The sequence below is a fragment of the Acanthopagrus latus genome, chromosome 9 (assembly GCF_904848185.1).
Source record: "Acanthopagrus latus isolate v.2019 chromosome 9, fAcaLat1.1, whole genome shotgun sequence".
Taxonomy (NCBI): domain Eukaryota; kingdom Metazoa; phylum Chordata; class Actinopteri; order Spariformes; family Sparidae; genus Acanthopagrus; species Acanthopagrus latus.
Genome location: NC_051047.1, coordinates 25736340 through 26810662, shown reverse-complemented (window position 1 = coordinate 26810662; position 1074323 = coordinate 25736340). Strand labels below are relative to the sequence as shown.

General features: G+C 42.1%; 50 protein-coding genes and 9 long non-coding RNA genes across 142 annotated transcripts in view; 27 read left to right on the top strand and 32 right to left on the bottom strand.

The window, feature by feature from the left end:
* Positions 1-4518, bottom strand: part of col6a3 (collagen, type VI, alpha 3) — a 47478-nt gene extending 42960 nt beyond the window's left edge. The window contains exons 1-7 of the mRNA XM_037108788.1: positions 4410-4518; positions 3656-4249; positions 2822-3421; positions 2068-2661; positions 1234-1833; positions 480-1073; positions 18-245 (exon numbers count right to left, since the gene is read on the bottom strand). Coding sequence (XP_036964683.1) covers positions 18-245; positions 480-1073; positions 1234-1833; positions 2068-2661; positions 2822-3421; positions 3656-4178 — 3139 coding nt within the window. The 5' untranslated portion in view covers positions 4179-4249; positions 4410-4518. The remainder of the gene's footprint in view (positions 1-17; positions 246-479; positions 1074-1233; positions 1834-2067; positions 2662-2821; positions 3422-3655; positions 4250-4409) is intronic.
* Positions 4519-4866: 348 nt separating this feature from the next.
* LOC119025334 (collagen alpha-3(VI) chain-like) lies at positions 4867-13238 on the bottom strand. Its single transcript, XM_037108789.1, has 10 exons — positions 12350-13238; positions 11596-12189; positions 10762-11361; positions 10008-10601; positions 9174-9773; positions 8420-9013; positions 7586-8185; positions 6832-7425; positions 5998-6597; positions 4867-5837 (listed from the first exon to the last, which is right to left on the bottom strand). Exons 1-10 carry the CDS (start codon positions 12870-12872, stop codon positions 5191-5193), a joined length of 5946 nt encoding a protein of 1981 aa, XP_036964684.1. The 5' UTR covers positions 12873-13238; the 3' UTR covers positions 4867-5190.
* A 3302-nt stretch (positions 13239-16540) lies between these two features.
* Positions 16541-38577, bottom strand: LOC119026186 (collagen alpha-3(VI) chain). Its single transcript, XM_037110351.1, has 10 exons — positions 38300-38577; positions 29383-29497; positions 26012-26608; positions 23684-24277; positions 22173-22808; positions 21485-22072; positions 20723-21372; positions 18507-19098; positions 17029-17296; positions 16541-16547 (listed from the first exon to the last, which is right to left on the bottom strand). The coding sequence occupies exons 2-10, from the start codon at positions 29465-29467 to the stop codon at positions 16541-16543; spliced, it is 4017 nt and encodes a 1338-aa protein (XP_036966246.1). The 5' UTR covers positions 29468-29497; positions 38300-38577.
* Positions 38578-47657: 9080 nt separating this feature from the next.
* On the top strand, positions 47658-96043 carry mlphb (melanophilin b). 8 transcript variants are annotated; one of them, XM_037110814.1, is made up of 17 exons: positions 54360-54516; positions 56997-57189; positions 57900-58843; positions 61491-61657; positions 70971-71192; positions 72866-73005; positions 79401-79456; positions 81267-81359; positions 81915-82056; positions 82886-83121; positions 88316-88399; positions 90674-90931; positions 91855-92004; positions 92118-92186; positions 92322-92370; positions 92764-92858; positions 94679-96043. In XM_037110814.1, the coding sequence occupies exons 4-17, from the start codon at positions 61533-61535 to the stop codon at positions 94703-94705; spliced, it is 1746 nt and encodes a 581-aa protein (XP_036966709.1). In that variant the 5' UTR covers positions 54360-54516; positions 56997-57189; positions 57900-58843; positions 61491-61532; the 3' UTR covers positions 94706-96043. The 8 variants fall into 8 exon arrangements, 7 of the variants coding, with proteins under 7 accessions (XP_036966710.1, XP_036966709.1, XP_036966708.1 ...); XM_037110813.1 differs by having other exon boundaries at positions 57900-59690; XM_037110815.1 differs by lacking the exon at positions 54360-54516 and adding an exon at positions 47658-47797 and having other exon boundaries at positions 57900-61657.
* Positions 96044-101119: 5076 nt separating this feature from the next.
* LOC119026518 (ras-related protein Rab-17-like) lies at positions 101120-105703 on the bottom strand. Its single transcript, XM_037110970.1, has 5 exons — positions 105288-105703; positions 103908-104059; positions 103690-103815; positions 103497-103590; positions 101120-103203 (listed from the first exon to the last, which is right to left on the bottom strand). Exons 1-5 carry the CDS (start codon positions 105466-105468, stop codon positions 103073-103075), a joined length of 684 nt encoding a protein of 227 aa, XP_036966865.1. The 5' UTR covers positions 105469-105703; the 3' UTR covers positions 101120-103072.
* A 2986-nt stretch (positions 105704-108689) lies between these two features.
* Positions 108690-152661, top strand: lrrfip1a (leucine rich repeat (in FLII) interacting protein 1a). Of its 16 annotated transcripts, XM_037110454.1 has the most exons (29): positions 108691-109290; positions 126486-126572; positions 132766-132783; positions 132935-133006; positions 134578-134619; positions 135481-135531; positions 135754-135789; positions 137230-137298; positions 137387-137428; positions 137516-137572; positions 138192-138251; positions 138933-139016; positions 139163-139207; positions 139561-139623; positions 140124-140201; positions 141375-141473; positions 142017-142043; positions 142132-142257; positions 142747-142818; positions 143407-143577; positions 143693-143785; positions 143994-144086; positions 144269-144361; positions 144511-144655; positions 150706-150755; positions 151023-151143; positions 151233-151312; positions 151406-151510; positions 151600-152661. In XM_037110454.1, the coding sequence occupies exons 1-29, from the start codon at positions 109201-109203 to the stop codon at positions 151705-151707; spliced, it is 2277 nt and encodes a 758-aa protein (XP_036966349.1). In that variant the 5' UTR covers positions 108691-109200; the 3' UTR covers positions 151708-152661. The 16 variants fall into 16 exon arrangements, with proteins under 16 accessions (XP_036966341.1, XP_036966349.1, XP_036966332.1 ...); XM_037110437.1 differs by lacking the exons at positions 150706-150755; positions 151023-151143; positions 151233-151312; positions 151406-151510; positions 151600-152661 and adding an exon at positions 145857-150249; XM_037110441.1 differs by lacking the exons at positions 142747-142818; positions 150706-150755; positions 151023-151143; ... (1 more) ...; positions 151406-151510; positions 151600-152661 and adding an exon at positions 145857-150249.
* On the bottom strand, positions 135804-137557 carry LOC119026252. Its single transcript, XR_005077083.1, has 3 exons — positions 137365-137557; positions 137198-137250; positions 135804-136873 (listed from the first exon to the last, which is right to left on the bottom strand). It is a non-coding gene; the product is annotated as an uncharacterized LOC119026252 (long non-coding RNA).
* A 113-nt stretch (positions 152662-152774) lies between the features above and the next one.
* On the bottom strand, positions 152775-155825 carry tyw5 (tRNA-yW synthesizing protein 5). 2 transcript variants are annotated; one of them, XM_037110482.1, is made up of 8 exons: positions 155650-155825; positions 154936-155028; positions 154716-154805; positions 154578-154622; positions 154354-154491; positions 153569-153656; positions 153366-153482; positions 152775-153220 (listed from the first exon to the last, which is right to left on the bottom strand). In XM_037110482.1, the coding sequence occupies exons 1-8, from the start codon at positions 155728-155730 to the stop codon at positions 152934-152936; spliced, it is 939 nt and encodes a 312-aa protein (XP_036966377.1). In that variant the 5' UTR covers positions 155731-155825; the 3' UTR covers positions 152775-152933. The 2 variants fall into 2 exon arrangements, with proteins under 2 accessions (XP_036966377.1, XP_036966376.1); XM_037110481.1 differs by having other exon boundaries at positions 154716-154785; positions 154874-155028; positions 155650-155824.
* Positions 155826-156004: 179 nt separating this feature from the next.
* Positions 156005-158762, top strand: maip1 (matrix AAA peptidase interacting protein 1). The gene is made up of 5 exons (XM_037110483.1): positions 156005-156361; positions 157025-157096; positions 157209-157335; positions 157725-157875; positions 157966-158762. Exons 1-5 carry the CDS (start codon positions 156047-156049, stop codon positions 158042-158044), a joined length of 744 nt encoding a protein of 247 aa, XP_036966378.1. The 5' UTR covers positions 156005-156046; the 3' UTR covers positions 158045-158762.
* Positions 158763-159723: 961 nt separating this feature from the next.
* pgap1 (post-GPI attachment to proteins inositol deacylase 1) lies at positions 159724-175298 on the top strand. Its single transcript, XM_037110468.1, has 26 exons — positions 159724-160014; positions 161657-161810; positions 163460-163635; positions 164074-164245; positions 164329-164489; positions 164740-164792; positions 164884-164950; positions 165116-165221; positions 165472-165530; positions 165645-165728; positions 165835-165884; positions 165996-166047; positions 166129-166206; positions 166991-167066; positions 167155-167228; positions 167317-167368; positions 167451-167517; positions 167597-167702; positions 167785-167823; positions 167954-168138; positions 168372-168602; positions 168703-168838; positions 169252-169302; positions 169376-169587; positions 170142-170246; positions 170341-175298. The coding sequence occupies exons 1-26, from the start codon at positions 159853-159855 to the stop codon at positions 170477-170479; spliced, it is 2847 nt and encodes a 948-aa protein (XP_036966363.1). The 5' UTR covers positions 159724-159852; the 3' UTR covers positions 170480-175298.
* Positions 175299-178038: 2740 nt separating this feature from the next.
* hecw2a (HECT, C2 and WW domain containing E3 ubiquitin protein ligase 2a) lies at positions 178039-218490 on the top strand. 5 transcript variants are annotated; one of them, XM_037110459.1, is made up of 30 exons: positions 178039-178647; positions 188371-189026; positions 193629-193736; positions 194032-194126; positions 194687-194753; positions 194838-195007; positions 195098-195237; positions 195356-195456; positions 195538-196382; positions 197465-197765; positions 197883-197933; positions 198423-198573; positions 198748-198854; positions 199097-199221; positions 199481-199666; positions 199845-199979; positions 200829-200949; positions 201060-201156; positions 201364-201447; positions 202161-202243; positions 202513-202633; positions 202729-202842; positions 203719-203871; positions 205267-205365; positions 206629-206758; positions 207837-207983; positions 210224-210338; positions 212525-212610; positions 213481-213593; positions 214029-218490. In XM_037110459.1, the coding sequence occupies exons 2-30, from the start codon at positions 188648-188650 to the stop codon at positions 214138-214140; spliced, it is 4536 nt and encodes a 1511-aa protein (XP_036966354.1). In that variant the 5' UTR covers positions 178039-178647; positions 188371-188647; the 3' UTR covers positions 214141-218490. The 5 variants fall into 5 exon arrangements, with proteins under 5 accessions (XP_036966354.1, XP_036966350.1, XP_036966353.1 ...); XM_037110455.1 differs by having other exon boundaries at positions 178040-178647; positions 197841-197933; XM_037110458.1 differs by having other exon boundaries at positions 178041-178647; positions 197841-197933; positions 200847-200949.
* A 1088-nt stretch (positions 218491-219578) lies between these two features.
* stk17b (serine/threonine kinase 17b (apoptosis-inducing)) lies at positions 219579-233281 on the top strand. The gene is made up of 7 exons (XM_037110470.1): positions 219579-220167; positions 225313-225525; positions 226932-227070; positions 228452-228578; positions 228991-229039; positions 229666-229845; positions 229938-233281. Exons 1-7 carry the CDS (start codon positions 220046-220048, stop codon positions 230173-230175), a joined length of 1068 nt encoding a protein of 355 aa, XP_036966365.1. The 5' UTR covers positions 219579-220045; the 3' UTR covers positions 230176-233281.
* On the bottom strand, positions 233093-246576 carry c9h2orf69 (chromosome 9 C2orf69 homolog). 3 transcript variants are annotated; one of them, XM_037110478.1, is made up of 5 exons: positions 246439-246576; positions 241787-241897; positions 241125-241417; positions 237675-237913; positions 233093-237219 (listed from the first exon to the last, which is right to left on the bottom strand). In XM_037110478.1, the coding sequence occupies exons 3-5, from the start codon at positions 241410-241412 to the stop codon at positions 236742-236744; spliced, it is 1005 nt and encodes a 334-aa protein (XP_036966373.1). In that variant the 5' UTR covers positions 241413-241417; positions 241787-241897; positions 246439-246576; the 3' UTR covers positions 233093-236741. The 3 variants fall into 3 exon arrangements, with proteins under 3 accessions (XP_036966373.1, XP_036966374.1, XP_036966375.1); XM_037110479.1 differs by lacking the exon at positions 241787-241897 and having other exon boundaries at positions 246439-246548; XM_037110480.1 differs by lacking the exons at positions 241787-241897; positions 246439-246576 and adding an exon at positions 241736-241784.
* Positions 241801-248596, top strand: ftcdnl1 (formiminotransferase cyclodeaminase N-terminal like 1). 6 transcript variants are annotated; one of them, XM_037110472.1, is made up of 6 exons: positions 241801-241823; positions 243507-243626; positions 243855-243950; positions 244375-244530; positions 246420-246608; positions 247634-248596. In XM_037110472.1, exons 2-6 carry the CDS (start codon positions 243512-243514, stop codon positions 248065-248067), a joined length of 990 nt encoding a protein of 329 aa, XP_036966367.1. In that variant the 5' UTR covers positions 241801-241823; positions 243507-243511; the 3' UTR covers positions 248068-248596. The 6 variants fall into 6 exon arrangements, with proteins under 6 accessions (XP_036966367.1, XP_036966370.1, XP_036966368.1 ...); XM_037110475.1 differs by lacking the exon at positions 241801-241823 and adding an exon at positions 242131-242381 and having other exon boundaries at positions 243506-243626; XM_037110473.1 differs by lacking the exon at positions 241801-241823 and adding an exon at positions 242140-242408.
* Positions 248597-251036: 2440 nt separating this feature from the next.
* On the top strand, positions 251037-322379 carry LOC119026241 (nck-associated protein 5-like). Of its 10 annotated transcripts, XR_005077079.1 has the most exons (15): positions 266778-267153; positions 268368-268504; positions 273210-273300; positions 275844-276008; positions 281260-281328; positions 285233-285271; positions 287291-287410; positions 301135-301314; positions 301421-304314; positions 304659-304773; positions 306103-306178; positions 311584-311970; positions 315545-315640; positions 317913-318241; positions 318387-322379. XR_005077079.1 is itself a non-coding variant. In XM_037110461.1 (14 exons), coding segments are annotated over exons 2-14 (4263 nt in total). In that variant the 5' UTR covers positions 251037-251490; positions 268368-268475; the 3' UTR covers positions 317915-322379. The 10 variants fall into 10 exon arrangements, 8 of the variants coding, with proteins under 8 accessions (XP_036966356.1, XP_036966358.1, XP_036966361.1 ...); XM_037110461.1 differs by lacking the exon at positions 266778-267153 and adding an exon at positions 251037-251490 and having other exon boundaries at positions 317913-322379; XM_037110463.1 differs by lacking the exon at positions 266778-267153 and adding an exon at positions 265900-266002 and having other exon boundaries at positions 317913-322379.
* Positions 299308-300184, bottom strand: LOC119026254. Its single transcript, XR_005077085.1, has 2 exons — positions 300130-300184; positions 299308-300048 (listed from the first exon to the last, which is right to left on the bottom strand). It is a non-coding gene; the product is annotated as an uncharacterized LOC119026254 (long non-coding RNA).
* On the bottom strand, positions 300780-341427 carry LOC119026253. The gene is made up of 4 exons (XR_005077084.1): positions 341347-341427; positions 340599-340639; positions 313345-313463; positions 300780-300868 (listed from the first exon to the last, which is right to left on the bottom strand). It is a non-coding gene; the product is annotated as an uncharacterized LOC119026253 (long non-coding RNA).
* LOC119026251 (ly6/PLAUR domain-containing protein 1-like) lies at positions 329706-344361 on the top strand. 2 transcript variants are annotated; one of them, XM_037110484.1, is made up of 3 exons: positions 329706-330041; positions 333750-333881; positions 342714-344361. In XM_037110484.1, exons 1-3 carry the CDS (start codon positions 329987-329989, stop codon positions 342947-342949), a joined length of 423 nt encoding a protein of 140 aa, XP_036966379.1. In that variant the 5' UTR covers positions 329706-329986; the 3' UTR covers positions 342950-344361. The 2 variants fall into 2 exon arrangements, with proteins under 2 accessions (XP_036966379.1, XP_036966380.1); XM_037110485.1 differs by lacking the exon at positions 329706-330041 and adding an exon at positions 332735-333655.
* Positions 344362-345102: 741 nt separating this feature from the next.
* Positions 345103-369656, bottom strand: gpr39 (G protein-coupled receptor 39). The gene is made up of 2 exons (XM_037110469.1): positions 368484-369656; positions 345103-346043 (listed from the first exon to the last, which is right to left on the bottom strand). The coding sequence occupies exons 1-2, from the start codon at positions 369265-369267 to the stop codon at positions 345556-345558; spliced, it is 1272 nt and encodes a 423-aa protein (XP_036966364.1). The 5' UTR covers positions 369268-369656; the 3' UTR covers positions 345103-345555.
* Positions 369657-375262: 5606 nt separating this feature from the next.
* On the bottom strand, positions 375263-389505 carry LOC119026181 (solute carrier family 35 member F5-like). Its single transcript, XM_037110345.1, has 16 exons — positions 389330-389505; positions 387810-387908; positions 386830-386971; positions 386160-386309; positions 385675-385737; positions 385087-385168; positions 383638-383828; positions 382578-382659; positions 381658-381745; positions 380912-380976; positions 380686-380790; positions 380388-380547; positions 380087-380177; positions 379556-379710; positions 377866-377966; positions 375263-376293 (listed from the first exon to the last, which is right to left on the bottom strand). The coding sequence occupies exons 3-15, from the start codon at positions 386962-386964 to the stop codon at positions 377885-377887; spliced, it is 1449 nt and encodes a 482-aa protein (XP_036966240.1). The 5' UTR covers positions 386965-386971; positions 387810-387908; positions 389330-389505; the 3' UTR covers positions 375263-376293; positions 377866-377884.
* Positions 389506-393429: 3924 nt separating this feature from the next.
* On the bottom strand, positions 393430-394953 carry LOC119025437. Its single transcript, XR_005076822.1, has 2 exons — positions 394811-394953; positions 393430-394572 (listed from the first exon to the last, which is right to left on the bottom strand). It is a non-coding gene; the product is annotated as an uncharacterized LOC119025437 (long non-coding RNA).
* On the top strand, positions 394613-400281 carry LOC119025435 (GTPase IMAP family member 8-like). The gene is made up of 3 exons (XM_037108987.1): positions 394613-395520; positions 395982-396818; positions 399198-400281. Exons 1-3 carry the CDS (start codon positions 394650-394652, stop codon positions 400034-400036), a joined length of 2547 nt encoding a protein of 848 aa, XP_036964882.1. The 5' UTR covers positions 394613-394649; the 3' UTR covers positions 400037-400281.
* A 1192-nt stretch (positions 400282-401473) lies between these two features.
* On the top strand, positions 401474-412036 carry sympk (symplekin). Of its 3 annotated transcripts, XM_037108983.1 has the most exons (28): positions 401474-401488; positions 402026-402069; positions 403865-403997; positions 404549-404614; positions 404811-404864; positions 404983-405056; positions 405155-405281; positions 405424-405673; positions 405771-405941; positions 406070-406309; positions 406585-406736; positions 406819-406969; positions 407175-407394; positions 407490-407640; positions 407722-407957; positions 408051-408132; positions 408211-408324; positions 408417-408564; positions 408768-408928; positions 409429-409537; positions 409657-409757; positions 409850-409940; positions 410066-410167; positions 410348-410535; positions 410642-410818; positions 410912-411001; positions 411226-411396; positions 411654-412036. In XM_037108983.1, exons 3-28 carry the CDS (start codon positions 403932-403934, stop codon positions 411822-411824), a joined length of 3663 nt encoding a protein of 1220 aa, XP_036964878.1. In that variant the 5' UTR covers positions 401474-401488; positions 402026-402069; positions 403865-403931; the 3' UTR covers positions 411825-412036. The 3 variants fall into 3 exon arrangements, with proteins under 3 accessions (XP_036964878.1, XP_036964877.1, XP_036964876.1); XM_037108982.1 differs by lacking the exon at positions 401474-401488 and having other exon boundaries at positions 401940-402069; XM_037108981.1 differs by lacking the exons at positions 401474-401488; positions 402026-402069 and adding an exon at positions 403305-403532.
* A 228-nt stretch (positions 412037-412264) lies between these two features.
* Positions 412265-415202, top strand: zgc:136439 (uncharacterized protein LOC678627 homolog). The gene is made up of 8 exons (XM_037108985.1): positions 412265-412623; positions 413529-413618; positions 413832-413911; positions 413997-414112; positions 414195-414292; positions 414466-414534; positions 414621-414679; positions 414889-415202. Exons 1-8 carry the CDS (start codon positions 412432-412434, stop codon positions 415007-415009), a joined length of 825 nt encoding a protein of 274 aa, XP_036964880.1. The 5' UTR covers positions 412265-412431; the 3' UTR covers positions 415010-415202.
* On the bottom strand, positions 415014-417964 carry asnsd1 (asparagine synthetase domain containing 1). Its single transcript, XM_037108984.1, has 3 exons — positions 416537-417964; positions 416262-416443; positions 415014-415468 (listed from the first exon to the last, which is right to left on the bottom strand). The coding sequence occupies exons 1-3, from the start codon at positions 417926-417928 to the stop codon at positions 415222-415224; spliced, it is 1821 nt and encodes a 606-aa protein (XP_036964879.1). The 5' UTR covers positions 417929-417964; the 3' UTR covers positions 415014-415221.
* LOC119025434 (ASNSD1 upstream open reading frame protein-like) lies at positions 417848-419339 on the bottom strand. Its single transcript, XM_037108986.1, has 4 exons — positions 419152-419339; positions 418884-418937; positions 418210-418285; positions 417848-417989 (listed from the first exon to the last, which is right to left on the bottom strand). The coding sequence occupies exons 1-4, from the start codon at positions 419209-419211 to the stop codon at positions 417949-417951; spliced, it is 231 nt and encodes a 76-aa protein (XP_036964881.1). The 5' UTR covers positions 419212-419339; the 3' UTR covers positions 417848-417948.
* A 5665-nt stretch (positions 419340-425004) lies between these two features.
* Positions 425005-434681, top strand: slc40a1 (solute carrier family 40 member 1). The gene is made up of 8 exons (XM_037109751.1): positions 425005-425361; positions 425486-425553; positions 425873-426032; positions 426273-426388; positions 429283-429409; positions 429650-429895; positions 429982-430623; positions 431154-434681. Exons 1-8 carry the CDS (start codon positions 425328-425330, stop codon positions 431468-431470), a joined length of 1710 nt encoding a protein of 569 aa, XP_036965646.1. The 5' UTR covers positions 425005-425327; the 3' UTR covers positions 431471-434681.
* A 3365-nt stretch (positions 434682-438046) lies between these two features.
* On the bottom strand, positions 438047-451016 carry wdr75 (WD repeat domain 75). 2 transcript variants are annotated; one of them, XM_037110503.1, is made up of 21 exons: positions 450862-451016; positions 449689-449818; positions 449418-449483; positions 448893-448995; positions 448282-448406; positions 447816-447886; positions 447608-447724; positions 447131-447219; positions 446820-446978; positions 446287-446346; positions 445774-445889; positions 445445-445620; positions 444712-444869; positions 444199-444382; positions 442261-442355; positions 442069-442164; positions 441246-441415; positions 440907-440966; positions 440235-440381; positions 439916-440007; positions 438047-439642 (listed from the first exon to the last, which is right to left on the bottom strand). In XM_037110503.1, exons 1-21 carry the CDS (start codon positions 450945-450947, stop codon positions 439417-439419), a joined length of 2526 nt encoding a protein of 841 aa, XP_036966398.1. In that variant the 5' UTR covers positions 450948-451016; the 3' UTR covers positions 438047-439416. The 2 variants fall into 2 exon arrangements, with proteins under 2 accessions (XP_036966398.1, XP_036966399.1); XM_037110504.1 differs by having other exon boundaries at positions 444199-444379.
* Positions 451017-453192: 2176 nt separating this feature from the next.
* On the top strand, positions 453193-469841 carry LOC119025601 (signal transducer and activator of transcription 4-like). 2 transcript variants are annotated; one of them, XM_037109306.1, is made up of 24 exons: positions 453193-453349; positions 453469-453597; positions 455713-455848; positions 460732-460830; positions 461393-461485; positions 461584-461662; positions 461797-461882; positions 462004-462155; positions 462790-462948; positions 463281-463373; positions 463995-464054; positions 464230-464250; positions 464990-465080; positions 465391-465435; positions 465550-465633; positions 465716-465814; positions 466607-466742; positions 467087-467139; positions 467243-467337; positions 467709-467845; positions 467927-468118; positions 468217-468259; positions 468712-468817; positions 468945-469841. In XM_037109306.1, the coding sequence occupies exons 2-24, from the start codon at positions 453470-453472 to the stop codon at positions 468966-468968; spliced, it is 2211 nt and encodes a 736-aa protein (XP_036965201.1). In that variant the 5' UTR covers positions 453193-453349; position 453469; the 3' UTR covers positions 468969-469841. The 2 variants fall into 2 exon arrangements, with proteins under 2 accessions (XP_036965201.1, XP_036965200.1); XM_037109305.1 differs by having other exon boundaries at positions 464987-465080.
* A 1291-nt stretch (positions 469842-471132) lies between these two features.
* LOC119025600 (signal transducer and activator of transcription 1-alpha/beta-like) lies at positions 471133-478545 on the top strand. The gene is made up of 24 exons (XM_037109304.1): positions 471133-471295; positions 471569-471698; positions 472272-472416; positions 472503-472595; positions 472830-472907; positions 472992-473070; positions 473154-473242; positions 473397-473548; positions 473625-473786; positions 473904-473996; positions 474938-474997; positions 475123-475152; positions 475248-475338; positions 475459-475512; positions 475676-475774; positions 475881-475982; positions 476269-476404; positions 476563-476600; positions 476713-476789; positions 476911-477050; positions 477167-477346; positions 477627-477690; positions 477787-477859; positions 478147-478545. Exons 2-24 carry the CDS (start codon positions 471571-471573, stop codon positions 478255-478257), a joined length of 2274 nt encoding a protein of 757 aa, XP_036965199.1. The 5' UTR covers positions 471133-471295; positions 471569-471570; the 3' UTR covers positions 478258-478545.
* Positions 478546-479080: 535 nt separating this feature from the next.
* glsb (glutaminase b) lies at positions 479081-514120 on the bottom strand. Of its 5 annotated transcripts, XM_037109308.1 has the most exons (18): positions 513449-514060; positions 506623-506719; positions 506409-506530; positions 504820-504949; positions 503768-503847; positions 502861-503024; positions 500539-500597; positions 496551-496583; positions 495769-495827; positions 494941-495007; positions 494547-494597; positions 493898-494074; positions 492994-493125; positions 492228-492320; positions 482326-482387; positions 482051-482127; positions 481862-481925; positions 479081-480819 (listed from the first exon to the last, which is right to left on the bottom strand). In XM_037109308.1, the coding sequence occupies exons 1-18, from the start codon at positions 513748-513750 to the stop codon at positions 480669-480671; spliced, it is 1920 nt and encodes a 639-aa protein (XP_036965203.1). In that variant the 5' UTR covers positions 513751-514060; the 3' UTR covers positions 479081-480668. The 5 variants fall into 5 exon arrangements, 4 of the variants coding, with proteins under 4 accessions (XP_036965203.1, XP_036965206.1, XP_036965205.1 ...); XR_005076867.1 differs by lacking the exons at positions 479081-480819; positions 481862-481925; positions 482051-482127; positions 482326-482387 and adding exons at positions 484591-486934; positions 486981-490904 and having other exon boundaries at positions 513449-514089; XM_037109310.1 differs by lacking the exons at positions 479081-480819; positions 481862-481925; positions 482051-482127; positions 482326-482387 and adding exons at positions 484591-490904; positions 491747-491777 and having other exon boundaries at positions 513449-514120.
* A 990-nt stretch (positions 514121-515110) lies between these two features.
* Positions 515111-520101, top strand: fkbp7 (FKBP prolyl isomerase 7). The gene is made up of 4 exons (XM_037109312.1): positions 515111-515646; positions 516548-516699; positions 517789-517916; positions 518583-520101. The coding sequence occupies exons 1-4, from the start codon at positions 515429-515431 to the stop codon at positions 518742-518744; spliced, it is 660 nt and encodes a 219-aa protein (XP_036965207.1). The 5' UTR covers positions 515111-515428; the 3' UTR covers positions 518745-520101.
* Positions 520102-520553: 452 nt separating this feature from the next.
* Positions 520554-523302, bottom strand: osgepl1 (O-sialoglycoprotein endopeptidase-like 1). The gene is made up of 7 exons (XM_037109682.1): positions 522822-523302; positions 522351-522738; positions 522069-522273; positions 521354-521502; positions 521020-521150; positions 520868-520939; positions 520554-520778 (listed from the first exon to the last, which is right to left on the bottom strand). Exons 1-7 carry the CDS (start codon positions 523031-523033, stop codon positions 520694-520696), a joined length of 1242 nt encoding a protein of 413 aa, XP_036965577.1. The 5' UTR covers positions 523034-523302; the 3' UTR covers positions 520554-520693.
* A 1092-nt stretch (positions 523303-524394) lies between these two features.
* On the top strand, positions 524395-526950 carry alkbh6 (alkB homolog 6). Of its 2 annotated transcripts, XM_037110643.1 has the most exons (3): positions 524395-524535; positions 525549-526281; positions 526314-526950. In XM_037110643.1, the coding sequence occupies exon 2, from the start codon at positions 525554-525556 to the stop codon at positions 526259-526261; it is 708 nt and encodes a 235-aa protein (XP_036966538.1). In that variant the 5' UTR covers positions 524395-524535; positions 525549-525553; the 3' UTR covers positions 526262-526281; positions 526314-526950. The 2 variants fall into 2 exon arrangements, with proteins under 2 accessions (XP_036966538.1, XP_036966539.1); XM_037110644.1 differs by lacking the exon at positions 524395-524535 and adding an exon at positions 524586-525321 and having other exon boundaries at positions 525549-526950.
* On the top strand, positions 524401-529828 carry adat3 (adenosine deaminase tRNA specific 3). Of its 3 annotated transcripts, XM_037110639.1 has the most exons (3): positions 524441-524535; positions 527190-527229; positions 527945-529828. In XM_037110639.1, exons 2-3 carry the CDS (start codon positions 527212-527214, stop codon positions 528983-528985), a joined length of 1059 nt encoding a protein of 352 aa, XP_036966534.1. In that variant the 5' UTR covers positions 524441-524535; positions 527190-527211; the 3' UTR covers positions 528986-529828. The 3 variants fall into 3 exon arrangements, with proteins under 3 accessions (XP_036966536.1, XP_036966534.1, XP_036966535.1); XM_037110641.1 differs by lacking the exon at positions 527190-527229 and having other exon boundaries at positions 524401-524535; XM_037110640.1 differs by lacking the exons at positions 524441-524535; positions 527190-527229 and adding an exon at positions 527239-527260.
* A 629-nt stretch (positions 529829-530457) lies between these two features.
* Positions 530458-534866, bottom strand: ormdl1 (ORMDL sphingolipid biosynthesis regulator 1). Its single transcript, XM_037110645.1, has 4 exons — positions 534716-534866; positions 532631-532810; positions 531054-531205; positions 530458-530905 (listed from the first exon to the last, which is right to left on the bottom strand). The coding sequence occupies exons 2-4, from the start codon at positions 532802-532804 to the stop codon at positions 530770-530772; spliced, it is 462 nt and encodes a 153-aa protein (XP_036966540.1). The 5' UTR covers positions 532805-532810; positions 534716-534866; the 3' UTR covers positions 530458-530769.
* A 233-nt stretch (positions 534867-535099) lies between these two features.
* pms1 (PMS1 homolog 1, mismatch repair system component) lies at positions 535100-553182 on the top strand. 3 transcript variants are annotated; one of them, XM_037110637.1, is made up of 13 exons: positions 535100-535221; positions 536199-536342; positions 536582-536764; positions 536919-537021; positions 537366-537529; positions 541473-541589; positions 544975-545097; positions 545236-545382; positions 545461-546251; positions 548716-549189; positions 549368-549498; positions 551765-551969; positions 552024-552784. In XM_037110637.1, exons 2-13 carry the CDS (start codon positions 536211-536213, stop codon positions 552070-552072), a joined length of 2619 nt encoding a protein of 872 aa, XP_036966532.1. In that variant the 5' UTR covers positions 535100-535221; positions 536199-536210; the 3' UTR covers positions 552073-552784. The 3 variants fall into 3 exon arrangements, with proteins under 3 accessions (XP_036966532.1, XP_036966531.1, XP_036966530.1); XM_037110636.1 differs by lacking the exon at positions 552024-552784 and adding an exon at positions 552818-553182 and having other exon boundaries at positions 535101-535221; positions 549371-549498; positions 551765-551925; XM_037110635.1 differs by lacking the exon at positions 552024-552784 and adding an exon at positions 552818-553182 and having other exon boundaries at positions 535101-535221; positions 551765-551925.
* LOC119026348 lies at positions 553068-556529 on the bottom strand. Its single transcript, XR_005077120.1, has 2 exons — positions 556212-556529; positions 553068-554413 (listed from the first exon to the last, which is right to left on the bottom strand). It is a non-coding gene; the product is annotated as an uncharacterized LOC119026348 (long non-coding RNA).
* A 6621-nt stretch (positions 556530-563150) lies between these two features.
* On the bottom strand, positions 563151-568044 carry mstnb (myostatin b). Its single transcript, XM_037110638.1, has 3 exons — positions 567032-568044; positions 566349-566719; positions 563151-565631 (listed from the first exon to the last, which is right to left on the bottom strand). Exons 1-3 carry the CDS (start codon positions 567429-567431, stop codon positions 565251-565253), a joined length of 1152 nt encoding a protein of 383 aa, XP_036966533.1. The 5' UTR covers positions 567432-568044; the 3' UTR covers positions 563151-565250.
* Positions 568045-570245: 2201 nt separating this feature from the next.
* On the top strand, positions 570246-576505 carry LOC119026347 (small membrane A-kinase anchor protein-like). Its single transcript, XM_037110646.1, has 2 exons — positions 570246-571010; positions 571762-576505. Exon 2 carries the CDS (start codon positions 572065-572067, stop codon positions 572338-572340), a length of 276 nt encoding a protein of 91 aa, XP_036966541.1. The 5' UTR covers positions 570246-571010; positions 571762-572064; the 3' UTR covers positions 572341-576505.
* A 3075-nt stretch (positions 576506-579580) lies between these two features.
* Positions 579581-603882, bottom strand: hibch (3-hydroxyisobutyryl-CoA hydrolase). The gene is made up of 14 exons (XM_037110346.1): positions 603744-603882; positions 603345-603387; positions 602520-602651; positions 601545-601629; positions 600455-600535; positions 600296-600348; positions 591836-591914; positions 583772-583917; positions 582751-582837; positions 582514-582572; positions 582022-582103; positions 580857-580976; positions 580644-580677; positions 579581-580520 (listed from the first exon to the last, which is right to left on the bottom strand). Exons 1-14 carry the CDS (start codon positions 603773-603775, stop codon positions 580405-580407), a joined length of 1149 nt encoding a protein of 382 aa, XP_036966241.1. The 5' UTR covers positions 603776-603882; the 3' UTR covers positions 579581-580404.
* Positions 603883-605243: 1361 nt separating this feature from the next.
* Positions 605244-606536, bottom strand: LOC119026183 (zinc transporter 7-B-like). Its single transcript, XM_037110348.1, has 4 exons — positions 606425-606536; positions 606276-606323; positions 605796-606151; positions 605244-605580 (listed from the first exon to the last, which is right to left on the bottom strand). Exons 2-4 carry the CDS (start codon positions 606292-606294, stop codon positions 605545-605547), a joined length of 411 nt encoding a protein of 136 aa, XP_036966243.1. The 5' UTR covers positions 606295-606323; positions 606425-606536; the 3' UTR covers positions 605244-605544.
* A 7455-nt stretch (positions 606537-613991) lies between these two features.
* lss (lanosterol synthase (2,3-oxidosqualene-lanosterol cyclase)) lies at positions 613992-623801 on the bottom strand. The gene is made up of 22 exons (XM_037110930.1): positions 623650-623801; positions 622513-622681; positions 622130-622268; positions 621896-622004; positions 621638-621759; positions 621345-621441; positions 620963-621098; positions 620053-620161; positions 619070-619188; positions 618878-618975; positions 618631-618658; positions 618354-618410; positions 617638-617709; positions 617454-617504; positions 617190-617339; positions 616378-616474; positions 615846-615951; positions 615227-615292; positions 615060-615140; positions 614743-614913; positions 614560-614638; positions 613992-614450 (listed from the first exon to the last, which is right to left on the bottom strand). Exons 1-22 carry the CDS (start codon positions 623661-623663, stop codon positions 614313-614315), a joined length of 2208 nt encoding a protein of 735 aa, XP_036966825.1. The 5' UTR covers positions 623664-623801; the 3' UTR covers positions 613992-614312.
* Positions 622605-627576, top strand: LOC119026490. Its single transcript, XR_005077168.1, has 3 exons — positions 622605-622701; positions 626570-626628; positions 626766-627576. It is a non-coding gene; the product is annotated as an uncharacterized LOC119026490 (long non-coding RNA).
* A 2043-nt stretch (positions 627577-629619) lies between these two features.
* LOC119025952 lies at positions 629620-631840 on the top strand. The gene is made up of 2 exons (XM_037109983.1): positions 629620-630979; positions 631650-631840. Exons 1-2 carry the CDS (start codon positions 629751-629753, stop codon positions 631813-631815), a joined length of 1395 nt encoding a protein of 464 aa, XP_036965878.1. The 5' UTR covers positions 629620-629750; the 3' UTR covers positions 631816-631840.
* Positions 631841-633348: 1508 nt separating this feature from the next.
* On the bottom strand, positions 633349-634900 carry LOC119025858. The gene is made up of 4 exons (XR_005076941.1): positions 634767-634900; positions 634542-634596; positions 633990-634374; positions 633349-633586 (listed from the first exon to the last, which is right to left on the bottom strand). It is a non-coding gene; the product is annotated as an uncharacterized LOC119025858 (long non-coding RNA).
* Positions 634901-639824: 4924 nt separating this feature from the next.
* On the bottom strand, positions 639825-644259 carry LOC119026184 (foot protein 1 variant 1-like). The gene is made up of 3 exons (XM_037110349.1): positions 644246-644259; positions 640497-641569; positions 639825-640067 (listed from the first exon to the last, which is right to left on the bottom strand). The coding sequence occupies exons 1-3, from the start codon at positions 644257-644259 to the stop codon at positions 640036-640038; spliced, it is 1119 nt and encodes a 372-aa protein (XP_036966244.1). The 3' UTR covers positions 639825-640035.
* A 1552-nt stretch (positions 644260-645811) lies between these two features.
* Positions 645812-652262, bottom strand: LOC119025857. Of its 2 annotated transcripts, none has more exons than XR_005076940.1 (4): positions 652241-652262; positions 646809-646863; positions 646422-646641; positions 645812-646056 (listed from the first exon to the last, which is right to left on the bottom strand). It is a non-coding gene; the product is annotated as an uncharacterized LOC119025857 (long non-coding RNA). The 2 variants fall into 2 exon arrangements; XR_005076939.1 differs by lacking the exon at positions 652241-652262 and adding an exon at positions 647034-647154.
* A 2656-nt stretch (positions 652263-654918) lies between these two features.
* On the bottom strand, positions 654919-657356 carry LOC119026180 (elastin-like). Its single transcript, XM_037110344.1, has 4 exons — positions 657244-657356; positions 657037-657141; positions 655490-656870; positions 654919-655073 (listed from the first exon to the last, which is right to left on the bottom strand). The coding sequence occupies exons 2-3, from the start codon at positions 657038-657040 to the stop codon at positions 655507-655509; spliced, it is 1368 nt and encodes a 455-aa protein (XP_036966239.1). The 5' UTR covers positions 657041-657141; positions 657244-657356; the 3' UTR covers positions 654919-655073; positions 655490-655506.
* Positions 657357-660191: 2835 nt separating this feature from the next.
* On the bottom strand, positions 660192-673245 carry LOC119025233 (minichromosome maintenance complex component 3 associated protein). Its single transcript, XM_037108612.1, has 28 exons — positions 671349-673245; positions 670666-670913; positions 670241-670322; positions 669894-670047; positions 669565-669758; positions 669321-669460; positions 668844-669041; positions 668443-668711; positions 668145-668307; positions 667618-667775; positions 667262-667485; positions 666771-666976; positions 666524-666624; positions 666233-666364; positions 665928-666041; positions 665598-665750; positions 664951-665148; positions 664520-664588; positions 664304-664438; positions 664055-664208; positions 663649-663913; positions 663463-663560; positions 662450-662837; positions 662044-662334; positions 661805-661934; positions 661497-661682; positions 661009-661159; positions 660192-660722 (listed from the first exon to the last, which is right to left on the bottom strand). The coding sequence occupies exons 1-28, from the start codon at positions 672871-672873 to the stop codon at positions 660555-660557; spliced, it is 6294 nt and encodes a 2097-aa protein (XP_036964507.1). The 5' UTR covers positions 672874-673245; the 3' UTR covers positions 660192-660554.
* A 68-nt stretch (positions 673246-673313) lies between these two features.
* On the top strand, positions 673314-675899 carry ybey (ybeY metalloendoribonuclease). The gene is made up of 4 exons (XM_037108619.1): positions 673314-673916; positions 674055-674186; positions 674698-674766; positions 675535-675899. Exons 1-4 carry the CDS (start codon positions 673707-673709, stop codon positions 675628-675630), a joined length of 507 nt encoding a protein of 168 aa, XP_036964514.1. The 5' UTR covers positions 673314-673706; the 3' UTR covers positions 675631-675899.
* Positions 675900-676075: 176 nt separating this feature from the next.
* usp37 (ubiquitin specific peptidase 37) lies at positions 676076-689093 on the bottom strand. 4 transcript variants are annotated; one of them, XM_037108613.1, is made up of 24 exons: positions 688942-689093; positions 687825-688053; positions 686598-686748; positions 685129-685217; positions 684913-685046; positions 684339-684416; positions 683995-684083; positions 683752-683845; positions 682694-682852; positions 682289-682420; positions 682001-682124; positions 681544-681791; positions 681298-681415; positions 681063-681142; positions 680527-680691; positions 680248-680301; positions 679890-680037; positions 679582-679801; positions 679330-679496; positions 679032-679092; positions 678611-678726; positions 678340-678409; positions 677879-678017; positions 676076-677623 (listed from the first exon to the last, which is right to left on the bottom strand). In XM_037108613.1, exons 2-24 carry the CDS (start codon positions 687996-687998, stop codon positions 677536-677538), a joined length of 2898 nt encoding a protein of 965 aa, XP_036964508.1. In that variant the 5' UTR covers positions 687999-688053; positions 688942-689093; the 3' UTR covers positions 676076-677535. The 4 variants fall into 4 exon arrangements, with proteins under 4 accessions (XP_036964508.1, XP_036964509.1, XP_036964510.1 ...); XM_037108614.1 differs by having other exon boundaries at positions 679890-680034; XM_037108615.1 differs by having other exon boundaries at positions 684913-685028.
* Positions 689094-689182: 89 nt separating this feature from the next.
* On the top strand, positions 689183-693276 carry LOC119025235 (CCR4-NOT transcription complex subunit 9-like). 2 transcript variants are annotated; one of them, XM_037108617.1, is made up of 8 exons: positions 689183-689557; positions 690085-690270; positions 690363-690478; positions 690891-691000; positions 691109-691218; positions 691586-691684; positions 691801-691892; positions 692468-693276. In XM_037108617.1, the coding sequence occupies exons 1-8, from the start codon at positions 689540-689542 to the stop codon at positions 692634-692636; spliced, it is 900 nt and encodes a 299-aa protein (XP_036964512.1). In that variant the 5' UTR covers positions 689183-689539; the 3' UTR covers positions 692637-693276. The 2 variants fall into 2 exon arrangements, with proteins under 2 accessions (XP_036964512.1, XP_036964513.1); XM_037108618.1 differs by lacking the exon at positions 689183-689557 and adding an exon at positions 689562-689578.
* A 2374-nt stretch (positions 693277-695650) lies between these two features.
* On the top strand, positions 695651-708592 carry plcd4b (phospholipase C, delta 4b). 2 transcript variants are annotated; one of them, XM_037110300.1, is made up of 16 exons: positions 695651-695902; positions 698792-698883; positions 699018-699176; positions 700081-700309; positions 700511-700640; positions 700731-700962; positions 701598-701799; positions 701920-702064; positions 702950-703102; positions 703704-703874; positions 705206-705356; positions 705521-705637; positions 705970-706148; positions 706331-706463; positions 707577-707726; positions 707837-708592. In XM_037110300.1, the coding sequence occupies exons 2-16, from the start codon at positions 698865-698867 to the stop codon at positions 707926-707928; spliced, it is 2262 nt and encodes a 753-aa protein (XP_036966195.1). In that variant the 5' UTR covers positions 695651-695902; positions 698792-698864; the 3' UTR covers positions 707929-708592. The 2 variants fall into 2 exon arrangements, with proteins under 2 accessions (XP_036966195.1, XP_036966194.1); XM_037110299.1 differs by having other exon boundaries at positions 695652-695902; positions 705203-705356.
* A 19-nt stretch (positions 708593-708611) lies between these two features.
* Positions 708612-717126, bottom strand: znf142 (zinc finger protein 142). 3 transcript variants are annotated; one of them, XM_037110298.1, is made up of 9 exons: positions 716988-717126; positions 716791-716856; positions 715638-716129; positions 715230-715457; positions 714200-715024; positions 713922-714099; positions 710817-713676; positions 709996-710101; positions 708612-709342 (listed from the first exon to the last, which is right to left on the bottom strand). In XM_037110298.1, exons 3-9 carry the CDS (start codon positions 716122-716124, stop codon positions 708831-708833), a joined length of 5196 nt encoding a protein of 1731 aa, XP_036966193.1. In that variant the 5' UTR covers positions 716125-716129; positions 716791-716856; positions 716988-717126; the 3' UTR covers positions 708612-708830. The 3 variants fall into 3 exon arrangements, with proteins under 3 accessions (XP_036966193.1, XP_036966191.1, XP_036966192.1); XM_037110296.1 differs by having other exon boundaries at positions 716809-716856; XM_037110297.1 differs by having other exon boundaries at positions 716830-716856.
* A 188-nt stretch (positions 717127-717314) lies between these two features.
* On the top strand, positions 717315-720266 carry LOC119026141 (mitochondrial chaperone BCS1). Its single transcript, XM_037110304.1, has 7 exons — positions 717315-718003; positions 718157-718296; positions 718394-718588; positions 718722-718785; positions 718900-719072; positions 719185-719302; positions 719477-720266. Exons 1-7 carry the CDS (start codon positions 717684-717686, stop codon positions 719727-719729), a joined length of 1263 nt encoding a protein of 420 aa, XP_036966199.1. The 5' UTR covers positions 717315-717683; the 3' UTR covers positions 719730-720266.
* LOC119026140 (sterol 26-hydroxylase, mitochondrial-like) lies at positions 720112-725870 on the bottom strand. Of its 2 annotated transcripts, none has more exons than XM_037110302.1 (9): positions 725586-725870; positions 724941-725122; positions 722961-723160; positions 722692-722889; positions 722443-722606; positions 722178-722344; positions 721881-722011; positions 721596-721764; positions 720112-721461 (listed from the first exon to the last, which is right to left on the bottom strand). In XM_037110302.1, exons 1-9 carry the CDS (start codon positions 725814-725816, stop codon positions 721413-721415), a joined length of 1491 nt encoding a protein of 496 aa, XP_036966197.1. In that variant the 5' UTR covers positions 725817-725870; the 3' UTR covers positions 720112-721412. The 2 variants fall into 2 exon arrangements, with proteins under 2 accessions (XP_036966197.1, XP_036966196.1); XM_037110301.1 differs by having other exon boundaries at positions 720347-721461; positions 721596-721796; positions 721930-722011; positions 725586-725865.
* A 1566-nt stretch (positions 725871-727436) lies between these two features.
* Positions 727437-889471, top strand: tns1b (tensin 1b). 17 transcript variants are annotated; one of them, XM_037110284.1, is made up of 34 exons: positions 727437-727806; positions 777927-778041; positions 790606-790643; positions 820012-820050; positions 834853-834894; positions 839853-839902; positions 844461-844632; positions 844968-845018; positions 845102-845224; positions 847060-847124; positions 847906-847989; positions 848960-849072; positions 849147-849207; positions 850393-850468; positions 853857-853986; positions 854120-854185; positions 854461-854583; positions 869886-871400; positions 872210-872290; positions 875353-875546; positions 875625-875700; positions 879208-879303; positions 880067-880247; positions 880391-881454; positions 881898-881984; positions 883238-883366; positions 883574-883666; positions 884695-884772; positions 885101-885169; positions 885296-885322; positions 885786-885954; positions 886513-886581; positions 886741-886770; positions 887071-889471. In XM_037110284.1, the coding sequence occupies exons 1-34, from the start codon at positions 727711-727713 to the stop codon at positions 887207-887209; spliced, it is 5541 nt and encodes a 1846-aa protein (XP_036966179.1). In that variant the 5' UTR covers positions 727437-727710; the 3' UTR covers positions 887210-889471. The 17 variants fall into 17 exon arrangements, with proteins under 17 accessions (XP_036966179.1, XP_036966174.1, XP_036966175.1 ...); XM_037110279.1 differs by having other exon boundaries at positions 875625-875763; XM_037110280.1 differs by having other exon boundaries at positions 727438-727806; positions 854467-854583; positions 875625-875763; positions 880064-880247.
* LOC119026142 lies at positions 788045-799064 on the bottom strand. 2 transcript variants are annotated; one of them, XR_005077053.1, is made up of 4 exons: positions 799000-799064; positions 790834-790874; positions 790481-790618; positions 788045-789106 (listed from the first exon to the last, which is right to left on the bottom strand). It is a non-coding gene; the product is annotated as an uncharacterized LOC119026142 (long non-coding RNA). The 2 variants fall into 2 exon arrangements; XR_005077052.1 differs by lacking the exon at positions 799000-799064 and adding an exon at positions 793093-793471.
* Positions 889472-1074323: the final 184852 nt, after the last annotated feature.

The following is a 1074323-nucleotide window of genomic DNA, read 5'->3' as shown; positions in this document are numbered from 1 at the left end:
GCCTTTGTGCCTCAAACCTCTGACAGTGTCAAGGATATCGCCTTTTGTTGTGTACGTGTTCAGATAGAACTGGACAGTTGGATCTCTGCTGTACTGAACCACTGAGACGCGGTCTTTCTTGTCATCCACACTGAGTTTCTCTACTGCCTTTTGGACAAAGTCTCGCATAGCTGGGAAGCCGCGTCTAGTACCATCAGATCCATCCAACAAGAACACAACATCCTTTCCTGGTGGCTTTCTCTCCGCTAGGGAACATCAAATTTGAGACATATTTAGGTTCATGTGACCAACCTGTCCTGTATAAAAGTTAGATAATGAAAGCTAACCTCAACATTTACACATGACTCTATTCGTGTTAGTACACCTCTATGCTCAGAGCGGCGCTGCTGCCTTGCTTCAACTTAGTAAAATACACCTGAATACAGTTCAATGTGCGTGCTGCAGTGACATTGGTGTGTAAAAGTCAGTCACTTTCTTACCAGTTACTGTTGGTGTCATGGGCGTGCCCCTCACTCGCACTGTACTCAGTACAGTGGAGAGCTGTTCCTGGACACCGGGGAGGTCAGTGAACTCAGGCACCGAAAGAGCATAACTAGGCTCATGTGATATCTTCTGCAGCTCACTTCTGTCAGAGTTCCTTGTTCCAATGCCAATCACAAAGATGCCTTGCTGTTTGAGAGCAGAGGCTGGGGTATCTACATTGTCAAAAGACTTTCCGCCATTTAGCAGGATCAACATTTGTGGGACACCTTGCAGGCGCCTACTCCCGGAGGAGTTGGTAAAGACGTTGTCCCTAACGTATCGGAGGGCTGCCCCGGTATTGAGGGGACTGCCCCCTCTGTGGTTCAGTCCTCTGACCGAATCCACAACATCCTCTTTTGTGGTGTATGTGTTCAGATAGAAATTGACCTCTGGATCTCTGCTGTACTGCACCACAGAGACACGGTCGTTGTTTGGTCCCACATTAAGTTTCTCAACAACTCTCTCCACAAAATCACGCATGGCAGGGAAGCCATTCCGTGTGCCATCAGAACCATCCAGAAGGAAGACAACATCCTTTTTGCCGGTGTCAACTGAGAAAAGACAGCAGGATAAACAGTTTAAAACCTTTGCCTCTGCTTAAATGCAAACATAGAGCTAATCAAGCATCACACTAAATTTCTTTCCATCGCTGCGGGTGAAATAAGTCGGGCAGCCTTTCAAGCCGGCAAGGGGATGCGCTTGTTAACATACCAGTTTCGGTGGGCGTTTCTGGGGTGACATCAACAACCACAGCCTCCACAGAGGACTGAAGTTGCTCTTGGACACCGGCTAGGTCAGTGAAGTCAGGTACAGTTATAGCACTGCGGGAATCGTGGGATATCTTCTGCAGTTCTCTCAAATCAGAGCCCCTGGTTCCAACTGCAAACATCAGGACGCCCATCTGTTTCAGAGCAGAGGCTGGGGCATCAACACTGTCATAAGACCTTCCACCGCTTAACAATATTAGGACTTGCGGAACTCCTTCCAGGCGCCTGCTTCCGGCAGAAGCCGTGAAGACATTGTCCCTCAAGTACTGGAGAGCTTCTCCAGTCTTGAGGGGGCTTCCGCCTTTGTGCCTCAAACCTCTGACAGTGTCAAGGATATCGCCTTTTGTTGTGTACGTGTTCAGATAGAACTGGACAGTTGGATCTCTGCTGTACTGAACCACTGAGACGCGGTCTTTCTTGTCATCCACACTGAGTTTCTCTACTGCCTTTTGGACAAAGTCTCGCATAGCTGGGAAGCCGCGTCTAGTACCATCAGATCCATCCAACAAGAACACAACATCCTTTCCTGGTGGCTTTCTCTCCGCTAGGGAACATCAAATTTGAGACATATTTAGGTTCATGTGACCAACCTGTCCTGTATAAAAGTTAGATAATGAAAGCTAACCTCAACATTTACACATGACTCTATTCGTGTTAGTACACCTCTATGCTCAGAGCGGCGCTGCTGCCTTGCTTCAACTTAGTAAAATACACCTGAATACAGTTCAATGTGCGTGCTGCAGTGACATTGGTGTGTAAAAGTCAGTCACTTTCTTACCAGTTACTGTTGGTGTCATGGGCGTGCCCCTCACTCGCACTGTACTCAGTACAGTGGAGAGCTGTTCCTGGACACCGGGGAGGTCAGTGAACTCAGGCACCGAAAGAGCATAACTAGGCTCATGTGATATCTTCTGCAGCTCACTTCTGTCAGAGTTCCTTGTTCCAATGCCAATCACAAAGATGCCTTGCTGTTTGAGAGCAGAGGCTGGGGTATCTACATTGTCAAAAGACTTTCCGCCATTTAGCAGGATCAACATTTGTGGGACACCTTGCAGGCGCCTACTCCCGGAGGAGTTGGTAAAGACGTTGTCCCTAACGTATCGGAGGGCTGCCCCGGTATTGAGGGGACTGCCCCCTCTGTGGTTCAGTCCTCTGACCGAATCCACAACATCCTCTTTTGTGGTGTATGTGTTCAGATAGAAATTGACCTCTGGATCTCTGCTGTACTGCACCACAGAGACACGGTCGTTGTTTGGTCCCACATTAAGTTTCTCAACAACTCTCTCCACAAAATCACGCATGGCAGGGAAGCCATTCCGTGTGCCATCAGAACCATCCAGAAGGAAGACAACATCCTTTTTGCCGGTGTCAACTGAGAAAAGACAGCAGGATAAACAGTTTAAAACCTTTGCCTCTGCTTAAATGCAAACATAGAGCTAATCAAGCATCACACTAAATTTCTTTCCATCGCTGCGGGTGAAATAAGTCGGGCAGCCTTTCAAGCCGGCAAGGGGATGCGCTTGTTAACATACCAGTTTCGGTGGGCGTTTCTGGGGTGACATCAACAACCACAGCCTCCACAGAGGACTGAAGTTGCTCTTGGACACCGGCTAGGTCAGTGAAGTCAGGTACAGTTATAGCACTGCGGGAATCGTGGGATATCTTCTGCAGTTCTCTCAAATCAGAGCCCCTTGTTCCAACTGCAAACATCAGGACGCCCATCTGTTTCAGAGCAGAGGCTGGGGCATCAACACTGTCATAAGACCTTCCACCGCTTAACAATATTAGGACTTGCGGAACTCCTTCCAGGCGCCTGCTTCCGGCAGAAGCCGTGAAGACATTGTCCCTCAAGTACTGGAGAGCTTCTCCAGTCTTGAGGGGGCTTCCGCCTTTGTGCCTCAAACCTCTGACAGTGTCAAGGATATCGCCTTTTGTTGTGTACGTGTTCAGATAGAACTGGACAGTTGGATCTCTGCTGTACTGAACCACTGAGACGCGGTCTTTCTTGTCATCCACACTGAGTTTCTCTACTGCCTTTTGGACAAAGTCTCGCATAGCTGGGAAGCCGCGTCTAGTACCATCAGATCCATCCAACAAGAACACAACATCCTTTCCTGGTGGCTTTCTCTCCGCTAGGGAACATCAAATTTGAGACATATTTAGGTTCATGTGACCAACCTGTCCTGTATAAAAGTTAGATAATGAAAGCTAACCTCAACATTTACACATGACTCTATTCGTGTTAGTACACCTCTATGCTCAGAGCGGCGCTGCTGCCTTGCTTCAACTTAGTAAAATACACCTGAATACAGTTCAATGTGCGTGCTGCAGTGACATTGGTGTGTAAAAGTCAGTCACTTTCTTACCAGTTACTGTTGGTGTCATGGGCGTGCCCCTCACTCGCACTGTACTCAGTACAGTGGAGAGCTGTTCCTGGACACCGGGGAGGTCAGTGAACTCAGGCACCGAAAGAGCATAACTAGGCTCATGTGATATCTTCTGCAGCTCACTTCTGTCAGAGTTCCTTGTTCCAATGCCAATCACAAAGATGCCTTGCTGTTTGAGAGCAGAGGCTGGGGTATCTACATTGTCAAAAGACTTTCCGCCATTTAGCAGGATCAACATTTGTGGGACACCTTGCAGGCGCCTACTCCCGGAGGAGTTGGTAAAGACGTTGTCCCTAACGTATCGGAGGGCTGCCCCGGTATTGAGGGGACTGCCCCCTCTGTGGTTCAGTCCTCTGACCGAATCCACAACATCCTCTTTTGTGGTGTATGTGTTCAGATAGAAATTGACCTCTGGATCTCTGCTGTACTGCACCACAGAGACACGGTCGTTGTTTGGTCCCACATTAAGTTTCTCAACAACTCTCTCCACAAAATCACGCATGGCAGGGAAGCCATTCCGTGTGCCATCAGAACCATCCAGAAGGAAGACAACATCCTTTTTGCCGGTGTCAACTGAGAAAAGACAGCAGGATAAACAGTTTAAAACCTTTGCCTCTGCTTAAATGCAAACATAGAGCTAATCAAGCATCACACTAAATTTCTTTCCATCGCTGCGGGTGAAATAAGTCGGGCAGCCTTTCAAGCCGGCAAGGGGATGCGCTTGTTAACATACCAGTTTCGGTGGGCGTTTCTGGGGTGACATCAACAACCACAGCCTCCACAGAGGACTGAAGTTGCTCTTGGACACCGGCTAGGTCAGTGAAGTCAGGTACAGTTATAGCACTGCGGAAATCGTGGGATATCTTCTGCAGTTCTCTCAAATCAGAGCCCCTTGTTCCAACTGCAAACATCAGGACGCCCATCTGTTTCAGAGCAGAGGCTGGGGCATCAACACTGTCATAAGACCTTCCACCGCTTAACAATATTAGGACTTGCGGAACTCCTTCCAGGCGCCTGCTTCCGGCAGAAGCCGTGAAGACATTGTCCCTCAAGTACTGGAGAGCTTCTCCAGTCTTGAGGGGGCTTCCGCCTTTGTGCCTCAAACCTCTGACAGTGTCAAGGATATCGCCTTTTGTTGTGTACGTGTTCAGATAGAACTGGACAGTTGGATCTCTGCTGTACTGAACCACTGAGACGCGGTCTTTCTTGTCATCCACACTGAGTTTCTCTACTGCCTTTTGGACAAAGTCTCGCATAGCTGGGAAGCCGCGTCTAGTACCATCAGATCCATCCAACAAGAACACAACATCCTTTCCTGGTGGCTTTCTCTCCGCTAGGGAACATCAAATTTGAGACATATTTAGGTTCATGTGACCAACCTGTCCTGTATAAAAGTTAGATAATGAAAGCTAACCTCAACATTTACACATGACTCTATTCGTGTTAGTACACCTCTATGCTCAGAGCGGCGCTGCTGCCTTGCTTCAACTTAGTAAAATACACCTGAATACAGTTCAATGTGCGTGCTGCAGTGACATTGGTGTGTAAAAGTCAGTCACTTTCTTACCAGTTACTGTTGGTGTCATGGGCGTGCCCCTCACTCGCACTGTACTCAGTACAGTGGAGAGCTGTTCCTGGACACCGGGGAGGTCAGTGAACTCAGGCACCGAAAGAGCATAACTAGGCTCATGTGATATCTTCTGCAGCTCACTTCTGTCAGAGTTCCTTGTTCCAATGCCAATCACAAAGATGCCTTGCTGTTTGAGAGCAGAGGCTGGGGTATCTACATTGTCAAAAGACTTTCCGCCATTTAGCAGGATCAACATTTGTGGGACACCTTGCAGGCGCCTACTCCCGGAGGAGTTGGTAAAGACGTTGTCCCTAACGTATCGGAGGGCTGCCCCGGTATTGAGGGGACTGCCCCCTCTGTGGTTCAGTCCTCTGACCGAATCCACAACATCCTCTTTTGTGGTGTATGTGTTCAGATAGAAATTGACCTCTGGATCTCTGCTGTACTGCACCACAGAGACACGGTCGTTGTTTGGTCCCACATTAAGTTTCTCAACAACTCTCTCCACAAAATCACGCATGGCAGGGAAGCCATTCCGTGTGCCATCAGAACCATCCAGAAGGAAGACAACATCCTTTTTGCCGGTGTCAACTGAGAAAAGACAGCAGGATAAACAGTTTAAAACCTTTGCCTCTGCTTAAATGCAAACATAGAGCTAATCAAGCATCACACTAAATTTCTTTCCATCGCTGCGGGTGAAATAAGTCGGGCAGCCTTTCAAGCCGGCAAGGGGATGCGCTTGTTAACATACCAGTTTCGGTGGGCGTTTCTGGGGTGACATCAACAACCACAGCCTCCACAGAGGACTGAAGTTGCTCTTGGACACCGGCTAGGTCAGTGAAGTCAGGTACAGTTATAGCACTGCGGGAATCGTGGGATATCTTCTGCAGTTCTCTCAAATCAGAGCCCCTGGTTCCAACTGCAAACATCAGGACGCCCATCTGTTTCAGAGCAGAGGCTGGGGCATCAACACTGTCATAAGACCTTCCACCGCTTAACAATATTAGGACTTGCGGAACTCCTTCCAGGCGCCTGCTTCCGGCAGAAGCCGTGAAGACATTGTCCCTCAAGTACTGGAGAGCTTCTCCAGTCTTGAGGGGGCTTCCGCCTTTGTGCCTCAAACCTCTGACAGTGTCAAGGATATCGCCTTTTGTTGTGTACGTGTTCAGATAGAACTGGACAGTTGGATCTCTGCTGTACTGAACCACTGAGACGCGGTCTTTCTTGTCATCCACACTGAGTTTCTCTACTGCCTTTTGGACAAAGTCTCGCATAGCTGGGAAGCCGCGTCTAGTACCATCAGATCCATCCAACAAGAACACAACATCCTTTCCTGGTGGCTTTCTCTCCGCTAGGGAACATCAAATTTGAGACATATTTAGGTTCATGTGACCAACCTGTCCTGTATAAAAGTTAGATAATGAAAGCTAACCTCAACATTTACACATGACTCTATTCGTGTTAGTACACCTCTATGCTCAGAGCGGCGCTGCTGCCTTGCTTCAACTTAGTAAAATACACCTGAATACAGTTCAATGTGCGTGCTGCAGTGACATTGGTGTGTAAAAGTCAGTCACTTTCTTACCAGTTACTGTTGGTGTCATGGGCGTGCCCCTCACTCGCACTGTACTCAGTACAGTGGAGAGCTGTTCCTGGACACCGGGGAGGTCAGTGAACTCAGGCACCGAAAGAGCATAACTAGGCTCATGTGATATCTTCTGCAGCTCACTTCTGTCAGAGTTCCTTGTTCCAATGCCAATCACAAAGATGCCTTGCTGTTTGAGAGCAGAGGCTGGGGTATCTACATTGTCAAAAGACTTTCCGCCATTTAGCAGGATCAACATTTGTGGGACACCTTGCAGGCGCCTACTCCCGGAGGAGTTGGTAAAGACGTTGTCCCTAACGTATCGGAGGGCTGCCCCGGTATTGAGGGGACTGCCCCCTCTGTGGTTCAGTCCTCTGACCGAATCCACAACATCCTCTTTTGTGGTGTATGTGTTCAGATAGAAATTGACCTCTGGATCTCTGCTGTACTGCACCACAGAGACACGGTCGTTGTTTGGTCCCACATTAAGTTTCTCAACAACTCTCTCCACAAAATCACGCATGGCAGGGAAGCCATTCCGTGTGCCATCAGAACCATCCAGAAGGAAGACAACATCCTTTTTGCCGGTGTCAACTGAGAAAAGACAGCAGGATAAACAGTTTAAAACCTTTGCCTCTGCTTAAATGCAAACATAGAGCTAATCAAGCATCACACTAAATTTCTTTCCATCGCTGCGGGTGAAATAAGTCGGGCAGCCTTTCAAGCCGGCAAGGGGATGCGCTTGTTAACATACCAGTTTCGGTGGGCGTTTCTGGGGTGACATCAACAACCACAGCCTCCACAGAGGACTGAAGTTGCTCTTGGACACCGGCTAGGTCAGTGAAGTCAGGTACAGTTATAGCACTGCGGGAATCGTGGGATATCTTCTGCAGTTCTCTCAAATCAGAGCCCCTGGTTCCAACTGCAAACATCAGGACGCCCATCTGTTTCAGAGCAGAGGCTGGGGCATCAACACTGTCATAAGACCTTCCACCGCTTAACAATATTAGGACTTGCGGAACTCCTTCCAGGCGCCTGCTTCCGGCAGAAGCCGTGAAGACATTGTCCCTCAAGTACTGGAGAGCTTCTCCAGTCTTGAGGGGGCTTCCGCCTTTGTGCCTCAAACCTCTGACAGTGTCAAGGATATCGCCTTTTGTTGTGTACGTGTTCAGATAGAACTGGACAGTTGGATCTCTGCTGTACTGAACCACTGAGACGCGGTCTTTCTTGTCATCCACACTGAGTTTCTCTACTGCCTTTTGGACAAAGTCTCGCATAGCTGGGAAGCCGCGTCTAGTACCATCAGATCCATCCAACAAGAACACAACATCCTTTCCTGGTGGCTTTCTCTCCGCTAGGGAACATCAAATTTGAGACATATTTAGGTTCATGTGACCAACCTGTCCTGTATAAAAGTTAGATAATGAAAGCTAACCTCAACATTTACACATGACTCTATTCGTGTTAGTACACCTCTATGCTCAGAGCGGCGCTGCTGCCTTGCTTCAACTTAGTAAAATACACCTGAATACAGTTCAATGTGCGTGCTGCAGTGACATTGGTGTGTAAAAGTCAGTCACTTTCTTACCAGTTACTGTTGGTGTCATGGGCGTGCCCCTCACTCGCACTGTACTCAGTACAGTGGAGAGCTGTTCCTGGACACCGGGGAGGTCAGTGAACTCAGGCACCGAAAGAGCATAACTAGGCTCATGTGATATCTTCTGCAGCTCACTTCTGTCAGAGTTCCTTGTTCCAATGCCAATCACAAAGATGCCTTGCTGTTTGAGAGCAGAGGCTGGGGTATCTACATTGTCAAAAGACTTTCCGCCATTTAGCAGGATCAACATTTGTGGGACACCTTGCAGGCGCCTACTCCCGGAGGAGTTGGTAAAGACGTTGTCCCTAACGTATCGGAGGGCTGCCCCGGTATTGAGGGGACTGCCCCCTCTGTGGTTCAGTCCTCTGACCGAATCCACAACATCCTCTTTTGTGGTGTATGTGTTCAGATAGAAATTGACCTCTGGATCTCTGCTGTACTGCACCACAGAGACACGGTCGTTGTTTGGTCCCACATTAAGTTTCTCAACAACTCTCTCCACAAAATCACGCATGGCAGGGAAGCCATTCCGTGTGCCATCAGAACCATCCAGAAGGAAGACAACATCCTTTTTGCCGGTGTCAACTGAGAAAAGACAGCAGGATAAACAGTTTAAAACCTTTGCCTCTGCTTAAATGCAAACATAGAGCTAATCAAGCATCACACTAAATTTCTTTCCATCGCTGCGGGTGAAATAAGTCGGGCAGCCTTTCAAGCCGGCAAGGGGATGCGCTTGTTAACATACCAGTTTCGGTGGGCGTTTCTGGGGTGACATCAACAACCACAGCCTCCACAGAGGACTGAAGTTGCTCTTGGACACCGGCTAGGTCAGTGAAGTCAGGTACAGTTATAGCACTGCGGGAATCGTGGGATATCTTCTGCAGTTCTCTCAAATCAGAGCCCCTTGTTCCAACTGCAAACATCAGGACGCCCATCTGTTTCAGAGCAGAGGCTGGGGCATCAACACTGTCATAAGACCTTCCACCGCTTAACAATATTAGGACTTGCGGAACTCCTTCCAGGCGCCTGCTTCCGGCAGAAGCCGTGAAGACATTGTCCCTCAAGTACTGGAGAGCTTCTCCAGTCTTGAGGGGGCTTCCGCCTTTGTGCCTCAAACCTCTGACAGTGTCAAGGATATCGCCTTTTGTTGTGTACGTGTTCAGATAGAACTGGACAGTTGGATCTCTGCTGTACTGAACCACTGAGACGCGGTCTTTCTTGTCATCCACACTGAGTTTCTCTACTGCCTTTTGGACAAAGTCTCGCATAGCTGGGAAGCCGCGTCTAGTACCATCAGATCCATCCAACAAGAACACAACATCCTTTCCTGGTGGCTTTCTCTCCGCTAGGGAACATCAAATTTGAGACATATTTAGGTTCATGTGACCAACCTGTCCTGTATAAAAGTTAGATAATGAAAGCTAACCTCAACATTTACACATGACTCTATTCGTGTTAGTACACCTCTATGCTCAGAGCGGCGCTGCTGCCTTGCTTCAACTTAGTAAAATACACCTGAATACAGTTCAATGTGCGTGCTGCAGTGACATTGGTGTGTAAAAGTCAGTCACTTTCTTACCAGTTACTGTTGGTGTCATGGGCGTGCCCCTCACTCGCACTGTACTCAGTACAGTGGAGAGCTGTTCCTGGACACCGGGGAGGTCAGTGAACTCAGGCACCGAAAGAGCATAACTAGGCTCATGTGATATCTTCTGCAGCTCACTTCTGTCAGAGTTCCTTGTTCCAATGCCAATCACAAAGATGCCTTGCTGTTTGAGAGCAGAGGCTGGGGTATCTACATTGTCAAAAGACTTTCCGCCATTTAGCAGGATCAACATTTGTGGGACACCTTGCAGGCGCCTACTCCCGGAGGAGTTGGTAAAGACGTTGTCCCTAACGTATCGGAGGGCTGCCCCGGTATTGAGGGGACTGCCCCCTCTGTGGTTCAGTCCTCTGACCGAATCCACAACATCCTCTTTTGTGGTGTATGTGTTCAGATAGAAATTGACCTCTGGATCTCTGCTGTACTGCACCACAGAGACACGGTCGTTGTTTGGTCCCACATTAAGTTTCTCAACAACTCTCTCCACAAAATCACGCATGGCAGGGAAGCCATTCCGTGTGCCATCAGAACCATCCAGAAGGAAGACAACATCCTTTTTGCCGGTGTCAACTGAGAAAAGACAGCAGGATAAACAGTTTAAAACCTTTGCCTCTGCTTAAATGCAAACATAGAGCTAATCAAGCATCACACTAAATTTCTTTCCATCGCTGCGGGTGAAATAAGTCGGGCAGCCTTTCAAGCCGGCAAGGGGATGCGCTTGTTAACATACCAGTTTCGGTGGGCGTTTCTGGGGTGACATCAACAACCACAGCCTCCACAGAGGACTGAAGTTGCTCTTGGACACCGGCTAGGTCAGTGAAGTCAGGTACAGTTATAGCACTGCGGGAATCGTGGGATATCTTCTGCAGTTCTCTCAAATCAGAGCCCCTGGTTCCAACTGCAAACATCAGGACGCCCATCTGTTTCAGAGCAGAGGCTGGGGCATCAACACTGTCATAAGACCTTCCACCGCTTAACAATATTAGGACTTGCGGAACTCCTTCCAGGCGCCTGCTTCCGGCAGAAGCCGTGAAGACATTGTCCCTCAAGTACTGGAGAGCTTCTCCAGTCTTGAGGGGGCTTCCGCCTTTGTGCCTCAAACCTCTGACAGTGTCAAGGATATCGCCTTTTGTTGTGTACGTGTTCAGATAGAACTGGACAGTTGGATCTCTGCTGTACTGAACCACTGAGACGCGGTCTTTCTTGTCATCCACACTGAGTTTCTCTACTGCCTTTTGGACAAAGTCTCGCATAGCTGGGAAGCCGCGTCTAGTACCATCAGATCCATCCAACAAGAACACAACATCCTTTCCTGGTGGCTTTCTCTCCGCTAGGGAACATCAAATTTGAGACATATTTAGGTTCATGTGACCAACCTGTCCTGTATAAAAGTTAGATAATGAAAGCTAACCTCAACATTTACACATGACTCTATTCGTGTTAGTACACCTCTATGCTCAGAGCGGCGCTGCTGCCTTGCTTCAACTTAGTAAAATACACCTGAATACAGTTCAATGTGCGTGCTGCAGTGACATTGGTGTGTAAAAGTCAGTCACTTTCTTACCAGTTACTGTTGGTGTCATGGGCGTGCCCCTCACTCGCACTGTACTCAGTACAGTGGAGAGCTGTTCCTGGACACCGGGGAGGTCAGTGAACTCAGGCACCGAAAGAGCATAACTAGGCTCATGTGATATCTTCTGCAGCTCACTTCTGTCAGAGTTCCTTGTTCCAATGCCAATCACAAAGATGCCTTGCTGTTTGAGAGCAGAGGCTGGGGTATCTACATTGTCAAAAGACTTTCCGCCATTTAGCAGGATCAACATTTGTGGGACACCTTGCAGGCGCCTACTCCCGGAGGAGTTGGTAAAGACGTTGTCCCTAACGTATCGGAGGGCTGCCCCGGTATTGAGGGGACTGCCCCCTCTGTGGTTCAGTCCTCTGACCGAATCCACAACATCCTCTTTTGTGGTGTATGTGTTCAGATAGAAATTGACCTCTGGATCTCTGCTGTACTGCACCACAGAGACACGGTCGTTGTTTGGTCCCACATTAAGTTTCTCAACAACTCTCTCCACAAAATCACGCATGGCAGGGAAGCCATTCCGTGTGCCATCAGAACCATCCAGAAGGAAGACAACATCCTTTTTGCCGGTGTCAACTGAGAAAAGACAGCAGGATAAACAGTTTAAAACCTTTGCCTCTGCTTAAATGCAAACATAGAGCTAATCAAGCATCACACTAAATTTCTTTCCATCGCTGCGGGTGAAATAAGTCGGGCAGCCTTTCAAGCCGGCAAGGGGATGCGCTTGTTAACATACCAGTTTCGGTGGGCGTTTCTGGGGTGACATCAACAACCACAGCCTCCACAGAGGACTGAAGTTGCTCTTGGACACCGGCTAGGTCAGTGAAGTCAGGTACAGTTATAGCACTGCGGGAATCGTGGGATATCTTCTGCAGTTCTCTCAAATCAGAGCCCCTGGTTCCAACTGCAAACATCAGGACGCCCATCTGTTTCAGAGCAGAGGCTGGGGCATCAACACTGTCATAAGACCTTCCACCGCTTAACAATATTAGGACTTGCGGAACTCCTTCCAGGCGCCTGCTTCCGGCAGAAGCCGTGAAGACATTGTCCCTCAAGTACTGGAGAGCTTCTCCAGTCTTGAGGGGGCTTCCGCCTTTGTGCCTCAAACCTCTGACAGTGTCAAGGATATCGCCTTTTGTTGTGTACGTGTTCAGATAGAACTGGACAGTTGGATCTCTGCTGTACTGAACCACTGAGACGCGGTCTTTCTTGTCATCCACACTGAGTTTCTCTACTGCCTTTTGGACAAAGTCTCGCATAGCTGGGAAGCCGCGTCTAGTACCATCAGATCCATCCAACAAGAACACAACATCCTTTCCTGGTGGCTTTCTCTCCGCTAGGGAACATCAAATTTGAGACATTTTCAGGTTTAAGTGTCACATTTGTTACATGATATATTTAGAGACTTAAACCTAGTCTTAACCTTTTGCGTCCAATTGGTTTACCTCAACTCATTTAAATACACCTTTTTTCACATTGTAATTTTACATCCTAATGAGACATGAGATCAGTCACCCCCTTCTAAGTATCTGTTTATCATGGTTTTGCATGTGGTATTCAAAAAAAGTACCCTCTCACTTTTCTGGATTTTACTGTACTATACTGGCAGTATAATTCTACCTGGACAGCTGACGCCTGTTACTGTCATTTTGACAGATTAAAATTTTTGTTACGATTGATGCAATGATTGCCAAAGTAAGGGTTAAGTTACTGAAAGACATGTTTTGTTTTTTTTTCCAAACTCTTGTTAAAAGTAAATTCTCAAATATAAGTTGAGACAAGGTAATTTATAGAAAAAAAATTCATTAACTTTTTTTAATTATCGTAACACAGAATAAATTTGATAATTTAAAAACTTAATGTTCCAATTGAAATATTCCCTACAACTCACACAAATATTCCTTGAGTCAAGGGAAAGTGTAATCCACTCCCTTTTCCTATTAGTGGTATCAATACTTTGCAATACAAAACATTAATTACTACTAGAAAAGGATGCACTTGCTTTGTTTAATTAAGTGTGGCAAAGGACATTGAAAAGAAATGCTTAATGTTTGGAAAATAATTTTACAATATTTGTCTGAATCCTAAGTTGGTGGTTCTGTCCCCTTCATCACCTACCATTATTCTACATATCAGAGCAAAAGTCTAAAAAACTAAATCATGAAACATACAGTATTTATGCAATTATTCTTACCAATCACTTCTGTTTCTGAAATTTCACTTTTCACTTTTTCTTCTGTGATTGCAGCAACAACTTGCTCTTGTATACTTGGAAGCTCAGCCACTTCAGCAACTGATAAAGTGTAACCTGGAGCATGTGATATCTTCTCCATTTCCTTGTGGTCAGAGTTTTTTGTGCCAATGGTTAATATTCTGACACCACTTTCTTTTAGAGAAGCAACAGGCAAGTCCACACTGTCACTTGATGCTCCATTACTTATAACAACAAGAATCTGTGGCACATTGGTAGTGTTTCTGCTTCCTGAGGCAGCTGTGAATACCTTTTCTTTTACATATTTTAGAGCTGCACCCATTTTGACAGGTCTGCCACCTTTGTGGGACAGTCTTCTGACAGCTGTTAGGACATCTTCCTTCCTCATGAATGAACTCAAAAAGAAATTGGCAAGTGCTTCATTGCTGAACTGAATCACAGCAGTTCTGTCTTTGTTTGGTCCAATGTCAAGTCTTTCTATCACTTTGTACAGGAAATCCTGAATGGCTGAAAATCCATTTCTGGTATTATCTGATCCATCCAAAAGAAAAACAATATCCCTTCCTTTTTCACCACTTTGATCTGTTAACAAAATAGATATATGTAATTCTTATTATAGTGATCACAATCACTTTAACTAATCACAGTTAATTTAAATAGTTATTCAAATGATGTAAATTCTTACCTTCTTTAGTTTCTTCCTCAACTCCCATTTGTGTAAGATGACTCATCAAAGTTTGTTGAATACGAGAGAGATTTACAAAGTCAGGGACTGAGTAAGCATAATTTGGGTCTGATGAAATGACTTGCATCTCAGCTGAATTTGCCATTCTTGATCCAATTGCAAATGTGACAACCCCTGCAGCCTTAAGCATACGTGCTGGGCCTCTAGGAGAATCTCTAGATCTTCCACCAGCCAACATGACAAGTATCTGCTTAGCACCTTCATGACGTCGACCTCCAGCATTTGAAACAAAGGCTTTATCCTTCACAAACTGCAGTGCTGCTCCAATATTCTGTGGCCTTCCACCTTTTGGTTGTAGGCTTGCAACGTGCTTAAGAACATCATCTCTTGTGTTGTAGGAATTCAGATTGAAACTGAGTTCTGCAGTGTTGCTATACTGTACAACAGCAACTTTATCTTTTCCTTGGTTCAGGTCAAAGCTGTCAACCATTCTTGCAACAAATTCTCTTACAGCAGAGAAACTACTCCTGACATCATCCGAACCATCAATGAGAAAGACAATATCTCTACTCACACTGGAGCGTGAACCTAGAAAAGTCAACAGTCATATAAATTATGTTAGTTTACAATTCCATTGAATTCTGATTATTGGTAATATAACTGAAATAAATGCAGCGTACAGGATTTGAATAAATATATTAATAGTTAATTAATTGTTTTCACTCACCTACACCAGGGGTGACAGTATCTTTGTGAGATGTAATGGTTGATAGTAACTGTTCTCTCACAAGAGGAAAGTCAGAAATCTCCTTGATAAAATACTTGGCTTGTGGACTGTGTGCTAATTGCTCTATCTCCAACACATCTGCATCATTGAGTCCAATGCTGTAAAGGATGATCCCAGCATTTCTCAGTCTGTCCACTGCAGCTGAGACATCGTCTTCTGACTTTCTCCCACTTAACAGAATCAGTATCTGTGGGACTCCCTGTCGGGCTCTGCTTCCAGATGAAGCACTGAACACATTGTTTTTCACATAATCTAGGGCGACACCAGTGTTCAAACTAGGCCCTCCTCTCAGATTCACATTGCTCAAATGACTCAAGACATCGTCTTTCAGTGAATATGTGTTCAGGAGAAAATCAGTGGTGGGTTTTGTGCTGTACTGAGTCAAAGCAACTTGTACTTTGCTTGGCCCAATTTCTATTTGCTTTACAATCTCTCTGACAAAATCCAAAACTTGTCTTTCAGTTGCTCTCATATCATTAGATCCATCGAGAAGAAAAACAATATCGGCACTCTGGAGTTTTAAATCTGAAATTGTGGAAGAGTCTGAAATGGATAAAAACAAACACTTTATAAAACCGATATAACCATGGAAATCATGCAACTTTTATGCTGATGTAGACGACGTCTCAAGAATTTTGAAATGCAATTATATTTCTACTTCTTACCAATAACAGTTGGAAATTCAGTTATTTCTTTAACACCCCTCAGTGTGGCCTCGACAGATGGATGTATGCTTTGCAGGTTGTTAAAGTTTGCGACATGAAAATAATGAGCTGGTGTGAAGGAGATGGTTTGCATTTCCAAGGTATCCGCATTCTTTGTTCCAATGCTGAAAGTCTTAATCCCATTTTCTTTGAGTGATTGTGCTGGTCCTCTGACATCATCCCCAGATCTCCCACCACTGAATAAATACAGATATTGAGGAACTGATTCTGCACGTCTGCCTCCCACTGAAGCAGCAAAGACACTGTCTCTGACAAATTCAAGTGCTTTTCCAATATTGAGGGGTCTCCCAAATTTATGCCTCATTGTTCCGATGGAATTGAGCACATCATTCTTGGATGAATAGGAATTCAAGTAAAAATTGACTGTGGCGTCACGGTTGTATTGGACAACAGCCACTCTGTCTCTGTTCTCATCTATATTTAAACTTTCAACAATTTTTCCAATGAAGCCTCGTATCTCTTCAAAACCATTTCGTGAGTCATATGATCCATCAATGAGAAATACAACATCTTGTTTCTTAGAATCTGCAACAAAAACAAACGATGCAGAAACAAAGGCAACATGATTTTCTGCAAGTAACTTACGTTAGTCCCCATAATTGAGCCATACCCCTAAATCATAAATCAAATACAAATCATTAACATTTTTTTAGCTGAAACGTAGAGACATTACATCTTACCAAAGCTCTCAGAGGGAGCAGTTTTCTCTATGTGGTGGGAAGTCTCCCTTAACAATGAAAACACATCCTTCTTAGCAGTTGGAAGCTCCTGGTAATCATTAATTGAGAACGCATAACTGGGCTCATAAGATATTGTCTGCAGTTCCAGGGTGTCAGCGTCAGTTGTTCCAATGGCAATCGAAATTACGCCCATCTCTTTCAGCATTCTGACCGGAGTTCTTATGTCATCTTCAGACCTTCCACCACTCAACAGTATAAGTATCTGTGGAACTCCTTCATGGAGTCTACTTCCTGAGTCAGAAGTAAATATATAGTCCCTCACATACTGGAGAGCTGCTCCAATGTTGTGAGGATAACCTCCTTTGTGACGTAGGCCTCTTACTGCATCAAGAACATCATCTTCTGTCGAGTAACGTGTCAAGTCAAAACTTGTCTCTGCCGTGTTGCTGTACTGGACCACGGCCACACGATCTCTGTTGGCACTAACATTCAGGTCCGCCACCACTCCCTGCACAAAATCTTTAATATCTGGGAATCTTCGCTGAGAATCATCAGAACCATCGAGCAAAAAAACAACATCCTTCCTGGTGGGATCTGTAACAACAGAGGCATTTACTCAAAGTTGTGGATATAAAGTGTGATGAAAAGAGTTTTATTGCCACAAATGATGGTAACTTTGTGTGCCCATGCTCTGCTATTTTAATGGACCATTTTGTTGTCAACAAAGCGCAAGGCAGCTTGACTGGATGTAACTGCCAAAACAACATGGTGGAAATTCTAGTCTAATAACAAAGACCAAAATGCAAAGCATCATTTCCTTGGCTTGGTTGTCATTGTTAGTAAAAAAAAATCAACCATAATGAAAATTTTCACTCTTGAAAAACTCAAAATTATTCTCTTCTGCTTGAATTAAGCCAAAATATTTCCTTTACGATGGAGCTTCCATTTTCACTTGCAACTCACAGTTGTACAGACTGTCTGGCTACAGCAAGGAGATTATGACAAAACATTAAGTTGTGTTTATGGCAAACAACATGAAGTCATTAATGTCATTACAGTCTTACCATATGATGCTTGTGTGACAATAGGGGTTTCACTCGTTTTAATGGCAGCAAGTATTTGTTCTTCAATGTCTGGCAGATCACTGGAGTCTGCCACAAAGAAGGCATGACTGGCTTCCTGTGGCATAGACTGAATCTCAAGGGTATCTGCATTCTTTGCTCCCACCACAAATACCATCACACCCATTTGTTTCAAGCCTTCAATAGAATTTCTGATATCATCACTGGATCGTCCGCCAGTAAAGAGAACCAAAATCTGTGGGACACCTTGTTGGCGCCTACTTCCAGAAGAGGCTGTATAAACATTATCCTTGACAAACTGGAGCGCCGCGCCAGTATTTCGGGGTCTGCCTCCTTTATGCCTCAGAATCCCCACACTGCCAGCAAGGCTCTGCTTCGTTTGAAATGTGTTCAGTGAAAATTCAACATTGGGTTCTCTGCTGTACTGCACCACTGAAACACGGTCTTTGTCCTCATCCACATTGAGTTTCTCCACCATTCTCACAACAAAGCCAAGCATTGCTCTGAAGTCATTTTGCATTTCATCCGAAGAATCCAGTAAAAATACAACATCACGCTGACTGGATTCAGTTTGAACTGCAGAAACTGACACAAAGATCACACTCAATTATAGTGAGACATGAAGTGATGTATAAGAAAAAGTTTAAGATAGATAGATAGATAGATAGATAGATAGATAGATAGATAGATAGATAGATAGATAGATAGATAGATAGTCTTACCTAGACCATTCTGTGCTTTCAGTCTTGGCAGCTGTCGAGGCACCCTTTTCACAAATGACACAAGCTGTGGATAGATGCTCCCAACATTGTCAAACCGCATCACAGAGAAAGCATAGGAAGGGTTATATGCAATCATTTGTTGCTCGAGTATATCTGCATTTCTTGTGCCAACACAGAACGGAACAACTTTGTCCCGTTTTAGAGCTGCAGCAGCACTTGCAACATCATCTTGAGATCTTCCCCCACTCAACAGAATCAGTATCTGTGGAACGCCTTCTTGATGCCGACTCCCAGAGGATTCAGAGAAAGCATTATTTCTCACATAGTCGAGAGCTGCTCCTGTGTTGAGTAGGCTGCCCCCTTTGTGGTTCAATTGCTGGACAGCAGCAACAACATCTTGTTTTTCCGTGTAGGTGTTCAAACTGAAATCTGTCTGTGGATCTCTGCTATACTGCACCACAGAAACACGGTCTTTGTTCTCACCAACATTGAGTGCTTCTACCACACTTTTGACAAAACTTTTCATTGCTGGAAAGTCGCTTCGTGTAACATCTGACCCATCCAACAGAAACACTATGTCTCTTTGAGGGGACTCTAATTCAACTAAAAAAGAACAGGAAAACATTGTTTTAGAATTAGACATATACTATATAAGCTAAAAGATATAATGGTGCAATCATTACACATTAGATGGTAGGGAAAGCTGGAAGAGCTGGTAATCGGAATTCACACTAATTAATGCACTAAACAAGATAGATGCCGAAGCAATTGAGAAAACTGGTGGATGAAGAAATATTGAGAAACTTGGAAAAAACTACAAGAAAAGCAGCATATTCCACTTTCACAAATGAAAGATGGAGAAAGCTGAAATAAAAAGAATTCAATAATCTTCGACTCCAATTCAGTCAATGATGTGATTATCATTGGCTCAAGGAAGAGCTAAAGAATAGAAAGAAAGGCTAATTGCTGATGTGGATCAGTCAAGAAAAGATTCTCCAGGGCACAAGCCAAAAAAGGACGAGAGCCAAACAAGAGACAGCATAACCATGGAGTTGCCTCTAGCCAGTGGAGTCAGTTTGAGAAACATGAAACTGATCAACTGATATTCTTGAGACGATGATGCAGTTTCATTGCAATTCAAACTATGAAGGATCAGATGGACTTAAATATAAGGGGGGAGAAAGTTTGACTCTCACCTACTAATCAGTGACACTTCTTACCTACAACAGTGGGAGGCTCAGTTTGTATTTCCGCCTTGACAAAAGCAGCTATCTCTGGTTGAATTGACAAAAGTTCACCAAAGACAGGAAGGTTGAAGATAAATCTGGAGGAGAAGGCAATTTTCTGGAGTTCTTCCTGTATAGCGTTTTTCATTCCAATGGCAAAAGACAGAACACCGAGTTGTTTCAGGCTTAAGGCAGCTCCTGAAACATCATCACTGGATTTGCCACCAGTCAGTAAAAACAGAATCTGAGGGACTCCCTCCAGACGTCTACTCCCGGAGGAAGCGGTGAAAACATGGTCTCGAACAAATTGCAGAGCAGCTCCAGTGTTCCGAGGTCTTCCACCTTTATGGCGAAGACTTCTTACAGCATAGATAATAGCCTTTTTGGATTGGTGAGTTTTAAGGTTGAAGTAAACTTTGGGGTCATCACTGTACTGTACAACAGCCACTCGAACTTTATCTTCTTCAATGTCCAGCTCTTCTGCCATTCTTCTGATGAACTCTCGGATAGCTGGAAGTCCATTTCTGGACTCATCTGACCCATCAAGGAGAAACACTATATCCCTCTTGTTGCTTCCTGTGTCAAGAAGGTGATACATGGATAGATAGAGAATTCACGAACTGCGCGTTCAAGTCTTTTCTATGTCCATGCATATGTATTGCATGAGCAAGTTCAGAGGAATGAACTGAGCGTGAAAAGAAAGATGAGCCATGGCTCTGAAAGAGTTATTTCAAGCAGAACTGCTAAAGAACCATCTTTTTATCAAAAAGATGTATGAAGGAATTTGTCGACCCATCTTCAACACGGAAGTGGACAAGTGGAAAGAGTAAAAGAGGGCTACATTATTGAAAACCTAATATATGTACAGAACAGTTTATGTTTCAACAGAATAGATTTTCTAGCAAAAGTATTCATTAAAGTCATGCAGCAGAACTGTGCCAAAACATTTCATAATTGTTCAATACAGAGTAAAACAAGTGAGAGCAAAACATTCTGAGAAAAAGTAATGAAATATTGCACTCTTTGAATCTTACCTACTAAATCAGAGATTCCATTCAGGGTTCCCTCAGTGTCTTTGTTCATGTTCAGTGAAGCAACAAGTTGTGATTGGATTGAGCGCAACTTTGAGAAATCAGTGACCGTGTATGTGAACTCAGGTTTGAAGGCAATCATTTCCAACTCTGAGAGGTTGGCACTTCCCACTCCAATCCCCACTGACACAATTTCATGTTCTTTAAGTGCAAAAGCTGGGCCTCTCACATTATCAGTGGATGGTTTGGAAGTTAGAAGAATTAAGATCTGGGGCACTCCTTCTAGTCTCCTACTGCCCGTTGAGGAAGTGAAGACACTGTGCCTCACAAACTGGAGAGCTGCCCCGACATTAAGGCGCCTCCCACCCTTGTGTCTTAGGTTATCTATGGCATTTAGAGTGTTGTTCTTTGCCTTGTGAGAATTCAGATCAAAGTTGACCTCAGTTTTATCAGCAAACTGAACCACAGACACTCTGTCTTGGCTCTCACTGACAGAGAGGCTCTCCACAATGCTCTTTACAAAGAGTTTTATCTCTTGGAATCCATCTCTTGTGTTATCAGAGCCATCCAGAAGGAAGACAATATCTCTTTTTACAGCATTGCTTTGTACTAAGACACAACAAATAAGATTCAGTCATTCTGAGAAAACACCACAAACATCAGCAGAAACAATTTTCTGAACGCGAATCCACACGCCAAATACAAAAGAGATTGTTCCTACCTTGCTGTAGGACGACTTCCAGCTGTTCCTTTGGAAGGCTCACATAGGTGTTGAGCTGTCCTGGGATGGTGCTGAGCTCACTGAATTCCTTCACATTGAAGGCAAACGAAGGGTTGTGTGAAATGGCCTCAATCTGCTTTGGGTCTGCATCCTTGACACCAACGCCAAATGGTACGACTCCCTCTGTCTTCAGTGAACCAGCAGGTTCCTTCACGTTATCCCTGGACCTGCTTCCACTCAAAACGATCAGAAACTGAGGGACATTTTGCCCAGTCCGGCTGCCCTGCCTTTCAGAGAAGATGGTGTCCTTCATGAATCTCAGAGCAGCTCCTGTGTTCAGACTACGTCCACCAGCCACTGACAAACCATTAACAGCCCTTATCACCTCATCTTTGGTTTGGTAAGTGTTAAGGTAGAAACTTGGAGTTGGCCTCTCGCTGTGCTGAACCACTGAAACTCGTACCTTGTCAATCCCAATGTCAAGTGGTTCGATTACTTTAATGATAAAATCCCGGATGTAGGGAAAATCTGCTCGGACATTGTCTGTGCCATCAATGAGGAAGGCAACATCCCTTTCACCACCAGCAGCTGAAGCAAAACAACAAGAACAAAAAAAACAAAATGTGCTGTTATGAACCAAACTTTTCTGTTTGTCACATTAATTTAATTAACAGAAACAGAGAAGTACTAAACTCACCAGGTTCATCAGGGAATGATGCTGTTGTCACATCTGTATCGCCAACCACTGTGATCAACTTTGGCATTACGAGTTCAGCCATAGCTGGTAAATTAGAGAATTGTGCATCATGGTAAGCCAAATCCGGAACAAAGGCAACGGATTGCAGTAGGGTCTGATCTGCTTGTCCAGAACTGACTGTGAAGGTCAAAACACCAGCCAGAGCCAATTTATCCGCTACAGTTTTAAGCTCATCCTGGGCTGGGCCGCCTGTGATCAGAACCAACACCTGCTGGACTCCCTGCCTTCTGCGTGACCCAGTCGATGGCTGGAACATGTTGGAAAGGGCATAATTCATGGCAGCACCTGTATTCAAAACCGAGCCTCCAGTGAGCCTCAGTTGAGAGATTTTATTCACAACATCTTGCCTGTTGCTGTAGCTGTTCAGATAAAATTCAATTCTGGGCCGGTCAGCAAACTGCATGAGCCCAATCTGGACCCTGTCGGGTCGTACATCGAGCTGGTTGACCACGTTGATGATGAAGTCTCTCACATAGGGAAAGCTGCTGCCAATGTAGTTTGACCCATCCACAAGGAAGACAATGTCTCTAACCACTCTTTGAGTCTGCACTGTGGTTATCTCCACCACTGAGAGAAAAAGCACAAAAACAAACAATTATTTGATTTATCTGACACACCACGCATACTTATTTCCATTATTAATACATTTAAGGATCACAATGATGCCCTCTGAAACTATTATCTATCTCTCCATATATGAACAACATGTAGCCACACCCCCAATCTGCCCCTAGCAGTGAGAGTCCTCTCTTTGCAAATGGGTGGGAATTTAAGAATAAAAAAAAAACATGAGGTATTAGTAAAGTGTTGGTTGAGCACAAGCCAGTATAACAGAGCTGCTTGTTTATGTGAGGCAAGTGTTTTTGTGCTTGTTTGTGTTCTCTTTTACTTAGGTCACTGACAGTGAGACAATGCTTGGATGCAGACAACAGATTTGTTTACAAAAAATGTTGTAATGAATCTAAAGAGTTATGCTGTCTGGGTATTCTACTCTGCTGTGCATCTAAGAAGCCTTCAAACCTTGAGAATTGTTACTCAAGCTAAATTTATTTTCTGGTACACTCGGCTCAGATATATAACTTAACCACTGGGTGCTGAATCCCTCTTGTAGTGAATGAGCAATAATAAAAATGAAGGACAGCACTGTAAACTGTTTATTCTTACCACACGGACATTCTGGGCAAGAGTCGCCCTTCTTGTGAGTTGGGCAATTTCCAGAACGTGCTGCAAAAGGGCGATTTGCCCGAAACATCTGTGTGGTATTTAATCTCTCATCTTTTTTTGGGGCACCAGTCCTCCAAAAGATCTTTCTTCTTTTGGTAGTGTGATGAAAGTGATGGAGAGTGCTGTCTAGCATGTTCTTGGGTCTTCTTTTCATACAAAGATCGGACAATCTATTACCTGAATTATTCCTGAAATTAATTAAATTTGGCAATTATTACCTGGCTCGGTAGGTACTTCGGTCACCACCACTCCAGCAAGTGTTGAAAGTGAATCCAGAATTGCCTTTGGGCTGCGAGTTATTGCGCGGAAGTCCCTCAGAACGAACACAACATTTTCGGAAAAGGCAATCTGCTTCAGTTCATCTCCATCAGCAGCCTTGGCGCCTGCAGCTAAAGTCAGTGCGCCCATTCTCAGCAGGGCCCTTGCAGGTTCTTCCACACTGTCGCTGGATTTTTTACTGGTCAGTAACAGTATGAGCTGGGGTACCCCACTCTGAATACGACTGCCTCTCTCAGGTCGCAGCATGTTCGTCCGCACAAAGTCCAAGGCTGCTCCAATGTTGACTGTCTGCCCGGGTCTCGGTTTGATGCCACTCAAAGCAGCATTTATCTCATCCCTGGTTCCGTAAGAGTTGAGATCCATCACTAGTCGTGGGGTAGTGCTGAACTGGGCCACACCCACTTGAACTTTGTCTGGACCGATTGGCATGACGTCGACAAACCGTTTGATGAATTCACGCACAGCTCCGATGCTCTGTGTACCCATTGTAATGTCGATTAGGAAAATGATGTCTCGGTTTCCAACTGTCAAGACTGAAAAGACAAGAAAAAAACATTAACAGCTGATTTTAAGTGAGGTTCTAATAATACATCTACAGACACAACCAATGATACGCTATGATTAAATTCACATTTTATATCTATATTGAATTATTTGTGTTATTTGTTAATTTACATACTAGCAAAAGAGGGACACTTTCTAAATGTTTTGTCTTGATGACATACAGCTCATATGTACGATTTGCAGTCAGAATTGAAATTGGATTTTTTCGACAGCTGTATATATGGTACACTAGAAGGTATCAATTATGCTTAGAATATGAATTTAAAAACTCACTAACATTAACAAATAGTGTAGGAGACTTTGGCTCATTATGAACAGCTGTTTCCATTGGAGACAGTTGAAATTTATGTATTGATCTTTTATACGCTTAGTAAAATCATTTAACTTCATTTTACAAAGGAAGGCCATGTATTTAAAGCTACTCCAAGGAACTTTAATTGGCGGCCACTGGTGACAAAAGATGACAGTGGTGAAATAAATTTAAGTGCCACACCATCAGACTACAGAGCATCTTTAGAGACTTCTTTATTCCTCCCCAGCACTTCGCCATTAAACATAACAAAGTGTTAATTTCATGACTTATGACTCATTTGTAAGTCCAGCCAGTTCTCACTCCCAGCACATCAATTAGAGCTGCCTGGTCTGTTGCCCTACGCTTCTCTCTAGCACCTCTTGCTGAAGCATTCGCCTAGTGCAGCAGCATAAAGACAAGTAAAAGACCAAATCAGGGTGTGGTTGGGGTGGTTGAATGGGCCACTGATCAAGCTGCCTAATTTTATGAGTTGGGAGTGCCAGTTTGTTGGTAGGTCATATGGAGGCATCAGTATTAAACTGAGACTGTTGTATAACCAGAAAAAAGTTACTTTTAGTAAGTTGACATCGTTTTGTTCACAAATATGTGTTTCACCTTCAATATTTTCCAATGATAACTGGAGAACATTTTGTATTCAGATTATGTCCTTTGCTTGGATACCAGAACTTGTAACTACAAAATACTGGAAGCTTTATCAAGACATATTTTTGCTGTATATGATATGACATGGGTACAAACTGTTCTGACAACCTGTGCAGCTTTTCAGATCACTGACCCAATTCTGAAAGGCATGTCAAGGGCCTGTGTTCACATAACGTTATTTTCTGAGCGCCAGCATCTTTATTCAACTGGTCTGAATCTGGAGCGAGAATGTGCATCTGTAGCAGCCAAGAAGAAACACTGAACTGCTTTTTTCAGAGCACTGCTGTGTTTTTGTGTGGCCCCTACGAGCGCTTCTAGTTGAGAATCTCTGAGCTTTTCAGTATGGTGCTGGTGTTATAACTATTTTTCAGGCAACCAATCACATATTGGATAGGGTTGGACTTACTAGTCACGCTGGTAACCAAGAAAAATGGATGAAAAACTTCTGATAGTGTCATTCTGTTTGTGTAATATCTGTTAGCCATGAGGCTTGATGTCTTAATGGAACTTTGTGGATCTATACATTTGCAGCAGTTTAGTTCAGAACATTCAGACTTGATTTTATGCTTCTCACTTTCACTGTTATTGCCTCCTCTGTTAAAAGCCTGAATTATGATTGAGAATATGCAATTTCAAGTTTAGCACAAGCATATCTTACCTTGCACACTATGTTACATTCATTGTGAGCTTTTTAAGGCCCTTACACAACCACAATGCACCGCCAACATTTACAGAAAAAGTTACCTACCTTCTGTGAACTCATTCTGAACTATAATGGTGCGCTGGATCACCCCGTTAATGTATGGGAGCAGCTGGTCACCCATGTTTGCCACCGTTCTGAAATCAGGGGCTGACAGGACAAAACTTCTATCTGTAGCAATCGTTTCCAGATCTGCAGTGGCAGAGTCACCAATCGCCACGCCGAATGTGATAACGCTGGCCCTCTTAAGGGCCCGGTCACCGGCACCATAATCATCATTGGCTTGCCCAGCACTGATAACCACCACCATCTGGGGCACACCCTCTTCTGCTCTGCCCCCAGCTGTTTCGCTCAAAAGGCTCTCGGCCACTTCCTCCAAGGCGGCCCCCAGGTTAGCTGTGTCGCCCCCTAGGTAGGCCAGGCCCTTCACAGCCTCCAGGACCGATGATTTGCTGTCATAGCCATTTAGATAGAACGCTATCTGTGGGTCTGAGCCGTACAGGGCCACTGCCACCCGAACAGTGTTCCTGCCCACATCAAGGCGCTCAATGATTCTCAAAACCAAATCGCGCACATAGGGGAAGTTTGCTGCTCCAACGTTCTCTGATCCATCAATTAAGAGTACTAGGTCAGCTGCATCTTCCGCTTTAAGGAGAGAGAGAGAAAACAAAACAAAATGGAACGTGTGAAAGCGTTAACATCGTGAGACAGAGACAAGAACTCGTGCTAGCATATCACAGCATGTGTCAAGTGACATTCAAAGTGAACACATCAATTACAACATTGCAAAACACATCATACTGCATGTAGGCTGAACCAAGGAGATTTCCTAAAGTGATGTGATGAGATTTATTACCCCCCTAAACATAGCTTAGTGTTTTGTTTTTGTTTAGTCAATACTTTACCTTAAAACATACAATGATAACTTATGGTAAGCCAACTGAACTTGACATTATTTTGATTGTTACAGGAAAAGCCCAAAAAAAAGTATTCTAGTGAACGATTTCTGCTTGAAGTTAAAGTATATTTTTTAATAAAACAATTCATAAATGTTAAGATAATTATAATGGATGTAGAAATGATAATAATACAATTATTATGCCCTTTCCAGTTTTTTCTTAAATACTAAAATTGGGGACAATTAAAAAAAAATACTGATTACAACTGCAGGTCAAAAGAACAGTTAAAAAAAAGAGATTTTTTTTAGCAGTTTCTCTTGAAACCTTTTTAAAAGTCCCTTTTTAAATCTGTGTGATATGTTTCTTGTGTTTAAGCTCCACTGAGTTCAGCCTTCCAATGCAGACTCTTGTTACGGACCTCAGATAAAGTGACCAGTCATGATCCTGTGTCCTATCCTTGGTGCCCACAAGCCAAAGTACTTGAGAATGTATTACATTTAAGGACAAGTGTTTCCATTTTGTTGTTTATGTCAACCGCGTGTGCAAAGGTTTTGTCTTTTACTTTCTAGTTTCAAAGAAACGTATTTCATCATTCCAATAACTTCCAGTAACCTACTATAACATATTGCACACAATTTGCGGACATCTACTCATGAAAACATTCTCAAAGTACTTCCTCTGCAGGTCAAGGATGGGATCAGGCAGGTTCATCACTGTTTCCATTACAGAATATTGCACATATTTTACACAGATAGACATTGTGACTGATAAAGACAAACATACAAAATGCAAGACACGTAAGCAGTTGTGCGTGGTTAGCTATTGTTAAAAGCTCACTGATTTTACGATGTGATGTTTTTAAAGGTTGAACCATCTTGGAGGCAACGTTCTTCTCCAAAGGCTTTCCACAGGAGTGTTGTTAATCTGAGGGGTCACTATATGGATTTTATTCTTTTGGTGTAGCTGTAATACAGCTGTAATACAAACATGCATCATCTGAACTCGGTGTATTAGATTATGACTGAGGTTACTGACACAGAACTCAAGTCTACCAAATGCAAAGGCACCTGGTACAGAATAGTTCTCTCAGTCCCTACTCATCATATTTGTACAAGCATATCACACCCTACTTAGCACCATGAGATGCTGTAAGGGTGTCAATCACATGCAGATATCACTGTGATTTCAAAGCATTAAGGGCATATTAAGACAAAACAAGTGATGTTAATTTTGCAGGTAGATAGTGAAAGGTTATTGTGGTTAAAAAAAAAAAATACTTGATTATAAAATCCAGTCACGGCCACATATGCAGCAACTCCTTCCTGCACATGTAGCCACATTAGTATGGTAGTGACACTGGTCCCATTTCATTACCTGTCCCTCTTCCAGCCACGGGGGCCTCGTTTGCCACAGGAGCCCCCCCTGACTGGGTGACGGCGCCGCAAATCCCCACTACTAAATCTTGAATTATATCCCGCAACGATAGGAAGGTGTCTACACTGAAAACATGAATGTCATGGGGCTGGCTAGCCATCTCCCTGAGCTCAGAGTCCACTGCATCCTGAACTCCAACCGCAAAGACTTTCACGCCTGCCAGATGAAGCACCTGAGCCGGCATGGCCACGTCATCCTGAGAACGCCCGTCGGTTAGCACCACCACCACCTGGGCAACTCCATCAACAGCACGGCTGCCCGAAGCAGTGTTCATGTGTGTACGCGTCAGGAAATCCAGGCCCAAGCCAGTCCGGGTGCCCCCACCGCGGTACGACATAGCCTTGATGTGTGCCAGGACTCCCTGTGTTGTCGGGTAGCTGTCGAGCTGGAACTCAGTCCTGGGCTTGTTATTGTACTGGACGAGGGCAAATTTGAACCTGCCTCCTCCAACCTGGTGAAGCGCTTGTGTCAAGGTGTACAGAAAATGTCTGACATGCTCAAAGTTCTCCTCTCCAATACTCCAGGATGAATCCACTAGAAAGTATATATCAGCTGCCAACCCGTGTGCACAATCTTTAAAAGAGAGTGTTTGGAGGACAGAAGTGAAGACCAGTAAAACGATGCTTAACCGTGGTGCCAAACAATAATGTAGTTGCACAGAACAACTGAAATGTTTTCGACAGCTTGAGAGCATCAATCTGCTTTGTTTGTCAAGAGTATCTGACTGGACACTCCTGACGCCTCTGTTTTATTTTTTGTCCCATACTGAGATACACAATTTAAAAACAAATCGAGAAACAAAATAACAATAATTGAAAAATATCCCATTTACCAACAATGTACATTAGAGGTGAAACATATTTGGTACTTTATTGATATGAGAATGTTATCTTTTTTATTAGGATGTCATAAGCGCATAAGCTCACTTTCCTTCAGACGTAGATTAAATAATTTAAGGAGAGCAAAACATGAAAAAACACCTCATTGAACATTGCTGAAAACCGGACAAAAAGTGTTTTCCAAACAGATCGATCATCTGCAAAAATGAGCACAGACTGCAGCTGAGATTGATTTGGTTCAACTTACCTTCCTGAGCATCAAGGTTAGGGAGGAGTCCTGCGAACAGGACGCCCAGGAGGGCGCACAGCGGCAACAACCGGTGCCGCCTCATCTTCTAACACCGAAACAGCAAAGGGGACACCTGTAAAACCAGAGACAGAGATGAAGATGAACCAGAAAGTACAAACAGCTGCTTGTTAAGTCGTGTTAAGTCTTTGTCTCGTATTGTCTATTGCTGCAGCACCTCTATTCAGCCTCTGTCTGAACCCTCCATTGTATTACTTGTCTCATGACACCTCACTTTCTACAACATGGGAGGAGCAAATGTCAATTCAAGTAAAATGTTCTGTGTGTTTACGCAGTATACATTGTATTCTCCAGAACAAGCTAGACCCCCTTTAAGGTTTTTAATGTCCTGTTTTCCCTATTTTTACTGCTAAATATATCACATAGCATTACATAAGCTCATCTCATTGGCCAAGAGTGCAACATTTAATCTTCGACATGACACACAAGAGAAAAATACGCCTCCTGTCAGCCTTTTTCCAGCATGCGCCAGAATATCAGATATCCTCGTTGTTCCTGCTGCTGAAGCGTCACCATGTTCCACTTACGTAACACTGGGATGAGCATTTTTTCATTTTTCACATTAGGCAGTAGCAAACTTTAAAAAAAAAAAAAAAAAACAGGCATGGTATCTAGTTTTCAAATGCAGCTATAAAACAATAAAGCAATAAAACTTTAAATTGAATCAGCATCACTTTTCTGACCTTTTGCTTTTGTAAGTGAAGGAGCTTCTGTGTGCGCTGGTATCAGTAGCAAGACCTGCAGAGTGGTAATAATCAAAACCACCTGTTAAAACTACCAGCCAATGTGCTTTAGCAATTGACTCTGCTTGGCAAGGACTGTATTTTCCAACTCACAAAATAATGTGTTCTCAGGAGGGGTGTTGGACTGGAAAGTCCGGTTCCACAGCAGGGGTGTGTGTTTTCTATTTAGTCAGATTTTCCCCCCGTGTGATGTTAAGCAATGTCACAGGAAATTGAAGAAAGGTCACCATCGCTGACCTTAAAGGTTTAGCACACAGAGAAAGAGTATGTAGTGTATGAACAGTAAGTATGTGAGGTTGAACGGAGAAAGATATGCACTTCAAGCAGGTTACAGACACAGTGGTCCATCAGTTCTTTGCTATCAATACATAATGTCTGAACCACAGAGACACTTGTTTGTTCTGCAGCCAGAGCGGAGATAATCATAAAATTAGAGGCTTAAATGTCCTCATCACACTTTTATACTTGTGAGGACTCTTTTTTACATTATCCCTTCCATGTGTCCTTAAAGTCACACATCACAGGTATACGCCAGCACCCAACACAACCACTTACTGTAGATAGAAGTTAATATTCCTGTTTTTATAAATGCATCGTTGAGGCGAGTGAGGAGGTTGGCCTGCCAGGTGTGTCGCCAATTTTGTTAAAAGACAAGTAAGTCACAAATGTTATAACTGTCTTTTATACAGCTAATGTGCTGCCAATGCACACGGTTTGTCCAAAGATTTTAACACAGTCATGGTATCCTCTTGGCCAAAAAAACAAAACTTCAAGATGAAACTAAAAGAGTTTTTCCACCGTAGGGGGGCTGAGGTCAGCCTCACAGAGGAGATGACATTCTCGGACATCTGGTGAGAGCTAAGGGTCGAAAGGAGCCAGCTAAGGTTCTGATTCTGATTAGGAGGCTTCCTCAGCACCTCCCTTTGGAGGTTTTCTGGGCAAAACCAACTTGCTGGAGGGATTACATAACTCATCTGGCCGAGGAACCTATGACGAGCCCCAGGATGAGCTGGAAAGCCTTGTTGGTGAAAGGGACGATTGGAAAACCCTTCTTAGCCTCCTGCCTCAGCAACCAGACCCCAAAAAGATGGATGGATGGATGGATGGATGGATGGATGGATGGATGGATGGATGGATGGATGGATGGATGGATGGATGGAGGAAACCTTAGGAACAAATGGACTTTGGGCTGACTCACTTACTCGCAAGGTGTAACTATATCCTCAAACTAAACTAAGTCTTAAACCTCAAATCACCTTTTGAGAATTGAAGGCTCCCCTCACTTTCGTCACTCTCTCAGTATAAAAGTCACACTGGTCTTCACAATAGTGAACAGCCAAGAGAATAGCCACATATAACCTACTGAACTTTCAGACCACCCAGAGGTAATAAAATAGATCCAAGAAGACACAAGAGCAGCCAGAGCAGGACCACACAAGCAATCATTGGGAAAGGGAAAAAAGTTCATTTAACACACTGAAGCAAAGTTACAACAGCAACACATGACACCCAAATACCCTCAACCTCCCACCTACCACTCTGCAATTAGGAATAATTTTCACTTGTACAGAGAAAGAATTAACTAAAAGAAATGAAATGACCTGAGATGGCATACACAGCCAGTAACCAGGAGAGTCTTTACGCTAAGTGGAGTCACCATTAAACTAATGACGGCGTGAAGGTAGAAAACTTTAACAGCCTCTGTGCCTGCTGACACACACACACACACACAGTAAAAGCTGAGCATTAAGGGCAGCTTTAATGTGCACTGTAAGTAAAGTGGTGTGCTGGTAATTAGAGATTTACTACTTTAATGAGAGCAGAAGAGGCAGAACTTCTTCTAGAAAGTGCAACACGTTTGCATTTTCCAATGCCAGACAATCTAAACAATGCTGTGTTTTCTTTATCCAGCGAGTTTTTATGATGAAGGAGGAATGTCCCTCATGGATACTGAGGCTGTGAATTAATAATGCCCTCTGGTGGAGGAAGTGGGTCTAACATGGAAGGCAGAAGATCCTGATTTATCTACAAGTGCAGCATAAAATTGTTAATTATGGGCTGTTCATCTGGAGTTGATTGGATGGAAAACGGAATAAGTTCAGCTGGTGTGTTGGCGTATATATGAGACGAATCTGACTTGTGAGGCTGTAAAATGGCATGAATGCAAAACTCTCTGTTTCTCCCTCAACAAATAAACTGTGAAGAACAACCTCAGTCTGATCTGTTTAACCACGGAGCAGTTGTGGGTTCAGGTTCTTGCTCGGATGTATCCTGCAGGTCCAGGAATCCAACTGGCAACCCCCCCAGTCATTAGAACGCTTCCCTAAACTTTAGGTTACTTCCATCAGACCCCCAGAGAAAAAAAACTCAACAATCATATGAATACAACAAAATGTGTTTGGGCACATAGTGTTTTTCTGATTGCTAATTGAGCTTCAAACTGCAGCAATTAAGAGCAAAAACCAAGAAACGAAGCAGAACTGATCACACTGAAGTGACTTTTGTTGACCTGAACCATCTGATCTTGACCAAATGTGCACTTCAGTCCTTTTTAAATCAAATGATTTTTCTTTTTTTTTTCTTTTTTGCTGTGGAGTTAAAGAGACCCTTTCACGAGGATCGGAAACTGTGGGTCAGCTCGGCTTGAATCAATGCCACAATACACAGCGATAATTAATTATAAACACATGGCTGTCGTACTTCGTGCGAAGCTGCAGCGAGTTTCTCTTGTTTGAGTCACCGTATTTAGACTGTGCTGGGTCCACTGTTTATGCAGAGCGCTCTTTGCAGATGGGAATGATGAATTAGACGGGGAATAAAAAATGAACTGTGTATTTCTGGTCACTTTTTTAGACCCACTGACCAGAAGAAACTTAACAAATAACTGCAGGAATGTTGGTTTCTGGAGTGGAGTTTACTGGGCAGCTGTAGAGTTGTCTATAAGTGCTCAGGCCTGGGTGGGGTCATTCTATAGGCTCCTACAGGATGGTGATAATTACACAACATAAAGAGCTTTTCCTCACAAAACAAACATGTAAAATGCTTTGAGAATATGTGTCAGGAACGTTCAGAAAGTCTCCTTCGACCAGAACTCCCATTCGCAGTGAGAAATGTTAATCCCCGCTGTCACCGTCCAGATATAGGGCCCAAATCACCAAGTTCCCTCACTTCAAGGAAATCGAAGCTATCTTGGACACTGCGACAGATGTTTGTGCTCTCCACTCTTGGTCATGTGATTTCAGGTCACTCAGAAGCCACTTCTCTGCAGAGTTTGCCAGGCCTGACCAGTGTGTCAACACTCTGGGTTCCCCTCACCGCCACAGAGGAAAACATAGTAGCACAGCGGAGTCCTGTTTTCACTGATATGAGCAGCCAAAACAATGGCAGCATGGGGTTAGAGAGGGAAGATAAAAAGAAAGTAAATTACACTGACTCCAAATTAGTTTAATACCTTAAAACTGCATTTAGTAATTTAGGGGAAGTGGAACTCTAACAGGAGCTGTAAATCACACACATGGCCGACATGTTGTTCACTACTTTTACAGACACGGAGCAACACTAGCATTTATTTGGACTTTGTTTATGGCAACCGTTTGGTCTCCATTAACTCCTGAGGAAACATCTGCCTCTGTAGCTGCTAAATGCTCCACCATGTTCACCAGCTTGTCTCTAACTGTGTCTGTCTGCAGTTTGGTATTGGTGATATCACTGGGTGTATTGATGGATCATTAACTGAGATTAAAGAGATTAAAAACCATAAACTTCACCAAAAAAGTCAAAAGAATGAGCTAAAAGATGCAACAGGACTGTTTTAATAAAGATCAGCTGCTGAGCTGGTTAGAAGCTCTGTGTTGGTTTGACACTATGACAACATGTAACTAGTTACATGTAAGTAAATTACTAGATAAATGCAATTCTAATCTGTCAGAGTTATTGGGATAATTTGTAATCTAATTACAGTTATTGATCACAAAGTTAGTGATTAAACTGTTTGTTGATTCCTTTTTTTCAGCGAAATAGTGGACCAGTTTGAGCGCCACACCATCGAGGGTTTTGATTGGTTCTCTCGTTTGAATTTACACTGACACCTGTTTACCAATATATCACTTCACATTGATTGATTTGATTGATTGATTCAGGCATTCAACATGTAATTGAACTCTGTATATTGTGCCAGTTTCCATCCAGAAGGCTACATGTTGATATTTTTCTTTATCGCTCTATTGTTAGAAAAGTAATAAAAAGTGATTAAATGTAATAAGTTACATGACTTTGACGAAGGAATTAAAATATTCAAATTATGATTACTGTGTGATGAGCATCCTATTAATTTAGTTTTTATTCAGGCAGGACTGAATCAATGACGATCACACGTAGTTTAATCTCTGTGCTGCTCTCTGCTGATTCCAGATCGCTGGTCCTCGGTGAGATCCATGTGAGGTCGTGTCTTTGTTAGTTACCGAGCTGCTCTCACAGCAGTCGACCTGTCAGCATGTTTCTTTTTCCTCCTGCTGAGTCACCACTTAATCGTGTGTTATCCAGTCACCACCATAAAGTGACATGCTTCACCGAGTAGCAGCAGAAGTAATGTGCAGTTTATATTATACAGTGAGCAGACGATACAGCTCTGACACTGTATATAGCAGTAGATCTTGCACAGGGGGGATTATTTATAGTTTACGGTGTCATTTTGCATCTACAGAGCAGGATAGACGCTGCAACGTGCCCGCGAGCACTCTGAAGCACGTTTGCAGCTGGACCTCACACACTCATTTATGGCAAAGACCACACAAACACACACACATAAACACACTCAGACGAGCTTACAGTGCAGAGCAGCACAAAAAAACCATCGGTGTCAGACAGATAGCGTCGTTATTTACTGCATTTACGCGCTAACTACGCCATCAGACCTCCAAGGATAGGAAAAGGACAAATGAAAGGAGACTAAAATAAGGATTTCAGTACATGCAGAGCACTTAGATGACAGATCTGAAGTTACAAGATCAGACATCAAGATGCATTTCTGACACACAACAGGTCTGACACACAAGTGGCTGCACAAGCGAAGCCAAAAATACCTTCAGCATTACATTAACAGTGGACAAGATGACTACTTGTACTTGTGTCAGCATCTTTAAATGCTCAGACCTGCAGCTTCACTGTTCTGGTTCACTTCTCAGCTCTCTCATCAGTACCCAACATGCAACCAACATGTGAAAACATAAAAAACCACTTAATACAGCAGCACGAATGACAGAGTTAGCAGCAGGATGGGGAGCACAGTGCAGCGTTTTGCAGCTTAAGAGACTAATATTTACTTCAGGAGTTAGTAGAGACTCACACAGAGCTGAAAGGAGCGTGAACATCAGGCATCTAAATTAATTTATTATGTAGAGTCACTTTTTTTGTTTCCACCGCCCCCGAGTGGCCAATAAGTCAGATTTAACTCCAAATGAAACACTGGTACGTCACACCAAGACATTCTCCGTAGACTGAATTAAAATTTAACTACCCTTCATAAGTGATTATATTAAAGCACCTAAAACTGTCATCATCAGTCACTGAAGATGTCAGAGTTGACCCCTCCGACTTGCAGATGCTGTTATTTGTTAAAATTTACTATAAAAGGTGTTACAAGTCCAGCTTACACACACAAACATACACACACAGATGAAACCACACAGTTTATATTTAGTACCTGGAATTCATCCAAAAATTGCAAACCACAAGTTTTGCCTCTGGGCCTAATTGTTCATACAGTTGAACACTTTATTACAGACTGAACTCTTGTACATATCAATTACACTGTCAGCAGCACTTATTGGAGGCAATATGCATAAATCAGGGCTGAGAAAAAAAAGATAAGTGAAGGCACGAGGGACGTGAGTCATTTCTACTGATGCAGCTTCTGAGGGCGAGACAACTCCACACTGCCACTTGCTGGCAAACGTGCGAGGGAACTTGTACGTACAGTATGTCTGACTTTGCTCGAGTGAGCCTCCACAATCTGTGTAGAGCGGCACGGCCCGACCCGCCCTTCAGCTGGAAGGATGCTGATGTGACATGTGTGGTGCAGATGAGAAGGAGGATCGATGATGGCTTTAAAAGAGGGAGGGGGGGCGAGCAGCAGGTTGTGGGTTGGCAGTTCCACGCAGCTGGAGCGTATTAGCTCGTCTGACACCTAGCAGATGTGTGTTCGAGCACACATGGCCAATGTATGCCTGCAAGGTTAGGCCTGAGCTCAAGCGCTGAAGGTATAGTATAGTATAGTAAGGTGAGGTCATTGCTAAGATCTATTTTTTCCACAAGAGGGTAGTAAATCAATCAATCAACACCTCAGAATGACCACAAAAGGGACAAAGACAACAGAAAATTGATGCCATCACCGCCCACAAACCTCGCTAATCAACACAAAGTGTTACAGAGACACTCCTGATTTAAATCCATTGCAATTAAAGGTTGCAGCTTCCATTAAAAGGGAACATTGGAGCAGCAGCAGCTCACTGAGACGAGAGACCTTTCTGAGAAATGTTCCAACCTCCCAGACATCTGTGCTGCATCATGGAAAAAGACTAAAAGCTGGAGAGAGAGGAGCAGTCATAAAACACACTGATTTATACTGTATATTTAAAAAGTCCTTTGTTATTAAGAATCGTCCTGATGAAGCCCTGCCAGTAAGATTTTTAGATATAAGCCTCCAAAGGGGAGCTGCAGCATCGTCACAAGGCAGCCAGTAAATTATGTGAAAAGGCACATAAAACCAAATCTGGAGTGCGCACAAAGTTTCCTCCTGCTTTTGAACGGCGACCAACTTCTTCCTCCCTGTGTCATGGCAACGGGTGACATGCAAACATAAAAATATGTGGAAGTGGTAGCTCATGAGACGCATTCATGACAAATGTCCAATTTAATGTCATTAGTTGTGACTTGGAGGAATAAACTAACTTCATTTCCCCATCAATCCCACATCGCTCACAGTGAAACACGCTGAATTCCTCTGTCTTTACTTGGACGGCCTTGGAGGGAGAAGTGGAAGATTAACAGCTCACACCTGGTCCACTAAACCCTGCAGCCTACCACCACCCACTCCACCACCACCACCCACTCCACCCCCTCAGTCCAATGGACCGAACCCCTCTCTGGTTCTCCTGGTTCATCTGGCCACAAGTGTGGAAAACACTTTCTTCACACTTTTCCACTCCTGTACTAGTTTCATAGAGGGTGTGGTTTTGGGCTACTGCTGCAGTGGAAACATCTTCCCATCCAACTACTCCTCTCGACAGCTCACATGTGGGTGTGGAGATATTAAACATTTGGATTTGACTGTACCATTACTAACAAATTCCCTATTTATCTTAATTGAATAAGCGATTCCAGAATATTAATGTGCAGAAGAATGAGCCCTTGAAAGACAATCAGTGACGTTTTTTTGGATAAGACACAGAAGTTTTGGCGGGTTTTGATATGAGAGTTAAACACAATCTGTTCCATATCTGCTGTTTTTTCATGATCACACAAAAAACTGCATTCTATCACACAAAGTGCTTCACAAACCACCAATCAATTACTCGGTGCAAAGCAGCTGGTTCGCAGCTGTAACGCTGATCCGAGATGACAGCTTGACACTTCAGAGCAATTTAGGGATTTTGCATTTTTCCCTCACCACAATTACTCGACACCTGTGCAGTAAATTAAACTCTGCACACACCGAGAGCGTCACACAGAAGTGCAGCCAGTTTAAGACGGAGAGCGAGCGAGCATGCACGCCCCTCTGCACTCACATGGAGCGTACATAACATTGCTGAGGTCTCCTTCCTCTCCCTAACTGCGGCTCACCTCTTGCCCTTGCAGCACTCTCACCACTAAAGTATAGGTTGCAGCCATGCTGCTAAACGCATGCTGTCTGATATTTATAAGCTATAAGCCAAAAACTCTGAGCAACCTTGTGATTATGACACTCATCATGTTGTGAGCAGAAGTTACTCTAAGGTCAGTGCATTATTTTTAACACACGGTGCAAACAAGGTGAATCCTTGAAGGAGTAAAAACTGAGAAATGGAGCAAGTACACATCTGTAAACATCTGCAAGAAGTAGAAGATTTCAGACTTACCCTTAGCTGAAGTAGCTGTACTCCACTGTTTTTGTTTTTGAAGAAAAAAATTAATTCAGTTATGTAAATTGTCTGCAAGCTGGACTTATGGTCATTATCCTCCTGGTAAATTCCCCCTTGCTGGCTTTTCCAGCACCTTCCAAGAGGAAGGCTGCCGAGCAAAGCAGTGATAAAGGTCGCTGATGAGAGATGAGCAGAAAGAGGGGTCCTGAGTGAAGGGGGGAAACGGCTGAGAGAGAAAAGAGACAGACACCCGCCCGGTCTCAAACCAGAGGAGCTGTGGTGCTGAGTTCAAGGCTGGGATGGGACAAACTTCCAAACTCCTGGAGTTCTGCCACCTCTCTCTTCCTCCTCCCACTTCTCTAAAGAAAGGGAAAAAAGAGAAGAGAGGAGGGAGAGCGGGAGGGGAGAAAAGACGTAAATGAAAACCAGACACATAGCCCTGTTTGGTCTGGACGTGAGCAGTGGGGAGGATGATGTCACAAATCCGGAGCGGGATTTTCTCCTTACCTTTTCCTACGTGTTGCCATTTCTCCATCTTCCTCCGTGGGGCCCTTTTTCTCACATGTCAGCTGGTTTGAGATTCTTTTTGGTTTAAAAAAAAGCAACGTAAAAATATTAAGGAGTGGCAGAAAACCTTTTCCCAGCCTTTTTGTAGTTAAATTGATATTACTCTTTAAAACATACTGTGGTTTAATTAACCAGCTTTTTTTCTGATAAAATGATTGAGGACATGCAGGTTTTGTCAGTAATGCACACTGAAACTCTTTTCTGTAAGATGATGTTTTGTCTGTCAGTCTCACTAAATCAAACACTCACAGATCAGCATCCTGGGAGCTGCTGTGAGGGAGAAGCAGTGATGTGGTGCCATGAATGTGACCGTCCCACAACAACAACATAAAATCAGCAAACGCAGCCGATGACATCACTTTTATTACCAAATCCCTCACAGAGCTGCATGCTGAATATATGTGCTGTGTGATTTAAAAACACTTTATGTGCTTGTAGGAGTTCGTGACAGACTGGAGCTGTTTGTCACACTGGGACTGAAGAAAGCATAGTTAAATATTCCAGAGACTTAACTTCATAAATCAATATTTTGAAATTTGCGATGGATCACGCGACTTTGTCTGGTGAAAGACGTCGCTCATGGAGATGAACTCTCAGGGATGAGTCCTTCAGCCCCTTTTAGCTCATTCTTTTGGTTTTCCCTCCTGCAACTTTGCTTTCATCAACCTTGTTTTCGGTCCAAGTAGGATTCTGTTTTCAATTTTAGAATATATATATTTTTATATAATCATAATCATGATACAGAGCAATAAACAACAGACAGATAAAAAGAAGCTGGTGAACATAAAGCGTTCAGCAGCTAAAGAGACATTTTAGTTTAAAGTTGGGCAGCAAATGAAAAACTAATTACCTGAATATTCATATTGTTTTTACTAGTGTACTTTGGACTGAGCCTTTTACATCTAAAGAGGGAGTGGATCCTCTCTGAAGTTCGGATTCATTCAGGAAAGTTACTCAGTGGCGTTTGAAGCTCAAAAAGTTCTACTTTGACCCGGATCCTGGGGCCCGTAGAGCATCGTGCACATGTGAGACTTCAGCCGGCCAAGTGGCTTCTAACTTCTGGTGAACTTGAATTAGAATAAAAGAATGAAATGGTGTGACTCTTCTAGACTTTCTGCAGTTATCGGGGCCGAACGAATACAAAAAACAAAAGAAATAATTTCATCCACTGGGTCAGAGTGGCTTCAGAGTCCAACACAACAGGAAAGAAACCTCAGCAGCTCTATTAATTAAAGGAGGACTGCTGCTGCATTTTTCTACCAGTGAGCTGAAACAGACTCTCGTTCCCAGAGGACAGTGTGCTGTGAAGTTAACTCAGTTATATCCGTGTGGATTAAAGTTCAAAGCTGAATTAAGTGAATAATGGTTTAATCTCTGATGCCCCCACTGAGCTATCTGCATCGTTACTGTGTTTCTTTGGTCATGAAATGCAGGACAACAGACTCCTGCTCGCACCATATGGAAGTATTTATAACACCAGCCAATCGCATCCATGTTCTGTTGTCTGTAGGTCATTACTCACGCCACCAATATTTCCTGCAAAGCGGGGCGCTGTTATGATGCTGCTAGGCAACCGCTGGTGTAATAGTCATTGAGTAACAAGCTGTTGCATGTTCTGAGAGAACATGAAGATCTGATGAGCAGACGATTCACCCCCAGAAATTAGGAACAATTATGCTCTTTTCTTGAACAGAACTTGGTCACTATATTTTTGGGATTGATTTGTGCTTTTTTTAGGACGTTCGTCTGCAGAATGTCTGGAGTCGAGATCAAAGCGAGAGGCCGACTGATCGACTCGATCCAAATATTTCCTCATCGTTCAGGAAACATGTCCTACATACGTTCCCCTGTGAGCGAGCTCTAACCCGACACAGACCCTTCAAAATTAAAACCTTTCGCGGTCGCAGTGTCACATGGACTAATAATGAGATTGTTGGGTGTTGTTAGCTTGACGCTCACAGCTTCAAACGATTGCCTGAGATGTCGAAGCGGAGCAGAGCTTGACATCTGTGTTAAGGTGATTCTTCGATGCATACCACCAAGTTGACTTCATGCGGGTGGATCAGAGTACAGACTGTTTTCCTGCGATGCCCTGTAGCTCGTGTCTCTCATTAATAACTGCCAGCTTTCATAATACAGACAGGTAGACGACACGAGACGGAACCATTCAACTTTTACACACAAGAAACTTGAACCAATGGACGTTTTCTTCAGCATCTCTGTGATGTTTTCGGGTGTGGCTGTAGTGTGACGGGTTTTCTACAGTTTGTGGAAATTATGAAAAGCAAAGGAAACGTGTCCTGAAGCGCTATAAAACGGAGAACACACTCTCAGTGTTTATTCTATTCTCAAATAAAAGCAGGAGACTCCCCTCCACATAACTGGAGTATTCTTGAAGTTGCTTTCCTCGCCTGTGAAGACGTTACCATTAGGAACAAACTGTTCACCGGCCAGCTTCAGCGGGAAAAAGGCATGTGTTGATTCCACCAACACACTTATTTCCATTGGAGCATAAGCAAATAAATGGGTGGAGATGCTTGGCCTTACCTCACTCCACCCGTGGCTGATGAGGAAAGTATTAATACTCCACAGCAACGGTAAATGTTCAACAGAAGGAGGTGAAAATAGGCGAGGATAACATTAAGCAGTCATCATTTTTAACTTTTCAGCCATAATCCAGCTCAAGACTGAAGTGGGTTGTTGGAGGTTGTTTCCTCCTGATCAGAGCCGGATTGAGAGCGCCGACATCACCAGACTTTGACTGAACTGAAGCAAACAGGTGTGAAACACAAATAACCACTAGACAAATAGATCGTTGTTCTACAAACCACAATCCAACAAATAAGCAGCTTAACTTTTCATTCTTAAAATAAATACAGACTGAATAGTGTAATTGGATTGGGTCACTTTATCAGCACCACCCGCTCTGCCAACAGGCTCCATATATTCCCTGGGATATACGTTGAATTACAAAGGAAGTGTGAGGAAGAGGCATTGATTTACCCCGTCACTATCATCAGCTAATGGTTGGAACAACTGGAATAACTGGAAACGTCACCGATTTTTCAGGTTCAAACTGAGATTCTCAAGGTTGTTTTTGCGTCGCTCAAGCAGCTGATGGTAGCTAAGATGCTAAAGCTTTCTTCGCGACCGTGGGGCCGACAGGGAAACACTTGCAGGGAGGAAAACTAAAAGGCTTCTGCTTTAAGTTGAGGTGAGGAAAGTATTACGCACTTGTTATGAAGTTATTAAACTAAAAAAACAATTTAATAATATCGTAAATTGAATGGTAATATGAATTTGTTTTACTTGACAACAGTTCAAGGCCTCGCAGCTCATGAACAGTCAGTTCAGAGATAAAGAAAAGACTCCTGTAATCTGAGATCCACCTGGAAACAAGAGGGAATAAAAGTCAGCATGTGGTGAAAAAAAAAGCTGAGAAATGTGTGCACGCTGCCCTCCAGCAGGAGCGAGTTAACGGAGTTCAGTGTAAGAGGTCAGATGCCAAATATTCCGTTTTACACTTGGCCAGGTTCAAAAGTACGGCAGAGCTCCAATTTAAATGAAAGCCAGCGACGTGACGGGTGAGGTGGTCTGCTTCTCCTTCACAGCCGGGTCGTACCAACACTCACAGTCCAGGTCCTGATGGGGTGACGGTGCGAGCAGCCGCTGCTCCGTCTATATGTCTGCTTCACTTCAACAAAACAGTCTGTAATAATCACCGTAATGGTGTGTTGCGTTTGACAAAACACCAGAAACACGGACGGCTGAAACGCAAAGTCATAATCATCATAGTCGGATCTTTTCTGTGGTTGTTCGTGGTATAATACCGACTGGCACATGTGCTGTACTTTCCACCGTCTCAGTGACTTTGACTCAGTAACACCCAGTGACTCATAAAAATATGAAACAAGCATATTTTTTTTTATTTTTTTTGGTCACCCAAGGATCTGCGACCTCTTCAAGTCCACCGTGCAGCACAACGATTTGTGCTTTCAGCAGGTGGCCGCGTCCAGAAAGCGAGCTACTGTTCATTTCCTGAAGGGGGATATAACGATCACATCTGGCCGTACAAGCCGAGGCATCAGTCTAAATATGGAACTTATCTAAAGACAATTCTGTTGAGCCCCGACTTGAATGAGTGGTCAGATTATAGGCTTCATTCTCTGGAGTGAAATGCTGAGTAATCGTTCCTGCTTTCCTTGACAGGGTGACGGAGGCCAAGCTGGTACTTAGGAAGCCTTTTGTTGTTTGTGGGGCAATTTGAGCGCGGTGTTAGAGCAGTAATCTCCCCTCACAGAGTTTTTTGTATGTTTTTTCTACACATATAAACAGATTATTACAGACTTTCACACTGTAACGGTCACAAAGGCAGAGCTGAGAGAAGCAGGACGGACTTGTAAAGTGGCCAGATGAAAACTTTTAAGTGTAATAATTAAGTTTAACTTCACAAATGTGGTGTTGTACTGAGATATTGTACATAATTCATCACAGAATTAAATTTCTCTGACTTCACTAACAAATATTGCTTGATGAGAATAAACGGATCTGAAAGTTTAACCTGGAAAAAATAAACAAAACTTCAGCACTCATGAGGATCTGGTCTTTGTTGTTGATGTCATGGCCACCATAACTCAGAAATCCTGAGGAAAACATACCCAGGATGCATTTCTTCATCCTCATTAGCCTTAACCATCAGATTCACACTAAGCGGTTATACGAAGCTGGTTATCAACTTGATTACTGGCGACAGAGCAGAACACTTTCTGAAGAAGAGCTAACTATCAGACAGACAGAAGAGGAAGTTAAACACATGATCCAGGCATCTGACAAAAACAATCACAGACTGTGAATGCATAAATTAAAGGCTTTTAATTTCACGTCCATTCATTAAACCAGGAGCAGATCTGACTACAGTTATATTTGTGTCTCCCATGAAATAAATAAGTTTCTTCACTGTGTGTGTGAAGAAGTGAAGCAGCTTCGTGACACTGGGTTAAGTTGATAACAAGACATCCTGCTCCACAGGATCCTGTTCTCTGTGAGTTTCTTTATTTTTCATATTTGTCACAGCCGGGTGTGAAGCAGAAAGAAGACGTGAGTCAGCTGATAATTCGGCTCTTTGGAAGTAAAAGCAAGCTCAAGTGAGCCGGAAACACAAGTGATACAATAATAGCAACTTAAAAATCACAAAAATTAAGGTGTTATTTTAAAATCACAATGATTATTAATTCACTCAAACATGCATTTTCGATTGTGAGTATGAGGGATTTGTAACCTCTCAGACTGTGCTTATTTGCTTCTGATTCTGAAGACATGAGGCAAATCATCGAGCCAAAAACTTCCAGCTTTCCAGACACAAACCAGATAATCCACATATTTCTCTTATCAAGATTTTCCACAGAGATGGAGACATTTACCAGTGAGTGAGAAAACCCCCTGCAGCTTATCTAACGAGGGCACAATGTAATCAGCTGATTAGTCACAGAAAAGAAACCCAAACTTCCTGACATGCGATACGCCCGCATAACCAAAATACACATCGAACATCTCGTCTGCACTTAATCCAGTTTATGTTGCACAGCTGACAGGACGCGTAAACCCACAGAAGAAAACACAAATCAAAAGGCAGAATCAGTTTAAGAAGTAAGAATCAGGAATATGTTCATATTTCTGGAACAGATGCAGAAAAACTTGAAATAAATGTTACTTGATGTGATTGTGATCTACTGTGTGAGCTGATGTATAAACACATTTCATCAGTTCGCCTCATTCAGGACGAACATCACGGACGCAGCAGAAACTCAACCATCCCTCACCACGTTCACTCTGATGCTGTGATCTCCATCAGGCGGGAGATGCAGAACTGGATGCAGGTCTGAACTCTGACAGATGCAACAGATGTGCACCAGTGTGTGTGTGTGTGTGTGTGTGTGTGTGTGTGTTCAGGTGTTGAGACAAACTGCAGATGACATTGTAGGGAGAGTGGAGTCGGGATTGAGAGCGGAAGGCAGCGGAGGAGAAGCACACTGGTCCTCCGTGAGTTAGGAAACAGAAACTCGTCTGTCCCGTCACATTTCTTAAGAACGTTTCACAGTCTGCAGTGTTTCTTCTCTCTGTAAAGGTCATTTGTCCTTGTGAGTGCCATATTTGTGTTTGTGTACAGGCTGCAGTAGAGCGTACGAGTGTGTTGCTCTCCTTGTGTAAACCAGTTTGGGTTTTAGGCCGTTAAAACAACAACATTTTTGTCAAGTGAGGTCATCCTGGCCAGACGGCGAGTGCCGGCTGCGCCTTAGGATTTGAAATAGATCCATCAAGGGTCAACAGGAGCATTCTTTCATTGATGCAAATCTTATCAAAAACATTTGTTATTATACCACCAGAATACTTAAATAGTTTAAATGTGATTTAATGTGCAGTGATGGGAGACATAAGGCAGAGTTTCTGTATAACACGGATTGCTCTTAAATCAAACTCCAGCCATGTTTTCTTCCTGTAAAACAGCATCATGCCATCAGTTCTTCACCTCAAGCGGTGAGCGGGTGGCACACAGCTAACATTTCATGTTTCACGCTTTATTCTCCGTTTTGGGTGAAACTGGATCAATGCTTTATGCAGACAATGTTTTCAGTTTTTCTTTTATTTCCCTGAATGTCTTCTGGCTGCTCTGCCTGAACTCTGGGTGATTTAAAGACCTTCCTGATGAACAGATGGCGGTGCTTGTTGCCAACGTAACCGCTAACAGAGGCTAATGGTACCAGGCGCTGAGTGAACGCGGCCAGTGTCGGGACCAGACGCACCTCCGGCCAACTGCGACCGGTGTGACGACAGGGAATCAGGTTCTGCAGTCGTTAACTGAGTTTAGCTGCTGTTAGACGATAACCACTTGCTTGTTTATTCATGCAGCTGATGTTGGCGATCCTACCAGCTGACTAACATTCGGGCCTGGGTTTGGCTCCTGGCAGGAAAACCCCGGTGGTACTGTATTGGACTGGGCTGCTACTTGACATCTAGCGAGCATTTTAGGCGCTGGTAGCTGTAGTTTGCTGCCTCTGGACAGAGCCAGGCTACATGTTTCCTCCTGTTTCCCATCTTCGTAATAAGATACAATTCTGTAATCTAACTCTCCGTAATAAATTCAAGCGTTGCAGGTGGAAAACGAGTGATATACAGTGAGAAATAACTGCGTGTGCAACTCATCTCTGCAGCTGATCTGCTTTTTTTATATCTTATCTCGTCACCAAGTAGAAAACACGCCAGTTCTGCAACATCCCGGGACAATCCAACACCGTATTTTTGCTGGAAAACCTTAATATATTACATGTGCCGAACCAACAAGAAGGAATAGATAATTGAGAATTTATTGCAGACATTGTTTCAAACCAAGTTTATAAAGTTTCCTTTAACTCAGCAATCCATGAAGCTGTGATATCTCCGGGGAGTCTGGCGCTGATTTACAGCCGTCTGAAAATATGAGCAGAAGAACAAAGATCTGATCTCAACAGAGATAACGAGAACTGATTAAAAACACCAAGTATGAATGCAAAGGTGAGATCACACACAGAACCTTTTTAATACCGAGGTGTATCTGTCTAAATATCACCCTCAGGTCTGCAGCCCATCACTCTCTGGGGGAGATTCCCGCTCTTCAGATGACCCGTCTGCAGCTGTGAATTCTTTAGTTAGTGAGATCTTCTGTTATTCTGGTTGTTGTTGTGTTTCTTCCTGTAAATTAATGAGTTGTCTTCGCTGCCAACTCGTCTTGCGCCTCCCATTTTTGTCACAGTCTTCTCTAAGCGTAGAAGCAGAAACCTGTGTGTGAAACTCCCTGTTTATGGATATGAAGTTTTTTTCACTCTCTTGCGTGTGTTTGTCGGGGTTGCTAAGGGACAAACCCAGAAAAAAAAAGGCCCAAAACTATTTATACAGGCCGTTTCCTCTGCAGGGATGAACCCGGCCCCTTAAATCTGCCAAAGACGTGACATTCTGTTGCAGATCATCACATTGTGCATCTGTTTAATCTCAGATCCTCCAAAACTGCACTTTATCTCTGTTTATTTGTATTTCTTCACATCAGCAGCGATGATCGGGGAGAGACGGAGGGGCTCGTGGCTTGTAGCGTTTTACTGCTTTGTCGTCTCGAACATCTGAGGACGTTATAAACAAACACTGAAACATGTCATCGTTACTGAGGTGGGAGGAAGGTACACAACGGCCTTTTATTTAGCTATTTCTGCTCAGTGGGAGATTCCCACCTACCTCTGTATCTGGGCTCTGAAGTCTTTTATTTGGGCATGTTGTTTTGTTTGTGAGATAAACAACGGCAACCATAATTGGAAAAACGTGCTGTTGGATATATGTGAGTAATCCATCATCTTCACCGAGCTGCTAATCACTCATTAACTGACTAGGTCATAGATTAGTTTTGGTCATAAAGCGAGTAGCATGAAAGGAAAACGTTATAGATCAGAATTCAATATTAAAACACAGAACGTTATTTATGTGATGTCGAGAAACAAAAGCGTATTTGCCGCATTGAATAATGACTTTTGCGATTAGTTTCGACACCCTCTGAGGGATCGCTACGAAATGAAGAAATTTTGAAAGACAAACCCTAAATAGGAAGCAGACAGTTCTAACAGCTGGCCAAGAAGAGGGGGAGAGAAGAAAAAGAGCAAAAGCAAAAATGTTTTAGGCCCACGAGGAGTTATAAAATGGAAATGTGTTGCACACATGAGGAGCGCAGCTGCGTACCATCCGTCAGTGATCCCACTTCCTTTGATTTCCCTCATTCTTATCAGGATTAAACACTGATACGCTGGAATGACACCAAGCAGTCCAGATGAGCCACACTGGTGGACATCACCGTGATGTGGCCTCTCTGCTTCATACCTGGATCTTCATCTGGTCTGCTGTGGCTGCACAACAGTAAGTTAAATTGAAAGAGACAGCAAAGTAGTGCACTTCAGTTTCCTGTTCAACCTCTTCTTGTGCTACTGTTGCATTGATACGCTTTTAATACTACAAATTAGAGAGTGAAATCGTTCAACCTGAGCTTTGACATTATAAATCTTGTGGCACTGCTGCTCCATCCTCAAGCAGCTCTGGGAACCACTGGTTTATAGTCATGCTAGCTGTTCTGTCAGAAGGTACGTATGCACAGCAATGCTAGGAGCTAAATGCTAATGTAAGCATGCTAACATGCTAACATTGACTGTTTAAAATACAGATGGAGCTCGTGAAGTTAAGTGAAGTTAAAGCCTGCATTCTTTCTAACGGCCAGCAGGAGGCAACACCACTGGTTTCAAACATTCTATATGAGCTTATGTAAAAATTTCCCTTCTTCTCAGTTGATTTACAACCTTAGCTAACAGTTTCCTGGTGAGTTTGTGGACTCAATCACAAGTTTCAAGTCTTCCTCAATGCAGCTTGATGCTTATTATAGTGAAATAGAAGATTAAAGCAGGTCAGGCACAGCTAGCTTGTGACAGAGAAGTCGCTATCTTGACGGTCATCAATCAGTACACCGGTGTAGCAAAGCTTCCCAGCTTGACTCTCTCATCCAAATATGAGCTTCTGGATATTAAGTGGGTTTGTTTAGCATCATAAATTAGTGCGTTATTACACTACTATGCAAAATACATCTCAAGCTGGTGAGAATGTCTTCAGTTTTGTCGATATTTGGTGGCAACAACCGCCATGAATTTAGCACATTGTACCATTTAACATGCAGTGTTGTGATTTAAAAAAAAAAACGACATTTCTTTCCATTTAGAATGTCTTACATTAACAGCGACAGTTTAGTGTCTGATCATTCATGCAAAACACGCTGTTAGCTAAAATAAAAGACTTAACTTTAATTTGTCTCTTGTCTGGCCTTTTATTTGGATGGGAGGATTACTAATGCCGTAGAAAATGCAAGTCATCTCAATCCAAGTGTCATTACTCAATTATTTCTCTTTGAAATCCTTTCACATGGCTCTTTTATACAAACCGCTTTGAGCAAAAGAGCTCGCTAACATGGCCGGTCACGTGACACACACATATTTCCAGACCCATTTTGGGGTTTGGAAAGCCCTTCTGGAATATTCCTCCCTCTCTCTTAGTTTTCCCATGGCCAACCTCAAGCCCCCTGTTACACCTCCTCTTACATGACAACGGTGGAGCAACTAACCACACCTTCTTCCCACAGCACCCACTCAATCTCACTGGGAGGTAAACTAGAAAAAAAACAAAAAACAAATTGTAGTTACATTATCAAGAGCAAATCCCTTTTAACTCGTGGACTATTTTGAGAATTATCGATAGTTTCCAGGCCAAACTTCTGATAACTCAAGGGAATAATTTTTTAGTCTATTCTGTGAAAAAGCAGTTGCAGTTTCTCTGGCTCCCGCTCGTCACCACAAAAGAGGCCGGGACTGGATGTCTTTCCAACACTTAACTGTTGCTGTAACTTGCTTCTGGTGTATCACATCTCCCTCTCGCTCTGCCAAGTGCAGCCACAGCCCCCCCTCCATCCCTCCACCCCTGGTGCTTCTCTGACTCACCAATCCGACTGAACAATGCCCACCATTGAACCCTCAATGGGTGTCTTTTAATTGACAGCTGGAATCTATTAATGCTTTTAGCCAGTAGCCATGGCTACTCCACAATAAATTACATACGTACATATTCATGAATGAAAAATACATTTTCAGCCGGATTTAAGATGGAAACATGGTCACACTCCGTGTCATGGTCCCTAGATGTCCTGAAAAGGCCCTTCAGAGCTGCAGATGTTTTGAGGCTGACTCACTATACCGTCGCCTTTTCCACCCCAGCTCCATGAGTGGTATTTACCTTGAGAAGTTATAATTTCCATGATTTGGATAAATGAGTTGGCTTGCTCGACATCTGGGAGTATTCTTTCCTCATCAGGCTTACGGTTTTGTTCTCCCGTCTCTCTCTTAATGTCAGGCACGGTGCTGAGTTTCGCACTCTGGAGGAAGTGATGAAGGAGGAATTAGATAAGAAGGCTTGAGTGCTGAAAAGCTTAAAACTCATAGCTATGTAGATGTGAAGCATTATGCACTTCAAAACTCAGAGTCTTTTTCATCATGCAAAAACACTCCCGCTGCAAATGAAACTTAAATGGAGGCAACATGGCAGCCAGCTGCTAGCAACTGGACGTAGTTTGCAGCCAAACATGACTCAATTGACACCAAAAAAAAAAGGTATCGTACAATCTGCACCATGTAATCAAGAGAAGCCTTAACTATGCAGCAGGGTGCACAGTGTGGTGGAGTGTATACAGCCAAGTGTCTGACAGAGTGGAATGATGTTTAAGACTCTGGATGTTCGGCTTTACAGGTCTCACTCGGGGGGGAAGCAGCTGTTACGTAATGTCAGAGGCACGACAAACGCTTCAACATGGGAAGTAAAACAAACAACCACGTTGAAGGAATGCGTTGTCTTCTTCCAGAGCTGCGGCGCTGTATTTAAGAAAGAGAGAGCCACTTCAGTATGGCGGTTTGACTGCAGGTCAAAAGGTCAGCGTCCAGTTTGGATAACTGGGACTTAAGTTTGTCCTAATTGCGGCGCTTAAATTTATCACTGCAATCAATTACACGCTCAATCTTCCATCTTCCTCATGCCTCCTCCACTCTCTGAGTCCAGATGTGTTCTGTTGATATTAAGTTACTTCTTTACTCTCTTTTTTTGTCGTCACCTTTCCTGTGCAAGCTGAAAACTGATATTATTCCAGGTGGTCCAATAGGAAATGAATTAAGCGGCTTCAAGGTCTCTGAAGGAAGCCTGCTAATGAAATACCCATTAACACCCAGACCACATAAAACACAACTTTGTTCCACCACTTTAAAGCTGCGCTAAGCATGTTTTTCTTTTAAGGTAAAACACGTGACCTGTGGCCGTGCACCAGGTCGGATACCACCAACAATCCAGCTGTTAATCAACACCTTTTGTTAAGTATTTACATCGCTGAAGCAGCTTTCAGCTCATTGTTTTGGTTGTCTGGCCGAGGAGACCAGGATGTCTGACTGATGTTTCTCTGCGTCTTTGAATCTGGTGAATATTATCTAATACTGGCTGATTGGAAATAGGTTTCATCAAAATCCAAGGCCCATGACGTCGCCGTGATATTTAGACCGAGCATTTCCAGCAAAGGCACATCAGCAACATTCATTCACAGAACACTGAAAAGCGTTTCTGTGCTTCTCCCAGCTTGATTACCGTTAACTCCCTCTATTGATGACACAACAGGAGAAATATCTCCTCGTCTGCAGCCGGTGCAGAAAGCTGCTGCCAGCCTGTTCACACACAGGAGATCGTATTACTCCAGTCGTTGCTACCCTTCACTGCTTGTTTGCCAATATTGGAGCTGATGTGTGCAACAAACACAGACTAATCACCAGAGATCTCCTGGCTGGGTCCTCGCTGACAGGCAACTTGGAAGGAATGCTACGATGCGCACAGCTGTTGCCCCCGGTAACCCAATACTTTTGGAGAAAGCATCAGTGAGAACATCGAACCCTGAGGAGGGTCGATGACACCAAGTGTAAAGTGTAATATCCTTTAGATTTTCTGTTAAACTGCATTCTCAACATAAAGCTGGTAGAAAACTGTGTTATATCTTTATTTGATATTCACAGAAGTTTGTGAATATTTGAACAAAATGTGCCGTGCGTCATTTCAAATTCAAGGCTACAGATGTCAGTCATTCCCATCCTGCCGCCTGCAGAAAGCTAACTGGATTCAATCAGCTGAACACAAGGGACACATCTTTGTTTCAGTACATTCATATACTCGTGTTGACTACTGGAGAGTGTTTTCAAAGTTTTAAAGCAACGGTCAAACATTTTGGGGAAATATGGTAAGATGAGAAGATCGATGTCCATCTTAAATGGTAAAGCTGCCTTTTATGTTTAGCGTGAAGACTGGAAATGGGGTGAAAGAGCTAGCCTGATTTTCTCAGTGACTGAATAGGTCAGTTGGAAGTCAACAAGTCTGCCAAACGGACCACCGTAGTTCAAGAGGTGTATTTCAGAGCAGGACTGGGGACCTTTCCAGCTGACGACCAAAACTGGCTACTTTTTGCAGAAAGTCTGACCATATCCATCAGTGATCATGGTGACTGAAACAGGCACTCTTAGCCAAACTATGATGTTTTCCTAATCCTAACCAAGTGGTGTTTGTGCATAAAAAAACCTAACCAGCATAAGCACAGCATTGTGACAAGAGAGAAATAGACAATTCAACTTAACCAAACCTAAGGGAGCAACATAAAGAACATGTTCAGTTTCAACTTATGTTTGGTTTTTCTAGAAACGTGAGCTAACATTTAGTCAGGCGACTGGTTTGACCAACGACAATTGTAACTGACCTTCGTTAGTAACTTCAAATAACTTCTTACTAATGTAACTTCAGTATTTAATGTCTAATTATGTATGTTATGTCCCAACCTCCTCCCAATTTGGACTTCATTGGTCTTTACTACTTTACTGCTACAAAACAGCCTGACAAAAAACGCCAGTTATGGATCGTGATAAGCTGCTTTCATATTCTACTCATGTGGTTGTTTTTCTGAGGACACACTGTGTTTTTTTCCCCTGAAAATATCAAAATCCTCCTAACAGAACATCTAAAGCTCAGAATGTGTGATTTACTCATACCAAATCAGCAACAGACTTCCAAATATTTAGCAGTCAGGTGAAAGTTGAATACGGACTAAAGTGAAAAATGGTGTTTGCAAAAATATCAAATTATTTCTTCCTTTAGCGCAGCAGAAAAGTGACACTTACAAGCTCTCAAATACTGAGTCAGTGCTGTTAATTCTAAGCAGGATACTATAAAAACCAACCAGACAAAACCAAGCAGAATTTTCTAGCAGTGAAGTCTGGGTTATGCAAGTCATCCAAACCAAACAAACTACGTCTTTTGTAAAACCCTGCAGGCGCCCCTTCTGGCACGAAGACGTCATTTTTCTGTCATTTGTCAGCAAAAATGAAATAGTCTTCTGAACCGACACCACTATGGTTAAAGTTTGGTGAGATTTAGGCACAAAAAAATGACTCGGTCAGGAAACAGTTGTGGTCGCGATTAAAAGAAACCAGCGCTGGCTGTTTGTAGGAAACATGAATCAACCAGTGGTCTCACGTGTCACAGTCCCACGTTTTCTGCTGCAGACAGATATGCACAGACAAAGATCCACGCTTCATCTGTCAGTTAATTCATTTTTCTGTCTTTGTCAGAATTAACACAAAAACTTTCACACAAGAAAGAGAGAAAGTGACAGCGGTAGTTTTTCCTCCATTGTACGGAACATTTGACACTCTATAAAAGAGCCATGTGTGCTGCAGCGTTTAAACTGTCTAAAATGAGCCTTTTGTCATTCGGTCCAAACAGCTTTCACATAAAAAAAAAAGCTCTGCCTGCCAGCCATGCCCAGCTGGATGTGTGAAAGGAAACTTTTCCAGGATGAAGCCTCCAACACTTTAAAACAGGGGATTCCCATGAAACTGTCAACTCTATAATCCCCGTCAGAGAGCACACACACACGCAAAAAAAACCCCTTTGAATGTACATTTGATATCTCTGTTCCACGTCCACAGATTCACATACGATGCAACGATTCAATAAAGTCAGTGACCACGACGTTACTGCTAATTAATGATGAAACCAGTCTCCACCTACCGCGTTGGAAACAGCCAGATTCACGGGAAGACCAACAATGTTTGAAGCATGCAGTTAATAAAAAAAAAAAAAAAAAAAAAAGAATGAGACTGTGATGGTGTTACAGAACAAGGTTGCGTGATGGTTTTGGGTCTTTGAGTCTGGAAGGAATGTGACCATTTCCTGCTGTTATGGCTTCATCGCAGCATTGTATTGAAAACACACCCTCCTTCTTTGAAAATGATTACTGGAGAGGAGGACCAGAAGTCCAGTGATAACCCAGGAAGAGATAATCAGCAGGCTCATATTAGAGTGATAGCTTATTTTGAAATGACCTAATCTTAACAGAAAAAAAAAAAAAAAAATCAGGCAAAAGAAAGAGACTCCAAAACCACAGAATGATGAACGGCCAGGAGACGAAAATGCTTATAAAATTTGTGGTTGAGTTGATTTCTTCGCTCATTCTTCACTGTCGGGTCATGACACTCACTGATCACATGTCTAATGAAAGAAATGCATAGAGAAAAACTCCCCTAATTAAGAGCAAGATTCTTCTCTGAAATGTCTCATATCATTTTTTCATCAATTTCACACAGCTGTCAGAGGTCCAAAAAACTCTGTATTCGATATGCATTACCCCAAACCCATCCGTGGTCCTGAACTTCAGCTGTCTAAAAGTCGCTCTACAGAGCTCTATCCAGAGCAGTCTGTTTCTGTGCCTGCACCTTTAAATGCTAATGAGCTCCGTCTGTCCACGCCCACTTGGAGAGCCCTTCCTGCCACGTCACTCTCAGGGAGGGGAAGCCCCTTGCGTTAGCAGTTAGCATGCGCTAATGTTTACGGTGGATGTATCTATGCATCGCTGTGGCTCGCGGAGATTTTTTCGTTCAACCGAACCAGTTTGACCCAGAATCGGACCCAGAAGGAGAAGCTCCTGAAGAAGTACAGACTCTGTGGCTGCAGCAGGACGTTTCAGAATGGTTAGTGTGTCTGTATGTTAGTTTGTTCGTATGTGTTGTTACAGTTACTACCATGAAGCTAATGGCTAACAGCTAGTGAAAGCTGTGTTTGTCTGCAACTCAGTCTCCAAACTCTTGGACACTGTTCACATCGTCTCTGTCTCCAGTCTGCACGTTTCCAGACTTTTTACTCCATCGTAATATTAACATTAAGCTCGCTTCAAACGCCATTACATAGCGGACCGAAGCGGAGCTAACTTGTTAGCCAGTTTCCAGTTGACTTCTCCATACTCGTAGGCAAATTTAACTGCGGCGACACTTAACAGTGGCTCTGGTGCAGTTGCTGGGTCCGGTATGGTTGGTACCGATCCTTTTACGAGGGTCAGTGTCTCCTACTGACCCTCTCAGATATCTCCTATCACCACTCAGAGGAGGTCGGACTATGATAATGACTCCTTTCGTTACATAACGACAGGAGCTGAATCTGATCAGCCTGTGGGAGCAGTGTTACCAGTCAGTGGGCTGCAGGGACCATGCAGGAACCGTTCAAAGAAAGGATGGACACGGCTGATGGCTGAACGTGTCCTGTCCATAGAGAAAGGCTGAGCTGTGTTATCTTCTAGAATGATGCACCACTGTATGGAGCTCGTTAACCTGCAGGCGTTTTCTCACAGTCTGCTGCTAAAGCTGACTGAGCTGAGATGATGAGCCAGCTTTGGCTGTTTGCCTCTCTGAGTGTGGCTGTAGCCATGGCTGCACTGTACTTGTTGTGATTATAGCTGTGACACATTCATTTATAATGGGTGTAACACCAGCTACACACAGAGGCTGCACACACAGTGAACCGACATGGTGGTGCTGGCTGAGAGTTGTACTGAAGCTACTGTATTCCTGAACTCTCGTGGTTTATTGGTACTATGTCTGTCATATATAATAGAGACGGATAAAGCACTACAGTGCTGCCATAGCTCATGTTAATAAGAGGAGTGAAGAGTAATCACAGTACAGCTTCTGTAGCTTTATCAGATCAACAGGAGTGAAAGAATATTGTGAGGGATCCAAAACTCAATGCAAGGGAACACAAAAGGTATCGAAGGACTTGCAAACATCTCTTGTAAACTTAAGACTAATGTTGTATGACAATTAGTCATTAAGTGATGTTTTTCTTGAGAGGTTTCCAGACATGCATCCTGAGGACTTCAGTGCTCCCCTGTCATTTCCTCCAGTTCCATCATTAAGGTTGACTTGTATGATTTTGAGTGAATCTCTACACGGATCGCCACGAGTCCTTAAGTTTTCAGCTAGTGCATCGTCAAGACTAGATTAGTATGAATAGTCTTGGTCACAACACTGTCTTTTGCTCCTACTGTATCTCTCAGCAGTCAAAGTAAAAGGTCAGTGTCAGTGAGAGCTTGACTACCTGACAGGTGTGTCATATCCAGCTGAATGAACAGCAGGATTATTTTACAGGTGTGCCTCGGACTGGTCACAATAGAGAGACAAGCTTAAATGTGCAGCTCTAACTTTAAAACAATATATTTCTTTGGCACTGAACTTTAAAAGATTATGAAAATGGTAAACATGACATGCTAATCATTAGCGTATTATAACTAGCCCTCTCTTATGTAATCCATGTGTGTGGTTCCCATGCTTTTTTCTATTCACTCACAATGTTTACCATCTTATCTTCACTTATGCCTGTTTTAACAGTGTTTGCACACAAACCACAATCACTGCAGCCGAAGTTTACAGATAATTGTAACTGTACTATAAGTGGATGAATAAAACAGGATGTAAACATACAGAATAAGTACAAGCTGTATTCCAAACTGAAACATCCATTAGAGAGAAATGAACTTTTTCAGAAGTGTGAAATTACTATATATATATATATATATATATATATATATATATATATATATATATATATATATATATATACTATATATGGCAGCTCTTTTTGTATTCTGCCGGTCAGCACAGACAGTAAGAATAAAAAATGAAAGTCTGCTGATCGTGTGTGTCTATACTTATATACACACTAGCCTGTTTGCAGTGGGTGTTAGCTAAGATAAAATGGGAGGAATTTAATGGTAACACACACACACATACACACACATACACACGCACACTGGACGATAACAGCAGGAACTGACTGTGCTGAAGCCAAACCTTTGTTGTAGCTCTTTTTTTCATCGAATTCAAAGCCTGTTTGAGGTTCTTGTTGTTTGAGGGGGAGTTCCACTCATCTGGCAGCTTGGACTTGTATTTATTTTGGGAGTAAACAGTGTTGTACTGACTTGGATGTAAACCATCAAAGCATTTTTTGGTCTCAAAGTGGTCAGAAAGAAAAAAAGTTTTGAAAGTATATTGTCATAATATAAAAGATTTTCAACCCAGTTTGACACCTGGAAAAACAAAATAAAAGTTTTGCTCTGTCTGGTTTGCGGTTCTCTGTTGCGGTGTTCCTTACCTGTCTCCTCCACCTTTCCCCTTCCCAGTGTGTGCAATGTGGGCGTGGCTTGCTGGTTCCTGCTGCAGCAGAGTGACGCACCTGACAGTCATCACCTCCTGCTGCATCACCCTGATCTCTCCACCACTGTTCCGTCTCATCGATAACACCACCATCTCTCTGCTCAGCGATCTGCTCCATTGCCTGATCACCGGTGTGTCCTGCACCTCCCCGGAAACCCAGTGAGACATTTCAACCCTGGCTGTCGTCTCATACATCTAACTTAATACATTTTGATTAATGAATGAGTAACCAGTCCAGTAGATAAGGTCCAGAGCATCTCCATAAAACACTGGACTGTGGAGTTCTCACAGAGTTACTGTATGTTTACATCCAGTCAACAAAAACACATTGTGTGAAGCCTTTAATGTATTTTCTTCCTCGTAAAACATTCCTCAACAAACGGGGGTCCCACTTTCAAAAACATTGCTCTATAGCACTCCTGCTGGTCAAGCACTCAAAAGCATTCCTTTAATTTAGTTGTGCAAGATGTACGTGACTAATGAGAAGACAAGACTGTGAAATTTGCATTTTCACATGTGAATTTGATATTTTTCAATGTGAAATGCTCACGTGTGAAAGTAAAGTAACATCTCATGTGAATAAAAAATGTGCACATATGACATTTACATGTGAATCGCAAATATTTCTACATGTGGAGGTTCTGCCTCTAAAGCAAACTTCTGCCTGAGCTAACAAGTCAACAATTAAATTAAAGTTTTTTTAAGAGTGCCAAAGGCTGTTTTCAGTACATGGGACACTTCCCTGGGTAACACGTACAAATCCATTCACCAGAATGATATTAACTTGCAAAAAAACTCATGAGTAAAAACAAAACAAAGTCCTCTGTGTGACTAACCTCTTCCAAAGATTATGTTTGTTTACTCCACAGGAAGATGACAGCGCCTGGTGGTTAAGGAAACAAGAAAATTGGATTGCTGGTCGGACACTCGGCTCAATTCAACCTCTTGGAAAACATAAAAACTAGCGTGGGAGGAAATGGGAGTGAATCCGTATGTTTATGAGAGGAATATAAGATAAATACATTACCAAACAAAGATCTACTCATGTCTGTAATTTGAACTGTCACATTTAATTAGATTCATTCCCATTTGCCCCTAATCAGTGTCCGAGTGTACATTTTCTGTCACAATCACTGGGGCGTTTCCTTTGTGATCGTCATCCTGACTCGTTCCAACTCTGCTTTCACATCATGTCAGTGTGATTGTCTTCCAGTGTGTAAACGTTTGGCCTCGTTAATGGAACCTGATCCTCTCTGGGAAGGAAAACTGACCAACCCACTGTGCAAATAACACGCTTTACAAACTATATTCTCCCTTTTAGTTCCCTTAAAACCAGATATTCGTTATTCCAGATATTCAGCATGTCACGTTTTTACCTAATGAACAGATCTGTGAGGTCATGCATCACCGCCCCTCCCTCAACATCAGACTCATGACATGTGACTTTGGATTAAAGCCCAACTGGCCTCTACATAACCTCATGATCACTGCACGCTTGAACACTGTCCAGCCAATCACACACCAAGAGTTATTGCTTCCAAACAAATTAAATTAATAAGGTGTGACATAAACACAAACCTATAGGTAACAAACCTTATGTAATACCTCTGTCGATGAGACGAGGGGCTGAAACACGTGTAGTCAGACCCTTTGAAGTGAAGTGAAGGGAAGGCGGAGAGGAGGCTGCCAGACTTCCTCCTGGTTAACTAGACATGTGATTAGCATTGCTGTCTGCAGCTTGAGTTTGCCCTGCAGTCAGCCTGGTCTGCCTCCAGAGGAAATACAGCCTGAGGGTGATTCTGCCAACACCAAGGTAAGTCATATTTACATACATTCATCTACTCATGGTGTAAAGAGAAAGGTGAGCTGTGTCTCTGAGGTGTTTCTATCTTGTTTTTGCTCATTTTTTTTTTAGATGTTTTTGCTTCAAAAATGTGTCTGCAGGCAACAGTAGTTTGGCTGATTTTTACCAAACTGATGTCTGGTTGCTTGTAATTACAATTCTTGCATTTCAAATCTTTTAGAGCGAATGTTAAAGAGCTTTTGACAACATCCCCCAACCTTCTGAAATGTTTCCACACATTTAAATCTCCATAAAAGTGAATGTTAAATGGTTTTAATTGGAATAAAATGTATGGTTTATCTCCACTGTTGTGCGCCTGGGAAAGCTATTCAAGGCGTGTGTGTGTGTGTGTGTGTGTGTGTGTGTGTGTGTGTGTGTGTGTGTGTGTGTGTGTGTGTGTCCTGTTATCAGGCCAAACCTTCCTTTTGCAAACACAAGGAGTCCTTCATATGTGCACCTGTTGAGTTGTGTCCATCAACTGTGGATAAAACACAGACAATCTCTGGTAGACCTCACGTGAAAGGATTTTACTGATGTAGGAATGAAGACTAAATAACGTAAAGAACATTTTAATGATATTTTAAAAGTGTGTTCTCCTCACTTAACAGGTGAGATACAGAGCTGCTCACACCCGCTAAGCAAACAGAGCTTTTATTTGCTGCTTCACTGTTCAAGTCTAATAATTCAAGTGTGAGAAAGTTTGAACTATTATTATATGTTGCTGTTTGAGTACAATGTTCCACTCTTGTTTTTAAACTTGCATGCTTGTCTCTTTAGCATCAGTGCCCACTTCCAGAGGCAGTAATTAGATTCCGAGGTCGGTGGAAAACACAATTATGTGATGTTCCTGAGCATTCCTCTGGTCCGCCGTGATTATAAGAGTGTTTACATGCAGTTCAGTGCTATTGGTTGTGTGTGTGTGAGCATTTATGTGTTGATCTCATCCTCTGAGAACACTTAATATAAAACTGGACCGTCTTGAATGTAGGGCAGGCTCCGTTTGATAGAAACTTGATTAAGACCCTTCAGCAATGTGATGGCTGAACTGTGCCAGACCTCACCACATCACAGGACCGATGCATGTGATGGAGATGTTTTTGCCACCAAATTTAGCTCCAGGTCACTGACCACTGATCAAGACTATCATTCTGGTCTGCAGAGTACAGCCCGCTGTAGACTACCTGCTCACATGTGATACAGACATGAGGCGTTTTTTGTTTTTTTATGGATCCCACCAGACTTTTGTAAGACCTGCTGTTCTGATTGGTTTGTGTCCATCGTTTTTATGTGACAAAAGCCTCAATTGCTTAATGGTTCTGGTTCTCCAAGCCCAATTAAATCCATTAAGATTACAAACAACATAAGGCACGAATAGTGGTGAAGTTTAACATATAGGCACCTTCTTCCGAGTGTGAAATAACAAGTAAATCTGAGGATATTTTCATGGCCCCTGTACTGTCTGTTCGACAATCCGAAGAAGGTTGGAGGTCAGTGGGACAAAGTGAATTTACTTTTAAATCAGACCAAAAATGAGACAAGAATAAACTAGCTAGTGTGCTACTACCGAACTGTAGTTTCCCCAGTAAACACACCGACCTCTTCAGCTGTCCCAAATTTAGTGTCTCTGGGCTGGTTAGGTAGAGCTGACCAGGCTGGGTGGTAGACCAGAGTCAGGGCAGCTCAGTGGCAGTGAGACTGACATAGCTGAACAATTAGAGGCAGCATAGGCAGGACAAGAAGGTAGGCCATCCAATAATATGATTTCGCTCATTGAAATGATTGGTTCGGCTTGTTTGTGGCCTGCGAAAGCTACAAATACTGGATTTTTTTGTGTTTTCTGCTGCCCCAAAATCTCCAAAAGAATCAGTCAGTGTAGATTTGAAACCTTAAAAAACGACTTTAAGTTTAACCCAGGCTTAAGTCAAGGCATAACTTCCTGTCTTGACAAAGTCTGCCACAAGCAGCTTGTAATAAACAATTTTATATTGGAGGAAATGTCAGAAAAAAGCGAGATGTCAAGACTCTCACATTCCATACATCATTGTAGCCTTCGTTAACGGACACAAAGTGACCCCCATGACTCTTCTGTGAACGTCAGAGCCCAACCCTAACCCTCCTCCTGTGCAAATACACCTTCTTGAGCCAAAGATAATAAAAGGCTTCAGCCGCCTGAGTCGGCCAATTAATAAGTGATCCTCTAAACTATAATCCTTTTCCTGCCACCACGTGTTTGCATGTAGGTTTTTTTTTTCAGCAGGCCACAATTTAATTTTACTGTCAGGATTGGATCTAATTCATTTTTTACTGATGTGTGCAGACTTCAACCTTGGTAATGCTGTGTGAATTTGAACTGTGAACATGTGCTGAATTTCTGTAACCAATTGATTAACACTTCTCTCTTGAAGTTTTGAACCACTGTGGGCAGTGCAACACTAATGGATTATATGAAAAAAATGAATGCAATGACCTGCTTTTAAAAACTGGCAGTTGTTTGACTGCAGCTGCATGCATGTGAAATCCTTCTCACGTTGTTTACACCTCTCTTGACACTATTTGTGCGGACTTATCCGTGCTTAATTTGCAAACAGTTTATTATAATTTTTATTCTATTACACAGCACCGGGCAGCTTCCCAGATCTCAGGCATCAGATTCACAATCATGCCAGTAACCATGACAGGCAAGAAGCTGGATCTCTCCAAGCTCACGGATGATGAGGCCAAGCATGTCTGGGCAGTCGTCCAGCGAGACTTTGACCTGAGGAAGAAGGAGGAGGACAGACTTGGGTGAGTTTAAACATTGATTAAGTTAAAAAATAAATGACTTTAAAATGACTTTTAATGGATACAAATAAAAACAAAACTAAAAAACACAGAAACACAACCCTTAAATGCTAACAGCTTTAAGATGATTTTGGCTGAACGATCGCTCTCATGGCACACTTTTTATCAAACTGATATTTTTGTCCATTCTTTTATGATTTAAACTATAACCAAATTATGGTAATCCAATAGTGTAATATATTGAATTCATTTCATATTATGGTCTCAAGTCAAATCTCTTTTACGTCATATATTTAAGCTTTGTCTTGCTGTGATGTAGAAACGTACTCCAGGGCCGAGTGACATCACTGGTGGGTGTGGTCACAGGTACAACAAAGCCCATATAAGGCAGTGCGCTTTTCAGCCCAATGTTAAGTTGCTTTTTAAAGCAACACTGTGTAACTTCTGCACAACAGCAGCCACTGTGGCCTTAAAACTTGTTCCTACATTACCCACAATGCAGCTCAGCCACTGACACAGATTCCACGTGGCTTCCTCTGGAGCTGCAGGAGGAGTCATACCACTTTTTAGAATGCTCTAAGACGTGTAAACACACTTTAATGTGTAAAATTGTGGGAGTTACCCTTTAAAAATGGGACGATGATAAATGAATGTTAAAACATTTCTGAAACAGAAACACTAGAAGTTAAACTGTCACAACACAGCAATAGCATGAATTTGCTAAAATGAATTGCTTATGAAGTCAACGTCTTTTCTTTTGTAGATGAAAGATACTTTTTATTTGTTCTTTTTATGTTACAAAGTGGGATTTATACACAAATCTTTGCATTCGACAGTGCATAAGAAAACACTGTGCTGCAGTTGTTTCCCATGCTGGTTCACTGCTCTGGCATCGTCATATTATCATGTCCGCACAGACGATGCCGAGCGATCTCACATCGCTGTGAGCCAGTAATCACATATCCTGTCTGCAGAGCCTGTAATGCTGGATAATTAAATATCTGCTGGGTTTCTTTATTGAGAGAAGATGACTGATCTCCTTTGGTTTAAATTTAGTCAAACTGAGCAGAAATGAAATGCCGTGCGTCACCAACAGACGATTCAGTCGTAAATAAATCAAATAAATCACCGAGCTACTGCTCACATGTTTCCTTGGCAATACTGACTGATGGATGGTTTAGATATCAGGCTGCGGGAGGAAGAGGTTTACAGGGAATTTCCCTCCTTCCTGGGTGTGGGATCCGTCTCGGATGGAGAGGATCAGCCACAAACTGAAGAAAACAGTCAGCATCACAGGGTTTAAAGGAAGATTTACACCTGATATGTTTATCTCTAATCTTTGAGTGATATCTTTATTTGCCACTATACATCACTATAAAACTGGTGATGTATGAAAGCTAACTCCACGTTTATGTTCTCTCTAGTTCAATGAATTGTTCACTGAAACTTGCAATAGGTACATGATGAAAATGGGTGCGTAAGATAGATTGATTAGACATGTTACATGTTTAGGAAGAGGCAACACACAACTGAAATAATAAAAGTAAAAGTAGCTGTACAAAGCAAAAATGTTGACCTCAAATGAGACGATTTCCAATCTTAGATCCTCCGTTGGCTGTTGAGATGAGACGTGTTGAATCTGTGACTTTTCTTTTAATTGCTTCCCATTCTTATTCTTTGTATGTGTCATAATTTATGATATTTGCATGATTATTTCTTTTGTCTTTCTGTTTTGACCTTCATGTTGACTTCACCTTGATTTAGGCCCAATCCCTTCTCTAATTTTTACCCCTACACCTCGTTTTTGAGTGTCCCCTCACCTCTCAGAATAGAGTTAAAGTGGTGGAAGTTGAAATCTCCCCCTGTGAAATGGGACACCCCTTCATGACCCGATCAAGTCATGCAAAACACAAGATAAAAGATGATTAAACGCCCCCTAGCATGCCCGACTACATACATTTTTCTTCACCCCTGCCCCTCTGAATCCTCCATCAGTAAAATAAAAGGAAGTACTTGGAAGCTAGTTAGCCACCAAGACATCAGTAATCTAGTAGTGATTGTTTGATGCTTGTTATAAAGAAAACACCAGACCATTCTTATAACAGTTTAGTCTGGAGGGTCATGGAGCTCCAACACTTCGCCCTTTTCCTCTGTCCCAACAAGAATCAGGATTTGGATTTGGCCTCGGCCTTTGTCTGTCAAAGCTCTGTGTGGACTTGGTTTTTGGTCAAAGGTTAATGTTCTCATTGACACTGCAGGAGCTGCTTTGAACCCTTTAGAGGATTTAAGCAGACACATTAGTAAGTGATCAGATCGAATGATCCTCTGGAGCCCCTGAGGCGTCTGAGGAGGCAGTTAGTAACCCTCCATACTTACTGTAATCCAAGTTTTAAACAACACACCCACCCACAGTCCACCCGGACAGTAGTTTCCCCTGGAGGACTTCATGGTGATACGACAAATCTTCATTGTGACTAATAGGGATTATTTTTCTAAGATTGCTATCTCAAACATATTGATTTCTGTCTGTTTATACAGAATTACAATTTCCCAGAATAAAATACATGAGATTTTACTTCTCAGACTTGTTTCTGGGCTGCAGATCCCATCTTGACTCATCCACTTTAAAAATACATTCAAACAAATGTCATGCATTCAGAAGACTTGCTGTAGCTCTGTATTTCCCAGAGGAAGATTGTGTTTGTGTATCTGCATGTGTATTTTTACGCTGATTTATTTTCATTACCACTGGAACCATCTTCTCTCCAGCATCCATTTTCCAAGGAGGCAATTTTTCAATATACATTTCAACAGACGATTCACCACTCCAGCTTCAGGCAGAGGAGTTGGCCTTTTCTCTGTAGGGATACAAGCTGATCTGCGTTTGTTTGTTTCCTTCACAAAATAATTAGGACACTGCTGTCCTTTTTTCAATTTCAGACACTTAGGTTTCGTTTCCTGCCAGCGTTCTTCTTCAGCCATTTGTTTTCCAGTCAAATGAGACGTTGTTTGCTGCTGAGGCAACTGTTGTTTTCTTCCAGGGCCTCTGCCGGCTATAAATAGTATACGGATCTTCATGTGGTTCACATATAAAACTGTCACGCCTAAGTCTTGTAAAACCACATATGTTGGATTATAAAATGAAACAGCTTATTTTGGCATTGATTCGAAGTTTGTTTTGCTTGACCGAGTCCACAAAAACAACAAAGACGTCAATGAGATGATTCTTTTTTGTCTTTGTGTTCACCTACCGATACTTAAAGGAGTTGATCTGTGTGTTGATGAGTATCATTGCACAAGAGTCAACCTGAAATTTACTGAAACTTGAAGCTTCCTGTTGTGGTTGAAGCCTCATTAAAGAGAAAATAAGGACAATTTGAACTTTCAAGCTGCACCAATCAACGTTTTTATATTAACAATGGATCAAATAACTGTGAAATGCTAAAATGGGCCACACAAAGTGAAAAACCTGCAAGTAATCGTTTTAAAACATGTTCGTTATAACAATTATAAGGTGTTAATGAACACTCGTGGTTAGAAAGCTGAGATTCTTGTGATTTGATTCATGCAAACAGCTTCAAGATAAAACCACATCAGGCAGGTACAGTCAACAAACTAACTAACTAACTAACCGACACAGCTGGGCACAACATTTTAGCAACTCACCAACGAAGCATCTGGGTGTCAGAAGTCTGATTTTAATTCCCAAATGTCTATTAGATCCAATTCAGTAAGATATTTAGTCCAAACTGCATTATTCCATGCATAAATGGAGAGAAACTGCGATTGCAGCAGTTTTTCATGCTTTTATCTGTCAACAAACTCCATTATTTAAAAGAAAAATGCCATCAAACTGCAATCCAGAGATAACAAGAGTGGCCGCCAATTTATTTGATCTATAAATTGACACCTGATTTGACCAGTTAAGAGCTTCTATGCCCGAACTTTAGCCTACAACAGCCAACGAGTGATCGCAAAGACTCGAGTCCCACTTTTTGTTCCAACCCTTCTCTCCTGAGCCACTTACACGCCAGCCAGCGGGAGATTCAGTCATGTTGCTGGTGAAATTTCAGATCTGGGAAGTTTTATTTATGTTTATGTAGTTTAATGTATATTTAGTTTCCACCTAGACACTTGTTTTCAATGTTTTGAATGTTTCAATGTAGTTGAAAACATATTTCAGTGTGTTGATATGTCAGTGAACTTATTTCAACTGGCCCAAATGTTAAAAAAAGAGAGCGAGAGTCAGATAGAATTATTGCTGCTTTGAATTTCCATTGCTTCTGGATTTGAGTGGAAACTGTGTAGCTTCCTGCAGAGACATGAAAATAACTTTGCCTTTCATTTTGGGACAGAAACCTAAATTAAGTTGAACTGCAGCAGATTTATAACTGTGAGTGATGTTTGTTTGTCAGGGCTGCATACGGACGGACGATTCACAGTCAGATGAGTCATGAAGGAAGAGAGAGAGACAATATCTTTCCATCTATAGTCAGACCTCGATAATTCTTCTTGTTAATTAATATCATAGTTTTATTTTAATAGACTTTCTGAAAACTGTTTTAAGTAAAATGGAAACTTGTCTTCAAAGCTGATGTGGAGCTGCTGTCTCTCTCTGGAAAGCATTATGTTTTAGCCCTGAACGTCTCTGTGTGTCGATGCCAGAGTCTGTGTCAGCCTCTCTTTTTGTTTCTCCCTCAGTCTCACTTTCAACAGTCCCGCGGAGCAAACCACATCTTGTCAGATGTTGAGGCTGATTTAAGAGGGAGGTGAGGAAGATGGGATGATGAAGTGAAGTTGAAAGAACACCAGCTCAAACTGGGTTAAGACGTCCGAAAGTAGGAAGTTAATTCAAACTGGGGAAGGTTTGATTTGTGCAGACAGACATGGCGAGAGGATCACCATGTATGGGAACGCTCCGTAACTTTGGTCCTCTTTGCTGTCTGTGTCTAAGTGAATGTCTGGCTGCCGCATCCGGATTCCTCAGCGAATACTCTGCAGTACCTGCTTTTAATCAGATATCCTGAGGAAAAAGGGCAGGATTTTAAGGTCATGCATACTGCAAGTGTGTTAGTCGGTGAAACTGCCCAGAAAATGAACTTAATCACGTCAGCTACCCGAAGTGTGAAGATATTTTTATTCAGCAAGAATGAAGGAGAAAGAAAACAAGCTCCACTCAGACAAATGTTAACACTTCGGTTATGAAGTGTATTGGATCAGTTTCCTGCCATTCAAATGATTAGCAAAATACATTTCTTTAAGGTTTCAATCCAGATTTTTTTTTTTTATTTACTTGCATGTGTTCTAGCTTTTAGTGGAATCTTGTGAAACCAGTATAAATGTATTATTTAGAACCAGATGTAGCAGCGCTGCTCAGCCTTGCTTCTAATATTGTCATTTGGCAGCTCGCAGTATTATGGCCCAAGAAACGTTTTCTCCAAAGAGCACCATTAAAAAACAAAACATTTGTAGAACTGTTGACACCTCGAAACTGCAAACAGGGTCAGTTACGACTCTTTTTAGTGACGTTATATAAATCTGTTTGTGGTTGAAAATCAATAAATGCAGGGTAACACTTAAGATTAATGTCTGTGGTAATAGTTAATCATTAATGTGTCCCAGGTCATTTATCAGATGCTCTTTGTCCAAAGCGACTTACAGTAATTCATACATACGTTCATACACTGATGGCGGTGGCTGCCATGCAAGGTGCCGACCAGCACATCAGGAGCAGTTTGAGGTTCAGTGTCTTGCTCAAGGACACTTCAACATGCACACCAGGGGAACAGAACCAGCGACCTTCTGATAACATTATGCTGGCTCTACCTCAGAGCCACATCTGCCCTCGTTACTCTTTTTGACTATCTTAAAGTAAAGTGCATCATTATAGTGAGTAGTTCCCCAGTACACACATTAGATACTCATTACTTAATCATTAGTTACTTTGTGTGAACCTTCAATTAAAGTGAGATAACATAGTTACCCAGTAGACTCATTAAATACTGATTACTTAATCATTAGTTACTTTTGTATGTACGTTCAAGTAAAGTGTATCATTACACTGAGCAGTTACCAACAAAAAACTAATTACTTAATCATTAGCTATTTGTGTGTACCTTCAGGTATAATGGGACATCATACTGAGTACTATTAAATTATTACTAATTACTTAATCATTAGTTACCATTTTTGTGCACCTTTAAGTAAAGTAACAGATAATACTGAGTAGTTACTGACTAGACTCATTAAATACTAATTACTTATTAATTAGTTACTTCAGAAGTACATTCGAGTAAAGTGAATCATTATAGTGAATAATAAATCAGATACTTATTACTTAATCATTAGTTACTATTTTGTGCGTCTTCAAGTAAAGTGAGACACCATACCGAGCAGTTACCGACTAGACTCATTAAATACTAATTACTTAATCATTAGTTACTATTTTTGTGACTTTTTCATATAGAGTTGTTTACCATTAGACTTTAAAAATACTGATTACTGAATCATTAGTTGCTGTTTTATGTACCTTCAAGTAAAGTGAATCATAATACTGGGTAGTTAATCTATCAACTCATTAAATACTCATTACTTAGTCATTAGTTACTCTCTTTTGTACCTTTAAGTAAAGTGAAATAACGTAGTGAAACTAACTAATACTAATTACTAAACCATTTGCTTTAAAGTTAAAGTTTAAAGTCGTTTAATTTCTAACTGACCGCCAAAGAGAAAAGCAATAACGACCCACTCAACGAAGATATCAGCCTCATCTTAATCAATAACCCTGCAGAAGTCACCACTGTCACTCAGACCGTCGCTCTTTTGTAAGCTGCTGCACTTGTCTTTGATTTTTGCGTTTGCCAGCCGTGTTTCCGTGTTTGGACGGCTTCAAGTTGCCTACAGCACACATCTTATTTGAATCATAGAAGAGCATCTTGTCTACCAGATTTGTGGGATTTGGTGTTTCAGAGGATGACAGATTTAACAGATATTACTTTTAAATCACGTCACTAATGTCCAGCAGCTGTTATCTGCCAGAGGTTATGGGATACTCCCCAAAGTATCCCGTTTATCCTGAAGATCTGGGCTCTGATTTAAAGAAGCATGACCTGAAAAGAGCTTTAATAAACAAAAGAGCATCCTCTCATCCTCGCAGGCTGATGTGCCAGACTCCACCCACGCTTTGTGACATTTGGGATTTGTTATCTGAATTTTTTTTTTCCCTTTTCCGCTACTGTCAGCATCTCGCAGCGCTGAGCGCGGATGTTACTTTTCCAACAATCAGGGCAAGTTTGTTGAAGAGAATCGGTCTGACTCAGAGCGATGAAGTCATTTGTGACACATGTGTTGAGGAGCCGACAGATTTGACTTTTCGTCTTTAAGTTTCTGGAGGTTAACGATCAGCTATCTGTTATCTTGAGGTGTCTGTTCTTCTGACGCAAATTCCTATCAACTGTGTCGACATGGCAACAAAGTGTTGAATGCGATTAACAGTTTTTATTCCTTATTTATATCGTGGCACGAAATGTTTCCTGGAGAACTCATCCAGTTCTTTTTTTCTGCCTTTTCCTGACTTTTTCCGTGAAACAAGGCTGACATAATATTTACACAAAGTTGCCAAAACGCAGCCATGTGTTACCATCCGTTCACTGACATCCATCTCGTCACTCATATCTGACTGCCAGCGCTTTGACTCAGAACATCTCTGCATAAGAAAATGTTTGTTTTTCAAGCTGTAGAACCATAAAGTGAGTAAGACATCAGAAATGTAGCTTTACATGTACTCACCGACCGCTCAGTAGTTTGACATTAAGAGGAAAAATGTGCTTATTTGCTTTGAGAGTGAGATGAGAAGTGTAGGACATGGTTAGCTTAGCTTAGCATAAATACTGCGTGGAGCCAGGAGGAAACCGCTCACTTGGTGGCTCTGTTCAAACATACAGCAAACAGCAAAAGCTGTTTTTAAATGTGCGAATGACGATTTGTGTTTTGTTTTTGGAATTATTTTAGCATCAGTATCACAGCTCAGTTCAGCGTCTCCAGCTATAAGAGGCCCAGTGCTGCTTATCAGATGAGGCGAGCGCCGTGTTGTACATTCAGGAAGGTTATTAAGTGATTATTTCTGCTGCCAAACTGGAGCTGCATTGTTTATGTTTCCCTGATTCTAAATTGCAGCCATTTCTACTTCACTGTGATGTACAGGACTTAAGTTGTCATCAGTCGGACATTAATCAACCCAGCGTCAATGTCGCATACAGACCTCAGTAACAGTTTAACCTGCCGTACATACAAGATAGTGATGTTGGCACAAAGACGCCACGCTGACACATTCTTCTGTGATGCTGTGATGATGTCTGAAGTAAAAGTTGTTTGTTCTGACACAAATGACACATTAAAACTCAGCCGTCATCTATAGTCGACCTCATGTTGATTGAACGTCAAGTGAAGTTTCCGCAAAACATTTCTAGAGCTTCACAGCAAAACAGAGTTGCAGCTGATCTGATGTAATTTAAGCCGCTGGACGCTCAAAGATCCCAAATTGATTTGAAAAGATGTAATTAACCCTTTTTTTAAGATGAAATCTTCGCTGTACCTGCTGAGATAAAAGTGTCAGCACGCAGCCCGTCTGAAGTGGGTGCAGATTTCGGGGCTTCTGGAGACTTGGATGTTGTTGTATGTATGGAGCCATTTTAATGTTTTTCAGTTGTTGTTCTCTACATTTTAAAACAAGTTCCCAGCTACTTCAGTTTTTTAGGCGAAGGCACCGACGCTGTTTTGCTGTGAAGCTCCAGAAATGTTTTGGAGTCTAGAAACTTCATGTGACTTTCCATCAACATGGAGATGAAGAGATAATGATCGAATTTCCATTTTCTTTTTCTTTAATGTGTCTGCAAGTCACAGCTTTAAGTCTTGTAATCACTTTGCAAGACAAACTTTTAATTTAAGAGTCCTCACAGCATCAAAGTGTCCAGTGTTGACTTTCTTATAAGCCTTGTTGTATGTTAATCTCTGTTTGTCGTGAGCAGGTTTTGTCTCATCTTTTCCTCTTCATCTCTTGTTTTATCATGTTGTCCGATTCTTTATTCATACAGCGGGTTTGGTAACGTTCTCTGTGGAGAAAGCGATAAATGACAGGGACCATTTGCATTGCTTCTCCTAATGATATGATGTCAAATGTGAAAGTCTTCATCTTTGTTATTTCTGTTCTGTGAGCTGGTAGTTAGTCTGCGTCTCTTCCTTTTAATACAGGTGACTATGAGGCGTATTTGCTGTCTTCTATAATAAACTCTTCTGTGTCCAACCTTGTTTTTTTCAGGGATCTGAAGACAAAGATAGAAAAAGAAGACACCAAGAGAGAGCTGTTGGGAAACCAGAGCAGCCTGACTGAGTCACACTGTATTCGATGTCTGCAGCCCTTCAAGTTCCTGGTCAACACCAAGCGTCAGTGTCTGGACTGTCAGCTCTACATCTGCAAGTCCTGCAGCCGCTACAACAAGAAGGAGCTGGGCTGGGTGTGTGATCCCTGTCGCATGGCCAGGTAGGAAATGACAACATTTACTAAAATCAACCCTGCAGTTATTTAAAGTGAGTCCAGCACCACAGCCGAAAACTGAAAAATCTCCCTGAGATCCATTCAGAAAGTTTCAGCTTCTCTTTAGAAACAAAAAGTTAATGTTGTTTCTCCTGGAGAACATTAGCTGATGGTGTCGAGGTGATAAAGGTGAAGGATCAAGAGACGCCACTGCCCCCAAATTTCAATTGATCAGCAGATAAATCAGCATAAACCAAGAGGTTTGTTGGACACAAGCTACTCGTGGGCCACTGATCTGGGATTGCAAACTGGACCAACATGACAGCTCGTTTTTAAACTTTCTCTTGAATTACAAAAAGTCATGCAGCTGCAGAATCTGTCTTCATTTTAACTTGACAAAATGCAGTTTTCATAGTGTTTCAGGAGTTTCCAGAGGTGTCGTGTGATGCCGGTAGCGGTGGCATTAAGTAGCCAGAGTGTAATGTTTACACAAATTAGGATTGGGAAACACGACACGCCGCCGCCACGATTTCCTGCAACCAAACCACTCAGTGCTCAAATCGTATAAGTCTAAGAGACATTTACATTTAGCAGATGCTTTTGTCCAAAGCAACTTACAGTAAGTACATTTGTCTCAAGAAAGAAACTACAACACATCACCGTTGATAAAGTAAAAAAGAAAAGAAAATGCACACTCATGCTATATGTTTTATCTTGTAACTGTATACTGTCACTAATGTATGATCCCCTCTTGCTCTTGCAGAGATCACATCACCGTAGAATTAGTAACTTCGCCAACATTTTTGCTAGTTTAGTATCTCACCAGGAGAGCTTCCTTACACCACAACAACTGTGCTCGATGTCAGGTGACGCCACATATTTCAGCTTCATGCAGCCCTGCATCTGCACATCAGGCAGCCACATGTGGGGACGTGACCCCAACGTTTGGGAGAGAACAGACCAAATCATTTCCCTTTCCGGTATACTGAACGTTAAACTGTGTGACGAAACATAAACAGTATTGTGATCCGTAAAGGAGCATAAAATAACTTGTTTACAGGCCAAATTTGTGTTTAGGCCTTTTTTTATGCGAATGGTGTGAGGTAAAGTCAAGGTTATATCGAGGTGAATCAATACATTTGTGAGCTTTTTCAGCATCTAGTGGACAAATAGTTTGGTTTGGCAGCTGAACCAAGATCTGAATATTTGCAGTTATGTGTTTCTGAAACACGCTCAGTCTGAGTGATAACAAATGTGGGCTACAGATTTCATTCAGCAGCTGAAGGTTCGGTGTCTCTCTCAGGTTTTGGCCGCACACGCAGCTTTGATGGACGTTTTGGCGGCTGTCATTTCAACAGTCACAGCTCAGATCTCCTCCGCTACACCAGTTTTTCTCTTTGTTAGCAGCAACAGAATCTGATACAAGCGGCTCGTTCCAGCTCCATATGTTACCGTTATACTGTTGTTTGCTCAGATGAGGCGGCGCACTGAAAGGCCCTTTCACTGACCTCAGCCGATGTCTGGAAGACATCATGCTATGGATCTCATGTTGAAACCTGCACTCCATTTTGTTTGTTCACCGTAGCTGTCAGTTACTTCAGGCCGTTGCTTTGTGTGACATAAGAGGCACATTCACATAACCACTGCATCTATTCTGTCCCCATCGTTTCCTTTATCAGAGTCCTGAAGATCGGTACTTTGGAGTGGTACCACGAAAATGTTCGAGCACGCTTCAAGCGCTTCGGCAGCGCCAAGGTGATGCGATCGCTCTTCAAGAGGCTGAGTGGACAACACAGCTGCTCTCAGAGTGAGCTCGAAGGTGAGAACTTTTATAATCGAGATACAAGATTACAGTCTCCACAAACACATTTTGGCATTTTACGCTGCTGCAAACAACAAATATATCCAAATTTGTGCACGTCATGCATATTATATTAACATTTCTAAAGGTGTCACATCACAGTCACATTACATGTACATCTGCTGAATTTCATGTCAGGATGTGGAGGGGATGGTGCGTTCATGACAGCTGGGCGAGAAGGCCGATGTCAGAAAGACCACTATTCAAAGTGGCGGTAAAAATTTTGTAACGTGAACCGACAGGTATTTACAATGAGACGTTGGACATTTTCATGCTGCATTTGTCGCAACAAAACAATAAATTCTTAACGTGAGATGACGGGAACTTTTTAGAGCTGCGTTTATGCCAACATGATCTTTTCCTAACCCCGTTAAACTGTTTTTTGTGCCTACCAGACCATAAACACAGCGTTGAAAACATCCCTAAAAAAATGTGACGTTCCAAGACAAAGACACATGGTGTTTCAACTGTGGTTTGCAGAAATGTGCATTACCAACATTATTCTGTTAACTAGGTATCAGGATAGCTCAGTGGGTGGTTGTTGAAAGGTTTCAGAGGTTTCCCAACATTAATCTAACTGTGAAAAGTGATTTTTAAAACTGGCATCGGGAATGTTTTGATTCTTTTATCCCCTTGTGAAAACCAGGATGTGGTGAGAAAACGATTATCAGGCTTTTATACTGTCAGTGAGGCCTTTCAGCAAAGAGATTAACCCTGCATCAGCTGACCGGAGCTGGTCTCTGGTCAACAGTCAGAAACTGTAGTCATCCTGTGCAGCTGCCAGCGGGAACGTCTTCATGAATCTGAAGCCGCGCTAATCAAAGGTTACAAATGTGGCTGAGCGTCAGGCCTCAGGTCGGGCTGCCTTTGAAGGGGCAACTTTAGCCAATACGCATCTGTTCCGCTCATTTCTGTGCGAGCCCTCGGGAGGAGCTGCAGGTCAGGAGTTGAGCCTGCCGGAGTCACAGAGCACCGCTAGAAGTCAGCTTGAGCTTACCGTAAGAAATCCTCAATAAATGAAAGGCTTCGAGGAGATTCAGCAGCTGCACACTGTACTGTAACTGCATGGAAAATGTGTATCGGCCTCTCGGATCGCACTCTGCCAACTGGAAATTGGTGAAACATCAGCATGAAGTTCAGCATCTGTGAACGATGTCATCGCAAAGTTCACGTTGGAGAACTGGACCGTGTTTATTGACTCTAAGTGAAGACATCCTACATCAAACCTGTTCAAGAGGCCGGACTGAACGCAGCACTTTGGTCATGTCGTTAGGAGACTAATTGGCTCATTAATTATGTCTGCTGCTGAGAACAAAAACACCCATTTCATTTAAGAGATTAAACACAGGCTGTTTAAATCAGTGGGAATTAATGAGACGAGTGAAAAAGCTACTCACAACCTTCTACATTTCTTTCGTCTTGTGCTCTTTTATGGATAACATTTCTTTTATTAATTAATTAACTAGCATACTAGCTGCAAATCTCACCTCCAGCTCTGACTTAGAAATAGAAAACAAATGTTGCCCACGTCTCCACACTCATCCAGACTGCCACAGCGAGTTGCTGCACCATTGCAAATTTCCATTTTGTTTATGTCTGCTTCCCCGTTTGGTACGATAATCTAATCTGTAGTGACATGTTATTATTCTGAGGGTGAGAGCGCTGAAGCCACGCCTGCTGGAGCTCAAAGTGGTGTTCAAAACGTATTAATATTGAAGGTTTTTACACGTCCAAACTGCGCTAAATTCGACACTGCACGTCTTTTGGTCCTCAGCGACAAATTTGACAAGTGTGAAGTCGACCTAATAAACAGTTCTTGAGCTAATCAAAACACAGACAGACAGATGATCCTTGCTGTAGAGTTATAGTTTGGTGATTTCAGTCCAAAAAGAATTAAAAGGATTTTGCTCAATCATAATAAAGGATGATCCTGTCCTCCCAACATTAGCAGGGATATGTCCTCGCTGTCCATACGCAAACCTTCACCCTTTGTCCTCAAGTACAAGCCGGTAGCTTGGACTTCGATTGAATGCTAATAACCAAATCTCAGTCGGATGGAAACCATGTGGGAGATTAGGAACATCATAAATAACACCAAATCAAGGAGTGTAATTTGTATCAGAGGCCAGCACACTTGCACAATCTCTAACGGGGAGTATTGAAGCTCGTTCTGGCAGATCCTGACGGCCCGACTCCTCACTGAGACGCTTCTGTCTTTCTTTAATTTGCCTCCCATCTGTCTCTGAGACCCGTCATTTTTGTGACACTGAGTCACAGGAATGGAGTTTCCTGTCTCTTTTACAGATAGTAAGAAGTCATCAGGAGGCTGCCAGATCTGTCACAGGGATTTAATCTCTTCAATCTTTCCTGTTTTTCCGACTCCGGCTCCTCACAGCTGTCACAGATCGGCCTGGATGCAGCTCCGATGTCAGGTTTTCTGTCCAGAACTGACCAATGGACTTTAAGTGGGACATTAACGCAGCACTACTGTGGCTCTGGAGACATTATAACCAGAGATGCTAACGTGGTGAAAAGTCCTGTTTATGTTTACAGCTGCGGTGTTTAAAGTCCGATGCAGTGATGACATGCAGCTTCATCAAAACCTTTCCAGCACATCTTGCCGTCTTTTTGAAGTTTCTCCCCAAATGTTGCCGACATCCTCCGGCCACACCCAGAGCAAATCAAACAAGTGCCCCTCGAAGCACATCGGCCCTCAGCGTTATTATACACAGCAGGTCTCCAAGTGAGATCATAGCATCAGGAGATCAATGAATTATGAGGAGACAACTCCTGGTACTGCTTACGCTGAGTCACCCTGGAGGATTTTGGGGAAGGGAAGCAGAGCGAGTTGGTTGGCTGGCTGAGCCCAGCGGGTCTTGTGATCAACCAGTCACATGTCTCCCATTCTGAGCCCGGAGTCCGGCTGAGAACCAGAAGCAGAGAGAGACAGAGAGAGACAGAGAGAGACAGAGAGAGGGAGAGGGTGGGAGAACAAAACTCCTGTTTGTCATGTATTTATGTGGAATCCGTCGTGCACAGATGGAAGATGTAGTTATGAAACCTTGTCATAAATATGCATGTTAACAGATGCATTATGTTTGAAACCATCAGCAACTCATCAGATTCATGCGACCACCTGGATTTAATTCACCATGCACAACTGTACACACACACACACACACATGCTGTATGTTTCCTGGTGCTGTGGTCCGTCGGGCCCCCAAAGCTCGGAGGGTGTCATCCTCCTCGTACAGCTGGGAGATGTAACACCGATGCTCACAACAGAGTCTTTGTCCACATACGTTGCATATAAAAGGAGCTTAACTGAATTACTTACTGACTCCGGCTGCTCCAGTTTTAATGGTGTGACTGCTGCTGCAGATTATTGTTTTTTATGTGGAAAGTCAGAACCACCTGAATTATCCCAATTTGCTGAGCCACATCTTAAAGTTCCCTAATGGCAAAATTAGAAACCTCGCCTCTTTCATTTCTATAGAAGAAGTGATTTAAACAACCAAATCAGGTTCCTCGGTAACTTTTTTCGTTAACGAGTCCACCAGGTTGCATCACTGTGTTTCAACAGTAGCTCAGGAAGGACAAAGTCTGGTTCTAGAGAGGACCTGCACACTCACAGGGGAATGGGAGGGGTATTCAGTTGGTTTCAAACTGCAGCCTCATCGCTAGATGTCACTAAATCCAACATACTGCTCCTTTAACAGTTCTGTGCTTTGAACCAGATCTTAATCCAAGCAGCCTTAAAACAAGACGAGCTAGCAATCATGCTAGCAGCTCTTTGAGACTGTACATAAAGGACCAGTGTGGTTTGAGCTAAATGCTAATGTGAGCATGCTAACAGTCTGACTTACAAGGTTGATTTATTTATCATGGAACAAGACGAGGGTTGCAAATCAAAATTGAGTCCTTTTCAACTACATCCCAGAGCAACGAATGAAAGATCTCTGGTGTCGAGCACCGAAACTCTCTGAGGTCTGTTTGTGTTTGTGTCTTTTTACCTGAGCACAGTGTGAAGTTCTCCAATCAGCTTGAAGGGTGAGATTGTGTTGAAACTGAAGTCAACATGCAGCATCCTGATGTAGCTGTTGTTATTTTCAAGGCGTGTGAAGACTGAGGGGCGGGCAGTGGATACGGCTTCCTCTGTGGATCTGTTGGTTCTGAATGCATACCGGTGCTGATGTAGGCTGTTGGTAAAAGCCCGTCATTTGAAGCCTCCTCTATCAAAAATCAAAACGGTCACTAATGTTACGAGTCCAAACAAGTTAGCAACTCTTAACTTATTGTTGCAGGGATTTAGCCGTTGTAATGCCGACAGTCCATCCTTCACCACAACAGCACTGTGACAGATCTGAATTTGTGTAACTGTTGCATGCTAACGTGTTAATCATTTATCCAATCCGCTACTAACTGTCTTACTATCTTACTTTAGCTTACCTTCATTTATAGTCATTCCATCTCCCTGGCTAAAGTGCTAGCATGGCTAAAAATCAATTAAATCAAGCTGTCTAACGACTGTTTGTCGCAGCATTATAATATCGTTTTATCAGTTTAGTGATTATTCTCAGATGGGACTCTTGAGGAGACTCATGACCTCATTGTGTGACTAATCCAGGAAACAACCCTGGTCAGACATGTTCTGTTACAGTTTTCTGCTCTAAGCTGTTCACATTAGACCATTTATGCACTAATTTTCAGACATGTTGAAACCATTTCCAGCGTCTGTGTGGTCGAGGATGGATTAGAAAAAAAAGCAGGCGGATTACATCCATCAACCCAATAATTTGATTGGGAGTTTGTTTGTGTGTATCCATTAAAAAAAATGTAATAACCAGTTTTATTGTGATGATAATGAGCCCTTCATATTCCTAAATAAATATGCGTTTCGCTAAATTACCACAAACAGTGGTCGAGTGGTTCAGCCCACAGATTCTTTTTCCCTCAGAGCCACTTAGAAGCTTAATCCAGCCGTGTGTGTGGTCCTCTTTAGATCCACTGTGAGGTCACATTAATGTCTAATAACTCGTGTGAAGCCTCGTTCACTTACAACATAATTTTGTAAGAGTATTCAGTGGATTGTGAACATAAATACAATGTTGTTTTAAGGTTCGTCTCAGCGTTACGCATTCATCATTAGACTTTTTCAATGATTCATATAGACGTTGAAGTCTTGAAGGCCTCCCACAGCGGGAGCAGTGGGTTTGGGAACAGACCAGAATGTTCTGGTGAGGCTGGTACAGTCAGTCAGCGCTCGTCTGGTTTCTATTCACGCTGGCACATCAGGAGAAGAAGAACAGATCCAGGGAAGTTTTAGTCAGTGAGAGTCAGCAAGGCCTCAAAGATGCAATTTGTAAGACATGGACAGTATTTTAGTTTAATATGAAGAAACAGCAGCTCATTTGGAGATGTATTTATTATTATTATTTATTATTTATTATAAAATCAGCCCTGTGAATTGTGAAGTTTCTGAAGACATTTAAGGCAAGAAATAAGTCATGAAGTTACAGAATCGTTCTTCCTAAACTTTAACTTTAGTTTTTAAAGGTCTTCTGGAGTCTCAGCAAGCGGTGACGGAATTCAACTTTCAACGCCGCGCTCCATTACCACAATGCACTGCATGGCTCTCTACTATATAGACATATAATGAGCTTCAGAATGCAGAAAAATCGAACTGTACACCTTCTGAATTCTAGTTTCCTTATTTTCCCAACCCAAGACGAGGTCCACTGGCTCCGCGGCTAACATAGTGATGAGCTAATTAGCTAACGTTACAACAAATGACACCTTTAAAACAAACTATATAAGTGGCTTTTCTTATTGTTATTATATTATTATCATAGTATTACATTTCAGTAGTTGTATAATGGGTATTTTTTTCTGTAACAGTTCACAGTTGTTTACTGTCGTGTGTGTGAACCATGTTGTTGTTCTGCGTAAGCGTTCGACGTTTATCACATTCTTGAACTTTTGCTTCTCCCTGCAGCATTTTTTTTGCTCCAAGTCCCAACTGTTATGCAGAAATGCAACTGGCTCATAAACGCTCCCATAAAGAGGTGCTGAAATGTGGAAAACACACAATGTTCTGTCTCAGGCCTTCTCGCACTGTACGCGCTCAGCTGGGACGGAAAGAAAGGAGCGTTTGATTTGCTGCAAGGCGAACAAAGGTCGTCGGGGTTAGGAGTCATCTCATGGGTTCGAAAGAGGTCTGGCTGACAAATGCATGCACGTATAGAGGAATGCTACATGATTTTCTTTTTTAGGACTGCATTGCCTTCCAGACATCAGACGCTTTTGTCTGCCAATATGTATAAATATACAAACATGTGTGCTTCCTTTCTCAGCAGATGGATATGAGGAGCACAGTATGGACGCCACAGATTCACAACACTACAAAGAGGTAACTCATTAGTTTTTTTTTTTAAATGTTTCATACATGTGGTTCTTTCTCTGTGTTTTCTTGTCGAGAACATAAAGTAACTCGACGTCCTGCAGCTCGTTTTTAGGTGCTTAAGTTTTAAGTGAGCTTGTGGAGAGCAGAGCGACGTTCCAGTGTTATGCATCATAAAACAAGAAGCAGATATCAATTTGTACCCACACAGCACAGCACGAGTAGCTCTGGTGCATTTCAGAGCTAATTCATGTTTAGACATCAACTCGTGTTTGTTGACTTGTTCCCCCGTGCCTGACATGTTGCCTGTTCCTTAATTAAAAATGTTTTAGAGAGCGCAAATCAGAGCTCATCTGCAAAACAGGCCACTTCATTCATTCGAGCTCAGATCAGCGCTCAGCAGACACACGTGTCCTGAAACATCTTGACACGGTCTGCTGTGTTTCGCCTCCTTCCTCTGTTGAAAAGCAAGAGGTGTTTCTGCGCTGGGGGTATCTGCAGGATCTCACCCGTCCTCACGAACGCCCGGAGCGCTCTGACAGCTCGTGACGACTAAGGTTAGGCACGGTCCAACCGGCAGTGGCCGCAGTGTATTGTGGGTAAATACCAGGCTGTCATACATAATCGCAGACATGAAAGAGGGCGAGTGGAGTTGAAAGAGCCTCTGGTTCGAGTCCTGAGACTGTAAAAAAAAAAAATGGGGGAACTCTGGAGTCCACTGGAATTCATCATAAAAGCTAAACTACTATTGTTTACACCACAGTCTCTGTGTAATGTGGGAGCTCAGCTTTGTTTATTTTCAGTCACTGCAGCGGAGAGAAAAAGCGTTGACAGGACTCTCGGGCTCTCCTGGGTCGCTGGATGCTTCGTTTCCAACGTGACTACTGCAGTTTTATTTATATAACGTATGACAGGGCTTCTGATGGATGCTTTAAACTACAGGGAGGCGGCGTGGAGTTTCCTGCTTCCCCCTGTGTGATTTTCACTTCGACAGAGCGCCCTCTACTGGTCCAGGTGTGGCAGTGCCTTCAGGAAGAGGTCATTTTCAAACTCAGAGAAGTCTTTGGAGCCTGAAGGGGTTCAGAGTGTCTCGTTTAAGAGCCTCCTCGTTCTCTAACACGGGTCTTAAAATGAATTACTGTCTTTATAGGCCACACAGTCAAACAGCAAAGCAGATGTTCTCCTGCAATAACATTTTATTTAAGTCAAAGTTTTCAGGATCTGGTTTTCTGAAAAAATATCCAGATAGCCAGTGATTGGATCTGTCTTTTGCACAATTAGTAAAGACTGTTAAGCCTTTTTTTTCCTATTATGTCGCTCTTTCATGGATTATTGATTCTCAAATTAGGCATCTGGACCCCTCAGAGGGTCACAAGATCATTTCTAGGTGTTGCAGATGGTTGTCAGTTATGGGTCAGAGTAAGCTGGCAGCACTGTGATTAATTTTTGATAATCAGTGTGAAATATCTTTCTGTGGTGGGGATTTCTTTTTGTTCTGAACTCTCCCTCTCCTCTCTTCGGGTCAATTACTCTTTCATTTGAATCATCATTCTCTCCTCTCCTCTCTCCTCTCCTCTCTCCCCTCCTCTCTCCTCTCTCCTCTCCTCTCCTCTCTCCTCTCCCCTCCTCTCTCCTCTCTCCTCTCCTCTCTCCCCTCCTCTCTCCTCTCTCCTCTCTCCTCTCTCCTCTCTCCTCTCCTCTCCTCTCTCCTCTCCTCTCTCCTCTCTCCTCTCTCCTCTCCTCTCCTCTCTCCTCTCCTCTCTCCTCTCCTCTCCTCTCCTCTCGGTCGGCGTTGGTGTTTTCTTTCTGCTCTCCAAAGATGAAAAAGGCCAAAAGGCGGCTAACTGTCGACCCCTTTGATTTCGAGCTGGGCTGTGACTACCTCATCGAACCCAGAGGACGGCCAAATCAGGTAAATGTTGGACCAAAAAAGAAAAACCCAGAACCGGCATTTCATAGCCCAGAACCAGACTGATCTGCATGCAATCACACAACAGTCCCTCTGTCTGTTTCTGCTTCTGCTTGTTTCTGTTTTCTGTCTTTGCCAAACACTGTCTGATTCAACCAGACAATATGTTATTAGTGCTGAGCCCTGTCGTTATTCATTCTGGTATCTGGCCACAATACGCCCGTTGTGTACATCCAAATGTGGATGTTTGTGTGCAACAGATGCTAACACATCCTGTCAGCTCATCAACAGAATCGTCTGACAGGACAGAATGGAACCAAACGTAAAGAGACCCAAGTGGCAGGAATTCGAGACACGGTGGCTGTTTGGTTGAGGAAAAATGGATCTAATGAGCTTAAAAAGCCGATTTATGACGAGCAGAGAAGATGTTTCAGCCAACACACCAAACTACTGCCATTAAAACATCAAATTAAGAGGACTGTCACCTCAGTTTTGTTGATTTGTTAATGTAGATCCACTGCGTCACAACAGCTCACCGCTCTCCGTCCTCGTCCTCAGGCCCAGGTCTCCCAAGACATCATGGACGTGGACGGAGGCAGGAGGGAGTCGATGCTGGCGGAGGCGGACATGGCCTCTGTTTTCCGCCAGATTCTGAAGGAGCAACACGAAGGTCTGGACCTGAGGAGGGCTTCACAGCAAGGTAAAGGCCGAGACAAACACAAACTTCATTCAAGGAGCCTTGCTGTAGTGTTATTGACAGTGTTGAAGAATAAAGAAAATACAGAGATCTCGAAGGGTTAACTAGCTTAACGCAACTCTTAAAGAATTAGCCCAAAAACAATGACACATACAGTATCTCTGACAATGAAAAGGTCACGTTTCCACACTGTATGTAACTTATGTCTAAATTTCTCAACTAACATTTGCCTAATTACCATAATTCACATAGAATACTTGTAGCTTTGAAGCTAACGTAGCTTTCTTGCTGTTCAGTGGTCAACTTGTTCAGTTTGGTAGCTTGTTGGCTAGTTAGATTGCTAGCTAACAACTTTTAAAAAGCTGTCTGTTTAAGGTAACATTATTACGTGTTTCTAACAATATTATACATCGTAAGAGATGTTATCAGAGAGAAGCCCATCAAAACATAATTCATGTTTCATTTATGACACATTGTCTTCCATGACATGAGTTTATTACTGTGGACAAACTTATTATTCCAAATTAAATCAATAAAATCGTATATATATTACATTGCATAACAGGGTGAAAAGATGTTCTTTAGTTTATGTTGATGAATCAGATTATTTACTTACTTTTACTTTTAGCATCTTGTTTATTCTTCTTGATTCACCTTAAAGCAGTTTCTTCAACACAAAGTAAGTTAGTAGCAGAGCTGGATGATACGGATCAGAACTCTGTGCCAAAGATTGTCTTTAATCTGATATCTGAAACTGTCCAACTCACACATGAAGACAGTCAAACACCAGCACGTCCAATTTATTTACTGATTCATCTCACATCTCCTCCAGATGACCTCGTGTTCACAGACAACCGGACGAATCCCTCTCGCTCCGTCTCCCGCCTCAGTTACTCCTCCGGCGGCAGCGGGAGTGCCTGGCGCCCCCGGAGCAGCAGCTACCTGCCCGGCCCCGACGACTCCGAGGGGGAGGACGACCACAGCCAGCTCTACCCGCTGTACCAGTCTCACCTGGGCTTCACCCACACCTCGCAGGAGAGCCTGAACTCAATGAACCCTCCGCCGCAGGTCTTTATTATCATCATCCATATTATTATATTTTATCGTCGCATAAAAGCCTCTGACTTTATATATGTTTGGCAGAAGCTCATGAAAACATTTGTTCTTGTTGTAAAACAGCAGTAGAAGGTTTGTTTGGGTGGAGAAATGTCTCTGAGTGTTGTTCTGCATTAGTGTTGGGCGGATCAATCCCAAACGTATCAATATTTCCAATAACTACGTTTTATTTTGAGTATAAACACAATTTAATCAGTGGCAAAATACTGGATCCACCTCATGTTGGATTACAGTCTAAAAACACGACCACTCCTTTCCTTTTTCTTCCCTTTCACTGTGTGTTAATGCACATGTACTGATGAAGGAACTTTGTGTGGATGCCTCATAATTTTATTCAGATTTAACAAATTTTCTACGACAAATGCCCAAACAGACGACAGATAGAAAACTTGATGATCCACCATTTCAGGCAGTGAAATACGGTGTAAATTACTAATGAAACTTTAATTGCTATGAAGCAAAATCAACCAAGAGCTGCATTTAATCATTAAAGACCAGTTACATGTCACACACACAGGGTTAAAATGACTATAATAATAATATGAATCAGTATGAATCATGATTTTCTTTGATACACTTCTGACAAACATCTTGGTCCCTCGAGGAAAACTGTGTGTTTATGTCAGATATTTTCTGAAGTTCGCCTCTGAGAGCAGCAGAGAAAAACTCAACATAACGTAAAGTGGAAAGTTGTTCACTTATTAGGACAGATAGACATTTTAGCGAGATGCCAACTTGTTTGCTCCCAGTGCTTCATTGGACCCGTGTGACGGTCGGACAAATACAATATAAACATTTGTCACTTTCTCATGAAGTGTGAGTTAACGTGCATTTAATTAAGTAATTAAGAAGTTATTGAAGATTAAAATGAAACAGCCACCTCTGGCAGATAATTTCCTCGTTGCCTTCAGCTCATAAATCACCATGACATGAGCTGCTTTTGTTAATAAAAAGTATTTGTTTCAGTGATTCCTCTCCTGGTTTTAGTTTATATATCTGATCAAATTAAGTTTTATGGCATCGTCCATCGTGTTAACACACACACACACACACATTAGGAACTACGGATGAGACGTTCATAGTTTGCAATGTTTGAAACTTCTTATGCAATCGGTTCCCATCACTGCACGGATGGATATTCTGTCTGATATCAATCAACGAGCCATCTGGATTTTTTTAATGTAATATAAAAGTTTATTGTTTCCCTTGACACAGTTTTGGCTCAAAGATTTGAGATCAAGAGGAAACCAATCAGTGTATTTTCAAAAAAAAGGGGGTTGACGTGACTGTCAGTGAGATCTTTAAAAAAAGTTCATTCAGGGGAAAAAATAATTATTAGAAAAATATCAACTCGATTCGACCCCGTGGTGCAACTCTGAGCTCTTGGAAGGAATCTGTTCATTATAAAAAAGAGTTAAACGAAACAAAAATGATAAACTTAATGTTGATTATCTGCAGGACGACAGCCACAGTCACACGCTGAGTTCATCCAGGCTGACATGTTGAGTGATCTCGGGGCGACAGCTGCAGATCAGAGGCGGATACATACGTTACATCAGGGTCTATTTATGTGTTTGCATACAGCTCGGTCCCTGGAACGGATCACAACAAGTGTTCGTGGGGAGCAGATCGAAAACAGACTTTGTTTACTGTGAAGTTTGGCTGGAATCGGTCTACGCGTGTCCCCGTCCGCCCTCCAGGATCCACTTCCTGTGTTCTGACACACTGTGAGACTTAAAGTTTAATTATTGAGGTGAAACGCGGATTATCTGATTCAAAGGATGTCCTCTCCGTGGTTATTAAAGATAAGACATATGAAAACAAGGGAGGTGATTAAGCCGTGCGGTGTTATCAGTCCCACCTGGCCACCTTTGATACCTTCTGTCACACAAGAATTCACAGTTGGGCGACACGCTGCGAGAAACAAACGGACCCCACATGTGCCCGTCAGACATCAAACACAGCCGCGATGAATCCCATTGGCTGCTCGCTCAGACGCCGGTGACTCATCGGGAGCGCGCGGGTGTCGCTTCCTCTCGTTTGATTTCCGATTTGGCAAACATTCGTGCCGCCGAGCGAGGCTAAAAAGTCGAGTGACGTGTCCAATTCAATCGTGTTTGTGGAGGAAGACGTCAGGATGAGAAACAAGAAGAGATGTTTGACGCATGTTTACATCTTTAATACGCAGACGGCTCACAAACGAACCCTCCTGACAACTTTCATTTTTGGATGTATTAATGCATTTGTATAATATGTTTATAAAACACTGTGTATATTACAGACAGGCAGCTAAAACCCATCCAAAAAAGAAATGCATCCCATATCACCAGGCCTTCAGTCTGTGGTCCTGGATGATTTTTTTGTAATTTTTAATATATTTCACTAGATAGGTCAGTTAAACATGTCAAAAACTGCCAAATAAGTACAGTATATATATCACGTATATGGAAAATGACTATTTTTGGTTGTTTTCACTGGAAAAACAGTGGCATCATGTTGACAAACTGGAATTTAAATGTGTTAAATGAAGGAATATTTGGGCTTTATTTTCAGGACTGATGAAACACATAACCCGTTGAGAGAGGAGTATAAGTATATAGAATATTTTATGGTAGTTTTGATATTTTTACATTTATTAGGGTTAAGATAGAAAACCTGAGTGACACCTGTGGACGCAACTGAAGTGTCTGTGCAGGTGTTTTGGGGTTCAGTATCTTGCTCAACTTCAACATGCAGCTAAGGCAGAGCCGGGATTTGAACCAGTGACCTTCCGATTACTAAATGAGCCGATTTACCTCCTGAGCTTCAGCCTTCTTTGGTCTGCCGTGTTTGGCTCTGAGCAGAGATGCATTCAAGTCATTTATATTTGTCCAAATCAGGACTCGAGGCTCTTATTGTTGTTATATGACGTCTGTCATGTGCCACAGTTTCACAGCAAGGTAGAATATTTAACATTCTCTCATGAAGAAATGAAGGCTGGGAACAAGTAAATCCTCCCGCTGTGAGAAAGTTGAGGGGAAGGTTAGGTTATGTAACAGTCCAGCGTTAGCGGGCAGGCAGGCGGGAAGGAGGGAAGGAAGGAGGGAGGGAGAGCTCAAAGAACGACTCGACTGATATCAATCATCCTGACAAAACACTCGGCACAGAGCGAGTCTGTTAGAACAACAACAGATCCTGCAGATGGAAGTGAAATGAACGAGCAGAGAGACGACAAAGAAGAAAACCGCAGCCGGCAAGTTGACGTCACTTAGCTACGACAGCTAGGAGCAAGCTAATGTTGGGTAGCTGATGCTGAGCTAAACATGTTTGCTAACCGTCTGTTTCTGACTCCCAAATCTCGAGTTTGAGTCACCCTGCTGGGAAAAAACACAGCATAGACCAGCACCAAAACCAGCACCAAAGCACAACATATGCTGGTCTTGCTGGTCGTCACCAGCGAGGCGGACAGCTAGCATGTCAAAAAATCCAAACATGTGCAGCCAAGAAGCCAGAAGTATTCCTCTAAAACATTAAATATTCTCGACTCAATCAGGAACAATCAGAGTCAGACGTTTGTTTTTCTTGACAGTGAGGAGGCAGACAGGAAATGGAAAGCGACAGTGTGAGTGTCTGACATGCAACCATTTGGCTGCCGAAGCGCTTGTACGAGTTTTGAAACGACTCATAATCTCCACTAATCTGCCACATCAGGGCCGTGTTGATGCCGCTGGACCAGATGTGATAAACAGTGGCCTGGAAACAGAAGTAAACAACTCTCAAATCTCAATTTATTTAACTTGGACCGAGGGGGGTGGTTATAGGAATATATGACATCACCTTTTTTGTTAACGCCGTCTCGCCCACTTCAAATCAGTGAGAAGATAACAAAAGACGAAAAAGGATTACAGAAACGTTCCATCTGGGAAAAAAAAGAAAAACTAGATCTGGTCTAAATTTAGCAGAAAACTGTGTTCATTTATATCTCTTTAACTTTTAGTAAGAAGCTGGATAGTAAAGTAAAGTTGTCAGGGAATTAAAACTAGCAAGATGCAACTAAGTTGTGCCAAAACACAAGAAATTACTGCCTGAGAGGCTCAACTTCACATCAAAGATATGTCCGATGAATCGACTGTATGAAATGTAGACGGAGCTTCCTGCTCTCTAAATTAATCTGATGTTAAACCTGCATTATTTCTAGCAGGGGGCAACTTAACTGGTTTCAAATGAAGGCTGATTGTATGTGAGCTTATGAGAAAATGACCAAACTTCTCACTTAATTCCTCACCTCAGAATATGGTTTTCTGATGTGTTCATGGTCTGGATCTCTAGTTTAGAGTCTTTTTAAACATGGTATGATGTTTTCATTTTGTAAATTATGATCCTGTTTATTGTAAAATAGACAAAGATAAAGCAGGGTGTGCTTTAGGGCGTGGCTGCTCTGTGACGGTGTGTTCTTGAGTTCTCAGGATATCCTGCCCAGCTCCACCCTCTCATGCAGATATGGTCACTTCTAGTTCCAAAAAACAAGATGGCAGAGCTGTAAAGCAAATCTTGACGCTCCAAGATGGTCGTCCACCCCAATGATGTGATGTCACAACGTGTTTACACCTGATTGGCTGCTTCATCAAATAAATCAGCATGTTTTGCGTCTGGGAATCTGAGGAATGAGGGACGCTGGATGTGTTCAGACACAGTTTGTCTGTTTCTCTTCCTGATTTGAGAATTAAGCCTTCCTGCATCGTGACTGATTATCAGAGGGAACACTTCCTTTATTTCACATGTGCCGTATAATTTTCCATAATTTTCATTTTATTTTTTGAATTACGGCGATCCAAGTCGTCTCAGAGAGCCTCTCAGTTACAGTGAAAGCAGATTTGTGGATGAGGTGATTTGGCTCTGAGCTCAGACTCTGGTGAGAACATGAGAACGTGCAGCACAGACTGAAGGTCATCCGTCTCTGAAAGATCTCCTCCTGTGCCAGTTTATTGTCTGATTTGCTTCATCTGAGGGAAACTGGTATCAGATGAAATGCTCTTATTTTGGTGATTTAACTGTCTGACTGTTCTGTATCTGTTGTTTGAAGAAACTGTTTATTTTCCTTAATACCTTCAGTCGTCTGTGCTTTTGATTTCTTTCCTGTTTGTGTCTTCTCCTCGTCTTTCTCCAGATCAACGAGCTGAACAGACGTGTTTCAGCCATTGAGAACCTCCTGAACCACTTAGAGCAGAACGTCATCTCAACATATGACCAGGTAAATCCATCGAAACACACAACACAGTTACCAATTAATCATCCTCATCATCTTCACCATCACATAATCATCAAACCTCAGCCCGGCTGTTGCACAAAAAACATTTTAAAAAGCTGCCAAGAACATGTTCAGATCCAGAGAGGAAAGGACGGTAAAACAGAAACGAACACACTAATGATGGATGGACGAGCAACAAACATTCAGTTTTCTTAATTTTTATATGAACTATGAACCTTTACTGACCACAAAAATTCATGTAATCAAGCGAAATGTAAAGAAAATGTTCTGTTCTGTTCTGAATTTACACTTCAGCTGCACACAGCTGACGTTCATTAAGTCTGAGGCGACAGGATACGTATCGGCCTCATCCTTTACACACCGACTCCTGACTGACTGCCATGTTTCCGTACGGATTCGGTGGTTTTGGGCTGTTTAAAAAAAATGCAGCTACATGCACGGCCACATATGTTGCGTGCTGGACCAGTCATTTGCCTTTTTTGGTGAGGAGCAAAGAGTGATATTCATTAGTAGAGCTGTTCGTGTGCTTGAATCATTAATGGTTCTGGTCCGTTTTAAGAGCTTTCCTGCCAAAACAAATCATGTGGTGTTTGGTTTAAAGGTGCAGGAGACAATTCTGGTGAGAGATAATCAACCCACAGATTGATCACGTTTGAGCATCTTTCAGCTGATTTTAGTTTGACTGACTGATGCTTCTCTGTTTGCTTCAGACTCAACACTGCCATCAAGAGGTGGTTAAAGTACCCACATTCCTCCAGTACAAGTACAGATACTTCTACCGATTCAGCCTCCAGTAAAAGTAATAGAGTAATAAAATTAACTCAGAGTATCAGAGTAAAAAGTCTCACTCTGAAGGACATTTTGTGGTCAAAGCTAACTGAAGTTCACATCATATTATTATAATTCAAAGACTATTAAAGTTAAAAGGTAGAATCAGTAGGATTTTGTCCCAGCCGGTCCATGAACGCACCACAAAGACAGTTGATTGTTGAGTCTCATTCCCAGGACGTCAAATAGACACATGTTGGGTTGGTAAAGTAACAAAGAGAGAAAATCAGAAACTCTCTGCAGATACGAGACACTAACACGCCTTTTCTCCACATTCCAGCCTCCCTCTCTGTCTGTTTACGGCTTCTTACGTCTTCTTATGTCTTTGTTTTGTCTCGGTACATCTGAAATACAGGATAGTTTTGAACATGTGAGGAGGAGAAAGTTCAGATATTTGTGTTCAGATGGAGAGAGGAGAAGTTAATGGTTCTCAGGAACATAAAGTACAGATATGCATCATAACTTAATGTTTCACATCAGTGAAACAGTCTCTCATGTCCATCCTCCTCATCAACAGCGATGTCTCATGTGGGTTTGCAGTCTGTTGTTTTTTAATTGGAACCACCGATATCATCAGATAATGAGCCGTGAACGAAACACAGAACTTTATCTCATCTGGTAATTGGTGACTATCGAGCTTCAAGTGGAGAAATATTTGATTGCCTCATGCTTTTCCTCTTTCTTGTGGCTTCGGAGTCTGCACACCACACGTCTGTGTTCATGTCCATATGATCGCCATGGTAACAGGAGAGTTCAGTTTATCATCAGACACGTTCGTGCAGGAACTTTCCTCAGAGACGCAGAAGCTTTACAGGAACTTAGTGCATCTCTGTCTTAATTTCACTATTTTACCCTCTAAAACATTTCTAGTACGTTTCAAATTCATTTCATCCGCCAATTTTAAAAATCTGCAGCTGAAACTTCAAAACTTCTGTACAATGTGCTTCAACACATCAATGTGGAGTTAAAGAAGAAAGCAGATGGACCAACAACGTCGTCCAGGCTTCCTGCACACGTAAATGACGTAGCGTGTAAAAAACAGCTGTTTCTTTCTGATACATCAGCGGAATAATTTGCCAAACCTATGTTTGTCTTTACATTGGATGGAAACACAGAAAACAAAATGACTCTTGAAAAGTAGTTTCATTACAAAAAGCTTTGTACAGGTGGAAACGAGACTAAAGCTTAAAACTACTTGTCACAGTCAAAGAGTCGTCAGTAAAAGGTTTTGTAGATAATGACTGAAGAAAAAGGTTTGGAGCTTCTATTCAAGGCCGCCAGCCTCTCTGATCTGTTTCTGTTTTTCAGAAATACCATCAGTGCTCCTGCATGGAGGCGACACATCAACTGCCTTCACTCAAACAAAGACACACAGTGCGTTTTTCTCAGCCACATATTCTCTCCTCTGTTCCTCCTAAACCCAACCAGGCTCCTCCGACTCCTACCAGCTCCTCTCCTCTCCCTCAGTGGGAGGACGTGGACTTGGAGGAGCAGCAGCTGAGACAGAAGCTGCACGAGATGACGGACAACATCAGCGACCACAGCCTGAGCTCTGATGAGGAGGGCTCCGGCCGGCCAGAGGTGGAGACCAAACCCTCCAGACTGCCCACCAGACCCGCATCCAGATCCAGCATCACCGTCTCCAGACTGGAGGAGGAGCTGCCTCAGCAGACTCACCCTGAGAAGGTAGCACTGAAAGAGCAAACATCAGCAGAGGGAGATACAGTTCTTTGTATTAACATTTCATTTAAAGCCAGAGAGTTCATTAGAAACACGCATTCTGCTGCACATCTGGATCGTTGCACATTCTGTACTTTAACAAACAGCCTGGCTCATGAAACTCCATACCACCTCTTCTGGAATCCAGTTCAAGCGCACGCTGGAGTCATAAATCAGGCCACTCAGCCCGAGCGTTTATTTTTCCTCTGCAGCCATCAATCCCAGATTTTCTGAAATGCAGAGTTGGCTATAAAAAAGCTGCTTCTTAGAGGTCTGAGCTGTTCTCCCCGACGTTTCTTCCCCTCCAAAAGTCACAGAGCCACAGCGCTCAGGAGAGCAAAGACACTGTGGTTTTCTTACATAACCACCACCGTTCTGTTCAAACTGCATCTCCCCTCTCCAGAGTTTTTAAAGGGTCACGTTACCACACACTCCTCTGAAGTCAGAACCTGATTAGGCCCAAATTTGTAAAGCTGACTGTTTTGTTTCCATTACGCCTGAGGAGGACAAAGGTCAGCGTGCTTTCTGTTCTGCTTTTAATCAGACAGAAAAAAAAAGCTTTTTTATGCTTCACGAGCTGCGACAGTTTTCTACAACTGATATCAGTCCGATCAGAGGTTCCAACATGTTTACATGGACGCAAAATGACGTGATGTGGTTCATGAAATCCTTCAATTGGCTCGTTTGTTAAAAGACAGGACTTTAAAGTATTTATAAAGAGTGCGATCAGGGTTCCTGGAGGTCTAGGAGTCACAGCGCCGTGTTCCCCACAGGTTTCCTGTCTTCTCTCGACTATTGATGCTCTATTAAAAGCATAAAGCAGCCCACAAAAAACAAAGTACTTGATGGAAAAAACTTTTTTTTTTAATTTGGCCACATGTCTCCTGTAGACGTACGTCTCAACGGAGAGCCTGGAGAGGAAGTGGCGCCCTCTGGAGGAGGGATCGAAGGAGAGCTTCAGAGGCTCGACAGCCATACTGGTGGAGCTGGAGGGCCAGGTGGCACAAGCTGCAGCCAACGTCCAGAGCGCCCAGAGTGAGGTAAGACAAGCAAACAGAGGCTGATCTGAGCTCAGCTGACATATTCAATTTATTCTGAAGAGACAGAAAGAGCAGAAGTGTGCAGAGTAACGTTCTCGCTTTCTCTCCTGAAGGTTTCTTACATAGAGAACCGGATCGCTGCCCTGAATGCTGCCGGGATGCCAGTGGACAGAAGACGAAGGGTAAAGACTTTTAATTACACTTACGTTTTATTTTTAAATCCATAGTTTTGGAGTCAGAGTGCACAGGAAGCAGAGATACTCAGAGGGCAGATTTTATCTTCCTGCTTGACTCAATGACTTGTCGTCTTCTTCCAGTCCGCGATCCCGATCCAAGCAAGAAGACTTTCCCACAACTTTCCCACAAGTAAGAGCCGACACTGCTGCCCTTGAGCCTGATCCCCAGGGCCTTGTCAATGACTCAAAAACATCTTAACCTTGTTAAACTCAGAGAACATGATGATCCGTTTTGAGAGCTAGAAAACAGTGTGTCCTATTGTACAGCAGCTTCACTTTTCCCATCTGTATATCAGATACGTGGATTCTCAACATGCAGGATTCCCACAGGCATACTGAGCTATAAACGGCAGAATAATCTGAGGAGAAAAGTAGTTAAACTAAACAATTTTCAGAGTGTTATTTTTGTCATGCCGCTGAGAGCTCAAGTAGTGCTGTACCTGACAACGAAGTGAAATATGAAACCACAATCTGCTAAGTTTAAAACGAGAGAGTATGATGTGCATGTACAATATGTTTCCAGACCAGGTGGACAGGTTTGTGAGGAACTCCCTCTACAGGGGCTCCCTGACTCAGAGGAACCCAGTGGCCAAGCCCACCCCCAGGGCTACCTCTGCGGTATGACCCCCTCCCCCCCTCGACGGTGCTGGGTGCAAAGAAGAGTTCAGTTCCACTTCAGCTGAAGTAAAATGAAAAAGCTTAACCAAAAGAACTCATAGGAAAACAAAAAGAAAATGTCTGATTCTTAGATTGTTTTTGTTTGTCTGTCTCAAAGGAGCAATTTGTGAGATATGGCCAGAATTTTGGTTTGAAAACGTCCAAAAATGATTCTTTAAATAAAAGAAGAAGCGAAAGCAGTGTTGATGAAATGTCAAATACATTTACGTAGCCCGTTAGCATGACATCCATAGACAGTGTCAGAGCTGCTGTAGATCACCTCCATATTCCCTTGAGTTGGTCTCGGAGGCCATGTTCAGGCCCAGTCCAGTGTCCGGCCTCATTAACTCTCACGTCAGGCTGCCAAATCCCGTCTCTTGTGGAGACTGAAGTCCCAGTCCAGGCAAACTCCAGGGCTGCTGGTTAATTTAGCTAATTAGCTAACGGTAGCTATACCCAAGGATAGTGAAGCGTAGCAGTTGTTAGATACTCTGATGATATGCTGCCCCTCAAAAACTGGCCATATTCTACAAATTACACCTGAAGGATATTCAACTAATAGTCTGATATAGAAATACACTAATGATTAGACTGATGCCACTCTTAAGTCTGTGCGCCAGGCTCACTGTTTCCCTCTGTTTACATTCTTTATGCTAAGCTAAGCTAATTAGCTGCTGGCTTGAGCTTCATATCTAACAGGTGGACATAAGAGTGGTGTTGAAATAAGCAAATGAGAGCGCGGCTCTATTGAGCGAGCCTGTCGTTGGAAATGAACTCTTCGTTAACTGGTTACACTGGGCTTTGTCTTCTTCTGGCCTCAGGTGTCCAATCAGAGTTTGCGGTGGTTTGAAATAATCGCATTTGATTTGATTCCTGCTTCCTCTTTTTTTCAGTCAACTAACAAATTCTGAGCACTTGTTGCATTATTGAAAGTGTACGCCAAATGCACCAGCTGGATTCAGAGTTTTAAGTTATTTCAAAATAATTTAAACAAGTTAATTCACTTTTGACGTGCTGCCAAAAGAACCATTAGCGGCTGAATTATCTGAGAGGGAAGAATGAAAATGAAAAGTTGCTGCGATGTCTGTTTGCTGCGATCTTAAATAACCTGCCGTGTTTTAAACTGTAAGGATTTAAAACACGTGTGCTGTTGCATCACACAGAATTTGACTGAAGGAGTGTCTTTGTCTCATCAGCCGAGATTTCTAAAGATTGAAGTCATTAAAAGTTATTGATAAAGATTTGAGACATAGTCGTGAAATATACTGAGTGAGTGTTTGTTTAAAGAGAAATGTTTTCAGCTGAATGAGGCTCTTTCTGCAGCTCATGTGGGAGCCAAATGTCTTGGAGCCGAGCCGTGATCAGGTCCAGAAGTCCTTCTTGTCTTTCATTATCACTATTTGCTTCATAACCACTTCACACAGTGTGAGGCCGTTAATGTTTTTGATTTTGGTTTTAAAAACAATGAACACCAATCGTTTGAAAAATGATTATTTCTGTTCTTCGAATCTGTTCTTAGTTTCCTGTTAGCGTCTTTTTTTCTTCAGTAATCATTCACGACCGTCACGTCTCACGATAACAAACGATTCGTGAATCATCGACGTGTTTCTAAATCCAACAGATTACAGACCTGCCGTCGATCCTCTTTTGTCTGAGTTGCTATTAATGATTTCACAACTAACAATAGATTAATTAACCCGATCTGAGCATGAAGTGACTGATTAATTATCGATCAAACAGCCAATCATTGTGTCCGTTTCTCTCTCTCTCTCTCTCTGCAGAAACCAGTAATGACTCAGGGCTCGTGAGGAGGCGGCTGAGCATCTTGTGATGTTCTCACAGTCTGTGAGACGAAAGAGATTCATATTTATAATTCAAGACGCTGTTCAGAGGACGGGAGCGCTCACGTTTCTTTTTTAAACTGTTTCCTTGTTGTTGTGATATTATTGTTGTTATTTTACTGGGCTAGATCCAAACTATATTTATATTTACAGTAGCTGTTGAATGTTTCACATCATGATATGCACTAACTCTGCTGGACCTGATACTGATATACGTATAACTAATATACGTTAATCTGCAAGTTAATCTCTTCACCTTAATGTGCGGAAGTTTTCACTTGTGCTAATCTAAAATCCGTAGTGATTTATTTAGATGTTCAGATGGTACAAATGAAAGCTACAACATTTTGAATTATGCTTTCTTTATTACACAAATAGTCAGCCAATCCAAAAATACTCCTTTCTTCTTCTCTTTCTTTTTACGTCTTCTTTAATTATCTTCACTCCTCTCACTAGAAGAAAGATTAAACATATTGTCAAATGTTAGTTAGAGAAATCTTGATGTATATAAATCTAATAAATATAGACATTTATTCATGTTCCCTGTGTATATGCATTGGTGCACAATATATCTGAAATATGTAGTTAACTTTTGTTTATCTTTATATATTGAAGATAAGATATAACAGCTTTAATGATATTCAGTTTTTCACCTTTCTTCTGCATAATCAATCGACTAAATCATATTTATAAGGCTCTACAGATGTGAAGTTGAATTTCATTTGGGAAAACGTCTTAAATTTGGACTTTTGGTCCTTTTTTTTTTAAACCACAAGTCTCATATATATCATCATTTAAAGCAGCATTATGTAGAAGTTGGCATCTTGTGCAACACCACTGTTGTAAACTCAAATCCCACGTCTGTAACAGTTTGTTAGGTGCCGATTACAAATAAAACTCATGACGTCATCACAATGTCATGTGTTGAAAACATGTCATCTTGTTACAAGAAGCTGAACCATCTATCATCCTTATTTTAAAGTCAAAAAGTTACATAATGTTGCTTTAATTATGACAATAATGAATCTTTATCTGTGTGTTTTCTTTCATACTTCATGAATTAACGTCTGCGGTACAAATGAAATCATGACACCAAATGAAAATTCAGATTGTTATATTTCCTCTGTGTTAGTCAGTCGGTCCAAACGCAGTTCAGTAACAAACTGTGAATCAGTTTGTGATTGTTTAATTTTTGTTTTAAAATCAGCTGTATTATTTGAATGATATCATAGCAAGTCTATTGTGGTTAGTTAAAGGTACAACAATGAATGTAAATCAAATAAATACAGACATCTATGCACTTTCCTCATGTGTGTTGGTATTCATGGTACAATATATAAACAATATTTATAATAAACTTGTGAATTTTCTATGTGTCTTTATATTCTTACAATAAAATCTCAAATTTCACTTGAAAATATGTCTAAAATTTGGACTTGTGGTTCATTTTTTAATCGTCACTTCCTATTTAAGTAGTTTGAGATCAGCTGCTGAGAGAATTAACCGCCTGCAGTGGCAAAACTGAGGCAGGTCTCAGTTTAATTATTAAAGTCTTAATTATTCAGTAACAAGTTTGTCTCGTTGGTCTCGTTAACAGATTTAGAAACTAAACTATGACTCACATTTTCGAGTCAAGTCTATTTCATTTTTGCAGCCAAAATCAGCATCACATCACCTCAGTTGGTTTTACAATCTGGAGAGGAAACGACATCCTTCCTCCCAGACACACAATAAAAAAATAAAATAAAATAAAAAAAAACAACAACAGCGACCTTGAGGAAGGGAGAGAAAACATGGAAGAAACGTCGGTGAGAGCCAAACAATTTACTGTCATTTTATCAACAACTTCCTGGAGCGTTTTGTACATTTTATCCACCGTAACCTGAACAAATCATGCATTTATTGTCACGTTGACACACTGTTGGCAGCCGCTGAGAGCTTTCATACGAGCCTGTTATGGTCATTTTGTGTGGAATCGGCTCAATGTCCTCTTCTTATACTGTATATAATATAACTTTAGCTGTGAGTTGTCTTGGCAAGTCTTGTTTCTACCTCAGATACACAGAATGCATCAGTGTGCACTCACACAGACGCTGTCAAGGTCGTTATCACAAGATCTGTTAGGAAGTAATCACAAATATAAAGCAAAAATACACACCATCTTATATATATATTAGAAGAAAAACAAAGATTATAATACAGATCATTGTTGCCATGGAGGTTAAAAAGTATCTGACTCTATTACAGCATCCAACAACAACAACGATATAACTCCTCCTTACTGCTCCAGTTTACTGTGAACTTTTTGGATTTGGAGGTCGTATTCGTGCTCTTCTGTCATGTTCCAGTATTCACCAGGTCAAACACACACTGCAGCGAGCTCCATGAGAATATACACCTCATATTGTTCTTAGCTGTGACATCAGCAGACCAGCACACCGCTGCCCCCTCCTGCTGGAGTATAAAGTGATGATGGAGCAGGTGAGAACTCCCTCACTGACATCACCTGCCTTCTTCTTCTTCTTCTCCTTCTTCTTCTGCTCTCACTAGTTTACTGGATTGTGTCCAGTCACCGGGATTTACAGACGGCTGTTGTTTTCGCACAGAGAGAGAAAGAAAAGGAAAATCCCTGCACCTGTTGAGTCTCACCTGAAGACGGTGAAGCAGCCTGTGAAGTTTGATCATTCTGCAGTTCAACAGTAAGCCGGCATTTTTCAGTATTTCTACGATTCTTTTAACTTCTGATGATTTCTGGATGAGAATTAAAGACAAAGTTGAGCCAGGAAGTGGAGAGGACAGTCTGAGATTAGAAGAAATGTTTATTAATTTATCTTTCTTTGCTGCCATTCAGTGAATTTGTGACAGAATTCATTTTGAGGCTGTGATGTGATGAATAAGATTACACTTTAATAAAGTTACTTCAAAACAGGAAACTCCTGACGTCTGTGAAGGACATGTATTACAGTAGTACTACTCTCTGTTGTGTGCAGGGTTTAGTACCTAAAAGTCATACTTGAGTCAAAGTCACCCGCACAAATAGTGCTAGAGTAAAAGTCTTATGTATCTGATTTTAAATGTACTTAAGTATGAAAAGTGATAGTAAAAGTTGCTTTTACATACATTTACATGCATGTGTAAACTGTTTATTATGGGTCAACCACTGGCATATGTGACTCTATATTATTGGCAGTGGTGGAAAGTAATTAAGTGTTTTTATTCAAGTACTTTACTTAAGAAGAACTTTGATCTACTTTCATATTCTTTTTTTATACTTTAACTCCACTGTTCCTGCACCAAATAGTGTATACTTGTAACTTCACTACATTTATTTGCCAACTTTAGTTACTTCATGATACAAAACATAATCAACAAAATGAAATATGATGTAATTTCAAGTGACTCCATGATTATCAGCTGCAACATTTAAGTAGCAGGAAAATATCAGTAGTCAAATGACATTAAATATATCATCACACTTGTAGTTTAAGTATATTTTGATGCTAATATTACTGTACTGTTACTACAGGGTATTGTGGTACTGCTGATTTTACTTCCTCCTCCACTGATTCTGTGTTGAACGTGACTTCATGTCTGCGGTCTCGCTGCAGGTCCGACTGTCATCATGAGTTCCTGTTCGGTCCTGTGTGGCGTCTTCTTACTGTTGGTACTGACACAAGCTCTCAGCGGAGCTCATCGAGACGGATCCGTCATCATCAGAGGTGAGAGGTCACCTGAGATCATGCTTAAGTTTATCGGCTGGCATTTTCATTTAATTCCAGTAAATTTTAAACTCTAGTTTTTCCAAAGTTGTCTCTGTTTTCTTTATAAAGCTGCTTTCCATCAGGTCAGAGTCAGTTAGGTGAAGGACAGTCGGCTTTAAAATTAGACTTTTTTATGAGGAAAAATAACTTTTGCAAAATGCATTTTTAATTATTAAAGAAGCTGGAGATGATTAAACATTAGCTGCAATAAACAAATTATTGTAAATGTACTGTGAAACCTTTTCTTCTCTAATTATCAGACTGCAAACTTTTACTAAAAGACAAATGTTTCTGCAACATGTGCATCTTCATCAGAGTCTTTGAATCTGTGTGCTCCGGTATACTTTGGACTTCCTTCAGTTTTCTTTTTATCCATCTGAGTTTGTTGCAGGGTTTTGGAGATAATGGTTGTGGAGACGTTTGCCTTCTCTTGACAGCAGTGTCTCTCTCCAGAAATCATGACCCGGTTAATGATCCACAGAACTTGTTGAGAGCAGCTTCATTTCTACCAAAACCATCTAGATGGATAAATAGCGTTACAGGTAGAGGGGTGAACTGTCCCTTTATGTAAGAAAATGTTTGTATATTCTTATTTTTGATGAATTGCCCCTTTAATCTCATTAATATCGCTGAGTCAAATGATATTTTAATGATTAATCATCCACCATAAAGAAGTAGAAGGAGTCTTGTTAAATCTCATTTTAGGTGTTATGTAATCATTCTGGTCTTCGTTCAGACTTCCACGGTTTGTCGTCACGCTACGGTTTATTTATGTGACTCACATGTGGGATTCGTCTTCTTCTTCTTCTCACATCCATTCATCATCCTCGTGGTCCAGATCCAGGGATCGATGCCTCCTGGTACACAGGCAGAGGGATCAGACCGGTGGGGAGATTTGGCCGAAGGGTCGCGAAGAGAAACGAACATCTGGCTTTCATCACAGCCAGAGTTTACAGACCAGCAGCTGACAGTGAAAGCACCGTTTGGCTCACACAGTAGAAAACACTGTGGATGACTGAAGATCCTCATTTCACAATGTGCATATTGGATCCAGGGGGGAGTTAGACTCTGGGACATATTGCATGATTTGACTAGATATAAATATTATAAATATTATGTAAATTATTTGGTTGTTTTATCAAATCTGATATCATGGATTGTTTTAAGCATTTTGCTTATATTGTTGCTCATAACAGATCTATAAAAATGTGTTGTACTTCAGTAAGTTATGGAAAAGGCCTCTTTTGTAAATTGAGTACGTGACAGAATAAAGTCAGAATAAAGTCTGATTGATGTACATACTAATGCGTTGAATATTAATGGGCACTCTGACATTTTCTGTTTAAAACAGTTGCTACACTTGTCAAGATGCCATGTAAGCATCCCGGCACTGCTGATAGACTACAAGTAATGAGAGTGGACGACTTCATAATGTCTTGGGATTAATTCATCTTCATATTAAAGCTTATTTTCTTGAGATGTGAATGAAAATGATCTCGCTCTCTCGGGACACCAACATTTATTATTTTCAGTCAAGACACAAATTTACACCTTATCACAGGAAACGTTGTGTTTGATCCATGACTGTTTAGTTTTTTATTTGTCTTTCACTTGACACATCTAGTGGGCTAAGTTGGACCTTATTGCAGGCCGACTCAGGTCCCACTTAAGGTAGCCCTGGTCTACATGAATCCACTAGTTTAAAAATAAACTTTAGATGCAATGAGAGGAAAAGCATTGCTGCAGTGACCTTTATGGGTGACAGCCAGCAAACAACATCAGTTCTGACATAGAGTTGCATTCTTGTCAAGTAGATAAGTAGGTAAATAGGGCATAAAACAGCATAATCACCAGATTAAATGTTAAACTCGGTACGTTTCTGCAAAACCTCAGAAGTTTAAACTAGACGGGGTTTTTTTGTTGTTGTTGTTGTTGTAACCTTATGTTTGTTGAAAACTGGTTAGGTTTAGGCAGAAAAGCCACAATGCAGCTCAGCCACTGACATCAATGAAGGCAAGTTATCAGATTATATTTACCTTCCTCGGAAGAACAAAAGGCTTTAAACTGCTCTTTTCACATATGCAGCAGAACTCCAAAAGACCTGTAAACACACTTTAATGTGGAAAATTGGTGGATGTGCCCTTTAAAGGCCCCCTTCAATACATAAATTACCATTTAATTAGATCAAGAATGTTGCTTTAGAGAATTTCAAGAAAGAAAAACTTGAAGAATTAAATATAAATGAGATCCCTCAGCAGGTTCACACAACATCTGCACAATCTGATGGTTGGTTGTTATTCACTAGATTTATAGACTCATACTACAACAGAATCGTTCTCTGTTATATTCTGACTCCATTTCATCTACTCAGCGTGAGGTGATTCTTTTGTTTCTGCCGAGCCCGACGAGGCCCAGCAGGCCCTCAGGCCCCACAGAAGCTTGGTTTCAATCAGCACAAGAAAAAAGCATTGTTTCACTGACGATTATCATCCAAGATCTCAGCAATGTTTTAAATCAGTAAGCAGTAAAACGTCCACGTTGAAGCCGTCCTGCAGAGAAAAACTGTGTGTGTGCATGGAGAGCACATGAGAGCCTGTTGTGCAAAGAGCGAGTGATTGACTGCAGGGGATAGAAGGCGTTTAATACGGAGGCTTCAACCGGCCAAATGAAAAAAAATCGATAGTATTTTACCAGTGGAACCATTTCAATACTGCAGCGTTGGGACAATATTTCTGGTAATTTATGAGCGTGTTGTCATGCAGAGTGAGTGTAATCCAAAGTCCAGCACATTCCTTTGTATCACATATTTACAAATAATTATACCAGAACAGAACATGCAACAGCAACAGTCCTCCATCAGTGGAGCAAATACAGAGGGATTTATGCAGCTGTAAACAGTGTTCATTTAGTCTTTCACTGAATGGAAATATACAAAATGCTGTACTGTAGGCAACTGGGCTTGTTTCAGTCCCTTGAAGATGTCCTTACAGGGTGTGGGAGTATCCTTAGCGAGTGTGGGAGTGTCCTTACAGTGCGTGGGGTTGTCCTTACAGGTTGTGGGAATGTCCTTATGGAGCATGGGAGTGTCCTTACAGGGTGTGGGAGTGTCTTTACAGAGTGTGACAGTGTCCTTACAGAGTGTGGGAGTGTCTTTCAGTGTGTAGAGTTGTCCTTACATGGTGTGGGAGTGTCCTTATGGAGCGTGGGAGTGTCCTTACAGGGTGTGGGAGTGTCCTTGCAGAGTGTGACAGTGTCCTTACAGAGTGTGGGAGTGTCCTTATAGGGTGTGGGAGTATCTTTCAGTGTGTGGAGTTGTCCTCACAGGGTGTGGGAGTGTCCTTACAGAGTGTGGGAGTGTCTTTCAGTGTGTAGAGTTGTCCTTACATGGTGTGGGAGTGTCCTTATGGAGCGTGGGAGTGTCCTTACAGGGTGTGGGAGTGTCCTTGCAGAGTGTGACAGTGTCCTTACAGAGTGTGGGAGTGTCCTTATAGGGTGTGGGAGTATCTTTCAGTGTGTGGAGTTGTCCTCACAGGGTGTGGGAGTGTCCTTATGGAGCGTGGGAGTGTCCTTACAGGGTGTGGGAGTGTCCTTACAGGGTGTGGGAGTGTCCTTACAGGGTGTGACATCACACTACATTACCATGTCATATACATCTGCGTAATTTACACCTAGCAACTAGTTTGGCTCTTAAGAATTGATTGATACAGCTGTGCTGGTGTTGTTATCTGTTCTGACTCAGGCATGTGTGAGCTGACCAATCAGATGAGACTGAGTATTCAGGAGGAGGTGTCAGACAGGAGTGTGTCCAACAGATATTGTAGATACACAGAATGACAAAACTGACGTGTTTTGGGGGCATTAGTGCATGTAAACCTGTTCTTGTAGTAACTAAAAGTAAAATGATCAACCTGGCAATGATCAGAATATGTCTGATTTGTTGATCATAATGGAGATGTTGGCGGTGACAGAGGATCTTGAGCCAGGCCAGCTTAAAGTATCCATATTCCATATTTTGCTAAATATTGAATTGTTTCTTTAAAAACAGCAATATCACTGGTGTAATCACCCATACACTGAGTACAGACAAAGAGTGACATCCAGTAAAACAATAACTCTGTCAGATTTCACTTCGGCACTTCTGACTCTGCTCATCCAAATGAAGTCATTCCCCCACAGTGTGCTGAGTGTGAATACTCCCAACAGTTAGACCTTCAAATGCTTATCGTCTTTATTAACACTGACACGGACTCTGTTGTGGAAACTCAGCAGGAATCTGCCTGAGGGATCCATGCTCAGTTTGATCAGTGATATATAAAAACAAAGGCAGGAAACAGTGTATGAAAGTAATTGGTATCAGTTCAACATCTGGCACAAACAGAGACTGGGGGAGTTCATCGTAAAACCCACAGAGGAATAATCAGATCCTTGTTTAACCTCTTCTCATGAAGTTAAAGCCCAGAATTTACAAACCATAGATTTGATGTTTTGATCCCACGTGTTACCTCGAGCAGCTCTACAACGATGAAAACAGACAAAGACGGGCAGAAAAATGCTTTTTGACAGTCACTGAGGGTCAGGGTCCGACTTTGCAGCAGGATGAGAGAGGATTGGATGTGTTTCGGTGATGCAGATGCACAAACGGTGTCTCCTGCCACTCCGACAGACCTCCCTGCTGCGCTCCGATACACTCGTACACTCTGTGGGCTGAATCGGAGCTCAGTTACCAAACACGTCACACTGATATTTAGGAGTTTAAACTCTGACAGGCTGCCAACTGTGTATAAACAGACAATGAGAAACCACATTTGCTCCTCGAGTTGGTATCTACTGCTCTCTACTGGTGCATGTATGTATGAATCCAGCTTCCCCTCATGGCATTCTAACAACAACTTCATAGTCTACATTACAAATCCTCTGTCAGTGGGACAAACACAGTCTTTGAACGAACCTGGGAGACTAAACTCAGGCTACATAACAGCTCCAACACCTTCACTTACCTACATCCAGAAGCAGCTCACTGATTTGTTCCCCTGACAGCGCTGACGTCTCTGTAAAGAATAATCCATTCTCATCGGCCAGATTCTGCCCTTCCTGTACGATCATAGGGAGGGATTGCATATCATAGATTAAAACATACAGTGCATTTGACTGTATTTACTGAAGTGAAGGAGGCTGGTTTTGTCTTTGTACCTGTAGTGAGACTTGTCGAACCTCCTCCAGATCTCCCTTGTTGCCCACCAGCCATATGACCGTCGATCCTGGGATGTAATGTTTCTGGAGCTCTTTGAGCCAAACCTGAGCTCTGATAAATGTTTCCTATGAGCATACACAAAGACACACAATAAGATAAGTATAATAATACAAGATAAGAGAAGTAGTTTCCGTGTTCAGGTGTCTGTTTCTTTTACCCTTTTGCTGATGTCGTAGACGAGCAGCGCAGCGTGAGCTCCTCTGTAGTAAAGTGGGGTCACGCTGTGATATTTCTCCTGACCGGCCGTGTCCCAGATCTCAAAGCGAAGGGTGACGTGATTCAGATGCACCACCCGGGCCAGGTACGCACCTGAGGGAGCAGCCAGCACAGAGACACCAGAGAGGGATTAACATGTTCACTGCTGAGCCTTTACAGACGGTCCTGAATGGGTCATACTTCACTACATTTGAGAATCAGTCAGTCAGAACATGTTGATTAAATTGCTGATTTTAAACCATTAATTTATGATTTTATCAATCTATGATGAATGACAATATGCTGTATATTAAATGTCCCATATAATGTTGACTATCAGGTTCATACTTTTATTTTCGTTGTCTACTGGAAAAGCTTTTTTTAAGACTATGTAAGAGTCAATGATTGAACTGAAGAGCAGCGACTAACAACCCTGGTCGGTGTGTCTATAAACAGTGAGGTCCAAAGGACAAAAAACAGAGAAGCTGCACAACAACAGCTGTTTCCTGACATCTAGGCTGAATGTTTTATTTTGGATCTTTAAGGCCCAACCATGAGAAAGCAAAATCTGCTCTGATTGGTCAACTGTCACAGGCCTGAGCAGGTATTGACCACAGTGTTTCTGCAGATACATAACTACCTGAAAAATATTTTTTTGTTTGGATTAAAGAGATCTTGTCAGTCATTAACACTTAGAGGAGCTAAAAGGCTTTTGTTTCTATTCGGACAGACTCAAATTTGATGTTTTTACTTCTGGTCTTAATGCAAAGCTAAGCTAACCATCTCCTGACTGTGGTTTCAGACATGAGAGTGGTATAGATCTTCTAATATAAGAAATTTAAAAAATAATAATACATTTAAATGATAGGATCAATTAGACTTAAATTTGTGTTCGCTCTTTTAAGCTACAGCCAGGAGATGTTAGCCTAGCTTAGCATAAAGACAAGAGAACGAAGGGAAAGGTTAAAAAAAAAACATGCCTACTAGCACAAAACAAAGCTTATTAACATGTTTTATCATTTTTGTTGTATTGTAACTTCTTCTCTGAGAAACCGCACTTTGTTTTTATTCAGCCCACACTTTGATTTTTGTTTGTTTTAAATAGATAAATGTTGTTAACAAGAGAAAGTTATCAGTACTCTTGGGCAGTTTTTCTCCCTTGAATAGAGCCACATTAGCTGTTTCTGCCTCTAATATTTATGCTAAGCTACAGAGAGCTAAGCATCTATTGACTGTAGCTCTATATAAACCAGACAGACATGAGAGTGGTCAAACATATAAGATAAACATTATAAAGTAAACTAACTCCTGCTATCTAAAGCCCAGCGTGTCATGAACTCACAGCCTACAGTCGGTGATGTGTTCCTGAACTCATCCTTGACAAATCGCAGTGCCAGACTTGACTTTCCCACTCCAGAGCTGCCCAGGAGAACCATCTTCACCCTGAAGGTCCGAACTGGTCTGCTCAAAGTGTTCCTGTGGAGCTTGGCTCCTCCCGGCACCTGTTGGTGATCGTCCCCCATCAACAGTTCACTTAAGAGAAGTGAGAGAAAACCGATGGACTGGATAGAAAAAAGTCCAAGAAAATCCTGAAGTTCTGAATCTTTGTCCAGTGAAGAAGCACCAGCTGATCAAAACTGTGCAGCAGAGTGAACGCGTCTCGTGCAGCTTCACCTCGTGTTAAAGAAAAATAAAAGTAAAACCAAAGTCCAGTCTAGACTTGTAAAAGGCCAACAACTGAATTTCACTTCCTTGTATTAACAGCCGTAAATGAGCCATAAAGGCCTCCAGCCAATTAAAAGTGAGCAACACATGCCTGATGTGTTCTCATTACACCTCACACAGTGTGAGCGGTAAACTGATGCCCTCACTTATGGTAAAATTACAATTGGGAAGTTTTTAAAACATGCAAACAGAAAGCAAAAGTGTTGCAGGATTTTCTTGTATTTCCTGTCTGCTCAGCTGTTTAAATTCAACAGCTGCATGTCACAAACAAACAGAACATGTGTTCACTTTCTTCTACCAGCACGCATCTACTCAGACAGTTCAAGGGTCAGATCATTTAATCAAAACCATTGTTACCTCAGACAGCAGACTTTTAATGTGAATTTCCTGTTTCAGCACATATTCTGTCTGAGAAGGAGAGTCATGTATGTCATTAGACATGTGACACAGACACATCCTCTTTCTTTATATAAAAAAAAAACAAAACACAGTGATTCTGCATAATGTTTGATCCCTGTGTGTCTCCTCCCATGACGCTGCATCAACACAGGAGGGCAGCACTGCATATAGCAAACATTTCAATGTCGACCAGCCACATGCAGAAAACTACATCAGGCACAATAAACTCCACAAACACAAAATGAAAACATTAAAGAGTAAACTATTAAAATTTCAAACCACATTAGAATTAATCAGATATATAAAAATGAGGATATATTACTGAATGTTACAGAAATGCATCATGAGAAACGTTTGTGGCATCCAGTTTTTCTATCATGTTGAATCAATGTGAATACATTAAATAACTTACTCTGGTTGAATTAAATCAACATAGACTTAATAAAAACATACTAGAGAAAAGAGGAAACATAAACATAATGTGTTTCAAATTATTCTGTCTAGTTATCTCATTTATGCACTTTGATTCGACATGATAGTAAAACATTGCATTAAATGGGACACTTTACACTGAACTTAAGTAGAGTAAGAATTATATTGACAATACATATATATACACACAGTTTAAAGCAAGTTATTTTTCTTGATTGCATTGCACCATCAGCCTTTTACTCAAAAACGATAAAACAGACAATAAAACACATTACATTTTAAAGATACTATATGTAAGAATTGTCCACCTTGAAACACATGCACATTTCCTCCCAGAGATCTTTTTTCAGCACAGATCTAAATTTTCAAACACGTAAAATATGTCAGTAGGTTCCTGACAGTGTTTTAAACTGACAGTTTTTAATATTCTAAAGTAAACTTCTCACATACACCTCCTTTAAATAAACTACATGTGTATCAAATCCATTGTTACAACAATAACAACATGACATTTAAATGGAGGATATTTAAACATCACAGGAAAATATTGTGTACACCGTTGGAGGATCAAGTGAGGTCACCATCAATTATCTGGACCACTACTCCCCCGAGATAATGTGATCTACATTCTGCTCATTCAAACTGAGCCCTTGTCTATCTCTTTAAGAAAGTCCAGACTGTTTTTAGAGCTGGCTGGTCATCATTAAAAATAGCAGAGGGGTGTGAGAGAGTGCGATAGCCTGAGCAGGAGCTGTGGTTTCTGACTGCAGCTGAACACTGAACATGTATGGAGTCCTCAGACAGAGGTTGGTGCTGCGTTCAGGGGCTCCGCGTAAACTCCAGACTCCAAACACTGTCGTAGGAAAACTTTAAGAAGGTAGATTTAGTGAAGTTTAAGAAATTGGCAACATTAATTCATTTTGAATCATTTAATTGAGTGCTGTTTTCAGTTTGAAATACTTGCAGGCTACTTCCCTTAAATATTTTTTTCTCATGCAACTTCACACCTCTACTACCTTAGTTTATTAATCAGTTGAGAGAATTAAAATTAATTGGTAATTCAGTTGATAATCATTTGTCTTATTTCATACAAAAACATTTCCTGGTTCCTGCTTGTCAGTGTGAAGAGTTACTGTTTGACCATTATGAAGGTGGCACTTTGTTCTCAGGGCTGTCGTGACAGCATATTTCACTATTGATGGAAATAATAATCAATTAATGGAGAACATATTCAGAAGATAAAGCCATAGGCTAATAAAGATTATAGCTAGCTCCACATTTATCAACCAACTACTGAAAGAGAGTAGAATACTGCTTATACATTTTCATTTTAATTATGTTTTTTTATTTTTTGCTATTGTTATTGGGTTTTTTTGTATTATTCTGTCCTTTGGCTGCTGTGGCAAACACATTTCCCCGTTTGTGGGACAATAAAGGAATACTGACTGACTCACTCATGTACATTTTCCTGACTACATTTGCACATCTTATAAAGTGACATTTTCACGATGTGGTATATGTACTTTCACTTTTTTTAAACTGTTCTAAATACTTCCTCTACTGATCTGAAATCTCGAAATGGGGTAATGGGACATCCGGGGTGTCCAGATGGGGTCCAAGTGTACAACAGACAGAAATATAGGTAAATTAATATCTGGGTGGCTGCTCCTCTATGTACGTTAGCGGGCAGTCTACTTCTTCCAAAGATGATTTTGTTTTCTTTGTCTATTCTTAGTAACCTTTAAAAGGATTTTGATATTCAATAATAATATTAAAGGGAAAGACAAAGACTAACCACCTTTAGATTTCTGTATCAAACCTGCATTTTCTTTTGTTCTTTTTGTTCTTTTGTTCAGCATTAAAAGCAGAATTGTAGGGGCACTACATAGTTGCGGGGAAGAAATTCAAACTCAGAATTTTGATATTTACAGTATTGATGAGGTAATAATCAAAACTCAGATATATTTATTTTTTTCCATAAGTAAATAAACAAGCTGTTTAAAGGTAGAAAGGTGGCAGGGTTCTCCAAATATAAACAAAGCAAAACAGTATGAAATTGTGTTGTCCTTTAAGGTCATTTTTTTTTTAATTCAGTGATGAAAAAAAGAAAGAGATTTAGACCACAAAAATGCATAATGCACCTTTAATGATATGCGTTTCTAGTGTAATCCACATTTCCGACATCCCGTGAATGCGTCTTGAAGGAGCCCAGTCTGAAGTTAGTGAGCGTCAGTGAGTGACAGGTCTGCTGCCGTGAGTCCGTCTGCTGGCGGAGTTTAACCGCCGCTAGCTGAACACAAAACACATACTAATCACGATCCTCTCGGCTTAACTCACGTTAAATCTTTAAATATCGTGTGTTTGTTTCATTTAAACGCACAGACTTGACGCTGTAGTAGTGAGTCAACGGCCCCGGACAGTGAACGCATCCGGAGCGCACGTGGGGGCAGGAGCCGACAACCACCAACGGTTCCGTCGCGAGCGTCGTTAGAGACAGACAGGAAGGAGAAGGAGGCATGGTGACAGCGGAGCGGAGACAATGAACCCCGGCTTCATTTCATCCCCCCCGTCTTTCACTTTAAACACCTCACCGACACATGAGAGTCGCTAGCTAGCTGCCGAACCGCTCCGTCTGGATTATTTACTGTGCGAGCTGCCGCCGGACCGCAAGTGACTTTTATCTGCAGTTAAGAGGGAACATGGGGACTCAGGGCACCGGACGGAAAAGGTCCACCAAGAAGGAGAGGTCGACGGCGGAGGACGATGCCCTCAACCTCATAGCGAGAGAGGTGAGTGGAGAGTCTGTTAAACGTCAAATAAAAACCCTTTCTGTACCTCCAAAAACTTCATCTACAGCCCCCCAAAACCTGCATACTGACAGATGTGTTGCTTAAGAAGCTAACATTTACTGATACACATCAGCCAGATTGTCAAAATTCACTTAAAACTGTGTAATTCATCCAGAATATCACACACAAAAGAAGTACACAGATAAAAACAGCTCACCGCTTTAACCAAATAAACAAAATGTTATCACTTCCTTTTAAGTGTACAGACTTTTTTGAGATTCCCTGAGGTAAGAAATCTCATCACAGTCACTGGTGTCCATTTGCAAAACAGTACCTGACATGTTTGAATAGATTTTCTACCTTCCAGGCAACAATTGGTTCAGTTTTCTATGTCAATACAGAATGGAAATGATGTTATACATGTTGAAATGTTCATAATGATCTATACAGTAGAGTTTGGCAAAATGGCTTAAAGTAATATTTAGAGCCTGACCAATATGCAAATTTGGGATCAGAACTGATATTATTGATCTGATGTCGTTACGTGGGCCGATATACACACACTTTTTTGGAAAATATGTTACAGAGGCAGAATATTTAATAGTTTAACAATTGTTAAATGGGTTATGTTATTTTTGACCAAATACCTCAATATCAATACTGTGACCATGTTTTATTTTGATAATTCTTGTTTAATAAGAATCAGTAACGTGGATGTAACACGCTGGTAAGAGAAATTAAATGTGATGCAGCTTAAAAAACAGAAAAAGACGTCACATATAACGATATCATGATGCCCATATTCTAGGATGATGTATAGTCAATAGAACAATAGAACAAACAATAGAATATGTATATATTGTCCAGCCCTAATAAACAGCTGGTAAAATGAGTAATTGCTTCCTGGTGACATAGTTGCAGGTATGGTGTGTTTTTAAAACTTGTCTCAGATCAGTCCATTCAGTCAACACCTGAGAGATGGCATGTCATTTTGAATAAAGTTAAATCCAATTTACATAACTGTCACAAGCAATTGCATTGATAAGTTATAAATTGTGCGAAGACAATAACTTTTACTGCAGGTCTGATAGACGCAGGAATGTTTGTCCTCTCAGTGTGATGACTCAGCTGGACAATATCCTGTATCCAAGTCATCCAACACAGGGTCACCATTGGCTGATATATTCTGATTTAATCGCACATTTCTTTCATATTCAGAATCCATTGTGTGAATATTATCAGGAATTTTCTCTATGGAAGCGTGTAAAATGACAACAGTTTCATAGTCTAAATTATTTTTGGGACAATACATGCCCAAGCAAACCAGTCATAACAGGTAAGAGGCCTAATGTAATGTAATACGGTCCTTTCTATAACCACAAGCTTATCAAAATGACTCACAGTACCAAAGAATAAGCTTTCATGTACTAACCTGCAGGGATTGTTGGGCTCCCCCTTAATAATGCAGGACTGGAGCTGGCAGCAGTCACACGTAGTGGTTTCTTACAGATGCTGAAGTCATGTTGTGACAGGTTTACAATGCTTAAAGCTCCTAATCTCTTTATGATGATGAGTCTAGTGTGGGATAAATTAATGTTTTATGGCAGGAATAATGCCCATTGTGTCGTCAGGACTTAAAGTCGCGCTGTTTGAAGCGGATACCCTGCACTCTTTGGTCTGCACTTGTGCCTTTGAGGTGTGAAACACAGGCTGAAAATCAATATTTGAGTGTAACATCAAAGAAAAATACCAACAATGGAGGAAAAAACAAAGAAAAGCCAGATATTTATTGTTCTGAAGTGAGGTTTGGGATCTTTCTTTGAGGATGTTATCTGTATTTATGTGGAAATACCAAACAATGAACGTTGAGTGTTGCCTAAAATACATTTCCAAGTTAATCAATACGGGTCTTAGTCTTGAGTCTTTCCCTCAGTGAGGTGTTGAGCGTGACAACAATGTCGTCGCCATAGTATGATGATGATTTTGGGCAGTTGCAGTTGAGAGGAAGTCGGGTCTGTGTTAACCCAACCCGGATGTTTCAGCAAATTTGCATGTCACCGTTAACTGACAAACACACACCCCATTGTCGTCACTCTCTAGCTGTGAATAGCCTTGGTACCAATGTCAGGCCTGCAGAGGTTTCACTGTTTGAATGTTATCTTCTCTTAACTGCTTAGCTGACTATTGACTCTGCAGTAATGTAACTGAGGTTGCACATTCCTGTAGCTGGAAGTCTTGTTGTAGTCTATTTGCGGTGGCAGCAATGTTCCTGCAGTTTGTCAGAGCTTATGTTCGCAGCAGAAGATACACCGTATCTAAGCAGGAGATTCACCGATGACTGACTGATCTGCTACTTGTGGTAGTGAGCAACAACTCCAGCAGTAACGGAGTAATTGTGGCCTGTTTTCTGTCACATCTGTGCAGCGATGAGAGAGTCTGGGCCTTTAAGTAGCGGAGGGGGTCACGTACCTCGCTGGCAGTCCTCTGACAGGACGGTATGTCAGCTCTGATGAGTTGGCCTGTTCCGCAAAAGAGTTTTAAAAATAGACGCTCCTGAAAGATCAGCTGTTGCTGCACCCCAGTTTTAGATCGGGTCTGTGGGTGGGGGATGGGGATGGAGGAGGAGGAGGAGGAGGGGTGTGACGGACCAAATGGCCATCCCACCAGCATGGAAACATGGAAACAGTAATTTACTTTGGCACAGTTGCACAGAATTTGTCTGGGGAGTCAGGGAGTTCAAGCTGCTGTTTTAGTTGCTGTACATTTCTCTTCTCCTCCCCTCTTAGTATCACAGGTCTCCGATAAACTGTCAATAAACCTGACTTATCCTGGACCAAATGGGAGAAGACCACACAGCCAGAACTATCAAGAAGAAATGTCTGCATGGAATACCAGAGTGTTCTTCATGCTGTACTTCATAGAGTTGCTTCCCTACTGATGTCAAACAGTTTAAATCCAGTTGTAAACATTAGTTTGTATCACGCCTTCAGCTCACTATAGCTGACCTGGGCAGAACCTGGACTGTATTTGAACTGTTCTTTACTCATATTCTCGCTGAACAATTTATCACTGATTTTACAAAGAATTAATTATACTCTACATATTGAATTACACTGTAGAACAAAACAATGAGCAGAGGAGTAATACATCAAGCAAGGACCTGAGCTCATAAGAGCTTTCAGCCGAATGATGTAATTCAGAGATGAAGTAGTAACAGCGTAGTGTGGTGTGTAATTTTAAGATTATTTAAGGCCCCTACACATCCTCACATGTGTTTGAGTTATCCTGTCTGAGTAAACTTAGCTAGGAATTACATGAGGTCACCGTATTTAAAGAACTAAGTTAATAATAATGCTAAAAGTATGATAGGTCTTTTTCAAATAAGATGGTTTAACATCTAGCTGCTTCCTACTATAACATGACGAAATGTCCACAGACTTTTATGACAAAGGCCTACGCTGACTAAAAAACACCTGTGTGGGTTTATCATGGCTGTGCAGGTTCTTTAACATTGAGCAGTAACTGTTGATCAGCAGCAGCCTTAGTCCACACCGCTGATAAAACAAAACCACCACCAGCTGTGATTTCCAGTGAATGGCTGCCTCTGTCACACCATTCTGAAATGCAAATGAATTCACTGATTGAAAGTCATTTCTGTTGTGTGGAGAAATACATTAGTCCAGTAGGCTGTGGCTGAAGACTGAGTAGCTAATTGAAGTTATATGTTAAAAGCATGACTTCAGTTCCCATCAGTAGATGTCTTCAGGTTGTTACTAGGTCACATTTCTGGGTGTGACAGCTTCTGTAAACCACAAACCAGATAGGCTGCACGTACTGAGAGAAAGTATTAAACCTAAACAAACAACTAGGATGTCATGGTAAGCTCACTAACCAGCAAATAATCTTGCAGTTTAAAACTCAACACTGCTTGCAACCTTTAACCACCTTTGGAATATCTGACATCTTATATCTAGTGTGCAACGTATATTTACAACCAAGCAGTCAGTTGAAGTGATTGTTGCTTGGAGCTGGCTGACAATGACTCAACAAAGTCACCGCAATGATAATGGTCCTGGAATCTGCCCCGAGCCAAACTCTCATTTTCTTGAAGCTTCTGGTAATGATTGTGTCCCAGTTTGAATCACACCCAACGATCACATCCTGCGTAATGAGTCACAGTGTAAATCTAGCACAGTTTGTTAATACGCAGATGCTTTGCTTGTGATGTTGTTGAATTTAACTTGACAGAACCCTTGATAAATATTGACATGTAGTTGAAGTGTTATGTTCCCATGTGTTGGAAAGTCATAACAAGTGATAATATTCTGAAAAGTACAAGATTACAGTCGAGGTTGTTTACCACTTAGACACACACCTACTCACGTAGAATATAGCAAGTAACTGTTGCTGTGTATTGTACAATCACATGTTGGTCATTACACAGACACATAGTCTTTACTTTAGATTAGATTATAGATCTGGTCCAGTCATTTTTGATAGACTGTATTGTCTATAAACTATTGACTATTGTCTGTCTTTGTTTTCTCCAGTGCAAGTCATTGCTTCGAAACAGCTGAGCCAGTCAGAGTGACGTATGACAACAACAGCAACACAAACAGAAAGATGAATCTCCAGGAAATCACGTAGTTATATAGATGGTGCAGATGGGGCATCAGTCTGATCTGTACAGAGGTGTACGGGTTGTTCTGAAGCAGCCTTGTGTTATTTGATTTGATGAAGGTAAACAGATAAGATCGGTGTGTTGTAATAGGACTGTCTTCTGGTTCAGCACTTCACATTAACAGATGTAATGGTGAAGCCTTTTTAAACTGACTTTTTAGTGTTTTAATGATAAACTGAATGTTTGCTTCAATCATCATCATCATACAGGTTGACAAATATTATATATATAAAAGATATCATTGTGAAGGTGTTTTGTCAATATTAAAGGTAGATTTTTTACCTGGTCTAATGTGCCAGCCGTCAATTGCTCTTAAATAAAATTTAATAATTATTGTATTTGGTCTAACGAGAAAAAGGGTAGTAGAAGCTCTTACTTTGTTGGTACTGAACATTTTGTGCGCTGGCCGCTGACTTTCACAATATATACACACTGATGTTATGCCATTCCTGGATCCTTGCCAGTAGTGTAGTTAAAAATGTTGTGTTTGTTCTATTATGGCTTTGGAGGAAAGGCCATGAGGCCAGAGGGGCCTTTGGAGCATGAATGTGCTCGGTTTATATTTACATTGTTTTTGGTACAAGTAGAAATTTGTATTGATCACTAGAAATATTGAAATGTAAGTGGGTAAAATAATGAAAAACCTTGCTGTAGTTGTGGTAGCATTGTAGTGATCCTTTAATTTTCCCTGTAGGAGAAGGGTGCCCAAACTTTTTCACTTTGAGGGACAACATTGAAAGGTAATGGTGGGTACGTGCTAAGAACATACGCCTGTATTGTTAAGATTCAAAATGCTACTAGGCTCTCAAGTTCCCTTAATTGACTGACTCCCTGCACAAAGTGTCACTGCTGGCTGTTAGAGATCCTTCATATTTGAGAAAACAATTTAATATCATGAACAAAAAAACAGTGATTTTTCCTGGACCAAAGCATTAAAAGCAACCGAGAGACAGACATCATCATACTTATAGGCCCTACTGTTAGCAAGGTATCATAAACCTTATTCGGGCTTGTGTTTTTTCAGGTTGAAGTGCATTCACACCTCTGCAAATGGTTTCTTTTTAATAGGGCTGTCATGTGTTGTCTATGCTGAAACCTGTTAAGCCACCATTGGCCTTTCACACATATGGTATCTGAATTTCTCAGAATTCGCTCCATAGAAAGTAGAAGCTTGTGAGAGTGTAACATTTATTATATAGCAGAAGAAGAATTCTTTATTGAAATATTGCTCCTGCAAAATCAGCTAAATTAAAAGAGTGCTAGTGTGTGTAGCCCCAGTGTTTTGCATTAATCGTCCATCGGTGATGCTCACTCAGCAACAGCTCTTCAGGGTTTTGCTGATAGTCTTTTCTGTCACGCTAGTTTGAGGAGACGATATAAACTGGAGATTAAGTTGCCGGGTTTGTGCAGGGTGACTGTCAGAAGCTCAGTGAGGCGTTGGAGAGAACTGAGTATTTAGAGTGGATTAGTCTGGGGCTTGATGGCGAGGAAGGGGAAGCCCACCACACAATCCCCTTTTCATTCTTATAGTCATCTAGGGAAGGAGCCAGAAAGCCACAGTCCCTCGTGAAGACATAGCTGAGTTAATCTTTAATGCTTGGGACAAGCAGCACACATTTACATAATGACAGCCAAAAATTCCCACTGAATAAACAGTAACATTTTGTAAGTCATATTCATTAAGATGTTTGAATGTTCTCACTTCTAAACATGACATTTTGGTCAATCAAACCGCTGTGCCACCCAGAATGTGTCCGGTACTGATTGAGATTTTCCAGTGAACACCCATTATGCCATGAAGCACTTAAACAAACATTAATGGTCCAAACAATTACTCGTGCATTTCCTGATATGTGTGTATATACAAGTGACTGGCTTCAGTTCAGCATGGCTTGCCCGACTCGTGTCTCCTTAAAAGGAAGTGGCTGTGTGTGTGTGTGTGTGTGTTGGCTTCCTCTTGATGACATCATCACATGCACAGCCCATGCAGATTGTTATCACAAACTCTTTCCTGTTTATTCACCATGGCTGAGTTTCTTCCAAAGGGGAAGGGAACATTGGGGGGTGGGGCTCAGTGGGAACTGACTGCAGGTGTTAAAGTTGATCAGATCAGGTACACTAAGAGTGGCAATGCACTGAAACCAAGCACCGATGATGGTACAAGCAGGTAGGACCAAAATAAGACTGATGGTCAAACACAAGTTTAACCACTTCCTGACAGGAATCGGTTCCCATGTGCTTCAAAGCAGCAATGAACCAACACTGCTGAGTTTTTGAGCAGCCTTTCTCACTACAGTATTCTAAGGACTGGACACCCTCAAGTAATATGCTGCCATAAACATCCTTTCTTAAGCTTGAATATTTCATAACTAGTCGAGTTTTTTCTTTTCTGTGGGCTAATGTTACAATAGTGACCCTTCATTTTACTTGTCCTAACACTTATGTCTCTGTTCCCTCACCCTGAGAGATGCAGCCCATTTATGAAGCAACAATTAAGATTCAGTTCAGGCACAGTGATACCACACAACAGGCTATATACAACTATATGGAAATGTTGCAGGATGATATTCAGGTCGCTTGGGCCACTGACACACTAGGCTGTAGTGAGCTGTTGGTAAACATCTCTGGCCCTAGTTTTTGCTGTATTGTCCTACTATACCGGCACTAGTAGACCTTTGGTGACACCTGTTCAGGTGACCAAATGTGTAGAATGGAAGGTGGAGCGTGTCTTCTAAATCCCTCGATTAGAGGAGGTTATGTTGGTGAGAGTGGCATGAAAATGGTAGGTAAACATTGTTTTATAATGAGAATGGTTTGTATAACTGTAGAAAAGTTTTGCAGTGTGCTCAAGAAACAGATTGTTACACAGGCGATGTGCGACGACACAACAGTTTGTCACCATTAGCTCTTTGTTATTGGCATGCAAACAGCATAAAAATATAAAGATTGTCACAATCATACCAAGGTCCATAACATTACATAACATTAATCTGGTTGCTTTCGTCCAAAGTACTCTCAAGTTGGAAGTGAGACCTTCCCAATTAACAGCTGAAAGCATTTTCACAGACTGAGCTGCAGTGCAAGTTTTGATTTGATAAGAATTGAGCTAGAAGTGGGAGCATGGGGTGCTGAGATTTATTCCACTACTGTGAGGCCAGGAAAGAAAAGGGCCATGACCAAGATGAGCATCCACAAGGATGGTGTTGGGCAGAGGCTGGGGTTAGGATTTGACCACAGTTCTGAGGTATGAAGGAGCAATTCGTGTCACTGCCCTGCAGTCCTGGACTGGATGTAAGCTGCAACATGGAGCCAGTGCAGTAACTTGTGGGGAAAGATGATTGGAGTGCCTCTGTGATAAGTAAATAATAAAAATCTGTGGCATTCACCTGAAGTCACAACCTGTCAGCGTCTTTAACAAACCTGCCTGGTGTGCCCGTGAGCAAGGCATGCAGCCCCTCCCTTACTCAGGAGTTACTGCCCAGAGGCAAGAAGTAAACAGCATTTGTTTGAATGTAGCATGAAGAAATACATCTTTTGGAAATAAACATGTCAAAGAAATTCCTCCTCTCTGCAACTGATCTCCTGTTATTCACTGCCGTGCTCACAGAGCTACATTGTGTAACTTCCCGTGAGGCATTGCTTACTCCCATCATGCTTCAGTCGCAGTGAGAGTTGCAACATAAACTCTTGGTGCCTGAAGCATGATGTTCAAGCCACAAGAAGCTTTCTATTACTTCCATGAGGTAAAACAATCAGGGCCCCACGTTGGACATCCAATTGGAAACATGTGGGTAACCTCAACCAAAACATCTCAAGTGATGGTCGTATACAGTACGAGACAGTGTTGTTGTGGTGGGATCCACGGCTTCTTGAGAGGAACAGCCCAGTATCATGTTTGTTGACTGAATGGTTGAGGGCTTATCTATAATCCAGTGTCTTGATTGTGAATAATATTGATGTGCTGCACATGAAACACTTTGTTGTTATGAGGAAAGCTGTGTGCCACTGTAATGTAGCCTTGCTGGTTACATTACATTTCTTCACTGTTCAAACCCAGCTGCCTCCCTTGTTTTATTTTTAGAAATGTAGATATGTTTGTTTTACTCCTGGCCTGACGTAGCCCCACATACTTAGCTGAGCTGCTAACCTGTTTGTTTGCAATGCTGAGAGCTCTACAGCTGTTCAGTGTGTTTGTGGTGCAGCCTGAGGTTTAGTTGCATGGCTGAGTAAAAGGAGGCAGGAAGGGGTGTGTCTTTGAGTAACCAGCAGCTGAAGATGTTTTAATGAATGTGACGAGGAGGATGAGTCTGTATTGATCAATGTGGATCTATTAAATCACTGTGGCCTCAGTACACATACATGGGGGGGTGTTCAAATATGAGGTGAATTTTTTCTTGTAGTACTGATGTCTATGCCATTGTTTGGAACATGGCAAAATCCTGAGGCTGTACTACAAATATGTTTTAAAGTCATTTTTTAGTTTGGCCCTCTGAATAAAAATATTTGTGAATATGAGCTAATTCTTGACTGGATTGAGTTGAAACACACTGGGAGACACTAAGAAAACTTGGCAACATGTATTAATTCAAATACTTGTTGTTAAATGTTTACAGTAACAGGAAGTCTTTTTTTTTTTTTTTTACCAGAATGAAGAATCTATCATTTGCAAAAATTGATTGTGCAGATATTTATTGCACTATATAACAAATGTGAAGATGTGACGTTACCCTTTCATCGTTTATAAATCTTCTATTCCTTTTTTCCCCCCACAAGGTAAATTAATTATGGTTAGGGAACCTCACTACAGTGCTAGTAGACAGCTTGTCTTCTGCTGGCAAATCATTAAATATATCTTGAGAAGCCTTCTGTATGATCCATATTGTTGATCTTTACACATCTGACACTGTTGAGCTGCCTTTCACTTCAAAGATCTAAAGATCTCAAAATGTTCACACTACTTATATATTTAAATAACAAATACCTACTTGTATATGTACAGTATGTAGGTTTCCACTGAATGAAGCCCCAGCTTGACACTCTGAAGATTACCTTTGTCTTCCTTAACTCAAAATCAATCCAAAGGTACGCTTGTTCAAGTTCAGCAGTTTACTTCAACAACAGAAAACGTGGTACAGAAAATTGTCCATTCCAACAGTTATTAATGACTAAAGCAAGAATTGTTCCACTGCTAAAGGTCAAAAAAGTGTATAGGTCCACTCTCTGCACAGGGTAACCACCTGGAAAACAAAGCTATTCTCACCAGACTTTCAAAATAAAACAGCGCAGTCACTAGGAACTGATAATCAAAGATACCTACTTCCAAAGTATTACAAAAGCAATATAAGTTAGATTTTACACATTTATATGAACTGTGAGATTATCGACATGCAAAATCATATATATATATATATATATATATATATATATATATATATATATATATATATATATATATATATATATATATATATATATATATATATATATATATATATAAAATTTCCATTTGCTTCTTAAATTTCTGTTATATAAGTGAACTTATGTTATCAAATGTGAATTATAAAAACATAAAATAGACTTTATTTAGGCTCCTACACCATAGTTTCTGTAGGTCTGTAGCTTTCTTTGTGAGCATACACTGAATCATTTTTTGCGACATTTTATAAGGATTTGGAAACAAAGGCTCAATTTATCCATTTCTGCTCCTTGTGCGAGTAAGACTTCCGTTCAGTTGACTCATGTCTGTGGCTACAGCGTTAGCGAAGTGTTTTAGCAGCCACTCCCTTTTAGGCAACATCTGTGAGGTTTATAAGGTTTTACAAAGAGGAAGGAAACTTTTTTTTTTCCAATACAGCTAGTCATCATAACCCTTAATTTAATACTGAATACTGTATGTGTGATCCACTTAATGGTCCCACCTCATTTTATACACAGAAATCAGAGCTATTTCTGTATGCTCCCTTTGTCCAGCCTGTTAGCACTCATCGTCATTAAAATACCCGTCCATTTTGGTTGCTGACGACTGACATTCAGGGCGTGGGAATTCAGCTCGCTGGTGACAGAGTCTGACCAGGCTGGCATTTAGTTCTGGTGAAGGCACACTGGCCTTAGAGATTGTCAGTAGACTCAAGGGATCAGACTGACAGAAGCCAGCTCTGTCCTTTGTGCTCACCTCAGTGTGGTGCACACAGTATTTAGTGTTCGATTTAAAACCACTATGTGTAGATTTGTGCATGTGTTTTTAATTATTGTGACAAGATAGTTTTGTTTGCAGTTGCCTCTTACCATAGCTCTTGATGGTAAAGTGCAAGTCAGGACTCGGAGGAAGGAGAACATTAACTATGTTACATAATCAAGCTTTACACAATATGTTTGAAAGTATCCTTCCCTTAAACTCTTTTTTTCCCCCCATTCTTAGCAGCATTTAAACCATGTCAGATGTTATCTCTAAGTGACACATCATGTTACAGAATCCGTTTTTGTAATGATCTAGCTCATTCTCTCTCAGGAGGACAGTCACCTCATTGAAATTGTGCTGAATTAGAGCAGTTTTTGATAGAACCCGGGACCATGTAGGTCGTTATAAATAGCTGTAAAGGAGGAGGAAGGAAAGATGTGTGATTTTGTCTTTTGGCCTATTTAGATGCATCTTTCTGACTACAGGCTATATACTTACAGGTAAAACATGAATGGACATAAGGGTGTATTTTGATAACCATAAGAAGGGACTTTTGTTAAAGAATTAATTGGAATCTAAACCCAAAGCTAAAAGCTACATAATTTTGGTGGACTTTGACACATCGATGACTCAGATGATGTCAGATAATTAAAAAAAAAACAAGTGTAGACTAAAGCTGCAAGAATTCAGTTTTCAACTATGAAGTTAATCACTTACTATTTTGATAATCGATGAATCAGTCGGAGTTATAAAAGAAAAAAACTGTCAAGTTTCTCTGATTCTAGTTCGTTGAATGTGAATATTTTCTGGTCTCTTTCCTCCTATGACAGTAAACTGAATATTCGTGGGTTGTGGGCAGTACAAGACATTTGAGGACGACATCTTGGACTTTGAATAACATTGATCAACATTATTCACCGATTAATTAAACAATAAAATAACAACAGATTAGTTGACAATGGAAATAATCATTAGTCGCACTGACCAGTACAACACCTTTTATTTATTGTGGTGTCATTCTCACACATTTATAGCCTCCTCTCTCACATAACATACAAGAAGAAAACACTCAATATTACTGTTAAAGAAATTTTTTTAGATGATTGAATAGTAGCATCGGTTGTCAGTTGTGCAGATTACTGTTTTGGTCTGCTTTTAATACACCGTTTTCCTGACTATTTGTACAAGTCAGCCTTTATTTTAATCACCCTAAAGTGTGTTTTTTAGCCTACACAGCACTGCCACCCCATAAAAAGGAAGGCAGTAATTTGTAAATGATGGAATAATTCACACCTCCCTGTGTCAGGAGGGGTTTGAGGAGCTGCTACGCTCAGACATTTAGTGCTGAAATTACCAGTAAGGATGCTGACAGTTTACAAAATGGAGAGTTGTATAAAATGTTTAGGAGGCAGAAATTTATTTTCAAATTAAAGTAAACTGTTTCAGCCTCTGCTGGCTGTATATTATCTGTTGTACCAGTCATGCTGGGCTGCAGTCATGCACCAGTGACTATGACTGCTTCCTGTTGCATATGACTGCCAAATAGTTCAAATTAAACATGCTTTCTCTAATATACTTGTAATGTGTTGTTCCAAATCATTTTATTTGTTTGTTTTTGTTGAGACTAAAGGATTGAAAACTCAATCTCATTAGATACCTCTATTGAATTGACTTGCTCTCTATGCATCTCTAAGGCATTCCGTAATTTTCTATATCACCGCACATAGCTACTTTTTCAATAATCATTACAAGCAGTCACATAAATCTGAATTCTTTTTATTTGGAAAGTCCTTAAAATGTCATACTACAACAGTATCCAGTACAAGAATTGCATCTTTTCAATACCAGTATTGTTGAGACCCACTGTTATGTACATAAACACAACAAAAACATTTATCTGTCTGCAGAGTTTTATACATGTGTCGTAATAACAAAATATTTTCCACATAACAGCTCTAGGAAAAAACACTTCCTAAATGTGGCCAACTTCACAATGATGACTCAGCTGCACACACTCTCACAGTTGGACAACAAACTTGACAGTGCTTCCTCAACTCTTGCCTGATTAGCCGGGCTCACTGTATTCTTTATGCTTGCAGACAGCAGCTCTGGATTAAAAAGCATAATGAAAATTCCTCAAATTATTTTTGTACCAACTATTTTATTTCTTGTGGGGTAGGTTTTACACACAATGCATCTTGTCCAGTTTTTTGCTGTCCAGTAAGTTCATGAAATATGAAAATGTTGCCAGATGTCTACTTTCCAAATAATAGGTGTGTTTATTTCATCTCTCACTGCCTCCCTCCAACACATCTCCAAACATATAAGTAATGTAAGCCTGATTTTTGTCCATAATTCAATGCAAGAGAGTGATATTTTTGCAAAGGAGCAAGATAACATTTTGCTTAATTGTTCAGCCAAGGCCAGAAATCATATAATCTAGAATTTTCCACCTACAGTGTCAGTACAAAAAGATATTTGATATAGCTTGACATAGTCCAAATAAGTTGCCTGCAGTTAAGACTAAATATTGTGCTGTATAGTAGAACAGCCCACATTTCTACACATAGTGCCTCTAAAGCAATTCTCTGTATGTCTGGACAAACTTTCTTGGCCTTAATGTTAATTCATATCAAAGTTTCTTCTAACAGCGGACATGAAAATAACTGTTGGATTTGTTTGAATCAGCTTGCTGTTGTTAGGTGTAGTTAACCGCATCCGGACAATTCTGAAAGTGTCAAGTAAGTTGTCATTCACAGGAAGGTCTAATTCAGTATGATATCATTGTGTGCATGTCCTGGCACTCATTGTATTGTGTTGTGTTGCATTGTATGTGGCACTGTGGTACCCACCCATCTGACACCACAATTTATAAATGGCTGCAAAAAATATGCGCCAGTTGTTTCCACCCCTGGCTGATTGTACGGTAATTCTCTTGCCGTTTGAGTGAAGCCATTAAAACATTTTGATTATACCGATGTCATATTACTCCTCTGACGCTGCAACTTTGTCACCTCATCCAAAGTTCATGGAAGATTAGTTTTAGAGGAGGGCTCCTGTATACATTGGCTTCCACACAGTAACAGCATTATATTTTAAGAGCGTATTTTATGTGTGTTTTGAAAGCCACAGGCACAAATTTGAAGAATCCCAAGGACAATGACCAATCACTGACGGAGAGGAAATGCCATTGAAGCAGTCAGTGAGTGAGCTGCAGGGAGAACAGCAATCAGTGAGGACTATTTCTGGAACACCTCCTTCATCGCTCAGTCGACTGTTATTAAGAGCTTTTTGTGACTTGCTTGATTAGTTATTTGAGTGTTTACTGAGGACAGCGCTCTCTTTTTAAGAATGTCCTGGTTCTCATTCACACACTTCTAACTGCAGGGTAAAAAGCATCTCTACTGATGCAGCAACAAACCTGCTGTTCTAACATTTCAGGCCTCTGTCGCCCATTTGTCTAATGCTGAAACACTTTAAAAGCAGATTGAGGCAGATGGCCATTACGTAAATCATCCTGCAGACTTCAGAGCTCGCAACTTGAATCGTGCCTTGGTAACTTAAAGGTTGTCGACCGCAACCATCATCACTGTTGTGTGTAGTTAGGTACTGCTAATTGTGATCACAGCCCACTTTGTTACAGCTTGGCACAATATAGAGCTGCAATGATTTGTAAAATAATCAATTAGTTTATCAGAAGAAAGTTACTGCCAACTATTTTGTTAAGCAGTTCATCTTTCACTCACTCAAATCATTTGCTTGTTCCATTTCTTGACATTTTGTAGACATGGTACAGCACCGAGACATGTAATCATTTAATCATGAAAATAATCTGCAGATCAGTCAGTATTCCAAGTTATCCTTAGTTGTAGCCCTAGCACGTTATTGTGATGTGAAGGGCTGAACTGCACAGGATGTGAATGGGACAAAGTGTACCAGTCGGCTACAATCAGGTGATGAGGACAAACTCACCACACAGGGCCACACATGGAACATGTGGATGATATAATTTCCTATATATTTATATTGTGTTTATCACTTAATGTTATCAGTGGGAATTTCACCTACTGTATTAAACATAACTTAAGAAGTGCATTTAAAGTTTTTCATAGATAAAGTGAGTTTGATGTGTGCGTGTGTGCAGGAAGATCAAACGTCTGAGACCTGCAGGGGCTCTGGTTCAGTTCCTGACAGCAGGGTCTCCAGTCTGGTAATATCATGTAACCAACACAGCTGGCAATGTTAATGGGTGGGAAGCTGGTGGGGGATGTTGTCCTGGTTTGTGGGCTTCAGATGTTTGAACTGCCACAAGGGGTGTCATGATTCTCCAAGTCCACAAATCAGTTTGACTTTCGATTTAAAAACATTTTCCAGTGCTGAAGGCTATTGTTAGACTCCCATCTGGATTTGTAAAGATCATCGGATGGTTTTATGCTCACTGTCATTTACATTAATCCATTCTTCTTTAAAAAGATAAGAGTATGTTTAAACCAAAGTTGACTTTATTCTGGTGACGTTTTGCAGGTTAAGATGAGGCACCTTCCAAATAGTATTGACTAAAGAGAGTTCAACCAAAAAGTACCAGCCCTTCTGTGATTCAGCAATAACCAAAAAAGGATAGAAGTTCATTATGTTATAAAGTTTGGTCTCTCAGATCTGTCCCGGGTAAATCCATCTTTCCAAGCAAATCAATAAAGGATCTCTGGCATTTCAGCACAGTTCATCTCCCACAAGTAAACCCTCTTTCTTAAAGAGATCAGTGAAGGATTGTAGCGGTCAGTTTTTTCACAAAGGATACATATCTTTTGTGTCTGCAACTGTGGCTGCAGGCTATCGGTGAGCTACCTGCCTCGACTGAAGTGTTTTTGAAGTTTTTTTTCCTCTTTTGGATGTGTGCTGGATGTGCACAAGTCAGCTCGTTGATACTGATACTGAAGGCTCATTCTGTTAGATTTATTATTCTGAATTGAAATTGTGACACCGCTGACAGGCAAAGTGGGGTTCCTGATGCAAACATGTATTTAGTGTGAATACACATCAAGCATCATAAGCATATTTACAGTTCCAACGGGGATTTTTAGCCTCAGGATTAGGTACTTATTAATTGAAAAGGAAACATGAAATAAGATCTGTTTCATTCATCTGGTTTTTGTCCTGTATATGGAGGAAATTCCTATACTTACAGGAACATGTTCGATTTAGTCATTATTTTCCACTTGCCAGATACAGTGATAAAGATTTTTAAAAGTTAAGACGTTAAACTGAGTCATGACTGAAAGTTTCAGGGTGAACATGTTTTCTTTGAAGCCGACTCTTTTTCTTTGTCTGTCTTTTCCTGTTACTTGGTCATGGTGAATGACAGTAGGGAAATGCATTAGTGCGATGATGGGAGGGCTTGCAGTGACCCCGCCTAGAGGCGAACAGACTGCAACCACACAGTGCCTACCACAAAGTTAGAGGAAGGAAATGCTTACACACACTCATACAGTACACGCTCACAGAGAGGTCCTTTTAAGGAAAAGGCCCTACTCTCCTGTGAGTGCTGAGTGGAGCAAAGGCAATGCCTTCAAACACAGAAATATAAATACATACACACATTTACACACTGTTGTGACTGCATGTCTGCAGGGGTCTGAAGATTTCTCACAAGATTGTGTATATATTAATACGGTTCACTACAGCTATTTAGAGTTTAAAGGACACCTGATATCCAGTGTTTATAGACACGGCTACAACACTGCTAATCCAGTCTACTGTGACAAGGAACATGATCTGTGAGGGCTGAAAATGTTTTTGGTACGCCAACTGAAGATTCAAAAGCATATATTGATAGAAAGTAAGGCTGGAACAAACAGTTATTATTTTATTGTAGATTCATCTGTGATTATTGTCTTGTTTATTGATTATTTGTTTGGTCTGTTAATTACATGCAGCTTCCTCTTCATACTACCTTTTCCACATATGCAGTAGTATTCCCCAGACCTGTAACCTAACCCTTATGTGTTAAATTGATGGAGCTTCTCTTTAAAGAAGCTTGAATCAAGTAATTTAGATTTTATTCTTAAAAGACTGTAATCAAACTGCTAAGTCAACTATTTTTTGTATTTAATTATTTATCCCTGGGTCCTCAAAATAAAGGGTCATGTTGCTGAAAACTTTGTTACATTCACTTAGCGAACATGTCTTGCTAATTTCACATGTCTCTGTCGAGGAACAGGACCTCGATTCACACGCCTGCACATTTATAGATGTGTAGATGTGTGTCAGAGTATCCCAGCTACATTTTCTGCTGTTCTCACTTCTCTTTTTCCATTTCTTTCTTTATCTGTTTCTCAGGCTGAGGCCAGGCTGGCAGCCAAGAGAGCAGCCAGGGCAGAGGCCAGAGAGATCCGCATGAAGGAGCTGGAGAGACAACAGAAAGAGGTACAAGTCAAGATGCATTCTTACATTTTAAATATGAATACAAGATACGCTGTATGAGTAACTGTTAAGGACATCATCACTATGACCTTGTGACACATGTTGGTTGAGAGTTTTGTTCAGGTATCACATAGAGTTTACAGTTTCTTCGGTACTTCACTTAAGCTGAAACACAAACACCTTAAGGTCATCATATTATTAACGTTTGTAACACCGGGTTCTATTTTATGCCACATGGCTTGTTTATGCATGACCCTTCAACAAGAGGATTTCCGCACCCTTGTTGGTCCTCTGTTGACACTCTGGACCTGAAGCATTTCCTGTCAACATTGCTTTACGGTCCTAAGCTGGGACTCTTAAATCCTGTAGGTCATAGGTCGGAGGTGTAAACAGGGTGTAGCACTCATGAGCACTGCTGTTGTTTTCCTCACAGTTTATTTGTTGTTCACAGAAAGTTCAGAAAAAAGCCTGAAAAACATGGACAAGTTGATTCACCATGATTGGATAACACTCACTCATCCTTATCAATCAGTTCTGCAGTAAAATATCATTACCAACCAACCCTGGACCATGTGGATTTAATTTTGAATGACTACAACTGCAGAACTTTATCTGAAAAACCTGAGTTTTACAGAGGCATTTCATTTTGAATGACTGGTTGAGTCTAAGAGGCCATCTGTACATGGAATCTGTGCCACTAGGGGTCTCACAATCAAAACAAAAGATGTACCGTAGTTAATTACTGTTGGATCATGGGAATTGTTGTCATTGCTGAATAACCGCCACTGACTCAGGCAGGAAGTTCAGTCACATTATCCAATCCCTTTGAATAACAGTATTTCTCTTGTTTTAACATCATTGGAAACATTTTGATTAATGTTTATATACAACATAACAAAATATATATCGAAGGTCTAGTCATATTTAGACATTTTATACCTTTAACATAATGTGAAAATATCTTGTTTGAAGGTCTACACAACATTATATTAGAGTAAGTGAAATATTCTTGTATCTTAACCATAACCGTCCATTGGTTTAGGAAACATTTAGCAAGTACAAGGTAGGTAATGAGCACATGAGGTAAAAAGATGAGAAAGTGCAGATATTTTGTTTGACAGTGTAGCTTCCAACTGTTTAGCACATAGTTTGCCAAAGCAATGAGATGAAAGTCCTAAAAGAGGGTTTGAACCTTTTCCAGTTAATCGCAGGCCAAACTGAAAAAATGTTCCAAGACTTTTGAGACTTCATGGAAACTTTTCAATTCACACATTTGAGATACTCTGAAGAAAAAACCCAAGGCACCCTGTCACGTCTGCTATTGTATGTTGGCATATTTTAACCAGTTTTTCCAAACCAAAATACAACAGGTATTTACATTCTGTTACCTGCGTTATACACATGGATAAAGACACTTGTGATTTGATTTTGTTTTTGGGTCACCCTTGGGTCATAACTACACACAGTATGTAGTACAGCAGTATGTGTTGACTCCTCTGCTTGGCGACCGTGGCTGATAACCTGGAACCGTCCTGAAATGTCAAGATAGAGACCACAGAGACCCTGGCTGGTACCTCCAGTGTCAGCGTTTCACTCTGATTTGTGTTGAAGCAGGTGCACAGCTCAATAATCTGTGTGTTACTGGAGTTTTTCTCTGTCTGGGTTAGCACCTCTGATCTGAACTGTGGGGAGTCCCACTTTCCCCAGGTTGCTATTCTTAGCCTGGAGTAATCCCATACACACAAACATACTTCTGCCTCTCACCTGTCGAAACAGAACTTATAAAGGTTGACACATTTCACAGTCCAGAGAGGATTGTAAATTTAACCCTGGGGACCTTCGACCTAAATCTCTTTCTCTTTCTTTTCATGACGACTCCTCTGTGTAACTTATAGATGTTTTTTGTTGTTAGTTAGGACACAAAATATACAAACAAATAGTACTAATAACTAAAGATAGAAATTCAGTTTGTTATAAAGTTTGGTTTCTCTAATTTGTTTTAAGCAAACCTTTTTCCCAGACAAAATTCACATGTCTCAGACCATGGTACTTCTGACATTAGTCAGTTGATCATCTTTATGCGCAGAGGAGAACTTTAAAGTTTTTATTTTTTAAGTTTAGCTTGTAAATTTTGTATTGAAATAGCGGCAACCCTAATATTGATATGTATTGCTTGAAATAAAATTGAGAAACACTTTGCTGGTAAAATTTACTTGACGAATTTGGTAATTAAATATCAGGAAAATTCCGGGTACTTAAGTGTCTTTTTACAGAAATAACATACATCAAATACCAACATAAAGAAATCCTTCTCATAGATAATCAACAGCATCTACAACAATAATTAAACTGTTATAACGATGAATAATAAAAGTGATAGCAACTATGCCTCAGGTTTTGGTCATAAATCTCTGACTGTATTTAAACATATCTATATATGTTCACACATTTACAGTTACCACTTGATATCCATCTGATACAATTGCTTGTTGTTACAGCCATCCCTTCTCCCATTAAGATATAGAGGGATAATCACCATTTCAGCCCAATTATTCTGCAATCCAAACACAGGTGCTGAGCCCAAACAACAACAGTCTGCACGTGAACACACATACACCAGTCATACTCAACGGATTAATGGTCATTGTTAAGCCGAGTCTGGTCGGTGTGTGCGTGTGTGTATGTGTGTCTGCGTGTGTGTGTGTGTGTCCCTTAAACCCTTTAGCCGAGATCTAAAGTAGCTTAGCAGGTTGCGCTCCTTGGTCCAGCCTACAGTGGAGCAGTTCTCGTCGTTGCGGTGTTGTGGACATGAGCGATGGGTCGCTGCGCTCATAGCCACCTCCTGGACTTTTGGATGTTTCCTCACACACTGAAGACAGGGCTTAAAGCTGGATTCTTAGCTGTGTAGCAGTGAACAACAACCGTGTGGTCACCTCTGTTGTACTGAGCTCATTTCTCTGCGCTCCGGTCTACTGTGATCCTGCCTACATGACCGCCCTAGGTCTTACCTGCTGACTGGCGAAGGATGCAGCCTGTCCTGGCACCCTGAGGGCAGCAGGACGGCCGGCCGTCGGCTAGCAGGGAGGGGGCTGAGGGCTGCCCTTACTGGGCGCCCACAAACCCCTCCGATCAAGAAGGGGAGCTTGGTGAGTTGAACAGAACAGGTTCAAACATACGTAAGCTGATTGTGTAACTGGTTTCATGAATGGGCTTATGGCGGCTTCTGGCACACCAGCTAATTGGGCGCCCAGACGCATGAGAACCAGATAAGTACGCAGACAGGATCCCTCTGGTCAGTTTGTGTTTTTAATTATGAGTTTCTGTAAAATTATGTAATAACAATCAGTACTAATTGTCGGTATGAGTGGAAAAGACATATAGCACTTTAGAATCATCCTGTAGGAGATGTCAGATGTGGAGAGAGAAGAAAGGTCAGAGCTCGAGTGTTACAGGTACATAAAGAAACTTCGATTTAATTCATGGGAACTTGAAAAATCTGAAAGTTGTACTCTAAAAAACGTTTTAAGTAATGAATTTCTGAAGTTTAGCCCTTTGAGCGAAATTTCAGCATTTTTGAATCATTCGTATTTGTATTTGAACCTCAGCAGTTACTTTTTTATCACTAGATTGGGTTGACATTTGTCCTGAACATCCAAGAGACACTACATTTTTTTTTTTTTTTTAACCAGAATTTTGGTTCTGTGTAGTGTTAATGTATTTCTGTCACAACTAGTTAACATAAAAACAGAGTGTTGCTAAATAAAGCTCAAGAGCTTAAAAAAACACACACTTTTGGGTTATTTTGCTGGTTGATGTGTCCATGAAGGATCATTTTACTTTCGTTGAAATAAGTTTATGTAAAAGTGTAAATATCAACTTAAAATATGTTATATTACGCCATCATTTATTTAAAAAAGTTAGCTACTTTTCTGACTTTTCCATAGATGTAATGTTACATTGTGTTGCATAATGTTACAGTGGTCAGGAGCAAAAGACACCCAGTAACTGCTCAGGGTTCAGAGAATTAATGCAAATGGTGTGTTTCTTTTTCGTTCTAGTAGTGGAACAGTCGGGATACGTTATGTGGAAACAATGTGAAATTGTGAAACATTATTGCTGTACTTTAGACACTGTAATGCGTCTCCCACCATAGGCTATTTTAGAAAGTATGTGGCCTCTACAACTGGAGTAGAGGATGACTTCATGATTAGACGAGGTGCAGTCTGGTACAGTTAGAGGTCACCAGCGTGAGGACGTGACCTCTCATCTTGATTGAACCTATAGATTAAGAGCATTGGACTAGTGAGGCCAAGAGGTTGTGCTCCAGTGATTGTTCAGGAGTGTTGTTGTTCCTAAAGGGATGCAGAGGTCAGCTGCAAATCAATTTCTGAGAGCCAGAATTACAAAGCAGCCAATCCGTATATTGGGCAAGCACACAAGGGAGACAGTGGTAGTAAATCTGGATTAAAGTGTTGGACCTTTGGGATGGAAAGTGCAGCAGTCAGGGTGGGGTGTGCTTTCAGTGTGTTGGATTGGATCAGATGTGGTGAGCTAAAAGTACTCGTATATTTAAGTTAAAAGCAAATGTGTGTGTCTTGTTGGTAAAAGCAGCAAAGTGTGCATGAGAACAGCTCAGTCAGACAGTACTTTGACTTCAGTAGTCGTCAGATTTATGTTATTTATATAGCCCAAAATTACCATCCTATTGACTCAGTGGGCTTTACAATCTGTACAGTGAACGACATCCTCTGTGCTTAGACCCTCGACTCAAGTGAGGAAAAACTTGTCATTAGTTGTGATATTACAGTTGAAGGGCAAATGAATGAAAAGACCAAAGAAAATATTATTGCATCTAAAATAAATATACACTCCGGTAACTGGTTTATCTGTTTATCAAAAACGAAAACACTTGTAATTGGCTATAATGGATGTGCTTCCGGAAACATTCCACATTTTTGAGAGCGAGAGAACGGGCCGGCCTGGCTCGAGTCCTTGTTCCCACTACTTCAGACTGAACTGGGAAAGTTTATGGAAATGAGTTGACATATTAAGCAGCAGTCAGAGTTCATTAAAGTGAAGTATCCCCGCTCAAGTTTACTCACAGTACTGATGAAGAAAACTATACAGATCCAGGTGTTTCTTTAGGTTGGTTGAATCATAGTGCAGTGTGTTAATATTGTACAGGTTCTCCTTTTGCAGCTAAAAAAAACCTTGTACCTATCAAGCCATGGTCATAGGACCTCTGGGGGTGTCCTGTGGTGTGTGGCACTGGGACGTTTGTGGTCGATCCTTTGGGTCCTGTATGTTGGGGGCTAGGGCCTCCATGGATCGGACTTGTTCCAGCACGTCCCACAGATGCTCAGTTAGATTAGGGTTTGGGAAATTTGAGGGCCTGGTCAGTGCCTTGGGCTCTTTGTCACGTCCCTTGTGCTGTTCCTGAGCAGTTTGTGTGGAGTGTCAGTCACCTGTCAGTGGTTTTAAAGTTTTGGCTGATATATCCATGATACGATTGGGTTCAGAGAGCTGAGGAGTGTCTGCTCTTTGGACAGAACATGGATAGCATTCGCTGATTTGCCTTTTGATTTAAGGCTTTTGTCTGCAATCTACAAAAATCCCTGTTAAAGCGATGTAGTAACACCTCAGAATAATCTAACCAGCTGCAGATTGTAGTTGCACTTGACAAAATGTGTAATTATTTGTTAACAGGCAATTTAACAGGAGTGTTTGGATTCACTTTATTTGAACATGATCTCAGCTCATAGGCTCCGTACCAGGATGTGTGAGAGGCCAGTTTGTCACAAGACTCAGCTGTGTAGTCATGGCAACGCAGACTTTAATGTGACTCTGTGGCACTTGCACATTTCCTGCCACTGATACTAACCTATAGGAACCATGGGAAACTACCTGGTGACCCAGGTCTTCTGCAAATCTCCTTTGAACTTGTGTTCTTGGGTCAGTTACTGTTGGTCCTGCAGTGCAGCGGGGGACTCCACATTCCTGAACTGCTCTCATTAGCAGAAACCTTCGTCTCTGCATGCTGTCTGTCCTCATCTGTCACTCACTGCAGCTCACTTTATGTTTCTGAAAGTTTTAACTTCACGTCTGCCTTCATCACATCTTATTCTTTTATTTTACTTTCCTCTTTTCATGTTTGATATCCTCCAATCTTTCTCCTGTCCTTGGTGTCGGTGTGTAGATCTTTCAGGTGCAGAAGGTAGGCTTGCTCTTCCTTATTTCTACCATACATATCATTTAAATTGTTATCAGTGTGTGTTTCAAACTCTGCTGAGGAACATACTGAAAATCTTTATCGGTGCTCTGTTTGCTGAACTTTTATCTTGCCCTCAATTCCTGTCTCGCCTTAGAAATATTATGGCTTGGACACCAAAGTAGACGACCGATCAGACAGCAAATGGGGAGATATTGAACAATGGATGGTACAGTTTCTGTGCTGTGGTGACACTAAAACACTAATGCATGTGTTTACTTGCCTCTGTACATGTTTGGAGGCTTTTATTGTGTCTGTTTGGAAGCTTTTGCAGTGTGCTGTGCAGACTCAGTCTGCTTTTGAGTTCTAGATAATTCCTGTTAAGCCTTTTTAGAAAATAACGGATTATAAGGAATCAAAGCTTGGCCATTAATGATAATCCACTTATTCAAAGGAGCTGGGTGCCCGTTTGGCTTTGAATCAGCATGGCCATCTGCCCCGTTGGTGTGAGACTGCATGGGATTTACTGTTGAATTTACCACTTCAGTTACTTACTTTGATTTGCCTCAGACCATCGGAGAGTTTCAAACGCAGTGATGTAGATCCAGTGAATGTGAATGTGACTTGTAGTTCCACTAACCACAGTGTGTTGTTGTACTAAAATATTTCATTTACTGTGTGTTGCAATTTGAGGTGACAGTGTTTGTGCAACATGGGTGTCTCACTGGTCTGTTGGATGGATTTACTGGTTCAGTTTGATGGTTTTAGGAACATGCATGACTGATTCTGTGTACAAGTGTGTACTTCAATATCCAATAAACTTGCAGATTTGTTTAATGCAGGTGTCAATCCAAAAGCACGTGTTGAATCCTGGTCTTTGCTTTCATGCCATTCAGTTTATGTGGTGTCCAGTTTATTTGCATGCGTTCATTGCTACCAAATATCAAATATGTTTGATTAATTGAAGTATATCACAACACCATCATCCTAAAGTGAAATTGAAATCATGTTTTTAGGGACTTTTAACAGTGTTTGTACAAAGTCTCTACATTGGCTCTATTATAATGGTTAGAAAAATGCTTGATTTTGAATATACTCACACATTTATTTTTCTTTATTTTCAGCATAATCTTGGGTAGAGTTGCAACAATTAATCGAGTAGTTGTTAATTATGAAATTAATTGCTAGCTGTTACGATTATTGATTAATCATTTTAGAAATTTTAAGGGAGAAAATTCTCTGAATCCATCTTCTTAAATGTGAATGTTTTTGGTTCATTTACTCATTTGTCACAGTAACCTGAACATGTTTGGGTTGTGTACAAAACAAGACATTTGAGGATGTCATCTTGGACTCCTTTTCACCATTTACTGATATTTTATGGTCCAAACAATTTCTTAGTCAATCAAGGAAATAATTGGCAGATTAATCGTGATGAAAATAATAGTTAAGATGGTGTTTCATCCACATGATCACTTACGAACATCAAAAATTAAACAACGTATTGTCATATTTATTTGTTTTGTGGCATAGAAATCAGCAAGGAATAAATGATCATGAATTTTACACTTAAAGAACTTTACAAAGTTGTTTGAAACAAAACTGTTTCGGCTGCAATGAAAACATGCAAATTCTTCTTTATCTGGACTTTGCTGGATCGGTGGAAAGACTGAGCACTGAAAGTCATCTTTCACCTTCCCCCTCCATCTGCCTCATTGATCTTTGACGTCTCTCTCCTCCTCCTTCTTTATCTCCTCTTTTCTCCATCCTCATCCCTCCCCCACCTCCTTCCTCATCCAGGAGGACAGTGAGAGATACTCACGTTCTACACGGATACAAACGGTTTGTAGCCTTCCATCTGTTTCCATCTCTTCATGCCTTTCCTCTGTTACCTTGTCCTCCATCCTGGAGAACCACAGGGAACCAACTCGGTGTCTAGATTTAGCAGACCCTGTGCAAAAAATATATTTGGTGCATGTTATTTGGATCAAGCTAATATAAGAGACAGATCACTTTTTTTCTGCAAAATCTGTTTTCTGATCCGTTCTTGTTTTAATTTGCTCTGGGTGACATTAGCCTTCAATGTTAACTCAACACTTCCTCCTTGTTTAGCCTTTGTCTGCAGAGCTGCAGGAATTAGACAACTTACTGATTAGTCAATATCATGAATACATGAATGAACAAATAGGTAATTATGATGAGTATTTTGATAATCGATTATTTGTTAAAGTAATTTTTCTTATGGGATCTCAGACTGACTATACAAGACTGACAGACATTTTTCACTGTTTTTACATTTCAAAAAATAAACAATTCACAATCGATGAATCCAAAAATTAACTGACAGATTACTTAAATAATAAAATAATCTTGTACATTCTTTATATACCTGTAAACTTTTGTTTGAGAATGTGGCACCCAAAGCCCTGAAGTCATTTCGAGATCTAATGTGACTCTTTGTATTTGCTTTTGTGTTTTTATACTTTTGCACAAGAGAATTTCTAGAAATCTGATGTTTTCTCAAGGTCACAAAAAACATCATCAGATGTGAGGAGAGAAACACCGAACTGAACCACGTGTCATTGCAGCAGAATGCTTCCTTTCATTATCCAATGTTTGCGGTCATTGTTGACGTAAATCACACATTTTGACCATTTTCCACAACCCTAACCATCCATTTCACTCTCTCGCCCTCTCACGCAGCTCTCAGACGACGATGAGCGGATGTCAGTGGGAAGCCGGGGCAGTGTCAGGGTCAGTATCACTCAAACAGCACATGCATTAAATCTCCAGAGACTTTCTTTAAAACTCTTTCATTCCTTTTTACGATTCTCAAATGCGCGTTGATTTTTGATCTACAAGGATGGATCTTGTTCCCTTGAACCTCTGGTTATGTGGAGGCAGTGTGTCCGTCCTTGGTAACTCAATAAGGTGCAGTGAGTGGGTTGTTGGTGATGATGTTGTGTCTCTGTGCAGTCGGATCTCGATGCAGTCGGGGCTTACGGTGGAGGGGTAAGGGCTGATGTTATGAATTTTTAACCCTGCTACCTGAAGATTTGTAGTGTGTATGAGCCGTTGTTTGACTAACAGGTAGTTTAAAGAATTCAAAGCATGGAGTTTCTCTGTTTCATCCTTGTGGGGTTTACGCAGAAGAAATAAGAACATCTTTATTTATAATACAAAGCATGTTTGTGTGCTGTGATTTAAATGGATTAAGTTTGAGTTTATATTATTTTTACTGTGCACAGGATGAAAGTGAGTCAATGATTGTAGAGTTTGTGATTGCAGAGGAACATTTTATGTGTGATTGTATTCGGTCGTGTGCTTGTTTTTGCTGTTGTGAAGGAACATTGACTACCCTGGACTCAGATCTGATTTTGACTGAAAGAATAGGGTGTGTTATGGAGCTATCAGGCTCCAACCAAAACACACTCGACACTATTTTAGGCTGTGTTATGTCTCAAAATGTCGAGTGCTATTTCTTCTGTGCTGTGTAATGTGGAAAAACTCTTCATACTAATCGTTCTCGTGGGCACACGAGATCCTGGAAATCTGGCTCACTCTGTTTTTTTATTTATTCATTTTTTAGATAAATCGGTTAGTTTTGGCAATTTAATTGCATGTTAAAAGATTGTGGTCTTTGGTATGCATTTCACCCATGTATAAAGAGACCATGGTGCATGTGTTGTGTGTTGGTTTGGTTTTCCTATTATTAGTAACAGTATCTGTGGTTACATGGGCTGTGTTTCTCGTATCTGACTGAAATCATTATAATTAGAGGTTCCAACTTTGACATGAACGCTAAATAAATAAGATGTGTATTCACATGCCCTAAAGTGGCGTTCTACCCGCTGTGAAGCATCTAAACTGCTGGAAACATAACAGAAGAGGAAGAAGTTTATCTCCAACTTTATTAAGAAAATTCAATTACTGAATTAATTCACTCTGCCCTTTCATACAATTTACTAGATTGACGCACATCATGTCTTGGGAGGAATATTTGCATTCTGGAGGCGTAAGGAGGCATTCAGCAATCCTTAAATCTTCTAAGACCAGCGCAGACCAGTTCTGTTTTGTTAGCGTCATCTTTCTGTCCCTGCCAGAAGTAACATTTATTACATTTATTCCAACCAAATGAGAAATGGTGGGGTTTAAGCATTAACATGTCTATTAGGCGCTTATATTTTCCTGTTGAACGGATTATCAAAGGTTTACACCACCACCCCTGAAGTTCATTCAGATGAAGCCTAATTGGGGTGTATACATGAGGTGTTTTTATTCTGATTGGGATAATTCTTAGTGGAAGGTCAGGGTCCATGTAAACACAGTGATTTATATTAGTTTTCACATGGATTTATATGTGTGCTGTGCAAACAGTAATGTTGATCTGATTTTGGGGATTTTTTGTGTGTGTTTTCACCCTTCACTGTTCTCCCACTCTTCCTCTCTAAGGGCTCCTCCTCTTCTCTGTCACTTAAGAAGTCAAAGAAAAAGAAGAAACATAAGCACAAAGACAAAGATGTATGTAAAAGTTTGAACTGTGAAAGTACAAGAAGCCTGCGCAGGAATAGAATCAGTGTTTCTCACCCTTCACGTTCTTTACTCACAGAGGAACGGCTACGATGATGATTACAGTGTGATATCCAGCAGGGTCAGTAGCTGTGTGAATGAATGCTTGCTAATTTCTAGATGATCTGCAACCTTTCACTCATGACTTTGCTCTTTCTCCTGCTGTCAGAGCTCCAGAATCAGTGATGAAAGCCGAGCGTCTCGCTCCTCCAGACTAGACCTGACGGTGCGTTTAACTGCGTCTCATCCTTATCACTGTGTAGCTATACAGTGATTGTCCAAACCATTATACAGATGAACATGCAAGTTTGATGAACAAGATACGTCTACATTGTGTTGAGGGGAATTGTTCTGTTAAGAAGTATATCTATGCAAACTTATTTAGGAGGCAGAAAAAAATTGTTTTGAGTCAAACTTCAGTGGTTTGGAATGAAATTTGGTTACCAGGCAACTTTGATTGGCTGCGTGATTGTGGTCAGGTTGAAACAGGATATCACAAACAGCTCATGTGAAAGGAGAAAAATGTTCTCATCAGTTTGATAATCTAAAAGTACAATCTAAATTCTTTCTTGATCTCTTTACTCCCTAATGTCGCCACAGCATCAGCCCCAAATATCAAGTGCCGGTCATGCTGTAATTACTTCTACTTCTGACATATCTGTTTAACTACACGTCCAGACACAACAGATTTGCAAACCAGTAGTTATGTATCAGTCTACTGAAACAACGATATGTGAGCGACATGCCAACACGTTCTCTGTGATGTTGTATCAAAGCCGTGTGCTGTCAGACAGATGTGTTGTGGATGACATGTAGTTTCTGTGGTGTTGGTGTTTGGCTCTCAGAGCTCCAGATTAAGTGATGACAGCCGGCTGTCTCGTGCCTCCAGATCAGACCTGCAGCCGGTGGGTGGCTCCGCTCTGCACACTGTTTGATTTCTCATACCACTAACGGTCTGTGGTGTCACTGCTGTCTAAAGCTGTGTTAATTAACAAAATGAGTTGTAAGTCCAGCTGCTTGTGACGTGTGAAACTTTGGACTGATTTTATTGAAATAACGTTTTTATTGAGGCATGAAAATATTTTTCTAATCAAGCTGAAATAACAAACAAGGTGCATGGATTTTGTCTTCCTCGTTCTCATCGGTAGGGAGTCTTTGTTCCCAAATATGTAACAGTGGAGTCAGTGTGTGACATGTGACATGCACTGACAGGCATTTTGGGTATCTGCCTTGTTGTTATGTGTATTCAAAGCAAGTCTCAATCAAGAGATGGATGACTGTGCACAACTGGAGTTTTCTTGCGAAGTGCCTGTTGAACAGCACGGGGTGTGAAGGCTTAACTTTAGGTTCAAATACAACATACAAAAGTAACAGAACATTGTCACAAAATAGCAGATAAATTGGTTTGTGCATGTACGTGATCCTCGCTGCTGTTTACTTGTGTAGTATGAATACATTACTAACAGGTGCAAGTTGCACTTTTGTCGATAGAGCACAGATTGTGTTTCTGAACTTCCTGCCCCTTTCCCTCATTCCCACTGTCCTTCTCAATACTCTCGCTTCCTTATTTCCTTTCCTCATTTCAGGCCTCTTATGCTTCCTCTGACCTGTACAACCTCAACGGCCTGTCCTCCTCCAGAAACACTGGTTCAGCTTTCAATGGTTACCAGGTCTGTATACAGACAAATGCTACCTGACCCTACAGCTGTCTGTGGAGAGAGACAATTGAAGAGAGAACTGCTCATGCTTTCACAACCTTTTCCATCTGCAGCCTTGTAAACCTCATTCTTACCCCCAACTTCATCCTGTGTTGCAGTTCTACGGGTCACTCAGTCAGATCACCAAGCAGATCTATCGTAGGGTTGGTTCCAGTCATTTCCAGCTTACCTTTTTTCCACTCTAATCTCTCACAACAGCTTTCTTAAGAACACATGATACTGACCTTGTTTGTCGTAGAGGCTGAATTCTTATTTTTAGGTGAACTGTTCCTTTAAGTGCAAAATATTTGATTGTTACATCGAGGGTTTCCAGTTAAATGTTTTCTCACCTTTGAAAGTCACTGTACAGTTCTGAATGGAGCCACACCTCTGGCATTACAGGCACCTTTTAGTAGAAAAGCATGGAGTAAAAACACAAAAATATCATTATCTGTCACCACATCTGAAGTATATACAGAATACTGCTACTATTTACACTGTGTTTGTGTATGTGCAGAGCTCCTTATATGAAGACAGTCTCCACAGTGCGTCACGGCGAGTCGTTAGTTCGACTTCTCAAGTAAGATTTCCTGTGAACTGTGGTTTTGTTGCTTTGACTCACCTGAGATGTGACCTGGTCATGTGTGGAAAGTGTTTTCTGCTCCCGGATTATTAACTGTGCAGGATGATCAGACTAACAGTGACTGAGAGGAGTGAGGGAATAATGTGAAATAATGGACTGGGCCATGTGTGAAGCTTGTTTTTGTCTTCTTCGTACATAAACAGTGCTGCTGCATGGGATGTATTTGGAATTTAACTTGATTTAATTAAGCTTAAATCTAATTCAAAATAAAGTGAGAAGAGAAGAATCACACAGCTGTTCAGTAGTCCGTATTGTGATTAATACTGCTCATCATGGAAGATATCATGATGTTCGTTGATAATATTGGAGACCGGCCCAGGCCTGGATTGTGATTTAGTTATCTCCAGCATGTGTTTGCTACTCGTGCTGTAGGTGTGATTGTGTGCACGTTCGTAAGTGTTTGCCCTCACAGGACATGACGTATGTTTTCTCTGCAGCCTTTAGACTACACTAGCTATCGCAGCTCCGGTTCCAGAGTCTCCTCCAGGGCCAGTTCGGCCCGCGCCAGCCCAGTGGTGAGCCTTCACTCCCCAGACATCCTGCTACTAATCCCAGGGTTTAAATCACATCAGGCCTCTTGTATATGGTGCTCTGTAACTGCAATGTTTGGTTTAAGATTCACTGTTTGACATGAGAGGAATTTGGAAGTGTGCAATCATTGTTGATATAAGCAGGTATTTCCTGGTGGACCTGTACAACACAGTCATTGCAGGATGTCACTGTGCTGTTTCATTATAAGTGAGCCATGAATTGGAGCTCACTCCCTGATCATGACTCAGGGTATGAAAGTCACATTTATGCCTGAAATGTAACGATGAAAGTCCCACGAGTGTTTGGTCATCAGTCCAGTTCACTGAGCCACAGTACAGTCACTGATTGGAGCCATCTGTTGCAAGCCTGAGGCAGCAAAGTGAGGTTTAGCTAGTCATTTATACAAAAAGCTGTTTTTAGATATTCTCTTTTTGATTTAGACGTCCATTAATTTATCTGTTGCCAGGTGAAGAAGCATTACTTACATTTGTAGTAAATGATTCTGCTGTATGATGTCAGTGGTTGACAAGGAATCACCACAGCAGAGAAATGTGACACATTACATGAAATTGTGCTGAAAGGATGCGTTCGTTCCTGTTTTGATGCTGGACAGACACTTTATTTCATACATGCAAGTATTTATTCAGAATAATGGTTTGTGTCCAGTGTTTTAATGGCTATTAATAGGAAAGATAGTCTCCATATAAAAAGATGAAGAACCCAAGGTATAACAATGTGTATTTAGCAGCATTGAGATATAAGACAACTCAAAGTGTTTTACAGAATACATTACAAATATAACACTAAGAACATGTTGTGATTATATGATAAAGACAATAAAGCAAAATACTAATAAGCACATGAAAATAGTTACAGATGTTAAAAATGGATTAAGTAAATCAGTAGTCACAGATTAAAAAGAAGATATGAATGTAATTATTTGAAACCGACAGCAAACTGTAATGTTTTGAAGACAGATTTAAGGTTACATGATGAGGTTGAAGAGTGAACTTGAATGACTCTGATACCTGTTAATAATTATCTCCTCTCTCAACCTCACTGAATTTCTAACTGGCTGGTGTTTCTTGAAGTTTCGACCTGATATTGAGTGTTTGGCCTTTTTGCTGTTCTGTTTCGCCCCCTGGTGGTCGATGTAGGACAACTGCGGCTCAGTTGCCAGTTTTTTGAGGAGTGCGGCCAGCAGCAGTGGTCTCCCGCGGGACCTGGACGATGTTACTATTCCTGACTTTTCTGATGTGAGTCGCTCTGCACGTACAAGAGGCCGCGGCTGTGATGTGAGCCGAGTTCCTGCTCGGTTTTTGTTTGGTTCCTTCCTTTACGTGCACGTCATTCTGTAAGGAGTGCTGATTACACTCTGTGTTGTGTCAGAGTTTAATCTGTGTGTTGACTTTGATGACAACTAGTTTGTCTTGTGACACGAGTGTTATTCATGTGTGTGGTGTTTTATTGATACTGATGATCTGTAGATGAATGCATGGCTGTGTCAGACTAATTTTTGGTTGGAGATTTTATTTTCTGAAGGAGTTTTGTTTCCTTCTATACTAATTATCTGCATGGTGTTTCATATCAAAATAAACTTGGGCATTTCTTTGTTCATGAGTTGAAAGCTGGTTGAAGTTCACGCAAGTATTGTTTTGGCTGTTGCTTTCTCATCAGGTTATGTCAGGATAAATCTTCTTATAAGTGCTGAGCTGACTTCCTTCCTTCCTCCGTCAGTTGGTCCTCTTGGCCGCTTTATTGTCCTGTTTGTTCTGACTGTATTTTATTTGTCTCAACAGGTGGAGGACAGAGATTATCTTGAGAAGGTGAGTTAGTCAGCTCAATAAATGCTGATACTCTACTCTGCCAGTACCAGTTCATGCCAAAGAGTACTAATGAACATTTCTTCCTCAGGGGTCTCGAGCAGCTTCGGCCTTAACAGCAGGAACCCTCACGTCTTTAGGCGGGTCATCCTCGCGGAGAGGAAGCGGAGAGACGGCTATAACTGTAGATGCAGAAACGTCTATACGAGAAATCAAGGTACTGCTGAAGGAGAGGACGTTTTCTTTGTTGTTTTAAGGTATCATACAGGGTTGTTTGGAAATTTTGATAAAATCATCGTGAAAACAAGAATTTATGTTGCACATCACTCAGAAATCACCCAAAATCATGTTGCCTCTTCAGAATTCACAACATTTTGAATGTTTGACACATTTGGATAACAAAAAATAAATTCTGCAGAAACTTTTGTCTTCAGGCACCATTCATTACCCAGTCATTTATTATTAAAACACAAGTTTCAGGGTCTAGAAAAAAATAGATCATACTGTTTTATAAGTGAAAAGATTAAATGCAACAGACAGAAGAAATGTTTCTGTGAAGGTCCGTGCTGTCATGCCATTTTCATTCTTTCTGCAAACACCTGTGCCGCTCTTCTCGTTGCCCGCTCACCAAACTTTCTGCTTTTCTGATGCTGATGTCACGCTGCGCTTCTCTGCTCACTGCTGCTGCTGCTTCACTCTTCACCAGGAAATTCACGAACTGAAGGATCAGATTCAAGATGTGGAACTCAAGTACACCCAGAACCTAAAAGAAGCCAAGGTATCAGCCTGAGACCCTCACAGACAGAACCCCCAACTCCAGACTCACTTTTTACTAATATGTTTGGTGTTTCTTACTTACTGGTTATTTTCCACTTGCTACTCATAGCAGGTGAAGTGTGCAATAATAGGTGCAACCTGTTCACTATTATATTATCCAAATAGCTGGCATTTCTTTTGACAAGCAGATCAATAAACCAACTGATAATCTGCAAGTCTCTCCATGGAGTGTTTTTGGAGCGGTAATGGCGCTCTAGACTCAACACAAACAGCTAGGAAGATGTTTTTTAACTTGTGTTTAAACTTGCAAACTAGCGATCTAACTGTCAAAGTTGCATGTGCATGTTGCTGTTCTTCATTGTAATGTGTGCGTGTTCTTGTTAGTCTGCACTTCATTACTTGAACGTCAACTTACAAGGACTTAGAGTTGTTTTCTTGCATTGTCTGAAATCTCTGCCAGCTGTTCACCTGTCACCCCAAACATAAAGTTTATCCAAACTATGTGAGAGGAAAGTATGACTCTGCACCCTCAGCTGCTGAGCCCCAGCACCTGTTATATTCTTATAGTCTGTTTATGTGATGACTTCAGGATGCATTAGCAGAAGTGGAGGAGAAATATCGTAAGGCCATGGTGTCCAACGCCCAGCTGGACAATGAGAAGAACAACCTGATGTACCAGGTGGACACACTCAAGGACTCACTCATGGAGCTGGAGGAGCTGCTGTCTGAGTCTCAGCGGGGATACGAGGAGAAAGTCAAGGTATGGCAGATAGACAGAGTGATAGTCTGAGAATGTTATAGAACTAAGCTACATGTGATTTGTTTGACCTTCTAGTCAAGTTATATGTTGTCAAGCTGTCTCTTGTTCCTCACAGGAATTCGAAAGAGAGAAACATGCCCATAGTGTGCTTCAGTTCCAGTTCAACGAAATGAAAGAGACGCTAAAACAAAGTGAAGAGCTGCTAAATGTGAGTATTTGTGTGGACTGTGTGGAACAGGGTGTGGATTAAAAAGACAGATATTAAGAAAAGGGACTGATTGCCACTAAGAAAGTTTGCATGTTTAATTTCACAGCTTTCTTTTCTGTTCACACACTGTATACATGCATGCATCATGTTTCCCTTTGCTCTTTCTCTCTCTTCATCTCAAACTTTATTTCCTTTTCCTGCTGTTCAGGAGATCCGTCAGCTACGTTTGAAACAGGACGGTTTTATTAGAGAAATATCTGACCTGCAGGAGACGGTGGAGTGGAAGGATAAAAAAATTGCGGTATGGCCGATGAGCCACAGCACTTATGTGTTTTATTATCACATTCAGCTTTTACTTTTACTCACATGAATTCATTGTCTACTTTGCATGCAATTGAATGCCAACTTTCACTTCTTTTTACCCTTTTGTACACATTTCTTTTGACTTTCTTTCACACTCTGCCACTTCCGGGCCCTGCTCAGGCCTTAGAGCGACAGAAAGAATACACAGATGCGATCCGAATTGAGCGAGATGAGCTCAGAGAAGAGGTGGTGACGCTCAAAGATATTCTGAAGGTACTCAGTCAGTGTGTGGTGTCTTATTTTAACCTGTTGTGGGAAGTCTCGGGAGCAAAATTGAAACTCTGGTTCCTGATTTATTGAAGGTAGAAATGTATGACATTTGTAACCATTTGTAGTTGACGTTTGACTTTTCCTTTGTCTAGAAACATGGAATAGTACTGGGACCTGATCTAAACATCAATGGAGACATTGGCGTGGCAGAAGTTGATGGGTCCCCCAGTGCAGACGCTGCTTCGCAACCGGCTCCAGATTCACAGACAACCCCGACGGAGGGGAACAGCATGCTCGGTAAAACACAATGTGCGATAAAAAACACTGCATGGCTTGGCATAAAAACTATCTGAAGACCTTCACTCCAAAATGCTTCAGAGTGGCGATGGCACATAAAATTCATCAGTAAAAAAACACAGGAAAATCAATGCTGAGCTTCTAGATAACAAGAATGCACTGACATCTGAATATTTTGATTTTTAATATCTGATTTTGGAGTGAAGTGTTCAGTTCCCTGGGTTGTGCTCCCATAACTGATTTGCACTGACCTGAAAGGATAAGTCTGGCGATATTCTACATTTTTTGATGAGACTGAGAGTTCATCCTTTAACCTTGAAACAACCAGTGGCAAAAAATTATTCACAGCAACATAAAATAGGTAGGTTTTCCTGTAGATGTCGATCTCAACTTTTAAACAAGACCAAACAAGAAATCTTTAAAACTCTCATTTGCCTCTAAGCTTACCAAATATGTTCATCAGTGCTGGCATGATTTTCTGACAGCTGCACATTACAAATCAATGAACATCAAACTCATGTGTCTACACTGCTGGAAACTTACAAGAAGAAGCAGTAGATTTCTCCTTTAAATGAAAATGTATGCAGCACAAAAATTCTCTGAATTCTCTGAAGAAAAATGTAGAGAAACACCAGCTTTATCCTTTAAACATCTTGCTTACCTCTAATAACTTCCACTTACAAACTCGGCACACGCCTCACTTTGTCTTCACTACTCATGTGATGGCTTGAATCAGGTTTCCCTTGCAGCTTTTTCATCATTTCAGCTACTGGCTGTTAGTTCTGAATCTCTACCAGCTGTGTTAGTGCAGATGATGCTGTTGTGTAAATGCTGTCAGGTCTCTTCAGGGTCGATGGTATAAAGCACCTAGTTATATTGCCAGGAACAGTTTGGATTATTACATTCTGTAATACTTCTGGTCCGCTGGCTTCAGGCTTCTTCTCTTGTCACATTGATGTTCTGGGGATCAAGATCTTCACTTCGATGTTCCTCCTGCCTTTCCTCATCTTCATCTCCCCCTTCTTGTGCTTCTCTGGGTCATCTGGGCTCTGTGCTTCCCTTTCTGGCTACTGAATCAATCAGGTGTTCTGCCTTACCTTGACTTCTGCTGACGCATCTCCTTATCAAGATTTTTGAAAATGATATCTTAAGTCGACATTATTTGGCCCTCTATCACCGTCTGCTCTTCATGATCTCTCAGGCAACACAGAGGAAACTCAGTTGAGAAGTAGCGGAGAGGAAGAGGTGGATCCAGAGCAACATCAAGAAATGTTTGAGGAAGCCAAAGAGAATCTCTTGAGCTCTGATACAATCTGTGATGTTGATGGTGTGCCCGCACTGGAAACCCCTGATGAACAAGAGCCAACAGAAGAACAACAGGAGAACACACAAGAAGACAGTGTTGATGAAAGTGGTCTCAGCAAGGACTTAAACGTGGACATTAAGGACAGTTCAGTCCAAGAAGCCACAGATTTAATTGTTTGCAGTGCTGGGCTTCAAGCGATAACAAGTTCTGAGGAAAACGCTCCAGAAACAGAAACTCCTGAGGGGGGAGATTTAGAGGAGACAGAAACCAGAAGCAGCAGTGTTGACACTCACAGTGATGACATGAAAGAGTCACATAACATTTTAGAAGAGCAAGAAAACAAAAAGGAAGTTGTTGAGGAAAGTCATCTGAGAAATGCAGAATCATGCCATCAGCAAAAAGTCATGCAAGATGTTAAGACAGAACCTGTTGAGTCAATCCCAGCTGTGTCAAACACAGAACCAGAGCCTGAGAATGCTGAAGAGGCAGAGAACGATGAGGCGGAGGAAATATCAAGTAAATCTCAGCCTCAGGGTGCTGCTGCTTCAGGGAAAAAGAAAAGAAAGAAGAGGAGAGGCAAAAAGAAAGGAGGAGCAAATGAGGACAAGAACCAGCAAAAAGATGAAACAGAGGTCAAAACAGAAAAAGTCAAAACAGAAAAAGACACTGAAGCCGCTACAAGAGACAATGGGCAAACAACAGAACCTGCAAAACCCGATGTTGATGGTTCTGTAAATGAAACCCTTGAGGAGTCAAAGGTGAATCAAGTAAAAAATGAGCAGGACAGGCAAGAAATTCAGGAGGTAGATGGAGTAGAAGCAGTGAAACCCACTGAAACCTTTTCTCACAGTGAAACTCTCAAAGAATCAACATCTGATCATGTTACAGATGAGCACGACACGGAACAAACTTCAGGCAGTGTAGAAGTCGAACCTGTGACAACTACTGAAAGCTTTTCTCACATTGAAATAAGAGTGGATCATGTTACAGATGAGCCAGACGAGGAAATAAGTTTGGAAACAGAAGCAGTAGAGGCTGTTGCGCCCAGTGAAACCTTTTCTTGCATTGAAACACTTGAGGAATCCAAAACGGATCTTAAAACAGATGTGCAAGACGATGAACAAACTTCAGAAGCTGAAACAGTAGAACCACTAGAGGCAGTGAAAACCAAGGAAGTCTTCTCTGACCTTGACACTCTTAAGGAATCCAGAACAGATCCTCAAAAAGATGAGCACGCTGAGGAGCAAAACTTGAAAACAGCGGAAGTAGAAGTGGAATCTAAAACAAGTTTGGTTTCAGAGGCAAACCCCTGTAGTCACGATCTTATTGGCACCTCCAGCGGTGCAGAGAATTCTCCAATGGACGCCGACACCTCAACTGATGGGGATGTCGTCCACACTGACTCCGAAATCGTTGACAGTGCAGAGAATGAAGTTGGGTCTACTGATGAGATGAAATCTGAATGCACAGTTGGTGGAGAGGGAAACACGGACGCTGAATCACATGTTCCAAGCAATGATGATGTTGCTAATGATGAATCTGACTCTGCAAACAATTCAGAGAGTAAAGATAACTCGTCTGTGTCTCTCCCTTCTATCGATGGCATCACTGGTGGTCTCAAGAGATTGTCTGGCTGGATATCTGCAGCCATGAACTTGGACAACAGCAGCACTTCCAACGAGGTTTCTGATAAAGATCCCGAGGAGGCAACTGAGACAACCAAGGATGATGAGGAGGCAGAAGCAGAGACTGAACAAGAATCAGTTCCTCTCAGTCATGACGAGCTTGACAGAGACTTGATGGACTCTGAAGGCTTAGCTGAGCCCAACAGCTCCTCACGTAAAGAAAAAAGTCGTGAGAGTGAATCACTAATGGAAAACACTGATGGAGAGTGTGCTCTCGAGCAAGACCACTGCGCTGAAGAATCAGCTGCGGCAGAAGATTCAGAACATCAAAACAGTCAAAATGATAAGAGTGAAACACTTCTTGAGCTTCATGAACCCAGAAAAGACAAATCTGAGGATAATGGTTCTTCTCTACCCATCCTGCAGGACAGTGATGAAGAGAAGCCCAACAGCTCCTCATGTAAAGAAAAACGTAGCAACAGTGAATCACCAACAGAAAACACTGATGCATTCGAGACTGAAAAGAGTCCAGAGACTGTAGCGCAGGCCGAGCAACTGGATGATGCAGAAAGCCAGACATTACAGCGTGATGATCAGAGTGAGGAACCAAAAACTGAAGTGTCTTCAGAGACAGAAGAGATCAAGGACCACTGTGCTGAAGAATCAGCTGTGGCAGACAGTCCAGAACGTCAAAACAGTCAAAGTGATCAGAGCGAGACACTTCTGGAGCTGCATGAACCCAGTAAAGAGTCTGAGGATAATGGTTCTTCTCAACCCATCCTGCAGGACAGTGATGAAGAGGATGGTGAAGACGAGGAAGGGCAGTCTTTTGATTTTGATGACATGGATATTGAGATGGCTATAGCAACAGATCCCCCTAAAAGTCCAAAACAGGGAGATATTGAGGAAGGGGTTGAAGTCATGTCAGAGAGTTCAGGGCTGTGCCAAAGTAAAACTGGGTCAAATGAAAATACACAAGATGAGCCAGTTGCAAACGATGACAAGAAGTGTACAGTTGATGGGGGTAACCAGGATGATACACTAGATAAAGAGACAGATGCTGTGCCTGATGAGGAAGCCACGTCTGAAAAGGGGGAAAATGTACGTGGAGAGCAGAAAAGCACGCCTGAGGAAGAAGTAGTTGTAGCAGATGAGCCTGTAATAGAGGTAGGAAAGGTTGTAGAGTTGGGTGATGGTGCGGAGAACACTGACCAGGCAACGTCTTTTCCTGTGGAGGAAGGATTAGATGCCATTACTCAGGAGTTACAGAGTGAAGATTTGGCTTTACCAAAGAGTGCAGATAAAGAACAATCACAGACGAGGAAAGAATCAAAAAAGAACGGCAAGAAAGGCAAAGGCAAGGGCAAAGAGGAGTGTAAGATGTCTTAGCTTATAGAAGGTAGATAATATAGATAAAAATCACTAGATCTGCCCTTTAGCATTTGCTTAGCTGTTTACGAGGGGTGTCACAAGTCTCCAAATCACAGACTTGATTTGATTTTCAATTCTAAGGCCAAGATCGACTCAGTGGCTAAACATTTGCTGAAACGCTGCTGGCTGCGCCATTGTTACACTTTCACATGTGGATCTGTAAAGATCATTTACACAATCTTCTTAAGATGAAATTATCCTGTTGGCTTTTAGAACAGGGTTGGACACGTTCAAATGATAAAGATTCCAAATACCACCCTTCAGTGATTCAACAAAAAGCAACAAAACAAAGTTCGGTTTCTCAGATTTCACCTAAGTAAACCCAAGAAAATCAATAGGGAATCTCTGAAAAAGAAAACGAACCCAACATCTCCAACGCTGTCAGACTTGGCGATGGTAAAAGTTGGTTGATTGTCTGAAAGTGCAGCTGTGAGCTGTTGGTAAGCTAGCTTTGCCCTTGTTTGTTTGTTTGCATGCAAGTAGCCACATATAGAAAGAAAAAACGAACTGATCAATCACTGATCATTCTGTCTGATAATCGAAATTGAAAGAATCAAAGAGATGACACCCCTCATGTTTACAAAGCGGTAGAACAAGTATGTGCAGACCTTTACAGCACCTTGAATCTTTTCCAATGAATATTGTTGTACGTATGTGTATTTTTCTAATTAATCCATATAAACAATCCACGTCCAGTTGGCACTGAGGTCACGTGTGCGGAAAAAAATAATTTGTGGAGAGATGAGAATGTAAACTGGTAACAGTGGATTTTTACTGTTGGAAAATACTGCACTTGCTATATTTTGTTATTGATGCACATTAATTACGCTGCTTGTGATGTCTCATGGATGATATCGCTCTGATATCATACAAGATGTTTTCTTGTTACAAGTAAATGAACTTATTCATGTATGAATTTCATGTGTGTAGACTAAAAAAAGAGAAATGTTATTTGCTAATTCTCATTAAGAATCAAGCGAGTTAGCTTTGATATGTTCCGGCTGTAACGTTGACGGTTAAAATGAAAATTTGTGTGAAGACCCTGTTTCGGTTCTCAGGGACGAATACGACTTTTGATGGACTTAAAACAAAGACATTTCGATCCACAAGGAGACTGAATTCTAAAGCACAGAACATGATAAATGTATGTTTGCATTTTGTGGCACTTGATGGCGATGATGAATGTGGAGCTTCCACACTGAAATGCAAATAAATGCCCTTTAAAATGTTGATCTAAATGCATTTTTGTTATTGATACAATGAAAAGCAGCATACGAGCTTCATCCTTATGATCATATCTTTTATAACAGAGTCATGTGTGGTCATGGTGTGAATGTGTTCCTACCAGCTGTGTGCTCCTGCGTTGACCCTCTCCTCCACAGTTTTGCATGCTAACCTCCCCCCTCACGCTCCATCACTCTCCCACGGATGCCTGTTCTGTTGCATGCATCAACCTCCCACCCTGACCCAGCACCCCCCTCTCCCAACATCTCCTTGGCTCCTCCCACCCCTGGTATGTTAAGAGTCATGAAGATGGAGTTGTTGCTCGATTAATTGTTGTGGGAATTGTTGATGTACTGTGGCCTTGTGGTGCATGACGTTCCATTTGAATTACTCACCAGAGACTCGGTTGCAGATGTCAGATGAGACGTTGTTGTCTCCTCAAACGTTGTGCTTTATCTTCTCAGAGATTCGTCTGAGGAAACTGGTGGATGAGCGTGAGAAAATGATCGAGCAGGTGAGTCGGTGATGTTGCTGATGGTGGTATTTACTTCAAATTACACTGTAGTCTCACACTAAATATGTGTTTTTCTTTAAACTCAAGACAATTTGAAAAGTTGTGATAGTTTTGTTATCGGATTAAGATGAGCTACATAAATGGGTGAAGTGGCCAAACCTGCAGTGTAACATGCTTAAAACAAATTAATGGAGACCTTGTAGATGTCAGCTTATCACATGGAGAGTTTGTCGTTTACCTTGTGGTGTGTTTTGGCTCCATCTACAGGTGAAGAAACTAAAGGCTCAGCTGGAACAGAAGACTCAGAAGAACAGCACGGAGAACAACTCAAGCCCTGATGGTGAAATCCTTGAAAACGGCACCGATCCAAACATCATAGAACTGCAGAGTGCGTTTCCATATGAATGAAAACGGACAACAAGCTGCATTTTTCTACTTTTTTTCAACTAATATTTGCCTTTTCTAAATATTTTGCAGGAGACTCTAACAGACAAATAAGTGACTTGAAGTTCAAACTCGTGAAGGCGGAACAAGAAGTCACTGCTTTGGAACAAAACGTAAAGCTGACGAGAGTAATTATTTCATAAAGTACCTAAAAATACGAAAACATCCTCACTTAAGAGCTCTATTTCTATATTTTTGGTTTCCAGGTGACCAGACTTGAAGGTCAGGTGGTGCGATACAAGTCTGCAGCAGAGAACGCAGAGAAAGTGGAGGACGAGCTGAAGGCGGAGAAACGGAAAATGCAGAGAGAGGTAGAGTTTCTCACACAGAAAAAAAAAAATTTTTTAACACTCCAGCAGGTTTTAATCACCACACATTCTGTCTTCTTCCGATTCGATAGCTGCGATCAGCTCTGGATAAAGTCGACGAACTCGAGTCAAACAACAGCCACCTTTCCAAGAGACTCGAGAAGATGAAGTCGAGTCGTGGCATGGCACAGACTCCGTAGGAACTCCACCACACATCAACTCCACCTTCTTTTATCCAGAACTGGCTGATCACTTGGAAAAGAGTCTTCCTGCATTCATGGGTTTCTCTTCCATCTGCCTGATAGCAACTGTAAGAAAAACAACAAAAAAAAAGAAGAAGCTTAGTTTATGATATCCACCGAAGCAACGTGCCATTTCTGTTTATTTTCTGTATGATGAGAAATCTTCGTAGCGTCGTGCACACACAGACAGTTCATGAAGTGAGGGATGTTTGTGCACCTCATGGCTTTAGTTGAACCTCTGCACTGCTGAAGGAGGGAATGGGCCACATGGAGGGGGACTGAAGTAAATGTTGCACTGCTGCTTCTCATCCAGACTCGAGATATCCACCCGCCTTGCTCACACGGAGGACAGAGAAACTAAAGAATCGGTCCCAGCGTCCACAGCCCAAGACTGTTAACCCTCCTCGCTGAGAAGACATGAGTGCTTTGTGTGTGTGTCGTGAATGAAAGAGAAATATGAAGTGTATTTTCTGACCCACTTGCATCCAAAGCCAAACTATTTTTAGAAATGTAAATGTGTGGGTGTGTTTGTCTCTTGTGGTAAACCTGAAGTTTTTACAGAGCACCCCCAACGAAACATCATCATCATCATCATCATCATCATAGTCAACAGGAAGTCACCAGCTTTCAGTCGTAGTTCCTTCAGCCTGTAACCGTCCTTCCACTGAGATCCCGTCACGTCTCCGAGCTTCTTCTTCTTCTGCTTCACTGGTCGGCTCTGGTGCGCTCACACACTTTTATTTGCTGAGACTTTAACTGAAGAAATGTGACGACGGGGACTCTAGGCAGTGTTAGCAGGAGATACTGAACACACTGGGGAGATGCTGCTGCTTCACTGTTTACAAAGCTTTAACATGTTTGTAAGGAAACATAAAGAACTGTCATCTTTGTGCAATAAAAGTTCAAACCATATTGGTATCTGCACATGTGCAGTGTCGTCCTGGACTCATCAGTCTGTGGCCACGAGAGGTTTTAATTGTTTCTCCACAGAACGTGCTTTATTTATTTAGTCTCTAAATGTTTCAGTCAACTAGCCCAATGTTGGTGTTTTATTTAGTTTTTAAAGACAAGTTTATCCAAAGACAGTCTGTCATAATCACATTCATATTCCAAACTGAGATTCAGATGAATATCACAAAGCAGAAGGGCAAACAGGTGTTTAATCAGTTCAATTCTCTGGACCCTCATCCAGGTTTGGTGAACTGACTTGTGGGTAACGTCAGACTGTCGCAGTACGTCCTCTTCTGGATCCACTGTATCATACGTCGTCCGTAAAAGTCCCGATAATCCGCTGGGAGTTCGTCCAGAGTGTGTAGCGCTCGCTCCAGCGCCTGAAGGGCCCGAGTCGCGGCCACAGGGTCTTTGTTACCGTACGGGTCTTTTTTATCGTAGCTGTCTGCAGGTAGATGCCTCCAGAACACATTTACACCCACACCAAACTGCAGAGCCACGGTGTTGTGGAACCACAGAGCTGAGGACACAGAACGACTTTCAGTCAGGACTTGTGTGCTACAGTTTCCAGAGGTGGTGATATGAGAAGAAATGACATGATGGTATGATGAAATATCTGTAGGTGGGACTGAAGATGTGGTTCATCTACATGTGTTTTGTCTCACCGGGGATGAAAAGCAGATCTCCAGGCTCCAGCACACACTCGTATCGCTTTGCCTTCACAAAGTCAGGGAACTGTTCCAGATCCGGGGAGTCGATGTCCACGACCTCTGATTTATCACCTGATGGGTTCAATTTACATTCAGAGAGTTTGATATGAAAGTGGCTGATTCTTTTTGAAGATTCAAGCAAACAAGCAGCTGCTCACCTGACAGGTAGAGGTGCAATGCATCCTGGGGGCTGAAGAGAACAACTCTCTTCGTCCCCGTCACCTGAGCCAGCAGGTTATCCATCACCTGAAGGAATGAAGATGAGGGAGAGCTTTTAAAATTGACTGCAAACAATTAAAAGGAACAGTTCACCCAAAAATAAACTCAGCCATTATCTTTATACTGATGGAATGTCAGGTGAAGTTTTGTAGTCCACAAAAGATTGGCCTCAGTGAAGATTTTTGGCTTATAAAAGGATGTAAATAACCACTTTTTTTTAAAAAAACAACTTTGTATCGAGGCTCCCAGAGACGTTGATTATGTTGGACAAGCTGTATGGACATTTTATGTTTGTTTTAGTTGTTTTTTTAACATTTTAAAACAAGTCTCCAGTTCTTTAGGAAAATACTGCAACTCTGTTTTGCTGTGAAGCTCCAGAAATGTTTTGCGGACTTCAGATCTTCACCTGACTTTCCATCAGCATGAGAGTAGATAATGACTGAGTCATTTTTGGATGGAAGTGTTCCTTTAATTGTTATTGATTAATGTATGTAATATACTTATCTTGAAGATGTTAAAACAAAGAAAACACATTTTTAAAAAAGTCAGGAACAACAAAATGAAAATGGATAAAAAAAAAACTATCCAACTGAAACTGTCACTAATGTCTATAAGAGAGGAACATTTATCAGTTCTGAAACAAAACACTATCTTTTATCTTCAGGACTCTTAAGCTGCTCATCACACAAACTGGAACAATTTCAAATTAAAAGATGAGACTGACGTCGTAGTGCGTCCACAGCTGCAGACCACAGGAGCTGATGCGAAACACACTGGAGAAAAACTGATTCGCTGTGAAGAACTGTGGGATGTGAAAGTCCTCGGCCAGGACGGGGAACTGTTTGCTCAGATCAGCAGGTTCCTGTCAGAGAGACGAATGGTTTGGTTAGGAGCCTCTGCAGAGTCAGACTGGAGACCTCCTTCTTCTCCACATTTTTATCTTTTTACCTTTCTCACATCCTCTCCGAGTGACCGAAGATAATAACTCTCATCCTAAAATAAGACAAGGACTTTGTGTCATTAAAAGATAAACATATTGGTTAAAAAATAAAAGTAGATTCTATGTCCGAGTTTTGAGATCGTTACCTCACAGAGGAAGAACTCAGAGTGTTTCTTTTCAGATGCCCTTTTCACAAATTCATCAAAAGGCAGAGTCCTGTGGATAAAGAGGTGCAGCTGACAAATGTGCAGAGAGAGTATTGTTTAGTTTTAGTGTGTTGATGTGTTTGTGAGAGAGAGCTCACTTGTACGCAAAGTTTTTGTGCAGAAAGTCCATCTGCGGCACGGTGGATACGTGGATCTTCACCTCCTTGTCTCCACCTTTCTGTCCAAGATATTCAACCGTCCACTTCTCGAGGCAGGGACCGAGAGAGACGCCTCTCAGCACGGCCGGTCTGCGCTGGAAAACAATCACATTACATCACTTAAATGCAGATCATTAGATTCAGTTTACACATCTGGGGAGCAGCTGTCAGGCTGTTAGAACAGTTGTTCAATGTCAGCTGCAAACTGAGGTCATACAGTCTAAAAGACATGGCAATTTACCAGGCTGGAATAGTCTAATGACTCATGGAGACTTAAAGTCAGCATATCTTCAGTATTATAAGTTTTCTTTTACCATTGTAAGGTTTAGACACAGCATCCACCACAGCCAATTGAATGTAAATCAATGTGAAGCGCATTCTTCTGGTCCACAAACTTCAGCCTGAAATACTTAAGTAAACCTTCAAGGCAATACACTAAGTGGAAGCTGCTGGATTCAGCATTAAAATTTATTTAACAGCACTTCAACATGTATTAAATGTTCAGTTCAGTCTTTAAAACGGACAGTTTGATCAAACTAACAAGATATTCACTTTACAGAGCTCTTAAACAGAGAGAAGCAGAAAATTCTCCAATTATCATCAGCTGCTTAAAATGTCAAATTTCTAGCTGCAGTCTGGTGCAGTTGATACTGAAGTGACCAGCACCTGCAAACATGGAGACCAACACTTGGTTTCAGGTGAAGATGTAAACTTACCTGTGGGTAAATATCGCGCAGGAAGACTTCCTTGTCCACTTCTGTGAATATCGGCACTGCTACTTTTTCCTGAAGCTCCATTTAACATGATTTACTTCAAATATTCACCTGCAACACAAGTAAACAGCTCTGACTGGTCCGGGTGTCACATTGTAAGTGTTCCCCGTATAAACAAATACCACGAAGTAAAAGACGACTGTAAAAAAGAAAAACAATGCGGATGATAAATTCATTAAAACCATCACCAATTTTAAAAGGTGGATTCATTGATAAATACTAAATATATACTATATGTTTACTATTTTCTGGAGTTATGATCTTTATTTCTAATACTCGCTATGTGTTCCTCGTCGGACGATACAAGTGCACGGACAAGGGGACTTCCGAGGGAGCAAAGATGGCGCTGCCCATGTTAAGAGGTTGTTACAGAGTGCCATCAACATTTAGCTTCACTCGCTTGTTTTTAAGTGAAGGTGTTATCCTGAACAGATGCGCTAAAACGCGGCTACCGTCTTCACCACATGCCGCTTTGACAGCAGCGGTCCGCCCGTACAGTTCCGACCCGGGCGGGCAGAAGCAGCACCAGAATATGATGGTGCTCGGCGTCCCGAACCTTTTCATTTTGTTCCGCACCAAAATATACTTCTTCCTGATCAGAGCTTACTTTGACAAGGAGTTCAGCATACAGGAGTTCACGGAGGGAGCGAAGCAGGTGTGTAAATACCTAAATATAAGTAGCGGGTGTTGTTAGCTAGCGACAACTTCAGCTGCTAACGGAGTTAAAGTTATTCATTTAAACTGTGTGATTTCTGTTTCTGTTTCTGTTTCTGTCAAAATGTCAAACAACCAGTTATGAAATAAACCAAAGTACAATAATAGTGACGTGTTACAAGTCAGATATTGTTGTGGACGGGATGTTGTGTATGAGGATGATGCTTCAGAGCCAAAGTAGCACATTTTTAAATTAATTTATATTTTCTACCTACAATCTGACAGAGAAGTCACAGAATTAGATGAATATCGGCCCCGATAATCAGTCAACACTTCAGATTATTTTTATACATGTCTCTACTCCTATAATCAACTGATTGTTTGATTTATAAAAGCTCTGAAAATACAGAGAAATAGTGTCACAGTTACCCAGAAGCTTCATAACACTTGTAGTGTCCAACCAACAAACCAAACGTGACAAAATTATTAAAAATATACTTAAATGGGCACGCCCCAGTAGCTTAATTGCTTGAGCATGCAACCCATGCATCCTCATCCAATTTGAAAGTCAAATATAGTCCAAGAAACTCAGATTTGTACCTGAGTGAATGAACTTTTAATGTACTCCACCGCTGGTTGCTGGTTGATTTGTTCCCTCTCGCAGGCCTTCTGTCATGTTTCCAGGCTGCTGTCAAGGTGTCAGTTTGAAGCTTTGGAAGGACTCGTGGCTGAAGACGTGAGTAACAGAACCCAGAATGTCCTTTAAACATTATGTTAGTACAGATTCACTACAGGTCTCAAAAACAGGAGTAACCTCCCTGCTGAAGTTGTGATTTATCTCCTTGCAGCTGATTGCAAAGCTGCAGGAAAAGTGCAGCCTGCTGCCGTCGAGCCACAAGAAAGCGCTCTCTGCAGACTTTGATGATATCATGTACACAACAACGGGAGATGTGGGAATCTACTACGACGATAACGGTCAGCATCAAGTGTTAACCTCCAGGAATATTTAAGATTAAGCCTGCTGATTTCATTCTGTTTGTCCTTTTCACATTTAAAGACAAATATCAACACTGGGTTGATCCTGCTAACAAGTATTAAATGTATCTTCAGCCTGATAAATCTTCTTCCTCTGTGTCACTAGTATATTTGATTTAATCCCACATACAGTGCACTGTCACACTGCTGTAAATACACACTAGAGCACCAAACGTGGATCGATCCGCTGCTGAAAATAGTCTCTAGAAAGGGAACTTATTATTGAGCAGTTTGCTAACGATCAGACAGACATGTAATGTGTTATAGACCCGAGTGAGTGTGTTTATCTGCAGCTTTGATAAGTGTCTTATTGTGTGTCATTGTTCCAGGGAGAAAGTTTGTCAGTATCCTGATGCGTTTCTGGTATCTGACGAGCGCTCGTATTCCTGAAGATGGCTTAAAGGGAACCCGCGTCTTCCAGGTGTCCTTCGGTTCGGAGCAAAATCCAGAAACTAAGACACTGCTAACTGCAAACTATGAGTGAGTGCATAATACTTAAAGTGTAACGACTTGTGCTTATAAAGTATTTAATGTCTTTTTTTCTGATCTTTCTTTCTGGCTTTCTTCCAGATTCCAAAGGGAGTTTACTCAGGGAGTAGCTCCAGACTGGACCATTACGAGGATAGAGTACTCCAGGCTTTTGGATTAAGCTGCTGTTGTTCCTGTGGAAACTAGTCAAGACTCAAAATTCTCCCCAGTATTTTCTTTGATTAAAATGAAGAAAACTGTCTCAAGATGATCCACAGAGGGGAAACCAAGATGCATCTCCTCACTGGGAAAGGAAAACCACCAAAAAAACACCAAGGCACACCTGGATTCATCTACCTGTCACTGTAGAATAGACAGCTCAACACACATTCTCATAGTTACTGTCCAGATCTGTCTGCAGTTTGTCTTTGTTTGTTATCACTTTGGTCATCATTGCTGATATTCCCCCATAAATCAGTGGTCAGATTTGACGAGGTTTGTGAACTCCTCCTCTTGCAGTTTTGTACATTCAGGATCGGGGCCGGAATAATTAAAAGATTTCAATTCATTCATAGCCTTATTCTGATGTTGTAACATCATATGGCTTCCCATGTATAATTTTATTTGGCACCTGTTCTGTCAACTTCTCCCATCTATGTATTCATTAGTGTCTGATACTGACAGTGTGGTATGACAATGCTGGAATTCAATGTGACAGACTTGTTTCCTGACAAAAAAAAGTTTTTTTGTTTTTCAGACTAAATCTGTTGCAGGTATCTGACAGGAAAGTACATGCTGTATATGATCCGTTTGTGTGAACATGTGTTTGCAAAGGCTGAGGGAGCTCGATGCAGCTGCAGCAGACTTATGATTGTTTTATTAAAGAACTGAAAAATCGAGAATGTGCCACTTATTTCCCAGAGTATTTCCTAGAAGACAGACCACTGAATTGGCTACAAACTCTGGTGACATGCGTATATTTTCTTCATATATACCTAGACAGGATGATTGCACAGACAGTGGGACTTCATTTAACTCTGTGGTTGCACAGTCATTACAAATGTATTTGTGCAATATGGCTACATGTGAATTGCAAAACCTGCCGTTATTGATAAAGGAAAAAGGGAAATAATATAATACATAAAATGTTTAAAAAATTCACGTCATGAAGGTTAAAAAAACAAAAAATAAAACTGTGATGCAAAATGTCTCATTCCCATCAGTGAGTTTAGTTTTCAGATCAAAATATAACAATAGCTGGAGGAGCTATAATTTGCATGTACTAATATATATAATATATATTACATATTAGCATTTTCTAATATGTATAATATATTTATTATATATCAGCATGTTCTAGTATAATATACGTATTGTATCTTAGCATTTCCTAATACATATTATATGTATCATATATTACCTTTTTCTAATATGTATTGCACACTACATACTCATAATCTGTACATTTTATATATATAATTATTATAGATATATTACGTCTATATATAGATATTTTATTTCGCTATTCTCGCTATTCTATTTCTTTGAGTTTTTGTTTGTTTTTCATTTTTCAGCAGCATTCAGAGTTGATCCTGTCACTGACTTATTTATATATGATAATTATATATTACACATAATTAAAAAATGTTTGTAATCGAAATTTAATGATAATAATAATAATAATCATAATATAAGTAAAGAGAGAAGAAACTGAAATAAAAAACAAATACATTTAGCAGAAGCTGATAAAATTATCATTTCCTAATTGCATGACGTGTCAATCCATTCCTGCTCTCCTATTGGTCCGTTTCCTAACGGTCCCTCCTCCCATTGGCCGACAGCTCTGCCAATCAGCGGTGTTTGTAGAGTGAGTGGTTCCTGTTGTGAGGAGGCTCCAGCAGCCGGTGAGAGTGAGGAGACAACCTGTGTGGAGTCTGAGGGGACACACCGGGGGATGAAACGCCACAACCTGGACATGAAGCTGCCGTGATGTCCGACACGCTGAGTCCGAACCGAACCATGAAGCTCGCCGCTGTGGCCTTTTACGTGTTCGCTGCCGGGCTGCTGGCGGTCGGCCTGCGAGAGTTGCTGACTGGCTTCGAGGAGAACAGATGCAGTATGACCTACATGTTTGAATACCCGGAGTATAGAGTGAGTAGCGCGGCTAATTATTTCACCCAACACCGCTTACTATCACCACAAAACTAGCGTGTAGCATCCCGTGTTGGTTAGCACATGCTAACGTCACTGTACCCTGCTAAATCATGTCCAAGACCTGACCAGGAAACATTAATTAGCCTCCTTTTCTTTCCTTTTTTTTTTTTTTTAATTAAAGCTATTTCCTGACACCTAACAGCTAACATGCTAACACAGAGTCTCACCTGTGTGTTCGGCAGGTGTGCTGCCTACACGTTCAGGGATCAGATTAGCCAAAATTAGCCAGGTTATAACACCATAAACCAGCTTATGGATCCTTGAATCCTCTCAGCAGATCAGCTACAGGTCAGGTGTGAGCAGACATGTTGGTGTTGTAATGTCCCCTTCTGCTTTAATGTGCTCATCTGTCCAGAAGTGGAGCACAGCTGGAGGCAACACACTTGTTAGGGGCATCGACCATAGAACAGACAGCCTTTTCTGTTGTGATATATATATATATATATATATATATATATATATATATATATATATATATATATATATATATATATATATATATATATAATATGAGGGAGGATAAAAGAAGCCCACATGTATCTGAAGGAAACATCAGCTTTGTTTGTGTTGTTAATGGACAGGATCCATTGAGTCACAGCTGGAGGGCTTGTGGTGAACACAGGGCTGTAAAGGGTTAAATAGTCCCAGCAAAGGGAGGAAAATCAGTCAGATTTGATAGATTAGTGTGACAAATCATAATGTGAAATCATGGTAATCAGTAGTTATTATGCTGTGATGCAGCTCAGTTGTTTTGCCCTTCTCGACTGGAAGAGGTTTTAGCAACATGGGCTGGAATGGAAACACTGTTTTTATTTGATTTTGTCAGTATTACGGCTCGAGGTGCACGACGTAGATGAGACAAAACAGAAGCCGAGCTGTTTTTTGTTGACTTAACATGTGCAGCATCTACACACATTAATTGGTTGAATGCACCTTTAAAGTTGTGCCGTGAGCAGCCAATAAAAACAGAGAACAACAACAACAAACTGCTGCACCTGTGAGCCACACACATTGTCACAGGTGTGGATGTTGATTTACAAGAACACAACACCATCTTTGTCACTACATTTTAGACTGTCTTACACTCAGGTGTGCATATATTACAGGTCAGCAATTTATTTTAAAAAATGAATATATATGTGAGTTTCTCTTACCTGTTATTTTCTCAGTATCTGCAGTGACAGTCGGGTAATTAACAGTTATCGTATCAGCTGAAAAAATCTTGCATCCTTGATTCCAGCCACAACTCAGTCTATCAATTTATATAACAACTTTCAAATGGAGCTCAACAAAGGATGGTTATGTTTAAAAATAAACCTGGATTTAGAGATAAAGACACACACAGAAACAAATAAATAAATAAATCAGCAGAAAAAAAGCAAACAGACTTGGGTGAAAACATAACCTCCTTGACGAAGGTGATTACGAAATGCTACTTATAATAAATATATTTAAGTAAAACAATATTAAGTGACCAACAGTAAATTATAGATTGATGTTTAATGTGAAGTAAAGTCCTTTAAAAGTTGACCTCCACTGACGAGGATTTGTGTCTGTGCTGTTTGTGTCGTGTCGACAGCGCGTGGCTCTTCCTCGCCGCGTGGCCCGACTCTACCCAGCGTACGGCCTCTACCTGTACGGAGAAGGTCTGTACGCTCAGGAGACCCGAGCGCTCAAACTCACCGGTGCCCCTGTGCTCTTCCTGCCCGGGAATGCAGGCAGTTATAAACAAGGTAAGAGTGCAACGGTAACAGAGGGCTTGATAAAGATATCGTTCATACAGCAGCCAGCAAACAAGAGAAAACAAGGTCAGAGTTGTGTGTTAGAACTTTGGGCAGAAACTGGCTTTTGCGACCATGTTTTAACAGTTTGTTCGCTTTTTGTTTTTTATTTTAGTTGCTGTGATTCTTCACATGTGTGTACTCAGTTATCCACCCGTACTTATGAGAAAAGGCTGTTGACATTCTTTCTTATTGTCAATAAATCCCGATCTCAATCCAACTAACAGGAACTGTGTTGTGTGTGTCCACAGCTTGATATATCATCTTCTTCTGTGCAACAGAACGAGTTCCCTCATTATCATAAACACACACTCTTGTTTATCTCGACTCAATCCCACGTACACCGTCCTGCTGCTATAAATACTCACTCAAGCACCACATTTGTGTTAATCCTCAGCTGAAAATAGTCCTCAACAAAGCACTATTTCCACCTGATTAAGTAACATTAACTAAGAGCTACACTGTCCAGCAGGGACGTCCTGATTGTGAAATACTGGGCCTGAAACTAACACTGATGTTTAAAACAGCTGTTGGTTTTCATGATAATCGTTAATATCCTCACAAGTGACTCGACAAAGCTGTGCAGCTGATTATTTTGTTGAGAAAATGAAATATTCATATCGTCCCATTCTGAACACTTCAGTCCCCTTTGCTGTAAAGTTTCCTGTAGTGGAATTAATAAATGATTAATGTGTCTTTTCCTACATTACAGAGTAATGACAGGATGTCATGAGCCAGTGATACAACAAACAGACATCAGCCATCAGTCATTATCATCTTAATTGCCAATAGCAGTTTATGTCTTTTATATCTTTATTTTTAAAGATAAACATCCTCAGTAGAAACGGATGTGCGATAGTGAGTCATGTGTTTTACAAAATGGACTAACACATTGTTGGTTTTGGTCTTTTCATGACTGTTGTTGTCACAAAGGTAAATATATTCTAACACGGATTAAATATGTTTTATTTTTACTTCTACTGGAGTTATAATTCTGTCGGGGTGAATCAAACCTGGAACCTTCTGTTGACCAGATATTCTCTCTCTCTCTCTCTTTAATAACTCAGCGATGCTCTGAGTGACACAAATCCTTCATCAGATCATTCCCGCTGTTTGTTCTTGTTATCAGCCGTGTGTAGGAGGAAGACACCCACGCTTTTATTCTTCTGAATACAAACACATTTACAGTAACGCTGTGATGTTTGCAGTGACGGACCATGCTCACTATTCCTCGACGTTTCTTGTCCTACATTTAGACTCTTGGAGCTGATGTATTTTTAAGAGCTTGATGAAGTGCTGGTGTCAGATTAGATCAGACTGTTGCTGCTGAGTTTCTCTCATACAGGAAAATGTAACAGTCAATGTAAATTTAATGATTTTATAGCAGAAGAGAGTTTTCTTTGTTTGTCATGAAGAGCTGCCCGAGGATGAGAATCGTTAGATGACTCTGATCAATAATTCACAATATAAAAACATAATTTGCACACACGGGCTGTGCATTAATAAATATTGCAGCATTAAAGCTGAGCACATGGTGATGATCAGATTATAACCAGCTTTGACTCCACATCTGTGTGATTTCCCCCCCGTCTTCTTCGCAGCTCGCTCTCTGGGCTCCGTGGCCTTGAGGAAGGCTGAAAACATGGAGGGAGGTCTCCACTTCAACGTGTTCACCGTGGACTTCAACGAGGAGCTGGTGGCCCTGTACGGCGGCAGTTTGCTCCGGCAGACGCACTTCCTGCACGAGAGCATTAAGGCCATCCTGAGGCTGTACAAGGTCAGGCCTCAAATATCATCCGCTCGTCGGACAGGGTTACTTATACCAGATGACGGATGCTGCTGGTGGAGTTGTGTTTCAGTGTTGGAGGGGGGATAGGGGAGGGATGCACATCACACACATTTCGCCACCTCTACATTGAAGTAATCCCTCAGAAGCTGACACGGCACCAGCAGAGTAAACTAAAATTCCTGAAATTCCAATTGCAAACACAGCTGCAGAAGTAATTTCTTAATGCAGCTTTTTGTTAGCAGTAAAAGCAGCACGAGACAACCGACAAAGATCCAATTACGTCAAATAACTTGCAGGAACAAACTCGTTTAAGTAACAAACACAACAGACTCAAAAACAGAGACATGGATGTATGTATGATGCTAAATCCTGCCAGAGTTTGAGAGGTTTAACCGTCTGTTTTTCCTCTGTTTCTGCTCCCTCCAGCACCTGAAGACGCCTCCTCAGAGTGTGGTGGTGGTCGGTCACTCCATGGGTGGAGTGGTGGCCCGGGCGCTCTACACTCTGCCCCGCTTCAACACCAACCTGGTCAGCCTCATCATCACCCAGGCCTCCCCTCACCTGGCTCCAGTGCTGGCCCTGGACCCGTACCTGCTCGGTGAGGAGAAATGTTTTTTTCAGTATCAGAGCTTTGATATAAAATACAGATTCGGGTAAATGTGAAATCTTTGCTCCGTGTAGATTTCTACTCTGCAGTGAGACAGAAGTGGCAGAACCAGGCCAACAAGCTCAGGAACGTCACGGTGCTGTCAGTTGGGGGTGGTTACCGTGACTACCAGGTCCGCTCCGGCCTGACGTCCCTGTCTTGTCCTCCGGGAGACCCCAATAAGCTGTCGCTGGTGGTAAGTGTTGTTTGTGAACTGGTTAAGAGGCGCTTGACCGAGTGATAGAGCACCTTCACCACTGCTGGAGCTTCTCCAGGGAGGTTTTTTTTAAGAACTGAAGAACTTGGACTTCTTTTCTACTCACAGGATTCGGCTTAAAGTTGTATTTTTTGTGCTCTGTTGGTTTCTTGGTAGAGAGTACTTCTTAAAAACGTTTAGAGCTGAAGGATTCTGTCACTGCTTTTCAACTTATGTTTGAATGTTCAAGGCAACAGCAGTTCCCAGGACCTGGGTGTCGACTGACCATCTGTCCATCGTTTGGTAAGAACACTTTATGTAGCTTTATGTTTGGATCGACAATTGTATTTAAAAATCATGCAGATTACTGAGATGAAGTGTGTTTGTGTTCCAGGTGCAAAGAGCTTGTTCTGGCGACTGTCCGGGCGTTCTTCGACCTCATTAATCCTGAAACCAGACAGGTCAGAACAACAAACATGTTTTTTAAAATTAATCTTTTCTGTGAAAAATATGAAGGGAGAAGAAAGATGTTATTGCACCGGAGCCTCGGGGGACATCAGCGTGAAATATTACATCTACAAACACGTGTCGTCTGTTTTTCAAGCTAAGCATTATGTTTTTATTAGTTCACAGAAAACCCAGAGAAGAAGCTGTCAGTACTGAACCATCATTTCATCAGACACCCTGTCAGGGAGGTGGGAGAAACTCAAGACACCTCCATCTCCATCTTAGGTGACAACTCACCACAGAGAGGCTGAAATATAAACAGAGAAATTTAGGGCAGCAGCAAATATTTTTATTCTCGATTGTTCTTTTAATTAATCTATTAATTTGAAAATGGTGAAAACTGTCCACCTGGTGCCATAATTATTAGTCTCAAATACTTTATTTTGTCCACAACTGAAAGATACCAGGTTTACTGTCATAGAAACCAAAACATTTACGAAGCTCAAATCAATTCTGCATTTCTTTTGTTCTCCAGATATTCCTGAAGCGTGGAGTGAAGTGAACACGCTGCGTCTGGCCTACAGCACGCCAAAGGTTTCCAGACTTTGTCCTAATATAATAAAGGAGCTCCTTATGTACAGTCAATAAATGCATCAATGATTTATAAAAATAAATACAGACAGAAATACAAATGCTCTTCTCCTGCAGGAAGGACAGGTCAAATACTTCCTGTTTGCTCTGTCGAGTCGCAGGAAAGCTTACAGCCACTTTTACTGCCGGAGCAACAACCTGGTGAGTTTCCAGACTCGTGATACATATAGACGTCTATTTGTGAATGTAGTAAAAAGAGGCAGAAAGCAGAGTGTTCTTGACTCTGATTTATCGTTGTGTCCAACAGGAGATGACCAGCTGGGTCTACGGCTGCACGCACAGGAACGGTTCTTCATGGTAAGAATAGGATTATATCTTTTTCTCCACCTCCTGTTTTCCCCTTTCGTCATCATTTAAGATGATAAAACTAATTCTTTACTCTTCATTCGTGCTCTTTGAATTTCCCAGTGTGCACGCGGTGGATCTGTCCACGGGAACCGAGCTTCTGCCTCCGTACAAGGTAATTATCCTCTAACGAGACGTCGTCCAGTCCAGTCTGAGCCGCTGCAGGCTGATCACAGCTGCCTGTTCTCCTCCTCAGGTCCTGATTCTCAGTCTCAGTGACTTGTCTTCTGTTACTCATCTGGTTGTTTCGGCCTCCAACCTCAACGGCAAACAGGTACAGAGACTCTGTGATGATGAGATTCTTCTTCTCCTCGTCTTTCTGTTGTCTGTCTCTGTTTGTTTAGCTGCTCTTACCTCTGCACAGCAGTGCTGCTCTCCCGGGTGCACAGCAGACCAGAAAAATCAATGTTCCAACATACAGCAGGATCCGTGGAGTGACATAACTTGATTTACAAATTAGATTAACAACAACAAGGAGCAAACCACACATTTCACATGCTGCTTCAGTCAGTGAATCAGATGCAGCTACATACATTGTTTTTTATTGTATTTTTCCTGTAATCGTGATTTTCTGGCTGTTGTGAAAGAAGTTATGTCAAAAATGTACTTTGCAAATTAAAAAGGTACACAGTAAAGTTATGAAGTACAGCTGAGGATGACGGGAATGTCTAGTTTTGTGTGTTTAAGCTAATATGATGACCAATTCAAATCTTGAAGAGTTATTACAAACTTTTCTAAGTGTCTAATCCAGATTTATTGTCAATTAAATGCTTGTTTTTCAAATATCATGAATCTTTAATCGGCCAGTATCAGCTGATAAAATTTGATAACCAATACTGAGTTGTCGTTTCACTACAAACCAAAAGGTCAACCTCATTTGTCAGGAAGAAATCAGGGGATGCATCATCTGGTGTAATCAAAAATGAAACCGCTTTAAAAATTCTTTGAGACAACCCAGCAAAGAGCAGACGGACAAAGAAGCCGAGGAAAAGATTCATCTCACTTTATCAGTGATGTTAATTGTACAGACAGCATTAAAATGTTACTGTGGTCAACAGTTCACGGTGGAGTGCGAGTGGCAGAGACAAGAATCTCAGACTCAGTCCGTCCCGGTGCCGCATGTCTTGTCCTTCGGTGAGTTGTCGCACTGTTGACGCTTTATCTTTTAAAATCTAGAATAAGTAAACACAGATTCCTTTTACAGTAACTGTTGTTTTTTCAGGTCTGACCGTCAGCGATGTTACAGTGAACTCTTCTGGGCTTCTTCACACCATCGAGCTGCAGCACTTTCACCAGGTAGCTCTCATCGCCTCACCTGCTTGTTTCACTCAGTATCTCTGTTCCTGCTCTGCCTCTAACGTCTGAGCTGCTCTTGTGTCTTCAGGTCTATCAGGCCTTCAGGATCACAGTTGCAAGCCAGTGTAAAGTTCATAAAGGTAAGTTTGACTTGTGATACACAGTCCGGCTCACGTGCGCACGTTTAAAATCAAACGATGATCTCTTTCTGTCTGTGTGCAGATAGACTTCCCAATGTGTACAGAATAAACGTGCCGTGGTTTCGAGAGGATTCTTTAACCACAGTCAGGTGAGTTCTGCTCTGTTGTTTCTTATTCTGCACGACACATTTACGGGTCGTACTCATTGTTTCTGTCTTCTGTCCACAGCGTGCCGTCAGTCACTGAGATCTCAGGGATGCTCCACACAAGTCGTCCAGACAACAGCTCAGGTGTCCTCCTTCAGCTCCACACTGCCCCCAACTGCCAGTATAAGGTATGAATTCATTATGACTAATTATGACAGTAAGGAGGTTAAAAGATGATCTGCTCTGATGTCCTCTGATTTTTAACCTCAGGTGTCAGTAAGGACTTCATTACCCAGAGTGCTCGGACAGGTACGACTTTCTTGTCTTGTTTTGTCCTCCAGCATTCCCTTAAAAGTTTGTTATTCTTATATTACCTTTTATTTCGAGCGCAGGCACGTCCTTCAGGATAAACACAGATCTGTCTTATCTTCTCTGACAGATCCTGAGGTTCTGTGGGCCCATGGTGCCGGTGTACACGGCTGTAACCCTCCTCCTGGCCTGCGGGGGGCAGCTGTCCACCATCTTGAAGACGAGGCGAGCCGCAGACATGAGCCAGGTGGTGGGCAAAGGCCTGCAGCCTCACAAAGTCAATCTGCCCGTTTATATCCTGCACATCTTGCTAAGGTGCACTTAGAAAACCTGGAAATTCATTCTTGATCCCAGTTTGATACAAAATGATTGTAACTCTGTAGACTTACTGACTTTAATCTACAGAAGAGACATGAAATTTCCTGGTTGATTACTCAAATTAAGAAGAAAATCTCAAAATTGACAATTGCATGAAAAGATTTTTTTATTTTTTTGGGAACACCACATGATTGTCTTTCTGATCCTCCTCCTCCTGCTTCCTCCCTCAGCTGTAGCTGGTTTCAGGAGGTCTGGTCAGGTCTCTGCCTCCCCCTCATGGACTCGCTCCCTCCGACCACCCCTGATGCGACGTTTAACGAGGGTGCTGTCCCAGCTGAAGAGTGGCCTCACTTCCTGTCCCCTCTGCTGTACATCTTCGGGGCAGCTGTTGCGTACTGGGGCAGCGCACTCCTACGTCTCATGATGCGACTGGTCTCACTGGTTTTAGCTCCGCTGCACAGGTGAGGCTGAAGAGTTGAATCATCGAGGTGTTTGATTTGAAGCATCCTTTAATAGTTGTATAATCTGACTGTTGATTCTTGATTTCTGTTTTCCCTCCAGACCGTCCGTCTCCAGAGACTGTGGCACTCTGCGACCACGGACGCAGATCATCATCACTCTGTGTCTGACTGTTATAGGCGGGACTTCCTGTGGAGCGCTGTCCATGGTTGTAGCCTTCCTGCTTCACCTTTACAGGGTGAGTTTTAGGACGTATTCATGGAGCTTTACCATTATTTTCAGCGTAGATCTATCTGTCGATTATTTTCTTGATTATTCGATTCGTTTTTTGGTCGAGAAAATGTCAATTACTGTTTAACAAAGTCCAAGATGACGTCCTCAAATGTCTTTTTTTGTACACAACACAAAGATATTCAGTTTACTGTCAAAGTGAAGGAAAGAAACCGGAAAATATTCATGTTTAAAGAGCTCGTATCATAAAAATTGTGACTTATTTTGCACTAAACCTGAATAATCGATTGACAAAATAATTTGAAAGTTGACAGTACCTGTACAAATGAATCGCTCTCCAGTCATTTTACAGAGAAGCATCACTGTCACAGTCATTGAGCCTGTTGAATCTCTTCACACTGTGTTTGTTTGCATGCTCAGGTACTGAGGCTACAAATGACAGAGAGATCTTTGAGTCACATGCTGAATCTGGTAAGATTTTCGGTTTTAAAATTCAGTCTGGTTCTTCTCAAATTCAAGCTGAAGTGTTCGATCATCCCTTCAGGCACCGGGGAAGCACAAAGACACTGAGAACGGGAAAGTGGACGCCGAATCCTTAAGCAAGTCTAAAGAATGTAACGGCGCCCCCCTGCTGTCTGAGTGCGCTCTGCAAGAGGTGAGGGACGACCTGCAGCTGCACCTCTGCCTGTCGGCGCTGCTCACGCTGCCTCTCATGCTCATCGCACCGTCACTCATCCACTGGATCCGCAACCTGAGGTACAGTATTAAAGCAGAGAGCGAGTGGGAGAGTCAAAGCGCCTGCTCGGCCGTGTTTATTAAGAATGCTAATTAATGCCACGTTAGCTGTTGAGAAAAGTGTCCACACGTACATAAACAGAGCGGCCAGAGCAACAGTTAAGTACCTGATTTGTTAAGACCAATTATGCCGATAAGGTCGAGGATAATTTTCCAGTTAGACCCGAGATGCTTTCATCCCGACAGGCTGCAGCTCTGATCAGCCCGCTGTGATCCTCCGAAGGAACAATGACTCACTTCTTAACCTTTTGATTTATTTCTATGTCCCCTATGACAAAAACACAGCAGCGTTTTCTCCAGATAACTCAGCAGATATTTGCACCTACAGGTATTCGAGATGTTTTCTGCTTCAGTGAACATGAGTTTGAATAACAACCTCAATTTTAAAGTGCGTGTAAGTTGTGAAATACCAAATATAACATACCAAAGTCTTGTCAGCGTCAGACGTGGTGCAGAGGTAAACACTGGGAACGTGTCTGCATAACTTTTGATTCTGTTGTTTTGATGGTCTGCAGGTACTCCACCCAGCTGGATCCGGACCCTTGCTGGCCACACATTGTGCCTGTAATTATTGTGTACACGCTGCTTATTAACTGCAACACTTTAATACTCAGCAACAGGTGAGAACGCATCATCACCAGCACAGAGATCGACTCGTATAATCACTGTAGTCTCCGGGGAATTCCGCTTTAACGTCCTCTTCGTCTCTTCCAGTAAACTCCTTCATGTGACTACCTGCCTCCCCCTCCCCTTGGCCGTCGCCATGGTGACCTTCTCTCCGCTCCACCTCTACAGAGTCACCTACTTCCTGTTGGCGGCGCTCGTCCCCCTGGCCTTGTGTTGTCTGCTCTGACGGTACCTGACCGGTCTCAGTCCACATCTCCACCATAACAAGCCTTTTCTCTAGACGAAGCTTTACTCTCCGAAGCTGGTTGATCCGTTCTCGAGGAGACATCCTCGGCCCAGCTGCCATGGAGCAGAGCCATAGACATACATAGCTTTGGGGAACTGCCTGCTCGATGTTGGCACTAAAAGCTCCATGGTAGTTACACTGAGTTTTAAAGAGAGAGGGATGTAACGGCCTTGGAACATTTGGTGCGAATATGGCTCCGAAGGATCGACCCGAAACCAAGTTTGCCTTACTCTGTATATCTATAGCTCTGCCTTCAAGGAGCGACAACTCCGCAACCAGTGAAGCTACTGATACTAGAGATTCACAACAGGGTGTTAACTGTTCTTATGTCTGTTGTCTGCAGTGTCTTCAGTGGCATTGTTCGCTGTGGTCACCGCGCTGTAAACTCCTACACTGCCTACCGCTTAGCGATGACGTGAAGCTGTGTGTCGTCTTTTACTGTTGACTGTCGCGGCCACAAAACCGGTGGCTTCAACTCCATCAGAGAAACCCAAAGGATTCATGTTTACATCCTCCCCTTAATCACCCAAACACCTCGTCTGCACCTGGTATTAGAATACAATCAGACACGTTATCCGGATAAGAAATTAAGGAGAAACACAAGCTAATGATTTGCCGTTTTATTGATGTGTCAGATAATTCGGAGGCCATGTTTATGTTCCCCACCACCAAAGCCTTTAACCACAGTTCCAGTTGATTATCATCCTTTTATCTCTTTGTTATTATGAGACATGGCATCATAGATTCAAAATTGCAAAGGGAAGAGGAGACGCACAAAGTCTGGGACAACTGTTAAATACTAAAATACGTTTTGCAATTAAAATAACCAGATTTTTCTCGCACATTTTCATACTCGTCCATTCCTGTAACCAAAGGTTATAATCTGCCTATGAAGTTTCCCATTTGTTTTGTTTGAAATTATAATATAATTGACACTTTGACAGTTCAGATTTTATTTAAATACAGCCCCAGTGGGCAGATAATTACCTTTTTGCATTTGTCAATCACAGAAAGAAAACACACCTGTTATTTAGTTTTAGTTTCACAAACTGACACTATTTTTATTCAAAGAAAGGAAAAACTTCATTAATTACGTTTGCAGAATTTACAAAATGGGACGAATGAATAGAGTTTATACATTTTCCTTAAAAACTCAACAGTCGAGCTGGATCGTTTATTATCTGATGCAGATTCCATTTTAACACCAGGTGTAAATGAAGTGATTGATACAGAACAATGTTAAAGACAAATGAAGGAATGAGAAAATTATGATCCGTGTTTTCTACAAAAAAATCATGTAGCCAAACAACTTCTGCGACTTCACATAATTCTCTTTTCGTCTTGTTTTCCTGCATCGCCTGACGCTCACTCACTCTCTCGTTCACTCACTAAGGCAACAGTGACTGTTAAATGAGCGTCTAATAGTCACGAGGTCAAAAGTCACAGTTTAAAAATATTCTCATACTTGAATTAAACGAGCCAAGAACTTGAAGAGAAAGGCAGCAAAGGAAACACGTCAACACTTTCTGCTTATCACGACGACAACTCTCCACTCGTACCTGATCTCTCCATGCAGTCGCTTCCATCAGTACTGTGATTTTTTTTTTTCTTCTTCATCGCTGTTCTGTGTGAAACTGTTCAGAAAACTTCCTGCACACGTGTTTTTCAAATTAAAAGCTTCCCAGTGGGTTAGAGAGCATTTATCCTCCCTTTTCCTTCGAGGCTTTTAATCTGAAATTAGTTTTCAGTGACTGTAGCTTGATTTTGACTGTAAAAACAGCAAAGTAGAAGCAAATTTATCACACACTCACACCAGATTTATGATTTATATAAAAGAAACTTGGTCATGCTGACAGAACTGATGCTGTTTAAGTGTTCAGGTGTGAACTGGTTAAAGAGGATTACAGCAGAAGTTAATGAGCTGATTGGGATAAATGAGCTAAACTGACAGAAATTAGCATCTGATGATGAGCTGAATCATAAATAATCACTCAGTTTTTCATGTTATTGACTCATAACGACTATAATCACTTGTTGTTGTTGGTACTTTGACACAGACGCTGTACTTTGTTCTCGCTGAAATTTTAAAAGCAGATTATTTATTTACTTCCTGTAAGCCTCGGATTTATGCTCAGTGAAGGATTACGGGACGTCTGTTCAGTATTACAGCTGATACACATTTACAGTACGATTAAAGATTCAAACTTTAAGCTCCTAGCAGATATTTTAAACCCGCGCATTGTGATTATAATTTCCTTTCTTTGCGCTGCTGCTGTTTCGGGGGTTGAATCACGGTTAGCTGTGCTGTCGGCGGATGTACAGGTGAATATTAATAACCAAGCAGCTCGTCACCGTTTGTCTTACTTTTGTTTTGAGTACATGTGAATTTAAACTGATAACGTGTCCTTTTACAAAATAAAGTCAGCCACACATGGAGCAGAGCAGCAAGTATTGAAGTTAGAGCAACAAAAAGTCTTGTGACAATTTGAATGTTTTGAAGATTCGAGTGTGCTGAGTTGTTTTGACTTTTGATTTTGTTGCCAATTTGTTTTTGTTTTTTTAAGCTGCTTAGTTTCACAAGTGTTTTTATGAATCACTGTAATAATGAAAACACAACTACAGACGAGAGATTTATATATTTTCTGTTGCTTGAATCTGCTCCAGATTTCGTCATTCTCGTATATTTTCTGCCTCTTTGTGTTTAAAGCTGTTTTATCGTGTCGCTCTGTGTCACGTCCTCGTGTCAGTGAAGCAGCTGCTGTGCCTTTCTGCTTCCTCCGGCTGTCGGTTTGAAACCATTCAGTCCTCAGCAGCAGGGTGTCGGCTTCATGATGAAGGCCCGCGGTGGATGTGAGAGTGTTTCACCGGTTCGTTACTCGCAAGAATATTCATCCAGCGCCGTAGTTTGATTCTAGTTTGGGCGACTTTTATGATGACTAGATACTAAAGATCACTGGGGACCAAATCACTCCACAAACACACGTCAACATCTTCTGCAAAGACGCCCGCTGTTGTTCCTTCTGTGAATGTACCTGCACTGTGTGTGTGTGTGTGTGTGTGTGTGTGTGTGTGTGTGTGTGTGTGTGTGTGTGTGTGTGCGTGTGTGTGGTTAACTCGTCTGTCTGGTGCAAATCTTTTGTGTTTTTAGCGCTTTGAGATCGCACATCGTCCGGCTCGTCGTGATGTCGTGGCATTCACTCGACTTTGTAGAACAAATTAGAAGACAGAGAGTTATTGTTTTTTTGGTTTTTTTATATATATATATATTAATATAATATAATGTGGTTTATATCGGTGTTCACTGTGATGATGTCGTAGTTGCAGAGTTACACGCGACGGTTTTTTTCTTTCACACTTTGAGGGGAAGAATGTGACGTTTTGGAATATTTTGAATTGAGGCGACGTTTTGTGTGTTTTGTCTAAATCTGGAATATTTTACAGGAAGACGTGAAATCAGCTTAAACACATTTCTTCCTGAAACGTTCCTTGAATACGTCCAGTTTAAGTTCTGCATTTTATCAAACCTCGATCTCTGAACACTGCCATTTTAAAACCGGTGTGACAGACTGTGGAGCTGCTGCTCTTCTTGTGAAAAATGCCTCCATCATCGACAGTGTTCATTTATTTTATATCCGGCTACATGGTTTGAATTCAGACAAAGAGATCTTTACATTATTCTTCCAATTTAACATTATTTACGACTGTGTGTGTGTAAAAAAAAAAAAAGGCTCCAGAGGAAGCTGCATGTGATCTGATAAAGGGAAAAAAAACCCTCCAGTGATGTCACCCAGTGGCTAAGTTGCATTGTGGGTAATGTAGGCGCACTGCACTTCATTTACACTGTCGGGCTCGTTATGTAGAGTTCAGAAACAAAAGATCACGGTTGATACAGCAGAACCAGAGATATCAGCTTTTTTTCACTTGACTTCATCTCTGACTCTGATCATATTTTTTTTTTTTTAAATTACCTCGTCAGTAAAAAGTGCACGATGATCAAAAACACCTTCAAATGTCTAAATCAGCAGTTTATCACAGATTTCTCTCTTCTTTTTTTATCACGTTTCCTGTTTTAGGAGCCGTTTAACATTCAGATCAAATCACTTGGAGAAACTGATCGTCTGCTTCATTTGATTTGATCATTTTAAATAAAATTTTTTAAAAAATGTTTTGTTCTGATCAACCACAAAAACGAACAGGTCAAACGTTCTGTCATACCAGAGTCCCTTTAAAAAACAAGCATTTTAACAGATAGAGTTTAATGTTGGTTATTCTGATTGAGAGACGGCTGTGAAAATCTTCGTCTTAAATCTGATCTTTTCTGGTGTTTATCTGGTGGTAGGGAAGTAAAAAAAAAAATCACATTTAAATGTCTCGACTGTCTCTAAGTGCTTTAACGTCTGGTAACCGTATCAGTTTCTTTATTCTGCTTCTGCCTAGAGTGACTTTTAAAACCTGTAACCTCCTGCTAGCTGGTCCGTGTCGTGCAGAACTAGTTAGAACTCGTGTTAATAAACAGAACCGGGCCGGTGACAGAAAACAAGACCACGTCCGACGCTGGTTTCTTTTGTTTCTATTGTGCGGTGAGGCTCGAGCGTGGAAGAGTGTTTTCTCCTCAGGTTTCAAGCGTTCTCGTGTCAAAATGGGTTGCTTTGATGTTTTTTATATCTCTCACATTTTTATTATCTGATGTCATTGTAAATGGGCAAACTGTGCAATTTTTTGGCACCATTGTTGTTGCAATAAAACCAAGAAAAACACACGTTGTTGGTTTTTCTTTTATTATTTTAAAGTTGTTGTATGAAGTGAATGTGCTGCTGGAAAATGTCCCTCAAAAACACAGTTTTTTGTTGCCACTAGCACGGTTAGAAAAATGTCCTGATGTCTTGTCAAAAATATGATTTTGTGCCCCGACGTTACATCACAAACATCCAGCGTTGTCGCCTCTAACACGGCTTTAAACTGTCCTGATGTCTGACTAAAAATATCTGATTCATTGCCTCTAACACAGCTGGAAAATATCCTGACACCTCGGCACAAACTTCTGATTTCGTTGCAACAGTCGCGTCTGGATAATATCTGAACGTGTTGTCATAAATATCTGGTTTTATCACAAGAAACAACCTGAAAATGTCCTGACATCTTGTTAAAAAACGTCAATTTTTATTGCCACAAACATTTTGAAAATGTCCCGACACCTGGTCAACAATATCTAGAAACCTGGCTGGAAATGATCCTGATGTCTCGTCAGAAACACCAGTTTTCGTTGCCTCTAACCTGGTTAGAAAAATGTCCTGATGTCTTGTCAAAAATATGGTTTTGTGCCCCGACGTTACATCGCAAACATCCAGCGTTGTCGCCTCTAACACGGCTTTAAACTGTCCTGATGTCTGACTAAAAATATCTGATTCTCTCAGCTTTAAGACAGTTCAGACGGGCGGAGTTAGTCGAGGCTGTGGAAATGAAACTAATCAGCTCAGAGTTTCAGGGTTTTTTTTTTAAGTGAGAAAATGTTCACAGGAAAAATGTGTTGACTCTGAATCACGTGTCCTTAAAGAAAGCAAACCAAGAGTGTGTTACAGAGTAGCTGACTTCATTATAAGTGTGTTGAAGTTTCCGCTCTGGTGATCTTTTTGCTCTGACTGTCCACCAGAGGTCAGTGTTTCCCTGCTGGCGGCTGCTGTGTGCAGCCTGCAGCTGACTGAAGACTGATCTCAGCTCAGTGAACGAGTCTCTGCACTTCGCTCATGTTCGCTTTAATGATTCACTGTGAATGGGAAACCACCAGAGTGCTGACTCAGCATGTTTACTAACCAGTGACGGAGTGTAACTCAGTAGATTTACTTTCATTTAAGTGACATTTTGAGGAACGTCCACCACGTTTTTTGTTCCCCTACATGTATTTTATAGCTTTAGTTACTTTGTAGATCACATGTTGCATCAGAGCCACATTTACATTTTTTATATTAATTTCATCGGCAATTAAATATAAATTAATTACTAATAAGGAAAACATGCTGAATATTGTAAGAAAAGTTCAGTTTCACATATTTATTAACTGTCATAAGTGGTAAAGAAAAGCAGGAAATCCTCAAATTTAAAGGAACAGTTCGCCCAAAAATAAAAAATTATGTCATTATTCCCTCACATTCATCCAGAGACTCTTCATTTACTGTCATACATGTCAAAGGAAAGCAGAATATCCTCACATTTAAAGGAAACGTTGACCCCAAAATGAACATTTTTATTATCTCCTCTCCTCATGTTGATGTTAAAGTCAGGGGAAGTTTCCACAGAACATTTCTGGAGCTTCACATCAAAACAGTGTTGCAGCGTTCTGATAAACACCTGATGTAGATGGAGACTTGTTTTAAAATGTAAAAATAATAATAACAATAATATAACAGCTGCACACAGCTCGTCTGGTTCATCATCCGCGTCTCTGGAAGCCTTTAAATCCTACGTTGATATTAAAATATGTTATTTACAGCTTTTGTAGGGCAAAAAATGTTAATTTTAGCTGCTATATGAAGCCAATTATATTATAGTGTTTTACATTATTTTCTTTATTTACATCTACGTCAGCATCTTGAGCTCAGCAGCAACCGTGAAGATGCTGAAGAGTCTAAATAAAGTCTTTACAAACTGATTTGTGATCGTGACGGTTGTGGAATCTTTGATTATGCCAAACGAGTTGATTTATTCACGTTTGATTTATTTCAGTGGGGTTAGTGTCCAGGTACTTCAGGTGTTGAGCAGAACGCTGCAGCGCTGTTTTACTGTGAAGCCCCAGAAACGTTTCGTGGGAACTTCAGCTGACTTTAACATCAACATGAGGGGAGGAGATAATGAAAATGTGGATTTTGGAGGTTAAAGTTTCCTTAAATGTGACGATATTCTGCTTTTCTTTGACATTTATGAGAGTAAATGAAGAGTCTCTGGATGAATGTGAGGAGAGAATGACTGAATCTTTTATTTTTGGGTGCACTGTTCCTTTAATGTATCATATTGATCCCATGTTTCCTTTATAAAACGATCACCTTCACACATGAGGCAATACAACTAATGATTATTGATTAATTTAGTCAATAATCAACATGTAGTTTTCAAACAAGTCTCCATCTTCTGAATGAATGACTGAGTTCATATTTTTTAGGTGAACTGTTCCTTTAAGATATCTTGACATTTGCTGCTTGAAAACCACCTGAGATGATTAATTTCCCTCCAATCGATCGATCGATTAGTCGACTGATCGCTGCAGCTCCAGTGCAGATTACAGGTCAGAGTATCTGTGCGGTGGTTCTACAGGTTGACTCTCTCTTGTGTCACCGCCCACTGTTTCCCACATTAATATGCAGCAGTGTGTGTGTGTGTGTGTGTGTGTGTGTGTGTGTGTGTGTGTGTGTGTGTGTGTGTGTGTGTGTGTGTGTGTGTGATCATCTCAGCCTCCTCAGTGTCTCTCTGGTTAAACCCCTCCAGCACAGGAGAGTCTCTCCTCTGCACATCACCAAACATTACGCCATCCTCCTCCTCCATCCTTCTTCTTCTTCTTCTTCTCTTTTTTTTTTCTTGCAGCGCTCTGCACGCTCACATTTTGTGCATCTGCCTGCCGGTGTGCTGCTGGTGGGAGGACGTCGGCTCTGACTGCAGCGCATTGCGATGCAGGAGAGGCAGAAATCAGGATGTCAGTGTGAGCTGCACGCCTGAAGCAGCAGCAGCAGTGCAGGAGAGGAAGGAGGAGAGGAAGGAGGTGCTGCTGGTGCTGCTGCTGGTGGAGGAGTCTCTGCGCACACACCTCTGGACGCTGCTGCCGAAGGAGGGCCGAGGTGCCGCTCTGCAGAGGGAAACCGTCTCGGTACGTGACTCCGAGCCCAGATCTGCCCTGGCTGTGGATCTGAGAGGGAGGGAGGGAGGAGGAGGAGGAGGAGGAGGAGGAGGAGGAGGGGGGAGCAGCAGCGCGGCACCCCGCCCGTCTCTCCTCATTTGGACTGCAGGGATAACGACCTAAAGCGTGATATACCCCCGGATCAGGATCAGGATCAGGACCGGGAGCGGGACCGGGACTGGGAGCAGGAGGCAGCGCTGTCACCGTCTCCACCTCTGCGCCAAAGGTAAGCAGAGCGCAGCGCCTGGACCTGCCAGAGGTGCGCTCATGATGATGATGATGATGATGATGAAGATGATGATGATGCTGGAAGAATCTGTCACTGAAGCGCCGCAGCAGCAGCAGCTGCGGGTCCTGCGGGTCCTGCGGGTCCTGCGGGTCGTGTTGAGCTTCTGTCGCTGTTTTCTGCACTGTGTGTTTGTGATTGATCGATTTTCATGCGCGCGTCTTGTGGCTGCGGAGGGAGGGAGGGAAAAAAAAAAGGGACGCATAGAAATAAAATGACGTAGGGAATTCCCACAGTAATCCAATAGCGCGCGCTGACACCTGCGCGGTGCGGCGCGTGTGGCCTGCTCGCTCACGTGCGCGGCCTCGGCAGGTGGACTCGGGATGATTAAAGTTGGAGACGAACTGTTATGTAACGTGATGTGGCGGACGGGATGCGAGCAGGGGGTTACCTTCACGTCCCGGGCCCGCGTGCACGGCCTCCCGTGTTTACACTCACCTCAGCGCGAGCTCACAGCGTCCTGCAGCTGATCTCAGACCGGCCACTTCTTCTTCTTCTTCTTCTTCTTCTTCTTCTTTTCTGTAGTTTTTTTGTGCAGAGCTTTCTCAAAAATATGATCCCCGAACAGAAAACGTGTCACCCGAGACCGACTTTACACCAGCAGAACCAGCAGAACCAGCAGAACGAGGGTTCAGTTGGACTCTTGTTCGTGCAGATCATCAGAAAATCCAAACAGATTTCCTCACTTGACAGAATTCGACACAGCCGGAGGCTGTTTGGTTCTGACAGCCCGGTTCTGTAGCTGTGACTTGATATGTGATGATGAGTTCAGGTGGAGCAGATTCTGCAGGACTGGAGGGTTTAAATCTTCTCCTCCTGTGATCAGTGATCGATTTTCACGATATAAGATGCAAGAAAATTGTGAAAAATGCTCCCAGAGCCCAAAGAGACTCTTCAGGTTGCTGTTCTGTCCAAACAACAGTCAGAAACCCAAATTATCTTAACTCACTGTCACAAATCTTCACATTTAAGAAGCTGGAACATGAAAAACAGTTTAATACCTTAATTGAAAAACGACTGAAACGATCAATCGATTATAAAGACAGTTCGATCAACTCATCAGATCTGCTTGTTTGGAGTCGTTCACCCAAAAATGAGTGAATACAGGTGAAGAAATCAGGGAATCCCAGATATTCTCCTTCTGTGCTCAGTGGCTTTGCATGCGATTGATGTTCATGTTTTATCGATTAACCGTTACGTCTATAAATTACCAGAAAACTGTGAAAAATGATCCCAGAACCCAAAGTGACGTCTGCAAGTTGCTCCTTTTGTCCAACTGACAGTCAGAAACACAAATAATCTTCACTTACGGTCACAAATCTTCACATTTCAGAAGCTGAAACCTGCAAAAGAGTTTGACGATTTATCGATTATACAGACAGTTTGATCGGCTCATCAGTTTAAAGTCTCGTAGCTGCAGCTGTATTTGTCAGATCTTGAATTAAAGGAACAGTTCACCCAAAAATGTAAATGTATTCTTCTTCTCGTCCCCCTCATGCTGATGAAAAGTCAGGTGAAGCTCATCGTCTACAAACATTTCTATAGGAGCTTGTTTTAGAAGCAGTAGAAGTTTGGACCGGGTGCTTTGGAGCGTTAGCTAGCGCAGGAGCTATTGGATCAGAACCTGGGCTAGCTGGTTAGCATGCTAAGTTCAGGAGCTATCCCTGCAGAAACATACGGATGTCATCATTTCTTCACATTTCATGATTATTTTAGTTATTTTGTTTTAATGCTTGCAACAGAAACTCACTCTTTGACTCCACCGTCACATACATAAAACTACAGTTTCCACTCTGGACACACACGCAGCCGCCTGAACGCCTGGACGTGAATGAGCTGCCGTCTCCAGCTCGTCTCGGACTCAGCGGTGATCAGAGTGCAGGATTAGAGCGGAGTGAAGGGTCGCTGTGAGAATCCATCACAGTGTCTCCGGACAGAGCAAGACGTCCTCCGGTCGACCTGACGGTGACTTCAGAGGACGTTTATGTGTTTGACTGCTCAGGAATTAACAGGTCTCGATAATTATTAAGACTTTTTGAAGGTCCTGCGTCTCACACAGGTGTTTTTATGTAGTTTACCTGATACCTCCTACAGTAGTTTCACCTCTTAGAGCAGGACAGCTGATCGTTATCATAACTCACGCCTAAAAACACGTGTGGGAGTGACAGCCTTGACATTTTGACTGGTCAGAGTAACTGCAGGTGTGTTTAATAACACCAGTAATCAATTCCCAGTAAGATCTGCCCCCAAAAATATCATAATTCTTCTCTGTTTGCACCTTTAAAAGAGACATTTCATACCTTTTATCTGTTTCCTTTCCTTCAGTGTGTTATTAATGGTCTTGTGCATGTGAGAGCTCTTGAAAAGGTCGACAGCAGCTCCCCTCTCCCACAGAAATCCCTGCTCCTGAACACATCGTCAGGAGTCCTACCTTTAAAGCTGCCCTCCAGCGTCTTCTGGTATTTTTGTGATATTTCATATTTGGTGTCCTTTCCTGAGCCACACTGTTTGGCAAATTTTTTGGTCGCTAAAGTGGAATAATGACGTGTAAACGCAGCAGAATCATGGAGTTTACAAAAGCAGCGCTGCTCCTTTAAGAGACAGGACAGGTAGCTAAGGTGTTAGCGACTGGAGCAGAGAGGGAAGCTCATCAGAAAAAGTTGTAAATCTGCGGCACGTTACAAATTCTGCAGCTTCTCAACACACAACAAGAACTTCTGTTTGACTGACAGCTGTCAGTATTCATGCTGCTGCTTCATGCTAATATCGGAGCTATCGCTAATCCATGCTAGTGTAGTCGGTAGTCTGGATGAAAACCTGACTGGGGGGGAGGGGCTTTAATTCTGTGACTTTGTGACATCACACTGCATCACATTTGCATCATCCATGTGAGAGTTGATCTAGCAGAGCTGCTCGGTTGTTGTTAGCGGTGCTGGCTCAGGTGTGTGCGAGCTGACCAACCAGAGAAGGCTGGGACTTCAGGAGGAGGGGGCGGGGCCTTAAAGAGACAGGCGCTAAAATAGGGCGAGAAAAATACATTTTTTAAGCATTAAATCATGTAAACTTGTTCGATTATAACCCGAAATGAAACTATGAACCTAAAGAGGAGCAGAATGTGTCCTTTAAAAAACCTCTTTTGTTCAATTAGAAACATTCATATTCCTTAAAGTAACATATCATAAAGTATTAGTTTTATAATACTGAAATGAAGAAACTCCTTCCGCATATAAATATTTTAAAATGTAAGTAATTCATCAACATTCACTGTGCACTCGACAGAGCTGTGTAGTGTGAGTGAAGCACTTCTCTTCCTAGACTGTAATTTCACTGTAACGATGTGAGAACACGTCTAATTATCAGCTCAGGAGCCGTGTTGGCTCAGGTGACTTTCAGAGGTCTCTCTGACTTTACGGGCTGCGAAGCGTTTATTAGAAACTGAATCAGCCAATGAGTCAGGAGTTAAAACAGGACAGAGGGAGCAGTGATGTCACCGGCTGCTTCGTGCAGAGGTCGTTATTATTAATCCGTCATTAACCCCTCCATCACCCGGGCGTCCCCTCAGGTCGTTTTAAGGTTGGCGGAATCGTTTCGTTCCTCACAGTCAGACAGTCTGACTCTCTGCTGCGTGTCGTTTATCTGGGTGTTGTAGAAAATGAACATATACCAGATATTTTGTGCTTTATTTGATTTACATTCCCCCAATTTTTTTCAGCCTATTTTAAGAAACTTTGCGCTCTCCTCTCGAGTGTGGGTTTGCTCGATGTGTGCTCGCTCCACAATCTAAATTTATAATGGCCGACCGCTCAGCCGCTGCTCCAGTTATGACTGATGATTCTTTCAGGAACAGTTCAACTCCAAAAAAGAAAACTCAGTCAGTATCTGCTGTCTGGGTTATCTTATTTTTTCTCTTTGTTGCTGCTCCAGACGCTTTATTGACGTCCTGGGAGTGAAACTCAACAATCAACTGTCTCTGTGGTGCGTTCAGGAACAGCTGGGACAAAATCCTACTGACTCTAAGATACAAAACTGATTTGAAGCATCTCGTTGAAGAGATGTCTGCTGGAGTTAGCATACTAACCAGCTAATCCCGGCTGGTCCTGGTCCAAAAGTGAACCCGTGCTGACGTCACCTGGTGCTCAACAGTCCGGACCTCCAGCTCCAGTACGACCTGAGCTGACTAGCTAACGGTGGCTACTGTTAGCAGCATTTAGCGCTAACTCTGGTGAAATGCTGCCTGCAATTCATTCTGATTATTAAATGTGACAAATTCTTACATATTGCACCTTTAAATACTTGTGATGTAGATCTCAGCGCAGACTTTTTTCATTTAAAACATTTAGGACCCCTGATTAGTTTTTCACAGTCCAATAACAGCGGGCTGATTCTCAGACTCCTGCTGTTCAGTGTCAGTTTTGGGAGAAAGTTTGAATCCATCCATTGATTTACATTTTCCTCCCCAAAATTCATCCTGGTATATTTGCTATTTTTAGAAACTTTGCGGTCTCCGTTTGAGCTTAATATACCAGAGTGTGGGTTTGTACGACGTGCGCTCGCTGCACAATCTAAATTTATAATGACTGACCGCTCAGTCGCTGCTCCAGATACGACCGAGGAGACAGAAGAGTCCGTCTTGTGTGCTTTAGTTCGTGTCTGTGTGCAGTTTTTATGCCTGTTATGAATCCATACACAGCACCCACACTCCTGTTTATAGAAAAGGTCAGCGCTCCAAACGCAGAGAGGCTGATATCAATCAAGTCTTCCAGCGTAAATGCCATTTTGGACTCGGCGAGGCCCGTCATTGGGGGATACCTCCCGAGCAGTGACTCATCCCAGACATGTACACCCAGGGCGATGTGTTTGGAGAAATACCCCGAGCGCTCTTTCTTGGTAAAGTGGGAAACGCTGTGGCTGCAGCCCTGTTGGCCTGTGTTCCCTCCGAATGACTCACGACGCTGCAGTGAGTCGTCGTCAGGCGGAGATCTCAGCCTTCACGCTCCGTCCTGAACGCTGCTGGTGCTCAGCGAGGACGGAGCCGGTGGAGGAGACAGAGAGAGTGAGTCTTTAATGCTTCTTTGTGCTGGTTGTGTGTTTTTTGTTCTTAACTTTATGTGTCGGTGAGGCACGCGGTAAGACCTCAGTGCCAGTGTGTGTGTGTGTGTGTGTGTGTGTGTGTGTGTGTGTGTGTGTGTGTGTGTGTTAGTCTTTGTGTGTGTGCCAGCTCCCCAAGGTGCCCGTTCTGTCAGGCTGTAAAGTGCAGCAGTCACCTCCACGGGGGCACAAAGGGGTGCCGGTGCTGACACTGACACACACACACTGACACACACACACACACACACACACACACACACACACACACACTCACACAAGGGAAGGGGATGAGAGAAAAGGATGATGGGAGGAGGAGGAGGAGGAGGAGGAGGAGGAGGAATCCCTGTACTGACGTCACAGCATCTCCACAGTACAAACAAAAAGGGTTGAGACTAAAAACGAGCGATGCACCTTCAGCTCTGTGACGATGCATTTTTTATTTTTTTTTTGCGTTCTCCAGCTGATCCAAGAGGATTTTTGAAGCGTTAACTCACCCGAAGAAGGACGAGAATCTTCTCATCGCATAAAGGAACATCACAAATATTTATATACTGTATTTGGACGAGAGGTTAGAGGAGGGGAGGATATTCGGATTGAGAACCTGAGGAAACGTTGTGAACACGTGAGTACAGAGGAAGTTACCAACTCGTTAAATACTGACGCTTTGGGACGGTCGCCACCCCAAAATATCAGAAGCTTCATTCACACTTTCCTTTTCAAGACAGGATTCTCGCACCTGATCTTTAACTCACAGTATCTTTGTTGCCGTCCACTATTATGTTGTTGTGTATTTACTGTCTCTGGCAGCTTATATAGAACAAAAACCCTCCGACTGAGGCTCAAGTTAACAGCGACTGAGAGCCAGACAGCGTCTGCTACTTACTGATGGTGATTATGTGACGAAATGTACAGCGAAAAACGTCTCTTTGTCACTTTCCACGATGCATGTTGGGTCAGAATCTCAATCACGACTCTTTATAATGAGCTCCATGTGATAATGGACAGTCGGCTGACACATTTACAGAGATTCACAGGTGGAACTCCACATTATGATGTGTACAGCACCGCCTCTTTTGGCTGCTTAGTTCAGTGTGAACAAACCAAGGCGGCGTTACAGGATCTCTGTGTGAAAAGATCAAAAATCTACTTTGCTTCCAAGTAGGACCTTTTAAGGTTCGGGTTAGGATCTCCAGGAATTGAAGGTACGCCTTTGTAACGTCCCTGAAAGTGACATGAATCAACATTTTTTTTATGTGTTGACATATCTTGGTCGGCGGTGTGTGACAGGACGTGTCAGTCACGACACTTTCTGCCTTCACAACAACACGCCTGACACACAGAAAGGCATGGTTGCACCTGGAAGTCCTCTCTGCCCTCCTCTTCCAGGGAGAAGAAAAGCTTTGTTACAGCAACAATCGAGCACGTTCAGCCGCTCCATCAGATCCTCTGCTGCAGATGTGCCTCTCTTTAGTATTCACCTCACAGCGGTGCAGAGTACAGAGTATTTGGTGCCTCATGACAGAACGGCGCTCGAATGACAGGAGTCAAATTTAACATCCTCCCTGAGAGTTTCATTTTTGGGTGTTCTCGTATAACACCTTGTTTATCTGTGACCACTTCCTGAGGGAATCAATCAGTAATCCCCTCAGCAGGTCAGAGCGGAGGCAGAGCGGCGGCGGTGGAGTCGGGATTATGAAGGGAAATGCAGTCTTTTTAGAGGAGGAAGGAGAAAAAAAACAAAACACTTGAGAGAGTCCAGATTGTTGGGTGCCCTCTCCCGAGGTCATGTTATGGTGTGTGCTTGCTGTGTTGGAGCTGGTTTAGACAGACGCTTCATCCCCTCCGCCGTCTCCCACTCCACATCAGGGTTAGACAATGCCTGGCGAACATGATGGGGAGGGAGGAGGAGGAGGAGGAGGAGGAGGAGGAGGGGGGTGGACGCTTGCTTGGACCACAGGAACACTTACATAACAACTCAGCAGTTACATATACACTTATTTTTGTTTCTTCTTCTGCTTGTTTGTGGACGCTGCCCCTCCCCACTGCTGCTGCTGCTGCTCCATGACAGAGTATCAGGCACACGTGAGCAGGATTTACGTATTCCTGCATCTGTGATGAAGGTTTTATTCTGTCATAAATCCCTGTATGCCGTGCATGCATGCATGTACGTGTGTGTGTGTGTGTGTGTGTGATGGGGCCTCGCTCTGGTAATCTTGTCGACTCAGGAGCGTCCAGGCTTTCCCCATGTCAAATGCAGCAGATCTTATTTCAATATCAGGCCCCGGCGGGGGTTATTTGGAAACACGGCCGATCCACATACATCAGCTCAGAGGTTCATTTCTGTGCAGTCAGTTCAAAATGCAAAGTGAAATTGATTGTGAAGCTTCGGCGGTCGTATATACAGTAAATTAGACAACGTGTTTCATGTAAGTTACTGCATGCGAATCACCCTTTTAAAAAAAATAAATAAATAAATTTATATCGCACACAATCAGCCTGTTCGCTCTCTGCCTGACGAACGATCGCAAATCAGCCCGTAGAGAAAAGAAGAGCGGTTTGATGTAACTGAACCACGACAGCAGGATCTCGCAGTTTTTGTCACTTTAATGGACGACGCAGAGAAAGTTGTAAACATGTGCAGCCAAGGAAAGCAAATTAACAAAGTGCAGAACAGAGATGACGACCAAAGTCTACGTTTATACGTCTCCGTTGTTGACTTGTGTACTTACATGATCCCAAATGTTTCCAACGATTCTCAAACCAGAGAAATCCACAAGTCAACTCAACATCACGTCGTGTTCAGTTTGGTCGCCTGTTGCTGTAACTTTCAGGAAAGAGAAGTCAGCAAACGAAACTAAAAGTAACTTTAAAAATGACCTCGGCTGTGGCCAGAGACTCTGCTTCCCTCTCTTCTTTTTCCACCTCTCCTCTCTGTAACACTGCATTCATGAAGTAAAGATGATCGCTGCTGCAGTCAGTCTGATAAACAGGAGTGAGGATAAATCCACTTTTTACTCCCTGAAGTTAAAAAAAGATATCTGAGCTCTCCTCCCGTCGGTAAGCAGCTCCGAATCAGATCAGATCAAATCCAAATCTGCTGAGAAGTCAAAGAAGGAAGACGCTCTGCAGATCTGCAGAACTTGCCTGAGAATTGTCACATTTTTAAGTTTTAATCACCATCAAAGTCATGTCGTGATAGTTATCTGTGCATCCATGGGTATATTAAGAACTGATAAGAGCTAATTCGGCTATTATTAATATACTTTTAATGGAGAAGATAATGTAAACAGATATAAAGGAGAGATTAAAAACATGGCTCAAGTTGACGAGAAGTTCCTGCAAATGATTACAGATTAAACAAAATGCTGCAGTGTTACACTAACTAGCTGTCTGTCTGTGTTAGTGTGATATTGACCCTGCTGGTATCAGAGAGGTATTGATCTCTCAGCAAGAAAGCAAATCAGAGTGTTTCTCCAAAGCGTTGAGTGACTCTGGAGTGACGTCTCACTCGTGGGGGTTTTCAGTTTCTCTCATTTTAAAAGGCTATTAACTTCACGAGCCAAATGTTTTTATTAAATACGGCGATGCGTACAGTGCAGACCGCACGCTGAGACCTGCAGAGGAAGCATCAGTGAACCGCTCAGCTTTTGAGACGTACACTCACTTAAAATGCCAAAGATATCAGGGGCTTAGCTCAGACTGCAGCCCACATGGTTTTCCAGTGACTGCACCAGGCGCATATTAGCTGAATATTACCAAAGCTATTCACCGTCGGAGGGGGAGAAAGGAAAAAAAAAAAAGAAAAAGGAGAGGCTCGTCTAAAAAACCAGCTGCCTTCGGCGAGATTCTGGAGTCACATGTCGTCCTTCCTTTAAAAACAAAATGGCTCTGGTGGAGACTCAGCCTGCACTCTCCAGACTGTTTCCTAAACTGGCATGTGCTGATTGAAGAGCTTCCTGTGAGGCAGATACAGCTGCCTGTCTCCTCTGTGTTTGTACAGAGGCAGCCGATACTGACAGAAACCATAGAAACACAGTGCAGAGTGTGTGTGTGTGTGTTTGTGTGTGTGTGTGTGTGTGTGTGTGTGTGTGTGTGAGGGTGATTTAAAGATTTCTTTTTTTTTTTTTCCACTGGTCACGTAGAGATAATGGATTTCAAATTAGATGATTTCACTCTGCTCGGAAGGTCTGTTTGTACCACCAGGAGGAACATATAAGCTCTCGTTAAGTGTTTCATTAATCATTCAAAGAAGTAAATGTTGTGTTTACTCCTCACCGATCCGACACCGCGAACTAATAAATATAACTCGAATAAAGATAAAAGGAGTCGCGCTCGGCTCTCATCCGTTTCCTCCGTCATTAGAAGGCTTGTCGGAGCCGAGAGGATGGAGTGAAACGCTGCCGCCGGGTTATTTGTGTTGGTGACAGGTTCTTTGACAGCAAACAACCCCCCCGGTGACTAATGCCTGCTCAGTCATTTGTTGATTGCGACTCTCGGCGTGCAATCATTGCTTTTGTTGTGCGGCAGCAGTTTTGTGGCTTACTGTTTTCTCTCTCTTCTTTCTGCAATCTTTAGGTTTCCTTTTCCGCCGGACCGCGTGAAACGAGAGCTGCAGATATCGTGACTGTTGTTGGATCTTCTACTTCAAGAGCTCTGATACGATGCAGGACTGTAACGGGAGCCTCGGCACGTTATTCCTGAGGCGAACCAACTCTCACTGTTCAAGCACGAGGATTAAAGTTGACTCAACAGGGATGAAACCATAAGATGCGTCATCAGTTCGACGACCGTCCTGATCTTTAAGAGGTTCCTTCTCATCAGCTGTTAGTTGTCTCCTCACCGATCGTCCACCATGCGTCCTTCCCTCGCCACAGCGGTCCTCCCGCCCCGGACGCGCTCACACAACCCACCCAACCTCGCCGTTGGGGGTCGGGAACACCTTTCAGCTCCACGAAGGCGCAGCCCCCACCTCCGGCACACCCTCAGCCCGGAGAACCTGCGCACCCTGGCGGAAAGAGGCGGCGCTGCCGTCGATACCGTCTCAGTCGTCAGCAGCCCGATCGGGCTTCCGCGGGCCAACAGCGACACAGACCTGGTGACCTCACAGAGCCGGTCGTCGCTGACGGCGTCCACTCTGGAGTACACGCTGAACCGCGGCCAGAACCTCGTCATATCCTGGGACATCAAGGAGGAAGTGGACGCTACCGACTGGATCGGGCTGTACCACATCGGTGAGATGATCATTCTTACAGATGTAGCTGCTTTTAATTTGCTTTAACTTCACTTAACTTAAAATCTGCGATGTGTGTTAACACTGTTCAATATTGTGATGACGATATAACTTGCGATAAATAAACAAATATTGAAGTTTGCATATTATTAACCACACAGTTAATGATGGCTAACGTTAGTTTTGAGGTGTTGGTGTAGGTCTTTATAGTTGTGATGCAGCTGGTGATGGATGTTGGTCGTGCTCGGCCTGTTTTACACCGTACCTGTGTTTGTAACACGTCGTCTCTCCTGAATCCAAAATAAGTCCATGTAGCAGAGGTGCTGTTTGTTTTCACCACCAGGTCTTCATCGACCACATCTTCATGGCTTCTCTCTCCTCCCTCAGCCATCATAACCTGACAACCACCACCAAACTGATGCCGACTGATTATGTCAGGGTAGCTAACGGCTAGCTGGGGCTTCCTCTGATTGGCTGTTGTATCCAGGGCTCCGTCTGATAGGCTAAATGTTGAGGTGCCTGCATGGCGCATGTAAACAGAAAGATTTTTTCTGATTCATTGCGTGTCAGGCAGTCTTGTGTGATGTGTTTATCGCACATGTTCATATTGCGATGGTGATGAAAATTCGATTTTTCGGGCAGACCTACTTTAACTCTTCTGAGGCAGATCCAAGCTGTGAGTTCACTGCATAACTGAACCCTATGCATGGTCCTAATAATAAATATGCAAGGCATGCAGCTATTCAAGGTCTGCCTGTTGCTATGCTAATTACTTTTTAATGCTGTGGTTTTAATAGGTCAGAACTTAAGGCTCAAATGTTCCTGCCTTCACAGACCCCTACAGCAGTTTTTCAGGTTCATTACGTGTCACACTGTGTCCAGATGGGTCCAATAAAATCATGGCTGCATTTGATGTTGTCAGACGTTTGGATACTCATGTGTGACATCACGTGTTTAAAATGACACTTTATCTACCTTTGATAGTGTTGAAAGTACTGATGCCATAAAAGGCTGCACAGATATTAATATTGCTTATTATCATGTATTTCCTTTTTATTGTTTTTTTCTTTTATTCTAGTATTGTGTCAAAGTTTTAAATCCTTGCATCATGACATCCTCAGTTCCATAATGTGTCACAATCAGATTGTTCAACAAATGGCGAGTGAATTAAAGAGAATTGAGACAAGAATGAGTGAGCTAGCATGATATTTCCCAGCTGTGTTCAGTGGTTGTTTGCGATTTCTTTTGGTGAAGTTTGATAAACAAACGTCACAGCTGATGCAGCAGCCTGTGAGCTGTAGTCTCCCCGGTAAACAAACCAACATCTTTGGCTGTAAAGTCTGCAGCGTCTCTGGGTTTGTTAGCGGACCAGCGGACACCCGGCCCGTCTGCGCCGCCAAAACTAGAGTCAGTAAACACGCCGACCTCTTCAGGCCGGGAACGAGCCTGAAGAGGTCGGCGTGTTTACTGGGGAGACTACAAGCTTATAAAACATCGTGTCAGAACCGCAAGAAAAGCAGACAACCAGAGCTGCACGATGAGTTCACAGTTTGAGAGAATGCAGCCGATAGAGGCAACCAATCGTGGGTAGAGTAGGCGGGTCATGCAAGAGAACCAGAATCTGATTGATAGCAACTCAGATACTATTCAAACGATGGATGCTTCATCACGTTTTACAGATGTGATCAGAATCAGCAGAACAAAAAGAAACAAAAGACCCAGTTCTGATTAATTTCTCAGTCTCAGTTTCTGTACACTGTTATTTTTGCTTCCCCCCCCAAAAAAATCTTTTTTGCTGAGGTATTACAGAAACTTGCCGACACCCTGAGCCGCCTCGACCCCACCTGTCCTCAAAGCCTTTCAGCTGACCCAAGTGTTTTGTGACTGGGGGCTGGGAGTAGCTGGTGGAGTCTTGTGCCGGAGCTTCCAACTCTTAGCGAGTCAATACTGCAACAGGAGCCGAGACTTTACACGGGACTGGAGGCTGACTCAACATGTAACGGCTCTGCCTCGGTGTACAATAACATACACACCATCACAAAGCCTGCACGTGTTCGGTGGTCTCCAATAATGTAAGCTAGTCCTGCTTAGCGACAGGAATTTGACAGGGGAGGAAATACTTTGACCCGTGTGCTGAAGAAGGCTATCGGGCTCAAAGTGTCCATCGTGGTGAAAAGTAATACAGGAGTGATAGTGAACAACCAGCACGTTCTCGTGGTTCCAGGATCTACTACAGATTCTGCTTTTCAGAAGTTTATCCTGCGTGTGTGTTTGGTTAGATGTTGACATTAACCCACAGAGGATCAGAGCTTGTGGGAATCACTGTGCATTAAAAGCCACAAAAGCGGAAATATTTAAAGGGCGCTTCAGCAGTTTTAAATATAAAGGTCACTGTAGTCATCACGAGGAGAAGCGCTCGGGGTGTAAAAACAGCTGTATCATGTCTTCTGTGGCTCCGGAGGATCTTTATCAGTGTCACGTCTGAGCCTGGAGACTAAACATTTTTCACACAGAGAGCTTTTGTTACAAACTGGGGGCACGAGGTCTGATAGATGTTGGTGTTCACCAGGCAGGGAGGGTCAAAAGGAAATGATGCTGTCGGTGGCATTATGGAAAATGTAGAGTCCAGTGTTTCTTAGAGCTCAACTCATACCAAAGTCTAAAAGTTTGCACATATCGATTGAGTTGGGGGATGTTGGCCGAACTTGTATATGACAATGTCAGAGCTGGTTTTAAAGACAGTAATAAAGAGGATTTGGAGACGTGACATTAGTGTATGAAGCAGCACCAAACTTATTTTCTTTCTCTCTCCCACGTGTCACAAACAACAAGAGTCAGTACAGGGCCGACCCACATCTGGACCTGTTGCTTTGGTGTAGATTATTCTTTATTGGTCTCTTAAGAGTTTGTAAATCTTTGCAGTAAACCTTTAAATGAATCGTCCTGATCTCGACCACGTGGACTGAACACACCACGTACTGGTAGATAAATACGAAGACTTGATTTCTTTTTATTTGAACAAAGGTAAATGTGATTTTTGAACTGAACAGAAAACAGACGTTCTGGTTTCGCTTCAGCTCTCTATAACGCCGTTTGATTTTTATTTACGGAGCGTCCATTTGCACCTGGATGAGATCAGTCACCTGACAGGCCGTTCACACCTGATGCTCCAGATGGTTTGTTTTTCACAGATCCATCTGGAAAGGAACAATTACAAACTGTTTGGGGAAAAAAAAAAAAGTCAGGCGCTTTCAAGAAATACTTTGCAGATGACAGGATGATTTATCCGTCTATTATCACCTGTAACGAGACGGTTGGTTCGCCCTGGAGACTGGAGTCCACGCTGCCTTGTTTTCAGACTTAAATGACTCATTATTGTCTAAATTCGGTATGTTTAGGCAACAGAAATACCTGGTTTGTGTGAGGAAGTGATTATGGTTTGGGTACGAATAGCATCTGCCTTTATATAATTATGTTGATTCAGACCAGAGCTGCTAAACGTCTGGTGCTTCTACTAGCTTCTAAAATATATTATAATCAGCTCTGTGAGACAAACTGCTCCTGAAGAACCTAATTAATGATTTAAGAGAAGATTTCAATCTGCCGTCAGTTTGGCTTTTCCCCCCGATAACAATGGGTACGCAACGTTACCCTGTGAAATTTTCTTCTGTACACCAGATAATTGCTGGTTCAACACACTGACGCTCGGAGGGAAATCACAGCCTGGGAGCTGTTTATAATGATGCATTGTGTTAGTGATGGATAACGGATTTCTGAAAAACAATGTTTGTCTTTGACTTGTGAAGGGGAGGTCAACCTGCAGCACGGTAGTCAAGACGCTGTGAGGGTTATTTTAACAACAAACCTGATTCAAAACTATCAGTTTTACTTCCAGTGACCTTTCAGGAGGCAACCCGTCCGGATTTAGTCGACAGAAACGATCCAAACTGGTCGGTGGGAGGACTGCTGTGTGGGAGAAAGAGATAGTGTGAACTGTTGGTGCCAGGCGGAGCGTCGGGTCACTTCATATCGATCATAAGGCTGCCAGGACTTCATTACCTGCTCCGGGGTCTTATACCCCAGAGGGGCTACCGCTTTCCTTGACTAAGCAGACATTCAATGATAAGCAACCTGCCCTCCCCTTCACACACACACACACACACACACACACACACACACACACACACACACATGCAGAGCACACACTTCTCCCTGGACTCAGCTGAGTTTGGTGCTTCATTAATCTGTGTGTGAAAGTGCTACGACCAGCGGAATTCCCCCTCCCTGTTTTTAACTCACGGGAAGTTTGCTGTTTGTCCTTCTGCTTAGAGGTTGTGGTGGTGGGTGGGAGGCTATTTTGAGAAAGGATTTCAATGATTAAAGGCAAACTTGTGTTTTGGAAAAAGTGTCTGCAGACTAAATACGCTGGAGAGGCGGAACAGATGCAGCTTTGTTGGAAGTTCTTCATAGGAAAGGAGCGACGACCCCGGGAGTTCGAGCGCCGTCGTGTTGTTTGATTTAACGTTCCTCTGTTTGGAAATCAGGGAGGATGTAAACACGGCAAATCTGTCACGCGTTAACTGACAGCTCTGTTTGTGTCCAGATGAAACCAGTCCGTCCAACGTGTGGGACTGTAAGAACCGAGGGGTGAATGGCACCCAGAAGGGTCAGATCGTCTGGAGGCTGGAGCCCGGGCCTTACTTCATGGAGCGTAAGTCACCGAAATCGATCACAGCTGAGAATCGATTCATTCTGTACTTCAGGAAAAAAAGATATGTGTTGATATGATGAAACACACACACAGCTCCAAGAGAAAGATAGTTGACTGCTGATTTTCATCAGCCAGATTGTCAAATACTCACACTTTGTGTTGGCGTCCGACCCGAAGCGTCAGTATTTGACCATCAAGTTGTTCCACAGTATAATTTAATTTTTCTGGCCAACAATAGGCAGATAATCTCTGCACCGCTTCCACATCCCATAACTCCTCTCTGCTTCCTCTGCAGCCGAGACAAAGATCTGCTTCAAGTACTACCACGGAGTGAGCGGAGCGCTGAGAGCTACGACCCCCTGCATCACCGTGAAGAACCCTGCGGTCCTGGTCCGTTTGAACCGGTTTTATATTTAGACGCTCAGAGTCTCAGGTTTAGCTTCATCAGTGCAGTTAAAATTAGACATTAGAGGTGAATATTACACCAAAGAATTACAGATACTTTGGTTTATTTTTAGACTAGAGTTTGTGAGACTCATTCATGCACAGTTTTGTTGATTATGACATTAGATGTTTGTTTCTGTTGTGAGCCGACACGCAGGGCCAAGTTTACTGATTCAACTTTTTCTGGACAGACATGACTATAAAACAAATGGCTGCCTGGAAATCTCTCTGGAAATGTGCAGAAGTCTTTGAAAAAAACTGATTAGTAGTCCGGTGAAGTGAGCGTAATGAAGCCTCGCTGTGGCTCAGGCAGGCACATAAATCAGAGTTTGTATATATACGTCCTGTTGATTGACGGCCAAATGCTCAATTTATCCCAACATATGGACCTCCTACTGTTAATCCCTAACATCCGTATGAATAATGTAACTCTCTCTGCCGCTTCAGCGAGGAGCAGTCAGCATCTTTCAGTCCGTTCAGTATTGTGGTCGTCTGATCTCTCTCAGGTGGAGGGGCTGGCGGAGCAGGTGGGTGTCGAACATCCACGAAAACTGATCAGCTTCACCCTGACAGGTGAGTTGGAATCGCTTTCTTCCACCTGCTCGGACATCACCGTCTCGTCCTCACCAGCCTGGTGTTGCTGATGTTTTCTTGCAGATCTGCGCGCCACGGGCCTGAAGAAGGGAATGTTTTTCAACCCGGACCCGTACCTGAAGATGTCCATCCACCCGGGGAAGAGGAGCGTCTTCCCCATCTTCAGCCACCACGGGCAGGAGCGACGGTCAGCCATCATCGCCAACACCACCAACCCCGTCTGGCATGGAGAGGTGACGATTGCTGCTACACTGCACGACACTACACACTGTCTGAAATCGGCAGGACGCGACTGAGAACGTTTTGGCTTTTCCTCTCTGCAGAAATACACGTTCGTGGCGCTGATGACAGACATCCTGTACATCGAGGTGAAGGACAAGTTTGCAAAAAGTCGACCGATCATCAAACGCTTCCTCGGGCAGCTCACGATCCCTGTGCAGCGGCTTATAGAGAAAATACCAGGGTAGGTGGAAAACATAGTTCATACAGAATGTACTGTATTTTTTGCAGCCCCGAGCATCAGAAGTGACATCTTGAGTGATTAAGTTTGAGGGTTTCTTTCTCGGTGTCTGTCTGTTCAGAGTCCAGCCTGTGAGCTTCCCCCTGTGCCGACGCCTGCCGACTGAACACGTCAGCGGTCAGCTGCAGTTCAAAGTGGAGCTCACGTCGACCGGGCCGGATGGTAAATCTGACTTTAAACTGTATCAAAAGCATTTGCCATAACTTGTTCCCCTGACAACTAAATGTTCCCCGCCTGCTGTAGGTGCTTCTCCTGATTCAATCATTGGCATGTCGTCCTTGAACGGAGCCCCGGGGACTCCCTCCGATGATGAGGACCTTCCCCACCATCTTCCGGGAGTGGTCTCCTCGAGCTTGTCTCCGACCGGCTCCCATGGCTCGCAGAGCTTGTGGGAAGGCGGCGCCACGGCCTTACCAGATAAGGAACTGTCTCTTGTGGGAGCTGAGGCCAGATTTCTTGGGCCTGCAGGTTTGTCAGGCCATGAAATCCTCCAGAGGTCCCTCATGGAAGGCCTGGATGCTATCGAGGCCCCCAAAGGCCCCGGTGAAAGACCCCTGGGCGCGGCCTCACCTAAACTGCGCTCGAGCTTCCCCACACACACGAGGCTTAGCGCCATGTTGCACATCGACTCGGACGAGGACGAGGATAGGTCCGGGGCCAATGACATCACCCCGGTGCCGCTGTCACCGCTGCTGCTGAATGGGGAACCTCCCGATGTCGCAGAGGAAGAAGACCCGTTTCCTGAGCTGCAGCCGGAGCCGCTGGAGGCGTCGGTGCTGGAGGAGGAGCCCGAGGGGGCGGTTGGTGGGACAGAGGACGTGCCCCCGGACGCAGAGGCGGTCCTGGGGATGGGGCTCGGTCTGGACCTGGACGACGTTGAGCCAGACGTCTTCTCCGAGGTGGACGAGGCTCCTTTCACAGAGGCTGTGTCCCATGCAGCTCCGCCGGAGGGTGGAGAGGTGCACGAGGACGGACGGGGGCCTCTGGAGGACCCGTCCTCCGACATCGACACCTGCTCCATGGCAACAGCCCAGCAGACGGTCGTGTCATCGTCAGAGAGCTGTCCGATCACACTGACCACCGCTGTGGTGAGTTCACAGACACTCAGCTCTCTGCCTGTGTATCAGTCTGACGTGTTTCCCTTTAAGGGCTGTAAATAAGGATTATTTATAATGAATCAACTAATTGTCTGCAAGACGAAATCAGAAAATAGAGAAAGATGATCCCAGAAGACACGACATTTATCAGCAAAGTCACCAAATTTGTGAATCTGGTAACTTAAATTTCTTTTATAGATTTTAAATTGCAGAGTCGCCACAAGTTTCTTTGTTTCTACAATGAAAATTAAAAAAAAATCTTTTTTTATTCAAAGTAATATTTAATCAGGATTTTTTTTTTTTTTTTTTTACTCAAGTATGAATTTGAGGTGTTTTTTACAACACTGTCGACAGGTTACTGGGTAAAATACAAATTCAAATTATGCATTTTTTTTTTAGGTTTATTGTTTTAAATCTGCTGTTTAGAAACACAAAACAACAAGACAGCTGTGAGTTGATCACCTGCATCACTAGTAAATATCACAGTGAGCAGGCTGGCGGACACATAATCAGCTCGTCTGTTTCTGTTTTTGTATTCTAGTCGTCAGATGTCATCGTACCGTTTCTTTACCTCCCCTGACAGAACCTGCAGCTTGGGTCCGCTCTGAGTGTCGGTTCTGTCCCCACAGTGTACACACTGTACCGAGCAGCAGCCTCCGCTGGGTCCTAGCACCGGCTGGATTCACGTGACACTGCATCATAAAAATGTACTGCAGCAGCGTCGGTCCACGTTCTCACCGGGCTGTTAAATAACACGTTCTGAAGCAGTCAGCGGGTCGGAGATGACGTGTAGCACCGACCCGCCGATCTGTGTTTCATCAGATTCTGAGACAAACATTCTCTGCTTGTTGCTTTTAGCGGTTACTCCTACGCACCAGCACATCTTTGCATGAAGTCAAAAGTTTCTCCGTTTTCTTTCGTTGCCGTGGCGATGGAGCCGGTGCTCCCTCATGCTGTGTCGACCCACTTCCTGTAATTCACACATTCATTTTGTAGCAGCAGGTGTGAATGTCTTTGTGTATCAGTGTGTTTTGTGACAAACATCCTCACCTGTAACGATTGTCGCTCTGTAGGAAGCGGAGGAGGGAGCGGAGACGGCCATAGATCCAGGGGGAGACTTGGTGTCCCGAACTCCTCCGACCAATCAGGCCGTAGACGACGAAGGAGGCGGGCAGGCGGCCTCCGCCGAGTCTGAGGGAGAAGCTCCTCCTCCGATCGAGCAGGTGGAGCTGGAGGAGATGGGTGAGAGGAGGCTGAGCATGCAGGCTGCAGGGGGCGTGGCCGAAGAACAGGAAGGGGAGGAGGCAAAGCCACAGGAGGAGGCGGGGTCTGCGGATTCAGAGCAGGTCACCACGGAAACAGATGGAGAGGAAGGTAAGCAGCGTTTGTCTGGGGGAGTTTGATGTTCCATCTCCTCATTAAAACATTGTTTTTGTTTTCTGTGCTCAGGATCTCACGTTAACGGTCATCCTGTGCGTTCGCTCCCTTCAGTCCGTCACGACATCCACAGATATCAACGTGTGGACGAGCCGCTGCCTCCCAGTGAGTGTGTGTGTGTGTGTGTGTGTGTGTGTGTGTGTGTGTGTGCATGCTGCATGTTTGTGTAGTGTGTAGTTGTCTGTGTGTAGCAGTGTGTCTGTGTTTGTTTGTGTGTCCATTTCCTACTGATAACCCTAACCCTAACCCGACAAGTACTACTAGTTTTAATCACAGTTTTCGAGGTTCTTGTATATTTTAACTGAGTATTTTCATTTTGTTTTGCAGATGTTAGCATGCTAACACGCTAAAGTACTATGGTTAACATAGTAAACATTAAACATGCCAAACATGAGCATGTTAACACCTGAATGTTAGCATGCTCATGTTAGCATTTGGCGCCTAGCTTGTCTGTAGACTCTTAAGGTGCATAATTACATTTTATCCTGAAATAGATGGTTAATTAAAGATTTCTCGTCGTGGACGCATTAAGAACGAAGTATAAAGTCTCGCTGGGCATTAATCACCTCCTGTCAATTACTGATCACCTCTCAGACTGGGAGGCCCGGATCGACAGCCATGGGAGGATCTTCTTCGTGGACCACGTGAACAGAACCACCACATGGCAGCGTCCCACCGGACCTCCGGCCCCGCAGGGCCTGACCCGCTCCAACTCCATCCAGCAGATGGAGCAACTCAACCGCAGGTTCGCTTTGCTGTTGTTTATTTGTCTGTTTTACCTTTATTTAAAAAAGATGCCTCACTCATCACTTCATTTGACTGTCAGAGAAACTAGTTTAGTAAGTATTTGTTTCAAAAAGACAACAATCTTGTGTGAAACTGTTTTTCCTCTGCACTAACTTCATCGTCACTGTCTCAGGTACCAGAGCATCAGGAGGACAATAACCAACAGCGACCGGGCGGAGGAAGCCCCGGTCGACCTGCTCCCCGAACCAGAGAGCGATCTGATGCCTCACTCCATCTCTGGTTCGTGTCAATAAACCCAAAACAGACAAATTACCGCTTTCATTCTCAGAAACAAGAAGAGAAATATCTGCACAATTCAGTGACTCACCTCTGGATGATTCATCTCTTCAAATGCTTGTTTACACACAAAGCTCTCACAGTCTTTTATATCACAGACACTGAACGCTTTGATATGTCATTTAGAATTGTGTTTTCATGAGATGAGCCGCTCTCATTAGTGCGACGGCTTGTGTCTCCTGCAGAATACCGACGAGACAGTGCGGTCGCTCACTCCAGCGGGCGGTCGCGTCTCTCACTGCTGCTCCAGTCGCCCAGCGCCAAGTTCCTGTGCAGCCCCGACTTCTTCACCGTGCTGCATTCAAACCCTGTCAGTACAACAGCTTTCACCACTTTCACACACTTCTGTCAACATACAGACAAACATGCTGTACTTTTAAATCCAAAATCCACACTCAGCATTTTGACTGATTTAAAGGAAAGATTCACCCAAAAGTGAAAATATAATCATTATCTTGTCAGGTGAATTTTCATCGTCCATCTTGAGCGAGTGAAAAATGAAAACACTGTTCTCTCGTGTTGCTCCCGTCCCTTTCTGATGACATCACCTCTCTCCCGTCTCCACCCAGAGTGCCTACCGCATGTTTACGAGCAACACCTGCCTGAAGCACATGATCAGTAAGGTGCGTCGGGACGCTCATTACTTCGAGCGCTACCAGCACAACCGCGACCTCGTCACCTTCCTCAACATGTTCTCCAACAAGCAGCTGGAGCTTCCTCGGGGCTGGGAGATGAAGCACGACCACACTGGGAAGGTGTGTGTTTGACTTCTCACATTTGACCCCAAACCTGAGCTGACGTGTCCCCAAGACTGTAATCTCTGCTCAGTCCTTTTCATAATCTTTCCTCTCAGTGTGAACGTCGTGTGTTTCTGTGTACACACGATGGCGTTCCTTCCTGCCTGACTGTGTGTTTTTCCATCTCGATCCTCAGCCTTTCTTCGTGGATCACAACTGTCGCTCCACGACCTTCATCGACCCCCGGCTGCCCCTCCAGAGCTCTCGCTCCACCGGGCTGCTGGCCCACCGCCAGCACCTGAGCCGCCAGCGCAGCCACAGTGCCGGGGAGGTGAGAGACCAGCCGCCACTGCACCACTCGTCACCCGGAGTCAGCTTTAAGCTAGCAGAGACGCTGCGATGTTCAGAGAGGCTTCTTGAGATTCTGCACCGTGGACTCAGGCTGGGTCACGAGCGATGACATCATGGCTGCTTGAAATTCAAGTCAGCAGCATAAAATTAATGCAGTTCATTTAACAGCTGTGATATTTTACATCCTTTAGTGCAAAGAGACACCAAGAAGTTTTTACATCCTAGTCGGCAAAGTACATGTTGGCAGTAAACATGTCTGCAAACGACAGATCTGTGGAAAAATCAAGTTTCTTTAGATTTAATTTTCCGTTCTATGCCGTGACAGCGCTGTGTTTACTGCTTCTGGTCAGGTTTAGCTGCAGAAACTGCTCGTCTAGAGCTGGAAGACGTTGTGTTTTGGCTTTAGATGACCAAATTTTGTTGCATCAAACACAGCTGGAGCCGTCCTGACATCTTGTCAACAATATCTGTTATTTGTTCTCACAGACCTGAATGGAAATTGTGTCTTTCACTCACACATGTTGCTGGTGTACAGACACATATCTGATGAACAGCAGTGGTGTTTAGCTCCCTGAAGAATGAATTGTTCCATCTTTGATTACTGATTCCAGATACCTGAGTGAGTTCTGGTCAGATACCAGTGTGTTAAAAGATATAATATACCTGTCATACAAGTGTACGTTTCTAGATGTTGCTCCTTCATAAATTGAAGAGACTTTAATGGAATAAGAAATTAATTTGTGGTCATCAGAGGAAACACACAGGTGGGTGTTGGCCAATGACCGGCGGGTAAATCGGCGTCAGAACTAGGATGCGACCTGAACCGTAGTGCTTCCTGTTGTCACAGGTGGTGGACGACTCTCGCCAAACCAACCCGCCCGTCATGCCCCGCCCCTCCAGCACCTTCAGCGGCTCCACTCGCAGTCAGTACCAAGACGTGGTTCCTGTGGGTGAGTCGGGCTGAATCACATGTGCACAGAGAGACATCAGGTGTAAACACACACACACACACACACACACACACACTTATTTATAAATCCTGTTTCCTGATTCTCTCCAGCCTACAACGACAAGATAGTGGCGTTTCTACGGCAACCCAACATCGTGGAGATCCTGCAGGAGAGACAACCCGAGCTCGCCAGGAACCACTCGCTCAAGTACGTCTGTGTTTACGCTCCTCTGTCCACCTTCTGTCTTCCTCTCTCGCTCTCGCCTCCTCTCTAGCCTTCTCAAGCCTTCATCATCATCACCATCATCATCAGTCACCCTGAACACACAGTTAACCTTTAATCCTAATAGATTGAGTCAGTTTACCCCCCCGATGGGTTTTCTGTGTGTGTGTGTGTGTGTGTGTGTGTGTGCAGGGAGAAGGTGCAGTTTATTCGCACTGAGGGAGTCAATGGGCTGGCTCGTCTCTCCAGCGACGCCGACCTCGTCATGCTGCTAAGGTGAGTCCTCTGTGTGTGTGTGTGTGTGTGTGTGTGTGTGTGTGTGTGTGTGTGCGTGCGTGTGTGTGTGTGTGTGTGTGTGTGTGTGTGTGTGTGCTTGTGTATGGTTGTATGTGTGTGTGTGTGTCAGAGGCTGATTAATGGTCACCATCCAACGGGCCGCGCCACGTCCATGAATACAAGTCTAAGTCCCATTTTACCCCCCTGATGCTAATGCTAACTGTTATACGGCGTGCTGAAGTGTAACTGTGTACGTTTACTCGAGTATTGTACTTATGTATTCAGGTATATTGTTGTGTAAGTGATCAGACACATATAATAACAATCTCAGTCTGTCATTGACAAAAATAAACATTTTTAATGAACTTAACTTTGATCTTTGATGGTCACAGTTGCCCCAAACGATTAAACTTCAGTCCTACTTTCGATAAGAACGACTCATTTACACATTAAAAACATGTTAATATACAGAGCAGGTTTAGAATTACAGAAGTAATTCCATGACTGCTTCCACTCCAGTACATCTCCGAGGAAATGTTTTCAATCCACTACATTTGTTTGATGACTTTAGTATCTTCACAGATTATAATTCTTCACCACGTGTTGCCAAAAGCTAAATCAACTCTTTTCAAACCCTCTTGGATTAACTGGAAAAAAAATGCACCGTCACAGATCTGTTTTTTTTTCTGACGCCGCCTCTCTCTTGTCTCCAGCTTATTTGAGGAGGAGGTGATGTCATACGTACCACCATTACTCCACCCGAGTTACAGCATCGCCTCTCCGCAGAGCTCGCCCGGTCAGTCTCCGTCTCCGTGGTGACACAGACTTCTCTCTCTCTCTCCTCTTTATTAAAATCTTACCTGTGTTATTAAATTCCACCATGAGGTTTGTTTACATCGTCTTGCTGAATAAAAGAAGCAATTTAATCCTTCATATATAACGCAGGTTGATGTTGAGATTAAATTGATGTGTCTTCTTTCAGACTGGTTACTGTGCGTCCAACTCTTAACGTCCGTTGTCTCCGTCTTGTTCTTTCTTCCCGTCACTCTGTGATTTATATCTCAGGCACCCAGCGAGCCAACGCCCGAGCTCCCGCTCCCTACAAGAGAGATTTTGAGGCTAAACTGAGGAACTTCTATCGAAAGCTGGAGACCAAGGGTTACGGACAGGGACCGGGGAAAGTCAAGTAGGTTTACACTCCAGTAGAAACAGATGATGATAGATAATAACTATCAGATGGACTTTACGCTGTAGTCACTGTGTTTTCCTGTGTGCTCTCAGACTCATCATACGCAGGGATCACCTCCTGGAGGACGCCTTCAACCAGATCATGTGTTACTCCCGTAAAGACCTGCAGAGGAGTAAACTCTACGTCAGCTTCGTGGGCGAGGACGGGTGAGAAAGACTCCAGATTCATCTTCTTATCAGGATTTAGTCAGAGAAGTTTTGCTGACACATTCGTTACATTAAAGGAACGGTTTGCCACAAAATCAAATATCCATATTTTACCTTTTTACTCAGAGGTTATGTATGAATAGAGCTGAATTATCTTAATCAACCAGTTAGCTCAGTGATACTTTAACTGTGGTGCATGAAACTGCACTCCAAACTGGCAACAGTCCATTTTTCGCTAACTTTCCTGTGGCACACGGTGCAATTGGTCCATCTGAAATCCATCATAAGTTAGATCTTTCAGTTTCCACGAGGCGTGTTTTACGAACACATGAATAATCTTCTGTAACTGAAACTTCTCTGTGGACTATCCTAAGTAACCGGGTCATGATTTCAAATGTAGTTATTGGCGCTTTGATCATCACAAGTCGAGTGCCGTCCAGTTCCATTACATACGAGAGAAAGCAGACATCTTTATGGTTGACGTCTCCAAAAATCTGCAGCTCACACCCAAAAACAATCTCATAGATTAAAAGCATGACAGGTGCAAGGAAACATAATGTGTTTCTGGTTTCTGGGGTGAAATGTCCCTTTAAGTTCCAAATTGTGCAGTAACACACAGATCTGATTACATCCCAGTAAATCTTGTAGTGGATGAGCAGCTGGAGAACGTGGGCGGGAGAAGAGCCACTACTGCAGAGTATTAATAGTAGATTTATGTAAACAAACATTACAGATGATTGACAGCGTCTACGCCGTGTTTTCCTAGATGGTGGAATGAGTCACACGACGTCCTTTGTCATCAGATAATTGTATCATCTCGTGTCTCCATCGCTGATGATTCTGTTGTAGTTGATTCATGATTCATTCTCCCGGCAGGCTGGACTACAGCGGACCCTCCAGAGAGTTTTTCTTCCTCGTCTCCAGAGAGCTCTTCAACCCGTACTACGGCCTGTTTGAATATTCAGCCAATGACACGTACACCGTCCAGATCAGCCCCATGTCGGCCTTCGTAGACAACCACCATGAATGGTAAGTCTATAGTCTGCTTACCGTCTGTTTTCTGGAAGCGTTCATGTCGTCTGCTCCCGTGCTGATCCCAGAATAGAAGTCTTTTGCGGGGTGCTGTGTGGAAATCTGGATCGGCCATTTGTCAGTCGTGCCTCATTGACATCGTTTTGTTGGACGGATGCACGGTTGGATGATGGATGATCAGACTGATGAAAAGCAGGCCAGACAAGACAATCACAGTATCAGAGGCTGGATGAAGAAGATAGAACATGAAGTCTTCAGGGTTTCATTTTGTCATGCTGGATAAACATGGCGGCACTTATCAGACTGAAGAATGTCAAGTCAATATTTATGTTCTCTCTCATGTTGAACCCTGTTCAGACCGGGTATGAACATGAGTCTCGAGTGACCTCTTGTAATCATAAATCACTTCCCCACTCTATATGCAAATGAATATATAAATCACTGGGACAGAAACAATGTTTTTGAGAAATGTATTGTTTTCGAATTTACAAGGAGGTTGTAAACAGTGTTTCACAAAGTTTCTAAAGCTTCACCTGACTTAACAACTCACTAAATTGCACGATTTCTAAAGGGAGTCTGGGGATATTGTGGTTACTAGTTCAATGATTGGATTGGTTGAAGCAGACAGTGTGTTGACAAACATCTGCCTTCTTCTTCTTCTTCTTCTTCTTCTCCTTCTCCTTCTCCTTCTTCTTCTTCTTCTTCTTCTTCTTCTTCTTCTCTTTCTTCTTCTTCTTCTTCTCCTCCTTCTTCTTCTTCTTCTTCTTCTTCTCCTCCTTCTTCTTCTCCTCCTTCTTCTTCTTCTTCTTCTTCTTCTCTGTGGTCCCATGACCTTCTGAGTGATCCGATCTCAAACTGGTCCTCAGTGCGTCTTGGAGCTGTTCACACCTGTACGCTTGTGATCGGATCGCTCAGGAGGGATGTTGGCACCGGGTCTGAGCAGAGCCTCAGAGTGTTTCTCCAGACTGTCAGAACAGAGAATCATGTTTAAAGTGTGAGCTGGGTGTGAAGCTCCTCGTCTTCCCTGTTGGTTCAGACTCCAGCTCCGCTCTGACTCAGTTTATTGTTCTCACTGTGAATCCTGGGAGGATTGTGTTTATTGTCTCAGACAGTGTCACCATCTGGTGCTTCCTCAGTTGGAAACTGATCTGCAAATTTCACTTAAGCCTCTTAAATGCGACATGAAGCGCGACAACGTGTAGCCACGGGCCGAGAAACGTCCACAATGTTTATGTGTCTGCAGGAAGAAGATTTAAAATCTGTCAACAACTTACAGAGTAAATCTCGCTCCATCTGGTGCTCACAGCACTTGATGTCAAAAGTTATTTAAGGGAGCTAATAAATCCAGTTCTGATGCTGAAGTGTGTGCTCACCTGTACTTCCTGTGTCCAGGTTTCGTTTCAGTGGGCGTATCCTGGGCCTGGCTCTGGTCCATCAGTACCTGCTGGATGCCTTCTTCACCCGACCTTTCTACAAGGGGCTTCTTCGCATGTAAGTCCCTCCGCCTTCCTTCCTCTTACTTCCCGCTCCAAAACCAGCACTTCCAGTCAGACCCCCCTCCCTAACCTCCAACAGACTGCTGAGAATACGAGTGCTTCAGTCAGATCCTCTCAGCCGGCAGCTGGCTGGGTTTCCCATCAGTCGGAGCAGCGTCCTTATTAATAGCTTTGTCCAAACAAGCTCAAACTCTGCCAAATGTCTGCGCTAAGGCCAGATGTTTATGTGATATTAAGAGCGCCTAACCTTCCCAGCAACAGGGAGCTTTATTTGGCTGCAACATTATTGTGCAGACAATTTGTCAAACAAATAGAAATGTATTCTAAATTGTAATAACAAGCACGTCAGATATTTCATGAAGGCTGACAGCAAAACGAAGCACGCAAAAAAGAAAAGATGTTATTTCAGGTCATCCGAGTGACTGAACATCCAGACTTTTCATGATGCAGATTCACTGAAATATAAAGAAATATAAGCTAAGATACAGTGAAAAACAGACAACATGTCATCTTCTTAGCCTCCCTATACAGTAAACGGATACCTCAAGAAACAAAAAAGAAGTGTTTAAATTTAGTAGAATAAGCTTCTGTAGTTTTACAATATCAGCACATAAATTGACATAATTGACACTCTCCCGTTGCTTCACACCTGTGGGGAAAAAAGGGAAAAATTTGATTTTTGAAACCTTTTTTTCTGTAAATGATGTACTTAACTTTCTGACAGTATTTGCTGTAGGAGCTGGAGCATGGTTAGTTTGATCAACATGCTAATCTAAAAATATGAATATATTGCATGCTGAGTGAAACATGTTGTGACAGTGGAGCTCCCTTGAAATTTGGTTTTTCATAAACATTTTAAGCGCTTGAAAATCCCGTCTTCACTAAAAGGTCTGTCATGCATGAGGCCAGAATAAAAAAACAAAACAGCAGTACTGGTCAAAGATGTCATATTGACATTTAAGCTTGGTTCATTGATTCACAACCTCACAATGTGCTTTCAGGAAGAACATGTTGACTTTATTTATTACCTGTGTGAATCCGAAACAATCTCAGGGGGTTTTATCTGATACATAATGAATTTAAGCAAACATACGGTCTTGTCTCTTTCTGTGTTCCAGTTTATTACCTTTAGCTTTCTTTATGGAAAGCTATCTCACACTGGCAATTAACCTTTGACCTCCGTCCTTATAAGCAGCCGTGGTTTATGAGTAGGGCGACCTGTCGATACCTGGTTGACCCCTCTGCCTGCTCCCTGCAGCCCCTGTGACCTGAGCGACCTCGAGTTCCTGGACGAGGAGTTCCACCAGAGTCTGCAGTGGATGAAGGACAACGACATCGAGGACATGCTGGACCTCACCTTCACCGTCAACGAGGAGGTCTTTGGACAGGTGTGTGTGACTGCAGCCTGGTTTAAATTTGTGATGCAGCTTGTTTAAATTAGCAACTGCAACCTGGTTGATTTTGCGACTTCAGTCTGGTTAAATGAGTGACTGCAGCCTGGTTAAATTTTGACTGCAGCCTGATAAAATTTATGATGCAGCCTGTTTAAATTAGCAAATGCAACCTGGTTAATTTTGCAAATTTAGCCTGGTTAAATGTGTGACTCCAGCCTGGTTAAATATACGATTGCAGCCTATTTAATTTTGTGACTTTAGCTGGATTGTATTTGTGATGCAGCCTGTTTAATTTTGTGACTGCAGCCTGGTTAAATGTGTAATGCAGCCTCTTTAAATGTTTGATGCAGCCTGCTTACATTTGTGAAGCAGCCTGTTCAAATTAGTGACTGCAGCCTGATTACATTTGTGACTGCACGCTGTTTAAATGTGTGATGCAGCCTGGTTACATTTGTAATGCAGCCTGTTTAAATGTGTGATGCAGCCTGGTTACATTTGTAATGCAGCCTGTTTAAATGTGTGATGCAGCCTGGTTAAATGTGTGATGCAGCCTGGTTGAATGTGTGATGCAGCTGGTTGAATGTGTGATGCAGCCTGGTTAAATGTGTGATGTAGCCTGGTTAAATGTGTGATACAGCCTGGTTAAATGTGTGATGCAGCCTGGTTAAATGTGTGATGCAGCCTGGTTAAATGTGTGATGCAGCTGGTTGAATGTGTGATGCAGCCTGGTTGAATGTGTGATGCAGCCTGGTTAAATGTGTGATGCAGCCTGGTTAAATGTGTGATGCAGCCTGGTTAAATGTGTGATGCAGCTGGTTGAATGTGTGATGCAGCCTGGTTAAATGTGTGATGCAGCCTGGTTAAATGTGTGATGCAGCTGGTTGAATGTGTGATGCAGCCTGGTTAAATGTGTGATGCAGCCTGGTTAAATGTGTGATGCAGCCTGGTTGAATGTGTGATGCAGCCTGGTTAAATGTGTGATGCAGCCTGGTTAAATGTGTGATGCAGCCTGGTTAGATATGGGACTTTACACTCAGATGTAAGTTTTCCTTGCCTGCGTGTGATCCTGCAGATCACCGAGCGAGAGCTGAAGCCGGGCGGGGCTGGTATCCCCGTGTCGGAGAAGAACAAGAAGGAATACATCGAGCGGATGGTGAAGTGGCGTATAGAGCGAGGAGTGGCCCAGCAGACGGAGAGCCTGGTCCGAGGCTTCTACGAGGTACAGCGCTGAACGTCGGCGTATCAATGAGTCACTCTTGAAAGGGCAATAAGTAAGATTTTCTTAAGAGCACAAACTGGCTGAAACACGCTGTGATCAGTGACGCAGTGTGGTTGCGTCACTGCATCAGGTGCTGAGATGTTCCTGTTTTTATAACTGAAGACCCCACGAGCCTCCTTCCACCCACACCCCCTCTGACATCTGGCATTTTCAGCTTTGAGGAAAAAGGCTGAAAAAAACAAAAAAAAGTTGTGATGAAGCCGAAGAGGAAATGACAAAGCAGCATTTTAGTGAGCGCCATCATGACTCATCGCTGTTCATCAGACATCTGGGTTCGATCTTTGCTCTTTCTGCTCCTGCGAGCCGGCCTGTCGTGATGATTATCGACTCATCGTCAGCGTTCCGTCATAACGGACAAGATGTGATCAGGACTGTGTAATCAGAATACAAACAATAAGATGTCTGCAAATTATCTGTTAACTTATGAAAGGTGCGTCTGACGTTCAGGGTTCCTGAGACAAGACGCAGGAAGAATTTACTCCTTTTTATTCACATAAAAAAATGGAAGATGCAGATTTTGAGTGGCCTAAAAAGCCTCAACAACAAAACTTACATGAAAGCAATTAGTCGTTATAGAGTCAGACTGATATTCAATTCTTGACGTCAATGCCTGTACCGATATTAGGAATATATCGAATATATAAATGGTTATCAAACACTTGTGATAAACATTTGGATGATTTACAGGTTAACAATAAACTTTATTTTCTTTTTACTATACACACATATGGATAAATCCACATTTTGGCAATTTGCACATGTTGTACTTTAACAGAGTTCTCCTAGAGCTTTAATTTATTCAGGATATTTAATTATTTTTCCAATTCCAGTACCTGAATATTAGTATTTATGCTCTTTGAAAGGATGTAGCACTATTACACTATTATATTATTATGTCAGTGGCATGAAATGATTGTAGAATGTTAATAATATTGTTTATCGCTGTTATTTGTTTGGATAGTATGTCGTCAAAATCAGTTGTCAGATAGTTTCTTTCGTGTCATCCTCTCTGTGATCTCATTTCCTGTCATCACTAAGCTGTCCTATCAAAATAAAGCCATAAAAGGCCAAAACAAACAAAACAAAGAGATTACATAAAACACAGGAAATTCCAAATAAAACACAAGAATTTAAGAAACAAACAGGAAGAGGCATGACATGAAATGACAAAATAAAACACAAAAGCATTATAAAACAATACGTATTTCCTGCTTGACTCCAGTTAATCAGCGGTATGTTCAGTATTTATTTTCACAGTGTGTGTTTGGCTTTTGTGCGCTGGTCAGTCCGGGACGCGTTCCTGCCGAGCGAGCCTGCAGAGGTCTGTTCAACGTCTGAGTAACGACAGATAAACATGTTTGTATTCATCTGAAATATTTATACGGGCGAGAACTCTTTCCAGTTTATAACCGAAAGAAGATGAATGTTGACATCGGCCCTCCCTGCTGTGGACGCTCAGCGTGACAGAGTGAAGCAGCAGTGGACTGTAATCTGGACCTCGCCGCTCAGATTCTGCTTTATTTTTTTCACACCTGGTACAAAAAACACCAACACCTTGTTTAACTCTGACACCTGGCAGGACGACAGACTGTGTGTTGATGAGCATTTACAGGCCAAACCCAACATTTACAGTCAACAAACTGACGGAGGCTTTTCCCACAATAATGTTTGTCCTCAGGATCAGCAGATGTATTCAACCTCATTCTGGCCGCTTTGATAACTTTGTTAGTGGGATAATAAACCCGTTCATTAGACAGTCAGGAGTCCAACACATTACTTCCTCAGTGTTTCCTGTGATAATGAGATGGATCACAAGTTATTTACGTCATTATCAAAGAATAATTAATGTTCTTTGTTTGTTGAGAAACAAGCTCTGCCTCGACAAGTCTGACCGAAGGCGTCAGGAGCAGAGGAGGGAATTTACGAGAATCGAGCCGACGACCTACTTAGCCAGAATTAAAACGAGGTGTTTTGTTTTATAACGTGTTAAAAGTGCATCGCTTTAACTCATCGACGGTCAGACGTCTGGAATGTAAATGTCCAGCCTCGTTATTATAAAACTGTGGCCCTCCAAATAAAGTATCCGATCCAGTAACTCCCTCCATCGGTGATGGACGATCAACAGCGTACCATTCTGTATGTGATGCCGTGTGTTAAATCTGTTTGTGTGTGTTTCCCAGGTGGTGGACGTGCGGCTGGTGTCCGTGTTCGATGCCAGGGAGCTGGAGCTGGTGATTGCAGGCACTGCAGAGATCGACCTGGCAGACTGGAGGAACAACACCGAGTACAGAGGAGGTACGTGAAGCTGCAGGGAGGCAATGAGGCAACGGAGCGGAGATGAAAAGCGTTCACGGCACGCTGACGGCAACGTGAGGAAACTGGCAAAGTCAAAATGGAAAACACAGCTGACGTATTCATCCGCAAGCTGCGTGTGTGCATCCGTTAACTCTCGGAGGGATTTCCAAGATTTTTATTCCTCAACCAGTCTGAGGATTAAAACCCAGAAATCTGCCCGACTTCTCGGGAGATGTATGAATTTGAATGACGAATGTAAGATAGTCAATTTCACACTGGCTCATTCAGCTTCATCCCGCAAGATCCTCTGACTGAACGTGGTGGGTCCGCCACAGCTCAACAGCGAGGATTCAGAAGTAAAAGTCACATTAATGTTCTGAATCGCGGATGTTGATGATCAGCCGGAATGTCGTGAAGATGATTTCTACAGCTCTCATGTTCCTGGGAGAGAAACTTTGCCATAAAAGATTCATGAAGTTTGGTTCAGTAATGAAGTTTTTAAAGGTCTTCTGAGAATGTGACCAAACACTGCAGCCTCTGGACAGAATCGGTGAAGTTAAATTTGTCTTTGCTTGTCCAGATGTTCTCGATGGGCAGATGATCATTTCGGATCATTTTCCTGCGGCACCAGAGACCCGATCTTGGCAGTAGGTTTGGTGTTGGGTCCAAACAACTTTTGTTTCATCTGACCACAGAGTTTCCCTCCAGAAGTTTTTCTCTTTGTCCGTGTGATCAGCACCAAACTTCAGTCGAGCTTCCAGGAGCTGAAAATGCTCACATTGTCAGAAGACCCATAAGAAAGTCATCACTGAACCAAACTTCATGTACGTTTGTGGATGTAAACTTTAGACCACAACTGTGTACAACACAGACTTACCACAAGCTCTGAGACTGTGAATCGATGGTATTTTGCTGGTTAAGTTTCACAAGATATCAATACATTTTGGACAAACGTTTGTTTTTCACGGCGTTACGGAGAAGAACAGCAACATCCACGATCCTAAAGTGTGACAGTGGCGATTGGTGCCAAAGCAGAAAGGCTGTCTGACAACATAAAGTGCCAAAAATCTTCAAAATACAGCTTAAACTTGAACATATATATATATTTTAGAAGGCTAAAATGCCTCTCGCTGTCAGCTGACGGGCAGCTAACACACTGATGAGAGATAAGTACCTCATACAGACCCCGACTATCACTTAAAAGAGAAAGGCACTAAAACAGAGCATTCACAGGAGGAACAGACTCTGTTTTGCACATTAAAACGTGTAAAGAAACCAAAAATACAAATATGAACCTGATATGGGGCCTTTAAAACGAGTGCAGCCACAGAGGATCTGTTCCCACGCTGATCATAAATGAGCTCCCAACTTTCTAATCAGTGTTCTTGTTAACACACAAACACACACACACAAAAATGTCAGCAATAACAAGTCAAACAGCGTGAGATATTTGGCTGCTGAGGAACAGATGGAGCGCCTCTGAAAAAGCTTCCAGTTCACATTGAAACTGTGACGGAGACGTGATGTTCCAACACAACCGCGGCGGCCAGAGAGCTGCGTCTCTGCTGGACGGATTTCAACGCTTGCAACACGGAGTCCAAACTGCAGAGTCTGAAGTTTGTTCCTGTCAAATTCAAACTTAGACGCTTGAATTCTTAAAGATAAAACCGGTTGATTCAAGTCTAGTTTCTGTCAATACATCTAAAACGCTCTTCCTGTACTGTAAATAATAAATCTTCAGTCCGAGAAATCATTTCATTATCAGAAATGTGCTGTATAATGAGCCCTCGAGAACTTTGGGAAGTTGTTTCTATTAAATCTTATTAATACACGTTGCGTTCAGTGGCAGCATGCAGGCTCCGGCGTCCAAACCATTTACAAGACATCCCATTAAAAGGCTCTTTAAAGCGTTCTGGCCAGTGCAGTTGAAGAGCAGCCAGCAGCAGCAGGGAGACAAGAGAGAGAACTCAAAGTGACGTTTGGGCCGTGACTCAGTGTGAAGCTCTTTTAATAGAGGAATCGACAGAACGGCTGCAGACATTAAACATTAAACAGCAGCAGCTCATTCAAAAAAAAAAAAAACCCATCACAGAGAAGGAGGAAGAGGAGGAGGAGGAGGAGGAGGAGGGGCGACACAGTTATTCACCTGACTCATGCACCATCATCCTGTGTCATCTTCCCCGCAGGTTACCATGACAACCACATAGTGATCCGCTGGTTCTGGGCGGCTGTGGAGAGGTTCAACAATGAGCAGAGACTCCGGCTGCTGCAGGTACGGAGGAGGAGGAGGAGGAGGAGGAGCAGGAGGAGCAGGAGGAGGAGGAGGAGCAGGAGGAGGAGGAGGAGGCACGTGGGGGACCGCATGTACGCGGGGCCGCCCTCGTGTGGAGGCTCCGGGGAACAGCAGCGACTGCAGCAGGACTTTATACTTCAGTCTGTTGTGTCTCTAGATTGAAGAGCTCAGATTCAAGGTTTCTGTTTTGTGTTGAAGTTAGAAAACTCTCAGGTAAAAGTTGATCTTCGACACTTGATTGGAGGAGAGCTCACCCAGTTCATTTTAATTAAGTTTCCATTTCATTTATTGCATATTGTTGTGTATTATTTTTTTTACGTTTGTGGTTTACTTACATTTTACAAACTTTACATTTATTATTTAAGGTATTAAAACAACATGTTTGTAGTTTCTGAACCTTTCATGTTACAGTAGTTAACTTGTTTACAGTACAGTTGTTTATTTTGTTCACCAGTAGGTGATAATCATAATGCTTGTGTTGGATGTACAATGGACAGACGATGGACAACATGTAGTTAATACTGACAGTACTGAGACGGGTGGTGATTCTGCTTAAAGCTTTGTTTTAGTCAGTTTTAGACGAGTTAGGAATCCCATTATTATTATTTGACTGGTTGGGAATGAGACTTAAAAATCAACTTTTCTACAAATAGCACCTTTCAGGTGAGACACTACAGATAAGCGGAAAGACGACATGTTGTTGAAGTCATACAGACCAAAACATCAAACATGACCGATGCTTTAAAACATTTAGTTTCACCTGTATTCTCTCTTTACATCAACATCTTCTTCTTCTTCTTCTTCTTCTTCTTCTTCTTCTTCTTCTTCTTCTTCTTCTTCTCTCTCCAGTTCGTGACAGGCACTTCCAGTATTCCCTACGAGGGGTTCGCCTCTCTACGTGGCAGTAATGGACCCCGCAGGTTCTGCGTGGAGAAGTGGGGGAAAATCACCTCCTTACCCAGGTAAGATGTCGCCTTCAGGGACTGTAGGGAATTATTATTTTTTAAAACAAGATATAATAAGATGATCCTTTAACAGCAGCAGAGGGGAGAGCAAAAATAGTGAGCGTCAGTTAAAAACAGTTATGATAAATAATAAGTAGAAAGAGCAGTAAGAAGAATATAAATGGGAAAAAAAAACTGGAGCTAAAATGTCTTTCAAGACTGAATAAACAAACTGGAGAGGTGGCAGGGTCCGCCATATATAAACAAAGTGAAACAGAATGAAACTGTCATTGTCATTTTCATTAATTCAGTCATGAAAACAAAGAGAGTTGGTTCATTTAGTTTGTTTCTCTTCTGATTATAATTATACTAAAACTACAGACTGCTCCTTTAAGACATCACGTCTGACAGGTGAGTTCGGCTGATGATGTCTCTCTCTGTGTGTCTCTGCAGGGCTCACACTTGCTTTAATCGCCTGGACCTCCCTCCTTACCCGTCCTTCTCCATGCTGTACGAGAAGCTGGTGACCGCCGTCGAGGAAACGAGCACGTTCGGTTTGGAGTAACCTCGGAAGAGAGAGAAGCATCCGGAGATCCACCTTTCTTCACTTCGGAGAGACGTGGAAAACAAAACTTATATCCTCAAAAGGCAACTAACCCCCCTCGTGGAAAACTCTGCTGTTTTTTTTGTTTTGTTTTTTTCCTAACCGGCTTTTCGTCACTCAGCACGCAGGCTTGGCTCTGATCCTCCGCCTCTCTCTCTCTTTCTCTCTCTGTCTCGTCAAAGCGAACACCTTCTGGAGGAGAGGCGGAGGATCGGAGGACGGTTTGAAGAGCTGTACAGTTTCTTGTTTTCATGGTTGTTCATCGAGCCACATGTGTGCTTTATCTCTTCAGTTAATGGCCTTGTTTACTGGATTTCTAGCACCTCCTCCTCCTCCTCCTCTTCCTCCTCCAACCTGCACCTCAGAGACAGCTGCTCTTGAACCACGACGCTCCCTCCTCCCTCTCTGGACCTCTAAACTGTGTCCTTTCTGCACTGGGGCTGCAACGTTATGAACTATAGTACACACACACACACACACACACACACACACACACACATGAATCACCTTTGCACAGAACACACACAGACATGAGACATTTTGTTTTTATCGACGCTGCAGATCAGTGTTTCCCCTCAGACTTTTTTTTTTTATCAGCGCTGAACGATGAGACATTTTAGACTTAAAGCTGGATGTTGGCTGGTCCTCCTTACCTGTACGAGAGCTGGGGAAACACTCGTGTGCACCAACACACATCAAACACACACAAATAGCGTAAAAAAAAAAACTAAAAAAAAAACAAGACTGAAATGTAGACGTACTTTGAAAAGCGAGCCACACTTGGTTGGTGACGGTTGTGGACAGTGTGCTGGTCGGGATACTGCGACATCAGAGCGATTACTCGACCACGACAGGCTCAGACGACGTGCACGACGCTCTGCTGTGCACTTTCTTACAGTTCAACACATGCACTCGCTCCAGAATACAGGAACATCGACAGGCTCACTTCAGTCGAACAGAAGTGCACAGCCCCCTTCAAACTGTTCCACACATACATCACCAGTAATAGATGCATTTTCTCACACAGACAGACGCTCATAAATATGACACACGACGTCCTTCTCACTGATGTAATCGCCTCCCACCCTCTTAGAGTGATGAATGTACCAAATAAGTGACTGAATGTATGAAGCTCGAGCAACTCGGCCGAAGAGGAAACGGAAAGCGGATGGAAAGGAGGGGAAGTCAAGACGTGACGCGGTTGCTCGAGGAGCGAGAGCGACGTGATGGAGAAGACTCGAGCCCCCTGCGGTGTCGTCCGGGTGCAGCGGTGGGATCGTTTTTAGTGCCTCTTGGGTTTTCCTGACCATGAAGTGAAGTTTCATGAGGGAAGCTGATTTAATTTCCCCAGATCAATGTCCCACAAATCAAAGATGGTGGAAGTTAAGGAGCTGCGGTTTAAAGGAACAGTTCATCCAAATGTGAAGATTCACGGACGGTCAGGTGACATTTGGTGGTCCACGAAACATTTCTGGAGCTTTGCGGAAAAACTGTGTCACGGCATTCGCCTAAACAAATGAATTAGATGAGGAATTGTTTTAAAACGTAGAGTGCATACCTCCACCAAGGCCAGACAGTTCCCTTTTATACTCACTCACAGATACCAGCAACTAGATACGCCTGATTTCTGCATCATTCTCTCAGAAATTAACTTAAATATTGACACCTTACAGTATCTCACAGTGTTACAGGAGGTGAGAAGAAGTAAGTGGATCTGTCCCTTTATCTGGATCCACAGTAAAAGTTAATGATGTTTATTCCGGGCTGAGACATCCTCCATCCAAGCTTCAAGGAAATCTGTTTCATAGTTTTTGTGTAATCCTGTTGACAAACCGACCGACCGACTTCCAGGGGTGAAATCATCAAAACATAAAATGGCTCCATGCAGCTCGTCCAGCTTAATCAAAGTTTCAGGACGTTTAGGTGCTAAGCTAAGTCTGACCAACCAGACAGTTCTGTTTCTGTTTTAAAACAAGTCCCCAGCTATTTCTGTGGATAAGGAGAACTAATGGAGCGCCGCTCAAAACCGGCTGTTCGGCCCAGATGATGTGAGGATGTGAGCGGTTTACAGATCTGCTCTTAATCCAGACTCATCGGGATGCCACAGTGTTTGAACACACATGTCAACAGTAAACATTCAGCTGGCAAACGACTGTTGACAGAAACGTCAAATCTCCCCTCTAGTTTTCACTGAAGTGTAGAGAGAGTGTGTTGAGTGCGTCTCATCCAGACTCATTTAATATTCTGCTTTTGTTTTGTTTTTTTCACACTTCTTACTAAAGCAAGTGAGATCACGTCTCACGCTACCGTCACAGATGGTGCAGACACGTTATCTGTAGTGTGTGATGCCAACACTTCCTAATCTTGTCGTGTGTGCATGTTTAAAATCTGTGGAAAAAACCCAATTTCAAAAAGTTAGGATTTCCATAGAGCATAGAAGTCCATAGAGCCATGAAGCTGAAGCCACGTCCCATCTGCTGTTCCCTCTTTATGTATGCACGTGCGTCCAAAGTGCACCAAATTCAACATTTCCTTTGGCTCTTGGCAACAACCCTGCCAAGTGTGAAGTAGATCGGATAAACGTTTCTGCAGATGTGTGAAGAACAGACAGACAGAGGTTCCTTCTTCCTTTACAGCTCGATGTTGAGATGCTGTTTTGCTGCGAAGCTCCAGAAATGTTTTGTGGACTACGAAACGTCGGACTCATGTGACGAGACGACGAGTGAACTTTCAAATTTTTTGGGGTGAACTTCTCTTTTAAATTTCCCAAAACTAGATATCACCACAAGGGGGCAGTGAGGTGTGCTGAAAGCAAAGAAGCTGTGATTGTCTCCTTTTCTGAATGACCTGAGGAGGTGTGATGATGATGATGATGATGATGATGATGATCAGGAAGCAGCACCGGCCTGGAGGGCTGTCTTGATATCGTACTTTAGAACTTTTTGGCGTACACGTCCATGCAGGACAATAGTTTTGTCTTGAAAGCATGTGATTAAAAAACATTAACTCGTTAAGTGCACGACCCAAAAACCCTGAGGACCCTGATCACACACACACACACACACACACACAAACACACAGACATACTCGTTTTCTATGGGGTGCATGCAAGATTACACCTACTGTACAGAGTCCTGTTGGAGCTAGACCACAGGGGCTGGAATAGAGCGAGAGAGCCCCACATGTGATCGAGATGTGGAGGCAGACTTCCGTATCCCAGCCCCCTCCCTCCCAGTCCAATACTGCATGCGGGATCTTCCCGGTCAGCTCTGTGAGCCGTGCCGGGGGCGGAGACCCCTAGATGGCGTTGTGTTATAGCTCGATATTGCATGCTGAAATAGTGCAACACACTGTCCTTACTAGCTTTTTTTGCATGAGGATATCGCTATCCATTGAGAAAAAAAGGGGTGAGGGAGCTGGTTAAGTTGTGTCACTTGAGGCATGCGGCCTTATGCTTACCTGGCACTGTCATACCTTGAGTGTGAGGCTCATGGGAACAGGGTGTAGGGGAATAGGTGCTCTAGCCACTTAGTTTTAGCTCTGGGAATGGACACGGTGTGAATGCAGTAGTTTGTTTTCTCTATGACAGTGTAACGGCGAGTATCTCGGCAGCATGTTTCAAAAAAAACAAAACAAAAAAAACAAACAAACGTTGTTACTTTCACATGTGCGTGTCTGCCTATCTTAGTAATAGGTCGGTGGTTATGGTTCATTGCTCATGAGTCAGTGGTGAATCAATAGGGCTGTTTTGATTTTGTGAAACGTGAGAGCACATGTACGTGTACCATGTGTGAGGTCCTGTTTGTCTCTTTGTATATAAATGTATACGTATGTCTGTCCTGTTGTGTGTATAAATATATATTTTGCACCGAATGTACCAAAGGTTTGGGGCTTGCAAAGTCAACCATTAGGCCTGCTCTCTCTATTTCAGTCTAACAAAACACATCTCACTCCAGAACATCACCTCACGTTTGCTTGACGGGCAGATTTTCGTGGCATGGGCAACAACAACAACAACAACAACAACAACAACAACAACAACAACAACGCTTCACGTTAGGGTAAACTCTCACTCGGTCAGTTTTTCATATATCGAGGCTTTTCTGCTGCAGATCACTGGTAAGATTGATTACTCGCTTCACATCCAGATGAAGACAGTCACACCTCTCGTCTTTCCTCCTACATTTTCTGACAGGACCCGGCTCCGGTTTTCAGAATTCCACTCTATGCAAAGCTCCTGTATGTGTGTCTCCATTTCACCCCGATGATTGTAATAAAAGAGAACAAATGGAAAATTTGAGATTAATGACACATGAGCCTTTTTTTTTTATCTTCTGTGCCAGCCGTATGAGTTAATATCAAAATGCATCATCTTTATAGTTTATTATAAATCACAGCTCATTAAGACACATTGTTAACACTTTCCAGGCAAATGTCAAAAAATTGAAAGAAAATATGAAAAAAAGGTCTCTGAAGTAAAAACATTAAAGACAATATGGGAAAATATACTTGAAATAATCAAATTATAAATCTATCCCTAATAAATTACCTGTAAAAGTTTTACTGAGGCTTCCAGCTCCGTAAAGATGATAAAAAATGTACCCGAGTACATCAGACTGATTAATGTAGAAGCTCATACTAAAACATACTAAACTATGATTACAACATACTAAGTGACATCAAAGAATATGAGAAACAATGTCAAGATAGGAAGGATAAAAAAATAATCATTTATCTCATAATTTTGACTTTTAATCTAATTTTTTCTGATAATTACCAATTTTGTTTTATATTTTTAAGTATCTGTCCCATAGTGATGATTTTTAAAAAAAAAAAATAATTATGTCTATATCACATAATTTTGAATTTCTATTCTTAAATTTAATATTTTTCTGTCATAATTATATATTTTTTCCCATAATCATGACTTTGATGTCATACTTTCCACTTTGTTTAATCAGGTAATCATTTTTATCTCATAATATATACTTTCTATCTACAAAACCATTCCTTTTTTTGAGAACTTTGACTTTCTCCCTAATACTTTTGGCCCTATATGTCATTATTATGACTTTTATCTCATAGTTTTGACTTTATATTTAATACGTATTCCCTTTTTTTCTCTTCAACTATATAGATCTCCATTTTCTCTCAACAAAATCACAATAACATAAAGAAAAACAATTTAAACTTGACACATGTTACTCCAGATGTGGGGAGCTGTGTGTGGTTATAGGTTATATTTATAGACCAGCTGATGGAAGTCTTCCCTCCTCTGTTGTCGGTGTGAACAGCCTCCTGCAGGTGTCTTCCTGCTGTCACACAGAGCCTGCAGGTGACTCACCTGAACAAACTTCACTCTCCCTTCAAACAGCTCCCTCCTCGCTTTATTCAAACACAGCCGCAGCGCGCATGCGCGGGGCAGTGACGTGTCGAGAAAGTGTCAAACAGAGGATGTAAAGATGATCGAAAACTCTCCGGATCGACCTATTAGGATATCTGACGCTCACTCGTCTGGATAAGTTAACCCGCTGGCGTCTCCTGTAGGTTTAGATTTTAATCACTCGCCGCTTCTCTTCTGCTGCGTTGAGGAAAGTCGGTTTAATTCACTTTTTTGAAGCCGCGACATTGACCGTTGGGCTAACTTTGTTAGCGGCGGTTGAGCTAGCCGGAGTCCGTGCGGAGCGTTAGCATGGGCAGCCGGCGGAGCTAACACCTAACATGTAACTGTAGTGCAGCCGCTGCTGTTAACGTTAGCTAGACTCGTAGCGTTAGTGTGGTCGTCCGTCTCTCGGTTCGTCAGCGTTCAGCGCGGTCGGTGATCCAGCTGGCAGCGGGACTGGAAGCCTGAAGGAGAAGGAGGACCATGTCTCGGAGACGGCTGGACAGTCGCAGCGGTCTGTCCGCGGGGCTGCTCAGCGAAATCCAGACCCCGATCAGCACGGAGCCCGTGGAGAGTGTGTACGAAATCACCGGGGAGCTCGGCAGGTGAGTGAAACGTAACTTACCCCTGATAAACTCTGAGAGAAGTTCACACAGTCTCCTCTCTGTCTGCCTCAAAAGTTCAGTTAAAGACTCGTTTCACTGAGATTTCTGTGGAAAGTGTCTGCTTTGTTGATAAGAAACCAAACTGGCATTAACAGGATGAACTGCATTACAAACATGTCTCCTATTTTAGATCATAACCACACTATAAACCATTGCATAAACATGGAAACTGCTGACTGACAGTGCAGGAAAAGTTTAATAATGCAGCCTGACTGTGTGTCAGACATTTCCATGTGTTATCACAGTCAGCTCCGTGTTATCAGGGCGCTGGATTTGCACCAGCAACCAGCCAAGTGGAAACAAAGGTGATATTTGAATATTCAGCAGGTATTTGGGTGATTCTGCACCCTGTAGTGAACTTTAAACTCATATTCTGTATAAATGTATGATACGTTTACCAGCCCACATTGTCACTACAGGTTTAGACAACATTAGACATGACTAATTTTTTTACAACTGTACATAATTATTGGAACATGCTAGTATTCACAGATACTTACGGGTGTCTGTGTATGTTGTCAGACAGTGTTGGGCAGGTCACTTTCAAAATGCAATATATTGTGTAATAAACTTTAAAAACCTTTCAGGAAACCACAGCGTTTCGTTGTTCACACAGTTGTCGGGTTGTGTTGCTGCTTTCATGTCATTTTGCAAAGTTTTAAATGACTTCTTGAATCTTTTTTTTTTAATAAATAATTGATGAGTGATAGAGCTGTTCATCAAGTTATATCTGTCATAAGTAGTTTAAGATAAATATGTACAGAGTGATAAAACAACACGTGCTGTGGAGGCTGTTTTGCATGGGTATTGCTCTTCCTGGTTCCTCAGTTTGCCTACAAAGTTTGATTAATTGTCAGCTATTAAAACAATCATTGACTAAAAAAGCCCAATTCTCTGACTTCAGCTTCTTAATGTGAATATTTTAGTTTCTTTACTGTCATATTTGAGTTATGGACAAAACAAGATATTGCTGGACGTCATTTTTCACAATTTTCTGTAATTTTATAGATCATGTAGCCAATCGATCAATCGAGGATTTTATCATTGTTTGGATCACGATTTAATGCATGTGATACTTGTGCCAGAACCACAAAGTACAGTGTGATGTTTACCAAAGTGTGACTTGCGATTCAGACATCATCTGATGAGAAGAAAAACACAGAAACCACATATCACATTATCACAAACATTTGAAGGGAACCTGACGGCAAAGACACGTCCTTTATCTAACCAGTTCTGATAGAGCTGAAACGCTCATTTGATTAACTTTTAAACTAATCTACAACTATTTTCATTACTGATTAATCGGTTTTGAGTAGTTTTCTCAAGAAAACAAGTCAAAATGGTCTGAACTCCTCAAACGTGAATATTTTGCTTTTTGACAGTAAGTAGTTTTTACAGTTTGACTTTGAGTTATTTTAAGCGTTAGGAAACACCTGAATTTCACGACGTCTTGACATTTTACAGACCAACAGCAACTAATTGATTAATAGAGAGAAAACTAGACAATGATGATAATCATGATTACAGTCCTGTTGTATAAAGATGATACTCATGCCGGTACTGTAACAATTAGAAGGTAGATTAGTTAAGATGTTTACGCAAGTTTAAGCATCACTACATGAGGGGAAAAATGCAATAACCACATATCACATGGACCACAGAAACACTTTGTAATCTAACCAGTTTATATGAAATATAACCTCAAGTTTGTTTTGTCTGTAATGTTCACTTGGAGCGCACACAGTCAAATAATTCAATACACTAACGTTAACTTAGCGTGTGGACTCTGGACCGTAAGCTTCAGCCACTGTTCACACACGAGCCTCGCCGTGCCAGGAGACCTGACTTCATCGCGCTACAGTAGACCTTTGTCGTGTGTTTGGCAGTGTGTGTGTGTTTGTTTGTGTGTGTGGTGTGTGTGTGGGGGCACCATGGCAACAGCTGATGGTGGATGGTCATATCCTAAGAACTCTGAGGTGTGTTTGAAGTGATGTGTCATGCGGCGGGCGCTGTGTAATTTGGATGTCAAAACAGGAAGAATGAAACGGGTACATGTGGAAACCAGGCTGTAGAAAGAAGAAATGGCACAAGCCGCTTCTGTTTCGCGTATTTCAGTGTGATTTGACAAAAAAAAGGGAAGTAAACATGTGCAGTAATTTCAAGAAGATGATAATGTAAGTTGTTGTTCTAGTGAACAACTTTTTCCTTTGAAGGAATTCATATTAATGAGGTCAATAAAAATGACCTTTAGCAGTGGAACATTACGTGTCATCATGTCGCCCAGTTTCTCACATCAAACTGCAACTATCAGTTAGATTTGGAATCGATTAATCAGTTTCATATGGACTTGGTTAAACATTAATCCGTATTTTCTTTATTACCATCAAATTAAATGAGTGCATGTTATGAGAAGAGTCAAAGGAAGTTCTAGTTTTCCTTTCACAGATTTATCGGTATCTGCATAATTATTATCCAACATAAGGCAATATTAGATGATAACGCAGTAGAAGATGCTTGAGATGATTTATAATCATTAAACTCTGTTTTAAGTTTAATGTTTCAGTGCACTGACTTAATTTCAGACAATAAAATTTATTCTTTAACTCTGAAATATTCAACCTCAGTTACGTGTCTGTGTCACGAGTGTTTGATAACCACATTAGAAGGATCACTGCACAAAAATGTCTGTATATCTACAGACCAAAATTATTCACAAAACACACAATAACAATTTGGATATGTCACAGAACAACAGTCAGTTGAAATACTGAAACATCCCAGTATCACTAACTCACTCTGACTGTGTATATCTCAAAGATATTATGACCCATAAACTCAAGTGTCTGTCAGACTTTATTGTTTACAGCAGATCCGCTCTAATAAATGGACTGTATGTTTCCTGCTCAGCTCCAAATGTCCGACAGAGTTGGTGACACGCTTGTTAGCATAGCATCCAGGAAGCTAATGAGTCAGAGAGTGTTGGTGTCGACTCCACCGCAGCTAATGGAAGGTAAATACTGGACGTGAGAAACAGCTCAAAATAAATGCTGGTGTTTCCACTGGCCTGTTAGGTGAAGCTGTTGTCATAACAACCTGATACCTGTTGGTTTGTGGTGGACGTGTCTCGGGTCGCCAAAAGTAGATCACTGTTGGTTAATAAAGGGGCAGTAGAGCGATTTAATACATGAAGACGAGTGAAGTCTTCATGAGGAGTGTTATTCAGCCTGTAACAGCAGCAGCTGTACGACAGCTGTCCTCTGTGGCGCTGAACCAGGTTTGTCAAGAGGAAATAACCCAGATGATGTGCTGGAAGACCACACGTTTTATTTTTATATCATGAGACACGACCCTTCTCAAGTTAGAAAGGTGCAGACGTTTACTGATTAAGGAAGAAAGAAGAATAACTACAGTTTTGTAGCACTGCAACTAGTGATTATTTTCCTTGTCAGTTTATCTGAAGGTTAATTTTCACCAGTAATTAACTCATCATTTAGTCAAAAAAACGTCCTAAATCTTAATCACAATTTCCCAGAGTTCAAAGTGACGTTGCCCCTCTTTGTAAAGCCAATAGTCAAAAACACAAACACTCTTTATTTACGGACATTTATGAGGCTGGAACCAACAACTGTTTGACATTTTTGGTTTAAATAGTCTCTGTTTAATTTCCCTTCAGTTCACTAATCGATGAGAGACCAGTCACTGCAGCTCTTCTGAGTTGCATTATTGGAATTCAATGATCTCGTTTCCTGATCGACATCTGCTCCTTTGATTATGACCTAGTTTTGTGTCTCTGCAAATCTCATAAGTTAACTGAAGTGCAGAACTAAACTACTGGACTGCTCCTTTTAATAAATGTATAATTAAAGTCAAGAATAAAGAAAAATGTCTGCCACATGTCAACATACTGTGCTGGGGAATGAACATTTACTGATTAAACAGCTGCCCGGCAGATACCACAGGAAGACTCTGACATTTGAAAAAGCAGAAGTCTCTCCAGACTTCCTCAGTATCAGCCTCCACCGTCACATCAAGCAGCTCACACATTTTGTTTAGCAGATGCACAAAAATAAGACTGTAAAAGTGATGGGTGGTGCTGCAGCGGTAGGATTAGTTTAGCTCGATTGTTCTATTCTTTAAGAGAAGTCCTTTTGGGACCGTAACCTTCACAGTCATTGCTCTACGGTTATTTTTGGATTATTTTCTTCTGTGGCCTTCGTTGTCAGGCCCTGTGGAGAAGTGTTTCCATGAATTGCATAAAATATCGGCTGGATGCCAAAAAGTTGATGTTTTATTTTAGTGAGGGCAGCGTCGGTCCAGTTCTGACAACAATTTGAGAGTCAATTTGTGATGTTTCTTGGTCACGTATTGCTTTTTTTGTCATGTCAAGTTGTACATCAGTGACTCCCACCTTCTGTGAGGTGAAAGTAGTCAAGTAGTCTGGTGGACTGGAAGAGAGCACAGATGGATATAACAGCTTCAGTTCCCTCATAAAACATTCTGTCTGCACAGAGAGTTATCAGAGTTACTCGTCCAAAGTCACCTTTGTCACATTGTTTTTATAATTTGGTGGTTTTTGTCATAAAACGCAGGGCGGTGACAGCAAAAAACATGTAACTGGCCCGTCACTTTCAGGAGCTGTGGCGTGGCGTCTTTATTTGTATGGCGCCAATTCACAAAGAAAGTCATGTCATGACATTATCTAAAGTGAACAGGTCCAAACCTTACGCTTTGATTTAATTATTTACACAGACAACATTTTTCCCACGAGCAAGCACTTGGCAACAGTGGCGAGAAAAAACTCAGGACAAAAAAATTATATTGACGTGTAAAAACATTAAGTTGAGGATATGCTTGAATTTATATATATATATAATTTATTGTGTTTTATTTTGAAAGCGTTGTGGAAACATGTTGACACATTTTGTGGTTCTAGTTAACACAATAACACACTTAAGATGTAGTGGATATTTAACAAGATTTCTCCCAGCATGCCTCTGCTCATCTCCCATGACTCTAATGTGACGAACCAGTTAAGATATGATTAACATGTGATTTTCCATCCTCATGCTTTTATTGTGATAGGGGGAAGTTTGCTGTGGTCAAGCGCTGCGTGGAGAAGGCCACGGGGAAAGTGTTTGCAGCCAAGTTCCTGCGGAAGAGGAGGCGAGGTCGTGACTGCCGGGCCGATGTCACTCACGAGATGGCCGTCCTGGAGATGGCCCGCAACAACGCCCGAGTGGTCAACCTGCACGCCGCGTACGAGACCGATCACGACATCGTCTTAGTGCTGGAATAGTGAGTTCACAGCAGCGGCAGTTACATGTTCTTTCACCTTTTTAGAATCAGTTTATAATACATTATGTAACCGGGCTAATGCCACTTATGCTGACTAATTTATTCTTCCACAAACAAGCAAAAACATGCTCACGGCCGGCAGTTTGATCCTGTGAGTTCCTGCTAAAGGGCAAAGTCCTGTTTGTCTAATCTTCAGGAGCCGCCACACTCACTGCTTTTTATGTAATCCTCATTCGTCCCAACAGGTTTACCAGGACCTGGTTCAGAACTAAAAGTCTCATGTTTGTTGAATTACAGTTTTATCTGAAGCTGCAGATCAAGATGACCTGAATAAATATCTTCTCAGGCATCACGATGCCCTGATGTCTTTACCTTTTGTGTTGCATCAGTTTCGATTCAAACGAACTGTCCTTCCTCATCTGAAAGACCTTTTTATCTTGTCTCATCAAAACAGAAGTAGATGTGAGACTTAGATGGAAGTATGAGCAAAAAGACTGGCTATTCTCAATGTCTGTCACCAGATCCGAATCCAATTTATCTGAGTAGGATAGTTAATAAACAAAAAACGTATTTATTTTTTCATGGTGGACTGCTGAGATGGATTGAGGAGTCTCACCGCCTGAGGAAGGAAGCTGCCCTGTAGTCTGGTGTTACAGCACTAACACAGAATGTATTCTGTTTGATCCCTGTTATGTTTTGTCCAAAGAGGCCGCGAGAATCAACAAAGACATCGAAATAGGCAGAACATACACCTGTGGTGTGTCACGTCCACTGTGGTGGTAGATTGTAGGAAAATGTCATTAAATTCTGAATAAAAGTATTTTCTAACCATTTAGTTGCAAAAAAAAAGTTGCGGTAGATTTTGGTCCACTGGAGTGAACAGTGTGCATGAAAGGGTTAAAGTGGCTTGCTATGATTTTCTAACCACACCTTTTAATACTTTGTTGGTGGAGACACTTAAGTCCTTTCCTGAAAGCAAAGACAGCAGGAACACCTCACTCTGTTGACCTAAGACAGCCTGCACGATTCAGTAAGAGCTCAGAGAAACAACACAAAGTTGACTAACCTGAAATGCCATAAAATCAGGTGAACTTTGTACTCTGGCCACAGTTTGAGGGCTTTGTGACGACTTTGGCAGCCGTTCTTACCTACAGTACTAACCAGTGAGTAATCAGGAAGCTGGTTTGAGGTTGATTTCTTGCTCAATAACACTTCGCCGTAACACGCAGGATCAAACCAGCGACCTTCTGACTTCAGGGTTGGCCACTAAAACCACCAGGAAACCCAGCAGTTCATGAACACATCATGTTTCTGTTTCTCTCGTTGAAAGTGCCTGATATTTTACCTTCACTGTGTGTGTGTTTTTGTGTATTTACAGCATGTTTGTGTGTTTTATCTTTGCACAGCGCGGCAGGTGGAGAGATATTCGACCACTGTGTGTCTGACGAGCTGCTGCCAGAGGCCCAGATCACTCGTCTGATCAGGCAAACGCTGGAGGGAGTCCACTACCTCCATCAGAGCAACCTGGTGCACTTAGACCTGAAGGTCTGCACACACACACACACACACTAACACACACACACACTAACACAGGAAATCACAAGTGTAGCCGGAGCCGAGGGAGTCTATTTTTACATGTCCACTCGCTGCACCACCACAAACTCACCCCTTAAGTGCTCGGCTGTGAATTCCCTTTTTTGTGCTCTAGAAAACCCCAATTTCCTTTTTTTTTTTTTTTGTTTCCGCGACACAGTTGAGCTCAGAGCTCAGGATTTAAGGTGGCAACAGAAACCTCCACTCAGGGCAAACAGAGGAAGCTCTACTGAAAGGTGTCATATAGGTGATTTTTACACCACTCCTGCAACTTTCAACCACTCCTTGAAAAATTAAAAAAATTCCACCTCCTCCCCTCACTGGGGCTTTTCCATACACTTGTACTGAGTCGGCTCAGTTTGACTCAGAGCAGCTGGGATTTCCTGTAACCATAAAAGTTCCTCATTATGTAGATATTGTAAAGCCTTTATTATGAAGCAGCAACACCAGGAAATGTTTGGTTTTTACCAGCAGTACGTCAACACACTTTCACCCCTCTGTCTCGCATGGCGTGGTTTCAACATGGCAAAGTTCAGCTGGTAATGAAAAATCAAATCAGTGTCGGTGGAGAAGCCCTGCAGGTCTCCCTCTGGAGCCTCTCCACAAAAACACACAAACACACTGTTGATGTCATATTTGCATAAACAAAATCAGATTGCAAACGTGGCATACACACACACACACACACACACACTGATACAGTCGGTGGTTGAGTTCATGTTTACTATGTGTTTGCATAGATACAACGTAGATTTTAAAACCTGAACTTATCGGTGATCATATCAGTAGCAGTCATGAGACGCAGGTGATTACTGGTTATCAGTGTGTCAGCTGCAATCGATGTTGTGCATCTCCAGTTATATCCACCAGCTCTGGCTCTAACTCCAGCTCGTAAAGTGAATGTTTTGTTATCTGACGTCAAGATATTTGCAGTAACTCCAGTGTAACTCCAGTGTAAACTCTGGCTGTGAGCGTAACATGACCAGTTGTGGCTGTTTGTGCTAATCGACATTAGAACCTGTGCAAACAGAACAAAACAAGCACACACTCAGCTGTACTGTACGTTCTCCTCTTCTGTAAGATGATGCAATAACTCAATAATGCCGGTGTTTAATGTTTTTACAGCATCATGTGGTCGATACATTTCCAGCACTTGAACAAATAATCCTGTTAAGAGTACTTAGAGAAAGTTAAACACCTCTCGCCGGCAGGACAAAACATGATTAAGTGTTCAAAGAGATTTAATGTTGAGCACAAGTTCAAAGTACGTCTCATATTTCCAGAACTCCTGCTTTCGACATGATGCTCACCCTGTTTCCTCTTTGTTTCTCAGCCGCAGAATATCCTCCTGACCAGCCTGTCTCCTCCAGGAGACATTAAGATCGTAGACTTTGGTCTGGCACGCAGGCTGGGCGCGGTCGGAGAGCTCAGAGAGATTCTTGGCACACCTGAATACGTTGGTAAGGTGATGTTCACGAAACACGCTCTGATTACTCAAACACACGAGGCAGGATATCACCCGCAGTAAAACCACATCAAAGTTAAGAGTGAACCCTATCTGGTGTTGTGCTGATAGAAATCTTCTTGTAGGTCTCAGAGAGAAACTTACAAATGATCAGCAGTTAATTATCAGTTGTTTAAAAAGCAGCTGCTGTCAGACAGAGAGCTCTGCCTGATCCTCTGTCAGCTTAATCTGCTCAGTTTGTACTTAATGAAACAGAGAAGCGGATGGAAACAACAAAAAGTCATTACTTAAGATCAGAATAAGAGCAAAACAACATGATGAGGTATGAGACAACACAGGAAGTTGCGCAAAGACATTCTTGTGATATTGAATGAAACCTGACTTCTTCTTTCATCTCTTCTTTTCAGCTCCAGAGATCTTAAATTATGAGCCAATCACAACAGCGACTGACTTATGGTGAGCTCATTTTCAAGTCTTCATTGTGGAGATTTAAAGAAAAATAAAGATGCTGGTGGCATATTTTCAGGAAAGCAATCATTTATTAGATCGGTCGGGGCTCGAGAAGAAGCTTGTTCTGGCTGTGATCGTCTATCCTGAGATTCATCCAACAGAAACTTTGATAACAGAGACAGAAAAGTCAGTTTGTAGGAGCAGACGGTCGTCATGCCCTCTGTTACCATAGTGTTAGCAGCTGTCAGTCAAAACCATCGTGCAGCATGTTTTCTCTCGGTGCACAGTCAGCGTTTGCCTGCCTGTCTGTGGACCCGGGCCCATCTGATTCTGACCGTCAGACGATCTTTACGGGGGATTTTCATCTCATTCTCATTTTTACTCTTAAACCAAATGATTTGTAAATGAAACCGAAGCCGATCCATTTCAGTGTGTGAAGCCACAAACCACAAACAAACGCTGCCACGCTAATAACTGTTTACAGTCTGGGTAATTACTGTAATGATCACCTTTGTTCTCAGTGAAATGATGAAAGCAGGACTTGTGTTTCTCTTGGATTATTAACCCAGTGAGTCCTCGTGAGTCCGTCTCCTTCATCCGTGTGTGTGTGTGTGTGTGTGTGTGTTCCTCAGGAGTGTGGGTGTGATCGCCTACATGCTGGTGACGGGCGAGTCTCCATTCGCCGGAGACGACAAGCAGGAGACGTTTCTGAACGTGTCCCAGGTCAACGTGGACTACAGCAGGGAGGCCTTCTCCAGAGTGTCAGAGCTGGCTGTGGACTTCATCCGCAAGCTGCTGGTCAAAGCTCCAGAGTGAGTAGAGCCGGAGTCTCAACAGTCACGTGATGTATGTAAAAAGAAAATCAAAATGGATTCTGAGTGTTTCCGTTGTGTTTGGACGTCAGGGACCGGCCCAGCGCTGCAGAGTGTATGAGCCACCCCTGGCTGTGGCAGCAGTTCTGTCTGAGCCCCGACCCCGCCGCCGCCACCCGCACCGCCCGCGAGAGGAGCTGCGGCACCAAGTGGGCCGCCCCGCCCGAAGACCCCGAAGACAAGGAGAACTTCCTGGAGTCGCCTCACTCTCACGCAAAAAGGTTTCGCTTCGACGAGGAAACGCCGGCTGCTGTAGATGGTGACTTTTGAGAAAGTCAAATCTAAAAGGGGAGAGGGGAGCTTTTAAAGTCTTTTAAGCCTCCAGAGTACCAGCTGTCTGCTGCCCGCCACTCAGAGTACTTACCATGTTTATATTCCACTAATCTGCAGAAGATCGACCACTCAGACCAAAGATAACCAGCTAAATATCCTGAGATCTGTCTCTGATCATCGCTGTTTAAAAGTGTGAAAATTGTACAGTATGATGCGATTAATGCGCCGTGTTTAACCTGAAGTATTTAATACGATTTGATTGTTTAAAATCTCTAAAAAAAAACAATTTCCTGTGATGATGAAGGCTAGAGGAGTATTTGTAGGGAAATCTATGCAACACGTCTCTTAATTTTCTCACAACGCGTTCAAGTTAACGACGCTCTGCCTTAAAATCAGAAGTGTTCTTAGTGTTGAGTTGCACTTGTGCTTCAGCAGAAATGAGTTTCTCTGCAATGAGGAAGTGTGATAACATCCTTATTTGCATTTTTTTGCCGTCTGTGTTGCAGCTCCGTCTCGTTCTACCCGCGCTGTCGCTGTAATTCACGTTGGAGCTGAACGGAAGCGAGACGGGAGGCTTCGTTACATTCCTCGTATGTTTCCCTGCAGTAGCACAAGTGTTTAAATCTAGCTCAGGGTTTTAGATTACATTCATTCCCCTTCCAAAGAACCGAGAGGCTGTTGGTGTAACAAATCTTCGTATTCGTGACATTTTGAGATAGAAACTTAAAACTGTAACGGCTCAGAGTCTCGGTGAGTCATACCACCGTTCAGCAGCCACACCCGCTCTTACTCAAATGATGTCCTCACTCCAGCGAGCTGTTCGTTCCTCTTTGTTAGCTGGCAGAGGAGAACACCACTTTAGCACTTCTTACTTCAGAAGCACACATACAGAAGTATTTATAAAAGTCTGAGAGGTTCACCAAAGCCATTCAGAGTGCCGTCTCTATAAAGCTACTCTCGTTCTGTCGGGTCTGAAGTGATTTATTCCTGTTGTTTTCATCTCAGGGCATGCTGCTCACTCTCCGCTCACTGTGTTGTGTATTCTTAATGTTAGAGGCCTACTATTATTATTATTATTATTATTTATGTGCTGGACTCATACTTTATATTTTTATGTAAATAATGTGCTCACGTGTCTTATAAGGAAGTGTTGTGATTATGTCGGGAGACTTCAGATGATTTAAGGTGTTTATTTAAAACAAGACGATGCTGTTAATGAGAAATAAATGGAGATGTTTGACTGTAGAGGATCGGGTGGATGAAAGGAAAGAGGATTTAAGGTGGCGCTGGGAAGTAAAGCGAACGTGGAAGTGAGTCAGATGGTTTAGTCGGGAGGAGGAAGATGATTCAGGTCTTTGATGGAGTAAGGGAAGTGTCGGGCGTGAGAAGAAGGGTTTAAAGGGACAGTTTGACATTTTGGAAATGCTGTAAAAACTGTTAACCTCAAAAAAATAAAGATTTAGTCATTATTGACTCGGCACAATGCGGCTGGGTGACGCTTCAGAGTCCACAAAACATTTCTGGAGCTTCACAGCAAAACAGTGTTGCAGCATTCTCAGAAACAACTGAAGCAGCTGGGGACCAACATGGCTCCTTACAAGTTGTCTGATGTCAAGTCACCTGAAGCCCCCGAGGTCTCAGACTGATTTGAAATGATGGTTTGTTTTTTTTAAGACTCTTTTATGAGCTGAAATAAATAATGTACTTTCAAATCAATTTGGGATCTCAGAGCTTCTGGAAACTTGGATTACATCCTACAAGCTGCATGGAGCCATTTTGTTTCTCCAGCTGCTTCAGTTGTTTAGGAGAACGATGCAACGATGTTTTGCTGTGAAGCTCCAGAAACGTTTTGTGGACTACGAAACTTCACTTGTCTTTTCTTCAGCATGAGTGAATAACGACAGAATTTTCATTTTTTGTGCAAACTGCTCCTTTTAAATACGTGGACGGATTTAGGAATGTGTCGGTATTGTAGGAAAGGCAGAGGAAAAGTTCAATATTTGGTAAAAATTTCCCAAAATGTTGAACGGTTATTCCTTTAAGTTGTGACGTTGGGAGTTGAGATACGTAGATGTGAGAGGATTTTAGGTGATGAGAAAGTGTAAGTGATGATTTTCAGTGTAGAAAGAGCAGAAGCTTAGAGAAGCGCTGTGTGACGAGGTGCTATTGATTCACAGGATTTGCCTTCATTGAAAACGACCTCTGATCGATTCCGATCGCTCTCAAACCTCCAGAGAAACATTCCTCTTCTTGTTCCGAGGGGCCAAACAGAATCGGACCACACTGTGTGTTTGTTTGTTGTCGTCAGCAGCTGGTACACAACAATGGCCTTTGTGTCGGAGCTGGGCGTCTCCAGCCACGGCCGTGCTCTCATCTGTATGCTGTCATCCTTCAAGACTGGAAGATTTTCATCTCGGCCAATCGGCAGATTCTACTCGCGCTTGTTGTAGAAGCAGCTGGGAGGCGTATCTGTAATGAAATAAGCTTGAATCTCGCCTCATCTCAGTTTCTTTCAGGTGTCGGCGTCTTGAAATAATCTCGATCCAGGCTGAAATGATGTCACTTGAAACGCAACATTTCTCAGATACAAGTTAAGCTTCTTTTTCCTGTTCCTGTTGTAAAAAAACAAGATTTTAAGACTTGACTCGTAGCTGAACCTCGAGAGCAGACGGACTCGTTCTGCAGTGACGTCAGTCATTGTCAGTCTGTCACTTGAACATGACTGATGCTGCGCCGCTGATCGTGTTATTTTGTACATCTGTTGTACTGTTATCCTCAGCAGCTACCAGTCTGAGACGCGGAGCAGCAGCAGTGACATCAGGCGACTGGTATCAACAACATTCCTGTTTGTCGTGTGCGACTGAAGGAAACTGTAGGTTGGAGTCAAACCAGCAGCCACAAGCACAACGAAATGTTCATGAGATGTTTGTTTATTTTGCATTTTATATTTTTTTAATGTATGAGCATTCTGATTGCATCTGAAATGACTAAAAGAAAAAAAAAAGAAAGAAACATAATCTGTATTGTATTCTGATCAACTGCAGGCTAATATGTAAGCATCACAAAGCAAACTGAAAAAGCTCATTAAAGGTTGTAGAAAATATCCGATGGAGTGTTTCCTGTCTTGTTTTTGAGCCGTTTTACTGCAGATCAGATGTTTTTAACGCTCTGCTGCCACCTGCTGAAACAAACCGCTCTCCATCTTTGGTTAACAGCACAAACAGCATCAGTGACATGCACACATGTTAACAAGCAGATAATCAACAACACTTCATGCTACCTTGGCTGAACACTTGCTACACAACTTTTAAAAAAGTTCACCTTCTCCGTCCTCGTCGGGTTTTTTTTTTTTTAACAGCACAACAGACAGCGAGGAGCAAACGTGGAATGATCTGAAGTTACATTCAGCAGAACGAGTTACAGCCGTCAGCTTAGTGCAAAGATGCTACTGTGTGCAAGCTCACAGAGATCAGACTGGAATACACAGATTAACACACATGCTGCTACATTCCCATACAGCTAGCAAGGATTTGTACTTTTACATATTGCAGTCAACAGAAAGTACAGTATAAAACAGTTTCTGCCACAATGACAAAACAAAACAACTTCACATGAGAGAATTAAGATGCAGCGTCTCATTAATTCATCTGTCCAACTTATTTAACGTGTTTCTTTCTCAGTTCTTGAACTCGGGTATCTGCCTGAGAACCGATCTGTACGGAAGCCCTGAAGGTCATGTGAGGATTCTTTTTTTATCTAAATTATGTCGGAGCCATTTAATTTTTTTATGTGTTTAAATGAAAAATAATTCTCCAGGGGAAAAGACAAATCCACTAAACACAAACACAAAAAAAAATGCTGCCAAAACTCACAAAATGTTTGGTTTTGCATGTTTTCACACATGAAAGAATAAAATTCTCCAGAGAGAAAAAATACTTTTCTTGCAGGAAAAAAAAATCCCATCAAAATGTGTTCTCTTGGTTTAACACATGTAGAAAAATAAAGTATCCTTAAAAAAAAAAAAAAATCACCCAAGAATTTCTTTTTTACGTGTTTTCAAAAATAGAAAAAGTTCTCGTATGTTTTCACAGATGAAAATAAAAGAAAAAAGTTGGTTGTGATGTAAAAGAAAAAAAAAAAAATTCTCCCGTACAAACTAATAAAAAATGTTTTCAGATTTTTTTCAGAACCGTAACCCAAAAAATAAAAATTCTTCCACAAAATGTTTCCATTTTGTGTCTCGTGTATCAGGGAGAACAATGTTCAATGTTGTTTTTTCACACAACTTTTTAGTTGGTTTCATGAATAAATACTAAAGTATTCTAGTGTAAAAACAATGTTTTTGCATGTTTTCACACACGAAAGAACAACTTTTTTGCTGAATATGAAAAAATCTTTCAAAAGCATGGGAAAAAAACTTGTCTTGGTTTCACTCTTGTAAAAAAAATAAATTATCCTTAAAAAAAATGTTTTCACACATGAAACAATTTTTTTAACATCTTTTCGCAGATGAAAAACACAAAGTTCTCCTATGGAGAAAAATGTTTTTGCAAGTGAAAAAAATTTAAAAAAAGAAAAAAAGGATAGGTGTCCATTTTGTGCATGGTCGTACAGGGAAAAATGTTTGGCATGTTTTCGAACATGAAAAAAAGTCTTATGAGAAAACGTTTTCATTGGTTTCATGAATAAATACAAAGAGGAAAAATAAATTCTCCCATAAAATGTTTGGCTTTGCATGTTTTCACACGTGAAAGAACAGACTGAAAAAATCTTTTAAATGCATGGTGCTTGGTTGTAATGTAAAAACAAAGCAAACAAAAAATGTTTTTCAGACTTGAAAAAAATAAAACAATTTTTTTGTTTCCATTTGGTTTAAGGTTGTACGGATGTACGGGGAAAATGTTTGGCATGTTTTCACACGTGAAAAGAATCTTCTGACAAAACTTTTCAATGGTTTCATAAATCAACAAACGTGTGAAAAAAAGTTCTGCAGGGAAAATAAAATCCGGTGTGAAAAAACAAAGATTCTTCTACAACATTTTTGGTTTTGCATGTTTTCACACATGAAAGAAGAAAATTCTCCAGAGGATGAAAAAAATCGATTTGACGCATGAAAAAAAAGAAAAAGTTTCACACATTCAGGGGGAAAAAAAAAAAAAATCCTCTCCTGCCAAAACTTCTTTTTATATTTGGAAATAATCCTGAAAAAAATCAAACATTTTGAAGAAAGAAAACAATTAGCATGCCAGAACTTTTTTGAAAACTTGGTTTCATATATGAAAAGAAAAAACACTGATTTCAAAATATAGAGAACAAAAATATTTGAGTCCTCACTTGACCCTCAGGGCTTCCATAAATCTGCTACTAGTGCGTTCAATTATATTTATATTCCTTTTTTCAAACCCTGTATGAATGAGATATCACTGCTATCGTTGTTTAGTCTGCAGTATTACTACAGAGTGCTTTATCTAGTTTGACAGTCAGAACTGAAAAAAACACTAAAATCAACAAATTAATGGTTAAATTGCATACAGGTGAACGTTCTGATGCCAATAAATTACACATATCTGATCAGTAATCCAACATTTTAGGACGTATCAGAGGCATTTCTGATACTGATGTTGGTTGTGGAACACAGTTTGAATCAGAAACCTCTTAATTTATAAAAACAATAATTTGGTGTATTTTCAACACAAAAATGTACAACAGGTGAGAAAAAGATCCAATCAAAACAGAGCAAATTAACATCAAGTGCAATAAGAAGAAAAGTGTTAATAGCTAGTAACACGTTAAACAAATGATTTCTAATCTAGAAACTCTCACCTCAAGGTCGACGTGACGGAGTGTAAAGCAGCTCAAAACAAATCGTGATCTGAACGAAAGCTCCAGAACAGTTAAATGGACCTTGAGGTGAGTTTGTGTTGTTAACTGAAACTCTAACTATTAGAGAAACTTCAACTAAAGGAATGACAACAGAACTACATTCTAAACTCTGACAAAGTTCATTAAATAATTAACCGGCCACACGTTTTAAATACAATCAAAAATCACCGCTGAGAGTCCGACTGATGAAGTCTGAAAGTTTAAAGTTCAGACGTTCAAACATTCACTCGTCTAAAAGTAGCTCAACACGTGCAGGCAAGAGGAGAATGTAAAAAGCTGCTCTGCTTCAGGCAAACAGACATTAAGATTAAAATCATAGCAGAAAGTCACAATATTACACTTTACGTCACGTTACAGACATTAAAGTCGTTCCCTCCGACTGAGGCAACACGAGTCAGTCATGTTTCAGCAGCTCTGCAGCCACTCGAAGACAGAATCAAAGGTAAAAGGTGATATTCAGCCTAGAGAATAAATAAGGAGGAAGACCGTTTTCATACCTGCGTGTTCCTCCTCGCGGCCACAGGAGACGATCGAGTGCGTTTAGCAGTAAAAGTCACCTGTCATCATCTGTTGAACGCTTGGTAAGAACGATGAGGTAAGACCAGCGGTTAAGACACTCACTCTGTACTCTGGATACACAATCTGCAGCGCTCAGAGACGTTCAGGCGATCGGCTCGGACTCAGAACTCCTGGATGACCCTGAAGTGGTTCTCGATGGACGGGGGCTCGTCCTCGAAGTGCAGCTTCTTGCTGGGACAGGCTCCGAACTCCTCCAGGGTCTTGATGAAGTACCCGTACTCGCGGCCCACCCAGGCCCGCATCGGGTCGCACACCTCGTACGGGGTCACGTGGGCGTGGATCGACACGCCGCTGGAGGCGAACTCCTTCAGCACCTGCTTGTCCGTCACCCAGGTCTCGCTGCCTCCCGGGTGGCCTCCATCCAGCCAGAACATGTCGGTGATGCGTTTAATGAAGTGAGACAGCTGCGGGTCGGCGCGGGCTCCCGGCAGCTCGTACACCATCTGGTTCAGGACCACGCAGCCTTTACTGAAGCCCACCAGCGTCAGAGAAAACCCTGAGGGGACGCTGTCAGCGCCTCCCTGTGGCTGGAGGGGGTTTGGTAGGTTGGCTCGCTCCATGCCGTGGCTCAGCAGAGACCTGTGATCAGAGACGTTCACACTGATTTAACACAATCACCACAAAGTTTTAGTAAAGCTCACAAGGTTGAGGTGACGGTGGAACAAACAAGAGCTGAAAAAAAAGATCAATGTTGATGAAGAGTCATCATGTGGACAGACAGACACTCTGAATGAATGGTGATGTAGAGCAGTGGATGCGTGAACAAGCAAAACATTGACAACATAACATCCTGTTATCAAGGTGGTAACGTGTTCAAGATTTGTTTCTGCTGCCCTCCAGTGGCCAAATACAAATACAGGTTGAACAGCTGAACCACTTGATCTTGTGAAAGTAAAATTATATGTTCAAAAAAAATTAACTGAACTTGAGCTGCTACATTTTGGCTAAATTCAAGGAAAAGAGCTGCTGGAGGTGGAACAACGTCATCTCACGCTTACTGATAGTTGATGCAAAGGTTCAAACGTCGAACATACCTGAGGTGTCGGAACGCCGCAGTCTCAGGTGAGTACGACGAGTGCTCCGGAGCCCCGAACATGTTGCTCTCCACGAAGTTGTGGTAGCAGCTGAACTTGTGCAGATACATTCGGGAGGCTCGGACGACCCAGATGTGTCGGTCGGGGAAACGCCGGCCCAGAGTGAGAGCGACCTGCTCCAGACTCCAGCGGAGCCACTGAGCTCCTTCAGGCTGCACAGACATCTCCTCCTGGAAGTTCTGACCCGGCAACAAGCAGAAGGAGACGGTTTAAAGCTGCAGGACAACTTCTACACACTGGGACAACATGAACATGATGAGAGGGGCGAAAATTGAACGTGTCGGCTCTTAAAATACAGAGACAACATCGTAAAATGGATTCATGTTTGAAAGGGCAATTGTGACACTGATCGGTACTGGTCGATCTCTAGACTGAACAACAATTCAATAAACAAAATAATCCAAAGATTCATCAACAATGAAAGTATTTCTAAGTTGTAACTCTATTTCACTCCATAAAAACATTATATCCAATGAAATGTAATGCCACAGAGATATAGTTTTGCAATAACTTTTAAAATGTTTTTATAATTTTTATCACTCTGCATCTATTTATGTCCTTAATATTCAGGTACATCATCCACGAAGCCCACAGTTTGCCCAAAATGAGATGTTTAGTCATCGTGGTCATGACATTTAGAGTACAAGGCTTTGAAGGATGAAGTTTTGTGGCGTAAAGTTATCTAACTGGAGACGAGAGGAGTTTCTCTGGCAGCGTTATCGGCCCTTTAAAAGCTTAAAATCTAAACGGAAGGATAAAAAGTCAGAGATGTCTGCCAAAAAAATAAATGTTCCCTTCTCCTGACAACAGCCATGGTGAGAGTGTGAATGAAACACACACACACACACACACACACACACACACACACACACACACACACACACACACACACGTCCATCTCTGACACACTAAATTAGTTCCATCAGCAGCATCCTCTCAGCGCGCCGTCAGACTGTGTGGTCTCAACACAATGACCTCATTCTCTGTATTTACATGGAAACATCAGCGTGACGGCATCCTGCGCATACGAACGTCTCCTGGCAGACACCGGCACACTGTGGGAATATTAACACTCGCCTGGAAAGTCGCCTGATGAATTGCAAATGAGGACAAAGAAAAGAGGAGCTCTGATAAACGAGGCCACTTCTTAAATTCTTCGAGGGAAATTAGAAAAGAAAAACAAACGGGCGACGTTTAATCTTCTTTCACTCCTCCATATTTCTTTACACTTGATTAGCGACGCGCCCGTCCACTTACTAAAAAAAGAAACAAAAAGCCTCTGAGATGGCTCGGCATAATCTGACAGCATAATCTGGCAACCGCTGCAATTAACAGGTTTGGCATCGGATGAAGAGACTCGACCGTCTTCTTCTTTAAAGAAGTTTGTTCAGAACACGTGATCAGAAACACGTCTGTGATGCTCAGAACAGAACACAATGTGCTGGTTCTTCATCAGGAACAAAGTTCAGATTTAAGAGTGTCTTCCTTAAACTGTAGTGCTTTTTATCCATCTAGATTATTTTGGTGTGAGTTGCAGAGTTATAGAGATAAAAGCGGTGGGTGCTCACAGGAACATGTTACCTTTATGAGTAAACAAAATATGCAATATCACGTCATTACGGACCATTATTACATCTGTGAACACAAACTTAGCTAGAGCGTATAAATAAACATCACATCAAAGGTTAAAGAGGTCGTATAACGCTAATTTTCAAGTCCAGACTTTTATTTAAGCGTCCTTGTCTCTCTCCATATCATGATCCACTCTTCTCCACAGGTAGACAGGCAGGGATTGTACCTGTGCACCAGTATTAGCTCAGCGTGACTTGCTTGGCACTGGACAGAGCTGCTTTCAGTTTAATTTTACTACTTAACACTGAGCGGTGAACACTGTAGTTCACTGATGAAGGTCTGAACAGTATAAATAAACTTAACTTGATATCAACGCAGAGCTGCCAAGTGTGTCAGAGTCAAATATCAGCCCTCGTAAGACAGAAACCTCTCAGACGGATTTTAATCTCCTGCTGCAGATTTCTCTGCAACCGCAAACGATAAACCATCATTCTGATGCAACTAAACCCAAACGTGCTTCCTCGTGTGAAAATTAACATGCAGGTGATTTCTCTGGTTTACTGAGTTTTTTATGAAGCAGTGAAACAAAGAATAACGTGTCCTCTCTCCCACGAGGTTCCACATGTTGTATAAAAACTATTTTAAAAAAATCTTTACAACTGAAAAACACATGAAAGACAAAGTACATGTCGTAAACTTTCAGAGTGAGTCAGTATGAGACACTTTTCTCCTCCAGGTATCTTTGCTGTGGTTTAACTTCTTCCAGTGAGACAAATCGATCTTTCATGCCGTCTGTACTGGGTCTGAGTTTAGAGGAATTTAATGTTTAGCAAGATAGTTTGCAATACTCTTGTTTTCCCCAACACCAAAATGATCTGTTTTCTTAATTATCTGTTTTTGTTTTTTTAAAATAGCTTTTCTTTGAGGTTTTTGTGTTTTCTGTATATCTGTACAGGAAATAATATCTAGTATAAAACAATGCAGCTGTATGTTTGACTATGAAAAATCCAAATAAAAATATTTGTAATTTAAACAAACAAAGAAAACATTTTTAAGTCAGAATAATGGTGAAAAATGTTGCTCTGTTTAGACATTTTCTTTACTTTCACAGAGGAAGAAAGAAACCAGAAAATAACCACATGTGAGCTTTTTTCCCTTAATAAAGGACACAAGTCATTCATTGATTCTCAGAAATAGTTTGTAGTGAAACAGACGACAACTTATCAGAGAGTCATTACCGATCTTTTAAAACTGGTCTGATGTGCAACATGTTGTCTTTGCCAAACAAAAATATTCTTTCTTTAAAAACTTCTATCACCATGTAACATGCATGAATTTTCTGCATTTTTCCTTTTCATGTGTAATTTTGTCTAAAGACATCATGACTTTAGTGTTTTTATGTTTATATTATGTTTTTTGTCCACAACCCAAAAACATTTAGTCTATTGTCACAGACGACTGATGAAACCAGAAAATAATCACGTTTAAGAAGCTGGAATCACAGAATTTTGACTTTAAAAACAATTAGTTAAGAGATTAATCAATAACCTGAATATTTGGTGATTAATTGACTATCTGACAACTGATCCATTGATTCTTGCAGCTTTACCTCCAGCTAACAGTTTGCTCGTGAACCCTAACAGGACTTTGCTCACCTGTCTCATGGTTATTGAAGGTGAGAGTGAATTGAAATGATATTACATCTCTGTGTCTCAGTAACAGCTTTCAGTGATTAAATCATGAGTTAGGACAGTCACCTTCTTACTGTTGATTGATCCCCTGAGCCCCTCCCTGATCAATACACCTCCACACACTCACCTGAATGTCCCCGTGGAAAAACACCACATGTCTGTTACCGCTCTTCTCCTTTGACTCAGCACCGTCTGTCTCAGGCCGGAGGAGCAGCAGGTCGTTCACTCGGCTCGGGTTGTATCCAGGCACCGCCAGCAGCTTCTGGAGCCTCTGCCGCGGGCTCCCGGAGCCTCCATCCCGGCTGGCTGATGCATGCAGTCCCCGGGGCTCGGAGGATGTCGCTGCCACGGAGGTCATCGTTTTGGCCACAGCTATCAGAGTGAAGCCCACCGCGACTGCTCGGGCAGCTAGCATGAACTCTAAAATAAGAAAATGAGTCGGCGTTTTTTTCTTTATAAACGCAGTTAACTACACCATGCTGCTCCTGCTGCTGACAGCTAGCTAACCAGCTAACATCTGCTAGCTACAGCATCACATTATTAGTAGCTAACGTCCACACAACTAGCCTTTAAGTGGCTATAACCGAAATATTTATCAGTCTGCAGTGCGTTGTATCCGTCGTGTGCCTCACATCGTCGCAGTTTAATAACAAATTCTGACCCTATTTATTAAATTCTGTCAGTTTTATGTCATCTTCTATCCACGGAGAGGCGCTGTTTATCAAACAACACACCCACCGCTGCTAGCTGCTGCGGAGCCAACCAGAGGCTCTACTGCGCATGTCTTACTGTTTTGGACTCCAGAGATACTGCAGCGTGGATGGTGGTGGGATGATAGACTCCTCTGTACTTCCGGTTTTGACTAGTCGGCCAACACCACACAGTTTGGGCAGTTAACGGCTTAAACAAAGAAATATGGGACAATTATAATAGGCAAAAACACTTAGAAAGGACTGGATTTGTGATTAAATCTGGAAAATATAAACATTGCAGACATTATACATAAATATAAAAAGTAAATACATACATTAGTGAATTCTCGTTTAAACAAACACAATCTAAACAACTGCATATTTGCTACAAGTAATTGTACTCACATAATTCATAAAATCGATACAAACAAACAAATATTAAAAAAAAATTTTTTTAAAAAAAGGTAACTGGATACTAAATTTTGCTAACTGCAGAAAATACAAAAGTTTACGGGAGTGAACCGTCTTGAGCTGACCACTCTTTGCTTTAGCCACACATGCTAAAGTCTACTTGTTCACAGTGTCGTGGATCTAAACGTGGATGTTTTTGACAGCAGCTGCCTTAAAGTTAGTGTTGTGTCGGTGTTTACATCAGTTGGTACAACACCAGAGAATGAAGTGCACATGTTGGTGCTGAGAGAACTGGCATTATAACGCAAGTATGCCACTTTATGGACCAACAGTTCAGTTACTATCACATGTTTTTGACTGCATGCCACAGATAAAAGTAGAGAGTTTACTCCAGTTTGGACTTTGAACATGTTCAGTCAGCAGTTAGCACTGATATGGAGAGAGCCACATGCAGCACAGGACGACTTTATAAACTATTAAACTGCTGAATTATTGAACTGTGAGTAGCAGTCTAGGTAAGAGGAGACTCCTTTCAGTGGGATATTGCAGAGATTTCTCCTGCAGAAATTACATATATCCATTCATTATTTTCTGGAACTGGTCTTTTCATCATGTTAAACTTTGCAGATTATTATTATTATTAGTAGTAGTAGTAGTAGTAGTAGTAGTAGTATTTCTTGTTCTTTTATTGTTGCTGTTGTCTAAGGCAGCTCCACAAACTAACTGTAGATGGCATCATCATTGAAGTCTGACCTTGAAACTGTTGACAATCAGCAGTTTATAGCTTATTGTAACCACTTAATGTAAAATATACAAAAATAATAAGCTTATTAACACAGATGCTGATTTAAAGATGCAGGTGCAACAGAAACAAAAAGGGCAGAAACATTATGATTTGTGTTCAAACGTGAGCGAGTGTGACTGTCGTTGAACAGCTGGCAGGATGTGAGATCATGTTAAACGGATCATTCCACTCCAACTCACCTAGAATTCAGAACTTTTTTATGTCATGCATTTTCTCAAAAAAAGCCATGTCATAACTTTTGTCAAAGTCACGGGATTCCTTAAGCAATCCTTTCACTGTGATCCAGTGAAAAAAGTGCCAAAACATAGCACAACTAAAAAAAGCATCTGAATTACAGCTATAATTATGCACAGCTATATTTGAAGGGTCCCGTTTATTGATTTTTTTTCATGAATTTGGTAAAGAAAATCCTTGACATGAGCTGAGAGGGCCTGTGTGAGTTTGTATGAAAAGGACCTAAATGAAAATAGCAATATCTACCTGAAGTTTGTAAACTGTAGCTCATGTTAGCCACCATGAATTACTTATATCAGACCAAGTAAGGCTGTCGAAGTAATAGTCGTTTAATAGTTACTAGTAATTAAACATATTGCTGTTGCAGAAAACATGGCCTCGTGTTCGTTGGGCAGAAGACTGGTGGCCTGTCTTCTCAACGTTTCTGAGGCTCGCAGGAAAGACCTGGTGGAGACTGTGGCCAAGGCTGCTTTATACAACACGGAAGGCAAGTCTGATGTTGTATGACACCTTAAAATAAAGTAGTCTGGAGAGAAATTGCAACAAAAACATTTTCTTTGATTGAATCCTCTTGCTAAGAATCCTCCATGATGCTGCTAAATATGGTTCCTAGGTGTTTTGTGACGCCTCCATGGATGTTACATGAGGAGACTCTGGATCTAAAACATCATCTGAAATGTTTTATGTACTCCTGTTTGTAATTCATCTGCATCAGGGGTGAGACGAGAGGGGACAGCAGTGCTGAACATCTTTAACGACCATGACTACAACCGCTCTGTCATCACCATCGTGGCGAGCATCGACTCCATCAGTAAGTCCCGAAGCGTTCGCACGTTTGTAGTGAAATATCTTTTCATTCATTCTCCCGAGGGAAGAGTCGAGTCAGCTACTTTGCTGCAGCTTTGCCTCTACTGCAGGGATTCAGTTCCTGTCCCCTGCTCTCCAATCCTCTGAGAGGGAAAAAATCCTTTAATAAGCTTTGTCAGGGATTTAAACACAAAAAAAAAAAAAATTCAGGATGAACATTTTTCTGGCAAAGATCACAGAGAAAAGTTTATCTCGTTGAGCGCTCGTCCCGAACACAACGTCCTGACAATGCAGACAAAGCCAGCGAGTGTGTTTGTCCTACGCTCACTCCTCAACACAAATAAATTGGATTCTTTTGCTTAAATTGACCAAATCCTAGTCTTTTCTGAAGGATACACAAAACTATAAATGTATGCATGTTGTTTCAGGGGAGGCGGTTCTGTCTGCATGTGAGAAAGCCTGCGGGCTGATCGACATGCGTGCTCACAAGGGGGTTCACCCGTGTATGGGTGCCGTCGACCTCATACCCATCTACCCCCTGGGGGAGGAGGTGGGCGTGGAGGACTGCGCTGAAGAGGCTCGGGGTGAGATGTTACATGTGCATGTATGTGATGTGTGAGTGCAATTATAAATATTGAATTTTGATGCATGGGGGTCGTACTGCTGCGTTCAAGTTTGCAAGTCTGATCTGCTAAATTTAGGAAATCTGGCACATTTTTATCATTTCACCACTTCCTGATTGATCGGGAACTGAAAAGACAAAAGAGAGTGAAATTTTGGAGTCTGACACTGACGTTCCTGTTTAATAGATACGTCAGGACAGGTGTGAATTAATTCTAAATTATCAGTGAACATTTACTTCAACCTGGAAGTGAAATGTTAATGTTAGCTAGGAGGCGGCTGAATGCTGAAGTTAGCTCACAGGTTATGTTGTTTTATCCTGAATTATGGCGTGTGTGATCATCACTATCCATCATATTTCCATCTGCTGATCAGTGGTAAGTGGTAAACTATTTGTCAGATTTTCTACTTTAACTACTTGCAGCTTAACATTCATTATCCCTGTATGCGAGCTGCTCACCGTGAGCGTGACATGAGAGGAAATATGTGTGTGAATATGGTCTATTAGCTTTCAGGGCACAGTCATTACTCGTGTCTCTTGTTTTGTATTCAGTGCAGCGCCTGCTCAGGACGGAGACGAACATGTTTTGACTCGACTCAGTGGCTCAAATATAATTAACATCCAGTGTGTGGGCACACAGACGGAGGATAGCTCGCAGACTGTGACTTGAAATGTTTCCTTTTCAAGTGTAAATTACATTTTAAGTTATAATATGTAAGAAATAAGCATTAAAATGTCAGAAAACGACGAGATTCAATAGAGAGGCAGAGTCAGAATCATCAAGCTGCCGTCAATAAATTGATTAGTAGTCAATTATTAAATTAATCGCCTTCTGTCCCAGTGAGCACAAACCAGGCTTTCAATGTAGAGTTTGAGTTGAAACCTCAGTAAAACTGCAGTTACAACATCAATGTGTGACAACACACAAATCTGGGGATTCATTTTTGTGACATGTAGGTTGAGAGAAGACGATGATTAATGAGAAGGTATTTCTCCAAATTCATTATTGCACTAGCAGGTGAAATGTGATTTCACACATTTCATTTGTCATATAAAATGTCCTAAGTATTGAACTGTATAGTCTCTGTACTGCTGACAAAAAAAGCTTCCAGGACATCTTAATGCACAGCTTGGCTCTGCTCAGGAGCAGGTCCATCACCGGCGCAGCTCGGCTCAACGACGCAGTAAAACTGGTGATGGAAAAGCAAATTGGCTCCGTTCAAAGTGACTCAGCGCGTCCAGAAGTGCTGATGAGCGCAAAAAAAAAAAGTGCTAAAAACATTCAACGTCATCTTAGTCTTTGGGAGACTCCCATCAACATTTTTCATTACAGATAAATCATGAAAATAATCATCGGATTGATCAACAGTGAAAGTAAATATAGCCGCAGCCCTCCTGCCTTCATCTCTCCTGACAGACTGTAAATGTAAATATACAGTAATGAGCTCGTCCACAGTGTCTGTAGAGTCTCGGGCTGATTATGAGACATCTTCAGCTTCCTGTGCTGTTGATTAGTTTCACAGTTAACAACATGACTTAGCAGCCACATGTTTTGCTGATAATGAGCAGTACCTCAGCATGGGGCCTGTGTGCACTCTGTATGCTAATCTGTGTGGTGTGACTGCAGCATAATAATCAGCGAACTCGCTAACGAGAACTGTATTTATACATCCGTGTAATAAAATGCTCCATGTGTCCATATTTTCCCCACTCAGCCTGAATTATAAACCCCTCAGGTGTGTTATGTCTGTCGTGCTCACATTGCCCTCGTGTTTCTGGATCTGTGTGCATGTGATGACTCGAGCTCCGTTTGCAGCTTTAACTAACATGTGTGACGTTTCTTGGGCTCAGCTGTGGCTCAGGGACTCACAGAGCGGGTCCAGGGCACCAGCGCCTTCCTGTTTGGCTGGGCGGACTCGCCCCTGCAGCGGGGGCTGGCTCAGAGGAGGAAGGAGATGGGCTGGTTCAAGAAGACGGTGGACTTGCAGCAGATCAGGCCCGACGTCGGGACGCAGCCACAGAAACAGTTCGGCGTCACAGGTGAGCAGAGCTGGCAGAGAGAGGAAGGTAGAATTTATATGCCGGACGAGCTCCTGTGGATAAATGTTTTAGAGCCTGTAAGGAAGGTTAGACTGTCTCTGTGTGAGGATTATACAACGCAGATGACTTTGTGTCCGTGTTTACAAAGCTGTTTGTTACAGCTCATCCACAGGCCACCTCCCTCCTCTTCTGTGACCTTTCAAAGGTCCAGTGTGTGGGATTTAAAGGCTCTATAAGCAGAAATACAAGATCCATACTTGTGTTTTCAGGAGTGTTTAATCACCTGAAGAATCGTTGTTCTGGTTACTTTAAAATGAGCCTTTCACTTTACTTACAGAGAGGGCGAGTCCCTTTTCTCTGCCTGCCATGTTCCTACAGTATCAGCTGCTTTAATGATTCATCTCATCCATACAGACTGTGATGCTTCCATCCCTTCCACTTAACCTACATACTGTTTGGACAACCACAGACTTCTGAGCTTTCATATTAGCTTCGGCTGAACTTTCGTCCTCCGATTTCTTACAGTGAAGTCGCAGCAGTGCACGAGGGAGGCAGCTCTACAAGGCCATTACGGACTTTCTCTGTGTACATATGGCGTGTGAATATTTTAGTATATTGAGACCGACCTGAAAAACTCTGAACCAGTTCTTTAAGAGCAGCTGCTGGTCTGATCTGCCCTCTATTATCTCTGTCCACTCTGTTATTCAGTGCTGTAAATATCTCAATCCATCACAAATCCTTTGTATGAATGGAGTAAAAGCTAATTTCACCACCAACTGGAGCGTCAGTAAAATATAATGCAATATCGCAACAACACCTTGTATTTTTACAGAAGGTACGAACTTTTACTTTTCTGGAGAAGGCCTTCATTGTCAGTTTATCTTATAATGCCATGTCGGTGTTGTTCGTAGTAAATGATCTTATTTACCTTTTTCTAGTTTTCTGTCACGGAGACAATCTAATCCAGAGGATGTCAGACTGTTTGAGAGTGTTTTTCTCAGCTCGATTTGTCTGATGTGCTGCAGGAGTTGGAGCCAGTCCGTACGTCATGAACTGCAACGTCACTATTGACACGCAGGACATCAACATGGGACGCAGCATCGCCACAGCCATCAGGGAGTCGACCCCAGGAGGACTACCTGGGGTGCAGGTTCTGGCTCTGCCACACGAGGGCGCTGTTGAAATCGCCTGTAACGTGGAAAGCGTGAAGGGGAGCCCACCTGATCACTCCGCAGGTGAACCGTGGCCGTCTTTCACCATCGGTGGGCAGCCGTACTGTCACGTTCCAGCTTCGCTCATCACGACGAGGGTCTCGGAGCTGGCAGGGAGGGACGGCGTCCGCACGAAGGGGACCGCGCTGGTGGGGTTCACCCCCCGGGAGTGCAGGGGCCTGGCAGAGTTAGCACTGTCTCGAGGGATCGCTGAGTTCTGGAGAGAGAGGAGACAGATCCGAATGTGAAGATGATTAATTGCCTAAACCGGTGAAGCCTCAAGTAAAAGAACATCATCACTTTAATTACAATAACATTTGTTAAAGTGTGCCATCCTCTGTTACCACTGCTGTTGCCAGTGCAGCGCTAATAGTTAAATATGATAGTGACAAATTCATCACTCACAATTCTTCATTTTTTAGCCAAACTAAACCGATAACAACACAAAAAACACATTTCTCATTCCTAGCAAACTGCTGCTAGATGATTTGACAAGTTGTAGCTAAAGTTAGCTTAAGTTGTAGCTATAATAAGCCTTGTTAGCCTAATGCTAATTGATTGTTTACAGCATTGTAAATCAGAAGAGTTAACCTGTTTACATACTGTTTATTGATCAGTGCATTTTATGTAATTTACCCACATTTCCTGACATTTGAACTTTACCATCACTAACACTCATTAATGTCACGAATAACTACATTTGTAGAGATTTTATGTAATTAATTAATTGTTTAACTGTGTTTTACTACAGTTATCAATAAAATATTTTCATCCTGGTGTTTTTTGTCTGGAGGGGAGATCGACTTTGCACTGAAGCAGATACTTCCACATCCTCTGTAACACACCTGTCTGCTCGCCACCTTGTTAATCTGACACTTGGATTTGATTTGGATTTCTTTTCTTCCCAACCAAGACGGAAACTATAAAAAGAAAAAAAACAGCATGTCGTCCTCCAGCGTGGAATTTAAATTTTCTTCTGTGTGTGTGTGTGTGTGTGCCGTTTCCTGTTTGGAGCAAATGGACCACTTATGTTTACTGATGAGTCTCTGCTGATGAGTCTTTTCCCATCATTCTCCACCATCAGCCTTACCGTGCATGACTCTGTGGGAGAGTCACCATCTGTGTGTGTGAAACTGCTATTTTTATCACGAGTCATGGCCTGAAATCTTCGAGAAACATCAAACGTTTTGGCTGCGTTTCCATGAACATGTTATAGTGAAACTCACTTACAACCCGGCCATAGTTGTTTACCATTTAGTGTAAGCTCGTGACGCACGGGATTAACCATTTAATAACACGGGGACGAGTTTGGCCAGAGGACAGGTCAGGAATTAACTGGGGCGAGATGATTCCACTCATTTCTTATATAAGGGGAGTATAATGCTTTGAATAGCAGCACTTTCATGGAGTAAGGAGGTATAGATTTGACTCATTAAGTATTAATAACTTGAGCTGTACGGATGAGGCACAAAAGCAAGGTCAGAGTGAGGCTTTACAGCCAAAAACTGCATTAGAAAATGCTCAACTTTGTTCTTTTTTGTGAGGAAAATGAGCGATTCCAGAGTTTATAATCCACACACACAGAAGGTGCCAATCCAATTCACAGAATCCTCCAGTTTCAATGCCTGAATTTACTCCCCTTTCGTTTTGTTGTGTGATTTCTCATCTTCCTGCATTAAACTTACATAAGGTTGCCTTCTGAGGCAGAAGCTGTGCAATTTTTCATCAATGTGTGCGCACGCTTCTTTGGATAAGCTCTCTTACTGCGTGAACATTCACCCCTTTGTATGTCATCCAGCTGAGGCTCTTAGTCACACAAGCGACGCAGCCATGCAGCTTCGTTTCATGCATACATACACAACAACGGTCTGCCTCCCTCACACACACACACACACACACATCCTTTCTCCCTCCTCCTCCTCCTCCTCTTCGCTGCTGTCTTCCTCCCTCTTCTGCATCCACACACACATGCATTTACTCTATGGATGGCGCGCACACACACACACTTACACACACACACACTCTGCCTGCCAGGCTTGGGAGCATCAAGGCCTAATCTAGGTCACAGCATAAGCCCAGAGGTATCCTCGTCTCCACACACACACACACACACACACTCGTGTTTTTGTTGGCATATAAAATCTATTTTGACTCGACTAATTTTCAAAAAAAAAAAATTCTCATTTTGACACATTGCACTTCCCGTGAAAAAGAGGCTAAAAATAAAACCAGTGAATTTCATATTTTCCCACAAAATCCCTTCTTCCCCCCCAATCTTCATCTCCAAGTAACCTAATTGGTTATGTGGCTCAGAGTCTAATGGCTCTTATGATCGTCACAAGGCCATCATGTCCCTGATTAAAATGCACTTTGGGATCTTTCTGCAGCAAATCACTGAATCAACATCCATTTGGGATGATGGCTAAATCTATTTTTTTGCGGTTGGATAAAGACATGGATGCTCCTGCATGCTGCTGCAGACGCACCATAGGATCCCTTTGATTTGACTTAGCCTGACAGCGTACCATCCGAGATGCGACCGTGTGTCACAGCACCGAAATAGAGGAGCTTATTTCTTTACATCAGTCTCCAGCCTTCTATAAATATTCCAAAGCTCTCTGTTCTCTCCTCTTCCTCTCTTTCTTGCTGCTTTCTCTGTTCTCCCCCTCCCCTCTCCCCTCTCGCTTTTTCTGTTTTGTCCATTTTTTTTCCCCCCCTACACACTCTGCCTCCCACGTCTTCCCTTTACCCTCTGCTCCAGTCGGGTAATGTAGTGAAATGTGTCTTGTCTGTCTAGAAAGAGGCAGTAGTGTTAAAGCGGGGGGACAAAAACACTCATCGTTCCTGAGCCCTCTGACAGTCCTGCACGAAATCCAATCCAGAAATCAGCTCCTCCACCACCACACAGATTTCCAGCACTCTCTCACAATCTACGACGGCTCAGGTTCAAAAATAGGAACGTTTACAGGGAATAAAGAGGCAGATTTTTATCTGACTGCCAGTTAGACGTCGCACAGTGCCATCCTCCCTAACCTATCAGTGTGGGAAGTAAGCGTGCCACCTATGAAGTCAGCAGTCCCCAACCCCCACCCTGAACACATGTTCAACATCCTCTGGGCACAGGCTGAGCAGAGCACTGAGACACAGCTGAGAATTAGAGAGGGAGAGGGAGAGAGAGAGAGAGAGAGAGAGAGAGAGCAGTGAAGTGGAAATATGGGTGAGCATCAGAGAAAGACAGAAATAGAGCGATAAAGCAGTGAATTAGGCAGAGGCAGAGCGAGGAGGAGGAGGCACACGGAGAGTCCTTCGCTGAGGCACTGATGCTTCGTGCAGACATTGTGACTGCTCGGTCTCGTCGTGCGTGGATGTGAGGACCTTGTGGATTTGAATCTCTGTGGAATTCATTACATCTGGATCCAAAACGGAGAGGATGCGAGCGCGGCTGGATGCTGGGATCCATGTGGGCCTGTGACGTCTACCTTCTTCCCCATCAGGATGGCTCCAGCGGCACTGACCCAGATTGTGGAGTCGTGGCTCCTGGCTGCTCGCTGCCCCTCGGGTGGTCTGTGAATGTGATGCGGACGAGGCGTGCTGCACACCTCGCCGGAGACCGCTCAGCCCGCTGCCTCTGCTGACATCTGTCTCCGTGGATACACGCAGCGACCGGCAGGGTAAGGATGCTGGGCTCTGACCTGCACGCTCAAATGTCACGGTGATGGGATTTGTTTGTGTGCACGTGCCTGTGTGTACGAATACATTAGAAATCACTAAAGCCGTGTAGATCTCATTTCTGTTCTTTCGTCTTGTAAACACACACGGAGGAAAATATTTGGATTTCCTTCCAGAGGCTTCAAACAGAACAACAGTGTGGCTGTGACGAAGAACTGCGTGTGCATGCACTATGCAGAATAGCTCCATGTATAATGTATGACAGAGGAGATATCATGGTGAGCAACAAGTCACTGCGTTTTCCCCTAAAGTGCAGAGGAAAGTAGGCTAGGATGGCACAGACAGAGACCTGAATGAAATATTTAGTAAAGTCCTTGTGGTTTTTGAAAGCATTCGGCTTCATTCTGTTCAGAGGAAAAACACAGACATGAGGAAAATGTGTTCCCTCACACTGGGAGGGATGAAAAGATGATGTCCCATCTGAACCCGTCTGATAAAGACAAATTCAGCTCAGTCAGTTCATCCTCAGTGTGGTCAGCTCAGCTCAGCTCAGGTCAGATTAGTTCAGTTTACATTAACATAACTTAATTTAACTCAGCTCCTTGAAGAGGTTAATAAGACACATCACAGATCAGTATGTGTTCAACCACAAGACGAGTGAGAGGCTTTAATTCCACCAGAGGTCACACAGAGGTCGGTAGCTTACCAAAACTCACATTTCTTTCAGTATCAGAGCAGCAGAGATAATGTGTTTTTGTATGCTAACCCAGAAGTTAGCATCACTCTGGTTCTATCGACAAAAAGCCTGTTTGTTTCTTTCAGTTGGATTTTGTGTTATTGCCAAAAATGAACTCTGAGGCGAACACAAGATTACAGCGAGATAATCTTCTCAGATGAAAATGATTTTTGTGAATTTTGAAGCATAAATGCAACCGCTAGAAGAGAAAAGCTAATGTCGGCTATAAATAGCTGCACGACTTCAACGTCACCACTTCACTATGTATTTATTAGTCTAAGCGTTACACAGTTAGAGTTGGAATAGTTTGCAACCAAACTCAGCCTGATGAGCCTCCGTGTTCAGTGTGATGATGTTTAATGTCCGAGATAACTTCTGTGGTCTCATGTAGTCACTTGTTAGCAACAGTCCTTTTTTAAGACACTTTTTCATTCAAACGTAGCGTGTTAATCAATGTGTTTTATGTCCAAGGACAATACCTGAACGTCTCTTAAGCTCGTGCTAACAGAGGCTAGTTAAAGCTGCTGTCCGTGTTGTCGTTGTTTCAGCTAACGTCCCCTCCCTCCTCTCTACGTCACCACACTTGCACGACTCCTTTCTGTTTTCGAGGCAGCTCCATTTGCCGTCAACCAGGTAGCTTTCCCTGTTCCACCGTTGCAGGTAAACAGGAAGATCCTGCTCTCTGCATGGACCGCCTCTTTATAGAGTTCTCTGTTCTGATTGGATAAAGTGTGCAGGGATACCAGAAAATAACTTTCTCTCTTTTACCACATAAGCAGGGCGAGGGGAAACATGGATTTCTGACCAGACACTTTAACAGTAATTACAACTGGAACACAGAGCTATTTAACATGTACTGTATTTTAATAAGAACATAACACTTTAAGCATTAATCTCAAAAAGAGGGAACAAGTAGTGCAAAAATGCTAACTCACTCACAGGTTTTAGGACTCCGTGAGCTATTCTAGGATCTGACAAGCACTTCTGAACCTGACTGGTGTTTAAACATCCAATCACGACGTCCCATTACTGTTCAAAAATAGTTCCAAACTGGAAACTGAGCCAAAGTTGGGGATCTTATCTGGCTGTCGGCTGAACGTCCTTCCTGGATGTCCTAGCATCATCGAAATATGATGCTATCACAGAGGTGCTTATTCAGCTACGCTGTACACAGGAAATCAGTCAACATTGACTCACACAGGACAAAAACCCAAATCTCTTCTTAATATGGAGACTTTATCATGATCTGGCCCTCTGGCAGAGATCCTGAAGTCTCTCATATGCAATCAAAGACAGCTTGGATGAAGACTTTTGGCCCTGATAAACACCAAACGCAGAGACAGGAATACATTTTAGCATTAATGTTTCTAATTGAGGGCAACTGAGGGTCCTGGTTGGACCATTACCAGACGTGTTAACTACATCACCGACTGACCATCTGCCTCAGCACCACATTGAAGTTTTGGCGCCAGATCAAAGCCATTTGTTTGGCGAGGAACCACATGCTTATTACATTTTGTTAGATCACAATGTTAGAATTTCAAGTCCTTAATCATGTCACGTGTAGATATGAAAGATGTTTACTGAACGCCATATCATAATACTCCAAACTTCCATCTTAATCACTGAATACTGTGGTTCAAACAACATCAATAATGGAAACATATCATGTTTACCATCTTGTTTGCACCACCAGTGCCACTCACAGCCCATTAAAGCCCAACAGACAGTATGTAATTATTAATTTCAGTGGGGATTGACTTTGTTTGTGTTGTTGTAGTGCTAACAGTAGTGGCTACAGTCACCATTGTAATCAGACTGTGTGGTGGAGGAGGAATTCAGATGCTTTACTTATGTTAAAGTTCCACACAGTGTAAATACTCAACTAAAAGTAAAAGCCCTGCACGCTACACTTTACTTTATATATAGTAAAACAATGTTACTACTATCAGAAGTAAAAATACTGACTGTGCAGTAAAATGCAGCAACACTGTCAGTGTTTTCCTCCTGTTCGTGTTTCTGGATTAATATTAATGTGTATGTGTCATTTTACTGCTGTAAATATTTAAGGTTGAGCTCATTTTAACTACTTTATTTACTGTCAGCCAATTCTGTTCAATCTGTGTACAAATAACAAGATTTTACACTTTGAAGTACTGCAAATACACAACAGTACATGTTTGTGCAACAACTTCTAGAGCCAATCTCTACTCAGCTGACTTTTGTTGTCATCCATAGTGAGGGCTGATTTTCTTGGGTAGTATAATCTGCAGAAATGCATCATATCCATCAGATGTTTGTAGCCTGGCTGTCCTGTAAGAACCACGCATTTGTAAAAAGCATGTTGTCAGCATTATGATGAGGCATTTTCCAGCTAATCCAAAAGGTTTTTTTTAAAGAGTTCATTTATCTGAAGAAGGAGAATTTTCTCAAAACATAAAGTAACACTTAATCCTTCAATTCATCGCAAATGTTGACACATCTGGAGATAAGTCAGAAAAGTCAGATTTGAGTAAAAGTCAAAATATTGCTTAATATATTACTACTATATATTTCATATGCTTTGGTAAAAGTGAAAGTCGCCAATACGAATAGCAGTATCTGATATACTATATGTATTTTTCTGACAACAAATGTACTTTCGTGTCAAAATTACAAGAAAAAGCAAATACTACATACATTTAAATGGCTATACTGTTTACTTTTACTGAACTGATTGTCTACCCGGCAGATCAGTGATGAGATTCTATATTCACCTTTTTTTATTTCATTGCAAATCAAAACATAAATAAAAAATGTGTTACTTCAGCTCTGATGCAGCATGCAATCTTTGAAGGTGCTATTAGTAAGAAAAACTAATTTATGAATCAACTTTTCTTACAAATGGCACCTTTAAAGTAACTATGTTATTAAATTAAATTACTGTAGTGTACAAAAATGTACTCATGCACAGTACTTAGTTACAAGATATGAAAAACTGTAGTCGGAAAAGTAACTTGCAAATAAAGCTGTGAGATTAATGTAGTATAAAGTTACAAAAAATACTGTTTCTAAATAGAGTACTTGAGTTAATACATTAACTTACATTCCACCACTGACAGGGCTGTATGCACAAAGCAACAGAAAGAGTTAACGAGAGTCAGTGGGGAGCTGAAGCGGATGTGACAGCTGTGAATTACAGTGAATAAAAAAACAAGTGAACAACTAGGCCCTGTCCCTCGTGGCAAAAATTACCAAACACAATCTGACCTGTCACATTAAAGCTGCATCCACACGACAGTTTGAAAAACAAGAGTTTGGTCGAAAACCCCATAATGTGAGTATTTTGACGGATATTACCACCGCGATGAGATTCACAATCAGTGGGAATGATCATTTTTTGCATCACAATTTTAATTTTTACAAAAAAAGCCATGACATTCGTTGACGCCTGTGCCAAACGACCTTCATGTGGACGACAGTATTTGTAGGTCAGGACATCTCTCCAGCCCTATTTTGATAATCTGAGCAGAAATCCTGTTTCCTTCCTTTTATTCCACTGTGAGAGCTTCACTCCATCCACCTCACTTACCTCCTGAAAGACACTCAGGAGTCGATAGTCTCATTCAAGGGGAAACAACATCTGAAAAGTGTTATCGCAGCAACATGGCTGACCTGACCTCGATGTAGAAAATGCCTTTAAACAGGGGTGGATGTACAGTAGCTCAGGGCGAGGGGATAACCATTGTCTGTTGCTGCATCTATTCCACGTTTGGTGCATTGAAGCAGATAGTCTAATGCATTCGATTGGGAGACTGGATGATGGCATTGTGCAGCCACATAAAAGGGGTCAGTGGTAGCCTAAAGGTTAAAGTACATGAGAGCTACGGCTGGAGTCTCCGTACTGGTCAGGACATCATGGGTAAGAAGAAGTGAGCGCGGTAATCAATATTTTTGAAATGAATACCAAAGGGATGACTTTTTCACTGCTTTGAGCTCATTGTTTGGTGTTGAAGATATAATATGTAAGATTTCTGCATTAAAGACCACAGGATCATTCTTGTTTTTGTCCAACTATAAAATTTTGTTTTATTAATTTGTATTTATTCATTAATCACAAGGATATAGGGTTAGGGTGTCAAAATACTGTATTTTAGGGGCTCTCTCTCACACTGTTTGGCTTGATGAAATATTCAAGGCCTGTTTATTCCTCCTGAACAGCCAGATTACTTTCCTGTACGTTGGCCGTAAACTAGCAAGTAACCTCCCACACCAGGTCTGTGTGTGTCCAATACACCTCTCACTGTAGTCAGCACTCAGCAGAGACTCTGGTTCTTCCCATCAACTCTTTGTAACTTTACATTCATGTCAGTAGTCAACATTACAGAACATCAAAACTCAACAATGGAGTCCACCTCCACAACCACTGCTGCAGTCAGGTTGATAAACAGGAGTGAAGATAAATCCCTAAAATAAAAATAAAAAACAGAATATGATGTGTGTGATTGTGTTTATTCCTCCAGAAGGTCTGCCTCTGGAGTTTTGTTTTGTTTGATTAAGTGATCCCGTGTGGCAGAAATTACATCTCGTGTATTTAAGATTTGCAAATTTACTGTTGGTCTGAACCTCCTGCTATCAACCTCTTTGGGCATCAGATGAACCTACTGTAAACCACCTGCTTTACATCAAATGGCAGAGAGACTGAGTGTCTAGCTGGTGAAGGAAGTTCAGCATCTATTCAGATAGATGCCAAGATCATTTTCTCAAAAGTTGGTGTAAACAAAACAAACAACCAACATTTAGACATCATTGGCATGTCATATTTATTGGTTGTATATGTGCTGGTTTTGATGTTTTTCTACTCCAATGTGGCCAAAATGAATAAATACAAGGGATACTACATTTTAATTTTATTTTTAATCAGCTGTGAAAGCAGATTCAGGCTGTTTGGGTGCAGGGGTGTTAAAAAAAAATAGCCCACCACACAAAAAGTCATGATGCATTTGTGGTGAAACAGTTCCAAATCCTATTCTAGCATGTAGGGCAGCCTATCTGGCACTGCAGCATGTTTTCTCCACTGAGAGGGAAGCCTGGAGGGGTTTGTTGCACATTGGGCCACTGTCGAGGAGACCTGATCATGTTTTATAAACCACAGGGGCTTCCATTAGGGAACACTTGCAGCATTTTTCTACCAGAGTCCACAACAACAATCATCTGAAAACAGCTTCACAAATATGAAATCACAGATGCTCCACCATCTTTGTTAGTGTATTCTCACACACTCTAATATAAAAAGCCAATGTTTGCTGCAATTTCTCATCAACCTCAGTCCAAATACCTTTTTTCACTGAAGTCATTTTGACACGTCACAATAGCAAAACACCAGATGTAAATAAGAAAATAAATAGTGGCTGAATTTCAGTTAGCTGCTTCAGTTGCATGGTCCTGCCATTTTGCATGCTAGCTCACTGAGTCACTGTTTAAGTTAAGAGGGAAATTTGTGCTTTTTCTACCATGACAAGTCTAAATATTTGTTGGGAAAATCGCCTGCTGTCTTTTTGGCCACTCTGGGAAGCAGAGAGAGGGTTTCTGGCACAACTTCACTGACTTTCAGGGTGCATGGTGACAGGAAAAAGTGTTAAGAGGTCAACAAGCTCCAGCAACACCCCGATGAAGGCCACAAGCCAAAACGTGTCCAGAAAAGCGTTGGCTGAGCACTGGGATGATGCTGCATGTTGGTTTAGATTGACAGCTGCTAATACTGATCACACGGCTTGTAACAAGCTTACGACACGTGGGGTGATAAAAGCACAACACTCTCCACCAACATTCAGACAATCTGCTCCCGCAAATGGACTCTTCTGTGCCTGTTATGAGAGTTTCTGTCTGATAAAGCTCAGGATAGACAGACAAAGCCAGACAAAGCTTCTACTTCTTTTTCTGAATTACCAGGGCGACGGGTGACGAATCTGATTGATCGAAATATGATTTGTTGCCTGAAGGAAAGGGGACGGTGACGCCATCAGCGCCTTTCTGAAAGGTTGTGACATTTTAAACTCGAGGCGCCCACATAAAAAAAAGGCGAAGCACTCTGAAGAAAGATGTGGGAGCACAGAAAAAAAAACCCATGTGGACACGGGCCTTAATAATGTTGTTCTATATTCTGCAAGTGGTGCTGGACCTTTTTGACTGTTGGGGACAGAAGAGCTGCACAACCAACTGATAGATGCTAGCTCGAAATACGCATTGCTATTCTAACATGTTTGCAAAAAAGTTGTCTATTTAAACATCCAGCAAACACGGACAAAAATTCTATTATTTGTGTTTTATTCAAGTCCAATATTCAGTCATATTCTTTTCTAGCTCTGTTTTGGTTGAGCTTTTAAACTCTAATCTAAAAATATCTTCTCCTTCAGCTGCTAAATGCTTCATTATGTTTGGCAGTTCGCTTAATTTTCTGGGTGTTTTTCGAATGCATCAATATTTTTCTTTTTCTTCCTCTTTCTTTTTCCACTTAAAATTTTGTTGTTGTTTTTTTTAATCCATTTCTATGAGGTCATTATTCAAATCTATGGGTTGTTTAATGGGCAAAATACAGTTTTAGGGGCAACCCCAAGATGCCAAGTGAAAAGCCAGCACAAATCATCATCTACTGATCCTCTAAAACTATCAATATCAGCATTGATCGCCTCTATCACAGGTTTATATCTAATTAGGGTGTTCAGCAGAGTGGAGCTGAGAAAAAAGTCAGTGTTTCTTCGCTGAATCATTCCTTGAATAAATTAAAAAAAACAGTCTGTAATAAATAGCTCTTCATCAAAGATCGAACTTGTCCGTTCCATAAAAATGTGCTGTAGCACCAGATTAGAGAGCGGCAGCGACAGAATGGTAACAGCATTACAGTCAGTAAGAACCTTTGCAACTTCAAGGACGCATAAAAAAATAGCTTTGTGCTAAAAATATCTCAACCGAAGGACTATTTATGGAGCGGAAGCAGAGAAGGATGCATAAAATTTCCATGTTTGCCAGATATATTCAAACCTTCTCACAGATGCTTACGTGGGCGAAACAACAGATTAGTTTGTAGTTATTTTTGTTTTTCTGGATGTTTCAGTATTTCTCCATCATGATAAAGGTGTAGGTCGTGTTCTCCTTACTGGTGACACATTATGTGAGTGATTTCAGCTGTTTTGTATTGTTTGTTTCCTGTTATTCTAGCTTCTGTCGATACTCTGAGTTAGCAACTCTGTCTTTAATGAATTCTTGGCTTTTAGATGTGTGTTGTGTTTATGCTGCTATACTTATATATTTTAAAACAGACAGTCGTGGTGCCCAGAGGACGATACCCTCTGACCTTTGTGAGGCTCTGAAATTTTCTCTATCAACACAATCAAGTTTTCAAAGTGAAACATCTTGACAGCTATTGGATTGATTGGATAATTAAGGTCCACAGAGGATCAGTTCTGAAGATTTTAGTGATGTGCTGCCAAGTAGTTCAGCATGTATTCAGAGAAATATCGCGATAATTGCTTTATAGAGTAGCATCCTGTTGATAAATGGAAATTCTGATTATGACATTTCCCCCTCTGATATCAGACGGTTGACCTTTGGGTTGGTACTGAAATGTTTCATAACAATTTCCTTTAATTTCCTTGTGATGTGGCACGGCCGTGTACAGTATAATTTTAATCTTATTAGCTCCAAATTGAAGTTTGTCTGATAGGCTTATATAAGAAATACTGGGGGAACAAAATCCAGCCTTTATTGTTTTGTGTTTATTGTTAATAAGTAAATGTGTTGTGATGAAATATGTTTCATATCTACACAACATACTCTCACTCACTTTGACAGTGAGCGATACAAGCTTCACATAAGAAAAGTAATTTAATGCACAGAGTTGTTTTCGTGTGTAAAAGTACCTACATTAAGAGCTACATTTCACTCATTACTCATTTCCCAGTGGGAGTCGTATGTACAGTTACAAGGCCGGCTCGCCTGTATATCAGCAGGATGTGATTTGGGGGAGAAGTATGTAGTCATTAAATACCCAGGGGGCAAAAATCTGAGTGAGCTCCTGTCCTAATTCATTCCAACATCAATGCCAGCGGCTGAACTGCTGCCTTGATTATACCAATTTACCCTCCCACCCGCCCAAAAGGAAGACATGTAATTACACTATTTACACTGGAGTGCTTTCCTCTCTGAAAGGTCTCAGAGTAAACACACGAGAGCTTTGTTCCTCCTCTGCGCTGGAGTCATTGTGATCGAAAAGTACAATAAATGTCAGCCTGTTTAACTCTGTGACACTGATGTAGAGAAACATTAACAGCTCTCAGTACATCAGGATGTGTAATAAAGGCTCTAATGTATCTGAATAATGTCACCTAATGGAAGGGCAGTGATCAGTGTTACATCACAATCAGATTAGAAAATGTTGTGCAGATGGTTCAGATCAGTTTGTTTGGACTGCAGACAAGTACGTGAAGTATCTATGAATTTTAAAGTATTAAAGTAAGTAGATACTATGGCTGTTTTAAGGAGCTGTTATTCATTGCATGCTCTCTCTCTCATTATGACTTAATAATTGAGGATATCTAAATATAGAAGAAGTCTTCAAAGGTTTTAAACGGTGCCTGGAGAGCTCAAAGCTCAGCTACGTACAGGAAGAAAACACAAGCCAATTAACACAAAATCTTCAACACTCTGACAACATATACGTCACACTGATGTCAATTAAAAAAAAAAAAAAACTTGATGCAAATTAATAAAACAGGAGCAAATTCAAAAGAAGGGTTCAACTTTTTGGCAGTCTGTTTATTTGCTTTTTGCTTCAGTTGCCAGAATAAAATGTTGGCACTTGTAAACCAACATATCTTTAGGATTAATATGCATCTTGTTTGCACTGGACCTTCTCTCACAGTCTGTTTAGGTTTAGTGAAATTATACAAGTGAAAAAATTAAGATAACTCGCCGTCAACCTCTGGTTTCACACTGGACATGAACAGCAGTCTCCTGGATGAAAGTCCTGTTTCTGTTTATCCAAACTGCTCACCCTTCTCCCAATATGGACTTCTAATATGGACTACTTCATACTACTTCACCTGACTTCTTCCTTTGCTGTTGTAATAATTACTACAGCCACAAGAGGTCACAGTATAACAAGAAATGTAAATATTGGTTGCCAAAAGCCTCCATAAACAACCTTTCAACTAGAGCAAACCAAGTGCTAGTGCTGATTTGGAGCTGGTTCAACCTGTGAGAGTCAAATTATTCCGTCACTGTTTACGTCTCTAGTTTCCCAGCATTGCGAGGAACACCTAAGGTGGATTTCATCGGGTGATAACTGGGTTATTTTAGAAACATGCCGGCACATTTTCCCACCATTTTAATGGTGACAAAACTGGGTCCACTAAGCCAAAACATGATCTTTAGTATTTTTTTGTCCGAAACCTACAGTTTCCAGCTCGCAAGCACAGCGTTGCAACAACATACAAGTGAGATAATAGGAACCACATCTCAGTTGAGTCTCAGCTCATTGTTTAGCTGTCTGGATCTCAACTTTACTGTTTTGGTTCACACATAGTGTCGTTTTTGGCTGCAGTTGGCAGCTAATGTGGCAAAATTAAAGCTTTAAAACTCTCTACCTGCTTCATGTCCAACATATTGAAGCTTTTAGCAGTTACAGAGCCAGATATTTTGCTTAGGAGTTCGAGGAGACCAGAAACAGAGCAAAAAGAGAGTGACTATCTGGCTTCCATTGGTGAAGCAGCCAGAAACTCAACTCTAAATGAATGCTAATGTTGTTCAATGACTGTTGGATGTGTAAATTCGTTGTTTGCTGAAAACATCAGTTGGCAATGTCAAGATATGTTGAATCCAAACTTGCTTCTGAAGCCCTGTAGTGGACAGAAAAATCTGAATATTTAATTGTCACTGATTTAATTCCAGTGCAACAGGAGATACTGGGTAGACTTTGCGTTAGCATTGTACTGGAAGGCCTCTTCCACAGCTGATAGTTTGTCTGGCGCTGATGCTGCTCAGTGTTTCACTGTCATGACTTACTAGTTAACTTTGATAGAACAGAGTCAACAACATTAATGTTATTAGAGACAAATGTGCTTTTCCTGTTATGAATGTCTGCTGTACAGGAAGAGTTTTTACGGGAGATGATCAGCTGTTTGTCTCTTCTGGAAACTTCTGGTGGGAATATTCTATTTGCTTGTGATTTCTGTATTTTCAGTGTGTCTCTTTAAACTGATGTCAGTTTTTGTCAGTTTGCTTGAGTTTTGACTTTTCTGTTTTCTGTTATGTGTTATCACAGGGGTAAAGATGTTTTATTCATTTGCATTTGCCTCTATTTGTCTGTGCTGTCTTCAGTTGTCAAATGTTGAGCTTTCTGGGTCACCGCAGATTCCTCATCTTGTTATTTAAATAATCAAGAGACTGAAAGTAGCCTGTAGGCTGTGCTTCATTTCGGGGTACTTTACAGTTTATTATACTTTGCACATCTACTCATTTATGTTCAGGGACATATTGAACTTTTTACTCTGCTGCATTTATTGGACCGCTAACATGTGTTGTTAGCAGGGGTAGTAAAGTCAGCATTTTCTGATTATCGGAATCTGTGATTTTTAAGTCAGATTGCCAATAAATTAAAAATGTGCTACTCTGGCTCTGATGCAACACCCTCTCACATAATGTCCCTGAAGAACAATATGTGATTGTTAGCACATCACAAATAACAGCCTGCAAACATGGAATAATCTGAATCTGCCAAGTAACTAGTACCTTAAGTTATCATATCAATGTAGTAGAGAGGAAGTATACAGAAGCAGAAAAAGGAAATACTCAAATAAAGTATGTCAAAATTGTGCTCAAGAACAGTATTTCAGTAAACTGTACTTTTAAATCTTGATATTAAGATTTTCAGTATTGCTACAAAAGAATGTCGAGCCAAAATATCGATTTTCAGTCTCCTTAAGTTCTAATAATTGGTATTAGCCCTGTAAAATCCATACTGGTCAACTCCTGATTGTTACACAGTGATATATATTCTATATATATGCAAATTACACATTGTCGCATACAAAATGCTAATAATAATAATTCAACTGACTTTGTAACTGAGCATAACTTATCATCTGAATCCTTTCTGGGTGTCACGGCCTGAATCCTTTGTGTTCTTGTCTCTATTGTGAGTAAAAGTCTTTGTTTCTAATTCTCTTCCCGGTGAAGACAGTTGAATGAATGAATGAATGAAACCTTCCACTGTTTGTACTCAGCTGTTTGACCTCTGTTTTCAAATCAGCACACTGGTGAGATCTTGTCCAAAGAACCGCTTGTTACAAAGAGGATGAAGACTAAAGAAAGAGAGTGGACCCTTCAGTGTCATGGCTGCATAATGATGTCAGTTACAGTAGCTGGTTGTAGTGAAGCATTTAATGTACAGTGTAAATGTGAACTTGACATCCTCATACTTATCAAGGGAGACAAAGAAGAGGTTGATCTATGGAAACAACACAACCATGGCTGTATTTCTTTTTTGAGAGGTTTCAATTCTCAATGACGCAACTGCTCTTTACTAAATGATTCATGGTAAAAATAAATAAAAAAGAACATTTTAATTAATTTATCACACCACTCTGTTAAACTGAATGGGAAATTACTGATCCAGGATTTGAAACACACTAATCTAACCTCTAAAGATATATGGCACTTAAAGACTAGTCCTCACATTTTCACAGCTGTTAAATTTGTATTTTTTTTTAACCAAGATTTGAGAAACCTGACGCAGGACCCCCTTTTTTCAGAGTGGATCATCTCATGTACGACTGACTGACGTATTTTCCTTCCAGAATAGATGTTTTGCGAAGAAGCCGTCACACGACTCCTTCAGAGGCTCAGCCGACTGAAAACCGACACTTCTAATTGAAGGTGTAATCTGTCTCTCAGACGGGAGCCTCCTCCGCTGTTTTGGCTTTAAGGAAAACAGATGTTCAGATAAACAGACACACACACACACACACACACACACACTGTGTGTGACTGTGTGAGGCAGGTGATACATCCAGATGATGCAACAGCACAGAGGAAAATGAATTAAGAACTCCATCTACTGGCCAACTACCGAGAAACACATTCATGCTTTAAATGTAGAAGAAAATCAAATGGGAAATTTAAAAGGGAGCGTTCAACATAAATACATTTGTGAGGCCAAAATGCAATTACGAGATTACCATGACAGAGAAGCCGCACGTGTGGCTTCTCTCTCATGGTAATCTCGTAATTGCATTTTTATGAAGTTTCCGTGTTTCATTAGATTTCGGCAATTTGATCAGGAATCTGTACTATCTGTTGAGTCTGGTTCTGTCGCAACTTGTTTGAAACATGTTGTTGCCATCAGATTCAGTATCAGCACAGTTACATAAACTATCTTTGTACTCTGAGTTTATATTAGATAGGATTAGGAAATTATTACATTCTGTTTGTAAAAAGTCAGTGCAGTCCCAACTTTTGTTAGAATCGGGGTTGTAATGAGAAACCTCCTGCTGTGAGTGACACGGGGGTATTACGGAGACTTTTAACAGAAGTCTTCCAGCAGAACAACAGCTTTATGGATTTTTGACAGCTCTTTGATAAATTAGCTGTGTGTGTCCTCTTTTTCTTTTCCTCTTATGTCCTGTCATAGTTTTGGTCTGTTATTGTTGATATAATCATATTGTGCTGAAAGAGACAAAAATACTCGTATCAGCCTACTTTGCTCTTCTGCATACATATTGTAGGTGTTATTTACACCAGGGAGGCTGAGCACATGTCCACACTACTATTTGAAATGACCAAATTTGCCCCCATCATTCATAAAAGTTTCATTAGCCTGGTTAAAAACGTGCTAAAACATTTGCTTGCACCAAGAAATACTGACTTAAAATTTGATTGACACAACTATCAAAAGTCTCAGGAAACAAAGTATCACACATCCTTTCTACGCAGACCCTGTTCACCTGGTTGTCATGAAATTATTGATGTCTAAATTTCAGATTTTTAACCACTTAAGCACCAACATGAATGCTTAACGGTCCTTTCTGTCAGATAGTTGATTTTTGAGTCCTGACTCTTTGAACATTGACGCTTCAGGGTGACGGTGACCCGACCGACATTCCCAAGGCATCAGAACTTGACAGGTTGGAAACGAGACTCAAAGAATCAAATTTTACAAATAGAACTTTTGAAAATTGAATTTTCATTATGACAGATGCTATCACCATACCTGTGTAAAAAAAAAAAAGTTGGAGAAGCAGATGATCAATAAACAAAACCCAAAAAAGTAAAATGATGAAACTTGCTAAGTAAGTCCACTGAGGACTAACTATAACAATTAAACTACTTTCACTAGAAATTGAGGTAAATAGTCTTGATTTCACATTCATGCTGCATTCATTCTGGTAATAATCTGCAGTTACCACTAGATGGCAGCGCTGATTCACAGTTCACATCCTCTCCAGGTCCCTCAAACCATTTAAATCTGTTCATTTCAGGATGATATTAATGTTTTTGTCCTTGACTTTGCATCTTAAGAATTAAAAAATAGTTTATTTTCCCCTCTTTGTTGAAGTGAAAACCTGCTGTTATTATCTGTGATTACATGCTCTGCTGGGTTGCAGGTGAGATAAACAAGCAACAAAATCAGATGTAACAGATTCACTCAAGGAAAGAAAAGGATGGGAAGTGGTGTTGAGTGCCTTAAAAACTGATAAATGTTAGTTTTTCTATTTTGCCCCTGACATGAAGGATGATTCAGGGTGAGTGTTTGACAATAGTGACTTCTTTCCTTATTTTGCAGTAATAATCCAGTCAGCAGTCAGTTTGGCATGACTGACTTAATCTTCAAACCAGCTCCAGTTCTGGACAGCTTATTAAAATAAATCCAATAACTGTTAATTAAATGAACTTTTGCAACGACCCCGTTGTCTCAGTTTGCTAACACAAAGACGAAGAAGCCGCCAAGTGCCGGTGTCTCGACATCTGTGCTACGATGAACGATGAATACATTTCAGTTAATTGGATACCGTTAATTAAGAATGTGAGCATGTTTGACCCGACAGAGTTTTATAACTCATCCGTTGTAACTAAGAAACTTGGAAAACAAGTTTTAGCAACGTTTAATTGAAAGAAATACATACAAAGACTCAGTGTTCTGGAAATATCTGACTGAATAAAAGAAAAAGTACTGAATGAAGAAGAAAAAATGTTCTGTGACTTTTCATAGATTAAATTAAAAACAGGATTTTAGTGTTATAGTTTGTTGGTAGCCTAAAAAACTTTTGGTATAAGAAATGACACTGATGAACAGTTAACGCCGTTTTATATATAATCTTATTACCTACAGATTATAGATACAGATTAAGTGTTTACAATTTAAAATACAAATTGTGCTTTATATAAATATTCAGTATCAATTTAGATATATCTCATAGTACATTACCTTCCAAGCCACATACATAAGCACATACCTCACGTAGCAAATAGCAAATAAAGACTGATAATGAGAAATTGATGATTGTTGAATATTAGCAATAATTGGTTGATGTTGCTGTAACAATGTCAGATTTGTATATATATGTCAATATATGTAGGCCTTTAATACACTTTTACTTGTACATTTCATACCAACTATTCATCAAATTAACTTTCAAAAAAGTAATATTTTAAGGTTATATCTTTACTTCTGTCACTTTGGGTACTTTTTACCACACTGCCCTGACTGTTAGTTAGCTAGTTACCGTTAGCGCCATTCGCGCCGTTAGCTAGCTGCCGTTAGGGATGGAACGTTAGCAGCGTTAGCAACGTTAGCAGCGTTAGCCACAACAAACTGGCTGGCACATGCAGATTGAATGCAATGGAAGGATGGGAGATGAACCGCCACCTGGACAGTCAGTGTCTGAACGCTAAGGTCAATATCACCTTTAAACATTTAAATAGTTAAACACGCTCTGGACTGGGATTAGCCACATTAGCCGAGCAACATGCTAACGCATGCAACAGTAAGGAAACATAACATGGCAAAACTTACAGCGTCCAGGTCTGGAGTCAGCTCACAGCCAGTATCCATCCTTAATGTCAATGAAATCCACACACCCTCCAGCTTGTGAAAAAGCCTTAAACAGTTTTCCAGTTGTTGTGGAAATGCTGTCATAGATGAGAGTTGATAAACAGTAACTAGCTAGCTCCTGTTTTTAGCTCTTAGCTCAGTACAGACTCTCCCCATGTTAAAACATATCCAGTGGCTTCACACTTACAAATGTTAAACATGAATTCAGACTTCACATGTTGAATTCTGACTTTTTTTAAATCTCAGAAATCTGATAGAAAAGTCAAAATTCAGAGAGCAAAAAAGTCAAAATCACTTAAAAGTGTCCCTAGTTGTATTGCGTACATGTTGCCTGACCCAGGCCGCCAACAGAAAACTGACTACCTAAAAAAAAAAAGGTGCGTTTTTAATAATATGTATGCTTCGTAACGTAAATTCATCTTTTTCTACATTGTGTGAAGTTGAGAGACGCTTAAAACTGGAGTCAAACCACTTGAGAACAAACACTGAGCCGATACATCTGATTCTGATTCTATATTGATGTTTATCAGGGTCAGCTGACAGTATTGACAGTTATTTTGTTTTCAGTCCATATTTACTGTTAGCAACAGAACATGAACATGCAGCAACATTCAGTCTCTATCTCAGTGTTTTTTAGCTGAGTGATATTCAGACAGGTGAACACCCAAAGGTGATACAGTCATTTTAACTTCAACAACATCTGGACGTCAGCTACAGAACAGCATGAGGGCAGCCTTGATTTTCATAGTTATGCAGGTATTTTGTCCCACAATGACAAGTTTACCCCCCGGTCCTGTTTAAATGTCATGAGCAGGCAGTTTGTCTAACTTACGACCTGTCAGCTGGGAGGAAAACACACATGTGGAGGCTGATTCAGACCCACAGTGTGTGAGCAGAGGTGAGCAGAGGCTCCTGAAGTAAACTTGCTGACAAACTGTCCTTTTTATCGGCGAGGAGAAAGCGAACAGATGTACTGTATCCTTGAAATCTTCAGTGGGATTATAACACGGAAGATTAACAGCAAACTAACTGTGTTTACTCGTCTCCCCCTGCAGCTACGCCATCGACGCTGATCCATAATAATAATCCCCCAGCTGGAGAACAAACAACATCTGGGCGTGGAGAGACGGGAGAGGGCGAAGTCTCAGCAGGGTGGGCGGCAGATGGTGACACTGCAGCAGCACTTCTCCAGGTAGCTCCTCCACCACACCGACAGATACAGTTAAAACAAAAACTTGACAGAGGATTTTTAAATCAAACACTGACGTCTGAGGGCTTAACGGGGAACTCAATCGATTTAACGCTTCAGAGTGTGTTTACAGATGTTTGGAAGGACCTCTGCGTATGTGAATAAAGCTGAATAAAAGCTGTGGCTCAGAGGGAGCTGCGTTCAGTTTGAGGCTGTAAAAGTCTGTAAAATGAAAGAAGTCCAGTAGTGTGGAAAAGAAGTGAGGCTCCAGGCCACCACTAACACAGCACGCCTGAATCAGTTGAGTTGCATTTTAGGTAATGTAGGCACTTCTGGGGGGAGTGCCTGCATTAGGGAAGAAGAAGCTGTTTCCAGTTCTGCTGCATTGACTGTGATCCTTGTCTCCTTGTCTACAAGTCGGACAACGTTGACATTTCAATAGCCACATTTCATCTATTTTTAGATTTAGAATTAGCTCACGGGGTTGTTAGCGAGGAATAGCAGTAAAATGTTATTAAACAAGCAAACATCTCAAACTAGGCTCCATGTTAGCTCATATTTGGACTCATGGCAAGATAATTTCACAGGCAACTGTCAGCTAATCTGGGAGCAACTCTAATATATTAGTATATCAATACATTACTTTCATTGTTAGCTGTTAGTTATTATTGAATCTATTCTTTTCTAGTTGGTGAATTTCTTTTCATTTCTTGACCTGTGCGACAGAGAAATGCAGGAGACAGTTTCAGTATTGAAAAATTTAGAAATAAAATGTCACCATTTGGTTGTTTACTTAATGAAACCTATAAGACACTGTGAGGTTTGTGACCCCTCTATCATCGGACCTTATATCTTAAAAGCCAGTCGACTCTGACAAATCATCCAAAAGAACAACAGACTTAATGCATCACTCACATCAATCAAATCCCAAACACCAGATGTGATAAACAGCTCGGCTTTTGTTTTGACGTCCAATATTTTCATTAACCCGAGAGCCCGCTGCATGTCGAGGTCGTCGTATAAAGAAAGAACCCACTCAGTTTTATTGGAGAACCGACACTAGAACTCAGCCTGAAGTGTCGACCCGCCGCTGCGAGAGGCTCTTATTGTGTCCTGCTCATCGATCTTTTCCTCCCAGCGTGCGATAAAAGTAAATGATAACCGCACATTATGTCCAGCCAACTGTTGATGCCCACCTCCTGACGCAGGTTCAATCCCATCTGCATGTGCTCAGCCAGGTGTGAGATGAGATGAGACTTTAAGTTAATTCACCCCTGACATGCTGAAGATATCTGAGCCACTGCTTCATATTTAGGAAATCTATGAACCGGGTTTGTTAAGAAGTTGACCTGTAACTAAAACCTATAATTGAAAATGAAAAATCTGAAAACATAACTCTGCTTTTATAAAGCTGCTAAATTGTGGTTTTGACTAAATTGCATGTTTTGTTTAAATCGTTTCATTCTCGTTTCTTTTTTGGTCCATTTAATCATACACAGTTTCTCATTTAAAGCAAACCCTTACTTTTGATTTTAAAAAAATCTTAATTTTCCGGTGAATTGCCTTTAAAAACTGGCCTCAGAGGAGCCTGATGTTGTCTTTACTTACAGAACAGCTTCCAGGTTTTTAGATATTTTCCACATGACAACATCTGTGAAGCACAGCTGGAAAATGTCCGCACAGTCTGTCCTCCAGGAGAAGTTCAGATACTTCTGGTAAAAGTAAAAGTATTGATTCAACTTATTTACTCCAGTAAAGTAATAGAGTACAGGCTCTGAAATGTACTCACAGTAAAAAGTCTCTCTGAAGGACATTTGTGGACAAAGCTAACTGAAGCTCACGTCATATTAATAGAATTCAAAGACTATTAAAGTTAAAGGTAGAATCATTAGGATTTGTCCCAGCTGTTCCTGAACGCACCACAAAGACAGCTGATTGTTGAGTCTCATTCCCAGGACATGAAATAGACACATGTTGGGTTGCTAAAGCATCCCGAGCAGCAAAGGATTTAAACATTTAAACTTGCTCTCAGTTACATAGGTGACATTACACACAATTTTAAAAGCAGATCTCCTTTTCTGTCTTCTGTATGATTGTACGTTCTTCAATAAACTATAGTAACAGTGACTAAGTGGGTGTATACATTGCAGCTAAACAGTAATATATACAGCTGACTCATTCATTACTGAAATATACATTTGGCAGGTCCCTCTAAAGACTGTGTGAAGTGAAAAGTATTAAATAATATCTGACTGTAATGAATAATTTTCTTTCAAAATGTAGCACGATTATGGGATAGATTAGTTGTTGCGGTGACAGCTGAACGAGTTTATTCGATGAATAATAGTGTTTGTCTTTAAGGATTTCATGTTTAAATAAACCTGATTATGTCAACGTGCTGTAAATAATGGAAGAGAGAAGAAAAGCCTTCAGGAGGAAAAGCAGCGAGGCGCTTGTGTTTGGTTCAGTCGTCACTGAAGGAAGGAAAGCGGTCACGTTAAACGGGAAAGTAGGCCACTCATTCATTCATTCATTCATTCATTCATTCATACATCGTGGTGCATGATGAGCTGTGTAAAGTGTAGCCTGTGGTTAAATGTCACAGAGCAGCAGAAAAGCCCTCTGGTAAGAATTAAAGGGTCGTTTCCATCAGAGACAAATGTCCACACAGTAAACAGACTCACTGAAGCTCATATACACACAGTCAACACATGCGTGAGAGTCGGTGAGAGGTGGAAGTCAAAAGGAGGTCAGTGGGGAGAAGATTGCGATGATATTTGAGGTGCTCGGCTGAAGTGAGAAGAATTAAGTGTCATAAAAACTGAGATATTATCCCACACATGGGCAAAATAATAATCGAGAGGTCGGCCAGTGATGTTCTCAACAAAAACAGGCCACATTTTAATGAGTCTCAAGGCATCTGCATTTCATTTGGACATCAGTTGAGACTCAAGTCGTTCATTCACCTCAAGCGACAGGCCACAAAAGACAGAGACATGACTGAACTTCAACAGGTCAGATCAGATCCCGACTGCCCGATGAACACCTGACCGCTGTGCTCAGTGGTGCTGATGTTGAAGTCATGTGACTGTGATGTCATCTGTTTATACCCTAACATCAGCTTTTTACTGCTCGAGATTTAATTTACGCCGTGAGATGATGTTGAACACAGAGGACGAATCAGACCGCAGACATCCGTCCTGTCAGACTGCAGTCTGACAGTCCGAGGCTCCTCGTTAGGGAGCTTGTTTTTCTTGAGAGCACTCGGCTTCTCGTTATATCCCACATGGTCCACAGAGAGACCAAGAGACCCAGTTTACCATTTTACAGAGTGACTAACTCTGAGTTGAGGACTCGTGTGGTCAGCCTCAGCTCAAATGACCAGAACCAGGAGAGCAGCATGGGGCGAGAGATGAAAACAGTGGAGGGGATGAATGAAATATGATGCAGAATAACATGAATTTTAACAGGAATCTGGTGCGACTCCCTGAAGAGCGGGCGTGATGAGCCGGAGCTTTAAGGAGAAAAACACCTCATGATGAGATCAGTTTGACTTTTTCTGGACTTTAAACTCAGGGAGCCCGGTACTCCTCCTCCCTGCTGTTTTCACTTAGTCAGGTTTGTTTCTGGTCAGCGGTGCTGACTCGGGGCAGGATGCCGATGGTGTTCCCAGTCAGCAGTCAGCGCTAATGGCTGAGCCACAAGCATAAAGCAGGAGGAGAGCTGCCGTGGAAGTGACAGTTCAAAATGTCACCGCGCTCAACATTATGGAGAACATGCTCGGTGTCTGTCAACCATATAGAGACAATTACAGGATCACAAGGCAGGACGACAGTGAAACAAACAAATGTCAGCCGAGGTTTTTATGTTTTGAAGTCTTATACGAGGCCGGCTGTGGCTCAGGAGTAGAGCCAGCGTCTTCTTATTGGAAAGTCGCTGGTTTGATTCCCCTGGTCTGCATGTCGAAATGTCCTTGGGCAAGATACTAAAGTGTAGGAACGTATGAATTACTGTAAGTAATGTTCTGCTGTCAAACTAAATGTTGGAGGTTTTAATCAGATAACATTTAACTAGCAGATTTACATCCTTATCTGATCAATGAGGTGTTTGTTATAACAGTATTAAATCATCACCATATTAAATTTCTTGCTGTTATCAGTCAAGGTTGTGCGATTGTTCACAGATGTGTAAAAGTCTGAAGACTGGAGGTCAGGTGAAGTCAGAAGCAGCTAATCAGATGATCGTCATTAATTCTTGAAATGTCCCTTTCAACGTGTGAAACTCCACCAACAGGTTTATCTGCCTCACATTCTCTCAGTTGTACCTTTGCATCCAATTATTGACTTCATTACTGTTTCCACCGAGCTGGAAAAATTACATCGTTCTGCAGCCGGTGTTAATTTCACCACTCAGCGTCGGCTTGTCATAAACTATTACATGAAGGTAAATCTGGCCGGTGACCCGAACGTAAACAGGGGCTGATCACCGCCATCAAAATTCCAATCAGAGGACTGGACTCCCGAGGTGATCGGCGTGAATCTTGATACGAGGACTGAGCAGAACAAGAACCAAACAAACCAGTATTTTCAGTTCTGATCAGCAAAATGTGTTTTCTTGCTGTTAAACAGTAAATATTGTGTTTTATGAAGTCTTTGGTTCTCTAGTTCTTTGGCTCTGACCAGTTTTCTTCTTGTCTTCTTGAACGCAGCATGGAGGAGACGGTGCGAACGCTTCTACAAAACCAGGACTCTCTGGAGGGGCCCAAGGTGGACCCACTGGACCTCATGAAAGCATACAAGGTACAGTTCAGACCTCCAGGCTCCACTATATATGTTTATACTCAACCTACGAATTATACAACTTAACACTTTCAAACTGTCGCAGTAGAAACGTCACAATACAAACCTTCCCTACGACTTTCATAGAGAGCAGATCCAGAGTCAGGTGACAACGTTCAGGTGACAGAACTGATGGTTTAGGTTCAGTAAAAGATCACAGTTTGGGTTTAATTCAGTTTACATCTGTGTTCAGTTTTAACTTTATGTCAACACTGCGTATATGGTCTGGTTAGGTTTAGGCACAAAAAACACATTTGATTTGATTAGATTTGATTTGGTTAGTGTTCAGTGAAGATCCTGTTTTTGTTTACCTGAAAATTCTGCTTTCTTGTAGCGGAGGAAAGTTTTCAGAAAGTTAAAGCTGAAAGTTTTGTTCTTTAAGTGTTTTAAAATGTAACCTTACCAAAGAATTGTTAGCCTCCCTGGTTGGGACCCTGATTTATGTCCCCAGATGGAGCCGAGTCCTCACAATGTGACTACGAGGACACAGATCCGCTTTGATGTAGTTCATTATTTATAATAGTGTTAATGAAACCATAACACCAAAAGCAAACAGGATTTATAATCTCCTAACACTAATTATTTAAGAGTCTTGTTTAAGTAAATCTTATCTGTCTCATGCTGCCGTACGTCTTTGTCTTTTTGTTTGAGTCGAGGCTTTTTGATATTTGGTTTTGGCGACAATGATCATTAATGCAGAGAAGTGTTAAATCATGCAGCATTACATCACAGGGACGCAAACATCTCCGCAGATAATCTCAGGAAAACAAACGTGAAGCTGCAGTCTGAGAAGATAATATATATCAGAGCCTGAGATAAAGATAAAAGACGGAGAAACAAAGATGATGCGCACCTGAAACAAAGAACAGACATGAATCATCCTCCACTGTATAAAAGCATCATGAGATCAATCTTTACATTATGTCGTGCTTTGTTATTAAAGTGCACTCTGAGATGAGACGGAGCGTCAGAGAGGCTCCATGCAGCTGATCTCACCCACATGCAACACTGAGCTTCATTCATCTGAACGAGACACGATGAACTGTCGAGTATCACCGAGAAGCTTTTCCTCGAATGTATTTTTACAGTCTAATCGAATGGCACAAACTGTTTCTGCCAGTTTTGTACTGACTGACAGAAAGTTTCAGCATGTTTGTCATCTGCAGAGACGTACACCACCAACTTTAAGCAACTTTTCCTCAACATATCTGAGTCTTTTTTGTGCCTTAACATAACCAGACCATCAGCACGGCTTTGTCACAATGTAAAATTGAAAATTAAACCTTGAAGAGACTTGAAGTTGAAAAGTCTCAACATAGCTGTGGTTTGCAGAAATGTACAATGCCAACATTTATTCTGCTAATTAGGTTTGAGTTACATGAAAAAAAAAATTAAAGCGATTACGAGGAACTTTAAAGTGTTAATGAAACAGTCTCTGATTCCTCTGATGATTATAAATGACCTGTTCCAGCAAACCAGACCGTCAGTGAACAGACTGCTGTTTTTATACTGTTGTTACTAACACCTGTGCTCAGGTCGTGCCAAATATAACACACTTAAAATCACATATTATACCTCATCGGGATCCTCTGGTCTATCGGTCATTTGCTTCCAAGACAAATAGCTAGCAAAGATCTTTACAACAGTGTGCTGTTATCAGACTGCTTTTGTCCAAAGGGGGCGCCAAATTCAACAATAAGTGAACGTTTGTCATGTTCACTGTACTGGCTCACATCTTTAGACGGCCATATTAGAATAAAGACTGTAAATAAAGGCATTTCAGTGCAGTGTCCAGCTCATGTTAGTCTAACATAATGTATTGTGATCATTTATCCTCGCATTTAAATTGTTATTTAGAACGGCACCAACATGCTGAACAGTTCAGGTTCATTCAAATGTGCTGTTTCTGCTGCAGCATCAGTCTCCTGATTCTAGCAAAGAGGAAACTAAATAGTTAGAGCAAATGTGCGGCAATATCATGTTTAAAACATAAATAAACCATTTCATTGAATCCCTCTCCAACCAATCACTGCGTTTTAATCAGCATCAAAAATATATTTTGATGAGAATGAAGTCTCACGTCAGAGCTCTGAGGTTCAGTCTGTGTCTCAGTACAAATATTGATGCTTTCTCATTTAAGCTTCAAATTCAGCAACTTGTCAGAAAACTGAAATTTAAAAAAAACTTAAAAGTTCTGCTTTTTGAGCTGGTGTCACTGGATGAGGAGGGTGATTTTTAGTTACCTGACAGTGGATGTTTTTACCTTTTGATGAATGTTTTTATTGTATTTTGTAATTTGTTCTTTGTTTTGAATTGTTGCACTGAAACTGTGTAACTGCGCTGCTTCCTTCCTGAATAAACTAAATGAGACTGAACTCCTGGTTTAGCTGAGGTGAAATGAAATGTGGTCTCCATCTATGAATTTATATGAGTCATTCTGGAGATGATGAGAAGTTGTTCTTCATTTCTTCATCACTCTGAGGCATCTTTGATCTGCGTTCCAGGACAAACTCCTGGAGGAGATGTGGAAGCAGCAGGACAGTCTGGAGGGTCCCACGGCCACAGCGGCAGAGAGGCCCGCCTCGCCGGAGGCTGGCGGCGGTGGAGGAGGGTCAGAAGAAAACTCAAAGGACAGCAATCCCCTGCTAGAGCGACTCCGAGCCCTGGAGGTAAAGTGGATTGCATGGTCCACTTCTTACCTTTCCTCAGCACTTTGTCTGTTCCATGTGTGCTCTCTTTTCAGCCCTGAAATGAAAGACTGATCGATATACTGAGAGTACAACGTGTTTTATTTAATTAAATGTCTTTCACCTGCTATTGAAGGAGACTAAAATAAGAGAGCAGCTCAAGGACACAGCGCATGAGGCTGTTTATACAAAGACTGAATATAACTGTTCTGGTTACATGGTGGTTTTGTTCCTTCTTTATTTAACAGGGATTAAAGAAACTCAATAAAAGCATGGTGTTAATTCATCCGCAACACTTTTAGGCTGTTCACAACTGGCATTAACATGCGTCTCAAGTGACAACTTATGATCGGATCTCACATCCCCTCTCTATTTACGCAACTAAAGGACAAATAGATGCAATGTTTTCTTTTCTTTTTTTTTATACAGATAAAGAAATATCCTAATGTAATATTTGCAGAATTAACAAGAATGGCCAAATGATGAAGAATTTGTCAGAGACAGCATTTCACAAAGTTTATAAAACATCTTCTCACTCAAAAACTCTAAAATTGAGTGTTTTTTTAAGGGAATCTGGAGATTTTCTATATGGCCATCAAAGCAGTTGTCTATAATCATTATTGTTTACTTCATTCGTAGAATTTGACATATTTACAGTCACTTAAATGTTGTTGTCTTTCATAAATTTAGTTTAAATGATGAAATCATGTTCAAACAGCCAAACGTGAACAAGATGAAACAGACAGGCTGGTACAGGAACAAACTGACACTATTTACAAGGAAAGAAACAACTTGCATGTTGTATTGAATTTAATGCTGAATTTACAAGAAGGCCGAAATAATTAAGAATTTGTCATATAACGAATTTCACAAAGTCTATAAAGTTTCTCCTAACTCATCAACTCACAAAATTGAGTGTTTTTTAAAGGGAGTCTGGGGAATTTCACCACGGGTGTTGAAGGAGTAGCTTATATTGATTAATATTTACTATATTTGTAAAATCTGATATGTTTACTTAAATAAAATGTTGTCGTCTTTCGTAAATTTAGTGTAAATGGTGAATAGAGTTGAAACAGCTGCTTAATGTTGGAAGGTGAGTTGCACTTCAGACACAGAAGCAGGAAACAAGAAACCACATAGTGTTTAGTTGATGATGCCGAATTTACAAGAAGACATGAGTAATTTTGAATTTGTCATAGCAAATTTTTGCATAGTTTGTAGGAACCATCCTCACTGAACAATTCCTAAAATTGTGCGTTTTGTAAAGGTAGTCTGGGGATGTTGTGATTACTAGTTCTATGGCTGGATCAGTCGAAACAAACATCTTGAGCTATCCACTTGTGAACGGCTCACTCAGGACGGATGTCAATACGAAACGTGAACAGCCTCCTTGAAAAACCCTCGCACCCTCGTAAAATCTTAACTTTGTCTTGCTGGTCCTCATCAAAACCTTCACGCACGTTGCCGAAATCTGCTGCAGACGACTGTGCTATCACTCCAAATTGCTGTTTTTTTGTGGTACCACACTGTGTTGTTTGCTGAAAATTGCTAGCTGATGGCTAGGCTTTTTTAAAACCATTAGGGAAATCTAAGATTCACGAAAATAATTCAACAGCTGCCTAAGGTAAACTCATAATGATCAGTCGAACACTAACCCATCAATTCATATCAGCCTACAAAATTAAAGGCATCTCTTGAAAAATAAATGAAACCTCCGTCATGTGTCATTCATGGCAGCTTCGTCTGAAAACACCATGAGACGTGAGGATGACAAACAAGTGCAATCAGCGTTCCTATATGCCTCCGTCCTTTGCTGAAGATCTCAGAAAATGAGACTCCATTATGCTGAAGATCCGTCCGAGGGGCAGGAAAGAAAACAGGAGCAGGAGACAAAGGAGTTATTCATATCCAGGAGGTGATAATTAAATTGCTGACAGGGTAGTTAACATTTGTAGTCAGTGTTCCAGTGAACGCCTCTCTGTGACACCCTCTCTGCTCAAAGGTAGCGCAACGCACCATCTGTTGTGAGGTCTCACACACACACATTATTGATCACACTGCACTGTAGCCTAAAGGTGAAACACACCTGACAACACACTTCACTTTGTTTACTTGTTTATGCTCTGTTCAACATGATTTTGTGATGGAACCACTGACATCGTTGAGATCGTTACAGTATGACGTGCTGCAGGAATGAGTCCTCAAACTGAGATATAGGTTAGCTTTTTTATGTTTCCAAGTCCCTCGTCTTGAAGTCGATGAAGGGGAAGAATCTCACAGGCTTTTAGTCGAGGGAACCGTTGCGATACAATCTTAAATAAAACATCATCCCTGCTGCATTCTATTAAAGAGGTCACATCCTGCTTTCTGGGTTTTTGCCTTTTTTGTTATAAAGTATTTTTGTGCATGTAAAATGTCTAAAGGAGTTATTCTCTCCCACAGAAGGCACTGCTAACAGATCTTAAAAACATATGTATTTATATATTTATTATAAAATATATCAGGCTGCACCACAGCCATGCTTACCAGCCGTAGCGTTGTTATTTTAGATCACACTACCTCGCTGGATATGACTACCCTGCCTCTGATTGGCTACATCCTGCCTGTTAAAGAAAGCACATGTGAAACTGTCACCGAAGACTGAATAGAGGTGAGATGTCTCACTCTGTAACTAAAACAAGACACAGTGTGTAAAGAGATGCTGCATCGAAACGAGAAAAATAATGTGTTTCTTGAAAATCAAAGAATGTAAACGTATTCTACTGGGACCCCGAAATAAAACTATGAACCTGAACATTAGCATAATATGTGATACTCTTGCAGCCTGCAGCTCATGTGAAATCTCCCACGGTACCGTCACAAGTCAAGTCCACAGGCTCAGATCGGGTCGGACCACATTAAGTAAAGAATCCTTCCAGACGCCGTCATTAGCGACTTCTTTACATGCCTGTAAATTAAAATCCGATCAACAGATTCTGATCAAAAAGAGCAAACACACTGTGAGTTTAACAATATGTTAATAAATGAGTTACTGCAGCACATGTAATTATCACCGCGTGTGCATCGACTGAAAAAAACCCTTTAATGTTGCTTCCTGATTACATCGCGTTAATTATGTTAAAGTTCATGTAATTAGCAGTGTGAGTGCTCGGCGGATTATTGGAAACGACTGAACATCATTTCAGTGATATTTAAGGTCGAAGAAAGTCATCCTAACTGCTCTGTCATTAGTGATGCTCTTTCAGAATAAAGTGCCTCCTTAAATTACATCAATTTTCTTGTCTACTCTGTTGACCCTAATGGATCTTTCTGAGTGTGTTCGTGGGTTTTTCGTGCCTCTGCCTCCCTCTTCATGGTGGCTGCCTTTATTTTATTCACACTTGTAATTAAACTTTAACGCCGAACTGGAGAGACATTACAAGCTTTTCCATTTAGCCGGAAACTGCTCTCCAGTCATTACAGCACACTCGGGTACCTTCCGCACAACCTGCCATGGAAAATGTTAAAAAAAAAAAAAAAAAAAAAGTATTGCTCTTAGAGGCACAAATATGAGTTACAGGATAAATAATACAAATAAACTGAGCCTGCTGAGCGTTTTCTGAGCTCCTCGACCAAACTGTAATATTCAGTGGAGTTTAACAGTGAAGCCTGAAGCGATGATTAATGTGATGCTCGCTGCAGATCAGCCATGTTAACTCTGCAGAAACAAGGATGGAGGAGCACGCTGCCAAACTTCTACATCCTCTTTACATTCAGGATCACGTTTACTGATGTGACACAGAGTGATGATCCAGAAACAGATTTTAAACTCATTTGTTAAGCACCTTAGGACTGTTTTTCTATTAAATACACTTAACTTACTTACTTGATTTGGTCTGAAAGTCTTCATACTTTTCGTTTTCTGTCAGTGCTTTTTTTTAAAAATACCAGCTCATTGGGTTCCTGTGGGGATTTATTTATTATTTATTATTTACCAATTTATTCCAGTCCCGTGCTGTAACTGCCTGAAGCATCTGGTGTTCATACTTCTATCCAGTGGTGGACTGTAGTTAAGTACATTTACTCAAGTACTGCACTTAAGTACAGTTTTGATGTGCTTATACTTTATCCTGATTGGTGTATTTCCATTTTATACTTTATACTTTTACTCTGCTACATTTTGGATGCAAATATTGTACTTCTTACTCCACTACATTTATTTTATAACTTAAGTTACTTGTTATTTTGCAGATTACACACTTCAAAAGATTCAGAGAAGCTATGTTTTTTCAATTAATTTACTTTAACAGGGAATAAAACAATGATACTGATATTTTTATTAAATAAATAAACAAAATAAAGTCACAAAATGTCAAGAAATCAGATTGTTTTACAGCTAATTTCGGTTTTCCCGCTCTCTTTTTTCTGCCGTGTGAACTCATTGTTGAACAATCTTCATTCAAACTCATCGTAAACAAAATAAAGCTCATCGACAGTCGTGGTTTGTCTTTCTACAGTAAGATGTGAAATATTGCAGGTTGTTCTTGTCTGTAAAGTACGTTGGTGGAATGAGGGCTGATTGCAGTTTCATGGCCAACATGTTCATCAGCTCATTTGTTCGTGTGATATTCCATCACATGAACGACGAAGTGTCAGCTCAGATAACACGTCCTATAAAAGGCTCAAACACTTAAAGTTCAGACTCGTAACTTTGACTCTTCTGACCTTTAAACACACGACGGCTTCAGGCTGATCTGTGGCCTTTCAAACACTTTCTAAAGTTTCCTGCCTGAGTCAAACAATCCAAACTCTTCTGTGGTTTATAGTCTCAGGATGTAAATCAGACTCTGGCTGTTACCTTGGGTCAATTCAGATCATCTACCTGCTGCCCACAGCGCTTCAAGTGAAAACAAGACATCTCAGGAAGCTTTTAAAATTTACTGGATTAATAATTTCAGTGGCGAGTCACCTCCTGAGTTCCCAGAATGCTTTGTGTCTTCTGCCCAGTGTAAACCTCTGCCAGTAATAGAATTACACCTGAGAACCTCTCGGAGCCTTCAGACACGTCGGAGGTCTGGAATTTAAAGGATCATTCATTTAGGAGAAAAAAAAAAAACAACTTCACGTCCTCCTGTGAAGCTGCAAATCCTCCGGTGCTGCAGGCAGACAGCTTCCTTTAAGATATCGCTGCATCTCTTTCAGAAGTAATTACAGTAATTCACGCAGTTTATCTGTCTGTGTTTTGTCTGCTCAGGCGGAGAACTCGGCGCTGTCGATGGAGAATGACAATCAGAGGAAGCAGTACGAGCGCTGTCTGGACGAGGTGAGTGTGAACGCTCTCACCAGATCAAATGTGTCCCTGTGTCGGGGAAAAATATGAGTTCCTCTCCACGCTGAAGTCTCATACAGACACATTTATCTTTCTTCTTGTGTTGGAAATGATCCGTACTGGTTGTCTGTCATGTCAGTTGTGATTTGCAGAATTGACACTGAGCACAAATATCACTGCTGTCATGTGGAGCTAATAATTCACCTCATGAGCTCCAGAAAGAAGGTTTTATTTTCATTTTATCAATTTGTCCTCCATTTTGTTTGCATTAATGCACAGCAGCCTTTTATCACGACGACATGGAAATAAGAAAATCATCATAATGAAACGTCCAATGAAAGCACACAACACATTTTGTACAAGAGGAAGAAAACAAGACTTGATGTTATATCAAAATACAAAGTAAATGATGTGTGAAACTGAACTGAAACTGAAGTATGAGAAAGGAGAAAGATGTTTTCACTAATAGTATTCTGGACCTCCTGAAAAGTTTTCACACATGAAAAAAAAAAAAATTATCCAGAAACTTTTTTCAGGGCCACAAATCTTAGTGACTTATTATTGTTATTTCAGAAATACTTGTTAACTTTTCGAACTTTAACACACTTATTAAAAAAACAAATGACACTTAATGTTTGTGGGGTCTTAAAGGGATATTCCAGTGTAAATTTAATCCGTGGTCTAACACACCATGACACTGAGTAAGATCCCCCCCTCGAGAGATCAAGTTTGCAGAGCGCTAGCTTACGTAGTTTTAGCAACCTCAAAAAAGACTGCACGACAATAATACACTGCAGGCTATGCCTCCAACCAAGAAACCGCCATCAAAAAGCCACAAATAATGCTCAGAACATCACCAAACTTCAGCAACAACACATAGCACATAGTTCGAGGCATCAAACATCCACTAGCTTTGCTACTGAAGTGAACACAGCTCACCACTCTCCTGCAGCAGCTAGCTCGTTGTGGGGAAGCCCTGACGAGTCGATTACAGAGTGCAGTAGAGTTCCGCAGCTTAAGGATGAAAATGTATGATTATTACTCCATGGAAATTCAATCAGAGTTCATATGTGTCGTCTACCAGTTTGTAACAGTTACTATCGAGAGCAGACAGGGAAAAGAACGGAATTGAGCATTTCTAACTGCACTTGGTAATCGACTCGGACTATACAGATTAATGACTACGGCTCCCTCTCTTCCTCGGTGTAGCACCATGCTAGGGCTGGCAGTTCCCCTCTGCCTCTAGTTTTAATGCTTGCTAGGCTGACCTGACTGCAGAGACCTAACAACAGATATGAGTAGTATCAGTTTGGTCCCTTTAAAGAAAAGTGAATATGCAAATTTCCCAAAGAATCATCAAACTTCAGGCCAGACAAAGTTATCTGCTGGTCACTCAGGACTCGGACACTCGAAGGCGACCGTCTGCGGTTCAGTGACACTCATACACACTGACGCTATCATCCGTGGCGTTAGTGGCGTCCACAGAGGACGGCGAGGAGACGAGACCTTCTCTAATTGAAGCAGACGGACATCAGAGCTCGAGGCGATGTGAGAATCAGAGCTGGAGGAGCCTCGGCACTCAGGAGGACCGACTCCAGCTCCAGCATCCCTCTGATTGTCTCCACACCTCTTTCCTCATCTCCCCTTCATTTCTCTCCAGCCGGCTCCGCTGCTCCACTTTGGTTTCCTTTTTTTTTTTAGCAGGCTTTACTAATGGCCTTGTTACCATGGAGATTGCTGCCCGTGAGACTTTAACATATTCTGGTTGAGGACAGAAATTTGAGAGTTTCTGCGGTGGGATTCATTCCTCTTCTTCTGCTTTTCAGTCTTATTATGCACATTAATCTTTCTTCAGAAGGCTTCCTGTCATGGTCTGAATGAGCGGAGGCGAGTCGTTCTGATGGAAAGATGAAAGGGGTGGAGGGGAAATCTTTTTTGGTGGCACACAAAAGTGGGAAAGATAGTTATTATTCTGGTGTCAAGGTATAATGTATGCTTCCGCTTCAGAAATCAAAATAAGTGGGAAAGAAGGCTTTTCAGACGACGCTGTTTTATATTCACAACAAGGGCGACGGATTCATCTGAGAAGCCGCAGGCAGAAAAAAAGTAGAACTGAAACAAAACACAACGCTGTCGAGGAATTTAACAGCCACAGAACTAATGATTAAAATCTACAAAGCAGAAGAAACGTGACGGTAAAACCACCAGGATCTGATCGCACACGTGACAAAGACGAGGAGGGCAGTCCATCGTTGTGGCCAAACAAATTCAGGATATTGATTTTATCTACAGGGGTCGACAGATGAGACTTTTTCATGACTGATACTGATTATTAGAAATCAAAGAGACTTAAAAGTGATATTCATTTGCAGTAAAAATGAAAAATGTGTCGATAAGTACAATTTACTTAGATTCTGTTCTTAAATTTAATATTCAGGAACTTTACTTGAGTATTTCTATTTTCTGTTACTCCATACTTCTTCTCCACTTTATTTGTTTGATACATTAAGTTTGTATTTACTTCACAGATTCAGATTTCTCAGTGTTTACAGGCTGCTGATGGTGACGTGTTCAGGTATTATCATCAGATGTTACTGTGAGCGGGACGTTGTGTGAGACGACGTTGCATCAGAGCCAAAGTCGCACGTTTTTTAATTAGTTCTGTCAGGATTAGATGAAAAGGAGTCCAAATGCGAGATGCACAAGCAAGGCAGGTTAAGAACCAAACACAAGGTTTGGTAGATAAAGCTGAACAAAAAACTAATACAGTCTAAAATCCTCCCCCCAAAAAGGGCAACAACACAAGGCAGGAAAGTCCAAGAGACAAAAGCAAAACCAATTAGAATCCAGGAAAACACCGCGGGGAGGCACGACATGGCGACAAGGGGACAGACTCGGGGGAAGTTGAACAGACGAACTGACAAAATTCTAACTAACCAACATGGAAACACAGAAAAAGGGCAGGAAATCACACAAAGGGACGAGATGAATAGCGAAACGTGACACAAGGGCAGAACTTAAAAATAAAACAGGAAATGGCAAAATTACTGCAATCTGAAAGGAAAATAACCGACTGATAATTGGGAAATGCTCAAGATCTGTCCTGATATGTGTGTTTTCCCCTCAATAAACAAGTGTAGGGAGATGGAGAGAGTCTGTGACGGTGACTGTCAAGAGAAGAGCAGAAAAAGAACAGTTACTATCCATTACAAGTGAAAAGGCGAACAGATGAACTCGTAAACAAGATGCACAAGGCCGAACATCTTCACTGGATCACAAAAAAAAAGAGAGATTTGAAGTGTAAGTGCGTAAAAAACACAACAAGCTGCATTCATTAATACGAGAGTGTTTGTTGTTGGACAGGAATGATTGAAGCGTCTTTGTAACGGGAGAGTTGTACAGCGATCGGTGAATTAAAGGAGTTTCAGTTCGGGGGTGTCGAGTCTGTGAGCTCGTCTTCTGGCTCTCTTGATTCACAATAAAAAACAAAAACTGAGCTTTTCTCCACTTTCTGTAAAATAAAGATGCTCTTAGGTCAACGGCTAAACTCAAAAAGAAACATTCTCTTAAAAGGAGCAGCTGTATTTTGGTGTGTAGATAATAGATGGACTTTATTCTGGTTTATTTATGTGCTGAGAATAAAGTGAGATGCACTGACTGCAGGCAGCCGCTGTGTGATTTCACTAAATCTGAGTCTGTGATGCAACACGCTGTCAATTTGTCCTCACAGCACATCTTACACGCCTTTAGATTCTCTCTGATGGTGTTTTGTACTGCGTGGCCTTTTCCATTTACTGTCTGTCTGCCTCTGATCTCCACAGAAAGTCCTCAAGTCCACTCGCAATACACATTTCTAACTTGTTTTCTTCTTCTTCGTCTGTTTTTCTTGTCTGCTCAGGTGGCGAACCAGGTGGTCCAGGCCCTCCTCACGCAGAAGGTTCGTCTTTCTCTCTGCAGCACTGAAGCTTTGTTGAACCAGTCAGCCGATAGAAAATGATGACTGTCACGAACCGAGTCTCAAATCAAATACATTTTATTTACACGGCACCAAAATCACAGTCACGTTTCCTCAGGAAGCAGATTGATAAACAGGAGTGAAGGTAAATCCCAGGGTGTTTTTCGGGACAGTTTCCAGCGCTGTCACAACTTTTGGAATGAAATTAGGAGCTAAATGACCCTTTAAACACAATAATATTACGCAAGCAGAGAATGTAAGAAAATAAGAAAATATGGAAAATCGTGTAGTTATGAAGAATCCAAATGTAACAGGGACCAATCACATGATTTAAATAGATTATAAGCAATGATCAGCTCTTCATTTAGATCCTCAGGATTATGATTCTCTCTGTAATAAAAACCTGTCTTTGTCACCAGCTCTTTTAAAAAGGAAGTTTCACTGCATTTGAATTTAAGGGAACACACACTGAACACACATCGTGTCCGGCTGCATGACAACACGACGAGGCTAAAGAGGACTGATGACGCTGAGAGGGGGAAGCACTTTTCTGAACAATAGACACTCAGGATCGTAAACATCGCCTTTGTCTGTTTACATCAGCTGTGACATGAACAGAAAAAAAAAGAAAGTGTGAATGAGGCAAGTTGTGATTCATTCAGCTGGATTGGTGCAGATGAACAAAACAGATTCATGAAGCACAGTTGTTCCCAAAGTTAGCGATATAAGTGACTTTACATTTTACTGTGACAGTCGGCCCAAAGAAGAAGTGGAAGCAGCCAGGAAACAAAAAACAAAGAGCGGTTGTTTTCCAACTGTCAATAAGCCTCAAAGAAGAAGAAACAAAAACAGTTGCCTCGTCCATCTGTTACACAATGTGGGAATTAATTTGGAGATGGCAGTTTTATAAGAATAACTGAGAGGATGCCAACAGCACAAACAATCTTCTTCTTCTTCTCTCAGTGGAAACAGCTCATCAGTTAGAGAGTTAAGTGTTCGCTACAGCAGAAAAGTGTTTCAGTCTCCGATAACACAGATTAAGTCTTTTCAAAAAGGGTAAAAACCAGGGACGTTTCTAATTTCATTGTTTCCATCAACCTTTTGTAATACAACACTTCAAAATGCACATTAAAGTACATTCATTATAAACTACAGAGACCAGATTAACAGTCTGAACCCGAAATAAGAAACATCCGACCAGTTTGTCTCAAAAAGTCCTGAAGTACATAAAAAAGTAATAAATGCAACAATTAAATGAAAAACTTTGACTGTCTCTGAAAATCACATGAAGTACAAAATCTTTTTTGTTAGCTTTCTTGTTATTCTAGAAACTCTGAGATTACAAATATTAAATTCCTCAATATATCGATCAAATGATGACAGACTCTGGAGCTCATGGTGCCACAAAACTCATCTTTTAACCATTTGATCCTTTTTTTGGGAGAATAATCTGCACATTCAATAAAAACAAAAATACTTCTATTTCATTAAACTGTTTTAACCCAGGCTGTGAGGGCAGAGGGAAGTTGGGATAACGAAACTGACACTCTATTTCTTTGCAACTTCATCCACATACTTGTAAATATGTTTCAAGTTTCAGTTCTGAAAGCTGATAAACAAAGTGGAGAAAAAGCATTTAAACTTCAAGGAAAGTAGAAGTCCGTCCCCTGGCACTTGGTTGAATAGACACAACATTTACTGCATATATTTATTTATTTACTTATTTACATCTTTTTAGGGTAAATTAATGTGTTGGACAACATATTGATATTTTATACGCTTCTGCTAAAGAGAAAGCACTTCTGTAATATGACTCATCTGCCTTTGTTTTGTTTCCTAACATGGTCGACCAGGTTTCGCTGTCATGTTCGTGTCACCTGAATGCAGCATTGTGTCGTGTTCCTGTTAAATTAGCATCTGATACACGTGTTAGTTCTGTGAAACATCCCCGTCAGCCACCGTTAACCGTCCATCTGTCTCCTCTTCGGGGTGTTTTCTCAGGACTTGAAGGAGGAGTGTGTGAAGCTGCGGACCCGCGTGTTTGACTTGGAGCAGCAGAACCGCATCCTGAGCGTGCTGTTTCAACAACGTGTCAAGATGTCCACGATCCCCGTCTCCCAGGTAGGAGCATACGGCGCCGAGGATCCAAACAGACACCGACAGACCCACATGGCTTCAAGGCTGTTTGAATTTTACATGAGCGCAGCCTCCACTTCTAAAGGTTACTCGCTTTAAAAAAGGACCACAAAGAGGGAGAAACCCACCCCGGATGCAATTTAATTTAAATTGTAAAGACATGCGGTTTAAGTGTCGGATTTAGAATTGGAAAAGGGATTAATTTGGACCTTTTATTCTTCCACTCCTAACTAGTGTAGTAGTCACGGTGGCATGCTCGAGTGGCTGTAGGTCATCAAACAAGCATTACCAGCCCTTACCGGCCTCTGCTTTTATGCTAATCATGTCAGAATTTGGGCTAATAGCGAGCCAGGCCTCTAATCCAGCTGTAGCCGGGAAGTGACAGTGCAGAAATTGGGAGCCGGAGCTGAATATGTTTCTCTAATTGGAAGGCTCTCAAGCGAAGAGCGTTTGGGATAATTGGTTAAAACCTGGACTCTCTTGTAGCTTTGTTAGCCATCATGACAACTGATTGTTCGGTTGCTGAGCTGCACCACTAACTGCACTGGAGAGCTTCATAATTAACTGTTGATTAAACTGCTGGAAGTGACGAACCAACAGATTTAACACATAAAGTTCCTCTCTGCATCGTTAAGATCAGCGTTTTAAACTCAGCTGCCACAGATTTGTTAAAACTTTCCCTTTATATTACATATTTAATGTCATGTTGTTGTAGCGCTGTGCTCACGGTCTGGTTATTAAAAATATTCAGCCGTTTCACGCTGCGACGCTGTCTCCAACAGTGGTCTCTAATTAAAAAATGCCCAGTGGTTTCATACTGACAAATGTTGAAATCTCTTATAATGGTCTCAAGTTATTAATATCCAGATTTGAAGCCTAACACAGCTGGAGAATTTTCTGTTGTCTTTTTAAAAAATATCCAGTGGATTCACTCTTACAAATGTTGAAATGCCATTTCCAAAAGTGGTCTTGTTAAAACCTCTCACAACAAATATCCAGCGGTTTCAGTCTTACAAATTACAACAGTGGTCTCTCACTAAAAATATCCAGATGCTTTTTGTGTACAGTTGCCATCATGAAATCCACAAGAAACCAAGGTTAAAATTCCCTTTTTCTATTCGCTGGAGTCACGAGAGCTGCCTGCCTGATAATAATTGGTGCTTTGGGAACTAATTTGGGTTCCAAGTTGGCTTCAACTGCAACATAAAGAGAGCTGTGGATAAGACAAAGACGGTGTGTTGTTGTGTAGGGTACGTGAATGGACATGTGTTGAAAAATGCCAACACAGGACGGCATTCATCACGAAAAGAAAATTACCGAATGTACCGAACAAAACTGTGACTATTAAACCTTAAAATCTGCGCACCGTCACACACCTGATAGATGTGCATCAGTTCACCATTCACACTTTGATCGTACATCAGATCTAACTGGATCTGATCAGTTTAAAATGTGTCCATCCGCCTGTGCAGCATCAGAGCTGCGCTGCCTCATTATTGTGCGACGCTGATCAAAGCAGCACAAACGTGGCCGTCAGCAAGGTTACGTAAACAAATCTATGCTTCAAAGGATCGCTGGAGGAAAAGGTTAAAAGAAAATTAATCTTTACAAGGTGCTGTCATACTGAATATCACTGCTGCACAGGAGAAGAGAGGGAGCGTAAAAACACAGTCTACCATGTTGGCCTGAAAGATGGAACATGAATGTTTTAAAAGATACATGAGGGTCAGCGAGACGGTAAACAATACACTTCGTCTGACATTTCAGAAATAGAGAAAAACATTCTTCACTGTTATAACTTCGATGAATACTGACTGAACTGACTCTTGCTGTCCTCAACAGACCTTTTGCTAAAAAAAAAATAAAAACCCTCAGTCAGTCTGAGATGTCTTGACGTGGTGACACATCTCGCCACCACAACTGTGTTGGACTTCAATGTTTCTTTATGTTCCGTTTCTCTGTCTGGTGAGGTTTACACAGAAACACAGTGGTCTCAGGCTTACAAATGTTAAAATGCCATCTTTAAAAGTGGCCCTCGAGAAAACTCTGTATGACTTCGCGTTTCCAAACGTCAAAACAGCCTCCAACTGTGGTCTCTTTTTAAAAATGTATACGTTGTGCTACACTTACAAATGTTGAAACGTCGTCTCCAGCGGTGGCCTGAATACCAACTCGACTGACTTTTGCTGAACTAAACAGACTCAATGTGAAAGAGAAAAATCCCTCAGTATGAAAAGTTTTGAGTGCGTTTGCAATAAAACAAACTTCGAAGATAACTCTAGCGTGTGCACACAGTAAATTGTCTGGATGTTGCACTTAGTTCCGCCTTTTTCTTCCAGCCAACATCACGTTACTAATTAACATTTAGAAAATAGATTTTTTACATTTGTGGATAGATTGTGAATTGTGGGAGACAAGAATCACAATTCTTATTTGGATTATTATCAAGTTGTCTCTCCAGCAATCCCAAACACCTTCATGAATGTTGAGTTTTGCCTCCCTTTTTTAGGTTTTCATCCCTTGAAACAGTTTTAATCTTTTCAGATTAATGTTATTCACATGTCCCAAGGTCTGATTCGTGGTGCTGGAGGAATTTTTTCAGAGACTTTGTTGGATTGATGAAACTTCTTCATGGAGCCCATGAAGTTATTTTAAAATGAATAGCAGAAAACTTTCTCCACAGGCATGTTTTACAATTCGTTGTGAAGTACTGTAGGACTGACATCTGAGACATACGCTTAAATAATAGCTTGAATGCAAAATGTAGTGTATCTGGTAGTGAACACACTGATTTTCACATATTAAATTTAGATTTCTATTGACTCACTTTTCTTGGTCTTGGCTACAACTTGATCCATAATAGGTCTTGATAAGAGTGCTGGTGAAATTTCAGCCAAAACTTTTCTGAGCTACTTAAACTGTCATGAAACTTTTCGCTCTGGCAGAGCCACAATCGTTATGCAGAAGGCAGGCGAGAAGTTGCTTCTTTTCTCAAGGTCTCTTTGGATTGTCGGGGGTTCTCAGCATGATTCCCCTTCCTCTGACAAACTCAAGCCATCTGTATTCAGGGGACCAGCTCGATAATACAGACGGAATTGGTAATTAACGAAAAAATATTTAATAAACTGAACACTGGAGACATTTCTTTCTCCAACTTCATGGAAATTGTTATGGAAAGTCGAGGAATTCCCACATCAGGTCATTAAATATGCTGCGAGCCCAGCAGAGCAGGAAATGCTGTCCTTCATCTTTAACCTTTTCTGTAAAAAGGTCAAACTCACAGACTCGACTAGAAGGGAGAGTCTGTCTGTGTACAAGAGCTGGTCGTATCACTGCAGAGTTAGAAAGAAGTGTTGTACTGACATTTTAATGGAGAATTATTAAACAAGGTGTCATTGTTCATTTACTGTTGACTTAGATAAGAAGATAAATTCACCCCAAAATCGACTGAAGTCAGGTGAAATTTTGTCGTCCTTTGTGCATCAAATTTAAAGCCCTCTAGTGTTTCATTGGACAGAAATCCTTAATTTCTTAACAAGGATTTTATTGTGAAAAGTCAACGGAATGTGTTATGGAAATCTTCCTGACTTGCAAGGATCTAATACGTGAATACTTAAAAAGGAATGAAAACACGACGGGTTGCAGTTGTCCTGATGGACTGTAGTGCTGCTGGCTCTTATTTTTCCTCTCAGCTGAGTCTTGTGGCGACATCTACAGGTAAAATTCTGTGTTACCCGTCCGGTCCAGTTTCAGGACCTTATATCAAGCCAGTTTGAAAATGTTTAAATCAGCTCAACCCTCAGTTCAAGTCTGTGAAGGCCAAGAGACGAAGCTAAAGTGATGATTTCAGAATTAAAAATGATTAGAATCAATTTCTTTAAGAATCAACTTTGGATCTCATGACTGTCAGACACTTGGTCCCCAGATGAGTGAAATGTTCCTTTAACACTTGTTTGTCTTGTTGGAAAGTGTCTTGGATAGTTATGTGTAAATCTTTGGCCAAATTTCTCAAGTTTGAGACAAAACTAAGCAGAATAAATTAACCTTTTTTAATGTGTTGGGTTATGTTTCCTGTTTATTGCTTGAGCCGCAGGCAATTTCCATTCGAGTCAATTCTGATATGCAAAACATTGCTTCATGGAGCATTAAGTAGTTTTATATATATATCAGATATAGCTTTACATGTTTTTATCTGCAGTCATATTCTCTCCTGCTTTTCATCCAAGTTTCCTCTGATTAAACACTCAGTGAAATACTTATTAGATCGTTCTCAGGCTTTATTGTCATCTGTTTGTTACTGTGGAGTTCTTACTTCATTGTTTCACCAGGCATGATGGAGCAGAAGAAAAAATGTCAATAATACAAAATCGCTGGCAGCATGAGAGAAGAAAAAAGAAAATCTTTTATGTGCCAAATGCTGTCTTTGATTCACTAATGCAGCGTTCCCAGTTATCCAGGAGGCTACATTAGTCGGGTAAGATAATTATCCCACGCCTAGAGCCTGAATATTAAATACGGTTGTTATATTTTGGCTCCACTAAAGTCACAAACAAAAGTTTTGAGAACGGGTCTTGCATTTAAATCCTTGATTTCAAAGTCTGTGTTTTATTTATTTTTTTATCGCTGTCTGCCAGAGAAAAGTTTGAGACGTGATTTCCTGCTGTGGCGGCCGGCTGCGCAGCTAAACAGCATCATGTTTGTAGTTATGGATTCACTGATGTCGGGGAGGTTTTACAGAGGTTTGGGGATTTGTAGGTGAGATGATTGATTCAGAAAATGGTACACAATACGTTTTAATTAAAGCAGTATTCAGTGATTTCTTTGACAGTGAATATGTTAACAAACCGATGCCCGTCTATTTATCCAGCAGATGTTAGCACTTAGTGTTGTGTTTCTGTCTCCCTGTCCAATATTTGTTGTTTACGCTCAGATTTGGTCTCCACCACCTCCTCAGGGAGACCGTCTGACTCGTTAGGAAACACTCTGTTATGTTCAACAGCTAATTGACATCTGCTCTCCGCTGAGTTTACTGGGAAGGATTGGTGCATCACCTGCATGCAAAGTTGTACCGAGTTGGGAGATTATAGTCAAAACATTCCTATCTACAGAACTGTATATATAAAAACATACTTATTTCAGCATAACGAAATTATTTGCACTCGCTTTAAGACATATTAACGGTGTCTTACCTCAAACATCTTTCTGTGTAGGAACACATTCAGTGTGCCAGACATGATACCATGAGCCTGGTCTGAGATCCGATGAGCAGCGACGGTGACGGATCACGGCCTTTGTACTACAGTGAAGTGGGAGCAAAGAGGCCAGAATCCATTAAAGTCCACGCTCGTGTTACAGCTGCAGAGAGTGCTCGAAAAAAAATGAAACACAGGTCATTTCAATGTCCCCATCAGTGATCATCGATGGAGGCTCTGAGAATTGGAGACACAACACTCTGCTTGTGTATCAATTTGCCAGATAACACAGAGGTGATTATGTACAAATTATTGAAATGGAAAATTTGTTTTTCAGTGCGAGTTATGCTTGTTAGGCTCCTTAATCACTGTGACAGCACACCTGTTCCCAGTCACGTTGACTGACTCTGCGTGAGGTGACACCGAGGTGTCGTGCAACGCATTAACAACACACAAATGATTCTAAAAAAAGACAGAGAGGGAGAGAGTGGAAACAAGTCTCTGCTTTATCTGGTTGTTTTCAGTCACAGGACATGAAGAAATGTGCACAAAGTCACCTGCAAAGAAAAGTCTGTTGGCTATCAAATTAAAAAACCTCTGGTTCCAAAACTAATTAACATTTTGCTGCAGCTGGCTCGTAGGTTTCTCCACATGCAGGATATTTACGGCGCTTACGAGTTTGGAGGGTGGAGTCTATTGTATTTACATTACCATTACGTTACCGTTTTGCTCTTTATTGGATTTAACACTCTGTTAAATCATACCTACCAAGGCCAGTCTTTTGTTTGCCAAGCATTGTTAGTCTTCATTCTGAATTTCAAATAGGAAAACGTGATTTGAACAACATGGTTACTGTTAGCAAGAAAAAAGAAGTCAACATATGATTTCAAGAACAAGTTGACCCACGTTAGGTAGTTGGTAAAACAAGTCTATGTTTAAGGAAGAAAAAAGGCGTCATTTTCCTTATTACACTCTGTAAATTAAAAGTGGATTCAGAAGTGAAGTGAGTGTTAGCTTCATGTCATTTGTGAGAATTTCACCTCCTGGATTGTTTCCCAAACAGCCAAGAACCAACTGTACAAACGTTAGCCGTAAGCTAACAGCACAGCTAACGTCGATGCAGTCGATAATCAAAATGTGAGTGTAGCTAGTTGAGGAATTGATGTGCAGACTTACAGCTCACATCTGTATGGTTGCTCGCCTCTACTAGCTGTTTGGGCCAAATGAACACATCCAGGCACGTATATACCAGCTACACAGATGTTAGCTGTAGCGAGATCACCAAATGCCTTTAGTTCTGTGGGAGTGTTTGGCTAGCAACGACTCTACTCAGCAGAAACTGCAGTTCTGTCCGTTTCCTTCCAGTTTCTCCTCTTTCCTCTAAATGTTTTGGCTGGTTGGACTGCGTCTCTGGGCCAGAGAGCCGGGGCTGTTAAAGGAGTGGTGGCTCTGTGACAGGGTCGTTTGTCACAATGTTATTGGATTTCGGTGGCAGAGCAAAACACTCGAGAGACTCGGGCCTGCGAGCTTTTAAACAGCGGCAGGTGCCTCCTTCCTCAGATAAACCTCCTCGGAGGGCTGCAGTTAAAAGATAAAGGCAAATATATAATAAAGTCAAATTTATTTGGCCCTTTGAAGTGCTTTAAACAGCATGTGATTTCGTTGCTGTGTGGATTTATGTAACAAAGTCAGATTTATTTACCCTTTTTGAAGTGTTTGCCTCGCAGGGAGATTTACAGCACTGATACCATGTACACCACAAACAACTTCTCCTCACCGGCTTCTTACATAAGGGCCACATACACACACTTTGCCTGTATGCTCCAAAAGAAAAGATTAGACTTTAAATCAAGTTATTCAAGAGCAGAATCTACTTTCCTTTAAGCCTTTTTGAAGAGGGATTGTTGGAGGTACTTTTCCATAGTGTATGCACTGTATGAAGTAGATGACCTTTCTGACAGGAAAGTGAAAGTTACATCCATCCTCTCTCTTCAGAGTCACCACACTCCTCTGAAAAAACAGTCATTCTACCTCTCAGAACACAGAAGTTGCTCGTCTACCGCTGCCTCGATTGTATTATGTTATTTTTGTGTTGTTGTGTGATTTTAGTGTTTTAAAAGGTTTCATCAGATTCACAGACCTCACACAGTAACACAAATAGATTGATGTAGCTGTGGACCAGTGATTCCTGTGTCTGGATGTCAAATTACTGTTTTTGTCAAAGGAGTCTGGTGGTTTTGGACAGAACATGATGAAGGTTTCGGTTCCCAGCCTGAAACAGCTGTCTGACAGCAAGGTAACGCTGCGAATGTGGCTTAAGTAAATATATAAACACCGTCCACAGTTTATTGTGTGGCTTCTGGGTGTCATGATTTCGATTCTAAACAGAAAATAAGCCTCAATTTTTATCACTGAAATCAAAAGTTTGTGTTTTTTGAAACTACAGCCAAACTTTCTTCACTGGTGGCCAATGTAACACAAACCAACCACCAGTGCTGATGAAAATCTACCTGTGACTGAGGTAATATTTTAAAGGTTAGAGAGCCAAATAAAATGCACCGTTACCTTACATAACCTTGAGCAATCGTGGGTTTCTCCTTTGGGGATATTGTAACAACTCATCATCTAGATGTTTTCAGCCATATTGTCACATATTTATCCTCAAATCTCTGTCTGTGGTCACTTTCAGATGTGTTTTACCATAACTACTGCAATCCTTTGGTGCACTTTACGTGTTTTCCACCATTTCACTCAATTCTGCGACACCAATGGTGAGCAGCATTGCATCTCTTCAGAGTCCAGCAGGCAAAAACACTGAGCGGCAGCGAGGAAGAAGGAGGGCAGAGGAGGTGAATGTGACATGAAAAAGGAAGACAGCGAGGTGCAGATGAGCAAGAAGTATTAATGACCAGGAGCCTGAAGACAAGGGAGGCGGAGGAGGTGGTGGTGCTCGGTGCATGTGATAATGAATGAGATGAAGATGGCAGCTAGTAGAGTGGAGAAAAAGTGTGGTCCGAGGAGTTTAACCTTGCTTCAGGCGACGCATGGACGAGTTCTGATGAGATTGTGGAATATAAAGTGAACTCCACAGAAGCTTAAGTGCATTGTCCTTGTGTCTGCACGGTGTGTTGGTCAGCAGCCTGGTGTGGTCGCACTGAATCTGAAATAGGTGCTTTAATATCACAAACAAGCTGTGATTTCACACTTTCTACCTCAGGATCATGTAAATACACTCAGTGTTGGGGTTTTTTTTGTAATCCTGCTGACAAACCAACCAGACAACAATGACAACAAACTTCCACAGTGTCCTTTTAAAATCACAGGTTGTGTTACATCACAGTCATATGCTGATATCCTAAAAGTGGGAACTTTCAGTACAGGTAGATTTCCATTTCCAAATCTTACATAAAAATGTATGAAGTCATGATGCTGTCAAGTGCCTGGGATAAAAGCATAATAGCATTCGCTCTGTGGGGAACCCCTCGTATGCTGCAGCAACCCACCGGTTGGCATGCTGCTGTATTATTCTGATTGAGACGCCGGCTGGATGCAGGGATCTTATGATTTATTTAGACCAGCCTCAGAGCTTGTCTTCGTGTGAGGGTGTGTCTAAGGCCAGGAAATATAGACTGATGTAAGTGGATGCTTTCCCCACCATGGAGCTATTGCAGGAGTATTCTGTGAATGCACCAAAGTTATGAGACCTGCCAGAGAAAGGTGTTGAAAAAGATGGACCCTCAGATGGTTCTCTGAGCTCTTGGACACAACGTGAAAGCATCTTTTCCTCAAACCCTGTCCAGCCCGGTAAACACGCACACATTTAACTCTCTATACACCCAGTTTGTAATGCAGGCTGCCTCATAAAACATGAATACTTCTCTTCAAAAGTCTCGAGAAGACAAAAAAGATCGAAAAAGATCGGGGCACGTAACCATTTCAAGTGCTGCTGCTTTTTACTCCGTCTCACTAATCACCAAAACTTAACCTCCTCTACGTTCCCCATCAAACTGGTTTAGCCATAAGTAACAAACAGCCCTGTCTTAATGTAAATGTTACCGTCATAATGTCAAGAATTGGGTCCAGATACAACATGTATGACAGTTCCTAAAACTACATGACTGTTACAATATACCCGCAGCAGGCATAACAGGCTTTAACTGCACAGTTTGTCTAGGTGTAGACAGGAAAACTACTTGATTAAGAAAACATCTTGGTTTGGGTTGTTACCTATGTACCTATATTTATGTATGTGTTTATTTAAAAGAACATCGTGTTAATGATTGAAAGTTACCTTATGTGAAAGATGAAGGGCTGGGCATTGAACTAGATTGCCTTAGTACTGTCAGATATTTAAATTTCAGTACCTACGTTGGGGCTCATCATGTGTATGTGTAATGTAATCTTTTGTTTTAACAGATTTCATTACATTGGTATAGGAGAAAGTAGCTTTGAGAAACCGGTATCAAAGTCAAGGTTTCGTTACTTTAGTTAAAAATACAGTCGACTTTTGGTTTGAAGACCTCCCTCTGTTGACTTTTGCTCTCTAAACTCCTCCCAACCTCCTTTGTTGTGTAATATTTACCACGACCACCAGAGGTCACCGCCTAATGAGAAACGTAAATGTTGGTTGTAATAAATTGCTTTCGTGGTCGACCTGTGTGGTTGTTTTCTGATGGAGACGAGGTGAAGCATTGCTTTTGCTGTTAATAAAAAATAGTTATATTCATAATTGTATGAAATAGAAAAGAAAACACAAATTGTGTACTATAATGTGCGTCACAAAGTCTAATCAAACATCCACACCAAGTCATTTAAGATGTGTCACACACTTTTTCTCTCACTTACTATTCTTTTTAGCCACATAAATGTACTTTAATATAGAAAAAGGAAGAAACTTGTTATGAACTCGTGTTCTTTGTTTGTAGAAAATGTAAAGCATCTGAATGACTGAACTGTAAAGACGTCTGTACATTGATGCCGTCTTAAAATAGATGCAACACTGCCGCATGTTTGATATTTGAAGCTGAGTACATCGAGTGTGACTCATAATTCACTCCATTTCTGTGCAAAACAAAAATCTAACAGATTGTGAAACTGAAACCAGAGAGCTGATGGCTTCTGTCGCCCCCTCAGATGGTGTTTGTCCTGATATTTTTCAACAGTCCGTTAAGATTTTGTTTCTTTACATTAAAAGTATTTTTTATATGACTTTGGTGCAGCTGCCTGTAAAATAGTCACGTCTGAATTTTATGCAACAGCAATGAGTCATTTCACTAAGTGGGAAAACATTGAAATATATGAAGGGGACACGCGTCTCCACAGCTCTCGACTCTGCCCTTGACTTTAAGTGCAGCTGCTCTCTGATTGAGGGTTTTGTTGAACTGTATCGCTTGTGTCAAATCTGAGATACCCCTCGACATGCCGACTGTAATTAGTTCCCAGATTAATCCGCACACGCATGGTCAAATGTGGCCCTCTCCCGCAGTGCTGGTGAAATAAAGACGAGCACGGTTAATCAAATAATAGGTGAATATCAATGAATGGGCAAAATCACTTCAGTCCCAAGCTCCCTTATGCAATTATTTCCTTTTCACATTAATTATAGCTAACAGATGACACTAACGACTTTGAGAGGAAGCTGGCCGCGGCAGCCATGCAAACTATCAATGCCGTTTTAAATGGGGTCACAACACCTGACACCTTTGGGTCTTTCTGATTGGAAATGGCACCGATGCAAACAGCATCTGCAGGATGCCGATGAAGAGTGCCAGCAGCTCCTAATAACAGACTTGGCTTCACACATGCGACCCGAATCCTCCGAGATAAGTGGACGACCCAGGAAGACATTAAACACTAGATGTTTCTAATATAGTTGTTCCACAGTCTTAGTGCATTCTGATACCTTTTAATGTCTCACAATCTAACGAGTGCATCATTTACTTGTTAAATAATCATAATCAAAGATGACATTTTCATTATGTAAAACTTAAGGCTTCGTGGGCATCAACTGTTCATACTTACACAGATATTCATTTTCACACGCCTCCAGTTTGGTCCATTTTAAACATTTGCAATATCAAACACATGGTTTATACGTGATCGTCTTTACATAGTTAATAACTGCATTTTGACTAAATTAAATTAATGTTTTGTCGAAAAAGACCCTGAAATTGAAAAAACACGTCTGCACTAGTTCCCATGAGCAGCACTAAAACAATAAGTGAAAATTATTACAAAAATATATTGGTGAAGTTGGATAATATGAATATTGAAGAGATCGAATCGATAGACCACATTCACACGATGGCCATTTTCCTCTGAGGGAAGCTCGAATGCGTTAGCAACCCGGAGGGGCTTTGACGTTGATAATGTAGACAGCTGATACTAAACTGGCAACAAGATTAACTATTAAACTAACGATCCACAGGTGCCAAACATCCTTGCTTTATTATCACAAGATAATTACCAAATATGTATTATTAAAGCAATATAAATATTTCTGTTTTTAATGTCACGATTATCTTAAAAAATAGTTAAAAAATAGTTTCTCAGAAACACCTTCACTCTCCTGACATGATATCAGAGGGAAAATGGCCGCCATGTAGATGTGGTTTAATATCTGTGATGACGAGGCGAAATTCTGTGGAAAATAGTTTCTCAAATGAATAATGGAACAGACTAAATAGACACTTCAGCACAAACCTAGTGGAGTTTAATTGAGTTTCATATTACAGTATCAGGGTTACAACGGAGACGAGGTTATGAATTCCTCTTCAAATTAGAAGCACACTGGAAGTAATCAACCACACGATATGAGAAAAATGTCCTTCAGCTCCGGCAGCTAGTTGTGCTTGTGTTTTCATGTTTGAATAAAATCCTGCACATATGCGATAACTCTGGTGTAAAAGTTTAGTTTCAGATGGCAGCTCGTTCCCCCACAGGGAACTCCGGTGTCACACAGAACAGGAGAGTCTTCTCCAAGATAAAACGTGTGCAGTGCAGAGAATAAAAACTTTCAAGGCTATAAAGAAAACGTGTGAAATCTAGTTTCTTTACTTGCTATATATTATTGTTGCACTTAGCTATTTGATAAAGAGACTCACATTGCACTTTTCTTTCCTCTGTAACCTACAACACATGGGCACAGTGTGGGCACATTGTTGCTTTCAAATAACTCCAGCCAGTGAAAGATGTTTTTCAGAACCAGCTGAGTCACAGGAACACTACGTGACTGTTGATTCTGGTTCATACTGAGACTCTGACCAACATAAGAGCATCATCAGCTACCACGTGTCAGCCGTTGTGCAGTTATTTTGAATTATGAATGAAGCCGGCACACCAAGAAGCTCCACACTCAGTGGAGAGCCTGCCTTTATGTCAGAACAGAGGCATCCCTTTAAAACTGCTCCCGAAAAAGTAATCGTGGTACACCTGCATGAAAATACATTGTATTACACAACAGGAATCTTCTAATTAGTGGAGTAGAAAATGTTATAATTTTCCTCAGTTAACCTTTGATAGGAGAGAGACATCAGTGTTTCCGGTCTATTGATTCTTTGAGATCTGTGACAGAGACAAACATGGAGCTATGGGGAAGTCTCACAGGTTCTGTGGATTGTTCAGCGTGGATCAATTTGATATAATGTCAGAGATTAGGTAGATTAACCAATGCTGTGAACCATAATTACAATATTTGTCTGTGCTGATGAATTAAATGTGTATCCAATGTGTCTCCTATTGGCAGTGGTGTGTCAATTTTAACCTGCCGTGATGATGTTTGACATTTACTGGACTGTTTTCAGAAATATAGAACTTTATGCTGCTGATTCCATTTCTTTTTAGTGTTTGCTCCAAGCTGTTTTTAACTCTCACCGTCCCAGTGTTTGCCCCTGTTACTACTGTTGGCGCCATTGTGACAGTGTTAGCAACATAGCTTCGGCTAAGAGCAAAAATTAAAAAATAATGATGTACTTTACATTATAGAATAAAAAGTGTTAATATCTTAAGCCTGTGCTCACCAGAGACCTCATTTCAGGCATTTAACTGAAGACCAATTTTGAAAAAATCCAAGACTTAGAGATGAGGGAACCAGATGTGCATTTTTGCATTTTGTTACTTTGGTCTTAATTCGCCTTGAGTCCTGGGGGTAAGAGGAACATGAGTGATCCCTCTTGTCTTACTTCGGTTTATATCCCCATCCCTCTTTGCCTTCTTCATCAGTGGGGCTCATCTTTTTTTGTTGCACCTTTACCTGAGGACAGCAAATGGGGAGAAAAAAAATGTGTCTTCCTGGTTTTGGTTGTCGTTATTTGAACTTCATTTTTACAAGAAAAATCAACCCTAGTGACAGACTGAATAGCACAGTGAAAGCGAGGATTATGGGGAACCAATCCCAATAAGGATGGTGTCATTCTTATGCAGCCATTACACTGTGCAATAAGCATTTAGTTCAAAATGATAAATTAAAGCAAAAAAGTTTCATTTCTGTTGATTGATTACATTATTCATATATTCCAGGAGGTCCAAAGGAATGGAAAAGCGGGAATTCCTGCAGGAAGGTGGCCCAGCCTGCTGAGTCTAACATGTCCACGCAGTAGTGGTAGTGGCAGCAGCAGTGAATTGTCCCTATCCAGTGCTTGTAGCGAGTACTCCAGTGGCTCCCATACTTGGGCAGAGGGACGTGGGTCCTCCAAGCAGGTTGGTTTCATTCATCTTCAATTTGAAATATGCACAAGTTGTCAAAGTAAAGCGTTTGTCATTTTTGGTTAAAACACATGATCCATCAGTAAATGTTATTTCACAGAGTGCGACGAGCCGGGACAAAAGGATGAGTGCTGGTTCGGTATCCAGCAACCACTCTGCACACATCGAGACAGAACTGGGATGGAAGGAGGGCCACATCCTAAAAGGCCTGAAGCGTCTCCAAATGAGTGGCTCAAAAGAGGCATCCTCGCTTGCATCTGTACCACACTGCAAAGATTGTATGACCTCCAATGAGGGCATATACTCTTTTGGTGTCAAGTTTGGCCTACAGGGGAGTACAGCCAAGCAAGTAGCCCCAACAAGTAAACCCTTCAAGGGCAGTGCAGGGGTTGCTGGCCTAGACTCTGATGATGCAGATGATGAATCACCTAAATTGCAAAGTAGGGAATCCAGTGACCACCCAACAAAAGAGCTTCTTTGCCTGGAGAAACTGGATGTCACAAGGGATGATGACAACAATTTTCAAGAAGTCCCTGTAAAACTTGAAGGGAATTCTGCTCATTTCCCCTCTCCTGTCACAGACAACTTTGTATTTTTGGAGGGCCCTACTGTAAAACCTGGTGTAAGCCCAACAGATAGCCTTACACATCTGGAAGAGAAAAAAGACTCTCTAGAAAAACTCAAGCCTTCAGGCTTGAAGTTAAGTGACAGAAACAACAACCAGGAAAGGTCAACTGACCGTAAATCCAGACTTGATCATGTAAAGAGACAACAGGGTAGACTTTCAATCAAGGATGCTGAAACAGGGACAAGTGATGTGAGCTCTTCTATTCCGCATTCTGCAACAAGAGCTCTGAGCTGTGAGAGTGTGACCCGACAGCGTAGCTCCTCAATGGAGGTTCCTCATCGTAGAGACCAGGCAATTCAAGCTGGAAGCGAAAGCCAGAATTACACAATCTCAGAATATTCGCAGAGGAAACCAAAACCTCAGCCTTGTGAGTCGGCCAGAAAGGCTTTCATCCTGCGGAGCAAGAGTGCCGATGGAGGACCGGAACAACAGAAGCATACACACTCTCCTCTCCACCAAAAGCTTATTAAGGGTCACAGGCCCAAAGGACAGTCAAACCCTTCTGGGCAGAGTGTTCCTAACAAAAGGACAAACCTCAGTAAAACACATGATCCAAGCAAGGGAGCACTGTCTAAAGTTGAGAAAGATGAGAACAGTGTGCTATCAACAAGTTCCAAGTCTCTCAAGAGTGTGCAACAACGCTCTCCACTTGCTTCCCCAGTGAAGAATGCCAAGACATTCAAACCTCAAATGATCAATGAATCCTCAAAGAGCCCGACAAAGCCACCGTTGCAAATCACCAGACATCAATCAAGCAGCGACTCTGTGGAAGAGAGCATCTATGACAACTTGCCCTGCTCTCCACGAAAACAACGACGCCAAGACCAGCACTGTGATGCTTCCCGTTCAGAAGTTAGGTCCCCATCGCCGCCACTACCCCCCGGTCGAACTTCTTCTCTTTTTCTCAGACCCAGTTCTGATATCCTACCCAAAGGACATACGTCTACAGGTCAGGCTCAAAGCTCTACTACTGGGAAGATGACATCAATCACAACCAAGCAACAATCCAGTCTTTCTTCTGTTTTACAACCTCAAACAGCCAACACAACAAAAGACAATCAAATGGGTGCGGAAGGTAAGGCAGTGAGAGACATTCCTGCCAAAGTCTACCATGCCCATCCATCTAAAATACCATCTGTCCCGGTTCAAGAGTCGCAACCTTCTGAGTCAGTACAGTTATCTATGGACAGAGCTGCCATATGCCATGAATGCCATGATGGTGTACCTTGTATATTGCCAAGTCAGAGCATCTTACAAAGATCCCAGCAGAGCATCAGTGAGCCAAAACTCTCAGAAGTCTTACCTCAGACTTACGCCAATGTTTACTACCACGGTATACCCAACAATCTTCAGAGTTCCACCTCAAGAGCTATAAAAATGGCTCTTCCTGTGAATGCCAAATCTCATGAGGCAATCTCAGGACAGGACACCTTCCTAGTTTTTGGAAGACAGAACAAAGATGATGCTACAGCTAAAAGTGTCCAGACCTTTCAGACTTTCACATGTGATCCGCAGATGATGCATGAATGTGCTGCCAATGACAAAGCCCGCAGAAAGATTGAAACTCGCTGTAACTCGTTGGATTCTGAGCCCTCGGTTCAACCCGTTGCATCAGACAGCGGTGTGATGTTAGATTGGGGTTACGACGAGGAAGGATGGCTGTTTAAAAGGTCTGTGTCTGTGTCAACCAGACCTCCCCTGAAGCCGGTAATGGGCATGAATGGGGCCAAGGCTCGTAGCCAGAGTTTTGGTGCCCGCTACATGGACAGACCGAGCTTCAACAGAGCTGGAAAGGTCCGTACCCAGATCAAAACACACTCAGGGAGCTCCTTGAACTCTCTTAGCGACGTCCTCCCGGGAAGTATGAGTTGCTCCAGTAGCTACCATTGCCCAATGAATCGATCCCTTTTGAACAACTTCTTGATTGAAGAGGGTCTGACAGTTCCCTCACAATTGGGGTCCTCCAGCGAGAGACTTCAAAGTCTTAAACTACAACGAGAGCAGGCTAGGCGCCTTCAGATTGAACAGCAGTTTTCAAGCGCCTTTGGAGAGCCAGTTTCTGAAGAACCAGAGAGACAAAGTACCATAACCACAATTGAAGAGAAGGTGATGCTCGGCATAGAGGAAAACTTGCATAAGACTCAGGAACAGGAGAGAAGCGTTGAAGTGAAGCAAAAATCTGGCTCAACTCTGGCAAATTGGTTTGGTTTTCGTAAGAGTAAGCTTCCGGCTCCGAGCAGCAAAAAGACTGATCCGCCAAAAGGAAAAGAGGAGAAGAGGGAGCAAAAGATTACATCTCTTCTGGGTGGAAAGCAGACAAAGTTGGACAAAAAGAGAGACAGAAGAAAAAGCGATGGAAAAGACTGGTAAGAAATCTTTATCTTTGCTTTAAAGATCCTCACTTTCATCAAACCTTTATCCCAATGTTAAACCTTGAGTGCTTTTTCCGGCAGATATTCCTCATAGTTTATTGCCAATGAAGTAATTCACTGCCTCAGATGACTTGGGTCATTTTTATTAAAAGTGGCCTTGGACACATCTGTCAGTGTCCTTAGCCCTGAGACCAGTCGAGACACATTTCTTTCAGAGGATCACAGCCAGGTTTCAAGAGATATAGGGTAATCTATCAGCTGAATCACCCTGGGCATGTTGAGTCAATATCAGACGACCTCAGAATGTGGTGGTTAGTTGACAAACTGCTTTCTTTCAGCTCTGTGGGGAGAAGAGAGTCTCATGATGCAGTGCGGGCATGCATCTCAATGCCCTGTCCAGGAATGTCCCTGAATGACATACAAGGACATTCTGACATCATCGGGGACCCAAAGGTAAATTAGATCATTACCTCAGTCAAAACGGACATAATTTTATTGGTGTGCTGCCAGATTTAGTTCTAATCACAAAAATGTCTTCAAAGATCTGCACTCCAACCCTGTTTTTATGTGCACTACGTTTGTAACAGTGATGGAATCTACATTTACAGTTCTTAGGTACCTTTTTAAAGTTCTTTCACATTATACTACTTAATACTTCCACTTAATCGCATTTTGCAAGCAGATATTGTACTTTTTACTTAACTACTTTTCTTTGTTAATTTATTTACTTGTTACATGCTACACTGGAGCCAAAATCACACATTTTGTATTTATTTAATCAGAAATCAGATTTTTTTTATTTTTTAAAATCAGAGTGCAGTTATCAGAAACATGCTGAATATTGAATCTGATTATTGGCCGGTAACCAATCGACTAACTGTACTTAAGTTTGCAAACACCAGGAGAGATATAAACAGCAGATGTCACTATGCCCTCATTCATACCTTATCAGGCCTAACATTGTGAACAATGAAATGCTTTATAAGCCATTAAGCAATTGTTTATTGTTAAGTTCCAAGTGATTTTTGCAAAGCTTTATGATTGCTTGAGAAATGTGATTGTTTAAAAGTGAAATAAAGTTTATTGACTATTAATTTACAGTTTATTTTGAGCGCTAGCAGCAAAGACCACATACATATTGTTTAGTTTGGTGCTGTATATGATTATAAAACAAGTAAAGTGGGCTCAGATAAGAACAGACAAACTCAAAGTTATATAACTGTCTTTACAAGTGAGACGCACTTCAGGCTAATTTAACAGTCTGTCCGTCAAACCCTCTTACGCACAGTTTCATCATTTCAGCTTATATTATCAGAACTTTCTTTCATTTTCCCCTTTGTGTGCACAATTGTAGCTATTCACTCTCCCAAAGAATGAATAAAATATTCAACAAATGATCACATTATGTTTTCAAAAGTACAAAAACAGCCTTTACATAAACGTCTCGGTGGAGACGACAACCTGAACTCCCTCGTCTTATCTCCCGAACTCTCAAGAGCAGGTCGAGCATATATAGTCGAAAGCATCAGACAAAAGAAGTAATGCTGGTGTCATGATGTCAATTAAATGAAAATGAGGGGTTGAGGCAGAAGCACAATGGAGCAGATTCATTAATTAGTCACATTATGACTCCTACACTGTCAAGGTTAGGTGTTCATTGTCAGCTGAAGCCACACAGGGATTAGTATCTTCTGTACGGTAAGGAACTTTACACTGATACTGTGTGTGTTAGTCTGAAAGAACATGTGAGTAACTTGTTTTTTGTCCCTCATAAACACAAAGATGCAGATGGGGAACCTGAGAGCTGACAGTGAAAACGGATCCACAGTGAAGAGCCCCAACCAGGACTCTGTAATAGGTCAGATATTTCTATTCTCCAATGTCGCGTACAGTGTAGTAATAGATTCCCCTTAAACATCTTGGTACCTAAACAAACTAAGCTAACTTAATAGCACTGTTAGCTGTGTCGATTCAAGCATGCGAGCCTTAAGGTGTTATCTGTGCTTACCATTTTGCAGTTTGCAGACAGAAGTGAAGACCAAATATGACAGATGTGTGTAAGTCATAAACGTGATGAATTTGCCACAAGCAGTCAAACAAACATGCAAAATGCAGAATCTCGTCGGTGTGTGCTTTCTCCTCCATATTTTTATGTTCATTTTATTTGTTCTCCCTCTGCATTGGTTTTTCTGGCAGTCTGAAACAGGGCAAATATGAACCATTTCACCCAGAGTTTGCCCTTTAAATCTTGATATTGTTTATGGCTTTGACTGCTCATCCTCACAGATCCATGCACTCAGAGTTTGCATGCACAGGCTTCATCCAATCAGAATGAACCTATTCATCCATACAGGAGGGGGCCCGAGCTCCCTTCTAGGCAGGGGTAGTAGAAAAAGTGGACCCCCACTGCTGCTGGGAGATTGACTGGATTGTTCCTGCACTGAATCAATTGTGCTTTAGCCGTAAAGTGATAGTTGGGGGTCTTTTGATCTGAGGTTGTATGAGGCATTTATCTCTAGTCAGTGTGTTACAGTAGATGACAGTCAGCTTTCCTTCTGCAACGAGGAGCACCGTCAGGAAGCAGCAGCAAGATGTATTTTAGCCACCTAATATAAATCCTGCCTAAAAAAATATATATATATGTACGTTGAAGTGTACGCTAGGTTTGGAACTTTTTTGGGCCTTTACTCCTTCAACCGTACAACATCAACAACATTAATTACGATGTTCCGGGAGCAACACCAACACGGCAATATCAGATCATGCTTTTGAGATTATGCTGTAAATCGCCTCCTTACTGTACCCCCGTCGTTAAGCAGGCACCCCGTCTGTCTGACGGGCTGTGTTCAGATCCAGACTGGTGTCCAGCCGTGTTCACTGGGAGGCCAGTTGAGCCAGTGGTCGCTGCAGCAAAGAGTACAGTGAGCAGCAGTTACTGGTTATGCTGCCCCCTATAGTTCTGGAGCTACTTTGTAATTCTGTCCATTTTTTACAAATTACACCTGAAAGTTAAGGTGGTGTTTTCTCAAGTTGGGCTCTTTTTTGGGTCCCTTTCAGATTTATGTGCATCAGGTTTAGGAAGGTTTTTTTCACCAGTTTCTTTTAGGTTGGAGCCAAAACTTTAGATAATAACAAGTGTCGTGAATAATTCATAACATTCAAGTTCCCTTTGGTTTATGTCAGCATGTTCTTCAGTAACATATTGGGTGCAGATATCACTATCATTACTACCATGTTGAAACTAGAACCAATCACATCACAGCAGGTAAGACAGTGAAACTTGACAGGAAGTAAAACTTTATGTGATTCTGACTTCGCTGCAGTCACTTTCTAAATTAAAAATAGCAGCAGTTAAAACTCTCCACATGGCTCAGGTCGATGGCCGCTGACAGACCCCTGCTGAAGTTTTATTGACCAGAGTGACACCATCAGCAAGGCGCCACAAATATCAAGCATGTTTGATACGGACGGACTCCTGCCCTCGGGGGTTAATCACCTCATTAAAATTTCAGCGCTGCATCGAATAAGCACGCTCATCCAAGCCACAACTGAGTCAATTAACTTTGCCTTCAGCTGTGAGCTGAATTATTCCGTCCAGATTGAACTTGTTGGGCCTCATGTAGAGTTGATAGAAGTTTTTAACTCCATGCTCTGAAATAAGGGGAGACAATCCAGAATATGTACAGTAAGTAATGCCTGTAGTTTTACATTATACAGAGAAAAACACATCTTTTAGGCTGTGGATTTAAAGTACTTAATCGTATGTTTTCAAGTTATTTCTTATCAAATTGGACTTCTCATCCTCAAGGGACATCCACACCAAGAACAGTGGGATCAGATGAATGACAGAAACACAGACAGCCAATCAAAATCTATTCCTTTATATTATAACTTTATCATCACAATGCTTATGTTCTAGTTAGTTTCGGACACAAAAACCACTTGGATAGGGTTAGAAATAAATCATGGTTGGCTTCATTTTCAAAGAGTGTCATAGTTTTGAAGCTGCTAACAAAGCTGCAGCATTGGGACAAATTGGGAGTGTTTTCTTCTTGGTGTGGACAGCACTTAACAACCAGCTGATTGAACTGCAGACAGCACACAGATCTAATAACCAGTTGGCACAGCGCTAGTTCTCTGTCAAACATCAATATCATCCTACAGCAAGTACACCAGTTTCTCTTCTTACTATTGTTGTGTTAAACAGAAACCCTGAAATATATCCTTTAAAATATCACTAATCATAAGTTATTGATTGATCCTGGTACAGACGAGGAGGACACAAATTTTCATCGTCCACCTCAAAGCCTTGAGACCTATCAATCCTTAACCTCTGTGAACACTGTGTCACAGCAGTTCATCCAACTAAAATCCAAACAAATCAATAATGTCTCTGCTCTATGTCTTCTCGATCCATTTATGTGCTCTTGTTTACAGCAGGTTGAAAATAGCCTCTCAAGTGGTGCTTCAGTAACAGACACGGACACTCAGAGCTCATTTTGCATCTCACATTGATTGAATGAATTTCTCAGGATGTGTCGCTAACGCTGAATATAGTGTCTCAGAGCGAGTGAGATGTTTTAATGCTGTTTACATCTTGTTTCTAACCGTTACTATAATACTGCATGTTTGAGTTTTCGTAGCTCAAAACCACAATTTCACGCAAGAAAAGCTTTATTTGTACATTTTTAGCTTTACTCTTCCCATGTTTTCTCATTGGTTAGCATAGCATGACTTCTAATGTGAGGAATGGGGAAAAACTCAATTAATTTGAGCACTCTTGCTTCAAAACCAGATAGAAAAACGTGAAGAGAAATGAGCTCGTAGAAACCCAGAAGACGGTCTCATGTGTGCACGCCTTAATTAATAAAGCGGGAGCAGCTGTTGCTTTTGCTGCAGTGTGTGATTGCCGACAGGTTCCCTGCTTCGGGGTACATATTAAACTAGCAGCCAGCAAGGCAACAGCTTGAGGATATCTTTTCTTATTTTGATTTTGTGCTCACGGGTCGGATGGCTGCTGTGATACATCTTGTTTTTCAAGACAGCGTATTGTAAGATTTGTTTTGAAAGAAAGACGACGATCTGGTCCAAATGTAAATGACACAAACTCAAAAGGCTTCGACGGTTTATCAGAGCAAAAACTGTGATGTGATGTTCAACTCTGGAGGCACGAGGTCAGACTTTTGACTGAGAAATGCAGAAGTCTGCATCTTTAAAATCTTAAAAGGATAAGTTCATCCAAACATGACATTTCTAGGCATTATCTACTTCTCCTCATGCTGATGGAAAGTCAAGTGTTTCACAGTCCACAAAACATTTCTGGAGCTTCGCAGCCAAACGGTGTTTCTAAACAGAAGAAGACAGAAGGGGACCAGGGACGGGCATCTTAGTCTCAGATGCTATTCGATAGACAACAATTGTTCGATTATTATTAAGATCTGCTGTTTGTTTGTACTCATTATAGAGCGGCACAGGAATACACTGCAAAAACAAGGGGAAAAACAAGGAGCATGACTCACTTCCAATATTCTTAAAGCAATGGAGATACTGAAAAAGAAAAAAACAAAAAGGACAAAAATCCTCCTGTGTAATCCGTCTCCAGAAGCTCTGACATCCCAAATTGTTTTAAAATTTCTTTTTCAGACAAGATGTGCACTGATGCTTTCAGCTGAGCAGCTCCAGGACAGATTTTTGCTTTAAAAGAGGAATAAATTAAGTCTTTTAAAAACAATTTGGGATCTCGGTGCCTCTGGAGATTTCATACACCCTTGAGGAGCTGTATGGAGCGCCAAAGTCACACATCACGCACCAGAAAAACTTTGTACGGTAGTGAAATATTGTTCTGATCCCGCTTGAGTTGTTCCATGAATCACACATATGATGTTTGCCAATTTAAAAGATCATTTTCCGAGTGAATACAGTCTCAGTTTGTCATAAATAAAAATAAAATATCATGTAGATTTGTGTTAAATCATCAGTGAAGTATATCATCTCGCTAAACACACATCACCAACAGCAACGTGGAGCTGACTGGGCTCAGAAAAGATGCTAAAAAAAGGTGAAAATCACAATAAATCAGCTCATATTGACGACTGCAGTTATGTGACAGGAGAGTCGGTCAGTTCTGTGAGCTGCTGATATACAGGAGCAGCTCGACAGTGTTTAAGTTACAGGTGAGCGTTCAACAAGACGACGTCAATAACAAGACTGTTTACTGTAAAGTCTTCATGATGACGTATGTTCGAAGTCTGATATTCATGAGTTTGATGACGGAGACTTTATTGACTCAGAAAACGGTCTTTTAACTTGACAAACATCTTTATATCAAAATTATTTGTCTATCTCAAGTCACTATCAAGTATCCATGAGGGAATCCAGAGGGAGCATTTTTGTTGTTGTTGTTAAAACAAGTCCTGGTCTACTTTAGCTGAAGCTCTAGAAATGTTCTGTGGATCCATCGGTACGATGCCGAGTCGGTACTGACTGGATTTTTTCATGTTTTGGTGAACTGTTCCTTTAAGGTTGAGAAACAACACACACACTCAAACAACATAACTGTACTTGTTCTGCAGTTATGTTTGAAATACTTCAAATAAAATACACACGTTCGGAGTGTATTTGGATTTCATGTCATTCACCATTCTGTACATTTCATGTCCACAAGTGTGATCAGTGCATGCGAGTCGTCACACGCTCATTAAACAGCATCTGTAACACAAAGCAGTGGTTCAAGTGGGCTCGATCTGCACTGTAGCAGGGCTGCACGTATGGTGTAATTAGCTAAACAAATCAGTTCCCTGCCTCATAATTAGCTGTAATTAGATTGGACTGAACCACCAGTTTTCTACTTTTAAGAGGGAAATCATCACCAAGTTAAAGAGTTGAGAGTAAAAGATAAAGAACAGACTAACCATCTGTTGCATGTCCTCTTTGAAAAGGACCGAAACAAAAACACTCAGATCAGCTCAATAAAACAAAAGCGAGGACGACACGGCAGGAATAACAAGGAGGCACGAGGGAGACGATCAATTATTGATCGGTAAAGCTGCGCTCGTGTGATAGTGACAGCTCTGTCAGGGAGACACATCATTTCTAGCGCAGAACGAGACACAGTTTATTCTCCGCTTTCTCTCGTGTACGTATATTTAAAAAGGTTTTCTTCAGCACCACTTCAACCATGGTTACCCTGTTGTCTCATCCCTGCTGTGCTCCCTCTCTTTCCCTCCACCCTGAGCCACTTCAACTGTTCTCCCTGTGCCGCAGGCTTCGGCTGCAAGATGCGAACGTTGGACAGTGGGATCGGGACCATCCCGCTTCCTGAATCCTGTTCCTTCTTCTCCTCCATCCTGCACCTCCTCCCCAAATCCTCATCAACCCCAGAACAGTCCCTCAGTCCTCCCAGTGTCCCCGGTTCCTCCAGCGAGGACGTGTCTCCTTCCCCATTACCCCGGTGGAGGATACCCTCCAGCTTTAAGGACAGCAGCCATGCGGGGGTGCCGAACTCCCTGTCCGACTCCTCCATGACCCATGTCCAGTCAGTGCCTTTCCCCACTGTGGCCTTCCTCCAGCCCATCCAACCCCAGTCTCAACCCATAGTGACCTCTGCCAGTGTGTGTGACACCCAGAGCAGGCTACCCAGAGCACCACCAGGTACGGTAACGCCACAGGAGCTCCACCAAGAAGCATGACCTGTGGACCGCAGGTGTAGACATGATGCTCGTAGGGTTTTCTCCGTATAGCGATACGGACTCATGCAAGAACATTTTCATATTTTAAGTTAAATGTCTCCATCTCTGTGAGGTTTACTGGTTGGATCCTGACTCACATTCAAGGGAAATTCTGGTGTTGTTAATCCTGGGCCCTATTTTTACATGTTTATGTGTGTTAAAGATTCATTTTTACCAAAAGTTTTCAAATCAGTCCAGTAGGACTGCGACATGACTGCAAGAGCTGCCATGTAATCCTTTGGGGCAACTGCAACGGTCAAGTTATGTCCCTCAAAATTGTTTTTGCCGCCGACAGGTTGAGGTTGTTATTCTGAGCTTCTGACAACATTGTGGAAACGACGTTGAACAATAAAAATCCTGCTTGTAACCGGAAATAAGAGATTTACAGACAAGTCTTTAGTTGACGAGAGGAGTTTGGAAATAAACTGTTGCTGATAATTCCAAAGTCAAAGTTGATCATTTCACTGATTTTGACAGTAAAGATGAGGCAACAACTGTTACAGCTCACCAGTAACACAAGTCTCACTGGTTACAAAAAGGAATTTCTTATCTTAAAAAAAAGGTAAATCTCCAGTTTCAGAAATGTTGTCAGACACAGAAACAAAACCTCTGCCCATCTGTGGCAACAACAACAACTATAAGTGGACATAACTTTGACAGTCGAAGTTGCTCCCCAGGATTAGTGTTAGAGTTTCAACTTGCACTAAATCCACCCGTTCAATAGTTTATACAAAATATATATATAACTTTATAAATATGACTTCCTATTCTATGGTACTTGTAAACAAATTTTATTCACAAAAATACCAGTCAAACCAAATAAAAAGTCTGGCTGTGCAGCTTTGAGTTCTGCTGTTGGAAAGTATTTAACAATCGAGTCGTGTCCGTCGCATCAGGAGATGCAAAGAAATGATAAGATATCAAAAGCTTGATTCAAAAACAGTTAGGACACTCTGTGAAATATAAATCAAACAGAATAGAAGATTATATCCTCATCTAATATTGAAAAAAGGTACAAAGACAATATACTGTTCTGTAATGTTTTACCTCATCAACTTCAATGATTTTTCTAAATACATGTTGATTATAAATTTGACGGCGGCGACACTTTTCAAACAAAAAGGCTGGGAAAGTTGTGAAACGCTCTAAAAGCACCTGTGTTGAGTCGCTCAACAAGAAGAAAGTTAAATGCCAAAAAAATCTCTTCCGTGACGGACGAGTGAAACATTCTCATAAAGGTTATAAAGACACTGAAGTATCAAACCTGAGAAGAAAGAGTCAAACATTATTATTTTACCTGTTAACCAGCAGCATATCTTCAAAGTTATTCTCTTGATCCTGAGGATATCTCGCGTCAGTCTTGAAGGATAATCCAATATTTCTGCAGATTGCACCAACCAGCGGATTAACGAATGTCTGCGGAAGAAATATGTTATCATTCAAGACGGACTGCAGACCTCTGTGAGATCACCAACATACATTTAAAACGCTGTAAGATGCTGCAGGAGAGCAGATAAAAATGTAGCATTTCAGTTTCTCCGTGAGGTTCATATACATGTAGAAAACAAACATCTGTCCGTATGAATGTTTCTTGCATGAGGACCATGATATTGAGACACTTTAATTTCAGGTTTTTTTTGTTTTTTTTTAAATTGCATTATATATTGCATCATACTCGTCACCATATTAGAGTTTTATATTTTAAACATTTCCAATCCCTAAATTTGCAACAATATAGTCAGTATTTGTGTTCTGTGTAACTGTGGGTGGCAACAAACCTGCATCATGGACAAGAATTGAACTTAAATCAATATATATATAAAAATATCTAAGGTCGTGCCTTCTGAAACTGCTCCAGAGGTGGAGTTTACTAACCAAATTAATTATAAGCTCTTCCACTAAACTCAAGATAAAAATTCTGAATGAGGATTAACACTGACAGTGAAATTGAAGGAGTAAACTTTGTACTACAGACGACGTGACATGTCATCATCATCACCACACTGTCGGACACGTTATGGACATGCGACCTGCTCCGTGTGCTAATCAAACATCATGTGCCAAAGAAAAACACTTATTTTTACTGTCAAGAGGAAAGATGTCTTGTCATGTGTTTGTGGCCTTAAATGAGTCGAGTTTTTCACCCGCAAAATACTGTTTCACACAAACTTCAGAAGGACTTGAGTTATTTAGAAGTCTGTATGGCCACAGCATAATTTTCACAACATTGGTTATTTTGTGGCTGCAGTCAGAAAAGAAATGTACGGCCTGAAAAAGTTTCCATTCATGCACATTAGATATTCAGTTAGAGATAATGGTGGACGATTTCCAGCTGCGATTTGTTGTAATTTATATAAATTATGGGACGTTCTTGATGTCAGACGGGTTTCAAAAGCAGGGTTCTCATTTTACGGCTTTGGAATAAATCCTGCAAGCAGATTTTTTTTTAACTGTAGCTACCTAGCTTCTGAACATGAAACCTGAACGTGTCCTAAATAATCTCTTGATGGCTACATACATGATAATCTGCTGACAGACTAAAGAGTCTAAAGCGTCATGTGTCGCTCAGACTATTAGCATCAGCAGCTAATGATGTGAAACATGGAGAGCTAGCTGTTTTTCCTCTTTTTATTCTATTAACTCTGTTTGGCCAACATAAGAAACACTCGTTCTTCATTGTTCATATTTTAAGAACGATTTTATTTACAAAAGTATAGGCTTTGAGGATGAACGCTAAATGGCGTCTTTGGTAAACGTATTAGCACCGTTGTGGATGGTTACCTAAATCCAATTAAAAGTTTGATAGAGCAGCATAAACTCTGACATAATATCTAGAAGAAGGTCTAGTGAGCTTTTTTCTAACCCAAAAAGATTCACCGAGTTAGCTAAATGCTCTCTGGCCTTGTCACAGTTACTGCAGTAGTTAGTAAGCTAGTTAGCCCAACATGCTAACATTTATAACTTGTGTTGGAGCAGATAAACTCAGTTAAATTCATTCCTCATACCATTTCTTCAGTTTTTGGTTTAGGTAAGATACCAAAGATCAAAACCTTCAGCTTTGGTAGAAAAGAAAGTCATGGTTGCTAAGCTAAAGAGCATTCTGGACCCGGACAGTTCAGTCTGCTAAGTGCTTCTTTAGTTTTTGTCTCTTGAGGCACGTACGTCTCATAAACACTGAACACTTCTCAGCTGTTTGGCAGTCTGAACTGTCTCTCCATATCTGGCAAACTAATCTGTTTTTTCAGTTAAGTTCAGGTGGTTGTCACTTGAGAGTCAGATTTATAAATTTGTCATCTTTCAACACGTCAGCCGCTGCTCCTTTAGTGTCATTAGATCTGCTGCCACTTTGAATTCAGACAGATAATCTCGCTCTGTTTGAAGCTGTCGGGACGTCAGTGTCGTTCTGTTTGCCTAACTCCACATCTGACTGCTCTGCTTGACAGGAGAGACAACCGAGTCCGACTGCTGAGAAAACATTTATTCTGTGGTTTTTCCAGGTGGATTGGAACCAAAGAAGATGACCTATGTCAAATCGAAAACACGAACCGCTCCGAGCCAACAGAAAGAACAGACAAGACTGCAGCTTGCCAACTGTAAGAGCCAATGAAACAGGTTTATTCAAGTGACTCATGCAGGAAAACTTCAGGCCAAAACTGATCTGTGCACAGCCAGAGTGTTTTTCATGTTTTCATCCTGTGACTTCGGTGTTACATCTTGTTTCCACATAACTTCGTCCGTCCGTCGGAACTTTATTGATTCCTACGAGAACCACAATAACATCCGATGTCTTCTTGGTCCACAACTAACTTTGAAGTTATCACAAACATTTGACAGCATATTTCAGCATCCTCATCAGAAATACGACCATTTAAGTCAACTGTGAAAGCAGATTGTGGCGTTTCTTGTCGGGCGGCGACCTCTAGTGGCTGTAGTCAATCTTATGGCAGTAAAGGAGGAAGTCGGGCGAGAAATTCTGCATAGAGAGGAAGTCAAAGATGGATAGTCAGGTCTAACAAGCACAAAACGTTTACCTGTTTGTTCCCAGTGTTACTAACGTAGTAAAGTTACATAAGTTAGCTACGTAGTTATTTTAACCCAAACCACAATGTTTTGATAAACCTAACAAGGAGATTTGGTGCCTAAACCTGACTGGTGGCGTCTCTGTCCATCCGTAAATAAATGTTTTTCTTTGCTTTGCACATGAGGAGTGAACGCTTTAATCACAGACACGAAACAAAACTGTGGAAACGAGCTGCTACACAGAGGAGGTTTCTGAAAATGATCCTCAGGTTACATCTCTGAAAGTCAAAGTGGCTCGACTGAATGAGGAATTTCCTCATTTCAGACACAATGAGATAACAACAGTGTTGCTGCACCATTAAAACCGACGAGTTTCTGATAATTACCTCGAGTCGTGGCCTCGGAGAACACAAAGAACACTCGTCAAATTTAGAAACTCTTAAATTGCTGAGGGCAAAAAGACGTTTTTTAACAAAAACTGGATCACAGTTTTTTAATGATTTGACCAAGTGAAGGGTTTTACTTTTTACTTTTTACTTTCTCTGTTCACTGACTGTAATAATAAACGCTGAACTGGCTTCCAGTGGCCTTGACAGACATATTCAAACGCAGCCTTTCCAAGCCGTCTCTGCAGCAGGTGACTTTAAAGCTGAAGACTTTTGCTGCTTCATATTGTAAAAACCATTTAAACTGAAAACAACACTTGAGAAATGCAGCACTTTCCCATGAAACTAATTTCCATCCCCACTGAGCAGAAACTAAGCTTAATGGTAGCAACTTAACATTGCTAACACAAGTTTCCCCAAACATCATTTGCATCTTACTACAGAACATTAACGCTGGCGTTTATAACGTGTGTGTGTGTGTGTGTGTGTGTGTGTGTGTGTGTGTGTGTTGGTTCGTCAGAAGTCCCTGTGGGTTAAAAGGAAGTTTGAAGCTGCTCATGAGCATCAAACGCAAAATACAAAGACTTCTTGTTGCCTTTGGCTCTTTAGATTAATGGTTTCTTATTATACAGTGTTCAGTCACAATCGATATCATGTGAATCAGACCTGAGCAGGTGAAGCAGCAGCTGACTGTATTTGTGGAAGTGTTGCAGTTTCATCAACATGCAGGGCTGCAGGATCCTTCACATATCATCTGTGCCCGGTGCAATCACATCTCACCGTGTCTGTGTCTATTTGCATTTAAACCACCGCAGCTCGAGCAGTAAGACGGCAGCTGATACATGTTAAATTAACTCCCGACAACATTTAAGCGCTGTCGAATTCCCCGTAAACAGTAATTTAAGGTGCTCTGCAGTCAGCTGAAAGAATCGCTGACTTTCCTTTGAATAAAATTGCTTGTGCATGTTGCAGGTTCGCGGCGCACGCACTGAGGAATTGTAATGAAAAACGTGATTTTCTGGGGACGTAAACACACAGAATCATACTGACTTTACTGACTTGTTGGTCAATTTGCTCCTTTCAGAGCAGTGGGGAGAATAAATGTTTAAAATACACATGAAGGTGATTGTTTTATTTCAGTTTAATTTCTTCTCTGGACATTAATGAAAATCAATATATATTATAATTAGATTTGCATATTTATTCATAAGGTATATTCTTTTAAACTTGCTGTAAGTAATTAAATAACCTGTTCTCGCTGCCATCTTCTACTTTCGACTCTCACGTGTCAATGAAATGAAACTAAAAATCTGGCTTTCTGTTTCCTCTCACACAACTTTATAAATATTGTATTATATGAAACAGCTTCTGCTGCTTTTCTGCAAAAGCCAGGTAATTTATTTTTTGGACAGCGCTTGTCCTGCACCGTCCTCACGCTGCTCTGCCTCTTCTGTTTCAGAGTTTATGAAGCCGAATGCGTCAACGTGAATGGAGGAATCAGGCAATCAGCGGGATTTATCACTGAACACACACACGGATCATCCCTAAATCCCACCGTCTGCACGCTGAGTCTGTGCATCAGGATGAAACTGGAAAACAAGCCAGCTCGGCGAGCCAGGCTTCCACCTGCGCTCAGTGTAGTGTTGAGATACTGAGTAGCCTTTCAGGTGTAGTAATGAACCTTCTGGCAGCCATTTTGGAGGTCTGCAGCTCGTTGGCATCAGCTGTGAGCTGCTGATGGAATTTGTCTAAATGTAGCTACGACTCTGCTGTCGCACAGGACAGCAGGTGAACACACATGCTCATTTTCTCTGCTGGTTGTTTTTTTTGTTTGTTTGTTTGTTTTCCTTTCTCTCACCGTGGAGAAAAAAAACAACTCCACAAACAGAAAAGTGACAGATTTGTTTGTTCGTGTGTTTCTTTGTTTTAACAGCATCAGGTGAACCACTGTAGCACCTCCACGGCTACCTGAAGTCATCATCATCATCTTATGAACATATCTAATAAAAAGCTAACACATAGGCCCAGTTTAACGTTACATTAACATTACCATGACATAATCATACCCGTTAGCTAACGAAGCTAACTGCGCTCAAGCTGCTGGACAACCAGTACATGAAAACAGCTTCCTGTGTTTCACTGACCTCATCACAACAACTTCAAAACTAATTTGTGAAATAAATCGATCTGCTGTTGCAGCCGCCATCACTTACAGGATATTTCTCAAATCACAACTCAAACACTGTTTTGCACTACAGTGATAAAACCCTGTCACCTACAAATGACATCCACAAACACAGGAAATATTTGGGCTCTTGGATTATTTTTATCAACCAAACAAAATAAAACCTGTTGTCCCTCTGGTGAGAACAGAAAGATTACTAGTTTTGGTTATAACTCAAAGCACGGTGTAGGAAACATGGTCGTCTTAAAGGTTAAATATTGGGCCAATGGTTCCACGGCTAACTGAGCCATGAGCTAACTGGCTAACGGTCGCTAGCTAGCATAAAAGAAAGCTCGCTCTTGCTGGCAGTATTCAACAAATCATATCTTTACGTCAAGTTGAAGTTTATAAGTAGCATTATTAAGGACTCATTATGCAGAACGGCTCCTTCCACAGTATGAGAAAATCACATTATTCTGTTTTTATCAATAAATACACGTAAGAGCGTTTTAATGTTGGAAGTTTATCAGTGTGGAGCAGATTTTAGAAACCACAGTACTGGATGATAGATCAGCAGTATTAAACTGCATCATATCATATTCCCATATTGTGTTTTTAATGTAAAAGAAACTAATAACTACAGCTGTGAAGAAATATATGAAATATCATGGAAGTATAAATTAGCATATAAAATGGTGGACAGCGCTTGAGTAAATATACATTCTGCCACTGGCTTTATGTTGTTATTTGACACAATTAAGGATTTTTTTTTTCTGCTTTTGTTAATTAAATGTTTTCACTTTGGGGCAAAACGAATATAAAACACAACAATACATGTAGCTACAAAACAGTATCGCCTTAAAAATCTTAGCAAACAGACACGTAGCAACATTAGCTTCCAATTTGACAAATACAACGTTCAAAGTTTTCTTTTTATCTCTGTTTTGGTCTCCACCAACGCTTCCGCTGTCGACAACATGAACTGGTGTCGCCTCCTGTGTGGCTGCGTCCAAAACCAGAGGACGTTAAAAATCATCCTTTAACTCCATTTTTATCATCAGATATACTGATTAATGCAGGTATGAACGTTTAAATACCACCAGACCTCCATAATGGCACCGGGTCACTTTCAGAGACTGAGACACCTCCACAGAAAAATCCTGCTGAACAAAGATTATTTAACCGTGTTCATTTTGAGATGTTCATGTGAAGATCTGTTTCTGTCTCAACGTACTTCGTCTCTAAAAACTACAATAACTATGTCGGTAATTTATCTCTGGAGCAAATCATCCGATGGAAACGTATGAAGCTGAGACTACAGACTTCCATCCTTCTGTACAGCACTTACTACTGATCGCCATTCATGAGCTCTGTACCTGACTGAGTAATGTGATTCTTTAACGTGTGCACTATCTTGTTGGAAACTGTTTGGTTTTTTTTTTTATAATTGTCACAATGTTAATATGCATGCGACGACCCTCTGGCTCACTCTAACCACAGAAATACACCTGGAATTCAAACGTATGAAGAGTTTCACCACAAGAGGTGGAAAATACTGAGTTTATAATCTGTCTGTTAAAGGGGGATTCCAGTATTTATAAACTTGGACTTTATATTTATGTATTTAATGTTTGTTTTGTGTGTAAATGATCCATATTTATCTGATTTTTTTTAGATCTCCTGAGCTTTTAGCTGCTACAGGGCTCCAGTGTTCTCGTTTGTGGCACTGCGACCATCACTGAAAGTGTCTGACAGGCTGAGTTTTGGATTCTAAGTGTCTGAAAACATTGTGGACACAGTTCCTGAGGAGATGGAGCTTTTTTAAAACATAGTAATGTAGGTCTTTCTCAGGAAACTCAGAAGAGGTGAGGAGAGTTTTTGCAGGAAGACGACGATGAAGACGTCAGAGAGTTGGAGAGAGGAGTTTAAAGTTGATGCAAGCTTGGCTGAATATTTAACAATATTGTTTTGACCATTTAACTTCTCCTTGAATGAGATGTGTTTCTCATTACAGAAAGGATCTTATTATTCAACCCAACTGCCAGATTGAATGTTAGCTAAGTATTTTTCTGTAAATCTAAAGATAAGTTCAAGCTAACTTTGTGCAACTTGACTAATTCTCTGGTTAGGTTTAGACACAAAAAACACTTGGTTGGGTTCACAAGAGAATCATGATTTGATTAAAAAATCGCCACAAATCTCCAAAATTCTCCTTCCAACACCTGGTTCTGTCACCTCAGATGTGGCTGGACCTTCTGAGAAAAAACCTGGACGTATGTTTGGTTTGCAGGGACGTTAACAGCTAACATTATATCCTGGCGACTGTATTATTATTATTATTATTATGTTATGAAACAAACAGGTCTATCTCCACAGGAATCATTCCTGTAATGTCAGACATTTAAAATTTAATTCTCAGCCTGTCAGTGACAAAAACAAACACTTTACGTGGACGTAACATTGTTGCCCCAAAGGATTACACTGCAGCCATGTTGTATACGTAAATATGAGGCCCAGGTTTAAAAATACTCTTTTTAATGAAGGTGTTTTGTTTATATGAACCATCGTGACTCTGACGCCTGTCGTCTTGTACTGAAACTCTTCACACGTGACCTGCATTTAATTCACGTGTCCACAGTTATGACATCGAGACAAAGCAGTGAGTTTTGCATGTGACCTTAGTTATAAAGCACCTGCTGTAGTCGGCACATTGTAGACATTGTTGTGCTATAGCTCAGGGAAAATACCATTAATTGTCTCTGATCGACGCTGTGGATTTAAAAAAAAAAACAAAACAAAACAACATTTCACCAGATTTCACCGTAACAGTTTGAGTATATTTACCTGAACTCTTGTCTGGTTTTTCGTCTGTACATTTAACTGTAAGATATCTCACCACGGTTGCTCGGTTTCTCTCTCTCTCTCTCTCTCTCTCTCTATTACGTATGCTGTGTCCTATTAATAGTAACGTTTTTTGGTGTTTTGAATGCATCCCGGCATATTTGACGGTTTTAGCTGCTTCGCTGTGTTTTCTCCCCTCCTCACAACCTTCGTCGGCTCCTTACGCCTTTTCATGTGTAGATATTTTTTGCCAAAATCTTTGTGTATTGCCAAACACAGCTCTGAGCTAATCACACACACACACAGAAAATGAATGCAACTGAATCTACATATCAGACTCATCATGGTGACTATAGCCATATTCTAGACAGTTTAGCGTGATGTAGAACATAAGGAGCACCGTCATGTTGCACAATATCATCAGTCACCTTTGCATTGTATTTACCTCCTCTTTAAATCTTTACTGCTACACACGTATGTTGATAATTAAAGTGGCGTTCACGACCTAAAGCAACACGCGGGTTTAATAAACGATGTAGCGTTGGCGGCGAGGCGTTAACGGATCAGGGAACAGATTGGCGGTATTGATACGGGTAGATGGAGCATGGCGTCTGTGTTTTTAAAAACGACTCACTCTCACAAGAGTATTGTATTTTTTTAACATTTAATCTAAACGCCCTGTATTTGTACTCAGCACTGATGAGTGTAATTTACCATTTATTGCACATATTGTTACTCACTCTTACAGTAATCCTCCTTCTAAATGTCTTTTTTTTTTTTTTCAGAACCCAATAATAACAGTGATGTTCTCGTGTGACGGTCACCTTAACAGTTCGATCTGAGAATTGTATATTACTGATATTCTTTGTTTTATGTAAAAGAAGAAAGAAAAAAATAAACTATTTCAATACTTATACAACATGACGGATGTTGCCGTGTGGTGAGTTGTGTTTCCTCCCAGATCGAGTCTCCGCTTCCGACCGAGGCTGATGGAAACTCTCGTACTTTTCCAGCTCTGTGACAACAACAAGTGTTGTTTTTCTCATTAACTTCAAAGTAAACAGTTCGCAGCACCAACACGTTGTGGGCGCTGGACCAAGGTTTGTCAAACTGGAAGCAAACCCCTGCTGAGCTGCCAGACAGTGTTGTCAGATGGGAACTTAAATGAGAAAACACAAATGAAAATTGCTGATTCTAACCCTGACAAGCATGTAGGTGAATATACTGAAGCAGAAGATGTATTTGTGTAAGAAGTTCTCGTCCACACCGGCAGTCCGGGGTCACGACTCCCATCTTCAGGTTAGTGTTGACATTTTTATGGTCCGTCCGCAACACGAACCACAATCTTCTCCTGACCCAGAGCAAACAACAGTGTGACATTTGGGAAATTATTTATTTTTGGCTGAGAGTTGGATGAGAAGATCGATACCACTCTCATGAAGCTGGAGCCAAGAGATGCTTAGCTTAGCTTAGCTTAGCTTAGCATAAAGACTGGTAGACTGATCTATCCGTGAGCAAATATGAAGCTCATTATTTCACACGTTTGTGTGTTTAAAGAGTAGAAAAAAAAACAAAAAAGTGTCAAAGCAACAAGTCGCAGACGGACCTGGATCCATCCCTTCATCCGGCTGCACACCAGAACCAACAGTTCTTGAGGTCTATTCCCGTCCGAGACCATCGTCTGTATGAAAGACTGGAGCCAACGTGACGCTGGTAACATGTTTATTTCTGCTGTGAAGTTGGACTTTAACATGGAACGACTCAAGCTGCCATTTGAGGAACTGCAGAGACTCGAGACTCGTCCTCCATCCAACTGCTTTTTTTTTTGTAATCCTGCTGACAAAAAAAAAACAAAAAAAAAAACAATCTGGCCTAACTTTGTTTCCACATGCAAAAACTGGTGCATATAAACATGATTGATATGAGATAAAGTTGGCAGGAACAAGGCAGGAAACAAGCTCAAATAAAACTTCACAACTGCAGCCGAGGGAGCGTTTCTGTTGCTGTGGGAGATATTTAAGCACCGAAAGGTCTCGGGCCATCTGGTCCGGTCCGATCTCTGAATACAAAACAAAACTTTAAACTCTATAACAGAGCCAGGATCAACAGCACAAGGCACAGGACCAGGTGACATGTATCAGAGTGCATCTGAACACCTGTGTATTTATACTGCAGCATGCGAGGTGGACATCCGGCTCGTGTCCTTGATAGTAAGAGGAGAAACTTTAAACATCGTCCTAAACTGTAAATCATGTGAGCAAACAGGCTCTCAGGAAGTATGAAGGTTCCTGCGACCTTGTGCCGTCCGAGCTGTCAGCGTAAATGCTTTAAGTCCTGAAGTCTTACTGTCTTTGACATAATGACTCCCTTTTGATTTATAGGCACTAATTTAATGAGGAGGACTCTGATCCTTCTCCAGAAGACAGAAAACGTCTCATATTTCACTTCATTTCGGACATTTTTGCTCCAAAAAGCTGAGCCTCCCCCCTCTCAGATGCAGGCCAACATTATGCATGCAGGAGGCCTGATGGTCAGTCATCCTTGATTAGTGTTGCTGTTTTAAAACGCTCCACGCATTAAGCCTCCTAGTGTGCCATCACTCATGTTGTGACACTCTTAGTCAGGAGCTGCCAGAGAGAGGAACTACAGTTCGTGCACATTTAAGCTCTCATAAAAGCAAAGCTGCTCTCAGAAGTCTGACTAAGACTGTTTTTAATTTTAAACGCATAAAAAAATAAAGTTAAAAGTCTTAAAGTTGATGGCGAGAGAGCTGCCAGGTGAGACGGATGCTCGGTACTTTAAGATTTGTTTAACCAGCTGAAAACCAGATATTTTTTATGAGATGTGAGACAGTTTTCCTCCCAGTTAGTGGCAGAAACCTGAAGTTTTATGAGACATCTGTGGCCAAAAAACAGATATTTTTAACAAGACACCGGGACATTTCGCTGCCTGGTTAGTTGCAAACAAAAACAGGACATGTTGAACGAGATGTTGGGACCAGATATCCACCGAATCACCAGCTGTATCAGGACAACTTCCAGCCTTGTTTGGGGCAATAAAACTTTATGATTTTGACAAGACGTTGGGACAATTTACAGCCAGTACATAAAAAAATTAAGTTTAAGTCTCAAAGTTGATGGCGAGAGAGCTTCCAGGTGAGACCACTGTTCTGCATTTCAAGACAATAAGACGTTGAGACATTCATGATGAAAGAAAACTGAGTATTTCTGATGAGACGTCACGACAGTTTGTAGCCACAAGCTGGATATTTCGAACATGATGTGGAGACAATTTCCTGCAATGATATCAGACATGTTCGACGAGACATTGGGATCATTTGCAGCTGAACACCAGATATCCAACCAGATGTGAAACCAGCTGCATCACTTCCAGCCTTGTTTGGGGCAATAAGACTGGATGTCTCTGACAAGACGTCTGAACAGTTTACAGCCAGCGCATGAAAAAATAAAGTTAAAATTAAAAGTTGGGATGTTTTTCACTTTAAATACTGAATCTTTTAAATCATGTGACGGCTTCGATAGCTCCCCATTATGTCTTTTTACTTTAATACCAGCAAGGTTTCACTTTAATTATCTTCAGTTCTGACTAAAAAGCTCGTTCTAAATCTCCTCATTGCCTGGAACCTAATGTAAATGACCGTCAGCTCATTTAAAGTTCGACCAAAGAAGGGATTCATAACATTTAAGTGTGTCTTAATGTGTAATTATCCAACTTCCAATTAAGCTGATTAGCGCAGTAAATCACAAACAACTTCCCCGCAGCCTCTCGACGCAGCGCTGACACAGTGCTTCATCCGCTAATTAAAACAGGTTGATCACGACGACTCGGAGTGAAGCTATCGGAGGATTGAGACTCAAATCTGCTCCTCTGGAGACCAGTAAACAATGACAAAGCATAACGCCAGCCTCCTCTGCTGCAGATCAGCAGTTTGCCCCTCATCCCAGTTTGTCCCGCGCTCAAATCCTCTTTTCTTCATGCAGCAGAGCGCCGGTAGGTGTAGTGAGCCATGTACACTGTAAATTAGTTTGAGGAGAAGGTTGATGCGGAGTCGGGATCAGCGCCGAGGACCACGGTTACAGAGTTTCAGCCCAACATGATAAATTAGCACCAAAGAGACTAATCCATCTTTTGGATATGTGAAAGTATCTGAGCGGTTTTCACCCCCCGAGTGTTGCAGACGTTGTTATTAGTCTGTGAAAGGTGCCTCAGTTCACCCGGACACACAGCGGCGAGCGTCTCTGTTTACCTCGAACTTATGATGCATTTCACTGCCTGCACTTCTCTCCTCGGGCGCCTGTTGTTTTAAAGTCTTGTTTTATGGTTTTATTCATGAAAAGACGCCGTTAGAGGTCCCGCGATAAAACTCGGTGGTGGTGAAATCGTAAAACAATCAAGCATAAAAAAAAAACAAACTTTGGTCCAATCAGAAATAAACAGAATCATCTGTGAAGTTCCCGCGGACATCTTGCAGGTCAGCTACACTGTCTGAAATGAGAAAGACTCTGCGGCTGGACGAGGATGTCAGTGCTGCTGCACTTCAGATTTTAATTTCTCGGCAGGTCCAACAGCGAAGATTAGGCAACGAAAGACGTACAAAGTTGAGAAAAGATCAATAATAAGACGAACTTTGGTTGCAGGTCAGTGAGCAGCACAGTCGCCAGAATGAAATGTTGACATTTCTGCAAACCACGAGTACGTTATAATTGTACATTTCATGTGTATCATACCAACATTTCAGCCATTCGTCTCATGTCAGGGTCAGATTACATGCACATGAGCTGATTTTCAGAATCAGCAGGAGATGTTTCAACAATTGTTAGCGTGAAAAACACTGGAGGTTTTTAAAATGGACATATCTAGGTCATGTTTGTGGCAGCACAGCTGGATGTTTCAGACCAGATTTCAGGACATCTAACAGGCTTGTTAGTGGCAAGAAAATCTGATTTTATTGACGAGGTGTCAGGAAGATTTGCAGCCCAAAAACTGGAACTGTCGAGACATTTTCCAGCCGTGTTTATGGCAACAATATCAGATGTTTGTGACAAGACATCAGCACAATTTGCAGCCGTAAACAGGTTTTTTTAATGAGATGCTGGAATATTTTCCAGCTGTTTGAGGCAATAAAAGTAGATATTTCTGACCAGATAATTTAAAAGCAGACAACAGGAGTTTGGACAATTTCCAGGCAGGATAGTAAAAAACAAAACCACAAATTTTGGGGAAGACGTCGGGATGTGTTACAGCTGGAAACAAGATGATTTTCACGAGACACTGGGTTCATTTCCAGTTGAATTTGTGGCAACGAAACTGGATGTTTCTCACAAAATGTTGGAACAGTTTGCAGTCAAGTGAAATTATATTTTTAACACGACATCAAGACATTTTCCAGTAACCAAAACTGGATATTTATAATGAGACCAAAACCGGATCTTATCAGAAGATCTCCTTACTCTCACTTTCCACCCTGCTGCGTAAAGCATCATCTAACAAGGAAGTCATTCTTAGAGATCCTCGGCTGGATGATGCTGGTTATATTCTATATTTCTGAGTTTCCCATGACGACGCCCAAACCAACAGCAATTACTGAATATATCTTCCAAACAAGCATTGTCTTTGTATTCAAACCCTGATATATCTTATTCCTCCGTGCCAGAGTTCCTCAAACTAATTAAAAACACATCAGTCAGTCACACTGTCGCACCCGGTGACACGTTCCTTCATTATCATGAACACACACACACACACACACACACACACACACACACACACACACACACACACACACGCTGTAGTTTAGACTTAATCCCACACACACCATCCTGCTGCTGTAAATACTCACTGTTTATCCACCGTCTGAAGATAGACCACAACAAATGCAGTGTTTACTGTTTAAGTAAAGTTTGCTGAAAGCCACAGTGACAAAGTTATTTTGCCGGTAACAAAAATGAAACTTTACATTTGTGACATGTTTTTAAAGATTTCACTCTGTTGTTTTGGTGTTTTATTGGGATTCATCCAGTGAAATAAAGACTGGAAGGCAGATTTCTACTGTTTGTCCTTACGTGAGTTAAAAAAAGCAAAAAACATTTTACTCTGCAGCATCTTTAAGCCTGTTTGCTCCCAACTTCTGATTCTCACATTAAATGTAAAATAACATTTTATTATCAAGTGTGTAAATACTGTTATCTTTAATAGACTCAGAGGGGGACAGCAGATAAAACCGAAGCATGTTAATAAAGTCATTTTCAGCACTGAGATTACTGACGCTGTTATTGGAGTCTCTGGAGGTCAAAGCACTGAATCTGTCCTGTCAGTTTATAGTTTAATTATGGGCCATAAATAATGAAAATAATGATTCTGGAGTTATTTGGCCACATGAGGAAGATTTAGGGTGTATGGATGATCAAACATCTCTGCTTCCTCTTGGAGTTTCTCAGACATCAGACTGATGAATTTGTTGTAATAATTTAAGTTGTATATGTGTATTTGTGTTAAAGGATTATGTCTACATGACTTTAACAGTTTTTATATTATTTTTGTGGCGGTGGTGGTCGTGATGGTGTTGGTGGTTGTAGCGGTTGCAGTGGTAGTGGTATTATTAATGATGGTAGTAGTGGTAATGGTGGTGGTGATATTAGTGGTTGTAGTAGTGGTGTTAATGGTGGTGGTGGTGTTGGTCATAGTCTGGTTGCAGTGGTAGTGGTATTAGTAATAGTGGTGTTGGTACTGGTGGTGTTGGTACTAGTGGTGTTGGTACTGGTGGTGTTGGTACTGGTGGTGGTGGTGTTGGTAGTAATATTGGTGTTGGTGGTGTTGGTGGTGTTGGTGTTGGTGTTGGTACTGGTGGTGTTGGTACTGGTGGTGTTGCTACTGGTGGTGTTGGTACTGGTGGTGTTGGTACTGGTGGTGGTGGTGTTGGTAGTAATATTGGTGTTGGTGGTGTTGGTGGTGTTGGTGTTGGTGTTGGTACTGGTGGTGTTGGTACTGGTGGTGTTGCTACTGGTGGTGTTGGTACTGGTGGTGGTGGTGTTGGTAGTAATATTGGTGTTGGTGGTGTTGGTGTTGGTACTGGTGGTGTTGGTACTGGTGGTGTTGGTGTTGGTACTGGTGGTGTTGGTACTGGTGGTGTTGGTACTGGTGGTGGTGGTGTTGGTAGTAATATTGGTACTGGTGGTGTTGGTGTTGGTGTTGGTACTGGTGGTGTTGGTACTGGTGGTGTTGCTACTGGTGGTGTTGGTACTGGTGGTGGTGGTGTCGGTACTGGTGGTGTTGGTACTGGTGGTGGTGGTGTTGGTAGTAATATTGGTGTTGGTGGTGTTGGTGGTGTTGGTGTTGGTACTGGTGGTGTTGGTACTGGTGGTGGTGGTGTTGGTAGTAATATTGGTGTTGGTGGTGTTGGTGTTGGTACTGGTGGTGTTGGTACTGGTGGTGCTGGTGTTGGTATTGGTGGTGTTGGTACTGGTGGTGTTGCTGGTAATAATGGTGTTGGTGGTGTTGGTGTTGGTACTGGTGGTGTTGGTACTGGTGGTGTTGGTACTGGTGGTATTGGTACTGGTGGTGTTGGTACTGGTGGTGTTGGTGTTGGTACTGGTACTGGTGGTGTTGGTACTAGTGGTATTGGTACTGGTGGTGTTGGTACTGGTGGTGGTGGTGTTGGTACTGGTACTGGTGGTGTTGGTAGTGGTGGTGTTGGTACTGGTGGTATTGGTACTGGTGGTGTTGGTACTGGTGGTGTTGGTGTTGGTACTGGTGGTGTTGGTACTGGTGGTGTTGGTACTGGTGGTGTTGGTGTTGGTAGTGGTACTGGTGGTGTTGGTACTGGTACTGGTGGTGTTGGTACTGGTGGTGTTGGTGTTGGTACTGGTACTGGTGGTGGTGGTGTTGGTACTGGTGGTGTTGGTACTGGTACTGGTGGTGTTGGTAGTAATAATGGTGTTGGTCGTCTGAGTAACTGCTAACTGCTGCTGTTTTCAGTTTAAAGCCCTCGACTGCAGTTAGCAGGACATGAAGTAGAACTAAACATAATTCAAATAAATGACCAGAAACACATCAGAACTTCTACATTATCATTGTTGTTGTTGTTGTTGTTGTTGTTGTTATACATCCTTCACTGTCACTTCTGTTAGCTCGTTAGCTGTGTTGCTAACTTTACAGTCTATTAAACACAGAATATAAACACAAACAACACAAAGTCAAACTGTTATTTGCTTCACATTCTGCTGATAATTCACTTCCTGATTGTTTTGAACTTTATGTAAATTTCCATATAAACACTTTAATGATCACAACATGGACACGGAGGACATCAGGTGAGAGCGCCTCTCTGGTCACGTGGTGCTCTCTACAGTCGCGCTCGTGCGTCAGCGGAGGATAAGAGCGAGGTGAAGCGTCGTCGCAGGCGGTGTCGAGGCTCACCATGCCCGGCTGTGAGCTGCTGTGTGTGCGCGCCTCAGCCCCGGAGACCCTCCGCCTCTCATGTTCGAGCGCGCAGCGACAGTAAGCGGACCATGCGGCTGTTCACCGTCTCAACTTTGCTCCTGGTCCTGGTCTTCTTCGGCTCAGGTGAGGACACACTCACGCTTTATTCTGCGGGATTAAAAGGCGACTTGTTTTGTTTTCCTGGCTCTGTTTTTTGGAGAGAAGAAGCGCAGCAGCACCTGCAGCAGCAGCGGCGGTGATGATGGTGGTGGTGGTGAGGTTTTGCGCACAGCTTGGAGCGGTCTGATCTGATCCAGCGGGGTCTCTCTGTAAAGTTCAGCAGGTTCCCGATGATTTCACGGACAGATTAAAATGAATTGGATGTGCTCAGATTAAAAGTATCGGGTGCCACACCTTTATATCGATTAGAGATTGTAGTCTGATAAATCTGCGCTCCCGTGCGTCTCAGACGATGCGGGTAAGTTTAGATAAAGACAGCAGAGCCACTCTGACTTCACTTCTAACTGGGAATCTTCTCCCTGAGTGCGACTTGTTTCTCTCTGGGATGAAGATGTCCTGCATTAATCGAAGTGGTGCAGTGGAGAGGAGTCTGCTGGTGGCTCTTATTTGATCAGGCAGTGATGGAGGAAGAGAAAAGCATCAATAATGTTCAAATACTGAGTCAAGGAGTCAAAAAAAAATATATAATCTTTCACTCTAATGTGGTGAAGAGGATGCATAAATTACTGCAGAATAAAAATAGTCACGAATGTGTTTCAAGTTGCATCACAATACTTAAAAATATTGTCAATAACTTCCACTGTTAGGTTTAATAACCAGAACTATAGACTTTATGTTTACTGGCTGTTTTACTGATGCTGATCAATGAATTTGTGCATTAAATCTCGTGTTCTCGCTCTTTTTAAAACGCCAGTCACATGATTTATTCTGCAGCAAATACAACATTCACTCTCATTTCTTATGTAACACCCTTGAAATGGCCTTAAAAGTGGAGCCCGATCGATACCATCGGTCGATATCAGCCTTTCATTGATACGTCGGTGTCTGTGGTCCGATATGCACCAATGACACGCACAGAGAGATGTTTTTAAAGATTATATTGCTTAAAAAGATGCTTGTGCTTACTTATAATCTTACAAGTTTATTATTTCAGTGCAATGATGTCATTAAGATCATAAAGTTCAGCGTTAAAGGTGCTCTGTGTAGTTTTCTTTGTTTATATATGCAGGAAAATGTATTTCTGAGTCTGTACTGTTACTTTCTTATTAATGTAAATATTGGCTTTTTGCATTTGAACTACGTAATGCCCCTTTAAACTTTAAACTGTCCTGCTTCTCTCACATGTCTTTGTGATCACTGTCATGAATAATATTGGTGGATATGTTGAAAAATCAAGTATCGTCAGGCTCGAGTCTTTTTTGCTCTTCCAGTTTTGAAAGTGTAAAAAGACTCTTGGACTCGATCCCTCAAAACAAAACCAGCGATCGGCTGGAAACTGTGTTCACGCTGTGATTTAGAAACGTTTACCGAATTAATGGTCCTGCAGAAACGTGTCTGCGGTCGTGTCTCTGTTCTGGTACAGAGGTGGTTTGGTCTCGATGTAGAAGTCTCAGCAGCTCAGACGCTACTGATGGTTCATAGAGACGTTACAGGAATATGATGAGAATCCGACAGGCAGCAGTTTGTCTCTGCAGCCTCGTGTCCAGGGTCAAATGTTGGCAGTTAAAGAAACATTATTATTAACAGCGTCAGAATCATGTTGACGGTTCAGTGTCTTGTAAGAGGCTGAACGGTGTCTCTGTCTCTTGTTTCTGCTCAGTGTGACTTCAGCGGAGACGGTCGGATCGCACGTTTACTTCAACACACAAGTTTTCAACACATAACACTGCGATGACGTCATGAGTTTTGTCTACTTGAGAACTGTGGGAGGCGCCAGATCACACAAAATGACAATTTCTACCCAACATTTACATTCAGCTTTTGTCCAAAGCAACCTACAATAAGTACATTTGTCACAAGGGAGAAGTCGCGTCATATCGATGGAGTGAAAAAGAAATACAGAAACAGTTGTCAAGGTGCATCGCTGCTGTGATCGAAGTGCTAACGATACGAACATACGAGTGCAGGGTTGGGAGGAAGTCGAGGTGAAGTCTGAACAACTGAGTCGGAAGATGGCGAGCGACTCTGCTGTCCTGACATCAGTCGGGAGTTTGTTCCACTTCTGAGGTGCCAAAACAGATTTTGCCGCTTTAATATTCATGTAAACAAGGAACTCGTGTAATTGTCCTCCAGTATCTGTCGTAACATCCTCTAATCACACACATCAGCTCATGTTCATGTCTGGCGGTGGAGGTACTGAGGTGAGAAGGCTGCTAACAAAACTAAATTAAAAGTTTTTCATGATTTGATTTTTCAAATTTCACTCCGTGCAGCTGTTTTCTTTAATTATGAACCACAAGAAGTTCTTCAGAGGTCTGTGACTAAACTTACACTGTTGAATTACAAAGTTGAATTTTGAACGACAAAAGGACGTCAGTAGACGTTAAAAAGACGACAAAAGAACTTTCCTTCTGTTGCTCCACTGGAAGTATTTTGGATATGTTTCGGAGGTGAGTTTTTAAGCTAGTACGCTAGCTGACGTTAGCCTCAAAGGCTAGAATGTTTACCGTTGCTTGGCAACACCGTCAGCTGCTCGAGGATGCCTCTCTCATTGGTTGTTGCGGTCCAGATCAGAACGCATCGACCATCCAGATGGAAAGGTCTGATTTTATCGGGGCAACGATGAGTCTGATCGGTTCAGGAGGCGCTAACAGATTAACAGATAATCTTGCTTCCTTCACAGTGTAAATTTGTGGGAACAGTCATTTTTGGGCCACAGTGCGTCACGTGATGATGTAATTACACAGTTTGGCCACCACGAACGTTGTCTTCAAAGCCTGACGCACTTTCTGGTGGTTTGTTGAGACAACACAGGCATAAAAAAGGATGCTGCAAATAAATAAATAAATGTAGTTTTTCACACAGATAATCTGAAAAATGCTGATTATTGGCCCCAATAATCGGTCCAACCTGAACCGAAATGATGCACACACTCGAGCACTGCCAGGTGATGTTACCATGTCATGTCAGGTGTGTCGCTCGGAGCCTGAAGAAAAACGGTGTCAGGTGTAATTTTGCCTGATTTAGCTTTTCTCTGCAGCTGCAAGCAGCAATTCCACAGACCAGCGAATCTGCCCCTTTGGAGCAGCATGTTTGGAACGAACTCGGCACAATAGTTCAACAAACACTCCTGCAAGACGACGAGAGGGGAGGCAGGTTCATGACATTAAAAGCCAGAACACTGAGTCACTTGATTGAGAACAAAAGAACCGATCAAAGTAGCAGGTCAAGGTGTATTTGTACTGGCTGAAACTGAATAATTCTGAGTATCTGAGTATTTTGAAGGAGACTCAGTGAAGCAAGTTTTCAACAAACAACTCAGTTTTATGTCAGAGATATTTAAACATCGACCATCAAAGCGAGACGTGATGAAACCGTGCAGCAACTCGCATGCAGATAAATAATTAAAGGCCGTCCGTCACATCAATTCGAAACGGTCAAGAAACCAGAAGCGTTCCAGAATTTTCACCAAAATGAAACTGAACTCGGCGTCGAGATGAAACTGGGTCATTTTTTATTCATGAAGCTCGAGATGGTAAAACGGAGGATCTAAATGAAAAGTGTTACGGCTGCTGGAGGTGGAGTGTAACCTGCTGCCGAGAATCATCTGATGGAAGGAGATTTAATAATTGACTGTGTGTGTGTGTGTGTGTGTGTGTGTGTGTTTTACAGGGCTGGCTCTGCAGATTCAGTGCTACCAGTGTGAGGAGATGACACACGACTGCTCCACGCCGGACTTCATCGTCAACTGCACCGTCAACGTGCAGGACATGTGTCAGAAGGAGGTGCTGGTGAAGGAGGACGGTGAGTCGTCACGTCTCCAGCTGGTTTTCCTCCGTCTCCGTATGTTTTCGTCTCTGATCGTTTCTCCTGTCAGGACGTCTCGGATTGGCCTCAATCCTAGAAGATCGGATTAGACTTTGGTGGCGATATGAATCTTTGAAACGAAAGGCGTGAAATTGAGCGTCTCCGAGCGCCGTCTAGTTGTTGTGGGATTAGTTTGTGTGTTTTTGCAGTCGCAGCGTCAGAGTGTGCGTCGTTTTTTTGCTCAAGGTGTCTTGTTTCCGAACAAAAGAAGAGCAAGAAACCGGTTTACAGTTTATATTGTGGGCAGAAAACAGAGAGAAACACAGAGAAGACAACCTCTGCAGCCAGAAGTCAGAGTGTCAGTGGGCTGATCTCAGGTCAGCAGGGAGCTGCTCTTCACTGCTCTATTAGAGGATGAAAGTCTGAGCTGTAGATGAGAATCTGAAGCAGAAGTCATGGATATGAACCGAGGAGAGTATCAGCGGCAGGTTTGTGTTCGGGCCTCCAGTCATACAAGTTTTATAGTCGAGCCGATCGATCGATATCAGCTTGACTTTTTATTTTTCCTCCCGACACCTGAGCACAAACATCTGAACTTTGTCCTCCTCATATTTTCGTGTGAATGCACTTGAAGGGAATCGTGGTTTATTTTTGATCACAGCAGACGGAGATGAAACAAAGACAGAGAGGGAGGCTGGAACGTGGAGAAAAGGCGTGTTAGTGTCTCGTATCTGCAGAGAGTTTCTGATTTTCTCTCTTTGTTGCTGGTCGGGACGCTTTACCAACCCAACATGTGTCTATGTGACGTCCTGGGAATGAGACTCAACAATCAACTGTCTTTGTGGTGCGTTCAGGAACAGCTGGGACAAAAATCCTACTGATTCTACCTTTAACTTTAAAAGTCTTTGAATTCTGTCGATATGACGTGAGCTTCAGTTAGATTTGACCACAAACGTCCTTCAGACAAAGACTTGGACGGTGTTTCTGTGGATTCTCAGCTTCACCAATCATTTATTTTTCACTGGATCAAGTTGAAATTTGTCCTGAAACTCCACGAGACACTCAGGAACATTCACACATTTAAAACATCTGTTGCTGATTGATTACATGAATCAAATTAATAACAGGAAGTCATTAGAAAAAAAACTCACATCTCCACTCGTCTTCACTTTCTTGCAACACAAGTCTGGTTCTTTGTTAACTCTGTTATTAAAGCTGCTCTATAAATAAAGTGAATATTATTATCATTAGCAGCCATTAACACCTTTCTAATCCAGCTGTGGGAAGTTAATTATCAGCCACAGACTTCTGTGGATGTCAGTTATTTGCTTTATTAGCCACGAAAATGGCTTCGTTTGATAATTACTTTTTTGTTCTTATTAATATTTATTGTTCCTTTTAATCTCTATATGCAGCAGACACACAAGTGCTTTAAGTTTGTTAATATTTATATCTCAATCTGCATTTAATTTACATCATCAGTTTATTCTTGCACTGTTCTTTTTAAGCTTTATCGGGTGAAACTTATTCTGTTGGACCTCCGTACAGATAAACTCCTTCAGTGTGACGGTTCATAGTTCTCATGGCTTTTTAATTCTTATATTATGTTCATTTTCTTTTTTATGCTCATGTTTCTTAATATCCATCCATCCATGAAGCGACGTCACGGACCTGATGTAAACATCTGTCCTCGCTCGATTTATCTCCGCTTCAGCTTGACGTCTTCTATCTATCGCTTCTGTCTTTTAGATTCATCAAACCAACTTGCTTTTGTTTTGTGCTCAGAAATTCATCTTAATCAGTGAAGATTTATAACTTCTGTGCACATCTGAAACTTTGTTTGTGCTCACAGACTTTTTAAGTGCGAGTAATTCATCCTCTGCAGGTTAAAGGGCCAAACACGTGGAAACGCTTTTGTGTCTAAGACGTGTTTTGCATCATTTTGGCCGATCGTCCACATGGATCCTGTAAATGCACGTCTCTGCTGTCAGGGTGGAAAAATTGCGTTCTTGTTTGGACAGCGAATCCACACACTTTGCGTATCGATGACGCCATCGCCCCTCAAACTCTAGCCTTCAACTTCTGAACCGCAGGACGTCTGATAACAACAACGGGAGACTACATGCTCGTGTTCGTGCTGCAGAAGATATTGAGCCGTACTCGCCCTGTAGTCGAGTGTGATTTGCAGCAGTTCGACCTCATTATCAGTCCACACAAACGATTCTGGTTTCCTTGCACTAGCCATTTTTGTCTTCTTCTTGTGCTTGGTTTCTTCTTCTACTGTCTGTTTGTATACAGTGCACAAGCTGTTTTTGGTGAATTTCAAGCGCCACCTATAGGTTGGAATATGAACTAAGGCGTGTTGAGTTGTTTTCAGCGGATTCATTTGGATGCAAATATTCTTGACACGATGCCGAGGAAGACGGGGGAACAGAAGATGGTTTTGTTACGTGTGGCCTCAGTAATGAATAATGTCTCGTGTGTTTACGAGCCTGTTTTGCTGCCGCCGGGTGAAAACTCTGAAAAGGTCGCTCTTTACGCCCCGGGTCCACTTTGTTTTCACACCCAGCAAAAATTAGGAACCATTATTTTCTCCTCTCTCTGCTGCTGATGAGCCAAAGCGATGAGCTCCTGTCTCTGTAAACGTGGCTCCAGATCCAAAGGGCGGCGCACGGCGCTGGAGAGTCGACAGTTCCTTAATAAGAAAATTTCCACATGAATGCTCGTGTACGTCCCGGCCTTTATCTCCCGGTGTTATCATTAATGCCGCTCTGCATGAGAAGGAGGCTCAGAAACCCGGCTGACCGCACCTGATCACTACTTGAAATGCGATACAAACGTCCACAGGTGCTCTGCCGCCTCTGTGCAGTGCGCTTAAGTGAAGAGATGTTTTGAGAATACTCGCCCTGTGATCCGCTTCACATGCAGCTCTGTCAGGTGGATGTAAACGATGCAGAAGTGTTAATTAACATCCTGAACTGGGCTATTTTCTGTTTCTTCTGTATCCGGGGGGAATTGTGAAGTCAGTCGCCAACAATCGAGCTGAGAAATAAGCCACCTGGTGAAACTTAAAGGGTGAAAATCCACCTTCAAAACCATCAGGAGCCGAGAGACTCGTGACCCACCTCCACCACATGACGGCTACTTTTATGTTAGGTAGCAAAAGACGAGCCTGGCTTCCATCTTCTGTGATTAACATCATCATCATCATCTCCCTGTGATTATGTCTGCAGACATGATAAAAGACTCTGCTTTTACCTGAGCGAGCAGCGATCCTCTCCCACTGTCTTTAAAGGAGGGATGATTGCGACGCTCCGCCAGGCCACCTTTCATTTCAACGTCCTCTGCCCTTCTTTTTTTAAAAAAAGACGAGGGGGAGGAAGATGTACGGTGGCGAGGGACGTGAAATTGGCCTCCCTTCAATTTTTCAGAGGCAATTTTTCCAGGACGGTGACTAAATTAATGTAAAAAGCAGACAAAGCCACTTCCAAAGACCGCAGGATTAAAGTCTGCTGTGATCGTCCTGCATCTCATAATGAACGAACTAGTGCAACATAAACACAGCCGTCTACTTTGGTATTGTTTTATGTATATATCATGTTTAAATCTGCACTAATCAATATTTTATATTAACAACAGATTAACGTCTGATGGAGGAGTGAACACTGATGTTAACAATCTGCCCAAAACAAACAGAAAACCCTAATGAACACTGGATGTAAGCAGGACAGCTGCTGTGTCTCAGTTCAGGGTCTGCATATGTCACAACACGGCGTGAAGGTTGTCCCAATCTGAAGGCTCCTCCAGTTGCTCCTTCTTTTCCCTGTTTTTGAGGATGCACCGCTACGATCCTCCTCACATATCCCAAGATTCTTTGCATGCCCGAAAAAGAAGAAAGAAACAGAGAAAATGGCGACATCACGTGGTGTAGATTGTCACTTTTGCGGGCCTGGGCGGCAGAAATCGTGACGTAAGGGTAAAACATCTGGTGACGCAACCAGGAAATGCTCCAAAACAGCTGACGAGGTGAACAAGGTCTCTGAAGGACTCGCCTTCGAAGACCACAGAGGCCGAGTCCTTCAGAGGACGCAGACCCTGAACTGAGACACAGCAACCGACACACTGAGGTCAACGCTCACTCAGCAGAGACTCTGGTTCTGGTTCTGGTTCTCTCTCTCTCTCCTCTCGTAGTAAAGTACATTTCATCCCCTCCAGCTCCAGTCAGCACATTACAGAACATAAACACCCGACAAACGGTCACTGCTGCAGTCGGGCCGATAAACAGGAGTGAAGAATCCAATTTTTAATCCCCAAAGTTAAAAAAGTCTCAGAGCAGACTCTGTGTGTTTACTCCTCCAGAAGTTCTGACACACACTATTTTAACCACCAAACATTTACGATTGCTTAAACAAGTCCAAATATTGTGAAATTCCTTTAATGCATCTTGAAAAATGTAATCTTCCGGCTCTGTTAATCAGCAAACACTTAAAATAATCCACCACTGAACATTAACCGATTGCTGAAGCAGTGAACTCACTCTGCACTCTGATACAACACATTTAAGTTTTCCTGACGTCCTAATTAATAGAAAAGTTGAAGAGATAAAGTCTATTATCTGTATACAGCAGGTTAGAAAACACCCTAATTAGATTACGATGTTAATCATCTGATATTTGATTCATCACCTTGAGATAATTCATTGCCAGGAGAGCTCTTCTAATTGAAATTCAGCAACAAACATCATCTCTGCTACACAGTGATTGTATTCCATATGTGCACATAATGAGCATGAAAATCCGTGCGGCGCTGCAGCGTCGAGCAAATATCTGCAGAACGAATCCCGGAAAACACAACAGGAAACACTTTGTAAACGTCCGAGGAGCTCGAGGGGGATTTAATTTCATTTGTGCCTGGGAATTCTGAGATTCAGCACTTCAATCTAAATTACGCTGTTGAGTTAATTTACTGGGTGGGTGGGGGGAATGAAATTTCTTATCAAGTTTCTGAGAGAACTTGTGCTCTTTAGTTTAATGAGAAGCATCACGCTCGGCTGCTCAGGATGGAGCGAGCCGGGCCGACGTGTCCGCGTGTCGACTGCTCCTCTAAATTAGATTTAAACTGAATAAATCACCGATCGACGACGCTCGTTTTACTCCTGTGGTCCTGACAAAAAAACAAGGAAAAGTATCGACACAAGCTGATGGTTGAAAATGGGAAGTTAGAGCCGGCTGATGACTGTAGACTCAGTTCTCTCTTTTAAATAAAGCGTTGTTTTATTTAAGTCAGCGTGTCAGACGTGCATCAGTCCGATCTGTGAGGTTTATTATTCGTCTAAATTAAACTCGGCCGAGCTGTGAAATCAGACGGCAGCCGACATAAAGATGTCATCCAGATAAATGCTCAGCAGGGACATTAAAGCTGTAGTTTTTTTTCTTTTAAGCAATAAAAAGTCTGGATTTCATTAAAGAAAATAAAAATTTTGATCGAGCACTTAAAGGACAATAACTCAGGGAGGTGTTGGATCTGTCAGGAGGTGTGTGCAGCGAGCCGAGAGCAGATACTGTCCTTAAAACACTGCCAGTGTTTTAAAAAAAGGTTAAACACCGACAATATTATAATATTAATACCTTTTATACATACAGGACCTGTAACTCTCATGCAACCGATAAAAAGTGTAAAAAATAAATAACTCAGAGCACATTTTGTGCAAAAAATGTCAAAAAAACTTTAAACTTTCACTGGGTTACACTCTTCCACCAACATCAGTTCTGATAATAATGACCAAATATTCAGTTTTTAAATATCAACACTTTAAATACCAGTTTGTTTACATGATACCACTATATCAATATGTAATATTTTAGCTTGTTAATGTTACTTCATTACATTATTAGAAGGTTAGTTAACTTTTGTGTTTTATTAACATTTAAACATCTTCTGATCCTGGGGGTCTGTTGAGTGGACGGACCAGTTAACCAAACTTCATTCTAAAAAGCAGCTATTTAACAGTCTACCTTGTTTTTCACACTACAAATTAAAGTTATAACTTCACAAAGACTATTTTTTTATTCGTTTCGATCTGCAGACACAATCGGCTCACGAGTCTTTCAGTCAGGAACATCGTTAACTGGCCTGTGATGAGGTGTTTGATACAGGTGGACACATACTGACTCATCCTCTGGACCACCTGAGGCCACAGATCTCGTCTTTAGCTGCACTTCATTCTTTGGGGAGGTAAATAAAATCATAACTTTGGGGATTTTTTAACATTGTTTGAAGTGAAAAATGCAACACAGCGTTTTTTTTTTTTTTTATGTTGCTAGCTGCTGTTTTTTTTAATCTGCCAGCGGCTCTTTCACAGCGTTTGTTCTCCCACAACAACTGTAGCAACACAGTTTTATACTGAGAGTTAATTAACAACATGAAGACATTTTGATGCTTTTTAATTTAGTTAACGGTTGTCAACATCAGTGATGCGTTCAAGACCACAAGTTGGAAACTCGGAAAAACAAAAGTCTGCGGTGGAAGTGAAGGATTAAACCTTTGCTCACTTTCACCGTGACAGACAGTTAAATGTGATTTTAAATCCTCACAGAGTGAAAGTTAAAGAAGCAGCCTGTAAGAATAAATCTAGTCGGACTGCGCAGCCTCGTTTTTACCTTTGACAACTTCAAGCTGTCAGCTGAAGAGTAAAAACTGTTGTTCTTTACTCACCGAGGATCAGAGAGAGTGAAACGTCGTCTGAAGTTCAACATCTGAAAGCAATAAAAAGGATCAGTTTAGACTGAGCGCTGAAACCTGTGAAACTCAGCCAGAGCTGCAGCTAATGGTTATTGTCAGTGTAGATTCATCTGCCCGTTATTTTTTCAAGGATTCAAAAGGATAAAAGATGTCGATCGGTGATTCTTAGAGCCTGAGACGATGTTCAAGTGTCTTGTTTTGTCCACAACCCAAAAGATTCTCAGTTCTCGGTCAGAAAGGAAGAAAGAAAACAGAAGATATTCACATTTAAGAAGCTGGAATCACAGAAGTTTGAGGTTTTTCCCCCTTAAAACTTTCCTCAAACTCATAAATCAGTTATCAGGAATAGTTGTTGAACTCTTAACTCTTAATTCAAGTCGACTGGAGACAATACAGTGTTGGTATTTCACGTTTCTGCAGATCAAGAATAGTTTAAATGAACGTTTCCACAATGTGCTTCAGATTACATTTTCATTGTGTTATCAGTGTGTCTAACGAGACATTTTTCAAGACATAAAACTGGAAATTCGGATGTAAAGTAACGTAAAAGTTTCAGCAAATCTGTGTTACAGTTTACAAAAATTGTGAGCGCCTCAAATACAAGACACACAGGAGCAGTCAGGCTGAGAGCAAAAGCTGAAACAAGAGCTTTAATAATGAAGCTGCAGCCTAAAATCAACACCAAAGAGAATTAAAAACATAAAACAGAAGAAGAACAAACCAGAAGCTCGAGGCAGCGTGAGCAGGAATCCAGAAACATGAGGACAGAAAACAGGAAGTGAGATCCACAGGATGATCAGGTGAGACTCATCAGGACAATCAAGACAGGAAGTAACACAACGTGACAGGTGAGGGTGAACCTTTCAAAATAAAGCAGGAAACAATGACCAAACCAGAAGCATGACAACCTGTGGTTTGCAGAATAAAGTAGAAAACCAACATTTCTTCTGGGTTGGTTGAAATATCGGTGGATGTTGAAACTGTAACGAGCTGATCTGAACATTTTTGCAGGAAGTCCATCTCTAAAAACATATGAAAGGTTTAAAGTTTGGATGTTTCTGGATGAAAGTAGATTTGTTTTTCGATGGTTCGAGGTGAGAAAAGTCATCAGATCTGTTCTCTGCATCAGCTCTCGTTACCTTCCAGTCACTGCTCGAGATAAAAACACCAACAGATTATGTGTCACGGCCGCGTTTTTCTCTTCAAGTCGTGTTAAAATCAACGGCCTTCTTAAAGGTTTTCGAGCAGAAGCTAAAAGCAGAGATATAAACTGAGTGTGAGTCGGGTTTTTAATCTCCGGGCTGTGTGGGGAGACGGGACATTTCCCTCCAGAGCTCGGCAACATTTCACACTGTGTTTCCTCTGGATTACTCAACACCTCCCGGGACCTGCGCTGGTATTTGCGGTGCATGTAAGACATGGCAGGATGCACAATTTAAATGAGCAGGCGGGTCTTCGGCTGTATCGGTTGCACCCGGGTGGAGTAGAGGAGGACTCGCACATTACGAAGGGTTGTTGGAAGTTCACGCGCTCGGGGAAAAAAAAATAAAAAATCTAAATTTTCTCGGGAGGAAAATGTCAGCGAAATGTTACGGCTTCCCTCCACTAATCCCACAAACACTCTTTTAATCAAGGCTTTACAGTGCAGAAGAGGAAAAATGACCCAAGCAGGTGGAGGAGAAGTCAGTGATTCTGAGGCTGAAGACACACTGGAAGTGACTGTATTTACACTTTTTAGTGTGTTTTTCTTTCACTAACAGACGCAGAAAACTTCATATTCATTCGTGCACAGAGTCAAAAAAATCTGCCTTATTTTTCGCCCTATTTACAAAAACTTGTAACAGGTGTGATGTGAGTGTAGAAGTGACGATTTGGACGAAACACAACATGCCAACATTTCACTCCGGGCTGACAGAGCTCTGTAAACGGGGTGTTAACCTAATAACACACAGCTGTTTCCCTTCCATGAAAGACCAGATTTATCTTTAATTACACCCCCGTCTCTCTGTTTCTGTCTCTGCTCCCTCTCGCAGCCTCTAATCCTCTCATCACGAGCCTAATTTGTCTCTTTTCTGTGCTTGTTTTAAGGGATTCACTACCGAAAGTCGTGCGCCTCGTCGGGAGCCTGTCTCATCGCCTCCTCTGGCTACCAGCAGTTCTGCACCGGCAAGCTGAACTCGGTGTGCATCACCTGCTGCAACACGCCGCTGTGTAACGGGCCGCGGCAGAAGAAACGCCCGCCGCCGTCGGCCGGCGTTGCCCTGAGCGCCACGCGGCTCCCCGTGTTCTCTCTCTACGTCCTGCTGTCCTCCGCCCTGTGCTGACAGAGCTGACGTGGAAATGTTGTGACAGCGGCGACGACGTGAACCGAACTGTTCCAGAGACACTGACGGATACGTAGATATAAAAATTCTGTGTACAGTTATTTGTTCTTGGCTCTCTGTCGCCCACTGGGAACATTTTTCATCATCACACGTGTCGTAAACATGATGGCGGCGGTGCAGCTGGGCGAGGTGACGTCAGAGGAAACAGCTCCCGGGTTTTGTGTCGGGCAGCAGGCGGCTCATTCTCATCCGTCCTTTGTTTACTCACACGACAAGGTCGAACACGAGGCGTGTTGCAGGAAAACTACAGCTCAGACCTGCCAGTCGTCGTCTGAGCCCGACGAGGAGCTCTGTGCTTTCTTCTAAAATCAAAAACCCGGGACAATCGTTTCACTGCATTTATGAACTGGAGAGGACGATGTGTGATGTGTTTGACAACGATTCTGCACAGGCAGGTGCAGTCAGGTGATGGGAAACATTCGCAGCAGTGATGATATTAAAGCCTCCAGCAGCCCTTCGGCCTTTCAGAGCTCCAGTGTGATCGTATCAGACCGACAGCTCACTGGAAACAGACGAGAACACAGTGGGAAACATAAAAACATCAAATTTGTATCCAGAAATGTAAAAAATAAACCAATCACCTATAAAATGCACACGAAAAATGTAAATGTCTCATGTGGAAACGTCCAGTTCACATTGAAATTCGACTGAATGTTATTTTTCTCATGTGGAAAAAAGACATTCACAGTTAAAAGTGTGTGAAAATGTTGAAATCACATGTAACGAGTCAGATTTCCAGTGATTTGATGTGCAATCTTTTATTTCTTTTGTTTCACATCTGAACAGGTGTAAATTATGTGAATATGTAATTTCACTTCGAATCTTAATCATGTAAAAATATTTAATTTGACTTTTTTTTTCAAGTTCACAATTTGGCAAAATGACTTGTAATGTAAAAATGTAACTCAACTGCAAATTAAATTGTGTGAAAACGATTGGGTGGATGTGACAAAGTAAATTTCACATGATTTTATGTGCAATGTGTTTTTTTCTGCATGAGGAAATTCTAATTCACATGTGAAAATGTTTATTTCTTATGTGGCAGTTTTCAGTTACATGTGGAAACTCATTTGTGAAACTGTCACATGTGACATTATCAAACTTTTACATAAAAAGTTTGTTTCACATGGAAAGAAAAGCCAAATGCATGTGAAAATGTTGAGTTCACATGTGATGAAGCAAATTTCACATGATTTTACGTGCCACTTGTGAAACATGTGAACGTTTTCATTATAATTTCCCCCCCAAAAAAGCCAAAACATCCGTGAAAACTTCAAGTTCACATGTGAACATCTGTTGTCATGTTAAAATAAAATGTGTTAAAATGTTGAATTAAAATGTGAAGAAGTAAATTTCATGTGTTTTGTTTCCACATGTGAAAATTCCAACTCACATGTGGGAAAAAGAAAACATCACATATATGATTGAAATGTGAAAATTAAATTTCATTTTCATGTGAAAAGACTTTTCACAATAAAATGTTTGTTCACATGTGAAAATGAGGAGTTCACATGATTTCATGCACCATGTTTTGTATTTCAACATGTTGAAATTCTAACTCACAAGAATATTTGACATTATTTAATCTCTGTGTGTTCAAATTTCATTTCTCGTGTTAAGAAACAGATTTCACATGATTTTGTGCCTCGCGGGTTTAAACTTCACGTGTAAATTTTATTTGCAAAGTTAAAAAAAAAAAGCACTTGTGAAAAATGTCCAGTTAACAATCAAAACTAAGAACAGAACGAGCAGGTTAAGAAACGTTTCAGCGTCTAAATGTGTCGTCTTTCTTTCACATCACATCACAACACGCTGTTGTTCGAGTCGTCTGCTCCCTCTAGTGGTTGCCAGTTTGTTGCACTAGCTAACTTTGCTAACGCTACCTTAACGCTAACATTGCTGATGCTAGCTAGCTGAGCACATACTGTAGAAGTTTTATTTTTAACTTTCTGTCCCCCCGTATAAACTGGCAGCTACCAAAGACCAACATGAAACTAACTCTGTTATGTTGTTGGACACAAACCTGTTGTAAAAACAAACCAAATCATTTCAGACGCAGCAAACATTTTGAAATGAATGAGTCACAATCACAATAACGTTGTATGGTAAAAGATTTTATTCTGCACCTTCCTACGAGCTCTGTAGACGTGTCATCTGTAGATATAAAATGCTGATATATATACTTAAGCGTCGACTCGTGAACTGTCTGACAGAAACATGCAGGATACAAACACGACTTTATTTCGTCTGTCAGTTAACATATTAAAACAAACCATCACGTTCCAGCTGACGTCTCGTGGATCGACTGAGCTGCTTTAGCACCTCTAGTGGTCAAAAAAACTCCACTTTCACTCCAGCTGCAGGAGCTTCATGCTTTACTGAATATTTCAGCTGCGTTTTATCATTTTCCTTGAGTTTAAAGTCTGCAGCTTGTTTCTGAGCGTGATCTACCGACGCAGCACTTTGAACCGTGTTTCCTGTGTACGAGAGATATCTGAGTTTGTTTTCTGCATCTTTTGTTTTTTTAACCGTGTTGCATTAAAGGATTATATTTCAGACTCTGATGGTTGATGTGTGTCTGTCGTGCGAGTCGACTCGGACTCTTCAGTCAGAGTGTTTGAAGCCACTCCAGAGTCGCTCTCCTGCCGGAAGGTGATGAAGGTTGGAGCTTGTTTCTCCTCTGCGACGGTGGAGCGGTTAGCTTTGCTGCGCCGCAGAGACTTCATCAGCAGCGGCTGCAGGGAGCGCGCGGAGACGGCGCGGGAGGTCCGTACGTTTCGCTTGTTGACGTGTTCGATGGTGAGGCGGCACCGCAGCACCTGGACGAACACCTCCCGGAACTGTCTGGAGGACAGGTTGTAGAGGAACGGGTTGATGACGGAGCTCAGGTAGAAGAAGGTGTCGGCCACGGGGTGCAGAATGACGTAGCTCCGGAAGAAGGAAGTGGTCCAGCGGGACTTGGGCACGGCGGCCATCATGAGGCGACGGATCTGATTGGGAAGCCAGCAGACCATCAAGGATCCGACGATGAGACCTGAGGAGGAGTCAGAGACACGAGAGATTAAAGATCTGACTGAGAAACAAACAACATCTCATGTGTTTCATTTTAATCTAATTTTAGGGTGAGTTATGTATCTCTTGTGTCGTCAGTATGAGCAGATTTATTGTGATTTTTAGGACTTTTTCTGAGCCCAGTTGGCAGCCATGTTGGTGTTGGTTATGTTTAGGACAGTTTAAGACAAAACTAGACGATATTTTACTTTAGCTACGACAAACAGGATCTCAAACAGGATCACAGGTCGTCAACGACTACTGTGCACATTTAGTGTTGATATAAGGGGCGAGATTCACCTTCTGTAGATAATGAGTAAGAGGTCATGACCTGTGACGTCACAGTGATGTCAGCAGGATTCAGTGTGAAGTCATCTTGTGGGAGTCAAAGTGAAACTTAGGCTTTTTTTGTGAACGTATGTGAGTCAAACCTTCATGTAAAAGCATAGTTATGGCGAAAGAGGCACTTTTAAGATTTACCATATTTTCGTTTTTGGGTCCAACTCATTTTCAATGGGAGTGCTACTGGCATTTTTATGCTAGCATCAAAATCTCTATTTTTAAAACAGCAAGAAGACTCGACGCAACATGACACTTTGCTGGTAGCATCACCAGGGTCTCTACACATGAACACCAGCATTGAGGATATTGTTTGTGTACACAGAGTTTATTAAAAAGAAAGTTTTTGAACAGCTCATGTTAGCAGTAGCTTGTTCCACTCGCCGCCGCCAAAAATGATTTTAACCCGAAAATGAAAATACAGCGCTTTGGTCGTGGTTATGCTTTTAAATGAATGTTTGACTCGGGTACATTCACTAAAAAAGCCTTGGTTGCATTTTGGCGAGTTTCACTTTAAGCTGACAGACCAGATCCTAACAATTATCACACATCAGGACAAAACTCCACATTTCTTCTTCTGTCACATCATTGAACATAAAAAAAGGTCTGTTTTACTCCGACTGAACATCATTGTTCGTCATCAATTCTCTCTTCTAACACCAGTTCAGATGTTTTCTCCTCCCTGAACCTCCCGTCTGTTGTTGATGTCTTCATCAGTTTCCTCCCAGCCGTCCTCCTCTATCATCAAGCTGCAGACAGCATCCATCTTCAGTTCCATCTAAACAGCGTCAGCCCCTCGACCACGCTGCCACTTCAGCCCCGGTGCGTTGACCTCCAGGACGGCGTCTCTGACTCTCAAACCGGCCGTCTGACTCATGAGTCTCTCTCTCTGTGGACGAACTCCTCCTCGTCTCTAATCTGGTGTTTATCCGTTTCCCCTGCAGTGTTTTTTAATGGGAGCGACGCTGCGACTAAACAGCTTTACAACATCCACGAGATTATCTGTGCGGAGACGTCGTGTCCTGCTGCGGAAACACAGATACCAACACGTTTATTTACAATACGCCGTCCGAGACTGCCGAGGGAATTATTTATCTGAGGAAAGAGAAAAGAAAGAAGCGAACAGAGGCGGTAAAAAATGTGTCTTTGTGTTTCTTTTCACGTCGGGGTTTATTATAAGCGACAGGCTCGTACAGTAAGATGTAAGGCTCAGGTGTTTCTTCTCTGCTGGAATCCGTCACTCTCGCCTCGCTTTAATCCGAGCCGTCAGCGAGCTTTGATCACTGCAGCTCACGTCGGAGTTTGTTCTTTTCAAAGATGGAGACGGCGTTTAGTTCCCGCTGACGCCAACCAGGACCTGCCCTCAGGAAACCAGTTTTCTTCAGACTTTTTTTTTTAAGACTGTGTTGGCGTAATTTTGAACACAGTTCACCCAGAGTGTCCTCCAGAAACACAACTCTCATTTCCCTCTTTGTCTGCCAGGTATAAGTTGACCGTGTCGGCTCACATGTTAGCAGCAGACATCGCGTCTCCTGTGTTTGTTTTGGAGACTTTCTGCCGAGGGCCGAGGGACCGACGGGCCTTTAGGGGCAGCAAAGGCTCCAATTTGCAAATTTGGTTGGTAATTTGCACCACGAGGAGCCTCATTGATTATCTTTGGCTCGGAGCTGATCACTTCAGTCCTGCTTCACTTCACAGCTTTTTCTTTAAAAAGTTTTCTACGCAGTTTGGACGTTTGGCTTGTCACCTCCATCCTGCCTCGCTTATAAATGACACTAAACTGCCCGAACGAAGATATAATCAATATCACGCACTCCACTGGTCCAGCTTCAATAAAACTTGGGAGGGATGATGCACGTTTGGTCGTTAATTCTGCCGTTTAAAAAGATATAAAAATGTTTAAAAGGCCACTAAAATGTCACCTAGAGGGATGTCGCAGCTTGTAACTGATTAGCCAACAAGGCCGTCTTCATTACGAGCGGTCCGACTTCTGATCAAGGAAGCGGATCGTGTATGAAACGGCCGTATCGTTCTTCAAGATGGATTCTTTTTCTTTTTCTATTTTTTTGTTTGGTTCTACCTGTCACGTCGGATCATTGATCACAGTGAAGGCGTTCATCTGGAAAATTGCAACTGAGTCAGCAAAGATCAGTAACGTCCCCGTAAAGAGAGAGAGAGAGAGAGAGAGAGTGTGTGTGTGTGTGTGTGTTAACCTCAGTTGAGTGTGTGTGTGTGTGTGTGTGTGTGTGTGTGTGTGTGTGTGTGAGGCTCTTATATGTTGTGAATACATTTTTAATATTATTGTTAATATTACTATAATTTCTACTGTAGCCTGCCTCAAAAATTTAAATCTGAGCTGATGCTGACGATGTTCCCAAAGCTCTCACACACACACACACACACACACACACACACACACACACACACACTCACTGCCTCCCCGCCACGGGCAAAATATAAACTGTCTGCTAATTAGAAAGCAATTAAACAAGATTATCGGATCAAAATAATTGTCTGTCTTCGCTGTAATTGGAGTGTGTGATGGAGCTGCTGAGCGTCCTGGTCGGGCAGAAGAGGGTGAGCGAGTCATTCTTCTGAGTAAACATCATTTATTTATTGTCTCAACGCGAGAAAACAGACTAAAGAAGACCTGATGAAGTCCTCGACATCACCTGCAGCCATTAGAGTTCGAGATAACAGCACAACGTCTGACTGAAGGGTTCAACTTTTCTTTCTCTTGAATAAAAGAACTTCATGAAATGCAGTTTTATATAATTTATTCTCCATTCAGTGGCTTTTATTGTTATATATTAGTATATCGCAAACATCCCTTGTGTTAAAATGTCTTGCAGCTTATTTAAACCCATATTTATGTTGTCAGGCGGCGACCTCTGGTGGCCATAGTCGATATGACGGCAGCAAAGGAGGAAGTCAGGTAGTTTAAAGAGCATTTTACCCTGAAAATCAATGTTTGTATCGTAGGAGGATTATAAATTCTACATGCTAACCAGAAGAATTAAATATTGTGCGGCTGGTCAGATGGTTTGTGCACATTTGTGTATAAATCAGGATGCTTGAGATGGAAGGAAAAGATACTCGGGAACAGACGTATGTGAGTTTTTTTATAAGTCTGATGAAAAGACTACATGTGCATGTTTCCTGTTTAGTCTGAACACAGATTTCTACACTTGAATACACACAGTTTCATACATTTCGCCCTCTGATATTTCATATTTCAAGTCAAAGTATTAATGTTTATCTGGTTAATCTTTAATAAAATGTATATTCAGAGTAGCTACCGCAGGAATTGGGTTGTGCCGCCGTCCAAACACTTAACGAATGAATGAATATATATATATATATATATATATATATATATATATATATATATATATATATATATATATATGAATGAATATTCAGCATCACGCGCAGACGTCAGACGCTGCAGCCGGTCCGACTCCTTCACTCGACTCTTTTGAAAAGAGGCTGTCGGCTCCAGAAATGTCTCCTCGCGGCTGCACAAACCTGGTTTTGTGAATGCAGAATTTATTTCATAACTCAGAGAGGAACTTGTCAAATAGAGGGCAGCAGCACACACCGACGCCCTTCATTTCCATGATTGGAAGGAGGAGAAGCGAAATGTTTCCTGCAGTGTTTACGGACACGACCAGGCGACTGAGGACTGAAACTCCTCCTGCAGCCGACACGGATGTGCAGTCGTCTTGATTGCACATTGAGTTAAAACTCTTCTACAATTATCAGAATGAAACGTGTTAATGAAGGAGAAGACAAGCGTGTGATGAAATCAGTCAGATTTGTTAAATTAGCTTCGGCGCTTCTCGATGATTACGATGATCGCAGATTTCACCCTCAAAAGCTGTTAGCATCAGATTTACTGTCGTGTGAGCCAACAAAGTGAACTTAATATCAGGCCACATCTCTTCAAAGATCGTGTGGATTTCACCCTTTTATGGGTCGATCACCAACACTTTGGCTCAGTGATTCACTCAGTAACTGTAACTTTAGATTACAATAACATTTGTTTAGTCATTTAACAGCACGCGACTAGTCAAATGTGCCTGTGTCGCTAACATGACAGGGCACACTTAGCAACATTCATTTCAGCTAAATACTTCAACAAAACAAACATAAAACTACACAAGTAAGTACAGGAAACGTTAATAATCCATACAGAACACTGTACTGTGCCGTCGCTTCACACTAACTGTTTTTACAGCAGTTTAAACGATTACAACGGTAAGCTAACGCTATGAACTTTAGCTAGCTAACACGATTCTACTGTATCTTCAAGGAACACACTGAAATCATTATTATAATTATTCTCTTGTTCTTGACATTTCATACATTTGTGTGATATAAAATTACGTAAAAAAACCAAACAAATCTTTGTTCACGTTAGCTCACAGGCTATCAGTGCTTCAGGTCACTTAAGCTAGCGAGCGTATAGCGGTGTTATCAGTGACGTAATGCTGTAGGCTAACCCTGAAGTTAGCATCGCTCTGGTTCCCTCAAAAAGAAGCCTACGATTTTTTACTTGTTTGCTGGATTATCGCAGAAAATAATCTCTGTGACAAACACAAGACGCAGATCAAAGATAAATCCCACTTAGGTGATTTTTGAACGGTTAATTAAATCGCTAACGTTTAAAAGCTAACATCACCACCACTAAGTGTCATCCTGCACAATTTCTGCTCACATTTTCTATAAACTGATGGATGTACGAGTTGTAAAGTCACAGGCAGAATAATTTGTAGTTTCCCTGTTCGCTGTGATGACGTTTAATGTCCCCGACAACCTCTGTAGTCTCACTAACACTGACATGTAAGAGCTTTATGATTAAACTGTGGGATGTATTTTATGTCATAGAGCAAAACATGAAAAACATCTTCAGCCTGAGGGAACCAAAAGTGCAAAGATGTTGACTGATTTCAGAGTTTCAGGACTACAAACTCACATAACAGCTCCGAACGATAGATGAAGATATAAATCTTATTATAAATAAAGTGGGTGTGCTTATAAAGTGGTAAAAATAAAGCTTTTATGCAAAGGCGATGAACTGTCATATATTACCAACGCTAAATTCAGGACACTTTGTCATGTGGACAGGAGGAGCAGGAGGGAAAAGGACGACGACACCTTGATAACTAATTTAATGTGTGCCGAGATTAGAAAATGAAGGAAAACTAATAAATTTAACGAGCCAGTGAGAGATTATAGAGTTTTATTTGATTCTGGGATATTTCTTTTTCACGCTGTTCTTATTTACTTGTTGCTGCATTTGGTTTTAACACGACATAATAAAGTTTCATAACTTAAAGTCTGCGCCGGTGAGGGAAATGAAAGTAAAGGAAAAGGAATCAGAGCCATTAGTCATTGAGCCGCCTCCTTATTGATCTGGTTGGATTTTCCCGTCAGACGTGGGATGAAGTTGTTCCCAAACAAAAAAGAAAAAAAAAAAAAAGAGTCTGTCCTGCGGATAATAAGCAACCTGCGATGAAGGCAAACACTCTCAGAGCCGATGACAGCGAGTACAAATACGCCTTGAACTCACACACACTGTCAGAGGAGAGCAGACAGAAGCGCCGCCGATGATTTTCACCCACTGAGAGCATAAAGGAGCTTTTTGTCGGCTTGGATTTTGGCACATTCGCTGCATAATAATGAGTTTTTTGAGTTGCCAGATGTCTCTCCGATAGCGGCATGCAGACACTGATCAAAAAGAAGTGCATCTGTAATTCAAACAGTCAAACGTCGGCTGATTATTCTTTTAATTTTCCGGCATTAATCGCGTCGTCCCTCGTGGCAAACACCCACCTGACACAGACGGCTGAGTTAAAACCACGAAGAGTAAATGTGTTTGTGACTGGAGGTCAGTTAAGGTTTTTCTCTCTAACAGCTCTGATGAATTTACTACGTCTTTATCCACGAAAGCCTCTGAAGACCGAGAGAATCTAAAGTCATTCATGAGTCTGTCAGACACAAATGGAGAGATTTCCTCCCTCGCGGCAAACAGAGAAAGAACGACGTGACTGTTCGTAGCGTCGGACTAAATCCAGGAGGAGTGCGAACGAATTAATTTGAAGGCTAACAGAAGATTCTCAGTCATTAAAGCATTAAGTAAAAAAACTTGAGTGAGTCGCAGAGGAAAATTATTCATAATGGATTTATTTTAGGAGAAATTTTCTCACAGAGAAACATCAGCGGCGGTGGTGATAGATAATCCGGATCTGGAGATTCATGTTTGTTATCTTGTAAAACTTAAAAAAAAAGAAAGGAGGGTAATAAACATACACAGATGTTCTCGAGCGGAGCCGACACAAATGCACATTCTCACATTTGCATTTTAATAAAGGGGGGATGGAAAAAACTAAATTTGGAAAGATTTAACGAAAAAGTTTTTACGCTTGAAGAGGCAGAAAAGTTGTTTTATAACTTGCAAATGTGCCGCAGAAACTGGATTAGCTAATAAATCCTGACGAACATGAAATGTGATGCTTTTGTTTTGAAAGTTTTTAATGTCTTTAATCTCAGGTTACTTATAATATTTGCTTGTTTGTCGATAGAAACACATTAATTAGGATTTTTTTTTTGTGCAGAATTCCTGAGACATCATTTATAAAAATGTTGGTAGATGAATATTTGAATTTAAGTCTTCGGATCATTTCCAACGAAGGTGAGTCTTAAACCAATGACGCGTTTGTCCGCTAACAAAGCTTCTTCACAATAAAAGCCTGCTTTTATTCCTTAATTGAAAAGCTTTTATTATGAAGCAGCATTACAGGAAACATCGTGTGTCACATTCGAGGAACCAACAAGAGATCTTTTAAAAACATCTTTCTCTCAGGTTTCCTGCACAGACGTGAGTTGATGTTGGTTTGTTAGAGACATCGCCGTCTGTAACGTCACAGACTTTTGATCCCATCAGTCGTGTAAAAATGGTCCCGAACTCTTTACTGGAGCAGAACCAGTACAAATGTGTCCTCCTTTGACTGTCGGACCGCCCAGATCACACATCAGGACGAGTCAGGTTTCATCTCCCGACATGTTTTAGTTGCTTCTGAATGCTCGTGGAAACATCTGTTGCTGGCGGCTTCATGGTCTCATAACTAATCTGTTTTACGTACGCAGATGATGTGATTATGTTCTCCGCCCGCAGAGCTGGTTTACAACATCTGCTGTGTGGGACGCTCTCAATATGCCGCCGGCTGTAAGTGACATTAGATTAAACGCTGAGCGAAGCACTGAGGTGATAACGGGCCCGTAAAGAGGACGTGTGTTGACTCTGCTGAAGTGGACGAGCTGTCGGTGCGAGCGGTCAAATCTCTTATCAACGAGGTCGTAAATGATGCGGTAATACAAACACACCTGCACTTTGTACCTGTTACAGGTGTCTAACTGATAAACTGTGTGTGGTTCTGGACCAGAACCAGGACCAGAGTGAAGTTCTTCATGGTTTCTGCACGTTGTGTATTCGTAACGTCCCCGTTCAGCGATCCTGCATCAGTCACATTGCCTCTGGAGAGGATTCAGGACGTGGAGCAGATGTTGGTTTTCACCTGATTAAATTACAGGACACACGACGCTTCATTAACCGGCGACACAGAGCAGGATGAACACAAAGTCACTCAATCCGCTGTGAGAAAAACAACGTCATGGACGAATCTGAGTCCTCGAGGTGAAACTTTCTGTGTGGGAATGGATCCGTCTTCTATCACCGTCATCTCCTCGACTCAACTTTATTATTATTATTATCATTATTATTATTAATTCCATACAGGCGCTGAAACTCTCTTTAACATCTGCGACACCTCTTTGATTTTCTTTACTCAGTCTGTCTCTCCTCGAGCACCTCAGATTATCAAAATGAGTTTTTCAGCGCCGTCATTCGGCTGAAACGACACTCGAGTACTCAAACTATTTTTTTTTTTTAGCCGTCTAATAATTCCCCACTTCACTTCTGAATGCCAGATGCAGATTCTGAAAGATATTTCGCCCCATTCGCACACGTCATGTCAAGTGTACTCGATTGAAATCCAGACGAGATAAAAGACACTTTGATTTATACTTTCGCAAACACATATATGAGGAACTTGAACCTGAAAACCAAACTTACAACAACTTCCTCAGTCCAGTGAAGAAACTGTTTAGTAACCGAAGACAGCGACTAAATAAATAATGTCACCACTGTAGCTGTTTAGTGACAACTAACTCACACAGGTCTCATCCATTCAGATCGTTCAGCAGTTCAACCGAGTTTTTCTTGTTACTTTAAACGCACGATATGAGATTTCGGCCATCGCTCGCTAGTTTACGGATAATCTACATGAAGTAATCTCGCTGGTTGGAGCAAATAAACACAAAAGATCCCAAAGTCAAAGGAAATTAAACTGCTTCAGTTTGCTGAGTGCTCGTTAAAATCCATCTGTCAGGACTCGGACACAAATATTTACAAGGGTGTGTTTTGTTTAGTCTTCTCTCCTCTCCGTGAGTTACAGCAACATGCGATCAGGTGAACTGAGTGAATTTCTCCAGTTTGAACATCACTGGATGTACGCAGCTCGTCGTGTCATTTATAACAGCGGTCTTGTTGTTTTTAGATGCTTTAATGCGAAAATATTACGTTATAAACAACAGAAAGTCAGGAAGAGAGAGAGAGTTCAATCGTCTGCGTACTGACGTAGTTTCTCAGTCAGAGGAATAAAGATCACGTGTGCGTCTTCTAGAGAGAAAGATGCATTTACAACTTTTCAACATCTGGCTAGAATTTGTCTCGAAAGTCTTTTTGGAAACAGTCTCGCTTCACTTTCTTAAGAACGTAAAGTTATCTGAGCGATGCACAAAGTAAACTCAGAGGAACTTTTACCTCGTGTTTTATTTCATTTCACAGATTTCTGCCTCATGACTTCGGACAGGTTCGGTCACAAACAGAAAACAGAAACACTAGATTGATTATTATTCCCTGTAGTGGTGCACAACTCTGGACAACAAATCAAAACTGACCTGCTCCAGTGGATGAACGCATATCATCCTTATTCGCCGTCACAGATTAACAAGCTAGCGGCACAATGACGACCGCAGGTTCTCATCACGATCCTGTCTGTTCGATGATGAAGTGTTAGAGGTTTACAAAGGTTTGTTCATCTGTTATCTCTGAGCAGTAATAACGTGACTGTACCTTTTTAACCTTCTTCTGCAGGACTCGTTTTTCTTCACACGGGTTAAAAGGTTTATCAGAGGGTTGAAGTAATACAACCGAGTGGCTTTGAGCTGTTAATTTCACCCCGTCACAGCTTCGGTTGTTACACTAAACAGTTCAGGTGTAAAAAGTGATAATTGCCGTTCGGACTGTGATCAGACGGAGGTGACGGTGCCAGAAACCAGTTTGATTCTCGCCTTGTCTGTAAACGTCTCGGTAAAGGTGAGTGTTACCTGTGTGAGCGGCGTCACAACACTGTGATCACGACCGACGCTCATCACTGCGCTGACTTATTCTGTCGAGAAAGATTTGGGAGGAAATCAAACGGACATCTGCGCGAGAGCTTCACAAAACCAAACACGCTGTAGCTTCAGGATTTAATGACAGACTGCTGATGGAAGATTAAGGATTCTGGCAACTTGAAGCAAGAAAGCAAATAAAAGTCCGATCCACATAATTAAGACCGGCAGTCAGAAATAGATTAAAGACTTTGCCAATAAAAGAGAAACTTCACATCTCCGATAAATGCTCAATTTATGGCGGTGCTCAGTAAGAAAAGCTCAGAATGTCTGTTTCATTTTAATCAGCCTTTCGTGCAGAAGATATTTTAGAGGAAAAAGGTGTAACTGATAAGATTAATGGCTGAATTCCATTTAGCTACTCCAGCTTTGAGGTCCTGGTATCGTCCAACCTGGCTCGTTAATCTCAGTACTGATTAACACCTGAGAGATGTAAGTCAGAAATGTTACCAAGACGAAGACGGAGTTTGAAACTATGAGCTCGTTATCTTCTGTTATTCTATCTTATCTTGGTGTGAAGAAGTTGCTGTGTATTAAAACCGACGCCTGGTGGATCCTTAATGTCAGACTCATTCACAATGAGGATTTATATTTTTCAAACGTTACAACAAAAAGAAAAACAGTCCTTTGTCACTGTGACTCATCCTTCATGCTGCCGGGAACATCCTCCACGTTTTTAATTGCTTTTAAGAGTGAACATGATAAAACATGCCGGAGAGCTTTGATTGAAGCGCTGCATCCCGCAGGACGTTAAAAAGCTCCTCCAACCCGACCTGCTCGCTGCTGCGCCCGCAGCCTCACCCGCAGCAACATCCAGCCTGACAAAGGTCCCTCGTCAGGGAAGAAAGCAATTTCCCAACTTCAGTGGCGCCGTGATGGATTCCTGGAGAGAGGCGGCTCTGCAGCGCTCACGTGTGCAGCTGAAAACTCAGTTCCTCATCTCTCAGTCTGAGTTTTCATTTTTAATTGAAAGCATTTTGTGTCGGTGGTGCAGGAAGGGTCAGTTTCTGCACTGACCAGCATTAGTTTCACCCGCGGAAACAAAACAAGACGTTCAGGGATTAACATCTGCACCACAACCGGGCCCACTGCTCGAGTCTTAAACCAATAACATGCTCGTCCCGATCTCTGCAGCGCTATCGAAGAACAGGTCTCGTTTCCTGTACACCCTGAAATTATTCAGTTAATTAAAATCCTTCGTTACGAAGCAGCATTACAGGAAACGTTGTGTTTCCAGCAGCAGCAGAAACTAAACACGACTCCTGAAACAGCTGAAGGTGAAACACGATAAAAAAGTAAAATACAGAAAGAACAAACAGAACGAGAGAAACTAAAGGGATTCAGTTAGAAGTTACAAAAGTACCGAGAGCTGAACACAACTTTCTCTCAGATTTACTACATGGGTTGAAACCGGTGATAAAAAAGTAAATCGTGCAGCTGGATGTCAATACTTTGAATACCCTGTACTTCTACTGACGATCAATCTAGTTTCAACTGGATCGGTTTCTCTCTTTTACGCTCAACCCACACATTTGTGTTTCATCATCGAGTCCAGTCCGTGTTCGTGACACCATCACCACAAACCAGCAGCACCAAGTCCTCAGCGTCTCCAGAGGAGTTTTGATTTAAGACGATGGTCCGACAGTATTTATCAGAACCTGATCTTGGTTCTAAATGAGACTCACTTTGCTCCACTTCAGTCATTACATCCTCAGATATACAAGTATTTTTTCAGTTCTGGTTAAAATTCAGCAGACACGCAGGTGAAGATCATTCTCACCCCAGCGAGCGTATAAATCTTAACATCCCCAGACGTATTTATTCACTGATCGCTGATTTGAATTTAATCTTAAAAACAGGGCTGTAACCAGGATGTCATGAAAGGAAATATCACTTACAGGAGAGTTTGAGCCTGGCGAGCCTCCTGCAGAGTGAGTTATGTGCCGGCGCACCTGTAAGTCACACGTCTAATAATCCCTCTTCAAGGTTTCCGTCCTGCATACTGCGATGAAGCTCGGATCGTTACTGCGAGCTGCACGTCGGACGTCTGTGGAAGTTCATCAGATCAACTTCAAACGTGTCCGAATGTCTGCTCGTTACAAACTGCTGAGTCTTTAAACGAGACGTGAATATCAGGATTATAATGCTCATTTTGTAAAAGAAGTAAAATTCATTGCACCAAACAATACTTTCACGTTGACAGTGGATCAAATCTGTAATGTTTTGAACTTTTGCTGTGTCTCAGTTCAGCGTCTGCATCCTTGAGAGGAGCGTCTGAAGGCCAGTTTCATCACAATGCAGCCCACAAATGCTTCTTCTTTTCCCTCTTTTTGGAGGATTCACCGCTACAATCATTCGTGGCCTCACAGATTCTTTGCGTGCCCTAAAAAGAAGAAAGAAAGAGGGAAAATGGCGACATCACGTGACGTAGATCGTCACTTTTACGGGCCTGGGCGGCAGATATCGTGACGTAAGGGTAAAACATCTGGTGACGCAACCAGGAAATGCTCCAAAGTCTAGACCGTCACATTTAACAACATGGTTAACAAGGTCTCTGAAGGACTCGCCTTCAAAGACCACAGAGGCCGAGTCCTTCAGAGGATGCAGACCCTGAACTGAGACACAGCAACCGACTGCTGTCTGACTTCCTGTCTGCTCGAGCTGCCGCTTCTGTCAAAAAAAGACTCGGCACATATTGTTTGGGAAGCGGCCATGATCGGCTCCAGTAAACACTGGACTTGTTGGTGGGGATCATGTCAGCAACTGTTACCAACAACTTTACAAAGTCGTGTTGTGTTAACAGACAAAAATCAGCTGAAACTGTTTCAGGGATCCAGTCTGTGAGAGTTTCTTCCCCCCTCGATCCAAAAAGTGACAAAAATGTACGTGTCGATTTTCATTTCGAACTTCTACAAACGTCACAAACTTCATGTTGAGCCACACTCTTGTAAACTCTGTGTCACATGGGAGGAAAGTATCTGTACAAAATCTTGAACTGATCAGCTCTCATCATGCAGACGTGGCTCAGTCCCAGAGGCCGGGCGCCGGCGTGCTCCGGCCTCTCGGGGTGCAGCGCGGTGCTGTAAAAACAGATGAGTGAAACACGCCCACGCAGTGAGACCGGTGATTTCCCCACAGAGCGCCGACACGACGTGAAGCCACTCAGTCGCCCTCTCAGCCATATGCAGGATCGTCTCCCATGCGGGTCGCTGAGTGCAGCCTGTCACTCGCAGGACGGTTTGCCTGCAGCGACGCTGGCTGCCGAGGGGCCGCCGGGCTCCGGAGCTTATTACTAAACTATGTAGCTGTCAATCAGGCGGCGAGCGAAGAAGAGTGAAGATGGCGAGGGACGAGGGAGAGCTGGGGAGGAGGCACATCCGTCGAGCTGCCCTGACAAATCCTCCCAGAGGTTTTATTTTATATTTGATAGTAAAAGGGTTTGAAAGAGGCCACCCAAGCGTCGTAAACAGGCTGACGGGGGAGTCAGGATCTGGTCAAACGCAATAAATAAGCCCCATCGATCCGGAGGAGAGAGGTTCATGGGTGGCAATTGGGCTGTCGCTGCAGTTCATGAGCTACGGCTGCTGGAAGGAGGCGAGACGGCGCAAGGAGAAGAAAAAGTTATGAATCCGAAACCTCTTGATTCGACTTCAAGAGTTGGTTTTATAATTGCCATCGTTTCACCTCAAGCGAGACACGACCGCAGGACGAGAGGAGGAAGTATGTACGATGGAGGAACTTTCTGAGGTGAGCTGGCGGGAAGTTTCAAACATCTGTATGATGTTATTTCACAGAGACAAACAGCTGGAAGGAGGCGAAGGTTTGGGTTGACATCCGCACGACACATGAAACACATGACGTTAAATGAGCCTTAACGGGTATCAGAGTAGAAGCTACATCTTTCTCATCATTAGCATTTTATTTAAATGCCTCTTTGTTTGTTTTTTTCCTTTTATTATGATTAAAAGAACTCTTGTTCCTTATTTACACCAGATAAATGTCACGTTGACGCGCAGGCTACAGAGGTTCAGATGAAATATTGGTGCATGTTTGACTTTTATTACGAAGCATTCAGCTCTCTGGATCCGCCCGTGTACTGTTTGATCCTCGGTGATAACGCCGGTGAAGACGGCGGGATTATCACCGCACACGTCTTGAATTTGTGGGATAACAGAAGAGCTCGCTGCCCTTTTCTTTTCTCCTCTGCTCACTCCATCTTTCCACAACAACACAAACGGTTCTGCTGGAGTCAGAGGTCACCGGCCAAAAGGCTGAAGGCAGCAAAACAGAATTAATATTCATCAGCCAGATGCCGGCTGCTGGTGATTGAAAAAAACTATCTGAAGCAATTAACCTCCTGTCCTGGACGTGATGTGTGGGCTACTTAACGAGGATGTTCTCTGCTTTTAATTACTCTCCAAAGTCGCCGAGCCCAACCAGGATTAAAAGTTATTTCAAGGTAAAGTGGAGGAGGTGTCGGGGCCGCGGCCGCGCCACTGATAAATGACATCGCCGCCTACAACAGGGACGCCTGTTTTCTTCCGATGGGTGCACCGGAGTGGAACTGGACGGTCTTTTCTTGTCTGCCGACCGCAATAAAAATTCAATTTCATAATCACATTCTGAGTCGGATCGTCCTGGCAGCCGAGGAATCCAGCAGTCAATAAGGAGGAGAGAGGAAACTGTTGATGCCAGCAGACTCGTGTCGTGACCCTCCGACTAATATCCAGTCAGATTTAATATTCCATTATGAAGGCGATGGAGTCCGGTGCTGCCGCTCCACTTGTTGTTTATGAGCACTGAACTGTTATGAATTATGAAGCAGATCGACTTGTAATGTGGCTTTGAGGATATTATGACACGGCTAACGAGCAGCGGCGGAGGAAGTGTTCAGATTCTTTACTTCAACTTGCAAAAGACAACTTTGATTTTAATTTAACTTTTCATTCTGGAGTAAAAACAACTATTGGTTGATGGGAGATGACGTCGTCCACGTATAGATTGGTGTTAATGTTGTCTTTAGGGAAGCCTCTTCCAGTCTGTATGTTAGTGAATGAAGAGAAACAGATGATTTATTGATTGATCGAATTGTGTCAGTCGACTGTGAAAACAGTCTCGTTAGTGACGTCGTCTAATAAATTAAACACTGTCGAGCTGCTCCTGAATATCAGAAACTCACAGAACTGATCAACTCAACTGTCACGTCACTGCAGTCGTCAATATGAGCAGATTTATTATGATTTTCATGTTTTTAAGGACCTTTTCTGAGTCCAGTTGGCGGCCATGTTGGTGTTGGTGACGCTTAACACAGTTCAACAAAAAAAACTATGTGAGATTTTACTTTATTTACAACAAACTGAGACTTTTTTGACTAAGAAGTATCTTTCAGATTGACTAATATCTTATTTGTGATTCGCGACAGAATTCAAGCAGGATCTAAAAATGATTAGTCTCTCTTCATTCACCACATTTCAACGTTTTTTACAAAATCAGGGACGAGACTTCGGCTGACTTATTAGTTTTACTTGACGATCAGCTAATGAATCCCTCCGTCACAGACGAGCCAAAAGAAAATTAAGAAAAACACAGAGTTGAATTCAGGCGAGCGGTACGATCCAGTGGAAACAGTTTTCTGTTTTATAGTCAAATTTATTAATTAGGCGAATTGTCCGGCGATTTAATTAAGAATTATGTGTGTTAAGTGTGAAAATCGTGGGATTAAGAGCGAGGTGAAGATATATTATTAAGAAGAGTTTCAATAAAACAAGAACATCCTTGAAGAGTTGGAATATTTCTGAACGTGTTAAACATTCAAGCGCTGAACTAACAGCCTCATTGTGCTGCACAAGTGTTTTTATACGTTACGTTAACGTGACGAGTTACGATCGACTGAAGCGACATCTGCACGTCTGTCCTCTGCTCTGAAACTACCACAACTGTAAATAAGACCAGATCATCTTTTATTAGTCCAGAAACAGGGAACATCTGTAATATAACAGCAGCAGGAGGGGAAAGAAAAAAGGTTCAAGTTCATCAGTTCAATGACAGTGAACACAACAAAGACTCTGTGTTGTGTCGAACTGCTGAAGGTTGACGGTTCAGTTCCCTCGTTACAGGTCGGGACTGTACGAGGACGCCGTGATCGACCCTGAACACAAGTCTTTGTTACCGTTATCACAAACAACCATGAACCACGAGCAGGACCGGATCTGAAGAGTGGAAGGTTTAACAGGCCGTTAAAACTGGAAACAGCTTCATCATTTTGACAACCCGAACTGACCAGCGAGGAAAATCTGAGTCCACATGAATCATCCGGTGTTTAAATTAAAAGAATCTCAAAGCCACCGTTTTAAAAATGACAATATTCTGGTGTCAGGCCTTTAAAAGACAAAGACAGATTTCAGAAGATTCCTCGTGATGATTTGTTTGTTTTTTGCTCAGCTTCACTTTCAGCTGGTGTGTAATTCAAAATCACATTACTGTCGTCTGTCGCCGCCTCCACGAACATCTTCATCAAACTCACAGATTCGTTTACAGCCGCTGTCGGCTCTCTGATCGGGGAGCAGCTCCTCATAACTCTGATTATCAGATTCTCAGACGAAAAATGCAGCTGACGTTGGAATTAATTACTGTAAAAGTTCATTTGGATTCACACCACGTTCACCAGAGATTATCTGTAGAGTGCAAACCTTCATCATCTGTAAATCTTCCCCAAATATCTAAATTCAGTTCCTTTTGACAGCTAATTTTAAATGCTCAGGGTTCATGGTTTTATTTGGGGGTTCTTGTAGAAAAGGTTTACAGACTTTTTCAAATAACACGTGAAAAAAACCCTAGATAATGATAATATACTTCTAAATAATTAAAAACATTGATGGTAAAGTCGACAGTACTGACAGTACAATAAAGTTTGAGATCTTTCAGGTGATAAAAGTAATAAAACACAATATATTTTGTGTAAATCGTTCTCAGTCTGTCCTGTTCTGTACCTGAAATTTAAAGAAAATTAAATAAGTTGTAGTATTTAGAATAAATTGAGCTGAAAGATGCTCAGATCGTCTCTGTAGTCGGCTTCAGATGAAACTTTCTCTCTCTGAATGCTCGACAAAGATCGTCTTTCTTCCTCCAGTTCTTCATCTGCCACTCTTCATCATCATCATCCTCCCACTCTGCTCCATAAATACCATCGTCTCCCACTCTCACTTCTTCTCCTTATTATCACGTCGCTGTCGCCCTCCTCATCGAGATGTGAGTCATCGTGACACCGTCCTCATCAGTCGACACCAGCGGAGGTGATAAACAATCAGCAATTAAGCTGCACGTGGATCGTGACTGATGGATGAAAAACGCCTTTTTATTAGCTGCTGGCTGCGAAGCACCTGACCTCTCCTCTCCTCGACCACGTGAGGTCATCAGAGCGCAGAAACTCAAACTGAGTCAACACGTCGTCCGACACCGAAGTGTCGAGGACGTTCGCTCCTGAAGGAAGCGCTGAGGAATTACACGGGTGAGTATGATGTGGAATAATACGCTCGCTGATTAATTATTGTGTTTATGAGGACGAAAGAAAGAGGAAGAAGAAGTTAGATGACCTAATTTGTCGGAATCGTATTAAAAGATAAACCGCGAAAGAGTAAGCAGAGAGTCGGCAGGAATCCATCATGTGTTTTTCTTCAGGACGCTGCGAGGCTGATTAAACGTCTCGGTGACTCTCAGCAGCTGATGCATGGCTGTCCTGAAGCACCGCAGCTCACTTACACTCACTTTCAACCACTCAACTGAGAAGAAGAAGATTTATCAGAGTGAGAAACATCTTCCAGAGTTGAATCAAAAGAAAGATCTGATCTAAAATAAACAAGAGCGATAAAGATTCCTCTGTTTTATCTTCACGTTTCAAAGTCATGACGTTAAACTCACTTTTCAAACTAGTTTCTGTGGCTGCAAACAGGATTAAATGACAAAATTAGTCATTTGATTACCCATAAAAGCATTGCAGAGGTTTGTATTAGATCTAGTTTTCATGTAGAAACTCCAAATTTAATCTGTGAAGTTAAAATCAGACTGACGGGAAACAGAATTTAAACTTGGAAACTTAATAATGAGGATAACAGTGGGCCGAGTATTGAACCCTGTGGAACACCAAACTAATTATATAATTAGAAACATGCCCACTTTTTTATTTATGTGAGAAATGTATCATTTTTTTTTTTTTTTTAATTTATTTCTGCTTTATTTACTCAAATACAAATGAATCTTAATTGAGTATTTGCCTTTTTTTACTCTTGGCTGCACTTTATTAATATCAATATCAATATTAATATCATCAGTTAAAAAAAGGTAATTAAGTCTTTTATGACACTTAATATCCAAAAAGCTATGAAAGCATTAAAAATAGCATCAGATGCATGTTTACCGTTTATATTATAACACATTTTATAAACACTAAAAGAAAAAAACATTTAAGAATGTTAATAAAAACCTTACGAGTTTATTATATTTTTTAGAGCTTGATTACAAAAACATTTATTGAGCAGAACCAATTGAACCAACACCTTTTTTGTTGCTTTGTTAAGACTAACACACAAGTTTTAATGTATTTACTAACAGTGAGCAATGCTTATTGCAGCTTCTGGATATAACAGTGCCTGATATAAACAAATAAAATCAGTTAAACTATATTTTATCACCATTAGATGTACGCCGAATTATCTATTATCACTTCCTGTTTGCTGTGTAAACACTGATGTGAAGGTAAATGTCACTGGATTACTTCAATAAGGAAGCAAATTTAAAAACCTGAAGATTCTTAGGCAAGTTCTGAAGTTATAAGGAGGGTCGTTTAATGATATTTCTGAGCAGGTTTACGGCTGTTTAATCATGACGGGTATCAAAGATGCGACATTATCTTCCCCCAACTTCAACCTGTCGTATCTCACAGTCTAAAAAGAAAATGTAACTTTTAAAAAATGATAATCTGAGTTTTGGAAGTTCATTTTAAAACGTGTGTTTCAGGAGGTTTTTGTCCTGCAGTCAAGATAAACTCGCGACGCAACATGACAGACAGCGTATTTTGTACTTTAGCGATTACGCGGCCATGAAAATCTTGAGTATTTGCAGATAGGAACAACAACAGAAAGTAATAATCACATACGCGTTCGTGTTTCATCGACCTTGACTCCCCGTCAGCAGCCTGGTTAATAAATCAATGGGCTGAAAGTTTGAGATGTGAGAAAACACAGTGAGTTCCAGTGCTGTGATTCACACCCAGTGTCAGACTGATACAACATGACATCACGAGTGTGTTTAAACACAGCGTGTGTGTCAGTAAACCAACAGGATGTGGAGTGACGGTCGCTCTGGAATGCAGATAAGGACGTTACGAATCACATTAACATCACTCGGACATCAAAATCACGGTAATCTGTTACTTTTGGACCACAGTATCGTGATTTGACTCTCAACGTGTGCTTCTTACGACAGTCACGCTCTCGCCAATCTTAAAAAACAAACTGCGGCCAGCCGTCAGCTGCAGGCGGCAGCTGTGATGCAGATGACAGGTATCAGGAAGCTGCAGGTAGCTGAGCTTCTTCTCAGCGTGACGTCGTATTCTTTAAAAGTGTTTCCCATCTGTAGTCAGAGGCAGGATTTCAAATGTGCTACTGAGCACAGAAAATAAGAAAGTAAGAAAGTAGGAAAGTTTTCAGGTTGATAAACGTATCTGTGATTACATGCTTAGATTAACGTAAAGATGTTTGTTTTTATTTCTTTTGATATTTCTTTCATACATGCTTCTTTCCTTGATATAGTGTTTTGACTTTCTGCATTAAAAGGTCGTCTGTTTGTTACACCACATAAATACCTGTATCAGTACTGGGAATGGGCGGGGCTTCAACTGAGGTGAATCAAACTGTATTAAAAATTTGGTTCAACAGTTATTTACAGAAAAGCCTCTGAATCGAGCTTCAGATCTACGTTTTTGATCACGAGAAGTAAGAAAACTGTGAGTGAATAAACTTCTGTCAGCTACCAAGTGAGGATTTACGTCTGACTATTTAGCTGCTGAATGCTTCACTTTGTTCAGCAGCTCGTCGATAACCGTCTGTTCAAAGTTCGGTTCTTGTTTGTGTCTGAAGGAAGAAGCTCCGTTCAGCTGGAGGTCACAGACGACACACCTTTGATATTAAACAGCCACGTGATTCACTCATATCGAATACGTTGATTAGTGCAGCTTTAAAGGTTGTAAAATAAATTGACTTTCCGGTACAAATAAACAGTTCTGACTGGGAGACGTCTGAACACGAGCCAGGCAGCAGCAGTGAGTTCACAGTTTCCTCCTCCGTGTCTGGAGTTCAGTTCCTGCGTCCTGCTTCTTGTCAGCGTTGTGTTTATTCATGCGGTCGCGCTGCTGTTCGACTGAAGGACTTTGGGAGTTTGCCGGCTGTATGTTTTGGTCCTTCCTCTTTTTTCTATGTCAGCCTGTCGTGTTGTGAGACATGTCAGAATCTGTTAACGTCTCAGAGTCCCTATCTTCTGCTAGCTGACGGCGTCCTCTGGATGTCCACCTCCAACGCTCGCACTGTTTATCCTGCAAATATTCTTATTAAAACGGTATCTGACTTGGACGACTATCGGCTGTTTTGGCGTCCGCTGAGTCGATCTCTGTGAGGTCTCTTGTGAAGTTTCTCTCTCTCTCTTGTCTTGGTGTTTTCTCTCGAGTTGAAACATGGAACTTTGATATCGTAAACAGCAGCTGCCAAACGGCACGAGAGAACCGAACACAGCAGTCGTAAAAGCTGAAGACATCGCGCAAACAAACTTAAAGGTCCGATGTGAAGGATTTAGTGGTGTCTAGTGGTGAGTCTCAGCTAACAACAGCCTGCTAACAACACAAAACATGAAAGGTCGTCTGGAGTCGGTTGCTGTGTCTCAGTTCAGAGTCTGCATCCTTCGGCGGACTTTACGGTCCTTGAAGGCCTTCTGAGCATTTTGGAGCTTTTCTTTTGGAGCATTTCCTGGTTGCGTCACCAGATGTTTTACCCTTACGTCACGATTTCTGTCACCCAGGCCTGCGAAAGTGACGATCTACGCTACGTGATGTCATCATTTTCTCTCTTTCTTTCTGCTTTTTCAGGCGCGCAAAGAATCTTGGGATATGTGAGGCCACGAAGGATCATAGCAGTGAATCCTCCAAAAACAGGGAAAAGAGGGAGCATCTGGCACCAAATGAATCCAGAATGACTCGACTGTCTTTCACATGGCTTCTGTATGAGTGAGCACCACGGAGACTTCCCCCGACCGAGCTGGCTCACCTGCAGCTAGCTTGAATAGAGATGAAATAATTTAAAGTAGACTTTCCAAGTGTTATTGGATGGAATGACTGAAATTCTGACAGTGAAACGAGTCATTTCGTGGAGGGTTGTGACGCCCGAAACCTGATGATGACATTTAGCCACCACGAAAACTGGCTTCAAAGCCCGGCGCTCATCCCGGGGGGCGTGTGTCCAAGAGAACCGCTAATTCTTCAGCCCGTCCTCATCAGAAAACTTTAAAAGCAGCTTATTGTTATTATTATTATTATTATTACTTGTGTTTCTTGTAGCGACGCTCTTGGCAGTGGTCATCGTTAACTAGTACGGCAGCAAAGAAGGAAGTGAGGTGACGGAGCAGAAAGAGCGATTAGGATTGAAACAAGGAAATAACTGTCTGTGTTCATGTCCCATGTCAAACCAAAACCCAACAGTGACTTATTTTAACATCCTAATAACTAAAATATAAAACTATTACAGCTCAGTCATTCAGTCTTTTTTTGCGACACCTTGTAGGTGACGGTGAGGACCTCGTGGCGTCACGTTGCGTTCGTTGCAAAACATGTTGAAAACAGGTTGTTCAGACTTCAGGGACATGAAGCGTCTGAACACACTCCAAGAAAAGACACGACAGTAATCTTAAATAACAACATCGGCACTGATGGGTCACTTCTATTTCAGAGTTCAAAGGGTCGACTACTGTAAAAAACAAACCACACTGTGTTGGGATGAGGGTCGGCCGCACTTCTTAGTTTCAGATGATTAAAAACATAATTCTGAATATTATGCTCCTCTGGCTTCAGTCCTCCTGCTTAGATGTTTGAACAGGCGACAGCGAGACGGTTTATCTGCAGTGTTTTTCCAAACACGCCCTCAACAACGTGTGTAAAATCCATCACTTGAAACATTCACAACATTGTAAATAAGCTTGTGTTTGTCTTTTTTTTTTTTTTTTACTTCCACTTGTGGCAGACAGTCAAAGTGGTTCACTTAACAGCTGGTGTAAACAGATGAAGAGGCTGAAAAATGTCCAAACATCCCGAGCAGCATCACTCACACACACACACACACTCACACACACACACCTCCATACAAAGTTGGCCAAAAATAACACACTCAGTAGCTTTTCTGACGACACTTTTCGGAGGTTTCCTCTCTAACGAATGGACACGTAGATCCCAGGAGGTATTAAAGCTCAGACAGCAAACAAACGGACAAAGAGGAGGAACATTTTTGAGATAAATAAAACAACAACGTACCAAGAAAAATGATGGTCTGCTTCCTGGACGTCTTGACCTTTGCACTTTCATGCTTGGAGGCTCCTGGAGCTCCGTTGGCGTCGCCGTCCGGGCCACCCAAAGGCCTCCGGAGCACGAGGATCATGGCGCGGCACATGACGGCCACGCAGACCAACACGATCATGTAGATGATGAAGGCGATGAAGATGCTGCTGCGGTACATCACCCAGCGCTCCCGCAGGTTTGTACAGAACGTCAGATTCTGGGCGGGTATGTCTGAGCGGACGGGAATGTGCCCCTGGGTTCCCGTCGCAATCAGCAGCGGCAGGGCCACGAGCACCGACACCAGCCAGGCGAAGGTGATGAGGGCGGAGGTGCGTTTCCCACCGAGTGCTTTGAAGCGAAACGGGTGGCAGATCGCCACGTAGCGCTCGAAACTGAGCGTGGCCACGTTGAGGATGGTGGCGTAGCTGCAGGCTTCGAACAGGAAGTTGTAGATCTTGCAGGAAACGTTGCCCGAGGCGGACGAGAACGGGAACCAGATGGCGCTGTAGAGCTCGACAGGCATGCCGATGAGGAGCACCAGCAGGTCCGAGCACGCCAGGCTGACCATGTGGTCCGTCACGTTCTTCTGCAGGTAGCCGTTGCGCCTCAACACCTGCGTCACTCTGATAGTGACCGAATTACCCACAATGCCAGTCACCAGGATGAAGCTGTAAAAGACGGTCAGGAAGATTTTGAGGGGGTAGTTGGGCTCCAGCTCCCTCCAGTCCTTCTCTTCTGATATCTCCACTTCCTCACTCATGGCTGCGGAGCGCTGAGCTCTGATTTTCCTGCTATTGATTCTTTGCTTTTAGCTTATCAGCTCTGCTGGGCGCAGCCAAGATCCAGAGGTGAGCGAGATAACAGCTCACTCTGAAACTTCTCTTTCGTCTCTAATAACTCCTGATTCTTCAATGGGAGTAATCCAGCAGGTGAGAAGCTCCAAATCACAAGAGGTGAATCATTTCAGGACCCAGCACAGAAGTTAAACATGAGGTTTCTTCAGCAGCTTCTTCTGTTGCTTTCAATATTTAACGTCTTGTCTCCAGAAGTCGGGTGTTTGGCTCCAGGCCCGGAGCCTCTCCTCCCATTCCTGATGGTCGACTGGGATCCCAGAGAGCCCGCGAACCGTCGATCCACAGTCGAGTGGTTTCACTTCAGTCTGAGCAAAGTGTTAGCCAGCGCTCGCCTCACTCAACTTTCCTCCTCCCACCTGCGAGGGCAGGGCGGTTAAACATTAAACAGGGACAGGCCTGAGTGCTGCTAAATCAAACCAGCTGAGATTAACAATCACTAGTTTTGTTTGGAGATAACGGGGAAGATAAAGCTGGTGAACCTGAGTGACTCAAAGGGAAGCAAAGCTGAGACGTGCAGGTGACGAGGACGTAGTTTCCTCTCAGTTCACATTCAGACAGAATCCATAGTGAGAAAATTCAACAGGAACTCCGACAGAAACTGAGTCATGGTTGGCTGATAACATTTGGGAGGATGATAAGAAGATAAGCATATTTTTCCTCTGAGCTGTAGAGCTGTTATCCATCTGAAATAAACTGACTTTTCATCTCTTTTTATTCTCCCAAGTATAAATGAACTAGTGGCGCTCGGCTTGTGATGCTATAAATACAGTAAGAAATCTCAACTGTGAAAGTCTCTGTGCAGAAATCATCGTGAGCCGGTGACTCCACAGACTGTCGGGAGAAGTTTCATGTATGAACTGTGGAATAACAAAGCAAACTAAAGTTAAAGCTCGGTCGAGGAGGGAGACATTAAAGCCGTTGTTTTGTTGTTTTGCTTGTATTTGAGAGAAACCAGTCGAAACTACGGACGAAACCTTCTCTTGTCGTTGGTTTTGGGGTTTAGTTACTTCCTGTTTTATTTTGTAGGTTTCATCCTCGTTCTTCCTGTCTTTGTGTGCTTCCTGGTGCATCTGAGTCTGTTTTAGTTTTCTTTCTTTTTTCTTGACGTTTAGAAACAAAGTCAGTCTTTACGCTTCACACTCACGCTGGCAACTCAACCCAAAACAATCTGCATGAACAGCACGACAGGTAGGAGGTGTAAATCTGTATGAATTCCCTCTGACACGCCATCAGTCTGTCATTCTTAAACGGAAACACTTCACCAGGCTCGTGGCTGCTTCTGCTTCACCAGACAAAGCTGACATTACGTCTCCGGGCTGAGCCTGATTAGATTAAAGCTCGGAGTGGCCTCTCGCTGTGATTGAAACATTGTCAGATACCGTCAATTAAACCATCGCGCTCGGCGTGCCGTCACACCGTCAGCCAGATGTGAGCCGTCACACGTGAGGGAGGCAGAATCAAGGTTGATTGCTCCGTATGAAACCGGAGCCTCTTAATTTACGCCTCAGATCTCATTTGAATTATGTCTTCATACGTTTATGATTACATACAGCTTGACATTACGCCACTTATGGCTCGATAACGAGGCGCTCGTGTGTGAGAGAGATTTCCCTGCGTGACTTTGTGATCTAAACACATCATGTGTCGTATCGTGCCGCGCTCCGAGTCACCGACAGCTGCTGGATGTTAGAGGAAATGAGTCGATGTTAAATAGTAGACAAACATGAGAAGGAGCCAAATTATATACGTTATAAAAATCAGTCATGCGTTTGAGCCGTGAGGGCGACTGTGAGACGGCAGCGAGCTGGAAGAACCATTTCTGCTGAGAAACAACAGGTAAACCCTTATTGTGAGATTAGAAGTTAAAATTGTGAGTGCAAAAGTTAATTAGTTGTTAGTTTGAAAGTTGAAATAATGTGAAAATAAGCAATTATGATGAGATAAAGAACAAATTATGAGTCAAAAAGTCACAATTACGGGTTTAGAAAGTCTAGATTATGAGTTTAAAAGTTAAATTATGGGGTAAAATGCCAAAATGATTATTATAAACTAAAAATTATTAGGTAAAATGTCAAGATTGAGTTTAAAAGTTAAAATCATGAGATTAAAACTTAATTATTATTAGGTAAAATGTCAAAATTATGGAGGTAAACAGTAAAAATTAGGATAAAATTTGGTTAAAATTTGAAATTATGATTTAAAAAATTTAAATTATGGGTTTAAAAGTTGAAATAATGGTAAAATAATTAATTATGATGAGATAAAAAAAATAAATAATTGAGTTAAAAAGTCCAAATTATGAGGAAAAGAGTAAAAATGAGTTAAAAGTTAAAATGATTATTAAAAACTCAAAATTAAGAGTTTAAAGTCAAGATAATTAAAACGTCAAATTTATAAAATAAAACATTTAAATTGTGACTTTTTATCTTATAATTGAGACGTACCATGGGAGCGTATTTCTTTTATTCAGACCTGGTTTTTTGTCTTTTTTGTCCTTAATGTGTTTCCATAGAATCGTCGTGTTCCTTCAATATAAAGAATGAAGGAAATAAAAGGAAATAAAAGTCACTCGAGTTTCCTCTCGACACTGAAAAGAACTTTTTGGACTTAAACTGCTTCAGGTGAAATTTACTGTATAAGAACGTATGAGACCTAAACTGTGTTCTGCTTCACGTGAGAGCGGGTTCTACAGAACACTCAGTCTGGTTCTGAGCGCTGTAGGACGACGCTCGCCGTCCTGACAGACTGTTTTTAACATCTATTATCTGAATTCAAAGCCGCCACGCAGCACTATTCACCGTAAGGGACATAAAAGCTGTTTTTAGTGGAGCGCGTAATGTTTTTATACAACAGTATGAAAGAGAATATTTTGTGGATCCCTTTTCAAAAACGAATCTCTAAATGAAATCTAGGCGCTTTGTTGGGACTCGACCCTGAAGAGGTCGACGCTTCTTTCAGCACGGTTGGTAATTGGACACTGTGCACTTTTATTTTTCTTCATATTTATGTAATTTCTGATCAAATGTAAGTCGTAACAACTATTCCAGAATTAAAAATGAGTGATCACAGCTCTGCTCTCTGCCATTTTGAGTTTTCATCTCCTTAATATCTAGATATTGTGGCGTAAACTGGCGAGAGAGAAGTTTCTGCGGCGTGAATGTTGACTGCACAAGTTACTGAACGTAGAATAATGAAAACATCAGTGTTTGTGTTGGTTCCCTGTAAATCTTCACACTTTTACGTTAGCATCAAAATCTGTTTTTAAAACAGTAAGAAGTCTCGACACAACATGAAACTTTGCTGGTAGCATCACCAGAGTCTCTACACATGAACACCAGCAGTGAGAACATTGTTTGTGTACACAGAGTTACTAAAAAGAAAGTTTTTGAACAGCTCATGTTAGCAGTAGCTTGTTCCACTCGCCACCGTCCTGCACGTCGAGATTCTCAGAATGTGACGTAACCTGGAGGACAGTTAAGGTGGAACGCTCCTAAAGCTTAGTTCCATATAAATGCAGGATAATTTGTTGTGAGGCGGGACTAGTGGCGCAGGTTAGTTTGGTGCGTACGTGAGCATGCGAGAGACAGAGAGCCACGATCGATCAGCGAGCTAAGACGGAGGCATCGTGTGGGGAGCATTTAAGTTTTATCGTGGAGGTCGACTACCCGTTGTCCTGATATAAACTTCTGTGTGATCTGCAAGAGGTGAATATAATGTGTATGCCTGTATTTTGTGCTATATCTAACTGTTATAGTCTAATGACACTGTATTGGGTAAATGTGGTTAGTGACATGCTAGCTAGCGATAGCCGACAGTGCTAATGTGTTTTTATATCAACGTTCTGTCCTAAGATGTTAATGAAAGTTAAAGCGAGCTAATGCTAATTCAAAAAGAGATAGTGTTTTGTATTGTGGCTCAGTGTATGATGATATGCTTAAAGGAGACGGACGTTGGAGAAGGAGAGAGATTGAGACTGTCCAGACAGACGGCCCTGCTGTTTTTTTTATTCTTCCTCGTGACTCTGCTGCTGAGCGCCATTGCCCGTGTGTGTGCTGGAACTGTGACTGCCATTGCCCTTATGAGACTGCCATCGTTTCCCCTTTCTATCCCTACTAACAAACCATTGGATTCGTGAGTACTAACTGAAAACAGTTTGAAAGTGCACGTGCTTTTATTTTTGCTCAGTTGAGTGAAGCGGCCATTACAGTTTTTAGGCCCCACCGCACACAAGCCTCATCCATCAGGCCTGCAACGGGTTTGAGTTTATTTTCTGGTGTGTTGTATGTGAATGCGTGTGGGCCCACCGGTACAACAAAAGGTATTTTTGAAAAGTGAAAGAAGTGTTTTATTTTCTTATTTGAGGTATTCATTTTTATTATACAAGGGTACAAAGTGAAAGGCTTTTATTTTGAAACCAAAAGGGAAGTAACCTGTGAAAGAGCTGTGAACTTTGTCTATAACTTGTCTCTTTATGCCCTAATAACATATTTTCCTATTTTACTTTTTTTGTCAATTGTGTAAATAAATACCGGTCCATATAAATGCAGGATAATTTGTTGTTTTGTCGTTAGCAAACAACAATATTGACCTTGAAGTTGAAAAAAGAGCCTCATGTAAGACGCAATACTGAAATCAAAAGCCGGAAAAGATACTTCTCAGCTGGCAGGACGGCGGCGAGCGGAACAAGCTACTGCTAAAGCGAGTTGTTCTGCAAAGTGTTGGAGTTTAACACATTTTAATAGAGCGATGAGTAATAAATCATCCTGATACACCTGAGCCCTTCTGACCTCAGTGGTGCATAAAATACAGGTCATGAACTTATTCAAAATATAGATGCAAATATCTGAAATATTATCCGTATTGGCTGATAAAATCTGTATCGTGCTTCCCTTCGTGAGCAGGAAGAGAAACTGGCTGACGTTGGTGAGCTGACATTAGGTTAACTTCATGTCACCGTTAAACGTTAGCTAGCTAGTTCACATGTGTTTTACAAGCATCTACAACTTTCTCTGTCTTTTGTTGCTGCTGTCTGAAACATTTTGCTGCCATCAAATTCAAAATAAGCACAAATTTATAAATAATCGATGTCGACGTAACACAGTGAATTCTTCTGAATATATCGCAGATGTTCTGCTGCTTTGACACATCGTACCAACATTTACAAGAGATTTAAAAAGATACATTTTAATAGTGCAGTGTAAGTATGAAAACAGGCAAAATAAAAAGTATAATTCAAGAGCTGAGGTTGATGAAAAAAAAAAAAAAAGGAAAGTTACTATTAGTCTTTATATCCTGGCCTTTCTTTTTAAAATCTTACAACACCTTCATTAATGATATTTAAAAAGACAGAAATAAATCAGATGCAGAGAAAAAAACAAGACAAGACAAAGAACCTGAGAAAGAAAAAGATAATCAGAAATAAATCACACAAGCACCATCGATAAACGAAGAGAAAATATAACCGAATATGAATCATCCTTAAAAAGAGAAAAAGCTTTCATTGTTGAAATTGTGGCAGGAGGACTGATTGGCAATAATGAACAAGAACAAGTTTAAATCTGTCACTTAAAGTGCTCAACCCATCCATTCATTCATTCATTCATTCATTCATTCACCCTCACAGGCTGCTCATCACTTCCTCCACTTCATGTCAACTCGCAAGTTAAAAACACGACGTACGCACATCCGACGTCCAACAGGATGAGCCGACCAACACTTACATTTCACCTTCAGCCGCAGAGTGTCGACAGAAAACAAGAGGCTGCCGACACAAAACGCTTCTTCTTCTCTTCACATGAAACCACAGAGTAAATAAATCAGGAAAAGAAAAAAAAAAAGAAGAAGATCATGTACAACAGTCCCGATAAGTTTCGCAAGTAAAAAGAGGAAATTTGGCAGTAATTCTTTACAATGATACATAAAATATAATCTCATAGCAGGAATCTGTCTGTAGTGGTCATAAGAATTTTCACAAATAAAAACATCAGAACTTTAGTTAGTGTGTCGCTGTGTACAGTATTTACACCCATATTTAAAAAGAACCGTTATTGCAACAAGGCTTTTTTTAATAAATTTTTTTTTGTAGCTTATAGCGGAAGGCTTACGATCGAACGCAAAGGTTGTGTCTTCTATCACAGTTTGTCTTCATGATCCAGCACAAGAGAGTTTGTTGGTGACCGCTTTCTTTTTCTTCTTCATGTCCAACTTATAAAAGAAAGTCAAGTTGAAAAATAACAACAACAAAAAAAAACGTGGAAGTATTTTTTTTTGTTGTCCAATTCTACCTGGCGAGTGTTAGGATCACCTGGAGGTCAACAGTGGTACTGAAGACCCAGATGTTTAAAATTAGCGTCAGAGCTGCAGTACAGTGTGTGTGTGTGTGTGTGTGTGTGTGTGTGATGAAAGCTCTGTCAAACGCCACCAAAATAAAACGTCTTTTTTTTTCCGCCGACTCGTCTGACGGATCTGTGAAAACGTACTGCGTCATCTTCACACTCACAAACAAGCAGCAAGGCTTCAGAAAAGGCCGACAGACAAAAAAAGAAAAAAAAAAACACCAAAAAAAATTTAAAAATTAAAAAGTGATGTGAGCTCGCTGACTTCAGATTTCGTCTCCGTTAGTGTTATAATCAAGTTCAACTCGTACCGTCTCATTTGGTCACATGACGCCGTAGTTATCTCCGATAATGTCCAGCACCTCGAGCACCGTGTTTCTTTCTTTTCTTTCTTTTTTTTTTTTAAACACAGAAAAACAAGTAAAAACAGAAATCTCAGGTCTGTGACGACTGAAATGTGAAAATAAACATGAACTTGTAGAAATTGGTGCTTTTCATCTCAACACTGTAGAAAATAAATATATTTAATATGAGGCACTGGGGTAGTTTTAATGTCTCTGAGAGCTTCCAGATTGTCTGCAGATCCACGTTGAACACCTGAGGGAGACATATAGATATAATGAGAAAACTGGACGCTGAACGAGACACAATAATCAATATGTTAGTCAATTAAATGGATTAATCATCAGATGGATGGACACACATGTACACTTGCTGCTTTATTTTCTCCTCATTTGATGCTACAAACCAGCAGAAAAGCTCAAGTCTGCTCCAAACTGTCGCCTCTGTTAGAAACCACATGCTGAGTTCAGACTCTCTCTCTGCTGGTGATTTTACTCTGCAGGCCGCATGAGAAAAACTCGACTAAACCTATGAATAGTGAGGAGAGAGACGCAGACTGGGTGGCCAATCGCTGGTCTAAAATATTTACGTGATGATCATCTGGTCCGGCTTGTTTCAGTCGGCTGCAGCTCGGACAAACACTCGACAGATGTTCACAGAGAAACAACTGAATGACGGGAGACAAAATCCTTGTGAATGGGATGTAAATCTACCAAAATGCCACGTTAGGAGTCACTCAGTCATGTTTCTGGCCACCAAACGCCTGCAGTTCTAATATTCACTCTTCTTTTAACTCTGTTTTTTGTTCTCCACCAACTCCTGAGAAAAACGTCCTCCTGCTACAGCGCGACGTTCACCAGCTGGTCCTTAACCTTCTCTGTCTGCTAGTAGCTTCTTGACGAGAGATCACAAATATTTATCCAATATCACGCGGGTTCACAACAAAACAATGACCGCAGAAGTCTTTTTAACTTCCGGATTTCCAGAACCAGATGAAAAACAGGCTCTGAAGGTTTCAGACGGACAGAAAATCCCTGAAGCCAGCGCAGAACAAATATCTACTGGAGACATAAAACCTAAAATTGGCTAATTTCAAAAAAATCATAAATGATGAAGGAGTAATAAAACACCTTTGAATTTTTCATACATATATAATGAATATTAAAACTTCCACACACTTAAGTTTCGAGGAAGATTAAAATAATCCTTCCTGGGAAAATCTACAGTCAAAACAAACCAAAAAGTCAAAAGTTTTTCAGCTCAGAAGCTGCAACAAAACAAAATCTGAGGCACCAATTCAGCACAAAATAACTTCTACATGTGACAGAACTACATTTATATGACACAGAAGATAAATAGAACTTAAAAACTAGTTGATATATTAACTTTAGAAAATGACAGATTCTTCAAAATGACTTCCTGATATTAATCTGATCACTGTAAACATGATTACTGTTCAAGTCTGTTGAGTCCGAGAACAAACATACATATTTTAGAGAATCACTGAAATGCTTAAATTTACCACAGAGGGTCGAACTTTAAAAATCCACGACTTTAAAAAAGTATTTGGAGTACAGCTGCAGGATGATCACAGTCCCATGCAAGTTTTAAGTATTCAACATGAATTTTTCCTAGAAAATCCATGACATGAGCTGTGAGGCCCAAAGGTGAGCCTATATATTTAAATTTTGATTTAAAGTTCTGTTCTGGGATTTTGCCTGAGACCTGGTCGACTTAATGCATCATCTACATTTACACATGCACGTAAACAAACACACCAGTGAACAACACGCAGGTCAAACAGGAGGAGTTGAGTGAATGATTTACTTTGTGTTGGACGGCTGGATCACGAGCAGAAGCTTCCTTCGTGGGGGGAGACGGCGTGGAGAGGAATGAGGCTTTCGCACTGCTCGCTGTCTTCTGGCAGTCTGTGGGCGGGAGGAGCGAGCCGGCTGTCAATCATCATCACAGACATCATCCTGACAACCGTCATTATTATAATCATCCCTCGGCAAAACGGGGGAACAAGCACTCGCAGAAGAATGGAGAGCGTTACCACCGCGGAGGAGAGAGTCAGTCGAGCATGTAAATCTGATTACAGACTTAAGTTAGAGCGTCTGCGAGCCACAAATTGAGACTATTGTCCTTGTGAGAATGTCAGAGAAGAAAAGAGACTGAAGTGTGTGTGTGTGTGTGTGTGTGTGTGTGTGTGTGTGTGTGTGTGTGTGTGTCAGGGAGTCAAGGTCGACTCATTCTTAATATTCAGCCACACGTCACATTACAATAGAATCGCAGCTCATCGTCTACTTCAAACTTTAAAAGCTTCGACTTTCTTCAAAAGACTGGACCGGCTCAGTGTAAACTAACTTATTCTGCTGCCGGCTGTGTGTGTGTGTGTGTGTGTGTGTTTGTTCAGAAGACACTTCCATTTGCCTTTAACACATGGAACTCGCAGAAGAAGCATTTTCGCCCATTAAGCATGTGCGTCTGTTTACACGGTCTTTGCAGTTGCGTCACAAATGCCATAGAAACCACTTTTGATGCTACTGGGGCGGCTGGAGAAAAACAACCTGTCTGAGAGACGAGAGGCACCTGGAAATGAGTCCTGCGGTGAGGATGCAGTCACCGCATTAGTCCGATGAGACAGATCCACATCCTGTGTGCCAGTGTTTTAGCACGCCTCGGGCCTTAAACAGCCTAATAACATATTATCCCGTTTAACTAAATAAAGAATAAAATGCAGCTGCAGAGACTGAAAACTTCACCACCTTGACTGACAAACACTCCCTGTTGGTCTGAGGAGGTCGTACAACTCGATGAGTTACTGGGAACATTTTACTGATGATTTACAAAAAAAAAAAGGAAACACTTTGGCGTCATTGTGAAATCATCCCAGATGTCCACTGTCCATATCGAACATGTTTACGGCTCATTTAGAGGTGGAAACAGATGCTTTTGGCTGGACTTTACTCGGATTAATTACCGTACAACTGCACACTGTTTTGCATCTGCATTTCCTGAGAGGTGATTATTATCTCCCTTTTTTTTTTTTTACTTCTCTCTCGCCAACTAAGCACCTTGTGTACAAAAATGAAAAAAATGGTTTTGTTCTGGAAATAAAATGCAGCATAATATGATTTTCAAGCCAATTGTCATTAAAAATGGGCATTTAAACACATTCACAAGTGAAATTCATACTTAAAAACAGTGGAACAATGGTTCTTAAAGACAGCAGAGCACGACAGATTCATACACAACACAGGAAATATTAACTACATCGTCAAATCTCCGTTGTTTGAGCGTCTTTCAATCGACTACAAAGCTTTCACAGTGACACCTGCTTGTGTAACCTTGCCTTACAGTATCATCTCTGCAGGATTACATTCAGTAGCTCCAACAAGTTAAGTGTCATTTGTACACTGAAAAGCAAGAAATTCATCTAAAAAACACATTTTCTGAGTTGAAAACCACCAAATGGTCCATCACAGGGCGTCATTTCACCTGTAAGTGTTTTTACCTGTGAATACGCTGTTTCCTGCATATGAAGACGTAAACTCTCCTCAGCCCCACCAGGACGGGATCCCAGTTGTTGTAGTGACATAAGAGCGCGGCGATGAAGAAGGAGAGGAAGACGGGAACCGCCCCGGCAAAGAACAGCCACGAGAAACGGACCTGTCAGCACACACGGAGGAAAATAAGTTACTGTCACGTAACCATCGTCAGGTTCAGTTGTTCAGGCATTTATAGATCTACAGTATGTATTAAACTTCCCAATTCAATGCAAATTTAATTTATTAACATTTCCACACAAAGTATTGAACAAATAGAGATGTTAACCAGTGCTCACATTAGTGTTATTTTGGTTATTGTGATATGATTGCTTCAAATCCTTAAATTATCTGCAAAATAACATAAAAATACGTACCCTTATGTACCAAACCATACATACAGTGATGTAGAATACCCAGATATACCATAACATAATGAAATGTTATCTATATTATTACAATATTATCCTTTTTCAAAACACCAGGAGTGGGGAATTTACCTTCTGCATGCAAATATCTGCCATGATGGAGAGCGGGATGGTGAGGCTCAACGCCAGAGTCCCGATTAGAGATGATGTGAGGAAACAGCCCCTGCGGACAGAAACCAGCGTCACCAGGTACTGAATTAACACCTACGTACATGAAACTGAGGATCGTTTAGATTTGATCCGTTTAAATCCATCAGAGTGAGTTTCAGTGTGGAAAAACTACTCAACTATAAGCATGAAAAACAGCGTCCTCGTGCAAAAATCTTGATGCCAGAACTGCGACCTGAGAATAAATTACGGGTCGGGTGCTCACCAGAGCCAGAGGAACTCCGAGAGGACGGTTCCGATGAGGCCGTTAATGAGGATGTACGTCCACACCAGCTGGCTGGGAAGCTCGAAGGCCTCGAAGCCGGTGTAATGGAGCAGCAGGAAGCCCGGCCACAGCAGCAGCAGGTTGAACAGACCCACAAACCCTGAGAGAGACACAAGCTTCAGCTCCGAACACACCTTCTGTCAGCCCCGGCAGGGAGTGTTTTAATACACAGACACGCTAACATCGCTACCAATATTATTAATGACTGACGTAACACGTATACTGAGCATTTCCTCACCAAAGAACATGGGAATGTCAAGCTTATCCTCCCGATCCACTCGTCTCTTGATCATTACGATGTAGACGGCGTACAGCACCGCGCCGGCCAGCGACCACAGAGAACCTTCATTAAAATTTAAAAAGTTCAATTACATTCGGGACGAAGGTTTAAAACTGTATTAATTCAACACCGTTAGGCAAGAAGGTAAAGTACAATTTTCACTGATCACTGCCTCCGTGTTTACCTATGACGCCTTTCCCGTCAGGGTTGTCCATGCTGGAGAAGCTGACGAGGGCGACGCCTCCCATGCTGAACAAGAGAGCGACCGGGTGAAGCGGTGAACAGGACAATTTGTCAACTTTACAATTTAAAATGAGATCTAAATCATTGCAAAGACCCCCTTCAGCGTTCATATACTCCAGCTCGGTAGAATATTCACACAAGATTTTCTTATAATCCGGCCTGTAATTGTTCAGACACATTAGTGTAAATCAGCCGCAAATGTAGCAACACAGAACATTTATCGCCCCTCGAACACAGACGTCATTACGTGATTTTAAACCCATTTCTTTGTACAACCCTGTGTTGTAAGCAGACGAAAGAATGAACCTTATTACTTTGAAGTCACGGAGTATAATCACGGTAGCTGCTTTGTGTTTACACTGTTTGGATACTTATCATATCATATTCGAGAGGAGAAAATTACTTTGAGAAAATTACATTGTCTGGGTTCAGACTGTGATCAGCTTTAATACACCGCTGGAGCTTTCAGAGGAGGAAATCTCACAGCGGATACACCGACTGCTCATCATAATCACTTCAATTTCAACTACGGACAACTTCTCCCAAGTAGGTAGACGAGAAATAAAGACCGTAAAGGATAGAAACACATTAGGCAGACACAAATAACATTTAACAATATATACACTCAAGCTGAAACTTCCCAACACGCCCTTCTCTACTGCAAACAACACTTTCTTTAACTCTTACCTCAGAGCCACAGCTAAGAGTTTGGATAAGGTGAAGCGGTCGGTGCTGTTGCTGGGAAAAATGGCTGCTAAGATGAGCGTGAACAGGCCTGAAGAGGGAGAAACGAAAGAATCAGACCACAAGAATCAGCAGGTCAACTTCTCTTTAAGCTAAAGGGATAGTTTGTGTTTTGAAGTGAGGTTGTATGAGGCACTTATCCACAGTTTGAGTACCGGTAATACCTATAGCACAGGAGTACTAAGAGAAGGCCCACCTCACACAACCGTTATCAGTTTAAGTGTTTGATATATTTAGAAGATTTTAACAGCTTTTCCTTGTTGTCAAACAGGCGTTTACGATGGTAAACAGAAGCAATTTTAACACTCTCTCCAAAGCCAGTCGGTTAATTATTTTCATTTCATTGTTTGACTCCAAACAAACCTTTTAAAACCCAAGCAGTACCCAAACAAACTAGCCAATCCAGGCACCAGTAGACAAGCAACTCCCGTAACACAACGGAACAAAAGGTAATATGCAAGATAAGGTAACAGAAAGTAAGGTAACATCAGATGGCAGGAGTAGCATAATGTAGCAGTATACCAGCAACTTTCCTTGTTCTGCAAGGTAAAATTATTGTTTTTGTAAAAGGAGTCTGGCAGGTTTTTAAAGAGCATAGAATGACTCAGTTTCTGTTGGAAAGGGCCGTCTGACAGCAAAGTTCACAGCAGCACATTGTCTAGTTTCGGTTCTCCAGTCTGCTTCTTCGAAGGGGACGCATGATAACTGCCGTTTACTGATGGCAACACAATGACTACGGATAAAAACCTCACACAACTCCACTTCAAAAACCTGAACTATCCCTTTAAATAAACATCTGTTCAAACCAAGACTCATGTAGATAACAACAACAACCTGGTTTTAACAGAGAGAGAGAGAGTCACCTGAGGTGGATGACAGGATGTTGACGATGGCGACCTGTGTGTCGGATAAAGCTTCCTGATAGGACAAGTTAGCCAGGAACCACTGGAAGAGAAACGGAGGCGTGATGATGATGATGATGTCACCTGACGATACAACAGCCCTTTTCCTAAACAACATCTAACTTATCTAATGTTTTAAGATGTTTTAAATCAGCTTTGCATGATGAAAAACAGCAGGAAAAAAGCTACGAGTAATGTATTTTCAGACCTAGTAGTAAAATAATTCTCCAACTCTTTAAAGCCTTAAAGTGAGCAGTTTAAGAACAGCATCAAACACTCGGCTTTTATATTTCCCAGTAGTTTTTATATTTTTTCTGCTTCTCGGAGACGATGAGTAACAAATTAAAAGCAGTTCATCACATGAAAAGCTCCGTGATTAATGACTCGCAGTGTTGGCGCTCATAAACCTTCACTTTCTGCCTGATTACATAATTCATATGTGTCAGAAGAACCTGTTTTTTTTTTTTTTGCTTCTTTTTAGTACCAGCAAAACACATGTTCACCAGCTGACCAGCACAAACCACAAAAGGAATGAAAACTGTCTGTTATTAATGATGCTTTAAGAAGTTTGCTTAGCTCCTCTATCTTTCTTTTCAGTCTGCTGAGGAACCAAAATAAATATGTGGTTCCTCAGCTGCTAAATGTTCCACTGTGTTGACCACTTAGTCTCTAACTGTGTCCGTCTGCTGTGGAGGCAGTGTTTCGTTTTAGAGCTTTTTCACTGAGAACAGCTTCCCGCCGTGACCGAAAACGAGTCTATTAGAGTGCTGAGACTGAACCGAAACGGTGAAGTTGCAGCCAGACAGCTAAACAAAGAGAGAAGATGGAGATTCAGGTGACGATTTGCTGGACGTTCATCACTTTTGATATGTTTCGAGGCTGTGGCTTGAGGCCATCTTCTGCCCTCTGAAACCAAACTGAGTATTATTCACATCTCATGTTTTAAACATCAACATCTTGTCTATGATTTGATGCGGAGATGCGGTATGAAAAGCCGGAATTCCTGCTGACTTTTACTCACCACAAAGCAGAAGAAGAAGCTGATTTTAGCCACATCAGTGATGGTGAGCTTGCCCACCGTGCGCAGCATGGCCTCGTGGTCCTTGGCAGCAGGGTAGGACATGCGGGACAGTTTGGCCTCCAGGGCCTGAGTGGAGGGCAGCTGACGCACCTCCATGATATTACTAAAACGCACCCGCTGCTTTTTGGAAGCTGCAGGGAGGTACAAATGGAGAGAGGAGGGAAAGGAAAAACAGGTTTTATTCAAATGGGGAAAAAAAAACAACAAATTTCCAGGCTCCATTTGTATTTTGCAGCAAGGCAATTTTATCTTAATAAGCGAAATATCCTCCTCATCAGGTGCTAATGCCAGATGATGTTGTTTCAAACACAAGTGCTAAAAACACAAAACAAACCCGACAAACCCCAGTAATCTGCCTCGGAAGCTTTCCTGTGTGGCCCTGGACTTGAAATTGAGGTCAGTTTTTCCTGAACTGCTCTTGCGAGAATCAAAACGACAAAAGACTATTCAGATGTTTTTCACCGCTCCGCAAAATAACAGCCGAGACAGATGAGACTGACGTCCTTCTGCAAAGAGTTTTGGTTTTATTATGACTGAATGTGAAAAGAATGTGATGAGAGAAAACAAACAGCTCAGTTTGAGAGTCTAAAAATGTTTATGTTAAATATTGTGGCGCTTTCATGCGACTCTAAACAACAACTATTTTTTTTGATAGCTCACACTGACGATGACTAAATTAATGGCGGTTATCAATCACATATCAGTTTAAAAACATAAATTCAGAACTCCAGGAGGAGAAAAACAATGTTGACAGGTTATTTTTTAAAAACACAAACAACATCAACTGTTTACAAGTGACTGTAGATAAAGATGGATGACAACTCACAAATCACAAGGTCACAAATCCTCCTTCTGTTAGCAGAAGAGAAATATCGTTTCTGTCATCTCAGGTCTTTTTTTCAAGTGTTTATTTTTACTGCTAAGTTGGTTTAAATTGGTTTAAATGTCAGAGGTTTCAGGGAAAAAAATCTCCATATTGTTTCATTAGCGTATTACTTTTTAATGTTTAATAAACTGAGTGATTTAAGTAGAGAACCAGTTCTACAGAGGACGTCAGATGTGGTGTAACGATATATAACATTTACCTTTGAGCATAAAAAACATTGCATATATAGAATAATGAAAGAATACAGATTACTACTGAATTTCTTTTAACCCACAGTTACCATAGTTAGGTGTTTAATGTTACAATGCTATGAACTGTGGGTAATTTCCTTTGGAAAAGTCTGCAGAAAAGCAGAAATTTCCCTGAAAGTACTCAAAATGAAAATGAAAATGTCCCTTAAGATGTCAGCGCTCACCTCCAGGATATTTTTTGGCTTCATTTTTGTACAATGACAGGAAGTAACGACATGTATTCCATCTTAATGCATCATTCTGTCTACTTACAAGATTCACAGTCTCCCATTAAACAGTTTGAATGCTCTGCAGGAACGTCCTGGAACTTCACTGGGACGTACAGCGGTTCACTCTGCACAGGAAAGAGAAAGTTAAGCATGTATAGTAAGGGAGTTTTGAAGCTTACTGTTGTATTAATACATTGAAAAACACTCTTATAATACACATTTGATACTGTGAATAAGTGTGAATAACGGTGCAGATTTCTTTATCAGTTCAGCTGGTTGACTTTTCACTGTTTCATCGAGTGAAATTGTTCTTTTTGTACACTCCTGTGAAGTTATAGTTGCAGACTCTCGCTCTCTCCAGCTCTCCACACTTACTTGTGTGTAACTTATTTACCACAAAAAGAGACAAAAAACTAAGTAAACAAAATTAAATTAGATTGTTGTATACATTTTGTAAACCAACCCCAGAATTTAATTTCTCACAGTATTTGTGTAAGACGGTTACGGTCTTTTCTTCAACAGCATTTACATAATTGGGTCCCTCAACTGCTGACACGAGCAAACAATAAAAACTTTTAAAAAAAACTTCCTGAACATGAGCTGTTATTGTTTCTGTGATTAAACTACGTACCAAACAGTTGTTGACAGTGGTGTCAGTGGTGCAGGGTGCAAAGTAGGCCTCAGCATCAGCAAACTGCGGAAACAAGCAACTCAAACCATCAAATTACAGACAACAACAAGCAATTCTGCTTCTGTCTTTCTGATACAGTGACTAACTTTCCTCAAGAGTCCTTCACAACTTCATAATGTCTTAAAGGAAAAGTCACCAAATGGTCATCGTGGCTTTATTCTGCCTGCAGCAGCCTCTCACTGAGCTCAGGCTGAGTGCACTTCTGGCAACTAAAATCTCTTATAATCCATCATTTCCATGAGGCTTTTCACAACATTCTGCTTCTGCTGCACATGAAATTAAAAAAACATTAAGTCAATAATCCTGACAGAATCCATGGTTTGTGATTCTGCATCCCTGAAGTTGTGAAACATCAGAAAACAGACATTTGAAACATTTAAATCACACTGCCCCCGTGTGGTGAGAATGTGGCTTAAACTACTTACAAACGCAGAGTGCCGGCGTTTCAGAGAGCCGGTGCACTGCTGCCTCCAGGGCCGCCACAGCAGGAAGCCCAGCAGGTACAGCACAAACATGGAGGTCTTGGTGAAGGTGCTGAAGAAGGGTTTGTTGTACTCCTGTCTCTTGAAAATGTACTGAGGGAGGAATCAACAGGAGGAAACCGTCAGGACACCAGCTTTTACTGGTTAACCAACACGTGTTGCAGGCTGGAGAGTCGACGCTTTGATGTGTTCGGGCGCCATCTTTGGTTTCACTCTCGGAACTCATGTTTACTTTTTTCTTTTGCATTTCAAGTTTGTCAAGTCGAATACAATTCAACCTAAGAGCACAGGAAGAGGCGCGTCACAAAATATATTTACTCAAGATAATGTGACACTTGATACTGTGACTGCTCTACATTTTAAAAGGGTTACTGTGCCTTATACTCCTTTTTGTGAACCTGATGGCTGAAGTTGTTTGTGTCTTTGTATTGTGAACTATAAGAGGCTATAAGTTGTTTATATTTGACACAACCGATTTGTAAAGACTTTGTTTACACCCTCTACATGCACCGACTATAAACAGGAGCACGTTTAATTTACCAACTTGAAGTTAAGTAAGACTTTTTCTACCAGTCAGTTTGTTTTCCTCACAAAGGGTTGATAAAGTCCTTACTGAAGTTAACTCAGAAGAGGCGACCCAGATGACATCCACCAGCAGGAGTATCACCACGCCCAGGGCCATCCGCCTCCGCTGGGCTGCAGAGCTTCCCTGAGAGCTCATCCGGTTCATGATGAACACCCACTCCATCGGTGCACTGAGAAGAGATTAACAAGAACGTGTTCAAGGTACAAGACATTCAGAAACTTGCTCACCACCGGAAGCAAACATCTACAAATCATTAATTAATCAATGACGTCAGAAAGCTCCGTGTCTCATATGTTGCTCAAAAAGACGAAACCACACAAATATAAACGCACAACTTTAGATATGACATGTTGAATAATAAATTAGTCATTAACAGGAAGTGAATCACTGACTATTTTGATAGTCAGTTGAGTCATTCATTAAGGGCAGATAACAAACATTTGTGCCAGCTTCTTTAATCTGACGATAAAATGCTTTTTTTGTGTGTTTTGGACAGTTGGTCTGACAGAAAAGGCATCTTAAAGAGGCTCTATGTAACACACAGTAGCATGTTTACATGCGTCAATCACTTTTTTACTGGCCGTATGTGAGCAAACTGTAACGTGACGTGAGCAGTGAGACCTTCCCCGTCACGCCTGGTTGCCAGTGTTTGTTTAAGAGCTTTAATGCTGCTGGACTGTGGATTTCTTTGTGCAGGCTTGAATTTCTGTGACAATCCAAAGGAAGTGACTTCATGTGCGTTCTCCAAATGTCCTCTAAACAGAGAGCTACAGCGGCTAACGTTAGTTTAGAAATGGATAACTGGCTTCAAGCACAACACAGAAGCTCCACAGAGCTATTTCCTTACATTAAACAGCTTAAATAAGCTATTACTCTATTAGATATTAGCCTGTCAGACTGCCAGTAATTGAAAGATAAAATACAGACGTTAGAGGCAAAGTATAGCTATGATATCCTGGCAGAGCTCAGAATAACTTTGTCATAACTTGTTTTATTGACATACAAACCTGTTTAGCAGCCAAATCTACAGTCAGTAATGATCTTCTCGGGTCACTGTTCAGCACCGAGAGTGAAGAGCAACCGGAGGACTCGCGCTTTACAAAAAGCTGCAACAAAAAGAATAACAGGAACATTTTCACCTAAGTATTGTACTGAAGTGCAAAGTGATTCCATTATAATTCAAATGTATAATTCTACTGTGATTCATCTCAGAAAGAAAATATTGTTCTTTTAACTGAATTAGTCTAATCTGAAATCTTAAGTTACCTTTCAGAATACAACTATTTAAACTCTTCCCATGCGATGAAAACCACATACAGTGTCTCCAACTTTTCTGATAAACTGAAGGATAAAGTGTTTCTTTGTTTGTTGATAAAATTCTCTTCCCTTAATAAATGAAAACCGTTTAAAAACCATTTTGGATTTACTGGAAAATATAAACAAAACCAAGTATGTTTTTAATTGTGTCGCCCTTTAAGGTCAGTTTGTGTTTTCAGTTTATTTGGTCATGAAAACAGAGCGTTTGCTTATTGAGTTTGTTTAGGTATTTAAAAAAAAAAATCTCTCTCTTCTGATTAAAATATCTTCCCCAAAACTACATAGCTCTCCTTTAAGGAAGGTTTTGCATGACTTTTATTTCCAGTGGAGTATTTTCACAGCACAGATATTTCAGATTTAAATATCGGAAAGACAGAAAATATATATATTTGCATATGATGAGCAGCCTAAAGCAAAAGAAACACTGATGTGTTGACAAACGCTTCATGACTTTGTTTACATTTCCATGTTAAGTAATGAGAAGAAGTCACTGAATGATAATCAATCAGCTTCCTTCATGGTCCTCAACTTGTCTTAATATGATACTGATTGCCTTTTATCTTTGACATACAATAATATAAAGTCACAACTGAAACAACATCCTTATCACACATTTAGATAAAGTAAAGGATCTGAAGACGTTTTCCAACATCAGTGGAAACTTTCTTGTAAGTGACCGTGAGAAGCTAAAGCAGCTTAATTAAGAACATGTGTTTATATTTATTCTTTCCTGGGTGTTAAATAAGAATAAATAAGTAAGCAAAGAGCTATCCAAGTTAGCTAACTGTCACCTGTGAGTGGTGCATAGTAAACAACTAACTGTTAAACACAGCTGCAGTGCACGAAGCTATTTAAATTAAAGAGTTAGCTTGATTAACACACATTTATTAGCCGTTTCTGCAGCCTTAGAAAACTAGCAAAACAGCTCTAAAGCTAGCTGTTTTTTACTAGCTATTAAACTGTTACAGCCTGGAAGGTGAACAAGTCGTGCTAAAGGTTGTGTTTAAATGTAAAAGGTTATGTTAGCTCACTGCCAGAAGTCGCTTCAGGTGGAGCTAATGTGTGCAAGCTAACGTTAACAGGTAGCATCGCTGTGCTACGTTTACCTGGTAATCAATATTAGCTGGATAACTGACGTTGACGAGCTAAGCGCTAACAAGCTGGCTTGATTAAGTGATTAAAAACGGTTAATTAAAGATCTTTTTTTTACCTGAATGCGGGAGGAGGTCATCGAGTTTGCTCCATTGTTCCCTTGACTCTTCACACGCTGCTGAAATGTCGAATAAATCGCAGTTTTTACGATAAAATCATTGACAGCACAGTGGTTGTAAACATTAGCACACCCTCCCTTCGTCTTCGCTATCAGGTGACATCACTTATGACGCGCAGGGGATTCTGGGATATGAAGTCTTTCAGAGGAGAATGACTTTTTTCCATCACTTCTGTCCATATAAACACTGATTCAAGCATTTAAAGTGTTAAAACTGAATATTTAATGACACCACAGCTAAATATATGACGTTATAACTTTAAACAGGCTGGTAGAGAGACTTTATATTATATGAATAACACGTTTTCAAATATAGTTACATCTGAATTATTCTGTAATAATCCAACTTTCGTGGAGAGGGTTGGAAATGAATCTGATACTGAAAGCTTTTGACATCTATATAGATGATTACGCAAAAAAAAAAAATCAAGGATAAAACAGTAATATCTGCGTTCAGTTGAGAAATATTTAATTGTCATTTGGTTTAGAAGTGGTCCATCTTCTGTCTGCACTGAGTAAATGTCCAGACATGTAATAATGCATAAGACAACAAAGCTTTTTTTTAGAGACATTACCTTCCAGCACGAGGAATATCTTATGAAAGACTTCAAAAATGTTTTTAATTTCTTTTTGCAGTTCTTTTGGGTAGCTGAGGTTGAGACTGTAGACGAGCAAGGCACATGCTCAGGGTATATAAAGATTCATGTGTTTCTTTGTTTACATTAAGGTCATTATCATTATAATTATCATAATGCAAACTGACAAACATATTTACAGAAAAGAGAAAAAACAAGGGAAACAACTCATGCACCACTGAAGGGTTTTTAAACCCTAGATGTAATCCTGACACAATACAGTATAAAAAACAGCTCTAAAGAAAAAACTTTTCAGATTATTTTTGCCAACCATCACAATATTTAGACTGGAAAGACTGCATGCATTGAAGGCTTTGTGTTAAAGGTCCCAGTATGCAGATTCTCACACGCTGTGGATTTTTATACATTCAGAAGTTTGCCTAGAAAGTGGCGGAGTAAAATCTCCACCACCATCCTGGCACAAGGAGGTCAGAAACAATGTCACTATCTGAGGTCATGACAAAATCTGTTTATTCTATTATTGTTTCTTAATACATTTATTTGATGTCCACAGCTCCATGAAGAGCCTCTAGCAGATCACCAGCAGAGGGCGGACACACTTCAGAAATGGAGCCAATTCTCTTAGACTTTCACTCCACAATAAAAACACAACATCCCATACAATAATGCTGCAAGATAGTTGAATACAAAAGAACTGCTTGGATAAAGCTCATGATACTGTCTCCTGTTACCACTGAACCTGTTCAACTTCACAATAAAAACATATTCACAAAAATGGAAGTTGATGAGGTCTAACATTAAATAGATTGTCTTTGTACTAATTTCATTTGAGTATATGTCAAAAAGGAGTCACAAATTAGATCATTCACTTGTATTCATGTTGTACACAGTGTCCCCATGTTTAAGGAATTGGGGCTGTATTTATTTACTAACAACAGTAATGACGATAATAGATCTGGCAAACAAATCACAAGGATGAGGCAAAAACAGGTTCAAAAACATGAGTAGAATGCCAGAATGCATGTTTGCTGCCAAAGAGACAAAGACGAACTGGTGCCAATACAGGAGAGCATGCAGACTATTCTGGTACTCACACACTAACTTCCCACGTAACCAGTGTGGCATGTTAGTGATTTAACCAACCCAACACCTTCTTCCATTAAGTAGCTTTAAAGGTGGAAAATATATCTTTCTACACATCTGATAGTCTCATATATATTCTGCATCAACTCTTCACTTAAACCACATGATTGTTACACCAAGTGAAATATATCAAACCCAATGTTGTTGTTATGTTCATGTATCATTCATCCATCAAATGAAAAGATTCTCAGAGGTCTTATGCATCATTTTAAGGGATTCAAATCCATATATATATGTACATGTATATAATTGTGTGTGTGCGTCTCTCTCTCTCTCTCTCTCTCTCTCTCTCTCTCTCTCTCTCTCTATATATATATATATATATATATATATATATATATATTAGTTCCTGGTGTATAATTCAGGATCAGTTAAACATTAACCGTTCTGTGCCCTGCCCACTCTGAAAGGAAAGGTTGTCTCAGGTGAGTCTCTCTTCAGTGTGACGTTTGTAATTTCATCGATGTGCCTGGCAACAAAGAGGATCTCACCTGGTGAGTAGACAGACCTGAAATATAAATTTAAAGAATCAAACGTAAAACTATAAGACGGACAAAATTCTCAGATTGATGAGTGAAAATGATCATTAATCCTGTTGTGTCTGTTTCAGGATTGGTGATTTTCTGGACAACAATCATTGTTTGTATTTAACAAAGTATCCACACTAACTAAGCTGAAAATAGTATCCACACTTCCAAAAGTCCATGATGGGAAATCGACAACCCAAGATAAGAGAGACAGTCATCTCAGTTAAGTCATAGATTTTCTATAGGAAACATCTGGATTGGACAAATTTGACTGGTTACTAGAGGATCTTGAGGGTTGGTATGTTTGAAATATGTCTGGATTGGTCAGATAACGATTCATGATTTCAGCTCAGAGCAATTCTAAATTATCATCATTAATACTGTGTGGAAGCAGTAATAGGTTGTGTATTTTGGAACTTTCACAGAAATAAGTATGTGTATGTTTAAGTTTCCTATGTGGCAGCAGCAGACACATTGTCAGTTGAACATTTGAACTATTTTATGAACATTTTATTCTCTCTTCAGATTCTCAAAACCAGCCGGTGTTTTCCAGTTGAACGAGTCTGATGTTTCCAGCAGAGTGACATGGCGACTGCAGACACAGGTGAGATGAGGTGTTTCTATTATTATTACTCACTACAAGTTACTTACTAAAAGTCATTTAGTGTAGTAATATTATAACAACAGTAATATAGTATATTGTCTTTGTACTGTCTTCAGTTGAGTATGTATCAAAACGAATACCAAATTACATCATTCACTTGTATTCATGTTGTACACAGCATCCCCATGTTTAAGGAAGTGGGGTTATATTTATCTAGTAACAGTAAGGATGATGATAAATCACAACCCCAAAAAAGTATATGACCGACAAAACTCAGACACAAAACTTGAACCCAAGCGCACAACTCGGAGACAAAGTGATCAGAGTGTACTTGCAGGTACAGTTCATAGGAAAAACAAGAAAAGAGATCTGGCAAACACATCACAAGGGCGAGGCAAAAACAGGTTCAAAAACATGAGTAGAATGCCAGAATGCATGTTTGCTGCCAAAGAGACAAAGACGAACTGGTGCCAATACAGGAGAGCATGCAGACTATTCTGGTACTCACACGCCAACTTCCCTCATAACCAGTGTGGCATGTTAGTGATTTAACCAACCCAACACCTTTTTACATTAAGTAGTTTGAAAATATATTTCTCTACACGTCTGATAGTCTGATATATATTCTGCATCAACACTTCACTTAAACCACATGATTTTTACACCAAGTGAAATATATCAAACCCAAGACTTGTAGTTTTTTTATGTTTATGTATCATTCCATCATGTATTTTGCACTTCCCACATATTATGTACATAATTGTTCGGTCAGTAAATCCAGCATTCTCAGAAGCATTGAGTCCATCTCTCTAGAGATCAAAAGGAAAATGTCTGATATTCTTTTTCTAAACCATAATCTTCACTATTTAGTCCAGATGTCACTTTTAGTCTTCACTTGTTTGGGGATGCTGTTTCCATGGTGACACTCAGCCTCCTCCAGCAACACGAGCATCCCCACAGTTATGGAAACAATTTCAGATCCCTCATACTGACTTCCATCTCAGGTTTTGATGACATGATTCTAAAATACATTCATACAAAATGGATGAAATTTCATCAATACATTTCAAAAGTGTTGACTGCACTAAATTCTGTCCCACAGTTCACATTCTCACACAGATCAGAATCAGAATGTTCAGGCACCCATGGTCTATGAAATAATATTAACACTAATAAGTTTAAGTATATTCATATAGCGCCTTAAAAACAGATTCACAAAGTGCTTTACATGCAACATATAAACAATGAGCCACAAAATGTAAAAGTAATTGCAGTGTTAGTCACAAATATAAACAGCTGACAGTGTAACACAGGGAAATAAAATAACAGATATTTAGTCACCAAAAGATACAGAGGAGCAGTTGAAATAATACCTGTAGATGACTGCTAGTCTCCCACCACACAGACAGAATATATGAGTTTTAAAAAGGATGTGTGGATTCAATAAGGGGAATTAAGTCACCTTCACTCTGATCCAGGTAAAGAAAGGAATCAATATAATTTACACAAATAGTACAAATATCTTCGTTCAAGGGTGAAAATATTTATTACCTGGGATAAAATATTTAAATGTTTCTCAGAGATGCGTGATGTTGTCAGTCAGTCTTCTTTTCTCAAACATCAACCTAAACATGTTTCACAGTTCTTTTACCACTTAAAATAATACAATTTAAAAAAAAGAAGAAAAAAAAAAAGAATCTGAAATCATTTCATATTAGTATCTAGTATTTAGTCTTTAGTCTCTTTAGTGTCTGTTACATTCATTTGGCTACTTTGCATGTACAAATGTACAAATTGAGTATTTCCTGTAATGTCTCTGAATGCTGCCAAAAAACAATTTCAGTTGCCATCACATCTTCTCTAAAATGTAATTTGTTATGTTAAACAGTATATGAACATAGTTTGGTTGGGAATAACAGAATGTTGACACTATGAATTGAACCTCAACATTTGTCAAGCCTGTAGATGACTGTAGATGATCTCCTTATGTAAAACATGTTTTCAGTCTCACAGTATTTGAGTCATTTTATCTTCCTCTCTGTTGTATTACAGCATCTGGAACCAGGATTGTGCTGCTGGGAAAAAGTCAAGATGATCAGACAAGACTTGGTAACTTCATCACTGGGGAACAAGCTTCTTACCAAAAGACCAAGAGGTGTGTGGCCACATGTGGAGAGTGGAGAGGAAATCCTCTAACTGTAGTTAAAACTCCAAACATCTTCAGTTTGTCTGAGGAAGCTGTCAGAGAAGAGATGAAGAGAAGCATCAGTCTTTGTCTCCCTGGACCAAATGTTCTCCTGCTGTTAGTGAATCCTGATTTCAAAGAGAAGAAAAGAGAAACTCTGAAGTTCATCCTGAGTTTGTTTGGTCAAGATGCTTTAAAACACTCGATGGTCATTGTGAGATGCAGGAAGACTAAAACAAATCCGTTTGTGACACAGCTCGTTAATGACTGTGGAGGAAGACACTACAGCATGTCTGAAAAAAAACACAAGTCATTAATGCAGATTATTGAGAAGATTGTCCATGAAAACAGAGGAGCCCTCCTCACCTTCAGTGAAGAGACTATCAGAACAGAGTCTGAAGACATCAGAGCAGCTTTAAACCTGGTTCTGTGTGGGAGGAGAGGAGCATGGAAGACTTCAGCAGCTGAGGCCATTTTAGGTCAGACAGAGTTTCCTTCAGACTCCAACTCATCAGAGTGTGTTCAGGGTCAGGGAGAGGTATGTGGACGTCAGGTTTCCCTGGTGGAGCTGCCTGCCTTGTATGGAAAACCTCAGGAGGAAGTGATGGAGGAATCACTCAGGTGTGTCTCTCTCTGTGATCCTGAGGGCGTCCACGCCTTCATCCTGGTCCTACCTGTGGGTCCCCTCACTGATGAAGACAAGAGAGAGTTAGAAATCATCCAGAACACATTCAGCTCTCGAGTCAATGACTTCATCATGATTCTGTTCACTGTGGAGTCAAATCCTACAGCTCCAGATACTGTTAACCTTGTAAACAAGGACAGAGACATCCAGGAGATCCTTCAGAGCTGTGGAGGAAGACATGTTGTTCTCAACATCAAGGACAAGCAGCAGATCCCAGAGCTGTTGGACACGGTGGATCAAATGAGACTGAGACCCTACAAAGACAAACCGTGCAGCTATACAACAGAAACATTTGCACATGCTCAAATAGAAAAGCTCAGAGAACAAGAGGAAAACATCACCAAACTACAGGCTGAACTGAAGGACCTGAGAACAGACAGCACCACCAGCTGTAAGTACTGCACAGCTTAAATATAAATAGAAGGGCGTCGTGAGGCTGTGATGATCTCTACCATCCTAGCATAGGTTTTTTTTAAATCATAAAGTTCATGGATCTCTGAGGGGAAATTAGTATGAATGCGCTCTATTCTCATCTTCTCATTGCATTGTTCTGTCATACTGCTCGTTCTCATAAAACCCACTTTACTGCGCTTCTGATTGGTTGACTTTGTTGTTATCACCTCAATGCTAATGTTGACTCACACAGACGCTCTGGAAATGTCTGTTTCATTCTTTGTATTAAAAGGAAATCTATCATACTGTGAGTTTTTGGTATCATTACATCCCTCATAAATAGTAATACATTATATTTTTTAAGTAATATTTTCCTATGCTAAATCATTCACTGGACATTAAACAGTCTATACTCCTACTTTAAATATTTAAGTAACTCCATGTCTTTATATTACACAGGTGCTGGTGAAGAACAGAGTCCAGAGTGTCTCAGGATTGTGCTGATAGGGAAGACTGGCTGTGGGAAGAGCTCTGCAGGAAACACCATTCTAGGAAGAGTTGAGTTTAAAGCTGATTTTGGCCAAACATCAGTCACCAAACGCTGTCAGAAAGAACAGACTGTAGTTGACGGTCGTCCAGTCGTCGTGGTCGACACTCCTGGTCTATTTGACACAACTCTGTCTCATGAAGAGGTTAATGAGGAAACAGTGAAATGCATCAGTCTTCTGGCTCCAGGACCTCATGTCTTCCTGCTGGTGATGCCAATTGGCAGATTTACACCAGAAGAGAAGGAGACATTAAAACTTATCAAGAAAGGCTTCGGGAAGAATGCAGAGAGGTTCACCATCATTTTGTTAACTGGAGGAGATACACTGGAACACAAGAAACTGTCTGTTAAGGAATACATCGAAGAGAAATGTGACGCTTCCTTTAAGAAACTGATCGATGACTGTGGAGGAAGATACCACGTGTTTAATAACCGTGATAAACAAAACCACAAGCAGGTCAGTGAGCTGATCACCAAGATCGACAACATGGTGAAGAGAAATGGAGGCAGCTGCTACACTAATGAGATGCTGCAAGAGGCCGAGGCAGCGATACAGAGAGAGATGGAGAAGATCCTGAAGGAGAAGGAGGAAGAGATGAAGAGAGAGAGGGAGGAGCTTCAAAGAAAACATGAGGAAGAAATGGACGAAATGAAAATAAAAATGGAAAAACAGAGAGAAGAAATAGAAAAGGAGCGAAAACTGAGAGAAGAACAACTTAAAGAAAAGGAAGAAAACATCAACAGAGAACGTGAGAAGAGAAAGAAAGAACAGGAAATGAGAGAAAAAGAAGACAAGAAGAGAAAACAAGAGGAAGAAATTCAGAAAAAGGAGTGGAAACAAAAAGTTAAAGCTTTGGAAGAAAAAATAAGATCAGAGTCAGAATCAAAGGAAAATATCCAGAGAAATTTGGAAATGAGCAGAGAAGAGATGAGGAGAGAACGAGAGAAAGAGGATAAAAAACAAAAGGAATGGTGGGAAAGACGACGTCAAGAAGATGAACAGAGACGACAGGAGGAAGAAAAAAGACTCCGAAAACTGCAAGAAGAATACGAGCAAGAAAGAGAAAATGATGAAAAGAAGAGAAAAGAAGAAGATCGAATGAGAAGAGAACAAGAGGAGAAAAAGAGAAAAGAAATGGAGGAAGAACTGAGAGCTGAAATAGAAAATGAGCGAAAACTGAGAGAAAAACAACTTAAACAAAAGGAAGAAAACATCAAAAGAGAACAAGAGGAGAGAAAGAAAGAACAGGAAATGAGAGAAGAAGAAGACAAGAAGAGAAAACAAGAGGAAGAAATTCAGAAACAGGAGTGGAAACAAAGAGTTGATTCTCTGGAAGAAAAAATCAGATCAGAGTCAGAATCAAAGGAAAACATCCAGAGAAAGTTGGAGGAGAGCAGAGAAGAGATGAGGAGAGAACGAGAGAAAGAGGAGAGAAAACAAAAGGAATGGTGGGAAAAACGACTTCAAGAAGATGAACAGAGACGACAGGAGGAACAAACAAGACTCAGAAAACTGCAAGAAGAATATGAGCAAGAAAGAGAAAATGATGAAAAGAAAAGAAAAGAAGATCGAATGAGAAGAGAACAAGAGGAGAAAAAGAGAAAAGAAATGGAGGAAGAACTGAGAGCTGAAATAGAAAAGGAGCGAAAACTGAGAGAAAAACAACTTAAAGAAAAGGAAGAAAACATCAAAAGAGAACAAGAGGAGAGAAAGAAAGAACAGGAAATGAGAGAAGAAGAAGACAAGAAGAGAAAACAAGAGGAAGAAATTCAGAAACAGGAATGGAAACAAAGAGTTGATTCTCTGGAAGAAAAAATAAGATCAGAGTCAGAATCAAAGGAAAACATTCAGAGAGAGCTGGAGGAGAGCAGAGAAGAGATGAGGAGAGAACGAGAGAAAGAGGATAAAAGACAAAAGGAATGGTGGGAAAAACGACTTCAAGAAGATGAACAGAGACGACAGGAGGAACAAACAAGACTCAGAAAACTGCAAGAAGAATATGAGCAAGAAAGAGAAAATGATGAAAAGAAAAGAAAAGAAGAAGATCGAATGAGAAGAGAACAAGAGGAGAAAAAGAGAAAAGAAATGGAGGAAGAACTGAGAGCTGAAATAGAAAAGGAGCGAAAACTGAGAGAAAAACAACTTAAAGAAAAGGAAGAAAACATCAAAAGAGAACAAGAGGAGAGAAAGAAAGAACAGGAAATGAGAGAAGAAGAAGACAAGAAGAGAAAACAAGAGGAAGAAATTCAGAAACAGGAATGGAAACAAAGAGTTGATTCTCTGGAAGAAAAAATAAGATCAGAGTCAGAATCAAAGGAAAACATTCAGAGAGAGTTGGAGGAGAGCAGAGAAGAGATGAGGAGAGAACGAGAGAAAGAGGATAAAAAACAAAAGGAATGGTGGGAACAACGACGTCAAGAAGATGAACAGAGACGACAGGAGGAAGAAAAAAGACTCCGAAAACTGCAAGAAGAATACGAGCAAGAAAGAGAAAATGATGAAAAGAAGAGAAAAGAAGAAGATCGAATGAGAAGAGAACAAGAGGAGAAAAAGAGAAAAGAAATGGAGGAAGAACTGAGAGCTGAAATAGAAAATGAGCGAAAACTGAGAGAAAAACAACTTAAACAAAAGGAAGAAAACATCAAAAGAGAACAAGAGGAGAGAAAGAAAGAACAGGAAATGAGAGAAGAAGAAGACAAGAAGAGAAAACAAGAGGAAGAAATTCAGAAACAGGAGTGGAAACAAAGAGTTGATTCTCTGGAAGAAAAAATCAGATCAGAGTCAGAATCAAAGGAAAACATCCAGAGAAAGTTGGAGGAGAGCAGAGAAGAGATGAGGAGAGAACGAGAGAAAGAGGATAAAAAACAAAAGGAATGGTGGGAAAGACGACGTCAAGAAGATGAACAGAGACGAAAGGAGGAACAAACGAAAATAAGAAAACTGCAAGAAGAGTACGAGCAAGAAAGAGAAAATGATGAGAAGAAAAGAAAAGAAGAAGATCGAATGAGAAGAGAACAAGAGCAGAAAGAGAGAAAAGACATGGAGGAAGAACTGAGAGCTGAAATAGAAAAGGAGCAAAAACTGAGAGAAAAACAACTTAAACAAAAGGAAGAAAACATCAAACGAGAACGTGAGAAGAGAAAGAAAGAACAAGAAATGAGAGAAGAAGAAGACAAGAAGAGAAAACAGGAGGAAGAAATTCAGAAAAAGGAGTGGAAACTAAAAGTTAAAGCTTTGGAGGAAAAAATAAGATCAGAGTCAGAATCAAAAGAAAACATTGACAGAAAGCTGGAGGAGAGCAGAGAAGAGATGAAGAGAGAACGAGAGAAAGAGGATAAAAAACAAAAGGAATGGTGGGAAAAACGACTTCAAGAAGATGAACAGAGACGACAGGAAGAAGAAGAGAAAATCAGAACACTGCAAGAAGAGTACGAGCAAGAAAGAAAAAATTATGAAAGGAAAAGAAACGAAGAGGATCAAATGAGAAGAGAACAAGAGGAGAAAGAGAGAAAAGAAATGGAGGAGGGCTATAACCAGAAAATTGATAATCTGAAGAAGACGCATGAAGAAGAAGCCAGAAAGAAAGCTGAAGAGTTCAACGAGTTCAAAGAGAAATATGACAAGATGTTTGCAGATCTGAAGAAAGAACATGAGAAATATGACATCTTAAAGACACTTAATGCCGCCAAGGAAGAACTGAACAAGAAAAAAGAAGAAGACCATCTTGGTGAAATTTATGAATTGTTGGAACAAGTGACTTCAGATTTTGAAAGACTGTCAAAAATAAATGACATGCTGAAAGACCATGAAAAACAAATGAAGAAAGCGAAAACAGAGGAGGAAAAGAAAACTCTGTGGCAAAAACATAAAACAGAAATCTTGGCCCTGATGCCAAAAACTTCTGAACGGGTCAACAAATCAACGTGGGCAAGTCTCTGGGAGAAGCTCTCAAACATTTTCAAGTGACAGACAAGTTCCAGCAGAAACTTCTTAACTGTAATATTTTGCAGTGGACTTGCAGACATGCTTCTCATTTGCTGGCATCCAAATCAGCATCACATGCAATAGAACAAATCTCTGTGATGTGACACTAACAACAGTCACCTGATCTAAAGTGACTATAAACACTAAAGAATCAGTAAGTCAACATGGTATAAGAGACAATAATGGACTCTAAGGTGTTCTGTTATGGAGAAGATGAAGTTCTACTCAGTATTTATCAGAACCTTTTGTTGATTTTTACTTGATCAACTTGTGTGTATAGAAATATATTATCATGTCATAATGTTGTCCAACAGGATGTTAATACAAACGCAGTAACATTTGTGAAAGCATCTGTCGGTTGATTACTTCTGTTTTCATTTTTTATGGTGAGTGGGACTCTTTAAATCACAATGTTGATGATGTTTCTTCTCGTGATAAACGAGGCTTTTAATAGCTGATTAACTCAAAACATCTACAATTATTTGTTTAAAACCTCTGGTTTGTATTACTGGAAATACTTTTTAAATGTGTAACATTCGGGATCTTCTTCGTTTCAGTTTGTTTTATATACAAAGTCAGCATTTTGTTGTATATGCAATAACCTCTATTAGGTTGATTATGTAAAGAACGGGTCGGCACAATGAGCTGCAGCGGACACACGATCAGTCATTAAAATATTGATATGACATGTTGTTTTCTGTACTGTTTGATCAGAACTAACAATTCCCTTTCTACTGTTTGTTTTCTTGCATTTAACCATATTTGTTGTGTGATAGGTGATAAGATGTTTCACTTTCCAATATGAGAAATAGTGTGTTTGTACTATATATATATAAAAAAAATTAAATGTCATTAACTGTGTTTTAAATATCACAGAAAATTTTAAATACTAATCCACCTCTCTAAACTGCTCATCAGATAATAATCATAAAAAATGACAGTATAGATTGAATATTTAGATTTTTCTTTGTTTTCTTATATGTTAAATAAAAATGCGTTCTTTGATTCTCTGATTACATCAACTTGAAAAAATTCCGATAAATCGTAAATTGTTCTGTATGTGATCTTTCTTTGTCATTCTAAAAGATGAATAAAGTGTTTCCCTGTAGTTCCGTGTGACCGCGTTGTTTCTGCCTGCACAGTGACAGAGCTACTTGTATTTCACTCAAGTATTTTCATTTTCTCGGTTAACACGGTTGTCACGGTTAACATCAACACTTCTCAGCAGTTCTAGTCATTAGGACACAAATTTGACGGTAACTTGTTCTGACGGTAACTTGTTCATAAAAACGGTTGTGGTTTGGGTTTTAAATCTACGTTAAAACACACCAATGTGGGATGTCAACACAGTCTTACCTTATGGTTAACACACAGAAACAATGGCTGTGTCAGTGTAACTAAAAACACAACGGGCAAACGGCTCTAGTCCCAAAGGTTGGTAGTTATTTGGTCAACTTGCATCTAACGTCTCTGGCTTTAAGACCCAAAGCGGTTCACCTGCTAAAATGGCGGCGTTAATGTTGCTGAATTACTATTGTGCTGATTTAAAGCCTACTTAGCTAACGTTATTTGATCACCTTTCATGGCGACTTCACCGAAATGAGCGACTGTTTACTATACTGTCCTGGCTGAAATTTATATTGTGTAATTTCGGTAGTTAGGTAGAATTAAATAAACTAGAAATAAACTTCAAAATCACAATGGAAGGTAGCTAACGGTAGATTAACGTTAGGTTAACGTTAGCTAGACAGTAAGATCGGCCGCCCTACTGAGTAAAACGCGATGTTCATCATGGATTTTCTTATAAATTGCGATTTAGTCGGTAGATTATATACATGCCGAATTTACCCTAACACTTAACAGTCTGGTGAGATACATTTATAGTAATGGATAACTTACTGAAGGGTCAGGGGGCACACAGGGCACACCGGGAGATGCAGCCTCCATCTTGCTTTCCTTTGTCTTCTTCAGCCTCTATGGCGCGAACATGAAGAAAGGGCGCCTCCTCCCGCCAGGTAAAATAGCACACAAATTGTGTTAAATTGTCAAACACATGAAGTGTTTTAAGCTTTTTTTTTGTTTTTTTTACACATCTTGTTGAAATCCACACAAAATATGTTACACATGTAACAATACATTTCTGTGTCACTTAACACATCCTTGCTAAGAGTGTAGTTACTAGTTACTTTATAGATAACATTCTGAATAAGAGCCAAAGTAACACATTTTTAAATTAATTACTTGAATTTTTGATACTTAAAATCAAGAAAATGGAAATACTAAAGTAAAGTCAAGTTTCTCAGAATTGGACTTCAGTACTGTACTTGAGTAAATGTACTTAGTTACATCCCATCCCATGTTACAGGTGGTTGGGGTAGAGCTTGATTTAAATACTTTTGTGTAATTAAATCTAAAACACAGCATCATATTTTATACACTGATTCCATGTTTGTGTGTGTAAACACGCTACATCTGAAGAGTAACTAGTAACTAAAGTAATCAGATACAAGTAGTTGTTGAGTAAAAAGTAGAATATTTGTTTACAAAATGTAATGGAGTGGAATTATATAGTAAGAGGGGGAAAAAAAGAGTCATGCTTTAATGCACTATTTGGGAAAATTTCCTTAGCACTGTTGGAAAGTAACTAAGTATATTTACTCAAATATTGTATTAAAGTACAGTCTTGAGGTACTTGTACTTTACTTCAGTATCTCCATCTTCTGCTACTTTATACTTCCACTCCACTACATTTATTTGATATTTTTAGTTACTAGTTACTTTACAGATTACATGCTGCATCAGAGCAAAAGCAGCACGTTTTAAATTAATTTAACACACATGCGCTTCTGGGTGTATGGATGTATATGTGATCATACATACGTGTAGGCATGAGTATATGTCTACATATTTAGGTGAGTAAGTCTTTATGTTATGTAGACGCTATGTGTATATATCTACATCATGTGTGCAGCAACCCATATTTATTTATTTATTTATAATTATAAAAAGGTTGTTTTATACCCACTCCTGAATCTGTTTAAACTTGGTGTTTTTTGTGTTGTTCATCAGGAGTCCGTGACCTAGACAGCTAAACACAACTGAAAAATAATTGTGCTCATGGCATAAATCAGTTTTAAATACAGATTGTGTTCTAATCTCATAGATTAAAGTAGTAATTTATAGTAATACATACATTGAGATAATGAATTTAAATATAATAACCTTTAATTGTTTCTGAGTGCGCCTGCAGGTGTTTGTGTGTCCAGCAGGTGGCAGCAGCTTCCGGTGTGTTGCTGGTTTAACAACAGTAGAAGAAGAGACACCGCCTCTGTCAATTAAACATGGCGGCTTCCCTGATGGCCGAGCAGAGTTGTTGAACTTGTCGATTATGTTAAAACTACTGCGTTATTAAGTCTGTCACACTGGTTACATTTAATCACAGCTGCTACGACAAAGTAAAGCGTGTGTTTAGCGTGAAGTAAGTATCACATATCTGTCATTATCATGTTAAAACAGCTCGCAGGGTTAGCATAACGGTTAGCAAGAGGCTAGCGCGCCACAGAGAACAAAGTGTTTATGATTGTGATACTCATCGTCAAAGCCCTCTTATTAATGCGTTATAACTGGTGTGTTGTTTCATTTTAACGCGAAAGTAATATCGAACAATTCTTAAGTGAGTTTGTACGATAAGTTAGGTGCAGCATGCTAACTCAAAGCTAACATCACACTTGCTAACACTGTCTAAACATCATTGTAATCAACTGTAGCTCCAGTTAAGTCGTTTGTTTACTGCGGTTATATTTTCCACAGGTTCTTGTGTTTAATGGGATAATGAAGACCATGTTGTCGACATTGTGAGGACACAAAGAGCAAAATTATGGAGCTTTCAGCCGAGGAGGGGGAGACCCCTCATGATGCCATCGATATGACCACCAGTGAAAGGGTGAGTCAAGCTGTTTACATCTTTAAAATGCACTGTTTGTACACCTGGGATTTATACTGGTATAACAGAGACGTCGATGATGAGAATATATATAGTTTGGGTTTGTTTAGGCATGAACTAATGTATCTGTGACATTAGCAAAATGTCCCTGATTTCTGGCTGGTCAAGTGTTGGCCTGTTTGTGATGATGCAGCTTTCTATTTAGCAACATAATAAAGGTGTCATGGTCAACTTAGAAATGAATTGCCTTAATATGTGATGAAAAACCTCATTAAGGGTCCACCTGTAGTTTTTCATGGAAGTACTGAGTCAACAACAATTGTGTTAGATGTGTTGAAAGAAATTGAGGCCAGAATTAAATAATGTGCAAAAAGTTCATTTTTAAGATAAAGGGCAGAAAATAAATTGGAAGCTCTGGTCACTTGAGAATAAATCTCAGTAATTAGTGTTGAGCAGAAACATTTGAAAGCAGCTCTTACTATTTTCATTTGACAATAAAAACACATAACTTATATGAAGACAATTTAATTAAATTTGCATTACCATTCCAGGTGGTGGATCTTCTGAATCAGGCCGCCCTGATGACAACAGATGACAAGCTAACGGTTCTGAAACAGGTTGGTAGTCTCAGTTTTTGCTGATGTCATCCACAAAGAAATAGCAATAAACATCAATTTTAAAGCAGTTTTGGCCTTATTTTAATGCAAAATGACTGCACATATTTTGACTATACAAACATTAAAGTTTTCCAGGGATATGATCCAGCTAACAGTCAACATATGAAGAAAGCACTGAATAAGTTGTCATTTTCAGGTCCAGGAGCTGATTATCAATAAAGATCCTTCTCTTCTTGACAACTTCTTGGATGTAAGTAAACATGTTTGCAGCTTTCTTTATTAACTACTTCATAAGCTGTATGTATTTCTATTTATATGAACCTGATAGTAAACTAAAACCTTGCTTTAAAACTCTATCCATCCTGTAGGAGATGATCGCCTTTCAGACTGACAAGTCCATTGAAGTGAGAAAATTTGTCATCGGCTTCATTGAGGAAGCATGGTGAGTTATGAGACGGACAGAAATCTTATAAATCTTGTGTTTGTGAAAATAGATATTTCAGTTTTTAAATATTTTCTTCGTCATGTTTTTTCTTCCAGTAAACGAGATAATGAGCTCCTTCTCAGACTGATCGCCAATCTGAACATGCTGCTGAAGGATGACAGTGTTAACGTGGTGAAGAAAGCGATTCTCACTCTCACACAGCTCTACAAAGTCACTCTGCAGGTAAATACTTTTCTCAGCTCTCTTTAAATTGTTGCAATGATCCTTTTGATGAGTAAATCCTGTAGATCTGATGGGTTTTTTAAATCAATTGTTGCCACTGATATCCGTTCAAACATTTTCTCTTCTGCCTCTTTCCTGTCAGTGGTTGGTTCGCTCTAAAGCGGTGACAGAGAGGCAGGAGGCATGCTGGGATCTGGTCACGCAGATGAAAGGGGACGTTCTGGCTCTGCTGGACTCTGAAAACGACGGTGTTCGCACTCACGCCATCAAGTTCACAGAATCATTAATCATCACTCTGTCACCACGGACCTCCGACTCTGACGTCCCCAAACGGCAGGAGGGCGACACCAGCCTGGACAAAGTCCCCAAAGATCATTCATATATTCGTTATGGTACGGTTACTAGGATTCTGGATATTGGTTAATATGTTGTTTTAGTCCAATCTGGTCAAGCCCATCTTTTTATATTTACTGCTGTTTAACTCGACAGACGTCCTGTGTGAGGAGGGTAAGAATGCTCTGGAGCGGCTGCTGAAGTTCATGGTCCACCCGGCCATCTCCAGCATCAACCTCACCACAGCACTCGGCTCTCTGGCCACCATCGCCCGTCAGAGGCCGATGTTCATGTCAGAGGTCGTGCAGGCGTATGAGACGCTACATGGTGGGTGCTTCAAGCGAGTGTTACCAATCACAAAATATATTTAAAATGAGTGTTGAGATGGCCTGATGCAAAACTATAAAATCCAGACAGATAAACACATAAACATTATTTATCTCTAATCTTTTTAGCCAACCTGCCACCCACCCTGGCCAAGTCTCAGGTCAGCAGCGTGAGAAAGAACCTGAAGTTGCACCTGGTGGCGGTCTTGAAGCACCCATGCAGTCTGGAGTTCCAGGGTCAGATCAGCACCCTGCTGCTGGACCTGGGGATGCCTCAGAGTGAAATAACCAGATCTACACCTGCACCAAGAGAGCAGCGCAAAAGACCTCGTCACGAACAATACACGGAAGGGAAGAAGGTTAAGATGGGTGAGTCACAGTCAGACGTCTGATTTAATATCTAGTCACAATGTTTGTTTACAAGAACTTCTAGGTAAAAAAATGTAAAAAGTCTGAAAAATGTTGTAGCTCTGTTTCATTCTGTATACAACATTTCTGTCGATCCACAAGAGTGCCAAAGCTGTACTCTGGTAATTATCAGGTTTAAAACACCAACATCTTTAAGCTGAATTAACTAAACCTGGTGGAAATCTTGCAAGAAGTTTCATCATCACACTCAATATTTTTTCTTCCTCTGCATTCAGAGCCAACCCTGATTGAAGATGACGAGGACAAAGAAGAGCCAGCTCCTCTCTCGGTCCCTAAACCAGCTGCTGTTCCTGTCGCTCAGTCTGCCATCGACCTCACAGCTGAGTTCCTCCACCCGCTGCTCAACCCTGAGAACGTCGCCAACCTGGTGAGCAGCAGCAGCTTCTGTTCTCCCTGTTTGCTTCTTCTCTGTGAGACGGTTCAGCTGATATTTCTGTCCTGTTTCTCAGGTGCTCATCAGCATGGTGTACCTGCCTGACATCATGCCAGCATCCTTCCAGGCCACATACACACCTGTTGAGTCAGCAGGTACTGACGCCCAGATCAAACATCTAGCCAGGCTGATGGCAACACAGATGACTGCAGCTGGGATCGGTCCAGGTCAGTAACAAACACTTCCAGCATGAAATTTTTTTTTACAAAAGTTGGAGGGGAAAAAATCACTAATGATATGAAGAGGAAGATGCAAAATGTTCATTGTTGTATAATGTATTCTGATTATTTGGGGATATTTTCCATTATTAATGTTTGTTTCAGCATAAAAATCCATCTGTATATTGAATATGTCTTTAATTAAAACCTTCAGGACTTGAGCAGTGCAAAGCCAGAGAAGACGACGCAGGCAAAGAGGAAGGCAGCGAGGACGGCCCTGGTGCTAAAGATCAGCTCATCAAGCGCAAGTTTCCAGCGGTGATGGTGGGACAGGCGATCTCTGTGGTGGGAGGTTACACAGAAAAGACTCCAGCAGAGGCGGCTCCAACTGTCAAGAGGCTTCCTGAACCGATTCTCCCTACGACACAGACCAAGTGAGTTCTGACGCTGACACAGAAACACAGCAGATAATATTGTGAGCGCCTGTAAATCATTTTCCTACCTGATGATTGGTTTTGTTGTTTTACAGGATGGCCGGTGCGAGCGGGAGGAAAAAAGTGTTCAGGTTGTCGGATGTCGTTCAGCCGCTATCAGAGGCACAGATCGAAAAGTTGACCTCCAGAGCGGTCAAACGCATCCTGCACTCAGAGAAGTCGATCGCTCAGAGTGGCATGTCCCATGTAAGTGATGAATAATTAGTGTCAACAAGCAAACAAAACAAGCGTCTGTCTCAGAGAATAACCTCTGAATCTGTGCTGCAGGTCAGAGTGAAGTTGCTCTCCAGACTCGTGACGCAGTTTGAGGGGATGATGAAAGAAGACGTGCTGGAGTTCATTCTGGACGACATCCGGACGAGGAGCGATTTGGCCTTTTCTCTCCTCTACCAGGAGTACAACAGTTACCTCAGCCAGCTGCCGTCTGGGCTGCTGGACAGCTACGACCACTGTCTGTACACCCTGCTGTCAGGCCTGCAGGAGAAGCCTGAGCAGAGGGACGGGTGAGACAAAACTCTGACTCTCAGCTTTTATTTTGATATTGGGATTCACAGCAGCCACTTTGGACAAAACTGAGAGTTGATGTTCTCTTTCAGACTTTTCACCAAACTGGTGCTGGAGGCTCCCGTTATAACAGAATCAGCGCTGGAAGTGATCCGACGTTACTGTGAGGACGAGGTGAGTAACAGGACGAAGACACAGCGTTCTTCACATGTCCACTGTTGAGCTGTTGTACTGATGTGACGTTTGTTTCAGTCTCGGGTGTATTTGGGCATGACAACTCTGAAGGAGCTCATCGTCAAACGACCATCGAGGCAGTTTCAGTACCTGCACGTCCTGCTGGATCTCAGCTCACATGAAAAAGAGAAGGTGGGAACATTTCCATGTTTTAATTCACTCTCTCAGTGACTGCCGACAGAGGTTTATGTAATTTTATTCCTGTTTGTAATTTTTATTTTCAGGTGCGGACGACCGCCTTGGCTTTTCTCAAGCGTATGTATGAGAAGGACCAGCTCAGGGACTACATCGAGAAGTTTGCTCTGAACTACATGCAGCTCCTGGTCCACCCCAACCCTCCGTCTCTGCTGTTCGGAGCTGACAAAGACACAGGTCTGGAATACATTTACTTACTTACATATTATATTCTTTTTTTCAGTCCATGATTGTGTCGTGAAATGAAGAAAATAAACATTTCTCATGAACTTTTCCAGCTTGAATTTTCACTCTCAACCAAAGAAACACAAATCAGAAACTTCTTCGTCCCTGGTCCACTCCTGTAAACTCAGTGTTGTGTGTTTGTGTGTTGTTGACAGAGGTGGCTGCTCCCTGGACTGAAGACACAGTGAGACAGTGTCTCTTCCTCTACCTGTCTCTGCTGCCTCTCAACCACCGGCTGGTCCACGAGCTGGCTTCTGTCTACACGGAGGCCATCGCTGACATCAAGCGCAGCGTGCTGAGAGCGATAGAGCAGCCTGTGAGTCCTCACTTTGAGAAAGCTCAATACTTTATTCTACTTAAAGGAGCGCTCTGTAGTTTTGGGGAAGAAATTTTAATGAGAAGAGAAAGAGCTTCACTTACTGATTTTTATGCCTAAACAAACAAACGGTTTTCTTGACATGTTTCTGTGTGTACAGATGTGTGATGTTGTTGCCTGGAAATACTTGCATGACAAAATCTACTGGGAGCAAACTCTGGACTATTGGACTAAACTTTTATCTATTTCTTCATGTGTTTTGAACCAGTTTGACCACAAGAGAGGGTAAAGTAGAGCAGGCAGGTGCAGCAAAGTAAACAGACGAGTCAACACAGCTGCAGTGTCATGTCATGTTCTGTGATGTAAAAACTGTAGTTTCATCAGGTCATGCTCACAGAAAGTTCAACAGAATGATGAGGAAACTCCATTTAACCTAATTTACACTCTTCTCCTTTTGAGTTGTGTTATATCCACAAGTTATTTTGACTATTTCTCTGCAGATCCGTGGGATGGGGATGAACTCACCTGAGCTGCTGCTGTTGGTTGAAAACTGTCCTAAAGGAGCCGAGACTTTAGTGACTCGCTGTCTGCACATTCTGACAGATAAAGGTAAAAACCAAACTGAAACAGTGGAACACGTCACTTCTCCTCTGTACAACATCGAGCAATAGCACCAAAGAATCAAAGTCTAGAACATGAGATGTCTCGTGTTCCTGTTGCTCTTTCAGTGCCTCCGTCTCCAGAGCTGGTGGAGAGAGTCAGAGATCTTTACCACAAACGAGTGCCGGATGTTCGCTTCTTGATTCCAGTTATAAACGGACTAGAAAAGGTAACATGCCTCCTCACCTGTCTTATCAACACTTGATAATCATAATTCTTTCATTTTAATAACTTATCATTTTGGTGTTTTTTCTCATCTAGAACGAAGTCATCCAGGCTCTCCCCAAACTCATCAAACTCAACCCGATTGTAGTGAAAGAGGTGTTCAACCGTCTCCTCGGCACTCAGCACAGTAAGAAGCTGTTGGATGTCATGCTTTTATTTTGAAGGATGAACTTTATGGTCGGCTTCTGTCGAAGATTGTTTCGGGTGAAGGACTCTGATGTTTTCTCGCTGTTGTCTTTCTTTGTCTTCCAGGTGAGGGAAGTTCATCGGTTTCCCCTCTGACTCCAGGAGATCTGCTGATCGCTTTACACAACATCGACTCAACCAAATGTGACATGAAGTCGATCATTAAAGGTCAGTGCTCAAGTTAATGTGGCACATCAGGGTGAACCAAAGGCCAAAATGACAAACAAAATCCCCAGTTAAAACTTTCTAAACCCTAAACAGAAAAAGAAAGTTGTGATCAGTGGTGATTCAATCAATCACATGTATGTCCGACAACTAGACATAACATGTTCTGTGTTTGTGCTGCAGCTACCAACCTCTGCTTCGGGGAGAGGAACGTGTACACGTCAGAGGTTCTGGCAGTGGTGATGCAGCAGCTGATGGAGCAGAGTCCTCTCCCCATGCTGCTCATGCGCACCGTCATCCAGTCCCTCACCATGTACCCCCGACTGGGAGGCTTCGTCATGAACATCCTGTCACGCCTCATCGTCAAGCAGGTCAGCACCAAACTCCAGACAAATATTCATGGTTTTTACATACATTGATTCAGACGGTCTTTTGGAAAATACCTCTTTTCAAATATCTGCCAACACGTCCCTGCAGGTGTGGAAGTATCCTAAAGTGTGGGAGGGATTCGTGAAGTGCTGTCAGAGGACGAAGCCTCAGTCGTACAGCGTCCTCCTGCAGCTGCCGCCTGCTCAGCTGACCAGCGTGTTTGAACGCTGCCCAGAGATGAGGGAGCCTCTTCTGCAGCACGTCCACTCCTTCACACCTCACCAGGTGAGAGCTGCTTAAGAGATCACTCAACCTCATTTACAGTCCTCTCTTCTGATTTCCTAATGTACCAACTGTTTCTATTTTTCTGTGTAACAGCAAGCTCACATCCCAGCCTCCATCATGTTGGTCCTGGAGGGAGAGAAAAAACCAGAACCGAAACCTGTGGAGCCAGTCGTGGAGAAAGAGGTAACTGATGAAGAGGCCTGATACAGACTGTTTCCTGTCAGCCACGCAAACCCTGAATCTTGTCTTTCCAACACTGCTCAGTCATTTAGTGCTTCCCGTGCAGCACATTCTTACCTAATACAGTCACTTATCTTGGTCCAAATTTTTGATATGATAAAGATCATGAAGGGACAAGTTGTTTTTCAAGTTGTTGTCGTCTCCTCCTTTTCTCTTAAATCATCCAGATGGAATCAGATCCTGCCCCAGCTGAAGAAGAGGCTCCCGCTGCAGAGCTGCCAGAGTCGGAGAAGGAGGTCCAGCAACATGCAGCCGACACAAAAGACGAAGAAGAACCGATGGAGCAAGAAGAGTCTGAACCGGTGATTCAGGAGGAAGCTGCTGAAACTGTTTCACAGGTGAGATTATTTTTATGAGCTAACCATTACTTGTCGTGGACAGTTCAGCTAGTGGACACGCTTCTGGTTGCAGCCTGTGTGTTAAAAGCGCCCTCCTGTGATGTTCAGAGGATGATGCACTGAAGGACTACACTTTTTTGTTTTTTGTCCAGCACCATCCAGAAGGTGTCATGTGTCTGCCTGAAAACATGTGACTGTAATATAAAACATGGAACCAAAATGTTTTGCCCTGAAAGCTAATTGTTGTCTCTCTTCAGGAGGATGAGAGAACGAGAGAGAAAGAGACACCATCGCCTCAACCAGAACCAGCAGAGGAAGAGATGGAGACGACTCAACCTGAACTTTCAGAGGACCAGGAGCCAGAAAAAGATGCTGAAGCTGTCGTAGCAGCACCCGATACAGGAAGTGGCAGCGAAGATGTAGAATGACCGCTCAGAACAAATGCACTCAAAGAAATGAATGAACATTTCTCTCCTCTGCAAACATCCCACATACTTATTGCTAATAAATATGTCTTAGTTTTTTTGTATTTGTAGAAAACGGATTTTGATCGAAAAAAAACAAGGTATCTTTGTTAATGAATAAAATTTCAAATGCGTCCCTGTTGTAATGAGTTGGCAAATAAATCAACAAAACACGGTTTCATTGTCTGCTTCAGTTCTGTTTGTTCCTCTTCTACCTTTTTGTCTGAAACATTGCAGATAACTGTAATTGGGTTGTGACCTCCAGATGTGACCAGTATTTAACTTTTAATGTGAAATGACCGGGGGGAAAAAAATACTTTTATTTTGAAAATTGTAACCGGAAGCGTTTTAATTCCGACACTCATCTGTGATCTCGCGTAGCTGGACTTTTGACCGTTGCCCTGGCGGGTAATCTCGCGAGATGAGTCAGGACCTGGCTAATGGAATGTTTGCTAACTTTTCTCTCCTACGTGTTTGTAATTTGTTAACCGTTAACAAAGCTAACAGTGCTAACACCGCTAATATAGCTAACAGAGCTAACAAGTGAGCGTCGTGTCGGTCCAGAGTTTAAATGAAAGCTGTAATTCTCGCCGCCGGTTATGGGACCAGGCTCCAGAGGGACGTGCTGGCTGACAGCAGCGGGAGGTTCGCTCACCTGGCCGGTACCGCCAAGCCTTTGCTGCCGGTGGGACGGTGCGCTCTGGTCTCTCACTGGGTCCAGGCTCTGACCGCCTCCGGCTGTGTGGACTCCATCTATGTTGTTGTAGGTAACTTAAATGACTGACAGCTACAGTAAACACCCAAATCAAAAATAAAATAGTTGTTAATTATTAATTTTTGTCACCAAAATTATGACGATTGTTCATTTTATGCTGCTTCTTGGTTTGAGAGGAAAATAACACTTCTGTCTCCACAACATTGAGCTAATAATTTAGATTTGTTTTTTTTTCTCGTTGTTTACTTTACACTTGCACTTAGCTGGTGGCTAAAATGTAGATTAACTCACCTTGATAACCATGTTCCTAACTTACATAAAACAAATCTTTGCACAGGACTGAATACATATACTATATACATTCATACTTATCTTAAGTGCTTGAACAAGTTGAGGATGATTTGTACAAAAGTTTTTAATGCGTCTAAAATGTTCTTGAAAAGTTCTTTAAAAGCCTTGAATTTAAGTTGAAAATATGTAAATATTTGCATGTCACTGCATCAATAAGAACAGAGTAAAAACAAAAATCATGACACTAAAATTAGTAATATTGTATTATGATTACTAGTTTGACTATATTTTGTATATAAACTTTGCATCCAGTACAATTGTTTATGTAGTAAAAATCACAGCAGACGTCTCAAATATAGCCACAGCCTGGTGGTTAATAGATTACTTGTCAACTATTCTATTAATCGCCAACTATATTGATAGTTTTGGTAGATTTTTTACAAGCAATTCTCAGATTCCAGCTTCTTAAACGTATGTTTTTCTTCCTCTATGACAGTAAACTGAATATTTTCCGGTTGTGAACAAAACAAGACATTTGAGGAAGACATCTTCTGACATTTTATAGTGAAAATAACAAATTGTTTAATCAAGAAAATAAAGTTTAAACCTGAACTGAGACCCTTTATGCTCCTGTTCATCTCTTCCTGTTGTTCTCTCCACAGACTAACGCTGTTTATCACGCTGCATTTGAGGAGTGGGCGTCAAATTTCACAAATGTCAAGATTCTCAACGATCAGACGAGAACCAACGAGGTAAACGCAACTTTACAACAATTGTTTTTACAACATATCGTCTTTTTATACCCAGTACACCTGGCTCGGTAACTTTGGTTCAAGTACAGTAGAGCAAGCTTGTGCTTAAGCAAGTCTTAAGATTTTAGACGGGTTTCTTTAGCTCAGAGATGGTCACATTATTATCAGCATGATTAAACCTCGTAATCAAGTCAACTTTCTTCCTTCTATCAGGGGCGTCTTGGCGCTGTGGCCTGTCTGCAACTAGCAGTGAAACACTTCAAGATAGACGACCATGTCTTGGTGATTGGGGGGTGAGTTTACTGAGTTAGCATGATCAGTATGACGCACAGAGATGTTGTTTGAGCTGTGAACTCAAGGCTTCTTTTCCATCCACAGTGACACCCTGTTCAAAGAAGATTTCAGCCTCAGTAAAGTCAAAGAGACGTTTTCTGGCCACCAGGCGAAGTGTGAGGACAGCTGCCTGGTGCTGTCGTACCAGTGCAAAGACGAGGGTGAGTTTGTAAAGCAGCCAGGCTTCAAGTTTAACCTTACAGAAGCTGTTAACTGTTGTTGGTTCTGTACGTGTCTTTATAGAAACTCATAAATACGGGATATTGGAAGTGGACGGTGACCTGCGCGTCCTCTGTATGAAGGAGAAACCTCTTCCTACTGAGACGAAGTCGAGGAGAGCTGTAAGTTCACCACAAACACTGAACAATGCTTGTCGGTTCAATGGCTTCCAATCCTGCTGTCCGACGTGACGATTATCAAGTTCATGACATGTTACGTGATGCCCAACGTACGCAGTCAAAGTGTTAATCAAACTTTCAGGCAACACCCAGCTAATAACTTCTTCGCTTTTCAGTGTCCCTGTTTCTACGTGTTTTCGAAGAACAGCCTTCCTCTGTTGGACACCTTCATTGAGGAGAAGAAGGTAAACTTGTCAAGTCCCACATGTGACATGAATTCAGACCCAGTGGTGTGTTTTTATTTAATTTTCACAACTTTTCACTTCCTCAGGAGGCTCCGATTGAAGAGAAAGACGCTCCAGGAAACTTTGTGTCTTGGCTCATTCCAAGGTAACTTCTGCTGGACCCTCAAGAGGCTGCGGGCCAAGTTTCACTCTGGAAATAATATTATAATCCTGCTTTGTGACAGGCAGATGGTCATTTTTCATTTGTGTATAATGATGTAAATACTCAACATAAAGACATAAGACTTTTTGAGTTTGATCTATTTGTGTTTTTCTTAATAACAAGGCTGTTTTCGTTGTTTCTTTGTCTTTCAGGAAGCCGGTTTACGTCCATCAGATCTCTGGCCGGTTCGATGTTGGAAACCTTCCCTCTTATATTGAATGTGACCTTTACTTCAGAGAACAACTGCAGGATGTTGAGTCTTACATGGTGTAGAGGACACAGATGGACAAATCCACCATATTTATTGCGGCGTGTTTAAAAAAGTATCCAAGATGAGCACAAAGACAATCAAATGATCAACTTCAAGAATCTGTAAGAGGAAATCAAGAATTTCAACTGTAAATATCAATTGTACATCATTTTATAATTCATATTTTTCTATTAAAATGATTTTTATATTCTTTCATCACAGCCAATGATTTTGTCTATCCGGTGAGGAGTCTTGTGCATTTGTCTGAGGCCTTTTCACGTTTGTCCTCCATCTTTGCGATGCGGGAGCCGAACTGCATGGCTCTCTTGGGCAGGACGGCTGATTGGCCGAGCCTGAGCTGCTTCGCCGCCAGTCTCAGGAGGAGTTTCTCCCCGACGCCTCGAGGGAGCGTCAGATCTGCTTTGTCCCACACGGGAAGAGAGTTCAAGTAGCTCACCACGTCCTCGTCCAAGTAGGGAAATCTGCAGTCAAGAGTTGGATCAGTTCAAGACTCTTAATGTGGAGGTGAACGTATGTTCATCTGTCATTGGACATACTGTAAACAAACAGACCTCAGTTTGGCCTGAAAGTAAATCCTTTCCTGATTTGGACAGAAACAAATAAATGTAATCAAAGGAACTTCTTCTGATATCTTTTAGCCTCAAAAGAAAAAGTGGATTCCTGAAACTTAATTCCACTTCTTGCTCTGTTCCATCAGACTCAGATCTCACTGTTTGACAGGATGAAGCCTGTTTCAGTCCAGAGCATAGTTAATGTTCCTTCACTGGCATGATGGGCTTCTTTAACAGAAAACACAAGTATTAATAATGAATGATGGCAGAATTCCATGTAGCAGCTTCAGTTTCAGAGTCCTGGCGTTGTTCATGCTGGCTCCACGTCACAATGCCAAGACTAAAGAAAGGAGCATACACCGCACAAAGAAAGGATTTACTGTTTTCTGGAATCTGCTTCCACATTTTATGACTCCTCGCCTGCAGGCAATATGTTTTTGTGTTGTAAATCCAACCGGTTCTCATGAACGCTCCCTCAAACGTTTTGAGGAAATATGATTGTTACAGACCGGAGATTTGTAAATTTTATAACTTTGCTGTTGCACTCAGGAACTGTGGGGGGCGCCAGATCACACAAAATGCAAATTCTGCATTAAATATAATTTAATAATACCTTTTACATGTTAAACCATAGCAAAGACACATCGTCCCATCACATCAGGCTCTGGTAACACCTGGAGGTCGAATCAGGTATCACACTCACCTCGCCTCTTTCCCGTGGTCTCCGATCACTCGGTCATCTCGGCCCAAATTCCTGCAGGAGATCCTGCCCAGCTCCATGGCCAGTTCCTGAATCAGCCCCTCAAATCCAGACGTCTTAAATCGGACTCTGTGTCTGGAGTAACCTGCTAGCTGCTCATCCGCTCCGATTCCTGTCAGAATTACCTAGGAGGAAGAGAAACATAGCTCAATGTATAACTTTTTTTTTTAGTTTGTGATCAAATCTTCTGGATTGATAAAAAAAGGTCTGTTCTCCACCTTTGCTGAGGATGTGAAGGCCCTCTGGTCGCCGTCCTCCATGATGAACCCCGTCCCTCTCGCTGCGAACCACACGGCACATCCGATGCTGTCATCCAGCACCGTATCAAGCGGGTAAACCAAATGACAGATCCGTTCCTCGCGCATTTTCTGCAGCTCCTCCTGCGTTACGTTGATTTCCACAAAATTCCACCTTCTCTCAGGATTCAAGTCTTGTAATTCCTTGAGACCGGCTTTTCCTGTAATTCTGTCTGGAACGTCAAACGGCCCGGATGTTCGAGAGTCAGCTGCAGCAGTTTTTGGCTTATTGTTGTGTTTCTTGTGTTTGTTTGCAGACTCTTTCTGCTTCTTTGGCTCCTGGAGTTTAAACGCTACATTGAGAAGGTCTATTGGCTGATGAGCAGGTATGTGACGGTCAGCTAAAGCAGCCAGGATCATCGAATCGATCCCCCCTGAGAAAAGTAAAGCAACACTCGCCCGCTCATCAGGAAGAGAGGCGTCTTGTTCCCTGAGGGGCAGAGCCTGAACTCGACGCCTTACAGCCTCACTGAGAACACTGATAAGTTGGTTCACCTCATCGTTTTTGTCTTTGCTTGCAAGCAGCTGCTCCAGATCTTTAACAGACGAGTTTTGATGATCTTCTGTCTCATTGAATGACGTCGGGATGGTTGTATTCAGAGGACACACAGGTGTGGGCAGCACGAGGCCGGACTGATTCATCACAGCAGTGCAGCTGCTGGGAACAGACTCTGATATGGTTTCACAGCAGCTCGAGACTTCATCAGTTCCTCCATCAGCCCAGGGATAAACCTCAAACATCACAGATCCAGACTCTGCAGTCGCCTTCAGGTCAATCCTGTACACACCAGCAGCTGGGACTTCCTGCCAAACAGCCGGATCAGATCCAGAACCACGGGCTGCCACAGAAGTCAGAGTCAAGGCGTTGAGCTCTGTATCGAATCTCCACAACAAACTCCGTCTGCCAAAGAAGTCTCTCCCAAACCAGAGATAATCTCCAGCCTTCTGGTAGTAAACAAACCCCCACGGTCCTCGTATAGAGGACAGAACTGACAGAATCTCTGAGGGGCTGCTGCAGGTTGACAGCCGCTGCGAGACAACAGTGGTGTCATTTTCCTGAGGCTTCACTGGAAGACCTCCAAAAATCTCCCCGTTCCACTCGAGCACATTCCCAGCGTTGTCCTCGACTGGCTGAGGTGTTAGAAGGCCTCTCATGTGAAGGACGTGAGCAGAGAATAAACACTGATAACAGGAACCTGTAACTGTGAGGTCCTGGCTCTGGCTGGGTCCTCTTCTCTTCAAATGTTCATGAACTGTTTTGTCCCTCTCAAACTGAGAGGGCGTTAAAGTCAACAGACAGAAGATGCCGCACATTGTTGTTGTGAAGGTTGGTCTTACAAATCCTGCAGCTCCTTTTTCATGATGTCCAGCTCCTCTGTACACAGAAAATATTTATCAGTATGTTTAAAGTGATTATGTTTATGTTATAACTTTTTTGTATGCTATAGTATTTATTTTCATGACACAGGGACTACAGATTTATATTAAGTTACAGCTAACTCTGGTACAGCTGAGACACTGTGCACGGTCCCTGTCAAATAAATAAAATAAATAAATACAAAGACTTTGAATCATGTTTGCAGCTCTCAACTCACTTTTGCAAGAACTCAGTGTCTGACTTCTGTCTGCTAGGAAGAAGATGTTGCTGTTCCTCTGCTGGATGTAAACTTTCTGAGGACAAAGAAATACAAAATGTGCATTAATACACAAACTGCTGAGAGAGAAAAGGAGACAAAAGAAAACAACAGCTTGGATATTCTTTAGATTATTTTACCTTAAACTAGACAATTAACAATAACAACAATGTATTATACCTAAAAGTTAAAATCTGAAATAAATATGCCATGGAGTAATATGTATATTTATCTCAAATTTTACAAATCAATTCATGCTCACATTGTATTTTTAATTTGACATTTTGGTGCATTTATTGACATATTTATTAATCTTTTTTTATTATTATTTGGCAGTTTCAGGCCTTCATACTCATCCATGGATACATGAATTTCGGGTACATGTTGGCTGTTTTCTTATTCTTTGTTGTTTTGTTTTTTTTTCCTTTTCTTACATTTTCTTCCTTTTTTCTTCCCTGTAGTGATTGAATTTTATTTACTTACTATATTTTTTGTTTCACTATAATTCGTCATTTATTTTTCTATATTCCCAGATTCTGCAGTCTTTATGATGACCAACATGTTTGTTGTTCTGCCTGTATTACATGAATTCAATTCAATTCTTTCAATTAAGTTAAAATAAAACACAAACTCACTCTGGTTTTCTTCAGGTTGGAGAGCTCGTCCAGCACAATCTTCTGCTCCTTTATCTGAAAGTTAACAACACGAATCAAACCACTGAGCTGATAATATTTTATATAATTCAGGCAACAATTTCAAGGCGTTTCTTGTAGAAAAGAGTCATTAACACTGAAACATAAACGTGTATTTGTACCCCACATTCAGATTTGCTAAGCTAGCTACACGTTCACCGGCTAATGTTTGCTGCTAACATTGGAGCTACGAAGGCTTAAATCTTTTCACCTTTTTGTTCAGTTCCTCCTTCAGTGCAGACTGTCCCTCAAATGTGTCGTCGGAAGACATGTTGGTTAAATAAAACGAAGATAAATAATAAAGTTCAGAGTTAATACTCGTGTAGCTGAAGCTAGCTGACCTCAGTGTAAACACGGTGCACGCACGACAGCCTGGAAAGCACTTCCGGGTTCGGAGGGATGAACAGATTGACGTCATCGCCCCCTGCAGGTCGGAGGTGGACACAACAGTGTTTTTTTATTTACAGCTTCTAGATCACAATTTCACATATTTAAATAAAGTGTGTGTGTGTGTGTGTGTGTGTGTGTGTGTGTGTGTGTGTGTGTGTGTGTGTGTGTGTGTGTGAAATAACAAACTGTCAGCACTTTACAAAAAAATTAAAAATGTATTAGTAGTAAATGTGCGATTAAATCATCATTAAAACAAAAGATAAGGTCTCTTCAGAAGGTTTAAGTTAAGATGCACAGGAGGTGTACGTTTATTTTTTCATTATTTATCAAATAGAATGGTAAAATATAACATATATACAATAATAATGCAAGATATTTGGGGGAAAAAAAGTGTTGGTATTAAATTAGAGAACATCTTTCATCGTTTCCACAGTTTCAGGTTGAGCGGTGCAGAATGTGCAGTTTGTATTTATATCACAGTTAAATGTCTTGTGGAAATGCCATGAAGGGAAAGTAATGATAGAAGTAGTCAGATTCTTTACTCAGGTAATCAGGTGGGAGAACTAATACCACACTGTGAAAATACTCCATTACACACAAGTCCTGCAGTGAAAACCTTATTTAACTGCTTCAGTGATGAGTTGTGTAGAAACTCTTATCTTTGTGACGACGTGTTTTCCAGCAAGTCCAAGAGGATTTAGTTTATTTATCTTGAGCAATAGGAGAATTTTCACAGAAACACTGACAGGGACATTTTATCTGTCAGTTTATCTCAAACATTCAAACACACATGCGGTATTTAACTTCTTTTTCTTGTTAGTTATCTCCCAACACAGTTGTTTTACTTTCGCACAACGTGATCAGAGTCAAAGTCAGCTCCTGTTTCATCCTGTTCGAAGTCACAGGGCAAGAATCGTTTTTTTTTTTTTCGCTCTCAGTTGAAGTCATATGAACTTAGTTCTCATGTTTCTGCTTCCATCAAGGTGGAAAACTGACTCAGCCAATGAGGAGAGAAATGAGGAAACAAACCTTCCTGTGGTCATGACGAGGCTGCTGGAAGTAAAATATGGAAGTGACTGAGAGATCGCTGAGTCATTTCAGAACGATAAAGGTTCACTCCGTAGTTTTAGGGAAGACATTTTAATCCAACGAAAAAAATCTTTTTCTGCTTAAACAAACCAAATAAACAAACTCTATTTGTTTTCATGGCTGAATAAACAAACTGACCTTAAATTACAGAAATTGTTTTATTAGTTATTTAGTTAATTAGTTATTAATATAAGCATCCTGCAAACAGCTGTTTAAAAATAAAACTGTGATTATTTCACCTAAAATAAATGTGTTTTTTTATGTTGTATTTCTAAGAAAGGATTTAAAAAAAAATGTAACATATTAATAATTGTTAAATCTGGAGGTGGAGGTTTGTGTTAAAGATATAATATGTAACATTTTAGCATTACATGTTACATTAAAAGTGTTGCCATGAGGCTGATGGGAGTGTAGTTTGTTACAGACATTTTGTCAGAAACCAAAGAATTAGATTAAAATCATCATTTATCTTCTGATAATGATTCAAATCTGAACCAGAACATCAAAACAAAACATCCATTATCTGCTGAGTCTTATCAAAAATGGTGGGAATCAAACCAACAACCTTCCAGTCCCATGACATTATCCATCTCGACCTGAGCTTCACTGTCCCGTCGGTGGTCAACAACCGCTAAAGATAAATGATGGTGAAGAGGATGATGAAACCAACGTTGATCTTTGTCCGGCGGTCGGTCAAGCACCTTTCAGAGCTGCAGTGTGACGGACAAACACACCTGTCTGAGGTCTCACGTTGGTCCGCTGCCCGCTGAGCTGCAACGTTATATCGATCTGAAACAGCTGTCAGGTGTTTACTGTTTCAATCCCTGGAAACACGGGCCGTCATTTTGGGAAAAGGTGGCCAGACAGTGACCTCTGATGTTTATCATTCTCTGTTGGAGCAGAGTCGATGCCCACGGAAACAATACGACCGCAGCGGCGTTATGTTCCAAAAATGGGAAGAGGAGATAATCGTAATCATTGTTTCTGGTGTCCTATTGTCAGTCCTGGTGGCTGAACCTCAAAAGCCCAGCCTTCGTTAAAACCCACATATAGTTGAGCAGTAATATAATGCCTTTTAGCCCCTGATGCAACAAGAGCTCAGCACAGAAAAGGTAAGAAGCCCTGCATTAAAAAGAGATGAATAATCTGATCCTTCAGGTGAGATTTCACACCTTGCCTCCACCTCCATCCCGACTTTAGCTGCGGCTTCTGACTGCCTGACGTCTGACGGCCGCAGGAGGCAAGTCATCCTCGTATTTTTGTCCTGGAAGGACAAATTTAGCCGAAGTAAACACAGCTTGTTGTCGGGCTGTGAAAGGGATCCCAGACATACCTGCAGGTCACGTGGCCGCAGGATGACACAGCAGCCGTCTGACCGCTGATGACAGGTACCTGAGCCCGACCGGCTGACACACCGACCCACTAATAGTGTGGCTGGTAATCTGTTTGTAGCTCACTGTGTGCAGACTTTCAAACGGCTGAGAGCTCTCTGTGTGGTCCTTGAATAGATCACAAAGGGATAGAAGGGCCTATTGTCATCACTGGGCTCAAAATATGTGCTTATGTTCACTTCTGCTCCCTCATACGATGAGATGGCACACGGCACAGCAGGCCGACGTGTTGCTCCAGGCAGAAAATAGTGCTTTTGTGTTTTTTATTTTCATCTACATGTCTAAAAATAACACGATTTATTAGCAGCCATGTATAATTATAGTGCTACGCGTTCAAATATAGAGACTGGATGGTGTGAAAATTTAGTTTTTAATAACTTTATAAAGGCCTTCAAACTGTTTTTATGGGCAAATAATTTTAATCTCTTTCCCATTAATGATTGGACGAGAAGATTGATACCACCCTCAAGTCTGTACACCAAATATGAAGCTAAGCCCAGCAGCTGATTAGCTTAGCTTAGCTTAGCATAAAGACTGGAAATAAGGGGAAACAGCTAGCATGGCTCCGTCTGGAGGTTACAAAACTGCTTCACTCCCAAACTTCCCTTTGCCAATTAAAGAAACTCTGCAAAACTCAAGAAATAAACGCAGAGCATGAGCGAAGGTTCAACGAAAACAAAGAATAAAAGAACCTGGACATCTACAGTCAGCGGCTACTAGCTTAGCATGATGAATGGAAACAGACGGAAGCAGTTAGCATGGCTCAGTCCAGAAGTTACAAAATCCTCCTACCAGCAACTCTAGAGGTGATTAATTAAGGCAGAATAGCTTCTGTGTTTGATCGGTATAAAACTGAAGAGTGAAAATGATTGGCTGTGATTTTATGGGGTCGTTGTGCACAAGATTAATTGTTTATCTAGAAAAATCAGTCCTTGAGTGACGTGTTTTAAAACCACAGTTAGTTAGTTCACATTCATTTATCAGTCAGGATTGAATAAACAAGATATAACATTTAATTTCAGGGATCAAGCACCCGTTAGCTGAGAGAGATCCCACTCATCTTACATCATAGATTCTTGATTTATACACATTATTTGGCAGAAATCTGTTTTCACTTCACAACTGATGTTTGCTTATAACATCTGACATCAACAAATAAACATTTTGAGGCTAAAATGTGGATTCGAATGCGTATAAAATCAGCACAAGGTTTCCAAACTCTAGCCATTGTAGTCAGTAACTTCTTTAAAAACACTCTGGGGATCATGTTCTGAATCAAACTCGTACTTCAGAGCGTGTTGCAACAGGTCTGGATGTAATAATAAATGTTTTGTGGATGGACACAATGAAAATCTTGCACGAAGGATCCGGCGGCTCGGCTCCAGCACAGTCATTTTGGGTGGATTCGGGCCGAGTTTGGGTGGATGTTTTGTTGTTCAGATGACAGGAGCACATTTCTGTTGTCTTACTTCAGCTTCCAGAACATTTTAGGGAATAACAGAAAGTGGAGCAGTCGATAGAGAGAGAGAGAGAGAGAGCTATTAAAACAGAGATAAGACGCGGCAGACTAACCCACATACGTGCATGTGTCACGTTATATCCTTCATCACATGGTCGGTCTGAAGACACTGAGGGTCTCTGTCGGCTGATAACGGCCTTTTATAGTCCTCTGTGCCCGTATTAGCCATGTGCTCACTGACCCAGTGTTTACTACTCTACATGGATCACCTGCAGCCTGTAATTACCGCCGTGATCCTCCTCTGTTGACATAGGTGAACAAATGCAAGTCATCCAAATGTGTGATTTGTACACATTTTGTCTCTTGCAACAGACGACTTGGTAAACAGGTCAAGGAAGAAAAAAAAAACCCAACGTTCCAAATGCTTTAATTTGTGCTGTGTGGCATCAAATGCACAGACGAGTTAATGTTTAACTCTCAGAACAGCTTCTCTGCTCTCGTCTGCTGTTTGCTCAGTTTTTTTTTTACCTCCCAGGTGGAGGTTGTGTATAAAGAGTAAGAACCGTGTGTAATTAAATGATAAGCAGATTATTGGATCTGGCAGGAGGAGCTGGCAGCTATAGCTCCATTAACAACAGTTTTTTTTTGTTTATTGTAAATCTGAATTTATGCAACATTTAGTCTGTATTGTCCTGATTTTCTCCTACTTTATACTTCCATTCCACCACAAATGTTGTACTGTTTACTCTATTGCATTTATTTAACTACTTAATTTAGTTAGTTATAATTTAGTTACTAGTTACTTTGCAGGTTTCATGTTGCATCGAAACCAAAGTAGCACATTTTCAAATGTATTTATTGTATCAACAATCAAATTTTATACAAACATGTAAATATATGTACCATATAGTTTTACTTTGATAATTAGGTACATTTGATATAAGATAATATTTACTATATTGATATAATGTTATAATGGGCTGAAATTTAACTGGTGTGTATATATATATATATATATATATATATATATATATATATATATATATATATATATATATATATATATATATATATATATATATACACACAGTAGTACTGGTATTACTAGTATTAGTACTGGTATTAGTACTGCTATTACTAGTACTTTTAGAATAAACAATAGTACAAATACCGGCCCTGTGTACAGGTGCAGTATAGATACTAGCCTTGTGTACAGGTGCAGTATAGATACTAGCCTTGTGTACAGGTGCAGTATAGATACTAGCCCTGTGTACAGGTGCAGTATAGATACTAGCCCTGTGTACAGGTGCAGTATAGATACTAGCCCTGTGTACAGGTGCAGTATAGATACCAGCCCTGTGTACAGGTGCAGTATAGATACTAGCCCTGTGTACAGGTGTAGTATAAATACCAGCCCTGTGTATAGGTGTAGTATAAATACCTGCCCTGTGTACAGGTGCAGTCAGGTGTTGATTGGGCGGCTCACAGCAGGTAAACAGGGAGCTTTACCCTCCTGATAACAATGACACCTTTCTTCTGTGCGGACATGTTTCTGGGTTTTCTTTTATTTTGAGTGCGCGCAGCGGTGAGCAGCGGTCAGGTGCGGTGCGGTGCGGTGCGGTGCGGGGGGGGGTGCAGATGGGGGGCGGGGCCAGCGGAGGAGGAGGACAGCACTTGTTTTTGACACAATGTAAATAACGGCCGGTCACGTGACCGCGTGGGTATATTGGGGGCGGGACGTAAACAGAGCGGCAGCAGAGCAGAGCTAACCGTCGGACACGGAGCAGCTCCGGCTTCATCTTATAAAAAGGCTCTCCGGCTCTTTAGCTCACAAAAACATCTCTTTCCGACTTCAGCTACAGTGTTAGCTAAGTTTGGAGAGGAGACTTCAGGAGGAAGACGTGTGTCTCGTGTGTTTTTTTTTTTTCCTTCTGTGTATCGATGTGATGCAGCAGTAGGTCGACCTGCTTTAACGGCTATCACAAAAGAGGAGACAGCAAAAACAGACATTCACTCGGTTGTTTGGTTTTTTGATTTTACACTCGGACAAGCTTTAAGATGGATACCTCTTCACCCAAGAAGACCTGCTGGGGTAGGTTTACTGTCACTGCATGTTTGTTTTTTTTTCTTGTTTTTTTTATGATAAATTCTCACGACACCGGAGCGTTAATGTCTGCTGATGGAGGTCTAACATGAACGTTTGTCCTCCTTCACAGAATCCATCACTGACTTCTTCACCTCAGCTAAATTCCTGATCTACATGGGCCATGCTCTGTCAACATGGGTAAGAGAAACCACACACACACACACACACACACACACACACACACACACCATCACAGGCTATTTTAAATGACACAGCATCATGTATTTATGTGTTATTGTTGCGCCCTTATGTGTGGTTATTAAACTGTCATCACAACACAAGGTGACATGTTTTTTTTTTCTTTCTTTGGCTCAACCACACAATACAATAATGTCATGTTCCTAAAGTGAGGAGAAAGAAAGGGAAAAAAAAACACAACACACCACACACTGTGATCAAGTGTCATCCCCTGGCAGATTACTAATCAGATTATTATTATCATTATTTTAATCCACAGGGTGACAGGATGTGGAACTTCGCCGTGGCTGTGTTCCTGGTGGAGCTGTATGGGAACAGCCTGCTGCTCACGGCCGTCTACGGGCTGGTGGTGGCCGGGTCCGTGCTGCTGCTGGGGGCCATCATTGGGGACTGGGTGGACAGGAATCCCAGACTTAAAGGTGAGGAATCACAAGCGTGTCTGCCCGTCAGGGATTGTCTGTCACAAATGTTCAAAGTTTAAATGTTCCCCTCGTAGAGGAATTTGGCACTGTTGGATCAGTTCATGGAGCCGGAGGAGGAGGGGGCGGACGTGTCCGGCCCATCTTGTTAAAGCGCCCTAATGAACCAGCTTGTCAGACAGAAATCTCTTGTCTTTGATCAGATTTCTGTCCCTAATGTTCTTCGTGGTGTTTCCACAGTGGCCCAGACCTCGCTGCTCGTCCAGAACAGTTGCGTCATCCTGTGCGGGATCCTCCTGATGGTTGTTTTCCAGTTCAAAGAACAGCTTGTGGAGCTGTACAATGGATGGATTCTGGTAAGATCACTGGCTGTTTGGATGTGATCTGATGGAGGGGGAAAAAAAAAACATTATTTTTTAGCTGCTTGTCCTCAAGCGCAGCACTTTGACTCCAGGAGTTTTTACTGATATGGACGCCGGTCAGTGTGATATTTATGACCAGCTGAACTGCTTTCACATGATGAGTGAAAAGACCTTTGACTGTTCCAATAACTTAAATCGACGGTAGATTACTTGTAATTTAAATTCTCAGACAGGGTTGTATCACACAGCTTCTTGTTTTATACATCAATGCGGATGATATTCAACATTTTACTGGAATGGCACTCAACAGCCTCCTTTTGTGTTATTCCCTGAGAAATTTAACAAAAATATTGACACAGCTCCAGAGTGACCTGTTACACCGGTTGAGCTGGGGAGCCTAACTATGTCTTTTAGGTGCACACTGTAATTTACATTCTTTAAACAAATACAGGTGCAAGTTAGAGTTTTTGTTCATTTAAATCACAGCACAAGTAACAAGAAGATCCAAAACAATACATGTTAAATTTATAGCTAATTAAACTTTAGTTAATAGTGAACAAACCTCATCAAACATTGAAACTAATCAAAGTAATTCAAAGTGTAAAACGTGGGATATTAAGTTAACAAAATGTATTTAGAGACAAAAGCCAAAAAGACAGAAACAATTGTAACAACTAATAAACAGTAAAATATACATTTAACAGAATAAATTGGTAAGATTACAAAATTCCAATGAGCCAAAACATTAACCAGCGATGATGATTAAGCAATTGTTGCAGCTGATGTTTATAAGACTTTGTAAATGGTTAATGAATAATGTGCAGTTTATGTATAAACAGTATTTGGATGACCATTATAAAGTTGGAGCTGATGCTTACAAACCTTTACGACTGTGTAATAGTGATTTTCTCACCGGCACATTCCAGAGTGGGCTCACCTCGACTTCAGCCCAGGGCTTACTGACCCGCTCCAGAACTGGGTCAGCTCCAGAAAATCAAATCTAATTTATTTTGAGGCATTTGGCCAAAAATATAGTGGTTTTTTTTTGCCCACTCGTAGTATTTATAAAGTGCTTTTGAGGACATTTAAAATGATCGGGGTATATATTAAGCCTGAAAATGTTGAGATATTGTTTTAAGGACTGCTCAGCCATCGTTTCTAACAGAGAAATAACCATTAACTCAAGTTTAATTTGATTTTTTTAAATTAATTTCTGAGCTCGTGATAATATTTATAATCACAAGAAAACAAAGAGTGCTGAGTGACGTTCGTAAACCAAACATGAGAGGCAATTACACACAAACATGTCCTTAAAAGTCTGCAGGACGAGATGTGTGTCGGTGGTTTGCTCAGGACTTGTTTACACTTGTTGAGCTATGTGGCCTCACCACAACGACGTGGAACTAATTCTGCAGCTGACCGACACGCAGGACTGACAGGTTTACAGACCCGGTCAGGGTGTCAGGTTGAAACACAAAAGCCTTTCTGTTAACGGGGGTGTTGGATGTCTCCAGAGTTGAACTCTGCATTGGTGGGACGCCTTTAGCTTCTCCGGAGAAAGCGTCGGGGGGATTTCACCATGTGAGAGTGTTTAGGGGGCTGGCTGGTGCTGGACTGTGTGTGTGTAGGTGGAGAGAAGTGGGTGAAACAGGAGATTGAGTGTCTCCTTGCTGAAGGCTGTGTAGTCAGCAGATTGTGTTCAAGGCCCATCACATGACGGAGAGGCAGAAATGCGGCCGGGCTTGTTCAGATCGGAGCAGCTGTGTTTTCTGTGTGCAGACAGATCAACAAACGAGCCGTATTTGCATTAAAATATGCAACGTGAGCTCGTTTTTCTGTCGTCCAGCGCTTCTCTGTTGCAGCAGCAGTCGAGGTCACATGTCGAGTGTCATATCAGCCGTCATGCGTTTTCTCTTAAGCAGTTAATTTTCACAGAACCTCATTGATTTATTTTTTTTTTCTTTTCAGCAGGGAGTTGTCGGTTTTCTCGTTTGCATAAGGCGACATGTGAGTCTTCTGTTGTCGGTATCAGGTGGAATCTGTACTTGAATTCAGGAAGTTGGGTCAGAGGTGCAGACGGCTTCAGTTTTCAAAGTTTCTTCTTGACTTTACGTCATAATAGTAAAACTGAAGGCATTTTCAAGAAATAGTGACACTATAATGTGTACAAATCTTTGACAGTTCATCCATGTTTAAAGGATGAAGTTGGAAGTTTTCCAGGATTTTTCCCAATCACTGAAAGATTAAGGTAGAGAGCATTAAAACAAACTACATGACTCTTCCAAGATCTGATGATTCTAGTTAGTCCTCACTGAACACATTAAGCAAGTTTTATCATTCAGCTTTTTGGGTTTTGTTGATTTGTTTAGCTACTTTTCCAGCTCTTTGCGCCTACATATGATAATATTAATGATCCAAAATGATTTCTTTTAACAAATCCCATGAAAAAAACAAATTAATTCGTCTGTCTCTGAATATTTTATGACTGCTCCACCTTTAATGTGGCACTCAGCCCAAAGACAAGTGGTGCCTCCTGAAGATGTGAAATTTCAAAAATGAGAAATGACAAATGTGTAGTTTTGTCTAAAGAAAACAGCTGATCACTGCAGATTTTAAGCAAAAACTAGTTAAACAGGAGAAAATGGTGCATCTGTCGGGGACTATTTTAATCTGTGGATTAATTCACATTTGCCCTGAGTGTCCAGTCTGCAGATGAAATGTCTATTTCTGTTTGGAAAAAACATATTTTTATCCCTATAAATCTTTTCACTTTGCTCCTTTGTCTGATTTGTGTAATGTGCCTCACTCTGGCAGCAGCTGATTCATTTTTGATTTTAACCAGCCCCTTAGTTACGTAAAACTGATTATTTATTTATTCTCCTCCCTAGACGACCTGCTACATCCTGGTGATAACCATCGCTAACATTGCCAACCTGGCGAGCACGGCGACCTCCATCACCATCCAGAGGGACTGGGTGGTGGTGGTGGCGGGTCAGGACAGCAGCAGGTTGGCAGGTCAGTTTTTAGTACCCGCAGCTGCCTTATCATCGAGTGTAGTCCTCACGTGACTCCGTTATCAGATCCGTCCAGCGGGGCAGACTTTGGACCCGGCATGCTGACTCACTCTCATTTTCAGCTGCATGATGGAAAATAGTCCTGTTGAACTTTGTGACCCTAACCTGCTGTCATATGAGTATAAAAATCTATTAAAACAGAAACTTGATTTGCATCTTCTTCCTCTTTTGTATCCAACAGACATGAATGCCACGGTGCGGATTATTGATCAGCTCACTAACATCCTGGCTCCCATGCTGGTGGGTCAGATTATGGCCTTCGGCTCCCATTTCATTGGCTGCGGCTTCATCTCCGGCTGGAATCTGTGCTCCATGTGTCTGGAGTACGCTCTGCTGTGGAAGGTCTACCAGAAGACGCCGGCGCTGGCCACGAAATCCGGTCAGAAGGAGCCGCAGCAGGAGCTCAAACAGCTCGGCCCACAGAAAGGTATAGACAAGAACTTAAAGATCCGGATGGTTTGATAACAACCTGAGGATAAATGTCTGATGATTCGTGTTTCTGCCCTTTCACAGACGTGGAGGACGGTCAGAGTCCTGAGGAGTCGTCTCAGCCGCTCATGAACGAAGCGACAGTCGCCACCAAACCCGACTCTCCAAAGCAGCGCGGCTGCTGCTACCAGGCGACCGAACCTCTGCGCACCCTGAAGGCCGGCTGGGTGGCCTACTACAACCAGAACATCTTCTTCGCCGGCATGTCCCTGGCTTTCCTCTACATGACGGTGCTGGGCTTCGACTGCATCACCACGGGCTACGCCTACACGCAGGGCCTCAACGGCTCCGTCCTTAGCCTGCTGATGGGGGCCTCGGCCGTGTCGGGAATCTGCGGCACCGTCGCCTTCACTTGGGTCCGCAAGAAGTGCGGCCTGATCCGCACCGGCTTCATCTCAGGCATGGCCCAGCTGGCTTGTCTCATGCTGTGCGTCGTCTCCGTCTTTGCTCCCGGGAGCCCCTTCGACCTCAGCGTCTCGCCCTTCCAGGACCTGTACACACATCTGATCGGAGAGAAGGCGCTGCCCGAGGCCGAACACAGCCTCACCGGCGTTCTCATTGGTGTGAACGCCACTACTACTGCTGCACCGGCTGAAGAGATGCCCCCTCTGCAGTCCTACATGTCTGTTAGTCTGCTGTTTGCTGGCGTCATTGCTGCTAGAGTTGGTAAGTTATCTTGCACAATGTCCTGGCAGTAGAATATTGAAACCTTTAGCATTTTAATTGGTTTGCTATGAGACTGTGGTCTCGTCTAATTTATTGGTTTCCACTTTAATATTATTTTTCTCTGCAGCAGAGTTGAAGCTCCAGAGTTCAGACAGTGATTGATTAGCACTGAAGTAAATGATACATCGTCTAAATTGGTTTGTTGTTGTTCTTTGACAGGAAATTAGAGTGTCCTTGCTTTTTTGGCACTTCTCGCTTCCTTTCATAAAATTATAAAAGATCGCGTCCTTGATTATGACTTCCTAAAGGTGACTCAGGCGATTATAAGAAGGTCCATAGGTTGAACTTTTCCATAAGTCACCGGAATTTCACACAAGACCTCAGCAGGATGTCAAAGCAATATTTGCAACCTTTGCTTCCAGCATTATTGCCTGATAATTGCTGCTACAGCTACTGTTGTCCTCTCAGGTTGTTTTACTGCGGCTGTAAAGAAACAGCATCAGGACTGACTGTTGATCTCTGTCCTGCAGGTCTGTGGTCCTTTGACCTGACAGTGACCCAGCTCATCCAGGAGAATGTGATCGAGTCGGAGCGTGGTGTGATCAACGGCGTCCAGAACTCCATGAATTACCTCTTAGACCTGCTGCACTTCATCATGGTGATTCTGGCCCCGAACCCGGAGGCTTTCGGCCTGCTGGTCATCATCTCCGTCTCCTTCGTGGCCATGGGTCACATCATGTACTTTGGCTTCGCCTTCAAGAGCCTGGGAAGCCGCCTCTTCCTCTGCTGCTCGCCGGAGCAGAAGGTGGAGACGGTGGACAGCCCCTCACTTCCTACCACCGTCTAACCCGGTTAAAGAGACTCTGTCCTGGGTACATACTGCTCACGCCTTACCCTACGCCTGCGGCTTATTCATCTAACATGCAGAATGCTAATGCTAACACAAACCAGAGGAAGGTAACTTAACTCGCTATGCATAGCCATTAACAAAGCATTACTCATTAGCAGAATAAAGCTAACAGTCACAGAAAACTAACAGTTTTAGATGAGGCAGGTTTTCTCCCCTCGGTCTGGGAGTCAGATGAGAGCCTCGGCGTCTTATCTGTGAGTCCACGCTCTTTGAAACACACATGTACTGTTAAAGAAATCAGGGGAAAAGGCACTGTAAAATATTCTCCTCCCAACAGCCTGGATCTAGCTGTAACGATGTTTCAAAGGTGCTTCAGCTAACTTAAAGGCAAAAAACGAGGGAGAAACCTCACAGGGAAGCAGGAACTGAGGCTCGGATTCAGGTGGGGCGGCTGTCGGCTGAGACGCCAGAGGGGCTTTTCCGTACACAAGTCGGTCTCACTCAGCACGTCGGACCAGCGCGGCAGGGATTTGTATTTCCATCACAGCAGAATTTCCTGCTTTAAGGTGCATCTTTAACTGATGCACTCTTGTGTTAGAGGAGTGGCTCTAAATCCTCCTTCTCTCGGCAGGTTATCGAAGAATCAGCGCTAACAAAGCTCCGCTACTTCGGTGATAAACCAGTTTAAAATCCAGCAAATTCTTCACAATAAAAGTCCCTCATTTAGTTGCTGGAAAGCTTTTATTGTGAAGCCAAATCGGGAACTAAACACGCTGAAACAGTCAAATACAGCGGAAGGTACAAACGAGTACTGTTTGTTTGAGGAGGGGAAAGTGGACGTCGGGTTGGTGCTTCAACCTTTTAATGGAAACGCAAATCAGCGCAGCACAGTTTGACCAAAAGTGTCGACGGAAAAGCTCCAGAAAAGACAGAACGCCCCCCTTTTTTTCCTGACACTCACCTCTCAGTGACTCCATTGGTGCTGTAGCTGTGTCTGTCCTCTGATAGCCTCCTCTGTCAGCTCACAGGATTATATCTAACCAAACACAAACTGGGATCTAGTCTCTTTATAAGGGTTATGCAATTAACTGTATTTATTCAGGAACTGCAGACGGTTGGTTTTTTTGTTATAACTGTTTCGTCAGTATTGTGTGGTCGTGCCAGAAGACAGAAATCCTATGCACCCTCGTCAATAACGCTCTCAGTTACCAAAGTGGCATAAAGGAAGTGAGGGAAACCAAACATTCCAAATATATATATTTTTACATCAGGTGACAGTAGACGTGTAGGTTCACTAACGCTTTCATACACCCGAGTTTATCTGAACCTTTCTAACCCGCTCTGAGATTGTACTTTATTTTCTGCTAGTTTACATGAATAGTGTTATTTTGTCACCTTTTTTTTTCATCTCTATGTTCCTTTTGAGTAATTTTTTCAATCGTGATTGTTGTTACACAGGCACTTTAAGTGATTGACGTCTGTCATTAACGCGTGATCAGGCATTTGATCAATATTTTTGCACAAGGCTGAAGTCCTGACCCCCCTTATTGGATCACTAATCGGCTCCTCGTCTGCTCTGGGGAGATTGTGGTTTTAAAGACAAAGAGGCACATATTTTACCACTCAGCATGTTCATGTTCAGGAGGAAAAACTGTACCAGTGAAGAAATCCAAATACACCCAGACTTCACCCACAATGACCCCCTCGTTCCTCAAGAGTCAGCCACTCAGCAGATTTTATCTGATCTCAGTTTACGCTTCAGACTGCCAACAGGATCTGTGATCGTGTTTTTACTGCTGTAAGCTTCAGCAGAAGGTTTACAGCTTTACAGGACCGGTCCACAAAATGTATTTCACAAGTGTCTCATGAGAGGGAAAAAACTCTAACTTCAGACACCAGGCAATTCAAAGTGCTTTACAGAGATACAGAACTACATTAAAAGTAAGACAAAGACCCTTCGCCCAACAGCCAACCATCTAAATACGCCTAATTATTTTTCCCTGAGAAGTTAATGAAAATGTGGAGAAACTTATTATCTCACAATGTTAAAGAAAGTAAGAAAAAGAATTCCTGGATCCGTCCCGTTATCGCGCCAAAAGTTAAAGGGGTCTGTTCTGGACTGAGACACATCCGCCATCCAAGTTTTAATTTCCTCGGCAGAGATAATTACAGGATTAATGTCGATTTCAGAGAATATCTATACGTAATGTTTGCTAACGTTAGCCACCATAAGCTACCGGTCATACCAGACCCAGTCAGGCTGTAGCAGCTAAACCCCCCCGAGTGCATTGAACTGAGTTTTATGACTTCAGCTTCTCATTTTTAAGAGGAATCATTCAGTTATTTTCATATTTCAGAAATTACACAATCTCGCCTTCAAGATCAAACCCAAATAAAGTCGTTAACGTAGCTACAACTAGCTCCTGTCCACCTCTGACCTTCAGTGATTTCTCTCGCCTTACTGTAAATTAGCCTTGACAGCTGTTGAACGCACACATGTACCGGCTGCATCCAGCCGGTAACCAGCCGCACCGCGCCCACGACAAAATCTAGCCGGTCTAGCCAAGTTTTTGGTAACGGGGTAGAAGAAATATTTAGGTTGGAAACAGAAGTCGCCACAGCAGATGTCGGAGAACAGAGGGCCACTTTCTTAGCTGCACATTCCCGTGAAATCTGGTGTTGGAGGCAGGATGTCTGCAGGTGTGCAGAGCTGCAGACTCGGAGGGAACGGAGCTTAATTTTCATGTTTTCACGAGCTTCACCGCAGCAGCTCGTTGAAACAGCCCGTCTGCTGATTCAGGAATCTCACACATGGCCATAACTCTATTTTTACTGTACATAACATTAGCTGTCAGTCGATATATAAACTTACATACATATATAATTTGAAAAAAAATGCAACAAAAAAAGATTGTGTATACTGTTGCTATGCTGTTTTTTTTTTGTTTTTGTTTTTTTTACGTTTTTGAATACCTAGTGTTAACATTTTGTGTCAAATTCATGAAAGATTTTTTAGATTTGTGTATAAAGTTCAATCACTGCATTTCATCTGTATCATACTGCTTGAATCTGACATATATCTCTCTGTATATACAGTATATATATCAGTGTTTTTTATATATATATATCTATATATATATATATATATAAATATATATATATAGTTGTAGCTGAATAGGGAAAAAAGCATTAAATCATTAAGAAATCATCTGTTTTTATGTCATAATCGCACTCCACTGAATATGAGGACGTTGGTTCTGCTTGTACTGCATGAGGTCTCTTAAATAAAGAAAACCTTCACAATCGCCGGTCTGTTCAGTGTGTGTGTGTGTGTGTGTGTGTGTGTGTGTGTGTGTGTGTGTGTGTGTGTGTGGTCACATACCACAGCAGAGTTAGCAGCTAATTTCCTCCCAGAATCCATTTCTTTCTCTCAGACAGCCGTTGTTAAACGGAGTGACTTTAAGCTGAGCTGGATGATCCGGACAAAAGACAAAGCCTGACCTGGTTTTTTGTGTGACCGAATGGACATGTTAGAGAGTCACGACTCTGCGTTTTGTGGTCATTTAAGCATACAAACATGTAATGTTTGTATATATTTTATTGCTTATTTAAATATAAGAGTTTTAGTTTTGTGACGGTCTTATCGGGAGCTCGTGCCGCTTTAAGAGCTTTTACGTAACACCAAATACCAGCGCAGCGCTGAGCAGTGGGGCCGCGAATGAATACACAATAGTACCTGTTTGAGTCAGATGTTCTGTTAAAGCTAGCTCATATTTTAAAGGAACAGTTCACCCAGAAATAAAAAAAAGTCAAAGGTCATTATCTCCACATAACATTACTGGAGCTTCACAGCAAAACAGAGCAGAACAAGGAGTAAAGGAATCCATCGATGTCAAACTGGAGCGACCGTCTTCGAACAGACGAGGTGGACCACGACGTTCCTCATCACCCACCTGCAGTGAGGTACTGAGTTCCCTCCTCAGACAGCTTAGCAACCACTCACACCTGGGCTCACCTAGCCTGAGCAACCCACATGAAGGCCGGATGGGTCAACGACCTAAAAGTGGCCCTAGACTCAGAAACTCAGAGCCCACAAGTCTGTAAGGACACTCCCACACTCTGTAAGGACACTCCCACACTCTGTAAGGACACTCCCACACAGAGTTTAAATCCCTGTGACTCCCCTCCTGTTAGTCAGAACTGAAGGAGCCTCTTAGAAACAGCTCCAGTTTGTTGTTGGTCTATTTGTTTAACTTTCCTCCATGTGCAGCCATTATCAATGTGAACGTGACGTACAGAGACACCGGAGCTGAACCGTCACAGTTCCAAAACTGTCAAGTTAAACGTAAATTCGATTAATTGCTGCATCCCTGACATGTCACATCTGAGAGTAATTCAACTAAGAGTTCATAATTAAGCAGTTATCTGCTCACCAACATGTTGATGGAAAGTCTGGTGAAGTTTCGTCGTCCACTAAACATTTCTGGAGCAAAACAGCGTCACAGCATTTTCATAATAATGTAAAAAAAACAAACTACAGATGTCTGGTGTAATCCAAATCTCCAGAAGCCCTGAGATCTGAAACTGATCTGACGAGACGTTATTTAAATTGAATCTCTGAAGGCTCATCCATGTTTTTTTTTAACTTCGGGGAGAACTTCACCTCCGTTCACAGCCGTTGTTTTTCACGTCATGCTACAATCAGCTCGCATACGGCCAATAAAATAGTGATTAATGGCTTCTACATGTTCGTTACCCTTTCACAACAGCAATAAAAACATCACATTTAGCCTGAAGATGGAGGCTCTGTGTGACGACAGTGACTGAGACAAATAAAACCGTCCTGCAGTTGAGATGTTTTTTCGTTTACGACTGCAGGATTAATGAGTGTTGGAGCAGAGGTTCATCACATCTGAATAACTACAGTATATACATGAGAGGGAAGAGGCCACCGACTGCAGTGAAAGTCCAATGTCTACAGTCAATAACTGGACCTGGAGATAAGTGAACACAGTGGAGATATCCTCCTCTGTGTGAGAGCGATCTCTGCTATCTCCCGAGGTAACGACCCGAACAGAGACGCAGATCTACAATGAAATAAATCAGCAGCTTCGTCAGAAGATCCTGTCGAGGGTTTCTTGAGTTCTGTGGATGAAACTTCCAGGAACAACTTCTGACTGTAATCTGTAAAAGAGGAGATATCAGAAATAACTTCTAACTGATACGACAGGTTATTTTTTACAGATACCTGAATCTGCTCGCGAACAGAAATTAACCTTGCTTAGTTTGAGGGAGCACATTAAAGGCACAGTTCACCCCAAAAATGAATCTCATGTTGAAGCCTACAATATTTTACAGAAAAGATATTGTGACATCAATTCTGTCCGATGCAGATTGTCCGATTGCTAAATCTGTGAAGCGCTAATCTGAGCAAAATTCTAATGATCCCCCTCCAAATTATGATGAAGCCCAGGTTCTAGGTGCTACTCTGCCTCTGATTGGCTGAATGTAAGCTAAACAAATCTCACTAGTCGTGTCCAAACCACCCAAAGATCCTCAAAGCCTCGCTTCCACAAATCCTCCAGTTTCCCCTTTTCAAACTTACGTCATCTTTCCTGGAGTAAACAGATCTTATATATATATATTCTAGTTCTGTTGCTCAATCTGCTGCCTTGCTCAAGGGTAAATGTACATGTACATTTCAGAGAAAGCATGCAAAACAAACAGTGGACAGTGTGAAACCACAGTAGCCACTAACTGGAGCTGCTGTTAGCTAGTTAGCTCAGTTAGCCGTGCATCTAGTGGTCCGGATGGAAGCTTCGGACGCTGCTAGCTGGCTAGCATGCTAAGCATCCCTGCACATCTTCCTGACGGTAAAACTCTTGTAAAATTATTACATGTTGCTGCTGTAATTTCATACCGAGCTCGAGTCTTCAGTCATCTTTTTTTTACATTTACTGGATCTGTTTTACACTCTCAGCTCGTATCAGCCAATAAACAGATAAACCGCTCAGGAGTCGATAAGGATATGTAGGGTAACCCAGTTTGTCCACCAACGCTCCTCGATGTCTGTCAGAGGTCACGAGGCGACACGACGGTGGCTTCAGGCACCTGATCGAGAAAGGAACTGAAAAACGCTGAGATGAAAGTGCTTCTTATCCAACTGTGGGAACAAAACATGACCTTCAAAGAGAGCTTACTCAGGACTTCAGCTTTCCTTACTCAAGACTCCGTGTCCGGCTTTACAGCTCCGATTATGTGACGCTTCAAGGTCACACGAGAAATCTTTATGTAGAACTTTTCCAAGAACCGAAGCAGAAAAAATTTAAAATGCTTTTCCAGTGAAATATCTATCGTTGTGCTTTTTTTTTTTTTTTTTTGGTTGGTGAGTCACAGTTCACCTGCTTATACAACAACGTGAGAAACGTCATGCACACACCGATATGCAACCTCCATTCAAATTTCATCACACACACCACTGACCACGGATAAAAGGTGTGAGTTTGGACTCTGGAAGACACACTGAGGTTGTGCAACAAGGTGACGGACGAGGAGAAATCAGAGGACGACAGCTTAAAAGAAAGAATTCAATAGTTTTATTACAATTGAAGTGTAGAAAAATGTGGATTTGCACATATAAGTGCATGGAGACGGTGCTACAGACAGTTTTCACCTCATCACAGAGGATCTGATTAGTTTTTGAATCACTGATTGACAATGTACAGTTGAAAAAGTCTCAAAATTATTGATTGTGTAAGTACTGAATCCCTTGACTGTAACTTGAAATCATCTTGTTTTTAACCGCGAGAAGTAAACGTGGAAGTCGTTCATGTAAGCAGTACACAGCGGAGATGTTTGGTCATCAAACTCTTTCTGAAGCCACAGAGGGAGAAGTGAAAAACATCGTTTTCATCGAGTTAAAACCTTCACCGTTGTTTGTTGCTCTTAATGTCAGTTCAGCAAAAGTTCACCCTCGAGTTGAACACATGGACGCAGGCGAGCACATGATCACGTGGCTCAGGGAAGTTAAATAAAAGATCCAGGTTTTAATATCCGGTCATGAATCTGCATCACGATGACAAGTGATTCCAAACCACGGAAAAAGATCAACACAAGCATTTACTCTCAAGTTCAAAAGGAAATTCTGCACACAAAAAGTTTTTATGTACAAATACAAACCTACAAATTTGTTTTAACGCTCGATATCACTCAGTACGATTCAGACCGATCATAAAAATTAACCAAAGACAGCAATAATTCCACTTTTCTGATACAATACTAGAAAATTAACTAGACTCAGAACCTCTTTCAAACCCTCAACATACGAAAAAGGCTATTTTTCTTCTTTGTTTGTATAAATCGTTGTATTAACAACCTTTTTATTAACAAAAAAAAGCATCTTTGACAAACAACACAGGATGTTGAGAAGTTTACCAAGTAAAAAATGTCATTAATGATCGCTGTTTTTACATCACCACAGCGTTTACATGCACTGGGCGTACAGACTTGTCCAAAGAAGACAAAAGGGGGAAATCAACTGATTGAAAATTGCAGCATGTTGCAGATTTGGTGAGAAATGCTCCAGAACTGCAGCTGAACACAGAGAAATCCTGGACTGTGACTTGGAAACAGATTTATTATTCTTTACAACCACAGGAACGACTCAGAAACAATACTGTTTATATTCGAGAGTGACCCAAATTCAATCCAGCCTTCATCAGAAGACTTGGAAGCTGATATAAACTATAAAAGGACGCGACGGCTGCCAAGATTCCGACACTTACGCAATCAAATATTTTCTATTTTGCATCTGCAGAGAGACTTTTGTCAACACTCGTCCTTCTAGAAGAAACTCTGATTTATGAGGTTATAAAATAAATAACCCACTGATGAAAACTGTCTATAATCTCTGTATCTGTGCGAGTCTTTGTACACAGTGATGATCATGAGTCCAGGAGGCCTGCGAGCCAGCTGTGGTCGAGTTTCTTCACCCTCCTCAGTTCTCTAACCTGAGCCTTGGTCAGAGCGGGGGCTGCAGCCTCGGACGCCTCGCCGCCGCCCACCGCCGCCTGCTGCTCCGGTCTAATGCGGCTGGATTCCATTTCCTCCTCTGAATCCTCTTCCTCTTTCTCGCTCTCCATTTCCTCCTCGGCTTGTTTACTTTCCTCCCTGAGGCCATGAGAGAAAAAATAAGTTAACGTGACTCTGCATATTTTCTGAGATAAACAACAGTGTCAGAATTTTCCCACGTGCCCCGTTTTAGACAGGCTCTTAAGCCGACGAATCACGTGAAGCCTGCAGTGTTGTCGACTCATGATACACTGATATCATCGGTCACAGATTCCCACCATGACTGTCCTAATTTTCACCTTTTATTGGGCTTATTACCAAATAACAAATATTCAGATATTCATGTTGAATTTCTTAAGCGAGACTACTGACCTGGAGTCTGTTACGGAGATCAACAGAGACTGCACAAACATGGAGCAGAGGAAAGAGGTGGAGGGCAAGACGTGAGCCGGGGTCTGCAGCAGCTGTCGGCAGAAACACAAAAAACAAAAACAAACACACACGTCAAACAACTGGGCTGGTTAGCATCACACAGCTAGCAGTGTCACGTCCACCGGCGTCATCAATAACAAGATTTTTCTTTCTATACCACATCGTGCTTTCAAATAAATATTCTGTATTTGAATTCCAGCAGCCAAAATCTTCAAGCAAACAACTACATGTCACTGACACGCAGGGCGGAGCCACCGACCTCTCTGACGGCGTCAGATCCCTGCGGCAGAGGCGTCCTCTCCGCTGACTCGCCGCTCCGCGGGTCGTCACCTCCCTGTTGCTGCTGCCGATGTTTCCCCAGCAACAGGTAGAACGGCGTCATGGCGACGCTGTCATCGATCACCAGCTTGAAGGAGGAAGAAGACGAGATTACAGTGTCAGGAAGGGCAGGAAATGTCCCACATTCATAATAAAAGTGTGAGTAAAAGCAGGTCAACAGTTTGTACAGAGGTGGATCTTCAGCAGTGATGTTTTTAGCAAAGATGAGAGAAACAGAGGGAGGTTATTCGGAGAAGAAAACAAAAGCAACATGAGTCCACAGATCCTCGTGCCAGCTGAGCTGAACTCTTCACCATCACCCGGTGTTCATCCGACAAGAGAAACCTGAAGCAACAACTGTGACGGGAGTCGATCCTGCTCGGGGTTTTTTAATTTTCAATCGTTTGTAATGTTTAAACCGGTTTTAACCTTGAATCTCCAGGTGTGTTGATGTTGGACGTTTGTGATAAACTGAAGGATGAAGTGTTTCTTTATGCGGTCAGAAAAAAAAAATAAAAAATTCTCGTCTCTCAGATAAATAAAGGCTTTTAAAAACCCTCTAGCTGGAAACTGCATGGTCAGTAAAAGCATCTGAATACTGTGTGTGCTGTACCTGTTTGCTGGACGCCATCAGTCTCTCCTCTTCTGTCTTGGTGGTGAACGTCATGAGGTCCTGCAGTGGAGAGTCAACGTCAGCATCAGCACAATAAGTCCTTTCACTGAAGTATATTGTAACTAATAATACAGGATAATATCTGTGACGTTCAGACAGCGAGTGGACACCAAACTGAATATCAACATTTAGCTTGTTTATGTTTAGTTCGACTGGATTCACACGTTTCCCGCTCGCTGTTACTTTTGCAGTGAACACGTTTTGCTCAAGCAAACGTCTGGAAACAAGATCGCAGCCGACTTCTTCTCTTTTCAGCTGTTCTGTGTTTGTGTTGTTTACCATGTACTGAGTGAGGAAGTACAGCTGGGAGCGGTTGAGCCACTGGCTGCTCTCCTCGCAGCTCTCCAGCATCTCCTCCCTCGGGGCGAAGACGGCGCGAGTCACCGTCCCCGAGCACACGGCCTTCTGGGAAAACAGCGGCCGAGGCTCGCTGGGTTTAAACACGAACACTAAAAACAGAGGAGAGAGGGAAACAAAAACAAAAAAACAGTGAAGATCATTATACATGCTCCGGCTTGTTTGTGTTTCTTTAAAACAATCACAATCGTCTTGGGTGGCGTCTGGCGCAGGATGCAGCGACGCTGCTCGTACTAAATGGTATCAGGGGAACTTGTTTTGCATTCAGGGAACCAAATCGTGGAATCAAAATGGCCGAATCACAGCTGTTATCTTGTTTTAGTAGTTGTGCTGCTGCCAGTTTCAGCGTGCAGGTTGCTAGTTCGCTGTTGTTGTTCTGTGTATCAACAGGGATTCTGGAAACAGTGACACAGAGATAACAGAGGGGAGGACGACACCAGGCACCAAACACCAGCGGACATCCATTCAGGTGAATTCAGGTATTCAGGGAATGCTGCCTTCAATTGTACTCAGGGAAAATGTGCGTTTCATTTGTCGCCTGTTGTGACGACTTTCAGGGAAGCATCAGATAAAATGTCGGAGAGAGGAACTGCGAATGTGGCCGTATGCAAAACTTGACCTCGTCTGTGAATATCAGTGATGGTCAGTCGTCAAACTACATCTTCTGTTACTGTTGTGATGGCGGCAGAAATTACATACTCTGTTTTAAACCCAGTAAAAAAAAAAAAAAAAGTTGAATTCTTACAGTCGGTGCATCCAGCCTGACAGCAGAAGGCAGCCATGTTCTCAGAGAGCGGGTCGGCCAGCAGCAGGCTGACGTCCATCGAGGTGCTCCACTCCACTGAGGAGGAAAAGGAACGCATCATTAATGAGCACGAACTGAACTAAAATGCAAAAAAAGGGATTTTTATTGTGTTTGTTTGACGCGCAGTCTCACGGGAGCAGGTGAGGAGGTTCCAGCAGCAGAGCAGGTTGCTGCCGGTGGTTCCCAGCAGATACTTGGAGCAGCTTAGTCGCCCAAAACAAAGATTCCTGGAGGACGAAGGGGGGAGAAAAAAAGTCTCTTTTGTTTTCTTGTGACTATAAAGAATCTCAAGTGCAAACCCCCCCCGCTTCACACTGCACATATTTCACAGGATTAGCTTTTGAGTTTTCTGCTTTGGGGGCTTCAAATGGGAACACGCAAGTAAAAAGAGTCTGAACACCCACGAAGAACCAAAGAGCCGGAAAATAATCTGCGTCTGGAAGATGGAACTTCAAAATGATGCCTTCTATGAATCAACAATGTTGTTTAAAAAGGGACATTCTCAAACTAAAAGGTGAATTTTATCTATTCTGTAAGAGTCTGTAAATTGGTGAGGTTGGAGGTGAAACAGTCGACCCAGTTCTACACATCCATATGTGGTGGTTATGTAAAGGGCACCTGTCACAACATCTGACCATCAGCGTCTTCAAACTCCCCCTCAGCCCCCCCATCACTCAGGAAACGTCTCCTCGTGATGATTTGTTTTGCTTAAAGAAGTTTCTGGACAGTAAAAATGATTTTCGCTGCTTCTTCATTTTTCAGATAAATCTGCAGGTCAGCTCTCGTTTTTTTTTTTTTTTTTTCCCTTCTCCCCTTCTAAATGTTCTGAATGCTGACTCAGAGTTGTGGGCTCACTTGCAGAAAAGTGGTACAGAAACCAGCAGCAGTAGTTTCGTGTCCTCGTTGACCAGAAGGGCCCCCTGCTTCAGCGGAGGGGACGACATTTCTGAGACTCGAGCAACGTTGCGAAACTGCAGGCGGCTGACAGGCAGCACTTCTGCTGAGAGAAACGAGCCTGGACCTCTGCCAGTGTGACGACGAGGTTATTCAACTGTCCTCGACAGCGAACAGAGAAACAGCCAGACTATAAAACAACTGGTTGCTTAGTGAGTCTGTGTGTGTGTGTGTGTGTGTGTGTGTGTGCACTGATCTTTAAGTAACTGTCCTGTCACTTGTCTGTCTGTCTGAATGAAAGCTCAGACTGTTCTTAGAGGAGACAGGAGGAAATAACCATTTATCAGTAAAGCAGCAGCAACTTATATTAACTGGAAGCACCTGCAGGACAACAGTCGGTTCTTTGTTTAGCAACAGTCTCTGAGTGCTGGTGACTTTTTTCAGTTGTTTCCGATGAGGAGTGAGAATCGGCAGCCGTCCAGAAAAAGCGTCTTGGAGTTAAGAATCTCTCAACTTTTCTGAATGGTGCCGTATTTTTGACCCCTACGGATCACGTGACGCAGCCACATCCTCCTCGCTCTGATGTCCTGATGCCAAATAGAAAACTAAAGGGTGGTAAACCCCAAAGCGTCGATTACACGGCGGCGGTTGTTGTGTTCTTGTTTCTGTAGACAAAACGCACGTGAAGCTTTTTTCTCTCCGTGTACAACCGCTTCATTTCTCCTGACTGCACTTTTTTGCCTGAAATAAACGGGCTCTATAAGTTGCACCATCCAGCTTCCTTCTGCCTTTACAACACTAAATAATTTATATAATTAAACATCTATTCTCACCACCTGACTTGTGCTGACACAGACTGATGCGATGACGATGCAAATTTGCCTTTATTTATCGATTTATTTGACTTTTTTCCTCCATTTCTTATTTCCTCTTTTTGTCCAAAGTTCATAAATCAGATGTTGAAACAATCACAGGGTTGTAAGTTGGTGTTTGAGGACACGACTCGAAGAGCATCACCTGCCTGGATACCATCCGGTTTACAGCTTCTGTGCAGTCTCATGACAACGTGATTATATTAGAAGGCAACAAGCAACATGATAGAAACTTCTTAACCAGCAACCAGATTCAACACAATCGGTAATGAGCCCTAGTGAATGTGTGTGCAGGCGCTCTGACCTGATGGCTTTCGGTGGCTGCGACAGAGTCGTCAGGAGCTCCCAGGAGGCCGGACTCCACACGGTCACCACCTCCTGAAAGCTGACGGCCAGCAGGGAACCGTCGGCTGAGAAGCTGCAGCACTCGGGCACCAGGCCGTGATAGGCTCCGACGAAATCACACGACCAGGAAGGACCTTCGTCTGCTGGCAGGAGAGAGGGAGACAGACACAGAGAGTGTCGGATTAGTGAGAAACGCAGCCAGACGTCCAACCTGCTGTGTTGTGAAGCCAAAACGGTGGAGGCTGGCACGGACAGACAGACTGACTGATTCGAAGTGACGTCTCCACGGATAAAAATGTGCAAAATCATGGTTTCACAAAGCACTCTAGGTAACTGTTGAGCTGTCAAGAACACACAGTTCTTACAGGATAAATTTTAACTGCTCACCGGTCAGAAACGTTAAAAAGAGAGCAGTAAATATAACCACAACTCGGCCAAACTCTGTGTCTCGCTTGAATGACAGACTGCTTACCGTCTGTCTGGGATTGTGCAGCCAGCTGCCAGGCTTTGAAGTGCCCGTCCTTGCTGGTGGAGACCAGCATGGTGGTCTGGCTGTCGGCGGCGTGGCTGAAGCACATGCCTGTAATCTGAGCCTCGTGGGGGGCCGAGATGGTCGTGTTCAGCACAAAACTGCAGGTGATACAGTAAGAAGGTTAGAGGGTTGTGATGTGAGGAAGTCTTACAGTCCCGAAAACACTTTTAGACGAGTTCGCTACCGAATGTATCTTCAGTGACCCTGTTCAGACCTGATTTTAAGTGGACAAGTCCTTCAGTTTATGCAAACATCACCACTCCAAAGAAAGCGATATGTTTGACTTTTAAAAAGATCTTCATGTATAACATTTGCCGAATTTACAAGAAAGCCCAAATAGTTAAGAATTTGTCAGAGACAGCTTTTTACTAAGTTTGAAAAGTTTCTCCAAACTCAGCAACTCCCAAAATCGAGCAATTTTTAAAGGGAGTCTGGTGAATACTGCCGTTAACAGTCAAGGTTTAGATCAGCTGAAACTGACTGATTCTTCTTCTTCTTCTCCTTCTGAATGTGGTCTGAGTGACTGAATCTCATCTGGATTGGTTCCACTCACACCTGTACTTGTACTAGCGGTCCACTTGTGATCGGATCTCTCTGGGCACCAACGTTGATACCAGGTCTGAACAGAACCATTGACGGGCTGAAACATCATGTATAATTCAGACGTCTGTACCTCTGTGTTTGTTCGTCAAACGCCCAGAGCTTCAAGTTGAGCTCCAGCTCAGCACCTTTCTGTTTTCTTTCCTCGACTGTTGCCAGCCAGTTTCCAGAGGCATCAAAAGCCGCCTTGACCACCTCAAACTGCTGCAGGCCCGACTCGTGAATATACTCCTGCTGCACGATGTCCAGCTGTGGGAGGGACAATGACAGCAGTGTTTATGGGAGACTTCTGTCTTTAGCTGGTAATTATATTAAGTACCCACACTTTTGTTATTCCAGGTGCTGAAAAATAGCACAGCACGGCAATAAAAACCTACAAAAATGATCCACAGAGTTGCTTACGTTGTAAAGAAGTTTGTCTCTCTGGAGAGAGTAAAACTGCAGGTGACCTGGTTTCCCGTTCAGAACCAGAGATTTGCTGCGCGGGTCGATCATCAAGTCTGTCCCGACACTTTCTCCTGCACGAGGATGGAACAATAGAGTTAATAACAATGTTTGTGTCCACATAACGTCTTTTTACTGCCCCGAAATTACAGATCACTTTGGCTCATTGTGCTTTAAAATCTTCTGTCCTTATCCCTCAAATGAAGTAAAGAAGAACTCCTCATGAACCCTCAGAGCAGAGGAAATTAAAAAAATTAGAAGAAACCTCAAGATTTAAATGTTTACAACTGAGATATGTGTCTTTTTCACGATCAATGTCAACAACTTGACTGAACGTGCTGGTTCGTCTGTCATGGACTTCCTGTGAAGCACAACTGCTTTCCAAGGACTATTTTACATGATTATATCTTTATTATCTGTGAGTTGTACAGCAGAGTCTTCATGCTGCTGGCACCTCCCGTCTGTACCCACCTTTGACCAGACCCTGAATGACAGCCGAGACTTTAACACAACTCTGGATGATCGTGATCTCTGAAAGAAAGAGAGACAGAAATCAGTTACAGCCGCCGTCGTTTCAACAGCAAGTCAAAGACATGTGAGCTCTTAAAGATTATAAATAAATAAAGTGTTGTGGCATGTAAAGGTCCTGAAACAACGTGACAACCACAGAACAGCCGCAACTAACAATTATTCTCATTGCAGATTATTAATTTAGTTGTTTGGTCTATAAAATATCAAAAAAATGGTGAAAAACCCTAACCCTAACCAAGATCAATTGCCTTGTTTCGTCCACAACTCAAACATGTTTGATTTACGGTCATAAATGAGGAAAGAATGAGGGTGAAATCATATAAAAGTGATGTTTTTTTCCTTAAACAAATACTCAAAACGATAAATGAATTATCAAAATAGAGGACAATTAATCCCGGTGTTATGTACAGAACTGCGCCCACTCCTGCTATAATAACACATCTTGCTGTATAATACAGGAGACAGTTTCTTACTGTTGTCACTGTGTGAGGTGCAGTACAACGCTCCATCAGGTGAGACAGCGATGTGCGTGATGGCGGCTCCCAGACGAGGCAGGAAGTCCCGCTGGTTTTCCTGGTTGTATCTCCACTGGACGAGCACAGACTCGATGCCTCCACTCAGCAGGTTGGTGCCTGGTGACACAAAGCAGATATAAATTAAGAGCACCGTCCTGTTTCATACATTAATTTTGAGCCAGAATTTTAATTAGCGGTGTTGAAGTGAACTGTCCCTTTAAAAACAGCTGCAGTGGAATGAAGAATGAGCGTTTTACAAAAGTTTCTACCTTCTGGGGTGAAGCTCAGAGAGCTGACGGCGCTGTGGTGCCAGTGCAGGGTGGAGTATGTGTACTCCTTCTTGTGGTTGAAGTTTCTCCTGAGAGGATGAATATTAAACACAGGAAAAATAAAGTTTCTCCACTTTTTACATTCAGACACACAGACTGACTTACAAAAACACGGATGGGAAATATAAGCAGCTACGAGCGCTGAAGCCGTCTGTCACAAAGATCTAAAACATAGCTTTAATACAACTTTTCTTCTTTAAAAAACACCAAACAGAAATTGTTTCATGGTCAGTTAAAAACTCACAGGTGACTTTAGAATAGGAGAGGTTAAAGAAAAGGTAAATAACTCTTCCCGTGAGAGTGTTGAGTTCATAACCATAATCAGGAAAACTCGGGAGACTAAACAACTGTTCAAAATGACCAAACACTGGGTGAGAGTGCAAAGCTTCAAGGTCGCGTTGTTTTTTTTTCACTCACCACAAGCGAATCTTTCCATCTTCGTGTCCCGTGGCGATGCAGTCGTCGTTTGGATGACAGGCAACACATGTGAACGTGTTCTTGCCTCCCTTCTTGTTGTCTTCTTTCAGGGAAAACCTGTAAACGGCCCACACGATGAGGTGTTACTCCGGGCTTCAGGGACGGTCTTTAATCCATTCTCATTGAAGAATTTAACGCTGTGGCTCACCTGTATGCCTTCTGCTTCTTGAAGAAGTAGACATTCAGCTGCAAACCATTAGCTGAAGCGATATATTCACCCTGCGAGGAAGATTACACTTGTTTATTAACACGTACGTGCAGGAAAGCTGACGAGGGATGTGTATTTAATAAATGCTGCTGTCAATTAAACGTAGGATTTGTCATCTACCATCAAACAAGTAGCTTCACTTGGAGCAAAGTTATCTTCTGAAATGTTCTTCAACAGGGAAAAAAATCACTCATCATCTTGAAGTTTATTTGATAGAGAATCTTTTCATGCTTCCGCATGAGTTTATTGGCCTGAGGTGAATCTACAGCGAGCTTTCCTGGCTCAAAAAAAAATATTGTGCCCTCGGATACATCAGCACACTAACCCAGTGAGTGTAATCAGTCGTGGGAATGTAACTTCACAACTCCAGATGTTGTGTTGGTGACAGTGGTGACAGTGAACGTACCCCTCTGCCGAAGACGGTGGCGGCGGGGTTGGAGCTGATGTCGGTGAGCACAGCGGAGAGCTCTCGGGCCTCCACCAGCTGATCTCCGCTCTGTGGCAGATGTACCGCGACCAGCTGGAACAACTCTGCACACACACACACAATCAAACATGAGCCTATTACACATTCTTACCCAGTGACCTCTCACCCAGTTTCTACTTCACACACATTAAAAGACTCCGAGAAGAACGATTTAATTAGCGACTCCTCGTGGAGGATTCAGAGAAAAGGAGGCCGTAATAAATCTGGAGCTTGATGCTTTATACTTCCACATTTCAGATGCAAATGTTGTACTTTTTACTCCACTACATCTATTTGATAGCTTTAGTTAGTTTGCAGGTTTCAAGGTGCAGCAGAGTCTAAGCAGCGCAATTTTACATGTATTTATTTTATCAGTAATCCAATAAATAAAATGTTGGATCAGGTATCGGCGATTACACCGACCAGATTTGTTGCTGCACAAGAAGCCAAGATCATTAGACGGAAAGTGACTTGTGTAACTCCATAAGACAAAATTCATTTAGGTTTAACAGAATACAAATGTTGAAGAAGAGATAAAAAAGGTTTTAAACCTCCAGATCTTTTGTCACCCAGCATGGGAGTAACGATGAAGATGACTCCTTCATGGTGTGGAGATGCGTGGATGGAGAAAATCGGGTATCCGATAACATACGTCTGGAAGAGATCACACAGCTGTCAGACATCACAAACTGATCCCGACCCTTCATCGTTAACACGAAAATAACCTACTGGATATCATGTAGGTTCTGTGAGTGCATAACATGTGATGACTGTAAGAAGAAGTCTAATCGGAGTTTGTTTTACTGCATATTTTAGATTTTAAAACCCAACATGAAAAGGTCAAGTGACCAAAATGATGTTTTCTTTATCCTTCATTATCTGGTCACGTGCTGCCAGTTAGATGTAGTGGAGAAGAGGCATAATTGCAGATATTGTCCACTTCTAAAGTAATTGGTTGAATATAAATAAATGACAACAGTCAAACAGAGAGAAAAATAAAAAGCATGGTGGGCTGACTGGAATGACACACTGACTGATAAGACAGAAGAAACAACAACAGAAAGATGAAGCCGTACTTTAATTAAGATGCCGTCTGTGAAGTCCCACAGTCTGACAGTGCCATCTGCTGAGCAAGAGTAGGCCTGCAACACAACAACATCACATTAACATCATTATAGACAGAAACATCTTGTTAGACATCTTACAACATTGTAAGAGGCACAACACTAACAAAAATATAAAAAGAGAAGATAAAACATTCCTCTTTAAGGTTAAATTAGTTTTGTTTGGCTACGTTTTAGCTGAATTCTTCACATCCCCGTTAACCGTGTGGTGGTATGAACATACCTGCAGGTGGTTGGAGGGTTTGATCAGCACACCTGTCACCAGGTCGGTGTGTCCCCGCAGGTCGTGGATACACTCCTCTGTGGAGGTGCTGAACACCTTCACACACTCTCCTGAGGCGCACAGGAGGAATCTGAAGACGCAAAACAAAAACATTTACACGAGTGCTGACAGATAACTGATCAAAAGATGGTGCAGAAGTAGGTTTTCTAATCTAGTTAAAGGGAAACGTAACTTTAATTGCTGTGTTGTCTCGTGCACGTCTCACTGTTGTGAACGTGTGTTAAACATTTTTCATAAAACCAATTTTGTTTTGCAAGATTTTGCTGTTTTTTTTCACATCGAGCCCACATTAGATGAGGTCTCTCTCAGAAACAACTTTACTTTGACTTGTCAAATTTAGACTAGATTATCCCAGGGAGGGATTTTAAGACATATGAAACCTTTATTTTACTGTGAAAATACAAAATAATAAGGAGAATTTCACGAACATCTCAAATCTAGACTACATCGAACTGATCCATAATCAAAAACCACTACACTTAACACTGTCAAATCTTTATTAGATTACCCATCAGAGGTTAGAAGTTCTATTAAGCACAGTTTAAAACATCAGAAACTTTAATTCTATTTGTGAAAATGCAACAAAAAAAGGAGGATTTCACATCTTTTTTTCTCATGTGGACCACACAGAACCAGGTCCAGAGAGGAAAGTACTGGACCTACATCTGTCAAATCTGGATTAGATTTTCCAAGAGAGGTCACATATTCCATAAAGCACAGTTTACGATTCATGATCCCTTTATTCTATATCTGAAAATCCAAGAAAGGGAGAATCCACTGTTTTTTTGTTTTCTCACATGTAGTCCACATTGGACCAGGTCCCTATCAAAAACCACCACACTTAGCAGTGTCAGACCTGGATTAGATTATCCCAGAGGGGCTGGGCGGTATGTGGGACATTAAATTATGGTTATAAAGTTTGAGACAATCTCCAGATATCTCTTTACTGAGCAGTAACAGAAATATCAACAACTACGTTAGCTGGCAGCTTGTGATGCTAATGCTAACGGCTAGCACCGGCTGAAGCTCTCCGGCTGATAAAAACCTGCGGAAAACGCGAGAAACTCTTCCCGCCGAAAAACAAACATTATCGGGATGAAAACACACTCTCACCTCGAGTCGTTGGTGATGACAGGCTTCCTGAAGTTTATTTTACTGCCACCTCGGTGAACCACGCGGATGTCCCCGTGTTCAACCATGTTTTCACTGGAGTCAACTCTGACCTCTGACCCGCCGCCGCTTCTTCTTCGTTGTGTTTATTTCAGGTAGTTCACAGGCGCCACCTGCTGGACTGGAGGGGAAGAACCAGAATCAGCTTTTTAGAGGTTATTGATGCCTCTTATTGGTAAAAACACCCCGTCCAGTATTTTTTTACTTGACGAATATCCTCAAACAGACTTGATTTCATCCATGAAGGACAATTTTTAGCCCTCAGAGTCCGTTTTAAAAGCTAAAACACCAATTAAGGGCCAATACAAAGAGCAACATGCAGTTTTTTACTTGCTAAAAAGTGATTGCAGCTCTAAATTCTTGACTTTAATATAAAGAAATAGGATAATTTTGCACTGGAAGTTTAATCAAAATTGCAGTCTGCAAAAGGAACCAGTAACTAAAGATAAATGAAGATGAGTAAAAATTACAATATTTACCTCTGATATGTAGAGGAATACTAGTATAACACCACAACTAACTTGAATTTGTTTGTACAGTATTTGTGTAAATACACTACATTCCACCACCAACTGTGTCAGATATAATGCTAGATTATAAATTGATTAAAAAAAGAAGCAAACTGAGCTAAACTTTTACTCAGTTTGAACCAGAGTGAATGACACCATATTTATTTAACTCACTGTGACCAAAAGGATTCGTTCTTGGTGTTACTTGTTCGTGGTAACATCAAATTGCTGTAGTTTCCTGTGATCAAGAATTATGTGGTCTTTATGTGAACTTTCATTTTCTAGTCACATTGAGTGTGAAGTACACTTTTACTTCTGTGCTTCTACTGAGATTAACAAAACAAAACAAAAGAGCAGCGACTAAGTGTCTCATAAAATAACAGTTTTAACCGCTGTTTGATTATAAAATCTTTATCTCATAGTAAACAAAAACAAAAATATCTCATCATTTCAAGACCTCCCTGCTAATTTTATGTCATGATTCAGAATGTTTAAATTTCTCAGTTTTTAATTGTCATTTCATCTGATGATCAACTCATTACAATTCCGATAATATACTTTAATTCTCTGACAAAATGAAAGTGAAACAAATTCCTACATAGCAATTAAATCCTCCAAACCTAAAGCAGTTTAGTCTACAAGTCTGATTTTATTTCAGGACTGTTTAATGAAAACTGTTATCATGTCACAGACACATCTTAATCTGTATCCTTAATTTAAAACCTTTAATCATTAGGCTACATGTCTTCAATTGGGTTAAAATATTATTAACTTTTAAACATTTATCGCTCAAAAATCAATCAAGTTAGCTGAACTCCAGAACCTTAACAACAGATCATTGAGGGAACATTACCTACCTAAAGGTTCTGTCAAGGTTTCTCAACATTTACCAACATTTATTTACAACTTTCAAGGAATTTTCCCTAAATGCTCTTTTAAGGTTTGACAAAAAAACAATCCTCACAGAACATTCAGGGAATGTTCCCTAAGAGTCGTCTAACTCTTGAGGGAACAATTTCTAAATACTTTTTCACAAAGAGCTTTCAAAACAATCATAAAATGTTCTTTAAAGGTGGCTAACAAACAAACCCTCAGGGAACCTTGAAGGAATTGTTCCCTGAAGGTTTTCTTGGAGCATTTTTTTTGTGAAACCTTAAAACCTTTTAGGGAACGTTTCCTGAAGGTTCCCCTCGTGTTAAGGTTTAATTCATGTAACTGTTTTTATGTTTGTTTTTAGTCTTTGGTTCTTTTTAATATAATCTTTGGGAGATGTTCCCTGAAGGATCTGTGGGGGCTGCGTTTGTTTAACCTTTAGAGGTTCTTTCAACGTTTCACAAACATCACACTCACAGAACTTTCAGGGATTGTTCCCTAAAGGTTCTTTAAAGGTTTGATACCTTCAGTGAACATTTTCTGAAGGCTCTTTTTTTTTTAAAAAGCAATACAAAGTCAATGAACAAAACAATACAAATAAATACATAAATTCAGTTAAATGAATAAAATCCCAGCACTAAAGTTACCTTTAGTTAACCTTGAGGGAACAGTTTGATTGACAGGTGAAACAAACAAACCAAAACAATCTGCACACTGATTGATGTATGATGACATCACTGTGAATCAACATTTCTTTTAAAAAGTGAGCAACAGGAAGTAATAACAAACAGTGACACATTACCAGTAAAAGGCACCTTATTCCCGTGAGCGAGTGTGTGTGTGTGTGTGTGTGTGTGTGTGTGTGTGTGTGTGTGTGTGTGTGTGTCTGTGTGCAGTGATTGGATGAGGTGTGTTTCTGAGTACCTGCCCACTGAGAGTAAATTAGGTCGCTTCCTGAACCGACTTCCACTATGAAGTGAAAGTCAGAGAGAGAAACAAGTGCACGTGGTGAGTGAGACAGACGAGGCAGCCGAGCACAGAAGACTCAGGTAACCAGCAGAACCAGAACCAGAACCAGACGAGGAAGAACAGCAGCACCAGAACTAACACAGGACCCATATTATACATTACATTTTTTTTTATTCTTCTTCTTCTTCTTGTGTGTCAGCATGAGCCAGTGGAAGCAGATTCAGCAGCTGGAGATCAGACTCCTGGAACATGTGGATTATCTGTATGATGATAACTTCCCCATGGACATCAGACAGGGACTGGCCAGCTGGATCGAGTCCCAGGACTGGTGAGTTCTGACCCGTGTGTGTGTGTGTGTTAATCAAACACACTGATTAATCTTTACTCATGTAAAAGTACAAAAGTAATGGCATAAATATACGTACTGAAAGAAAAAGTCCTCATCATGCACAGTGTCATAATTAATAACAATGTATTTTATATGATTGGATGAAAATTATATTATTATTATTATTATTATTATTATTAAGTGTATCTGCTTAAGTACAATTCCGAGTTACTTGTGCCTCAGCTCAGTATTTCTGTTCTCTGTTACTTTTATACTTCCACTTTTCACTCCAACACATTTATTTGTAAAAACTTTAGTTACTAGTTAATTTGCAGATTACACGCTGCATCAGAGCCAAAGTATTGTAATCTTTTGTTTGTTTGTTTGTTTGTTTAAGCTGATTACATGTAAATATATGTTGAATATACTTTAACTTGTACTTTTGGTACATTTACTGCAAAGAAATTACTTTTGATACAACTCAGAAACTTTAATATTTTTGCTTTTGCTTTGACTTTCACTTTTTACCAAAGACATTTTGCAACATAATGTCTTTACTTTCACTCAAGAACGACTTCTGGACACTGAACATTAGTCAGTTGTTACTTTGCAGATTACATGCTGCATCAGAGTAAGTAGCATGTTTCAAACAATCAGACTGAAAATAAAGAACATTTACTGATTCCAATATCAGAAAAATGCTGAATGTATACACAGTAAATTTATTTATGATTTACTTGTACTTTTGAAACTTAAGTACATTTAATATTAGATACTTTAAGAATTTTACTTGAGTAATATTCGTACTAGTGACTTTAACTTTTACCAAAGTAATATTTTGACACAACATCTTTACTTTTAATTGCACTTACTTAATTATTTAATCTACAAAATGGCATGACTTTTTTTTATAATTATACTTTGTGTTAGTATACTTAACCTGCCAAGTAACTCGTAACTAAAGAAGTCAGACAAATGTGATGGAGTAAAATATTTATTTGCCTCTAAATTTCAGTGGAGTTAAAGTTTAAAGTATCAGTAAATGGAGATACTTAATTACAAGCTCCTCAGAATTACTTCAGTAAATATACTTAGTTACTTCTCATCACTGATGTTTATTTTATTGGAATTTAAATGAGAAGAAACACAGAAAAAAACAACCAAACCACAACAAACACTTAGAGTGAAATGGTTGTAATTCAACAGTTTGTTTTTGGTAATTTGTGTTGATTGAAACAGTTAGAAAACAAAATCACACAGACGTAACTTTCACATCACCCTGTCATATTATACCACCCTGGTTCATGTTTAATTTCAGCAGATCAAATGATTGCGTGTAGGCTTCAGTGTGAAGGAAACAAACCACAAACTTTTAATCCTCCACTTCCGTAGTGCCTCTCTGCTCAATGTTTTGGTTCTTCCACCCGACCACTTACTGTCAGCAGCTGTTTGTTTGTCACAGAGACGAACCTGTGGTTTCTACCTGCTCGGCACCAGAGTTAGCATGCTAGCTAGCTAGCACGCTAGCTTACGAACATATAGCTGAGCATTTAGCAGGTAGATAGACAGACACTTCAGTCAAGTGTTGGTGGAGAACAAAACCGAGCTAAAATAGAATATTTGACTTCTATTGGTCGAGTGGCCACAGCTGGGCTAGAAATAAATGCTAATGTCGCTCTCATCTTAAATAAAGACAAAATATCAGACTTTTTTTTTGTCTGTCTTGTTTAATTTTCTAGATGTGTAACTGTTGTCCACTAGCACACATGCTAATATCAGTCACCTGTATGCTAGCACCTGTACCAAACATATTACAAACAAGAACATAAGTCAGGCTTTATTACAAACAGCACAGAACAAAAACAACATGACTGTGAGCACCTTTAATGATCTCTCATTACAGAAGTTAAACATTTTTGTACAGTTATCTTTTAGTATGAAAAACTGCACTTATAGAAACTGATCAAAATGTAGCAAGCTAATGTTTAAACGTGTCACATTTTCTACCAATATTTAACTCATAAATTTCCTGATAATTTCTGATAATGTATCTGCCTGATATATATTTTGTATCCTTAATATCGGCCATCATCTTCTTCTTCGTCTGTTTTCCAGGGACACGGCAGCCACCGATGAGTCGATGGCGGCGGTGCTGTTCAGCAACCTGCTGACCCAGCTGGACCGGGTGCGCTCCGACGAGCAGAACTTCCTCCAAAGACACAACATGAAAATCATCCAGCAGCAGCTGCAGGTGGGTCGGCTTCACCTCACAGCCCTCTGGTCAAAGTTACAACAAACAGTACAAAACCCCAAAACGCTTTTTACCTCCTGCCACAAATAACAAAGAGAAGCAGCAGCACACACTGATTTATTTCATTACCTGACATGATAATTTAGTATTTCATGAATGACATAAATGACTCTGATGTTCACAGACACACTCAAACATCAAAGATGAAGCAGAGGAAGTAACAAGGTGAAGGTAGCAACAAACAGAACGATATGACTGCACACCGGATGCTTCAGCATGTTTTTGTCGATTTGTACATTTCAGTAATTTAATGTCGACGTGCAGCAGATTTCATCAGAACAAACTGAACAACATGATAACTGACATGACAACTGTGACATGATTCACAAGTGGTGAGACTGATCATGTTCGCATCATTATTTTAACAGGAAAAACTGGTGATGTTTCATGTTTTACTTACATCTGAAGGAACAACATCTGCAGGTCAGTTTAGGTTCACTTTACTGCAGCTTTCATGAGTCTGGTATCTTATTAAGACTTTTAAGTAATTTTGATTACATTTTGATAAACTGTGCAGCCCGACTAATGGGTTAAAATCTGATAGAACTCGTCTAGTCTACGTACATTGTCATTGAAAAAGAAAAGTTGGATTCATCTTCACTCCTGTTTATCAGCCTGACTGCAGCAGATAAAAGTAAAGATGTTGTGTTACGACATTGATGATCTGGATTCAAGCAAACACACAGACTCGGTATCGGTATCTTAAGGTGAAGATCTTCCACAGATGTTTTTAAACTTTTATTGAAGTTACATTTGTCCCAGATGTTGTAGCGACAGGCGACCAGATGAAACGCACCGTTATCTTGAGAAAAACGCATTAATTTCTCTGAGTTTTATTATTGTAGGAACATCTGCGATAATGACAGCACAACATAAAACAAAGGTCTTGTTGTTTTTTTAACATTTAAAATGCAGAAATCTCACATGTCGTACCTTCAGAAGTCAGAAACTCTTCTCTTCTCTCACAACAGTTGAATGTGAAACTTCAGCATTAAGGAGAAGTCGTTTGGCCTCGGGTGTGTTCACCCGAGGTGAAAGGGAAGTAAAATATAATGGCTGCTTCTATTTTTGGTTTTGTTTTTATCTGCGTTACCTGAGAGAGGCAGCTACTGTTTTTACTGACCTGTGTCTCAAATGTCAAACGAGGAGAGTAAAGGCCGGTGAGTGTTTTGGGGGGGAAACACGTCTCGTTCATGTTACTGTATTCTGGAGGAAACGAATCTCGATGTTCTCGATGTGGTCCAGGAGCTGTGCAGGATGTTTGGTTGAGGTCGGAGCTCAGCACACATATATATTCTGGAAAAGACATATACCTTTGCAGAAAAGAAAAAAAAAAACAACCTTTGTGCGGCTCACGCGCTGCTTCCTGTAGCTCTGAATGTGTCTGAGCATGTGTTGAAGTCAACACTTTCAGAGGAAGCAGCTACTCCGGTGTGGTAGTCGAGCAAGAATGTGGCTTATTGTTGTTGTTGTTGTTGTTGTTGTTGTGATAAGTGAGCGAAAGTCTTGTGTCTTTAATTTTACAATCAAAATTCAAATCTTCAAAATTCCAAATTTGAATCTCTCTAAATTTGTTTTGTCTCGTCACCCACATTCGAGCAGGATCCCTCTCAGGAAAACCCCCCATCTGATGATCTCAATGTGACACATCTGACATTTTGAATTTTGTGATCTTTACCAGACGTTCAACAGAAACGTAATCAAACTGCTGCGACTGACGAAGAGTGAACACCGCGACAGTCGAGCGATAAGCAGCAAAGACGTTTCCACCCCTGGAAAAAAAAAAAAAAAAAAGAAAAAAAATGACACGTCAAAAAAATCATTAGACTATGATGTTGGAACATTTTGTTTTTTCCCAAGAATGAAAAATTCAGTCATTGTCTGGAAAGTGGGCTGAAGTGTCGAAAACAAAAAACAAAAAAACATTTGTGGAGCGTCTCACGGTGCAGCGTTCTCCTCAACAACTGAAGAAACTGTAACACAACTCAGAGGAAACACAAAACGGTTTCATACAGCTGGTTTGATGTGAACCAAGATCCTGTATTGATTTGAAAAAAAAAAGGTTAAAAAAGGTTATTTACACTTTAAGCTGAAATCTTCATGGTAGCTGCTCAACCGCTCGTCTCGGAGTTTCTGGACATTTGGATTTACATCGGACGATTTGTTCAGAAAATCTTCTTTATTCCAACAGCTGCTTCAGTTGTTTAAGAGAATCCTGCAACACTGTTTATCTGTGAAGCTCCAGAAATGTTTCATGGATGCTGAAAGAGACACAGATTTTGGGGCAACGTCGCCTCTTTAGTACGTCGTCTTTCAAAACTACGTTAAACAAAACATCCAAAATACACATTTAGATGTTTATTTGAGCAGATTAACACACAACAAATATTTAGAAAGTGTTGATTCTTGTCAATTCTACAAGCTCTGTAGCTGTGTTATTAAAAAAATGTTAGAAATTTCAATAATATGAACTTTAAAGAGTCTTTCTCAGAGTCTATCTTTAATTTGAAGGTCTTTAAAGAGGGGATTGTTCATACGTCATTTATAGACTGATTTAAAAAACATTTAATTCCTTTTAACATGATGAAATCAGATTATTTTTAATGGGTGTCGACAGTATTTTCTGCTTAATTGAGAGATAATAACAAGATATTAAAATGTCTCTCAAGAAGAAGTTTGAACTCGACTTTATCCAGAATTTCCGTTTGGAGATTTGTGCATTGCAACACGATAACGTCTTGATCAAGATTTCAGAAAACTTACCCCATTTCTTTTCACCTGGAAGTGTAATCAGATATTATAACCTGAGATTACACACATAAATGTGACAAGACTTTGAGTTTCTGCAGTTTATTTTTGTGGGTTTGTGATTAGAAACACTGAGGGAAACCTCGGCGCTGAACGCCGTTGCTGTGATGAAAGTGAGCGTGTGGGTGTTTGTTGATGCATCCTCAGTCATCATCCTGGCAATGATGCTGATGCATGAATACTCGAAGGCGGGAGAGAAAAAAAAAAAGTTTCCTCTTCCCACAGCAGAATTTTTTGGTGCTTTTTCTCAGTGGGCTTCTGAGTGGCACCGTGCAGAAATTGAGAGTTTTGTGGTGAAGTCGGTGCAGCTGTGGAGGCCGGATCGTGGCCGAGGGAAAGTTTCTGCCTGCTTCATATTTAAGATATCATGCTGCTGCAGTCTAGTTTCTATTTTGGAAAAGAAGAAGAAAAAAAAAAAAAGTCCTGTGCTGTGGGCACAGAAACCTTTTTATGTACGGCCATGAATGAAAAGTCTTCTTGATGAGTGACACAGAGTCTTCCATCCGTTCAACATTTTGCATAAAGGTCAGTCCAGTCACAGGAAGCGGCGCTCAGCCGGTCGGTGAGTCCTCTGTGGTTCTGAAGAAGCTCTGACAGGTGCCAGAAAATAACCCTGATGATGTCATAATGATGTCATAGGCGTTATAGTGGCTTGTAGATTGGTGACAGGAAGCCTGAGTTTCAGAGTTTTTTTGAAAGATGTGGTCAAAAGATTTTGCCAGGCAGCAACGGTCTGATGAAGGTTTAAACTTTTTTGGAACTTGACCCAAAGTCGGACGTGTCTGACGTGAATGCCCCGACTTTAAGACCATCTACCTTTTCCAGCAAAGGAAAGTCGGGGAATGAGACTAAAATGAGGAAGAATGAAACTTTAAAACGTTGCCTCGTCTGTTATATTTGTGGTGGTTGCGTAACGGTGGCTGGTACATCAGCAAACCAGCAACTTCTGTGTTCTCTGAGGTAAAACGACTGTTTCTATTAATGGAGTCTGGTGGCTTCAGCGAGAGAGTGATACAGCGACTGTGTCTGATTAAACCAAAATGATTTGTACTCTTAAACACACAGGTCTATTTCTGTAGGTTAACACTTTTTGTCCCCAAGTTTAAAAGCACTGTGCTGTTTGTTTCTGCTGTAAATGACGATCACACCCTTGGAAACGTTCTCCAAGCGTTGTGGTTGAAGTTCCTCGGAAAAACAAATGATTACGCACGTACGAGTGTCAGCTGCCTCGTTTGAGTAGTTTTTGTAATTATGAGATGTTTTAACATGTTAATCTGGATCTGAACTAACTGATCAAAGCAGCGGTCGACCGTTGTTTCTGCATTCTGTGAGCTAAAATTACCGTTTTTGTTAATGGACTCTGGTGGCTTTGACGAGAGACATGTAGTCTGTTTCTGGTTAAACAAAAAGGAAGGATAAGAACATTTATCAGAGTTTTATCAGACACTTCATGAGAACTTTTTGTCGACGGATTACGTTGTCGGCCGTTTCGTGGCTGCAGACTGCGACAACATTTCACACCTATTAGTCATTTAGACAACAAATAATGTTCAGCATGTGCCTTTTATATCCAAACAGCTGCAAAAGACTTAATTACAACTGAATGACATATAATTAAATTATATGTGATCCGCTTCAAATGAGGATCACACCCTCGAAATGTTCTCCAACAGTCATAAATGTTGTGGTTTGAGGCTTTAACGCCTTGGGAAAGAAAACTGGTCCAGCTCTGAGCACCTGTGCACACCTTTGGCCACGTTCCTCCTCCTACACTGTAATGACTTATACGTTTGGTGCTTTTATTTCTCGCCAGAGTCGAGTTGAACTTCATTCCTTTGCCGTGGCACTTCCAGTAAAAATCCTCCCGTCTCTGAGAATCTGTGAAATTTATCGGAGGAGGATTTGTTAAGGAGGACAGTTAAACCTCTCCAGGATGTTTGGTGAAAGGTCGTTGTTGTAATGATTGTTCAACCTGTTTTTGATTCTCCGTCTGCGTGTTCTGTGTGACCCTGCAGGTTAAATACACAACCAACCCCGCCGTCATGGCCAAGGTGATCTCCACCTGCCTGAGGGAGGAGCGCCGTATCCTCTCCAGCGCCTGCATGCAGGAACAGGTTTGTCACATTGTTGTCCTCGCAGGGGAAGTCCCTCTTGTTCCTGAATAACAGCTGCTGCTGGTAAACCAGCGCAGCTACCGGGAACACGCACTGTACGACTCAAACGCCCCCCAACTCTCCCAACCGCTGCTCCCAGAAAAAACAAGGTGGCACGGGGAGAATATTTCAGTTTACAGGAATCGTCCTGCAGTAACTATAAACAAGATAACAGGCAGATAACATAAAGCTGCTCCGCAGACGCTGCAGCTCTTTAATTACGTTCTTACTTTTACTTTTAGTTTCTGTTGAACTGTATATGTTGCAGGTACGATGGCTGATAACAACACAGTTTTTTCCTGAATAAAAAAGACAAAAATGAGGAACAGAAACTCGACCGCTCCTCACAGAATCCTCCAAGATCGTGTGATTTTTATTTAGACATCCTCAGCCGCTGTTTGTTTCTGTCTCTCTTATCTAATCTTACGGACTGACAGTCTTCATTTGATCTGGTATATTTCAAAAACACAGCGAATGAATATTTAGAAGGTTCGGAATAAAAAGTGACTGAACTGTCCAACAGGGTCCTCTGGAGAAATCACTGCAGAGTTCAGTCGCCTTCGAGAGGCAGAAGAACATGGACAACAGAGTCGGGATCATCAGAGGCAGCGTGCAGGTGACAGAAACACAAAGATGTTTAGGGAAATACATTTAAAAAAAAATTACTTTTAAATCCCATGAAATGAACTTAAATCACTGTGTGTGTGTGTCTAGTTGATGGACCAGGCTGTGAAATACATCGAGGACATGCAGGATGACTTTGATTTCCGCTACAAGACGCTTCAGTCTCGAGGTCAGCGACAAAAAAAACCTGTTTACTCAATAAAAACTGTTATTTCTCACTGCCGTGCATAATGATCCACAGCACACTGCACCACCTGACTGTATGATTGTGGTTTCTTGTGCGTGTGTGTGCGTGTGTGTCAGATTCGACAGATAGGAACTCTGACATGATGAAACAGGAAGTGACAAGACTGCAGGAAATGCTCAACAGGCTCGACTTTAAAAGGAAGGTAAGGTTTTTGTATCATCACGCAGAGCTCACGATGAACCTAAAGATATCTCAAAATATCCGGACGATGAAGTCCTCAGTATAGTTTGCACGTCATTGACAATCACAGCTGTTCTTGTCAGGAGATCCTGTCGAAGATGGACGTGGTGGTGAAGGAGATCGACGACCTGATGACCTCTCAGCTCAGCCCCGAGCTGCAGGACTGGAAGCGGAGGCAGCAGATCGCCGCCATCGGCGGTCCGCTGCTCACCGGCCTGGAGCAGCTGCAGGGCTGGTAATGAGCTGAAAGTTTTACCGAAATCAGAACTTTAAGGTCAAACTTTACTTCCTCAAAACATGGACCACCAGATGCAGTCTGTATTATTGTGAGAGGCACATGAGACAACAGCAAGCTAACTTTTGAAAATCACAGCTCCTCCCTTCATGTTTCCCCTCCAGAGCTCCCGCCTGATGAGTACGCTACGTTCAACAAGCTGTCTTAGCTGCTGTAATCTAATAAATACATAAATAAACAGCTGGTAAATGTCACAATCATATAAACACGAGCAGAACAACCATCACAGCCGTCGTTACCGCTGTACCGCAACGTCTAACGTCATGATGGACGTAAACAACCAACATGGCTGTTGTTGGTACTCACCGGCATCCAGCCAGTTTTATTAAACTTTATTTATGCAGCATCTTTAAAAAGAGAGTCTACAGAGTTTACAAGCAGAAGCAGGAAACTCAGGAAGACAATAATACAGAACAAAGACTCAACGGCGGAAACAGAGACGAGGAAGCCGAGTCGAAGATGAGTTCAAACGAGAAGGCAGAACAGAAAATAAATCCCGATCCTGGTTCACTTCTGACGCGACAGCTGGGTCGGCCTCTGCTCTGACCTCCTCCTCCCTCCTCTTCCCTCTCAGGTTCACGCTGACGGCTCAGAGTCTCTTCCAGATCAAGCGGCAGCTGGACAAACTGGGCGAGCTGGTTGTGAAGGTGACCTACGAGTGTGACCCGATCCCTCTGCAGAAGCCTCAGCTGGAGGAGCGGGTCAAATACCACCTCTACCACCTCATCAAGAGGTACCACCAGAACCACACAAGGACAGAGTGTTTAAAGTCTTAGTGAGTTGGTGCTGAAACCAAGACGACTGTGTTCTCATTCTGTAGCTGAAACGTTCCTAATTCTAAGAAAACGGGTAGTTTTTTTTCTTTTTGTCGGCTGTGTAAACACGTGCAGACTGTACATGAGACATGTTAGAGCCGACTTCCTCCTGTACTCGCAGCTCTGACAGCACGTTACACCTTATGGAAGCTACTAGGTGTCGGAGAAGAGACGAAACCACAACCCTTCAAGATGTACAAAGTGATGCGATGAACTGTGTAAATTATTGGAGGTGTGGTTTGTTTCTCAGCTCGTTTGTGGTGGAGAAGCAGCCGTGCATGCCGACACACCCGCAGAAACCCCTCATCATCAAGACCGGAGTACAGTTCACCACCAAAGTCAGGTATCACGACGTGTTTCCACCGGTTCACTCACTGTTAAATCCAAGACTTAAAGGAAGAGTTCACCCAAAACGGAAAGAACAAGTCACGTTGACGTTTTGCAGCCCACAAAACATTTCGCAGCGTTCTCCTAAACGCCTGAAGATGACGGAGACTTGTTTTTAAAAAAAAAGCAATGTGACGTGGCTCCATTCAGCTCACCTGGAATAATACAAACCTACGGAAGCCCAGAGATCCAAAATTAATTTGAAAATACATTATTTAGACCCCTTTTTAAAGTTAAATCTTCAGTGTTGCCGCTAAGATTAGTTATTGTGCACCTCGCATGAAGTGTCTGCACAAGATGGTCACAAGAGTGTAAATAATTTCTTTTCAAATCAATTTGAGATCTCTGGGCTTCCGTAGATTTGGATAAAGTCAGACATTTTATTTTGATGTTTTTTTTTTCCCTACATTTCAACACCGTTCTGCTGTGAAGATCCAGAAATATTTTGTGGACGGCAAAACTTTTAATTTCCGGGTGAATTGTTCCTTTGACTTAAACGATTTCTGACATTTCATCTGTTTTGTTGGTGAAAAACAGTAATAACGTCAGCGGTCTCTCTCTTCCTGATTCCTCTCAGGCTCCTGGTTAAACTTCCAGAGGTGGATTATCAGCTGAAAGTGAAAACAACTTTTGACAAGTGAGAATTTTATATCCAAACTTCTGAAATATACAAACGTACATTTGACTATAACTACATTCAGCCTGTGTGTCTGCGACGCTACGGTCATATTCTTGGGGACTAATCTTTGTGTGTGTGTGTGTGTGTGTGTGTGTGTGTGTGTGTGTGTGTGTGTGTGTGTTTGCGTCTCTAGGGACCTCTCTCCAGGCAGAGTGTGAGTATAAACAGCTTCACTACAGGAAGTTCTGCTCATGTGTAATTTTAGCACTAATAGACGCAGTGAAGCAGTGAAGTCTGCATGTTCGAACAACAGCAGCCGGCAGACATGTTGTTGTCTAAAATTCAGCCTCCAGTTGAGAAGAAAGTTTAAAAAAAAAAACAAAAAAAACAGTTACAATCTCCAGATAACGTTTAAACTTAACATTTCTTTATTCTGCAACTCTTTATTCTGAAAAATACATTTTCCTTTTCACAGCTGACTTTAAAACATCTTTCTCTCTGTCGGCTGTTTTGTTTTAAATCTTCAGTATTTACAGTCTGATTAAATTACTGCAGGACCACAAGTTGTTCACGTTCTCCCACTTTGGTTTACTTTCTACTTATATAGTTGTTACCGTAATCAAAAAAATAAGTTTCTTTATCGTTAAAGAAGTCAGTTTTTATTTGGCACCATCCAGAATAAATAGATATGTTAAATCTGTCCTCCTTCAATGAACCCTGTCAACAGATTTCCTTCTTAATAGTTCCCATTTATTTTCAACTTATTTACATTTATTTTGGAAATCATGAATATATGTACTTAAATCAGGTAAATCGTGGGGAAGTCCTCTCATTCGGATCATCGCGCTCTTGATCCGTATAATCTAAAGACGCACAGCGTTTTCGTAGAAACCGTTCAAAGTCGACAAATCCACGAGGCGTCTGTGTTTTATCTTCTTCTCTTACTTCAGAAGTCGTCAGTTTTTCATCCTGACCAACAACACTAAAGTCATGGACATCGAGGACTATTCAAACGGCTGCCTGTCCGTCGAGTTCAGACACCTGGTGAGACAAAGTTTCATCTTATAACAGCGTAATATCTGTTATTTATTGTTCTGAAAGAGGATAAATAGTTTCTTGTTTTTATGTGATGAGTTTGTATGAAAGTTTCTTGTTATAAAGAGACAAAAAAAAACCATCCTCTCTATATAATGAGCATGTTTGATTTTAGATACCTGATTAAAAATACCTGCTGACTTTTACTAATGTAGGACTGTGTAGACTGTGGTTTTACTATCTTCACTTCCGTAAGAGTTCTGAGTATTTCTTCCTCCACGCGCTGACCTCCGGCTGACGCTGAGTTTGTGTTTTACAGCAGCTGAAAGAAAAGAAATATATCAACGGCACGAAGGGGAACGAGGTGAGAGAGCAGTGCTGTCTTATTCTGAACGCTGCTGTCATTTAGTTGTTTTATCTTATTTATTATATTCTGAACAAAAACAACAACCCTGATACTGATGTTTGTGTTTTTCAGGGTTTACTCTCTGTGACTGAGGAACTTCACTCGCTCAGCTTTGAGGCTTGTTTCACAGTTCAGGGTCTCACCATCGATCTAGAGGTCAGAGGCCGCGGATTTTAACTTGTCTGTTGTTGTTGTTGTTGTTGTTGTTGTTGTTTACTGTTTGTGTAACTTCTTGCAGACGTGTTCTCTGCCTCTGGTGGTCATCTCTAACGTGAGCCAGCTGCCGGGAGGCTGGGCGTCCGTCATGTGGTACAACCTCCTGACTGACGAGCCGAGGGTGAGCGAACACACACTGCCGCAAAAAACTTGTTTGTTTGTTTGTTTGTTTACATCCAGATACCACTGAGGACGTATCCTCGTCACAATCTCATTAACAAGAGCTGCGTACGCTCAGTTTCTAGTTTATTAGACACATCAACCAATAAATCCAACCTTGATGGATGCTGAGTTTTTAGGGAAAAAAACAAGGCCTTGAAAGTTTTTGACACAGTTGGTCATTGAGAGTGCTTGAATTCATGTATTTTGCGCGAGAATAGAAAATGAAGTTCTTTTGAAGTTTTTCTCATTTTTGCTGTGAACTTTCATAAAGATTGTAGTGTTGTAAGATCCTTGAATTTTGCCTGAAATGTGCTTGAATTTTCCTTTCCTTTGGTGTTTTATATGTTCTTGTTTAAATGTCAAAGTCTGAACCAACAGAAGCCCCTCTCTCCTGCATAAAACAGTGCTCCACAAACGCCTCGTCAGTAGCCCCGCCTTTAGTTCTGTGACTTTGTGACATCACATTACATCACCATGTCATACGTTTGCATAATTTATGCCTAACAGCTAGTTTGGCTTGTTGGAACTGATTTAAACTGGACAATCTGAGAAAACTGATGTTTGTTGAGCAGTAAAACGTGAAAATGTATTTGAGAAGTCGCCCAAAATAAAGTTATGAAACAGAACGTGTCTGATTTTTGAGCGTGTAGTTTGTGGTACGGTTTAGTTGAATTGCTTTGACATTAAAGCGTGTTCTCAGAAACCACTTCACCGCCCCACTTCCTTCCTCTTACTCTTTTTTCCTCCCCAGAACTTGGCGTTCTTTGGTAACCCGCCTCGGGCCACGTGGAGCCAGCTCTCCGAGGTGCTCAGCTGGCAGTTCTCCACCTTCGCCGGTCAAGGCCTCAACAAGGACCAGCTGAGCATGCTGGGAGAAAAGCTGCTCGGTATGTTTAACTCGAACTGTATCCATCGCGAGCAAAAACAGCCTGTTTTCAGCTTTGTGACGATGCTTTTTTCCAGCTGATCAGGAGGATTTTTTAAGAGTTCATCCTTCAGTTTATCACAAACATTCAACATCAACGCAGCTGGAGATTCATACGTTAGAAAAACTAATCAGAAAAGTAACTTAGGATGTCAGAAAATGTGTAAAAAAAAAAAGCACATTTGCCTCTGGGATGTCATGGAGTATAAAGTTACATGAAGCAGAAATACTCAAGTAAAGTAAAAGTACCTTGAACGTGAGTGCTTTGGTGCAGTTCTTTATGTTTTTTACTGCATGTGGTTGCAGGTCAACACGCCTCCTGCAGCGACTATCAAGTGTCCTGGTCCAAGTTCTCCAAGGTACGTTTGTGCCATCTAGCGGCCACTGAGAAATCATGTCCTGTGGCTCGTCCTCGCTGTCTTATCTGAGTATTCATTGTACCGTCTCCACGTCTTCCTCAAGGAGAATATCCCAGGAAAGCCGTTCAGTTTCTGGATGTGGCTCGACTCGATCCTGGAGCTCATCAAGAAACACCTGCTGCCGGTCTGGAACGAGAAGTGAGACTTTAATTATGTCGTTAATGTTTTATTTCTCTGAGTTTAAACAAGTGTTTCTGAAAAAAAAAAAAAAAAGCTTGTTGCTCCTCAGGGATGTTTTAAATCTGTTTTCACTAACCCTAACCCTACAAAAGTTAAAGGAATAGTTTGACTTTTTGGAAAATATCCTTAATAATTTAGATTTGTAACACATTTAAGAGAAAACTGATGTTTTGGGTTGAATCAGAAACACATTTGACACATAAAATGAACATTTAAAGAGCGTCGGATGCTCAACTGGACTGAAGAAGCAACGGAAGATTAAACATGCCGTCGGTGGACTCTTGTTATTTGACTTGTCTGATTAACTGTATCCTCCTCCATCCTCGCAGCTACATCATGGGCTTTGTGAGCAAAGAGACGGAGCGGACTCTGCTGAAGGACCGAGAGCCGGGAACGTTCCTGCTACGCTTCAGTGAGAGTCACCTCGGAGGAATCACCTTCACCTGGGTGGAGCACAAGGACAACGGTGAGGTCTCCCATTCACCAAGTTATGTTCCTGGCTCGTTGACGTTACTTGACAGTCACTGACGCCGACTTCCTCCTACAGGAGAGGTGAAGTTCAACTCCGTGGAGCCTTACACTAAAAGCCGGCTCAGCGCTCTCCCGTTCGCCGACATCATCCGGGACTACAAAGTGATCTCAGACGGCGTCGTCCCGGAGAACCCGCTCAAGTTCCTCTACCCCGACATCCCCAAAGACGAGGCGTTCGGACGGCTTTACAACTGTCAGCCGAGCAAAGGTGAGAAAGAAAAAAAACCATCTTCATTCAGACTTCATGTTTTTTTTTTTTCAGTGCTTCTGTTGGATCTCTAACTCTGAATTCTGTTTGATTTACAGTCCATCCGTACATCCCGTCACACCTGATCCCAATCTCTGTGCAGTGAGTTGATTTCAAGATCTCAACTTAACTTGTTATTAAAGGTCCAGTGTGTTAGTCACAGTAGCCCAGAGGGGACAAAACAAACACTTAATGTGTCTCAATTCAGGGTCTGTGTACTCTGAACCCTGAATTGAGACACAGCAACTGACTCCTGAGAGGGTTTTTTTGAGTGGGTGAGTGTTGAGTTGGTTGCAACCTGCAGCCTCACTACTTGATGCCACTAAATCCTGCACACCGGACCTTTAAAGTTATTTTTCTGGTGAACTTTGCATCACAAATGCATCAAACTGAAGTAACAAGCCTGTTTTGAAACTGCAAGGAGGAGAAAGTTCAGATATTTGTGCTCAGATCTCGGGATTGATAGATAATTAGACAACTGAAACATTTTTTAGAAAACCAGCTCGTAACATTCTGTTCCTTCATGTTTTATCTTCGTCTCTCTGACGTCTCAGCCCCGACGCGAGCAGCACTCCGCTGTCTTGTCGGTCTCCGGAGCCTCCGATGACTCCCGGAGAGTTCAACATGCTCAACGAACACCTGTGCTTCGACCTCGACACCGTGAGTCTGCTGCCAATAATCTGCATTTTGACCCATGAAATGATATAAGACGACACATTTTTCTGCCTCTTACGCCACTGACGTCTCGGTTCTGCTGACGATGTTGTTCTCTTTTCTTGTTTCACAGATGAGTTCTCCATATTCAGACTAAGGCTCCTCGAATGTTTCCCGACAGATTTTCATTCTGACCTCTTGATTGTAATGAAGCAGAATCTGCTGTCTTTGTGTCTTTATTGGATTCATGAACTGAGCTGTTGTTCACTGTTTTTTTTAATTATATATATTCACATCTGTTCTAAAAAAGAATGTTTCATTTGTTTTTGAAGTTGGTTCTGAGTTTGTTTTATTGTACCTGTTTACTGGTTTCCTACGCAGCCTGTATTGTATATAAAACACTTTAGCACATGTTTATTTTGCCTGCTGTTGAAACGTGATTGTAATTTCTGCATCACTCGTCTCAATCTTCAACCATTCAGTCTCTCATCGTCAGCTCACCTGCCACCTGCGGCCCACAGTGAGGCAGCAGATGTTCACAGAGCTTTTATTTTGGAGGCAGCCGGAAGTAAATCTCGCCTGCAGCTGGATGACGCGCCTGTTCTGAGTTTGTCGAGAGTCACGTGACTCCCGGAGAGTCTGAAGTGGTGCATGAGGAAATATTCCTATGAGGAAATAAAGCAGAGCCTCTCTGAACTCTCAACAAGCTGCAGATCATTCATGAGTCATTATTTGGCAAGATAAGTATATTCATACAGCACTGTTTAGACATTTCAAAGTGCTTTACACAGACAAAGAAAAGCATTAAAATAAGACGTTAAAACATGAAGAAAATGTTAGAAATGCATCTTAAAAACATGCAAAAAAGAAAAATATACTGATTAAAAGACTTCAGGTATTCAGGAAGGTTGTTCAACAGGTGAGGAGCGTAAAATCTAAAAGCTGCAGCTTCTTACTTTGGTTTTGATCCTGGGAAACTGTTCCAGGACACCTGACGGGTCTGGATGCTTCGTAACAAGAGATGTATTCAGGTCCAAGATCCTTTAGTGCTTTTTAGACAAGTAATAAGAGCTTTAAATCTACATATTAACACACAGGAAGTGAGTGCAGTGATCTAAAGGTCTGCTTGGACAGAAATCCCTTAATTCTTGCTTTGTTTTTGAGGTGGCAGAAGTCGTAATTCAGATCTAGCTCCACAAATACACCAAGATCTCTGGCTTGAAACAATAATCTCAGTCATTTAATTAGTCTTTTTACATTTGAAGCACTGATCACATGTGAAATATTGCAAGAAGCCTCAATTTTCATGCATTTCCTGCACTGTGCAAAGCCTGATGCATTCCAATACAACACCCCTGTATTCAGTGTAAAACAACAGGAATACATTTGTTTTGAGGTACATTAATAAAAAAAGAAGCTTTTCTAAAATTCTTACTGAGGCATGAAGACACATCAAGAGACGGACTAACACATTGCTGGTTTTGGTCTTTTCATGATTTGCTGACAATAAGATAAGAAAAAGACTTCAGAACTACGCCTGTCTCGTCCTCAGTGTGTGTTTTATCATCTAAAAACTGCTTAAGAATAATATAGTGGTTGACGAAACACATGATCAAAGTTAGAGCTGCAACAATAAGACTAGTAATAACTTGTAATAAGTACAAAGGTCCTCTAATGTGGTTCAAAGTACAACAAGAGGTGCTCCGAGTCACCACAGGGTTCAGTAGAAGTCTGACACGGGGAAGTTTCTGGCTTTGTTTTAATTCCACTCTAAACTTGTCTCATGTCATCCGGAAGCTTCTTTTCCAGGTCTGTGTTGCACAATAGACAGACGGAGCTCACTTTCACCTTTATGTTGCTTATTTTCCTCCAAGAACAGCTCGTTTATTCACTTACAGACAAAATAAACACTTCAAGTTTGTCTTATTACCTCATTAATACTGTAACTATTAAAATTCTGAGATTGAAATTCTACTAAAGCCCCCTTTAAAGAAAGTACAAGTCCCTGAAATGTTGTGTAAATATATAATTTTTCACATTTAAATGGAATAAAGTCAAAATTCATGTTTTTAACTTCAGCTGTCAACATGTCCGCCATTATGAACATGTGCTGTTGAATAGAACATTCGACACCGCCCGGAAAAGAAGCCGGATGTCAAACAGCAACTTTTTCAATTTACTATTATTAAATAAACATAACCTCCTCAATCTAAACCCCCACAAATTGTTCATGTGTATCAACTGTATACAGAAACACGAGTTATATTTTGGTGTTATAAACCGGAAACACAAACTGTGTAAGCACCGGCTGACTTGACACCGCACGTCCGGACAACTTTCTCGGTAAATCACACGGTCCGAGGGCGAGCCCGGTACATAAACGAGCCCCTCCTCCTTCCCCGCTGTCAGTATAGTCAGATAAGCAGTTAAGAGACACCAACGGCTCTCAGATCACCGACAAATAACAATAATCACAGCCACCAGGTAAGATTAATTAATTAAACTGCGAGGAAACATAGAAGATGAAACTATAAAGCTTTGTTAAGCGGACACTTTCGTTTTGAGACGCATATTTCAGTTTATTTCAAAGTAATATTCGTAACGTTTAGCTAGCTAGTCGCAAGTGTTAGCTTAACTTTTTAAGTAAGCTAGTAATTTATTAGTCTGAAAAAAAAAAAAAAAAGTCAGATAAAAGACACATAGCATAAGTTTGTCGTAGTGTTATTGTCTTGTTATAACACGACCTGTGTTTTATAGTCATGGCCCAGTGGCAGGACCTGCTGAGGCTGGATTCAGCCCTCCAGGACCGGGTGAGTCAGCTGTACTACGGGCGGCTCGCCAGAGAGATCCGCCACTACCTGTGCACCGTGATAGAGAGCCAGGACTGGTAAGACTAACACGGAGATGTTCAGGGTTCCTGCAGTGTGAAGGAGGAAGTGTTCAGAATAACACATCAGACCTATGACTCAGGACGCTGGCTTGTGTCAGTCCAAGTACAAAGTCAGAACACATTTGCATTCAACCATTAATTCATTCAAGAGACAAGACAAGGTGTTAGTACCTGAAATACAGCCTGACTGGTCCTCGATTTATGTGGCCGGTACAGGTAGAAGGAGGTAAAATATATTCATGGACGCCAGATTTTTCACTACACGACTATGATCTTTAAAAAAAGAAAAATAACAGTAAGAAAATCTATCTGTAACGTTCAAGTATTCGGAATAACACAATGTAAAAACAGCAGACATGTGACTTAATACATCGACCATCCACAGCTGGAACCGTGAAAGGTTTTCACATGAAAAAAGACATAAATGATGATTACAATTGGTGACAGAAAAAAATCTTAATTTGTAAATTAAGTAGTAGATAATTCAGCACTAAGTGTGGCCTCATCCAGCACCTGTAGATACTCACATGCCTTGAATGAATGAACGAATGAATTAACATTTCCTTTCAGGGATTCAGCAGCTGTGGATGAGAATAAAGCAAACACTTGTTTGTGTGCACTGCTGATGTTTCTGGACGAACAGTGGAACCGTTCTGTGCAGGAGAACAACATCTTGCAGGGACCCGATTTTCGAGGGATGAAAGACTACCTGCTGGTAGGACAGACGTGCTGTTCTGTTAACATTTTATATTCTATTTAGATTCATCTTGCTTTTGTGTAAATCTGATCTTCTCTTCTTAGAAACACTTTCAAGAACAGCCACTGAACTTGGCCATAATCCTCTCTGAGTGTCTAAAGGAGGAAAAGGAAATCCTGGCTTCAGTCTCAGATCAAGTAAGAGCACTTCAGGAAACTAATCAAGATCTGGGGTGTCAGGATATTTTTCGACTATTCCATTGTTAGACTGTTGCATCTGCATTTGTGCCAACTGATCATTATCGTTTTTATGGCCTGACAGCATTACTTTTTTAATCCTTCTTTCGCACTAACAGTCAGTTTTGCCAGAATCACCACTGCATGCCATAAATATCAAAAGAGTGAAGTAATCTTTGTTGTTGTTGTCGTCAGGGTAGCAACATCTCAGCTGTGGAACAAAAATGGCGGCAGCTAGACAACAAAGTCAACGAACTGAAAAGGCAGACTTTGGTAAACTCACTTGGACTGTAACTTTCTTTATAATCCTAATCCTGAGAAAAAAAAACGTAATTTTTCTTAATTTCTCTACTGCAGGAAATAAAGAAGAAAACAAAGGCGCTGGAGGTCCTGAATGAAAAGCTTGGCTTCATACAGCAGACCTGGCAAACCCAAGGTGCGTTCAGAGACGTAAAGACTCAGGTGATGTGCTCGGTGTGAGGTCACGTCTCACTTGTGTCTCATATTTGTCATCACCAGTCGAGCAGCATGTTGGATTAGCCAAGTCTCACACTGTTGTGGAGGAGGAATGTCTCAAGCAGGCCAACGTTATCACACAAACCAAGCAGGTAGTGTCGTAGTGACAAATTATGGTAATTTTATACTTTCTGGTAATTGCAAAACAGCAAATAATCAACAGATAAATGACTGAAAGAACAATAATTAGTCGCAGCTGTAATTCCTCATGACATACTTAAAGTCTTCTGTGGTTTTGTCGTGCAGATGTTGCTGCAGCAGATGGTGAACATTTTAAAAGAGGCAAAGGAGATCGTGGTGACTCTGACAAATGTGGAGCTGCCCGAGTGGAAGTGCAGGCAGCAGATGTTCTGCATCGGAAGTCCAGTCGACACCCGTCTGGACTATCTGGAGAAGTGGTGAGAACTTATCAGCGGGACCTTGACTTTTAATGTTTTCACGTGTCTTTCTGTCCTAACTTTTTTTTACGTTCAGGTTCACGACTGTGGCAGAAGTGCTGCAGGAAGTACGCGAACAGCTGCAGAAGCTGCAGGAGCAGAACCAGAAGTACAGCAGCACCGACGCCGCCAACTCTCCTGCTCCCTTGGCAGAAATTGAGACTTTAACGCTGTCCTTGTACACAAAACTTCTCTCAAAGTGAGACATGGCATCATGTAATACAGACACACAGACCAACACACACACACACACACACACACACACACACACACTCTCATATTGTTGACATGTTTTTGCTGTGTGGTTGCTCTGCAGCGCTCTGGTGGTTGAGAAACAACCCATCATGTCGAGTTCACCACAGCGACCTCTGATTCTGAAGACCGGGGTGAGATTCACAATGACAGTGAGGTGAGACTCATGAAAAACTGGTCAAAACTCAACTGATACTGTAAATCGAGGTCTGAAGTCGTGGACTGTGGAGAGATTGTAGGTAGAAGGTGGGTGTTTAATGAGCGTGTGTGTCAAACATAGCGCTGTGCTGTAACAGGCTGATTACTCTGAACACGTAACGAACAAGCTGCTGCTTTAATCAATAAAACTGGCTGCACCAGGTGAGAGAGCTTTGTTTCAGTGGTGCGTATGAGCCACAGAGATCCGCTCCACTTACATAAAATAGGCCAGTCTCCAATTTACATTATTTCCATGCGGTGTGTGCTGCGGTTTTACACATAAATTGGTTATAAAATTTCCGTTTTTAAAATTTTTTTTTATGATTTTTAAATCAAACCACTGATATTCAGGAAATGCAGTTTATGTTGTTGTTTCAGCTGCAACCTTTGATAATAACTGACAACAGGATAAATAGCAAACTTAATTAATAATCAAATAAAACACTGAAAGATGAGCGATCACAACAGATTGATTAACAAGTTTCCACTCACTCTGTCGGCATCAGGAGCAGATGTTTTTAAAGGGTAATTCCACCAATATTTACGCATTAACGTGTGTTTACAGTCGGCCTGGGATGATCGTGAGTATTCCGTGTCACATCACCCTCACTGACATAATTGCAATTAATTATATATTTCCAATAATCATCAAAATACAAAACAGTTGCATTGTGGGTAGTGTAGCTGGCAGCATTGCACTTCTTTATAGCCTAAAAACAAATAAATGCAGGAAATACAACAGTATCAACTTTGTATTCTGTTCTCCTTCCTTTTCAAAAGTTGCATACATTACCCACAATCCCCCAAAACCTGCAAACACACACGTTTTATTGAGAGACGTGTGAAATATGACTTTGTTTCTAAGCTCATTGTGTCGGTATGTTTTCTTTCTCTTCCCAGGTTCTTAGTAAACCTCCCACAGTTCAAGTATCTGCTGTCTGTCAAACCCGTATTTGACAAGTAAGTCCAACTTTGATCCGAGTACATTATCATTTCTCCGTAAACACAAATCTTCCTTTTGACTTTTTGTTGTCATGTAACATATTTTCATTGTTAACGTGTTTCCTTTCTCTTCTAAAAATAAGGGATGTTGAGGAAACCAGGACAGTTAAAGGGTAAGAAAAGGCCAAAACAACTCTGTCTTCCTTCTTTATGTGATTATATATTCTTATAGACATCAGAGACAAACTGCCGTCTGATGTTGCTGCAGGTTTCGTCGCTTTGACCTGAACAGCGGTGACTCTAAGGTGATGGACGTGGACACACCCAGAGGAGGCCTGGTGGCAGAATTTTCTCACATGGTATAAAACTACACAAGCTATTGAGCTCTTAAAGAGTTAAATCTGTGTGTCCATCTGTCATTAAACAAACACACAGCTCTGTATTCAAGCTCATGCTGACATTTTCTTCTCTTCTCTCAGTCAATCAAGGAAGCAGCAAAACAGGAAAAAGGAAAAAGCAAAGTATCATCTGAGGTAAGAGGAGACGTCAAAACTCAACTAGCTGATTAATCTGTAGGTTTGGTTTGCAGGTTGTGGGCTCGTACCAACATCACCGACACACACGTGCTCTGAAACAACCCTAGATTATAATCTTCATTCTGAAATATTGATAAGTTTTCGTCTGCGGGCACTTCAGATTCTTCTTCACCACAATCGTCTGGGTGTCACTGAAGAACTCCACATCATTAAGTTCGTGACGGAGCTCCAACATGCCGGACTGCAGTGTATCATCGAGGTGAGCACGCTTCAGATGTCAGTAGAGGAAGAGGAGGGCCTGTTAGAGCTGCAGGTGTTCAGTCAGGTGATTTATTGAATGGTTTCCTCCTCCTGTGTCGGTCCAGGCCAGCTCCCTGCCTTTGGTTTTGATCTCCAGCACCATTCAGGCCTCCAGTGCCTGGGCCACCATCATGTGGTGCAACATGGTGTCCACCAGCGAGCCGAGGGTAACGATCAGTTCACTGCATGATAACACACGTCACAACAGTCGAACTTATCTTGTCTGAAATTACATTTTAATTACATGAGATCACATCTTGGGCTGCCAGCAGAATTAACAGATTTTCCTTGTTGTTTAATTTAAGCCTTAAGTCCAGTAGTTGTTAAGCAATTAGGGTGAAGTTTGGGCTGTGAGCAGTGTCACTTCCTGATCTGTACCTCCGGCCTGATCTGTACTGAGCATTAGATGAGAAGAAGGTGAGACTGTAATAAAAGTCTGTATTTGTTCTGTAGAACCTGTCAATGTTTTTGGACCCTCCTCCGCTCACCTGGCAGCAGATGTCGCAGGCTATCAGCTGGCAGTTTCTGACTGTTGGCCAGCGGGGACTCGACGAGCACCAGCTGTCAATGATAAGAGAAAAAATTGTGGGTGAGTGTTTGATCGCTTCTTCCACAGATAGTCTCACTTTGTCGCAGAAGCTCAGCTCCTGTTATAGAAACTGATTCTACTGAAAATTGTAATAAAACATGTGAGTGAGATTCAGGACAGAGGAGTCGACGACTTTATGTAACTTGGTTTCTTCACAGATGATCTTGATCTCGTTCACTGGAACAAATTCTCCAAGGTGAGTGTTTAGGAAGATTCTTGCTATATGGAAGTTTATGTATTTTGTTTATGTGTGTGTCTCATCATGACTAACCAGCGTCTCTGCGTGTTGATGTTTCCTGTGTGGACAGAACGAGAGTGCCTGGGCTTGGATCGATGGAATCCTGGATCTGATCAAAAAGCACCTGGTGGATCTTTGGCAGGACGGGTAAGAGTCATCTCAGCCAACGTGACCCGCAGGCTGCCATCAGTCCACAATAAAATTAACAGTAACTATCGAGAGACACTCGTCGTCAGCAGTAAATTAGACCACGTCATGTTTGTTTCAGTTCCATCATGGGCTTCGTGAGCAGGGAGAGCACGAAGGCGCTGCTGCAGGAAAAACCCACCGGCACCTTCCTGCTGCGCTTCAGCGAGAGCAACAAAGACGGAGCCATCACCTTCAGCTGGGTGGAGCACTCCAACGGTGGTACGTTATCTGTACACCTGGAGCTCGACAGCTTCGATTTACTGCCGCTGAAATGAAAACCCTGTTACGAAACATCTTACAACATCTTCCCGTGTTTGTTTGTGGTCGTCCTGCAGAGCCGCACGTGCATTCAGTGCAGCCATACACCAAGGTGGAGCTGGTGAACATGTGTGTGTCGGACATCATTTACCACTACAGCCTGAGAGCCCAGAAGAACATGACCAGGAACCCTCTGCTCTATCTCTACCCAGACATCCCCAAAGACGCCGCCTTTGGACGCTACTACAAGAAATCTGGTATCGTTTCCTGCTCGACTTTGACTCACAATGTTATAAGAACATGAAATTAGTTTCAAGACAGTGATTTGTCTTTTTTCTCCTCTGGGACTACAGATAAATGTCCAAAACAGTCAGATTATTCTTGTATTGTCTGATAAAACCAGTAATCCTCACCCTCTCTAACAGATTTTTAATATTTGTTTCGACTAGCGGAGGTTCTCCATGTTTTCTAGTAACGTACATTTTCTTTTGTGATCATTTGCCCTCTAATGATTCCTGATCACGTCTGTTCACGCAGCAATTTCGGCACCGAAAAAAGTCGTGGACGGGTACGTCAACAGGACTCAGATTCCTGTGTCGGAGTAAGTACGACGATAATAATTAATCTAAAAACACACATCAGGTATAAACACCTTTGACCCTTATTGTTGCCTGTATTTTGTGTGTTCTTCCTCCAGCTGTCCGACGCCACCTCCGTCTCCACCCAGGGACAACCCCCTGATGGACATGGAGATAGACGGAGACTGGAATGTGAGTTGGATATTATAGAAGTTCAATTAAAAACTAAAAGCCAATTAAATATGATTAGTTTTTCAATTTAAAGCAACATCATGTAGAAATTGGAACTTGCAACACTGCTGTCGTGAACACAAATCACAGGTGTGTAACGATTTGTCAGCGAGATGAGAACAATAATTTTGCACCCGACAAACGTTTTAACGTTATAAATTCACAATCAAGCTCTGTAGTTCTGTATTATTTGTCTACATATAAATGTTATCAACCTTTAAACTAAATCTTTTCTTCTTCTCTTCTAGTCGGAAACTTGTCAGGTGTTTCAGGAAATCTTCTCCGAGTTCCTCAACTTTCCCAACTGCCCGATGTCGCCTTCTCAGAGCTTCTGTGTCGACACGAGTAGCTGCTACTGAAAAAGTGCACTGACAGTGCGGTGAATGAATGTATTAGAACCAGTGATTGGCTACGTATGAGTATTATGTTCATAATGACATACAAATAGCATGTATAGCTTCTTACCAAATGTATATATCATGACGATGTAAAAATGTATTTCCTCTGTTGTTTCAAAGGCATTTTCCAGTCGAATATTTGCACCGGCTGACTTGAAAATGAAAATCCTGCTGTTGTGGGCATCAACACAATCCTGTACTGTAGAATTTGCCTTACTTTTGTTTATTAAAAATAAACATCTGAATTCATTCCAGCGAACATTAATTTCTTTCCGCTGAGCTTTGAACTAAAACGCACCTTTAGCTTGAATAATTGTGGATTCTTCACGTTTTAACGTAACTGGAAACATTCTGGACGATGAAAGTACAAAACTCAAGTTGTTTTTTAGACATTTTAATGCAGAAATGTTACATATTATATCTGTAAATTATTCTGTCATTTACACTTGGTACTAAACTAAACTTCTGACTCATCAGGTAGTTCGTTATTGACATTTGTGACTTCTGTGGCTCCACATTGTGCGTCATACTTAATCTTACCGTTAAACGACTTTGTGTCCACTTCTTCCAACTCCAACAATCACAGTCTTATCTATGTAAAACAAATATATACTGTACATATTTTTAAATTGGTTTACAGGAAATACAGCGCTACAGTGAGACCACGAGAAACTGCCACTTTGGATTGTTACAGCACGACTTGAAGCCTGAGTGTCGACACGTTATGTTCAGTTCAGGTTACAGTTATTGTACAATATGCATCATTTATATTCGTATGATTTTGTTCAAAAACGACATGTCAGCGAGGACAGTTTGGTACATTCTTAAAGGAGCAGCCCACCCAAAAATGAAAAAATAAATCCCCAGTCATCATCTCGTCAGCATGATGGAAAGATTCCAGATAACAATTCTGGAGCATCGCAGCGAAACAGTGTCGCAGCGTTCTGCTAAAACAGCTGAAGAGTCGTTCAGTGTAACAGATCGATTCTAGTGATTTAATTTGCACTCTGAAAATCACAAAAGTGGTTCAGTTTTTGCTGTGAAGATCATCCAGCTGAACCAAACATGTCAGTGTCTTTAACTTCAAAAATCTTTTAGGCTTTTTGTCGAGAGAACCAGAACTTCCATACATCTGTGCAGTTGTCTACGGAAGCCCAGAGATCCAGAACTGATTTGAAAACGATGTTGTTTAAACCCTCGACATGTGGTCAAGCTGGAGCACCCATATCAGACGAGAGGTGCGTTGATGCTTTTAGCTCAGCGGCTGCAGTGAAGATTTCAGCATAGTAAAAGGGTGTAAATAACATCTTTTTAAATCGATTTGGGATCTCGGGGCTTCGGGAGACTTTGATTACACCAGACGAGCTGTGCGAAGCCAATCTGAGGGGTTTTTTGGGACACTTAAATGCTTCAGATTTCACAGGTGGGGTGTTTACTGATGTACTTTATGTTTTCCATATTGAAAAAACTAATTCAGGATGACAAAACCAGAAATGCAAATATGCTAAACTTCAGAGTTTAGGACTCTTTCCTGCAGCAATCTATTACGCTGAACGACTCTATGGGGCCGTTTTTACATTTTAAATTAAGTCTCCATCTCTTTCAGTTGTTTAGGAGAACGCTGCAACACTGTTTTTTTCTTTTTTTTGATGTGAAGCTCCAGAAATGTCGAGCTTGAGCTGGGTGAACTGCTCCTTTAAAGTACATTCATAGACATTGATTTGGATCAGATCTTCTCCAGAAGCAAAGGAAACATCACGTCTGTAAAGAATCGCTGCGAGAAAGTTCACACTGAATCATCGCTGCATTAATAAATCCGCGCAGGAAACTGGAGACGTGTGAAACCAATTAGCAAAAATACAATATTCTTCATACGGAAACATCGTCAACAATCTCTGTCAGGTTTTAAAGGAACAATGTAACTACGACGACAAAAAAAATAAAGAGCTTTCCTTTCCCTCAAACGATCTATACGATGATTTATATAGTTTAAAAAGTCTCTGTGAAATAAATACTCCTTCTGTTGCCTCTGTAAAAATACATTCGCATCACACGTACACAATCAGAGACGCGTCATGAAGTCACACACACACACACCTCACTGTCTCACTACACTAACACAACAGAAGGTGTAACTAAACTAACACACCGATACAGTCTAGCTCCTGTGATTACACGAGTAATGTGCCGTAAACGTCTCAGTACAGATATTATTATAGATATTGTGTCGTTCAAATCTAAAACACGCAACACAGTTTTAACATCGTGAGAGGAGGAGGAGGAGGAGGAGGAGGAGGAGGAGCAGCAGCGATGTGCAGCCGGCTGACGCGACACGAAACGTAAAGCAGGTAGGAAACACTGGTGCGTTGGCCTCACAGCAGGCTGTCCAGACTGTGCTCGGCGCTCTCCTTGTCCTTGTCGTCGGTGACGGACGGGGTGAAGCGGTCGTGGTGCTCCTGCAGGATGGTGACGACGTCGTGGTGGCCGAACTGCACCGCTTCATCCATCGGCGTGTTGCCCCACCTGTACACGAAGAGAAACAAGGCGGAGGAAAGTATTCAGATACTTGAGTTCAGATAATGTTGCCTCGGGGAAAAGTTCACCCAAAAATGAAAACTTAAGTCTTGATGCTGATGGGAAGTTCAAGTGTCAATGTCCCAAATCGATTTGAAAAGATGTTATTTACACTATTTTCACAAGCTGCTACGCTAAAAGTGCCACCACTCGGGGGCGCTGTTCAGCTCAGTGGCTGCAGCGGCCACAGGTTCGAGTCCCGGCCTGGGGACCCTTTACTTATCTATCTAAAGCTGTTCTAACAATAACGCCACAAAGGCCAAAATAAATAAAAAGTGTTAGCAGTGAAGTGGGTGAACGAGCTCGACAACATCCAGGATGTAAACAACGTCTTCTCGAATACGTGTTGGCTTTTGGAGACGAGCTGTACGGAGACATTTTATATTTTGTTGGGGTTGTTTCTTTACTTTTTAAAACACAATTTACTTCTGTTGAGCTACAACTCAGTTCTACTGTGAAGCTCCTCAAATGTTTTGTGGACGATGAAACATCACCTGACTTTCCATCAGCATGAGGAGATAACAAATGATTTTTGGGTGAACAGGGACATTTTGAATCCAGGTTTTGTATCAACAGCTTATCTGAAGCTGTTTGTAGGTTATATACACACAGATGATAAAACCTGTCGATCTGAAACCTGATTCAAATAGACAAGTTGCTTTGAAAATCGATTTATAGTCGGTGCGCGAGCTGATCAACCTCTTTAAATACCAGAAAGGACCAGACTGACTAAATTCTCCTAAACAAGAGATGAAATGAAGCTGACAGAATGAGAGAGATTCTGCAAATTAATCTGAAAAAGAAAAAAAAGAAAAAGAAAGCTACCGACATCCTAAACTGTCACGATCCCTCGGTAAAAAAAAGTAGGACTTGATTTCACATGCTGCTGCTAAAGATCCAGACTAACATGAAACAGTTCTGCTTCATTAAAACACTGATGGGGTAAAAAGGGTGGAGAAGGCCACACTGACGACATCGGGTCTGGACTCACCTGTCTCTGGGTACCGGGTTCACCTTGCAGGCCTCCAGCAGGAAGCGCACCACCTCTGTGTGTCCTGAAGCAGAGCAGAGGGTAGAAATACTGAAGTGAAAAATATCTGACTACTTCTTCTGACAAACATTTAATTTAAAAAAAACAAACAGTTTTGTCGGTACAGACTGAGTCGAGGCTGCAGCTCACCTTCAGCTGCGGCCACGTGGAGCGCCGTCCTGGAGTCGTAGTCCCGCTGCTCCATGTCGATGGACGACAGCGCAAACCTGCAACACAAAGAAACACCTTCCATCACGTCTCCTTAAATCTTTTCTCTTGTTGCCACTTGAGGTCACCAAAGTGTAAAGAGAGGGAAGTCATCTCTCACCATCAAAACAGTGATTACACACAGTTTATAAGAGGTGAACTAACACCTGGACTCTTTTAGGGCAAATATGTGAGTAAACGTGAGAGAGTGTGAGCACCTCCTCAGGGCGGAGACGTCTCCGGTGAAGGCGGCGAACAGCAGGTTGATGACGGACTTCACCTGCAGACAGAAACAGACGGAGCACAGAGTCATCCTGTTCTTCACCACCGCCACAAACATCAGACAAACACAGATTCAGTCACCGCTTTCACCGGCGGACTAGCTGGGGTTCAGTGACAGATGTTAAAATCTCTGAGCAGCTCTGAGGAAAATTCAGTTTCAGCGTCATTCATTCTCAGGTTAATCTTTAAGGATCAAACTGGTGTTTTTCTTCTTCAGGCTCATTTATTTCAGCACTGTGGCTTTCAGAAAATATTAAACAGGAGAGAACAGTGAATTTGTCTGGGATTATTTTCAGCGGTGGATGAAAAACATGTTTTCTGTTCTATTCAGACAAAACGATGTTAAATCTAATCAAAATAAACTCCAGAGGGTGTTTTTAAAGTGATGAAGGTACAACAGTGTGGCTCACTGATGCATTTTCAAGAGTTTTTGGACAAGAAACGACAAAAAGGAAGAAGAAAAACACAGAATATCACCAGATTTAAACCTGAAGTTGGTGTATAACATTGCAGCAAAAGAAAATATATTGATTTACATGTTACAGCTTAAAATGCTTCTTTTGTCCAAATAACAGTCTAAAACCCAAATACTCTTCATTTACAGTCACAATCTTCACACAATTGAAGCTGCAATCAGCAAATGTTTTGACATTTTAGCCTGAAACAATAAAATCAAACATCAAAATAGTTGATGGATTTCTCGCTGCAGCTCTTTTTACATCGTGAAAGAGAATTCCCCTCGGCTGAAGCGACATCTACTCGGTCACAACAACATTTCCACCTGCAGCGACGAGACTGAATCTTCTGAACACACAGATCCTGTGAGGACTTACCATCAGACAGGAGTCAATCACTCCCTACAGACAAAAACTTCAGGAGGTGGAAACATTCACAGACCAGCAGCTGCCCTCACATCTGACAGAATATATTAAACTATCACAGTGTTTTAATTCATGGCGGTTAAATATGCATTTATAATGGAACCAGGCTTTAAGGAAGACTTTAAAAATAACCATATTTACAGAGAATTTCAGTTTTTTTTTTTTTAAACGCTGTTGCTTCTTTTACATACACAGACCAGAGATACACAAATACAAAAACAGGACTCACACACGCCCTGTAGGAGGCGCCACAAACTGGTCCGATTGGGTCTTGAACATGTAAACCTCTGGACCTCAGGTCAACCCCCTGCAGAGCTGCTGCTGCCCCAGATGTCTCAGAATTAATGAGCACCATCACTTATAATAATGAAGACGTCTAATTAAAAACGTGCAGTTAATTAATATGATCATATATAATAGAAACATATCAGGAAACCTACATGTGGATTAATTGATCTACACTTGTTGAGCATGTTGAAAACTTTACGGCCTGACGTTTATAAGATTTAAGGACCTGCAGACTTTCTGCTCTCAGTCTGCAGACGAGAACAAACAACATCCTGTATTTGTATCCAGACTGTTGTGTTGTCAGTAAACGCTGCAGAACCTGATGTGCAACATTTCACCCTCACACTGCTAATGACGACTGCAGAGATGTTTGAAGTTTTTATTTCTAAAACCCAGAAATCAGTCTTTGACTTTTCTGAATTTGTTTTCGGTTAAATTCCTGAAATAAGATCTGTTAAGATAGTTTCTCGTTTTGTTCCACAACATAAAATACATCAATAAATGTCCCAGAATTGAATTATAATGCTCTCAGGTTGCTAACAAGTGGCTAACTGAGACTACAGAGGTTGTCAGGGACATTAAATGTCACCACAGCAAACAATGAGACTCTCCTACTAATTAGCGCGTCTTTAGATACAGACTATTCCAACTCTGGCTTTACAACTTTTTATACAGAACTTGTTAGTTATTGTGAAGTTTAATCAACACTTCTAAAATCACAAAAGCCGTGTTCATCTGTGGAGTTTACCTTGATGAACTACACCTGTCAGTATCATAAACTTGTGTTCATCACAGAGATTTGTTTTCTGCAATATTTAAAAGTCTTAAAGGCTTTCTGACGACTTCCAGGTACAGAAACAATAAAGAACTGAGGGCAGAGAAAACGAACCGCTACAAGGGGGAGACAAAAGTTCAACACTCTGGTTTAACTGAATGATAAAAAAAAGTGGACTGTTTGCTTTTGAAGAGTGTTTTTGCAGCAGTCAGTCTGAAAACGTCTCTGAATAAAGAACATGTACGAGCGCAGAGAGATTCACTGATAGATAACAGTGTTTTATTAGAGTTTGTACAACAGACACCAAGTCTAAGAAAACACCATGTTCACTGTCCAGACTGCGAGTCCGTCACAGCCACAAAGAAACTCAAGTGCCGTCATGACAGTTTATGGGGTTTTATGGAGACTTTACATACAGAATTACAACCATGTGGACAGAAAAAAGAAACAAAAACATGTAAAAGTTTGACAGGCGTGAGCTTGGAACTGCACGGCTTCATCCGCCGATGGCTGGAGGAAGTTTTTGATTTCTCTTTTTAAGATATTTCAATTCAAATGTGCATTTTCTGGATATTTTTCAGTCTCCAGTCTTTACAGTATCTGCTGGCGATTCTGCATTATTTGACCAAAGCTCACAATTCCAAGCTCACGCTAAAATTCATATGCAATTTTCCACGTCACAATTGATGCAGGAGACACAGATCAACATGTATATAAAAAAAGACATGTGAAATCAAATGAATCAAATGAACTGTCTGATTACATGGGATTAAAAACACATTTATTAAATCATACAAAAATATGCATGCAAGAGGGAGAATGAGAACTCAAGACAAAAAACTGAAATGAAAAGAGGATGAATAACATGACACGAACAATAAAAATCAGATGATTTCCATTCAAATACTGGTGTGTGCATTCAAAAGCCTCTCTGTCATGATTGTGATTGTAGAGAGAAATGTTGAATTTGAAGCGAGCGAAGAGAGAAGAAGCTTTTAAAATGAAACCAGTCTGTGCTGGTCTGGTCCAGTTTTCATGCAGACACTGCTTCTTAAATCAGCCTTTCAGCAAAGAAATTAAACGCTTACATATCATTGGATAAAAGCGAATGATTCTCTTCAGTCTCAAATCAGAAAGCCGACATACATGACTGACTTCTTGTCCAAAAGTCAAAACCAGATCAACGGAGGTTGAGATGAGACACTGAAATTAAGCCGATCACATCTGATGTTTTCTCTCATTAACCGTCTCCAGTGTTTCTCTCCATGACTCATTTAAAGAAGCAGAATTTATCCCGGTAAAGAAAATGAAGTAGATCACTGAAGTTCATCTACTTGTGCAGCATCTGGTGTTCTGCACTGAAGTTATAATCCTTAATCCATCTGCAGTTACAGGTGGTACGAGATATAATCACATGCATTCAATTTATTGTGTTCTTGTTGTCTTATTTTATCCAAGAACACGACTGAATCTTCTGACAATCTCTTTTTCAAGTGCACATGGTTTTAATTAATCAAGCGCAGGAGTGGCAGACCACTTGGACTATTCCTCTGCCTCCTCCTCTTGGAGTGGTACATTCCGCTTCCCCAGTGTAGTAACAAAGACCACAAGAGAGTTTTTCTTCCTTTGCTTTCAATCTTGCATCACTTCATCTGTTAGGACTGTGAGTCGGTTATTAATATAGTTTCACATTTTAGCAAAAATTTCTTTAAATACGACTGTAGCAGGACAAACAACAGCCATAAACTGTATGAACAGTTGGGTTTGATTTGATGAAACTCTTAAGGAATAAAGAGGGAAGCCCTGTCCAATGAATACTGATTTCAGCACACTGCAGAAAACAACCAGATTCATGGATAAATTCTTTACAAGCAGACAAACAACCAAACTCAGCTTCTTGCATCTAACTGAAAAGTTCTTTGTCCGTATTGAAAATAGCTCATCTGTTCAACTTCACACCTAGCTGATGTATTGATCAGGACCAAAGGAAGTGCACCGCTGAGCTCCAGCTAATGAGATCGACATATTTCTTCACAGTATTTTGCTACCACCAGAGGTCTCCACTGTAGTGTATCGACAGGGAACCCACAGTTTGCGACAGAACATTTAAGAACAGAAGAAGAATTAGAGACCCGAGATGTTCGAACGTAGCAAAGTCTTGTAAGTTTGCCATTTTATTTTAAGTATCAGTGATTTAACTTTTGGAATGAATGCTTTTGTTCCCAGATACAGCCTGGACCCAACCGGCTAAAGAACCTGGTCCCAACCGGCTACAGAGCCTGGTCCCAACCATCTAAAGAGCCTGGACCCAACCGGCTACAGAGCCTGGACCCAACTGGCTAAAGAACCTGGTCCCAACCGGCTAAAGAGCCTGGACCCAACTGGCTAAAGAACCTGGACCCAACCGGCTAAAGAGCCTGGACCCAACCGGCTAAATAGCCTGGACCCAACTGGCTAAAGAACCTGGACCCAACCGGCTAAAGAACCTGGACCCAACCGGCTAAAGAACCTGGACCCAACCGGCTAAAGAACCTGGACCCAACCGGCTAAAGAGCCTGGACCCAACAGGCTAAAGAACCTGGACCCAACCGGCTAAAGAACCTGGTCCCAACCATCTAAAGAGCCTGGACCCAACTGGCTAAAGAACCTGGTTCCATATTGTCTCATATGATGATAATGGTACTATATTGATATATTAGATATGGAGTGTGAGGTTGTTTGGAAGCGCTGCACGAGGACTGAAGAAATCACCGCAGGAGCAGCTAGAAAAACTTTTTTTTCTTCTAACATTTGCGCGAAGAATTAATGACGCTAGAGGCTTTTGAATACTTTGTACCTCCAGAAAAAAAGAGCAGAAACTTAAAAAACAGTAAAATAATACCTCTAACAGAAAGTCTTTAACATGAAAATAACACAAAAGAAAAAAAACTTCACACGACACATAATAACAGGGAATTATTGGCTCCAGCAGTGTCACTTTGAGCTCAAGTCAAACCCAGTGCCAAACACACCACACACCAGTTTTACAGTTTAAACAACGATTGGATAAAACAGATTTAACTCCCCCCACACACACACTAAAGTCACAGTAGAGCGACATCTAAGGCATCTGCTGACATGACAGTCATGTGCAAGTATTTCTACTTCCTGGAGAAGACATTATGATAAATTCGGAACGTCTGAAGTGTATTATTAATAAACACACATTCTGGTTTGCTGCTGAGGATTATCACAGATCCCTACAAGCTATATACACCCGCCAATATGTACATCCAGAAGTACAGTAAAGTATGAAGAGTAACACTTTGAGAGATTTACAAACAATACTGATTGTGTGTGTGTGTGTGTGTGTGTTTGCATACTGACACACTTATTGAGTATCCAGAAAAACATTTCTGGATCGGTGAACTATTCGACTCTGTTTCATACTGCAGTTCCAAGTTTCTGTTCCCTCTGAGGGCTGAAAGTATAAATTCTCTTTTGTCTGCTGGTAGAGCTGGGTGGTTTCCATCATGACTAGTTTCTTTACTTTGAGAAATATGAACTCTGAAATGAAAGAAATAAAATACCACTGAGTGTTGAATGTTGCCCGAACAAAAGCAGCTGTACAAGAACTTGTACAAAATTTGGGCAAGAATTTGGCTGTAACGTCTTCTCGAGACCTACATGAACACTACAGTTTCTGACTAATAACGAGGGAGGTTTTAGTTCAAACTGCTGTTTATCTGACGTCATGAATATCTGATGGTAAAGAGAAAGAGTTCAGATGTTTTCACGGGTTTAAGAAAAACAGGAAAGTATCTGCACACTAGATTAAAGCTCTCAAAACTTTTTCAGGGCAGAAAAAAAAGAGTCCACTTGCATTTAAGAGGCTTTAAATGGTGCAATGTGTGAAGACTGACTGCCTGTCAAAGGTCGATCCAAACATCACTAAAGTAACTGTTTCAGAAGATTGACTTACTTTTCTTTAAAGCGAAGAAAAAAGGTGTGAAAATATAACTTTTTTGAGTGTATTTCTCTCTATCCTAAGAGAACTAGGACTTGAGACAATACAGGCTGCTGACACTACAATTTACATTCTGTTGATTTCAGTGAACTTCTGATTGTTTTAAACTCTGGTCTTATCTTACATATTGCACCGTTAATCCAACATCACTTGCTATCTTTTTCTTTTTGCAATGCCATGCCAATTTGAGGCAGTTTTCTGATTCAAGCAGCACAACAGAAGTATTCAGGTTTGACACCCAGCTCTACCTGCCGCTCTGTGTCTATTATTTCAAGTACAGGCTGAATTTTTCAGAACAGACATTTTAACTTTGTTTCCCTTAAAGCTTTAAAATTCCAGCAGTTTTAAATATGGTGAATACTTTACATTTACATTTCTCGGTCTTTGTGGAAAGCAGCTCAGTTTTCTCGACGAAGGCATCCTGCTTGAACAACAGTGTATTTGTGTGCGCAGCGTAAACATGCAGTGATGGTTTTGGAACAACGCCCAGTCAAACCTGCAGATAAACCCTGCAGTCACCTGCTCACAGTGGAGAAGTTAACGGTTGTGTGAGGACTGGTCAGGCCTGCGCTAACTACGAGGTGCTTTACGTAGCGGCTGCATCAATGAACACGCAGCACTCGCTCTGCTGGCGTCACACTGGGTTAACTCGCCAACCTCGACAAACACGGAGCAACCAGCCGCACACACAGACACACACTCTCTCTCTGTTCGTCTAAGCTCAACAGCAGCTCAGAATGATGCAGAGTCTTTTAAGCAGCTTGTGTTTAAGTCATTGCACGGCTCCTAAGCTTTTTGCATGAGCAAAATCAGCCCCAACTGCGGTCCAGGCACAAATACTGGCGGGTTAGCCCTTTTTTTTAATAGCAGTTTCTCTTTTAAATACGTTTTCTTGATGGGTTTCTCAACCTTGACTCTGCTTCTAAGTTGTGAAGTTCGCAGGAGCTTTATCTTTTTAAAGATGTGGAAGGAGGCACAAATGATGCTCTACTTCAGAGTTATTCTTAATAATGTTTACCATTAAAAGTAACTGCGGCAATTGAAAAAGTGCAGTATGAGGACTAAAAGTGTTCCTGGTCCTTAGACCAGGGCTGCAACTGATGTTTACTCTGGTTTGACAATTAATGGATTAGTTGTTTGGTCTACAAACTGTCAGAAAATGGCGAAAATGTCTAAAACCAAAGTTAGTGTCCACAAACCCAAAAGATTTTCAGTTTAATGTCAGAAGAAGTAAAGAAACCAGAAAATATGCACATTTAAGGAGCAGGAATCAGAGAACTTTTACATTTTACGCACTCAGGCACCTATTAAATCTGTTGACAATTAACGAATTAATCTACTGATTGTTGCAGCTCTAGTTCCAACAAGAACAGAGCAGTGAAAGTGACTAAAATAATTATTTAAAAAAAACATTTTTTAAAAAAGGTGCAATATATCAGATTTGGCCACCAATTCATTCTCACAGGAATGAAAGCTTACTGCTGCCCACTGTAGCTGCTATTAGCCAGTTATCCGTGCAACTAGTGGTGTCGAGGACCAGCTGACTGTTGATGTTGACACCGCTAGCACAGGAACTTTGGACCGAAATGGGCCACTGCTAGCTGGTTAGCATCCACTAAAATTCTCACACATTGCACCTTTAAGTTTTGGGGTTGATTTCTCCTTTCAAAAGTCCAGAATGTAACATTGGGAAAACTTAACATCTGCCTCCTTCCAAGCTCTCTCTCTTTTATTTTTTTTTAAATGAGAAACTATGTCACCAAACTGCTGCGTTAACAACAAACATATGTTAAGAATGTGCTCCGTGACTCAAAACTTCCCATCAAAAATCCTTTAAATCAATTTTCATTACCTGCTACAGTTCATCCAGCATCTGCATTCAAAATCAGTGTGAGCTACATGAAGCAGTCGTTCCTACAAAGTGGTCTGAATGCAGATTTAAAGATTGTTGGTCTAAAAGCTGGTTAACTGAAGCTCCACACGTGCAAACACATTCATACATTTTAATTAGATTTTTTGGTTGCTTAAAATAAAACTGAATTTCAAATCAACCCTTAGCCTACATCCTTGAAGAGGATCGTCAAACACAACCAGATGAGATTTAAACATCCTGTACACTGTACATTAGATCCTACGCACACACAGACACACACTAAGGCAATAAGCAGGCAGAGGCTACGAGTTCATTTGGAGTTCAGAGCAAAAATTAACAAGCAGTAACCCTCCGTCACAAATAAAAACAAAGAGAAGCTTCGTCCACACAGTAACCGCTTCACAAGCAATAAATAATCCTCTACATAATTTATATATAAATATTAAAGGGTGAGGAAACACGGTGATGATGTTGCAAGAGGTGGGGAGAGAGATCAATCGAGGTGGGAGTGTGAGGGTGTCCTTTTTTCTTTCTTTGTTTAAATTTCACTTGGCGACCGTGTCCATCCTATAGACTACAGTGGTGGAGCTGTCCTCGTGCGACTCAGTGGGGGACACCTTTTTCCAAAGAGGGGCTTTCAGAGCGAGCTCCTGTTGGAGACTCTCGTAATCCATCGGTCCGAAGGTGTGCAGCTGTTCAATCAACACGAATAACACATTAGTCTTTAGTGCCTGTGAGTGTGTTTGTGTGTGAGTGCTATGTTTTGCTGAAGTAGAAAACCAGAAAAACCAGAGCCAAAAAAAGTTGCTTCATTATTATTAATCGTGGTTAATTAAAGTATTAGCATTTACAGTATTTTTACCTCCAAGTTGTACTCAGCTGAAGTACTTCAGTAAATGTATTCCCAACTATAAACATTGGAGCCCTGCTGACATTAATGACACCTGTGCACTGGAACAGTCACTTTGCTTGGAATTATGTTATTGCTATTCTAAGCATCTATTTGTACATTATTATGTCATTAAAAAAGTAGAATTTCATTTAAGTGGCGGATAATATCAGCTAACCAATGTGTCAGTCAGACTCTAGCTGTCACATTGAACTGCAGTTCGTTCCTCTGAAAACAAACTCAGTCCTGCTGTGTGTTTAGTTGTTAGCTTTATTAGCGCCGTTTGCTGCAAGTTCACTAAGCCAAACACACCACAGAACTCTGCTGACAATACTGATAACATCTTACTACCTCTCCCGCTGCTCACTTCAACACAGCGCTGTTGTGCACAATGAAGCATTAACTTTCTCTCTCAAGCACAGAAATTATACTAATAGCATGAGACGAAGTACTCTGTTGTAGTTAACAGAGCTGACTCAGTTTAGTCTGTTATTTGCCGACAGAAATATGGGACAGCTTTGGTCACGAGCACATTTCAGCATTCTGCTTTAAGGCAGGTTCTGATAAATGTATTAAATAATCAAGCAGACTGACTTTGGCTCTAGTTCCTTCATCACTGTGTACATCCATGTATACTTGACATACTTCTGGAGTTGGTCGACGTACCAAAGACGTCCTAGAAAATGTGAGATATAAATTTCCAGCTTTAGTCACGAAATCTTAAGCAATTATTTGCTTATTATTCATACCAACGATGCACATCAAACTAAACAATATGCACTCACTTTCAAAAGTAACCGAACTAAAGAAAGACATGTTCAGCATGTCTGAAATCACCTGCAGCGATCTCCACAAGAATGCAAACAGTGCATCCAAAAACGGTGCACGAGAAGGGACAAGAACTGTCCTGTCTTAGACGTTATCTGACATTACTTGTGTTTCTCCACTTCAGGTGAACTATGAGTAGATCAACATGTCAGCTAGCAGCTACTGAACGGCCGCTGCAGAATGTTTACAGCTGTACTATCGCAGAGAGGGTGTTGGGTGTCAGTTCTTGTGGTGAGGAATCATGGGTGCCGTTTCTGATGGTTTTTGTTCTTCACAACGTGATGCTGTGTTTCCTTACCCGCTGGTCTCCTCCTTCTCTGCGGGGGTCGTGCTTCTTGGCAAAGTGCCTAAGGTTGTCGTAGTTGTGGAAGTTGAAAAGCTCAACGAGGTCCTGGAGTGAAACGAGTGACAGATACATCAGGAGGATGAATACATTTTTTTGACATTTCTTTCTAGTGACTGGAAATTGTAAAATGTCAACATTTCAGAAGAAAATTACACACAAAAAGAAATCTCATTTCATTTGAACGGAGGTATATTGTTGCACCCTGACATGCAGTGTTTACTGTGATCTGTATCCATGCTCAGCTGTCTTTGTGGTGCGTTCAGGAACAGCTGGGACAAATCCTTCCAATTCTACCTTGAACCTTAATAGTCCTTGAATTATATTAATATGACATGAGCTTCAGTTAGTTTTGACCACAAATGTCCTTCAGAGGGAGACTTTTACATGAGTACATTTCAAAGCCTGTACTTTATTGCTTTTACTTGAGTAAAGACGTTGAATCAGTAATGTTACGTTTCCAGAGTCTTTTTTAAACAAGTACCTCTACTTGAAGAAAGAATGTGTTCTTTTGCCACCTCTGCTCTTAACACACTCTCGGCTCTTACACTCTCACTTTGGTGATCTACTACTTTTAGCCCTGCTATGTCCAAAGCAAAAAACAAAACAAACACAAAGCACAAACTGGCACAGTTATGTCTTACTCTTGCTCTGTGTGTATTCTTAGTACAAGTATACACTGCAGGCATGCAGCGAACTGCTGATGTCGGACATTACGTACCGTGCAGAACTGAATTCCTCTGACTGAGTTGCCCAGCTTGTCCAGGGGAGGTGACCAACACATGATACCCATAACATTGGGTACAACCAGCAGGATCCCCCCTGCTACTCCAGACTTGGCTGGCAGACCGACCTGCAACAGAGACAACAGACCAGTTACACAACAGGAAACTGGCTGCATTTATCTGCAGTAGCAGCCTGGATACAACACAATGCTAAAAATGGAACGTCAGCACAGAGCAAGTCAATTTTCTTATCACTTAGAGCAAATTTTCCATTACTATATACAGAAAACTCCTTTCAGTGAGCCTTCTTTTGTTTGTCTTTCAGGTAAGATCGAGCAAAAGACGTGTTTTAGATGAAAAATCTACATTTTAGGGACTTTATCTAAATCCCATCTCATAATAAATTAGAGAACATAAAAGGAGCGATCAGTGAAGGGTAAACTTTCACTCAGCCGCTTCAAATGTGCTTTATTATGTCAAACTGAAATACTAAAGATATTTTCACACGTTGCTGAAATGATGTTGAAATGCTCCTCTCACAACAAACACCTCAGCTGAGGCAGATGATGACACATGACAGCCGTGCCATGTCGAGACTCCGAGTTCGTGAGGAGATATATGCTCCCATTAAGATTTGAACGGTTTTATAACATGGATAAAAATATCCCTATATTGAAATTCAGTATCGGTCAGAAACAGACCAGATATAGAAGGTAGCAGGATCAAATTGAGACAGCTGTCTGCTAAATGTATGATTGAAATACTGCACCACTGCTGCAAATTTCAGTGTTTCAAATCATAAACAAATCAACAATTTAAACATTCAAATCAATAAACTGGAGTATTATCACAGTGTGTTAAAAGGATCTGAATACTTCTTCCACTGCTGCGTTTACTTACATGGAAAGCAAACTGTCCTGAGAAGTCGTACATGCCGCAGGAGTGCATCAGACTCAATGTGTTCCTCACCGCCTCGGGGGACAGCACGCGCTCACCCGTGATAGGGCAGATGCCGCCATTAGCCAGGGTGGCTGCCATGACACTGGCGCTCTCGCAGGTCACCTCGATGGAGCAGAGCTGGGGAGTCACACAAAGGACAATTTGTATAATTTCTCTATCAGGGTTTTCTTCCACTCAGCTTCTCATGTTACAGCATGGTGGGGGGAGGACAGCTCAGTGGTTTGTGGTTGTGGTGAAGATAATGAGGAAACTATTGATGTAAAACAGTTTAAATGTGCTCTATTCTCTCACAATACAATTGATATATCAAAAAAAAAAAAGAAGTAGTAGAGGAGACAAAGGAGGAGGAGGAACAGGAGGAGGAGGAGAATCTATAGTGCAGAATCTATTTGTAGCGGGAGTTTGGCAGAAAGAAAGGGATATGCAACTATAAATGGTCGAGAAGCAGAAACTGGATCTGGCAAGGATCAATAGTGTAGGAAAAGCAGTAAAACAATAGTCGGTCATTAATAATAAATAAGAGGTGAAAACTGATACTGACAAAAAAATAAATTAATAATAATTTTAAAAAAATCATTGCTACACTCACTTGAAAGTAGAAATCCAGTACAGATGTCATGTCTGTCCCCTCTGGGAAACACTGCAGAGAAACAGAGTTTAAAACAAGTTGAGCACAAAAATAAATAATCAGCAACTACTGTATGTTTACAGATAAGGATCCTCTAACAGGTAAGCAGGTCAAATAAAGGTTTATTCTAACCCAGCGTATTCCAAATGTGCATGTGTAAACTAAAAGGAGTAAAGGATTTTAATAATTTACTTGACATCTACAAAAATGAGTAGTAATAACCAGCTCCTCCTCTTACAAACACAAACTTTATCCTGTGCACAGTCATTTCCTTTGAGCTTTGTAGGGCAGCAAAACATTAACAGAGACATAAAAACAAAGTCAGCAACGTTTCATGACTCATCCAAGGTCAGACCTTTTTTTCTTTCAGGTAGTAGCCGATGGCAAAGTTCCTGTCGCCTGACTCACGCTCAGACTGGAATCTGTCACACAAAGAGCAGAGCACTCCCATTACATAGAGGAAGGAAATATTTTCACAGTGTGTCCCGCTTAGTGTCCCTATGTGTGTGTGTGTGTGTGTGTGTGTGTGTGTGTGTGTGTGTGTGTGTGTGTGTGTGTGTGTGTGTTTGCACTTGAGTGTTGGAATTCCATGGCCCCACACCCCTCCATGTGTACAGTACAACCAGAGGTGTCATGCAATCATGTGATGATGTCGCAACTTGAGCCCCCAGCACAGGGTCTTTTTCCAGAAACATTGTTAGCATGTGCTGTCATCATGAATCATGCAAATGGAGGTGACCTTCAGAGGCCAAGTCCAGTCTTCCTCTATAAGGAAGTCCATTTACATCAATGGAACATCTGACTACAGATGTAAGTGAATGGAAATGTTGGTAATTAGGCTTTTTACTCTCACATCAAACTTTTCGTTTGACATTCACCTCATTAAAGAGAGACTGTCTGGTTTTATTTAAGAAGTTTAAGAGAGAACAGACAATCTTCAGAGTCTGATCTGACAAAAAAAAAAGAGAAATGTTCCCGTACAAAGCAATGTAGATTTAAGAGTTTACAATGTGCACTGTGGGTGTAAAACTCTGACACAGACAGCAGAGGAGAGAAGAAATACATAAGAATGTAATGTACATCTATTGAGACAGATAATAGGAGAATTCCTAACGTGGATGCATACTTCAAACACTACATAGTGCCCCTTTAAAACCTGAAAACATTACTGAGGATTACTCACGTAGCGTTGCTGAATCCCACATACTCGTTTCCGGCCATATTTTTCAGAAAGTTCATGACCTGGAGGTAAACAGAGAAAACAAAAGGTTCAACAGGTTCATGGTATCATTTTTTATGGATCTACATTGAGCTGTCTCACTACAATCTTTAAAGCTGTGTTATTTGATATTTTGGCCACTTGAGGACAGTCCTGAATACAACGTGTGAGCAAACAGCTTATTCACGCATCCTGCAGTGGAGGAGCAACAGTAACATTCACTTAATCATGTCTGTGTCGACCTGATGAGTCCAATATTCACTCTCCTTTTAGCGCCGTCTCTGGTCTCCTCCAACCCCTGAGGGGAAATATCTGCCTCTTTAGCTGCTGAGTCCTCCATTTTGTTAACCAACTAATGTCCAACTGTGTCTGCCTGCTGTTCAGAGGTGAGCAGGTAGTGTGCAGTGGATTTTGAGCTCTTCTCGCTGAAAACAGCTGCATGATTTAGGACTAGACAGCTGATCATTGAGTTAAATCATCATGGAAAACCAGTTTAGAGACAAACTGGCCATGCCCTTGCCATTCTAGATATCTATACTTATTTTTTTGAGTGTACTTTGGGTATATTATATAGTTTAATGATTCTATACTAAAAACTACCAATAATTACTATAAAGTAAGGAACTTAGGTTCACAGCTAATTAACTTTATTAAGTCTTTTAAGAGACAATAAAACAGACAATAATAAAGAGAGTCTCTATGAAAAGTTTACTTTGACTTCAGTGTCTGGCCCAGGTAATACTTACATAGTCAAATTTTTCTGCGTTGCCTTCACCTTGCTGAGGAGAGCACAAAAGAGTCAGCAGTTAGTACAGTTCAGTCACTGAGGGATGTCGCAGAGGACAAGCACAGCATCATTAAAAAAAGATACTAAAATTAAAAAAATACTTCTGCTGACAAATTAAAACTACAGAATTAGCAGACGTAAATAGATTTGTTTTTATTACAGATAGTACATCGTAAAATAAAATAAAAAAAATCACATGAGCTTTGCCAAGAATTATAACATGTAGATACAAATTATTAATAAGATTGGCTTGCGAATAGGTTACAAAGAGGGAAGTCTTTTGGAGTGAAAAAGGGAGATTTAGTAGACATGTGCATTACCAGAGCTTAGCCAGTTAAAGAGAAACATGTCTCATCATTTACATCTCACTGATTCCAATAACGAATCAATATTATTTCAAGTCTGAAAAGAGTAAAGAAAAAAAACACAATTTTTTTACAGACTGAAGCAGCCGTGACTGCATGTGTGTGTCTACATGAAATATAACTGCACAGAGATGTGGGTGTATGCAGGCAGGTTTGTATTATGGGTTATAAAAATGTAGGTGTGTGTTTGAGAATGTGTCGATCAACATGTGTCATGTGTGCAAAGAGCCTGTCAGCCAAAACAGAGGGTAGAGAGGGAAATAAGGGAGGAATGGTCCCTTCACAGCTCAGTGTACATTTATCAGGTCATTGATGCTGCTTATCCCCACAAAGAACACGCAGCTAAAGAAGAAATGGACACGCATGCACATTTAAAGTGCTACAGCATTATATGATTTTTATTAATTATCAATGTTTGGGATGGTGTGAAAAGATGCATTTTAACTTTACATGTAAAAAAAGGCTAATGTTTCATTTTAAACTCTACACTTTACTGTGCAGAAGCAAAAGTAAGTGACACTGATGGAGGTGTTAAAGAGTCACTAAATGGGGTTCTACAGAGCGGATTGGAGGAGAAAGAAGAAAAAGAAGAAGAAGTAGAGGAGGAGGAGAAGAAGAGGGAGACAGAGGGGGAGGATCACGGGGTCGGGAGAGTGCGAGGAGATAGATATGGAAAAGGAAGAAAAAATTACCAACGTCATTTGACCTGCAGCAGCAGTCATTATTTCCCACAGTTCCTAAGTCTGGAAAATATGCAACAAATACACAAACAGCAACAACATGTAGCCTTCAAGCACCATGTAACAACACGGCAACCATCCCATAGTTTTCCCACCGAGGTTAAAGCAAACTGGGCAACCTGACCAACAGCTTGACATTTGTGCTTCAGTATAAAACAAAAACATTTAGACACTGATGACAAAGGTGAGCGGCAGATGGGACACACATTGTTGTCTCTGTAAGTGTGAGAAAGTCTGATTCATTTCTGGGATGTGACTTGTGTGGTTTAAGAAGTTTAGAGTGAGATGCAAGTGTAACCTGTACATACAACTCTGCACTCGCTACAATCTGCATCATAAATCAATATGACAACTGGAGGGAAACTGGTTTCAACTTGAACACTGCGAACACAGGGGTGTAGCTATTACAAGGCTCCTGTGTGTGAGGAGATCCTCACTGGACTATGTGGTATTTAACAGAGAAGAACGAGTAGATTTCCTGAAACAGACGTTTAGAAATGATGTTCATCTGCTTCTATGCTATGAGAAATGTTTAAAAATTAATTCAGCAGTTTAGGAAAAAGGCTTTTTCATTTCCTTCTATGAGCGAGATGAGAATATTAATCTCATGCATGTCGTGCAGAGTTTGCATCTGCACATGTTTTGCTAGTTAAGCATAAAAACTGCAAGCAAGAGGAAACAGGAAACTAAGTTCAAATACACACACCAACAATTAACCAATTGATTGCAGCTCTGATGAAAGAACCAAAAAGAGCTTGTCAGCTATGAATTGAATTACTAATTATTTTGATTGTCGGTTAATTAAAAAAAAACAAACAAAAAAACCCAGAAAACTGTCAACAGATTAATCAACAATGAAAATATTAGCTGCGGTTAAGGCTGGGTATTGTAAAAAATATTTTCTAACTGATGCCTTGACTTCGATACCGGTTCTTGAACAATACTATTTTTCAATACCACTGTTATGAAATCTGTTTCAGCAGTAACACATACACAAGGTGAGGCCCGTCTCTGGGCGTGACCTAGTGTTTCTCCTATGTGCCTCCAGACAGCTAATCACCATCACTATCTTGGCACAACAGGCATGCTGCATGCTTACCGATTCACTGACGCTGATGAGGTGAACTCCTTCAGTATTGACATTTTTGGATACTTTCGATAATCTAAATTCAATACCCAGCCCTAGTTGCAGCCCTATTTTACACTCCTGGTTTTGTGTTCTTACTGTGTCTGTTCAGGTGTTGAGTGGATTGTGATGAAAAATTATGGGAAAGAAAGAAAATACTGTTTTATGAATTATTAATTTATCTCTTGCTGGCCAAGCGTAAATGTTGCTGAGCAGCACTATGGAAAAGGTCTTAGTAGTGGTTTGCGTAAAAATTAACTTGATGGAGTCAACTTCAAAAACATGCCCAAGTAAAATGGATTACTGTGACGACTGTGTTGTCATCTTTACACAATAAAAAGGTACAATTAATACATCTGAGTCTTGTTGGGATTTAAAGAGTGCAGCCACGTTCTCTGATTATGGAGCCACTTTGGGTGAAAACCACCTGGTCAAGAATATGAGGTTAAGTTTAGGTGATTTAAATTGGGCTATAATTGCAATGTGATAATGCACAAGAAACAAGAGAAGAGGAATGGAATTTTATGTGTACACTGAAAACACACAAGTTCCAGTGCCTGAGCATTGTAACAGAGCTAATCGTTTGTTTCCTACAAGATCAAACAGGCCACATTCTTCATCATGCATTGTCATAAAAAAAAAAATTAATTAATTGAAAAAAAACTTTTCACAAAATTCCCATATTTGGTCTGACACAGGTTTCTTTCAACATCAGTAAGAATGCTACTAGGATGAAGTGGATTATTGTTCAAACAATTCAGCCTTAAGTCTTGGACAAACGTAAGTCAGCTCTAAGAAAAGCTTCAGACAAATCTCGAAGTTGAAAATGTGTCAAAGGAAAAAGCAAACGTCTGCAGGACAGTCTTGCAGCTATAAGAAGCAACAGAGCTGCGACACAGTAAAGTTTTTATAGACAGTGTGCTAATAATTTACTGCCAGCGCTGATTATGTGAAGAGAGTCTTGTAGGGTTAAAGAATTAAACATTAAACCAGAGAATGATCATTAAAAGCTGTAAAGAGCTTCAAAAACACTGCCAATGTGAAAGTCATTCCTCTGTTGTGAGTGAACTTGCTTGTTTGATTTGATGGATGACAGGTGATTAATTTCTGCCAACTCAATGGTTTGAAATGCAAACAGTGTGACATCCAAACTCAAAGGACTGTGGCAGGCAGGGATTTATCTGACTTCCTGTCACTCTTTGCTGACTGGCTGCTCTGCATGCACCTGCATTTGACTCGCCCTGTGCGCAGGTTATTTTCAGTAGGGATGATAAGAGCGTGTGCTGGGGTGGCTAAGTGCCTTCAGGAAGGAGGATTAGCACAAGTCTTAAATCACCACAACAGGACACAGGGCAGCGGACTAAGGTAGTGACCTAGAAGTGATTCCAGCTGAGTCAAGAGTCATGATCTTCTCAACATACTCTACTGAGTCAGTAAACATACCACCAAATAACTAAAGAGTTTATAAAAACAGGAGTGTATTTCACTGTGTCCAGACAAATGTAGGCCAATCAAGCCATTGTTAAACAAATCTTATCTGCCAATATTTATGCTAACCCCTCGTGTTATCTGCCTGATAAAGCAGCTCAGTTATACCCACCATACAGAGAATTTTCCACTATACAAGAAATTCTCTAGCGAAGGTTTCAGTGGAAATGAGACACAAACTGGACGTAAAAAACACACACCAAGGACAAAAAGTGTTACAGCCTTTACCTTTATCAGTGAAGTACAAACGATAGCGCCAGCATTCACCATGGGGTTGTGAGGCTTATCTGTACAAAAAAAAAAAAGAAAGAAAGTCAAGAGAACAGTTGGCGTGAGGCAGAGGATCAAATTGTAAACAGTGACTTTTCTGCTTTGTATATAGACACATCAAACAATTAGAATCAAACACATGTGGAGCGCATATTGACTCAAGATACAGATATTTAAAACAGCAACAGAAGCCAAGTAGAATTAATGTATAACAAATGTGGGGAGCAAACTTAATGACTTTTCCCAGAAGTAGTGATCCAAGTTAGCCTGTCCAGTCTCCCTAGCCCTGAAATTCTAATCCAAGTAGAGCAGCAGCCAGTTAGGAGGGAGGGACTGCAACATCCAAAGATATTGATGTATACCAGGGAAACCACAGGTCACAGTCTCCTGTTTTACTACCTCCACCAAACACAGAGGGAGAAGCCAGAAAATGCAATATCATCTTGAAAAGTTGCACAGTGAGTAAGCATACATAGCTTGGCAGGCTGACAATGTCTGTGTGGAAGCTTGCCCTGGACCACTGTTGCAAAAAGAGAAGAGCAATAGGATTTTATGTGGACAGTGAAAGCAGACAGGTTCCCACGCCTTAGACTTGAAACAGAGTTAATCTTTTGTTTCCCACAAGAGGTCCAAAATCAAACCAAGATCAAACAGGCCACATTCTTCACTAAAGTTTCAAGATATTAAAAACAACCTATTTCAGTTTATAGCTGTTGAGGAGTATCAGGTTTCAAATGTGTGAGTAGGCATGTGGGTGAGTGGTTGTATGTCCCCACTACATAACACACTGAGTCAGACTTAATCCAGGAGCTGGTGTTCACATTCTATTTCCACAGCATGCTTCCCTGATGTGAGTAACCAGATCAGAGGAAGCCTTCCTCCCTCAAGATTTAACATGCGTTTAAACTTACATCACTTACATTTCCTCACTGGGTTGTGATCCCCTTACACAATACGCCAACCACGTGGTATTGCTGGTAAAATTACAACACAGGATGTAACCACAACATGGCTGCAGTTCAAGTACCAGAGTGGGGATTGAAGCATTTCCTCCGACAAACCAACCACAACAGATACAGATATGATAATTATCATAAATGATATTTTAGTAACCAAATCATAATTTTTTGTCGCTTTCTTGGCCGTTGAAATCCCTGTATTCAGAATTTTGAGGATGAAGGATGAAGTGTTCCTTTACATGTTCATTCTTCAGATAAATAAACCCTCGAGGATGAACTGAACTGAAAAATGCATCCTCACAAAACTAATAACAGTCTGTTTTTCCTAACAAAAGGAAAAGTTAACTTTTTAAGGTGTCTATAGACAGAAAGCAAAGCAAAGTTTGTGTGCAGCTTGATTACACATGTAGTCAAAACAAATATCAGGAAATACATGCACCAGGTGAGAAGAAAAACATAAAGCAAATGACAAAAGATTCAAGCTCTCAGCTATTAGTTTGTCTTTAGTTAGCACTAGCATTTGCCTCACTTGCCACTTTATATCTTTACATAGTAGTTTTACTTTTCATACATTTTGCTGATAATACTTTCAAGTATTCAAATGCAGTATTTTTACTTGCAGCAGAGTATGTTCATAGCGTGGAATTGGTACTTTCAAATTAAGCAAATCTAAATCTTCTTGCAAAGCTAGCGTTTGGTAACAACTCACATGACTGGCTTGACCAAACCACAGTAACTTTCACAACACTATTAAAAAAAATAAAAACCTTTCAATAGAGATCATCTGATGCCAACATCTGACTCACTCAGTTGGCAGCTCAATGCTCACTCTGTCGCTCCTGGACTAAAAAGCCACACATGTGATGAGCATTGTTGGGGGACTATCTGTCTAGGTAATGAAAGACTCACTGTCATGGGAGAAAGCAGTAAACAATACCTAGACCGCTCTTTAAAAAAAAAATGTGCGTAAAGAAAGAAATGTTTGGAGGCTGACTCATTAATTTTTTTGCATTTCTTATGATTTAGACTTACCTTTAACTTAAACTGTTTGAGACAAATGTGTCACTGAAGCACTAAATTATTAGCTGATACTGTAGGCTGTCACTAGCAGTTTGTACACAGAGAATCTAAGTGTATTACGATTCAATCCCACTTCTTTCCGCTCTTTCAATAGTTATTTTGCAAAAATAGGAAACGCCAACTTCCTCACAGGACTTTCTCCATTATTATGATTAGTTGCATCAAGTCTCCACTGAAGCATTTTGAGGAGGGAAATGGCATGTATGGGCTGCTGAGGAAGGAGAGAGAGAAAAAGGCTTACCATCTTCATCCAGGAAGAGCTTGTTAAATCGCAAACCACTGGGCTCCTTCCCAATGAAACTGTGCACGTACTCTGTGCCGTAGTCATTAACAGCAACGGCGTACTTCAGAGGCTTGACACAGGACTGCAGACAGAAGGGGACCTTCGTGTCTCCAACTGTGTGTCTACAAAAGGACAAAAGATAACAGTTATCGATGCTGACAACGCAGCTGGTTTGGGACAGATTAGACACATTAAGAAAGAGAAACAGCATCAAAATGAAAGCGAGCATAAGATTAACATTTCAAAGAATAATATGAGCGTTCAGGGAAAGCCATATTGCTCAGCATGATAACAGAACCACACAATCTGTTCTGTGCCGTGTGTTATCTTTATGACTTCCTCTCTTACACAAACATAACAAACACACACACCTATGGAATTTTACAGCAGCCTATCAGAGTACAAGCTGATGATAACACCTGTTGACATCATTACATTACACTCTGTCTTGTTGGATCAGTTTTGTTTTAACCAGAGGATATCAGGAAGCGCCACACTTGTGCATAATACTGCAATAAATTATGCTATAAAGTTGACGCAACACTTTTTGGAAACATACTGAACACTGTGAGCTTCACAAAGACTTTATTGCAAAACATTTTAATGATTGAAGCCGGAGGAATACATAACAGCTCCACCAGAGGATCATTAATTATCATGTGGTGCTTCAGATTTAACACATTTCACAAACTCAAATTAAATGTTTTATTAATACCAATCCACATGATGAATATCTTATGACAGTGCAGTTTAATTAAATAAAAACTGTCTTGTTATCATTCCTCACTGAAACCACAGGATGCCTTTCTGTAATTGTTTAACCCATAGGAAGCTGGATTCAAACACTGATAATAGTGTGACTCACCTCTGTCCATCAACCGTGCACAGAGAGACGGCCCACAGGTCAGGGCTGAATTTGGCAAGCTGAGGAATATAGTCTGCAACCTGAAAGAGAAGCAAGGCAGCTGAAAGAGGTTCACCTTACACCGCTGACGTCTGCTGAGGTTCAGGCTTCTGATGGAAAGTTAACACCACTGACAAAAAGGGTCAAATACTTATCTGAAGGCCAGAGAGGAGAAACCTACCCCAAGATACTCATATCAGAAGGATACTTCAGGACAAAGTGTTTTGTGCCTTTATCTCTATGCCTATATCACTATTACAGGAAGTCACATTTTCCGGGATACCTTTTGGATAAACCCCTAAGATGTGTTTCTTTCTTTCAATATATCAATTTACAAACGCATCTGTTTCTCCATGTTTTGGATGTCCCTCCATACAAAAAACTGTCAATTTTAAAAATGCTCTCTAGAAAGGATACATCTTCAGTGTCTTCTGTATGCGAGAAAAACAAAGCTTTTGGAAAATGATGACACCTAGGTTTGGGGCTGTGTAGCGTTCCAAGACTCAGCTAAAACACTCTCTGTTCACACAATACAGGTGCTGTAATGAACCCATATTCATGTTGATTCTGTAAACTTTGTGCTCGTAAAATTTCATCCAGGCCTGCACCATGCCAGGAAAATCTACAATGTGTGCATAAATAAATAAATAAAAAAAAACACTGAAGTACACACATTAGATCTTCTATGCTCATAGTATCTTTAAATAACAACCATGTTTTCTCTCTTTTATCTGATTTTGCTGCTCTTCCTTCATAAATGTCTGAACATGTGTGTAGCTGGCACCTAAACAACATGACACAAAACACAGAATCCTATCCAATATGAGCCGGGGGCACCACTATGATCCTTCTGAAATGTTCTCGGGTGGAATTTTCCTTTCTAGTGTACCAATAATACAGACGCAGGCTGTTAGAAAGGAGTGATTGTATGGAGTAATTGTGATGGAACACTGAAAAAAAAAACAAAAATATATATATAAAAAAAATAAAGAGTCATGGCTCAAAGGACACACCTGTCCTCCAGTGAGTTTTTTGGCACTTTCATACAGCTCATCAATATGGGAGGTGAAGGACTGGAAGTCTGGGATGACGAACTTCTTGCGGAAGGCCTGAGTGAGCAGGACAATGTTGCTCTGGACACACCTGATGAACAAACCACAAATACAGGCATGCTAAAGAATCGTGATTGCATGCAGTTGAAGGAAAAGTTTGTCAACCAAGTTTTCAACCCTGAAGTCTGACAAACTTCTATGAAGTGTCTGATGAAGAGGCTTCATCGTGACATATTGATCAGCTCCTTTTTATCCACATAGTGATGAATGATTTTTAAACCACAGACTGCAGCAAAAGCATGGAGACAGTGACATTGTCAAAGGGCTTCCAGGACATGTCGATGCCCACGTTTTAGTGAACCAGAGCATTTTAAGAAAAGTAGCAAAATGGGCAAAACACATTGTGGAGTCCAGAAAATCCCCCAACAGATGTCTCGTTAAGCTTTAATGTGATACTAGTTGAATAAAAACTTTACCACAACACACATAAGGAGAAGTGAAACTAAATACCTAGAGCTTATCCTCAAGCAGACAAAAGCAAACCAGCCCCTACTCATAATTTGAAGAGGGGAAGGAAGTTGGGATTTCCAATGAGTGAAGTCTAGAGAAAAACTACCTCTGGGGCATTCTGCAGTTATACTGACATCCAGTCATGTTGGTTGGTGCTTTTTCACCCCAGCGTGACTCCAATATTACATAAACCAGAGATTTCAATGCATATTTAATTTTAGAAAAACATGTCAGTGAACTAATGCAACCACAAATCTTTGCCATTTTACAAAATGGACTTCTTCTTTCTAAGGCAGTTTTATGAGTGAGACAAACAATAAAAAGGCAATAAAAAGTCATAACCAACTTATCCTGTTAAAAATATTATTTTGTGAAAGTCACCCATAGGAAAATCAGCAATCAAAAAAATATAAAACACTTATTCTAAAATCAGAAACATGCTGAATATCAGCTCTGATAAACAGTTGGTCTGTAGTATACAGTACATACTTGTTAATATATGTATAATCAAATTTTTACTTTGACTATATACACACACATCTTCATTATTGATAGCAAGCCACCAATAATCCTGTTATCACCATTGTTGCTTGGCTGTATATCCCATCTAGAGGTATAATTCTTACTGCACTGATGAACAGAACAAGTCTCTGCCTAAATGCTCCTTGATGGATATATTATAAATATATATCAGACATCCAGATTTCTTTGTTTTCTGAGTAGAAACAACGAAAAGCACAGGACAAAAAGTGAGTTTATTTACTCATTTAGCCTTAAAATGGAGACGTCAAAGCAGACAGGAATGGTGCCAAGCAGCCAGCCTGACTAGATCACAGTCGGCCTTCATTTTGTGTCCAGTGAGAAAAATAGCACAGTGAAAGTGAAATTAAATATGGAACCAATCTAAATGCTGATGGTGTCATTAATCTATAGCCTTTACATTGTGCAATCAACACTTTCATCTTCATAAGCAAAAAACTGTAACAAGCTTAAACAACTAGGCTGGTGACACTGAAACGACAAGAAACGACAAGTCTTACTTCTTGAAGAGGTGCCTGTCCAGCGTGACACCATCTGCTGTGGTCTTCAAAGTTTCTTTGAGGGTTTCCATGCATTCCTTCAGTCTAGGATCTCCTGAGCGAAGCCCAGTGGCTTTAAGTGCCTAAAATAAAAGAATATTCATAAATACCTCTGAACAGAAACGACATTAAAGGAAACAAGTCACAAGCAAAGAGCTGAATTTGAAGGACTTACTGTGAGAAATTTATGAGCAGGAATCTTCTCTTGGCCTTCTGCGATGGTGTAGAAGAGCAAGTCCTCCAAACTGGGGAGAATTCCTGCATTTCTTCTCCTATGTTTGACACAAACATACACGTGTAAGATAAAAGTAATGTATACAAAAGGAAATTCCCATGTTTTTTCTTGTCTTTAGTGTTAGGGTCAACTAAACACAGCGAAACAAGGAAAAAAAGTCCATTGCTTATGTAAATGTAGGTAAATATAGTTCCACTGAAGTGAAAGCAACAGCATTACACTTTAACATGAGCCACTATGATGCCTTTCGGCCCAGTTCTCCCAGTGTAAACAGAGCTTATCTTTAGCTGTTGATGCAGTCTTAACACATAAGGGAGGGATTAGAATGGTACATAACGGAAATATTCAATCCAAGTGGAAGCATTAAGCCACAGAGGTGTGTGTCTTTGTAAAGCATACACACACACACACAAAAGCTTTCATCACACAGAAAGGACAAATATACTGCATGTGTTCTGTTGGCAGTGATCCCTGATGGGTTACAGAAATCAGGAGAAAATGATGGAGAATAAGCTGAATTGGGACAAAATGCAGTAAATTAGCCACAATCAGAAAGACCCAAATTAATCTATATCTGCCACTGTGATACATTTTGAATCCCAACTGTAATGAAGGCTTTATTTTTTTCTAGTTTGCAACAATATGTTCTCTGTTCTTCATTATTTTGCATAATGCCCACAGGCAACTGAGCAAGACGCTGAAAGCAGCTATGCTTTCAAAAGGTGTGTCAACCTGAGAACTGTCAGAGAAATTGAGGTGCAAGACCTCTCCTTCACTCAAAACACTCGTTTACTATACATGGTATAGAATTAGACAAATAATTTGTGAATAATTTAAATGGTTTCATTACCCTGCAGTACATCTGCAGTATCCAATACACTAGTACCAGCTGTGCTTTTCTGCTCTCCTTCATCTGCTACAGCAAGTTGACACACCCCACACTACAGTCCTCACATACCTCTGTCTCATCTCACTCACTCAAAGTCCTGTCTCATCGTCACTTGTCTAATTCACTCCTCTGCATTATGGTGTAAGCTCTTTGAGGATGGCAAGTGCAGAGCCACTGCGACAAAAATTTTGTGTGAGAAAAGCAGCCAGAATGCTGGCAAATATAGAAGCAATACAAAAGGACACAAGTAAGCCAAATGCAAGCTATGCTATAGAGTAGGAGGTCAAACGATGTGCCTTTTTCAGGGCTGATACCAATACCTATGACTAGAAATCAAGGAGGCTGAACATCAATATCAATTTGCAGGGTATTAAATGTGACATTGCTACCAATAAGATATAGTTCTGGATGGGAGACTGTGTGAGCTGATGTTGCATCAGAGCCGAAGTAGCACATTTTCACATTAGCTTGAGACAGTCTGACAGAAAATGTACTGATAATTAAACATTTGTGAATATCTGCCCCCCGACATCTACTACAGAGCAGTCCTAACACAACCAATTTAGCAAAACACCAGAGGGACTGACGTTCCAATCTCTATAAAGTATTTCGAGAGGTTGATGACAGCTCCCATGCTAACATCAGTGAAGCATTAACCAAGATGGTCCAGTTAACTGTTCTTACCTATCTGTAAGTCTCTAAACCAAGCTAGTCCTCCACTCTCTGATATTAGTGATTCAGTTCCAGACTTTGTTGCATTACATGCCAGCTTGCACGTAGGTTTTGGCGGTAGAGTCTGGAGCAGTGTCAGACCCCGGCCCAAATTCCAGGAATTCTCTCGTCCTTAGCCCTACCCAGCCCTCTATGGCTCTTGGATTAATAAAGCCAACAGTGTGGCCTGTTCACACGCTGGTAATGACACAAGAGCGATGCAGCATTGGAGTCAACTCAGTACAGAATCATTATTCAACATCTGGTATTCAAGAAAAGCCAGATTGTCACACTGCAAAAGTACCATGTTGTCAAGACGTCCAGCATCTAGCCAGTAACTAGCAATAACTCACTTCAGATTCACCTTGAATGTTAAAGAAATTCTGCACGAAAAAACAGTGTAAACTCTTTCCCTTCATACTGAAGCTGTCTGCTGCACAGATTAGATGCTGCTGATGCAACATTGAGACAGCCACAGCCACATCAACAGTTGAAATTCCACAATTCTGCACCTCCTCCCTGCCTTCATCTCTTCTCTTTTTGGCACTTTGTCTGCTCTCCAGAGCAAACACTCTACACACCGCCACGGTAACTGCGTCTGAACATGTGCAAACAAAACAAGAACGACTAAAATGCTGTCTGTCAGGCGTGCCTAATTCAGAGGGAGTGCTATACCAGACATCTGTCCTTCTATACAACAGCAGTCAACAGGTGCACCTTTCGTTCACAAGGCAAACAGCAAACTGGTGCACAGGTGTGTGTGTGTGTGCAGAGCTGTCCACAAGTATCTAATCTATATCCTTGTGGATAGTCCTGTGTATTGAGGTGCATAATGAGTAAGGGGGAGTAAAAAAAGATGAATCTGGTTGGAATTTATAGAAAATGATTCATCTTAATACAGACAAAACCTTTTTAATCTAGCTGTGAAACCTCACGAGGCGTCACTCTCGACCTGTGAAAACATTTGTTTAATCACATCTGTAGCTCTGGAGAATCCTTGTTGATGATATCACAGTGTGATCTCAGGTGGTATCTTGCATCAAGACTCAAAAAATGCAGTCCATTTATATTGTGCATTTACAGCAGCAGGCATGGGAACGTCTGACTAAAAATCTAGTTAGTTGCATTAAAGTGTAGAATCGTGTATTATCATTTTGTGGACTCATACTTGCTAGAAGTCAGGATATCTCAGCTTCAGCGATTAGGTGATGCGATGTCACAATATTCACTATAACTGGGATGCATCTGCAATGACATTTAGCTCTAGTACATAACATTAAAGCACAACTTTTTGCACTAAGCTAATTGGCTATCTTTACATCTGTGCTGAAGTTCCTTTCTGGGCCAAACAAAGACACTGACCCACTGTTGCCTTTTAGCTCTAGTCCCTTTTCTAGGCAACTGCAACCAAACTTCTTCCATCATAAATACTAACAGTCATCCAACGGCAACATGATGGGGTAGATGGATGAATTAGCATGTGCCATATGTCTGTTTAAACTGCACAAACAGATCTGGTGTGAATTCAGCCCGAAAACACCATGTTTCTCAACATTCACTCATTTAAAAATCCTCTTCGTCTTCACGGGCAGATGGCTCGGCCCATTTGTCGCTGGATGACTGCTCATTGGGATAAGCACAACACTTTGAGAGTTTCCTGGATACGAGGTTAAGACTGAGAGGTGCTCTTTATATCTCTTTTTGCTCTGGAGGAATTACAGTTCTGTGGGATTTACACAGCCTAGCTGTCAAGGTAAAATGTTGGCAGTTAACGTTCCTGCAAACCACTTAAACGTCAAAATCGTACATGTCATGGGTTTTGTAGCATATTAACATTTCTGCAATGTTCACATTACATCTTTATTAGCTAACTTTCATGTCGGGAGGTGAAGTTACAGGTGAAAAACTAGATATCTTTATGGGAAGTCAGAACATGTTTGTGGTTACAAAACCAGATACTTTTGACCAGCATTTCCAGCCGTGTCTGCGGTGCATCATGTTTTAAGTTTAAACATGATGTTTTCCTAAACCTAAACAAGTGTTGTTTGAGCCTACACCTAATATGACCATAAGCACAGCATTATTATGGGATAATTGAACAGAAAGACACATAAACTTGCAACATTCTCTTTGCTGGCTTTTCAACAAAAAAACACAGAAGCATAAATATAGTATATACTGTGGGTGTTTTGGGTGCCCAAGAAAATAGAAAATGTACAAGATGTGAAAGGGAGACAGAGTGGACTCAAGTTGCAGACTGGAGGCTGCAGAGAGCTGGCTGTGATATCCTTAGCAAGGTCACAATAGTGACTTAACACCAGACTACAGTGTCTTTCGGGTTTTTGGCATGTGTATCAGCCATTTGTCAGTTTAACATTTTAATCCTATCCACATCCACCCACTAATGCTGTAACTGATTCCATAAACAGCTCAGGGTGGATGGCTGTGAGCCAGGGATCTTCTTACTTTACAACAAGTTTGTGAGGCCTTTATGTGATAACAGTGATCTGTATCTTCATGTCAGCTAAACCAGGTAACAGCTCCACTGTGCTCCTCTGTGTAAATCAAAGAGAACAAATAGTTCTGCTTAATTAGTAAATGAGTCAGAGTGGAGATGGGACTGATTGTTTCTCAGTCCACAGAATGGTATGATGGGAGTCATAAACTACACTTACAGCTGTGGTTTATCTTGTGAGTCATCACCAGCAATGAGGTCAGAATGACACCCACATCACGTGCATCAACACCTCTTTTTCTGCTGCTGACCCATAAAATATGAATCACACGACAGAGTCCACCTACTGAGAACATTAAGTTTCCAAGGACAGTGTTGTCCTGAGCATCTGAACACATGCACACACACATGCAGATGCTCCACTTCAGCCTAGTTTATCCCTCAGGCCAAATAACTTTAGCTGTTTTCAAAATACCACAAGATCCCTGTAAAGGTGTTTGCTGCAATTATTTAGGGGCCCTTTGACATGTCATGGCAAAAATGTCAGTGTTGCACAAAAACAGCATTCATGCTCGAGGTCATTTTCCACTGCAAGAGTTTTACTACCTGACACCAGGGGTTTCTGTGACTGAACTTTTCTGTGTTTTGGTGCCTATGTTTCCTCTGTACTTTAGCGTTCACTTTGATCGGCCTCAGCTCTCGCAAAACTAATAATGGCCTGGACTTCTTCGTTTTTTCAGAATATTGAATTTGCATTTGGCAACACCTCCTGTGACGTGTTAAGAGTTAGCTCCAGGAACAAAAACAAGGTTGGTCACATTTCATTAATGGAACGGGAAGACAGAAAAACTACTGGCCCACACTGCTTATATGAATACCCCCCACCGATACATATCTATCTGATTACAATGCACAGTCCTGACGTATCCTCATTTCTAGGTCAGGAAACATCCTAGTTTCCCGCCCCAGCGATTTTCTAGAGCCCTGATGAAGACCTGGTGTTTTTTAAAATAATATTTCCTTCATTGTTTGACAGAGTTTCTTTTATTTAGAGTGCTTTGACTGCATCTGGTTTATGGCGCGCTCTTTCTACTTTTCTGATTTTTATCAGCATGGTATTACATAGAACAAGCCATCATCTCTTTCCCCTCACATGTCAGTCATTTCGGTAACACGCAAACAAGCTGTCGATCATCAAAAGAAAAGACATGGGCTGCGGTTTCTATGTTGGCAGCCAGCTGCAGCTGTATGTAATGACTGAAATGTGAAATCAGCATTCTTGATCATTTATACCCAGCGATGGAAAATGAGACTATTATTCTCTAATTTCTCCATTTCATGCACAACATCATACTGAACAAAAGGGTAATTTGGACAAAAACAGGATCAAAAGCTGTGCTATAAATCTGAATAAAGAGCTTTGTCAATGTACTGCACAATGGAAAATCATTATGATGTAGATTTCACTTTTTTGCTTGTACATCTGACTTCAAAATCAGAGCTCTGCCTTGTGCTACAAGCATGCTTTAAAATAATGTCTCATACCAACACAAATCAGTGGGAAAACTTTTTGACTAAGTACCATTAAGACTGACCATCATCTCCAGTCTGCTTAGCTGGTAAAAGGTATTGTGTTTTGTGAAAAATATTTACTCAACAGGTGTTACTTACAACGTTTAACATTATACATTACTTATGAACTGCTTTGAGCTTAATTTGTCTACCTTCAACTGTGTACTTATGTGTTTTCTTGTAACTCTAAAATGTATGTGTCTAAATTTGCAGATGACTAGTTAAGCACAAATAGCCTGAAATTACTTAGGTGTCATGTCTACAGCACCACACAGAGGTGGAGGTGCTTTTCAAGATAATGAAAAGAATATGCACTCTCGTTTTGCATGTATTTTAATAGGAAAACTACATGCAAACTGGCGACTACTAGCTGATACTGTTGGCAGTCTGGAGCAGCTCTGTGGCATATACGCAGGAACTTGACTGGAGGGGGGGAGGCCACAGTGGAAATTACTGGAAACTACACAGTTCACACAGGCTCATCTCCAGCCACTATTAACACCAAAAAGTACATGTAAGAAATACATTAAGATCCTTCACTTTAGATCCATGTCGCCCATGTACTGCATGTTATTAACTGATTACGAGCCTGAATGTGGATGTTTTAATCCTCTAAACAGAGCCACTGCTGTTTCACTTTCACAGACTAACCCGCACCATGCTGCGTGTTGTTTCCACAGGTAGAGACAGCTAACATTAACGTTTAATACCAGCCGGTGGCGGCCAACTTAAAATCCTGATTAACTTGGGGTTAAGTTGTCGTGTTGGTATTTGAAGGAGACGTATTTATAAAGCCTCTGGGCACTGAGCCAACGGAGGCTGCTGGCTGTCGGTATGTATGACCGAGCTACACATGGTGTGTGATGGCTGCCGCTCGTTAACAGGCTGGTACAGTGAACATCAGCTAGCCATATTCTTATTGTATATACATTAAGTTGCGAGCTAAGTGTTTACGGTGAGACTGTACGAGCCACTAATGTGTATCACAGATATTAAAGATTTAAGAGCTAGCTAGTTATGCTAGCCGTTTATGACGGTTGGCGAACATCCGCTCGCGCCTGTATGCGTCACAACCAGCCCGCCGTCCATCACACCGACCAGCCTGTTCATCCCGTCAAATCACCGGACTTTCAACCTACTTGTCGCTGGCTTCTTCGCTGCTGACACCGTCTTTCTTCACTTGCTCGTCCAGCACCACGGCGCCTTCAGTTTTCGCGCAGTAGGAGCGGAACGGGGCGGCGCAGGGTGCGGTGCGCAGCGCCGGGCGGTGTGAAGCGGCATGGAAGACCTTCAGCGGAGCAGCTCGGGAGTCAACGGAGGAGGTGCCGAAGCAGCAGTGGCGGGTCGGTAACCAGGTTTTCTGTCTAGAGCCGGACAAGGGACGCTTGAGGCTGGCTGCAAACAAGTCCTTAAGCACTGTGGAGAACCTAAAATGTAACATCTCAATCCTGTCGGGCAATTAGAGAGAAATTCTTGTTTCCAAAAAAAAGGTTCGGTAGAAGCAGCAGAGGTTGGTTCGGTCTGTCTCGGAACGCACTGAAGGTCTGAGAGGCGATGAGTCACACACGCTGGCGCCCAAATATAAATAGAGGAGCGTTCACGCCCCCGCCGCTCCTATTGGTGGACACGAGAGCTACCCGCCTCCAAAGAGCATTCCTGACGTTCTATTGGACAGTCGTTGTGCCTGTCATTTCCTGTTATTTTTTTCTCCTTTGGACAGTAAAGTGAGCCTCTGTAGTTTGTTTTATTCAAAGAAGGGACAATTTAAATTAATTAAGATGAGCATTTATCATGTAAATGTGCTAGATTTAGCCGTTTGTGTTAATATTGATTTTATCTTGGTGACATTTCACCATTTGAGGGAGTGGTGCATCTGTCAGGGAGGCAGAGGTCATATAATCACAGGGTCACTTGACAGAGGTGTTGAAGACTGGGAAGAGGAATTCAGACTGCAAATGAAATGTTACGTTTCCTTTTGTCTATGATTAACAAATAGCTCATCACAGAGAAGAGAGAGGTACTCATTTTTGCATGGGTCAGTTTTGTCTAGTAAGTATTCCTTTTTGTTTTTGTATTGTTTGGGAATTTGGGTAATGCTGTGGGTACTCAAGGTTATGTAATAATAAATGTGATAATACTGTTAATGGCAATTATCACCTTTATCTATGTAGCACCTTTAAAACAAAGTGCAAAAGTGCTTTGACAAACAAGCAAAGGCAGAAAACTGAGGATCGCATTATTACAGAATAAATGCTCAACAGCTGAGCCAAACACAAGAAAGAAGAGTCTAAGTTGAGTTAAAACAAGAAGGCAGAACAGAAAATGTATGAAAACAAAGAGTCAATATGATTAATTACAAGTACAGGGAATACAAGCGATAAAACAGGCAAAATCAGCGACACAGAAAGAGAGAGGAAAAGAACACAAAGGGTGAAGAAAGTATTTAGATCCTTTACCAAAGTAAAAGTAGTGGAGGTATGTAGCAAAAATAAATAGTGAGTATACTTAAAATATTAAATGTATTGATAAGAACAAATGTCAGATAATTAATTAGTTGTTTCAGATGATGGATTGATGGCCGAACATATTTTTGTTCTGTTTCAATATCTAATAAAGTATCTATCAATCATAATATGTGTTTTTATATGCTCTTTGTATAAATACATCTTAATTTATAAAGTAAGCAGTTACCTTAAAACTTTTCTGATCGTTATTTATTAATCCATTTTGTTTTTAGTATCATACAGTACATGTTATTAGTTGTTTATAATCTGTTTATCATCATCTGTTTATTAGAAAAAGAATAAAACAACAATAACACTAAAATTCTACTTGTGTTTTTTTATTATCGCCCTCAGTTTAGTCTGTCAGGCGGAATTTCCGCTCAGGCTGGGTTCCGCCTCCACCGAGTCTCTCCAGTCCAGTGAGCGATACTTTAGTGAGGACTGGACTGGAGCCGTGGTTCGGCCCAGTTACAGTGAAGGAAGTGGGTCTTTTACGCACAGGAAGTAGAAACCCCTGACAGTCACAGCTCAGGGCAGGAAACTCCCACAGAGTCCACAGCAGCGGCTCTCCACGTCTTCCTGCGCGTCCTGAAGTTGCCACGACTGCACAGCAGCATGATGTGGAGGCTGGTAAGCTGCACACTGTGCCTCTTTATGTCCTCACAGCTCGGGCTGTCGTCTGTCTGGGCGGCAGCAGACGAGCTGGAGGGCGAGGTGAAGATTGAAGTTCTGTTCAAACCCGAGGAGTGCAGTCCAAAGAGCAAAAGAGGAGATCTGCTGAACGCCCACTACGATGGATACCTCGCCAAAGACGGGTCTCAGTTCTACTGCAGGTCGGTTGTCTGAGAGAAAACTTAAAGAAGTGTTCTTTATAAGACAGTCTGATGCTCTGAGAGTCTCCATGCACGTTTGCAGACACTTTATTACTGTATTATTAGTGACACATGATGATCAGAGGAGGTTTTACATTACATGCCATAAGCTAAAGTCTTCTCTGTGTGTGTTGTAGCATTATGTAACCTCTTATTCCATCAATGTGGCATCAGTAAAGTTTATTATTAGACTGGTAAGGGCACTAAATATTGGGAATTGTAGTTAATTCTGCTTTAAAACCAACTTCAGCTCACCTGGATCAGTGGAGTGTGAGGGGACTGTGAGGAAGTTATTGGGGAGGGGCTAAACTTATATTTCATGTTATACATATGGATAAAAGTATTCGCAAAAACAAAGAAGCATTAATGGCATACATTGAAAATAAGTGAAAACACAGCCACTCTCAGGTGCATATACATAAACAGTGCAGGTAATGTGGGGGACCTCTGGGGGCCCTGGAGCAATTCAGATTGTCACCTGGGAAATACACCTGTATGCAAATAGGGCTCATAAGAGTACAGATTATTTAGCATTTATCGGCTGGTAATTGTGATGTACTGAAAGTTAGAGCCGAGACTCTTCCTCCATCCAAGTTTGGTGGAATCTGTTCTGTAGACTTTGTGCGATCCTGCTGATAAAATCCAAAACTAACAAACTACAGCACACAGGTGGAAACATGACCTTGGCAGAGGTGTTTTAAGAAGTAGGCCTGTTGGAGGAAACTGCAAACAGGGCGCAGTTATCTCAAGAGGCCAAAGTGAAAGTGACAATACCCCACCTCCCTTCGTCTAGTGATGATAATCGTACAGTTCAGTATTGATATGAATTGTGATTGATTGTTTGTTTCTGTTTCTGTTTTAGTCGATCAGATAAGGACGGCCACCCTCAGTGGTTCGTGCACGGCGTTGGACAAATCATCAAGGGCCTTGACATTGGGATGAAAGATATGTGTGCTGGAGAGAAACGAAAGATAACCGTTCCACCTGCCCTGGCCTTCGGAGAAAAAGGCAAAGGTAAGGCAGAAAGTGAGATTTCCATGTATCATCCATGTATTAAATAACAGGTTTAAGTGACATATAAATATGTCAAAAATCAGAAACTGCCTTTAAACAAGCTATAAGGACTTCTGTAATGTTGTGATGTCATAACTTTACAGTCATCACATTCGACAAAACCAGCACGGCCATGCTTATAATAATGCAGGCAGAAACATGATGGGCAGCGGCTGCTCAGGCCTGTTTGAACTGACCAATCAGAGCAGGCCAAGCATTAGGGGAGGCGGGGCCTTAAAGAGACAGGCACTGAAACGGAGCTTTCAGACAGAGGGTGAATAGAGGTGCTGCAGCAATGGACATGTGAACATTAAAGCATGTTTTCTAGAGGATCCACTGAGCAAAATTAAGAAGTAACAACTGATCGGCCACTGTGTAATACTGTTTCTGTGGTAGAGGAGCCGCTTTGATGCTGTCTTGTCTTCTTTTACAGCTGTGTAGTTGAAAGGGCATCACATCCCTGGCAGTGTTTGCTACTCATCCCTCCACATGGCATGTACTGTAAGCATGTACAAAGGTTTAAAGGTCTCTGCTTCATTTTGCTCCCTCTTGTGTGCACTGGAGCAGAAAACTAACAGCTGATTAGTCTTCAACCTTTAATGACTGTTTCCTCCAAACCTCTTCACAAGGAGTTTCTGATCTGTCTAGTTTTGCTCTTTTGTTGAGTGAAAACTAAAATGGAGCTTTCACGTTCTTGTTATTTTCTGTCTTTCCTGCTCATGAATGAATTAACTGTGATTGCATGTTGCTTGTTTATTTTCTTGCTGCGTTAACCATACCTGTAACTGGCCTTTAGATTTTGTAGAATTATGCTCTTGGAGACAAATCATCACGTTCTTATCTGATTGTTTTGGTTCGTTTTGTTTTGATGAAGTCTTGAAATGTAATTGAATCACCAACCAAATCAGATAAACAACATTTTTTCCCTCGAAATGCAACTCCCATCCCTTCCTCAGAACTTCTCAGCTCCACTCTTTTGAAGGCAGAGTCCTCATTATTTCCGTCTTTCTGCCTCGTGGTCTTTTAAAATCCTGTTCTCTGTTTGAATAGATCCAGTGCCGCCCAACGCCACGGTGGTCTTTGAGGTGGAGCTTTACTCGGTGTCCAAGGGACCACGCAGCATGGAGGCTTTCGGAAGGATGGACCTCGACAAAGACAGAAGTCTTACAAGGGAGGAGGTAAATCTGGATATTTCCTTAATAATTATTCAGTTAAATTAAACCCGCTTGCATTTGGAGTTCAGGGGTCTTGTGACGGTTGGTTATCATGCAGACTTGTGCCAAGAGTACCTTCATCTAAAGTTGATGTCGGTTGTTTACGTCTTCTCTTATCGCAGGCTTTAGGAATAACTTGTAAAGACTTTTCTTAGAAGACCACAATTGTTTGCGTCCTCATTATCTCACATCGTAAACACACACAGAGTTGAGAAGGCTGTACATCGTTTAACCATTAATTTATTAACTGCATATCTGTGCAGCAATTATTTACAGCAATGTCAAGACAAAATAAAGGACAATATCAAGACCAGTAAAACCACAAGGGAAGCTTATCGTTATGGCATGAAACTGATCAGAGAATAACTCCATATAAGAAAGGTCATAAAGGATCAATGTTAAACTAAATGTAAAGATTGTCTATACTCATATGACTTATAGTCATGACGTTATCTTGATTAATGATAGCACATTAAAGAGGAAGAGGCCAATGACCTGCTATCAATGACATTTACAGTTTTATTCGTCTCCGGTGTGGTTACGTGGTTCAGACATCACAACAACAGCAGGTCGTTATGAAAGAGGAGTGTTGTAAAAGTTATTGACTCTGAGGTGCTCCTTGTTTTCCAGGTGAAGGAATACCTGAAGCTGGAGTATGAAAAAGGTGGGAAGCCTCGTGACGACCCGTTCTACCAGAGGATAATTGATGATATATTCCGCAAGAGTGACAACGACAGAGACGGGACGATCAGCTCGAAGGAGTATAATATTTATGAGCACGATGAGCTCTAGTATTGGATCGAGTGGTTAATTTTTTTAGTGTGTGTGCTTTGATAGATTAGAGAGAAAGTAAGAGGAAATAAAGGGAAAATCCACCGTCAGATCGTCTGACACAGGGAGATACCAACTTTTTTGAGTACTTTCTGGGTGTTAGTTTGTGATTCATTATTTTGTGATTCATTTCAGTTCATAGTTTCCTACTTTTCCAGAGTGCCTTTTAGAAAAAAAAAAGCCCTGTGTGCATTTTAGCCTGGCTCTTCTTCTTCTATGGCTGATTTTAGCCAGACTTTTGGATATTAGCATCAGTCTGACAGCGTGAACATCGAGAGAGGTCTTGTGTCTTTGAGTGACTGACATTTTTGCAAATCTATTGGAATTCATTTTGGTGTGAAACACATTGTCTATAGGTCCTGAAAAAATCTTAAATTTGAATTTGTGAGTTCTTAATAGTCGCTTGTGTTTGCCCGTCAGTGTCAAAGTCCACATTTCTGATTACAAATCTTTAAACCACTGCTTCCCTCTATTGGGCTACTGGAGTTAAAACACGCACTCGTCATCATTGTCCTACATAGAAAACCTACCGCTGAAGGGAACCACATTTTGTACATATTTCTTACCTTCATAAATATCTGCAGTGCTTGGATAAGTAAAGGAGGATTTGTCCAAAAGTGTCTGCTACCTGTAGACACCCTGTTAAAAGAACAGCAGCCGTCAGTATCAAGCCGCCTTGTGTGTGTGTGTTTGACCGATAATCCAAGAAAAAGATACGAAAACACCAAACGCTTAAATGGTAAAATGAGGAAAACATTGTTGAGGATTCAGCTCAAGTGTTAAACAGTTTCTGGGTGGATTTTCCCTTTAAAAGCCAGACAGGAAATAACTGTGTTTAATATTTGGAGTCCTCAACATCTTTCCAAGAGCAATCTCCAACACCTGAGGAGTCTTTGACTTTTGTACAAATACCACTGAAGTTGTGCATTTGAAATATTTCATTTCTGCCTTTAAGCTTTGTCAGCACAAATGTTCAGCACAAAGAAGAAACCACACGATTGCACAACGTTCTGGAATCAGTGGCTGGAAACTGTCAGATGAGATTTCAGCGTAAAATAAGTGACTGCAAAGATATTTTCTTCCCCACTTAAGAGTGCACAGTAATATTTACATGCCTGAAAGGGAATAAATGTGGCTGTGACGGAGGTGTTTGATTATAATTGTTGATGAAAAAGCACATGAATGTGTAGTCGTGGTTTGTCAGACATGTTTACAAGTTTTGTGTGTGGTTAAAATCATGATAATTATCAGTATCCAGCTGAACAATTGTTGTATTCATTAACAAAAATAAATAAGTCACACTTTGCGTGGAAAACTACGGCATGTCTCGTGTCTTTTAAGTTCTACTTTAGATTGTAATTACTGAAAAAGGCTGAAATTACTATTCCTTCTTGCTCAGGTGGATCAGATGTACCTGGTGTGAACAGACAGACTGTTCTTTGTAAATTCGGTATGAAATCTAAATTAATACAATTTTAAAGACAGAACGAAAACTGTTCAGCAAACGGATAGGTCTTTCTTTTCAAATTGTGATTTTACAATCATTCTTTATTTTCCATTTAAAAATAAAAAGTTAACATTTAAAGTTATAATCCTGTTAGAAATCTGTTTTTTTTTACAGTATCTGTAATCTAAATACATCTTTTTTTTCTGTAACTTTATTGGAATACAGTTGTTTAAAAGTCCAGTTGCAGCAAACCAAGAAGATTTTACTTTGATGGATCTTTAATTTTCAGGCAGTTTTTAGGGTCCACTTAAAAAAAGGTCAGCTCAGATGTATAATAACAATTTTATTCATAAACTGCTGCTTAATGTGTTTATCCATATATATTATATACACAGTATATAATTTGAACTCAGACGATCTACAAGCGACAGAAATATTTGTTTGCACTGAACAGAACAAACAGTCAGTTGGGGATCTTCATCCTGATGGACTGAAGCCTGATGGCTGCTGCCTTCACCTCTGCTGTCATGTCGACTCCCAGCGGCGCCCTGCAACACAACATTAATGTGGAGCAATACAGATTTTAATCAGCTGCACATATAAATTAACCTAGTTAATGTGTTCAGCATTGACTCACTTTGGCTCGTAGCAGACGTCCACACTTGGAGGCAGTATCCCTTTCCCTTCTCTCAGGCGTTCAACACCGTTCCTTGTTAGAAAAAAAGAAAAAAATGCACATTCAGTGGGACAAAACATCCAGTCAGATTCACTGGAGGTCAGTAAACGCACCATGCGATCATCACTCCGTTGTCAGTGCAGAATTTGGCCGGAGGACAGAGCAGCTGTAGTCCTGTCGCCTCCGTGATGATGCTCAAAGCTTTACGAATGTACTGATTGCTTGCGACTCCTCCAGACAGCACCTGTCAAAGAAGAGTTTAATGATGAATACTTCAAATCTACATTTGGATTTTCTGTGATTTACAGGATGAGGCTACCAGGGATTAGTTTATATTAGAATAGGAGTAAACAGGGCATTTGTTGAGGACTATTTTCAGCTGGGGATTAATTGATTACTTGATTAACTGAGTTGATTTTTCACATTAAGACATTATGTTTCACTCACCAAGGTGGGACTGCTCGATGGCAGCAGTCCGTTCGCTTTGCAGAACAAGATGGCTCGATGTGTTCGCTTTGCGAGATGAGTGGCGACTGTGTGCTGAGTGGCAGCTGCAATATCATTCACACACGACAGCAGAGTCCCTTGTTCTATACCTACAGAGGGAGACAGAGACGGGTACAAATCTAGTGTCTGCCAACCTGTAACCAGACAGAAGCTAGCAGACAAAGAGGCCAAGTACAATTTCACTTCTTCAAAACCTCCTTCCATGTTGTATTTTGTAAAGCTGCGATGATTAATGGATTAGTTGTTGCCTTTTAATAATTCATAGCTAACTAACTTTTAAATCCAGCTTCTTAAATGTTATCATTTTCTGGATTCTTTCCTCCTCTGAGACAGAGAACTAAGTATCTTTGAGTTGTGGACAGAAAGACCAATAGGTTTGAGGATGTGATCTTGGGGTTTAAGAAACAATGAGCGATATTTATCATAATTTTCTGACATTTCATAGACCAAACATCTAATCGATTAATAAAAAAATATGATATGCTGCTATGATATCCTAATTTCCCCTAGAGGATTGATAAAGTAATAATTCCAGACACTGCAATTCAGAAATGTATATTTTCTGTTTACATCGGTGTTGATTAAGTCAAAATGTCTTCAGATCTCATCCCTGGTGATGGGATACGGTTATCTGAGACCTTGTGTCTACTCTTACCTTCCTCTGCCTCTTTTTTCATTATCGCCATTGTAACTTGATTTCTCAGCCCGGCGAAAGAAAAGCAGCAGTCGTACGTTTGTCCCATAGGTGTCGTGAAACGGAACCTCGTCCTGTCACCATCCTTTGCCAGGAGCTCTATGGCCTGTCCTCCACTCAGTGTGGAGCACTGCGGGTGCTTGATGAGGGACAAACGTCTGGCCACCTGTGAATCCACAAAAGATGATATTTCATTTGTTTTGTAATCATATACTGAATTTCATTTCAGTGTCAAGATCTCACTTTATCCAGTGTGTCCCCTGGAGCTTCATCCAGAGTGCGACCCAGAAGCAGGAAGTCGTCGACTCCTCTGGCCACAGCGAGGAGCGAGTGACCTCCGGAGACGAGCAGCACCAGGAAGGGGAAGGCGACGGGCTGAAGCATCCTGACGGTGAGGGCGTGGGCCTCCATGTGGTGGATGGGGATGAAGGGCTTGTTGTGCTGCCTCACAAACTTCTGACTGAACTTGAGGCCAATGCCCAAGCTCAGTGCCAGGCCTGGCTTCACAGTGGTGGCCACAGCAGAGAGCTGGCTGGGGTCCACGTTGCTCCTCTCCAGAGCCTCCTGGACCACACGCTCTATGTTTTCTCTGTGGAGCTGCTGGGCCACCATGGGGATGACGCCACCAGTCCTGAAGCATGCAAAAAGTAAATCATACATGTCAGAAAAAGCCTGAAAACAAGCATCCTGATATGTTACAACTGTGACACCCACCTGAGATGCACAACTTTCTGTGAATGTAGAGACTCTCCAAGGATTTCACCTGTCTCGTCCAGGACTGCAGCTCCAGTCTCATCACAGCTCGTCTCAATACCCAGAACTAGTCTGGAAGATGCTGCTTTTCCACATGAAGGAGAGCCAAAACATGTGGATCTAAACTGGAGCAGCCTGTGCAGAACTCTTGCTTTTGAAGGGAGCATAGTCATGAATCTTAAATCAACCAACTGCGAGTTAAAACAGTCAAATAAATAAAGGTGACCTCACTTTAGTTCCCATTTGACTTTAAGCTCGCAAAATAAAATAAAATGGACACGAATATGGTCACAGCATTATGTTAAAGTTCAGAGCAACGAACCAAAAAAAAGAAAAGAAAGAAAAATACACGAAGTTGAAGAAATTAAGAGCAGAGAAAATAAGAGCATTGAATGAGCTGTCCGCACTGATATTTCACTTCCGTGTAGCTGTGTCACATGTAAATAATTCCGTGTACCGGCAAGTTTGTGAACTTCGTAAAGTACCTAGAAGCCGCATTTAAAAAAAAAACAACAACAAAAAAACCAAAAACGGGGCCATCTTAACACTACAACTGTTAAGCGTGTACTTTGTAAATGTGAATGTAATTTGAAAACCCGTTAAACCCGGGTCCAAATACTGCGGTCAAGCCAGCCGTGGTTCGCGTTATCTGTGTCAAATCAGTGGCACCTATTTTCCAGTGCGCGAATCTACTAACGTTTACGGTAATTGTAGTGAAACCGAGATTTCAAAGTAAAGGAAGACGTGAAGGGAAAAAAAAAGTATTCTCCATAAGTAGTCACAGCAGCCTAAGGACAGTTCAACTAAACAACCATAATAATAGTACCATATAAACAATATAATAAAAAGGTAAGAAGTAGATTCTTATATAGATTATATGTACAAGTGCCCTGCCCATTTTTGTAACATCATCCCCATGAAGTCATCATTCACATTTAATTTAATTAACTTTGTAAAAGTACAGAACAGAAATCAATAACACTTGAGCTGAGGTGTCCAAATTACCTGAATTCACTCGATTACAATGTTAAAGTAATGTAAATTGATTTAGTTAGTATTGGAATAATAACAAATAAAAACCAGAGAAATGTCAATTTTAAAAGGGACATTTTATAATTCTATTATCTATAATTGTTTGTCTGAGTTGGTTCTATTAATATTTGCTTTATTTTTATTTGTAGGATGAAGTAAAGGACCTCAGGCCAGGAGTTGAACCCAGGAGGAAGAGATAGTTCTTAATCACTAGAGGCCTGCTCCACCAACTGAGGTTGTCCAGGGAGCTGATTGGCTGCTGTGGTAGTATTAGCATTTTTACATAATTTAGTAGTCTAAATAAACTAAATTACAAAGTTTTCAATATCATTATTTAAGGTTTTGACAAAGTATCACTCGAAAAGTACACAGTAAAAGTACTTCATATTATTCATGCAAGTAGCCTAAGAAGTACTTAGTTCAGCAGTATATGAATGTTGGACTGTTTATGGAAACAACGCTTTTGTTTTTTCTCACGTCGTCCTTTACTTTGAAATCCGGAAGGATACCTTCGTGTTACCTTCAGCGGGAACGTTGACGTTTTCAGTTGGGGGACATTTTAGTCTGATGCACCATGATGGAAGCATGGAGCCGAGCGGCTAGCAGGAATTTTTAAACCAAGCGTAGTTTTCATCTAAAAGAGGTAATGATGTTTTTGTGTCACTTCACTGTTAAAATACCCGAGCTTTTAATTTCCTGCAGTTAGCGGCGGCCTGCTGTGTGTTTAACAAACATGGCGCCGCTTCAGAATTTGAATTCTAGCTTTTTCCACCTAGTGGACCGTGTTACCTTCAGGGACACCACACTTATCGTATATCGGATAAAGCAACACACTGACTTCAAATGATTGAGAAGATTATTGTTGTGGAAGCTGTCAGAGTTGTAGTGATATTTGTGAAACAGTCATTTTCATACAGGCAACAAAGGCAACGAAATCACATGACATTTGATGAAACGCGAACATAAATTACACGTTAATTACTGATATGATATTGTGTGGAAGAGCATCGTCAAACAGATAAGTTGAGTGATCAGTATTAGGAATTGCCACTAAAACAAACTGCCCCTTTAAACTTCCTTAAGGAAATAATCGTGACAAAAAACAATTTTAACCTCGGATTGGTCACGGTAAAAATCGTTTTTACAACTAGAAACCTCATAATTACCACACACGTGAAAGCACCATGACGTCAATTGGTACGTGATTTTATCATTGAGGCTTTTTTTCAGAGCAAAAGAAGACAACATTACATATTTCATGAGTTTCGACTAACTTCCAATGAAGTATACAATCTGTTTGTATTAAGTTCTTGTGTTGTTGCCAAATAGTTACCGTGTAAAGGGTTTTATGAATCTAAAGGATGCTAATGCTAGCAACGTAGCTACCCGGAAATGGCTTGGTGGTAATGTGGCTGCTGCTGTTGACAAGGCAAGTTTTGCTGCCAGCATAAACATATAATTCCACTATTAATTCGTTAATTATACAACTGTACGTTTTAATTCATACAGTAGATGTCTAAGTTATCTTTTCAGTCATAGTTGATCTGACTGCGGTCCACTTTACTCCCTGTCAATCACTTTAAGAGAGGTTAGCTAGCATTAGCATTTCTTTTAAAGTTGGGTTTTAACGAGCATTTCATGTTGACTTTTCTAAAGGAGGCATGGAACAGCCAGCATGTATTTTGGAGGAGTTGAAGCAGTTTGTCGTTAAAGATGCCCAACCAACAGTGTATTACATCCCAGATTTCATATCAGAGGATGAGGAGTCCTACCTCCAGCAGCAGGTGTATAAGTCTCCAAAAACTAAGTGGACTCAACTGTCAGGGAGAAGGCTTCAGAACTGGGGAGGGTTACCACATCCAAAAGGCATGCTGGCAGAGAAGATGCCTGACTGGCTCCAGACGTACTGTGAGAAAATCTCCTCTCTGGGTGCTTTCAGTGGGAAAACAGCCAACCATGTGTTGGTGAATGAGTATAAACAAGGAGAAGGGATTATGCCTCATGAAGACGGCCCTCTGTACCACCCCACCGTCACCACCATCAGCCTGGGCTCTCACACGCTACTCGACTTCTACTCGCCCGTCAGCAGCCTGGAGGAGGGCGATACACCGCAGACGGAGGAGAACCGGTTCCTCTTCTCACTGCTGGTGAAGCCTCGCAGTCTTCTGATCCTGCAGGATGAAATGTACCAGAGGCTGCTTCACGGCATCCGGCCCTGTGATCAGGACACACTGACGGACAAGGTGGTAAACCTGTCTGCTGCCGGGGCCCAGCCAGGAGCGACCCTGACCCGGGGAACCAGAGTGTCGCTGACCATTAGACATGTGCCTAAAGTAATAAAGACAAAGTTTATGCTGGGGAGGAAGTGAAGAAAGGACTGCATGTTGACTTGAGAGTTTTTTATGGAACTACATGCAGCTTTTGCTCCTGAAGCATGATATCAATGGGAATCTCCTGCAGGCTGCTTTATGGATTATCTTCACGTGTCCTTAAAGGATCACTTCTAGCTTCATTCAGAATCTGTGCTGCACCTCTGGAACTGGACATTATGAAAGGTGACTTTCAACTATAAATTGATTAAATTATAGATACATCACTGTAATATTTGAAGGAATAATAGAATGTAAACAGTAAATATCTTTTGAGAGAATTCGTATGGAAGATGGCCACTACACATTTAAAAAATAAAACCTCAACAGGAATGTTCAAGGATTCAGTTTATCACGGAAAGCATTTCTGTATGTGCAGCTCTGATGTTAAATCACCAAATGTTTGGTATTTTCAGTTGATGACTGGCTCTAATTATTATTCATTTAAAATGTATTTAATTGTTCATTTATCAGCTTCTTGTTTCAACACTACAGATATAAAATCATTATTGGCTTTGTTTTTTTAATGCATTGTTTACTGGAACCTGACCAATATGAAAAGTGTTTTCTTTACAGCGCATATAGCAGAAAAAATATGCTTGTTGTAATTTAAAATCCTTAAATTCCAAGTTTACTGTGTAAATACAGTGATTTCATTTGAGACAATAAAGTTTATTGTTCAACTAAAATATGCTGCCCCAGTTACATTACTTTGTTTCGTGTTCCACATTTGAGGGATCATTTGACATATGTTAGTTAACTCTCTAATATTGGTATGAGCCCTGAAGTCTTGTCTTAGTCAGGCCCTGTTGTTTATTTAAGGGCTGTAACAAAGAGTCTGACTGATATACAAGAAAGCAGCAAGTGGCTTGTGTAACTTCCAACACGTGTCAGGAAACTTAGATTAGTTATGTGTTTTTTTTTTCAGTTCTGCCTGACTGTCAGACTGGATGATAACACTCAGACAGGTACTTGGTATAGATCATCATGGAAGTTCAGGTATTTGCAATTGGTATCAGGAAAGTAAAAGGTATTCTATCGTCACTACTTCACAGGCGTATCCATGTAGTTGCAGTACCATTACGTAGTTTGTCCATCAGAGGGCACTCATGATGTTATGTTTTACCTGTAAACTGTTCTGCTGAGTGCACATGTTTAATAACCAAAGTTAAGGGTTAGTTATCCACTAAATCAACTTTACTCTTTTGTAACTAACTGTTATTTTCACTGTTGATTATTTCCAAGATGAATCAAGTGGTTGTGTGGTCATTTAAATGTCAGAAGATTGTGAAAAATGTCAATGGACTCTGAAATCATTGTTTTTGGCGAATGTTATTTAAACTTGCTTAACCTGCAGAAAGTCACCAGGATGAAGTCGATCTGTGGTGGCACAATGAACACACTGATTCATCTTCATACATCCAGTCAGTGCTGACACCTCTATCCTGTTCACAAAGTGAACATGCATGAAACAACCCATCCAGTGAGAGTAACAACTGACTTTTTCATGTTTGAGTTAAAAATCAGCTTGAACTTTTGGGACACGAGCTGCCAGCTGATCTCTTTCACTGACTTTAATGAAGCAAAGGTCTTTGTTGGTGTTAGTTACACAACAGAAACTCTCTGTCATCATGATCTCTGTCCTGACTTTGCTCCACTTTGCTGTGAAATCATATTTCACAGGAGAACGCAGGAACAATGGAGCCTCAGACGAAACGCTGGAAAGGCTCGGAGTGTGACACCGACTCCTGGGTGGCGTATCCCGTCCTGTCAGATGAGCAGTCACAAGATGTCGAGCTGATCGAGGCGTTTGCTGCGCCCATTGTGGACAAGAAGGAGACATCTCGACTGGTCCGGGAGCTGAACGGCCTCTACCCTCTGAACGGCCTCCAGCACGTCAAGAGGGTGCGGGCGGTGAAGGGCAGCCTTCATCCTCTGGAGATCCTCGTCTGCCTCGTCAGTGAGGCACCAGACCTGAAGGAGGTCTCCATCGACTCTCTGCTCCCCTCAGGTGGAGTTAAACATGATGGACTGGGTCAGCCTTTTGTGGTCAGGGTCCCTGCCCGTCCTCCTTTGACCCGACCCCAGTTTGAGCTGGTGAACAAACAGTGGCCCACCTCGTTTCATGAGGACAAACAGGTGACGGTGGCCCTGAGAGGAGAGCTCTTCAGCCCGCCTCAGAAATCCAGGATGCACATGTACATGACATCTGCTCTGACTGCTGCCAGGGCAGGAAGCGAGCTGGGAATGGAGGCAGTGGGCGCGGTGATGGTGGACCCAGCGATGGAGAGGATCATCGCAGTGGGTCATGACTGCAGAGGCGACCATCCTCTTCATCACGCCATCATGGTCTGCATTGACCTGGTGGCTCGGAGTCAGGGAGGTGGATGTTACTCTTTTGACAGATATCCTGGCTGCAGCTTTCAGAAGCTTCCTGATGCAGAAGAGAGTCCTCAGCCGTACATATGCACCGGGTATGACCTCTACGTGACCCGGGAGCCTTGTGTCATGTGCGCCATGGCGCTGGTTCACTCCAGGATAGGTCGCGTCTTCTACGGGACCGTGTCTGCTGACGGCGCCTTCGGCACCAAATATAAAACCCACTCGCAGAAAGATCTGAACCATCGCTTTGAGGTCTATAAAGGAGTGTTGGGGAAGCAGTGTGAGGATCTGAACTGTGTGGACCAACACATTAAAAACAAAAGTTCACAGGACAGTCGATGATTGTTGGTGGACTTGGGAAATTCTGAGTTTTAGTTATCACAGGTGACATGTTTTATACAAGCTTTTTTTCCCTTTTTTTAAATAAGGATTTTAATCATGATTGTCGAGATGAAAACCAAAAACAAAGTTCCTTACAGTGTTTGACGCTGACGTTAAACTGTGTGACTTACAGCAGAATCGTTTGAGGATTAAAGAGAAAGTCAGTGACACTGAAGTCTGACTTCAAGTAAATAAGCACAAAAAAAATGTGAATTTGCTGGAGTCAGAAAGAAGTGCTGTTCATTTTTGCAGCAGATTTGAATCTGGTCATTGTCGGAGTAGTTTAATGTATGTCAGTGTCTCTCCTGCAGGAGAGGAAAGCACTGTCACCACCAACAGAAGATGTTATAAAGACACACTAAGTCTTCATCTTAAGTGTCTCAGGAGGCTTTTAACTTTGTAAGTTCAGGCTGGAAGTCGGCTAACATGTTGATCATGTTTCTTTAGAAACTTATTTTAAAGAATTTAAAGTCTCAAGAGAACTCGTGTTTCTAATTTCTTAAGTTGTCTGAACTTCTGAGGTACATTATTTCAGGAGCTTTCATTTCCTTGATAAATGTTTACGACCTCGATGAAGAATGTTCATTTTGTTCTTGTGCAATTTGTTGTAATGCTCCTTTATTGCAGCCATTACCCTGTGTGTGAATCCAGCACCAGGTTTAGACAGGTGTTGGAGCCTTTCCTGATAAGCCCCGGTTTGTGTTACTTCACGGGTCAAAGGTTTGTTGTTCGCCACAGCTGAACTTTCTCCTGTCCACACACTTCATCAGAGCAGCTCCAATTAAAAAGGGAGGTTGTAAAATATATTTAATATCAATGCGCTGACTAAAGCAAGTGTTAAATTCCCTCATAATCTTGAGAAAATCCTCGACATGACTGACCTCTCCTTTGTGGGAAGTACACAAATCCCATAATCATTAGCAACGAAGCAATGCAGCAATTAATGAGCGATGAAACGTTGTGAGGGCACAAACATTTTAATAAGATTAAGTACAAGACTTCTCAGGAGGACTTTGAGCTATGGCCAAACAAAGCAGGACTCGCTGCCTTGATGATAGCAAAAAGTCAAAAACTGAAGAGAGCAGCTACATGAAAAGTAAGTTTTATCGACCTCCCTCAGTAAACACTGAACCTGACAACAGAAAACTTGTCTCTGTTCTACATACAGGACAAAACATTCCCAAAAACAAAAACTGTACAAAGAAAAATGCCTGCCCTTTTCTGATTGAGTTACAAATGAAATGATTCACATACCAAGGAAATCATGCAAATAAAGGAGGACTCCACTCTTCACTCAGCATGAATAAGTTCGACACCCATTACAAAATGAGAGTGTACCGATAAACAACAGGCTCCGACCCTCAGGAAGTAAACATCTTTGAAAAATACATCTGGGAACATCTTTGTGGTTAGAAACAGACTCACACTCACAGTTAGTGTTGCCATGTGAATTGAGGGCAAAGACAGACAAAAATAAACTCAACCAAAGAGCCTCGCCGATTCCCGGGCCAGCCCGGGTCAGCGCCGGCCAAAATTACATTATTAAATATTCACATACGTTAGTAATGCTTATGGCATCCTGTCGTCTACAAACCTGTTTATTTTTTTTTACATTTCACCTAAAACCTGATAAATCTAAACAGTGACGCTTACACAAACTGTACGACTTAGTACACACATTGGTGGTACACACTACACAGGAATTAACTTGTGTTGCTACGAGGCACAGCAGAATTTACAATAACTTAATACTTGTTGATGCCGAAGAGTCTGACGCCGTGTAGCTGCGGCAGCTTGGGGATCAGGACGCTCAGCAGCGAGGCCGTGTTTATGACGAAGTGTGTCGTGTCGTATTTTGTGTAGAAACTCGCGAGAAAGTATCTGTGGAGCAAAAAAAAAAAAAAAAGTTTCACTCATAAAAATAAAAGAAATAATTCCTTTCATACAAGAAATGTGCATTAAGATAAAAACAAGTGTTTGTATAAAAATATGAGTGTAACGACAGAATCAAACGATATTTAGTACATACAGAATGATTGGTGAGATGGTGAAAAACTTTCTAGATGACGTGAACTGCACGCCGTAGTCCAGCTGCTCCCAGTGTGTAAGAAGTCTGGCTTTTCCCTGGTCGGGGGTCTCGAATGGCGTTCCCTTCACTGCGTGCATAAAGACATACATTCCCTGTGGAGACACAAACAGTCAGTAGTTCACTTAATACAGCCTGTGGAGCACAAAGCCGTAACAGATAAAATAAAGTAACCAGCCTTCATAAAAAACTCAGGCTTTTCATGATGTTTACAGTGCACAGAAAGTATTTAAGAAGTTAAACCATTTCTTGTTTTCGTTGCAGTTTATAAAGCCTCTGGCGGAAGTACAAAAGTCTGTTTACTTTCTTATCATCTCACAAATCAGTGAGAATTAAAGTCAATAACCTGGTTGCTGCAGGAGTTCTTGTATCTTTGTAAAAAGAGTGGTTTTCAAACTTTCTGAGTCGTGACCGCTTGAAAAAATTAGGCTCGTGTTGAGGCCTGCCTCACATTCACTGGGACTTTTAACTCAAAACAACCTGAGAGTAACAAAACGAACAAATCTCTCATAAATACTGCTTCTTCTTCTAAAAACTGTGGACATAAATGCTAACAGAAATAGTAAACATGAGGTCATGGGCAGTAATTCAAGGCAATTTACCTCATGTTTACTATTTTTGTCAGCAATTATGTCCACCGTTTTTATAATGTTCCAAAAAGGGTCACAAAATGAAAAATGCCACTCTCCAAAACAGACTCAACCCAATGTAATAGGTAAAAACTTTTCCCAAGACCAACAAAAGTTTATTTTTAGAGTTTATTTTTATCTCCACGACCACCTGGCAACCCCTGGAAAGTAACTGGAGACCAACTTGGGAGTCCTGATCCGCAGGTTGACAACCAACGAGTAAAAGAGTGTTTAAGTTAGAAAGAGTAGAAGCAGAAGAACAGAAACAACACATCTCCTGCCTGCTGCTGGTTGATAACTACATATTCAAGAGCCAAAAAAAGAAAAAGGACAGGATGATGCAGATTTATTGCCAAGAAAGCTAACTTGGGAATGTCCAATTACACAAAACTCATGAATTCAGCTTTAAATGGAAAACCTGCACTACAGGCCGACGAGTAATAAAAGCTAGAACGCTGACATGTGGCTAAGTCATAATCAGCACACTGCTGTTGTATTGTGTGGAAAACAATAGGCTATAGTTGACCCCAGTCGTTACTGTTAATAGCCTTCCGTATTGGCCGTGATAAACAATCCCTGTTAACTACACCATGTCGTCACACACATGTTCCTTTATTTGAGGCCAGCCATGTTAACAATGAAAGGTCAGTTTTGTGAAAATTATCATAATGGGCCACGTGTCAGGCTGCCAGATGGACGGGCTCCCCAAAAATAGAGCAAAACCTAACAAGCACAGGCAAGTCATGAGGCAACAGACAGTCCAACTGATAAACGTGTATTTGGAGGTCGATGTGACGATAATCTGATAATAATCTGATGACCTAGTTTGCAGGTTTGGTCTAGTGGTGGTGAGCAGCAGCAGCAGCAGAGAATGTGTGAGATGTAACTTACAAAGTTGTGTATGACATTAGTGAGCGTCCACACCACCGGCACGCTGAAGAAGGGTATGCTCAAGAGCACAATGTGAAGTATTCCGACACCGAGCGCGTAGGTCAGCCAGATGCCTCGACTGTTCATGACCCGAGTGTTTGGGTTCACCTCACTGTGTGCCACACCCACATTCATTCTGGTCTGTGAACAGAAGACACACACATATATTTAATTAACAATTTACACCTTTTCTTTTGCATTGAACTTATTTTTTTCCTTTCCTTTCTTATCAGCGATCCCTCAAAAGGTTGTGAAATAATAAGTAAAAAGTCTACTCGGACAGCAAGATGACACATGCACAGCTGTAGTGCCACGTCACCCAGAAGTAAATTAACTTAGATGTTGTTTTGAAAATGGTGTCTGAACATCTCTTGTCTCCATGTTGATGACACGGTCACTGTTTTTAGAGATGATGATGATGAAAAGCTTTATTATGTCGAGTAATCGGTTTGAACAACCTAGAATTACACAAGTGTGTTATAAAACTTTTTTTTTTTCATTTTTGGGTTAACTTTTCCCTTGAGTGTACAGTACAGTACATATATATATCTATACACAGGTAGCTGATCTTTACTCTGCATCAACCAATTTCAGGTAAAGGGAAGGAAATAATGGTGTGATAACATCTGTACTTTCCTTGCTGTTGACACGATCAACGCTTTTACAGATGATAATGATTAAATGCTTTATGACGTCTGGTGTGAACAACCTACAATTTCATAACTGTGCTAAAGAAAATCTATAAAATTGCTAAGTTAATGCCAGATGTAATTTAGCAGTTGCCACCCAGCAGCGAACAAATATATTTTTGAAATCCACAATAATCACTAATGAAGTTTTACTCTGGGCAAAGTTAAAAGTCTTTTAAAAACACATGCTTGCCCCCTATTGCCTTTTTTTAAGAAAACTTTTTTTTTTTTTTAATGTTTCTGTTTAAAAAAACAAACGAACATAACCATAACTATGTATGTGCAGACAACTTAGCAGGTACTTAAATATAATTTATAGTGTGTGTTGACACAGACCTCACTTAAACCTTATACATTTTTCAAGATTTGTTCTTCACCCCCATGTCATGCCTGTAAAACATCTATAAAATTATTATTTTTTACTCTAAATGATTTAAAAATGTCAAATACACTTTGCATATATCGACATGCGACCTGCAGAAGAGTGCAGAAGTGCCTCATGCAAAGCAAAACACGTTCAATTAAAGCACTTTGCTCTCCCTGCAAGTCTAATAAGATAACAACCAAACATCTTGTGCAATCTTATTGAACTTTGGCCTCCGGCACAGTTTGGAGCTGCCATGCTGGATAAAAGACCAGAATTTAAGTTGAGATCATTAAAGACACATTCACAAACTAGACCAACATCAACTGTCAAAAAACATGCATGTCTTCAACCTGAGTTTGACCTAATTTCACGTCTCAGTCTGACATTACATGAGCCTTTTCATCCAGACAAAAAACTGTCCACAATGACTCCAGTGTGACATGAAGATATCTGCTGCATTTGGGATGCTGTTGCTCAATTCAGTTACCAGATAAGAGCTTTAAAGTTGATGCAAGATAACGGAACTGATAACAACACCAATTCCATGTAGAAAGTGAGTATCTGCAACCCCAGGAATGACTGGGAGGAAAGCAAATAGTATCTGAAGATAAAGTTAAACAGAAATCATATGGGATTTGGTGCTTAAACCACTGTCACTGGCTTAGGCTATTTGCTGACTACTTTTCGTAGCTACACAGCCGCTAAAACACCTTTAGATAAACAATTCAAGACATGAACTGATAATACTTATTACTGACTAAATGTGAACGCATGCTATTTATCATTTAATATCCATCTCGCACTGATAACTAGTTGTGTAACATAAACATCCCGAGGACATGTTTTCGTTTCCAGTACATAACCCAGACCAAAGCACCACTATTCTACACCAAGTTCTTCAGCGTCATCGCCTAAATAAGAAACAGCACGCAGTGCTATGTGGTTAAAATGGACCCTTTAACACTCACACAGCCAGCAGTGTAAACTTACAGGTAGTAGCGAGCAGTGGAGGTATTTATAGAAACAAACAGCTACGGAGAGAAATGGTTTATCTCCTTGTTGATGTGTGCAGTCAGCGCGGACAGCACGTCGTAGACTGACCCGAGCGGAAGTAGACGTGGTTTCAAGACAGTTGTGAAGGGTATTTACTGCCCTCAAGCTGCCTTCTCAGGCTGTATCCCGCCACTATTAAATTCCACGAAATTTACGCTGATGTTAAGGTTTCGATGACACGTATTCAAAGTTAGAGAGTTACAGCTCAACCATGTTGGTTTAAGGCAAAGCAATCATGGCGAAAAATCGGTTTCTGTGTACCTGCTAGTCTAAGATCAGGGTGAAAAATCCTCAGAAGGTTTCTATGAGCCCGCCCTTGTGCCACTTCTAACCAATCAGCGTGCAGTGAAGGGGGCGGGAATCAGGCTGTTTCCGGCGTGTTGGCTCGTGTGTGTTGTTGATGAAAGATCAATGTGGAGCCGCTGTCAGAAGGACCCGCGAAAGTGAGTGTTTAACTATCTTATATTGTAGTTTATCATCGTTAACATTCAGCCTAATATGAGTTTGTAATGTCGCCATTAGGTCGGGTTTTTAATTGTAAGCTTAAGACTCAATGTAGCTAAGATAAGTTGTAAGGCAGCTAGCTAACGTGAAGCGAGCCTAACTTACTGTAAATGGCTTTATTTATGTGTTCACTGTTACCTGAGGGTTATATTTTATATTTAGTTGATTCTCACTAAATCATTTCATGACTGAAAACGATATCTTGACTGTGTCGTCTCGCTGTGATCTGACGTGTTGCTCTCTAGCCACAAATTTGATCTGATCAGGTGACAATCAGGTGTCATATTGTAGTTATGTGGTGATTTATACTTTTCTAGAAGTCACCTCATTAAAGCAAGTTTTATTTATGCGTGACTTAACTTGGAAGCTCACATTTGTTAGATGTTAATATTATTGCTATGATCAACAGGAATAAATCACTAGTTTTGACATTAAAGCATTTTTTTAAAATCAAGATTAATTGAAGGTATGTAAGAATTGACCTGTAGACAGCAGCATATCAGCAGAGTAACTGCTAACTGCTTCTACCTGGAACTGCCTGTAGCTTGTTAGCTCAGTTAGCCGTGCAGCTAGTGGTCCAGACTTGGAGCTCAGAGCATGGGGAGGTGTTGGTGCTGTTTACACCTCCCAGCACCAGAACTTTGAAACCATTCTGTTGATCATTTTTCTGAAGTCTTGACTTTTTTCAACAAAAATTCTTAGATATTACACTTTTCAATGCCAGTGTGATTTCTTGTGGTGTTGAGTCAACTGGACTTCTGGATCCATCACAGAACTTTAACAATAACAATGAGGATAACAAAAACCTGAGGCTCACATTCATAAAACTGAAGTTATTGCCAGATGTAATTGTCAGATGCCAGTCAGCAGCGTACACTGATATGTACGTCACCCCCCCCATGTCATTCTTCAACAGATAACTTAAATCATGAAGCAGCTGCCTCCAGACACGGTGCGGCTGCTGTCCAGCTCCCAGGTCATCACCTCCGTGCTGAACGTTGTGAAGGAATTGATGGAAAATTCGCTGGACGCTGGAGCGTCAAGCATCGACATAAAACTGGTACAGTGACTAAATTACAGACTTTTGAACAAGGAGAAATGTATGTATTTGGAAATTATGAATGATAAGTCGACCTGTCCACAAGATTTGCATTTGTAGGTTTAATTGTAAAGGTGGTGACTCCTTCAGTGAAACCAATCTGAGTGTATGAAGTTATCCCTCAAACTTTAAGCCCTGCTGAAGTAAACCCCTCCTATTGCACAGACAGTCAGTATTATATACTTTATTTTTCATTGCAGGAGAACTACGGTTTGGACCGGATAGAAGTGCGCGACAACGGCCGTGGAATCAAAGCTGCAGACACTCCTGTGATGGCCGTCAGACACTTCACTTCAAAGATCTGCAGCCACGAGGACCTGGAGCGGCTGGAGACGTACGGCTTCAGAGGAGAGGCGCTGGGCTCCATCTGCGCCGTGGCCGAGGTTAGTATCTATTAAACTGATCTATAAGTTGTATACATTTGCTGAACTCATGAATGGAAAATATATTAATCTCACTCATGCATACATTTATGATATGAAATCTACTTCCTGGTACAGTAGATGTCTTATTGATCTGTGTCTGTTTGACCTTCAGGTGTCCGTCATCACAAAGACACAGGAGGATGACATCAGCACGCATTACACGCTCAACTTCACAGGGGAGATTGTTTCTCAGAAGCCGTCTCACTTGGGTCAAGGTGAAGCAAAGATCACTGAAGTGTCTCTTTTCATGTTGGCATTACTCACAGCAGGAATTTAGTAGTTTTTATCTGTTGTTTGTTTGAAGTTGGTTGTTTCATTTCTCAGTTTTTAAAATTAAATGAGTTCGCTGATGAACAAGTCTTAAAGGGATCTCATAAAACTCTTGATGATACAGGTAGTATTTGTGTTTGTTGTGAAGAGTTTTAGAATAACACACCTTGAACGTTAAATTTCAGCCTCATGGTGTCCAAGTAGATTCCTGAGTCCTCTAAACTTGTTGTAGGAAAAGTGAATTTTACACCAGAAGCAGTTGCACATCTCCCCTCTCTGTGTTTTTCAGGTACAACAGTGAGCGTACTGAAGCTCTTCAAGAATCTCCCCGTCAGACGGCAGTACTACTCTTCTACCAAGAAGTGTAAGGAGGAAGTGAAGAAAGTGCAGGACCTGCTGACGGCCTACGCCATCATAAAACCTGACCTGAGGCTCACGCTCGTTCACAACAAGGTCAGTAACGTCTCCTCCTCGTTTAGATCTAACTTAGTAAAGACAAATCTGAAGGTAGTGCCAGATGTAATATGTATATGTATGAAATAAGATATGTTACTACTATCATCACTGGTGACTGATGAAATGTTAAATTTGGGCAAAAGTTAAAATGACTATAAAGACTGATTGTTTGGGATTTGCTGAACATACAGATTGAAAGCAGATAAGTGGACTCAGCTTCACGAGGGGAGTGAGAAGTTTCTCAGACATAATTCAAGATGAAAAATACATTCAATACTTGTCCGCAGTGAAGTTTCTGATACTAGTTTAAAGATTTATTGGGTTTTAGTTTCTCTGCTCGTCCTGTTTGTGCTCCTCCGCTCACATCCACCACAAGGTGTCCTCATTAGTCTTAGAATGACTGAACCAACAACACTGATGCAAATCGCCCTTCAGTTTGTGTTAATATGCCATGTATTTGCAGTATAGTGATATACTTGTGGCAGCCTTAATTGATACATGTAAGACTACATGCTGTAAGATTAGTGCATAAATATTGGAGCTTTTTTTCGATCTTAGAGGGAAAAAAGGGAGAACTGATTTCATTAAGTTCATCTGTCCATAACATTTTTATACTGCTGCTGGATTTACTAATGCTAGTATTAATAATAAAACATTATTATTATAAAGCACTTTCTCAAATATTATCTTCTCTCCTATTATTGTAACAGCAATAATAAAGTGCGAAGAGAAAAATTAACTTGAGATAAAAGGTAAATTAGTGCTCTGATTTTTGTTTTCAAATATGTTTTTATTGAACAGTAACACATGATTATAATATATTGTACCAAAGGAAATTAACATTAAATGTTCATTAACAATAAATCAATAAATGACTACATGCAGACAGTGTTAAGAACAGAACAAATGGAAGGAAGGAAAACCCACAAATCCCACAAAGAGCCTGGACATGTCCGACAGTCTACACTCCTTCTAATTTTCACACATTTGATAATGAGAAATACTCCAAAAGTTTAAAATGTATAAATGTGAAATGTTTATTGTGGACGGCTTCTTTTGGCAGTCGGGTTTGTGTTTGTGCCTCTCTAAAGATTATCTGTCAGGAGCTCGTCAGGTAAATAATTCATCAGACACGTTTGTGAAGACAGTAATTGTCTGCAGCCTCCTGTTGTTTTGTTGTCAGCACTAACGCGACTTATGAAATCGTTACGTGTGACGGAAAATAGTAATTAGAAACACAGAGACTGAACGAGGACAGACTGACCCACCTGAGAGAAGAGGGCTCCTGTGCAGGTTAGTTGTTTTTTATTAAAAAAAAAAGCTTAAACTCAACTACATCAGAATTTATCTATAACTACTGAGAACAAATCATAAGTTGGAGGACTTTGATTAATGTGCATGTGTTTAAGAAAGAAATACTCAAATCCACACGGGACGACACTCAGCTGCTAAAGAGCACTTTTAAATATCCAGTTGTTGCAGCAGGAATTCATCTGAGTTTTTAACCGATTACAAAAACAGGAGTGATGATAACATTAATAACCTCACATGTATTTATTGTGGTTGCAGCTGACCGTCACTTCAGTTTCTGATTCATTACATCTTTTTATTATTGTTCTCTTCATCGTTCAGTCTATACAGCCTCAGAAACTTGTGAAAGGCTGAACGTGACACATGAAACAGCTTGTTTTGTCCGACTCCTGCTCCAAAAGTCAAACATATTGAATTAATGACATAAAACAGGACAACAGCAAATCTACACAGTTGGAATTAAAGAACGTTCGATACTTTGACAACTTTGAGATGATCTCATGACTGAAAGAGGATTCAGCTGTGATGTAAAAGTCTCCTGTTCCTCAGAAAGGTTCAGATGAAGTTAAATCTGCTGTCAACAAAAATGTTTGTATAGACAACCTCTTCAATTTAAATGTATAAATCTGACAAGTGTGCTCTCAGTAGAGTGCATACGTCCGCCCTGCAGTAATCCAATATCAGATAAAACATGTTTAAATCCACTCAAGTTTTATTTAGATCCACATCAAACTTTACTCACACCAGCCATCTAAATACAGTTTTTACAGAAAAAGTTTAACAGACTAGTATTTTTTCTGCAGACTTCCAACTCATTGCACATGTCCCGAGGAAAAATCAGTGTGTACTCTGAAACTGTACAGTTGATAGGTGACCCTATCAAATCTACAATATGTTGTCTTAATCAAATAAAATGTTTGACTCGCCGCCAAACAAGAGCCTTTAACATGAGTGCATTATCATTACAACTACTCATAGTCACTCTACAACTCTACATTTTAGAGCTACAGTCTCTGATTTGGTGTGAATGTTCAGAAACAAATGGAAACAGTCAAATAACGACTTGATTGTTGAGGTCGTCGGCAAAAGAAGCTTGATTAAATGTAACCAACACGCATGGCGAAACAATGCATCATATTAGACAATGTCCTGATTCACTGACTTTATTTTGAAAAGATTTATCACCAGTTGTCCTTGTTTTCGTCGGAGTTTCACTGAAGTTGCATGTTTTTGGTTTGAATAACAAAAAACTCACTAATCGTGTTTTTTTGCTGTTCTTTTTTAAAACCCGTTAGGTTTGCTTACTTTCTATCAGCTGTCTCCTCGGCTGCACGGTTAAAAACTGCAGTTATTTCAGATTGTTCCATTACATAACATTAGATTAATCGGCCGTGGAATTATTTAGCAATTAGACATTTCCATCCGTCATGCTCGTTCCCACCACAGCTAACTGTCAGGTGCCCCAAACACAAATATGGCTGACTGTGAACTGTGATTTGGCTGATTATGACGCCTGAGTAAGTTGCTGAACACAGCTGCGGACTTAACCCCAGATTCAGTTTCAGGCTGCAGCCAGTTTGTACACAGAAGTGTATAGGTGCTGTGGGTCACGGAGGGGCCACTCGAACGCTATATAACTTTCATAGAAATGGAGGTTGTCAAGGGAGGGTAGTGAACCCTATTTTGTACAATCAGCACTCAGTTGCCCCTATCCTTTATCTCCAACTCTGCTATTCGGCCTGTGTCGTGTTTCACAGCTTCTTCAGGAACTGTTTACAGGAGTGATCCGTTTACATGTGCCAAATTGCGTATTTAATAGCAGAGACATGCCCTGCAACGGGAGTGCATGCTTTTAGAAATCAACACCCGGGAGATATATTCACCGGTGGACACAAACTACAAGCCCACACACGGGTGTCAACATATTTTCTTCCTAAAATGTTTTCTGGTCTGACATGATCCCGAAATGATGTAGATTAATTTTTAGGAACATAATCATGAGTGAAGTTACTAAATGTAACATTGAAAACAGAAAAACATCCAAGCAGAGATTGAATGTTTTTGGATCAGTGTTGTCATTGCGAAAGTCCCTCAAATGTGATATTATTTTCAGCACATTTTCACGACAACTTCTTCCAGAAACTCAGTTGTTGATCTAAAATAATGTTGTATAACATGTGTAATGAGTATAACCATTAATGTGGCACCAACTACTGTTCCATATCTTTGATATTTAAAACAAGTTTTGAACATTACATGGGCGCTATGCAGTTTTTGGAGAAGAAATTCAAACTTCAAACTCAGAAATATTGATATTGTCCATGTCTGAATAAACAAGCTGTACTCAGAGGAATATAAGGTCCCTGTTTGAGGTAAAACCATATGAAAGTGCGTTTATTTATTTAGTTTATGTCAAAAGATCTTTTCTCTTCTGATGTAAAATTTCTCCCCTAAAACTATGTCGTGCACCTTTTACATCTGCAGTTTGAATCTCTTCGCAGAAATAAAATGTAAGACCTCCAGTTACGTTGGCGGCTCCGTGGCCCAGTTACTATCTTGACAGGTGTTTATGCAGTGCGATTCGCCTGATGTGGACTCATGGAAGTTGACTGGTGTCATATTGTTGCAGGTGGTGGTTTGGCAGAAGGCCAAGGTGGCCGATCACAGAAGTGCCCTCATTGCTACGCTGGGGCCCAGCGCCGTTGCCAACCTGCTCCCCTGCCACCATCACCAGGAGCAACCAGAGGTTAGTTAAGGGGAAAAATGCAGAATGAGAGCAACACGGAGCAATTCTGCAGAATTATGACTTTTAGAGTTTGTGCTTGTTTTAGATTTCTTCTTCGGGTATGTGCATGAGTGAAATAATACTAGGTAATGCTGTTTGTACAGCTCCCATTTTCAGGCTTCTGGTTTCATGATCAGCTGTTATTTTTATTGTTCCACACGGACCGTTAATCAGCTGGACAAAGTCACCTTTGAACATCTTGAACGATGCAGAGACCGCGTGGAGTGCAGTGCACTCTGATGGATGAACATCGCGGCCACATATCACGGCTGAGCTGGCACAGCTACACCTCCCGCCTCGTGCACACACCTTGCACTCTGTGCTCTCAAACTGTGGCTCTCATGTCCCTCTGCCCTTCATTATGGAGCCATTCTGGCAGCTGATCACACACGTGCAGCCTTAATAAAGCTCATTGTCACACAGTCCATCCTGAAGCAGCATTTCATTTAGTCTCATTATCAGAACAGATTCACATCAAACTGTTAATTTGAAATATTAGCAAAATCACAGAGCGCCTTGTTAGCCTGATGCTAACAAGCACATGCAAGTTAACCACCTTGATTCAACTCGACCCTTAACTTTGATGGTACATGGAAAACACTGGTGCTACAACTTTTTCTAAACTGAAATTGGGCTGGATTTAAAACATGTTTTTCTTCTGACGGCAGAGGATTCTATCCAAGGTACCGACCTTTTTCTTCGACCTTCAGGCCCGATACAGCACCTCCTATTCAAACAGTATTTTTATTCTCAGCCATTCACAAACACGCTCACACCAAATTTGCAGCCATCACGTGCAATTTGGTGTTCAATATCTTGCCCAAGAACACTCTGATGTGCAATCTGGGTCCAGGGATTGAGCCACTGACCTTCTGATTAGTGGAGGAGTAGAGCTCATCCTATACTTTGCTGGAAATTAAATCATTTTAAATCATTCCAAGCCTCTTTTTCAGTGTTATAGTCTCTAAAGGGAAAGTTTTCATATTGTCACATATTGGAGAACACATATGCCAATACTGATGTGTCTGCTAATATCAGCTGATTGTACCAGTTTGGCTTTAATACAGAGGTTCTCCAGATGTTAGGCGACTCTTCTTACAATTAAAAGTGAAAAGTGAAATTACAATTTCCACTTAATATGCTTCTCATATCGCTGTTGCAAAGTCTGACAAAATGATGTTTTTTCATATCTTTCAGCTCTATTGTGACATGTGGTTTAAAACAATGTTGTTTTTTTCTTGTCTCATTGTTTCTGCACATGTAGTGACCCATTTTCTAAACGCCTGAAAAAAAAAAAAAAAAAGGGGACACAGACAACACGCTTGAAAAAGTTGACTCGCACCAGAACTTTGTGACGATGACTCAGTGACGCAGTTTCATTTGTTTTCTTAAGGTCTAATCTGAGCTGTCAATGTTGTATTAAATGCCAAGTTAAGATGGATCCTTTCTGCAGAGCAAATGAGAGCATGCACGTTATACTTGACCGTGAGCTAATCACCTCATCATGAACGCCTGGTCTGAAGCCAGCGAATGTGGTCAGTTGGTGGCTGGCCAACTATTTCTCTTGCCCTTTTCTCTTGAGTTCTTTCCTGATGAAGAGTGAGTGCTTTTTGTTAGCTAAGCTTTGCGGTGCTGATCGTAATTGAATTACTGTCGAGCGGTAACTTTCTGCTTGGTCACGGTAGGTGTCATGTGGCTCGTACCTGCTGCCAGGCTCCCAACTAATTTAGTCTGACAGATATGGAGCAGCCCTTTTCACCCCGTTTCTCTCTCATTTTCCTCTTTGTTGTTGTTATTTTGCTGCAGCACTTTGGTGCCCACTTATGAGAACAACCTTTCACCTTTTCCTCTGACTCCCTGTAGCAATGAAAGAGAACTTTTCTCCTCTTTGTCCCCAAGACCAAAGCTTAGTGATCAAGGGAACCAGGTTGACAATTTCACCGGGGCCTCGCTCGGGGAGAGTTGTGAGAGCTGTTCCTCTGCAGAACAAAATGTGACACTCGTTTTTGGCAGCATGACTACAAATAGCTGCGGCCCTTTGGGGCCAGAGGTGCCATTCGTGCTCTCATAAAGTGACCCTAATGAGCAGAAATAGAGAGAAGCATATGTGCCCCGACCTGAAACCGCAGTTCATTTATTAACTTCATTGGCGTGCGTTGCTGCTAATAATGAGCCCGAGGCCATGTGGAAAAAAAAAAAGAAAAGAAAAGCGGAGCTATTCCGCTTGCAATCTGTAGAACATTAATAGCTTTCCATAATTTCTTACAAGCTTACAGTTTTAAGGGCAATTGTTCAGTTTTATGCCGAGTCATCAATTTCAGCTCACGAGAACTGCCTCTGGTGGGATTCTAGGTGAAAGGTTGTCATGTATGATGCACATTTTAACCAGCTGGCCGGGCGTGCACATGGTGGAAGATTCATGTCCAAACACAAAGTCAAACATCTCCCCGTCTTTCCTGATTGTTTCATAATTTACAGTGAAAAGAAGTTTTAATATTAAGACGTGAACAATGTGAAGGAGTTGTTCACTGATCCTCCTCATTACGCTGCGTATGTACAGTCAGTAAGCTGTGACCGGTGCCTGTTTGTGCACAACCAGAACTAATGGCTCTGTTCCCAGCTGTGCAGCTGTCAGTGGAGTGGATCAACCGTGCCATCCTAATTGAAAATGTAATGATCGTAAAGTTTATGTAATGTCAGCCAGCTGCTGAGCATGTCAGTTTGAGAAATGTTTGCAAAAGCATGAAGGTCTCGTTTCAGGAACCCCACTTCCAAATGTATTCCATTATAACGACTCAGGATACATGGCATATCTTGGGCGTTCCTATCAGGGTTCTGGATCTGGATCTGAGTGACCCAAATTCCAGTTTGTTTGATTAGTGAAAGAGTCCCTGAAAATGGGGTCTAGAGTACGTTTCTTGTTTACCTGGGTGCAGTTCACATCAGATGTTTACTTCCTTTTCTATGTGTATATTGGCGGACCACAAACCAACTAATGTACACACACAAATGTAATCGGGTATCGGCCATTCATGAAATTGCAAAAAGACAATTGACTTTACAAGTGCAGCATCTACACCAGTTAAATATTAGGTGGTGATATGCATTTTAAAAGTCTGCCACAGAGAAATTCAGAGAAGAAGGAAGAAGAAGAAGAGCACACTGTTTAAAACTCATTAATAAAAAACTGACTTTGTTTACGTAAGAGTGAAAATATGACCGGTCATAATACCGTCAGGCTCCAGTTATGAACTCCATATCATTCATCCCTTATTACGACCTTTACTTCTTCTGTAGTGTCATTTTAAGTTCATTAATATTTTATTTCATTTGTTTTTTTTTTCAGATTGTTTTGGAGGGCTTTTTTCCAAAACCTGGAGCAGATCATTCCTCCACAAGTTCATCAAACCCTGACAAGACATTCATTTTCATCAACAACCGACCCGTCAACCATAAAGAGATAATGAAGGTAGAGTCATTTTGAATAATTCAAAATAGCAAAGATTATACAAGAAATACTTGTTTTGTATCTAATGACATTTTTTAAAAAAAAATTCATATTTACATGCACACGTTCTCCTGGTTGGGTTGTGTGACCGCTCGTCAGCTGTTGCGTCAACACTACATCGCTCAGTATCCGGATGACTCGGCCCGAAACCGTTATCCCACCCTCATGCTCAAAGTGACGGTTCCGCCCTCTTCAGTCGACGTCAATCTGACGCCAGACAAGACCCAGGTTCTCCTTCAGGACAAGGTAGCTATAAAACCCAAGCCTGGATAGATGTGACTAGAAAATTAAATTCTGTATAACATCAAGTTTTTGTACATTTAGGAGGCTGTCCTGACCGCAGTCGAGGCTTTTCTGGTTTCTCTCTACGGCTATCGGCCTCGTGGTGACCCGCCAGCTGAGACGCAGCTCGTCCGTGAGAAGTGTCCCTCGCCCTCAAGTCCTCTACAGGCTGATGCTTCACGACTGGACAGTGAGGAGGTTTTAGAGGTCGATGTTGATCTTAGCAAGGTCCTCAAAGATGCTCCTAAACATGGTGACACAGCAGTAAGAACTGATGCTCCACTGGACCCTCTGACCCCAAACAGCAGCTCCTCTTCTATAGCAGAGGACTGGATTGTCAACCAGATCCCAGCAGGACCAGAGTCTAGTTTTTCTCTCTATGATGATCAGACAGCAGAAACATGTTCAGCTAACAAATCTCCCGAGAGACTGCAGGATGAAACCGTTTCAGGTGCAGAGACAAACAAAGACCAGTTATCAGCTGAGGACTGGAGCCGAGGGACGGCTTTGACCGACCCCGTATCAGGAGAACCCCTTCAGCCCGTCAGAATCCACCAACCCTCAAAGGACAATCACCCAGACTCGGACGAGGTCAAGAGTCCGAGCAGCTCGAACAAAAAGATGCTCAACGCCATCACGGAGAAGCGTGCTGCTCTGACGGCCTACGACCTGATCAGCAACCGCGCCATGAGGGCACCGCTGTCTCCCGCCGCCCTGTTCGAGAAGGAGGCCAGAGCCGAGGTCCTGAGGGAGAAACCCACAGCCAGCCTGCAGGATATCAGCGACGCCGTCCACGAGAGGTGGAAAAATCTGAGGGAGGAAGACCGTAAGAAGTGAGTTTCCAGACCTTCACCTTTCCAAGCAGTTGTTTCCACTTCTTGGTTTTTTGCAGGGCAGGGAGAGGGGGGAAAGTCTGACCTGTCAGTCGCATGTGAAAGGCCTAGTCTGGAAATTTTGTTGATATGAGCTGTGTTTCTAATTTCCAGACAACTGTGTCTAATAGGGACTTTCGGGTAGATGAGTTTTCCCGCAGTGCAACAGGTATCACTGATGTCGAAATGTCCTCTGTTTCCAAAGAATGCCATCTAAACAGTTGTTTGGCTTGATCCTTGTCTCACCCGTGCCACATTGGGTCATTGAGGGAGCTGGACATGGAAAGTCCTTGAATTAGATGTTGAAGAATTTGTAGGAATCATCGACTGACATGAATTGATATTTCCCCTTTTATATACAGTCTATATTTCTTAGAGGTTAGAGATCCACAGAAAAATGTAATCGCTAAATGATTCCAGCTTCACACGAGTCCCTTTGACCATTTAAAGTCTCACCTACACACTTACTTCACAAGTGGCATGAGGAGTGACACATAGTTGGCTAGTCTGGACCAGATTTGGCGCAGGTACAGATGGAGGTAATGAGTGTTTGTGTTTGACCCCTGCTCCCCCCGCTACGGTCAAAGGATTTACATTAATGACGGTAAAACTGGGATGGAGTTATTCAAAAAACAAACAAACAAGAGAAAAAAGTGCATCGTCCTTAAGACTGAAGATATTTCGAGAGCGAAACACTTAACAGTTGTTCATAAATGAGTGATATTAACAGGTCAGAGAGCACAGTGCACACAGGCCGTAAGTAACTGTTAACTTTTATGTCATTTTCATTGCATCAGAACCAATTGTGAAATAAGAAGCGAGGTAAATCATGTCACTTAGTCATTAGTACCTAAAGTGGTCCAGATGCACTCGGACGCGTCAGAGCTCAGCCAGTAGCATCATGGAATAACTCCATTATACTGCGCTGAAGGCACTTCAACCCAATTATGTTAGATTACTGCGTACCAATTTAAAGTAATTGCAAAGTTGGAAAATGTGTATCAGCAGTAGTTGGGGCCTTATATAAGGTATGGACGAGTGTATGGAAAAAGACATCTGGCCCTGCCGTCTGAAACATGAAATAAGACGTGGCGAGGACTTGGCTCCTTTCAGCGCCACTGTTAAGTGGCACACCAACTTCTAGGAATTTCACTTACACAAGTTCACAGAGCAGGTTATTTGAATAACGGGGTGCTGAAGTGTAAGCCCTAATGCTTAACATATGAAGATCTATGGAAACATGAGTTGGCAAATAACCATTTTGCTGAGGAAGGCAAGGTATATTTATATATATCTCCAATTCCAAGGTGGCACTCCGTGTCTGAACTCTTATTTTAGAACAAACTGTGATGTGTTTAGGTAGAAAACAACTGATGGCAGCTGAGCTGCACAAAAATTAAAGGAGGTTATCCACAGGTTGAGGTTTCTGTTGTTTCAGCATTATTTTAATGGCTAATTTGAGTGTGAGGCAAATCTTAAATATGTTTTGAAATAAAGTAATTTCAGTTATTCCAGAAAATTAGTGTTGCACTTCCATAAAGCTGGAGGATTGACAAATGAAGTTCCAAAGACAGCAGATCCTACAATTCCCATAATGCATCTTTCATTAGATCAGTCTGTCTCCCAAATGCCCACAACTTCTACATCTCCTATTTGAAAAACTGTGTGTTTTTTTTAATAAGTTCAAACTGAACCTAAAATGACCCTCATCAGGGTCATTTTCTCCTAAATTTCATTCTTCCTTAATTGTGTACATTGATGATAATATAATCAGGTGGTTAAAAAACCCGGCACATCCTTCAGGACTCCCCTGAAGTGGATTTTTAGTCGGCCCCTTGACAAAATGTCTTATTAGCAGTTATGAAATAACAACAAAGACTAGTTAAGTTGAATGTCATTTTAATTTTTATTAAAGTAAATGAATCAGAACAAGGAGACTGTGTGTTAATGATGCAAAGCAACAAAATTCTTGCAAATCAAAACATCTCAGAAAGAACTTGAGATATACGCCATTTTTTTTTAACTTACATCATCAGCTCCACAAAAAAAAAAAAAACAATGACCCCGACTGATTTTTGGATTTTTGGAGCTGAAGTCGATACTGATGTATCGTTCGATACACAGAAAGATTTTTGGCAATAATCCCTCAAATGTGTTCATCAAACACTTGTGACAGAGACAGAAATTCTACAGTTAACTAATGAACTTTATCGTCTGAACTGCACTAAAACAGTGAACTTCATTGGGAATTTAATAACTAAAAATTGTCCCAAGCATCTTTTTCTGCATTAGAATATCTCCAGTGTTGAATTTTGTACCACTTGCCTGGTCGGGAAAGTAAATTTCTAGATTTACTAGCCCGCAGTGGTGTTTTACTTTTCATTACTGCCACTGTGACTCTAGAAGTCTTGGTTGTTCTCTGCAGGTATGAGGTGAAGGCAAAAAAACACCTGGATCACCACGACCAAAGGACCAAGCTGGCCTCTGCTGAAGGCCCCACAGAGACCGGCACGATCGCACCGAGGGTCCACGCACAGGGCCAGAAACGCAAAGCCCCGCTGTCCAACCAGAAGCTGCTGGACGAGCTCTTCTCCGCACAGCCCCAGAAGAAGAGCAGGAGCCTGGCGACGGCACCGAAGCCCTCGCTGCCCCTCCCCTGCAGCGTGCCTTCCCTTCGGCTGCAGCTCCAGCGCCTTTCATCCCAGAGCAGCGCAGTGCCACGGGGCCTCCGTCTTGTAAACCGGCTGGCCTCTCAGAGCGCCTGGGTCATTTTATGTGGTCAGAGGCTCATGTTGTTAAACCCATTTCGAGTGGAGGAAGCCTTGCTGTTTAAGAGACTCCTAGAGAATAATATACTTCCAGCAGTGAGTCTGCAGAACCCTATACAGTTAACAGATGGGTAACGTATCACTCATGTCTCACCAGAAAAAAAAAAAAAGACATTTGTTTTCTTTGTGGAAAACTGCACACTCATCCAGTTTCTTTACATACAGCACATATATGTTAGAGAGGCTTATATAATGTCTGAAAATACACTCATGTTGTGTTTCAAACATCTCCTTGTCTCTCTTCTCTAGAAGTCTAGGGGGGGCTGAATATATCGAGGCTTTGTGCAACATGGAGAAGCAAAGTCCTGAGCTGAACGGAGGAGCCTTCTTCTCCGATCCAAGACTTGTGGCTAATGGTTTTAAAATCCATCTCACTCCAGGTACATCGGGAATAAAATTTCAGGCTGTGACGCTGTGGCAAAGTAATGCTAACAGGGATGTAAACATAGGCACTGTCCATAGCACAGTGTAGCAGGTCTACAACTATCAGAGAACAAGGCTTCCTTATTTTGTGAGTCACGCTGTTTAAAGGTCTCATGGATTGTCTAGTTTTAGTTAACAAAATGTTAAGAGCTGTTTTTTAATCATTAATGTCACAGTTCACCAGTTACTTAGAAATGTCAAACATAGAGTCACGACTAACTGGATTACAGGCAATTATTCCTTTGTATCGGATTAGCTGTGGATAAAACAAAATATTCTCCGTTCCTCAAGAAATTTGTCGACTGCATGAGGAAATAGAAAAGTTGTAAATATTGAGAGATTTTTTTTTTTATTTATTTAAAAACATTTTCTTCTTATAAATCGATCACGACAACTTTAATTATGCCTTTGACATGTTATGACAACGTAAAGGATAACTCTGTGTTTACAGGTCTTGAAGAGTACTTATGCATATGTGAAAAGTTGCATTGTGGGTAATGTAGTCACCAGGAAGTGGAATAAAAAGGTGATATGTCCAGTTCTGCTGTATCAATTATGATAATTTGTTTATAAACTGTCCACAATGAGTCCAACCGTGTTAAAGGAGCGGTCTTCTTTATACAACTTGGTGTCTACATTACCCATAATGCAACTTGGCCACTTAGTGACATCACTGGGAGTCATTTATCAGATTATATGCAGCTTCCTCTGGAGCCACAAAAGGCTTTATGCTACTTTTTTCACATCTGAAGTAGAACTCCCTAAGACCTGTAAACATACTTAAATGTGTGAAGTTGGTGGAATTATCCTTTAATCACTCAGCAGGTAAACAGCAACAGTAAATTTATCACACATGGAGTCTGTTATAAGTTATCTTTGAACATAAGCACATATTTCAGGCTGCATTACAGCAAAGTGATGTAATTCTCTAAACTTAACAGACTGTTTTACTTCTTCTGTTACTTGCCTTTTACCCACTTAGTCACTATATTCACACTACTGTTGATTATTGATCTGAAGTCTTGTTAATAATGTGTTTAATATTTTCTCAAAGCACCAAGATATCGATATTGAAGTCAGGCCTCTTCGGTCAAAAAATAAATGTGATATTGATTTTGTTGTTCAGTATGTTTTAGTGCCATTTGAACCACCTGTCAGTAAACTGTAGCTTATACAAGACATGCAAACAAATGGACAAAGCAGTTTTTTTTTTAGGGAGATCACACTGGTTCTAATATTGACCGATCATAGATTTACTGATTGTTCTGATCACAGTGTAGTTTAACATATAAATAAGATAAAACAAGTGGATACAAGTCACAAACACAATCCAAAGATAAACTATCGAACTCGTGTTTTTCCAGCTTCTTCGTCGTTAGCGTGACATTATTTTCTCTGTTGGTTTGCAAAGAGTATAACGTGTCCTGCGAGCGTCGGTTGTTTTTGTTGCTGGAACGGTTCACCCCAGTTGACATTGGCTCTCTGCCCGACAGAGTGGTCTCACAGTGGGTTCGTACCCCAGTGTGCAGGTGATGAGAATGGTTGCCCTTTAAGAAATTCGAGGAATTTTCATTTGGCACTGCCAGCCTCGGTGGGTGTGCATGGGACTGAAGTTAGCGGCACACACGAGATGGTTTCGTTGCCCAATCTGTGCCGCATATCTTCTGTTTTTGTGTTAGGATTGTTCAGCATGTGATATACTGTTTGTTTTTATAGCCTGGTACTACAGATTTATAGATTTTAACATTTTAAATGAAACAAATATGTGTCAGGAGTTAAATTCTCTGCTATTACAATAAGGACATTTTTTCCTGTCAGTCGTTTCAAGCTACATCATTTATATTTTATGCAGTCTCACACAGACAACACAACCAGCACAGAAAAATGTATGAAATTTTATAACCGTCTCTACTTCTCCAGGTTCTTTTTTTTTTTTTTTGTTTTCATTTTGCATCCAAAGTCATGTATCAGAAATATAAATTGTTGATGATTTGCAGTATTTCCTCACGAAATGAGAAGCTATCATTCTTCCACCCTACAAGACAACTTCCTTCCAGTCTGCTGGGGCTTCTATTAGTCATTTAACACTCCATTTGGCCCTTCGCTTGTTTGACTTGGTCATGAGTCCGGCCGTAAACCACAATATTTATTTATTATTCTTTCCTGGAGATAGTAGTAGCGTCTGGAGTATATTAATCCTTGTTTTCTGCTTGTTTTGGCCAGGCCTCACGTCAGCCGAGAGACATCTGGAAGTGACGGCAATGGCAGACTACGTGCCTTTCCTCGGCGTGGAGGACCTCAGGGAGATCCTCGCTGCAGTTCTGCACAGGAAGGCCACGACCGTGAAAGAGTGCCGGCCACTTAAAGTGACAAACTACCTACAAGTGAGCGATGCTGCAAAGATTTTAAAAGGGTTAATTTGTAAAATGTGTCCAAAATTTTAGTGTAAAGAATTCAAAACACGAGCTGAACAGAACGTGAAGATTGAACAATGCTATGTGATCTGTTGCAGAGATACATACCGAAGTTAGCACGCTAACCAGCTAGCCCGTCTCATGATAACACTTTGTACCTCAAGAGGTGATAGTGTGATAGCCCTTTTGTTTCGTATACCAGATTAATTATTAAGAATTTAATAAGTCAACAAAATGTCAAGACAGGAAATCATTTTTACACCTGATTTTCTTACTTGACAGAAAATAGAACCATGTACCGTCTGAAATCAAGTTTCTCTCTTTTGCCGAACTAAGACCAGCTTCATTACTTCATTAACTCATCATAAAACACACTTCATTCAAACTGACATAAACTTGTTTTTTTTTCCTCACAATCGCTTCTGGGTTGGTCGATATAAGATCTGGAAATATTTTGGCTCTATGTGCTTTTTTTTTTTGCTAACTGTTGATGCCTAATTCTCTCCCTCGTCTGCCGCTTCACTCCTTTCCTGTCGTATCTTCTTATCCTGAGTTACAGTTCTGGTTAGCGCCTCTGTAAATCGCCTCCTTACTTTAACCCGTCGCCAAACTGACCCCCGTCGATCTCGGCCACTGCTCCAGTGGATGTGAGGTTGCAGTGTGGGCTCTATGGCTAACTGAGCTACTTGCTAACTGCAGCTGTAGTCACTCCAGATCGCTACATCAAAGAGTTTATTGAGCAGCAGTTAGCGGTTATGGTGCCCGCTACAATTTTGGAGCTACATTCAAATTCTGGTCATATCTTAGAAATTACAAATATCTTTATCTTTGTTTGTTTAATTAATTATCTTATTTCACACAGGGGGAAGCAGTGCGACTTGCCCGTCAGTTGCCCACAAATTTGTCCCGGGAAGACGTGGAGGAAACCCTGCTCAGGATGGAACAGCAGCTTGGTGAGAACAAACGGACCTGCATCCACGGGCGGCCGTTTCTCCAACACTTATCCAATGTTCCTAATACGGACGAGGAGGCTGAAGCTCTGCAGAAACTGAGGCCTTTAGAGCTTAAAGAAGTAGACACTCTATAAAAAAATCACAATAGTACAACATCTGTCTTGTTTAAAAGCAACTTTATGTAATTTATCTGACATGCTTAATTATTGGTCTAATGATTTTCAACTTCGTTACAAACAAAGAAGTAAAAATAAAGATATTTTTTGACATTTTATTCACGTTTTACGACTCTTTAATAATAGCTCAGTGTTTGTAAGAATATGTACGATATTTTCAGCAATATAATCAGAGGAGGGATGTAGCTAAAGTACAAATTTGAGGTACTTGTACTTTACTTGGTGTATTTCCATTTCATGCAACTTTATATTCTACTCCACCGCATCTCAGAGGCAAAAAAAGTAAGTTTTACTCCACTACTTTACAGGTTGGTTACTTATAGATTACAATTTTTCATTCACTTCAAGTTCAGTGAAAACTTTGTTTCCGAATGTGTAGATTTTTTACTCCAAAATAAACAACTTCCATAAATTTAGATGTCATCTGTCTTGAGAAAAGACAGTGTGTTAGTCACACGGTTCATATGTATGAATGATAATGCAACTCAGTCGAGTGCATACCTCCGCCAAGGCCCCAACAGTCCCCTTCCATACTCTTCTAGATACCTGCCACCTAAATACACCTTATTTTTTTTTTCCATCAACATCCATGCTTCAAACAAAAACATCTAAAAATGCAAATGTTAAAGAAGACGAGAAAAAACGTCCTGGATCTGCCCCTTTATCTGGATCCATAACAGAAGATAGTCGGGTCTATTCTGTCCATGTTTTGAGGAAATCTGTTCATTTGTTTTTTGTTTAATTCTGCCTACAAACCAACCACCAAACAGACTCGGGTGAAAATACAACCTCTTACAATTCGATACAGTCGCACAATAAAATGAAGCCAGTGGAAAAAAATCTACCAGCATTAAAATGAACATTTGTCTGCAAAGTTAAACTTCATCCTTCTCTTCTGTCTTGTTTACAACACACACATTTACTGTTAGAATTATATGTTTAAAGCAACTGGATTAACAACAGCAGTGTTCAACCTGCAGAGAGACATCCGACTCCCCGACTTGATTTCTGTCCAAAGGTATCTTACTACCCGAAGGCCTCATTGTGGCACCGTTGGAATGGATATTGCTCCGAGCCAGAGATGTACACTGTGCCAGCAGCTACCCATAATTCTTTTCCCTCAATTAGTGCCAGCTGCTCGGCCTTTAGTATTGACAGATAGTTGTATATTATCCCTGGCTGCATTAAATGCTTCAGAGATTTGCACTGTAATTTCAACCACAAAGTTTAGCAAATCCTTGACACTGCGCTAACTTGTAGCGCTGCCACTTCCTAAAGACATTAGTCTGTTACGCCATCGTTCTCGTGTTCAGTGCTGCTTGTGGTTTCCTGTGGGGAAATAAACAGAATTAGACTTTAAGCTCTATAAATAAATGTAAAAAGAGAGAGAGAGGACTGGCAGATGTCTTGAGTCTGAAAGTATTAGATTTTTTTTTAAATCATTCACATTGTTTTTTTAAATCTTCAACAGGATTTATGTTATTGTGCCTCAAACAGGGGGTTTAATTGGAGAAAATACAGTTTTGTCATTGCAGGAACGCTGACTGTGATTTCACCACGCTGCAGCCGGAGTACATATAGCCACCCGAGGTTTTTCACTCATCGCCTTTTCATATGGACACTGAATCCCACCGCAGGGAAAAGTGCAATCTGATCGTTCATCTTATGATAATATTATAGTTAGGACTGTGAAAGGTCAAACCACAGCACATGTCTTGTTTTACGTGGCCTCTGCTGAGAGAACCCACAGATGGCTTCAGCATTGCTGCAGGGCCAGCGCTCTGCAAAGTGCCTCTGGGAAGGGGAAGGGGATAAATGCCAGCGAGGACCCCCGTCCCTCCTTTCACCCTCAGCTCCCCTCAGCTTTCTGCCCCTCTCGCTCCTGCAGGGACTCTTGTCTGAAACTCCTCTCTGTTGGATATGTGCTCCGCCGGTTGCTCGTGTCCAGAAATGCGTGCAGCAGCAGAATCTACTCTGTACGTGCTGCCTTCGGCACCCAAGGGGCATATCAGAGTAATTGGGGAGGATTAACTGATGATCATCTTTTGACCATGTGACCACGCTGTTTAAAAGGTCAGCGGCGGTTCGTTTTGCCAGCTGTCTTTTAAACCACCTGTTTCACTCTTTTTGACATTTTCTGCAACCGAATTGAGGTATTTGCAGATGATTAACCCACAGCGACGAGGGGGGGGGGAAGAGAAGTTTTGGAACGGATGCAAAATGTTGAATATCCCAAGCTCGATACAAGAATACTCATGTCACATATAGCGTCATCTAGATAGTTATCTGTTCTCCGATTACGGCTCTAATGTGCAGAGCTACTGCTTCTCAGGTTGTATTCAGCAGCCAGGGCAACTGTACACCACTTTAACAACCCAGAAGTAAAAGTGCTCTTTAACAGAGTCATCAAATCCAAAATAAAATGACATGAACTATATTTAACCCCTTTCCCGCTCTAATTTTGGAAACTGGAAAATGAGAAATAGTCACAAGGAGTACCTTTGCCCAGTGCCGGGTACAAGCAACACCTGTTAATCTTTAGAAATGTGAAAATACATTAACAGAAGGATTTTCATGCTCCTCTGAGAATGCACGATCAACGTAATATATCATATCACCAGTTTAAAAACAAGAGACTTCTGCCTTTGCTTTAAATATAAAGGAACTTGGAAAAAAAAACTCATGATGCCGTCACTTCAGATGATCCACAGATCCACAATCTTACGTAGAAGCTATTTTCTTTCCACCAAACTACACCTGCTAACTGTCACCGTGCAGACGTCTACGCGCAGATACGAGGCTACCAAGCTAATGAAGCTAACGTTGCTGCTCAGCTGAGAAGGATGTCAGTTTACAGCGCAGGCCCCTGTAATTAGTCTGAAGTATATCCTGGCTTTTTGCAGTCTAAAAATGTAACTAGTAATGATATAACAAGTACTAAACTCAGTACCCCCAATAGCAAACACAAGTCTTGCAGACAGGTTCTAGTTACGTAGGAGAGACGTAGAATGGGGAGAGTTTGTGAAGTAGTCAGACTCTGGCCAGACGTCAGCGTTTCATCAGTGTCTCACCAAACATCTTCCCAAACAAACGCTCCCTGTTCTGCTTCTCTCCAGAGCATTTTTACCTGTTTTTGTTGTCATCAGCTGGATTTGTACAGGACCGTGTTCACCAGAGGAGTCCATGTGAAAAGGTCCCGTCTTGTACCGTAAGTGCAGAACTTTTCAAAGTTGTGTCGCTGTGTTCTCTGACATCTTCAGAAAGACTGTATGTTTCAACACGATGGTTCAATACATGCGATATATGTCGTTATCATGATATGAGACTCGATATTGTGTGAGATTTTGGATGCTGTTATATCACAATAAGTCGTAGGTGTTGTCTTTCCCTGGATTTAAAGGTGAGACAAGCATATCCTGTGTTACGTTACCCAGCCGCTAGCGTGCTAAATTGTACTCAGCTTCCCACATTGTAGCCACGAGCACACAAGTGACATCTGACGGCAGCAACACATGAAATATGTTTTTTTTTTTAAATCATCCCTGCCTCGAGGAAACTGTCACGCTCGCTTCGATTCTCTCTGAACGTTTGTTTTATTATCGTTTTAGCAAGTTAACCTACAAGGATCTAAACATGAAAGCTAATGTCAAGCTAATATTACTACACAATTTCTATGTAGAGTTAGAATAGTTTGTAAGTAAAGTCACGTGTAAAGACGGACTAGTGAGTTTATGATGAGGTTTAATGTTCCCGACAACCACCAAGTCTCATTTATACACATTTTTAAGACACGAACAAGCTTCATAATTCAACTGTGGGACATTTAATGATGTATTTTATGTTGTAGAACAAAACATGTAAATATATTCAGCCTGTTGAAAATTACACAACTTATTTCAGACACTGAAAATCAATTTTAAACGGTCACAGACTTTGAGACAAGGAAACTGGATTTGCAAAAATGTGAATTGATTTCTGGGTTTTAGGACGACAGACTCTATAAAACAAGTTATAATTAAATATTTACAAAATTTTATTTCAATCCACACCTAATTTATGGTGAAATCCTGATTTTTCTTATAAATGCCCGACCACACTGTAAAAATGTGAGCCTACAAACAGAAACAATAACCAAACATCGGCACAGATTTGGGTGATTATTCCAAGTTTGTCACTTCAACTAAAGATATTAAATTATTTTACTATAAAAAAAAAGCTTTAAATTATGTAAATTCCTCTTAAATATAACAGCCGTTCGAGAATAATTGAATCAGATTGCAAACAAATCTGTCACCAGAGCCGAACGCTCGCCATCAACACTCACACTTCACAGAAGGACTTAATCAAGCGTCTCAAACCCGTTAACCAAACCGTGGTCCATATGGGACCAGCTATAAAATCTCTGCTGCATCTAAGTTTTTTTTTGTTTTTCAGCTGGTAATTGGTGGTGGTGCCGTGCTGTGACTGTGCACTTTTCTGCCAACCACAGAAGAGCCACTTAGTTCTTTTTATGGGCTTCAGGCTCACACTAATGTGATGGGTGTTAAAAAGCCACAGGTTCTCAACTGTTGGAGAATTTACAGCCGCACTACATTCAATTTCACGGGTCAAGGGCATCCACAACGGGGCCATCGAGTCTGCTCTTTTTTTTAAAAAAAAAAGTTTAATCACTTGTCAACAATTCCCACAGCAAGGTTTGAAATTATGTACGAAGTCGTGGGGTAAATTTTAGGTGATTAAAGTAAAGAGGAACCGCTCGAGGAATATCTGCTTTCAAGGAATATCTGCCTTTTAACGTCACGTGGTGTTTTTGGTAAAAAAAAAAACCTAGAAATAAACACTTATTTTTCAAAATAAATACGCAACAAACATATTTGAACGTTTCTTCAGTGTTGAACTTCCTTCCATATCGATAAATTTTCGAGGCTGCGCTCAGACAGTCTGCAGAAAGTCCTGCTTGCTGCATGAATGTCACTCAACTGAGCTTCTTGTAAAATTAATCGCGCGCAGTTATCTGTAAAAATGTACCATAAATGTTATTTCTGAGATGTCAAAATCTATCCAGGCCTCTTGACACATACCTGATACTACTCTACATCCGTCTGTGTTAAGAGTAAGGCGTATCATCGGGAGACAGGAGGTTTCCATAATCTGCCCTCCCTCGGTCTCCTCGGAGGAGCATCTACTCTTCATCACTGTCAGCCCTCCGTCCCCGGAGAGACGATGCTTCGCTGTCTCGGACCTCGGATGGCTTCGGGCCACGTTTTTCGCTCGTCACCAAACCCCTCCTCGCAAACAAACACTGACAGTGAGGAATTTTGTAAACATATCTGGACTGAGCACCAAATTTGTCCCGTCTCCAGACTTCCAGTAGCTTTACAAAGTCATTAATCATGCGATAGCTTCCCAGAGGTGACTGTCAGTTTTGGGGATAGGAATAGTGATTCCTCATCCCTAAGTGAAAAAGCAAGCGGAGTGCAGACGGAAAGGATAAATCACTCGGGAAGTGAAGACAGGTAGCATTCAGCAGCTGGCCATCTGGCCCTTATCGTGTCCCAGACTGGCTGATTTTATTGCTTTTCATTGCTTTCCGTGGACCCAAGAGGGACTTTCGCAAGCAACCTGTCAATCTGGCCAGAGGTGATCATCCTCTGCTGGTTGTTTAAGTGATTACAATGTGCATCCTGAACATCAGGGCCTCAAAATTGTGTATTTCTGATGCAGTTTTTAACAAATTACTCAACAGATTTACGTTAAATCTGGTGTTTGTCCTAATGGTTGCTTCCTCTAACTATTTAATGATCTCCCAGCAGTCTATGATGTAATGATGCACTTTGAGGAAAAATGACAAATTTGAATGAGAAAGGATTCTTGTTTAAATAAAAATTATGTTGTCTTGAAGACCTCATGGCACCCCCCGCTTCAGAAACATGAGCAGCACGTAAGGAACCAATGATGAGGTCGAAGTTTCAGCAATGTCTTCCCAATTTACTAACATCTTCCACACATCTTTTCAGTGTCACTCTGTTGTGTGTGATATCTGTGGTGTTGTGAGGCGACATCCTCATTCTCAGTCCCACCTACGAAGCTCTCTGATGGGACTTTATTTCTGATAAAACATTGTGTGTGAAACAAAGTGAGACAACATCTAGTTTTTGTCTCGATCAAAACACCAACATGGCCGCCAACAAATCACAGATAAGGTACTAAAAAAGATGAAAATCACAATAAATCTGTTCATATTGACGACTTCAGTTCTGTGAGCTGCTGATATTCAGGAGCAGCTCTGAAAGGTTTTGGTGAGACGACGTCACTAACGAGACTGTTGGCTGTGTTGTCTTTATAATTACGTATTTTCACACTCTTATATTTCATCAGTTTGATGACAAACTGAGACTTTTTTGACTCGGAACATTAACTTTTAAACTGACAAACATATGTGTGAATCACGACACAATCCAAACAGGATGAGAATGATTCGTCTGTCTTCTTTCACTACCAGACAAAGGTTTTTTTTCCTGAAATAAGGTCCCACAGAGATGAGATGAGATGAGATTCTGGATATCTTATCGGTAAAACTCCCGACCTCCTCAGTGACTGAATGTTTCTGAGTGGTGGGCAGTGATGCTGAGGCCTGTTGAGAGCAGGAGTGTGCGATCATCGATGATTCTTTGAGGAGTGGAAGCTAAAGTTTGGAGTCTCCGTTCTGATTAAAGTGGTCGTCACAACCCAAGATAACAGGTTGTCAGTTTTCCTTTTGTGCAGTAAAGTAATTCCAGCACATCGTCGCTGTGAGCACTGCTCAGATTTATTTCGTGTTATCATCCAAACCTGTGCGCACATTTGTTTTAGGCCTGTCGTGGTCTGACAACTTGATCTGTCATCACTCTTGAACCGTGTTCTCGTCGAGGAAGACCTTTTGCCACTGAGCGATCTGTCAGCAGAAACACTTCTCCAGATGGTGTGTGTCGCACATCTGTTTAAGGGTCCAGATGTTTTTTGGATGCACGTGGCCTCTTTTTCACTCCCCACTCGTCGTCCCTTCTCCACATCCAGGACAGAGCATCCCCACCCCTCCCTCCTTCGTCCAGACGTTGGGGGCTTTAAAGACAAATTACATTTATACAACAACTGGAAATGTAGAGTGGAAGACAATTATCACTCTAGTCTCTGGACGGTTTACGTGACATGGAGCAGAATAATCGATAAAGAAGATTTTACTAAGGTTAAGTTTTCAAGTTCAGCTCATCGCCATCTATAAATCCCACATTCCTCGAAAGGCCTCGAGAAGTGATAGCTGTCTTGAAAAGCTGCGATCATCTGTCAGGTGTCTCGACCTGCAGACGTTAACCTGCCCTAGAGACCCATTACTCCGTCTTAAAATAAACATGGGTCCGGTGTCTCTTGTATTCTGCTGACTCACAGAAATATGTAGATTAATGTGCATTAGCTCAGTCGGTCGGTCGCTCTCCTTACTTTCCTCCTCTAGGATCTCCATGAGATCGACATTTTTAGCTTTGGGTCAAAAGTTAATTACTGGACGGATTGCTGTGAAGTTTGGTACAGAAGTTTCTGGTTTCCAGATGATAAATTGTGGTGACTTTGGTCAGTTTTTAGGATCCACTTTCTCTGGGGATCGACAGGCGTCAAGGTCTGACTGGAACCACTGTGGTTCAACCGACTGACGTCCAAATTCAAGCAACTGTTGGTTTAAAAACAACAATGGCGACTTGTGGATGAGTGTTGCTTTTGCTTTTGCTACTCTCAACTGGCTTTGAGTCTGCTGGTTGCGATCTCCTTTTTCATTTGGTTCATTGATCTGACTGGTTAAAGTCAGATGTCTATTATCCAACTCTCCTGATGGGTCCTTGGTACAAACCATATGCCGCGTTATGTTACGGTACTCATGCTGCGTCTTTTTCAAGAAACGTTTTATATTTATCATCATATCAACATTTATACAACACGTGTCTCGTCACATTCAGATCACATGTATACGAGGCAGCTAAGCGAGAGTCCACTGTTCAAGACCACCGTTCAACATTTGTAAGCGTGAAACCACTCGATGTTTTTAACGAGATATCAGCACAGTTTCCTTGTTTGTGGCAACGAGACCGACACTGAGACAGCTTCCAAGCGGGACGCCATTGAAAATTTTAACATTCATAAGAGGAGGACTCTGTGTTTACGTCATTGATGCTCGATGTCCAATCCTACATATTGCACCTTTTTTAAAAACTTCTTGGTCTGCAGCTCAGTTTGGACACAATCCGTCAAAAGATATTTAAACAACCTTACAAGAAATAAAGTCCTGGTTACTCTGGATAACCGCTCATTCATTCTTGGAGAGAGTAAATCTCAGTGATAAATGTTGAAGGTGCTGTTTGTGTATACTTTCTAGAAAGAGATGTTGTAGCAGAGGTTTTATAAATGGTTATTTTTTTTTATACTTTTAGCAGCACAAATCTATAATCCTGTGAAAATAAAACCAGAACTACTGTCAGATGACGTGATATCCAAAGTCCAAACGTGTGATTTACTTCCCCCTTAGTATCAAATAGCCAGAATCAATTTTCATGTTATTAATCAGCTTTATCACGGATGATTTAGTGACCATTCATTAATGGGGACTTGAAGAGAAATGCAGATTCTATCCATTCAGATTCTATTAACTTTACACAACAGGAAACCTGTCCAATAACGGGGTCTCCAGCTGCCTTGGACTACTCCTTTACCCCCTAACATCCTTCTTCCCGTTCTCACTCTCACTTCCTCACCTGTCAGAGGTGGAATGTCGCTGGCGGATGCAGTCCTCCAGGGTCCGACTCTCTGACAGATGCAGCGATGCTCAGTCGACAAGACGTTTCCAAGCTCCCGTTCGCAAAACAGCAGCAATTAGCGCAGGAGAGAACCGAATGAAATGATGCACCCGGGCACGATGAAACCTCGCCGAAATCAGAACAGCTCATACTGGTGCGAGGCTGCTGGAACAATGCTCATCAAGTCCATGTTTTATTTTGGTTCGTGATTCCTACCTGAAGAAGCAGAAATATACGTGAGACTATTACTGGGGATTTATATACATCATAACATTTAACATCAACTTGTGTAAAATGGAAACTTTGGTGCTGGAAAAGTGACGAAAACACATTTAACTGACATTTATACACGATACCTGGGAGCAATGATATTTTCACGCTCTTCAATTGCTAATTTTTAAGACGTGCGTCATGAGTAATAACGCGAAAAGTAAGCGTCTGGAAACTGTTGGAGAGTATTAGACTCATAAAAGGTTCGCGCTCGTGTCAAACTGCAGATGGAAACAGCACCGCGTTGCAGGAGCTCATGTGAGGATGGAGATTAAAGATAATAAATTGATTCTGTCCTCATGTTGAATTTGGTACTTAACCTTTACTTTTCTTTGTTAACGGGATCTTTCCAGACACTTAATCACCCGTCACCAGCGAAAACAGAGCAGGTTAGAATCCAAAAAAGCTTCCCCCTCCGCAGGGAAATGCACTTCTGTGGATCCACTCTACCCGGAGTCTGCTCTCTGCTGCGGCCGATCGTCGTGGCAGCTTTCCAGCTCTCAGCAGGAAAGGAAGTGGCTCTCGGGGGCAGTGCTCAATTCGCCCTCTACTGGGCGGAAGTCGGGCCTCAATGAGGCCGTCAGTCGGATAGGTCATGCTGTCAGAGCGCACCAGAGTTCACATCCTCTCATTAGACTGCAATACTTTCAACATCCCTTCGCTGGGAAGAAGCAAAAGTCTGGGAAGTCGAAGCGCGATCACGGTTAAGACAAAAACGGGTTTATGGTGATGTGATTGTGCAGGTGTACTCAGGTAGACGGAGTGTGTGTGTGTGTGTGTGTGTGTGTGTGTGTGTGTGTTGTCATTATCTTCCTCCACACACTCACAGATTGTCTTCAGCAAACTGATGAGTTGGAGGCAGCGATTATCAGCTGCTGACGACTGAAGTGGGGCTGCGATTGGCGGCTTCAGGTTGAGATGCTTCAACAATCAGCTTTGGATGTGTTCCAGTCTGCAGAATGAGTCGAAATATATGATATTTTTTTATTTTAAGACTAATATAACAAGACTTTAACATGACGAGATACAACTTTTCCCTTCTTGGCTCGTGGCAGAAAGACTAGTAGATATTTAATATCAGACTTTTGTAGGAAGAGAAGTGTGTCGACTCAGAATCTTTGTGTAGATATTTTAATGTTTCTTTCAGCATTACTCTGAAACCACAAGGTGTTTTATAGTTGCAGTGGCCTCTTTGAAAGGTGTTGCAGATGTCTGATTTCATATTGTTCAATGCAAGAAGATATTGCGTCCTCAGATATTCCTGGAATTTAGTTGTAGTCTTGTCGGACTTGCAACCTGAAAATGCTTAAGAAAGGAAGGACAGCAGTCGTTGTGGGACCAGTTTTACCGATTGTGGTTGTCTGTAATTACCCTCACCTGTGGAGACTGATTGTGAAATTGTCAGAATACAAGCTAATGAAGGGCATCTTGCCAAAAATTTCCATGTGAGGGTTGATTTTTGAGTTTCTTTCCCAACTTTGGACGCTCTGGGATCGTAGGTCGGGTCAGTCGCCACCCCGAAGCGTCAGTATTTGATAAATGAGGCTCAAAAATCAGAAAGAGGGATTCAGAACCCAGTAGTCTAGTTTTATTTTATGGAACCAAGTTTGCTTTCAATGCCTCAAACCTCAGATTTACAGAAAATGCACAGTCCGAATGTAACGCAGGAACAAACTACTCAAAGAAACAGAACTCAACAAACAAGCTAGAAACTTTATTTGTTAAAACAAGTATATAGAGTTGCTGTATTACATCTTTTTATCTTGCTAGATTGTGTTTTTTTTTAATACATTTACCAACAGTGGTTTAGAAAGGCAACTCCTAATGGAAACAATGGCATATGTATACAATACAAATTAGCAAACATATCAAAATCAGTTTTTACAACTTTTTGTAGCAACCAATTCTTTCTATTGGTGTGCCATAGTGCAAACTGTGTTGTTTGTAAGACAGAGTCTTAAGCATGATCTCAACATTCACACATCTCGACAATCCGTTTCCTCTGTCTTAAACACATTTTTTTTTTTTTTTTTCATTTGTAGGCTGCATTCATTGTGCCTTCAGTTCAAGTCCTTCTGTCCAGTAATGTGAATTTACAATCAGAATAATTCAAGTGTATCGGGCAGGTCAGGCTGTTTTTTTTGTTTTGTTTTTGTTTTGTTGGATAGTGATGGTTGTGACTGAGCGAGGACGCTCCTCCGTCGGGTATGTTGTTGCGTGGATGTATGGCGAGAGTATATGAAGACCTGTCAGGACCTAAAGTGGTGCCACTTCACCCTGGTGGAACATGATCGACCGGCACGTCGAAGACCTGAACCCTGAAGCTCTCGGTATCGTTGATCGAAGAACTAAATGAGATGTTAAGAGTTTCCAAATTGGTTGACGTAGCGATTTCTGGTTATGAATTATGTTTTTTTTATCGTTTCATCGACTCCTACGTTGTCCTAAAAACATGTTCCACCAGTGTGAAGTACCACGCTCAAGAGTCCCCCAGCTGTGTTTTTCCCAAGCCCTTTCAAAAAGTCCATGAGGATTCCTGGTTTCACTCTTAAAAACATAACTTGAACAAATGATTATCACAAACACATAGCTTAGCAGAAAAAAGTGTAATAGCTTGCATGTTGGCTACGATCGGAGATGGCGTACGAGTATAATCTGTCGGCGTGTTTGGTATAAATGGACAGAGCCCAGAACACCGAGACGACGAAGGACGAGAAAAGTTTTCTGGATAATAATTTCTATCTACATTCACTCCCAAGGTCCGGCATGTGTGTGTGTGTGTGTGTGTGTGTGTGTGTGTGTGTGTGTGTGTGTGTGTGTGTGTGTGTTCCTGCTTCCATCTGACTTCAAGCTAAGATTTCACAGGAGGAAAGTAAAAAGGTGAGAGCTGTGCCGGATGTGAAAGCAGCGCTGCCCTGCGGGAAGGTCGGGCTTGATTGTGGCTTCTACTCTGGTTTCTATTGCACTGTGTTGCTGCAGGAAGAAGCTCTGGAACTGGTGGATCGGTTGTGTCAAAAAGTCTGAAAACTGGAGGCCCGGACCGAGCCGTCCGACCTCGCCGAGATCTCCCTCCCGACTCAAGAGCATCCACAACGGTCTACCACCATGGAGGGGATCTTGCCGTAGATGATCTGCTCCTTTCGGTTAAAGTAGAGCATGTTGATGGGCGACATCTTGGTGGGGGTACAGCAGGGGCCCGCGGACCCTCTGGGGTTGGCTTTGTTCACCAGGTGGGTGTGCGGGTACTTCTGCAAGTGCATGTACTCACACTCCCCGGAGCAATAGTTGGCCTTGTAGCGCTTTGGGGCAATAATCCAGTCCCAGCCAAAGTCCTCGAAGTCCACCGTGAGCGGGTAGCGGCAGCACCGGGACTCTGGAGAGTTCTCGTCACAGTCCAGGCCCGAGTCTCTCCGGACACGCCTGGGCCCCTCCGAGATCTTCACCTCCATGAACGGTTGCTGCAACGACAGACAGAACGTGCGTGTGAACGCTTCAGCCTTACGTCTTTTTTTCGACCTTTGGCAGCCGGTTTTCAAACACGGCACGATAATATTATGAAACTTTTTTTTGAGTTTTGAAGAAATCGAATCATGTGACGGTTGGTTAACCACCGCCGTCTCGGTATTCTAATTGCCCCAGAGCCCGGTGCCAGCATCTGAACCCTGCGATAAGTGTTTGTCATTGATAGCAGCGTGTGTGTGTGTGTGTGTGTGTGTGTGTGTGCAGGCAATTACTCTGATTTGCACAGTCACACAGAATACTTTAAGGAATGTGGGGCAGGTGAACTTTTATGTAATCCAGCAATAAGATTTGAGGTTATTGTGGAACCGGGCGTTTGTCCAAATGCAGGTGTGCGCCTACATGGAGTCTGTGTTGATTAACTGCTTTCAGAGAGTCTTAAGTCTTGATTCGCTTCTCCAGCAGTGAGACGCAGGAATGTTTAACCGCCTGCTGACTCTGCAAAGCCTCTCTGCACTACAAGCTGAAGTAAAAGCCTCAGAAAACAGACTCCAGCATGGTTTTCTTATAAAACCTGGACTTTTAGAAATAATCGTCTTGCAAGGATGCTTCAGTTACACTCATCATTACGCACTCCTGTAGGTTAACTGATGGGATAAACTGCCTGTTATCACTCTTAGTATGTTCACTTTAATGAGAATGAAGTCTCAGCTCACCAGTCCGTCCTCTCCAGGCTCCGCGGAGGTCACGGCCAAGTCGTTCCCCCTCGAATCGAAGGCGTTAATCTGGATGCCCCAGTTGGTCTCCGGCTGCCGCAGCCACACGCTCAACACTTGTTTGACGTCTATACTCTGCCAAGAGCCGACCCCGGCGCTCACGTCGATCTTCAGGGAGCGGATGTGTATGTGCCCGTTCCCGTCCGTGACCGGCATCAGGCGGGAGATCTGCAGGAACACCGTGGTCGCCTCGTCCGACGCGCGCAGATGCACCCAGAGCTGCGCCCGCACTATTCGATTGGCTTGAATCTTTTGAGTGAAGGAGAAGAAGCAGCACCTCGGCTCCCCATCCACCTGGACGACGGGCTCAGCTGCAGAACGAGAGAGAGAGAGAGAGAACTATTGAACATGTGCGATTTAAATGTGCAGCCTGACATAAAAAAAATCCCTGACACGAAACCTCAAGATCCGTGTGCGTAATCACCACACAGTCCGAGAAAATTCATATTAATATTCTGTTTTAAATCTCTGTAATGTTCCTACATGTTGTCAGAATTAAAGCCTGTTTCTGGCGTCCCCTCCCCGCGCGCTCTGCTCCGTGCGTAAAAAAAAAAAGCCCATTTTGGAGACGTCTGCGCGCTTCTACTTTTATCAGTCAAACAAAGCGAAATAAAAACACTCACGTTCAGTGGCCATCATCATAATCGTCTCCGTGATGGCGTGCTCATCGTCCTCCTCCATAACCACATCCCTGTTGTCGTCTCCCAGCACGTCGTACTGGTCGAGGAGCTGCTGCAGCGGCGGCGCTTTGGGCAGGAGCTGCTTCACGATGTCCCGGCTGATATTTGGAGCCTCTTTCATTCGCAGTTTGCTCAGAATCTGAGACTTTATGGCGTTTAATCGCATGGTTTTGATCTGCTGCCGGACCTCGCAGGTTGCGCACAGCTCCGTGTCTTCTGGGCTGGTGGCGGAGGGCTGCTGCTGCTGCTGCTGCTGCTGCTGCTGCGTCTCTTGTTCGCTCAAAACTACTGGACCCAAAACAATCAGCAAGCTAAGATAGAGCACAATCTGAGACGGATGCATTGTCTCTACGGTGTGAAAGTTTGGTTTTGGGAGGAAAAAGATCCGCTGGGTTGTGCTGGACGTGACGCGCGGCTGGACTGGGTTTGGATTAAAGTCCCACACTGACAGGCATCATACTTTATTAGCGCGCACCTTTTTATACTCCAACTTTAGCCTCTTTTGTGTCGTCAAAAACTATGATTGGCTGGACAGGCAACAATGAATTTTAACCGACTGACATGAAAACTTTTTTTCGTTGTCTAACCATACAGGGATGGAGGCTGTGAGCGTGTGCTGAGCGCGTCCACAGATGGACACATTCACTTTTCTTGCAGTCATTGCGCAACGAGCGCAGTGGCGCACGGCGGACCGGCTGTTACATGTAACACGCTGATCAACCTCAAGTTATATGAGCCGAACCAAAACACAACGGCCTGTTTACTGAACACCAGGACAGAGACGAACACAGGCGAGCTCTTGTCTTGCTGGAGCTGCATGTGAATACACGAGTTTTTCAAAGAATGCGCTTTAATAATAAACTGCTTTTCTTTAATTTGGTTGTAACTGCGCGCTCCATGAGACAATGAAACGTTACTGTAGTGCGATGGCAGGAAATGTAAGTGGATGAAACTCTCTTTATCTGATTGTAATGAATTTAATCTGTGAGTAAAAATAAGAAATAAAGGTTTTAATCCTGCAAAAGTCAAGTCTGTGTTCTCATCTGATTATCGGCTCCTACCAGCTGAAACACACTGTTTTGCGCACAGGAATACACAGTAATAGGTAATAAATAAATACATAAATAGGAAAAGGTGAAGAAAATTCCTTAATCCAGAGCTTCAGATCTCCTGTTGGTGTCAGCTGGTTGAGGCTCGTGAGAAGATGGCGCCATCGTGTGGCGGCCTGACGTCACTCACACCAGGACAGCAGGTGTCATGTTAAAATATCAATTCTGTATCTGATCTGATCCAGCTGCCAGTAAAATGAATTAATTTAGATATCTGCCGCTGATGCAACACTCAGCACCAAACACTCAAGTAAAAGTACAACGACCTCAAGATGGAGAAGAAGAAGGAAGAAACTAACAAGCTGCAGGTGAAGCAGAGTCACAAACAACACAAATAAACCACTTCATCAGGCTTGTATGATGAACCAGGACCGGCTGAGCTCCTGAAGAGTCACATGACAAGATGATGAATATATATATTTATATTTTTTATGTTTTATGTTTTGTGGTTACCACTTCCATTTCTCCCAGTTCATTTTTAATGTCTTTATTTAAGTTTTCTATTACATTTATTTGACATTGTTGGATATTGTTTTTTTTTTTTTTTTACATCAGCATTTACTTTCTACATACTGAACATTTGTAAGAAACAATTTATTTGCAGTTGACTTTCCTGCACTTTTGCATATTTCATGTGAAAATACTTGATAACAGTAAATTCGCTGTCTGCTGGTTTATTTTGTTTCCAGCTCACCGGTAAGTCGTGATAATAGTAGTGTTGGATGCACGATGGACAAACGATGGAGTGAAGATAATATCAAGTTAATATTGTTGAGCTGGTGGCCGCAAATCATATTCTGTCACATTCTGTGACAAAAACAAAAACACAGGAAATCTAACAGCTGTTTCATCAGATGGTTCAACTTTAACTTCCTCTGTAAACTGACTTAATGTCTGAATGTCGACATGCACCTTGTACCAAATTGTTGAATTCTTATTGAAATTATTTGGCTGAAAAGTGTAACATTTCATTGTAATATTGATTTAAAGATAATTTCCACCAGGAAAAAAAAAAAAAGAATTAAAATCTCATGTCAAGTCAAAATTAACCAAGTTTTAGGTAATTATTAGATACTTTGTTTAAACTTGGTACCTGGTACAGTTCTGATTGTTTACTGTCCAAAATTACACAACAAAAAGTGACAAATGTTGTTTTCTGCTAACAAACACCTCGTATTGGGAGAAATACATGAACGTGTGACAGAAATAATCCAATAATGTTCATGTTGAATAAAAAGGTCACAGAGAAGCTTCAGGTTCTGCTGCGTCATGACTACTTTTACTTTTGATACAGCAAGTTTTATAACTAACAACTGAAATTATGTTTTATGTAAACAGGAGCCACATGTTTGTCTTCTGAGGTGATTATGCGACCTCGTGTTCTCTGTGTGTTGCAAAAATTAGTAATAAATTATCTAAAAAAACCCCCACAATGATTAGTTTAAGAATCATTTTTCTCCCGTTTTTCATTTACAGATAAATCAAAATGAAACTAAAAGTGCTTTACAAGCAACTGAGAATTAAAACATGCTATAAAAACAGGTTTAGAGTATAAATGCACTTAAATTGCAATAAAAAAAGTTAAAAGAATAGAAAAATAAAAAACAAGCAATAAAAATAATGATAAAATACTGCATGTAAAATTTTATTCAGAGGTTCATAAGATATAAGAATAATAAGAAAAACAATAAGTAATAAATATAACAATAATAATAATAATAATAATAATAATAATAATAATTTTATAATAGATAAAAATAAGTTTAAACCTTAAAACTATACACAATATAAGACATAAAAGTCAGATTTAATAGATGTTTTTCAGTTTATGTTGAACCAAAAAAACAGGTAAAAACAATTAAAAAAAAGTGAAAATAATAGAAAGATCAAAAGAGGCAAAAAATAATGATAAAATAAAATATTGCACGTAAAATATTATTTTATGGTTAAAAAAATATAGTATTATAACAATAATAATAATAATAAGAAAAAATAATATATAAATAAAAAAATATTTCATATATAGTGAAATAAATGAGGGTTATGATAGCAAAATAAAAAATAAGTTTAAATCTTAAGACATAAAAGTCAGACTTAATAGATTATTTTAAAGTTCATGTTTAAAAGCGTTAAATAATAAACACAATGACTGCCACAAAACAAACAGACACAAACAAACAAACACAAATAAATCAACAATCTCATCTGATTATTTTCCGGTGCAGTGCTGCGGTGTGTCCACCAGGTGGCGGTGTTGCAGCAGCCCGCAGCGCCGCCGTCAGTGCGCAGCGGCCGGACTCTCTCTCCGCTGCGCGCCGCTGCAGCTCGCTGATCGCCGGCGGCGCGTCGTCGCTCTGAAGTCCGACCAGAACCTCCGACTCGCTCCCTGCCGAGCGGCTTCACTCGGTGCTGACCGACGTGACGGCAACACTGACCGAGCTCGTCCGCTCCGGCAGCCTCCTCCCGTCTCTCCTCCTCCTCCTCCTCCTCTCAGAGATGATCTGACAATCCGGAGCGGAGCTGCTTCATCCTGCAGACACTGAAAACCAGCAGCAGCAGCAGCAAGTTGGGAGATTAAATTTTGTTTCTTTCACGCATCAGGAGTCAAGTTCACATCGCTCGGATGCTGCCGGAGAGGAGGGCAGAAGATCCGGCGCGACACCACATGATGTCGGGATTATTATTTACTTGAACGACCTTGATGGTGTTTTTCTTCCTTCCTGACGCTGGATGGTGTTTTATTTTTATTTTTATTTTTATTATTTTTGGTGGAATGGAGAGAAACCTGAGGCTTTCTCCGCACTCTGATGAAAGTATGTTGATCCTTCTGTTGACATGTTAATCTCGTATTGCTCAGAGCAGGTTTGCACAAAAGCTCCTCCACAATAATTATCAAGATTTAATCTCAGTGTGTGTTTGTTTTTTTTTGTTTTTTTTGCCAGCTAGTGGATGCTCGCACAGTTTGGTGCACAGCAACACAATCATTTAAGCTCATTAACATAGAAATCAGATCTGGTGGCTGCTCAGACTCCTGCATGCTTCCCCCCCCCACCTCCAAAAAAAAAAAGAAATGTTGTTTTATTTATTTTTTACTCACAGGGAGACTCCCCTTCTCTGCATAAATCATTCATGGCCTGGTGTTGTGCAGATTTCTTGAATGGAGCACATGTTTTGCAGTGAGCCGAGGCCTTGTGTAGTCCTGGAAGAGGAGCTGTCACTGTGAATCAGGCATGCGAGGGCTCGGTTAGTGGAACAGATGGGGGACACGGGCTTACAACAGAACAGCATCAGCACACTCGAGCTAGAGACAGACGTCCCCGTGTCATGCGGTACAAAATAGGCCGAGGGACTGAGTCATAAAACGCTGGGAGGGAGATGGCGGGAGGGGTTTGGTGAGCAGCGTATTTGAAGGTGTTTAAAGATGACCCTGCAGAGCCAGAGGTGAGGCCTCGACCCGGGTCAAGCTGTGAACAATCCCTTTCCTCGTTCCCGCCATCTGGTATTTGTAGGCAGCCTCTGATTGATACGTCACTGAAATCTTCCCTCTGTTTTTCCCCTCCGCAGTTGAGGAAAGCATGAGTTCTGGTCGGCGAGGAAGCCGGGCTGTCCGATTCAACGCTTCAAGACCCGCTCAGGGATGGGCCTCCGAGCTGGTCGCCCTCTGAATCGCCACCCTCGACTCTGCAACGCCGATCGTCGCGCATGTTGGCGCCCGGACATGGATGAGAGTGCGAGTGGATGACAGGAGCACAGAGAGAAGTCGAAAGAGGGAGGCAAAGGAGCTGCTTCTGGGTCTGGAATTAAGATGAAAAGTTAGAAATCTGACCAAAGACTCTCGCTGTCACCCGCACATTCATCCTCCAGAGCATGGGGTGCGTTAAATCCAAGAAGAGCGACCCGACAGGCCAAAATGCGAACTCTACGGAGAAGATGGAGGGTAAGGTCAAGGCATCGAGGGGCGAGAAGGCCTACTTGGTTCAGTCGGAGGTGGGCTCGCCGGAGAACTCCCCGCAGGTCAACCCGGTGCTGCTGGAGTACGCCCAGAAGCTCTCCGAGGAGATCGTGGTCCGGGCCGTGCAGCAGTGGGTGGAGGTAGACCGCCGCTACAGCGACATCCCCTACATCGAATGTGACGTGCCATGACACGGGGGCGGGGGGGAAGCAGCAGAAAGCCGGAGAGCTGAGACAGCCTTGACCTTGACACTTCTACACGTGATTAAACAAGGATGAAAGTCTCAGACACCTTCACTCGGAGTCCTTCCGGCATCTACGTGCTGTGAGCGGGAACATGAATGAGCTGTCAGTAATTCAGTTTTTGACCTACTTTTTGGATTGGATTATACTTGGATTGAGCCTAAAAAAAAAAAAAAAAAAAACCCTCCTCCAAAGCAACCAAAGCACCCTGATCCCGTCCACGTTTCTGTGATTATCTGCATCAAAGCCGCAGCCTCGCTGAGGCAGAAAGTCTTCAGTTGGATATCGTCTTTCTCAGACCTTATTTGTCCCCTCTTGCAGTTGGTGTTGGCTCCCTGCGGCGGGACTTGTTACGCAAAGCGAGAAATCCTATCAGATATTGCCGGGAATCAAAACGGTCCTGCCAGTGAAAGTCTACCCGATCCATTGATGCTGTCCCAGGGCCAAGATTCTTTCCTCGTACGGAGGAAGTTATTAATAGATCCCTTCTTTTGGTGAAGGCTCACTCCAGTGTCATCAGGTCAGAAACACACCCAGCTGTCCGGCTCCTTCTGGTCTGACAAAAGGCTCCTCGGGCTGAAGTTCTCTTTTAATGGCCTCCCTGGAGATCCTGTGGCTGAGCCGCCATGAGGAGCATCTTCCCCAGCTCCGCTCATCTCACCACCATTAGGCAGCCTGGACCGCAGCCCTGCATCCAGCAGGCAGGGTCCTCAAAATGGGTCCAGGAAATCACAAATTGTGTGTTTCCTGCGCTCCAGGATATTTAAACACAGTTTGGTGACTTCATCAGATCCCAGATCAGTCGCCAGAATAAATGTTGAAAGTGTTTACGTTTCTGCAAATCACGGATATGTTAAAACTTTACATTGCTTTATGTTTCTTTAGGTTCAGTACAGTCTCAGGTTTATAGTGTAATTAGGTTAAAACACTTTAGGTTTTTTGCCACAAATATGTCTGGAAAAAGTCCCAAAGCATCCTTAAAAAACATCCAGTGGTTTCACTCTTACAGTTGTTGAAACACGTGTCAGTCAGTGGTTTCTCGCTTGGCAGCTGGCTGGACATATAATCAAAAATATTTGGTTTTGTTGCCAATAAAAACAAAAAATAAATGTCAAATATGTCCCAACATCTCATCAAAAATCACGGCTGTGGTATTTTCCGACGTCTCATTTAAAATGTCCAGTGGTTTCATGCTTACAAATGATGAAACACTGTGTCAAACAGTCTTTGTTGCCACAGACACTGCAAGAATATTTCCTGAAAATAACAAAAACAAAAACAGTTCTGTGGCCACAAACATGGCTGAAAAAACATCCAGTGGCTTCACGCTTATAAATGTGCAAATGCTGTGATGGACAGTGGTCTCTCGCTTGGCAGCTGTCTTGATGTTTGATCCAAAGTGTTCGGTTTTGTTGCCACTAACAGAACTGGAAAATGATCAGACATCTTCATAAAACTGTCCAGTGGTTTCACGCTTACACATGTTAGATCACCATCTCGAACAGTGGTATCTGGCTTGACAGCTTTCTTGACATCCTACTAAAATATCCAGTCTTGTTGTCGCTAACACGGCTGGAAAATTATCTGACGTCTTCTTAAAACTATCCAGTGGTTTCACGCTTAGAAATGTGAAAACGGCATCTCGACCAGTGGTGTCTGGCTTGGCAGACGTCTCAACATCTCATGAAAATATCCAGTTTTGTTGCCACAAACACAGAAGGAACATGTCTGAGGAATAAGTCACTAACTTGCCGACTGTATCACGCAGCTGTCACGTCACCACCGTCCTGACCACCATTTTACACGTATTGTTGAAAATAATGATTCATGTATGAAACGTACGTATTTGAAACGTATCCGTGATTTTTACAGAAATGTAGAACGACAACATTTGGTTTCTGGCGGCTGTTTGGCGACATCACGGGGGACTCTGGTCTCTACGGGCCGTGAGAACGGATTGACACACTTTTCAGAAAGGATTTATTCTGTCAACAGAACTGTTGTTCAAAAACAAACAAACATTTGGTTCTGGTTAAAAATGTTGTAGGCCTAGTTTTTCTTTTTTAGTTGTTGTTGTTGTCAGAATTGTGTCATTGTACGACGTCTGACTGAGAAATACTGCCATCTGCTCGACAGAGGACAACAGCGTGAATATGCAAACCTGTAAACCCATGACATTTCAATCCAGTGTATGTTTGACTTCTTGAACTCGTGTGGTGCTGATCCAATGATACATACCAGGGGACAGAGTAGATATATTTGGAGTAGAGGTTCGCAACCTGCCAAAGTCCTTAATGAATGTTTCTACGGGCCCAACACAGTTTAGGTTGACTTGTTTTATACTGGTGATGACTCATACGAGAGGCGACGTGACACAGGTCTGGTCTTCATTCACTGGAACGTGGAGGAAGGAGTGTAGCTTGTACACGGGAACTCTTAACTGATGTCACTGGGATTTACCCCAAATTCACATCGCTAGCTTTGTCTCTACTGATGACGAGGACACTTAAACTGCCACACAACTATTTGCAGTGACTATAGCTTTTAATAGTGTTGCATTTAATGAATTAAATCAAAACATAACAGCAGGAGCCAGTAACAGTAAGAATACTTAAAACATGCTGATAAGCCATATAAAACAGTGGCAGGGTGTTCCCTCCACTTGCCTTCTGCCCAGGTCTTCTCTGCCAGTTGTACGGAGGCAGTAAGTTAGTAAGTCCTTGTTTAAACGCACAATACGTCCTGTCGGCCACGAGGTGGTCTCTCTAACAAAACAAGAAAAGCAAACGATGTCATGGCGCGCTCCATTGCTAGTCGGAAATTGGAGTTTATTAAGTCAGTATTTCCAAACTTCAAATCTAAAAGTGCTCCAGTGCATTTGCTCGGAAAAAAAAAAGGGTCTCGCCTGAGTCTCCGACTGGGAACTCCGTTGAACTTTTCCGTGTCGAAAGTCTTTATTTTTTATATTTTCCAAGTTCCGACTGCAGTTGAACGCACCTTAAAATGCTTGACAAGTGAAGTGGTGTGGGATCATGGGAGTTGTTGTCTTCATTGTTAAAAAAAACAAAAAACAAAACACCATTGCCGATGAAAATCTAAGCGTTGACAAACGAGGTAATGTCATTGTCACACCGGCCGACTTCCTTCCTCACTCTCTGACGAATCATCTGACGTTAACCTGGAAGGTGCAGACAGGTGAAGTCAAGCTACTTCTGGTGAACCACCGCGGGACCTTATTTCAGAAAAAGAAAGTATGAATGGCAGTGAATTGTGAGGGACAAATTTCTTTTGAAGGTGCAGTATGTAAGACTTTTAGTTTCAAAACATTCAAAGATGAACTTCAGTTATCAACAGAATGTGAAGAACTGTTTTGACGTTAGCTCTGTTGAAGTTAGCATGCTAACCAGCTAGCCCCCAAATATATAATCTGGAAGTAAACAACATTGAAACTCCCCCGAAGCTAATACAGCTAATACGACCGCTAACAGCAGCTACAGTTAGCAGCTGTTAGCAGTTACTCTGTTGATGTGCTGCCCCCTGTTGGTTCGGAGTATGATTACGACAGATAACAAATTCTTACATATTGCAGCTTTTTAATGGTTATTTTAAAGCCTCTGTTTACAAACTGCAGTGTTTTGGTGAGGTTGAAATTCTCTGTGTGCTATTAAAAGCATCACATTAAAGAAAAAAATAAAATAAAATAAAAACACAAGTTGCACTAATCTCTTTCCCTCCGAACATGTTGTGGACAACCCATAAAAGATTAGAGCGATGACGCCGTCCTCCTGATTCGTAATCTGACGCCGTTTGTTTTTGCTTCAGATGAAAGGATAAATGTCACTGTTGGATTGAAAAACAGTTTTTCTGTGAATGTTGGGATTAAGAAAATAAGATAAAAAATAACCTTGAAGGGCCTGTTTCAATAGCACAAGAAAGAACTGACGGCAGTGTGACAAGAATGTGATAGTTTTATCAGTTCAAGCAATTAAAGGTGCACATTTTCTTTACAGTTGCTGGAGGATGATTTTATTTTTACATGTTGATTTCAATGACCGGGTGATGGAAATCTGTGTTTCTTATTTTTGGGCCATACATTAAAGATGTTGCCATAACAGCTGATGTCTAATCACTGAGAAAAAGTTTCTTTTGGTGTCATCTGTGTTCACAAAACATCATCAGGTCGTCTGAAAGTAAAGAGTTAAAAATCTGATCCAGTGTGACGTCCTCATCCAAACATCTGTGTCTTCCACAGGGCTGCCAGTGCTTCCTTATGGACTTTTTAAAGGTCACCCATTTTAAATTATATGAAAGCAGCAGGTGTTTGGACAGAGATGAGAGATGCGACTCATCCAACTCTCTCTCTGTGATCGTTAAAAAAAGGGATTGATTCCCCGAGGTGTGAAGTTTTGAAAGGTTATTTTGCCCTTTGGTAAAACTAATCATCGTTTTTCATTCTCAATTCTGTGTAAAACTAATAAACACAGTAGAGAATCATTTGCAAAAACCAAACAAGTGTATGAGGTAAAACATTAACAAATTGTCTTTGTGATTGGCAAATGATCACACTCTGTTTTTCTTTAAGTTCTTGGAGTCCAAACTTTTTGAAATTTTTATAGTTTTGCCAATAAAATATCAGAAAAAATGTTTGTTGAACAATCACAGACAGGTAAAGGTTGTTTTGATCAATCAACAGATTGACACTAATAGCTGATTTATCTAAATTTTTATTTGTTGAAGAATTATTTGGCAGCCAGAACAAACATGTGACAACTGAACCGGCCAGTCTTTAGTTTCCTCTACATGTACTTCAAATATTGCGCCTGTCAGCAAGACAACCAGACAAATAACCTCTAACTTCAGATTTTTAGAAAAATATATTACTGTTTATTTGTTCAAAGTCTCAAAAAGCTTATTTAAAAAAGGTACATGTAATACATTACTTTTCTGTATGATACTTGAAGAACTGAACTTAAACATAATCTGAGGAGTTTTCTAAATTAATTCACATCGACTCAATGTGAAAGAAATTCTTTGCATTAAATGATAAACTTCATGTTGAACTTATGTTATAAAATTAAAAGTCATTTAATCGTTCAGAAATTCAGAAAAATATCCAAACATCAAACGACTCGAAAAGACTCAGAAAATCAGCAAATCCTCACATTTAAGACGCTTGAACCAGCAAATGTTTGACATTTGTGTCTGAAAAACTGCTAAAATGATTAAACACTTATTATTAAATTAGTTATTGATCATTTCCTCCGACTGACTTCTGTTTCAGCTGTCTGCTGCCAAATTAGTGACAAATAGGACGATTATTAGACGAGACCTGTTGACCTGTGAATATTTCATCATAAAATAACCTCTCGTACAATAATCAATTTAACATGTGACCTGTACATACAGAATGTGTAAAACCTGATGATGCCAATAAATCTTTACAAATATTTATTTTAAACACCCGTCGAACAGGACAGGAGGATGTGCTGCGTCCTGTACGAGAGCGTTAAAAAGTTCAGCATCATAAAAGACAAACAAAAGGACCTTTAGAGGCGACTGCTGGCCGGCGTTTGTTTGAAGAGTAAATGGAGCCATAAAGGTTTTTTTTTTTATTTTTTTATATATCAGCGACGTGGAGCGAAACACTCAGACTGTGTTCTCAGTGTTTACTGCCTACAGTATGTGGGAGTTCATCCTGTCTGAAGGCTGACGGAGCCTCAGACTGATGAATAGGACGCACCGTTTATACAAGGCTGCTGACTAACTGAGGACGTGAGGCAGGAAGATAAAAACACTAAAAGAGACAAAGAGAAGGTGTTTTCATCCTGTAGAAGTCACCCTTCATTGACACCAGCTGGCTTGTTTTGGGTTTTAATGTTAGCTTATTACTGCTAGAGATTTAATTTATGATTATTTTTTTTTGCTGAACAAAACCTAACTTCCTGTTTTGCCTCCACAAATACGTCACCCCTACACGACTCTGTTAGCTGCCATTTAGTCGTTACTTTAAAGCAGCTACAAGGAAGTTTCATTGTGTTGATTCTGGCGCCCCCTGTGGATGAAAACAGGATGACAACTTACTTAAAATCTTGATCTTGTTAGCATTTGTTGTGGAAGCGAGCGACAGAAAGAATCGACATAGTTTTGCAGAATTCGTAGCAGTGAGGTAATTTATCTACCTGAGGCTGTGAAAGATGATTTTTTTTTTCATTTCTGAACCGAGTGAAAAATGTTTTTAGAACTTTTTCTCACATGAAAAAAAGAAAAAAATCAAGTGAGAAAGTCAGAATTTCCTCTCGTGTGAAACCAAGTGAAAAGTATTTTTAGGAGAATTTTTTTTTTTTAGAGATTTTTTTTTTTTTTTCTCAAATGAAAAATATTCTACTGGAAAAAAATCCTTATTTGCTGAAGAGCTGAGTGTTTAACTTGGCTTCTCAAATAATAATAAAAAAAAACTTCTCTGATGGTCTTTAAAGATTTTTTTCAGCAGATTTTTTTTTTAATGCGAGAAATAGAGTGAAAAAAGTTTTTAAGGATAAAGGAAAAATTTTTTTTTCAAATGTTAAAAAAGTTTTTTTTTTTTTTTCAGCAGAATTCTTTTATTTATGTGTGAAACCCAGTGAAACAAGTTTTTAATTTGACAGCAGGGAAACGAAGTAAACCTTGTTTTAGTGTCGCTAATGCACGTAGCCACAGCTAACAGATTTGGTTACACTGTAACAGCAATTTTGTTGAGCTCAAGTTGAATAATTTTCTAGTAATGTTTTGATTTTTGGGGGAAATCTGACCCATTGACAGACATTTAAATAATTATAATAAGCATAAAAAAATAGCCAAATATCTTACTGATGGTCTTTATGTGGGTCACATCGAGGCATCAGGATTAAATTAAAAGTTTTAGAAAAGCTACAAAAATCAAAAGAATCATGTGTTTGTGATCGTTTGCTTGATTAATCATTTGTAACGTACAAGTATAAACGTCCGGGTGGAACTGACCTGCTCACAGCCCAACATGCAAATAAAATGTTCAGTTTGGAGCTCTCATGCTGATAACAAACGCTCCTTCATAAAAAGCCTGTTCCCTTTTTTTTACAAGGACACTTTACAGTCAAGTCATAAAAGTTCCTGCCCTCAATAACTGAAGATCTTTTTTATACAACGAGCAGCTTCCTCAAAAGAACACACCACATTTAGTGTTAGCTCTCTTTATTGCTCTCTGTTCCAGCATGGATGCCTAATCAGACTGTTTGTCTCATTAATAATGCAGATATTGATTTTTTTTGGGGGGGAGGTGATATGAGCCCCAACGATACCACACACATTTCAAACTGCTGAATATAAATTTGTTTTCTAAAATGCAAAGAAAGTAACAGTCGTGTAAATGCACTCATAACACGGAGACATTGTTAAATCTGTCACATTTCTTGGGAGTGTCAAGAGAATATCAACATCTACAATTACAGATTTCACTGAAACCGGAAAAAACACAGACTACAGAAATGAAGAAATGGAGACGATACATGATGTGAACTTGAACAAGTGACCACACAGCAGAAATACAAATGATCCCGATCAATGTCACATCAACAAACACCGACAGGAAATGTAATAAAGCACTCAGTGGTGAGCTCCTCCTCCTCCTCATGTCCTCGTGTTAATGCTGCAGATTCATTGAATTAACAAAAGACTCCGCTGCACCGCAGAGCAAGTTTACTCTAACCATTTCTCGTGTGACACACAGGGCGTCTGTTAGCTACTTCTTCTGTTACTATTTTGGATTTCTGGCCGTGAGCATGAATCAGATTCTCCTCCTCGGCTGCAGAGGAGCAGCCTGGATGTTTCTTGTATAATGTCACTGAATTATGAAGTATATGATCCATGTTTGTCATAAAATAACTCTCTCTCTCATCCTCAGCAGCCGCAGTCCTCTCACATACCATAAAGGGATGTGAGGACGTGAAGCTCGGCGAAGGCTTTTTCGGTGCGTGTTTGAAGGCGAGAAGCTGTCGGACTTCAGAGAGTCAGATCTTTGTCTCCCAGCGAGGAGAAGCACTGATCCACCATCTGATCGGAAACCTCCTCCAGAGTGGACGGGCTCCACTTCGGACTCTGGTCCTTGTCGACCAGCACTGGAAACACACACACACACAAAAAAAAAAAAAACAGGACAAAGAGAAAGAAATATTAGTGAACTGCTCCTTTAATTTCTCATTTCCCACCATGTTCCACTTTCATGTTCTGCAGTGACTTACCGGCTCTTACGCCCTCATAGAAGTCGCAGCCTCTCTGCAAAACAACAGAAACAATAAGAAAACATCTCTAACACATCAAGTACGCTAAACTAAACAAGCTACATGGATTAAGAGACTCCAAATACGGTTACTACAAGAGTTAGATGTCCTGAAATGAAGCTGACAGATGTTGATAATTTCTCTGTAAGTTGTGCGTCTGTTGGTTTTCGTTACCATGCAGGCCTGGCTCAGTCGATACTCCATCACCAGCACGTCTGCCAGGCTCAGCGTCGCGCCTTCCTTCAGCTGCCTGTAGGTGATCTTCAGGGAGGTGGGCGACATCTTTGACAGAGTCTGGAAGAGGAAGCACAGGGAGGTGAAGTGTCAAACAATTCAGCCGTACCTGCTGTGATGTGTTCACTGTCATCACGTCAACACTGCAGAAGACGATATACGCTGATTGACAAGCTTAAAAACTTTGATAATAAAATGTAATTCATGAATTTTATAGGCTACATTTCTGATGATAATGTGATTGAATATTATCTTAGGACCACATGATTCTATTAACGTTTTAACAAATATGTCACATCCATATTCCAATGAATTGTGGGTAATTAGACCAGGGAAGTCCAGTGAAGTCTGCACCCCGAGTGAACTCTCTGGAAGTCTGCAGAAAGTCCACTTGGATTGTGGATCTGAGCAGCTCTCGGCACTCACAGACTCTCTGTGAACGTGCCCGCAAAGTCTGCAGGAGTGATGATGTCCAGACATTTTGAATCGAGCCTTTCCATATAAAAGACTTTGACGAGATGGTGACAGATGGACAAAAAGAAGAATTACGGAAAATATGGAAAAAACAGACACAAAGCATCGTGTAGGACAAAGACGTCTATGAATGTTTAATGAAAAAAGGGGAGGACAGAGAGTCTGTGGTTGTGTAATAAATATTTGATGCCTGAGCCGACCACCCGCTGGCTTTGATTCTGATTATTCAGGATCCTGAACGTAACGTAAGTGTCTACGTGTTTGTTGAACCAGAGAGACATTTTGAACTCTACAGGTAAGAGGTTATACGCCTTCGATCTGGGTGAAAACAACGTGAAAATTCACTTTTAGAATCATAGAATGAAATATGTGAGGCTGCAAAGAGCTCTGAAATCTCACAAGTAGGGGATTCTGGTCCAGCAAATGAGATACAACACTAAGACTAACCGCATTTAATGCTTAAACTGGGGTAACTACTAATTACTGACACGGCCCAGCTCCTCTCCAGCACCGTCAGGGAGATTTATCTGATGGTGGAGCGCAGAGCAAACTGGTGGATCCGTCTTTGTGCTAGATAGATTTCTGCTATGATTACTTGGAGAATAAACAAATTATCTTTCAGTCATCAAACCTCGGCCTGTTTGTTGGCGAACTCCGAGCCGTCGGCCTTCAGGTTCTGCACGATGCCCTCCACGCTGCTGGAGCTGAACAGCCTGAGGGGAGACAAAGTTCAACATGGACTCAGTTCCCTCTTATTTGCATCTGTTTCTGGCTGCTGATATTCTGTATTTCTCTTATGACAACAAAACAAAATATGTATTTCAATTCAAAAGCCTGATGTATATTATAACTCTGTGCCACAGAGCTCCACTGTTGGTCCAAAGACTGTTAAAAACGAGCAACGAGCCCCAAATCCACGGCTAAAAATAGATGAAAACAAACAATCTACTGGACTCGTGTCTGAGTAACACCTGCTGAAACCACAGCGCTCAGCTGTTTTTGAAGGTTAACATCAGAAAGACAAACACGCTGTCGGTTTTTGGTCTTTTCATGGCATTTGTTGACAGTAATGAACTACAGAATAACAGAGAAGAGGAAGAATTGGAGAATTTTCGAGGCTCACCTGTCAATATCAGATATGTGCTTCTCCAAAACAAAAGGCTTCTCAGAGTCCAGACTGCTCTGTGGACAGAACCAGAATCATCAGAACAGACATAGCCATGAAAACAGACATCTGAAGGGTGGCTCGCTGGTTATACATTACATTACATACATTGTTTTGTATGTTGTAGGATCAACTGTAGGCCGGTAGTCCTAATGTTGATGTTGTCTTAGTGTTAACGTGTGAAAAGATCGTCACCTGGTTCTGGAAGGAGTCCAGCACTTTGGAGACGTCTTCAGCAGAGGGAGACTTCAAGTCCACCAGCTCCTTCTCCAGGTCCGGGATCTGTTGAAGCAGAAGGCTCAGCATTAAAACTCACCACTGACACAAAGTTCTTGTAAACAATCCTTTAAAAGTTGTCCTTGATTCAGTCTTTTATGATTTGAAAAATGATGCAGGCAGATCCTTGGCCGACTTCTTTCTCGATTACGTGCAGACTTAACTAATCAGGCGGAACTTGTGTAAAATGTTTGCATTTTATGTTTCTGCAAACAACCGACGTGTTCAAATGTATGTGTCATGTGATTCAACGAGATAGGGGGACATTTTCCAGCCATGTTTGTGGTGGAAAAACTAGGTATTTCGAGCCAAGATGTGATCTTTTCCTGACATAAACCAAGGATATAAGTACTGCGTTGTCATGATATTAAATCGAAATTTGAACAGAAAGAAAGTGTCAACAAGACCTCTCCAGCCTTGTTATTTGGTCAAACGCTACTGTAAAATATGTACAAATAAACTTTATCCACCCCGCTGCTCGTCTGTCCTCAGAATCAAGGTTACAGTCTTAAAACAAACTGTGCCGCCCACTGTTCTGACCCGACGCCAACAGCAAGACAAACACAACCTGCCTCTGGACCAGCCGGTGTAGGTTGGCACTTTAAAACAAGAGCGAGGCAACTGATGACTCAGCATCCGGCTCTCCAGCAGAGCTTCAGCCTCAATTGAATCCCCCCCCTGCTGCCGCCGCTGCCGCCGCCGCCGCCATACTCCTGTACTGCATCATCACTCACACTCACACCGTGCATGGGCAGTAAAGTGGTTTAGATAATGAATTGAAAGCAATATACTGAAAAGTTCCAGGTTGACTGTCTGTCGTAATGCATGAAATCGGTTTCCTGTTTCAGATAAAAGCATTTTTTTTTCATTCATAACCCAGCAAAGTGAAAAAAACGACATTTAATCAAGTGTGTTTTCTTTTTTTTTTTTCTTGTCTTACCTTCTTTGACTCTACAAAGTGAGTGGCCACTCCAGCTCTCTGCACGTCACGACCCCTCAGACGGAAGCCCGTCAAGGCCAGAAACAGGCCCAACTTCCCCCGCAGCCTCGGCAGAAAATAACCTCCGCCCACATCAGGGAAAAGACCTGTCAAAACAAAACGCATCGTGTTCTTGTAACTTTTCAATACACATGCTCTTCACGAAGCAACTCAACCATCTGTCACCGTTCAACCTGTCAAAATAAAACATCGAATTGATTATAGATTGACTGATACGAATCGAAACCTATTAAGGGCAGCATATTGTAGCAGTGTTTTCCTGAGTGTAAATCAGAACTGCACCATTAACAACAACTAACAACTGCACGCATGAAAAGGTAAACATGCAGCTTAGGAGCATTTACGATTATAACAGCTTCCATCACAATCCACAGCTTTAATCTGTACAGAATTAATTCTGTATTTTCAATAATGTTTCCATCTGATTTCAATGTTTTCTGACAGCAAATGAGATTCCAGCGGTCACAGTTGGTTCTCTGACATCTTTTGTATCGTGACATGAGGCGAGGGAGGGACGAGAGACGGATTAGAAGAGTTGACCTGAATCACGGCTGCAAATGTAATATCATAAATGCGGCAGATTATGTCCTGTTGTTCAGAACGGTAGGAGGGCCGGGTTAAATCTGGTAATCCCGCCGGAGAAGGGGTTGACGTTAACACGCGAGTGTACGGAGGGTAACAAGTGTGTTAGTGTGTCAGTGAGAGAGAGGAGTGTGATAGAAGTGTGTAGCCATGAAGTTTAGAAACACAGCACAGAGTTTATAACTCGTTCATGCTACACAATCATAGAACACATACAGTTACTTAAATACATAAATACACATCGACATGGAATGCTTTATTTAATTCTATATTCTATATAATTCTCAGAGAAACGTGTAAGGACGAGGTGGAGACAGGTCTCTGTTAAGATGAGGTGGAGACAGGTCTCTGTAAAGAAGAGGTGGAGACAGGTCTCTGTGAAGATGTGGTGGAGACAGGTCTCTGTAAAGATGAGGTGGAGACAGGTCTCTGTAAAGAAGAGGTGGAGACAGGTCTCTGTAAAGACAAGGTGGAGACAGGTCTCTGTAAAGACAAGGTGGAGACAGGTCTCTGTAAAGATGTGGTGGAGACAGGTCTCTGTAAAGACAAGGTGGAGACAGGTCTCTGTAAAGATGAGGTGGAGACAGGTCTTTGTAAAGATGAGGTGGAGACAGGTCTGTAAAGACGAGGTGGAGACAGGTCTCTGTAAAGATGAGGTGGAGACAGGTCTCTGTAGAGATGTGGTGGAGACAGGTCTCTGTAAAGATGTGGTGGAGACAGGTCTCTGTAAAGATGTGGTGGAGACAGGTCTCTATAAAGATGAGGTGGAGACAGGTCTCTGTAAAGATGAGGTAGAGACAGGTCTCTGTAAAGATGAGGTGGAGACAGGTCTGTTGTTAGGGACTACTTTCAGCCGTGGATGACTATTTGGTGCTTTAGGGGAATTTAAACCAGCAGCAATTGTGTGGCTCATTGTTATGTTTTGAATAGTTTAGATTCCCAAATAACACCTCTTATAAGATCAATTCATTGCTTTTTCTTCAAGGCTGAACACTAAAATCTTTCCCCTAAATATTCCCTGGAACAATTTTTACATTTCTAATCAAGTCTTATTGCTTCAGTGATGAGCCTGATAATTGTGCACATTTCCTTATGGGCTCGCCCACTCGTCTTTAGCTCCGTCCGTGCAGCACGATTACTGAATTATAGTGCCGTTGGAAGTGGTGGTGGTGGAAGGGAGGCCATTAATAAATTATAGCCCGGGTCCCCTAAAGGGCGAGGGAAGCCCTGATCACATGATGAAGAGAGGGACAAAGGACGAGCCTTGTTCCATTAGTCCATTCATCCATTATGAGAGGATTTGTAAAATGCAGGAAAACAATAATAATAATGAGGCGTAACATGACAGAGAATGCAGGATCAACTATGTTTGTATATCAACAACAAGCGTACTTTATCCTAGATTTTGAAATATGTGAATCAGTAAAAACATTTAATTTTGTCTACCATGTTTCTGATTATATGATGTCAGAATTGGCAAAAGCACCAAACAGATCTTATGTCGAGTTTCCGAGCTGTTGGTTTTTTTTTGTATTTTATTGGAATTTTACTGACAAAAGGTCCATTCCTGATAAACTGCCTTCTTGTTTCTGTGACGCGTTGTGTCCACAGCTGCTTCTTTCCACTTGTCATCGATTAGCTTTGCTGGGGAGGCTGTTAAATACACACCATGCAAAGTCCTACACCCATCTGTGCCTCCACCCGCCCCAACCAGAAGGAACAACTGATGCAGCGACCCTCATATGGCTTTCCACCCCATAAATCTCAAACTAAAAGGAGAACATGTAGGGATGATATTTGCACCCTGATAGTCTTGAAATCAGGGGATACGACACAATCAGAACAGCTTCCACATGAAGATCTGTGGAGGATGTCGTGATGTCACAACGTCAACGTCAGGTCTGTTACATCACGCTTTATTAAACCTTGTTTCTTATTAATGATGTAAACACTGTGTTGCAAAACTAAATCATACCGACCTTCTGGCAACACATGCAGATTAACTTATGTTATATAACATGCAGATATGACTGATTTATTTTAAGATGGCACCTTTAAGTTCCTGCACACCAACAGGAGCGTCTTCACCTGATCAGGTCTTATTTATAAAAACAGACTTGCTGTCAGTTTTAATCTCAAGTAAGACTTAAGCAGAAAAGCACGTATAAGCAGTTATTTATACAACTTTACTCTGACGTGGAAAATGATCTTATCTCTGTCAAAAGTTTAGACTTCAGCTTTAAACTTTCTCAGCTTGTGATCAGTTCGCTGGATAATCTGTGTTGCCTGGCTTCAGTCTCCTCAACCATCGTCATGAGCTCATCTTCCACAAAGTTTAATTTAAAGTAAACTTTTGGTCTTTGACGACTCCCGAGCAAACCTTCAAGGCAGGTTACATCAAATTTAAGTTGATCTGAGATTTATATCACAGGTGTGCAAGTTAGAAATGTTTAAATGACAGTTTTGCTAAGAACATGAAAAGATTTTCCATTTTGTTTCAAAAAAGTTCTGCACTCATACGACAAGACTGTAAAAAGATCTTTGTATTGTTTCTTTCTGAAACTGTCGCTCTTTTAAATGTCTTAAATATCTTGATTCGAGGCTGAGTAACGCTCAAAGAATTCCAATAAACTCTATTTTATTCTAATTCACGTGTGTTTAAAACGCAGTCATGTCATCACAGATTTAAAAGGAACTGCGTATTCCCAGTTAACACAGCGGTAAAGATCACACTCTGAAGATACTGTTGTTGTGTGAACGAAATGGCTGAAATGCAGGAAAGGTTTTCTGTTTTTTACACAAACCATCGTCTGCTTTAACAAGGTCTTTTATGCTCATAATGTCACAAGAATCAAACATAAGCACTCTGTCTGAAATGATCTTCATCCTGAGTTCGTTGTTTATAAATGAGGCTCCTGCTGCCTGTATTTACAGGAGGTCACCTGACTTGATGGACCAATTTGATTTCCCCCCATCCAGCTCTCGCGCACAATCACTGCAGTCCACGGAGGAGGTCTAATTGGCCATAATACAATTTCACTGTATTCACGACTTTTCCAGCACATGAAACTATAATACTGGCTCAGTGGAAAAAACATCCAGTTCCACTCTGTGATGTGATTGTAGTTACAGTAAACTCAGCGCAGGAGAGAGGCTCTCGAGATGACTGGACCACAGGATGGAGGCTAAAATAAGCATGTGGGACTCTCAGAGCAGCTGCAATCTCTGTGAAAAACGCTGTGCCCTCGTGGAAGTGGGCCATTGTGAAGTCCAAGTTTCTGATTGTAGAGGACGGCGTGCTGATGATGGTCGAACAGGCTTTAGAGGAAACAAAGACCTCCTGCCTTCGCGACTGCAGAGTTTTAAAAGACACCGAGAGGTTCCTCTTTTATTCATGAGCGTTAATAATGAGACTGAACAGATTTTATGAGCAACTAGGGGACAACACGAGGAATGTGTATGTGCGTGGAACAGAGGAAAGAAAAGCACGCAGACACACCCTGACAGACACACACACTGTCCAGAACATCAGTCTTGTCTTATAGCCAATCATCAGTCGGGGGGGGGGGGAATCTAATTGCCGTCCCATTTCCTCCCACTCTTCCTCGTGGCCTCGCCTTTAAACAAAATCCCTTTTCCTTCTGCCTCACTCATTCCCTCACCGCTGACAACATAATCTTCATCCTCGCGCCGCTGCAGACATCCGAGAGTCGGGTCTGACCCCACAGTAAAACATTGGCTGAAGATTTATGATGGAGCCTCCAGAATAAACCCCGGCGTTTGTGTTTGTGTGTCGAATAGAGGATGGACGCCAGTGTCCTTGGAAGTTTGCGAGTGTGAGGTGAGTGAGTGCGCACGGTCGATTTATCAGAGGATGAACCGAGAATCATGGCAGCTGCAGAAACAACACATCAACTATCTGCACCAGTAACTCTGAGTATTTACAGCTTTTCACCTGATTCCATCCCAAATATGATAATAAGGATAATAAAAAACTGTCGCAGTCTTTCGAAGACGTCACCTTGGGCTCTTATAATCTTTTTAATGAATGTTTTTGGACTAAAAGGTTAATTGTGACAGTAATTAACAGCTAAAGTTGCAGCCTTACTTCGATGGCAGGTAATACATTTTTGTCTGACGTGTTTTTTAAAGAAAATACAAAATTAAAATCATTAAGGTAGCCTCTACTTCAGTGGTGTCAAACTGATACACACTTGATTTGGAGAACCAGATTTGGAGCAAGAGGTGTGTTCTTGCTTGGTTGGAATGAAAACCTGCAGCCACATGGCCCTTTACTGGATCAGTTTGACACATATGATCTACTTCTTCTCCCGTATTAAAAATACTGTGCGACTGTTAGACACAAGATTTCCACATCACACTTCTGTTAGAAGAGGATCGGCTTCCAAACTCTCTGTGATGTCACAAATCACGACGAGAAGCTGCATCTTAAAATCAAAACGTTTCACCGATCTCAGGGAAAATTCACACTTGTGAAAAACGACTCTGCACGTACATCGATCTGCACAGTGAGGCTCAAACACTCACCTGTAGGAGCAGGAAGAAAACACATTTAACTTTGATATACAACTGTGTTAAACCATCAGGATTTAAGTGACAACAAGCTCGTTTATGTTATAACGTCGGCTGTAATTTGTTAGTTGTTGGGAGATTTGTTACTAAGCTGCTCAGCGCCCGAGGAGAAGGCCATCTGTCTGCGAGAGTCAATTAGCTAAAGAGCAAAACTATAGCTTAGCGCTCCGCTAACAGCCAACTCACACTGGAGGAACTGGCTCAGACAGGAAGCCACCGACACAAGTTCCTCGTGAAGCACCGTCAGTTCTGGTGGTATCACATTATGTAAATCATCTGCAGGGTAATTAAAACCCCACATGAAACACTGATCCCATCTCTCCCCGCTGTTTGATTTGGTTTGAAATAAGTGATCCTGCGGGAGATGTGCAGCTTCTCAAAGGATTAACAGTTCGTCAGGAGGCCAGAGCCATAGTTTAAAGTAAAACAACAATAATAAATCATCATAGTTACAGTAATCCAGATCAGAATGTGGAAAATGTAACGCAAAGACAAATGTGAAATACAGAAATCAAAGTGATTTTGGTGCAAAACACCTTAAATCATTGATTTTGTTTTTTTTTTTTTGTTCAGCTTTTATTAATTTGGACAAAAACCTCAGTATTATTACATCACGATGGAACTGAAAGTTAATTAAAATGTCTTTGGATTGTGTCTCCCTACTCTACAAATCACGAGACACAAAGTTCACATGCCTGCTGGATATTTTTAGCCACACCAGGAGCTCCCGGGACGATAAAGTAACTCGGCTGATTTTTAGCCCTCTGGTCTAGACTGTGACATCTGTGCAGATATTGGGCCGTCATTACATTTGTTGTCCCCAGAGAGTCAGTCCTACTTACTTTGGACTCTGATGATAAACAGCTTGGACTCGCTCAGAATTTCTGGTTTACAGCGAAAATGTCTCACCGGCTTTTGGACGGACGGCCGTGAGATTAAGTTGAGATATTCGTGTTTCCCACAGGAGGAGTTTTCATCTGCTTCCGTCATCAGATCAGAAACTGTTTGGTTTATTTTCTAAATATATACAAAACTAAAGACATCAACATCAACATCAGCCTCTGCTGTGCTTCGTGTTTGGTTTGGGCTCGAAAAAGTTGTGCGCTGACACGCTGAACTGAGATGATGATCGTAGTAAACATTACTTTCTGAACATCAACATTAATGATCGTCAGTTACCAACTTCTTCTTATCACTCAGATTTAATGTGAAGGAGATCCATTATTTAAATATTCAGTTATTGATGATGGTTCCTGTTTTTAATGTTGACAGACATCCGATGATGTTATCGTACAAATTCATCACAAAACAGTTTTTCTTTCTTTCTTTCTTTCCTTCTGTCCTTCCTTCCTTCCTTCCTCTCTTATTTCCCGCTTCCTTTCTTTTTCTTCTTCTTGTTCTTTTCTGCTCCCTTTCTTCTTTCTTATTATTCTTTCTCTCTACCATTCATTCATTCTTTCCTCCTTCTTTCTTGCCTTCTTCCAGTCTTTCTTTCTCCCTTTTGTTCTTTCTGCCTTTCTTTATTCTTTCTTTCTTTCTTTTCAGCCCCTTTTCTCTTTCTTTCTCTCTTTTTTCTGTCTTGTTGTAGAAAGTCCTCTTTACACATAGATGTAATTTTGTTGAAATGTTTTGTAAAACTAAGCTGATGTTTTGCACACGTAGAACAAAATGTTGCACAACAGTTCAACCAGACTGACGACTCAACACATCAGCTTCCTGTTTAAAGTGCACAATAACGCCTGTATCAAGCTTGAATTAACATGAATGTTGCTTTAACTAAATTATTCCTAAAGTTTTAAAACAGACGTGAAGGTCAGTCTTGTGTTATTTCAGCTGAACATATTCTGAACTGACAAATCACAGTTCAAATCTATTTAAATAACCACTGAGCCGACTGCAGGTGCTGCTGCGGTTCAATGATCAACGGTCACTTTCCTGGACTGGAAAACAAATGAAGGATATTCGGGGGAAAAATGGTTGCAACAGTTTTCTCTCCTGTGTGATGGGACACCGTGTGAACATCAGCTATCAATTATTGAGCTATTTTAAATGTGAATAATGTGTTTTTGTTTTGCATGTTTAAATAAAGGGACGAATCACAGGAAGTCAAACCATCTCATCCAGTGAGAATCTCAGGTTTACAAAAATGAGCTGCTACAGTTTTAAAGTTTTCGTTCCTTATGTGCAACAAGCGTCTCTTAATTCAACTATAATGTGTCTCTTGGGTCGCTGCACGACTTTGCATTTTGTTTCAGTGTCGACTGAGCTATAACCGCTTTGTCAAACACAATCTGTTTTACTCTGCTTGCGCATATAATACAACACTTTAATTGTCTTAAAGTGTATTTAATGTGTTTTCTGTTTGCTTTTATGCTTCCACCCTGCTGCAAAAAGGATTTCCTCTCGTGTGATAAGGATCTGAGCTGAACATCTGTCAGTGGGCTTAAAACTGTGAGCTTCTTATTAGTTTTTTTTTTTTATTTGAACAGGAAATGTGATGTCCAGCGATGGGACACGAATAACAACTGCTTAATCTTTTATTTTGTGTTGTTTGATTGATGGCGTCTTTTACAAGTTCTTAATTTTTGGACCTCAAATCTTCAAACCTGTTAGCAATGTTAGCAGTTCCAGTTCTGTCCCATCACATCACAATCTCTCTCCCAGCCTCGCGTCTACAAATGCATATGAAGTGGATCCAGCTGCAACTGAAATCAAACCTCCTACATAATTAATGGTCTAAGATACCAGCTAAATGTGGGCCAACCAGTGTCCCTCCTCCTCCTCCTCCTCCTCACCATGGAGGAAACCAGTAAAGCCGGACAGTCTTACCGATGGCGGTCTCCGGCATGGCGAACAGCGTCTTCTCCGTGGCCACTCGAAAGCGTCCGTGGACCGACAGACCGACGCCCTGCAGGTGGAGGAGAAGGAGGAAAAACTGAATGAATGAATAAATAAATAAATAAATAAATGCTATGATGAAGAGAGAATACACAGCGGGGGGGAACAACAGGGACGGAGAAATCGTTAATAAACGTCACCTCTACAGAGAGAATCTGACCTGGAGTTTAAAAGAAACGCTGAGTGAGAAGAAAAAAAAAGTAAACCAGGCCAGTCCTGCGAGAGTGTGTGTGTGTGTGTGTGTGCGTGTGTGTGTGTGTGTGTGCGCGTATATTAGTGTGTGAGATTTACACCAGTGATGGTTCCCAGCAGGCAGAGAGGTGAAGGCTAATGAGCAATGTTAGCCAGAGGTCATCTCGAGCAGTACGACTCTACGTGTGTGTGAGTGTGTGTGTGTGTGTGTGTGAGTGTGTGGTTACCATGGAAACAACATCCTCGGCTCATATGCATAAAACAGTGTAGACACACAGACAGGTGTATCGTGCTGCCCGACAGGTGAACGTCCACGCAGTTCACTTATGAAACGCACAATTCTAAAGAATTATTAAAACTTTAACAATATATTTTTTTTTTTGGTGACAGTTAAATCACATCCCTCACATCTCTCCACCTGAATGTGGCGACTGAGGACTGAATTGCCCAGATGCAGATGTTTTTCTGAAGTTAGTTTTGAGGTGTTGGTTGTTGATGTGATCAGTGGGAATGTTAGCATTATCTAGCTAACGTTACCTTTTGAAAAGCAGACATGGCCACTTTGTTGAGTTGAGTTTTAGGTTATAATAAAGATTGGAACATTGTTTGTAAAGACACACCTCAGATGTCGCAGGAGGTCACTTTAAAGAATGAGTTTTAAACCAAGAAGATTCACTTTTTGTTAAAGTTTCCCAGAGAAGAAAGTAAAAGAAATCTACGAGGCTTCTCGACACGTGAACTCGTTACAGCCAACGACTCAGGAGCCTCCAGTTGAGGTGAACCTGCAGGGATTCACCTGACGACCTCCACCCGTCATTAATCACCTCCCGTCTGCCTGACATATTGAATTTTTCTCTGACCGGTAAATGACCCTGCTCCTAGCTACCACACATTCCCCCGCGAGTGAATGATGACTTAATTAATGACACATCTTCCACAACACTGAAGGTCACTGAAGTAATCAGATTACTCACGGGCCAGAATTTATCCTCCGTTTTTAATCTGGAGCCGAGTAAAGAATCCAATCCTGCGTGTGAGACTGTTTTATTTTGACGACATCCAGATTATAAATGTGTCTTTTATTGATTAATCCCACATTTTGTCACCGTTTCATCTGCAGGATGTTACAGTCGAACATCTCTTCTCCTCCTTCACGTCCTCTTCTCTCTTGTCATCAGGATGAAGGACGGTTATATACATATAATAATTCTTATTTGTGACAAAAACTGTGAGATTAGCTTGTTTTTTTAAATGGTGTAGCGGGGAAACAACTGCCAAAGACTCAAACTAAAGACATTTCCTGTACATTATGAATTTATTTTAGCTTGTTTTCCAAGTCCAAAGTGTAGTTTTGATTTTTATGTCAGTTAACAAACGTGTTGTTATGACCCGTTGTATCAGAGGTGGAGAACAAACTTCTCCACCTTCTATTAAGAAGACAGAAGAACGGCGGCACTGAGAGCTTTTCTTGATGTAAAATATGTTTTGTCTTTTCTCTCAGCTGACTGATTTACCGCCAGTTTCCTCCGGTGGTTCAGTCTCCTGCTGTTGTTATCTGTCCTGAAGTGAATGTGTTTAGTACTGAATTAACTTTTTCCTCCAAACTTTAGGCCGACTCAACTGACGTGCTTCAGTAATTGCAGTGTTTAACATTAAACTGTAGTTCAGTGTTTAATGCTCGATGTTCCTCCGAACAGAAGCTCTCAGTCCTGCTGTGTGTTAAACTCAACTAACTGTTATTAGCCGGAAGCTATTAACTCTGTTAGCTGTTTGCACACACACATCGCAGATTTGTCGTTCACAATGTTGTTTTATCAGGGAACACATAGTGGAGGTTACTGCGTCCATCTGGATTTTAAAAGCATCATTTTTTTTTTTTGTCGCCAGCCAGTGATAGTAAATATAGTAACAGCATGAAAACACTTGCTCTAGCATTGGCTAAGTGATCGACAGACATCCAGAAATACAGATAAAAATCCATTTTAATGCCAGAAACATCACATGAAGATCTGTGTTTGTCCTGAAACAGATGTGACATGTTAGTCTGGAGCCTTGTGCTCATCTTCTCCAAACTGTTTATGTCGGCGGCTGCTCGGATTGTTCTGTGAAACAAACCATCTGGTGCAGCAACAAAGTCTGGGACAAACTCTGCCGCCTCCAAAGATTATTATCTGAGCAATAAAATACACATCTTCTTACATGTTGTTTCCACATTACGGCTTAAAAGTTCATTAACACACCAAAGTTAGAAAAATGACTTCCCAGCTCTGGAAATGGGACCATTAGTGGAGCGTGTGAACGCGGGGCTGAACTTTTATAGAAAGATAAAGGCACTCGAAGCTTGAAAGCGAAGCACCTGTTGGTGTTCTCACTGATTCACTGGTACTGATTAACATCCTTATCAGCCTCAGAACACATGCAGGATATCACACTGACTTCATTTCATATGGAGCAGTAAAACAAATATCTTAATGCCCCTTATGAGCCAAGATTTAACTTTATTGTAGCGGCAGCAACAGAGTTTAGACTTCAATCAGCCGGACGGATAAAAGTAGGACACAAGATAAAGGATAAAACAGCTCAACTGATATCAAAGATATGAAGACAGAAAACAAATGTGGGTATTGTGTAGTAATGTAGACATGACGCAGAGAATTACAACAGATACTCGTGTATACAGTGAAGGATGGATCGCTGCCAGTGGACTACTAGTGATGTTCCTCTCGGGGAGTTTGGAGCCGGAGAACAGCGGTTTTCCTTCAGGCTGTGTGACAAATGACCACAGAAGATTTAAAAATATCTGATCACTGGAGACTAAACAGACTTCTGCCAAGAGTGGAGCTGCTCTTCGTAAAGAACCAGATCCCAAATACAAGAAACTTAAGAGGCAAACAAAGAGACAGACTGGGACTTCTGTTAGCTCGGGGCATGAAGGATATGATGACTGTGCCTTAGCAACACGTCAGGACTGAGACTGAGAGCGAAGACAGAGTTCAGTTTCTCACAACTCAGGCTCGTTTTAGACCATGGAAAGAGGGAATTACTCATTTTAATTACAACAACCCAGTGACAATTCTGTTTTTTTTTTCTGAATTTGAGGGCGGTAACACAGTTTAAACAAGTTGAAACAAGGCCAAGAAACGATTGGGGAAGTTGTGGGACGCTCCAAAAACACCTGTTTGAAACAGTCATTGGTTACAGGTGATAGTTTGCTCAGAGGTTCACAAGCAGGGACGGTTCACATCTCTGAGAAACACATGATTGTTTAAAGGAGATTACTACATGGGCTCAGGAACACTTCCCCTGCAAATGCATTTTGAAAAGGTGGATTTTAGTTCATTGTTATTATTTTGTGGGTTTGTGGGAGACTTCAGGTTCAGGTATCTGAAGATTTCCAGAGATTTACATCTAAATGTTTAAAGTAGATACAGAAACAGACACACTGCTGGACACATTTTCTTGAAAGCTGTCGAAATTTTGTTTCTTTGGAAGCAAACAAACGAATCGCTGCTCGACTAAAATCACAAAGACTTTAAACTGTAAATCAAGCTTGGAAAACATCTATTATTTTAGAAATTCAGGTAATTTTGCACTTGATTGGAAGCTAAAGCTAATGGTGTCTGAATTCCATTTAGTTTGAAGATCTGTCACACTGAGACACTTGAATACAACAAAGCTATCATTAATCTTATTATCCATAGCTGTGATTTACCTGCTAATGTCTGGTGTGCAAAAAGGTCTATTCAAAATTACCTCTGCATTTTTGTGATTTTAAGATCTTCCCCGGTGACATTCTGACTTATAAACAATAACAGAATTCCAATAAACTGCATTTTTTTTCACACCACCATTTGTTTTATAATCTAGTTGATTAATACTGGACCTTTCAGAGTTCCTACGAGTTCCTCTTGTCTTCATCTATTATTAGAAACTGAGTGAGTCACGTAAAATGAAGCGCACTTGAAAGACGAGATAAATGAACCTTGCACATTTTAGCAGACGTTTCCTCCAACATGTATAAATAACACAACCTGACAACAACGAGAGAAAGACAACGACGGTTACAAACTGGATCGTTCAGTGATCACAGGATGCGTCCGGAGGAACGAGGGGCCGTTCAATCTCTCATTACACGAGTTTCACCATAAAAGTACTGGAACATTGTTACGTGCTGGCGTGGCACCATCGAGCTCCATATAAGAGCAAGTCTCCACACGCTGCTGTAAACAATGGAAATGTGCAAAAGTGTGCAGACGTGCGTGTTTATAGCTTCTGCTTACAAACAGAAAAAAGGCTGCAGAATTTACAACCTGGCTGGGAAAGTTTACACAGCTTGAGAGGAATATGGAGGGCTCATTACGATATTTAGTTCACTGGATATAAAGCAAATATTGATAGAACAGGTGGGGTGAAATCCATTAAACTGACGTAGAGTAATGGCATTACTTTCCCACTGCACCACCTCTGCTCTCCAAGAACTTCTCCCCGATGAGCTTTTGGATACGCAGGAAAAATCCAAGATTTGCAAAAATCAGAAATTATTAATACCTCTGTGTTCGGGTGTTTAAACACATCTGGGTACAATCAACCCAATCAGCCAGAACAAATGTTGGTAATTTACATTCCTGCAAACCACAGATGTGTTGAATCCTTATTTGATATGTTAAAACTTTATTCTTTTCATTTTCATGTTGCGACACTGCTGTGGTTTAGGAATGAATAACACTTGGTTTACACGGTTCTGTCTCCACAAACATGGCAGCAAATTGTCCAGATGTCTTGTCAAATAAATCCAGTTTTGGGCTGCTGGTTGAAAAAATATTCAAATTTGTTGCCACGAACTCAGCTGGAAAACGTAAGGTCGTCTCGTTTAAACATTTCTGGTTCTCGGTTCCAAATTGTCCCGACATTTTGTCAAACATATTCGGATTCGTTGCCATGAAAACCACTGTAAGATGTCCCTGTATCTCATTCAAAATATCGACTTTTCCAGCTGCAAATTGTCCTTAATCCTCATCACAAATATCCTTTTTCTAGGGCAAAAAACTCAGCTAGAAAATGTCCAGACGTCTTGTCACAAATATCTGTTTTTTTGCTGCAAATTGTCCTGAATTCTTGTAAAAAATATCTGGTTTTATTGCCACAAATGCTACAGCATGTAGTGTGATGTGAATGTGATATATATTGTAGAAATGTTAAGATAATACATATGAGACGTGAACATTTAACATTATACTTGATTTGCAGAAACGCAGAATGCCGACATTTTATCTTGTCGGCTTGACTGGGACGATGCAGGAACCTCACAGTGGTGTGAAGAGACACAAGTGATGGATAATGGGAAAGTCGCGTCACAGCCACTTTCCACATCACTCTTGCACAAAGTATTCACTTTCAAAACAAGCGCTGCAAAGACTCTGAAAGATGAGAGTGTTAATGTGGGGATGAAAATCTGCCCTGAGCTCGGTTTGGCTCTCGCTCTTGTCTTCTCATTAGACTGATGTTGTGAACATTAGCAAACGAGAGCTCTGTTCTCCAGAGGGACAGAGATTACAGTCATCCAGCTCCGGACGAACACCCATCAGCTGAGCGGCAGCCGCTACTCCACCCTCATCACAAACAGACTTTTAAAAACATCGTGTCGTGAACACGAGGAGGCTTCTGTGTGACTGTGTAAATGTTTGAGGAAAGTGCCGAAGAGAAAGAGGGACAGAATCTGCTGAAGAGCAGAGCACAACAGACACGGATTAAAAACTCTTCAGCATTCCCAGACCTTAATTCTAGGGATTTTAAACTTGGACGGCAATGAATGATGTGCGTGAGATGAGATCCGACTGATGTAAGAGAGGCAAACAGACAGCATGTGTGTGTGTCTGTGTGTTCTTTGACCTGCTAATGACATGCCTTTCCTCTCTGGTGGTTTGTTATCACTAACGCAAGAATAGTTGCTCCGATGTGGGAGTTCTGCCCCGAGCCCTGAGAGCAGATCCAGGAACAGTGGCTCTGGTAGCTCTCGGACTTTGCCATATATAGAACAACCCTGTTTTCAAGCCGCATCAAACAGCAAACACCCTGACGATGGTTTGTGTCAACATTAGTGTCCTCACTGTGCTGACATGACAGATAACAGAGTGTATTTCAGCCATAAATCCACAGAAAAAAAACACACAAGCAGAAGAAAAAGATTAGCTGAGCGGTGATAAGCGGCGCGAATGACCCAACAAACATCGCAGCTTTTAATGTCGTCCTCCGGGACGAAGAGCGGAAGTGACTCGCGGTACAGCACATGGTGCACACATCACATCCATTACCCTGCATTGTTTTTTGTTTTTTTTCCTGCAGTTTTGTTCTGACACATAAATTATAGCATCCGCCTCTCTTGGAAAGGAAGAGTGGGGGTGTCGTTATCATCGCGGCTGTCTAAACATCAGCGGAGAAAACAAGCAAACGATGATTTTTAGAATTCCCCAGAGTGAAATGTTTACTACGCTGAAAACACTGACAGGGCAGAGGCTGTATTTTTCTTAGGTTTGCTTTTAATTTTTCTGTACTGCTTCAACAGTCCAACACAGCAGTGACTCGACTGCCAGTGAGTCCAAAGTTTGACCCTCCTTTTTGGTCGTGGTTGTGGACTATTGATCGTTAAACTCTCGCACGTCAAACTGCTGTGAAGGTGTTCAAAGCTGCACTTATTAACATTCCATATAATAACATGGGATCACATCAGTGGTTTTGCACACCTGCTATTTACAGTAAATCTTTCATGTAAGGTGGAGTTGCTTACAGGACAGAAACACACATAAAACAGAACTGCTCTGCTTTGATGGAGATCTTCAGAGATTCAAGGACTGTTGAACACCTCGATTGTCGAAAAGGCTCGAAGCAACAAAGACGTGTGAAACTAGAATCCATCCAAGAAATGAAAAGCACTGTTCCCAGGACACAACATAGGTCCTTCAGAATTCAAAATTGTTGGCTTCCATTTTGTTTGCAGCTTTACCTGAGACTCTCTCAGTATGTTTTGTGCTCGATGTCAGCAAAACACAGAACAATATGGGGGCAAACTGCTTTCATTTCATCTTTCTGCCAGCTCATCTCATCTCACATTATTCCTGATCCCCTCTACTTTAAAGAAGTGAACAGTCGGAGTGCAAGAAAATCATGAATGAAACAACTCTCTTCCTGTTCAAAATCCAATTATAGTAGCTTTGATCTGGGTGACAGTGCGCCGGCTTCAAAGACTCGACATCCCGTCCAAAATAACTCCAACACATTTGCACGAAGTGTAAAAAGCAGCAGCACACCGAGAGTACGAATACATACATGTGAACTGTGCATTCTTCACCCTCTCCCAACAACACAGCTAAAAAAATTCCAAATAAAGACAAACACACGTCTTCAGCATATTGATTTGTGCCACATTCTGCCGTGAAAATACTCCTGCAGAGACGTCAGCAGAACCACAGAGTATACTGCTCCCTAATGGCCGCTGTTTGAACAGTGACGTTTAATGTGGTGCACAAGGGCTTGTTGGGTCTTCACACATCTCTGCACCACAGGGACACAGACACACACACACACACACACACACACACACACACACACACACACAGACACACACACACAGACAGATGTGATGACTAATGACGGAGGAGACGCCGGCGGCGGCTGTGAGAGACCTCAGTGACACCTCAGAGGTAAAAATCACTGTCAAGGTCACAACATGGAAAAAAGAACTGACTCATCCAAACAGAAAAGATCTTCTCTGACTAATCAACTTAAAAAATATGAATAAATTACGGACGTTTGTGATCAAAGTCAGTCCTGATAAATGAGTATTGGTGCATCTCTGTCTGAATTAAGCCTCATCATGACGCTCATGTGGGACCGATTCAAATTCTAACCATCCATGACACCTGGAGGGAAAAACCAGTGGAGGCAACAATGCTTTGTCACTTTACATTCCATCCAATCAGAGGCCACCTTGCCACTGGCAGCAGGTAACAGTGGCAGACAGCTCACTACTGACACTTACAGGAAAATCAGAACCTCACACCTCATGAAAAGAGAGGAGAGATTTCTAACTCGAAAATAAAAAAAAACTGTCAAAAAACAGCCGTAAAACGAAGCCCTTTAATGCCTCACAATAAGCAAATATCCAGAAAGAGACTTAAAAACATTAAAATTAGATGTACTCACCCCTCCCATCGTTATTCCATCAATAAGGGCGATATATGGTTTCCTGCACGCTCCTAAAAAGATTTAAAAAACATGTAAAAATGAGACTGATGAACATGCAAACTGATTAAACAGAGACCTGGTTGTTTTTTTAAGAGTAACTGTATTTATAAAACTCACCGATAGCGTTGTTGAGAACATATTCCTCACGGAAGAAATCTTCTGCAAGAGAGTCACCGACTTTCCCCGCTTCTGTGACCGCTGAGAGGAAAAAACAGGAAAGAAGCAACAAGTTTCAGTCACACGATGAAAAGACTCTGGAAAAACTTCAGAACAGTGTTTTTAAACTAGTGGTGTGCGTATCGACAGGGTTGGGAGTGTTACTTTAAAAATGTACTCCACTGTTACTAATTAAGCTTGTTACTTGTTAAAAATGTATTAAAGTAACAAAACTTCTGGATTACCTCAAAATCAAACAATTGTCAGTAAAGACTAGAAAAAACTGTGAGGTGAATAGTAATTTTCTTTTATTCTGAATGTATCTGTAATCTAATTTCTGTAAATTTATGGGAATAGTTTCCTGATTTTCTATACTTATTATGTAATCCCATAATCCCAGGATTGATTCTTACATTAAAAGACTGAGATCAAAACACTATTTTATCATCGGCAACACAGTAAAAAGTAACTATAATATCATTTGGAGCTGGTTCAAATGATCCTCGGCTAATAGAAACTACTATGACTCTTTGTCAAAGTCATATGCAAATCGTGCCTATACGTATAAGTGTGCGAGCAGACTGGATATTCATGATGCTGTTTAATTTCTCAGAGCTGCACCGCTGCTGTATATAATGTGTGGGAGGACTGAGAGGTGCTGTGGCAACACGATGAACCTTGTTAAGCAGCTGAGAGTTAATCAGAGTACAGAATATGATGAGGTTACGCAGCCGCAGTCTGAGGAACAGGAGAGGAAGGATTTCAATCTGCTTTGGTACTGGCAGGTATTATTCAATAAGAGAGAGTATTGGCTGACAAATCTTGTCTTGTAAGTATTGGTATCGTACTGATGTTGGAGATACCAGCACAAGTTTTCCTCGTATCAGTTTGGAAAGGAAATCTGCATTTTTGTACATAACTTTTACCACCGGTTAATTATCCTTTAGAGAAACTGTTGGTTACCTCCGTGACCAGAATGCTTCCACATGAGAGACACAAACTGAAGCTACTGAACTGAAGCAGTGACTGAACCTGCGAGGCTGCTGCTCACCTCTGATGTCTCCACCTGCACAAAAAGCTTTGCCACCTGCACCTTTGATGATCACAACATCAGTCTCTTTGTCATTTTCCCATTTCTGGAATCACAAAAGAAGGAGAACATCATCAAAAACACATCTTATGTTAATTCAATGTCTCACTGAGCTGAGATACATTTTTGGACTACCGTTTGGGAAAGTTTAGTCATTCAGGACACACAACCTTCCAAAACATCAAAACTTTATGAGACCTTGAACACAAAATTGTCAGAACCTGTGATACACTGGATGACCTTCATCAATTGAAGAGGGAGGTCAGTGAAAATGTGGCCTTCAGAGGACTAAAGTCGCCACAATGAATCAATTAATTTTTCAAAAAAGGAAAAATAATTGCCCACTATGATGGTAACTGATTGGTCTTTTCTGTTATTTCTAAAGCAAAAATGTCAAAGATTTGCTGCTTTTTAAAATCAATGAAGTGTTTGGGGGGTTTGGACTGTTGGTTGGATAAAGAAAGTAACATGAAGACATCAGTTTTTGTTCAGGGGAAATTGTGTTGAGCATTTTCCTATTTTTTTTTTTTTTTTACTTGACAATTAATCATGAAAATAATCGTTAACTGCAACCCTGCAGACGACTTAAGTCTTGCAGGCAAACTGAACCAGTGAGAGGCACACAGTGGATTATCCAGGTGTTTAAAACCACAAATGATACAAAAGGTGTGTCCTTCACATTCCAGCAAAAGAAGAAAATTTGTATTTGATGGCAGGAATGACTGCATCATCAAAAATGTTTCAATCTGTGTATCCTTACTGCAAGTGTGTATAAAAGTGTGTACAAGTGAAAATCTGTCCCACTTTCAGTCAAACTAAGTGAGCTACTTGCAGCCATTCACGTAACACACAGCTTGTAATAATTGACACTTGACAAAGTCGAGGCCTTGACATTTGCCCAAGTTGAAGTTTGCATGAAGCAAGATTTCCACATACCTTGAGTTGAGGGTAGATCTGCCGGATCATGGTCAGGTTGAGAGCATTCAGCACTTTGGGTCTGTTGATAGTTATAACACCTGCGTTGCCGACTTTCTCCAGAAGAACCTCTGGTTCCACCTGACTCGACATCTGATCCAAAATACAGACAACCGGACAATCTTGTGATTAACTAGTTTAAAACATGATTAATTTTTTGAAAACACTATATTTTATTTGACTTTTTTCTGCCATAAAATATCTGTAGCATACGTAGTGTAAATTTCCCAGTATTTTTTTGTTTGTGCTGTTGCCATTGTCTGTATTCAGTGTTTGTCCTTCTTCCCTCAACGTGCTAATTGTTGGTTTGTCTCACTTATTAATTACGTCAAAAACATTGTAACAAACAATAATACAAAACAGTCTGCATGATGTCACAGTCAGGTTGACAGCATACATCTGTGGGTCATCCTGCTGCCACATTACCACGATGACTCCAGAATCAACAATACAGTAAAATGTGTTATGTGTCAAGATTGATGGAGTATAATGTGAACAATATATCAACAGACTTCACTACAAGTTCATATTTGTAAAAACACATGATCAATACTGGCCCACTTTTAAATCTCCTGCAGGTATTTGTTTGTAATGTTCCTGTCAACTGATTCAGGATTAACAGGAGAGTCTCGTACAAAAAAAACGCATGTTAGTAAACAAAAATATAAAGGTTTTGTTGTGCAGTTTTATCAGCTACAGAAAAATTATATTATTCCGTCCCAGCAATCCTCATTAAACTACAGTACAGTACATTATGTAAGTAAGGACAGGGGAGGTTTTGCTCACCATGTGGCCCTGAATTCGCTGCAGTCTGCAGATGGACCTCAGTCTGGATGAAAAACAAAGAAAAACAGTGGTAAACATACATTTTTAATCAAACTACACAAGCTGGGCTCATAGCATCTGGACACATTTTATCTGACAGACAGAAATAATTAACTCTTAAGTTAAATCGAGTTCAAATCAACACAATTTGACCCCAAAACTCCCTTTAATACATACATACATACATACATACATACATGCATACATACATAGATACAGCAGCTAGCATCACAGTGGTTTATCTTGATATTAGCATGTCTGACATTTTATAACAAGCTGCAGCAAACACGACAGCGTCAGGAAGACAAACACGTAATTAAAGTTTACAGGTTTACAGAAACACCGCCGGTCTCCACATACCTGAACGCAGACGTTAAAACGGTTAAAGACATTATTTTATTTGACTTTCAGGTGGAGCTGCTTCCCTTGCTCTTTCCCCTGTAGTTTACTTCCTGGAAGGAGCACCGAGCTGTCTCTGATTGGTCAAAGCGGTGACGTCTCGGTGGGCGTACGCACCAATGAGGGAGTCAGTTCGCGGTGTGTTTGTGCCACACTGCCACCTACGGAGAGAAGCGGTACTGCACCCAGGTATTCTCGTGATAACATAACATTTATCTGTGTTTCTGTCCAGTTATTCATAGTTTTTATATAAATCATACAATATTAGTATCTATCATATGTTATGCTATGATTTAATCATACTATACAATAATTTGTTATGACATATTGCTGAAGACAACTATATCTTGAATCCTGTTCGGCAATTTACACTATATCTGACTTTCCATGCTATATTTTGATAAAATGGTATACAGTTTTTTTTTTTTTTTACATTGTATCCTATAGAATATGTGTATCTTGTTTTATATATGTATATATTTTTCTTTTTACAATAACATTAACATTCATCAGCATTGCTTTATATTTCATATTATTAACCATTTAAACATTCCTCCACTGATTCTTAAGACTTCTATAAATCCATGTCCCACTAAGACAGGTGCTAAATGAAAAAAACATTTTCTTGTTTAAAATCATCATGATTGATAATCTGCATGATATTTTTGCATATGGTTGTTTATAATTTTATATGGTACCTCTATTATAGGTCAGCCCAGTTGTCTCGAAACATGAAAATGACATTTCATTCTGATAAAAACTTGAAAAAAAGAGGAAAGAGTAAAATGAAAAATTTCTTTATAACTGACCGCTGTGATTATTCAGCAATATTTATTCTTATTTTGTGATGAGCGAAAAGGTCACACAAGCTCCTCTATGTTTGGTATCTTTTTCAATATTTATTAATACTTATTATTGTGTCTACATTGGCTTGTTCTATTCTATTATTTGGAGATTACATGGAGGACTAAAACTGCCAATATCAAAAATAAGAAAATTAATTTTAAAATGATGCAATCGATAAGTAGAAATTCTTTCAAATGCACCAAGAATAATAGTCATTGTTAGCATCAATGAATTCATAAAATATGACTTGATAGTTCTGTCACAGAGCTATTTTTTGTGCAAAGAAGAACGTGGATCGATAAAATCAGAATAAAAAACTCCTGCACGGCGTTCTCTTCACTTGCAATCAGATTGTTTATCTTTATAAAAGATTTTTGCATGGAAACAAGTAACACTGACCTTCAGACACTAGTGAACTTGTTACGTAACAGGTTGGATATGAATGTCGACATGTTTGATTACACAGGCTATCAAAATAAGATTAGGGTGTGATGAACCGCTGTGACCGAGGTGTGGCGGAGCAAATGTGCTCAGGTGACCTTTCCTGGGCAAATAAAGAACACTCCCTGGTTACATGAGAGGCGAAGTAATGTTTTCAGGAGACACTGAATTGTACATTTGATAGCATCAAACATGCACAGAAAACTGTTTAATGTCTTTCTCACAAACACAGTCATGGATACAATAATGTCTCTTACTGTACACCAACGTCATGTAATGTTAAGAAAAGCTTATTCTACAGTACGACACTGCTGATTTAGGATCATTTTCAAACATCTCTATGTATTAAAACAGATATATTTCTAAGAATACATGTGAAGAAACATTTAGGCAGAACTATATTGATTATAATACAAGTGAGGATGAGAGGATAAAGTTTTCCAGGTGCCAACTTGAGGTCTTGAAGAGTCGTCGTCTAGTCAGAGTCGCTGCTGCAGGAGCTGCTGGAGGACTAAAACCAAGAATAAACACAACAAGAACATGTCGAATATTAAATTCAATCATCAACAAAACAGATGTGAAGCTTAATCTATGTGATGGACCAAAACTGCCAAAACCAGAATTAAAAAAGGGATAAATAAATGACCAAAATAATGAAAGAATGATGATAAAGATTTGTCATGAGTTGTTAAAAGCTAATGAGCTGATTAAACAAACGACGCTCACCCCGTGACACTTCTTGTCTTTCTTATGGCACTTTGCATGCTTGTGACCATGCTTGTGCTTGTGCTTGTGTCCATGTCCATGGCCGTCTCCATGGCACTGTCCGTGTCCATGTCCGTGTCCGTGTCCATGGCCTTGTCCATGGCCCTGTCCATGGCCCTGTCCATGGCATTGTCCATGTCCAGGTCCGTGTCCCTGTCCATGACCAGGTCCGTGTCCTGGGCCACAACCAGGTCCAGGTCCATATCCGTGGGGCTGAGGAGGGTAGTGGGGTGGGGGGACGGTGCCTGGAGGACAGTTTGGGTATCCTCCTGGCATCTGCTGAGGATTTTGAGGGTAACCAGGAGGGTACTGGTTTCCTAAAGATGAGGAGAAAAGAGAAATAAAATCAAGTATTTAATCAGCTCAATTAAACTCCGCAAAAGAGGTTTTGTATCTCAGTAAAGTTGGAATAAATTGAAATAAAATGATTGTGTTAATTACCTTGGTTGTGTCCGTACATCTTTAAAACTTCGGATGAAACTACAGATCCTGAGAGAGGAAAAAAAGGCACTTTAATCAACTCAACACAACAGTATAATTCAGTATTTCAGAGCGAGTCTTTAGCAGGAAGGTATAAAATGTGAACTTACCGTGTGCTGGAGAGCAGATCCACAGACGCAGCTGCTGGCGCCTGCTGATCCTTTTTATGTGCAGCCAACTTCACATGATCAGGGGGCAGAACCTCCTCAGCTCCCATCAGAACATTGTTGCTAGGTGACATAAATAGGTGTGTGTGTGTATAATCGTTAACATACAGTCAATATGAATGAGGGACCAGCCTAAGATATGAACACACACACATACACACACCCAAACACAAACATTTGAAAACCTTTTCTGTTTAGAAATCTGCTTTCCAACTCATCCTTCGGTAGATGTTTTGGTTATTTGCAGTCTCATCAAACTTGAAATGTTGAAAATGACAAGAATGTATTTTTGATTCTTTCATTCATTGATAAGTTGACTGAACATACATACATCTGTAATCAGCATTTATGGAATATTGATAAGTTGGCGGCTCTTATCAGACAGAACACTCCTAAACAGGCCATAAACTGAATGATTTAATGTTACAGCATAATTAGCAGATTAAAAGTGGATTTACTTTTCTTTTATTGTTGTTGCTGCTTTGTATTTGTGATAGTAATGATCTGTTTTCATTGTTGATGCAGAACATGGGAGAGAAAATAATTGAAACATAAATAAATAAATAAATAACATATTTCATTTATTTATTCATTTATGCATTCATATGTCTGATTTTGTCAGTTTCGGTCTTCGTTAAAGAAATACACTGTAATTTTAATGAAGTAACGAACCATCGCTGAATAAACAAGCTGTTCTCTGTGGAAAATAAGATCCCAGAACACTGGATGAAGCTAGAAAGGTGGCAGGGTCCGCCACATGTAAACAAAGTATGTTTGAAATTGTGTAATTGTTGTCCAGTAAGGTCAGTTTGTTTATTGTGTTTGTTTAGTCATGAATTAATAATCAGTCAGTGAAGATCTTTCTCCTCTGATTTAAATTTCTCCTCCTAAACTAAACAGGGCCCCTTTAATTTTCATTATAATTCATGCGATCTGCAAAGTAACAAGTAACTAAGTTATCAAGTAAAAGTAACATATTTGCCTCCAAAATGTGGTGAAGTGGAAATATATTGTAACATTTGGAAATGTCTAATTGTATCTGAACTGCACATTGGGTCACTATTTATTTTCTGATTGCTACATTTTGTTTCCTTTCTCCTTTTTCTTGTTTTGTTGATACTGTTGGATTTTAAATTGTTGTTAACGTGTTTTTACTGTTGTTGAAGGACCACAGCCGACTCTGTAAGAAGTCACTGTGGAAACAAAGAACAAAGAATTAAGTGACCCAAACTGCTCACTACACGTCATTTTTTATCAGCAGCTAAACACAAAACTCGACTGACTGGGGTTAGACCAACATGTTTAATAGTTTTGGTCCAGAGAAGGCGGTGCAGAAGAACCAGCTGCTGCCCTTTGTACAGTTTACACAGCTCTTAATCCCAGTTCACACTTGAGTGAAAATGCAGCAGGATACTCTGCTGTACTCTGGCTCTAAAAAGAGAGGCTTTTGCAATCTATGTGTCAGTGATTTTAAAATATGAACAATATCAAAATTAGCATGAAGGAAAAATCCACAGTTAATAAAATCGATTTTGAAAAGAATGAACACTGCTGAGGAGTGGCAGGGTGTGTGAGCTGAACAAAGGTCTTACTACAACACTCCCTGGGTAAATAAAGACAATATAACAGTAATAAACGACTGAGGTCAAATCAAGAGGAAAATAATGAGGCAAGACGTTGTAGAGTTTATTTGTTTTTATGATCACAAGATTATGATGAGTGCCTAATAAATCAAATCATATGTCAGACAGAGGGACTCTGTGCTGAGTTATTTTACCTACAAATGAATTGACCTAACATTTCATACAAGGTAACATACTGTGTGACGGCCACACGTGCCTTTTATTTTGCATTTAATGGCCCGAAGTCAGAAAAATGGTGTCCATCTTGTCTTGTCTGTCTTCCCGGCCAGACGTCTTCATCTAGTCAGAGTCGCTGCTGCAGGAGCTGCTGGAGGACTGAAGCAGAAACAAACCAACATGTCAGCAAACTACTGGCTGCTCACACATCCAGCACACAGAGCAACATTCATGTATTCACTGGGAGTCGTGTCTGCACAGCTGACAAACGACTGCTTTAAAGTATTCACTTTGCTGCAGTAGGGACTCTAAGATTTCACTTTACATGTATTTATTTAACTGGATCTTACCCCATGACACTGCCGGCCTTTCTTATGACAATGGCCATGCATGTGACCGTGCCTGTGCCTGTGGCCACCATGTCCATGTCCATGATGGTGTCCATGTCCGTGATGACCATGTCCATGATCGTGTCCATGTCCATGATGTCCATGATGTCCATGTCCATGATCGTGTCCATGTCCATGATGTCCATGATGTCCATGTCCATGATCGTGTCCATGTCCGTGATGGCCATGTCCATGATCATGTCCATGTCCATGTCCATGATCATGTCCATGATCATGTCCATGATCATGTCCATGCCCATGTCCATGATCATGTCCATGCCCATGTCCATGATCAGGTCCAGGACCAGGTCCATGCCCATGGCCTCCACCCCCTCCACAAGGTGGTGCTGGACGACAGGGTGGAGGAGGGCAGGGTTGCGGTGGGGCAGGTCCTGAGGGACATTGAGGGTGTCCTCCTGGTTGAGGATGACAGCCAGAGGGATACTGGTTTCCTGGTCAAACAAAAGGGTGGCACCCATCATTTCCTTTCTTATCATTTACACACTTGATGTCAAATCTTGCTCCTTTACATTAAACTTTAATTAAATTAAAGTTATCACGTTGTGCTTTGAAACTTTTATCACAATATAATATTTCATGTCACAAAAGTAAGTTGTGATGTTAAAACACGAAATATTTCAAGACATAACAATATAAATAATTAAAAAAAACTTCTTGTTATAATGTTAAAATGTTTGCATGACACAAAAATGCAGAAATCTCTTGTCAGTGAAAAAGATCGTGTTATAACAATTAACTTCTTATATTATAATTTGGTAACGAGTAACTAACAGTTTCAACAACTAGAGATTTATTTACCTCTGTTTTTCCCGTACATTTCAGAATTTCAGATCCAAACCCTGAAATGAAAGAAGCGACACAAACCTTGGCTCACAAATCGTCTCTTAACGTGAAAAAAAACAAATTCTTTCAACAAAGACAGCATCTTTAGTCAGCTGTGGAGAACTATACTGCTGTGATAAAAGTGTGTTTTCTGAATGTTAGAAAACAGACAGTGGAGGTCAGAAGCATTACATCCTCCAAGTTAAAGTTAACAAAGGAAACACAACATGGTCAATCTATCAACACACACACATATTTTATGGTTATTAAACCCAGATAGCTGCTCATGAACTTACGGAGTGCTGGAGTAGAGATCCACAGACACATCAATGAACCGTCTCTGCTTTTATATGAAGCCGCACCTCAGCACAGCCTGAAACATGACTCACTTCGGTGCCATCTGGTGGCAGAATCAACACCAACACTGTCTGTTAATGTGATGTTTCAGTCGAAAGTGACTTCAATACAAGTGTTTTTGTAATCACTTCATTTGTTTATTGGATCAATGTTTGTTTGTTTTTTATTCAAGGACATACAGCCAGTGAAAACTTTGGGGTTCACATGTTTTGGACCAAGAACATAACAGGATTATTAAGTCACAAAGAAAACGTCTGAAGGTGATGTGAGAGTCTGGTGAAGGAGGACGAACGTCCCGGTTCTTTCAAGGAGTCGTCATCTAGTCAGAGTCACTGCTAGATGAGGAGCTGCTAGACGAGCAGGAGCTGCTGGAGGACTACAGGCAGGGTGAAGACAAACAGAAACAGTCAGTCAGTGATGATTCAATCCTTGACAACAGAGACGAAATGATCATGGCCCCTTTCAATAAATGTTGTATTTTACAGAGAGTACAGAGAGTTTCTTAAGAGTCACTGGTTCACTTCTGGTGTAGAGACACTACAGACAGTCTTATCCATCAGATAAGACTGATGGATAAGACTGGGAGCAGGAGAGATTACTTTATAACAACTGGGATTAAAACGTGGATTAATCTTCACTCCTGTTTATCACCCTGACTGCAGCAGTGATGGCCGTCTTCAGTTATTCTGGTTATAGGGGCAGGCACACAAATGATATGAACTGTTTGTAGATTTCTCTTCGGCTTGAACATTGATGGTGTAAGTGCACAACTCAACAAAACGTAAGTCACAAGGCTGCTTTTAGACGTTCATGAAGAAATCCAACGTATAACCTTTAACATCGATGGCTGTGAGTATTTCTGTGATCACTTTACACTTAATGTTTCTCTGAATTCTGAACAAAATCAACGTCCTCTTGAGAATGAACTGGACGCTATCGGCTCTCACCCCGTGACATTCCTTATCCTTCTTGTGACACTTGCGGTGCTTGTGTCCAAGCCTGTGCCTGTGTTTGTTCTTGTCACCAGGTCCATGTTTCTTTCCATGTCTATGTTTATGTTTTTGTCCATGACCATGTTTATGTCCATGACCATGTTTATGTCCATGGCCTTCACGACAACGACGCTCTGTAATCAGCCATAAACCAATAATTAGCAACTGTGAATATCAAGTACATAATACATATTCAATATATTTGAAAGAACGAAGTGAGCATGAAGCAAAACTTACCGTTGTCGGACATTTCGAAAATCCTGAAACTGAAGAAAAAACAAACACACTTGAGCAAGTAAGTCTTTTAAATGAGACTAAATGATAACACTTCAAATGTAATTGCACTGTTAATTAAACTTGTAATAGATACATTAATGTAAGCGATTAATAAAATGCTTCATTAACCATATTGTTAAGTTTTATAAACGTCAGTTTGAACTTCGTAATTGTCCATCCAAATGATTATCATCATTATTATCATACACAGAAAGGTGCAACTTTGTAATAAACAGTTTTTTTAAGAAATGTTTTTCGTGGTTTGACAGTGAAATAATGACTTAACTAAAGTTTGATTGAACATAAATCCACCGATTATTAACAATGGTTATTCTAAAGTGTTACTGAATAAAAATGCGCCTGTAAAACATCTTTACAAAACATTTAGGATTTGGAAAATACAAGTGTACGGCAATTCAAGGTGTGATGTGCACAGCAGTGTGGTATTAGAGGTGAACTTACCGTGTCTGGAAAGAGAAAATCCAGTGATGCAGCTTTCACCTGCTGCTCCTTTTATATAAAGCTACACCTGAACCTGAAGCAGCTAATCGGGGGGAAAAAATCTGAGCTATGTGTTTCGTGTAACCCTATATTCAGTGTTTGTTTTTTACCTCTGCACAGCGTGTTTGACACACCTCTTTGTTTGTTTGAAACCTTCTTTGTGAACTGTCTGTTGTTGAGCAGGTTTACGTGCACCAGTTGCTTATTTGTGAGTTTTTCAGCGATCTGATTGTCGACGATTGGAACAGAATTGTACAGATTCCCTTTGAATGTTTGAACAGTGACTCTCTTCCATAATAGCAAAAGCTTACAGATGTACATGTATCAAAGCCATGTGATTTTAAAAAAGACTTGTCTTAAGTCAAGTCTTGACTTTGGTAAATTTTTGGGAAATTCATCTCTTGAGTTTAGGGAGTTTAAGGACTGAAGTCTTGAATCTTAAGTCTTAAGAAAGTCAATGTCAAAGCTTTCAGGACTCAAGCAAGAGTCTTAAGATAAGTCTTTCAGGATCAAGTCTTTTGTTCTGTCAAATCTTTAGGAAGTCAAGTCTCAGATATCAAGTCAAGTCTTTAGAGAATCAAGGATTGGGTTTAGTCAACTACTTTGGGAGTTAAGACTCAATTATCAAGGCTTAAAGGATTCAAGTCCTGGGTTAGGTCAAGTCTTCATGGAGTCAAGTGTCACATGTTGAGTCATGTTTTTGGGGAGTTCAGCAGAATATTAGGAAAGTCAAGTCTTGTCAGGTTTTATGTCAAGGCTTCAGGGAATCATGTCTCAAGTCAAGTTCTGTGGAGCTGACATCTCAAATCCTCATGTTTCAGTTGACATTAAATAAAAATAAAACAATCTTTGGTTTCTTGCTGTGGGTGAGTTCACCACACAGCCCCCAGCACCCTCCGTCTGTCCAAAATGTGTGGGAGGAGAGTCAAGACAGGTTTTCTTATCAGCATCTGGTCATGCTTCAGACTCTGAACAATCAAAACCAGTTTCCCAGTTTTGTCTTCGAACATCTCGTAAGCCCAATGTGTGAGTTTGCTGTCACCTGTTCCTGCTCCTCAAACAGCCACACAAATAAGCAATCTTGTGTTTACTCGACACTCCCATGATGTTCGGCGACAGCTGTATGTTCACTGCACATCGCTGACATTTCACAGACTGCCACGTTTATCTTTAAATCAGTGAAACATTCCTCATGAGAACACTTCGAGAAAACACCCTTCAACAATTCAGCTTTGGAAACTAATAAATTAGGGTATAAAAATTGGTAGCGAGCTCGGCTTCACATACAGTACAGACTGTGACAGTCCTTATGTTTTTGTCTTTGCAGAGGTAACACATTCTTAAAGGTGACAGAAGCAGATTAATGACTGAAAGGTTGCAAGGTTGAATCCTCCCTGCTTCACATCCAGTAACTTTCAATACAAGTGTGTACTCAGTTTTTTTTTTTCTGATAATGTGCAGCCCAAGTGTCAAGTCCTCTATTTATGAGTAAACTGTTGCAGGTTTGTAGATCTTGCACAAGTCAGTTTGCTGTGGTGTTGGTTAATGGCCAGAACAATTTTTGCAACATACTATGATGTCACAGGGCATCTAACTTCTAACCTTTTCGATACCAAATGTCTTAACTTCACCATTTTATCCTGTTTGACATTTGTGCATCAAACATTATTGTTTGAATTCTCGAATTATGGCCAGAGCTGTGGAGTGTGTGTGTGTGAAGTCACAGTAACCTTGACCTCTGACCTTTGGCCACCAAATCACTTGTACCATATTTGAAGTTCCCCTCACTGCATTTCTGAGATATCGTATACGGCAACCGAAATCTAATCAATTCATCCTGAAGTCCAAGTGAACATTTGAACCAAATTTGAAGAAATAACGCCAAAACATAACGCCTCTGTACACACTGTTGCCAGCTCGGAGGCGTAAAAATAAACTAAAAACATACAAAATTATAATAAAAATAGCTGTTTATGCTGTTTGTTGTGAAGCAAAAGGCTCTGTGACATTAAACAGATGTGAGCCACACGACCTCCCCTCTGCTCTGCTTCTTTCAGCCTAGCAACCGTAAAACTAACACAAACACTTGTTGCTGGTTGCTATCGTACGTGCAGGAGGAGGCGGTGCTGAAAAACGCTCCTGCTCTGCCGACGGACTCACTACGATAAAGGTTAAAACAACACGTGACATCACTGCTCGCAGACCCGACTGTTCAGCGGACTGTTCATGACATTTAGTCTCATCAATACAAATAAAACTCCCGACTGATCCGTATTACGTCTTATTCTCAATACAATATTTTTTTTCTTATGTGCACAAACCAATGAAAAAAAATCATTGAAGACACACAGAGTTAAGATAATAGAAAAATTCTTTATTCTAAATGGAAATGGTGAGGAAGGAGCACGAACATAAGGCAACGTGGACATGAATGCTTTTATACACTTTCTAAACCAGCCCACATTAACTGGGCGTCTTCGACAGCAGCAGATTATCACAACAGATTTCTAAGAGTAGCTCTGACGGATGAGCGGACCTGGAATGTCGACATAGAAAGTTATTCAAAGAATTAAGTGTGTTTCTTTATCTGCGGCTGTTGTTTGTTTGTTTGAGTCGCGGGCGTTTCGATTCATTCATTCCGGCAGTCTGATGAACTGTGAGCTTTGAAAGGTCGTCACAGCTTCACCTTCCCAGCCAGCGGACTGCCGGGGTAAAGACTAGAGAAGCGGCCGAGGGCCCACACTGGAAAGACGTTTCTGTAGGAGGTGTAGCTGATAGCGCAGCTCTTGTTGAACACACCAGCGATATTCTCCTGGGGAGGGAGAAGAATCACATATTAAAGCTCACATTTGGGAAATGATCCTTGTTGTAGTTTTAGAGTTGCTAATGACTGATGACTGAGAGCAAGGGGAGAGAATCACCTGTGGCCAGTCTCCGTTGGGCAGCTGCTTGTCAATCAGCAGCCGTGCTCCTCTTTCGATGGCCCGTTCGTCTGGATGCCTGGTCGACACAAGAGGAGATTTGATTACATTTGAATGTCTGATTTTATTTGGATTTGGTAAAACTTGTTGGACATGGTGGATAAATGTCAGGCGCTGCTTTACCTGACAGCCATGAGGCCTAACAAAGCCCAGCAGGTGTTGTGGATCTGAGATGCGTCGCTCTGGACGTAGCACCGCTGCTCGCACGACTCAAAGTCCTCCCCCCAGCCTCCGTCTGACATCTGCCGGTCCAACAGGAACTGACAAGCTTTCTGCACCTCCACACACACATCCCTGGTAACAGAGGGCACAGCAGCGTGATTAAGTCTGTAGGCTGAGAGTTCACAGAGTCCTGTGCTGCTTGGTGTGCTTGTCATGGGTCAAAAATGATGATCATGGTTTGGAGTGAAGTTTAAGCGATCAGTGTTTGGAACTCTTACTCATCCTTGTAGACGTGACCCATACAAGCGAAGGCTTCAAGGCCAAACCATATTCCATACGTGAAGCACACTCCCCAGGACCTGAGCACAAAGTGATTAGTTCTCATTACGCGTGACCTGTTCATGAGGTAGGATATCAGGTAGCACAACAGCAGCTGTAGTCTCACCCTTCCCACGAGCCATCAGGCCTCTGCACCTTCCTGCAGTACTCCAGTCCTTCTTTTAGAGTGCAGCTGAAAAATAATAACAAAATAACAACCTTCACTTCTGATTCAGAGTTTCAAATATTCCCCCTGACAAAATAATGCCAGACAAAAGTTATTTAAAAAAAATGAATGGTGACCAATTATCTAAATAAATGCATTAAAGCCACTTTAGTTTGTTTGTCTTTGTCATGGGTTGTGCATGTTTCAGTAATAACAGGGAATTCTGATATTTTCACACCCGGGTTGTATATTTACATGTTTTTTTGTGTGGAGGAAAAGGAAAAGTCACCGTGAAATCATGTGAGGTGAACTGATTCAGACAGAAAGAGCTGGAGAGAGTTATCCTTCATTTATTAGACCTATTTTTGTCTAATGTGTCTGTTCCTCATTGATATTACATTGCAGTTTTGTTGTGGCTGCAAACTGAGTCGATCTACTGGACTGATTCCAAAACTAAACATCCATTAATAAACCAAATTATGTAAATGTACTGCCCAGGCTTACAAATACCGGAATTCCCTTTTAAAGCTACAAATGTGAGTGTGTATGTCTGTGTGTAGTGTAGTGTAGTGTAGTGTACCTTATCTCCTCAGCACGGTGTTGAGGGTAGACCTTCTGGAAGTGCCTCAGCGCCTGCATCACTGCTGAGGTACACTCCACATAGGTATAATCTATCATGATGTCACCTACAGAGAGACAGAAGAAGAGAGTCGGACGACACACAGCGTTACTAATCAACGTCACATTTCACAACATGTACTACATCCTCTTTCTTACACAGCAACTCGTGTTTTAGGCTCTTTGACCTTTTCAATTATGAAGACCTTAACATTGCAGTATTTTCCAGACGTTGTAGAAGGAAATGAAAATGTCAGATCTTTATTTGTCTCCTTGTTTCCCGTTTTCATATCTGCAGGTTGAGAAACACTCCGGGTCCCCACAGTGAACTGGGCTCTTTCACACAGCTGAAGGTGAAATCAAGCAGCAACTTGCAGGATGCAGAAGTTACGAAATGGACATCTCCGTAATACCAACTAATCAATCCTGTGACAGAATGATCAAGACTGAACACATCTGGCAATGACGCACATTAACTGGGTAACGACACCTACCGAACACCTCGGACGGGTTGAGCAGCTCCAAGAGTTTCCCTCCTCTCTTAGTTTCATATGTGGCAAATCCACCGTCGGAGTTTTTCATGCTCAGCAGCTGCAAGGAGGAGACAGAAACTTGTCAGGTGTACTCCAAGTCTCAAGAAGCCCTGAGATCCCAAACTGATTCGAAAAAAACATTATTCACACCTCACACAGTCGATTAAGTGCACCAACTACAACTACAGACGGGAGTGTGTGCTAACACTTTTAGCTTAGAACCTACAGTGAAGATTTTGGCTTAAAAAAGGGTGTAAATAATCGATTTCAGGATCTTGGGGCTTTTAGAGATTTGGATCTCACTGGATGAACTGTATGAATCTATTTTATGTTTCTTTGTTGGCTGTGTTTTAATGTTTGAAACATATTTCCATCTGCTTTAGTTGTTTACAAGAATACTACAAAGCTGTTTTGCTGTGAAGCTCCAGAAATATCTTATGGACCATGAAACTTCACAGATTTTCCAACAGCATGATGGTGAGTGGATTTATTACCTTTGCAAAGACTCAAGCTCGCTGTTTCCTCCTGTTTTCAGTCTTTGCACTAAGCTAAGCTAACTCGTACTTGGCTGTAGCTTCATATATAGAGAAAAGCAGATAAAAGAGTGATATCGATCCTCTTGTCTAATTCTTGAAAAGACATTTCCCAAAGTGTCAAACTGTTCCTTTAGACCAGTCATGTCATCAAACTATAACCTCTGAAGCTTCACGACCACAAGAAACTTTCATTCATGTAAGATTGAAGCTTTCTCTTATTCATCATATTTATCTCACCACATTTACGGCATCATAAAGGCGCTCTGAGGTGACAGACTGGTCGATGGAGGGACAGAGCTCCTGCAGCAGCATCACTGACTTCAGGCCCTCAGCTGTGCAGTCAGCCACGATCCAACCACAGTCACGGGTACTGAAGGGGAAACCTCCCTGGAAAGAAACAAAGCTTGAAATGCATGAAACACACACAGGCCAACAAGCTGAGAAATGTTCTTTTGTGTGTTCAAAAGTGGCTCTTGTATAATTGTGTAATAGAGGTCGCACCTTGTTCATCTGCCTGTAGTACTTCTGGTACTCAGGAGGATTCTCAGGTATCTGATGAAGTGGAAAAACTAGTCAGACATAAGTTTTCCCTTTTGTGGAAGCAGCTCAGATAACACTGTTTGAATGTGGTACACTTGAACATCTGACTGAAGCTACATACTAAATAACATGCAGCTGGTGGTACCTGTGTGATGGTGAGAAACTGATGGGCATCTTTGAGGCACTGGGCAAGTCTGGGGTTATCCTGGGCTCCTGCCTGAAAGACCCCAACCAACAACGTGTTATGATCATCTACCTGATACCTTTATATTAGGATTACATGCCAACCACAGTGCTCAAACAGCTCTCAGAGTAAATAATGACAACATCACATCCTGTCAGTGAGGCCTGAGAAGTGGGAATGACTCTCTGGCCTCGTTTTAAGAACTCATTTTAAGGATGTTACTGATTCTGAGAGCCTTACATCCACAGGTAAGTCGTAAAATCAACAGGTTAAATGCATCAGAAATATCAAAGTCTCGGGCGCCGCATAGCTCAGTCGGTAGCGCGCGCGACCCATGTGCCGAAGGCTCTGCAGCGGACCCGGGTTCGACTCCCGGCCCGGGTCCTTTTGCTGCATGTCACTCCCCATCTCTTACCCTGCTTCCTGTCCAAACTCTTCAGCTACTCTGTCAATAAAGCCGAAAAAGGCCAAAAAAAAAAAAAAAAGAAATATCAAAGTCTTCCAGCAAAGACATCTCATGAGCATCAATACAGATAAAACTCAGTGTTAGGGTTGAGGTAAGGCTGAGCTACAGCTAGTAAAAAAAACAGCAGCATGGTTACTACATCTTTTGATATGTGATTGTTGCCGTTTTGTATCATCAACACTGAAAACATCAGTGGCAATTTTTGCATTACCTCAAGGAAAGCCTGCACAGCAAAGCAAGTATCCCACAGCTGAGATCCATTCGTCCCCTGTGCGCAACAAAGAGAAGTGGTCAAACACTCAGATTGTGAGTTAAAGCTGAGGTGAATGCGTAGGCTGAAAGTCAAAGGATTGGAACCAGCAAGCACAAAAGTATATTTAGTTTTAAGTTGCTACTCTGAGCTTCTTCTTAAACATGAGCATTTAGGTTCAGACAACATTGTGCACTGTCACTCAGAATACAAAGGGGAGCTGTGAACAAATTCTCACCTGCATTTTCATGCCATCCAATCCCAACCTGAAACACAAAGAACCTACTGTAAGATTTTCAGTTATGTAACACTTGCCAAATGTCGCTGAAGGATTTATTAGTGTTGAATAAACATTTTTTTAGGCATGACACAATATGGATTAGAAGATCCAGCACAAAGAGTTTCTTTCTCCAACACGTCAATACGACCAGTGATGCAACAGAGGTTTGTTGTGTTAATTCTTTCTTAGAGAGCAGCTGACTGACCAGAGGTAGTCGGGGATCCTGGACACATGCTTCTGAAAGATCGGTGAGGAGGGACCGTCCACATACCAGCGAACCAGCATGTTGATGGTCTTGGAGATCTGAGGAGAAAATCCAAGAACTTCATGTTCACATCCTCTGTTTCTTTTCAATTCAATGTGTATATTCTATTTGTGATATCTGTTCATATATTACCGGTCCAATGCTGATACATTTAGTGAAGCTGTCGTCAGCCTGGATGTGTTCATACAGTTCTTTGACAGCCTTTCCTCTCAGCGTGGTGCTGTGGTGGGCTTCGTACACGTTTAACACCACTGCAGGGGAACAGGAACAGAGTCACAGGGTCAGGAGTGATTCACAGAGCAACTTTAAGGGAAAACCCTACTTCACTTCTTCTTATCATTGCAGAAAAACATCTTGTCATCAAGGAAAGTGTTTTTTTCCCCCCCCCATTTATTACCTCACACTCAAGTTCAACAAAACATTTGTGTGTCATCAGCTTTACCGTTGAAAGTGTTGAATCACTGTTACACACTGTTAACAGTTATTGGAACCAGTCTGAACATGCTGCCTGTTCTACCGCTGCATGCTTCTGTAGGTTGTGTAGGTTTATCAACATGGTACACAGTGTGTTGTACATACTCAGATGTGGGGAGTAATAAAGTACAAAAACTTTGTTACTGTACTAATGTAGCTATTGTCTTTACTTTTCCTCCCCACATTTGAACACAGATATCTGAACTTTCTCTCGCTGACTCGTTATCGTTTGAGGGGATTTTGAGGATAATTATTGATAGTTTAATTTTTGTGCCATTGCACGCTGCCCTCCCCACAACCATCATCAGAGTGAGACTGGAACAGGGAGAAAAGGCGTGTTAGTGTCTCGTGTCTGCAGAGATCCTGCAGCCCTCTGCCCGGATTTTATTATTTTCTCACTTTGTTGCTGGTCAGAACGCTTTACCAACCCAAAATGTGGCTATCTGACATCCTGGGAATGAGACTCAACAATCAACTACAACTACAATCAACTCAGAAATGTCCAGTAGAAATGTCCACCAGTGGGATACTTTTTACTTTACATTTCAGTGCCTGTACTTTTACTTTTACTCAAGTAAAGAATCAGTACTTCTACTGGAGTAAAGTATGTGTGTACTTTTGCCACCTCTGTGCGTACTTACTGTAGGCGACGGAGAGCAGTGTGCTGTGAGGTGTGTACATGTCACATGCTGCCACATTGTTCCTCTGAGCGGGCCAGTTAATGGTAGAATAGTCCTGGACATAAAGCTCCTGAAAACAAAGAGCAACACTTATGATGCATACGTATAATCATGATATATATATATAAATATATGCATTTATGTTGATATTTTCTTTTTTCTTTGGTCTTGTTTATTTCTAGATAAACAAGAAAAGTTGGTTCACATCTTTTTCCAGTGAAAGACTGTCAAAATAAAAGACAAGCTGCTACACTGTGCTGCTCCTCCTGCATAGTTTAAAGGTGGATCACAGAAAAGGAAAATTCCATCCTGTACACTCCTACACTGATGTACAAGGAACGAGGGATCACAGAGTAGCTTGACGAGTGAGAAAATTATGCGAATCAAATACTGTGGCCTTCACAATCAACAGATCTCAACTAAGTTTAAAAACTTTGGGAGTTTCTGGAGAAACTGGAGCTCTTGTCCAGAGTTATGATTTGAATCTATGCACATATGAAGCACTGAAGCTGTTCACGGTTCCCAGCTCCTTATGAAGCCACAGCATGTCGGGTTTTCCTGTTAATTTGTAAGCCATCTGTAAAGTGTCAGTGTATGATGTTGATAATGATATATTCCAGTTTTCCTTTTGAGAAAAAGTACTTTACCTTTAACTTATTTTACCAATTATGACTTTCAAAACCCCCGACATTTTCCAGATTTGCTGCATTCACACACAGCAGAGCAGAAAGTTGTTCCAAGACAAACATCTTTAGAGCTGAAGAGGTAGTATGACTGAAGGAAGAACATCTTGCACAATAAGTTATAAGTCTGGCTTTATACAGTGAGTATGAGTATGGCGCCCCCTCGTGATGTGATGTGGTTTCAGCACCTCTCTGAGGCTCAGGATTAGAGCGTCCTCCTCTGCAGCCAGTCTGACAGCATAACAGTAACTCATGGGAAGGTACACCTGACGACAGTGACACCACAGGGTGGAGGGGTGGGCTGGCATCCAGGTGGGGAACAGCCTGGGGACGGACACAATTACAAACATCAGCCCTGCACTGATACAGAAGAAAAAATGTTCACACTGATACAAATATTTGACTTCTTTTGTGCACGATGGTGAAAACAGCAAATTAATCTCTGTGTCACCAACTGACAAACATGAACAACAGTTATTCAGTCTGTTCTAAACACTTCATATCCGCTCGCTGCAATAAAAAAAAAAAAAAGACGAGAAGATACATTTAATGTTTTAACGTCCAACCTACCACATCTCTGGCAGCAGCGTGTTCATTCCCTCCCAACTGTAGACATTTAAAATGGCCAACCAGAATTTACCCCACGAGGGAATCCCCACAGCTCCGCCTGTACAACATAAAAAGAACACTGACAGCTTTAGTATGAAGCTATTACCACTCTTAATTAACATGGTTATTACTAGAAACATATGTGACACCTCAGATTTGTCTTCAGCAGCAACATATAGCCCTTGAATAAAATATGTTTTTGAAGATGATCCGCTATTGTGATCGCCTGCAGAATTATTTATAAGTTATGTCACCTTTGCTGTGCAGGTTGTTTCTGGCTCGAACCATATCTGGATCATCAGGCTCAACTCCCAGAATCCTTAATGAGGTGTAACTCAGCGCTGTGCCAAAGACGGTCGACTTGTCCTCAATATGTCTGGTGAGAAACCAAACACATCCATGATGCTGCCATAATCAGTAATTACAGACAGTCTGACCCTGTATGTTTTTTGTTCTGCCAGTGTCCCAACTCAGGTGTATGAATATCAGAAGTCAAAATGCTGTTGACTTACAGACCCCAGCCTCCGTCTGGCAGCTGAACAGAGCGCAGGTACCTCACCATCTCCTTCTTCCAGGCCTCGGCCAGAGGAATCTTAGCCACATGACATGTGATCAGCAGACCTGGAGCACAGAAACGGACACCAACATAGTGACATTAAAATTTTAGAAACACATGCACAAGAACACTGGTGTCAGGACAATGATGGCTGCTGCAGAATACATGGAGGTGGATGAACTCGCTTCACCTGGGAGCAGGAAGAGAGGTCCACCATAGTCTCCTGCCCAGTGACCGTCCTCAGCCTGCAGGTGGCTGTAGAAGTGCATCCCTTTCAGAGCTGCATCTACAGCCGTGTGAGCAGCTGGGGAGCCAGACACAAACTTACTCTGTGGAGAAAATGGATGATTAGAAATGGACAGATGTTACACACTACAGGGCAGCCAGTTTGCTCAGCAATAATAAAAATAAATGTATTGTTTGTATTCTATCTGCTACAGTTTTTGTACAAAGGAATAAGTGACGCTTGGCAAACTGACTGACATGTCAAAAGATGATAATAAGTGATATGGATAGACCAGAGAGCCTAATTTCACTTTCATGAAGAACAAAAGAAAGTTAAAGAAAGCGTACTGTGTCCAATCCTAGAGAATGAGCTTCCAACATTGTCTGCTCTCTGTCCAGGGTGTCCTGATCCTCCACGTAGCGCCACGTCTGTCTGCCCTCATCATTCGTCAGTCTCCAGCGGCTCAGGTCTGTGGCTGGATCGCTCTTGTAAGGGCCCCCTCGCCTCCGCAGGTGCCTGACAGGAGCAGACAGCAAGTATGTTAATGTCAGATCATCTGTTTGTGCTACTGGATTCTTTAACTTATCTATTAGGTCATAGTGTCTGTAGATTTCATGCATGTTGCATATATTCTGGACAAAAGTGGTATGGTCTGTTGTAAAGATTGTTTCTAGCACAATGAGGTTTTTATCACACAGGCATTAAATATAACTTTAGAAAAACAGCAGTCCTTTCTGGTTTGCTATTAGAGGGTATTTATGGAGTGGCTGTGGCTCAGGGGACAAATCAGCGTCTTCTTATTGGAAGGTTGCTGGTTTGATTCCCTTGGTCTCAAGACAAAGTGTCCTTTGGCAAGATACTGAACCCCACACTGCTCCTGACACCACCAGTTAATTTATGTATGAATTACTGTAATTTGCATTGGACAAAAGCATCTGATAAATGTAAATGTATAGTCAACAGAGGAATCACAAGACTGTTTCATAAACACTGAAAAGTTCCTCATATACACAAAAAACATCATGTAAACAAAATGGTATTTAAAGGGTTAAATTCCTGCAGATTAGTTAATATTTGGTTCGTTATTATCAGGACTGATGTTGCTGATAAAATGCAACAATTAAAGATGTAAATAATATTAATAAACGTTAGTTAAATGTGTTTTTTTCAGTTGCATGAGGGTTCTTGTAAATTAAAGACCTGCAGCTCCATAATTTTTTTTTATGACAATGTCTGAGGTATAGTTAAGAAGAAAATCCAAATAGTATTTTGAATAAGCAAAATTCAAGTAACTATTCTTCATTTCACTACTTTACCTGACATAAACTTTTCCCCACCTGACAGAATGAACCTGACTCAGGGTACAGCTAGCATACATGTTGACTCAAACTTCAGACGGAAACATAATGAACATACGTCCTTTAAACTACTAAATAACTTGTAGTTTTGGCGACATTAAACCTTAAATAAAACAAAATACTCACGTTCCTTCAGTCATATCTGTAATTGACAGCTACAGCGTTGAATCCTCCGCTGAACCATATCGATAATTTTCTTTTCAGCCTCTCTAACGTCTCTGCCCCTTTTTGCTCTTGTCATGGGAGTTGTAGTTCTTTAACGAGAAGAACGTTCAGAGTTCTTTCGCAGCTCACACTGCATTTCCCAGCAGACCTCGCGGTGCCGTCCGAGTAGTTCTCCACATGGAGAGACATGAGCAGAGAGCCGGCCGTCCAATCACAAACTAGCTGGGCGGAGAAAGAGGCGGGTCTGCAGTGAGGTCATCCAATCAGAGCGCGACAAGGACAAACACTTCACATGTGCTCATTGATTATGACGATCCAGTGCCTGTAAACTACTGAATAATAACTGGGTTAAATGGGAGATTTGTGTAAAAAATCACACTTTCATTCAAAATTAAGCAACTTGATTTCATTCTAATTACTTATATATGTATTTCTACGCGTTTATTGAATGATTGTCTACTAGGAGACGCGATTTTTCTGTTTATGTGTGTGTTTTTGTTATTTTAAATTATGTTAATACTCATTTAAAATTTTCATTTTCGATAAATATTCTATAGATTTTTTTTAACACAGTTTGTGGAAAAAAAGATGCAAATTAGTTTTGTGCAAAATGAATGGTACAACATCAAACCAAGAGCAAAAATCCAAAACTTTGTACAAATCAAGACCACTGCTGCAATCAGTGTATCTGAGTAAACCACATATACCACATATTGCAAATCATCTGTCTGTCAGAAATGTACTGTGATGACTTGCATTTTCTCCAGGTGGCGCTCTTGTGTTTGTGTTTCTTCAGCCATGGTGGCTGTTGCTGGCCATGATAATAAGGAACAGGAATCACTGTAAATACAGTGAAAAATGAAACGTTCCAAGAAGTCAATTGAAATGATTGAAAATGCAAGAATGTCCAGTTGATCACTTGAATGATCAGATAATCTTTCTCATGTGTATTTGATCAGTTGATTAGCTGTGGAAAAAGCAAAAATGACAAACACAAATTTGCAGATTCCAAAGTACTTTCTGCAGATTTCTTCAGCAAGAAACCCAAATATGTTCCATCAGCAACAATATAACACAGAGTAACGCAGCAAACTGCTGTTCTTTGCAAGCCAGCACCAGCACGCTTTGCTCAATTGTAAATTAAGTAATCTAATAATTTGCACTTCATCGCCACATATGATCAGTCTCAATGAAATTCCAAGGAGAGGGATGAATAAAATCATATCTTGATCATTTCTTACTGTTTATAACATACAGACCACAAAATAGTGGAGATATCTATTTATCTATAACTTATTAAGATGGGGGCTAAAAATTAAGGACAATAAAAATATAGTCCACAGAAAAAAACAAACAAAAATGTTACAGGGACACTCATGAAATTAAATAGAATATGTTGCCAATATACTGTACATTAATTAAAGATAAATAATCGTATCTCTATAGATAAATGTAATTTTTGTACATCTACTGTGTCAATGATGGATTGTTGGTATTGATGACCATAATGACAGTTCATGTGTTTTCTAAAAAAAATAATTTAAATAAAACAAAACAAAAAATTTCATAATTAATTCATAATGCAAATTTCAGTGTTCTCAGTGTTACTCAACCTGCAAAAATGAAAAAGTGGAACAAATATTAACATGACATTTCTGTCTCTTTTCAACATTCAGAGGTTGGGACACTTTTCCTTTTATACTCTGGATGTGTAGCAATGTTATGGTCACTTCAATAGAAAAAGTTTACTCACCCTGTAGCTTCATGGTTCCCTGGTACTGTAAAAAGGGGATGCAGATGTGTGTTGTGAAATGTGATGTTTAATATTAAGACTGTGTAACATCTGACTCCCTAAAAACTTTACTGAACTTCAGACTTGACCCACTGAAGACTTAACTGAGGACTTGAAGCCTGAGAACTGTAAGACACGGCTTGACATTTGAGACTTGACTCACAAAGACTTCAGACTTGACAACATTTTTGTAAATTGTGAACACAAGTAAGCAGTACTAAACTTTTTAAAAGGTGGTAAATATAATGTTAAGTTGACAACATCAAAGAAGTTGATGAGGAGGGAAGCGAAGAAGAATGTAAAATAAAATGTTCTGCATTTTGTGATACAACACAGAAATCGACACAATCATACTCCCACACTTGTGTTTCCATGAGTCCAATGTGTGGAAACAACGAAAGCTGACTGAGTCCCAAGTTCAAGATTACGCCGGTTTGATTGTACAAAACAAGAATTGTGGAGTTGTAACTTTGGGCTCCGGGTTATTGTGGCAGCGTTTTGCACAGCCTTATACATTTTTACGAGCCAGACAACTGATTAATTGAAAAAAAATTATTGCAGTCTTATACAAAACTGTCCGACATACAGTAGCTCCACCTCAACCAACTTACAAGAGTAAAATCCTACTTCGACATTAATGCATGAGTCATTATTATCTAATGTTATGTATTATAATAATACAACAATCTGCATGGTGCACTTTTACTTTTAATAATTAAAGCAGATTTTCCTGATTATCTTGACATGTTTTCAAGTTGTAACAGAGTATTTTCACAGAGCAGTTTTGGTACTTTTACTTAAGTAAAGGATGTGAGTACTTCCTCTCCCACTGCCTGTCCGCCCCATGTCTTTCTATAAATGTCGAACCCGTTCACGGTTGTGTCTGTTGATCTGCTCTCCAGCACCCAGTAAGTTCACTAGTAGCTTTCTGGCCATAATTGATGATTCGGTGATGTCTTTTTTCAGTCATGTCAGACACAGTTTTACAATTCTACTTTATATAACATTTTATGTTTTACAACTGCATGAATCTGCATTTTTCGTTTTTTTGTCTCTGCATGTTAAGATGTTGTTTTGGTTTTATTTCAGGATTTGGATCTGATCTGAAAATCTAAAAATGCCCGGGTGTCCAAGTAAATAATTTACCTGTAATTGTCTTTGTTCATTATCAATCTTGTCCTTTTTGTGAAAGTTTCTTAATCTAACTTTGAGTTGCAAAAACTGATGTCAAGTTTGGACAAACTGAGAGAGAAAATTGTGTTTCCCAACCCTTTTGTTTGACTAGGAACATCAGAGGGAAGGTCAGAAAGAAACCCAGGAGGATTCAGAGGAGGATACCCAGGAGGAGGATACCCAGGAGGAGGATACCCAGGAGGAGGATACCCAGGAGGAGGATACCCAGGAGGACTGGCATGGGGAATGCCAAGAGGATTCCCTGGAGGGTATTGTATACCCTCCCCTCCTCCACCGTGTATTCCATATGGTCCAATGCCTTGGGGGTATTAATGTCACTTGTGTCCTGAGGGTAAAATCCAGTTGATTTATTGATAAATGTAAAATGCAAATCATTGGTACCTTTCCGTCCAACAGTCCACTGACAGTCAGTAATAGTTACATTAAAGTGGTATTGATTCGGCTTATGCAATAAATAAAACCAATCACACTCAGTTTTCAGTTCATAAAATACACCTTGCCAAAACTAAACTTAAAAGAAGTGTTTGGCTTGACACATTGTATGTTTGAAGTAGAGGACGCTTATCATATTTGATCTCTTGTGATTAACAACCACTTCCTCTTTGAATAAATGCAAGTCACCTCTGCGATGCCATCTCTCTTTGTTCTGTTTTTATTTGACCTTGTTGCCAATTTCTTTTTGCTGAGCAATCAAACCTAAAAATGGTTTGCTGGGTTCAGCTTCCCAAGAATGGCAGTTTTACATCAGGGTGTGTTGAACATATCTGGGTTGTGGGCTTCCAGTTCAACAAAACTAGAATTCGCTAGACTCTATAAAGATTCTCTTTTTCTCTGCTACGTCATCACTGTGACAGCTAATCAATCCATCAAATACACATGTTTAAGAAAGATGTATGATGAAAATAAACTTTGGTTGCAGCTCTGAACTCATCATTGACTCTGGCTTTACTGTACTGAGTTTGACGCCCCCTGGTGAGGCAATGTGGTTTCATGTTGTTGAAATGGCAAAAAACACTACGGAGATTTTTTCGTTGAGAAATTAAGATAAGAAAACCTTTTGAAATAGTTGAAATGTGTCTGTTGCAAAACCAAAGAAGATGAATAATCATCACACATAAAGTCTGTGAAGTCCACCAGATCTGAAAGCTAATTCAAGCTCTAAATCTTCACACCTTTTCTCCCCATTCCAGTCTCCCTCTCTGTTTGTTTCCGTCTTGTTTCGTCTGTCGTGCATGATATGCACACTTTCTCAGTCGCCTACAATAAGTATGCACAACACACTGCACCACGATAATAAAACACAGCTGACAGAGCAATGTGCACGTAGAACAGGCAATGAGTTTGGACATCCCATTTGCTGCCGTTGAATATTCCTGCAAACCACAGATAGATTGACCGTCTACATTTTATTCGTATCATTAAAACATTTCCACAAGACAGGAGTGATGTCTTGATTGACAACACTGGTGACAAGATTGTCTGTTTTAACCCAAACTATGATCTTTTCCAGCCCAAACCTTTTTGTGCCTGAACTGTACCAGACGGTCAGACGTTAACCACAGAGTTGCCACAACATAAAATAAAAAAAAAATTAGGCATATACCTGTATATCTGATGCAGGGGTGTTTTATGCAATGGTCAGCAGAAGTGAATTCCTCTAAAAGGTTCTATGTGCACCACTCCCTGGACAAATTTTACAGCATCATGCAAGTTTTTGCTGAATTAGGATCTCAGTGTTACTTAATCTGCAAACATGAGAAAGGGAAACAGGGAGCTACATATTAACGTGACCTTCTGTCCCCTTTCAACATACAAACCGTCTGAAACTTGTCATCTGGATGTGTTGCAATGTTATTGTCATTTCAGTGGAAAAGGGCAGAGAAACCAATGCCACCATGGTGCACATTACCCACAATGCAACAAAGCAACAAAGTGACATCACTTGAGGCAGTTACATGCAGCTCCCTCTGAATCCAAAAAAGGCTTTATACTACTTGCCTTCACATATGCTGTAGAACTCCCAAAGGCCTCTAACAGTAAACACTTAAATGTGTAAAACTGGTGAAGTTACCGTTTAACATATTTTGCGTTGGTCTGCATTCAGCCAAATATCCAAAGCAGATGGAAATTCAAGTAATTTAGACAAACAGTTCCTCAAAAGACATGATGCTGCTCAATTTCATAAACCAAACAATTAATCTATTAATGAAGAAAATACTAAGCAGATAAATTGATAATGAAAATAATAATACGTTGCAGTCCTTCACAAAATATTTCTTCTCACCCAACTACAACATAAAAATCCTGCTTTTACATTAATGCATTAAAATGAACTTTTTGTACTTTAACTCTGTTTTCAACATCATACTTTCTTATTCTTTCAATGCAGGACTTTTTTGTGTCTTATTAGTACTTTTACTTAAGTAAGGTATCTGAGTACTTCCTCCTCCACTGCCTGTCCGGGCTGTGGCTTCCTATAAAAGCCGAGCCAGTTTGCTGCTGTGTCAGTGAATCTGCAGTCCAGCACTCAGTAAGTTCACCAACTGGTTTTCTACATTTAACAAAACACACTGTCTACAGTGGACTGCAAATGCTTTCTTTTTCAATAATTTAGCACGTTTTTAAAACTGCTTAACTCACTTTTATTGAAAAAATTATTTCTTTTCTCATATAAAAACAGGATATATGTGTAATCAAGTGGCTTCTTTCATTTCAGAGTTCACATGTGTTCGGATATTCTGCAATGTTCGGCTTTAACATCACCAACAGAGGTAAAGAAATCACTTGTTGTAGCTGTCTTTTGTTAACTTATACTAAAACACTATGCAAACTGTCTTTTGAAATTGAATTATCAAAAATGTATATCATGTTTTATACAAACCACAAAAGAAAAACGTGAGCCTCATCTCTTTTGTTTAAATAGGTCACCAGTATCTTCCCTTTGGCTGTTATCCTCAGACAGTGCAAGGAGGATATCCTCAATGTCCACCATGGATGGAACAATGCAAAACCTCTTATACACAGTCCTGTTGTCCACCTGTTTGTGGTCCTGCTGTAGCCCCATCTTTTGGGTGGTATGGACAAGGACCTAACTGGGGGTATGGATGGAACTTTGGTCCTTGGTTTAGTGGTACTGGATGGACTGGTGGCAGTGGACAGTTTGGTGGTAGTGGACAGACTGGTGGCAGTGGACAGACTGGTGGTAGTGGTCAAATTGATGGTAGTGGACAGACTGGTGGAAGTGGACAGACTGGTGGAAGTGGAATCTTTGGTGGTAGTGGACAGACCAGTGGCAGTGGAATGTTTGGTGGTAGTGGACAGACCAGTGGCAGTGGACAGACTGGTGGAAGTGGAATGTTTGGTGGTAGTGGACAGACCAGTGGCAGTGGAATCTTTGGTGGTAGTGGACAGAGCGGTGGCAGTGGACAGACTGGTGGAAGTGGAATGTTTGGTGGTAGTGGACAGACCAGTGGCAGTGGAATCTTTGGTGGTAGTGGACAGAGCGGTGGCAGTGGACAGACTGGTGGAAGTGGAATGTTTGGTGGTAGTGGACAGACCAGTGGCAGTGGAATCTTTGGTGGTAGTGGACAGACTGGTGGCAATGGACAGACTGGTGGCAGTGGAATCTTTGGTGGTAGTGGATGGGCTGGTGGTAGTGGACACTTTGGTGGTAGTGGACAGTTCGGTGGCAGTGGACCGACTGGTGGTAGTGGATACTTTAGTGGTTATAGGCAGACTGGTAGCGTTGGCCCCTTTGGTGGCATTGGCCCCTTTGGTGGTGTTGGCCTCTTTGGTGGCATTGGCCCCTTTGGTGGCTTTGGATACTATGGTGGCTGTGGACAGACCGGTGGCAGTGGATACTTTGGAGGCAGTGGACAAACTGGTGGCAGTGGACAGATTGGAGGTAGTGGACAAACTGGTGGCAGTGGACAGATTGGTGGCAGTGGACAAACTGGTGGCAGTGGACAGACTGGGGGCAGTGGACAAACTGGTGGCAGTGGACAGAGTGGTGGCAGTGGACAGACTGGGGGTAGCGGACAAACTGGTGGCAGCAGACAGACTGGTGAAAGTGAACAGACTCGTGACAATGGAAAGATTGGAGGCAGTGAAGAGACCAGTGGCAGTGGAAAGACTGGAGGCAGTGAAGAGACCGGTGGCAGTGGAAAGCTCAGTGGCCATGACCAGCGTGGTGGCAGCGGTCCTGCTGGTGAAATTAAACAGGAAGATAAACCAAAATACAAGCACAAGCACCAGCTCGGCCACAAGCACACCAAGTGTCACAAGAAGGGGACGGAGTGCAGCGGGGTAAGATTCAACAGTGATGAATTCATTGACAATATAAAGAAACATGAAGCATTTCTACATTTTACTCAGCCATACATTTATCTGACTTCTACTGGCAAATTAAGATTTTAGAAAGTATTTTAAGAGCTTCTAAAACGTGTTGTTAGAGCAAGTAAATCGACCCAACAGTGTGTTAAAGTACAGCTGAAATGATCAGTCATTAATCCCTTTGTCAACTGACAGAAAATTTATTGACATATGTTGGTTTTTGTTTTTTTGTTAAACTTTAAGTAAGTTACATAATTCCAGTTTCACAAATGTTAAGATTTTCAGCCTCTTCTTGTAGCAATTTGAATAATTGAATACTTAGATGTGATGAACAGTGTGGCTTATCAACACTGTCAGGAAAAGTCCCAGAAATATATTATTAAAATGTCAAAAAATAATCACCAGATGGAACTGCTGACAGGAACACAGTGCTCAGCAACATCTGTCGTAAGCCTGAAATATCACTTCCTTTTAAAGTTTATATTGTCTATTTATTCAGTGATTCACCCATCTTCCAAAATCCATTTGCATTAAGATATTTCTAAATGCTTCCTACAGAGGATATGTGGTATGTGTACTCACTTGACAGCTCTAGTCATGATTGACTGACTGTTTTGTTCTTTCATCTTCATATTCTCTGCAGTCCTCCAGCAGCCCCTGCTCCAGTGACTCTGATGTATGAGGACTCCTCAACAGAAGAAGAAAGAGGAGGAGGAAGTTACAACCCAGAATTCTTCATCCTTGACTCAAGAATCACATCACACAATCACACAATAGATTTTGAGTTTTCACTGACTGTACGGCTTTGAATAAAATACTTGTGTAATAAATGAAGTGGAGACAGAGATGGTTTGGGTCACTGTGTTGGGTCAGGTTTGGGTGTGATATTGACACAGTGACAGTGTTGATAACACCAGTAAATAGTGCCAAGATATTTTCAAATATTTGGAGTGTAAGAGACACATATCTTGGAGTGGATGGTGTCACTGATATATTTTGACAGAAAACAAAACCAGACAATGTCAACCTATATGGTACGACTTACTCTAGTCCAATATTGTTGTTTATCTGGTGCCACAAGACAACAAAAACATATATGAATAATCATTAACTGTAACAACATCTTAAATGTATATTTTAAAACCTAAAAGAGTTTTGTTTTTGTTTTTTTACATTTTTTTTATTGGAGTTCAGCTTCTGCCCCTGATAATTGGCACTGGGTTGTTTCTACTCTTTTCTACAGTGGAATGCAGTTTATCCCTACAAAACATGGCATTTTAGAGTTCAATACTGCTTAAATCTGCAGTTTTAGAAAAATAAATGTTTCTCTGTTAAGGGGGACATTTTGTGTTATAAATTGGCTTCATTCATTTTAGCATTAGTTGGAATGTATTGAAATTCTGCAATAACTAGTTGTTTTTTTTTTAAAATGTCAAACCACCGTTTTCAAACCACCATCCAAAAAGAAGATAATCTTTATCTCAGTTAGGGCCAAAACTGTAAATACAACAACAATCTTGTTCAATAGTCTTTGTGTTTCATATATGTGGTAGGCTACCTGAGTGTAAAACAGGTGGATGTAAATTTCAGCAACCGCCTCTTATGTATTTTTCAGATGCTTTTAGGGGTAAACAGTGTTGGCTTCATTTTTTATAGATACGCCGATGACACACATTTATACCTAACCTCCTCTTGTGGAGATTGGTTTGATAGCATTACATTTATCCATGAATGTAATGTTAATGTGCTCTTACTGTTGCAATACTTCAGGTATTCACGTACTTGTTAACATTGTCTGACCACCCCTGATATCTGTGACCTCACCAGATCACCTCACCAAGGGGCGCCATGTTCAGTACATTCAGGTCAGGTGTAAAAGATAAATATTGCTTTTTGAAACTACCAGATGAGAGGCCTTGATAATCTATTTTTCTTTACTGGCTCAGTTTAATTTTTTTGCTGTGTGTTAAGTTCCCAAGGACAAATGTAGATTTTTTTCTAAGAATATGACAGAATTTCAAAACATAATCATTAATTTATGATCAAATAATCAGTCACTTTTTTGATTAACTGAGTAGCTGTCAAGGCCATGAAATGTCAGAGAAACGTTACAATGCCCTTTGCAAGTTGATTCCAAGATGATGTCAGGAAATTTCTGGTTTTGTTCAACCACTAGTAATCGAAACAGATAAACGGATAAAAACACCAAATTGTCATTCTAAAGAAGCTAAAAACAGCAAATTACTTTTGTTTTATGAATAATTTGAATGTTAAATTGATTGTTAAACTTAATGCCAATGAGATCAAATAAAACAGAGAATAAAGAGACAAGGCACTGTTGCTTAAATGATGAGCAGAAAGCATTTAATGTTGTAAATCACAAGGGAACAATTATAATCACTGTGTAATTCATAAAAAGCATAGTATGTTGCATGAGACACAGGATTTAAACGTTAGATGGTTAATTAACTGATTATATTCATTGAAAGAAACAGGATGAAAGTGTCCGGAGGAAAATGGGATTGTTTCTCCTCCCATTCAGACATCTTTATCTTTTCAGAGGCGCTGCTGCAGGAGCTGCTGGAGAACGACAACAGAGACAAACAATTTACTAAAAACGTATAATTTAGTCAACTAATAAAACTTCACCAAAAACTGAACACTATAACCTTTATTAAGGGAGGATTCATGGTGGGGCTCTTCTATTAGATTGCATTAGCTTTAGCTGGTGGATTTAATAAACTGACAACTTCGTGTACTGCCTAACTGAAAAAAGAAATAAATGTAAAAAGAGGACAGAATAAACTGTTTGAAATGATGTTTTATTAGCTCACTAGTTTGATTTATCACATACATTAAATTAAAGTGACTTAGATGTGACTCTTATCGATTGTCAGTGGAATGACGCTCAGTATTGACTTTGGCATGATACATATTTAATGATTTGCATTGTACATTTATGGATAAATCAACTGGATCTTACCTTTACTGGTCAGGACCCTAGTGAGATCAACACCCCCAACCCCTTGGTCCCCCAGGCATTCCTCCAGGCATTCCCCCAGGCATTCCCCCAGGCATTGGCCCTCCAGGCATTCCCCCAGGCGTTGGCCCTCCAGGCATTCCCCCAGGCATTGGCCCTCCAGGCATTCCCCCAGGCATTGGCCCTCCAGGCATTCCCCCAGGCATTGGCCCTCCAGGCATTCCCCCAGGCATTGGCCCTCCAGGCATTCCCCCAGGCATTGGCCCTCCAGGCATTCCCCCAGGCATTGGCCCTCCAGGCATTCCCCCAGGCATTGGCCCTCCAGGCATTCCCACTGGCATTGGCCCTCCTGGGTATTGCCACTGGGATCCCCATGTTCCTTGAGTTCCTACTCAAACATAAGGGGGATCATTGTTTTCTCTTTTTCTTTGCACAAACTTGAAAATTCATGAAGAACATTTGACAAACAGGGTCAGGATGGAGTTAAAGTAACAGCGAAAACTGATGAAACAACAAAAGACAGTTACAACAACAGTTTTTTTAAATTTTTTTTACCGAAGTTAGTGATGCCCTGGCCGAACATTTTTGAATTTCAGATCAGATCCAAACCCTGAAACAACAGATGCAAACATGAGAAAAATAAGAGCACATTATTACACATATGCAGATTTATGCAGTTGTATAACATAAAATGCTACAGAAAGCGTCTTCAGTTCACTGTGGAAAAGACAGCATATTTGTTAAATATGATAATGACAAGAGATTTACTAGTGAACCTACTGAGTGCTGGAGTGCAGATCCACTGACACAGCAGTGAAGCAGCTCTGCTTTTATAGGAAGCCATGGGGCGGACAGGCAGTGGAGGAGGAAGTAATCACATCCTTTACTTCAGTAAATGTACCAGTACACCCCTGTAAAAATACTCTGTTACAAGTCAGACTCCTACAATTAACGTATGTAATGTATGAGAGTATATTCAGGTAATGTCCTTAAAGTATAAAAGTAAAAGTATTACATGTGATGTCCAACCAATTGTGCCAAGCTGGATACATAAAGAATGAAAAATGCTTGTCAAAAAATTTTTTAAATAACAAATTAATTTTCAGACTGTCTATGCACGAAAACTGTTCCTTGCCTTGGTTGTGTCTAAACACTTTTAAAATGTTATTCCTCAAGTACTACATGTGTTGTCCAACTAATTGTACAAACCTGAAAATGTATATACAAAAAAAAAAAAAAAAAAAATACTGTAGCAGTTCTTTACATTTGTAAAGCTGGATAGATACAAAATGACAAATAATTATCAAAATATTTAAAATAGCCAATTAAATTTCTGACCAAAAGTGTTACTTTCCTCAGTTGTGTCCCAACATTTCAAAACCCCTCCTCTGCAAGCAAGCAAAAGTCTCTATTAGCGTTATAATGACAATCAGATTTCCCAAATACTTTTCAAATATCTCTTCATTTCTCTCAGCCTGTGATGATGTATCATAAACCAAAACACGCAAAAACTCAAACATGTTCAGTTTACTTAAAGGTGCTAATTGTAAGAAAAGTATATTCACTACTTATACGCTTGAATATCAAGAAATTAGAAATATGAACAAAAGTGTTGGTGTCACCGACTTGAACTCATTATTATTATTATTTATCATCATTTACTTGAACTGCTGGCACTGACTTGAACTCTGATGATCTTTCACTGTTTCTCAAGTCTATTTGCTGCCAGTGGGAGTATAGTGTTGGGAGTATGAATCTGTCGATACCTGTGTTGTAACACTCGCAAAATGCAGAACCTTTTATTTCTTCTTCCTTTCTTCTTGTTTGTACTACTCAAACTTCAGAAACCATTAAAGTTAAAATATGTTAGGATTTTATTCCAGCGTGGTACTGTGATAGGATGCCACCTGTGCAACAAGTCCAGTCGTGACATTTCCCCGCTCCTAAATATTCCACAGTCATCCGTCAGTGGTATTATAACAAAGTGGAAGCGATTGGGAACGACAGCAACTCAGCCACGAAGTGGTGGGCCACGTAAAATGACGGAGCGGGGTCAGCAGGTTTTGAGGCGAATAGTGCGCAGAGGTCGGCAACTTTCTGCAGAGTCAGTGGCTACAGACTTCCAAACTTCATGTGGCCTTCAGATTAGCTCAAGAACAGTGCGTAGAGAGCTCCATGGAATAGATTTCCATGGCCAAGCAGCTGCATCCAAGTTTGGTGGAGGGGGGATTATGGTGTGGGGTTATTTTTCAGGAACTTGGCTTGGCCCCTTAGTTCCAGTGAAAGGAACTCTGAATGCTTCAGCATACCAAGAGATGTTGGACAATTCCATGTTCCCAACTTTGTGGGGACAGTTCGGGGATGGCACCATCCGGTTCCAACATGACTGTGCACCAGTGCACAAAGCAAGGTCCATAAAGACATGGATGAGAGAGTTTAGTGTGGATGAACTTGACTGTCCTGCATAGAGTCCTGACCTCAACCCAACAGAACACCTTTGGGATGAATTAGCGCAGAGACTGAGAGCCAGGCCTTCCCGTCCAACATCAGTGTGTGACCTCACAAATGCGCTTCTGGAAGAATAGTCAAAAATTCCCATAAACACACTCCTAAAGCTTGTGGAAAGCCTTCCCAGAAGAGTTGAAGCTGTGTAGCTGCAAACGGTGGACCAACATCATATGAAACCCTACGGATTAAGAATGGGATGTCACTTAAATTCATATGCGAGTCAGTATCAGTGAGCGAATACTTTTGGCAATATAGTGTGTATAAATAAGTCATGTCATGTCATGTCATTGTCCGAACCGCTTATCCCTTTCCATGGGGTTGCAGGGTGTTGCTGCTGGAGCCAATCCCAGCCTTGTCTCAGGGCGAAGGCAGGGTACTCCCTGGATAAGTCACCAGCTCATCGCAGGGCCCTCACTAGTGAGCAATGTGGGGTTCAGTATCTTGCTCAAGGACACTTCGGCATGCAGCTCAGCCCTGCCCGGAGCTGGGATTGGAACCAGTGACCTTCCGATCACTAGTCGACCTGCTCTACCCGCTGAGCTACAGCCGCCCCTGTATAAATAAGTGAGCACGCTAATCAGCTAGCCCCAAGACGTAAAAACCATCACCACATTTCAAGTATTCAGTGAGTTTATTCAAGTCTTTTTGGAGTCAAGTCTTTGCAGTCAACTTTCAATTGGGAGTCTATCATCTTAAAACATTTCTCAGGACCAGACTTTTAACTCCACTTAAATCATTCAAGAGACAGAATTAGTGGACAATGAAATAAGAGCCTGGAGCTTTGTTGAGTTGGTGCAGGGTGCTGATGAGCAATGTTATGCTCTGCCAACTCTGTCACCCTGATAAAGACATCATGGGACATCGATGATTTTTTGAGAGGAATCATTTTTCTAAATTAAAGAATTGCTTAAGCAAAAAACAATAATGTACATGTATTGAAGAAACACCCACTAAGAATAATAGAATACAATTTTTTCTAGCTGTAAATGTTTAGGAAGGAGTTGAGATTTTAAGATTCTTGGGTTAAAATTCTTTTACACATTTCATAAAACTTATAAAACACATTAACTGAGCACCTTTGATAGTAGCAGATTATCATACAGTTTTAAGGCGCCTTCTGGAAGTGCCTCAGATCCTGCACTGCTGCTCAGGTTACAGGTTTAATCTGTCATAATGTCAGCTGTCGTTGGGTTAAGAGTCAAATTGCCAAGAAATTGCACAGTCTTAATATTAAACATCACATTTCACAATAAACGCAGCATCCTCTTTTTACAGTACCAGGGAAGCACTGTGTTATAAGCCTCTCTCCCTTTTCTATTGAAATGACCATAAGATTGCTACATATCCAGAGTGAAAAGTAGAAAGTTTACCACCCTCTGAATGTTGAAAGGAGACAGAAATGTCACGTTAATATTTGTTCCCCTTTTTCCATATTTACAGGTTGAGTAACAATGAGTCCTAACAATGACCTGAACTTCTTTACATGTCTCTAGATCAAATCAGGTAACAACTTGAATGATGTTATAAATATTAAATTAGCTTTTGTTTCATCAATTTTTTTTCATTTTCATTGTCCAAAAAACCCCCAAAACATTTACCCATTGTCATTAATACTGAATACAATTCACATACAATAATGTTCATTTATCAATATATCTATAGAGATAGCTGTGAGGTAGAACTGCTGGATTTTGGGTCACTTAGAAATCCTTTTTCTATTAAAATACCATTAAATTCATCAAAGATATAACAAGACATTAATAATGTGCAAAATGTCACGAGACGTTTATCTGGAAATGGTTTCTTTTTAGCAGTATGTCTTCACATCTATACATAATATAATTTTCAGCAACCATCACCCCAATGGTCCAATGGCACATTGTATTAGCTAATCCAAGTATGTCATCTTAAAATCTGATTAATTATTAGAAAACCTTGAAAACAGTTAATTAACTGATTAAAGAAGCATCAGCTGGGCTTCTTTTGTCTAGTTGAGCATGTGGAGCATCAGCATATGTGGATTTAAACTATAGTTTCAAAATGGACGGGAAAAAAAGAAATGTCTTATTTACCAACAGATATAACTGTGATATGTGAGGTAAATATTTAAATGTATATTGTTAACAAGCTAGGACAAGGACATACATTTTGTTTTAAGTATTATTTAATATTTAATTGATGAGAATATTTTTGCTGATGATGTAAAAATAAACAAGACAGACATGACTTGCTTTGATGATACATAAAGAGGTTTAATGGTGTTAATCACAAGGGAACAATGTTGAACAGTCATATTCATTTAAAGAGTACAGTCGTACAAAAACATGCTTTGAAATTTAGGTGATCAGATCAACTGATTATTTTCATTAAAGGGAGCAGGATGAAGGTTTTCATGTGGAAACCTCTCTTGTTTTTCCTCCTATTTAAAACATCTCTGTCTTGTCAAGCTGGCTGCTGCAGGAGCTGCTGGAGGGCAACAGCAGAGACAAATCTTGACATTCAGTCACTAAAAACATGTCAATTAGTCTGTTAATAAAAGGTTAAAACAAGTACTTTGCTTTAAAAAATGAGGACATGTTCTCACTGACCAAAATAATAATATCTCTAATGCCACTATTTTATGTACAACATATAGAGTAAAGTAAGTAAGTCACCTTCTTATTACTTTCTGACAGGTTCACATGGGTAAGACGGACCATCACATGTCATCTAAAACGCTAAAACCAATTTTCTATTAGGATATTGTACATCAAGGAAAGTATTTGGTTTCACTCAGGGCTCTATATTGTGTCAAATCAAATCAATCTTATTTAAGATTATGGTCTAAAGACCATAATCACAATCACATTGCCTCAATGGCCTTTACAGTCTGTACAGTGAATGATATGCTCTGTTCTTACACTCTCAATTTGAGTGATGAGCAATTTCACATAATAATTAAAAAAAAAACCTTTAACAGGGGAAAAAAAAGACACAAGAAACCTCAGGAAAAGGCACAGAATAGTCAAAATACACCACGCCATTGTGTGAGATGGTTTATTGTGTTCCATGGCATTTTTTTTTTGTTTTGCATGGGATAGCCTTTATTTCTAAGAAAAATAATAGAAATATATGTTTTTCAAATATTTTGTTAGGCTTTGTATTGCATTTAAATTACCTTAAATCTACTCCTTCTCCAAATTTCTAATTGTGTATACTCCAATTTATTATGTTCACTAATTTTCATTTTCTTATAATTTCATTATATTGTTACATTTCTATTCTGGAAAGAGAAACTCTGATGTAACCCAGATTCCATTTGGGGATTAATGACAACAAAGAGACAGAGCATTGATGTTTTTTTTATGATGAACAGAAAGCAGTTTAATGTTGCAAATCACAAGGGAACAATTGTGTCTATTTTTTAAAAAGCACAGTATGTTGCACAAGACACAAGATTTAAAAGTTAGACGGTTAAATTAACTGATTATTTTCATTAAAAGAAGCAGGATGAAAGTGTCCAGAGGAAAATGGTATTGTTTCTCCTCCCATTCAGACATCGTTATCTGTTCAGAGGCGCTGCTGCAGGAGCTGCTGGAGAACGACAACAGAGACAAACAATGATGTTCAATTTACTAAAAACATGTTATTTAGTCTACTAATAAAATTTCACCAAAAACTGAACATTATAACCTTCATTAAGGGAGGATTCATGGCAGGGCTCCTCTATTAGACTGCATTAGCTAGTTGGTGTATTTAATAAACTGACAACTGACAAATGTATTGCCTGACTGGGAAATGAAATAAATGTAAAAAAAAAATAAAAAAAATAGGATGGAATAAACTGTTTCAAATGATATTTTACTAGCTTACTAGTTTTTTTTTACATATATGAAATTAATGAGACTTAAATGTAACTGTTACCAATTGTCAGTGGAATGATGCTCAGTATTTACTTTGATGATATGGTAGACATTTAGTGATTTGCATTGTCTATTTATGGATAAATCAACTGGATCTTACCTTTACTGCTCAGGACCCTTATTACATCAAGACCCCCAAATCCATTGGTCCTCCAGGCATTGGCCATCCTGGCATTGGTCCTCCTGGCATTGATCCTACAGGCATTGGCCATCCTGGCATTGGCCCTCCTGGCATTGGTCCTACAGGCATTGGCCATCCTGGCATTGGCCCTCCTGGCATTGGTCCTACAGGCATTGGCCCTCCTGGCATTGGTCCTACAGGCATTGGCCATCCTGGCATTGGCCCTCCTGGCATTGGTCCTACAGGCATTGGCCCTCCTGGCATTGGTCCTACAGGCATTGGCCCTCCTGGCATTGGTCCTACAGGCATTGGCCATCCTGGCATCGGCCCTCCTGGCATTGGTCCTACAGGCATTGGCCATCCTGGCATTGGCCCTCCTGGCATTGGCCATCCTGGCATTGGCCCTCCAGGCATTGGTCCTCCAGGCATTGGTCCTCCTGGCATTGGTCCTCCAGGTACTGGCCCTCCTGGCAGCGGCCCTCCTGGCGTTGGCCCTCCTGGCACTGGTCCTCCTGGCGTTGGCCCTCCAGGCATTGGTCCTCCTGGCATTGGCCCTCCTGGCATTGGTCCTACAGGCATTGGTCCTCCAGGCATTGGTCCTCCTGGCATTGGCCCTCCAGGTATTGGCCCTCCTGGCAGTGGCCCACCTGACGTTGACCCTCCAGGCATTGGCCCTCCAGGCATTGGTCCTCCTGGCATTGGTCCTCCAGGCGTTGGCCCTCCAGGCATTGGTCCTCCAGGCACTGGCCCTCCTGGCATTGGCCCTCCTGGCATTGGTCCTCCAGGCATTGGCCCTCCAGGCATCGGTCCTACAGGCATCGGTCCTCCTGGCGTTGGTCCTCCAGGCGTTGGTCCTCCTGGCATTGGCCCTCCTGGCATTGGTCCTCCAGGCGTTGGCCCTCCAGGCATCGGTCCTACAGGCATCGGTCCTCCTGGCGTTGGCCCTCCAGGCGTTGGCCTTCCTGGCATTGGTCCTCCAGGCGTTGGCATTCCTGGCATTGGTACTTTGGATCCTTGGGTTGGCCACTGGTATCCGTATGTTCCTTGATGTCCTGGTCAAACATAAGGGGGATCATCGTTTTCTCTTTTTCTTTGCACAAACGTGAAAATTCAGTGAAGAACATTTGATAAAATAGGGTCAGGATGGAGTTTCAATAACAGTGAAAACTGATGAAATAACAAAAGACAGTTACAACAAAGGCCTTTTTACCATAGTTTGTGATGTTAGTGCCGAACATTTTTGAATTTCAGATCAGATCCAAACTCTGAAATGACAGATGCAAACAACACCCATATTCATATGAGAAAAATAAGAACACATTATTACACATATGCAGATTTATGCAGTTGTATAACATAATATGCTATATTGTGTCGAAAGAAAGCATCTTCAGGTCACCGTAGAAAAGACAGCATATTTGTTAATCACATGCCAAAAAATATACTAGTGACAGCATATTTGTTAAATATGATAATGACGAGATTTACTAGTGAACCTACTGAGTGCTGGAGTGCAGATCCACTGACACAGCAGAGAAGCATCTCTGCTTTTATAGGAAGTCGTGGGGCGGACAGGCAGTGGAGGAGGAAGTAATCACATCCTTTACTAAACTATGTAAAAATACTTGGATACAAGTTAAACTCTTGCATTGAACATGTATGTAAGTATAATCAGGACAATGTACTTTAAGTATTGATCAAATCAAAAGTACCACAGGGCTTGTCCAATCAGTTGTGCAAACCTGAAATTGTATATAAAAAATGAAAAATTATAACATTTAAGTACTTTGTAGGAGCAGCAGCAATTCTTGACATTTGTTAAGCAGGATTGATACAAAATGACAAATGATTATCAAAATATTTAAAACAGCCCATTTTCAGTCCAAAAATGTAATTTTCCTTAGTGGTGTCCAAACATTTCAAAACCTTATTCTTCTGCAAGCAATCAAAAGTCTCTATTATTGTATAATGACATTGAGATTACTAACTTTGATAGAATAACTTTTGATATAAAAAATTGATATGTACTGAATTTTTGGTACTTTTGAAGTTGATTGAAAAAGATCCAAAATACATTTCAAATATCTCTGAGTGTGTGTGCATGTGCGTGTGATTGGCTGCCAAGTGTGTTTGAGTGGTTGTGGGTTGTCCCTGGGAGCTGATTGGTTCCTGCCCGGAAGACAAGGATTTAAAGGCCGGCTCCTGTCCAGTTCCTGTGGGCTTTCATCCTCTGCTGTCCAAGACTACCAGCATTTGTGTGATTATGGACGAAATATGTTTGCTAATAAAACTATGTTAAAATGCTTGCTGCTGATGGTGATTGGGGAACAGGAAGAGGAGAGTCTCACACTAATGTTGCCCTAGGGTTTCCCCTCGGCCCTGGTTCATAACAGTATGTACTGGAGAAGGAACTCTAAAAAGGCCCGCATAGGGAGAAAAGGTGGTGTGGTACTTGGTAGATTTCCGAAGATCAAAGGCTCAATAGGATTTCTGATTGGCAGAGGGTGAAACATTTTGGCATTGCTTTTGCCATAGATCTGAGAATGCCAGAAAGTGGCTGCTTCTGGGTCTGACGCTGGCTTGAGATCTGTTTCAATAAAGATTGCTCCATCATTCTACACAGCCTTGCCTCCACAGAATTCCCTTATCATCAGACAACACATTGAAGTCAAAATATGTAAGAATTTTATTTTAAAAATCACTAAAATGTAGTTATGTTGTGATCAGATCTTTTTTACCCCAATCCCAATCCAAGTCCTTTAATATTTAGTATCTGTCAATAATGAGTCTTGATCCAATACTCAGCCTTAACTAATATTTTCCTGGATAATACAATACAAAAAGTACCTGCATCCAAGCTGTTCCTTAATAGGTTTTTTATATTGTTGAAACAAAGTATACTGTATACTTTCATATTGCTCTTTCATATTCATTAACACGCATTCAACATCACCTCAATTGTCTGATTTACATGCTTTGCTAGATGAGACCCACCAAACTAGTGCGCATACCGGCACGTTTTAACAATAAAGAGGTGACTCCAGGATGCTGACCTTCTAGGCAGACTAGCATCGAAGAAAACCTCTTTATTTGACAATAGATATAACTGTGATATCTGAGATAACTATTTTGTGTATATTGTCAACAAGCTAGGACAAAGAAATACATTTTGCTGTTAAGAATTATTTAATATTGGGGTGCAACTTAGCTGGTAGAGCGAGCGTCCCATGTGCAGGGGTTTGGGGGTTCGAATCCCAGCCTGGGGCCCTTTGCTGCATGTCACTCTCCCTCTCCCTCATCCTGTCTCCGGGTATATGTTGAGCTGTACTATCTGTAAAGGGCAAAAAATATACTTAAAAACAGGATTATTTAATATTTATTCGATTTTCCAATTATGTAAGAATAAACAGTACAGACATGACTTGCTTTGATAATGATCATACAGAGGTTTAATGGTTTTAATCACAAGGAAACAATGTTGAACAGTCATATTCATTCAAAGAGACACAAACAACACACCTCGTGTTATTATTCATTATTCTTTTTTTAATTTATTTTCTTTTTTGTTTGTATTTTTATGTATTCCTTGTTTTGTTTTCACACACACACACACACACACACACACACACACACACACACACACACACACACACACACACACGCACACACACACACACACACACACACACACACAGCTGGCCAACTGTTAGTCCTCCCGACTGTCCTACCGACTCTTCCTCATATTTCTCAGCAAAAAACGTTAACTCACCAAGTGTTGGTGATGAAAATGAATGAGCCCTCCAGACCGTGAACTTTCCCCCAGAAATCAGCCTCTGTCCTCGCAAGTGAGTCAGACAGCATCCAGTTTACTGATGAGCGAAAAGTGTAACTTTATCACTTTCCAGGATATTTGGTGGGTCAGTATCTCAATCACTACACATTATAACAGCATCCATATGATTATAAACTAAAATGAGACTTAGGAAACAGAAATATTGCAAAATAGTGAGACGAAATAACGTTATTACATTTCGTCTCGTCTCGTTTTGGTCAACGAAAATGAAGAAATACTTTAGCAGAATTTTTATTTTGTAAACCACATTTAGTCCCATTTTTATTCATCAACAACATTGCATTATATATTCGATTATAGTTTTCGTCACATGACCACCATTTACGTTGCGTCTCGTCTCGTTTCCGTCGTGTGATAAAGGTTTGTTGATGACGATATTTAGCCATAATTTTCGTTGACGAAAGCAACACTAGAAGGTTTCCAGATAGAAACCTCTCTTGTTTCTCCTCCTATTTAAAACATCTTTGTCTCGTCGAGGTGGCTGCTGCAGGAGCTGCTGGAGGGCAACAGCAGAGACAAACATTGACATTCAGCTGCTAAAAAAACATGTCAGTTATTCTGTTAATAAAGTGTTAAAACCTTAATACTTTTCTTTAAAAAAATTGACATTTTCTAACTGACCCAAATAATAATATTTCTAATGCCACTATTTTGTTTACAGCATGTTATAAAGTAAAGTAAGTCACCTTCCTACAGCTGAACTTGGCAGCGAAGAGCATTTTATGGGTATTGACATGATACTACTATGTACATTCATGATACTGTGTTGGCCAACCAAACACAAAGTAAGATCGCGTAAGGCCAAGAAAGAATTTGGAATTACTTTCTGACAGGTTCACATGGGTAAGAAGGACAATCACATCATATCGAGAAAAAAAAACTACTTTTCTATTAAGATGTTGTACATCGAGGAAAGTTGGTTTCCCTCAGGGCTCTTTTGTGTCAAATCAAATCAGTCTTATTTATGAAACCCAAAATCACAATCACATTGCCTCAGTTGGCTTTACAATCTGTACAGTGAACAATATGCTCTGTTCTTAGACTCTCAATTTGAGTGATGAGCAATTTCACATGTTAAGAAATACCTTTAATGAGGGAAAAAAAAGATAGGAGAAACCTCAGGAAAAGGCACAGAATAGTTATTTTTCAAACATTTTGTTAGGCTTTGTATTGCCTTTATTTGCCAAGAAGGCTTGAGGAGTTGACAGTCGGATCGCAGAAGGGGTAACATGCAGCAAAGGGGCTACAGGTCGCAATCAACCCCTCCACCAAATTTCTCATTGTGCATACTCAATACTAACCCTATTTATTATGTTTACTACTTTTAAATTTTTTTATAATTTCATTATACTGTGACATTTCTGTTCTGGAAGGAGAAACTCTAATGTAACCCAGATTCCATTTGGGGATTAATGACAATAAAGAGACAGAGCATTGATGTTTTTTTTTTATAATGAGCAAAAAGCAGTTTAATGTTGTAAATCACAAGGGAATAATTATAATCACTGTGTAATTCATCAAAAGCACAGTATGTTGCACAAGACACAGGATTTAAAAGTTAGATGGTTAAATTAACTGATTATTTTCATTAAAAGAAGCAGGATGAAAGTGTCCGGAGGAAAATGGGATTGTTTCTCCTCCCATTCAGACATCGTTATCTGTTCAGAGGCGCTGCTGCAGGAGCTGCTGGAGAATGACAACAGAGACCAACAATGATATTTAATTTAATAAAAACATGTAATTTAGTCTATCAATCAAATTTCACCAAAAACTGAACACTATAATCTTCATTAAGGGAGGATTCATGGCAGGGCTCTTCTATTAGACTGCATTAGCTTTAGCTGGTCAATCTGATAAACTGACAACTTAGCATATTGCCTGACAGGAAAAAGAAATACATGTAAAAAGAGAAATGAAATTAACTGTTTCAAATGATAGTTTACTAGCTAACTAGTTTGATTTATCACATACTTGAAATTAATGAGACTTAAATGTGACTCACATTCAATGATTTGCATTGTCCATTTATGGATAAATCAGCTGGATCTTACCTTTACTGCTCAGGACCCTAGTGAGATCAACACCCCCAACCCCTTGGTCCCCCAGGATTTCCTCCAGGCATTGGCCCTCCTGGCATTCCCCCAGGCATTGGCCCTCCAGGCATACCTCCAGGCATTCCCCCAGGCATTCCTCCAGGCATTCCTCCAGGCATTCCCCCAGGCATTGGCCCTCCTGGGTATTGCCACTGGGATCCCCATGTTCCTTGATATCCTACTCAAACATAAGGGGGATCATTGTTTTCTCTTTTTCTTTGCACAAACTTGAAAATTCATGAAGAACATTTGACAAACAGGGTCAGGATGGAGTTAAAGTAACAGCAAAAACTGATGAAACAACAAAAGACAGTTACAACAACAGTTTTTTTTTTTTTTTTTTACCGTTGTTAGTGACGCCCTGGCCGAACATTTTTGAATTTCAGATCAGATCCAAACCCTGAAACAACAGATGCAAACATGAAAAAAATAAGAGCACATTATTACACATATGCAGATTTATGCAGTTGTATAACATAAATTGCTACAGAAAGCGTCTTCAGTTCACTGTGGAAAAGACAGCATATTTGTTAAATATGATAATGACAAGAGATTTACTAGTGAACCTACTGAGTGCTAGAGTGCAGATCCACTGACACAGCAGTGAAGCAGCTCTGCTTTTATAGGAAGCCATGGGGCGGACAGGCAGTGGAGGAGGAAGTAATCACATCCTTTACTTCAGTAAACGTACCAGTACACCCCTGTAAAAATACTCTGTTACAAGTCAGACTCCTACAATTAACGTATGTAATGTATGAGAGTATATTCAGGTAATGTCCTTAAAGTATAAAAGTAAAAGTATTACATGTGATGTCCAACCAATTGTGCCAAGCTGGATACATAAAGAATGAAAAATGCTAGTCAAAAAAGTTTAAATAGCAAATAAATTTTCAGACCGTCTATGCACCAAAACTGTTCCTTGCCTAAAAACTTTTAAAATGTTATTCCTCAAGTACTGCATGTGTTGTCCTACCAATTGTGCAAACCTGAAATTGTATATTAAAAAAAATGTAAATACTTTCTGACCAATAATTTCTGACCAAAAGTGTTATTTTCCTCAGTTGTGTCCAAACATTTCAAAATCTTTTTTCCTCTGCAAGCAAGCAAAAGTCTTTATCAGCGTTATAATGACAGTGAGATTTCTAACTTTGATAGAATAACTCTTGATATAAAACATTTTACTGAAGTTTATTAAAAAAAAACAAAAACATCCAAAATACTTTTCAAATATCTCTTCATTTCTCTCAGCCTGTGATGATGTATCATAAACCAAAACAGGCAAAAACTCAAACATGTTCAGTTTACTTAAAGGTGCTAATGGTGAGAAAAGCATATTCACTACTTATAGGCTTGAATATCAATAAATTAAACAATTGGAGATATGAACATAAGTGTCGGTGTCACCAACTTGAACTTGAACTGTTGTGAGTCCTGGCACTGACTTGAACTCTGATGATCTTTCACTGTTTCTCAAGTCTATTGGCTGCCAGTGGGAGTATAGTGTTGGGAGTATGAATCTGTCGATTCCAGTGTTGTAACACTGGCAAAATGCAGAACCTTTTATTTCTTCTTCTTGTTTTTAGTTCTCAAACTTCAGAAACCATTAAAGTCAAAATATGTAAGAATTTTGTTTCAAAAACCACTAAAATTATAAACAGAATGTGAATAACAGTTCTGAAACCCTGATGGCGACGTGTTGCTTTGCAAAGATACATAAATAAGTGAGCATGCTAACTGGCTTTATTCAAGTCTTTTTGGAGTCATGTCTTTGTAAAGTGAGGTCTCAAGCCAATCATCTGCAGTCAACTTTCAACTTTCAATTGGGAGTCTATCATCTTAAAACATTTCTCAGGACCAGACTTTTAACTCCACTTAAATCATTCAGGCGTTAAAGTGACAGAATTAGTGGACAATGAATAAAAGCCTGGAGCTTTGTTGAGTTGGTGCAGGGTGCTGATGAACAATGTTATGCTCTGCCAACTCTGTCACCCTGATAAAGGTTTAGACATCATGGGACATCAATGATTTTTTGAGAGGAATAATTTTTCTAAATTGAAGAATTGCTTAAGCGAAAAACAAAAACAACACATTTATTGAAGAAACATCCACTAAGAATCATAGAATATATTTTTTCTAGATGTTTAGGAAGGAGTTGAGATTTTTAGACTTGGGTTTAAATTCTTTTACACATTTCATAAAACTTTTAAAACACATTAACTGAGCACCTTTGATAGTAGCAGATTGTCATACAGTTTTAAGGCGCCTTCTAGAAGTGCCTCAGATCCTGCATTGCTGCTCAGGTTACAGGTTTAATCTGTCATAATGTCAGCTGTCGTTGGGTTGCAAGAAATTGCACAGTCTTGATATTAAACATCACATTTCACAATAAACGCAGCATCCTCTTTTTACAGTACCAGGGAAGCACTGTGTTATAAGCCTCTCTCCCTTTTCTATTGAAATGACCATAAGATTGCTACATGTCCAGAGTGAAAAGGGGAAAGTTTACCACCCTCTGAATGTTGAAAGGAGACAGAAATGTCACATTAATATTTGTTCCCCTTTTTTATATTTGCAGGTTGAGTAACACTATAATCCTCACAATGAAGCTCCTTAAAAAAAAGCTGTACATTAAATGCCCCGTTGTTCTATGTACTGTACACTGATCAGGTGTTACATTATGACCACTGACAGGTGAAGTGAATAACTCTTATTATCTCTCTGTCATGGCACCTGTTGGTCGGTGGGATATATTTCAGCAAGTGAACATGTTGTCCTCAAAGTTGATGTGTTAAAAGCAGGAAGAATGGGCAAGCGCTAGGATTTTAGCGAGTGTGACAAGGGCCAAATTTTCCTGGTTTTCCCGGTGTGCAGTGGTCCAAGGAAGAGCCAGTGGTGAACCGGCAACAGGATCATGGGCGGCCAAGGTTCACTGATGCACGTGGGGAGCGAAGGCTGGCCCGCGTGTTCGACCCAACAGACGAGCTACTATTGCTCAAATGTCTGAAGAAGTTAATGAAGAAGTTCTGATAGAAAGGTGTCAGAGTACACAGTGCATCACAGTTTGTTGGGTATGGGGCTGCATAGCCGCAGACGAGTCAAGGTGCCCTCGCTGACCCTTGTCCACTGCCAAATCAAGTCCAAGATCCATGGAGGCCCAAAATCGTAGCTTAAAGGACTTAAACACCACAGCACACCGTCAGTGGTCTAGTGAAGTCCATGAGTCGGGGCGGTTTTGGCAGCAAAAGGGGGACCAATACAGTATTTGGCAGGTGGTCATATTCTTTCAAATTTAATTGGTTGCTCTTTCTATATATATTGATTATTAAATGATAATGAATGTTTTGTGAGACTACTTGGTGACTTATCATGGAATGCCTTTTGTTTTTGTCATGGAATAATCATATATCTAACGCCACTATTTTGTGTACTGCATGTTATAAAAAGGAAAGTAAGTCACCGTCTTACAGCTGAACATATGTGATACAATAAAGTGGGAAACTAGATGTGGACCCAAATACAGACACACACAGGAGGCAGGATTGGGGGGGGGGGGAAGAAAAGCAAGCTTTATTTTAACAAGCTGAAAAGTACAAAAACCAGGAGACTAGAAAAAAAACAAACAAAATTAGTTGAGAGGGCAAAAAACAAAGCATCGACTAAAAACAAAGTGCAAAGAAAAGCGCAGTGAAGTGCATTTTATGGGTATTGACATTATATATGTGTTGGCTTACCAAACACAAAATAAGATGGTGGAAGGGCAAGATCCTATTTATTTAGGAATTATTTTCTGAGAGGTTCACATGGGTAAGAAAGACCATCACATCTCATCTAAAGCAGCAACAATTTTCTGTTGGGATGTTGTACATCGAGGACAAAAGGATAGAAGAAACCTCAGGAAGAGGCACAGAATAATCAGAATACTCCACACCATTGTGTTAGATCATTGATTTTGTTTCTTGGCATTTTTTTTTGAATGGGATAGCCTTTATTTCTAAGAAAAAGAATAGAAATATATTTTTTCCCCTTTTCAAATATCTTGTTAGGCTTTGTAATGCCTTTATTTTATAATTTTATTTATTTTACTTTGTCAGTGCCAAGACAGCTTGAAGAGTTGACATGAAAGTCAGATGAAAGAGAGACATGACATGCAGCACTGGTTGAGTTCAACCCCTCCACCAAATCCCTAATTGTGCATACTCTTGTGTATTGTATTATTATTTATATATTATATTTATATATATATATTTTATAATTTCTTATAATTTAAATATACTGTTACATTTCTATTCTGGAAGGAGCAACTCTAATGTAACCCAGATTCCATTTGGGGATTAATGACAATAAAGAGACAGAGCATTGACTTTTTTTTATGATGAGCAGAAAGCAGTTTAATGTTGTTAATCACAAGGTAACAATTAGGTCTAATTCATCAAGTGCATAGCATGTTGCACAAAGAAAAACAGAATTTAAAATGTAGGTGATCCAACGAAATGATTATTTGTATCAAAGCAAGCAGGATGAAGGTTTCCAGGCAGCAGCTGGTCTTGTTTCTTTTTCCATCCAGACATGTTCATCCCATCAGGAGCTGCTGAATGACGACAGCACAAACAAATATCATCATGTAATTTACTAAATACATGTCAATTTTCCTATTGATAATGTTTCTACAGTGTAATAGCTTTAGCTGTCTAACTAAGGTTGTACCTAAACTGACAACTGGGAAGGGAAATCAATGAGGCATAAATGTAACTGTCGCTGTTTGTCAGTGGAGTGTTGAGCTGTAATTTGCTCTGGGACCAAAAAGAGACTCAATGATTTGCACTTTACATTTTCAATAAATCAACTGGATCTCACCCATTGCTGCTCAGGATCCTAACACGGTTTGCACCAAACAGGAACGCAGGGAACTGCGGGCTGAGGAATGCATGGATTATAGGGCTGAGGCTGTGGAATAGAATGAATGATGTCTGACACAAAGCCCAGAATGCTGGGTACGATGCTGGGTTGGGGTTGGGGTGGGCAAGGTTGGGGTTGGGGTAGGTAAGGTTGGGGTTGGGGTAGGTAAGGTTGGGGTTGGGGTGGGCAAGGTTGGGGTTGGGGTAGGTAAGGTTGGGGTTGGGGTGGGCAAGGTTGGGGTTGGGGTAGGTAAGGTTGGGGTTGGGGTGGGCAAGGTTGGGGTTGGGGTAGGCAAGGATCTGGTCCATATCCTGGGTTTCCTCCTTGCATTCCTCTTGGGTATCCTCCTCCGTATGTCCCTTGGGTTCCTATTAAAAAAAAAGGGGGGTTGTCTTTTTCTCTGTAAAAACCTGATGTCAGTTTGCTCCTTAATGCTTTGGTTTTAGTAAAAGTGGAAAATGATGAGAACGAGCAAAACACAGTTACACTGAGTGACGTCTTTACCGTAGTTAGTGACGTTTTGGCCGAACATTTTGGAATTTCAGATCAGATCCAAACCCTGTAATGAAAGAAGCAAAATGAACAAACATCTTGTTAACATGACAAACATATTTTTTACACAAATGCTATATTGTGTAGAATCTGTATAGCATCTGCAGTACGCTGTAGAAAAGATAGCATTTTTGAAAACAGGTAGCACAGGTCAGAAGCCTTACATCATGCAGTTGTGATGAATATATCATAAAGCCAGGTATCACAGTAAGACATCAGTTAGATATGCTGATGCTGATAAACAGTAAATCCATGAAATACAAGCTGATCAACATATCAATACACACATTTTATGGTATCAATGTCCAGAGATCTACTAGTATACTTACTGAGTGCTGGAGTGCAGATCCACAGACACAGCAGTGACCCGGCTCTGTTTATATAGGAAGCCAGGGGGGCGGACAGGCAGTGGAAGAGGAAGTAGATCCTTTTCTTAAGTAAACGTATTAATACCATTCTGTAAAAAATACCATTCTACAAGTAAAAGTCCTGCATTGAAAATATGCTTAAAGTATTAAAAGTAAAAGTACTCCATGCAGAAAACTGTTACTCTTATACTATTATTGATATCATGACATTGATATTACTCATGCATCAATGTAAAAGCAGGATTTAAATGCTGTAGTTTGTTGAGTTGGAGCCATATTGAACTGTTTTGCAAATAACTATTCTTTTTTTATTGTTTTTTTTCTTTCTAGAATCAATTGTATGTTTTGTAAAAAATCATAAAATGCTGAGAAATGTCACATCAGTTACCCAGAGCCCAAAGCGACACCTTCACCATGCATGTGCTTGTTATTGTCCTTTGTTGTGTTGAAACATTTCAAAACTTTATTCCCCTGGAGCAAAAGTCCTTACACATAATAAGTAAACAAACAAAAAGTGGTATCAGGTGCGTTCAGTCGTTTTCTGTGTGTGTTTGTAAAAAAACAAACACAAACAATGAAATATCTCTTCATTTGATGTGTATATCCAAATATATTGTTTTCTACAACCAATACACTCAAAGTTATTCAGTTAACATAAGATGTCAAATCCTAATGCCAGCTTTTATTGTTTTGCTTTTAAAAATTGCTATAAAATTAATTAAAAATCTCTCAGAGCTTGTATCCACTGGTCAGCCAAGTAGTTTCAGACACTGTAAAGAAGATTTTGATTCTTTATTTTTCTTAAGTGTGTAGATGTTAATCAACCATAATTAATAAATGTGTATAAACTTCAGGTATAGAACTTTTACATCACTGGAACAGTTTTAAACAATTGGAGACGTGAACGGATAGTGTCACTGACTTGAACTTCAATATTAATCTCTTGAACTTTGACTTTTCACTGTTTCTACACATTTCTGCTGGTGAGACCACAGTGTGGGAGTACGAGTGTGTCGATACCTGTGTTGTAACACTCATAAAATGCAGAACCTTCTGTTTCTTCTTCTTCTTTGTATTTATCAAAGTTGAGAAACCAGCTGTTTCTCACTCTCAGCACATCAAATTCAGTAGGGCAGCCTGGTCAGTGGCCCTTAGCCCCAACGTTTGCTGCTTTAGGTGTGTACTGGGGGAGTGTTGATGTTGTTTGGTATCAGACTCTCATCTCTTGAGGGGTAATATGGTTCAGGGCTCGCTGGTTAACCCTCTGAAGTCCAGGGTATAATTGGCCGTTTTTAACAATTTTTGATTTTATATTTCACGTTAAAAACTGTTTATCTTGCCATGTTTGGTGTCATTTTCTTTAGCACAACCTCACATGTGTGACTGTACAGTTATTTCTTTTTATTTTGACGTACTGTATTAACACAATGGACCTAAAATCACACACACAAAAAAACAAAAACATAAAATCTGAGTAGGAAGAAGTTTGATTTTTTTTACTGTGAAAACATGTTTTTACCATTTCTTTCCGCACCAAGCGCACACCAAACATGATGGCAATGTTTGTGAAAAAAACGTGGCATGCATTATTTATTATAGTCCAGTTTTACATGATGACAGCAATTGTTGGGTTGAGAGTCAAGGAGACAGAGATGCACAGTCTCAATAAACATCACATTTCACAACACAAACAGCATCCTCTTTTCACAGTACCAGGGAAACAAGACACCATCAAGTTCTCTCCCCTTTTCTACAGAAATGACCATAACATTGCTACATATCCAGAGTGAAAAAGAAAAAGTTTCTCAAGCTTGAATGTTAAAGGGAGAAAGAAAGAAATATTACTTTATTTGGTGGTTGAATAACACTGAGGAGAACTGGAGGACCTGTTTCTCAAAGCAGGTGGGGACAATCTCCTGTGAGAGTGGTATATTAAAAATATAAGTTAGAAAATCAGTGGATTGGCATGTTTTCAGTGCAGTGTCAGGTATGTTATCAGGACCAACGACTTCACATGTTTTCACTCTCACATCTGCTGTAGACACTGACAGTGGCCTATGTTGCTCACCAAGCAACACAACCTCACATATGATGGGGGCGCTCCTGATTTTGTAACTCTGTAACTTTTGTTTTTGAATGCCACATGTCTTTAGTGTTGTTGGCGTTGAGGATCCTCTCAAGAATCTTTAGGGGAAAACACTGTAAACGCTGTCATCAGCTCATTTTCTGGGATGTTTTGACTCAACCTTGAGAATCTTATATGTGATTGTCTGCCTAACTGAACAAAACAGGTGGATGCAAATCTTGGCAAGTATAGTTTCTTTTTAGACTCTTTATGTGAAGCACTTTATTTGCTCATATTTTATGCTTTCCAGGGTGGAACAAGATAGCTTTCCCACCCCTTCACTTTCTTTTATATTTGTAGTTTGAGTGACACTGCTAGTCCTCGCAGTGAATTTAAACTCTTTTACAATGTTTGATCAATTTATACTAGCTGTCAAGGCTATTAAATATCAGAAAAACATTAAAATTGCTCATCACAAGTTTATAAATAAAGAGATGATTTGCTTTGATAATGAACAGAAAGCAGTTTAATGCTGTTTATCACAAGAGAACAATTTTGATCTAATTCATGCATACAGAGTGTCACACAAAACACATGCTTCAAAATAGAGGTGGTCAAATTAACTGATTATCAATAAAGGAAGCAGGATGAAGATTTTGAGCTGGGCATCTGTCTTGTTGCTCCTCCCGTTCAGACGTCTCCATCTCATCGGAGGTGCTGCTGCAGGGGCTGTTTGAGGATGACAGCAGAGTAAAATATTACCAAAAACATGTCAAACGGTCTATTAATTAAGTTTTTTGTTAAGCTGAACATTATAACCTTCATGCAGTGAGGACATTGCAGAACTTTTGCGTTGGTTTTAGCTCTTGTATCAAACAAACTGGCAACTGAGTGTACTGCCTGATTAAAAAAAAAACAACTAAAACTAATATTATAAATAGTTAGTTCTTTTAAGAATTTGATTTGTGAATAAACTGTTTCTGCTTGTATTTAACAATTTGATTAATTGCATAAGTGACATTAATAGGGCCAAAATGTAACCATTGCTGACTATCACTGGACTGTTGAACAGTATTTTCTTTGGTAGTAAATAAGAATGGGATGATTTGGACTTTAGATTTATAAATAAATTGACTGGCTCTCACCATTGCTGTTCAGGGTCTTAACAAGGCGACAGCCAAACCCAATCAGGTCCATTCACCACTCCACAAATCCTGGCTGCAGGAGGGGTGGGTTGGGCAGGCCAGGGGTTTCCTCCCAGGTTTCCTCCCGCATTTCCTCCTGGGTTTCCTCCTGGGATTCCTCCCGGGACTCCTCCCTGGGTTCCAACCGGGACTCCCCCTGGGTAGAAACCGGGGGTTCCTCCCGGGACTCCTCCCTGGGTTCCAACCGGGACTCCCCCTGGGTAGAAACCGGGGGTTCCTCCCGGGACTCCTCCCTGGGTTCCAACCGGGACTCCCCCTGGGTAGAAACCGGGGTTTCCTCCCGGGTTTCCTCCTGGGATTCCTCCCGGGTTTCCTGCCGGCATTCCAACTGGGTTTACTCCTGGTGGTCCACCTGGGTTTACTCCTGGGATTACTCCTGGGTTTACTCCTGGGTTTACTCCTGGTGGTCCACCTGGGTTTACTCCTGGGATTACTCCTGGGTTTACTCCTGGGTTTACTCCTGGTGGTCCACCTGGGTTTACTCCTGGGTTTACTCCTGGGTTTACTCCTGGTGGTCCACCTGGGTTTACTCCTGGGTTTACTCCTGGGTTTACTCCTGGTGGTCCACCTGGGTTTACTCCTGGGTTTACTCCTGGGTTTACTCCTGGCGGCCCACCTGGGTTTACTCCTGGGTTTACTCCTGGGTTTACTCCTGGCGGCCCACCTGGGTTTACTCCTGGCGGCCCACCTGGGTTTACTCCTGGGTATCCACCTGGGTTTACTCCTGGGTTTACTCCACCTGGCAGTCCACCTGGGTTTACTCCTGGGTGTCCACCTGGGTTTACTCCTGGGATTACTCCTGGGTTTACTCCTGGTGGTCCACCTGGGTTTACTCCTGGGTTTACTCCTGGGTTTACTCCTGGTGGTCCACCTGGGTTTACTCCTGGGTTTACTCCTGGGTTTACTCCTGGCGGCCCACCTGGGTTTACTCCTGGGTTTACTCCTGGGTTTACTCCTGGCGGCCCACCTGGGTTTACTCCTGGGTTTACTCCTGGGTTTACTCCTGGCGGCCCACCTGGGTTTACTCCTGGCGGCCCACCTGGGTTTACTCCTGGGTATCCACCTGGGTTTACTCCTGGGTTTACTCCACCTGGCAGTCCACCTGGGTTTACTCCTGGGTGTCCACCTGGGTTTACTCCTGGGTATCCACCTGGGTTTACTCCTGGGTTTCCTGCCGGCATTCCAACTGTTCCTCCCAGTGTTCCTCCAGGGATTCCTCCAGGGTTTACTCCTGGGGTTACTCCCAGGTGTCCACCTGGGTATCCTCCTGGGGTTCCTCCTGGCATTGGCTGAGGTTTACAGGCAAGGACATACTGGATTCCTAGTCAAACAAAAGCAGTAGGGTTAATAACCTCCTATTTCAGATTGTATTATCTTGATTCCAGTTGTTGTTCCTCAAGATTTAAAAGAATGTTCGACAATAAGAACGAGGATGGATTTTAGTAAAAGTGAAGGAAAAACTGAGAATGAACAAAGTGAGTTGTTACCCATGTTGCTGACATTCCTGCCCGAACATCCCAGGGATTCCTCCTGGGTTTCCCCCTTGGATGTTATAGCCAAACATTAATAGAATTTCAGATCAGAACCAAACCCTGAAATGAAAGAGGAGTATACAAACAAAGGCCTTTGTTCATAAACATGTTTACAAAATGCCAATTTAAGCAGTTTTAACACACACACACACACACACTTACCTTATGGTAATTATGCCCAGGAAGTTTCTACTGGTGCAGCCACCGACTGCAGTGAACTGGCTCTGCCTTTATAGGAAGACACGAGGCAGCAGTGGGGAGGAAGTATTCAGAGTGTTAACTGTGTCCAAATCTGTGTTTTCATGTCCGTGCCTGTCAACATCAGGAGGGGAATCAAACCAGCATCCTTCCAATAACAAGACGCTGAGTCTAACCCTAACCCTGAGCCACAGCCACCCCAATGTGTGTCTCCAAATTTCTGTGTTTCTGTCCATTTCCATGTCAATGTCTGTGTCCATTTCCAGCTAAAAATAGTCATTTGTACATACTGTATATGCCCTTTAAATCCTTTTATTTTTTATGCTATTTTTTATTTATTCCTGTTTGATATTTAATACTGTACTGTACTGACCAGACAAGCACTGAAATTTCATTGTATACGTGATGTGCAATGACAATAATGTTTCTATTCTGATTTACCCCATTAATAATGTGTAGACTGAATTTCTGATAAATTATATATACATATAGTTATGTTGCCATAATGCATACACATTTTACATTCTATTTATATTGTTATATATATTGTTACTATCTTCTCTTGTTTAAATTTTATTATATAACCCAGCTACCCAGGGATTGATAAAATATTTCTGTTTTTTTTATGTTTAAAAAAGAAAAGAAGACAATAAGAGACAGGGCATTGTAGAGATGACTTGCTTTATGAATGAACAGAGAGCAGTTTAATGTTGCAAATCAAAAGGAAACAATCATAATCATGATGACTGTGTAACACATCAAAAGCTTACAGTGTGTACATGAAAAACAAGCTTCAATATTTGGGTGATCAGATTGATTTATTCTATGAAACAAAGCAGGACGAAGGTTTCCAGGTGGCAACTTGTGTTGTTTCTGTTTTCATCAGGATATGGTCATCTAGTCTGGGTCGTGGCTGCAGGAGCTGTTGGAGGATTAGACAGAATTTATTGTAATTTCCTTCCAGAACATGATTTGTTAATAATATGTAACTGTACCAATAAAATGTTACTGTTAGTTATTGTCAGTGTATTTACTTTGATATGACAACGACTCAATGATTTACACTTTAAATGTATCGATAAATCAACTGGATCTCACCCTTACTGCTCAGGATCCTAACACGGCAGGGAAAACTTCCAACTAGGCCCAATAGCCATATCCGCCAAACCCTCCACATGGGTCCCATGCTGAAGAATAGCATGGGTCCCAGGGTTCAGGTCGGCATGGGTCCCAGGGTTCAGGTCGGCATGGGTCCCAGGGTTCAGGTCGGCATGGGTTGCAGGGTTCAGGTGGGCATGGATCACAAGGGTGAGGGCGCCTAGACTGGGGCTTGCCAGGTCTACCTGGGTACCCTCCTTGGTTTCCTCCTTGGTTTCCTCCTTGGTTTCCTCCTGGGTATCCTCCTTGGTTTCCTCCTTGGTTTCCTCCTGGGTATCCTCCTTGGTTTCCTCCTTGGTTTCCTCCTGGGTATCCTCCTTGGTTTCCTCCTTGGTTTCCTCCTTGGTTTCCTCCTGGGTATCCTCCTTGGTTTCCTCCTTGGTTTCCTCCTGGGTATCCTCCTTGGTTTCCTCCTGGGTACCCTCCTTGGTTTCCTCCTGGGTACCCTCCTTGGTTTCCTCCTGGGAATCCTCCTGGGTACCCTCCAGGAAATACTGCTTGGGTTCCTAGTCAAACAAAAGGTGCATCATTTTGTATATTAGTTTAAACAAACTTGATGTTAACTTGCTCCTTAAAAAATAAAAGAATGTTTGAAAAAAAGGACAAGGATGGGGTTTCAGCAAAAGAGAAGAAAAGACAGTTACAGCAACTTAATTATTTTACCTGCATTAATGACGTTATAGGCAAACATTTTGGAATTTCAGATCAGATCCAACCCCTGAAATGAAAAATGCAAGTAAACACCATTTTAATTTGAGAAAAAAAAAATGCAGCTTGAACTACGCGTGCACGCATGCACACACACACACACACACACACACACACACACACACACACACACACACACACACACACACACACACACACACACACACACACACACACACTGATTTTATAGTAATTGTGCCCCAGAATGCTGCTGGTGAACTTACTGAGTGCTGGAGTGAGGATCGACAAACAGTAGTGAACCAGCTCTGCTTTTATAGGTAGCCACTGAGCAGAGAGACCGTTGTGGAGGAAGTACTCAGAGCTTCTATTTAAGAAAAAGTCCTAATACTACTCTGTAAAAATACTTGTGTTGCAAGTGCAAGTCCTGCATTGAAAACATGTTGAAATTTGCGTTCATGTCCAAGGCTCTGTCCAGTCTCTGTGTCCTAGTCTGTGTAAATGTCAATGTCAATGGCCTAAGAACGGGTCTGGGAGGATGTCAAACAACTTGAGGCTGCTGATGAAAGGCAGGTAACATCAGATCTTTCTTCTGAAATTCATCAGAGCCTCCATCACTGCCGAGGTCCAGAGACTGCACAGTCTAAATAATAAACATCACATTTCACAACACAAACAGCATCCTCTTTTTACAGTGCCAGTGAAACATGATGTTATCAGAATGTCTGCCCCTTTTCTATTGAAATTGCCATAACATTGCTACACATCCAGCTTGCAAAATGAAATATTTACCTCCCTTTGAATTATGAAAGGGGACAGAAATGTCACTTTTCATATTTGGCTCCTTGTTTCCCTTTTTCATAATTGCAGCTTAAGTAACACTGAAAGTCCTCACAGTGAACTAAGCTCTTCTTATTTTTCCGTATTATGTCACCTGTTGAGTTCATCGCTAAGCCTTAATGTCCAAAAATGAATGAAAGTTTTCAACACTTGATCTGTCCACTTGGTCCAGTTGGCCAGAGAAAGAGACGCATCTAACGTAGGAGTCCTGAGCACTCAGATGAATAACAAATTGACTTAATGGGAGGTTTACATAGAAAATGTAAAATTTATTCAAAATTTAGTTAATATACAATCTCACAACAGTACAAAAATAGGTTCAGACAACACAGGAATTATTCCATAGATAGTGTCTGATGAAACAAATACAATCCAAGTAATTCAATGTGTTAAAGGTAAACAGGACAAGCAGCTTTTCTAGAGATTTTAACACACTGAAAACTCACCATCTCATCAGGTTTGTGCAAAAACAAACACCAATTTTAGACACTTTATTTATCACACACACGCCATCAGTGAATTTGACTTCAACAAACTAAAAGAAGAGAAAGTCATGGTTTGTTCTCAGTTTTTAGAGTCGGCTGTTAAAAGGTTTTTCTTCCATTAGTTCATCAGTCATCCACGATGCTCAGCAGACCACTCAGCTTCAGCCTGCAGGCCAGTTCTTCCTCTTGACTCGCCAAAATCTGTCGCTCCAGCTCCTTCAGTCTCCATGCCATAGATACAGGCCCGGCTCGAGGCCACTCTGCTCTGTCCGACAGATCATCAGGCTCCGTCTCCTGGAGAGCAAAACAATGAAAATGAATTAAGTATGAAACTCAGTGACATTTAGAATGATATTGCTGATGGACCTCATGTCATTTGCAGCCACAGACATCATTAATAGCTTATATTAAAACCTCATCTTTAATGCAAAATACGCAAGTCTAATTATCTTCATGTGTAACATCCAGCAAGTTTGACCAAACGTACCAACTTCACTATTTCTGTCCCCTAGAATGGATGCTTGAAAGAGGTCATAACTCGTCCTAGAGACAGTGATGGAGGTGAGGGGACACATCATACCTGAGTGAGAGCTGCATCCCTCGTCTTGGCTGTGGGTGCATGAGCGACTGTTGTGGGCATGGACAACAGAGTGGAGGATGGAATGAAGAGCGGTGTGGACAGGTGATCCACAGGGTCACCGTCCAGCCAACGCTTGAGCTGCTCCATGCTCCTGTAGACAGCAGACACACGCATATCATCCATATTTTTGTTGATAACTGCAATGGAGTCCCAACAATGCTTTTTTGTGTGGTGAGCTAGCTCAAGCTAGTTGTCTTTGAAATGTAATCTCTTTTAATCTCTCTCTTTTTCCTTTCATACACTCGGAATTTGGCGGGATTGAAGTTTCAAAACTGAAAAACCTAAACTGAATAAATTATTTACAAAGTTATAGTTATCAGTTAATATAGATTACAACGCCCAGTGACTTGACCTATTTATCAGGTTTTCACTTAATTTATTAATCTTAGATTCAACAACATATCCTCTACATAAAGCTGTAGCTTTACCTTTTGCTCTCAGCCTTCTCCTCCTCTAAGTCCTGGAGGACTCTGTGGGCCAGTAGCTCTTGAGCTGTAGGAGTGTGTGTGATGTCCAGCGGGGCTGTCGGGGCCTCGAGCGGCTCCAGCAGACTGTGGAACAACTTCTGTCTCAGGGACAGACCGGTGGGCGTGGCACAGGCAGCTGCACTCGCCCTGAGGATGGAGGAGGGAGAGTCAATGAACGTGTAGCTGCACGGCGAGAATGTGATGACTTGTTCTTAGAAAAGTATGCGCGCCTTTATTAATGTCTCATTCAAAGTTTTGGAGTTTCTTACCCTTCCTTCTCCTGCTGCTTCTCTCTGTGGGTTTGCCTGATGGCGCGGGTCCACTTCTCAGGTGGCTCAAAACCCTTCAACGACTCTGTTGGGAAGTAAACCAGGATCTCCCCGTCTTCTGTCACAGCATCTTATCCAAAAAACAAACAAATAATTACATTTTGTAATACGTACATCGTCAGGCTCACATAGAAAATGTGCACTGGTTCTTATTCTAAATCACTGTAAGCGACCTTCACCTTCACAGACAGGTGGCTCAGGGATCTGCCAGTCCTTCAGCTTGTGGTCGATGCAAATCACCAGCACATCGTCCCAAGGAATTCGACTGAAGGCCGGACTCATGCCGTCATCCTCGTCGCCCAAGGCGCTCATGGTTACCTTGGATCCAGGGACTCGGGAGCGCTGAGTCTTTAATCGGACCCTTTGCAGCAGGTTTTCCAGCCGTGACATCAGGAGAGGCTGACTGCGGTGTGAGACGGGGATCTGAGCGGCGTAGCCAAAGATGGAGGAGTAAAGTTCTTTCCAGGAGTCTAGAGAGAAAGGAGCAAAAAACAGGAGGTGAGGACGGAGAGGGAAGAATAATATATGGATTATTTTATCTCTTTGAGAAAAAGGAAAAAAAAAACCTGAATCTCAGTCACTGACCTGTGTTAGAAGGCTCCCACTGTGGCAGCTGCAGGCTGAGGATCGCTTTGCGCAGCCAGGCAAGGTGCTGAACCGAGTTCCAGCCCTGATGAGGGACAAAGTCCCGAGTATCAGGCAGGTAGAACTCGCCTGGTGGCCACGAGAATCTGCTGAGCTCCGGAGATGTCACTTTGTCAGCAACGTGAGCGAGGACAGCATTGTACAGCTGGATGACAGGCGCAGGTTCCTCAGGAGGAAGACCTGCAGCGGCCCGCTCCTGGCGGTGAGCGTAAACTCTGGGACTGAACTCACGACTCAAAGCGGCCTCCATGAGCTGCACTAGAGTCTGACAGGAGAGGGGGAAGGGTGGTGGACCGCGAGCCAGCAGCCAACGCAGAGCCTGACTCAGCTAGAGACACAAGGAGACAATGTGGAGAGACGTTAGATAACGTTTATCAGCCATCAAGAAGAGAAGAAACTGTCAAAATTACCAAACAATTTGTATCAGTGATTGTGAATCTTTTTGGTGTACGACCCCTCAAGATGTGGAAAACTCTGCCTGTAAAACCTTTTCACAGGTTGCTCGATCAGCATCAAAGATGTTCGGTTTCTTTTCTTTTCAGAGATCCTTTATGAATTTGTTTTGGACGAGCGTTTACTCTGGACAGATTTAAGAAACTCAACTTTGTGACAAAACATATCTCTGTCCTTTGTTGTTTGATCCCCAAATATTTGTATGTTTTAGTTGAACTCTGGAATCAGTGGTGCAATGTCGCCCTGATGGATGAAATAATGTAATTTTGTCACGTGCATTAAGAAGAAATGAGCTGAAGGCTCTTTCAGCTCTTTGTTTTGGTTTTACAGGCTTCAAACTCATTGTTTTGGTTCAGTCACATCAGTATATTTTAGGGACTAACTGGTGAAGATAGTGGAGTCTTTAGCAGCTAACGAGCAACATTTTTCTGGATATTTTCTGGGATGTGTTTGCCTTCTGGCGAGTTTTTCTGTCGTGGTTCTGTGTTTATGTTCAGTACCTGTTTGGATCCCTGGAGGTCACTTGTGGTCTCTGGTATGAAGAGGAATGTGTACTCTGATATCAGGCCTTCCTTCACCAGAGTGTGCAGCATCAGGGCTGCGGGACACATGACAGGAACAGTTCAACAACAACTATTTATACCAATTAGCAAAATAATAATATAATTACAGCTCTGATTAATTACCTTCTTCAAGTTTCTGTGTAACACCGGCACCACCGTCGGGCCCTGGCACCAGAATGACCAGAGGCAGCGGGCAGTGCCAGCTGCTGGCCTGCTGCAGCTGTTTGAGTTGCAGCAGAGCCGACAGCAGAGGAACGTCCTGCTCGTCCTGCCCGGCCTCGGCGATGGGAGCGGCGGGGAGCAGCGTGATCAGAGCTCCGGTCCCATGGAGCTCACAGAGCTCCTCCATCTTGGACAGACCATCTTCAGTCAGAGGGCCACGGGACACCTGAAGGTCAGAGGACTCCATGTTATAATATTATTATCAAAATAACAATAACTACTCAAGATATATAGTGACGCAGATAAATACCAGTGACTTAACGTAACATTATTTACTTTTGTCCACATAAGAATTGCCAGATCTCACCTTGACACTGATGTGGACTTTGTGAACCTGTTGTTCTTTTTCCTGGAGTGTGTTGGTGACACAGAGCGTCTGCAGTGTCCCATCAAGCTGCCCTTCACTCTCCTCTGAGCCCTTACCACCACCCAGCTTCACCTCCAGCCAGTCAGACAGGATCCTGAAGAAAACACACAGGAGAAGACGCAGTCAGAGAACTCTGGGAGCCTCCGAGGAGAAGACATCCACTTGTCTTTGCCCTTTTATTTTGCTTACCTGTCTGCCAGGCTGGACACACTGTCGTCGTCGCTCGGTAAGAGGAGAACAGCTTTCCAGAAGATTCTGTCAGGTGCGTTGGAGATGTTTTCCGTCACCAGTGCCGGCAGGTCGAGTGGCGCCCACACTGTCTCACTGAGAGAAAGAACAAAAAGGAGGTCAAAGTGCTGCTGTGTGTCACTGATCACTGACTGCAGAAACATAATCATGACTTACTCGAGCAGCCGCTGGTAGAAGTAGTGGACTCTCATCTGGTGGATCACTTCTCGTCTCACTTTCAACAACCTGAACAAAATATCAAAATGTGTTACAGGAGCAGTAAAGGGACAAAAGAGCTTCAGTCATCAATGACAAGCTGCAAAATGTCTAACCAAACAAGCTTCCATTATTAATAATTTGAAAAAAAATGTTGCATACATCGATTCTGGGTTTTTCATATTTGCTTAAAATAAATTATTAGAGATATTCAACTTGTGCATTTCCTCATTTATGATTTATGGCATTTTAGCCGACGTCTTTGAGCTCTCTCTTCTTCAACCATGAGTGTGTAGTTTCTATAGAGTTGCAGGATTAACGTAACACAGTAAAAGACAAAAACAAAATCTACAGTGAATGAAAAAGGGGAGCCAAAATCCAGAGGAACACACCGGGTGCTGGAGAGGGCCAAGGTGCCGGCGTTCCCCAGGTTGACCAGACCACGTGCCAGATCTGCCATGGAGGGCTGTGCTGGGGCGCTGGGAGCCAGAGCCTTCAGTTTGAATCGAGGGTCCACACAGCAAGGAGCTGCAGGGAAACCTCTCATCTGTCTCTTCAGCTGCCGACGGACTGCCACCACATTACGCCACCTGGTGTTACACAGGAGACATTACACCAACACATAAAGTCTTAATTCAGTTTTATATAGTTTAGCCCTCAAAGTCATTTTTGAAAGTGAAGTCTCTTCTGATTTAATTTTTACATCTCCCAATTAGTCAAGACACTGTATTTTCACTATAAACTTGCGGGTACCTGCTGGCAAAATGTAGATTAACCTAACTCACTCTCATAACTATATTCCTAAAGATTAATCAAGTAATTGCTTAGTTTATAAAATGGTGAAGAAGCTGATGAGTGTTTCACGAAGCACAAAATAACATCCACAAATGTCTCGTTTTGTCCACAATCCAAAGATGTCCAGTTCACTTCAAACTGGTACACTGGTGTCTCAGCAAAACTAATGCGTTTCATCGCAGTGTTTAGAGTCACGTGTTTGTCTGAGTATGTCACTGATTTCCACATGTTCTCCCTTTCTTACCTGTTGATGTACTTGTGGATGCGTTGCAGCTCATCTTCAAGGATGTCTTCAACCAACAGAGCGATGTCTGCGTTCAGCGTCTCCTCGACTAGACTGGTACAAACCTGCTCTGTGCATTTAGCCACGCAGTCTGCTTTCTCGTTCACTGCCAGCCTGAGAAAGGAATTTTAAAAAACCCACAAGAGTCAATTCAGTGTGCGGAATCAAACACATTAAACTTCTGAACATTCCTCTTTAAGCCAAGCTCTTCATCATCAGTCTAAATTTGAGGTGCTGTAACAATATCACCTAATTTCAAACCACATTAGAGTTTAAGTTCAGGAGTCTTACTGGATCTCAGAGGCGGCCATCTCCTTCACACTCTCGTCTAAAACTTCATGGATGATCTCGCTGCAGAGAGAGAAGCTGTACTGAACCAGGAAGGCCTCGTGCTCCTGCTTCCTCCTGATGGCGACACGCATGAAGAAGAAAATATAAGTGAGTCGAGGTAAATATGGATGCGCGACATGGATTTCACATTTTAGTACATTTTGTAAATGGACGACTGTTTTTTGTAACTGATATATTTAAAATGTAGATTATTTTGTATCCTGTGTTTTGGGTCAAGGTGGAGGATGATTTTCCAGTGAACCAACCTGGCTTCTTCAAGCTTGCGTTTCTCTTCGGCGACACGCTCCTGTTCCAGCTTGATCTCAGTGGAAGACATCTCCTGCAGCATCTGTCCCACCACCTCAGTCACCAGGGACTCTGCCTGCACACTGCTCTCCCTGCAGAACCAAGGGGAAAAAAAAACACAGAAAGTTGGTCATCGCAGTATTAAACATCAGGGGGTTGTTCAGATAACCACAATATCTTAATGATAACTGTAAGGAAGTGACATAAAACAAGACTTTATCGCATTGTGCACAAGAAACATTTGAACTTACGCAAGAGCTGTTGTGGCGTAGCTGGCGCCAGTGTGGGCGACCTCCCTCACTTCTGCTTCAACCACCTCTTCAATCACACAGTCCAGCACGGCCATAACGTCCTGCAGGAGGGAGCACAAACAACACAGTTACTGACATGCACAGGAAAAACAACAGGGGGCAAAATTCAGGGTTTTAATAAAGACTGAAAACTCCATTTTGGTGAAACGTCTACAGTCAGGAAGAATGAATTAGAACTCTTGCTCACCTCGCTGCTGTACACAGGTTTGGGTGGAGGTGACGGAGGTTTGACAGGCTGAGGTTGAGGAATCGGCTGAAACAACTGCTGAGTGTCTGCTGGACGTGCTGGGCTGTGATACGATTCGATGGTCTCTCCGGTCTCATCTGGCACTGTTGGCACGACCTGCGTCATCACGCTGGGTGGTGGCATGGCCTCCATCTTGGGAGCAATAGCTGAGACAACAAAGGGACATTTCATTTCTTCTCTTTGTCTTTAATTTTGATCTAACTGGGCAAAGTCACATTGAGAAGGAAGTAAAGGACGTTGGATAATAGGGATGTCTTTCTTGATTATGAATCGACCCTTGGAAATTAGAAGTAACTTCAAGTATCCGTAATGGTCTTTTGTAAATCCTCTGGCTGCGAATGAAAAGTAAAAGACCATGCTGTTCTGACTAGTTTAAATGTAGAAATGAAAATGTTTTGCGTGTGTTAGCATCAGTGAAACAGAGTGAGTACCTCTAAATTGGCCTGGAGCGGGCTCGGCCAGAGGTCCTTCTCCTCGGTACTTGTTCTGGGAGTCGAAGCTGCAGACTGGGGTGTGCTGTGGGGGGGTGGGGAGGGGTCCGCCGTTCACCACCTCTCCAATCAGCACCGTCTTCTTTGCCAGGATGACCTCCGACTTCTTCTGGGACGGAGGCGGGTCTGGCTCCTGGTAGGTGATCCGACTCAGCTCGACCACACTGTGAACAATGTTCAATTTAACTTCCGTTGAACATTTGTACAAAATTTGATCAACACCAGTGAGTCAGTGATTGTTAACCCCACCAAGGAGGTTATGTCTTCAGTCTGTCAGACAAAGAGTAGACACTCACTCATCGTTGACATTGAGGCCGTACTGCTGGATGAAGTCAGATGCCTCTTCAGCGTTGCGGAACATTAACATCCGAACGATATCCTCCAGTGGGAACGCAGTTGATCGAGGACCCACAGTGTGAGCCAGGTTCAAGGTCTTCAGGGCCTTAGCTCTGACCTGCATATACACACACACACACACACACACACACACACACACACACACACACACACACACACACACACAGATGTCTGTCTGGACCTCCTCTATCATACAACATTTTCAAAAATTATATATTACTCAAGTTACACAAGCAAAGTGTTACACAAGTATTAAGTGTTTAATGCAAAAACTCTTATCTAACTCTTCTGTTTATTGCTATTTATTTGAATCTCCTCCTCTGTGATTGGTAACTCTATTTCCTGGATTGACTCTTGGACATTTTCTCATTCATGATCTCTCCAAAGTCCAGGAACACATCCAAAATGAGGGGAAAATTCCAGGTTTCCTCAGTCTCATCCATTCGTTAAGGAAACAGCTTCTAACCTGATTGAAGTATCTGTGCAGGAGGCAGCTGGCGAGGTAAGATGCTCCTTTCACCAGCTTGAAGAAGCGCACAAAGTTGTTGCTGTTGACCGCTGTGAACGCTTGCACGGCGAACTTCACCTCAGGGGAATTGCGAACCTCCTCACGGAACTGCTGCACCTCACTGTGTGGACATGATGTGTGAGGACATGTTTTTTTTCTTCAGTCACAACAAAAGATGCATGAAACAATTTCAAAGTGCAAAAACATATTTGAGCAACACATATTTAATCAGTGGTTTGTGTGCGAGTGGACTGACCGCAGGATGTCTCCGTCATTGAGTTTCAGCAGCACGCTGTACTGGCGGAACTCTGCCTCCCGGGGGCAGAAGGTCTGCTCCATGGCCAGGTCCTGGTACATTTCTTTGAGACTCTGTAGGCACTTTGTCATGTTCTCGTTGTTGATCTTGGCGTCGAACGATGAGGTACGCTCCTCACAAAGGTGGTGAGCGCAGTGCACGTGGAAGCGTGTGCACTTCTCGATCAGCGTCACCGTGTCTGGACAGCTCAGATGCTGCTGGATGATGTCCTGTTGGTACGATAAAGGAAGGGCTGGGGTTTGAAATCAGTCTCCAACACATGCATCATGTACTCACCAACACCCAGTGAGGCTTTTCAGGCAGTGTTGGAGGCATTTCAGATAATGGTATAGGAAGCTCACCTTGCGGATTCCGCGGGTTCTGTTCCAGACGAAGTCATACCAGTCCCGGTAGTTGTCATGACCTTGGTCCATGATCCGGGTCACAAGATAGTCCATTGTCATGCTGAGCACAGGCAGGGGGCGCAAGTCGTGGGGCAGGGGCTCCTCTTGGTCAGCTGATGAGCGACTGTACTCCTTGATGGCTGCTGCGTGATCAACCTAGTCCAGGACAGATGGAGACCGAATGTGATCTTATTCAACAAATATATTTAAATGCAGATGCACCAAAATAACCAATAAATCTAACTAAATCATGAAAAAAGAAGTTTCTTTCTGTCCTTCTTTACTTAGCCCTCCTCGTGTTGTAAAATTCAAACTCAGATTAAATCAGTAAGTGTCTAAAAGAAATGACATGATGTAACATCTCATGGTGCTGTTAAAAAACCAAACCCTATAGTCTTCAGTCTGAAAGTAGAAGATAGGATTTAAAGAAATTACCATCTCTGTATCTGGGATGACCTCAAATATGCTCAGCTGTTTCCGTGTTTCCCTCATGAACCTCTCCTTCTCTGGACACATGTCAGGACACGTCCCCACAAACACCTTAGACAGGTCCAGGTCCGTCCTCTTGGGCCGACCTGTGCAGATGTGTCATGCCAAACGTTAAAATCCCTAATGAAAATCCAACGACTAATGTTTCAGTCACGTTAATGTCAGTGATAGATTGGTGGGGGGGGCTTACCTTGACGCAGGACCTTGTCTCGCTGCTCTAGAAGGCGGTACTTGTCCTCAGCTGTCTCAGCCACCTGGCCAATGAGGTGGAGGAGGGAGGAGGGGACTGGACGCTCTGAGCTCTGGGCCTCTGAGCTGCTCTCCTTCTGAGGTTCGGCATCAAACTGCAGAGACTTGGCCAATGATGACCTCTTCACTGGAGAACTGACACATAGAAAGACACAAGTAAGACTGACATAGTACTAACATAAATTTTCTTTTTAGATAAAGGCACTGAAACTTAAGTTAAATCCAAAACACTGGAATAGCAGCAAAGACTGATTCAGGTGTTGGTGTTACCTGCGGCTGAAGGTGGCCATGCTGCTGACAGCAGGAGCTCTCAGTCCAGGTCTTCTGAGTGGGGACGAAGTGGCCTTAGACTCGGTGTCCTCCTGATTTTCAGCCTCTGCCTCCTCTCTTCTTGCTGCAGGTCTACTTGCTTTGTCACCTGGACCTAATGCACAAGAAACGTGTCATACTTTCATACTTCATCAAAAAGTCGGAATCAATGTAGTAAAACGCTGCAAGGAAACAGGGAAATATGAAGAAACTGCTCTGGACTAACTAGCAAACAATAATATCAATACTGCAGAAATTATTTCTATATCAATTTAGCTTCTTTTTTTTTTTTAAATCATCGGACTTACTCTGCTTCTTTCTCTGCCACAACAGAAGGAGTTCATTTCGCTGCAGGATTTTGCCTTTCTTCTTCGCCCGGGCTGCTGAAGTCTGAAAGACAAAAACAGTTAACACTCGCAGGAAGCAAAATAAAATTATTATTATCATACTGAAAATGTCTCACCATCATCTTTGGCCTGTCTCACAAACCAGGATTAGTGGGTTAGCTAGCTAAGCTATAGAGTTATCCCTGGCTTTAAACTGAACTCAGCTCAAATGGGAAGTGATGCTACAGACTAAACCTGCAAAGTTTAAGAAAGGGAATCCAAGAAAAGAAAAAAGTGTGCCGACAAAACAAAGCTAGTTGATAACCAGATCGGTGGTCATTAACTGCTACTCAAAATAGTGTGGCGAACCTGCTTTAATGGGGTTATGTAACATACAGTGAACTCACATGGTCTTCAAAGTGTACTATGGCCATGTTCTTGGGAGGCCGGCAGATGACCTTCTGGACTCTGCCGAAACGAGCAAAGTGCTTCTCAATCACGTCCTTCTTGTTGAGGTCAGGAGGAACTTTCCTGCACATGATGGAGGTGAAGTCGGTGGGAGACATGCCGCTCAGACTATCCGAGCTCTCCCTGCGTACGCCACGTTTAGCAGGGGGTGGGGTTTCAAGGTCCTGATCCGGAGGTTTTGCTGTATCTGGAGAGCAATGACGGGTAAACAGACAAGACACAATCTACTAGTTAGAGAGATGTACCAAAATCTATTCTGCTTTGTTTAAAAAAGTAGAGAGGAAAGAAATGGATCCATTGCATATTTTGTGCTGCACCCAAACAAATTGGTTTTAAAATTTTCTTTGACACATGAATATAATCACAAGCAATAAATAGAATATCTGGTGAGGAGGACTTGAAAATAGCTTCACCAACAGTGTGAAGTGTGTGGAGTAATTCAGATGTGACGAGATTATGTCATCAACAAATGTATAAAAAACAAACATCACTCAAAGCATCAATTAAATCATCAATTTTATCATGCAGTTACTTTTCATTGTCAAAATAAGTTTCAAGAATTCATACAATCCTTTGTGAAATGTCCACATTATGCACAGTGAGTGTGATTTGTATGACTCACCTGATTCTTCAGCTTTTTCCGGCATGTCCTTGGTCAGTGTTTGCGCCGTGGGTGGTGTAGCAGGTCGGTCGTCACTCTTAGCTTGGACCTCCTCCCTCTCTGTCTCCTCCCATGTCGCTGCTTGCGGCTGAGTCTCCCTCGTGGCCTCACGCCTCGCTGGGTTAGTGCCATCTCGACGAAGGTCACTCAGTGCCCGACCGAATAAGCCTCCCAGTGGGGCACGGGACCTCATTAGGGGCCTCTTTGGGGGATGTCTTGGTGACTCTGCATCTGCTGGAACCTCCTCCTCTGTGGCAGCCTTCTCTGGACCAGTGGTGGGGACAACTGGGTCATCCTTGCGCTTAGTGCCTTTACCTAATCGTGCAAATACATTTGTCTCCCCCAGACCCTCAAGGTTGCTCCCTTTATCATCTGTGCTAATTTCAGTTTTAGGTTTGACATCTCCAAAAGCTGAAGGCTGACCAAAATTTGTTCCTCCAAACAGGGGTGTTGCCTGGGGCTGAGTGCCTTTGGCTGAGAAGCTAAAAGATGATGGGGTGGTGGGCTGGGTGGTGGATGCCTGAGCGTTGGAGCTGGAAGGGGCGGCTGGTTGTGAAAAGGTGAACTGCAACTGAGTGTTGGAGGGTCTGCTGCTACTGCCAGTTGTAAGTGGGTTGTTTTGAGCAGAGATAGAGGGGGCTGCAGCCGGCTGGGAGAAGCTGAAGCCCAGCTGTCGAGAGAATCCAGTCGTGGTGGCGGTGCCGCTATTCATGGTGCTGGCACTCGTCTGGGACCCGCTGCTCCCAAAAGGTGAGCTGGACATTGAAGTAGTTTGAGGGTTAGCTGGCTCAGGGCTAGCACTGAAGATGGGTTTGAACAGTGCCTCGTTGGCTGGCTTGAAACTGAACTTGGTTGATCCGAAGCCTCTGCTCTGCTGGGTCACATTCTGACCTGTGCCAAATACACTGGTGGTGGTACTGGTAGATGTCGGCTGGCCAAACACAGACTGTCCAAAACCCAATGGCTGAGGCGGCCCTAAGGCAGCGGTGGAGGCAGAGGACATCTGAGAGTTTCCAAACCCAGAGGGCTGTTGACCATACGCTGGTGGCTGTTTGCCAAACCCCTGAGGCTGCTGGCTAAATCCTGGAGCCTGCCCAAATGCAGAAGGCTGCCCGAATGCAGGCGTCTGCCCAAAGACTGAACTCTGGCTCGGTGCACTAGTCTGTCCAAAAGCTGATGCGGTGGTACTACCAAAGCCTGTGGTACCCATTGCTAATGATTGCTGTCCAAATGCTGGCGCCTGGCTTGCTGCAGGCAGCGAGGGGGGCTGAGCAGATGACTGTCCAAAGGCAGGGGTCTGCCCAAAGATGGTACCTCCCTGAGCTGAGGGCTGTCCAAACGCGGAGGGTTGATAAAACCCCATATTTTGGGGCTGGTTGCCCGAACTCTGCTGTCCAAATGGCTGAAACATACCAGTCTTCATAGTGTTGCTTGGAGCTTGGAAAGCCCCACCTTGTGGACTGCCGAACGGATTGGACGGATTCATGGCGCAAATATTAGCGGATGTTTAGAGTCACTGCTTATATCTTCATCCAGGCATCAAACAACAATTATCCGTTACACAGAACACAACACTTAAGTTTTTCAGTGTAACATCCAATCACGTTAAAAGTCAATTGAACATTACGAAGACAGGGACGAACAAAAATGTCCAGCTCGTCCGTTAGCATAAGCTAACAGCAGCATTGTAAAAACAAAAAAAAAAATAGCTTAACAAAGTTCATTTTTCATCGCTTTAAAAGTTGTTTTATCGACACAACAGAAAAAAAGAGAAACGTGGAAAATACACGACTTACACACGAAAAAGTCTCACCTCTCACAGTTTGTATCTGCTGTGTTGATTTGTTCGTTAAACTCAATCCGAGACGAAACACATTTTCCCACATCCGGTTCCGGTCCGTCAATACTTTTGGTCCGCCCTCGATGCTAAAGTGCGTTCCGCGGTTGCTAACGCCGCGACCTTTTTATCGCTCGAATGGCCGTTGAACTGGCAAGCGACTATTTTCCATAAACTACGGAATATGTTTTATTTCTTTCAAGTATATTTCAACATCTACACAACCATGAGCACATTTTTATAGTCGGCTTCGGGGAACTATACGCTGATTCTGCCGGGACGCGTCACCTTGTCTTCTTGCCTGCCCGGAATGGCTGAACGTCGCTCCCGACCAACGGAAAACTGACCCACGGTTGTCGTCAACATTCACCGCCACAGAACAGCTGTAACGGTCCGTTGTTGGAACTGGGTTAGCTCTGACTTTCACCCATGTCACAAGATATTTTAAATAGTCGTTTCCTCTTTTTACGCCGAATTTTACAATGGGAGTATTACTACGGAACCTCCAGAAGGTGGTGCCTCTCCGCCGCGCCAGGCTGCGCCGGGATGTTGATATGCTGAGACACATTCTGGGCGTTCAGAAATTCGACCTGGGCATCATCTGCGTGGATAACAACCGGATCCAGCAGATTAATCACATATACAGGAAGAAAAATGTGCCTACGGATGTCCTCTCATTTCCATTCCACGAGGTAAACATGCTAGCCACCTGCTTCCATAAACACTGGACCAACCAAATTGCTAACCAAGGATTCTCTATTGATTTTCTTTTTAAATATAGATTTGACCTCTTTAAATAGTCATAATTGTGTGTGTGTTTTATTTTTTAGGACCTGAGACCTGGTAAGCTGCCATGCCCCCTCCACAGAGATGAGCTGAACCTGGGGGACATTTTCTTGGGGGTAGAGTTTGTGATGAAGCAGTGTCAGGAGGACTCGCTGGACCTGCATGGAGCCCTCACTGTGAGTAGACTGCACCGTTCATCATGTTCATCATGTCTCATATCATCTCAGATCAGCCAGAAGTTGTGGCACCTCTCAGGGATGCAGCCTGATAATTGCTCATTGAGTTCCACCTCTTGTCACATGTTCAGATTTACAGAGACATTTTTTTTTCCCAGGTGCACATTTAAATAAATCTATGAATGTCAATAGAAAGTGGCTCAAATCAGGTCTTAAAAATTGGACTTCCATCATCCTTCCTTCCACCCAAACCGATATTAGGAAGTAAAAAGCTTGATATCACCAGGCAAATTGTCCAATATACACAAGTGTCTGCCTTAAATGTGAATATCAAACACTTGAGAAAAAAGATATGTGATGGAGGCAGGATATGTTATAGTTTAGCAACACGCTTTATTGTCTAAAATGTCATCAATCCATTCTCAAACTTCACTCTGATGTACATGAAATAAGCCTACAGATATATTGGTCGGGCTCCAGTTAATTGTTCCTCTTCTGCTTCATGTGTCAGGTCGTCACTGCACACGGTATCTGTCACCTGCTGGGCTACAGACACGAGACAGAGGAAGAGTGGACTGAGGTTTGTATGGAGATTACATGTTTCACAACACATTCAAACAGGTCACTTTCTCTTTGGTATACAAAATAAGTAGTTAGGGTAAAAAAAAATATTCAGTGCAGGGTTGTGGGTGATTTGTAGTAACAGGAACTGTTCAAGAGTTATTGCTGTCAAATTCAACAAAAGAGCGTGACTGGATAACACTGGTGGGAGTTGAGAAAGTATGTTTTAAAAATGAAAAAGAAAGGTGCAACCTACCTGGAGAAAACCACTGTGACCCTTTTATTCCCATCCATTTTTGAAATCAATAGTTTTATCTCTCAAGCATCGACATCCCAGCACACGTTCACATAGCAAAGTCTGCTTGTTCAATTGTCTAGATGGTTATTTTATTCATGGTTTGCGTCTGTGTTTTTGTTGGGTTCTATACAGACAATTTAAATTTGATGGTGTGGTTTTATCACACAGTGAAGTAGAGCAGCCAGTCATGATTATCTTCATTGTTGCTTATTTACTCAGTTGTTTGCTCTACAAAATGTCAGACAATAGTGAAAAAACTCCAAGATGATGACCTCAATTATCGAATTGTTCACAACCCAGTTCAGTTTCCTGTCATAGAGGAAAGAAACCAGAACATATTCATATGTAAGAAGCTTGAATAGACTTGGAAATAAATCACTTAGACTGATTAGTTGATCATCTAAAAGTTAACACTTTGTCACTGCAGGTCCACCGTAAATCATCTCGGGGATATGGTTTAAAAAATGTTTGTTTTTAATTTGTTTCCAGATGCTGCAGAGGGAAAAATACATTCTCAGTGAGTACAACAGACTCACAGGAAGACATCTGGAGCCGCTGATGAAGAGATGTTCTCAGGACAGGTGACAGTGACATCACCTGTTCCTTTACACTTGCACTACCTGCACTATGGTGCTTGATTTTGTTGTTCATGGGCCTAAAACCAGTGAAACTGCTATTTTAAATAAAATGTTATTTTATTAATTCCTTCAATCATGAATAAACGTACACTGGATGCCATCTTCTTCTCCAGGATCACAATGTTCAGCTGCTTGATTGTGGATTTCCTTTTTTCAAACACCGGCTGTGAGTGTTGTTAAAGGGTTTCAAACATCAAATAAAATAAAAAAGTCTGAGTACTTTCACTGTAATATTTTATTAAAATCTGCTTTAGGAAGAGTCAGTTGTGTATGAAGGGTAGAAAAAGCTGTTCATTTTTACTTCACAAATACATTTCACCCTCTTTACACTGCATCTGGGAAAGGATGTTCAGGAAAGCGCAATGTTTCAGAAATTCAAGGCAGACAGAAAATGACTGCTGTCATAGTCAGGTTTTACTATGGTGTAACAACACTGTACCTCCAGGAGTCTCCTCCCTAAAAACCAAATCATAAGAGGACTGGGTATCAAGAATATATTCAGTCCATACTGATCTTTCTTTAATGCTATGTTATGTAGATTTTCATGTGTTGCATGGTCTGATTATGTCCAGCAGACACGTTTTCAATGTTACTCGTTACATGTGGTGTACTGAAATGTGACTTTTTTTTTTTTTTTACAGTGTAACAAACAAGACCTGTACAACCAGTTTCTAGAATAACAAAATACTTCCTCTTTTCCTGTTCTATAAGCAAGCACGCCTGATAGGAACTAGTGGAACAGCGTTAGCAGAGGTCTAAAGTGTTAAGAACTGTATACTGGCCTTAAAGATGGTGAAATAAGAGACATTACTCTATAGCTAGCTTCCCTGGTGATCTAGTTGTAATGACTTCTATTTTGCCGTGGCGTATCTTAATGGGTTCATTTAGATAAAATCAACCCCTCTATGCTGCAATAAATAGAAAATCTTGGCTTTTTATAATGAAAATCTGACTTACACATCGTTGACAAACATATCCAAAAACAAAAAGGTTGTGCAACTGTCAAAGTAAAGCTTTTTTACATATTTATAAAAAGTTTTCTCGGGAGGCACAAGGTCAAAACTCCAAAAGAATAAAGTGGGATTTACTGAGAAAAGCTCAGTAAAAAACAGGCTGTGTTGTTATTAAGATGACGGGTTTTTCTTAAATCTATAATATGGAGACAACCAACCACACACACACACACACACACACACACAAATTAGGCCATAAGTCAAGCACAGAAAGCAAGTGGGCAAACATCCACACACACAAACACACTCAGTGATACAAAGTTGATTTGAATTGGCCAGTTTGTGCCAGAACATAAATATTGCACCAAATGTACCCGCTAAATACAACAACCCTCTAACTCTATTATAGCTTATACTCCAACATAGAATATATCTTTATTTAGTTTTATATGGGAAATAAAGGGTCTGCAGAACATACAATCCATGAAGCACCAGCAGCATCTGGTGTGATAGTTGCTCTTAAGTGAAAGTCTGAATGAACGGCATTAAAGTTTAAAGAAGTGTATCAAGAAAGAAACAAAGAAAGAAAAGAAACAAAAAAACAACTGTTTGATAAAATCATAGCAAAGAAAAACTCCAGCCCCAAAAACATGGAGGCAAACTTTGATCCACTGAACATTTTAACTGCATTTCTGGTATTTCAAGAGTCTAGATGGTTTAGCACCTGCGTTGGCATTCGCAGGTGCTAGATTAGCAGGCCATTTAGTCAGTTGTAGAGGAAAAGAAGTGCCTGAAGACGACCAAAAAAAGGACGGCAATCAGTAGTACTCAAGGCTGTTCAGAGGAGAACTCCCATCTATAGCAGGGTTCAGCTGTGGATGTGTCCAAAGATGTGGCACTCAGAGCGGCTGCAGGACGTTCCTCCCTGCCTCTGAAGTGGCGTTGGCTCCAGATCTCTCCATTTCAGACAGCTGCTCGAACACATCCCTGAAGACACACAACACAGACACTATCATGTAATGCCCTCCAACAGGAAATTCTCACTAGTATTTTAACATTAAAGAAGTATTCACAAGTGTGCTCAAAATTTCTGACAAGAAAAACAAATTGAGCCTCAGGGCCGTTTCTGTACTTAACAGAAACACCCAGATGTGTTTAATCAAAGACTAGTCAGGATCCAGCTGTTTCACTATAATAACAAAGACTAACTGAAGACAGTATTTAGTTACTCTTCTCACTCACTTGTGCATGTAGAAGAAGATGTAACCACTGCGGTCGCGATCTCGCTGGACGGCTGCTTCCTGTGTGCGCGACACGTCCAGGTCATTGTAGGTCAGCCACGACTGCTTCTTCATGTCGTACACGTCGCTGATGTAATGGCCTTGAGTGGAAAAATATAAAATTGGTTGTGAACACTCGAGAAAAAAGACAGGAAGTGATACGTCATGGTACGCATTAAGATAGGTGGGATGTCATCTTTCTAAACCAAAAACTGTGGCGGGTGATTTCACTAGAATCGTTTTCGTAGTTTTTTTGTCAAGTTACTGTATTACACTCCAAAATCATCACTAAAACCAAACATTAAAGTACTTCTGCCTTCTTAGGATACAAGTACTGTGAGTAAAGGTTTATGTGCAGACATCTGCTCTTGTATGCAAAAGTGTAAATGTAAAACAGCTTCAAACAAACAAGTGTGAGCTCACCAGAGGAGGAGCTGCTTCCGATGTGACTGACGACACTGATGAGTCTGAAAGAGTTGGCCAAGTCTCCGCTCTGTGGATTACAACGTTTGAAAGGTTACTGTGAATCAAAGTGGTTCAGCATTGTTTACTGTATACTTTTTATAATTAGAACAGCTAGAAATGTTTGGTAAAAAAGCTGAGGCACACTTCTTTTACTTCAGTGTATTTGTAGGGCACAATTGACCAAGATTAGCAGACCACACTGGTTGTGTAGCAGCGGGATGTTACGTACCTCAGCGTTCCTCTTCAGGTTCTCGGCCTCCGCTTCAGTGTACTCCATGTCCAGCACGTCCTCGTTTCCAGAATCATCATCTGAACACAGCAGCTCGGGCAGAGAGTTGTTAAACTCTGTTGGGTGACGAGCAGACATCGATACTGGTCAGGCATTTTTGCAGCGCAGTGATTCAAAAGTTAATTTTATTTCTGACAGAGATTGCAACTGGCACTCTGAGGTTTCGCTCTGAACTTTGTGTTGTCAGTGTGGGGTCTTCTGCTTGGAGACAATATGAAAAATGTGAAGAACCTGCAGTGAATTTGAGAGATAACTGATGGTGTTGTGGCTGCCTCCAACACTTCGACATGCTCCAACAGCCACCAGCTGACAACTGATGAATATGCTCAACATGTGATTATCATGTCATCTTGGTTCTCACCTTGCAAACTGAGCTCCGTGGCCCTCTTCAGATCATCATCCTCTCTCATCTCTTGGGCCTCCTACACGGGGTGAAGTGGAGGAAAGGTACATTATTGAGATTCAGTGTGTAAATTTTCAACATTTTATTTTCACTCCAGCCGGGACTGCTGGGTGTTAGGCGTCTTGAAGTTGTCTACATATTTGATACGCAACTGTTCTATATCTTACAGTGGAACAATACTGTATGTAGATGCATCATCATCATCATCCATTCTGAAGGCAGAGCCCTGCGGGAGTCACGTGGTCTTTAATCTTACATGCTCTTGGAGGCTCTGGGCCAGAGCCTGCTGTAGCTCCTGTTCTTCTCTCTCCTGATCCAGACTGTACTGCTGGACCCAGTCCAGTTCTCCCTGCTGCTGCACACCCTCTGGGGTCTGGTTCTCCTTGTTCTCATCCATGGTCAAGTCCAGGGAATCCAGAACATCTACACAGGTTCAACACATCAATTAAGTAACACTCAAATACTAGTAAGGTTAACTCCAATAAAACACATCCCGATCTTGGACTACCTGCAGGCTGCTTGGTGTCCGTTTCCAGCAAATCTGTGTGATAGGCCAGGTCATGGGCATCTGTGTCTCCAAAGCCGGTGTCAGGGCTGCTTGTTGGCTCATCCTCCATAGGGGGAGGAGCTGACAGCCCGGCCTCTTGCCGACTCATCTCCAGCACAGCCTCTAACATTTCGTCATCATTTATGCCACCGAAGTCTGCCGAATCTATTGCTGCTCTCCGCTGAAACACACAAGACAGTGTCAAAACAGTCACAGAGACAAGAAAAGGAGGATACATTTTAATCTTTCAGGTCTGTCAGAAAATTCACCTCTTCCGGTCGGTCGTCGTCATCAGGCAGACAGCTGCTGAGGCGTCGCTTGCGGCTCGTGCTCACCTTCCTACTAATTTCTTCTTCACAGTCAGAGTCCACAAGGATTGAGGTGCAGGTGGAGTTGGCCACTTTCCCTCCAATCCTTCTACACAGACACCAGTCACAGATTAGATTTACACAAAAAAATAGAAAGCCATGTCTGAAGGCACTTTAAGTCCTATTTAGTCAAACAATACGGGTCAGAGTACGTGCACACACACTTTCTCAAGGAGGCTGACAACAGAATTGTGTCCAGCGTAAATGTACCATTTCCTTCTTTTTTCCATTTATAATTTAAAAGTCTTGCAGTACTTACCGAAGAGGTGCTGTGGAAGAGTTGACCAATGGTGACGTTTTAAGTGTTCTGGACCTGAGAGCAACAAAGAAAACATTTAAAGTCCTAATGTTTGCTTTCGGTTCATTAACCATCCTCTCTCAGCCAGTGGGACTGGATCTAATGTATCCACATTAATTGCAAAGCTTTCACTAAAACCCGACTAACTCATTCAGTCGTTCAGGATGTAATTACCCAGACTGTGAAGTGTTCAAAGTTATTTTTCACACATTTTATTTCAGACTGTTTAGAAAATCTTACATGGAGGCTTGAGAGCTCCAGCCGAGACTAACAGGGGGCCGTGTGGTTTCGGTGCAGTGGGACAGCAGAGTCAGGTATCGAGGGATCACCACCTGCTGGCCCAGCTTGCTGTTCAGAGACAGCTGAGCGTTAAAGCTGTACCGTTTCAGGTGGAGGATGAGGACTCTGCAGGGAGAAGAATACATGAGAAATCCATAATTAATTACCCTCAGTTCATCAAGACATTCTTTTATTCTTATGACCAACAGATGATTAAAGAAAGTTGTGATTCCAGTTATGGCTGAATGGCTACAAAACATCTGTGAAATGCAGTGAACTTCTACTCGGCTGTAAAAATATCAACTATCAAGTATTTGATGATTAGCATGAAATCTTCTCATAGACAATATGAGAAAGTATTCACACTTAAGAGGCTGGAATCTGATTTTTTAAAATACTACTACTACTACTACTACTACTACTACTACTACTACTACTACTACTACTACTACTACTACTACTGTCGCTCCAACCCTAAGTTTTCTGTGAATGCATACCTGGGCAGCTTGCTGAATTTATGTGTAACAGTTGCTGCTTTCCCGTTGCACTTTTCACACGAGTACTCAATTTCCTCCATCTGCAAAAGTAAAATGTTACTTATATTATTACATATTCAAAAAAGTACTTGTAGTTTCATGTAGGACACTTTGTTACTTTCAAAAGAAACACAACAAGCTGGGAAAGTGGCTAAAGATTCATCATTCATAGAATCCCTTCTATGAAAAGACTCACCCTGAAGAAGAGATCCAGGGAATCCTGAATGGAGCGAAGTGGGAGCGTTTTCTTTCTGCGTGGTAGGTCGATGGACAAGTCATTGAACTGCTCTCGCTTGGTTACCACCTCGCCACAGCTGCAGAGCAAAATAAAAAAGGTATAGCACACAAATTATTTTTCCCATAGCATTGAACAGTTTTGCCACAGCAAAAAAGACACACAGCAAGGATAAACTCAGAGGATCCGGCAGGAAACAGGCCTCACCCTTTGCAGATGATAGTGTGCTGCACCTCAAACTCCATGTTGACCGCCACGGGGCAGGTGTAGATGCGGGAGGTGTCCACCTCTTCACCCGGCTCTGTCTTGGTTGCAGACGACGTTGCTTCCTGGCCGTTCTCGCCCACCGCAGAGGATGACGAGGCTGCTGCAGCTTCATTTGTCAGGCTCTTGTTCATGTCCTCGACGTCGTCTTTTAACTGATCCAAACACTGACTCAGGAACTCGTGAGCATCCTGGTGAACATTGTGACACGAGTGGACTTAATTGAGCAAAATAAGTGAATATAAGGAGTGTTATGTGCAGACAGGTGACAATTTAAACAAATCTGAGCTAAAACAGGTAAGGTCTTCACAAACAAATCCTTTACAAACAGTTGAAGGGATGACATCTATCTGTAACAACTAAAGAAAATCTGAATATGGTACTTTTTCTAGGTACTTACATTCTGCATGTTTCCAGAGAAACGCTCAGCTGTGGAGGAGATCGCACTCTTCACCTTCCTCAAGAGGTCCTTTTTTGTCTCTGGACAGCCCACGTCCTTCTTTGCCATAAGGTGAGCAAAACGCCTGCAGGCAGCAAAGATATCACAGAGAAATTAAAAATGTTTTGAAACATTTCTCTCTGCAGCTTTTCAACAAGTGCTTTTAAGCAAGATTTTGAAAAAGGGGTTCATTAGCAAGAACAAGAAAGTCTTTAAATCCAGCCCTGTGTACAGAGCCTGATGTGGTACCTGAGCAGTGCATTGATGGGCACTTTCTTCCATGAGATGCCCTGCTTCAGCATGTCGTTGGAGAAAGAGGGGAGGCTGAACAGGGACTGCAGGATGGCATTCATGTAGCAAGTGTTGCCAAGGTTAGAGAATCTGAAAGATACAAAAGGAAAAGTTGAAGATAAAAAAAAGAAATATAAGGCCTTGAATTGGTAACAGAATGAACCTTTTTCTGGATTTAGAGACACGACTTTCACAATGTTACAAATGTTTCTGTGAAATCAGAAAAGCTAAAACAGCCTCTTGGAAACTACTTTTTTTGTGCTAAAACAGCTCTTTCTGATGCCCCTTGTATTTCATTTGGTTTCACAATATTCAATATAAATGCAGTCCAGTCTCTCTTCACATGAAGTGGCTTATTCTTACCCTTGCAGTGGCGGCTGAGGCTGGGCCAGAGTGGAGGGCCGCTGCTTGTTCCAGCCACCGTAGTCCACAGAGGAGGGACGTACCTTCTTGAAGGGAGTGGAGTGATTGGGCAGCATGAGGCTTCTCTTGACTGAGGTGCTCTGTGCTGTACTGGATGGCCTAGTAAAGATTATACAAAGTCAAATCACTGCTCTCACCATAATCACATCCTTTAACCTCACATCTAGACTGAAGTGCATTTAGAATTCTGTCTTGAAAACTACTAATCTCCTCTGCACTTCAAAGCCAAAAACCGTAGATCATAAAGTAGACGTGCAATAATGTGACAATACTCTCCTGCTACATGAAAAGGACGCCAAAAATGTGTTTCACTGTATTGCTCAAGTATCTTCACATGGAGAAGTAGATGAGTAGAGTTGCCGTGAAAAGTCAGTCCATCGAAAGGGAAGTAATTGCCAACTACTTTAATAATGGATTAATTCTTTTAGTTATTTTTAAGTAAAAATGCGTACACAGAGTTTACTACAAAAGACATTTTTGAACAACTCACTTAACCAGTTGTTTTTTCTGGTTGCCACCATCTTGCCAGTTGATAAGTATCGATGATATGGACTCCATAAGGGGCTCCTTTTTCAACTTCAAGGTCAATATTGTCTTTTGCTAACGACAAAACAGCGAATAGGAGCGTTCCACCTTTACTCTCATCCATGTTAAGTCGCACTTGGGGATCGATACTTGGGGATCGGAACAAGCAACTGCTAACATGAGTTGTTCAAAAACTTTTTTAGTAAACTCTGTGAACACAAACAATGTTCTCAATGCTCATGTTCATGTGTAGAGACCCTGGTGATACTACTACGTTGTGTCGAGCCTTCTTAGTGTTTTAAAAATAGTGATTTTGATGCTATCATTAAAGTGCCCGTAGAACTCCCATTCAAAATAAGTCATAATTATGCTTTTTCACAAACGTTTGATTCGGGTACATTCACAAAAAAAAAGCCTAGGTTGCATTTTGGTCAAAGTTTCACTTTAACTCTGCCACACTAAAAGAAACTCACCTGTCCAGGAAAGCGTGACTCTGGCTGTAGTCTTTAGTCACAGATCGGCTGCCGTAGAATGACGTTGGCTGAAGAGGAGTTGATGCCAGTGGAGCTGAAGGTAAGGAGAAGAAAAGTTTGATGAAAGTAAGTTTTAGGTCTGCTGGTTTATGTTTCTATCTTTGTACATTTGTGAATTTAACAGGATGAATTCTACCAAGCATCTGAACATATAACCAGAGATATAAAGATGTAGAAGCTTACCTGAGCTCCTGTTCTCCTCTGCCTGCTTCATCTTATCTTTACAGCTCAATGGATACTTCCTGGATGGATCTGAAGTAGCTTTGTTGTTGCTGAGGAAGCGTAAATACATATTTTTTTTGTCATGTTCTGACTGTAAAAGAATTATGAGAATGCTGAAACCTTTTGATTCGACTTTAAGAAATTTTGATCCTCACATATAAATGATACAACTTACATAACATCATATATAAACACTCTTGTATCTGCCCAGTACTTATAGTGGAAGAAAGGGCAACGCAAGTCAGGTTATTCCATGTGCATCCAGACCACAGTTTAGTCTGGGAGGTGAGGCATGTTGCTTTTACCTAGAAGAGTCATTTTCCTTGGGGTAGTCCTCGGTTAGATCACTTTCAGAGTTGAGGAGTCTTTTTCTCTTCTCGCTCCTGAAGAACAGAGACAGAAAAATTCAAGTCCCGAGCTGAAAATGAAAGACAAAAATCTAACACCTAAAAATGACGGGTGTGAGAAAGCTACAAGGAACGGAGACCAAGGACTTGCTATTTTTGTCAGTATACACAAAGAACAAACAACTCTTGTAGAAGGCTTATCCATATCCATTCCCGAATAAAGGATTTTGAAATGTATCTTGTCAGACTGCCTCCACACACTATGGACCTTCACTTTGAAAAAGCTGAACAATCAAAGTTTTTTGCCATTTTTATCTGTATAATAATTATATTTTTTGTGAGTTTGTTTTTAAAAAGAGAACACAAGATTGATGCAAATAGTTTCAGAATTTACTATCTTAGAACTGACTAATTTAACCCTATCTGTATGAATAATTGCCAAGTAGAATTACCTCAGGTTGTGTTTAAAAAAAAAGATCAAACTGTTAACATGATGTGGTTCACACAGCAGCAACATGAACGTCTGTCCTACCTATTCTCAGAGAGTCCAGTGCGAGTGGGAGTGGAGGCAGCTCTACTCGGGCTGCCCAGAGGCTTCCTTGGTGTCGTGTCCTCCCGGCCTTCTGCACTCTGCCGCCTCGGTGTTGTCTGGAAGATGTTAGAAGTCTGAAGATTTGAGTCAAATGTAAGCAAAGGTTTTGTCTTCATATTTTCATGTAAAATAAAATAAATCTATGTGCTTGCTCACCTGTCTTTCCCCTGATGGGCTGGTGTCATTTTTCACAGAGCGATTCCCAAGCACACTGAAGTTTGCACTTCCATGCGATGATTTTAAAACTGCACAATAAGCAAGAAGAAGAAGGCGAAGACGTCAGGACAAAGTATGTGACTCAAAAGATGTGATCCCCCTCTCAAAAAAAAAAACAAAAAACCACCAGTCGTATTAGCCGTATACTTGTTTCCTTCTGACAGATTGTTCATTGTACCGTTTCTGTAGGATGAGAGTTTTATTAAATTGTGCCGTCATAATAGGGATGTAAAAACCAAGCCTTAGACTTCAGGGAAATTTTAACTATCATGAGGCCCAGTTGTATCATTATTTAGTCAATTCAAATTGAAAAAATTAGTAACTATGTTTTTTGTAATTATGCCATTCTTTATCTGAGGCCATCATAAAGTCCAACTGAAGCTACATTTAGTCATCACTTTTTGTAGCGTAAAATAATGTCAACATGTTTTTTTTTTTAAAAAAAAAAAGCTGCACTCAGAAAAACAGTTTTCCTCTTTGGCGACTGGAGGAACTAACAACAAACGTGCACTGTTGCCTACATGTCACGAGCAGACAGTATAATGTTAGTGGTCTTGAAGAGTAAGGACCAAGCCAGCATCTAATCAGAGCCAAGTGACATTTACAGCTCAACAGCTAATTAGCCATCTAGCCTGCAAACTGACATCAGCAATGAACTTTCCTCTGTGAATGTTTATTTTTCTCCCTCATTCAGCAAACTAAGACTCAGGACAAAGTGAGTGTTCCTGTTTGTGAGTTAGATAAGAATGAGATATATAATATAGTCGGAAAGCTAATCTGAGCTGTTTTTCTGAGTCTGTGGCTCGCGTGTCTCGTAGTAGATGGTGTCTGGCTCAATCTGACCATCTGCTCTGTCTATGTAACAAAGCGAAGTTGCTGCTTTATTCAAAATTTCAAAACAAAGTCTCAGTGGATAGATACAGCATTTGGTTGAATCGGTGAAGAACAAGGGGCCACGATCATGAAACCAGAAAAAAAATATTAAATTAATTAGAGAATAAATTTTGCAGACAGAACAAGTAGTACAACAAAGATGTATTTAACTTGAAAGTCACTAACTATTTTCTCTTGAAATAACCACAAACATTAAGAAACCTAACCGGAAAAACAACACTCAACATCAAAATATATCTGCTGGAATTTCAGACATGTATGTTTTAAATGCATCAATGTTTGCTGCACATAAAGCCTGAGAAATTCTGTCCAGAACTTAAAATTATCTAAAAATAATGACTTTATACTTTATATACAGTTATACTTTGCTAAATCATCAGTGGATGAACCAAAATACAGCTAAAATGTAACTGTCAATATTACAATTAAGAATTGTCTGGCTTTGGTTGTCCTCATTCACTTAAAATGTGAATCAGCAAAGAGTTCTTAAAACAAGCGTTAGTGGAATCACGCACTTGTCTTTGTCTGTTTCAGCTTCTCCAGGTATTCCTTGGTCCTCTGGACCAGAGTTGGGGACATCTTATCCAGAGTGATGGCACTGCTGTCCTTCAAAGTCAGCTGGATCCGGTTTAAATTCTGGTTGATAGTCTTCACGTTCTGGTTCAGCTGCAAGACAAGAGGTTTTTTGTTCTGTAAATAACCACAAATATATTCACACTGCAAGAAAATGTTATTAATTCACTATTAAAGTGAAACAAGCGGAGGAAAATTTGCCCGAGAGCATCATGTCAGAAATCCAACTCAGTCGGGACCTGAGCCAAGTCTTGAAGCCCCATCAGGGCAATTAGATTTTATGTGCCATTTGAAATTATCCGCCATCCGTTTTATTCTTGAATACTCTGAACACTTAAATGGTGGCATGAAAAACTTTGCAGTTTGCCTCTTGCAGAGGGTGGTGGTTGTCAGAAACATTTCAAGTCGCTTCTGCACCAGCAGAGTCCACCCTGCCACATTTAAACTATTTGCTAAAATATGGTTACATAAACATGAATATTTAGTTTCAGTCCTTTGACACAACCTGTGAGCAAACGTGTGTTGGTTATTGGTTGCATTAGCGTTCCCTCGCACCACCCTGTTCTTGAGCAAATATGACACCTACAGCTCATTCAGATGGTCTGACTGTGTACTGTAACTTCGTGACTGGCTCCTGTTCAAGATGTTCAAACACTTATTAGCTTTATAAACAATACACTAGAGTCAAGCCAGTCAGTTGTTTGGATTAAAGAACTGTTAGCCAGTTAATTACCTGAGACAGAGCAGGAAATGTTCAACAGCACGAGGTTGGCAGGCATTGCAATACTGTTTTGATTACCACTGTGCAGACATGTTAGTTACAGTAGGAGTCAATATTCGGAAAAGCACATGTGTTACTAATAACATTAACGAGCTTGCATTCCACAATAACCTGGTAGCCTGTGAGTTAGATTCTCTTTGTTGTTTCTTATGATTCCAACCCACAGCAAGAAAATTAAGTATCAGCCACTTTCCTCAGGGTTTTTGACATTTATATAAAGGAATGAGAAACACCAAAGATTGCTGTAAACAAATTCCTATAGATGAGACAGATGTCTCCAAAACAATGAGTGTCAGTTCATGAATATTACAATAAAAAAAAACAACAACATATTTCACAATTTGAGCCCCTTATTGAATAAATAAAAATTAAACAAAGTGAACCATACCTGAAAAGTTTTGGAAGCTCCACCACAGTTGAATCTGAGACAGAGGTTGACTTTGTTGTCTTTCTCCAGAATCTCAAAAGTTCCCTCTCTCCACCTGGTGGTACCCTGGTCCATGCTGGTAAAGCGGATCTTAACAGCGCCACCGCTGGAGAGTTTGGGCACTGTGGTTGCCATGGCTTACTATCCAGTTGGTGCACTTTGGAGGCTGGGACCTGTGATCAGACGAATCCTAAACAAGAGGGAAATTAAATCTGTTGTTAGTGCAACCGCGGCGTGACATTTAAAGCGCACTCTCAATGTCGCGTCTACACAGTGAGGATGATAAATGTCAAGCTTTAACCATATCGGTGCCATCAAATAGCCATCATTAATGTCATTTCTCCGTGGGGAGATCATCTGAAATGACTTTTATCACTGTCATTCATCACCGCCAATTTATCAACTGAAACATAAAACACTTTGACTTTTCTTAGTTTACGTTACTGAACACAAAACACACAATAACGCCATCAAGCTAGCCCACTGATGCCAACGCTTCACTACTGAGCGCTTGTTGAAAGTCACAACAAACTCCAAACGAACACCAAGCAGCATAGCATCACAACTTAACAGCACCAACACGTTTTAAACGCTGTACTGGGCCACAACAGACGACACACACGCAGTAAACACGAGTCATTTTTTACAAAGTGGGAAAACTCACGCCACCAGTGTTAGCTGGCTAGCGGTTCCATTAGGAGCCAATGAAGCCTGGTTTGCATTAGCCATCAAACTAGCCAAACAGCCAATCTGTATCGCAGCAGCTAAGACAGGCGAGGGTGCACGACACATTAAAGACCACCGCTCCTTACGTCTTAACGTTATTCTGACAAGACGAACAGTCACAACATGTGCAAAACCACCAAAGTTAGGAAAAGACATCCAGGCTGACACTACAGCCAAGCTGAATGTCTGGGATGCCGTCCTCTCATCTACAGACGCTGAATGGATGGAGGAGGCCGACATTAGCATGTCGGCTAGCTGGCTAGCGGGAGCTAGCTAACTGGCTAATTTGCCTGATTGTAATATGGTGATGAAAACAGTGTCACGGTGTGGTTTCATCGTCGCAGTTCCTTACCGGTCGATGATATGTGCTCGCTTTGAAACTTTTAAATCACAGTATCGTTTCCGTAGATCCTCCGAGGGCAGAAAGACTGTTTTGCCGGCATTCACCTGCTGCCTAGTACGTATGTTGTTGACAGTGGACCCGCACACGACGCCTCGCAACACTGCGCGATGATGGCGGGAATGTGAAAATTTACAACGGAAATGATAAGCGAGAGAACGTGCTCCAACTCTCGCGAGACTTTGATTATTTGTATGTAGGTTGCATCTCCCTGCTAACAAAAAATCGCTACTGGATTAACTATGTTATTTGTAGGGTTTAGTTTTGAGTTCTCGAGTTCTCGATACACAAAAATGTGAATATTATCCGGCTATCTCAAGGTTTATAAGAAGTTATGTTGCTTGTGATGTCGATTTACGCGCGTACCGGGTTCCATTTGTCGGGATATTTAGCAGCTAGCTTGGGCTAGCTGCCCGTATTACTGTGTGCTAGTTACCCCAACTTTGTTTCATTGCAGCCACATTAGTTTGACACTGTCGTTAACTTCCAAACTTCAACTGAGATAGTATTTTTTTAAAAAACGCTTTGGGACCACAGAGAGCTTCAGAGGATGCTGGCGACGGGAGCGGTGAGTTTCTAATAGCTTACTGTACGGTAACAAGCGTGAACATACATTTACCCCTTTGTTTCCCCTTAAATTGCTTTAATATTAAAAAAACAAAACAAAACTGCTCAGTCACCACCATGTGACAGAATAATACACATTTTTAATCATGTTCCAACAAAAATATTTAAACCGAAGTCGTTCAGTTAAATATGCATATGAATATCATATATTCTAGAGGAATTCTCCATCAATTTATTGATATTTCCACATATTCAGCCGGGCATGTGGCATCCAGGGAAATTCACCAGAGACCAGAATTCATTTTTAAGCTCTAGTTTTGAACAAAGTACAGTAATGTACAGGATAAAGCTGTTTGCTTCTACATATCGTCTTCAGGTCAATGATGTGAAGCTATATTTTAGCCGTGTATAGTGTAAACACAAGTAAAATGTGTTATTCTGTTATGATGAGTGATAAAACAAATAATCACCTCTAAGGTTTAATTGCATGGTGAGTCTCTGATGATTATTTTCCTTTTACTCTTACAGGCTGTAACTAACGTCACAGCCCTGGCCCAGGTGGACCGTGAGAAGATTTACCAATGGATCAATGAGTTGTCCAGTCCAGAGACCAGAGAAAATGCATTGCTGGAGCTTAGCAAGAAACGCGAGTCCGTTCCAGACCTGGCACCAATGCTCTGGCACTCCTGTGGCACCATTGCGGCCCTGTTGCAGGTCTGTATCTGTTCATTTTTTTCTGCTGTTGTGTGGTCTTAATGTTAGGTGTAACCTTTTTTTCCCCCAATACGTTTTCTTTCTCTTTCTAGGAAATAGTGAACATCTATCCGTCTATAAACCCACCTACGCTTACAGCTCACCAGTCTAACAGAGTGTGTAATGCCCTGGCACTTCTGCAGTGTGTTGCCTCACATCCAGAGACACGGTAATGTGGAATTCAGTATAAAGAACAGAAAGCTTCAACTATCCAATGCACCTTTAGGCTGTTGCCACATAATCTTTAGGGCAAAGACTGTTTTTTTCCACTAAATCCGACAGAATTTACTCTGAATTTGTTCATATTTCATGAATTGGTTCAGTTATCCAGAACACAAACACAAGTCAGACATAACTATTTTCCTATTTTAAAATATGTATTTTTATTAATATGTCTTTCATCTGACCAAAGCATCTTTAATCCCTGGTTTTTCATGGCTTGTAATGTTAATGTAGGGATTTTCTTTTATAAGTCAAATTCATAAATGTGACCTCAGAGCTCATGTCTGATATTGACTGTGTACATACAGCAAGTGTGGTCGCTTTGATTTAAATGTTTTTACTTCTTCTTTCCTCATCAGGTCAGCTTTTCTTGCTGCGCACATCCCGCTCTTCCTTTACCCTTTTCTACACACTGTGAGCAAAACCCGTCCGTTTGAGTACCTGCGACTCACCAGCCTCGGAGTCATAGGTAACCCTAACCCCAACCTTAGGTGTTTTTATTTTTGATTGAGGGCAATTTTCACAAAACTATTTCGTTTATCTTATCCATGAAGCTGTCTCTCTTTGCTTACTGCAGGTGCCTTAGTGAAAACGGATGAACAAGAAGTGATTAACTTCCTCCTCACCACTGAAATCATCCCGCTGTGCCTCCGCATTATGGAGTCAGGGAGTGAGCTCTCCAAGACGGTACTTAACTGTTCTTGATTTTTTCATAACAGTCCTCTCACAGACATTGTCCTGAACTTGACTGTTATTTTAGAGTAATTATTCAAACCTGCATCTCAGCCTTTTCCATTCTTTCCATCTTCATTTTTCATCTACAGCTGTTAAAATGCCTAGTGTTCCCATCTTTTACAACTTATCAGTCATAATATTAATTTCTCCTTCACTTCGCTGTATGAGCCTGTATCTCTGCTGTGGTTCTGGTTAAACTTGACTTGTTTTTTTACTCTTTGTTTCTAGAAAACAAAAACAAAAAATCTGATCGTTTACTGATTCAGGGTTGTAACTCCAGGTAACATCTCACTTATACTGACTTCACTTTATTTAACAGGTTGCTACGTTCATACTGCAGAAGATCCTGTTGGACGACACAGGCCTGGCTTATATATGTCAGACGTATGAGCGTTTCTCCCACGTGGCCATGATCCTTGTAAGTGTCCCCAGAGAAACATCTGGATTTATTGGCCTCGTCTGTCTGCACAGTGTGACATGGAATAGAAGTGAAGATCCTCTGTCACAGTATCATCTTCATCTTTTTCTTTACAGGGCAAAATGGTGCTCCAGCTCTCTAAAGAACCATCAGCTCGCCTCTTGAAGCATGTAGTTCGCTGCTACCTTCGCCTCTCAGATAATCTCAGGTAGAGCTTTGTTGCACAGATACACTACACCTGTTTTACCTTCGGCTGTTGATTTGAGCTCCCTCCTCACCCTGGAAACTTTTAACTTGTTAGAGAAGAATTTAATGATCGGTACTTGCCACTAGGAGGAGCCATGACATAAATACAGTGTGTTGACTGTTGTCAGTTAAGTGGCTTCTCAGTTTGTGGTCAGAACTAAGTGTTTGCACACTACTAAAATGTATTTATTGCAGTTCTCACAATGACTTTCCAATCAAGTGGTTACTTACAGATGCTGCTTCTTTTCTCCTCTTATCATTATAAAACTGATAGTTTTACACTTTTTGGTCACTGGTAGAATCCAAGAAAGCCATTTTAAAGTATAGCTCTGAACGTAATCTATTAACATGATTGTTCACTCAATGAGAAGTGTTAGGATCCTTCTACTCAGCTTAGCAGTCACTCTCCAAACAACTGTATAAATAGATAAGAACAAGAAAAGATGTCAAAAATTCAGAGTCAACAACATGAATACCTGTTTTATAGTAAGATATTTTTTGACAGAAAAGCTAATTGGTTTGTGATTCCTTCCTCAGAGCCAGAGAAGCTCTACGTCAGTGTCTACCTGACCAGCTGAAAGACAGCACCTTCGCCCAGGTGCTGAAAGACGACACCACTACCAAACGCTGGCTCGCGCAGCTGGTCAAGAACCTGCAGGAGGGACAAGTCACAGACGCAAGAGGCATCCCGCTGGCTCCACAGTGATCGGGACAAAACAGCTGACAAATAGGGACTCTATCATCACTGTTGAGATTTTGTATTTTGCAAACAGTGGTGCTAAGACTGCCTGCAAAGTGAAGGACATGATAGAGGAGGATTTTGTTTGCTTTTGGATAGATGGATTAATTTACAGCAGTATGTCTCAAGGTCACTATCACAACTTCAAATCTGAGTTTTAAAAGCCAGACTGATCAAAGCCATTACTGGTATCGATATTTGAAAATCATTTAAATCCAATAATGAAATATTGGATGGTATTTGTTTTTGACGTGAACATGTTTGGCCATAAACCGAATCTCAAACTCAAATTTGTTTTATATTGATAAAGATATGTCTGGAGGAGGATGTTTTACAGGTCAACTTGAGTATTAAAACAATAACAGTACACTGAAATAAGAAAAACATGTCTGACTGTACATTTAAAATACAGCCTGTAAACGTTAAATGCACTGCAATTTCTCTCTAACATATCAATACTGATATATCAATGATAAACTGGTTTCTGTTGACAATATCAGCTCTTCCAATCTATCGTTCAGCTGTCTGTAACATTCCACTTCATAGTAGGAGCTGTTGTTTTCTTTTTTGGCTTCTTGCATTTCAAATAAGACTTTTTAATCTTCTACATGACTGGGTGTGTCTCTTTTGTTTGGTAATACAGTGGGTGTATCTCTGTATGGATTTGTTTTGGCCTGAGTGAAATCTCTTGTTTGAGATATTTCATAAATAAACACTTTTCCACCCAACTTAGGATATGAATAGTCCCCTTGACATGTAGTAGGAGGAACTTCTGCAGTCTTATTCACTGGAAAAGAGGTGTGACATTGGTGTTCAAGGACATATTTGATGTATTGTCTTGCCAGAAGCAGGAAATGTTACTCAGTGTAGCTTTATAGAGTTTCCTGCAAATAAAAACATATATATTTAGAACAGTTACAGTAACGAACATATGTATTTGCTAGATGAATAGATTCAGCTGTAAGGTAAATTGTACAGATATTGCAAAAATAACGTGATTTAAACAGTGTAAGAACAGAATGTACAAACAGCCGCTCACAGTTGACCTGTAGTTCAGGTCTTTGGACTATCAGAGGAGACACACACGTATACACACAAGTATAATTCCTGAACTTAAAAGAACACAAGTATCAGCATCTTAAAGTCATTGAAGTACCAAAAGTAAGATGACTAATTTTGCAGAATATTAGAAATCGGCATCTTGACTGATTTGTAAACCATGAATCAATGGTGGGAACTGGGATGAAAATGACTTTCTAGCTTTATCTCTTACAATATATGTATTGTCCCTTAAAAAATGAACAGACAGTTGTGGAGATGTTGTGGAGTGGATGTATAAACTTCCAGGAAATGGACCGAGTTAGATTACAGCACATCTGGACAAACGGTCCCAAAAGTCCATTTTCATTGATGCAAAAAAAATTGAAAAGCAGCAAATCCTCAAAACTAAAGCTGAGATTATTTACATTTTAATGTCGATTAATTGACGGAAATTAATCTGAATAGTTGCTGATTATTTTCTGTTGACTAACCAATCAAAGAGCTGTTTTAGCTCAGTATATAAGTCTGAACTCAACAACTGCAGCCGCTCAGATGAGCGACGTTTTGATGAGGTTTTATTGGTGATAAATAAAATATCTATACATGTAGTTTTTTCCAGTGAATATTTTAATTGTTTGATATTTCAGTCATGGTTCTTTAATGTGTTATCTGTCTGCCAGATGAGCTCACCTGTGCTCACTTAGTGCTCCATCTAACGGCCTCACAGACTTCACTGATGATCCATCGCTTCCTTTTACCGGAACATTAGCAGATTGTTGCCCCCCGTCGGTTCGATTATCCTTCATGACTGAGACTGACATCATGTATCGCAGACACACCTTCGCCCGAGCCCTCCATTTGTGAGAAAATCTGATCCCCAAGGTAGATATTCCCTAAGAATACATCGTGTGTTTACCTTTTATGAGGAATGAGCTTCAGCAGCTAAAGTCATTACAGGTCCAGGGAGCCTTTTAAATGGAAGAGCACATTAGAGTGAGTGGGTTGAAAATGGGGAAAGTGTTGTTTTCCTCCACACTTTTGGACACTAATATTCACTGAGGGTTTGTTTGCATGTTTCAAACACACTCAAAATCATCATAGGAGGCAGAATAACCAATTTAAATCCACAACTTTTATGTATACTACACATTATATTTAGGAAAAGTTCCCTTTAATTTCTTATGTGATAACTGAATAAACGCCAAAGGTTTAAGTCATGTAAGTAAAATACACAAAGTCAATGTTTTAAATGATTCTTTGAGTGAAAGTATGATCACTGCATGTTGGACAGTGGACGTATAAATCAAGATGGACATTGTAATAAAAACTGCATCTAAAGCATCGCCACTAATCAAGGCTCTGCAGGATGTGGAACACTGCCAGGTCTAAAGTACAGAACAGTCCTTTATCAGCCTTTTCTCATACTATTGCAATGTTATCAGATATCAGATTTAGCTATGAAGAAAAAGTAGAAGAGTTATCAAAAAGTAGGAGTCCTTGGATGACCTCGGATTAATTCTGCAGAGCTTGATTTTTTTTTTTTTGTGTGTGCATGACATGAACTCCTCATTGTTTTATGATTTGGCTTCTTTCCCCAACACATCAGACCTTTTCCCAGCATTGTGTTAGTTCGTTATCAGTCGTTGAACAGAAATGAGAGAGTCACCCTGCAGAGCATCCACAGTCACACGGAGGATGAAGACAGAGAGCGAGGCAGACTGAGGAGGGGGACCGGCCTTCACCAGATGCAGCGAGAGGTCTGCGGACCCAGCAGAGCGAGGGAGTGGCAGGAAAGGAAGGAAGGCTGGCGCTGGGTGGGAAGAGAGAGGAGGAGGGGGGGTGGCAGTAAAGAAGGAGGAGGAGGAGGAGGATGATGAGGAGGAGGGTGGGAGCTGAGCGTACCAGCGTGCGGCAGCAGTGACTAGGGAATCAGGTTTCTCAGAGTGGAGAGAGAGAGGGGAGGGAAGAGCCAGATTTCCCTTTCGTATACTCCCAGTGTTTTAAAGCCCTGAGCTCTGCTAACAGTCCCTGGACTCTCCTTCAGTCTGGATCTCAGCGTGACTGGAACACCTCCACGAGCCCTCTCTTTCATCGGCCAGCCACGGTGCTCCTACCCCTCAGTGTCTGAGGCCCTCCCTGGGAGAGCTGTACCCACCTCTGGTGCTCTGACTCATTATATCCCTGCTGTTTTGGTGAGTATATCTCTTTTTCTCTGTGAAGGAAACATGCATTTTGTAGTTTGTCTGAGTGTTTCTGTCCCTCTTTGGCTGTCGGCTGTGCTGAAGTGATGCTTTTCTGTCTCGTATTACTGCCTCTGGTTCTAATTTACTGTGCACAGCCCCCCTCCCTGCCAGGATTAAGAGTTATATATGGATTTTTATTGGACGGGCACTGCCTCTTCACTTGTTTGTTGAATTCTTTGAATATTTGTTTGCAGGGGAAAAAAAAGTAATCAGTAAACGCCGGAAACGCACTGTACAGTTTTAAGAATCAAAAGCAGACCAGAAGCACGATAAAAGTGGAAGCTGTTTATTCCCTTTACCCCCTATTAGTCATGTCTTTGTGTGTTTGTGTGTCTGAGTGTGTGTGTGTGTGTGTGTGTGTGTGTGTGTGTGTGTGGTCAGTTAACTCCCTGAAGAAAGAAACGGCCTCGGGTGACTCATCATGTGTCTCTCCAAAAACAGTTCAGCATGGCCCCCCAAAAATACAACACAACGTGACCTAATTGCAACTTAAAAAAAAGTCTGAAGAACGACGGAGGGTGTGTCAAACTTTCAACAGCAGAATCTGGATGGAAACGTCTTTGACGTGGCTCCACAGGGAAAGCACTGAACATAAAAGGGCACATTAGTTTATGGAGCAAATAGCTGTGGAAAATAAGCCTCACTTTCATGGTCAGCCTGTTTCTTTCAGTGGTGGAGTGTGATATTAAACTGTGAAGCAACTGTGAATGCATTCCTCGCATCCCGTCAGTCATGCTGCGGTGAGAGCTCTGTATCACAGGCCCTGAGAGGAGGCTGGCACGGAGGGCTGTAAAACACCAAGAACCCAAGATCTGATCTTGTTGTTTCAGGGGACGTGACAGGAAAGGATGGCTGTTGGACAGGAACACAGAGACACAGACGTTAGAAAGCTTTCTTTCTCAGGAAGCGTTTGATCCACATTTATCAGTGGACGGCAGAGATAGCCGGAGATTATCAGTTTTCACAGATAAACAGAGTCTGCAGTGCTTTTGTCTTGCTCTGTTTGGGTCTTTGGGCATCAGGAAAATGTTGGAATTCATGTTTTTTGTGCAGTAAAAAGTAACTTGACATGTTTTATAAAGCGATGGTCTTATATAACTGAGTAGATGCAGAATAGTTCCAACTCTTCACAGGTTTTATTCAGATGTTAAAGCGCACATTCAGACAAAAACACGTTTATGTTTTCGTTGAATGTTTGAGCTTCACTGTGTAGAATGGTGTATGTGCAGAGTTTGGTAGGTTATAGGTTTTCATGCTTTAATGCTCAAAATTCACATCAGTTTTCTCATACTGTCCAGTGCTGCATACATTCATTATATTTTGTGATATATTGTTGAAGAGAAATGACAATATATCAGCAGTTAGTGTCAACAAATGTGGGCTGCTTCCATATATTAAATAAGACTTGTTATGCTTTTTCCAAGCTGGCTCAGGCGTGTGTGAGCTGACCAATCAGAGCAGACTTGGAGGGGCTTCTGCTAGATGAGAAGTCAAGTCATTATGATACATCCTCTGGGAACCGTGAACATCAGATTTGTTGGCAATCCACCCATCCACTCATTGAAATATTTACTGACAGGCACACTGACGCCAGCGCGGCTTAAAGAAAATACACATGAAATCTCCCTTTTGTCGGTGCCAAGTTTTTGTAGCGGTTTTCATCTCACAACAATCCCGAATTTTACAATCTGAGAGTGACTGCACAACAATCACATGAGAGCAAATCAAATTAAAGGGGAGAGCGCAGTCTGCTGACGGTGCACATTTCAGCACATGCGCTGCAGGAGTTGCCGTGCACGAGCCTCTCAGTCTGCTTTGCTGCTGATAATGAAAGAGTAAAGATTGACGGTGCGAGTGCATAAAGATTTAAACGCTGACTCATGCTGAAATTATCGTCACAGTTAGTGTGTGTAGTCCGCCGCATCCGTGCAGATCCTGTCAGCATCCTCTTTCTATCCGTCTTAAATGATCTTTGAAGGGAATTGTGTGTTTTGTTTGCTGGAGTTTCAGGTTTAAGAAGTCGGGGTTGAGCAGAACTGGAGCTGGTAGGAGTCAATATTCTGCTCAGGAAGAGTTCAGTCACTTGCCAACACGGGGATCTGAGCCCAGATAACATCAGAGGTTCCCTTCACCATCAGACTGAACGGTTGTGAGACACAACAAAATGGCTACACGCAAAAACTCAAAATCTTGAAAGTGTATCTGTCCAATCTGTCGGAATATCTCCTCACACTCAAAAAAACAATCACCTGGAATCACTGTTTCAGTCAGATAGAGGGACTGTGAAGTGCTACTACTCTCTGACAAACACTGACAGATTATGTAGCTACAATCAATATTTAATATTATAAATAGCTTATGCACATTTTTATTACGTGATAAATCATCTGCTGCTATGTTTCAGAGCACTTACGTGACTGGGAAACTCCTGAGGTCCTGCCTGTGTGACTGAGTCACAGCCATGTTTACCTGATTCACATTCAGATGGGCAGATTTTGTAAACTTATTACAGGGAAGAAGAAAAAAACTTTGACTTGATTGCTTTGTTTTAACTTTAACATTTCACAACCATGAACCAGCAGGGAAGTCACGTCAATGGGAACTATTAATTTCCTTCCTTAACAACTGATTTTTAGTTTCGGTACAGCCCATCCAGTGTGAACCTGCTCGTCATGAATACCAATTAAAACAAACAAAAAAAAAAGGAATTGGATCAGGGTGTTGCTGAGAGTGTTCTCATCAAACCCTCTGCAGACAGTTGAAGATAAATGTTGTTCTGTCCATGTTTGTATTTATGGATCGTTTGAGTTTTCACAAAATGTGTTTTCTTTGAAACAGGTGAATAGAGGACATCTGCTCACATCTGCTTCTACTTAGCTGCATATTTCCTTGGAATGATTCAAGAATAACAATGGATCCTGAAGGCTCACGTGAGTGAATGTTATTTTCTCGGACTGCGTTGATGTTGCGCAGTGTTTGAAGGTTCATGATTGCAGTGAATCAGTAACAGCAGGATCATTGGAGCCAGTTGAATCCTCTCGACTTGTTACGTGACTCTGCGCAGGTATCCAAGATGATCCCCATATCAAGGTGATGATGGCGGGGTCGACTCTGAGGAAAGTCAAGTCCCGATCGTGGAAGAAGCAGCGGCATTTCCGCCTCCTGGAGGACGGCCAGACCATCTGGTACAAGTCCAGATGGGCAGGGAGAGGCCACTCCACATGTGAGCTCAGAATGACTGTACAGACATGATAGCTGTTGTTTTTTTTATCCGTATGATTTACCCATCTGATCTCAAATAACCCGAACTATATCAGGCTCACATTCCTTGAAATGTTAACTTGAAGACAACAAGCGGTTCTCTACTGGTTCTCCCCGGCTTCATATAAAGATTTTTGTCTTTTGAACCCCAACATGGCAACTCACCTTATCCCCAGCTCTTCTCAATGTACCTGGCAGAGCTGAGCTAAAAGGCTTCAGGTTCCAGCTACATCACGCAGATGTATGAATGATGCCTGTGGGACCATCCACAGCGCCCCAAAAACCACAAGTTCACTCCACATCAATTGGTTACACAGCATTTAATGAATTCTCAAATAATTTATGAACTTGTGTCACTATAGTGGGCTGCAATATCAAGCAAGGGGACGTTAATTATTTTGTACATATTCCTAAATAAAGTTGTGTTTTATCAAATTGCTTCAAAGTAGTTAACACACAGAAAACCCGGGTTAGGTTGTACCGGACTAGGACCTGACAGAATCTTTGGGCCCAGAGCAGTTTATTCCAGTCTAGTCCAGTATAAATGGCCTTACAGAGTCACAGCAGGGTTTCAAGATCAAGCCCAAGTTCTTTAAAGATTAAAAAATTTAACTAAATTAATGCAAAGATACAACAGATTCGAAGGAAAATTGGTGACGATAATTAAAAGATACTCAAATAAGTGATTTGAATATTTGTTTCTAGGTATTTGTGAAGGTTTCAACAATGCCACCAGGCCCGCTGGACTTAAAACGCTACTCCAAACTCAAACTGTTCTCATTATGTGAAGTGCATCAAATAATGAAGATGGTAAAAATCCTCCAAACACTGAACTTTTATCTAACCACAGTCTGATCATGTTTTAGTCTCCATCAGTGAGCTGGAGGCCGTGCGTGAAGGCCACCAGTCGGAGGTCCTGCTGAGCATCGCCGAGGAGTTCCCCGCCGACCTCTGCTTCACCTTGGTGTTTCACGGTCGCCAAGGCAACCTGGACCTCGTGGCGGACTCGCCGGAAGAAGCCCAGGCCTGGATCCAGGGAGTCCGCAGGCTGATTCACAAGACTCAAACCATGGACGAGAAGGAGAGGCTAGACCAGTATCCTTTGTACTGGAGGAGATCACTGTGTTCAGTATTCAGTGACAAACACTGACTCACTTCCTGTCTTCTCTCAACAAAGCGCCAAAGTGCAAACAGCTGATCGTGAGAACTCTTTATAAAATTCCTGATGGGAAATCGAAGCTCTTTAAATCATCATTTACACTTCTGAGCTGGAGTTTTTCCTCAGCCTCTCCTCAGGTGGGTCTGGGACTGGTTTCAGAAAGCTGACAAAAACAAAGACGGGAAGATGACTTTCAAAGAGGTGAGGAAGCTGCTGAAGATGATGAACGTGGACATGAACGAGGAGCATGCTCTGCACCTCTTCACGGTGAGTCCAGACTGTCTTCTGATGGGGAAAAAACTTCTACAACAACTATTTGTTTTCTTTTACAAAGTGATATCTCTTTTATTCCCACAGATGGCTGACAAATCGGACAGCGGCTCTTTGGAAATCGAGCAGTTCGTCCTCTTCTATAAGATGCTGACACAGAGGGACGAGGTGTGGAAGGTGTTCCAGGATTACTCCGGGGATGGAGAGAAGCTGATGTTGGAGGAGCTGGAGAACTTCCTGAGGACAGAGCAGCAGGAGGGAGAGCAGAGTGTTCAGCACGCTCCCGAGCTGATCGACCGCTACGAACCGTCCGACTCAGGTAAACGTGGCTGTGACCTGCTGCGGTCACACAGGCAGTATGATGTCCTGAATCCAGTAAAATTGAAGAGTGAAGAAAAAAAACTGAGTCTGGTTTGGACGGCAACCAAATATGTATACATATATTTTTGAATTACTAGCATTCTAAATTAGTTGATGTGAACCTTTTTTTACAGATATTTGGTCATAAAAGAAAGTATTTGATAAGTGATCAGTTTTACCCTCAAGGAAACGTAAAAAAATCTGAAGGGTTTGTATTGTACTGTGTATATTGGGAGGATATTTCGCTCAAAATCAATTATTTTAATGTCTTGGCAAAGGGCTGGGGGGGTAATACGAGTCTTGATGATTTTCCACAAGTCAGAAGTTGAGATTTTTCAGTCTAGACAACACTCACAGTGAATATAAAACATAATCAAAGTGTGTGAATGTCTTTCTTTCCAGTCTAGTTACATTTATTAGACTAGAGCAAATCAGCAGAGATGTGAGAGCAACTTCAGTCAGCAGCCTTTTATTTAGAGTCATGGGACATTTATTGGAAATTCATTGTGTGCATCATTATCAAAGTTTCTACGGCCGGTTAAACCTGGACTGTACGTTTGTTCCAACACCATCCGTATCACACCGTCTGCGCAGCCAAGAAGCAAGGCGCCATGTCCTTCGATGGCTTCCAGATGTACCTCTGCTCACAGGAGGGCTCCATTTTCAAACCTGAGCACCGAGAGCTCCACCAGGACATGAGCCAGCCGCTCAGCCACTACTTCATCTCCTCCTCGCACAACACCTATCTGCTGGAGGACCAGCTGCGAGGACACAGCAGCCTGGAGGCTTACATCCAGTGAGGGCACTACTCAGTACTCCGTCTCAGCATCAAAAGCTGAGAATTGCTTATGAATAATTGTATCTTGAGGTGAGAGACACAGAGGGTTTATTCATCAAACTGTGTGTGTGTTTGTAGGGCCCTGAAGAGAGGCTGCCGCTGTGTGGAGGTGGACTGCTGGGAAGGCGGCGACGGCGAACCCATCGTGTATCACGGTCACACGCTGACGTCCAAGATTCTGTTCAGAGACGTCATCTCAACGCTGAAAGAGTACGCCTTCAAGGTGAGCGGATGTGTTTACAAATCACACAGAACAATCTCTCATCGCCTTTGACATTTGTTCCATGTCCTGAGGAAAGCATCCCTGTAAAGTCTGTTGAATCTGTGTAATAACGAGGACATAGTTAATTAAAAAAAGATGTTTTAATGGCTGTGAGTACAACAAATGAAATTCCACGCTCAGAAACACAGATATAATGAACTACTATCATTATAGGACATTTCTCAACAGTGTCACAAAATAAGGAGGGCACGTGCTCAATCAATAAATCACCGGTGTATTTCAGGACCATGTCAGGCCTTAAAATATAATGTTTGATTTAATTTGTGATCTAATATGGAGCCAGTGAAGGGAGGCGAGCACGCGGGTGATGTGATAATGTCTTTTTGTGGCGGTGAAGACTCAGGCAGCAGCATTTTGTACCAGCCAGTTCTGCCTTCACTGTCTCTAATAGTGAAGGCAGAACTGTCTGGTACAATCAGACTTGTAATAGACCTTTTCATGATTACACACACCTCTAAAGGTGCCTTAAAAATATATATACATTTAAACATTTTAAGCGAACCGAAGCCCTTGCGAGCAGCGGAGAGCGGGACCAGACGGAGCAGCTGGTAACCTTCCTGCCCCTGGAAACAAACGTACCCCTGCTGACTGACCTACATGGAAGACAACCAGGAAATTCTCATGTGTCTCCGCTTCTCTTTATTATCCCGCTGAAACTTTCCTGCTCAACTCAAGAAAAATATCGTGATGACAATGTTTTGAAAGATGGCTCAAAGGCACAATATGTAACATTCCCCAGTTGTGAAAAAAAGATCTTTGTGACGCTTTAAAAGCCTTTTTGGACATTTTTTCATAGTAATGTGTCTTCTCTTTCCTGTTGGACAGACGTCAGACTTCCCCGTCATCCTGTCCCTTGAGAACCACTGCGGTGTGGAGCAGCAGACCGTCATGGCCCAACACCTGAGTCAAATCTTGGGCGACACGCTGCTGACCACCCTGCTGGACGGGACGATCCCTCAGCAGCTTCCTTCTCCACAGGTTAGAATTTGAGTTTCGCCAGGTTCTTCCTGCGAGGCACCCTAGGATTATTTTTCCTCTCAACCTGTCATGAAACCTCCACAAAGGAACATAAATGCTATAAATTCAGCAGCGTCCTCTGTGATGACTTATGTTAGTTAGTGATGAAAAGCTTTAAGACAATATCCTGCTGCGATCCCGGTGAAGCTTCGGTCGCATTAACGATTCAGAGGCATTTTAAAGTTCGTGCATCTCTTGTCATCCGTCTTCCACTTCTACTAAAAGCGATACAGTAAACTTCCAAACTCTTTTCCATTAGGAGCACTTAGGACAATCAATGCTAACGTGAAGTAATGGCAGATGAATGCTGCGAGGAATTCCACTGAGGATTTTGCCAATTAAATCGTGGTACATCGGTGCATTTATTTAGAAGACGGGAAAGTGCAGGATGATGGAGCACCTGAGTGAGTCGTCTGGGTATCGAGGACAACAAATAGCGCCTGAAATAACATTAACGGATGTCTTTTGGACTTTCAGAATAACAGAAGAACACTACAGATGAGTTGGAGGCATTTATTACACATACCGCTCCAACCTGTGTGTGTGTCTGTGTTCATCGCAGGAGCTGAAGGGGAAAATATTGCTGAAAGCCAAGAAGATTGGCGGCCTGGAAGTGTGTCCAGATGGAACCCTGACAGATGAAGTCAGCGATGATGAAGAAATGCCCAACGATGAAGCCGAGAGCACGTCTGCAGAAAACCCACCCGCTGAGTGTTCGAACCACGACGCAAAGGTGAGACGAACTCGATATTTTGAATCCAGCAGAGACCTCTAATAAGTTTTCCTTACAGCGGAGCAGAGTGAAGGAAAACAGAAAGACGGAGACGTCAGGAGTGATAATGAAGACAGGAGTGGATGGAGACAGGAAACTGGGTTGGGACTTAAGAGACGGCGAGGCGAGACTGGAGCAAAGATTATGGGAAGAAACAGGAAGCGGCGATATTTAAAAGACAGATAGTGAAGTGAGAAAGAAAACAGCCTCCAGTGTGATTTTCCTCCACTTAGGGAAAAACAGACGTCGATATGAAGACATTCAACCCTGAAAGTCAACCAAGGACGTGTTATTTTCAAAGCACGTCTGTGTGATGTTGCTTTTCACATTTAAATCATGGACCTCTGAAAACAAGTCATTATAAGAATTGTTGAATTATTGTCCAAATTAAGCATAAAGTTACTTGACAGCTCTCTGCAGACTGGAGTCCCCATCAACACTGACAAACAGGCAGATCTGTGTCATATTTGCTCCTCGCCTCTACGAAACGACACCTTTAAACACAAGAAAAGCAGTAGCTTAGTGTGTAATGTTTGCCGAATTTAAAAGAAGGCCCAAATATTGACGAATTTGACAGAGAGAGAGTTATACAAGCTTTCTAAAGTGCCTCCTAACTCAACAACTCACAAAATTGGGAAATTTTATAATGGAGTCTGCGGAATTTCCCTCCCTCTGCATCTCCTTGCTGTATTCGACTGCATGTATTGAGGCTGCTTTGGACTGTACAATGCTGGAGTTTGTCTTTAATAACTGAGATATAAATTATCCTTAATATAAAAACGTGAATGTCACACATTTACTATGACGTCATTGTACAGTCGGACCTCTCAAACTGTGGCTGACTTCCAGCATTCCTGACTCAAATAAACTAACCGTCAGTGCAGCTACAGCATCGCACCGCGAGGGCAACTAACTGGAAGCATTTGTGGCTTTATGATTCAATTAGTGTTGATGAGTCAGAAGAGGAGGAATCCTGATTATCTTACCAGATGGTGAATGAGAGGCCAGTGATTCAATAATACTTAACCCCTGCTATCATGAAATTACAACATGAGTAAAGTAATAATCTACCAGTAGTTTGTCCGTAATTTAAACAAAAGAGCTCATCTTCAATCACCAGAATAAACGTTAAGATAAATACGTTTCTGCAAAACCACAGAAGAGTTCAAACTGACTGTTTCTTTTAATTCCAACTTGATGTTTGTCTGGAGACATTCTTGATGTTTTCGGCTGACGGGAGTAGGATTTGTTTGTTAACTAATTTTTGCATTTCATTTTCTATTCTTTAGCAGAAGTCCAAACTGTCCAGGGAGCTGTCGGACCTGGTGGTTTACTGTAAGAGCGTGCACTTCCATGGCTTCGAGCACGCTCGGTCACACGGCAAATGCTATGAGATATCCTCGTTCTCTGAGTCCAAGGCTAAGAAGCTCGCTAAGGAAGCAGGTACCGTGAACAAAAGGGAACATAAGGTGTCCTTTAAAAACAGTGTAAAAACATAAAACAATAGGTGGATGTTAATATTTCCTTTTCATATTATGGAATTATTTATAGCTGTCTGAGTCATAGTCATGTGGACATTAGAAACACATTAATTTCTTTCTCTTCAGGAGCAGATTTTGTGCAGTACAACAGCAGGCAGCTGAGCAGGATTTACCCCAGCGGTCTCCGGACAGACTCCTCCAACTACAACCCTCAGGAGATGTGGAGCGTCGGATGTCAGATAGGTGAGAGGAGGTCGTCTTCTGCCTTCTGTAGACCAAAGATCTCCTCTGAAATCACTCAAGTCTCCTGTATCCAGTCTTAATTGCAGAGTGTGAACCCGTTTAAGATCACATTTATATAATTACGCTTTTATCTTTTTGGATGGATGCCCTGTGTTGCATGAAGACTTTTTTTTTAAGTCAATTTAATTGAATTATGGATGAAAAACAACTCTGCTGGACTAGATTGAGACTCTAAGTCTGGGAAATCATGTGATACAGCCAGCCTCGGTAAAAGACAGAAAAAGAATCACACCTAATCACATTATTTCATTTCTCCCTCCTTCCTCCCAAAGTGGCCTTGAACTTCCAGACGGCCGGTCTGGAGATGGATCTTAACGACGGGCTGTTCGGACAGAACGGCCGCTGCGGCTTCGTCCTCAAACCCGACTTCATGAGAGACGGACACACCCGGTTCAGTCCAGAGAAACCAGAGGAGCGGCAGGGCTACAAACCACAGCGATTATCCATACAGGTTCAGAAATACATTAAGGTCCAGCTGGTTTGTGGTTGCAGTGGGTTTTCAGAAAATGAGCTTGTGGTGATGTAATGAGACAAATTCCACTGTGTTCTTCTGTGAAAGTACAGTGAGTTTCTGTATCTAAAATGTAAATATATGTGTGTGTGTGTGTGTGTGTGTGTGTGTGTGTGTGTCAGGTGATCAGCGGGCAGCAGCTTCCGAAAGTGAATCAGAAAGAAGGCTCTATTGTCGACCCGCTGGTCAGGGTGGAGATCTATGGAGTGCCCCAGGACCAGAGCAAAGAAGAGACCAGTCACATTAACAACAATGGTGAGAGTGTGTTCACTTGTTTCTGTTGAATAAAGATTTATTTATTTGAATAAGGACAGAGCTGAGATGTTAATGATCATCCAGTGTTGGAAAAAATACCCAAAAGTCCTACTTGGGTGAAAGTAAAGATAAAGTATAATTGTCACTTATATAAACTCAATAAAAGCAACATTCGACAGTATATGAATGGGCTCCAAACGGGACGTGATATGAGTCTTAGATCATCCACATGGAAACGCTTTTGTGTGTAAACGCACATGTTTTGAAACCTGGTCTCGGGGAGGAAAAATTCGAAAAGCTTGCATTTTCACGTGGACAGCGAATCCGCATAGTTTGCGTATCGATGACACCATCGCCCCTTGACTTCTAGCCTTTGACCTCTTAACCCCGCAACAACAACAACAACAACAATGGTGGACTACATGCTTGTGTTCATGCCGCAGTAAACATTGAGCCTGTCAGGGTTGCTAGGACAAAATATTTTGCTCCTCTGCCACTACGCTGAGCAAAACACTATTATGGACAACCGACTAGTGATTTTCACCAGCGTGCTGAGTCATTTAGTCGTAAATATTCTCAAAACGATGGCAAGGAAGACAGGGGGGAAAAAGATCATTTTGGTACATGTGGACATGGCCTTATACTGTATTTATCCACATAACCACGAGAGCTCACTCTGAATATGGACTAATTATGAAGTTTCTAGGAACAACACCAACACGGCGATGTCAGATGAACCACAACAATCAACAGAATACATGCCGGAGTTGAGCAAGAATACTAGTTTAGTTTTAGTTTTAACAAACTACCGATAGAAGACAAAAAACTTCGCGTAACATGTCAAGTGAAGAGTGACTAAGGTTCTGTCTTCAGCCGCTGTTTGAGCTGAGTCCAATATTTACTCACCTTTACTGACAACACAACCTCACAGTCCCCTCTAGTGGAGGCCGCGGTGACAATAACACTGTCAGCTCCATGTTTACTCAATATATAAATACAATATAAGTACCAGGATGTTAAGAAAACATTGGACAAATTAAATCTAAAAAAAGAAGTTTGGAAATAAATAAAAGTGACCTCCCAGTTGAGTCATCCTCACTCTCCTACGTGCAGGTTTTAACCCCGTGTGGAACGAAACTTTAAACTTCGTCATCCACGTCCCTGAGCTGGCCCTGGTTCGCTTTGTGGTGGAGGACTACGACAAGGCGTCCAGGAACGACTTCATCGGACAGTTCACTCTTCCGTTCACGTGCGTCCAACCAGGTGAGGGAAAGCACTTGCGCTGAAAACATCAAATCCCAGGAGAACTATGGGTTCACTTTGGAAGCTTTATGTGATGCCAAATTCCTCTCCATGTTTGTTTCCTTTGCCAGGATATCGTCACATCCACCTGCTGTCCAGAGACGGAACAGCGATCCCTCCATCCTCCCTCTTTGTCAACATCAGCATCTCAGATCTCACATGAAGAAGTCAAACCTGAGGACATAAACCAGAGATGGTCCTGTGTCTTCATTTCCCAGATGAAGAATGAACTCAGCATGCACTTATACTTTTATATGATGCTTCATTTTCGCAAGGTTAAAGTAGGATAGTTCAAGAAAAATATGTATTGAATATTCCCCACCAATTTAAAATAGCATCAGAAGTAAAACACGTCAGAAAACCAACTAGTAAGAAAAAGATACCGTCCAGGTATTACTAGGAGAACCTTTGACATTTTAACGGAGATGTCTCGCTGTATTTATTTGTTATTTTTTGTCAAATGTGTGCAATTCTCAATGCCACTTTTTATGGAAATATCGCCTGAAAGCTTTTCAGTGTTTACTGTGTATGAATGAAGAAGGACTGCTGCATGTCTGAAATACATCATTTTTTGCCTTTACATGTTCTGCCTGGACGATACCGTCACCAGGAAACACCTGAAAGTGTCTGGTCCACAGTTTTTAGGGTCACATTGCCAAACATCAGTATTATTAACCGACTGTTATACAGTGCTCATAGATTCACGTCATGTTGTTCTACGATTATGTGCCTGCCTGAGTTATTTCTAACGACTGATGTACAAATCTGAGGAGGTCATGTTGTTTCTGTATATGTTCCTGTTGAAGTCTTTAAAAACGTGCAATACATTTTCTGAATGAAGTCAAATTCATCATCAACAAACTCATTTATTGTTTAAGTTGATCGCTTCACTCTTTTTTTTTTTTACAGCACACACATTCCTCTTGATCTACTTTCCCTTCACTTTTTAAAGTGTGCTGATTAGATATTCATGGCAGAGTAAAATCAGATGGTCAGACAGTAACATGAATGAACGTCAGCTTCCTTTTGGAACACACTGACGACAGCGTCTGCTGTGTCGTCTCTTTATTGTTTTGTATCGCCATCTTCCTCTTCAACAGTCCCTTCCTCCTCCTCCTCCTCCTCCTCCTCCTCCACTCCTGCTGCTCTCTCTTCCAGCGTCCCCTCCAGTGCCTCCTTCAGGGTCAGACTACCGGCCTCGGAGTCCCTCACCACGCCTTCCTCCACTGACACCTCTGGGTGGTGCCTCTGTAAATGCTTCACCACCTGGAACTTCTGCTTGGCTCTGTAGGAGCAGTGACGGCAGCGGAACGGCTGCTGCTTGGTGTGCGACAGGTAGTGATGTCTGAGGCCGGCGGGCCACCTGAAGGCCTTCTGGCAGAGGCCGCAGGCGTACGGCCGATCGTCGCTGTGTTGACGCTGGTGGGTCTTCAGGATGAAACTAGTCTTGAAGGCTTTGCCGCATTTCTCGCAGACGTAAGGGCGAGCCTCACAGTGTTGAGTGTCCCGGTGGGCACGGAGAGCGTCTGCTCTGTTAGTGCGGTAGTCACAGTCATCACAGGCGTACGGCTTGTCCCCTGCAGAGGAAGAGTTCATGTTCATTTCAAGCAGCATTTAAACTACACTCACAAAAACACATTATATATTACTAGAAGAGATGCAGTGATAATCAGTTGATATCCACCTGATTGGTGCTATTAATCTATCTGCAGATAAGATGACATTCAACAATGTGGTGTTTATCTTTTGTTTCACAACAAGTTTGCGCTAAAACATTAATAAGCTGCTGGCAAGTACTTAAAAAATCTATTTGAGTGTTAAGTTACAGCTGTTACCTTTTCGTGTGAAATAAGGTTATATTGAAGATTATTTCATGCATTTGTGTGATTGAATTTGTCATTTGTCGATAGGCTGAATGACTTTAAACAGTTCAGTTCTTTTTTTGCCACAAAAGAGGGAATAAATAACATCAAAGGCAAAATAAACAACAAATATACAAAACAGCATCACACTGGTTATCGGCCAAACTGATATTTTAAACTTCGTCACGTCCAATAATTTCACAATAAGTGCGTCTATTATCACTAATTTTTTGGCTGAGCATTAATATCTATTTACAAAACTGTACTGCGTAGAAAATAAGAACATGATACAACAACAAAAAAAAAATAGTTGTTGCAGTAATTCCCTTATCAAAATGTAATGATCAGCCTTTACATCCTGCTGATACCTGTGTGTTTGGTCATGTGGTACTTCAGCTGCGTCGCCCACTTGCATTTGTAGCCACACTGTGGACAGAGGTACTTCTTCTCCTCCTGGTGAACCCTCATGTGAAGCTGAGAAACAAAAAAAAAAACAAAAAAAAAGAAGATAAATCAAAGAACAATTACCATCTTTGTTATAAGCTCATCTCTAAGTGACATTATTAGATATCATTCTTGTATAATATTTTCAGTTACTCTCCAACTTATCTGACAAGAAGTTTAAATGAGGTTAATCCACCGAAGTAAGAGGAGGTTTTGACAAATCTAAAGCCATCCTTGCAACCAGCTGAAAGAAATAGTTTGAGAAATGTGCTTAATTGCTTCCCCACCAAAAGCTAGATGATCCCCACTCTGATGTCTGTCGCCTACGACGTGCTGTTAGTCAGCTTGGCTTGGCGTGAAGACGCAACAGGTGGAAACAGCTCTGTCTAAAGGTATTACATTTCTTTTCCGGGCACAGCAACTTTCTGGATTCTCTGGCACAAAACCATGTGTGATTATGACACATCAGTTTTTGGACAACAAGGATAGGAGAGATAGATAGGTATCGCTCTCCTCATCTAAGTAAATAAGCAATAAATTAAATAAGCATATTCCTCAAAATGCTGAGCAATTACTTATAAAATATCTGACAATATATTTGCAGATTTTCACGTTTTTTTACTCAACATATGAATATGTTTGTAACTATCTCTTAATCGTGACATGGTTATGTCCTATCAAGAAAATAAAACTGACTTGTTTGATCTTACAAGCGATAAACTCATCCTCTTAACTTTGAGCTTACCTTGAGTCTGGATGGATCAGTGCAGGTGTAACTGCACTGCTCACAGCTGTAGGGCTTCTCCCCGGTGTGTATCCGAATGTGCCACGTGATCTTCTGCTTGTTCCTGGTTGAATACTCGCAGTCAGTGCATTTGTACAGCCTCTTGCCTCCGTGTGAACGGAGGTGCTGCTCTAACACCAGCTGATGCCGACAGGCAAACTGACAGGTGCTGCATTTGAGAGGCTTGTCCTCAGGTGATCCCTCCTCGTGTTCGCTCAGAAGGTGTTGAGCCAACAGTTGCCTGGTTTTGGAGGCGAACGGGCACAGCTGACACTGATGAGCCAGGTGTGTTCTCTGATGGACCAAAAGACTTTCCTTCGTCTTGAAAGACTCCTGGCAGGTGTTGCACTTCACCTGAGAGTGTTTGCTCTCTTGGTGGGTCTTCAGCGTGACCTCGCTGCTGCATGTGTAGTCACACTGCTTACATGAGAAACACACCTGGAGCTGGTGAACGCGCTTACAGTGGTTTCTTAGAGCCACTTCTGAGCTAAACTGAGCTTCACAGTGAGTGCAAGCATGGTGTAGCTCCCCCGTGTGGCATCTGAGGTTGTGCCGTCTCACATCGTCCAGCGTGTAGCCGCTGAAGTCACAGAGCGAGCAGAAGTGTGTTGGCTGTTTGTCATGGATTCGCATCTTGTGCTGCCGCAGTTTGGTCACAGCCCCAAATGTCTTCTCACATATATCACAGCGGTGACGACCGATTCCTGTGTGAAGAGACTCGTGCTCTTCCAGGCGGTAACGCCTTGTGGTGCTAAAAGGACAATAACGACAGCGGTGGGGTCGAGCGCCTTTGTGCTTGAGCGCGACATGTTGGGCCATGCATCGATCTTGTTTGCAGGTGAATGCACAGTGCTGGCAGCGCAAACGTTTAGAAACACCAGTTTTTTTCTTCTTGTGGACAAACAGGGTGTGACGAGTCAAAGACATCTTAGATTTGGCTACAAATGAACACGTGGTGCACTGGACTTCACCCGGCTTCAAGCAGCCTCTCTTCTCATGACTGTCTAATGCCCTTTTCTGATTGCACTTAAATGCACAGTTTGGACAAGAGAAGATCTGATGTTTGGCAGGAACTTTCCCAGTTCTTTCATTGCTCTCTTCCACAGAGTCCTCTCTTGCTCTGACTGACTCGTCACCACACTCATGGTCCAGTTCTGAAATGATCTGATTCTCTCTTCTCCTTCGGGTTTTCCTGCAGGTTGTAAGATGCCGTTCGACTATCGCGACCTTGACTGATAAAAAATGACACAGCTTGCATTTGAATTTCCCGTCTTTTTTCGTGTAAAGGGACTGCAGAGGAACATTTACGGATACTTGCTTTTTTGTCTGACTTTTGTTTGGCTGGTGTTCTGATTCACTCGATGTCAAAGCATCATGAACAAAGTCTTTACAGTGTGTTAAATTAGATGAATGTACTTCTGCTTCTCGTTGATGAATTTCCTGCTCATGTGAATCTTCGGGAATCCTTTTCCGTGAGGATAGATTGGAATTTGTTCCCTCATCCAGTTCTTTGGATCCTTCCAGACCTACAGTAGAGTTATCTTCCGTAGCCAAAGAAGTATTTGAATTGCCTACAAACATCCTTCTTTTTCGAGGTACAGCTGGACACTTCTTTGCGAGGTGGCTATCAATTCCTCGTTTCTGTTTGAACTGTGCACCACAGGCCTGGCACTTGTGTCCCTTTGTCCTACCGTGGCACAAAGCCTGGAGGTGGTACTTTAAAGTGCTCTCCTTGTTGGTAACGTAAGAGCATTTGTCACAGCGATAAACATCTTTAGTTGGCACCACGAGCATCTGAACCCGTCCCTCCAAAACCATGGCTTCTGCTTGGTCCTTGTCGTGCTTCTTCATGGCTCTCAGACGGAGCTCAGATTCTAACGGCTGATTTTGCTGGGATGTTAAAGTACCAGAACCATCGTTCTCCTCCTCAGGTGCTTGAGGCTGACCCTCCCCAGGCTCAACTTGCTGAGGCTCGCAGGTGTCGTCTAAGTCACTTTGTTCACATTCTGCATCCTCCAGAGCTACGTCGCCTTCCTCCGACGAAGCAGTCGAGACGCCTGCCTTCTCTTGTGATACCTCAGACTCGTTACAGTTTAAATTGGGTGAACCTGAAGTTTGATTTGCGCAGTTTTCCTCCTCATTTTGCAAAGAAGGCATCTGATACTCGGTGGTTGATAGTGTTGTTAAAACAAGAGTACAGTACTCAGGACTGTTCGCAGGCAGAGGACAATCTGAAACACCTTCATTAACAGCCTCTGGAGGAACTACATCAAAACCATCCACAGAACCAGCGACAGATTTGCTAGCACTGGGATCTGCATCAGATTTTTCTCCTGGAGGCCCTTCAGCAGCCGACTGTTCAGGCTGCTCATGAGCCGTCGAGGGCTTGTTGTAGAAATCCTGCAAGATCTCAGCAGAGTTCCTCTCCTTCTCCTTTGCAGTGTAGTTCTCCAGCCATGCTTTGTCTCCTGGTACGTAGCCATGAGCTTTCCTCTTGTGCAGGAAGAGGCTGATGCTGCTGAAGGAGGAATAGAGGCAGAGGGCACACCGGAACTCTTTGAGCTTGGTGTGTTTGCAGTTCTCGTGGTTTTGAAGTGCTTGTCTGTAGCAGGAAGTGTATGTGCAGTATTTGCATTTATAGACAGATGGTTGTTTGTCTTCCCCAGAATGTTTGGCCAGCATGTGATTTCGAAGCTCATATTTTCGTTTGCAGGCGTAAGCGCAGATCTCACACATGAGCGTTTTGGCCTGATGTCGTAATTTGTGGCTGTTTAGCTGGTCCATGCGATGGCAGCGGTAAGGGCACTGATCACACTGATACCTGGGAGAGGAGACAGGAAGTTTAGTAACAACAACAGTGTATAGACTGACGCAAAATAGAGTGGTAATTTCCCACAACTGTAATACATTTCCTCTCTAATTTGTCTGCGTGCTGTTAGTTACAGCATCACCTTCAGCAGCAAACACGTCAAGATTTTTGATTACTCAGTCTACCGAGCAGTGCTGTGGCATACGAGGGATGAAAACAGAACCAACAGTTGTATGAGAAACTACAGAAGCGTCTACCTGAGGTCTCCAGCATGTTTCCTCATGTGGACATTCAGATAGTGTTTCCATTTAGTCACATATCCACATTCAGCACACATGAAGTTCTTGTCATCTGAGTGAGTGAGCATGTGTTTGGAAAGGTAAGACTCATCTCGACACCTGAAGTCACACAGGCTACACTTGTGAGGCTTCTCACCTATTACAGGGAAAGAAAAAGACACAATGAGCAGCTCTTACAACATCAAATGTAAAAACGTAAGATCAGAGGAGATATTACACATCTGTTCCCTCCTCACCGCTGTGCATCAGCATGTGTCTCTTCAGGCCGCGTTTGTGTGACGTCACGTAGCTGCACTGAGAGCAGCGGTGGATCTTCTCAGTGGCGTGCAAATGTCCAATGTGCTGCTCAAACTCCACGGGGTTAAATGTGACGAAGGAGCAGAAATCGCAGCACAGCTTGTCATTTCCAGGGTGACCGAGCCGCTGGTGCTGGAGGAAGACGGCCTTGTTGGAGCAGGAGAAGTCACACTGTGAGCAGTGGTAGGCGAGGTGTGTCCGATAATGAGCCTCCATGTCCGACTCGCTTTGAAAGACGGCACCGCAGGCGTGATGACGACACTCTAACGCCTTGACCCCGTGTACTTCAGAAGCGTGTTTGAGAAGTTCTTTGCGTGAAGAACTCTGGAAAGAGCAACCCTCTTGAAAGCAGGCCAGTGGCTTGCTGTCTGGCAGGATGTTGTGCGTCTTCATGTGAGCCTTGAGCAGCCTGCTCTGTCTGAAGCTTTCAGCACAGGTCGGACAGGGATAGCTGCGACTGTTTCCGTCCTCTCCTGCCACTTCGGCGTGCACGCTGACGAGGTGGCGGCGGATTGCGTTCCGCTCCACGGCCGCATACTCACACAGGTGGCAGCGGTGAACCTTCTCACCCGCCTCACGGAGTCTGTGGATGCGCAGCTTGCTTTTGCTGGTGAAGTGACGCTTGCAGGTGGGACACTGGAGGCTGGGGTCGGGGAAATGTAAGTGGAGGTGCTCCTGCAGGTGGGAGCGCATCTTGAAGCAGCGCCGGCATTTGGGGCAGGTGTGGGTGCGATAGATGTGCTCAGATCCCTCTGCAAGGTAATCTGATGGACAACAACACAGACAAAAAATGAAAAACAGGACAAACCATAATGACTAGAACCACGGACAATCAATGCCAGACAGCCAGCCATCAGCTTGGGTCTTAGCAGACCACTTATATGGAAGAACTCACATTCTCTGTGCTTTATTATTTCCTTTATTTGAATTTTACTCAGCTTAATCTACCAAGCAGATTGGTGTTCATACCTTTAGATGGCAGTGGTGCAGCGTCCACCGCTGACGCTTCGTCTCTCTCCACTGCCTTTCTCACTCTTTTACTATTCTTCCTCTGCCTATCAGGCTTTTCCTCATTCCTGTCTTCTGTTAACGATGATGCATAACCTGGGCTGGATATCAGTTTTCTTTTTGGCCTGCTGGTCACCTGAGGCTGGTGGCTTCTATTTGTGCACGCTGCAGTGGCTGCAGTCTCGTTCCCTATAAACAGATGTGCCAACATTTTAATGTCAAATCTGCTTATGATCAGTGACAGAGCAGCAGAGTTACGACCAACAAAATCATACCAGTGCTCTCTGGAAAAAAAACAGAGCCCCAGTTTAATGATTTCAGCATTTGTGTCACATAACACCAACTCCCTGCAGTGTTTTATTTTTTTACCTTGAGTGCACGTTGGCTGATGGCTGTGCTCCAGGACGTGGTGACCCAGGTCTTTCACATTATGAGTAACAAAGTCACACCGAAGGCAGCCAAAGGGCATGTGGCCCCGCGAGTGTTTCTCCATCTCACCCTGCGTGAGGAATGACACTCTGCAGGACTGGAGGGTGCAGGGGATAAGAGTGAGGCCATGTGTGGACGTGAGGTGGTTTTGATATTCCTGACGCTCTGTGCTGCTGAACTGACAGTCAGGCTGAGCACAGTGGAACGGGCCTTTAAGGTCACGTCCACCGTGGATGTTTTTAAAGTGCCGTTTGAGGACTCCTGGTTTGGAAAAAGCCTCGCTGCACTGAGAACACTTGTAGCTCCCCAGCTGTGTTTTACTGAATGGCGTGTTCACCTTATCTGAACAAACGTGGGAGGCAAATAAGATGCTGTCTGAGAAAGTCTGTCCACATTTTTTACATCGATGAGGTTCCATTGTCTCCATTGTGTCTAAAAAAAAGAGAGGAGCTAGTTACAGTATGACAGGGTAAACACACATTGGTAACTTAGTGTGGCTGCAACTATGGCGATTAATCAGTCAGTTGTCTGTTTTTGGTCTGTAAAATACTGAAAATCTTATAGATAACTTCCCAATCCCAAGATAACTTCTTCAAATGTATTATTTTGTCCACAACCAAAACATATTGTGTTTACTTTCATAGAGGAGGAAAGAAACAAGACCATATTTACATTTAAGAAGGAAATGTGACCTTTTCCCATCAAAAAACTTTTTTAAAAATCTTGTTCTTCCTGTTCATTTTTGGTTGTGTTATTTTCATTATGAATATTATTGCATTATGTGTGCTTGTTTATCCTTTTGTTTGTTGATTTCACTGTCATTTGCTTTGGTTGCACTTTATAATTGTCTCTCTGCTACAGAATAAAGACATTATATAGACCAAACAACTAACTGATTAATCGAGGGAGTGACATGGTTGCAGCCCTATTTTTGAACACATCCTGTTTGCAAACCTCTATTCACAGTTGTTAGCTGTTAGTTTCTTGATATATTGCAAAATTTTACCATTTGTTCGGCTCCATAGTGAATTAAAAAAACCCCAACTGATTATAAATGCACAATAACGACTTGTAATAATAAACACATATCTACCTTGTTGTAGCTACAAACCTGTAACAGAATTCAACCTACTGCCTGGCATTCCGAGATCCACTGTACCTGTAAAACACAAAACCAAAAAATGTTAGTTTAACAGTATTCAGCTCATGTAATTAATCTCCACTGCTTTACTGTTAACCAGGACGCTGTCTTTATTAATATTAAGTGATAGTAGCTGAGATATAACTCACTTTTTGACGATATTAACTAGCATAACAACAACTAACATACGCAGCCGAGCTAACGTTAGCTTCTTGTGACACTGGTCGCTAACCGTTCCCAGTCTCGGTTACTCTGTTAGCAGATAAATGTCGGTGTTATGGTCCGTGCAGTCTATTGTTATGTGTTCAAACAATATTCTCCACAGAAAATATATGTCTTTAGTTAGTTGCAGGGGTTAGCTTGCGATAACAATTGTGTTAGGGTAACAGTAGCGGGGAAGCGGAACGAATGTTTGTGCGCAGGCGACCAGTCGGAGTGATATTTGTCAAACACAGGAAGTGTAGTAGAGGTCGCTGTCATCCATACATTGCACACATGAGGATTTTGCTGTAGCTGGCAGAGCAGAGCTAGTTAGAAAAGCAGTTTATGGTTATTTTCACTGGAAATGACGATATCGTCCAAGACAGCGTTATGAGATGAAGACAAAAAAGGCGAGTCGGCGGGCTAATAGCTAATTATTTAGCTAACATGGCTGGATGTATCATTAGAAACTAACACTTGCTGCAAAACTCTCAATTTAGCTGTAGGTTTTTTTTTTTTTTATTTTTATACCGAGTGGCTTCCAAACACTCTGGACTTTCAGATTAAATGAGCTTGCACTTTGTATGTAGGTCTGTTCTCCTTTAGTCTGATTTCCATTGAAGGAGTGTACATACATCAGCAACATGCCTCTGTCAGACTTTCTGGACGGCCTGAAGGACAACCCGTACTTCGGGGCCGGGTTTGGACTAGTTGGGATTGGGACAGCACTGGCAATGGCCAAGAAAGGGGCCCAGGTGGGAATGATCTTCTTCCGCAGGAACTACATGATTACCCTGGAGGTCCCCAGCAGGGACAAGAGCTACCACTGGCTGCTGAGCTGGATCACCAAACACGCCAAGCACACTCAGCACCTGAGCGTGGAGACGTCCTACCTGGCACACGAGAGTGGACGGGTTCACACGCAGTTTGACTTCCATCCGAGCCCTGGGAACCACATCATCTGGTCAGAAGAGTATCTTTTAATATAGTTCGGCATGCTTCCAATACCCCCTAACAAACTTACGGCGTCTTTTTATGTTCGAGAAATATGCCAAAAAAAAAAGAGTCTGCTTTACAAATACTGTCAACAGTTCAACTTCTGACACTGTCTCTGCAGGTATGGGAGGAAGTGGATCAGGGTGGAGAGGACCAGAGAGAAGCAGATGGTGGATCTGCACACTGGAACCCCGTGGGAGTCTGTAACCTTCACTGCTTTAGGCAGAGACAGACAAATTTTCTTTAATATCTTGCAAGAGGGTAAAGTTCTACACAGGTCTACAGTTCATACCCGACACGTACTAATCTCTTTTCCATTCAGAGGTTATTTACTACAGTTGTCAATCATGTTCTGCAGCAAGAGAACTGGCCTTAAAGCAGGAAGAGGGACGTACAGTGATGTACACAGCCATGGGTGCCGAGTGGAGGCCCTTCGGGTTCCCGCGGCGACGCAGGCCCCTCAGCTCTGTGGTGCTGGACGTGGGCGTGACTGAAAGGATCGTAGACGACGTGAAGGACTTCATCGGAAACCCAAAGTGGTACACAGACAGAGGTAGAACATCCTGGTGTTAGCTGTCTTTGAGGCTTTTATTTTTATATTAACTGTTTTTTATAATTATCATTTTTTTTATTTCATTGTTTTCTGCGAGGGTCACCTGTTTGATTATGTTAATGTTTTTTTGCAGGCATCCCCTACAGAAGAGGATATCTGCTGTATGGTCCTCCAGGATGTGGGAAAAGCAGCTTTATGTGAGTGTGCTTTGGACTTCATGCCCTTGCTGTTCAGAAAGTATCTGCGTGAGAGGCGCACTGAATGTCAAACACTTAAATGCAATTTCATCTTTGTGACTCATTACATTCCAGCACGGCGCTGGCAGGCGAGCTGGGCTACAGCATCTGTCTGATGAGTCTGAGCGACCGGTCCCTGTCAGATGACCGCCTGAACCACCTGCTGAGCGTGGCGCCGCAGCAGAGCATCATCCTGTTGGAGGATGTCGATGCAGCGTTCGTCAGCCGAGAGCTGCTTACCACAGAGAGTAAGTAACAGCGTTCACATTAACCCATGAGATATTTTCATTTATGACAATGTGTTTGTGTTTAATTATGTTTTGTGAGTGACTTTAAATCCCTTTTGTCTCTTCCTCTCAGACCCTCTGGCCTATCAGGGAATGGGAAGACTGACTTTTAGTGGCCTCCTTAATTCTTTGGATGGAGTTGCTTCATCTGAGGCCAGAATAGTTTTTATGACCACCAACTTTATTGACCGGTAAGACAAATTTTAAACACGTTTGTGGAGTGTTTGGGTTCTAGACTAAAGGAAGGAGACCTGGTATACGACTTAGTGAATGCTAATGTTGCTCTGTGTCTGCTGGATGTGTAAGTAAGGGACTGTTTGTTCATGCATCTGCTCTCTGCTCTTGTTTGTAACGTGTGCTCACAGGTTGGACCCAGCACTGATCCGACCCGGCCGTGTTGACCAGAAGCACTACATCGGTCACTGCACTCACTGGCAGCTCGTGCAGATGTTCCGGCGGTTCTACCCGGACGAGCCCGCATCTGAAGGAGAGCGGTTTGCGGAGCGAGCGTTGGCCGCCCACACGGAGATCAGCGCTGCACAGGTGCAAGGACACTTTTTAATGCACAAAATGGACCCTGCAGGATCGATAGACAATGTGGGCCGAATAAAAGGATGACAGGACTGCAGGTAGCTTTGAGACTGATGACAGAATAAAGAGAAACATGAGAAACGGGAGTAAATCTTTTTTTCACGTTTCCTGGTGAAGTTGGAAAAGGTTTCACAGATGCGGTCCATAGACTTTATATACAGTATATGAAACAGAGTTCTGATGTAACACCCATCTTGGCCTAACATGGAGTGCCTTTGAGCAAAGGACGGAAGCCAGAGTAGATACTTGCCAAATACTGTAAATGATGATTATTATACCAGAAAAATGCAGTGCTTTGATTCTAATGGTCCAGTGTGTAGGATTTAATATTTATAACTGTTTTCATCGGTTAAAAATCACCTGAAATGAAAATTCTTCGTGTTTTTGTTATGAGTCTTATATTCTTATATTATGAGCCTTATATTCTACCAGAGTCCAGGATGTTTTCATGTTTTGAACAGCAAGTGAAGAGGGGAGGCTGGTTGCGATCTGCAGACTCATCACTACATGCCACTAAATCCTTCACACTGCACCTTTAAATAAAGTAAACCAGGAACAAGCAGATCAGGACTGTGTAGCTCGGATCATGACTCCTCACCCTCCTTGTTGAACTAAAAAAAGAACATTTCATTCAAAAGTCCATGAATTCACATCTTTTACATTTATTATTTCATTAAGTAAATCTTCTTGCAAACTATGATTGATAAACAGTTTCATGTAGTCACTCTCGTACATCAGACAGAAAGGTAAATTCATGCAGTCAGTTTGTGTTAACAGACATTTCAAACTTGCTGCTGCTGTTAATTTTATTTTAGGTTTGCTTCCAGTGATATTTTATTGAGTATATAGTGATTTTCTTCCTATAATGACTGTTGCTGCACCAGTAACAACATATTTAAAACATTCAGGCCTGTTCCTGAATTCTTGAAAAGGAACCGATAAGAGTATTGATAAAATGCTAATGTACTCATTCATATCAGACATTCTTAACAAATACACAGATCAGCCATTTAATTTTTACCACTGACAGGTGAAGTGAATAACATTGATTATCTTGTTACACTGGCACCTGTTAGTGTGCAGGGTATATCAGGCAGCAAGTGAGCACTTTGTCCTCCTAGTTGTTGTGTTGGAAGCAGGAAAAATGGAAGGATCTGAGTGAGTCTGACACGGGCCTGGGTCAGAACATCTCTGAAACTTCTCAAAAAAGTGGCCTGAGGAAGGACAACAGCTGACAAGGGGGGGCTGGGCGCCCGAGGCTTATTGATGGTCGTGGCAAGCAAAGGCTAGCCTGCGTTGTCCGACCCCACAGAAGAGCTGCTGTAGCATGAATTGCTGAAAAAGTGGCTACGATGGACACGTGAGCATCAGAACTGGACGTTAAGTTTTCTGTTACATCATGTGGGTACCTGAACGTCTCCTACCCGAGGAAGAGATGGCGCCAGGATGCACTACAGGAAGAAGGCAAGTAGGTGGAGGCAGTGTGACGCTTTGATGCTTTTGCTTCATGACATTCATGTGGATGTTGAAATATTTTGGCTGATCGGTGGATGAATAAACAGCTTTTTTTTTTTTTTTTTTTTCTTCACATACAACATTTACTTTCAAACCAATCGGGAAAAACAAATCAAGCAGTGTTTTCTCCTCCTCTGTCCACAAAGTGAAGGTTCAGTTGTTTGTCTGGTACCAGAACTGTGCGGTTGATGCATTTCAGCTCCCCCACCGTCGGGTCTGGTTTGATTTCAAACTGCCGGATAAGCTGGAAGAAAAAAAACCCAAAACAAAACACTGAAGTTAAAGGTTTTAAAGTTGTATTTCACTTTTGTTTGATAGCATCAAGCTTGACATCATCAGGTGTGTTCCGTAGATGTTTTTAGGGATATTTCAGCTCACCCGAAACAGAGCCAGATACATCTCAAGCTCGGCAATCCGGCGACCGACGCAGCCTCGCACTCCGAAGCCAAACGGGATGGCCCCGAAGGCGTTCGGCCTGATGTGGCCGTCACGGAGCCACCTCTCTGGCTTAAACGTGAACGACTCTGGGAATACGTCCTCATCATGACTGATGGCATAGTGAGAAAACGTGAAAGCGGTCTGGAGAAACAGCAGTGAAGAAATAAAACACTGAAACTCTGGTCTAATATAAAACTCTAGTTTCAAGTTAGATAACTAAAATACCTAGATGTTTAAACTTATAAACATCAGATATTTTTCTTTGCAGACCCACGTTCTTTGGAAACCGATATCCACCAATCGTTATATCCTTGTCCGTCACGACCCTGGCGTTGATGGGAACCACAGGGTACATCCTGCAAAACAAGGTCTCGTCTGATTCGGTTCAGGCTGATGATGATGAGCAATGATGAAGAAGTACAAATATATAAAGGAACAATGCCTGAAATTTTTATAAAATCAGAAAAAAAGGTTGTATCCTTAAATCTAGATCACATGTTTTTGCATCACTGACCATCTCACCTCAGTGATTCCTTGATAACAGCCCTTAAGTACTGCATCTGAGTGACCTCCTCTGCAGAGGGTATCCGGTCCGCTGGCACCAGCGTGGACACTTCTTCGTAAAGTCTGTCCTGAGCTTGAGGGTATATGGACAGCAGGTGCAAAGTCCATGTAAGGGTGTTGGAGGTCTTGACAACAGAAAAAAGTCATTAAGTCAACACAGAGAGAGAGAAAGAGAGAGAGATGCATACAGATATCAACGTAAAGGCCAGACTTTTTTTTTTACCGTGTCCACTCCTGCTAACAGGAGCTCAGAGACGTTGCCGTACACATCTTTCATGCTCATCTGAGTGTTTGAGAGGAGGTAAGCCAGGTATTGACCCTCCACATCCTGGTTGTCATCCAAACGCTGCTGAAGGACCTCCATCTTCTTGTCAATCAAGTTTGTAGCTTAAAGAAGTGCAGAAATAGAAAAGATAGTAAAGATAAAAAATAAAAATGTATTTCTTCTTCATTTTAAAAGTTAGTCACTCACCAAAGTTGAAGATGCCGTCCCAGCCTGCGATGTAGTGTCCCCAGTAGGGCAGCAGACTGCGACTCCACTTGGGCATCAACGTCACAATGAAGTTGTACGAGAACATCTTGGATATTGAGTTGATGAACTCTTGCGTGCCTTTGGGGATCTCCTTCTCCAGGCACCCGAGCCTCGTCTCGAGCAGAATGGAGGCAATAGCTGAGTGGCGAAGGTTAAGATTTAGGTTCAGAGAAATACAATGTCTGTGCAGATTTAAGTTTTCCACGTACCCTCCAGAGAGAAACGATAGAACTCATTGGCAACGTCGGGCACCAGATCCCCTGTGGGGCTGCCCTGCCGCAGGTAGCACACCCTCTTGAGGAAGTCTGTCACAACGTCATTGAGGGTGTCACAATACTGTGCAGAGTCCCTCGGATGGAGCATGCGCTTGTTCAGCACCGCCCTGAAGTTGTACCACTTCTCCCCGTCTCTGGGAACAGAAATGAAGCCACAGTGACAAAAAAAAGGCTGATAAATGTGTTTTCATGCTTTTGGGTTTCCATGTGTTTGAGATATAAATGCCAGACTCTTCATAACAATAAAAACGTAGACACCAGAAACACCTTTTAAGATCTGAAACACATTCAGCAGTACTCCCGGCTTAGAGAGTTGAGCAACTGTGCGTGATGCGTTTCTGACAATACTGCCTTATAAAACAGGTGCGAGTGTGTAAAATTTTGTCACCTTTGGACACAAACCAAGATTTACTGTTTCAAGTCTTTATGCAAAACGCAGGCAACTCATGAATTTTACACATTAAGGCATGTTTACAGGTCAGGGAGTACTACTGCATGCGTGGCTACAGAGGAAGCTGCATGTAGTCTGATAAATTCACTCCAGTGATTGCATTGTGGTTAATGTAGGCACTATAACACAAAATATCAAAATCAACACAGCAGAACCAGAGATTTTACAGCACACCTTCTTCCTTTTCAAAACTTGAAGACTACATTACCCACAATGCAAATGATCAGACTACATGCAATTTCCTGTGTAGCCACAAAAGGCTTTATTCTACGTTTTCACATGTGCAAGGTCCAACGTATTTAAGGAGATTTATTTTTCAATTTTAATCTAAAGTGTTAGTGTGTTTGTTTACTCAGCCTCAAGTCTACACAGGAACTAAACATTAACTTTACAGTCTGAGAGCCGTTAGCAGGTCACAACCAATCTGCCCCCCTCACATGATGTGACTTAGCCTCGGGGGAAGGGTATTACAAGACGTGGGAATAGGGCAGAGAAATGGGAATGGAAGCATTGTTACACACATTATACATGCAGTCTTACTCTGTTACAATGTAAATCTAAGTTATAACACATCAATAAAGATGGTAATAGTGTTATTTCACTTGTAGAATAATTAAAGCGACTTAAAATACATTGTTAACTGTTTCTCTGTTTTGATTATGTAACTTCCTGGAAGGTAGAGAGGGGCCCCGGAGATATGTACTTCTGGGAAAGCAAAGTCTGCCTGCTTCAAACTCAAACTTGATTGATTTGCTATTTCCAGCAGCTGCATAAGCAGAAAAACAAATGGCAATTTAGGTTATTTACTGTTGTACTTATTGTCCTTGTTCAAGAAGAGTGCGTTCTACTTTTTGGTTGCGATTCGCCGAAACACTTTTGTGGAAATATCGACAAATTCCTGTAAGAAAACAGATCAAACTCTTCTTGGGGGCCTTGTTGTCCCACCAAACCGTAACAGAAAAAGGGAAATCAAAGTTTAAATGAGTCACCAGAGTTTGGACTTCACCTGCCTAAATGTTCCTTTAAATAGTTGAACATTTACGAATAATCTCAGGTTATGTTTCGGGATTTCTTTCTCTCCGTTTCAGATTTTATAATGGGTGTGTATCATCACTTGAGAGGAGCTGGAAAACCTTCTGAAAGACTTCTCTTAATCTTGATTAAGATCCAACAATTATCAGTCAATGTACACAATTTAAACATCACACTAATAGGACATTTTGCGCTGGTCACAGGCACGTAATTATAAATACAAACAGACTCACACTTTTGGCAGACAGCGCTAGTTTCCTGTCACTCTTGCTATAAAAATGTATGCACTAGCAGTTACCTATACATTTGTTGCTGAAAATTTGCAAATGACTGATTTAAAACAGGTGAAATACTGCAACAGATGACGTTGCTCAATGAGATTAAAGATGGAGGAAGGACATCGGTCGTTGGGAGAGACTCGGCAGTCTTACTCTGTGAAAAGCCCGTAGCCGAACCCTCTCATGTCGCGGTACTCCTTCCACACGGCCATGTCTCCTCGGCTGGGGAGTTTGTTATCGTTCCTCAGGACTTCCTCCAGTAGCTGTGGTGTGTTCACACAGATGTGGTTTGTTGCGCCTCTGTATATGGGCCCGTAGAGCTTCTTCTCATAGATCTGACAATGGAGGGGGGAAAAAAACAAATCCAATGTAGAGTCAACAGAGAAACCAGTTCTACAAGTCATTGTTCATTCCTGCTGCATAATGTTAATACATGTTGAAATCAACTGAGTTTGAATATTTGTCCCATTAAACAAATATATTGTGATGTTTAACTTTAAGAAAACACATTGCATATTTATCAAGTGAGTCAGTGATGGTGGACACTGGTCACCTCTCAGAAAGTGATCCTGCAGGGAGAAAAACAAGCCTCTGTGCTTTTGTAAGCAGCTATTGTTTCTGCAACCAGGCTCATGTTTTCTATTATGCAACACCACTCGGACACCCTTATCCCTCCTGTAACAGGTCAGCCCAGCAACCACAACAAAGTTTATTTATGAGGGATTTCACACGGAAGGCATGCAACATTTTTAGATTAGGATTTGACCAGCCGTGCATCTCTCTCTCTCTCTCTCATACCTGTAGCTCATGCATACGGTTGTGGAAACCCTGAAACGTCATCCTGTATAAGAGCTCCCATAATGTGACTCGTGGGAGGTCCTCCAGTGTCCGAGGCTTGTCCTGGAGGGAAGAGAGAGGCTCGGAGGCTGAGGAGACGCTTCCCGCCCCCCTGGAGCAGACTGCAGCGACGCGGCCCGACAGGAGGCAGCTGCTTCTCCACATCACATTCCCAGACGACCGTGCAGCCATGACGAGGACCGGCTGGTGAATGCACAGGGCTTCTGTTATATTCAGGGAGAGCAGCCGAGCAGGGAGGGGCCACGTCTCCGAGAGGGTTAACCCTTCCTGCACAACTCTCAGGGATGAACCAGGAAATGGTACGCTTCCATTGAGGAAATATTTACCAGATAGCTATTATGCTTTTTTTTCTTTCCCTTTTATATTCTTGCACATGTAATATATATATCAAAAATGAAAAAAAAGCCAGCGTTTGCACCAACAGAAGCTCCTTTCTCCCACAGAAAACACTGCTCCTGAAACGCCTCGTCATTAGCCCCGCCTTTAATTCTGTGACTTTGTGACATCACACTACGTCACCATGTCACACATTTTAATAATTTCTAATCAGCAGCTAGTTTGACATGTAAGAAATGATTTAGCACAGCTGCTCTGTTGTTATTAATGGTACTGGATCAGGCGTGTGTGAGCTGACCAATCAGAGCAGACTGATGATCGGGAGGGCGGGCCTTAAAGAGACAGGAGCTGCAACAGAGTGTTTCAGCCAGAGGGTGAATGAAGTGCTGCAGGATGAGACAACTGATGTGTTTTTTGAACACTAAAGCATATAAAGCTAATTTAATAGTAACCCAATATAAAACTATGAACCTGAAAAATTAGCATTATATGTCTCCTTTACCATCCAAAGATACAAGTTATCGTTCCTGGTAAAAACTCCAGAGATTGTGCAGAACTTAAAACTTACTGTAGCTTTTGAAGATTTAACCGACATCTTTAATTTTTAACCACAAAAAAAAAAAAAAAAAAAAAATTAGATCTGAATCATCATCATCAATAAACCAGAACTGGATCAGAATAGTCAGTTTCTATTCTGTTAGGCTGGATCTGGCCCAGACTTAGGCTGATCCATGTGTAATGTGGGCTGTTGTTTTCATCACAGCCAGTCAGAGCTGGAGCTGATAAACACTTGTGACTGCAGAGTCATCCGATGCAGGACTGAATGCAGAGGATGCACAATGACAGCGAAGACAAAAGCGAGATGTTAGCAGATGTTTGTTGTTTTCTTATCCTGGTGAACGGGTATAAGTGAGTTTTTGTTTTTTTTTCTGCAATAGAGCACAAACAGGGACACTAAACATAAAAAGTATCCCTGCAGTAAAAATGTGCAGCACTTGTTCTGACTGTTAATTTACAAATCATCCAGCAGAGAGCAGCAGAGCTCCACACATAGAACAGAGGACAGATTCTCCACCAGTGTCTCTCAGAGCAGCCCGGGAGGACTGAGCTGCTGTGGTTTGGTGGACCAGCTGGGACTGGAGGTCGTTTATGTACCACAGACCACACCAGGACTTTAAGACCAAATGGACTCAACAGCGAGATATAATAATTATTTCCCATCAAACTGCCTGGGACATAAAAAAAACCAAACCAACCTGAATAAATAAAATCGAGCACATGTGCAGATTCTGTTCTTGCTGCACATGTGAGTGCATTTTAAAGAATCAGCCCCCTTAAGTGTTGAGTGACAGCTTGAGCAACCAATCACAGAAGCATATGGTATATAGGTGTGAGTGCGTGTGTGTGTGTGTGTGTGTGTGTGTCAGAGAGAGACAGACTACCTGTGTGTCCTCCACAGTCAGTCTGCAGAGGGACGTCACGCACGGTGCATGAAGACAAGTGCGGGAGAACTGATCCAGAACTTTCTTTTAGTCCTCCTCCAGTGACACCGCAGTGATGTCAGCCCGACTGCGCACATTTGTCGCCCGTTCGAGCGGAATAAAGCCCTAACAGCTCCCCCCCCCACAAGAGGAGAGGAGAGGAGAGGAGAGGAGGAGAGCAGAGGAGGACCGAGCGGAGGAGTTTTGGATGGGTTTGGACGTGTGCGCTCTGCTCTGGCTCTGCTCGGATGGGATGCACAGTGAGCTTCATCTGCTGTGAAGAGGACTTTCTGCAAATGCCTGTTTACCAACATGAGGAAGAAGAAGAGAAGAAGAAGAAGAAGGTAAGGAGAAGAAGTAGGGAGTGGGGGGTGTCCATGTTTATGTTCATTTATACATATGATTTATGACCCAAATGATTAAGATCGAGATAAGAAATCTCGACCTTTGCTTCCCACATGCAAACTGAACGTGAAGTCCCTCTAACCTGCAGTAATAAGCGTGTCTGAGTCAGTGCACAGTGAGAGAAGCAGCAGCCTGTTCACAGCCATCAAATCCAATCCAGGTATTTTGTGTGACTAATACCTGCTTTGACATTCTGCATTCAGACGCCGCTTCAGTGGGTGAATGAGGTAAACCATTCACCGCACTGAGCGCCAGAGGCAACATAAAGAAGTCCAAGTTCAGTCATGCTTGCACTCCATGACAAAAGGCACAGGGGATCAGAGGGATCCTGCCTCTACTGATGTCATGGAAATAATTGACAATCCTCTTCGTCTTGCAGGTGGTTTCTTTATAGTGAGTTAAATGTGTTTTAAGTCGTGACGTTAGGAGTGTTTTGCAGCCCGAGGCTCTGATTTTCTGCCCTGTGGAATGTGGTCAGTGACCTGTGACCTCCTCCGTCTGACCCCGAGCTTCACTTCACTTCATTTCACTTCCATCCGAGTCAATCTCACACTGTTACACACACGTTTGAAAGAGTTTTCAGAGCTCACGAACAACCTCCCTCTTATCAACACAGATAAATCCACACTTGAATATTTACAGATTCCCAAGATGCCAATTTGTGGCTCTTAACCATTATATTTAGTAGATAACGACGGGTACAAGCCTTGTTTTTACAGAGCTGATATGGTGTGGAGTATTAGGTTGAATGTTGTGTGAGATCAACACAAAAAAAGGCTCTGATTTCATGACTCATTAAAACCACAAAGGGCTGCACGAAATTAGAGAAAAATGACACTGCAATATGAACAAATACAGGAATTCTCACCAGATAGTTTGAACAACACAGTAGAGTTTATGCACATGATATCAACGTGGGCAGAATTCACCATGGTCACAAACAACAAGTGGCCGAATTCTTAGTGTTCATCAAGTGCTGCAGTCTCAACGTTCAGCGTGAATGCCGTGAAAACTCGAAAAACACATATAAAATGTGAGACAGCTGAGTCAATACGCGCTGCGATTAGAAAATAAAACTACAAAATGCTGACCGACCAAGTTAGATATATGTGTGGGAAACACCGAATTTTTAAGAATTGATCGTTGAGGTCATCCAGTACTCACACCTTGAGTTTGCTGCCGGTCTGACCCACAGCATCCTGGAAACGAGACCTAATCATCGACTATCTTTCCCCAAAATCACTCTGTGCACGCTTTTAGTCACTTATATCGATAAAAGCATCGACACCATAATTTGAGTTCCGGTTGTTATTCGTTTTAAAGTGGTGACATTGTTATCCTCGACCCGTCCGTGTTAAGGTTTATTCTCTAACTGTTTTGAGAAGATTGTGCCATGATTAACTTTATACTTCAACCACTTTCGGGTCATAGAAGAAAGCGTTTCAACTCTTTTATCCATTTTGGTTGTCAGTACTGAGTTGATAACGGTCGGTGACGGTTCTGTGCAGCTGGACTTCTGTAGCTTGTAGTTTATTTGCCAGCGTGATAACAGATATGCTTTAATTAGAATATCCTATTTTGCTGGTAATGTTCTTTCCTAAATACGAATGTGTGGATATATTTTTTTTAATATGACCATAATTTATATTTCCATAATCTGCCAGAGTTGCAGCTGGACCCCCTGGGGTTCGAGTACCCTTGGTTGGGAATCACTGGTCTCGGTGATGCCTCGGATAATAATTATGTGGGTGGAAAATCCTTTTATTGCTGATTTAATAAACATATTATTGCCCACCACAGCACAGACGTATAGTAATATAATGAGCGGCAGAGTCCCTGTGCTGCTGGGAAGTAACACCGAGGAGACACTTCTAGACCTCTCGTATGACTTTCCCTGGTGGCACAGACAAACAGCTGGCAGGGAGGCGTGGAGGGCTGTGGGCGCTCCGAGAGCGGTGGGAAATGAATGCCCCGGCTCTGCCAGCAGAGCTGTGGTCAGAGTAATGAAGTGGTGCTAAAGTGTCGAAAATAGTCACGTAAGTAAAGTAGCCAAGTGTCAGTCAGGCTGTGGATAAACAATAAGGAACATTTTTAGAAGAAGTTTGGAAAATGTAGAGCTGATCATCGCTGCTCTGTGCTGGATATCATCTCTGGAGTTTTTTTTTTTACCTAACCAGATGCTTGTCAGTGTACCATTCTTCTGCATACCTTTACCCTTTTTTTTCCTTCACGCTTACATTTGGGTCGGAGGTGCGCTCAGGTGTAGACAATATGCTTCCTGTGGTAATTGCTTGTGTGTGTGTGATGCTTGCGGTTTGTCTCCCAGACGAAGAAGAGAGTTTGGATGCTCCTGTCAGCGGCGCTCAGGGAGGCCCACCGTGCAGAACCTTGATGAGCGATAAAAATCTCCCAGAAAGTAAAAAAAAAAACCCTCATGTAAAACCAAAGTACACAGCCGAGTCTTTGAACCAGATGAGGGGGTCTTGAATAGGCTTCGAGAAGAATGTGCGCTGTGTGTTTTGAAATCTGGGGATTGTTGTATATAACGGCAGCACGTGGGGTTTACAGAAGAACAGAACGTAACCCGACTGCACAGACACAAGAATGGCAGCAAATGAAGAACAAAAATATTCTGTGGGACTGGAATTGTTTGCAAAACACGTCAGAGACACAGGCTTTGTCTCTGCTTTGTCGTCTTTAAATTGGCTGCAAATTGTCCTGAAGTATTTTGCTAAAAATCTTTTTATTTGACAGGCTGCACACCTCCAACTTCTCAGTGAGGTAACTCCTTTCCCTCATAAACGTTGAGATTCCGCCGTTAGCGTTGCGTTTAAATCCTCGACTTATCCTCGTCTTACTAGTCACCTCTCATCACGTGATCAGTGAAAGGTATCTGTACTACCGCTGTAAGGAGCGAACACACTTTCAGTTTGTAGTTGTAGCGTCCCTCGTCCGACTGAGGATTGACAAAGAGACAGTCGGGGTGGTAATGTAATCGCTGTGTGACACCGACTACTGCGGCAAGATTCATATTCAGAGTGAGCACAATGTCACAACAGATCTGCCTTTTCTTTTCTTTTCTTTTCTTTGTCTCTGTGCATTCATGAAATTGACTTATTTGATGTTAACTTGCGCAGGTGTCTTTATCTCGATTCGCACCGCCTGATTTAGAGAAAATCCCCGTCTATTTCCAGCCACATCTGTCTTTTCGCAGACTTTAAACGCTCTGTTTTAAAATAAATGAGAACACACCCAAGGAGCTCAGATACTTGGCAGAGGAAGAGCGGAGAGAAATTAGGAGTGGACTGGACTCCAGTGCAGTGCTCATGTTCCAGCGTCTGCTGCTGTGCATGAAGCAGCAAAGTGTTGCCGACGTGTTCGACATATGAGCTGATAAGCTGACGGTTTATTGACCCTGTGTGTCTGTCGCAGCAGTGTGAGGCATTTTATGTACATTTTATTGGTCTTGAGATAAAGTTCCTCAGTATGTAGCCTTCTTTTAGTTTCATCTAAACAAGGCTAAGAGTCCACAGATATGAGCAGATATGTGAGGCTGTGCTGTGTTATTTTTACGCTGGATATAAAAGCTGAACGCTAGAAGTTATCTTTACTGCTACACATGAACATGATGGTGACCATAACAACCATTTAAAACCATATCAAATGTGAATATCTAGGTCAGGTATCTGTGTGCCAGCCCCTCGGTGGGTTTCAAGTAACGAGCGGACCGACATCAGGAGCCCCGCCGACTCTCCCTCCTTAAGGAACTAATCCCGGGTTCAGTTTGATGCCTGTCAGGTCCCGCTCTCTATCCGAATTCCCACCAAAGTGTCAGACGGCAGGCGGGGGCTTTCCTTGGATTTGAAGATTTTCGATAAAGGTATGCGGTGAACTGAGAGTTACCTGCCGCCCCATATTGCATTCCAGCGGATGCCTTAGCTGTGTGGAAACAGTGCGTCCTCTGTGCTGCGGCTCTGGGGAGGCAGATCATTTCACTCCTACCTGCCGGCGCTGACCCGCACATGGGCCGCAGAACAAGACCCTCTCTGTGTGTTCCTCTGTGGAGCGGTGCCCGGTGTGTGCTTGACCCGGGAGAGGGCTGCGATGCCTCAGCCAGGTTAACCCCTGTCATTTTACCTGTTGGTGCCCGTGCACACAGGAATTTAACCTTTTTATCCCAGAGGAGGAAGCTTCTTTTAACAGTCGGGGCAGAAGACGCTGCGTCGCATTTATCTCGACAGTGACGATTCAGACAATAAGAGGAGATTTCAAAGAGTTACTGTAGAGTCTGATTGTCTGCTTACCTGCGTCTGTCTGTCTGTCTTGATGTGGTCGCTCACATGCGTCTCCCAGCAGGTTAAACCAGCTCTGACCAAGCAGCTGTTACGATTTCTCACACTTTTAACTGGTTTCTCTTCCACTCTACGCCCGTCCCAACAGACCTTGAAGGATTCGATCCAGTCACGTAATGAGAATCTTATGCACAGTGATCACGAAAGTTGGGGAAAAAAAACATGTGGAGAATGAAGAGACAGGAAAGAAATCAGTGATCAGAGCAGTTTCCATCTGCATTTATAAACTTAAGCTCCATTTATGAGCAGATGTGATAGTTTCGACCACTAAGCAACAGATCGTCCCTTATCTCCCGTCCTCTCCAGACCCTCTAGTGTTTGGTTTGTCCCCTCTAGGCTACTTTAGAAACATGCCTGTGCAACATGTTGGCCTCTGTAGTAGAGGAGTTTTTTTTTTTAGTATATATCTGAACTGATCCGTCCCTTTTATCAGTGCTGGCGTGTTGCTCTGACAGCTGCACATCGCAGAACAATGACTTCAAACTCAAACTACGCTGCTGGAAAACATGCAAAACGACAGAGTCAGTGCAGGAAGAGGAAGAAACTGTCTAAAACGTGGCCCGTCTCACAAAGACAGATGACAACAGTGCTCGTCGTAATGTCTGTAAAATGATCGTTTTCCGTTAAGGGTGGAAACACCTGCGCTGTGCGTTTTCATAACATGGGGTTAAATTCCAGGAATGCCGTGTATTTGCCTCCTAATCAAGCAGCACCTCCATTAGCGGGAAAATACCCTGCTGAAATAACATCAGCGCCACGCTGGCAGGCTGAACGGATTTATTTATACGGCTAAGAAAAACCTAAACGAAAACAAATCCTGTAGCAAATAGCGTCTCATTGCATCCATTTTAGATGACAGACAGATGGCTGCTCCGGCTTGTTCTCAGGCTACAGCCCAGAATTGATCAGGACTCACAGATATCAATCAAATCTTCAAACATGAAACAAAACAACAGCTCACACGCCGCAGGGATCCAAAATTCAAATCATTCGACGCACCAAAGAAGTGACGTTTCAAGCAGACCTGCTCTTCATCAGTGTAACACGACACTGAGAGTCGTCACATGAATATTTTCCTTACGCTTGTCTCCTTTTTTTAGCTTGGATGTGCGTGTAAACACAAAAATCTTATCAATCCCGATCCAACTTCCTCAGAACCCATCAGACATTTTGTTGACACGAGCTTCAGATAATGACACGCAAGTCCCGACAGCTGAGAACGAAAATTAAACTGAGGAGAAATTCTTCATCTTGAGCCAAGTACTTGCATGGAATTGTCCGATAATTTGAGCCTTTTTATTCCAGTTTTGGAAGTCAACGCCTTTTTTACTTTCAGTGCTTTTCGTTGGTCACAGGATGTGTGAATCCGATGAGCGGATATTTCTTTTCCAAACAGCCTTTTCAAGACATTACTGATTCGGTGATGCGTAACGCTGCCCACAAAGCCTGTGGGAAGGGAGGATAATGGGATACAAAAGGCGTTCGTTGAGCTTCTTAAAGTGTCTTTAATTCACTTGGCAATGCACAGTGGATAGAATGACAGTCAGGATGATAGATTAAGGCGCAGGGCAACTGTATTTTCCCCCCAGAGTCATGGTTGTGTGCCCCTTTTCTTGGAATGTAAAGCGGAGGCCTAACTTCCACCTCAGCCTCAGACCTTGAGGCAACATAATACACTCTGTTAGCCTCTCTACCATCCAGCCTCTGTGGCTTTGTGCACCCGTGAATGTGGCCTTTATGCTGCAGTTTTGTTGATATTTCTCTACGTGTGGGGGGGATTTTCTTGTCTTCGTCCTAATACTTGGCAAGGCGATGTGGCATTTGCTCTTGGCAACGTCCAAATCCCACAAAGTCTCACTCTGGGGGCCTTTGTAGCCATTCACAACACTTCCGAGTGATGGACAGGGTGCTCGGCTCTCCCAGGTCGCATCCCCTTCGCCTCAAAATGTGTCTTTTGTTGATATTTGTGGCTCGTCTTTTTTCCCGGGGTGTTTTTCACCAAGGTCGGATGCCACGGGGCTCCAAGGGTAATTACTGTGACAGTGGAGCAGAAGTTAGGCTGAGCTACCCAGGTCGCCCAATCATGTTTTCATCATCGGGAGAATGTTTTTCTTTGGGGACGTAATAAATCCCCCCTTTTGACATGCTGCATTTACCCTGAATACACACAGGAAGAAAGACCGGGTTTTTTTTTTTTTTTTTTCTTCTCTCCCTCTCTATTTTGCACCAATACTTGTAACAAGCTGAGGCAGATCATTGTTGCTAGTTCGCCCTCACTGCTTTTTTAAAGGATAGGTTTGCACACTTAGGCATTCCACTGTGGAGGAATTTCATAGGTATTTGCACTGGAATGTGGTTCCTCGCTGGACTGGGAGGGGAAACGTAATGGGCTGCATGAAATGTGACCATAAAGTGTCCGATAAACACGTAGATTACTCACCGTCACGTGCAGCACTGTGCAGAAAAAATAAAGCACTCTCTGGATAAACACATGACTAACCGCCACGCTGGTGGAAATGCGTCCATTGTGAGCTTCATGATTAATGTTTTTGGAGAAACGTAACTCTTCTCTTTACACGTCTCCAGTGTCTTAAAGATAACACACACAGAGGGACTCAACAGTTGATTGTTCTGGAGAGAAAGTTTGCCAAGCCTTTATTATTAGAAGAACAGGAGTAGAAACTCAATATCCCTCCATTAAAAAAAAAGAAACGGCACATGTTCGGCGTTCCCGTCCTGATCCCTGTTAATGAGAGCGGGTGTGTCGCCTCCTAAAGGAATCTTTAATTAAATCACACACTTGGACCCGATGCTACGCATGTGTCGCACACGCCTGAAATCCTACACAAGCGTCACCGGCGTGCCGCACATTTATATCTTTACACACAGGCGGTGGAGTTTATTTACGGTGTCCCCGAGGCTGTGTTCACACCAAAGCTGAAAATACACCCAGTCTATTTGTTACTCTCACGTGTGTATAAGCTGAAAAAAATGATAAAAAACACGAGGTGATCAGAATTTGTCTCCAGATTTAGCCGTATCTTTTTATACGTTCATGGCCGTCCCTGTAATATCTCCGGTTGTATTAATCCATTGCATGCAGTGCTGTAAATTACTGGGCAGGGCTGCCGTGTATAAATGGAAATGATCTTATAGATTGACAAACATCATTCAAGTAGGATCTCCAGTCGCCACCATGCAAAGTGTTTCAGAAATAAGGTGTCATGGAGTCCACAGGGAGGGGATGGACTTCGGCTCTCGGTACCATAACGGCACTAATCAGTGATGGCTGTCTATCAACGAGCAGTGAAAAATATAAATTACGGTTGTTGCAAGAATCTAAACACTCGTTCTGGTGTAGCTGTGGTGCAGTAAAGATTTCCAGCAACAATCCAAGACTTTTGCCGACCGCTCTCTCTCGGGGGTTACTGCGACCGAGTGTCTTGGCATGTAGTTTGGCGACTTCATTGGTGTCGTGTGAATACCAGTCTCGCAGTGTAAACTTCAGAATGCAGATGGCAGGTGTTGGAGGGAGCTTAAGCTGTAATATAAGACGGCAAGACAATCGCACAAAATGACAAAGAGATCGCAGGAATGTCATCCGGTGAAGTGATAAGTAACAGTGTTGCGGCGGAGGGAGCAGTTAACTGATTAAAAAAAACAGCTTGACCCGTTTTCATTTAATACAGTTTAAAGGCACTTTATCTAACTGGAGCCTGTCGGGTCCATTACTGTTATCTCAGCCCAACCTTTCAGGACAGATAAAGCACAGCGGTGTTCAAAACGCTAAAGTCATGCTTTGCTCCTGAGATTAAATATCAATTACAAAGCGAATATTTATCTAAATTAACACCACTTATGTCCAAATGTGCAAACAATTACTTTCCAAGCTTTTTTTTTTTTTTTTTCCTGAAAGGATGCAGTAAACTTTCTTCACTACATGTGGCGAGGCAGGAGTTTCACAACGCTCTCCTTTGACTGCCGTGCAGCGCGGGTCAAGTCGGTGTCACAGTGATAGTACAGCGATATGTAATCCAGCCACCCTATTTTGTCAGGAAGAATATAACTCGCAGGACCCGAGGAAAGTTTCCAACCTGAGTTGCGCCGCTTATGAACGGCTCCTGACAGCGCAGCACAACACAATGATGCCGAGGTATTCAGGCTATTTTCACAGTCACGCCGCGAAGACTTGCCAAGGCAGACAGGCACGCAGAAGGCAAAGTAGTAGCAGATTATGTTCTCAGAACTTCTGTGACTAATGTAATGTAAAAATGAAGTGGGCTTAAAGGGTAAAACCCCTCAATTTAGGTAATCCAATATGCTATTCATGCAGTCTGGGAAAGTCCATATAGGAACGTAAGAAACGAGGTCTGTGCTGAGACTGAAAGGCTTTATTGCTGCCGTCACTCAGCGCTGAGTGCTGCCGCCTCTCTGTGGTGAGTATTTATCATGATGCGTACAGTTGTCTGTGTCACATGCACATCTAAAACTTCAGAAACAACCAGAATATCTTACAGTTGATGTATCAGACGTAATGCATTAGATAGCATTACTGTAATCACATTACATTTGTCTTAGTGTGACACATTACTGCTCCGAAATTCAGTAATCGCATCACAGCGGCCATTTAAACTAATTGGCACCGGGTGGCTGTGGCTCAGGTGGTAAAGCCGGTCGTCCGGTAAACAAGAGATTGCCGGTTTGATTCCCTGGCTGCATGTCCAAGTGTCCTTGAGCAAGATACTTAAAGTCAGAGTTGCTCCTGATGAGCTGGGCGGCACCTTACATGGCAGCTTCTTCCATCAGAGTACGGTCGTCTTTGTAAAGCACTGCGAGCTGTCAGTAGACCAGAGAAGCTTTCTAGGAGTGCAAGCATGAGTTTAACATTTATCTGCATTTCAAAAGAATAATCAAACGTGCCTTATAAAGTGACAAGTTGATGCAGTTACATTTTCCAAACAGCTTCAGCTCAATCCAGCATTTTTCCATCCATGGTTTAGAATCCAAAATGCTTCCATGCATGACTTTATAGGTGGTTGCATACAAATAACATGGCACATATGAACAATAGCCTTGTGTGTTGATAGTGCAGTGGGTCATGCAGACAATGTCGTCTTTGAATGGACTATAAGCCACCAAAGTTTCCATTTCACTGGATGATTTCTGATCATTTTTTTTTATCCACCTATTAGAATAGTAGCTCAGATTTTAAATGGTGATACATGTGATTTTTCCTGCACTGCACAGTTCTGTAGCGAGTCTGCTCGGATCCACTTGAGTGTCCAGATATAATGAAACAGAGACCAGAAACCCACAAAAGGACAATGAGGCCCAACGTCATCGGATTAGACTGCAGTTTGGACCCAGCTCGACACGTGTTCCCGGTCAGGACAAACCACAACATCACTGACGTGTTTCAGTGTGAAATTTAGTCGGTAACTTTCTGAAACTTGAGTTGGTACACATCTATCTGAGATGCCAGCTGTGCCATCCATCATCTGCTGTTTAATTCGAGCCTGTTCAAGTCCGTAACTGCACAAAAATCAAGACGAAGGGAACTTGTTTGCCTCACATTATCTCAGACGTGGCCAAACGTTTGAATTTCCATGACTCTTTTATCTGCAGGGGAAAAAAAAAAAAAAAACCCCACGTGACGCTGTTTGCTTGGCGGCTGGGCGGGTCGCTGCCGTGTTGACCGGGGACAAGCAGACATGAAAGAAAAAGGAAGACAACCAGTAAACAGAGAACACATTCCTCCTCTCGACCTGCGGCGCGTAGCCAAAACAACGACAGAGCGCAGTATTTTATCTGGAGACGGTTTTCTGAAATGCACCAGGAGCTTCAAAGTTCAGCTCACGACTGTAACAACAGTTTGATTTAATGATAACGGGCTTTTTTAACCAGCAGATGGGGACGTTGCCAACGACTCATTCTACATTTTAAACTGTTATGTACTCACATAATCGCTCACAAATGTCAACGGAGATAGAAGGTGACCTAATCAATGCTATAAAAATGATAGATCATGCAGTAATGCGCATGAATTATATTACATTGTTAGATCAGATTTCAGATATATTAAACTTGGATTTGTGTCTTGAATAATAAACAAGGTCTCTGCACCGTCGTCACACAAACACATTTCCATTGTTTCACGTTGTTCTTGACAATGAGATCATCTTGTTTCCCAAGAAACTCTTCGCTCATTACGAGGATTTGAACCACCGTGACCACCGTCATGTTTTGATTTGAAGTGCTGAACTCGGAGAAGCGCCGAGAAAAACACAGAATTATTCCCCATGAAATAATCCTACTGGTCTAACGTAAGACGCTGAATGACAAAATCAATTTCAAGACCTTTTAAATAACACCTTTCTCTCTGGGCTGGAATTATTTTTGCCCTTTTTAAAGTTACTGGAAACTACAAAAACCCCTAAAACAAAAACTTGCCTAAAACTTTTGCACTTGTTGACCACGCAGAGTTTTTTCAATTTGCTCTCCACAGAAACGTTTGCATTTGTTTTTCACTCTACTTCACTTTTGCTCACCGACTGTGGTCCAGGGCTCTGCAGAGCACATCCCAGTGAGTCAGAGTTGCCATGGTTTCCCTGACAGCAGCTGTATCGTACCTCCTTTAAACCTCCTCGTGAATGTGCGCTGAACGGCGTCAGGATGAGGGAAAGTGTCAAATGAGAGCTCTGGGACGGACTCGGTGAGAAAACAAACAAGTAAAGAAAACAGAGTTTTGCGAGAGAACGTAAAAGTTCCTCGCTACACGATCTGTGTCCTGTACGGGATGCTTGTCATAGGAACAAGTCTGAAAACGTGATTATAACACAGGACAGAAAATGACAAAGGGACAGAAACAAGTCTTTCAACTGTGATTCTTTATTTACTGGTCTATTATGTCCCGAGGCTGTGACGGATTTGTTCGTGTCGCTCCTTTTTAAAAGCGAATGATAACCAAGTTATAAAACGCTCTAAAGGAGAAGCTCCTTTTCTTCGAGGGCACTGAATGTTTCCAATGTCAACACAGTTAAAAGCTCCCATGCCGCGGTGACGGCTGCGTAGTGTCCCATCGCTCTCCTGCAACAAGGTCCGTTTCTGAGAAGTTAATTCAATTAAAGCAGACAAAAGGCCACTGGCACCAATAAAGTTTGGGTGAAATGTGAGGCCGTGCCGACGCGCACACACACACACACACACACACACACCGTCTTGAGGCCAGTCGAGCGTGATTTACATTTGCATAATGCCCGGCTAGTGGGCAGGCTCTCCGTCACCGTGGGTTACGGTTGGTGCCGCGAAGACATCCAGCCCCCGTGTTCGGTGGGTGTTTCTCGTCTGGAGCTGACAGGCGGTGTGTCCTCGCCACCGCCTCCCACACACAACCACTTATACACACACACACACACACACACACACACACACACACACACACACACACACACACACACTTTTAACTACCTTTTTAAAGACTCTGTTTGCTTCCTAACATCTATAAAATCTTTCCTTGACCCTCGTTAACATTAACCTCTAAATCTAATCAGAACCTAAACTCAGTTAATTTCGGTCTTAATCATAAGCTCAGAGCTTTAAACTAAGTGACTTTAACCATGAAGTATTTGCCTTTTGCTGCTTTAGTGATTCCTCCAGAATCACTGACCCACAGAAACGTTATGAAGACGGGAAAATATTCAAGAAAATCCAGGCTGAACGTGCTGACACACACGTCTAGGAGCCCTAAAATCCTGCACAGTAAACCTTTAACTGTAAGTCACAACACTGCAGGAGACATCTAGTCACGGCTGTATCCACATGGTTGCTCATTTGAAGACGGAAAAAAAACCACAGACTTATTTAAAACATTGAGCTGCCGTGCGTTAGTTCAGGCAGAACGCTGATGTCATGCTTACATTAGCTGATTGGCCTCAGATTTTTCACGCCTGCTTTACAATAACTGGATCATTTATCAGCTTGTTTGGCTGCCGGCTGATTGTAACATTCAATCATAATCAAGCAAGTGAACAGCAGAGCCAGTGTAACCTGACATCATTATTATTATTATTATTATTATTATTATTATTATTAGAGCCCGACTGATGCTGATTACTGTGGCTGATGCCGATGTTGTGGAGAAAGACATTTCAAACTAATTTAAACACATTATTACTCTTGGTATTAAATGACCTTGCCTCGCTGCTATCAAATATCTTGTAATTCAATACCAAACGAGTTCATCTCATCAAAGATGTAACAGTGCCTGTGATTGGCTGCCTCGAGGCACGCAGGAAAAACGCTGTGTGAACCTTTTGTATTTTGATGTTGTTGATTTAATTAAGACTTAATGTTTATGGATGTGTTTATTAATGGGAGCTCATTATTGCTGCCCACATGCTTTGAGAGCAGAGACTTTTCTTCCAAATCCATCTTTACAGACGCGATCAGTATCGTGTCTGTAGTTTCTCTGAGTGACCTTTTAGTGGGAAAGACAGAGATTGAGCTGGTTTCATGCATCTGTTTCCCCAAATCTGCATCATGAGATAACTCCCTCTTAGACACACTTGACTCGTAAAAATAAAGAACATACTTGCGACCCATACAGGAACAGCTGTGAGCTCAGTATTACAGTTTCTACTGTTTGTCAGCGATTCTCTTATTGTGACTCTGCCACCGCCTGCAATCTGCATGTCAACGACGCGCACAAATTACAGATGCCTCCCAGAAAACCTCGCTGTGGCGTCATCTGTTCAGCCTACAGAAGATCTGCAGATGCCGTTCGAGCTCCTCTGGATCCTCCGGTGCCAGAGGAGATACTGTACATGCTGCTTTGCGATGATCAAACCTGGATCAGCGGCTAATCGCGTCTTAATTCCTTGAGCTCGAAACCACAACATTTCACGCAGTTGTTCAAACATCTGTGCCCTCTTTGCTGTTTCGGTCTGACTTTATTAGTCATCATCCCGGGACTGTGTCCACACAAACTGTAAATCTTCGGGGATTACTCTGTAATTTTGCCTATCATCTTTAATAATCTGCCAGCATTATCCCACATGCTGCATCACTCCCTGCACATGTGGAATGCGTCGACTCCATGTGCTCCCAGAGGACGTTCTAATTTGTGAGTAATGCTGCGATGTTCCTCTCCGAGACGGCTGAACTCGGCCTGCGAGCAGCTAAATAAATGTTTAAGGGATTTAGCAATTAAGTAGGTGAAGAAGAGTCCCCGAGGTGTTTTTTTGTCGTGTTTACAGATCGTGGTCTGGACTTTTCTCTGGCGATGGCGGCTCGGAGGCCAGCAGGGGGCGTGATGATCAGCGTTGTGATTTGTTAAAACCCGCAGCAGTTATCTGCTGTAACTCGGCTGTAACTCGGCGTTCACGTTGGTTTAATCAGAGATGACAAGTGTGAGCTCACGCAACATGCGCTTCCAATTTAGAGCCATGCCTCTGCCTGATCCCCAGAGCACATGGCAGGGAAGGACTGCTCACACAGATATTCAGACACTCCTCTTGGCAGCGGCGCTCACGGAGGCCTCGCTCATGGCTTAGCACTCTGAGGAGCGATAACAATCGGCCAGAAAGTAAAACACACCCCCCCTCCATGTTAAAACCTAAGCACACAGCGCAGACTTTGATCCAGCTGAGGGGGGTTTGTGAAGGGCTTTAGGAAGAATGAACCCTATATGGTTTTGGCTCAGGGCTTCACAGTCTTTACAATACACACAGAGGCAGAATCCCTCTATCTGCAACACATGTATGGGCAGAAACATTCTCAGGTTGTAACAAAGGAGGTTTGTTTTATAGATGTTTCAGACAGTTATTAAGTTTATGTAAAACACTTTGTAGCTTCATGAAACTGAGGTTTATTGTTATATGTGTTGGCCGGTAACGATTATTACTAATCAAGGAGGTAGATGACCGATGTTTGGAACAAGATGTGTCACGATTTTAATTCTAAAATCTCTCATCGATCATTGAAAATCAGAGGCAGGAGTGACTTGTGTGTGTCAGAGATGCACAGCGAGTTCACTGGTAGCCTGCAGCTGCACTTCCAGATATCCTAACTGAAGCTCGCGCCATTTTGATATGATTCAGAGACTTTTAAAGTTAAAGGTGGGATTGATGATTTATCCCAGCTGTTCCTGAACGCACCACAAATATAGTTGATTGTTGAGTCTCATTCCCAGGACGTCACATTGACAGATGCTGGGTTGGTAAAGCGTCCCGAGCAGCAACAAAGTGAGAAAATAAGAAAATCTCTGCAGATACGAGACACTAACACGCCTTTTCTCCACGTTCCAGCCTCCCTCTCTGTCTGTTTCTGTTTTTTAACAATCTTTTATGTCGATGTTGGGAAGACGGTTCCCCTTAAATGCATCAAGACTGAAGTAAGGAGCCTGTTTTGAAGATGTTTGGAGGAGAAAGTTCAGATATTTGTGTACAAATGTTGGGACGAAAAGTAAAAAGCTGTCAGAAAAATAAAAGTACTTTGTTAGTTCTCACCTCTGCTCCTCTGCTCGTGGATTTTGAATAATTAGTTAATGAGGAACATGTGTGGCAGGAACGTGTGTGTGCGTTCAGCTAACAGTCTGAGGCGAGCAGGCGGCCGCCGGGTTTCATCTCCGGCAAAGTAAATATCTCCTCTTTCTTAAAAACCTTGTAAAAGTCGAGTCGGGAGGAGAAGAGTAAACTGGAGGGACGTTAATGTCCGTCTGACGCTTCTCCTGTTTCTCACCCTGCACGCTCTGCTTCCTGAGTCCTCTCCACGCTCATGGACGAGTGGCAATGAATCTGTCGGGTCTGAGCTGGCCTCCATTAAGTGTCTGTTTTAAAAAAAAAACAAGAAAACAATAGAGAGGAACGTTTGGTTTGGAGTTAGATGGTTGCAAAGGGGCGACCTCTTCACCTCAGCCTCCAGCTCCTCCACTCCTCCGCTGTATGGAGTCATTTGCCTCCTTTTAAGCGTCGGCTTCACTGAAAGCTCTTCTTCTGCGTTTATTTTGGTCTCGAAACCCGCAAACGGAGAACCAGAACTCGATGGTCATAAAAAAAAAAGCATCTCATCTCTGTGTGTGGCTTCAACACTGACCTTGGCTGAAGTACAAGAAACAGAAAAATCTCACAGAGCAAACAGCAGCTCCTGGTGTTCTCACTTTCCATGTTCTGATCTCCTGACACTGGCTTTCCATAGTGTGTGTGTGTGTGTGTGTGTGTGTGTGTGTGCTTCCTCTCTCCTTGCTAACAATGCAGCTCAGGAAGTATGTCAGGATAAGGGGCCAGACTGCGAGGCTCTCTTTTGGTCAGTGCGCCCAACTTTTGAGGGGGACAATAACAGAGTCCTGTTAATCCCAGAAAAGCCCGCTCGGTGTCGGAGAGAGCCGTGGATCCGTGAAAAGGGAATTACCGCCCCAGGTGTGTTCAAAGCGAGAGCCGGCGATGTCCCTCTGGCTGGTGAGTGCTGTTGCAACATGTCATGTTTTAACCGCGGGTGGTCAAAGAGTCGCTCCCATCTCCAGGTCCGTCCACCCACAGAGGAGCTCTCAGGTGGTTTCGCCTGTTTTGAGGTTATTAACATGCAGCTTCACTTCATGTTGCTACACGTAACGTTACTTCTAAACATCGTCTGAGGATGGAAGCTGTTTTTCAGTTCATGTCCGTGAGCTACGAAAGCCAACTTTTAGGTTTAGAGGCGTAACTTTTTTACAGAAATCCAGCATTGAATCAACTTATCGAAAAGTCTGATGATAAAACAAGATGAGAAATGTGGATGAAAATGCAACAGGTGGTAACTTTTTAGTCCTGTTTTCTACAAAGACTGGAGTCAAAAAGTTTAGCGGTGTTAGAAGTCATCCTGAAGGACTCTGTTAGAAAATATTATGCACCTGAGAAGTTATTTAACAGTATTAAGCTGTTATTCTGAAGTCAAACATGTTTTTTTCCTCTGTGTTGAAAGAAAGACAGTTTTGTCCGTATAGAAGCGACGATTAAAGACGGCGTGAGAAAACTGGTGAATGCCACAAATTCTCTGAAATCACTCGTATGCACCATCGAAGAATTAATCACTTCATACGAACGGTTCTTCCATGAAGCCTGTTGTTTGTTTTTCTTTCTCTGCTGGGAGGTTTTGTGCTCATGTTGACCTGAAAGACGAACTCGGACACTGTAAGATTGTCTCAGTCTGTGTTTTTGATCCGTCCTCTCACGTGGACAGCATCGTTTCCACTCAGTGCAAATGAAATCCTCTCTACGGTCGACTTTTGATTGAAGCCGTTGTTTGTGTCGTATTTTATTCGATGACATCATCTCTTTGTGCCTGGTGTTGTGTACCGTCTGTGTTTTGACCCTCGGAGGAGACGCAGACAGTCTGCTGCTGTCTCCATGTGTGCCCGTAAGTCTCTTTTTGTCCTCTGATGCTGAAGTGTCACTCCGGGCAGCTAATTACTTTACAGCCAATAACTTTCACGCTGATGACTGTTTTTTACAGCGGGCCGTCCTCTCTTCAGTGGCGCTCGGCCCGCGAGGAGAGACGAGAGACCACCAGGCGTCTTTAATTAACCTTCATTTAACCTTTCAGCGGCTTCTTCTTTACTTTCACCTACTGAACGACTTCACAAGGAGATAATTTACACGACAAAGCCTCCTGTTCAAATGTTCATACGCTTTGATATAATGGACATATAGTCGAGATGTCGTGTCTGCTTAATGGGTGTTCCTGCAGGTTGTTAACTAAGTGACGAGAGAGCGATCCAGCTCCACACTGTGATGGGACCTTCATCCCCTTTTCATCACGTTGGCCCACATCCTGTTCATTTCTGCCCCGTCTGGGCTTTTATGAGGCAGCCGATGATTGCTCGCAGGGCCTTTGGTGTTCGAGGGGCCGCTTGATAATTGCTGCTTGAAAAGGTGAAGTGGTCACTGTGGGTACTTTGTGTTTGGCCTGCTGCGTCTGTAGATTAATAATTAAAGGTTAGATAGCTCAACCTGCACTCTGGAATTTATCATTTACTCCCCGGACAAAGGATAAAGCCCTTTTTTTAACTTCTTATGCTTTTTTGATTTGTTGGTTCCATAGAGGCCATATGCATCAAGAAAACATAGGAAATCCATTTGATTTCTGCAGTGATGTAATAATACTGTTGTCTTTTTGTGTGGTTTTTTTTTTTTTGTTTTTGTGACAAAATATGAGAAAATAAACAATGTTCACTTGTTATTTTATATTTGGAGCAGCTTTTTGCTCTCCCTTTGTCAAACATAGTTCTCTATCGCACTTTAAAGTCTTTTAAAAGTGGTGTCGAGCACTTCTACATCCCTTATATGCAGGTATATGCTCCGACCACTTTGCCCCACAGCTCCATTTTGCATCTTCACGTCTTGGTGGAAGTGACCTGATTCCTGTTGGGATAAAGGCTAGCTAGCTAACGTTACTTTATTATTGCTGATTTGTGCCTGACAGACAAAAAAAGTCTCTCTCTGAAGGACATTTTGTGGTCAAAGCTAACTGAAGCTCACATCATATTAATATAACACAAAGAGTATTAAAGTTAAAGGTAAAATCAGTAGGATTTGTCCCAGCTGTTCCTGAACGCACCACAAGACAGATGATTGCTGAGTCTCAGGAGCAACAAAGAGAGAAAGGAGACAAAAAGGACAAATATTTGTGTTACATAAAAGTAAAATGTAGTCAGAGATGCTCAAGTAAAGTACAGAAACCTGAGAAATACTTCATTACTTCCCATCTCTGATCACTCCTCTAATATCAGTGCAGACTAGTGTAGGAAGAGGTTTGTCACAGTAACACAAGAGAAGACGGCACATTAAAAAATATAGATTAGATAAACACCGTCGGTTACAACTGAAGACGTACGCGGGTCGAGAGGCGTCCCGACTGCACAGTGATTCTTTTCTGGAAGTTGGAAATGAGATCGGGAACCAAAAAAAGATTCTTGTTTAGGAAAAACGGCGCACATTTCCTCTGCATGGCATCAAATTCTGAATACTCTTTATCGCGTCTCACCAGACAACGTTATCACAGGGTGGAGTTACAGTATCATTCACATACAGTCGCTGAGATTTGAGCCTGTGCCCGGGAGGCTTTGCCGGTCTTTGTCCCTTCTTCTGAGAGGCTTTGGGTTAACGGCCTTCCTTAGACCAGGATGTATTACTGCGCTCCGTTTTTTTTTGTCACCCGTCCCGCCTTAAATTTGCAACGATTTGCCAATTTGCCAAAACTCGTTCCATCTGCAGTATTAGGTCGGAGCAAATCTCTTCACTGCGTTCAAAGATGAAATGAGCTTTCAGTTAATTCCCCGTGGCTCTCCGCCACGTTCTCCAAGCTCCTGATCCCCCCAAAAAATAAAACCAAGCGCCTGGGATCAATAGAGGGAGGGCCAGGGGATAATTGCTGCATCAATCACAGCCACTTTGTTGGGGGGCAGTAACATGAAAAGCCATAAAAAATGAGACTCCAATGCAAATGTTATTATTGGCTATTAGCTAACTTCCTTTTAAATTTGCTCTGCCCTCTCTGCAGCAGCGACAGCCACCAGACTCTCTGGATGTCGGTTTATATTGTGAGAATAACGGAGTCTCACAGCCGCCGTGTGCACACAGAGCGTTAAAAAGCGGCTGCATGATGTCATTGAGGTTCAGCGAAGGCTTGGCACGGTGCTGAAATACATCTGAAGTGAGGGATCAGGTGCAGAGTTTCATCAGTGAGCTGCAGCGTGGCACCGAGTCTGCATGGAACACGTGACCGGCGCTGAATGCTAAATCTAGTCAAGTTTACGTCCACTTATATTATTTTATGACTCCATAGAAATGTCAGATCTAACGTTTTTCAACAAATTGCGTGATATAACTCCTGGGCGGATAAGAGCAGCCCAGAAATCAGAAGAATGACTCTTGTTGACGTGTAATATCAAATTAGAAACCACCAGCTGAGACCGAAACATCTGTCAGCCCCCCCAACACTCCCCTGTTAAAGCCACGACCGGCCACTCCTCCTCTCATTCTCTCGGCAACAATGACCCTTAACTCGCCAACCTCTCGTCTGGTTTCCTCGAGCGGACAACAGACCCGACGTTGCCAGACTGATACGTGAAACCAGCCCCATTGTTCGTGCTGCAGAGAGGCAGGAAGTGCGCATGATGTTGTTCCCCCCGCGCTGAAACTTCTCTGTCGCTCTGCCAGGATTGTGTAATCTGCTCGAGCCGGAATGAAGCGGAGCGGCGAGGCCGCGGCGAAAAACCAAATTACCCAGCTTCACCTTCACCGACGGGCCTGCGAGATGAACACAGAAGATTGTTTTAATGCTGTATATCTCTCAGTGTTTTGTTCTTATTGTTGTTATGGGAATTCTCTGCTATCACCTGCAGCGGGAACGTAGATATTTGTGGCACGTTCGGATCATTGACCAGCCAACTCAGAAAAGTGTTCCACCCAAAGGCAGAGTTTGCAAGACAGGAGTTACTGATACAAATGCACATTGTTGACTTATTTGTCAGGTTGGCTAAAGCGGTAGCTAACTTGCTAATTGCCACCTTGGAGCCTCACAGGTTTAGAGGAGAGATGTAGTAAAAAAATCGATTAAATTTCATGGATATTGCTATTTCTACTTTTTAAATTACTCAATTTGTGATTGGTGCATTTAAGATTAAATATTCGTATCTTTGCATGCAAATTAATTTTCGTCAGTGTTTCATGAACTGGTATTTTGATGATGTATAACCAAAATCTCAGTCTTCCTTAACTTCATCCAAAGTGAATTCTACATTTTGTGACTGAATCCACCAACCTTCCTCACTGCTTTCGTTACCTAAAAAACAAAACAAAACTGGATGTTAATCTCGGATTCTGGTGTGACCCAGCATGCACGGTTGATCTGATGATTTATGTTCAAGGGTCGTCTGCTGAAACAAAACATTGTTAAACTGGCAATATCCAAAGGAAACACGTGTTTCTATCAAAAATGTGACGCAGAGGTACAATGTACAGTGTTTGCATTGCAACTCTGCATCGTCGCAGCAGCAGGAAACAGTTGAATTGGATCATTTTTCTGATATTTTACTACGATGTTTTGGACAGGAAGAATGCACCAGAATCGAGCGTCTGGGTTTGTCTGTCAGTGTTTTCACCAAAATAATCATCCGAGGCTTCGCTCTCTCATTTCCCTGAAAGGAAACAGAGAAGGCGGCTTCCTGTGCTGCTACATGATCTGGAACCAGGCGACTCTTTATTGTTCTGCGAGGACGCTCGGTTAATGTGACAGCTGCCAGAACCCCCGGGCCACGTGTTCTGGTTCTGATTCTCTCCACTTTATCTGCAGAACGCTTTTCTCTTATTTGATAACTGGACTGATTCCCCCTTGTTGTTTCTGAGCTTTCTGCCTTCCTGCTCTGCAGTAGTTTTCCGTACAGTCACAACAACTCACTTATGCACCGTGCACTTTATCTAATAAGGTAAAATAAACGTGCGGCTCGGCTGCTGGCTTGCGTCCAGGCTCAGAGGCACCATCAGGCCATATGTATGATTGGTCTGAGGCTGACAATCTTCATTAGGGCCCCCTGACAGCCACACATACACCAGCACACTCCTCTGAGTCCACTCATCTCCCCTCACACCTTCACTTTTTAATCTATCAGGCCTTTACTCTGACACACTGTTAGTGTCCTGTCTCCTAATTAGTATTTACAGCTCCGTTTTTAATCGCTGAGATATTCATTCGCTTATATTCATTGTTCCTTTGCTGCTCCATCCATCCCCCTCTTTTCTACATTAAATCGCAGACCCCCCTCCTCCTCCTCCTCCTCCTCCTTTTTCCATCACTATAAGTGCCTCCTTCTTAACCAGACGGCTCTGCCCGACACACCCCACCTCCGCCCACTTCTGTCTTATAACTCCTCGGGCTTTGAATGGAAGAACCTGCAGCATCCACAGACAGAGAGGAGAGGCAGGAGGATGGAGGGATGCTGCTGTAGTGATGGAGGGATGCATTTAGGAAACGCTTCAACCTCAGTTTAAGGAGAACTTGTAACCGAAAGGAAAATGTCTTATTCCTTGGATGAGATCTGCAGGATTCTCGGGATTTTCTTCCAGGACTAGCTGCTCGGGTCTTTGTACATCTGGACTCTGGTTTTTTTTTTTGAAGGGCAGACTAGAGAGGGAGGAGAGACGAGGAGAGAGGAGCGGCAGCAATTATCCGGTCGAGGACGTGAGGAGGTTTTTCAGGAGAGCATGGGCGGACTGGGCTGGTGTCTCGCCACAGTCTTCAGTTGGGCTAAATATTTCTTCTACTGCATCTTCCCATTTCAGAAGCAAAGGAAAAGCCAAAACAAGGTAGAGTTCATATTTTAGATGTTGTATGAATTAAAGGAGATTTTTTTTAATGGGAGCTGTGTTTTGTTTTTTCAGTTTTCTCAATGAATTTTTAACTTCAGTGGCAGATTTTCCTGCGTATTGCTCAGATTAGTGCTGCATCCACTCTGGTTTTGGTTGGTGGAGATGAGTAACAGTATTCTCATCACGGCAGCTGTGTGGCTGTAGACATGGCAGAGTCATCAGGTGGGATGGGTGGTCTGTCTGTTGGTCTTAATGAGGGATCGCCAAGAAGGTTTATACAGACATTCATCGTCCCCAGAAGATGAATCGCACTGACGCTGGTGATTCAACCTTGAGGCTTGACACAAGTTAGTCTAACCTGGTCGCTAACAGTACTGAACTTTTGTTTTGTGGGGATTTAGCTATTTTAATGCCAAGACTCGGGTCCCCATGTGCAAAAAAATAAATAAATAAATAAATAAAAGAAACCCTCTGTAATTTTGCAGAGGTGCCAAGAATTTGGATCAGTCCGGCTGTGAAAGACTACGTATCCTCTGAAATATCTGAAAGTAACAAAATGTAACTTCCTCTGAAAAGACAGTTGAGTGTTGAGTCTCACCTCAAGGTCGTCAAACAGACGTGTTGGGTTGGTGTTTGACACGAGCTGCCAACCCAAAGCACCCAGAGATGAGATGAGACAGTCAACTCTCTTTCTACAGGAAGTTACATTTTGTAACTTTTCCTTGATGTTTTAATGTTTTGGCTTCTAACATTTGGGAATCGGCTACTTAGTTAAACCGTTTAGTTTAGTGTCTGTTTGAAGTGTGTTATTAGATTCTGAGTCCCCACAGGGTGTTTTATTTTGAAAATTGACTGGATACTCTATGCTGTTCTACTGTCTGACTTCCTGTCTGGCTCGATCTGCTCTGTGCAGCTTCACGCGGCTGCGATCGGCTTCTATCGAAAATAGACTTGTTGCATATTCTTTGGATGAACCGTAATAACTTTTGTGACCCCTTAACTTTACCTGTAGCACCATCATCTGATCCAAATCTGGTGATGTCCACTACTTCATTTTTGCAGGTATTAGGTTATAAACCCAGGATATTTTCATTATTAGCACGTTAGCCTGCCGACTCAAAACACTGCCAAGCTGAAGAACCTCGCTGTGGACTTTCAACTCTCTCTCTCTCTATTCTTTATTCTTAATCTTCTTCTTTAGTCTTTATTTTGCAAAAATCAAAACTGCTGTGTCTCATTCTGACTTTTTTTCTTCAACCCATCTTTGTAACGTTCTACACATCAGCGCGTTAACAAATATTGACCTCATGAATCACGGCCCCAGACACAGGATGCATGAAACGTTTGGATCTCGACCCCATCCTCAAATGTCCCGACGTTTCCATCTGCGGCTGCCAAATGAATTAATATTTGCATGACGCCCGGCGAGCGATAGGCCTGATACGAGCCCAGAGGATGAGGCGGGCTGGAGAGATAAGCGTGAGGACACACACACACACACTCGAGCACAGACACACACACACACACACACACAGACCAGGATATTACCAGTTTAACTTGGGCCGTTTTCCCGATAGTAGGTCTGTGCTGTCAGACGGAGCCATTAATCCTCCGAATGCAGCCGCTGTTTAGTGTCACGGCACACACACACACACACACACATGCACACATGCACACACACACACACACACACACACACACACACACATGCACACATGCACACATGCACACACACACACACACCAAACTCACCTCTTATCAAAGCAGCAAGTGTTTTCAGTAGGTGGCTGCCTGTCTGGTCAAACACATGTTGAAGGTTTTTAACATGCGTCGTCTTCTCCTGGGGGCATGTTGTTGGTCTCTGTGCCGTGAAGGGGTGAAGAATTACCTGCATCGTCTCCGGCAGGTGCACCCGGCAGGAGGATGAAGGTGCTATGAAGCAGCTGAATCCCTGCCAGGTCCGGGGATGCAGTTTCATACGTGTCTGTGCTGTGACCTCTCAAAGTGACTCGACCCAAAAAAAGACTTTCACTGAGAAGGATTAACTTTCACAATTTTCCAACAAGATAGGCAAGATGGATCCACGTACCCAGCAGTAACCATTGACGTACCAAGTTTAAGGTCCAATATGAACCAGAACCACAGACTACATGTAACCATCTACATCCAGCTTCATCTGGATGCTTGTCGTGCTTGAGTCCTGACCTGACTGCACTTCATCCTCACAAGCCACTTAGTGTGCAAATGCTCAGCTTCTTCATGGATGAATCCCAGTTTGCTCTGCTCCGGTCGGATGGTATTGTTTAGTATGATGTATTGTGTCCTGTCAGAGTTGCCGTAAAGAGTTACCGCACCGATGGAGCGTCGGCTGTTTGTCACTATCGCTCTAACTCGCCCAGCAGAGAAAACCGTCTCCCGTCACCGGTTTGTCTTTGTCTCTGCGCCATATGTCTGTTAATTAGTTGTTTTCAGCCTCAGGCAGTGGAAACAAAGTTAGCAGAGGAAACTAAGTTAATAAAATGCATTTACCAATGGCGTGAATGATAGAAGCACCCTGACAGAGATCCACAGAGGAGAATCGGGGGTCGCCTAACTGAGCTGGTTGGTTTTGCACAAACTTCAACAATTCCTGCTTCATTTAAAAACTCAGAAGGTTCACATTACTTTTCTTTAAATCAGGACTCAGAAGTCCAGTGGACGATGGCATCGTTTATCAGAACAACCCTGAGGTCTACTGAATGAACCTCTGGGAACGAGGAACACCTCATGCACCATCCATGTTCCTGGAACCCCTCGCTCCGAAAATGACCCCAAATTAAAAAAAAAAAGTCACACGATCCGAAACATGGACCACTTTGATGTTGACTCATGACGATTGTTCTCAAAGAGGAGGCCAGAAGTCTCCACGCCATGTGCTGTGCGAGTGTTGTTGTTGTGCTGGCGGGTCAGCGTGTCCTGGTGCTGGGCGGACGCTGCTTCCTCTCAGTGTTACAGAGGGAACAGAGGAAAAACGTGCACACACATGTGAGTGTTGTGCAAAGGGAGGGCCTCTGCTCTGTATTGTTTTCAACAGATGGGAGTCACGGGGGTGAGGAAGGGTGTGTGTGTGTGTGTGTGTGTGTGTGTGTGTGTGTGTGTGTGTGTGTGTTGGGGTGGGGGCTGCTGGAGTGTGTTCTTCCTCTGCCTGTCAACAAGTCAACTCCCCCCCCTTCATCTCGGACGGGACACACCCCTCTGTTTACACGTTCACGCTCTCCTTATCTATCTGATTATCTGTTTCTACTCTCTCTATTTCATTTTCTTTCACTCCTTCTCTTCCTCACATGCTTCAAGTGTCTTTCCCGTCTGTTGAAACCTCTTTTTTCTTTTTTTTTTTTTTTTAATATTGAATCCGATGTAACAAGGAGCACATGCAGCTTTGCTTTTTTTTTTTTTTTTGCCCATCTTCTCTCGGTTCAAGGACGGCGACCTGACAGTGGTTAATCTTCCTAATTGTGTAAGTGGCTGGCTGTCTCTGGTTTACAAAAGAAGACAGAAATGGTCAAGGTTAAAGAGGTACTAAAACAAATCCCACAAGTGATCTGATTAGCCTTGGAAATATGCCGTCCTCCCCCCCTCAGTCACCTCCTCTGTCCCCTCCTATATTTAATAACTGTGCTCTGAACAAGTGTTTGGATTCTAGACGTGCAGGCAGTTTGTCCAGCGACCACCAGTGGGTGCTGCGGCTGCACTTGTTCGGCTGTATGATCCGTGCACGACGGGCGATTCAAGTCCGTCACCGGTTTCGTGCCAGAAAGTCTTTTAGTCCCAGATCACTTTGTCCTTGATTAGTCAGGATATCCAGCCATGATGTGATCTGCCAAAAGAGCAGAAGCTGTTTGTCTTGTCACTTTAATTAATAAAGCAATTCACAAGCAGGTAACTACCATAATAAATCCAAAACTTACAACATACCTCTAATTTATTATCACTGCTCTTTTGCCGTCTTTGTCAGCCGTGCAGTTAATCCTGATGTTATTTATAGAAGATATTCTGTTTATCAGAAGTAAATGAAGCGTCCTGTCACACTAGAGCGTGCTGACAGTGACATGGCGGGCGGCGTCCTGATTTATATATCAGTACAACTAAGCTCAGCTGGACAACACACAGTGTGCCCAGTCACTCTGTGATCTGGTCTGAGGTTTTAAAATAGCCTCAAGTTGGTTGTTTACGCCTCAGTGTGAAGTAGGACAGGATATCATATTGTTACTGTGATATGAAGTGAAGCGTCGTCTTTTTCTGGATTTGACGGCTGCATTACAGTCCTGAGATGTCACTTTCTGAACTCACCAGACTGTTTTACTTGTTCCTATACTCATCTTTACCCACTCGGTCATTTTATCCACATTACTGATGATTATTGATCAAACAGTACATTGCGTTAATAATAGAATAATAATAAAATAGCATTGTGATATTTGATTTTGTCACAATATCGAACATGGCGCTACTGTTACAGCATCTTCTGGCTTTTATTTTGAAAGGAAAATGACTGCTGAGCTGACGTGGCAGCGAAGGCGACGCCTGTCGATATTTGACAAGGTGGTAACGACACCAGACCGGTGGAGGTTACTGCAGGTTAATTAGTCTGATGTAGCAGCACGGGGAGATAAATGTCGACCAATATGGATCTGAATGAGGCGACATGTCGACTTTGGCGTTAAAACGATGAATATTGTCAGTTTAGTTCTGCAGCTATTAGAAGGAGAGGAGAAGATTTCCTGCTTGTCTTTATCTCATAGCTCTGTAAGAATTCACATCACGTCTGTGGGGTCCGACTCTCGATCCTACTGAAGATTTGCAGACTTGCCTCTGTAACTGGGTATTTGTCATGTTATTGTTTTATTAACTGGAAAAATAAGATTAACTGGGAATAAAAATATTTCTTGATCCGAAGCTTAACATATAAAAACACACAGATGTGGAGTAATGTAGAAAAATAACTTCTTCCTTTCTTCCAAAGTTCTTGAACTTCTCGGAAGAAATATCCATGTCGAGTGAATGTGTGTGTGTGTGTATAACTGTGTGTGTGTGTGTGTGTGTGTGTGTGTGTGTTGGTTTGGGGGGATGAAGTGGAAATGTTTTCTCTCTAGCGTTGTCTCCTTTCACGGGGTGGCCTGCAGGAAATACCAGGGGATTAATCCGGTGTGCCACTGGGTGTGAGTGTTAGTGTGTTTGTACGTTTGTGCGTGCGGGTGGGTTTGTGTGTTTACGTAGCGTGACACAAAGATGTGAGGATGCGTTTGTGTGTGTGTGTGTGTGTGTGTGTGTGTGTGGGAGTAAAGGGCGGCTCTGTGCTGGATGTTTATGTGTACGCTTATGGAGAGTTTGATAGTTTATGTTTTGAGGAAGCGGTGGGCCGTGACGATGTTCAGTCGCGTGAGAGAAACTGTGTGTGTTTGTTAGAAAATTATGGGTCCATGAGTGTTTACAGGTACGTGTGTGTGTGTGTGTGTGTGTGTGTGTGTGTGTGTGTGTGTGAGAAAGTGTACCACACAAGGGGATAAAGAGTCACACATGGGGGGCTAACATGGTCATTGATGAGCAGTGAGAACTTAATGAAGCAGCGTTTGCTTCCTGGCCCCTCTGTGTCCCGGAGTGAAGGGAGGAGATGGAGGGGGGGGCGGGGCTTCGTCTGAGGCCGCTACTTATATCGGAGGTTGATCCTTCAGGTCTACTTTTCCTCTGAGAGAAAATATGAATGTGGGGTAAGAGATTACGGAGCCTGAAGTGATGAAGTTGTGCGTGAAATGCTTGAAGAATAAGGCCGCTGATAATCTATAGTTTTCTTATTTCCGGGTTCATCCCGTTGCTGGAAATCCTTTTTAATTTATGTGACGTTTTCAGGATTTGAAAAGTGCTTAAAACTGGTTGTATTCTTCTGATTTAATGTGATGAAGCGAACTGATCATTCTGAGTGTGTACGCTGTGTATATATGTAGATAAATATGTGATTGGCCACAGATGTAAGCTGCTGAGAGGAGCTTGATTTTGACTGTTCAGGAGGAAAAAGAAACCCTGCCTACTGTTGGCAAATATAAGGAAAAGACCAGAAGGAAACAATAAATTGAAAGAACCAATTGTTTGGGTATCCAAACTTTGATATATCGTCTTCCTCTGTGCCATCGAGCTCCATTGTTATCCAGAAACTGTAAAAGACTCATCAGTGAGCCGCGCTGCTGGACGGGCTGACGAGCTCCTTCATCACCACGATCACAAACTCTGTAGTTTATTTTCATTCAGCTCCACATGTGCCATCCTGCTGTAAATACACACCAGCACACCAGATCTGCTGCTGCAGAGACTCTCCACTTGCAGCACTGTTCCTCTCCCTCTCTGTTTTAGGACATTTATTCACTTTTTAAAACGTAAAACTACAGGTTTGTGACCTGTTTTCTGATGTCTTTATTACCGATAACTGGACTTTTAGCTGAGAGTCACAGATTTAGACGCTGTTATGGGATTAGTTGATGATTTAGAAGTGTTCTTAAACTGTGAGGCTGAGAGGAAAAGATGCCTTATCTTAATAAATTTATCTATATCAGTGATTTACACAATGTCCCGCCTACAACACTATCCAATTAGGAACACGTCACAATTAATAGCCTTATAAACACCTAATAGTTAACTTTTAACTAAATGTATCAAGTAAAGTAAGTGGAGTGGAAGGATAAAGTAGCAGAACATGGAAATAATCAAGTAAAGTTCTTTCTTTGATTTCTAATAATCTGTATCTGAAAAAGCCACATTGGTTGATCATTGATTCCCGTCCCACCGTACGTGATGATGTATGTGATTTATAAATAAACAGCTTCATGCGATGCTGTCGTCAGTCCAGCTCTAATTTAAATCCCGTCAGGATGGAAACCTTTAACGACCTAAATATAAAAGAAACTGTAGCCGGTGAAGCTCGTCATCAGCTGCTGTGAATGTTAATGCCTGGGCTTGGATTAGTGCTGACCAGTCAATCTATTTATTTATTTTTTTTCACCATCGCAATATGAACATGTGCAATAAATACATGGAGAAAGTGTCAGCGTCAGCATCTTTTCTCAGTTGTTCCCAAAGAGGAGAGAGTCGAGAGAAGAAGCCTCCTGAAGAACTTGGCTGGGTTTGTCACTGTGGTTTCTTTTTCAATCAACCAATCATGCATTAGTTTGTCATCTGTTACCGTATATCATGACATAAATCTCATGGAGCCGATGGTCACCTCATAGGACCTATTAGTCAACGGAGAGTCAGTTTTATCCCGTTTGAATTAGGCCATGAAATACACATATGATATTTATCAATTTAAAAGATAGTTTTCCAAGTTAATAGAGTCACATCTTGTCATAAAGACAGTAATGTATCATGTAGTTTTGTGTTAAACCTCTCAGTGAACTACGTCATAACGCTCAGCACAAACATGGCCGCCAACTCAGCACAGACATGTTTGCTGGAATAGATGAAAATCACAATAAATCTGCTCATGTTGACGACTTCAGTAGTGTGAAAGTAGAGCTGGTCAGGTCTGTGAGCTGCTGATGTTCAGGAGCAGCATCGAGACGACATAATCTTTTATATTGACAAACAAAATTCTCCATTCACTGCGATACAAAGCTCCTGTGGGACAAACCAGCTCTCTGTAAGCTTGTTGTGATCTGTGCAGTCATCCATCTGTTACAATAACATTAATAACTCTGTCAATCAAAACCAATGTTTTGTGCTACAACTCAGCACTACCAAACACACTGTCGGAGACGTACGTGGGCCCAAAGAAGAATCATTTTATTTATGCTGCACATTTTCACTTGAATAATCAGACAAAACCCCAGCTCGCCTTCAGCTGCCATCAGATTAGTTGGTGTAGATTTGGCTGAGGATGGAGAGCTAACGAAGGCACTCGAGTATTTATCGCCATTGCAATATTACACCTGATTTCCTCACATCCTGCAGGCTGAGCTTAGATGCAAGGAACCTGAAGTGAGAGCAGGTGACTGGAGCTTAGATGGTTGTTTGAAAATGGAGCATCAGACAATGTTAAGAGTTGTGTTTCAAAAGTGGAACTCAACTCACACACGTTTTGCAGATTTTCAGACGCTCGCAGCACAGAACCATAATCTTAATAGCAGGTGTCGCTTCTGACATCCAGAATGAGTCAGTCGAGCATTTTTCCCCCGGTGTCAGGAGAAATGCCAGAGGACATTCATCACATGGGTGAACACCGGGCGAGACAGACTTTATGAAATATTAAAAATGGCCTCAACACAGAAAACATGCAGGGAAACAGTGCGAGAGCGACGGAGGGAATGAAGGGTGGGGGGGGAGGTGAAGTACGACGGATGCTGAGGGGGATAATCGTGGAAGGGGGCTGGTTGGGTGGTGGGATCAAGGAATGAATGAAATTAAAAGTGGTGAGACTTAGAGGGGTGGAGAAGGGAGGGAGACATGGGGATGAGAGAGAGCGAGAGAGAGAGAGGAGGGGCAAAAGAGATGTATAATAAGCAGAGCACCCCCCTCCCCCTTTACTCCTGTGGAGTGGTGGGGGCAGCCTGACCCCCACCTCCTTCCCTCCTTCCCTCCCTCCACCCCCCGCCAGAAAAAAAAAAAAGCTTTGTGAAAGTTTCCCCGGCAGAGAGGAGGAGAGGCAGAGTGAGCAGAGGAGAGGAGAAGAGACGGGAGGCAGTCAGGATCCAGTTTAGAGGAGAAGAAAGAAGCAAGTCAGGCAGTTGGGACGAGCGTTTGCAGGCAGGACAGTCATGGCTCTGCAGCGTCGGGCAACACTTCTCCAGGCTGGATTATACATGAGGAAGCCCTCTGGTCTGTAGCAGCAGCAGCAGCAGCAGCAGCATCACTCCAGCTCGTCACCATGCCGTCCGTCTCTCTGAGCCTGCCAGCAGCTCTGGCTGGACCTGCACGCACCTGGGTCTGCCTGTCCTGCATGTTCTGGGTGAGATAACATTTCATCTGGGAAGTTTCTCTCAGGATCGCGGTTGATGTGCAGCTGTCAGTCCCCGGGGACGTCTTGTCACGTTTATGACAGACAGACTCGCGATAAAACTTTGTGCGTAATCATAAAACTTGCAAAAAACTGGCAGTAGAAGTCGTGCATGAGTCAAGTCGGCGTTGTTGCATTGAGCCTCCGTGCTTTTGTTGTGATTTTGTACCGCATCAAAAAAAAAAACAACAAAAAACAAAAGTTGATACTTCAGAGCTGCACATTGGGAAATCAAATCAAGCTGGTCAGGGAATCTATTGGGTGGTCTGCTTGTCGGGGGTTGGGTGGAGGGTTGGGACCTCGGCTGTGGGGGGCCTTGGCACGCTGACACATTTGAATGAGGGAGATATTATGGAGCAGGACGGGAGGGTGTGCGCACAACCAGCCAGACAAACTCCGTATTGTTTTCTCCTTCCAGAAACATCTTCTAGCTCGTCTCTGCAGCTCCGCGCACCGGCTGCAAACTTGTCTGCTCTGCGACCGAGTTGAATTAAATGGATCTGCTGCCCTCTTCACCCCGGTCCCTCTCTCCCTTCACTCCCTCTGTGCCCTGCTCTGTCTCGCTCTCGGTGGTTGGGACACACAGCTATTTTTTGCTTTCTCTTGTATAATTCAATCTGCCGCGCATTCCCGCTCACAGTGAGGGGTTGTTTGTGCACTTGCGTGCCCTCTGAGCTGTGATGTGGTCAGCGACGAGCTGCGCTCATGTGTGCTCGATGCTAAAAGCATTGCGACCGTGTTCTCGACACTTGTCTTGAAACACCGTGAGTGCTTTTCCTAATTTGTGCTGATATGAAAGAACATTCCAGGCCGAAATATACAACATTGCATGGCGCTCTCCTCCTTTTTTTTTTTTTTTTTTCCAGCTGAATAGAGGATGAAAGAGGAGAGTAGCTGAATAGACCATTGAGATCCATCCTTTCCCATTCTGCAGTGGTCCTTTGGGACATGACTGCACACCGCTGGCAGAGCCGGAGCCCTTGGCGAGGAGACTGGATAATCTTACAGAGCTCTTCATCAGTTAATTACCATTCTTTCTTTTGAGGAGCGGGAGGCGAGGTGAAAGGGGGGTCGTAAAAGAATCTCAAAGCCCCCCAGCTAAGCCCCGGGTCACTGATTGACTGCATCAGAGCACTGTATGACAAAGCGAGCTCACTTAAGGGGGCGGGGTTCAATCTGAGCTCTTGCGTTAATAGCAGATCTTTGTTTGGCCCCTAAAACAGCCTTAATTTGGGCGCACCTTATTCCACCAGAATCCGGTTAGTGTTTGGGTCAACACTCACCGCAGCCCCCTCCCTGAAAAGATCCTCTTGAGACTACGACAAAAAAGTTTCCAAACTTGTCAAAGACTCAAATGGCGCTTCTTCTTTTCTGGTGATATATTGCTGTTAGTCCATCTAGATTGATCAGTTTAGCATAATATGGAGACAGACGTGCTCCTCAGGCACTTGAGGAAGTGAGCCCAGCTGCAAAAGCTGTTACGAAGCAACAGAAAAGCGAGGGTTGAATGAGCATGAGTGACTACAGATGCAGGAAGCAGACCATCTCCAACAACTAGACAAGATCTATTCCTTCGTCCCGGCCTCATGAAGGGGAGCGTTTCCTCCTGTCAGAGCAGGATGGTCCTGGATAAAAGGAGATATTTCCAGCAAAGGAGCAGAGAGAAAGTGCTCAGGAAAGTATCGGAAATGACAGGAACAACTTGAAGGACAAAGGAAATGAACAGAAGACGCTCGGGGCGAGATCGGAGGGCAAAGCAAGCATGGACGGGCCTTGAAAGGAGACCTTCGGAAAGAGTCTCGCGCTGCCGCCAAACATTGTGAATAATTGATAAAGGCCAAAAAAAGGGTTTAAGGGGGGAGTTTTATCAGGTTTCTCTGAAAGGACTATGAAACAAGTCAGATGCCCTCTGAGAGAAAGTTTAAAGGCCGTGCAAACTTTGAGGACATTCAAGAATCACAGGCGATGGACAGAACAGGTGTAAGTGAAAACATGTCAGTCAGGCCGCGGTCGTGTCCAGGTGATGCGTCCCAGCTAACAAGGTGCCGGTGTAGAAAACGCCGCCTCAGATCGCCGCCTCACAGTTCTGTCAAGTGCAATTTATTGACCCTTGGCTAAACCTAAACCAGAGTTGTCAGGCTTCAAAGAACTCCTCGGGATGATCGATATCCATTACCGTACTCGCGGCCCGTCTGAGTTCACAGTTTGGTCTCAGAAGGATCTCGCTGTGACATGGTGTCATCTCAGGAATGTGAGGTCGTCGGTCCTTCAGCTGTTTTGACTTGAAAATAGACAAATGCCAAACCTGTTGACTTTCACCTCTGAAAGTGGGACATGTGTAAAAGTATCAGGAGGGTCTGAACTCTTTAAAAATCATCTCCTGTCCGAATGTCTTTTTTCTTCTTTTGGTCTGTTGCCAGTTTGATCCCCTTCCTCCTCCCCAAATCCGAGTTCCTGAGATTACCTCCGATTCGAGCTGAGAAAATGTTCCACATGTGGGGCCTCTTTGAAATACAGCAACAGTTTTTGTAATTGTAACATCTGGGTTTACGTTGCCCCGATGTTTTTTTTTTTTTTTTCCCCCCTCCACCATAATGGATTTGCCATGCGGTCGTCTTCCGGCTCACCCGGTTTGTTGCCATCCGGAGGAATTTCGCAACAAGACTTCGTTCCGTTTCATCTTGCTGTTGCTGTTTGGGTCTCGGTTGAAAAATCTTAAACAACAAAAGGGGGAAGTTTAACCCTTGCTCGGGTGATTTATGAGAGTTGTTGAGCTTTGTGTAACCCCCCTCCCATCCACCCCTCTCGCTCCTGAACAGACCCCCAGCTTAGCGCATGCTTCGCTGGGCACATTGGCCTTAAACCTCCCATGCATGGCCTTCTGGCTTTCCACGGAGGGAGTTTTCAGGATTCAGAAATTTGCCTGGGTTTAGGTTTTTCCATTTTGCTCTCCTTGCTCTCCCAGGAATATGGACTTACCGACCACAGAAAGGTCAGTTTATCCTCATTTTCATGGGCGATAAACTGTACACTTCCCTTAGAAACAGCTTCACCACAGAGAGATCAAGTGTTTTCTAATTTGTTTTGAGTGTTTTAAACCTCAAACTCTCTCTCTTTTTAAATTCAGTTTGCAGCGAGAGTGATTCATGTGAACTGGCACCATCGTATCGCTTAAAAAATATATACTGTAGTTCCCTCATTTGTTTCCTCTGCTCTGGCTTGTAGAAGTGTTATCTCTACATCACCTCTGACATCATACCCCTCCAACTTTTGCATCTATGTCTGATGATTTAGTGCAACATTACCTCATGTCTCTGTAGGACTTAAAGCAACTTGGCCCCCCAGAAACTGGTGATATTTGTCCTTTTAACCTCCGGCTGCCACGTCCATCACGCACATTAACTCTGCATGACATCATGAAGACGCTTCTAACAGTAATACGGTCATAAATAAAGTTGAGGCTCAGTGAGTTATTTCATGTCTTAAGTTTATACAGCCGTTATTTTTTACCATGTGGTTTTGGTTGTGTTGAGACGTGTGTGGCAGGACCGCACAGTGACAGTGTTTTACCATGAAAAGCAATTCCAAGACTTTATATTGACGCATCATAATGGAACAAAATATCTCTTTTGTTCTTGTTTTTTTTTTTTTTTACATTTTGACAATAAAATTAGTCAGAAACGCTGAAATCTTGATGGATTCTTGTTGTTTTTTTGTTGAATATTTATGGATTCTACCCAACGATTTGTTTTGGATTGATGATTTTGTCCTGCTGTCCAGAACTTATTCTCCATCAGACCAACAAATCCATCCTCAACCTCTCATGATAACCGATAATGATATTTCCATTTAATCTGCCGGGAAAATCTCCTGGCCCTCGTCCAATTTATTGAGTAGGCTTTTCTTAAATAAAGACTCTTCCTATTAATTTATATCCACCTAATCCGAACACGATTAACCTTTTCTGATTTTAATTACCCCGTACTTTTCTTAATTTTCTTTGTTTACGACTGATACATTTATAGGAAGAGCAACATAGTCAGTTTGTTGTGTTCAACACCTTTGTGTCATGCAGGGTAATTAAAATTCATATTTTTTGTTTTCTTGAACATTGCAACTTGTTTTTGTGCATAATCTGAAGTACTGCACAGGCGGTTTCTACTGTAAATTTAGTCTGAACTTGCTTTTATTTAATCTTGGTTTGTGTAGACATTTTTATTAGTGACGTGAGATACTTGACTTACTAAGTTCCCTCGGGACCAAAGAAGGTCAGAGGTCACTGTTGTGCGGTGAAACCACTGTGTGGGGACTCGCTGCAGACTCTGCTCTGGAGTCAGGAGGTGTTTTGGACCTGGTAGTACTTAAGACCGGGCAGCTAACAGGAAGCTCATTGTGGGGCCGAGCGCTGAAAAACAGATCGACTGTGATTCAGTGATTCTGACAACACAAGCGTCACTGACGATCAGCTGACGTCTCACAGCGTCTCTACACAGGACGTGTTTCAGTCGATGGATTGTGACTCGATACTGTACCTGTAGAACTTTACCTTTCTTTATTTTGCAACTTTACACGTCTCTTTTATCACTGTAATGGTGTGCTGATGGCCGGGTCAGGTTTAGGCAGATAAACAGTGATTCCAAACAGCTTTGGGGAATTTAATGTCCACTTTTATGGATTTTGTTTTACTCATGTCATCACTTTGTTGTACAGTTATGCTTGTTACTGTGTGGAGTATTTTGCATCTGTAGCTCCAGGTATGATGCGGGATATTTACTGTCATACAGGAAATGTTTGTTATATTTGTCTTTATATTCTGTGTGGGGAATCTGATTGCACTTGCTGCTCTTTACTTTTAAAGATGGCTAGTTTGAGGCGTTAAAAGATCTCATTTTGACTTCCTCTGTTACGACTGAACATTTTCTTGGTGTCTGATTGAAAACATCCAGCGGTTTCACACCTACAAGGTTAAAACACTGTTGTCCGACAGCGTCCTGTGCTTTGGCAGCCGCCACCACATATCGTAGGAAAGTTTAAATGACTTGTAGTTTTTAAATTGTACAAATTTGATCCGGTCCATTTACTTGGTTTTCCATTCGCTTCATACGAGTGGCGGCGGTCCAGTAAAGGTTACGTAGTCTTACTCTAAAGGTTAGATATCTTGTTGATCGGCCTCTTGTGAGCCACCTTATATGGTTGTGCTTCACATCTCGTGTGAAACACAATCGTTATGAGACGAAACACTCCTTACATGTACATGTTGACTCAAACTGTGTGAGTCTTCATGCCAGAGCAGAGCAGAACAGAGCGTCCAAGTCAAACTTATGTCAAAGATATTTTAACAAGACAACAAAAAACAAACGCTTATCAAACTCGGGGAACGTGTCACTTTATTAAACCTGCTGCCAAAACCTGAGCGTGCGTGCATGCATTTCGTCTGAGCATGAGAGCTGTGAGGTCACGATAATAAAAAACTTTCTCCTTGACATCAGTGTTTTTTGTCCTCGCTGTGCCAGCTGTAGAGCCCCCGATCGTTCGAGGAATTCGAGATCTTTCTTGGCGTGATTTCTCCCGTCCGGCCCTCGAGGGTCCTCTCTGAAGAGGCCCGCAGAACTTGTTAATGCCATGATAACCTCTAACTCTGGATGTGATCTGAGACCTCCCGTGGATACCTATGCATTCAAGTGTGAGGCCAAACAAAGCTCATTGGAAGTGGCGCTGACGGCGTCCCGCTGCGCTGCCTGTGCATTTATCCGAGGCCGACGAGGATTTGAGGCTTTTTTTTTTTTATCGCTCTCGACTCGGTTTGCAGTTCTGCCGGTGCCACAAGTGATTTGTTGGATTTGTGTGAATTTTATTTATTTTAGGCAACATTCAGATGTGATTCGTATCTAGCTTTTGGAGAGCGGGAGAGGAACTGTTCAGGAAATGATGAGATCTAATCATGAGAAACAAAATCCCTGAAAACACGTCGTCCTCGTCCTTCCCACAGAACATTTATGGTTTTGGTTTCATCGTTCTCGTCCAAGCGTCTGAGCCTCTGCCAACCCAGCGCGATATGGAACACGTGCTGTTTTCCCTTGGCAGTGATGAACGTTAGCTGTCTTTGATTAAACTTGTTTTATCTCGCGGAATCAATGCTGTTGGCAGGGGCCGTCTTTGTTGCTTTTCTGCGGGGCTCGCAGCCATTTTTGTTCCACGTGTATCCTTTATTTTTGTAGGCAGCTACATCACAATACAGCCGGGGAAAAGCTCACGGATTTGTTTTCTTTAAACGGAGAGCTTATCTCGAAGTTAGTTTTGTGGATGTTTGCTGAAACTGAACTTTTTATGAGTTGCTTGATATGGATTTGTTGTAAGATTTCAAAACACATACCTGAAGCCAGGCCAGGAAGTCACAAGGTAATTGTGTTACAGCAATAATAAGTAATTTATTTTACGCTCACAGTTTTTGGCAGAATACACAACGTCTCAAAATCAAAACAAAGACCTGCAGAAACAGAGGAAGAGTACAGTATCTTCATCTCTGGGTGATTGAATTAAAGCGTACAGATGTTATCTCCCTCTTCTGTTGTTGTTTCTTTGACAGATGTGTCTCCATCAGACTTGTTTGTGTCGGACAGTTCTGTGTAGATTCAGAGACTCTCCCTGCATTGTTGGAGACGTCCTCGCACAAAACAAATCATCATAAAAAATCACGTTGGAATTTTTACGAGCGGCGTGCAGTTTGTTTTGGAGTTCAACCATTTGTTTCATCCATGTTGCCATCTTGTTGTCTCAGAGGCCTGAGGTGCGCTCGGCGATAAAATCACCTCATAAAACCACACGAGCGGTCTTTGTTCTCCTCATCGAGCTAAATTAAGCATTTTAGGATTTAAAGGTGGAAGGAGACGCAGTCATTCGAAAGTACTGCAAGTATTATTTTCTGCTGCATTCCAGCGTTCTTCAACTTTAATTCTGTTTTCTTGGGTTTCTTTCTTTCTTTCTTTGAGTCTGATAAAACATCTGAGTTGTAATAAACAAAGCGAACATAAGATGTTTGTGCAGCCTCATAAAAGCTGTGCAGCTCATCATCTCAGGTGTATGATATATTAATATTATCAATAATTTGAATATCTGATTGCTATGGCTATACAGTAACTGAATCATGACGACAAATCCTGTTCAAAATTCAGGAATAGATAGATAGATAGATTAGATATTATTGAACATCGATGGAACAGTTGTTATATTTTTGGGGTTTTTTTGGGAAGCGATTTGAATCCCACAGCAGAATCTCAGAGTTTACTGACCACGACGACTGTCCTCCTCTCAGCGCTGCCGATGGTTTGTGAAAAAGAAGGGATTTTTTTCTTCTTCTTCTTCTTCTTCTTCCCCTCTCTTCACTTTCTGGATGACTGAGTAATTTCCTCCCTGGGATCCACCTCACTGAGATGAAATGCATGTAGAGTTAGAGAGAGAGAGAGAGAGAGAGAGGAGGGCGGGATGGGGGGAGGAGAGGAAGGAGAGACTGGAATGCCTGGGGTGCATTTTTCCCCCCTAAATGAAAAGCAGGTGACTGTTCATTGTGAGACGGTCCGGTTAGTGGGAAAGCTGAGAGCGGAAGGAAAGGTTGGGGGAGAAAAAAAAAAAAAAAGAAAAAGGAAAGAGACCCTCTCTACTTTCTGCTATTTAGCTGTGAATTGCTGCCTGCTGCACTTGTCCTGTAGGCTGCTTACAATTAGGGGATTCCCAGACGCTTCCCTTCGTCTTCAGCTGGATGTATTGTGACATGTCATTCAGGATGAAGTCGGCTTTAATTGGGACCAGGCTCGTTGGTAGTTGAGTCGTTCTTATCAGCGCTCCGTTCTGTCCTTTAAGGAGCTGATCGAGAAGTCGCTGCCCGGGTGACTTATCCACTGAATAATAACCGCAACAAATTGAGATTGAATGCGTCTCGAGCGGGGGGAATAATACAGATACAAACAGTGTTTAGACCCGCGCGGATAAAAAAAAGCAAATACGTATCAGATGTGATGGAGTCAGGAGGATCAGCAGAGAGTTCGAGTGTAGGCGTTGGTGTTTGTGGAGGGACAAAGCTGCTGCTCAATCCGGCTTTTGTTGTTAAAGCTGGTGTTTCTCACAGTCATGAAGTCGTCCTGTCGTTTCTTGTTGGTGCCGTGGTGAATAATTCAGTCGATTCACTGTAAAGCAAAATGACTCACATGTTTTTTATTTCGCTCGCGGGCGGTGAGGTTAAAATCTCCGTGTGTGGTTTCGTGTTGCTTCGGCGTTCGGGATGCCGGAGTTCTTTCAACCGTGTCGCCGGAATAAATGTTTAAACCACAGATAAGTTCAAAACAAATGTTTCTTTACGGTACTTTCTTTTCTTCTTCCCTCTCGTCATGATGCTGCGTTCATGCTCTGTTTAGGCTTTGCCACAAAAGTGCATGATCTGGTCATCAGAAACACCTGGAGACGGCCCACCTTCCTGTGAAATACAGCCGTAATGTCCGTTTGGCTTGTTATAATATTACAGCGTAACATCCAGACGACTGGTTCGAGTCGTCATCACCCTGAATGTTTGCGAGCATCAAATTTATGAGCGTATATCTTGTTTCCTTCTTCACTTGAGTAAAGGCCAAAATGGATTCTCAAATGATGGCGTTCTGTTGTGAATGATTTACGGGACTGACATTTAATCTGACAGTGTGAAACACATGCAGCGTGATAAACGATATAGCTACGCACACAGGACGTGTCCAGGATGGCAGCCTCCTTATAAAAGTGGAGCATATGAAAAAGAAAATGAAGTTCTGATATCCTGACATCTAGTTTATGTCGTGTGTCATAAACCGTTAAACTCCCGTCTGTCCCGTCCTCTCTGCTGGTCTGTGATCTAACAGGATGCAGGTTAAACACAAGCAGCTTTCAGTCCACTTGTCAGGATTATAATCAGTCTGTGAAAACAGAAAAAAAAAGTCTTCTGGAGGTTTTTGAGGAGCTCTAAAAAAGTTTGAAGGGTGAGCAGAGAAAGTTTGGATTGACTGTCTGATATAAGAGGCTGTGTATCAGTGTAGAGTGCATACCTCCGCCTAGGCACAACAGTCCCCTTCAACTCAGTGAAGCCTAATGCAGGATCCTGTTTGTTACTGAACTGCAGCTGAAAAAAAGACTTTCCACCTGCGAAAACAGAAGTAAATCAGTAGATTAGGTTTTTCTTTTACGTGGATTAACATCAAATTATACTCTCATAGACACCAGCCACCTTTTTTTCATCAAGACACATACTTTGTACCCTGAGAATTTAATGAAAATATCAAAAATGACAAACCAACCAACAAACAAACGTACACAACCTCCTCGATGGAGGCAACGAGAATTAAACTGGCATTGATGTGCGTCTCACTGACCAGCTGCAGGTTTTCTCTCCTCTTCCACTCTGTCATTTCATCTCTATTCATATTTTATTGTTACTGTGAATTGAAGTAACACAGCTGAGTAAAATCTGAACAAATCTTTTTTTTTTTTTTTTGGTAAAGAAATGAATAATATGGGAAATGATGTTCTGACCAGCTTAGAGGTTTATTTTTGACAGAGGAAGGTTGTAAAATATAAACACAGTTTTGTTGTTCAGTTCATATTTGTTCTGTGTAACTGTAACCGGATCACACGTCTTTCGAGCGAAGCGCTGTGATTGCACACTGATCGTTTCAAGGATTTGATTGATTTTATTTTGAAGTGACGACCTCTCTGTGTTTGCTGAGACACTGATCTGGTTCTTCGTCGTCACGTGACCAGACGGAGGGAAGTGTGGAGGATGAGCTGGATTTACAGCTGAAGTTTGGGGAGTAGATGAGAGCACAGTGTGGAGGAAAGAGGTCAGGCGGAGGGGAAGAAGGGAAGTGGAGGGAGGTCAGAGGTCAGCTGGCTCTTGCTGGCTCCTGGTTTAGCTGAGAAAGATGAAGAATGGCTGCCTTGTGAAAAGGGAACAAGCTCAGTGGGAGGCTGGACAGAACAAAACAGAGGACGAGAGGATCTTTTTGGAGCTCCGTCCAAATATGGGAAACGCGAGTCCTCAGAATTAGTCTTTACTCGGCCGGACACTCAGTCACAGATGGAGACATGAGAGGAACACCCCCCGTGCGTCCCGTTTAAATGTCCATCCATGCATATGGTGTCCCATATGAGAGACGGCGGCACGCTAACTCGCTGATTAACCCAGTCGACTGGAGAGGTCTTGTTCAGTCTTCTGGCTGCGGCGAGGACGAACAATAGCCTCTGATTGGTGGGGGCGATGATGCAGCGCTGTCCTGTGTCTCGCTGACTTCATGCAGACTGTAGGAAACGCCGCGACACAGACAGAGGCCAGACTTCACACTCGTCTGTCTGTCTGTCTGTGTTGTCGTCTGACTTTCTGTCTCTTTCAGACTCAGTGCAGCTTAAATTGACCCACTTCTGACTCCCCCCACACATGTAGCCTGGGTTAACTCACATGACAAAGTGGGACGCTGTTACTTCCCAGCAGCTTCCTGTACCCCAGTATCTGTGTTTTTAAACGAGCTGGTGTTGGACTCCTGATCAGGATCACATGGTGCGTTTTGTTTTGTTGCGTATGGCTTTAATTGAACCCAGTGGTGTGATGATCACTCTCTGAGGCCTGTTGTTAAAGGCGCCCTGCAGAGTTTTCCTTGTTATGTCAGAATTGTTTGTATCCTTCAGGTTTTGAGAGCGTTCCCTTCCTTCAGAAAAACATCTGCAGAGCTGATTTTATGATCGGAGTATAACAGCTCATGCATTATTCTTCTTTTCTCTCCGGACTGTTATTTTGTTGCTCCGTCTGACCCTCAGTGCAAATGCAGACGAGCTTCTGGTTGACGTCCTCTGCTCTGCTCTGAGACGCAGGTTTTCTTTTTTTTGTGTGTTCCACTTGAAATAAATATTATTTTGAAAGTCCCATACGTTTGTTTGTCGTGTGACCCAGCAGCACTTTTTGTTCTGCCGTGCTGCTGATGAGGACATAAAGGATGTACTGTGAAGTAAACATGTCTGCCATTTATGTAGTTTTCTATTGGCTGGATTATAAAAATCCTCTTTACATTTTTATGGCTTTATTTGATAGAGAGGTTGGGAATTTAATAAGATATTATGATGAAATGCTTGAACATTGTTGCTGTGCTGAGGGGAACCAACCTACCTGCCATTAACTGTGTTTTTATGCCACCTCGCAAAAAAATAATTGTTGGACTTTAAAAATCTGAACTGAACAGACAGAACTCACTAAAAATTATCTTGTAGCCTTCATGAATAGTGTCATGAGATTTGTTGTGATTTTGCTTCTTATAAATAAATAGAATAGACTGATTTTACAAGTAAAGTAAAACTTATTATACATGTATTTGCATGGGACTGATTATTGTTCTGGCTGATCATCGAAATCAATATTCAGCCTCTGAATCAATCTGATTGCAGATAAATTAATTTAAAAATGCACTTTTTTGTAGCATGCAATCTGCAAAGTAATGAGTTGTAACTTAGTAACTTGATTATCAGATAAATACAGCGAGTAAAAGCTCCATTTATTCAAGTATGTCTTGATTTTAAAGTGATATATTTTGTTTTTACTACTCTGTGTGTGTCTTTTTGTCATGGCTGAGATTTTAGAAGTGCACAATCACTAAAACATTAGATACAAGCTGCAGTTAAGACTGGAAAGTATCAGACGTTACCTGGACTGTCTGTGCTTTCCACTCTTATAATCACCCTGGGATTTATATTGACTCTGTGTGTGTGTGTGTGTGTGTGTGTGTGTGTGTCGACCACATGTAAACATGGGTCCATGTGTCTATGAGGTAATGACGTGCTGAAAGTGAATGCCAGCGTAATCAGAGGTGAAATCAGTGTCTCTGCATGAGTCACGCGCTGGATGAGGTCGAGGTAACAGCGCCGAGTTTTTAAAGTTGAGGAGAAAAACAGCCCGCCGGTTACCTTATTCAGCAGGAATGTCTGTCGCACAGCGCAGTCTGGAAGGGTTTATCTCTGTACTGTAACATTACCCAACACATGCTGAGGCTGCTCACTGTCAACAGATTGAATCTACAACCAAAGATATTCATCAGGAGATAAACATTGATGTCTGAAACCTGTGACGAATACCAGATTAACAGATGTATTTAGACATGCATTTCATTTCTACGCTTCTTTTTTTTTTCTAAATCATTCTGCACCAGTGGTATTTAATTCTGAAGTGAATCGTAGTGGCAGCAAGAAAGCAGAAACTCAGAATGAAGATATCAGTCAGTGTGACATGAGGTCTTTTTCTCCGTCTCTCTGTGTCAGTCGCTCATCTTTTTCTTTCCTGTCTGCCTGTTTTCCTGCTGGACTTTATTTTGGCAGGAGTCTCCCGACATCCCGGTCTGGTGTTCCAGTCCTCCCGGAGAAACTGGAATATACAGTATATCATCAGATGCACCGACTACAATGACCCACAGCAGAGTGTTTTATACCCAGACCCATCCTCCATCACAGTTCCTGTGAAATCTGTTCAGAAGGTTTTATAATCCTCCTGACGAGCCAACCTCACTGTGCTGCTCTGTGCAGCTTAAAGAGCCTTTCTCCCGCCCACTTCAATCTAGGGAAGCGTAATTAATCCAGATATTATCAAAATTGCAATATGGCCAATGCAATATTCTGATAAGGTGAAATGTTTGCAAATGAAAACAGGATTATAAAGCAGCACTGTACTGCTGTAGAGATGACCCCATCTTGTTCCCAAATGTGTCACATGATCTTAGAAAGGTTTTAACAGTTGTAAATGAAAATGTGGACGTAAAAATGATCCATCTTACTACTTGGGAATCATTTTACATTAATAATATTCCGTATTGTGCAGCTCTACTTCATCTCTCATGAATTGTTGCAGCAGTCAAAAAAAAAGGACTCTTACTTAACCTGCTCAACACCGACAGAGCCGGATATTTCCATCAGGAGTCGCTGGATACCGAAACACAGTTTAAAGGAGAGTGAATGTTTCACTTTGCAATCTTCAGATGGACAGAAACACGACTCCTAATTAATCATATCGTATCAACTTTTCACCTTGATCTTCCACCTTGTAAAACTAAAAGAAAAATGGAAGGTAAGCAGCTTCGACTGGTGAGCTGAGCCGGACAGGACGTCTTGTCAGAAACATCAGTGTGAGATGTGAAGTGTAGAGGTCGCGGCTGAAGGTAAGGTGGAGTAACTCTGCACCGCCCCGAGAGTTCCTCGAATTCCTGCGAAATTAAAAATGACAAGGCAGAAATGCTCCTGATAATTAGGAGAAAGTCTGCGGCCCGGCGGCGGACGGGCCCACCCAAACACACAAGACTGATGAAAAAAGTGACAACACACAACAAGCATTTTACCAAACAATCAGGGAAAATAAATCTCGCGATGGAGGGACGGAAGAAGATGCTGCTGCTCTTTTCTCTTCTGTGTTAAATGAGGGTGAGATATGTGGAGATGTCCTGGCATGTGTGTGTGTGTGTGTGTGTGTGTGCACTGATGTAACAGTGTTTTCATCTGTGTGTGTGTGTGTGTGTGCACATTTTTATGCACGAGAGTGGCTGTTTTTTGCCCGTGTGTGCTAATGAGTGTGAGGCAGGAGATTATGCGTGCGTCTCTAAGGGAACCGGAGTCTGTTCCCAGGAGCTGCAGGGCCCGAGCTGAGGGGGGTATGTGTACACCGTGACCCCAGCTTTCGGGGGTCCCGGTTGCCTGTCTGAAACCATTTCCTTCCTTTGTGGCCCATTTGAGAGCCCGAAGTGTGACGCGCATGCGAAGGACCGAGGCCATTTGCACGGTGCTGCGACACGTTTGAAACAGAACATAATCAGCGCTGGGCCACGTCTCTGAATGTGCTGCCGGGGTTTCTTTAACTCTTTAATTCCGGGCTCCCCACCCCCACACCTCTCCTCGTCATCCATCTCTCCCCCACAAGCGACTCCCCGAATGCTCCATCCATCCCCCAAACAACAAACAAACTGTGAGCGGCGGGTGCATTGCTAATGATGGGAAACAATTAAGGGCTCACAAAAGGGGAGCATCCCGCTATATTATACTCTGTGCAGTATTTACACAGTATTTTGAGGTTAAATGACTGAAGCCTGGATTTCTGCAGAGGGCAAGAGGACTAAAATAGAGCGGCCCGCTGAAGAGATCTGCCTTTTGTTTGTCTTTTGTAAAGACGGATGTGTTGGCCTGTGAAACACTCCACTGATATCGGGAATTAAACCCCTCGAAGTTGGAAGGAATTCCAATTTTGTGCGCATTACACCCCTCGAGCCTCGTTTCACCCACTCTGCACCCAAAATAAGAGGGTGACAAATGTGTAAACAGGACAAGTGGCATACCGGTGGATGACCGGACCCCCCACACCACCCCAGCAGTGTTCGTCCTGCTGGATAAGCCGCGGTGTGTGTGTGTGTGTGTGTGTGTGAATGGGTCGAGGCTGGAGAGAGTGTGAGAAGGCTCAAGAGTGGTCAAAGAGCGCGCTGAATAGACTGCTAGATTGAGACATTCTGCCTGGTTAACACAAGAGTGTATAGGTGTGTGTGTGTGTGTGAGAGAGAGAAAGAGGCAGAAAGCTTAAGTTAAGTTTTAAACCCTTTTCAGACACAGGAGCTGTTTCACTGCTGGCTGTTAAAGCGATGGATTCTTGTCATTCACATCGAGCTGCCTGTCATGTAAATGTTCCTCGAGGCTTCATTCAGCCAGGAGAAACTCAGGGGACGGAATAAATGTTGGCAACGTCTCTTTTAACATGTTGCAACTTTAGTTTTCCTCAGATTCAATTTGCAAATTTGTTTTGTTCTTTTTTTACTTGATATTTTAAAAGATTTATTTTCAGTACTGTATCAGCATATTTATTGTCCAATTTAAGCTGATATATTTATTGTAAATATAGTAATACATAAAAAAAGATGCTTTGGGGGGCTAATTTATAATTATAACCAATGTCACGTTAAAAGTGAATCATTAAACTGTATAATATCCTGCCTCTGCTAACATCTCCGTCACCCTACAATCGAGTATCGGTCAGAAAATGATTCCTCAGGATGTTTGTCATTTCATCCATGTGCTTGACATGAGTGAACGTTTAAGATACGACAGTCTTGGTTTAAAATTGTGAACAAAAAATACAATTAAATAAAATAAGATCCCAGTGTAAGCTGTGAAAACAATCAGTGTTTTGTGGTTTAATTAACTGGTGTTCTTTTTTTATTAGCATTCGATTACTTAATGACATTAAGAGGGCACAACTACATTAAAACTGCTGATGTACTGAGCCTTTTACACAGCATTCAGTTCTGATATGCTGTGTTAGAAGAGGTATGGAAAAGTGATAATGGGCTTTGGATGAAAAAAGAAATGCAACAAGAACTCCTAATTTACTTGAAAGAGCATTTTTCAGGTAAATTAACATGGATTAAGCTGAAGGACGGTGAAGTGAGTGGAGAGACTAAAATGCATCCACAGTGGAAAAAAAACAAAAAAAACATTGCTTATCACTATGGCAACGCAGGCTGATTAAAGTGGTCCACTCCACGTTGCAGAAGTAATTTGATTTGGAATCTGGAAAATGTGTTTCGGGCATTAAACCATCAGACAGAAAACAGTCAGTACAAGACGGCACGAACGCCTGTCAGTCAGTCAAGTCTTTGATTCTTATTTACAGAATGAACAAAAGCTTGCTGCCCGTTAATGTCCTCGCTTTAAAAAGTCGGCGTGGTAATTGCCTCCAAAACACATCACTTCACTGCAGACCCAAACCTTCATTCCTGTGGACTTAATGAGTGTTTTGGATGATGCGGTTAGAGCGATTAAAGAGGGGCGATTCTCTCACACTTGCCTGTGGCCGGGTCATATTCGCTCTGCTGACAGCTCTGACTCCTTTCATGTTGACAGTCGGTGCTTGAACAGCCTGGAAGTGAAACCCGAGGATTGTATTTTGCTCAAAACACAGCGCGAGCACCAGAGGTATCGATTCCCACAGAGGTCGGTGTCATTTTGACGTCGTCCTTAAACCCCCAAAATACAGGCTGACTGACAGATACGCACACTCAGAGCACCATTAAACCCACTTATCGCCCCTTCACGATCCCCTGAATCCATATCAAGACTCCAAACCCAGCAGGTGCCGGTCGGAGCTTTGGCATGGCGGCGCCGTGGATAATGCTGATGCCAGGCAGAGACCTCCAGCCCGCCCCAGTAAAGCCCCCTTGCCAACATGGCGCGGCCTGCGCAGCCACGGTCATTATTTCAGCCTAACCAGATTAAGCTAATCACGTTATGTAGTGGTAAGGCGTAGCCGGGAGATGGAATGAAGGGTCGGCTGTCCTGCTGTTGCCATGTGGCTGTAAAATACAAACAGTGAACTGTCACATAGAGCTTGATAAACATGAGGTATCATAATCGTCTCTTTGAGTCTCTAAATCTTCAAATAAGCTCATGAATTATGGAAAGGCACCAATTAAGAGAATCCTAAATGAATAATTGATATGTAATTATTCAGCATAGATTATTCACAGCACAATGTTATTGCAGAAAGTTTTTTTCCAGACATTTTTGAATTTTTCTGCAGAGACATTTGTTCGTCATCTTCTTGATAAATGTCCAACTTTTCCTCTAGCGCCACCATGAGGTTGATATTTTTTAAATGTGTTCAGTAATTCTTGACCAAATGCCTGCAAATTTACTAACATTCCCATCATCCTCTGCTGTACTTTATATTTAGAGCTAACTAGAAAGTTTCAGAATGCAAAATTGCTAAAATCAGGTGTTGAACATTAGCATGTTAGCATTGTAATTCTTAAGATGTTACCATCAGGGGCTGTTTGCTTTGTGCTACATGTTTAGCAGTTGAACAGCAGTCCATCACTGTTACTGCTGCTCACTAGTTGTTTTGGTCAGGGGCTGTGTGCTTCGTGCTACTGAGTTAGCAAGCTGCTAAAAAGCAGAGCAAATTATTGTCATTGATTATCATATCTAACTTTATCCAAGATAATGTTATCATAATGAACATAAATAATGAACATGACTGTTAACACTCAAATTTTATCTGCACTTTCTCTGCCATTCTTGTGAAACTAGCTTGCTAACAGGTTTAGCGATGCATCCACCTAGCCAAAAAGCTGATGCCTGGTTGTGAATATGACAGCTGAGAGTTGTGAAGAGCCCTCTCCTACGCTACACTGCATCTCCCTCTGTAATGCAGTCAATCTGTTAAAAATGACTTAACCTCAGCAAATTTTGCTTCTCACACTTGAAAAATCTCCTTTTAAGTTGACGTTACACAGCTGTGTTCCCCTGGCTGAGCACGAATTCCCATAACTTGTAAACTTCATTGTTCTGCATAGATTTACAGTGTAATTAGATGTAGAATATAACAAAACGTGATGAGTAATGACACATCTGCACTGCCTGGAAATGAGGCATCATGGGAAACAGACGAGGGGCTTTCCTTTAATTCTGCTCAGTCAGTTCCTTCTGCTAATAACAGTACAGCCAGTGATTTGAGGGGTGATGACGGTCCAACAGATACTCTGTCTGGTTTATCATTCATGCGTTGGGACTGAGCTTTGATTACACGCCCTAAGCCGCTTTTCCAACACGTTGCCTTTTAGGATTGACGAGAAGGGAAAAGAAGTCGGTCATTAATGGTTATAAGGTTACTGTGGTTGGCGGACTGGGGAATCTTTCGGAGTATATTCTCTGCCATGCTCTGAGATGGTCTTCACATATGAGAATTCCTGTGAGAAGTTCCCCAATATGCCAACCACATGGCCACCGTGAGCCCCTGTCCAGCATGCACACTTAATGGAAGCCTCATGTCTGGACGCCACGCCAAACTGGCACTTCCTGCCTTCAAAACACACACGTTTTCTCTTTAAGCCTGCTCAGAACATATTGCATGAAGGGGTATTTAGGTACTTTAAAAGATGTTTGTGTGTTGGAGGTGTTATATGTATAATGCCGTCCTTGTCTCTTCTGGTGTTTGATTATGTATTTGATTGATGAGCTAAAACAAAAGTTTTTCAAATGTCCAGTAACATTGCTATTATTTGTCTCACCGGCACTGTCTCTGTTAATCTGTTCTGTGACATTTCTACGGAAGCCCAGAGGGGCAAGTGAGTTTTAGTTTTTTTTCTGGTGACCCGTTTTCTAAGTCTAATCTATCTGATGATATTTTCTCTTCCGTGTTTATGACTTGAGTGTAAAAAGGGTCGCCAGGTTAAGTTTCCTTTTTTTTCCCCAGGAGAAAAAAAACACTTTTTTGGGAGGAGAAAGAACATTTTCCCTCCTCAAATTATTTCTCCTGATGAAAAAAAAAGAAGATAAAAATTAGAGAACAAATTAAAAAGGAAGTTTCAAAGATTATCCTGACAAAATCTTTTTTTTATCCCCTGCTCTCAAGTCATAAACTCAAAGTTTTCTCTCGCCCCTCCGGGCTTCCGTAGGACTTCCACTTTATCTGATTCAATATAAAACCCTGTGGCTCAGAACTTTACTACATAATAACTATGATATAAAAATTTTGGTAAGCCTGCTGACTGGGATGGGGGGGATTGATTGGACCACTGCTCCCATCAGGCCGAACTTTAAAGTAAAAAACGGGGCCCAGCTGAGCAAACACACCACAAAAAATGATGTCACATTTCCCCCACCGCCCGTCATTAGGGGGGCTTAGATGGAAACACGATGCAGGTTTCTCCAAAAAGACGCCGCAGGAAGCGACCAAACTTCCAAAACTCGACTTTTTTTCTGGTTTGCTCTCCACTGAGTTTACAAAGCCAGCAGGAACAGGACTGATGGGTTCACAGCGGAGGACAAACAGCAGGCTGCAGACGGACCCAGACGGATGTTTAACTGGGAGGTTAGAGTTTCTGCAGAGTTACATAACACACCTGCAAGGAGGGGAAGGAGATGACAGGACAAAAGAGGGAGGAAGAGGGTGAAAGAAAGAAGGAAAACAGCACTGATTCTCCTTTTTTCCCCCCTAGTTTTTTTTTCTTTCCCATTTTATGTGGTGTTCTGAGCTACAGAACATCATCCTGATCTGCCTGTTCAGATCTGGACAAAGGGTCAAATGTGAGATAAGCGTGAGCACGAGTTTATGTCATTTATGTGAGCAGCCAGGTGTTGATTTTATAAACTGCAGATGAACTAAGAATGTTTTCTCTTTGAGAAACACCTGCACCTGCAAAAAACAAAAAAAAAACAAACTAAGAATCCCCTCTGATGACTCACAGCACCTGGACTCACTGAAGTCCCGTCAGGTCACAACGTTTTAACACCTCTTTTGTCTCTTGTTGTTGTTTTCCTTTCGGCAGCCGGAGGAGTTGGAGGCGCTTCATTCCCACACATTCCGGGTGAAGACGTTCAAGAAGGCGAAGCACTGCAGCGCCTGTAAACAGACCATCGTCCAGGACGGACTCATCTGCCGAGGTCAGTCACCTGTCCCTAAAACTCTGACACGTCCGACTTTCTTCTGCAGCTGTTTTCAGATTCCTTTTGAAGATCTTTCTTTCGCCGTAGCCGTTTAAATATTCACCGTGCTGCACTGATGTTCATGTGTGCTCCGTCACTGTCGGGTGTAGCTACAGGTGGTACACTTTTCACCAGAGAGGGCAGCACAAGACTGCTTTTCTGCCTGGTATGAAATATGGACGGAGCTTCTAGGTCTGAAAAGTGAAGCCGATGCTGAATTCCACTGGTTTCATTAAGAAGTCTGATTCTATGTAAGCTTATGAGAAAACGACCCTACTTCTCACTTGATTTATTACCTTAGTGAAGAGTTTTTTAGTGAGTTTATGGTCTCAGTCATTGTCAAAATCCTTCTACAACACAGCATAATGATAATCTGGTATATCATAAGCCCAATTTGAGTATAATAGACGATGCTTTCGGTTATGGCTACCTTCTGATTGACTAGAAGCTACCGCTAAATCCTGACAGACTTGAGATTGGAGTAAAAATGGTTTTTGGCTCAAAAAAATATAAACAAGATGGTGATGCTCAGATGCTAAGTGTAGTCTAGAGCAGTGTAGCTTCATATTTAGTGTAAAGATATGAGAGTGTTGCTTTATAGAGGAAGTCAACAACAGAATCATGTCAAGTTGGATCCTACTTTTCCTAATGTGATTTCTAGCCTGACAGCATCTTTTATTCAACCATCTCTGCCTGGAAAACAGCCACTTTTTAATCTCTCTGCACACAGTTTATAATACACTTCTGTAGTAGCTCTCCAGACTGTAAGACTTGACAAAGCTGCTCTTAGAGCTAAAGAAGAAGTTACACAACTGTTTCTAAAAGGCTGTGTTGTACTTCCCAGAACAAGTGAACTGGTCTTAATGTGTCCAACTCTCATCAACTGCAGCACTTTGACTACTTTGCACCTCTGCATGTCTGGAGCCTTCGACCCTGGCACTCCATTTCGCTAGTTGCTTCTAGTTTTGACCAAAATGTGGGTTTAATAAATGATAAGACAGAGAAAGAGACAGAGAGAGAGAGAGAAAGAGAGAGAGTGGTTGATGTCTGCTGCTCATTTCAAATCACTCATGCACATGAGCAAACCCAGACGTGGCGAGGAGCAGGGAGAGCCAATCACACCGAGGTAAATTTAATCAGAATGGATTGAAAAGCAGCCTTGTCTCGATGGTTTATTTCTCTTATAAATCAGGTCGTACAAACGAAGGTTCCCAGGTGCTGTCGTTTTACGAGAGAGCTTCAGTGACTGAACAGTAATCATCCAGAACATCTCGATGGGAACAGCCTGTTCAACAGTCCGTGGAATAAACAACATCAGTCCAAAATGCATTAGTTTAATAACACAGTGATTGTTTTATCACAGTGTCGAATTAACCATTATCGCAGCGTGACGGTGGGCAAACAGAACCACAAGAGAACAAAATGTCCCTCTGTCTAACCGCCTTTATGGTCCGAAAGATACCAACAAACAGGGAATGTTTCTTGTTTTTGGAAGCTGTGCCCTTCAAACATCGACCCGTCCTGTGTCAGGTGGTTTTGGGGGAAGCAGTAAGCTGAGTATTCCCCCCTCTCGCCTGCCAAACCAAACATCCAGCCCATTTCCGCATGGTTTCATTTGACGTTATCAGTCTGAAAACAGACATTTCCACTACTACATGACGTGTTGAGAGGAACCGCGGATTGCATATTCTTTCGATTTCGTCTGAACCCGCTTGCAGCGACAGATGTGGAGGGTTATCTGCACAGTGAGCACGTTAAGAGTCGGTCATTGACTCTCAGCTACTTTTCCTGCGATTGTTTGTTGCTTCACATTTATAATAATTGAATCTCACCCGACTGGCACCTGCAGAGACGGCAAAAACAGTAGAGGCATGAAACACTGCTTGATCCCGGCTGGCTACCCTCATTCATACATTTTCAATTAATATCTTATAGACATTTACTGAATCAGCGAAAATCACTCATCGTCATCCGTCATCCACATTCTCTCTTTGGTGAACACCATTAAGGAAATTGAGAAGCTGTTAACCCTTAGCCTTTCTGAGGCTTCTATCACCCTCCTCTGTCATTTAGCTGAGCGGTCCCTGACACAAAGACGACCCCGGCTGACCCCAGATGACCTCTGGTTTAGCCCACTGATGGATGTTGCAACAGATCCTGCCAGGATCCTTGTCCCAGCAAGTCTCAGCGGTTATTACACATTCCCTCCGGCGGCCTTCAGCTGTAATCTAAGCAATCAAACAAAAGACTTTTATCCAGCGAGTTTCCCGAAATGCAAATTATGTTGCTTGTTTTGGTTTGGAAGCGGTGATTACATTTGGAACATCGACCCGAGCCAGTTGGGACTTTATTCGAGCATTTGGGGCCCCGAACACCAAAAAGCAAAGGATGTGATACGATCTTGTGTCTACAAAATAACAGCCAGCTCCAGAGAAAGCCGCTTGTGGTCGAAGATAAGAGGTGACTGTGAAGTGTTCCAGCCTCTCTGAACTCACATTTTACTGACAAGCTTGCAGAGGAAACACAAGAGTCACACTGGATGATAAAGACACGATCAGAGCACATCTGAGCCCTGAATAAGGATGAACACTCAACAAGAGAGAGAGGTTCAGGTTTCCCTCATGGGACTTTAAAAACTTTGCACCCTGAGTCGAACTTAAAGATCCGTCTCCAAGATGATAAAGTGACAGTTTGTTGTAAATAAAGTAGAATAGTTGTGTAAGTATATGAAGCAGAGATGGGTGCAGAGCAGCAGCTCTGTGCAGGATCCAGCCTCTCCCTCCGTCCTGCAGCACTTCCCCTCCGCCGCTCTTGTTTACTAACACAGCGCGGTCACATGGCCTCGTAATGACACCAGCTCGTGGACTTCCTCTCTCTTCAGCGGTTGCCAGGACACAAGGTGTTAGCTGCCTCGACAATAGCGTGTTGACGCAGGTCAGGGCCGCAGTTTTCCAGTAAAAAAAAAAAAAAAAAAAAAAAAAAGCAGCCTTCTGTTGAAGGGTATTTTTGGAGGACTTGGCCCGAGGGGCAGGAACTGGCTTTTATATCCATTCAGTGTGGCGCAGTTCAGGTTAAATAGATGGTTTGTGTGCAGAGGCGGGTCAGCAGAGAGCTGCTGCGACTGAGATTCTGCTCACACGTGATTCAGTACTTGATAGAGTTCATAACCGACTGAAGGAAGACACTGAAATGTGTTGTCTTCTACTTCTCACAGCTGCTGTGTTTGGCTTTTGTCAAACAAAGAAAAATTCAAATCATCTTTAAACAAATCTGCAAAAATCAGTTGGATGTGTGCTGAGGGTGCAGCTCCTGTTCGCTGTGCTTGTTCTGGAGGCGACCACACTGCCAGTCATTGTAAACACAGACCTTCAAAGACTAGCTGGAGACACACCACAGTGGCAGGCGTGTGTGTGTGTGTGTGTGTGTGTGTGTGTGTGTGTGTGTGTGTGAAGGTTATCATGGCTCTGTTCTTGACTGCTGAGCTCACACAGCTGGTATGCAACAAAGCACAATCAGGGTTAAAACACAATCGCACATGCAGAACCGGCTGCTGATAGGGATTTAGTTCCACGCACCGATGTCAGAGAGATGGTTCACCCTGCAATCAAACACACACGTTTTTCTTGTGGTGCTCAAAGTGTCAGAACAATACGTGTCTTTCCAGAAATCACAACCTGGTTACTCAAGATCATCCACAGGGCAGCTTCATGTAGGAACTGTTTCTTTCAACTGGACCTTTCAACCACATGGCAGTGCAGAAACAAACGTGCAAACATGGAGCCCTGTTCATTCCTAAACTGCTCAGGTGCACCTGAAACCCAAAAGTTTGACTTCCTGGGTTTAATCTCGGATTATAACCCAGATCTTCGGTGCTGCGTAGAGACTTCCATCGACCAGGCTGGCTAACTTTAACTTCTTCCAGACTTTCCAGATGTTATCGGACGGCATCGATTGGATTGGAAGTCATTTCACTGTGACAGTTGGATTCGAAGCCTCGCAGGAGGCTTGATGAGAAGATTCACGCCTCCGTCTGTGTCAGTTCCATCACGCTGAAGAGAAAGCAGACAGCTTTAGATTTTGGGGTGAACTGTCCCTCAAGTTGTGAAACCATTGTGTTACTACAGAATATAAGAGCAGGTTGACGACTTGTCTGAGTCGTCAGCAGACAAGCCGACATCACACATGCAGACACACACACACACACATCTAATAAATCCACAGCAGTTGGTCACCATCCCTGTTTTGTCTGCCTCCTCCCTTCAGCAGCAGTCATTAGTGTAATAGGTGGAGCAGATGGATGAAGATGACCACTGGTTCTCTGTGGATGATGGATGGTGACCGTGTCTGCACGTCTAATATCATTAAACTAATCCGCTAAACTGGCCAGACAATGACTTTCCGTGCACGCTGCTGGATGACGGAGGCTCGCTGTGCTCCGTCGCTGTGGATGGAGCACAGATTGGTGCTGATTTTAGAGAATTCTTCCTGCACGTGAACTTTTCTGCATCCTCATCTGCCTGCATGTCAGTTTGAGTGTCAGAGAAACTGCACACATCTGTGTCACACATGTTGAGTAAAGAGCTAATTAAACCGTAACATGCACGGACTGTGAATCTTACAGTATCAACACACACTGACAGCTCCAGAGCAGTTGATGCAGTTAGGGTGCCACCTGCTGGATGAGCTGAAACACTGCACCGACCTGCAGGTAAAACTGTGATAAACTTGGGGATGATTGAGTTTAATTGGACCTATAGTGTAGTAGAATTAGGTGTCCATCCGTTGTCTTCATTAAAGAAACATCGACTCTCCCCCACTTATTTTTTCAGAGAAATACGGTGACTGCTGTGCATCAAATCAAGAAAAGTGATGCTCATGTTAACCTTTTAAAAGCTCACTGAGATACAAATAAATAAAGATGAAGTCACAGAATTCAGATTCTTTGCAAATTAGCTCTGTCCATCCTGTGATTGTTTACTATTTTTTCGATCTTGATCTTGCAAAGAAGGTCTGGATCTTTTGGTCCAATCCAAGATTATTCAGTCCTTGAAACTCATCATAGACACACTGAGATTAGATCAGGTCACGTCAGTTTTATTTCTATAGACCAGAATCACAGATCCCATCGCCTCAGTGGTCTTCCTCTCCCAGGCTGGACAGACATGCAATAGATGTGGCGTGCACAGAACAGAACCGGACTGCAACACCAGAATATACAGATTACAGTGACAGAACATGTGATAGAAGTAGGTTATAAAACAAAGCTGAAGATCAGGAGCCACATGATCTCGTCTCCACCACGGCAGCCTGGAATATTCATCTATGAACATATTCAAACTTCTAGAAGTCCTGGAGAAACTCTGGACTCTATTTTACACACGGCAGGAGAGTTTATATCTGATTTATATCTCCAGCCCTGAATTTTTTTTCTCCCTCTGTGTGATAGAGTTTTGAGCTGATAGGTCATGAAACCATCAGTCGACATCATCCAATTCCACCAATAATAATTACAGGTAGAGAAGATGAAGGATGGATTCACTGAGCTCCCAGCTGTAGCTCTTCTTTCAGCCATCAGGGGGCAGCAAAGTCATTTGTTTCCAGTGGAATGCCTCCATCCAGCTGTGCAGCCACATCTGCTGCTAAACCTCCTGCGTAGATTTCCAAAGTTTTCATCGAAAAGACCACAAAGCTGAACATGTTAGTGCACATTGTGGATGTTCCTGTCACACACACGCTCTCGTTGTGCTTGCAGCCCAATTTGCTGTGTTTTTCTGTAGCTGCAGCTTGAATCAAAGGAAGCAGCTGCCTCAACCAAACAAAAGTCAGACTAATCCTCACAGGCACTAAAAACAGACGGGGGGACGTAAACAAACAGAAGTCCTGTTTTGTCAGGCCAGAGCAAACACATGACACACACACACACACACACAGAATGAGTCCATGGGAACCCTCGTTCAGGATTCATTCTGCAGTGTTTTTCGGGGAATCTCCCCGTGTTAGGAGATCCTCAGCAGCTGGGTGAAGGTGGAGCTTCACCCACAGAAACCCAACACTGGCAGGGAGAGATGTGTGGGCTGGATGATGACACCCCTGTATGAGTCAAGAGACGGATAGTGTTGACTGAGCATCAGTAAATCCTACTGTTAATACATTGGAGCACATCAGTCATGTAAAGGCATCAGATGTTTGCAGCCTCTTTTGTGCCGCTAAGAACCTCTAATACCTGTTTTTCAGTGGATATATTACATGAGCTGGAGGTTTTGTGGCTCTACTGTACCTTCAACACAACAAAGTCCATCTACTGATAACAACAACTGAGGAACAGTTAAATTAAGATGAACGTTCATCTCATCTGAAGTCTTTAAAGATGTGTCTGACTCCACCTCAGACCTTCTGTCTTAACGTAATGAATCCAAACAGAAGTGTAAAAACTTGATTCTTAAATCGGCGCTCGTCCTGTGATGCCTGCATCCATCTGGCGTGTTAGCTGTAACCATGACAACAGTTGGTTTACTGACAAGACGCCATTGTACTGTATTTACATCATCTTAAAGCACGATGGGAGAACCCTAGAAGTATATCCATCCTGTCACATGAGTAAGACAACATAAATGACAAAAAACACAACTATTAGTTACTTTTTATATTAATCAGTATAAATCCCATGAAAAACAGATTCTTCATCCCAATAAAGTTATTTCCTGTGTTCTGTGAATCTTTGGATGTATAGTAAAAGCCAAAATCTAAGAATAAATTCCCCTTTTTTCATGAAAAAAAACATCAGTATTTAGTGTCCCAAGCTCACAAGTTTAATGAAAAAAAATGCCACGAGCCTTAGAAAACAGAATCTCGGCTATGAAATTGACATTACATGCAAGAATTAAGTGGAAAGTAAACCCCTGTAAGTCCGCCCCGAGTAACATAAGTAAGTTATATAAGGATGAGGATTCTGGGAAAATGGCACTATGTTAAAAATATAATCACAGCAGTTGGTTTTGGCCTTCGGTGGAGCTCAAGACGTCCTGAGAGTCGGTGTGTGTCCGTCGTTACGCTGTACGTACACGTGTCGCTGCTCACGTGTTTGTGATTGTGCCCGCGGAGGAGAGAGAGGGATGCAGAGAGTGAGAGTGAGGAAAGAGAGGAGGGGAGGGGGGGAGGAGGAAGAGGAAACTCTCCAGCCCTGCCCTCTGATTGTGTTGTAAGGGGGTCCAGCCCAGCCCGGTGGGACTACACACTCGTGGACTCCAAGGGGACCAAGGGGAAGGAAATCAGCCAGCCTCCGTCACACACCCACCTCTGATGTTGCACAGCATACCACAGACTCAGAGTCAGATAGCAACTGGTGCTCCACACTCCTCATCATCTCCTCATCATCTCCTCATCATCCCTCCCCGCTGTCCTCTCATTTACTCACTGATTGATGTGAGCAGATTGTCGCACCCTCCACTCTATTACTCATCCTTTTCCATATAGACGTCTTTTCCCCCCCTCAACATCTTCCTTTTCACTCCTCGTCTTCCATCCCCTTCTTCCTTCCTTCCTTCCCCCTCCACCAGGAACATTTCTGCTCTGTTTACTCTCCAAAGCTCCGACTTCCTAACAAGGTAAAGCCTAACCCGACTTCTCCGGCCTCGGTGCTTTCACACCCAATATGGAAGTCCTGCTTCTTCCCATGTGGCCCAGGAGTGTTGTTTACAGGGGACTCACGTGCTGGGAGCGCCGTCCTGATGGACACGCACATGGCGTTTATGCTTATCCAGCAAACGGCCGAGTGTGTTTTGAATTTCACGACTATGAGAGCATTCCATGTGACTCCTGTCACATCCAGCATGTCTGAGATATGTAGTGTGAGCTCAGCGGACTCAGTCTCTTGGGAATTATACAAGAAAACATGGAAACTATGACTGCAGCTGAATACTTTTTTTTCATGCTTTCATGTTGCTGAACATTTCACAATCTTTTGGAATAATCGCTTCGTCTATTAAATGTCAAAAAACTGACAAATGCTCTTCACAGTCCAAAGTGACGTCTTCGAACTGCTTCATTTGTCCAAACAACAAACCGAAAACCAAAGACTCTCATTTATGAGCATAAATGACAAAGACAAGCAGCAGATGTTTGACATTTTTCTTCTTGAAGAATGACTTAAACGATTAATCGCTCGTCAGAGCAGTTTATCATTGTGGCTGTAGTGGAAAATATCAGAATGCTGCACAGTTACAGTTTTCTGAAAAACATTTTTGTTCATTTTTAAGACGTGACTAAACCAGCGTATTTATCAAGTGTTTATCGAGCACTGATGCCAATGTTTCAGAGGTCTTTTGTTTTTCATTCAGTTTTATATGACTGTAAATGGGACATCTTTGAGTTTTGGACTGACGTCGGACAAACAAACGTCAAAATGGGCTCTATGAAATTGTGATGGCCAGGGGACTGGAACTTAAGACATGACCAGCAGGATATTTCTGACTCTGAAGGAGAGAAACCAAACATTTTAGGTTTTCTACCAAGGTTATTTGCACTCCTTTCATTTTCAGCGTCTTTACTGCATTCTGCCACTGACACGCTGCTCGTCTCCTCTGCTGCCCGAGTGTTTCACTGCAGGAGTCGACACGAACAGGAGGTGAAGCAGAAACAAGGACGTTATTCAAGTTGACGACAGGATGTGTTGTGATGCACCAGTTTGCTTTTTAGGAAAGTGAAACCTTGTAGGTGAGGGACTTTTTCTGTTTATTGGCTTTCCTGATTCAGTATACAATGGACAAGTGATTGATCAAGAACGTTGCAATTGGTGCATTTTTGATTTTTAAGGCTAAACGATTGGTCGGCTATCCATTGGTCCATAAACAATGGGCCCAACATGGGAAACAAAGCTGGAAAAGAACATTTACAGCTCTAATGGAACATCATATGCTCCTCTGTGCTTCGAGACCATGTTTTGGTGCCTTTGGACAATTAAGAGTTGATCAAACACTAACCTCATTAGTCTGTAACCTCTGTTTTTCAGAGCTGAGTGTAATATAATGTGTCTCCTGCTCTCTGCCAGCCTCTGGACTCGGCACCCTGTCATAGACTATGTGGGTCATGTTGTATATAGAAGAGCTCCTTTAGGTTTGACCCTGGGAACTCGAGTACGTCTTTTGGAAGTCTTAGAAATGTGTATCCCGGTAGGATTTCACGGTGCCACCCACATTTTGAAGGTCTCTAATTAAGAAGTCAAACCGACTCGCAAATGTTACCCCCCTCGAGTGCAAATATAGTCCCGCGTGTGCCTAAATAGAAACTAACTACACCATGATGTAATTATACATTTGGCTCTGGAGGGGAGGCTTCTCACTTTCCCTACTTTCAGTATGTAAACTGTACACTCTTCATATACCGTCTGACTGAAGGAGGATTAAGAATATGCATCTTAAAGATTTGTCTGCTGGATAAGATCAAACACCTTACAGCTGTTGTTTGACCCTCAGCTGCTCTGAACACTTAACCTTTGACCCTGAACCAGACTGAAGGCTATTTCTGGTCTTTATGACGCTACAGACGTGCAGTGAAGTTTATTGAAAATATTAAAAGAGCAATATGATAAACTCCATGAGTCCATGACCGGCTGCAGTCCAGAGACAAATGTTGATGATGATTTAACAAACCTAATAAACTCGTCAGAGTGATCAGTCTGGTGTCTGGGAGCCTTTGACAGATCTTATCTCAACTCTTGCCGGTTAAATTATAAAACTCTTTCCATTGGTTGTAAACACTTGTTTATGGATTAGTCATGTTAACACAGTTGGTAGTCTGTGAACCTCAAAGCAAACCTGTTTTCTCCTGCACGGCTTTTATTTTAACAGTCAGACTATCCAAATATGATTTAATCGTGTCTCGGCTGATGTGGTCTTGTCGTCACATGCTAACACGGCTAGCGATCAGCCAATAAACATGTTATTTGAACATAACATGGCGTTTATTGTAGAAATGTTGATACAACATGAAATGTACAGATCCAACAAAAGTGAGTTATAAAGGTGCGCTTCGTGTTTATTCTCCCAAAGCAGAAGTACAGACGTTAGCATTAAGCTAAATCTATGTAAGCTGAAAATGGTTCGATTTACACAGACAAGCCTGTTCTCACCAGAAAAACATGATCGTATTTGTCGACTCTACAAACTGACACATTTGTTTACTGTGAAGAAAGCGACCTCTAGTGGCCTTGGTTCTTCTGACAGCAGCAAAGGAGGAAGTCAGGTGATGAAGTGTAAGGAGGAGGGTTGAGAGGCAACTTTTCGTTTCCCTTATGAAACCAGAAGTCAGCAATACTGTAAAAAACATCTATAACTTATGTTACATTCACAAGTAACCCAAACCATGATCTTTTCCTAAAACCTAACAAGTAGTTTTGACATCTTCACCTAAAATGCGTTATTTCCCAGGTGATGAATCTCTGAACCGGCCACTTCTCTAAACATTCACCTCGGGTTCTGTCGGGACACGACTACAGTCGAGCTGAAGTGATGCATTTATGTAAACTACACACTGCAGCATGTGGTTTCAAGAACAAAGAGTTGTTTGGAGGAAATACACTGTGTGATTAAAGGTCAAACATCAGAGGGAACAAAGTGTTTAAGAAGCCGGCTGTATGTCTGAGGTAAGAGAGGCTGCAGGAAGTGTAGGGTTAAGAAAACATAAGCAGCGTAACGCAGACATGATCTCCTCTCTCGCACAATGTGAGGACTGGCCGCCTCCCAACTTCATATCAATGACTTAAAACCAATCACAATAGATATTACACTTGCTTTGAAAAATGTGGCTGGAGACAGGAAGAATAACTCATTACATAAGGTGTAGCGCGTTCCAGAAAAAGCATACAGTCTTCTCCTTTATTTGGAAAGCGTACGCCTCCGCACACCGAGCTCTGTTTTCATTCTCCGTCCTTCGATTTATGAGCAGCAGGTCCAGGTGCTCCCCCCCATTGACCCTTATTTGTAGACCCGGGGGGAGTCCAGAGACGGAGCTCGTGGCTGAAGGAGGGCTGCAAAAAAAATGTGATTAAATTCAAAGTTAAAACGATTAATTTTATCTTGTTTGACTGCTTGATGGAGTTTTATGAATTCCTTTTAACTCCCACATGGTGCGACCTCTTGTGAACACACTTTGAGACTTTTTTTTTTTTAAGATGTCCAATATTTAAAGTGGCTATAAACAATATTTTCATATCAGTAATGGATAACACAACTACTTGTGTGTGACATGAGGTCAGTCGTAGAGTTTCGCAAAGCTTTGTAGAGTCTTTCGGATCACAACTTGATCGTTCTGATTCATTTCCAGCCAAAGAAAATAGCTGGTTTGAGCAGACAGACAGTTAGCAACTTGGTGAACATAGCCGAGCATTTATCAGCTAAAGAGGCAGATATTTGTCCAAAACAGAGTTAACAGGTGAGCAACTGTACTTACATTCTCAGCCAGACTTCAAAGTTAATGCTAATGATGTGCTTATAAAACTTAGTTAACGTGATGATACGCTGCATTGGTGTTGTCTTACAGCTCGTTTCTTCACCTGCAAGTGTCCAAAAAAACTTGTTATTGAAGGTTTAAATCCTGTGAAGTGCTCCTGACTCCATTAGGCTGATTTGTCTTTAGCCCACAATTAAATATCTCGATACATGTTACAGGTTGTCATGATCTGTAAGAGACATTTGAGGTCCCGAGATGACTCACAATGACTTTGGTGATCTCCTGACTTTGCATCAACCGGCCAGATTTTTAGATTTTCCCAGTCAAATATCTGCATATTTATTATAGCATCATGGCACAATATTTGATTCAGACATAGAGAATTTGTCCTAATGACATTCCCACCAGCCTCAGCTGATATTTTAATTTGCTACTTAGCGAATATTAGCGTGCTAAAAAGCTCAACTAAGATGTTTAGCATGTGGCACAACTGCTGAAAGAGAACCGTTGTGAATGTGTTTAAGAGAGCGAAAGACAAAATATGTTGAATTGTTCATCGGATTGAAAGCAGTTTAGTCTGGAGGTGGACGTTCTGTGAAAGAGACGTAATGACTTTATTATGTGCGGTTGAGTTTTGTCTGTATTGTGTTGATAAGCATCTGTCCTGAACATCTGTGCAGCTGCGTAAAGCTCTGGTGTGGTGAATAAAGAGAGGTGGAGCAGCGTATATATAGAAAAACCAAAACCTCATTATTGATTTTATTGTATATGTGATGTGTTTAACGTAAAGCTTAAAGACACACATCTTTCAGAGCAGTGGATTAAGGCTCTGATAGTGAGCACAGAGCTAACACCAGGCTGCATCAGGCCGCTAACAGCAGCTGATGTTTGACTTCCACCACAGAACAAACACTCTGTGGAATCTGAATGAACCTCTCGCTTTATTTCATACCTCCTCGACAAAATGTCATGATTCACGCCGGACCACCGTGTTTGGATTTCTCCACGATGTTTGGGAGATTTTTATGAAGTGTGAAGTTAATATTTCTCCTCTTGTTTTTCTTCTGTTTTCTCCAGTGTGCCGGATAGCCTGCCACAAGAAATGCGAAGTCAAGGTAAGAGTCGAAAACACTGTATGTAGAAGTCGTGTTTGTATTTGCAGGTTTGTCTGATCAGAGAAACGTGAGGAAAAACTCCTAAACAGTCTGTACTTTGCTTATCAGGAGGAAATATAATGCTGTAGGTGGAGTCAAGTCCTCCCCTGTATATGTGTGGGTGTGTGTGTGTGTGTGTGACTGTACATACATGCAGACGTTGGAGTGGGTGGAGTTTGGGCCGTTTATGTTCTGCAAAAAAAAAAAAAGAAATCTTAAGAATGTCTAAACAAGTGCTCTATGTACCAGAATGTGTTTATGTTGGATAAACTCTCGCGTCTTGGAGATCTCGCCCCGTGTCTAAAAATAAAAGACCTCTGGATGGAGCCATCGCTTGATTCATCTTGTTTTGGAAAGTCAAGAGAGCACGTAGAAGAAAAGTGGGAGGGAAAACAGATGAAGTTCCTGCAGGGCTGCTAGAGGAGAAGCTTGTGTGTTTTTGTGTGTGTGTGTGTGTGTGTAAAGGTACACTTTACTGCACGTAAACACATATGTATGTAGTAAGCATGCACACCTATGTATATACACACACACACACCCCTCATCTGGAATCCATTATTGAAACGGGTGCTGCCTGCCAGCTTTGCCCAATCCCTCTTTTACTCTCAGGAAATGCCAGGGGTGCAGGGCAGACAGGCCGTGTTAAGTTTGAGGTGGGGGCTTTGGCCGGCGCTGCAGGACCGGCCTCTGGCGGGAAGTTATCAAACAAAGTGTCTAAAATGATAAGACCAGCCCAGCCTGCCATCCTCATCTGTCTTTGCATTACAACATTTCAACTCTCGCCTGTAAATCTGGAAGGTTTGATGAGCCGGTTTGCCAAAATGAGATATTTCTCACAAAGACTTTTGCCTCCAAAATATAGAGATGAATGATATTTTGTGAACAAAGTAGAGAAAAATAAAGATATTTCCACAGTTCAAAACTGATATCTTTATAGAAACATTGTCCCCATCACCAATGAACAGATGATGCTATCAGAGTCAAACAGAGGTGGCAAAAGTCCACAAAATCTTTACTTCAAGTAGAATTACTGATAATAAGACATTTGTGGTCAACGCTAACTGAAGCTCATATTAATATTAATAGAATTCAAAGACTATTAAAGTTGAAGGTGGAATCTGTAGGATTTCTCCCAGCTGTTCCTGAACGCACCACAAAGACAGTTGATTGTTGAGTCTCATTCCCAGGACGTCACATAGACACATGTTGGGTTGGTAAAGCGTCCCGAGCAGCAACAAAGAGAGAAAATCAGAAACTCTCTGCAGATACGAGACACTAACACGCCTTTTCTCCACATTCCAGCCTCCCTCTCTGTCTGTTTGCGTCTTCTTGCGTATCTGCGTCTCGTCTACATCCGGGGTTGAAATCAATCTTGTGATGCTGGGAAGGCAGCGTGGAGTGACACAAAATAAAAACAATGCATAATTCCTCCCAAAGGCATCAAACTAAAGTAACAAGCCTGTTTTGAAATTTTAAGGAGGAGAAAGGTCAGATATTTGTGTTCACATGTCGGGAGGAAAAGTCAAAAAGTTGTCAGAAAAATAACAGTGACCAAACTACAGCTGTTCTCGTTCACCCTGCAATCCTGCTGTTATCTGTAAAGCACAGCTACGAAAAGATATTCCAGCTGCAGATTTTGCCACAGGTTGGTACCCGCCTGTGTGAATGTGTGTCACCACATGTAGAAGTTGCGGGTAACTGATTTATGCATGAAGACCTCAGTACGACTCGCGTGTGAATGAGGCTCACTGAGTATAAATACGCAGTCATAACACAATGTGCAAAATGTCTTTTGCCCTCTTTGTTCTCAACAGCCCACTCATTTTATTTTAACGCCGCCGCACTGAAGAACAAAGTGTGATGTATGACTGCGAGCGTTTCTTGTTGATAACGTTTGAATTTCAGGAAGTCAGAGGTCAGATTTGGTGGGTGGAGACGTTAGAGGAGCCCAGAACACACTCCCAACGTCTATATATACAAAACAGAAAACTTTCCATCTCCAAAAATCACAGCAGCATTTCCTTTTCTAAACATTTCAACTAAAAATGTCGTCGCTTTGGCAGGAAGCAATTTGCTGACAAGCCTGAGATGAAAAACAAGGGAGTGACCACGACAGGGTCAAGGCCGATCGCTATCTGCACCCAGCCGGGCCGGCGAGAGTGTCGGGTACATTTTTTATGACTCCTTTATTTTACAAAAAAACAAACAAATAAAGCTCTTTTCTCCGTTCTGTCGGTCATCTGTGATCTTTACACGTGAGGAATCTGAACTCTCAGCTGGGACGGTTGTTGCAAGTACACACTACAGTTATAAATCTCCTGATAAGACTAATGCCTGGACCATATTTAACCTGGCGACTGCAAACAAATGGTCAGACCTGAACCCCCCTCGCCCTCATGTTCGCTCTCACCTGCCTGTGAAAAATGCTTTAAATCTTGTCAGTAAGTTTTCGCTCCTGGGTGACGACAGGAAGGAGCTCATGGAGAGGCTGTCGGATCACCGCGGAGAGCGAGACAGGAGCGATTTCAGGATCCATTCTTTTACAAATTCTTGCACATTTGCACCAAATACCCGACCTGTCACTTCTCCCTGAACCTCTCACACGTCGTCTTCTTTCCTCAAACTTAAACCACAGGGAAACGATGTCTGGGAGTTTCCCACTGTACTGCTGTGAGAGCTTAAAGGTAAAAGGTTAAACCTTCGACTGCTTAAATCGAAAGACATAATACGGTCGAAGCTCCCACCTACGGTTCAATAACTCAGATCTCCGGCACGCTCTTCCTGTTTGGTGCGGCTGAAACACTTCTCCTCTGTGCTGGAAATGAAACTCAGCAAATTTCCCTTTAAGTCTGACATACAGTATAAACATACAGTAAAAATATTATGGCTCTCAGTTGTGGTCTGTGGTCTCAGTTGTTTATGGCAGCAACACTAACTCTTCTCTTTGAATCAGCTTTTACTCTCTTTATTTACAGGCTTTTAGGCGGGTCCGCCCTTTAACTGTATGAAATATGGACAGAGCTTCTGGGTCTAAAAAGTGAAGCCAATGGGGAAGTTATTTTTTTCATGCCCAGCAGGGGGCGACTCCCCTGGTTTCAACACGAGGTCAGATTAAATGTAAGCTTATGAGAAAATGACGCTACTTCTCACCTGATTCCTCACCTCAGTAAACAGTTTCATTATGAGATTATGGTCTCAGTCGCGTGTTACAAGACATGTTCAACAAAGCATGAAGCTGTGACCTCGATTACTCAATCAGATCCTCCACAGATCCACACGATCGTCCAAATATGGTCACTTCTCGCTCCAAAAAACCAAGATGGCAACGACTAATGCCAAGCTCCAGGCTTACAAACCAGTGGGTGATGTCACGATGGGTTTACACTTCTGTCCACCCGTACTTTGTTGTTTTATTGATTTAAGATGTCTGATCGAACCCAAACAGCTTCTGTGATACGTTTGATTTAGTTTGCTGACTGGATCATTTTGGAAATTCACTGGTGTTGCTGAGAGCCTGATGGATTTGACTGAATTGAAATGCAGATACTGATATTTGAAAATATATATATGTAAAAAAAAAACCCAACCCTAACAACAATATAGCAAAGGGGGCGTGGCTTCAGTGCTCTGGCTTTCATGGCTGTGAGTGTGATCTCATGGGGAAGCAGACATAAACAGAAAGGAGATTTAAGTGGTGCAACAACTTGATGTAGTAACACATTGCAGCCCGAGAAAAAACTAAACCATAAGGTCGAAACCAGTCTGGATGAGTGAGGAGATCACAGTTTAGCATGTAGCATGCTAGCAGGTGTTAGCCTCAAGGCTAGAAGGTTTACCTAGACTACAGTATTTAACTGAAGCAGCATGTAGTGTGGGAAAGCCTGTGTTTATTTTTTATATTTCCTGTCACCAGTGACCAGCCTATCTTTAATTTATTGGCACCCTTCTGGCACGTATATGTATTTGTTGTTACTTATTAGCCGACACCTTTAGTGTATTTATTATATGTCTGATAAGGTTAAACCCGCTCAAACATCAGCTGCACTGACACTCCTCTCAGGCTCTAATGGGTTGGTAGCACTTAAAGTCAGGAATAAGCTGAGCCATATTGGATTTCAGTGATCCTTCGTTGCCTGTCGAATGTGTTTTGAGAAGGAAACTACCATGTTCCACTGTTAATGAGGAAGGAGCTCTGAGAAAGCAACACTCTCACTCCGCGCTCCGCTCCGAGATGATGAAGCATTTGTTTTCATTTTTCCGGCTCTTGAATTTCTCAGAATGCGTGTTTTTGTAAAGTCCAGGAGAAATAATCACGTGTTTCTTTGTGCTGGCTTCTCTTCACCGCGTGTTTTTTGTTATTTCAGATTGGTTGTTTGTGACCCATGTAGTTCCTGTCATTGAGCACAACATGCTTCAGTCTGAGATGGGCAGCTTGCAGCTTGATGATGGATACATCCTCGCTTTGCTCTTCATGTTTGCAGAGTGAAAAGCTGCAAATTGCTCCTTTAGTGCTGGAACAGTCTGACTGACATCGGCTCTGAGAGTAGATTTTAATGAAGAGTGATTATTTAAAAGCATAATTAATAACTGTGTTGTCTAGTTGAGGATACTCCTGAACATTTGTGATCAATTACATAAACCGTCTTCTTACCTTGGAAGTTTCTGGATAAACAAGCAGGCGTTCTGGCGCTGTGTGCCTGTCGGTGGCAACCACTCCCCGACATTTTTAACATTTCTCAGTGATCATCTGGAGATTAAAAGTCCTGGCCGTGGCTGAGAATAAGACAGACCATCCATCTCTTTATTATTTATTGCCTCCAAGTCTTCGTCACATCCAAACACCTGATTCCATACATGTGCGGATTGTTTTGAGAGGGAACATCAGGGCTGCAGCTGGCCTTCTCTTCACCTGTGAAACTGCAGCTTTGATTTACAACTGTGGACGGTTGTAGTAGCTGTCTGGTCAACAGGAGCCCGGTAGAGTCAGACTTTAAAGAGACCTCGCTTCAACTGGAAGACTCAGGTTAAAGTCCAAATAGCAGAAAGCATACTGTACATACATTTTATGTTCTTAAACAAAAAAATGTAATCCCCAACAGCAACAAAAGCACCATTTGGTCAACTGTTCACTCTAAAACACTGACTGTTCATGACCTTCGTGTCAAAAAAAAAAAAGGGAAAAAACCCCAGGGCCACAGAAAATGTCTTGGAATTGCTGGTTTTGTATGATCAACAGTCCAAAACCTAAAGCTAGTTAACTGGGAACGACAGTGTGTGGTCCACTGCTTTGAACCAAGAGGCTAAAATACATGGACAACTGTTGAAATCATCATTTTATGGGGATTCTCTTCTTGACTTCTTCTTCTTCTCGTGCCACCATGAGGTTGACATTTGTGGTTCCAAGTGAAATTTCAAAACAATTAATGGATGCATTGCCATGAAATGTGGTACAAGCCTCTGAGTGGAACTTTCAGAACTTCCCATCAGGCATTTATTTTAGCCCAGTACCTTCTTTGGTTTATGATCAGTCTCAGCTGTCCTTTGATTTCTGCAAATTAACATGTTAGCATGCTAAAAAAAGTCCTAAAATGTTAAATGACTCCTTTCACCCTCAAAATTTGATTCAATTTTTGGTCTGATAACATTTGGAAAGTCTAAAAGGTTTCCGTAATTAAATTGTTTGAACCTCATTCAAGTTAGGCGAGAGCTAACCCAGAAGTTCGCTGCTCGGCCAGTGGAAGTCTTGTTTGGTTTGAATCCTCTATTGGCCGCAAAAATGCAATTACACCCAGGAAGTTGAACTTCTTTGTCTTCGGGCACCACTGAGCAGCTTTCATAGGAATATATATCTGTATCCAGATTGTCTCCTTGTTGATAAATGGTTAAATTTCAAGGCTCAATGTTATGACAGAGGATTTTGTGGCAAAGAAATGCATTCTGTAGGACAGCTGCATGTGATTTTGGATGCGTATACCCTCTAAACATTAGCATGCTAGCATGCTGCCATTAGCACCGTGAGCTGTTAGCATGGCTGTAGGCTCATGGACAAATCAGAGTATAATTTTAGCACTTTAAACTTTGGTTAACTTGTAGTTCCTTTGACTTCATTTACAGTTTAATCTCACAGGTTTTGACCCAAGAAGTCTTTTTGTCCTCAAACTCCATTTTGTCTCATTTCCTCCAGCAGCAGCTGTCAAGATCATTTGGCATGATGAACCTCATCCTCTGTTCCAATGACTTCCTTTAGATACCACTCGTCCCCAGAGGGCCGATTTATCACGCTGGCATTAATTGGTAGCTTCGGAAGCTGTGTCACCGCTGCAGAGATCCAGCCAAGCTTTTTTCTCAAGATCACACAGACTTTAGTGAGACCGGGCGGAATGGGGAATTCAGTGTTTTGCTTACAGTAGAGTCCTGTTTTAACTTTAATTTCTCTTCAGTGCTCATGCAACTCCTCTCAGACTAAATTCATTTTCTGTTTATTTCTCAGTCTCTCCGTAATTACATTTCAGGGACTTTAATCTAATCACAGAGCTAACTCCCTGATAGAGTGAGATAAACAGGCCATTAATAGAAAGACACAGCACATTGTTCTTTGACAGTGAGTACAGGAGGCATTACATAACCCCGAGCGAGGCTTCAAAGATGTCAGCATGGTATCGAATCCCAGTAACAACATTAACAACTTCCTTCCTCCTCCATGCAGCGGCGACGGCTCTGCACACAGTGAGAAATGGGAGTTACAGTAGGAAGGGGAGCCGTGGGGAGGCGAGTGTGGGGAACTCCTTGTAAGAAAACATGAACAAGAAGCCGTGTCGAAGTCATACCGCTGTGACAGAGTGAGGGCAGGAGCCAGTCAGGGCGAACATGGAAGGCATGAGGCGGGGTGATAATCAAAACACTCCTCTTCATATCTTTCTGTGCTTTATTTTCAAGTCTGATCAAATGGAGAGCCAGCTAACAGCTCTGACGCTAATTGAATTAGCGGTCACAGGACAGAACACATGCTCGCTGCTCCGCCCTCCTCCTTAAGACAGCGAGCGTTTGCGGGAACAACAGGAGCACGTGATGATCACACGGCCTCGAGTTAATTCGAGTTAGAAATCATGTTTCTGATTTTAGATTCATCAGGACTCTCAGTAAGTTTTAGTAGAGTATGAATATGTGCTGTCAAACGAGATGTTGAGGGTAATGCCACTGTGGGTAATGTCCTGTGAGGACAGTTCAACGACTTTAGAGCTGCAATAACTGATTTTTTTTGGTCCTCTGGTGGCAGCGTGACAAGCTGCAAACCACACGTTAGCAAACAGTTTGTCTTGGAGCTGTTTCTGGCCACCTGGGCGTAGGCAGTGTTGCAACTTGGCCATTTTCCGACTAGATCTAGTAGGTCTTTGTACCTTCTTAGCGCCTTTTATTTCTGTAAAGCGAGTAGTGACAAATCAGGTCTGGGCGACGTGTCGATGTTGTTGTCATTCCCTGATTTTAAAGGCAGAATCTTCCCCTTGTTCTTATACTTGCCTTTACCAAATCATCATCATCATCACATCCACATTAGTAATGATTATTTATCAATAATTAAAGTACCAGTATTGGGGCATTATTGATATTGTGGTATTTTCTCAGAAATATCTAGATACTTGATTTAAGAAGCGCTTTTGAGTAGATTTCAGAACGTACATTTTAGTTGGTCACATGTCAGCGGATTGTAGCATGATGTGAAACCTGAGATCTTCTTCGTCTGTCTCAGTTGTCTAAACAAACCTCTGGATGATTTTGACTCTGCTCAAGCTAACAGAGAGCAACAGTAGCTAACGTTAGTTTAGAAATGGAGTTTGCTGACATTAACAACACAGAAGTTACACAGAGCCCCTTTAAGGCCATTTTTCTCCAAGCACTACGACCATCACGGAAAAGAGAAATGTATTGAAAGTACAACCCCGGCTGCAGCAGGAGCGGGAGTTTTGTTGTGGTGAGTTCAGATGGTTGTGGTTGTTTAGGCTTTTGCTCTGAAACTTTCTTTGTATTGGAGAGCTTGTAAATAGGCAAATACTTCGCCGGCACAAGAGCCAGCAATCTACAAAGGACGGGAGAAGATCAAGCTACTTCCACTGGAAAAGACTTGGCGAGGCTGTAGAACCAAAACATGCTGCGCAGAGTAAAGAGGAGCTGTGGAGTTGATTGATAATTCTCGGTGGACTTGTCGACAACTGTCACCATACACATATAAAATACTGATAAATGCACCCTCCAAACAAACATGCTGTTGTCTACTTCAGCTCAAATATGAGGCTGATAATGATAATGATGTCTTACTTACTGATCTGTTCGGTTTCATTAAAAAGAATATCAAGCGTCCATCAGCCCTCCTCGTTCCAGTCCATGAGTGAATGTATTACACAAGGAACGGTGGCTCGCTGCCATGTATTTAGTAACTGCATGGTAGCGACATGTGCATAGATACAGCAGAGAAAACAAACAGGAACGCCCAACCTTTAACATGATGGAGTAATCAAGAGCTGCTGGAAAGAATGTCAACAACGGGCCAAGTGCATGCAGGAGACAGCGGTGGAAGGAATAAGTGAGCGAGGGGAAGGACTTCCTCCAGCGTACCGATGCATAAATTACACGCGATTTAATTTCACTGCCCAACAAAACTTTTTTTTTTGAGGCTTCATTTTTATGTGCTGAGCATGCAGCCTTCCTTTTTCCCGGCATCACTAAGCTTCTCTGACCACCACAACAGCTGCTGCTGCTGCTGCTGGAGGAGGAGGAGGACACTTCCCTTTCACATGCCGAAGGAGCTCGGAGACTCTTTCATTCACGTTCTCCACCCGTTTGTATCCTGGCAGGCTTCTGATTCTAAGTGACAGCTTTTCCATCTCATGCCTGCTTCCACTGTGTCTCAGCCCCCGCTGTCTAATCATGAACATCCAGGAGAAATATCCATGTTAAATCTGGTCTGCCGGCTGTATGGGCGTTGGTGAAACGTTCCACCGGGCGCTGGGGGACGGCGATCTAGTCAGTCATGGGAAAGCCTGAGTCAGACTCATGAAACTGGACCTCATCCAGGCAGCTTTCTCTCTCTGACCCTCTCCGTCCTTCTGCCTTATTCCCCATTTAACTTTTAGTTTAACACTTCCTCTGTCAGCTTTTTCTTTGTCTGTTCTGGTGCTCTGTTCAGATTTGCTTATCATGTTTTGTTCATGATTGAAACGTCTGACTGAAGAACAGAGACAGCTTAGTGATAGATGTGTGTGTCCAGTCACATTCAGGAAGGATTCAGGATTCATACTTCCCACATGGTGATGATACTGAGATATCTGCTGCAGTCAGGTTGATAAACAGGAGTGAAGATGAGCTCTCCTCCTGTCAGTAAATGGCTCCGGATCAGAGCAGAATCTGATGTGCATGGCTCAGCTTCCACTTCCGACGTAACTGTCTGCAGAGGTTTTATGTTTTGTTTTGACAGCGAGCAGCTCTAGTAGCAGAAACCACATATTATACATTTTGAAGGATCAAGTCTCATTTCCAACTCGTCAAATAACTGATGCTCTTGGACTGTAGTTTAGGCGCGGCCACCAGCGTTTGACGAGTTGAGAACGAGACTCAACAATCTGGAGCTCCTGTCTTTTTCAGACTAATACTCATAATCCTTGGCCTCACTAGAAACAAAATCAAATGATCGTGTCATGGTTGGTGTGAACACCGACTCAGGAAACCGACCAGACCACTGGAAACATATCAGCTTCAAACACAGTCTGATAACTTTCCCACGCTTTTACAACCCACGACCATACAAACATGTTAACGCTCAGTTTGTGTAATTGCAATGCAGTGAGTGTACAGTCTCATACCCACATGGACCAAATACAGACGGCAACAAAACAAGGGGGTTTCCCAGCTCCCCTCGGATCAGCCTGGTCCCTACATTAAAGGTGTGCATCATAAACAAGCGTGTTGTTGTGTTACTGTAAACCATATGTCTCGTCTCTGGCTGCCCTCCCTTCCTTCCTGGCTCCTTGTCATTAATAGCGAATTAAATAACGCTTACCGAGCCGACATCTGGCGAACAGCTAAAGGTGTTACTTTCGGAGCGACCTTCCATGTAATTGCTTCCGAGAAACATCAAAGGCGGCGGCCATTCTTTCCATGTTGTGGCATCGTACTTAGCGTGCCGCAAATTTGTACCCAGCATTCCTCAGTAATGTCCCTTTTGTTGGCTACTGGATAATAGCCGGTGAGGGTGTGGAGACAAATTAAAATGCCAGAACGCTCACTTTTAAGACGACCTCCAGGTGAGATTAAAGCCGGGCATTGTAAGCTGCTAATCAATATCTTTATTGCCGCTTTTACTGATTTGAATCAGCGTCATTTTCATCAGTGGAAGCGAGAAGTATCACAGGACAAACTTTATTTTATCACAACTGATTGTTCGATGAATTTGTACACAAAAGTCGTATTACTCTCGAGTTTTGTTCACAGATTCACGGATGGTGATTTGTTTGCGGACCAATAAACAATTACCAGTTTAAAAGGCATCCACACGCGGGTGAGCTCATGAGCCTTTTGAGCCAATTTCTGAGTCCTTTAGTTAGTTATTTCTCAGCTGGATCACACAAAAACGTGGATGGATCTCAGCCCAGAATAGACCCCATTAATGTTTTTTGGTCCAGATCCAGGTAACGAGATGTTTTTTTTCTTTTTTTAAATGAAGCAGTTGTAGGTGGATTAAAGTTCAGAGTGATACGAGGCTGTCCAGTTTGGTTCTGGATTAGGCTTGATGTTCAATCAGGAGGACTGTTGGGCTTTTGATGTTCTGAGTTTGAACTCTGAGATTTGTTTGCAACTTTTATAAAAAAACTTAATAGAGCTTATTAGATTTCATGAATGTCTGTATATGCATGAACCAGCTGCTTTAAATGTCAGAAACTGAGGCATTTTATCTTTATTCATAATGAAATTATGTTTTGTCTGCTGCAACGAAAGATTATTTTCCTCCCCCAGTAATCTGCCGATCACCTTCTAGTGGATTGATTAATCATTTGATTATTCAGTATAATGATTAGTGTTCAACAAATCTGAATCCTGAAACTGAACAACAAGAAGTAGCGAGCTTCACATTTAGCACGTAGCTTCATGTGATTCGCTCTGTGCTTTAATGCCAACAGGTGTTTCTTTAAATAACCATGATGATCAGCAGAGAAATCCAACAAGGTCACATTCCCCGAAACAGATACAGAAACAGAAAATCAGCGATGATAAGCCACAATTCCTCTGCACAAAATTATAAACTATGTTAGTATTTTGTACGAGATAATGAGATACAAAAATAATTATAACAGGATACAGAAGCAAGCTAATCTGATCTATCTGTTATCTAACAGTGTTTCCTTCAGAAAGGAATTAATTTGATAGTTGATATCAAATTGATTGATTGATTCATGATTGCAGCTGTAACTTTAAAAGGGAAACTTTCCTGCAGGCGGGACTGTATTTAACAATAAGGACAGTCGTCAGTGATCAGCAGTTTCTTGGACTTCCTTACTGTTACTGTACTCCACAGTGTTGTGCATGTTTCCAGACCATAATCTTAAGTTCACATGCGTATCTCATCGTATCAGCCAATCAGGACACAGTCTGAGGATTTATTGGTGTTGTGAGCTGAGAGACAGAGCGAGCTGCTGACTGATAAGTATGTATCTCCACGCTGCTGCTGACACTGTTTGACTTTGGAGTTTGCCGTGAAGTCAATGGATTCATTCATGGTTGTCGTCTGTCTCTCTGCAGCTGTAGAGGGAGTGTGTGAGTATTTGTGTGTGTGTGTGTGTGTGTGTGTGTGTGTGTGTGTGTGTGTGTGTGTTAGAGAGAGAAAGTCAGGGAAAAAGAGAGAGAGAGAGAGAGAGAGAGAAGAGAGAGAGGGGGAGCGACTCATATTTAACCTGTAACTTGAGAAGCTGATAACAAGGAGAGAATGAAGAATGAGCTCGTGAGGACGGAGTGTGTGTGTGTGTGTGTGTGTGTGTGTGTGTGTGTGTGTGTGAAAGAGAAAGAAAGACAGTGAGACGGAGAACGAAAAGATCCGTGCTTTCTGTTTCACCAATCTCACGTCCTCTCCTCCTCCTCCTCCTCCTCCTGATCTCCCTGGGAAATTCACTCCAATATTTTTTCCCCTTTTTCGCGTTACTCGTGTGTCTCCCTCGTTTGGGAGGAGGGTGAAAACGGCTCTGAACGAGAGGGGAGGAGGAAAAAAGAGAGGGAAACGGCTGTAGCTCGTAGCCAGACTTTGCCTTGCTTATTCAGCGCTGAGTGCTGCAGTGCGCCGTTTCCAGTTGTGGGGATGTTGAGATTTGCCTTTGGCTGCACTTCTCCCTACACATAAAGACTCTTTAGACATTTTTATGCTCATTTTCTTGGAGGAGGAGGAGGAGGAGGAGGAGTGAGAGAGGGAGAGACCAGCCAGACCTATTAGCCTGGAGCCTGAAACACACACACCAACTCTCTCTCTCTCTCTCTTGCTTGCTCTCTCGCTCGCTCTCTCTGACACACACACACTTGTACACTCCTCCAGCTCTGCGCTGCACCAAGGTAACAGAGAGTGGATTTTTTTTTTTTTTTTTTTTTGTAGCTGTAGCCATCTGGACGGAGCGCAGAGGAAAAGCCTCTCTGCTGCACAGAGAGGGGGGAGAAGGGAAAGGACGATGCAGCACTAAAAGAAAAACAAAACAAAACAAAAAAAAAAGAACAAGACAAGGCGGACAGAGAAAAACCCCAAAGAGTGAAAGAGAGGAACGACACACACTCTCACACACACACACACACTGAGACAGGATGGCCACCGCAGTGTTTCAGGTAAGGAGTGTGTGTGAAGGCTGGCTGTCCCAAGTGTTGGCTGTGCACAGCAAACCCTCCGCAGTGTGGACCGGATTTATTCGGAGGGACGTAGAGGAAAGATGAGATGTCCTCAGATGTGTGTTTTCTCTGGCTTGTATGTAACCTGGCCGAGGTGCGGCGCCAGTGTTGGTTCATGTTTGCGGGTTTGATCAACTGTATGTGAGGGATTCTTGTTCTGCTGCTGTGGATGTACAGTTTGTGTGTGTGTTCTTGCGCTCTGACTCCTGTATGTTCGCTTTGGCTCGCGCGGATGACAGGAATGTGTGGAAAACGAGCATGTCAGAGCGATGGATCGGATATTTGTGATTGTTGGATTAGTGCAGAGTTTGTGTGTGCGTGTGTTTGTGTACATGAAGCACTGCTGCTTGTTTCTGGAGTGCTCGTGTCTGTGTGTGGTCTCCTCGGATAACCATGTTTTGTGGTTGGTGGCCGATGGTCATGGCTGGAATGACAGTGGTGGCGTACGTCTCCTCTTGTTTTCAGTCTTCTCTTTAAAAAGTGCTATGCCATCCAGCGATAATGCCTCATATTTCAGAAAGTGTGTGTGTGTGTGTGTGTGTTAGCTCTCCCCCCCCCAACTGATGTCAGTGCTGGTGTGTCTGCAGCCGCAGTGTTTCACAATAGGACCTTGCAAAAAGTTGTTGCACAGAGATCATCGCCCCAGGCGTGAGAAAACCCGACAGCACTTTGGGAATTTTTGGCACGCAGACTGAGTTACAACTGCCTCCAATTTGCTGCAAATTGAGGAGAAAAAGAATAAGTGCATAGTGTGAAAACATAGAAGGTATTCTTTAACAGATTAGCAAGAGCAGCACTGTACGCTCACAGCTGTGATTATCCCTGTTAACCCTCTCCGTGTGGGTGTCTGGATTCTTATTGGATTTATTTTCTTTCAGCAGGATGTCGAGCTGCCAGGACCACATTACACTCTGTGTCCTCCTCCAGATATGCTTCTAATGAACGCATTAATGTCCTGTTGTTCAGTTCTGCTGTTAGGTCCCATTTGTTCTGTACAGTATGGACCCTGTAACCTCACAGAGTGAATAGACCGTACTGTACATGGGAACTTCATTAGACGGCCCAGAAGCCAAGCAGAGCTCCTCTAGTGAGGCTGGCTGGTGGTAATTTGATTAAAGATGTTTTTCAGGATTATATCCCGTGTGAGCAGCCAAACTGTGTGTGTGTGTGTGTGTGTGTGTGTGGATGAAATGACAAACCTGCATCAGTGGATTGATTGCTGATTGATGGCCACTTGAGGGCAGCACTATAAGCTGTAATCACAACACTGATGAACAGTATTATCAGCTTATAAAACTGCCTAATGTAGTGAACAGTTACTTTTTGTTTCCAGTTAATGTCGAGGGAAATTTGACGCCTCAACAACTGAATAGGTTGATTGCCAGCGAATCCTAAAATGACATATTTCACCTTTCCCAAAACAACATGACAGTCGTACCAGACATTTGTCATTCGGTCGCAGTTTGGTTGGAACCACTTTGAATCCTCTTTGAGTACATTTTTAAAGATTTGATTAATACAAAAGGTTTTTGTATCAATCAAAATCGTCAGCCCAGTTCTTTCCTTGTTGCTCAAACGTCCAGTAACATGTAACAGAAGTTGCTGGAGACCCCCAACCACCCACTCAGAATCCTCCAATTGGTCCTCCCACCCCAGTTTGAAAACCGCTGCTGCACTGTGTAATAGTTGACATCAGTCTTATCGTGACTGGTCAGATGTGTGACCCACACATTCCTTGGAAGCACTCCTTATCCAACACAAATGTAACACAGCACTGTCCTGCCCGGACAGCCGCATTACCCACGAGTCCTGGTTGTGTGGGAATGGCGTACATCCACTGGCAGCGTGCCCGCGGCGGACTGGATTTCAGAGGAGACATTTTTCATCATTACCATCTGCCCGGCAAACAGTGCTCCAGTCAACCTCCGTCCCTCCTTTAGGCAACGCTTGATAGATGCCTGACCACAGTCACACACAACCACACATGCAGCCAGGACAGGCACATAGAAAGGTCTGAGTGTATGTGTGTGTGTGTGTGTGTGTGTGTGTGGTAGTGTGCGTTCCTGGGATTAGGGATAAGGCAGTGGTCCATGACCATATAAAACCACCAGCATGAATTCTCATGCTTCTCTGCTGATGTAATCCTTTCTCGGAGTGTGTGTGTGTGTGTGTGTGTGTCTGTGTTTCAGACACAGTTTAACCTCCTGCCTTACTGTGTAATGTAAAAGAGAGTGTTTTATTGTTTTTCTCACTGAAACAAAACACACTGCGACTGTGCAGAGTGCTTGCTTTTGATGGATGTTGGTCTTAAAAAACTCGATATAAAACTGGAAGCTTTGTTTCACATCACGACGCCACAGACACCACCATCTCCTTTCTAGTTTCCCCTCTCGTTTAAATGTGGACGTACGGACTGTGAACACCAGCTTTAAAGATCACGCCACATTTAACAAGAGAAGATATTCATCAGTGATGCTTAACGCGTGGAAAATGCTCGATCTGTATTGTGAGATCTTCCCTGAATCCTTTTAAACAAAACGAATGAGTAGAAGGTTCGCTCAGTGTTTCGTACACGCCAGTAGTTATGTCAGCTGCTTGTCAAGGCGAGGTTGATTCGCCCAAGGTAGCCGTCAAGACTAGCTTGGTTTGGCTCGATGATGCGATGCTGGGGCTCCGTGTAATTGCCCTTCCAGCGTGTGTCAGTCTGTACAACCACACGTCTAGTCGTCAAGTGACCTCATGTCAGAGAGCGATTATTCCAATCTGTCTAAACCAGGCTAGCCTTGACAATGAGCCTAACCTGTTTTTAAGGTATGATTGAAATCTGACTCCTGGTGGAATTTCTTCCAAATTTGGCACAAATGGCCACTTGGACTCGAGGATGAACCGGTCAGAGTTTGAGTGGTCAAAGGTCAAGTTCACTGTTGTAAAACACCTCGTAAAAAAAGCTTTTTTAAACATTCCTTCACAATTGTTCCACGTCTTAGCTCAAGAAAAGCAACTTGACCTGGTGCACAGAGGCGTTCAACAAGGAAGTAGTTGTGGTTTTATTTGCTGGATGATGGCGCCAAAACACGTAAATGTAATAAATGGGTTTTGAAATGGGTCTGTTAGATAGATAGATAGATAGATAGATAGCTAGATAGATAGCTAGATAGATAGACAGATAGATAGATAGATAGATAGATAGATAGATAGATAGATAGATAGATAGATCGAATGTGTGCATCGTTTGATTTTCTTGTCGCCTCACAAAACGCCCCGCAGGACTGAATTGTGTGCACAGCAGTTTGTTTATACTCTTTGTCCTCTGGACTGAATGCTGGCACATGCTGTGAACCTGCAATACATCAGCAACATAAATAACCTATGGCTGTGCCAAAGCATCATGCCTTACAGTCGGGCTTTTAGTATAATTAATAGCATCCAATGAGGGCACAGTAAAAGCTTCGCATTTTTCAAGGGCGTCTCATAATGCCTCACTTATGGTAGTTACTTAGCAGGTCGTCTGGCACACATGAGAAACTGCTGTCATAGGCCCAGAGGAAGGCGTTTTAAAGAGTGTATGAAGGAACATATCCGGAGACTAATGTTGCAGTTAAAACGAACACTGGACCTCTTTTTAGAATTTACTGCTCTCAGGCTGTAACTTCTCAGCACCGTCGAGACACCACAGAGCCCACCAACTTGGACCAAAACACGCCTGATCCTTCACTCAGAACTGATGTCATGTTTTTCACTTTAATTGTTTGGTTTTTCTTTTGTGCCACAAATCAAACTCACTCCGACCGAAGTTGAGTCGGGTTTTGTATTTCAGACTTTTTTTTTGGGTAGAAAGTTGCGATCGCTCAAGCTCAACTCTGAATGAAACCACTTCACCGCAATCTCTGTTTGTCCTTCGGTGGTGCCAGCACGCTCAGACGAGAGCTTTCTGCAGACCCTCGCAGTCTAATACCCCTTTAAATAGAGAAAGTCTTTATAATGCCCCTCAGAAGAGGAACATTATACTGCAACATTTAATGACGGCTAATCTTTTAAATGACTCCATGCAATCAAGCTCGCAGCCTGGTATAATGGCTCTCACAGTCGAGGAACGTATTTAGAAAGAGGGAGAAAAGAAAAAAAAAAAAAAACTCTCCCAGGCTTCGACGCAGCTTTATAGTTTGCCGGCTTTACATTTTTGATCGCCAGACGACATCGTTCTCCGTTTGCGGAGACAACACCAAGATGGCTGCCCAAACAACTGGCTCCCGCTGTCTGCTCATCACATGTTCTAGCTGTTAGCAGAGGACGCAGTCATGTTGAAGACGGCCCGACTTGACCCTCGCATGGCTCCGTCTCGGGAACACAGACCTGGTTGTGCTTCAAAGCAACATGATGCTTATTGAATGTGGCTCCTCCAATGAAACTCAGCTGACGTTTTGTGATGTTTTAAGCCGTGTGGGGAGTTTTCAGTTCACAGATCTATAGATTTATTCAGCTTTTGTTGCCCTGATGCCCTCAGATAGACGTGCCGTTGCTGAAGAGCGTTTTTCTGGTTAAATTTCAGCGTCTTTTTGAGATAAGTGCCCCTCAGCCGGTGAAACTTAACGTCTCACAGACATTAATCTTTGTTTTAGATATAGGTATATTGTACGGAACAGTATGGACATTCTCGTGTCAGTTTCGTACCAACAGTAAAGGATAAAAAGGTTGAATTTTCCAACAATTTACAAAGAAATGTTTGTGTCTGTTTTCAATCTCAGTCATGAAACCATCTAAGGGTAATTTTGCCTTGTAAGTGGTTAGAGGACGATTAGTTTGTTTTACCATCTGAGTAGAGCTCCAGAGCTGGGTATCAGCATGGATTATTCAAATCAAATGTCAGTTTATTTAGTGATGTTTTCTTCTTAGTTCTTGACATTTTAGTCACATTCCTTTGGCTGCGTGCAGTGACTTAGGAGTCACGTGCAATTTGGTGAAACCCCTGTAAACACTCGCTGAGGACGTTTAGAGAAAACAGTGCGGTGTAACGTGACGCCCTCTGGGGATGGACTCAGCGATTGCTCTGATTAATTCTGAAAAGGTTACAGCTAATGAGGAAATGCTAAAACTTGACTGATGCTATAACTTCATCACTCACTCACTCAGTCAGTCGTGGACAAATGTGCTCGTAGGACTGGTCACGCTGTCGCCATCCAGTCAGAAAATTATGAAAACATGTCAATATTTGCTGTTCCAGGCAGAAAAAGGAGACATTAGTTTGTTTTGAACATTGAATTAAATCTGCAGGATGATGGAAGAAGTCACCATTCGTCAAGACTTTTTGGTGTCACAGCAAATCTGTTATATGGAAATAATTTGACGTAGCTAAATGGGGGAAAAAAAGACAGAAAACTGAGGATGTTTTAGTTTAGTGGTTTTCACCCCTGTGAGCTGACCCGCTCCACGACCCCGCTCCCACTTTTCACTGTGTTCAGTGTGTTTGTTCAGGAGGCAGCAGAGAGACGAGGCTTCGTGATGTCACATCTCAGGACTTCACCTCCGACACCACACAAGTCCGCTTCTATCCCGACTCATTTACTTTGGATTTCAGCTGTTGATTTTAATTCGTCGATGTGAATCTGATGGACTCTGACAAGCAGCCATGGCTTTGAACCTCCGCGGTCACATGTTACATCACTGCACACAGCTACTTTTGAGATTTATGGCAGGTTTTGAGAGGAGCAGCTCCTGGCTGTTCTCTAAAGGCCTCAACTTAGAAAGTTATTGGAAAACTGTGGAACAGCCACCGGGAAGGAATGGAGTGGGTGGGGGCTTTTTTTCCACCCTGTTTTTCCCCCTCAGGTTTCCTAAACTAACAGGTTCAGACTTTCTTTCATCATTGCATCTGATAACATCTTTATGACTTTGATATAATAACCGTTTACAGCGTAACTCTGGTTTCAAAACGCCTTTTACCGTCCAGTCCCCTAAAAACAACACATATGTCATCTGTATTAGTGTGTTTTGTCTTCAATCCTGTCCTTAGATGAGTTTAAACATATAGTTTTTTGGTGAATTATTATTAGTAGTACTTTTTTTTTACTGTAAACATGGAAACTGTTCAGACTTTGTATGATGCATCTACTGAAATGAGTTTGCTTTGATTCAGATCCACTTCAATCACTTAAAACCTGCTGAAACTGCAGTTTCCATATGATTGAGCATCCATGTGAACGCTATGTGAAATATGTGCCGTGTGTGTGTGTATGTACGTGTGTGTGTGTGTGCCAGCAGTCGACCTAGAGGGGTGGAGAGGTTATTTTCTTTATTTTTTTCTTCTTCTTATCAAGTCTTCATGTCTCTCCAAGGAATGTTTATAGAAAGCAGACCCGTTTCCTCAGATTGGCCAGAGAGCCCTCATATTGTTGTTTGCCTTCCGTGGCTGATTGATGGAGACGGGGGGGGTCGGGCTCGATCAGAAACACAGGAAACATCGGTGCCAGGTTCCCAAATCTTTACAAGCAGCTGCGGCTGGAGGACCGGCATGCTAAAAAGCTGAGGAGACGTTTGTCTGGAATGACACATATGATGCGTTTAGCTTCCCATGTTTTGGATGACGTGACTTTTTCTGTGAATGATCGTGTTCTGTTACCCGTCAGAAGAAGACTGTGAAGACTTATTTTAACTGCTGTTTAAATGCCGCAAATCAAAATGTAATGCTCCAGCTTGTTTATGACCTGCTAATGGCAGTGTTGACTTCTGCCTTTCGGGACATATTATTCATATTTATTATAGTAATATTTGTGCTGGAAACCCCAGTGCAGCAGTGATTAGTGCCTGCAGGAGTCTGGTTATGCAGATCTGACAGCGTATCGATATTCTTTCAGTCGATGTCAAGTTCATATTGGATGTCAAAACATCCTGAGCAACTGCGTACGAAACAATACGATGCAAAGACAGAATCCTACATCTTTTCTAGCATTTCCCATATTCGACCTGATGCGTGCATGAGGAAAACCATTTTGTAAGGAGCTGAAAGAAGATTACACGGGAGGCAGAGGAGAGACTTTGGCGGGCTTAAACGTGAAACCCAAACCTGCTCATCCATCTGTCATTAGATGCAGTAAAGTGTGTGGGTGTGAGGGCGGGTTGTTGTGGTTGTAAGATCCTCGCATGTTAACATAACGCTGTAATATTCTTTCCTCCGAGGGGCTTTTATTTTTTTTTTCTTACTCCTCCTGAAGTCAGCAGCTCATCTTGTCGTGGTGTGTTAAATGTCAGCGCAGGCTCGTCTCAGCTTGTCCAGTTTCCCTCCTCACAACAACGCGCTGAGACACTCCTCACGCAGAGTCGACACGGCCAAAACAAAACAGTATCACCACACAGTCCAGTTCATCGTCTGTTCTGGAGCTTTCAGTCAGATCGCATGATGCTCGTCCACAAATGGGAACACAACTGCAAGAATAAATGTACAAGTTAGGTTCAGTTTGACCTGATCTCAGTCCTGCGCCTCATGCTTTACTGGTTGGGTTTGGTAACAAAAAGCACTTGGTTAGGGTTAGTAAAGGATCATGTTTTGGCTCTAAGTATCTGGTTCTGGCACCACAAGCACATCTTGTCAAAAATATTCAGTGGTTTCATGCTTACGAATGATGAAGCACCAGCTCAAACATCGGTCTCTTGTTCGGTAGTGGTCTGACATATATTCAGTGGTGTGACGCTGACAGATGTTGACATGCTGCTTCCAATAGTGGTTGAGAATATTCAGTGGTTTCATGCTAACAAATGCTGAGATACCATCTCAAACAGTGGTCTCTCGTTATGCGGCCATCTTAATGCCTGTTCAAAATATTAAGTGGTTTCATGCTTACAAATGTTGACATGAGATCTCGAACACGATCTTGAAACTCTGTCTTGAACAGTGGTCTCTTGCTTCGCAGCCGTCTCACCCTTCATCCGTGCAGAAAAGTAAAATGTCAACAGTCTTCTGTGCGACTCCATTTGCTGATGAAGCCCATCTGACATGATTGAAAGCTCCGAACCAGCCACTAAACGGACCCTGTGGTGGGATTACTCTTGTCAGCTACATCCCATTACGTTTTTGAGCCCAGAGCAGTGATACGAGATTATGGTTGAGACTGCGGTGAATCCTGCCCTCTACAATGTTAACTATTAGTTACCACAATAACTGTGAGAGCCACAGTATCATATCATGTGGTCGTTTCTCTGTGTGTTTAAGGGCACAGTGGAAGGCATACATCAAAATGTTTCATACGTTTTTGGAGGAGTTTCCGACCTGGCAGTCAGTCCTGTGGTTTAAGGGTAGAATAAACTTTATAGTCCCTCTCCGCTCAAATAATACGTCCTGCTTATTGTTGCTTCACTTGGACGTTTGACCGTAACTGCGGACGTTTCCACCTTCGTCCGCTGAAGGAGGAAGTTTCTGCGCGCTGACCTTAAATCTCAGTTTAACACACGTTCGCACAAGATGAGCTGTGACATTAAATGGTCACATGATTTAAAACTCCACCAGACTTCTCAGTAGGAGACATCCAGTCATGTCCAGCAGTGAAATAAACAATGTTTGGATATGAGAGAGAGGACCAGATGCTTTTTAAAGAATTTTTTTAAGAGGTATTGGAGCTTTTATTGTGAAAGAACTATCAGACACAGTTTATTATACCAGTATATTTAACGTAAAACATATCTGAAGAGCATCTTTAGTATTTTCCCTGACATACTCCACTTCCCTCACTTCCCCCGTCAGTCCTACAATCGTTTTCTGTTTAAGTCCGTCCTGTCTGACTCGTTCTGTCCGTCAGCGCACACCCTCTCCTAACATCTCCTGTGGGTGAGCAGATGTCCAATGACATCATGTGGAAAAATGTTTTCATCCTAACATTGTCACTAAGAAACAAAATGTGCAGATGCTGTGAGACTATTATTCACTTTTGACAGGGGCTGAAGTTTACCTCCCCTGTGTCTTCTCTTTTAGCGAAGCTAAGCTAAACACCTCGGAGACGTTTGTGTGTCCTGCACGTGATGAGATGAATTAGATATCGATCCTCTCATCCGTCTCCGGGGGGGCGAGACTGCAAACCAGCACTTTGCCCAAAAATGTTGAGTCGCTTTAGCGCAGAAGGACTTTAAATGGGATTGGCAGTGAAAACACATTAAATCAGTTTGCTTCTCATCAGAAACAGCACAGTAAGAAACCAGGTCTGTGAGTAGGACTTTCATTAGTGATGGAAGAAGTACCACAAGTCGTACTTGAGTAAAAGTAAAGATGTTGATTAAAATATTACTTTTGTAAAAGTGAATATCACACATATGAATAGTACTTGAGTAAAAGTAATTTTCTGGCCACGAATGTGCTTTATTAAAATACAGATACATATATTAGGCTGTGATGTAGCATGTAATCTGCATAGTAACTAGTAACTAACTGAAGTTAATCACGTAAATGTTGCAGAGTAAAACGTTCGATTTGCCTTCAAAATGTAGTGTAATGGAAATATGACGTTGCCGAAAGTGGAAATACTCGTGTAAAGTACAAGTACCTCAAAATGTACTTAGTCACATTCCATCAGTGCCCTTCAGTCCGGGTGTCACACGGCGTTCATCCCCCCTGAACCGAGCTCCTTCGCGGCTGCCGTCTCCACCCTCCCCGCCCTGCTCCTCCTCCTCCTCGTCCTCCTCCACCACTTGGCGTGGTGCCAGACAGTGAGAGCCGTGCCGAATGTGTAAATTAGCGTGCTGGTAAATACGGGCTGCGAGCTGAAAGCGCCTGGGAAGGGAACGTGACCCCCGCTGTAACTCTGGAACAAAAGAAACAAGCCGTAGCTTCTCCCCCTCGCCACGCCAGTCAGTCCTGTCCAACAAAGCCCGGGTGAGAATGAACAGGCGCTCCGGGTCGGCAGAGGGGCCGCTTCAGTCCCGGCCGTGGAGAAGAAACATGGCAGGGACATGCAGGGGCCGTCGGATCCCTCCGGGGCCCAACGTATTCACACACAGGCCGAATTACATAATGTTCTTTATTATCTTCATATTTGTTTAATACCTTTTTTATCTCTGCTCGGTTATTTGCTGCTGCGGTGACGTTGATCTTAATCTTTGTAAAGTCTAAACAGGCTCGCTCCGTGACGCTTTCATTAACAGCACACACATGCAGGAGCACAACACCTGTCGATGACCTGCAGGTACAATCCTTTTACTTTTCAAGGTGATGAATGAGGCTGGGATGTTTTTAGAAGTAATGTTTCTCCACACGTCTTCAAGTGTCTCGTTTTGTTTGAGCAACAGAATCAGACAATTTGATATCACAAGGAGAAAAGCGACGAATGATGATGTAAACGTTAATATCTGAAACTCTGCAACTCACACAAAAAGAATCTGGACTGAAAGGGAAATTATTTATTCTTTATTTTGGGGTGAACTGTCTCTTTAAAGAAGCAGAAACCGGAGGATGTTGTTGGTTTAATAAATGCATGAAACAAACATCAAAAATAGCTGCAGATTAATTTCTTGTTGATTGACTAATTGATTAATGTGCTAATCGATGCTGCTCTCTGAAATATTGAGACTCACAGAGCTTATCGTGTACGCACAAAGACACGAAACAAGAAACAGACGCTCGTGCCCTCATTCCTCAAACCTTCCTTCTGCTCTGAAACATAAATCAGCAGCGGTGAGACAAGTAACAGTGTTCGGAGGCTCCTGCTCTGTCTTGTGCATGTCCTGCAGTCCAATCTGCTCAATAAATCTGACATTTTCCACAACTTTCCCTGGAGGAAAAACAGAGGCCGTAACTTTTAACTGGGACGGAGACGGACGGGAGAAAGTATCTGAACAAAATGAAACGCACGGAGGCAGAAAAGAGACACAGTTCACAAAATGAGAGATTCTCCCGCAAGTGATCTTTACGTCGATAGAACAAAATAGTCATAAATCAGTGATAGCAGATCGAGATAAGGCATGGGCACTTGGACCGGAGCTCTCCCATCATTCCTCCGCGCTTTGATAACATCCCAATAAGTCCATACGGAGCGGCTCTCTGGCACACTCCACCATCACGGCGGCAGAGAGGCCTTCTGTTACTGGTTACGGCTCACAAATTGAATTTGCACACTGAATAGTTCTGCTGGGATGTGCCAGATGCAAGGAGCTGGATAAACATAAAAGCACTCAGGGCAGCCGTGTGTTTATATGCCAGCTCGGAGGGGAAAGGTTTTCTTTCTGAGCTGCGGCGTACGTTCCCCCGCGCTCTCTTCCACGGTGGAGGCCGGCTAACCTGCGTGGCGATCGTTTCAGCTGGAATGTGCTTCTCTCTCTGCAGCGATTCATCACTCCGCTGTTTGATTTTCCTGCGTTAACTTTGAGAGTCCCACACGTGAAAAACATAGCAGGGATTTTTTTTTGCCGCGGCTTGTTTACTCAAATAATGAATCAATCCATCATTTATTTAAGGCTCTGCACCGGCCCCGTCATTAGCGCGGGTCATTATCATATTCAGACCCGAGAGACTTGCATAATTCGACGTCGTCTGGAGTGTGTCAGGAAGCTGACTGCATGTGAACGCCGTCCGGACGAGCCAGAGTCGTCTGACATGGACTTTTGTCTGCAGGAAATGGGCCCTTGTTTACTGCCGTTAACACAAGCATGTACGGAATGCAACAACACAATTAGTCTTTATTATATTACACTCATTTGAATACTCCCGATAGCATCAACACACACTCGGGCCAGGCCTCCCTCCCCACGCACAGCACAGCCCGGACAAAGGCTGTGTGGAGGGTTTCATCTCGACTCAAGCGGGACTCAGAAGCTGCTGGATGCAGCAACTCTCTGCATTACTTACCATTAAAACGACTTTAACTCATTTAATCAGTTGTTTCCAAGTTTGATCCAAATGTAAAACTATTCATTTGTCATTGGTTTGCTCCTGTCTTCTCTCATGAAATCTTGACAGCACTCTCACATATCTCACGTGAGTATTGCATTAAAAAAAAGACTAAACATATCCTTTTAAGTGATATATTCATGGAGGATATAAACGGCAACACCAAGAATGTATGAGCACACTCGCCTAAGCCTGAACTTAAAAACCAACCCTGCATCACAACGTTCGTTCATCGTTTTTCAAACAAGAATGTCAAAAGGTGTTCTTGTTCTAGCTTCTTATTTGTAAGAATTTATGGCTTTTCTTTGGCAGTAAATTGACTTTTGACAGTGTATCAGCTGAACATGAATCAGTCATGTATACAACTGGCAGAATAATTGTTGAAAGTTGAAGCCCAACAATCCATCCCATAGCTGTTGAGACATTTAACTCGCAACAACAAACATAAACCTTATCGTAAGCCTTGAGGAACAGTCGCCGTGTACCAACTTTCATGGCAATCTACCAAATACATGCTGAGACATTTCAGTCTGGAACCAAAGTGTTGAACTGACTGCGCTCCTAGAGTTGATAAAAATCCTGTCATGACAACTATCTGTTTGGCTGAAAGCACGTCAGCGTCGCTTCTTCTCTCCGTGCTTTCCTTTTTTTCCTCAGGAGCATATTTCACCCGCTGGTTTCCCGCTCCTTGACCTGTGGCTAGCCCCACCGCTAAATGTTTGCCTGCACCTTTCAGATAAATATTCCCAGTGGTTTCTGGGAGATCTTGGCTGCGACTGACTTTACCAGACTGCAACAGTGTGAAGTCCCACACCAGCAGAAGGGTTAAGAGGCAGCTACACAGCAGTGAGGGAGAATGTGAGCTATTCTGTGGTGGGCAGACTACCTACAGCGCCCTCTCCTTCTGACCTTTACGTCAGAGGCTTTATTACACTGGCGACACTGGCTAACTCGGCATTTGTGTCGTCTTAAACGGTTAACACTGTTTAGCACAAGTCATAAGAATGAATTTTATTAGACGTGACATTCAGCTAAATGTCAGTTGCCGTGGCCTGTTTGATGTTTGGAGAGGAGACCTCGTTGGTGAAGTGGCTCTTTGTCTTGATGTTTTGCCCTCTTGTTCACTTGGCTCAGTGTCTCCAGAACGTCACATTACAAGATTAAATTTCACATTAATGCCTCACAGACGCATTATCTGGTGGCTGAATCTATGAGGGAAAGGTCTCAGTCAAAGTAGAGTGTATTGTATTCATCCGGAAGGCTTCATGTCCAACTTGAGACTGACTTCCTGTGTGGTTTGGCCTTCAGGATCCTGTAACTTGGCCTCTAGCGTGCATGGTCAGTGTTCTCTGACTGCAGGTGGAGTGTCTGTCAGCAGCTTGCAGGGCAGAGGCAGCGTCAGGTGGAAACACTGACCAGGCCCGAGGAGTCGGTGCTGAGGCGGAGGCACCTGAAGGAGCCGGGCCTCTGAGAAAGGAACGGCATGTCGCTGTGCGTGGAGTGATAAGGATGGTGGAGGAGGAAGAGGGGGGCGGTTGGAATATCTTGTAATGGAGGTGATCCGAGCCAGACAGAGATACAGTATCCTGTCAACTCCAGACAGCCGTCACCATGCCAGACGAATTCTCAAAAAACAGAGACACATTCCACCCGGATGCCATCACTCAGGTCGTACAGACGACAAGGTGTCGGGCAACTGTGACAGACGGCGGTCACAGAGGAACATGTTGATCCCAAGAAATATGGAACAGAGATTGTCTTGATTCCATGTGTGTGGAATTCAGGCACATATCAGTGTATCAGCCGCTAAGAGCAACGAAAAAAAAAACAAAAAAAAACATGAGATCTGATAAAAGGTCATTTCCTGTTTAGAGACAACATTCCTGTATTCCACATTGGGGAGCAGCTATAAAAGAGATGAAGAAAACTCTAATGACCCAAGGTGACTCACACATCCTCCACTTTATGAATCTAATCACCCATCCTAACATCGCAGTGGCAGACGTCCAGCGGCCGTTTAGTTTGGTAGATAGTCCAACGTCCGGCAACTCAAAAGTACAGGAGATTGTTCATCTGATCAAATTATGCTTTAACCGTCCGTAGTAGCTGTCAGGGAATTTGTAGCTTTAGATTTCTCGTTTGGAGCTTGAATTAGAGCCTCGTCGATGAATTAGCTGGCCTTCTGGGGCCAATACCCATACAGACATCAGGGAGTCGGCACCTAAAAGAAGGCACACCTAAAACATTTATCTGTTTAAGTGTACACTATATTTTGAACATGTGATGCATTACATTGCCGTCAGACAGCTGCTAAAAGTCCGGCCACAGCAGCTGATCTGTGGTGTGTGTTAGCGTAGGAATACAAGGGTATATGGTTGAGGTGATGTGGTGCCAAAGGAAAACTGTCTGAGAGTAATATAAAGCGGCAAAAATGTTCAAAATATAACATGCACTTAAACAGATATACATGTTTTTAGGTGGCTAAGATACATTTTGCCGTCGGTGCTATTTAGCTACACAATGCTCTGTTTCCCAGTTTGGAGGTTTTCTGCTTCCTGGTGAAATCCTGTAAATATCTTCCATCTAAGGCAGCATGATATGGTAAAAACAAATCACATCACGCTTGCGATATGATCATTTTCTTTTTCACTGAAGACATGAATAATTAAATCATGACGATGTGACATTTGGCAGAGTCTGAACCAAACAAAAATGTCTTTCTACATCTTGAGAATAAGATTTGCAGGCCAGGACATCACAGCAGCACTACAGTACTTCATTATAATGCTGTTTGTCACACAATGTGCTTCGCAGCTTCTGGGACTTGAGTAACTGCCATGCAACTACTATCAGAAAATAGCTGTGATATGTTACAAATGTGTGTAGCTCAGCCTTATTAGAAGTTTAATGAAAAGCAAAAAGGCAAAACCTCAAGACATGTTCGCGAGGGCCAGCAGTGGATTTTATTTTCGCGGGCAGACGGGGGAATGTGCCTCCTTCAACAGTAACACTAAGCAGACCCCAGCACAGCAGAGGGCTTGTGTTCAAGCAATGACACAATTAGTCCTGGATAAGGAGAGCGAAGGAGCAGTGGCAAAGATGAAACGTGCTTTCAGAGGTCAACGGTCGTGATAACCCCGAGGCCTAATCTCTCAAAGCTAAAACAGACACAGTGGCGTGATGGTAATAAAAGAAGGATGAAGGATGCAAACAAGTCCAAAGCCTTCTGGAATCGTGAAGCGGTCCTGTGCCGTGTTTGTCGGCTGTCTATAGAGGAGGTGTGTTCAGAGAAAATTAGGTTTGTGGGGATTTTTTCTGGTGTGCACAGTTCAGAAAAAGTGATGGTGAAACGGCACCAAAGTGACAGTTTACAGACGAGCCCAGGAAGGAAACGTCAGCGGTGACATCCTGTTTGTCTCCATCCTCATCGAGCTGGCATCTTTTTCTGGAGGCTCCTCATTTGAATCTTCTGTTCGAGGCCATTATCATTATACTCTTCCTGTTTACTGGCCTCGGTCCTCATGCTGCCGCTCCGAGCATGGCAGGATGATTGTGGAAACTGTCGGCTGGTAATCGGATTAGGCCGGCCACTTGACAGATCATGAGTTCTGTTGGAGCGATCCCACCACTGACCAACTTCTCTCGATTCAACAACAAGATCGTACAGCATCAGAGCTCCAGTTGGAGATATGAACAGTTCATTTCTTCAACCAGGTTACTGTTGTGCTAACACGTTGTCTTTAAATATGATGTAGTCTTTGTTGTGGAAGTGGTTTTCGTCAGCAATCCTGAACTGTACTTTCTGATAGAGATGCCACACACAGTAAGAACATCATCTTATTTAAAGCTGCCTTAATTGATTTTTGGCCACTTGGGGGCAGCGTAACAATCTGTTGTAGCATATCCCAGTCACCTATTTCTATTTAGTTGATTCACAGCAATTAGCATCAGGCTCTTTAGCCGCCAAATGCTTCGCAGTGTTCACCAGATCGTTGCAAACTTTGTCTGTTTGGTTACGGGTTTCTTGCACTTTCTTGAACTTTACCCAGTGAACTAGGAACCTTTTTGGAGGAGCTCAGAAGGCCTTTATTAGAGGACTGGCGTCTACATTAAGTTCTGTTCGGGGGGTTTGTACTTTCAACTACAGGGTGAAGGAACCTTTTAGTTTAGTAGATCCTGGGACTACAAGTTCAATCACAGCTGAGGTTGATCTACGTTTCTTCGCTGTAAATATCTGCCTCTGAGCTGAAAGGAGCTACAGAGTCAGGTGATGATTGTGGGTTTGTGGAAGTGAGCTCTTTCCCATAACACAGTTATCTTTCACATTATTGATCAGTGCAGCTTTAAGTCTGATGAATATGTTCCCCTCTTCTGGTTTGCATGTGCATGTGGCTTCACTTTCCAGATATGAAGCCATGAAGCCGAAATTAAATGCAATCAGTGCAGGAATTTTACCAGTCAGTCGGTTTTTTTAAATTTTTATTGCGCTCTTGTTTGTGATAATATCGCTGCATAAAAACAACAACATGACTAACCAGTTCTATTTTTGTTTTCTAGGTGTCTTCATCTTGTGTTCCAGCGACCAACTATGAGCTGGTAAGTAGCACTTTTTTCTTTTTTTCTTCTCATTTTAAGTAATTGCTTCCATGCTGTATGCACTCAGCAGGAGTCATTGGGCCCTTCGTGCTGCAGAATTATTGCAAACAGGGTTGGAAAGTAACAGCCTCTATCAGCTCCACTAACAAGGCCGTTACTATTGCAGATAATGAGTCATTATCTGCAGCCCCCCTGAGACAAACTTGTGATTTGGGGCTGTATAAATAAACCAGACTTTAGATGACTTGACCGTTGTTTGGCAGCTGTGTATCTGTCCTGATAAATCTGTGGAAAAAAAAGCGATTTTGAAGCTTTGGGTCGGTTGGTTGCTGAGGCACAAGAAGTCATCCAGATAAGAGAGGAAAATATAAGACCGCGTCCTTGAATCTGCTATATCATGATGACGTCTTTCCGCGGTTAAAATAACACTGAACAAAGCAGGACGCAGTCTGAGTATGAAGTGATTTTGCAAGGGCAATAAAAAATATGCCTGCTCCGTTGCCTTATTTGGTATTGGCATAAGAAGCCGTGTCAGACTTGGAGATTATTCACTCGCTCTCTTTCTCATATGTTGTGTGTTTAAATGGTTTTGGGTGCTTGTCAAACCAAAGCAAATATCCCCTGCACTTTTCTGCGCTCGCAGAGAAAATACTTCTCGAAATGTCTTGTTTTTCTTTCATAACGGCTGCAGTAATCAAGCAGGAACATGTTATTATCCTCCGCAGATGCTTTCGCACTAGATGCTTTCTACATGAACACATCTGTTTTAAGATGTGCAGCCGTTACGGGCTCAGCTCTCTTGGCATTTTAAAAAGGCTGCTCTCGACCTGAGCTCACTGGGTTTCTGAGAAGAACACCTTTGGACACTTAGTGCAAAAATTCACCACCGGTGCATCCCTCACACAGCCTGTCAGCTTCAACATGACGTAAACATTCACCTGTTTAACTGAACGTTCAGTCTGTTCATGCTGCAACTCATCTGCTGACAGCTCTGACAGTCTCTGCTGATGTCAAGCAACTTCGAGTTCAAGTGCAGTGATGCAGCGTCGCAGTGCATTTACTCAACTCCTTTAATTAAGTCCAGATTTGACATGCTTGAACTTCACTTGAGTGTTTTCTTTTTTTAAATGCCTCGGCTCCAGTGACATCCATGATCGGAAGCATTATGTTTTAGGGTTTTCTGTCCGTCTGTCCCATTCTTGTTAATGCAATAGGTCCAGAACACCTTGAGGGAATTTCTTCAGATCTGTAAGAAATGAACTGATTAGATTTGGGTGAATTCTCTATGCTTGACTCAGACTGTTAGCTAACACACAGTAGCTCTGATAAGCTGTAGTTTTGTGGGTAAACACACTGGTCTCTTCGACTTCTCTCTCGGTCTCCTGCTGCTCCTTTGGGGTCATTCCTCCTCTGGTGCTACTCTTCACCGAGCGTCTCTGTAGAGCTGAGTTGGATTTTAACATGAGCTGACCTGCCGCTGCTCCGCCACCCGACCTGTCCGCTCTACCGAACGAACCCAGAGACACCACAGCGGCGACAGCCAGTCGTGGTGGTGTGTTTACTGGGGCAACTACAGCTCACAGTCCGCTGCACCGCTGCACCGCTGCACCGCTGGCTCTTTGTTTAAAACAGCTGCAAGAAAAAGACAAAAGACCCAGTAACACCAGACAGCTTCTGAACATACAGTTAGGCAACACACAGCCCACGGCCAGTTACTTGTTCTTGGCCCAGTTGTTCCACCGTCACCTGGGGAGAGCAACCGGGGGAAAACAATGCCTCTTCTTCTTGTTTTGGTCACGGCAAACTTGATTTCTATTTTGCTGTAATTGAACCATTGTTTTTGTGGGAATATTTGAGCCCAGTTGCAGAGCTAACAGCACCGTAAAAACAACATTCCTGGAGAACTGAATATTTACAGGAACGGTGTCATTTTTCTTTACACTATGACATTAGTATTTACTTAAGAATGATAAGTTAAAGCAAAAAAAGTTGTCAGTTGTGAGTAGTTGATACTGTAGCACATTTAACTCAAGTCTTTTAAGACTTTTGCTATCATTGGGGCACCTTTTACAACTGTTACAGCAGCAGTATGACTGCATTTTACACAATACTGCAGAGGAACATTAACAGGCAGATCTATAATGATATGTTTTTAATCACCACATTTGCAGTCAGACATAATACAGGTAAATATATGTTAGTGTAGCTGTTCAATCACAGACTGTAAAATATTTTTGTTCTTCCCTGACAATTATCTGTTGTTTGTTTTTGTTTTTTTTTTGCATGAAACCAGGCTAAAGTTAAAGGCAGCTTCAGGCCGTCGCACTGCATTTTACCTCCTTTTTCCTGCAGCTTGCCAACAGGAGCCTCCCCAGAGGCTTTTGTGCTGCATTAAAGGTGCTGATTGCTCCCATAAACGCTGACGAGCCGAGGTGTTAAACATTTGTTGATGCACTTTTACCACAGAGGAGACTGGCGGCAGATAAAAATAAAAAATCGTCTTTTGGCTCTTCAGGATTTCTGGTATCACAGATAGATGTTCAGACTGGAAAGACATGCAGCAGGAAGTAGTCGCTGTTTATGTTGGTGCATATCACATAGATGAGTGCATCATTACACTCCTGCGTACAGTATGTGTCACCCACCCCCGAATGACAGGAAGTGGATGATGCCGTTTGTGTTTGTGTGTGGACGTGCAGGCGTGCAGTACTCCAGCCGGAGGTGTGTGTTTGTGTGTGTGTGTGTTTGTGTGTGTGTGTTTGTGTGTGTGTGTGTGCGTGAGCCGTCTTCAGCCCCATGTTTGGTGAATTCCTTTGGTCGCGGCCAGACAGTGACATGATTTACTGCCTCGCTCAGGTGCGGACTGATTGCAGTATCGACCATATATTAACTTAGTCGGAGAAAAAAAAAAACGCTGGAAAGACGGAGAATCCAGACATTCCACTGTGATGGGACGAGCTACAAAATATACAAGTTTATTACCGGACGATAATTCTCCAGAAAGACTCGAATGAGAATCTGATATTTCCATGCAGCTGTTTCTCAGCAGCAGCTGCTACTGTTATCAGACTCAGATAAACGAAAGTTAAATAAACAAATGTGAATATTTATTGTATTTGTAAAAGTTAACATAATTTCTATCATTTAAAAGTTGCTCAGAATCTTAACTCATAAGCATCTTTTTGGCTTTGATAAAATCAAACACAGCTGACTTAATCTCAGGACCATTTAATAGGTGTTGTGGGACCTTATCTCACATGCTTTTTTTGGGGCACTTTAGGGACTTGTTATCTGTTTAAAGTGGAAATTCCACTATTTTTACACAGAAATTGCCGACATGTGTTAGCGAGCACTACTGTGTTGGAGGGAAAAGTGGGATAAAGCCTTTTAGTGGCTCCAGAAAGGAGCTGTGCGAAGTCTGATAAGTCGACTCACGTGATGTCATGTGAGTCGACTTTGGCTTGGGCGGAAATCTGCGATTTTGAAGAGAATCTCTGTAGCTAAGATCCACCAAACTCAGATTGTCTCACCCTGATACTCTTCCCCGAACCATAACCGATCTCATTCCTCATGCCTAGAACAAAACAACTCGACCAACAACGGCAAGCAGTCAGAGGCAGAGTACAGTGGGCCTTCACTGATTCTGTCAATCGTGGATCCATCAGTTACAGAAGTGCAATCTTGAATTTGTAGCGTACTCGTAAAAGCTGGGATTCAGTTTTCCGTATTGACTTTGGAAACAGAAGCAGATATAGAATCAACCTCATCACAGGGTCCATATGGTTGTTTGTCGCACCACACCGTCTTCCAAAGTTGACAGAGGTTTCATTTTCTGAGCTTCTCGTTCATCTTGGCTTGAAATCAAACATGTTTGGAAGACTGCAGCACCTGGTACACCGATCGGTGAGGTCGAGACTCGCGTCTGCTCGAGCTAGACGAGCTGTCACGACGAGCTCGAGCTTGAATCCAGTGCTGACTCAGAAGTTTGTTTGACAGGCAGCGTGTAATAAATATCACGTAGTGAAGTGGAGTCGTGTTTCCAGACTCACAGATCTGAACTGAACTGAATCGATGCAAATAATAGCTCAGTAATCATTTTCACTCGACTCGGTTGTCACTTTGTGGATTCGTGAACTCAACGGTGACAGAAATAAAACACTGGAATTCCAATTGCACTAAAATGTTGTTGTAAAATGTGTGTAATTGTGAAACTAGTGGCCTCATGGACCTGATTTAAATATAGTAACCGGCTGGTTACTCACCGGGGATATTCCAGAGCGAATGTGGAACAAATGAAACAGCCCACTGTGGGACGGTGATGCCAACTGGCAGCCTGCTTATTGTAACCGATGATGTGTGGTTGGCTGATCCGCGCCAACACAGATGATGACAGAAGTGAATACCCCCAACCGGACCCCCGCACTTGGACGTGCTGCAGAGCATGCTGGGAGCATTCCTCAGATGTGCCCTCATGTCGAGGCATCTCTGCCAGGAAGACGTTTTTATTTTGCTCAAACACAAAAGAGCCTGAGAGAGGATGGAGGGAGAGCGAGGAGGAGATGTTAGAGGACTGCACACCTGAACACATGCACGCACATAAATAAAGCATGTGATCACAAGCAACGACACACACACACACACACACACACACACACACACACACACAGAAAACCATAAACCAATCACACCTACGTCATCCAGCTTCTCTTTTTTTATAGGTCTGCTGTAGTGGGGGAACCGGGCCAGGACATTGCTGAGTAATGAGTAACTGCGGGGCAAAGATGGTCTAGATGTGGTCCAATTAGCGCTGTGTTTAGAACCACACATATTTCCCTGATGTGTCCTGTGTTACGCTCTGTATACAAGCAGCGAGCAGGCGTCCTGTAACCATATACAGAATGAGCCCGCTGCCTGAGGGGAACGCACGAACTACACCGTCAAATGTACATGTTTAATATCGAGCTGAGAGGGAGGGAGACGTGTGTTAGTGTTTCTGAAGTGAGCTACGTGATAATCCGGAGTCATCGGGTCTGTTTAGATTACATAAGGCCTAATGTAAGGGTGCCTCCTCTGCAGGCAGCCGCTTCAGATGAGATGGAGGGAAGATAGAATGAGAACTCAGTGATGTCTTAAACATAGTGGTTAAAGGAACAGTTCACCCAAAAGTGAAAATTCAGTCATTATCTGCTCGAGAAGGTAAAAGCGTCAGAACTGGGTGCGAGAGTTCGACTGCACACGACCGTTTAAATAACAAATTAGGGATCTTGGAGCTTTCGGAGTTTTAGATTAAGCTGGTTGATTTTATTATTTTTTTTATGTCCAGCTCTGAAAGACAAAGAAGCCTCATTGTTCATTTTTAATCAAAGCACATAAACGATGAACACACTCGTGGTTAAAAATATCTCGGCCTGTCAGTTTACATTTCTGCATCACAAGTAAACAGTGGCCTGTAAACTGCAGCTGTATGAAGTCATCCCACTCACTCTGACCCATTATCATAATGGACCAGTCTGCACGCTAAGCTGTAATTCAGCCTCTCCACTGTTCGGCAGCAGCGTATGAAGAGCAGTCAGTGCAGACTGTGGTCAGCCTCAGCTGCTTAGTTATGTCAGGCTTCCCAAACTGTAATCAGATGCCAACATCCTCCTCATCCTCATCAGCCCTCGCATTTTGGTGTGGTTTCCTTTTTTTTCTTTCACTTGAGTTGTTTCTTTTAATAAAAAGTGCTGGAGAAGAAGAAAGTAGAGCGCTGAGACTTTTCACACTCTGAAATTCCTTTTTTGTGCCACGAAATTAAGTCCAAACGTCGACAGGCTGCCTGGAGGCTGAATCTCAGTGACTGATCGCCAAATCAGTCTCGACTAATCACGACTCACTTGGTGAGTTTGACTTTGTCTATCGGCGAGGAATGATGTGTGTTTAACGATGAGTTATCAAGGCGACTAAGCTTGTTTTAATTTGGCGTAGAGAGAAACTTGAGTCCAGAAGGATCAGAGTTCTATTTTTCTGTTTTATAAGGAAAAACAGATGAAAGGAAGATTTCATTTCCTTATATTTTATGAATCCATTTCCTTTTATTTATTGGACTAAAGAAGCTCAGGGGGCGTGGGAGGTATTAATAAAACACAGAGCCTCTTTCATTAGTTGTTTCACTAGTGTCAGGTGAACTAAACACACTGCACCAGTCATATAATAAGCAAAAATAAGTAAACATAGGACTAAGAAGCCAACATAAGCCTGTATGAAAGAGTAAAAAGATGAAATAAAGATGGCGAGCGTGACCGTGCTGACGTTAGCTCAAAACCTCGTTTTTCATACCACATTGCAGACAGCTGCAGATTGTACAAAGGTGCATTTCACAAAAAAAAAAAAAGTTTACTGATGTGTGAAATGAGTTGATCTCACAACATTCAGAAGCAGAGATGCTGTTCTGATGCATTTGGATCAACAAGAAGAAGAAAAGTGAAGAAATGTCGTATAACAGGATCTTAACCAGCCGATCGGAAGAATCGTTTTCGTAACGGCGGTTCGACTTACAAACTTATTCGGTCATTTAACTTTATTACACTCATAATTGACTCTTATTATAATGAATTGCTGATTGCATAATACACAGAGCATCTCATTTTTCACATGTGCGAGTTCAGTCAGGCCAGAGAAATGAAAACAATGGTGAAGTGATGAAGAACAGTCGACCTGATAAGACTTGCACAATAGCTTTCTGTTTTTGTTCTGGGTTCTTTTTTCATCATATTTCTCTGTTACTGCCATATCGGGACGTACGCAGAGTTTGAATATTAACAGCTGAGCATGAAGGACTTCAGTTCAACAGGTGTGTGTGTGTGTGTGTTAGTCGACCCTCTCCACACACACACACACACACCCATATGGAGTAAAGCTGCCTTCAGAGGCTCGCTCCTCTCTCACATGTTGGTTACGTAACGGAGCGAGCGCTCATATCAGTGGGAGCAGGACGAGGCGGGGTGAGAACCACGCAGAAGTCAGAGGTGGTTTAGGGTCACAGACGGCTAAGGGGTTTTTTTCCCACAGCGAGGACCGTCCACTCTCCTCTGCTTGCGGTCCTGAGGGATCCCTGGCATGTCAGAAAGCCCCCCTTCTGCCCCGAGGGGGGTGGGAACGGGAATAAAACGTACACCCTAACCCTGGATCCACACGGGCCCACACAGCCCCGCCATCGTCAGCGCCGTGTTTACATTTCTGGGACACGGCTGTGTGAACGCTGCAGATGAAGGAGCACGGAGCATGAGAGAGGAACAGCTGTGTGTGTGTGTGTGTGTGTGTGTGTGTGTGTGTGTGTGTTATTGAGACTGATGGAGTGGTAGGGAGGGCTGAGCCACAAGTGAATATTATTGTTTGGCAACTTTCCATTTACAGCCTTGTTCTGCGTATGACCGCGGCATGTGATTGATTTTTTTTAAAAATTCAGCTGCTGCGATGAAATGTAAACTTAAACAAGCAAAATAAGTTTCATTTTATACACGTTTATCGTGTTGTATCAATATGAGAAAACTGTTCTTAGTATGGGCTTTGATTTCAACTTACTGCCCAGAACGTGTGGTTTAAATACCTGAAAATTTCATTCGTCATTGTGAACTAATTCAAACCTCATTCTGTACTCGAAGAGCCAATGAAGTTTGCCGTATTCGCAATGATTTTGACTTCCTGTTTGTCATCGTGAAGCAGGGAGGTTGTTGATCACGGTACTAAATTGTCCGTAGGCTCGAACACCATTGATCATTCCGAGAGTTTGGGGCACTAATTATCCTAAAAGCTTTTCCAGGTGACAGCAATCGGCCCGGTTGTCCTCTAATTTTCGAGCATCACATTTGCAGGATTGGCTCCGTGTTGTTTTCAGCTCCAGTGGAGCAGGATTGCCTTTTTAGGCAGCCAACAAGTGTGGAAAACATTTGTCAAGACTCTTGCCAAACAGCTGCGCTTTTACTTTGAAGGCAAACAAATACATCCACAGTTTTCACCCACTTCCTAAACTGAAATTACTCTGTCACAGAGAGAATGGGCCTCATTTAAATTAGACCTTTGAGCTGAACAGAGTGACAAAATAGCTGTTGCGGTTTGCCGAGATTTAAAATGATTTCATGAATTGCTCTCTGGAAGACAAAAGCGTCAGGTGAACCATCATTATGTCATGAAGTCTGTCGGTCTGCAGTTTGTGTGTTTTCCCACTAGAAGGCACTGTTGGACATGTGAGTCAGGAGCTCCTTCAGGTGTCCCGAGTCACATCTGTCTGTTTTGCCCACCATGGTGAGTTTGACACAGATGGGTAACTCATAAAACCAGAATAATCAGAAGTATTTTTAGTTACAAGATCAAGAAATACGAGACTCATCCACAGTCAGTTACAAATGGCCTCTAAGAAGGAACGATAACTGCTGAGGTTTTCATTTCCTTCCTCATGTTGTATTCTGTTGGGAATATTCATTGTGGCGTGACTGCACACTGTTGGAAGTTTCTCCTGTTCTGGGATCTGTTTTATTCCCTGCACATTAGGCCCCTTTGATAATAATAAACTAGTGCGACACGGTTTGAAAAATACACATTTATCTTTTGATCCTATCATTTCATTACTGGTGAGGAATGCTGCACCATTTCTCAGCAAAGTAAAATAAAAAAAAAAAAGGAGGCACATCTAAAACCTGCCAAGCTCCCAGCGTGCAGTGTAAACACAGCGGAGTCGAGCCGCCACGTTGCTACGTCGCTGCCACTCCTGACGACGGTGTGTGTGGGTTTTTTTTTTGTTTTTTTTTAAGCTTTAAGAAGGCAATTGTTCTTAAAATGTACAAGGCTGTCCTGGTAGAAGGAGGGAGGAGAGGGGATGGAGGGGGGAGGGACGGAGGGTGAGTGGCACTCGGCACACACCCTCGGTCTGACTCACACACACACACACACACACACACACACACACACACACACACACACACACATATATAGACTAAAGGATAAACAGAGAACAACAGCAGAGTTCCCATGTGTGGTTAGTCACCTCACACTGACTGCAGCCAAACTCCACATCACACGCACAGAATCTGAAACATATACAGTGAAACTATGAAAGTCCAGAGACTCATCGACGTTTATGTTGACGTTGTTGTAATGAGGGTTAGTTAGTAGGTAATTAGGCCCTTATATTTAAATGAATATGTGTTAATAAGGCATAAACTACACGTGTTAACAATAATAACAATGTCAAACACATTTACTTTAGATTACAAGGCAGTCAAACTTGTTTAGGAACGTCAGTAAAAGCCTTCGTTTTAATGTTTAACTTTATTACGATTAATTCATAATTCATACCTAGTAAAGTTTGATAGTGATTTCATCTAAAGGCTGATATGTGATGGTGGTGATAGAGTGGTACCCCAGTAAACGTACAGACCTCGTTGGCTCGCAGTTTTGTCTCTGGGCTTGTTGGTTTCGACAAGATAGAACCCTTCGGAAATCTGGCCCGTCTGCTAACTCTAACCCAGAGACACTCTGGCAGCAAACAGCTCCAGCAGAGGATTGTAGTAATCTCTGAGAAAGGTAACAGCCATCAGGTCAGGAGGGACAGAAACAAATAGGTTGGTGTGTTTACTGGGGAAACTGCAGATCACGAGCAACGTCGCTGCGACTGTGAACAGTTTTGGAGAGGTTTACATCAGGCAGCTACGTAGGTCATGTACCTACGCACAAGTGTAGATTCAACATAAAGCATAAAAAGCTCTGATGAGAACAGTTCCTTAACCATCGTTTTCAAAGCTATTAGCAAAAATGATGCGTTATTACGGTTTATTACGTTCTTATAATTCCCATATTACCGGGTAACTATGCTTTAGGATGATAAATCCTTTTTATGAATAATTATCTTTCATTCTTTCAGTTTCACACACACACACACACACACACACACACACACACACACACACACACACACACACACACACACACACAGTCAGTTGTTGCCTGCTGATCTCACTGACTGAACATAAACACTGAATCACTCCAACACTCACAGTCAGTGCTGCTGTTTCCTTTCTCAGAGTAACACTCAATCGTCTCACACCCACGCTGACACACCCCGAACACTGATCTGAACCGTTCTGCCGTCCACACTGAGCTGAGCTGGGCCGAGCTGAGCTGGGCCGAGCTAAACGGGCCGTGTCTCGCGCTCTAAAGATGCAGGGCTGTATATTTAGCCCCGGGTCATTTCCCCGGAGGCTCTGCTCTGGGCTACGTTTATCCTCACCGCTCAAGGGGGAAACTCCCAGCGATGCTAGCTACCTCTGCTTTCCTAAAGGAGTGGGGCTGTAATTTGGTAAATTGGTCAAAGGAGCCACTGTGCTCATGTGAAAGAAAAGCACATGGTACAGTGTTGGCAGAGATAAAGAGCTGCGGGTGAAAGTCACACTGATATGCTGTACTTAAAGCGGGCGGACACGTGGCTGTGTCCGTGCTCTCTCATCTGCCGTGTGTTTTCACGTGATAGGTTTTTTTTTATGAGGACACTCGAGCATGAGCAACAAAACAGAAGCTCTTTAACTCAGATAATCAGTGCTCGTCAGGGAATAATCTGTGAGCTGAGTCCTGGAGGGGAAATTCCAGTTTATTACCACCTTTATTATATAATGAAGTAATAATAACATCCAGGAACGGCTTAATCATGTGGATCTGGGAACTCTGGTTACTTCACTGAGTCACATGGGGACAAAAAGACACAAGCGATGAGCTGTAAACAAACTTCCATGTTAGCAGAGAAGGAGCAAAACTGACCTACTGCGCTTGCCGTAGTTTTGCACATACGGTCGTCTCTCTGCCTCGAGGGATTATCAGAACTTACTCTCTGTTTTACCTCCACGTTAAGTTGCTTGGATCAGTTTTTGGTAAAGTTTTGGTACCAAGTATCAACGCTGTGTCTTTCCACAACAACAGGAAACTGATTTTGATGTAATTTAGAGACATTACAGATTCAATAGCCGTGTTCCTGTCAGCTGAGAGTTCGTCATTGTTATATCCAAACTTCGTACTTAGAAGCTATTTCTGTCTCGGCTGTGATGGCCTCCTCCTCCTCCTCCTGGACCACGTTGGACGACATCAACATCAAAACAATCTGTGATAATTATGTGGAGCGTGTTTGCCACCTGCCTCACATCCAGACTTATCATGTTTATTTCATTAAACAGACGTCTGCATCCTGCAAAAAATCTCACCGCTTACTTTGGTGACTTCAAAGTCGCATAAACGACACAAATAATCACCAAAAAAACATGAAAATAAGAACCAGGATCAGTTCGGATCAGTTAAACATTAACAGACGAGGCCAGTATCGGTTAATTTTGGCAGAACGCAGCTGTGAGCACCTGTTAAAGTTCAGAGCAGCGAAGCAGGAAATACTGAGTTTGTTTCTCCTTTCAACCAAAAATCAGTCCGACACTTTCTCTATAATTACATCTGTTACTATTCTGCTCCCCACGTTGGAGGAGTGCGGCCCGTTTTTAGCTCCTCTCGGTGAGAACAAACTGCAACATGATGCTCAGCTGACTTGGCTCAAGGTGACGATGTCGCTCTGAGCTAGAGACGTGCTAAGAGTCAGGAAATCCATCTGCATACAAGAGAGGAAGGAACAACACATGATAGCAAAGATAGAGGTGAGAAACCATCAGGTGATCTGACGAATTTAACCACATCGTACATTCATCTTTTACAGCACAAGACGAGATAATTTAAGGAAAGCTGCATTTTGTTTTGGGAGCAACAATGGAAGTGATGTTTGGAAATGCAGGATATGTGAATATGTGTCAGTCAGTTTGATAATCCTGATTGTACTTCACTCATTTCACACTCAAGTATGACTTTGGTTTGCTGGACTGACCCACACAATTTCCCAGTTTCACTCTCACTATATTCTGCTGTCCCAGTGTAACGATGGCGTGTCCATTTGATTCTTCGGTCAGCTCTGTGAATGCAGCGCTGTCTCATCTTTCTCACCAGAACATAAACGCACCACACACACACACACACACACACACACACACACACACACACACCCACACACACATCCAGCAGCCCGTTCATCCGTTCAGACTCTGAACACAGTCCCGAGCCCTGAGGACTGACCTTGAATCTGACTGTGACGCTGCAGATTCTGTATTTTCTCCTGAGTTTTAAAACATTAAATAGTTTGAGTCCATGAAATGTACGGTCTATAAAAAAGCCAAGGCTTTGAATTTTTTAATTATTTTTTTCTAGCTTAGATAGAGATTTATTGTGCACGACTCGCAAGAGTTGTCGTGATGAAATAAAAAAAGAAGTCTTTGATACTTTTCCTCAGTGTTCCCCTTCAAATGTTTCCTTTGAAGACAAACTGCAAATACTTCCTCTGTGGACTATTTTGCTGATACACAACTTCCCAGGCTTTTCTCATGCTTTCTGAATTAGTCCCAACGACAATACACACACTCTGACACACACACATGCACACACACGCTCGCTCCGACCATCTGGCTGCAATTGCACAAAGCGGAAACACACATGTTAGAATATCTCACTCTGTCTGTGTGTGTTTTTTCTCAGAAGACACACAATAGGGTCTATTTGTGTGAAAATGCCTGCGGCGGCAAATTTTGGCTTCCGAGCGAATCCACAGTCTGCGTTTGGAGTCGAGCGTCCGTCTGGTGCGTGCTCGTCCTTCATTCCTGGGAGAAACTCTCTCCTCCACGTGTGTGATGTACGACAACACCAACACACCTACACACACCTGAGAAAGAGAACCGGAGAGAGCTGATAGTTTCGATCTGACGCTGAGTTGAGTTTTTTTGTCCTGTCGCTGGTCGGAGGGAGTTTGGGGTGAAGCCGGGATGATTTCCTGCTCGGTGGTTTGCTCTGGGCGTTTGGAGTCTGTATTCTGGGGCCCGCTCAGACACACTATAATTTACCCTTTGCATTTACTGTTTATGTTCCACTGAAGCTTTCGACAGACGCATCCCAGCTCTCTGTGTGGGACTGTCCTCTGGTCACTAACAGGGACGAGGCTTCCACCACGAGGAGTGTTTCTAACTGACACTTTCCAACATTTAACAGCATCAATCGTGGATGTTTTGCTCATTAAAGGATCTGGTGACAAATCCCAAAAGATTGCCCCAGCAATGTGTATCCGATACGTGATATATCTTAGAGAGCTGTAGGGATGACGTGTTTTTGCAGGCTTAACCGGAAGCTAACATCGCCAACGTCCATTTTGAATTATCGCCATAAATAAGCTCTTGCTCAGTGAGCTAATCTTCACAGATGAACGCCACACTTGTGATCTCTGAAGTGTTAAACTAAGCTAATGTTAGGCTATAAACAGACAACATCACGGTCACATGACTTAAACGTCGCCACCACTTATTACTCTACACGTTCTCTATAAACTGATCGATGTACGAGCTGTAAAGTCAGAGTTACAATAGTTTTTAACAAAAGTCGTATTGCAAAGACAGATAAAGGAGTAGACGATTCTCCGTTTTTTGCCGTGATGACGTTTAAAGTCCCCGACAACCTCTGTAGTCTCACTTAGACACTTTTAAGACATGTAAGACATTTAACGATGTATTTTATGTCGTTGAACAAAACGTCATCTCACGGGCAAAAACTCTGAGCTGATTTCCAGGTTTTAGGACTCTTGAATTACTAGACCACTCTGTAAAGATCAGATTAAAAACTCCTCTGTTGACACGTTCTTTCACTGTGATGAACACACAGACTGTAGTTAATTTGATTGGAGCTCAGATGTGCCGTCCTGTCTCCTGAAATAGATCCTAGCAGATGCACTGTTTTTCGCTTGTCTGAGTTTCCTCCTCCTGCGGCGCTGTGCCGGTGCTGCTGGGCCTCGACATCCACCGGCCCGGGTCCCTGTGGTCTACGTGTCCAAATGTCCTCGACCAAGATATCGAACCCCATTCTCCTCCAGCGGCTCTTCTCTCAGTGTGTGGATGGTTGTCTCTCCTGGTGAGCAGGTGCCACCAGTGCATCAAAGTGTGTGTGTGTGTGTGTGTGTGTGTGTGAATGCTGTCTTGTGTTTCAGAGCGTTTTTGCGTCCACACTTAGACGTTCACTCCCTGCTGCATATAGATATGACTGATGTCTTCTATACCGCCTGCCTGAATATTTTAAGCTTCATTTAGTAACATCTGTGCATGTGTGGTAATCTGCGGTGAGCCCGGCGGCCCACGCGAGCTCATGACATCATCGATCTCTCTGATGTTTTCTTCTTCTTCTTCTCTTGAACTTCTCTTTACCTTCATCTTTACCCCCCCGGCCTGCCCCGTCCATCTGTCTCAGCTTTTTTCCTGGTTTCTGTCCCTCTCGTCCTTTTATCTGTCCCCTTTCTTCTCTCCCTCCTCCTGTCTCTCTTGGCTGGATCCCGTCTCCCTCCTTCTCTCTCTCTCTCTCTCTCTCTTTCTCTCTCGTTCTCTCTCTGGTCATAGCTGTATATGGCGCTGAAAAAGAGAGCTCCACGGATGGACTCTCCGGTCTTGGCTAATGGAAGTAGCCCTGTCTCTTTGTGTAAATATTTGCACAGAGGGATTATAGATGGTCCCACGCATTCAAGGTGGAGCCCCGCTCTGCTCCAGGCCACATTAGGGCAAAGAATGGCGCTGACTGAGCGTAGCTTCCACACGGCGTGAGAGGAGCTGATGTGAGGCGGCACAACGCAACGTAACGTGGCGTTGAGTTTCTGCAGGTGTGAAGCGTTGCAGGTTTCGAGCTCACGTTCTGTTCTTCTCTGTGTTTTCTCCTGTGCAGGCGCCGAGCAGCGAGCTGCCTCTCAAACATGTAGACACCATGGTGAGTCTCTCCTCTTTTTTTTTTACTGTAAAAACATTTTGTCTTCTTTGTTTAAATTAAAGGAGTTGATCAATCTGCTGTATGACATCTTAAAACAGCTGCAACTTTTATCAATAAAAATGCGTAAGGGAGTAACTTCAGATGAAAGAGTCCTGAAGCACGGGTGTCCACAGGAAGTCCTCTTTGTTTACTGTTGGCAGTTTGGACCGGTCTCATCCAGTACAAATCCAATTTACTGCCCAACTCCAAATGAATCCCACATATCAAGGATCACATGAAACACAAAGTGCCAGATTCTTGTTCTCCATGGTGGCCGACTCAAACTGAAGTACATGATAAGTAATAGTAATAAAACAAGTAATAAAACAAGACGATTCCTTGCAAACAGCTGATTCTGCTCCCGTCAGACCCGTTCAGACTGGAGACACGGAGCGCATCACACCGTGTGATGAGCTGCTGATCTGTGAGCTGATGGATCTGTCAGCGCCGTGTAAATGCCTCCTGCAGAGCAACACGTGTGTGCAGGAAGGTTAAAGGTGGAGGTCAGCGGCAGAGTGCAGACAGGTTTTAGTTACTGTTGATCCAAAGTCAGACGGACACGACGCTGATCAACATGTCAGAGGCTAAATGTTCGTTTTTACATGGGATAAAAAAACGATGATTACAAAAGTGGTTGTTTTCCACACGTGTGAATCAAAACTCTGACATGAAAACATTTTTATATGTGAATTATCTCACATGGAAAGAAAACATGGCACATGGTACATTTCAATCCTCTGCTTTCATTGTACAGCAGAAGTTTGGCTGGTTTAAGTACGTAACTTAACTATTCTAGTAAATTTGAATAACTTGAGCTTTTGTTTCACGCCGGACTTGAGCAGCCGTCTCCTGTGTGTGTTTCACCAAACCATCCATCTCAACCTCCTCCTGGATAATAGATGGTTTTGACTCCATACATCACTCCTGCTTTGGGTTTTTTTAAATGTTTTGTTACGGTGGACGTGTTGGATCTCGGCCCAGACGCTGCAGGTTCTGATGGATAATGAGACACACTGGACTAATTCTGTGATATCAGCCTTCAGTCGACATCGTTTGTTTGAAGAAATACAGATGAAACTTTAATAAAAAAGTCCTTCGCTGCGGAGTAATAACTCTCTGCTCTGTGTGTGTGTGTGTGTGTGTGTGTGTGTGTGTGTGTGTGTGTGTGTGCACCGCACACGTTTGCTTTGGACTCTGCGCTCGTCGTCTATGATGTAACTTCCTGTGAGTTGTATTTTGTCTGGGAAAGGAAGGATCGAGTAACCGATTTAGAGTTACCACCCAAAGCCAAGTACCCACTTTCTCCACAAGGACCAAAATAAACACAATTGCACCAGTGTGTGTGTGTGTGTGTGTGTGTGTGTGTGTGTTTCTGCTTTTATTGGCATTTCCTCTGTTTTTCTTCAGTTTTCTGCCACAGTGTAGTACAGACGAGCTTCTCAGCCTTCTGTTATGAAGCTGTGCAGGAGTCTCAGCCGGCCTCGGGTCATAATTTAGTCTGCACCTTAACTAACGGGCAGCGCCTGGAAACACACACTGATTATGAATGTGTTGAATGCAGTGAGCTTGTGTCTGCCTGCGAGCGCAGCTGCTACTGTCTGGTCACGGGCATTCGCCGTGTGGTTGCGCTGTGACGTCCGGGCAGACGCCTGGCCAGCGCCCCGGAGCGTCGGGGAAGGATTCGTCTCATGACTACACCAGCCGCTCTCGCCTCACTGCATCTGTTTCTACGTCAGCGGGCTCAGTGTTCCTCCACCTCTTCACTTCGCTGACTGGTGTTTTTGTTTTACTTCGTGACGTAGGCATGAAGATTTTGGCGTTGTAGAAGGTAGTTTTGTAAAGGATTAAAGTTGCAGCGTTTTTTTAAAAAGTGCACTTTTTTTAATGAACTTGCTCGAGGGGTTTGCTTCGTCTTTGTGATTCTTCTGAGAAAATGACAGGAAATAAATAAAGTTCCAACTAGTTAATACTTCAGTTGTTCTCTGAACACAAACAGCGCTGAAGTGCAAAAGTAACGACTCTCCTCATGTCGTTATAAGGCTTTTTAGACGAGTTTCAGTCAGCTGATGAATGTGTGAGTGTGTTTACCCCACATGTTCGCCTCAAAGAGACAGAAAGAGGAGGGAAAAAGTTGAATATGAGGGGAGATAACGTGATGGGAGGCCGAGTGGGAGGAGGGGGAGGGTGGCCACAGACGGAGAAAGGGGAAGGAAAGAGGGAGAGAACAGAGCGGGCAGAAGGACGAGTGGAGCAGCGCTGTGGAGGAGTCCGGTCTGAGCTGGAGCATGAAGCGGCCCGCTGCAGCCTGCTGCTGCCCAAAATAGAACCCCTGGGTGTTTTCCTTTTTTTTTTTTTCTCTTCTTCTACTTCTTCTTCTCCTCCTCGGCTCTGACGGAGGAAAAAAAAAAAGGGAGAGGTTTCTCAGAGGAAAGTTTACTGCCGGACAGAAAGCAGTGAGAGGCTGAGGGAGCTCTCCGGAAAGATGGACCGAGGAGGGTCTTTGAGGAGGCGGCTCTCCTCTCTGAGGGGGGCCTGGCGCTGGAGCACCGGCTACCTGTTCAGGAAGGTAGGACGCCACGCAGGGGACGGACGGGACCCCGTAGCTTCAAACTTCTCTTGTGTTTTTTGTCTTTTGTTGTGGAATTGTTTCTCTCGTCTCCTTCGCGGACTTTTACCAGCCCCCAACGTCTCCCTCCCTCCCTCCCTCCGTCCCTCCCTTGCTCTTTCTCAGATGGTTAATTTGAATGGCCTGCTTGTAAAGTCAACCTCCACAGATGGTTTTCATCTGGAAACAGGCCCGCTGGACCCCCCACTCCAGTTCCCACCTCCTCCTCCTCCTCCTCCTCCTCCTCACCCGCTACCTCGCCTCCCCCCTTTCTTCCCAGCACAAGTTCTCAAAAGAGAGAAAACAGGTCTTAGGTGTAGGTGGAGTGATGTTCAGGAACTACGTCGTCTGATTTCAAGACAGTAATGTGGTTTTCGGTTGTTTATTGATCGTTAGACAGGCTCCATTCACAGAACGACGACGTCTCTCACTTTTCTCGATGACCGCAGAGAAAGTCCTTGTCTTATTACCGGCTTTGATTCTCCACCACATGGTTGCGCTTTAACTTAAATATCGCGGCCCATAAAAGGCCGTGCACTCCAATTGGGACTAATTTGAAGCAAAAACTATGAATTAACTGCAGCACAATATAAACACCGTCTCCTCCAAAACTCTCTCCCCGGTCTGTGATTTAAGATGTTTGTTTGCGTGCTGCCTGAGCTGGTGGCACCACGTAATGCACGTTGGCGGGCATCTCTGGGATATGTTTACCTTCATCATCTCAGAGTTGTTTTCCCACCCCCCTCTTTTTTTTAAACTTTTGTGCACAATATGTCTCTCAGCTCCACTTAGACGAAGCACTCTTCACCCTCTTCCCGCTCTGCGTCTGCCTCTTTCAGCTCGTTTTCTCGCTCATTCATCTCTGTCCTCCTCCGGCGACTCTCTGCTCTTTACAGCCTCTCGCAAACATGCTGAAACGTTTAGGCCGAAGCTCAGGCAGAAAATGGGGGGGGGATTTTCTTTTTCTTTCTTTTTTTTTTTTTTTTTGTTGCTTTGTGTCGCCTCGGTCGGTGCCGCAGACTCATGTGAAAGACTTTGGATGTTAGCTGGAGCAAAGGAATGGTGCCCGTAATTTGTTGAGATAAAGTGGATTTGCTGGGGGAAAGAAAGAAAAGAACACGAGGAAACTGTTTTGTATCCGCGTTCGTGCCCGTGTGTGTACGAGCACCTCCGAGAAACAGCACAGTTTCAACCCGTTTGTGAAATATCGCAGGTTTATTTCTGTTTGACATTGACGTGCTCCTCAGATGGTTTGGATGTCCTTCTGCTGACTTTGGTGTGTTCGTGTGCGTCATGTTGTTTTGCATTTTATCACTCAGAGCATTTAAACAACATGCTGACAGCTGTGTCCAGTATTTTAGTGACAACATATCTCTTTTAAAGACTTCGGACCAACAACATGTTCACATCCGTCCGCCATGTTACTGCACGTTCCTATCTGACACAACATGAACACACCAAAGTTGGAAGAAGTTCTGCGTGCATGAATGCAGCATGAGATGCTCTCAGTCGGCTCTGATGCCTTATTTGAACGAAACCTCCCACCTGCTTGGAAACACGCTCGGCAAAGAGAATCTCAAGGTCGGGAAGTTCAACTTGGAACGCCGATGGAGCCCAAAGACTCGATCACAGAAGCGCGTTCATCTTTCATGCTAGTTGGCTAGCACTAGTGCAAAAGGAATGACCACATACAGGGGCAAGAAATTCCCAAAAACATAATTTTTACTGTCACATTTGCATCGATTTACAGCTGACTTGACATTTTTTTGCGATTGCTTGCAATGAGAACAGTGCAAAATAAAAACAAAATGGTCACATATTTGTAAGAGCTGCTGCAGATGTTTTTGTTTTCGGGCTGTGATAACAAACTAAAGGAGGCCCACTCACATGTTATACCACACACACACACACACACACACACACACACACACTGGCAGACAGTCAGGCAGACTGAAACTCATCCCGCCGTGCTCTGGACACCGGTGGTTAGCTGGCTGATCTGATCTAATGGATGATGATGGATAACAACCTCCCCCTCCTGTGTCCATGTGACCCGCACACATCAGGGGAGTGAGCGAGTCCACATGACCTCTGACCCTCCTTTCCCCGAGCTGGTTTGAGGGGGAGGCAGAGCGGAGCCAAACACACTCCATCAGCTTCATCAGACACGTCTTCCTCTGCAAGGACGTCTCTGCTCTGCTGTGTGAGGCGCCATGTGACGCCACCAACATGGTGTATACAGGAAACACCATCTGAAGGTGCACAGAAGGTGGAGCAACGACCTGAACTCACCGTCTGTCTTTGTGTCTCTCAGGGCTCAACAAAATCTTCAAAGAGCGTGGAGTCACGGCGCAGACCGTCCAGGTAAGAGCTGCTCTTCTTCTTCCTCTTCTTCTTCTTTGTTGTCTTCTTCTTCTTACATTTTGTCCAAATTGACTTATAGTAATTCATACTCACATTCGTACCCTGATGGAATAGATGCACCCAGGGAATCAAACCAGCGACCTTCCGATAACAAGACGCTGGCTTTACGCCTGAGCCACAGCCGATCCTCCTCCTCCTCCTCCTTCTTCTTCTTCTTCTTTGTCTTCTTCTTCCTCTCCTTCACGTTCTTCATCCTCTTCATCTTCATCCTCTGCCTCTTTTCTTTTTGTCCTTCCTCTTCTCCTTCGTCTCTTCCTTAAAAGGCTCTCGTGGACTCTATTAGTTGAATCATTTTAAGACGAGCAGATGAAGAAGGAAGTGAAACAAACACTCTTCCTTCCTCCTTCCTGAAGTCTTGAAATAAAAAAAAGTGCAGCTGTAATCTGATATTTGCCGATTCGACCGGGGGAATTAACGAAAGCAGCGCGTCCTGCCATTGAACCGGACCTCACACTGTTCTGCTGGACACAAAGATATTTGGTGTCCAACCCGCTCTCACCTCGGTCCTCGGGGAGTCACAGATGTTGTCAGTTGTGTAATTAATGTGTAAAACTCGACACCACAACACTCGGGCGCTGAAGTCCTGAGCGAGGCCTGACGGACAGTTGGACTCCCTCTCAGCCAATCAAAGAGCCGACACAGGGTTGTGATAACAGACCAGCCTCTGATACGCTGCGACATGCAGAGTGTGTTAGAGTCAATTTACATCCAAATGAAAAAGGATAAAAATCAAAAGCTCTTTAAAAACACAGCATGCTGTCGACACAGGACAGTCAGCAGTGTGTCCAATCAAGACATGATCAGTTACTGCAGATACGTTTCTATTTGTTGACGTGGTGGAGGACGGTAAAGACATGAGGTCATTAACAACGTCTCTCAGAAACATTCATATGATGAGTGAGTGGACAGTAGTTTCTTCCACCTGTATTCACCTGAATACAGCATAAGAGAGGAGAGAATGGCACTCCGTAGAGTGCATACCTCCACCGAGCCCCATCGGTCCCCCTTTGTTCTTCCTCATACAGTCCAGTAACCTAAAGAAAGTCAAAAAAAATGAAAGGGGATTTATCAGGTTTCTCACTAAACGTTAATTGTGGAGTTGGAAGTTTAGTCGAGATGTTTTTTGTATTTTTTTTTTGTAATCCTGCAGACAAACCAACCAACCAACCACGGTCATGGGTTGCAAAGTGAGAGGAACCACTGGAAAACTCCAAGTGGAAGAGCTGAGATGCGACGTACATGTTACTACATGTCCGATTTTTCATTTTTCAATACATCATACAAGTTGTTTTTTTTTGGTTTTTTTTTTTTACATGTTAATGGCTTCAAGTCGGTGCCTGGTTATGATATTATTTATATTAAATCTTTGTGTTGAGCTGACAGATTATTTTTAAAGCTGCATTTTCTTCCTTTTCTGGTCACTTTGGGATGTTGAACATGCTGTAAACACTTTTTTTCACAACATTTTATCAGCCTGTGAAGTTTTTATGGCAAACATTTCAGTAATAAAAAAAAAGAAAAGACCTTTGTCCAATGTTCACTTTTCTGTTGGATGATTTCGTCCTCCAACACTCTGCTGACACTTACGCTAAATAAAGTCGTCTAGTTGCTAACTTTGTCCCTCCGTGCCTGGAGATGCTGGACAGGAAGTGAACAGCGTGTTTACTGGAGCCTTTTCTGAGCTTGTTGCCGTTGGAAACACCAAAACACCGAACTAAAAATTACCCAAACGTTTTTTAAAGTTGTGAAGGTTTTCAGATTTGGTTGATAACTGTACGGTTCTGTCACCGTGAGAACACTTTCACACTAATCGTCGTCATTTTAAGCCTTTATTAACACAAAGATAATCATCAGAGCAGCTTCGAGTATGAATATGGAGTTAATCACACCGATGCAGGGAGAATAGGTCTAATGTGTCTTTGACAAGCTGTGCTGATAAAGACCATCAGTCCAGTCCAAACACTGAGTCTGATGCAGACCGATGATTGACCTCGGAGACCGTGAGAAGCTGGAGGTGTGTGAAAGAACGATGACACAATCTGTGGATCGAGGAGGGCTCGCGGTATTTTAAAATGGAAGACAGAAGTCCTCCTTGTTCACTTTTATCATCTTTCTCATGGCAAAAAAAATATCTGCAGAGATTCTTTACAGTCCCGTATCTCAGGTTTCCTGATAAAACATTCGCACTTCACAGTTGGTGTTTGTCCAAATGCGCAAATGAGATCACTGCAGCGCTGAAATTGAGCGTGTGGAGATAATGCGTCATTGGTCCAATGAGATGTGCAGACAAAAAAAAAAAAGAAGAAAAAAAAAAAAGCAATCGCTTCATCTCTGCAGCTGATGAGAAGCAGGTTGGCGCTCGGCCGGTCAGCGCATGCTGCTGGATCTGGAACAGAACCAAACCACAGGTCTATATCGGCCCTGACTGCACCCAGAGGCCGGAGACGTAGATATGCAGAGACGGAGAAGCATGAGGAGGAAGGAGAAACAGACGAGGAGAGGAAAGAACGAGGGAGATGCAGATAAAAGAAATGTCAAAACACAAAACTTCAGAAAAATAAGTAACATGTTCGCAGCGACACGTGAGAGAGAACATGTGTGGCGGATCAGCTTCTCCCGTATCGCTACAGATGAATAATTTCCAGTAAGCAGGTCCTGAGTGGCTCCAGATGTAAACCACAGAGCAGGTTACAGTATTTGTATGTTGAACCAGGAGAGATCCTCTCTCTCCCAGACATATGAGCAATTTCCTCTGGGGCCACTCACAGCTGACAAATGTGGGAAATATGCTGCAGTCTGGGCGCTAAGGACCCAGACACCCGCCCTCAGCCTCTTCATCTCACAGTGCATGTTCTCCGTGGACGTCTTTAAAAAGACGAGATCAGCTCAGGCATTTTAAGGAGTCGTTCGGCCCCGACGTGACAAATCAGTTATGACCTCTTTGTTTGAAATCACAGCGATAGTTCAGAGGCAACATCGGCAGCCGCTCTCCTCGCGGAGACGTATCGACCTCCAGGTGCTCTGGAAGTCAAAGTGATCGACTGAGGAACAGGAAGCACTCGCAGCGAGCCAGGAATGTAGTTAAAAGGATTTTTTTTTTCAGCCGAGGCACATCAGAGAAAAATCATATAAGGGAAAAACGCTTTCGGCGATATCGATCCAGTTTAATTTATGGTGACATGCCAGCAGCTGGTTCGCCGATCCAATCACTGGAATTAATGTGAGACAAGTGCGATTCTTTATGTTGCAGCTTTGCATTCGTTTATTTCTCTCCTGCTGCAGCACTGAGCTGCAGCTCTGGTTGGCTTCAGCCACCAAAACTAGGGACAGGAAAACATCACGGTTTGACATCAGATACCTGATGTGCTCTCCACGGTCGCAGATGGAGATCCGACTTGCTGTGAAAACAACCTGGAAATGTGTCCAGGTGTCCCAACAAACCTCAGATGAAAACGATGATAAGATAAATATTAGAATCAGTAAGAATAAGAAGCCGGAGACGAGATTCTAGATTCAACAAGAGTTTACGTGGAGGCAGCTGGACAGTTGATTACAGATATTTAAGTTTCCTCCTTTCAACACACAAACCAGACTCAAATAACAACTCCGCTAATTTCTATCTAAACACTTTTCCCCACTGATGACGGTCACACACACACACACACACACACACACACACACACACACACACACACACACACACACTGTAATCCTCGGTACGCTGCAGTATTTTCATAATCTGGCGTGTTTATCTACTAAATCAATTTCTCCGAGCTCTGTTTTCTCAAAGCCAAACAACACAGCGTGTGCTGGATGCAGAAACCCCCTCTGGGATTAAATGATTGTGGTATTTATGGTGTGTGTTGCCTTTTCCCATATTAGGTTATTTGTTTCCTGCGGTCCTGAAGAAGAGCTCTGTGTCGTGTGTTCAGCTGATTCTGAGACGCTCATGACCTGAAGTCACCCAGACAGATTTAGGACACTTTGGCTCGATAAACGAGTGACTGTGTGGACGCGGAGCGACGGAGGGTTAAAGTGCAGACTGACCTGAGATCCTGTCGTCCTGCTGCAGGAGGAGCGTCTCGTGACGCTTCTGTGAAAGAAAGAAAGTGTTTCAGAATCACAGGAATCACAGGAATGAATCACGAGGCGATGTGATGACGTCAGCTGTATATTTCCACTAGAGGATTATGATAAAATAATGATATTAAGAGCAGCTGCAGAGAAAAGTGTGCAGCACTTCTTACTGACTTCTGTTGCATCTTTACCAGTTGTACTTGTATGAAGGTGTCAGGGAGAGAAACTCTGTAAGAAAGGATGAAGCGACAGAGAAAGCATGAACACAGTCCCGTCCCGCTGTGCTCAGACTCATCACACACTGATAAACACGCCCGCATGTGTATAAATCACATGTGCAGAATTACTTCTGGGTATTAAAGCTCTTCGCTAAAAAATGGCTCAGTCCAGGTCAAATAACACAACACTGTTGTCCGAACAGGAGCGCGAGTCTGCTGCAGGCCCTGGAGGAGAGCTACGAGCTGGACCTGATCTACATCACCGAGAGGATCATCTCCGTCTCCTTCCCCAGCAGCGTGGAGGAGCAGAGCTACGCCGCCAACCTGCGGGAGGTCGCCTCCATGCTGCGCTCCAAACACGGACACAACTATCTGGTACGTCTTGAGTGATTTCTACCAAGAACAGAGCAAATTAACGGTTAAAAGCAGCGAAGCCAAGAGAGAAAACATCGGAGCTGCTCTGATCAGCTGATCGTCAGCTGATCTCTCCGCACAGATTCACACAACAGAGGCATCATGTGACTTCTGTTCACGTCTGATTCTGCTGTTAAAACCGTCAGAACTCTCACCTGTATGTTATTTGATTGATTCAACTTTAGTAAGTTAAGCTTTGTAAAGTAAAGAATGATCAACAGTCGTGTCTTCTTCTCTGTCACAATAACGCCAAAAAACTGTTTTAATAATGTGTTTTATTCTTCCTGCTTCTTCAGCTCTTCAACCTCAGTGAGAAGCGCTATGACATCAGCCAGCTTAACCCGAAGGTAAACCTGTCAGCTCCATCTCTCCTCTCCTCTCGTGTGTTGTACGACCGTTATCGTGACCGACAGCCTCTCTGGTCCTTCAGGTGTTGGACTTTGGCTGGCCCGACCACCACGCTCCGGCCCTGGACAAGATCTGCAGCATCTGCAAGGCCATGGACACGTGGCTGAGCGCGGACTCCCACAACGTGGTGGTCATCCACAACAAGGTGAGGCTGGGAGACGGGCGTCTGTAGACAGTAGAGGGTGCTCTCAGGCTCTTCTCGGGACCCCCCTCCTCTTCCACTTCCTCTGAGGCTGCAGCTGGTTTCTGTGTTTGTGAGCGATGACGTTCTGCCTCTGTGAAACATTCAGGGTGGAGTGAGTGAGTTTCTGTGTGTGTGCTTGTTTGGGTTCGGTCGCGCAGGACGAAGGTTAGCAAAACACAAATTAGGAGGGGGAAGGCAGGCCACTCATCATGGCTACTTAAGTTTATTTACCCCTTTACTCTTAACAATACCATAAAATCTGGAGTCCACCAGCGTTTTCCTGTTGTTGCCTAAACTTAGTTGCATCGCATTACACTCTTGCGGCAAACCACACTCATCTGGCTCCTCAGTGCGCCGACACAAACCATAAAAAGCGGATCCAAACGCGACGACCAGGCCGCGGTCCCACATGTAATACCTAATCATTTTCACGTTAACCCCGCAGTGTTTCTGATTGTGTTTTGCAACACAAGAATTAACCGTTGGATCCCGAGGCCCTCATTCCAACGTGTTCCCACAGGGAGGTTGCAAACAAGTCGGCTGCCATAACAACTGCATGTTATTTATTTTTTTTCCCCGCGCGTTGAGTAACGCCGGTCATGAGAGTGTGGGCTCGTGGTGGTCACTAAGGAAGCGAGGCCCCCGTGTTCGGTTTCCACATGTCAACAAATCATTTCCACTGGGCTCCACGCTGTTTAAGCGCCCGCGATATTTATAATGTGGAACACACTTACCGTCCACGGCGACCCTTGTTATGAAGACGGATAGATGTGGAGGACGAGTGCAATCTGAGACTCGTCTGTTGGTGTTGTTACATGTGCTCAGCCTGCAGCTCCGTCAGTGTCTCCAACCAGGTGAATAACAGGTTAAAACGCACGTGACGCCGTGTTATCGACATTTAATGGCAGAAACTGATATTGCTGATGTCAGCGAGTCTTTAAAGGGTAACTCCGCCGGTTTTACAGTCCGCTGTGGTCGAGTCTTCAGCTGCACCGTTAAGCCTGTGAAAACAGTGTGGAAACGTCTTCTGTGGTCGAGGAGGTAAAAATAACTCTGATGACGTCGTGTTGGAGACTTTACATGTAAAACAGACAGCCGGAGTTACACACTGGGGGGAAAGTGGAAAGATGTGGGGCAAAGGGGGCTAAACAAGAAGATGTTATACAGATGCATTGTGGGAAATGTAGGATCCGGAAATTAAGGGTTTTGACCTCTGCTCTTGGCACAAAGACGTGTGAAATCAGCACACCTGTTTATTTCTGTTAAACTCAAGCCGTCATTTTCTTCTTCCTGCGGTCCAGCAGGTCGATGAGTCCTGAGATGTTACGTTAGGAAAAGTGTTGTCATCATATGAAAGCATCCTTTTAGATGGATATTCTTGATGTAGTGATTTTCTACCCTGAAGTTGTCATTGTAATCAAACGTTGTGACTGGCTCTGTCATTTCGGTTTCATTCTGATCTTATTTTCATCATTCTATAAACTTTGAATTACTAGTTTCTCTCGTATTTGTACTTATTTCTGTCTTTGTGCTGCTGTAACTCTTGAATTTCCCTTCTGGATTACCACTTTAGCATCATTGTGTCTAAATTTAAACTTCTTTAACACTGATATTATTATTCTATAGTTCTGATTCATCAATTTCAGGCTCTAATTTTGTCTTTTGACACCAGCTGCCGCCTCAATAACCTTGTTAAAAAAAAAAAGATCCAGTGTTATGAATTGCTCTTGAGACGCCGTCATGGCCTGGAAGATACAATCTGTAGTTGACTCTCGCACGATTTGACGTCTTTTCAGGGCAACCGAGGCAGAACCGGCGTGGTGGTGGCTGCCTACATGCATTACAGCAACATCTCTGCCAGGTAAGAACGTAACCCAGACTAAACCTGCAGCACGGTGTGAAGTGAAAGTCAAAGAGAGGAGGAGAAACAGGGAGTAAGACAGACCTGCACTTGTGTGAAAACAGAAAAACAGGGCGAAACAGATAAACCCGAATTGTTCATCACAAGACCGAAGCCCACATCTGAAGATGAGTCAGAGATGTGATGAAGGAGAAACACGAGACCGAAGAACAACAACTTTATCTGGAGAAATCCTGAGAGACGTTTTTGATGTAATAATTATAAGCAGAAAGGGATGAGTTAGCTTAAACATTCACAGGATCATGAGACTCGGATTATAAATGCTCGCTTTTTCTTTAGTTTTTTATTGGATTTGTTTTTTTCCCCCCTAAAATAAAAAAAAGAAAGAAAGAAAAGCACATTCTGTGATGAAAACTATTAAAGAAGCAGAAGAGCGCATGACTCCCTGTTGTTTCTGAGAGGAAAGAAACAAACTTAAAACTCTCTCTTCCCTGTGAAAGTATTAGATTTCTGTAATCCCATTATCCCACGAGTCAGTGTAAAGCTGGTGTGAAGTCACTTTGAAAACTTAAGTAGCGGCCGAACGCCTGAACACAAACCGACGTTACGTAAAATATTGCATTACGATGTTTTTACTTCACTAACACTGAGGCTGCACAATGTTTACTGTATTTACTTGAGAGTCTGTTTGTACACATTTCATGTACCGGTGTGACAGTAAAAGTGCTTGAATGTAAATCGACCACGCGTGTGTTTACCGAACCTCTCTGTTGGACCGCAGCGCTGATCAGGCTCTGGACCGGTTCGCCATGAAGCGCTTCTATGAAGACAAAGTGCTTCCTGTGGGACAGCCGTCTCAGAAAAGGTCGGTCTCTCTCTCTCCCCCCTACAAGAAACTTTCCTCGAACTTTAAATGAATTCATGCAGCTTCAAATGTTTTAAGTCAAATATTCACTCTTGTGTTTTCTGGTTTGCTCTCTCACAATAATCTGCCCTGGAGCTGCTGGATGCTTCACTGCGCAGAGTTCCCACGGATCCTTAAAAAGCCTTGAAATTTTATGAATTTGATGGAAAAAATTGGAGCATGAAACGTTTTTTGAAAGTTCACATAAACAGACGAGGGCCATTGAAAGGGCGTGCTTTAACGATTTTGTGCAAGATTAGAAATTGAACTTGTTTTTTTTTTGTATTTTTGTACTTTTAACTGCATTTCCTCTGAGTTCATATGTCAGTTTCTTCTCCACTGTGACGCAGCACAATCTCTTTTTAATCGTTGTGTGTTAGCTTCTGTAAATCTGCGAGCTCTGATTAATAAAATTGTCATTGTGGTCACAGTTATTAACCTCGATCCGTGTCTCAAACTATGCCTTATATTTAAGGGGAATTAATCCCGGGAAGGCCTTGAATTTAGCTGTTTAACAAGGTGTGGGAGCCCTGCTATGTTTACCAGCTAGTCACCAGATCCTTTAATAAAACCAGCTGCCTGCTGCAGTAATCAGTGTGCATCAGACTGCAAAACAAGGTTTCAAAGAGCTGAGTGCAGAGTGATGATGGTGAATTACTTTTGCATTTCACACAACCATTTGTGTTCATTGTTGAGATACAAATGAAAGATTAGTGCAGCTTTAAAGTATTTCATTGAGTTTATAATGAGAACACGGTGCGCGGCTCGCTCATTCTGCACGTTTTACAAGTTTAGAACATTCAGTGTTGTTGGTTGTGTGTCTGTGTTGTGATGAACACAGGATTATAATGTTAAACTTTTGTTGTAAAAGATGAGGGACGATGATACGGCTGCTCACGTCCTCCTCTCCTCCGCCCTCCTCCTTCCTCAGGTATGTGGAGTACTTCAGCGGCCTGCTCTCCGGACACATCAAGATCAACAACAAGCCGCTGTTCCTCCACCACGTCATCATGCACGGCATCCCCAACTTCGAATCCAAAGGAGGTGAGCGACACGCACAGGTACGCTCTCACGCACAATCGTTTTCACACAGATCTAACTTCTGTCTTCTGTTCCAGGTTGTCGTCCTTTTCTCAAGATCTACCAGGCCATGCAGCCCGTGTACACATCTGGGATCTAGTAAGTCTTAAAACATACTCGCACTCAAATGCTTTTACAAGATTCCAGGGATAGCGAGCTCACAATGGCTCAATAATAAAACCCCTGATTTTCCTTTATAGCCTCTCCATTAACTCCCCTGCCCCCAAATATACACATACATCATCCCTCTTGCCAGTTTACACTCTGCCTGCCTCACATTATTGTATTTAGCTAGCCTCCCCAGCTGCAGGCTCTCCTTTCCTTTACTTTTTAGATCCCGCAATCACTTCTGGTATTATTTGTGACTGGAGAGCCAATGAAACGGGCAGACAGGCATCTGTGTGGACGCCTGCAGCGCTTTTCTGCCACAGGACCCCGCTGGTTCCCAGGGCCAGACAGGAAATAATGGATTCTAGGCTTTTATTCTGTTGTTGTTTGGGGAGAAGGAGGGCTGTGCTGAGGTCGGATGGGCGAGGCTGCAGAGAAACAGGATACATTTACAACACATTTGAAAGGGTTTCAGTTTAATATGACTCGAATACCTTTGTGCAAGCAATGTTTCTGCCTTAAGTCCAAAATTCACTCTCTTTCAAGCTCTATTTTGGTCTCCAGCGACTCCTCGGGCGCTGTTTAGCTGCAGAATGCCCCGTAGTGTTCACCAGCATGTCACTAACTCTGTACGTCTAGTGTCTGGCGCCGGGAGAGTAAAAATACAGCAGGATTAGTGGAGCTTCTTTGCTGAAAACAGCTTCCTGCTGCAGCTAAAAATGAGGTTAATGAGAGTCTTTTCCTCCAATTTTAGCTGCAGAGCTGTAACAAAGTCACTTGTGTAAACACTAAAGCCTGCTGCTGTTTCTACTCCGTCTATTCTTACAAAAGTGTCAACACTATAAACACGTTTACAGCCGACGCAGTAACTAAGTGTGAAACGGTCTCCCCGAATCATATTCCTCCCCACTTCTTCTCACATGATCCCCATTAGCACTCTCTGCTCTTTGATCCCACTCTCTCAGTTACACAATCATGTAGACACTAACACCCGAACTCATCCGAGCACCGCACCGTGTTGGAGCAGATGAGGGATTGTTAGCTGACGATGCGGATCATGTGCGCGTGGTCGCATCCGCGCAAGCAACATCAAAAAAAGAGACCCGATGAGATGGACTGGACTGTGATCAGGCGCTTGGCTTGTTGTCTGACCTGTTGCTGTTTTCTCTTTTGCAGTAATGTTCAAGGTGACAGCCAGACGAGCATCTGCATCACCATCGAACCTGGACTTCTTCTGAAGGGGGACATTCTGGTAAGGAAGGCACAGAAGACAAATCAGATCTTAATCCCTGTCCAGACCCGGTGTTAGCATCCGTCCACAGTGATTCGATCCTAAGTGGACGGGTTTAGATAAGTGAGTTCACAACTGGCATCAACATGCGTCCCAAGTGACCTCTACCCTGACACTACTGTTCTTACACAAACAAAGAAACAAGTTGATATTTATCTTGTGCCGAATTTACAAGAAGGTCCAAATAATCGAGACTTTGTTGTTAATAGCGCTTCACAAGGTCTGTAAAGTTTCTCCTAACTCAACATTTAGAAAATTGTGCATTTTTTCTAAGGGAGTCTGGTCACATCGAACTCTAAGAGGCCTTTACCAGTTACTGTTTGGTAAAATTTGACTTGGTTTATGTCAATAAAATGTTGTTGTCTTTCATAAATGTATCGTAAACGGTAAAGTTAGTTGGAACAGTGTGTTTAGTCAGTTGCTAAATGTTGGCAGTTAAGACAAGCGATGCGAGACAAGAAAATAAACTCAATGCGTTGAATTTAAAGGCGCATTTACGAGAAGGCCCAACTGATTGAGAATGTTCTGTAGCTGTGTGGAAAAGTTTCATTTTACGTTTCATTTCACACAGCAACTCGCAAAATTGTGTGATTTGTAAAGGGAGTCTGGTGATGTTGCTCAGTGGTCTCGTTCACAAACATCTGCTGCAAACACTGTCGGGTTTAGAGAGTCCAAACATGAACTACTTGTACTTAGAGCAGTCAGGACCTTTAATACCAGGTCTCAACAGAGCCTCTGTGTAATGTCTCAGCTGTTTGTATCACTGTGAGGAAACAATGTGGAAACACTGCTGGAGAACATTTTTTCCTTATTTTACTGGGTTAACTGGTGTGAAGCCAACAGCAAGACGGAGTTTATAGTCTTACTTTTTTTTTTTTTTTTTCCAGCGTGCTCTCTCTCTGCCAGAGGGAAAGAAAAATAAATGGATGTGAAATGAGAAAATGTACAGAGGATGCACAGATTTTTATTGTTTATTAGTAATGAGGGAATCCTGTTGGTTTTTCCAATCGGACATTTCTTGTACGTGCTAAATGCGTGTGCTGCAGCAGTTTATAGCGTCCAATCGGAGTAGAAACGGGGCCATAAAACGTGGGGGAAGACAGTTGGACCGGGTCCTGTTCCTCAGTTTATAGACCCTCATTAGCACACGATAATGTTTGCTGGAAAGCATGACGTCAAAACGGCCGCGCACTTCCTCTCCAGCGGCGTTTGGGATACACACTGTGCTGTTTTAACATGACATAATCCTCTTACAAATGGATGGTTTTAGTTCCGTGTGAGAGAGTTTTTTTTTATTATTTTTTTTTATATATATATATGCAATCATTCGCGTTCTATTTGAAGAACGGTCTCATTAAAGTAGCACCTGTGGCTTATTTTGCATGTCGTTCATGCAGAAGAAGTGCACACATCAGCAAAGTTTCTGCTCCTGCTGTCACTCCGGGCCAGAAAGTTACCCATGAAATGTCCTCGGGGCTCGTAATGTCAGCGTGGAGCATTTCAAAGGAGCACTTACTGATCTGTTTTGGCTCCTCATATCTCATCCTTTATTTAAGACGGACTAATGGATTCTGCTGGATGCATCATCTGACCGCGCCGCAGCTGCTGATGCTCGTTATTATTCAAATAACGCAGAGGATGTGAGCTGTGGCCGTGTGGCCGAACGGGAGAGACATTAGTCAGAGTGTGGTGGCGTGCTCCTGCATTAACAACGCTGCTGGTGTGTTTGTACAGCCGGGACTGAGTCGTGAATGTTATGACTGCCAGAAAAATTCTAATTACCGGACGGTTAGATGAAAAAAAGGGATAATCACAGAGGAAAATCTTAATAAACATCATTTTAATTCTTAAGGTTTTGGCTATATTTTTTCCTTTTACTGGCCAGCTTTTAGTCTCTTTGATTCCAAGTTCAGTTTAAGTAATCAAACCTTTTGGAGGAAAAGCTCAGCATTTTGGGAAGTATGCTATTAGAAGAACCACTCACTGTACTTTAAGTATGAAGCTACTGACAGGAAATGCTTGAGAAACGCATGAGAAACATCCGGAATCAGCAAGCTGACCTCTGACCAACATTAAAACATCCCCAAAACTTTATAATCAAACAAACAGTTCCCACCAGAATCAATAAGCTTTCATGTTGTTGTACTGCTGATAGAAACCTCTCTAAATCACACCAACACAACCTAAATGGATAAATAGCACTATAGATGAGGATTTTGTGGTGAACTGTCACTTTAAGTGACTTTTTGCACATTTTAAAATGTTGTTTTATGGACAAAAATGGCAAAAGTTTATTAGCGAGCTTTAAAGATGCCTCTGACTAGTTTTTCACATTCTTTCTGGTCTTTATGCTAAGCTAAGCTAAGCTAAGCTAAGCTAATTGGTTTCTTGCACCAAAGAGAGGTCTTGTGTTTTTAAGGCCTGTGCGTGGAAAAACAAATGTGTTGAGGCTTTAGAAGGCAACACGTGAGCTTCAAATGAATGTTTTCCTTCGCCTGTTTTTTTTTTTTTTTTTTCTTCTATTTTTTGTTCTGGCTCACCAGAAGTGTTTTGCTGAAGCTGGACCCCCTCAGTGGGAGGTTCCCCGCTGTAGCCCAGAGAGCCGCACTAAGCCACAGGATATTCTACTTTGCCTTCGTCTCATCCGCCATTCTTTATGTGCTTGTTTTGGATTTGGGGGACCTCATATGTTCTGGTCTTGTTTGGCCACACAGGAGAAAAAACAGTCCCACCTTCATCAAAATCATCTTTATATTGAGTTTTTTATTTTTTTATTTTATCACGGTGAATTCTCTACAGTTATGTCAAAAATGTCACTGCAACAGTTGGATGTTTCTCAGTTTTATTTATTATTTTACAGTCGCGGTTTGTGAGGCGTTCAGGTCGGGGCTAAATATTCCTCCGGTACCTGTAAATGTGAGGTCCTTGTTAAAAACGAACAGGTCCAGGCTGCCCGTCAGGAAACAGCAGGAGGGAGGCAGAAGATTTTCCTGTGTGGAGTTTTAGTGTCGCTCTTAAACAGTTTGGATAATAATGCTTGTGGAGAGGCCATACGTTATAGGGATGTTTGTACATGAAGGTCTGGGAATCAGTGTAAAGAAAGAAGAAGCGCTGAATCTTGAGTTTATCTGCATTGAAGCCTTATTCAGCTCAACTATGGAGATGTTTCAATTTTGCAGTTGATTTATTTTCTAAAAAAATCTTTTTATTGTACTTCCGGAGCTAAAAATGAATCCGTCTGCAGTCAGACTCCATCAGACTGACCTGTTGAGCTCTGTCGGCTGAAAAGCTGCTACTGTTCAGTTTAGTTTGATTTTCCTCTGATTGTTTTTTTTTTTTCACTTCACAGCTAAAGTGCTACCACAAGCGCTACCGCAGCCCGTGCCGAGACGTGATATTCAGGGTGCAGTTCCACACCTGCGCCGTTCACGACCTCGGGATCGTGTTCGGGAAGGACGAGCTCGATGAGACGTTCAAAGGTGAGAAAAAAGGAAAGATCTGACTGTCGTTATAATGTGCATGCAAACACGCTCGGAAACTTTGTGTAGTAGTGAGTAACCAATCATGTCCTGACGTTCTCCACTTTGTTTTTTTTTTATTTCCTGTGTGCAGACGAAAGGTTTCCAGAATATGGAAAGGTGGAGTTTATTTTCTCCTTTGGACCTGAGAAGATACATGGTAAGAATCAATGTGTCCAATATTTTACATGCATACTTATCTGTTTATGGTGGATTTGCTGATAACTTACATGATGTTGTGGGATTGTAGACTGGAAATGTTGGAGTGGAAAGAGACGGATATATTGAACCGGGCTCATGGCTGGTGGACCAACATGACTCCCTGATTATTAGAATAACATTTGTGACCTTAATCAACCTATTGGTCTGGGTTTTTTAGACCTTAAGGCGATTCAAAGACATTCACGTTTTCTGCTCTGTCTTCTCGTACCTCTGGTCAAGGTGTGGACCACCTGGAGAACGGGCCGAGCGTCTCCGTCGACTACAACACGCAGGACTCTCTGATCCGCTGGGACTCCTACGAGAACTTCAATCAGACCTGCGAGGACACCACAGACGGTAAGTCGAGGAGGACGCCGCACGCTGCCGGAGCTGAGTCGCATCTACCTAAACAGCAGGTTTTAAATGTAACATCTGAGTAACTGATTATGAAGAGTGATCGGGTTGTGACTTTCTGACCTGGCAGCACAATTTAAAATAATCACACACAACAGAGAGAAGGTGAAACTCCCTCTGCCCTCCTCCCTGTGTGCTGTAAAGTTAACAGGGTTGTTAATTACACCGACTCACAGCCGCGCTCATTACGGCCACTTGAGGATGTCATGTAACCGTTCGTGACTCATTACCGCTGGATTACTGTAACTGTAATTACTGTAAATGTCTTTATTATCTCTCTGTGTCAGTGATTTGGTCCTGAAATGTGCATTTAGAGAACCTTTTAGGTAAAAGTTCACTTGTGATGAATGTTATGTAAACTCTGCATGTGACTGTGGAAATGCATTTTGTCGAACTCTCGCTCACACACACACACACACACACACACACACACACACACACACACACACACACACACACACACACACACACACACACACAGCCTGTAACTGAGCTGACCTCTTGAACAAGGCTGGTTTTGTCTTTGTGCGTGACACAGAGGACACATTCAGCCGCTTCCTAATGGAGTTTAAAGACTTTTTCACACTTTCATCTCGTTAAAACTCCCACGCGACGGGGTCAAACTCAAGTCACATTTAAGTTCAAGCCGGGGCTAGAACGCTTGATGAGGAACGTCACTGATACATTTACTCAAGTACTATTTGTAGTACTTTTTTACTCCACTACAGTTATCTGATCATTTTAGTTACTTGCAGAATCAACAAAATACATCATGATGTGTTTTCATAGATTCAAATAAAACTTAATTTATCTTCTGAGAAATTAACAAGCTGCCCAGCAACATGTGGAGACATTAGAAATGAGTTCCACCTCGACCAGCTGCATCATTAGTGATTAACACCTTTAAAAAAAACCCAAACATAATCAGCTCGTGTGTGAATATTGATGTTTTTTTTGATCGCACAGTATTGTTTGATTATTTAGTTGCTCCTACACTACAATCTTATCAACGCTGGAGTAAAATGGTTACAACAAGTACAGAGTAGATGAAGAAAAAAAACTGCTAATTTGTGTCGAAAATCAACTCATATCATCATTGTGAGGCTGTCCAAAGCTGTCCGAGATGTAAACAGTAAATCATGTTTTGAAAGAGAGGAGAAGCTCCGATACCGCTGAATTCATTTGTGGTGAAACTGCGGCCGCGGAGCAGCCGGAGGCCCTGTGGGAGCGCAGCGCAGTGCGAGACATTCCTGGGTCGAGCCACAGGCATGGACAGAGCCTTCCTGTGGAGGGAGCGGTGGTCACTCTCTGACCAAAGTGCTACTTTCTCTGCCACCCAAAAAAGGAAGCAGCTCTACGCCCTGAGTGATAGCAGCGGGCCTGGTGTTTTGTCCCGCGAGGGTCGTGATGGTCAGCTTGTTTTTAAAATCCCCTGGAATAACTCTACTCCTGTCTGCTGCAGGGGAAGAAAAAAACTCTCGCATTACATAACAGTACAAAGGGAAGGATTGTCATCTTGTAAATGCATACAGGCGTCCTGGATTCAATGTAGATGATTATTAATGGATACAGTAACAACATGATCCAGCATTGATCTCATGTTTTGTCTCGGGTTGTTTGGTGGGCGTCTTTGCAACGGCAGCACAAACAATGATGCCACTCGTCCGTATTTACAACGCCACTATGAGGACAGTTGTAATTTGCTTGATTTTGCACCCTCGACCACAAATCCCAGTGCAATATTTTCCTTTCGAGCGTTATGAAGTGGGAGTTGAATGTAGCTGAAAATTGGAATAGTAGAGAAAGTCCCTCAAAGGTGAAGCTGTCAATCTGTCAGTGATCTCGTCCGTTATTAAACTGGCAACAACAACACACGCAGAGGTAAAACAACCAGCTATTAAAGGACGATTACAAAAAAATGTGACTTTTTAGAGGAGGGTTGAACGTCCCTGATTCCCCCCCGGAGTGTTTTTATTAGCGTCCCAGACAGCCAAAGGTCAGAGGTCACTTGGCTACCTTCTATCACTGCTCATAAAGTGTCTACCACACACTCGGCGGCAGCTTGAAATAGGCCTCGCTAAAATAGAATAGGTGTAAGTCTCGACTCATTCTGTTTCAGTGTGTTTGTGTGTGTGTGTGTGTGTGTGTGTGTGTTGGTGTGTTTACCTCATCCTGTCTTCTCTCATCTGACGGTGATTCTGTGGTCAGGGGCTGAATTTGACTTTAATGGCGTCACACAAACACATTTGCAAGCTTCGGCCTCAAACACATGATAAACTCAAGCGAGCGTAAAAAACACAAAAATGCACACAAACACACACACACACACTCACACACACACACACACATACAATCACACACACACACACACAATCACCGGCTCTTATTCAGCTCCTTCAGACTCCGAGTGCTCGATAAGACTTCAGTCGCGTCCTGTAAGCAGCCTTTTGTGCCGTGACTTTATTTAGTGACACGCGCTGCATTTTAAATGGGCTCAGCTTGCAAATAGCATCTAAAGTAACAGTTAAAAATGGTTCCCTCTCACTGGCACAAAAGGGACGGGGTTTCCAGGAAACTGGAGTGTTTCCACTGTCATTTGGCTTGTCACTTGTTCAGTGCTGAAAGGCGGTTTGCTCCTCTGACAGAGAGGCTGTCAGAGCCGGGAGGATGTATGTCTTCACAAGTGTTAGTTAGAAACAAAAAGGATGGTTGTTGTTGTCGGGTTTGCAGTTTGTCCGGATCGCAGCTGCTTTTGTGAGGAAAGCGCGAGGCTACTTACAACAAGTTTTATGCCCTCTTTGCTTATCGAGGCATTGCATAAAGCCTTTAAATTATAGGGCCAATGTTTTGTTGGGTTCACCATTGGGTAACTTCTGTCCGTGTGGTTGTTGGTTTCCAAAGATTGATGTCGACTTTCATTGTGTTTATTCTGTAAAAACAGCTACAGCTGCTGCGGGCGACTTTCAGCACAGGGATTTTTGTCGTGCCTGCACCTTGCACAAACACATGAGAATGTCCAAAACATCAGAGGTCAGCACAACGTCTCCACAAATAACATGATTGTAATTATCAAAGGAAGGGCACGTCCGTGGTGATCAAATCCATAGTTGTGAAACGAGTGGGTTTGTCTCGAGGACGCACTTGGACTTCAGCGCCACATGTTGCCCTCTCGGAGATGAAACACAATCCAAGAAGTTCAGTTTGAAGGTGCATCAGATGAACAAATATATATTTCAAATGATTCTAAAACAGCAGCAACAATCCTCTGATTCCCCTCGACGGTGTGATTTCATGCTAAACTGCGTCATTCTCTTCACACAGTAATAAAACAGGAATCTGGACATGTGTTTTACTGCAGTTCTGTGCCAGATGATGTTGATGACCCGCTGCGTATTCTTGGTTGATGACTCTCTATGTCAGCACCCTCGCTGTGTTGTGCCGATGTATTGGTGTCAGCGATCTGAATTAAGAGGCTGCAGTTTGTTATTGTTGCGCTAAAATCAGCTTAACTGAGGACGTGACTGAATGTCGGTCATCAGCGTGTCGAGTTAATCACCATCATGTTTAGTTCTGTGCATGTGAATGCAGCATGAGTCCTGCAGTGCTCTGACAGTGAGGGGTGGATCGTGTTTCTGTCGGTGGATATTGAGAGTCGTTTTGTTGGATGTTCTGTTGTTGTTTACCATTCGGTCCCAGTGATTGGTTCAGCTGGCCACGCCGCCGCATTTCTGGCATATTGGGACGAGAGATTAGAGACAACAACAAACTGAGACATAAATAAAAGAAAATTATGGAGAGTAAAGGCAGACAATTTGAGGGGACGGAGAAAAAATATGAGAAAGAGATATTTTTAACATTTAATCACAGAAAAGGGCGACTTATTCTTCACTGATAATTCTTTTCAGCATTAGTTTCTGTTTTGAGTGTTTCATGTCTATCAAATAACATCACGTTCATTTAGATTTAGTTGGGGGACATTTTAAAGGATATAGAGTTTATATTTCACACGGCTATATTAGGAATAAACTTTGCTGCCTTTTTCTACTGAACCAGTTTATTAAGATGCAGACTTGGTTGTGGGGAAAAAAACACAACTAAAGTGAAAATTAACCAGTCTGGGGAATCAGTGTCTGTTTGGGCTTTTTTTAAAAGTCATTTCCTTTCTGGTTCTGAACAGAGTTCTTGTAATCTGGTCCAAACTTTAGCCGTGTTGAATCTCACACAGTCTTAAACTGCCACTGTCTCTCCTCTGAGGAGTCGGAGGAGTTAAAGCGAACTCCTCCGCTCGGCTGTGAAGCTCTTTTGTGCACACATTCACAGGAGGAGGAGTGACGGAGAATGTCAGTGTGGGTTTGTGCACGCTGCTGCGCAGCACAGACAGACCGACAGCTTCTCAGCGTTACATGTTGAGTTAGTGTCCAGCATTTCTTCGATTCCCCCTTTTTTTCCAAGCTGTTGAAGAGCTCAGTCTTCAACCTGTGTCCAGTTTGTCGTCTGCTCTTTGTAACGACCGGAGGGAAAAGTGGTCACAAACTCAAGCAGCTGACGTCTTTCACAACATGTGAGTAGCATGCTCAGCAAACCAGAAACTTGATTTTCTGCTTTATCTCAAAATGCACTGAATTACTTATTGACATCAGGTTGTCTATTATCCAAACACTTGGCCACATTGTGTTGCACAACCCTATTTTTTTTTTTTTTACTGTTTCAACCACACTAACATGGAAAGTTATTCTTTGAAGTTTAATCTTTTACGAATGCTTTTATCAAATCCTGATGAGACATGGAGGCACACATGGCAGTCTGCTTTTATTGACTTAAAGGATCATTTAAATGTATTACATCTTAGCTCTGTTTTTTTGTAGTTTTGGCCATTGTTCATCAGAAATGAGAGCATTACTATTTAGTACTTATTAAGTTATTAGCTGAGATCTGGAAATGTGGCAACAAGTCTAAATAGCGTGCAGGTTTTAAATAAACAGAAAAATAGTCGACTTACTTGGAAGAAAAAACTAATGCGAGCGTAGAAATCATTCCCCAAACATCCATCAGGGTTTGCAGACTAACTTCCTGGTTCAACTGTGGTCAACTTCAAATGATCCCAGATCTCAGCTATGTTTAATGATAGAAAGACTCCAAATGTAATAAATCAGCATATATATTATTGAACTGTACATTAAGGGCCTTGAAGTGTTTTGATCTGTGAGAAGTGAAGTTTTCAGCCACTGTAGCAAATCTGAAAAACAACACGCCCGAAGTGTCCTTGATTTCTCTACGTAAGCTTATTTTCCGATGCCAATAAGTTACTGTTTATCCGAGGTCAGAAAATCACTTCCCTGTGTCGAGAAGTGGCAGCCCAGATGTATGTGTTGTTTTGCACACTCGGTCCAGGAGGTCAGCGACGCATTAGTCACAGGAGGATGTCCCGCAGCCTCAACTCACCCGTCAGAAGGGATGAGCTGACCGTGCCTGCCCCGGCGGGGCTCGGACCTCTTGTTGCTGCATTCTTAAGAATCCGAAGTTCAAATGAGTCAAGACAAATTCAAGTCTGTATTTGTGTTGCCTGCTGAGCGACGGACAGAGGTGGAGTCAGAGGGGGACTTATGTAATCTTGGTGGAGATGGAAGTTGATGCAACAGGATGATATCACTGCTGAGACCGTCTCGTCCCAACGGATGACTGAGATTCAAATGGGCCAAGAGTAGTGCAAGAAGCAGGTGAGCAGTAAATTACTGCAGACAGCAGTGTGATATATAACCATTACTAATTCAGAACAAATGCAATGTTGCAGAGATGTCCCTAAATTTGGCAAATTACAGCATAGTAATTCTAAAGGAATTTGGTGTTACGTCACATCTGTGTCACCTGGTTCTTCAGCTACTCTCAGCTCAAAATATTTATTGAAATACTGATTTTAAAGGTTCATTTAGTAAGAAAGTTGATTTTTGAGTCTCATTCCAAACTCATCAAATGCTGACACTTCACGATGGCGACTGACCGACCTACAATCCCAAAGCTTCAGTATTTGTCGTGTGGAACTTTGACACAAAGTGGACCTTAAAGTTCGCAAATCAACAACTCATTCTGTCTTCAATCAAATCACACATGCATTCATACCATTTAGCAAATCAGATAAAAGCCCCAGCTAGCCATCAGCTATCCTCAGATCAACTGTCAATTTGTTGTTGATCTCGAGGTTAGCAGGCTGGATGGCTGAGGAGGGAGAAAAGAGCAAATCTCACATTGCAGATTTTCATTCACATCATGCAGGAGTAGCTCCTATGGTAATAATAATATAATGTTTGGATTTATTGACACCCACAACAACGAGGAGTTCATGCGCAGAGTCTCATTCATGACCTGGAGTCAGTAACTTGATCATGGGTCGTTCATCAGGACGAGATACGAAAGCGTTAACTTCTATCCCTCATTTGATGGTCGGGTTCTCTGTTGATCCATTCTTCTAGGGCTTGTTATTGGTATGGTTCCAGATGAGTTTTTTTCATGATCAGATGAAAAATAGATTAACATGTCTGTGTGAATTGATTTGAGTGTGAACATCAGGCTCTGGACGGCAGCTGTCCACCTCACGTGACATCTGCTGACCTGAAAAATTCTGGCATCCGACACTTCCCAGCCGACTCTGACAGCCGCTCCCGCTGATGCTGAAAGCCAAGTTGCTCCATAGGAATGTTTCCCATCGTACCGTAGACATGGTCAGGCTGTGGCGTGGCTCCAAGAAGATGCAGAGGTGAACCGTCTGCTCTTTTGTGTTGGCAACAGGCTTTCAGTATCAATCCCTCAGTCTGGTCTGAGGCTTTGGGACGGATTAGGCTGCTTTGACTCCAAACTTTGCTCAGCTCCCATTGCATAACAGCCAAGACAGAAAAAAATAAAGGCCTTCTAGGAAGAACTGCATCGACACAAAGAGACAACAAGTGCCTTGTGTTGCGGAGTGTCCCCGTTTGGACCCTGGCTGAGGGGGCACAGGGGGCACGGGGGCGGGGGTTTCTGCTAGGCGACAACAACTCAAATATGATAGCAACTTCTCAGACAGAGGTTTTCTAGCTCTGGATGTACAGTAACAGAATCTAACGGTCATTAGAATGTGTAATTTTCATAGAAGGTCTTTGCAGACATTGCTAATCCCGGGGAAGAGAGTGCTAATTATCCGTCGTCCATGATGTGTAGGAATGAATGAGCCGTCTGTTGCCTCCTCGCAGATGCAGCTTCACTCCAGCTGTTGGCCAGACATTCTTTCTCTCTCTCTCTCTCTCTCTTTCCCCGTCTTTCTTTTTCTCCGGCCATCTTTGCACAGCTGATCTGGCTAAAAATGCCATTGCGGAGCCAGGACATAATTAATCACGATCACTTTCCACAAGCTTTTCTCACAAGATCTCCTTTCACTCAGCTTTGATCCATTGATGTCAGTGCTCTATCTGAGGGGAGACTGTTAGAAATCGCTTTATCTCGGTCAACAGTAAACCATCACTTGTGGATGACATGGTACTTTAACAAGGACATTTATAAGTAAATGGTAAATTCAAGTCTTAACTGTTGACAGCACTTGACTGCCACTCTTTCTAGCTGACAGTTGAACATTAATACGCACCTTTCTCACAGGATGGGATGCCTGAAGTGCTTACACATTGTAAAAAGGCTTTTCATAGGCACTTGTCCCGCAGCTAGTCGTCCTCACCCTTTTCCTGTTAAATGTTTTTGCTTCGTAAACCCAAAGAATCGAGCAAAAGTAAGAATGGGAAGACCAAGAGCTTGCACTTTCTTTATTAGGCACCACTGTCTTGTTGCGGGAGTGTTATTGGCCTGGAGAATCCGTCTGCACGGGTCAGTTAGCTCACTAAAAAGACCCCTCCTGAGCCAAGGGGCTGGACGGACACGGGAGATGAACTTCACAGGCAGAAAGGGACTAATTTTTCAGCATGAACTCAAATGCTTTCATTTTGGCCCCATTGGGAACACTGGCCTCTCCTCCCATGTTATTATCTTTCTTTTTAAAGAGAGTCCTATTCATGCACCAGCCTTTTTCCTGGTCTTTGTCATAACACTGTGTTCTTCGCTGCACAAGAAGCACTGCTTGAAAAAGGTTGTGTTATACTGGCCACTATACTGCCAGTAACATCAAGAAACAGATACTGGCCAAGTCCGTTTTTCTTCATTGGTTGGTTTAGGGTTGCAGATGGTGGCAAACGGTCAGACCGCTGTACAGATTCAGGCCCTGGTGGTGGTGCCTCAGGTTTGTACCAACCAACAGGAAGGTAGTGAGCAGGTGTTGCGTCATGGCCATCGCAACTGGGGATTGGATGTAAAGATTGTTGTACCATCCTGCTCTTTCTTTCCCATCTGTGCTCATAGGTACTAAGAGTTGGCTGGTGACACAATGACTGATCGAGCAGAAGTCATTAAAAACATATTTTTCTCCAGCTGATCGAGGCCGCCAAGGAATGCTTTTTACCACAAAAACTTGGACCACCATAATAAAAGTGTGGACCACCACTACCGCCTTCATGCTCTGCTGTTAAATTCTTTTTGAAAAGTGAAGAGTAAAAACAATGATTTGCGACACTGGAAAAATTCTACATCCCAACAATCACAAAGTTTTGGTCGCCTGAAGGCACAAGAATCACATAAATACAGCTTTCATATCAGGAAGTGTCTGATCAGGCAAGGCCAGCTTGTGTCTGAAGCACTAACCAGGATGTTGATCAGAACAGGACCTGACGAGAGCTGCTTCGAGGAGGATCTGCGTAAACTATCAAGGCTCCTGGCAAAATGAAGCGGCTCTGTCTTTGTAGTCGCTCCAGACTAAATTTAGCAAGAGTTAGCCCATCAAAGCTTCTCCTCACCTCTAGAACGAGATAGTTACAGCCAGCTCATCAGACGCTCTCCTCATTTGGCCCTCAAGATTTTCCCTACGCAACCCCGCTGCTAACGACCGCTAATGACTTTTCCTGAGACTCAACCTCATCCAGAGTGAAACATAATGCTCTGCATGGATGAACTGTCTGGCTGATATATAGCACATGGTGTCTGTGTTGGTCGTGTCCGTGCTTTGTGTTTGTTTTCAGTAACAGTTGTGCTAAAAATAGTCACTACTTCTGACCAATACTGGTGTCAGGTTACCGCTTGTGTTGCAGAGCAGTTTTAAATACAGAGGCCTCGATTTACTTGGATATTGTAGTATTACAGGATTGTTATTTGAAAAGAAATGACTTTGTGCTCAACTTCAAGGTACATTTGTGAATTTCAGTGATGGCAAGTTTAAAAGGTGCAAAGAGCATCCATGTAAACATCAGTCAGTATTTTCACTTCCATTACCTCGTCCTTTGTTTCTCCAGTCCTGGCCAGTTTGCACTCACACATTGATTCAGCACTCTGTCATGTATATTTAATGAGCTGCAGGGCAAGTGTTCATTAAGCCGGAGCGAGTTCCTGTACTTACATTTGACTTAGCATTTTGTGGCTGTGGATGTTGGCAACAGCTGAACTGTACTTAAACGTACCGTATATACTGGTGTGCTTTTGCAGTAATGCGCTGAGAATACCCATCAATAGCATTTAGCTTATTACTTTGTATTGTACAACCCCAATTCCATAAAAGTTGGGATGCTATAAAAGCACGTGTTTCACATAAAGTGGCGAGCGTCACACTACCTTGTCTTGTTCATACCCATCATAATACTATCACCGGTTACCAATGAGCCTGTTTACCTGTGGGATATTCCAAATAGGTGTTTTGAAACATGTTGTGTGTATAGAATAAGCGTATATTTACAAAAACCAATGAAGCTGATGAGGTAAAACATTAAATATACAGTCTTTCCAGTTGAGAATACGTCGGAAAACAATCAGCAAATCATCACATTCTGTTTTATGTTTGACACAGCATCCTAAATATATATTATATACAATATATAAATATGGATTGGTATTGCACAATGAGTAAGCCACTAAGAAAACTTAAGTGTTGCTTTATTTTTATCAGGCATCAGGTTCATGAGCTCCCCGCTGACTATTTTAATTCATTAGTCTCATCCGATCTTTGCAAGTCTAATTAATCCACCTCAGAAGATTTAATAGCCTCTTGTGTGTAGATCATTTACAAAGCCACAGTATTACTTTAATAGCTGTCCTTGAGCTAACTCTCTCATACAGTAAAGGCATGCTTTGTTGCCAAATCAATAGTTCAGCCATTAACTTTAACCAAATATGGCGCTGGGCTATACTTACATACTGTTAGAGTATCATGCACGGTTTTAATTCTCTCGGGCTTCTTGAATGTAAATACACTTTATTCTTGTCGTGGCTATTAGTGGTTTCAGCAGTCGATGCCTGAGGGGACATTCTTAGAAAATGTTTCATCATTGCTTTTTATTAATGTCACACTTGTGGCCGGTAGACACGGACCCCCAACTGTTTTGGAACGCCCACACACACACACACACACACACACACAGACACAAGCACGGAGTTTCACATGGTGTTTGTTCATGTAAGCTGGAGGGGAAACATGCTATTTCCGCTGTTAAGGGGGATCTATTGCCACAGAGGTCAGAGCTCAGAGTTTAGAGATCAAGAGGTCACAGAGTTGCACCATCTGGCCGACAGGACCTCAAAATATCTGGAGGTGTTTACCGTCTGAAACACGGACTGACGCTCGATTTTTATCTGAAGTATGAGTCAAGTCGGTTTTATTTAGATCGCGCCAACTGGGTCATGACATGTTTTTAATCGGAGCTCGTCCAGATCATACTCTTTAATTAATTCACAGAGACCTAACTTTCACAGATAGTGGCATGAAAGAACATAACAGGCAAAGACCTCGGAGCAGAGATTCTTTCCGTTTGGTGAGGAGTTGTTTCCGTTAAATTCATCAAGATGTGTGGTTTAAGTTATGAGACATGAGCACCTAGTTTTTGCATGACAAGGACCACATCTCTAAGTCTATACTTGACTTAGGGGGTATTTCAGTTTGGGACGCAAATGCATGAGTTTTATGTGTAGCTATGACCAACCAACAGCTGCGTGTTTGGCTCTGTTTGTTAACACACTTTTATACTCCAGGAAATAATAAGTGTTGCCTCATCTGCCAATGTTGTGATCTCAACATCCAAAACGTAACATTTTCTCTTTTGGTTCCTGGCTATCACTTAACTTGCATTCGTGCTGGCATTGTATGAAGGGGAATCGGTCAGGTGCCGTCAGTTTAGGCTGATTTTAGATGAATAGATGGCAGGTGTGAAAGTTACAAATGGGATTCTCAAAACCGGCTCATGCAAAGTTATAGAGTTCAAGCACAACATCATAAATGATTTTAAGATTAAGTTCAAGTGTAAATCTATGAACGTTTCTGAGAATGGGCTGTGTAGACATGCATCAATGTGAGCGAACAGTTTAAACGCCTCGCACTGCATTTTACAATCGTGATTCGCTTGGTTTGTTTTAACTTTTGTGCATCTGCTTTCTAAAGGAAACCTTCAGTGATTTTTGCCTCTCTCTAATGACCAGGATTTAGTGACGAAACCAATCGCTCATTCCAGACCGGTTAGACGTGGTTCACTCTCCCCCCTGCTGTCGTATAATTAGTTAGCTCTCTGAGGTCAGGATTGCAGACATTCTCCTCTGACTAATGTGCTTGGGATCACAGAGCAAGTATTCACCTCCTGCAGAGTATGTACAAACACAAAGTGTAAGATATCACACGTACATATGCCGCTTCTTATCACATGAAGGAACACTGTCAAAGGTTATTTGTAGAGGCTTGTACTTGCTCATTTCAACTGAATGAAAGCAGCCGCAGACATAGCAGCACATACAGAAGCAGTCACAACAAAAATAGTCCGCTTGCCGTAAAAAGTCTCCTGAGTGTGAAGTGACGGGTTAGATTTCCTGTTGTACGAATGGGGATCCTGTGGCTTTCTCATCAGTCACGTCACCTCTAAAGTGAAGACATGAGTTAGTTGGAAAGGGCTGACTAAATTGGGCTTTCATTTGATGTGGGAGTGGGATCATAGCACATCGTCATCATCATCATCATCATCGCCATCATCATCATCATCACTGAGAGAGCAGAGTGAGAGGGCAGGGGGAGGATGTGAGGCCACAAAGAGAAGAGTTGGTGTGATGATCTGTGAGTCAAATGAGGAAACAGTATCACAGTGCAGTCCACGATCATGCAACTTCCATTGAATCTGAGTAAAATGAGAATGTTTTGTGGAGGCAAGAGTCACGTGTTTATTCTTATCAGTCAGAATGACGACTGTGCTTTGTTGTCAGTTGTTCTGGGTTGTTCCTTGCAATAGTAAAGTGGCTGTCCTGCATGCTAATGTGTACAGATGGCGAGGTGATACGAACGTGACCGCGGACTGAAGAGCTTTCAGACTGTGGGAAAAGAGTTTTTGTTTTGTGTGTTGCATCCCAGTGAACACATACTGTACATCATTTGCACTTGACGTTATCATTTCAAATCAAATCTATTATCTGTGCCGTGAACAACACCCTCTGTCTTTAGACCTTTCAAAAGGAGCCCCATCTATATTCTGTACAAATCAGATCAGCAGCCAGTCGATGTATTCTTCATATTCTATTTTTTACCCTCTAATCGTTGCTCTGTTTTCTCCATCTGCCTGCAGCAGGGTGGAGTTTTCTCCCTGCTTCCTAGCTTGGAGCTCGCTCGTTAAATGACTGTTGTTGGACGAAGTAACTCTTTCCATTACATGAGTGTTTTCGACACCAGTGGGATTGAGGAGGGGCATCTGAGTGTATGTGTGCATGGAAAGGGCTTATTTCTGTATATTCTATATTTTTCATCTATAGCGTTGACTTGTTTTTATACACTGGAATAATTTGCAGACAGAATTACCGGAAAACATTTTATTTTAATAGAACAAAAACCTTTTTATACTCACAGTGGAGGCTAATAAAATTGTATCTCAAGGAAGTAGGTGTGGGTGATACGGGAATCTGAAGGGACTGATGTCATTCTATCAAACTTTTCTCACTGGAGTTCAGTGGCCCGGCATCCCCCCTCCTCCCTCCACGCACCGTCAAACAGGCTGTTGTGATAGACCTCCCACATACGCACACACAGCAGGGGCAGCCTTTAGACTAGTGCAAACCACTGAGCAGCCAGCAACAGCAGTATCTGTCCTGAACCGGCCAGACAGCTAGTCAGGACAGGGAGGAGGACAAGGAACGGTAGCCAAAACCAACTCCCGTAACTGCTGCTGTAATCCCTCATGTCCCACCCGGGGGCTCCTCTGCAGGGCTTTTCCCAGCTTAGATTGGGACTGTACCGTCGTCCACTGCTCACACAGGTAGGGGAGCCGCCTCCTGTGGAGGTGTTTCTGCTTTTTTGACAGGGCTTTGACTTACTTTGAGGTGACTTGTTAAAGTGTTGTAGCTCAGCTTGGGCTGTGTGTGTGATCATCCTAATTGCGTGACATTTGGCTACGGGGCAGGTGATAATAAAGGAGCTGAAATGGAGAGAGTCAGGGGAGCTCTTCTTTCACGACTTATGTCTATGTTTATCAGCATGACTGAGGCATTAAATGTGTGTGTGCGCATGTGGACGGCGGTGCATGCACCTAACTTGATACTTAAGCAGTTTCATGAGCTATATAAATGTGTTATGATGACTTGATTTGGACCTCGTGTCTTAGAAGATACCTTTTCAGGGTAGACAACACGGAATTTAGTGGATAATTTGTATTAAAAGCTACCAGACATCCAACCATTTGCATCAGAATTGTTCTGTATTGGCTTTGGCAGGTATTCATTCTGGTATTTTTTATACTACCTTGAGTGTTGATGTACTGTGTTAATTAAACGACAAGTGCGAACTTGTCAAAATGGCATCCGATACTACAAGCCAACTCCTTCAACGACCAGTGTACCAATCAAAGTAACTCACTAATGGATTAGTAGTAGAACAACATGTGCTGTGACCAACTACCACTGGATTTGTTTCCACCAGCAGCCTGCTACAGTGCGCCATTCCCCTGGCAAGTTGCCCCGGGGCCAGCCAAGGAGACCTTGCAGTACCCAGCCTGTGTACGCCCACTGAGCTCCATTACAGAGCCCCGTATTCACCAAAGGCGAGATGGAGATATCTATAAGTTACAGAGACACAGACAGCTCCTTTGTGCGGCTCCCCTTCCCAGCTGTAGAATCAGATTTGGTTATCGGAACATGCCTCATCATGGGTTATGAGGTTTCTTGGGAACTTAAATGGACAGTGGAAGAAGAATTATCTAACATGGTATTGCTGTCCACTTTGCCCCCCTGAAGCACGCATGACCACACAGATTGTTACTTAATGGTGCAGAGCATGTGACGTAGTTCTTATCACACTTTATAAGAACAGATCGCTTTAATCACGTGTTGGCTTTATGAGAGAATGCAGGAGGAAAACAGCTTGATGTAAGCTGGTGTGTATGTGTGTGTGTGTGTGTGTGTGTGTGTGTGTGTGTGTGTGTGTGTGTTTCAGCCTTTTCAGTGTGACTCTCAGTATGTTGAGCTTTTGTTTTGCTTTGGGTTTCGGAAGCCAAGAAAAGCCTCCAGGCCTTCCTTGCTCTGTGAGGCTGATTTTCCAGCGATGACTAAACTTTTCTGATTGGGGCACCCTACTTCCTCTTCTCTGGACTTGGGTGTGGCTGTTTGTAAATGTGTATGTGCAAGGGGCGTGTTTTTTTGTGCTCGGCGAACACAGTTTACATCGCAGCTTTCCATCGGAGTTTATGAGTTTATACATTGGTAGAAATGTCTGTGATTTCCATTCATCCAACTGGTTTCTACATCAAGTCATCATCCTCACAGTTGTTGGGATCATCAGCAAGTAATATCAACAACTGATCAATCCTCTGGTATGCCAGTGCCCCTCAGGTGGCACAGATTAAGTCATCTGGCTTGAGAGAGTGCAAAGCAGGCTCCTGTTATTTCATCGTTTTTTCCACAGCGCATGCCACAGCCTCTGCTCATTTCCTGAAGCTGGCAGAAAAGGGGGACGTGAGCCAGTGTTTTATTTAAGTGCAGCTGTTTTGACCATGCCCACATAATCTCCTGGTACCCCCACTTCTCTCAGGGATAGTTCCACACTCTTACTTGATGAATACTGTCTGTTTTTGTTTAATGGATTACACGTTTTGATCTGCAATTTCCAAAGAGCTAGGACTTTAAAGATAATTTAGTGTTTCTGATGAGCCTCTGTCTTTATCTGTTTGTTTCAGAAGTCATCCATACTGAAGGACCCCTGGACGGAAGCCTCTACGCCAAGGTTCGCAAAAAGGAGTCCGTTGAGGGAACAGTCACAGCGAACGGCCTCCCTCCCACTGCTGTTGAACATGCCCTCCCTGTGGTTGATCATGCCTTGTCAGTGAGCAGTGACTCAGGAAACTCCACTGCCTCCATCAAAACTGACCGAACTGATGACGCGGCAGCAGCCCCTCAGGCTTCCACAGTGAGCCAGACACACGTTCCTGCAGGTGAGGAGCTACCCTCGGTTCATCATCAAGCCCCACCTGTACAACAGCCAATCAGTCCCCAGGAGAAACAGGAGCTGGAGCAGCTGCTGAGTGGATTGGAGGGGCCCATGCATCGACAGGGCTACCTGTCCACCCCAACCTCCACTGTTGGAGGCATGCTTCACTTGGTGCCTGCGCAGGTCCATGTCAATGGGCACAGTAGCATCGACCGTGAGACAGACATTTTAGATGATGAACTGCCCACCAGTCAAGAGGGCAACAGTGTGGACAGTTTGGGGACGTTCTCCTCCACAGAGGGTCGGGCTACACCAGCCGATATTTACTACCAGTCTGAGTCAATTATCAATGGCCAGGACCATGTGCCGTATCTCGAGCGCAGCGCCCCAGAAAAGCCTCTGGAATCCGTCCAGCTACAGGTCGGCGTACCGAACAAACCTGTCAAATTGTCCCAAAGTGATTCAGCCCCGTCCTCGGGTAATTACATGGCAACGCAGAATGGCAATTTGTACCACTCTCACTCATTTGGTGCAGAGCCAAACTCTCTGCCACAAGCTCCCGCGCGCACCACCAGTAGCAGGGATGCCGTCCAGCGTGGTCTCAATGTTTGGCAGCAGTTCGGTGTCCCCGAGGAGCCAGTGACTGAAGGCCTCACTTTTAGTCCACCTCCCTCTGTAGCAGTGATTCCCAGTCACCACAGCCTCCCACAGTTTCCTCATCGCCACAGCGCCTCCCAGCAAGAAATTGAGCAATCTATTGAAACCCTCAATCTTCTCATGATGGACCTGGAGCCAGGCCGTTCGCTGGTGCCAAAGTCCCAAAGTGCTCCACCGCGGGAAAACAGTGCCGTAGTGACCACCCAGCCGTCCTTCTCCCAGAGCCAAACCAGGCCCTCCTACCAGGCAGACACTGCCATTCATACCCACTTTTCTGGCCCCAAGTCCAGCCTGGCCAGCCACTCGTCGCCACCTCAGATGTCACCCGGGAAACCTAGTACGCCAGAGCCTACTGCTGTCCAGGGATCTCTGAGTCACTCATCTGAAATGGCCGGACCTGGTCCTTTCCCACAAGCAACCCCCTCTGTAGCTGGTCACATCCAGGTGAAGCCCATCAACACATACCCACCAAGTGCATTGGCGCAGTTTGCAGAGGCCCCTGAGTCCCAGGGACGCCCGAGTGCTGCCTCAGCATCACCCCAGCCAAGAGAAAGCGAGCCAGATGAAGTCTTCAACGTTGAAGGTCTGGTGGCCCAAAGAGTGGCGGGTAAGTTCTAACATTATTTCATCCTGATAATTACATCCTCCTGGTTGTAGACTTCAACTGTATCTTCTTCCAAGAAGCACCCAAACTTTTGGCTCATTATTTCCACAAACAATCCTTAATCCAGGAGAGAATATTTGCTTTTTTACCACATAACATTTACAGCACTGTAATGTTGAACCCATCAGCCGTGCTCTGTACACACACATACTCATGGAAATCACTGTTCTGCCCTTATCTCATTTCCTGACCGTCACCTCATCACTCAGGCTCAAACAGGAAGTGTTCTCTTCAGTCCAGCAGGTTGACTGTTCCTAGATAAGCACATCAGACATCCTGCAGAGCAGCAAGAAAGTCAACAAAAGGCAGTGTGATAGCCGAGCCCAGTGCCAGAAAAAGGTTTTCTAGAATCAGCAGGACGGTTCCATTAACTTCACTGCCATTTAAATGTAGTTAGCGGTTCACTTTACGCAATACTAAATGCTAGTTTCACACCATTAGGGTTGGAAATGTAGTGTGCTGTTTGTGTGAGGTCAATGAGACCCATCTTGAATTTGATTTCTGCATCTTTTTTCAGAGAAATTATCCTTTTTTTTCATGACTTGTGTGGAGACATTGAAGACAACACTGTTTCATTTATGGTTTAGGTTTGATGTCCAGGCTTTCAGCATCCTTTAAATATGTGGAAAATATCAGTTACCCTCTTGTTTCTTGTTCTCTGTCATAGGCGGAACCTCATCTTTCTTGTTTTTCCTTTCCTAGCTTTGTCATCATCATTCTTCTTTTCTCTCATCATCCATCTGTTTACCCAGAATACTCGGCTCGTGTCCAAAGTGTCATCCCCAGCATGACCTCTTCTCAGTCTGAGCACCGCCGTTCTCACTCCCTCTCGGGTTGGTTCTCCCATCCTGTCTGAAGGAACACATAAAAGAAAAAAGGACCTCTCCTCTTTTCCAAGTGTTCCTTCAATCAAAGTTCAAGTCTGTATCTGCCGTGTCTTTGATTGTGGTGGGCTTTGGTTTGCATTTAACCTTTTCTCTCTTTTTTTCTTCTTGTTATCTTCCTCTTCTTCCTTTCTTTCATAAGTAACACATTTCTCTATGTCATCATGGGATTTGCAGAACATCATCAAACTAACCATTGATTCCTTTCTGCATACTTACTCACCCTTCATTCCTGTTTGTTCTGAGTTGCAGTTTTTTCCTACCTCAAGGTTAGGGAATTACCTCAACTGTGGCGCATGAAAAAAAAAAGAGAGCCCCAATTGGATAATGTTAAAGTTTCACAAGAACGAGACAGGGGAAGCACAAAGGAGGCTCTGTCCCTTGCCAGGAGAGTGCATGTCACAAGATCCATTTTGCCAAACTCAGGGGACAATACGGAGGCCAGGATACACTGGCCTCATTCAAGTCTGCTTTTTTCACTCGCACTATTTTGAAGATTTACAAAGCCAGACAAAAGACACCAAATCTAGGAGAGAGACCACAGTCCTAGTTGGAAACACCACTAAAGCCGTATGCGTCCACTGGGAGACGGAGACCACAATGCAGACAGGATTGTTCTGTTCAGGGTGTCCAGGGGCCAGTCTGGCCTCTTTACCACAGAAAGTAATTTCCTTTTTAGTGATGCAACGCGACGTCAAAGTGAAGTGTTGCAAAGTAGATCTTGGATTGTGGAGCTGGAATTGAGTCACAGCTGAAGTCACGGTGACGTTCATATCCTCCAAGTAGCACTCACACAAATTTCACACCAAATAATAGAGAAAATATTACAACCCAGTCTCCAGAAAAGTTTGGATGCCGTGTGAAACAAAATGCTGCAAACAAACTGTTCTCGACAGTTGCACAAATGGTTCCCAAGCTGATGTAGTAATATCCTTTCTACAGGTTAGGGTTATGTGTTTACCGAGCATTCACAACTTTCCCTTTCTTTTGTTGCTCCTGTCCCAAATTGTTTGAAACATGCTGGTGCCAGAACATTAAAAATAACCCTACATTTACAAAAATCAATGAAATTATTGATTAGGTAAAACATTGTATTTGTGCAGTTTTCAGCTGATCACTGCATCCTGACTTTATTGGCATCAGGCTGTAAATAGATTCCTCCTATTGATCTGAACTGACATTGCCGGGAATGCCTTCCCCCCATTCTTACCTCAGATAACCTCTCACAGTTGCAGGTGTGCACACATGGAGACAGTCGTTTCCCTCCCTTGAAAAGAAAAATAAGGATCGAGTTTATGTTTTTGAAATCAACCTCATGCGTATGCACATGATGGCTGGATTTTAAATAGCTGAGAAATGTCCTCGAGAATCTCCGGCCATCGCAGCTGGAAGTCATTAGCCGTCGCCGAGGTAACGGCACAGTGTTTGACAGTGCTCTGCTGTAGAGCGGTGCATCCTGGGTACATCTGGTTCTCAGTTTCCAGGCTCGGCAGCGCGATGGTGGGTGTGCGTCTGTTTGGGGGTGTTGACTACACGCTCTCAAAGCTGTCAGCTCCAAGATTTTTTAACCGACACGCTGCCAACATTTGAGCTGTTTGAAGCCGGAGATAAATGAGGCTCCCTGACAGATTGACACCTGTTAGTCATTGATTTCTTTTTTAAAAAATAAGACACAAAGTAAACTGATTTATTAACCCTAATCGAATAGTGGTAATATAAAATACAGAGACATCTGGAGGGTCACTTAGAGGTAACAAAAATCAGAGAAAATAATTTTTAACACCTCAGATTTTTTTATGTATGTGGCAACAGCAGCTACCTTCATTCCTAACTATTAAGATTTTCACAGCTGCTATCACTAATGTTTCCCCACAGATATTTGGCCGGTATTTAGCTCCCCCACTTCAAAGTGAAGCTGACTTGATGAGATATGACTATTTTCATAATTTCCATAACAGTTTGGCTCATGGTGTGTTTTTCCGTGTATGGAAAGGTTTGTAGCGTCAAACTGAGAGAAGTCTTCAGTCACATTTTTGAGGTCGATATCAGCTTGTGTTTGTTTTCAGTATTCTCTGTGAGATCATTCCACCGTCTCTCATGTAGGTGTCAGAGAAAAGCTCTAAAATAGATAAACAATAAGACAGCTCCAGGTCCATTAAAACCATCGTTAAACCAACCGTTTCACTGACCGACAACGAAAGTAGAACTTTCGCAGGATAAAACTGCCTTAGCAACAAACAACACCACGGAATTTATTATTCCAAATCTGTCCCCTTGTTCCTTAAACCTATTGTACTTCTCCTTCTTCTGCCTGTTAACCTTCATCTTGTTCCAGAGTTGCCGGGCAGCCAGCGATAGTCTTTCACATTTGGCTTTGCCGCTTTGGCCAGCATTCATGCTTTCCTACCTCGAACCGCCAGTCATTGGCATCGCATATTAGCTTAAAGCTCTTAACTGAAAATCCTGTTTGTTTTATGCTGGTAGCTTTCTCTCCCTCTCTCCCTCTCTGTCTCCCTCTCTCCCTCTGACTCTTTCAGTTCAAACCAGATTAACTGAAATGAAATGAGCTTACTGGCTGCTTTGAGCTTCAGCCAGATCTGGCCACACTGACGCATTTGATAACCAACAGTTTGCACCAGTGTATCAGATCATCTTGATCAATTGTGTGAGAGAACATTTTCTCCCAGGCATTAGAAAAAAGAAAAAACACACTACATGGGGGTGAACATCACTTTATAGAACATATTTCCAAGGTCAAGTCTTAATATTCATTCATGGACAGTCTTCAGTTTGATCAGCAGCTTAACCAATCATTAACCTTGTGTGTGCATGTTGAATTGGAAAGTTTTAAGAGCCACAGCCTCCTGAATGCACACGACGGCCTGTGCAGTGAGCTTTCACAGCGGCTGACTACCATTAACCTCTGATGACGGTGATGGATTTTCACGAGGAAAGCGGCAGCAGTGATCCCACATTGCTTAGTTTTAACACTCCCTTGCGTGTTGTCTCAGGTGTCCAGGCCCGGACAGTGTCCTTGGATGATCCTGCAACATTGCCCCGCCGTCGCAACGTCAGCGAGGGCCAATACCAGAACGGTCCTGATGACGGTCCCTCTCCTGATGTCCCGGTTCGCTCCCCGATCCGCTGTGTCTCTCCGGAGTTTGTCAACGCCATAGCGATGAACCCAGGAGGACGACCAAAGGAGGTAGAAAGTACACATTTTGGAACGTGTTCTGCTTTGCATGTTGATTTGGGTTTTTCATGTCATTTTTCTGCTTTCCAGAGACACATGCACAGCTACCGCGAGGCCTTCGAGGAGATGGACGGTGGCCCCGTCAGTCCTACACCCACAGTTGGTGGTGAGGTGTTTCCCCAAACCCCTGCCTTCCCAATCTCGCCGCAAACCCCTTACTTCAACCTGTGTAAGTTCCCCATCCGGCTGACAGAGGGCACTGTGGAGCTCAGATGTAGTAATATTAGTAATATTAAAATGATAATGCTTATTTTAGTAGTGAGTCTACTTTGAGCAGCAACTTATAAATGTCATTCTTGTTTTTTAAGAGGAACAAAATAAACCTAAATTAACCTGTGATACAGACTTACTGTAGAAAAGTCTTGGTGTAAGTTTACATCTTGTTCAGTGACTCTTGGCAGACACTGAAGATATTTTATCTTGACTTACAATAATTTCTCTCTTTTTGTACTTCATTTCCTACCACATTCTCCAAGTAATGATAAAATATCATCGCTACTGCCTCATCTCGCTTTCATTCAGATTGTAAATGGGCTGCCTTTTCCAATGTCCAGTGGACGAGTGGGAAGTTGCAGCGCCCTGGCCTTGTGTTGGCTCATCAAAATGCCTGAGTGGTCACATCTTGTGAAGACTGAATCCCTCTTTTTTCACAAGAATGTCTGCAGCCATTCAGTAAAAAAATCAGAATAAGAAAAAAAATGGAAAGAGAGACAGAAAAAGGCCAAATCAGTTCAGTATAACATCTCCCGAATTTAAGTCTGGCCTGCTGCTTGATCACATTTTCATCTCTACTTTCTGTTTAGCCTGTTTTTTTTTTTTTTTACTAAAACTGCTTCACAAAGAAAATAAAAAGATCCTGCAAGAAGTCTGTAAAACTGTAATGACAAGATAGACATCCCAGGAGAAATAAACACACCCATCTCCAGTCCTGCCCTCTTCCAACCCCCTCTCCGTCAGTCTCACATACAATCTCACATGTTAGGTAACGCGTCGTTTGCCAGCTCCACCAATTACATCATCCAGTCCTCTTGCCTATCTCCCCCAGGGCACACCCATAAAAGTTAGTCATAAAGAGACAACATATTTTTAACACCCGCTCCGCGGCATGACATCCTTCCCGCCCCTCAAAGTGGGAACATTTTGTTCGACACTGAGCAGCAAACATTCTCTGAGATAAACAAAGAACTTTGAATTAATTTGGACAACTTTATTAATTGTTGCATTAGATATGCATGTGACAAAACACGAGTTCCTTTGTCGTTTGTGTTTTTAATAGAACTTCATCAAAGCACAAAATCAAGTTAACTGTCATCAGTTAACTGGGATTAGTTTTGCAGTTATTTGCAAAACTTGTCAAAGGTGCATGGTTAGCTGATCGACTGAGTAGTGTGTCTTCAGTGTTCACTTAGCCCGCCCCAAACACACCAGCCACGATTAAATGTGGGGCGTCGAGGTTGCAAGTACAAAGAATTGATTTGGATTCTTTGGTAAGTGGAAGATGCACGTCTCTCTACCAGAGTTCCACTGTCCCGCCACGTCAGCCAAGTGAACCCCCATCCCATCCCTCCTCTGCCCGAGTGACCCTTTACCATCACTTATCACAGTCCTGCACCGCTTTGGCATGAGAGCCACACGAGAGCAGCACCGGCAACAACACACACATCATGTCAAGTAACACATATGCACACACACACTACACATTCTAAACTCTAAACTCACTTTGGTGAGCAGATTGAAGAAACTGCAAGTCTTTTGCTTATAATAGAGGTATAATAAAGGTATATGTATGTCCTATGTATGTGGTAGACAACAGGGTCTACAGCCATGCTACCATATGTGTGAGGCTGTATTTAGGCACCGCTTTGTTAGTTAAAATGCTAACGACATGGCTCACAGGCTAGGCGTTATCAAGCTAAATGTTTCCCATGTAAGCCTGTAAGCCTAATATTAGTTTAGCATGCCAACTTTTTATACTTTGCATTAGCAGACACTACAGGTGAGGCATGGCAGTGTCATTAGCATTGCATGAAAACGTTTTATACAAATGTAACTTTATATAATAATTCTTGACCTCATGATGGTGCTCCAGGACAGTCAGAAGATCCCTGTCAGTCCTTGATCCATATCAAAAACATGATTTTATTTTGTAAGTGGTTGGGGAAAAGGTTAGGACCTGAACTACGCAGATGTATAGAGGGTTTCTGTTATAGATTGGGTTATGACTAATGTCCAAATTCACAACCGTACATCATGACACAGAACTTTAATGCCAATCCATGTAGTAGATATTGAGATATTGATTTAGCTGGCTGTGTGGTAACTTTGACCCACTGGTGCCACTGAATTTAAAGTCTGAGAATCACCAAAGTCATTAGGTTTAACCCACTGGACACCATCCATATCTCTACCAAATATCATGGCAGTCCCAAAGTTGTAAAGACATTTCACTGACAGCGAAAAATGGTAGCGGAACAGGATCACCAGAGTCAACAGGTTTAACTGTCTGGAGGTCGTGACTGAAAGAACTAAATCCACGTGCAGCACATGCAGACAGAAACACACATCCATAGATTCATACATGTAAAGCACAAAGACCTACAGTGATTGTGAACTTCCAGTGTCTCAGCAGCTGCTGCTCTCTGTGTTGCTGTTGTCATCTGTGTTTGGGTTCCCATTGCTGCCTTGTATCACCGCAACCAGCACCCTGCTTGCCCTCCCCTTACAGTTGTTATTACCCAGTCATTTACGTCTTGTCCTTTTTGATAATTGTGTTTGCAAAATGTGTTTTGTTGTTATTATCTTCACCTACATGATTATTTGTGTTTACGCTGGAGGGGAATAAAGGAGTAGTTGGCAGGAAGACTAGAGTTGCAAGACAGATTCATAAAGTGGAGTCACCTTTGATGAAGCACATTCAGTCAGGATGATTATAGTAATATAAGTCTGAATATGACTAATGCAGTCATGGCAGCACACTCTACTCCTCTTTCCCTCTGGTGTTAATGTAGCAGACTGTGTCAAATCACTTATTCTGACATGGACACTTTTAACTTCATGGGAAGTTTTTATTAAACGGAAATCAAAACTACAACTAGAGTCTATAAAATTAACAAAAGCTAAAAATATAATATCTGAGGAGTGGTATTTGTACCATCCTCCTGGCGGTACCTTTACAAGTCCAGATTGACGCAGCTCTGCTTTGATGTCACCTGTGTTTGAGGCACACGTCATTCTGCTGATGGTAGAATGAGGTGGTGTCACTGCCAGTTTGTCACGTTGTGATTGGTCACATGCATGTTTTGCCCCTCCATCAGAGCATGAACGCACCCCTCTGAACATGTCGCTGTTGTGTGTTTACCTGTGTATTTTCTTGACAGCTGTTTACCTGTGTATTAATACATGGTGAGCAAGACTGAAGGTCAACTTAAAGCTACCATACAGCTGACCGTATGGAAATTAAATGGATATCATGGCATTTCTTTTGTGAATCAAGCGTAAATGTAGTGGTCGTAACAAAAGATAAATCATGGTTTGACTGTGTCACCAGGTAGCAGCTGTCAAGGTGTGTGCACTGTGTGATGCTATGTGGTGATAAATGTCCTATTCCCTTCAGGTCGGTCCCCTCCTGGTCTTGCCAAGACTCCATTGTCAGCCCTGGGTTTGAAGCCCCACAACCCAGCAGAAATCCTCCTCAATCAAACAGGCTCAGGTAGGTTCTAACACTCACTTCATTTGAATCACAACCTTTGATGACAACGAGTAAAGAACTAAATCCACAATATTGTTTTTACTTTTGCTATTATAATGGTTGTTTACATCATTATTTATTGTAAAACTTGTACTGCCTGTATGATCACCTGAGAAACACAAATTACCAGAGGTGTATATAACAGATTAGGCATTTGAGTTGGATTAATCTTTAAACCCTGATACTACCAACACAACAAGCTTGTCAACCTTTAAACTTTCTCAAAATACACTCTCACTAATGGGAACACTGAACCTCAATTACTATTCCTGCCATTCCCATCATTAGCTTCACATACTTCCTATTAATACCAGATTGAATAAGTTCGGACACATTTTTTTTTTACATTATTCTGTCTCTCTGGATTATCTCCAATGATGCTCCACAGATGATGAGAGCAGTGAGGGTGAGGAAGGTAAGAGTCTTGCTATAATGCCACGGATGATCATCGACATTCAGGGTTATAATATCCTCCACCTCATTTTGTAGTCTGCCAGCATTTCACTTGAATCATGTGCGGCAAAACCACTCCCATTTTCATTCGTTGTCCGGACAAGTCACAACCACTCTCACAGAAGCATGTTTCATATCTTAACATTTTCACAGTTTTATGGGACAAGTACAGTGAAATCAGGAATTATCATTGACACAGCTGCAAAGCCAGAAGACAGAAAATCTGAAGTAAATGTGAGGCTCACAAGAAACCCTTTATTTTTCACAGCAGGACCAAGAAGCTACGTTGAGTCTGTGGCGAGGTCGGCAGTGACGAGTGGAGATCAGCCCACGTCACCTCGGAGCCTTAGCCCACCAGGAGAGACGACAGGCCAGCAGAGAAGTCAAAGTCCATCCTCCCACACACTGAACCCACCTTTGTCCAGCAGCAGCCCCATCCAGAGCTCACAGGGGTGAGTCAAAAACACAGCGCTCTGTTTCATTTTTGATTCAAGGCCAAATCTTAATCGCAGTCCCTCATTTTTGTGTACTAAAATGAAAGGAAAGTTGAAAAGGTAGTTCAGTGGGTTACTAACCTTTTCCATCTCTTTTCCAGTGATCACCCCTTAGCAGAGAGCAGCGTCAGCACTCCGTCCCAACCCACTACTGATTCAGGCTTCCGTTCCCAGGTTACAGAGAGTGCCTACCTGACTCCAACCCCGTCATATCAAGCCCTGAACACCCCCACTTCTTCCTACCTGGATTCCAGCTCTCCGACCTCTTCTTACCTTGGCACTACTACCCCTACACAGTCCTACCTTGGCCCCAACACCCTACAGGGGGCCTACGTGACCTCAGATCCCAGCCCACCCACCTCAGAACCCCGCCAGATAACGCTCAGCCACGGAAGTCCCCTTGCACAGCACCGGACCAACATCCTTAGCCACCCAACCCATGGCCACCCCACCCACAACTCCATCCTCCAGCAGCGCCCAAGTGCTAATCAGGATGCATCCATCATTGTGGGTCAGCAAGCATCACCAGTTAATGGCTTTGAGGTGGGTACGGTAGGCCTGAGTGGCAGTCCAATCCTTGGGCATCGTCCGTCTCAAGGGGCTCAGAGCAGCCCAGTCCTCAGCAGACAGGCCTCATTGGGACAGGGGTCTCAACGGAGCCCAGTCCTCAGCAGACAGCCATCCCTGGGCCAGCCCATGCAGAGCAGCCCCGTGCTCAGCCGACAGCCGTCTGTCACACACCCCCAAGGAAGTCCAGTTTTGGGCCGTCACCCATCAGTATCGCAGGTGTCCCAGAGAAGCCCTAGCTTGGACCGCCACCCAATGCACAGTGGTTACAACACCCCAGATGAGAGACATGGGAACCTGTCACGACAGAGCAGCTCCTCGGGCTACCAGGGACCACCCACTCCCTCGTTCCCCATCTCGCCTGCAGGATTCCAGGATGGCGGGATGATGGGCATGGGTGTAGGGTTCCGGCAGGGTAGTCCAGCCCCTGGTTTCCAGCCCCAGCTTCCAGAGAAGAGGCGCATGTCGAGTGGCGATAGACCAAATGGAGCACTGTCCTATGGCACACTGAATGGGAAGATAATGTCCCCAGCGAGTGGAGGAAGCACTCCCAGCTACTTCCACACCCTCTCTGACTTCTCGAGGTTCAATATGCCCGGTAAGGACACGTGATGTGAAAACTGTTTGTTGAGTTCTTCTCTTCTTCTCTATTTGCTTCTTTTTCTGCCTTTCTGAAACAGGCTGAGTCATTCAACAGCAATAGGGTGGCTTAGAGCCCAATGTGTTGGCAGCCACCTCTCTGCTTGTGTTGTGCTTTTAATCCATTTAAAGTACAGTGACCTCAAACATAATGGCAGATATTGCCAGACAGCAAAAAGCTTGGCATACTAAGCGTAACAGTCAGATGTAAACTCTAATGTACAGTACAGTTATGCCGAAGCAATTTCAGGGTGTATCTCATGTGACGTGTACTGTCAAAATTCTGCATTGTAGTATTTTAGCTGGTCAAATATTTCAACAAAACACTGCATACTTTGACTGTATTGACTGATGTTGGGCACTTTTTGATGTTGTGTGACATTTTATTTGTTTTTGTTGCAGATGGAAGCCCAGAGAGCAGGCTGAATGTCAAGTTTGTCCAGGACACGTCCAAGTTCTGGTACAAGCCAGAAATTTCCAGGGAGCAAGGTAAGACGCTCAAAGACTTTTTGCTTAACTGACCAAGACAGGTATATTAAAGGATTTTCCACCCTACACACTTCTAAACTGGAGCTGGAATATGTGTAGTATGGGACTATGTTTGCCAACAACAGAGGTAAATGGGTTACCTCATTTGCAAGAAGTATAAAAGGAAGTGGGTATAAACTGATTACAGGCCTGGCCAATTATTTAGCACTTTTGCAATTATCAGTATCTGTGGATGTGCATTTAGTAGAAAATATGACTTGGTTGCATAATATAGAGGACAGTAATGGACAGTGGAGAAGTAGATTAAGCTGCTGCAGTGGTTTGAGAAGTTTACGTCCATGTTCAGGTGCTCTTTTTTTTCAATTAGGAACAAGACCTCCATTGTTTTTGGTGAAGTGGTCCTACATCGTCATATTTCACACAACGTTACCACTTTGGATGAATGCATGTGCACACAAACACACACGCGCAGACTCCGGTATACACACATCTGTACTTGCGTGTTTGGTTGTGAGGTCAGGGGCTGTTGGCTGCCCCATCTGCATCTGCTCATTGCCCGTATTGGATTATATCATGTTAAATACAAGCACATGCTCAACTGCAATGACATCACGCACACACAGGGTTTATACTTAGTGTCCTACACTCCCAGAAGAAAAGCCGCACCATGTGTAGAGAATTAGGGAACATCTGCATGTGTTGCTCATCTCATCCATCTTCCTTCCTTAAACCATCACATGTGGACAGGCGGAGGCATTGAACTAAATAGTGAAGTAATGGATCTGAAGTGCGTCTCCTTGAACAATGGAGTGCCTCAAACAAAGTGTCATGTTGGAGGTTGTACCTCTAATGAAATACAGACTGACAGCAATTTTTCAAACTAAAGGTTAAGACTTGACTTAATCCTTTTTGTTCTGAGTCATTCTTTAAATGTTTCGCTTCCTTTTTCTTAGTTCACCTTGATCCTATAATGAGCCGACTTCCTCTGACCTCCAGTGTCTAATATCCAAATTTAGCCAGTGCGGCATAGAGTTTTTTTTCCATTTACAATGTCCCTGGTGTACTCTGCTTGTTGATATATCAAGTATTCCACTTCTATGATTATGTTTTCTCCTGCTGTTTTTTTTGTGCTTAAAGTTATTTTACATTCTAACAGACCTGCCAAGAGACTACAGATGTTTTGTAGCTCTGAGCTAACTCTGCTACAATACATGCTAGCGATGAGAATTAAGTGAATGTCCGCTGTGTTACAGCTATCAGCCTGCTGAGAGAGAGGGAGCCTGGAGCCTTTGTTATCCGGGACAGTCACTCGTTCAGGGGGGCTTACGGCCTGGCCATGAAGGTGGCCTCTCCTCCACCCACAGTGCATCAGAGCAAGAAAGGTAAAGGGTTTACACATCAATAGCAATTTGAAAGCTGTGACTAATACCACAACTATTCCCTTGTGTGTTTTGTCCGCTCGTCTTTCTCCCTATTTTGGTCTTCAGACAGTTGATATCTTAATACCAGAGATGTGAGGTGATGTCTCCTCGTTAATCAGCTGTGTGCTACCTCAACACGCTCACACCTCTCCCGCTCTTCTGTTGCAGGTGACCTCACCAACGAGCTGGTGAGGCACTTCCTGATTGAGAGCAGCCCCAAAGGAGTGAAGCTGAAGGGCTGTCCCAACGAGCCTTACTTCGGTGAGTGGGAGCCTGCTGCCCTCACATGTTCATTGACAGCGTGGAGGAGAAAAAGTCAAAACACGAGCGCTCGCTCCTGCCTGTGTTTCTGTCAGATCCTTTCCAAGTTCTGTAACGTCTAATCCAGCTGTAATTATAGTATTGACTGAAGTGATCTAACTCATGTTCTTCCTACTAATTACGCTGCAGGCTGTATGACGTGTGCCTGTGTTTGTTTGAGTCAAAGCTCCTCTGCCAGATACAGAGTGGGGCAAGCTGTAAACTGTTGTCTTGTCGCTCTCTGTTTCGTCTTCCGCTCCAGTTCTTGAACCTATAACTCAATTCATCGCTGCAGCTGCTGTTTATGTTTATTTGATTTGACTAATTCCAAAAGAATCCAGGGGCTTTTTTTTTTTCTTGCATTGTTAAGACTTCATTTTTCTCACCATTGTGTATCTAACAAGACACATTTAACCACATACATAACCACAAGTGTCGAGTTTATGTTGTATAAATTCCTTTTATGGATCCAGAGGAGGCTGCATGAAGTTTGATAAATCATCAGAAATGAAAAACGAGCTGTAGCAGACCTCTGGAGCCTGCTTTTCACGTATGCTTGATGGTAGCCGCTCCATGCTACATTAGCAGCTCACCCCCCTCAAACCTCTGTGTGGAATTAAAAAAGACAATATTTGTGGTTCTGCTGCATCAATTTGGAAATCGATTGTGTTTACAACATTGTTTTAAGAGTGCAATGCTTAATCGGTGGATTACTCTGTCATGACAGTATAAACGTGTTAATCTCTGTGTGCATATGAGTGTGGAAACTTCAGAGAAGATTTTGGTATCTTAAGCGTTCTGGTTTCCATTCATGTGCCGAGTTGTAGTCGAATAATCCCGATGGAGCGAGTGTTGGTTGCATGTAAAACCGTACGTGTTGAGAGCAAAACAAGGGGAACACATAAAGGTCATAAACTGACGACAAGTTAGCTTCTTAAAAACTCGCCTCCTGTCTTATTTCCTGACTGTGTCTTGTGTCTGTTGGACAGGCTGTCTGTCTGCCCTGGTCTACCAACATGCCATCACACCACTGGCCCTACCCTGCAAACTACTCATCCCAACAACAGGTCAGTGGAGTCCAAACATCTGTGCATTTTAAAGTGATTTTTGATCGAAGAAAAGCTTCATTCAAACAGAAACAGTATTACACCAGCTGAGTGTTTGCTCACTGTTATCAGTTTTGATCTTTGACAATTTTATATTTATTACCTGATAATTATGTATATTTTTGTGAAGTGATGGAGTATTTTAAATGACAATAAAGCCCGGAACATGTAATTAAGATAGTAAACAACACGTGCTGATTTGATGGACATGATGAACACAGTAACTCTGCTGAAGAACTGAACTTTACACCCAAACTGTTAACTCGTCTCTCTCTCATGTTTTACGTAGATCTCATCGAGGAAGTTCCAGAAGTCGCGACGACAAATCCTGCGGCTGACCGTCTGAAACAAGGAGCAGGTAAAACATCTACTCACTGCCACTCAGTCACTCAGACAGCCTTTAGATTCTCGGACATTAATGACAATGTAATTAAAAATGGTCCTGAATCATCTTACTGACAACGTGACGTCCTTGTTATCCCAGTGCAGAGGGCCCCTGCTGATTCCCATGGTAAACCCTGTGCACTTTTTTTTTAAATTTGGAAAGCTACATCTGGAATGTGCATCCTCTCTGTTTGTCGTGTGTCTGTGTGTGTTGTAACCTGCGCCAACGAAACCCTGCGAAACCGAATTCATTGAGATGATTTAAGATATTTGTCTGTTAACATGATGGTCCGGCTTCTTGTACAATAACAGGCAGAATGTTTTTACGTGGAATGATTTGTTTTGGAGACTGTTTGACTCCAGCCAGCTTTTTGCTCCAGACATGCATGGAAATCAATATTTCTGCATGAAAAGATGAAAACAGAAGCTACGAAAAAAAAAAAAAACACACTTTCAAAAGGATTCTTCTTCTTGCAATAAATACATTTCCAGTTACACTGTCTGTTTGGAAATCTCCACATCTTGATGTAATCTCTTCTGACATTGTGTAATTTCTGTTTGCCTGACTGGAACATCTGCTGTCTTCCCAGCATGCAACGTGCTCTACATCAACTCGGTGGAGATGGAGTCCCTGACAGGCCCGCAGGCGGTCGCCAAGGCCATTTCTGAGACACTGGCTGCTGCTCCTCCTCCTACTGCCACCGTCGTGCACTTCAAGGTGTCCTCGCAGGGCATCACGCTGACTGACAACCAGAGGAAGTAAGTCTGGGTACAACCTGCCCGGAGTTTAACAACGTCCTGAAAAGACGCCGCACAAGACAAACACTGCATGACATCAGGAAATTTGAGTTTAACGTCTGAACACGTTTTGTTGTTTTTGACGGGCGAGTGTGAACACGAGCCACCGCCGACAGTGAGACGTAATAAATTATTGCCAACGCAGGATTAAAGGATCAGGATCATATTTACTACAGTGTGTCAGTCAAGGACCCAGATTTGCTTTATGTAGGGCGACATTGTGATAACACCTTCAATTAAACTGTACTGAGAAATATCTGCACATCAACATGGACAAAGTATATTTGAGTAAGGCTTGTGTACTTTGATCTCAGTTGATCAGACAACTTAATGAAAAACACCCAGCAATGTCCGTTAGCTAAACAACTTCCTGAGACGAGCTCTTGGTCATGCTGGTCAAAATGATGATGATGATTACATTTTGATGGACTATGTTCCACTCCTAACCTTCTTTTTCCTTCATGTATTTTGGTGTTTCTGTAATTTCAAAATTTTGGTTTGCTGTTTTTCTTTTTTCAGGCTTTTCTTCCGACGCCACTATCCCAACAACACTGTCACGTTCTGCGATATCGACCCTCAGGACAGAAAGTGAGTACAGACACATGAAAACAATGATTTAAAGAAACATAAGTGACTCGTTGTAGAGGCAGAACTTCTGAGAAGCTTCAGCATCCTGTACATTAACATCAGAAGAGTGGCCGGTCCACTTTACACATATTAATACACTCTGTCTTCTAATGTTTACAGGTGGAACAAGCCTGAGGGAGGCACAGCCAAGTAAGTAAAAAGAGCCAGAAAGAATCGAAGTAATACTTTGATGGATTAAACATTTTTTACCACAGATAGTAAATATCCTCCTGTATTTAAAAAATTGGCATCATTTAAAAAATATATATTTCAGATTCTAGTTCATGAAAAAGGTAACAGCAAACAAACTAGTTTGAGTTAATACACTTTGTACTTGACAAATCTTTTGCTATAAACATGTTATAATTCATTTAAATCCAGATTTCTTACATATGTCATTCTCCATTTGTTTGGATTCCATTGTAAACTCTGCGTCTTTTCGTCTTTTAGGCTGTTTGGGTTCGTTGCGCGTAAGCAGGGAAGCACAACCGACAACGTCAGCCACCTCTTCGCCGAGCTGGACCCCGACCAGCCCGCCAACGCCATCGTCAGCTTCGTCTTGAAGATGATCGCGGCGCAGAAACGATGAGCGCTGACCGCGAAACGCCTGGCGCTTTTTATAAGGCCTTTGGTTATTTCTCTTTCCTTTTTTAACCACAGACACTTACTTTCTCATTTTTGGACAATTTAGCATTTGGTTTTTACGCGTCACCTTATTTTTTTCCTGCTCTTTTACTCGTGTGTCTGTGTGTTTTTTTGTTTGTTTTTTTGGCGAATGAAAGAGAAACAAAGTGTGTGTGGTGTGATTGTGTGTGTGTGTGTGTGTGCTGCTTGCTTGCATGTGCTTTTCTTTCTTGGACGGACTCCAGAACGGACCAGAGGAAGTGCAGGATGGGGGCGTGGCTGTGTGTGACAATGGGACGGGAGGGCGAGTCGGACCTCCCGCGGCAGGGTAACACGTGAACGGGACGAGGGAATGACATTGTGTGTGTGCAAATGTTATTTTTAAAAAAAAAGCGTTTCGTTTCATTTTTATTTTTTTAAAAAAGAAGAAGTCAAGTCGTGTGATGTAAAGTGGGTTGTAAATCTATCAGGCTTTTTGACTGGTCAACCAAAGATTTTAAAAAAGTAGTCAGGGCGTGTATAGCGTGCCACTGTCGGAGGGTCGGAAGTGTTCTTTTGTAAAACAAATATGGCTGCTTAATCAAAAATACTGAACTGTTTCTCTCTGTATGTACTGATACTGTAGGTCAACTCTGCACCGCTGCCGTCCTGCCAGCGATTGTCTTTCGGACATTTCGTCGCAGCCCGGCGAGGTTCTGTGTAAATATTCTAGGTTGCTTTCTGAGTAGGACTGTTCTAGATGACATTTGGTGCCTGACTTTCTTTTTGTAATGCAGAGCTTTTTAAGAAAAGAAAAAAAAGAAAAGAAAAGAAAAGAAGAACATAAAACTCTTCCAGGCTGTCTTAAATATGCAAAAATAGCCAAACTTGGAAAAAAGAGAGAAGGAAAAAAAAAAAAAAAGTTTGTTCTCCAAAATTCCCACAGGTTCCCCGTCTGATGCAGTAGTGTCGCTAACAATGCAACAGATGTGCAGCTAGAGTCTGACAGGTGTTTTTTGTCTTTTTTTTTCATCTACATTATCCACGTGAGCGCAGGAGAGCATCAGTAAGACAGCTACTGAATCGCCGCATCCATGCGAGTATCAGCTTCCCGTCTGCAAACACATAGCCGCATTAATTCTGCTGATCGGTGAAGGGCCTCGAGTCGAGTTGTGTTTTTGCGAGGACGATCTTTTTTTTTTTTTGAAAAAGTTTCCATCAGTAGAAAAAAAAAGAAGCTCTTTTTTGCGTCAGCCGGCCAAAACTGTTAACACTCACACCCTACCCAAAAGTAAGCTATACATATAAATATACATATATAGATAAATATATATATATATATATATATAAAAAAAAAACTTCCAAACAGTGACTTAAGATATTTATTTTTTTTTGCTTTGTTGCTCTATGTTATCTTGTATACATGTATTATAAAGTATACATCAAGATTACTGAAAGCGAGAAGAAAAGATTGCTTTTTATTTTGGCTAAAGTCAAAAACAGTGCGTTTGACATATATAAAGGTGTAAAGTGTGTGCATTTAAAAAAAAAGTGTATCACTGTTGTTTTTGAATGTTTTGTTTTTCACAGCATTTACTTCCTTTTTTTTAATTTTAACATTCTTGTTGTCTTGGGGAGGCTTCGTTTGTTTTTGTTTTTTTGTTTTTTTTTTTTTTAAAAAGGGGGGAAATATTTTGTATGCAAGATTGTTGTTACTAAAGTCCAAAATTTGAGTTATCCTATGCCAACACAATTGTTTTTATTAACTTAAAAAACCTGCCTAGAAAAATAAAAAGACATTGTCCAAGTTTAGCACTTAAATGTTGAAGTATTATCAGCGTGTCTCTGCGTGGCGTTGGACGTCGACCCGTTTCGTGTCATCGTCACGGAGGCGGACCGAGCTGCGTCCCGAGCTCGTTCATGGGAAGACTAGTCGGTTCAGTCAGTAGCTGCTGCCCTCGTGTGGTGTAGAGAGATCATTACAAAAGGAACCACTTCTTATTCTAATACAGTGTTTTAGCTGTGATCATGGCACGTCAAACTGAGTTCACTAATTTGATTTTTAATGTTAATTCACATGCTGATTTTCTTAGCAGACGGGATCTCGACTCTCTTTAAGCCTGACGCTCTCGGCTCAGTGGCAGCATGATGTAAACTAATTAAATAATAAGGGGTAGTTTTTTGGGGGGAGGGGGGCTACATCGACTCTAGTGTACTTCTTTAAAAAAAAAAAAAAAATAGAAAAATACAGCACTTACAGGGCTTTTATATCTGACTAGAATGTTCCATTATTTATTAGCAGGAGCCTGCATGCTCGAATCAAGTTGTTAACGCTGCTGACTGTAATCTGTACACAGTGTCCTCCAGTCTTACTCAGCCCCCGGCCCTTTCCAAGAGAAGATGCCCATAGATAGATAATAATCATCAGGTTTTTGGTTTTTTTTTAAATTTCGCGTGACGACTGCGTCTTGACTCGGCTTATGAGACAGAAGAATCTGTGTTTTTATTTTATTTTTTATTTTTTTTTTGAGGATGTCCTCGACTTCAAACTGAATGCCAGCCATTTTGTTTGCCAGGACAGAGTCTGTAGCGGCGTCCCGCCCGCTCTGACGGATCAGTCTGGACTGTAGAATGTGTGTGAATGAGCTACTATGCCTGTATAGAGCTTTTGTCATTTTTTTTTTTTTTTTTTTTGGTTTGCGACCTTGTATGGCTTTTACTATTTCTGATGGAAAAACACATTAAAAAGCAGTACAAATCAACGCACACTTGTTTTTCTTTGTGTCACACGTGTACCACAAACTCGACACAAGGAAACTGAATGAGTTTGATTTATGAAGGGAAAATAAGAAAAGGCTTCTCTATGGTGTCGTACTGACCTTCATCTCTCCAAAATTATTTTTGTTAACAACTGAAAAACTGTGGAGAGGAAGGACGCAGACTTTCTTTCATGTCGGTCTAACAGAAAAAAATGAGAACCACCGCTTCAGATTCAAATTTAGAGGTTGGTTAAGAATAGTTGTAACCATCTGTGTAAAAATACACAGGTCGGCCTTGATTTTACAGACCTACAGGACATCAGTCGCTTCCTAGCAGACGCTGGCATCACCAGAAAAGACAAAAAAACACAAAAGACAAAATCTGTTTTTCGCCCTCCCAACAAGAACCCCCCGAGAATCGTGAGAGCTCTCAGAAGAAAGGTGGAAATTGTTATTGTGTCACAAAACAATGTTTTCCGACCAGAACCGCTCTGTTTCTCATGACCACAACCTTCCAGTTCTGATTACCCAAACCTCTCCAAACCTTGACCACAGCGATGGCAGATCAGGAGACAGTCGCATGAATCGTCTGTGTTACGGTTATTGCTGCTACGTGTTTTAGAGGGTTAACGACAAACAACCTGTTTTTTTCACTCAGTTCGGAGGAGTCGACCTCCGATGTTGACTGAACAAACCCTGCGGCGTGTGAGTCACTCTTTCTTCTTTAGACACAAACATGTCATTTAGGTACTGAAACCTCACGAGGGCATCGATGAAAACACCATATTTTACTTTTTCATGGATTTCAGTATCATAAAAAAACATTAAAAACATTGTTTGGAACAGTGACATCAGACTCCAGGAGGACGAGACACGCCTGTTAGTACCATACGTGGTGGATTACAGTCGAATAACAACGTCTAGCTGCGACTACTGGGATCGCTGGTCGTGCAATCTCATGACATCACTGCATTAAGTCTATAAAACTTTGAAATTGTTATAATAAAATTTTATGGACAGCAATTTTCTGTACCCTCACCAGCTTCATAAAATGAGAAAAAATGCAGACGTTTTAAAATGAGCAGGCTGCAGGAATGTGACACTATTAAAGTTTTCTCTAAACGCTGTCATTCATTTTATATCCGTGATGTAATGAGGTTGCTTTTTTCTCTCCGCTCCTGAGAACTTTAGAGCAGCCATAAAATTAAAAAAAAAAAAAAAAGAATAATGTTGTTGTAAAGAATTTCTGGTATATCTCAGAAAAAAATGAGCGAGACTGAATCTGCAGAATGAGACGGAAGGTCGTCCTTCTGTCTTAGTGCATCAGTAATAAACGTGGGTTGATGGCTTGTGAATATATTTGATGCAAATACAAAATGTTATGAACATTTCAGGAGTGAGAACCTAAATTTGTCTTAAAAACACACTAGAATAACAGAAAAAAAAAAAAACATACAATTAAACTGAAAGAATCCAAAAATATTAACTTATCAACACAGTTTAACAGCTGACAGCTCGTGGAATAATCATTGCAGCTCTAGACGACTGCTAACAAACAAAAATGCTCATCTTTAGCAGGTGTGTTCACCACTTATAGTGTGTCAGGATGCTATCGTATGCTAATTAGCACTGAAGGGAAGAGTTGAGGGATCACCACAGTTGGTTTAGTTCATTCTGAGGGAAGACAGTTGCTGTGTCTCAATTCGAAAGACTCGGCCTTTGTGGTCTTCGAAGGCGAGTTCTTCAGAGACCTTGTTCACCTCGTCAGCTGTTGTTAAATGGGACGGTCTAGCCTTCAGAGCATTTCCTGGTTGCATCACCAGATGTTTTACCCTAAAGTCACGATTTCTGCCGCCCAGGCCCATGAAAGTGATGATCTACGCCATGAGATGTCGCCATTTTCTCTCTTTCTTTCTTTCTTTCTTCTTCTTCGGCCCTGCAAAGAATCTTGGGATATGTGAGGCCACGGAGGATAGTAGCGGTGCATCCTCCACAAAGAGGGAAAAGAAGGAGTATTTGGAGGAGCCTTCAGATTGGGACAACCTTCACGCGGCGTAGTGACGTAATTGCCCTTTACATGCTCCTCTGACAGATGCAGACCCTGAACTGAGACACAGCAGCTGATATCTGTACCAACTTTCATGGCAGTCCACCCAAAAGCCTCACAGTGGCGCCACAGGAGAAGTCAGTCGGTCGGTCAGTCAGTTGGCTTACATGCTCAACATTTAATGGCTAATCTGTCTGAGAGTTACATTAATAGACATTATTCATCCCTGCTTGTGCCGTGACTGTACAGCTGAGTAACGACACCGAAGTGACTCATCTTTGTCTAAGTAATAATTTGTCAGTTTGACGTTACACAGGAGCATCTTGCTGTTGGTTCCCATGGAAAAGGGGACTAAAAATACCACGCTGGAAACTATGGCAAGATGTAATGTTGAATCACACACACACACACACACACACACACACACAGAACAAGAAAATACAGAGCTGAGATATTTAGGGAACAATGGTGTCACTTGGTGAGGCCGATGGAGCTGTAGTATTTTAAGGAGATAATGAAAGACGTGGAGGTTTGTCTGACACAATTGTTTTATGAAGAAACAAACCTTGTTTGCAAAGTTAAAGCCTGTAATGTGGCAGATGTGCAGTAATCAAAGCTGGAACCTCCATCAAGAGCCACACAACCGACCTCCGCAGATCTGAAGACTCCGGCAGACTGGAGGTGGTGACTGGTGTCACACTCAGCCTCAATCATGGCAAGACTTTTCCCTTTTCTAATTACAGAGACACTTTGTGTCTCATTCCTCACTGACCCGTCATGCAACCTGTCCGAACATATTTATAGATTCATGGGTAAAAGGAACAGATGCTGGATGAACCGTGTGCATGTGATTCACAGATGTAAAGATGCCGTAAACTGCACAGCCGCTCGCTGGTCTCTAAAAAGTTAATACACCTTTGCAACGACTTGGTGTTCATCTGCCAGAGAACGAGGAGGGATGAGAGAGAGCAGATTTATCAGACAGCTGTTACAGACTGACGGCCTTCTGCCTGTACAGACTCTCCTGTCTGTTCATGTAAATCTTGTCTTCTTTACGTATTTACCATTATTCACTCTCCAGTGAGCAGCAGAGGCCGGCCACCTGTTGCTGTAATGAACCAGGACGTGTTAAATAATGATACATATCATAAATTATCATAAATCAATATTTGTGGCTGCAGTGGTTTTTAAAAATAACACATTTTAGGTATTGTGTGTAGTCAAATTATTGGAAGAAGGTGAAGACGGGTGCAGTTAATGTGCTCCTCAGTTTGCTGTATTAGAGTGGTGGATTGTAGTCGTGTGTGCAGCAGGTGTAATAATATGTTTGACCACTTGATGACAGTGTTTCCTTTTCAGATAAAATACATTCAAAGAGGCGGTCTGCCATAAATCAGCTGACAGCTCTCCAACTTAGTTTACATCAGAAGGTGAACTTTAGATCTGTCATCTGACTGACATGTTATCTGGACGTTGTGTTTCTTTGGTTTTTAACTCTTACACAGAATATAGATTGTATTGTTGTACTATAGATCAGATATGAGGAAGCTGTTGTGTGTAATACACTAAATGTACTCTCACCATAAAAGAGTACAAGCTTTAGTTCTTGGGGAACTGAGAAATGCTTCCTGATGAGGATCACAGTCTTTTCATCTGCCTCACACGATGGAACAGAGACGTAACTCTGGAAATGTTCACTTGTTCTCCACAGGGGCTCCAGATGACAATATCAGGGGGAATTACCGACGATTTATTTGGAGATTGAGATGGTGGATGAAAGGAATGAGCCTTTTAATCTGTTTGCTTCACCGGTTTCTCCTCTACACTGCTTCTATCTCGACACATTCCTCATTTTTCAGACTCCGTTCACTGACAACTTCTGCACACATGTGGACTAATCAGCTGCAAACCCTTCACAACCAAGCAGGTCTCGTCCAGTACCACTTATGAGAATGCACATGTAAGGTTAGTCTTCTGGATTTGCACCCATCACTGCTTGGTTTTTGCTGTTATCGTAGCTTAATCTGGTTGTTTTTAAGCCAGAAGAGTAACATTACCTAAACGTGGACAGGTGAGGTTAGCCTGGCAGCACTCCTTTTCTATCTAATGTGATTTCTGACATTGGTTACCGAAATACTGGCATGAGCTTTCAGTAACAGCTTTACATGAATCAAAGAGCATCACCAAACTCTCTAAGAGTATTAGGAGTTAAAGGTACGGACACAACATTCTCTATGACTCTGGACAGCAACAGAAACCTGGTAATATGTCTCTTTTCAGCCAAGATGGCAACAGTGAGCTAGAGAGACAGGTTGATATGTACAATATTTCATGTCTAAAAGCAATAAATTGGCTAAACTATGATTTTCTTAGTGTGCTACACACTGGTTTAGTTTCAGGTCTGTCAGACACTGACTGTGATGGTGATGGGCCCCAACTTTCAGCCTCTGCAGCTCAAACATCCAACCCTGCAAGACTTTTGTGGTTTACAGCAGTAGAGAACCAAAGTCATGCCCCCTCCAGTGAACCCCATCGGACTTATCTCAGAAAAACTCAGAAGAAATCATTCTTGCAACCTTGTGCCACGAATCACACGTATGAAGTTTTTGTCGATTATCCAACTCAAGTCATCAACATCAACGTTGCTGCCAACTCGGCACAGAAAAGGAACTAAAAAAGAGGAAAATCACAATAAATCTGCTGATATTGACGACTGCAGTTATGTGAAAGGTCAGCTAGCTGATTGTTGGGACGTCAAATATGGGTGGCAGTATTTCAGGACCTGGGAATAAGACTCAACGATCAACTATCTTCCTCCAGAATCACTCTTTGTACCTTTAAAAAAAACTACAGCCCACACAGTTAGAGAATTTATGTTTCATAAAACACACAGCCAATTCTGAAAGTTATAGTTAATGTATGTATCTTTTTTTTGGTACATCTTTTTCACTGGTCAGTAATCTCAATCGAACCGGCTAAAATTGGACTTCTGTGAGCATTGGCAACATGTACACCCGGGTCAACTTCCTCTGCAGAAGACACGTTATTATCACCTCGGCTCGGATTTGATCAGCGGGGTAAACACACTAAATTCGGCCATCGACACGTTATCATCATCTGGCAGTGGTGCGTAAAAAAGGAAGGTATTTGGGGTACAACCTATTGTTACTGTCTCTTCTGTTACACAAAACCTAATTGCTAATTTTGGTCAAGAAAGCAGCATTATTCTTGTTTTTTAAATTTTCTTTCATCTATTTCTGAGAGGAACTTAACTCTTGCCTCATATGTTGTTCTAAAGTACTCAGTAAAGAAAGGTTTACTCGCTGACTAGGAAGGAATATCTGAAAATCAGCATGTAGTTGTGCAGTAATTGGACTGAAGCAACAGGTGTCTGGTTTCCTACAGAAGCTCGATGCCCTTTGTCACACATGGAAACATGTCACCATTTGGAGCGAGAAGAGCGTCAGGCCTCCTGCCTCCAATTAGATACACAGAGAAGTCAGTTTACACTTTGCCAGATGGAGTGTAAACCTCCACAGCAGAAAGCAAATGTATATACTGTACTGTACTCATTCTTCTCACATATATCATACAGTATATTATGAAACACAAATGCTGGCAAATGGTCTGCAAGCAGATTCTGGTCTGTCAATAAATGACATGCTGTATCTGGCACGAGTTCATAAAATGTATGACTGAGCTCACAGAAGAGATGATAAAACCATACAAACGAGAAATGTGATGTGTGTGTGCAGCATGTTCTAATTCTTTAAGTACACCTTTGCGTACTAGAGGTTTCTGGCAGCTACAACTCACCGGAGGGTGTAAGGAACTAACAAAAGTGTGATTTGAATACAGTATGTATCCTGTGTGTTCCTGTGCATACACAAATCGTATAGATGTGTGTGTTTTCTGGAGTCACGAGCGTCCGTCCATCCTGTGACCGGTACGTGTGACTCACTCTTATTCCAAATGTTTCCATCTTGGCACCTCAAAGGCAAAAACCATCAGAGTGCTGTCACCATCTGGACAGTAAAGGCCCTCCTGGGCTGCCCGCCTCATGTCCCTGACTCAAAAGACTTCAACTAAAAATACAACTTCCAGGATGTTATTGCAAAAAAGCACCAATACATGACTGGCCTGGATTTTTCTGCTCCTGGCGCTTGATGTTTCTGTCTCCTGTCCATAAATAACGAAGGTGAAATTGCTCTCTCTCTCTCTCTCTCACACACACACACACACACACACACACACACACACACACACACACACACACACACACACACATCGCACAGTAGTAATAATGTTGTCACGCCGTCTAATAGGCATGCAATGGCTTTGATGAAAGACAGTTCCTGGAGAATGAAGTCAATTTGGGGTTTTTTACGAGGCAGAGTTTTAAAGCAGCGCTAGTCTATATTTAATATTAACCAAATGACTGTGTGTAATGTGAAGGCAGTCGCTTGTAGTGACAAACCCACAGAGGTTTAACGTCAGCTCTGCATTCCCCCTCACTTTTCTGTTATTTTAGCTCTTGCTTTTTGGGTTTTGCAGGCCGCAACTTTGCTCTTAACCTTGTTTCCAGCTGCAGCAGGCCGCTGTTTTCAGAGACAGGTTCTGAGAAATCCACCGCACACTGCATGCCCAGCACTGAGCAGCACACACAGGGTCAGCAACAAGCAGATGAAGGCAGTCAAATACCTACAGAAAGATATTTCCTTCTGGAAATAATAGAGAAAAAAGGAGAGTGAATATTAGTTTTAAATCAATCAGGTGAAGAGAAACACAACTTCAAATGGGCAGGGCTGGGACGATCACCCATCGACGATCACTGACTGTCAGTGAAAACTGAGCCCAGACCATTGTAACATTGGGATTTGGAAAGGCGGCCCACCAGAGAGCATAAACAAGAAGAGTCCGTGGGTCAGAAACATGACACAGCGCCCACTGAGTTCAAACTATGTACGTATGATGGCTTTATCTGAGTCCCCCATGTAATCTGAATACTTTCACGTGTTGCTTAGTAAACCACCACCTCGGTATAGTTGGTTCATTGGGTACATGTCCAGCACATGCCAGTAAAAATAGCTGTGGAGCGACAGGGCAAAGGTCAGGCTGAGCAGCACTTCACAGTACTGGAATGGAAGAGACGGACCGTCCCTCATCTGGCCAAATGAGGACAGAAACGAGCAGAGAGAAGAAAAAGCCTGCTGATGGCTCCAGTTGCATCATAGAGCCGACCCACCTGTTCCAGGTTGCTTCATTTTCACATCTGAATCTGAACAGGTTAAATTAAAGATGTACCACTATATGACAGCAAAAAGTCAGCTTGTTGGATGTTTGCTCTTCATCTTGTTTGGATCAAACTTCTTGGACATTTTTATGGTTTCGTGGCTCTAAAAGAACCAACTTGAGCAAAGTGTCAGCCAATGTTGTATATGGGGTGCATATTTTTCTTTTGCGTATCTGCATAAAATATATTTTCACGTAGAATAAAACTCACAATTGATGGGAGCCAGCTTTCTGAGACAGATTTTCAGGGAATTGACAGGTATACTTAAACTCAAAATCTGTTTTATGATGCAACTTTAGAAATTTTCATCTTTGCGTTATGACAACACTGCATGTTGTGATTAAGTATAACAGCCACTTGATTAGGTTGAGGAGGAGATCATGCTTTGACTTGAAATATCTGGTTCTGTTTTTTCTATTTTTGGAAAATGTCCAAACTTTTCATTTAAAATATCCAGTTGTGTGACCCTTACAAAAGTTGAAACACCACCTTCTGACATAAATTTTACTCAAAAAAGTGTAATCTGAACATGATTTGACACATGTAATGGAAATGTTAACGTATCCCTAGTTTGCAAAAACATTAAATTCTAACATTTTATTCTGGTGACCAGAGCCAGGTATCCAAGTCTGGACTAGGCTGGATCATAAGTACAGCGCTCTGTAAGGCCTGTTGCATCGAACTTTGAGAAAACGTGCACAAGAATTTTCACTCAGCCTCTATGTGGTAACTGCCTTGAAAACTCGGTGGTACATCTTGTGTTATTATCCTGAAACATAAGAAATAGGAACGATAAAATCACAGCAACTGTTTGTGGGAAAAGATCCTCTTATGCAACTCTGGAAGCTGTTTGTATTTAGGAGGGACTGGGCAGTCCTCCTCCTCCTGATGGGTTTTATGGCAGCACTGATGGCTCCAGTGAAGAAAGACAGCAGGCAGAGATGGATGTGACACCGTAACATGAGCCAGCACTCGTCCCAAGCTGTTGTGAATGTATGCTGTGGTCTTTAACAGAATGATGCAGTGCAGTGCCTCCAGATATATGGGCATTCCAACACACTTCAGCACACAGGTGTCAAAAAAGACATTTTGCGGAAAATCTGTGCAATGTGTCACTTTGAACCCCGTCACGCTTTGTGTACAAATTCCCTACAAGCTCCTCAGTCGACCATCACCAATCCAGGAGCCCCAATTCCTCCCCTCAGCCCCACCCCTCACCCGACTCCCCCCCTGGCCAATCAACACATCCCAGAGCCCTGTAACAGATGGCTGTAGGGGTCATCAGGGGTTAGCTGGGGGTAGGGAGGGGGTTGGCTAGGGTTAGGCCGGGGCACAGGGGTGTTTGGGATTGTTGTGACATGGCCTGACTGCCTGTCAGTGTGCAGGTGGATGAGTAGCATGTGGCCATGTGGCCCGCCACCCCCTCCTCCAACCTTGTACTCTCTAAAAGTCAGGGCTTTGATTGCAGGTCAAGAAGCCCGGGATGGAGGGATTCAGTGGTCATCCCAGACCATCCCCCCCAAAAGTCTACGTGTTGGGCTTACTCAGCACCCCCTCGCACCTGCTCTGGAAAAGTGCAGTGTTAAGCCGTGGAGGGGGGGAATGGCCAAAGCAAACACGGGGCACAAGGAGGGACTGATGAACCTGGGCTGCACGGAACCATGATTAATCTGTGCTTATTAACCCCGAAGACCTTTGACCTTTGTAGTTTATTGACGGTGCGTCCCAACCTGTTTATTGGACTTTTACTGAATTATTCATTGTTTAAATGTGCTAAGAAATGTAGCGCCTGTCTTTGATTAGAGCTTGACTGAAGTTAAGATCCCAACTCAGCAATACTAAAGTCATCTATTTGGCGTCGCTCGCAGCCTGGCCTTAAATACCACTTTGATCCAGACTTAAAAAACTTGACAGCTATGGGATTAATTGACATGAAATTCGGTGTAGACATTGTAGACAGACTTTTTGCTCCAGTGCCACCAGCAGTCGTGAACTCCAGGAGGAATAAGCTGCATTGTTGTAGCTAATAGAGATGCTTATAAACCAAACTAAAGCATTTTGACATTTTTGGCTTTTAGTGAAATGTCTTCACAAATATTGGATGGACTGAAGTGAAAGTTGGTCCAGATATTCATAATTCTCATACAGTGAACCCTACAACTCCTACCCTGATCTTCTCTCTTCACCACCATGTTTACATCATTGTTTTTTATTGCTTGGATGGTTTGAGTTTTCATTATGCAGATATCCAGGCTGCCTCGGTATAAAAACTTGCCACCAGAAGGCCGGGAAGCTTTCAAATATCCTTTGAATCCCTTTGCCAAATTTTGTGCCAATCCATGTAGTAGCTGTTGAAATATTTCATTGTTCCTACAGCATGAACCCTAATGACTTTTGGCGATCCTATTTTTTCCTCCAGCACAACCATGAGGTTGACATTTGTGGTTTTGAGTGAAATTCCTCAAGCACTTTTGGATGGATTGCCGTGACATTTGCTGTCTCCCTCAGGATAAACTATAATAACTTTGGTGATCCCTCAACCTTTCATCCAGCACCAGCATCTGGTCTGAATTTCTTTTTGTTCAATACTTTAGTTGATGCCTAACTAGCGGCACAACTGACATTCCCATCAGCCTCAGCTGTGCTATGTGTTATAAGGCTAGTTAGCATTGTGTTTGCGTGATTTGTATCTGGGGTCCCAGGAAGACTAGCCGACAGATTTAGTCTCATTGAAATATACATTTCTGTAGCTCAGAACAAATGTTTCCTAAGGTGAGAGTGCAAACAAATTGTTGCATGTAACAAGTAAAAAAATCCAACATGCTAGCCAAGGATTTGCAGCGTGATAATTAGCAGCATAGAAGACAGCCACAAATATCTCATATGTCCTGTCTGGACAGAGCAACAGCACTGCTGGATGGCCTACTTCTCTCTCGTCCAGACAAATCAGCTGTGGTGGATGATCATATCCGGTATCTGCACGGCAGAAGGGAGGCAAATCACAGAGAAGGAGAAGACAAAGCTAGCGGGGAGGGTGCAAGACATCACAGATTAAAGCATTTATCATCCCAAGATGGCTGATAAACTTCTGCGAGAAGCATTTTCGTGCATCGTGTTACAGTAGAGCTGCTCGGGTGCCAACAGTAGAAGGTGTCAGATGAACTCTGCAGGCTTCCAGCTGTGAATGTGCGATATTTGTCCATCAAAATGATTAAATATGTGCTTAAAATGACGGTACATTTTTCTGGACATTCTTCTGTTGAACCACGCCTCATCTTATCTCTAAATGTGTCACTTCTTCCTCAAAAGAAAAGTGGTCTGCAGTGTCAAACAAATTACTTTACAGATGAGGACAGATACTGACTATCCACATCAGTCAGAATTTACAAAGATAAATGATGGACACATGATAAGTAGTTTCCAGAAGGTGTGTCCAGGCCTGTAACTGTGCCATTTCTCATTCTCACAAGATTTGAAGATTGCTGTGGCGACGCCAAAAACATCCTACGCTCGCAACGATCTAAAGTCCTCAATTACAGTCAGAGGTACAGAGAAGAAAATACAAAAAGAGGTGAAAAGTGAAGGAACAGGAGATGGGCAGATTGGTTTCATACGTGGAAAGCAAACACTGAACCTCTCGTCTCGCCTACAAAGCGTCTAGACTCTGCTCGCCGCCCCGGTCCAGAACCTGAGCGTGAACTCGTGGTCCAGCCCTACCTGCCCTGTGCAGCCACTGAGCCCTCCCCTCCTGCCTGTCCATCATGCCTGAAAACATACCAACGCCCCTTTCCTACACTCCAAATCCCAAAATGCTTATTACTGCGCTCAGAGTGATCAAAGATTTTCATGGCCACATTCTTTCCAGAGTCTGGCCACGGCGAGAACAGGGCAGGAGGCCGATACTCGGTCCAGCCTTGGGGAACTTCCTGACTTGACATGAAAAAAAAAAAAAGGTGATGTCTGGGTTGTAAGCTGCCCAACTCAAGACTGAATATAACACATTTATGGGCACATACACCCTCATAATGGTATGTTAGTTATTTATGTTCGGGACATCCTGAAGACCCTGGTTCTATAGAGGAAGGGCAGCGTGGGCCCTCGGGGGGCTCCATGGCTCTTCTGGACCACCGCTGTGTCCCTGAGGATAGACTGCTTAAATAAACAGGCGATCCAGCAAGAAATGAAAACAATGAAAACCAACGGTGACTGACACGACATCAGCTCGTGTGTGTGTGTGTGTGTGTGTGTGTGCGTGCTTGCGAGCGTGTTTGCTCACATATGTACGTCACTGATATCTCTGGGAAAGTGTTCTCCCTCGCTCAGGCCGGATCTTCGCTGGCAGATGCATTTGCCTGGTGGGACTGTGGGGATGTGTGCGTCTGTGTGGAAAGGGGTGGGCTGTAATTGTGGCAACTGTAAACAGTCGCTGGTATTGAGTTCTTCCTTCTTCCCTCTTTCGCAGTCGACTTCCCGCGTTTGTTGCGTGCCAGTGCATGTGTCTGTCTATGTCTGTCACCGCCTGTGAGTAATGTCCAGATCTCCTGTGTAGCAACATCGCATGCACAGAGGCCGCCAGTGACGCGAGACGTGACTTCAGTCTTCAATCTGTTTGGATCACATCTGGCTTGAGGGTCAGTTTTAAAAGACAAGCTCAGTCTCCAAACTCTGCACTAAAGTAACGCCAACAAATACGTTATCTAATAACTTCTCAGATTCGGTCAGGTTGTGTGTCACGAATTCACATCTACAGTCGACACTCAGGAGGCGGCGTGAAGCAAAAGTGGTCCAACATCTGGCCTCAAAGTGTGAAGGATAACAGCTATCAGAGTCGTGTTGCTTAGCTTCTCGCCATGACCGCACATAAAATGAAACCGGAGGATATTGAGAAGAAGTTTCATTCAGAAAGATTTATTCTGTTACGTAATGCAAGAAAAAACAATACATTGCTGTAATATCCTATAGCTGCTTGCGACACCTGTTCCTATGACAGTTCCTATCACAAGCCAGATGAGGAAGGAGCCCGCCACTCGCAGTGGAAGCTGGCGTCATTGTCACGTTTGCACTTATGCTGTGAAAGAGGAGACCCTGACATGAACCCAAACCGCTCGCTGGCTCGGCTTCTGGCTCCCACCGCAGTAAAACAACAACTGATCCTCTGAGTGTTTCATTAAGTTAACAAGCGCAATGTCTTTCTGTTCTCTACTTTTTCTCCACACTTTCAAAATCCAAAGATTTTCCTCAAAAAAAAAAGCTTGGAGTATTGACTGACCAAAAAACGTTAGCGTCGTGGCTGCGTACCACCCGGCACCATCCAAATGTGACGCAAACGGTCATGTTCTGAGTTAACACTGTGGCCGACAGCTGACTTATTTCTTTCCAGACTTGCATTCTTTGCAACAAAGAGTCAACCCCCAAACAAAAACATATTAAAGACTGTGAATTAAGAGGTCTTCTGAGCTGAAAGCATACGTAACACGAATGATCAGAGTATCTGACTGTGAGGTGAAACCGCTGAGAGACTGAAAACTCAGGAGAGAACTCCAGGAACGTGCACAGTCAGTAGATGTCTGGACAGAAATACACACTTAGTTTGTGTTTAAATATAAATACATGCACTTTTGATTGATCATATCAGTGCAGAATGACAAATCAGTCATCCAGGCTGATTGACAAAGTCCGTCCTTTAGGCCACCTGTACCAGAGTCCGACCTTCTCATTGGGACCAATATAAACTCAGTAAACGAGCCATTCCTTCCTCGTCACCAAGAATAATGAACAACTAACAGGAAGTCAGCGTAATATCTGACTCTAGTGACTCCTGATGATCGTGTCAGTAACTGCAGCAGACAGAAAAGCATCTTGTGTAAACCACACTGATCTATAGATCTGGCTCAGGATGACTTTAGACCGCCTTGTAAACTGTACCTGGGTTTACCTGGACTGTCTTATTTTCTAACCATGAAATCAAAGACGTTGGAAATCGAAGACATATTGGAAAAAATACCATCTGGGCTGTGTCTTCATTGTATTTGGCTTTCAGACTTGTAGCACTGTAGAACAATATTTTTCAGGGTGGGTCCGTGTTGTGCCGATGGTTTGACCTTTTTCTTCACTGACTCCACTGTTTAAAAAAGATGTAGCAGGACTCAAAAGGAGTTTTTCATTATGTTAAACCCTTGTTTTAAAAAAATAACATTCAATTAACCTTGTTTGCATCTTGTACCAAGAAATGTCGCAACGCACCAAAAAAGACAAGGACGAGGAAGACTGCTAGAACCCAAACTGGGATGGGAACAATTTAGTTAAAAAAAAAAACAAACAAAAAAAACACAGTGCTGCAGAAGATTTGCAGCATCACAATAAGACCTTCAGGCTGGGCTGAGATGGAAAAGTTGACGAAGTGCAGAGCATAACATCATTTCATGTGGTCTTCTTCTTCAATGGTTAATGATACAGTAGCACAGAACAAGTGCCACCGACTGTTGATCACGATTTACCAAACTCCCCCTTTTTTTTTATGGCATATTTTGAAAATTTGGTTCAATTTGCAAAAAGTTTGGAACCTGATTTATGTGTAACAGCGAACAAAAACCGGAAAACCCCGACAGGGTATCTTAAAAGTTGTGTGTATATTCCTTTACGTGGAAAGTGTTTGGTCTGCTGGGCGAGCGGTTTAACTGGTTAAAGTCCCATCAGAGGTAGTGAAGGACGAGCCAGCAGAGGGCTAATCAACCCCCTGTTGTCCACACAGGGGTCACCGCAGAGAGCCCCACCTGCTCTCTGACCTTGACCCCTGCGTCAAATCACCCTCAGCTGTGTGTGTGTGTGTGTGTGTGTGTGTGTGTGTGTGTGTGTGACAACAGTGCTGCTACACTACCCCGAGGGCTTTAAGGGCAGGTTGGGTTCGGGGCGGGGTGGGGGGGGGGGCGTGGTGTGCTTCTGGGGAGATTGAGGGGACCAGAGGTGGCCGACCTTTGACCTCTCTCCATTTTTGTGGACTCAGTGTCACAACCACAGCTGCAGCATCCAGCAGGTGTGGCGACTCATTTTCAGCTCAGAGCTGCAAGTCTGCGGGCCGCGGAGGCGTTGAGTGTCGGGGGCACGAGGAATTTGAGGCTCTATGTGCTCCAAAACACTGAGGGGTGATTATAAAACTACAAGGATTACAAGGAAAATGTACCTGTTGTGCTTCACACGCAGAATACAAACTTGTTATGCTCATCACTTAAAAAATACCTGAATATTTCTGCATGGTTGCGTCAATTGATATTTATTAAGGTATTTTATCAAAGTTAGAAATTCCAATTGTGTTGCAGCAGTACAGGCAATTATAATGAGCCTTAAAGTTACTTTTCTAGTCAAGTAAACTGTGTTACACAGAGGACATGCTCACCAGTAAAAGCAACCTATGCAGATGAAGATACGATTTCCCTGCTATGGAGTCTAAACTGACATTTATACTTCACGGCATCCGAGCACAACATGTGGCTCCAATAGTGGATAGGCCCAATTTGTACGACTAAGTATGCCTATCGACCGCTAAACAACATCGGAAAACAAACCCAAGTTACACACATGCACACACTATACACCACATACGAGGGGAGAGAGAAAAAAAAAAAAAAAAAAAAAAGATAGAAAATAGATTTTAAACTTCAGCAGGAATTTAAATCGTGAACAGATTTGGTTTCGAGTCTGTGAGAATGACCCAATAACTGGAATCGTGTCCAGGAAATACAGCGTCACCACAACACCCATAATTAAAAGAATTGCTCATATTGATGCATGCACTGAAGCATCCATTCTGAGTGCTCTACTGGCAGCTGGTGGGGGCAGTCCGCCCTCGTGGAGGTCTTGTGGGGGCTAGAAGGAAACCTCTCCAAACAGTGAATAGTGTGTGTTTGTGTGTGTGCGTGCCTCGAGCCTTTCGAGATCCACGCCATGTGCCAATATACATACTTTTTACATGGACAAGTGGCCCACACATACAGGAGTGTAAACGCTCCTTTGCCAGGCAGTGTGTGTTCATGTATGGCAGATGGGCCCGCTGTGTGCCAGGCCTTTGCCAGGGGGGGGCCGCGCCGCACCGGAGCTGCAGTCGGGCTCTGGGCGACGGCCTCGCAGCACAGCAGCCTGGCAGGCAGCGCTGGCTCTTGGCTGACCTCTGCCTCCACCAGGCCGCCCTCACTCACTCACCTCATTAGCTTGACAGGAGCGACCAAACAAATTGAGGGCACCATACAGCTCACAGCACTTCCATGGGAACATTTCTTCTTTTTAAACCCGCCCCCCACCCCCCCTCCTTCTTTCTTTTAGTCATTTTGGTGTATGCGCCGTACACAAACACACACCCACGTGTAAACACTGACTTCTACTTAAGAGGGTGTCAGAGTTTGTGTTTGAACAAACAGGCGGACGGGAGGACGCGTGCAGGCAGGCGCACGTTTCTCCACGCGTACACACACATACTGCAGGGAAACGGACGCATTTAACTGCATCCAGGTTCGTAGATTGAGGCCAGGTACGGCATGAGATCATCACGCTGCACGTGAACCCCCCCCCCAAACAAAATCAACCTTTTTCACGCAAAGCCTCCTCATGTTTATGTTAATGCAAACTGTTGTAGCTGCACACACGGTTCTCCGCCTGCCCCCTCTGACAGGCTTTTAAACCAGGGAAACGACCCTTAAAGGAATGATGATGCCGTCCAATGAGCTTTGATTTTATCCTTTTTTTTTTTTTTTTTTTTTTTTTGCCGTGTCAGCAGTGTCCCTGGATGAAGAGGAGGATATACCCCGGAGGCGAAGATGAAGACATGTTTGACACATGAAATAATGGCAGCAAGGGCACTGACCAAATAAAAGAGATCTACGGTGTTGGTTCTCGTGTGCCTCGGGGATTCCAAACAATGGTGTGATTTATTACACGTAACACCCTTTTGAACCTGCCTTATGAATTGTGTTCCCATTGTGCAATTGTGTGGATTGCACACACACACACACACACACACACTCGGCTTTGAGATCACAGCGCAATCCAACATGCCCTCATGCACACGGTATGCTGTGTGAGCGGTTTGTCAAACTCACATTTGGGGTTCGTACTCATGTTGTTTTATGGCGACTGAGGACAAATATTGGCTGATTTGATCTGAAGAGAGACACGCCTTCTGTTCAGCGGAGGTTTGTCTGCGGTGTGGGCTAACACAACACACACACACAACTCACACACACACAGCCGTCTCACATCGCAAGCTGACAACAATTTAATATATTCCACTATCTTTCACTGAGTCATTTGCAGTTTGTTTGTGATTAAACTTTATAATCATCCTTCTATAATGCAATTAGTTTAGCTTGATGATCGCTTGATCTCTTAAAATAAAACTCTCTCCCTGAAGTGCCATCACTGAAGAAGTCAGGTAACACTTTAACACAAGAGGAAAATCCAAAGTGCTCTTTGTCACAGTTCTTTATTTTTCAGCGCTCGAGGCACATGGAGACTCTCCGACAACTGCTCTTCCCCCCGCAGCTGTAAACGTGGAGAAAGTTTCAAACCCGAACTATCAGGCCATCAAGCAACAGGCCAGGCAGTGGGCGGCGTTTAAAAACTGGGAGCTGGAGGTGAAATAAGTCACAGGTGGCGTTAAAGAGGTGTTAAAGAGATGGCAGCCAGGAGGGAGACAGAAAGATGGATGTGCTCTGGTGCTTCACAGCCAAGAGGGAGCAGAGCTCGACCCAGCATAACTCGCCACCTTCTGTCGTTCCTATTACACACATGAAATATTTGCGGCGTCATTTCATCAAACCTCACATACTTTTCTCAGAATCTACACGTAAACATGTGCTCAGTGTGGCTTTTAGCAAATTGCTTTGGATTTAAACGCACATTAACTTCATGGTTGATTCTCACAACTGTCAGCGACCGTACCGAATACCACCGCAGTCAGCTGTTCACCAGGGTCGACTCAAAGTGTGACAGTACATCTTTGTGCCTGATAGATGTGAAAGTGGGCAGTTGTTTGTTAAAGGATCAGTCAATCATGGCTGCACTGTGGGGAGTATTTTCTGTTTCTCCTTTGTTAAAAAATGGCTAACTGCTCAAGACCAGAGCTGTGTAAATGTGCAATATGTACGTTTTTAACTGGAAACATTCTAATATATCAACTGCTAAGCACCGACGCTTCAGAGCTCACAGTCCTGACAGCTAGCTCTGGCTCTGTCTGAGCTAACTAGCTAATGGTAGCTACTGTTAGCAGCACTTAGCGCTAACTCTAGTGGGCAGCTGCCCCCACTTTAATGCAATCATGAATTCCAGAGGTAGCAATTTCTTAAATAATGTGTCTTAAAATAATTGTGACGAAAATCACTCTTTCAAAAATGCCAAATTTTGTCTGATTCTAATTTGCTGCTTGTCTCTGTTTTACATCATTGTAAATTGAATGTATTTGGGTTTTGCACTGCAGTATGTGTGCCTGTTGTTGACTGAAACTGTAGTGAATTATTTTAAAGAAGGATCCCATAGTCCACTTTTGTCAGGGGGACCAACTTTTGATGGGATCTGTAAATGTGGGAATGATGCAGTGAAGGTGAGGGAAGCTGCCGGTTGAGCGTTCTGGTGTTTGGTCCTTGCTAATGTGTGCTGGAGCAGTTTGTGTGTTGTGTACAGAGAGTCGGTGGGTCACGGTCAACGGTCCGTGATCAAAGAAAGCTACAAACATACTTTGTTAGGGAGGCACAGTGAAAAGAACCCTGCTGAAAAGGAAAAAAAAGATGCTTTCTGTTTCAGTGAAAATATATTTCTTTGCATCGTACGTCCTCCTGTGAAGCTCGTCTTTGCGTTTAAATACTTGTCTTCTGAATGTGTCCACAGCACAGCCTTGAAAAAAAGAGGAGGAGGAGGAGAAGGGACACAAAAGACGGAGAGAGATAAATGAGCGGATCTGTGTAATACAGCTGATTAGCATGTAGACATCACCTCATATGTTCAGTATTCATGTGAAGAGAGGAGCCCACCTACCAGAGACGATATCAGCCTGCATGTGAGTCAGATGCAGGCGTTGTTAAGGGGAACACAGGAAGACATCTTTTACTGAAAACAGACTGAACATCCCACACAGGCTCTCTGCAAACTGTGACCACCGTGAACACATGATACATGGAGCTTTTCCACACACATGTGCTGGCTCGGTTTGACTCGGAACATCGGCCCAGAGCGGTTGTGGACCTCGCGTCTCCACTACAAACAGCGATATCTACATGAAGGTGACGCGCTTGTCTTGTTTCTGTTATTAAGTTTTTGATGAGCTTTGATTATGATGGAACAAAACACGTATCTGCAGCCTGAAAGAGCTGAAAGTGAACATGATGCGACGGTAAAATAAATCTGAACGCAGGAGAGAAACTAGAGCTCCAACCACAGAGATTCTGTTAGAAGATACAAAAGTACTGACGGCTGAACACACAGAGACTTTCAAACAAAGTCTTTCTCTGGTCTCCTGCAAAGAAAAGGGTCTTGCTATGGCGATATGAGCCACGCTGAAGCGGTCGTCACGAGATGGAAACGGTTGGGAGATGCCACTGCGCCCTGCTCGCTGCAGTCCCACTCTGGAGACGGTCCATCTGGGACGCACCGCGGCACAACTCGGCACACTTAAGCCACTAACGGCGATGGAAAAATATCAGTGCGGATGGAAAACAACATGCACGTCTGTCTTTGTGCAAATCAGACAGGTTTCTCAAATCATACCCTCAAGACCACCTGTGTGCGATGTCGACTGTGATCAGAATCAATCTGGGTGTAGACACCATCAACCTCATCGTCAGCCAGCGGTTGCCGTGCCAACGACGTGGGCATCAGTAGCTAGGTCATGGTGACGAGGAAGCCTGAGAAATCTTGCCCTCCAAACAAAAAGCACCGTCAAGCATCCAGTCTTTCAGTCACTCTCTCTCCGGGTTTTGTTTGTCTTCGGCTTGTGTCAAGTTGCAAACGTTAAAAATCACTTTGAAATCCAATTCCAGCAGCAGCGGCGCCTGAACTGAGACACATCTGTTGACAACTGATTGGAACTGCATTTCAAACTACCTCTGAATGTGGTTTGGATCTCTTTGGAAAAAATGTTCCTTTATCTCCTTTTTTTTTGCTGTCTTGACTTACTAACATCAGTCTGGATGCTATGTGGATTTGCCAAACACTGATCCGATCTGGCAGTTTGAACGAGGCGTTTGATTCTCTGAGCCCGTGTTACAATTCGAGCGACCGTCCCGCGCGTCCTCGCTCCATCCGCCTCTTGCGGTCGGTGTTGACAGGGACCAATCAGGCTTGTGTAACACACGACCATGTAAACACACACTGTGTGTTTTTAGGCCTGCTGATGCTGCTGACGTTGATCCGCTCTAAATCATTTCAATGCATGCGATGGGCGTACTACTGCAGCCTCAATCGTGGCACATAAATGTATTTTTAGCTTGTGGTCTCACTAGCTCCGCACAGCCTGTACTCCTGACCATCTTCTTGATAAAAAGACATGAAATATGATGTGTCCTTAATGCGAACCATACTCTCTGGGCATGCAGAAGTATGGTTCCCTTCCAGCCCCATGATCCTCCTGCACGCTCTATTCTTAAAGAGTAAAAACATCTTCCATTTCAAAATGAGCGGGCTCATCTGTTGGTGCCTTGAAACATGGATCGCCAGTGAACTTCCCTGAGTGAAGCTGGGGTTCAATCGTCAGGCCACAGAGTATTTATTAAGCCACATCTGGGATTGTCATTACGAGGCGAAGCACTGGCGAACAGCAGTGGGAAGGGAATGTGATTGAGTGGTGTAGAGAGTACGCGAGGGAATAGAGAGGAGCAGGGAGACAAAATGGAGGGAAAGATAAATTCAGAGGATCCTGTTTTTGTGTCGGGGCGCCATGTTAGTGCAGCGTGTGAGAATAATTAATAACAACTCATTCTTTATTTCCATTTCCATTCGCAGGTTCAGACTGTGTCTCATTTGGCACGTTATTCCTCAATGGTTCTTGTCTTTCAACGAAACTGGAACCCTCTACTGTGGTACGAATGCACGGCAAGGACGAAAAAAACCCAAAACATTTCCACTTCTTAAGACATCTGTTCGTAACATACATCAACATCGAGAAACAGCATTTAAGCCTTAAGCCAGAGCCAATGCAGCACCCAAACAGCCGAGAGGCAACAGCGTTCACAGCTGCAGAGGTCAGAAATTCAAGCCACCAAACAAAGACAATGAAATCTACCCTCGGAATCTGTTTTCACTGAGCGACTATCAGCCTCTTTTTTCTGAGTCGCTCTCTCGTTCTCTATCTGTCTGTCCATGTGTGTTTGCATGTGTGTGTGTGTGTGTTTGCATGTGTGTGTGTGTGTGTTTGCATGTGTGTGTGTGTGTGTGTGTGTGTGTATGCCCTGTATTTTCCCTGTTGCCTGGAACCACATGAAAGGTGGACACAAGAAGTTGAGCATCCTGTGCTGGGTGAGGTCCAAGGACTCACTGAGCATATGAAAGGAACTGAAGAGGAAAAGACTAAGTGAACTACAGAGGTTGAGAGACATTAATTCCTAGACAAAGCCAGAGGTTTTGGAGATGACGCTCACAAACCGGAAGATCGGTCCAGAGGAGTCTTTGGAAAGTACCCGGAGAAGCGCGGCCATCAGATAATGCAGTGAAATTAACAACAAAGTGGAAAAAGGCAACTGTGAAGCGGAGATTCAGATCTGCTGTGTGGTGGGTTTGTGTTTCTGGCTTTAAAAAAAAAAAAACAACACAAAAAAAAAAACCATGCAAGACTGATGATTGAAAAAATACTCACACATGAGTACTTTTTCCAGTCGCTGGTGTTCGCACCGCAGGGATCCGAGCAGGAGCTTTCATCTTCGCATGTGTCCAGCAGTAATGTTTTTCGCTGCCCCCTGATTGCGTTGATGTGGTTAGGTGCACTGGAGTGTTGTTGCCAGCCTCTTATGTGAGGTCAACCGGGCCACGTTAGAGCAGCGCTCAAAGTATGTAACGGCGGTCGGCACGCATGTGACCGGGCCACGTTCTTTATGTTGTGTTAGCTTTGTGGCAGCGGGGGGGGGGCGGCGGTGAATTCTTGGCTCTGCCTCGCTACACCTATAGAAACTGTTAGAAGCTGAAGCCTGTGTGACGTAGGTTGAAGAATGAGTTCTATACATGCTGCTCCTCAAACTGCTGGATTTGACTTATGTCATGATGCCGATACAAAAAGTCTCGGCTCGCTCTTGATGGCCGAGCAACTCTCTGCAGGAGAGTGGTCAGGCCTGTTAGACAGACCCGCTTTCACCTTTTCAAACTAGCACCAGTGTTTCTTTTACGTCTGCAGTAATCCAGATTTCCCATTTTCCTCGTTATTTGCATGTTTGCTTGATCCAAACAAAAGTAAAAATAGGACAACTTTGCTGAGAATAGTAACTTCCTCTCATTACTTCAGGCCACGCCGAGACAAACCATGCTGTGCTGATTGGTGTTTCCGTTGCTGGTTGAAATACATACATCATACATCATGCAGATGAGGATGCGACTTACCTTGGAAAGACAACCTTACCTTGGAAACGTCAACCATAATGATACGTAGCTAGCTATCAAAACCAAAGACAGGTGCGTCATCGGTTAAAGCCACACCTTCAAGCAGGTAGCTCTGCCGTAACAGAGAAATAAAACCCTGCAACGCCGGGCTGATGAACCGAGTCAAGCCGGCACTTTTCTTCAAAAAGTTATTGCTCACACACAGCAAACAGTCCAACACATATCCCCGTGTAAAACCACAACTTTTAAACATATCTGGTTTTGTGCTGATTAAACCCACAACAGGATCCAGCATGTTAATTTGTGAGCTACAGTCAGATTGTGTTACGTTTGGACGGAGCCAGTCAAACCATTTCACCATGTTTCTAGTCTTTGGGCTAAGCTGAGCTAACAGGCTGCTGGCTGAAACTTTACACGTATAATATTCTCATCTAACTCTCAACAGGAAAGCTATCACACACATCCCCAAAATATCAAGCTATTGCCTTTTGTCCGTCTGTCACTATTGCAATGTAATATTCTATCGACTTGTGTATTATTGACCACAACAGTTTAGTTTTTGTCACCACTGATCGAGGAGGCCAAGTAAACACCAGGCTCAGTTGGCTTCTTAACGTTGCAGGCTTTAACAAATTAATACATAAACAACAGACAAGCGTCGAGTTATCAACTCAAATAATTCACGTCTTCCCAGCGAGGCTGCAGCGTCCGTGTTGACCCTGAGAGACGGGATCGTGTTTGTACAAACTGATGAGTCATCCAGACAATTAAACGAACCACACAGAAGTTGTTGTTGTCAAAAGAACCAGTTAAGGACAATAGTGACTCCGGTGCCAATGGGTGTATTATCCAAAACTACAACAGTAACCCACGTTGTGAAATGTTGGAATGTTTGTGTTGTGTTCTAGAAAACCTTGATAGGGAACATGATGTAAAAGATGCTGTTTGCTAGAGGATCACACGCTTTGTGAATTCACACAGCGCCAATATAACAGATTTACCCTCTCGGATGTTTTCCCCTTTTATTGCTTTTATAAATGGTTATCCTGGAGGACAAACCTGATTCAGTCTGCAAGAGAGCTACAGAGAGATTTATTTTCCAGCAAGATAATGACCCGAAGCAAACAGCGAAATCTTCACGGAAATGTTTTAAAGACAACAAAGGGTGAGTGTGATGGTGAAAGAGCGGCAGAGTCAAAGCCCGGACTTTGATCCAGTAGAGAAATTGTGGATTGACTTGTAAAAGGGTTGTTCACGCCTGATCCCCGTTCAACCTGACAGAACCGGAGCAGGTTTGCAAAGGAGATTGGAGTAAAATTACAGAGTCCAGATGTGAAAAGCCTGATTGAGACCCGTCCACACAGGCTCAGTGCACCAGAGGTGACTCGAAGGGGGTGAAAACTTACACAATCACTTATTTCACATTATGTATTTTTAATTAATTGACACTGCTTTGTAGAATTCTGTTTTCACTCTCACACACAAGGAGTTTTATTTTGCAATTTTTTTGTTTTGTATATTTTTATTGACCACTTACAAAAGCAGTAAAAGCTGAAAACACCCGAGGAGGTGACTTCTGTCTACAGGCAGTGTGTACATGTGTCTGAAAGAATGGCAGCTCATAAGAACAAAAGCTTAAAGCGCCATTTCCAAAAACCTCACTGAATCCTCAAAAATAACTTTGAAAGATCTTAAGACTCATTAAACACTCATTTCCTTTTTCCCCAGCAATCATCACATTTCTCTTTTTTTTTTTTTTCTCCTAACGTGGAAGTTTTATGGTAGAATAAAACACTTTAATTACACAAAATATGGCCTGAGGTAATTGAAATATTCCAATTTCATGTTGCCACGGGATGTTTTTCCTGCTTCAGACTCGTGTTATGTAAACATGAGACCAAATCGGAAATGTATTTTCAAGTTACTAACGCACCAATTACTGCAGTTTATTTCCTCCAGCAGTTTGTGGTTTCTATCAAAGTGTACCTTTACCTTTCATACGGAGTGACCGATGCCAAAAACACTGAAATATGAGCGAGGTCATGCGATAGCATCGGATCGAAATGCAAATGACCATAATTACTTGTGTGTATTGCAGAACTGCTCGGAGGAGTTCTGTTCCAGTGTGGTCAAGCGGTGGTCAGACAAACACAACAATGACGCCAGTGCAAACAACCACGGAGAAAATAAAATTACTGGACTTTTGTTTTTTTTTGTTTTTTTTTTAAAGTGAAATACAACTTAATCTCTAAAACATTTTCCCTTCAAATACATAACTGATATCTGACTGTGAACAACTGCACTTACAAATGCTGCAGAACAGAAAACCTGGAGTGATAAAAATCTGATGTGACTTTATGTGAAACAGACGGGAAATGACAGGAAACAGAGAGAGAGAGATTTTTTTTTTTTTCTGGGAATCACGGTACATTTTCCATTCCACGGGATGTAATAATGGAAAACAAAGTGTATTTGGGTTTAGAAAAAAACCCAAAACAACACAGGGAGACAGTGCAGGTCCAACAACTAAGCCTCCTAATAATTATTTCAATGTTTGTCTTCATGACGACATCAGACATGAGTAAGAGCTATTGTTTCTGTCGCTGAGAAGTGTTTTTCTTGGGATGATTGGACTTCGCCTTTGCTGTAATTCCTCTGTAGATGCAACCAGCAAGAAAACATAACCTGACGTCACCTCTGGAGGTTTTTTTTTTTTTTTTTTTTATTGTTTTGACATTTCTTTACTTTGGAAAAAGTGAAGCTTCTATTGTGATCCGGTCACGGAGGGCTGAACATCGGCACTGCCCTGACACACACCCGCTGATTCCTCATCCGGACTCGGAGCCAGGGACAGATCACTGATAGTGGTCGCTCCTTTGCACAGTTGGAAGATGCAAATATATCAGAATCCGATGATGTGATGGGGAAAAGTATTCAGAGAGCCTCAAGATTTAATTACACAGAGCTGGAGCCAGAGGAGGTTGTTGTAATTGTCTTGTGAGTTAATACGTGTAAGATAATGTCATGAGTTTGTTTTGAGTGGGGGATGGACCTCCTCCCACAGCCATAACACTAACAAGCGTTATCCAATCACTCCGTACATGTTTATTCTTAACTTCTAATGCCAAATAAAGTTCGATGAATTACTCATGAGCAGCGAGTCTGAAACTGTAACACTGTAAGAAACACTGCAGCAACACGAGCATCAGTGCAAGAAATCAGAAGACGCAGATGTGAACGTGCTGAAATGTTCACAGTGACAACGCAGGAGGCATAATGTTCAGTATGTTCATGCAAACGCTTACATATTAAAACTAAACACAAATTAGATGGTATTGGAGGAATTAACTCATAAACCAAATGGTAAATAGTTTCATGGAGCCATTTTCTAGCCGACCAACCACTTGTAGGACCTGAAAACACATTCGCAGGCTGAAGACAGAGACAGACAGTCAAGGTGCTGATCTCCTCTTCATCATCATCATCATCATCTTCCCTGCAGTGTTTCTGAGCACACCCATTCATCAACACACACACACACACACACACACACACACACACACACACACACACACACACACTGGCAGTGAGGGAGGGTCGTTAGGCCGAGTTGCTGACACCTGGTTCGGCCTCTACCAAGGTTATAAATGCCAGCTTGGTCTCATTGCCTCTCTCTCTCTCCTGGGCTCCACATCATTATGGGTTCTGGTTCTGGTTCTGGTTCTGGTTCACACACACACACCTCACTCATCAACACACACTGCATTCACCACTGATGCAGCTACTCTCCACACATCATGCTTTTTGTAGATGGTTATGCTGTTCAAGTGACTAAAAACAAAACAAAAAAAATTTTCGTTGGCATTTGTCGCCCCTCTTTGTCACATACATTGAGCTCGTCACACACACACACACACACACACACACACACACACTTAAAAACCAACAGCATTGAAGCAATTTGCAGTTAAAGTACACTTCGCCATGCAGACTGTAGGATCGACTACAAATCTCTCAAATTATCTTTTAAACTGACAAACGTTGTGTCCCACAGGGAGAACCGGATGTGCCTGACTTCAACACTACCTCGCTGCTATCAATCAAAACCCACGTTCAGAACATCTCTAACTCCACCACCGCATTTCACCGCACTGCTTTCATTGTTTTTATGACAAAAAAACAATATATAGACACAGTGCCCGAGGTGAGAAGGGCAGCGTTTGCTCACGCTGGCCAACAACACGTTAACAAAAACATACCCTGCTTTGAAAGATTTGTGCCGTGTGCATGTCACAAGTTCAAACCATGGCTGCTGTCTGAGAAGCGTCACTCTCACCATCACGTGTAGGAAAAAAAACACGATCAGGAGTGGAACTGAATGATGAACGACTTCTGCTGCTTCTTACAAGTACTTTGTTGAGCAGTTAGTGGGTCAGAAGTTTCCCCTCATCATTACATACGTGCGAGAGCATGTCGAACATTTTCTAGGAGAGAAAAACGTTTCATGTGTTCATTTCAACGAGTGTAATACGTGTTTTGGCACGCAGAGAGACTTTGAACAATCATGTCACTGACACAAAACAAAGTCTTAAAACCATAAAGGCTCTGTACGGGGCTTTCATGCTTGCCTTCCGTCAGCCTTACACTAACACTGAAGCCCGCTCGTATGCTGGTACCTTCATTCAACACGACAATCTAAATATACTCAGGCGATATTTACACAAGCCTTATCTGCCAGACTGTCTTATAACACTGATTACAGAGCAGTTTGGGGCTTTGAGTCGTCTGCGCTCACGTTTCTCTTGAGTCTACAAACATGTTTCCATAGAAATGTGGCAGACGCTGAGCACTGTGAGCTCAGGTGTAGCTTTAGTCCTGCACAGCTGGATACACCCGACATACCTGGACGCACACGTAAAACCAAGTACCTTTCTGTAAAAACCTTAAGAAGGAAACAAAGGTATTGTTCCCAGAATCGCTTGGCTGGGATGCCTGAACAAAAAACCCTCCCCGTCCTCTCCAGCAGGTTTTCAGGGTGAAGCCGCGGCAGGGCTGAAGACAGGCAGTGTAAGTTTAAAGCTGCTGACAGAAAGTTGGCCCAACAGGACGCTCCTCTGCAGGAGTCACACAGTCCTGATCTGAGGATATCCCACAGCCTCAGCTTAACAAGCTGCGGCCTGCCAGCGGACCGTGTCTAGGTTTTGAGGATAGAGATGGTCTCCAAGAAACCATCTCAAGGCCGAGATCAGAGGGATAATCTCCCACCCTGAATCCCGAATGACTCCAGTAACGTCAGCGCCGATGTCCAATAAACGTGTCATTGCTGCACATGTTGAATAAACAGTTTACTGAAGCAATTGGACCAAAGATTTTGTTCAGTTGTCTTCAGATTAATCAGTAAAACAACCACTATTCTTAACCGTGAACTCATTTAAACTAAAAAGCTCATTTACATTTCTGGATCATCTCAAACTTTTGAACTCTGAGAGCTGTGACAAAGAAGTGAAAAGTAAAGGCGAGCCCCGTGAGTGAAAATTAAAGCAGACAGTCCTCAGTTTTTATTAACACCGGGGCAAAAAGTTAACATTAATGCGAGGCAATTGAAACGGGGCCTGCTTAAGCCCCCTTTGGTGGTATTTGGCAGAAAAAGAGAAATTCATTTAGTTCTTGGCAGAAGCTTTGAAGGGGTGTTAACCTTTTTGGCACAGAAATCAAAAATAGACGCACATCATAATGAGAAAATGATTAGATTATAAAAACTGTTGGTCTGTGTAAAAATGCTGAGACACACCAAGAGTTCTTTGGTGAGTTTTATTACCTCAGGTTTTCTTTTTTTGCAGTTCTCACACAGATGTTTTTCGCCAGGATACAGCGAGCCTTCGCTTAAATGCTTCTGCTTTAAATATGTCACAGAATTACCAGCACATGGCACATCATACAGCATGTAGCGAGTGAGGAGGATTTATTGATTTAATCTGATGTGATGGCAGCATTGTCCCTTTAAGAAATGGGAAACGTTACTATATTCTAACCCGTCTTTGATGGTTTTTGGCCTGGAAATGTTTTGAAAAGCTGCCGAATACATCATCACACACTTTGGTTAAATATGCTACACATTGTGATCAGAGTCCGCTTGGACGAGCCAGATCTGGAGGTGATCTGACCCCCATTGTGATTGAGTCTCAGCCAGGTATAAATGAAATCCATGCAGCGGGATCGTATTTTACAAAAAGAAAAATCAGCCAAGGAAGTTAAAAGGCTTCCTGACGCTGCCTCGTTATCTAAAGAGGCGCCGAGCAAAAGCTTCAAGTTCTATTATTAGCTCGAGAGCCGCTCTTCTGTAATTGGAAAAATATTCAAAGACGAATAAATAATTGTGGAATTGAAATCACAAACATGTTGATTGATACCAGGTGTAAGCAAACACATGGAGCAGTTGTTAAAATCCAGTTAATGTATCTCAATAAAGATCACATGTTCATACCAGATATTCATTTGGTCCAAAATCATTAGCAACTGCCTGAATTATCTGGGCCAGGAAAGACACGTTGAAACTCTTTTTATCATTTCACAACTCTACAACTTTAATTTTACATTGTGATGACACTGGCGCTCTGGTTTGGGTGGCGGCACAAAAACTTTGGTTATGTTCAGGTAAAGATCGTGTTTGCATATCAGTGATTTGCAGAAATTTAGGATAAAAGTTTAAGTACAGATTCTTCAATTCTTTATAAATACAAGCTGTGTTCTCTAAGAGGAACCACGAGATGAGTGCAACAGTGAGTCCTTGCAAGGGCGACATGCAAGGAAAATAAATGAAATATTCTCCCAACTGCTGTTCTTACCATTCCAACAACAAAACATTAAAGTTGAAGAGGCTCATACTGCTGGCGGACGGATTCTCACGCACTGAAGTCAGATCTGTTCCGTCCTAATTCCATATTAAAGGATTTGTTTTTCATTCCTTTTTTTTTTTTGGTCGTCCATTTATTGTTTAACCAACTGCAAATCTCTCAGACACTTTGACCTCAGTTCAGTCCACGAGGACACGGCAGTCGACAGCGATTATGGATTTTCACAAAACTGAGCTCGTCATATCGCTGTGCTTTGCGGTAGACCCGCTGATGTCATCCAGTTGTCTCCTCGGCTTCTCGCATCAGAGCCAAGTGACGCTCCCATGTTCCTCCGCTGCTGCGTGTTGGTCTGGTTGTGGCCTGTGTGAACACACCAGTGATTTGTGGTCATGAGGATACTTTTGTACTGTAAACATTCCAGCTTTCTGCTGCTGCTGCTGCTGCTGCTGCTGCTTCCCATTTAAAGGCATCCGTCTGTCTGTTTGGCTGGATGTCCACTGGACATGCAGCTTTGCAGCTTCTTCTCAAGAAAAGATTTGAGACTCGGGGTTAATTGTAAACTTTGAGGTCACAGGAAGTGATTAAATGATCAAGATCGATTGTGAGAAATTGAGATTGTTTGAGACAGTTTTGGAGATAGACAAAGACAAAAATCGTATTTGCAGCGATGAGGTTAAAATGATCATAGACTAGTGTGTGATGATCTGACACCTGCATGTCTGTGTGTGCATCTACTGCTCGAGCACAAACACAAACAGCAGGGACACTTCTCGTAGATCATCAGTCTGTTTTCTTTCCAGATTTGCGGACGGCACGTGGAGAAAAATAGATCAGCTTCCAGATTTGGAGAGGGCAGACGAAAGAAGCTTGTGAAAAGTGCTGGTGCACAAAAAGAAGTCACAGTACAAATGTCTCTCTCTGGACCTTAATGGACAATAAAGAAAATACTTTTCTGAGGAGTTTAACACCTCCTCTCTCGTCTGCCAGAAGAGAGTTGCTATCATTTAAGAATGCAGCCTGAAGCAGCATTATGCTCGGGAAAGGGGAGGAGAAAAATAAAGTGAGTTCAAGGTCTAATGCTACCAGAGTCTCACGATCCTGATCTGGGTTCCACTCAGTCACCTGTATAGATGATACACCTGGGGAGCATCTGTGATCCCTTGAGCCTGCGCTGGCACGTGAATTGTCACCGGTGAACGTCCCCATCGCTCAGCCTCCGGCATGTTTATATTGTCGGCAGCTACTGGTTATCTTCTCCGAACCTGCCGGAGACTGAACGACAGAACAATACTTCAGTGTTGCATCACTGGAGCTGAACTTGGTGGCTACAGCGTGTAAACCACAGGGGAGGTGAACACAAGTACAAACTACAGCACGTGGGCCACAAACACAACTTTGGAAGCAGAGGTAGGTATTATACATTGTCTCTGAGGCGAGCATATGGGCTATATTAGTCACAAAAAAACAGGTATTTTAATTTCAATGTAGACCAACATTTAAGAGCATAAACATACATAACCTCCCACACACACACACACACACACACACACACACACACACACACACACACACACGCCTACTGTGAATCTAAAACAAATGGCTCATTTACACAAAGTCCTAAAAGGTATGCTTTCACCGTCTCTCATGCAAAGTAGCCATGTGAATTAAAATGGAGTTGGCATGGCCGCTGCCTTCTTACGAGAAAGTCAACAAACTCTAGAGCTCTGGTTTAAATCTCGGTGCTGGCAGGGCACTCAGTCGCCTCCTCCTCCTCCTCCTCCTCCTCCCAGACTGCATGTTCACTGCTCGCCTCATGAAGTTTGGTCATGGCGCTTGTTTTCTTAGTGCTCCAAACCTCCACTGGTACTGGCACATTCAGAGACTTGTGCTAGTGTTGTCCCCTCCCCTCCCCTGTCCTCCTCTAACTCGATCTGTTTTGCCAGAGGTGTCCTTCTTCATTAAGAGCGAATGCCCTCCGAAACGGTAACGCAGACAGCCGGCCTCTCCCACCTCCTGTGAACCCCTCGCTGCACATTAGGATACGGGACTTGTGTCTGTTGACCGTCTCTCTGCCAATCTACAGTGTGGCTGGCTGTGCAGTGGTGAGCGGTGTGGCGGACCACGCCTGTGTAGCCTGATTTACACTCCTTTCTTCCTGGGCAGCCACTAGACAGCAGCCAGCTCCTGCAGGGACCAACGGCGGCTTCAGCTAAGGGGCCAAGCCCGGGGCCCATTTGGTTTTGGTTTCCTTTCGCCTGCCACTGTGCCACACCTAGCATGAGTTGGGCTAAATGAGACCAGTGTGTAGATTCAGAGATTGGGCTTAAACTGAAACCAATAAAAGGCGAGGCTGTGCAAGCCGGCTGTGCAGCCACTCGCAGGTCATATGTCTGTCTGTCTGTCAATTTATTCATGCTCTGCCCGACCCGCCCTGTCTCTAACTCATTTATGCATAAATTCTTTGTGCGTGCTATCGCAATGAAGCATTGAGTCAGGGGCTGTGGTTTGTGGGCGGACGCCTGCATTCATTCCTTTTCTCCCGTTTTACCTCTCAACTATAGGCAGAAACATGTGCACGGCAAACATTCCTTCCAGTGTACCTCCACTCTTCCATCGCAGAGTTCCCCGAGTGGAGAGATCTGTCTATAAACTCTCTCCACATGTGGTAGAAATGTCCCCGCTAGGCTGCATTTGTAAAAACAATGTCACAGCGATACTGCTGCTACAATATAGAGAGGATAACGAGCTTGACGAGATCAAGACAGTGCATTGGGTGAGCTCAACCGCATGATGAGTGTACACCTCAACTGAGTCGAAGATAATGACAGTGTATGCAGGGTTTATTAAAAATTCTTAAATTTGAGTCTCAATTTTAGGCCTTAAAAGGTCTTAAATATGTCCATATTTTGCATATAGATCTTAAATTACATTTAGTTAGGTCTTAAATAAGTAACTTCATTTACCGCTTCCGTATCCCTTTTTTTTTTTTTTGGTTGTTGGGAGGAAATGTGTTGGCGCCATACACTTCGCCAGTTCCGGAAAGACTTCGACTTGACTGAAACAGAGATGTTGTATTGAGGTTCGTCTCTATAAGTAACACAGTCACGGCAACTCTGATTAGTGGTTCAGCCTCTTAGCCTCTGCAAAACTGGGTTCATCGCAATATCAAGACTCATTTAAGTTTGCCAATTGCATACTGGAGCCCACAGCATTGTAGGCTAGACAGTGTAATTCGTGCTACAATGCCTTCTATCACCAGCAGCTCAGCTTTTCCCTGTTTTTATGTTCGCAAACACCATCCGATGCCCCGGTGAGATGTCAGGAGGGTACGAGGATATGAAAAAAATAGATTCCGCCCAAGATCATTCAGAGTGTTGCGGAGGAAGTAAGAAAAATGTCCGCCACAATCTCTTCCACTCATCAGGTTGATGACTGAAGTGAAAGACGTGCCATGCGAAGGTTTAACAAGATAAATCCTGCCATTGTAATAGCAACAGTTGGAGATAGTACAAGTCCTATTAGCTCTGCCTTCTGGCATCGCAGAGAGTCTACGCTTCAAGAGGGATGAGTTTCATTATGTACTCTAAGAACCGCTTGATGTTTCGTAAGCCCTACGGCTGAGAATCACACACCCAATAATAATCCCTTCCAACTCTCTCAGTTAGCATGTTGACTCTCTCTGCTGATTGATGCCATCAACCGGTTCCCTCCTGCTGACATCCTCTCAATGATTTGATGCCAGTTTTACTGCCACATCATAAAACCGATTAGATCAAAATCTATGAGTCTGATAACCCGTCACGAGGACGGTTCTCCAGCTTTAATTGAAAACAGATTAGCTGAAACTATAAACACGAACGTAGAATGCTAAGCTGGCACTTGTCCGGACCAATCAGACAGTAAGTGAGACGGTGACCCATTTCTTTCAAGTATGACACACACATGCTCAAAAACACTTGTAAGTGTTTGTATAAAGCACACACACACATATCTGTCAGAGCACGCTGAGCAGGGAACAGGCTGACTGACGGCTGAAGCTGCCCCAGACTTTTATTTTCCAAGAAGTGCACTCATTTTGGCTCAAGATGGTCCCGCAAGGTGGAGGAGAGGCACTAATCACTGTGTGATCGGTGAGCTGAGGGGATAATTCTCAGAGGGAGGCGCTCGCTGGTGACAGTGGGAATGCATTAGTCTGTGTTGAGTGTCGCTGTCAGTCAAAAAGAGAGTAAAGAGAGTCAAGAGAATGGCTCTAGGTCATTTAGATCAAATCAATTTAAAAGCGTTATGCAAGCTGTAACCTCCTGCTGAGTCGATCCCTGCAAGACCCTGTGTTAAAATGTGTCGACTTTACAGCAGAAATAAACACGTTTATATGGTACAAATACAATTTTTCTTCCTCTATATCTAAATTTCTCCACTCAAGAACACTGAACTGTAACTATTACTCACTAGTTTAAAGGCATACAGTGAGGAGGAGACAGTTGGGGGTAGAGCCAAGAGCCTTTGGAGGAATAAACACCTCACTTTGAGAAGAATAAAGTTTGTTTTAAAATTTTGGGATTATAAAGAGGATTTATCTTATTCGACTGCTGAATGGAGGTAAAATGTGCTTTACTTCAAAAGAAACAACACAGAGAGGATCATACAAGAAACCGAGAAAGAGTCTTGTTATTTTTGCAGTCAAACTTGCAAAAATAACTCCAAATGTAAATAATGTGCATTTCTTCCTGCTTTTCTAGCCTGTTAGCTTTAGCCGGCTTGGAAGCTTTCGGCTCCGTGGGCCCGTTTCAGTGACCAGGTTTCATCCGGCTGGTCTCAGCTCTTCCCACGCTCCACCTCTTCGCCCATTTTTGATTAGCCAGCAGTTAGGCGGAGTCAGGAACTACCAAGACGGCGATTTCGAGCTTCGTTGCGGTTCAACAGAAAACAAAAACAAACATAAAGATGTGTGTTAAAAAAAGTAGTTTTTCATATGCTGAGTTTGGTGTGGGAGGAGGGAGAGAGGGAAGTGTTGACAGTAATGATTCATTAGCAACACACAGTAAACCTGATGTGTGGTTTAATGTGGGCAGAAGGTGTGTTTTATGTCTGTTTTTCTGTGCGTGGCTGGGTGTAGGTGTACGTCATGCTGTTTGCGCTCGCTCTATGTTTTCTCCACGCTGACCTATATTTTTAATTATGTGTTGATCTTGAGTGTCTGTGTGTTTTTTTCTTATTTTGTGCACGTGTGTTAACGTTGGATAATTTCAGATGCATGTACACAACAAAATAAAGGCGTTGTCGGATTTGTCTTGTGTGTGTGTGTGTGTGTGTGTGTGTGTGTGTGTGTCCGCCGCTGCAGTGTGTATTTGTGTGCGTCGCTGTCAGATCCTCCTGTGCACCTCGAGGAAGAGTAAGTAGAGTAGTGACATGACTGCTTTCAGTGGGATTGTGAGTTAATCTGCAGTCTGACAGCTCCTGTCATCTCCTAGCTGTCATGACAATGGTTACATCCAACGCAGAGATCCCCGCTGCTCCGGAGTGGACCTGTTTACTGGCTGTGTACATGTTTGCCTACGGGAATGATTTTGGGCGGATTAACCTCCGAGACTCGGGCGGATTAACTCCAAGGAAAAATACAGTCACCGGTTTGCACAACACTGGGAATTGTTATTGGGACGAGGTGAAGGGTCGTAACAGTGTGGAGAGCTGCTTCAAGAGATGACCTTCACATACACACCGAGTGCTCAACCATCACGGAATAACTTACGGAAGTTTCTTAAGAGATCTGTTAACTCTGTAGCTAGATGCCCCTGAAATATGGGAACACGATGCATACAGAAACAAAGATCTGTCCTCAGTGTGGACACATTTAGAGTGAGAAACAGAACCATAACTGTTAAAATTTCTGCTGCCAGTTGTAAACAGTGTCAATCGGTGTTTCAGTGTATGAGGCAAATCTCCTCCTCCCTTCAAATGCTGATTTGGACGTCGCTTACTTCGGCAGCAGCATCAGAAAAGATACTTCAAAGTACTTGGGTCAGTTCTGCGTCCAACATTTTATGTGTGAAATTTCAGATGGTTGATATTATATGGTTCTATAAGTTCTGGATGATGATGTGGACATCTGGATGATATGGTTCTGTAAGTTCTAATCTAATGGAAGAACGGAGTCTGAAATGAACAAATGAAATCAAAAGGAAAGGTGTGTAGAGGTTAAAGTTAGCGACATATCTTCAACACCACAGTCAGAAGCACACTGTCAACACTTTGCAGATAACATGGAAATCTTTTCCACTCCAGCACTTGTTGTCTGCCATTGTAGTATCTTGTAGTGTAGATTGCCTGTTATCTGCCCCAGCTGTTTTTTTTTTTTTTTTTTTAATCCTTGTCCTCAATATGCTGGTTTACATTGAACTTTAATTTGATTTATTTGGAGAAAAATGTCCAAACATCCCTTTAAAATACGTGCCAGTAAGTAAAGTGATGTAATTTCTTCACTATTAATCTGCGCGTGTATTCACCGGGACGTCACTGTGACCAAAAACTACGACTATCAAACAGGGTCCATTTACTTTTATATGTAAAGAATGAATCCATCTTTGTGTTGAACACATTCTGACATCCAAAAGCAAGTTCTCCTGCCCGTCTGCCCTGAGAGCTGCAGTCACGAATGAAATCAATATTTAATGAGTTGTTGTTGGAGGCGAGCTGTCCTCATGTTTCTTACACCTAGCTTATTTTAAACTGAGGAATAAGTGCCACCTAGGACCGTAGACAGTGGATTCGATGCCGTTTGCTTGAGTCAGCAAAAGCCGGGTCTATTAAAAGCTCCTGCTCAGTGACCCTTTGTGAAGTCAAAGCCTTGGCAGCCTGCCCAACACACAAAACATAGAAGGGAAAGTACTTGTCTTAAGGAGGAAAGCACAACACAGAAGGTATGTTGTGCTTGAGTGCCATGCCACTGGAACAGAGGAGTTTGATTCTAAAAATACCCGCCTCCCACCGCACTCGCACTCCCAACACGCAAGAGCCTTTTTGCACTGGAAGACCTAACAGCTTGATGGCAATTACTGCAAAATTGCTCTTATTTTCTCTAAGTCTTCATAATTTCCAGTCAACTTGTAATTCGTCTGTTCATGTGTGTTTGCATCAAGTGAGCCGGCGGAGGAAATGGGGGCAACGCCCTGCTGCTATTTAAAGCCAGAACTATTCCAGGTAGGTCCCGACGCTTTGCTTACTCGACCGTGCCAAACATTCACCAAAAGTCTCTGCCTGTGACACCTGTGACCAAGTCATGCGAAAGCAATTAGTGGAAACCAAACACAGACATTTCACGTGTAATTGCGGCCACCCAAACCCATCAGTTATACAGGACTAAGCTGTAAAACCATTACAAGGCGATTAAAAATCACTCAGAGTAAATGCACTTTCTTTTTTCTTTACTTAACATACATTAGCGAGCCGCAGGAGTCGACACCAGAGCGCCTGCATGTGTGAGCTCGGTGCTCACAGACCACACGGCTGCAGCGGCGTGGCCGAGGCTCGTATGGATACATGTCAGCTCCGTAACGTACCATATTTCAGAATAGTCACATCTCACATTGTCCCTTCGAGCAGGCAGTGAAATGGATGCGTGTGACAGCGGTTTGACCCCATCCAGGTGGCTTGAATTTGGAGGAGAATCTATTTATAGGCCGGTTAAATACGAGCCAGGTGTTGTCAAAAAGCCCAGTAAAGCTGGCCTGCTCTCTGGTGTCAGGAGCAGCATACTCAGAATACACAAACAAGACATGCACAGCTGAGCTGACTGGGAGAATCAAAACTTGCACGAAGGGTGTCGGGAAGATATTCTGATATGAAGTTGTGAAATCACAATCAAAAAATGTGGATTCAGGGAAAAAATCACCGTGACCTCCACAAACTTTTACCGTGCAAGAAGCAAATGTTTGAAATGAACAATATCAACAAGAACATGTAGTATTTCAGTAGGGGTGGGAACATTTATTAATATTAAATACACTGATATGGCAGTATATAATATGACTTTATCAATCACAGGAAGGTTTTGCTGATTTAGCTCGAGCGCAGGCTGGTGGCCTCCAAGGTGGAGCAGGTGGAGGAGCTGGTCCACAGGAACGATCCAGTCACCATGGAAGACAAACTCTAGAGATACAGAGAGAGATCTGGTACCACTGGAGCTGGCCACAATAATCCGGCACGGTGAACCTCTGAAACAAAAAGCACAGAAAACAGACCGCAAACAGGCCTCCACAAAGCGTACGTTAAAACATGCACCTCACCAGAGTCTCTCCCTCAGGACTCCTTGCAGTGTCTATAAACTTAATTTACACACATTTAATATGCACAGATTTTAGTGAGCCATCGTTGTGTCTGGCCTTGAAACATTTTAACTCCAGAGCTGTTCTGCGTCCTGGCAGTTCTGAATTTGTGTCTGTAGTGTGGGATTTTTGTCAGTCGCCAGGCAACCAAATGATGATGGAGGATGATGTACAGTTTGCACACATTAAGTTAACTGATGACATTTAGACTCAGGTTAACCATTTGGCCTTGAATTCATGGTACACACATGAGAGTGGGCTCGATCTGAGCAGCCCACAAAAAAAAGAGAGAAGAAAAAGAAATGTGTTGAATTTTTCCTTTGGGCCTTTTTACATAAATAAATAATTGATGTTCTTTTCAGGAAATCATATTTAAAGAATGGGGAGAAAGTGCAGACGTTCATCGTGGAAGAAGCCAGTAACAGACATGATCATCGACACACTACTTCCATTACATTAACCTCACTGCCTAGCTAGCGTCTACCACTGAGGCATAACTGTATGTTACATTTCCTTATGAGAGGGGAGAGCGTCAGGCTAATGAGAAACCAGCTTCTCATTAAAGCAGACCATATGGCGCTCGCTGATGATAGACGACATATTTAGGGAATAAAAGGTCGTTACATACACGAAAACACACATCAGCTCACACTCACGTCGAGCGTTTTGCAGGCAGATAAGTGGAGGCTAATAAAGATATTTTTGTCAGCCAGTCACTCCTGGATTGTGGACACAAGCTTTTCTACATCGCTTCAGAATAACATCCTTGTAACAAAGTGTTCACATGTAGAACAGAACAAGAAGTGTTGAACTACGTGTTCCTCTCTGGGGCTCAAAAAATGTCCACATACTGAGAGAAGGCATCAAAAGCTGCATTCTAGTCTGAAAGGTGGATTTTCAAGTCAGATGTGTTATTATTCCAGGTAAAAGCAGCCAAGTTCAAGCTTCGGCAGACGTACTCCAAACAGACTTAGAGAACTGGCTACCTTTGATCTGAGGAAATAAAGGCAATGGTTTGCTGACCGCAGATGCCATCCAGTTGGCCGTCCTCTGGCTACAATCTTTCACAACTCTTTACGGCTGCCAACCCGCAGGGCTCTGCCTACTTCCATCCTCCACTCCATCACTTTAAATCTGATCCTTTGAGTCTTGATTCAAAACACGGATTGGTCAGTAGTCTGGGTTTTTGGTCCACCACAATCAAACACAATCCTTCTCCTGCTGGTGTTTTGCCCCAGTGGTAGACAGGAACAGGAAAATGTCAAAAAATGAAATTCGAAAAAAAAAAACAAAACAAAACAAAAAAGAGACGCATATGTTCACTCCAAGCCCACTTATGAAGATTTTCTGTTCAGTTTCCTGAAGAACAGATCCCGGAGCTGGAAGTTGGTGCACATGCAACATTCTCTTTGTTGTTTTCTTTGACAAACCACATGTCTGATCCCCATCCACACGGGCCAAGAATCCATTCCATGCTTTCACAGTGCTGCTATTCTTGTTTTTCTAGGTTAGATATCTATTTAAAATTCTTGGGAATGTCCCGTACTGACAAACTATGTTAAGATGAGGGACGGAGATTTGGAAAGCAGCAGAACGTTGGAAGTCTGTCAGTACTTCTTGATAGTTCACAAAGTCACAGCTTTCGTTTAGACCTGAAAACACCAAGAGCAGCAAGTCAAGAGCTCTGGACTTACAGTAATACTACAATTTAACACACCGCTCCGCTCTCGATGCATATATAAATCTGAACTGTTTTCAAATATGATACTTTTATGTTAGAGCAACGCTGCTAACTCGCTGACAACAATGTGAAGCGTACAGTCGCATTAAGTTCTTGTTGACTAAGAATAACAAACATCTGGATTACTTCAAATACAAGCTGTGCACACAAACTCCTTCAGTGTGAAGCAGAAGATATCTCAGCATTTGGGAATAAAAAAGTTACACTACAGCATAATTTAGGTCCACTGGATTTTTGCGGTCGATACCTATAAGACAACCAATAATTTTCATTTTTACTTTGAAAAGAAGTTCATAACCTTTAGTTTATGTGCGGCCGAGGAGACAAGACAACAAAGACGAATTATTTAAAGGATAAGGTCTCCCAAAATTGAAAAATACAGCCTACCCATGCTGATGGAAAGTTTCAGGGGGAACTTTTTGTAGTCCGCCAAACATTTCTGGAGCTTCACATCAAAACAGTGTTACAGCATTCTCCTAAACAACCGAAGTAGATGGGGAAAACAACTGGAAACAAACAGGTCATCTGGCGTAATCCACATCTCTGACAAGCCCCAAGAGCCCAAATAGATCTGAAGAGATGTTATTTGAAAGCCATAAATCTTCACTGTTCACTTTTTAAAAATTCTTTTTGTTGCTAATATCTGTTTTTAAAGTCTCCATCGACTTCAGTTGTTGAGGAAAATGCCTGACACCGTTTTGCTATGATGCTCCAGACATATTTTGTGGATCCCCCGACTTTCCATCAGCATGTTGATGGGTAGATTATAACTGAACTGCAATGTTCTCTAAGTCCCTTTGGAACATCTATTGCAAAATTAAATCTTGTTGTTTTCCTCTGCTGACGTCATCTTCAGCTCTCTCTGCCTGAAATACTTTATAATCGCACATCCTCATATAATTCATGATCTTTTAAGTATCATACACACTGTGGTTTTTTTGTGGGAGTTTACATCTCATCCTGGAATGAAATCCTACACACAGGGAGCCCGGACCTTATACAGAATAGGAAACTATAATGTGCATACATTCCGTGCTGCCATGTGGTGTTTAATTTGCTGTTGAAATGCGCGCTATTGCATCCATCAACACGCATATTCATCAGCTCTGTTTATACGTTTGGGTGGTGTGAGCAGCCGTCGAGGAAATGGGGAAGAATTCTGTTCGTTTAACGGCGTTCGGCGCCCCAGTCAGCTCTGATTTCCATGGTTTGGCCGCAGCAGGTTCAGCTCCACCAGGTTCAGCTCCACTGCATTTAAGGCGTGCTGGTCTTACGTCTGTGGCATCTGTTGAGGAATGTGATGAATGCTGTCTGTGCCATTCTGACAAGCGCTATACTTGCATGATTTACACCCAGACGATCTGCTCCACCCTGATGCTTGGGACCGAGGCCGAGGTTTATACTTAGATTTTTAAAATGTTTTCAAGTGCCGGCCAATTCATACTATACAACATGCCATTTCAGACATAAAGAACTTTCTTTGACAAGCCCTAAAAACACTGAACAAGTAACAATTTATATAAGAAGTTAAAATATATTCAGCTACAGGACCATAAACCTGTACTGGAGCTCACAACCACAAGGCATTTTTGTAGATGACTGATGTGCACCCCTTTTCACATGAGAAGTCAACCATGCAACTGCTATTACAGGTGCACCACATACACAAGTTTCCAAGCCAAGCTATGTATGCAATGTATACGGCTGACAGGAGGAACAGACATACATCATGATACGAGCTCACGTTATCTGATGGAAACATCTCGCTGCAGTTCAAGCCTCAGTGAACCTGCGAGGTGTTGCAGCAGCATCTCTCCTGCCGTGAACTCTTCCTTTCTTCTACGCTTTGCGATTTCCACGTAGGTTTTCTGTTTATGTATGTTCGGAAAACACCTGCTTGTATTTAGAAAGGCCCCTTTTCAAATTTCAAAATTTACGAACATGAGCAAGTTTTTACAGCTGCGCTATCAGATCTGTGAGGCGATAAACCAACACCAATCAACATCAGACAGTCAAGCTATTGTCATTCTTAACAGTAGTAGGAGCTCAATACCGTCTCCGACCAGTGAGCAGCTGAAACAGATGTGTTATTATAGATCACAATTTTTTAAATTCAGGACACTTCATACACATTTTCTCTGACTGGGTCAAGGTTAGGTTGCATTCCCAGTGTTGACTCAAACTTAACTCATAGTCGAGTGTGGTGAAGTTGTTTTTTCTTCCACTTTAATGGAGGTTTATGAGCTGTAGTTACCCCAGTAAACAAACAGACCTCTTCACTCTTCTTTCTTCCTCTGTTGCTCCTCTCTTTGTCGCTCACCAGCTCTTGGTTGACAGAGTGTCTCTGGGCCAGACAGAGCAGACAAGACCTAACGAGCCCAGAGACACTGCAGCTGCGACAGTGGAAGAGGTCGGTGTGTTTACCAGGTAAACTACAGCTCACAATCCACTACTTCAGTTAAAGCCATTCGCCGTTTGTTTTATTAACCAACCCCAAGTAAAACACAGACACATCAGACAACAGACCGCACATTCTTTCATCATATTACATATTTTTGTTGTACGTATTTTCTTGTTGTGCAGCAGATTACCAGGCCATGAAAATCTGTCTGGTTTATTCAGTTTTGTCAACAGGAAATAGTATCCGCCGCCATTCTCTCCTTTCTGCTGTTGATAAAGGTGACGGTTGCATTTAGCATCAACGTAAACTTTCACTGGCCCCAGGTGGTCGCTCATGTCAGAGCCTGCTAACAATCACATCATTTTTTTGCAGTAATTAATGAAATATCGTGTGCGCTATTATGTGATTCAGCGTAGTGCGAGCTTGTTCACTCTGGAGGAATTTCTGCTGGGTTTTCACTCGTCCACATCACACAAACAGACACTCTTCTGTTTTAATCAATACAGCTTTAATTACAGGCTCTATATCACAGTTCATCAAGGAAGTAGCAGTGATATTGCGGCATGAGCTTACCAAATCTAAGCAACCGCAAATCTCATCCATGCCCCCCCACATCAAGGACACTTTGTTTAATATATAACGACGATAATTAGGTTTGATGCTACTTTAATTGCCGTTACTTTAGACAGAGAGAGGCCATCATCAGACAGTTGGAATGAAGTATAACGTGTCTTCTGCACATCTAAGGCACTGTAACTTTCCACTGCCACGTCAGCAACTTTCAACATATGACCCTGTGTTAAAAAGGTCACGACTTAATCCATCCGAATGAACCGTGCCCCCGGAGTATTTCTGGTTTAGAATTCCAATCCAATAAATTAGCCCACAAAAGAAGCTGTTGTAAGGAAATGAGCTGTGGGGGAAAACTGACGTCCACTCAATAATGAGAAGTTTATGGACTCTGCAGAGCGTTATGCATGACTTGGATTTTATAATTAAAACAGGCAGGAAAAGAATGGTGTCAAAAGCAATATAAAGCTGAACAGAGCTGTTATGAGCTTTTGACATGCAAGCATGACGCAAACGTACATGACTGACTGTAGTTAATTAAGAAACCATGACACCGCTGGTTGTCACAGAATTGGGCTTATTGAGTTTGTGGAATGCACTTTAAAGATGAACCACAGTAAACTCGACTCGGTTCAGGACAATCGTATGATCTGGTCACATGCAAATGAATCCACAGCCGGGTCCAGAATAGGCGTTCATGTCACCAAACGTTTCAGCAGTCATCTCCGAGAGTCAGGCAGCGGTAGAGCAAGTACTCAGATATTTTACTTCAGTGCAAACTTCACAGAGTGCAGCTGTGTGTTGACAGGTGCATAGGAGAAGACCAAGGGATGAAAAATATTGGCTAAAAGGTCTGAGTGAGTGTGATTATTACATTTGTAGAGGTGAGGTGAACACCGTGCGTGAGTTTGTTCCAGACTTAAGTGAAAGTAGAAATACTACAATGCAAAGATACAAGCTTCAAATAGTGATGTATGTACTTGAAGTATTAAAAGTAGCAATCAGATTTAAAAAAAAACAAAAACTGACTCTGATAATCAGAAATCCAATACAAGTCAAACTCTCCTACTTATATGGTACTTTTACTGCCAGAAAAGTAGTTTTTATTTCATATCATATAGTCATATCAACGTTTACTCAAGTACTGTTTCTTATACTTGGGTGACTTTTCCTTTACCAGAGTAATATTTTTCATCTTTACTTTGAGTATCAAGTATCAAAACTTCTGGTTACTTTTTCCAACACTTGTATGTTGCATACAATAATCCACACACATTACATAATTTACATGTTGCATATCATACTGTACACTTCACATATAACACAAGCTTTATAGAGAAGCTCAAAGACGTGTTTGTGACTTTGTGTTCGTGTTGGTTGTTGCCAGGTGCTCCCAGTGATTCACCCTCCACACAGACACGACTGGGAAATATGAAACGATACCCGCAATTATAGCGTCTTTCCTTTAACGGAGCTCCAGTGTGATTTGTTGCCGTTTCCCTTCACCCACACACAGATTTCTGACGAGAGCAGTGACCAATATATTTACGATTGTTCAGTGTAATATCTAGCTCCCCGGTGGAGTGTTTACAAAAGGCAGGAAATTACATGAGTTTGGAGCTTGTGTGAGTTCCCACGCAGAGTGGGTGGCAGTCACAACAGGAAAGATGTCCAATGGGAACCCCGGAGCTCCCAGGTTCATCAATGTGACCGTCTTTATCCGAACTAACTGCAGGTAAATTCCCTCTTTCACTACACGTGCAAGACTTTTTGTTTCATGTTCAAAGGGAAAAACGTCTGGCTCTGATTCCAGCTATTGTAAAATAAAAGGTCTGGTTATGATCGGGCTAAAAGGGTTTTTGTCAGACTTAGATGATTCACTTCTGTATAAACTGAGAATCGCCAGCGTATTTCATCATTATTATTATTCCTTAGAGAATTGGAGCCGCACAGCCCTTAGTAATTTGTCTTTATTGGGAAAATCCATCACAATCTCATTTTGGGATCCTTTAAGGCGACCCCGTGATTTAGAAGAAGAAGAAGGTTTCCTCTGGACAACATGACAAATTAATGACGCGTCTGCAGTTACTTTCATCTCCATTGGCAGTGCTGTGAATATTTCATCCACTTGGGCAAGTCCTTGGAATACACTGGCAGGCCTAACTTATAGGACACTCTGCCTCTTTTTCAGTCAGTTCTGGTTGGCATCCACTACAGACAGCTTGGCCAGGGGCTCGAGGAGCCAGTCCAAAAGGCCCCTGCCATGTTTACTGTACTGCACAAGCCTCGGCACGGCACAACATGGGTGGCCCTCGCTACGCAGTCGCCTTCAGTCTCAGTGAAAATGCGGCAGTATTATGGAAACACCGCACCCGTCTGGCTCAGGTTTTTTTGCCCAGCACATAACAAGTCAGTCCTTCTCTCCTGCACGTGAACTATATGGCTCAGTGGGAGTCTGCTCATGGCCCTATACATGGATGTTGATGGAGCATAATGGAGAAAAGGCAAGTGTTTCTCTAGTCTTGTAATGTGACTATAAAGCAAGGAACCTCAGTCTGTCTGTGCGTCTGTAATCTGTACATCCTGAGAGCTGTCCAGCTGATCTTCCTCATGCTTTGCAAGTTTGTTGCTGGGGAGCCGAAGAAGTGCAGTGTTGAATTTGGTGCAAGTTGAACACGAGAAGTTTGATATTCTCGATTTGAGTTTGATATTAGCTTCAGCGCTCAGCACAGTCACCAGAATGATATTAGCAGTTTATGTTTCCGTCGTCCAAACATTTGTACCAAACGTGGCGTACCGCATTGCATGCTTATAAGCTGATTGACACATCAGGAGGTGGAGGTGTTTGTAAGGACACCTGGGGACGTTTGTTATCATATATGTTGCAACAAAACTGGGTGTTTTTTCAGGAGACCTGTGGACATGTCCAGCCGTTTTTCTTTAACTAAACCAACTAAAACCAAAATGCCATTTTTCATGGGAAATCAGATCGTCTCCATCTGTAATCATGGCGACCAAAACAGGTATTTTAAGCCAAACCATAATGTTTTTGTAACCCTAACCGAGGTGGTTTTTATGTCTAAACTTAAGCAGAGAGTAAACAACATTGTGACAAGAGAGACAAAGAAAAATTCAGCTTAAACAAATGTAAAGATGCAACATAAAGAAACGTTGGGTTTTAACTTATCTGTGATTTTGCAGAAATGCACTTGAGATAACATAAACTGGGTCATCATGGTTCAGTGGACTGAAGCTGGACTCACATGTAACCTTTGCTCAAGTGGTCTCATGGGGAAGCAGATGTAAACAAACTGGAGATTAGTGTGGTGCAACAACTGGCTGTAGAGACACGTTGAAGTTGGAATAAATCAAAGCAGAAGGTGAAACGAAGTCCATCATCAACTTTACATTACCAGTTAATCTGCTTTAAACAGCATGTTTTGAATGAACACTCCACTAATGTTTCAAACTGAAAGCAAATAAACAGAATTAGAAGCAAGCTGTGTTGTGAATATGGATGAGTAATAAAAAAAAACAAAGAATCTCTGCAGTTCAAGACTTCACATCATAAACGGCAATCGTCGGTCGGCGACCTCACAGAGGACGGTTGTTATCCGAGACCGCGACTCATCAACGTTACGCGAGGGTCAGACACCCAAGAAGTGCCAATGATTGTGTAACTGTTCCTCAGTTAAAGATGCTTGGCCTTTAGTGGCCTTAACAGCACCTCAACAAAACAATGTGTCCCATAGTCTTTGCTCGGTGTTCCTATCACCATGCATTTTGCATGTGTGCCCAAGGAAGTGTTTGCATTATGAATGTGACATGCTAGCCTACAATGACGCACAGCGTAGCATATGGTCCGCCTGCAGTCTGAATAGCGCTGCCGCATTCAACACGGACCTCCGTCGAGGCATCTCTGCACATAACTCTGATGTAGTTTCTGATGAACTCGGTGAACCGCAGAGGTTGGACTTTATGTTTTCAGCCCAGGTGATTTAAAAGCTTTTTTTATTTGTTAGTATCAATCTAGTTTAGTGAGAGCTCCGCATGTTGCACGACACGAAAGGTTTTTCCGAGCTCATCCAGAGCTCGCGTGTGTGTGTGTGTGGGGGGGTTTGAATGGTTTAATTTCACTGCTATTTAATTTCACTGTTACAACACTTGGCTTTAAAAAACGGCAGATAAAACACGCACACACGCTCAGTCACAAGCACAAGTTTTTTTTTTTTTTTCAGATGGCCTGCACCGTTAACCATCCACCAGCCAGGATGACTCACAGGCGTTTCATTTGTTTTAAGTGTCCGCCACAGATGCAAAGTCTCGCAAAAGAAAAAAAATCCGACCAACTGCTGAGCTGCTCCCTCATCTGCTCTGCCCCTGTTTTTACAAGGGCTCAAAAAAAAAAAAAAAAAAAAAAGAAGTCCACCGACTTCTCACCCATCCTGTGACGGGTTCACGGGTCGGCGTAATTCACCGTGTGCGTTCAAATGGTGCTCGTTCAATTTTCCTCTCCCCTCTCATGCGCTTCTCTGTGTGGCACTTGCCGTTACTGCCATTTTCCAAGATAACAACTGTCAAACAAGACTAATTATATTGGGGGGAGGGTGTCCACATGCCGGTGGAGAGAAAAAGCACGACTGATGTGATTAATGGTACAGTAATGGAAAAGAAAGTTCCTACAGCGCCAAAAATGTTTAATGAATTGGAACTGAGCAAGACGGGGAAAGCGAGGTGGGAGCGCTGAGAGAGAGAGAGAGAAAAAAGAAAACTGGGAAAACAAAGTGAGGATGAAAGATGGGTTTTCAGAAGATGAAACAAAGAGGAGCGAGAAGAGGAGTGAAAGACAGCAGCAAGAATAAAAATGAGAAGAGGAGCTTTCGAGGGTTTTCATGTATTAGTGAGAGTCTCAGTAACTGTTTCATATTGTCATCCCTGGTAATGAGGTGGAATTACCCTCATACATACTGTACATTCAGAGAAGTAGCCAGGTCGCCTCCTGTTACACCGACCGTAACATTTCGTGCTGCCTTCCCCTCGTCCATAGGCTCTGTGCTCCCCCACACTCTGCCCGGATATCAACAGCGTAGCGTATCTTAAACTTTTGACCCAGCTCAGTCCTACACATTCCGTTGATCTTTCATATTCGTATCAGAAGAAACACATCCTCCACCTCTGCACGCTCCAGCTGTGATACGTCAAACGCTGCCCTCTCATTTAACGTGTTGACTGGTTGCATCTGTCGAGGTGTCTGTGTGAGGAAGAGGAATAAATGAATTTTAAAAAAAAAAAGGCTAATCCCTCCTTCAGATCGCTTTTCTAAGTTAAGAATGAAGCAGAATAAACGGGAAAGAGCGGCTAAACAAATCAGCTGCATGTAGATCGTCTGGTGGGGACGAGGTTATTGATTCCCACGGTGTTCAAAGCTTCAAGGACAGGAAAAAGAAAAAGAAAAAAAAAAAAAATGAAAACAACTCCCGAGCAGGAATCAAGACAGTCAGGGGCTGCATATTTGCATTACGCTGAAATTACAGTCATTATAAAGCATATTGAATAATATTGACTCTCTGTCATGTGGTCACGTTGAAGGCTAAACAGATGCGAGCCTGGAAAGTTTGGAAAATAGCTGTGCTTACATCAGCAGCACTGGGGAGTGATGTTGGCTAACAAGCTACTCCCAGGCACAGTTTGTTTACACAGACGACACCCAGATCAGAGTCTCTCCTTCTCATTACATGAAATATGCAGCGGGGGAAAATGTCATGAGTTGTATTCAATCTGCTGAGTGTGACAAGGCAACAAAGCTCGGCGTGACAGAGACGAGCGAGGATGCGAGGCGATATTGTTCATCTCATATTCTCTCATCTCGAGTCTCTTACTGACAGTTAGTGTAATAACGCAGGTACCAGAGTCCGACGGATGACTGATCCCACACCAGCTGCAGTGGTTTCTACAGCTTCCCTCCTCCAGGATAGATCCCTGAGACTTTGGGCCTCGTTCAGAGCACGGAGCTCTGAAAAAAAAAGAAAGCTTTTTCCTTCAGGGCTGAAGAGACAGCCGTTAAACAGAGCCATCCTGTGTCAAGGTCAATTGTTCTAGTGATTATAACAGTTGTTTGTTTTATGTCAGTGTCATATTTGGTCATGTAAAGTGATTCTGAGGTGTTTTTCCATCCACAGCGACGGCGTTCAGCATTTCTGTCCACAGTTTGTCAGCAGCAGCGCTGAAAGGACAGCGGCCAACCAAGCGGCCTTCAGCAGGCTGACTGACGGCAGACTGAACTCGATAGTTTTTGTGTGTTTTTGTGTCAGCTCCACGGGGAGAAATTAACAGTGTTTGTGTTTATTGATTCACTGATTTTTATTTCCTCGCCCGGAGAGGCGAGGAACAGGCTGTTGAACAGACATTTATGAAGTGAAATATGTGAGGGATTTATCAAAAACCTACTGGGTCATGGAGATGGCTTGAAAAGGATCAGGTCTCTTAATATATCTTAAATATGTTACAGTGTCTCTAATGCAACATGTAATCTGCAAAGTACCTAGTAAAAAAGTATAAAAAGCACAGTATTTGCCTCAGATATGTAGCAGAAAATGGAAATTCTTACATAAAGTACAAGTACCTCAAAATGTAACGTATGTACAGTACTTTAGTAGATGTACTATGTTACTTTCCATCATTGCATAAACCAATCAGTGATCCCACTTCATCCACTGATCGTGTTGTAGCGGTCTGATTGTTTGAGACTTGCTATCTTTCTCAGTTTGGGCTGATTGTCCCTCGTGACTAGTTGCAGAGGATTCAGATCACCTGTGGACAGGTGGGGAGACTGACCCCTGATTGAGGAGTGGAAGCAGCTTGAGGCAGTTCCCTCCCAGCCAATCACGGTGTGTTGACACCCTTCTTGTGAGGGCTTAAGAGAGGTGGGGCACGGCACACCTGTGACTCCCTCCTTCATTCTGAATCCGTCCCCGTCCCACTGAGAACCTCCTTCCTCTCAGATTGCCAGCCGGTCTGTTTAGGCTCCTACTGGGTTTTCTTGGCGGCCCACATCATTTGTAGTTATGTTTCTGTGTAGTTTGTGCTGGTCTGTGAGCAGTTTACAGTCGATACAGTGCGATATGGTTGAAACCTCTGGGAAACACTTGGAGTGGGAATGTTGAAACGGAGTAATGCTTGTTACAGTTTTCCAGAGATGATGTATTATAATATATATGTGTGACCGTCACTAGAGACTCAGCAATCTGACACCTATCACTGTCGCTAATAAGCTTCCACAGCCACTGATTATCTTTATAATTAGCCGAGAGCAGACTTTGACACGAGTTACACCAAGTATTGAAAAAACATCCTAATTTTCCTTTTTTAATTTGCACACTGGGATCAAATAATCAAGGTATTAAACCACCTGGTGTGCATGTTTTGTGATGTGATTTTTTTTTGGGGGGGGATTTTTTTTCTACACTCGATCTGAGACTTCTACATATTTTATCACTTACTAATCCTGGCTTAGAGGCGCTGCGAAAAAACTGATGATGACACTGATTTATCGACACGAGGCACCGTCGATACTCTCGCTGCTCACTTATTAACTCCCAGAGATCTCAGAACATGACAGCAGCCAACTGTCAAGCCGTGAAGAAGAAGACGCCGTCCTGAAGGCCAGCTCCGGAGCACCGGCTGCATCCACCTGCAATTAAAAGACTTAAAAAAACAAAACAAAACAGAAACACTTGACCTGCTGTTGATCTGGAGCCAGCTGTCCTGTACGTCCATCACTTATTTCTTAAATCAGGTTGATGATGCAGATATTAGAGGAGATTCAGAGGGAATGAACGGGGGTAAAGTTCCAGCCCTAACAGGACAGAGGTTGACTGAGTAGGAATGTGACGTTTTTATAAGGGGACCATCTATTATTTTTATAGTATCATTAATAAAGTGTCTGGAAAGGGTTTTTAAGAGAGAGCACCTAGACAAGGATTTCACTCAGAGACAGCTGAATATAAAGGCGCTGTGGCCGGACTCCAGCTCATTCTCTCTCTCTCAGAGGAGGCTGGAACGCAAATAAAACATCAAGCTGGTCACATTTTAAAGGTTCGAGTTGACCCTTTGATTTTTTTTTTTTTTCTTAAATGCCAATAATAAAATGTATTAAAGTCATAAATCATTAATCAGTTGAGAGGACAATCCTCTCCTCCTCTGTGATCTCACGATGGACAGAAAAGATGCTTATTGTTTCTTAGCAACAACGTTACAGTCAGTGCAGACAGAAAGGAAAAGTTAAGCATTTTAATGAAATATACATATTTGCCGTCATGATGATGATGATGATGATGATGATGATGATGATGATGATGATGATGATTTTACCTATGTCAAGTCTATATAGTAAGTACAGAGATGGAGTTTCGGCTATTGGTTAGGTGAATCGGGGAGAAACGGAATAATTTTAATAAATAAAAAAATCAAAAATACCAAGCTGACTTTTCCTTTAACAGCATTATTGTAACTGTGAATTGAATAATTAAGTAATTGTGGATGATGTGGGTACTGCAATGCACATAAAAATGATAATGTTAGAGGCTTAAAGAAAAATATTACAAGGAAAAAAGGTTTTCCAAATTCTGCAGGAGTTTTATAGTGTGCCACTAGTGGGAGTTTGCATATGTACTGCAGTCAGGTCATCAAGGAAGAAGAACAAACATTTTGATGTTTATGTAGGAAAAGTAGATATTTGAGTTTCATTCCCAACTAAATACTGACGCTTTGGGATTGTAGAACGTGTCAGCCGACATCCAAGTGTCAGTTTTATCTTACAAATAAGACCTCAAGAAAGCTGGCAGGATGAAAATCACTGCGTTTAGGCCCACGGTTACACTGCAGTGTCTCTAAGGAGTTTGACACAACAACAGAAAAGATAACTTTAAGATTCAAGGCCTCCTTCAAGGTCCCATTAGAATTGTCCTGCATATCAAGCATGAGTTTAAAAGAGGTGTGTTACAAAGTCATTGTACTGTTCTTTGTTTTTGTTGGATATTTAAAATAAAATCGACCACAGCCTGACCTGTCTGTTGTTTCCCAGCTTGGGATTTTGAACCAGGCTGCGTGAGAAAGAATCGAACACCTGTTGATAACAAATGAAACTTCACCTCCGCAGGGTTTTGGCTTCGACATCTTGGCCGTCCAACCTTTCATCAGTTCCTGGGAGAGCTTCTTTATCATGAGCCGAATTCCAGTCAGTGTTTTAGAAAAATGTTGGGTTTCTTTTCCATTGATGGGGCAAGTTTTTCTCTTGGCTTAGTTAATTGGCGTAACAACTGGGATATTATAGCTAGAAACATGCCAGGGTTTAACATAAGACTTGGGAATCCTAAATAAATCCCAACATTACTGTTTTTCTGACTCTTGCAGTCTCATGTGAAGCGCTGTCTCACAGCAACTTGGAAGCGACTTGGATACTTCATTTTTCAAATCTTGTTGTCAGTCTGGCTTCAGACCGGTTGAGCTTTTCCAAGTTTGAGAGCTCTGGAAACAGTTCACTGGGAGAAACACTCCTCAGGAAAGCATGCTTTTGACATTATGTACTGTCCTACAGCTGACCAACATTTGAAGGGATAGCCCTGGCAAAAAACCACAAATCTCACATGTGAAAGCCTGTTTTAAAAACGTGTCGTCTGTATGCACAAAACTCTTCATTCTACACTGAAATCAACCTGTTTGTTTTCCTCTTATTTTAGCACGCCGTGCCCTCTGGCATGACTGGCTTCAACTAAAAGAAAGCAGAGACCTTGGATGGGTTTCAAGTCTCAAAGGACGTCACTTTTGTGTTTTAAGTAGAGCTTTCTGTCTGGGGTAAGCCGTCTATTGCTCATGCTATACTGCACAATATATATCCTCCCTCATTTTCTCCCCTCGCTGTCCCTTCTCTCTATAATCACAGAGCGATGTTTTGACTGGCCAAATCCCTAGAATTTCTCCCGAGGTTAGTGCACAGTCAATCATAAGGGCTTTGGCCGATCTTTTAAAAGAACCTCCAGATTATGTTACCTCCACCCAACAGGCAGCTCCATTGATCCTGTCGTGCTCTTTGTGGACGTTCATGTACACTTCACTTCCCATGCCCTCCCTCTCTGTTATGCCACGCTCTCTTTTCAGTGACATATTTAGGTTGGTAATTAAGCCAAAGATCAAAGCTCTCTTCTGCTTTTTTTTTTTTTTTTTTTTTTTTAGTGGTGTGAGAAGGTAAGGAGTCAACCGCTGTTGCAAGGGAGTCTTAAAAGCGGGAGCTGGCAGCCGAAGGTATAACAGAGAGAAAATCAAAAGAGGGGGTTATGTTCCTGAAGGCAAGATAGTCGATAGAGGGGAAAAGAGGTAGGCGCACTGAGCGCTTTATTCTGTGCTGGAAACATGTAATCATTTGAAAGAGGATAAGGTTGAAGTGAAGACATTAGTGGAGCCACACCTTATCAAAACAGAGTACCTAATTGAGACACTGGTGCCTAAACAAACTTTCCACAGATGAAAAGAAAATGGCCTGTGAAAACAATCTCTCAATGCAGTCGACTGTTGGACCGTGTGTCTGTAAAGTGGGACTCTGTATTCACCTGTCAGGCCGGTGAACACCCGCGGATGTACAGTACAAAAACATTACTCCATGTTTCCAACAATGTGAGCTATGCAGCGTTCATTTTCCCCCCTCAGCTTCAGACAGATCTGCAATGAGAAATGATGTACCGACTGATACAATCTACGTTTTAATGATGTGGTTTCACACATTTTTCCTTTTTGGCAAACCTGACAAAGCTTTTAATGACAAGGTGTATTGATCTACTGATCTGGAGCGATACTTTGATTTAATGGTTAATGATCTGCTACCACTGTTGAAAAGTGAATATACATGTCATCGCGTTTAGCTTACCTTTTATCTCCTGGCACGAGAACAGAGCATGTCAAGTTAGAAATCTGCTAACTCATTGCTTTTGCCACGACACCATCAGCTGATCTGTTTAAACAATGCTAAGCTAGAAAATAAATTAATGCAGACTGAAATTCAATCCTGATGTTCCGTCGGGAGATTCAGTGTGTCTTAAACCAGCTGTGGGTAAGAAAATTATACATAAATAATACAAAAAGCAAAGTCTAAAAGTGCTAAGTACGGACTGCTTAGCTAACTGTGCTAACTAGCTAACGGCAGCAACAGGTAGCAACAGTTATGGGCATCATGTTAAAATAGTAAAACTGAGTATGAATTAAAAAGCTGGCTAATTCTTACACACTGCACCTTTATTAACAGTAAGCTGTATTTATTTATTTTCATTTAATTATTTTTTATTTTTTTTTCGCTTTTGTTAAATGTTCTCGTTGTGAAATCCTGATTTATTGCCTGCCACTCTGTTGGTTCCAGTCTTTGCACGGGGTATTCGCCTGGAGGACGTGGAAATTTCCTACCTTTTGTTAAGAGTCCGTGGGAGCTGCGATCCTGAGAAGTCACCAGTCCATCATCAGTGTCGCACCTAACCCAAACACAGCGTTTACAAGACGGACAGAGGAGAAAGACTCAACGCGCCAGAGCTCGACTGCTGTAAATATTATTGGGGAAATGTTTGCCGTGGGCAAGGAATAGATAAGCAATAAAACCACAATGTATCGGAATGGAAATCAGCACGGAGCCACTTCAGCGTTGCACGGACTGTAATTTATGACTTTCTACTTGGAGAGATCTGAACTTGGCATCCGTCAGCGCTCTCACAGTCTCCCTCTGAGAAACCCACAGAGCATCCAGCACGCAAGTGTACAAACAATCACTCCCTAATACTCAGTAACTTCAGCCTGGATTGGGTTTCAACAGAACCAGGAGATTCTTGGAGATAAGAGAGCAAGAGAAAATAAAATATTCACGAAGACTTCTGAGTAACAGTCATATCATGCCTGTTTTAACTGTTTCCAGCCTGTTTTATCAGTCGCGCCCTAAACATCAGCTTCAGTTAATAAGGGACTGGATTGTGACACCATTGATATTCAAAGATTTATTGAATTCAAGCATTTTGGCATCTGACTCGATGACAAATTCACTTCTGAGTGACAGATCAGTAATTTAATTTGTAAATTGCATCACAATATTGGCTTTTTCTTCAAAAAATAAATCCCGCTTTCTCTTGTTCTGTAAGAAGAGGGCAGCTGAAGTAATTTTTCTTGCAATTTTGGATTATGGGGACATAACTTACAAACATGCTGCTTCATCCAAGGCTCCTTGATTCAGTCCACCAATCAGCCCTGAGATTTATTACCGGTGACAGCTACAATACTCTTCGCATCATCCACCACGATAAGGTCGGTTGAACTTCTCCGTCTGAGAGAAATTCACTGGTATCTGTTTATCTTTAAAGCCCTGATTGGAAAATTACCATCATATATTTCATGTTTCATTGGAGCCCTGCTCAGTTTTTAACTGGCTCCAGCGACTGGCTGGTTCTTCAAGTGCCTCGTGCCAGGACTGATCCTGGAAAGGCTGCTTTTAGTTTTAGTGCTGCGGTGGAATCTCTTGCAACATGATTACAAAAACTGAATTTTCTTGTAGCTAACTGTCCACTTTCAGCTTGTATCTGTTCAAACTGCCACTGCCGTTGGTTTTTCTCTATTTTAATCTGGTTTGTTTTTTTTGTTCATTTGCTTTGTCTCAATTCATGCCTCCCTCACGTTGAGTCCCCGAGTCTTGGATAGGCTTGAATTGACCAGAAGAGAAGGAGTAAAGAGTATATCTATATATAATGTATAATATCGCAGCTGCTATCTGATGGACCGCCATGAAATTCCTCAGAGGATACATGATTTCATAGACTGCTTCTCCAGTGAAACAACACAACATCGTCTATGAAGAGGACAGTTGGACCCAAGTGTTGGATGGATTACTTCACAAATTGGTCCAGACATTTGTAATCTTACTGGAGTGTTGTTGTCCCCTGACACTGGTCATATTTTCAATCTGACCAGTACTGATGAATCTACCTCTCACAGCCTCGCAGAGACACGAGCAAGGCTGCAGATTCTCGAGGTGCTTTCAGATAGTCGAGCGATTGCCGCCCGTCAACGTGTACATGTTTATCAGATCACCACGACGTCATGCATCAGTCACTGTTGGATAGACAACTGGTGGTTACTTTTGAGTTTCAGAGATGTGTGATGTCATCCAGCTGTGATCATTGACAGTGGTAAGAGTAACATTGACAGATTTGAAGCTGGAGGCTTCAATATCTCATTGCTGGTCAGACTAACGGCTGGATTTGGGCGAACGTGAGCTGTCGAGTAACCCCAATATGAACAACCACTTACAGCACACAAACCAACATTACGACCAACAGGGATGGAAGGGAAACAAACGACAATAGTGACTCCCTGCCACTTCTCTTCTTTGACTCTGTTCTTGTCATTGACTGGTGTCATTCAGGAAACTCCCATGAAGGTAAAGTCGGTTCTTTGCTGTGGTTTCGAGAGTTGAAATGGTCACACAGCGAGCCAGGCAAGCTGAAAAAGGGGTTTAGGGTTCATTCATAGATGCTTAATGCAGCAGCAGATGACGCTGCCCCAGCGTTGCAGAGGGGTGTCCATTGTGTTTACTTTGGAGACGACGCTGTGTAAGACTTTAATGATGGGCAATCAAATCGAGTCATTTCATGACCTTCGTTTCACTCTTAAATTGCTTCCGAAGAGGCCGGAGGTCTTCTCTCCTGAATAAACTTGTACTTGTTGTGAAGGTGCAGGGTGCCAGTGTGCGTCCATATAGTTAAACCCTACACTCTAAATATGCTGTCAAAGTTTAAAGATGTCCCTTTTTTCTGTCCCACATTTCTTCTGGAAACTGGCTAACCTCTTAAACTTGCCCTTAATCCGCTCTGCGTGTACAACACCTTGTGTTATTTGGCTTCGGTTCGGAGGCCTTCCACTTGTGCAGCTTTGTCAGTCACCCTGAATGTGCGGTTTGTGTGTGTGTTTTTCTAAATGCCACCTCACTGGGCGAAATGGCACTTTATTATCCAGACAGAAGAACTTTAGCCTCTTACTGTGCTGACCATGGAAAAACGCCATCTTCAGTTGAATCACTTCTTATAAACGTCCCCTTCAGTTTAATCACTCCGCAGCTGGTTGAAGCCGCCGGTTGTGCCAGTTTTCCTTCCTGTAGTTATGAAGACAGCCTGTCCGCTCTCATTACGAGAAGTGTTAAAGTCTCAGAACGACCCAGAGCAACCTGCGAACCTCGGTCTTTCGAGGTAACAAACAATGAAAATAAGGAGCAAACCAGTTTTTCTCGGTGAGTCATAAACAGAATCAGAATGAGCCGTGGACACGAAAGCAAAGTAATGCGACCGGACTGCGTCAGAAAAGATTTATATACATTTTCAAACTTGCACTGAACCATCAAAATCTGCAGCAGAGTATCACTCTCTCACTGTGTGTGTGTGCCTCGTATCAAAAGATCATTATTCTATTTCGCAGCGTGGTCAGTAAAGTATTCTCCTCCACGCCTTTGATCACCCATACTGTATCTGCTTTGATCCCTTTGCCAACGGAGAATGATAACATGCAATAAAACCGTAATATATAAAACACAAAACAGAAGAGATGGCTCTGCTGTGTCGGACTGATGTGCTTTTGCTGAGAATTTGATATATGTACTTTCATGTTGCAGCTCCTAAAACCGAAGATGAATGTCAGGGTTTCATTTTCACATTATCTAATACTCTAAACATTGAACCTAAATGATTAACATTAATCTAAAAGCTGATAAAGTTAGAAGGGCCTAAATGTTCAGCCTGTCTCTGCTCTGTTATTAATCTTTACAGTCTTACTGCCAGTCATGGGATATTCCAACACTCCCTCTGCAGCTTTGACAACGATCTGAAGATCAAAAAGAGAAATTTCCTGATATTTAATTTGCCTGCAGCTTTGAAGTCTCAAGGCTTCAGCCTCTATGAATAATCCATATACGGCCGATTGAAGGCTGCCAAGGCCGTAAAGCTATCATAACAAAGCACCGAGTTATCTCTGATGAGCTCTGTGAGGCGAGACCAGGAGAGGCCGGCTTCTCCACATCCGAACGAGTGGAAGAGGCTGAGGAATGACGCATGTGATGGGTCAGAACTCGCAACTGGTAACCAGTGTTGTGGCGCCCAAACAGCGAGCCACAGCGGGAGGTAGATGTCTGTTTTCTTAAGCCAGCCTCGGCTCAGACAATGGTGCAGCCTCACTGTTTGTCACATCATGGCAACACCCGCTACTTCTGCTCTGAAGGCTGCAGGCTGCCAGCAGAGGCTGCCAGGCCTGCTCACAGACTTCAGAGGAGAAAAGGACCAAGTGAGGTCGTGTGGTGGAGTTGTGGTCGTTCATCTGGTTTTGGCAATACGAGCGTGTGATCATCAGACTGCCACTTTTTTTGTATTAAAAGCCAAGGCAGAGACAAAAGGTTAAAGACACAGAAAAGGTTACGCCCCTGCTCACTTAACTAATTACAACTATTTATTTTATCCGTCTTTAATTCTAACCGTGGTCTTGACTCGGATAAAACTTTTGTAAAGAGGATAGCCAACATCTGTCCTGAGCCTGGTAGGTAATCTGACTTTTGTGCTACCTCCAAAAATATGTCCTGTACACACATCCAAGCAAAGGTTTGCAAACAGAGGAGGCAGATGGTGCAGCTGCTTCCAATTTTTCTATGAATGAAGTCTGGAAAAACACAACTGATCAATAGGCTGTAATAGGAAAGGCACACCCGTACTGCAGACAGTACATACAGTCTGTCAACATCTGCCAAGGGTGTGGTGGCCGGTCTTTACATCCCCCTCTCCCTCTATTCACTCACTCTCTGTCGATTGCATTCATAAGACGTTTAATAATTTTGTATGAAAGACATGAAAGATGTCAAATGGCATTACTCAAGTGCACAATAATCATCGCCTCTGCTTGAAGTTCAGAGTATACCTTGAGGGTTTAGAGAGTTCTGCCAGCCGGGTCCACCCACACTGCAAGAGATCTTTTCTTTAAGGAGAGCTGCAACGCATGAGGATATGGACAGTACATTTGGACATTTTTCCCAATTGCAGATGTCTAATTTTCAAATCAATATTCTGTCTGCTGAGTCTCCCTTTTCCAAAGAGACCACCACTACTGTACAGCACTCGGGTCACAATGAACTCCTGAAGCAAAGAAGCTGTTCGAAGGTTGTTAAAAACATTAACATTTGTTAAGTACTTCAAGGCCAAAACACAAACTCTCCCTTCAAGACTTATCTAAATCCCCATTGGTTCGTGAGTTATGCTTTGGAAAGGCTAACATCTGCAAACACACTGGATTTATGACTGAAGGAAATAGTTTTGAACAATTTGCAATCAGATTTTGGCATGTAGCGATGGTCATGGTTATACTTCACGGAGAGTGTGACTCCAGAATAACATGACACCTGACTTGACTTCAGTCCGCTGATGATGATGATGATCACTGCAGAAATGTTGTTGTGTTGTAGTGGTTTATTGAATAAATATTTTGAGTTTAGAGAAGATATACTGAAGTTATATTCTATTATGGAAGGCTTGCTATTGCTACCAATCCCACTGTGAATCAACAGCACAACCTCGAAACCACAAAGAGTCTCGATGGACCGCTGCAAGGCAAAGGTCATAAGACCGATGGCCACTGCCAAAGATGTCAGCATGCTAGTTTTTTGGTAGCCTTGCTAGCTTGTCAACCATCACTGTGGAAGATGATCATATCAGAACCAGTCTTGGAAAATGAGGCAATTAATTCTGCCATTTATCTATTCTTTCATAAATAAAAAAAAACAAAAAAACAAAAAACAACAAGATTTGACTGATTTTTGAGCAACCCAACTGACGGCGGCCGACCTGACCTCATAATCTCAAAATGTCAGTATTTGACGAGTTGGGAAAACCCAAAGCATCAGTGTCACTATCTTATTAACAGTAGCTTTACATATGACACGATATCCACTGTAAACACCACATTTAAGGTTGCTGTGTGCCAGTGGATGGTAAACCTACAGTTGTGTCACTCCGCATGTGTAGCTAGCTAATAGCTTAATTGTTTTACGTCTGTCATTCCTATTATTACTCTGCAGAGTTGCAGATTTTGGGCCCTGAAGAGGGCTGCAAAATGACGGCAGAGTCAATACATTCAAAGGTACATGTACAATTGGCTACACGCCGTACAACCACATTTTTGGTAACTCGAAACTACTGTTACTTTCCTCAGTACATTTTTACTTTACTTTTAAAAGCAAAGTTACCCAACACAGACTTATTTTGAGCTGATCTCTTCCCACTTAAATCTCTTACCATGAAAAGAAAAAATCATACAACAGTTTTGTCAGTCCAGTCATTGTGGTCTGTCAGTTAATATTGTAACAGCTAGCACATCCAAGAGCGGTCAGCCAACAGTACACATGCTAACGGATTAGCTCGCCTGTAGCGGTCACAGTGGTCCATCGAGGTCGTCCCACACACCAGCTGCTACTTGCCAAGTAGGACATTGCACAGGACTAAAGACCCAGACATCTTTCTCTGGAGTCTCCAGAACAAACCTGAGCTGCATCACAACTAACTATTCAACTTAAATTTGCGAGATCAGAAGCAGGCAGAGAAACGTGACACATTTAGAGCATGTTGAGGCCGACGGCTGTGAGTCTTTTCTCCCCTTATATGGACAAAATGCAGTTTAATTTAATGCAGTCTTAAGAACTAACAGACACAACTGTTGTGGTTGGTGTTGGGACAGAATCAAGCTGCGATGCGAGTTTAATACTACAAGTCATTCATCCTGCGAGTCATCCAAAAGTCAACTCACTCATGTCCTAACATTAGCCCTTTAACATTCCATCTACAGCACCGCAAATAAATATGAAAAAATCCTGACAAAGTAGTTTAAAACCTTACACATTAGCACGACTTTTCCATGGAGACGAGCGCGGGGTGTGTGCTGCTCTTTTCTAAATCCGACAGCTGTATTCGCAGACTGAGCTGAGCATTAGGTACGGCACGGAAACTATTAATTGGACGCGAGTAGGAGGCAAGAATACAAGACCAGGAATTGATGTCGGTGTGACCTTTGGACAATTTAGTTTTTCTTACTGCAGGCCTTTGTTGTTGTTTTTTTTACATTAAACTGTACTTTACCTCGGACTGTAGGGATCAACAGAGTGAAACAGTCTTGAGTTGAGAATGCAAAGTAAGCTTGACTTTGATTTATTGTAAGATGATCAAGGAGCAGAAGAGTTTATCAAGTATTTCCTTTTGTACTTGCCACGTAGCAGAACAATTTCCTCTGCAAATGTTCCTCATTTGAAAGCTGTTTGACAGGACAATGAACATTGTCTTGAGGAAGGCATTGAAATATCTGGGAGAGAATGAAGGGTTGTATTTTCCCCCAAAAAACAAAACTTAAAACTGTCTAAGCCATGGAAAAGTGTCAAAGGTGTTCCTTTTAAAGCACTGTTGGATGTGCTTTCTGTTGATCAGCTCAAATTATTTCTGTCTGTAAGGTCAATTAGTGACAAAATCAGATAAGTATCACTCAAATGAGGTCTCTGCATTAAATGTAGTATTTTAATGTCTTTTAGCTTGTTTTGGTTTAATGGCCACAAATAACTGACACTTGTGTTTCTGGACATGCAGCTAATTCAGGAAAAAGAAAAGCTCTGGTGATCTCTGTATGCTAGTAGGTCTACCAAACAGCAGACAGCCATCATTAGCAACTAGCTAGTAAACAGAGAGCATTGAGTAAATAGAGCCATTCATTTTGGAGAGGAGGAGGAGATCATGGAAATCAAAATATGGCTAAAAGATGACTCCAAATGTTGCTCCACGTCTGCTGGATGAATCAGCAGATCTGTGCTTGTAGCAGCAACTTAACCATGATTGAATATGTTTCTCAGTGTTGTGTCAAAAAAGGTTTAGTGAAGATTTATAGAAGTAACCTTGAGCCAAACTGTGGATCAAATAACTATCTTTTAGCGTAATATGAAAGGGTTGCTATTGCTACTAATCCCACTGTGAGACAACAATGGAACAAAAACGGAGGAGAGGCTTGATGGATCGCTACAGCCGGCACGGTCACATGATCGACGTACACCACCAGAGGTGTCAGTAAGCTATTTCTTTTACAGCCTCAATAGTTTGTCAACCAACACTGTGGAAGAAGGGAACCAGTGAAGAAGATGGACACTATAATAACATGTCAGCGTGATTGTTCCACTGCTCTCGCAAGTCCGACGTCTTAATTTATCAGCTATATTAGCGATCCTTTGAGGGCTGTGGACCAGGCCACCTGAGTTATAAACGTTCACTCACACTCCTTTTTAGCACTGCATTGTTTCACCACAAACTCCTAAAAAAAAAAAGATGTCTGGGCTTTTAAGATGCTAGACGATGGACCTGCTACAGGATAATTGTCCATGTGGTCCTTGGCAGTCAGCTTCCAGGGGATTTCATCACAGCTTGTTTGCTGAAAACACAGAGCTGCAGCTAAAAAACGGGGTTTCCAAAACATTAAGCTGACATCATTTTTAAGCAGGCTTTTTTTTTTTCTTTCTTTAATTTTTTCATTTGGATGTTGTTCATATAAAAATATTGATAGATGGCACCAACTTTTGAATGAAGAGCCAATATTTGTGTGTCCAATCCATTCTGTTGCTACACAGTCCAATTTATTAAGGGCAATTCATCATGGTGGGGAAAGACTTTATATTATTCTTGTCCACAACATGCAATCTGCAATTTTTATGAGAGTGAGTTGAAGCCATATTAAGGAACATTGTGTGTTCCCTGTAATGGAATTTACTGGGTAAGAAAAGCCACGGGGGGCCCACCCACAAGCTCCACTATTTGTTCTGGGGCTGTGGAGAGATATGAAGCAGTGATGTTGGAAGAATTGTGGAGCCCACCTATGGGCTGACAGTGGGAGACCAGCCAGGCCTTTTAAGGTCTGCCCAAGATCCTCTTGGCTCGGATCAGATCTCGCACACATGGTCGGACACACATGCCCATGTGCGAGCGATTGCAGACAAAAGACATGGACGTACGCACAATCGCTTCACACGCTGCACGTCACCAGAGAGATGCTGTGCCTACAACATGAGGTCACATGTTTAATGGTGGTTGAGCTACGCCCGTCCCTTCCCTAACCCAGTGTTTGACAATTCCACTCAGTAAAATAATATCGCGGATGATGATACTGGTGTTGATTAACGGGAGGTAGGGTGGAGGGTAAGAGGAGGGAAGCTGGTCATTTTAATGCTTTCCTTCCAAATGGAGTCTTGGCTGTGTGTGTGTGTGTGTGTGTGTGTGTGTGTGTGTGTGTGTGTGTGTGTGGGAGGGGGGTGTGATTGTCACCTTTTCCTTTTGACTAGAGTCCATCGTCTTTCCCACAGCTGGACGCGCAAAGGCCTTCCCATCAGCCAGCAGCTGGGCTTGTCAGCCAATCAGGCACCTGCATGATTACCAACAGCTGGAAAAGTAAAAAGCACAGGGCGGAGGGGGTCTGGGGGGGGGGGGCTGCAGAGGCTTGGGGTGGTGGTGAGGGAATGAAGCCAAAGGCAGTTGAGGAAGGAAGGAAGAGAAGGAGGGAGGCAGCATGGACTGAAAGTTCGCAATGAAATAACAGGGAGGAGGAAAAAAAATATAGATGAGGAAAACAGTGCAGCCTGGTCTCGAGGATGTGTCTGAAAACCACGGACACGTTAAATTTCTCATGTTTCATTAAAAAAAAATCTAAAATATCTTGGTATAATACAGATTACATGTTTAAGAGCTGGATTTCATGTCATGGAGGAGAAGAGATGGTGAAGACATTACAGCTAACCAGGCTGCCAAGCCAGAGACCACTGTTCAAGATGGTATTTCAACATTTTCTAAGCGTGAAACCACTGGATATTTGGCTAATCAGGACATGTCTCCAGCCGTGTTACAACAACATCAGATGTGTTTGTTTTTTTGGCACAAAGTATTTCTTGCTGCCATGCGAGAGACCACTGTTCAAGATGGAATATTTCCAGGCATGAAACCACAGAAACAGGGCAATTTCCAGCTGTGTGTGGCGACAGAACCAGATTATTTTTGACGAGACGTTGTGGTAGTTTGCAGCAGAAAACCAGGTATTTTCAAGCCAAGCCAGAGACCAGTGTCAGCATGAAACCACTGGATGTTGTTCACAAGCCATCAGGATATTTTCCAGCTGTTAGTGGCAACAAAACCAGACATGTTCGACGAGATGTATGGATAATTTGCAGCCAAAATCCAGGTATTTTTAACCAGTAGAAAGCAGCAGAGAGACCGCTGTTGGAGATATCTTTAAAAAAAACTGTAAGCATGAAATCAACAACATATTTTTAAGAAGGCGTCAGGACAGTTTCCAGCTGTGTCAGTGGCAAAACCCCCCCCGATATATTTGACGAGATGTTGTTAGAATTCGCAGGTTTTTTTTTGATGAACATTAATTCTGGTCAACACAAAGTAAAGTCTGGAAATTGTGGTGCTTTTTTGTGTTTTTTTTTGTGTGTTTTTTTTTTTTTTTGCACACATCTTTTCTCAGTGAGTCATTTTCCTAATCCCTTCCTGACAGCACATTTTAAAAACCTCTGATTGGCCCCTTAGTGGACACAGTATCCCTTTACATTGACCTTCACAAACATCACATTGTATCACTGCAGATGTCCTTTATTGCCTTGTTGTGGGATAATTATGTGAGGTCACACGTTGAAGGGTGAGGACCCCTCAATATGAAACACATGCATCTGTCTTCTGGGTGTCATAAGTGTTTGCTGGAGTTAATAAATTGGTGACACGGACTTGGGCTCTGTTCACGGACATTCAGACGTTCTGTCCCAGCTGAAAACCGTCAGATTTTTTTCCTGATTCTATATGAGTCATTATGCCTTTTTTATGACTGTCAGTGGCTCAAGGGGGTGAACTTTATTTGAGAGGGAGTAATGGTGTTCTTCATTCATTGCCTGGGTGAACTGGAAACATAAAACGGCTGAACTCTGAGTAGCCCGAGGAAGCTAATTGCTTCTGCTATACTCGAATGTTTCTCCTCCTCGGTTCCCCTCTTGTTCGAGATCGATCTGAGGGCTCAGCGTTTTTCCCCCGTGACCCCTCGCAAATTGTGTTTCCTCGCGGTGCACGACAAACACAGCTCGCTCGCCGCGCTTTAAAGTCCTCGGCCGTAACGTAGTGGGTGTTTTTAATGACACTTCTCTCAGTTGTCAGACTGAGGGCAGCGCTCTCACCTCTCAGTGGCTTTCTGAGCCGCCTCGGTTTGATTGCGCTTCCTCCGCTCAGCTCTGAAATCCACTGCGGTTAAGAGGACATTCATCACTCTTGCCTCAGTGGCTTTAAAGTTTTTTCCAAGAGGAAAAGAGAACATCTATGGCAGAGTCAAAGAACATTACAGGGACTTTGTGAAAATCATTTTGAAAAATTCCAAACTCTCTTTTTTTGTTTCTGCTGCCTATAAAAACTCTTTTAATGAAGATTAATTCGACCTTGTTCTGTCTGTCAGGTGTGACACAGAGCTACTGTGTTCATACCAGAAGAAGGTGGGGAATCAATACTGTGTGATTTTATGTTCAGTTGAAGACTCCTCACATTTCTACTTTTATTTCTACAAAATGATAATATATTTTAATTATGTGCCTCAATTAATCAAATAATAAAGCGTTATTTCTGCCAGAACAGAGAGGGATAGTCATAACAGCTGTGTAACTATTTCTTGTAGGGAGTGAAAACATTGGAAACAGAATGGAACAACTCCACCACGTTGCAAAAGTTTTATAAAAACTGGCAGGTTTTGTGGGAGCGGGATGAAAGTGAAGTTGGTCAAGAGAGTCGGTGATACGAATAAGAAAGTTTGGAAAAGAATGTGAAAAGCTTTCTCACCCGTGGTGTATCCACGTTAAAATGGGCCTTTAGTATTTTCTAAGTGGAAAACGGAGATTGTTTATGGCCTATAAGTATACATTCTGTTAAATCTGCATCATTAAAAGTGATTCACGCTGTTCCCAAATTACTAGATTACTTTGAAAAAGTCTCAATCTGATGATTATGACTCAATCTCAGGAACTGCAGACAACATGGTGACATCAATCTGTAGAAAACATACGCCGCAGTCTAATTCTGTGTTCTTGCAATACGACGATCCTTCCCATTAAATGCACAGTATGTTTAGTTCAGTCTGAATCTCTCCTGGGAAGTCACAGCAACAGAGGGACAAATGAAATGGCGGCTATTAAAAAAAGATTATTTCATGACATCAGAAATCCATCCTGCTGCTCATCTAAGAAGTAGATTCTGCTCTACTGTTTCATGTCCGTGTGTTTCCATTCGACTCCTTCAGGAACCCGTCTGACATCTGTGTCTGAATCTACTTTTTAAAGAAAATCTATAGCTGCAGAAATCCCAGTGCTATCAGATCTATCTTCAAATCTGCACAATTAAATAAACTGCAGCATCTCTGAGCTACGTGCACATGTAGTGCAGGTGTGTGGAACAATGAGCCACAGAAACGCAGACAATAAAACAGTGACACTTCCTGTCATCGTTCCACTGAAGTCGAGGCGCTGGAAGGGAGGGGGTGGGGGGGTAAACCTTTCAAGCCGAGGCGTTGTTCGCAGCATAGGGGCGAGATGAAAGCCGGAGGAGGAGGAAGAAGACATGGCGGCAGGACAGCGGCCGGCTTTTCCTGTATCAATCTAATCTGGATGTAAACACAGCTGCTGTCAGGGAGCTCATGCATGGCCCATAAACCAGCTGGCTGCGTGGGATGAACTTTGACCCAGCAGTGAATTCCTGTAGTCGGGTATAGCATGTCATTTCCAAGGGGACAGGCTCCGTCCACGAGGCATCTCTGGTGTCTGCTGAGCCTCTCTGTCTGTCTCTCTCTCCTCAGCCCACAGTCACATGGCGCCCAAACATGCCTGTATACGCCCCGTCCCTTCCTCTTCTTTCGCACATATGAGCCACGGAGTGAAATATTCATATTCTTTCAGTCCCCTCAGCATGCCACCTAAATCGGACCATCTGGCCTTGGAGCATATAGCATGCTGCTGAGTGAACAAAGCAAGGCCATTACTGTAGGAGAGGAGAGAGAGAGACATGGTGGAAAAGATGGGGAAAAGTAGGGCTATGCAATTTTAAAGACAGTCCTGACACTGCTCAGCGTTTTTTTTTTTTTTTTTTCTCATGGAGGCTGCCCACGGGTGAATGCCTCGAATCAGGTAACCGCGACAGCTTTTTTGGGGATGACATCATCCCTTTTCGTGAAAAGACTGACTCACAGGCTCGCAAGACACTCGAGCGTGGCATAATGTGCGTTTTAACGGGAGATAAAGCAGCAGAACGACTCAGAAAAGATGGCGCAGGAAGCAACAATAAACACGAGGTAGATAAGGACGAGGTAGTTAGAGGAAGGAAGGGTGGAAAGTGTTTGTGAAAGGTGTAATAATAAAAAGTGTAAGAGAGGGAATGTCGAAGAGGAAAGATGAAAGGATGGTCAGTAGGTTTTCCCACGACGCCTCAACTTTTAAAACCCGAAAAAGACAACTATGAGGGCAGCTCACAGCCGGATCCGGTATATCAAAACACGGCGAGGACGGCGTAACATCCAAAACAAATCCAGCACACACAGTCCCACTGCAAGAGCTGAAGAGGAAAAAAAGGGGAGAGGAGGAGAGCAGGATGGACGGTAACCACCAGTAAGTCCCTCAGAAGTTTTGTAAATGTTTGCTTTTTTGGGGTTATTGTGTCTTTTTGGCTACCGCTCCACTTGTTCTGTTGTTTCTTATTGTTTGTGAAGAGTGATGCTAAGCAAACGCCAGAGTCTAATCTGAAAACACAGATGTTTGACAGGAAATCAAATAAATGTGGCCACTCCGTGCCTACCTTCCCAGAACTGCGGGTTTATCTTGTGTTGAATTCGCGAAAAAAGAACAAGGCGGCGCTGGTGAACGGCTCACGATCACTGCGAATAAATAAATAGCTAATTAGTTTAACTCGGCCAGGAATGGAAAAATCCCCCGATCCCCAGAAGGCCCGAGCACACAGCCTCGCCGGAGTCTGCCTTTCTTCTTTTGATTGATTTTGGAAAATAATAATATGAATAATTTCTATGTTCACTGATGGAAAAGCAAAGTGTTTTGCAAGGTAATGGAAGCGAGCCGTGCCTCCACTCCCGTGTGAGTGCATCTGAGATGCGTGCTACGGGCTGAGACGCCTGGATGGACACGGCGTCCTCGGGGTGGATTTGCTGATGCTTTCAGAAGGAGGTTTGGTTTAGGGAGGGACAAAGAAACTGTCCAACAATCAACTCTCCACATTGATTCTTTTATTTGCTATCACCCACAAAAACCTTCAAAGTTTCCATTTCAAGGCAAGTGAAGCATTTATTGTCCAAGAGGCAAGTGCACACTGTGGGTGCTGGGCTGGGAACTTCACTTTAAACTCATCCATGCCACAAAAAGCAAACTGAATCCATTTTTTGGGGTTTCAGAGGTTCGTATCTTTTTACAAATGGAGTTTCTTGTGTTAGTTACGCTGGTCAATCTTACCTGAGGACCCAAATGAAAACCACAAGTCCAAAAAAGTTTGTGAAAATACATTTTTTATTTTGAATTTGATGGCAGCAACATGTTTCAAGCAAGTTGGTGCAGAAGCAAAGACAGACTGTGAACAAAAACACGTGTTTGGATCAGTTCATAGGTGACAGCATCATGATCGGGTCTGAAAGGATCCTCGAAAGGCTCCGTTGTTCGCAAGCAAGGATGGACTGAGGTTCAACGCTCGTGTGAAACACATGATCGTATAAAAAGGATATTACTACATTAGCTCAGGAACACCTCATAAAGACTGTTGTCAGGGTCGTATTTCTGTCGACACGGGAGCCAAAACACTGAGAGAGAAACCTGAGCTGAATCCAAATTGTTGGATTTAAATGATATCCAAACAAATCTCCACAAGGTCGTGAATTCAGAGGTTGGCCCAAATTCACTTGTGCTCTTGGCAAACACTCACAGTGGTATCGCAGTAAAAACAACCTGCGAGCCGGCCATGTTTTTTTTTTTTTTAAATTCACCTACAATTCAACTGGCTTTTTTATTTACAAGTCCGCAGAGAAAAGGGAGAAATGCCAGCGAACCAATCAAGTTCAAACACAGGAGGAAACTCTGAAACTGACTGTGGGCTCATTCAAGTGTAATTGTAACATGTAAAGTTAAATACTGAATAAACTAAAGCTGTTTTCTCATGTCTGATTATTTCTCCTGTCCACATAGATCCTCAATTATCTCTGCATACAACCACACAATGACATTTAGTTTGGCAGCAATCCTTCACACTGAAGTGATTAAATAAAGAAATGAATAGGAATAAATAAATAAGTAAAATTCAACAAGATACAGTATGATAGAGTTTCACTATCGGAATTTCAAAGTGTGTAAAAGTTCGACATAAACATTATGAGATGTATCGTCCATGTTTGTTTTTGATAAAAATAAGATCCAATCTGACTCCTTCACCAAACTTTAATGATTTATACAGTTCTAGTCACGAGAAGACGGGATCAATTTCCCCAAGAAAGGACAGGACGGACGGCGAGCGGGTCAGAGCCGACAGTAAAGTTTGACGAGGGAGGAAATTCATACAGTTTAACCCCGGAGCGACCTCTCCATACCTCCGGCCTCTCACCAGATGAACAACACTAATTCAGAGCTAAGATTACTCCTGGTTAAGGAAGACACCAGCACACACATTACAGCCCTGTGCTGAAACACAATACCAATCGCTCATTTCATTTTACTAGCTGACAGAAAATAGGGGCAATGAGGGCTTGAGTGATTTAAGCCTCAGTGGAGCTGAGATTAGGTCTCTCCATCTCTTCATCCGCCGTCATGGCTGTAAATTACTCTGCTCCCACATTAAGGTTTGTTTTTGTGTGTGTGTGTGTGTGTGTGTGTGTGTGTAATTGCTCATCAGGAGAGGTGGGGAATAGACGTGGAGTCGGCTGAAAGCGAAGGCAGAACGTGGTCCTGAGAGCAAGGCAGCATGTGGTTTGTGGTAACTGAGGAGGGAGATTATCTGTTTGTGCCAGTTCCACGTTTCCCAAACGTAAAGTTTTGGGTGTCGGGTTACCAGACAAGGTGAGAAGGGGTCCTGTAATTCAACTCCTGCGGACACGCTGCACTTATTTGAAGTAACCCACACCACTCACTTTTAATCCTCCTCGGTTTAAGATTGTAATAAACGGGCTCGCCTTGCACCACTTTAGTCAATCAAGTTTACTGCTGTGAAGGTTCACGATGACGCTAATGAAAGAGGAATAATGTGGTTAGCAGCAAATGGCTCAGAAACCGAACTGGTACACGTCTGTAAATTTTAAGAAACACGCAAAAACATGTTATTCAGAGAAAGTATTGCAAAATCTATGAAAACACGGAGCGGGAACTGAAAAGGAACGTGGTGTTTTGGTGCCAGCCTGCCCTCCATTCAGGGCTTTCGGATGTCGGGACTCAGGAAACAGGCAGGAAACATCGCAGCGGACCCATCACACCCTGCAAACAACTTCTCCCATCTGGTACGACGCACTGCAGGCCAAAACAAGCAGACACAAGAAACTGCTTTTTTTTTTTTTTTTTCCCAAGCGAGCCATCATGCTGGTGAACACTTAAATTAGTCATACACGTGTCGACACCAGCACCAAAACATCCACTTACTTCAATTATGGATGTTTTTACAGTTTTAATACTCTCTGTTTTTCACATGTCGGCCTGCGTATCATCCATCTTTACCAGTATATTATCCTGCACACTGTATATAACGTGATACACAGACACCCACTTGTTGCATATTCAGTACAGATGCTTTTTTTTGTTCCTCACACATTGTTTGCTGTTGAGTTTGGTTTCTATTTATTTTCAGTTTTACCATTTTTTAACGACCTTTATGTACAAAATACTTGTTGAGCTAAGTAGGTCTACGTAACGTAAAGTTGTTGCTGATAATATCATATGTTGGAGATCGAGTCTGAATGTGGTTTAGTTGATCCTTATTAGTGTTTGATTAGTTAAAGTTAGTTAGCAACATGTGCTAGTAGTTTGCTAATGAGTAGCTAAAGTTGGCTTATCAACTGGAAGCAGGAGGGAGAAACAATCATGGCTCTCAATATGTATACAGTTAAAACAAACAACACATATTGTGTGCACTCTTTAGCTTTAGAGCTGCTAGAGGGCATATTTTTGGGGAGAAATTAAACATTTTAGATAAAGACAGGCTTATCTTTTTCCCCGAGGAGGGTCTTGTGTTCTTCTCTTCTTCTAAATACCAAAGACACCTTCATCATATTTTCTTTTTCTTTTGTTTTTAACCCCTGCTTTCAGGTTTTATGTTTAAACTAAGCCGCCCATCCAGCTTCACTCATCCCATCAAACAATTAGCAAAGAAGTTAAAACATATTTGTGAAAAAAAAAAACATTCTGTGCTTCCTTAAGGTGATGCTGAGAATCACAGGAGGAGAGATAAACACATCAAAGTTGAGCTCAGCACAATTGTGTGAGTTTGTTCACATTCTGTCTCTCTGAGTCCTGAGATTTGTTCCATATTGTACCAGTGCACATCCAGAAAAAAGTAGTTTCAACCCCATGTGAACATTGTATTTTGTTTTGGTCTGAACCCTTGATATTCTTCCAGTAAAGATGCTGTCTGTTGCGTTCTTCAGTTATCAGTGTAGCTTATTTACGACCAACAATTTTAATGCCCAGGTTTTCTGAGCCGATCATATTTATTACTGTATCATCTGTTCATCTGCAAAGCGAGGAGTTTAAAAACAACCAATCAAGTACATTTAATACATGATAAAAAAACAAAGAATTTATGTGGCTAATGAAAAAGAAGAAGAAGAAGAAAAACAGCACACCTGAGTCGTCACAGTGTGTCCAAAGCACACACACAGCACACAGTTGTGACCACTGGCTCTTACCAGCGAGAACCTTCCACTTCAGAGCTCCCATTTCAAAATGTTCCAGTTCAAGTGGGTCTGGATGAAATATATAACAGCGCTAATGCCCAAAACCACAATCCATTCCCCCCAAGTGAAAGCTCTCACTGGAGTGCGGGTTATGCAGTGAGCGTGCTTAATTTCTGATTTATTCATCTTGGGAACATTCTGTACACAGTGTTGCAGGAAGATGAAGCTTCATAATGAGGATTTTTTTCTTTTTTGCTTGCTGGATAGAAAAATATTCTTACTGTGTCGCTCAGCTGAAGAAACAGTTTAAATTTAGTCTGGGGCTGGATGGTGAGACATGGCACCGTGTCTCGCTCTCCTGTGTCATTTCTCATGTTATGATGAGTGGCACTGAAAACCGTTACCGACAGCCAGCGGTTCAGACAGCAATAAAGTTTTTGATTCTGCAAACGCGCCCTCTGAGGGAACTGTGGGTTAGTACATGGAGTGAACTGGATCAGAAACAGTTTGATTGGACTCTTTTCAAAGGGGAGTAAAGAGACAGAGACCAGAATCCAGGAGAGACGATGACCCACGTTTGACACATGATGCGTAATAAGAAAATAATAAATTAGGATGAACTTTCAATGTGAACTTTGCATTATAAACACCTGAACAGAGTCATATTAGTAATAATTATGCTAAAACAAAGAAAAACCTTGTTGCGCTCTGCTGTATTTACATCATATAGTGAGCACTTCAAAGTATTTTAGACATCAACTACTTTATCTTCAAAAAATAAACAGAGGAGAATAATTTCTCTGCCCTGGATAGTGTCTGCAGGCGATACCTCACAGAAGCCTGCATGGAGCCTGAGAGGCAAAACTGAGGGCAAAACTGTTTTTTAAACCTACTTAACACACTGCAGCTCATTTAGCTGATAACAAGCACATGAGAATAAATAAAGGCAGCTAGACGTCTGTTGCGTCTTCTTTTAGCAAAGTTAGAGAGAGATCTGTGCAAGAAAAACTAAAAGCAAAAGCTAGTCACTGCCAGGATCCAGAGGTGGGAGAGTCAGAGTGATTCCCCATGTAAGTAAAAAAGCAGCGTAGCAACTTAAAGTGTAGTTTATGTGACTTGAAAAAGCAGCAACACAAGAAACAAATAACGGTAAAAAGTAAAGGAAACCCCGTCCATGGTTCAGTGTTTAAGAATCCCTCGGTTGCGCTGCGTGTTTTCACTTGTCTTGCCAGCTGACCTCCAGCTAATGACGGCCGTGTCTCGCTGACATGCTTCTGACCTCACGGTGGGAGAGGATGCAGACGAGCCAAGGAAGAAGAGGAAACAGAGCCGCCGCCCACTCTCAGGCTTCCACTGAGCCGTCCAGCTCTGCCATTCAACCTCGGAACAACTCCGTCTGCATGTTTAGTTTTCTGGGTTAAAGGTCGAGCTGAGCCTTTAAGCATTTTTCTGCGGCTCTGTTAAAGCCATGAAACCGTGTAATAAAACGTCTCGGGATGATTAAAACGAGATCAGAAAAGAAAATATATTGGCTTCAAAGGTCATGTGATGGAAATCCTCCCCAGCATTTATTTTATTTTTCTTCACCAGGGAATGCAGAAATGCCACCACATGCAGATTTACAGCAGATGACAGTCAAGTTATCTAAACCATATAAAATGAAAACAAAAGCAAACATTCTCAATATTTTAAACTGAGTAAATTGCTACCATAAATCATAGAGAGGATGGCCAAAACTATGAAAATAAGGCTGTAAAAATGAATTTATTGAGCAATAAATCTGGTTTTAGATCATTTTTGGTTGTACGATTTTTGTTTAAGGACTGTCAGTGTTGGACCGGAGCAAAAGACGCGAGCGGCGCCAGAATAGTAGTCGTAATGTTCCCAATTTAAAACTTTAATTGTATACTTTGGATGTCGAAACAAAGAAACCTTCACTTTGTGTTGCACTCGGGGTGAAAAGACCTTGAGAACCTTTCTGTAAACTTGACACACGGGCTGTGTGATGTCTACTGTTGTGGATAAAACGCTCGCTGCTCGCTGGTTTTCCCTCCAAAATACACTTGACTCGTCTCCAGGAGATGGTGGGATACTATTCCCCCCGGACCTTTTTGATGAAAATTGATCTTGGCACATGTTTGAAAGACTCACAACAGAGGTACGTCATTTACACACATGCTCACTTTCTGTCTGTGAGAACATGCTCCGCACTGTCCATGTGAACTCTGTAATAGGCCTGGGAACAAATGAGGCGTCTGCCCGAGCTGCGGTTGCTCCTAAGCAACCGTATCAAAGTAAACTGAAACACACTGGCACTTAGTTACCAACCAAGCATGTGAACTTTTTAAAACCTTTATGCCGTGGAGAAAAGCTCCTTCCTCCGACTCATAATGATATGAACATTCACACGCAGGACAACAACGGCCGACAGATGGCAACAAAATTAGGCGGTTCGGGGTTAATTACCACAATAACATTCGATCTTTAGAGAGAACGAGTGAAGACAAGCCTCTCTCAGCTCCTGAGTCTCAGATGAGAACACTTTTATATCTGTCAATTAAACACGACACTGTAAGTTTTCACCACAGCTTTGAGCTCATTTGCTGTTGTGCCATGAGTTGGCTCAGAGGATCGATACCATTCTCATGTCGGAATGAGAAACATGAAGCGACAGCCAGCAGCTGATTAGCTTAGCTTAGCATAAAGACTGGGGGCGAGGGGGGCGAGGGGGGGGATTGCTGACCTGGCACCTCTTCGTTCCACCAATTTTCTTGTTTTTTAGTATCTGTACTGAAACAACATATTGTGCTGTTCTAATGTCTTGTTGTCATCACTCCGAGGTTGCCAGGCGACCGGTGGAGACCACAGGAAGTCGCTACCTCAGGGTTAAAAATACGGTGCGTCCCATTTACTTCAAAGATCGAGAGTCGACGCCAGAAATGGCGTGACACCAGAGTTGACCGTGTTCCAGTGCAAGTCCGAACACTAGTTCTAGGCAGGGTTAGCGGTTGTTAGCAAAACGAATTTATAGTGATGCATTACATGATAATTTGCACGTAAAAAACATTGAAGTTGCAGCCATCTTGGGTTTAGAGGTCGGGGTTGGTGAGGTGTGCAGCAACTTTCTGACCACAGGGGGCGTTCCGGTTGAGAACTGGGAACTTGGAAACATCGATAGTTCCACTACGTTCTAGCCAGTAAAACAACAAATCCTTGTTTTGGTAAGAACTCACCAAAAAAGACATAATTTGAGTAGGCATTGGTGAGCTTATTATTTTAACTTTGGACAGACCCATGCTAAATGTTTCCAGTCTTTATGCTAAGCTATACTAAAAGCCTCCTGGCTCCAGCTTCAGATTCATAGTACAGCTCAATCTTTACATCTCTCTGCAAGAAAGTAAATAGTTACTTTTTTTCTAAACTGTAAAAGGACTCTCAATTTGAAACCAGAGACTTTGAATGATGATGTATGAAATGCATAAGTTTAAGTCTGCATGTGTCTGCAAGAAAAATAATAAATGATTAAGATTTTCTGCAGAATGATCGCGTTGAATTTAAAACCAGAATAACAGGTGCAAACTCATGACTTGTTTATAGAGTTGAGGAGTGAATGAAAAGAAGGTGTGAAAGGTGGAGAGAACTTGACTCTTGACAAATTCTTCATTTAATGTTCTCTCCGAGGGGGAGAACATTACTCACTCTCTCTTTCCCACCCAAGTTTTCCAGGCTGATCTGGACCGATACTGTTTTTTTGGGAAAGAACTTGATCTCATTGGGAGTTCCTCTGTTTTGCCAAGGGGCTTAATGGTTTCACCGTTTTAGATTAGTTCTATTTGTGGTGTCAGCTTTGACAAATTACACTCAGGACATTTCCGATGTCAAATATCACCCCACTGCTAACCGGCACGTCCGGAATCCCCGACAGTGCACGCCCCTCGCTTTGTTCCCCGCCCTGTCGCCGTATCTCGCTAAGTAATTTGGCACCCACTCAAAGAAATGCATGGATTAAAGTGTGTGAGGAGAGGTAACGCACACTGTCGCTGGCTCGTGGTGTTGCCTCTTCAGCGCAGGGAGAGGAAGTCGCGGCCTCACAGAATCCAGCCAGAAAGTTCAAAGTTGAAGCACAAACAGTTCTCGTCTTCCCTGCAGGAGCTGTGGTCTCGTCCAGCTGGGCTGCTGTGTTTGAGGGCTGGGTGCATCCAGCAGACAAAAGAGCGCTCCCTTCAAAACTTCTCTGGGGGGAAGGGCGGATGACTTGGCTAGGTGTGTAACCCATCACACACCCTGCTGACAGGCCAGTCAGTTCCAGCTCCACGGCTGCTCGTCACACAGATGCTCTGTGTGTGTGTGTGTGTGTGTGTGTGTGTGTGTGTGTGTGTGTGTGTGTGTGTGAGGGGAGCTTGTTGCTTCTGCTTATCAACACAGTGAGACTTTATGAATCATGTCCAGGACAAGCACAGAGCAAGAAGGGTGTTGCACTGACACTGATGTGAACAGAAATGCTTCTGTCTGACAGTACGAAGCTCATCAGAAGTTACACATTAATGACTTTATATTAGTGGAATGCACAGAAAACCAGGCCTTCATGAACCTGTTTTGTACTGTAGATGGTTTTGCACCATCTATTACTATAATATATACAAAATGCTTCCAACACACACCCAGCAGTCATGGAGGAACGTTATCATCAGTGGCTCTTTAGCTGCTAAATGCTCCTAAAAGTTCCCCGGCTGGTTACTATCTTTGTATGCTTCCAAACAGCAGAAAGAAACAGTCAGCTTAGTTTGAGAGACTTTTTTTTGCCGAAAACAGCTTCTTGCTGCAACCAAGAATGACACCGTCGACAGTGGTGAGGGTGAGAAGAACAATTAGATGAAGAGAAACTGCAGAACTGACTGACTGACGACTCAGTGATTTCAGCCCAACGAGCAACCTCTTTCACAGCCAAGAAGTCACGTGATCCGTTGTTATCTTTAAAAACGAAGCAGCTAAAAAGAAAAATGACTGCAGCTTTAACGTCCTCAGCTGCTATTGTATAAATGTGAGGAGTTGAATGAGCAGCAGAAACATGACTCTGTATGTAAAGGGGAAATCTGTTGTTTCAGGTTTATTTCTGCATTAAGTGTAACCATGGCTAGTTTCGGGTTTTGTCCTGCATGCAGTATTTTTTTTTCGTTTTTTTTCTCATCTGTCAGGCAAATAAATACTTCTCCAACAAAAACACCCTGACACAAATTGTGGTGTTCCTTTTCTTTGTTTACGAGCAGATGTGAGTGAACTGAATAATCACGAACTGGAACCAACAGCATCTGTGCGTGTGTGCGTGTCAGGGTGGCCTGTGTGTTCACTTACTTTTCAGTTAGAGGTGGTAGAAGCGAGGCCCGCTGGGTCGCCGGCTTCACCGCTCTGCAGATGATAAAAGGAGCTGACTCAGCACGGCAGCAGCGAGCAGTGAAAGACGAGATAACCATTTCACTGTGTTCAACGTGTTCCATTCTGTCGGTCTGATGAATTCCCCTTACACCAAGCATGCTTTTCCTTGAAAGTGCCAAACCACATTAGCCACACGAGATATTCCAATCAAAACTACACCAAAGCTTCCACAACCAACTCAGCTCTGACACAGTAACCCGACCAAAGCAGAGTTATGTGTACTTAACATGACCAAGCTTCTTTTATTGTTATCGGGTTTCACTTTTTTTGTTGCATTTTACCTTAAAAAAAAAAAAGATGACTTTTCCAGAAAGGAAGAGGACACAAGTAATCTTTTCAGTGTTTTATGTGGCGAGATGCATAATTTGAGAGTGGGGCACAGCTCGGTTACAAATACAAAGGTTTTGTATGTTGATGCATTGTTTCGATGATGATAGGCGTCTGAAAGGACCTCAAATCTCATGACATAGCGAGCCAAAGTCACCCTCCTTCTGGTGAACCTCATGGGACCCGACTTTGGAAAAAACTCTTTAAGTGAGACGTCATCTAGTTTGGTGTCAAACCGCTCAGTGAACGCTCAACACAGGTCACCAACGCCAACATGGCCACCACCTCGGCACAGACAAACACAGACTCTTTGACTGGGAACATTATCTTTTAAACATATGTGTAGTAGTCTCTCTCCATTCACTACCATACAGAGTCTCTTCTGAAATAAGGTGCCGTGCAGCAGGCGTGAAGAGGTGTGACTTCAGCTCTCTATGATGTAAAAAAACAAACAAAAAAACAATGAAGCAGTTATTTCTTGATTCATTAACGCCACAATAACACGTGAAACCACAAAAAAATCCGCCTAAACCCATGAATCTGCTCTTACAGTCATCCCCCCTTTAAGTTTCCACAGTTATGAAACTGAAAACAAGACGAGACTTTGTGAAACTCCGCACCGGCCCCACTGTACACGCTCTGTTATCATGGCATGTTCACATGCTCCGAATGGAAACCTGCGCTTGCCTTATTAATTACCAGGAATGCACTCTCCGGGTGCCCCTCCAAAACCTGAGTGCTGAAAACTATGCCATCAAGAAGCCACAAGGCATGCGAGCTGTTTGTTCTCCCTGTCCAACCAGTGTGCCTGTGCTCCAGTTTCAGAGGAAGAGCCAAACTATCTGTGCTCAAAGGGGAAGGGGATGTGTAAAAAAAAAAAAAACAGGAGGAGAAAAGGGTGGAGGAAAAACCGTCTCTTCTGGGAAATGCTTTTTGAACTTCGGAGCACTGGTACAGTGTTGTAGTCACACCGCTGTAGCTCATGGCATAGGCAGAATTTGAGCACGAGCACATGCACGCAGTACTGTACGAGGGCACCGAGGGCGGACCAAGTTACCGTGTTTGATTCAAAAGAGGAAAGTTACTGATGGCACGGAGGCTGTCCAATCAGAACAAAGAACAGAAACGGGAGGTGTGGTAGATGTATCTGCACCGAGCAGCTGATTAATCTGTGTAACTGAGCTGCTCGTAAATAAGGAGGCGTACCGAAGGCAGCGGGTTTCAAATGAAGGCCAGTCGAGTGTTGATATTTGTTTATGCCGATGACATATTTATGACGGGAGAGGGCAATTATACGCCGCAAGAATGACTGAAGATCAGGCTTGTGCAAGAAGGAATCAAACAGAGGTAACCCCGGAGGCTGACTTCCATTAAGGCCCTCTGGTCGTGTTATCTAACTGCCGCTCCCTCCGACCTTTGCTCAACCCAGATCTCAGTTTGCTGTGAGTTCGCGAAAGTTTAAAGGCTTGATGATTTTTCTGACACTGCGTTTGTTGCTTAATGTTTAACACGTCTATTATAATGTTAAATAAAAGAGCTGAATTCTCGCCAGATCAGATGTTATCCTGGAAATCATTTACCGGTGTGTTTAACTGACATCATCAGCTCACAGGATGGTAATCTGTGAAGGGAACCCCAACAGTGGCCCTGTGCTTCTAAGTCCAGCACTTTTAGAGTCATTTCATTAAAGTCCACCTCAAACATAGTGTGGACAGCCTTCAGGGAGGAGGTTCAACATCTGGCGGAGTTGTGCTCAGACAATAACCTGAACCTCAAAACAACAAAAACAAAGGAGGTGATAATAGACTTCAGGAAGACAAGGCGCTTTGAACACTCTGTCCTCTGCATACAGAGAGAGGGAGTGGAACGGGTGGAGAGTCTACACCTCACCTGGTGTCCAGACATCGCCCACCATCGAGAAGTCCAACGACCGAGCGTGTTCTTTGGACCACACTTCCACCCTTGAGTGACATGTACGCTTATCAACTCCATAAGAAAGCAGCTGAAAGCACCCTGAACACTGCCTGTTTCCTCCCCTCTACTCTTTAAAAAGGAGAACAATCATTAAAAAAAAAAAAAAACTGCTTCTGAATAAGCAGCAGAAGTAAACACGGCCTCCAGCACAATCCTGAAGCCTTGATGTGAGTTTTAGTTGGTGTAGAAGTTGATTGTGTGCTGGCAGACTTCAGTCAGAGCAGAGCAGGGATGGGCCAATCTCAGAGGAAGTTTAGCTGAGTCAGGCTTTAGGGCCATGCAGGAGTCCTTTTCTGGACCAAGACCCAGGTGTTGGCTATTATTCCCCATCTGGACAACATAACCCAGGTCCCCTGGGCCCAGCAGGGGTTGGGGCAGACCAAACCAGAGCATGCAGTGCCCAAATTACTTTTACGATGTTACATCTTGTCCCCCCGCTTGTGTCGCCATGAAACCACTCACGCATCTCCCATCTCCTCTCTGATCAAATGTCTTCACTTTTATTCCCGTGAGCTGTCGTGACGTCAAACTACGGCGTCACCTCAACTATTTGCAAGACGGAATTTTACATGCGTCATTCCTGAAGTCATCTCATCTGCATTTACTTTGGCAAATGTTTGTAATATCTGTAAGAAAAATGAATAAATGAGCAACTTCTCTCAGGATTGATTTCTTGCGTCTGTCATGTTAATGTCCAACACAAGCATGAACTCCTGAGTCTGAGTTATGAAGCACCACAGTTTAGTCACAACTCCACATTTTAAAGATGTAATTTCATGGAAACTTGTCCTAAATATAGAACCAGACAAACTCAAGGAACAGACAGACCTACATAAACACACTCTGATGTCAATCCTCCCTTTTGTTCCCGGGGTTTTACAAGGTATGTACGCACTTTCACACCCCCGCCATTCAAATAGGTGCCACTCTGTTAACACACACTCACACACACCTTTTTCTTGGTGATTACCTTCGGGGGTTATTACGGCAGTCTAGACAGGGAGAAGACGGGGACTCTTGGGAATGCTCATTGTAGGGCACAAGATTCAGGTGTCAACAGCAGCTTAGCCCAGAAGCTCGGAGGGTAATTAGGAGCTGCGCTCTCTTAATTGCTGAATTACTCAATGTCATTTGAACACACACGTAGCCACAAACATGACGGCGAAAACGCAATGTTCCAAAACAGAAGCGTGAGAAGAAACGTCTTTCCGAGGCTTACTTCTAGGAACTTGTGACATCAGAGCAGCGCGAACACTGATGCGTGCAGCAGAGTGGAGATACAGAAGTGTTTGTATGTACACTGTACACGTAATTATTGCTGTAAATGAACACTACGCTGCTCTCTCTAATGAGAAATGTAGCACGCTATTAAATTAAACTGTACTTTTTGGACACCATACTGATATTACTGAGCTGTTTGACATGTCAGGGCTGAGGATTTCACAAACAGAGTTTCATATTTCCCTAAAGATGTTAATTTTTTACATTTAATACATATATATACATATATAAATATACATATATTTAATCATATCGATGTTTCTACAATGGGTGAGACGTTGCCAATCAAGAAACCTTGGTTGGAGCTGGTGTTTCAACAATTCAACAGCTGAGATGTGAAGCCACCAGGCTTCTGCTGTAATTTGTCGCAAATTAACCCCTGAGAATGTCAGATATGGGTCAAACAGGTAGGACATAAAGGTGGTTTTCACTTTACTTTGTAGTAAAGTTGTTGCAATGTTTTGGAAAACAGCCTCTCAGGAGGTCTAATAATCAGCTACCTCTCATAAAGTCCCCTTAGTATCTTAAAGGTAGCAAATAAAGACGGTTTTCATTTTATTTTGTGCTACAATGTTTAAATGTGTTGCAAATTCATCTCTAAGAAACTCTAATAAGGGATATACAAAATAATAAAGATAGTTTTCACTCTATTCTGTGGTGCACCCTTGTTGGGATTTGTTGCAAATTAACCTCTAAGAAAGTCAGTGGAAAATGAAATTGTAACGTCCTGGGTCTGGTGTTACTGGGATTGGATGGTGACATGATGTTAAATGATCTGATTTGATGCCTGTTATGGGAGCAACTCATTTAGGCCACAAGACAGTACGGTGCAGTTTAATTCTAATGAGCAACAAATTGCCCTGTCAAAAAAAAAAAAAGTGAAAATTTGTCGAATAAAGCCAAGATAAATGCATCATCCACTGACGTCTGTACTTCTGTCTCGACATTAATAATATGGCATCACATCTGTCTAATTACAGCTTGTGTTTTGTAATTACGCCATCGTTGGTCTGTGTTCTGGTGTCTAATTAGAGTATTAAATGGATAAAACAGCATCTAATTAATATACTTTGGATCTAATATGATATTGTATTTAATATCTAATTGCATGATATTGTAAAGTGTCTTATATTGTACTAATGTCTTCTATTTGGTCATTAATAAGACTATAATTTGGTATAATAAACTCTCAGTATTGTCTATGGAATAATATGCTCTTTCTAATTAGAGTCCAACTTAGGTGTATGGTTTATGATTAAAGTATTACTGTGTAAAGTTTTTCTTGTTGCATACTCTACAATAAAGTGTGAGCACAGTTTTTACTTTGTAAAGACCAAACTAATGCCCTCACATTTGTTATTTATAAAGGCTCAGGTATTTTGGGATTTGGCATACGAGTCATGTAATTGTCAGCTTATAAAAAAAACTTCAAATATAAACACAAACTTGCAAATTAATTAAACTTAACTTTGAGCAAACCTCCAGCTGCTGAAAGCTGATCCACACATTTTTCTATTTTTTTTTTCTAAGACATGCATTTTTCTAATTAAATCTGTCACTGTGCTGACTTTTAATTAAACTACAGACTACAGAAGTATCTGTTATGCAACACAATGACATTGTCATCGCTTATAAAAACTCTTTGACTGACGCTTATGAAAAAAAAGTTGCTCGTTTAAAAGGCATTTCTCATTAAAAACATGTCCCTGTCTGGACGCACTGCTGTTTTTCTGAGGCTCTTCTCGAAATTATATATAAAGAAAAAGGCTTTTATGTATGCAACACCTTGTTAAATTCCTCCAGAATCAGAGTCCTTTGAAAACAGACGTCGTATTACTCAGCATCTCATTTATCGGAGCAGAACGGTTTGAGCTACAAGCTCAATTAGGAGGAGGCCATGTGTTTAATTGACAAGCTCCGAACCAGAAAACCGGCTGACTAATTGACGCAGCCGAGCCTAAATTTGTAGGTTCTGACCTAGTAAACCCTGAAGAAAAACACACAATTAAGCACAAACACAGCCACGGCCAAACCATTAACAAGTCAAATAATACATTACATGTTGTGGCCTCGCTATGACTGGTTTGCAGTGGATATATTTAGGACTTGCTGAACCCAAAAACTATGCATATACACTTTGACAAAATTATGGCTGCTTTTGAAGCAGCGAGGACTTTAAGTGGGTTGTGTAACATTTAAGGTTAAGTAGTGGAAGGAAACACGCGCTGCCAAAACAGTCAGACGTTTCTCATGCAAGATCGTTGCTCATGTTATTCCTACAGTATTCGTAAGAGAATTAAGGAAAGAAACCTTAAACCTTGTTTGACTGGATGTGAACTAAGAGGACATTTGTAATTACTGCTCCGATGGGAGAGAGTCATCACAGAGGAAGAGAGGATTACTTACACTGACACATACAAATCTGGGAACCATGTGGTTTTGACCACAGCGTTGGACTGTTAGTCACTGGGTAGGTTAATATGAGTTCCAGTGCCTTGCTCAATGGCGATGCATGGACAGATGTGTACATAGTGAAGGGTGTGACTAAGAGAGGATAAGAGAAACCTTGAAGTTATTTTTCACATAGAGCAGCTTAAATCATTTCATTTTGAGCATTTGGAGTTGGTTGTCACATGAAGATTTGATTGTGATTCCTGTCAACCTCAACACAATTTGTACTGCGTGGTCTTTAAGAATATAAAAAGCTGAATGTTAATGGGTTTAACTAGCCGTTGCCTGTTTTAACAACCAAACAGACCAAATTAAATTCAGTGTAATGGAATCACAACTATCAGTGGATTCAAATCTGTCAAACATTTCGTAAATCTTGAACTTTGACACACCAAATTTGTTAGACTAGCTAGTGTCAACTGCAAGAGCAACATCTAGGCCTATTTTTGTGACATACATACTGTTTTGGGCCTGACTTGGCCTTTTAGCTTTCGGAAGTGTTATTTGGCTGACTTAATGACTCTGTTGCTTACCAAAGCTGCTACGAGTAAGACAAGACACTGTGGCCGGTGGAGCTGTTCCTCTGTCTCTCCAGTGTGCTGTCCATTGGTATTTTTGGCCATGCCGAGTTAAAACATGCCACACTGATTTGCTTTTCCATCGCTAGTTTAAGTGGCCGACCTGAGCCGAGCCGTGTCGGTGACATCTCACGACTCAGACCAACCGACCCCTGACGACCCTCTTTATTTGCTTTAAACAAATGTCTGTCTGTAAGTATCTTTGTGTATAGGCTCACCAAGACAGTAACCTTCTTACCAATCTCAGCTGATGGTTTTTTTTTTTTTTTTAGGAAACATGTAAAACTTTTGTCACTTTTTGGGTTTGTTCAGAGTTTTCTAGTGCAGAAATAACCCAAGTTAACTACATATAGAAAGTGCAAATAATAAAAAAAATAAAAAATAAAAAATCACAAAATCATTCTGTTTCAACCTGTGGTGTCTGAGTAGCATTCTTTTCATGCAATGATACATCCACTGGCTTTTCTTAAAAACGATCGCACCACTCCAGGAAACCACACACCATGCCATACAAGTTTTCTCTGGCAGGTTTCAGCACAGAAAGTTATCTTTAGTCCATGTTGTTGAAATGAAACACAACATGTACTTGAGCAAGTTCCCCTCAAATCACCTAAACTCAGTATTCTGGTTTTTCTTGTTGATTTTATCGGAACATTTTTGGGCACTCGGTGTGAAGCACGGTTCAATATTCCAGTACGGAAGAAGGCAAAGTGTAAACACAAGTGTGGGTGCCATGAAATGACTCAGGGGCTATTTTCAGTCTATGAATGGAGGGAGATAGGAAGTGAGAAATACTGAGAGGAATGTGATTGGTTTTACTTGCACTTCAAAGGCAACATGGAACACTTGAATACGTTGGTAGAATCATTATTATTGCAATTTACTATAAATACAGCGCTCTGGGTGTTTTTGGCAGTCTGTACAGAAATACTACCCCAGCTGACCTCTCTGAGTTTTAAGAGTGTTTGTATTAATATTAACTTTAACGGAAAAGTCTGAAGGAAGATTTGCTTTCAGTTTTTTTTCATTTATCTGAACTGTAAATCATGAGTGGAATCAAATGGAATTTGATCAAAAAATACCCTTTAGCTGCATTTTGCACCAAGAGCTTATAAAAAACAACACCTATATTATTATCAATGGTTATTATTGATCCGGTTTACTTCTAGTCATCAGTGTAGCCTCCAAACAGCAGAGGAGATCCCAACGTCATGAAAATATAAACCGTGTGCATCCTGGTGTCAGCAGCCAACAATGCTTTTGTAACTGGGTTGGAACAATAGTAGTTTTCAGACCTTTACCCCAATGCAAGCAAGTTTGCTGCTTTAGGTAACCAAACTGGAATTGAAAACTGTAAAATAATGTTGAAAAAAACCTTGAAAATAACGTAAGTCACTGTTTTGGCTTCAGGCAGGACAGTAACCCTGGTCTCCTGTGTGAAAGTACTGTGTTTGACCCAATAGTCCACCACAACCTCGTCCCCAAAGTTCTCTCAACTGCCAAATGTACACTCACAGTTGGTCGCTCACAATTAGCATCCAATTAAAAGGCCACAACAGAGCAATTAGTACTGGTTAGTCACAGCATAGTAGGACGGGGCTATGGGCGTAACACTTTTGGGTAAAGAATAAATAATTCTGACATGTTTCTGCACATGCATGTGTGGAGCTGGTGGGCTGGCATGACAGGTCCCACAGTTGTGGAGCCTTCAAATTACCTGTAGGTGTGAATTTGAGTGTGAATGTATCTTCTTGTCTGTGTGTCTATTCGTACTGTGATCAAAGGCAGATACAGCAAAGATACATGGACAGGTGGTGCTAACAGTTTGGTTGAGTAGTGACTCGCAGGAGGGCTGGTTGATAAACTTCTTTGGCAGATAACATGCTGCCAGCCTGGGAGATGCTAGAAATAGGCAGCCAGCTGAATAAATATCAGGTAGCGTGTTATCTATCAGCTGATCTGCATCTCCGGGAGAAATCTTTCCTCATGTCATTTGCACAAATTTGACTGATGTGATGTCTGTTAGCCCCACTGAAAGAGCCAATAGTACCAACTGTACACACGTTAGCTATAAGCTAACAGATGGACTGACTGTCTGTGTTAATGTGTGTGTGTGTGTGTGTGTGTGTGTGTGTGTGTGTGTGTGTGTGTGTGTGTGTTATTTCCCTCCTGACTCGCTCTCTTTTCTCTCTCTTCTCTTTATGAGGCAGATTCATAAAGCCCCAGGATGCCGCTGCTTTGATTTTACAGAACTAATATAACCATGCCTTGTATTTGTGTATGCTCACAATTGGAACTCAGAAGTTTTACCAGTTGGTCCCTCTGCTCCAGTAAACTGTACATCTCCTGCATCTCTTTCATATGGCACAGTTAATCTTCCTGCCTGCAAGAAAGGAGAAACCCCGAGGAGATATGCCTTCAGTGTTGTCCACGCATCATTACACACATCAGTTTTGTTGGAAACAATCACTGAACCACTGCCACATGTGGGCTTGAGTGCTTAAAACACTCCAGTGTAATACATTTTCCAGCTTGCAGGATTCATAAAGAGACGACCATCATATAGGCATAAAAGGATTTGAATGGTTTCACAGAGGTCTCCTCTCTGCAGGGGTCTCCACCACACAAAGTGATGAACATAGCCTCAAAGACAGGCTCTTAAACTTTACTTTTTATCCTGGGACCCAAAAATGAAATTTATTGTGTCCCAAGGATCCATGATTATAGATGTTTAAATTATCTAGGCCAACCATTATATTCTACAGTACATCATCTCCCTTTAAATGTTCTTGTTTGAGAATTGTACAGGACCAGTTACAGACCTAAGAGTATGGTGACTCACTGCATTCAACAGAAAAATACACCAGACCTTCCTGACATCAGAGAATGGGCTGTTTATAGTAAATGGTCACACAGTTTGAGTGGAGTTGGCGTGAGTGTATCAGCAGTGTAAAAGTGATAAGCGTCAGGTAATAATGCATGAATATGATTAGACGTTACCACTCAGCTGGAAACCAAACCGCTAAAGATTGAGCCGGTAATCATGAGCCATGTATGAAACAGCTGATGCTGATCAACTAATGATGCCAGTACAGCTTCAGTACTCTGTTGCACAAACGCTGAAGTGATGTTACATTTTGGAACAATCCAAATCTTTTCAACCACTCGTTAGTATAAAAGAAGGGAAAAAAAGTTGGAGGTTATTAGAGCCATTCTGTTTTCTGTTTTCTTTTTTGGCCCTAGGACTGTCAAGCCTCCTGCACTTCAGTTGTCAAAAAGTCAATTAATCTGGGCAGCTGTATCGTATTTTTGATCAAATGTCTAAAATACAACCAGTCAAGGGTCAACTAACGTAGGCAGGACCAAGGTGAAATAGTCCTTGAAAGGCCTGTGAACCTGTTTATAGTCTAGGCAGACAAACGAGGAGTTAACTGCAAACTGTTGGCACTTAGTTGTGAATATGTCTGTGCATGCATGTTCACTTGCACATGAAGTTGGACCTTGTTTGTGTAGATGCCGGTAAATATCTGTGAACATCTTGTACATATGTTCCACGTTAAGTTGTAGATGGTTGTGCGTGCTTGTATGTTATTTGCATTTGTATGGTAGTTAATCCTCTAGATATATGCAGCCTACCATGAATTAATTTATGTTGAATTATTTTAAAAATATATATGTATGTGTGTACATGCTCTTTCTATCAACATCAATTGTTTACAAATAACCTGTGATCTGATGTCCTCAGCCAGCTTGTTTGAGCTGGAGACAGCCAAAGTATTTATTTTTCTGAATACTGAATAATTATTTAAAGAAATAATATGTTCAACAACAACTCAAGTTCTGCCCCAAAAGTCTGAATAGCCTACAATGATACACGGTGATGTCACTTATTACTCCACTGTGTTAAAACTACAGATGTGCCCTAAATCCACTTGCCTTCATACGTGAAGTGGAATAACACTGAGTGTTGCTTGAATTGTTCCTACCTTGCTCACACATGCTAAATGAAATTATACTGGTGGGATGTCCAATAGTCTTGCTGACGGCTCACCAAAAGATCTGTCTTCCCTCAAAAACCCATAATTCCCATCAGTCGTGCTCTGACAAAGCCCATGTAAAAACATTTATATATGCATTGTGACAAGTCTTTTGTTTTGGCTTAAGTAATATAGTTCTGTGCCTGAATATTACTCAAACTGACAATGCCCCGCAATCATTCACTTTACCAGGTCATGAGGTGAGTTTGATGAAGATTAATAAGCACACGATTGACACGAAGATAAAAACGTGGAGGTAGTCCAACACAAATGTACCAGCGCGAGGAGGAGCTGCTCTGGCATTTTGAACTTCCGCAAAGTTATAAAAATAAATCATGTCAGGATATCATGTCAGGACCCACCCATCAACGCTTTGGGTTGGGACCGGTAGTGTCAGAAACAATAGTGTTAAACGTGGGAGTACCTGTGCACTGTTGACCCGGTGTGCTCTCTCACTGGACCTCAGGGAAATATCACTTTACCAGCACAGAGATGAGCTGTGGTCCATGTGTTGTCTGCAGGAATCATAACTGTGACAGGGAAAACTGAAAGAGTTTCTCGGTTTGAAAATCATCTCTAGAAAAATACAAGATCATTTGATGTGTTTTTTAGATAACAAAGGCCAAAAAGACAAACTTAAGTGAGAGAGTTCCCTGTAGTCCACAAACGTCTGACAGAGTTTTGGATGTAACAATAACCCACATGAAACTGACGGCAATCAAACTGTGTTATTGAACTTGAGCGGTCCTGTAGATTATATTTCTGACTTCAATTTTCCGAGCGAATCGATTAACATGTAACAGTTTGAGCCGAGCCTTCGAGGTCCCTCCAAACTCTTTTAATGGTTTTCCTCTCTGCCTTTTCACTTTGTTTTGACCTTGAAGCGATGAAATGTCAAATAATTCACATCACTACCACATCGGTCTTGTTCTGAGAAAAGAGCCTTCGATGAGTGATTCATTTGTTCGGAAATCTTTGAGGAGTAAAGTCAGAAGTGTACACACACACACACACACACAGAGTTAAACAGCACACACGTGTACGCTCCAGTAGGTCAGCGCAGCTATCGTCATCTGATAATGGAAGTTCCAGCCCTCAAGTAAAGGCTTCCATCTGTGGTGACCAGAGACAATATTATGATTAATTAATAACAAGATTGATTGAGCCAAATGTTCCCCACGAGGGCTGTTCTTACATCCAGCAAAGAGATCCCATGGTACCTTTCCCAAGAAAGCAGTGTACAAGATTGGATGACAGATGCAAGTTGAGGAAAATGGCCGCGGCTCAGACAGCTGTCAAGAAGCATCAGCGAATATTATTTTGAATGTTTTCTAAACAACTGTCACAGACATGCTAAGTAAGAGCATGAGTGCACACGGTGAAGATCAGCAAAGTCACAGGAGCCTCGGCTGCAGACCGGAGTCGAGGTAAAAAAGCTATATTACAATGAAATGAATGTGATGCAGTTTTTTTTTTTTTTCCTTTTCTTAACTAAATGCAACATAATTATTCATAAACTCGATGGGGAGCTCTTTTCTGTTGTGGAAACGTTCTGCAGGATATGTGACTGACACTAGGCCCACGTTGCAGGGAGGAGAAACCAACCCAAGCTGGCTGCTTTCCCTGCCTGGTTTGGCGTGATGAAAAGTTGGCTGCAGAAATGAGTGTGTGTGTGTGTGTGTGTGTGTGTGTGTGTGTGTGTTTCAGTGTGTGTGTCATTCCAGTACGAAGGAAAATCTAGTGGAAAAAAAAACCCCTTAAGTTTCAAAAAGAATGAATCAATGGGGTTTGAGATTAAGCAGCAGAACTTTTATATACCTGAGAGTCATGAGGTGTGTGTGTGTGTGTGAGTACATCTGCCAAGCGAGAGACCACTGTTTAAGACGACATCTCAACATCTGTAAGCATTTTACAGAATTATCATTGCTCTGTGATCAGCTGGTGTTTTATCCAAAATCCAAGTTTACATATAAAGAAAAGACAGTCATCCTCAGGAAAATGTATTTTGATGAATTTACTTAATCATCTGTCTTTTATTTATATGGGACCATTTACAAGAATGAAACCACTGGACATTTTACAGTTCTGTTACGCAAGAGACCACCAGCTGAAGCACTGCTTTAACATTTCCAAGCGTGAAACCATTGGTCATTTCGGCTGTCTGCTGAGTGAGAGGCCACCATTTGAGCCAATGTTTCAAAATTTGTAAATGTGACACCACTTTTTGCCCGGCATGTTTGAGATTCTGTTTCAACATTTATAAAGTGGAACCACTGGGCACTGTATATGTTGCCAATATAATAGTGTATATATGCCAAGCAAGAGATCACCATTCAACACAACGTTTCAACATTTGTAAGCATGAAACCAGTGTAATAACATCTGGAATAATGAGCATCTTGTTGCTACAATAAATATCCAGTGGTTTCATGCTAGGTATGTTTGACAACACGTTGGGGTGGTTCCAGCTATGTTAGCAGCAACAAAACCTGATATTTCTCTCTAGACATCTGGACATTTTCCAGCTGCGTGGGAGGCACCAAAATGGTAAATTGTTCATTGAGACTTTTTTTTTGGACAATTTTCAGCTGTGTTTGTGGCAACAGAACCATATATCTGATGCCAAGAATGATTTTCCTCAACATAACCAAGTACAGTTTGTGCCTAAACCTCAACAGACCATATGCTTAGAGTTATCACAGCATAAAATTCAAAACTGAACCGAAAGACAAGTACAGTTGCAGCATAATGAAATGTGTATTGCCAAAATCAAACGTACAGTTTAAACCTATCTGTGGTTTGCAGTATTGTGCATCACCAACAGTTATTCTGTCGGTTGAGCTGAAAACAGAGAGAGATTTACAACAATATTAAAAAAAAAACAAACAAAAAAAACATCTGGATACATGTATTCTTGTGTGACCTTGGATTTGATGCAAGCTGAGCCTCAGTCAGAACCCGCTCTGACCCGATGTCAACACGGGATAATTGAGCTGCTCACCATTGTTTTGTAAAATAACGTGGTTGAGGTCCATCCACTGAAACATTGAGAATAAAACTGCAAATCAAATCACTAGTACCGATTACAGTATTTGAGGCTTTGCTGTAATGTTCTGGATGTTTGTTAAGTTGAAAATATATTGTTTCAGATATTATTAAGTGCAACTACAATAAATACAGGGTCAGTTTTCATAGAGCACCACATCTTGAAAGTGGGTTTTACTTGGATACAGTAAAGTCACTCAGGGGATCTGAAGGTCTTTGTGTGTGTATACGCTTTCATGGACTTTCTTAAGCCAACAGCTAAAGTAATCCTTTGATTTTGCGTGATCATGGTTTGTGGCTATCTGGCCAGCGGAGCGCTTGAATAGGCGGTATTTTATTTATGTATCGGAGACTTTTAAAGCAAACACTTGATACTCAAATTCCTTTCAGGGCTTCTTTCAAATATACATGGCATATAAAGGAATTGGCCCAGAGTATTGAAAACAAGCTTATTTCAAGTAAAGAGAAGTGGACTCATTCCTGACAGCACTGAATATTAAACACAGAGGGTTTCCTGGAGTGCAGCGATGACTCATAATGTAGTCTGAGGTAGAACTGACCAGTCATACAAGACCCTGTTTCACACGCCGTAAATCAGTTTTATCCAGGCCGACTTCAAATATTTCATGAGATGTTTTTCACCCCTGCAACATAAGCCTGATTGTACCAAACACATAAATTACTGATCTAAGGTGGCTTTAAAAGCCATAAGCTCGCCTCAGTGCCAACGACACCACGGGCCAGACTTTTAATGTACTTCAGACACTGGCCAACACACTCAAATGCCATATAAACACAACCTCTTGTAATTGGGAATGTCTCAGAGCTTACATTGGCGTATTTTCTGTCTATCATACTCAGACATTGTTACCAAATGGTGGTCGTTCATGTTTGGGTCTGCATTTTCTTACACAACACAAGATCATTCCTTAGTGTAACATATAGCCAATACCCACAAACCATTTTGATAGATGCACAGTATCTGTGTGGACCACAAAAAGTTTAAAAAGGGCCAAAATGTAAGAATTTACTTAATTAAATATAAAAATCAATATATCAGTTAATGTAATGTCAAAAACAACAATGTATTGTGTTACAGACAAGCAAACCAGAGGCAACTTTAGATAGAAAAACTAAGACTGTTGGTGAGTTTTATTTTCATGTCACGTTTGAATGAAGCGTGTTCTAACAATTTATGAGGCAATTAAGCTCGCCTTAGTTCAGTAAAGGTGAAAAACTGGAATTCAGGCAGTGTACAGTTGTGTTTTTCTGTCATATGTTCATCAGAAGCATCAACAAAACCGAACCAGTCTGAGCCACTGAGCACCAACAACATTTACTCCCCCAACTCTGGTAAAGAACCTCTAGATAAGTAGTATGAACTTGTTGAAACCTTAAGTTATAAGCCAGTTATCTTCTGTGTGTTGATGGGGAAGTACATTTCTATTCTCACTGTCTTTATATAATATAAAGCACATGCTCCACTGCGGCCCAAGTCAAGGGGAAAACACGTCTATCCGTTCCCTCTCTGCGTCAGTCTGCCCGTTTCACAGCTTTCCATCCTAGATTTATTAAGCCGTAAACACAGGTCAAGTCGACTTTCAGCACATCAAAGTCTCGTCCTTCTGCTGCCAAGTTGGACTGAGGTGGCCTTTGCAAGGCTGCAGAGGCACCAGCTCCGATCCTGAGAGAGGAAGTGGGGCTGAATTCGACTCTATAAATGTAATCACGTACATTGGCTCTCTCCGTGGGATAGTTTGGCATCGCAGGTGGGTTGTGTTGCCGAGGGATGAGGTTTCCATTCGTCAATTTCACCAGAACAGATCTTCTGGGACTGTCCAGACTCCTGTTTCTCATTCAAGAGTGCATTTTGTTGATAGGAGGTTTTAAAAACTCTGTGTGTGTTCATGCTGTTTTTTTTTCTGGGCGAGGCTTGTTGCCAGAGCGTGTACTGTATATTGTTTGGCTCAGAGGAGCAGAAGCGCCATTCAAGCAAACAACTCTTGTACTGCTGACTATCTCTGAGCTAAAAGCCTTGGCTGTAGTCGGCCATCTAATCAATCACAACATAAAAGTCCTCCACATGTCCCTATATGACCTTACCATCTTGTGAATGAACTGTAACACTGATGTGAGTTGATTCCTGCAAATTTCATTCTAATATTTCATAGCAAAATTCAAAAAAAAGAAGGAAAAAAAAACACAATGGCAATTTAGAGATAAGTCAGATAGATCTTGCCTTGAAGAATTTGGTGACGAGATGGAATCAATGTTGAGTTCTGAAAACAAACAAATGTTTGTCGGGATGATGATTCAGTGAAATCCAAAGAGAAACAGTAACAGTTGACTTCTCAGAGCCAAAATCCTCTGCTTGACCTATTCATCTCCCAAAGCCTGCTCCCTCTGTAGACCTGGAGAAACATTATTCATGATGTTGTAGGAACAACACCAACACTGCAATACCAGGTAAACTGTTTGTTAAGTCAGTGACCTAGCAACTAACCTCTTCTAGCAAAATTCTGGATTGATGGCCGTGAAATTGGTTCTGGGCAGTTCCCCGTGGTTCTCAGAGGATCACTCACCGAGCATAAAGTCAAAGTTTTCCTCGTTTCTCCTCATCTGCGACCAGGATTGGCACCAAATTTGGAACAGACATTCATGATTCTAGGGCATAAATACTTTTCCCCTCTGGCACCACAGTGACGTTTACTTTTAGTGCCAATTAGCAAATATGTGTGCAGATGTTAGAATTTAGCTCCAAGCACTGTGTCCAAGTAAAGACACACTCAGAGTCGTGGTCTTGTTGAGATATCCTGCTGAATAACAGACAAACAAAAACAGAAAAAAAAACAAAAACAAAACAAAGCAATACATATATTTTTCTTGGCAAGGTAACAATACAGATTTTGCTTTCATTTGCCACATTTGTCTATTGATGAAACCCAACACCACTACCTGCGAATTCCCTTTTCAATCATCACCATATTGACCAGGAAACCGTTGAGATGCTACAAAGCCACACTGAAGGCATGCAGCCTCAGCTCAGCGTGATTCCCAGTCACAGCCAAGTCACAAAGTGTCTAACACAGAAGTAAGGAACCACATTCAGGCTTCTTTTGTGTTTTCACCATGTTTTACCACCAAGCTGACACCAAACCTCAGTTACACAGCGAGACTATGTGACCTTCACAGCTCCTCTTCTGCGGATATCTGTGGCCTTTAAATGTATGTTTCTGCTGAGTGAGATCTAAAACAAAATGAAGAATGAAAATGATGAAATCAAAAGACTGTGAGGGGACAAAATCAGCTCAAGTAATGTGTAAAAGTATATGTTTGTATCACAGGTCATTTTATATCAAGTTTGAAAGATATAGAATACAGTGTAGCTTTTTTCTTTGTGATTTCTTTGTAGGCAAAACTTTCATATTTCATGACTGACATTATTGTGTTGAGCATGAGTTTTATGCGTAATTGTGCAGGATCGATAAATGACTGCGTACACATGAATACCACGGCTCGGATGTCGAAGTGTAAAGGCAGGTGGGATCCAGATGAATAATGAGTGCTTTTCCTTCAAGCTCTAAGACTCTTTATCGGAGAGAGAAAGAAAGGGATGATAATCTGGAAATAAAGCACTTCAGAAATCCTCTTTTCATCTTCGTGATGTAACATCGACCCGGAGCGTGGCCTGCACTTCTCATCCTTAATGGATTGAGATAATGGCTGGACAAATTGTTCCCAGGCACTGTCTTCCCTCTGCCCCACTGAGTTCAGGGATCCGGGGAGTAAAATAATCCGATTTTTCCTTCCTTTATCTCCCAGACTCCAGAGAAGAAGAGAGGGGGCTTTGACATGCCGTGTCTACTTGTCACGACCCCTTTTGTGTACCCTCCGCCCATCTGTGGACCCGGCTTTAGACGCCATCCCTTTTCCAAGGGCTCACTGTCACGGCCTCAAATAAACCTGCTGGAAGTGCCAGCCCTGTTTTCCATTTTCCTGTCGTTCTTTTTTCCTCATTCTTTCTTTCACTGTGTTTATCAGACTCTGGCCTCTCCCAAAATGAGGAGTCTCTCATGGTGAAGTGGTAGAGTTCATGCTGAGGTCCGTGGAAATTCACCAGGTCTCTTACAAACTGTTGTGGTGAGAAAAAGCTTGAGTCTGATCACCGGGATGTGAGCCACGCCAGGCTCCCCTGTGTCAGGAATGAGTATACAATGCGCAATAAGCACTTCTGCTGCGTGCTAAGTTGGTCCGGTCATGACATCCTTAAGCCGAGGGCCGTGCCAGCTCTCCTGTTACAAAGACAAATTGTGCATGCGGAATTTCCTGGAGAGGCTCCGAAAACGCTCCCCGAGTCTTACAGCCAGGGTCTCTGCGGGGACTTGCACTTGAGAGATTTAGTGCCATAATTTAGTCCTTGCCCTCATCTCAGCCCTTGGGAAATCCTATCAAACGCTGTCTAAGCCACCTGATTAGCACAGCGACAGGCTTCCACCTGGACCGATGTTGGGACAGCTTCGAGGGATGACGGCGGTTGCAGGAATCTCTTACGATAAGATGGAGCCCCACCCTGGCAACCAGGAGTCAAAACAGAGTGAGACAAGTTTAAAGGAATTCTGGTCTCAGCTGTTTTCTCTGCTTTAACTAGCAACAGGTGAATCTGAGTAATCAGTTCATGGTGTGTGCACCGCAGCGCTGCTTGTCACATCATCCATCACGGCAGCAAAGATGGAAATGTCATACCACACATTTTACTGGGACACAGGCCTCTGCTAATTCAAAGATTGACTGTCTTGTAATACACTTATCCTAATCTGTGTTCCATGACATGCATGTGAAGCCTCACAGATGTAAATAGCAGGATGTGGGAATAAAAGCCCAGAACATAAAGCAGGAACTTGGATCGCAGCCATTCTCTCCGCATGTCAGTATAGGACACACATGAGCTGTTCCACCGTTATTCATCCATATTTGTGTTTTCTTATGACTTGTTTGTTACAGCTTTTGGACTCCTTAACTCGCCTTAAACATCCCGCGATATATCATGAATGTAATAATAAAGTAATGCAATAAAACAGTGAACCCCAGAGAGGCGATGGAAAGTTACATGAAACATGCTGAAGAGTTGTTTTTTTTTTTTTCCTGAGTTACTGTATGTAGGATCGAAAAAGCTCCCTGATGCCCACTGGCTCCAAAACACATTTATTATGAAACTGCACCGCAAAATATATAGAATTCAAACTACATTTCTTTATGTTGCAGCTTCCTAGGTTTAATTTTCAGTCCAATTGTTTGAGACTTTTCCCTCATGACTAATTGCAGGAGATTCAGATCACCTGTGCGCAGGTGGAGAGACTGACTCTTGATTGGGGAGGGGAGGCAGCTTGGGGCGTTTCCCTCCCAGCCAATCACGGTGCGATGACACCTTTTCTGTGAAGGCTTAAAGGAGGTGGAGAATGTCACACCGGTGGCTTTAACCCTCAGTTTGAATCTGTCCCTGATCCACTGAAAACCTCATTCCTCTTTTATTGCCAGCAAGAAACTCTGGTCTGTTTAGGCTCTTTTTGTTTTCTTGGCTGATCACAACTTTGAGTGAGGAAATTGTTTATTTGGGAACCCTTTAAAAACCCCAAGCCCCTACACACCTCCAGTTTACCTTTTTATTTCCCCTGGGGCTTGTAGGAGGCATTTGTTTATTGGGCATTTCCCCTAAATTTCCATGTTTTTTTGTTTATATTTTTATGTACGTTGGGCTGGCCTGTAAGTATTTACTGCCAGAAGTGCCACAATTTCTTTATTTATGTTTTCCGACACGAACATGGCTGGAAAATATTCTGAGGTCTTCAAATGTTGAAACTTAGTCCTGAACTTTGGTTATTGGCTTGAAAACCTGCCTTGCCTGTAACTCCATCTCCATCATTTCCAAGTCTCAGCATTAAAAGTCAGGTCGTAAACACGCAACGTGAACAGGAAATGACTAACTTTACAGAAACAGCCACTGACACGTACAAATATGAACGTTTACTGCCAACATTTTATTCTGGCGACTGGGCTGTTTATTGTAAATCACTTTCCTTGCACAAGTTTCTGTTAAAAACAAATCAATCGAACAAACCCTGAAATGGCTAGCTGTTAAACTACGTTTGGTTAAAATAATTTTGCCCTTCATGTGATAAACAGACCTTCTCAGGTGGAGCACAACACCCTGAAATCTGACGGTCTGCAGGCAAATCCTGGCCGAGCGGAAGGGAAGGGTTTTCCAAACGAAATTCAATGACATGCAACATGACGCATCACACATAATGCCTCACCGCTTGAACTGTGATGTATCCCTCCGGTCCCCAGAATGAGCTTACTCATACTGTAGACTCGGTGCGTCAGGGGGGAATCAAAGTAAATGACCCGTGGATAAAGTACATCACGTCATCTCTGCAGCCTCAGCCCACCAATCTTACATTCCAGGAACGGAAATCATTTTTCAGAGAACTCCACCAGATATGGCTCAAACGGTCAGCATATTTAAATTAATTTGATTTTAACTGTACCTGCGTCCTGTGGATGAGGTCCCGTCCTCTAACCACACATGATGTCTAATCTGACAAACATCTACTGCCTTCTTTGAAAAGCCTTGAGCTATAGACCGTGTTTGGCAAATGAATGTAATCGTGAATCCCTAGCACAAGGCGAGGACTGTTCACAGAGATTAATGTACATGTTCACTCTCCATCCAGTTCTGCATCATTCATCCCAATTGGCCACGGTCCCCTGATCAAACGGTGTAGCTCATATATTTCAGGGCGTCATGGGCTGGCTGCCTCTTCTACATGCTGGTATGAGCTATTCCTCCCCCGTCTGATACTGTGGGTGGTCCTTATCTCACTGATTCGTGACCAAGACCCTTTGTAATTTCAGACCTATTGAGAGACGCCTCATGTGTTGCCACTTCAGTGTCTTAAACTTTTGCCTCCAATCATTTCTTGCTTCTTTTTTTTTTTTTTTAATCTCTGGCCCTGTAAAACAAAAAAAATAATTGGACAATAAGGTTTATGACTTTTCATCTACACTATTCAGCCACTCCTGCTTGCGAGATGCTCACTGCCATGACGGTGGTCTGCACCATGGCATCTTGGATTACCGACTCTCGCCTGCAGACAGACGTTTGTCTGGCTCCAGATCTGCCGGTGCAACGTACAGGAATGTAAAGGCCTTCACACACCAGAGACGAATGATGAATAAATGTCACGAATGTCTGAAATATTGGCCTGCGTTTGAAACATGGCTTTATTATCATATTAGAATGATCCCAAGTAGGACCGGATGGATACAACAGCTCCTTGTTGGTGAATCCCTAGTGAATAGCAGTCTGTCTGTGCAGGGAACCCCAAATCATTCTGATAACTCAAAATCCTTTGTCATGTAATACAAGGAAAACCAACACAATCACCAGAATGAATGTTGACAATGTATGTTTCTGCAAAACATGGACATGTTGAGACTTTACATTTATTTAGATTCAACTTTTTGAATTTCACATTATGACAACACTGCGCTTATGACTTCGTTAGGTTAAGGCATAAAACCACTTGGTAAGGCTTAGGGGAAAACAAATCATGTTTTGGCTTAAAATGCTTGTTTTGGTCACCATAAACCCAGCAGATGTCCAGAGGTTTCCTCAAATATCCAGTGGTTTCATACTTGCTGTCATTGGCTTCTTATACATAACTCTGCAACCATCCCCTCCACCTCTGGATGAGACAGTCTGGTCTTTAAACATATAATGTGAAAGGAACATAACATGCTTTGGAGAAATGTCAATAACTATCTATCAACACTCCAGATGCTGTCAGACGTATGGAAGTGCTCCCCAAACTCCTTATGATCATATAAGTGAGCTCGGCAGGACATCCGCGAGGCTCCAGGCCTTCAGCTCAGAGAGAGAGAACATTTACTCCTCAAACTCACAGCCAAAAGAACAAAAGGTCACGTTTTAGTGTCTGAATTTCAGCTTCCAGGAGCTTCTTTCTTTCTGTTCTCGCTGTTTCTCACCGTCATGTGATACCAACACTGGGATAAATCCTCTGCTGCACAGATTTCGTCACTGACGGTACACAATGTACTCCTTAACACATCATTCTCATTCCTCAGCTGGCAGGGACGACTAACACACATAACCACTGATGTCTCCACCTGCACGGTGCGGCCAGAGCCAAGCTGAAGATTCGAGAGTTTAAGCACTGAGTGGATATTTGCATATTCTCCAATATTCCCGAAGTGAAGTGATGAATGATCTGTTAATTGCCTCAGAAGAAACACAAACATACACCCACTGCTGTCGATATTTGGGAACAAAATGTTCTCAGAAAGTCTGTAATTAAGTTCTCTTTATGCGCAGACCGACAGCTGAATGGTTCGTGATGTCTGTAGGAAACAGAGGTGAGGCGTGTTGTGGTAGAGAGGGAACACACTGAACATATCAGTGACGGATAGTAACATAATTATAATAATTAAAGTTCATCCAAAGGGAACTTAACCTGTTCGTTTGAGAGGGACGTAGGATGCACTTGAACCGCTCGATAGAGCCGCTGTCATTACACATTTTCATCACCTCCACAGTGAAAATGTGACGTTCCTGTCTCTAATTACATTCCCTCTCCTATAATTATGTTTACAATCGACTAATTCAAAAAAAAAAAAAATTGAGGAAAGAACACCCTGTTTCCTTTATTGTGTCTGGGGAAATTTCAACACTGGAGTGGAGCTTTGACAGAGGCTGTGTTGGATGATGAGCACAAGGATTTCGACCGAAGAGGTTCATCTCTGCAGGGAGGTGTGTGGGAGAGATGTGAGGTAAAGGTTCTGCATGAGGTTCATGCTGCCGTCTGGGAAGTAAGTTATTGTAGTTTGGCCGGCTTATTGGTGCAGTCAGCAGTTGGAGCTGCAACACAGGCTGAGACACACGGAGGATATAATGGTGCTTTAAAAAGTCGTGGAGCCTGATGGCAGCGGTTTGCTTAAATAAAATCATTTCACTCAATCAGATCTGAACACACAGACATTTATAAATGTATTATAAGATTAACGATTTAAGCTTTTAAAGGATGTAGTTATCCTTCATGTTCATTGTGATAATCTGCCTGAAAATCAGAAAAAGATTGTCCTTGTAACAGAACTTGCCTTACAGTCATCACGTTTCTAGGTTTTTTGAAGAAATCCATCAATAGACACATGTACATTCATTTGTACGCTGCAAACAGGAACTGCTAATAGCTAATCCAACATACTTATGTGAACAAAGGTTAAAAAACAATGTGCCAAAGCCCCCAAATTATGTGAACTGTTACAAATGTTAAAGCAAAACAATTTCCCAAATTGAAGTAAGACAAAGAATAATTTCATGTCTGTGTTTAAGCAGCAGGGCCACAATAAAGACAAATACGCCCACAGTCAATATTTTGCAGGCACCTACTTTTATATTTAGTCTAATTCATTGGCTGGACTTTGTTGGTGCCCAGGAGCATCAAGAGAAGTGATGACACTGTGATGGAAACTTCTAAATCTTCAATGTTAAATATCAGTGTCATAGAATCGTGCTAATAGCAGCAGCAGGTCAGGACTTCAGTGCTGCTCAGGTACTGAATCAACATCCCTGTTCCTCCATCTGGTCCGTCCAAACACACCCACAGAGCTTTTCCATCGCCGTCTCATCTTGGCAGGTGAAGTCTGGGTTTGTGGAATATAATCCTATACACATCATGAAATAAACACTTGGTCAGTGGCCTTAAGCTTCAGATAGTGACGCGCCTACCTGCTCTCAGAGTTCAGAGGTCAAGTTAGCAACATGCAACGTTCAGTTAGACTTTCAAAATAAAGCTGGGCTGTGTTGCTGCACCTCTGCATCCCTGTCTGTGCTTACATACACCTGATGGTCGTCCTGGTGGCACAGCTGGAGAGGTGAGTGTGTGGCGGCTTGACTTAGAATCTGATCTGGCATCTTGTTCTCTTTTCTGTATCTCCACTCAGAACAACTATTGCAACTGTGCTGTATGTTGACAATATGAACACAGTGAGGTAAAACATACAATACAAGCTTCCTAACAGTTAACTAGATCATCATTTTCTTCTCCCTCTCTGCTGCTGACAGATTTGGGCCTCTCGTGGTCTTCGCTTTTAATCCCTCCTAATTTTCCTTTCCACTTACTTGGCACTTATTAGCTTTTTAGCTTTCCTCTTTTCCTAAACACGCCTCCCCTCTTTGGTCGCTTTATTTTGTGCTAGGCAGTGTCAGTGTTTTCACTCTGTAGTCCTTTCTTTCTGTCTTTTCTTCTATTCCCTTCCTCCTCCTGCCTTTTTTTTTTTTTTTTTCCCTTCCCCTTTTGGCAGCATCACACAGCAAACCCATCATCTCGGGCAGCTCTCTCCAATCATGACCTGCGATTTGAAATGGATATCCAAACAAAGCACAACCTATCATCTTTACATCGAGGCTAATAGGAGTATTGGAGGGGTGTTTCCAATAACGCAGGCACAACTCTGAGTAGCCACACGAGTTCACGGGGAGGTCGGAGAGAGACCGCATGCACGGGGAAGGGAGGGGAAGAGAGGAAGAAGAAGAAGAGGGGGAATGTCTGAGGCGAGGAGGACAGAAGGACGAGAGCTGCATCTTCAGATCTGGAAGATAATACTGTATGTGCTGCTGAGAGCCAAGGAAACAGAGTTCATGGACCTGTGTGTCAGTGACCACGCTGTTACTGTTCTGACAGCTGCAGCCACAAACATTCAGTGTTATCATTAATAACCTGAAAAATGGTTATTATAGCAGGAAGGAGGTGCAATCAGCTCCGAGAGCACGCAAAGGTTTTCTCCGTTTTTTATAAAAGGTTGTACAGCTGTACTGAAAGGATAGATTCTTATTTGATGTCAGTTTTCATCCTTTACTCATGATTTTGAAAGAGTTGTGGTAATTATTAATCCAGTACATACTGACCATGATGTAACACGCTGCAGGATACAATCCACTGTTTTGATTTTGTAGGAAAATATAAAGAAATTCAGCCAGGACTCATCAACATTTATGACATCGACCAATAACTCTTTATCACCCCAGCCTCTTTAAATGACACAAACTTAAACTTTTCAAATTGTTTGCAACACAGGCACAAAAAGATCCAGTTCTGCTTGCCTGTGATGCCCTATTCCATCAAAATACTTCACATTTAAATGCAGGGTTCTTACACCTTTTCCATTGTCCAGTTGAAGCATTTAAGAATTTCAGCAGCTCGTACAGAAACACACATAAACTCAAAATGATTACTGGACCTCATCGCAGCAACTCATTTTAAATATCTGATGTTTCATGTAGTAGAAACATGTAAACCTGGTATCCTGTACAACCTGGCTGAGCCAACATAAAACAATGTACCATGAAAGTAATGCAGCAACAATTTCAAGCACCTTGAAACCTCAAGTGATGTCTTTATAAAGAGCAAGAAAGTGGTGTGTGTGTGTGTGTGTGTGTGTGTGTGTGTGTGTGTGTGTGTGTGTGTGTGTGTGTGTGTGTGTGTGTGTGTGTGTGTGTGTGTGTGTGTCCTGCGTTAAACCAAAAGGCAACGCTGACTTTTACTTTCTAGTTCATTTTAATGAGAAGTTTTGTGGCCTAAACCAAATCTAACTGCAACCATTCCACAACCTTTACCACGTGTTTTATTGTTGGCACCGTGACAGCAAAGGTCATCTTACTGCCCTCCACACACGTTATGCACGCAGTTTGACCGCGTGAAGTCGTGTTCATTAGTGTTTAATTTCAGGCCGGGCTGCTCTTCGTATGTGTCGTCGGCCGTAGCCATAAGTTATCCTGGGCTGAAACATCAGACCGCGTCCTCTAACAATACACACAGGTTGTGATTCAGAGGTTTTTAAATGTAAGTGCACTTAACGTTTGTGCGTGAGAGAGAGAAGCGGTGACTTCGTGACATGTTTTAAGCGACTGCTGATGGCTGCTAAGTCACAGGAGAGACGTGGCATATTACATCAGACTATTAAGTTACCTATGTGTTTTCAGTGAGAGACAGATTCTGTCTGTCTGCCGCTGCGATGGAGGATGCCTGTTTGTTTTTGAGAGTGCGTCGCCCCTATGGCTGTCTTCCTCCTCATGCAGGTAGCCCCGAGGGGGAGAGAATGGAGCTCTTTGACAGGGGAGAGGAGGGGGAGGCGGGGGTTTACATTGCAACCACCATCTACTCCCTGTGCCCGGGCTCATTCTGTAATGAAATGGCCTGTGTCATGGAGGCCTTATCCAAACAATGGGCCCATTCAACCTGGAGAGGAGTCTCTGTCAGGACTGGGCTGAATACGATACCTCTGATTCAGGGCTGCAGTCCCTCTTTCTTTCCATCTTACTATTTTTTACTCCTCCGTCTACTGTAGCTGGTAACCATCCTCCCCTTCCTTCCTTCTCTGTTTCACTTTGTCCGCCCACAGAAACAAACGTGTAAAAAAAAACAAAAAAAACCACACACACAAAGAGCTCGAAAACATAATGTGCTGGTGTGTGTTTTTAAAAGAGATCGCATGTCATTGTTTACACGTCGAGGTGAACATCACTGTAGCCATGTTGGTTTTTATCTAATGCTGTATTCTGTTTCATGTAATTAAGGGTTTTTGATGCCTCGTTTGTTTTGGGTTCTTCGGGTGCTGAACTGTTATAAGCACATAAGATATTCACTTTCAATATCTCTTTTTTTGTTTTTAAACTTGCACTAAAGATCGGCTCCATACCACAATTAGACAATGTGGACATGGTGAAGAACAAAAGACCCGAGCTTTTCATTATTCTGTGCCTCAGTGGGAAGTTGATGAAACAACTCATTGTAATATATAACTCTGTAACTATTCAGTAGATATATAGACGCCTGTTTCTTCCAACTATTTACACAGATGTTGATTTGATTCTCAGCTGTCTTACAGGATGCACAACAACAGATCTCCTATTCCCTGTTCATACATTTTATTCAGAATGGCGAGACAGAAACACCTTGGCCAGATGTAAAATGAGCTCACGTGGACCATTAAGAATGATTGATTGACACGCAACCACCAGTCTCACTCAAAACCAATAAGATGGCTGAGCAAATGTTATGTTAAATCGGTTCCTTCGCTGTCACTGTACAGTTTTGTCTGCCACCGACGGTCGATCCATTTCTGTTATGGTCTAAATGACTGAATGAACCCAAGTTCTGTCCCATGTTATTTCTGAATCTGAGGAAATGGAAGAGACTCATTTTTCTTTGCAACTGTGATGCCAACAACACTACTTGAAAACATTAGGGGGGGAAAGTTGTGTTTCCACTTTAAGCACAGTCTGAACACGTCGACAGTCCTGAGCTGTCAGCAAATAAGTGAAACTCACATGGTTGTGCCTTTAGTGTGCAGTTCTTTTAATAACGTGACAGTTTATTTTATTTATTTTTTGGCCCGTGACCCTGCAAAGAATAAGAGGTCACAGACAATAGATGGTTGAAAGGGGCTAAAATAGATCTATTGTATTTAATTAGAAGACTGTATTTTCTTTTTTGTGAATGCACATCTTTAGGAACCATGACGAGCAGATCAGCACCACTTCAGCTGCTGCTGTCGTCAGCTGCCAGTCACCAGCGCTCCATCATCCAGCTGTAGTCGGGTGGAGCGCTCCAGCAGTCGCAGCGCTGGTGTAATTGTGTATATTTTAGCGTGTCGTGTTAAAACCATAGCATTTTGACAAAAGCTCTAAAAACTTCAAAGATTTGCAGTTATTTGTTTTATTATTATTATTATTATTACTGCTAGCCCACTGGGTTTAAACATGATGTCATGCTGTTCCTCTTGAGTCAACACATACCAGCTCACTAAAACTTGAGGCACCCTTTCGCTTTTTAAAACGTCTAAATCTACATGGCAATAAAAACAATAAGACGTGGAAGTGGCAGCCTTCACCGTTCGCAGCATTCAGCCGTTGTCTACGCAGGAGGCAGACTGAGGCTTCAGTCAAAGCTCACGACGATTAAATTCATGACTTTAACTTTTTAAGCAAGAAATCCTCAGTCAACACAACCGGCACATCAGACAGCATAGCATCTGAAGATTGAGTTTCTTCCACAAACACAGTGCAAGACGTCGTGATGAGGAAAACAGAAGCTCAAACAAATGTTCCTTAAATTGAATCAGCTGGAGGCTCTGTTTCCTCCATTTGATCCTGGAGACTCCAGTAAAAATATATGAATATGTGTGTTAACCCAAATATACATAGGGTAGTCTCCCTGTGATCTCTCCCTGTGTGTCTGAGAGAGCGAGGGAGAGATTATGGGTGCTGTTTGCCAAGTGGGGCTGCGTTCAAAAAAAAAAGAGGAAAAAAAAACCCCCTCAATTACACAGACATGCTGCTGGAGACACTCGGGCTATTTGTTTGGAGAGTTTTATCAGCATGTCAGACGGCCATGAAATGGACTCCTAATTAAATGGCCGCGCTTGACTGTCGCAGCACACCACTTTTTTCTCAACAGTTAAGAATAAACAGCCATAAAATCCTGGAGAGACGGGCATCGGAAGCGGTTAATACACGGCTGGAGGATAAATTTAGTCCGCTCAGACTTGACAAATTGTAGTTTGTCATTATTTTAAGTCTAATTTTGGGAAATACTGCGTTCGGAAATAGATCTAAATGAAAAACAGCAGACAAAAATCTAGATTATTAACACAGGATACTCACTGTGAGTCACCAAATCGTGGTGGACCGCAGTGTTTTTCGCTGCATTGCTACAGAAAAGACTGCCTTGTGTTACACAAATAAAATGAGCTTGAGGTAAATCGCTAAAAACCGCTTCCTAATCTCCCCGTCAAGGATACCATTGTATATCTGCTGCAGTTGGTGTAACGCAAAACCTGGATTGCCATGAACATGATAGAGCTGTTTTAACAGGGTTAAACACATAGTGCAAAGATACGGCAAGCTGGAACAGCGCAATCTGATCCCAAATTGTACGGAGAAAGGTCAACTGTGCACCTGTCATTATGGAGAAGGCTGCTGCTGCTGCTGCTGGTGGTGCTGGTGGTGGTAGGGTGACCGATGCAACCTCGCCCCCCTCAGAACCCGTCTCTCAACAGATATTATCTCAGACGACAAACTGAGGTAAATGGGCTTGACAAAAAATAATGGATTATCTGACAAGTACACAGCACCCTGTGTGTTCCCGAGAGGGCAGCGGTAGCTTTAAAATACATTACAGCAGCGAGAGCAGAAAAGTTACACTCCCTCCACTGTCGAGTGCAATCAGTGTCTGGTATCTGTTCCTGGAAGGGTTTTTTTTTTTTTTTTGAGCTGCAGCTGCAAGAAACCAACAAAGACTTATTTGGTGAGGTCATAGATGTAGGTTTAAGAGAGCAGTAATGCTATCATCAAAATAATAAAAGTGGGCTTACAGTGGTTTGTAGAGAAGTTTTTATCTGTCTCTGTGGTGAATTACTTCCTGTATTGATGCTGAGCAAATGATAAAATTGTAATACTGAAGAGAAACGCCTGTGCGTCTGGTTCTGGGCTGTTGATGATGCACATGGCACAAAAAGACACAGAAAGAAGAAGAAAATGGAGCACATGCCATCACCCATATATATAAACTGGTAAAAGAAGAACATATGGTGAAAATGTGCTCCTCAGATCTCGACCCAGCTGTGGTTAATATGATAAGGTGAGGGACAGAACCCAATCACAAAAGATTGTTTATTGGGTCTTCAGACAATTTCACAGGACAACATTAACTCCTGAGCTACTTCTCTCCATCAATTTTTAACATTACTTCAGTTAACATGGAGGATGTGTTAAGAACCATTGATCAACAGGCTGATAAATTACATTTCTAAATGCACATGAGCTAAATTTCACAATGGCTGAGAATCCTAAAGCTGAACTGTGAATACACACAGCGTAACTTGAGCAACTATCGTATACCTGTAATCTAAAAAAAAAATCAGTGAAGCCATAAACATGGAACTCGGCAAAACCCAGAGGTTCTCTCAACCCCCCCGATACTCTGAATATTACATGCAAAAATGAAAAGAATCAACACAAACTGAATATTTTTCTTAAGTTGAGTATTTTCAAAGTAATCTCAACTGGTGAACAATCCTCTTGCTTTCTTTGGGCATCATAAGTCCTTACTTTTTGCAGATGATAGCTGATTTTATATCAAAGACATTTTCCTGTTTGTGCTCCATTTTATTTTTGCTGTGATACTTTTTAGTCCAATCTTCTGCACCTGTCGGCGATAAAAGTAACAACACCAGCACTTAAGACCGGGTGATTTTAAAGCTGGTGAAGTCGTGACGGCGTGAAAATATTCTATGAAAAATAAATACATCTTTCACTTGATCCACTCTACTTGCTATATATGACATTCCTGCAAGACGTACGTAACCTCAACACTATTTCCCTTCAATTGAATCGTTTCCATCTTAGATTTATGATGTTGGCGCTGCGTCTTGTCTGGGCAGGTGGGGAACACGTTCGCTCGTTATGCATGATGGAGCATAGAAATTAATTATGATGTGTCATCTTGGAGACAACTGCATGATCGTCGTGTACCTGGTGACATCGCGTCGTGGGAGGTGAAAGGTAAAGGCTTGCCAGAAGTCTGCATCACAGTGCGACCTGTGCCGACAGGAAAACACAGTTCTGGGTCCTTATCTTATTTCCCAGCATACTTTGAGCTTTTTTCCTCAAGTTTCTGCGCCTACCGACACTTTTTAACGACACAAATACTTTTGGTTTTGTCTGTAGACAGTTTTTGTTTTGGTTACAACACACACACAACCACGTTAGGCAAGAACACGTTATTCCAGCAGTTATGACCGGAGGGAGGAAGACAAATTGACATGCACCCAACAGCTCATTAAGCTTGTCATTTCGATTACAGACAGAGCAGAGGATGAGAGATCATGTTCGTACGAGCCATACATTATCATCATCATCATTATATTATGTTTCTTAAAATCCAGTTTAGGGTTAGTGTGGTGTCTTTTCTGTAATGTTAAAGGTACTAATATGATCAGTGTTATTCAACTATGGTGGCAATGTGTGTGGGTTTTTTTTTTTTTTTTTTTTTTTTTGCCCTACAGAGTCAATAAGACGGCTTCCTGACTGGTCATGGAAATAATACTAAAATAATACGGAGCTACTGTATGACGAATGTTTCCGACTGGATCTGTTTCCCAGATGTTGTGTTGATATAGTCGATAATACCTAACAGGGAAAGAAAAGATATGACCCACGCGTGACATTCAAAGCAGCTCTATAAACAGTCTCCGTCCCTCGGCTGTATTTTTCCAATGTAGGAATTTTTTTCAGACCGAGGCAGGTGCAAAATTCTCAGGTAAGATTTCCAACTAGAAGCTGAACCCTTCTTCTCCAGAGTCATCGTGATGCAAATCTGACGGTGCAATTTTGTAACCAACAAACACTTCAACACATACGAATATTTGTTTAAATTCAGCAGTAAATGTCTGCCCGCTGCAGCGCAGGGCCTGATATGTTTGTGTCCCCTGGAGAAGGATTCCAGGTGCACTGAGGTTAAGTTACACTGCAGCTGTCCAGCTGAAAAAACACAGGCGGATACAAATGGCCAGAGAGGGGCTCTTATAGCTGACTATTGTCTCCGAGCTAACCTTCTGTCAAGCCGGTGTAGCGTGTATATGGTGTAGTGATGCATAAAGACTACTGTGCACACTAAACTCCTGCCGTCCTGTCTTTACAACTTGTAAGTGACCGCGGCTCACATCTGATTAGGGTACAATCCGTTGCTTTCACCACACTAAAAGTAGAACAACATATAAGAAATTGCTGCATCCTGTGCAAACTAACCACCAAGATATTCTTGCGAATGCATATTAGCCGCGGGCCATGGAGGAAAGCTTATAGAAAGTTACGCAATTACATTTAAAGCTATTGGTTTTTAGAAACACTTCTCAGGGTATTAGTTACTTTCAAAGTGTTGATGTTCAAAGCATGATCTGCAGCGTTCAGTCAGAGCGGGTTCTTGTTTCTCCAAATCTTCAGGGGTTTCATTGGCCTGTTGGTGATCAGAGAGCCTTACTGGCGACAACAAATGCAGAATAAAGGTTTAGATATTGATCCAAATTGTATCCAATCATGATTTTTAAAGGCAAATGGGTGGATTAAACAGTGTAATAAGTGCATTCTTAAGTGCAAAGAAAAGCATCGTACCAGCAAACTGGATCTCTGTGGTATACGCTCGCAGATTAGGTAGGTTTAGGCAAAAAACACTAAATGGTTAGGAAAACATTAGTTCTGTAGCTTCTGTTTCTGATATACCTACGTGGTTTAACCAGGACATCCGTCCCTGAAATTCTCCCTATATGGATTTTTTTTGCTCTTTATACTCCTCCATCTGACGTCCTCCTTTGCAGACTTAATAATTACAACAGCCACTAGAGGCCGGCCTCTTTATAAACAACGTAAATCCGGGTTGGGATAAATCGACCTACATGGTTGTTTTTCTGATGAGGACAGGCTGATATCTCTGCAGGTGTGGATTCAATATGCTGAACATTAAAATCCTTGTCAATACAGACACGAATGCAATGAAACAACATCTTTTTGACTGCTGTCGAGCTAAATTCGACACATTTGTTACGACCCCTCTGACCCCGGGACTACAAACTGCTGATCTGCTGATCAAACTCAATCCAAGGTTTCATCTGAGAGTCGGTGAGCAGTCCTCACTGAGTCATGCATGCATGCGAGCGCACACACGCAACACCCATCAATGCACACTGACTTAAACAGACACACACACACACACACACACACACACACACACACACACACACACACACACACACACACAAATTCAAACAAGGGAGCTTAAGGGAGATTTGTGATCTTGTAAAAACACATTGAGAGACGAATGGCTCAGACTAGTTGTGCTTGTCAAACAGCACCTGCAGCATGTGGCTTTCATGTTTTCCAGGCAGGAGAGAGACACAGAGAGAGAGAGAGAGAGGGTGGTTGTCAATATTAGACAGGCATAACGAGCGAGGTGGAGTGAATATTACATGGGGCTCTCAGGTGGAGCTTATGCATGTCAAAACACTTGAAAGTGGGGTTTTGAAAGTAAGGATGTTTTTCTAAGAATCATTTCAAAATGTGTGTTTTGTGAATGCAAATCACATCCACACACTCCAATACAAGAATACACACATTAACGTAACAATACTGCAGGTGTCGGTCTATTTAAAGTCACTGCATTACATTTATTTGACAGAAGTGTAAACCCAGGGTAATGTCACAAGCTTGGCTTTACCACCATCTTGGTTCTTTGGAGCCAGTACTGAGCATATTTGGAGGAAGGAGTGGAGTTTACTGAGAACCGGGTTTTGCCGCTGTAGCAACCATGTCGTTGAGCAAACTCTTTTTTTGCCTATTTTATTCTAAATTGCACCATAATTTACAAACTGGACAACATGTTGTATCGGAGAAGACTTGAAACTAGCAATTGAGATCATAAACTCATCAGGAAACTGTTCAGTGAGGTAATCAATCAAAATGAAAAGTTTAGGTTCACTTTCTCATAGGCTTCCATGCACTCAGACTTCTCTTTGAAACCAGTTCAGTCAGACAGAGTGCAGGCTCGGCTCTGTCCATATTTTCAGACAGTGATCTGACACTCTGCGATACCTCTGCCTTCACATGTTTAATTAGGAAATAAATACATTTAAAGTACTAAGAAATATGAAGCGATTTAAAGACCAGAGATTAAACCAAATGTCATTATTGCAAAGCGTCAGATAACTTAATTGCTACAAAACAAACCCACCTCTAATAGACTCGTGCTTGTACCGTGCAGTAATTATCACACACATCACGTAAAGCCAGTTTGGCACTGACATAATCCAGCCTGTCCCCAGGTGAGAGAGAATCCACCGGCTCAAAGCTGCCTTCGGGACAGACGCCAAGAAAACATCCATCTTTATATAGGACGCCCGGCTCCTGCCTCTTGGCTCGCTCGCTCTCTCCGTGACTGGCAGCTCTAACAATATGGATCCAGCCAAGTTACTGCCCGAGGCTCACTGTAACTATAGCCGTGTAGTGATTTGTGCCCAACGTATATTAACTCTTCCCTTCTCTCTTTTCCTTCTCGTCTCTCTTGCAGGACTCGCACATCCACCACAAACACATGTACTGGTTTCTCTGTTTCCACGTCTTTCTGTGTAGCTGGTTAAAGATGTATGAAGTGTACGATTACCAGCTGTTATGACTGGAGCTGTAACATCACACCTCATAACTGAGACATGTTTAGTATTTACTAATCGTGGTGTCTTTTGCAGTATTTTGTAAAGTGTAAGAGCTCGTCTCTGATTTACCTCTGACTCAGACATTTATTGACTAACAGAAAATACACATAGAAAAGCAAATTTGAATGTGAATACTCTAGTTGTATTTTCACTAAAAGAAAGAACCTTCAGACGGATCAGACCCAAACATGGACACAATGTCTAAATTTTACTTTGAACTGCTCTGATACTGGGTCCGGGTTGGGTATCCTGCTCTGAGTCTCTCTCGCTTTCTCACACACACTCACACACACACACACACACATGGTAGTCAATCAGTTGCCCTTTGGCTCATGACCAACCTTTCCACAGAATTTTTGTGCGCATTGATTTATAAATCCATTAAATAAAATCCAGTAAATCCATTTATCCACCTTTTTTTGTGATAGACTACTCCCATTGCCGTGCCCACAGAAACACACCTCAACACACACCTCAACACACACGTGCACACACATACTTGACAGAATTCAGCCTCCTTTACCTCGAAAGCTGTGATTTTGCCCCATGGGGGGAAACTTTTTGTGGACCATCCACCTGACAGAGGGAGCTATAGAGCTAAAACTTTAGGCCTATAGGATGTCAAGCTAAGAGACAGATAGCTGCAGACAATGTAAAAGACTTGAAACAAGTAAAGTCCTCAGAGCCGAGACGGATTGGTAGCTGAGTTGGAGGAAGTATGGATGGAAATGTGACCGGAACGAGCTGAGGCCGAGCTGTCTCGTGGGCTTATCATGACTGCAGAGACGGAGGGAGTGAGAACATTCAAAGTTAAACATACATCGCTTGCAGTGATGCTGTTCCTCCCACACACATCAGCTCCTACGTGGAAGAAGCTTCCATGGTGGATGTTTTTTTTTTTTTTTCCACCGTGGCATGGAGCCTGCTGCTTCCATGGGGGAAGTTCCAAAAAAAAAAAAAAAGCGATTCACTCGGAGAATCCAATCTCATTTACTGATAATGTATCTGAAAGGTAATCACATTATTAAGCTAATTATTTACACAGAACGACGGATTGGTTACACTCCTTGTATTGATTTTACTCAACAAAAGGCTCCTTCAATCAGCTCCAAAGCTGCAACATCCGGTTCTAATGAGCGACCAGGATGGAGAATGATGTTGGAGAGTCAAGACTGCACGTGAGTCTTGTCTGATGTGGAAGAACACAACACAATGCATCAACCCCTTCATATTGTGGTAACACTGCAGTTTCTAGAAGCTGCTACATGACGACAGTCTCCAACTTACAGGCCCTGAGGGCAGCAGCTGTCATAGCAGCGTATATTCTGTCATTGCTGAACATCAATTTGACATGGCCATGTGTCTGCAGATGGAATTTGGATCATTGTAATTTTCTCTCCGTCTCCTGTAAGGTGACAAACAGATGGGGGTTTGCTTTTTTAGGGGCTAATGATAAGGGAATTAAACAAGATTTTAAAAGAGTAAAATGGGTTGGAAAAACAGGAACTTTTTCACTGGGAATCTTTTTTTTTTCAAAGCAACAATACCTGCGTATACCCAAGATGTTCACAGCCCTACGTTCAGAAGTTCAGCAAAATATTTTTTAGAATTAAGAACTTGAGCTCCTAATCCCCCATTATGACATGTTTGCTTCAGATCGGTTTGCTTGGCTGAAGTTACGGTAAAGTATCCATTGCGAGTCGTGAACTCGGGCCAGAAAACACACACACACACACACACACACACACACACACACACACACACACACACACACATCTCAGCTTGAACCGTGTCAGATGAAATCCCGGTCTTGCCTCCAGGTGCACCCAGCGCGCTGCATTCCCTGAAACCCACTAGAAGACAGACCAAACAATGACTGACATGTCTCCACTGTTCGACTGCTCTCGGCTGAGAGCGACACCATTGGAGGATATTAATAGAAATACCTGTGGTTGATGAGTGATGTCCAATCCGCCCCCGCTTATTCTTCGCAGTCATGCACAACCTCCTCCCGTCTGCCACGGGCACATATCTGCTGAGGAGATACCTGGAGACAGTTGTCAACACAGAGGCTGCTCCTCACTCCTCTCACTCTCTTAATTGTCGATACTCTTGGAAACACAAACGAGGGATGGTTTTTCAGGTGTGTCTATAAGCAGCCTTCAAGCTATGGGCTGGGGAGTTATTCTTGGAGGGTTTTTTTGTTATAGTTGTAGGAAATCCATGAACATCCTGACAGCGATAAGTAAATCAAATGCCTCTGACAAATAGAAGAAAAGAGAAATCCAGTATTTGTGGCTGGCAGAGGCCCACGCCCGAGCTCTGCCCATGCAGACCAGACTGTTCAACGAGGCTGCGCAGGTGTTTAGTTGTGAAAGAATAGCAGCAACAGACATGGAACACAGAGGAAGGTGTAACGGATAAACTTACGGTGTTGACAGAAGCAGGCAGGGCAACACTAAGTCATAAATGAGAGAAGTCCAACGAAATAACAAAAAAAAATATCCAATAGGCAAACCAAGAGAGATACGCAGAACCTGGGAGAAGAGACACAATGACTGCAAGTGAGACAACACAGATTGGGTCAAATACACAAGGAATAATTAACTAATTAAACACAGGTGAACAGGAATAAAGGCAGGAAAAAGACAAAGATAGGAAGTGTAGATCAAAACAAGGCTCATGACAGAAACTTTCAAAATGAGCTAGAAACAGCAAAACCAAAACACAAGCTTGGAGAGCTTCTGTAACGTAGCAAACTAGCCGCTAACACACATTTCCTGGACAGTGTGTGTTAACATGTTTTGCTCTGTGGCTTTGGAAGGAGGTCTACATGGTTGGAATATTGCTTTGGATACGTGCGAAATGTAGTTTCTCCATTCTCACCATTCTCTTCATATCTGTGGAGGCGACCTGCTGACCCGGAAGTTAGAATATGACACAAGAATATCTTCAGTCAAGACATTAAAAGTCATCCTACATCTTCAACTTTCTTACAGTTTATATCTCTGTGGTTCCAAACCTGTGATTCACCACAGCAGTCGTGCTGACCACACGCAGGCTACGTGATCTGGTGGTCGATCACAAAGCAACCACACCTTCCTCTGGTGAATAGTCGTTTATGTGATTTGGAATCTGATAGTTGCGCTTTCTAGACACACGAGCGCGGAGATAATGTGTTTCTGAGATGGTAAAATAATAACAGGCTCATATTTAGAAAGCAGACATGCAGACAATCACAGAGATCTGACTGCATCTGAGAACCGCTGAACTTGATATTGGCTGTGTTTCCCCCAGTGGATTGTAAGTGCTGTTAAGGTGTGTGTGTGTGTGTGTGTGTGTGTGTGTGTGTGTGTGTTGTCAAACGTGACAGAGCATACTTGTGGCAGCCAACAGTTGTCACTCGCCTCTATCAAATTTCATAAACATTATGCGCACATAAACAGTCAAACTCTCATGTTTCCTCATTTCAAACATGCAGAGATTCTCCTCCATTCAGTCTTATCTGTCAAAACTGACACGTCTGTGTATTTCATTTGTTGGATATTAATGATTTATAGGGATTAATTAAATTATCTTGGAGCCGTGGAGCTGCAGGAGAAGCAAGACGTGAGCTGGACTGTATACTGTTTATGAATTCTGCTTATAATTTGTTTCATGTAGACTTTTAATGATCGTACGTGCCACATGATAAAATATGAAGTACGAAAACTGTAAACAACTTCAGGTCAAACTCTGTACTATAAACTGTCAGCTGATCAACGTTCTCTCTCCCTGCAATCATAAATATATGAGATTAATGATACTGCAGATGAAATATTGGTAAAACGATCACAGGCCGACTGGAACATATGCATGAATGTGCACATTGATCCTGATTTCTTGTTTGTGGAGGTTTGTAATAATGAAACTCATTAAAAGCTCTGTGGAATCAAGTCTCACTAATTTTCTCGCTGACAGAAACAATCAGCTATATGTAATATGAGTTATGTAACGGCTCGCGCGAGACGAACAACACAATCGTACGTACACGTGTTTGTCAGTCAGCAGGTTCCATATGATTCTCATGTTAACACTGTTTACACACATTCTTGCTTTTCTTCAGCTTCCAGTTATGATTCATCACTCTGTAGTGAGAGACCACTGACGAAAAAAACAGCTTAATATGTTCTCAACGTTTTATAATTCATATAGTAAAGCCTTTTTTCTTTAAACTGAATAGTTACTTTGAACAAGTGAAAATGATTCTAGATACTCTGATGCTGTCAGTGTGGATGTACTGTAAAAGTGTTTATTGTAAAACCTTTTCGACAACTGAAAGAGTTAAAGAAACGTAATAAATAACCAATAAATGATTCATAAATATGTGCTTTTGTCACTCTGTACATATTCAACATGCCTCCTTTTCATCCTGTCTTTACCTGTTAGACATCTTAATGACTCCAAAGAACATAAATAATCAAAGGAGCATTAGAAAGCTCCATAAACTACTGTGGAGTTTGATGATGATGATGATGATGATGATGCACTCAGATCAGGATGACAATCATCAAAACTGTTGAATCAGTGAGTTATCTGTCAGTCTGTATATCTGCATGTTTACTCCTCTTGGTTCAGTGGCAAAAACTCAGCAGCGATCCGGCCAGAACTAAAATACAACAACGTTTTCTCTTGTTCTGGACCAAATTAAGGAGCTGAAGAAATAGTACATAAAATCTTGCTGTTAGCTGGTCACTTCAGAGCACTGCAAGACTATTTTAAGTCACCCTGGGTGTCCATATACATGATTTTTACGAGGTTGCTGACTTACAGCCTGTATATGAGCTGACCTCATGCAGTAAATCATTTTTTTTGTGTTTGCAAACTAAAGCAAATGCCAGGAATTGTTTGCAGCAGACACTTGATCCTGGTCTGAAAACAACCCGCTGGTGTGGGGGAAAAAAAACGACATGCAATCACCTAAAGTTATTGAATGAATTTAAAAAGTGAAGTCGGGGATGATGTTGGGGACGGTGATTTGTAGCTGCACTCAGCTTTAAACCATTACACCATCAGGCGATGTTCAGTCCCACCTGCTGTGTCTACATAAAAACACAACGCGGAGTACCTGCCATCATGTAATGAGTTACCTCTCACAGCTGTTTTATTGTGCATCATTCTTGATAACACTGTAATAAAACTTTGAACTTATTGACAACACAAACTTTTGTGCAGATACAACACGATGACGGTAAAGATACACTGAACTATCACAGAGAGGAAGATAACAGCTCCCACAAACAGAGCTGCAACAAGTCGGGCTGCAGTCGAGGCTTTCTCTAAATGTTTCTCGTTCCACTTAACAGCATTCCTGAGAGAAACATTCCTCATCATCCACATACCTAATGATAACAAATAGCCTATTATTACAGACATATAAAGACACTAATGATCTGTCACGATGTAGACAGACGTGCAATTAAATTTGCTGCCTGGCATTTTTACTGCAGGCAGAGCAGACAGTGTGGTCGTAGTCCAGCGCTCTGCAGTCTCCTCGGGGGTGCTGCTGTGTTTCCTCTCTCTGAACCGTGTCAGTGGTTGTTGGGCCTCTAGAAAAGCCGCCGTGCCAGCGAGACTGGTGCAAACCTGGTGCTGATACTGTAATGCTGTCGGTTAACAAGGTCATAATGAATGACGCTTTGAGGATTGATGTGAGGGAGTCAGTGAGTCATTAGAAATGAAAGGAAGGAGGGTGATATATGGAAGTTGTTGTACAGATTTTATAGTTTGTTTCCAGAGAATGTGTGTCTGGAGGATTTCCAGGAGAAAAACACCAACGCTACTTTGTTTACTCACATCAATTGTGCAAGGCGGCTCAGAGACTGAAAAATAGCAAGAGCAAAATGGAACTTTTAATTGTCAAATCCTCAATTTATGGCTGCACTTTATACCAGAAGTGGATCAAATGACTACAAGTAATGTGAACAGGGTCAATCAGGAGTGAAGCAGCTCATCCGTTTAGTACTTTGGTTTTACTACTTTTGGTTTTGTGGCATGTAGCTAGACTCTTAGCAACTAGCACCTAGCTAATTTCAGCAAAACATCTTAGATAAACCTACTGTATGCTACCAAATGACAAAAATCAAAAGCCTAACCTATACCACAGTAATGTCTCAGCGCCGGGGAAAGATCGTCATGAACAGTCACTTTACAGCCTGTATATGAGCTGACCTCATGCAGTAAATCATTTGTGTTTGCAACCTAAAACAAATGCCAGGAATTGTTTGCAGCAGACACTTGATGCTGGTCTGAAAACAAAAAAAAAACAAAAAACGACATAACGAGTTACCTCTCACAGTTGTTGTATTGTGCATCATTCTGTCTTTCTTGTCTCTCGCTGCCTGCAGGTACACTTGGCATATTGGCACAAGCCAGTAATCACTCATCCAAAGGTGAAAACTAATTTTGAGCCGTAATCCGACACTATTCTTCTCAAGTCCAAAAGCTAAACACAGTGTTAAGACTTGGTGATTGCAACATCGTTGAGTCCTGGCGTTAAAGTGGCCCAACCCTGGCAAAAGAGAAGGTAAACGCCGCTAGCTTGTTAAGGTTTGTATCATTAGCGACCAGTTCAGTGTTAGTGTAACTCGACATTTTCACGTGTAAGATGCTAGCTCAAAGGTTGATGATGGTTCAAGTAGTGACAGGGATTTTTGAAACAGTCACAGACAGATAGCAGAATGAAGAGCAGCCTTCATCCTGTATGTCGGAATACCAACTAGCTTGTGAACTTTTCGCACTCAGTTGGTGGAGACCAAAACAGAGCCGTGAAGAGAGTGAATATCGGACGACGATGATGAAAGTAGTCAGAAACACAGCGCAAACTAAATGCTAATGTTGCATCTTATTCAGTTCTTTTTGAGTTAGATGAAAATATTGATGACTAGTGTTTACACATCTAGGCTACACCAATTGTGAAACTACAGGGAGCAGCCTGAGCTTAGCTTAGCTAAATTTAGCATAAAGTCTTGAAATAGCTAGCTTGACTCTAACTGGAGGCAACAAGGCCAAGAAAGCAAACAGGAAAGCTGCAACAATTTGTTTTAACAGCTAGACTCGGCAGATTTCGTTATTTATGGATGGAGCCAGGCAAGTTTTTGCAAGTCTTCTTGCTAAGCTAACTGTCTCCTGAGTGTAGCTTCATATTTACCACACAGACATGTGTGGTATCAATCTCTTCATCTAACTCTAAACACAGCAAATAAGTAGCTCAAAAGTTTTCTATCTGAATGATGAATCATAATCACAGTCTTTCCATGACTTTTTGCCAAGTTGCAAAAGCCAAAACAACAAAAAAAACAACCAAGGCGCACCTTTGGCATTGGATCTGTACATACCTGTTAGATTATTCAGTACTGATAAAAAGATGTGATTTTACTGTAAAATCAAAGGATAAGCTGTTGTTTCTGCACATTACATTTACAAAAAAACTACATCACAGTGACTGTGAATCTGTCAGTGTCAGTGACTGGCTCGGATCTTCTAGCTTTAGGCCTGACCTACACTTTACCCCGCGCTGCATAACCAGACGAGCTGTCATGTGGCCATTGTTTAGTGGCTTCTTCATGACAGTACCCTATAAAAGCTTGGGTGACACAGACACTGAATAGCCACAGTGCTTTTCTGACAGCACCAGCCTTTTGTTAGGGTGAGAAAAGTTTAAGATCCCTGAGGACGGAGCCTCTTGGCCGCGGAGTCTCTCCCTCTGTACGTGACAGACACACCGGGCCAAAAGGCCAGTGGAGACAGAGACTGCTGAGAAAGAAAAGGCGAGAGCTGGAACGAGGTGGAGCGATGACAGATTGGGAAATGAGGACATAGAAGAGACGGAGTGGAACTGGATTCTTAAACTTTTTTATTTTTGGATGTACTCTCTGTGGCATCCAAAAAAAAAAAAAAAATACCTCATTCAGATGAACATATGCAGGACGCACATGCACAAACACCACTGGCATTGGTTCACTTGTCTTTTTATTCATCTCAAACTCCCATGTCAAGAGACCCTGTCATGCCCCCAACCTATGAGCACCCACATCTATAATTAGCTTAAGGGCACACCTACTTACCACCCACGTAACAAGAACAAATGATCCGGAGTAATTGCACATTGGACGTGTTCAAACAAAGAACTGCAGGTTGAAAGTTCTTCTCTTCTCATGAGGCGGAGCGTTTTCTGTATCCACAGGGAGGCAAAAAGGTACAAAAGTCAACCCAGCAGACCAACTGGATATACCCCGCCTTGTAGATACCAGAGTAAAACAAAAGGCACTTGTGGCACCAGACGTAAATATGACGAGGTGGGAGAGACCGAGGGTGGAGACGAGTGAAACGCTTGATGAGGGAGTCAAAGGGAAGAATGAGGAAATGAAACTGAATGTGAAACGCATGTCAAAATGGAGCGATGCCAAAGATTTAGTGATAATGACACATAAAACAAACACTGACAAACCGATGAGGGGCCACGCATGTGTAGTTTTGGTAAGAGTTAACAGAGACGGAAAATACCTCTTGTCTTTTCCAATAACTCACATAGACTTTATTCTTTTTTTAAATATCTGCATTTACAGACTGCACACACACAAAATAACAACATATCATACTCAAGCAAACGTCACTTCAATTCACCTAAAAACAAACACATTGACAATCTGTTTCTGCAGGTGATTGTATTTGTGGTGCAACAAAAAGGCAAATACTCAGCACATACTTACTTTATGACTATTAAAACCAAAACAAACCCCGGCATATGAACACATTTCGATTTGTCTGAGTGATTTGGTTGGAATGGAACGATAGCTTTATTATGATCCACATTAACAACCCAAAACAAAACGATTGTGCAAAAACTGCAGCAGGTATTTAGTTTTACAATGTTTTGCCTAACACCAAGTGTCTTTCGGTAATTGTTGCTGTTATGTCTTATCCCGGTTTTTATCATATTATTTTATGATCTGGAACGTACCCAGACATTTGATGGAGTGTCTTGTTCACCACTGCCCGGATCATGAAGTAATCAGGTCCCAGGTTTTTCTTTGTAGGTGGAATTTTGAATTTGAACTAGTTTTCCTTCTTGCGTTAATTGGTAAAGTTGTTTAGTTTGTGAGATGGCTGATTGTTGAGTTTTATTCCCAACTGATCACACACTGATGCTTTGGGTTGGTGACTGGCCCGGCCGAACAGTGTCCGTGTCAGTATTTGACTTGTTGGGAAAATACGCTGTAAAGATGCTCAAAAGCTTAAAATGGGCAGATATTTCGCATGAAATGTCCCTTTAAAATGGCTGGGTAATTTCTACGATGTCCCCTGAGATCACGTTGCATGAACTCACGTATACACTTTTGTAGTAAATGAAGCTATATATTCGTGACCCATTCTTAAAAACGTACACCTTCACTTGAAATGAAACTGGCTTGTGACTGAGTGCACAAACACAGGGTCGGAAAGTCTGAAGGAGTTGGAGTAACACACTGTTGGTTTTGGTCATCTTTCAAATTTAGTAGAAATAGCACGGAATAACAGCGATTTCATCCTTTAATTGACGTGAAACTTGAAAAGCCTCAGATTTACATGATGGCGATAAAAATCTGTGAACCCTCCTTCAGTTTAAAAGGCCAACGCGAGGCCGAGTGCTGTGCACTTAGGTTGTAAACCGCTCGAGAGCGAAATGCCACAGAGAGTCCAGATAATGACATTTAAGCCGGGGTCATTATATTCAGGAAGTAACATTACATACGACATCTGCCCCTGGTCACATCATCAAGCCTCTCTGACGCATCTGTTACTAATGCTGAGCAAGCATCTGGGAAGCTTTGATGAAACTGAGAGATTCAGAATAAAACAGCCATCATCTCGGACAGAAATCACGCTGACGTATCGGAAAAATCTGCGCGGTGCCACGGCCGACTGTTAGTTTGCATGCTTAACTTGGATCCATCCCGCTGCAATCTGATTGTGCAACCATATTTGTCATCGGGGGTTCTGGTGCCCGGAGCCAACGATAACACGGCCAGAGTTTTTTTTACATGCAAAGCAATTGGACGGAATTTCTGTGAGTGTGAACGGCTAATGCAAAAAAAGAAGAAAAAAAAAATCTGCTCCTGGCAATCACAGTCTTCTCCTCTGAAACTGGCCCTGTTGAGTGTGGTTGCTCAGTGACAATCTCTCATCTCGATCAGCATTTATCAAAAGAGGCGAATGAAAGGTGGGTGTGTGTGTGTGTGTGACCTGGGTTCACGGGTTGACTACAGTACTGAAGAGCTAAACAACACAGGGACGGGCTCCAGAGAACCAGAGAGGTCAAGTCTTGGTCCCGGAGCGCCCGGGCCTGTTGAAATAACGGCCTCGGATGCAGTAAATATTGACTTTGCTCGGCCAGTGTTTACCTCTGAGGCTTCTCGGAGAAACTACGAGGCAATTCATTTTTTCGATCCGAGCCAACTTCACTTTTTTTTTTTTTTAAGTGCAACATTGTCAGACTCACGGTGTATTTTAGGGTGTTTGTATGAAGCGATCCTCCCAACAAAGCTTTAATTGCACTGTCCAGGAGTCGTTGCGGACACTGCAAAGACAGCAATCTGCATGCTGAGGATGTCGAGTGCAGGCAGAGACAGTTTCCATTATGATTCTCTGTGAGTGTAAACCCAGACTTACACAGTGGCTGACGCCTGACCCCCCTCCTCTTTTATATAAACTCGATCGAGAACAGATAGCGGGTGGCCTGCCAAAACGCCAGCTCAGCGTTATTATCCTAATGTCTGCTGGCTGTTACGTCTCACGTGCACTTCTACATATTAATTATTTAACTTTTAAAAGGTGGAGCAGCTGTTCCAGTTGGAATCAGACGAGACTCTAAGATGTCACCTTTGCTTTGACAAACACATGATGTCATGCACGTGCACTCTGGTGACACAGTCTTGCCTTCAGGCACAGGCAGTGTTTTTTTTTTTTTTTCTTTTTAAACGTCACTGGTGTGCATTTAACTTCAAGAACAATAACAGATCCAACAAAGGGAGGTGCCATCGTCATGACAAAGAAAGAGGGGAAAATATGGCAGGTTGTTACTCACCTGTCACCCAGAACAAAAACATACCTGGGAATATTAAGACAGGTCTGAGAAGTGACTCATGACGGTGTTTGTTTGGGTGATTCCATCAGCACATGAAGGCTGCATGACTGATTTATCGCTGTCACTTGTTTCGTGGGTGTACACTCTGTTGTATTGACATTTAAATTACATACGGGGGGAAAATATTTCTTGTTTTCCGCCCAAACTCCTCCTTGAGCATATTTACATTACATGCAGTGTTTTTAGTTTGTGTTGTTCATGAGGCTAGCACAAGAATGTGGGCTTAAAATAGCGTGGCATTTGGCCGTCCTTTGAAAACGTTCCGGTACATCTGATATAAATGTAGTAATCATTTACATCCATCAAAGTCTGAACAGGCTCTTGGCAAACAAGCTAGCGAGCGGTTACTTTGGTGTTGTGTTACTGGCTAGCTGACAAGTTCACTATATCACTTAATGTCATAGGTTAGTGTTGCTAGCTAGCTGGAGAGCTAACAGGAGAGTGAATACCGGTGACACAACTCCAAATTAACTGCTATATAGCTTTGCCAAGTGAGCTGTGTCATGTCACATATAAGCACCATGAGCTAGCTTTGGAGCTAAGAGATAAAATGCTCAACATACACTTGACAGCTAGTAGAGTCACAGCTGCTAACGACAGTGCTAGCTGGCTCGTTTGCAAAGTGCTTAATATCACAGTTTAGCATTGCTAGCTAGCTGGAGAACCAACAGGAGCGTGATTACTGAACTTGTCAATGAGCCAGAAACTAGATTTTGCCAAGATCTTTAACAATGCTGGACACAAATGGACTGTTGTCACTACATGATGACACTCGGCTCTTGTCATTGATTTTTACCATCTCGTTGAGGAAGCAACAGGACTTCCTCTTGTGGACCAAGACCATGCACCAAAAAGTTTGCGTCATACTTTCTTACCTGTGTTTAAATGCCAAGAAGATACTCCTCAGATGAGAGCACGCATCGTCATGTATTCCACGTCTGAAAGAGAGATTCTTAGATATAAATGATTCTTCTTCCTCCCAGTGGAGGTCATACATTATGTTTAGAGATGGAAATTGACGGCCGCAGTATATCACATTGAAATTCCATCCATATAAAGGACTGATCTGCCTCGTCAAGGAGGCCGTGTCACAGCGTGACAAACGAGTACAAAGACTTCATAAATACCCCGAGAGAGAGGCAGAGGCTGGGACAAACGCCCGGGATGCACTTAGAGAAACAGGAAGATTTATGGTCCAGAGAAGGCAGAGGAGAAGAAAAACGCTGAATGGAGAGACGTGTGAGAAGGAGGACAAGAGGAAGGAAAGTGACAGTTTCTGCTTTTGGAGCTGAATTAAATATGAGGAAAAAGTGCTGTGATATAATACAGTACGGTGCGATGGGACGTGATCCTCTCTCCACTGAGGGACGTCCACACCAAGAACAATTATTATGCTCATCAACACTGATGAAACAAACGCAATAACGGCAATCAAGGCAGTCAAGTGTTGCTGGTAGAGGAAGAGAAAATCAGAATGTACGGTTCTGAGAAATTCTTCAAAACACTTGGAGGAGGATTCATCGAACCTCCAACGAACATGTCACAGGAGGATCTAAATCCTTCACACTCCAATATTTTCCATGGTGGTTACGTGTATGGCCAATTCTCTAAGGCTGTTATGTTTCGTACACTAAATCAAATGGAGCTCCACTCCTCTTGTGCACAATTACAGGCTTCACCACCTCACTGTAAATTAGCCTCTGGGCCACGCTCAGGGCCTCCTCATGACTTCGTCCTCGTGTTTTTCTTTTTTTTTTTTTTTTTACTCTCTCGCACAGATCGGCCCAGCATGAGGGGGAGCGGTGAGGAGAGATGGGAGGGAAAGAGTGTGACAGCAGTGGAAGACTTTTTTGGGGTGAAAATGGGTTTCACATTTACATTTTCAAAAGTGAGTCATAGCTCATTAGACAAATGATATCAAGTGTTTTTTTTCCTCTTGGAGGTGAAACGGAGAGCGAAGTACCACTGAGGTGTCTCGTGGCCAAATGCATGTGTGGGTTGGAAGACTTTTTCCAGGAATCGGGTTCAGTAATCCAGTGTGCTGAATACCTTTTTATTGCTCTTCTAGAATAATAATTTAGCTGCTTAATGGCTTTTGATTCTCTGTTCCCTGGTTTGCTCTCACTTTTCGCTTGTCCGCAAATCCTCTTGTAACTCTGACCTCACCTCTCCTGGAATGTCACAGCCCACACCGCTGCCTCTGTCGCCGTCCTCTCCCTCTCTGCCTCAAACTGGGAGGGATTCCCACACCTGACCTCACATGGCTTCATTTTAGGCACTTTAGTGTGCTCTCTCCTCAGCCGCTCCCCGGCCTCAGCTCCCCTCTGCTCTTGGCAAAATCTGTCTCTTTGCCTTTCCAGAAACGGTGGAGAGGAAAACCGAAAGAGCTTCACCAGCAGGTTAGGACACATCATTCAGAAACAACTAGCTTGATAGCGAGCACAGATAAGAGTAACTTTAGAGGCAAAACACACACCTTAACCTCAGTTATTAGTCAAACCACGGTAATCTAATTATTTCTTGCTGTAACTTAATTCCATAATCTCTGAAAGATCAGATGAGACAGCGGACTGAGGGAAGAAAACAAGAGTGCACTTGAAATAGGAGATGAGTCGAAAAAAAATGGAGGGTAACAGAGAGAGGGCTGTGTTTTGAAACGTTTGAAAGGGTTCAATGAGTTGGCAATTTTCGTGTTTTTCCTCCGGCAGAACAAAATAATTTTCGGGGAAATCGCTGATGCCTTCCAACCCCGTTTTTCGTGTGTGTGCTGGAGTCACTGCCACCACAGATATCATGAACAAATATTTTGATTGGGCCATGAAAACATCCCACATGTGGCTGTATGTAATCAAACAAACGTGGCATCATTTGCATTCATGCGGAGCTGAATTTATGAGCACGGGTTCAAATCCACTAATTTCCCTCAGGCCGCGTTGGACGCGTTCCACGTACATGAATTGAATGGCTCTGGGCTTGATGACTGTTTAAGCAACTCCAGCAATGCCTGAGTGATAATCCACACACACACACACACACACACACACACACACACACACACACACACACACACACATGCGATGTGTCGTAAGTTGTTACAAACCACAAACTTTGATTGCGTTTCATTGTTGTGTCAGTTGAACCTGAACCCGACCTGCTTTGTGGCCGGTAAAGCCAACAAACACTGCAAAGAACAGCTGGGTGAGCGAAGTTTAGCATCTGACGGACAACATGGTGGAAACTTGGTTCAGTGTGGAGAGTTTTGGTCATACAGCGAACAGGACTGAGTCTCTTTACGGTGCTGGGTCCCATTTCAAAGGTGTCCTGTTTTTAGCTTCTCTGGCGGTCCCTTTTTGTTTGTGCAATGTATGACGTCTGCAGGCAGATGAGCCTGCAGCGATGGGAATACACACACAATGATGGATTTATACTAAACTGATTGATAGCACAAACCAAGAGACATGGCAACACACCAACAAAGGCAGGGAAGGAGTTAACATGGTTGTAAAGAACGCAGGATTCAGAATCACAATGTGTAATGTGCGAGTGTTGTCAGCAGGCTTTATTTTAAAAGTCTATCCAGATGTTGCAAATTTACGTGTAATCACTAAATTGACTGCAGAGCCTTTATTTTAAAAGCCTAACAGAGGTTTTCATATTACACATTATTGCTAACTTGACTTCCTTGTAGGGACAGAAGCAGATACTGCTTAAGTTACAGCATACGCCATACATATCATGTATATTCAATATTTGGTGATTGTATCTGAAGCCTAGAAAGTGGTATTCAGGGTAGCCCTAGTATACATGTTTTAAGTATTTTGTTTTATACTGGTGTATCACATCACTCTCCTCTATTGCTTATATTCAAACTAACTTGATAAAAAACCTTGTGGATTATTAAGTGGACAGTGTCATAATGGAAGACTGACCTGACTAACTACAGTTAGTCCTTCCCAAAACTACATTCCTAGCCAAGAGGTAATGTATCAGACCAGCAGCCAATATTTGGATGTCTCAGATCTCATAACTGAGCATCCTTCTCAGCATACACCTTACATCACAGCCCTCTCTGTGAGCAGACCTCATCTATTTGCACGGGGAAAGCCCCATCGAGATTGAGCGGCAAGGCCCTCAGCCCATCTGCCTGTGATTACAGCTCGGGAACAACACTATACAACAATGGCCACTTGGGCACGGCAAAAAGTAAGGGGAGAGCCCAGCAATGATCGCACACAACAATTACTGGGGAACCAAATCCCCCAAGTCGGCTGTTTGTAAAAGTAAAACCCAGAGATTTGGCAAGCCGGTGGTTGTGACGCTTCCAACATGTGGCTGAATCCAAGCAGCACACTCCCGATCAGATCAGCGCCATGTGTGGTGTCATGCTGGGCTCTAATCAAAACCACGTATATACGCACATGACATGTTTGCATGGGATGACAAACTTTATGTGACCCAAATGCAATTTATCCATAAGAACTTCCCAAAATCAAAGAGGTCTGGAAAGGTTTTCAGCAGCCCTTCAGCAGAAATGGCTCTGATGTCCATTCCAGTTGGTCAGATGGTTCGTCCAGACAAATGTTGGACGGACTGCTGATGTACAAACCTTCATGGTATCAGACCATTAATCCAAATGACTTCCATGATCCCCTGATTTACTTTCTAATGACACCATCAAAACCACTTCTCCAACACTCCAGTTAAGCCCCTGTAACTCAAAAGCACAAAATGCCGCCACCTCTTTTAATCCGACACAAGGTTTTTCTATCTGTGTGTATTAACTAGCTTTAAAAAGTATCACCAAAACACAAGCCTGCTACATTTAACTAAAGACAACAGAAAAGTTGAGTATAGTCAGCTTGAAATGAATAAAAACCTGTATATTTACATTCCGTCAACTAGCTTCCATTCCCAATAGCATCCATACTGTTTTTTACAGTGTAGTTAGTGTTTATACATTAAGAAGTACACCAAGGACAAGTGAATATTGCACTAAGGGGCCAAAACACAATTCCAATGAGACGCCCATCATGCTGAGTGTCTTGCTGTGACATAATGTTTGCTATCACATAAGCTATGTGGACAAGAGGCCCCGTTAAGATGGGACTGTTTGCTCCTTTGGCGAAACGTTAATGGTACAATCTGCAGCACCAATAGAAAGGTGTAATATGTCAGAGTGGCTGACACAATCAGGCCATGATCCCACACAGCTGTGTTGATGGTGTCTATGTTGGCGAGCAAAGTATATGCCTCTAGATATAAAAGTTTCTCTTGCAGGAGAGGGCTCCATCTTCTCCTGCACAGTATGTCTGCCTTGATAGGGAAGTCGCTTGCCTGTACATGCAAAATAGTAAACGCAAGCATACCAAAAACACCATGGCTGATAAAAATCTATCTACGTGAATTGGGCAGAAACGTTCACAGAAGAGGTATTGTTGTTGGTTGTTATATGTTATCTCTGACTCTCCTCCAGAGGCTGTAGCAACAGGCGACCAAGTTAATTGCTTGATGAAATGAAAGTTATGGGTTTCTCTTTACACAACTCAACAATAACTAGACATTTCAGTGCAGTAATGTTACACCTCTGCACATCTGTTTTAAAGAAACTGTACAACTGTTCACTCATAATTGATTGCAAATAATAACTGCTGTCAAAACTTGCCATTTGCGAGTTTGCTGGCTGTTGTTACTGTTTCTCCTAACATACAGCTGCAGGAAGGGGAGGAGGATTGTTGGCTTACAACCACCTTCCTGTGAATCAGACTACTTTTTTTTTTTTTTTTTGTGGTAAATGCTAATGAATATTTAAGTTAAGCCAGGAGGAAATCCTGTTGGATTCTTTTCATGTTATGAATTAAAAACTCTGCATCTCACACAGCAGATGACAGGCTCTTTCGAGATTTCAGGTATGATTTATAACAACACACTTTAATAGGAGTGCCGGAGACGGAGGAAGCCACCCTGGTAGAAGAGACCTCAAGGCATGAAGACGTAAAATACAGTTTGCTTCTATCTTTAGGGTATCGACACAAAACGTAATTAATCTTCATTATCTTTTATTGGGATTAAACATTCGTCTTCTGCCAAATTATGTTTAGCTGCAGCTGCAGGGCGTCAGAAGAACAGTATGTTACACGGCACGCATGTTTCTGCTGTGGGAATGTTTATGTTTGCGTGCATGTGTGTAATAAGACGGTGTCCCTTTTCAGCATTGATGAACAGAAGCTTCTCACTCAGTAACAGATAGCCTCAAGATCATCACTGGATACATTCCACCGAACCCATTAAAAGTGACTTGTGTAAGAGTGGCTTGGCATACAATAATACTTATTTCAATGGGTAGACGGGATTAAATGCCCTGATGCTTTGGTATGTCTGTAAGCAGACACACACCCCAATATAGCCAAAGAGGGACTTCCCCACAAATCCTGGAAGCACAGCGTTCTCATACTTTAAATAAATGTGTACACACCATGCTGTCATGGGAAAAGACAGAAACCCCATCAGCCAAAGTTGAACGCCCTGCATGTTTGTGAGGGCAGAAGAAAAGGTGAACCATGTTTACGTATGTCAAATGAATAAATCAGAGATGCAGAATATATCTGTGTGTGTGTGTGTATATATATATATATATATATATATATATATATATATATATATATATATATATATATATATATATATATATATATATATATATATATATATATATATATATATATATATAAATAAATATATATATATATATATATAAATGAATGAATCCTGTAATGGCTTTCCATGTTTAACTGCCAGGATGTAAACGGCTTCTTCAGTGTAATAGCTCACACTGTGAGGGTTTTGCCAAGTCGGCCTAGTCTGGAATTTATTTAACGAGCGCTGCAGGAGATATGATTTAGGCAATATTTTGACACCTGTTTCAATATGTGATTTCATCCTCAGTGGGAAAATTAAGTTATATGACTGATCATCTTCAGATTATAACTACAGTATTTATGAGACTCCAAACACCCCAGTAATAACACGTACATCTGTGGCTAATTGTAGGTGACCATATGGCCACTTTCTTACATTCAATATTGTGGATCACAAGGGACTTTTGTTGGTCAGAAAAGGAGTACTAATGCACTAATGGGCTGTTTTCCAGACTAGAAAGTGCAGAACATATGCAACAGTGTGAGTGTTAAGAAGTAGAAAGTTGTTAGAACTCTGTAGGCCAGTGGTTTCCAGCTGGTTCAGCCTCAGGGTCGTGGTCCAAACACTGACCAACACCCTTCAAACTGTTACAGGACAGTGCTTAAACTGTGCTACTCTTCGTTGAAGTTACAAAAGTAGTGCATTTCCACTTCAAAACATACAGTCTGGCACACATCATGCAGTTAACATCTGTACTTTTTGGCCCAGACCACAGCAACCAGTGACAGATGCATCCTGGAGCAGCTGACAAGGCTAAGCAGAGGTAAACATTCTAGTCCTTGAGGCTAACGTTAGCTAGCATATAGAAATTTGAAATGTAACCTCCAGTTCTCACTGAAGAGCACAAAACCTATGTTGACTGATTCTCCCATGTCTGTCTCTTTGTTGTCTTTTGCACTGTGTTGATAGCACGAGTTGCTGCACAGCACATTTTGATATATAGCTGTTCTTGTTCTCCAGGTTCTTGAAGACTGAGTGAAGGGCAGTGGATATGGCAGCCTCTATGGATGCATACTACTGTTGAGGGATTATTGAACGCACATCTCCTTCGCTAAAGAATAGAAAACCCTTGTTGACCGTGTCTCCCCCATGACCCAGACTTGTTTGGCGTGGTGCAATAACTTGCTGTACTAAAGCAGAAGATCGATCTCTGTTTTGTTTACGTCTGCTTCCCCGTGAAATCCTGTGCAGGGGTCGTAGGCTGCAGAGTTTATACCAGATGATACTGGGAGAGTGTTGGGATTTACCCTGAGTGTGGATCACCAGTTCATCACAGGGCTGTAAAAAATGACGTGATGACTCCTGTTGCTGTTAGTCAGCGTTGTTGTTGTATTTTGATCCATCGCCTTTCTTTGTTTGGCTGGATTTTGATAAGTGCTGGTAACACAGCCCATGAGCTGAGGTCCTGTTACTAATGCTGACTGTCGGTCATCTGAGGACGGCATCGTTACCTCAGTTTCTTGGTTTTTTTTTTCTCACCTTACAACACCCACAGTGTCTCATCTTTCACACCTTATGCTACTGATTCCACTGATACTCACACCCCCATGCCTTGTTAATGTTCAGTTATAGTTCATTTGCTTTTGTTACATACATTTCTATGATTAAGGCATTTAAATGGTTTGTCGCTTACACTGGTCATGGCCCCAGAGAAAGTTGTGACAAATCTGAGGTGCTGGTCCACTCCACATTGGTTTATAGTACTATATTGTAATAACAGTACTGGCTGGTTTATTTCTGTTAGGTAATTTGGTTGTGCCTAAGATAGGATGGTGGTTTTCTTCCCAGTGTTGATTCCACACTGGTTTAGTTGTCGAGTCCAACTTTGTGTTTGCTTGAGTTTGGTCTGTTGTTTGCCAGGCACTCTGGTTTTGGGAGATGCACCATGTGCTGCTCTTACTCCTTGGAAACATGTCTTTTTGTTCATTTTAAGGTGTCAAATTGTTGGTTGCCACACAGAAAAGTAGGTGTTGCTGAACTAATGCACCATTTGTGCATAGGTTTCCTTGTAAGGCTGCAGTTTCCCTTTTGGGTTCATCATTTTTTTTTTCTTTGTAGGGTTTTTTTGGAAAGCTAATCAGGAACACATCCATGTGATTTGGTGGGGTTGCCTCCAAGCAGGTGCTTTTTTTTATAAATGTTGCATCAGGCAGCTATGGGGAAATACTCAATAAGACCAGGTCACAACAGGTAGGCCTACTGTTGTTCCAGCCCGGCGTCATAGCAAAGTCCTGCCAATCTGCAAGACTGTTCTTATTCTCCACGTGATTGAAGACTGGGATGCATACTACTGCTGACAGGAAAATTTAAAACCTCCCCTCCAATTTTAGCAGAAGAATGGCAAACCCTTATTGATCGCGTCATCCAGGCTCTGTTCTGTAGACCTCTTTGTTCATCAACAGTTTGTTTCTATTCTGGTTGGCTGGACGAGGCAAACAGGAGAGGACCACTCAAGTTCCATTATTCCATGCACCATGTGGGCTGGATGAACATGTCTGCAGCAATTTTGTTATTGTTGAGTAAATGTACGTTGTAACATTCCATAAGGGTGTATAAGTAAAAAAAAAAAAGTCTCTGTTGGTCCCAGCTATGCAGTGTTTAATGTAGATACAGGATCAAATGATCAAGCTATACGTTCTGTTCATACGGGATGTTCTTCATCTCAGTTTCATGTTTGATTGAGCACTAAGGAATATGTGGATGTGATTTATCTTGTAATCTAAAATGACTTTCTTTCCTTTTAGATTCCTCCTCTGATGGTTGTCTATACGGATAGTTTTACATTGTTTGACATTTCCCTAATCCTTGTGAAACGCTCCACGTCAGAGATGCTGTGGGTACCTACCTGAGCTGGACTCTCGCTGACACACACCTTGGCAGTGCAGAACAAGAGGCCATTCTCTTTCACTGCAGACCATGAAGTAAATACATGAGTGGTGTAACAGAAACGCTTCAGATGATGAATTGCTGCGAGTTCATTGGTTAGACTCTGACTTCATGTCTGAGTGAGTGACATTTCTTAAGAGCTAAGCTTTTCAACTTGTCCCTGGGTTTCTCTACAGCCACCCACAAATGCCACTTGAAACCCAAGCCAACAGTTTCTATCAAACAATGACTCAGGCGTACAAAGAACACACAGTCCTGACCCCGCTCGCCGATCCATCAACTGAAACGTTTTGCTTTTGATGTTTTCAGATCTTTCTGTAATTGTCATCAGCAATAGTTCAGGTACTTTGTGAGGCAAAGTGTGAGGCAAATTCTAAAAAGAAAGCTTTATTAAAACTTAGTGAGTAACTTGTGTCCTTAGAAGATTTCTTCCACTTTGGCTCACACAATCAAAACAAAAGATGTATGTTGCATGGGATCATGGGAGTTTTTGCCCTCCTTGACAAACAAATACTTTTTGTACTCGCGTTTAGTTAGATAGTTCGCCGACTCTCACCTCAAAGTGCAAACAATAGTTGACACCTGGAGTACCTGGAGAAAACCCACGCAGACACAGAGAGAGCAGACAAACTCTGCTCAGAAAGGCCCTGTCCCAATAATTGTTTGTTGCAACACTAATAAAAGTCACCTTGTCTGTTAAGTATTGATTTCTCTTTCGACAATGATGTTGCACTGGTGCTAAAGCACGTAACAATCCTAACCTGTATCATGCGTTCGTGTAGCCGTCGGCACAATGGGTGATTTTTGATACAAATGCCAAGTGAACATACCTTGAATGTCAGATTGTACCTAAGCATTGTTGTTGACCAGGTGCATCCCCTCATGGCCACACTTTACACTTCCAGGGTCATGTTACAGGTCACAAAACACTAAAGATGTTTTCAGAACCTTAGAGTTTTTTTCAGCTTCAATGTGCTGTATTCAGAAACTATGTCAAGCTCTTAGGTCAGCATGGAACAAAATCCCCCAGCTCGTTGAATCCAGGTATATTTCAGTCTGTCATGACGATAAGATGAGTGAACGTCTTTTCCTCCACAGGTTTGAAAGAATGAGCCCGGGACAGGGTTGTATGGATGTGAGCACACGATCAGGCTGTTTGGCTTTAGTGGCTGGACATTAAAATGGACAAAATAAGACAGCAATTAAACTTTGGAGCTGCACTCGTGGCCTTGGCCACAAATCTGTGCAGGCTCTCGCAGAGAACAGCGGTGAAACTAAACCCCAACTGTAAGGCAGCCCAGCGTGCGTTTGTGCGCACACGTACTGTATTTGTGTGCATGCGTACATGTTCAGACAGCTCGAATCCAAAGTATCGTAGTTCATGTCAGCAAAGCCGCGAGGTGTTTATGGCTGTAAAGGAACAGAGTGGCTCGTGTTTTCATTGAGCGAGGCTGCAGTGTGCGTGGCCCTGTGCTGTGGACTTTTCTTTCATTTTTTGGTTTAATGTTTGTGTTTACAATCAGTTAATGGAGGTTTTTCTTAGCACAATCTGGTCAATTAAAATTGCAGCAAATCTTAAGATGTTTTGTAGCGGTGCAGTTTGACACTAAAGGACCCTGCTTCCAGTTCACTCATCACCCAGTAGAATGAAGTCAGAGGACCTGAGAAACACTTTTTTTTTTAATCTAACTCAGACTGACAGATATTCCACCTCTTGGACATTATGATGTCATGTAGTATAAATAATGGATAGGTAAGATGGAGACAGACACAACAGAGCAGAAATATAGTAATGGTTCAGACTGGGTTACACTAACATGTATTCCCATTCACTGGCTATACATACAGTTTCTGTCTCTTTTGTTGCGCTGAATCCACATTTTATGTTTGCATATATTTTCTTCAAGAAAGTCACATGGCAGGAACATTTTAATAAAAAGCCTTTTCCACTTGTGTTATGTAGCATTTGTGTGCATGTAAAAGGTCTGTGAAGTGAAAAAGGCCTCACCAGAGGGAAAAAAAAACAAAAACAATCCTGCTTTTGCAACACTGTCATTCTCAGAATAATGTAAAGAAGGATTTCCCCCCCTGCTTCAGTCAAAGTGTTATTACATGCAAATGCCACGATCATCTTTCTCCGGCACGTCGCCGGGTTCAAATCACACAAGCCTGGTTTTGTGCGTCACAACAAGGAGTTTCTGGAAAGAGGAACCAAGGCAGGTATGCGCAGAGAGAAGAATGACACTATTGTCTGCGGCTGGTTGCAGAGTGCAGAATCTTGTTAACCTTTGGAATCTGGCGTCGTATCAAGCTGGCAGCAGCACAAGGGTTGGCACCTGCCTTTGATACGCCTGGACAAGGAGGAGCGTGGACGACCCTGCGTCTCATGCACTTGTCTTCAAACACAGACACACGTGGATTAAAGTTTCAGTTTTGTGACATTTTCTTAAAACTTATGAATATCATTGGAGGGAGTTCTGTAACGTTATCTTTCTGCTGTGGAAGCTGAAGGAAAAAATGCAGCGGTGCAATAGTTGGTACATTTGCTCACGTACTGGACGTACAGGAACTTTGCTTGAGTGTTTCCGTTTAACACAATATCTGCTTCAAAATTAAATCAAATAGTGTTGCATATCTAATGTTTGGTAAAGAGGATATAGAAAATACATTGCCGTGTAGATTCACATCCACTTGTAGGCGACTCTGCACAATGTCTACTTATTTTCTTGAGACGGTACTCAGTTCTGACATATATCTCCAAATAACTCAATTTTATTTTTATTTTTTTAATAAGTTTTGTGAGCAGGGTCGAAGGTGAGTGACCTTTTAGAGTTAAATCCAAGCCATCTTGAGCTTCTTTCATGGGAACAGCAGCAAGATTTCCAAAAGAACTGTTCCCTACCAGTTTATTATTTAAACAATTCTAAGCTATTATGTCATTGATGTCACCAGTCAGTGTGCACATCTCCACAATATTTTAAATATTCAGTGCGTGCAAAACCTCTTTCAGTGGCACTCCAACATGTGCAGTTTCGCCTGTCTCTATCCCGTGATAAATATTTTTCTAGTCTGGAGTAGAATTTCATGGTCTGCTGAGTTAAAAGCAGTAGTAGAGCCCCAGGGTGACTGTTTTGTCTGTCAGCTACAAGTGTCGAGGCTCGCTCATTTTATCATTTACTGACCTGAGACAACCTCCTCTGTTATAATTGGTTACCAACCTAAAAATGGGACCAATTCTTTACACCATGGTTGCTCCCTTGTACTCTTACTTTTGTTGCTTTCGCCTTGATACTGTGCCAGTTCCCCCTTATAAAACTTCCTCTGGAGCCGCGCCAAACTCACCCAAAATGACCTCGAACGGCCCCTGGCAGAGTTCATCTGGCTCATCTGAGGAACTGCAGGTGTTCCCACTGGTTGCAGCCATGACCTCACCCCCTTCTGAATGGGCACTTGCCAGCGGATTCACACACCCAGGGGGTCTGCATCAGAATGATTGCACTTGGGCCAGGAATTGGACTGCGGGAGGGGGCTGCTTTATTTTGTGGCCAAAAGCACAGCACTGTAGCATTGTGGCCATCATCTGGTAACAATGACACAGCAGAACCAATCGACATCAGTAGGGACGTAGACACAGCTGCAGCTACGAGTCCACAATGACACAGCATGGCTCTCCTGAGGGGACACGATGTGCTCCCTCCAGGCTTTTTTTTCCTGGAGAACTCGGACGTGTACTGCAGGTATTGTCTAAATGTACTTCAGTTTTTCATTGTAATTTCCATAATGAAGGAACAAGTCGTTCAGGGTAAGACGTTTCACTTTTCATGCTTCCGAGATAATTTATGACTAATAATGACCTTTATTTATTGACTAAACGAAGAAAAAGAAACTATGTTATTGTGAAAATCTGGATCTGTAGCACCTGTCGGGAGCAGACATGTTGTGAGAACTCCACAGAATTTGTACATCTTTATTAAATATGCAAAATTATTGGCTGGGAGTGTTTATCAGTGTCAGTGAGTTGGATGTTTTGCTGAGAAACTGTCCAAATTATGGATGATATCAGGATGTAAAGGGGATTCAAAGTCATTAATATTTGCTGTGATCATTTTTTATGGATGACTGATTGTTGAATGTATTGTTTGTTTATGACCAGAGTCACATACATCTATAGTTGGGCTGTCACAATGTCACAATTATTGCTGTCAAACAAATTCATGATGATTGTATTGTGATTTCTGTAGAAATTTGGTGAAATAAATGCTGGTAATCAAATCTATCTTTAACTGTATTTACTGTGTGATTTGTCTCTTTTTTTTTTTTTTAGCAAATAAATGACCCTTGAGGTTCGAGAGAGAATCTGTAACCATGACTGTAAAGTGAGAAATCACCCAGATGAACTCGTAAATAAAAGACAAAGGCCTGACATCTCTCCCTGGATCATTCACATTATATTATCATACGTCTATTATGAACAAATTATTGATATTTTAATATCACAATCATCATGATATCACAACACCTCTAATAGTTTATGAGTACGATTGCAGCTCCATACCTCTACGCTATCATAAACATTTAAGTTTCTGTTGATGGATATTTTGGGCCTGGTTTGCCGTCTGGTCCAGGTGGCCCGCTCTGTCCTTTGGCTGACTGTTAGTTCTGACTATCACTTTATTAGACAACACAGACTCGTAGACACAAACTGGAACAACTGGACCAGCTGATCACAAACCTCTCGAGGCTCCTCCGCCGGCTATTAACCCTACAAGCTATCGCGACTATACAGTCACCAAAGAACAAAATAATCCTGTTGTAGATATTTATGTATTTCATGTGTTGTCTCTTTCAGCACATGTCCCAGCTGCACATTAGTGCGTTCTCAATCAACGAATGTTACTAATAATCACAGACAGAACGAGGTGCCACCTGCACTGTGCGATCAGACCGGAGGGTTCTCCGATAACTCGGAACTGTCAAAACATTTCGTGCCACAGGAGTTTATCAGGCCAACGTAAACAGTGTTAATGCCGCCATTGCGGGGTGGTTTACATGCTGCGTTAAACCCCATCAGTATCTGTCAGCTGCTCTGAAAGATGACTCCAAAAACTGACACTAATTAGGAAATATTAAGGCCGGGAGAAGTTCAGCTGATGCTTAAAAATGACGACTTTTTGAGACTTTGTGTTCATTTCATCTTGTTATATTTGAAGTTGGTGACACTTCAAGTTCTCTTGTGGTTGTTCTGTTGTATCGTGTTCTCCCAGTGGTTCTGACGGCCCTCCTGCACACGCTGATCATTTACTTAAAAGGTCAACAAGTGGGACTGTTTATAAATCAGGCCAGTGCCAGCAGCATGGCAGTTTCCACAACCGACCATAGAATCTGTTTATCACCTTGTAAGCAAACGTATATATTGTTGTTTTTGGAAATGTTTTTTTTTCCTTTATTCATTTTTTTTTTTCTCATGCGACAGAAGAAAAGCATTGTTAGTTATGAGAACAAACATCTACATATACATATTTCTACTTTTTTTCCCCAATATCTATACCCTTCGCCCCGACCCCGCCCCTCAGAACAGAGTTACATGGATTAGTGGTTGGCAGTGCGAGTGGAAATCCCTTCAAGACCCTCATACGCCATCAGTTGTCGTCCATGGTCTTTAACGTAAACACGCACAAACAGACATTTCCAACATGATGTCATCAGCTGTGGGGATTTCTCTTGTGTTACAGTGTCAATCCTGGTCTCTGTGATGTTTTTCTCATGCTTATAGAAAAACTTGGGACACGTGGGATCCATTTACAACTTCATGCTGTCGATAAGTCAGGAAATAATAGAGAATACTGCTTCATTCAATCAGCAATAACAAGTTAAAGTTAGCTCGCTAGTAAGCTACAGACGCATCAGCAAATGTTTGCTTGTAATAAAAAGATCTTAATACAAACAAAGAGTTGTCGTAACACTTCGTCTCTGATGTTAGTGCCTGGACATCTATAGAGCTGGACACAATCGCATAGAAACTGGTCTTGTAGAGAACAGAGTAGCTGGTGGTTAAAAACTTCCCATTTCAGGTATTACGTCCCCTTAAACCAACATGGATCATCCACCACAATGTGTGTGGACGGCTAGTTAAGGATTACTGCTTTTTCTTTCTACAGGACAATAAGCATGACAGAAACAATCATCATTCTGTAGAGCATACCGAGCAGTAATGGCCATGAGCTAGTTTTCTGTGTCGACTTGTGTGAAAGCTAGTGTACAAACACGTGCATATTACTGACTGTAAGCTTCCAGGACGCGTCGGAGCGCCAAGTGAATGTTGGCTTGGACCTCGTCCTGTAAAGGTCAACGTATCAGCTTTACTTTAAATGGAGGCCCCCACCCCAGACCACAAACAGCCTCAATCATGCGCTCACCCTCGTGTGCCATTGATCATCGTCATTTCTTCCTTTTTCTGTCCAGTTTTTTTTCTGCGTCTCCCACGTAGAGCAAATCCACACCGGAGGAGGAGGAGGAGGGGAGAGACGCTGCAGGATCGGGGTTGTTTCAGTTTGACAGAATTACATCCATGTTGCGTAACATTAAATTCAAAGAGGAACATTCAGTTGTGGTGTAATTGCTGTAATAGCAAATGATTAATGGCAAATTCAGCATATTCAGCATTTTCTTTCATATTAGATGAGATAATCGCGGAGATGAGTCAGGGTAGAGTTCCCCCTGACTCACTGCTTCCACACAGAACTGGCTGTGTGCGCTCTGGTGTTCACATCACTGCGAACCTCTTGTGTGGTCTGTTCTGTTCAGACGGATCAAGATAGAGAATAAGATAAGACATAACTATTAATCCCGAAGGAAAATCAATAGGCTATTGTATTCGTTTCACGTCACGCCGGGTTGAGACCACACAATACTCGCGTCTGTTTCGGTGGTCACTCCGTCAGATTAGGTGATTATAGAGTCGTACGTTCCTGTTGTGACTCGGCCAATCATAGCTCGCCGTCCGTCACAAAGTGCATGATGTCACAGGGAGCAAGAATGTCTGAGAGGAAGGATTGTCCCTTTGATTCACTGTTGGTTTTGGTAAGAGTTACCAAAACTAACCTGACTCAGCATGTGTACAGGTGCGTACCACAGGGCTCTCTGTGCTCCTGTTGGTTAACAAGCCAGAAAAAAATGTCTTCCTAATTCTTCTGTCACTTGGAAACAAACACCAGGTAAAATTTTCCATATGCGTTACTTAACAGTGTTGCATTAAAGAGGTACCACAACAGGTAACGAGGGTCGCCAAAAACTGAAGCAGCAGAAGCCAAAAGACTCTTAACGTTCAGTCCCTAGTGTGGAGTCAAGCTCCATGAGCACTGACTCCTACATTGCCCACAATGCAATTTGATAGTTTATTTTAATCAGCCTTTCTTCTTGTTAACAATTTGTCTTTCAGTGGAAATGTCCTCAGCTGACTCAATGCCCCATCTGACATAAGCCTGATGACATCACCCCATCTTTGTGTGCAAAATTGTTGACGTTCCCATTAAAACCACAGCACGGTTTCTGTTTCCTTTGAGAAAAGGTTGCAGCAATGCAATGATGCAAACTTTGAGAACTTTGCAGTGTCAGCTGACACACGAGAACAAAAAGAGATGTGAGCTCCACGTGTGGTCTGTTCTGACTTCTCTCCACAACTCGACAGCGCTCATAGTTCTCAGAATGAGTCCAGTTGCTCCCAAGACGGTGATGCAGAACAGAGCTTTGTGTCTGTCACATCACAGAGAGTTACAGCGTAGACTGGCCTCCCAATAACACACACCGTGAGCCGTCTCCGAGACACATACGAGGGGGTGGCTTGTGTTCAGATTACATGACATGTTCTCCATGTTTGTGGCCCTCTGACTCACTGTATTGGCTACAAATTCCCACGACCACAAAGCAGCGATGTATATACTTACTCTTCAAACAGGTGCATATATATCACCACCCTATTGGACAGGATCACAGGACCTATCAAAGTCACTATATTTGCCATCTCATGGTTCAGGTCCTGCAGGTTCGGAGGCAGCTGAATGCTTGAAAATAGACACGATTCAATACCAAGGTAATCTGGATGCATTATGTGATTTAGAAAAGCACGGAAATCATCATAAAAATAACATTTAGTTCAAAACTGAAGACTGTTGACACAAATTTTCAAGCTTCTTTGCTTTTTTGATGAGTTGGTGCAAGCAAGATTTATTTCAGAGTAAAAGCACCGTGTCCAATGTGTGTTACTGAATGATACAAAAATCTGCTGCTGTTGCTCTTCACTTTACCTCTTCACTAGTAAACAACCATGTCTGAAGGCAGAAAAGAGAAGTCTGACATATCGAGGCAGCAACAATGAAAGAGATGCTGTCAGTGTAGTCTATCGAATCACTGTAAAAGTGTAAACAGACACTTGTACTGTAGATTACACTAGCTGTTTTTATAGTAGGCAGCAAGCCACAAATTTGGCTTACTTCCACTTACTTCCACCTCCATTGTTGTGTAAATCCGAGCCATCGATGTGCCAGCAATTGCATGAGATGGGCGGAGGTGTCTCTGACGTGCACTGTTGTGCGACCCACAGCCGGGGAGGTTTAAAACTAGGAAACAGCTGATCACAGCAGTCAGTCCATCACTTCATCCACAGGCGTCAAGATGAGCAACTGGAAAACCGCTGAGATCCAGGAGATGCAGCATCTCCTCGGTCTCTGTAGCTGTCTGTTGTTAAAGCGGCAAGCTAACAGTTGCTACTTTCAAATTAAAAGCCCCCCACTAAGAACTCAATTCTAAACTCCAATGGGGTGCAATGTAAAGCTCTTATTTTGAAGACAAATTTGACCTGCTTCACTGTTCATGAGCCTGTACCTTGCTGCAAATGTACTGCCTTTTCTATCTAACTTACAGATGTGCAAATCAAAGCAAAGTAGCCAAAGAGGCTTGTTGTCTAAAAGAATAGTCCTCATGTGCTGAAGGGGTGTTTATTTTTTTGTGATTTTATCAGTAAAAATATTAAAGCTCTACAAAGGAAAACAAAAAGAAAATGACTTCCTGGTGAGTTCAGAAGTAATTTCACAACCACTAAGTCTCGTTGTGCTCGCTCAGGTTCGGTTTGTGTATTTGTTATTCTACAGTTGTTACGCAGGCTGTCATGGGTGAATAAACACAGACTGCACTCCAGTGGTCAAAAATGCAGAAATAATGCGATGTGAAAATCCACCTCTGCTCTCAATCTACACACACACTTACTCCTCAGATGTCATCACTGTACAGTATGTGACTGCACATGTTTTCTCTGGCTCTCCCTAATTACAGCCCCGCTTCAGAAATTACACTACTGTACCGATTTAAAACTTTATAATTTGCCACATTCATTATGACGGCCAGAAGTGCATACCAGACGTATTGTTGCCGGTGAATCTGCAGAGCTTAACTAGTATTTGGTCAAGTTTAACTTTTGATGGTTCACTGACACAGATTTGGCTCCGCTGTCGTATACACAATGTGTCATCGGCTCTTTTAACTTGCAATTCTTCATTTTTTCTTCTAAAAATAACTCCTCTAGGTCACAAGTGAGGAGACTAAAATAACAGTCCGGTTCTGCTCTGCAGGTGATGACACTTGCGGCTTACAGCACGTCTTAAATTAGATTTCACAAGGGAAAACCGGGGAAACAAAAAAAAAACAAAAAACAGACGGTTTATTTTGAAATGCTAAGCTTGACCGCCGCAGCTCTGTCCGGTCAATGGATGAAAGAGCATCCGAATGGTAGTTTCAGGGTGTTTGAAGAGAAACTCAAACAAAGTCGACCTCAGTTGGATCATCTTTGGAAAGGCAGAGATGCAGCAATAAATGGAGATGAAACGATTTCTGTGGTTTGTCTGCTCATCACATACTGCTGCCGAACATGTCACATGCCCTCGTGTTGATCTGGAAAAATGGTTGACTCACTCCGCTGTATTGTTAATGTGCCCTGCTGTGCAGCTGCCTAATATAGAAAGATGAGCGTGAGGAATTCTGCATTTCAGCTATGTTTTCCATTTCTTGAGCACGGACACACTGCTCCTCTTGGACAAAGACTGAAAGAACAAGTTTTTCTTCCCCTTTTCTCAGAGTGGGTCAAAGGCATATTTAAAAAAAAAACAAAAAAAACAAAAAAAAAAACATACGAAGCATCAACAAAGGATTTATGCTTTAACATTTTTGGACCTCTAATTAAATGTAAACTGTACAGAAAAAAAGGCAAAAAAAAAATGCACTCACAATACTTAAAATAACTGAGCAAAAATCTACACTTTTCCCTTGCAAAAACAAAATGTTTGGTCTACGAGCTAGCACACATTGCAGAGTGCTGAAAACTTGACTTAGCGAGCCAGAGACACAGCATGTAAACAGTATGACAAGGTCCTGCACTCCCAAAGAAAGACTGTTGTTCCAGCGTGGACAGGTTCTTGGCTCACCCGCTTTGAAAGACTGATTGGATTCTGGTCAAAAGTCTTTTCTGGCAGCGCTTGCAGGAAAATAGAACAATATTGGGCGCTGTCAATTTGTCAGGGTATTCCATTACGTTACAATGGCTCGGATCAGATGTAAATATGAGCTGAGTCATTTGAGCTTGCCAAACAAATATTGCAGTTTCTTGTACAAAGTCACATCTTGATGCGTCTTGGGTCGAGGGCTCACGTTATGTAAAACACTGCGAGGTCTGGCCTGTCAGCTCCTTCCAATATGTGGAAATAAACTAAATCACCACAATGTTGTGACCAAGGCCGCTTACTAACTGGTAAGCTGCCGCGGGGCCCCGAGATGTCCCGGAGTCCCATGAAAGCAAACGTGATTATCAAATGTGTTGGAGGGGTTCTGTGTCAGACTCTAATATTAACACTGTTGTTATTTTAGTTCGTATTGTGCTCACAGAGAAACGCATTCCAAATAAAGTCATGTTCAAACATAGCACAAGGTGTATTTATCTGGTTACGAAACGCTCTCTATTTAACACTGATCTCTCTATATGACCTACTTAAGCAAACAAGACCATCAGGGAGAAGACTGGATATTTCTGGATTGTTATTCTTAATGTCCATCAGCGGGTCGGAAAATTCAAACTATTTCTTTTTCGTTGGAGCGCCGAGTCTGAAGACTGAAGCTGCTCTGTAGTCTGAAGACTGAAGCTGCTCTGTAGTCTGACGAGTGAAGCTGTTCTGTAGTCTGACGAGTGAAGCTGCTCTGTAGTCTGACGAGTGAAGCTGCTCTGTAGTCTGACGAGTGAAGCTGCTCTGTAGTCTGAAGACTGAAGCTGCTCTGTAGTCTGAAGACTGAAGCTGCTCTGTAGTCTGACGAGTGAAGCTGTTCTGTAGTCTGAAGAATGAAGCTGCTCTGTGGTCTGACGAGTGAAGCTGCTCTGTAGTCTGACGAGTGAAGCTGCTCTGTAGTCTGAAGACTGAAGCTGCTCTGTAGTCTGAAGACTGAAGCTGCTCTGTAGTCTGACGAGTGAAGCTGCTCTGTAGTCTGACGAGTGAAGCTGCTCTGTAGTCTGAAGACTGAAGCTGCTCTGTAGTCTGACGACTGAAGCTGCTCTGTAGTCTGAAGACTGAAGCTGCTCTGTAGTCTGAAGACTGAAGCTGCTCTGTAGTCTGAAGACTGAAGCTGCTCTGTAGTCTGACGAGTGAAGCTGCTCTGTAGTCTGACGAGTGAAGCTGCTCTGTAGTCTGACGAGTGAAGCTGCTCTGTAGTCTGACGAGTGAAGCTGCTCTGTAGTCTGACGAGTGAAGCTGCTCTGTAGTCTGAAGACTGAAGCTGCTCTGTAGTCTGACGAGTGAAGCTGCTCTGTAGTCTGACGAGTGAAGCTGCTCTGTACTCTGAAGACTGAAGCTGCTCTGTAGTCTGGTGGTTCCAGCAGCATCTCCTGTCATTTTACCAGACAGCAGCAGATAATCTGGATCATGGCGTAAATTTGATGTTAGTCGTCGTACCGAGCTTTATCTTGTTGTTGGCATATATTTAGAAGACATAACCTTAACAGAGATGTTGGAAACTTTAGCTTTAGCTGAGCAAAATTACTATTAACAAGGAGCCAAAGCTGTTAGCTACAGGATTACATGTAACCGGGGTGTATGAATGGCAACCTTACAGTAACACGTTACTACAGTTATGGATCTTAAATAGCCACAGGCTGTTCCATTATACAGCTTTGTTTACACTCTCCTTAACAGCCATCAACAAGTTTGCTTGGACCCTGGACTACTCCACAGTTATTACTATTTTATTATATAAGCACTCAGTGCTCATGGGCGTAAAGTGATTCCTAACTCTGGCCCTCCATCGATCATGCCCATCTTCTAACTCACACTGTTGATGTTTTGTGACTGCACCTTGCACGCTGACAGACAAATGCAACGCTCATCCAAAATACTTGAAATTGCGTCTGTATTTCCGCTATAAAAAGGTGTCGATTGGAAAACGTTTTGCTGTGATGACACACATACATATCCAAGTGCACTGACTATAAATTATGTATATTCGGCTGCATTCATTGGACTATGCGTATATGGAGTCAACTTTATCGACACTGGATTTCAGCAGCCAAAGAAAACAATCTGGAGATTTGAGGGCTCCTTCCAGATGATAAACTGAGGTTGTCAACAGTGTATAAACTTGTTACAGCTACAAATAGGTGAAAGCTGTTGATCTAAACGCTGCTTCTCCTCCTAGCGAAGGTGTTGCTAACCTGTCACCACCTGCACTCAAACCGTCACAACATCCATTGTAAGATTTATTTCTATTGAGTCAGTTCCACTCGCCCACTCCACTCCCATCATCCTGTCACTCTCCGGCGTGCACGCCCTCTCCAGCCGGCACTGAACAGTTACAGTTGAAACTGGTTCTTTAATCTTGCACTTTTCTCCCACTTCTAATGAACTCTGAGACCGGACCAAGTTTCATACTTTGACGTCAAGTGCTAGTGAGTGATGAAAACCTTTAAAGTCGTTTCAGAAAAGGGCTAAATTACAAAAATGTGGAACGAGAGCTGCGTATTGTTCCAGATGAACTGTCATTTTCTGGTCAGAGGTCAAAAACTCTGCGGGGAACCTTTAAGTGAATTAGCGGTTCCACGCATAAAAACGTTACACAGTGTGAACAGATGAGTTACTTATGATTCGATGGAATACAATAAAGAACAGAACATTATCCGACATCAAACAACCAGCTTTTTGGTAAATCAAGTTCACCGCTCATCACCAGATCTCAGCAAAGGTTACAGTGGATCTGTTGTCAATATTTAGTTTTTGTTGCTATGCAATCTTCTTGTTGTTCTGTGAAAATAATGACAGAATAAACCGTCGCTGCTGTCGGAGCTACAGTCCACGGTTGTTCTGTCGGCACAGTGGTCACAGAGCCAACTACAGCGTGATACCTGGGCAACAATGAGGTGATAAACTGAACGTAAAAAAAGCCATCGTTGTCATGCCTCCAGCAATGACACGCAGTGCTTGTCACAGGTGAACCTGATTCAGAGCTCCGATTTGTAAGAAGAGAGATTCTTGAGTCTCGTTCCCAATGCTCTGAGATGGCAAATGACCCGACTTACAGCCCTAAAGCATCAGTATTTGACAAGTTGTAAATGAGCCTCAAAAATCGACTTTCTTACAAAGTTGATTTTTAAATGTCCCGCACCCAATCCAGCACTGACGCACAGCATCAGACCTGCTGTCGCAATCCGATCTCATCCTGCAAATCTGAGAAAAAAAAAAACTAAAACATGTGGGAAGCGGGTGCTCTCTCTGTATATATGCGGTCACGTGTCAACATTAAATATTTCACAGTGTGATAAGCCGCCTATACATCTGTCTTTTCTCTAACAAAAGAACAGGATCGCTGCACCTCCGTGACCCTCACCTGTCACCTATTATTTGTCTCCTCGCCCTGACGTTTACGGGTCCGTCGTGACGTTTATGGCCCATTCCAGTTCACTCTGAGAGTGCGGGCAGACCCATCTGGCCTTGATTTCTCTGCTGCCTGGAGCCTATTGTCTAACCACTAGACTCTGATCCCTGGTGTAATGTGTACACGCACACATACTGTACACAAACACATGGTGCTCTCAGCAGCAAAATGCCCACATTTAAATTATTACGTTGAAAATACCTTAAAAATCTGAGTCCGATCACAACCATGGCTTCAACATAGAGAGTGTTTGAGAGATGGAGAGAAGGGAAGTACAGTACAACATCCCACTCTGTGTAAACAGGGCAGCCAAGCTATTTTTATTAGTCAGCTCGATCTCTATGGAGACTCGGGGTGGGGATGGAACTTCCTTTATCGAAACCTGGCAAGTCCTGATCAGAAACCTGTGGGATTTCTCCGTCTAAAAGAGAGAGCTCCCACAATGACGCCCGGCATCTCTGAGGCATGAGCTCATCAGTACAGAAAACCGTCCCATTGATTTCACTTCTTGCGCAAACGTGATTGGATCACTCAACATGTCTTTCTTGTGTCGAGGCGTTTTAAAATTGACCCCATCTGTGGCAGCCAAACATCGAGTATCGTGCACGCTTCCAACGTGTCTGCGTGAGTTAATTTTCCATCGCTGCAAGTTACCTGAAAACTAAAAGGCACGGCCCTCCCACTTAAACCTTAAAGCCTCACAAGAACAAAAAGAGTACAGCTGAGTAAAGCCAGGACCGCCCTCCATCACCGGTGGGTCTCTCACTCCATAAGCAGGCATGACAAAGTGCCAAAACACGAGAGCAAAACAAACATGTTTCAGCACAAAAGAGAAAGCAACAGCAGGCCGTGCAGGTTATGAGTCAAAAGTTTACGGACAGAATATATGCGGGAATGATTGATGAGGAAGCCGTCACACTGTGGGGCCCCGGGATCACGGCCCCTTCGCATCAAACTCAAGAGCTGCCTGACATTCAGCGCAAGCTGTCTCTCAAACTTCACCACACAGGAATCTTGGAGAGCATCCCTTCTATTAAAAGTTATTCCACTGTGGTCCAAATGTGAGAGGAAAATGTGACGCATGTACAGTGCACATAAGGTTAAACATATGATGTAGGGCCGAGCGGTGAACTGAGAGGACCCGGCTGAACTTTACTGCCCTGTGCATTAAACATGTTTTTGTGAGTTTAACTCTACAGTACAGCCACATGTGTCTCTATGTGTCAGAGTGGATTTTTGCAGGATACAACAACACAAATATGGATTTTGCCAAAGCACACATGTTGAGCTATCTATCTCTGAGCTTGTTGTCGCACAGTCTGAGAGATTTAAGAAGCCGCTTTAAAAAGACTGTGAGGTGAAAGTGTGCGATCGGCAGTTGTGTAAGAACATTTATCATTTGGATTACGACCAAAAATACTAAATGGATAAACAAGCTGTATGTGTTCTGTTACTGTTGATGGCAGAATCAAAAAGGCTCCTATCACTCACTGTCAACACACTGATGAGCCATCAAGCTGCACTCATCCGCCTCAGGTTCATTCTTTCAGGAAGAATTAGACTTTTTTTGCGGGAAATAAAGGGACATTTGCTTTCTTGCTGAGAGTTTGATGTGGGGATTGTTTACCATCAGCGGCCGGTTGGCTGTCCAAAGGTAACAAAACCCACTTACATGCACCTCTTCAGCAAAGGTATATTACAACAATTTGGACATTATTACTGTTCACTTTCTGGCTGAGAGTCATCTAAAGCTACAGCTGGTAATTGTTCATCATAAAGACTGAACACAGAGACCATGAAACATCTTACTGATGATATTTGTTGCATCCAGTAATGACCACAGTGTGTTTCCCTTGATAACATGCCGTCTCTCAGACCTGTTTCTGATCAACTATTGAGTAGCAGTTATGAAAGTATTACATCTCGACGGAGCATTTCTGTTTGAACTGGTGCAGGATTTCTGGCCTTTACGGCACCGGCGACCGAGTGCGTGACGCTTCTCAGTGTAACGTGACGGCCACAACTCAGTCAGAACTGAGGTCATAGCAAATGTTTATGGCACTGATTCCTAACAAAAACTAGAAGATGATGCCGTTATATTGCCGGTTAAAGCTTCATAATGACTTAACAGACACAAGAACGGTCTCAGTCTTCTGGTTCTGCCTCCGCTCCTCCTCTCGGCTGGATGCGGTGACGTCCTGGATTCCACAACGTCGAACTATTTGCTTCTCTACATTCATGTATAAAACAGACACTCCTCCCTTGTATAATCTTCACGTGGACTTAAAAAAAGCTGTCAGTTACCTTTACCGCAACAGCCTCAGATAAGGCTCCACAGACATATATCCGTAGACTCCATCTCTGGCAGCGGCATGCCTGGAAATAAATGTTCACCAGCTCTGGTTGCAGCTCCGCAGGCATCCGCTGGACTCCCGTTACCCTCCCATGTCAGTAGAATGCTAATATGCTCGTACAGCTTCATCGGACATGCGGGGAATGCCGGGGACACCAGCCTGAGCATGAGCAGGGTCCCCTCCTGGAATGTTTTCCTAGGTGTCATTTTCTCATTCCTTCCAGTGTCTCTGAGTGCAGGAGTTTAGGGGAGCTCAAGTACACTGAAATAGTACTACGCAGTATACAGTACGCTGCCCTTGGCCTGAATCCAGATGACCTACAGTAGTACAACCTACACTGAGCTCCGGTTATAAATACACGCAATGTAAACTAAGGACTGTTTGCTTTAGGCCGTGTTTATTCCCCTTTTCACGTAACAATTATCATCTATTATACGAAAACAGATTGAATGTAGTTTCTCCTCTTATTAAGAACAGACAGGGTAACAATGTTCATCATTTTTATTTTAGATATTACCACCAGATGTCTCCTGTTGATTCAACGTGTTCTCAGTCCCAACATGTCAATGTAGTTCATTACACCAAACTCTTAGAGCTTTTAGTTTTGCACGTGACGGGCTCCGCGGTAAAGTTAGCAATAAAACATAACGTGCAACATCTGCTTAGACTTTCAAAATAAAGCTTGCTGAAAAACAGATTGCATTTTATGACCTCTGGCCGGTTATTAATGTTGCAGAAGTGTTGCAGTTTGGTTAGGTTGGTTTAATTGTTTGAATATTGTTTTTTTTTTTTTTTTTTACAGCAGAACTTAATACTTTGGAACATAAAGGCCGACAGTGGCTAGACGTTAGCGACCGTCAGTGGAATAATTGTTCAATATGTTAATATGGACACAAAAAACAAACAGAAATACAAACGCTGAAAACACATACAGAACAAAGACATTGTACTAATAAAGAACTCAGTCTCAGAACAGGAATTCTTGTTTCATTTTGCTGATATGTTCGAGTCAAAGGATTCACATCTGGGACTTTGGACATCTCATTCTATAATTTACAAGATTACCATGAAAAATATGCATTCTCAGCATGTTTATGGGACTGAATGTTCTAAAAAATCAGGCCACGAATGATGTTTAAACAGAAATAAAGTTCCCTGATATTTTATGATTGAATATGGATGTTTTCTCTCCACGACTCTGAGGGACAACATGTCGTGGAGGCAGAAGCAAAACCTCAGAACTGACCATGTGAATGAAAACATTGTTTTTCTCCTGCAGCGTCGGCCATTTAAGTGTTTTCAAGAGGAGTCTTCATCATTTATGGGGAGGACGGAGCGCCAACGCTTGACGCGGTACATCAATCCTTTTGAAAAAGTACATACTAAATGTCTGTAGATCAACAGAACCACGAGTTGCCATACGCTTTATTAAATGTGGTCAAAAGAATCTGGAGGCCCGTCAGCTCTAATTTGTAGCGCCGGGACCCATCGGCAGTTTCGATGTGCGTTTACAAGCTCCTGGCACGGTCGGACGAACCACCGAGCGGCACAGATCACGTTAGTTTCCACGGTCATGTCATGTCGAAACATGTTTTCCAAATGTTCGACCACGCTGAGCAGTGAGCCAGAATCATATATAATGTATAGCTAGATGTTTTTTCTCCTAAACTACTTATGTTGCACGTATAAAAGTGCATCACAAATGAATCATTTACTTTCCTGTAATTAGAATTAACATATTTTGTAATCACTGCAGGCACATCAGATTGTGTTCCAGCCTCCAGGAGAAACACACACCACTGTCTTTGTCTTCTTGGACTTCAGTCATGTCTGTTTGGCAAAAACACACCGTGGTTTTCTCCATCGAGCAGCGAAAACATTGTGCACAACTTCTTTTTTTTTTTTTTCTGAGGCTATTTGCATACAAACAACATTGAGCACATTCATCACAATTACTTTATTGAGCACAGCTGATAAAAAATCTTTCAAGGACGGTTTTTACTGTCAGACAAAAAAAAAAAAAAAAATACTGCAGATCGCCAAGTAAAAAAAAAAAAAAAAGAAAGAAAGAAAAAGCATAATGTTTATAATTCCCCGCAGTTTCTTTCCTTATACAGCTTCGTTCTCAGAGCCGAGGTCATCTCAGGCTTCAGCTGCTTCCAACGGTCTCTGGTTCTCACCTGGGAAACACAAAGCCTCGGTTAGCATAATAACATAATAACACAAGACTTTCAATCCAGTCAGGAAAATACAGTCTGTTCAGTCAGAATCATATTTCACAGAGCGGCCAGAATCACTTTTATTCAGATTTATATTCATTCTGACCAGAACATCACCTCTCAGTAGCTCTCCTTTTGTTCACACTGTTTACAGAAAACTGTATAAATTGTATAAATTATCTTACAAATTATTGTACAGCATGTCTCCTTCTACCAAGTGCCATTCATCTATCACTGCCAGACACAGTTTATGTCTTGGAAGTGACTGAACTCCACTATTGTCTTAAAAAACTGCTGACCGAAGTGGTCAGCATTACTCAGCATGACAGCGAACACACACATTGTTCTTTGTCCCGAAACAACATAATTAAAGCGGAGCGAAGAAGTGAAAGTCGGTTTGACATTAAATTAAAGTGGAGACAAGACGAGTTCATGCTCGGGGGATTTCCAAAGCGTTCGGCTCCCCGTCAGGTGGAGGTTGTTGGGTGTATACGGGGTCAGAGATGCTTTGACCAAAATCACAGTTAATATTCTGCTGACAAGATGCTTTAAATCAGACAAGGGTAAGTCAGTAAAGCACCATCTGTAGGAAATACAACACACAGTATGTGTATCTAATGTATGACATACGCTGGTTCTTCAATCATTGTCTGCATTAGTGTGTGTTTCTTGGGTTGTCAGTCCATCTGTCCTTCTCGCCTGGAGGGAATTTCTTGTATGATTCAAGGATGCACTGATTACACTTGAGGAGTCAAGAGGACGAGGTCACTGTGACTTCACAAAACACATTTGACACAAATGTCTAATTAAAATTGAATAAATGAAGTTATGACATTTATTTTCCAAAAAAAAGGTGACGGTTCACTGTGACATCATGATATTCTACAATACCAAATGTTCTAGTTGTTATTCAGCGCTGCAGCTCAGGAATGGCAGCTTGACTGGTGCTCGGAGGTGAACGGGCATTATTCCCAAAGACGTTAGCGAAAATGTAGAAAAACACCTCTGAGAATGTTCTGGATCTGTCCCTTTATCTGGATTTGCATCAGAAGTGAACGGGGTCTATTCTGTGCCATGACCCAACCTCCCTCCAAATTACGTGGAAATCTCTTAAGTGGTTTTTGTGTAATCCTGCAGAAAAACCAGCCAAATGTAGGTGTAATTCTTCGTACGTATTAGCCAGCATCGTTGTTGGATGGATATGAGAAGACAAGAAATGTCAAACAAGAACTTTTTCACATAAAGAACTAACAACATGTCTTTGTTTCATTTCATTTATTGGGGGGAAAAAAGTGTTTTCAAACTCTCAATAATCAGTAAATTTGCCATTTTCTTGGGGTTAAGATTAAGATTTTCTGCAACGATACACTGATGGGAATATAGACAAAACGTTCATAGTGACAAGTTTTGAATTACAAACACCTGCTTGTTCACTTGACTATAATGGAAACGAGAAGCTCAATCCAGGATTTCATTGTGATATCAGCGTCCACAACAGTGTAAAGATGTTTAAAGCTGCTATAAAGAACTAATTACCGGACAAAAATCTGAAGAATCTGCATCACTGTCATGTAAAACAGAAAGGAAACATCTTTGTTCTCTATCGTTGTATCTTTAAAAAAACCCATCGCTGTGTCTGAAGCCTTCTTGGAAGCAGAGCTCAGCATTTGTTTTCTGGCTCATAAAGGAACCTTAATAAGTTTCGACTTTAATATCAACAACAGAGCTATCTAGTGCCGCACAAGGACAGAAACCACAACATCTGGAATCTGTAACGAAAACAAACACATGAAATATGTCAGTGAATGCTTACACGCCGCCTGCCAGCGCACATTCTTTATCCGCTTTATGTGTCAATTACCAGAACTAATCACCTAAATGTATCATGCTATACGGTATCTTTTGAATATGAGATACATCACGTATGTATGGGATAAGCGGAGGGCTGAGAAAATAAATGTACTTGTCGGACCTCTCTGTCAGCGACCCCGGCGTTATTGTTAAAGCTCCTCGGCTGTATTTTAAGCTGAGACCGTGGCCTTGAGGCAGAATGGAGCTTGGATTAAGTGTGAGGTGGTTTGGAAAAAGAAAGGAGGCTAAGCCAGACCCCATGAGATTTTTGATCCAGGCAGACTGTGGCATCGAGCCAGACCTGTCAGACCTGCACATTCAGGGTGGGGAGACAGTAACCCCTGCCTGCCACGGGGATCTGCACAACTCCAGCAATCTTTTAAAAAAAAAGTGTTCGATGCAGTTACCTGAAGCTCTGAATCTAATTTACAAAGGGATATTTTCTCTTGCCTGGTGCAGACAGGAACATTAGTTTGAACTTCTTTTTTTTATGTGGTTGCAGGCTGTCTGGAGATGTTCTGCATCTATAAACTACGAGGAAGACCGGCTCGATGGTGGAATGTGCAAACAGCAGGCTGCTCGCGGTCGAGAGGGAAATGTAGAAAACTGTCGTACCAGAGGCTTAAAGTGGTTGTATTTTGGTTTGTCTGGCTTTACAGAAGACAGATTTAATATTTACATCTTGTAATGCATGAGACTCTCATCAGGGTCGCAGGTAATGTACAATAAATCAGACATTTTGTGCCTCGTTTTGGCTAATTTCCTGACGTGATCAGGGCAGCAAGATATGGATCCTACGACTCACGCGGCCTCTTTCCAGCCAGTCATTATGAACAGACTTCTAGTCGTGCTGTCTTGTCATGTAAATAATGTGATCGTAGACTATTACAAAACTTGTCAGCATCGTAACCACATCATCCTGGATGTGAGAAGATTTGGTGTGTGAAAACTTTTGTTCATTGGCTTCTTCGGAGCTGTAATGTTAGCTAGCTCAGTTAGCTCAGTTATAGAACAGGAGCAACAAAAGACTGAGAATGCAGATCATGATACCATGATTTGGTATGAACAACCCAACTGCAAGAGTAAATGCTGGCAGTGTACCTTTCTGCAAATCCCAGATACTGTATGTTGCAACTTTACGTTTCTTTGGGTTCAACATTCATCATTATCTTGTGACAACTGTACTTATGCTCTGGTAAGGTTTGGACACCAAAACCACTTAGTTAGGGTTCAGAAAAGACCATGTTTTTGCTTAAAATACCTGTTTTGGATGGCAGAAACACGGCTGGAGATGTCCAGAGGTCCCTTTAAACATATCATGTTCAAACTCAGTCTTGAACAGTGGTCACTGGCTTGGCGGAAATCTTGATTCCACCATCCGCTCGACCTCCAGATATGGAAGTGGACGGGCTTTGTGAAACACTAATGTTTGAAAGGATTTCACTCGATGGGCTCAGGAACACGTCTGTAAACACTTTTTATTGCAGATGATTGCATTCTGTTTTCATGTGTATATAAACATGTAATATGAGGGAACGAGAAACAGACCGACGGCGAGAGGGAAGAAAGAAGGAGAGAGAACATGGAGAACCTTAATGAGCGCCGGCTAATCCTCCTCTGAAGCTCAGCTTGACCTGCTTTAATTTTACCATCCATTCATATTCATCTCGCTGCCTTCCTTCCACTGTGAATTTCCCTCCCTCCCATTTACCTCCCTTCCTCCCTCCCTTCCTTCCTTCCTTCCTTCCACCCTTCCCCTCCCCAATTAGATGTATTTACTTCCCAAATCCTAATCTCTAAAACATCGGCGGAGGCTTTAGCCGTGGCTCCCTCGAGGCAGCTCTGCTCCTCCCAGCCTCCTCTCCCTCTCTCTCTCTCTCCGCTGCTTCACTCTTGTCTTTTGTTCTGCCTGATGAGGTCATGTTCGAACCATTCCTCTTTGGGACTTCGTGTGATACAAGCCCAAACAGAGGGGAGCCAAACCTCTGTTCACACATGAGCTGGAGATGGTCGGGGGCATGTTTCCACACATCGCCCGCGGGACCCACGTCTGCAAAGGTGCGACTGCATGTGTGAGAGTCGCCGGCTGCACTCGCGAGCCCCGATCATTAGCTTGTTGTTCTCATGACGGTAATGATAATGGAAATGTAATAACTCTTTCATTAGACTCTCTTTTGAAAACTCGATTGTGTCACGAGAAAGGAATCCCAAACAAACTGCGAAAGCCTTAATTAAAGAAATACGGCGCAGCGCGATTCCATCTGGGACGATGCAGAGCGACACGTCATGCATCTGCATAATTGCTGTTTTGTTAATTTGTTGCTGATGACGGTTTAACTTCTTCGCGGTGCTGTGAGATGTGAGCAAATTCTTTAGTCATTGCTCCAGAGGTTTGTTCGGCGGGGAGGAGTTGTTTCAGGCGGTCCTGCTTTCTGGACACGAAATTCTCCAAATTGAATCATCATGACAGAAGAAGTAGCAGCAGCTCTGTCAGGAAATGTCCAACACAGATATGAAGTCTTGATTAGATTTAGTTGCCTCGTAACGCAATTTAAGCGCATACTGATCGGAGAAATCTGCACAGACGTACCTCATATTATTCACGTGACTTTGGCGAAGACTCAATTTGTTGATGAATCATATGTAACACTCCTTATGATCAGTTACTTCCTGGAAGCAGCTCGTACGTTTCCTCCTGAAGTGTTTTTGTTTCACTTCGCTGCTTCTAATAGAGAAGATGAACGGACCTGTTCAGGGACCTGCAGTGTCCTCCAGGTAAGAGATAATTCACCTCATGTACCAATAACATTAGTTTCTTCACACGATGATGGTTTGTACCATCCAGAGCATCATCAGCCACTGAGACTCTGCAGGGAACAGAAGGAAAAGACAATCACACTCAGCCATCGTCTGCAGTCCTCGATCAGAGTCTCAGATTCATACAAGGATCTTTAATGTACTTTGTTAAATCTGCTGGGTTTTTACTGAACTCTTGTGTAATCTCGTGTCTCACTTCTGCCCCAGTTAACCTTCACAACCCTTCAGGGACAAAAGAAATCTGGTATCCACTTCGGAGAGAACAACTACTTGTAATTTTCTCAGCAGTGATTCCTCCAGAGGACACGGGGAAAAAAAAAACAGAAAAAAACAGCAAAATCTGCTGACAAACACTCTGTCACCCTGCCAGCTGAGGAACACTACACTGCACCGCCAACTTCTGTCTCACTGACTCGAATTCAAACAGCTTCAAACGCTGATTGTTGTTATTGTGGCGAGGGCACAGATGTAAGGTAACCGCTCGCTAACATGAAGACTGACCTGTAATTCAGAGCACCACACATGAAGAAAAGCTGTTAGAAATGTTTTTTACTGAACAGAGTGGGAGAAAAAAAAAACCCTTGTGAACACACATTGTACCTTTAAAACACAGTTAGTGTCGATAATGAGCTCAAGAGATTTCATTGTGTATTAATTATAGCATTAAAATGACATTATTCTATTTACAGTGGCTGTTTTTGGTTTTTCCCACGCTGAGAGGGTCATATCCCCCGCCGTGACTTCCGTCCAGTGACAGCCTGATGACCTCCACCCGTAAAGACACCTGTTTTGTTTTCTCTCCTGTTTTAACGCCACATGAGTCACTATTAATGATTCAGCGGTCACAGAGTGAACCGGAGGCCTGCGTCTGCGAGTGACGTCAGCAGAGCGACATCCTCTTCTCCCAGAGAAGCTCAGAGGACGACGGTGCTGTGTCACATCCTGAAGTCAAACACACTGAACAGGCAACGTTTTCTTGCACAGAACAATACTTTTGAAAAATCAATTGAGTAAATGTTGTTGTATTGTTCTTTGCACAGAAAGTGTCAACACATGCAGGTGGGAACATGCAGACTGAAGAAATGTAAAATTCTGTCTGTAATCTGTATAAAGAAGTCATACGAGTGTATTCTTCGACCTGGAATATCTGAAGCTTTGAATACGACAAGATTTAAAACTGACATTTGAGTGAAATCAATGACTTTCAATGAAAACACTCAAAATGCAATAAATCTTGACAATACAGTCCGACTAAACCCATTTTGGTGGAGAAAATAAGTCTAATATTGATATATCTGCCAATATATACAATTTATTTTAAATAATCCCTCAAATATGATCATCAAACATGTGACACATAACAAACTTTATTGTCTGAACTGACACCAGTGTGCTGAAACATTAAACTTCGCTTGGAGCTGAATATTTCTAAATGACCCTTTGCATCTTTCTCTGCATCATAACCTCTGTAACACTGCACCTTGCCAGCTGTTGCCGAGCTTCCAGCCCGGCCTTAATTTGTGTTGACAAGCAAACATCACCTTGTGGTGTTACTGTTACAGACTGATGATGAGTCAACAGCGGAGATAACCTCAAGCTGAAGGATCAGCTTCACTGTTGCGTTACTTTCCTCTGCAGGCGGGACAGCAGTGAGAGTATCTGTTGTTTGCTGGCTGTACAGTAACGGCGGGTCTGGCCCATTAATGCTGCCACTTCCCTCCTCAGCGCGACACGCCGGCCAGCCCGAGACTCGTAACCCGTCCGCCTCTCCCGGCACACACCTATTAAAGCAGACTGCTCCCTTTTGTTGTGCCTTCGTCCTTCACTCCCACGTCCCACAAGGCCGCTCACTGGGACTCATAAACACTTGGTAACACATGTAGTTCTTGAATGAAGTGCAAAGTCACTGCCTCTGACTAATAGGTGTTTTTTTTTCGCCCTCTGTGGCTGCCTGTAACATTTCGTCGAGTCTTTACTGTGGTTTATTTGCTGTGACTTTTTTTTTCTTTCTTTCTCCCAACAGAGGGAATTAGGAGAAAAGGGTTTGTCATCTTTACATTTCGCCCTCTGTTCCTCTGACACGCCTGCACGGGCCGTTGCCTGATTGTAGGACATTAATGGCAGAAATCGCTTTGGGTTAATCGCTCTGTTGACGTCTCCAGCAAGCTGTAGCATGAAACGAGGCTGTAGAATAACGTGTAGGTGTACCTGTTTTTATCCATTCAAATCTATTTTTCGAGCAGCTTATCCTGGCATATTGTTGCAGTGGCGACAGGGCAACGGTAAATATTTACGTACATGCTATCCAAAGAGTCGTGACAGCAGCACCGACTTCTGATTTATATTATGTTACACGTGCAGCCGGGGAGACTGCAGTTGTGTGCATCAGCCTCGGCACGTGTTTCCTCTGCTTTTGTTTTGGTTTCCACTCCGGCCCAAAGAAACGAAGAAAGTGAGGAACTGAAAACGAGACGCTGCAATCCCTCTGACCTCCGCTCACCTTCGGCTGCAGATTTTGACGGATAAAGAAGCGAAGCAGGCTCTGCGCCGTCTGCACGCTGACACCATCTCCTATTAAAGCTCAGAGGCTTTGTCGTGCGGCCCCTGCATGTTCTGCTTCATTTCTTTGGAACTGACATCGGAGTCTTGGAAGCTGTGAAGATTAAAAATGCATGCCCCCGCCTGTCTCGTGTAAGAGCAAATGCATGTTAGCAGAGCAACTTCATTCCACTTTAGGCGATCACCATTTTCATATCACTGACACTTAACACATTAATGAGATGTTGGAAGCGATCGGGAGATGTGGATGACTGCATGGGTGTTGCGCCTCCCCTCAAATCCCTGATGTGGTGCTTGGCCGAGGGGTTCGGGGCAGCGCCGCTCACGTCATGTTTGACAGTCTCCCTGCCTGCGGGTGGTCCGCTAGTGTGGATGGATCCTCGGAGATCTGGACTGTCATCTCTCCGCTCACACTGACACTGACTCTCCGAGACCGGTCTGGGACCTTACTGAGGTTCGGTACTGAATGATCGAGAATGCCCAGACATGAAATATGAAGTCATTTGTGAAAGGAGGTCTCAGACGTCCAAATGTTAGCGATGTTAAGTATTCACGAGACAGACATAAAGTCATTTTTTATTTACCTACCAAACCAGGAAATGCTAACATCACTTTACTGACTGAACAGGAAGAGACAGAGAGAGTGACATCATCGCTTCATTAGTCTTGGGCGGACTGGACTATCTGATCTGTGAGATCCATACAACCAGAGGAAGTGCATCCCTGCCAGATGTTTGATCTCTCCATATGTAATATTTACTCCTCCCTGCCATTATGAAATCAGTTGAAATACTCACACTCGCTGGATCTCTCCCCTGTGATATCAGCAGCTTAACGCTGGACCATAATTACACCAAAGCAAGTGTAAACTGACTCTGACGTCATCAACTGGTCTGTGGAGTCTTCGGGGTTATTAAGAGTTGCAGATTTGGCATTACAGCCGTCGCCATCTTCGCTGTTTGGAGCCAGAAGTGACCATATTCAGATGAGAGCTGAGGACACGACGTGGTTGTCTCAAGTTAGCCGCACCTTAAAGCGTATCACTGCCTTATCTTCTGATTTGACTCTAAATGGGACATTACAAAACAGACTTCATGCTGTGTCCAAGAGGACTTGAAACTAGAGACTGAGACCATAAACACATCAGGAGACTGTTTTGGGTTGATTTCCCACAAGCTTACATACTATCAACTTCATTTTGAAATCAGTGGAGACATTAGTTACTCCCACATTGGTGAAATTTAACCGGCAAATCCGTGACCTAACCTTTCGGCAAAGACGTATGTGGATGACCCTTCAAATGGACTATGAACCAGAAAACTACAATGCTCAAGCCCACATTCAGGAGGGTGATGGTCGCTGGTACCGTATTAGATAGAAAACAAAGTAAAAACCTTTGGACTCGCTTTTATTTCACAAATAGTAATCGTACATGTCAACGTTAGCCACCTAATGCTAACCAAAGCAGAGTTCGAGCAGATGTTTTTCTTATCCTGGTGTTTTTGGTGTTACCAAACAGCTTCGTGTTGCACTACTGCCATCGTCTGGACTGGAGGGAGGCCTGATTCTCTGATATTCAAGTAGCCCAGAAAAACCAAGTGAGTTAACAGTCTAACGAACAAAGACACACAGATCTGGATTTGATGCGAGACACCTAAAAATTACAAAAGGGCTGTTGACCAAAATGGCTGCTTGTTCTAGGATATTACATCAAACGGTGCAACAGAGCTACAGTCGGCCACGAAGGCTGAGTTGTGCATTAAAAGAGCCGAGGGAGAAGCTTCTAGCAGGGGAGGGTCGGGGTATTTGTCAGGTTGGCACTTGGGCGCAGACAGCACATATCTCCATGTCAGCAGTGGCAGTGTTTGTTTTGGATACTATCCGTATTAAACAGCCGTGTCCAGCAGCCAGCTTTTTCTTGACAATTAGTGACATGTAAGAATTGTCTTTGGCACCGCGTCAGCCCGATTTTTTTTTGTTTTCGTAGCCTCGAACCAAAAAGCAGTCCGATTTTCTTTTTTTTTTTTTTTTTTCAATCCTCAAAAAAAAGATGAGATGGTGTGATAAGAGTGTGCAAAGCAGAACAAAGTTCCGTGTTTTGTGTGAGCTAATCCCTGCAGCGGCACAGTTGCTCCGTCTCACTGCTCCGTCAGTCGTAACTCAACACACCCAATAAAAAAAAAAAAAAAAAAAAAAAAGGGCTCTGCTAATGTTTAAAGGCGCTGTCTGGAGACAATGGTAATATAACACCAGCAGTAACATTGGACGCTGGCATTGCCGGCAGCGGTGCCAGCGCGGATAAACTGCCTCATAACCACTGGGAAGAGTCATTCAACTCAAGGACTGGCAAAAGGATGTAGCTTTTGACCATAGGGCGGAGGGTGGAAACCATGCAGGAATTTAAGTCAGTAAACTGGCAGGATGGACAGCGGTATACTATTTAATGGCAGTGCCCCTGAGGAATCCAAGGGTGATGGTCAAGACAAGAATGTGGAGGTTGTGCCAAGGAGCCTCGGTGGCGGCGAGGTTTCCACACCACAAAGCTCGGCAGGCATGTACACAGATATGCCTCACGGGGGTGAGCGTGACCTCTCGGCCCTCCGCTTGATCATATATTAAATGGCCTTCTGAACTCAAGAGACTGACGCGTCCGGCGGGAGGTTCTGCACACATTAACGACTCCGTCAGTTTCTGGGATTATGATTACACCAGCAGATTCAGAGTATCACAACGTACGTGCAAGACGTTCACTTGCAAATACAAACACACACACACACACACACACACAGGCCCGAGTGTTTATGTTTTGTTTTTTGTTTTTTTCAGTGTGAGGAAAATGACTCATCTGAAATCACACGTACAGTTCGGTGTCACCAGGGTTGAAGATTTTAAGGAGGAGGAGAAGAATATCTGTCATGCTGTCAAGTGTCTTGGTCACTGACCATGTTCTGATGGCGGGGGGGGGAACAATGGAGAACCTGCAGGAAACCCACAAAAGCACAGGGTAGAACATACAAACTCCGAGGACACTCCCACACAGAGATTAAAAGCCTGCAAACTCTCCCCCTGTTCGTTCGAACTGTAGAAGCCTCTTGGACGAGAAGTGAAACATCTTCAAGAAACGGATACAGCACTTAGAACTGCCATGACCCGGATGACTGAGAACCTTCGTCAACATACAAACTCCAAACAGAACCCAGAGCTGGAAAATTACTCGGGAGTATTAAAGAGGTTTTCGTGAAGCTCTTTCACAAGAATATCCATGCTAAAAGTCCCAGATTCCCACAGGAGCTCTTAGTGAGAATTTGGTGAAAATTCCCAGGAACAACCGGGATCTCATTTCCCAGTATTCAACCTCTAAGTGTCACCCCGTGGATGATTTCATCATGCAGCCACACTCCCCGCTGCCAATCTCTCACTATAAACTGATCTCCACACAATAAGCAGTGCTGGCTGACTTCAGACAGGCGTTTTAAAGACGGAGCAGGGCTCCACAGGTTTTTCCATTTTATCTCCTGTCATCGTTGTGAGATTGTGTGCAGCAGGTCAGCAGATCCCTTCCTGCTCTCAGCTGGACTTGAGTCATACAGAACAGGAATAATATGACTTTTCTGTCATCCTGTCTCCACTGAGACCTATTGAGAAAGACGTCACAGGATGGGCTGAGTGAGCGTATCCAAACACACCTCCGCTAACACAGGACATCCCCGCGTGACCTCCGCGTCTTATCAAAATACGTCAAGCGATGACTCGCTCCATCACATGGACCAGGTTTAATTGCTGGATGATATCATTGTTTGTAAAAGCAACAATATGGATTTGAACATTTGAGGATCCTGCTGGTTTCTCTTTGTTTTAACCCCGTAATGGCCAAATGATGATGGAAAGTAGTACAATATATGTACATTATATATTTGTGTGCACTGAAAGCAGCACGTGTGTCTTCACATGATGCGTGTTGAGTGCTTCGTCAGCGCTCACAGCCCTGAGCACAGTCACTGTAGTTACACAGAAGTAAACACAAGTTCAACATTCATTTAGGTTGCGTTCATGCGTGTACAGTGTGAGTGAATCTGCACGGACAGCTGTGTTGAATAGAATCAAAGTTCTGATAGACGTGCCTGATTTCGACAATGCAGAAGAAATATCTCCTGTGTCGACAAGCTTCAAGACTCCACAGACATCTGAGGGGAAGTGTTTCCAGGAGACGAGGAATCGGCTTCTGATACGAGGTGTGTAGTGAAAAAAGTCGGCACAGTGTTGACTGTCAAGCATTTAAGACTGTTTGTATCTTCGTGGAGAAACTTTTACCCTCTGAGTGCCAAAACTTAAAACAAACAACAGCAACTATTTTATTGTATTTTATTATCATGATCCAAAATGGCACCATGATCCCAAGTGTCCTTGACTGATTTCCTGTGCAAAGCGTTAACTCCATGCTCACACGTATTATTAGGCATGCACAGTAATTTATTCACACAGTCAAAACATATTTCTCGGGCCAAATTAAACTATATGTTGAGGCAACTTTGACCTAAAAATTCTGTGCTGGTGAAACCGACAATCACATTTTTGGGACAATGTAAGGTGAAAATTCAAGTTAATACTTTTTTGTTATCTTAAAAAAATGTTGCATAAAGTTAAATATCAGCTGTTTATTGGTTCAGAGATATTGATAAATGACCAGACTGTCCAAATACTGACACTTTGGGTGATCATGTAATCCCAGCTCTTACATATACTTCATACATTTCTTTCTTAGTTTTTGATAATAGCAGTTATCAGCAAACAAGTAAAGATATGTAAAAATAAAATCCACATACGGTACACAGATGACTCTTTCTCTGTTGGCTGTGATATAATCAGCAGAGTTTCTTTGCACAGATTAAATCTCGAATTTACCATTTTTTTGTCTCTCCGACACTGCGGCCTTAACCTGCAGCTGCAAAATGGCATATTGCATTACTAAACATCCTCAAAAAAAAAAAAAAAAAGGTATAATTACGAGATAATTATATCGCATTACATCAAGAGAACCAACCCGGTGTGTGTGTGTGTGTGTAATTGAAGTCGCAGCAGAATACGAACAGCTAAACAAGCTTTTCCAATCCTTATCACAACAGTAATCCTGTAATTAGATTTAGTGCAACCCGACACTCGGAGGTATTTTCTTTTCATCTGTTACAGCGGTGCACAACCTCCAGCGCGTCCCCTCGCTCCTCCACTCAGACCGATCCTGCTCACGTGGGACTCGCTGCACCTCAATTCACAAGGTTAGACCAACAAACTTTTAGTAACGTAAACATCCCGTCCTCACAATCACTTCCTGCTCCTGTCCTATGACTAAATTAGCTGGAGATCTGCCTTTGTGATTTCAGCAATTTCCCACTGTGGGTGGCAAGAAGGACGACCCTCCCTTCCCATCGACATCATGCTCAGTTTCCTTCTCTTACAGAAAAGCTCTCGATGCTTCTTGCGGGCCAAATGTGCTGAATCTGGTTCTGCTTTTTAAATAAAAAAGAAAAGGGGGGGGAAAGAACAAGAAAATAATTGAATCACAGCTCAAATAGGACTCCCACTGTGGATGGGTCTACTCATGCAATAAACTGAGAAACATCTGTATTGTTCATGGAAACACAGATGAAATCCTCTTCAGATACAGATGGAGTGACGGAGCAAAAGAATCAGAGCAGCGAGGAAAGCTATTAGATTCTCATCCGAACAAGATGTGTGTGATTGTCAGCGGGGGACAAACTCCTTAATATATTCCTCGATGTGTTGAACAGAAGACCGAACGTCAGCTCTGTTTCCACTCTATAACGGAGCCTTTTAAACACCACACATAACATGCAACCATTTGCCTGTAAAAACTGTGGATGCAGCCGCCGTGACGTCACCCTGAAGAGCTTTAATGAAGCTCAGAGTGGATGGCAGCAGCCGTCGCCATCTCCAACTCAATCAATAATCAATCTGCCTCATCAATAATGGGAAAAGAGGCGGAGCTGAGGTGACCTGAATGAAGCCTGCTTATTGAAACACGCTCACCTCCAAGCTACCAAACTAGCTAAGGCTAACAAACTAGCTGCTCTTGTGAGTTTGATTGCAGGTTTATTTGACCAAAACAGCTATAAAACCTCTAAAATCTACATGAGATATAAGATAGCAAGCAACATACGGCACTGAGGGTGTGTGTGTGTGTGTGTGTGTGTGTGTGTGTGTTTAGTGCAACATTAGCTTCTGACCAAAGTCAGCCTCACTGGAGACTCTGGTTCTTTCTGTTATCTGCTTGTGTCTTTTCTTTTCCCGTCTCTTCTCAGTAGCTGCCATTAGCTAGTTAGCTCAGTTAGCCACGGTCGTATTAGGTGACTCTGCCTCAGACTACAGTTGGAGTTGTTTGTGTTTGTGTTGTCTGTGCTCTCCTCAGCTCCAGGTGTTTGTTCCTCCAGAAGCTCCAGCCCGTCTTCGCCACAGTTCGCCGGTCCACTGAGGTTTAAAGAAAACACAAAATGATGTCCGACTACTACTTCTGTTTCTCTTTCTCTCTTGCGAAGCTTGAGTCAAGTGCAACATAGAATATGAGTTACAGTCATCACTGTTTGCTGTGTGCACCTTTGAGTCTTGGATGTTGTATCAAACAAAAACAGGCCAATGAAAAGAGAGCAGCGTTAACTACCATCTAAATCAAACGTCAGGTCAGGAGACTGGATACACATATAAACATATTCACACTTTGCTTGCAACATATTTGTTGAATTTTAAATCAGAGCGTTATCGCGTCTTCATTTCGCTCTGCTCTCGTACAGCAGAGGTGGATGTGAGAGCTGGAAACAAACTGCGGCAACAGACAGATGTGATGAGAGGAGTGTGGGGAGAGTCGGACCTGCTGGAGGAACAACAGCTCCGACAGAGGAGGAGAATATTGGAGCGGCTGAGACAGTCAGGAGGAATGATGGGTGAGTGGGGATGGTAGAAGGAACGAAGAAGAAGAAGAAGAAGAAGAAAAAGAAGAAGAAAGGTTTTGGCCCCGGGAACACCAGCTTCCCCATCGGACCCGCGAGTTTGGCCGCTCCGCTCGAGATGACTTCACACAACGCACCTGAATACACAGATTTACACACACAAGCCTGGCCGGAGCTTCTGAGCCGGAATATTCGACACACTGCCTACTGACATCACTACAGCTGGTGTGAATTTAGCAGAACTCAGCCGAGGGCCGCCTCTCAGAAACTCACCCCCCACCACCACCACCACCATCTCCCCTACATCCACACACACACACACACACACACACACACACACCATCTCCCAGTATGGGTCCCACCTCTCTCACACTTTGTGTTTTTTCTCTCCTCTCTTTTTTTCGACCCCTCGAAAAGTTGAGCCGATTAGAACGGCTCCCGGCAGCTTAGCGCGGAGGCTGATCCACTGTGATGTGAGAAAAGACGTGAATTCATTCATCCCAATAATGTCAACAGCTGATACGATACGGGCTTAAATTCTGATTTTAAAGCAAAGAACATGTTGATTATTGAGTCTCATCAACAGGTCGTTAAATACTTTATGATTTATTTATTTATATATTTAGTTTATTGCGTAATAAACTGGACCTACAGCAACATTAGTGCGGCCTGCAGGGCCACGAATAAACATGTCAGCAGCAGTGGTAGCGTGGATGATGTCAGGCGCGTCAGCCTCGCCCTCCACCTCAGAAACCACCGCAGCGTCTCTGATGGTGAACATAGATAACATGTCGTTACCTGCCAACCAGGATCGGTGCTGCACGGTGATGCAACGTACGGTTCAGTTAGCTGGCCTGCAGAGTAAGTCTGGACCACCTGTTGAAGGCTCGGGTTGTACATCATCCTGCAAAAAGCTCAGTCCGCATCGTCATGACAAAGGCATGTTTACTGTGCAGCACAATTCAGACACAAGGGAACTCAAAATAAATCAAAATTGCATTAAAAATACTTTAAAAACCCAGCAGGAAGACGACAAGATAAGACAAGTTAAAGAACAGGAAAGTAGGCTAAACTAGAAGAGGTTTAAAAGAGAGACAAAGAGACAAGACTAGAAAATAAAAGTCACAGTTCAGTTTAAAGCCTTGAAACTACAGAAGGGTCTTGATTTTGAAGAGGTGAGAGTTGGAGTGGACCTGCAGCTTCCCTGCTCCCATCGAGTGTTTTAGTTTTTATCCTCATAGTTTTATTTAAGCAAGTAGCAGCCCAGAGAGAAGTTCCACCAGCTGCTGCTCTGATGCAAATCCACAAAAGACCAACTGTGTCATCTTTTCTTGCTGCTGTAGATTTTTTTTTTCTGGCGTATTTTCAACGTATCCTCCTGCAGCCAACATACATTTTGCTGTAATTTGTAATAGGTTAGACGAGTGTCACGTTTCTAATACTCGTCACCACTAAAACTTTAATCCTCATCTTTTTTTTCTTTTTTTTTTGTCCTGTTGTGTTGTGCAGCATCCTGCACTTATCTCCACTTGGGCATGTAAAATAGTGAAATCACTCAGTAAAACCTATTGGCGGGGCACATGAGCCTCGTTTATAAACAAACTTTATTTTCCCTCGCTCTGTCAGACGTTTTCCACTGCAGGGATGGATGGTTATAATGAGAGTTCCAGCGTCCAGCTATTTTTAAGGTTGGAGACAGGGCTGTTATTGCGCTGGAGGTAGCGAGGCCTTTGGGGTGGTGGATTATTCCACAGACCTGCACTCCAGACTTTATGGGTCTGAAAATAACTGTCCTACCTAGCCCTCCCAACGCTGCCCCCCCCCGGTAATCACAAAGTGCAGCCATCCATAAATGAATGTGGTATCTGCTTAAACTGTCATCTCACCAATATTAGGTGAACCCGAGTTCAAGCATCTACGTCAAGAAGTGGGAAAACAGATCGGATGTCTAAAAGCATCGTCCCGTTCTAAGAATCCCCGAACTGGATTTGTTCATTCACGCTGCACTGATACGAGCTTTCAACAGAAACAAAGGTGTCGAGTTTTTTTTTCCGAGTGTGCGCCGTGTAGCTCTCGAGCCGACACAAGTAGTTCACCAGGAAGCTTCTTCCAGAGTCTTATTTGACCACTTTCCAGCTGCTCAGTCAGAGTAGATATCAGCTGGTTCGTCACGGCTCTGATTACCTGCAGGCGTGTAAACTTTTACCCTCTAAACTCAGAAGAGGTGCATGCTGGTGGAAAACCAAGAAAAGTGAGGAAAGTTACAAAACTCTGCTGATTTCTTTTTTCTTTACATGTTGTATACGATACTACACGATGTTGAAGAGGCAGCCTGTTTTTCAAACGGGAGGTGCAGAAGTCTGAAAAGTTGGAGAGGAAGTGATACTGAGAGGAGAGAAGAAGTATTAAGTTGCATTACAGGAGCTGTAGGTTCATATCATGCTCATTACTCAGTTCTTTGTTTTATTCTGTGTGTCTCCTAGAAAATGTTTTCTTGCTTTAATGTTCAAAAATCTGAATTCTTGCTGCAGCACCTCTATTCACCTTCTGTCTGAGCGCCCTGGCTGAGGGTGGTGACTGTATAGCTGTGACATCACAACGTCACAGAGTCCCTCGTTTAAGGTGGTTTATCAATACTGACCACTGTCACCACCTTAAGAGCCGGTGCACATTGTTCAGAGATGTTAGCAGCACAGAAACAGATGCTGGAAGAAATAAAATCAAATAAGTTCTCCCATCATGAAACATATTTAACTGGAATTTTAAGGCAGGAAAAAACACTTTAATGAAATAGTTTTCTTAGAAATAATGCTTAAATGTCATTCTAAGTGCCTCTGACTTCAAAATATATTCAGTAAGTTAAGCTAAGTACTAAAATCCCTCTGCCTGAATGTGTATTCCTGTTAATTGAGGCATCAGCTGAACACTGAAGGTTCAGTCTGAAGCTCACAGCTCAGTCAGGCAGCTACAGTCTGTCCAGCAGGCGTTGTCAGAACAGTCACAAAGGATGATGGGAGAACATGAAACCAGCAGGGCTCTGATACAGTCCCTTTGAAATGTTTCCAGCTGCCTTGTTGTGCCGATGGCCATCAGACAGAGTGCAACAAAGGCCTTGCTTCTATGTTCCCCTTGCAGGAAATAGCACCTGCTGTTTCTCATTTCAGATGCCATTCACTTGTTAGATTGAGAAGCGAACCCGCCCCATTACTCTGCAGCCGAGGGTGGGGGGGGGGGATGCCTCGGGAGTTTGACCCCGAGTCACTCCGGGTTTGCATTGTTTGGCCTTCTTGTTCGACTGCACGGAAATAAAGGTCGTCGGGATGCAACAGCAATCTATTCATCACTTCGTTCCTACCAGTCCAATGAACTGGTTTGCTGTGATGGTGTGTCACAGAGGGTCAAAGGTTATGACTCCTCGAGGCTTTAAAGGGATATCAGTGTAAACACAACGTTTCTCCTCCCTCAGCTGACTTCCAACAATACAAGACCATAAATGGAGAACTGTAAACAGGTAATCACGTGGACGGGGTGGCAGGCTGAATTAAAGACCAGCTCATCCTGTAGGTAATCCCATCAGTCTCCGCAGGTTCCTGAAGTTTGTTTAAATCACCACATAAACAACATATTGGTACAATTACACGTCCGGTTTATTACCTTGAAAACTAATCAACAGGCTGCATGTTCTGCCATCCGTGTGACGAGGAAGAGTTTGTTTACGGAGACGGTGATTCAAACAAACAGTGATTGACCAAAGATCCTCCGTCCTTGAGACGTAGTTAGCATCTAAATGTTCGGTGATATGTTCCACCTGCAGAGCATCAACATGTGGAGGCAGCTGCACGCTCAGCTTGCTATAAGCTAACATACCGATGTTTATCGAGCCATATTCATCATGTTTTTATGTCTTGGCTCAGCACGCTAACATTTGCTAATCAGCACTAAACAGTAACAGTAAAGGAAATGATGAAATGTTAGGTTTACAGTGTTTTAGTCTATGCAAAGCTCTTCTTCTTCTTCATCAGAGCATCAAATGCTGTCTGTATGTTTCCTTTTGAGGAAGATTCTGACCTGCCTGTTTATCTAATCTAATAGTTGTCAGGTCAGGTGAAGGCTGACGTCATCACTGTTCATCCTCTGGGCACCATGAATGTTAAGACTATCAGGTGAGATATCAGATATTTCAGTCCTGATGAACGAGGTGAACCAGCTGATCTCCCGACCTGATAGCCACAGCAATCTAACCACAACAAATGCATAAAAAAATAAGAAAATAAAATAGACCTGCGCCCCGAGAACCCCAGGTTTTTTTCTCATCTCCGCTGAACTGCTGAAACTCTGTCTTCTTTTCTGAATTTGAAGAAGTTGTACCTCATCACATCCAAATTTCCACGGGAAGATTACCAAAGACTCCACATCGATCCCATCTCACTCCTGTGCTGGCTGCACTGCGCCGGCCTCTAATCACATTCAGGAGCGAACTTTAACTCTTCTCGTTACCTCAGACGGGCTTCACACCGCTCGGCCGCACGCGTATCTGCAAAAAAATCAGATCCTGTTTAATTCCGTTAGGCCTCGAGGTCCGTTAGCTGCGCTGCACTCAGAGATCTGGAGACTGAGCTGCCACGTTTTGAACGAGAGTCAGGACATGCAGAGTCTGAGTGTTAAAAATCTTTGTCTCTGGTTTGATTTACGTTCAGTTTTATTATATTTTCCTCTTGAATTTTTATGCCCGCATTTAAATCATTCTCAGTTTATTGCAAAAGAACCAACAACACATTTCATAGAACTCATTATAAAAGAATTACAAACATATCGTTCATAAACTCTCTGTGTGTGAAACGATATCTGGTTAAGATGATGTGTTTCCACAACTACACGCAGGCCGCATATGATGTTTGACACTTTTAAAACAAACAGTCGGTCGTTTGCTGAAAATAATTTCCTCGCTAATCGTCCAGCGCACATCAGTTACACGTTCACATGTGTGCAACAGATCTGCTCGTGTCCCTCTTGGTCGGGAAGCTGCAGGAAATTTGATGAGCAGAAGAGGAGGGTTTGCTTACATCACTGGAAAATGAAGCGGTGTGAAGCTGTTTAACAATTTCATAATTTCATAAACAGACAAGATAATCCTTCGCAGCTCAAGGTAATCAGGTCACAAATGGAGCGCACGGTGCATCGTCGAGCGAAAGGAATGTCGGACAAACACAGGCGCTTTCCATTCCAACTTTCCAGCTGAGCAGAATCATTTTCTTTCCTTTTGGCAGTGAAACAGCTAAAAGACTCGAGATGTGTCCGAGATCATGATGTGTAATTTGATTAGAGACGGGAGAGGAGTGCGTAGATTTCAGACACGAGTGTAAAGTGAAAACCATGCATCTCGTCATCATCATCGTCGACTGAAAATGACTGAAAATTTCATCACACCAACAGCACCTTTCATATGAACTCCAGACAATATCCAGAGAATCAGATCACCTTTAATCACTGTTTGGGGATGTTGGTGTCTTGGTAGGAATCTTTCTTCTTCTACATGATGATGACTGTTTCTGCATTGAGGTCGATGCTACATGTATTTGGACACACGCCACGACAGCAATGAAACAAGCAGCTGCGCTCACTCGCCTGCATGAAGATCCAACAGTAGGAACAAAGCTGCAGCATTTTGACAAGCAGGCAAATGTTGTGGGCAGATGTTTCGCATTTGTTTCATATCCTCCAACGTACACCAGGAAAAAGGGAAAATGGCATTTAACCTGCATCTTCATCATCTGATCAAGCCAGAACTATCACAGATTTCATCTTCAGATTATCGTCTGCTCCTGGTTAACCTGGATTTGGGACTAGGGAGCCAGCAGGGTACAGACCAGGGAAAACAAGGCAGACATTTGTGATCTGGATACAGTACAAGTGGTTCTCTCAGGACAGTGCGCCACAAATATACGTTCATTTTACATATTATGATGCCTTGCTGTAGATCAAACTACCCGACAGTATATAAATTAAGTTAACATGAGCTCTACCTTAAACATTCACAACTCAATTCGGGATCTCAGGGCTTCAGGAGACTTGGATCATGCTGTCAGCTGTTCAGGAGAAGGCTGCAACTCTGTTTTCTATCTTTCATGAACCTCTTGGTAAAAGGATCTGAACACTGTTTGTGGTCTGTTGTGGTTTTGCCGCCTGACCTCAGTCGCACTTTGACACCAGAAGGCAGCGTCCTAATCGGCAGTGCAGGACGGGTGGCGGCTCCGCAATCTGCCTGGCAGTGAAAGTGTTATTTTAAAATACGTCGAACAGGGCACACAAGGTCCCTCGATTAAAATGGGAAGCAAAACAATGGAGCGGTGAAACAGGAGATAGCTTTGCTTACTGGTTGCTATAGAAGCAGAGGAAGCAGCGGGAGGCCGCGGTGGCAGGAGCAGAGGTAACCGAGTCGCTCGGCCTGTTTGTGTTGATAATTGCGCAGCTAATCATAACAAGCTATTAATCCAGGACTGCGATATGTATTTCCCGTTCCAGCGTGTATCCAGGGGTTGCTGTGGATATCTGCTGGGTGAATGACTTTTGCAGAAGCTGACATCCTGACAACAACCCGGGTCCTTCCCGTTAAAGCACGAGGCGAACAAATCTCCAAAGAGTCACATAGTGATCTGTTTGACTGCTCTCTGGCAGACGAACACGTCGGAATGAGGAGGAGGAACGCCGGCTGATTAAAGCCACGTCCAGAGCTTTTTTTTTTTTTGTAGTGATGAAGCGAGCAGCTGGGTGACAAAACCATGAAAATGAATCCTCGAGATGGACCCCAATCCACCTGAAGGATTTACTTAAATGTGCATCTGTTGAGGATTTCAGAACATAAAGTTAAGTGTGTGGATATAAATGGGCTAAACTGTCCCCTGTGTGCTGCTTAGTGCAGCACTGACAGGACGTTTACGCTGCAATGTATAGATTGTGTTTTTTTTTTTTGTTTTCTTTTCCAATGTTGACTCCCACACTGAGGTTACAGTCTGCAGTCAGACAGAAACACAGAGCTTATTACAGCATGGAGAGTTAAATCAACAAGATGTAAGTTGGCTCAGTTTATGAGATACACTTCCCTTAACAGACGGGTGTTTAAGTATTATTAACAATGGCTAAAACTACTGATAAATACAAAGAGTATGTTCTGCATTTCTTTAACTGTTTCCTGCCCCAAATGTTTTCTTTGCATGTTTAAATACAGTATGAGACAAAACATTTCCTGTAATGGAGGATTCTCGTACACTGATGTGGACACTGAATGTCTTTGCTACAGAGGTGAAACAGAGACCTGACAGTGTAGAAACAGTCGAGTTTAACGATACGTCTCAGCACCTCTTCACCTTTTTAATGTACAACTAAACCAGATGTAGTGGATAAATCCTGACATGTGACTGAGGCAACTACTAAAGCTTTGGCTCCGCTTGAGATGAAAACAAAAAAAAAGAAAAAAAAAAGACAGCAGACATGCAAAAAAAAAAAAAATCTGATTTATGCGAGCGACTGGAACACTTTTCATTTTCGGCCTCGCTCCAGTTTATTTTGGCATTCTTATTATGTTTCTTATTTTTTCCGGATCATTTCCAGACACTGTCGTTGAGCTACACTGTTTGGCAATACAATATTTATTGACAAATAATTTACCTTTGTGCTGGAACTAAAAGAGAAATGAAGCTGTGGCTAAAACGGGACGATGACGTCCGACGAGAGAAGAAGACTTATCCAGCACAGGCGCACTGAGAGGAGCCATGAAGGAGCCGTGTGAGGTAAAGCTGCTCAGTGGCAGTAAATGTCCAGCACAGGTTACAGTTTGACTGTGAATAAACTCCCAAAAGCTTCTCAATAACCTGATGTTTGAGTAACACTCAGAAAAAATGGAAACACGGTCATATGAGTTAAAGAATTAATATTTTCAGACTGAAACTGTGAGAACTGTCTGAAAACCTGACTGCAGCATGTATAAGATGAGTTAGTGGTCACTTTAAATCGTTCCTCTTATCCATACTGGCTGAAGTAATCCCCTCCTAACTTCCTTCCTCCCTTTTGTGTAAAAAATGCATTCAGCAGTTCAACTTTATTGCCAGTCTCATGTGGAAGCCAGCTTCCCCTCTGAATAATGTTTCCCAGAGCACTTAGACTCTAGGTTAAGTTAAGGTTAGGCGTATCAGAGGTTATAGGTGGGGTTGAAGGTAACAGGACAAAAGGTCACAATAAATATCCTGATCTGACCTTTCGGAGTGAGCTGGAGCCAACGTCAGGACTGAAGGTGCGCTTCAACCTGAGCGAGCGTCAAAGTTTCACCAGCAGACCCAATTAGGAACTTTCTCTCAGTGAAATGATAAAGATCTCTTGTAAGACTCCACGGCTGCGTTAACGCAACTGGCAAGTGGAGTTACACAAACCTCTGTTCCTGCTCCAACTTAATTAGAGGCAGTCAGAGTTTTTCTGATTAAAACAAAGCCCCGCGCCAGGATTGCTGCTGTTACATCATGAAAGAATTATGCAGTGGAGGAGTCTTTGGAAGGGATTCGGATGGATTTAAAAAGTATGAAATCTCAAGTCTGTTTCACATCGTCGGTAAGACGCGGATAATTAGGATGTATTTCTCTATCTGACGTTACCAACAACGGTGAACATAGAGATCTATTCTTCCTTATTAAGCTGCTTACAGTCCAGAACGACATTTTTATTGTCAGTTAATCAAATTGCTGCAAAAGAAAGACACAGAATACATTTAATTTGATACTGTTTTCGCATATTTTAGTGGCATTTGTACATTTTTAAGAACAGCTGGCACCACATTACCATGCTACACACACACACACACACACACACACACACACACACACACACAAGCATCCTTTCAGCAACAACGACAACAAGAAATGCCTCAATCCAAATGCAGCCAAGTGCAACTAATACAGGAACACAATAGCACCATCAACAGTAACAACTTTATAAAAGGAAGTGCCGTGATTGGCCGCAGTAAATAGTAAACTGTGTCCCCCTCCCCCTCCCCCGCCTTTATTTTATCATCGGATGTCCTCCCGCTGAGCCTGGTGACAACATGTCCCACCAAGACACACAAAACAAATCAAAATAAAAGAAGACAAAAAAACAAACTCACAAGAAAAAAAAAAAAAACCTCTCACAATAACAGTCATTTTTTGGACGTGTTCCCAAAAACTGTTATCAGGCTCCCAGTTTTCACACACTTAAGCTCCAGCCAGCCAGGCCCCGTCACTCGCCATCTTGTCCTGAGTGCTGAGAGGCCCGTGCTTCTGGTTTCCAAAATAAGTCATCAACAGGAGCCTCTCTGTGGGACGAGACAAAAGGAGGCTGATAGGAGCCCAGAGCTCTCACATTATGGCCCCCAAACAGCTGAAGACAACCGCAACAGGCTGAAGCTCTGCTGGACTATAGCGTTTGAATGGGGATGTTGGACTCTTAAAGCGCTTCTAACCATGAAAAAGCCTTTAAATGCTCAGCATCAGGCCAAAACACGAGTACAGTACATTTTGTTCCCAAAAATTAACCCCCCTCCCTCCCTCCCTCCCTCCCCATCCTCCCCATCCCCCGCACCTTGACAACATCCACGCACCAACCTGCTCCTGCTCGTGTCACTGGAAACTGGTATCACGGCTACGTCCAACCGAGGTCACTCGTTTAACTACTTATAGTCCGCCGTGTGCGGCTATTACAATTTATCCAGGATTGTAACAGTTTTTTTTACATGCAGAGAAATAGTTCCAGACTTTTCTGGCTGGAGTTGTTTCAATTTTTTGATTAAAAAAAAAGATAAATAAACCTTCTAATCACAACAGAAAAGAGTTTTGTATTCTGTTGTAAGAATACAATATTGGCATTATATTTTTCTGTGAACTATAGATGTATTAACATCCTAATATGTATATTTCTACAATAGGTGTCATATCATGTTCACTTTAAGTTAATGGGAGGACATGCGTGTCGGGGGGGTTGATGCTGCCATGTGAGGGAGCGCTGTTCGAGATGCTGTTTTAACATTTGTGAGAGGAAAACTAAGGCATAATGTTCCATCCATGTTAGTAGCAACAAAACGGGATGTTTTTAACGATACATTGCAACATCTCCTGCAGTCTTTGAGGAGAAGAAAACTGGCATTCAAGCCAAAACTCGAGTCAGGTGACATCGTAACACATCCAGGGTTTGCAGACACATACACTGCAAAACTTTTTTCTAGCGACTGGATGGAGACAACAAAAAGTAGAACAGGAAGACAAAATAAGTAAAACCTGAATAGAAAGACAAAGATAAAAGTCTCTAAATAAGTGGTTAAAAGCAGCTTTAGTGTTTCAAAGCGGAGCAACGATTCAGTGCGCCACTTCTCTTCAGGCAGGGCGCTCCACAGTTTGGGTGCTCGGACAGCGAATACATGAACACAAGAAAACAATGCACATTTACAGATTACATCATATTTGAAACGACAGCTCAAGATTGTGACAGGAAAAGGGGGGATGGGATCGAGAGAGACAGAGGGCAACAAGTTAGAACTGAACCCCTGCCATCGCTGAGGACTCAACCTTTTGAACATGGGGTGAACGCTGTACCAGCTGAGCTACTGGAAGGTGGATCCCCCCTCTGACAAGGCGTCCCTTGGTTACGCCCCCTGGGTATATAACTCATTTAAGCCGTCAATAGTTCAGAAAGGTCAGGGTGTACAGTTATGTGTCAATCTGCGCTCATCTTACATCACTGTGATAAAACATACGACCTTCTTACGTGACTCATCTGACACCTGATACTCACCGAAGACGAGTAGGTGTACTTAATCTTTAACGTTAGCTTTCCTGTCACGGCAGGGGGGCAGGAACACGTCGAGTCTAAAACTCTTCTCAGCACATTAAAGTGTCAAACTACGTGACGTGGATCAACATGATCAGCGCTGATGACCCTGTGAGTGATTTTCTGTCACAACACACGAGATCACGACTGTCACATCTCCACCGGTTCACCATGTTTTCAAAAGAGTCGAAGTCTCGTTCAGAATCGCATCAAACCTTTTAGTTTTTCTTTCATCCAGTTCATATTGAATCTAGTTCAAACTCCTCTCACATTAAAGCAGAGGCATTAACCAATTCTTTGGAATGAGGGTACTATAAATACTGGTGGGAGACAAAATGCAGCATTTTTACAGTCTGCTGCAGCAACAATGATTTTCCTATATCTCTACAGACTGTTTTACAGCAACAGTTTGAGAGCTCCAGCCTCTCATTTTGTAAAAAACAAAACAAACAAAAAAAACACACACTATGTTGAGGAGAGGATGGACTGGAGGTTGCAATAGAAGACGTACTCTGGCCAAACCGACCAGTTAGCTTCTTTGTCTACGTCTTTTCCTTGTAAAACCCCAAAATACTCTTGAAACACTTAAGATAAAACTAAACAAAATCAAACGTTGTATCACTTTTCAATTGTTTTCAAGAGTTAAAATGGGCTCATGGAGTTTCATTGTTGCCCCTTTCAGCATTACAACTGTGATTCTCTCCAACCTGCCAAGTGTTTTCCACCAAACCCAGACAGAGATTCAATCACAATCACATTGCCTCACTGAGCTTTACAATATGTACAGTGAACGACATCCTCGATCCCAGTGAGGAAAAACAGGGAGGGGGGAAAAAAAAAAAAGATGGAAGAAACCTCAGGAAGAGCCACAGAGGAGGGATTCCTCTCCCAGGACGGGCTGACATGTCACAGATAACAAGTTGCTTTGACAGAATATCAAGGGTTAGAAAAGAGAAAGAAAAGCCTTCGACGTAGATCGACTGGTTAGTTTGGCAGATATACATCTTGTAACCTCTGCTTCCAACATCCACGCCTCTTCCTCGAATCTTTCTCTAAAATCCTGGCAGAGCGAAGCTGAGATGCACCTGTACTTCCTCGCTATAAACTCCAAGAGAAGTCTTCTCTTCTCACTCCTCATCTCATCAAGGTGCATTTGAGGGATTGGAAGATCCTCCATGATGGTGGAGGGGGGAGCAATTTCTGGGCGATGAGAACAAGGAAGCACAAGTGGGGTGGAAGATGGAGGTTCTGTACGTTGAGTGCAGCTGAAAAGCCTCTTCTAAATGACATTTGACTTGCAATTCAGAGCACAAGAGAAAAGTTGATGAGCCTTTTTTTTTTTGGAGAGAAGTGGAATTTCATCAACTGTCAGTACATTTAGTTTGGCAGTCAAAAGGAAAAACCTCTTGGAGACAAACAAAGAGGAAGGAGCAGTCAAGACAAGCAGAGTAAAGGCACCTCAGAGAGGAAGCCAGGCACAGCCAGACAGAAAGGAAAGAAGGGGAGAGATGGTGCAGAGTGAGGAGGAACAGCGAACGCTGAAGAAGTCTCAGGACGGCTGCTTGGAGAGAAAGAGCAGCTCCTCTCACCGAGCGCCTATTTGCTCTGGTACAAATCACTGCTCGGCCCGGCAGGCCCAGAGGGGAAAGCACTTTTCTTCACCTCATCGTCAGGCCTTGGAATCCCGTTCCACTTTTCCAGATGGCTCCGGCAGCAGCAGCAGACTGAGCTGGTCCTGCTTCCGTTGACCCGCCCAGTTATCCCATCTGTCCAACCCAAGCAACCCCGTCACTACTGGCTGCAACTGTTTGGGACCGGGAACTTAATCCCGGTCCCTCGCTCGAGACCAATTTGCGAGGTGGTCTGATGGAAATCCCTCGCCCCGATCTCTGGCCCAGGTTCTCCAGTACCCAGCAAATATCCTAATTGATTTATGGTTAACCAAGGAGGGAGACGAGGGGGCTTTCATTTTCTCACTTCTCTGCCGGCCTGCCCGTAGATATAAAGAACAGACGATGTCACAAATCTGCTCTCGTTGTAGTAAAAGTAAACTTACATACAGCTGATAGAAAAATCTTTGTGTAGGCTCCACCTCTGACACATTTACTTCTGGCAGACGGACACAGAGCTCAGGACTGCACATGTACATTTTGCAGGGAAAATGATTGTATAAAAATCCGACTTAAAGACAAAATCGGAGTCAATGTGAACACATGCTCGGGCTCAGTAAGTATGTAGGTAAGTAAGTGGCAAGTACCCAGCACAAAAAAAAAAAAAAAAAACATAAGCTTACAGTGTGACAGAAGCAGCTGCAAAACGTTGAATAGAAAGTTCTTGAGCGTCACAACCCCCACGAAATGACTCATTTGACTATCATCATTAGATCCATTCAGTCCGATAACATTTGGAAAGTCGAGACGAACCACATGATTGTATAATTTCAAGTTAGCCGGAGGAGTCAGCCAGCTCGACAGGTGGGCGTCTCAGGTGGCAGCGCAGAAGATAGTCAGAAGAAACAGGCAATTTTATACGAAGACAAAAAGACAAAAGACTCCTTGGTGAGCGGGGCTCCACCACTGACATTATATCTAGTTCTTCTTATATGTCCAGGGGTTATTCTGGTCCCCAGGTAACTCAGCTGGTTGAACAGTGGCGTCCTGGTGGCTCGGTCCTGTTCACAGCTGTGTCATCACCACAGCAGCCTGGGGTTCGAGTCCGACCTGTGGCTGATGTCTCAAACCAGGAAGGGGCAAAAAGAACAGACACTTGCAGTGACTTTGTGCACTTTGTGACTCCAAATAGTTTCTCCAAATCCGCTCACATCAGTTAAAAATCTAATTCAGGCTCCATGTGAATGAGCCTTTATACTCAGATGGGAAGCAGAAGCAACTTTTGCTGCTCTTTGATTCAGTAAAAGCAAATGTGCTGATCACAGATGTCTGCTTTGACGAAATGGCTACCTGGGAATGAAATCAAAGCTTTTCCACAGAGTGAAACTTCTACTAATGGTGCTGCACGAGCCGACCGAAGCCTGAAAAGATACACGGTTCTCGACGTCGACTTTTAAAATCCGTCTTCTTAAACAGAAGGAAGACACCTGTGAGATCAAAACGCACCATTTTCTGACTTTTTATATACGGTTTTAGTAGAAAACGTAAGAAGTCCTGAAGTCATAAACGCTGTGAGCTGATTCCAAACATGACTGAAGACTGAACTCCACACACACACACACACACACTGTCTCTGTGTTTCAAGAGGATAAAGTGCACAACACCAAATTACTCCTGTTTGTGATAGCGAGTCCTGACACAAGCAATAACTGTCTAAGTGACAAGCTACACAAGGCAACCAGTGTGTCACAAATGCTTAATTGAGACATCCCCCACTCTTCGTGCGAGGACATTCGAGACCATTTATTGAGGCTTGTGGGGCTCTAGGAGCCCTCTCAGTTTCCACCAGCTGAAAAAGGACTTTCCAGCGAGATAGGAGCAGGCTGGAGAGCTCAGCCAGCTAAGAGCCCAGTTTTGGACTCCAGGCCAAAAATTTCCCCAGCTGCTTCTACCAGGCAACATGCAGACCCAGGTGTTCAGGCAAGATTTGAAACCCAAGCCCAGCAGTTTAACTGTTCCACAACCCCCCCTGCCCCCAATCCCATATCTTTGCTGAGTTTACCCCTCCATAACGCTCATTAGCCCATATCTGTCTTTCTTTCTCTCTTTTTTTTTTCCCAGGCTGACAAAGTAGTTCCCCAGTTGCATGCCAGTAAAAATGTAAACCCTCCTCACTTCTTCACATTCCTCAAACTGTTACTGAGTTGTATCTGATCGAGATTACATTTCCTTTCCATATTTTCCATCAGGTACGACTAGTATGGCAGCTAACGTTAGCTAGCATAACTGCTGTTATGTGTCTCTTTTCATTGTGTTTAAGGCAACACTCCATGGTTTTTTTTTTGTTTTTTTTTGTTTTTATGACCCAAGAAAACAAGAACAAAGCACCTCACCAGGAGAACATTTTCAGTCCGGTCGTCAAATAAAGCTGTTTTTTTTTATGTCTTTTTCCTCAATTGCATTCTGACATGTCAGAGTAGGTAAAGCACAGGTGTAAGTAATCACATTAATGATGGCACAGTTCCATTTAGCTGCTTCAGTTTTGGGGGTCCTGGAACCGCTCGCGCTGGCTCACCGTCACACTGTCATGGCTGACTGAGACACTTAACTTTAACGGTGGCTCCATTCTATTTATTAGTAACACCTGTACGCTTCTCACAATGCCAAGTCCAAATGTCTGCGAGAATCTGGGGAAAATTTCAATAGGCCATTATAATGTAATAGCCACTTTTCCAATCGATTGATATATACAAAGAACAGATATTGCTCCGCGAAGGCCATTAACTCATAAAAATTGTCAGCAGAGTTGTTTTGCGTGCCAAAGACTCTTCTGGTTTTGCATTAAAGGTCACTGTATGTGTGTGTGTGTGTGTGTGTGTGTGTGTGTGTGTGTGATAGTCGTCTCTCTGTGTAGCTGAAGTCTTGAAGTCGGTCACATGACCACTCTGACGCCCAGCTGAGAGGCCACCGATGTCTGGAGTTCATCGCCCTTCACCGCCAGGTTGGACACAAAACGCACCAGTTTCACCCTTTAACTACTTTCTACTACTACTTTGTGTGACCCTTCATCCATTTGGATACCTGGAAGTTGCAACGTATGACTTTGGTTTGTAGCACCACTATATTATAGTCATGCATATTGAGAGTGCTCCTGCTCCTGTGTGGACCGGCTGGTTTTGGCGCCGTTGTTTGTTGGATGTTTTTTTTTCAGGCTTGTTCTTATTTAAGTCAGCATCATTTCTTTGTATTTGTTACTGTCTGTTATTTGAACCTGAAATTCTAAATTATATATCATTACTGGTGTGTATCAACCGGTTCTACCTCTGCCACTTCATCATTTTTCGTGTGGGAAACAGACTTTATTTGTCCAGTGTGTATGTTCTCTTTACTAGAACTATTACCGAAATGTCTGTTGGGCCACAACCTAAATCAGAGTAAGCATTGTGCTGCGACAACATTAATCTATCATGTGTCCCTTTATCAAGGAGAAAATCTGCAGGCCACATGTCATAACTTTAAGGGGAATTCTGGTATTTTTAAACCTGGGAGATATTTTTACATGTTTTGGTGTGTAAACGATTCATACTTACCAAAAGTTCTGGAACTGGTGCCTTAATACAGCTGCACTGGCTGCAAGGTAATAATTATTTATTTATAATTATATGATTATTGAAACTATTCCTACAGAAAGATCCTTTTTGTTAAACCGGAAACGCAAATCTGATCTGAAATCTTACAAGAGATGAGTTGCAGGAAGTGGTATTGGTAACGCAGTCATGGCTGGAGAGGAGTTCACAAGAAACCGTCAGGAAGAATTTATTCCCATAGTCATGACTGACTATTGAACGGTTTGACAATCTGAACTGTAACTACTCACCTTGTAAGGTTTTAGAGCAAGACTTTCAATTTCTGGTTACAAAAAGGATCTTAAAACAAAAAGCTCTCCAGCTGTAGGATCGTTTCCGTAATGTCGTCGAACAATCACCTCACTTCAGCACCGTAATCAGCTGAGGCGATCTACTGGACCGATTTCAAAACATTTGATTAATATCATACCAGAGATGTCCTTTAACAATATCCACTGTGAAATCAAGTTGTTTATTTGGCCAAATGTGTAAACTGAAACACAGCTACTAGCCAAAAGCTAACACTGTACACCACCTGGCTTTGACTGATTAATGCAAACCAATACATTAATTCATGCAGGCAAATTAATTCCAGAGGATGAATAACTAATTAATATATGATACATTCCATCTGGCGTTTGTTGCATGTCATGTGTTGGATGAATCAGGTAGAGAAATGCACGTGTGTGTGTGTGTGTGAATGTATGTGTTTGAAGAGGGGATTTGGGTTAATGAGAAAAGTTCACACAAAGTCCAACCTCCCTGATTCCATCTTCAGCTTGTAGCACAAAGACAGGCAGAGTCCACATGCAGTTGCAGGGAAGAAAGACGAGGTGACAGGTTCAAAAGTTCAGCCACTGCTTTAGACTCACTTTGCATGCCACTACCATTCGGCACACTCTGAGACTTTGGAAATGTCAGGGGGAACCTCATTTACAGCTCTATATCAAGCTCTGGGTGGCAACGATCTCCACAGTGGAATACCAAAACGGGAATAAGAGGATAGTGGGGGCGCCGGGGGGCTGTTGCAAAAGAGAGCCCCGTCCCCTTCCTCGTCCTCCCTGATGAATTTGTACAACAGATCCCCGACGTCTCACTGGAGACAAGTTGTGGCATGGCTCCCTTTTCAGATGCGCTAATCCCTGAATGGTTGTTATCATCACAGGAGATACCATGAAATCAATTCTTTGACCTGCGACCTGTCAGTGCTATGGGATATTTAAGTGACACAAAAGGAAAATAAAATCAAATATACTTTTCTCAGAACAGAGGCTCCGCAAAGATGGCCGGCCGCAAGGTTTGCGTTGGCTCACTGGATGTTTCCAACAACAAAAAATAAGAGAAAATGTGTCAAATAAAAAAGTAAGGTAAGTGGTCTTTAAGCACAGCTGGCAGAGTTATATATACTTGCAGGAGAAGCCAAGATTGAATCGCCGTAAATATATGTAAAATGTAAATGATGCAACTTAGCTGTCATCTTTTGTCTCCCAGACTGATCAACATTTTTAGTCCTGAACTTCACATTACATGAGTAATGTCAGTTAAGTAATGTTGAGACAGGTGAGCTCAGAACAGTAGACACACATATTATACCCATCATGCAACTGTTTTCATTGGCTTGGTCGCTCTACCCGTGTCGAGTAAATTGACTTTAACATTTATGTAAAATTCACAACTTTTCAGCACTTAATCCTTCAAGTCACTGCGGTCACACATGAGGGAGGACGTGTGATTCACTCCAGGTGTGTGAACATCTACACTCGTCTAAGTGCAGCTATATTTGGGAGACAATTGGATGAAGCGATGAAGGACAGGGAAGAGAAGAGAACGTCCTGAGGTTTCCATTACTGTGCACTTTTAGCAAAAGAGGGTCAGCAAATATCTGCGGCTGGTAAATGAACTTTGACGTGTATGTAAAATACAGATGCACGTCACGTTAAATGACCCTGATTCATTAGGAAGGAGGCTTTTTTTAATTGTCCTTCACAAGTAAAAAAAAAGCTACACACACATTGGCTGCAATCAAAGCCAAAGTAGATCGAGGAGAAGTTTTCAAGAATAGACACAAAAGTAACACGATATACTTTGAGTTTTTGGCTGCTAAAGAAAAAGCCAGCTAAAAATAAAGTTATATTCTGCTTTTGGTTTTGTTAAAACGCCAAAAAATCCGAAACATCAAGATCAAAATGTGTCCAAACTAATAAACGGCATCCGAAACTTAATATTTCCAAAAAGCTTTCTATTTTTTTATTTTTATAACTTGTCAACACTTAATCCCTCCTCAGTATCCAGCCCGCGTGCTTCAAGCCTCTGCAGTCACACATGAGAGAAGATGTGTGATTTAATCCAGGTGTGGACATCTCCATTTGTCTCGGTGTAACTTTGTGAGACTCCATATGTGGTAAAGAATTAGATTTGAGAGATGGAGCGAGGACAGAGAGCATCTTGAGGTTTCCATTACCGTGAGCCTCTCAGCGCCGAGCGGCCTCGCCACGTCACTGGAGCCGCTGCCGTGTGGCGGGTCGGGATCCTTGGCTGGTCTCCGGCCTCCTGACAGCCTGTCTCCGTGCCTGCAGTGGCTCCCTGCCCACCGGTTCACTTTTAATTATCTCTAAAGTCAAACCCGCTCTGAGGAAGTCCAGGAGCACAGTATCAAAACCTTCTGGAGGTTTTTATCCCTTAAACCTCTTCTTCTTCACCTTGAATGAGCCTCACAAAGCTGTCCTCATCACATCCCGGTCCGCTCAGGGTTCAGGATTATGAGACTGTTTAAAATCACATTTTATTTTTTTTTTAAAAAAGGTGCGTCGGCGCTGAAGTTTCCATTTTTCAGTCTGTCTCAGCTCCGTCAGGTTGGATGGACATTATGTGGCTTTTAAAGAAGAATGTTGGAGTTAAAGTTATTTTGATTTACGATGTGATACGCAACTTGACGTTTTTACCGCAGCACGACTGTCAGGGCGCCATGGTCATTAGGCAACCAATTCACTTCAGCCAGTCGAGGCTCGCGACACTCCTCTATATCTGTCTACTATCAAACTACGTCAAACAGACAACTCCATCTGTTGTGTTTTATGTGCCGCACAAGTTCCAACTATGTAGAGTCTGTAGGTGATTAAAAACATCTTGTATCGGGGCAAACGAGTGTGACTTGGGGGCAAAGTTGTGCAGATGGAGCTATGTAGGAGCAAATCTGAGCCGTCCTCACGTCTTTTTTTTACGCGTCTTTGGCTTCGATCTTGGTGATAATGTGAATTCTTGGGGTCGGGATTGATTCCACGAAAAGAGAGAGATGCCTCTCATGCAGTTTGGATGCAGGAGGAGAGTGTGTTGGTATGAAAATAAGAAAAAATGAATGAGGGTAAGCTCTGGATTCAGGCCTGTTGCTCGCTCACTGAGTCATTGACACTTTTCCACTGCGCACCTAGACACAAACAAAATGCACACATCTTCACTATAATAAGAATAAAAACAAGTCTTAACATGCAGGAGGGAAAAAACACTGTTGAATTCCACCAATCGGAGGGCAAAAACACATTAATAATAACTCCCCATATTGTTTTGTTGACAGCGAAAGAGCCCTGAGAAACGAACACTATTTTAAGTGCTTTGGTATGTGGTCGGAAGGCCAATTGGACTGCGTGTGTCATACGCCGAAATCAAGCAGCTGCAAAATTACAGTAGCGTGCCCTCACCGCAACCGACTGGAGCTGTGCAATTAATCAGAGGTTAACCCCACAGCCCCACAAAACTCGTGCATAATCTCTAATTTACGTACCTCCTCTCTCTGCATGCACAAACACACACACACACACACACACACACAGATTGAGACACTGAAGCCTCAGAACGTAGACACAGACTGGCAGGACTCCCAAAAGCAGACTGTGGGTAAACATGTCCTATAAGTAGATGTCATATGTTCTATAAGTAGACGTCAGCAGGCCGAGGCATCTAATAAAAAAAAATGCGGAGTATGTCATGTGGAAAATAATAACTCCAGGGAGGAGAGCTGTTGTTTTCATGCAGACGTACCTCAAGAATTGTTATGAAAGACGCTTCCAGCCACTGATTCACAAATCAGGTGCAGACTGAAGAAGCATCCTCTCCCCTGTTTCAGGAGTGAGCATGCGACTCCCAACACATCCCACCATTAATCACTCCTAATGGCTTTGTTATCTTTGTCTCGCCTTCCTGTATTCTTAGCCCTCTCGGTCTGAGAGCAGGAAACTGCTGGACAACACCCCATCTCTGCACACACAGAGCATCTGTAATGAACATTAGCATGTGTCAAGTGTGCTGTGAGGACACGCGAGAGGTTCCTGTTCAGGTCAGGGTCAGAAAACTGCGCTGGGTGTTAATAAGATAAGCTGATTTAATGAGTCACGCAGGGGAACAAAGGTTTAATCATCAGGTTGCTCTCATACTCAAAGAAGACAGGACTGCTGATGTTGCTACAGTCCAGTTGTGGCATGTATGGTGGCTCTGAAGGTCAAAACACTTCACAAAACACATGTCAAAACACAACAAC

Coding starts and splice junctions, on each gene's coding strand:
- LOC119025435 (XM_037108987.1), top strand. CDS start 394,650: ATGGTCATTGTGAGATGCAGGAAGACTAAAACAAATCCGTTTGTGACA. Junction 395,521..395,981: donor AACAGACAGCACCACCAGCT/GTAAGTACTGCA, acceptor TATATTACACAG/GTGCTGGTGAAGAACAGAGT. Junction 396,819..399,197: donor AGAAAACATCAACAGAGAAC/GTGAGAAGAGAA, acceptor ACATCAAACGAG/AACGTGAGAAGAGAAAGAAA.
- tns1b (XM_037110277.1), top strand. CDS start 727,711: ATGGGATGCACAGTGAGCTTCATCTGCTGTGAAGAGGACTTTCTGCAA. Junction 881,455..881,897: donor CTCGAGGTTCAATATGCCCG/GTAAGGACACGT, acceptor TTTTTGTTGCAG/ATGGAAGCCCAGAGAGCAGG. Junction 884,773..885,100: donor ACTACTCATCCCAACAACAG/GTCAGTGGAGTC, acceptor TGTTTTACGTAG/ATCTCATCGAGGAAGTTCCA.
- LOC119025334 (XM_037108789.1), bottom strand. CDS start 12,872: ATGCGAGACTTTGTCCAAAAGGCAGTAGAGAAACTCAGTGTGGATGAC. Junction 10,602..10,761: donor AGAAACGCCCACCGAAACTG/GTATGTTAACAA, acceptor GTCTTTTCTCAG/TTGACACCGGCAAAAAGGAT. Junction 6,598..6,831: donor CATGACACCAACAGTAACTG/GTAAGAAAGTGA, acceptor GATGTTCCCTAG/CGGAGAGAAAGCCACCAGGA.
- LOC119026181 (XM_037110345.1), bottom strand. CDS start 386,964: ATGGAGTGGGTGTTCATCATGAACCGGATGAGCTCTCAGGGAAGCTCT. Junction 382,660..383,637: donor GCTTCTTCTTCTGCTTTGTG/GTGAGTAAAAGT, acceptor TTTCTCTTCCAG/TGGTTCCTGGCTAACTTGTC. Junction 380,791..380,911: donor TGACGGGAAAGGCGTCATAG/GTAAACACGGAG, acceptor ATTTTAATGAAG/GTTCTCTGTGGTCGCTGGCC.
- wdr75 (XM_037110503.1), bottom strand. CDS start 450,947: ATGGTTGAACACGGGGACATCCGCGTGGTTCACCGAGGTGGCAGTAAA. Junction 449,819..450,861: donor GTCATCACCAACGACTCGAG/GTGAGAGTGTGT, acceptor TTGCGTCTTCAG/ATTCCTCCTGTGCGCCTCAG. Junction 449,484..449,688: donor AACCCTCCAACCACCTGCAG/GTATGTTCATAC, acceptor GTTGTGTTGCAG/GCCTACTCTTGCTCAGCAGA.
- lrrfip1a (XM_037110437.1), top strand. CDS start 109,201: ATGGGGACTCAGGGCACCGGACGGAAAAGGTCCACCAAGAAGGAGAGG. Junction 137,573..138,191: donor CCTCCAGACTAGACCTGACG/GTGCGTTTAACT, acceptor TTTGGCTCTCAG/AGCTCCAGATTAAGTGATGA. Junction 144,362..144,510: donor CGCTCAAAGATATTCTGAAG/GTACTCAGTCAG, acceptor TCCTTTGTCTAG/AAACATGGAATAGTACTGGG.
- osgepl1 (XM_037109682.1), bottom strand. CDS start 523,033: ATGACTATGCTCCCTTCAAAAGCAAGAGTTCTGCACAGGCTGCTCCAG. Junction 521,503..522,068: donor GAAAAAAGAGGCAGAGGAAG/GTAAGAGTAGAC, acceptor CTCCCTCTGTAG/GTATAGAACAAGGGACTCTG. Junction 521,151..521,353: donor CATCGAGCAGTCCCACCTTG/GTGAGTGAAACA, acceptor CTTCTTTGACAG/GTGCTGTCTGGAGGAGTCGC.
- ormdl1 (XM_037110645.1), bottom strand. CDS start 532,804: ATGAATGTGGGTGTGGCACACAGTGAGGTGAACCCAAACACTCGGGTC. Junction 531,206..532,630: donor CTAATGTCATACACAACTTT/GTAAGTTACATC, acceptor GTGTCTCCACAG/GGAATGTATGTCTTTATGCA. Junction 530,906..531,053: donor ACCATCTCACCAATCATTCT/GTATGTACTAAA, acceptor TTTGCTCCACAG/ATACTTTCTCGCGAGTTTCT.
- LOC119026141 (XM_037110304.1), top strand. CDS start 717,684: ATGCCTCTGTCAGACTTTCTGGACGGCCTGAAGGACAACCCGTACTTC. Junction 718,786..718,899: donor TGTGGGAAAAGCAGCTTTAT/GTGAGTGTGCTT, acceptor ATTACATTCCAG/CACGGCGCTGGCAGGCGAGC. Junction 719,073..719,184: donor AGAGCTGCTTACCACAGAGA/GTAAGTAACAGC, acceptor TCTTCCTCTCAG/ACCCTCTGGCCTATCAGGGA.
- hibch (XM_037110346.1), bottom strand. CDS start 603,775: ATGTCTTTAACCGTTTTAACGTCTGCGTTCAG. Junction 601,630..602,519: donor AGATCTACCCTCAACTCAAG/GTATGTGGAAAT, acceptor TTGTGATTCCAG/AAATGGGAAAATGACAAAGA. Junction 580,521..580,643: donor CTATGAGGGCGTAAGAGCCG/GTAAGTCACTGC, acceptor GTGTGTTTCCAG/TGCTGGTCGACAAGGACCAG.
- stk17b (XM_037110470.1), top strand. CDS start 220,046: ATGTCTCGGAGACGGCTGGACAGTCGCAGCGGTCTGTCCGCGGGGCTG. Junction 227,071..228,451: donor TGGTGCACTTAGACCTGAAG/GTCTGCACACAC, acceptor TTTGTTTCTCAG/CCGCAGAATATCCTCCTGAC. Junction 229,040..229,665: donor ACAACAGCGACTGACTTATG/GTGAGCTCATTT, acceptor TGTGTTCCTCAG/GAGTGTGGGTGTGATCGCCT.
- gpr39 (XM_037110469.1), bottom strand. CDS start 369,267: ATGAGTGAGGAAGTGGAGATATCAGAAGAGAAGGACTGGAGGGAGCTG. Junction 346,044..368,483: donor GCAGACCATCATTTTTCTTG/GTACGTTGTTGT, acceptor ACTCCTCCTCAG/GTCTCATCGTCGGATCCTTG.
- hecw2a (XM_037110455.1), top strand. CDS start 188,648: ATGCGTCCTTCCCTCGCCACAGCGGTCCTCCCGCCCCGGACGCGCTCA. Junction 198,855..199,096: donor GATGCCTCACTCCATCTCTG/GTTCGTGTCAAT, acceptor TGTCTCCTGCAG/AATACCGACGAGACAGTGCG. Junction 205,366..206,628: donor TACAAGGGGCTTCTTCGCAT/GTAAGTCCCTCC, acceptor TGCTCCCTGCAG/CCCCTGTGACCTGAGCGACC.
- zgc:136439 (XM_037108985.1), top strand. CDS start 412,432: ATGAAAGCTGTAATTCTCGCCGCCGGTTATGGGACCAGGCTCCAGAGG. Junction 412,624..413,528: donor TGGACTCCATCTATGTTGTT/GTAGGTAACTTA, acceptor TTCTCTCCACAG/ACTAACGCTGTTTATCACGC. Junction 414,113..414,194: donor GTACCAGTGCAAAGACGAGG/GTGAGTTTGTAA, acceptor GTGTCTTTATAG/AAACTCATAAATACGGGATA.
- LOC119026183 (XM_037110348.1), bottom strand. Junction 605,581..605,795: donor AAGACAAGAAGTGTCACGGG/GTGAGCGTCGTT, acceptor TCTTGGTTTTAG/TCCTCCAGCAGCTCCTGCAG.
- LOC119025600 (XM_037109304.1), top strand. CDS start 471,571: ATGGCCCAGTGGCAGGACCTGCTGAGGCTGGATTCAGCCCTCCAGGAC. Junction 473,787..473,903: donor TACACAAAACTTCTCTCAAA/GTGAGACATGGC, acceptor GTTGCTCTGCAG/CGCTCTGGTGGTTGAGAAAC. Junction 473,997..474,937: donor AGATTCACAATGACAGTGAG/GTGAGACTCATG, acceptor TTCTCTTCCCAG/GTTCTTAGTAAACCTCCCAC.
- mstnb (XM_037110638.1), bottom strand. CDS start 567,431: ATGCATCCGTCTCAGATTGTGCTCTATCTTAGCTTGCTGATTGTTTTG. Junction 566,720..567,031: donor TATGATGATGGCCACTGAAC/GTGAGTGTTTTT, acceptor CTCGTTCTGCAG/CTGAGCCCGTCGTCCAGGTG. Junction 565,632..566,348: donor AGCCTGGAGAGGACGGACTG/GTGAGCTGAGAC, acceptor CTGTCGTTGCAG/CAACCGTTCATGGAGGTGAA.
- fkbp7 (XM_037109312.1), top strand. CDS start 515,429: ATGATGTGGAGGCTGGTAAGCTGCACACTGTGCCTCTTTATGTCCTCA. Junction 516,700..517,788: donor CTTCGGAGAAAAAGGCAAAG/GTAAGGCAGAAA, acceptor CTGTTTGAATAG/ATCCAGTGCCGCCCAACGCC. Junction 517,917..518,582: donor GAAGTCTTACAAGGGAGGAG/GTAAATCTGGAT, acceptor CTTGTTTTCCAG/GTGAAGGAATACCTGAAGCT.
- pgap1 (XM_037110468.1), top strand. CDS start 159,853: ATGTCCGACACGCTGAGTCCGAACCGAACCATGAAGCTCGCCGCTGTG. Junction 164,246..164,328: donor CCTGGACCCGTACCTGCTCG/GTGAGGAGAAAT, acceptor TGCTCCGTGTAG/ATTTCTACTCTGCAGTGAGA. Junction 165,885..165,995: donor CACAGGAACGGTTCTTCATG/GTAAGAATAGGA, acceptor TGAATTTCCCAG/TGTGCACGCGGTGGATCTGT.
- glsb (XM_037109308.1), bottom strand. CDS start 513,750: ATGTTACATTTTAGGTTCTCCACAGTGCTTAAGGACTTGTTTGCAGCC. Junction 482,128..482,325: donor GACGTCTCCGCCCTGAGGAG/GTGCTCACACTC, acceptor TTTGTGTTGCAG/GTTTGCGCTGTCGTCCATCG. Junction 481,926..482,050: donor CCACGTGGCCGCAGCTGAAG/GTGAGCTGCAGC, acceptor GCTCTGCTTCAG/GACACACAGAGGTGGTGCGC.
- LOC119025235 (XM_037108617.1), top strand. Junction 691,001..691,108: donor CACCAGCCTCGGAGTCATAG/GTAACCCTAACC, acceptor TGCTTACTGCAG/GTGCCTTAGTGAAAACGGAT. Junction 691,893..692,467: donor CGCCTCTCAGATAATCTCAG/GTAGAGCTTTGT, acceptor TTCCTTCCTCAG/AGCCAGAGAAGCTCTACGTC.
- lss (XM_037110930.1), bottom strand. Junction 622,269..622,512: donor ATTCTCTAGGATTGGACACA/GTACGCTTTCTT, acceptor TTTTCTCCACAG/AGTAAGTTTGTGTCTGGCTC. Junction 615,141..615,226: donor CCTGATGGCTCGTGGGAAGG/GTGAGACTACAG, acceptor CTTTGTGCTCAG/GTCCTGGGGAGTGTGCTTCA.
- usp37 (XM_037108613.1), bottom strand. CDS start 687,998: ATGGCAACCACAGTGCCCAAACTCTCCAGCGGTGGCGCTGTTAAGATC. Junction 685,218..686,597: donor GCTGAAACAGACAAAGACAA/GTGCGTGATTCC, acceptor CTTATTGTGCAG/TTTTAAAATCATCGCATGGA. Junction 678,727..679,031: donor CACGGAGCTCAGTTTGCAAG/GTGAGAACCAAG, acceptor GTCACCCAACAG/AGTTTAACAACTCTCTGCCC.
- LOC119026241 (XM_037110461.1), top strand. CDS start 268,476: ATGGTGACACTGCAGCAGCACTTCTCCAG. Junction 287,411..301,134: donor CCACGATCCCCGTCTCCCAG/GTAGGAGCATAC, acceptor CATATATTCCAG/GAGGTCCAAAGGAATGGAAA. Junction 304,315..304,658: donor AAAAGCGATGGAAAAGACTG/GTAAGAAATCTT, acceptor GCTTTCTTTCAG/CTCTGTGGGGAGAAGAGAGT.
- LOC119026184 (XM_037110349.1), bottom strand. Junction 640,068..640,496: donor AAGGGTCCTGAGCAGTAAAG/GTAAGATCCAGT, acceptor GTCGTTCTCCAG/CAGCTCCTGCAGCAGCGCCT.
- ybey (XM_037108619.1), top strand. CDS start 673,707: ATGGGAGTATTACTACGGAACCTCCAGAAGGTGGTGCCTCTCCGCCGC. Junction 673,917..674,054: donor TCTCATTTCCATTCCACGAG/GTAAACATGCTA, acceptor TTTATTTTTTAG/GACCTGAGACCTGGTAAGCT. Junction 674,767..675,534: donor CAGAGGAAGAGTGGACTGAG/GTTTGTATGGAG, acceptor ATTTGTTTCCAG/ATGCTGCAGAGGGAAAAATA.
- asnsd1 (XM_037108984.1), bottom strand. CDS start 417,928: ATGTGCGGCATCTTCTGTCTGTTGACTTTAACGCCCTCTCAGTTTGAG. Junction 416,444..416,536: donor CCTTCACATCCTCAGCAAAG/GTGGAGAACAGA, acceptor TCTTCCTCCTAG/GTAATTCTGACAGGAATCGG. Junction 415,469..416,261: donor GACCACGGGAAAGAGGCGAG/GTGAGTGTGATA, acceptor TCTTGACTGCAG/ATTTCCCTACTTGGACGAGG.
- pms1 (XM_037110635.1), top strand. CDS start 536,211: ATGAAGCAGCTGCCTCCAGACACGGTGCGGCTGCTGTCCAGCTCCCAG. Junction 537,022..537,365: donor GCCGTCTCACTTGGGTCAAG/GTGAAGCAAAGA, acceptor TGTGTTTTTCAG/GTACAACAGTGAGCGTACTG. Junction 545,098..545,235: donor ACCATAAAGAGATAATGAAG/GTAGAGTCATTT, acceptor ACCGCTCGTCAG/CTGTTGCGTCAACACTACAT.
- LOC119025601 (XM_037109305.1), top strand. CDS start 453,470: ATGAGCCAGTGGAAGCAGATTCAGCAGCTGGAGATCAGACTCCTGGAA. Junction 462,156..462,789: donor CTGGAGCAGCTGCAGGGCTG/GTAATGAGCTGA, acceptor CTTCCCTCTCAG/GTTCACGCTGACGGCTCAGA. Junction 467,846..467,926: donor GGTGGAGCACAAGGACAACG/GTGAGGTCTCCC, acceptor TTCCTCCTACAG/GAGAGGTGAAGTTCAACTCC.
- LOC119025434 (XM_037108986.1), bottom strand. CDS start 419,211: ATGTCTTCCGACGACACATTTGAGGGACAGTCTGCACTGAAGGAGGAA. Junction 418,286..418,883: donor CCAACCTGAAGAAAACCAGA/GTGAGTTTGTGT, acceptor CTTTGTCCTCAG/AAAGTTTACATCCAGCAGAG. Junction 417,990..418,209: donor GACACTGAGTTCTTGCAAAA/GTGAGTTGAGAG, acceptor TTCTGTGTACAG/AGGAGCTGGACATCATGAAA.
- tyw5 (XM_037110481.1), bottom strand. CDS start 155,730: ATGGAGCTTCAGGAAAAAGTAGCAGTGCCGATATTCACAGAAGTGGAC. Junction 153,657..154,353: donor AGCTGTGGACGCACTACGAC/GTCAGTCTCATC, acceptor TCATTCCTTCAG/GTGATGGATAACCTGCTGGC. Junction 153,221..153,365: donor AGATCTGCTTTTCATCCCCG/GTGAGACAAAAC, acceptor CTGTGTCCTCAG/CTCTGTGGTTCCACAACACC.
- alkbh6 (XM_037110643.1), top strand. CDS start 525,554: ATGGAACAGCCAGCATGTATTTTGGAGGAGTTGAAGCAGTTTGTCGTT.
- LOC119026251 (XM_037110484.1), top strand. CDS start 329,987: ATGCGGCTGTTCACCGTCTCAACTTTGCTCCTGGTCCTGGTCTTCTTC. Junction 330,042..333,749: donor CCTGGTCTTCTTCGGCTCAG/GTGAGGACACAC, acceptor TGTGTTTTACAG/GGCTGGCTCTGCAGATTCAG. Junction 333,882..342,713: donor GGTGCTGGTGAAGGAGGACG/GTGAGTCGTCAC, acceptor GCTTGTTTTAAG/GGATTCACTACCGAAAGTCG.
- LOC119025233 (XM_037108612.1), bottom strand. CDS start 672,873: ATGAATCCGTCCAATCCGTTCGGCAGTCCACAAGGTGGGGCTTTCCAA. Junction 666,365..666,523: donor TACGCCACAACAGCTCTTGC/GTAAGTTCAAAT, acceptor TTGGTTCTGCAG/GGAGAGCAGTGTGCAGGCAG. Junction 666,042..666,232: donor CGCAAGCTTGAAGAAGCCAG/GTTGGTTCACTG, acceptor TGTCGCCATCAG/GAGGAAGCAGGAGCACGAGG.
- LOC119026186 (XM_037110351.1), bottom strand. CDS start 29,467: ATGAGGCGGCACCGGTTGTTGCCGCTGTGCGCCCTCCTGGGCGTCCTG. Junction 24,278..26,011: donor TCAGAATGAGTTCACAGAAG/GTAGGTAACTTT, acceptor TTGTCTTTTCAG/TCTTGACAGTTGGAAACCGA. Junction 22,809..23,683: donor CGAAGTACCTACCGAGCCAG/GTAATAATTGCC, acceptor TTTTTCTCTCAG/TGGTGGAGATAACCACAGTG.
- mlphb (XM_037110815.1), top strand. CDS start 61,533: ATGCCAGTAACCATGACAGGCAAGAAGCTGGATCTCTCCAAGCTCACG. Junction 61,658..70,970: donor AAGGAGGAGGACAGACTTGG/GTGAGTTTAAAC, acceptor TGTTTTTTTCAG/GGATCTGAAGACAAAGATAG. Junction 83,122..88,315: donor CAATGAACCCTCCGCCGCAG/GTCTTTATTATC, acceptor GTCTTTCTCCAG/ATCAACGAGCTGAACAGACG.
- sympk (XM_037108983.1), top strand. CDS start 403,932: ATGGAGCTTTCAGCCGAGGAGGGGGAGACCCCTCATGATGCCATCGAT. Junction 405,942..406,069: donor GGCGTATGAGACGCTACATG/GTGGGTGCTTCA, acceptor TAATCTTTTTAG/CCAACCTGCCACCCACCCTG. Junction 408,133..408,210: donor GACGTTACTGTGAGGACGAG/GTGAGTAACAGG, acceptor CGTTTGTTTCAG/TCTCGGGTGTATTTGGGCAT.
- maip1 (XM_037110483.1), top strand. CDS start 156,047: ATGGCGCTGCCCATGTTAAGAGGTTGTTACAGAGTGCCATCAACATTT. Junction 157,097..157,208: donor AAGGACTCGTGGCTGAAGAC/GTGAGTAACAGA, acceptor ATCTCCTTGCAG/CTGATTGCAAAGCTGCAGGA. Junction 157,876..157,965: donor CTGCTAACTGCAAACTATGA/GTGAGTGCATAA, acceptor GCTTTCTTCCAG/ATTCCAAAGGGAGTTTACTC.
- znf142 (XM_037110296.1), bottom strand. CDS start 716,839: ATGCCAGGCAGTAGGTTGAATTCTGTTACAG. Junction 715,458..715,637: donor TCAGCCAACGTGCACTCAAG/GTAAAAAAATAA, acceptor ATCTGTTTATAG/GGAACGAGACTGCAGCCACT. Junction 709,343..709,995: donor CCACATGACCAAACACACAG/GTATCAGCAGGA, acceptor CTTCCTCTGCAG/GGGACAAGCCGTACGCCTGT.
- LOC119026347 (XM_037110646.1), top strand. CDS start 572,065: ATGGGGTGCGTTAAATCCAAGAAGAGCGACCCGACAGGCCAAAATGCG.
- LOC119026518 (XM_037110970.1), bottom strand. CDS start 105,468: ATGGGGGACGATCACCAACAGGTGCCGGGAGGAGCCAAGCTCCACAGG. Junction 104,060..105,287: donor CACATCACCGACTGTAGGCT/GTGAGTTCATGA, acceptor CTGCTCCCTCAG/GTGCGTACCTGGCCCGGGTG. Junction 103,204..103,496: donor TGAGCTGCTTCTGGATGTAG/GTAAGTGAAGGT, acceptor GCTCCGATTCAG/CCCACAGAGTGTACGAGTGT.
- c9h2orf69 (XM_037110478.1), bottom strand. CDS start 241,412: ATGCTAGCTGCCCGAGCAGTCGCGGTGGGCTTCACTCTGATAGCTGTG. Junction 237,914..241,124: donor TTTTCCACGGGGACATTCAG/GTGAGTGTGTGG, acceptor TTGCCGGGTCAG/AACTTCCAGGAGGAGATGTC. Junction 237,220..237,674: donor GCGGCGTTCCGACACCTCAG/GTATGTTCGACG, acceptor CTCTGATCACAG/GTCTCTGCTGAGCCACGGCA.
- plcd4b (XM_037110299.1), top strand. Junction 700,641..700,730: donor ATGCTCTGCACCTCTTCACG/GTGAGTCCAGAC, acceptor TTATTCCCACAG/ATGGCTGACAAATCGGACAG. Junction 705,638..705,969: donor GAGCGTCGGATGTCAGATAG/GTGAGAGGAGGT, acceptor TTCCTCCCAAAG/TGGCCTTGAACTTCCAGACG.
- slc40a1 (XM_037109751.1), top strand. CDS start 425,328: ATGGATACCTCTTCACCCAAGAAGACCTGCTGGG. Junction 426,389..429,282: donor TGTACAATGGATGGATTCTG/GTAAGATCACTG, acceptor TCTCCTCCCTAG/ACGACCTGCTACATCCTGGT. Junction 429,896..429,981: donor ACAGCTCGGCCCACAGAAAG/GTATAGACAAGA, acceptor GCCCTTTCACAG/ACGTGGAGGACGGTCAGAGT.
- LOC119026140 (XM_037110301.1), bottom strand. CDS start 725,816: ATGGCTGCACGGTCGTCTGGGAATGTGATGTGGAGAAGCAGCTGCCTC. Junction 723,161..724,940: donor GGCTACGGGCTTTTCACAGA/GTAAGACTGCCG, acceptor TTCTGTTCCCAG/AGACGGGGAGAAGTGGTACA. Junction 721,462..721,595: donor TGTATCTGGCTCTGTTTCGG/GTGAGCTGAAAT, acceptor TTTTTCTTCCAG/CTTATCCGGCAGTTTGAAAT.
- LOC119025952 (XM_037109983.1), top strand. CDS start 629,751: ATGGACAAGGACCTAACTGGGGGTATGGATGGAACTTTGGTCCTTGGT. Junction 630,980..631,649: donor AGGGGACGGAGTGCAGCGGG/GTAAGATTCAAC, acceptor TATTCTCTGCAG/TCCTCCAGCAGCCCCTGCTC.
- ftcdnl1 (XM_037110472.1), top strand. CDS start 243,512: ATGGCCTCGTGTTCGTTGGGCAGAAGACTGGTGGCCTGTCTTCTCAAC. Junction 243,951..244,374: donor GGCGAGCATCGACTCCATCA/GTAAGTCCCGAA, acceptor ATGTTGTTTCAG/GGGAGGCGGTTCTGTCTGCA. Junction 244,531..246,419: donor CTGCGCTGAAGAGGCTCGGG/GTGAGATGTTAC, acceptor TCTTGGGCTCAG/CTGTGGCTCAGGGACTCACA.